This window comes from Hyla sarda, chromosome 9 (assembly GCF_029499605.1).
Source record: "Hyla sarda isolate aHylSar1 chromosome 9, aHylSar1.hap1, whole genome shotgun sequence".
Lineage (NCBI taxonomy): Eukaryota > Metazoa > Chordata > Amphibia > Anura > Hylidae > Hyla > Hyla sarda.
In genome coordinates this window covers 116,090,646-117,244,078 of record NC_079197.1, presented here as the reverse complement: position 1 = coordinate 117,244,078, position 1,153,433 = coordinate 116,090,646, and the positions used below count along the sequence as shown (strand labels likewise).

Sequence of the window (1,153,433 nt, the reverse complement as noted above, 5' to 3'; positions counted from 1 at the left end):
ATCTCCCCCACTTGGTATACTCAACAAAGGATTAATTTATGCCTTTCAACACAAACCTTAAGTTTTCTTTACAAAAAATATATGTAAATAAAGATGCCGAAAAATAATGTAACTTTTTGGTATGCTTTATGATTCAGTTAGTGAAATATTATTGTTTTCTTGTTTAGGCTGAACACTTGTACATATCAATTTTTTCTTACAGTCTTTCTTTTACAGTCTAGAATATTATCTGTGGCTCAACAGTCTGGATTCAAGGTTTTAAGTTTCATTGACAGATTAATTCCATTTTACATGGACACCGCACTTGAATTTCCTTTAAGGGGTACTCTAGTGGAAAACAATTTTTTCAAATCAACTGGTACTAGAAAGTTAAACAGATGTGTAAATTACTTCTGTTGAAAAATCTCAATCCTTCCAGTACTTATCAGCTACAGCAGCTTTACAGGAAGTTGAATAGTTATTTTCAGTCTAAAAAAACTATTCAACTTCCTCTATAGTATACAGCAGCTGATAAGTCCTGGAAGGATTATGATTTTATTTTTTTTTATAGAAGTAATTTACACATCTGTTACTTTCTGGACCCAGTTCATATGAAGAAAAAAATTGGTTTCCCCCAGAGTACCCCTTTAAATATCAGATTTTAACCCCTTAAAGATGCAACTAAGTTTCCTTTTTGCATCTTTTAACTTTTTCCTCCACGCTTTTTTAAAATTCATAACTCTTTCAATTTAATTTTCCAGCCACAAAGCCGTATGAGGACTTCTTTTATCTGGGGACAATTTTACTTATGATGTACTTATATTACTTACTTTGTAATGACAACAATTATTTTATCGCCACATCTACAGTGAAGCAAAAGATTTTTAAAAATTGCGTGGTGAAAAAAAATTGAAGGGTTTTATTTCTATACAATATGCTTTGCATTAAAATGGCATTTTATCTTTATTCATAGGTTAATATAATAACAATGATGCCCAATTAATATAGCATTTATTTTATTTTAATATAAATTTTTTTTACTTTTATTAAGAAAGTAATTATGCTTAAAATTGCACTATTTTGACCCTTATAACTTTTTTTTTCTGTATATGGGGCTGTTTGAGGGCTCATTTTTTTGTACCTACATAATCTATTTTTGTAACTACATGATCTGTAGTTTTTATTGAACCCTCACTTGCCTCTGTGCCATCAGATTGGTGCCATGAATATACAGACAACCTCAGCAGCCTATCTAAGCAGAGCACTGATAACACTGGTCAGTGCTATGCTATAGCCAGGAAATTTGAAACATTTTAATCAATTATATTTATGTTGTCATCAGGTCATGTAACAAATGGCTATCACGTCCCCTCCCGTAGGCTTGCATTGAGGGGCGTAGTGTGACACTGTAGTCGCCCGTAATCAGACCCGGAGCGAACACGCTCCGGGGACTGATTACAAACGGGGTGCCGCGTGCATGATCGCGGTTGTCCCCAGGTGTGGGACTCCCGCGATCAGGCATCTTATATGATGTGTAAGCACCGGAGAACCCCTTTAAAGCGTAGAGAGCATCATAAAGTACAAGGAACACACCAGGCAGGAACGAGATACTGTTGTGCAGAAGTTTAAAGCCGGATTTGGATACAAAAAGATTTCCCAAGCTTTAAACATCCCAAAGAGCACTGTGCAAGCGATAATATTGAAATGGAAGGAGAATCAGACCACTGCAGATCTACGAAGACCTGGCCTTCCCTCTAAACTTTCAGCTCATACAAGGAGTAGACAGATCAAAAATGCAGCCAAGAGGCCCATGATCACTCTAGATGAACTGCAGAGATCTACAGCTGAGGTGGGAGACTCTGTCTATAGAACAACAATCAGTTGTATACTGCACAAATCTGGCCTTTACGGAAGAGTGGCAAGAAGAAAGCCATTTCTTAAAGATATCCATAAAAGTGTCTTTTAAAGTTTGCCACAAGCCACCTGGGAGACACACCAAACATGTGGAAGAAGGTGCTCTGGTCAGATGAAACCAAAATCAAACTTTTTGGCAACAATGCAAAACGTTATGTTTGGCGTAAAAGCAACACAGCTCCTCACCCTGAACACATCATCCCCACTGTCAAACATGGTGGTGGCAGCATCATGGTTTGGGCCTGATTTTCTTCAGCAGGGGCAGGAAAGATGGTTAAAATTGATGGGAAGATGGATGGAGCCAAATACAGGACCATTCTGGAAGAAAACATGATGGAGTCTGCAAAAGACCTGAGACTGGGACGGAGATTTGTCTCCAACAAGACAATGATCCAAAACATAAAGCAAAATCTACAATGGAATGGTTCACAAATAAACATTTCCAGGTGTTAGAATGGCCAAGTCAAAGTCCAGACCTGAATCCACTCGAGAATCTGTGGAAAGAACTGAAAACTACTGTTCACAAACGCTCTCCATCCAACCTCACTGAGCTCGAGCTGTTTTGCAAGGAGGAAGGTGCAAAAATGTCAGTCTCCCAATGTGCAAAACTGATAGGGACATACCCCAAGCGACTTACAGCTGTAATCGCAGAAAAAGGTGGCGCTACAAAGTATTAACTGTGTAAACAGCTGCGGGACTCTCAGACCCAGAGCGTGCATGATCACGGGCGTCCCCAGCTGCGGGACTCCCGCAATCAGGCATCTTATCCCCTATCCTTTGGATAGGGGATAAGATGTGTAAGCACCGGAGAACCCCTTTAAACAGACCTCTGAGACTATCACAGTGCAGGTGAATTTATACGGAGACTTGATCACACACAGGTGGATTCTATTTATCATCATTAGTCATTTAGGTCAACATTGAATAATTCAGAGATCCTCACTGAACTTCTGTAGAGAGTTTGCTGCACTGAAAGTAAAGGGGCTGAATAATTTTGCACGCCCAATTTGACAGTTTTTTATTTGTTAACAAAGTTTGAAATATCCAATAAATTTCGTTCCACTTCATGATTGTGTCCCACTTGTTGATTCTTCACAAAAAATTACAGTTTTATATCTTTATGTTTGAAGCCTGAAATGGCCTCTGAGGCCGGAAGAAGCGCTTGCTGCGCGAAATTAACCGGTGATAGCCTCCGAGCGCTAAGCATCTAGACCTGCCTCGGCCCTTCTGCAGCTCCGTTTAGGGACGCAGAGTCTGAAGCCTTGCGGTGAGTGCGGATATCTTTGTTTCTTCAATATTACATTATATATATATATATATATATATATATATATATATATATATATATATCTTTATTTGCCAAACAAACCACTGCTTATTAAATGGCAATATTAAGTTTAAGCAATGGACTTTGACATTATGATGGAGACTTTGTTTGGAATAAGACACCTATGAAACTCAAGAATGTACAAAGGTTAAATATTCACTACATGCGCAATGTGCAGAGATCTCTTTTAGCTCTACTTGAACCATTAATCATGCAAATTACATACTGTGACTACATTCATTTATTACAATAAGTATGAATGTCATGTACCATTGCCCCCAAAGCATCATACTTAATAAAATATCCTAAATCAAAGAAGATAAGTGTGATCACCCAGGGAGATGCTTACGGTGCCCATGTCAGTAAGTTTAGGTAAAGATGAACGTAATACTTTTATATAATAATTGCGTTTAGATTTATGCTTTCTAAATCAATAAAATAGTGAACGTGAAAATACAAAAGCAAAAAAAGAACTTTAAACATTTTTCTAGATATAACGAAAACCATTAGACGTGATTCAGTTTTATAGTTAAGAATGCATTCTTTTAATAATGTATTTAATATTCAATTATAGATTTATTCATTTTTAAATCTGAAAACTTTTCTTTAGAATCCTCTATAATTACCGGTATAATTGTCTAGAATAATAGATGTACTCAAGTAAACCCCATTAAAAAAATTCCACTCCAGGAGCTTTTCTTAAAGGCAATGCGTCTCCTCAATATTTATTTATTTTTAACTGATTAGCCACACATAAATCACAATATATATATATATATATATATATATATATATATATATATATATATATACACACACACACACACACAGTGGGGCAAAACGTATTTAGTCAGCCACCAATTGTGCAAGATCTGCCACTTAAAAAGATGAGAGAGGCCTGTAATTTGCATCATAGGTATACCTCAACTATGAAAGACATAATAAGAAAAACAAATCCACAAAATCACATTGTCTGATTTTTTTAAGAATTTATTTGCAAATTATGGTGGAAAATAAGTATTTGGTCAATAACAAAAGTTCATCTCAATACTTTGTTATATACCCTTTGTTGGCAATGACAGAGGTCAAATGTTTTCTGTAAGTCTTCACAAGGTTTTCACACACTGTTGCTGGTATTTTGGCTCATTCCTCCATGCAGATATCCTCTAGAGCAGAGCAGGCTGTCGCTGGGCTACACAGACTTTCAACTACCTCCAAAGGTTTTCTATGAGATTGAAATCTGGTGACAGTCTAGGCCACTCCAGGACGTTGAAATGATTCCTACAAAGCCACTCTTTCGTTGCCCGGGCAGTGTGTTTGGGATCATTGTCATGCTTAAAGACCCAGCAACGTTTCATCTTCAATGCCCTTGCTAATGGAAGGAGGTTTTCACTCAAAATCTCATGATACATGGCACATTCATTCTTTCCTTCCTTTCAGTTGTCCTTGTCCCTTCGCTGAAAAACAGCCCTAAAGCATGATGTTTCCACCCCCATGCTTCACAGTAGGTATGGTGTTCTTTGGATGCAACTCAGCATTCTTTCTCCTCCAAACATGACAAGTTTCGTTTTTACCAAAACATGGTACTTTGGTTTCATCTGACCATATGACATTCTCCCAATGCTCTTCTGGATCATTCAAATGCTCTCTAGCAAACTTCAGACGGGCCCGGACATGTACTGGCTTAAGCAGGGGGACACGTCTGGCACTGCATGATTTGAGTCCCTGGCGGCGTAGTGTGTTACTGATGTTAGCCTTTGTTACTTTGGTCCCAGCTCTCTGCAGGTCATTCACTAGGTCGCCCTGTGTGGTTCTGGGATTTTTGCTCACTGTTCTTGTGATCATTTTGAAACCAAGGGGTGAGATCTTACGTGGAGCCCCAGATCGGGGGAGATTATCATTGGTCTGGTATGTCTTCCATTTTCTAATAATTGCTCCCACAGTTGATTTCTTAAAACCAAGCCTCTTGCCTATTGCAGATTCAGTCTTCCCAGCCTGGTGAAGGTCTACAATATTGTTTCTGGTGTCCTTTGACAGCTCTTTGGTCGTAGCCATAGTGGAGTTTGGAGTGTGACTGTTTGAGGTTGGGGAGAGGTGTTTTTTATACTAATAACAAGTTCAAACAGGTGCCATTAATACAAAGTAATGAGGACAGAAGAAGTTACAGGTCTGTGAGAGCCAGAAATCTTGCTCATTTGTATGTGACCAAATACTTATTTTCCACGATAATTTGCAAAAAAAAAGAAAAAATTATAAAAAATTAGACAATGTGATTTTATGGATTTTTTTTTCCCCTCATTATGTCTCTCATAGTTGAGCTATACCTATGATGAAAATTACAGGCCTCTCTCATCTTTTTAAGTGGGAAAACTTGCTCAATAGGTGGCTGACTAAATATTTTTTTGTCCCACTGTGTGTGTGTGTGTATATATTTTTATTTTTATTATTTTTTATACATTATTATTGGGGCTGCCATCTTGTCTGAGCAGATTTTAACAGTGTTTAGCGATGAGCTTTACCACAGACCCCATGGCCAAAGGCAAATGGGAATGGGAAATGAGAATGGGCATCCTTGGAGATGTACAGGGAGGGATGTACATAGCCAAGCCTCCTCCATGCTTCACAGTATATGCAGTGTTCTTTTCTTTGTATGCTTCATTTTTCATCTGATGTGGCTTGCCAAAAAGTTGAAATTGGACAAGCCGCAAAGCTGCTGGGAGAATATCCTTTGGACAGAAGAGACAAAACTGGAGCTTTTTGGGTCACATAAGCTCTATGTTCACAGATGCAAAAATGTAATATACAAAGACACCTGGTGTCCAAAGAAGCAACTAGTCCTGGCACAGGCTGAGAGCAGTACAGTACCACCCTACAGTGTGGGAAGGCAATATTTATGTGTATATATATATATATATATATATATATATATATATATATAAAAGGGGTCAGTACTTTCCTCAGGGAGAGGACACCTCTTCAGGTGTAACGGAGATTCAGGTTAGGCCATTTAGCACTCCGCAGGCATTCTGGGTAGGGGAATATGCAAAGCAGCTCATTACACAACCTTTTCAGGTAGTGTTCCCTGGTATCAGCTTAGCTCCTGTTAAGGAATATAATGGGTCGAAACTTCCCTTTTGGGGAGTAGTCTGGCTTGGCATATATCCCGTTCAGCTTTTTATATTCCTTAACAGGAGCTAAGCTGATACCAGGGAACACTACCTGAAAAGGTTGTGTAATGAGCTGCTTTGCATATTCCCATATATATATATATATATATATATATATATATATATATATATATATATATACATATATATATATATATATATATATATATATATATATATATCGTAGCTGATAGATACACTTGTAATAACAATAGATTAAAGGGGTATTCCAGGCAAAAACCTTTTTTTGCATATCAACTGGCTCCAGAAAGTTAAACAAATTTGTAAATTACTTCTATTAAAAAATCTTAATCCTTCCAATAGTTATTAGCTTCTGAAGTTTTCTGTCTAACTGCTCAATGATGATGTCACATCCCGGGAGCTGTGCATGATGGGAGAATATCCCCATAGGAACTGCACAGCTCCCGGGATGTGAGTCATCAGAAAGCAGTTAGACAGAAAACAGCAACTCAACTTCAGAAGCTAATAACTATTGGAAGGATTAAGATTTTTATTGGAAGTAATTTACAAATCTGTTTAACTTTCCGCAGCCAGTTGATATATAAAAAAAAGTTTTAGCCTGGAATACCCCTTTAAGGTCTCCCAATGTTGGATAAATAGTGCAACCCTAGGGAACCTTTAAAACTTGACTTTCATTAATGATAATTAAAAAAGTTTTTTGACACCCTTTATAGTGATTAAAACAGTACAACTTGACCATCAATAATTGTCTGTTTTTGGTACAGTGTGTCTTTAAATGTTAGCTCACTGTCACATCTGAAAACCATTGGGCCATAGAAGACATTATATAATGTTAATTTTATGCCCCTATATGCAACATTTATAGTAGCTCGCACACATATAACAATCTGCAGCTTTTCTATCACAGTGAAAGTGCTTTATCCCGATAGATTGTAAGTGCTAGTATCACAATATATACTGCACAGTCCAAATATAACTTGCACAATCCACAGATGTTGGGTTGAAAGTGCTGTTTCCACAGTATATATTGCACAGTCCACAAATATATTGCACTGTCCTCAAATATATTGCACACTCAAATCAGAATATTGCACAGTTTATTAACCCCTCAACGACGAGCGCCATAAATGTACGTCCTGGTGAGGTGGTACTTAACGCACCAGGACGTACATTTACATCCTAAGCATAACCGCAAGCATCGGAGCGATGCCCGGATCATGCGCGGCAGGTCACGGCAGGGACACGGCCGTAATGGCGGACACTCGCGATCCCACGGATGTCAGCCATTAACCCCTCAGATGCTGTGATCAAAACAGATCACGGCATCTGCAGCATCGTGGTCACTAAAATGGATGATCGGATCGCCCGCATCGCTGTTGCGGCTATCCGATCATCCAGCACAGCAGACGGAGGTCCCCTCACCTGCCTCCGCTGCCTTCCCAGCATCTTCTGCTCTGATCGGCCTTCCCGCAGACCAGAGCAGAAGATGACCGATAATGCTGATCAGTGCTGTGTCCTATATATAGCACTGTACAGTATTAGCAATCGAGTGATTGCTATAAATAGTCCCCTATGGGGACTATTAAAGTGTAAAAATAAAAGGAAAAAAAGTAAAAATATAAAGGAAAAAAAAAGTGAAAAAACCCATCCCCCAATAAAAACGTAAATTGTCCCATTTTCCCTATTTCACCCCCAAAAAGTGTTAACATTTTTTTTAGAAATATATTTGGTATTGCCGCGTGCTTAAATATCTGAACTATTAAAATGAAATGTTAATGATACCGTACGGTGAACGGCGTAAGCGTAAAAATAAAAAAAGTCCTAAATAGATGCTTTTTTATAACATTTTATTCCCAAAATTTTTTATAAAAAATTGATTAAAAGCTCTATATAAGCAAATATGGTATCAATAAAAAGTACAGATCACGGTGCAAAAAATGAGCCCTAGTACCGCCGCTTATACAGAAAAATGAAAAAGTTTTAGGTCTTCAAAATAGGGGTATTTTAAACGTACTAATTTGGTTAAAAAGTTTGCGATTTTTTTTAAGCACAACATTAATAGAAAAGTATGTTATTATGGGTATCATTTTTATCGTATTGACCCATAGAATAAAGAACACAGGTCATTTTTACCGTAAAATATACGGTGTGAAAACAAAACCTTCCAAAATTAGCAAAATTGCTGTTTTCTTTTTAATTTCACCACACAAATAGTATTTTTTTGGTTGCACCATACATTTAATGGTAAAATGAGTGATGGCATTACAACGGACAACTGGCCATGCAAAAAACAAGCCCTCATACTAGTCTGTGGATGAAAATATAAAAGAGTTATGATTTTTTAAAGGCGAGGAGGAAAAAACGAAAACGTTAAATTTTTATTGTCTGCGTCCTTAAGGAAGGCTGCATAGGCAGCCAAAACGTTGCATCCATATTTTTAATGGATTAAAGCTACCCAATTTTTTCATCTGAACTGAGTGCTGCAACCGCTTTGTTTTTTGGCTAGAGATGCAAAGAAATCCCTGATGAATCATATCTGAGGAAATGCGTAGGATCTGAGGTCTGTTTGGCTGCCTGCACCGCAAATTATTTTCAATTTTGGTGTGCTGCACTCCACAATATCATATATATATATATATATATATATATATATATATATATATATACTTCACAGAAGAGCAGCACAACCAAAACTGAGGCTATACGTAAATGGTGCAAGCTGTGTCGGAGCTTTGGCAAGGGGATCCCAGCATAAATATATCCAAATAGGCAGCAGCACACACGAGGTGGGTGAAAAAAACGTGGCAAAATTTATTGCATCATACCAGTGTACAGAGAACAACGTTTCTGCGGCCTCTCGCCGCCATTTTCAAGGCCAAATAAGTGACCCTCCATGTGGGTTATATACACACACAAAATTAGATAATTACATACATCAGTGGATAAAGTATACATAATCATTATCAGTGTTAAGAGACTCTTGTCATTACATTGGTGATTCAGTGACGTCAGATATATTCATACAGTGTTCCTCCCAGTGTATATAGTGCAAAAGTGGGCGGATGCTTGAAAAGTACATTAATCATAACGTATCAGTATTTACCAACAGAAGCATGTGGACATGTTTGTCACGCTACACAAGCGGGGTAAGTTTTGGACTGCGCCTGCATGAGGCACAGCTCCAATGAGAGATTCTCGGCCTCGTAATCAGATGGCCAATCAGAGCGCAGAATGATTCGCGCATGCGTGTATAGTATATGTGCGCATAATGCACCATGTTTGTAGAGGGCAAATGTCCCATATCACAGTCTGCACATGGCGCATGCGCATCAGTATAATGGGCAATAATGGCCATCTTAAGTAAGGTATATCATCCCATAGTGTGTGTATGTATCATTTTGTATTAGGTAATCCCGTGTCCCGTTTGCTTGGGGAATCAGCAGATAGAGCTGGCATGACTCATACCCAAAGACCATAATTGAGCTATGGATGTATGCATGCTATTGTCACCCGCGGATAACGGATGCCATTGCACGCATAGAGTATAGGACAGATTGGCTCCAGCTGTTAGGCTGTTGCCGCTTTCCGAACCTCACCCTGCGCCCTAGGTCAAGTGCGATATTCTGCAACCCCCAGGACAATTCAGATACCATATGTCTCTCAATATTTGTATCATTACACACACTATGCAATTAGCATATGCTATAAAAAGGCTTAGATGAACTTAGATGGTCGTAATGTAAAACATTTGTTTTATGTTGTAAATAGCACACACATAACATTAGCATCTACTGAAAATAGTATATTGTATAGTCCGTAGCAACATGTCCACAGTTCTGTTGGCATTCACATAAATAGAAAATTCCAAAATCTGAAATATAGAAAGAAAAAGAAAACAAAATTAGTAGGGTCAAAATACAAAATATACAGTAAAGAGCACATCAGAATCCAGGGCTACATACAGAGAGCTAAGATCTAATCATTTTTGTAGTAGATTTAAACTCTGCATTTAGGCCATGCGGCCTAATAGTGTTTAATCTGAAAATCCACATGAGTTAACTTTTTTTTTAAAAAGAGTAACTCGGTCTCTTCCTCTCTTCCTCTCTCTCTCTCTCTCTCTCTCTCTCTCTCTCTCTCTCTCTCTCTCTCTCTCTCTCTCTCTCTCTCTCTCTCTCTCTCTCTCTCTCTCTCTCTCTCTCTCTCTCTCTCTCTCTCTCTCTCCCTCTCTCTCTCTCTCTCTATGTCTATATATATATATATATATATATATATATATATATATATATATATTATGGAGAATAGAAAGGTTAATGTAGTTTGATGATGCTGGATATTATTATTATTAGTAGTAATAATAATAATAACACTAATAATATTACTATTACTCCTACTTCTACTACTGCTACTGCTAGTACTACTACTACTAATAATAATACATATTATTATTAATATTTTTATTAATATTATTTTACACATGCTTGATAACATTAAGACACATGTTTTATCTATAATCTACACATCTTAATAATACAATATACAATCTAAAAAAAAAATAATAATACTTTTACTCCCAGCATATAGTTGGTGTGTTTTGGTGTGTTAATACTTTTTATCTTCTCATAAACTTTAAGAATATCTCCACTAATTCAATTAAACCCCGTCTGCAGGATTAAGTAAATCCATTAAATATTGCCTTCTGCTGTTTTTTTTTTTTTGTGTGAGATTATGAGGAAAAGCTTCTTCTTTAACTCTGTTATCTATGTCAATCTGAACTTGCTGAAAACAAGCATTCTTCCAACACGAAAACGAATTTTCCAAAAATTGAAACTATATTAAGGTAACTGTACTTAGTGGATAAACCATGAAAAATAATAATCTAAAATGAAATAATATCAGCTTGGGGGAGACAAATAATAACTAGTGTAGTCTTTCTGTTCATGTTGACAACTTCCCATTGAAACAGAGGTTCTCACAGACACTCTCCTGGCAATAAAAGTACTAAAGGGAACAGGGAATGTAGGAATTTCAGTAAACTTTTAGTCAAGAAATTTCTTTGATCCATCTGGTTCAAAACTCCTTGAAAAAATAGTCTTATATAGTAGATCTGGAGAGATAATGTCAATTATTTATGTGTAATATGTTTGTTTATTACCATAAGGCCATGTTCCCACATTAGAATTTCTGTGCCAGATTTCACATTGGAATTTGGCGCGGAGATTCCTGCATCCTGCAGAATGTCCGCACAGAGATTCTCTGTGTGGATATTCCATAGTGTGAACTTAGCCTAAGAGCAGGGTGGTTTTAGACTAAGTGTGCCCTGGGCAAAATTATAATTGGGACTCAACAATTGTACAGTAAGGAATCACTGTGTTCACCTGAATTGTGCTGCACCTCATCTAATCTAAGTGAATGAGTTGTATTGCAAATGGTAACTGGCTACGGCCATGATCTGACTAACATGATAAATCCATCCTGGATGGATTTCTGGTTGCAATCATTTGCGGGTTGCAACGTGATCCCATTCACACATATTTTCTGTGATGCAGCATGATTAAGGGAATGCAACAAGGGGATTTTTGTCCATTTAAGCTATATCATGGTTACTGCTACAGTGTAGCTCTAGCCTAGTAGTGTAACATTTTGTACTTAGTACAGTAATAGGGCCCACTCACACTAAAACAGTGATCTCTTTATTGTCAACAAGCAGTAATAGTGCTTGTTTTTCACCTCACATGGTAATAGGGTTCCTCCTAAGTTGACTATTACTGTATTTTTACACCCATCCCAGTAAAATCTTAAACATATTTTATATGACCCAATATCCTTTAAGGTACGTTCCCACGAACCGCTTATGCAGCGTAATTTACGCAGGCTAGCCCTGTGTATATGATCATTTGAGAATATGCAGTGTATTTCCCGCTGCTGCAGATGACTTTGTGCAGTGTGAAAAACGCTGTGTAAGTGGTACATGGGACCATACCCTTAACCCGTACAGGACCCAGGGCGTATGGATACGCCCTGTGTACCTGGGTCTTAAGGACCCAGGGAGTACCTGTACGCCCGTGGGAATTTCGGTCCCCGCCACGCGACGGGCGGGGACCGGACTGGGGTGACTGCTGATATAGATCAGCAGGAACCCCGTGCAAATTCCCAGGGGGGTCATCAGGCCCCCCCCATGTCGGCGATCAGCGCAAATAGCAAGTGAATTCACACTTGCGATTTGCGCCGATTCCGGGTCATACGGGTCTATGGTGACCCGGAATATAAGGGGGATCGCGGTTGTCTAAGACACCCACGATCCCCCTGAAGGGATAGGAGTGAGGTGGCAGGGGTGCCACCCCTCCAATCCTTGCAATTGGTGGTCTAGACCCGACCACCAATAGCAGATCGGGGGCAGGGGGGTTAACTTTTGTTTTCCCCGTTCTGCCCACCTACAATAGGCGGGGCAGGAAGGGGAAACAATGGAGGACCGGCACCAAAGATCCACTTACCCGTCGGTGAAGGCTGCGGGACGGGATCGGATGCGGTGATCGACGTGGACGGCGATGTCGTGCGGCAGAAGAGGACGGCTTCCTGGATCCAACGGAAGTCGGTAAGTTGCCTAGCAACATCTGGAGGGTTACAGTCTGAGACTGTAGCCCTCCAGATGTTGCAAAACTACAACTCCCAGCATGCCCAGACAGCTGTTTGGGCATGCTGGGACTTGCAGTTTTGCAACAGCTTGAGGTCTACAGTTTAGAGATCACTGTGCACTGGTCTCTAACTGTAGCCCTCCAGATGTTGCAAAACTGCAAATCCCAGCATGCCCAAACAGCAAACAGCTGTCTCGGCATGCTGGGAGTTGTAGTTGCGTACCTCCAGCCTTTGCATAACTACATCTCCCAGCATCAGTACATGCTGGGAGTTGTAGTTTTGCAACAGCTATAAGCACACTGGTTGGAAAATACTGAGTTAGGTAACAGAACCTAACTGAAGGTTTTCCAACCAGTGTGCCTCCAGATGTCGCAAAACTACAACTCCCAGCATGCATGCATCCAGTCTGTCAATGCATGCTGGGAGTTGTATTTTTGAAACAGCTGGAGGTTTGTCCCCCCATGTGAACGTACAGGGTACATTCAAACGGGCAGGTTTACAGTAATTTTCCTGCTTCAAGTATGAGCTGTGGCAAATTTTTCGCCGCAGCGCAAAATTCTAGCGGGAAGCTCACTGTAAACCTCTGCCAGTGCGAATGTACCCTAAAAACACTACACTACCACAAAATAAAGGGTAAAACATTACATATACACCCCCTTATACTGTCCCCCCAATAAAAAAGAAAAACCTATTGTACAGCAGTGTTTCCAAAACAGAGCCTCCAGTTGTTGCAAAACAACAACTCCCAGCATTTCCGGACAGCCACTGACTGTCCAGGCACCCAGGCAACAGCTGTAGGCACCCTGTTTGGGAATCCCTGGCGTAGAATACCCCTATGTCCACCCCTATGCAACCCCTAATTTAGTCCTCAAATGCGCATGGCGCTCTCTCACTTCAGAGCCCTGTCGCATTTCAAGGAAACAGTTTAGGGCCACATATGGGGTATTCCCGTACTCGGGAGAAATTGCCCTACAAATTTTGGGGGGCTTTTTCTCCTTTTACCCCTTATGAAAAGGAAAAGTTGGGGGCTACACCAGTCTGTTAGTGTAGAAAAATAAAAAATTTTACACTGACATGCTGGTGTTGCCCCATACTTTTTATTTTCACAAGTGTTAAAAGGAAAAAAAGACCCCCAAAATTTGTAACGCAATTTCTCCTGAGTACGGAAATACCCCAGATGTGGGCGTAAAATGCTCTACAGGCGCACAACATGGCTCAGGAGTGAGAGCGCACCATGTACATTTGAAGCCTAAATTGGTGATTTGCACAGGGGTGGCTGATTTTACAGTGCTTCTGCCATAAACGCAAAAAAATAAATATCCACATGTGACCCCATTTTGAAAACTACACCCCTCACGGAACGTAACAAGGGGTATAGTGAGCCTGAACACCCCACAGGTGTTTAATGAAAATTCTTCAAAGTTGGATGGAAAAATGAAAAAAAAAATTTCACTAAAATGTTACCCTACATTTTTCACTTTCATACGGAAAAATAGGAAAAAAGCCCCCCAAAATTTGTAACCCCATTTCTTCTGATTAAGAACATCCCCCATATTCAGATGTAAAGTGCTCTGCTGGCGCACTACAATGCTCAGAAGAGAAGGAGCGCCATTGGGATTTTGAAGAGAAAATGTGTCCGGAATTGAAGGCCACGTGTGTTTACAAAGCCCCCATAGGGCCAGAACAATGTACCCCCCCCACATGTTACCCATTTGGAAACTATACCCCTCACTTAATGTAATAAGGGATACAATGAGCATTTACGCATGTAATTTTTCATTGGCACAGCCCACTGTTCCAAAGATCTGTCAAACGCCAGTGGGGTGTAAATACTCACTGCACCCTTTATTAAATTCTGTGAGGGGTGTAGTTTCCAAAATGGGATCACATGTGGGGGGTTCCACTGTTCTAGCACCACGGGGGGCTTTGTAAATGCACATGGCCCCCGACTTCTATTCCAACCAAATTCTGTCTCCAAAAGATCAATGGCGCTCCTCCTCTTCTGAGCATTGTAGTGCGCCAGCAGAGCACTTGACATCCACACATTGGGTATTTCCATACTCAAAAGAAATGGGGTTACAAATTTTGGGGGTCATTTTCTCCTATTACCCCTTGTAAAAATGTAAAATTTGGGGGAAAACCAGCATATAAGTGAAATTTTATTTTTTTCATTTACACATACGACTTTAACAAAAAGTCGTCAAACACTTGTGAGGTGTTAAGGCTCACTGTACCCCTTGTTGCGTGCCTTGAGGGGTGTAGTTTCCAAAATAGTATGCCATGTTTTTTTTTTTTTGCTGTTCTGGCACCATAGGGCTTCCTAAATGTGACATGCCCCACAAAAACCATTTTAGAAAAACTAACTCTCCAAAATCCCACTGTCGCTCCTTCCCTTCTGAGCCCTCTACTGCGCCCGCCAAACACTTGACATACACATATGAGGTATTTCCTTACTCGAGAGAAATTGGGTTACAAATTTTAGGAAGATTTCTCTCCTTTTACCCCTTGTAAAAATTTAAAAACTGGGTCTACAACAACATGTGAGTGTAAAAAATGAAGATTTTGAACTTTCTCCTTCAATTTGCTGCTATTCCTGTGAAACACCTAAAGGGTTAACAAACCTTTTGAATGTCATTTTATATACTTTGAGGGGTGCAGTTTTTATAATGGGGTCATTTGTGGGGTATTTCTAATAATAAGACCCTTCAAATCCCCTTCAAAACAGAACTGGTCCCTGAAAAGTTTCGATTTTGAAAATTGTGTGAAAAATTTGAAAATTGCTGCTATACTTTGAAGCCTTCTGATATCTTCCAAAAGTAAAAACATGTCAACTTTCTGATGCATTCATAAAGTAGACATGTTGTATATGTTAATTAATATATAATTTATTTGGAATATTAATTTTCCATGTAAGCAGAGAGCTTCAAAGTAAAAAACAATGCAAAATTTTCAAGTTTTTCATCAAATTTTGGAATTTTCCACCAAGAAACGATGCAAGTATCGACAACATTTTACCACTAACATAAAGTAGAATATGTCATGAAAAAACAATCCCGGAATCAGAATGAAAGGTAAAAACATCCCAGAGTTATTAATGCTTAAAGTGAAAGTGGTCAGATGTTCAATAAATAGCTGGGTCATACAGTGAAAATTGGCTGGGTCCTTAAGGGGTTAAACAGCATTCAAATATCTGCTTTATTGCAGCCACAAAGCCTATAGAAACCTGTAGTCTGGAAATATTCACTGTCTTCTATAGAAATTATTTTTTAGAGATATGCAGAGGTCGCCATACAGCAAGGGGGAGGAGGTAAGCTGTGATAACTACCTAAGTATTACTTTTTTTTTCATCTAGCATATAATGATCTTATAATTATTACTGCTGAAAAATGACTGCTCTACAAAACACAGAGGGGGTTCTTTATCAGATCCTGTGCAGAGGAAAAGTTGACCAGTTGCCCATTGCTTCTTTTAGTTTTCTGAGGCTTTTTATAAACTGAATAAGCTGTCATGGCCCCTCCCATATTCATGAATGGAGGGGGCCGGGCTGTGATGTCACATCACCATCTAGGAGGGGTATTGGGACCAAAATGTTTCAATCTAATTTGTTGGGATTGAGAATAAAAATCTGCATTTATTCAACCGATTTTGGTGTGCTAAGTCTTCTCTCATACATACATCTTATCCTCTATCCTTTGAATAGGGGATAATATGTAAAAAGCTGGAATACCCCTTTAAGGATCTGGTTTCACTTCTGGCAGATTACTTAAGAAGACTTCTGACCAATTCTAGCTTTTTATTTGTTTTATACCAGGTTAATTCTATTCATACACTTTTTTATGGGAAGTTGTGTCATGTGACACCTGTCTGACCCAGAAAATAAAGTAAACACGAGAGAAGGGCATTGTTTAGAGAGATGACAGAGAACCCAATGTTCTAATATGGCTGAGCTGCAAAGATCCTGTGTTCCAGAAGATTAACCATCACCGCAGAAGCCTCTCCTTAGTAAAAGATACATTAAAGTCCACCTTGAGTTCATAAAAATTAAAGCACCTAAAGGACTCTCAGGCTATGAGAACAAGATTATCTGGTCTGATGAAACCAAGATTGAAGTTTTTGGCTTCAATTCTGAGAATACTATGTGGAAGAATCCAAGCACTGCTCATCACCTGTCCAATACCATCCCTACAGTGAAGAATGGTGATGGTAGCATTATGCTGTTGGGTATTTTTCAGCATCTGTGACAGAGAGACTGGTTAGGATAGAAGTAAAGCTAAGCAGAACAAACTACAGATATATTCTAAATAATAACCTCATCCAGAGGCCTCTGGACTATAGTACGGGATAAAGGTTCCCCTTCCAAAAATAAATTGACCTTAAGCACACAGTCAAAACAACACATGCACTCACTGCCAAAGGTGCTTGAACACTTATGTTAATTTAGTATTATAGTCAATGGCATTGCTAGGGTTGGTGTCACCCGGTGCGGTAGAAAATGGTGCCACCCCATACCTACACCCCCCCCCCCCCCAAGTGAGTTTTTAGCCTGTTGTGACAGATGCCACTGGTGTAGTGCATTATGAAAAATTCCAGTATAATAATCAAATATACCAATTACCACAGAATGGGAAAGCGCTAGAGAAATTTTCACCATTTAAAACTACAGCTCCCAGAATGACTTAAGCAGTGTTAAGGTGATGCTGGGAGTTGTAGTTTCACTCATCATAACTGCAGAACTTACAAGTGACTACAGCTCTGATGGGACATAGTGAGGAGAATGCAGAATGATATCAGTAACTACAGGTGACATCTTCTCTATAGTCTCTCCTTATCTACCGCCAGGACTTGTTCCAACTACATTTTCACTCTGTAGAACTTGAGCAGAACCCAGATGTCTCCTTATGATGTCAGCGGATTCTGAGCCTCTATATGAAAACAATAATTATTTTAACCCAACTAGATACTGTATCCTCTAAACATAATACTACCACACACAGCGCTCCATCAGAATATAACCCTGTCCTACACAGTAAAATACTGCCACACGCTGTACCCTCTAAATATAATACTGCAACACACTGTAGCCGGAAAAAAAAAATAAAAAATAAAAAAATATATATATATATATATACACACACCTTACAATATACACTATTCCTTCTAAAATGCAAAACAAACTATGTACCTAAATAAATGATACACTAGTGCCCCTATATATTGTGCCTCATGCCCTCCATGGTCACTCACCCCCATTTTATATACTGTGCCTGATGTCAGTATCCCAAGCATCCTTAACCACCCAAACTCCCTCTCCCGTCACCCTCATCATCACCCCCTAACCCCCACATTACTGTGCCTCTCCATCATCATCCCCCCCAACCCCACATTAATGTGTCTCCTCATGTCAGCCTCATCATCATGATGAGGGTGGTAGTTTTGCAACAGCTGGAGGCTACTTGTTTGGGAACACACTGCTAAAACTAACAAATTTTCTGTGCTTTTGTTCTCATTTCAGATACATGTATGCTGGGATTTCTATGGACTACATCGGATTGGCGTTTTTTTTATTTTTTTATTATTTAAATGAAATGTTAACAATGGCATGTGGGGAAGTGTTTTTTGTTATAAAATATTTTTTTCTATAGGTTGTGTTTATTAATTTTTTTTATTTACTTTTCAGGCTAGCCCCATAACCAGCAAGCACTAACCCCCATTAATTACCTCAGTACCCACTGCCTCAGGGATGCAGGGAAGAGCCGGTACCAACAGGCGCTCCTGTGCCTAGGCGGTAACAGACTGATGTTATTTAGCCTGGGGAGGGCCAGTTGTTGCTGCTTGGTTGGTATCTGTCTGAGAATGAAGAGAGGAACCACACACATTTTCATTTTTGAAAAAAAAAATGTGTGTGGTTCCCCATCTTTTCATTCTCAGCCAGATACCATCCAAGCAGCAATAGCTTGACGTTACAAGGGTGGGCTAGGACCATTGTTACTGGCCCTCCCCAGCCAAAATAATGTCAGCCTGTTATTGCCTAGGCACAGGAGCGCCATATTTGACACTCCAGGCCTGTTGATACTTACTCTTCCCAACACCTCTGGGGGGGTGGATACTAGGGTAATAATTGGGGGTTAGCGCTAACTGGTTTTGGGGCTAACACTAAGTCCATCTTAGTAATGGACTCTGTCTATAAGACGGTTTCCACTACTAAGCATGTAAAGTAAATAAAAAATATATAAAAAAACACCACACGGAGAAAATATATTTTATTACAAAAAACACTCCCCCACTTGTTAACAATTTTTTTTACATTTTTTAAGAAATGCCGGTCATCAACATAGTTTACAGGATACACTTATCTGAAACAAGAAGAAAAGAAAAGCACAGAAAATTGTACTTTACATTTGTTGGTGAGAGCACCCATAAAGCAGTGTGTTCCCAAACAGCCTTTGGGGTGCTACTACTGCCAGGAGGATGATCCTGCCGATGGATGATGAGGGTGCTACTGCCCCCCCGGCACTAGCACCCCCATCATCCATTGGCAGGATCATCCTCCTGACAGTAGCACCCCCATCATACATCAGCAGCACCATCCTCCTGGATGATGGGGTACTACTGCCAGGAGGATGATCCTGCCAATGGATGATGAGGGTGCTATGGCCCCCCGCCAGTAGCACCCCCATCATCCATCAGCAGGATCATCCTCCTGGCAGTAGCACCCCCATCATCCATCGGCCACACCATCGTCCTGGATGATGGGGGTGCTACTGCCAGGAGGATCATCATGCCGATGGATGATGAGGGTGCTCCTGACCCTCCTGGAAGTAGCACCCCATCATCCATTGGCAACTCTATTTTCCTGATCATATTATAGCTATGCAGACCCCCCCCCCAAGGCCAAGAGCCCCACAGCACCCCCTTTCACCCTGGCAGTAGCTTACCAGGGTCTAGCTAACTTGCTGGAAGGCTGGCAATGCTGCATGGTACCTTCTTCCTCAGTCAGTAAGTCACGTTGGCGCCATCCTATAATCTATATCCAGCCACCAGTGACATACCCTCATGAATAGGGATGCCACAGGTACACAAGGAGTGGTACCGCTTGGCGGTGCAACTGAGATGGGGGGTGTTGGTGGAGGCATCTGCTAGCATTGGCACAGTTGAGGACCGGGGGGGGGGGGCGTGCTGTCAGAATGACCCCTTGCAGATAATGACGGGAGGGGGGGGGTGTTGCTGTCAGACTGACCTGCCGTAGCTGAGGGAGTGGGGGTGCTGAGTGTTATGGTGTCCCCCCATTAGGCTGGTGTCACCCGATGAGGCTTGCACCCCCCGCACCCTGGCCGCTACGCCACTGATTATAGTTTTTCCTTTTCAATAAATTAGCAAAGATATTCTATTTTCACTTTATCATTAGTGGGTATGGAATGTAGAGTGATGAGGAAACATCAAAAAGTGAAAGGGTCTTTTTAAATACAATGTATCAAGCCCTTTTTTTGTCAGCTCAATCCACTACCCCTCGCAAACTCTGGGCTAGGCTGCAGAACTGTACACAAGCTTGCATTAAGGTGTAGATAAAAAATGTAGGAAAAAAACTAAAACTTTCATGCAGCATTCTGCACAAAAGTCATTTGTCAAATTTGTCATCTAAATCCCTTACCGGGGCACCATTTTTTTCTTTTTCCTGCTGCTCTCTGCTGAATATTTCTATGTGCTATAGACAGAGCTTCCCTCTCCACAGCACTGGGTCCCGCGTGAGACCCAGTGCCATATATATTTACATTACTCTGGGTCTCGCCCTGTAGACGGGTGCTGTGAAAACAAACCTAAAAACTCTCTTTCATAGAGCATAGAAATATACAGCAGGGAAAGAGAAAAATGGCGCCCCGTTCAGGGATTTAGACGTCCAAATTTATAGTTCATGTCATTTTGAATAAGGACTATTGTGCATAGTGCTGCCCGACATTTTTCAGAAAATAATCATAGCATTAGAGGTTTACTTTAAGAGAATCACATCAGAGAGGAAAAAGGAACCAGGAGAGCAAATCAATTAAAACAGGTATACGCACAACATACACCAGAGCCTCTACATTTTTATTTAACAATAGTCAATATTGCACAATAGGCAAAAAAAAGTACACCACTGACAATCACCTATGTATTACCTTCTTATAAATAAGATTTTTGCCTTAAAAACTGGGTACACTTCAAACTTCTACTACAAACCTCCTGCTGCTATATATTCTGTTCTTTGAATGCATAATTTCTTGCTACTACATTCGGTTGAAGTTGCCACACGGCTGACATTTCAGTAGGTTAAATAGATCATTACTCATTTAGAGCACTTTTCCTAAAATGTCTACTGTGCATATGCAGTTTTCTAAAGTAAAGTTGCACAAGGTAACAATGAATCTTTCATGCCCAATGACATTCTACCATTATTTGCATATCGCCTGTCAAAAACAAAATGGCTTCAAGTGCACATAATATTACTTGACCTTCTTTGAGCATGAACTCCCGACATTTACAGCTCTAAAGATATATTTGTGTTTTCCTAATTCTTATATTAGGATGAAGACAATTTTATACTATATTTAAGTTAATATTTTGTTAACTTAAATATTTATATATTATTACATAGGATTTGGTGTTTACATTTTTTCCATTTTTTTTTTTTTTTAACTTTTAAAGTGTTTTGTAAATGCTGTAGAAAGGGCACAGTAGACTTGAATGCGAAAGTGTGTGGGATGGTGTTTAATTTATATAATTTCTTCAGCTCTATCAAAAACATCAAATTTTTTATAAACTAGATCTGTTATGCCATATTTACTCAAGTTATTTCTTTTTTCCAGGATAATTTTGATATTTCACATGAAAACAAATGTATATATGATACAATAATAAACCTTGAGACAGATGTTCAGCTTAAAGGTTTTTCCCAGTAAGGTAAATAATTGAAGAAAAAAAGAAGAAGAAGAAAAAGGTCATTAGGTGAGACACAAAATAACATTTTGTTTTTATCTAAGTGTGATATAATTCAAATTTATTCCCTATACAGTAATGTGTAAACCTTTCAGGCTAAGATGCTATTTCTCCAGTTTTTTTCAATTATATGAATACAGCAATACAGTAAATATTTTATAACAAAAATCATTTGGATGGGGATTCACTTCAACTTTTTTTTTATTGTCACATGATGTTAAAGGGAAACTGACAGCACCTACCTCAATACACAGGTAGATAGTGCTGATGATCATGTATCTAAGGCTTCTTAACAGGTATAAATCAGTGAAGCCCTTTTAGAGATATTAATCTTATTGTTATAATGTTTTGTTTTTTTAACTGCACTGGAGACGGGCTGCCGTTGTATGTATAATGCTTCCGCCCACTCCAATGTTAAAGCATATCTGTCGGATCCCACAAAAAAAAACAAAAAAACTATGGAGTTTGTCTCTCGATCCCGACTCATAGCCTCAGAGTCCTCTCCCAGCTTGTTCTCCTGATCAGTGGAGGTTTAAACACTCAGATGCCCACTGATCCCACATGTCTCAAAGTGCCAGCTATACTTTAAGGTGACCATACACATGAGATTGTTTTCAACTGGACTCTTCAGCAATCCTGCCTGATCCTCCCAAAAATTTAGAATTATAGCAGATACAGTATTCGCTAAAAAATAAATTGCAAACCTAAAAAATATATAGCATAATTGCATTTTTTTCCTTTCACTCAAATTTTTCTGCACATTTTATGGTATATTGATCTCCAAAAAAAAAAAAGAAAGAAAAAAAAAAAAAACATCATGCTGCTCTTTCAAGACTTATGAGGCAACAAAACAAAAATGTGAAACTGAAAATCGACTGTGTTCTTAAAGGGGGACTCCCGTGGAAATCTTTTTTTCTTTTCTTTAAATCAACTGGTGCCAGAAAGTTAAACAGATTTGTAAATTACTTCTATGAAAAAATCTTAATTATTCCAGTACATTTTAGGGGCTGTATACAACAGAGGAAATGCTTTTCTGTTACGCCGAGCGCTCCGGGTCCCCGCTCCTCCCCGGAGCGCTCGCTTCTCTCTCGCTACCGCAGCGCTCCGGGCAGCTCCACTGACCCGGTGCGCTGCGATACCGTCTCCAGCCGGGATGCGATTCGCGATGCGGGTAGCGCCCGCTCGCGATGCGCATCCCGGCTCCCGTACCTGACTCGCTCTCCGTCTGTCCTGTCCCGGCGCGCACGGCCCCGCTCCCTAGGGTGCGCGCGCGCCGGGTCTCTGCGATTTAAAGGGCCACTGCGCCGCTGATTGGCGCAGTGGTTCCAATTAGTGTGTTCACCTGTGCACTCCCTATTTATACCTCACTTCCCCTTCACTCCCTCGCCGGATCTTGTTGCCATTGTGCCAGTGAAAGCGTTTCCTTGTGTGTTCCTAGCCTGTGTTCCAGACCTCCTGCCGTTGCCCCCGACTACGATCCTTGCTGCCTGCCCTGACCTTCTGCTACGTCCGACCTTGCTTCTGTCTACTCCCTTGTACCGCGCCTATCTTCAGCAGTCAGAGAGGTTGAGCCGTTGCTAGTGGATACGACCTGGTCACTACCGCCGCAGCAAGACCATCCCGCTTTGCGGCGGGCTCTGGTGAAAACCAGTAGTGACTTAGAACCGATCCACTAGCACGGTCCACGCCAATCCCTCTCTGGCACAGAGGATCCACTACCTGCCAGCCGGCATCGTGACAGTAGATCCGGCCATGGATCCCGCTGAAGTTCCTCTGCCAGTTGTCGCCGACCTCACCACGGTGGTCGCCCAGCAGTCACAACAGATAGCGCAACAAGGCCAACAGCTGTCTCAACTGACCGTGATGCTACAGCAGCTACTACCACAGCTTCAGCAATCATCTCCTCCGCCAGCTCCTGCACCTCCTCCGCAGCGAGTGGCCGCTTCTGGTCTACGACTATCCTTGCCGGATAAATTTGATGGGGACTCTAAATTCTGCCGTGGCTTTCTTTCCCAATGTTCCCTGCACTTGGAGATCATGTCGGACCAGTTCCCTACTGAAAGGTCTAAGGTGGCTTTCGTAGTCAGCCTTCTGTCTGGAAAGCTCTGTCATGGGCCACACCGCTCTGGGACCGCAATGACCCCGTCACTGCCTCTATACACTCCTTCTTCTCGGAAATTCGAAGTGTCTTTGAGGAACCTGCCCGAGCCTCTTCTGCTGAGACTGCCCTGTTGAACCTGGTCCAGGGTAATTCTTCCGTTGGCGAGTACGCCGTACAATTTCGTACTCTTGCTTCACAATTATCCTGGAATAATGAGGCCCTCTGCGCGACCTTTAAAAAAGGCCTATCCAGCAACATTAAAGATGTTCTGGCTGCACGAGAAATCCCTGCTAACCTACATGAACTCATCCATCTTGCCACTCGCATTGACATGCGTTTTTCCGAAAGGCGTCAGGAGCTCCGCCAGGATATGGACTTTGTTCGCACAAGGCGTTTTTTCTCCCCGGCTCCTCTCTCCTCTGGTCCCCTGCAATCCGTTCCTGTGCCTCCCGCCGTGGAGGCTATGCAGGTCGACCGGTCTCGCCTGACACCTCAAGAGAGGACACGACGCCGCATGGAGAATCTCTGCCTGTACTGTGCCAGTACCGAACACTTCCTGAAGGATTGTCCTATCCGTCCTCCCCGCCTGGAAAGACGTACGCTGACTCCGCACAAAGGTGAGACAGTCCTTGATGTCTACTCTGCTTCTCCACGTCTTACTGTGCCTGTGCGGATATCTGCCTCTGCCTTCTCCTTCTCTACTATGGCCTTCTTGGATTCCGGATCTGCAGGAAATTTTATCTTGGCCTCTCTCGTCAACAGGTTCAACATCCCAGTGACCAGTCTCGCCAGACCCCTCTACATCAATTGTGTAAACAATGAAAGATTGGACTGTACCATACGTTTCCGCACGGAGCCCCTTCTAATGTGCATCGGACCTCATCACGAGAAGATTGAATTTTTGGTCCTCCCCAATTGCACTTCCGAAATCCTCCTTGGACTACCCTGGCTTCAACTCCATTCCCCAACCCTGGATTGGTCCACTGGGGAGATCAAGAGTTGGGGGCCCTCTTGTTTCAAGGACTGCCTAAAACCGGTTCCCAGTACCCCTTGCCGTGACTCTGTGGTTGCCCCTGTAACCGGTCTCCCTAAGGCCTATATTGACTTTGCGGATGTTTTTTGCAAAAAACAAGATGAGACTCTACCTCCTCACAGGCCTTATGATTGTCCTATTGACCTCCTCCCGGGCACTACTCCACCCCGGGGCAGAATCTATCCTCTGTCCGCCCCAGAGACTCTTGCTATGTCGGAGTACATCCAGGAAAATTTAAAAAAAGGCTTTATCCGTAAATCCTCCTCTCCTGCCGGAGCCGGATTTTTCTTTGTGTCCAAAAAAGATGGCTCTCTACGTCCTTGCATTGACTACCGCGGTCTTAATAAAATCACGGTAAAGAACCGCTACCCCCTACCTCTTATCTCTGAACTCTTTGATCGCCTCCAAGGTGCCCACATCTTTACCAAACTGGACTTAAGAGGTGCTTATAATCTCATCCGCATCAGAGAGGGGGATGAATGGAAAACGGCATTTAACACTAGAGATGGACACTTTGAGTATCTGGTCATGCCCTTTGGCCTGTGCAACGCCCCTGCCGTCTTCCAAGACTTTGTTAATGAAATTTTTCGTGATCTCTTATACTCCTGTGTTGTTGTATATCTGGACGATATCCTGATTTTTTCTGCCAATCTAGAAGAACACCGCCAGCATGTCCGTATGGTTCTTCAGAGACTTCGTGACAATCAACTTTATGCCAAGATAGAGAAATGTCTGTTTGAATGCCAATCTCTTCCTTTCCTAGGATACTTGGTCTCTGGCCAGGGACTACAAATGGATCCAGACAAACTCTCTGCCGTCTTAGATTGGCCACGCCCCTCCGGACTCCGTGCTATCCAACGTTTTTTGGGGTTCGCCAATTATTACAGGCAATTTATTCCACATTTTTCTACCGTTGTGGCCCCTATCGTGGCTTTAACCAAAAAAAATGCCAATCCCAAGTCTTGGCCTCCTCAAGCGGAAGACGCCTTTAAACGGCTCAAGTCTGCCTTTTCTTCGGCTCCCGTGCTCTCCAGACCTGACCCATCTAAACCCTTCCTATTGGAGGTTGATGCCTCCTCTGTAGGAGCTGGAGCGGTCCTTCTACAAAAAAATTCTTCCGGGCATGCTGTTACTTGTGGTTTTTTTTCTAGGACCTTCTCTCCGGCGGAGAGGAACTACTCCATCGGGGATCGAGAGCTTCTAGCCATTAAATTAGCACTTGAGGAATGGAGGCATCTGCTGGAGGGATCAAGATTTCCAGTTATTATTTACACCGATCACAAGAATCTCTCCTATCTCCAGTCTGCCCAAGGGCTGAATCCTCGCCAGGCCAGGTGGTCTCTGTTCTTTGCCCGATTTAATTTTGAAATTCACTTTCGGCCTGCCGATAAGAACATTAGGGCCGATGCTCTCTCTCGTTCCTCGGATGCCTCGGAAGTTGAACTCTCTCCGCAATACATCATTCCTCCTGACTGCCTGATTTCCACTTCTCCAGCCTCCATCAGGCAAACTCCTCCAGGAAAGACCTTCGTCTCTCCACGCCAACGCCTCGGAATCCTCAAATGGGGTCACTCCTCCCATCTCGCAGGTCATGCAGGCATCAAGAAATCTGTGCAACTCATCTCTCGCTTCTATTGGTGGCCGACTCTGGAGACGGATGTCGTGGACTTTGTGCGAGCCTGCACTGTCTGTGCCCGGGATAAGACTCCTCGCCAGAAGCCCGCTGGTTTTCTTCATCCTCTGCCTGTCCCCGAACAGCCTTGGTCTCTGATTGGTATGGATTTTATTACAGACCTACCCCCATCCCGTGGCAACACTGTTGTTTGGGTGGTCGTTGATCGATTCTCCAAGATGGCACATTTCATCCCTCTTCCTGGTCTTCCTTCAGCGCCTCAGTTGGCTAAACAATTTTTTGTACACATTTTTCGTCTTCATGGGTTGCCCACACAGATAGTCTCGGATAGAGGCGTCCAATTCGTGTCAAAATTCTGGAGGGCTCTCTGTAAACAACTCAAGATTAAATTAAACTTTTCTTCTGCATATCATCCTCAATCCAATGGACAAGTAGAAAGAATTAACCAGGTCTTGGGTGATTATTTACGACATTTTGTTTCCTCCCGCCAGGATGATTGGGCAGATCTTCTACCATGGGCCGAATTCTCGTATAACTTTAGAGTCTCTGAATCTTCCTCCAAATCCCCATTTTTCGTGGTGTACGGCCGTCACCCTCTTCCCCCCCTCCCTACTCCCTTGCCCTCTGGTTTGCCCGCTGTAGATGAAGTGACCCGTGATCTTTCCACCATATGGAAAGAGACCCAAGATTCTCTTTTACAGGCTTCATCTCGCATGAAAAAGTTTGCCGATAAGAAAAGAAGAGCTCCCCCCATTTTTGCTCCAGGAGACAAGGTATGGCTCTCCGCTAAATATGTCCGCTTTCGTGTCCCCAGTTACAAACTGGGTCCACGCTATCTTGGTCCTTTCAAAGTCTTGTGCCAAATTAATCCTGTCTCTTACAAACTTCTTCTTCCTCCTTCTCTCCGTATTCCTAATGCCTTTCATGTCTCTCTTCTTAAACCACTCATCATCAACCGTTTCTCTCCCAAATTAGTTTCTCCCACTCCTGTCTCCGGTTCTTCTGACGTCTTCTCAGTGAAAGAGATACTGGCCTCCAAGACGGTCAGAGGAAAAAGGTTCTTTTTGGTGGATTGGGAGGGCTGTGGACCTGAAGAGAGATCCTGGGAACCTGAGGACAACATCCTAGACAAAAGTCTGCTCCTCAGGTTCTCAGGCTCTAAGAAGAGGGGGAGACCCAAGGGGGGGGGTACTGTTACGCCGAGCGCTCCGGGTCCCCGCTCCTCCCCGGAGCGCTCGCTTCTCTCTCGCTACCGCAGCGCTCCGGGCAGCTCCACTGACCCGGTGCGCTGCGATACCGTCTCCAGCCGGGATGCGATTCGCGATGCGGGTAGCGCCCGCTCGCGATGCGCATCCCGGCTCCCGTACCTGACTCGCTCTCCGTCTGTCCTGTCCCGGCGCGCGCGGCCCCGCTCCCTAGGGCGCGCGCGCGCCGGGTCTCTGCGATTTAAAGGGCCACTGCGCCGCTGATTGGCGCAGTGGTTCCAATTAGTGTGTTCACCTGTGCACTCCCTATTTATACCTCACTTCCCCTTCACTCCCTCGCCGGATCTTGTTGCCATTGTGCCAGTGAAAGCGTTTCCTTGTGTGTTCCTAGCCTGTGTTCCAGACCTCCTGCCGTTGCCCCCGACTACGATCCTTGCTGCCTGCCCTGACCTTCTGCTACGTCCGACCTTGCTTCTGTCTACTCCCTTGTACCGCGCCTATCTTCAGCAGTCAGAGAGGTTGAGCCGTTGCTAGTGGATACGACCTGGTCACTACCGCCGCAGCAAGACCATCCCGCTTTGCGGCGGGCTCTGGTGAAAACCAGTAGTGACTTAGAACCGATCCACTAGCACGGTCCACGCCAATCCCTCTCTGGCACAGAGGATCCACTACCTGCCAGCCGGCATCGTGACATTTTCTTTTTGGATTTCTCTTCTGTCACGATCACTGTCCTCATAGCAAACATATGCAGCTCTGGACAGTTCCTAAAATGGACAGCAGAGGTCAGCAGAGAGCACTGTGATCATGACAGAAGAGAAATCCAAAAAGAAAAGCATTTCCTCTGTAGTATGCAGCCCTAAAAAGTACTGGAAGGATTAAGATGTTTTAATAGAAGTAATTTACAAATCTGTTTAACTTTCTGGCACCAGTTGATTTAAAAAAAAAAAAAAAGGTTTCCACGTGAGTACCCCTTTAAACAGTTACATCTATTTATAATTTATAGTTTGCCAAGTTTTAGAATATAACTACATTTTATAGACTATGGGGGAGATTTATCAAAACCTGTGCAGAGGAAAACTTGCCCAGTTGCCCAAAGCAACCATTCAGCTTGCTTCTTTCATTTCATGAAGGCCTGTGAAAAAGGAAAGAAGCGATCTGATTGGTTGCTATGGGCAACTGGGCAAGTTTTCCTCTGGACAGGTTTTGATAAATCTCCCCCTATGTTCATTCCTGGACACCTTTCTCTTACATGCAATTTAAAGGGTAAATGAATTTGCAGGATGAAGAGAGTAATATGGAGCTTAACCTGACAGCTGAATCATTGTCCATTACTACATTAATCCATTCATTTTTAAATATGTTCTAATAAGTGAAAGGGCACAATGACCTATATATTTTAAACATGAACAGAGAATGCTGTACAAGGTTGAATCAACCCTTAGTGACAGATTCTGTAAGACCAGACAGCTCAAGCCTTGACAATGTAATAGTATAACAGACCAACTTTTTACAATATTGTATATCTTCATAACTTAGCTTCACATGTGCTTATTTACAAAGATATAACCATCTTGTCATGTATACTGTAAATGTCTATATATTTTATTGTATTGTTTTGCATTTTTAATGCCTATAAATGTGCTGTTGACCTTAGTACCATATTTCATCATTACAGTGTAATAGTTGGGCAAATAGATGGTTAACATGCTATTTTAATACCCATCAGAAATAATTTATCAGTGACATTTTCTGCCAGGACTAACTAGATATAACCTCTTTCTATAGACCATTTATTGAGAAAGACTTTGAGAAATGGAAGAAGGGTAATATGTGTGTTGTAAAGGCTGATGAACATTATAAATAGAAATATTTATATTTATATTATAGTAAGTAATATTGGCTGCAATATGCTATAAAACTCAAAAGCATTTAATTTTATACCCATACAGGAAAAGACCTGTACGCATACATGATCAGGATGCCTGCTAGATTTTTTGCTGTTCACGTTGCCCCTTCCCAGAGTACAATTGACACCCAGATATCTAGCTATTTACTATCTATTAATCTAAACATGGTGGCTCAGTGGTTATTAATGTGGTCTTGTAGCACTGTGGTCCTGATTTCAAATCCCTAGGAAAACAAAGAAGTTTGCATGTTCTCCCTGTTTTTGTGAAAGTTTCCCCCACACTTCAATAGATGAAATTGAAATTTGGATTGTAAGAAATGATTAGGGATAAGTGAATTGAATCTGACGAATGCAAATTTTTTACAAATTTCAGGAAATATTCGATTTGCAATGAATGTGAATATCGCCGCTATTCGATAGTGTGAATCACTTCATTCAACTCCATTTAGTAAGGTCCAGGCTCCAGGGCATCTAAAATGGCAGATCCACATGTGATTACATGGGACATGGAATCCTGGGAAGGTGAGAAGAAGGGTGGGCGGGATGACCCTGAATTACATGCAGCCTATCAGCAGCCAGTCACCCCTGTGATGTTACAGCCCTATATAATCGGCAGCCGTATTGCGGCCATTCAATTACGCCTTTCACTGCAGAGAGATAGATAGGGACAGAAAGCACTGTGTGTTGCACAGAAAAGCTTTTTTACAGCAGCGATTCACCTCCTAGTCAAGTCAGCGTTCTGTTGCAAAGAGAGAGGGACAGGAAGCAGTGTGTGTTGCACAGAAAAGCATTCTTACTGCAGCGATTCACTTCCCAGTCACTTTCTACAGCGTTCTATTACAGAGAAGGACAGAGAGCAGTGTGTTGGACAGTGTGTTGAACAACACAGCAGCGATTCAGCTCAAGCACAAGTCCTGCCTAGAAGCACTGATAGGGAAGGGAGTGAGATGGAGAAAGTGCAATTTTGAGTGTAGTACACAGCGACTGTGTACTGCAGCACTGGTGTGTACTTCTGGTGTTGTGCACAAATACTTTTTTAAGCGTACTGTAGTGCACTGTACTGTTCCTGTTAAAGTCTCAAGGACTTAGATACTGTGAAAAGTGAGGTGAAAGTACACACCAGCTGGTGTTGTACACAAATACTGTTTTAAATGTACTGGAGCACATTGTCCTCCCCTCATATGTGCATACCACATACTTACATCTAAATGATGGACTATTTTATACCTGTTAAAATCTCAAGGGACTAGATACTGTGAAAGGCCAGGCAAAAGTACTCAACGGCTGGTGTTGTACACAAATACTTTTTTGAGCGTAGTGAAGCGTATTGTACTCCCCTCATACAGTATATGCACTAAGGATGTCAGGCAGAGAAGTGCCGGGATGTGCACAGAGGAATGGCAGAGGCCTTATTCATTAGGCAGAGGTCACAGTAGACTAGAGGCAAGTGGCAGCAGGAGTCGCAGCAAGAGGCCTGAGCTCCCGATATCAGCTAGCGGTTGTGTCTCGACCAGCAACCCCTCTCCCGTCATCGATCCGTTAACATGGTCATCCACTTCCTCACAAGTGACATCTGATACCCCTAGTCAAAAGTCGGTGGGTTCCTCAGACACAACCTTCAGTTGGCATGGCCCGGGAGCAGTCCCTGTCCTCCCATTGCCTCGGTCCTATGCTGTTTCCTCCCCCACAGAAGTATCTTATGCTGTGCCAAATGGATAGATAGACTCCGCTCACCCCAAAGCCAAGATAAACGAGCAAGGAAAAGGTGAGGACTACACCCTAGGTATATGGTATATGGCAAAAGACAAGTTGACTCCAGCTCAAGTTGCAGATCAAATCGCCTTCTTTATTAGACCACAGCTACACAGATCAGAGGTACATAACAGGATGTGACGCGTGTCGGCCCGATGCTGGTCTAATTAAGGCCAGCACCTGGTTGAAACACGAATATATGTTCTCCTCATGCTGCCGCCACCTCCATGCTGTTTCGCTCAGCCACTATATGGTCTCCTCATGGTGCCGCCAACTCCAGGTTGTGTCAATCAGCCACTATATGGTCTCCTCATGCTACCGCCAACTCCAGGCCGTGTCATTCAGCCACTACATGTTTTCCTCATGCTGCTGCAAACTCTAGGCTGTGTCAGCCACTATGTGATCTTCTCATACTGCCGTTAACTCCAGGCTGTGCCATTCAGCCACTTTATGTTCTTCTCATGCTGCCGCCACCTTCACACTATTTCATTCAGCCACTATATGTTCTTGTCATGCTGCTGCCACCTCCACCCTGTGTCATTCAGCCACTATGTGTTCTACTCATGCTGCCACCTCCTCCACGCTGTGTCATTCAGCCACTTTATGGTCTCCTCATGCTGCCGCCACCTCCACGCTATGTCATTCAGCCACTATATGTTCTCTTCATGCTGCCACCTCCTCCACGCTGTGTCATTAAGCCACTATATGTTCTCCTCATGCTGCTGCCACCTCCACGCTGTGTCATTCAGCCACTGTATTGTCTTCTCATGCTGCCGCCACTTCCACACTGTGTCATTCAGCCACTATATGGTCTCCTTATGCTGCTGCCACCTCCACACTGTGTCATTCAACCACTATATGGTCTACGCATTCTGCCGCCTCCTCCACGCTTAGTCATTCAGCCACTATATGATCTCCTCATGATGCTGCCAACTCCAGGCTGTGTCATTCAGCAACTTTATGTTCTCCTCATGCTACTTCAAACCCCAGGCTGTGTCATTCAGCCACTATGTGGTCTCCTCATGCTGCCGCCAACTCCAGGCTGTGTCATTCAGCCACTATATGGTCTCCTCATGCTGCCGCCACTTCCACGCTGTCATTCAGCCACTATATGTTCTCCTCATGCTGCTGCCACCTCCATGCTGTGTCATTCAGCCACTATATGTTCTCTTCATGCTGCCACCCCCTCCAGGCTGTGTCATTCAGCCACCATATGTTCTTCTCATGCTGCTGCAAATTCCAGGTTGTGTCATGGAACCACTATATGTTCTCCACATGCTACCGCCATCTCCACGCTGTGTCATTCAGCCACTATATTGTCTCCTCATGCTGCCGCCACTTCCGCACTGTGTCATTCAGCCACTATATGGTCTCCTAATGTTGCTGCCACCTCCACGCTGTGTCATTCAGCCACTATATGTTCTACTCATTCTGCCGCCTCCTCCACACTGAGTTATTCAGCCACTATATGGTCTCCTCATACTGCTGCCAACTCCAGGCTGTCATTCAGCCACTCTCTGTTCTCCTCATGCTACTGCAAACTCCAGGCTGTGTCATTCAGCCACTATATGGTCTCCTCATGCTGCCGCCAACTCCAGGCTGTCATTCAGCCACTATGTGGTCTCCTCATGCTGCCGCCACTTCCACGCTGTCATTAACTCACTATATGGTCTCCTCATGCTGCTGCAAACTCCAGGCTGTGTCATTCAGCCACTATATGTTTTCATGCTGCCGCAAACGCCAGGCTTTGTCATTCAGCCACTATGAGGTCTCCTTATGCTGCCGCCACCTCCACACTCTGTCATTCAGCCATTATATGTTCTCCTTATGCTGCCGCCAACTCCAGGCTGTGTCATTCAACCACTATATGCTCTTTTCATGCTGCTGCCACCTCTACGCTGTGTCATTCAGCCACTATATGTTCTCCTCATTCTGCCGCATACTCCAGGCTGTGTCATTCAGACACTATGTGGTCTCCTCATGCTGCCGCCAACTCCAGGCTGTGTCATTCAGCCACTATATGTTCTCCTCATGCTGCTGCCACCTCAACGCTGTGTCATTGAGCCACAATATGTTCTCCTCATGCTGCGGCCACCTCCACGCTATGTCATTGAGCCACTATGTTTTCCTCATTCTTCTACCACCTCCACACTGTGTCATTCAGCCACTATATGGTCTTCCCATGCTGCCACCCATTCCAGGTTGTGTCATTCAGCCACTATATGTTCTCCTCATGCTGCCGCCACCTCCACGCTGTGTCATTCAGCCACTACATGTTCTCCTCATGCTGTCCAACCTCCACGCTGTTTCATTCAGTCACTATATGGTCTCCTCATGCTGATGCCACCTCCACACTGTGTCATTTAGCCACTATATGTTCTTCTCATGCTACCGCCGCCTCCATGCTGTGTCATTCAGCTACTATATGTTGTCCTCATACTGCCACTGACTCCAGGCCGTGTCATTCAGCCACTTTTTGGTCTCCTTATGCTGATGCCACCTCCGGGCAGGTCATTGTGCCTCCATGTGACATGTGATTGCTTGTTAGATTTGGTCTTTTGTAACCACACTATTTATTCAAAGTAAATGCTGGGGCCTGCAACATTAAACTTGGGAATGTAATATTACATTTAAATTTACAAATCTTAAATTTAAATTCAAAAAAATCTATATGGTCGTCGACATCATATATTAGCTGTGGAATTACCACAAGAATCCAATGAAAAAGGTTGGAGCCATAACAATGAACTATAACTGATTAACTGAAACATTTGCGTTCCACAAAGAGTAAGACACTTGGGGGGGGGGGCACCGAGAGGCACGGGCTGGAACAGGGGGTAGCTCACCTGCCAGCTTGATGCACACCAGAATGGGTACTCAAAAATTTAAATAAATTCAAATAAAATAAAATAAAAATTACATAAAAATCTATTTATTCTCTTCAATTTTGACGCCATATGGTCTCCCTACTGCTACATCCAGACACTCTGCAGCAGTGATTCTAATAGTGATGCCTGTAATCTGCATGTCATACTGAATAACAGTATTATTTCACTAACGCAGCACACTCTCTATGCATGTTAGGACAAGGTAAAGTGTTCTACATCCCTATTGAGACTCTTTGTAGGCCAGAAATAGTCATTTTTAATAGCAATCCATCCAAATCTAATTTTTAAAAATTTGCTCATCTCTAGAAATTATTATGCTACTGTATTAAAGACAAATAATACAACTATAGTGATTGAATAGTTTCCCCATTTGCCACTCGTAGAACTGACATGGACAGTATGTAATGTAGTGCAAGCCACTTTTCAGTCATACGTTTTTAGCTCAGGTCTAGATGTACCCATTGGCTAATAACTTTATATCAGTAACTGGATATCTGTCAAGCATGGGTGTGGAGCCGTGTGAAGTGCAAGATGCTGGTCAAGGGAATAGTGATTGTTTTCACACTTGTGTGATATATTGTGTACACCATATATGATTAATGTATGACGTCCCTGTCACGATGCCGGCTGGCAGGAGGTGGATCCTCTGTGCCAGAGAGGGATAGCGAGGACCGTGCTAGTGGACCGGTTCTAAGACACTACTGGTTTTCACCAGAGCCCGCCGCAAAGCGGGATGGTCTTGCTGCGGCGGTAGTGACCAGGTCGTATCCACTAGCAACGGCTCACCTCTCTGGCTGCTGAAGATAGGCGAGGTACAAGGGAGTAGGCAGAAGCAAAGTCGGACGTAGCAGAAGGTCGGGGGCAGGCGGCAAGGTTCGTAGTCAGGGGAGATAGCAGAAGTTCTGGTACACAGGTTTTTAAACACACAAAACGCTTTCACTAGGCACAAGGGCAACAAGATCCGGCAAGGAAGTGCATGGGAGGAGGTTAGATATAGTCAGGGACCAGGTGGAAGCAAATTAAGCTAATTGGGCCAGGCACCAATCATTGGTGCACTGGCCCTTTAAGTCTCAGGAAGCTGGCGCGCACGCGCCCTAGAGAGCGGAGCCGCGCGCGCCAGCACATGACAGCAGGGGACGGGAACGGGTAAGTGACCTGGGATGCGACTCGCGAGCGGGCGCGTCCCGCTGTGCGAATCGCATCCCCAACGGCCATGACAGAGCAGCGCTCCCGGTCAGCGGGACTGACCGGGGAGCTGCAGGGAGAAAGACGCTGTGAGCGCTCCGGGGAGGAGCGGGGACCCGGAGCGCTAGGCGTAACAGTACCCCCCCCCTTAGGTCTCCCCTTCTCTTTATCCGGTAACTGCCTCCCCTGGGATGAGGACACCGGGAAAGGATGGAGGGATTCCTCAACGGCAGGCAGAACAGCAGGAGTAGGAATGGGGAGAGAGGGCAGAGGGCGAGACCTGGCACGGGGCAGTGTGACACCAGGACGAGGGCCATGCGGGGACACAGGGGCTTGCCTGATGGGACTGGGAGGGGGGGAGAGGCATTTCCTGTGGCAGGCAGAGTCCTTAATGACCTTAGGGGGACCGGATACAGGAGGAACCACAGGGTCACGGCAGGGAGTACTGGGAACCGGTTGAAGGCAGTCCTTGGAACAAGAGGGGCCCCAACTCTTGATCTCCCCAGTGGACCAATCCAGGGTTGGGGAATGGTGTTGAAGCCAGGGTAGTCCAAGGAGAACTTCAGAAGTGCAATTAGGAAGGACCAAAAATACAATTTCCTCGTGATGAGGTCCGATGCACATTAGGAGGGGCTCCGTGCGGAAACGCACGGTGCAATCCAACCTGGCTCCGTTGACCGCGGAAACGTGGAGTGGCTTGACAAGACGGGTCACCGGAATGCGGAATTTATTCACTAAGGACTCCCGAATAAAATTCCCAGAAGCTCCAGAGTCCAGGCAGGCCACGGCTGAGAGGGAAGAGCTGGCTGAAGTAGAAATCCGAACAGGTACCGTGAGACGTGGAGAAGCCGACTTAGCATCAAGAGACGCCACACCCACGAGAGCTGGGTGCGAGCGTGCGTTTCCCAGACGTGGAGGACGGATTGGGCAATCCACCAAAAAATGTTCAGTACTGGCACAGTACAGACAAAGATTCTCTTCCTTACGGCGATTCCTCTCTTCCAGGGTCAGGCGAGACCGATCCACTTGCATGGCCTCCTCGGCGGGAGGCCTAGGCGCAGATTGCAGTGGAGACTGTGGGAGAGGTGTCCAGAGATCTAAGTCTTTTTCCTGGCGGAGCTCTTGATGCCTCTCAGAAAAACGCATGTCAATGCGAGTGGCTAGATGAATGAGTTCATGCAGATTAGCAGGAGTCTCTCGTGCGGCCAGAACATCTTTAATGTTGCTGGATAGGCCTTTTTTAAAGGTCGCGCAGAGAGCCTCATTATTCCAGGATAGTTCAGAGGCAAGAGTACGGAATTGTATGGCGTACTCGCCAACGGAGGAATTACCCTGGACCAGGTTCAGCAGGGCAGTCTCAGCAGAAGAGGCTCGGGCAGGTTCCTCAAAGACACTTCGAATTTCCGAGAAGAAGGAGTGTACAGAGGCAGTGACGGGGTCATTGCGGTCCCAGAGCGGTGTGGCCCATGACAGAGCTTTTCCAGACAGAAGGCTGACTACGAAAGCCACCTTAGACCTTTCAGTAGGAAACTGGTCCGACATCATCTCCATGTGCAGGGAACATTGCGAAAGAAAGCCACGGCAAAACTTAGAGTCCCCATTAAATTTGTCCGGCAAGGACAGGCGGAGGCTAGGAGTGGCCACTCGCTGCGGAAGGGGTGCAGGAGCTGGCGGAGGAGATGGTTGTTGCTGCTGTAGCTGTGACTGTACTTGCTGTAGTTGTGACTGGAGTTGCTGTGTCATGGTGGTCAAGTACGACAGCTGGTGATCTTGTTGGGCGATCTGACGAGCTTGCTGGGCGACCAGCGTAGGGAGGTCAGCGACAACTGGCAGAGGAACTTCAGCGGGATCCATGGCCGGATCTACTGTCACGATGCCGGCTGGCAGGAGGTGGATCCTCTTTGCCAGAGAGGGATAGCGAGGACCGTGCTAGTGGACCGGTTCTAAGACACTACTGGTTTTCACCAGAGCCCGCCGCAAAGCGGGATGGTCTTGCTGCGGCGGTAGTGACCAGGTCGTATCCACTAGCAACGGCTCACCTCTCTGGCTGCTGAAGATAGGCGAGGTACAAGGGAGTAGGCAGAAGCAAAGTCGGACGTAGCAGAAGGTCGGGGGCAGGCGGCAAGGTTCGTAGTCAGGGGAGATAGCAGAAGTTCTGGTACACAGGTTTTTAAACACACAAAACGCTTTCACTAGGCACAAGGGCAACAAGATCCGGCAAGGAAGTGCATGGGAGGAGGTTAGATATAGTCAGGGACCAGGTGGAAGCAAATTAAGCTAATTGGGCCAGGCACCAATCATTGGTGCACTGGCCCTTTAAGTCTCAGGGAGCTGGCGCGCGCGCGCCCTAGAGAGCGGAGCCGCGCGCGCCAGCACATGACAGCAGGGGACGGGAACGGGTAAGTGACCTGGGATGCGACTCGCGAGCGGGTGCGTCCCGCTGTGCGAATCGCATCCCCAACGGCCATGACAGAGCAGCGCTCCCGGTCAGCGGGACTGACCGGGGAGCTGCAGGGAGAAAGACGCCGTGAGCGCTCCGGGGAGGAGCGGGGACCCGGAGCGCTAGGCGTAACAGTCCCTAAGTGTATATATATATATATATATATATATATATATATATATATATATATAAATAATCACTATGTATATTGAATAATTCCTCACAAAAATCTCATTACTAAAGTGAAAATGTCTGGGTTGTACCTTTGCTGGTGTTTGTGTAATAAAAAGGATGATTGTTTATTAATTCATTAAAAAAAAAAAAACATGAGTGCTGTGGTTTCCAATGATTGTATCCAGGGGCTTATGGCCGATGCCTGACACCGAAGGCACTTAATGGAAATTAAGGGAACTTGTATTCTATATTGTCAGTTTTCTTAGATGAATCCTACCATATTGTTACTGATTGAAATCCACTCTATTAAGACCAACATTATCTCCATACAATGATCATTTAGTGGAAGACACTGGTCCTTCACTGGGGCTCTGTATATTGATTAAAGGGGTACTCTGGTGGAAAATATTTTTTTTTTAGGTCTCTATAAGTCAACTGGTGCCAGAAAGTTAAACAGATTTGTAATTACTTCTATTAAAAAATATTTACCCTTCCTGTACCTTTTAGCAGCTGTATGCTACAGAGAAAATTCTTTTCTTCTTGAATTTCTTTTTTGTATTGTTCACAGTGCTCTCTGTTGACACCTCTGCCCATGTCAGGAACTGTCCAGAGCAGCATAGGTTTGCAGTGGGATTTTCTCCTGCTCTGGACAGTTCCTGATACGGGCATCAGGTGTCAGCAGAGAGCAGTGTGGACAAGACAAAAAAGAAATTAAAAAAGAACAGAATTATCTCTGTAGCATACAGCTGCTAAAAAGTACAGGAAGGGTACAGATTTTTTAATAGAAATAATTTACAAATCTGTTTAACTTTCTGGCAACAGTTCATAAAAAAAAAAATCAAAACCTGTGCAGAGAAAAGTTGACCAGTTGTCCATTGCAACCAATTAGATTGCTTCTTTCATTTTTCACTGGCCCTTAAAAAAAATGAAAGAAGTTATCTGATTGGTTACTATGGACAACTGCACCACTTCTCCTCTCACGTTTTGATAAATCTACCCAATTGACCTTTCCTTTTCTTCTCCATCTAGCCAGGACCATCATGATTGTAATCTTCCAGCCACAACTAATCTCTGTAGAATCTGCAAGAGATCTTAGGCTCCTCATTAACCAGTCCAGCACCATCCTCAACATTTCCCAACTTAAAGTGTCCCAAATGTAAATAAGGCTACCCTTGATGTCCCACACAATTGACCCCTTCATTAGAAGGACAATTTTCATTTTTGTGTTTTTGTTCATTTCCTTCTCACCTTCTAAACTGAGTTTCTTTCAGAACTAACTGTACTTCACAATAACACATTTTATTCTACCATAAAATAAAAAAACTAATATTTGCAAAGTGAAATTTAACAAAAAAATTTAAAAAGGCTTGTTTTTTTCTGCATTGATCCTTATATTTTGCTGGTACCATTTTGGTTTACATGTTTTTTTATATCCTTTTAATATCATAGTTTTTCTGTTATACGATGTGAGCAAAAAGTGAATTTTCTAAGCACTTATTAGTGTAATTATATTTCAGGCTGTAAAGCTTCTGAGGTAGGATGTATTTATGTATCCACTTTGGCAGACATGGTGGTCTAATAAAGCCTTAGTAACTGATTGGCACCCATGATCAAATTGTGGGGGTACCAGTTGGACATCTGTCAGCATGATCGCTGATGTCTGTAATTACCAGTGAGTGTCGGCTGCTGATAGCAGCCAGTACCCACCATCTATACAAAAAGGTCAAATTATGAGCTTGATTCATATTCAACCAGTGCATGTCTGCTATTTATATATGGCAAATAAATCTGAAACAAGACAGCAGAGCTTCTCATGGGGCAATATCTCGTGATGGGAGCGGTAAAAGCGGAAAAAAACAACAGCAAAACTGCTCACCTTGCGGGGTTGTGTGCCAGACACAACCACCTATTATAGCCTTAGTGATGTCACGGTGCAGCCGCCTGGGTTTCCTAAAGCAGATCGTCTCCTGCCGAACGGGGATATGTCACAAGGTAAAAAAGGCCTCATTCATCTCTATGGAAAACAGTGTGTGCAGCAATGGCTGAGATCGAGATTGGAAATAATCTGACTTATTTTTATGATCAGTCTAAGGGTCATAAAAGTAAAAGAGGTCATGGTTAGCCAGCCTTATTAAGTCTTATGTGTAAATCATTAATTTTACAATGGCAAGAATGTAAGATGCTTCACTTAAAAAATATTCAGAGATCTGTATATAATTATGTAAGTATTGATTCTTTAAAACATCTTTGAGTTAAAGGAAGAACTCAAAACATTGATTTATCATTACATTAATTTTTCTCACCTGTGCTTAAAAAGCTTAAATGAAATTAAATTGCTCATTTTAACACAAGAATGTTGATATTCTCTGCTGTGTAATGTGTAGATTATTTAAACCTGTCAGGGACAGGCACATACATAGTCTGTTTTATTAGAAATATTTCATTTAGATGAAGGTTTCCTTGGAGATGTACAAGATCATGCAATAGGCCACCAACCAGCCAATAGAAAGTTATACATAATTAATGACATTGTAGAATGTCACTATGCAAAGTATTATTAAAAGTAAATCAGATATAAGGTCCACTGAAACCATTCAAATGTGATATGAAAGTTTATTGATCACAAATTGTCAGGCTTTTTGGTATTGATATAATCAAATGTTATGATATGACAGATGTATGAGTCTAAATGATTCAATTTAATAAATTTTCACCAAGTCAGGAAGTTTAAGAGAGAAAAAAAAAAAACAGTATGACAAACAGAGAAACAGACACACAGACAGAGGGACTCCATCCTCATCACAGAAGTTCCTAGAGGCTACCTGAAGGGGCGGAGCCATGAAGAGCCAGGGAGAGAACTTGATGCTATAATCCCATTCTTCTCTGATAATTGGATATGATTTATTGGCGTTCCCATGGTCCCCAGGCAGCCATCTTTCATCCAGAAGTACTCTTGGTAAGATACACAATTTTGTCCACATTAAAATGAGGTAACTTATTTGATTGTTACCTCATTTTAATATGGACAAAATTATGTTATGTATATATTGCAGACCTGGCTGCTATATAACCTCAATTATGAGATGTAATAGTAGTTTATAAACCACACCCCCTTCTACTGCAGATGAACGGGGCGCTTCTTATGGGGATCAATGCGATGACCATTGTCACGATGCCGGCTGGCAGGTAGTGGATCCTCTGTGCCAGAGAGGGATGGCGAGGACCGCGCTAGTGGACCGGTTCTAAGCCACTACAGGTTTTCACCAGAGCCCGCCGCAAAGCGGGATGGTCTTGCTGCGGCGGTAGTGACCAGGTCGTATCCACTAGCAACGGCTCACCTCTCTGGCTGCTGAAGATACTGAAGATAGGCGAGGTACAAGGGAGTAGGCAGTAGCAAGGTCGGACGTAGCAGAAGGTCGGGGGCAGGCGGCAAGGTTCGTAGTCAGGGGAGATAGCAAAGGTACTGGTACACAGGCTATTGAACACACAAGGAACGCTTTCACTGGCACTAAGGCAACAAGATCCGGCAAGGGAGTGCAAGGGAGGAGATCAGATATAGCCAGGGAACAGGTGGGAACCAATTAAGCTAATTGGGCCAGGCACCAATCATTGGTGCACTGGCCCTTTAAGTCTCAGGGAGCTGGCGCGCGCGCGCCCTAGAGAGCGGAGCCGCGCGCGCCAGCACATGACCGCAGGAGACGGGAACGGGTAAGTGACCTGGGATGCGATTCGCGAGCGGGCGCGTCCCGCTGTGCGAATCGCATCCCCAACGGCCATGGCAGAGCAGCGCTCCCGGTCAGCGCTGACCGGGGAGCTGCAGGGAGAAGGACGCCGTGAGCGCTCCGGGGAGGAGCGGGGACCCGGAGCGCTAGGCGTAACAACCATATTGCATATTAGCATAGTCTGATGGGATCCTACTCTGCTCCAAGACATGACATAATAATTGCCATGATGAAACTTAATTTAAAGGGGTTCTCTGGTGCTTAGACAACTTATCCCCTATCCAAAGCATAGGGGATAAGATACCTGATCGCGGGAGTCCCGCCGCTGGGGACCCCCGTGATCTTGCACACGGCACCCCGTTTATAATCAGTCCCCTTAGCGTGTTTGCTCCGGGTCTGATTACTGGCGACCACAGGGCCGACGGCGTGTGACGTCACGCCTCCGCCCCCGTGTGACGTCATGCTCCGCCCTTCAATGCAAGTCTATGGGAGGCGGTGTGATAGCTGTCACACCCCCTCCCAAAGGCTTGCATTGAGGACTGATCATAAACGGGGTGCCGCGTGCAAGATCACGGGGGTCCTCAGCAGCAGGACTCCTGTGATCAGGCATCTTATCCCCTATCCTTTGGATAGGGGATAAGATGTCTACGCACCGGAAAACCCCTTTAAGTCTTCCTAATTAGTAGTGTACTATAAATTGTATATTTAATACTGTATCTTGCCAGAGATAGTTGTGGTTAGAACTATTAGTTAGTTTATTCCCATTTTTATACATGTAAAATGCTTATTAGATATCAGGTAATGTAATGATCTCTACACAAAGTAATCTATTGATATCTGAACTAACCCACTTCTGTGACTAAGTTTAATGTTGTTAAATAACTTACTAATACATCATTGTTTTATATCTGACATTACGTCATTGATATTCTTGATATCATTTCATTGATATAATGGCCTGCTTTTATTACTCTTTAATGTTTAATCAGTTGTAACCAATAAATGTACATATTTTTTATAATAACTGTGTTATTATTTTATTATATTGCAAAAGTTACTTCTACCACTACTTCAAGGAACTCATATCTGGGAAAATAGTCGGGCCCAGATATGGTGAATTGCATTGTTTGTATATTTTTGGCAATTCATAACAGTCATAATATTTTTCATATTTTTGTTGACCATAATTAATAATTCCTAAATGAGTTATTAACCCCGGCAAAATATACAAAAATACAAAGACAACGATGTCCCCTTCATGTGCGGAAGAAACATACAGTATATGTGGTGTGAGGATTCTATTTGATGAATAAGATTCAATGGAAAATGAAATTATCTTAATCGCTGAAATATTCTTCTTATTCCATGCATTTGGATTGTTACTTATTGTGATATCTCTCTTTGCACAATGATGAAGGATGAGCTGTCCTTATGCTTTCATCACTGTAACCAGGGCAACAGCAGATCATCACGACTATTCAGGAAGTCAAATTAAATGAGGCTTTTAAATGAAAATGAATTATGAGCAGTAAGCCCTACCAGAATAACATGCATCATTACATCAGAGCAGGCCAAAAGTAGCAATATATAGTGCACAGTATATGAAGAGTACAACTCATTCTATACAACCATTAACAACAGCATCTTCAAAAATTGTGTCTAGTTTTCCCTATCTTTATGGTATAGCAATTAAACAGTGAAAGAAGTTGGATTATCTTCTCACATACATATTGTCAGATAAAATCAAATAGTTCCGTAAGGATCCATAGATTGTATGGCCATATAAAAAAATCCAATGGTGTGGATGGCCTGTATGAATTGCGGAAAAATATTTAATCAATGCACTTTATATGACCTGGGCTGACAAATAAAAATTAACCCCAGCTCTTTGATTCAAGCTTTTTTATCTAGTGTAGTTTATATCTATACAATAAATGAAACATAAAACAGGGATTCAATAAAATCAAAGTATACAGTTTTATTAGGAGAAACAATTGACACAAACTATTTTAATAAATTAAAATAAACTAAAAATCTTAATCAACAAAAGCGTACATTTTTAATCACATGATATCAAAATATCCAAGCAATAATAAAACAGTGTCCAACTTCAAAAAAAACCCCACAAATAATCATAATAGTTCAGCCCTGGAGACCCGGCAAAATATAATGAAAAACAAGCCTGTAATCACTCTATGCCATAGGACAGCATTGAACTATTGAAACTTTCTTTATTTAGAGACCGAACTGCTAAATAAAGTTAACTCAGTTTGATAAGCACATTAATTTCATTATATACCATGTTTTTTGCCCATTTGATACCCAATAGGTCTTAACTTGTTCTATGGAATGTACCATACCAAACATACCAAAAGAGATTTTTCTCTATGTGGTTCAGACCCAAAAACTTTAGTAATCTGCGGAATTCACTGAGGCTTTATCTGATACACGGTGACCACTACTATCTGCAATTGGCAAATCACTCAGAGGACTGTCAAAGTATCAAAGGATTCTATCAGCAAAATAAATTGATAACGGTATTAGAACTTATACCAATATCACAAAGTTCTGAGACTAATATTTTTGGATAGGGGATAAGATGTCTTGGTGCCGAAGTACCCCTTTAATATAAGACAAATAACAAAAAGAAGATAGAGCCTCTATGACAGGGTTACAGCACCTGATGTTATTAGCAAAACATAATGAAAGTCTATGAGAAGGGGGTGCGACCGCTGTCAAGCCCCCTTCCCATAGACTTTCGTTGAGGGGGCGGACGTGATGTCATGAGGGGGCGGGCGTGACATCACGAGGGGGCGGCCTCAAAAACAGAAGCCAGCACACAGCGTTCGGAGTAATAAACTTCCAGAAGCTGCAAGCGGAGCTCTGGAAGGCAGAGCAGTGGAGAACCCCTTTAACTAGTTGTAATGGCTGACTAGATGGCAAAATGGAGACTTTTGTCTCTATTTCATTCAGAAATATGTCATGCATGACAATACAATGTTTGCATCTGCCTTCACACACTTACTCTATTCTGTTTGCTCCCAGTTCTGTTTGTAGGACATCAGTTAAAAGTGTTTACTTTTTCTCACAAAATGGGTATCCACAATGTAATTCTTGACAGTAAGAAAGTCACCACTATGGGGGAGAGATTCAAAAACTACTATAATTTCTATTCCAGCTATATTAATCACATTTTTTTCTAAGGTCTCTTGTGCTACTTTGAAAATATCAAAATATGTGAGAGTTCATTTTTGTGCCACTTTTATCGTGCGACCATCTGTAATTTTTTTGCACCAAAATGTCTAAGTTTTGTGCCAAATTGCAGATTTTGGCGCCAAATGTGGAATCACAGAAAATTCTAGTGTAAGCATCTAACATAATCCATGATTGCCAGTGCTCATACAAGCGATAACTGTAAAAATAAAACATGTCCAGGGCTTAAATGTCAGTGCAGGTGCAGTGACCATGAAAAAAAAAGTATATCAATTAAATAAATTTTTTTAATAATAAATATAAAAGGGTAAAGGGGGTGGCCCAACAGATGTTGACAGTAACCTCATGAATTGTAGGAGAAAAAGAAGAGTATTACCGTTCTCAAGCTAAATCCTGTAAATGTGTGCACATGTGTGTTAGTGAGAATGGTTAGGGCAATAAGTCTTAAAGAAATCAATAGGGATGAGCAAATCAAATATGACAAATCCAAATTCAATAAGAATTTCAGGAAAAATTTGATTCGCAATGAATGCGAATATCGCTGCGAATCCTGGGAAGGCAGGAACAAGGGTCAGCAGGATGATCCTGAATCACATGCAGCATGCAGCCTATAAGCAGCCAGCCACGCCTGTGATGTCACAGCTCTATATAATCGGCAGCCATCTTGCGGCCAGTCACTTCAACCTTTTATTGCAGAGAGAGAGGGACAGACAGCAGTGTGTGTTGCACAGAAAAGCGTTTTTACAGCGGCGATTCACCTCAAGCCCAAATTCTGCCTCGAAGCACTGTAAGGGAAAGGAGTGAGATTAAGAGAGAAAGTGCAATTTTGGGTGGAGTACACAGTGACTGTGTGCTGCAGCACTGGTTTGTACAACAACTGAAAAGCTAATAGTAGCCAGTCAGTTAGGATGAGCAGGGCACTAAAAGCATATTGTCCTCTATTAAATGTAACCCGTGCGTACATCTAAGTGGTGTACCATTTTGTTCCTGTTGAAGTCTTAAGGGCCTAGATACTGTGAAAGGACACCCAAAAGTACTAACCGGCTGGAGTTGTACACAAAAACATTTTTATGCATACTGTAGCACATTTTTCTGCCCTCATAAGTGCATACCACATACGTACATCTAAGTGTTGTACCATTTTATTCCTGATGAAGTTTTAAGGGCCTAGATACTGTGAAAGGACAGCCAAAAGTACTCAATGGCTGGTGTTGTACACATACTTTTTAAGCGTATTGTAGCACATTTTTCTGCCTTCATAAGTGCATAGGTACATCTAAGTGTTGTACCATTTTGTTCTGATAAAGTCTTAAGGGCCTAGTTACTGTGAAAGGCCAGCCAAAAGTACACACCTGCTGCTGTTCCAGACAAATACTGTTTAAAGTGTAGTGAAGCGCATTGTACTCCCCTCATATATGCACTAAGTGTGTCAGGCAGAGAAGTGCCAGGACCTGCACAGAAGAGTGGCAGAGGCCTAAATTCCTCGGGTGCAGACTAGGGGCGGCAGGGGGCAGCAGGAGTCGCAGCAAGAGGCCTCATCTCCCGGTATCAGCTAGCGTCATGTCTCGACCAGCAACCCATGCTGTGGGTTCAGCTCCAGTATTCAGTGAGGATGATCTAATATAGGACAGTAAGCAGCTACTGCCCAGCCAAGAAGTGGAGGAGACATCTGCCACTTCTTCTGCTAGGCAGGCAAGTAGTGTTGGGGAGAGTGATGTGGGAGGTGGTGTTGCCAGCGTTCAGGGTCCTGAAGCAGACACTGTTGAGGAACCTGAGGAGGACATCAGTGACGTGCAGACACTTGATGATGATGATGATGATGATGATGATGATGAAGCCGATCGCAATTGAGGCAGCAGCTGAGCCAACACGGTGGTAGCATGGTTGGCAGTCAGCATGGTGGCAGATGTGTAAATTCTGGACCCAAACATGCCTGGGGGAGACCACCTGTTTCACGGTAGCCTTTGAAGATGAATCAGGCATGGATTAGCCAGGATTTCCACCCACCAATGCCTGATGCATCAGAGTAGATTGACCATGGTGCCACAACAACACTTCACAAATATGGAGAGTGCCAAACAGATTTAAGGTGCTGCTCCCCAGTTACAGGCATTCCTCCGAATCAGACCTTTTTTCATCCACCTTCGTCACTGGGTACTAGTATTGCCACCCACCGCACCACTCTGTCACCAGGTCACATTCAGAACACCTGATGCTGCTTCTGCAACCTCCAGGCTGTCTCATTCTGCCACCACATGTTCTCCTCATGTTGATGCCACCTCCAAGCTGTCTCATTCTGCCACCATATGTTCTCCTCATGCTGATGCCAGCTCCAGGCTTTCTCATTCTGCCACAATATGTTCTACTCATGCTGTCGCCAACTCCAGGTTGTGCCATTCAGCCACTATATGGTTTACTCATGCTTCCGCCACCTCCAGGCTGTGTCATTCAGCCCCTATGTGGTCTCCTTATGCTGCTGCCACCTCCAGGCTGCTTCATTCAGCCACTATATGTCTCCAATTGAGGCTGCCACCTCCACGCTGTGTCATTCAGCCCCTATATGTTCTCCTCATGCTGCCACCAACTCCAGGCTGTGCTATTCAGCCACTATTTGGTCTCCTCATGCTTCTGCAACCTCCAGGCTGTGTCATTAAGCCACTATATGGTTTACTCATTCTGTTGGGCCTGGGACATTACCTAAAAATGTTAATGGTAGAATTAGCTACCATAAATCTTTAATTTAAATTTGAGAATTCATCTTTTAATCTTAGGGATTGTTAAGCCCTATTGTCTCCTCATGCTGCCGCCAGCTCCAGGCTGTGTCATTCTGCCACTATATGGTTTACTCATGCTGCTGGGCCTGGGACATTACCTAAAAAATTAGTGTTACTATAAATCTTCAATTTAAATTTGAAAATTCATCTTTTGATCTTAGGGATTGTGAGGCCCTATGGTCTCCTCATGCTGCCGCCAACTCCAGCTTGTGTCATTCAACCACTATATGGTCTCCTCTTGCTGCTGTCAATTCCAGGCTGTGTTATTCTGCCAGATTATGGACTCCTCCCGCTGCTGCCACCTCCAGGCTCTGTCAGTGTGCTGCCATGTGACTCCTTTTTAGATTTGGTTCTGTTGTCATACAGTATTAGTTCAAAGTAAACACCTGGACATTAAACTTGGGAGTCTAATATAAATCTTAAATAAAAAATGTAAAAAAATCAATGTAATATTTTCAAGACTGAAGCCCTATGGTCGTCGATGTCATTTTACCTGTGGAATTATCATAAGAATCCAATGAAACAGCTTGGGGTGATTACAAGGAACCACAACTGATTAAATGAAACATTCACTCTTTCACAGTCAAGGGGGGCGCTGAGAGGCAGAGGCTGCAACAGGTTGGATCTCGCCTGGTGGAGGACCGCCAGCTATATGCTCGCCAGAATGAGTAATCAAAAAATTTAAATAAATTCAAATAAAATAAAATAAAAATTACATAAAAAATCTACCACATCCAGACGCTCTGCGGCAGTGATTTTAATAGTGATTCCTGTAATCTGCATGCCATACTGAATAACAGTATAATTTCACCAACACAGTACACTCCCTATGCGTGTTAGGACAAGGCAAAGTGTTCTACACCCCTATTGAGCCTCTATGTAGGCCAGAAATAGCATTTTTAATAGTGATTTGCTGCAAATTCGGACTGAACCAAATTTTTGGGGACGTTTCAGCGAATTGGCTGAATCAAATTTTTCAGAAATTAGAGGTCTTTGCATCACATCAATACTTGATGGTGTAGGTGTCACATTGTGTTTTTTTGCACACCTTTCCTTTTGTTTGATTTAAAAACAAAAATTGGGGTCCATATATTTTATCCTAAGCATATTATTAAAAGTTAAGTTTTACATAATGCATTTCCTAAATACTTACGTGTGCACACTAACACTTTTACAAAAGAGACCATTTTCTTCTGCCTACCTGCCTCAGCTACTATTCTGCCACATGTCTGATGCCACACATGTGATGCCAAGTTTTCCATTTTTCACCCAACTTCGTCACCGGGTACTGGTATTGCCACCCACCGCACCACTCAGTCACCGGGTCACTTTTAGGACTCCTGATGCTGCTGCTGCCACCTTCAGGCTGTCTCATTCTGGCACCATATTTTCTCCTCATGTTGATGCCACCTCCAGGCTGTCTCCTTCTGCCACCATATGTTCTCCTCATGCTGATGCCAGCTCCAGGCTGTCTCATTCTTCCACCATATGTTCTCCTCATGCTGATATGCCAGAAATAGCCGTTTTTAATAACGATTCACCGCGAATAAATTCGGACTGAAACAAATGTTTTTGAAAAATACGGCTAATCTCTAGAAATGAGTTTAAAATTATTAATATTTATTATTTCATAAAAAATGCACATAGATCAATACTTTATGTGTGATGTCTGCTGGGCCCATGCAGTTCACGCACAAAGCACTGTTCAATAAAAGTTTTTAAATAAAATCTAAAAGATATAGTGCAAAATATTTACACAGCTGGCTATGAGCCTGTATACTGTGGAGATGTACGTGTTTGCCGCCATAGGTATACATTGTGGAGTTTGTTATTATACCATGTGTACAGCGTTTGTTTTGCCGTTATATGTGGCTACTGGTGGTTAGCATATTTAAATATACAGGTAAAATATGTAAAAATATGTAGTATATAAACCTCTTTTGTTGTGCCAACATTCAGGATGACAATTATAACTTATAACATATAGCTCCTTCTGGGTAAATAATTTGCTGACACTATAAGTCCTGGTGTCTGCAAAAATGGGAGTTGACTTTGAGGTTGCTTAACCACTTATGGACCCAGGGCATACCTGTATGCCCTGAGTCTGCTCCCTTTCCATAACACGGGGCCACGGCATGGCTCCGTGTCATAGCGGACTGGGCCCAGCCATTGTCTAAAAAAGTTAATAAAGATCATTTAACCCCTCCCCTAATAAAAGTTTGAATCACTCCCCTTTTCTCATAAAAAAAAACTGTAAATAAAAATAAACATATGTGGTATTGATGCATGCAGAAATGTCCGAATGATAAAAATATTAAGTTAATTAAACTGCACGGTCAATAGCGTACGCACAAAAAAATTCCAAAGTCCAAAATAGTGTATTTTTGGTCACTTTTTAGATCACAAAAAAATGTATAAAAAGCAATCAAAAAATCAAATCAATACAAATATGGGACCGCTAAAAACTTCAGATTACGGCGCAAAAAATGAACACTCATATTGCCCCATTCGCAGAAAAATAAAAAAGTTATAGGGGTCAGAAAAGGACAATTTTAAACGTATAAACGTATACATTTTTCTGCATGTAGTTATGATTTTTTCCAGAAGTACAACAAAATCAAACCTATATAAGTATCATTTTAATTGTATGGACCTAGAGAATAAAGAGAAGGTGTCATTTTTACCAACAAAAATGTACTGCGTAGAAACGGAAGCCCCCAAAATTTACAAAATGGCTTTTTTTTCTTCAATTTTGTTGCACATTTTTTTCCCATTTCACTGTAGAATTTGAGGTAAAATTATAAAGTAGAATATGGGGTGCAAAAAATAAGCCATCATATGGATTTTTAGGTGCAAACTTTAAAGAATTATGATTTTTTTTAAAGGTAAGGAAAGAATGCAAAAATGAAAAAACCCTGGGTCCTTAAATAAGGGGTTAATAAAGTGTGTGCACACTAAGGTACACTAAGCTTATAAATAAGGAAAGTCATATGGCATTGTATGCCAACTCAAGAAATGCTGTGGAGTAAAACGACAGTAAATTTACCAGACAAGTAGATCACAGATAAAACTGATCAGTGTTATGCCTTTGCATAGCACTGATTAGTATCTGCACTCATAAAGATTACAAAAAGTTCCCTATGAGTACATAAACAGCTTAAAAAAAGTTTTAATAAAAGTGAATAAGCCCCTCCCTAAATAAAAAATAAAGTTCCCTCTCTTTTCCCATTGTTGATTTATAAAAATATATCAACATATTTGATATCACGGGATGTTGAAATGTTCGATCTATTAAAAGTCCAAAATTGCTGATTTGAGGTCACATCACATCGCAGAAAAATAATAATAAAAAGGGATGTATACAGTATATATATATATATATATGCAAATGTGGTAACGATGAAAACTACAGATCATGATGCAAAAATGAGCATTCAAACAGTCCTGTATACAGAAAAAATAAAAAAAAGTTATAGGGGTCATAACAGGACAATTTTAAACATACTAATTTTGTTATTTTTTTTAAAGGGGTATTCCAGCTTTGGACATTTTATCCCCTATCCAAACGATAAGGGATAAGATGTTTGATCGCGGGGGGCCTGCCCCTGGGAACCCCAGCGAGCTCCCTGCAGCACCCGCATTATGTGCGGAGCTGCGTCTCCAGGCTCAGAAACTGGAAGTTTGACTGGAGACATGATGTAACATTTGCCCCCTTGTGACGTCATGTCACGCCCCATCCATTCATGTCTATGGGAGGGGCTGTCACAACAGGGGTGTGGTGTTACGTCACGTCTTCAGTCAGAAAAACTTCCGGTTTCCGAGCCTGGAGATGCAGCGCCGCACATAATGCGGGTGCTTCAGGGAGATTGCGGGTGGTCCCAGCGACGGGCCCCCCACGATCAGACATCTTTTCCCCTATCCTTCGGATAGGGGATAAAATATGTAAAGCTGGAATACCCCTTTAAAGGGGTATTACGGGAAAAAACTTTTTTATTTATATCAACTGGTTCCAGAAAGTTAAACAGATTTGTAAATTAATTATATTAAAAATCTTAATCCTTTCAGTACTTATAAGCTTCTGAAGTTAAGGTTGTTCTTTTCTGTCTAAATCCTCTCTGAGGACACCTGTCTCGGAAAACACCCAGTTTAGAAGCAAATCCCCATAACAAACCTCTTCTAATCTGGGCGTTTCCCGAGACAAGTGTCATCAGAGAGGATTTAGACAGAAAAGAACAACCTTAACTTCAGAAGCTCATAAGTACTGAAAGGATTACGATTTTTTAATACAAGTAATTTACAAATCTGTTTAACTTTCTGGAGCCAGTTTATATATATATATATATATATATATATATATATATATATATATATATATATATATATATATATATATGTATAAACGTTTTTTTTCCTGGAATACCCCTTTAAGTATTACAATAATAGATAAGCATGTAAAGATGGGTTTCATTTTGTATTGACCCATTAAATAAAGAGAACATATCAGTTTTGCCATAAATTGCACTGCGCAAAAACAAAAAAGTTTGCAAAATTTCAGGGTTTTTATCAATTTCTCACCATAAATAATAATTTTCGATGAAAAGACATGAGGATGCATTCCTTATGTCTTTTCAGCCATGATTGTGAACCTTGCCTTCTCTCATTTTTGGTTTGCACCCCCTGAGGTCATCGTATTACATATCCATATCGCAGCTGACAATACATATCACAACTGACATCTTGAAGTCTATGTAACCCTTTTCAGCCCCTGCTATAGCAATAGTGCCAGCCTTAGCTTTCTCAGCCAAGTATAAATAATAATTTATTGGTTGTGCCTTCGATTTTATGGTAAAACAAAAGGTGTCATTACAAAGAACAATTGGTCTTGCAAGAAAAAAACAAAAAAAATAAGCTCTCAAATGGCTCTGTAAATGAAAAAAATAAGAGTTATTTCTCTTAGACAAAAAAAAAATGAAAACAGGAGTAAAAAACAAAAACACAAAAAAAAATTCCTGTGTTCTCAAGGCCAAAATGGGCTGTGTCATAAGCTTAATCCTTCAAGTACTTATCAGCTGCTGTAAACTACATAGAAAGTTATTTTCTTTTTGAATTTCTTTTCTGTCTATCCACAGTGCTCTCTGCTGACACTTCTGTCCATGTCAGGAACTGTCAAGAGCAGGAGCAAATTTCCATGGAAAACCTATCCTGCTCTGGACAATTCCTGACATGGACAGAGAGCAGAGAGCACCGTGGACAGACAAAAAAGAAATTAAAAAAGAAACAAACTCTGTAGTATACAGCAGCTGATAAGTACTGGAAGAATTAAGATTTTTTGAAAGAAATAATTTACAAATCTGTATAACTGTCTGGCACCAGTTGATTTAAAATTATTGTTTTTCACCGGAGTACCCCTTTAAGGCTGGGTTCACACTACGTTTTGTCCCATACGGGAGCGCATCCGGCAGGAGGGAGCTAAAATCTCGCGCTCCCGTATGTCACCATATGCGCTCCCGTATGTCATTCATTTCAATGAGCCGACCGGAGTGAAACGTTCGGTCCGGTCGGCTCATTTTTGCGCCGTATGCGCTTTTACAAGCGGACCTAAAACTGTGGTCAACCACGGTTTTAGGTCCGGTTGTAAAAGCGCATACGGCGCAAAAATGAGCCGACCGGACTGAACATTTCACTCCGGTCGGCTCATTGAAATGAATGACATACGGGAGCGCATACAGTGACATACGGGAGCGCGAGATTTTAGCTCCCCCCTGCCGTATGCGCTCCCGTATGGGACAAAACGTAGTGTGAACCCAGCCTAAGTGAGAGAAAAAAAAAAGGAAGAAAAATTTAATGTGCAAAGGAAACCTATACAAATGATTTGTAATGTGAAAACATTACAAAATACAAATCAAGAACATGAGGGTTTTTTATTTACTTTTCTTTTTTTAAATGGGGAAAAAAAACAACAGAGAAGTCACAAAGTATACAATGTTGTCTTGGACATAGACTAAGAATGCAAGAACTAGATGGGGACTCCAGATGATCGGAAGGGAAACGAGAGAGCTAAAGGTCCAACTCAAGGCTTATTTAGATGGTGATCATGTAGGACAGCGTGTAGGATGGAACACTGCAATGCATGTGGATCTGTATTCTTTTGTAGAAAAATCCAAAAATGCATGCTCTTTCTCCATTCAGCTAGGTGGGAAAATGATTCAACTAATTACTAGCTATTAGTTTCTTTACTTGACATAAGAATAAAAAAAAAAAAAAAAAAAAAACCTCTTGTATTAATTTAGCTTTCAAGTAGTCAAGTAGAAATAGTGTTTTTCAGTATAGATATTGATTTTCTATTGCTTATTTATGGCACCATTGTTTGGTCAGGGGGTTAAAAGTGTGACTTCTCCAATTGCTGTGACATCCAACCTTGACCAGTGAATGGGACAATTCCTTTTGAGGATGATCCATTTCAGTAGCAAGGATGTATCTTTATTTAGCTGGGACCAAGAGATGTCTAAATAGTAGCTGTAAAGGATAAGGGGAGGGGGGGTGAGTATTATTTAGTTGTCTTTTTTTTTTTTTAAATAGCACCCCTAGCCATATGCATTTTTTTGTTTTACTCCCTTGACATCCAACTTAATCTGATTTTTGTTTAATTGGTTCTGAGTCAGCCCCTTTAATCTTTTCTGTGGCTGATAGGGACAGGGTAACATTAAGTATGATTAAAACAGCCCTGATGGCAAATTAGACAACAAATAAAGTATGTGAGAAAAAATAAAATGTTTAAAGGTCTTATAGGTAGAAATGTTGTTTTCCTTTAACCCCTTAAAGACTGAGCCCTTTTTCACCTTAAGGACTCGGACATTTTTTGCAATTCTGACCACTGTCACTTTAAACATTAATAACTCTGGGATGCTTTTAGTTATCATTCTGATTCCGAGAGTGTTTTTTCGTGACATATTCTACTTTAACATAGTGGTAAAATGTTGTGGTAATTTGCATCCTTTCTTGGTGAAAAATCCCAAAATTTGATGAAAAATTTGAAAATTTTGCATTTTTCTAACTTTGAAGCTCTCTGCTTGTAAGGAAAATTGATATTCCAAATACATTTTTTTATTCACATTTCCAATATTCCATATTAGAAATACCCCACAAATTACCCCATTATAAAAACTGCACCCCAAAAGTATTCAAAATGACATTCAGTCAGCGTTTTAACCCTTTAGGTGTTTCACAGGAATAGCAGCAAAGTGAAGGAGAAAATTAACAATCTTCATTTTTTACACTCGCATGTTCTTGTAGACCCAATTTTTAAATTTTTGCAAGGGGTAAAAAGGAGAAAATTGTTACTTGAATTTGAAACCCAATTTTTCTCGAGTAAGGACATACCACATATGTCTATGTTAATTGTTCGCCAGGCGAAGTAGAGGGCTCAGAAGGGAAGGAGTGACAAATAGTTTTTGGGGGGCGAGTCACCTTTAGGAAGCCCCTATGGTGCCAGAACAGCAAAAAAACACATGGCATACCATTTTGGAAACTAGACCCCTGGGGGAACAAAACAAGGGGTAAAGTGAACCTTAATACCCCACAGGTGATTCACGACTTTTGCATATGTAAAAAAAAAAAAAAAATTCCTAAAATGCTTGGTTTCCCAAAAGTTTTACATTTTTAAAAAGGGTAATAGCAGAAAATACCCACCAAAATTTGAAGCCCAATTTCTCCCGATTCAGAAAACACCCCATATGGGGGTGAAAAGTGCTCTACTGGCGCACTACAGGTCTCAGAAGAGAAGGACTCACATTTGGCTTTTTGAAAGCAAATTTTGCTCTGGGGGCATGCCATATTTAGGAAGCCCCTATGGTGCCAGAACAGCAAAAAAAATCACATGGCATACTATTTTGGAAACTAGACCCCTCGGGGAACATAACAGGGATTAAAGTGAACCTTAATACCCCACAGGGGTTTCACGACTTTTGCATATGTAAAAAAAAATTATTTAAAAAGGGTAAAAGCAGAAAATAACCCCCAAAATTTGTAACACAATTTCTCCCGAGTACGGCGATACCCCATATGTGACCTTAAACTGTTGCCTTGAAATATGACAGGGCTCCAAAGTGAGAGCGCCATGCGCATTTGAGGCCTAAATTAGGGATTGCATAGGGGTGGACATAGGAGTATTCTACGCCAGTGATTCCCAAACAGGGTGCCTCCAGCTGTTGTAAAACTCCCAGCATGCCTGGACAGTCAGTGCCTGTCTGGTAATACTGGGAGTAGTTGTTTTGCAACAGCTGGATGCTCCGTTTTGGAAACAGTGGCGTACCAGACGTTTTTCATTTTTATTGGGGAGGGGAGGGGGGGGGGGGAGAAACATCCAGCTGTTGCAAAACTACAACTCCCAGCATGCGCTGACTGACTGTACATGCTGAGAGTTTTAGTTTTGCAACAGCTGTAGGCACACTGGTTGTGTATCACTGAGTTTGTGAGCTAACTCAGTGTTTCACAAACAGTGTGCCTCCAGCTGTTGCAAAACTACAACTCCCAGTATGTACGGTGCATGCTTGGAGTTGTAGTTTCCAACAGTTGGAGGCACACCGGTCGTGAAACACTGAGTTAGGTAAAAAAAAAAACTCTGAGTTTCACAACCAGTGAGCCTTCAGCTGTTGCAAAACTACAACTCTCAGCAGTCACCGACAGCCAACGGGCATGCTGGGAGTTGTAGTTATGCAACCAGCAGATGCACCACTACAACTCCCAGCATGCACTTTAGTTGTTTGTGCAAGCTGGGAGTTGTAGTTATACAACAGCTGAAGGTACACTTTTCCATAGAAACAATGTGCCTCCAGCTGTTGCAAAACTATAAGTCCCAGCATGCCCATAAGGGAATGCTGGGAGTTGTGGTGGTCTGCCTCCTGCTGTTGCATAACTACAGCTCCCAGCATGCCCTTTTTGCATGCTGGGAGCTGTTGCTAAGCAACAGCACAAGGCTGTCAATCACCTCCAACTGCTGCTCCCCAGGTCAGTCCCTCGCCGCCGCCGCCGCTCCTGGGGCCCCGATCCCAACAGGGACGCCGGGGATTGGGGTCCCCAGCTCCCAGGGTCCACGTCCCGCACCCGCTCACGTGCTCTGGAAGAGAGGCGGAGCGGGTTGCGGGAGTGACACCCGCAGCAGGTGCCCTGATTGGTCGGCCGGTAAACCGGCCGAAGAATCAGGGCAATCGAGAGGTGGCACCAGTGCCACCTCACTCCTGCTGGCTATGGCTGTTCGGGGCCATCACAGACGGCCCCGATCAGCCAGTAATTCCGGGTCACTGGAGACCCGATTGACCCAGAATCCGCCGCAGATCGCTGACCTGAATTGTCCAGTGATCTGTGGCCATCGCCGACATGGGGGGGTCATCATGACCCCCCTAGGCGATATGCCGCGATGCCTGCTGAACGATTTCAGCAGGCATCGGGTACCGGCTCCCCTCCGGCTAGCGGCGGGGGGCCGGGATTTGACAGGATGTACTCAAACGTCCTGAGTCCTTAAGGACTCGGAAAAGGGTCCGTTTGAGTACGTCCTGCGTCCTTAAGGGGTTAATATACAAAAGAGAAAATAGAAAAATGGAATAAAACTGAAGTGTGCGTGCTTGCCTTTTTGGAAGCCGCTAGCTAAAACATCAGGCACATCTGTTAATAATTAAGCAGTCAATAGAGACATTGACGTGTAAAGAGTTGTAATTTTATTTTATCCACCTGCCAATGGATTTCATGTGTAATTCTGTTTTATATATTGCCACACAAATCCTGTTAGTTACATGGTAAAGTTATTGCCCTATAAATACTAGAAGGGGGGGGGGGGGGGGGAGAGGAGTGACTAAGACTTAACTTTTAATCAAGTAATCTTAAAATTGTATATAAATTATATGTGAATGTACAGTGTGGGGTAGATCTGATGTTGTCTCCCCACCATAAAGACGCAATAATTACACACTGTTAAATGACCACGAGTGTTTAGTATTATAACTTTAGCATCATAGATTATTTCCCTTAATGCCCGACGCGTTTCGGTCACCATCCATGACCTCCTCAGGGACAGGTAGGGTATATATTTCATATGCCAAATGAGCCCTGCTTATAAGTGGTACAGTCCTACGCCACATCTAGATATAGCAGGGAACAAGACACTCATCACAAGCAGGCAGTGATACAGTACCGCCTCTTGATAATATTTAAAATCCAGAGTCTTGAATAGACCAATAACGGACCCTGGAGCGCCTAGGATATGGTCAATCCGATTAGGCGTCTAACGATAGTCTCCATGTGCATACCCGCTTGGTTGCGGGGAGCCGTACAGTCCTGTCGGCTTCTATGCTGCACAGGACTGTACGGCTCCCCGCAACCAAGCGGGTATGCACATGGAGACTATCGTTAGACGCCTAATCGGATTGACCATATCCTAGGCGCTCCAGGGTCCGTTATTGGTCTATTCAAGACTCTGGATTTTAAATATTATCAAGAGGCGGTACTGTATCACTGCCTGCTTGTGATGAGTGTCTTGTTCCCTGCTATATCTAGATGTGGCGTAGGACTGTACCACTTATAAGCAGGGCTCATTTGGCATATGAAATATATACCCTACCTGTCCCTGAGGAGGTCATGGATGGTGACCGAAACGCGTCGGGCATTAAGGGAAATAATCTATGATGCTAAAGTTATAATACTAAACACTCGTGGTCATTTAACAGTGTGTAATTATTGCGTCTTTATGGTGGGGAGACAACATCAGATCTACCCCACACTGTACATTCACATATAATTTATATACAATTTTAAGATTACTTGATTAAAAGTTAAGTCTTAGTCACTCCTCTCCCCCCCCCCCCCCCCCCCCCCCCTTTTTGATTGCAGAATTGACTGGGAGTATAGCTAATATTCGGTTGGGAGATACCCAATAATTCTCTACATCATTATCCTATAAATACTAGAGAAAGTTTAAATTTGCAGCTTTTGTTTTATTGGATAGTTACTAACAAAATAATAGGTATTGCAGATTTGAAACAAACTGATAACCTTTCGTGGCTTTAATTAGGGTAGTATCCTGATAAAATATTCATTACTATAATAGAAACGATATGTCATCTTGATTACAGGTTAAGTAACAGTGTGTGTCAAGGTAGAATGTTGAATGCAGCTGTAGATACAAAAAAAGAAAGAATTGTAAAATACTAATTTACTGAAAAGAAAAAAGTAAAAAACAGCAAAAAAAAAAATTCCCGAAACAGAGATAATTTATGTAACAAATGTCTTAAATGATTATTGTCATTTAAGTAAACCTTTAAATGTGTTGTCGTCTCAGGGGTAAGCCCCCCTTTATTTTGTTAGTTATAGTCAGATGCAGTTCTCAGTAGTTGTTCACTTTCTGCATCAGTGTTCGGCAGATGTTATTATTGCCAGCATTTCATATCTATTGTGCAATGTGTGATATTCTGAAAGTAGTCTCAAATTTCTTTGGCACATTTTACCAGCTGTCCTGGGTGGGAATTATCTCTATTAATTATTAAGGACTATTAATGGTTTAAAATCTGTTGTCAACTGTGTGTGGGGGAAGATAGTATATAAATATGTAAGTTGATGCATGGAAAAGTAAGAATATTTATACTTTTCTTTTTTTTTTTTTTTTACAAATAAAAAAATATACCGTCCAGGGTTTTCTAGAAAAACAGACGGTTATTCTTTTTTTATTTTTTTCATGGCGTCTTTTGTAAAACCTCAGCAGCTTTTGAGCCAAAGCCAGAAGTGTATTCAAAAGGAATGGGAAATATAAAGGAAGGACTTAGGTTGGCTCCAAATATGTCCGACATCCGGCAAAGGTGCCTAATTCTAGACACAACTAATGCCACCACTTATGACAAGTTGTCATCAGTTGTATTGCATCCGGCATCCATTGTTTTTGCACAACGGACAGGTGAACCCAGCAAGTTGTGTTCCCCTGTCCGGTGCCCTTCGATATGTCCAACCATCCGGTGTCAAAATTGAGATTCTGGATGATTGTGAATAGTACAATTAAAATTAATGGGATCAGTTTTAACATAATTTTCCCTCTGGTGCACGCCAGAGGAAAACTGTGCTGGATGCCTGATATATGTGAACGCAGCCTTACACTTCTTCTTGTTGAATGCTCTTCTGGATTTGCAGTGGCAGTTTTCCCTATAAATGACAGAAAAAGCCTATGTGGAACCTACAGTAAAAAGGCAAGTCTATGCTGGGTGCTGGTTTTAGGGCACAGTGTTGTCCTCCAAATATAGTTCCACAACAATATTAATGTTCTTAGTACAAATCTTATTATAGCTTTTTTTAGGCACAACACAGTAATAATAACCAGCTTTGTGGCAGCTTCATGCTACCCGTCCTTTTCTACCACACGTATGTATATCTACTGGTATATAAATAAAGCTACCTCTCTGACATTCTGTTATTCATTTAACTCCTCCACCCACTATAACAATGAGACTACCTTGCAAATATTAGTAATAATAATAATAATAATAATAATAATAATAATAATAATAATAATAAATAAATAAATAAAAAGAACCAGACAAAAATTCCAAAGAAAAATGTTTGACTTTCTGATGGAAGTGTCCCTTAAATCCAATTAATTTAAGATAGTTCAGTGTGTTGAAGGAAAAAGAAATATACCACATTTATATCAACAATACTAAACCACAATGGCTGTAATACACAAAGTCCTACTCTAATAGTGGACATCAGAATCAGAAGGATTTGATCTAAATAGGGAAACGAAGGGGAACTTCCCTTTGATTTTGTCATGGAGAAACTCTGTGATGTGGTTAAGGTCCATACATTGTATGATCAGGCATTATAGAGCCAAGGTCCATCTGCCCATGTGATTTGTTTTTAGGACATACTATGGTAAAATCGCAATGACAAAAACCTGTGTAACAAATGTAAAGCTTCATTTATGATTATTAGTGTATACAGTTAAAAGAAAAAACAAATCTGCATCAGAATTGTGGAATGCCACAATGGAGGAAGGCTTTTCTTGTTTCCAGATATAACCGAGGCAAGGACTAATAGTCGTCAGTACATAGAATGGTTTATTGATATATTTATCACTGTGATTTGTATGAAAGCTTTAAAAGTAAGCAATCACAGTAAAAGAAATATAGCAAGATTTTATACTTTACAGCTGAAAATCTGCTAAATTTTTTGTAGATAAATCCACAAAAGCAAATCTTTATAGTTGCAGATTTGTTGTGGATTTGCCACTGTGGATTTTGGTGCTGGAAATATAAATAATTAATACATTTTCAAAACCCACTTTTGCGGATTCTACTACGAATCTATATAGTTTACATTGTAAAAGCTGGAACAATACAGATCTACTTTAGATTTAAGACTTTAGACCTTCTTATGTAAAATCTGCACTGCAAGGGAATTTCCATTGATTTTGGATATTGTATGGATCTCTCCCTCCTCCACATACAATCCGGTAGTGGTGCTTTGGTGTTACCAGAGGTAGGGTCCAGTTAGGCTGGGTTCACATACTGATGCTAGAACCAATCCCATTCATTTAAATGGGACAGTTCATTATCATCCAGCATCTCAATTTTGACGCTGGATAGTTGGACACATCAGAGGGCACTGGACAGGGAAACGCAGCTTGCGCTGTGCAGAAGCAATGGACGCTGAATGCCATACATTTGAAGAAAACCTGTCATCAGTTGTGGCATCAGTTGTGTCGAGATCTAGGCTGAGTTCATCTATGATGGATGCCGGACATATGTGAACCCAGCCTTAGTTTTTCATTGCTCTTGTGAACTGGTTGTTGAAATCATGCATTTCTGTGGCGAGTGGGATGCATCTAGTGTTTGCCCTTCCCCAACCTCCTCATCTGCTTTGTACCTAAAAAAGTGATGGGAAGAGATAGCATAGTGATATCTCTACACTCTCTCCTCCTCAGAGTTCCTATTGTCCCAGTTGGCCCCAGGTAAAATAACTGGTTATCACAAATGTTTATGCCAATTTGGTGCTACCAAGCTTTTGATATTCTACATGCAAATCTCCACAGAATGTCCTCTGTGTAAATGTACTCCATAAGGGCGCACTTCCACTTGGCGTATACTCAGCGTATTTCACGCTGCACAAAATTTATGGCAGCAGCGGGAAATAAGCTGTGTATTCCTTGCTCACTATACACACAGGGCTTTCTGGCGGCAGCCCTATGTGTGCAATGAGTTTTGAAGGCAGAGCCGCACATTACAGTCATGCCGGCACACAGCCCCGCCTCCAAAACTCACTACACACATAGGGCTGCCGCCGGAAAGCCCTGTGTGTATAGTGAGTAAGGAATACACAGCGTATTTCCCGCTGCTGCTGTAAGTTTTGTGCAGCGTGAAATACGTTGCATATACGCCAGGTGGGAACGCACGCTAGGACTGAGAGAGGTACAAATGAATGATAAAACAAACAATGTCATCCAGAATTTATTTTTTTTTGCTTGTTTTTTTTTTCTTATGGGGGCAAAGGATATGATCATTGCCATGGGGCTGTATGATATCTACTGTATGTATGCCACTGTGGTTAACATTGTCCATACAAAATACTAACGTTAACAGGTCTGTCTTGTAAGGAATATTATTTGTTTCAGATCTGTTGTCAACTGTAGTTGGGGAGATGTAGTATGCAAATAAAATGAAATAAGTAAAAAAGTATAATTTGATGCTTGGAAAGAGTAATAGTATAAGATTTTATATTGTGATTCTCACGAATTTACAGAAAGAAACTGTCCAGGCTTTCTAGAAAAACACCAGGGTTGTATGAATGATAGTATAAAGGTGAATCTATGTTGGGTGTAGGTTCTAGGACAACAGTTTCTGACAGTGTCATCCTGACCTCTCATCCGCAGTCAAATTCTATTACATCATATAGGGCACAGCTACATAACAGAGACTGGAAAAAGATCTCACAGCCAGACAGGGGAAGCAGCATGATATATTGCTTTTGGAATGTCTGCTTCCCTTGTTTTTTTTTTTTTTTTTTTCACTTTCAATCTGAAAACATTGTAACTGGGTGATAAATGTACAGCATCATAAATTTTCTTTTAGCAAGTAAATCAAGCCGTTGAAACTATTTTGAAGTATTTGTAATTATTATGTTAATATTATATACTGTATATTTACAGTGTAGTGCAGGAAAAACAAACCAAATACTCATTTTACTTTTACTTTGTTTCCTCCAGCAGAAGACAAAACAAAACCCTCTAATGTAATTGCCAGTAATCCTCATTACAGGGATCTGGCATTCCGCTGTTTGAACCTTAACTTTGTTGTGAATGGGTCTTCCGCGGATCCATCCACTGCAGAATTTCATCGGCAGAATTGATCCGCCGAAAGATTAACCTGTTTATTATTTTGATGAAATAACGCACACACTGCATCACTCAGTGTGAACATACCCTAAAGCTGATCTGTTATTGGCTGTATGGGCAAAACAAACATTGATAAATCTGTGCCACTTATTTTTTTGGGACATAAAACAGCCTTTTTGTGCGAACATGGCCTCATTCTTGATAGCAATAATGGCAACCTGTTTCTTAGTAAAATGCTGTATTTTACTTCATACTGTCCTTTTCAGAAACAATTTACCTTAATCGCACTGTTCTCTCGATCCTCTGCTACTAGATGTATGCAGATGGTTATGTGTGGTATTGCCACTCTACATAGTAACAAGTTGAAAAAAAAGAAAAGAGTCCATTAAGTTCAACCTAAAACCCTACTTTGTTGATGCAGAGGAAGGCAAAAAACCCTATGAGGTCGATGCCAATTGCCCCATGAAAGATGAAAAATTCCTTTCCAATTCCAATATGGTGATCAGAATAAATCCCTGGATCATTGTTCTATCCATGTAAATCTAGTATCCATAACCTGTCATATTATAGTTTTCCAAAAAATCATCCAGACCCCCCTTGAACTTGTTTATTGAGTCAGACATCACAACATCATGTGGCAAAGAGTTCCATAGTCTAACTGCTCTTACAGAAAAGAATCCCCGTCTGTGATGATGGTGAAACCTTCTTTCCTCTAGACCTAGAGGATGTCCCCTTGTCATGGTTACCGGCCTAGGTATAAAAAGATCACTAGAAAGATCTCTATACTGTCCATTCATAGATTTGTACATTGTGATCAGATCGCCCCTAAGACTTAATATTATATCAGATTGCCTCTAAACTTAATATTCCCAAGCTTGATAACCTGTCTTGGAACTGCCTCATCCTTCTTATATGCAGGTGCCCAAAATTGGACACATATATGGTCTGACCAATGCTTTATTCAGAGGCAAAACTATATCCTTTTCACATGCCTTTATGCCTCTTTTGATATATCCCATGACTTTGCTAGCCTTGGCAGCAGCTGCCTGGCACTGGTCACTAAAGTTAAGCTTACTGTCCACCAGTACCTCCAAGTCCTTTTTGGTGGAAGTTTGACCTTATGTTTTATTATTTAGCACATAATTGTAAGATTTGTTTTTACGGCCCAAGCGCATAACCTTACAATTATCCACATTAAATTTTATTCGCAATGTCTGTGCCGAAGCTTCCAGGTTACCCAGATCTCTATGTAATATTATGTTATCATTCTCTGAGGTGATCACCTTACCCAGTTTTGTGCCATCTTCAAACATTGAATATTGTAATCCCCCCGATCTGATATTGATGGTCTATCCTCAGGATAGGCCATCGAAGAAAGTCCAGGAAAGATCATTCAAGGCTGCCAAGCACACTAAAGGTAATCCTCAGTTCAATTAATAAATAAAAGAAAAAAACACCCACTTTACAAATAATGCCTTTACCTCCCACCAGTATTCTTAACTGTTTCATACTGTTTTTGAAAGAAAGCAACTCTACTTGTCTAATCCTGGAAAAACACTTGATTGCCTGAGCAGTGCTCATCTCTGATGGTGGGGGCTGCAGAATGCTGGGGACTGGTAAATCAGAGTGCCATAAAAGAGATTGCGGGGGTTCCAGTGGTTGGACCCACTGCAATCAAACACCTATCCCCTATCCTGTGTATAGGGGATACGTTTCAGTTCTCCAGAGCACCCCTTTAATATTTAGAAAGGCCTCTGAATTAAAGAAACAATATGATTGGTTGATATGGGCGACTGTTTGACTTTTCCTCCATACAGGTTTTGATAAATCTCCCCCAACTTCTCTCTCAGTGACAATCTGCTCCACCTCCTACAAAACCATGAACAACCCCCTCCTTTTCTGCTGACTGCCTCAACAAAAACACAAAAGAGGTAAGCTGATTGGCCGAAGAACATCCACATGACAATAACCATCCATTTGAAAAACTAGTTGATTAAATCAGAATGCATTTTCATTATGATAGACCGAAATGTAATTAAAAAAAAAATCTAAAATATCATGATATCTAATGTATTCGCTGGATACATTATATTTGTTAGCTACAGTTTTTGTTTTTGTCATTTTAGTCTTTGCATGTAATGCCCGTTTTTGTGCTTTTGTATTTTTCTGTTTTGGGGTCTGTTTAGAAACTGGATTTGTGTTTGGGCAGTTTTCTGTGCTATTCTCCCTGGCTAGGGAATAGTTAATGCTCTCAGTCTATGACAGCTTGGGTGTCGTTTTAAAACCCCAGCTCTGCTAGAACTCTGTGCTGGTGATTAGTTCTTACTCTGACTATGACTGTTTTTTTAGTCTGTCTGTTAATATCTGAGTTTTAACCATGGTTCGATTTCTGTTATGATATAGATTTTAGGCTGGTTAGTTTTTAGTACATCTGTTGGTTTTTAGGATTCTGTAAGTCTGTTCTGCTTTAACCTTGTTATCTTAGTCTGTGTTCACACTGTGAATCTTGCTCTGTATTTAGTATTTCTGTTTAGAGTACTGACCCGTATTCCTCCAAGTTATGGAGTTTGGCTTTCTTTGGAGTCTGTTAAGACTCATCTGGTTCTCAGTATAGTGTTCTGTGTAATATAATTCTGTCTCCTTCTAGGCCAGTATCCTGATAACATGGTGGAGTGTGCCTACTGGCTAGGAGTCTATTTGGCTTTGGTATTGATGTCCCTCCATGTTTGGAGTGCAGAGTCTAGTTTGTTCTTTGTTTGTATCAAAAAAGAGAGAGATATAGCCCAACCTCAAGCATAGTGAGAAATAGTATAATATTTAATAATGTTTGACTAAGACCATGCTTCAAATAATGATTATATTATTATTAAAAATGATATATAATAAATAAAAAATTCCCCTCACAGGGCCCTTGTGGGAGGAACATTATATAAAATACACATGCAGTAGCATATATAATCATTCAGAATATGTGGACAATTGTTGATGTATAGCCATCTGATAGTCCAGCAATATTCAGGCAATGTTCAACCAAATTCATATATTGGTAATGCAATACTAGTTATATGTCCATATGTTAATTATGCCACTCTACTGTGGTACACAATATTGCCAGCTGTCACTATAGATGCCGTTTCCTTTAATTGTGGAACACAGGCTGATCTTCAAGCACTTGCGGGCGCTGAGTACAACTGGTCCAGACTGCGCTGGACCGTGTGGATGTTGCACAGAAACTCTGTGGAACACAGGCTGATCTTCAAGCACTTGCGGGCGCTGAGTACAACTGGTCCAGACTGCGCTGGACCGTGTGGATGTTGCACAGAAACTCTGAGGGTGTGTGTATATTCATGGATAGCAATTCCTCGTGGTGTCAGCCTCTGACGTCAGCACAGAATGGAAGTGAAGCACAGGAGCAGCAGGTAGAGCCTAGGAGCAACAGGTGGAACACAGGAGCAGCAGATGGGTCTCTGGAATGGCAGATGGATCTGTTAAGTGGGTGGATGGATCACAATGGTGGATCACAAAGATAACAAATGGATCACCAAATAGGTCTCCATATAGCTTGTTCGAACTACATATAGCTTGTGCGGACTAATAGACTTACAGTCCACAAAAGGGCAATGCATCTTTTTCAGCTAAACGCGTTTCAGGGTACTTGACATAAAGTATTCAACCGCTTCTTCAGTAGCTATGCTGGAAAATTAAAAGTTCATCATATATATAGCAGTTCAGTCTTGATTAACATGTGAAGAGGATGTCTTTAAAAGAAGGTTATGGATCACAGGAATGGGGAATGTTTTGTTCATGCACAATAGGCCCAAATTCACACCTAGTAATACGAATTAATCGCACAATAAAACACTTATGTATATAAATGAAAAAAATTATACTGATAATCATAAAATATAACAGTGAAATGAATAGTATTGGCAGAAATTACAATTGTTCTCATGAAAATAGAAATAGAAATAAATAGAAATAAAAATTAACATAAAATAAGATAGAAAAAATAAATAAATAAATAGTGAAAAATAAAAATGAAAAATAATGAAAAATAGTAATGAATAGACATAAAAAATTAAAATAGACAGAAATAAAAAATAAAAAATGAAATCAAATAAATAAAAATAAATAATATATATATATATATATATATATATATATATATATATATATATAATAAAAAATTATAATAATAAATGAAGTGTTGAATATATATATATATATATATATATACATATATATATATATATATATATATATATATATATGTGCAAACAAATTTTTTTTAAATCTACTTTGAAGGGTTAATGTGCATGAAATAACAGGTACGTTTTAAACACTAGTTAATATTCAAATGACATTTCCTTTACACAAAAATGAGATTAGACAGTGACAAACAGAAAACATAGGAAATTCTTTTACCTACTACATTGGATTAACCCCTTAAGAATGCCGCCTGTTTTGGCCCTAAAGGAGTTATCCAGTTAAGTTCAAAAACAGCTCCACATCCGTCTCCAGGTTAGGTGGGGTTTTACAACTTGGCTCCATTCACTTCAATGGAGTTGAGCTGCAGAACTACATCCAACCTGGAGACAGGCGACTAGCGGTCTTTGATAGAAAGTAGATCTGTTTTTCTATTCCTGGATAACCCCTTTATAATCCCTTAACAACGAAGGACGTATGTTTACGTTCTCCGCCGGCTCCCGCGATATGCCGCGGGGTCACGCAGTGACCCCACGTCATATCGGGTCGGTCCAGGCGGCTATCAACGGCCGGGACCCGCGGCTAATACAAGACATCACCGATGGCGGTGATGCTCTGTATTAACCCTTCAGACGCGGTGATCAAAGCTGTTCGCCGCATCTGAAGTGAAAGTATCCTGGCTGCTCAGGCGGGCTGTTTGGGACAGCCTCAGTGAAATCGCGGCATCCTGAACAGCTTACAGGACACCGGGAGGGCCCTTACCTGCCTCCTCGGTGTCCGATCGGTGAATGACTCCTCCGTGCCTTAGATCCAGGCAGGAGCAGTCAAGCGCCGATAACACTGATCACAGGCGTGTTAATACACACCAGTGATCTGTGTAAAAGATCAGTGTGTGCAGTGTTATAGGTCCCTATGGGAGCTATAACACTGCAAAAAAAAGTTTAAAAAAAGGGTTAATAAAGGTCATTTAACCCCTTCCCTAATAAAAGTTTGAATCACCCCCCTTTTCCATAAAAAAAATAAAACAGTGTAAATAAAAATAAACATATGTGGTATCGCCGCGTGAGTAAATGTCCAAACTATAAAAATATATTGTTAATTAAACCGCACGGTGAATGGCATACACATAAAATAATTCCAAATTCCAAAAAAGCATATTTGTTGTCACTTTTTATATCATGAAAAAATGAATAAAAAGTGATCAAAAAGTCTGATCAAAACAAAAATGGTACCGATAAAAACTTCAGATCACGGCGCAAAAAATGAGCCCTCATACCACCCTGTACGTTGAAAAATTGAAAGGTTATAGGGGTCAGAAGAGGACATTTGTAAACGTATACATTTTCCTGCATGTAGTTATGATTTTTTCCAGAAGTACAACAAAATGTAACCTATATAAGTAGGGTACCATTTTAACCATATGGACCTACAGAATAATGATAAGGTATCAGTTTTACCGAAATATGGACTGCGTAGAAATGGAAGCCCCCTTTTATTTTGTCGCACAATGATTTTTTTTCCGTTTCGCCGTGAATTTTTGGGTAAAATGACTAATTTCACTGCAAAGTAGAACTGGTGTCGCAAAGAATAAGCCATAATATGGATTTTTTAGGTGTAAAATTGAAAGGGTTATGATTTTTAAAAGGTAAGGAGGAAAAAACGAAAGTGCAAAAACTAAAAAACCCTGTGTCCTTAAGGGGTTAAGGGCACAACCATTTTTTTTTTCAAATCTGACCTGTGTCCCTTTATGCTTTAATAACTCTGAGATGCTTTTACTAATCATTCTGATTCAGAGATTGTTTATTCTTGACATATTCTACTTTAGTATAGTGGTAAATTACCATTGATACTTGCATAAATTCTTTGTGAAAAATGCTAAAATTTCCTGGAAAAAAAAAAAAAAAAATTTACATTTGAAATTCTCGCTTGAAAGAAAAGATGATCATTCCACATAAATTACACATTGATTCGTATATACAATAGGTCTAATTTATATTGACATTGAAAATTTTGCAGACATTTTTACATTTTTCATGAAAATTTGAAAATCATAATTTTTCTTGGACCAGTTCAGTTTGAAGTGGATTTCTGGGGCTTTCATATCAGAAATCCCCATAAATGATCCTGTTATAAAAACTGCACCCCTTGAATAATGACATTCAGTAAGTTTGCTAACCCTTTATGTGTTTTACAGGAATAGCAGCAAAGTGGAGGGGAAAAGTCAAAATCTAAATTTTTTTCAATGACATGTTGTTGTAGCCCCACATTTTTTTTATTTTTACAAGGGATAAATGAAGAAAAAGCCCCTCAAGATTCTTAACCCAATATCTCCCAAATATAGAAATATTCCATATGTAGATGTAAAGTGCTTTGCAGGCGCACTGCAGTGCTCATAGGGGAAGAAGTGCCATTGGGCTTTTGGAGAGAGAATTTGGCTGGAATAGTTTTCAGGACCATGTCGCACTTACAAAGCCCCCATGGTGCCAGAACAGCAGAAACCACCATATGTTACACCATTATGGAAACTACACCCCTCAATGAATGTAATAAGGTGTACAGTGGGCATTTACACTCCACACAGGTGTTTGACACAATTTTGGAAAAGTGGGTAGTGGAAATTAAAAATGTAAATTTTTAGACTAAAATGTTATTGTAACCCCAAATATTTATTTTCACAATGGTTAAATGGAGAAAAAGTGCCCCAAAATGTGTAACAAAATTTCTCTCAAGTATAAAATTACCCCATATGTGGGCATAAAGTGCTGGGCGGACACACAACATGGCTCAGAATGGAAGGGGCACCATCTGGAGAGAATTTGACTGGTATAGTTTTTAGGGGCCATGTCGCATTTACAAAGCCCCCATGGTTCCCGGAAAGTGGAAACCCCACATAAGTGACTTCATTTTAGAAACTATAAACCTTAAAAAGAATGTAATAAGGGGTGCAGTGAGCATTTACAGGTGTTTGACACACGTTTGGAAAAGTGGGCAATGAAAATTAAAAATTTCATTTTTTACACAAAAATGCTGGTGTAACCCCAATTTGTTTTATTTTTACAAGGGTTAAAAGAAGAAAAAGCCCCCAAAATTGGTAACTTAATTTCCCCCATATGTGGACATAAAGTGCTATGCGGGCCAACAGCAGGGCCCATAATGGAAGGAGCACCATTGGCCTTTTGGAGAGAGGGTTTGTGGTCCAGATGGGGCCACCTATATGGGGGGACAGAGGAATTGTACGGGAGGCAGGGTCAATAGTATGGGTGATCTCTACTGGCATTGTCCTGCGGCTCTGCCTTCTAGGCGGTCATCATCACTGGATAGGAAGAAACATGGGGTCTTTCTCCTGTCCCTCATTGGCGGTCTTTGTGGTTGAGGCAAGCACATGGAGTATATCTCCACCACTGAAAGAAAGCCTTCAGGGCATTTAAATATTATGAGTGTGGGGGGGGGGGTAAATGTATGTTTCCTTCATTTTAGTGTATAGTATAGTAGTGTAGTGTAGTGCTTTTTCAGATTTACGGTAGGCTTTTTTGGGGGGTGCAGGTTTATTTTTTATTTATTTTTGCAAATTTTGGGGGGTGTTTGCGGTCTGTACCACCAGCGACTTTTCTGCACTGTATGGCAGGACCATATTCCATGTGCAGATTGTGCTGTTTGCTGATCAGTTTATTACTGTATTACTGATCAGAACTTTTTTGGGGTTCAGGTAATTTTTATTTTTTTATTTTTTTTGGTGGTGTTTGTGGTCCATGCAACCAGCGCCTTTTCTGTGCTGAGTGGCCTAACTGCAAACTCCCCCAAAAAAGAGCAAAAGAAAACACCTGTACCTCCCAAACAAGTGCTGATCAGTAATAAATTACAGATGCTCAATCTGCACACAGGGTACGGTCCGCCCACACAGCGCAGAATAGCCGCTGGTGGGACGGACCGCAAACACCCCACAAAAAAGTCTATAAAAAAAAACACTGCACCGCATAAAAACCCAGGACGCCATGCTGTAGATGTTTGGCGCTATGCTCTAAGTTACTCTTAGCAGCACCGTACATTTATACCGCATATCCTCAAGGGGTAAAAGTATGCCATGTATACTACTTAAGTATTCTAAGTTTTCTAAAGAATGAACCCTTTCACTTGATAATAGCACTTCACACTCATTACCATTCTTTCTTTCCAATTTCATGAGGTACCTGCTATACTTTACCAGCAGCCTTAAAAGAGATAATATAATAAGATTACAATTAACACACTAATAAGATTATCAAGTTTAATCTACTATCCTGTAGTGTTATGAGACAAAACAAGCTCTCTGGTGCCCTTGCTTTACAGAAAACAAATTATTTGCTTTTCAGACCAGAGTTGGACTGTAGTACACACACAAGCACTTCCTCATTAACTTCTCTAGCCACTCACAACAAAACATGACATGACATAGTTTTGGTAGAAGTGTACAGACTGGCATTATGCTGGGATGATCATATACAGAGTATAGTACTAGAAAACATGTAAGGGGAGAGTGGGATTACTGATGTGCTGGGTTTGCAAGGTGAAATGTAACCAGTAAGGAAACAAACAGCTGAAAAGGGAAATGGTTTGCACTTAGCACTTAGCTGCTACTCCTGCTGCTGCTGAGAAGTTAAAGCAAGGGGAAAATTAGACTGCAGCACTGTGCAGCATACAGCAGTAGGCACACTGCTATTACACAAGGGACAACTGCACAGAGATTTATAGAGAGTAATAGATGAGAAGAAACCCCTGACTTACCTTTGAGCAACAAAGAGGATCATCTTCAATGTGTAAACATGTTCAGCTTGCAGATACACAGCATAGGCTTTGCTCTCTCTCCTCTCCTGCACAGATAACATCACTAAACCCAACTCTCACTTCATTTGTCCTGTTCTGTCTGTTACTAAAGACAACTTTTCCCTGCAAACAGGAAGTGGCCAGTGTCTTTTATTGATATCTAGTGGTCAGTATTACAAAGTTGTCTTTCTTGGGTGAGAAAAAATTGTCACGATGCCGGCTGGCAGGTAGTGGATCCTCTGTGCCAGAGAGGGATTGGCGTGGACCGTGCTAGTGGATCGTTCTAAGTCACTACTGGTTTTCACCAGAGCCCGCCGCAAAGCGGGATGGTCTTGCTGCGGCGGTAGTGACCAGGTCGTATCCACTAGCAACGGCTCAACCTCTCTGACTGCTGAAGATAGGCGCGGTACAAGGGAGTAGACAGAAGCAAGGTCGGACGTAGCAGAAGGTCGGGGCAGGCAGCAAGGATCGTAGTCGGGGGCAACGGCAGGAGGTCTGGAACACAGGCTAGGAACACACAAGGAAACGCTTTCACTGGCACAATGGCAACAAGATCCGGCGAGGGAGTGAAGGGGAAGTGAGGTATAAATAGGGAGTGCACAGGTGAACACACTAATTGGAACCACTGCGCCAATCAGCGGCGCAGTGGCCCTTTAAATCGCAGAGACCCGGCGCGCGCGCGCCCTAGGGAGCGGGGCCGCGCGCGCCGGGACAGGACAGACGGAGAGCGAGTCAGGTACGGGAGCCGGGATGCGCATCGCGAGCGGGCGCTACCCGCATCGCGAATCGCATCCCGGCTGGAGACGGTATCGCAGCGCACCGGGTCCGTGGAGCTGCCCGGAGCGCTGCGGTAGCGAGAGAGAAGCGAGCGCTCCGGGGAGGAGCGGGGACCCGGAGCGCTCGGCGTAACAGTACCCCCCCCTTGGGTCTCCCCCTCTTCTTAGAGCCTGAGAACCTGAGGAGCAGACTTTTGTCTAGGATGTTGTCCTCAGGTTCCCAGGATCTCTCTTCAGGTCCACAGCCCTCCCAATCCACCAAAAAGAACTTTTTTCCTCTGACCGTCTTGGAGGCCAGTATCTCTTTCACTGAGAAGACGTCAGAAGAACCGGAGACAGGAGTGGGAGAAACTAATTTGGGAGAGAAACGGTTGATGATGAGTGGTTTAAGAAGAGAGACATGAAAGGCATTAGGAATACGGAGAGAAGGAGGAAGAAGAAGTTTGTAAGAGACAGGATTAATTTGGCACAAGACTTTGAAGGGACCAAGATAGCGTGGACCCAGTTTGTAACTGGGGACACGAAAGCGGACATATTTAGCGGAGAGCCATACCTTGTCTCCGGGAGCAAAAATGGGGGGAGCTCTTCTTTTCTTATCGGCAAACCTTTTCATGCGAGATGAAGCCTGTAAAAGAGAAACTTGGGTCTCTTTCCATATGGTGGAAAGATCACGAGTCACTTCATCTACCGCGGGCAAACCAGAGGGCAAGGGAGTAGGGAGGGGGGGAAGAGGGTGACGGCCGTACACCACGAAAAATGGGGATTTGGAGGAAGATTCAGAGACTCTAAAGTTATACGAGAATTCGGCCCATGGTAGAAGATCTGCCCAATCATCCTGGCGGGAGGAAACAAAATGTCGTAAATAATCACCCAAGACCTGGTTAATTCTTTCTACTTGTCCATTGGATTGAGGATGATATGCAGAAGAAAAGTTTAATTTAATCTTGAGTTGTTTACAGAGAGCCCTCCAGAATTTTGACACGAATTGGACGCCTCTATCCGAGACTATTTGTGTGGGCAACCCGTGAAGACGAAAAATGTGTACAAAAAATTGTTTAGCCAACTGAGGCGCTGAAGGAAGACCAGGAAGAGGGATGAAATGTGCCATCTTGGAGAATCGATCAACGACCACCCAAACAACAGTGTTGCCACGGGATGGGGGTAGGTCTGTAATAAAATCCATACCAATCAGAGACCAAGGCTGTTCGGGGACAGGCAGAGGATGAAGAAAACCAGCGGGCTTCTGGCGAGGAGTCTTATCCCGAGCACAGACAGTGCAGGCTCGCACAAAGTCCACGACATCCGTCTCCAGAGTCGGCCACCAATAGAAGCGAGAGATGAGTTGCACAGATTTCTTGATGCCTGTATGACCTGCGAGATGGGAGGAGTGACCCCATTTGAGGATTCCGAGGCGTTGGCGTGGAGAGACGAAGGTCTTTCCTGGAGGAGTTTGCCTGATGGAGGCTGGAGAAGTGGAGATCAGGCAGTCAGGAGGAATGATGTGTTGCGGAGAGAGTTCAACTTCCGAGGCATCCGAGGAACGAGAGAGAGCATCGGCCCTAATGTTCTTATCGGCAGGCCGAAAGTGAATTTCAAAATTAAATCGGGCAAAGAACAGAGACCACCTGGCCTGGCGAGGATTCAGCCGTTGGGCAGACTGGAGATAGGAGAGGTTCTTGTGATCGGTGTAAATAATAACAGGAAATCTTGATCCCTCCAGCAGATGCCTCCATTCCTCAAGTGCTAATTTAATGGCTAGAAGCTCTCGATCCCCGATGGAGTAGTTCCTCTCCGCCGGAGAGAAGGTCCTAGAAAAAAAACCACAAGTAACAGCATGCCCGGAAGAATTTTTTTGTAGAAGGACCGCTCCAGCTCCTACAGAGGAGGCATCAACCTCCAATAGGAAGGGTTTAGATGGGTCAGGTCTGGAGAGCACGGGAGCCGAAGAAAAGGCAGACTTGAGCCGTTTAAAGGCGTCTTCCGCTTGAGGAGGCCAAGACTTGGGATTGGCATTTTTTTTGGTTAAAGCCACGATAGGGGCCACAACGGTAGAAAAATGTGGAATAAATTGCCTGTAATAATTGGCGAACCCCAAAAAACGTTGGATAGCACGGAGTCCGGAGGGGCGTGGCCAATCTAAGACGGCAGAGAGTTTGTCTGGATCCATTTGTAGTCCCTGGCCAGAGACCAAGTATCCTAGGAAAGGAAGAGATTGGCATTTAAACAGACATTTCTCTATCTTGGCATAAAGTTGATTGTCACGAAGTCTCTGAAGAACCATACGGACATGCTGGCGGTGTTCTTCTAGATTGGCAGAAAAAATCAGGATATCGTCCAGATATACAACAACACAGGAGTATAAGAGATCACGAAAAATTTCATTAACAAAGTCTTGGAAGACGGCAGGGGCGTTGCACAGGCCAAAGGGCATGACCAGATACTCAAAGTGTCCATCTCTAGTGTTAAATGCCGTTTTCCATTCATCCCCCTCTCTGATGCGGATGAGATTATAAGCACCTCTTAAGTCCAGTTTGGTAAAGATGTGGGCACCTTGGAGGCGATCAAAGAGTTCAGAGATGAGGGGTAGAGGGTAGCGGTTCTTTATCGTGATTTTATTAAGACCGCGGTAGTCAATGCAAGGGCGTAGAGAGCCATCTTTTTTGGACACAAAGAAAAATCCGGCTCCGGCAGGAGAGGAGGATTTACGGATAAAGTCTTTTTTTAAATTTTCCTGGATGTACTCCGACATAGCAAGAGTCTCTGGGGCGGACAGAGGATAGATTCTGCCCCGGGGTGGAGTAGTGCCCGGGAGGAGGTCAATAGGACAATCATAAGGCCTGTGAGGAGGTAGAGTCTCAGCTTGTTTTTTGCAAAAAACATCCGCAAAGTCCATATAGGCCTTAGGGAGACCGGTTACAGGGGGAACCACAGAGTCACGGCAAGGGGTACTGGGAACCGGTTTTAGGCAGTCCTTGAAACAAGAGGGCCCCCAACTCTTGATCTCCCCAGTGGACCAATCCAGGGTTGGGGAATGGAGTTGAAGCCAGGGTAGTCCAAGGAGGATTTCGGAAGTGCAATTGGGGAGGACCAAAAATTCAATCTTCTCGTGATGAGGTCCGATGCACATTAGAAGGGGCTCCGTGCGGAAACGTATGGTACAATCCAATCTTTCATTGTTTACACAATTGATGTAGAGGGGTCTGGCGAGACTGGTCACTGGGATGTTGAACCTGTTGACGAGAGAGGCCAAAATAAAATTTCCTGCAGATCCGGAATCCAAGAAGGCCATAGTAGAGAAGGAGAAGGCAGAGGCAAATATCCGCACAGGCACAGTAAGACGTGGAGAAGCAGAGTAGACATCAAGGACTGTCTCACCTTTGTGCGGAGTCAGCGTACGTCTTTCCAGGCGGGGAGGACGGATAGGACAATCCTTCAGGAAGTGTTCGGTACTGGCACAGTACAGACAGAGATTCTCCATGCGGCGTCGTGTCCTCTCTTGAGGTGTCAGGCGAGACCGGTCGACCTGCATAGCCTCCACGGCGGGAGGCACAGAAACGGATTGCAGGGGACCAGAGGAGAGAGGAGCCGGGGAGAAAAAACGTCTTGTGCGAACAAAGTCCATATCCTGGCGGAGCTCCTGACGCCTTTCGGAAAAACGCATGTCAATGCGAGTGGCAAGATGGATGAGTTCATGTAGGTTAGCAGGGATTTCTCGTGCGGCCAGAACATCTTTAATGTTGCTGGATAGGCCTTTTTTAAAGGTCGCGCAGAGGGCCTCATTATTCCAGGATAATTCTGAAGCAAGAGTACGGAATTGTACGGCGTACTCGCCAACGGAAGAATTACCCTGGACCAGGTTCAACAGGGCAGTCTCAGCAGAAGAGGCTCGGGCAGGTTCCTCAAAGACACTTCGAATTTCTGAGAAGAAGGAGTGTATAGAGGCAGTGACGGGGTCATTGCGGTCCCAGAGCGGTGTGGCCCATGACAGAGCTTTTCCAGACAGAAGGCTGACTACGAAAGCCACCTTAGACCTTTCAGTAGGGAACTGGTCCGACATCATCTCCAAGTGCAGGGAACATTGGGAAAGAAAGCCACGGCAGAATTTAGAGTCCCCATCAAATTTATCCGGCAAGGATAGTCGTAGACCAGAAGCGGCCACTCGCTGCGGAGGAGGTGCAGGAGCTGGCGGAGGAGATGATTGCTGAAGCTGTGGTAGTAGCTGCTGTAGCATCACGGTCAGTTGAGACAGCTGTTGGCCTTGTTGCGCTATCTGTTGTGACTGCTGGGCGACCACCGTGGTGAGGTCGGCGACAACTGGCAGAGGAACTTCAGCGGGATCCATGGCCGGATCTACTGTCACGATGCCGGCTGGCAGGTAGTGGATCCTCTGTGCCAGAGAGGGATTGGCGTGGACCGTGCTAGTGGATCGGTTCTAAGTCACTACTGGTTTTCACCAGAGCCCGCCGCAAAGCGGGATGGTCTTGCTGCGGCGGTAGTGACCAGGTCGTATCCACTAGCAACGGCTCAACCTCTCTGACTGCTGAAGATAGGCGCGGTACAAGGGAGTAGACAGAAGCAAGGTCGGACGTAGCAGAAGGTCGGGGCAGGCAGCAAGGATCGTAGTCGGGGGCAACGGCAGGAGGTCTGGAACACAGGCTAGGAACACACAAGGAAACGCTTTCACTGGCACAATGGCAACAAGATCCGGCGAGGGAGTGAAGGGGAAGTGAGGTATAAATAGGGAGTGCACAGGTGAACACACTAATTGGAACCACTGCACCAATCAGCGGCGCAGTGGCCCTTTAAATCGCAGAGACCCGGCGCGCGCGCGCCCTAGGGAGCGGGGCCGCGCGCGCCGGGACAGGACAGACGGAGAGCGAGTCAGGTACGGGAGCCGGGATGCGCATCGCGAGCGGGCGCTACCCGCATCGCGAATCGCATCCCGGCTGGAGACGGTATCGCAGCGCACCGGGTCAGTGGAGCTGCCCGGAGCGCTGCGGTAGCGAGAGAGAAGCGAGCGCTCCGGGGAGGAGCGGGGACCCGGAGCGCTCGGCGTAACAAAAATGGTAAAAGAAGCGATTACAAGTATGTTATAAATTGCACTGGCTAGGAAATTGATAAAAGTTTTACACCAGTCCCCATAAAAAAAAAAAAAATTATATATATATATATATATATATATATATATATATATATATATATATAAAAGGGGTCAGTACTTTCCTCAGGGAGAGGACACCTCTTCAGGGGAGTAGTCTGGCTTGGCATATATCCCGTTCAGCTTTTTATATTCCTTAACAGGAGCTTAGCTGATACCAGGGAACACTACCTGAAAAGGTTGTGTAATGAGCTGCTTTGCATATTCCCCTATATATATATATATATATATATATATATATATATATATATATATATCTTGTCTATCTTTCTTATGTTTTTTTTAACCCCTCCAGGAGTTGTAGTATTGTGCCTCCAGCTGTTGCATAACTACAACTACCGGCTGTCATTGCATCCAGGGAGTCGTAGTTTTGCAACAGCTGAAGGCACACTGTTTAAGAAACACTGAGTTAGGTTCTGTTACCTAACTCAGTGTTTTCCAACCAGTGGGCCTCCAGCTGTGGGAAAACTACAGCTCCTAGCATGCATGGTCTGTCATTTCATGCTGGTATTGTAGTTTTGCATCAGCTGGAGGTTTGCGTTCAGAAAAAAAAAAAAAAAAAAACAGGATTGAAAAAGAATTTACATTTTTTTTCAGTTGGTAAAAATGTAAGTGAAAGTTTTTCTTTAAATCCTCTATTTTAAATTCTGACTAAAATAGAATAAAATAATACAGTAGAAAAGCATGCCATAGCTATACGCCTTACCTATTGCAGACCTGTACTTTTATATGCAAATGTTTTTAAAAGTAAATACAGTTGTCATGGTTACTGCTGTATCCTGTTCTATTTCTGTTACATCTGTACATCTTCTATTACCATCAAAAGTTCCATTCTTTCATAGTTTCTGTTTGTTTTGAGCATGAAAGCTGCTTCAAACATAAATTGAATGTTTTCAGTTACAAAATTGTCGTTCCTTTTTAATGGAGGCAATTAATTGAAAATACAAAATATTCAAATTATCAACATTAATTAACGGGAATATCTGAATATGTGTAACGAAGCTGGATGTGGATCCTCTAACCTGTGTGGCTGATGACTTGGACCGTATCTGGGAGCGGAGTCTAAGGTGCCGCTGGTCTTCACCAGAGCCTGCCTCAAGTCAAGATGGGCTTGCTGGGGCAGGCAACACCCAGGTCGCTACCCCCAACATGGCTCGACCACACAGAAAGCTGGGCAGGGAGAGGTACCGAAGGATAAGGCAGTAGTGTAGTCACACGTAACAGGAGGTCAAGGCAGGTGGCAAAGGTGTTAAGTCTAATAACGTAGCGGAAAGTCTAGATACACGGGGAAGGCTAACAGGCTATATGGGTGGCTTTATCTCAGGCTAGGGGCACTGAATATCTGGCAGGGAGAGCTGGGAAGCAGCAGATAATGAATGGGCCGCGATCCGCAAATTGTGGTCCTGCCGGGAGAAGGAGGTGGCAGGCACATACGGTCAGAGCGTGGGACCAGAGTGACAGTACCCCCCCTTTTTGGTCTCCCCCTCTTTTTTGAGGGCAAGAACCTGTGGATAAGGTCACGGTCTAGAATGTTGTCTTGCGGCTCCAAACTGGGCCAAATCCGTCCCAATCCACGAGGAATTTTTTTTTCTTTGACAGACTTGGAATCCAAAATTTCTTTGCCGATATATAAACTTTGAAGGTACCAGAGATGGGAGTTGGAGTAATGACTTTTTGAAAGAAGTGGTTATGAACAACAGGTTTTAAAGGACAACTGCAGCGGCATTACACTTATCCCCTATCCACAGGATAGGGGATAAGTGTTTGATCGCGGGGAGTCCGACCGCTGGGACCCCCAATCTCCCTAACGGGGTGCTGCCATAAGAGCTCATGGTGAGCGCTGAGGCGCGTAGCGTTGACCTAGAGGTCGACGGTGATGCCCCGTCTCCTCCCCGTCTCTTCCCCGTCCCCATACAGTTCTATGGGGGATGCGGGGAGGCATGAATGCTGTCTCCCCGCCTCTCCCATAGAGATGTATGGAGGAGTCATGCTGCGGCTGGCACGCCCCCTGCACGGGAAAGCCGCGGCCCCGTACAGGAGATCGCCGGGGGCCCCAGCGTTCGGACCCCCCCACGATCAAACACTTATCCCCTATCTTGAGGATAGGGGATAAGTGTTTGTAACGCTGCAGATGTCCTTTAAGAGGGATACATGAAAAGAATGTGAGCTCCAGAGAGAGAAGGCAGATGGAGAGAATTAGCTACAGGGTTTAAAAGTTTTTCGATTTTGTAAGGACCCAAACAGCAAGGACCCAGCTTATAACATGGTACCTTAAAGTGGATGAACTTGGAGGAAAACCACACTTTGTCCCCTGGAGAGAATTTGGGAGGGGGCATCTTTTCTTGTCCGCTTGCGATTTCATAAAGAAGGGTGAAGAGCCAGAGGATTCAGAATCCTTATGGTTGTATGAAAATTAAGCCCAGGGTAGCAGAACGGCCCAGTTGTCTTGGTGAGCGGAAATAAAATGGCGGAGATAGTCTCCAAAGACCTGGTTCATCCTTTCGACCTGTCCATTGGATTGAGGGTGGTAACCCGAAGAAAAATCTAATTTAACTTGAAGACGTGAACAGAGAGCCCTCCAAAATTTAGAGACAAATTGGACTCCTCGGTCGGAGACAATATGGGAGGGCAAACCATGCAGGCGGAAGACATGGCAGAGGAAAAACTTGCCAAGCTGTGGTGCAGAGGGTAATCCTGGTAGAGGCACAAAATGAGCCATTTTAGAGAATCGGTCCACAATAACCCAAATGACCGTATTTCCGCCAGAAGTGCGAAGGTCAGTAATAAAGTCCATTGCAATATCAGTCCAGGGCTGCTCTGAAACTGGCAAAGGATGTAGTAGACCAGCAGGCTTGGAACAGGGGCGCAAACTGAATAAGATCGGACAAAATCAATGAAATCCTGTTTTAGAGTGGACCACCAATACTGTTGCGCGATGAGCTGTATGGACTTACGAATGCCAGCATGACCGGCCAATAGAAAGGAATGACCCCATTTCAGGACTTGGAGTCTTAAACAGAGAGGTACATAAGTCTTCCCTGGTGGCAAGTGCTGAAGACACGCTAGCACTGCTGAGATTAGATGATCAGGGGAAATAATATGTTGAGAATGGGATTCCAGACCTTGAACATCGGAGGATCTGGACAGAGCGTCAGCACGAAGATTCTTCTCTGCAGGACGGAAGTGGATTAAGAAGTTAAATCTGAAGAAGAACAGAGACCAACTACCCTGTCAGGGGTTGAGACGATGGGCAGACTGGAGATAGAGTAAGTTCTTCTGGTCGGAATGCATAGTAAGCGGATGTACAGAGCCTTCCAAGAGGTGGCACCATTCTTCTGAAGCCGACTTAATGGCCAAGAGCTCGCGATCGCCAATGGTATAATTTCTCTCCGCAGGGGAGAAGGTTTTAGAGAAAACTCAGCAGGTTAAAGTTCTTTGAAGACTTTTGTGTTAACACTGCACCTGCTCCAACTGACGAAGCATCGACTTCCAAGATGAATGGCTTGCTAGGATAGAACAGGAGCCGAAGCAAAGGTGGACTTTAACTGTTTGAAAGCTTCTTCAGCCTCAGGAGTAAAAACTCTTGGATTGGCAGTCTTCTTGGTAAGCGAGACGATGGGGGATACCAGAGTGGAGTAGTGAGGGATAAATTGCCGATAGTAATTGGCAAAGCCGAGGAAGCACTGAATTACTTCCAAGCTGAAGGTTGAGGCCACTCCAGTACTGCACACCGCTTGTTGAGATCCATTTGAAGACCTTGAATGGTAATAATTAGTGTTGAGCGGCATAGGCCATATTCGAATTCGCGAATATTCGCGAATATATGGACGAATATTCGTCATATATTCGTGAATATTCGCATATTTGTTATATTCTCCTTTTATTTTCGCATATGCGAAAATTCGCGTATGCGACAATTGACATATGTGAATATTGGCATATACAAAATTCGCATATGCGAAAATTAGCATATGCAAATTTTTGCATATGCGAATTTTCGCACGCCAGTCTCACACAGTAGTATTACAGCCTTCTTTACACCACACAAGCTGGAAGCAGAGAGGGGTGATCACTGTGATGTGTACTGTGAAAAAAAATAAAAAATAAAAATATTCGTCATTACGAATATATAGCGCTATATTCGCGAAATTTGCAAATAATATTCGAATTGCGAATATTCGTGAGCAACACTAGTAATAATATACCCCAAAAATGGAAGGCTGTACTTTTCAAAAGTACATTTCCCTAGTTTAGCGTAGAGATGATTTTTCATGGAGACGCTGTAACACTTGGCAGAGGTAAGAGCGATGAGAATGGAGATTGGGCAAGTAGATGAGTATGTCATCCCAATAAACAACAACACAGGAGTATAGGAGGTCACAAAAAATATCATTGACAAACTCCTGGAAGACTGCTGGAACATTGCAGAGTCCGAATGGCATCACTAGATACTCGAAATGTCCGTCACAAGTATTAAATGCGGTTTTCAATTTGTCCGCTTCTCGTATAAGAATCAAATTATATGCCCCAGGAAGATTCACTTTAGAGAAAATTTTGGCACCTCACAGACGATCAAATAACTCTGAGATTAAAGGAAGTGGGTAGCGGTTCTTTACTGTAATTTTATTCAAGCCTCGATAGTCGATGCAAGATGGCAAAGACCAATCTTTTTTTTCAACATAAGCAGCAATTTTGCATAGGGTTTTTCATACTAAGAGAATTTTAGACACGTTTTTTTTTTTTTCAGGCATATTTCATATATAGAAATGTGTCTGCAATATGGCAGACTTATTGCACCCCCATTTTTAACATTCAAAGGCTCTTTATAAGTTTATGGGAAAGTGCACACAATATGTAAGAATACAGACACATTTTCTTATAGCTGTGTAAATAAGAGACATGTCACTAATTTAATTACACTTTCCCATAAACTTAAGAAGAGCACATTAATGTAAAAATTTATTTTTGTTTTAGTTTTTTGCGCAAAACTGTGCATAGAAAAACTGCATCTGTTTTGCACAGTGGAAAGTAAGGCTGGGCTCAAATGTATGAGGCGTCTGGCATAGTTTCACACCGGTGGGCACCGGAAAGAAACTGATGCTAGAACTGATCCCATTCATTTGAATGGAACAGTTCACAATCATCCAGTGTCTCAATTTTGACACCGGATGGTTGGACATGCTGGAGGGCACCAGACAGGGGAACACCAGAAACAATGATGCCGGATGCCATACAACTAATGACAAATTGTCATCAGTTGTGGCAACAGTTTAATCAAGATCTAGGCTGACTTCTCCTATGCCGTTTGCTGGACATATGTCAATCATGCCTAAGACCTAAGGTGCACCTTAGTTTTTAGTTTCCAAACTGTAGAGCTGTGGAAAATAGTGATCACGAGACAGTTTAACCGAGAATTTTTTATCTAGTAGGTCCACAGCTACACCAGTTAGATTTGAAAAATAATTATCCAAAAAGTTGAACAAAGGCACAGATAGCAACTTAGGCCACTTGTAACTACTCTCACAGAAAAGGAGGCAATCTAGTTGAATTTTAGCAAAAAATTATAATCTTTATTTCACAGTAGGTTAAAAGTACATACACATTAAAATCACGAGAGGCATGATATGGTGGTCAGAAAAACACACACTGAAAAGCAGAGTGAGACTGTTCCAAATATTCAACTTAGGAATAAATACAAATAGATAGACAATTATAATTCTATCTGTATATACAATAGTATCCTCCAACATGCAATGAAATATCTAACTAAAGACAGTTAGTAAAAATGTAAATGGATGGAGGTAATAGTATATCAGATGATGTAATCAGAATGAATAATAGAATAGGGGAGACTGAAAAGGAAAGCAAAGCAAATATAATCAACAGTACCAGTCATGCACCCTATGGAGGAACATCTCACCTACCCCGAATGCGTTTTCGCTATTCGCTTCGTCTGGGGGCGTGTCTCCAGTTAGATTTGGTAGTGTGGTGTAGGGAATTGCAGTTTGTATACAAGCTCTCAACTATGCTAATTTTACATTGAACTGATGTTATTTTTATTAAGTGTACCTGTCATTTGCAAAAATATTTTATTTAATGTAGATAATAACATTATATGTAAATTTATAATATACATTGATTAAAAAATGTGTATATTTTTGAATGAAAAAGTCCCCGCAGCTATTGCTCATGTGTTTCTGTGCAAAGACAAAATAAGTGTGGGCAGACAAGCAGAACTCTGTACACTGAGGCTCTGTGATGCACTCCTGGCTCACATTATTATTGACAAGCCATGAGCCTGCACAGAGCCCTGCTTATCCTGCCCACACTTCCTGTATTTTGTCTCTGCACAGAGACATGCAGGCAATAGCGGCAGGGACCACATTGTTTCACCAGAAATTATACACATTTTACAACCTATGTATATTACAAATATACATGTTATTGTCTACACTATGTAAAAAGTTTTTACAAACTACTAAGATTATAGTTAGGGTATGTGTACATATTCAGGTTTTTACTTGCAATTATTGAATATAAAAAGATCATAAATGAATGATGCATATTAAGGGAAAGACTTATTACATTTCTCTTTTTTTTTCAATCCATTCCTGGATTTGTAGTCAATAATTACTATTAAAAACGTGATCACCCCCCAAGGCTGTGTCCACACCATGCAGTTTTTCAAAGATTTTGAAGTATTTTCCCTGGTATTTTGCTGTGAGTTTAGGCTATTTTCCTGCATTTTGCCCAAAACCAGTAAAATAGCTTAATTTTTTGCCACATTATTGCCAATCTAGTGTAAAAAAAATACATTAAAAATACTGAAAAAATTGTGAAAACAGCCTTAAAGGGGTACTCCGGTGCTTAAACATCTTATCCCCTATCCAAAGGCTAGGGGATAAGATGCCTGATCACGGGAGTCCCGCAGCTGTGAACCCCCGGGATCATGCACGCGGCACCCCGTTTGTAATCAGTGCCCGGAGCACGCTCCGGGCACTGATTACAAACCGGGTGCCGCGTGCATGATCCCGGGGGTCCCCAGCGGCGGGACTCCCGTGATCAGGCATCTTATTGTCAGGATTCGGCAGGCTGGAGGTGGATCAGCTGTGTCAGAGAGGGATTGGCGTGGACCGTGGCGGCGGACCGGTTCTAAGTTGCTACTGGTATTCACCAGAGCCTTCCACAAAGCGGGAAGGTCTTGCAGCGGCGGTAGCAACCAGGTCGTATATCCACCAGCAACGGCTCAAGCTCTCTGACTGCTGAGATAGGCGCGGTACAAGGGATTAGGCAAGAGCAAGGTCGGACGTAGCAGAAGGTCAGGGTAGGCAGCAAGGATCGTAGTCAGGGGCAACGGCAAGAGGTCTGGAACACTGGCTTGGGACATACAAAGAACGCTTTCACTGGCACAATGGAAACAAGATCCGGCAAGGAAGGGAAGGGGAAGTGAGGTTACATATGGAAGTGCACAGGTGAACACACTAATTAGAACCAGACGCCAATCAGTGGCACACCGGCCCTTTAAATCGCAGAGAGCCGGCACGCGCGCGCCCTAGGGAGCGGGGCCGCGCGCGCCCGGGACAGAACAGACGGGGAACGAGTCTGGTAAGCGGGCCGGGATGCGAATCGCGAGCGGGCGCGTCCCGCATCGTGGATCGCATCCTGGATAGGGACATTATTGCAGCGCTCCCGGTCAGCGGGTCTGACCGGGGCGCTGCGAACAGGAAAACGCTGTGAGCGCTCCGGGGAGGAGCGGGGACCCGGAGCGCTCGGCATAACACTTATCCCCTATCCTTTGGATAGGGGATAAGATGTTTAAGCAACGGAGTACCCCTTTAACTTCAAAACATCAAACCCTCATTTTTATCAATACTTTCTATTATTAGGAGTGGGGGTTTATGCAACACCCTTGCTTTCTTTTCTCCTTATTATGCAAATCTTTCACTATGGATTTTGTCAGCAAATCTTCAGCAAATCCAGGACAAAATCTCAGAACTCAGAGCAGATTTGTTTTGGATTTCATGCTATACATTGTAAAGAGTGAAAGTTTTCAAAACAGATCTACATGTCAATTTACATGTAGAAAATTGCAGCGTATGGATAGGATTTAATAAATTGCATCCACTTTCCAGGTATTGTAGTTCACCGATAAAGGTAAATTGGCAGGTAAAATCCACAGCATTTTTGCACCATTTAAATTTACGTTGGTTTTAAAAGCTGTGTTCTATTGACTTGACAGCTCGCAAAATTTGTTAAATGGGCTGTAAAACTATTGATTCTTTTACCCAAAATAACTATTCCACAGTGTTAAACTTGTTTATTTTGCCTTCTATTCTATTTTCCATGTCTTCACCTGCTTTTTTTTTTTTTTTAGAAAAGGGGTAAACACCGTTTATGCATTAGATAAGAACGGGAAAAGGATAAACTACAATATGACCTTACCCTGAGGGAAAATGCAACAAGAACCATTTTTTGTAGATTTTATTTTATAGTCAACAAGAAAAAATATAGTTAACATGCATTTGACATAAGCAGATGTGCTGCGAGATTCTTCAGAATGGCAGTGGATCAAGTGAAGAGCGGATTTAACAATAAGCATTTTGAATTCAATTTAAACACTGAACTTTACTTAACACTGAATCAATTTAGACAGGTTTGTAAATGCTTTGCTAACGGAGAAGCAATGGTCTGAGCAAGAAATGTGTTGTGCTATAAGGGATTAGCATTTAAATAATGTATTAGGCAGATAAACAGGAACAGTCATGAAAAGGGGGACTCTGTGTGAGATTGTAAGCAAAAAAAAATTAAGAATGTTATTTTTTTTGTTTATAACTGTCATCCTCGGTTTGTTGCTGAAAGGAAAGAATGTTCTATAACTATTAGAAGAAAAACAGATATTATGGCTACAGTGCTAAACTTTACAAAGGAAGCAATGGGATGTGACAAGTTTGCTGCAAGGACATAGAGAATGCTTCGCTAGATTTATTTATGAAAAGTCCAATGTTTACTACCTCCTCCTTGTAGTCAATAGCAAATAGGAAACAATTTAATATAAAGTTTTAGACAAAAAATATAAGTTTTTGGGTAGGCTATGGAGCATCTAGATCTTTTAGAGATGCATTTGTTATCTTGTTTTTTTTCTCCTATTGCCATAACTTCTATATTTTCAACCAAAATAGTTTTTTTTTTTTTGGTAATTAAAGGAGTATTCCTGCAAAAATAACGTATCCTTTGGATAGGGGATAAGTTATAGATTGAGGGGGTTCGAGTGCTGCCCCCCCCTGGATCTCCTGGACAGGGCCGCGGCAGTCTGCAGGAAGTGAAGTTTCGTCCCCAGCAGAAAGGCGCGGCAGACACGCCCCCTCCATGGATCTCTATGGGGTACATGGAGGGAGCGTGTCGGCTGCCGCGTCATGTGGGGACGGAATGTCCCCTTTCCAGCATACTGCCGTGGCCCCGTCCAGGAGATCCCGGGGGCCCCAGCGCTTGGACCCGCTGCGATCTATAATTTATCCCCTATCCTTTGGATAGGGGATAAGTTATATTGCACTACAGATCTCCTTCAAGTTCTGGGCAAACCCACAATGCAATAACCCTAAAAACTAGTGTATAACACTGCCCAAGAGATCTAAAGCCTTGTATAACACTGCTAGGATCACCTAGGAATATATTCAAGTAGTTTTAAAATGCTTTTAACCCCTTAAGGACCCAGCCATTTTACACCTTAGGACCCGGCCATTTTTTGCACATCTGACCACTGTCACTTTAAACATTAATAACTCTGGAATGCTTTTACTTATCATTCTGATTCCGAGATTGTTTTTTCGTGACATATTCTATTTTAACATAGTGGTAACATTTTGTGGTATCTTGCATCCTTTCTTGGTGAAAAATCCCAAAATTTGATGAAAAATTTGAAAATGTTGCATTTTTCTAACTTTGAAGCTCTCTGCTTGTAAGGAAAATGGATATTCCAAATAATTTTTATTTTTATTCACATTTCCAATATGTCTACTTTATGTTTGCATCATAAAATTTACATGTTTTTACTTTTAGAAGACACCAGAGGGCTTCAAAGTTCAGCAGCAATTTTCCAATTTTTCACAAAATTTCCAAACTCACAATTTTTCAGGGACCAATTCAGGTTTGAAGTGGATTTGAAGGGTCTTCATATTAGAAATACCCCATAAATGACCCCATTATAAAAACTGCACCCCCCAAAGTATTCAAAATGACATTCAGTCAGCGTTTTAACCCTTTAGGTGTTTCACAGGAATAACAGCAAAGTGAAGGAGAAAATTCACAATCTCCATTTTTTACACTCGCATGTTCTTGTAGACCCAATTTTTGAATTTTTACAAGGGGTAAAAGGAGAATATACTTATATTTGTAGCCCAATTTCTCTCGAGTAAACACATACCTCATATGTCTATGTAAAGTGTTTGGCGGGCGCAGTAGAGGGCTCAGAAGGGAAGGAGCGACAAGGGGATTTTGGAGAGTACGTTTGTTTGAAATGGTTTTTGGGGGGCATGTTGCATTTAGGAAGCCCCTATGGTGCCAGAACAGCATAAATCCCCCACATGGCATACCATTTTGGAAACTAGACCCCTTGAGGTATGTAACAAGGAATAAAGTGAGCCTTAATACCCCACAGGGGTTTCACGACTTTTGCATATGTAAAAAAATAAAAAAAAAATGTCACTAAAATGTGTGTTTCCCCCAAAATTTCACATTTTTGCAAGGGTTAATAGCAGAAAATACCCCCCAAACATTGTAACCCCATCTCTTCTGAGTATGGCGGTACCCCATAAGTTGACCTGAAGTGTACTATGGGTGAACTACAATGCTCAGAAGAGAGGGAGTCATATTTGGCTTTTTGAGAGCAAATTTTGCTCGGGGGTATGTCGCATTTAGGAAGCCCCTATGGTGCCAGGACAGCAAAAAAAAAAAAAAAACACATGGCATACCATTTTGGAAACTAGTCCCCTTGAGGAACGTAACAAGAAATAAAGTGAGCCTTAATACCCCACAGGGGTTTCATGACTTTTGCATACGTAAAAAAAAAAAATTTTACTAAAAGGTGTGTTTCCCCCCAAAATTTCACATTTTTGCAAGGGTTAATAGCAGAAAATACCCCCCAAAATTTGTAACCACATCTCTTCTGAGTATGGAGGTACCCCATAAGTTGACCTGAAGTGCACTACGGGCGAACTACAATGCTCGGAAGAGAAGGAGTCATATTTGGCTTTTTGAGAGCAAATTTTGCTCGGGGGACATGTCGCATTTAGGAAGCACATATGGTGCCAGAACAGCAAAATAACCCCCACATGGCATATCATTTTGGAAACTAGACCCCTTGAGGAACGTAACAAGGAGTACAATGAGCTTTTACCCCCCACTGGTGTCTGTCAGATCTTTGGAACAGTGGGCTGTACAAAATTTTTAATGGGGGGGTGTAAATTCTCACTGCACCCCTCATTACATTCCGTTAGGGGTGTAGTTTCCGAAATGGGGTCACATGTGGGGTTTTGTTTTTTTGCGTTTGTCAAAACCGCTTTAACAATCAGCCACCCCAGTGCAAATCACCTCAAATGTACATGGCGCACTCTCCCTTCTGGGCCTTGTTGTGCGCCCCCAGAGCACTTTTTGCCCACATATGGGGTATCTCCGTAGTCGGGAGAAATTGCGTTACAAATTTTGGGGGGCTTTTTTCCCCTTTATATTTTTAAAAAATGAAAAGTATAGGGCAACACCAGCATGTTAGTGTAAAAAGTTTATTTTTTTTACACTAACATGCTGGTGTAGACCCCAACTTTACCTTTTCATAAGGAGTGAAAGGAGAAAAAGACCCCCAAGATTTGTTAGGCAATTTCTCCCGAGTACGGCGATACCCCATATGTGGCCCTAAACTGTTGCCTTGAAATACGACATGGCTCCAAAGTGAGAGCGCCAAGTGCATTTGAGGCCTGAATTAGGGATTTGCATAGGGGTGGACATAGGGGTATTCTACGCCAGTGATTCCCAAACAGGGTGCCTCCAGCTGTTGCAAAACTCCCAGCATGCCTGGACAGTCAACGGCTGTCCGGCAATACTGGGAGTTGTTGTTTTGCAACAGCTGGAGGCTCCATTTTGGAAAGAGTGGCGTACCAGGCGTTTTTCATTTTTATTGGGGAGGGGAGGGGGGCTGTGTAGGGGTATGTGTATATGTAGTGTTTTTTACTTTTTATTTTATTTTGTGTAATGTAGTGTTTTTAGGGTACAGTCACATGGGCCGGAGATTACAGCAAGTTTCCCGCTGCGAGTTTGAGCTGCTGCGCAAAATTTGCTGCATTGCAAACTTGCAGCCTGATCACTCACTGTAAGCCCCCTGCCCATGTGAATGTACCCTGTACATTCACAGGGGGGGACCTCCAGCTGTTGCAAAACTACAACTCCCAGCATGCACAGTCTCAGTGCATGCTGGTAGTTATAGTTTTGCAAAAGCTGGAGGCACACGGGTTGGGAAATGCTGAGTTAGGAAACAGACAATGTTTCCCAACCAGTGTGCCTCCAGTTGTTGCAAAACCACAACTCCCAAACATTCTCAGGCATGCTGGGAGTAGTAGTTCGGCAACATCTTTAGAGCCAGATGTTGCCGAACTACAACTCCCAGCATGCTTGGAGTTGTAGTTTTGCAACATCTGGAGGACTACAGTTTGCAGACCACTAATACAGTGGTTCCCAATCTGTGCCCTTCCAGATGTTGCAAAACTACAACTCCCAGTATGCCAAAACTGTCCAGGCATGCTGGGAGTTGTAGTTCTGCAACATCTGAAGGGCCAGATGTTACAGAACTACAACTCCCAGCATGCCTGGACAGTAAGGGCATGCTGAGGATGTGTAGTTTTGCAACATCTGGAAGGGCACAGTGGTCCAAAAACTGTGGACCTCCAGAAGTTGCAAAACTGCAACTTCCAGCATGCCCAGACGCCAAGGACTGTCTGGGCATGCTGGGAGTTGTAGTTTACAGGGTCCCAATACAGCAATGCATGTCGCTTTACGGCGACGTGCATTGCTGTAAAGGGCCCGACCACGGCTGAAGATATACTCACCTGTCGCCGCCGCCGCCATCTTCCTCGTCGGGATCCGGGTCTTCGGGGACATGGTAAGTACCGGGGCCGGTCCCCAGCACTCCCCCGTCCCCCGCCGCATCCAATGGTAGTAGCATTATATCTCTTTGATGACTATTCATGTCAGGCTGGAAAACCAAATGTAAAAATTACCTCTTCATGCACTCCAACGTGAAGATGCTGCCACTGCTGCCCTTGCAGAGATAGCTCTGGCAAACGTGGTGGAGCTTTGACTTAGCAGGGAGAGGAGAATTGTCCCCAGTTCAGCAGGTGTTTGCTGAAAGCCATAGCAACCTGGTTGCAAAGCTTATCTCTATAAAAATCCAATTCAATCTCCCACTCGTAAGGTGAAAAAAATTCTCCTATTCACCCATTGTACCAAGGGTCTAAGAGTGTGGCTATTCAGTACTCACCGCTTACCTTCATGCACGCAATAAGCGCCTGTCAGTGTCAGCAGAGGAGGCTGTATTCTCTGCCAAAGGTGCTATAAAGGGGTATTCCGGTGAAAAACTTTTTTTTTTTTTTTTAATCAACTGGTGCCAGAAAGTTAAACAGATTTGTAAATTACTTCTATTAAAAAATCTTAATCCTTCCTGTACTTATTAGCTGCTGAATACTACAGGGGAAATTCTTCTCCGTTTGAAACACAGAGCTGTCTGCTGACATCATGAGCATAGTGCTCTCTATCCATTTTAGGAACTGCCCAGAGTAAAAGGAAATCCCCATAGCAAACATATGCTGTTCTGGACAGTTCCTAAAATGGACAGAGATGTCAGCAGAGAGCTCTGTGTTTTAAAAAGAAAAGAATTCCTGCTGTAGTATTCAGCAGCTAATAAAGTACAGGAAGGATTAAGATTTTTTAATAGAAGTAATTTACAAATCTGTTTAACTTTCTGGCACCAGTTGATATAAAAAAAAAAAAAAAGGTTTTCACCGGAGTACCCCTTTAACTCACTACTAAGGATCTGACTACTTTTGTCCATGAAAAAAAAAAATATTCCTTAAAATTCTGTTTTCACATTCTCATTATGAGGTATCTAGTGCAGATTCATGGGGGAAAACCCTAGTTTTGTCAATTTTACCACAAGGCCAAACACATAACAAAATGCAATAAATGTGCAAGTCTTAAAACATATTTTCAGATAGGACAAAGGCTTATATTTTCTTGTTGCTTGAAGTAAGCATTTTAAAATATAATTGTTCTCATGATATCATGCTACTATAAACCTAGAAATGTCACTTATCTCTTACTGGGTGGTTGGCTTCACATGGAGATCTTTAATTTTCATGCATTATGAGACTGAAGTGGGTCGTGGCAGCTTTCATGTCTAATATGCTAGCTGTCCGAGAAGAAAAATGGGAAAATTTTATCTGTGCTTTGCTCTGCTGAACAAGTGGTATTGAGATTAAAATCTGGGACAGTTTTGCAGAATTTTTTTTATTAAATTATATTTTACATGTTATTGGATCATATTTATTTTTAACTCATCTTTTCAGTTATAAATGTGCTATGCCTTTTAATTCTTAAAGTGATTATCCTGAAATAAAAAAGAGTCTTTTTTCCCAAAAAAGCACCACATCTATCCTCAGGTTGTGTGTGGCATTCTATTGCATTGCTCCCTTCACTTTAATGAAATGGAACTGCAATACCACACAAACCAAGGACATGTATGGTGCTGTTTTATAAACTAATCAGCTCTTTTTTTTTTCTAATCTTGGATGATTGTACAGTTACATTGATTGATAATATCAGCACAGCAGCTGTACCAGTATCATTAGCAGAAAGAGCTGGCTGCAACACATTTACGGAGTTCCATTACAACTTAACAGTGCTTTGATCATGCCCGATGACCCTTTAGATCAGACATTTCCAAACTTGTCATGTCAGTGACACCCTTTTGAGATGTGCATAGTTTGGTGACATACACCTCTCCAATTGCACTTATCACATTGCACATCGATGTGATGACGTAATTCAAGTATTCAGTATAAGCATTACAAATGTGGCTTTTACCTCCCTACGCCATTTTATCACCTTGTTCATCACCCCATGCACCATTTCATTTACTTCTTTATTACCCCTGTGCCACAACAATGCCCCCATGTATTCCTCCTTTGACATTATATCCCCTTTTATCCCCTCTGTGCCATTTTATTTCCCTCTTTATCCCTCATGGGTCATTTTATTTCACCTTTATCCCCCATGGGCCATTTTATTCCTCCTTTATTCCCCTATGCCATTTTATTCCCCCCTTTATTCCCCCCTGTACCATTTTAACCCCCCCCCTTATCACCTTCTGTGGCACATCATTAATTCCCCTTGCCCTCTGCTTCCCTCCTCTCTTTCCTCTGATACCCTCCTGTGCATTTCTTATCTGTCCTATGTGTTTCAGCAGGCTAAGGTACAGGGGCTTTTGTGTCTGGGTGGGTCCAAAGTCCTCTGCACTGCATTCAGCGTAACTCTAGGGGCATTATCCGTCAGTGCCGGCAGCTTCAGCTGCTCATTGCATTAAAGTGGCCCATGCTGCAGATCTTGAACAGACAGTCGAGGCCGCGGCCACGTTAAATCAGTGAGCATTGGTGGGGATGGCTGGCAACACACTAGTATGTTGTGGCACCCAGTTTGGAAAGGCCTGGGCTACCCACTAGTTTAGGAACAACTGATAATTGGAGTCTGCAGAGCATTGCAAGGGTGCCTCCAACTGTTGTAAAACTACAACTCCTATAATGCTCGTACACACAAAGGCTGGAGGCACCCTGGTTGGAAAACTCTGCTGTAGAAGGAAAAACTGGTGTAAAATTGCAAGTTTTATAATGGCCATAAATGTGCTATTCCTCTTTTGAACACAAAGGAAAGGAATTTAAAAACTCAACAATTGTTAAAATGTTTAAGGGGTTAAGGCCTGGCAAGTAAATTTAATTCCAAGAATATTAAAACAAACAACTATTAGATTCAATGTAAAGGTCTAATCTTTTTTACTTGCCAGATCGGATGTTTCATTCTTTCCCCTATGATATGTTCTGCATTAAATATTTACATTTGTAGAAATATGTATTTTAAAGCCTGTTCTCCCCAGAGAGATCATGTAAGTTTTTCAAACAGTGATCAATGCAATTTTGACAAGGGGTGCCCAGACTTTTGTAAATGACCATATATATGCTTTTTCATCTATAAAAGCTGCTATATTGGCATTGTATATCAAGCAAATATACATATCTCATTTTTCAATTCGCAATAACTGTAACACATATCAAAATTAAATCAAACTTTATACATTTGATGCTGTTTTTTATGCGTTATAAATGTAGGAATATGTTAGATTTTATTCATATGCAACTGTGAACTTGATGTAATATTTCTTGTTTTATAACTGCCTTGCTCGCATTGTCTCGTTTGGGTGTTGCCATGGAGATTTATCAGAAGAAAAGGTTGAAAAGAAAAACGGAATAAGTTGTAAATCATAAAACAATGCTACTCTTCATTGTCAAAATCTTTACCCCAGGAAAAGTATTTATAATTTTAAAAGGCAACTGTGATGGGAATGTCATTTAATTAAGCCCATTTTTATGTTAATTAAAAGAAAAGCAGTGGATGTTGTTTCATATATTTTTCAGTTGTTGTGGTTAATAAATAATAATAATAATGATAATAATAATAATGAAAGTAATAATCATATTTCTTACTATTACAAAGACTGAGAAGTGTACACTATTGCACATATGTAGTACATAGTGGAGCTTTCTTAAAAACAGAAGGAAGTTACTTACAGATGTTTCATTCTCCTCTTTGTTGTAGTGCCTCATCTTTCTGTCATACCACACCAGAGCATTGTGCCTCTTACAGCTGTGCAGGTGCGATGTAAAACCCATGCAGACTGTATGACCTGCAGCAGTAGACTGAAATCAAATTGTACAGTCCGCTTAGGCTCTGCATCACATCCACTGGGGTATTTGGTGCAAACCATTTGGTAAATGGTGGAATCCAAGGTACTGACCACAATTTTAAAGTTTTCAGTTAGCTTTATTATAGCCACAAACTTTAAAGAGTACCTGTCATGATCATGCAACATTTTATAATCCTCCCAGTTCCCTGCCCCCCATCATGATAGATCCCCCTGCCTTTATTTTTTTATATTATTTTTCGTTTTCTACCTTGAATTTGCTCTGTATTTTCTGCTCAGTCAGATTCTGGGAAGGGGCGTTTCCCAGCAGGTGTGACATCATCTGAAGCCATACAGGGGACAACTTCCTCCCTCACTCTGCTACACACAGCCCAGAGCAGTTCAGTGTGAGATGAGCTATGATTGGTCCCATCCGTGGGAACCCAGCATTCTAAACATACTGTTTAGAACGCTGGGTGCTGCCTAGAGATCAAGAGGGTCCCAACGGCAGGACCCCCCCCCCATCAGACATCTTATCCCTATCCCATTAGAAACATGGCCCCTTCAAACAACTTATTGGTGCTTAGGGGTGCTAAGAGTTGAGTCCTCAATTTTTTAATATTCATGGCCTATCCTGAAGATGAACCATTAATTTTACAAAGCAGGATAATCCCAGCACATTTAACAGTGTTTACTGCACATAATCAATAAACATAATATAATGGGGCATTCAGGCAGAATGTCATATTTACTAAATCCTAAACCCTCAAACATTTGTGAAATTGTTGAACAAAGTTGCATGGCTTTTTAGCTTCATGGAGTTGAAAAAGAAAATTCTGGCACTGTCCAAATATACAGTAATATCTCATAGACTTGTTGTCAATCTTTCTTGGTGGCGCTCAGCAGATGAGCTTTAGCATAAGATAATATCAATAAATCCGCTGCAGAAAAAATACTACAGCCCTCACCCTTCAGCATCAACTTCTTAACTTCTTATTAATTGAAATGTTTGGTCTTTGAGAACAGTAAATAATGGTTGTTTTAGACAATTTCTTTGTTCACCAAGTCTCTCTGTATTTGAGACCATGATTATAAATTAATAATAGTAAAAGAATTCTAAATACTATTTTCATTAGGAAAGTAGCAAAGAGCTATGACAGTAAAACCCTTTAATTGGAGGGGAATTTGAATGCACCTCAGTAGCTGCTCTATATTCATAAAAGGTGAGCCCCATCATGGTAAAGTCAATGTGGGAGATTTATCAAAACCTGTGTAGAGGAAAACTTGACCAGTTGCCCATAGTAACCAATCAGATTGCTTCTTTCATTTTTCACAGGCCTTCATGAAAATGAAAGCAGCAAGCTGATTGGTTGCTATGGGCAATTGGGCAAGTTTTCCTCTGCAGAGGTTTTGATAAATCTCCCCCAATGTTGTTGTAACACTCACTGTTCAGTAGACAGGAACACTCTGGGCAGTAGATCCTCTGGACCTGTGTGGCAGATGATGCGGGCTGTACCAGGGAGCGGAGTCTAAGGTGCTGCTGGTTTTCACCAGAGCCCCGGCGCAAAGCAGGATGGAATTTCTGCAGCAGGCGACACCAAGGTCGCTACCCCTGGCACGACTCTACCACACAGGAGGCTGAGGAGATTCAAGTTACAGAAAGAGAACAGCAACTCATAGTCAGGATAGCAGAAGGTCTGGGCAGGCGGCACTGATATATGGTCAGAAATAAAGCAGGAGGTCAGTAGGCAGGCGGCACAGGAGCAAGGACAGGAACGTAGCAGGAGGTCAGTAACAAGGTAAGGCAAAACACAGTAAGGCTTTCTCAATGGCACAAGGCAACAAAGACCGGCAGGGATGTGGGGGAAGAGCAGGAACTTATAGAGGAGACACAGGTGAACACATAATTAAGGGTGTATTGGCCCTTTAAATCTTAAAGCTCCGGCGCATGTGCACCCTAGGAGATGGGGGCACATGCACTGGAGGTGTGAGGCAGGAGAGGAGTTGGCAGAGAACCGGGGTGAGTGAAGGGCTGGGATTCGCATGTGGGAGTGTCCCACGATGTGAACCCCAGATCCGCCGGCAGCAGTAGATGACAGGGAAATGCGCTCAGACGGCCGGAGCACAGACCATAACAGTACCCCCCCCTTTGGTCTCCCCCTCCTTTTTCAGTTCAGAAATTTCCTGAGAAGGAGGAGATCCAGGATATTCAGGATATTTTCCTCCAGCTCCCATGATCTCTCCTCAGGACCGTAACCTTCCCAGTCAACCAAGGATTTTTTTTTACCTCTCACGGTCTTGGTGGCAAGAACCTCTTTGACCTTAAAGACATCAGAAGAGTAGGAGACTGGCGTGGGGACAAGATGCTTTTGGGAAAACTGGTTTATGACAAGAGGCTTGAGGAGAGAAACATGGAAAGAACTAGGAATCGGTAAAGTAGAAAGTAAATGGAGTTTGTAAGAGACAGGATTCATTTTTTGTAATACTTGCAAGGGACCAAGATAGCGAGGACCGAGCTTGTAGCAGGGTATCTTCAACCGAATGTATTTGGAGGAAAGCCAAACCTTTTCACCAGGAGAGAAGGACGGATGAGATCTTCTACTCCTATCAGCTTGTGTTTTCATGCGTTTGGAGGCTTGAGAAAGAGATTGTCGAGTTTGTTGCCAAATGGTAGAGAAGTCCCGAACAAGCTCACCAACAGCCGGCACACCGGAAGAGACTGGAAGAGGAAGAGGGGAATGGAGATGGAGTCCATAAACAACAAAAAAGTAGAAGACCTTGTAAACTCGGAATCCTTATGATTATATGAGAACTCCGCCCAAGGGAGAAGGTCGACCCAATCTTCCTGGCGAACTGAAACAAAATGACGAAGATAAGTCTCTAAAATGTGATTAACCCTCTTCACCTGACCGTTGGATTGAGGATAGTAGGCAGAGGAGAAGTCCAAATTGATGTCCAGACGTGTAAAAAGAGCTCACCAGAATTTTGAAACAAACTGAACTCCGCGATTTGAAAATATATGCTCTGGAAGACCATGTAGACAAAATGGAGCAAGAAGACCAGGAAGCGTGATGAAATGTGCCATTTTGGAAAACCAATCGACCACAACCCAAATGACCGTGTTATTTCGGGAAAGAGGCAGATCGGTGATATACTCCATAGCAATGTGGGACCAGGGAGTCTCCGGGATGGGCAAAAGCTGCAAGAGTCCAGCAGTTGTTTGCCAAGAAGTTTTGTCACGGACACAAATTTTAAAGGAATGGACAAAATCAGAAACATCACGTTCAAGATGCGGCCACCAGTAATGCTGAGAAATAAGAAGTAAAGTCTTACGTACACCAGGATGACCTGCCAACAGAGAAGAATGACCCCACTTCAGTACCTTGCGTCTCAATCTGGTGGGCACAAACAATTTTCCCGGAGGCTCTTGCTTAATTTAGGCGGGAGCGACAGAAATCAATCGATCTGGAGGAATAATATGCCTTGGCGTGGAGTCCAAAACTATGACGTCAAAGGACCTGGAGAGAGCATCAGCTCTCATGTTCTTGTTAGCTGGACAGAAATGAATGTAGAAATTTAATCTAGAAAAGAACAACGACCACCTTGCCTGGCGAGGATTCAACTGCCGAGAAGACTGCAAGTGCTGAAGATTCCTATGGCCTGTGAAGATGCTGACTGGATGAAAAGACCCTTCCAATAAATGTCGTAATTCCTCCAAGGCAAGCTTAATGGCACAAAGTTCTCGATCTCCAATGGAGTAGTTCCTTTCAGCAGGAGAGAAAGTCTTGGAAAAGAAACCACAAGTTACAGTCTTGCCCTTAGCGTTTCTCTGGGTCAGAGCGGCACTAGCTCCAACAGAAGAGGCATCAACCTCCAAAGCGAAGGGCTTCTTCGGATCAGGTCTAGAAAGCACGGGAGCAGAGGAAAATGCAGACTTTAAATGGGTGAAGGCCTGTTCAGACTCACGTGGCCATGACTTGGGATTAGAGCCCTTTTTAGTGAGAGTCACAATCGGGGCAACCAAAAAAGAGAAATGTGGGATCAATTGACAATAGTAGTTAGCGAATCCCAGAAAGCGTTGAATAGCCAGTAGGCAAGAAGGACGAGGCCAATCCAAAACCGTAGACAATTTATTTGGATCCATTTGATGCAGGCCTTGATGAGAAACAATGTAGCCGAGAAACAGGAGACTTTTTCTCGAATTTCTATTCTATTTCTCGAATAGACATTTCCCCGATTTGGCATACAAATGACTCTTCCGAAGGCGTTGAAGAACCTGACGAACATGAGTTCGATGCTCCTCTAAGTTGGTAGAGAAAATCAATATGTCATCTAGGTATACGACAACACAAGTGTAGAGAAGATCTCGGAAAATGTCATTGACAAATTCCTGAAAAACGGCAGGAGCATTTCAGAGACTGAAGGGCATCACAAGATCCTCAAAATGTCCATCACAAGTATTGACTGCCATTTTCAATTCATCTCCCTCGTGGATACGAATAAGATTATGTGCTCCGCCCCATGATCCAACCTTTCTGGAGGGAAGTGGAACAATTCATTAATTTGGTATGTGACAGCTGCATCTCGCTCTCTATGACAGTTATTGCCCTTGCCATACCTTCACCTTCCTTGCGGCCCTCTGCCAAATCTCTTCCAACACTTATGCTTACAGCAGCGAAGACACTTATTCCCCTAATGTGGCGCCTAAATTCACCTCCCACAAAAGCATAATGGCTAGAGAAAATAAACCAAATATGTAGATTTGAAGAGATGTCCAGCTGGGTGTCCAATACACATGACAAATTTGAAATAGTGTGGGAGCCCTGGATATCACACAAACGCTTACATACTTCCCAGCTACCTCTCACACCCTCATGTAGTGGATGACTTGATATATATCGATTTATAGCCTGTCCACCACAAACTCACCAAGCTTCCTATTGACCTCCATACCCGACCTTTCCTCCCCCCCAATTTTCTCCCCCTTTCCCCACCCCCCCTCCCCCCTCCCTGCTTCCCCTCCCGCTATTCCACCTTGGCTAAGACCATGGCTCCTTGGAGACGGTCAAAAAGTTCAGAGATAAGAGAAAGTGGATAACGGTTTTTGACCGTGATTTTGTTGAGTCCCCTGTAGTCAATACATGGATGGAGTCAGCCATCCTTCTTCCCTATAAAGAAGAAAACTGCTCCAGCAGGAAAAGAGGACTTACTGATAAATCCCTTTTGGATATTCTCCTGGATATACTCTGCCATGGCTTTTGTCTCAGGAACCGATAACGGGTAAATTCTTCCACCAGGAGTGGTTCAAGGCAGTTAATCTACAGGGTGGGCCATTTATATGGATACACCTTAATAAAATGGGAATGGTTGGTGAGATTAACTTTCTGTTTGTGGCACATTAGTATATGTGAGTGGGAAAACTTTTCAAGATGGGCGGTGACCATGGCAGCCATTTTGAAGTCGGCCATTTTGAATCCAACTTTTGTTTTTTCAATAGCAAGAGGGTCATGTGACACTTCAAACTTAATGGGAATTTCACAAGAAAAACAATGATGTGCTTGGTTTTAACGTAACATTATTCTTTCATAAGTTATTTACAAGTTTCTGACCACTTATAAAATGTGTTCAATGTGCTGCCCATTGTGTTGGATTGTCAATGCAATCCTCTTCTCCCACTCTTCACACACTGTTAGCAACACCGCAGGAGAAATGCTAGCACAGGCTTCCAGTATCCGTAGTTTCAGGTGCAGCACATCTCCAAAGCATAGACAATTGCCTTCAGATGACTCCAAAGATAAAAGTCTAAGGGGGTCAGATCGGGAGGCCTTGGGGGCCATTCAACTGCCCACGACTACCAATCCACTTTCCAGGAAACTGTTCATCTAGGAATGCTCAGACCTATAATGTGGTGGTGCATTATCTTGCTGGAAAAACTCAGGGAACGTGCCAGCTTCAGTGCATAAAGAGGGAAACACATCATCATGTAGCAATTTCGCATATCCAGTGGCCTTGAGGTTTCCATTGATGAAGAATGGCCCCACTATCTTTGTACCCCATATACCACACCATACCATCAATTTTTGTGTTCCAACAGTCTTAGAGGGATCTATCCAATGTGGGTTAGTGTCAGACCAATAGCGGTGTTTGTTTGTTAACTTCACCATTCACATAAAAGTTTGCCTCATCAGTAAACAAAATCTTCTGCATAAACTGAGGGTCCTGTTCCAATTTTTGTTTTGCCCATTCTACAGCACCTGAAACTACGGATACTGGAAGCCTGTGCTAGCATTTCTCATGCGGTGTTGCTATCAGTGTGTGAAGAGTGGGAGAAGAGGGTTGCATTGACAATCCAACACAATGGACAGCACATTGAACACATTTTATAAGTGGTCAGAAACTTGTAAATAACTAATGAAAGAATAAAGTTACATTAAAACCAAGCACACCATTGTTTTTCTTGTGAAATTCCCAATAAGTTTGATGTGTCACATGACCCTCTTCCTATTGAAAAAATAAAAGTTGGATTCAAAATGGCCAACTTCAAAATGGCCGCCATGGTCACCACCCATCTTGAAAAGTTTCCCCCCTCACATATACTAATGTGCCACAAACAGGAAGTTAATATCACCAACCATTCCCATTTTATTAAGGTGTATCCATTTAATGGCCAACCCTGTATAGGGCAATCGTAAGGACGATGTAAAGGCAGAGACTCAGCCTGCTTCATGCAGAATATGTCAGAGAAATCTTGGTAAGATGGAGGCAGACCAGGCAAAGGAGGAGGACGAGTAACAACTTTAGGCTGGAGACAAAGATTTTGACAGCACTCTCCCCAGCGTATAATTTCTCCAGTTCTCCAATCTAGTTGCGGAGAGTGACGTTAGAGCCAATGAAGGCCAAGAAAAAGCTCAGAAGTACAGTGAGGCAGTACATAGAATTAAATCTTTTCTTTATGCAAGACACCCACTTGCATGATGAGAGGCTCAGTATGGAATAGCACCTTACAGTCCAAATTTTGTCCATTAACAGAGGAGATGAACAAAGGCTTGGCAAGCCGAGTAACAGGAAGATTATATTTGTGCGACGAGGAAGCATCAATAAAGTCACCTGCGGATGCAGAAACCAAAAATGCTGTAGCGCTGAAGGACGACTTGGCAGAAATGGTCAAGCATGGAGAGGTGGTACTCACACCTAGCCTCTCCTACATGCCCTAGGTGCAAGCGTTTTCCCGGATACTGTGGACGAACAGAACAGTCTTTGAGGAAGTGCTCCGGGCTAGCACAATACAAGTTCAAATTCTCACTTGGTCGATGTGATCTCTTCTGTTGCGAAAGACGGGAACGATCCACTTGCATAGCCTCTTTGGCAAGAGGCACAGGAAACTGATGAGGTGGACGTTGAAACACTGGTGCCATGCGAGGATATCACTGTGTTCCAGCAGGTTCTCTCTCTAGGCGCAGTTCTTCCTGTCTCTCAGCAAAACGCCCATCAATACGTGTGGCCAGGTGGATAAGTTCCATCAGAGAAGAAGGAGGATCACATGCAGCCAGGGCATCTTTAATCCTGCTGGACAGTCTTTTTTTGAATGTGGCATACAAGGCCTCATCATTCCATGCTAGTTCTGAGGCTAGAGTGCGGAATTGAACCGCATAGTCACCAACGGAAGAATTTCCTTGACATAGGTTCAGCAAAGCCATCTCAGCAGAAGAGGCACGTGCGGGTTCCTCAAAGACACAGCAAAATTCTGCCAGAAAATCCATTAAGTTAGAAGCCCAGGCCAGGGCTTTACCGAACAGTAGGCTAATAACAAAGGCCACCTTAGCACATTCTGTCAGAAACTGTTCAGACATGAGCTCCAAATACATGGAGCACTGTGTAACGAAGCCTCTGCATAACTTGGAATCACCATCATATTTAGAGGGTAATGGTAGAATGGGAGCCAGAAGACACTGCAGGGCTGGAGTAGGGAGTGGGACAGGTTGGGGGTGGTGCTGCTGCTGTTGCAAGGCCAAAAGCTGTTGCATTGTTGCAGAAAGTTGAGAGTTGCTGTGCCTGTTGGGCCAACTGCTGCGACCACCGAGAGTGTTACAGTAACATCTGGCCATGGATCCTGCTGACGTACCACAACGGAGGGAAGATCCATAACTTCAGGCAGGGGTACCTCAGCAGGATCCATGGCCGGATCTTACTGTAACACTCATGGTTCAGTAGACAGGAACACTCTGGGTAGTAGATCCGCTGGATCTGTGTGGCAGATGATGCAGGCCATACCAGGGAGCGGAGTCTAAGGTGCAGCTGGTTTTCACCAGAGCCCACCGCAAAGTGGGATGGACTTGCTGCGGCAGGCGCCACCCAGGTCATTACCTGTGGCACGACTCGACCTCACAGGTGGCTGAGGAAATTCGAGGTACAGAAGGCGAACAGCAACTCGTAGTGAGGATAGCAGAAGGTCTGGGCAGGCGGCACTAATGCGTGGTCAGGAACGAAGTAGGAGGTCAGTAGGCAGGCGGCACAGGAGCAAGGTCAGGAACATAGCAGGAGGTCAGTAACGCTTTCTCAATGACACAAGGAAACAAAGATCTAGCAGGGATGTAAGGGAGGAGCAGGAACTTATAAAGGAGACACAGGTGAACACATAATTAACCCCTTAAGGACCAAGCATTTTTCAGTTTTTGCACTTTTGTTTTTTCCTCCTTACATTTTTAAAAGCATAACCCTTTCAATTTTGAACCTAAAAATCCAGATAATGGCTTTTTTTTTTTGTGCCACCAATTCTACGTTGTAATGACATCAGTCATTTTACCCCAAAAAAACAATTTTGAAACTTTTGGGGGCTTCCATTTCTATGCAGTACTTTTTTCAGAAAAAATTACACCTTATATATATTCTGTAGGTCCATATGATTAAAATGATACCCTACTTGTATAGGTTTGATTTTGTTGTAATTCTAGAAAAATCATAACTACATGCACGGAAATGTATACGTTTAAAATTGTCATTTTCTGACCCCTATAACTTTTTTATTTTTCCACGAATGGTGTGGCATGAGGGCTCATTATTTGCGCTGTGATCTGAAGTTTTTATCGGTACCATTTTTGTTTTGATCTGACTTTTTGATCACTTTAATTCATAGTGACCAAAAATACCCTATTTTGGACTTTTTTGCGAGTAGGCCATTGACCGTGTCATTTAATTAACAATCTATTTTTATAGTTCGGACATTTACGCGGTGATACCACACATGTTTTTATTTTTATTTACACACTTTTCTTTTAAATGGAAAAAGGGGGGTGATTTTTATTTTTATTAGGGAAGGGGTTAAATCATATTTATTAACTTATTTTTTAAAACTTTTTTTATGCAGTGTTATAGCCCGCCCTAGTGGCTATAATACTGCATACACTGATTGCAGGCACATAGGAATGCATTGATCATTGTTTTCTGCGCTTTATTGCTCAAGCCTGGATTTCAGGCTTGGAGCAATCAAACGCAGATTTAACAACAGGGAAGAAGGTCAGACACTTCAGCCATTCGGGATGCCGCGATTTCACCGCGGTGGTCCCGAACAGCTCCGCTGAGCTAACCGGCAGTGTATTCTCCCGTTTTAGAAGCTGCGATCAACTTTGATTGCTGCATCTAAAGAGTTATTACCGACCCTCAGCTTGGTTGGCGATGTCTGGTACTAATTGTGGGTCCCGGTTTCTGATAGCAACCGGGACCCCACAGATACAAAGCGCGCTCAGAAGCTGGGAGCCAGCCACGGACATTAATATACGTCCATGGTTGTTAAGGAGTTAAGATATCAGGAACAGGAAAAGAAAGATGATCCTCAGTAGGCACAGTTTACAGCAGTGAAGAAGATTTCAGTGGTCATTCATTATTCATGTTGAAGTTTATTGAGCACACAATAGCGACATGTTTCTTACCCGGATCGGGCACTTCCTCAGCGCAACACCACTCGGTAAGTGGAATATTAACCCCTTCCCTTACCTTAAGATCTGTAAGTATTACACTAGGGGCGCGTTTCCTTTTTTTCTCTTTTTTTGTTAAGGAGTTAAGGGCATACTGGCCCTTTAAATCTTAAATCTCCAGCACGCAAGCGCCCTAGGAGATGGGGACACTCACGCTGGAGGTGAGAGGCAGGAGAGGAGGTGGCAGAGGACCGGGGTGAATGATGGACTGGGATTTGCATGCGAGTGCGTCCCGTGATGCGAACCCCATCCCCACCAGCAGCAGTAGATGACAGGGAAATGCGCTCATGGCCAGCACAGGCAGCCGGATCGCAGACCGTAACAGTTGTATAGAAAAAAATGGCAGTAATCTGTTTACATATTTATTTAGAGTAGATTATAAACAATTTATGAACTAAGGCTTTTTATACTATGGTTGGGCCCAATAGTTGGAATATATGTCAAGTACTCCCAATGCAAATGTCTAACATGCCTATGAACTATGGACCGCATTACAAAGTATAGCCCTAAGTATGGACACACATTTGCAAATGTTATCTCCATATGTTGCCATGTTGACAAACATTTGTTATTATGTATACAGATCTTTAGGGCCACCCTTATTCCAATTATAATTAGAATTATTTACATTAACTTTTTTATATACTGGCAAATTAGCACTCTGGAGAGAGATACTTTTTAAATGTATTTATATTTAGTTTTTCAATTCATCAACAATTTCCTATTTGCTATAGCATTTAGAGAGTCTAAGTCAGTTATATATAAGTTAGCAGTGCATATTTGGCAAAAACTTACTTAAAAGCTTGAATAAATAAATAGTAATCTGGGAAGCATTAGTGAGGCCTATATTTCCAAACATTGTAAATACATGTTTGTAAATGTATCTTTTATTTCTGAAGAAGCCAAGTCTCACCTCCCATATGGCATCATACTTCTGTGTATAGCTCTCCAGGGGCATAGAGAGAAGTTCCTTTAACAGCCTTAGTTGATTGAGAAAAATGGCTCTTTAAGAGCCTGGGAGCGAGCAAATGTGCACCCTAGCCAAGAATGGCCCAAGAGGGTGAGAATGACACAAAACAGGATCCTTGAATAGAAGCATGGAGAACAATTAAAATGCTGAAGCAGGAAGCAAAATAATGGCATCAGTGAGGGAGAGGAATTCAGTGGTAAAAAGAAATGACAAGCTGTATGTACATGTTACACTTTTTTGGTATAACATGTACATCAGACATATTATCCCCTATCCTTTGGTTAGGGGATAATATGTCCAGTGGTGGAGTACCCCTAAAGTGTCATGAAAAAACAAATGTCAATGTTATTCGAAACATCTATAGAACAATTCTTCAACTCCAAACAGGGAATAAGACATTGGAGATGCTTTGTCAAGGATAGATGAACAGAGTATGTGGACCCAGTGTGCTTTGAAACAACAAATATAATATAGGGTAAAGACAGGATAATTTCAACCAATTAGCTCAGACAATTAGTTCAGTAACCCTTCAGGGCTACTATCTGTTCTGTAGATATCTTGTTTCACTTTGTTTTATTTTTATTTTTCAACTTGTTTTTCATTTTTTTTTATAAGATCGAGTTTAAAGAGGTACTCCGGTGAAAACCTTTTTTCTTTTAAATCAACTGGTGGCAGAAAGTTAAACATATTTGTAAATTACTTCTATTAAAAAATCTTATTCCTTCCTGTACTTATTAGCTGCTGAATACTACAGAAGAAATTCTTTTCTTTTTGGAATGCTCTCTGATGACAGCACAGTTCTCTCTGCTGATGTTATTATAATAATAATAATAATAATAATAATAACACTTTATTTATTGTTGTCCTTAGTGGGATTTGAACCCAAGTTCCCAGCACTGCAAGGCAGCAGCGCTAACCACTGAGCCACCATGCTGCCCTTAGCATGCATCTGCTATGCATGGTTGCTAAAATGGACAGAGATGTCAGCAGAGAGCACTGTGCTCGTGATGTCATCAGTGTTCCAAAAAGAAAGGAATTTCATCTGTAGCATTCAGCAGCTAATAAGTACTGGAAGGATTAAGATTTTTTTAACAGAAGTAATTTACAAATATGTTTAACTTTCTGCCACCAGTTGATTTAAGAGAAAAAAGGTTTTCACCGGGGTACCCCTTTAATCTCTTAAGGACATAGGACGTTCTCTAACGTCCCCACTACCTGGGCTTTAATGCCCAAGGACGTTAGAGAACGCCCTATTGTATTTCCGATCTCTGCCGCGCGCCGGGCAGAGATCGGAAGTGGATGCCTGCTGAAATCCTTCAGCAGGCATCCAGGGCAAACGCCGAGGGGGGCCATGTAGGCCCCCCATGTCGGCGCTCAACGCAAATCGCAAGGGAAATCGCCCTTGCGATCTGCGGCGATACCGGGCTGATCGGGTCTCTGGGACGCGACCGCCCGGTAATTTTGCATTATCCCAGCTGTCACAGACAGCCAGGACCATGCTGAAGACTAGGAGCGAGGTTAACTAACCGACCAATCGCAGGGGGGGGGGGGGTGCGGTTACTTCCTCCCGTCCTGCCCGGCCCCTTGAAGTCCGGAGAGGCCGGGGGACGGGGGAGTGCTGGGGACCGACCCCGGTACTTACCTAAAGACCCGGATCCCGGCGACGGAGACGGCGGCGACAGGTGAGTAGATCTTCAGCCGCGGTCGGGCCCTTTACAGCAATGCACGTCGCCGTAAAGCGACATGCATTGCTGTAATGGGACCCTGTAAACTACAACTCCCAGCAAAGAAAGGGATTTTCTCTGTTGCATTCAGCAGCTAAAAAGTACTGGAAGGATTAAGATTTTTTAATAGAAGTAATTATCAAATATCTTTAACTTTTTGCCACCAGTTGATTTAAAAGGAAAAAGGTTTTCACCATAGTACCCCTTTAAGTGAGTTGTGACCAAACAATATGGCAAGCTGTAGTCTTCACACATATCTCACACTCTTCACCTTAAATGTGAATTTTTATTCTATGTTTACCTTAAAATGTCTTTCATTGGTTTTGCACTTTTCCAAAGGAATTCTCCAGGTTGTGTTTCTGGACTAGAAAGAACTGACTGCTCGCAGAAAGATTTCTAAAGAACAGTTAGAGAAATGATAGGCAAGGAAGAAAGAAAATCCAAATGGCAAACAAAATATCTGTAATATAAATAGATTTTTCAATGTAGGGGAGCCATTACTGTGATACCACCCTATAAAAAGTATGAGTTTATACAATACAACGAATAAGCCAGCTTAGCTGTTAACAAATAAATTAGATTCCTTAACAATGTTTAATATGTATTTCCTGATGTTAAAACAGAAAATGTTAGGTTTGTGCACTGTCAATGGAAAACCGTTAACCTATTTGCCAAAACTCAATATAATGGATTGTAGTGTGGGTGAACCGGAGTCCTACGAGGGGGTCACTTACTAAAATATGTCCAGTAAGTCCTGAGATATGTCCCCCAGAAGATCTTCTGCTAAATTCAGTAAATTGCACGCTAAAGACGGGGCCTGCCAGCTCAATTTGCATATTTATGGTCCATGACTCCATATACTACTGACTTGAAGTCGCTGGTCTTGTGAGCGCTCTGCTCATTACGACATGAGAGCTGAATGTAGTCAATTGGTTCACTGAATTTAGCAGAGGATCTTCCGGGGTACATATCAGGACCAATTGGACGTATTTTAGTGAGTGACCACTCGTTGGACTCTTCTTCACCCAGTGTATTGGGTGTAATGTGGGTGAACAGGCTGACAGTTTTCCTTTAAACTGATCACTGTGTGCTATATGACTTCCTACATATATTTTATACACAGATACAGTAGAGCTGAGCATGTTGTTTGGTCTAATGTGCTGCTATACCACATTGTTTTAAATATATGCTGTTTCACCTGAATACAGAAAATCCTCTTTGTCATTTTAATACAATAAACTCAGAGCACAAGGACAACAGTTGAATGGCTGAGTCTAGTTCTGTTATACTGTTCTGCAAACAAGTAGTACGCAAACAATCTAGTCTCTCAGTATTATCTATCTTTCCTTTAAACAATAAATGTCTGAAATGATGCAATCTCCCTGTGTTGTTGCAATTGGCAGTTAATTGACCTTTCCATTTGTTGAACTTTATTTAATTATATAATTTTTTCCCCTCATTTCTACCAATTCAAAGCGTGGGTTCACAAAATGGAAAAAGGTCAACATGTTTTTATATTAGTTGTGCTGTTTTTCTGGTTTTGGTAAAACATTACTGACCAAAATTAGTTTCAAAATCTGTTTAAATAAAGTTGCTACAAAAACTATGGAAATATAGCCACGGGTTTGTTCATGAACTATATACATAAACTAAAGGATTGATTAGCAATTGCTTAATTTTTTCATCCTTTGAATGCATTGAAAAATTAAATAAATATTTGCCAAGGTATACTTTAAGGAAATACTGACAGTATGAATAATTACCCGAAGACAATACATTCATGCAACATTAGGCTCATGATTCACTTATATCATCCTTTGACAGTAATGTCTAAATCAAACCCATAAGTGAAGGTAATGGTACATTATATTGTGTGTATATATATATATATATATATATATATATATATATATATCATCATTGACAAAAAAATTATGTATGCATATAGAAATGTTGGTTTGCCTCTGCAGCAAGCTCGGCATGCAGTTATGGCTCAGACAGATATGTAAATTATTACAGGTGCAATCTGATTAGACACTGAAGGCATAAAAGTGCTTCCCATTGAAATGATCTCGGGGGATACTTTGGGTAGTGTTCCTCTTGTTGATAAATCATTGACTGCTAGACATGCATAAATGTAACACTTGAGAGGGGGAGCAGTGATAGACTGAAAAAAGCAGGCTGGTAATTTTGACAAATTGTCCACCATCTAAATCATTCTGTCAGACTTGGGCACACACATGGTGAACAGGCCTGGTATAGCCATCAGTATGAGCAGCTCCCATAGTTTCCTTGTGAAAGATTCAGACATGTGTGGCATCTTCCTTTCATAACCATCTCTGTCCGGGCCCAGTCTAGGGACTTGACAGAAGGAAATTTCATGTTATGGCACCAATTATGTGTCCTGCCATTGACTGCCAGCCACAGTCACCTTTGTGTGCAGTGGTGTTGTGAACAAGAAACCTGGACTTCTATTGATTAAAACTGTATTGTCTTTATACACAAATCCAGGTTCTGTTTAAGATCTGACATTGATTGGATTCCAGTATGTTTGCCTTGTGGTGAGCGCTTTAATCTTGCCTTTGCTGTGGAGCAACATGCTGCCACATTTGTTATCTCTCATGGCATGGCTTCTAACTGACATTTTTCATCTGGATAATACGATTGGCCTGCTCGATTGCCAGATTGATCATCAATTGAGCAGTTATGGTAAATCAGGACGCCATAAGGAACCTATAAGTCTCCACGTCCAACCATATCTCAACTTGTAATCAGGCAGGAAGTGACCCAAAAGGGCACTGGAACCACCTTTCAATTGTACAGTTTTCCCCAATACACATATCCTTTCACCTTTATATTGAAATCACTTACTGCATATTTATCACTATTACTTTGTACATATGAAGTTTACCTGTGGGTCAAGATTTATGAAAGGTTTATAAACATGAAATAAATGTCTACCTCTCTGGGACCAAAAGCTTTTTGTTAATGTAAACTAGTATGATGCAACATAAAAAAGTAAAACATTTTGTGTAGCAGTGTGTTTTTTCTTCTTTGCTAGAGATCAGGAGTGTTCGAGAATGTGACTTTCTTACACAAATACAAAAATAAATACTAAAAATGAGGTTCCAAAAGGACTGTTAAATACCAAGGCTAAACACAACAAAAAATGCTGTGAAGATCAAATACTACTGCATAAGATTGTGTGTTCAAATCTGCAACATACTGCAATTTCAAAGTCCAAAAAAGGTAACTATGGAAACTGTGACTTTTAAACCAGATTGAATCACCAAAATAAAGCAAAGTAGCTGACTTGAAAATTTCAAGACCTCTTTTCAAACAACAAACTTCTTAAGAAATTTCTCCTTGATGGAATATCTCACAGGATACCTTTGAAAAATGTGGAGTTTTAAAATAATTTCCCCTAATTCTCATGGATCTAGATTCATCTGTTTTTAATGAAATACTTAAGTAAAAACCACATTTACTGTATCTATGTGAAATATTACCTATAATCGTGAAATCTGACACTATTTCCATCTTTTGTGGGTTTTTGAGTATTAGAATAAGTACAAACACACCAATGCCCCCAAGGTATAAGTTGTACCAGGACAGGCACCACACAAAAATCATTACTTTTATTACTTATAATATATATTAGTACAAATTGTATTTAAGCAGAAAATTAAATACATTAGTTTTTCTTCATATACCCATGTCTGAGTGTTTTTTATATTCTAAGAATGGTCTGTGTTCCTATATCTTTAGAACAGACCTGACACTTTACGGTAAAACTGACAAGTAAAACAATAATGTTAAATTAACAAATATAACAGTTAAGACAACCCCACAATTAGAAACTTCAAACCTCAGGAGGCATTACACTATACGTTCAATGGCCAGGAGCATTCATCGAGAGTGTGAAGCTAAAACTCCCTTCAAAATGGAGCAGCGGAATGTGCATGCATGTTGCCAAGCCATTCATCCTATGAGAGCTGCTGAGATAGCCAAGTACAGTGTTCAGCCATCCTGTTGATAAATTTGCAAGATGGGGCATCCTCTTTTACTAATTTGGGCTAGAGACAGTATATATATATATATATATATATATATATATATATATATATATGTATATATATTAACTATGAACTGAACAGGGTAATATATATATATATATATATATATATATATATATATATATATATATATATATATATATATATATATAGTAGCTTTTGCCTGCGGCTTTGCTCGCGTTAAATTTAGGGTAACATAGATTTACTTTTTACGATCCTATAGTAATGAGGCCGCTCTGTGTAAAGTCTATGGGCATCCAAACAACCCAAAACATTACATCTCCTGTTTCATGGAATTGAAGATCGACATCCTTTGAGGACTTTTATCAAGTCTGCGCGCAGGGGAACCCACCTTCTCGCGCTACTTATATACTGCCAACAGTCCTCATATCCCATCCTCATATCATGTCCTCCTATTCCATCCTCCTATCTCCACCTCCTATCTCCACCTCCTATCCCGACCTCCTATGCCAACCTCCTATGCCGTCCTCCTATCCCGATATCCTATCCCGTCCTCATATCCCGTCCTCCTATCTTGACCTCCTATCTCAACCTCCTATCTTTACCTCCTATCCCGCCCTCCTATACTGACCTTCTATCTCAACCTCCTATCCCGACCTCCTATCCCGTCCTCCTATCCCGACCTCCTTTCCCGTCCTCCTATCTCGACCTCCTATCTCGACCTCCTAACCTGACCTATCCCGACCTCCTATCCTGTCCTCCTATCCCTTCCTCCTATCTCAACCTCCTATCTTTACCTCCTATACCAAACTCCTATCCCAACCTCCTATACCATCCTCCTATCCCAACCTCCTATCTCAACCTCCTATCACGTCCTCATATCCCGTCCTCCTATCCTGTCCTCCCATTCCGACCTCCTATCCAGTCCTCCTATCCCATCATCCTATCCCAACCTCCTATACTGACCTCCTATCCTGACATCCCATCCCGTCCTCCTATCTCGATCTCCTATCCTGTCCTTCTATCCTGTCCTCCTATCCCGTCCTCCTATCTTGACCTCCTATTTCAACCTCCTATGCCAACCATCCCATCCTCCTATCTCAACCTCCTATCTCGCCTCCTATCCCGACCTCCTATCGCGTCCTCCTATCTCGACCTCCCATCTCGACCTCCTATCCCGTCCTCCTATCCCGACCTCCTATCCTGACCTCCTATCTCGACCTCCTATCCCATCTTCCTATCCCGATCTCCTATCCCGACCTCCTATCCCGTCCTCATATCCTGTCCTCCTATCCCGGCCTCCTATCTCGACCTCCTAACCCGACCTCCTATCCCGACCTCCTATCCCGACTTCCTATCCCGCCCTCCTATCTCGACCTCCTATCCCGACCTCCTATCCCGACCTCCTGTCCCGTCCTCATATCCCATCCTCCTATCCTTTCCTCCTATTCCGACCTCCTATCCCGGCCTCCTATCCCAGCCTCCTATCCCGACCTCCTATCCCGACCTCCTGTCCCGTCCTCATATCCCATCCTCCTATCCTTTCCTCCTATTCCGACCTCCCATCCCGACCTCCTATCATGACCTCCTATCCCGACCTCCTATCCCGACCTCCTATCTCAATCATCCCGTCCTCCTATCTCGACCTCCTATTTTGACCTACTATCTTGTCCTCCTATCCTGACCTCATATCCTGACCTCCCATCCAGTTTACATATCCCGACCTGTAATATGTGTACCAGGTATTGAAATATCTCCAGCCGTACAGAAGTTATGTGGGAACATACATTTCCCATTGATTTGCATGGGACTTTAAACAAAAACCCTGACCCTCACAAATGGGGGTAGTTAAGGGTTAAATTAACTATCCTATATTTTAAGTGGACATATAAGTACCATGTGACCAAGTATTATCGAAATATCTCCAGCCGTTTGGAAGTTATGCTGTAACATATATTTCCCATAGACTTGTATGGGACTTTAAAAAAAAAAAATGCCAACCCCTTTTTCACCCCCTTAAGGGTTTAATCCTTTCTTATACCTTGTTTATATCTTAAAAACAACACCTATGCAAAAATTCAGGTTTCTAGGTCAAAGGGTTTAGGCTGGGCGTTGATGAGTCAGTGAGTCAGATCTTCTCCTTTTATATATAAGATATATATATATATATATATATATAGAAAATTCATAAAAAGCAGCACATCCAGAATAGTGAAATGGGTGCAAGCCTGTTGAACCTCGGTGCTCCGGTTCTTACTAGATATAAAATGGATAAAGGCAGCACACCACGATGGTATAATCCAAAAAATCGTGAATTTATTCCATGATGTAAAAAACAACGTTTCGGCGATCTCTCACCGCCATTTTCAAGTGCATACAAGTGATTCAGAGGGGTTTAAATACACACTTCCCCAATTAATGACATCATCACACATTAGCATAATCAGTGACATCACAATCAAAACAAAATATAAACAAAGTATCAAAACCGTGATATACAGTCATATATAGTATAATAACTATACATAATATTCCTAGTGCTCTAAACATGCATTTGGCACGTTATTATATGTGTCGATCTACCAACACACTTCTATGGATCGACATAAAAAAGTGTAGCATAAGTGTCAACAGTGACAGTGTACAGGTGTATAAGGTTAAAAACATTAATTGTCATGGTGCCAACCACGCCACTGACCTCGTGTGCGCCGCCATTGTCCGCAACCCCGGAGCCCCAGCTAACATTGCCGGATGTAGACTTCCGGGTAAGGAGAATATTAACCAATAGCAGTGTGGCGTCATGGTTGCTAGGCTCCAACAGGAGGAGTCCAGCAAGAGTGTATTGTAATATAGAGCCAATCAATGGCACTCTATTGCGCATGTACGTAAGTTGTTTGAAGCTGCGGGCGCCATTTTAGAAAAGGTAAATATAGAAGTGCCGATACTGGCAAACTAATATATGGCCGGTTCAGTTGTTCTAACTTATATAGTGAACATAGGAACTAGGTTACATTAGGTAACTCCCAATAAACCCCTACATACATACAATTATCACTTGCAATGGTACAGTCACGGGGCCGGAACACAGCAGTCTCCCCATTGATTTGTGTACCTGGCTGTGTATCAAAGGATACAATTAAGTACCCCCTGTACCACAGTACTCCTGATCCACTGGGAGTAAGTCCCTCCCCCTATGGTCCATAGAGTCTCTTACCAGGACACTATTGTTATATGGGAGACAGTGTTCCCAGGCTCCCTATCATCCACATGCCACTCATTGGGGTATCTGTAAGTGATGTGAGGGAGTACCTCTACTGTGAATGATGTTAAGATGAAAATAGAATTTTTACGAATTTATATGGAACCATGGCACCACACTATATTGACATCAATATCTCCAATCAAAAAAAGGGAAATAAACACTTATATACTACAGAAAAAAGATTATTTATAAAAATACATATATAGAAGACTGCGGACCCAGGCGCAATATTTGGCTATTCAGTGATCTTGTGGCACCATGACATAATCTTGAAAATCTAAAAAAGAGGAAAGAAAGAATTAATAATAAATAATAGATATTCGTATACGTTATCACTTGTACATATTTATAGCAACCTGGACACCGTCAACATAAAGTGGCTATGCCCCATGGAGCAGCAATCCCTCATCAAACCATTTTTGGGGAGACCACAAATTCGACATTTAAACCATTTGGTTTGAGTGAGTTTAATTCAAAGATCCATCGCAATTCTCTTTTTTGTAGGATGGTGACCCTATCCCCACCTCTCTTGAGTGGCGGGATGTGGTCTACCACCATACATTTTAGATCACGTTCAGAGTGGCCTGCCTCCAAAAAGTGCTTGGATACCGGAAGGTCAATCCTTTTTTTTCTAATTGTATACCGGTGCTGGTTGAGTCTAGTTTTAAATTCACATTTTGTCTCCCCTATATATATAAGGTTGCAGGGGCACCACAAAATGTAAACTACAAATTCACTATCACATGTTAAGTAATGTTTAATAGGGAATGTCTTCCCCGTGCCAATTCCTTCACAAATGATATGGATTATAGATCACGCTTTGAAGCTATCTCGAATAAATATGCTTTGGACTTAATCCTATTGAATATTGAATTTCTTCAGCGAGATTTGGGAGTGGCACAGAATAAAGTACTAGAACTTGAGAACTCTATAAAACAAAATTTAATTAAAGAGGATCAAGAAAAATTATTTGATAAACAAAAGACCTTTCTTTCCAATCAGCGAACCCTAATAGAGGAGACGAAACGTAGAAAGTGGTTCCGGGACAGTCAAGACTACAGTGGAGGCAGAGTATATATGTGGGATAGCATCACAGCCGCTGGGAGACGAGCATCTAAAAAAGGCAACATAGAGATTGATGGAAATGAAACGTCTGATTTTCCAAAGAAGAGTGGACATAAAATCAAGGAACAAGCTACACCATCATCTTTTTTAGGGGCACATGCCTCCCCGAGAGACGGAGAAGGGGAGGCCGGAAACACTCCCGCCAGCGCAAAAGACAGACCACAGAGGAATACAAGGTACCAAGGCCAAACACCAACTATACAGAAGAAGAAATGAACTCTTTAGATGCACGAACTGTGGTAAATATTTCCTCCTGTTCTTTATCGAATGATCAATTATTATTATTATCCAAGGGCCTTAATTTTTGTCCTAATCAATTCAATGATTGGTTCCAACTAGAGTTGGATTTGGTACAGTTTTTGCGAAAAATTAAGCTGAAAATTTGGTTTTCCCAACAGGTTGTACAGGAATCAGTGATAACCGACACACCCAGCAATATTGGTTTTGAGTTTAAAAAATTACAATTACAGATGTCCAGTGATTTCCAACCATTGGTGGAATCACATGCATTAACCACATTTGCTGATTGTGTCAGAAGGGATCTTACTCAAATTAGACAAGTACAAACACAACTTAAACATCCTAATCTTACCCATGGGGAACTTACTGCCATTCAAGAACTTGTCCATGACCACAACCTCATCGTCAAGCCAGCGGATAAGGGTGGTGGGGTTGTGGTCATGGACAGGAGCACATATTTGAGAGAGGCTTATAGACAATTGAATGACCAGAATGTATACAAGATGTTACCTAGAGATCCTAGGAAGGAAATGGAAAGGTCTCTACAAGTGATTATTAATAACGCATACGAACAGGGTCTGATTGATAGAAAATTAAGTGAATTTTTACTTGTACAGCATCCAATTACGCCTCTTTTATATCTTCTGCCAAAGATACATAAGTGCCTGCAGAATCCACCTGGCAGGCCTATTGTGTCTGGCAAGGGTTCTTTGTCCAGCAATGTATCCATCTTTCTGGACAAAGTGTTAAGATCATTTGCAATAAATACTAAGTCATATCTTAGAGATACAAGTGATTTTCTATCTAAGATTTCCTCTGTAGTCCTTCCACCTGATGTAATTATAGCCAGCTTTGATATTGTTAGCCTCTACACTTCAATTCAGCATGAACGGGGTGTAGAGGCGGTCAGAAAATGTCTGATGAATGCCAATTTTGATCCCCAGCAAGTATCTTTTGTTATAACACTGCTTATGTTTGTACTACAGAATAATTATTTCCTTTTTGATGAGAAATACTATGTGCAGCTGCGTGGGACTGCCATGGGCAGCAACATGGCGCCCACGTATGCCAACATAGTGATGGCGGATTTTGAGGAGACACACATTTATGTAGCCCACCACTCCAGGAAGATCCTGGGGTGGTGGCGCTACATAGATGATATTTTTTTGATTTGGAAGGGTGCAGAAAGTGACCTTATGGATTTTCAATTGTATTTAAATAGTATAGATAGTAATTTACAATTTACTTTATCTCATTCTAGACACAAAATACAATTTTTGGATACGGAAATTTTAGTGGAGAACGATAGATTATCAACAGACCTATTTTGCAAACCTACTGACTGCAATACCTTGTTGAAATTTGACTCATGTCACCCTAGGGCAATGATTAAATCATTACCCTATAGTCAATTCTTACGTGCAAATAGGATTGTAGATACGGAGGAAAAGTTAGACAAGGCCTTGGATAAAATGACATCTCAGTTTATCTCTAGAGGTTACCCCATAGAGATAGTAGAACAACAAAAACAGAAATTACAGGAGGAGAGACAGGGCTTGAGACAGCCTAGGAAGAAAAAGGATCAGACATCCCGGATCCCGTTCATCTCTACGTATAACGAGGTCTCGGGGATGATTGCCCAAAAAATAAAAAAACACTGGCATCTTATAAGCGGGGGTTACCCTAATATACCTGAGCTACAAAACGTTCCATTGATGTCTTATCGGAGGGCTAGAAACTTAAGGGACCGCCTGGTAAAAGCTGATGTAGCGAAATCAGGATTAGGTCCGCAAAAATTTCTTACTGTGCAATCCAAGGGATGCTTTCCCTGTCGGAGATGCATAAATTGCAAATACATTCAGAAAGGGGAGAAGTTTGTACACCCCAAAACGGGGAAGACATTCCCTATTAAACATTACTTAACATGTGATAGTGAATTTGTAGTTTACATTTTGTGGTGCCCCTGCAACCTTATATATATAGGGGAGACAAAATGTGAATTTAAAACTAGACTCAACCAGCACCGGTATACAATTAGAAAAAAAAGGATTGACCTTCCGGTATCCAAGCACTTTTTGGATGCAGGCCACTCTGAACGTGATCTAAAATGTATGGTGGTAGACCACATCCCGCCACTCAAGAGAGGTGGGGATAGGGTCACCATCCTACAAAAAAGAGAATTGCGATGGATCTTTGAATTAAACTCACTCAAACCAAATGGTTTAAATGTCGAATTTGTGGTCTCCCCAAAAATGGTTTGATGAGGGATTGCTGCTCCATGGGGCATAGCCACTTTATGTTGACGGTGTCCAGGTTGCTATAAATATGTACAAGTGATAACGTATACGAATATCTATTATTTATTATTAATTCTTTCTTTCCTCTTTTTTAGATTTTCAAGATTATGTCATGGTGCCACAAGATCACTGAATAGCCAAATATTGCGCCTGGGTCCGCAGTCTTCTATATATGTATTTTTATAAATAATCTTTTTTCTGTAGTATATAAGTGTTTATTTCCCTTTTTTTGATTGGAGATATTGATGTCAATATAGTGTGGTGCCATGGTTCCATATAAATTCGTAAAAATTCTATTTTCATCTTAACATCATTCACAGTAGAGGTACTCCCTCACATCACTTACAGATACCCCAATGAGTGGCATGTGGATGATAGGGAGCCTGGGAACACTGTCTCCCATATAACAATAGTGTCCTGGTAAGAGACTCTATGGACCATAGGGGGAGGGACTTACTCCCAGTGGATCAGGAGTACTGTGGTACAGGGGGTACTTAATTGTATCCTTTGATACACAGCCAGGTACACAAATCAATGGGGAGACTGCTGTGTTCCGGCCCCGTGACTGTACCATTGCAAGTGATAATTGTATGTATGTAGGGGTTTATTGGGAGTTACCTAATGTAACCTAGTTCCTATGTTCACTATATAAGTTAGAACAACTGAACCGGCCATATATTAGTTTGCCAGTATCGGCACTTCTATATTTACCTTTTCTAAAATGGCGCCCGCAGCTTCAAACAACTTACGTACATGCGCAATAGAGTGCCATTGATTGGCTCTATATTACAATACACTCTTGCTGGACTCCTCCTGTTGGAGCCTAGCAACCATGACGCCACACTGCTATTGGTTAATATTCTCCTTACCCGGAAGTCTACATCCGGCAATGTTAGCTGGGGCTCCGGGGTTGCGGACAATGGCGGCGCACACGAGGTCAGTGGCGTGGTTGGCACCATGACAATTAATGTTTTTAACCTTATACACCTGTACACTGTCACTGTTGACACTTATGCTACACTTTTTTATGTCGATCCATAGAAGTGTGTTGGTAGATCGACACATATAATAACGTGCCAAATGCATGTTTAGAGCACTAGGAATATTATGTATAGTTATTATACTATATATGACTGTATATCACGGTTTTGATACTTTGTTTATATTTTGTTTTGATTGTGATGTCACTGATTATGCTAATGTGTGATGATGTCATTAATTGGGGAAGTGTGTATTTAAACCCCTCTGAATCACTTGTATGCACTTGAAAATGGCGGTGAGAGATCGCCGAAACGTTGTTTTTTACATCATGGAATAAATTCACGATTTTTTGGATTATACCATCGTGGTGTGCTGCCTTTATCCATTTTATATATATATATATATATATATATATATATATATATATATATACAGTGTATGCCTTGCTTTTCAGTAAGTACAGTAGCAGGGATTCCTCTTTGACAGGGGTCCCTGCTGCAGTACTGATTTACCCAAAAAGTTGAAAAAGAAAAAAAAAAAGAGAAAGATTCAGACAAGACTGATTTTTTTAATTCATAGCAAATCTGGTTCATTTTGAATTAATTCTCTTTTCTTTAGTCATATTGTTACTAGCAGAAGGACGGTATGCACTACAGTATCTGCAAAGGCCTGTCCCAAATATCATATGAAATTTATGGTTCTGCCATCGACGTATCTTGCAACGGAGCTGTTGGACTCCCTCGTGCACCAGAGCCCAGGAGCCACTGCAACCTCTTCACTTATAGTTATGTCCCTAGTTATCAAAGCTACAGCCTGTAGACAGAAGAAAGCAGAGAACTGGGTGGATATAAAGTCTGGAAGAGCAAAGAAAATATGCCAATAGCAATGTGGATAAGCAGCAAATAACAAAGAAAATAACCAATAAACCATAGAACACCACACTGCTACGTCCCCCTGAGGAAGGACATTGTGAGTGAAACGATCGTTGGGGTTTGGTGGGTATGGTCTGGCATCCATTTGTGTATTCATATGTCTTCATGTCCTGTTTAGCAGTGTGGTGTTCTATGGTTTATTGGTTATTTTCTTTGTTATTTACTGCTTATTCACATTGCTATTGGCATATTTTCTTTGCTCTTCCAGACTTTATATCCACCCAGTTCTCTGCTTTATTCTGGTGCCTGACTGATTGTCTTTTTCTTCTATTATATGTTTTTTATGTTGTTCTCTCATATATAATTTAATAAAATGTGTACCTTTTGTACTTTACTATGGTCCTGTGCATTAATCTTCTTTGATCGGTGGTGCTAGTTCTATTGCACAGTAACCTACCTAGTTGTAGGGTTTTTCCTTTTTTTTTGGTGTTCAGCCTGTAGACAGTATTGTATACAGAAGCTGGAAAACTCTCTTTTAAAAGGGTAGAGAATTCCTGTTATGATGTTGACTAGGTTTGGGTTGGGAATGATTTTGTGTTTGTATTAGAGCTACTGTTTAAGGAAAATTACTATGTGTAAAAAATAGAAAACAAAAGAGTGAGGGGTAACTGAAAATACAGTGTTACTAATCTTTTTTGTGCTGCTGTATATTACTAAGTGATAGTACTGTTTAGAATGCAGAATTCGCAATTTGCAACATTTTAATACCACATGCATAATATACCACTAGGCAGCAAGCAGTGAGATAGAATGTGGATTTATATACCAATTCTTATAGGAAAATGTTAAATGTAGACCATAAAATAGCCACACTGATAAACCTTCCTCTCAAATAAACATTCACAGTAAGATATGTATGTTTCATGTCTGAGCTTTAATGAGTTCAATTTAAGGAATAGGTATTAGGTGGTTAAGGTGCTAGATATTCCCAACAATTGTTCTGAAAATAGACTCTATTTCTATGCAGGCTAAAAGTCAAACTGAAGAATAAAAAAGAATTAAAGTGTGAATAGTCAATTGAAGGAAATTAAACTACAAGAGGAGATGTTTGCACAGTGTAATTCATGAACTCAACAATCTACGACAACCATTTCTTCTGCATAATAAAGGTGAGAAGGGTAATAAAATTAAAAACAGATTTTTTTCCCCTCAAATATCACACAGGCTGAATCATTACCTTGGAGATAGCATTCTATACAGCAAATGACTAGATGGTACAGTAGGAAATCATTAGGATGCAAAAGAGAACACTATTCTGTGTGCTGGGGCTTTAGGAACAGTTCTAAAAGGGTGATTTTACTAAACAGAAGAATACAAATATGTTGTACAGTATCATAGTTCAGGAATAGAGTTGAGCAAACTTTTCAAAAGTGCAGCTCAGCGGGTTCTCGAAATTTTTCAAAAAAGTTTGATTCAAGGCAAACAGGGTCTCTGCAAACCGACAATTTAGTAAGCCTCAAAACACATGTATAAGGCTGGGTTCACATATGTCCGGCATCCAGCATAGTTTCTCAATTTTGACACGGATGGTTGGACATGCTTGATGCTTTCCCCTGTCCGGTGTCCAACTGATGACAATTGATGCACGTTGTCATCAGTCATGGCATCAGTTGTGTCGAGCTCTAGGCTGAGTTCACCTATGCCGGATGCCGGACATATGTGAACCCAGCCCAACACTGACAAAGAGCTCTAAAGCCCTGTGTAACATTGCTAGGGTCCCCTTGGGATGTGTTCAAACAGTTTTAAAGTAGTTTTAAGGCTAAGGTAATATTAAAGTTACAGTAACCTGCAGTGACCCATTGTAAATAACAACTTTAGCAACTAAGAACAACTAGCAGATTTTGTATGCATTTTAACACTAAAATAAATACGCACAACCGTATCGAAAAATACAATGACTTTTTTAAAATGTTCCAAAAAGTTTTCCTTTTAGGAGTTGCAATAAGATTGGTGTGCTAAATATAAAAATAGCTTCTAAATATTGAAAAGTTAAAAAATATATATATATAAAAAATTCTCAATTTTTGCCAGTTGCAACAGGACAGCTTGCTTTGAAATGTGATAGTTTTTATGGGCTAGTTATACAGTGACTCTGTTGGCACTAGTAGTGCACCAATTAGACATTAGGTGACAGATTACTGCCTGAGGTCACCCCACTTCTCAATGCATTGCTCAGGTTGTTTTTATATTGTATTTGTGAAGGCTTCCTGGGATCAGTAGTTCCACAGTGAGTTCCTCTGTGCTCTCTGTTCAGTTAATTCTTCAGGATGGTGACAGCAATGCAGTGGATAGGGTTTTATCAGCCTATTAAACTAACCTATTTTTCACCTGGTTGGTCTGGGAGCTTTATGTCACATAAAGCAAGAAATTATTTGATGACCTGTGGTCATGTGATCTTGCTGCTTGCTACAAGGTATGCCTGGCTACAATTACATTATTTCACTGTTACTTCTTCATCATATCATGCATGGTGCCTAACACACCATGTGTTTTTCATTACTTCTTCTATTATTACCGCCATTGCCAGTGTGGTGTCCCGGTACCGTATCCTATCCGGTACCCTTACCCAGAGTCCCTAGGATGTCGGGGTCCCCATTGTCTAGTTCACCCCTAGTCACCTCTCATCCAGATAGTTATTGCTCCAATAGCTTACTTAGGAAGTGTGAAAATATTATATCAATGTCGATAAATAGTTAATTACCTGTCTATAGCGTAACAGGACCTGCGGGTCACGTGCTTGAGTGAACTCTATGGTATTTCTGCTTGAGGACCTTTGGAGGTCCTTGTGACGTAGTCAATCCCATCACACTGTGTAACAGTGAATGACAGATGTTTGGACCAATCAGATTCACCCCGCCCCTGCCCATATAAGGGAGCAGCGGCCATTGTTCTCTCTCTTGTTCCCGGGCTGTCAAACGAGCAGGATCTGCGCAGCTGTCTAGCGCAGTGAGTTAGGCCTGAGCCTTGCGGCAACGGCTGATATATTTAGGATCGCGAGTGTATCAATCCCTAAGCACTCTGCAGGATCACCGAGACTTTAATTTATTTCAAGGTCCGCAACAATTGTCAGTCATTGAGCTATATAAAGACTGTATTCCAGAGACTGTCATTGTTCATTGGATGTACCGCAAGCACTTAATTAAAGTTACCCAAGTTCAAGTTCAAGTATATTGTGGACCTTCAGTCATTTCATTTCATGCACCTGTCATATCTGGGAAGGGCAGCGATAGGCCGGAGGATTACCTCAGCATACTAGCCCTCAGCCTGGCGTCACAAACTATAGGGTTAACATTAACCCCTCATCTACCGAAACAATACCCCCACTACCAACACCCCCCCAAGGGCTACCACACCAGCCTTGTGCAAGCCAAGCCTGACAAAGCTTGACATTTTGTGAGCCGTTTTTACCCTAAAGTTATGAGCAACACTGGGTTTGCCGGGCTTGGCTCACTTATCTTGTTTTAGGAATAGTTTCACACAGAACAGGTTTGTTGCAGAAATTCCTGTTGCAGAAAAAGTTTTTTTATGTTAATGAGTCTTATTTATTTTAATTATTGTGATTAGTGTTTAACAGTTTAAAGGGATACTCCCAAGCTCATCGTTTTGAACCAAACGCTGGAGCCGGCGCCGGGAGCTTGTGACATCATAGCCCACCCCCTCAAAGCAAGTCAATGGGAGGGGGAGGGATGGCTGTCATGTCACCACCCATAGACTTGCATTGAGAGGGCAGGAAGTGATGTTATGAGGGGGAGTGGCTATGACATCACACCCTCCCGGCGCCGGCTTTAGCGTTCGGAACAGTTTCTTCCAAATGCTGAGCAGCGGAGTACCCCTTTAAGGACGAAGGGTGTACCTGTATGCCCTGGTCCCACCCAATTCTATGACGCGAAGTTGACCCGGCATAATAGCGAAGTTGACAGTGCGTAATATGAGCTGACCCTGCGTAATAGTGGGGTGGTTCTTACTGCTATCAGCCACCGGGACCCGAAGCTAACACTGGACATCACTGATCCTGGTGATGCCCAGCATGAACCCCTTAGATGCTGTGATCAATGTTGATTGCATCGTCTAAAATGGAAAAAGAAAACTATACTGGCAGTTGAGCTGAGCTGATCAGGACCACTGTGGTAAAACCGCAGTGTCCCAATCAGCTTAGAGGATGGTGGGAGGGCCATTACCTACCTATTCGCCGTCCGATCGTTGACTCGATGCTCCAGGATGCCTCAGCAGCATCAATGACACTGAGCAATTCATTGCTATGGCATAGCATTGAACAGTGTATTGCATGTAATAGTCCCCTATGTGGACTATAATATTGTGCAAAAAAAAAAGTTAAAAAAAGTTAATAAATAGGAATTAACTCCTTCCCTAATAAAAGTTTGAGTCAACCCCCTTTTCCCATTTAAAAAAAAAATGATGTAAACAAACATAAACATGTGTAGTACGTGCGTAAATGACCAAAATATTATATTAATTAAACGGCATGGTCAAGGGCGTTTACATAAAAAAATGCCAAAGTTTCAAATTGCATATTTTTGGTGACTTTTAGGGATGAGCGAATTGAATCTGACGAATCCAAATTATTTACGAATTTTAGGAAATATTTGATTCGCAATGAATGCGAATATCGCCACCATTCGAGCGCTTCATTAAGCTAGATTTAGTGCGGTCCGGACTCCAGGGCATATAAAATGTCAGTTCCACTTGTGAGGACATGGGGCAAGGAATTCTAGGAAGGCGGGCACAAGGGTAGGCGGGATGACCCTAATCACATGCAGCATGCAGCCTATCAACAGCCAGCCACCCCTGTGATGTCACAGCCCTACTTAATCGGCAGCCATCTTGCAGCAAGTCACTTCAGCCTTTTATTGCAGATAGAGAGAGAGGGACAGATAGCGCTGTGTGTTGCACAGAAAAGCATTTTTCCAGCAGCAATTCACCTCCTAGTCACATCAGCGTTAAGTTGTACAGAGAGAGGGACAGGGGGCAGTGTGTATTGTACAGAAATGCATTTTTACAGCAGCAATTCACCTCCCAGTCACATCAGTGTTCTGTTGCACAGAGAGAGGGCCAGAGAGCAGTGTGTTGCACAGAAATGCTTTTTTACAGCAGCGATTCACCTTAAGACAAAATCCAGCCTAGAAGCACTGATAGGAAAGGGAGTGAGATTGAGAGAGAGTGCAATTTTGGTGAAGTACATAGCGACTTTGTGCTGAAGCACTGGCGTGCACTGCTGGTGTTTACTCAAATACTGTTTTAAGTTCATTGGAGCGCATTGTCCTGCCCTCACATACCACATACGTACATCTCAGTAGTGTAAAATGTTGTTCCTGTTAAAGTCTTAAGGGACTAGAGACCGTAAAAGGCCAGCCAAAAGTACATACCTGCTGGTGTTGTAGACAAATACTGTTTTAAGCGTAGTGGAGAGCATTGTCCTCCCCCATAAGTGCATACCACACACGTACATCTCAGTGGTGTACAATTTTGTTCCTGTTAAAACCTGAAGGGCCTAGATACTGTGAAAGGCCAGCAAAAAGTACACACCTGCTGGTGTTGTAGACAAATACTGTTTTAAGCATTGTGGAACGCATTGTCCTCCCCTCATAAGTGCATACCACATAAGTACATCTCAGTGGTGTACTATTTTGTTCCTATTAAAGTCTTAAGGACCTAGATACTGTGAAAGGCCAGCCAAAAGTATACACCTGCTTGTGTTGTAGAAAAATACAGTTTTAAGCGTTGTGGAGCGCTTTGCACTCTCCTTATATATGCACTAAGAATGTCAGGCAGAGAAGTGCCGCCAGGACACGCACAGAGGAGTGGCAGAGGCCTAAATTCATCAGGAATAGGTTGCAGCAGACTAGGGGTCAGTGGCAGCAGGAGTCACAGCGAGAGGCCTGAGCTCACGGTATCAGCTAGCGGTCGTGTCTCGACTAGTGTTGCTCGCGAATATTCGCAATTCGAATTTTATTCGCGAATATCGCATATTCGCGAATTCACGAATATTTGCGAATATAGCGCTATATATTCGTAATTACGAATATTCTTTTTTTTTTTTTTTTTTTCACAGTACACATCACAGTGATCATCCCTCTCTGCTTCCAGCTTGTGTGGTGTAAAGAAGGCTCTAATACTACTGTGTGAGACCGGTGTGCGAATTTTCGCATATGCGAAAATGTACATATGCTAATTTCCGCATATGCGAATTTTCGCTTATGCTAATTTCTGTATATGCAAATTTTCGCATATACTTTCGCAAATATTCGCATATGCGAAAATAAAACAAGAATATTACGAATATGCGAATATTCGTCCATATATTCGCGAATATTCGCGAATTCGAATATGGCCTATGCCGCTCAACACTAGTCTCGACCAGAAACTTATCTGCCGTCATCGATTGGTTAACACGGTCATCTACTTCATCACAAGTTACATCTGAGACCCCCAGTCAACAGTCGGTGGGTTCCTCAGACACAACCCTCAGTTGGCATGGACCGGGAGCAGTCCCTGTCCTCCCATTGCCTCTGTCCTATGTTGTTCCCTCCCCCACAGAAGTGTCTTATGCTGTGGGTTCAGCTCCACTATTAAGTGAGGACGATCTACTAGAGGACAGTAGGCAGCTACTGCCAAGCCAAGAAGTGGAGGAGAAATCCACCGCTTCCTCAGCTAGGCGTGATGAGGAGAGTGGCATGGGAGGTGGTGCTGCAAGCATTCAGGATCCTGAAGCAGACACTGTTGAGGATCCTGAGGAGGATATCAGTGACGTGCAGACACAACTCGATGATGATGAAGCCGATCGTACTTGGGAGCTGGGTGCAGAAGGAGCTTCATCATCATCAGGAGTAGAGGGTTGCAGGTTGCCCGTGAGGCAGTTGCTTAGCCAGCAAGATGGTATCATGGTTGGCAGTCAGCATGGTGGCAGAAGTGGAAAGTCTGGAGCCAAACGTGCCCGGTGTAGACCACCTGATTCGCAGGAGCCTACCTTCCCTTGAGGTAGTGGAATAGGTGTTCGTGGAGTCGGCGGCAGTAACAGTGAATCAATGCAGACTGTTGGTGGGAAAATCAGCTAATCTGTGGTGTGGCAGTTTTTCATCAAGCATCTGGAGGATGTTAACCTGGCCACATGCAAGATGTGTTGGCAGAAGGTGAAGCATGGCCAGGGTCCCAATTTTGATACCATTGCCCTGCGTCAACATATGCAGCATCACCATAAAGCGGCTTGGGAGAACCGTGGATCCGATATGGTGTCCAGCCTGCTGCATAACCAAGTTTCAGCCAGCCAAAGTTTCACCACCTCAGCCTAAGAGAGCTATGTGCTATACCTATCTTTTGTCGCTCCAGATGCTCCTGCTCCTCCCACTTTGAGTCAATCATTCCGCCAGCAATCCATCAGCGAAGCCACGTCCAAGAGACAACAGTATGCGCTAACTCATCAAACGGCGCAGAAGCTGAATGTGCTCCTATCCAAGCTGCTGGTGCTGCAGTCCCTCCCTTTTCAATTGGTGGACTCTGCACCTTTCAGAGAACTGATGGCTTGTGCCGAGCCGAGGTGAAGAGTTCCAAGCCGTCAGTTCTTTGCGAAGAAGGCAGTACCAGCTCTGCACAGTTTTGTGGAACAGAAGGTGGGCCAGTCCTTGATCCTGTTGGTGTGTACCAAAGTGCACGGCAGGGCCGAAGTGTGGAGCTGCAACTATGGTCAGGGACAATACATGTCCGTTAGGGCCCACTGGGTGAATGTGGTTCCTGCACAGCCCCAACAGCAACTTGGACAGGTCACGCTGCTTCCGCCTGCACGCTCTCAGGCCGTTGGTCCTGTGACAGTTTGTGACTCCGCCTCTTCATCCTCCACCGTGTCCTCAGCCCCAACTGCATGGACAAGTCTCAGTGTCCCTCCAGCATAGCATGTGTGCAGGGCACGGCGGTGTCACACTGTTCTTCACATGCTTTCACAGAGGGGAGGAACTGCTAAAGGTCATTTATCAAGAAATCAAATTATGGCTTACTTCACAAAAACTGGAATTGGGAACCATGGTGACAGACAACGGGAAGAAAATCTTGTTTGCACTGCGACAAGGAAGCCTGAGACATGTGCCCTGCATAGCACACATGTTCAATCTGGTTGTCAAGCGGTTCCTGAAGTGTTCCCCCCATCTGCAAGACATCCTAACAATGGGAAGGAAACTTTTACACACTCATACACCGAAAAGCACACCCTCCTTGAGCTGCAGTGTAAAAAAGGTATCCCCCAATATAGTCCGATATGCGAAGTTTCCAAATGTTGGAATTCCACCCTCTATATGTTTGACAGACTATACGAACAGAGAAAAGCCATCACCGATTTCTTGATGATCCAAGTGGATAGAGGGACAGCCCTGTGTAACTTCAATGTCAACCAGTGGCAGTTCATAAGTTACACCTACGGTTTGCTCAGGCCCTTTGAGGAAGCCCCATTATTAATCAGTCGCCAGGAATATGGGAAGAACAACATCATTCCACTGCTTCATCTACTACACACTTGTTGGAAGCAATGGCTGGTCAGGGCACTGGAGACGTGACAACTACATATCACTGCCACATGAGCCCTGTGGGGGCTGAACTGTAGGAGGAGGAGGAGGGACACAGTGGAGCACAGTTTAGGTTTTTCGAGATGGGCGGTTTTTCTAGTCATTTGACAGGAGAGGAGGAGCAGGAGTAGCTGGAAGAGCTAGAGGGTTATGAGTAGTGATGAGCGAACTTTTGAAAAATTCGAGTCGTCCGATTCGCCAAATTTTTCGAAAAAGTTTGTTTTGATCCAAATTTTTTCGTGGCAAATCTATATTACAAAAGGCTATTTCTAGCCTACATAAAGCCTCAATAGGGGTATAGAAAACTTTGCTGTGTTCTAAAATGCATACGGAGTGTGCTGGGGTAGTGAAATAATACTATTATTCAGAATAACATGCAGATTACCGGCATCGCTTTTAGAATCACTGCCGCACAGCAGCACAATGACAGAGCCTGGTCATTGAAAGACAAAGGATGAGTCAGGAGCAGGCATTTGCAGTACCAAAGAGGGTTTCATAACCCTAATTGATAACCCAAGAGGGTTTCATAACCATAATTGGGAAGTGTTGGTGTAGCAGCATGGTCAATCTACTCTGAGGCTTCTGGCATTGATGGCTGGAAATCCTGGCTGATCCGTCCCTGACGGGTTCGCCTTGGGGTGACTATGGCCCTGGCTGCACTAAACACCCCCTCTGATGGCACTCTACTGGCCGGGCAGGACCGCTTTTCCAGGCAAACTCTGCTAGATGCTGCCATAAATCAAGTTTGGCTTCCCAGAAGTCCAGCAGATCTTCAATATTTGTTGGCATGGCCATGTCAAGGTATGCCACCACCAGCTGGTTCAGGTCCTGCTCCATGTCTACCTGCTGCTGATGAGTTGCTTCACTATGCCGGTGAAGAAAGCTACTCATCAGCGACTGTAGACTCAGGGTGCTGCTGATTGAGCTGGTACTGCTCCTGCCACCCCTCCCTTTCCAGCAGCCATTGCAGTGGAAGGTGACCACAGAGGGCCCCCCGAGTCAGACCAGCAAGTGGATGGACCATGTGGCCGATAGACATCGGCCAACTGACTACGTAGGATCTCTCTGTAGTAGGTCAGTTTCTCCTCCCTCACAGTGGGTGTAAAAAAGGCCCCCATTCTGGGTTGGTAGCGAGGGTCCAATAAGGTGGAGATCCAGAAGTCATCCGGCTGACGAATTTTGCCATTCAGGGGTCACTATGCAAGCAACTGAGCATGCATCATGCCATTTGCGCAAGTGACTCGGAGGGACTACCTTCCTCCATCTTCGCTGCATACTGCCACGGTGTGTCTGGGTCCTCTGTCTCGCCTTCCTCATAACCCTTTAGCTCCTCTGACTGCTCCTGCTCCTGCTCTCCTGTCCATTGACTAGAAACACCGGCCATCTCATCCAACCTAAACTGTGCTCCACTCTGCCCCTCATCCTCCTCCTCCAGTTCAGCCCCCACATTTCTCATGAAGTCTTGAGATTTAGACGCAACTTCTCCATTGCCGTGAACAGCCATTGTTTCAATCATTTGTTGTAGGAAATGTAGGAGTGGAATTACGTCGTTCATGGCGTAATCCAGGTAATTTACAAACAATGTGGGTTCCTCAAAGGGCCTCAGCAAATGGCAGGTGTCACGTATGAGTTGCCACTGGTTCACATTGAAGTTACACAGGGGAGTACTCCTATCTGCTTGGATCATCAAGAAATCTGTGATGGCTTTTCTTTGTTCGTATAGTCTGTCCATCATGTCATCATGTCACAAATAAGACTATGTTGTGGGATACTGTTCTGACGCTGCAGCTCAAGGAGGGCGTGCTTTGCAGTGTACGAGTGGCTGAAGTGCTTGCACAGTTTCCTTGCCATTGTCAGGATGTTTTGCAAATGTGGTGAAGACTTGAGGAAATGCTAGACAACCAGATTGAACACGTGTGCCATGCAGGGCGCATGTTTCATACTTCCTTGTTGCAGCGCGGACACAATGTTGTTCTAAGTTGTCGGTCACCATGGTTCCCATTTCCAGGTTTCTTGGAGTAAGCCATACTCAGATTTCTTTACGAAAGAATTTTAGCAGTTTCTCCCCTGTGTGACTATGTTTGCCAAGGCAAACCATGTGAAGAACAGCTTGACACCGCCGTGCCCTACACACATGGTACGATGAAGGGCCACCGAGATTTCTACGTGTAGTGGAGGCCGAGGACACAGTGGAGGATGAGGAGGCGTAGTCACACACTGACACAGGACCAACTGCCTGAGAGCAAGAGCGTGGAGGAGGAAGTGGTGTGACCTGTCCAAGTTGCTTTTGTAGCTGTGCAGGAACCACATTTACCCAGTGTGCGGTAAAAGACAAGTATTGTCCCTGCTCGTAGTTACAGCTCCACACGTCGACGCTGCCATGCACCTTTGAACACTTCGATAGGCTCAAGGACTGGCCCACCTTCTCTTGTACAAACTTATGCAGGGCTGGTACCGTCTTATTTGCAAAGAAATGACGGCTTGGGACTCTCCACCTCCGCTCGGCACAAGCCATCAATTCTCTGAAAGGTGCAGAGTCCACCACTTGAAAAGGGAGGGACTTCAGCACCAGCAACTTGGACAGGAGCACATTCAACTTCCGCGCTGTTGGATGAGTGGGCACATACTGTTGTCTCTTGGACATGGCTTCGCCTATGGATTGTTGGCGGAATGACTGACTAAAAACAGGAGAAGCAGGAGCATCTGAAGCGACAGAAAGATGGTTTGACACACAGCTCACTTCGGCTGAGGTGCTGGAGCCTTGGCTGGATGAAGGAGGGAGCGGATGGCCACTGGGTGATGCAGGAGGCTGGACCACTACATCAGAGCCACGGTTCTCCCAGGCCGCTTTATGGTGGCGAAGCATGTGTTGATGCAGGGCCGTAGTGCCAACATTGGGACCCTGGCCTCGCTTCACCTTCTGCCGACATATCTTGCATGTGGCTACCTGAACCTCCTCCGGATGATTGATGAAAAACTGCCACACCGCCGAGTAGCTGATTTTCCCACCTACAGTCCACTCTATTGACTGCTACCGTTGCCATCTCCAGGAATCCCTGTTCCACTACCTCCCGGAAAGGTAGGCTGACGCGAAGCAGGTGGTCCCCCCGGGCACGTTTGGCTCCACAATTTCCACTCCTGCCGCCATGCTGACTGCCAACCATTCTACCGCCTTGCTGGGTCAGCTGCTGCCTCGAGGGCAACCTGCAACTCTCTTCTCCTGATGATGATGAAGCCCCTTCTGCACCCAGATCCCAATTGCAATTGGCTTCATCATCAACAGTTGTCTGCACGTCACTGATGTCCTCCTCAGGTTCCCCAACAGTGTTTGCTTTAGGACCCTAAACCCTTGCAACACCGCCTCCCACGTCACTCTCCGCATCACTACTTGGCCGCCTAGCGGAGCAAGCGGTGCATGTCTCCTCCCCTTCTTGGCTGGGCAGTAGCTGCCTACTGTCCTCTATTAGATCGTCCTCAGTGAATAGTGGAGCTGAACCCACAGCATAAGATACTTCTCTAGGAGAGGGAACAGCATAGGAAAAAGGCAACCCTTGCATTTTTTTCCCCTCCTGTCTGTAGCACACCTGGGGGAGGGGTTAATTGATTAACTGCTCTCAGGTGTTTAAAACTAACTGGGAAACTCTGTGAGCCCTGCTCTGACTGAGTCTTACTGAAGCTTGGTTTGTATTCTAAAGTGTTGTATTCTTAAGTGTTAACATCTAAGAAGTTTTATACGCAGAAGTTCCCAGAGAGTGGTGGTCAATGATTCGTACTCTGATTGGTCCCCGGTAATTAGTGGTGTACCCCAAGGTTCAGTACTGGGCACGCTGTTGTTTAATTTATTTATCAATGATATAGAGGATGGTATTAACAGCTCTGTTTCTATCTTTGCAGATAACACCAAGCTTTGTAGCACGGTACAGTCTATAGAGGATGTGCATAAGTTACAAGATGACTTGGATAGACTAAGTGTCTGGGCATCCACTTGGCAAATTTCAATTTGGATAAATGTAAAGTTATGCATCTGGGTACTAATAACATGCATGCATCGTATGTCTTAGGGGGGATTAAACTGGCAGAGTCACTGGTAGAGAAGGATCTGGGTGTACTTGTAGATCACAGACTACAGAATAGCATGCAATGTCAGGCTGCTGCTTCCAAAGCCGGCAGGATATTGTCATGTATAAAAAGAGGCATGGACTCAAGGGACATGAACATAATACTCCCCCTTTATAAAGCATTGGTACGGCCTCACCTGGAATATGCTGTTCAGTTTTGGTCGCCTGTTCATAAAAGGGACACTGCGGAGTTGGAAAGGGTGCAGAGACGCGCGACTAAACTAATATGGGGCATGGAACATCTTAACTATGAGGAGCGATTAAAGGAGTTACAATTGTTTAGTCTTGAGAAGAGACGTTTAAGGGGGGATATGATAAACGTATATAAATAAGTATATAAATGGCCCATACAAAAAATATGGAGAAAAACTGTTCCAGGTTAAACCCCCCCAAAGGACGAGGGGGCACTCCCTCCGTCTGGAGAAGAAAAGGTTTAGTCTAAAGGGGCGACACACCTTCTTTACCGTGAGGACTGTGAATTTATGGAACGGTCTACCTCAGGAACTGGTCACAGCAGGAACAATTAACAGCTTTAAAACAGGGTTAGATACATTTCTGGAACAAAATAACATTAATGCTTATGCAGAATTATAAAACTATATCCCTTTCCCTTATCCCCTTACACCCTTCACTTCAATTCCCTGGTTGGACTTGATGGACGTATGTCTTTTTTCAACCATACTAACTATGTAACTATGTAACTGTGTAATGGGAGGACAGGGACTGCTCCCGGGCCATGCCAACTGAGAGTTGTGTCTGAGGAACCCCCCAACTGTTGACTGCGGGTGTCAGATGTCACTTGTGATGAAGTGGATGAGCGTGTTAACCTATCGACAACGGCAGATCGGTTGCTGGTCGAGACACGACCGCTGGCTGATAACGGGAGCTCAGGCCTCTCGCTGCAACTCCTGCTGCCACTCGCCCCTAGTCTGCTGCCAACTCTGCCTGAAGTATTTAGGCCTCTGCCACTCCTCTGTGCACGTCCTGGCACTTCTCTGCCTGACATACTTAGTGCGTATATGAGGGTATTACAATACACTACACTACTCTTTAAACAGTATTTGTCTAGAACAGCAGCAGGTGATTACTTATGGCTAGAGATGTCGCGAATTGTTCGCCGGCGAACAGTTCCCGCTGAACTTAGCATGTTCGCGTTCGCATCGCCGGGTGAACATATGTGAAGTTCGATTCGCCCCCTATACTTTAACATTGCGGTAAACTTTGACCCTGTGAGTCAGAGTCAGCAGACACATTACAGCCAATCAGCAGCAGTCCCTCCCTTCCAGACCCTCTTACCTCCTGCACGGACGCCATTTTACCCTTATTCGGCATGCTGCAGGCTTAGAAAGTGGAGGGACAGAGAAGTTGCTCCTGCTGTATAGGGAAGCGATAGCTAGGTTGCTACTAGGTGGTGTATTCAGGGTCCACTTTACTCCTAAAGCACTAGTCTAACATCTGCTTTAAGGACAGCACCCAAAAAAAAACTATCAGTATTAGTCCGTTTGTCTTGCAACAGCTGGAGGCACCCTGGTTGGGAGGGAACCGCTGGTTAAAAGGGGTACTCCAGTGTAAAACTTAAGTTCCTTCAAGCAACTAACTTCAGTATTAAAAAGGCTATAAGTTCAGTCCGTGTGTCTTGCAACAGATGGAGGCACCCTTGTTAGGAGGAGACCGCTGGTTAAAAGGGGTACTCCAGTGTAAAACTTAAGTTCCTTCAAGCAACTAACTACAGTATTAAAAGGGCTATAAGTTCAGTCCGTGTGTCTTGCAACAGCTGGAGGCACCCTGGTTGGGAAGGGACCGCTGGTTAAAAGGGGTACTCCAGTGTAAAATTTAAGTTCCTTCAAGCAACTAACTGCAGTATTAAAAGGGCTATAAGTTCAGTCCATGTTTCTTGCAACAGCTGGAGGCACCCTGGTTGGGAGGGGACCGCTGGTTAAAAGGGGTACTCCAGTGTAAAACTTAAGTTCCTTCAAGCAACTAACTACAGTATTAAAAGGGCTATAAGTTCAGTCCGTGTGTCTTGCAACTGCTGGAGGCACCCAGGTTGGGGACCTCTGCTTAAAAGGGGAACTCCGCTGGCAACCTTTTTTGATCATTGTCACACTGGTGCAAATCACATTTGGTGTGACAGTTGTTCAAATAAAAAAAAAAAAAAATACCTTTTTTGGCTGTGAAATAAAACCAGTGCTGCCTAAAGGGGGGCTCTAACTATGTGCTGCCTAATATGGGGGAATATATGTGCTCCCTAAAGGGGGAATTAACAGGTACAAAATGGTACACTATTTGGATGTACGTATGCGGTATGCACTGATGAGGGCAGAAATATGTGCAACAATACGCAGAAAAAAATCTGTATTTTTGTAAAACAGCAGCCGGTGAGTACCATTGTTTGGACTTTCACAGTATGTAGGCCCTTGACAGATTAACAGATACAAAATGGTACACTACTTGGATGTACATATGCAGTATGCACTGATGAGGGCAGAAATATGTGCAACAATACACAGAAAAAAATCTGGATTTTTGTAAAACACCAGTCGGTGAGTACTATTGTTTGGACTTTCACAGTATGTAGGCCCTTGACCGATTAACAGGTACAAAATGGTACAATACTTGAATGCATGTATGCGGTATGCACTGATCAGGGCAGAAAAATGCGCTACAATGAGCCAAAAAAAATCTCTATTTTTGTAAAACACCAGCCGGTGAGTACTATTGTTTGGACTTTCACAGTATGTGGGCACTTCACAGATTAACAGGTAGAAAATGGTACACTACTTGGATTTATATATGCGGTATGCACTGATAAGGGCTGAAATATGCTCAACAATGGGCAGAAAAATCTGTATTTTTGACTTTCCCGGAATCTAGACTTGTTACAGATACAGAATAGTAGACTGCTTTGATGTAGGCATGTGGTATGCATGTATGAGGGCAGACAAATGCACTACAGTCCGCTGAAAAAGAACTTATTTGTGAACAGCAGCAGGACCCAACAGTGCAGCACCACAAAAAAAAAAAAAGAAAACAGGTCCGAACCTGCGCCTGGGATCCTCGTCTGCACGTCTCTCCCTAAGGTCAGTCCTGCTTGTATCACCATACTCACAGCATTTTACCAGGTGTCATAACTCTCTGCACTTTTCCTTTTCTTCCTGCAGTCTCTACTCTCTAGTGTCCTTTTCTCTTTATTCTCTTTTCCTCTCTTCTCCTCCCTTTCCTTTCCTTTCTCCATTTGTACTTTTCCTTCTCTTCCTAACCCCCCCATTTAGGTTCCTGGTGTCTTTTTATGCCTGTAGAGCACTGTGGCCCCTGACGGGAATGCCGCGGCAAGGACTCATAACTGTGTCCCCCACACCAATGGAGAGGCAGCTGAAGGTACCTACTATCTTACTGAACACAAGCCCTGCCATCTCTTGCCTCTACGGTTATAGAGTCTAGTAATAGTTGAAACTTATTGGCATAGTTTTGCTCAGTCAATTTATGTGGAACATAACTGAAAATAGCGTCTGTTATGATATTGACTCCTGCCACAAGCAAAATTGTATTGTACTGTATTGCAAACTTCAATAAACACCTTTAATACAAAAAAAATAATAATAATAAAAAAAAGAAAACAGGGATTACACCCTAAATTGCACTCTGTCACAGAGTTTGAGGAATGGTGTGCACAGGTTTTTATACAGTCTACACACATTTCTGAGCAGCAGATGATTTGTGGAGCAAAAAAAGCACTGAATTGCGCTGAAAAACGAGGAGATAAGATGGTTCATAAAGTTCAGGCAGCTTGTTGATCTGTATGAGGCAGCGAACAGCTATCTGCCCCTCTCTAATGCCATGCTCAATAACGTGAATAGGTTTATATATCGTAAGATCCTTCTCAGTGAGAACACCAAAGCTCTGCACTCCTGTCTGTCCGCAATGCTGATGTGACTAGCAGTTGCAGTGTAACGCTGTGGTATATGCAATTCACACACACGCAGTCCCGTCCTCTCTCTATGAGTGCATGCACAAAATTAAGAAAGGCAAGATGGCTGCCGATTATATAGGGCTGTGACATCACAGGGGTCAATGAATGCTGATAGGCTGCATCTAGCATGTGATTCAGGGTCATCCCGCCTACCTTCATTCCCGCCCTCCCCTAATCCCCTGCCCCATGTACTCACATGTGTATCCGCCATTTTAGGTCTCCATTAGCCAGGAACGCTGTAAAACAGAGTTTGATGAGGCGATTCGTGCGATCGAATCGCGGCGATATTCGCATTCGGTGCGAATCCCATTTTTCATGAAATTCTTGATGAATTCGGGTTCGGCAGCTTTGATTCGCTCATCTCTAGCGGTAATCTATGCCCTTTTTGATGCACCCCGACACTGGTCACTACAGCTAAATTTAGTATTAACTAAGTCTCCCAAGTCCTTTTCCACATCAGTTGTCCCAAGTGTTCTCTCATTTAATACATAATCCCAGCCTGGATTTTCCCTCCCCATGTGCATTACCTTACATTTATCAGTGTTGAAGCTCATGTGCCACTTCCCAGTCCAAACCTCCAACTTATCCAGATCAATTTGTAACAGTGCACTGTCCTCTATAGTGTTTTACAAAGTTTAATATCATGTGCAAAGATTGCTACTTTACTATTCAACCCCTCTACAAGGTCATTAATAAATATATTAAATAGAAGAGGACCAAAGACTGACTCCTGTGGTACCCACTAGTAACAGTCGCCCAATCAGATTAAGTACCATTAATAATCACCCTTTGTTTCCTATCACTGAGCCAGTTACTTACCCACTTGCACACATTTTCCCCCAGCCCAAGCATTCTCATTTTATGCACCAACCTTTTATGTAGCACCATATGAAATGCTTTGGAAAAATCCAGATATGCGACATCCAGCCATTGCCCCTGGTCCAGTCTGGAGCTCACCTCCTCATAAAAGCTGATTAAGTTAGTTTGACAGGACCGATCCCTCATAAAGCCATGCTGATATGGAGCCATACATTTATTTTAATCAAGATATTCCAAAATAGCATCTCTTAGAAAACCCTCAAACAATTTACATACAGCAGAGGTTAAACTAACAGGCATATAATTCCCGGGGTAACCTTTTGACCCCTTTTTAAATATTGGCACCACATTTGCCATGTGCCAGTCCTGGGGAACAGTCCCTGTTCCTATAGAGTCCCTGAATATTAAAAATAGGGGTCTGTCTATCACAATACTTAATTCCTTTAGAACACGGGGGTGAATGCCATCTGGACCTGGTGATTTGTCTATTTAGATTTTTTGTAGGCGGCACTGTACTTCTTCCTGGGTTAGACAGGGGACCTGCACTGGGGAGTTTACCTTATCTCGCTGTATTTCATCTGACATTTCATTTTCCTCAGTAAATACAGTGGAGAATAATTTGTTTAATATATTTGCTTTTTCCTGATCCTTGTTTATAATTCCCTCATCATCATTTTTTTAAAGGGCCAACACTTTCATTTTTAATCTTTTTGCTATTTATATAGTTAAAAAACATTTTGGGGTTAGTTTTACTCTCTTTGGCAATGAGTCTTTCTGTCTCTATTTTTGCGGTTTGTATCAGTTTTTTTTTTTTTTTTTTTTTACATGTTTTACATTTTTCTCTATAGCTTTTTAACCCCTTAAGGACCACGGGTTTTTTCCATTTTTGCACTTTCATTTTTTCCTCCTCACCTTATAAAAATCGTAACCCTTTCAATTTTGCACCTAAAAATCCATATGAGGGCTTATTTTTTGCACCACCAATTCTACTTTGCAGTGAGATCAGTCATTTTACCCAAAAATCTATGGAAAAATGGAAAAAAAAATCATTGTGTGACAAAATTGAAGTAACCATTTTGTAATTTTTGGGGGCTTCCGTTTCTACGCAGTACATTTTTCGGTAAAAATGACACCTTCTCTTTATTCTGTAGGTCCATATGATTAAAATGAAACCCTACTTATATAGGTTTGATTTTGTTGTACTTCTGGAAAAAATCATAACTACATGCAGGAAAATGTATATTTAAAATTGTCATTTTCTGACCCTTATAACTTTTTTATTTTTCTGCATATGGGGCTGTATGAGGGCTCATTTTTTGCGACGTGATCTGAAGTTTTTATGGGTACAATTTTTGTATTGATCGAACTTTTTGATCGCTTTTTATTCTTTTTTTCATTATACAAAAAGTGACCAAAAATACGCTATTTTGGACTTTGGAATTTTTTTGCGTGTACGCTATTGACCGTGCGGTTTAAATAATGATATATTTTTATAGTTCGGACATTTACGCACGCGGCAATACCACATATGTTTATTTTGTTTATATATTATTTATATGGAATTTGGGATAAGGGGGGTGATTTAAACATTTAATAAGGAAGGGGTTAATGTGTGTGTGTCTTTTTTTAACCTTTTTTTCTTTTACACTTTTAGTCCCCTTAGGGGACTTTTAGGAGGAATCATTTGATTCCTCATACAAATGAATGGGATTACATACAAGCCCATTCATCTGTGTGCTCTGCGCTCGATTGATAAAGCCTGGTCCTGCCAGGCTGTAGCATTCAGAGAGCCGGAGCCGACATAGAAGGAGAGGTAAGCCCTCAGGCTACATCAGTAGTGGATCGCTCCCCCGCGATCGCACTGCGGGGGAGCGATCAACCCCACTGGACCACCAGGGAATGAATACAGGCACTTTTAGATGCCGCTGTCAGCTTTGACAGCGGCTATCTAAAGAGTTAATAACCGGCCGCGGCGATCGCCGCATGCCAGCTATTAATGCCGGCCCCCAGCTGCAGGAATCAGCTGGGGGCCGGCCGGTATGACGCGGGCTCGAGTCGGGAGCCCGCGTCATACCTCGGTAACGGCCATTGGTATACACGTCCTTGGTCGTTAAGGGGTTAATGCTTCTTCACTGCCATCCTGTTTTAGTAATTTAAATGCTTAATTTTGGTCATTTATTGCCCCCTTAACATTTTTATTCATTTACATTGGTTTTCTTTTATTTCTGACCCTTTTATTCCCATAAGGTATATACCTCTTACAGTGTGAATATAAGATATTTTTAAACGTCTCCCATTTAGTGTCAGTATTCTTGTTTTTGAGGACATAATTTCAATTTATATTGTTAAGGGCTTCTCTGAGTTGATTAAACTTTGCCTTCCTAAAGGCCCCTCGAGAGATTCTCTTATTAAAGAACAAGCTTTAATGTATTATATTATGATCACTATTTCCTAGGTGTCCTTCTACTTGCACATTAGTTACTCTGTCAGGTCTGTTGGTTAATATTAAGTCTAGTAGGGCACCCCCTCTGGTTGAGCCCTGCACCTTTTGGGACAGATAATTGTCTTTAGCTATAAGCAGAAACCTGTTTCCTTTATGAGATTCACAGGTCTCAGTCTCCCAGTTTATATTAGAATAGTTAAAGTCCCCCAATTATTATCACATCATTCTGATTTGCTGCCTTGTTTATTTGCCTCAATATTTGATCTTCTGCCTATTTCATTATGTTTGGTGGCTTATAGCAAACCCCTATCAATTTTTTTTCCCTCGCCATATATTTCTACCCATAATGACTCCACATTATCGTTTCCCTCCCATATATCCTCCCGCAGTGCAGCCTTCAGACTCGATTTCACATACAGACAAACTCCTCACCCTTTCCATTTTGTCCGATCCCTCCTAAATAGACTATAACCCTGTATGTTGACTGCCCAGTAACAGCTATCGTCCAACCAAGTCTCTGTTATACCCACTATGTAACAATTTTCCTTAGACATCAATCACTCCAGTTCCTCTGTTTTATTGGGCAGACTTCTGGCATTAGTCAACATGCAATTCAAAGGTGTATGTTTTTTCTTCCTTTGAAGCCTATCCCTATCAACTATTTTAAGCCCTCCCTCCACTCCACCCCCAGGTATATTAACCCCTTAAGGACACAGCCCATTTTCACCTCTCGGACGCAGCCCTTTTTTGCACATCTGACCACTGTCACTTTAAACATTAATAACTCTGGAATGCTTTTACTTATCAATCTGATTCCGAGATTATTTTTTCGTGACATATTCTACTTTAACATAGTGGTAAATTTTTGTGGTAACTTGCATCCTTTCTTGGTGAAAAATCCCCAAATTTGATGAAAAAATTGAACATTTTGCATTTTTCTAACTTTAAGCTCTCTGCTTGTAAGGAAAATTGATATTCAAAATACATTTTTTTATTCACATATAAAATATGTCTACTTTATGATTGCATCATAAAATTGACGTGTTTTTACTTTTGGAAGACACCAGAGGGCTTCAAAGTTCAGCAGCAATTTTACAATTTTTCACAAAATTTTCAAACTCGCTATTTTTCATGGACCAGTTCAGGTTTGAAGTGGATTTGAAGGGTCTTCATATTAGAAATACCCCATAAATGACCCCATTATAAAAACTACACCCCCCAAAGTATTCAAAATGACATTCAGTAAGTGTTTTAACCCTTTAGGTGTTTCACAGGAAAAGCAGCAAAGTGAAGGAGAAAATTCTAAATCTTAATTTTTTACACTTGCATGTTCTTGTAGACCCAATTTTTGAATTTTTACAAGGGGTAAAAGGATAAAATTTATACTTGAATTTGTAGCCCAATGTCTCTCGAGTAAGCACATACCTCATATGTCTATGTAAATTGTTCGGCGGGTGCAGTAGAGGGCTCAGAAGCGAAGGAGCGACAAGGGGATTTTGGAGAGTACGTTTTTCTGAAATGGTTTTTGGGGGCATGTTGCATTTAGGAAGCCCCTATGGTGCCAAAACAGCAAAAAAAAAACACATGGCATACCATTTTGGAAACTAGATCCCTTGAGGAACGTAACAAGGAATTAAGTGAGCCTTAATGCCCCACAGGTGTTTCATGACTTTTGCATATGTAAAAAAAAAAAAAAATGTTTTCACTAAAATGTGTGTTTCCCCCCAAATTTCACTTTTTTGCAAGGGTTAATAGCAGAAAATACCCCCCAAAATTTGTAACCCCATCTTTTCTGAATATGGAGGTACCCCATAAGTTGACCTGAAGTGCACTACGGGCGAATGCTCAGAAGAGAAGGAGTCATATTTGGCTTTTTGAGAGCAAATTTTGCTCGGGGGGCATGTCGCATTTAGGAAGCCCCTATGGTGCCAGTACAGCAAAAAAAAAACACATGGCATACCATTTTGGAAACTAGACCCCTTGAGGAACGTAACAAGGGATAAAGTGAACCTTAATACCCCACAGGTGTTTCACGACTTTTGCATATGTAAAAAAAAATTATTTTTTTTTACACTAAAATGCTTGTTTTCCCCCAAATTTTACATTTTTACAAGGGATAATAGCAGAAAATACCCCCCAAAATTTGTAACCCCATCTCTTCTGAGTATGGAAATACCCCATAAGTGGACGTGAAGTGCACTGGGGGTGAACTACAATGCTCAGAAGAGAAGGAGCATCATTGAGCTTTTGGAGAGAGAATGTGCATTTCCAAAGCCCCCCGTGGTGCCATAACAGAGGACCCCCCACATGTGACCCCATTTTTAAAACTACACCCCTCACGGAAGGTAATAAGGGGTGCAGGGAGAATTTACAACCCACTGGCATTTGACGGATCTTTGGAACAGTGGGCTGTGCAAATTAAAAATTTTATTTTTCATTTTCACAGACCCCTGTTTCAAAAATCTGTCAGACACCTGTGGGGCGTAAATGCTCACTGTACCCCTTATTACATTCCGTGAGGGGTGTAGTTTCCAAAATGGGGTCACATGTGGGTATTTATTGTTTTGCACTTATGTCAGAAACGCTGTAAAATCAGCCACCCCTGTGCAAATCACCAATTTAGACCTCAAATTTACATGGTGCACTCTCCCTTCTGAGCCTTGTTGTGCATCCCCAGAACACTTTGCGCCCACATATGGGGTATCTCCGTACTCAGGAGAAATTGCATTACAAATTTTGGAGGCTTTTTTTCTTTTATTGCTTGTGAAATTTTAAAGTATGGGGCAGCATCAGTATGTTAGTGTACAAAAATGTTTTTTTTTTTACACTAACATGCTGGTGTAGACCCTAACTTCACCTTTTCATAAGGGGTAAAAGGAGAAAAAGCCCCCCAAAATTTGTTAGGCAATTCTCCCGAGTACGGCGATACCCCATATGTGGCCCTAAACTGTTGCCTTGAAATACGACAGGGCTCCAAAGTGAGAGCGCAATGCGCATTTGAGGCCTAAATTAGGGATTTGCATAGGGGTGGACATAGGGGTATTTCAGTGATTCCCAAACAGGGTGCCTCCAGCTGTTGCTAAACTCCCAGCATGCTTGGACAGTCAATGGCTGTCCGGAAATGCTGGGATTTTTTGTTTTGCAACAGCTGGAGGCTCCGTTTTGGAAACATTGCTGTAGGATAAGTTTTTCATTTTTATTGGGGGGGGGGGGGGAGGGAGGTGGTAGGGGGGGGGGCAGTGTACGTGTGTATATGTAGTGTTTTACTCTTTATTTTATGTTAGTGTGGTGTAGTGTTTTTAGGTTACATTCACACTGACGGCGGATTACACTGAGTCTCCCGCTAGGAGTTTGAGCTGCGGCTGCAGATCAAACTTGAAGCAGGGAACTCACTGTAATCCGCCGCCAGTGTGAATGTAACCTGTACATTCACATGGGAGGGGGGGGGGGGGCAAAACTACAACTCCCAGCATGCACTGACAGAACGTGCATGCTGGGAGTTGTAATTTTGCAACAGCTGGAGGCACACTGTTTGGAAAATACTGAGTTAGGTAATAGAACCTATTACCTAACTCGGTATTTCCCAACCAGTTTGCCTCCAGCTGTTGCAGAACTACAACTCTCAGCATGTACTGATTGCCAAAGGGAATGCTGGGAGATGTAGTTATGCAACAGCTGGAGGCACGCAAGTGCAACTCCCAGCATGCCGAGACAGCCATTTGCTGTTCCTGAATGCTGGGAGTTGTAGTTTTGCAAGATTTAGAGGGGTTCAGTATGGAGATCACTGACAGTGGTCTCTAAACTGTGGCCCTCCAGATGTTGCAAAACTACAAATCTCAGTATGCTAAGACAGCAAACTGCTGTCTGGGCATGCTGGGAGTTGTAGTTTTGTAACATCTGGAGGGCTACAGTTTAGAGACCACTGTCAGTGATCTCTAGCCTGAACCCCTCTAAATCTTGCAAAACTACAACTCCCAGCATGCCAACACAGCAAACAGCTGTCAAGGCATGGTGGGAGTTGTAGTTTTGCAACATCTGGAGGGCCACAGTTTAGAGACCACTCTCCAAACTGTCGACCTGCAGATGTTGCTAGGCACGCGGCGCCATACTCACCTCCACCGCCGCCATGATCACAGCCGCCGCCGGGTAAGGGACCGCGGCTGCCGCCGCCGCCGCTACTACACGGTTCCCCCCGCTGTGCCCGGACGCCGATGGGTGGGCATAGCGGGGGGAACCGAACTTTAACCCCCCCGCCCCCAGTCTGCTATTGGTCGGTCGCTCGGCCGATCAATAGCAGGGATAGGAGGGGTGGCAACCCTGCCACCTCACTCCTATCTCTTCAAGGGGGATCGAGGGTGTCTTGGACACCCTCGATCCCCCTTATTTTATCGTGGAGCCGCCGTTAATGGGCAGGGGGTTAATGCTGCCGGGACCGGCGCGATCGCGGCCCCGGCAGCTGCGGTGGGACTCCGGCTGTGATTGACAGCTGAGTCCCACCCGTGATCTCCTGCGCTGCCCGCGGCAGAGCAGGAGATCGCTTGGACGTATGCATACGTCCATTTGCGCAAACGTGTAGTTCGCCTGGACGTATGCATACGTCCAATAGCGGGAAGGGGTTAATAAGTCCCCCCTCTCTATCTACACAAACTTCCCCCTCTACATTGTAGGTTCTCCCCCCCCCCCCAGTCCCTAGTTTAAACACTCCTCCACCCTTCTAGCCATTATCTCCACAAGCACAGCTGCACCCTCCCCATTGATTTGCAGCCCGTCCCTACGGTAGAGCCTGTATCCGACAGTGAAGTCATACCAGTTCTCATGAACCCAAACTCCTCCTTCCTACACCAGCTTCTGAGCCACTTGTTTACCTCCCTAATCTCCCGCTGACTCTCTGTTGTGGCTGGGGGTACAAGTAATATTTCAGAAAATGTTACCTTGGATGTCCTTGCCTTAACTTTCGGCCTAAGTCCCTGAAGTAATTTTTAAGGATACTCCACCTACCTCTTACTTTGTCATTGGTGCCAATATGTACCATGACTGCTGGGTCCTCTCCAGCCCCACCCAGCAACCTGTCAACCCGATCTGCGATGTGCTGAACTTGAGCGCCAGGAACACAACACACTGTTCAGCGATCCCGGTCTTTGTGACAGATCGCCCTGTCTTTCCCCTAATAATTGAATCCCCCACTACCAGTACCTGTCTGGCCTGCCCTGCACTCCTCCCTCCTTACTGGAGCAGACACCCCCCTGGTGGTCAGAAGCAAAGTCCTGCTGCAGTACTGCTAACTCTGAAATGGCATCCCCCTCATCTGCCAACTGGATAAACTTGTTGGGGTTTGGCAGTTCAGGACTAGCCTCCCTGACACTTTTCCCCCTACCCCGTTTTCTAACTGTAACCTGGCTAACTGCCTGACTGTCCTGCACCTCCGTCCCACTATCCTCCCCCATCTCTACCCCAGAGAGTACTTGCTCAGTGAGCAGGAGACTCCTCTCCAAGTTGTCAAAGCGTCTCATCCAGGATCTGGGCTTCCAAATGAACAACTCGCACACATCTCACACAACAATACGCACCCTCAAACTGCTGTTCAAGGATTGCATACATTGTGCAAGAGGCACACTGGACTGCCTTTTCCAACATGGAGGCCATATTAGATTTGGGGATTGCAAAAATTAACAGTTAAAAAAACAATCAAATATTTCAATTAAACTCCCCAAATTTAAAGTCCCTTAATTTTAAGTCCCTCTCACTTTTATACTTACACTCAGTTGTATACTTCACACTCCTGTAGACAGACACACAATCACTAGCTCAAACAATCGCTTAGTGTACTTGCTTTTATAGTTACCAGATACCACCTCTCTCTTCTACTGCCTGGAAGTGAACTAGTGACTCTTTTGGATAAAGAAAGATAGAGAAATATAATAAATCAGCAAACAATTTGTATATTCATAAATAACCACAACAAAATTTAATTCTGCCCTAATTCCCCTTTGTTGATTGGTTGATGATGCTATTGTTGTCTTATATTAATATGTTTTCATAAGAAAGCTTAGGAAATATAAATGCTTATTCATTACTAATAATATAAGGGTAAAATATTATTAATTATCAAAAAATACAAAAATATTATGCCTAATATATGAATCAACAATGTATGCATTGATGTTATCATTAACAAAAGGAAAAGCAAATATTTGGGAATTTTTTTTTTTAGTTATTTCTTATATATAAAAATGAAGTTTCAAGCACCATAAATATTTATTATCAGCAACAGAACAATTTTTCCTCTAAATAATAGGACCTTAATTGGTAGATTTGGTTTAAATGCCTAACAGGTGGAACAATAAGGTAAATTATATTTTCCATTTTTTCATTTTAATACCAAGCAGGGAGTAATAATCATGCTGACTTTTAGATTCTGACATACATAGAAATATAGAGGAGATGGACGTACTGTATGAAATGCAATATCTCGTGGGTAAGGGAATCTAAACAAAGCTGCTGCAGAGGCTGTAAATATGACAGTATTGATTGGCATATGAATTGGATATGATTAAGGCAGTGGGATTAATCACATAGAGAGTGGTCCATCAATGGGCAATTGCTGCAGGTTTTTTCCCTAGCTTGATTTATAAATTCTATAAGGTGGTGGTGTGATTGAAATATGTGACACATTGGGACTAAGTAAGTTATTGACTTTTAAATAGAAGGATTAATTTAAGGGTGAAATAGCACCAATAGCTTAACTGTTGAGCTCCAGAAAATAGGTTAAAACCAGGAATAATGCAACATATTCTTTCTTCTCTGCTAGTTACAATGCAAATTATCGCTAAGAAAGTACATATTGTTTGCATATAACATAGCAGTATGATATGGTGGAATCCCTGTCAATCCAAAGAAAGAAGAAATCTATGATTGAGGAAAAACTTAAAGGGGTCATCCACCAGAAGGTGATTTTAGTATGTACCTGCGAGACAGTAACGGACGTGCTTAGGAAGGATTTGTGCTTGTCTTGGGGCTAAGTGGCTATATTGTGAAATTACCATAACTCTGTTGCTATCTTTTTGTGAACTGGGTATTTCCTGTTGGAGTTTGCTCTCTCAAACTACAAATTCCATAGTTTCTTGTTTGTAAAAGTGAGGTCACTTCCCTACTCCAACACATCAGTCACCCCACCCATTAAAAAAAGAGCTGCATTCCATTCAAAAGACCAGTGTTTTCTACCCAGAGTGCCTACAGCTGTTGCAGAATGATCTCTCTCCCACCCTGCGGTTGCTCCACCCATTGAAGCAGGACAGGCACCCTTTGCACACTTGAATAGTGATGTCACATCTCAATGCACTGCGATCTGGGTAAACCCAAAACCTGAATAATGTTGTCTGCTGTTAAAAATAAATATTGGGGCAAAAATTTACAAAAGAATTTGGAGACTATCATCACACACAGGTACACACACTCTAATGAACTAAACTAACTTTACAGCCCTTGTAACATAGTCAAATAAGAAAAAAAAATCTAGGAATACCCCTTTAAGGGGTCAGCTCTACTGACATTTCTGTTTTAGTAAATACTTATTCAACATGTATTAGTTAATGCAAAATATTTATTCCATATATTCCACTTATTCCACATAAAATGACAATATTAGACCATTACACCTCTGCATGGTGCTATTCCTCTGTAATTCATCTTCAGGGTATAATCACACTTACCGCATTTGATGCTACAAATACTGTATGATGCTGTGTTTAGTTGTATTAATTTACACAGTATAAAATCCACAGCAAACAGAGTAAATGTACACTTAAAGGGGTATTATTATTTTATTTGACCATGCTACAGGGGCTGTAGAGTTAGTGTAGTTCATAATATAGTGTCTATACCAGTGTGTGATGGTGGTCTCACAATTCTTCTGCGATTTTTGCCCCAATATTCATTTTTAACAGCATACATTAGTCAGGTGTGCAAAGGGAGACTGCCCTGCTTCAATGGGTTAGAACGACCGCTGGGTGGGAGAGAGATCATTTTGCAACAGCTGTTGGCACCCTGGTTAGAAAACACTGGTCTTTTGAATGGAATGCAACTCACTTGTCTTTCAATGAGTGGGGTGGCTGTTGTGTGGGAGGGAGGAAAGTGACCTCACACTTAGAAACAAGGAACTATGAAATTTGTAGTTTGAGACAATGAAATCCAACAGGAAATACCCAGATCACAAAAAAGTATGCACAGCATTATGGTAATCTCACAACATAGCCATTTAGCCCCAAGAAAAGCACAGATCCTTTCTTAGCATGTTTATCACCGTCTGGCCGGTATGTACTAAAATCACCTTATGGTGAATAACCCCTTTAAAAATAGTAGTGTATTTATATAGCACTAAAATATCTTACAGTATTGTACAGAACTTGTCAACATATAGATCCCTGTCCCCAGTGAGTACAATAAAACATTCCATCAGTATGTTTTTGAAAACAAGACTTCATGCAGAGGTTGCTCTTGCTGATCTGAACCCAGCACTACAAAGCAACAATGCCAATCACTAAACCACCACGCTCCTGAAAATGAATACATTTTTATTAGGGTACATGCGTAAGGCTAAATTTCCACTTTTCACTTTTTTGTGTGAAAAAAACACCAGTAAAAACGCCAATGCAATTTCTTGCGTGATGTTTTTGCATTTGAGTGAAATTTGAAATTTAAAAAAATTGGTTTGGTACCAAAAAAAAAAAAAAAAAGGATGCAGTAGTGATGGAAAAAAAATTATTTAACAAAATTTTTATTTTTTATAATGACATTTTTATTAATTTATAAACAGGGATCAATTTATGTGTGTGGGCAGGACACTAAAAATGTAGCCGACAATAATAAAAATGTAGTGTGTGTGTGTGTGTGTTTTTCACTTTTCTTTTCTTTAGTTTTTATATTTTTTAGGTAATACTGCAACTCCCAGTATGGTACACACTGTTCCTTAATGGGAGTAGTAGTTCCTGTACTAATAGACAGATCGACCAGGGTGTCACTGCTGACACCAGATGTGATCGTCTATAATATAGCAGATATGCAAAGCAACTGCACTATACTCCGGGCTGGCCAGTGATGTGAAAAGAAATTATTGAAGCCAACTGACCAAGGGATGACCCCTTGGTCACTAATACCCTTATTTTATTCCCACCCTTAAAGGGTAGCTCCCACCATCCTTTTTTTTTTCTGTCCCTGCCTATTGCCAATCTACCCCTAACCCCCTCCCTGCTTTTAATTTTTATTTTTACTATATTAAAAATGCCTTTTGTCTGCCTGGCAGTGTGCTGACTACCAGGCAGAATTCCCCAGCAGGCACCACTTTACTTAAGCCTGCTGGGGGGGACTTCCGCCCTTAGTTCATCTACACAGGGTGCCTCCAGCTGTTTCACCACTACAACTCCCAGCTTGCCCTGACATCTATTGGCTGTAAGGGCATGCTAGGAGTTGTAGTATTGAAACAGCTGGAGGCACCCTGTGTAGATAAACTATTAGTTAGTTACAAGCGGCGGTATGGCGCTAGCCCGTCCCCCCCCCCCCCCCCCGCTACGGCACTAGCCCGTTCCCTCCTCCCCCCCTGCCCCGCATACCCCGCTCCCTCATTACACTTGCAGTTACTGCAGAGTCCGGCAGCGGGCATGCAGGGACAGCGGCGGCAACGAGGTGGCAGCGGCGATGTGCGGGAGGAGTGGCCTCCCAGCCAGTGGCCGGGAAGCCAATGCGCTCGCTCCCGCCTGTCTGATTGACAGGCAGGGAGCGAGTGCAGCCTAAATGAAAAAGGACTGATTGCCACTCCAAAATCAGTCCTTTTTCAGTGGCCGGTTTTTAAATGTAAATGAAACCTTTTTAATGAAAAAAAAATTATAAAAGTATATTAGAGATATGTTGTAGTACATAAGTACTACAACATATCAAAAAATAAAGTTGGTGACAGTGCCCATTTAAAACTTAGCTTTTAGGCTGCATTCACACCACGTTTTTGCAATACAGTTCCCGTATCAGGTTTTTGAGGAATAGAGGTATAGAGTTAAAAACCGTATACGGTTTGAAAACTGACATCCGGTTGCATCCGTTTTTTAAGAAAAAAACGTATAAGTTTTTAACTTTTCACTCCATTTTGAATAAAGTTTTACTTGTTTGATTGAAATTCCAGGGAAAAAAACTGTGCAAAGTCAAATACTGTATGGTGAAAACCGAATGGATTTGTATGCACATACAGTTCTGTACAGTTTCCATTGACTCCCATGTTAAAAAAAAATGTATACGCTTTAATACAGTTTTTCAACCGGACCTAAAACCGTGGTAGACTACGGTTTTGGGTACAGGAAAAAAAAACTTACAAAACCATACAGGATGCAAAACGGACACAACCTGATGCATCTTTTGGCATATGGTTTTCAATGGAGAGTCAATGCATACGTTTTCCAATACGGTTCCATACGGTTTTCACATAGAAAACATATACGGGAACTGTATTGCAAAACGTGGTGTGAATGCACCCTTATTTAGACTAATTATAAAATTATGTTTTTTTTATAGAAATGAATAGCGAGTCCCTTTAAAATCACAGTTCTATGGTTTGTTTATATATATATATATATATATATATATATATATATATATATATATATATATATATATAAAGTCCATATAAAGCAGCACATCCAGCTAGGGTGAGGTGGGTGCAGGCACAATTGAACCTCGGTGCTCTGGTTCCTCTTGATAGTTAAAGTATAACGGCAGCACACCAGAGTAGTGAATCAATAAAGTGTTATTTTATTCCAGGGATATAGAGACAACGTTTCAGCGGTCTCTCACCGCCATTTTCAAGTGAAAACACTTGAAAATGGCGGTGAGAGACCGCTGAAACGTTGTCTCTATATCCCTGGAATAAAATAACACTTTATTGATTCACTACTCTGGTGTGCTGCCGTTATACTTTAACTATATATATATATATATATATATATATATATATATATATATATATATCACTGTAGTGTCTGTTCATATAAGACAAGTTGTCAATCACCAATGGCCTGCAGATACACTGGTGGATCGCACTGCTGACACACTCATAGAAATGCTGATAAAACCTAACACTGCCCCTCTACAGGTTTCGTTACAGCAGTAACGTTCTCAGGAGGGAAATGGACATCAACCTGTTCATACTCCTCACACGCTACTTATGGATCAATATGTCCCGCCCTCTGATCGCTATCTGTCCAATCAGCATGGCCATCTCAGCGGCTTCCTTTTACCGGCTCATCTGTACCTCCTTATTTTCTCATTAATCCTATCCTGGTGGCCAATCCTCTACTTACTTCCTTCGGCATCATCTCTCTGTATTCATGATGTCAGTAGTGCTGGCCGGACATACACCTCCATAGCTGGCACACGAGCAGACCCCGGAACGGGATTCGGCACTCGCGCATGCGCTGTTGGTCATTCTCGGCACTTAGCCCTCAGCTAAGTGAGTTATGTTCGCCCATAGGAGAAAATGTTTATTAATCTTAGCTTTGCATAACTGGTATTAATTTATACCTAATTAGATGTTGTATAGAATGTATCTATGCCAGCTAGAGTCACTAAGGTGTCAGGTGAAATATATTGTATTCAACTATATTACTAAACAGAAATACCTGAATGACTGAAATATCAATTGGGAAAGTGAGGATGTAGAGAGTCGCTTTATATTTTTTATAAGTTTTTTACGAGTGTTACTAATATATATATATATGTATGTATATCTATATATATATATATATATATATATATATATATATATATGGTGTCCCGGTACCGCATCTTATACGGTACCTATGTATCTGTGGGTCGCCAGAGTCCCTAGGATGTAGGGATCCCTGTGATGTAGTTTACCCCTTGTCGCCTCTATTCCAGCTCATAGACCAGTAATTTATTTAAGGTTAATGTAAATAGGGTAATATATATGTAAATAAATGGTTAATTATCTGTTCCATAGCGTTGCAGGACCTGCGGGTCACATGACTAGGTAAACTCTATGGTATTCTGCTTAGGGACCTTTGGAGGCCCTGTGACGTAAGCAATCCCATTACTCTCTGTAATGGTGAAAGACAGATGTTCGGACCAATCGGATTCGCCCCGCCCCCTGCCCATATAAGGGAGTGGCGGCCATGTTTTCTCTCTCTTGTTCCTGGGCTGTCAATCGAGAAGGACCTGTACAGCAACTAATGCAGTGAGTTAGGCCCGAGTCTTGCGGCGACGGCCGGATCATTCAAAATATAGAGTGTATCAATTCCCAGACACTCTGCAGCATCACCGGACCTAATAATACCCCTAAATCCGGACGGATCTGCAAATATCTACCCTAAATTCAGAGACTATATAAATAGCTCAAGGTCTGCAACAACTGTCAGTCACTAAGCAACATAAGGACTGTTTGTACGAGACTGTTACTGTGCCTTGGATGTATCGCAAGCACTTAAGTAAAGTTGTTCAAGTTCAATCTCCTTGTGGACCTTCAGTCATTTCATGCACCTATCGTTACTGGGAAGGGCGGCAATAGGCCGGAGCATAGCCTCAGCATAACAGCCCTCGGCCTGGCGTCACGAACTATAGGGTTAATATTAACCCCTCATATACCGATACTATACCGCCACTACCATACACCCCCCAAGGGCTACTATATATATATATATATATATATATATATATATATATATATATATATAGATGGGTCAGATATTCCCATTATTAAATCTGGGTATTCACTTATGGTTAATTATGATCCACATGATGATGCTCATAGATAGCTTACAGTGGGGTGCCGTTATAAAGAACTAGAACAGGTTCAAAAGTAATTAGAAGACTCAGCAATATACAAATTTGAACAATGAGCCACATTATTCACATATTCCATCTGTCACAATTTTCGGCTATACAGTTACAAGAATGCTGCAAAGGAAAACCCTTCGTTTAGACCATTAGGTGACAAGCTTTTCAAACTATAGATCCATTTTTGCCTCTTCCCTGAGGAGGGCTTTATCAATATTGCCCTTCCTCGGGCCCAGGGTCAGTTGACACATTCCCCAGAATCTCAATTCCTTTTCTCTGCCTCCATGTACCGCATGCATGCGTCTCGAAACTGACCTGTCCGCTCCTGCTCTTATGTTACTCAGATGTTGGCATATTCTTCGCCTAAACTGCTGGGTAGTTTTACCCACATACAGTTTTGGACACCCACAACATGCAATATAGACAATGTTTTGAGAACTACAATTAATAAATTGTCTGATTTCATATTCTCGGTTATCAACCGGATTTGTAAATTTTTTTATTCTTGGTGCATAGGTGCAGAAGCTACATTGCATCCAGTAAAGACAGAAAAAGAAGAAGCGGTTCACTCACCAATCTGTTGCTGTGCTACATTGGCCACAGCTGTAAGAGCCAGTTGTCCTACTACTCAGCCAGTTTCTTGGTCTACCCATTTGGGGCAAATGGCTCCTTAGAAGAAGGTCCCTCAAATTGGATCCTTGCAGAAATGTCATTCTCAGCTTTCTCCCCACAGCTTCCATCAGGTCTACATATCCAGATAGTAAATGCCAATGCCGTTGCAATATCATCATAACTTCCTCTGTTTTCCCGTCATATGTGCCAATGCACCGAATTGTCTATTGTGAGGGTTGTCGTATTGGTTGTTGTTGTCCAAGAAGTTCACTCCTCTCACTCTTCAGAGCTCTTTGATAAGCCGATTTCAGGTGTCTTCTCGGGTAACCCTGTTGTCTAAATCGATGGTACCGTTCTTTACTCTCCTTTTAAAAGGAGGTCTCTTCCGAACAGTTCCGTCTGGCCCTCAAATATTGGCCACCCGGGATACTCCTCCTAAATGATCCCGGATGCCCGCTGTCCCAGTGTAAGAGGGAATTGACCGCTGTTGGCTTTCTGTATTTGGTGGTCTGTAGCTTTTTTTTATCATGGTCCACATAAATGTGGAGATCCAAAAAATTGATGGCCTGGCCACCTATTTCTGACGTAAAGGCCATGCCTATTTAATTTTCATTCAGTGTTTTCACAAACTAAAGGTGGAAATTTCTTTGTACTAGATAGAACACAGTACATAGATATGGTTATGGATTTACTCTCTGACTCTGAAAAAATATGAATTTTTTCCGTCAGATTCTACAAAAAATTACTTAGGAGCATATAGGAGACTGCTAGACGAGGCCAGAGCAAAATCATTGATATCAGAACAGGAGTTTAAATTTATGTTCAACCCACACCCCATATTAGCCACCTTTTATGCTTTACCTAAAAAGCATATATCTACAAATCCTATTAGGGGACGCCCGATTGTGTCGGGCAATGATTGCCTAACACAGGGGACAAGTATGTACTTAGATTATGTTTTTGCACCTTTTGTCACCTCACTCCCTTCACATTTGCAGGACACTAAAGATACACAAAAAAAAATTCAGGATATCACGGTCACTGAGAATATGATTTGGCCAGCCTAGATGTTGAAAGTTTGCACCGTAACATCCGCCATGACCTAGGCCTTAAAGCCGTTAGGCATTTTTAAGCACTAGGAGCACCTATTTTATGGAGCACAATGATTTTGTCTATGCACTTTTGGATTTTGTAATAATGCACAATTCTTTTCTTTTCAATGGCAAACACTATCACCATACACAAGGCACTGCCATGGGTGTGTCGTGTGCACCTTATTGTGATTTTTTTTTGGGGGGTTGTAGGAGGACACGGTAGTTTTTGGTGACACTTTAAGTTTATAAACAGAGCACAGTTTATTTTGGGGACATTATATTGATGACATCCTCATTTTGTGGGATGGTGGTGGGGACCTGTTCTCTCAGTTTGTGAAAACACTCAATGAAAATGAAATAGGCATGACCTTTATGTCAGAAATAGGTGGCCAGGCCATCAATTTCTTGGATCTCCACATTTATGTGGACCATAATAGAAAATTACAGACCACCAAATACAGAAAGCCAACATTGGTCAATTCCCTCTTACACTGGGACGGTTGGCATCCGGGATCACTGAGGAGGAGTATGCCAGTTGGCCAATATTTAAGGGCCAGACGGAATTTTTCAGAAGAGACCTCCTTTCAAAGGGAAAGTAAAGAACTGTACCATCGATTTAGACAAGGGGGTTACCCGAGAAGACACCTGAAATCAGCTTATCAAAGAGCTCTGAAGAGTGAGAAGAGTGACCTTCTTGGACAACAACAACCAATACGACAACCCTCACAACAGACAATTCGATGCATTGGCACATATGACGGGAAAACAGAGGAAGTTATGAGGATATTGTGTCGGCATTGGCATTTACCATCAGGAGATGTAGACCTGATGGAAGCTGTGGGGAGAAAGCCGAGAATGACATTTCGGCAAGGATCCAATTTGAGGGACCTTCTTGTAAGGAGCCATTTGCCCAAAGAGGGTAGACCAAGAAACTGGCTGAGTAGTAGGACAACTGGCTCTTAAAGCTGTGGCCAATGTAGCTTCTGCACCTATGTACCAAGAATAAATAAATGTACAAATCCAGGTGATAACCGAGAAAATGAAATCAGAAATTGTTTTAATTGTAAATCTCAAAACATTGTCTATATTGCATGTTGTGGGTGTCCGAAACTGTATGTGGGTAAAACTACCCAGCAGTTTAGGCAAAGAATATGCCAACATCTGAGTAGCATAAGAACGGGAGCGGACACATCAGTTTCAAGACACATGCATGTGGTACATGGAGGCAGAGAAAAGGAATTGAGATTCTGGGGAATATGTCAACTGACCCTGGGGCCGAGGAAGTGCAATATTGATAAAGCCCTCCTCAGGGAAGAGGCAAAGTGGATATACATAGGTTGAAAAGCCTGTAACCTAATGGTCTAAGCAAAGAATTTTCCATCGCAGCATTATTGTAACTATATAGCTGAAAATTGTGACAGATGGAATATGTGAACAATATGGTTCATTGTTCAAAATTGTATATTTTTGAGTCTTCTAATAATGTTTGAACCTGTTCTAGTACTTGATAGTGGCACCCCTTTGTAAACTACAGTGCATAGTGAAAGTATTCAGCCCCCTTGAACTTATTGACCTTTTGCCACATTTCAGGCTTCAAACATAAAGATATAAAAAACATTTTTTTTGTCAAGCATCAACAACAAATGGGACACAATCATGAAGTGGGACAAAATTTATTGGATATTTCAAACTTTTTTAACAAATAAAAAACAGAAAAATTGGGCGTGCAAAATTATTCAGCCCCCTTAAGTTAATACTTTGTAGCACCACCTTTTGCTGCAATTGCAGCTGTAAGTCGCTTGGGGTATGTCTCTATCAGTTTTGCACATCGAGAGACTGAAATTTTTGCCCATTCCTCCTTGCAAAACAGCTCGATCTCAGTGAGATTGGATGGAGAGCGTTTGTGAACAGCGGTTTTCAGTTCTTTCCACAGATTCTCGATTGGATTCAGGTCTGGACTTTTATTTGGCCATTCTAACACCTGGATATGTTTATTTGTGAACAACTCCGTTGTAGATTTTGCTTCATTGTCTTGTTGGAAGACAAATTTCTGTCCCAGTCTCAGGTCTTTTGCAGACTCCATCAGGTTTTCTTCCAGAATGGTCCTGTATTTGGCTCCATCCATCTTCCCATCAATTTTAGCCATCTTCCCTGTCCCTGCTGAAGAAAAGCAGGCCCAAACCATGATGCTGCCACCACCATGTTTGACAGTGGGGATGGTGTGTTCAGGGTGATGAGCTGTGTTGCTTTCACACCAAACATAACATTTTGCATTGTTGCCAAAAAGTTTGATTTTGGTTTCATCTGACCAGAGCACCTTCTTCCACATGTTTGGTGTGTCTCCCAGGTGGCTTGTGGCAAACTTTAAACAACACTTATATGGATATCTTTAAGAAATGGCTTTCTTCTTGCCACGCTTCCATAAAGGCCAGATTTGTGCAGTATATGACTGATTGTTGTCCTATGGACAGAGTCTCCCACCTCACCTGTAGATCTCTGCAGTTCATCCAGAGTGATCATGGGCCTCTTGGCTGCATCTCTGATCAGTCTTTTCCTTGTATGAGCTGAAAGTTTAGAGGGATGGCCAGGTCTTCGTAGATTTGCAGTGGTCTGATACTCCTTCCATTTCAATATTATCGCTTGCACAGTGCTCCTTGGGATGTTTAAAGTTTGGGAAATCTTTTTGTATCCAAATCCAGCTTTAAACTTCTCCACAACAGTATCTCGGACCTGCCTGGTGTGTTCCTTGTTCTTCATGATGCTCTCTGCGCTTTAAATTGATCTCTGAGACTATCACAGTGCAGGTGCATTTATGCGGAAACTTGATTACACACAGGTGGATTCAATTTATCATTAGTCATTTAGGTCAACATTGGATCATTCAGAGATCCTCACTGAACTTCTGGAGAGAGTTTGCTGCACTGAAAGTAAAGGGGCTGAATAATTTTGCACGCCCAATTTTTCATTTTTTTTTATTTTCTAACAAAGTTTGAAATATCCAATAAATTTCGTTCCACTTCATGATTGTGTCCCACTTGTTGTTGATTCTTCACCAAAAAATTACAGTTTCATATATTTATGTTTGAAGCCTGAAATGTGGCAAAAGGTGCAAAAGTTCAAGGGGGCCGAACACTTACACTATGCACTGTATATATGAGCATCATCTAATGTGGATCATAATTAACCATAAGTGAGTACCCTGATTTAATAATGGGAATATCTGACCCATATATATATATATATTAGTAACACTAGTAAAAAAAAGACACTCTCTACATCCTCTCTATCCCAACTGATATTTCAGTCATTCAGGTATTTCTGTTTAGTAATATAATTGAATGCAATATATTACACCTGACACCTTAATGACTCTAGCTGGCATATATATATATTCTATACAACATCTTATTAGGTATAAATTAATACCAGTTATGCAAAGCTTAGGTTACAGGCATGCGTAAACATTTTTCCTATGGGCGAACATAATTCACTTAGCGCTGAGGGCTAAGTGCAGAAAATGACCAACAGCGCATTCGCGAGTGCCGAATCCCGTTCTGGGGTTTGCGTGTGCACCAGCTACGGTGGTGTATGTGCGGCCAGCACTACGGATGTCATGGATACAAGAAGATGTAGAGGAAAGGAAGTAAGTAGAGGATTTGCTGCCAGGATAGGATTAATGAGAAGATATGGAGGTATCGATGAGCCAGTACAAGGAAGCCACTGAGATCGCCATGCTGATTGGACAGATAGCGATCAGAAGGTGGGACATATTGATCCAGGGTACTCATAAATAGCATGTGAGGAGTGTGAACAGGTTGATGCCCGTTTCCCTCCTGAAGAGGTTACTGCTGTAATGAAACATGTAGAGGGGGCAGTGTTAGGTTTTATCAGCATTCCTGGGAGTGTGTCAGCAGTGCGATCAACCAGTGTATCTGCAGGCCACTGGTGATTGACAACTTGTCTTATATGAACAGACACTACTGTGATAATATGTCTATACATTGATAAACACACTACAGGACTGTGATTTTAAAGAGACTTGCTATTCATATAAATGTGTGTGTGTATGTATGTGTATGTGTGTATGCTCCAGCATCACGTCCAAAAGGCTAAAGATATTAACAAGAAACTTGGCACACATTACTAATATGTCAACATCAAACATAGAATAGGTAATTTAACCCTTACTTACCCCCATTTGCCAGGGTCAGGGTTTTTGTTTAAAGTTGCATACAAATCTATGGGAAATATATGTTACTGCATAACTTCTAAACGGCTGGAGATAGTTCGATAGTACTTGGTCACATGTTGCTTATATGTCCACTTAAAATATAGGATAGTTAATTTAACCCTTAACTACCCCCATTTGTGAGGGTCGGGTTTTTTTAGTTTAAAGTCTCATGCAAATCTACGGGAAATGTATGTTCCACATAACTTCCGTATGGCTGGAGATATTTCAATAATGCCTGGTACACATATTAATTGTATGTCAAATAAAATATTAGGATGGGATAGGAGGAAGGGATGAGAGGTCAGGATATGAGGTCGAGATATGATAACGGGATATGAGGACTGTTACGCCGAGCGCTCCGGGTCCCTGCTCCTCCCCGAAGCGCTCGCGGCGTTTCTCTCCCTGCAGCGCCCCGATCAGACCCGCTGACCGGGAGCGCTGCACTGACATTGCTGGCGGGGATGCGATTCGCATAGCGGGACGCGCCCGCCCGCGAATCGCATTCCCAAGTCACTTACCTGTCCCGGTCCCCGACTGTCATGCTCTGGCGCGCGCGGCTCCGCTCTCTAGGGCGCGCGCGCGCCAGCTCTCTGAGATTTAAAGGGCCAGTGCACCAATGATGGTGTCTGGCCCAATCACCCTGATTAGCTTGCCCCTGTTCCTTGCCTACTTATACCTCACTTCCCCTGCACTCCCTTGCCGGATCTTGTTGCCTTGTGCCTTGAGAAAGCTTTACTGTGTTACCCATACTGTGTTCTAGACCTCCTGCTATCCCACCTTTGTCTACGAACCTTGCCGCCTGTCCCGACCTTCTGCTACGTCTGACCTTGCTCTAGTCTACTCCCTTGTACCGCGCTTATCTCAGCAGTCAGAGAGGTTGAGCCGTTGCCAGTGGATACGACCTGGTTGCTACCGCCGCTGCAAGACCATCCCGCTTTGCGGCGGGCTCTGGTGAATACCAGTAGCAACTTAGAACCGGTCCACCGACACGGTCCATGCCAATCCCTCTCTGGCACAGAGGATCCACCTCCAGCCTGCCGAATCGTGACAGTAGATCCGGCCATGGATCCCGCTGAGGTTCCCCTGCCAGTTGTCTCTGACCTCACCACGGTGGTCGCCCAGCAATCCCGACAGATCGCCCATCTAAGTCACCAGCTGTCGGAAGTGTCCACCATGGTACAGCAACTTCAGTCGCAGCTACAGCATCTGCAACAGCAGCTACCATCTCCTCCACCAGCTCCTGCACCTCCTCCGCAGCGAGTGGCCGCTCCTAACCTCTGCTTGTCCCTGCCGGACAAATTTGATGGGGACTCTAGACTCTGCCGTGGTTTTCTGTCACAATGTTCCCTACATTTGGAGATGTTGTCGGATCAATTTCCTACAGAACGGTCGAAGGTGGCTTTCGTGGTCAGTCTCCTGTCTGGGAAGGCTTTGTCTTGGGCCACATCGCTCTGGGACTGCGATCTTTCACCGCCTCTGTACACTCCTTCTTCTCTGAGGTTCGCAGTGTCTTCGAGGAACCAGCCCGAGCATCTTCTGCCGAGACTGCCCTGCTGAACCTGGCCCAGGGTAATTCTTCAGTAGGCGAGTACGCCATCCGATTTCGTACTCTCGCTTCCGAATTATCTTGGAACAACGAGGCTCTCTGCGCGACCTTTAAAAAAGGCCTATCCAGTAACATCAAAGATGTGCTGGCCGCACGAGAGATTCCAGCCAACCTGCATGAACTTATCCATTTGGCCACCCGCATTGACATGCGTTTTTCGGAAAGACACCAGGAACTCCGCCAGGAAAAATACCTTAATCCCTGGGCACCTCTCTCACGGTATCCCTTGCAATCTACCCCTGTGCTTCCCGCCGAGGAGCCTATGCAAGTAGATCGGTCTCGCCTGACTATTGAAGAGAGGTCTCGCCGTAGGGATAAAAATCTATGTCTGTACTGCGCTAGTACCGAACATTTCTTGGTGAATTGCCCTATTCGTCCTCCACGTCTGGAAGATGCACGCACGCAACCTGCTCATGTGGGCCTGGCGTCTCTGGGTACGGAGTCTGCTTCTCCATCTCTCTCTGTGCCCGTACGGATTTCTCCTTCTGCCAACTCCTCCTTCTCTGCTGTGGCCGTCTTAGACTCTGGTTCTTCTGGAAATTTTATTCTGGCCTCTTTGCTTGATACGTACTGCATCCCGGTGACCCGTCTCATCAAGCCGCTCTATATTTCTTCGGTCAACGGGGTCAAGCTGCACTGCACTGTGCGTTATCGCACAGTGCCCCTGCTTATGAACATTGGACCGCATCTCGAGGAGATTGAATTTTTGGTTTTGCCCGGCTGTACCTCTGAAATCCTCCTCGGTCTGCCATGGCTCCAGCACCATTCTCCCACCCTTGACTGGACCACCGGGGAGATCAAGAATTGGGGTCCTGCTTGCCGCAAGGAGTGCCTCACGTCTGCTCCCAACCCCGTCTGTCGGTCCTCAGTGTCTCCTCCTGTGCCTGGTCTCCCCAAACCCTGTAAGGACTGTGCCGTGCCTCCTTATAGCCTCCGTCCTGGTGACACTCTGCCCCGTGCCAAGCCTCACCCTCTGCCCCCCCTCCCCATTCCCACTCCTTCTGGACTGTCTGCCGTGCATGGGCATACACAGGACTTCGCTGTCCCCCAGAGGGAGACTCTACACTCGCTCCCGATGTCCTCGTCCTGTGTGGAGCGACATCCCGACAAAAAGAGGGGGAGACCTAAGGGGGGGTACTGTTACGCCGAGCCCTCCGGGTCCCTGCTCCTCCCCGAAGCGCTTGCGGCGTTTCTCTCCTTGCAGCGCCCCGGTCAGACCCGCTGACCGGGAGCGCTGCACTGACATTGCCGGCGGGGATGCGATTCGCATAGCGGGACGCGCCCGCCCGCGAATCGCATCCCAAGTCACTTACCTGTCCCGGTCCCCGACTGTCATGCTCTGGCGCGCGCGGCTCCGCTCTCTAGGGCGCGCGCGCGCCAGCTCTCTGAGATTTAAAGGGCCAGTGCACCAATGATGGTGTCTGGCCCAATCACCCTGATGATCTTGCACCTATTCCTTGCCTACTTATACCTCACTTCCCCTGCACTCCCTTGCCGGATCTTGTTGCCTTGTGCCTTGAGAAAGCTTTACTGTGTTACCCATACTGTGTTCCAGACCTCCTGCTATCCCACCTTTGACTACGAACCTTGCCGCCTGTCCCGACCTTCTGCTACGTCTGACCTTGCTCTAGTCTACTCCCTTGTACCGCACTTATCTCAGCAGTCAGAGAGGTTGAGCCGTTGCCAGTGGATACGACCTGGTTGCTACCGCCACTGCAAGACCATCCCGCTTTGCGGCGGGCTCTGGTGAATACCAGTAGCAACTTAGAACCGGTCCACCGACACGGTCCACGCCAATCCCTCTCTGGCACAGAGGATCCACCTCCAGCCTGCCGAATCGTGACAAGGACGGAATATGAGGTTGGGATATGAGGACGGGATATGAGGTTGAGAAAAGTGGACGGGATATGGGGTTGGGATATGACAACAATATATGAGGACAGGATATGGGGTTGGGATATGACAACACATGAGGATGGGATATGAAGTCAAAGGCTTCCTCCTTTGTTGATTTTGCTCCCCAACAAAAGTAGGAAGGAAAAACCGGGCAACGCCGGGTACTCAGCTAGTTTCTATAATAAACTTCATTTTATAATTAGGCTAAATAAAAGCTAAGTTTTAGGGGTGGGAATAAAATAAGGGTATCAGTCTATAAGTATGAACCCTAACCCATCTTGGGGATTACCTTATGGTTGTGTGAATGGAAATTCCCATCACTCGTTCATATTTTCTGCCCAGAGTGGGGATTAGCCGGATGGTGGCAGCCAATCCCCACTCTCAGCAGGAAATATGAATGGTGAGTGGCCGGCCAGAGTACAGAGCAGAGATGCGAGTGCAGGAGAAAGCCGCTCCGCATCTCAGGGATGAAGGTTGATTGCTGCGGGTGTCAGGAGTGACACTTGCTGTGATATGTCCTTTACTGCAGGTACTACTGCTCCTAACATGGAGCACACTCTGCTCCATGGAGCTGTAGTACCTGCATTAATAGACAGATTGCAGTGTGTGTCACTCTTGACACCTGCTGTAATCCTCCTGTATAATGTATAGATTATCTATGGTCCCCTGCACTGACTTATATATACACCTATTCATATTTCCCACATATAGTTGTGATTGGCTTGAACCATCTGGACAATCATAGCTTTCTGCTGGAAAAATGAATAGGTGTATATAAACCGGCAGTGCAGGGGACCATAGAAGAGCTGCCGGCCGCACCTATACACTATACAGGAGGCTCGCAACGGGTGTAAGAAGTGACATAGGTGTTATGTCAATTAGTAGAGGTACTGCTCATATATATATATATATATATATATATATATATATATAATTTGTATTTTTTATTTAATAAGATCAATAATGTGCCATAGAAGTAACACCTGATGCAGTGTTTTAAGCTATATTATTATTATTATATATTATATTATATTATATTATATATATATATATATATATATATATTATAATATAATATATATACTATATTATATTCTGTGCAAATTATCAATAAGTGTGCCATAAAAGGTAAATATGGGCTTAAAGGAGATATCCTAGAACTGATATTATAGTAAAATCTCCCTTAGCAGACACTTCCAAATAGGGGCTACCCCCAATAGTGGACGTTTTTTTTTATTCCCCGGCAGAGTCCCATAAGACAATGCATTTCCACCCTCCAATTAGGGGACACTCCCAATAGCAGATGTGGACACACCCAGTAGGGGAGAAAACACTCCCAATAGGGGACAACCATGCTTATGTGCTGGCCATGCCTCATACAAGGCCACTGTCATGGGTGTCCAGCCAATATCCCAGTAAGGGGGCCTGGGCTCCCACTGCACTCACCTGCAGCAGCCCCAGCACAGAAGCAGAAGACTGCTGCAAAAACAGTGGGTCTCCTGCTTCTGTATGTCTGCCAGCTTCATCATTTGTCCCCCAATCCCCTCTTGCCACTTTATTCCCCCATGCCAAATCAACCCTCCTTAATTACCCCCTATGCCACATAATTTCCCCTTGATCCCCCATGCCATTTCATTCCCCCTTTATCCCACCTATGCCATTTCACCCTCCTTTGCTGTTTCATTCCCTCTTTATTATCACGTGCCACTTTATTCCCCCTGTGCCAATTCATCCCCTCTTCTCCCACATCACTTTTCCCCCTCCTTCCTTCCCCGGTTCTTCTTCTTTTCCTCTTACCTGGCCAGCAGGCTCAGGTGAAGGGACTCTCAGTGGGTTTGACGTTCTCCTGAAGTACCCTGCGCTGCACTTACTTAGAGCAACATGGGTGGCTGTGGGCACTGACGAGTGACATCAGGAGCATCACTCTTCAATGCTGGCAGTCGCCGCTGCTTACAGACTTTCAGTGAGTGCAGTGCAGAGGACATCAGGAAAAGGTTAAACCTGCTGAGAGCCCCTGCACTAGAGCCTACTGGCCAGGAATGAAAAAGCAGAGGGGGGATGAAATGACACAGGGATACAAGGGAGAATGAAATGGCACAGGGGTGGTGAAGAGGGTTAATAAATTTGTACAGAGGGTAAAAAAGGGGGAATAAAATGACACAAGGGGGATAAAGGGGAATTCATGTGGCACAGGGTGTAAGAGGGGATGCTTTGGCACAGTGGGTTCAAGGAAGGAGGAATGAAGTGGCATTGGAGGGATCAAGAGGGGGGATAAAATGACATGGGGTTGAAATGGTACAGGGGGTGATAAGGGGTAATTAAATGGCACTTGGAGATTCTTCTGTAATATTGCTTTTTACTGTTTTATAGGTAACTACACTCTGGAGTGAATACAGTACAGTATTCGGTCGTTTAGAAAGAGTTTTTAGCCTTTTTTTCCTAATAGGGGGACATCTCTCACTAGCGAATAGTTTTTTCCCCGTGAGTGTCCACTGTCGGGAGATTCTACTGTAGTTACAGAATGAGTGATAAGTATCTAATTGTTGAGGTCTGACCCATGGGACTCCCACTCATCACAAGAACAAGTGTCTCTTGTCTTCCAAATAATTGAAGTGGCAGCACGCATGGATGGCTGCAGATCCATTATCTTCCTATAAGACTATTGAAGATAGCTGAGTACAGTGCTCTGCTGTTTTGTGAATTTTTATATACAGTGAATGGAGATGCAGCCAAGCATGTTCACTGCCATTCCTTGGATGTCCATCTTTGTGATCAGTGGGACAGGTAATAGAATGAAACATAGGCACATCCCTTTAGCATATGTTATGAAATGTGAATCAGGTGGCATTGTATCACATTTTTACTAATATTAATACATTTGATACATTCTTAAAGGTGTTTTTAAAAAAATCACATTCGCCCATAGAATATGTTTGGTAAGCTCAACCTCATTTATTTAATCAGCCTGAGCAGTGTCACATCATAAAATAAAGTGGTGCTGTTTCGAGAACAAAGTAGCCATATTTCTAACCTCATAGGAAAGTTTATGTTTGTGCCATTGCCTTGGCAGTACTTAGCATTTCTAGTCATTGCCAGATTATGCCTTGATTAAAGGAAAACTCAGATGTTTTCCGATAAAAGAGATTTTTTGAGTAGGTGAATATATTTAAAATGAGCGTTCAAATGTCCTATTCCCTTAGCAATACCCTTGAAATGATGTTACACCACTTCAATAAAAAACATAACTCTTTGTTTTTATCGACTCCAATCTGTTAAATACTCTAAAGGTCGAGGTGGAAGTTCATTCTGACATAGAGTTCCAGCAGTGTTTACATAACTTGGGCAGGTCAATACTTTACAAGAACAATATAAAATAATTTCTGCTAAACATTCTAAGGAAAAAAAAACACAGTGCTGTTGTGTTGCATTCTCATTGTGTTGCGGTTGACCACATGCAGCAGGTACTTCTGAAATGCTACTGTTAACCCCTTAACGACAATGGTCGTTCACACTCTGTATTTTGGGTCATTTTTCCGGGTGCAAAAAAAAATGCCCTAAAAAGTATCAATCCTAAAAACAACTTTTGACATGAATCTAGATACCACCAGGAGAAGTATAATTCAGTGTGCTTCTCTCTCTGGATTTTTTGCACTTTATTGCTGGAGACAGACGTCTATGTGGAGCCCATCATCTGCTTAGTGTGTGACATGTCAAAAGTTTGTTTTTTAATATCAAAAGTAACTCTATAAAATTATAACTATCACAAATAAGAGCCCTGACACAGCAGAAGTTTAAAGAATATAATAACAATACTGCATTGCATATCTAAATGGTTACTCTGGTGGAAATCAATTTTTTTTATAATCAACTGGTGCCGGAAAGTTTAAAAGATTTATGTAATTTTTTATTTATTTAAAAATATTAATCCTTCCAGTATTTTTCAGCTGCTGTATGCTCCAGAGGAAGTTATTTTCTTTCTGAACTTCCTTTCTGTCTGCCCACAGTGCTCTCTGCTGACACCTCTGTCCATGTCAGGAACTGCCCAGAGCCGGAGCAAACCCCCATAGCAAACCTCACCTGCTCTGGACAGCTCCTGACATGGGCAGAGGAGTCAGCAGAGAGCACTGTGGTCAGACAAAAAAATAAATTCAAAAATAAAAGAACTTCCTCTGGAGCATACAGCAGCTGATAAGTACTAGAAGGATTAAGATTTTTTTATAGAAGTAATTTACAAATCTGTTTAACTTTCTGGCACCAGTTGATTTAAAGAAAAATAAATGTTGTACCCCTTTTAGGTACAATTGGCTTTTAAGAAATAATTACTTACAGGAATTATTATTTTTGGAATGGATTTAAACAATTCAAATTAGTTGAAGTCAAGAATTATTATGTGAAATATAAAACACAGACAAAATAAAATTACAGAAACAGCTTAAGGTGAAAAGCAAAAACAGAATCTGCACTGAACATTAGAAAACATCAATCAGTAAACAACTATACAACATTTCTCTATATCTCCTCTGAAGAACCGGTCATTAACATATCATTGACAAACGTTAAAAGCTATGCAGATGTTGAATTGGGAATTGCTAAGATCTCTCCATGATGCACAGCCTGCTCTGTGCCAAAATGAGTTCAAAATATGTTGTTTTTATTCTGAAAATATGACATGACTAAGGCAATGTTTGGGAGGAAAATATATTTATTTTTGGATGATCTGAAAATCACACCCATTTAGTATCAAATTATAGGAACAGCTTTGCATTGAAATTAAATAACAGTTTTTATAAACATCTCAGATTTCAAAATGTATGGAAAAAGCTGAGAAAGTACAAAAACAACAGCATGAACTAAATATGTACAAAATTCAACTCACTATACTTCCGTTATTTCCGTACATATTCTTGCAAATAAAAAAAAAAGAATATTCGTCATTACGTATATATAGCACTATATTCTAAATACTCACAAAATTGTGAAGTTCTGGTATTCGCAATAAAAATTTGAATTACGAATATCCGTGCTCAACACTAGTTATATGTCAATAAAGCGAGGGACTGGATACACTGTAGCAAAGTGTACCAGTCCCGACAGGGTCCCTCGGCGCTCTCACACTTACCCTCTGCGGGCGCACACCTTATCACTCCTGATTGCGAGTCATCAGTGTTAGTGGTCCTAGGGAGGGAGAGATCTGTTGCCGGCGTGATGTTTGTGGCAGCTTGCTGATGGCGGCATCCTCGTGTGCTATGCGTGCCACACCTCAAGCTTGATAGTTGCAGATGCAATGTATATTACTTGCACCTGGAATCCAATGTATTATGGCTGTATGTGTGGAGCATAACCATAAGGTATAGGCTAGACGCGTTTTGAGATATTCCTCTATCTCTTTTTCAATAGCAAACTGAACTGATTGCTATTGAAAAAGATAGAGGAATATCTCGAAACACGTCTAGCCTATACCTTATGGTTATGCTCCACACATACAGCCATTATACATTAGTTAGGTTAGTGTTTCACTTTTTTCTCTATTTTTTTAAATTTTTTAGGTAGTACTACTACTCCCAGCATGAAGCAGACTGTTCCATAGTTACATAGTTAGTACGGTTGAAAAAATACATAAGTCCATCAAGTTCAACCAGGGAATTGAAGGGTAGGGGTGTGGCACGATATTTGGGAAGGGATGGGATTTTCTATTTCTTCATAAGCATTAATGTTATTTTGTTCCAGGAATGTATCTAATCCTGTTTTAAAGTTTTTAATTTTTCCTGCTATGACCAGTTCCTGAGGTAGACTGTTCGATAAGTTCACAGTTCTCATGGTAAAGATGGAGTGTCGCCCCTTGAGACTAAACTTTTTCTTCTCCAGATGGAGGGAGTGCCCCATCGTCCTTTGGGGGGGTTTAACCTGGAACAGTTTTTTCCATATTTTTTGTATGGGCCATTAATATACTTATATACATTTATCATATCACCCTTAAACATCTCTTCTAAAGACAAAACTATTGTATGGGAGTAGTAGTACCTGTGCTAATAGACAGATCGCCCCTGGTGTCACTCCTGACACCCACTGAGATCATCCTGCATAATGTATAATTAATAGATGTGAGCGGTTTTCTCACATCTCTGCGATAGGATGATGCATTGGGTGTCAGGAGTGACACCTGCTGTGATCTGTCCTTAACTGCAGGTACTACTGCTCCCAACATGGAGCACACTCTGCTCCATGCTGGGAGTTGTAGTACCTGCATTAATAGACAGATCACAGCCGGTGTCACTTCTGACACCTGTTGCGATTTGTGTATTAATGCAGGTACTACAGCTCCCAGCATGGAGCAGAGTGTGCTCCATGTTGAGAGCAGTACTACCTGCAGGTAAGAAAAGATGACAGAAGGTGTCACTCCTGACACCCGCTGAAATCATCCTGTATTATGTATAGATGCAGGCGGCCGGACGCTCTTCTTTGGTCCCACTGTAGTATGAGTATATGCCATATATATACCTATTATTCATATTTCCTGCAGAGAGCTGTGATTGGCTGGAACCATCTGGCCAATCACAGTTCTCTGCGAGAAATATGAATAAGGGATGTGAATTCTATTATAGTATAGTGCAGAGATGTGAGCGCAGGAGAAAGCCGCTCAATCTCTGCAATAGAAAGGACAATCGCATCGAGTGTCAAGAGTGACACCTGGGGCTATCTGTCGATTAGTACAGGTACTACAGCTCCCATCATAGAACAGTCTGTTCCATGCTGGGAGTAGTAGTACTACCTAAAAAAAAAAAATAGAGAAAAAAGTGAAACACACATACACACACTTTATTAAACACAATATTAAAATACATTACTTATAAAAAAATAAAAAATAAAATAATTGTAATTCTTGAATTCCAGTTGTCCAAACTTGCAATCACAGTGGTTGCAACAGGGACCGGAAGGGAGTCACTGGGGCCGTATGAATGGAAGAAAGAAAGTTTTGAAATATACAGTAGCTGCTCTAATTGTAGCAAATTAAGGTTAATTGAATAATGAGACCACAGCCAATTAAGGTCAAATTGGTAATAGAACATCAAAGGAATGTGGGTCAAGTGGTTTGACCTCAATTGGCTGTGGTTTCATTATTCAATTTAGGTTTTTCCCTCCTATTTCCTGTTCCTCATTCATCTGTCTGCTGGGTGAAAAAAAAATAATACAGATATACAGATTTGCCTTCAGATGACCCCAAAGATAAGTCTAAGGGGGTCAGATCGGGAGACCTTGGGGGCCATTCAACTGGATTAGCAAAATTGCTACATGATGATGTGTTTCCCTCTTTGTGCACTAAAGCTGGCACGTTCCCTAAGTTTTTCCAGCAAGATGGTGCACCACCACATTATGGGTGTCAGGTCCGAGCATTCCTAGACAAACAGTTTCCTGGAAAGTGGATTGGTCTTCGTGGGCCAGTTGAATGGCCCCCAAGGTCTCCCGATCTGACCCCTTATACTTTTATCTTTGGGGTCATCTGAAGGCAATTGTCTATACTGTGAAGAAAAGAGATGTGCAGCACCTGAAACTACGGATACTGGAAGTCTGTGCTAGCATTTCTTCTGCGGTGTTGCTATCAGTGTGTGAATAGCGGGAGAAAGGTTGCATTGACAATCCAGCACAATGGGCAGCACATGGAACACATTTTAAAAGTGGTCAAAAACTTGTAATTAACTCATGAAAGAATAAAGTTACCTTAAAACCAAGCACACCATTGTTTTTCTTGAAAAGTTTCCCCCCTCACATATACTAATGTGCCACAAACAGGAAGTTAATATCACTAACCATTCCCATTTTATTAAGGTGTATCCATATAAATGGCCCACCCTGTATATATATATATATATATATATATATATATATATATATATATACAAAACCCAAGAAAGAGAGCAGCACTCTATAACCGTAGGTAGATGATGGGGTGCAGACAGTTGCATAAAATCTTGGTAGCAGATCCTTTTCAGTAATACACGAATAGGCAACAACACTCCTTTAAAGTTTTTTGTCATCGTATAAAGTTTTTTGTCATGGTGTCTAATGCCCGATCAACATGTTGCTGTGTATTGATGATACGTTTCGCCCTGATCATTTGGCTGGTCCTTTATTCACAGCAACATGGTGGCAATGTTTCGGCTAGCTCACCTAGCCATTGTCAAGCAACAAAATGTGCATATATGTGAGAATATATGGCCACACAGGGTCCATCAATTATTGACATCACAGTGCATATTGAGAATAAACATATAGCATTCTGTATGTACTAAAGTGCTCAATATAAACACAGACGTTCATATGGCATCCCACTATAGGGATGCAAAGTGCAATTGCATGTACATACAGTAAAGTGCATGTTACAGTTAAAATTTGTTAATTAGTGTCCATGTGTAGATGGTGTTTACTAATTACCTGGGCGGAGACACGGGTGCTCTATAGGTTGGTATGGGAGACAGCAAGATAAAAAAAAGTCCACGTGTGTTCAGTTCCGCAACGCCGTTCTCCTCGGCGTGCAGGCCGGAAGCCGGAAGTGGCGTCATAGTCGGTCACGAGTTCACTGCTGCTAGGCTGCGGCCAAGCTTCTGCCTGCGCAGGCGCTCTGAAGCTTCTCGCTGCGTCGCAGCCATCTTGGTGTAGGGCAATAGGTGCACAGCAATCCCCACTGCACCTCTAGCAATCCGGTCAACTTCGGCTATTGAGGAACCGCAGTCTGCCAGTTAACCCCTCGATGTCCACCACGGTCCCCACCATATGGCGGTTGCCACGGTAACAAGGATGCACAGTACAGTAATCCGGGGAAGTGACCTCATAGCCCTTGTATAAATAGATAAATAGTACCGACCTCTGATTCTCGCCATTATTATCGGCTGTTGCATGTAGAAAAACTATAGCTGTCTCCTTTCTTGTTTTAGACTGAGCAACCCGTGTCCATCGTCCTGCATAGTAAATGTCAGGAGCCGTACAGGTGAGCAGGGAGGACACGGGAGTGAATCCTCTGTGTCAGTGAGGCGATGGCATAGGCCGTACCAGGGGAATGGAATCTAAGGGGTTACTGGGTTTCACCAGAGCCCGCCGCAAAGCAGGATGGACTTGCTGCGGCAGGTAACACCCAGGTCGTTCCACCCGATAGCGACTCGACCTCACTGACAGCTGAGACAGGCGTGGTACAAAATGACTAGGCGAAGGCAAGGTCAGACGTAGCAAGAGGTCAAGGCAGGTGGCAACGGTTCGTAGTCAGGGGCAATGGCAAGGGTCTGGATACACAACCTATGGAACACACAAAACGCTTTCTCAGGGCACTAGGGCAACAAGATCCGGCAGGGACAGGAAGGGGAAGGGGTATTAAATAGTGTTTGGTGGAATTACATTGATTGGGCCAGGCACCAATTAGTGGTGCACTGGCCCTTTAAATTTCATAGAGCCGGCGCGTGCGCCCTAGAGAGCGGGGGCGCACGCGCCTGGACAGAGCTGAAGGAGGACGGGGCTGGTGAGTGGATCGGGATGCGACCCGCGGGCGGGCACGTCCCGCCACGCGAATCGCATCCCCGCCAGGGACATTAGAGCAGCGCTCTCGGACAGCGGGACTGCCCGGGGCGCTGCAGGCAGAAGGACGCCGCGAGCGCTGTGGGGAGGAACGGGGACCCGGGGCGCTCAGCGTTACAGTAAACACACAAAATAATATTAAAATTATGGTTACACACAACTGAAAAAACATATAAAAAATTACTAATACATATTTTTTCTTATCCCACCCTATAAAAATTGATGCAATGGATCTTATGCATTACATATGTCATGTGCTATTTTGAAATCCACATTCAAACCGTGTGGCCTAAGTGAATTCAGCTCAAAGATCCACCATAGTTCCCTCTTTTTTAATAATGCTGTACGGTTGCCTCCTCGATGTAGTTTAGTTACCTGATCCAGTAACATGAATTTTAAGTCACTGACCTTGTGTCCTGCCTCTATGAAATGTTTAGGTACTGGTAAATCGGTGCGGCTCTTCCGAATAGTGTACCTGTGCCGGTTTATCCTGGTTTTAGCATCCCAGGTGGTCTCCCCTACATAAAGTAATTGGCAGGGGCACCACAGCATGTAAATTACGTGATACGACGTACACGTTAAATAACTTTTGATGGTGTATCTCTTGTCAGTCACCAGATGTATAAATTCCCTGCCCTTCTGCATGCAGGAACAATTCACTCAGGAGCGGCAAGGAAAAGAGCCCTTGTGGATATATATGTTTGGTGAGATTTATCCAAAGCTACGTCCGTCTTAACCAGTTTGTCCCTATGATTGCCACCCCTTCTGTATGACATCAAGGGGGGGGGGCACTCGAACTCAGGGATGACCTCATGTCCTTCTCTGAGTATGTGCCAATGTCTCCTCATGATGTTCGTAATTTTCTGTGATGCCTCTGAGTACGTGGAGACAAAGGCTACACGTTGGCCAAGATTGGTCTTACGGCCTCTGAGCAGCTCCTGTCTGTCCATACCCACTACTTTTCTCCTACAGTCGTCCACTAGTCTTCTAGGATACCCTCTGCGTATAAAGTTTTTTGTCATGGTGTCTAATGCCCGATCAACATGTTGCTGTGTATTGATGATACGTTTCGCCCTGATCATTTGGCTGGTCGGTAGCGAGCGTATCATATTCCTTGGGTGATTGCTGTCAAACCTAAGTGTCGAGTTGCAGTCCGTTGGTTTTATAAAGATGTCAGTGTCCAATTGATGTCCTGAGATGATAACTTGAGTGTCCAGAAAGTTGACTGTAGTAAAAGAGAAGGTCAGGATAAATTTAATGCTGTCAACCATAGAATTAAAAAATTCATGAAAGGCATGTATTTGAATCTCTGTCCCAGTCCATATCAAGAAAACATCATCCATGTAATGCCACCACCTCAGCACGTGGCTGAAGTGGTGGCATGCATAGATGATGTTTTCCTCAATGTGTGCCATGTAGATGTTCGCGTATGTTGGCGCCACATTGGTCCCCAAGGCTGTACCTGTGCATTGTATATAATGGATGTCATTAAACATGAAATTATTTTTTGTCAATACAATGTACAAAAGTTCAGTAAGGAGTGTCTTCCTCTCAGGTGAAAAATCCCCTTCAATAATGGAGGACACAGCCTGTACACCTCCATCGTGTGTTTGTGTGTTTACTATGCAGGACGGTGGACACGGGTTTCTCAGTCTAAAACAAGAAAGGAGACAGCTATAGTTTTTCTACATGCAACAGCCGATAATAATGGCGAGAATATGAGGTCGGTACTATTTATCTATTTATACGAGGGCTATGAGGTCACTTCTCCGGATTACTGTACTGTGCCTCCTTGTTACCGGGGGAAACCGCCATATGGTAGGAACCGTGGTGGACATGGAGGGGTTAACTAGCAGACTGCGGTTCCACAATAGCCGAAGTTGACCGGATTGCTAGAGGTGCAGTGGGGATTGCTGTGCACCTATTGCCCTACACCAAGATGGCTGCGACGCAGCGAGAAGCTTCAGAGCGCCTGCGCAGGCAGAAGCTTGGCCGCAGCCTAGCAGCAGTGAACTCGTGACCGACTATGATGCCACTTCCGGCTTCCGGCCTGCACGTCGAGGAGAACGGCGTTGCGGAACTGAACACACGTGGACTTTTTTTTTATCTTGCTGTCTCCCATACCAACCTATAGAGCACCCGTGTCTCCGCCCAGGTAATTAGTAAACACCATCTACACATGGACACTAATTAACAAATTTTAACTGTAACATGCACTTTACTGTATGTACATGCAATTGCACTTTGCATCCCTATAGTGGGATGCCATATGAACGTCTGTATTTATATTGAGCACTTTAGCACATGCACTGTGATGTCACTAATTGATGGGCCCTGTGTGGCCATATATTCTCACATGTATGCACATGTTGCCACCATGTTGCTGTGAATGAAGGACCAATTTATTTGCACCATACGGGAGTGCTGTTGCCTATAAGTGAAATATATATATATATATATATATATATATATATATATATATATAAAGAGAGAGAGAGAGAGAGAGAGAGAGAGAGAGAGAGAGAGAATGAGAGAGCGAGAGAGAGATAAATCATATACCTGTATATATATTATTATTTTTTTCCCCTCACACAGCACACAGATGAATGAAGAACAGGAAATAGGAGGGAAAAACCTTCATTGAATAATCAAACCACAGCCAACCGGGGTGATCTGTCTATTAGTACAGGTACTACAGCTCCTATCATGGAACAGGGAGTAGTAGTACTACCTAAAAAAAAGAAAAATTATATATCCAATGAAAGTAGAAGTGGCACTCCAAACTATTCAATAAATCGTGGGTTTATTCACACATCTGTGCAGAAAAGCAACGTTTTGGCTCAACAATAGAGCCTTTCTCAAGCATGATGCTTGAAAAAGGCACTATTGTTGAGCCGAAACGTCGCTTTTCTGCACAGATGTTTGAATAAACCCACGATTTATTGAATATTTTGGAGTGCCGCTTCTACTTTCATTGGATCTTACTTGGGAATTGGTATGTTCCTGAAGCTGAGCACCCAGACGAATCTTGAATCCTTCAGCACGGTGCTGCCCTCTACCTACAATCATTATATATATATATATATATATATATATATATATATATATATACACGAAAAAAAATGCAGCAGCACTCCGTTGTAGATGAAAAAAGTGGAGTTAGGCTTTATTAATCAGGTGCAGTACACGACGTTTCGACCGTCTCTCACGGTCTTTGTCAAGCAAGTAACAAGTACACAAATGGTTGCTTAAATAGGGTGTATCTCCATGACATCATTACATCTCATTATGCATACATAATTATAATAACAATATAAAACATATTCAGATATAATGTAATCTATAGTGTTCACACTCATATAAAATCACATCATACTATTTAGTGCATTTAAGACGCCTTATGGGCGAAGATTATATAGAATTACATTAGAAGTGATACACAATATCGACATTATTATCAGTGGGTGTGTAAAATGTAGGAGGAGTCGCACTGTAGGGGAGTCACTCACCCAATCATATAATGTAGATGAAAACATACAGTGCCATGTCGGGATGCATCTTCCGGACGCCAGTACAGCTTCCGGTAGAGCTGGGCGGCTGGAGTCATGTGACTGGCTCATTGTCACATGATCGCTCGTGCTCGCGCCTACTGGTGCACAAAATGTGAGCATAGCAGCGCACGCGCCGCGAGTACATTGAGCTCCCATCGGCCATGTCAAAGAAGGGCAGAATGCCCAAAGTGTCCACAGTTGTATAAAAGGTTCCGAAACACATACAGCGGTGCATTTGTACAAAGTACAGCGGTATCCCTGATCCCTAGCACATGCTTCAGCTGTCCCACTCCAGGCACTGGTTGTAGGACAGTTTCGGCTATTGCTGTGTCTGTTGACTCCGACCACCTTTTGGAGCGGAGTCACCTGTCACAGGTGCATAGTTGGCATCGGACTGTAGAGTCTCACGGGGCTTGTACCTATTCAAACATACACTAGCACACAGTCTAGAACCTCGAGTTCTCACGTCCAGTTGACATGCCGAGTTTTCGGGGCTCAGTGACAGTCGTCTCAGCCGTCCTTAGAAAAATCATAGATGCAATTCAATGACATGGTCTGTAGAGATTGAGTGACGCGTCTCCCATCCAGTGCGGCCCCTTCTGTGAATAAAGTGAAGAGATATTAAAATGTGATAAAATTACAGTTACCAACATACAGTGACACTAGAGCGACAGAATTCCGCTGTAAATATTGTGCATCACCTTAAAATCAACATTTAGGCCTTTCGGTCTTAACGATTGTAATTCAAAGATCCATTTTAATTCCAAGCGTTTTAACTTACTGATCCTGTCACCACCCCGTTTGGGTATAGGGACATGATCAATAAGCATAAACCTTAGATCGCTTTCAACGTGGTTCGCATCAATCCAATGTTTTGACACGGGCAAATCTTGACATCTCTTTCTAATGCTATATCTATGTTGATTGTACCTAGTCCTAAATTCACACGTCGTCTCGCCCACATATAATTGGTTACATGGGCACATGAGTACGTATACTACATGATCTGATTTACAATTAAGATAGAATTTTAGCCTGTATTCTTTGTTGGTATATGGGTGTATAAACGTATTGCCCTTTACCATGGAGTTACAGTTTATACATGTGCGGCAAGGAAAAGATCCTTTAGTTGATATCGTAATGTATTTTTGTGTCTCACCCTTCAAAGAGACATCATTGTTGACCAATTTATCACGTAGATTTTGGGGTCGTCTATAGGACATTATAGGCAAATTTTTTAATTCAATAATATTATCATGTACTCTGCCTAAAATAGGCCAATGTTTGCGCAATATATTAGTAATTTGCCCGGACTTTTCAGAGAATGTTGAAACAAAAGGGATTCTTGATGAATCCCCCTTGTTTTTCTGAGTCTGCCGTAATGTATTTCTATCTTTGCCCAAAACCAGTTGTTTCTTTTCATGTACCAACGTTGGGGGATACCCTCGGTTGACAAAGTTACTCACCATTTTATCAAGTGCAGGTTCTAACTCATTTGGTGTACTGATTATGCGTCTTGCTCGAGTCATGTGACTCAGAGGAAGAGATTTGATTATTTGCCTGGGGTGTCCACTATCAAACCGTAGCATCGAGTTACAATCCGTAGGCTTTGTATACAATGAGGTGCACAGGTGGTTGTCCTGTATACTCACCACTGTATCTAAAAACTGTACGGATTGTTGTGAATGTGTTAATGTAAAATGTATACAGTACAGACCAAAAGTTTGGACACACCTTCTCATTCAGAGTTTTCTTTATTTTCATGACTATGAAAATTCTAGATTCACAGGTAGTCACCTGAAATGGTTTTCACTTCACAGGTGTGATGGTGTGGAGGAGGAGGTGTGATGGTGTGGGGGTGCTTTGCTGGTGACACTTTTGGGGATTTATTCAAAATTGAAGGCATACTGAACCAGCATGGCTACCACAGCATCTTGCAGCGGCATGCTATTCCATCCGGTTTGCGTTTAGCTGGAACATCATTTATTTTTCAACAGGACAATGACCCCAAACACACCTCCAGGCTGTGTAAGGGCTATTTGACCAAGAAGGAGAGTGATGGGGTGCTGCGCCAGATGACCTGGCCTCCACAGTCAACGGACCTGAACCTAATCGAGATGGTTTGGGTTGAGCTGGACCGCAGAGTGAAGGCAGAAAGGGCCAACAAGTGCTAAGCATCTCTGGGAGACGGTTGGAAGACCATTTCAGGTGACTACCTCTTGAAGCTCATCAAGAGAATACCAAGAGTGTGCAAAGCAATAATCAAAGCATAAGGGGGCTAGAACCTAGAATATGACATATTTTCACACTTTTTTGTTATGTATATAATTCCACATGTGTTAATTCATAGTTTTGATGCCTTCAGTGTGAATCTACAATTTTTATAGTGATGAAAATAAAGAAAACTCTGAATGAGAAGGTGTGTCCAAACTTTTGGTCTGTACTGTATATATATATATATATATATATATATATATATATATATATATATATACACTCCGGCTGACCAGTAATGTGAATATAATTAATCACTTATTCATTCATGTGATTGGCCAAATAGTTCCAGCCAATCACAGCTCTCTGCGGGAAATATGAATAATAGGTATATACGGCATATACTCATACTACAGTGGAACAAGAGAAGAGCGGCCGGCTGCCTGCATCCATACATCATACAGGAGTGACACCCGCTGTGTGTCAGGAGTGACACCCGCTGTGATCTTTCCATACTACTTCTCTTAACATGGAGCACACTCTACTCCATTCTGAGAGCTGTAATACCTGCATTAATAGACAATTCGGAACAGGTGTCAGAAGTGACACCTGCTGCGATCTGTCCATTAGTGCAGGTACTACAGCTCCCAGCATGGAGCAGAGTGTGCTCCATGTTGGGTGTAGTAGTACCTGCAGTTAAGGACAGATCACAGCGGTTGTCACTCCTGACCCCCGCTGTGATCGTCCTATCTATTGCAGAGTTGTTGTCACGATCCCGGCTGGCAGGAGGTGGATCCTCTGTGCCAGAGAGGGATAGGCGTGGACCGTGCTAGTGGACCGTTTCTAAGTCACTACTGGTTTTCACCAGAGCCCGCCGCAAAGCGGGATGGACTTGCTGCGGCGGTAGTGACCAGGTCGTATCCACTAGCAACGGCTCAACCTCTCTGGCTGCTGAAGATAGGCGCGGTACAAGGGAGTAGACAGAAGCAAGGTCGGACGTAGCAGAAGGTCGGGGCAGGCAGCAAGGATCGTAGTCAGGGGCAACGGCAGGAGGTCTGGAACACGGGCTAGGAACAAACAAGGGAACGCTTTCACTAGGCACAAGGGCAACAAGATCCGGCGAGGGAGCGCAGGGGAAGCGAGGCACACACAGGGAGTGCACAGGTGAACACACCAACCAGAACAACTGCGCCAACCAGCGGCGCAGCGGCCCTCCAAATCGCAGAGACCCGGCGCGCGCGCGCCCCAGGGAGCGGGGCCGCGCGCGCCGGGACAGGACCGACGGAGAGCGAGCCAGGCACGGGAGCCGGGGCGCGCACCGCGAGCGGGCGCCACCCGCACCGCGAATCGCATCCCGGCCGGAGGCGGCACCGCAGCGCACCCGGCCAGAAGATCCGACCGGGGCGCTGCAGCAACGAGGATGAGGCGAGCGCCCCGGGGAGGAACGGGGACCCGGAGCGCCCGGCGCAACAGCTGTGAACACAGAAGAAAGCCACTTACATCTATACATTATGTAGGATGATTGCAGCGGGTGTCGCTAGTGAAAAATAATTCATTCCTTCGAATCGAGTCGAAGTTCAGATTTGGTTCAAATAAAATTTTTCATGAAATTCGGAAAGAATTCAACTTTGTCCGATTTGATTCGCTCATCTCTATTAGTCATATTACCTTTTTACATTCATATTCAGCTGAGCTACTTTTGGCTAATTGTTACAGCAAGGATAAAATATTCTTTGTTTCAGTGAAAGATATGCTATGAAATCTTTATGAAATAGAACTGATTAGTTTAGTGTTTAATATTTCAAGAAATTTGAAATCAATATTTAAAAATGTTATGGGTTAGTGAGCTCTGCAATAAGTTTTGTCTTACAGCAAGTCATCAGCTTATTCAACTCAAAATTGGACGAAACGGAAATATTGTAATGACATTCCAGATTTTTTTATTCTAGTTATAACCAACCAAAATGTTTGCGACCTGGTTTCCTTACTTCTATTTACATATAAACAGTTATATACACAAAGGGATGGTGCATGAAGAAAGGTTCTAATACATCCTTATTTTATGTTTTGTTTATGGTTTTAAAAGGAAAAAACTTAGCAGTTTTTCTATACCAGTGCTTTTCAAACTGTGAAGCGGTCACCCTGAGGAAACACTCAGTTGTTGGTGATGTGCGACTGGGGAGAACGTTTTTAAAGATGTAAACATGTGCTGATATCTCCCGTTGTACAGGCTTTTCTCTGTCTGCAACAGCATCTAATTTAACAAGAGAAGATACTCTTTTTGTGCTTATTTATAAGTTATACAAGTTCATGAGAAATGTATTTTTAATTACAATAATTGTAATTTATGCATGGCCCAGGAATAACCACGTTTAGTAAGCTAGTGTAACCAGTAGGCCAGCTGTGCCACTGACCGGTTTTGCATAGTGTCAAACTTGAGAGAGGAGTCTAAGCTAGTGCTGTGTACAAAATCAGAGCTGAATAGCTTAGCTGCATCTAGATAGAACAAGCTTGCTTACAGAGAGAGGCATAGTTAACAGGCAAAACAGGAACAGAAGGGTCAGGCAGAGACGAAGTTAGGAACAGGTCAGGAAAGTGGTACCCAGGAACACAGCAGACGGACACCTTCGCTTGCAGAAATTTCAATATTGCTCTGACACCACAGGAAGGGGGGAAACCCTTATAAAGGTGGAGCCTAGCAGGGAATGGAAAGGGAGCAGAATCAGGGGTTCAAATGAACCCTTAAAGAGACACCATGCTTGCGGCACCTAAGAGGTGCGCCTGAAGCTGGCGCTGCCTGCGGTAGTGCAGGAGAGTGAGTCCAGAGCCTGCAGTGTAGCAGAGAAGCTTTGCCTGCAGTTTGGCAGCGTTTCAGATAGATACAGTAGATACCACTATCTAGTGTACTCCCTCATGTCTATATACCTCTATATTTATTTCATACAAACTATATCCCTATATAATGCAAAACTCATGCTACACAACATTACTTCTTGTCTATATAAAGTCTGTCACCTTTAACATAATGACTAGAGATGGGCAAATCGAATAGGACAATTTGTTCCGATTTGCTTCATTCACTCCATTTTGTGTGGACTGGGGGGCTAAAATGGCGGCTACACATGTGAGGACATGGGGCAAGGAATTCTGGGAAGGTGGGTACGAGGGATCACCCTGAATCACATGGTGGCATGCAACCTATCAGCAGCCAGCCAACCTTGTGATGTCACAGCCCTATATATTTGGAAGCCATTGCTGAAGACAGGCATTTATGAGATTTTTTGCTGAGAGAGCAGACACTGTGTGTTACTGACAAAACACAATCAGATCTTTACAGCGGCGAATCCATTCAACTCAAGCCTGCATCTCTGCAGGTGGGCAGACACGGACAGTTTACAGAGAGCGAGTACATTTATTTCTGTTGCAACAGTACTGGAGCGTATTATCCTAAAATAAGCGAAGTATATACGCACTCAGCAGTTCAAAGTTTTTTTCTGGTTAAAGCTACTAGGGGCAGTTAGTTTGAAAGCACTAACAGATATACACACTAAACATAACAGCCACACTAGCAACTTGGACAGATCACGCCGCTTCCACCTCCATGCTGTCACACCGTTAGTCCTGTGACAATGTCCAAAACTGCCTCCTCATCCTCCACCGTGTCCTCAGCCTCCAAGGCACGGACAAGTCACAGTGCCCCTCTAGCACCATGTGTGCAGGGCACGGCAGTGTCACGCTGTTCTTCTCCTGGTTTGCCTTGGCGAATGGAGTCACACAGGGGAGGAACTGCTCAAAGTGATTTGTCAAGAAATCGAATCATGGCTTTCTCTGTGACAACTGGAAATGGGAACCATGGTGACAACAGGACAACATCTTGTCTGCGCTGCGACAAGAAAGCCTGAGTCAATGCGCCCTGCATGGCACACATGTTCAAACTGGCTGTCAAGCATTTCCTAAAGTGTTCCACCCATCTACAAGACATCCTAACAATGGCATAGAAACTTTGCATGCACTTCAGCAACTCATACATCGCAAAGCACACCCTCCTTGAGCTGCAACATCAGAACGGAATCCCCCAACATAGTCTGCTATGCAACGTTTCCACGAGATGGAATTCCACCCTCCATATGTTGGACTGACTATACTTACAGATAAAAGCCATCAACTATTTCTTGATTATCCAAGCGGATAGGGGTACTCCTCTTTGTAACTTCAATGTCAACCAGTGGCAGCTCATACATGACACTTGCCGTTTGCTCAGGCCCTTTGAGGAAGCCACAATATTTGTCAGTCACCAGGATTACGGGATGAACAACGCTATTCCACTGCTTCATTTCCTACAACAGATGGAGGAAACAATGGCTGGTTAGGGCACTGGAGAAGTGGGGCCTACTTCTCACGGCCACATGAGCCCTGTGGGGGCTGAATTGGGAGATGAGGAGGGCGACAGTGAAGCACAGGCAATGTGTAGCAAAATGGGTGTTTTTTTATACTCTTCTGACAGGAGAGGAGGAGCAGGAATAGCCAGAGGAACTACAGGGTGATGAGGAAGACGAGACAGAGGACCCAGACACACCGTGGTAGTATGCAGTGGAGATGAAGACAGGGAGTCCCTCCGAGTCACTTGCACAAATGGTACGATGCATGCTCACTTGCTTGCATAGTGACTGGCAAATTTTCACCATTCGGCAGTGGGAGGACTTCTGGTTCTCCACCGTTGGACCCTCGCTACCGGCACAAAATGGGGCCTTTTTTACACCCACTGAGAGAGAAGACAAACTGACCTCCAACAGAGACATCCTACGTAGTCTGTTGGCCAATGTCTATCGGCGCCATCGTCCATCCTCTCTCAGGTCTGACTGGGGGGGTCCTTTGTACTCATGTTCCACTGCCATGGCTGCTGGGGAGATGTGGGGGGGCAGGAGCAGTACCAGCTCCATCAGCAGCAGTCTGAGTCCACAGTCGCTGATGAGTAGCTTTCTTCACCCACATAGTGAAGCAACCAATCAGCAGGTAGACCTTGTGCAGGACCTGAACCAGCAGGTGGTGGCATACTTGGACATATCCCCACCAACCCACATTGAATATCTGGTGGGCTTCTGGGCAGCTAAACTTGATTTGTGGCCGCAACCAGCAGTTTGCCATGGAAAAGCTGTCCTGCCCGGCCAGTAGTGTGCTGTCAGAGCGGGTGTTTAGTGTGACGCGGGGGCCATAGTAACCCTAAGGAGAACTCGCCTGTCCACCAAAAATGTGGAGAGACTGACCTTTGTAGAGTCCAGTCAGGACAGCATGGTACAGGTGGGGCATGAGGCAGTAGCTGACTTACTTATGTGGCAAGAGTTCCTCAGCAGTTGGAACGGGGTGTCGTTTTTCATGCACAAAATATCAAACGCATCGCCCAGGGTTTTTCTGATGCCTCATCCACAGTTGGATTTGCTGCTAAATACGGCACTCACTGGGTAGCAGGGGAATGGCCAATCCAAGTAAGTGGCATCCCGGGGTTTTCAACCTGCTCCACACTCTTTGAAATTTACCCCATTGTAGCAGCAGCCACAATCTGGGGTGCGGATTGGTCTCGACACTTGGTGACCTTCATATGTGACAACGCAGCAACAGTAGTCATCATTAACAAGGGTAGGTCCATATCTAGCCAGATTATGCGATTCCTCAGGAGATTAGTTTGGCTTTCACTACAACATGATTTCCAGTTCACGCCCCACTTCATCGAAGGGGTCCGCAACTTTGCGGCAGACGCATTGTCTCGTGCTAAGTTTCATACTTTTTTCCAGGTCGCCCCAGGGGTGGATCCTGTGGGGACTCCGGTGCCCCCCTTCCATTCGCTAACAATGGGCTGAGCGAATACAGACGAATAGCCAACACACTCATCGCAGGTTCTCTTTCGGTCAGAACGAAAAGATGTTATTAAGTGGCTTGGGATGCTTACCAGAAGTTCCTGAACTCACATCCAGAGGATGCTGCAGAGTACATATCTTCCCTACTTTGTTTTGTGGGGTTTTGCCACTCCACCTTGCATTTTTCCTTCTGTACAATCAAAACTTACTTAGCGGGCATTCAACATTTTACAGTCATTCAGCATCCCGGCAGGCCCTCGCTGTTTTCAGCCCATCCCATCAAGGCCATCCTAAGGGGCAACATTTACATCACCAAAACCCCTATATACCAATATCCGGGGAGCTATTTAGAGGCATGTCAGACATGCTAGACAGGTACCCTTTTGGGTTCCTGTTGAGTCTGGTCATTAAGGCCGCAATTTACCTGGCATTCTACGGGTTTCTCAGACCCGGGCAATTCGCCTGTGTAACAGGCAACAGCATTGTTTTACTCAGAGCCCATCTAGTTAGTGCAGGCAACTCGTATGTTCTCAAGCTTGCGTCAACTAAGACCTCCAGGTGCGAAGTACAGGTCAAATACTTCCCGACGGGGCACAAATGGTGCCCTGTAGCAGCGCTCAGGCAACTACTGACGGCCACCGAGAGTGGCCTTGCTTCTAGTCCCCTACTTCCTGTCAAGGGTGCACCTTTGGCAGCCAACGGTTTCATCAAGTATGTCCGCTCACTAGCCACGGCACTAGGGCAGGATCCCAAGGTAATATCAGGGCACTCATTTAGAATGGGGGCCACCTCTGAAGCCTTCCGTCACAAGGTTCCGGCCCATCTCATTAAGAGCATGGGAAGGTGGAACTCCTTCTGTTTTGCTTGCTATATCCCTAACCCCCCAGGCTGAGATAGCGGACATTTTCACTTACTTAGCTCTGTAAATAATCCGATAATATATTCAATAAAAGGTTTTTCATATTCCTAGTTGTGTGATCTTTGCCCTCTATAGGCGTGCCCTCGACTACGGTTTTGGCACACCACAGACCGATAGGTAAGGTTGCTAGAACAGCTTCGGTAAGTACGTAACGCATTAAGCCACGACCACAAGTGTTAAGCTCTTGCAGCTGTGTTTGTGGGAGGGGCGGTGGCTCTATAAATATCACCTACTACCTTCATTCGGGGCGTACGTGGTGTTTTGAAAACCCACACAACCCTCCCTTATATTTATCAACTCCATAAGGGGCATGCCCTCTATAGGCGTGCCCTCGACTACGTTTTTTTGCACACCACAGAACGGTTGCTAGAACAGCTTCGGTAAGTACATAACGCATTAAGCCACGATCGCAAACATCAATACTTGGTGTAGGTGGCATATGTTTTTTTTTACACACTGTTCCTTTTGTTTGTTTTAAAAAAAATGGGTCCATATATTTTATTCTAAGAATATTATCAAAAGTTACATTTTAGCTAATGCATATCCTCAGTACTTACTTGTACACACCAATACTTTGACAAAAGAGACCAGTTTCTTCTGCCTACCTGCCTCAGCTACTATTCTGATCCTGCCACCCTCCTGATAGGCTGCAGCCAACTCCAGGCTGTGTCATTCTGCCACCATATCATCTCCTCATGCTGCCGCCACCTCCAGGCTCTGTCATTGTGCCGCCATATGACCTCATGCTGTTGGTGGCACATTAAAATCAACTAATTAATTAATATTTAATTAATATTTTTAAAATTTTCAATAAACATTTAACCCTTTAACGACGCAGGACCCCGCATCACATTGCGTCGGTCCCGGCGCTCATCAACGGCTGGGACCCGCGGCTAATACCACACATCGCCGATTGCGGTGATGTGCGGTATTAACCCTTTAGAAGCGGCGGTCAAAGCTGACCGCCGCTTCTAAAGCGAAAGTGAAAGTATTCCGGCTAGTCAGTCGGGCTGTTCGGGACCGCCGTGGTGAAATCGCGGCCTCCTGAACAGCTTGCAGGACACCGGGAGGCCCCTTACCTGCCTCCTCGGTGTCCGATCGACGAATGACTGCTCCGTGCCTGAGATCCAGGCAGGAGCAGTTAAGCGCCAATAACGCTGATCAAAGGCGTGTTAATAGTGTTAACAGTGTGTGCAGTGTGTGCAATTTTATAGGTCCCTATGGGACCTATAACACTGCAAAAAAATGTAAAAAAAAAGTGTTAATAAAGATCATTTAACCCCTTCCCTAATAAAAGTTTTAATCACCACCCTTTTCCCATAAAATAATAAAACAGTGTAAATAAAAATAAAAATAAACATATGTGGTATCGCCGTGTGCTTAAATGTCCGAACTATAAAATTATATTGTTAATTAAACCGCACAGTCAATGGCGTACGCGCAAAAAAATTCCAAAATCCAAAAAAGCGTATTTTGGTCACTTTTTATACCGTTAAAAAATGAATAAAAAGTGATCAAAAAGTCTGATCAAAACAAACGTCATACCGATAAAAACTTCAGATCACGGCGCAAAAAATGAATCCTCATATCGCCCTGTACGTGGAAAAATAAAAAAGTTATAGGGGTCAGAAGAAGACATTTTTAAACGTATAAATTTTCCTGCATGTAGTTGTGATTTTTTCCAGAAGTACGACAAAATCAAACCTATATAAGTAGGGTATCATTTTAACTGTATGGACCTACAGAATAATGATAAGGTGTCATTATTACCAAAATATGCACTGTGTAGAAACGGAAGCCCCCAAAAGTTACAAAATGGTGTTTTTTCTTCGATTTTGTCGCACAATGATTTTTTTTTCCGTTTTGTCGTGAATTTTTGGGTAAAATGACTGATTTCACTGCAAAGTAGAATTGGTGATGCAAAAAATAAGCCATAATATGGATTTTTAGGTGGAAAATTTAAAGGGTTATGATTTTTAAAAGGTAAGGAGAAAAAAACGAAAGTGCAAAAACGGAAAAACCCTGAGTCCTTAAGGGGTTAAAACATTTCTTTAATCTAATCAATTGTGACACCACATGGTTTCCCTCTGCAGCAGTGATTCTAATAGCGATGCCTGTAATTTGCATGTCATACTGAATAACAGTATTATTTCACTACCCCAGCACACTCCCTATGCATATTACAACAAGGCAAAGCGTTCTACACCCCTATTGAGGCTCTCTGTAGCCAGGAAATAGCCATTTTTAATAGCATATCGCCACAAATTTATTCAGATCAAACCAAATTTTTTTCAGAAATATTGGCGAATCACCCAAATCAAATTTTTTTTTAATTTGCCCATCTTTAATAGTGACAGCCAGGAACATTACCAATAACACTAAATATTAACTGGATAATCTACTCTTTGCTCTGTGGCAAGTGAAAGATGCACTACTGTGCTGGGAGGATTTCAGGGCCTGTTCTCTGATGCCCTATGCCCCTGTGATATAATTGCTCCTGGATAGATATATAGATAGATAGATAGATAGATAGATAGACAGATGTGTTGCAGGGTTTGTTACATACTTACAGATACCAATACAATACAACATTTAAAATACAAATGAACAAAGCCAATTGTCTTCTTTTTTTTTCTCTTTTTTTAAACACCAGAATTCCCATTAATGCATTTTATTGTACTGTACAATGCAAGTCTATATATACATGTATGTATATATATATATATATATATATATATATATATATATATATATATCATATAAACATAGGTTTTAGTAATGGAACAATGACATTCACTGTATGAAACATATAACAGATTGTTACATATCTGACCTTGGTATGTTTTGTTTACTCAGGCTTTATAATATTTTCCATAATGTTTTCATCACTCCCTTATGGCCAGACTAGCTTAGAATCCTGGTTTATTATTTCCCGTAAAAAGTAGATAAAAAACAAGGTTAAGTTGACAGAATTTTTTTTTTATTTCCTTTATAAGCCATGGAACCCATCAGAATGTTTTAAATATTAGGATATGTTACACAATGAATCTGTGAAATCCCCATGGGTCCTGTAACAATAGAAGCCATTACATCACTGTGAGCATAGCTCTGCATTTACATCACTTTTATAAGAAAAAAAATTACATTTGTAGTCATTGACAACTCAGTCACACAATTCAATGTAATAAAAAATGTTCCTATCGCATAACTTAAATGTCAGTTATACTCTGACATCCATAAACACAGAAGCCGTAACGCTCTCTCCCATAGACATGAATGTAAGGGGCATGCCATGATGTCACGAACATGGAAGCCCCAGGCTTCTGTGTTCATGAACGCCACAGTGCTGGCCCAGATAAGGGATAACATATCTAGGGGTAGAGTACCCCTTTAAAGGCCAACAATTTATTCTTATTGATTCCTTATGAATCTGTCAGAAAAACCTTTACATGTTTTATAATCTGGTCTGAGACATACAGAGGTACAATGTGGGCCTATAGGTTTCTGTGAAAAGTAAAATATAGATTTCTACAACATAGATCTTTATGTATCCATATGATTATCACTTTTATACATACATGAGTATATATGAGCAGTAAATGTCCCTGTGACCTTGTTTACATTCAACATTTTTTTTTCTATTCGTAATGCAGTAGCGTAACTTCTGTGACAGTTGTTCTTAAAAATGGTATCACATCACGTATGTTATGTCTAACAAATGAAAACAACATTTTCTATCTTGGTGTTTACTTATCTATCTTAGCCTAAGTGCACATTGAGCTTGTTTGCTATGTTTGACGTACAAGCTGAGAAATGCTCTTGGCATATATATTAAAGAAAATCATAAGCTTCTATTCACCTGACAGAACCAAAAGAGTTTTGTTATTTTTGGCCTCCGTCTGCCCAGTATCTAGCATGCCATTTTTTTCAGCTATATAGAAAAGTGCAGCAGATTGTTCCTACACAGAAGACCACCATGAAAAAAAAATTGTATACATTGGCCCTGATTTACTATTGTAAACCGGGCCTGTGTTGTCGGGTTGTGCGCCAAAATGTGTGTCGCATTGCACCGAAATTGTGTCTGCGCCCAGAATTTGTGCCAAAAGGAAAAAAAAGAAAAAACAACTCTCCATTTTACTTAGAAAACCTAAAAAGGGGGCGTTGAAAAGGGGGCCCTAAAAAGGGGTGTGGAAAAGAGGGCATGTTCCTGACATTTAAAAAATCCAAACATATTAACTAATGTTTCCACAGATAATATGGTTGATTTGAGCTCTGGCTAATGGCATCTGAGGGGTTAATGGTGGACATCAGCATTATATTTGATTCCGCCATTACCAGCGGGTCTCTTGCTGCTGATAGCAGCTGAAACCCACGTCTATGATACAAGAACATCTCCTGCACCAGCTTCATAGCTGTGGCTGACTCAGGACATACAGGTATGCCCTTCGTCCTCTGTTGGTTAAGGAAATATACAAAGAGTTAAACCTTGAAATGCACTCAGGTGTAAGTGTATAAAATACGGAGGCTCCACTCCATCTCCAATAGCAACCAGCAATAAGTATAAATCCCACTTGACAATTGAATGGATTTTCTTAATGCTTTTTGTATATTATTCAAATATTCATGGTACAAAAATCTATCTGCAGACCACAAATTTCATATTCATCAATAGATACAAAAAGTTTTATCACCCAGAGTGCTCACTAGATGCGCCCGACAATCCTTGTTCAGCTAACCGGATGAACTTCACCCTTTCTCGGGCATCACAGAGCTGATCTTCCTTCCTTCCTCTCACAAAGGGGTAGACAGGTGAGTAGTTGCCGGACACGGCCCATTTCTCAAGTGACCCTATTGTGCACCCACCAGCATTTACATAGTAATTCACATCTCGTGTAAACTCAATTCTGTAACGAGAGATTTCATATTAAAATGGAAGCATACAACGCTTCATAATTCAAATCAAACATTATAATTTACATCAGTAATAATAAGATGTTAAATCGTCAGAAGATCGAACAAAGTCGAGAGTTATAAACTTTCTTCAGAAATGTCTAATAATCTGTACATTTTCTTACATAGAAGTTAAGGAAAGATGCATTATGTGGTAGTATTTAAAGGGGTACTCCGCCCCCAGACATTTTAACCCCTATCCAAAGGATAGGAGATAAGATGTCAGATCGCTGCGGTCCCGCTGCTGGAGACCCCAGGGATCACCACTGCGGCACCACGCTATCATTACTGCACAGAGCAAGTTCGCTCTGCATGTAATGACGGGCAATACAGGGGCCGGAGCATCGTTATGTCACGGCTCTGCCCCTCATGATGTCACGGCCCGCTCCCCTCAATACAAGTCTATGGGAGGGGGGGTGGGGGTCGTCACGCCCCCTCCCATAGATAGGGGATAAGATGTCTAGGGGATAAGATGTCTAGGGGCAGAGTATCCCTTTAACCTTTGAAATTAGCCTATGGGTCCTGTTCTCATCACAAGACCCCCCTTTCTGACTTGTGTTACTTTACACTAGACCACACTAGACTATACTAGACTTCCTTCTATCAGACCTAAAGTATACTGACCCAGATATAAATTTAATTCAGATTAGTGACAAGTAGTTTATCGCTCATTATTGGCACCACTAGGCCTGACAAAGATTATATTTTACTTCTCCTTCCAAAACTACAAGGGGTACACTGGCATTTTTAAACCCCACTTCTCAAGTCTCTTTTAGCACTGGATAGCATACTTTACAGTCTTACTTTTCATTAGATATGGCTTTATAAGGGACCAATTTCAGACCAAAATGTCACATTTAAGATATCTGCTACTGCTGCTACTATTGATCAATCATCTACACACAGTCTGAAAAGGTTTCAGGAGCCCCAGTTTAAGTGATTTCACAATTAGTCTCCCCTATTTATTTATATTCAAAGTGAACCAGGCACAGAGTCCGACACTGCTGTAATCATGGAACGTGGAGAAACACAGGTGTGTGTGTAGAAGCAAACATTTCTGAAAGGTGCTCAGTCTAGGAAAATGTATAGACAATACCAAAATGCCTTGTAGAAAGAAATGTAGACGGCACTCACCAGGATCGTTGCTTCATAAGTCTTTAATGTGCAGGCAGAGGTGCAGTGTCAGGCAGGTATCATGGCAGGGACACCGGGGACGTAAGCGTGGTGGTAAAAGCTGCGTCGTACTTCTGTACTTCTTCAGACCATACATGCCCAAGGCATAGCCACCGGTATATACCTGCGGGACATCATCAAAGGGTGGGGACTACAAAGGTGCAATACCAAACAAAAACCATGGGTAATAAAATCAATTAAAAATACAAGACACACGTTTAGAATAGATACTGGCAATGCATACAAATCAAATAAAGATTCTTAGATTCAATTTCTCATTCAAACCCAGCTCTCCTTGTGCTCCGATGTGCATGATCCATCAAGCCTCTGTTTGTAAAAGAGTCTTACGTCTGTCGGTTCCATCATGGCTAAAAACCCTTTTGATGCCGAAAAAGCGCAATGCCGATGGATCCCCATTATGCACCTCCCAGATATGATCTATAACTCTCAGTTAGCCTTTCTTGCTACGTAGTGAGTAAATGCATACTCCACCTATCATCATTGACTTGCCACAAATCATATTAGGGCCCCACTTGCAAGCACCACACTAATGGTTTCCTATTAGACTCAGCCAATTATTTTTTTCTTTAATATTAGTCGAGGAAAATTTACTACAGGTTAAAGGGGTATTCCAGCCCTGAAACATCTTATCCCTCACCTCGGGGGTCCCACCGCTGGGGATCCCCGCAATCTTGTATTCACCACCCACCTGTTCGAGCTGCACGCCACGGTGCCAGCTCATAAACAGCTGGGTGGCGACCACGGGGCCGGAGTATAGTGACAACACGACTCAGTCCCCGTGTGATGTCACACCCCCACCCCCGCTATGCAAGTCTATGGGAGGGGGCGTGATGTCACGATACTCCGACCCCTTGGTCGCTGTTTGTTAGCTGTCAACGCGGCGTGCAGCTATAACAGGTGGGTGGTGAATACAAGATTGCGGGGGTCCCCAGCGACGGATAGGGGATAAGATGTCTCAGGGCCGGAATACTCCATTAATGTATCTCCTAAATTCTTCACTCATCTAAAAGCTACCTTGGGTTTATGTTGTACTGAATCTGCCAGAACGGGACCATTTTGTGTTAGTAACCAATGTTTCTGGATCACAGATTTAATGGTCCTGGACATTGGTCCAAATTTAATGGAGAAGGTAAATCTACCAGACTGTCTATCCTTCCTATTGTTTCATTTTGTTTTTAAAAGCTTGTTCCTATCTTGAGATAATGCCCGACCATATGCTTTTGCTAGCACATTATGGGGATAACCTCTGTCTTCTAATTTTTTAGCCAATTCTGCAGTCTGTTTTTTATAACCAGAATCTGTGCTATTGATTCAATTAAGCCTCAAGGTATAGCTGATTTTTACATGCTCCGAGTGATAATAACTACTGAAATGCAGCAGGTAATTCCTTGCTGTAGGTTTCCTCTATCCAGTAGTTATCAACCCTTCATTGCCTACAGGTACTAAAATATCAAGCTGTGAATTACTGGAGTTGTAAGTAAAGCTTAGATTCATATTATTCTGTGATATATGGTGGACAAAGTCTGCGAAGTACGCCTCCGAGCCCGTCCAGATGATAAAAATATACGAATCGGGCTTATATTTTAACGAACCTCAAAAAGGGATTCGAGGCAGAGAAAATAAAATCCCTCTCAAAGTATGCCACGAATAAATTGGCAAAAGTGCAATCCACCGGAATGCCAATGGTCACTCAGGAGGTCTGCCTGTACCAAATATCATCAAATACGAAGGCATTGTTCGTGAGGATTAGAGATAAGGCCTTGCAAACAAAGTTCCCCACTGATTGACTTTTACCAGATTTGTCAAGTAAACCACGGATGCAGGTTACTTCTAATTCTTGAGGGAGGCTTGTATAACGTGACTCTATAACAATAGAGGCCAATATACCGTATATACTCGAGTATAAGCCGAGTTTTTCAGCACGATTTTTCGTGCTGAAAACACCCCCCTCGGCTTATACTCGAGTGAACTCTCCATCCGCAGTGGTCTTCAACCTGCGGACCTCCAGAGGTTTCAAAACTACAACCCCCAGCAAGCCCGGGCAGCCATCAGCTGTCCAGGCTTGCTGGGAGTTGTAGTTTTGAAACCTCCGGAGGTCCGGAGGTCCGCAGGTTGAAGACCACTGCGGCCTTCGACATCATCCAGCCCCCTCTCACCCCCCTTTAGTTCTGTACAGTACTCACCTCCGCTCAGCGCTGGTCCGGTGCTGCAGGACTGTCCGGAGAGGAGGTGGTCCAGTGGGATAGTGGTTCCAGGCTGCTATCTTCACCGGGGAGGCCTCTTCTAAGCGCTTCGGGCCCGGCCCCAGAATATTCGCGTTGCCTTGACAAAGACGCAGAGGTATGTTCATTGCCAACGTACTTCTGCGTCATTGTCAAGGCAACGCCTCTATTCTGGGCCCGAAGCGCGGAGAAGATGCGCCCCCGGTGAAGATAGCAGCCCGGAACCACTATCCCACCGGACCACCTCCTCTCCGGACAGTCCTGCAGCACCGGACAGTCCTGCAGCACCGGACCAGCGCCGAGCGGAGGTGAGTACTGTACAGAACTAAAGGGGGGTGAGAGGGGGCTGGATGATGTCGAAGGCCGCAGTGGTCTTCAACCTGCGGACCTCCGGAGGTTTCATAACTACAACTCCCAGCAAGCCCGGACAGCCGATGGCTGCCCGGGCTTGCTGGGAGTTGTAGTTTTGAAACCTCTGGAGGTCCGCAGGTTGAAGACCACTGAGGGCGGATGATGAGAAGAGGATGATGAAGGGGGGATGTGGGATGATGACAAGAGGATGATGAAGGGGGGTGGGATGATGAAGGGGGGTGGGGATGATGACAAGGGGATGATGAAGGGGGTGTGTGTGGGATGATTACAAGGGGATGATGAAGGGGGGTGGGGATGATGACAAGGGGATGATGAAGGGGGGTGGGGATGATGACAAGGGGATGATGAAGGGGGGATGTGTGGGATGATGACAAGGGGATGATGACAGGTGATGATGATGAGGGTCTGGATGATGACAGGCGGTGATGATGATGAGGATGTTAATGACGGGTCTGGATGATGACAGGGGGGATGATGTATTTCCCACCCTAGGCTTATACTCGAGTCAATAACTTTTCCTGGGATTTTGGGTTGAAATTAGGGGTCTCGGCTTATACTCAGGTCGGCTTATACTCGAGTATATACGGTACTCCCTTTCTCCCACTCTTGGTCTATGAGTGTAGCCAAGAACTAATTAGTGTCTTTAATCAAAGTAGGAACATTACTTAACAGGGGTCTTAATAAGAAATCTACATATTTGGAGATACACTCAGTCAGGGAGTCCACCCCGGACACAATAGGGCAACCGGAGGGGCTTCCAGACATTTGTGTATCTTCGGTAAAAAGCACCGAGATGGATATTTAGAAAATTTGGGGATAAGTTTAGAGGACATTTCTTTAGATAATATACCTTTCTCTACTGCGCCTCTGAGCAGGGTTCGTAATTTGGATTTTATTTTGCATGTGGGATTAATTTTTAGCTTTTCATAATTAGCAGGATTTTCTAGTTGCCTCTTTGCTTCCCGTATGTAATTCCCCTCTGATAACCTAACAATATTGCAGCCTTTATCGGCTTTAAAGCTAAAAAATTTTTTAATGATCTTAACCAAATTAAGGCCTCCCTTTCCTTTTTATTTAAATTACTTCCATCTATAGGATATTTTAATGCTTTCATTTCTTCCATTACCTTATAATAGAATAAATCTAAGTTACTGCCTGGAGTTATAGGAGGGCAGAACTTAAATTTGATACCACCTCGGAACACCTCATCAAGAACAATATCAGGACTAGTAATGTGAGGATCACTTCCCAGTAATTCAGTGAGGTCGGCCAGACACTGTAATTACATGTTACCGGCCTCACTGAAAGGACTGCATCCCAAGGGACCAATCGATATATAGGTATCTCAGCCTCTTTTTTACTTTTTTATCTGCAAGATCAAAAAACGCTTTATTAGCAAAAAACTTTTTGATGTTAAAGTTTCCTCAATGATTTAAATAGATCAATCTTGAATTGCATAATATTGAATTCTTCCGAAAGCAAAAATGTAACCCTTGTGCCAGAGCTGAGCAGACAGCATTATTTAAAGGGGTACTCTGCCCCTAGCATCTTATCCCCTATCCAAAGGATAGGGGATAAGATGTCAGATCGCCGGGGTCCCGCTGCTGGGGACCCCATGATCTCTGCTGTGGCACACCGCTGTCATTACTGCACAGAGCAAACTCGCTCTGTGCGTAATGACGGGCAATGCAGGGGCAGTGCATCGAGATGTCACGGCTCCGCCCCTCCACCACCATGCCCCCTCCCATAGACTTGCATTAAGGGGGCAGGCCGTGACATCACAAGGGGGTGGAGCGGTGACGTCACAATGCTCTGGGCCCTGTATCGCCAGTCATTACGCACAGAGCGAGCGCGATCTGTGCAGTAATGGTAGAGGGGTTCCGCAGCTAAGATCCCGGGGGTCCCTAGCAGTGGGACCGCGGTGATCTGACATCTTATCCCCTATCCTTTGGATAGGGGATAAGATGTGTAGGGGCGGAGTACCCCTTTAAGCTGACTGTAGTGAGATTAATAATCACTGAACTAGAAGACTCATCAGAACTTCGGGGAATATTCGCACCTAGATCGGAAAGTTCTATTGCTGCCAAGCTACTTGTTTTTTGCATTTGCCATTTCTTTTTACGGTTTTGGTTCTTCCGCCAATTATGTTGTCTATGGGCTAATTTGTGGTGCGGACGATTTTATATTGGAAGCACCATTTGCTCCATGCACATTATATTTCGTGAGCACCTTTCCTCACTACGTAGCAAGAAAGGCACACCGAGAGTTATAGATCATATGTTGGAGGTGCATAATGGGGATCCAACGGCATTGCGCTTTTTCAGCTTCGAAAGGGTGTTTAGCCGTCATGGAACCGACAGATGTAAGACTCTTTTACAGAGAGAGGCACGCTGGTTCATGCGCATCGGAGCACAAGGAAAGCTGGGTTTGAATGAGAAATTGGATCTAAGCATCCTTATTTGTATGCATTGCCAGTATCTGTTCTCAGTGTGTGTCTTGTGTTTTTAATTGATTTTATTACACATGGTTTTTGTTTGGTATTGCACCTTTGTAGTCCCTGCCCCTTGATGATCTCACACAGGTATATACCGGTAGCTACTCCTGGGGAAGAAGTACGGAAGTATGACACAGCTGTTACCACCATGCTGAGGTCCCCGTCGTCCCTGCCATGATACCTGCCTGACACCGCACCTCTGCCTGCTCCTTAAAGATTTAGGAAGCAACAATCCTGGTGAGTGCCGTCTACATTTCTTTCTTCCAGGCATTTATTTAGATTCACTTTAATGTTCAATAAACAGATAATAAATGTGCTGTCGTGGACTATTTTGTTTGCTGATATACGGATTGTGGAATCCTTTCACTAGGCACCCATTGGTTCACACGGGAGTGCAAGACCCCTGTCTATTCAGGATGTGACCCCATTCTTCAGGAGATAGAGAAATGTGCACCTATCCTGAGGAAGGGCCCTACTTGGTCCTGAAATGCGTAGATGTGTGCTGCTATCAATAAATCGGTTTTATGCTTATGATACCATCAATTTGGTGTCATAATTTTACATTTGGGATCCGGCGCTGCAAGTTCCATTTTGCTTCTTCTTTTTCTGCTTGAATAAATATATGTACCTGTGTGCTACGAATCTGATCACATCTGCACAATTGGTTCCAGTGAGGTCTGTTAGGGTAAGAACATGGCATTTATCATTTCAATGAGAATAGCTAAAAATGCAAAGAATAGCGCTGCACTGTTCCTCCCAACCAATCTGTTGACAATTGTTATAGAAGGCAATATGGTTGACATGTGGTCATGTTGGATGCATTTTTTTCTTACCAAATATATAAACATCTATACCTGCTTACCTTATTAGCTGCAGCACTTACTGGTGTAGAGTGTTATATCCCTTTTATTAAAAACAGGTCAGGATGCAACAAGGTAACGTCTGTTTAGCTATAGAGTTGGCTTTATCAAGGCGTAGCTTGGTACTTACGGTGGAAAGGTCAGGCAGGAACCCCCGTGTACAGGTTGTGAGTGTGCAAACAAAACTGTATATACTGTAGTAGTCTGAATACAACACCTTTAGGTGAGTGCATTACCTCTAAAACTCATGCATATATTCACAAAAATGTATAACATTTTGCAGTATGAATCCAATTCTTCTTATTCTCTATTTGAGCATACGTCAAGCTAAGGAAGGACACATCTCTGTTCTTCTTTTAGCATAACATATATAAGCCTGATGGTCATAGAGAGAGGAAAAGGAGAAAAGAGTAGAAAAAGGGTCTCTTTATAGTTAAATGCAAATACTTGAGTGACTATTACATAGTATATATGTGTTTCTAAAGTCCGTATTTTTAGAAAATCGACATAATACATGGACCTTAATATTTATTACAATTAATAATTTAGGATGTTGAATTTGAATTGTCTATTTTTCAGTATATAAACATTAGTGCGTGAAAAAAGCCATTCTTTTTTTCCCACTTTTTAATGAACGCTTTGCTGAGCATTCTAGATTAGCATATTGTGTAGCAAAGTCATTTCAGAATCACTGAGCTGTGTCTGTTATCTCTCTATGTCATGTAAAATGTTACATTTTCAAAATGATGCCATTACAATATAGGCCACAAGTCAGGCAGTCAGGCAACAAGCAACAAGATCTCAGACCTAATCATTCATAAACTATATATATATATATATATATATATATATATATATATATATATATATGCATCAGGGGCGGACACAGACAACAGAGGGCCCCTGTGCAAAGAATATGCCTGCCCCCCCCCCCCCGCCCCGATAATATGTTTGCTAGGTAAGCAGGTAGTACGTTTGCAAGTAGTAAATTAGGTAGGTAGAACATTCTCTAAGTAGGTAGGCAAGTAGTAAGTTTGCAAGTTATTTAGGCAGGTAGTAAGTTCAGTTGGTAGGAAGGCAAGTAAAAGGTTTGCCGCTAGGTAGGCAGGTTATACGTTTGTTAGGTAGGCAGGAAAAGTGTTTGCTAGGTAGGTAATATGTTTGGTGGTAGGTAGGCAGGCATATGTTTGGTTGGTAGGTGGGTGGCCACGTAACATTTGGTCGGTAGGCCCTTAGTCCAGTGTTTTCCAAACAGGCTTTGACTGTTTGGGCATGCTAGGAGTTGTAGTTTTGCAACAGCTGGAGGCACTCAGGTTGGGAAACACTGGACTAAGGGCCGCACTACCCACCAAAATGCCACCTTCTTTTGCAAAACTCTAACTTCCAGCTTAAGACTGTCCGAGCATGCTGGGAGTTGTAGTTTTGCAACAGTTGGAGAGAATGTTTCAAAAACACTGCTGTAGTCAGTGTTTCCCAATCTGGGTGCCTCCAGTTGTTGCAAAACTACAACTCCCAGTATTCCCGGACAGTCAAGCTGGGAGTTATCGTTTTTCAACAGCTGGAGGCACCCAGGATGGGAAACACTGGACTAAGGACCTACCTACCAAACCTGAGTGCCTCCAGCTGTTGCAAAACTATAACTCCAAGCATGCCTGGACAGCTAAAGACTGTCCAGGATTCTGCTGGGAGTTGTAATTTTGTAACAGCTGGAGGCACCCAGGTTGGAAAACAATGGACTAAGGACCTACCTATCAAACCTGAGTGCCTCCAGCTGTTGAAGAACTATAACTCCCAGCATGCCTGGAAAGCCAAAGACTGTCAGGGGAATGCTGGGAGTTGTAGTTGTGCAACAGTTGGAAGTGCCCAGGTTGGAAAATACTGACTAAGGCAGTGTTTTCAAAACAGTGTCTCTCCAGGTGGTCCAAAACTACAACTCCCAGCATTCCCGGACAGTCTCTAGCTGTCCAGGAATGCTGGAAGTTATAGTTTTGCAACAGCTGGAGGCACACTCATTTGTAAACACTGGTGTACAAAAGCAGAGATACACACCATGTCCAACGGGTCACGTCCTATCTTCTCCACAGGCCAGGCATCCGTGAGTGATGTCGTCAAGGCAGAGGTCACGGCCTGCTCTGTATACTGTGTACAGCTAGGAGCGGCGCCGGGACGGGAGGAAGCCGGGCAGGAGCAGTGCTGTCAGTAAACTTTTAGTTTTCTTTTGTTTCCGACGAGGGGGGCTGACATAAGACGGGGAAGGGGGCCCTGCAGATGCTCGCCATGGAGGTATGTGCGGGGCACGCTACTGTAGTCTGACTGATTGGCTGACTCAGACTGTATGTAGTCAGTCAATGAGCAGTGCACAGTGGCGGCCCCCAGCGGTCAGTGAGTGACAGACACAGTCACTCACTGACAAGAAAGAAAAGAAAAAAAAGCACAGGGCCGGCGGGCCCCCTGAAGCTCCGGGCCCCTTAGAGGAGTAGGGGTTGTACCCCCCGATGGCGGCCCTGGCCCTGACTGTGAGCAGCGGCGGTTCAGCGCTGCTGCTCAGTGTGTGTTGTGTGAGGGGGCCCTCTGCCCTTTCAATGGGCAGCGGGCCCCCTCACACACTAGGGCCCCTGTGCAGCTGAACCGGCTGCACATATGGTATGGCCGCCCCTGATATGCATATATATCAATGAATTCCAGGTTGCACTGAATCTTTTTCTGTGCAATTATACACACCAATCGCTCATAACAATAAAACCACTGACTGGTGAATTAAATTACATTGAATTTCAGGGGATAAGATGTCAGGTCGCTGTGGTGCCGCTGCTGGGGAGCCCCGGGATCCCCGCTGCGGCACTGCGCTATCATTACAGCACAGAGCGAGTTCGCTCTGCATGTAAGGACGCACAATACAAGGGCGGGAGCATTGTTACGTCACGGCTTCGCCCCTCGTGATGTCACGGCCCGCCCCTTTCAATACAAGTCTGTGGGAGGGGGCGTGGCGGTAGTTACGCCCCCTGCCATAGACTTGCATTAAGAGGACGGGCCATGATGTCAGGAGGGGCGGAGCCATGATGTCACGTGGCTCCATCCCCTGTATCGCCCGTCATTACGCACAGATCGAACTCGCTCTGTGCTGTAATGATAGCGGGGTGCAGCAGCGGGGATCCCGGGGCTCCCCAGCAGCGGCACCGCGGCGATCTGACATCTTATCCCCTATCCTTTGGATAGGGGATAAGATGTCTAGGGCAGGGTACCCCTTTAAGGGATGAAATATATCTGGCAGCAGGAAAAAAATTCAAAAAATCCAACAAAAATGCAATGTGATAAGTATCTACCAAAAGTTGTGCATGGAAGGACAATAAGTAAATGTTCATCGAGTCATGGGTCTTTAAGGATAATTAAAGGGGTACTCCACTGCCCCAGCATTTGGAACATTTTGTTCTGAATGCTTTGTGCGGGGTCGTAATGTCACGGCCACGCCCCTCGTGATGTCATGTCTTGCCCCCACAATGCAAGACTATGGGAGGTCAAGACGGCCGTGGCAGTGATGTCACGTTAAACAACACAATGTAACTCCAAGTCAATCACACTTCTGTGAAATCACACTGTCCACTCAGGAAGCAACACTGATTGACAATCATTTTCACATGCTGTTGTGCAAATGAAACAGACAACAGGTGGAAATTATAGGCAAGACATCACCCAATAAAGGAGTGGTTCTGTAGGTGGTGACCACAGACCACTTCTCAGTTCCTATGCTTCCTGGCTGATGTTTTGGTCACTTTTGAATGTTGGTGGTCCTTTCACTCTAGTGGTAGCATGAGATGGAGTCTACAACCCACACAAGTGGCTCAGGTAGTGCAGCTCATCCAGGATAGCACATCAATGCGAGCTGTGGCAAGAAGGTTTGCTGTGTCTGTCAGCGTAGTGTCCAGAGCATGGAGGCGCTACTAGGAGACAGGCCAGTGCATCAGGAGACTTGGAGGCCATAGGAGGGCAACAACCCAGCAGCAGGACCGCTACCTCTGCCTTTCTGCAAGGAGGAGCAGGAGGAGCACTGCCAGATCCCTGCAAAATGACCTCCAGTAGGCCACAAATGTGCATGTATTCATTCAAACGGTCAGAAACAGACTCCATGAGGGTGGTATGAGGGCCCAATTTCCACAGGTGGGGCTTCTGCTTACAGCCCAACACCGTGCAGGATGTTTAGCATTTGACAGATAACACAGAGATTGGCACATTCGCCACTGGCACCTGTGTTCTTCACAGATGAAAGCAGGTTCATACTGAGTACATGTGACAGAGTCCAGAAATGCTGTGGAGAACGTTCTGCTGCCTGCAACATCTTCCAGCATGACCGGTTTGGTGGTGGGTCATTAATGGTTTGGGGTGGCATTTCTTTGGGGGGCCGCGCAGCCCTTCATGTGCTTGCCAGAGGTAGCCTGACTGTCATTAGGTACCGAGATGAGATCCTCAGACCCCTTGTGAGACCATATGCTGGTGCGGTGTGCCCTGGGTTCCTCCTAATACAAAACAATGCTAGACCTCATGTGGCTGGAGTGTGGACTGGCCCGCCCGTTCCCCAGACCTGAGACCGATTGAGCACATCTGGGACATCATGTCTCGCTCCATACACCATTGCCATTTTTCACCACAGACTATCCAGGAGTTGGCGGATGCTTTAGTCCAGGTCTGGGAGGACACTTTAGTCCAGGTCTGGGAGGACTCTCAGGAGACCATCTGCTACCTCATCAGGAGCATGCCCAGGCATTGTATGGAGGTCATACAGGCACGTGGAGGCCACACACACTACTGAGCCTTAGACTGAGACTGTTTTGAGAACATTACATCAAAGTTGGATCAGCCTGTAGTGTGGCTTTCTACTTTAATTTTGAGTATGACTCCATATCCAGACCTCCATGGGTTGATAAGTTTGATTTCCATTGATCATTTTTGTGTGATTTTGTTGTCAGCACAATCAACTATATTAAGACAAAAGTATTTCATACAATTAATTAATTCATTCAGATCTAGGATGTGTTATCTTAGTGTTGGCTTTATTTTTTTGAGCAGTGCACATATGGAGATTGAAGACTGATCTGTATAATCTGATCTCACTAAGGAGCTACTGTAATGGGAATGCCAGCCTCAGTGTTGGCTTCACATTGTAAAGTGATAGTGCTTGATTATAGTGTGTTCATCACCAGTCACTTCTTAACAGCGATAGACAAGACTCCCTGCTGCTATATGTACATTTTATTGCAAACTACAATGATAGTTTAACATGCCATGACATGCCACTACAACTCTATAACCTGTCTGAGCTTGGTGTTGTGACACAGGATGAAGCCAGCCATTCAAAACATAGGTACAGTAACTCAAGGATACAAGGAACTTACAGGACTGTATCATTTATATGTATGGTAAGTGAATTGTTACTGCAATATTAAAAGTGGACTGTATCCCTTTTTTGTAATCAATTACAAGCTATCCACTGAAGGGAGGAGGGGAAAGTGGAGGCTAAAGGCACAGTGGCTTTTAAATCCATTGCGTACTAGTTGTGCATCTATTTTTTTATCCAATAGACCAGTTGAAAGAAATTCCTTTTTTCTCTTTGTATAATCTAAGATAGCGCAATCTAGATTCCACTTTCCTCTCCTGCTTTGTTCCTGTCATTCACATGTCTGCAAGTTAGATTGAGGAGCTGCAGCAGCAGCCTGATCAATTTCCATTGCAGATGTTATCAGAATGTTATGCCTCAGTTTTGTGAGTGGGCTTTATCCGCACTTTATTGTTACCACCAACTGCAACTGTGATTCCACATGAGGGAGTGCTCTTCATGTTTATGCTTGTATTTCAAAATATCCACTTGACTAGTAAACATTTTTAGTTGGGGGACATAATACTTGCCTTTACCTGGGTCATGCTATGCCACTGCTTCTAAGACAATGCTCTTCTGGGAAACTTTGGGTCCTGGCATAAACTCAAAGGTTACTTTGACATATACTACCTACCTAAACAGCTACTATTCTAGAGGGGAATTTGCCAAGGGCAGAATATTCATACACTAGTCTTAAGTAAAGTCCCAAACCTCTTTTTCATGCTGCATTCATTGAGAACATGTGTTTCAACGTTTACAAATATTATTGTGATCAGTCATTTGTCATAATTAAATATACATCACGTATGCTTCACATAAGCGTCACGTAGGGTAGAGAAAAGTGAGTCATAAGTTGACCCTGAACCTTTTTCCCGCCCTAAACGGTGATTCCACAATCAAGAGCTAGTCCCTAATAAAGTGCAGTGGTGTCATGGTCAAAATAATAAACAGAACAGTACAAGGATGTGGACAAGTCAGGATCCAAGAGGTAAGTAAACCATAACTAACAAACAGGGAACATATCAGCAAGTATATAGAGTGCAGATTATACCCAAGAAACCAGAGCACTATAAACGGTAAATATGCTAATTTGAATGAGAAAGGATACTAGGAAATTTATAACAGCAAGACTAGATCAGGAATGTAGGGGATGAAGTAAAACACTATAGAGATATATAGATCAAGGATGCATATGAACCAATTCCCACTAGACAAAATGCACAAAGATCAACAGGTCTGAACAAAGAACCAAAATCCTACTCAGATGACAGGGAAATAACACTGCAAGGAAATAGCACTCAGACCTACAGTTCAGAAACCAATGCAAATAAACAGCAGATATGAAATAATGACCAGGAATAACCAGGAGATACAACCGCAAGAATAACCAAGGATGATGGGAATGTACGGAATAACTGAGGTAAGAGCACTATTAAAGGAGTAGTCCAGTGGTGACTCAGTGGTGAGCAACTTATCCCCTATCCTAAGGATAGGGGATAAGTTGCAGATCGCGGGGGTCCGACCGCTGGGGCCCCCTGCGATCTCCTGTACGGAGCCCCGACAGCCAGCGGGAAGGGGGCGTGTCGACCTCCGCACGAGGCGGCGGCCGACACGCCCCCTCAATACAACTCTATGGCAGAGCCGAAGCGCTGCCTTCGGCAATCTCCGACTCTGCCATTGAGAAGTATTGAGGGGGCGTGTCGGCCGCCGCCTCGTGCGGGGGTCGACACCCGCTATCTCGGCGGAGAGCCGGGGCCCGTACAGAGAGATTGCAGGGGGCCCCAGCGGTCGGACCCCCGCGATCTCAAACGTATCCCCTATTCTTAGGATAGGGGATAAGTTTTTCACCACTGGACAACCCCTTTAAGATTTACTCTAATTTTATTAAGATTTTTTTGTTTCATAACAATAAGCAAACAAAACATAATACAGAAAAAAACAGATAGCCATCCTATGCATAATGAGCTGATCAACATTGTCTTACATTTACCTATTGGCCTCCCTGCATTATCTTTTTTTCAGTACCTAGCAATAAGCAAACAGAACATAATACACACAAATACAGGTGGTCAACCTATAGACCCTAATCTAAACAACACTACTTTATATCTACCCACTACCCACCCAGCATTACCTAACTACATACAGATTAACCTTAATCTCTGTTCAAAAAAGAAAAAGAAATAAGAGAAGAAACAGAACCCCCTGATACCCAAAGGAGAAAAAAAAATATTTATAAAAAAAATATAGAAAGAACAAAATGAAATATACAGGAAACCCCTCTCCTCCTCCCCCTAGTCTATTTCACCAAAGTACCCCCTCCCCCCAAACAACTCAGCAATCATGGGGAATCAATAAACATCCACTCTCCCCACACTTTCCAAAAGCTATCAGAGCTATCACCCATCTCTGCCATTTTTCCCCCCCACCCGCATAAAGAACTGCACTATTTTGAACCATTCCACTAATGAAGGTACCACAGGCGACTTCCAGTGCCTAGGAATTACCATTCTCGCTGCTGCAATTAAAAATTTCAACACATCTTTCTTATGGAATGTCTTGGAGCCCGGGAAGAGGGACAACAAAGCAATCATTGGTGAATTTTCCATCATTCTTCCTGAAACTGCCTATAGACCCTAAACATTTCTTCCCAAAACATTTTAATTTCAAAGCAGCCCCACCAAACGTGCAAAAATGTCCCTTCCTCCTGCATACATCTCCAACATTTGTCTGTTTGTTCTGCATATATCCTGTGCACATTTACTGGGCAAAGATACCATTGGGAAACTATTTTATAGTTTCATATTATTGCTCAATTCTAACAGAAGCTTATATAATTCTGACAGGGCACCCTATTCTGTCTCCCTAGAGAGAACTAAGTTGTCAAATTTTGTTAGCTCCCTTCCCTCGGTAGTAGCCCACAATAAAGTTTTGATAAATGAGTACATTTGGGAGTACTCCAGCCAGGACAGATTGTGGTCTACACATAGACTTCATGTTCTGGTAAGTCATCACCTGGTCAACCACTAAGCCTTCTTTTATACGTGGATTACATTGTCTATCCCAAATCAGAAATCTTTTAGCATTCTGCCCCGGAGGAAATTTAAGGAGTAGTCCAGTGGTGACCCAGTGGTGAACAACTTATCCCCTATCCTAAGGATAGGGGATAAGTTTTAGATCGCGGGGGGTCCGACCGCTGGGGCCCCCCGCGATCTCCTGTACGGAGCCCCGACAGCCCGCGGGAAGGGGGCGTGTCGACCTCTGCACGAAGCGGCGGTCAACACACCCCCTCAATACAACTCTATGGCAGAGCTGAAGCGCTGCCTTCGGCAATCTCCGGCTATGCCATAGAGATGTATTGAGGGCGCGTGTCAGCCGCCGCTTCGTGCGGAGGTCGACACCCGCTATCTGTCCGGAGAGCCTGGCCCCCATACAGAGAGATCGCAGGGGGCCCCAGCGGTCGGACCCCCCGCGATCTCAAACTTCTCCCCTATTCTTAGGATTGGGGATAAGTTTTTCACCACTGGACTACCCCTTTAAGGCTTCCCAAAAATCGGTGTCATTATGCCCGAACGTAGTGAAATCCCATATTTACTGTTACGCCGAGCGCTCCGGGTCCCCGCTCCTCCCCGGAGCGCTCGCTTCTCTCTCTCCGCTGCAGCGCTCCGGTCACGTCCTCTGACCCGGGGCGCTGCGATCCCGCTGCCAGCCGGGATGCGATTCGCGATGCGGGTAGCGCCCGCTCGCGATGCGCACCCCGGCTCCCCTACCTGACTCGCTCCCCGTCTGTTCTGTCCCGGCGCGCGCGGCCCCGCTCCCTAGGGCGCGCGCGCGCCGGGTCTCTGCGATTTAAAGGGCCACTGCGCCGCTGATTGGCGCAGTGGTTCCAATTAGGGTAATCACCTGTGCACTTCCCTTTATTACCTCACTTCCCTTGCACTCCCTTGCCGGATCTTGTTGCCTTAGTGCCAGTGAAAGCGTTCCTTGTGTGTTCCTTGCCTGTGTTTCCAGACCTTCTGCCGTTGCCCCTGACTACGATCCTTGCTGCCTGCCCCGACCTTCTGCTATGTCCGACCTTGCTTCTGCCTACTCCCTTGTACCGCGCCTATCTTCAGCAGCCAGAGAGGTGAGCCGTTGCTAGTGGATACGACCTGGTCACTACCGCCGCAGCAAGACCATCCCGCTTTGCGGCGGGCTCTGGTGAAAACCAGTAGTGGCTTAGAACCGGTCCACTAGCACGGTCCACGCCAATCCCTCTCTGGCACAGAGGATCCACTACCTGCCAGCCGGCATCGTGACAGTAGATCCGGCCATGGATCCCGCTGAAGTTCCTCTGCCAGTTGTCGCTGACCTCACCACGGTGGTCGCCCAGCAGTCACAACAGATAGCGCAACAAGGCCAACAGCTGTCTCAACTGACCGTTATGCTACAACAGTTACTACCACAGCTTCAGCAGTCATCTCCTCCGCCAGCTCCTGCACCTCCTCCGCAGCGAGTGGCCGCTCCTGGGCTACGCCTATCCTTGCCGGATAAATTTGATGGGGACTCTAAGTTTTGCCGTGGCTTTCTTTCCCAATGTTCCCTGCATCTGGAGATGATGTCGGACCTGTTTCCCACTGAAAGGTCTAAGGTGGCTTTCGTAGTCAGTCTTCTGTCCGGAAAAGCCCTGTCATGGGCCACACCGCTCTGGGACCGCAATGACCCCGTCACTGCCTCTGTACACTCCTTCTTCTCGGAAATCCGAAGTGTCTTTGAGGAACCTGCCCGAGCCTCTTCTGCTGAGACTGCCCTGTTGAACCTGGTCCAGGGTAATTCTTCCGTTGGCGAGTATGCCGTACAATTCCGTACACTTGCTTCAGAATTGTCCTGGAATAATGAGGCCCTCTGCGCGACCTTCAAAAAAGGCCTATCCAGCAACATTAAAGATGTTCTGGCCGCACGAGAAATTCCTGCTAATCTACATGAACTTATTCACCTAGCCACTCGCATTGACATGCGTTTTTCTGAAAGGCGTCAGGAACTCCGCCAAGATATGGACTCTGTTCGCACGAGGCGTTTCGTCTCCTCGGCTCCTCTCTCCTCTGGTCCCCTGCAATCTGTTCCTGTGCCTCCCGCCGTGGAGGCTATGCAGGTCGACCGGTCTCGCCTGACACCTCAAGAGAGGACACGACGCCGTATGGAGAACCTCTGCCTGTACTGTGCTAGTACCGAACACTTCCTGAGGGATTGTCCTATCCGTCCTCCCCGCCTGGAAAGACGTACGCTGACTCCGCACAAAGGCGAGACAGTCCTTGATGTCTACTCTGCTTCTCCACGTCTTACTGTGCCGGTGCGGATGTCTGCCTCTGCCTTCTCCTTCTCTACAGTGGCCTTCTTGGACTCTGGATCTGCAGGAAATTTTATTTTGGCCTCTCTCGTCAACAGGTTCAACATCCCGGTGACCAGTCTCGCCAGACCCCTCTACATCAATTGTGTAAATAATGAAAGATTGGACTGTACCATACGTTTCCGCACGGAGCCCCTTCTTATGAGCATCGGATCTCATCATGAGAGGATTGAACTTTTGGTCCTCCCCAATTGCACCTCGGAAATTCTCCTTGGACTTCCCTGGCTTCAACTTCATTCCCCAACCCTGGATTGGTCCACTGGGGAGATCAAGAGTTGGGGGTCCTCTTGTTCCAAGAACTGTCTAAAACCGGTTCCCAGTAACCCTTGCCGTAACTCTGTGGTTCCTCCAGTAACCGGTCTCCCTAAGGCCTATATGGACTTCGCGGATGTTTTCTGCAAAAGACAAGCTGAGACTCTACCTCCTCACAGGCCTTATGATTGCCCTATCGACCTCCTCCCGGGCACTACTCCACCCCGGGGCAGAATTTATCCTCTCTCTGCCCCAGAGACTCTTGCCATGTCCGAATACGTCCAGGAGAATCTAAAAAAGGGCTTTATCCGTAAATCCTCCTCTCCTGCCGGAGCCGGATTTTTCTTTGTGTCCAAAAAAGATGGCTCCCTACGTCCTTGCATTGACTACCGCGGTCTTAATAAAATCACGGTTAAGAACCGCTACCCCTTACCCCTCATCTCTGAACTCTTTGATCGCCTCCAAGGTGCCCACATTTTCACTAAATTGGACTTAAGAGGCGCCTATAACCTCATCCGCATCAGAGAGGGGGACGAGTGGAAAACGGCATTTAACACCAGAGATGGACACTTTGAGTATCTGGTCATGCCCTTTGGACTGTGCAATGCCCCTGCCGTCTTCCAAGACTTTGTCAATGAAATTTTTCGTGATCTGTTATACTCCTGTGTTGTTGTATATCTGGACGATATCCTAATTTTTTCTGCCAATCTAGAAGAACACCGCCAGCATGTCCGTATGGTTCTTCAGAGACTTCGTGACAACCAACTCTATGCCAAAATTGAGAAATGTCTGTTTGAATGCCAATCTCTTCCTTTTCTAGGATATTTGGTCTCTGGCCAGGGACTACAGATGGATCCAGACAAACTCTCTGCCGTCTTAGATTGGCCACGCCCCTCCGGACTCCGTGCTATCCAACGCTTTTTGGGGTTCGCCAATTATTACAGGCAATTTATTCCACATTTTTCTACCATTGTGGCTCCTATCGTGGCTTTAACCAAAAAAAATGCTGATCCCAAGTCCTGGCCTCCCCAAGCAGAAGACGCCTTTAAACGACTCAAGTCTGCCTTTTCTTCGGCTCCCGTGCTCTCCAGACCTGACCCTTCCAAACCCTTCCTATTGGAGGTTGATGCCTCCTCAGTGGGAGCTGGAGCTGTTCTTCTACAAAAAAATTCTTCCGGGCATGCTGTCACTTGTGGTTTTTTCTCTAGGACCTTCTCTCCAGCGGAGAGGAACTACTCCATCGGGGATCGAGAGCTTCTAGCCATTAAATTAGCACTTGAGGAATGGAGGCATCTGCTGGAGGGATCAATATTTCCTGTTATTATCTACACCGACCACAAGAACCTCTCCTACCTCCAGTCTGCCCAACGGCTGAATCCTCGCCAGGCCCGGTGGTCTCTGTTCTTTGCCCGATTTAATTTTGAGATTCACTTTCGTCCTGCCGATAAGAACATTAGGGCCGATGCTCTCTCTCGTTCCTCGGATGCCTCAGAAGTTGATCTCCCTCCGCAACACATCATTCCACCTGACTGCCTGATCTCCACTTCTCCTGCCTCCATCAGGCAGACTCCTCCAGGAAAGACCTTTGTTTCTCCACGCCAACGCCTCGGAATCCTCAAATGGGGTCACTCCTCCCATCTCGCAGGTCATGCGGGCATCAAGAAATCTGTGCAACTCATCTCCCGCTTCTATTGGTGGCCGACTCTGGAGACGGATGTTGGGGACTTTGTGCGAGCCTGCACTATCTGTGCCCGGGATAAGACTCCTCGCCAGAAGCCCGCTGGTTTTCTTCATCCTCTGCCTGTCCCCGAACAGCCTTGGTCTCTGATTGGTATGGATTTTATTACTGATTTACCCCCTTCCCGTGGCAACACTGTTATTTGGGTGGTCGTTGATCGATTCTCCAAAATGGCACATTTCATCCCTCTTCCTGGTCTTCCTTCTGCGCCTCAGTTGGCTAAACAATTTTTTGTACACATTTTTCGTCTTCACGGGTTGCCTACGCAGATTGTCTCGGATAGAGGTGTCCAATTCGTGTCTAAATTCTGGAGGGCTCTCTGTAAACAACTCAAGATTAAATTAAATTTTTCCTCTGCATATCATCCCCAGTCCAATGGACAAGTAGAAAGAATTAACCAGATCTTGGGTGATTATTTGCGACATTTTCTTTCCTCCCGCCAGGATGACTGGGCAGATCTCCTTCCATGGGCCGAATTCTCATATAACTTCAGGGTCTCTGAATCTTCCTCCAAATCCCCATTTTTCGTGGTGTACGGCCGTCACCCTCTTCCCCCCCTCCCTACCCCCTTGCCCTCTGGTCTGCCCGCTGTGGATGAAATTTCTCGTGACCTTTCCATTATATGGAGAGAGACCCAAAATTCTCTCTTACAGGCTTCTTCACGCATGAAGAGGTTCGCGGATAAGAAAAGAAGAGCTCCCCCCGTTTTTTCCCCTGGAGACAAGGTATGGCTCTCCGCTAAATATGTCCGCTTCCGTGTCCCTAGCTACAAGTTGGGACCACGCTATCTTGGTCCTTTCAAAATTTTGTGTCAAATTAATCCTGTCTCTTATAAACTTCTTCTTCCTCCTTCTCTTCGTATCCCTAATGCCTTTCACGTCTCTCTTCTCAAACCACTCATCCTCAACCGTTTTTCTCCCAAATCTGTTCCTCCCACTCCTGTTTCCGGCTCCTCGGACGTCTTCTCGGTCAAGGAAATCTTAGCTGCCAAAAAGGTCAGAGGAAAAAATTTTTTTTTAGTGGACTGGGAGGGTTGTGGTCCTGAAGAGAGATCCTGGGAACCTGAGGACAACATCCTAGACAAAAGTCTGCTCCTCAGGTTCTCAGGCTCTAAGAAGAGGGGGAGACCCAAGGGGGGGGGTACTGTTACGCCGAGCGCTCCGGGTCCCCGCTCCTCCCCGGAGCGCTCGCTTCTCTCTCTCCGCTGCAGCGCTCCGGTCACGTCCTCTGACCCGGGGCGCTGCGATCCCGCTGCCAGCCGGGATGCGATTCGCGATGCGGGTAGCGCCCGCTCGCGATGCGCACCCCGGCTCCCCTACCTGACTCGCTCCCCGTCTGTTCTGTCCCGGCGCGCGCGGCCCCGCTCCCTAGGGCGCGCGCGCGCCGGGTCTCTGCGATTTAAAGGGCCACTGCGCCGCTGATTGGCGCAGTGGTTCCAATTAGGGTAATCACCTGTGCACTTCCCTTTATTACCTCACTTCCCTTGCACTCCCTTGCCGGATCTTGTTGCCTTAGTGCCAGTGAAAGCGTTCCTTGTGTGTTCCTTGCCTGTGTTTCCAGACCTTCTGCCGTTGCCCCTGACTACGATCCTTGCTGCCTGCCCCGACCTTCTGCTACGTCCGACCTTGCTTCTGCCTACTCCCTTGTACCGCGCCTATCTTCAGCAGCCAGAGAGGTGAGCCGTTGCTAGTGGATACGACCTGGTCACTACCGCCGCAGCAAGACCATCCCGCTTTGCGGCGGGCTCTGGTGAAAACCAGTAGTGGCTTAGAACCGGTCCACTAGCACGGTCCACGCCAATCCCTCTCTGGCACAGAGGATCCACTACCTGCCAGCCGGCATCGTGACATTTACTAATCAATTTATCCCAGATTATGAATGCCTGCCCCAACAAATATGACCAGCCCTCTATTTTCATCCTTTCTGCAATAGTCAGCCATGGGGCTAATTCTAGCTCTACAGGTGACACAGAGACCTCCTCTACTGTCCACCAATTTGGGCTCCAATTCAAAATACCTTTAAGTACTGCTGCCTCATGATATAATTGTGAATCCAGCAACCCCACCCCCCTGCCTTATTGTTTTAGTCACTGTACATTGTTTTTAGTCTAATTTTACCCCCTTCCCATATAAAAAGAGAAAGGGCCCGCTGCAACGATCTAAAATATTTTTTTGAACAGCAATTGGAATTGTCTGAAACACATAAAGGAATCTTGGTCAAATATCCATTTTGATAGTATTCATACGACGAAACCATGACAGCTATTTATTTTGATAAGACTCTAGGTCCGCCATAGTCTTTTCATACAGTGGGAGGTAATTCAATTCACATAACATTTGTAAATATGATGGGATCTGAATCCCCAAATATGTAATACTCTCACTCTTCCATTTAAATGAAAAATTACCCCCAGGGATATCACATCCCTCTGGGGCAATGTCACATTCAATGCCTCTGTTTTATCTAAATTTGCCTTAAAGTTGCTCAAATAGCCAAAACTTTCAAATTCTAGAATGATTGAGGGTAATGAGATATGCGAGGAACTTATATACATCAGCAGGTCATCTGCATAAAGGGACAGTTTGTGCTGCGTCTGCCCTATTTCAATACCCTTTATGTCGACCCTTGTCCGTAGGGCTCTGGCCAGATGTCCCATTGTAATAATATACAGCAATGGGGACAGGGGGCACCCCTGGCGAGTACCATTGCTGATAAAAAAAGGCCTTCGACAGGATCCCGTTTGCCAGCACCCTAGCGGTCAGTAATGTATATAATGCCATTATTTTGTTAATAAAAGATTAACTGTTTCATAGATGCCAAAATAAACTTCCAACGGACCCTATTGAAGGCCTTTTCGGCATCGACTGGCAGTAGACACATAGGAATTCCATGTGCTTGAGCACGGCAGGGTTATGAAGCGAGCTCAGGAGCTTGTGTCATACCCACACGGTCTCGGCTGCATTAACTCTTTAGACACATCTAAAGTGAAAGTGAAAGCTTCCCGGCAGCTCAGTCGGGCTGATCGTAACAACTGTGGTGAAACAGTCCCGATCAGCTAGGATGCACGAGGAGGGTCCCTTACCTGACTCCTTGGCATCCGATCACCGAATGACTGCTCGGTGCCTGAGATCCAGGCAGGAGGAGTCAAGTGGCAATAACACTGATCAATGCTATGCTATGGCATAACATTGATCAGTGCCTGTAATCCGTATAATGCCTTTTATAGCCCACTTTGGAGGCTATAACATTGCAAAAAAAAAGTGGAAAAAAAAGTTAAAGATGATTTAACCCCTCCCCTAATAAAAGTTTGAATCACCCCACTTTTCCCATAAAAAAAAAAATAATTGTGGTATCGCCGTATGCATAAATGTCTGAACTATAAAAATATATAATTAAATGAACTGCACAGTCAATGGAGTACCCGCGAAAAAATTCCAAAATCCAAAAGCGTATTTTTTGTCACTTTTTATACCATAAAAAAATGTATAACATGCGATCGAAAAGTCTGATAAAGTCTGATCAAAATGGTACCTATAAAAACTTCAGACTGTGATGCAAAAAATTAGCCCTCATACCACCACATACACTGAAAAATAAAAAAAAAGTTATAGAAAATTTTAAACAAATACATTTTTGTGCATGTAGTTATGATTTTTTCCAGAAGTACAACAAAATCACACCTATATAAGTAGGATATAATTTTAATCATATGGACCTACAGAATAAAGATAAGGGCCCTCATTTACTAAGAGTGGAGTGCGGGTTTCTTTGTGGGTTTTAATTCCCTACAATTTATTTTCCATGGTATTTACTAAGGTTTCCCTACATTTTCCACTTTCCCTACACTTTGCTTTTTTTTTTTTACACATGCTCTGATCTGTCTGGTTTTACTACCATTTTACTACATTTTATGTGGGAACCTTAGTAAATATGTTGTTTTTTTGTGAAAATGTCGGGAACACGCCCCTTTTCGGAGACCACACCCCATTTTCCTGGTGACCACACCCCTTTTTCGGGTTTTCTTAGCAAAATGGAGAGTTAGTCGGGGGTTTCTTCGATTCTGAGGCAAATTCGGGAGCAAATTCTGGTGCAGACAGAATTTCTGGCGCAATGCGACAGAATCTGGCGCACAACCCGAAAAAACATGTCTGGTTTGCAATAGTAAATGAGGGCCAAGGTGTAATATTTACCCAAAAATTTACCGCACAGAAACGGAAGCCCCCAAAAGTTGCAAAGTGGCGTTTTTTCTTCAATTTTGTTGCACAATTATTTTTATTTTTTTCGGGTTTCGCCGTAAATGTTTGGGTAAAATGATTAATGTCACTGCAAAGTAGAATTGGTGGCGCAAAAAATAAGCCATCATATGTATTTTTAGGTGCAAAATTGAAAGGGTTATGATTTTTAAAAGGTGAGGAGGAAAAACGAAAGTGCAAGAATGGAAAAACTTTATGGGGGTTATTTACCATTGTGTTCTATTGCTTTTTTTGGTCTACATTTGCAAATTCATGTAATTGATAAATAACCCCCTATGTCCTTACGGGGCTAATGTCCTCTGGTATCACCTCCCCCAACCTTGCAGCCAGCAATTTAGAGTGTATTTTAATATCACAATTAATATCTTAGTTCCCACAATGAAATGGATCTTTATTGGGCTTAGGTAATACATCCACATGAGCCTCCAACGTTTGTCACGGAAATGGGCATTCTGGCTAATTACTATTAACAACACGTGTCAGAAAAGCGATTAATAAGCTTTTAAAGGTTTTAAAAAAAATAGTGCTGTAAGCCATCTGGTCCCGGGCTTTTCCCATTCTTTAACCCCTTAATGACCAAGGACGTATATTTACGTCCTTGGCCGGATCCCGCGATATAATGCATCATATCGGTTCGGTCCCGGCATGTATCTGATGCCGGGACCCAGGGCTAATAGTGCGCGGCAGCGGTGTCTCAATCAGCTGGGGCACGAGCAGAGGTCCTCTTACCTGCCTCCGGCGTGTCCCCTCGGCGATTAATTGCTCCAAGCCTGAGATGCAGGCTTCAGCAATTGACCGCCGATAATGCTGATCATTGCAAAGCTATGGCTTTGCAGTGAACAGTGCTGGCAATCAGTGTGTGCAGTGTTATAGGTCCCTATGGGAGCTATAACACTGCAAAAAAAAGTGTCAAAAAAAGTGAATGAATGTGATTTAACCCTTTCCTTAATAAAAGTTCAAATCATTCCCCTTTTCCCATAAAAAAAACACCATGTAAATAAAAATAGATGTAAACATATGTGGTATCGCCACGTGCGTAAATGTAAATGTAAACTACAGATACTTGAAGCCTGTGCTAGCATTTCACCTGCGGTGTTGCTATCAGTGTATGAAGAGTGGGAGAAGAGGGTTGCATTGACAATCCAACACATGGGCAGCACATTGAACACATTTTATAAGTGGTCAGAAGCTTGTAAATAACTCATGAAAGAAGAAAGTTACGTTAAAACCAAGCACATCATTGTTTTTCTTGTGAAATTCCCAATAAGTCTGATGTGTCACATGACCCTCTTCCTATTGAAAAAACTAAAGTTGTATTCAAAATGGCCGACTTCAAAATGGCCGCCATGGTCACCACCCATCTTGAAAAGTTTCCCCCCTCACATATACTAATGTGCCACAAACAGTTCCCATTTTATTAAGGTGTATCCATATAAATGGCCCACCCTGTATAATTCCTTATAGTAGACACCAAAAGTCTCTGATATGTCCTTAGGATTGTTTCCACTTTCCCCTCTAACCCATACACTGCCGGAATATATACAGGGGCCAACTGTGGATGCAATACTCTTGCCAGGGCTCTACCACATTTATTAGCTTCCACAAATAGAGAACACAACGTCATCTCTACTTTCCTTCCTGCAATTCGGACCATGTGATTTTTAATCTGCTCCTGGAACACTGTCAGTTGTACCAAGCATTTGTGTTCACTCTGATTTTTATGTTGCTTTGTGATCATATCTAATTCCTCCAGCAAACTCTTTAGTTTAGCCTCATTTGCTTTCTTCACCCGTGCACCATACTGAATCAGAACCCCCCTAAACCACTTTAAGGCCTCCCACTGCATAGGAATAGAGGTGGAGTCCTCAATATGATCTGTAAGAAATGTATCTATGGCTCTAGAGACTGCATTTTTGCAGTCTATATTACCCAACAGGGTCATATTTAACCACCATATCCATTTCTTAGGCCCCTTCCCAGGTATATCAATATTCAAATAGATAGGGGCATGGTTGGACCAAACTGCGGTTCTAATCAATGTTTTAGGGTTATATTGCATAGCATGTAGAGATATTAAAAACATATCAAGCCGACTATATGACCCTTGTGCTGAGAAAAAATAAGTGTAATCATTTTCTCCTGGGTGCAAAATTCTCCATATATCAATCAGCCTGTGTAAATTTAAACCAACTTTTGCCAATTTAACTGAACTTTGTGAGAGCACTATTAAGATATAAAAAAAAAACTCTAGTGTTAAATTCACACTAGCCCCTTAACAACGCAGGACGTACATTTACGTCCTGCGCCGGCTCCCGCCATATGAAGCGGGGTCACGCTGCGACCCCGCATCACATTGCGTCGGTCCCGGCGCTCATCAACGGCCGGGACCTGCGGCTAATACCATACATTGCCGATCGTGGCAATGTGTGGTATTAACCCTTTAGAAGTGGCGGTCAAAGCTGTCCGCCGCTTCTAAAGCGAAAGTGAAAGTATCCTGGCTAGTCAGTCTGGCTGTTCGGGACCGCCGCGGGGAAATCGCAGCATCCCGAACAGCTTACAGGACACCGGGAGGGCCCTTACCTGCCTCCTTGGTGTCCGATTGACGAATGACTGCTCCATGCCTGAGATCCAGGCAGGAGCAGTCAAGCGCCGATAACACTGATCACAGGCGTGTTAATACACGCCAGTGATCAGCAAAGGAGATCAGTGTGTGCAGTGTTATAGGTCCCTATGGGACCTATAACACTGCAAAAAAAATGTTAATAAAGGTCATTTAACCCCTTCCCTAATAAAAGTTTGAATCACCCCCCTTTTCCCATAAAAAAATTAAACAGTGTAAATAAAAAAATAAAATAAACATATGTGGTATCACCGCGTGCGTAAATGTCCGAAATATAAAAATATATCATTAATTAAACCGCACGGTCAATGGCGTACGTGCAAAAAAATTCAAAAGTCCAAAAAAGCATATTTTGGTCACTTTTTATACCATTAAAAAATAAATAAAAAGTGATCAAAAAGTCAGATCAAACATAAAATCATACCGTTAAAAACTTCAGATCACGGCGCAAAAACTGAGCCCTCATACCGCCCTGTACATGGAAAAATAAAAAAGTTATAGAGGTCAGAAGATGACATTTTTAAACGTATACATTTTCGTGCATGTAGTTATGATTTTTTCCAGAAGTGCTTCAAAATCAAACCTATATAAGTAGGGTATCATTTTAATCATATGGACCTACAGAATAATGATAAGGTGTCATTTTTACCGAAATATGCACTGCGTAGAAACGGAAGCCCCCAAAAGTTACAAAATGGCGTTTTTTCTTTAATTTTGCCGCACAATTATTTTTTTTTCGTTTTGCCGTGAATTTTTGGGTAAAATGACTAATGTCACTGCAAAATAGAATTGGTGACGCAAAAAATAAGCCATAATATGGATTTTTAGGTGGAAAATTGAAAGGGTTATGATTTTTAAAAGGTAAGGAGGAAAAAACGAAAGTGCAAAAATGGAAAAACCCTGAATCCTTAAGGGGCTAGACAGGACACAGAATAAACTACACAAAATTTCAAATCCACATAGGCCCCAAGTTAGGGGCTCACAACTATGTGAGACAGGATCCAACCTTAGAGGAGCTCAAACCCCAAAACACAAATAAACATAGGTAAAGATACCAAGAGACCAACAAGGAATGCATAACAGGATACAAACAGGACAGGCTAAACTGACCAAATACACAGAATAGCAAGACAGTGTCAGAACAGAGCTAAAAGCTAACAATACAGAAAGCCATGGCTACACCAAATACATGTGTGCACAGACAGACACAAAGTGAGAGAAAAATGTGAAATCAACAGCAAGGCTGAAGGCCTGAGAAGGGATTAAAATATACTCCCTGTTAAAGGGGTACTCCGGCCCTAAGACATCTTATCCCCTATCCAAAAGATAGGGGATAAGATGCCTGATCGTGGGGGTCCTGCCGTTGGGGACCCCCCGAAATCTTTCATGCATCACTTTGGATAGGGGATACAATGTCTTAGGGCTGGAGAGAGGAGAGAATTGAATATTGTGGATGAACTAGGACTCTCCTACCCAGATTTCTCTACCTGTACAGTGTATTCCTATTAGAGGTTTTATATGAACTTTTATATGGTGGTCTTAATAATATTTTTTAATACATGTATCCATATTGTGGAATACTCATACTTTAGGTATTATTAGCTGGTGCTGCGCCTTCACAAGGCCTCTGTGAGACGCAGACGCCACTATTTTCTTTTCTTATATCTTATTCTATATTATATTGTCATACTATATAATAATAAATAAATGTAATTACTATTTGTCAATTTGTCCTAAACCCTGAGCCCTAATATATTTATTTCTATAGATTTGTAAATTACTTCTATTAAAAAATCTTTACTCTTCCAGTACGTATTAGCAGCTCTATGCTACAGAGGAAATTCTTTTCTTTTTGATTTTTTTTTATCTTGTCCACAGTGCTCTCTGCTGACACCTCTGTCTGTGTCAGGAACTGTCCAGAGCAGCATAGGTTTGCATAGGTTTGCTATGGGGATTTTCTCCTGCTCTGGACAGCATCAGGTGTCAGCGGAGAGCACTGTGCACAAGACAAAAAATACATTCAAAAAGAAAATAGTTTCCTCTGTACCTAATAGATTGTAAGTTGTACTGAGTCATTTTCCACAGAACCAATTACTGTATAGCTGTATAACGTGAGGAAGGAGCTAGGGCTAGGCCAAGATGTTCACAAAATTTATTGATTTAATTAAATATGTAGGTTATTCTTATACAGGGCAACATGGAATAAAAAGAATAAACTCAGATTATTGTATTTTATGCGCCTGCTTGATTCAAGTCACACCAGACCCTAGTTCCACAAGACTACCCTTAGGGGTTCATCCTTAATATTAATATATTAATACCATTCTTGGATAATCTTACATAACCAAAACCTCTCTCGCTCAGACACCACTAGTAAAGATCAGAATGTTTTTCAGTGAATAAAGCAATAAGTGATATCTGGGTTTTGTACAATCTTTAGAGAATTGTATAGCTATTTCCCAGGATCTGGACACATCAGGATTATTTTTATTCGGAGAGATTGGCCTCAAATGAAATACTCAGCCCATTTTCTCAGTGATTAAAAGAGTTCTCCCAAAATGCAAAGTTGATAAAATCAGATGTGTACCACTAAAATCAGTGTAAAGGACTACAAATGTGCCAACAGGGCAAAACAATGAAGACACATGGAGGATCAGTAAATACATATAAATATATCTTGAACATTGAAAATATGTTTAATTTTACATACTTCATCCGTTTAGATCTACCGTATTTATCGGCGTATAACACACACTGGCGTCCGGGCATGCTGAGAGTTGTAGTTTTGCAACATCTGGAGGTCTGCAGGTTGAAGACCACACTTCCCCTTTCCTTACTTGTCTGTGCTTCGGCTGACTTGCGGGGTCAGTGAAGCAGATGAGTTACGTCCTCTCCCGGCTCCTCTGCACGGCATCATGGATGTCACTTTTCGGCGGCGACTACAGGAAATGAAGTGATGCCGCACAGAGAAGTCGGCAGAGGACGTAACTCATCTTTTTCACTGACCCCGCAAGACCCTCCGCCTGACCTGACCTGCCGAAGCGCAGACAGGTAAGGAAAATAAACAAAACTATAAAAAGCAGGGAAAGGGGGAATGATGAGGGAGAGGGGAGGGAGGGAAAATGAAAAGTGAAACTCACTTGTCTCCCGCACAATCCACAGGAACTGGTGGATAGTGCGGGAGACACTGATTAAAAGGTAGGGCAGATCCGGACAAGGTAGGGCTCATTTTAATCAGCGTCTCCCGCACTATCCACCACACCAGTACCTGTCGATAGTGCGGGAGAAAACAAGTGACAGTGCGGGGAGGAGACGCCGCTGATCACTGATTTAAAGTGGCCGCGGCCGTGCTGTTAATACTTAACAAGCAGACGCTGCTGTGGCCGCTTTAAATCAGTGACCAGAAGACTTATCGGAGTATAACACGCAGGCAGACTTTTTGCCTTATATTTAAGTTTTAAAAGTGCATGTTATACGCCGATAAATACGGTAATTTTCTCTTTAGTAAAATCCCTTTAAATGGGCACTATCAGATTCAAAAACTTTTTTACAGTATATGCTATACATCTTGCCAAAATATGAACCTTTCTAATATAAATGTTATTTTCTTTTTATAGAAATCATGGCTTATAAAAACGCCACTAGGGGTCCCCATACTATCCAGAACATAATCCTGTCTGACGGCAGCATCATCACGCTCAAACTGAACCAAAGGCTGGGAAAAAGTCCAGTAAGTGAGGGTGGAGACTAGCACCCCTCAGTGCTCACTCCTGTTCTATCAGACTGCAACATGAAAACCGAGAGGAGGGGGATTACAGAGAAAACAGCAGTGATTGGAGGAAGAGACCCAGCACAGCAGATCCAATGCAGAATCTGCACACATTCTACATAAAAAGGGACATGTTATTTTTCTGAAACAAAGGCAGAAGTGGAAGCTTGGTGTTGCGCTGCTTAAGACTTCATAGAAGGAAAACACTTTCGGTAAGTTTCAAACATTTATTGCAAACACGCAACGCATTTCTGGGTATTAGCAACCCTTTCCTCAGGCGTCTGTGTTATTTTTCTGTGAATTAAATTTTAAAATCCTTATCAAAATGAAATCTCAAAATTTCCAAATTTCTTTAAACAAAAATCATTTTTAAGGAACTTTATTCTCCTGCAGGTGAATGGGGCGCTTTTTTATGAATTGCCTTCACATACTTTGTTAATGCGAAAACTCCAAAAACAGGCTTCTTATACAGTTTTATAATTTAGGAAGTAATGTTATTCATCTTGACCTTTCACAACAAATTCTATAGAGGTCTTTAAAAAACCAATAGAATGTAAAGTAATGTCATTTATACTTTGTTCTCCTACACCGTCTACTCTCCCACCTTCATCCTTTTACGTCTTTCTCCGCTCAATACCATGTGAAATAAAGGCTCATAACCCTCATCCAGTCAACAGAGTTTGTGTCTGGAGCAACTGATAATGAATTGTAAGAAACAACAATCAATGCTTAAAGGTCATTTTTCTGCACATAGACATTTGGGAATTAGTTGATCTATTCCTCTTTAAATGCATGTCAATTATAACAATTACTTGAACAAAGTTTTTATTTAGCAAGATGCATGCAGTATTTACAAAGTAAGCATTTTGTGACTGTCAATTATTTTAAATAAAATTCACATTACTTTTAAATTACTGAGGCTATTAGATATTAATGGCTAAATTTAGATAAGCAGAGTGCACCACTTGACATTAGACTGATACAGTATATGGAAAGCAATGTTGCATTTCCTCATGAAAAACAGTGGAAATTGCATTCCTCAGACTCTAGTGATTTATGCTAGCAGAGCGGTGAACATGTCAAATAACACGGGTCATATAGCATCTATACTCTTTAATTATAAGATAACATTGCACACACATGGGTTCTGATCTCTATACAGCACAGGCAGCTACTACCAAAACTTCCTGCAAATATATATATATATATATATATATATATATATATATATATATATATTTATAATTCATTTTAAATGAAGAAGTCAAACTTTCTAAAAATATTCTAAAATATATTCCTAAAATACTTATGTTTTCGAGATTATATAAGTATTGTACAATTATCCTACCCTCTTTGGGATTTAATTGAAATGATTCACAAAACATTTAAGCACATTCAATGCTGTCTCGGCATGCAAGTGTCTTACGAAGAAAGGTCTAAAGATAACAGTTATGTAATACTGAATTTTAAGAATGTGGAAAAGTGAAAACTACTGAAAGGTTAATAATAAAAAAAAAAAAGTAAAATGTAAGACAATTCTTTATGTACCTTTTCATAATATGTGCAAAAGAAATAAAATTATTTTTTTTTTTCAAAAACTGTAGAATTTGGAGCGCGTTTGTAAGTGCTGTGTATCTTTGTGGCATGTTAAAGGGAATCTGTCAGCTGTATTTGGATAGCTGTTAGAGTACAAAAGCAAACTGCACCTTCCTTAAAGTTGATTATTTTGAAAAAATATTTTTTTTTTTTAAAGCTGGTGTGTACATGTCTTTTTCTTCCTATTTACTTTTTGATTAATAGTAGAAGTCATCTGAAAGACTGTATTCATTACTAAGCCAGGGCTTAGTGTTAGCCCGTAAAACCACTAAACACCCCCTTATTACTCCAGTACCCACTGGCACTATGAGTACTGGGAAGAGCTGGGTGGAAAATGACGGTTCACGTTTGGGGCAGTAGCAGGCTGATATAATTAGGACAAAACAAATAGCCCTTGTCCCCCTGGTAATGAAACAAATATACAGCCCCCCTCCCCCCCCCTAAAACAGCCAGTTACAAAAAATAGCAGCCTAACATTACCAGGATGGCAAATGGCATCCATTTTGGCTTTTGCCAACCTAATAATACCAGCCTGCTACCACCCAGTTCCTGATCATGATTTTTTTAAGCTTCAGGCCTGATGGTACCTGACTCTTCCAGGTGGCCTTGTATTATCTCAATGGTTTGGAAAGCTATCACAAAGTTTTTGCAAAGCTATCTTAATGTTTTGGATTTGTAGACCTTATTTACTCTCCCCATAGTAACCTTCTCTCCCTTATGTGCAAAAGCTTTGTGTTAAGATTTTTATTTCATTTCTGCACATTAGCTCCTGCCACATTAACAGCTATGCTTTCACTTAGCATTCTGAATCCCTAAGACACACTTAACCTCTAAAATAGTGAACTTCTTTATAAAATTATAAGAATTAGTGTACCTTTAAAAATATATTACCAGTAGATAGGCAGAAATGCTCTTTTCAAATAATGAACATTGTGTATTGGGCTGCAGAACAGATGTCGCGTACCAGATTATGCAATTTGTAAACCAGAGAGAATACCAGGATTTTCACCATATTTTGGCATTCTTGAGGTAAACAATTATATATAACATTTATGTTAGGAGACACTTTCTTGAAGTAACCATCCAGCAATTTACAATATGGGCAGTATGTTTAGCCAACTCGAGCATTTACCATTCCACAGGCAGACACATGAATACTCCCTTAGTTTACAGTGATTTAGGGTAAGCACATAGAGATTCATTATTTTACTGGTAATAATAATAATAACAAGATATCCAACACAGAGGTATGAATGAATGGAGCACTCACCCGGTCTTGATGTGAGAAAAACGTCTTTATTGCATCACGGCATACTTGGCGTTCAATGACATGCTGTCCGCTCCCCCACATGTCATGGAACGCTAAGTATGCCGTGATGCAATAAAGAATTTTTTTCTCACTTCAAGACTGGATGAGTGCTCCATTCATTCATACCTCTGTGTTGGATATATCTTCTATCTCATATGTGAGCACCTGAATGGTCGTACAGCTAGAGGAGTATAGTTACGTTCCTGTGTGTGAAGAAGCAGTGCCGGGTAAATTCTTCTGTGGACTGGTCATAATAATAACAACAACAATATATAGTGCTAACTAATTCCACAGCCCCTCACAATTTAGGGGATACATATACAGACAAACATCTGATATTTCTATACATATTAAATATTCAAACAAAGAGTAAGGGCCTTCCCTGCAAGAGATAACAATCTAAGAGGAAATAGCGGTGCAACAAAAGGCAGAAAGTGCTTTATTGGTTAGAACAACATGTCAAATAACCCCTTTATGACACTATATAAATGCCTCTAACATGTATAAATATTCACAGTTTGCATTGCATAAGATCCCAAGCTTCCACAGTTAAACAAGCATTTCCAAACTAGAGTGTCATAAACAAAAACTTATCTCCTTTCAAGTTTCTCTTCGCATGGGTCTGACACCTCTTGAAGACTCTTAATAATATCGCTGTGATACTTCAACATTTTCACCAAAATCTCCTCCAAAAGTGTATGACTGAGTTTAGTGCACTCTCCTTTCTACAGCCTTTGTAAAAAGCCACAAATCTTCTTAAACAGGACTTTTTACAATTGTTTTCAGAAAAGTAAACAAACAAATAGGTTGGAAAAGCACAGAAAAAGTAGAAAGCTAATACACAGTTTAAGAACCTTTTACACAATTATTGCCTTGTGTAAAATACTTAGCAGCTAGCCAATAAATGAGTAATTTATTGTTTGTCAGCTGATCAGTGGCACTGTGCCAGTCCAAACTGACAGACATGAGTTAGGGTCATCAGATCTACGGTCGGGCTAAGACTTGTGGCCATAATACGGGTGCAAAACTAAATCCATATTACTCCCATGCGAAACCAGACTTATCCTAATGTTATACCCGATTCATAAGACAAATAAATGATCAAGTTAATTATATGTTCAATTTTGGCATATACTTTGACCAATGGTGACAACCCCATAAACCGAGCTGAGACCCAAGCAGAAATAGTAAATAAAGTCCTCCGCTAAACAAAACATAAATACACTTTGGACCTCCTTTACTAAGCTGAAACCGACCAGTTTTTGTCTGGTTATTTTGGTGCAGAGTGTCTGCGACATGTCTGCGTCTGCGCCAGTGTGCGACAGTGTGCGCCTGGAAAATCCAACAAACCAGACATTGCACTGTGAAAAGCCGGAAAGGGGGCGTGGTCTGTTGCAAAGGGTGCGTTGCCAGCCCAAAAAGGAGCGTGGTTTCACAACCCGACCGATTTACTATTGAATTCACAGAAAATCCTGTGGGTAAATGGCTGGAAATATCGACCAAGAAAAAGCTGGTCAGAAAATGTTCCCGACTCTTCCCAATAGTAAATAGAGAGGAATCCTGCAAGTCAGAAACAACTTTTCCCACTAGTAAAAACCCGACACTCATAGTAAATGAGGCCCTTTATCTTCACAATTTTGCTAACAAAATAAACAAATTATGAATTCTCAATGTGTACAATCTAATATACAAGTACTGTAGGTATATGGGAGAAAACCACATGAAATGAACATTGTAAACATAGTGATGACTGTTTCCATTTGATATTATTAGTAGGATTGCGGTGGGGGCAATGATTTCCTCACTATTTTTCTTTTTTTATAATTGCTTGTACAGAACAATACTCTGCTTCTGACATCTGCTATTATTGATGTTGTCAAGTGTTACCATAATATATTATTGCTGTACAAGCTGCTGGGGATACATGACAGTAGTGTTTCCTCCCTAAGCCTTATATGCTTAGTATTTTTTGTGTTGGTAGGGGAGGTTTTATCTTTCACCACTTATGCTGTACAACACATAAAGATTCTATGCAAGGAAAATATTATATTTCTGTTCTGTATTTTTATAGAAACATAGATAAGAACCTGTCGACCTATCTAGTCTACCCAATATTCTAAATACTATGAATAGTGCCATGCCCTATCTTATATGAAGGATAGCCTTATGCATACCCATGTATGCTTTAATTCCCTCACTGCATTTGCAGTGATCCCTTCTGCCAGTACTGTGCACAATACTCCAAGTGAGGTCTAACCAGTGCTCTCTACAGTGGCATGAGCACTTCCCTCTACTACTGCTACTATATATTCCTATATACCCAAGCATTCTGCTAGCATCTCCTGTTTCTCAAGAGATTATCTGCCTACCTTTACCACTAAAGGGGTATTCCAGTGAAAAACAACTTTTTTCATATCAACTGGCTTCAGAAAGTTAAACAGATTTGTATATTACTTCTATTAAAAAATCTTAATCCTTCCTGTACTTATCAGCTGCTGAAGTTGAGTTGTTCTTTTCTGTCTGTCTGACAACAGTGCTCTCTGCTGACACATCTGTCTGTCTCAGGAACTGTCCAGAGCAGGATAGGTTTCCTATGGGGATTTGCTCCTACTCTGGACAGTTCCTGAGACTGACAGACGTGTTAGCAGAGAGCACTGTTGACAGACAGAAAAAAAATTAACTTCAGCAGCTGATAAGTACTAGTAGGATAAAACATTTTTTAATAAAAGTAATTTCCAAATCTGTTTGACTTTCCGGAACCAGTTGATATGAAAAAAATTGTTCTTCACTGGAATACCCCGTTAAGGCTTCTGAGATGATTACCCTTAAAGGGGTACTCCGGTGGAAAACTTTTTTTTTTTTATCAACTGGTGCCAGAAAGTTAAACAGATTTGTAAATTACTTTTATTAAAATATCTTTATCCTTATAGTACTTATTAGCTGCTGAATACTACAGAGGAGAATATTTTATTTTTGGAACACAGAGCTCTCTCCTTAATCAAGAGCACAGTGCTCTCTGCTGACATATCTGTTCCTTTTAAGAACTGTCCAGAGTAGGAGAAAATCCCCATAGCAAACATATGCTGCTCTGGACAGTTCCTAAAATGGACAGAGATGTCAGCAGAGAGCACTCTGCTCGTGATGTCAGCAGAGAGCTCTGTGTTCCAAAAAGAAGATAATTGTCTCTCTAGTATTCAGCAGCTAATGATGTTTTAATATAAGTAATTTACAAATCTGTTTAACTTTCTGGCACCAGTTGATTAATTTTTTTTTCTACCCCTTTAAATCCCTTTCCTCAAATACTGAAGTTAGGACTGTATCACATATTCCATAGTCTGCCCTTGGGTTTTTATGCCCCAGGTGCATTATCTTGCACTTATTCACATTAAAATTCAGTTTCCAGCGTTCTGACCATTCCTCTAGTTTATCTAAATCCTTTTTCATTTGGTGTATCCCTCCAGGAACATCAAACATGTCAAAAATCTTTGTGTCATCAGCAAAAAGACTGAGACCTTACCATCAAGATATTCAAAAATATTTAACAAATTGGGTCCAGTACAAATCCTTGAGGTCCCCACTGGTAACAAGATGTTGGTCTAAATATACTCCATTGACTTCAACCCTCCAAGTAAATTTGTAGCGACCACTTCTACAGGAAGGCTATTCCATGCATCCACTACTCCCAGTAAAGTAATACTTTCTCATATTACTGTATAAACCTTTCCCCCTCTAATTTAAAACTATGCCCTCTTGTTGTAGTTTTTCTTTTTATATACTCTCCTCCTTTACCGTGTTGATTCCCTTTAAACTGTATATTTAAAAGTTTCTATCATATCCCCTCTTTCTCGTCTGTCTTCTAAGTGTTAAAGGGGTACTCTGCTGGTTAACTGTTTTGTATTTGCCCGTTCTCCTTTTGTCGTTTGGTTTACTATTACATCCCGTTATGGTATGCACTGTCCCCACTTCTCTTGTGCTCCCTCTTTGTTTCATGCAGTGTTTTTGATTCCCTCAGTGACTTCCTGTGGTTTCCGCCAGCCAAACTACTTTTCCCAGTAATTCCCGCAGCATCATCATTGTTGATTTTCCCACCCCTTTCCAAAGTTGGACCGCCCATCATGACTTGTCTTGTGGCCCATTCCACGTCCTTCCTCATAATGTAATCCTCGTCTCTTATGCTCATTATAATCATTTGTGCCGCTTGAGATCCGTCTTTGTCTTTCCTTCTTGGGATGTCACTGCCCTCTTGTTTGGTCCTGTTAGTCAGACTTGCTAGTGCTTTAGTCTGCACTCCTCTGATGTGCATTGACAGAAAGTCAGCTCTGACATGGAGGGTGTGCCTTGCGGCGTATGAGTGGCTGAAGTGCATGCAAAGTTTCCTTCCTATTTTTAGGATGTCTTGCAAATGGGGGGAACACTTCAGGAACCGCTTGACAACCATATTGAACACGTGTGCCATACAGCTTCCTTATCGCAGTGCAGACAAGATGTCCTTTCTGTTTCGGTCACCATGGTTCCCATTTTAAGTTTTTGTGGAGTTAGCCATGATTCGATTTCTTGATAAATGAATTTTAGCAGTTCCTCCCCTGTGTGACCCCATTCGCCAAGGCAAACCATGTGAAGAACAGCGTGACACCGCCATGCCCTGCACACATGGCATGCTGAAGGGACGCTGAGACTTGAAGGTGCAGCAGAGGCTGAGGGCACGGTGGAGAATGTGGAGGCGGAGTCACACACTTTCACAGGACCAATAGCCTGAGAATTTGGAGGCGGGAGCAGCGTCACCTGTCCAAGTTGCTGTTGTGGATGTGCAGGAACTCCATTCATCCGGTGGGACGTAAAGGACATGTATTGTCCCTGACCATAGTTACAGCTCCACACGTCAGCACTGCCGTGCAGTTTGGTAAACACTGACAGCTCAGGGACTGGCCCACCTTCTGTTCCACAAAATTGTGCAGGGCTGGTACTGCCTTCTTCGCAAAGAAATGACAGCTTGGGACTCTCCACCTCGGCTCGGCACAAGCCATCATTTCTTTGAATGGTGCAGAATCCACCAATTGAAAAGGGGTGGACTGCAGCACCAGCAACTTGGACAGGAGCACATTCAGCTTTTGCACCGTTTGATGAGTGGATGCATACTGTTGTCTCTGGGACATGGCTTCACCGATGGATTGCTGGAGGAATGACTGCCTCAATTAAGAGGAGCAGGAGAATCTGGAGCGACAGAAGATGGGTATGACACACAGCTCCCTTCAGATGAGGTGGTGGAGCTTTGGCTGGCTGAAACTGGGTGAAGCAGCAGGCTGGACCACCACATTGGAGCCACAGTTCTACCAGGCTAATTTATGGTGATATACAGAGAAAAAGGTCCCCAACTGACACTTTGTGCCAGCATCACATTTTTATAGTGGTGTCAATACATACTTAAATTGTGGGAACTCAAAAAACACTGAATGTACTACAAGAGTTCACAAAACTACAAGAGTTCATTCAAGCCACTAGTTAAAATGTTATCAATCTTTATTGAGACAAATAGTAAACATACTCAACATACACGACAAGGTGTGAAACAGAGATAAACTCCAGAGTGCCTCAGAGATATTTGTAATTAAATGAATATATAATATTGCCCTTCAAAATAATATTGCACTGATGCCTGCCACAAACATTGATTTATAGTACAGTGTCAGAGCCACATATCACAGATAGAAAATGTATCTTAAATTAGAATGCATCCCAATGTGCCACTCTGACTACGGGTCCTAGGTGTGCACACTGCGTCTCCACATGCCTGGTATACTGATTCTAAAGTGCAGGTAAATGCATGGATGGTACATCAAAAAATGCAAATGTGCTTTCCCATGTTTGTGTTTATCTCCGCACCTGTCACGATGCCGGCTGGCAGGTAGTGGATCCTCTGTGCCAGAGAGGGATTGGCGTGGACCGTGCTAGTGGACCGGTTCTAAGCCACTACTGGTTTTCACCAGAGCCCGCCGCAAAGCGGGATGGTCTTGCTGCGGCGGTAGTGACCAGGTCGTATCCACTAGCAACGGCTCACCTCTCTGGCTGCTGAAGATAGGCGCGGTACAAGGGAGTAGGCAGAAGCAAGGTCGGACGTAGCAGAAGGTCGGGGCAGGCAGCAAGGATCGTAGTCAGGGGCAACGGCAGAAGGTCTGGAACACAGGCTAGGAACACACAAGGAACGCTTTCACTGGCACAATGGCAACAAGATCCGGCAAGGGAGTGCAGGGGAAGTGAGGTGATATAGGGAAGTGCACAGGTGAACACACTAATTGGAACCACTGCGCCAATCAGCGGCGCAGTGGCCCTTTAAATCGCAGAGACCCGGCGCGCGCGCGCCCTAGGGAGCGGGGCCGCGCGCGCCGGGACAGAACAGACGGAGAGCGAGTCAGGTACGGGAGCCGGGGTGCGCATCGCGAGCGGGCGCTACCCGCATCGCGAATCGCATCCCGGCTGGCAGCGGAATCGCAGCGCCCCGGGTCAGAGGATGTGACCGGAGCGCTGCAGCGGGGAGAGTGAAGCGAGCGCTCCGGGGAGGAGCGGGGACCCGGAGCGCTCGGCGTAACAGTACCCCCCCCCTTGGGTCTCCCCCTCTTCTTAGAGCCTGAGAACCTGAGGAGCAGACTTTTGTCTAGGATGTTGTCCTCAGGTTCCCAGGATCTCTCTTCAGGACCACAACCCTCCCAGTCCACTAAAAAAAAAGTTTTCCCTCTGACCTTTTTGGAAGCCAAGATCTCTTTGACAGAGAAGATGTCCGAGGAGCCGGAAACAGGAGTGGGAGGAACAGATTTGGGAGAAAAACGGTTGAGGATGAGTGGTTTGAGAAGAGAGACGTGAAAGGCATTAGGGATACGAAGAGAAGGAGGAAGAAGAAGTTTATAAGAGACAGGATTAATTTGACACAAAATTTTGAAAGGACCAAGATAGCGTGGTCCCAACTTGTAGCTAGGGACACGGAAGCGGACATATTTAGCGGAGAGCCATACCTTGTCTCCAGGGGAAAAAACGGGAGGAGCTCTTCTTTTCTTATCCGCGAACTTCTTCATGCGTGATGAAGCCTGTAAGAGAGAATTTTGGGTCTCTCTCCATATGATGGAAAGGTCACGAGAAATTTCATCCACAGCGGGCAGACCAGAGGGCAAGGGAGTAGGGAGGGGGGGAAGAGGGTGACGGCCGTACACCACGAAAAATGGGGATTTGGAGGAAGATTCAGAGACCCTGAAGTTATACGAGAATTCGGCCCATGGGAGGAGATCTGCCCAGTCATCCTGGCGGGAGGAAACAAAATGTCGCAAATAATCACCCAAGATCTGGTTAATTCTTTCTACTTGTCCATTGGACTGGGGATGATATGCAGAAGAAAAATTTAATTTAATCTTGAGTTGTTTACAGAGAGCCCTCCAGAATTTAGACACGAATTGGACGCCTCTATCCGAGACAATCTGCGTAGGCAACCCGTGAAGACGAAAAATGTGTACAAAAAATTGTTTAGCCAACTGAGGCGCAGAAAAAAAGACCAGGAAGAGGGATGAAATGTGCCATTTTGGAGAATCGATCAACGACCACCCAAATAACAGTGTTGCCACGGGAAGGGGGTAAATCAGTAATAAAATCCATACCAATCAGAGACCAAGGCTGTTCGGGGACAGGCAGAGGATGAAGAAAACCAGCGGGCTTCTGGCGAGGAGTCTTATCCCGGGCACAGATAGTGCAGGCTCGCACAAAGTCCACAACATCCGTCTCCAGAGTCGGCCACCAATAGAAGCGGGAGATGAGTTGCACAGATTTCTTGATGCCCGCATGACCTGCGAGATGGGAGGAGTGACCCCATTTGAGGATTCCGAGGCGTTGGCGTGGAGAAACAAAGGTCTTTCCTGGAGGAGTCTGCCTGATGGAGGCAGGAGAAGTGGAGATCAGGCAGTCAGGTGGAATGATGTGTTGCGGAGAGAGTTCAACTTCTGAGGCATCCGAGGAACGAGAGAGAGCATCGGCCCTAATGTTCTTATCGGCAGGACGAAAGTGAATCTCAAAATTAAATCGGGCAAAGAACAGAGACCACCGGGCCTGGCGAGGATTCAGCCGTTGGGCAGACTGGAGGTAGGAGAGGTTCTTGTGGTCGGTGTAGATAATAACAGGAAAACTTGATCCCTCCAGCAGATGCCTCCATTCCTCAAGTGCTAATTTAATGGCTAGAAGCTCTCGATCCCCGATGGAGTAGTTCCTCTCCGCTGGAGAGAAGGTCCTAGAGAAAAAACCACAAGTGACAGCATGCCCGGAAGAATTTTTTTGTAGAAGAACAGCTCCAGCTCCCACTGAGGAGGCATCAACCTCCAATAGGAAGGGTTTGGAAGGGTCAGGTCTGGAGAGGACGGGAGCCGAAGAAAAGGCAGACTTGAGTCGTTTAAAGGCGTCTTCTGCTTGAGGAGGCCAGGACTTGGGATCAGCATTTTTTTTGGTTAAAGCCACGATAGGAGCCACAATGGTAGAAAAATGTGGAATAAATTGCCTGTAATAATTGGCGAACCCCAAAAAGCGTTGGATAGCACGGAGTCCGGAGGGGCGTGGCCAATCTAAGACGGCAGAGAGTTTGTCTGGATCCATCCGTAGTCCCTGGCCAGAGACCAAATATCCTAGAAAAGGAAGAGATTGGCATTCAAACAGACATTTCTCAATTTTGGCATAAAGTTGATTGTCACGAAGTCTCTGAAGAACCATACGGACATGCTGGCGGTGTTCTTCTAGATTGGCAGAAAAAATTAGGATATCGTCCAGATATACAACAACACAGGAGTATAACAGATCACGAAAAATTTCATTGACAAAGTCTTGGAAGACGGCAGGGGCGTTGCACAGGCCAAAGGGCATGACCAGATACTCAAAGTGTCCATCTCTGGTGTTAAATGCCGTTTTCCACTCATCCCCCTCTCTGATGCGGATGAGGTTATAGGCGCCTCTTAAGTCCAATTTAGTAAAGATGTGGGCACCTTGGAGGCGATCAAAGAGTTCAGAGATGAGGGGTAAGGGATAGCGGTTCTTAACCGTGATTTTATTAAGACCGCGGTAGTCAATGCAAGGACGTAGGGAGCCATCTTTTTTGGACACAAAGAAAAATCCGGCTCCGGCAGGAGAGGAGGATTTACGGATAAAGCCCTTTTTTAGATTCTCCTGGACGTATTCAGACATGGCAAGAGTCTCTGGGGCAGAGAGAGGATAAATTCTGCCCCGGGGTGGAGTAGTGCCCGGGAGGAGGTCGATAGGACAATCATAAGGCCTGTGAGGAGGTAGAGTCTCAGCTTGTTTTTTGCAGAAAACATCCGCGAAGTCCATATAGGCCTTAGGGAGACCGGTTACTGGAGGAACCACAGAGTTACGGCAAGGGTTACTGGGAACCGGTTTTAGACAGTTCTTGGAACAAGAGGGCCCCCAACTCTTGATCTCCCCAGTGGACCAATCCAGGGTTGGGGAATGAAGTTGAAGCCAGGGAAGTCCAAGGAGAATTTCCGAGGTGCAATTGGGAAGGACCAAAAGTTCAATCCTCTCGTGATGAGATCCGATGCTCATAAGAAGGGGCTCCGTGCGGAAACGTATGGTACAGTCCAATCTTTCATTATTTACACAATTGATGTAGAGGGGTCTGGCGAGACTGGTCACCGGGATGTTGAACCTGTTGACGAGGGAGGCCAAAATAAAATTTCCTGCAGATCCAGAGTCCAAGAAGGCCACAGTAGAGAAGGAGAAGGCAGAGGCAGACATCCGCACAGGCACAGTAAGACGTGGAGAAGCAGAGTAGACATCAAGGACTGTCTCACCTTTGTGCGGAGTCAGCGTACGTCTTTCCAGGCGGGGAGGACGGATAGGACAATCCCTCAGGAAGTGTTCGGTACTAGCACAGTACAGGCAGAGGTTCTCCATACGGCGTCGTGTCCTCTCTTGAGGTGTCAGGCGAGACCGGTCGACCTGCATAGCCTCCACGGCGGGAGGCACAGGAACAGATTGCAGGGGACCAGAGGAGAGAGGAGCCGAGGAGAAGAAACGCCTCGTGCGAACAGAGTCCATATCTTGGCGGAGTTCCTGACGCCTTTCGGAAAAACGCATGTCAATGTGAGTGGCTAGGTGAATAAGTTCATGTAGATTAGCAGGAATTTCTCGTGCGGCCAGAACATCTTTAATGTTGCTGGATAGGCCTTTTTTGAAGGTCGCGCAGAGGGCCTCATTATTCCAGGACAATTCTGAAGCAAGAGTACGGAATTGTACGGCATACTCGCCAACGGAAGAATTACCCTGGACCAGGTTCAACAGGGCAGTCTCAGCAGAAGAGGCTCGGGCAGGTTCCTCAAAGACACTTCGGATTTCCGAGAAGAAGGAGTGTACAGAGGCAGTGACGGGGTCATTGCGGTCCCAGAGCGGTGTGGCCCATGACAGGGCTTTTCCGGACAGAAGGCTGACTACGAAAGCCACCTTAGACCTTTCAGTGGGAAACAGGTCCGACATCATCTCCAGATGCAGGGAACATTGGGAAAGAAAGCCACGGCAAAACTTAGAGTCCCCATCAAATTTATCCGGCAAGGATAGGCGTAGCCCAGGAGCGGCCACTCGCTGCGGAGGAGGTGCAGGAGCTGGCGGAGGAGATGACTGCTGAAGCTGTGGTAGTAACTGTTGTAGCATAACGGTCAGTTGAGACAGCTGTTGGCCTTGTTGCGCTATCTGTTGTGACTGCTGGGCGACCACCGTGGTGAGGTCAGCGACAACTGGCAGAGGAACTTCAGCGGGATCCATGGCCGGATCTACTGTCACGATGCCGGCTGGCAGGTAGTGGATCCTCTGTGCCAGAGAGGGATTGGCGTGGACCGTGCTAGTGGACCGGTTCTAAGCCACTACTGGTTTTCACCAGAGCCCGCCGCAAAGCGGGATGGTCTTGCTGCGGCGGTAGTGACCAGGTCGTATCCACTAGCAACGGCTCACCTCTCTGGCTGCTGAAGATAGGCGCGGTACAAGGGAGTAGGCAGAAGCAAGGTCGGACGTAGCAGAAGGTCGGGGCAGGCAGCAAGGATCGTAGTCAGGGGCAACGGCAGAAGGTCTGGAACACAGGCTAGGAACACACAAGGAACGCTTTCACTGGCACAATGGCAACAAGATCCGGCAAGGGAGTGCAGGGGAAGTGAGGTGATATAGGGAAGTGCACAGGTGAACACACTAATTGGAACCACTGCGCCAATCAGCGGCGCAGTGGCCCTTTAAATCGCAGAGACCCGGCGCGCGCGCGCCCTAGGGAGCGGGGCCGCGCGCGCCGGGACAGAACAGACGGAGAGCGAGTCAGGTACGGGAGCCGGGGTGCGCATCGCGAGCGGGCGCTACCCGCATCGCGAATCGCATCCCGGCTGGCAGCGGAATCGCAGCGCCCCGGGTCAGAGGATGTGACCGGAGCGCTGCAGCGGGGAGAGTGAAGCGAGCGCTCCGGGGAGGAGCGGGGACCCGGAGCGCTCGGCGTAACAGCACCCCAATGCCGTTTCGTTGTCCCACTTTCTCAAGGGGACACCGTCTACTTCCTATTGCTATTTTGGCCTTTATATATCCAGCACACCGGATATACGAAGCGTCACGTGATGTGTCCCATATTGGCGCAGGTGCAGTGCTCATTATTGGTGCAAAACTCATTATTGGTGCAAATATTATAAAAAATAAAAAAAAACATAAGGAAAAAAACAAATATGGTGATGCTGCATAATTTGATGCAGAGCCGTGGTGCCAACATTGGGACCCTAATGCAAAAGGAAAAAACACGGCAAGAGGTGCGCCCCTACATTGGGACCCTGGCCACGCTTCGCCTTCTGCCGACATCTCTTGCATGTGGCCAGGTCAAAATCCTCCAGATGCTTGATGAAAAACTGCAACACCGCTGAGTAGCTGATTTTCCCACCATCAGTCCGTACTGATTGACTGCTACTGCCGCCAACTCCAGGAACTCCTGTTCCACAACCTCCCGGGAAGGTGGGCTGCCGCAAAGCAGGTGTTCTCCCCCGGGCACGTTTGGCTCCAGACTCTCCACTTCTGCCACCATGCTTACTGCCAACCATGCTACCACCTTGCTGGCTCAGCTGCTGCCTCACAGGCAACCTTCAACTCTCTTCTCCCTATGGTGATGAAGCCCCTTCTGTACCCAGCTCAAAGTTTGATTGTCTTCATCATCATCGAGTTGTGTCTGCACGTCACCTCCTCAGGTTCCTCAACCGTGTCTGCTTCAGGAGCCTGAACGCTTGCATCACCACCTCCCACGCCACTCTACTCATCACTAATTGCAAAGGAAGTGCCAGATGTCTCCTCAACTTCTTGCCTGGGCAGTAGCTGCTGACTGTTCTCTAGTAGATCATCCTCACTAAATAGTGGAGTTTAACCCACAGCTTAATATACTTCTGTGTGGCAGGGAACAGCATAGGATAGAGGCAATGGGAGGACAGGGATGGCTTCCGGGCCATGCCCACGGAGGGCTGTGTCTGAGGAACCCACTGACTGTTGACTGGGGGTGTCAAATGTCACTTGTGATGAAGTGGATGACCGTGTTAACCAATCGATGATGGCAGATGGGTTGCTGGTCGAGACACGACAGCAGCTGATACCAGGATACTCAGGCCTCTCACTGCGACTCCTACTGCAACTCATCCCTAGTCTGCTGCAACCTCTGCTTGATGAATCTAGGCCTCTCTGACTCCTCTGTGCACGTCCTGGTACTTCTCTGCCTGACATACTTAGTGCATATATGAGGGGAGTACACTACGCTCCACTACGCTTAAAACAGTATTTGTATACAATACCAGCAGGAGTGTACATTTTCCTGGCCTTTCACAGTAGCTAGGCCCTTAAGACTTTAACAGGAACAAAATCGTACACCCCTTAGATGTACATATGTGGTACGCACTTATGAGAGGGGGACAATGTGCTCCAGTACACTTAAAATAGTATTTGTCTAGAACACAAGCAGGTATGTACACTTAAAGGGGTACTACCGTGGAAAACTTTTTTTTTAATCAACTGGTGCCAGAAAATTAAACAGATTTGTAAATTACTTCTATTAAAAAATCTTAATCCTTCCAGTAATTATTAGCATCTATATACTACAAAGGAAATGTTTATCTTTTTGGATTTCTCTTATGTCACGACCACGGTGCTCTCTGCTGATTTTCTCCTGTTCTGGACAGTTATTTAAATGACCAGCAGAGGTCAGCAGAGCGCACCGTGGTCGTGACATAAGAGATATAAAAAAAATTAAAAAAAACATTTCCTCTGTAGCATGCAGCCCCTAAAAATTACTGGAATAATTTTAATAATTTTAATAGAAGTAATTTACAAATCTGTTTAACTTTCTGGCACCAGTTGATAAAAAAAAAAAAAAAAAAGTTTTCCACGGTAGTACCCCTTTAATAGAAGACAAAATGTTTTTAGTGTTCTGCTCACCCTAACTGGCTGGCTACTTTTAGCTTTTCAGTTGTTGTACACACCAGTGCTGCAGCACACAGTCGCTGTGTACTACACCCAAAATTTCACTCTCAATCTCACTCCCTTCCCTGTCAGTGCTTCTAGGCTGGATTTGGGCTTGAGGTGAATCGTTGCTATAAAAAAGCTTTTCTGTGCAACACACTGCTCTCTGTCCCTTTCTGCAATAGAAAGCTGATATGACTGGGAGGTGAATTGCTGCTCTAAAAAGCTTTTCTGTCCCTCTCTCTCTCTCTGCAATAAAAGGCTGAAGTGAATGGCCGCAAGACGGCGGCCGATTATATAGGGCTGTGACATCACAGGGTTGACTGACTGTTGATAGGCTGCATGCTGCATGTGATTCAGGGTCATCCTACCCTTGTTCCCGCCTTCCCAGGATTCCTTTAACCCATGTCCTCACATGTGGATCCGCCATTTTAGATGCCCTGGAGCCTGGACCGCACTAAATGGAGTTTAATGAAGTGATTTGCTTGATTGAATTGTGGCAATATTCGCATTTGTTGTGAATCAAATTTTTCCTGAAATTCGTAACGAATTATGATTTGTCAGATTTGATTCACTCATTCCTAATTATGATCATGCAGCACTTACGGAGATTATTTTACAAAGTTATATAAAAGGACTTATCTTAGAAAACATAATAAAACAAAACAATTGTTTTGTGCAAATCATTTACTCTATACAAAAATCTTTCTGTTTGCAACCATTCGTACATTTTATGCGTAGAACTTCTAAAACAGCAACGAAGCAATAAAGAAATTTCAAAACCGTATATATTTAATTCAGCAGATATTGCCGTCCTTTTCAAATATTCTTGACACATAGTAGCTGCTATGAAATACATCTTTACAACACTGGAACAGATTTTTGTCTCAAATGGTTTCTTTAAAAGGTTTATTACAATCGCTGTCACAAATGTGCAGCAATTCTGTAAGGCTGAATTGTGTCTTAACTCGTTCATAAACCAACTTTAAAGGGGCATTCCCAAGATCACATTGGTAAGTCAGTGGGTTCAACATGTAAATTAATTCATCTTCTCCAAAGTATAACATTTTCAGAATAGATACTAAAGTTTCTTCTTTCTAAACATTGCCTCCCTATCTCCTATTTGTCTTTAGTTACTATTGTAGACATCCTCTTGTGGTTCTCCTGTTGATTAAGCGTGTGCAGTTTCTCTGTCTTCTCCGTGTAGCTGATGTTAGTACTGTGAGGAGTAACCATGAATGTGTGGTTTCTACTCTTTAGTACTGAGGGGGTGTCCTCAGAGATACCCTCTCTGCTCAGGTTTAGTGAGTGTCCCTCAGCTGTCGCCTCTTCATATGAGCATGCACTTTAGAAGAGCAACTGACAATAAATGAATAAATTAAATCACATGAACTCTCTCCCCTGTAGCATCGCTCCACCCTTTATCTCAGCAAGATACCTGCACCATTTGATGACGGATCGCATTATTAGTGTACATTACATTAGTGTACAATACATTCGTAGTCACAGTAGGTGCTGTCATAGAAAGAACAGTCTCCCTATGGTTATAAAGCACATGGGTTAAGGTATCTGTCAGTAAGAGCTTGTCGACTTTTTCTATGACTACTGCCTGCAGTAATATAATAATAAAATTTGATATCAATGGTGTGAAAAATAAGCAGAAGACATTAATGTAGTGTGGAGGCGCTAGCTTAGGCTACTTTTATACTGGGAGAAGACCCTATCGGCACTTGTTAGCAGTGTTATATATGGCTATAAGGCTGAGTACACATTGCAATTTTGAAATTTACAACACAAATAGAGAAACATAGCCGAACATCCACCATTTGTATTTTGAGCTACTTGCTTCTTAGCATAATTTCAAAAACTAACAGGATGTTAGTATACATTTTGATCAAAAAGTACAAGCCCACTCACCACGTCAAGGCCACCTAGTCAGAGTGGGTCCCCAACCTGACACTGGCGTAGCGCCGGGGGGCGACCACTGCCTCCAAGACACCAAGCCCCCCAGGGGAATAACCCAGTGGCCAGGCTGTCCCACTGCTGCCCAGTCAAGCCCCTGAGCCACACCACCCCACAGACAAAGCATCACAGAAACAAAGGCCACCACAGAGAACCACTAACATTCTCCCAGCCCTCTGGCAGGGAGCACATGGTAGGTTTCACACTGGTGTGGTTCTCTGTGGCAGCCATTGTTTCTGTGATGCTTTGTCTGTGGAGTGGTGCAGCCCAAAGCCAGGGGCTTGGTCGGGCCGCAGTGGGGCTGCCTGGCCACTGGCTCGTTCCTCCTGTGGGCATGGTGTCTCGGTGGTGGTGGACCCTGCCCAGCGCTACACCAGTGTTAAGTTAGGGACCCACTCTGACTAGGTGGCCTTGACATGGCAAGTGGGATTGTACCTTTTGATCAAAATGTATACTGACAACCTGTTAGTTTTTTAAATTTATGCTGAGAAGCAAATAGATCAAAATACAAATGGTGGATGTGCAGCTAGGTTTCTCTATTTGCATTGTACAATTTTGAACTACATTGCATGTATAACTTTAGCAAAATATCAAAATTGGATACCTACACCGTTTACATGCACCTACAGGCACAGGCCACATTGACTTAAGTTGAATATGCCTAGACTCAAGAACATTGTCTGATTCGCTTTTAGTCCACGTAAATACATGTATAAGTCCTAGAAATGAACAGGAGCTATGCTTTCTGAAAAAACTTAGGATAACTCTTTTGACTAGAGATTAACAAGCTATGCCCACTGCAGCTTGGCCATGCCACTATTGAAAGATTGAAGTATTTCAGATTTAAAGGTGGTTTCACACATATCAGGGGAAATTTATCAAAACCTGTGCAGAGGAAAAGTTGACCAGTTGTCCATAGCAACCAATCAGATTGCTTCTTTTCAAAGGCCCTTTTTCAATTCCTCTTGCTGGAATGTATAGTAGAGTAAACTGTCATGTTTTAGTACATTAAATGATCTTGTCATGATAATATTCTAGGCAGATACACATTAAAGGACAGTTACCATGATGGAATGTATATGGAAGGATACTTTGCATTAACTTTTGTTCCTCTTTGTCGGACTAATGTTTATCTATGATCTAATGTATTCTCTAGAGTCTATATATCAAGTAATGTTTTCCCTAGGGTCTATGCCTTCTTTAATTCTTCTTACTTGTCTACTTTGTCTGTTAAATAGTTTATTACTATCTTGAGCACTGCTCAGACATATGACCATATTAAGCTGCTCTTAGCCTGCTCTAATCTAAGTGGAAGGGGGGGGGGGGGCAGGAGCTATATGCAGATATTCATGTTGAAGTTGTTTGCTGAATGCTGAAACTCAAGAAATTTTTGTTGTCACTTGTTGATTTATCTTTATATTTCACTTTATTACTTAATCGGTAAACTAAGGGGGAGATTTATCAAAACCTGTCCAGAGGAAAAACTGCTGTGTTGCCCATAACAATCAATTAGATCACTTCATCCATTTTTCAGAGGCCATTTCAAAAATGAAATAAGTAAGTTGGTTGCTATGGGCAACTCAACACCTTTTTCCCTTGTCAGGTTTTGATAAATCTCCCCCTATATCTTTTCAGTTAGCTAGTGTGGGCAAATGTATTTACGTTATTCCTGCTTTATAGAAACCAAAAACATGGAAGTACTCAAGTTTTTTTTTTTTTTTTTACTTTTTGAGGGGTTTGTAAAGGTTTTAAAGTACATGGCTGCATTACTTTAGACACAGCATCACTGTTGTCCATTGAAGTAAATAAAAGTTGAGTTGCAATAATTCTCAGAACCTATTGACTGGTGTTGCATTATTTCTCTGAGAAAGCAACTATGTTTTTCTAATCCTGTATAACTCCTTGAAAGAGAATCTGTTTTCAGTATTACCCATGCTAACCTGTTGGGACTGGCTAGTAGTGTGGGTCATATTTAAGAAAATGATACTTACCACTGCTGGTTTGTGGCTTTGCTGATCCTTTATCCTTCTTTTCCGGTATATGCAAATTACTAGACTTAGTGTGCATTCCGAAGCCCCCCTGCTGCGTCCTCCATCTGTCAGTCGAATAAATATTCATTAATCTCCACCTGCCTGCTCGCTCCTATCCGAGACTACTACTACTCATGGGCCGCTTTCACAGTCTAAGTTAGACTGCAGCTGTGCATTAGTGCTGCATGCTGTTTCAAGGTGTGCTCTAGTGCGCAAGAGCCACAGAGAGGAGGGAGTAGGCAGATGGAGCTTTATAAATATTTATTAGCCGGGCAGATGAAGAACAAAGAAGTGGAGACATCACTATGCACGAGGGGCTTGGGAACGCCCCCCACATACTATGTCTGGTGATTTAAATATTCAAAAAAAAAAATAATAATAGATGAACGGTGGTGTTAAGTATCATTTTCAACAACATCATCTGCACTTTAAGCCAGTACCATCAGATCAGTGCGGGTTATACTGATGACAGACCTCCTCACAGCTCTTCTGACTGAATTATATAGCAATTCTGTTTTCTTACAATTCTGTTTTATGCCATTCATCTTTAATTCTTAATAAATTGTCAAATGGGTGTTGTTAATATTCCCTTTAACAATAAGGTGGGCCTCTACACAGAATGATTTCTTTTCTTTTAGAAAAATTCACTACTAATACACCTAAATAGTTTAATTCAATTGTTGCTCTTTTTTATGCACGTTTTTTTCTGCTGTATTTTTCTTCTGTGTCTGCATATATTAGGCTTTTTCTGTGCCCCATATACTATTAGCTGTTTTTGAAAGAAATTAGCTGTGTTTTTCTATTCCTGGATAACTTCTTTAAATACACATTCTAATGTCTTTTTTTATTTTGAACCAGTACAGACCCAGCCCAACTTTTCCAACATTTTATATGTTGACTGAATCAGATGTCTCCCACCTTCGAGTCAATTAAATGAGGAGGTCCTTGGTGACTGCCGCTGTTTACAAGGATCAAGAGTATCCCCTCATGCAGTCAAGCCGTGAAATCACTATGACTGTAAAACGCCCCAGGCTTTTTTTCTCATTCTTCCATTTTTCTATCTGTACTTTTATCCTTAAGTCACAGTGTTCCAGCATGCTGTCATATACCTACTGCTGGAGTGCCTGGTTAGGTGATGACACAGTCATTGCTCTCTTGTGTGATCATCATATGGGAGTACCCTTGTTGTAGAAAATGATGCTAAACCTTGATAGCATAATGTCCCAACTTAAATTGTTTCCCTGTGTAATCATAATTCAACATACATATTAAAAAATACTGTTTTTATGCATTTTATGCAGTCTAAAATTACACAGTATTAAATAGTGTAAAATTACACAGTAATATATAGTGTGTGAAAGGGGCATTAGATTGTCTATCTTCAATGTAGTGGTCTAATAGTAATAAAATGTCATGGATAGTAATAAACAAATTGAGATAAAAATGTTGCTAAAAGTTCAGATTAGATGTGTGCTCAGTTTTGCTATACCAAATAGCAAGCAATGTGTGCTTATCAACCAAATCACCTTTCCTTTGCCCCATAACAGAGTTGACTTGGTTCATGAGAACACAATGCTTACTATATCATGATGTAGGCAACAATGTCTGAGCAGAGCATCTCCACTGTGCACACCTATGGGGTTATAATTGCCCCTACAGATATACTCAATAATTTAAACAGTAATTAGGAACATGAGTTGGATAAACGGTGGTATCTTACAGCATAGTACAATGTCCGACATAATTCATAGGTATCGGCTGTCATAGCTCTGTGCTGACATCTAAGTCCACCAGCATTTCCAAACATACCCCCTCTTGCTATAACCATCTTTTTTCAACCGTACTAACTATGTAACTCCACCTCCACCAGCAGCCACTGGTCTTGATGTGCGCATGATCTTAAAAGGTTAATGACAGCCATAGAGTATGCGAAAAGGGAAAGGTGGTGGCCTAATGGAAGGTATGTCACTGCCTACAAACACATACCTATAATCCCCCCCAAAAAGTGATATTTTTTAAGCTTTTTGTAATGTTTCAGAAGACAGGAACTCCGGTAGATGTGGATCCGCTGGACCTGTGTGTCAGATGACTTTGACCGTAGCAGGATGCCGAGTCCAAGGTGCCGCTGGAACAAAGCAGGATGGACTTGCTGTGAAAGGCGGCACCCAGGTCGCTACCCCTGGCACGGCTCAATCACACAGGAAGCTGATGAGATGCGAGGCATAGGAGGGATAAGGCTGCTCGTAGTCTTGATAACAGAAGGTTAGGGCAGGCGGCACAGTAGCATAGTCAAGACGTAGCAGAAGTTCAGTAGGCAGGTGGCAGAGGAGCATGGTCAAAGTCACAAAGAAAGGCAATACTGAGGAACGCTTTCTCTAAGGCACAAGGCAACAAAGATCCATCAGGGGAGTGAGGAGAGTGGAGGAATTTATAAATGAGCCACAGGTGAATTACACTAATGAGCATACTGGCCCTTTAATTTTAAAGAGCAGAGAGGCAGAGGCGGAGGCAGGAGAAACACCCGGAGAGTGACGGACTGGGGCTCGCATGCGGGAGCGTCCAGCGATGAGAGTCCCAGCCCCGTCGGGATATTCTCCTCAGGACCGGAACCCTCCCATGCGACCAAAAAAAAATAGTTTATCTCCCACAGTTTTTGTCGCAAGAATCTGTTTAACTTTGTAGACGTCAGAAGAGCCGGAGACAGGTGTGGGTACAAGATTCTTCTGAGAGAACCGGTTCATGACAAGGGGCTTGAGGAGAGAGACGTGGAAGGAATTGGGAATACGTAACGTAGCAGGTAGACGTTAGTAGGAGACAGGATTGATTTTTTTGTAGAATCTTGAAGGGACCAAGGATGCGGGGACCAAGCTTGTAACAAGGGATCTTGAAGTGGATGTACTTGGATGAAAGCCACACCAGAGCAACCAAGGATGAAAAATGTGGGATAAACTGACGATAATAGTTAGCGAATCCCAGAAAGCGTTGAATAGCATGTAGGCCCGAAGGACGAGGCCTATCCAAAACTGCGGACAATTTATTTATATCCATCTGCAGGCCCTGATGAAAGACAATGTAGCCAAGAAACAGAAGACTAGATTTCTCGAACAGGCATTTCTCCAGTTTGGCACCACCTTGACGGTCAAAAAGTTCTGCGATAAGAGGTAGAGGGTAACGGTTCTTGACCGTGATTTTGTTAAGTCCCCTATAGTCAATATATGGACGGAGTGAGCCATACTTCTTCCCTACAAAGAAGAAACCTGCTCCAGCAGGAGAAGAGGACTTACAAATAAATCCCTTTTCGAGATTCTCCTGGATATACTAAGCCATGGCTTTTATCTAAGGAACTGATAGAGGGTATATCCTTCCACGAGGAGGAGTGGTACCAGGCAGAAGATTAATAGGGTAGTCGTGAGGACGATGTGCAGGCAGAGACTCATCCTGTTTCTTGCAGAAAACATCAGAGAAATCTTGGTAAGGTGGTGGCTGGTCAGGTAAAGGAGGAAGACGAGAAACAACTTTACGCAGAACTGGTTGGAGGCAAAAATCTTGACAGGATTGTCCCCAGCAAATTATTTCTCCAGTTCTCCAATCCAGTTGAGGGGAATGGCATTGCAACCAAGGAAGGCCAAGAAGAATATTAGAAGTACCGTGTGGCAGAACATAGAATTCAATCTTTTCTTTATGTGATACTCCTACTTGCATGACGAGAGATTCAGTACGGAAGTGAACCTTCCAGTCCAGATTTTGTCCATTAACAGAGGAGATGAACAAGGGCTTGGCAAGCCAAGTAAGGGGAAGTTGATACTTGTGGACTAAAGCCACAGCAATAAAGTCACCTGCTGATCCAGAATCCAAAAATGATGTAGCGCTGAAGGAAAACTTGGCTGAAGCAAAGACTTGTACACGAATAGTTAAGCATGGAGAGGTAGTTTTCACACCCAGGGACGCCTCTCCCGCGTACCCTGGGTGTGGGCGAACTGTACAGTCCTTGAGAAAGTACTCCGGGCTAGCACAATACAAGCACAAATTCTCATTGCGTTCTTGTGATCTCTCCTGTTGCGTAAGACGAGAACGATCTCCTTGTATAGCCTCTTCGGCAAGAGGCGCAGGAAACTGAAGAGGTGGACGTTGAAACATGGGTGTCAGACGTGCAGGTTCCCTCTCTAAGCGCAGTTCCTGTTGTCTCTCAGCAAAACGCACATCAATACGTGTCCAAGTGGATAAGTTCTGTCAAAGAAGATGGAGGATCACGTGCTGCAAGGGCATCTTTAATCCTGCCTGTCAGTCCATTTTTGAATGTGGCACACAAGGCCTCATCATTCCAGGCAAGTTCAGAGGCTAGAATGCAGAATTGAACCGCGTACTCACCAACGGTAGAATTCCCTTGACAAAGGATCAGCAAAGCCATCTCAGCTGAAGAGGCACGTGCGGGTTCCTCAAAGACACTGCAAAATTCTGCCAAGAAGGCCGAAAAATTGGAGGATACTGGATTACCACGGTTCCAAAGGGGTATAGCCCAAGCCGGGCTTTTCCGGACAGTAGACTAATGACAAAGGCCACCTTTGCACGTTCCGTTGGAAACAGTTCAGACATGAGCTCCAAGTGCATGGAGCACTGTGTAAAGAAGCCTCTGCATGACTTGGAATCCCCATCATACTTGGGAGGTAAAGGCAGGAGTACCTGGGAGCCAGAAGACACTGTAGGAGCTGGAGGTGGGAGTGGGCCAGATTGTGATACCTGCTGCTGTTGCAAGGCCAAAAGCTGTTGAATCATGGCTGAAAGTTGAGAAAATTGCTGCGCTTGTCGGGCCAACTGCTGCGATTGACGTACCACAACGGAGGGAAGATCCACGGCTTCAGGCAGGGGTACCTCAGCGGGATCCATGGCCGGATCTTACTGTAATACTCACGTTTCAGAAGACAGGAACACCGATGGATGTGGATCCGCTGGACCTGTGTGGCAGATGACGCGGACCATACCAGGGAGCGGAGTCTATGGTGCTGCTGGTTTTCACCAGAGCCCACCGCAAAGGGGGATAGACTTGCTGCGGCAGGCGGCACCCAGGTCGCTACCTCTGGCACGGCTCGACCACACTGGCGGCTGAGGAAATGCGAGGCACAGGAGGGATAAGGCAGCTCGATGTCTGGATAGCAGAAGGTCAGGGCAGGCGGCACAGTAGCGTAGTCAAGACATAGCAGGAGTTCAGTAAGCAGGCGACAGAGGAGCAAGGTCAAAGTCACAAAGCAAGGGATCAGATACACAGCAGGGCAATACAAAGGAACGCTTTCTCTAAGGCACAAGGCCACAAAGATCCGGCAGGGGACTGAGGAGGGTGGAGGAATGTATAAATGAGCCACAGGTGAATCACACTAATGAGTGTACTGGCCCATTAAATCTTAAAGCTCCAGCATGCACACCCTAGGGGACGGGGTCACGCGCGGCAGAGCCGAGAGGCAGAGGCAGGAGAAACACACGGAGAGTGACGGACTGGGGCTCGCATGCGGGCGCGTCTCTCAATGTGAGTCCCAGCCTCGTTGGCAGCAGCAGGTAAGGGGACCTTACGCTCACGGCCAGAGTGTGCGGCCGGAACGCATAACATAACACTTTTCATACAAAAGATATTTCTTTTTTATTATTTTTGGGACACCAATGTAAAAATCCATGACATCTTCACTTGCCAGACTCAAAACTATTACTACTCCCAAAAAGGAATAATTTTTGTAATGCTTGAAAAAAGCCATGACATCTTCTGATACCTCTGTGTGCCATTTGACACCAGCAGGCATCTGCCAACAAAAAGGATACTTTATGCACCTTTATTGTATTCTCAATAGGCATGCATTATCCGCTAGTGCAGTGTGTAGTGTGTGTGCAGTGTGTTTTTAAAGAACCTGTTAGTTACCCTAAGGTTACCACATTTCACCGTAACTTTGACATTAACTTAGCTTTAAAACCAGTTGTGGTCGGAGCTCACCGAAATCGTGAGCGTACTCAGGTACCTAGATAACAACCCCTACCTAACTGGAACCTAAGCAGTCTGAAATGTGCCCATACTGCAGCGTATAGAGTAGGCCTGAATAAGAGGACATACCCTGTAGTAAATGTGTGTAATTGTGGGAGGGAGCGAAGAATCCACGGCGTGCAGGGGAGGTGAGCCGTGGGTCCTTATGTACCTCCCGGCCCTCCCACAAATACGGCTAATAAATTAGCCTAACACTTGTGGTCGGAGCTCACCAAAACTGTGAGCGTACTCAGGTACCTAGATAACAACCCCTACCTAACTGGAACCTAAGCAGTCTGAAATGTGCCCATACTGCAGCGTATAGAGTAGGCCTGAATAAGAGGGCAAAACTCAGAAAATGCAATCACAAAACTTTATTTACATAACAATCACATGACAAGAGACTGAAAAGCGGACGCCATCTCCTTGCGAGGATTCGGTATATATCTCATGTAGCTAGCGGATTTCCAGCGACCAAGTTGTTTAATGACATGTGCCGGAACTTCGTTACGAGACGCAGCGGTGGCCGCTCCTATACGAAATGAATGACCCGATAGAGAGGAAGGATCACCTCCCATAGACTTCATCAAAACACATAAATATTTAATAAAAATATAAGTGGTTAAGGAATAATTATTAAACAACAACAAAGGAGTGTCGGGCCTACTAAAAAGACATAGACTCAACAGCGTGTCAAGAACTTTCACCGGGCACCACTTATGAGTGGTGGGGAAATACCGAACCTCTACCACTTGGCCTGGAAGAGACGTCTTAGTCATCGTCAAAGACAATACATAACACTCCTCCTCTCGTACTAGCTGACTAAACTTAAGATAAGAACTGACTGAATTGCGGCTAGTAAATTCCCCGGGTCTAAGAAATCCATAATACATGGCTGCTTTCAAAGATAGACTATTAACTAAACCAAACGGGGCATTATCTAACATGTCCGAAAGTTTCCTAAAAACATCACCAGAAATGGGCTGCCTAACTGGTGCCCTAGGAGCCTCCCCTTTAGCAACACCCTTCAACGCTGCCTTAACTAAACGGGAGGAAAACAATGACGCCCTGTCTGGGTCAGTCAAGGACAGATGGTGTTGAATACCCGACAGATATAGCTTAATAGTACTATGGGTTAAGTGTAGGTCAGTGTGGCAAAACCCAATGAAAGCTAAAATAAAAGACACTGATCTAACGTCCCCTTCCGGAAAATCAGTATGAAATTTGGAGAATGCTCTCCAGGCAGTGTCATAAACCCTACGAGTATTGGCAGACAGCGAATTAATGATAAGTTGTTTGGCTACTTGCCAGTGTCCTTCTAATCGAACATCAGTGTATGTAGTGGTGGGACCTGCGCCCCCGTTATCTCTGCCTCTGGCATCACCTGAAAGAAAAGTGAGAAATTTCTTCTAGAGAGAGCATCGGCAGCCACATTCTGAATACCACTTATGTGAGCGCAAGTATAACTGAATCCATGCTGTAATGATAACCACACTAACCTTCTAGCAAAAGACATAATTAAAGAACATTTTGACCTGCCTTTCAGAAGCACTTCTACTATTGCTGTATTGTCAGATACGAACAACACCGTGGTCTTCCTCCAATACTGACCCCAAGCTTGCGCTGCTGCCACTATAGGATATAACTCAAAGATTGCGGAATTGCGCTGAAACCCAGGCAGCATGCTGACTTCTGGAGGCCAAGAGCTCGCCAACCATTTTTTACCACAGATAGCAGCAAAACCTGAGATGGCAGAAGCATCGGAAAAAACTGTGGGTGACTGATCGCTGACTTTCGGAATGAAAAACGACACACCATTCCAGTCACGTAAAAATAATTTCCACATGTATGAATCAGATATCGCTTGCTGTTCTAGCTGGATAATGCTGTGCTGTTCTGGGACTGTAGGCAAAAGTTCTAAGCGACGGGAAATGAAAGTGCGGCCTTGCGGAATAATCCGCATAGCAAAATTTAACATTCCTAAAACTGACTGTAACTCTACCTTTGATATGTGGGGACTTTCTTTAAATCTGGAAATAACTGCTTTGACTCTCTGCAACTTCTCCTGAGGTAACCTGGCTTCCATATTTTGAGAATCTAGTACAATCCCCAAAAAGGTGATAACCTTCAATGGGCCCTCTACTTTCTTAGGGGAAACTGGAACTGCTAACTGTTCAAAAACCGCTAACAAAAAACCGCTAACAATATGTCTAAATCTCGCGGGGTTCTATGCGGAGGCTCAACGAGCAAAAAATCGTATAAATATTGTATGACATGACCGCACGAAAATCTATCTATGAAGCGCTTTTGCAAACCTGTTAAATAACCACGGGCTACTCCTCGCACCAAAAGTCAGCTTGACTGCAAAATAATAATTGCTCATCCATTTGATACCATGCCATTTCCACAACTGATGCTGGATGGGCAGGAGCTTGAATGCATCGGATATGTCAGCTTTAGCAAGCCAAGCCCCCCGACCCATGTTGAGGATGATTGCAATAGCACTATCAACGGAGGCATATTTCAACGAAAATTCCTCTGCCGGTATGAGGGAGTTAAGACTAGGAGTAGACTTAGAATATGGCGCGGACAAATCATAAATCAACCTTTTTTTTATTGGAAAATTTACCCGTAACCAAACCAATAGGACTTACTCTCCACATGTCAAAAAGAGGTTGGGAAAAAGGGCCTATGATAAATCCTTTGTCCAATTCTGCCTGTATGAGAAGCGAAACAGTGTCTGGATCCGCTAAGGTTGATAACAGATTATCACACTCATAAGTAGCCTGAGGAAGTGTCACGAACCCTACATGGAATCCAGCACGGAACCCATTGAGCAGGAATTGGACAAAGCACTGGTCGAGGTGATCTGCCAAGAACAAACCAAGAAACTCAGTGTTCACCATGCCTAGTCAGGACTTCTCCGATTTTTGGGAGCAAGATGTCTTAGGATGAGCACGAAAACAGATTGTACAAATATGTAACAACCTGCACTGACCGAAGTTACATGATGTGTAATTAAAGTTATTGCATATTTGTGACTTACCCAAAAAACAGATAGGCCTTCCCAATTTATCAGTCAAACCTGACACTCTATTACCCTTAGAGTAGGAACCTGAAGTACTAGGCTTATTTTCTGTAGCATCGGAATTCTCCAGATGACACCATTCGGAGGAATGGGTGGTAGATTGGCATCTGGCGCATGCCGGGGCTTTAAGACCCGCAAAATGGTTGCAATAGATCTCAGTATCTACCACCGCCCAATTGACTTCATAATTAAACTCATTCAAGGCAGCTGCCGCTTTGGCAGAAAAAGACTTATGATAATCATAAAACGTGTGACCCCCGTACTTATGATAGAATTCTGTAATCTTGTACAGATACTGGTCTAGCTCCTCCCTCCTACCTGGTTTAACAGTGCAGATAATGTCTCTATAAATACTGAAAGACATTATAAACTCAGACAACGTTAGCTTCCTGTTGAGCCTCACATCCTTGGATTTTAGAATCACCGAGACCTCACCACAGGCTATAGTTTTGTTCTCAGACAAATCATGTGTGGCTATCAACAGGGAAGCTAGGTTTACATCTTTACCCTCAATAATGTCTTTCTTGATATGCACCGGTATAAAATGGGCTGGAGCTATATTAGGAATGACAGCCACTGTACCTGGACGGTTAACTTGCTGCGCTGACAACTGAGAAGTGGGAGGAACTATAGGATTCGAAACGTTCCTGCTCTCTAACGCCTCGACTCTAGTTTGCATATCTGACATGTTGTTGGACATATTGTTAATGAGCGCATGAAGCTGTGTTAATGACGTTTGAAGCGTGTTCATGGAGACCTCTTCATTAGAGGGACCAGCAGTGTCAGCCATCATGAGTCTGTAAAGTTCTGCCTTTCTAGAAGTCGCTGGGAAGGGGATCCCCCTCTTGACGAGTTCGGCCGTGATCTTCGGAATAGTCCAATTTCGCAGAGATGACACGCTAGCATGCCCTGAAGATCTAGCCACATTCTCCATGATCGACGCTGATTCCTCTATGTCTGAAGCATGCGACATACTGTAAAATAACCCCCGAAACTGTAAGGAAACTCTTCCTACACAAATTTATGCAGATTAGTGACCACCACCAAAAAAACGCTACCCTTATCTGAAGTACTCACCTGCCGACTCACCTAAGACAAGGCAACTACCAAACAAAGACTATAACACAACCTGTGAAGTAACTGAGTGCCGCTGGTGACCACGCATGCTAGTGAATACCCCCAAGCCATACCTTATAACCAGTGGTAACTGTAACCATGGGAGAAATACACCGAAGTAACCGCAACCCAAAGGCGTGTTGGGTTCATGAGGCGATTACCAAGAGAAACAAACAAGAATCTTACCCGGAATAGATGGAGTAGAGCTTCCTGAGGACAAGACCCCTAACGGTCTTAACTGAACAACCTGAAAGAAAAGAAACCCCAAATCTATGACTGTAAAAAACGAGAACCGAAACCCCTGAGGTAACCGCAACCTGAAGGCGTTTCAGGTTCATGATTACAAGGGCCGACCTCCCCACGTACCAGCAATAGGAGCCAACAATAAGAATGAAGCGGAAAATAGATACTTGTGCAGATAACCAACTGTAATCCTGAGGATAAGAAAGCAAACAAAATATATATGTATATATATATATAAACTTCATTTTTTTTTTTTTTAACAGTAGACCATCAACATAATACATCCTCACTTACCTACCTAAGGCAAGAAAATAACACTAGTATCGATAGCAGAACTGAAACAGCCATGTGCCAAAACCTTAGATCTCTGAAAAACAAAACAGATATTCATTCCACATACCAAACAAACCATTTTTACTACCTGCAGCGCCCCTACCAGTGACCAACCAATAGCTTAACACTTGTAAAGATAAGAGTACCTACACGAAAAGGACAAACACGATGAAAAACGTTTGCGCTAACTTACACGGTACAGTATGTGATCGAGCTGTACGTTCCGAACTAAATGGTGAGTGTGTGCTAAACCAGGACTGCAACTGGTCGCTGATTGATTAACCCCGACAGGCTATACCTATTAAAACATATATTAACAACACATGCCAGACAACTTAATCAACTATGCAAATTATAAAACGTGCCGAATGTTATCTAAGGATTTCCCCAGACGTAGATAATGAAAAATGAGCTTGAACCTGTAAAACATGACTAAATTAAGCCTCTTTTGCTACCCCTGCTTCCCCACAAAACTCATATATAGATATGCACACATACATATATACATACACACATGCATACATGTATGCTGAATACGAAGCACAATACACATCTATACACATAAGTGAACCCTTATAAATTGACACAGCTATCTCAAAGAAAGTATGCGCGCGGGGGGGGGGGCACAACCAGCTGGAAGTCAAGATGGACTCGCTGAGAACCACCTGCCTCTGGCAACCCCCCTACCCCCTCTCCCCACCCCCCGACATTAAACGAGACACGTGTAAGCTACTAGGTGTAAGGCTGAATGAAAACATTGACAAGCGTACAAAACCCTGGGGTGGCGTGGACCGAGCTGACCTGCAGCACGGCGCTGAATTGTGTACGGAATGTGCCACAACTCTCCTAAGTAAAGCAATGACCGAGCCGTGCTGCTAAAGCGCAGGCACCACATGATGCGTGACTGAACCGGCTAACTGCTCAACAGACCTATCTTTAGCGTGACCGAGCTGGCCTGCAATAAACTCCCCCTCCCCCCTCGTAGCGTGAACCGAGCCGGCCAGCATGTGTAACAATATGACAAGAGCCATGGCTAAGCTGGACGGGGATCCCTCATGCCTCTAGCTTACCTCCAGAGCGAGGGAAAGTACCCCGCCCGGCCAGCCACTAACCTGCTCGTACTCCGTGTGCGCCCGAAGCCCGCGAAGACAGTCAGCTGACGCGCCTGGTCAGCTGATTGGAAGCGAAGAATCCACGGCATGCAGGGGAGGTGAGCCGTGGGTCCTTATGTACCTCCCGCCGCTCCCACAAATACGGCTAATAAATTAGCCTAACATTTTACACATCAATGATGTATCCACAGGATACCGCATAAATTTTTGATAGATGCAGGTCGCATCATCTATGTCTAGTACTTGAGCCCCCTTGACTCTGTCCGACCTAGTTGTGGAGGCCAGAGGTGGCTAGGATTACAAAAACAGTAAGGTAGGCTGTTCTACATTGTTTCTATAATTCCCATAGATGTAAACAACTTGTCATCAGTTGTGGCATTAGTTGCGTCAAGATCTAGGCTGAGTTTACCTACGGCGGATGCCAGACATATGTGAACCCAGCCTTACAGAAACATTATACAGTGTGATGTTATGTCATTCTGCAACTGCTAGCCATGTGTATAAAAGTTATGGAAACACTATAAAATGGTCTGTCCAGGGCTGGATAGAGTCAGGGGCTCAGTTCTAGAGATGAATGTGGGTTCTAGAATATATCATAAATTTATCTTGTGGATGTTCTGCTACTACCTGAGATGGGAATGTGGCTATGCCTAGGCAACCATGAAACACCTTAAATATGCTGCATTCAGATCCTTTTAATAGGAATAGGATCTGGCTATTATTCAGTTATATATCAAAAACTCCAGAAGAGCAGAACAGAGTACAGGCTGAAGGGGGCAAGCTGATAAAACCAGATCAAAGATTTTCCATGAAGACAATAACAAAAGATTTAGCAGCACTTCCATTGGAATGTGAAAAACTTTCATTCAGCAATTAAAGGCAATCTGTCATTAGTGTCACCTGCACTAACCTGTTGGTACCTTGTCCCACCACGGAACAGGACAAGGTGAGTACCGTTGTCAGCAGTGTCACCTGCACTATCTGTCGGTACCGACAGATTAGTGCAGGTGACACTGGTGACAGATTTCCTTTAAGCCGCAGAGATCAATCAGAGATGCCAATTTGAGGAACAGGTAAATATAAAGACTAAAGGAATATTATATTTTATGTCAATGAAGGCCACAAGCCACTGATGTGATTGACAGGTGCATACTGTTGATATTATTGGCAGTCCTGCTCTATACACATTACCTGCATTGCTGCATTATCCACTCCAGTCTGTACAATCTCCATTGACTCTTATGTGTGTCACTAATTCCAACACCAACCAATAACATCCAATTGGGATTGTGGGTGTGCTTATAGTGACAGATAAGGAATCTCGTTGCTACTTAAAGGGGTTATCCACCATAAGGTAATGCCAGACAGTAATGCACATGCTTATGAAAGATCTGTGCTTGTCTTGGGGCTAAATGTTGTGAGATTACCATAACACTGTGGCTATATTTTTGGGAACTGGTATTTCCTGTTTGAGTTTTCTTCTTTGCCTAAAAATCCCATAATTCAATTTTCCTCCCTCCCACACATCAGCCACCCCACCCATTGAAACATAAATGGGCTGCATCCATTCAAAAGACCTGTGGTTTTCAATCAGGATGCCTACAGCTGTTGCATTAGTTGCAGATTGACCTCTCTCCCACCAAGCGATCCCTCCATCCATTGAAGCAGACAGTCATCAGCTGACTAATGAGTCAGGTCTCGGCCGCATTGCAACCTGGGAAAATCTGAGACAACAGTCATTTTGTATTCTGTTAAAAATAAATATTGGGGTGAAAATCACATAAGAATTGGGAGAAAACTGTCACACACAGGTACAGACACTATATTATGAACGACACTAACTATACAGCCCCTGTAGCATAGTCAAATAAAAAAAAATATTCGGCAGGCTGGAGGTGGATCCTCTGTGTCAGAGAGGGATTGGCGTGGACCGTGTCGGTGGACCGATTCTAAGTTGCTACTGGTTTTCACCAGAGCCCGCCGCAGAGCGGGATGGCCTTGCAGCGGCAGTAGCAACCAGGTCGTATCCACCGGCAACGGCTCAACCTCTCTGACTGCTGAGATAGGCGTGGTACAAGGGATTAGACAAGAGCAAGGTCGGACGTAGCAGAAGGTCAGGGCAGGCAGCAAGGATCGTAGTCAGGGCCAACGGCAAGAGGTCTGGAACACTGGCTTGGGATACACAAGGAACGCTTTCACTGGCACAATGGCAACAAGATCCGGCAAGGAAGTGAAGGGGAAGTGAGGTAATATAGGGAAGTGCACAGGTGAACACACTAATTAAAACCATGCGCCATCAGTGGCGCACCGGCCCTTTAAATCGCAAAGAGCCGGTGCGCGCACGCCCTAGGGAGCGGGGCCGCGCGCGCCGGGACAGCACAGACGGGGAACGAGTCTGGTAAGCGGGTCGAGATGTGCACCGCGAGCGGGCGCGTCCCGCATCGCGAATCACATCCCGGCTGGGGACATTATCGCAGCGCACTCGGTCAGCGGGTCTGACCGGGGCGCTGCTAACAGGAGAACGCTGTGAGCGCTCCGGGGAGGAGCGGGGACCCGGAGCGCTCGGCGTAACAGTACCCCCCCCTTGGGCCTCCGCCTCTTTTTTGAACCTGAAAATTTGTAGATAAGGTTCTTGTCAAGGATGTTATCCTCGGGTTCCCATGACCTCTCCTCCGGACCGCAATTCTCCCAATCTACAAGAATTTTTTTTTTACCTCTGACCGTCTTGGATGCTAGAATTTCTTTAACCGAGAAGATGTCTGAGGACCCGGAGACAGGAGTCGGAGCAACAACCTTAGGAGAGAAGCGGTTAAGGATAAGTGGTTTAAGGAGAGAGACATGAAAAGCATTGGGAATAGGGAGAGAAGGGGGAAGAAGGAGTTTGTAGGAGACAGGGTTGATTTGGCATTTGATTTTAAAAGGTCCAAGATAACATGGTCCCAGTTTATAACTGGGGACACGGAAGCGGATATACTTGGCGGAGAGCCACACTTTATCTCCAGGAGAAAAGACAGGAAGAGTTCTTCTTTTTTTGTCGGCATGTTTCTTCATCCGGGATGAGGCCTGTATGAGAGATTTTTGAGTCTCTTTCCAGATGTTGGAGAAGTCCCGAGTCACCTCATCAACAGCAGGCAGACCAGAAGGGGTGGGGAGGGGGGGAAGAGGGTGACGGCCGTACACCACAAAGAATGGGGATTTAGCGGAGGACTCAGAGACTTTGAAATTGTACGAGAATTCGGCCCATGGTAGGAGATCGGCCCAATCATCCTGGCGGGAGGAAACAAAATGTTGCAAATAGTCACCAAGAACCTGATTAACTCTCTACACTTGCCCATTGGATTGGGGATGATAGGAAGACGAGAAGTTTAATTTGATTTTAAGCTGATTACAGAGGGCCCTCCAGAATTTCGACACAAATTGAACGCCTCTATCCAAGACGATATGCGTAGGGAGCCCGTGAAGGCGAAAAATGTGCACAAAAAATTGTTTCGCCAACTGTGGCGCAGAAGGAAGACCTGGAAGAGGAATAAAATGTGCCATCTTGGAGAAACGATCAACGACCACTCAAACAACTGTGTTGCCATGGGATGAAGGCAGGTCTGTAATAAAGTCCATAGCGATCTGAGACCATGGTAGCTCAGGAACAGGCAGAGGATGAAGGAGACCGGCAGGCTTTTGGCGAGGAGTCTTGTCCCGGGCACAGACTGTACAAGCCCAAACAAAATCAGCAACATCTGCTTCCAGGGTAGGCCACCAATAAAAACGAGAGATGAGCTGGATGGATTTTTTGACGCCAGCATGGCTGGCGAGGTGTGAGGAGTGTCCCCACCTGAGAATCCTGAGGCGCTGGCGTGGAGGGACGACGGTCTTTCCAGGAGGAGTTTGTCTGATGGAAGCTGGGGAAGCAGAGATCAGACAGTCAGGAGGAATAATGTGTTGCAGGGAGGCTTCCATTTCAGAGGCATCCGAGGAACGAGAGAGGGCGTCAGCCCTAATGTTCTTGTCAGCGGGGCGAAAATGAATCTCAAAGTTAAAACGGGCAAAAAACAACGACCACCTAGCCTGGCAAGGGTTCAGCCGTTGGGCGGACTGAAGATAAGAGAGATTCTTGTGATCAGTGTATATAATAACTGGGTATTTGGACCCCTCCAGCAGGTGCCTCCATTCCTCGAGGGCCAGTTTTATGGCCAGTAGTTCTCGATCACCAATGGAGTAGTTTTTCTCCGCCGGAGAGAAGGTCCTAGAAAAGAAACCACAAGTAACACCATGTCCGGAAGAGTTTTTCTGTAGGAGTACAGCTCCAGCTCCCACCGAGGAGGCGTCTACCTCCAGTGAGAAGGGTTTAGATGGATCAGGTCTGGAGAGTACGGGAGCAGAAGAAAAGGCAGTTTTGAGACGGTTAAACGCCTCTTCCGCTTGAGGAGGCCAGGACTTAGGGTTGGCGTTTTTCTTGGTTAGGGCCACAAATGGGGCCACAATGGTGGAAAAATGTGGAATAAATTGTCTGTAGTAATTGGCAAACCCCAAGAAACGTTGGATAGCTCGGAGTCCGGAGGGGCATGGCCAATCCAACACGGCTGATAGTTTGTCCGGGTCCATTTGGAGTCCCTGGCCAGAGACTAAATATCCTAGGAAGGGAAGAGATTAGCATTCAAAGAGACATTTCTCCATCTTGGCATATAACTGATTGTCCCGGAGTCTCTGAAGAACCATGCGGACATGACGGCGGTGTTCTTCTAGGTTAGAAGAGAAAATCAAAATATCGTCCAGGTAGACCACAACACAGGTATATAATAAATCACGGAAAATTTAATTTACAAAGTCCTGGATATCGGCAGGGGTGTTGCAAAGCCCAAAGGGCATAACCAGATATTCAAAGTGTCCATCTCTGGTGTTAAACGCGGTCTTCCACTCGTCCCCTTCCCTGATGCGGATGAGATTATATGCACCTCTTAAATCCAATTTGGTAAAGATGTTGGGTCCACGTAGGCGGTCAAAGAGTTCCGAGATAAGAGGCCAGTTGAGACAGCTTGTGGCCTTGTTGCACTATCTGTTGCGACTGCTGGGCGACCACCGTGGTAAGGTCAGCAACAACTGGACCTCAGCGGGATCCATGGCCGGATCTACTGTCAGGATTCGGCAGGCTGGAGGTGGATCCTCTGTGTCAGAGAGGGATTGGCGTGGACCGTGTCGGTGGACCGGTTCTAAGTTGCTACTGGTTTTCACCAGAGCCCGCCGCAAAGCGGGATGGTCTAGCAGCGGAGGTAGCAACCAGGTCGTATCCACCGGCAACGGCTCAACCTCTCTGACTGCTGAGATAGACAAGAGCAAGAGCAAGACAAGAGCAAGGTCGGACGTAGCAGAAGGTCAGGGCAGGCAGCAAGGATCGTAGTCAGGGCCAACGGCAAGAGGTCTGGAACACTGGCTTGGGATACACAAGGAACGCTTTCACTGGCACAATGGCAACAAGATCCGGCAAGGAAGTGAAGAGGAAGTGAGGTAATATAGGGAAGTGCACAGGTGAACACACTAATTAAAACCATGCGCCAATCAGTGGCGCACCGGCCCTTTAAATCGCAAAGAGCCGGCGCGTGCGTGCCCTAGGGAGCGGGGCCGCGCGCGCCGGGACAGCACAGACGGTGAACGAGTCTGGTAAGCGGGTCGAGATGCGCACCGCCAGCGGGCGCGTCTAGCATCGCGAATCGCATCCCGGCTGGGGACACTATCGCAGCGCACCCGGTCAGCAGGTCTGACCGGGGCGCTGCGAACAGGAGAACACTGTGAGAGCTCCGGGGAGGAGCGGGGACCCGGAGCGCTTGGTGTAACAATACCCCTTAACCCCTTAAGGACTGAGCCCTTTTTCACCTTAGGGACTCAGCCATTTTTTGCAATTCTGACCACTGTCACTTTAAACATTTATAACTCTGGAATGCTTTTAGTTATCAATCTGATTCCAAGACTGTTTTTTCGTGACATATTCTACTTTAACTTAGTGGTAAAATTTTGTGGTAACTTGCATCCTTTCTTGATGAAAAATCCCAAAATTTGATGAAAATTTTGAAAATTTAGCATTTTTCTAACTTTGAAGCTCTCTGCTTGTAAGGAAAATGGATATTCAAAATATTTTTTTTTATTCACATATACAATATGTCTACTTTATGTTTGCATCATAAAATTGATGAGTTTTTACTTTTGGAAGACACCAGAGGGCTTCAAAGTTCCGCAGCAATTTTCCAATTTTTCACAAAATTTTGAAACTCGCTTTTTTTCAGGGACCAGTTCAGGTTTGAAGTGGATTTGAAGGGCCTTCATATTAGAAATACCCCATAAAAGACCCCATTATAAAAACTGCACCCCCCAAAGTATTCAAAATGACATTCAGTCAGTGTTTTAACCCTTTCGGTGTTTCACAGGAATAGCAGCAAAGTGAAGGAGAAAATTCACAATCTTCATTTTTTACACTCGCATGTTTTTGTAGACCCAATTTTTGAATTTTGGCAAGGGGTAAAAAGGAGAAAATTTTTACTTGTATTTGAAACCCAATTTCTCTCGATTAAGCACATACCTCATATGTCTATGTTAATTGTTCGGCGGGCGCAGTAGAGGGCTCAGAAGGAAAGGAGCGACAAATGGTTTTTGGGGGGCATGTCACATTTAGGAAGCCCCTATGGTGCCAGAACAGCAAAAAAAAACACATGGCATACCATTTTGGAAACTAGACCCCTCGGGGAACATAACAAGGGGTAAAGTAAACCTTAATACCCCACAGGTGATTCACAACTTTTGCATACGTTAAAAAAAAAAAAAATTCCCTAAAATACTTGGTTTCCCAAAAGTTTAACATTTTTAAAAAGGGTAATAGCAGAAAATACCCCCCAAAATTTGAAGCCCAATTTCTCCCGATTCAGAAAACACCCCATATGGGGGTTAAAAGTGCTCTGCTGGCGCACTACAGGTCTCAGAAGAGAAGGAGTCACATTTGGCTTTTTTGAAGGAAATTTTGCTCTGGGGGCATGCCGCATTTAGGAAGCCCCTATGGTGCCAGGACAGCAAAAAACCCCACATGGCATACCATTTTGCAAACTAGACCCCTTGGGGAACGTAAAAAGGGGTAAAGTGAACCTTAATACCCCACAGGGGTTTCACAACTTTTGCATATGTAAAAAAAAAAAAAAAAAATTACCTAAAATGCTTGGTTTCCCAAAAAATTTACATTTTTACAAAGGGTTAAAGCAGAAAATACCCCCCAAAATTTGAAGCCCAATTTCTCCCGATTCAGAAAACGCCCCATATGGGGGTGAAAAGTGCTCTTCTGGCGCACTACAGGTCTCAGAAGAGAAGGAGTCACATTTGGCTTTTTGAAAGCAAATTTTGCTCTGGGGGCATGCCGCATTTAGGAAGCCCCTATGGTGCCAGGATAGCAAAAAAAAAAAAACATGGCATACCATTTTGGAAACTAGACCCCTCGGGGAACGTAACAAGGGGTTAAGTGAACCTTAATACCCCACAGGTGTTTCACGACTTTTGCATATGTAAAAAAAATATTTTTTTTTTACCTAAAATGCCTCTTTTCCCAAAAATTTTACATTTTTAAAAAGGGTAAAAGCAGAAAATACCCCCCCAAAATTTGTAACACAATTTCTCCCGAGTACGGCGATACCCCATATGTGACCCTAAACTGTTGCCTTGAAATACGACAGGGCTCCAAAGTGAGAGCGCCATGCGCATTTGAGGCCTAAATTAGGGACTTGCATAGGGGTGGATATAAGGGTATTCTACGCCAGTGATTCCCAAACAGGGTGCCTCCAGCTGTTGTAAAACTCCCAGCATGCCTGGACAGTCAGTGGCTATCTGGTAATACTGGGAGTAGTTGTTTTGCAACAGCTGGAGGCTCCGTTTTGGAAACAGTGGCGTACCAGACGTTTTTCATTTTTATTGGGGAGGGGGGCTGTGTAGGGGTATGTGTATTTGTAGTGATTTTTATTTTATTGTGTGTTAGTGTAGTGTAGTGTTTTTAGGGTACAGTCACATGGGCGGGGGTTCACAGTAGTTTCACGCTGGCAGTTTGAGCCGCAGCTCAAACTTGCAGCCGGATACTTACTGTAATCCTCCGCCCATGTGAGTGTACCCTGTACGTTCACATTGGGGGGGGGGGGACATCCAGCTGTTGCAAAACTACAACTCCCAGCATGTACGGTCTATCAGTGCATGCTGGGAGTTGTAGTTTTACAACCGCTGGAGGCTCCGTTTTGGAAACAGTGGCGTACCAGACATTTTTCATTTTTATTGGGGAGGGGAGGGGGGTTGTATAGGGGTATGTGTAGATGTAGTGTTTTTTTACTTTTTATTGTGTGTTAGTGTAGTGTTTTTAGGGTACAGTCGCACGGGCGGGGGTAGTTCACAGTAGTTTCTCGCTGGCAGTTTGAGCTGCGACAGAAAATTTGCCGCAGCTCAAACTTGCAGCCGGATACTTGCTGTAATCCTCCGCCCATGTGAGTGTACCCTGTACGTTCACATTGGGGGGGGGGGGAACATCCAGCTGTTGCAAAACTACAACTCCCAGCATGTACGGTCTATCAGTGCATGCTGGGAGTTGTAGTTTTGCAACAGCTGGAGGCACACTGGTTGTGAAACACAGAGTTTGGTAACAAACTCAGTGTTTTCCAACCAGTGTGCCTTCAGCTGTTGCAAAAGCTACAACCCCCAGCATGTACGGACAGCGGAAGGGCATGCTGGGTCTTGTAGTTATGCAACAGCTGGAGGCATACTACTTTGGCTGGGAATGCTGTGGACTGTAGTTATGCAACAGCTGGAGACACACTGGTTTGCTACATAACTCAGTGTGCCTTCAGCTGTTGCAAAACTACAATTCCCAGCAGTCACCGACAGCCAACGGGAATGCTGGAGTTGTAGTTATGCAACCAGCAGATGCACTACTACAACTCCCAGCATGCACTTTAGCTGTTGGTGCAAGCTGGGAGTTGTAGTTACACAACAGCTGAAGGTACACTTTTCCATAGAAAAAATGTGCCTCCAGCTATTGCTAAACTACAAGTCCCAGCATGCCCATAAGGGCATGCTGGGAGTTGTGGTGGTCTGCCTCCTGCTGTTGCATAACTACAGCTCCCAGCATGCCCTTTTTGCATGCTGGGAGCTGTTGCTAAGCAACAGCAGGAGGCTGTCACTCACCTCCTACGATCCAGCCGCATCAGGTCAGTCCCTCGTCGTCTCCGCCGTGGCCGCTGCTCCTGGGGCCCCGATCCCAACAGGGGCGCCGGGGATCGGGGTCCCCAGCACCCGGGGTGCACGTCCCGCACCCGCTCACGTCCTCCGGAAGAGGGGCGGAGCGGGTTGCGGGAGTGACACCCGCAGCAGGCGCCCTGATTGGTCGGACGGTAATCCGGCTGACGAATCAGGGCGATCGTGAGGTGGCACCAGTGCCACCTCACCCCTGCAGGCTCTGGCTGTTCGGGGCCGTCGGAGACGGCCCCGAACAGCCTGTAATTCCGGGTCACCGGGTCACTGGAGACCCGATTGACCCGGAATCTGCGGCCATCGCCGACATGGGGGGGCATAATGACCCCCCTGGGCGATATGCCCCGATGCCTGCTGAACGATTTCAACAGGCATCGGGCATCGGCTCCCCTCCAGCTAGCGGCGGGGGGCCGGGAAAGGACAGGACGTACTCAAACGTCCTGAGTCCTTAAGGACTCGGAAAAGGGGCCGTTTGAGTACGTCCTGCGTCCTTAAGGGGTTAAAGCATGGCAATCTAAAGATCAGACTTTTAATATATAAATGTCAATGAGACCCAAAGACCAACCAGTGCATCCTACAGCACATTTGGTTCCACCACATACACACTTATACCAACCTTTGTATGGCGTTGATGTGTCATCACTCTACTCGACATGAGGAGTTTGACATCATTACATCTTCTCTATCTTGATAGCCCATATCATGCATATGCCATATGGACATCGCTTATTACATCTATTACATTATTACATCTATTACATCTATTGTTCCATCAGAAGGCTGATTTTGCCAAAATGCATCAAGCCCTTACATACTACCATTTCCTATAATTTTTACAGTAGCTCTGACTGTTGTGCAAATTGTCTATGAATTAGCAATGTCCTCTGCTCCTTGGTGAATGATTTTATAGCGTATTGTGGCCATGACGAGGCCTCTGGCTCAAGGGAGAATAGTGATTATTATATCAGGAATGGCTAGAAGTTTTTTATTTTTTTTATTTTTTTTTGTGTATTAAGACAGAAATGGGTACCTACCAACTGGGGATTTTAATCTAATATGAAGGTTCTAACTACAACTATATATTGAATAGCTGCCTATATACCTACAGTACACTACTATATGGGGATCTAAAACAAATATAACCCTTAAATGACCACTACTAAAAGCTTCAACCAAAATATCCCTGGAATAATTTTAACTCACACATACAACTGAAATAAACCTGGAAAACTAAATGAAGGGGGTTTATTACTGTGTGGGGAAACAAAGAGGGCACTATTCCACAGAGCCAAATTATAGTCATAGCAGTTTGGTCCTAATTAAAGGGGTTCTCCGGTGCTTACACTTCTTTTCCCCTATCCAAAGGATAGGGGAAAAGATGCCTGATCGTGGTAGTCCCGCCGCTGGGGACCCCCGGGATCATGCGCTCGGCACCCTGTTTGTAATCAGTCCCCGGAGCGTGTTCGCTCCGGGTCTGATTACAGGCGACCACCGGGCCGGCGGCGTGTGACGTCACGCCTCCGCCCCCGTGTGACGTCACGCTCCACCCCTCAATGCAAGCCTACGGGAGGGGGCGTGATAGCCCCTCCCGTAGGCTTGCATTGAGGGGCGGAGCGTGACATCACACGGGGGTGGAGGCGTGACGTCACACGCCGCCGGCCCGGCGAAAATGCTCCGGGGACTGATTACAAACGGGGTGCCGCGTGCATGATCCCGGGGGTCCCCAGCGGCGGGACTCCCGCAACCAGGCATCTTATCCCCTATCCTTTGGATAGGGGAAAAGATGTGTAAGCACCGGAGAACCCCTTTAAGGCTGGGCTCACACATTGTATTTTGGTCAGTATTTTTAATTAAGATCAGAATTAAAACCAACACAAAAATATGCAAATCTTTCCATAATAGTTTTTTCTCTATGTCGGTCCTGTTGCTGGTTTTGGTTGAAAATACTGATCAAAATACTATGTGTGAACCCAGCCTAAGGGGAAAAAAATTATCGAAAATGAATGATTACAAGACTAGATACCACTTTTGAGGCTCTTGATATAACTACTGTAACCACTTACCCAATTTCAATTATTTATCCATCTATATAACTACTGTAACTGCTAACACAGTTTCATCTATCCATCTGTGTCACTGCATGGTCACTGTATGGGGGTAATGGGAGTATAAGGGTATTGGTATTTTTATAATGTTCAGACTAGAGATGAGCGAAGTTACAGTGATTCGATTTGTCACAAACCTCTCTCCTAGGACTGTATCCACCTTTTCCAGACCACCGGAGTACCTGAAAGCTGAACTAATTTATGCAGGCTAAAGTCAGCAACTGCCGAGCCGAGAAGTTTGTAACGAATCGAATTACTGTAACTTCGCTCATCTCTAGGTCAGACCATTCCCTAAATAACCAGAGCAATATTCTTCTATTACCAAAAGCAACATAAGTTTTATTGAAGGGGTTATCCAGTGCTATACAGTAATGAACATGCTTTCCAAGGATCAGTGCATGTGCATGTGATAAATGGCCGTGTCCTGTGTCCTCCATCACACTACTGGCTTATTTTTGGGAATTAGCTCCTTCCTGTGGCCTCCCTCAGACTTCAATCCCCATGATGCTTTATTTCAAGGTAGGGAGTGACTTATTCCCCTCCCACACATTGGTCGCCCCACCCTATCAGCACAGCACAACCTGACGAGCAAGCTGTGGCTCTGTGGCTCTGATGAATGCACCCACATGTACACCTATACCTTCATCAGCAGCCAAGCCCCCTTTTAGCACCTGACTTGTGAATTATTGGACCGAGACAGCACTAATTTTGTAGGCTGCAGAAAAAGAACATCCTGGGGGCAAAAAAAGAAATTCAATACCAGCTTCCAAACATAGATAAGTGAAGTGTATTAGTAACTGGACTAACTTTGCTGCACCTCTCTTACATTTAAAGAACCAAAAAATCCAGAATACTCCTTTAAGAAAATTCAATGTTCCTTAAATCCTTTAACTCACTCAGCTTTCTTTGGGGGAAATGTACATCTTCTCCAGTATTCCTCCTGCTGTTTACTCCCATCCCCTATATTAGTGAATCATTTTCCTTTTTAGACAAACATATTTATTGATTTTTAAATAGCTGTGTTTCCTTTTTGAACATATTGATAGATATCAAATCTTTAATCTAAAAAAAAGTATTTTAGTGTTGAAAATCCAAAACCTAAGCGTGAAACTAAAATATAGTACGTTTGGTATAGTACATTTTGTTTGAGGTGAGTGACCAAATGAAACACAGAAACAAACAAAGAAAAAGCTGTCCCAGAGGGTGTCTGGTAGAGAAATGTGATTTCTAACACTGTGCCTAGACTTCAGATCATCTACCTGTCTTTAAATTGCTTAAAGGTAACTATGAATTGAAGAAAAAGCAAACGTTCACAATACTGCAGTGACTGCACATTCTTTGTTTAGCAGGATCTAAACATTCAGTTACAAAATATTCAAATAACAATAAAAGGTACAGCTGGAGGTAATTGTGTGATGAGAAATCTGACATCAAAGCAGCAAAATAGCATAAATAATACAATAGTGCTGAAAAGGAAAACAGGTTGCTCAACCACAATCCGCTTGTGTAGTATCACATAAACGCACAGAAGAGGTTAAGCATATAAGGCATTGTTCACACACACACACACACACACACATATATATAGATAGAGTTTTCGTTATAAAATTCCATCTCAGATTTTGTAAAAAAAAAAAAATACCAAAGTAGTACTGTTCTGTAAAATGTCAGACACCTGTCATGTCTGTATTGGTCTGTGTTCACACACAGCCTATTGGTCTTGGTGTGTGTGAACAGTTTTATCTTCCCTGGTTAGGGAAGAGTTAAAACTACCTGGTTGTTTCAGCCCAGGCCTCTGTTGGCCAATAGCTGCTAGGGTGTGTCTATTCAATGTCAGTCCAGGCTAGTATCTGGTTGCTGGTGATTAGTGTTGCTCGCGAATATTCGTAATGCAAATTTTATTTGCAAATATTCCCGAATATAGCACTATATATTTGTAATTACGAATATTCTTTTTTTTTTTTTTCACAGTACACATCACAGTGATCACCCCTCTCTGCTTCCAGCTTGTGTGGTGTAAAGAAGGCTCTAATACTACTGTGTGAGACTGGCGTGCAAATTTTCGCATATGCAAAAGTTTGCATATGTTAATTTTCGCATATGCGAATTTTCGCTTATGCAAATATTTTATATGCTAATTTTCGCATATGTTAATTTTCCGCATATGCGAAAATAAAACAAGAATATTACGAATATACGAATTTAGCGAATATATGATGAATATCCACGAATTTGAATATGGCCTGTGCTGCTCAACACTACTGGTGATTATGGATAACTTCTTTGTTCCCTGTCTTGCTAACATGTTGGACATGCGGTAATGGAGGCTGGGTGAAACTCTGTTTTGTGCTTTTATCTACTGTATCTGTTTTAGCAAGCACCTTGTATTTTCTGGGTTTTGCCATTTTATGTGCCATGCTCTTAGTAGATTTTAAGCTATATTTGTTCAGTCAGTTTTAGGTATTATTATCCTTTCTGCTATGTGTCTGTTCACACTGTGTTTGCTATTGTATCTGTTTATGTGAAGTTCTGTGTTTTATATTTCTGTTTTCCTACTGGGCCAGCATCCTTACCACACTGTGGTGTGTGTGTGTGTGTGTGCGCCGCTTTTCAGTAGTCTATTTGGATTCATTATAAATGGCTATTCCTAAAGTGGAGTGTCCAGTTTGTGTGTCCAGTGTGAACAGTGTCCTATGTTAGGCATCCCTGTTTCTGATCCATGGGGAATCCGGGTAATTGAGAATTAGTACAAGATATCTCCGTGCTCTAGTATCAAGACATTCCTGTATCTACTGGAGGTATCTGGGGGATTGCGATAATTCCTGTTTAGCTATAGATCCCTGTTTCTGATCCATGGACCTGGAGTCTATTGGATGTTCTGGGGGATTATGCTATATTCCTGTCTGTTCCTATAGTCTGTTGACTTATCTGTTTTCCTGTCTGGTGTTTTGAACTCTATTTGTAATTAGTTCTTGTATTCTGATCTCTTGAGTTTTATACATGTCTACTTATCTATAGTGATCTCTGTTCATGACCACAGATCTATAGAGTCCTCTGTTCATGACCACTGAGTCCTCTGTTCATGTCCGACGATCTTTTGTGTCCTCTGCTCATGTCCGCTGATGGTGTCCTCTGTGTTGCTCACTGATCTGTGTTTCCTGAACTTATATAATAAAGAATTGTATTTTCCTGTTAGTTTTCTGTTTGGTGACCGAATATTTATTAGTATGTATTAGTATGTGTAGTATGTGTACGGCAAGTAGGCAGGGAGAGCAGTTTTGAGGTCACTTTAGGGCTCACTCTCCTTGTCCCCCGGTCAACAACACCATTATGGAACGACCTTATTAGGGTAGAGTCAGACACACCACATCCATAGCGTATTTGGCGCTGCAGATGCACTGCCGGCAATCAGAGCGGTAGCAGAGCAAGCTCCTTCCTCCTTGTAGCTCTGTGTGTCCAGTCGTCGTGTCAGATTTTCCACCAGTAGTCACAAGCTAAGACATAGAGCTATCCGGCCGCAGCAGGGAACATGCTAATAAGTCCCTCTGTGACTGCCGACAGTGCATACGCAGCATAAAATACGAGGATGCGCTGTGTCTGACCCTACCCTAGGTTTCCGCACAGGTATTTTTCTGTCATTTTTTGGAAAACTGCCACTACAGTTTTTAAGCCAAAGTCAAAAGTAGAGATCAGTGAATCAAATCCGACAAACTCAAATTTGTTCTGAATTTCATTTGATTCAGACCAAATCCGAACTTCGACTTGATTCAAAATAACAAATTTCTTCATTAGCAACACCCCTGCGATCGTCCTGTATAATGTATAGGTGTGAGTGGCTTTCTCCTGCGCTCGCATGTCTGCAATAGATGGATGATTGCAGCGGGTGTCAGGAGTGACACTTGCTGTGATCTGTCCTCAACTGCAGGTACTACTACTCCCAACATGGAGCACACTATGCTCCATGTTGGGAGCTTTAGTACCTGCATTAATAGACAGATTGCACTGGGTGTTACTTCTGACACGCAATGCAATCGTCCTGTATAATGTATAGATGCGGGCGGCCGGCAGCTCTTCTCTGGTCCCACTGTAGTATGAGTATATGCCATATATATACCTATTATTCATATTTCTCACAGCTCTCTGTGGGTGGTTGGAACCATCTGCCCAATCACAGCTCTCTGCAGGAAATGTGAATAAGTAATTTAAATTCTATTCACATTACTGCCAGCCGGAGTATAGTGCAGAGATGCAGGAGCAGTAGAAAGCCGCTCCATCTCTGCAATAGAAAGGACAATCGCGTCGAGAGTCAGGAGTGATACTTGCTGTGATCTGTCTATTAGTACAGGTACTACAGCTCCCATCATGGAACAGTCTGTTCCATGCTGGGAGTAGTAGTACTACCTAAAAAATGCAAAAAAAAATACAGGAAAAAAAAGTGACACACACATACACACACACTTTATTAAACACAATATTAAAATACTTTACTAATAAAAAAAATGAAAAATTTATTATAAAAAAAATATAATTTTTACATTTATATGGCCCCTTTCTACATTTTTATTATTGTTGGCTACATTTTTAGGTCCCTGCCCGCCCACATAAATTGATCACTGTTTAATAATTAACATTGCAAGGCACTGATGGTACATCATCAGGCACCTACCCAAAGGTGCCAAGGAAATAAAAGTGCTCAAAAATAAGTGGAATCAGCCTTCTAGGTGTGGACAGGAATTAAATTGTTCTGAATACAGGGTTTAAAAAATGTTTAACATTTTTTTTTTCAAAAAAAACTTTTACAAAAATTCTTTAAAAAAATTCTAAAAAAAAAAAAAAAGTGGATCCAGTATTAGGCAAAAAGGTACAATTGACCCCACAGCTAGTGCTTCTGGGCTTACCCCATGGAGGAGATGCCTTCCACAAACACTCATTCCTGGCTCATCTGTTGGCGGCGGCAAAATTATTGATACCTCTTCATTGGAGACAGCTGAACCCCCCATCTTTGCAGGAATGGCTAGCAAAGGTAGCTAGTATTTGTAGATTAGAAGAACTATCTATCTGGAGTAACCGCTCATATGACAAATTCTTCAATACGTGGTACCCTTGGATTCATTACAAGGAGACGGTACAGACAAATATAGACACAGCAGGAGCTGGTGGTACCTTGGCACCCTTGTGCAATCAATAGACCCATGACATAGACCATTGACCTACCCCCCCCCTACTCTCCCACCCGTCCCCCCCTATTTCTCTCATCTCCTACTGGTTCTCCTTCTAAATCTTTCTCTTTACCTCTCATCTTTTTCTTTCCTACTCGCTAACTGTTTAATTTAGCAATTTGGATACGAATAACTTTCAATAGAATGTTGATTTAATCTGATAAGTGAAAGATACACAGAAAGTCTTCTTACTGCTGCCTTTCGACGCAGTCTGAGGGAACGTTAGGCAGATTGTTTCTCACTCACATCAAGAAATGCCTGCCAATGTGACAGCATTTTCAGTTGCCTTAGATTGTGAACAGGAGTATAATGTATCTTTGAAGGTTTTGACCTTTTCGATTTATGTTCAAGCAATGTTGATTTACAGCTTTGTCAATTTATGCTTCACAATTTTGTCTTATATTGGTTGAAAAAAATGTAAATAAAGATTTGTAAAAAAAAAAAAAAAAAAAAAAAACTGGATCCAGTAGGAAGGAGAAGTAAAAGTCCTTCCTTTATATTTCCCATTACTTGAATCCACTTCTGGCTTTTGCTCAATAACTACAGTGGCAGTTTTCCAGAAAATGCCAGAAAGAAACCTATGTGGACACAGCCTTAGGGTATTGTCACACGTAATGTATTTTACACTACTGATCCACCAGTGACCCTAGTGTGCCTCCAGCTGTGAACAAAAGCTCTTACCCCAATGGCCTGCTTGCAGCGATAACCTGCTGCTCCACACAGGGGCCTGTGAGTTGCCACGCGCATGCACCGATGTGGCTGCTCGGAGCGGAGCTTTTGGTCACAGCTGGAGGCACACTATGGATTGGGTCATCATCGGATGCCTAAGGAAGCCAAACTTGTTGAGAATTGCATGGGAAGCTTTACACCCACCCCATTATGCCAACACAGGTTTAACCCCTTCCCGCTATAGGACGTATGCATATGTCCCAGCAGCCGACATGTTCGCGCCCTAGGACGTATGCATATGTCCTGCTGATCTCCTGCTCTGTTGCATGCTGCTCAGGAGATCGGCAGCGTGACCCCAGCTGTCAAGCCGGGGTCCCACTGCAGCTGCCATGGCCGTGACCACATTAACCTCATAGATGTGGTGATCAATCCTGATCACGGCATCTATGGTGTTGACAGGGGGAGGGTGCCTCCCCTGTTCACCAACAGCGGCGCAGCAATAAGATTGTGGATCGCCATTGGTTGCTATGGCAGCAGAAGTCCAGCTGATTGCCTCCTGTCTGCCAGCCATGGAAGCCTGTGAGATCCAGCCACAGGCTGGATCGCACAGGCTGTAGTGTGTGCAGCTCATCAGGTTATGCTCTGATGCAGTGGAAATGTATTGCAGCATAGTATAACCTCTCAAAAGTGAAAAATAAAATAATAAAAGGTTCTTCAATAAAAGTATGAAGTGTAAAAAAATAAAATGCCCTTTTCCATAAATGCCCTAAAAGCCCAGTATTATCATGAAAAACAAGACAAAAACAAACACAAATAATTTACTGTATATACTAGGTATTACCACATCCGTAATGATGTGTACTATAAAACTATAATGAAAATTATCCCGCACGATGAACGCCATAAAACAAAACAAAAAAAGCACCAAATTCGCCAATTTTGGTACAAATAGCGGTACAAAAAAATATTAAAAGGTAACATGTATAACAAAAATTATACCAATAAAAAGTACAGCTTGTCCCACAAAAAATAAGCCCTAACTCAATGGTGTCGGATGAAAAAAAAATGAAAAAAATCATGGTTGTCGGAAAATTATAACACCATAAAGGGGAAAAAAGAATTTTGCTCAGAAAAGGAAAAAGAACATAAAAAGCTATATAAATTGGGTATCACCATAATTATACCGACCCACAGAATAAATGTAACATCACTTTTACTGCACAGTGAACACCATAAAAACATTATTTAAAAAAAAACTGACATTTTCCAGTTTTTCACAATATTTGGAGTTTTTCACAAAAATTGCTGCATGTGCCAGCAAAAATGCACCACTTATATAAAGTAAAATATGTCACCAAAAAACAATCTCAGAATCTCTCCGCTCAGAAAACTGTACTAAAGTTATTACCTTTTAAAGAGACACATGTCAAATAAAAAAAAAAGCCTTAAGCCACATACACACACATTTATCAAAACATGTGCAGAGAGAACATAAACCAGTTGCCCATGCCAACCAATCAGATAGTTCCTTTCATTTTTTAAAAGGCCTCTGAAAAATTTTACAAGTGATCTGGTCAGTTGCTATAGGCAACTGGTCTCCCCATTTTTTATTTTGTTTTGTTTTGCTTGCTGATATTTTTGTACTTTGTTAATCTGCTGATGATGGCTTTAACCCATTTTTCAAGCTTTTTATTCCTTTTTTTATTATCTGATTCTGTATTGCTGAGTGCAGAAATTAAAGGTACTGACGTGTTACAAGACAATCTCTTCACAAATGCAGTTTTTACTTATATGTGGCCATATTTTATTGTTGCTATATGATTTTCCTAAACGGGGTGGGGGGGTCATCTGACTTTGTCAGGGGTGAATGCAGATGGTATTATAAATATGTAAATGTTTTTAACCTTTAGTGTCAGCCTGTAAACCTGTTTAGAATAACAATGGATTATCTCCTGTATTTTTATTGAGATGCAGTCACTTTCTGTATGTTCCAATTAGTTTTATTGTTTAGATACATTGCTTTTTTGAGCATGGGGACAGATGTACAATTTTTGGATGTAAAAGACAGGGTTGAATCTATAGATTGTAGTGGTGATGGCATTACAGAAAGTAGAGAAATAAAAAGGAAGGTGCATCCATTTCAGGGCCAAGGCTGCAGGTCCAACACAATGGCCAACGGATTGATGCAGGACACCACACATTAATAAAAATGAAAATGATGGCTTATTCCATGCAGACAATGGGGGTAATTCATCATTTATGGTCTATTCTCTGTGTAGGTTTAGAACACAAATGTTGCGTTGATTTTGATGTGTGTGGGACAAATTTATCAAATGTCGCACAGCACTTGATAAATTTGTTGCACAGCCAAATCATGGTAGCTGGTGGTAGTTTGTCTAAGGTTGTATATAAAGTATTGTGTATTTTCTGTGATTTTTTGTAAAAAGTTGCACTAGATAAATCAGTAACATCTGCAAAAACTCTTCTAAAACAGTCCACATGATTCTAAAATGCTTTAAATAAAAAGTTGCACAGAAACTGGATGCGACAATTTATAAGACACATTTAAAATAAAACAGATTAAACAGTTTGACTACTGCTGACTACTGATAAGTGGGGGGTTATTTATACACACCCCTCCTACTGTACTGTGACATTGCAATATGAGGGGTGGGTATAAATATATATATATATATATATATATATATATATATATATATATATATATATATATATATATATATATATATACAGATGGATGGATAGAGAAAATATCAAAAATCTCAATAGTGCAAATGTACATGTAATACATAGAAGAACATACACAGGTTTAAATATGATACATACCATGTTTATAACATTATATATCCTTCACAATATATCATATTAAAGTGCCCATATAAAAGTGTTCCCAAGTGCAGGATAAATAGTTAAAGGGGTACTCCACTAGAAAACATGTTTATTTAAATCAACTGGTGCCAGAAAGTTAAACAGATTTGTAAATGACTTCTATTCAAAATTATTAATTCTTCCAGTACTTATCAGCTTCTGTATGATCCAAAGGAAGTTCTTTTCTTTTTGAATTTCCTTTCTGTCTGACCACAGTGCTCTCTGCTGACACCTCTGTCCATGTCAGGAACTGTCCAGAGTAGGAGCAAATCCCCATAGAATACCTATCCTGCTCTGGACATTTCCTAAAATAGACAGAGGTGTCAGCAGACAGCACTGTGGTCAGGCAGGAAATTCAAAAATAATAGAACTTCCTTTGGATCATAACAGCAGCTGATGACTACTGAGGAAAGGGTCAAAGTATAGAACCCTGAAATGCGTCTAGTCTGTGATTTCATCACTGAAAAACCGCTACATCTGAACTGTTTAACTAACCTAGCGGTATCTGCATACCCTGTATTCAAAGGATTGAAAGCTTCCTCGATCTAATCCAGCATTGCAGCCTAATCCAGCCCGGTCCATTAAATCAGAGAATTGGAGATTTGGAGGAGAGAACCTGGGAACTTCTGACGTCACACGCCAGCACCAGGAGTCTATCAGCTACAGTGAACAGCTTCCCCTGGCCAAAGGCTCTGTCCTGGTCACTAGCACAATTGTGACCTGCTCCCTCCAGCACGTACCTCTCTGCAGCCACATCAATCAGAGCTGTCAGCGCCTGAAAGCGCTCCCACAAACCAGCGAAACCTGAGCTGTGATCTCTGCTAAGGACGGGTAACACTGTATATCCCTAAGACTGTCAATTGCTGATACATTGTGTCTTTATACTTTCATTTTCAAAGGAAGCCAACTGCAACTGTATCTAATATTATCTACTACTATGAACTGCCCAGATCTTTTGTTTTAAGCAGGATTGCACAAAAGGACTTAACCCATTCAATACAGTTTATGCATCAGTGATGAATTTCATTCATTTTTTAACTTTTAATATTTTTTTACTCTTAATATTCATAATTTTTCTATTTTATTGTAAGATATATACTGTTTATCTCCTCCACAAGGGCCCTCTGTGGGGGAAAATACAATTATCTATACATATATATATATATATATATATATATATATATATATATATATATATCAGAATTTTTAATAAAATACATTTTTGTTAATTATAATTGAAGCACAATCTTTTATTACTGCATTCATTATAGCATCTATTCTCCTGGAGGTCTGGACAAAAAAAACTTCTTTTTTCTACAATTTACAAATCAGTTTAACTTCCTGACACAAGTTGATTTAAAAAAAATGTTTTCCAGTGGAGTACCCCTATAATTAAATATATATGGTCAGTCACTCACCACCAGGACTCCATAATTAACCAACTAGTGTGGGATGTGAAGTGCGGCACTCGCCGATGCCTAAAATTACTTCCGTGGGAGTGGGACTTCAAGTGCGGCATGCCAATGCCTAACATCAATTTTGAGGGAGTGGAAATTATTGCGGCCAATCAGGAACATGCCCTAAACAACCCCTATCACAGCGAGAGCTAAGTTGTGTGTGAATGCTCAGTAACATACTAGGAAACCATAAGCACCATCTTACAAAAGGGCTTGCAAAACAAAGTATTGACAGCTCGCCAATGTCCAAGCAGAGAAACAGCTTCTATGGGCATTACACTGGATATTGTATTAACTAAAATACAAAGGACCTAATAAAGTTAAATGGGAAGAGTTAAACAAAGTATTGGTGCACTTAGGTCAACAGATCAAATATAAATTAAAATAAAACATTATTTATTATTGTTTATAATTTATTGTTGTTATTTATTTTCTTTTTTCTCTTGAACAGTTAGTGTACAAATGTCTATTTGTGGTAGTTAGCACATATGCTTATTCCTTTGTACATCATTGTGGCTTAACATACATTCATATATGTATAGATCCTGCATTTGGAGTAGCAAAACAACTTGAGTTGAAAGACAGACTTCGATTAGTCTTATTATAGTAAAAACACATCACATCATTTCCAAGAAAGAAAAAAAAAATCACTCATTCATGGATAACGTTACAAATTATCAAAGACGTATATCAACAAAACAGTGTCAGAGGTTATTTGTAAGGAGAGGAATAACATTGTCTAAGTACAAAAATGGACACTGTGGAAAACAACAGGATAGAACAGCAAGGGCAATAGCAACAAAAACATAATGCACAACTAACATACAGTATTCAAGCTACATAATTGAAATATAATGACTTGTCTGGAACACAGAGTAATTGAAAATGTGATTATATTAAAGACATTTCCAATAACATCACTTATTGTCTAATCCCGGACAATAACATTATTTAGCCCAGCACATCTCTCATTGCTTTCATAAACATTCATAAAGGTAAGGTTTTGCCTTTAGTAATTCAATGCCAATTCCTCTTCTTTCATATTACAATTATCTTTTCTTTTATATATATATATAAATGTTGAATCAGTTTAAAGAGGAACTCCGGTGGAAAACATATATTTTTTTTAATCAACCAAAAAGTTACACAGCTCACAGAATTTAATAAGGGGTGCAGTGAGCATTTACACCCCACTGGCGTTTGACCAATCTTTGGAACAGTGGGATGTGCAAGTGAATAATTTTTCATTTTCACGGACCACTGTTCCAAAAATCTGTCTGACACCTGTGGGGCGTAAATCCTCACTGCAACCCTTATTACATCAGACTGGCAATTTGCGTCGATCGCCGACATAGGGGGGTCTCGGGATCCCCCTCGGTGATGTGCCAGGATGCCTGCTGAATGATTGCAGCAGGCATTTCAGACCGGTCCCCGACCGGTTAGTCGCGGGGACCGAAATTCCTAGGGGGTGTACCTGTACGCTCTCAATCATTAAGGACTCTGAAATGAGGCCATACGGGTATGCCCACCATCTTTAAGGAGTTAAAGGGGTAATCCAGGAGAAAACTTTTTTATTTTTTATTTAGATGAACTTGCTCCAGAAAGTTAAGCAGATTTATAAAATACTTCTATTGAAACATATTAATCCTTCCAATAATTATCAGCTGCAAATGTTGAGTTGTTCTTTTCGGTCTGGCAACAGTGCACTCTGCTGACATCTCTGCTTGTCTCGGGAACTGCACAGAGTAGAAGAGGTTTGCTATGGTGATTTGCTTCTACTCTGGACAGTTTCCGAGACAGGTGTCATCAGAGAGCACTTAGACAGAAAAGAAAAACTCAACTTCAACAACTCAGAAGTACTGAACAGATCAAGATTCTTCAATAAAAGTAATTTACAAATCTGTTTAACTTTCTGGAGCCAGTTGAGATATATATATATATATATATATATATATATATATATATATATAATTTTTTCTTCTTCCTGGTAACCCCTTTAACTGTTCATAATTTTAACGCCCTCACCACTGCTATTGTTTATTTATTTATTTATTTATTTTTTTGATCTTTCAAATGGAGAAAGGCCTGGTTAAGTTGTTGTTGATGCATGGTCTTTCTATATCCCAAGACTTCCGAGTAGGTGGCCGATTGCATTGTCTCAAGTTATTTTATTTTATGACCAATTGGCTTTATCTCTGAGCGGAGTTAATTTATTATATGGATCAAGGGCTCTATCACTTGTGTTAGGGTCTTCAGAGACTGCTAATCAAGTTTCCGTACATCCACACTATCCAGTATGCACGAATCTTCCCAATACATCTACCAATCAAGTCAACTCTGTTGTGTCCACCTCATATTCTACTTCTTTACAAACAGTACCAACCACCCATTATTACCACAGCAGCACCACTGATACCTATGGGGAAATTTCCTACCCCCAATGCGATGACTGCAGTAGCTCCTTCCTCTTTTTTAGGAATGGGTGTACAGCTGAGAGACCGGGAAAAATGGGCATATCCAACACAGAAAAATTAGTTGGGAATCCGGATTCACGCATCTGTAATTTATCATCTCTTATACTTACGAATGATCAAATATCAGTTCTGAGCAAAGGTCTTTCTTTCACTCCGACTCCCAAATATGATGCTTTTGAATGGGTAAAAGACCTAAATCTCTTTGCCCGTAAATTGGCACTACATAAATTCCACCTTCATCGAGATCAGAACCCTTTGGTTAGATCTCAGCGGGACGAACAAGTCGTCCGTGATTTGGAATCACTATTGCGGGACAATGAGACAGGAATCAGCACTATCAGTGCCCCATACTCCTCGGTTAAACCCAATACGAATTTACTCCTAGTTTTACCCAATACAGTAACATCGAGGCATTTGTGAGAATGGCAAGTAATGAACTATCCCAACTTAAACCATCTAGATTCAATAGTGTCAAGAACCTAACAACTAGAGAAATTCAGGCGTTGCGCCAACTAGAGAGTAATGATACAATTACAATCAAGCCCTCCGATAAGGGGGGCAATATTGTAATTATGGACAGAAGTGATTATAAGAATATGGTTCTTAGGTTGCTCAGTGATAGTGAGACTTACATGAAACTAGACGGGAAACCTACCGAACAATTCCTATCTGAACTCCATAATCTACTTCAAGAAGCAAAGGGCCAAGATTTGATTTCAGATGACGAGTTCCGTGTATGTTATAATGAAAAACCTACTGTGGCAACTATGTATGCTTTACCTAAAATACACAAACTCTGTCGCCCTGTACCTGGACGCCCAATAGTTTCAGGTAACAACAATCTTACCGAAGGAATTAGTGGGTACATTGATTAATTTTTGGCCCCATTTGTGGCAACTTTGCCATCCTTTCTTCGTGATACTAAGGACACTGTCACCAGACTCCAGGAGATTTATTTTTCACCTGGTACAATGATAGCCAGTCTAGATGTTGAATCACTTTATACTAATATTCAACACGATTTGGGAATAAAGGCTGTCAATCACTTTCTTTGCACCAGAGGCATGCAGTACACTGCACATAATCAATTGATCTCCTCGCTATTATTTTTTCTACTCACTCACAATTATTTTCTGTTTGATAGACAATTTTATTTTCAGAAGAAAGGCACAGCAATGGGCACAGTGTGTGCACCGAATTATGCAAATCTTTTTTTAGGGTGGTGGGAGGACACCTTGGTCTTTTCTGAGCACTTGGCTGATTTCACTTCCCACATTTCTTTCTGGGGTCGTTATATTGACGACATTTTACTTTTTTGGGATGGCACTGAAGCACTTTTTCACGATTTTGTTACACAACTCAACACGAACACCATTGGGATGAAGTTCACATTTGAAATTCACCCCACTACTATCAATTTTTTAGATCTGACGATATCTCTGGAGTCTGATGGCAGTGTCAAAACTAAAGTCTATCGCAAACCTACCTCTACCAATAGCTTTTTGGAATGGTCTAGCTACCATCCAGTCCCTCTCAAGAGAGGGATTCCTACAGGCCAGTACCTGAGAGCCCGTAGGAATTGTTCGACTGAAGATTCCTTTTTACAAGAGAGCAATTTACTCTATAATCGCTTCATCGAACGTCGTTACCCTAAAAAAACCTTGCACAGGGCATTTGCTAGGGCCAGGGCGACAGACAGAAATGATCTTTTACAAACCCGGCATTATGATGACACTTCTCGTGTTATCAGATGCATAGGAAACTACGATTCTAATAACAAACAAGTTAAGAACATATTGCAGAAGTACTGGCCAATCCTACTAGCGGATCCAGAAATTAGGGAAGTGATCCCCCAGCATCCTTCTATTACTTACAGAAGGGGCAAAAACTTACGTGAGCAACTAGTAAGGAGCCATTATTCGGAGGGGGCTCCAAGTAATTGGTTGACCTCTACTATTGTGGGGTCTTTCCCTTGCGGGAAATGTACTTTCTGCAAATTTTTACCCAAAAAGAAAACCTTCGTCAACCCAGTTGACAATCACCAATACGAGATTAGAAATGTTATCAATTGCCAAACCATGGGCATTGTATATATAGTGGAATGCGGATGTCCTAAATTTTATGTTGGTAAAACAGTTCAGCAGTTTCGGAGGAGAATATCAAAACATCTCAGTATGATCAAAAATAAAGGAGATACACCTTTATCTAGACACCTCTGGGAAGTCCACAATGGTGACGTGTCCCAATTACAATTTTGGGGCTTTATCAAGTGCAAGTTAGGTCCCAGAAGGGGTGATCTAGATAAGATCCTTTTGCGTATTGAGGCGAAGTGGATCTACAAATTACAAAGTTTGAGTCCAAAAGGACTAAATGAAGGTTTAACTTTTTCTGCCTTTTTGTGACCTGTTTTACGTTCTACCAATAACTAATTAATTGTGAGTTACTATTTGAAGGCAATCACCACTCAAGTCGACCGGAACCATCACCTCCATTAATATCATGAAGTTTATTAATATGACCATTTTCCCATTCCAACCTTATTCAAACCCTATTCCTTATAGAGATTCTTCTTTCTCACCTTTTTCTTCTTTTCCTCCTCTCCCCTCCCCTGTGGTCAGGGAAGGGGTTTAGTTATCACCATGCCTAATACTTACCCTCTGAATCAAATAATTGATTTGTACATACAGCTAATATCCTCACTGTATACTTACCTGGGTGGTATCCTTTAACAAATTTAAATAACGGGCAACACTAAATAGTAACTTATTTAATGTAATTTACTTCCTCTATATATTCACTCCTTTTTGGCTCTGAACCCAAGTGTCTGTGTATCCATTGTTCTTCCTGGGTGATGGTTAAGTGTTCGCGCACCCTCTAGTGCGCAGGCACTATCAGCATATACAATGAGTAAGCGAAATGACAGCTGAGTTCTCGCGCAGTTGAGAACGCGCAGTCTAGACTCCGGCACATGCGCGGCCGGCATCTCAGGAACTTACAGACACGAAGTCCGCGCTCAGCTTGTTCTGCGCATTGTTTACACATGACGTCGGTGCCGGAAGTCCGGACGAACTCCTATCAGGAAGAGAGACGTGGCAGACATTTAGTGGTGAGTTTCTTGAGCTATTTGGTTGGCTATCATACTTGTCACTCATTATTTGATACAGATCGATTGGAGGGTTTGTCGCAATGGCTGATGGGAGTCATTTTTGATTGGTAATAACATTGGTGACATCACAACAGAAGGTGTTAAAAGGTCCGGTCGGCGTTTTCTGTTCGCCATTGCCCATTTGCCTCTTGACAAAGCCACTTGGTGGCGAAACGTTGAGGGGGGCAGTGTTATGGTTTTAACTGCTATGTACCCTAACAATCAGTAGTTCTGGGATACAAAAACACAATGTATCTCCTACGAATTAAAGAAAATGATGGAGCTAGTCGAGCCCAATAAGCCTTAATTCAGCCATTAGTTAGGAGCACATAGTGTTTTTAAATGTGTGATTTTTTCCTTCTTTTTTCACTATTATAATTTTGGACCCGCAAATTAAAGTCCTGTATATAGTAAATTTTTGGTTGGGACCCTCAGGGCCTTTATTGGATTGCCTTTGGCAATCTATCAGTGATTATTGTATATTTTGCCCTCCAGCCATTAGTCTCGCTCTTTTGTATTATTCAGAGACAACATGGTCTCTTTCGATGTCATCAGAGCTATGCTCAGAATCATTACCTCCTTTAAATTAAGGAACATTTGGCTGAGAGAGTTTCAAAAAGCGACAAGAGGACAAGAAAACTTTTTTTTTCTTCTCAGAATTGTATCCAGCAGTCACTGCTACCTGTGGGGCTTAGACATGTCCACAGTATTTTTAAATTGGTTTGCCAGTTTTGTCAGTGATGTCAGGGACAGATGCAAAAATGTTTGTTATACTAAGACAATGGTAGGTTGAGACAACATCTGTTGCATTAGTTTATACACCAAACAGAAAGTGGAAAATATACTATGTAGTAGAAGACAGTTATGCTCTAATGATGATGTAACAATTGTGACATTGACATAAATGTGGGGTTCGGTAGAACAATAGCAAAGTATTGGGGAATCAATAGCTGCAGAGAGATAGGCAGTGATTGACAAGTCCCCTATAGACTGGAAGTGCTGAGTTTACAAAAATTAGATAGCTAAAGAAAGAGGTAATCTTGTCACCCTGGGGGAACCTCCACTTGAAGTGTAAACTGGCTAAGTTAATGTGCTCAATAGACTCACAGTCATAATAATGAAGTCTTAGCTGATGTTCATATGGCCAGCGGCTCTGTTGCTTCTTCTGAAGCTATGCATCATTGAACAAAAACTGGTGACCAGGAGCTTGTACCAACGGTAAGTCTCAGCAGGAAGCACTGCTAATTGGCTTCTTTTTATGTAGTATGGTAGCGATGGCGCTGCTCCAAACTTTGCTCTCTTCCAGTCTGACAGGTGGTCTGTGGACACTGGAGGATTCCGGTTGATTAGACTTTGAAACAAAAGTAAAATCCAGTACTTAGGCAGAAATGCAGGCTGCAAATGGCAAGTCCAGTCACCTACCCATATCTGGCTGATAATAGGTCAAAATGTTTTTCTCTGCATGATGTGAGGAAATATATGACCAAAAGGAGCTTTGGGTTTGATTTAAGGGCTGAAAACTGCAATTAAAGGCACTTCAGGTAAGGAGCTTGGGTAGTGATTGTCCACCTACCTCTGCAGCAAGTCACACATCCCTTTCATACTTTGCTAGTAGTGGATTGAAAAGGAATAAGAAACATAAAGGAAGGACATAAACTACTCTCTCTTTCTGGATCCACTTCAAAATATTGAATGAAAAACTGCCGCAAAAATTTTAGTTTTAAGAATTGATGAAGTTAACTGGTTGGTGGGTTAAATCCTTGGTTAAAGGTGTTATCCAGAATAAGAAAAACATAGCTGCTTTCCTCAAGAATCAGCACCCCCTCAGTCTGTATGTGGAACTGCAGCTCCAGTGAATGGAGCAGAGTTGTAATACCACAGACAATCTGAGTACAACAGTGGCACTGTGAAAGCTGCTAGGTTTTTCTAATGGATAAGGCTAAGTTTCGACTGACAGTAATACATAATGCCCACACTGAGACCAGCGATGTACATATTTTAAATATCTGCACATACTGTACAAATACCTAAGCAGATTTAACACCTAGTGGTTTTATGTATTTTAGTCCATCACTATTTAAATTTTCCAGCCATGACAGCCACAGCTCAAGATTGGTCCCTGCTGCCGTCACGGCAGTACATTTTTTTTAAATTAATCATTATATATACTGAAACATATCTATAATCATGTCTACATTCATAAATATATATATATATATATATATATATATATATATATATATATATATATATATATGTCTATACAGTGTGTGTATATATATATATATATATATATATATATATATATATATATTTTAACATCTAAAAGTCATTCCCAACTTATTCCTGCATCACAACTGCATCACTCCTGCATCCAACAGCCTCAGGGAAAAACTGCCAAAGAAGCTAAAAAATGCATATGTTTCCACCCAAAGATAAAAACGCCAGAAAAACATACAGGGAAATTAAGTGGCAGTTTTCTTTGGCATTTTTATCAGCTTTTTCCTGGAAAAAAAAAAATGCAATGAAAAAAAAAAAGTGGAAGCTTATCCTAACCCCTATAAATAAAAGCAAGTTTTACATGCCTACAGGTAATTCAATGCTTTTTGACTACTTTTTGTCTGCCATGTTTTATAAGTGAGTGGCTCTATGTGCCATAAAAACAAAGGTGAATCCTGAATGCCCAAAAAAATCTTATAAAGCTCCTTTGTAGTGTCTACATTTATATGTGACTATTAGAGATGAGCAAACTTACAGTAAATTTGATTCGTCACAAACTTCTCGGCTCGGCAGTTGATTACTTATCCTGTATAAATGAGTTCAGCTTTCAGGTGCTCCCGTGGGCTGGAAAAGGTGGATACAGTCCTAGGAGACTCTTTCCTAGGACTGTATCCACCGGAGCACCTGAAAGCTGAACTAATTTATGCAGGAAAAGTCATCAACTGCCGAGCCGAGAAGTTCGTGACAAATCGAATTTACTGTAAGTTCGCTCATCTCTAGTGACTATGTAATGACTGTGATAACAACCTTCCAGGTAACGCAAGGCATATAAGACAGATAATAAAATAATACATTACATACATAAAGGAGAAATGATAAATCAATCTAAAAAAAATGAGAGGCATTTTATTGAACTTATACTGCGCAAAGGAGAAAAGGCGGAAAGCTTTGATGGAAAGACAGTGGCTCTAACTTCAGAAAAAAGATCTTGAATTCATTCACAAAGAAATGTATTGATCAATAGATGTGGAAATTGACTGACAACATTCCTATCTTCTGAAAGTGCTTGAACATAATCATGGAAGCAGGTCAGTCGTTACTTGAGGACCATTCAGATAAGTGTTGTTCACTTTTGCTACTAGAATTGTGAAAATGGAATTGGATACTACAGATTTACATGGTAAGTTTCAGAGTATGGAAAAGAAAAAAAGTCAGTGAAAGGATGTTGAAAGTAAAACTGGTCGGTTATAAATATATGTACGTGCCATTACCATTACTTAAAGGGGCACTGCTCTTAGAACAGAATAAAAAGAGAAATGCACAGCATAGTTCCCTGTTTGTTCTTTCTTCATATAGAATGAATAAGGGTAAAAAATACCTGCTTTCTTGACATAGCAGTGTGTCCTAGAGATCCTGTAAACTTCATATATTGATGCAGGTAACCTGTCATGGCTTTCATGCTGCCTGAACCATAAGTCACGAGCGTGGTCCCTGACAGCTTCTCCTAGCCCTGCCCTTGATTGATAGATCTCCTATAACCACCTAAGGGGAGATATATTGATAAAAGCTATTGGGCCTAGAAGAAGCAATCGGGGACCATCCCAATCACTTGTGATTTAGGCAGCATTAAAATCATGACAACAGGGCGTACAGGAACACCCTGCGTACTGGTACTTAAAGGGGTACTCTGGCCCTAAGACATCTTAACCCCTATCCAAAGGATAGGGGATAAGATTTCTGATTGTGGGGGCCCTGCCTCTCGGGACCCCCCACAATCTCTCCTGCAGCACCCACCTGGGTGAGCTATATGCCAGTGCTGAAGTCTGGCCTCACGAATACTGGGCTGGAGTATCATTACATCACGACTACGCCCCCCTGTGACATCACGTCCCACCCTGCCCCCTCAATGCAAGTCTATGGGATGTGATGTCACGATACTCTGGCCCCGTAGCTATGAGGCTTCAGACTTGGAACCTCCAGCACTGGCGTGCGGCTCACACAGGGGTGGTACTGCAAGAGAGATTGCGGGGATCCCCAGCGGCCGGACCCCCACGATCATACATCTCGTCCCTTATCCTTTGGATAAGGGATAAGATGTCTTACCCTTTAAGGATGCAGGGCGTAATTGCACGCCCTGGTCCTGCTACTATGGTTTAAATCGGTCTTACGAGCGGAGAACTCTTTAAACCCAGTGGGTCTTGACTGCTATAAACAAGCAGGACCCAGAGTTAATACCGGGCACAGCTGATCGGTACGATGGCCGGAATGAACTCTTTAGCAGCTGTGATCAAAGTTGATCACGGCATCTAAAATAAAAGAGAAATCATTCCGGCAGCTCAGCAGAGCTGATCGGGACCATTGAGACAAAATCGCAATGTCCCGATCAGCTGAGAGTATGGTGGGAGAGCCCAATCAGCTGAGGTGACGGCGGCAGGGCCCATACCCGCCACCTCACCGTCTGATCAGTCTTCTATTGCTCTAAGCCTGCCATGTAGGCTGGAGCAGCAGAGCACCAATAACAATGATCAATGCTATGCTATGGCATAGCAGTGATCAGTGTATGCAATCAAAAGTGTTAAAAAAAGTGTAAAAAAAGTTAATGAATGTGAATAAGCCCCTCCCCTAATAAAAGTTTGAATCACCCCCCATTTCCCATCTTTTAAATAAAATAATGTAATAAAAAATAAAAATAATCATATGTGGTACCGGCACTTGCGTAAATGTCCAAACTATTAAAATATAAGGTTAGCTAAACCGCACGGTCGATGGTGTACACATAAAAAAATACCAAAGTCCAAAATTGTGCATTTTTGGTCACTTCATCTACCATTAAAAAAAAATAAAAAATTTAAAAGTCCAATTAAAACAAAAAAAAATGGTACCAATAAAAACTACAGACCACGATGCAAAAAAATTAGCCCTCTTGTAGCCCTGTATGCAGAAAAATAAAAACCGTTTTAGGGGTCAGAAGATGACAATTTTAAACATACTAATTTTGGTGCATGTACTTCTATTTTTTTTTAAGTAGTAAAGTAAAATAAAACCTACATAAATTGGGTATCCTTGTAATCGTTTGGATCTACAGAATAATGATCTACAGAATAATACTGAAAAGTTAACTGCTATGCCTACAATACTGCTATGGGTTTAGTTTAGGTGTGTGTGTGTGTGTGTGTGTGTGTGTGTGTGTGTGTATTGCAGCTTAGATCCAATGCAGCATGGCTTATTGAAACCTTGACATTAGTTGAAGTCTAAATAATCTTTTGTGTACAAATCACCAGCTACAGAAAGTTCTAAAATGTGCATAGTGTAGCAATATAGCAGTGGATAAGACAGTGTAAGGCTGGGTTCACACTACGGTTTGTAATTACGGTTCCCGTATACGGCTGGGAGGAGGGTTGGGCGGGGCTTAATCATGGTGTGCAGGGGACCATAGGAGAGCACCGGTCGCTGCATCCATACATTATACAGGAGGATCAGGAGTGATACCTGCTGTGATCTTTCCTTAACTACAAGTACTACTACTCCCAAAATGGAGTACACTGTCAGAAATTACACTCGCTGCGATCTGTCTATTAATGCAGGTACTACAGCTCCCACAATGGAGCAGAGTGTGCTCCATGTTGGGAGTAGTAGTGCCTGCTTAAGGACACATCCCAGCGGGTGTCACTACTGACACCCGCTGTGACCGTCCTGTCTATAGCAGAGATGCAGAGCGGCTGTATATAGCGCTCGCATCCCTGCTCTACACTGTACTCCGGGCCGGCCACTCACTCATTCATCTTTTCCTCAGACCTGTGATTGGCTGAAACCATCCGGCCAATCACAGCTCTGGGCGGAAAATATGAACGGCCAGTGATGTGAATAGTGCAGAGATGTGAGCTCTGTATAGAGCCACACTGCTATAGTCACTGCTATATTATGGACGATTGCATCTGGTGTCAGACTGACACCCGGGGCGATATGTCTATAGTACAGGTACTACTACTCCCATTATGGAACAGTCTTGTCCAATGCTGGGAGTAGTAGTACTACATAACAAATGTGAGGAAAAAAGAGAAAAAAAAGTTAAACACACACACTTTATAAAAAAAAAATAATTTAGTTAAATACATTTTTACATCCCTACTGCATCCTTTTTTTTTTTTTTTTTTTTTTGGTACCCAACTATTTTGTAAAAAAAAAACTCAAAAGGGGCCAAAAACGGCAAATTCCACACAAAGGTAAAAATGCCAGAAAAAACGCCAAAACGCAGGGAAAAACCTGTGACAGTTTTTCCTGGCGTTTTTTCTGGCATTTTTATGCCACAAAAATTGCAGGGCAAAAATCTCAGTGGAGTCCTAGCCTAACCCACCAGTTCAAATTTGTCAGCCAACTATGCAAACTTTTCAACTTACAAACTAAAAGCAAGCTATTTGATACTTTTATTTTATAGAACAAGTGATCCTAGCAAGATACCAGTGTTCAGAAAGGAATAACAAGCTCTTAGTCCTGGCACCCACAGCTTCAGCAATCTTCTATTTTTATGGCATGGCCTTAATGTTCTGCAAACACAACTATGCATGAACAAGGTAGATTGATAAGCAATCTATCTATTTATCTTTAACCCCTTAATGATGCAGGACGTATATTTACGTCCTGCGCCGGCTCCCGCGATATGAAGCGGGATCGCGCCGCGATCCCGCATCATATCGCGTCGGTCCCGGTGCTCATCAACGTCCGGGACCTGCGGCTAATACCACACATCGCCGATCGCGGCGATGTGCAGTATTAAGCCTTTAGAAGCGGCGGCCAAAGCTGACCGCCGCTTCTAAAGCGAAAGTGAAAGTGACCCGGCTGCTCAGTCGGGGTGTTCGGGACCGCCGCGGTGAAATCGCGGCGTCCCGAACAGCTGACCGGACACCGGGAGGGCCCTTACCTGCCTCCTCGGTGTCCGATCGGCAAATGACTGCTCCGTGCCTGAGATCCAGGCAGGAGCAGTCAAGCGCCAATAACACTGATCACAGGCGTGTTACTGCAAAAATGTTTTTTTTTAAAGTGTTAATAAAGGTCATTTAACCCCTTCCCTAATAAAAGTTTGAATCACCCCCCTTTTCCCATAAAAAAAAATAAGTGTAAAAAAAAATAAAAATAAACATATGTGGTATCGCCGTGTGCGTAAATGTCCAAACTATAAAAATATATCATTAATTAAACCGTGCGGTCAATGGCGTACGCGCAAAAAAATTCCAAAGTCCAAAAAAGCGCATTTTTGGTCACTTTTTATACCATTAAAAAATGAATAAAAAGTGATCAAAAAGTCCGATCAAAACAAAAATCATACCGATAAAAACTTCATATCACGGTGCAAAAAATGAGTCCTCATACCACCCTGTACGTGGAAAAATAAAAAAGTTATAGGGTTCAGAAGATGACATTTTTAAACGTATAAATTTTCCTGCATGTAGTTATGATTTTTTCCAGAAGTGCGACAAAATCAAACCTATATAAGTAGGGTATCATTTTAACCGTATGGACCTACAGAATAATTATAAGGTGTAATTTTTACCGAGATATGCACTGCGTAGAAACGGAAGCCCCCAAAAGATACAAAATGGCATTTTTTCTTCGATTTTGTCTCACAATGATTTTTTTTTCCGTTTCGCCGAGCATTTTTGGGTAAAATGACTAATGTCACTGCAAAGTAGAATTGGCGATGCAAAAAATAAGCCATAATATGGATTTTTAGGTGGAAAATTGAAAGGGTTATGATTTTTAAATGGTAAGGAGGAAAAAACGAAAGTTCAAAAACGGAAAAACCCTGAGTCCTTAAGGGGTTAATACATAGTGACAAAAGATTTTATTTACAACGTATCTACTGAAGAACATCAACTGCTATATAAAACCTTATATAGTACAGTTTATACAGCTATTTCAGCTGCTAACCCCTGTTGTCAAGTGGCTAAGTATATGAAGGGTTGCTGTATCATTATAGTATATTTCAGGTACTGGAAAAGCTTGCAAATGTATGTATTTGCATTACACTTTATTTATTACATGCAATTGAATTTACAGAGTGGGTGATTTTTTCTCACATTGCTGCACCTAATGTACACAACTGATCAGTACTTTGGTTACAAGTCAGCTCCTGATCAATAATTGCAGGAGAAAGTCATTGGTTCCATCTTCCTCTCCTGTGAAATGGGTGAACCTAAACCAGTTCTAGCTAGATCTAAGCTGGTCTTTGCCAGAGCCACAGGTGTCTCTTAGCTCAGGTCCTGCTGAATAGACAACAGTTGTCTAGCCAGAGCCACATGTATGTCCCTCAGTTCTGTTCCCCCTAATTAAATGAAGTAAAGTGATCAGGTTTTCAACATTCTACTACATTTCCCCCCCAAGAAAGTGATTTTCATCTTTTAAGATAGAAGTTATAAAAGAGCCCCACTGCTTTACACTAATCTTTACAGTGTACCAAATGGTCAGTTAATGGCTGCCTGTCTGCCTTGTCAGGGGGACTTCCCTGGATGTGCCTTTTCAAACGTCAAATATTACAACCAAAGAATGCGGCCAAAATTGGAGAGGGGTACAGGTAGGGTGAAGGGCAGTGGTTTATAGGTTTATCCTTTAAGGGAATTAGGGAGGGGGTTGCTGCAACATGGATGTGACAGTATGTCTATGTTGGAGCCACGGGGACCATGTGTCTAAAAATGCGTCATGAGTACCATCATGCCAGCAGAGGTGTTCTTTCATCCATCAGTAGAGCACCAATCATATTTTGCACATTATACAGTAAATGCAATCTAATTAATTAAAAGGTTTGAGATAATATAATTTTTTTTTACATTGTATGTATATATATATATATATATATATATATATATATATATATTATGTATATATAATATATATTATGTGCTATGGCTGCACACGCTGTTTGTGAGTGCATGGTCCCGTTACCTGCTGCTAGCGGTGGGGCTGGGACTCGCATCACGGGATCCGACCGCATGTCAGCCCCAGTCCGTCATTCACCTGATGCTTCTCCTGCCCCAGCCTCTGCCTCTCTACTCCCCGTCCCCTAGGGGGTGCGCGCCGGAGCTTTAACCTGTTCAGGACTCTGGGCGTTCAGGTACGTCCTGACATCCTGGGTCTTAAGGACCCAGGACGCACATGTACGTCCGTGAGAATTTTGGTTCCGCCGCACGGGGACCGGACTGGGGTGACTGCTGATATCGATCAGCAGGCACCCCGCGCAAATGCCCAGGGGGGTCATCAGACCCCACAATGTCAGTGATCGGCGCAAATCGCAAGTGAATTCACACTTGCGATTTGCGCCTATTCCGGTTCATACGGGTCAATGGTGACGCGGTGACGCAGAATATAAGGGGCATCGTGGTTGTCCATGACACCTACGATCCCCCTGAAGGGATAGGAGTGAGGTGGCAGGGGTGCCACCCCTCCTATCACTGCTATTGGTTGTCAAAAGCGACAACCAATAGCAGATCGGGGGCGAGTGGGTTAACTTTCGTTTTCCCCGTTCGGCCCCACAATCGGGGCACAATGGGGAAACCGAAGGGGACGGGGCGCCGAAGATCACTTACCCATCGGTGGAGGCTGTGGGACACGATCGGCTGAGGTGATCGGCGCGGGCGGCATGTCGTGCGGCTGGCTCCCTGGATCCTACGGAAGCCGGTGAGTTGCCTAGCAACACCTAGAGGGCTACAGTTTTAGACCACTATACTGTGGTCTCTACACTGTAGCCCTCCAGATGTTGCAAAACTACAACTGCCAGCATGCCCAGACAGCTGTTTGGGCATGCTGGGATTGGCAGTTTTGCAACAGCTTGAGATCTACAGTTTAGAGACCACTGCACAGTGATCTCTATACTGTTGCCCTCTAGATCTTGCAAAACTACAACTCCTAGCATGCCCAGACAGCTGTTTGCTGTCTGGGCATGCTGGGATTTGTAGTTTTGCAACATCTGGAGGTCCATAGTTTGGAGATCACTGTCCAGTGGTCTCTAACTGTAGCCCTCCAGATGTTTGCAAAACTGCAAATCCCAGCATGCCCGAACAGCAAATAGTTGTCTCTGCCTGCTGGGAGTTGTAGTTGCGTACCTCCAGCTGTTGCATAACTACATCTCCCAGCATCAGTACATGCTGGGAGTTGTAGTTTTGCAACAGCTATAGGCACACTGGTTGGAAAATACTGAGTTAGGTAACAGAACCTAACTAAAGGTTTTCCAACCAGTTTGCCTCCAGCTGTTCCAAAACTACAACTCCCAGCATGCACGGTCTGTCAGTACATGCTGAAAGTTATAGTTTTAAAACAGCTGGAGGTTTGTCCCTCCTTGTGGACGTACAGAGTACATTCACACGGGCAGGTTTACAGTAAGTTTCTGGCTTCAAGTATGAGCTGCAGCAAATTTTTTGCCACGGCGCAAATTTCTAGCAAGAAGCTCACTGTAACCCTCCAGTACCCTAAAAACACTACACTACACTACACTCACACATAATGAAGGGTAAAACACTACATTTAAACCCCCTTTAAACTGTCCCCCCAATAAAAATGAAAAACTTATTGTACGTCAGTGTTTCCAAAACGGATCCTCCAGCTGTTGCAAAACAACAACTCCTAGTATTTCTGGACAGCCACTGACTGTCCAGGAATGCTGGGAGTTTAGCAACAGCTGGTGGCACCCTGTTTGGGAATCACTGGTGTAGAATACCCCTATGCCCACCCCTATGCAATGCCTAATTTAGTCCTAAAATGTGCATGGCGCTCTCTCACTTCAGAGCCCTGTCGTATTTCAAGGAAACAGTTTAGGGGCACATATAAGGTATTTCCGTACTCGGGAGAAATTGCAATATAAATTTCGGGGGGCTTTTTCTCCTTTTACCCCTTATGAAAAGGAAAAGTTGCTACAGCAGCCTGTTAGTGTAAAAAAAAAAAAAATACACTAACATGCTGTTGTTATAAGGAAAAAAAAGACTCCCAAAATTTTTGGCTGGCTGAAAGAGGGAGTGGCGTGGCACTTTGTGAAGCAGCAGGCTGAACCACTACATCAGAGCCACGGTTCTCCCAGGCCGCTTTATGGTGACGAAGCATGTGTTGACACAGGGCTGTGGTGCCAACAGTGGGACCCTGACCACGCTTCACCTTCTGTTGACATATCTTGCATGTGGCTATGTGAACCTCCTCCGGATGCTTGATGACAGACTGCCACACCTCCAAGTAGCTGATTTTCCCACCAACAGTCCGCACTAATTGACTGCTAATTTTGACTGTCCATTCACAGTATCTAGGCCCTTGACAGTTTAAGAAGGAATAAAATAGTACACTACTTAAATCTATCTATGTAGCATGCAGTTATGAGGGCAAAAAATGCACTACAGTACACTTATAAAAGTATCATAGTAGAACACCAGCCGGTGAGTACTTTTGCATGGACTTTCACAGTATCTAGGCCCTTGACAGATTAACAGGTACAAAATAGTACACTACTTAGTTGTTCGTATGTGATATGTACTTATGAGGGCAGAAAAATGCGGTACAGTACGCTTAAAAAACATATCTTAGTAAAACACCAGCCATTGGTTACTTTTGCTTGGACTTTCACAGTATCTAGGCCCTTGACAGATTAACAGTTACAAAATAGTACACTACTTAGATGCTCCCTCTGTAGCCGTGCATCCCCTCCCCTATTTCACTGGAGGTGGTTTGGATCCAACATGTCACCCAGTCAGAGGCTGTATGCCCAGCAGAGGTAAGTGTTATGAGTTTTAGGTTCAATATTTGTGTTAGGGTCCCATCCCATATGAGGCCACCTCCTCGTGGTGGATGGGGGACACATTTTGATCAAAAAGTGCACTAAGAGCCTCCATTTTGTTGTTGTGGAACACAGACACAGATTTGCCCTATAAAAAAAGCTCCCTCCTGTGAAAATTTTTCTGCAGATGAGGCAACACACAGCTCTCTGCCCCTCTCTGTAATACAGTGCTGTTCACAGTGACTGAGGGGTTAACCGCTGCAGTAAGAATTGATTTCTGTGCAAAAACACTGTGCTCTGTGTTCTACAGAAGGCTGAGGTGACTACGAGGTGAAACACTGCTGCAACAAGCTTTTCTGTGTAACACGCACACAGCGATGTCCTTCCTATCTCTATGCAGTGTAATGAATGAAATGATGAGCCGCAAAATGGCTGCTGAATATATAGGGCTGTGACATCACAGGGGTGGCTGGCTGCTGATAGGCTGCATCCTACATGTTATTCAGGGTCATCCCGCCTACTTACCTTCTCACCTTGTTTTCACGCCTTCCCTGTGTTCCTTGCCCCATGTACTGACATGAGAATATGCCTTTTTCGATGCCCTGGAGCCTGGACTGCATTAAATTAAGTTTAATCCCTTAAGGACTCAGGGTTTTTCCGTTTTTGCATTTTCGTTTTTTTCCTCCTTGCCTTTAAAAAATCATAACTCTTTCATTTTTGCACCTAAAAATCCATATGATGGCTTATTTTTTGCGCCACCAATTCTACTTTGTAATGACATCAGTCAGTTTGCCCAAAAATCTACGGCAAAATGGAAAAAAAAATCATTGTGAGACAAAATTGAAAAAAAAAAAACCGCTGTTTAGTAACTTTTGGGGGCTTCCGTTTCTACGTAGTAAATTTTTCAGTAAAAATGACACCTTATCTTTATTCTGTAGGTCCATACAATTTAAAATTATACCCTACTTATATAGGTTTGATTTTGTCATACTTCTGGAAAAAATCATAACTACATGCATGAAAATTAATACGTTTAAAATTGTCATCTTCTGACCCCTATAACTTTTTTTATTTTTGCGCATATGGGGCAGTATGAGGGCTCATTTTTTCCGCCGTGATCTGAAGTTTTTAGCGGTACCATTTTTGCATTATTAGGACTTTATTCATTTTTTCATGATATAAAAAGTGACCAAAAATGCACTATTTTGGACTTTTGAATTTTTTTGCGCGTACGCCATTGACCGTGTGGTTTAATTAACTATATATTTTTATAATTTTGACATTTCCTCACTTGGCGATACCATATATGTTTATTTTTATTTACACTGTGTTTTTTTTTTATGGGAAAAGGGGGGTGATTCAAACTTTTCAAGGGGTTATGCGCTGCCCTGCAATTCGGAGCTCCGCTCACAGCATCCAGAAGTTCATTACTCCGAACGTTGTGTGCGGGCTTCCGCGTTCGCAGCCGCTGGGCGTGACGTCACGCCCGGCCCGTTCGTGACGTCTCAACCGCCCCATTGTAACGTCAGTCGCGCCCCCTTCCCATAGACTTTCGTTGAGGGGGCGGGCGAGACGTCACGAAGGGGCCGGGGCGCCAGGTGGCTGCGAACACGGAAGCCCGCACACAGCGTTCGGAGTAATGAACTTCCGGACGCTGTGAGCGGAGCTCCGAACTGCAGGGCAGCACACAACCCCTTTAATAGGGAAGGGGTTAAATAGTCTTTGTTCACTTTTTTTTCACTTTTTTTTTGCAGTGCTATAGGTCCCATAGGGACCTATAACACTGCACACACTGATCTTTTACATTGATCACTGGTTTCTCATAGGAAACCAGTGATCGATGATTCTGCCGCTTGATTGCTCATGCCTGGATCTCAGGCACTGAGCAGTCATTCGGCGATCGGACAGTGAGGAGGCAGGTAGGGACCCTCCTGCTGTCCTGTAATCTGTTCGGGATGCTGCGATTTCGCCGTGGCTATCCCGAACAGCCCACTGAGCTAACCGGCATACTTTCACTTTCACTTTAGATGCGGCGTTCAACTTTGAAAGGGTTAATAGCGCGCGGCACTGCGATCAATGCAGCGTGCTATTAGCCACGGGTTCCGGCCGTTGTTAGATCCGGCCCCGCGTTATAGATCGGGAGCGGACACATGACGTTCCAGTACACCCCTACCCCTTAATTCCCTGGTTGAACTTGATGGACATATGTCTTTTTTCGACCATACTAACTATGTAACTATGTAAAAAATAGCTAAATCTTATATATCAAAAGAGAAGACCTGACTCACTGACTCATCAATGCCCAGCCTAAACCCTTGGACCTAGCAACCTGAATTTTTGCACAGGTGATGTAGTGTTGCTCGCAATTCGAATTTTATTCGCGAATATCGCATATTCGCAAATTCGTGAATATTCGCGAATATAGCACTATATATTCGCAATTACGAATATTCGTTTTTTTTTTTTTTCACAGTACACATCACAGTGATCATCCCTCTCTGCTTCCAGCTTGTGTGGTGAAAAGAAGGCTCTAATACTACTGTGTGAGACTGGCGCACAAATGTTCGCATATGCGAAAATCTGTATATGCAAATGTTCGCATATGCATATTTTCGCTTATGTACATTTCGCATATGCTAATTTCCTCATATGCTAATTTTCTCATATGCGAATTTTCGCTTAAGTACGTTTTCGCATATGCGAAAATTTACGCGAATATTACGAATATGCGAATTTAGCGAATATATGACGAATATTCGTCCATATATTCGTGAAATATTGCGAATTCGAATATGGCCTATGCCGCTCAACACTAATGTAGACAAGGAATAAGAAAGGATTTAACAAAATTCCACCCTTAAAGGGGTACTCCGGTGGAAAAACAATTTTTTTTTCTTTTCTTTTTTAAATTAACTGGTGCCAGAAAGTTAAACATATTTGTAAATTCTATTAAAAAATCTTAATCCACTTCCGGTTCCGGCGCGCGGATGTAGGCAGCGGGGAGACAGAGCTCAGGCCCGAACACAACATATACCCGCTCCCGCCGACTATATCAGCCACTATTTAGGCATTGCCTACCCACCTATGGTTCTCTGAAGGTACGAGGGATCGGATGGACCGTTTTCTTAGCCGCGGCGGTGACGGACAGAGCCAGCGTGCAACAACACCGGCACCACCTAGGGGCGAGGTAAGCGCGGAGAAAATGGCGACGCTTCGCGCCACTGAAGAGGAATGCGCACCTCCTCCTATACCCTCCTCAGTGGGACAAGTATCTCCGTTAACTCAGGATCAGGGAGATTTTGTGATTCCCGGTCTCCCTTTCACCTTTCAGTCACTGGTTGCCCAGCTAGCTGCTGAGGTAGCTAAAATACTTCTGCCTGGTATAAAAGAACAGCTGAATGATACTATCTCGGCATCACTCAAGAATGTCCAAGGTGAAGTCACAATCCACACTGCTAAGATAACTGATTTAGAAGAAAGATTGGGTGTAATGGAGGAGGAAGTAATGGCTACAAACCAGAAATTACAACCGTCTCTGAGGCTTACAAAGGCACTGCAGGAAAAGACTGATGATTTAGAGAACCGCTCCAGAAGGAGCAATCTGCGGCTGGTGGGACTGCCGGAATCTATCCCAGCGCATTTACTTCCTGCCATATGTGCTGAGGACTTACCGAAAGCGCTGGGGCTTAATGCACGGTTCCTGGTGGAAAGGGCCCATAGGTTGGGTGCGCTGAAGTCCTCATCACCATCTGCCTCTACCCCGGGCGATGCGCGCCCGCGACAAGTCATAACAAAATATCTGAATTACGCAGAAAAGGCATTGCTCTTGACAACATATAAAAAGATGACATCGCCTTTGCTTATTAGAGGCCACCGTGTTCTGCTGTTTAATGATTTCTCGGCCGAGGTAGCGAAGAAGCGCAAGGCGTTCTCACCTATATGCTCACAACTGGTGGCGCAGCAGCGCAGGTTTGCTCTTCAATATCCAGCTACCCTACGCATCTTCAAGCAAGATGGATCGGCAGAGGTTTTCCGTACTCCGGAGGAGGCACAAGCAGCTCTTAACCTCAGGGTGGCTGCGGCGTCAACTGAAACGCAGGACACCTACAAACGCAGACGCCACAAGAGCCCGCCGGTACCTTTGGAAGCTATGGAGTGACCACATTTAGATGGATGGATATTGTTTTACCGAATCTTCCTTCCCTCTGCATAGGGAGGACAGGCAACTTTCTGTGAGCTTCGTGGTCTACTGGATCCTTGGACCTTTACATACAGGTTGTTTCTCACAGCAACACATATACGTACCTGAGATGGTTCTTCTGGATTTCATCTACGGTTCTTGGACGGGGGGCCAAGCATGTTAATTTTTATTTTTTATTTCTTCCTTTTTCCCATTCATGTTTTCTTTTTGCCTCATATTTTTCTGCATAAATACGGAATACTATCAGTGACTATGCTACAGGAACTTTATATCTATATAATGATGAGTCATAGACATCGTCCGGGCTATTGGAGGGGTAACAAATTAATTTTATGTGCCCACAGAGTCTGCACGTTTCCTTTTCTTCTCTGTTGTTGTATTCTCCTGTCTTCTTCACGCTCAATATTATCCTCTGTTTTTCCTCTGATACCTCTCCTCATCCCCCACTCCCTCTCCCCTCATCCCCTCCTCGTCCCCCTTTCCCACCTCCCCCCCCCCCCCCCCCCTCGGCTGTACCTGGCTCTTTTTCTCTGATTGTCTTTGCTCTTCTTTCGGGCTGAGTTTTGTCTTCTTTTCTTCCTCTTGCTTTCTGTTGCTCCTGGATTCTGGTAGGAGTTTCTGGCAGGGAAATGAGCACCTGCAACCTGTCCGCGAAAAAAGTGAAGTACTAGAAGATATGAGCTCAGGGAGACTTTCGCAGTCTCCGCTAGTTGCAGTTTACACTGTGGGTTTTATATGTTATATTTTTGGTTTGGGGATTGTTATGGGGCGGGTTCACTCTCATGGCACACAATTTGGTAATTGTCAAGGGAGATGCTCGAGATATCGTGACATTATGCTTCTCTACTGCTACAAAGAAATATTTTATGACATGCAATTTAACAACCTAAGCTTATATATCGTATTATGAAAGTGATTAGATGGAATGTTAAATGGTTGCGGTCTCCTGGAAAGCGTTCCATGGTGCTTCGGCATCTGCAAAAATTGAAAGCGGATGTGGCGCTACTCCAGGAGTCGCACCTGCGTCAGGAGGATTTTATCAGACTTAAGAAATTGTGGGTGGGAGCTGTATGGGGCTCTCTGGCAGTAGCTGGCAAGGGAGGTGTGGTGATCCTGATTCATAAGAGAATGGCACTGTCGGTGAGGTCGCATTGGGAGGATGATAAGGGTGTGCTGCAAAATGTTCTAGTGGAGGAAGGGGACCGTTTGATCAGCATATATAATGTGTATAGCCCGCAGACGGGAAAAACAACCTTTTTTACCCGCCTCACTACCCTTGTACAGGGAGATGCATCACAAACGATTATTGTAGGTGGGGACTTTAATTCTGTCATGCATACATCAGAAGATAGAAAGAGAGAGGGTCAAGGTTCACAGTTCCAAAGGGAGCTTTATTTACAGTCATTTACACAGGCAACAAATCTCTATGATTCATGGAGACATTTTAGGCCTGCAGAGCGGGAATTTACCCACTATTCCCACTCCCACCGTTCATGGTCACGCTTGGATTACCTATTTGTCTCCAATGGGCTTCTATCGAAGGTCTCCGATGTCAATATTTATGATATGGTGATATCGGACCATGCTCCGGTGGGAGTGGATATAGCACCTACTTTTTCGCGGGGACAGAACGTGGCGATTTCCTTCTTATCTTCTTAAAGACGAACAGTTTGCACAGGCCTTGAGTCATTGGTGGGTGGAGTACGCGGCGGAAAATGAGATGCACAATGGAGACCCGTTCTTGTTCTGGGAGGCTGGGAAAGCGGTACTCAGGGGTAGAATTATAGCGCATATGGCACACTACAAGAAGCTTGCTAGGGACAAGTACACTGACATGACTGAAACCCTCAGGAGGGCATACACAGCTTTTCAGACTTCCCCTGGTGAGGCTACCAAACAATCCTGGACTATGGCGAAAGACAATTTCGACACGACACAGGCGAATGTAGACAAATATAGAGGGGATGTTTTCAGAGCTGATTTCTATAAGTACGGGAACAAAGCGGGCAAGCTGTTAGCAAACATGGCGAGGGGACAAAAGCTGCCGGAACCCATTAGACCAATGATTGATAGCACAGGGATGCTGCAAAAACATCCTAGGGAGGTAGTAGGGATATTTAAAAAAAATTATGAACATCTTTATTCTAAGCAGGACATAGATATAACAGCAGGGAGACAGTTTTTAGATAACCTTAGGTTACCGAATCTCACTGAGGAAGACCGTCTCCAGTTAAATGCCCCCCTGACGGTAGAGGAGATCTCTAAGGAGATTAGAAATCTGAAGGCCCACAAAGCTCCAGGACCTGATGGTTATTCGGGGGAATTCTTTAAATTGTTGAATGATAAAATTTGCCCCTCACTTCTAGCGGTGTATAACCATATCTTTTCAACTGGTACTTTATTACCGACGGGAAACATGGCCCATGTAAAAGTTTTACATAAACAGGGAAAGGACCCTTCATTACCGGAATCATACCACCCTATTTCATTAATTAATGTAGATGTCAAGATAATGTCTAAGTTGCTAGCGGACAGATTGGCCTCCCTTCTACCTAAGTTGATCGGGCCGCAACAAGTGGGTTTTATGAAAGGGAGAGCGGCTGTATTCAACTTGAGGACTGTCCTTGCGGTACAGGGGAAGGTGACATCTCACCCATACTCCAGCCAGGTTCCGGCATTATTGGCCCTAGATGCTGAAAAAGCTTTTGACAATGTGCACTGGACCTGGCTGGATATGGTGTTAGACAAGGCGGGAATTCTGGGACATTTTAGAGTGTTCTTACAGGCTTTATATGCTACTCCCACTTCTAGAATACACCTACCAGGATTCTTGTCGGAGCCATTTGCGCTGGAAAGGGGGACGAGACAGGGGTGCCCATTGTCACCCTTACTTTTTAATTTGGCTTTAGAGCCACTTGCACAACATTTTTTACAATTTCCAGTATATAGGGGTATCACTGTGGGTGGTTCGGAAATAAAGATTAGCTGCTTTGCAGATGATACTCTGTTGTATTTAAATGATCCTGCTGCACACTTAAAAGAGGTGTTTGGGGTGCTGGCATTGTATGGAACTTTTTCAGGCTACAGGGTTAATATTTCTAAATGTCAATTACTTTACTTGGGCCCGGATGGCATGAATCATTTCCCGTCTTTGTCAATACAAATTGCGAAACAGTATATTACATGTCTAGGGATAAAAATAGGTAGAACCCCAATGTCGCTTTATAATCTAAACTACCCCCCTATTATTTCTAAAATTGAAAGGGAACTAGATAAGTGGAGATCCCTTCCCCTGTCCCTGATGGGTAGGATACAGCTGATAAAAATGATGAGCTTCCCTAAACTACTTTACCCACTTCAAACCATTCCTCTTCTTTTACGACACGATGATGTTAGGAAAATCCATGCTAGTTTTTCAAAATTCATTTTGGCGGGGAAACGTCCGAGAGTGTCATATGATACTTTATGTTTGGGACGGGAGATGGGGGGTTTACAGGCCCCAAATGTGAGATTCTATAATTTAGCCGCACTCTTTCGCCATGTCCAGGATTGGGCCTTTAATACATGTTATTTTTCAAACACGAACTTAGAGTCTGATCTTTCCACTTTGGGTTCCTTGGCGACTTTGCTCCACTTACCATTTAGAGACATTCCCACTGACGTTAGGCGCAAGGTTCTGTTTGCTGACACAAGGGCCACATGGAAAGCAGTTCGTAAAATATACGGTTTGCCCTGGAGTCTGTCAAAGTCTTATAGGTTGTGGCAGACACCAGCGCTTAAACACTGTACCTCAAACCCGCTTAGTAAGGTGTGGAGAGACAGGGGCATCAACACCTTTGGAGATCTCCTGTCTTCCACAGATGGTCTGCTATTGAGCTGGGAGGATTTTAGCTACAAATATGAATTGACTGGGATACACCGTTGGCTGTATAATCAGTTCCGTTCATTCTTCCATGGGCTGGTAAGAGGGTACGCATCAGTGGAGAAAAGAAGTGCTTTTGATGGTCTCATGGGTATGGGGACAAGCAGTCGCTCCCTTTTGTTCATCTACACAAACATCAGGGATGTAGCGTTAAGGGAAGCGGCTGCTAAATCACTAACTAAGTGGGCGAAATTTGTAGATACCCCGGAATTACACAACTTGATGCGGGAAGGATTGTTGGCAGTATACCACTCAACCCCTAGTGCACAGCTTAAAGAGATTCACTGGAGAATATTACACAAGGCAACGTATGCCTTTAGATGGAGGGGATCCCCACCCCCTCCTCCTTATCTCACCAGCTGCCCTGTTTGTGGTCTTCCGGGGGCAGATCTCCAACATTGTATGTGGGAGTGTCCCAGAGTAATGCAAGTGTGGATGGCAGTTAGGTATTTAATACGCACCATTTGGGACAGGGCCCTTCCTACTTCTCCTGAACCTTACCTCTTTCATTATCTACCACTCACAGATTCTGACCCTCCTGATAGGGGTAGAATATCCAAGGGGATCCATGTCTTAATATTGGTCACCAAACAGTGTATTCTAAGACATTGGCTAATGCCCACGGTCCCGACGATTGCAGAAATTCGAGAGGAACTACATTCGGTCTTAAATAGGGAACTAACACTGGCCATTAGGAACTCAGAACTACATGCCAAGTCCTTTTTCAATAAATGGAAAAAATACTTGCACTACTTACCTGATGACTTGGAACGTCATAGAATAGTAACACATTTTAGGTCTTCTACTTGGTACTATAGGGAGCGGTTGAAGGGAACATTGGGCAACCTAGAAGTTCCTACATGAGGTTTGGGTGACAACGAATGAATGGGTAGTAGAGAGCAACAGACTTGTATGTCTCGATGGTCCTTCCGAGAGAATGTTATGTGTTTATGGGAGTGAGATAACTACAGTTTGACGGTTCTATCTTTATATATGTATGTTCTTTTAAAAAGAAAATTGATGGAGTCTTGACTATTCTATATCTTTAGATGGTGTAGATGGCCTAATGATACACCTGCTGTTTTCTGTATCACCAGTGATATACTTGTACATCGTAAAATGGCTATTGTCTGTTTTGTCAAACTCTGTCTACTAATAAAGTATTTTTGAAAAGAAAAAAAAAAATCTTAATCCTTCCTGTATTTATTAGCTGCTGAATACTACAGAGGAAATTCTTTTCTTTTTGGAATTCTCTCTGATGACATCACTGTTACGCCGAGCGCTCCGCGTCCCCGCTCCTCCCCGGGGCGCTCGCAGCATCCTCTCATTCGCAGCGCCCCGGTCAGACCTGCTGACCGGGTGCGCTGCGATATTACTCTCAGCCGGGATGCGATTCGCGACGCGGGATGCGCCCGCTCGTGATGCGCATCCCGGCTCCCGTACCTGACCCGTTCCCCGTCTGTGTTGTCCCGGCGCGCGCGGCCCCGCTCCTTAGGGCGCGCGTGCCGGGTCTCTGCAATTTAAAGGGCCACTGCGCCACTGATTGGCGCAGCAGGCCTAATCAGTGTCATCACCTGTGCACTCCCTACTTATACCTCACTTCCCCTGCACTCCCTCGCCGGATCTTGTTGCCATTGTGCCAGTGAAAGCGTTTCCTTGTGTGTTCCTAGCCTGTGTTCCAGACCTCCTGCCGTTGCACCTGACTACGATCCTTGCTGCCTGCCCTGACCTTCTGCTACGTCCGACCTTGCTCTTGTCTACTCCCTTGTACCGCGCTTATCTCAGCAGTCAGAGAGGTTGAGCCATTGCCGATGGATACGACCTGGTTGCTACCGCCGCTGCAAGACCATGCCGCTTGTGAATACCAGTAGCAACTTAGAACCGGTCCACCGACACGGTCCACGCCAATCCCTCTCTGGCACAGAGGATCAACCTCCAGCCAGCCGAATCGTGACAATCACGAACACACTGCTCTCTGCTGACGTTATTAAAATAATAAGTCTTTATTTATTGTTGTCCTTAGTGGAATTTGAACCCAAGGCCCCAGCACTGCATGGCAGCAGTGCTAACCACTAAGCCACTATGATGCCCTTAGCATACATCTGCTATGCATGGTTACTAAAATGGACAGAGATGGCAGCAGAGAACGCTGTGGTCATGATGTCATCAGTGTTCCAAAAAGAAAGGAATTTCCTTTGTAGCATTCAGCAGCTAATAAGTACTGGACGAATTAAGATTTTTTAATAGAAGTAATTTACAAATATGTTTAACTTTCTGGCACCAGTTGATTTAAAAAAGAAAAAAAATGTTTTTCCTCCGGAGTACCCCTTTAAGTTTTTTTTTTTTTTCTTTTAAGTCCCATACAAGTCTATGGGAAACAAGTCTATGTTACTGCATAACTTCTAAATGGCTGGAGATATTTCGATAATACTTGGTCACATGTTACTTATATGTCCACTTAAAATATAGGATAGTTCATTTAACCCTTAACTACCCCCATTTGTGAGGGTCGGGGATTTGGTTTAAAGTCCCATGCAAATCTATGGGAAATGTATGTTCCAACATATCTTCCGTACGGCTGGAGATATTTCAATAATATTTGGTCACATGTTACTTATATATCCACTTTAAAAAAATAGGATAGTTAATTTAACCCTTAACTACCCCCATTTGTGAGGTTTGGGGTTTTTGTTTAAAGTTCCATGCAAATCAGTGGGAAATGTATGTTACCACATAACTTCCGTACGGCTGGAGATATTTTAATACCTGGTACACATATTACAGGTCGGTATATGAGGATGGGAACCTGTACCGTGGTCTTCTGATGCTTACTCCTTCTTTCTGTTTGTATGCATATCTTGACGTCTCGCTGAGACCCTTGGTTTGTATTTTCGTTTGACCAATGTTGTCATCGGAATAGCAGCTGAAGCCATTATTTACATTTACGATTATATGAGAATGGGGATAGGGCCCTGTATATTTACTGTTATGTGCTTGTACCCATTATTTTTTTTGCATCTCTTTTGTATTACTATTTGCAAAACCTTAATAAACCTTTACTTAAAAAAAAAAAAAAAGATAATCAAATCGTCACTCGCACTTTTTTTTAAACAGGTTGATGCCAATAGTTTTTTAAGTTTTGATAGTGCCCATTACCCTAAGTGGTTAAAAAACGTGCCCTATGGGCAATATGTTCGAATAAGAAAAAACTGCACCAGTGAGGGAGACTTCAAAACGCAGGCAGAAATAATAAAAAAGCATTTCCAGGAGAAGGGATACCCTAAAAATTATTACATTCAGCTTTTAATAAAGTAAAAATAAAAAAACAATCAGATTTGATGAAAACAATTTTAGGTATAATTTTATTACTAATTATTATAATAGTGCAAATAAAATCAAATTATTTTTGGAAAGGAATTGGTTTATTATAATGGCAGATCCGATATTAAAACAAATTATTCCTAGATCCCCTGGGGTCACATACCGACGGGCCAAAAATCAAAAAAATCTATTAGCTCCCAGTAGACTCAAAGATATAGAGATAGCTAAGGAGGAGAATAAAGTAGGAGGATGTGCCCCATGCAACAAAGATCATTGTTTGTGTTGTGGAATGTTAGAGGGCACAAGGATTCAACATTTTTCGTCTTTTCAAACCAAAAAGAAATTTACAATAAAAGATCTTGTTAATTGTGGTTCACAATTTACAATATACTTATTGTCCTGTGCTTGCAATTTACAGTACGTGGGCCGCACCGCGCAGACGATACAATCCCGTATGTGCAAGCATAGGTTCAATATAAAGAAACAATTTTTATTACATAGTGTCTCACATCACTTTTCAATTGTTCACAAGGGAGATATGAGCTCCTTAAAATTAATCATACTAGAACAAATTCCGGAAAATTGTCCCAATCATTACCAACGTTTAATTAATCAGAAGTCCTTCTGGATTCACAAATTAGTTCCGTTATCCCCTCCGGGACTTAATGAGACCATTGAAAATGTATGTTGAAGGTTGATATCCTTGTGCCCTATTCACATTGTGCGGTTTTTCCAGGCTGCATTTTATTATAAGTTTTTGCATATGTTTTTCTTTTTTATATGTATATTTATGAAGCGAAAATGTGTATATAGAATGTTCATGCATTACTAATATATGTTCATTGAGATGCATATATATTCAGATTGATGCAATTTTTATTTTAAATTATATATTTATTTATATATTTATATTTATTTTTTCATTTATTATTTTTCATTATTTAATATTTTCTTTAAAAAAAAATTATTTTCTATATATTTGTATGTATATGTTGTAATGGCAGGTATTCAAGTGACCGCATACACGTGTGTGTGTGCACACACATTTTTGGTGTGTGCGGTACACAGGTCTATTGCGATCCATAGATTTTGATTTATATGTTTTGAAATATTCATGTACCTACATATACCTACCTAAGTTTGGGAAATGATATACTTGAGTATATGTATTCTCTTATTTTATGGATTTTTTTATATATATTTAAGTGTAGTATGTACATCCCTTTTGGAGCCTGTATTTTTTAAATTATTGTAAAAAGTGATGCAACCCAGTGAAGGGTTATTTCCCATTTGTATATAAACCCAACTCCCCCTCTGCTTGTTATGCCTGATGAAGCCGCACCTGCGGTGAAACGCGTTGCATTATTCACATAAAAACTATTCCTTTACCTACCTGACGTGTCCACTCCTGACCAGCGCCGCTTAATCCCATCACCTCCAGAAGTCTTGTGTTGCCATTATCCTGCTTGGATGGGAAGGCTGCAGGCCGAATCTTATTCCTCACCCACGCTGACCATTGTTGTGTGTGAGTCCACACAACCGCAACTGGTAAGGACATTACCTGTTATATCTCCTGGACCCTGGACCTGCGGTATTATGCTATGGAGCGCACTTCCTTGTTTTTCCAAAACATCAGCCAGGAAGCATAGGAACTGAGAATTACTCCTTAATTGGGGGTGTCTTGCTAGTGTAGTTCTGCACTTGGGCGCAGGAGGTCCATTACTGTCATCCACTAGGCAAGTTACAAACCTTTACCAAACTATTTTCAGTGCCAGTTAGCTGCCATGTCCCTATTGCTGCTTTATTTAGCATAGGGTAACCTAACCTACGGTGTTTACATTTTGATGCACCTTACAGTCAAATGTTTATATATGCATTTACTTTGCCCTTCGGCAATGATTTTTCTGCTGGACATTGCTTAGACCTCCTCTGTCCTCTTTTTCTTAGTTTTTTCCCTGGCCACACATACCCATTACATTGGACATCTGTATACTCCCCCTTCTTTGTCTCATGTTTGTAATTTTACTGTACTTTAAATGTATGTGTGCATTTATGTCAAATAAAGTTTTGATACATTGATCATAACGACGCTTTTTTCGCTGTATTTATAATCTGTAGCGTATGGTCGGTTGCCATTGGTGATTGCTGTTTTGTTTCTTTGAATTAGTAGTAGTGCATCCTGATATTTGTTTGTTGCTGTCTTGTGTTCCTTCTCATATATAATATCCAGATTCACAATAATAATGTTATAGCTTGTTTACCCTTCATATCCTAATCTGTTTCCCCCGAAATCCATATGGTTTTGCTTATTGTTATGACTTGAAATCCCTGCACTTTATTCAAGTAGAAGGACTTGTGTTCAGTTGTAGAAACCACTGTTTAGGATGGGTACACAAGTATGCAGGAAGAGGGATTCTGGATAAGCTCAGGACATACTATTCCCTGTCCTATGTGACACTTCTAGTAAGAGATTATGTTAGGACTTCAGGATAATGCAATTTGTTTGAGGTATATAAAAGACCTAATATTTGTGATTTCTCGACATTGAGTTTATAGTATGATAATTAGTCAAATTGTATTAAAATAAAGTATACCTTATGTAAAAATGTTTTGAAATCCATTAGGACCAGGACCATGTCACCATAAAGTAATCTAATTTTGTGATTATATGAACCTGTTTGGATTCTAGATATTTTTGGAACTGATCTTATGGCTTCAGCCAGGGGCTCTATAATCAAAATGAAGATTAGCGGGTAGAGGGACATCCCTGTCTAGTTCCATTTGTTATATTGAATGGCTTAGAAAGAAAGCCATTAGCTAAGCCTCGAGCAGATGGAAAGCTATAGAGTGCTTTTATGGCTTGGAGAAAAAAAAGCTCTGAAAACAAAATTTCTGCAGGGTAAGAAAAAATGTAATTAGATGAGGCTATAATTGCTTCCTGTAGAGTAGATTGATCATGACTGCAGTTTGCACAGCGGAAGTTTTTTTTTTTTTTCTTTTTTTTTTTGCTACAGTTCTTTAAATTCTTTTAAATTGTTTAAACTAAATTTAACAAACTTTTTCAAAATAAATATTTACTTTAAGTGAAATACTTATTAAAGCACAAAAAGTTGCAAATCATTTTTCCATAAACTGTCTGAAGTTCAAAACACTACTGTATACTGAAAAAAATCATCTAGGTGATATCCTACTGTATCTTGGGGGCTCACAGATGGCTGTTTTGATATATCAGAGCTGTGCAAGTAGCCATTCCAAAAGGCAATAGGTTTCTTAATAGAAAACAAAATGGAACACTTTTCCTCTGCAAATGGCTATTTCCACAGCTTTAATATTTTTTTTACAAACTGTTCAATCTGGTTAAACCCAGTCAATGGTTTGCAAAAGGGAGGAGGGTTGGATTGAAGCTGCAAAGGGTTAACCATAAATTATTGCAATTACCTCAGGGTTCGAGAATTTTCTTTATAGAGATACTGTCATCAGAATAATTTTTTTATTTAATACTTCTATAAAAACTATGTATTTTCCAAATATACTTCATTAAAAAATGAAATTGCTAAAGATGTGAAAAAAAAATGTTTTAGAAAATGTTCACTAGGGGTCTCTTTAACTTTGCAAATGAACACTGGTATCCAAGCCTTTTTTGGTGCTAGCAACAATAAATTTGAACCCATTTGCGGAGGGTAGGAGGGAGGGGGTGTAGTTCTCTTCCTGCTCTACTCCCTTCATTGCAGCGAGTAATCCAGCTTTAGCTAGTATATGCTCAACCCCTGTGAGATCCAGACAGGACACAGACAGCTTGGAGCCTTTTCAGAAGTGGAGCATTTCCATGAACACTGACAAGCAACACAAGGTGTTCAGTGACTATTTATATGCAAAATGATTTATCTTTGGCCATTTTATCAACTTATTTTTTGTGTATTTGCATTACATATGTTCCACATGGCCTTGTTAGAGTTGTATAGAGCATGCCCTTTAGGCACATAGCTTTGCAAATGTAAATAGTGATGAGCAGCATAGGCCATGTTCGAATTCTCAATATTTTGCATATATAAGGACAAATATTTGTCATATGTTCGCGAAGTTTGCATATTCATTATATTCATTTTTTTTATTTATGTGCATATGCGAAAATATATGCGCATATTCGGGAATATTGAGCCCTCCCTTCTTTATAGGGAACTTATGGGCTAGTGCATTAACTCTGTGATTTTTTTGCCCACTGAAACCAATAGGTCCATTGTGGTCTATGGGGATCTCACGGTATGTAAAACTGTGAGGAAAGCAGGAGGGTCTTGGAAATACAGTGTATGGGAGACCGTGCGATGGTTCAAGTCTCAGGGTGGGATGGAGTGCTACAGTGTTGTGGTTAAACTTTACTTTCCAGGAAAATCTGCTGATTTGCCCATAGAAACCAATCAGATCGCTTCTTTCATTTTTCACATGGCCTCTGCTAAATGAAAGAAGCAATCCAATTGGTTGCTATGGGCAACTCAGCAGATTTTCCAGGAAAAGCTGATGAGTTGCCCATAGCAATCAATCAGATCGCTTCTTTCATTTTTCACAAGGCCTCTGCTAAATGAAAGAAGCGATCTGATCTGTTGCTATGGGTGACTCAGCAGATTTTCCTGGAAAAGCTGCTGAGTTGTCCATAGTAACCCATCAGATCGCTTCTTTCATTTTTCACAAGGCCTCTGCTAAATCAAAGAAGCAATCTGATTGGTTGCTATGGGCCACTCAGCAGATTTTCCTGTAAAAGCTGATGAGTTGCCCATAGCAACCAATCAGATCGCTTCTTTAATTTTCCCAAGGCATCTGTAAAATCAAAGAAGCAATCTGATTGGTTGCTATGGGCAACTGGACAACTTTTCCTGTCTCAAGGAAAAGTTTCTGAGTTGCCCATAGCAACCAATCAGATTGCTTCTTTCATTTTTGAAAAGGCCTCTAAAAAATGAAGGAAGCGATCTGATTGGTTGCTATGGGCAACTCAGAAAATTTTCCTCTGGACAGGTTTTGATGAATACCCAGCCTTACACATTACATCCAGTTTCAATTAACCCCAATACCCATATTTTTACCCCTAGTTCCCACTGTTCAAAGGCTTTCTTAATTACCAATTGAGCTACCTTTGTCAATCACGAGTAAAATAGTTAAACCACAACACTGTAACACTCCGTCCCACCCGGAACTCAAACCACCGCACAGACTCCCATACACTATACTGCCGAGACCCTCCTGCTTATCTTACAGTATTACATACCATGAGATCCCCATAGACTACAATGGGCCTATTGTTTTCAATGGACAAAAAATCACAGACTTAATGCACTAGTGCAGTGGTCTCCAACCTGCAGACCTCCAGATGTTGCAAAACGACAACTCCCAGCATGCAAGGACAGCCAACGGCTGTCCGGGCATGCTGGGAGTTGTAGTGTTGCAACATCTGGAGGTCCGCAGGTTGGAAACCACTGCACTAGCCCAATAGTTCCCTATACCATTAAAGAAGGGAGGGCTCAATATTAGCGAAAATGCGCATATGCGAAGAGCAGAGAGAGGGATGATTGGTGATCACTGTGTGTACTGTGAACTAAAAAAAAATGCGAATATACAGTGCTATATTCTCAATATTCGCGAATTCGCGAATATGTGATATTCACGATTAAAATTTGAATTGCGAATATTTGCAAGCAACACTAAATGTAAAAATGTTTAAGCAGGCCTCATAACAAAGGAGAGGGAGGTAAGAAGGAGCAAGTTATCATGCTTTTTTTTAAAAACTCCCCCAGCTTCCAAAAGGGCTGCCAGAAGATTGAGCGAGGTAAAATATAGATCAAAAGGTAATTTTCATATAAAAAACATTCCTATTATTATGGTCTTTGGTCACATTACTACACTGACTTAGCATTTTTTTAAATTTCATTACTAATGACAGTTATGTTTTAATGTTTAAAAAAATAAACAAATAAATATATATATATATATATATATATATATATATATATATATATGTGTGTGTGTGTGTGTGTGTGTGTGTGTGTGGATTGGATAGTAATATACAGTTGTCGAATACTTGTAATATTGATTAGGTCTTGAGTCTGACAGTTCTAACTTTTGACATTCAAGAAAAATTTAATAAACATTTTTGGTATTGCCACGTGCGTAAATGTGCCACCCCTCCTATCTCTGCTATTGGTGGTCTAGACGCAACCACCAATAGCAGATCGGGGGCGGGGGGGGGTTACTTTCGTTTTCCCCGTTCTGCTCACCCACAATAGGCGTGGGCAGAACGGGGAAATGACGGGGACCGAATGACGAAGATCCACTTACCAGTCGGTGGAAGCTGCGGGACGGGATCGGCGGCGGTGATCGGCGCTGGCGGCGATGTCGTGCGGCAGAAGAGGACGGCTCCCTGGATCCGATGGAAGCCGGTTAGTTGCCTAGCAACATCTAGAGGGCTACAGTTTGAGACTGTAGCCCTCCAGATGTTGCAAAAGTACAACTTCCAACATGCCCAGGCAGCTGCTGGGCATGCTGGGATTTGCAGTTTTGCAACAGCTGGAGGTCTACAGTTTAGAGACCACTGCACAGTGATCTCTATACTGTAGCACTCTAGATCTTGCAAAACTACAACTCCTAGCATGCCCACACATCAGTTTGCTGTCTGTGCATGCTGGGATTTATAGTTTTGCAACATCTGGAGGTCCACAGTTTTGAGATCACAGTGCAGTGGTCTCTATCTGTAGCCCTCCAGATGTTGCAAAACTGCAAATCCCAGCATGTCGAAACAGCTGTCTCGACATGCTGGGAAAAGTAGTTGCGTACCTCTAGCTGTTGCATAACTAGATCTCCCAGCATGCCCTTCGGCGATCAGTACATGCTGGGAGTTGTAGTTTTGTAACAGCTATACGCACACTGGTTGGAAAATACTAAGTTAGGTAAGAGAACCTAACTGAAGGTTTTCCAACCAGTGTGCCTCCAGCTGTTGCAAAACTACAACTCCCAGCATGCACGGTCTGTCAGTACATGCTGGAAGTTGTAGTTGTGAAACAGCTGGAGGTTTGCCCCCCATGTGAACGTACAGGGTTCATTCACATGGACAGGTTCACAGTAAGTTTCCTGCTTCAAGTATGAGCTGCGGCAAATTTCTAGCGGGAAGCTCACTGTAAATCTGCGCCCATGTGAATGTACCCTAAAAACACTACACTACACTAACACATAACAAAGGGTAAAACACTACATAAACACCCCCTTACATGCCCCCCCCCCAATAAAAATGAAAAAACGTATTGTACAGCAGTGTTTCCAAAATAGAGCCTCCAGCTGTTGCAAAACAACTCCCAGAATTTCCGGACAGCCATTGACTGTCCAGGCATGCTGGGAGTTTAGCAACAGCTGGAGACACCCTGTTTGGGAATCAATGGCGTAGAATACCCCTATGTCCACCCCTATGCAATCCCTAATTTAGTCCTCAAATGCGCATGGTGCTCTCTCACTTCAGAGCTCTGTCGTATTTCAAGGAAACAGTTTAGGGCCACATATGGGGTATCACTGTACTCGGGAGAAATTGAGTTACAAATTTTGGGGGGCTTTTTCTCCCTTTACCCCTTATGAAAAGGAAAAGTTTTGGGCTACACCAGCCTGTCAGTGTAAAAAAAATAAAAATTTACACTAACATGCTGGTGTTGTCCTTTACTTTTTATTTTCACAAGTGTTAAAAGGAAAAAAAGACCCCCAAAATTTGTAACGCAATTTCTCCTGAGTACGGAAATACCCCATATGTGGGCGTAAAATGCTCTGTGGGCACACAACAAGGCTCAGGAGTGAGAGCGCACCATGTACATTTGAAGCCTAAATTGGTGATTTGCACGGGGGGGGGCTGATTTTACAGCGGTTCTGCCATAAAAGCAAAAAAAGAAATACCCACCCGTGACCCCATTTTGGAAACTACACCCCTCACGGAATGTAACAAGGGGCATAGTGAGCCTTAACACCTCACAGGTGTTTGACAAATGTTCATTAACCCCTTAAGGACGGAGCCCATTTTCACCTCTAGGACGAAGCCCTTTTTTGCAAATCTGACCACTGTCATTTTAAACATTAATAACTCTGGAATGCTTTTACTTATCATTCTGATTCTGAGATTGTTTTTTCGTGACATATTCTACTTTAACATAGTGGTAATTTTTTGTGGAAACTTGCATCCTTTCTTGGTGAAAAATCCCAAAATTTGATGAAAAAATTTAAAATTTTTCATTTTTCTAACTTTGAAGCTCTCTGCTTGTAAGGTAAATGGATATTCCAAATATTTTTTTTTTGATTCACATATATAATATGTCTACTTTATGATTGCATCATAAAATTTACGAGTTTTTACTTTTGGAAGACACCAGAGGGCTTCAAAGTTCAACAACAATTTTCCAATTTTTCAAAAAATTTTCAAACTCGCAATTTTTCAGGGACCAGTTCAGGTTTGAAGTGGATTTGAAGGGTCTTCATATTAGAAATACCCCATAAATGACCCCATTATAAAAACTACACCCCCCAAAGTATTCAAAATGACATTCAGTAAATGTTTTAACCCTTTAGGTGTTTCACAGGAAAAGCAGCAAAGTGAAGGAGAAAATTCAAAATCTTCATTTTTTACACTCGCATGTTCTTGTAGACCCAATTTTTGAATTTTTACAAGGAGTAAAAGGAGAAAATGTATACTTATATTTGTAGCCCAATTTCTCTTGAGTAAGGACACACCTCATATGTCTATGTAAAGTGTTCGGCGGGCGCAGTAGAGGGCTCAGAAGCGAAGGAGCGACAAGGGGATTTTAGAGAGTACGTTTTTTTTAAATGGTTTTTGGGGGGCATGTCGCATTTAGGAAGCCCCTATGGTGCCAGAACCGCAAAAAAAAACATGGTATACCATTTTGGAAACTAGAACCCTTGAGGAACATAACAAGGAATAAAGTGAGCCTTAATACCCCACAGGTGTTTCACGACTTTTGCATATGTAAAAAAAAATAAAAAAATTTCACTAAAATGTTGGTTTTCCCCAAAATTTCACATTTTTTAAAGGGTTAATAGCAGAAAATACCCCCCAAAATTTGTAACCCCATCTCTTCTGAGTATGGAGGTACCCCATAAGTGGACCTGAAGTGCACTGCGGGCAAACTACAATGCTCTGAAGAGAAGGCGTCATATTTGGCTTTTTGAGAGCAAATTTTGCTCGGGGGGCATGTCGCATTTAGGAAGCCCCTATGGTGCCAGAACAGCAAAATAACCCCCACATGGCATACTATTTGGGAAACTACACCCCTCAAGGAACGCAACAAGGGGTGCAGGTAGCATTTACACCCCACTGGTGTTTGACAGATCTTTGTAACAGTGGGCTGTGCAAATAGAAAATTACATTTTTAATTTATATGGACCACTGTTTTAAAAATCCGTCAGACACCTGTGGGGTGTAAATTCTCGCTGCACCCCTTATTACATTCTGTGAGGGGTGTAGTTTCCAAAATGGGGTCACATGTGGGTGTTTTTTTTTTTTTTTTTTGCGTTTGTCAGAACCACTGTAACAATCAGCCATCCCTGTGCAAATCACCTCAAATGTACATGGCGCACTCTCCCTTCTGGGCCTTGTTGTGTGCTCCCAGAGCACTTTGCGCCGACATATGGGGTATCTCCGTACTCGGGAGAAATTGCATTACAAATTTTGGGGGGCGTTTTTCTCTTTTACCTCTTGTAAAAATGAAAAGTATAGGGCAACACCAGCATGTGAGTGTAAAAATTTTTTTTTTACACTAAAATGCTGGTGTAAACCCCAACTGTTCCTTTTCATAAGGGGTAAAAGGAGAAAAAGCCCCCCAAAATTTGTTAGGCAATTTCTCCCGAGTATGGCAGTACCCCACATTTGGCCCTAAACTGTTGCCTTGAAATACGACAGGGCTCCAAAGTGAGAGCGCCATGCGCATTTGAGGCCTGAATTAGGGACTTGCAAAGGGGTGGACATAGGGGTATTCTATGCCAGTGATTCCCAAACAGGGTGCCTCCAGCTGTTGCTAATCTCCCAGCATGCTTGGACAGTCAATTGCTGTCCAGAAATGCTGGGAGTTTTTGTTTTGCAACAGCTGGAGGCTCCATCTTAGAAACACTGCCATACAATACATTTTTCATTTTTATTGGGGAAGGGGGTGGTAGGGGGGGCAGTGTACTTGTGTATATGTAGTGTTTTACTCTTTATTTTATGTTAGTGTAGTGTAGTGTTTTTAGGTTACATTCACACTGGCGGTGGATTACACTGAGTCTCCCTCTAGGAGTTTGAGCTGCGGCGGAAATTTTCCCGCAGCTCAAATTTGTAGCGGGGAACTCACTGTAATCTGCCGCCAGTGTGAATGTAGCCTGTACATTCACACGGGAGGGGGGTCAAAACTACAACTCCCAGCATGCACTGACAGACCATGCATGCTGGGAGTTGTAGTTTTGCAACAGCTGGAGGCGCACTGGCTGGAAAACCTTGAGTTAGGTTCTATGACCTAACTCAGTATTTTCCAACCAGTGTTCCTCAAGCTGTTGCAAAACTACAACTCCCAGCATGTACTGATTGCGGAAGGGCATGCTGGGAGATGTAGTTATACAATGGCTGGAGGCACGCAAGTACAACTCCCAGCATGCCAAGACAGCCTTTTGCTGTTCCTGAATGCTGGGAGTTGTAGTTTTGCAAGATTTAGAGGGGTTCAGGTTGTAAATCACTGTCCAGTGGTCTCAAAACTGTGGCCCTCCAGATGTTGCAAAACTACAACTCTATATAGCCAAAAACAAAGAGACCCACAATACTAATATTATTTCAAAAAGTATAACAATCTTTATTAGACAATATAAAACAGACAATTAAAAATAATTAAAAGGCAGAGGATGACCTTAAGAAGGAGACAACAAGTGCCAGTGGACCTGGTATGGGCGATGTAGGTATTCAGTCAAGAGCATACACAATGTGAAACTGGCACGGCTGCAAACTTATAATATAGTATAATATAGATATAATATCTAACATACATCAGTATAACATAGGGAGCAGCAATGCAGTATCACAGACATGAATAGGGACCCAAGATGAGTGATACCTAAAGAGACTACCTGTCATATACCCAAAGGCCAGGAACACCAAGCACCAACACCCCAACGCACGTTTCGCGTATGGGCTTCATCAGGGGGCGTGTCCTAATTCCCAAAAGAGGCAAGTATATAAGGGCTAGCATGCCCAATCAACATCCGCAGATCATGATGATGGACAATCATCAAAGCCAATGATTGTCCATCATCATGATCTGCGGATGTTGATTGGGCATGCTAGCCCTTATATACTTGCCTCTTTTGGGAATTAGGACACGCCCCCTGCCGAAGCCCATACGCGAAACGTGCGTTGGGGTGTTGGTGCTTGGTGTTCCTGGCCTTTGGGTATATGACAGGTAGTCTCTTTAGGTATCACTCATCTTGGGTTCCTATTCATGTCTGTTATACTGCATTGCTGCTCCCTATGTTGTACTGATGTATGTTAGATATTATATTTTCTATTATACTATATTATAAGTTTGCAGCCGTGCCAGTTTCACATTGTGTATGCTCTTGACTGAATACCTACATCGCCCATACCAGGTCCACTGGCACTTGTTGTCTCCTGCTTAAGGTCATCCTCTGCCTTTTAATTATTTTTAATTGTCTGTTTTATATTGTCTAATAAAGATTGTTATACTTTTTGAAATAATATTAGTATTGTGGGTCTCTTTGTTTTTGGCTATATATTGGTACCCCCGGGACCTACATACGGCGCTTATTGTTTGCCGTATTGTTGTTTGGCTAAATTAAAACTACAACTCGCAGCATGCCCAGACAGCAAACTGCTGTCTGGGCATGCTGAGAGTTGTAGTTTTGCAACATCTGGAGGGCTACAGTTTGAGACCACTTAGTGATCTACAACCTGAACCCCTCTAAATATTGCAAAACTACAAGTCCCAGCATGCCCACACAGCAAACAGCTGTTTGGGCATGCTGGGAGTTGTAGTTTTGCAACATCTGGAGGGCCACGGTTTAGAGACCACTGTAAACTGTGGCCCTCCGGATGTTGCTAGGCAACAACTCACCTAGCAGGACCCGGAAGTGTTGCTGCCGCCGCCGCACGTGGGGGAGGATCGCGAACGGGGATCCGGGATCCAGGTAAGGGACCTCCGGCGTCGACCTTCTCTGGACGGTTCCCCCGTTTTGCCCGGACCCCGACAGATGGGCAAAGCGGGGGAACCGAACTTTAACCCCCCCCTCCCCCGGTCTGCTATCGGTCGGTCGCTCGGCCGACCAATAGCAGGGATAGGAGGGGTGGCACCCCTGCCACCAAACTCCTATCCCTTTAGGGGGATTGAGGGTGTCTTGGACACCCCTGATCCCTCTTATTTTCCGGGTCACCAGTGACCCGTATGACCCGGAATCGTGCAGATCGTAGGTCTGAATTGACCTGCGATTTGCGCGCGTCGCGGTCATGGGGGGGTCTCAGGACCCCCCTCGCCGATGTGCTGGGATGCCTGCTGTTAGATAACAGCAGTCATCCCGGTCCGATCACCGCTACCGGTGACACGGCGCTCCCGGAACCCCGCGACGTACATGTACGTCGCCGCGCGCCAAGTGACACTTTGCGGTGTAGTACATGTACGTCGCTCGTCGTGAAGGAGTTAAAGTTGGATGGAAAAATGAAAAAAAAAATTTCACTAAAATGCTGGTGTTACCCAAAATTTTTCATTTTCACAAGGAAAAATAGGAAGAAAGCCCCCCAAAATTTGTAACCCCATTTTTTCTGAGTAAGAAAATACCCCATATGTGGATGTAAAGTGCTCTGCGGGTGCACTAGAATGCTCAGAAGAGAAGGAGCACCATTGGGATTTTGAAGATAAAATTTGTCTGGAATTGAAGGCTACGTGTGTTTACAAAGCCCCCATAGAGCCAGAACAATGGACCCCCCCACATATGACCCCATTTTGGAAACTACACCCCTCACATAATGTAATAAGGGGTATAGTGAGCTTTTACGCCCCACAGGTGTCTGACAGATTTTTGGAACAGTGGTCCGTGAAAATGAAAAATTAAATTTTTCATTTGCACAGCTCACTGTTCCAAAGATCTGTCAAATGCCAGTGGGGTGTAAATACTCACTGCACCCCTTATTAAATTATGTGAGGGGTGTAGTTTCCAAAATGGGGTCACGTGGGGGGTCCACTGTTCTGGCACCACGGGGGGGGGGGGGGGGGGCTTTGTAAACGTGCAAGGCCCCCGACTTCTATTCCAACCAAATTCTGTCTTCAAAAGCTCAGTGGTGCTCCTTCTCTTCTGAGCATTGTAGTGCGCCAGCAGAGCACTTGACATCCACACTTTGGGTATTTCCATACTCAGAAGAAATGGGGTTACAAATTTTGTGGGTCATTTTCTCCTATTACCCCGTGTAAAAATATTAAATGTGGGGGAAAACCAGCATTTTAGTGAAATTTTTTTTTTTCATTTACACATCCGACTTTAGCAAAAAGTCATCAAACACCTGTGAGGTTTTAAGGCTCACTGTACCCCTTGTTGTGTTCCTTAAAATAGTATGCCATGTGTTTTGTTTTTTTTTTGCTGTTCTGGCACCATAGGGGCTTCCTAAATGCGACATGCCCTCCAAAAACCATTTCAGCAAAATTTGCTATTCAAAAGCCAAATGTGACTCCTTCTCTTCTGAGCATTGTAGTGTGCCAGCAGAGCATTTGACGTCCACACTTGGGGTATTTCCATCCTCAGAAGAGATGGGATTACAAATTTTGGGGGGCATTTTGTCCTATTATCCCTTGTAAAAATGTTAAATTTTGGGGAAAACTAGCATTTTATTGGAAAAAAAAAATGTACACATCCAACTTTAACAAAAAGTTGTGAAGCACCTGTGGGGTGTTAAGGCTCACTGTACCCCTTGTTACGTGCCTTGAGGGGGTGTAGTTATCAAAATAGTATGCCATGTGTTTTTTTTTTCTGTTCTGGCACCATAAGGGCTTCCTAAATGCGACATGCCCCACAAAAACCATTTCAGAAAAACTCACTCTCCAAAATCCCATTGTTGCTCCTTCCCTTCTGAGCCCTCTACTGCGCCCGCTGTACACTTGACATACACATATGAGGTATTTCCTTACTCGAGAGAAATTGGGTTACACATTTTAGAAAGATTTCTCTTTTACCCCTTGTAAAAATTCAAAAACTGGGTCTACAAGAACATGCCATTGTAAAAAATGAAGATTTTGAATTTTCTCCTTCAGTTTTCTCCTTCAATTTGCTGCTATTCCTGTGAAACACCTAAAGGGTTAACAAACCTTTTGAATGTAATTTTGAATACTTTGAGGGGTGCAGTTTTTATAATGGTGTCATTTTTGGGGCATTTCTAATCCCTTAAAATCCACTTCAAAACAGAACTGGTCCCTCAAAAATTTAGATTTTGAAAATTTTGTGAAAAATTGGAAAATTGCTGCTGAACTTTGAAGCCCTCTGATCTCTTCCAAAAGTAAAAACATGTCAACGTTATGATGCAATCATAAAGTAAACATGTTGTATATGTGAATCAATATATAATTTATTTGGAATATTCATTTTCCTTATAAGCAAAGAGCTTCAAAGTTAAAAAATGCTAAATTTTCAAGAAATGATGCAAGTATCGACAACATTTTACCACTAACATAAAGTAGAATATGTCACGAAAAAACAATCTCGGAATCAGAATGAAAGGTAAAAGCATCCCAGAGTTATTAATGCTTAAAGTGACAGTGGTCAGATGTGCAAAAAATGGCCAGGTCCTACAGTGAAAATTGGCTGGGTCCTTAAGGGGTTAAAAAAGGGTTAAAAAATGTTTTCAAGACCGTGCTTCAATTAAACAGATATTTTATTGGATGTATAATATTTTAATTGTGCATATTCCTCACACAGGGCCCTTGTGGGAGGAAAAATTATATGACAAATATAACATAAAATATGCAGTGATAAAATCAATGTAAAAAATTGACCGTATAAAACATATAGTGAATAACTTAATTCAGCTACTGGATATGCGGATACTAAACAGTCTGCATATGGTGAAATAATGTTGGTTGAATGTCCTTAAAAGTTATTGCAGTAGTGATTAAATATTACCCGTTCCTGGTGATGGTGTAGTGCTGTGATGTTTAAAGGGGTATTCCAGGAAAGAAAACATTTTTTTTTTTTATAGATCAACTGGCTTCAGAAAGTTAAACTGATTTGTAAATTACTTCCATTAAAAAATCTTAATTTTTTCAATAATTATCAGCTGCTGAAGTTGAGTTGTTTTCTGTCTAGCAACAGTGCTCTCTGCTGACATCTCTGCTTGTCTAAAGAACTGCACAGAGTAGAAGAGGTTTGCTCCGGGGATTTGCTTCTAAACTGGGCAGTTCCCGAGACACGTGTCATCAGAGAGCACTTGGACAGAAAAGAACAACTAAACTTCAGCAGCTCATAAGTACCGAAAGGATTAAGATTTAGAAGTAATTTACAAATCTGTTTAACTTTCTGGAGCCAGTTAATGTATAAAAAAAAAAAGTTTTTTCCTGGATAACCCCTTTAAGTCCATGCAATGCTCCCGCTGGTTAGAAAGTGCTGGCAGTCCCTGAATGTGGCTGGTCCAGACTGCGCTGGACCCGATGTTTTGCCACACAGTAACACTCCTCGTGGCAGCGGCATCTTATGTCATCCAGGGAGGTGATCGTAGAAGTGGATCTCAAGAGATGGATTGCAGGATCTCTGTTGGCAGCAGAGAGACAGGACGGCACGGAGGATCTCACAGCAAGCGGATCTCCCGGTGGATAGATTGCAGGAGGTAGATGACAATAGCAAATTGTATAAATTCCGGACTCACAGCAGCCTGTACACACTGTCGGCTTACAGTGATGTCATAATTAAGGAGATAGCCGAGGGAGTTGTGAATACCTGGCAAGTTAATCTTATATCGTTCTCTGTTCATATTGATCGACAAAAACCGAAAGCACAAAATGAATACATTATGTATAATCAAATTAGATTGGTATTATTGAAAGACAGAGTATCACTAAAGGAAACAATTGTATATCTATATATTTGATAGAAAAAAATTTACAAATTCATGGATTTAGTATATATAAATAAATGAAAAATGAATAAAAAATTAACAATAAAAAATGGTAGCAGGTAGCATCTAAAATGAGACTGAATAAATTAAAATACTAATAAAAATGGATATAGAGGTTGATAAAAATAAAATAGAGATGGAAAAAAGAAGAATAAATATGGAAATAACCCCAGTGGTAAAAAATTAATAAAACATAAAATAAAAATACAATGGAAATATAAATAAATATAAAATGAGAATAAAGAGAAGTAAAAACAAATATGAAAAATATATATAAAATAAAAATAAAAAGGAAGGAAACAAAGAATGTCAGAAATAATAATAGGCAATATAAACAGGCAAACAGTTATAAAATATAAACAGTGGCGACAGAGAGCAGCATAACAGGTATTCTTCTCGGGACAGTGAGCGATGAATATGAGTTCCCATAGAGGATGGCATTGGCTCCAGGGGGTGCCCTTCTTTAAAGACAGGGAAGGCCACTAAAGCCAAGGACATCCTCTATAGAAATCCAAATAATTTGAAGTTGGAATTCAATCCTCCTGGTTCTAATGTGGCAAATAAAAAAGTTTTTCTGCTTTCAGCTCGGGACATTTTTATAATGAAACTGCCCCCGCCCTCCAATCTTGCCTAATATGTTGAAGTCCTGTAAAAGAAAATGACCTACTGTCACGGTTGTGTACAGATGTGAACTGAGCTTAAAGTGGGTGTTTTAAATTGCCATTTCTTATATTGTACAGATGTTCTGCTATGCGTGTTTTTAAAGGCCTCTTTGTTCGGCCAATGTATTGCTTTTTACACCCACATTCTATTAAATAAATAACTCCTTTGTTTTATAGGTTATTTGGTCCTCTATAGTCCTTTTTAAAGTCATTGACTTGCAAAGTAACAAATAGTTTTTTTCTAGGGCCTTTTATTTTAATACAATTAGGACATATGCCACATCTAATAAACCCTTTGGTGTTTAACCAAGTAGATGGTTGTTTGCAATGTTCCGGAGGTTTAATAGATGGTGCAACTATAATCCCCAAATTGGGGGCTCTAGTGTAGACTATGGGCGGATGAACTGGTAACACTCCCCAATATCTCGATCTTGTTTAATTAGATACCAATGTTTATTTTTCAGTTTCTCTATCTTTTTATACATAGTACTGAATGGTAAAACTAATTTGTTACACTTGACAATAGATAGCCTGAACAAAGAGGCCTTTAAAAATATGCATAGCAGAACATCTGTACAATATAAGAAACGGCAATTTAAAACACCCACTTTCAACTCATTTAACATCTGTACACAACCATAACAGTAGGTCATTTTCCTTTACAGGTATTCAACATATTAGGCAAGATTGGAGGGGGGCAGTTTCATAATATATGTCCCGAGCTGAAAGCAAAATAAAAATAAATTGTTTGCCACATCAGAACCAGGAGGATTGAATTCCAACTTCGAATTATTTGGATTTCTATAGAGGATGTCTTTGGCTTTAGTGGCCATCCCTGTCATTTAACCCCTTAACAACCACGGACTTAAATGTACGTCCTGGTTTGGCGAGACTTCCCACACCAGGACGTACATTTACGTCCTGTGTATGACCGCGAGCATCGGAAGGGTGCTTGCGTCATACACGGCAGGTTCCGGCTGCTAGCAGTAGCCGGGGATCCGTCGATAATGGCCAACATCAGATGCCGCCGCCACGAGGAGTGTTACTGTGTGGCAAAACATCGGGTCCAGCGCAGTCTGTACCAGCCACATTCAGCGCTTACTAACCAGCGGGAGCATTGCATGGACTTAAACATCACAGCATGATACCATCACCAGGAACGAGTAATATTTAATCACTACTGCAATAACTTTTTTGGACATTCAACCAACATTATTTCACCATACACAGACTGTTTAGTATCTGGACGTCCAGTAGCCTTTAGTAATTCACTGTATGTTTTATACGGTAAATTTTTTACATTGATTTTATCACTGCATATTTTATGTTATATTTGCCATTTATTTTTCCTCCCACAAGGGCCCTGTGTGAGGAATATACACAATTAAAATATTATACATCTAATAAAATATCTGTTTAATTGAAACACGGTCTTGAAAATATTTTTTAACCCTTGTGTTTTTTTTATAAACTACTGTCCTTGAGGTTTGGGCTATTTTTGTACAACATATTTAGATTATTTCATCACTTTGGGTATAAGTGATTGCCCCGATACCTCAGACAGTAGTAAATTGTGAGCTGCACCAACCCCTTTTTTTATCTTCTTTTCAATTTCGCCACACAAATAGTATGTTTTTGGTGGTGCCATACATTTTATGGTAAAATGGGTAATGTCATTACAAAGGACAACTGGTCACGCAAAAAACAAGCTATCATACTCATCTGCGGATGGAAGTAGAAAAGAGTTATCATTTTTAGAAGGTGAGGAGGAAAAAACAAAAATAAAATTGGCTGTGTCCTTAAGGGGTTAAAGATAACTGGTCACTAAGGGGTAGATTTATCAAAAACCTGTCCATAGGAAAAGTTGATGAGTTGCCCATAGCAACCAATCAGATCGCTTCTTTAATTTTTTTAAGGTTTTTTCAAAAATGAAAGAAGCAATCTGGTTCTGGAAAAAAAGAAAAAAAATACTGTTTATTAATAGTGATCTAATTATTATTAAATTATTATTATATATAATTATTATTATCATTATTATTATTATTATTATTATTATTATTATTAAAGTTTTCTTTTTTTTTATAATTTTCCTCCAGTTTTTCCTCTCCCTCCTGCTAAATTTTCCCTCTGTCTGTTTCCCTCTTTTTTCTACTGTCACTCTCTCTCCAATCCTTCTTAATACTCCTTCCTTTTCCCAATTGTTCTTGATTCCTAAGATGCTTTTTATTTCGAAACATTCAGGTCTATGATTGTATGTTGACTTTATTAATAACCTTATCAGAAAAAAAAATCTGTCTATTTCTCACATAACACTGTTGGACAGACACAAATTTATAAGTTCATACAATGTATATATTGGTTTCTTGACCTTCCCGTTCTTGCCAGAGCATCTACATTATAAATATGTTCAGTCTATTTCATGAAGATATATGACCCGTGAACAGGACTCTTTAGGTACATTAAATGGTATTATAAATCACAAATAAATATATGCAGACACCAATAGCTTTGTTATGGAAAACAGTTACAAGACTGTGGCAAAACAAGTTGTGGCTTGTAATAAATTTATAGCATTTATATTGTGCATTCAAAATATATATATGTAGCAAGACTATATCCACTTTTTAATTAGATCACAATTGCGGTTATAAAAGATATATAACTTCCAAATTCCTTTTTAAAGATATTGATGACTTTAATATGGAACAAAATATATGATCTAAAATCTGCACAGTATAACCTTGCTCTACAACATGACCAACACTGATATTACATACCGTAATATGCGTATAACACGCACTTTTTAGGCTAAATTTTTTAGCCTAAAGTCTGTGTGCGTGTTATACGCCGATACACCCCCAGGAAAGGCAGGGGGAGAGAGGCCGTCGCTGCCCGCTTCTCTCCCCCTGCCTTTCCTGGGGTCTAGAGCGCTGCTGTCGGCCCTTTTCACCCCCTGGTTATCGGCGCCGCTGCCCGTTCTGTCCCCCTGACTATCGGTGCCGGCGCCGAAAGCCAGGGAGAGAGAAGCGGCGCCGACAGCCAGGGGGAGAGAAGGGGCAGCGGCACCCATTGCCGGCGCCGCTGCCCCGTTGCCTCCCCCCATCCCCGGTGGCATATGTTACGCCGAGCGCTCCTGGTCCCCGCTCCTCCCCGGAGCGCTCGCTACACTCTCGCTACTGCAGCGCTCCGGTCAGATCCACTGACCCGGTGCGCTGCGATACCGCCTCCAGCCGGGATGCGATTCGCGATGCGGGTGGCGCCCGCTCGCGATGCGCACCCCGGCTCCCGTACCTGACTCGCTCTCCGTCGGTCCTGTCCCGGCGCGCGCGGCCCCGCTCCCTAGGGCGCGCGCGCGCCGGGTCTCTGCGATTTAAAGGGCCACTGCGCCGCTGATTGGCGCAAGTGGTTCTAATTAGTGTGTTCACCTGTGCACTCCCTATGTATACCTCACTTCCCCTGCACTCCTTCGCCGGATCTTGTTGCCATTGTGCCAGTGAAAGCGTTTCCTTGTGTGTTCCTAGCCTGTGTTCCAGACCTCCTGCCGTTGCCCCTGACTACGATCCTTGCTGCCTGCCCCGACCTTCTGCTACGTCCGACCTTGCTTCTGTCTACTCCCTTGTACCGCGCCTATCTTCAGCAGTCAGAGAGGTTGAGCCGTTGCTAGTGGATACGACCTGGTCACTACCGCCGCAGCAAGACCATCCCGCTTTGCGGCGGGCTCTGGTGAAAACCAGTAGTGACTTAGAACCGGTCCACTAGCACGGTCCACGCCAATCCCTCTCTGGCACAGAGGATCCACCTCCTGCCAGCCGGCATCGTGACAGCATAATTACCTGAGTCGGGTCCGCGCTGCTCCAGGCCTCCGTCGTGCATCCCCGGCGTCGTTGCTATGCGCTGAACGGTGCGGCGCATGACGTCAGAGCGCCGCGCCGTGCATAGCAACAATGCTGGGGACGCATGACTGAGGCCTGGAGCAGCGCGGACCCGACTCAGGTAATTATGCCACCGGGGATGGGGGGTGGCAACGGGGCAGCGGCACCGGCAATGGGTGCCGCTGCCCCTTCTCTCCCCCTGGCTGTCGGCGCCGCTTCTCTCCCCCTGGCTATCGGCGCCGGCACCGATAGTCAGGGGGACAGAACCGGCAGCGGCGCCGATAACCAGGGGGTGAAAAGGGCCGACAGCAGCGCTCTAGACCCCAGGAAAGGCAGGGGGAGAGAAGCAGGCAGCGACGGCCTCTCTCCCCCTGCCTTTCCTGGGGTTATATCGGGGTATACACGCGCACACACGCACCCTCATTTTATCATGGATATTTGGGTAAAAAACTTTTTTTACCCAAATATCCTTGGTAAAATGAGGGTGCGTGTTATAGGCCGGTGCGCTGTATACCCCGATAAATACGGTACCTAAATGTTAAAGGGTTTCTCATCTTATGAAGTAATGGGAGAAGATTTACCATCGCTTTTACCAATGCTTTAACCATAAAACTAGTGTAAATACGTCACAAATGTTTGTACAAATAAGCTGTTGTTCAAAAATTTGCAACAGTGTTAATACCAACATACACTAATACTAGAGATGAGCGAATCGAATCGGATGAAGTCGAATTCATTCAAAATTTCATGAAAAACTCGATTTGGACTGAATCCGGACTTCAACTCGATTCGAAATAATGAATTTCTTCATTAGTGACACCCCTGCAATCGTCCTATATAATGTATAGATGCGAGCGACTTTCTCCTGCGCAATAGGAGTGACACCTGCTGTGATCTGTCCTTAACTACAGGTACTACTGCTCCCAACGTGGAGCACACTCTGTTCCATGCTGGGAGCTATAGTACCTGCTTTAATAGACAGATTGCAGCAGGTGTCAATTCTGACACCTGATGCGATCGTCCTGTATAATGTATAGATGCGGGCGGGTGGCTAGCCGCTCTTCTCTCGTCCCACTGTAGTATGAGTATGCAGTCATGGCCGTAAATGTTGGCACCCTTGAAATTTTTAAAGAAAATGAAGTATTCACAGAAAAGGATTGCAGTAACAATTTTTTTGCTACACACATGTTTATTCCCTTTGTGTGTCTTGGAACTAAACCAAAAAAGAGAGGAAAAAAAGCAAATCAGACATAATGTAACACCAAACTCCAAAAATAGGCTGGACAAAATTATTGGCACCCTTAGCTTAATATTTGGCTGTACACCCTTTGGAAAAAATAACTGAAATCAGTCGCTTGCCATAACCATCAATAAGCTTCTTACACTTCTCAGCCGGAATATTGGACCACTCTTCCTTTGCAAACTGCTCCAGGTCTCTCTTCTTGGAAGGGTGCATTTTCCCAACAGCAATTTTAAGATCTCTCCACAAGTATTCAACGGGTTTTAGACCTGGACTCATTGCTGGCCACTTCAGAACTCTCCAGCGCTTTGTTGCCATCCCTTTCTGGGTGATTTTTTGAAAGAGCATCATATGCTTGAAACAATCTTATTTTTTTACAATTTTGAAAGGGTGCCAATAATTTTGTCATGCCAATTTTCGGAGTTTGGTGTGACATTATGTTCAATTAGCTTTTTCCCATTCTTTTTTGGTTTAGTTCCTATACATACAAAGTGAAGAAACATGTATATAGCAAAACATGTGTTACTGCAATCCTTTTTTGTGAGAAATACATTTTCTTGAAAAATTTCAAGGGTGCCAACATTTACTGCCATGACTGTATGCCGTACATATACCTATTATTACACTGACTTTCAGTAGACTGGAACACTGATGATAGTGGATTCGCTGGACCTGTGTGGTAGATGACTTGGACCGTACCAGGGAGCAGAGTCTAAGGTGCCGCTGGTTTTCACCAGAGGCCTTTGCGGGATGGACTTGTTGCGGCAGGTGGCACCCAGATCGCTACCCCTGGCACGGCTCGACCACACAGGTGGCTGAGGAGATTCGAGGCACAGGTGGGATAAGGCAACTCGTGGTCAGGTTAACAGAAGGTCAGGGCTGGCGGCACAGTAGCATAGTCAGGAACGTAGCAAGTGGTCAGTAGGCAGGCAGCAAAGGAGCAAGGTTAGGTCATGGAGCAAAGGGTATGATACACGGCAAGGCAACTCTCAGGAACGCTATCTCTCAGGCCCTAGGGAAACAAAGATCCAGCAGAGAAGTGTGGGAGGTGGAGGAATTTATCAATGAGCCACAGGTGTTACTTCACTAATGGGCGCACTGGCCCATTAAACCTTAAAGCTCTAGCGTGCACGCACCCTAGGGTACGGGGACTCATGCTTGAGCAGAGAGACAGATGCGGGGGCAGGAAAAGCGCCAGGTGAGTGATGGGCTGGAACTCGCATTCGTGCGTGTCCCGCAATGCGAATCCCAGCCCCGCCGGCAGCAGCAGGTAACAGGAACATGCCCTCACTGCCAGCGTGCACGGCCGGAGCGCATAACGTAACACCTATTATTCACATTTGCCACAAAGAGCTGTGATTGGCCAGAACCAACTGGCCAATCACAGCTCTCTGCGGGAAATATGAATACGTGATGTGAATTCACATCACTGGCCAGCCGGAGTATAGTGTAGAGATGCGAGTGCAGGAGAAAGCCGCTCCATCTCTGCAATTGATAGGACAATCGCAGCTTCCTGACACTCCAGACTTCCATACCTGACAATTTACCTACTTGTGACACGCAAAACGAACCAAAATACCACAGACGGAACAGACTTAACAAGCAGTGAAACACAGCAGGTATTTGGTATGTGCGCAATGCCCTAACACCTGCATGGGATACATGAAGGAGGGAGGTTATTTAGATAAATTCCAAGTACTAAAATGATCTATTATTTGTACAGCCCTGCAGTGGTTGAATGTAATAACTGCCTTTGGGACAAGCCGAACTATGTATAATTTAGCTATATACTGAGGAATACAGGACTGCTTTCAGAGTAAGTCTTGCCAATTGTGGATGTGGTACTCTCCAGAGGGTGATATAGAACTCCATTTATCCCTCTTTTTTTCAAGTGGATTACAGTGTATCTTTTTTCCTGGCATCAATCTTGTATGAACTTTTCACCAGAATCACAGTAAGTGCCATTAATACAATAATTTTCATCCTCTATAGTGCTGATACACAATTTATATGTTATATCTTATTAACCCTTTTAATCCCTTCCTACAGGGATCCACCTTGTTGTATCAAGGCAGCTTGAATAGACATCGACTGCGCCAGTGTTACATTTATATATTTTTTAATTATAAAAAATATATAATTTTTACATTTAAATGGCCCCTTTTTCCATTTTCATTATTGTCGGACACATTTTAAGGTCCCGGCCCGCCCACATAAATTGATTCCTGTTTAAAAATTACGGGTTTTTTTTGTCTTTGAATTTCGTGAGCGGGCAGGGACCAGAAAATTCAGCGCTCAATATTTTTTCATAATTTCATAATTTTTTTTTCTAGTTTTCATTCTAAATCATAATTTTTTTTCACCTTACTTTTTTAGCCCTGTTTTTAATATTGAGTGCTGCATTTTCTGGTCCTTGCCCAATTCCGAAAATTGAAAGATAAAAGAAAAATGTTAATTTTTAAACAGGGATCAATTTATGTGGGCGGGCAGGCCCCTAAAAATGTAGCCGACAAATTCAATAATAGAAATGTAGAAAGGGGCCATTTAAATGTAAAAAATTATATATTTTTTATAATAAATGTTTTTATTTTTATTAGTAATGTATTTTAATTATGTGTTTGATAAAGTGTGTGTGTTATTCACTTTTTTCTCTATTTTTCTTAATTTTTGTAGGTAGTATTACTACTCCCAGAATGAAACAGACTGTTCCATGATGAGAGCTGTAGTACCTTTACAAATAGACAGATCACAGCAGGTGGCACTCCTGACACCCAATGAATTAGTCCTTTGTATTGCAGAGATAGAGCGGCTATCTCCTGCACTTGCATCTCTGCACTATACTCTGCTGGCCAGTGATGTGAATACAATTCACATCACTTATTCATATTTCCCACAGAGAGCTGTGATTGGTCAGATGGATACAGCCACTCGCATCTCTCTGTGGGAAATATGAATAATAACAACAATGTGGTTTCAAATGGCAGGAGGTGCAGTTGTGCATTTATGCTGGGGAAGCAGATCCTGCCTTGTGATCCGTTGCTAGGGGCGATCCCCAGCATAAAAATGCATACAATAGGGGATGCCTTCAGCAGACTGCAAGTGCCACAATGGCATCCTACAATAGATAAACTGTATGGATGTGTAACAATTAGAATAATACAACAATACTGGAATTTAGGTGCACTACTGTGGTAGATGTAAACATTGACACTGGCTAACGCTCAAAACTGATGTTAAAATTGAGATATTATCCAGTATATCCTTATATGAAGGACATACCTGACCCCGCATACCAATGACAAAGTTTCTCAAGTGGCACGGGACCTAACACTAAACCTACCTGTGCCGTATGGGCAAAACCAGAAAAAGTTTGGGTGGGGGAGAGTCTTTGCGCTGCTGGTGCCACCAGAATGAATCAGGTCTATGACCGACAGACATGTGCCGTCCACATCAATGGTAATATGCATTTCCACATGGAATTCTGACAAAATAATTCCTTTGGAAGTTTGCAGAATTTGAACTTCACATATATCAGGTGTCCGGCGTGCATCGGAGGGAAATTGAATGCTAGAACTGAACCAATTAATTTGAATGGGATAGTTAGCAATCATCCAGCATCTCAATTTTGATGCCGAATGGTTGGACTCACCGAAGGGCATCGGACAGCGGAACACAGCTTGCTTAACGAATGTGAATATCGCTGTGATTCGATTGTGCAAATCGCTTCATTAAACTCCATTTAGTGCGGTCCAGGCTCCAGGGCATCTAAAAGGATGGATCCACATGTGAGGACATGGGACAAGGAATACTGGGAAGGCGGGAACAAGGGTCAGTGGATAACCCTGAATCGCATGCAGCCTATCAGCAGCTAGCCACCCCTGCGATGTCACAGTCCTATATAATCGGCAGACATCTTGCGGCGAGTCACATCAGCGTTCTATTACAGGGAGAGAGGGACAGACAGCATTGTGTGTTGCACAGAAAATAATTTTTACCACAGCAATTCACCTCCCAGTCACATAAGCGTTCTATTCCAGAGAGAGCGGGACAGAGAGCAGTGTGTGATGCAGAGAAAAACATGTTTACAGAAGTGAGTCCCCTCCCAGTCACATCAGCGTTCTATTGCAGAGAGGGACGTAGAGCAGTTTGTTGCACAGAAAAGTTTTTTTACAGCAGAGATTCACCTCAAACCCAAATCGAGCCTAGAAGCACTGATAGGGAAGGGAGTGAGATTGAGAGAGAGTGCAATTTTGGGTGTAGTACACAGCGACTGTGTGCTGCAGCACTGATATGTACAACAACTGAAAAGCTAATAGTAGCCAACCAGTTAGGGTGAGCAGAGCACTAAAAGCATATTGTCCTCTATAAAATGTAACCTGTGCATACCTCTAAGTGGTGACAAATATTTTGTTCCTGATAAAGTCTTAAAGGCCTAGATACTGTGAAAGGCCAGGCAAAAGTACACACCTGCTGGTGTTGTAGACAAATACTGTTTTAAGTGTAGTGGAACATATTGTACTCCCCTCATATACACACTAAGTATGTCAGGCAAAGAAGTGCCAGGAAGTGCACAGAGGAGTTGCAGAGGCCTAAATTAATCAGGCAGAAGTCAAAGCAGACTAGAAGCGAATGGCAGCAGGAGTCGCAGCGAGAGGCCTGAGCTCCCGGTATCAGCTAGCGGTCGTGTCTCGACCAGCAACCCATCTACTGTCATCGATTGGTTAACACGGTCATCCACATCATCATAAGTGACATCTGACACACCCAGTCAACAGTCGGTGGGTTCCTCAGACACAACCCTCAGTTGGCATGGCCCGGGAGCAGTCCCTGTCCTCCCATTGACTCTGTCCTATGCTGTTCCCACCTCCACAGAAGTATCTTATGCTTTGGGATCAGCTCCACTATTTAGTTAGGATGATATGCTAGAGGACAGTCAGCAGCTACTGTCCAGCCAAGAAGTGAAGGAAACATCCATCGCTTCCTCCGCTAAGCTGGCAAGTAGTGTTGAGGAGAGCGGCGTGGGAGGTGATGCTGCTAGTGTTCAGGCTCCTGAAGCAGACATTGTTGAGGAACCTGAGGAGGACATCAGTGACATGCAGACACAACTCGATGATGATGAAGCCGATCGCACTTGGAGGAGAAGAGGGTTACAGATTGCCCGTGAGGCAGCAGCTGAGCCAGCAAGGTGGTAGCATGGTTGGCAGTCAGCATAGTGGCAGAAGTAGAAAGTCTGGAGCCAATCTTGCCGGGGTAGACCACCTGCTTCGTGGCAGGCAACCTTCCCGGAAGGTAGTGAAACAGGGGTTCTTGGAATCAGTGGCAATAGCAGTCAATTAGTGTTGCCTGTTGGTGGGAAAATAAACTACTCGGCAGTGTGGCAGTTTTTTATCAAGCATCCAGAGGATTTTAACCTGGCCACATGCAAGATGATGACACCATGGCCCTGCTTAAACATATGCAGAGTCACCATAAAGTGGCCTGGGAGAACCGTGGCTCCGATGAGGTGGTCCAGCCTGCTGCATCACCCAGTGGCATGCTGCTCCCTTTTTCAGCCAGCCAAGGCTTCACCACCTGTGTGACCGCTCGGCAGCGGGATGACTTCTGGCTCTCCAACGTATTAGACCCTCACTACCGGCACAAAATGGGGGCCTCTTTACACCCACTGAGAGGGAGGGCAAACTGACCTACTAAAGAGAGATCCTACATAGTCAGGTGGCCAATGACTGTCTGCCCCATCGTCCATCGTCTTGCAGGTCTGACTCGGGGGCCTCTGTGCTCACCTTCCACTGCCATGGCTGCTGGGAAGGAGTGGGGTGGCAGGAGCAGTATCAGCTCCATCAGCAGCAGCCTGAGTCTACAGTCGCAGATGAGCAGCTTTCTTCACCCGCATAGTGAAGCAACTCATCAGCAGCAGGTAGACCTGGAGCAGGACCTGAACCAGCAGGTGGTGGCATGAAGATCAGCTGGACTTCTGGGAAGCCAAACTTGATTTGCAACTAGCAGAGTTTGCCCTGGAAAAGCTGTCCTGTCCAGCCAGTAGTGTGCAATCAAAGCGGTGTTTTGTGCGGCGGTGTTTAGTGAGGCGGGGGATATAGTAAACCCAAGGAGAACTCGCCTGTCTACGAAAAATGTGGAGAGACTGACCTTTGTGAAGTTGAATTAGGCATGGGTCAGCCAGGATTTCCACCCACCAATGCCTAATGCATCAGAGTACATTGACCATGGTGTGACACCAACACTTCACAAATATGGATAGTTCTCAACATATTTAAGGCACTGCTCCCCAGTTGCAGACATTCCTCCTCATCAGACCACAAGTAAGTATTGAGCACATGCATTACGTAAAACTTAACTTAATATTCTTAGGATAAAATATATGTACCCAATTTTTTTTAAATCAAACAAAAGGAAAGGTGTGCAAAAAATACCATGTACCATGTATACCACCAAGTTTTGATGTGATGCAAACACCTCTAAAAGGTGGAAGGGAGCAACGTATGGTCCATTATAACCAGTGGGATAAAAACTTCCCCTGTAAGGCCCTACTCTCGCATTATTAATTTCCTTTTTGGCAATTGTTACTCTCCCTAAAAAGGGCGGTCCCACACAGGAACCTCTCCCTATTTCCCCTTACAAACACTGCCATTTTCCAGGGTTTTTAGGTGGAAATAGAGAGAGTTTCCTGTGTGGGTCCACCCTTTTTTAGGGTGAGTAACACTTGCCAAGAAGGGAATTAATAGGGTGAGAGTAGGGCCTTACAGGGGAAGTTTTTACCCCCACCTGCTATAATGAACAATGTGTTGTTCTCTTCCACTTTTTTGAGGAAAGTGTTACTCGTCTTAAAAAGGGCGGCCCCACACAGGAACCAATCCGAATTTCCACCTAAAAACCCTGGGAACTGGCAGTGTTTGTCGGTGGAAATAGGGAGAGGTTCCTGTGTTTGGCCGCCCTTTTTAGCTGAGAAGGGAATTAATAATGCGAGAGTAGGGCCTTACAGGGGAAGTTTTTACCCCCACCAGTTACAATGGACCATATTTTGTTCCCTTTCACCTTTTAGAGGTCTTTGCATCACATCAATACTTGGTGGTATAGGTGGCACATGGTGTTTTTTGCACACCTTTCCTTTTTATTTGATTTAAAAAAAAAATAGGGTCCATATATTTTATCCTAAGCATATTATTAAAAGTTAAGTTTTACGTATCCTCAATAGTTACTTGTGCACACAAACACTTTTTCACCCACCTTCATCACCGGGAACTTGTATTGCCATCCACAACATCACTCTGTCACCGGGTCACTCTCAGGACTCCTGATGCTGCTGCTACCACCTGCCTGTGTCATTCAGGCACTATGTGGTCTCCTCATGCTACCACCACCTCCACGCTGTGTCATTCAGCCACTATATGGTGTCCTCATACTGATGCCACCTCCAGGCTCTGTCATTGTGCCACTCTGTGACAGTGATTCTAATAGTGATGCCTCTGATCTTCATGTCATACTGAATAACAGTATTATTTCACTAACCCAGCACATACCCTATGTGTGTTACTACAAGGCAAAGTGTTCTACACCCCTATTGAGGCCCTCTGTATGCCGCCAGAAATAGACATTTTTAATAGTGATTCGCCACGAATAAATTTGGACTAAAACGCATTTTTTTTGTAAAATTCAGCGAATTGACCAAATCAAATTTTTCAAAAATGTGCTCATCTCTAAATACTATGACTAATTCAAAGTAAACACTGCCTCAACAAGATGTTTGACAAATAAAACACGGAAAGTATTATAAAACTCCTTCAAGACAAAAAAATATGACTCAACACTTGGAAAAAGAAAAAAAAAATTATGTAGATGTTACATACTTTATAATCCTAACCCCTTAGGGACCAAGCCCATTTTGGCCTTAACCCCTTAAGCCAACTGACCAAGCATTAAAGGAGATATCCCATGCAGCAAAGAAAAAAAAATACATAGCCATTCCATAGTATATTCACCTACCACCTCTCTGACATGTTTGTGATTTTTTTTCCGGCCCCCCATTCACCTTTATGAGCTATTCAGCTCATAAATTCCAGTTACTTCCTGGTTATGGTGGCTATGCCTGTGATTTCAAAGCTTACATTTCCCTGCATGCACTGCTCACATTTCCTGCTCTCAGCTGCCTGAGCAGAGAGCTTGTTACCACCCCTAAGTTATGTTAGTCACTCCCACAGCTCTGCTAGCTCACTACCACATAACACTGAGCTCCAATCATAGCCCTATACAGCAGGGTGGCCACGAGGAAACAAAGTGTAATCTCAGAGAGAGGGACCCTGAAGATGAAGCTGCAGTTTTACACTGTAAAATCACTCCCTCCCCCTCCTCCTCTCAGTGAAACAGCTTTACAGTGGCACAATCACCTCCCCCCTTCTCCGCCCTGCACTCCTCTCTCCCCAGTGCTCAGTGTGGCGGCTCTACACTGGCAGCTCCCTCCCCTCCCCCCTCTCCTTCATTCTCAGTGTAAAAACATTAGCAAGGAGAGGGGAGAGAATCAGCCTGTTTGCTGGGGCTGCTATGATCTGAATCAGCCGGCATATAGGCAGTGCTGCTCAGCCAATCACTGCAGAACAGAGGGAGGACAGTGTGAATATTCATCAGATGGGAGGGGCTAAGGCCGAGCACAGGGAGCTCTCTGCAGCACAGGGGTTTTCTGGGTAATTGTCACATCACGGCCCCCGGGATGCTGCTGATAACAGCATGAATAGGGGGTCGCAAGTCATGAAAACCTGGAACAGCTGAATTTCCTGTCAGACAGAAGAATGCAGATAAAGCTTGTTTCTAAGCAGCATTGGTAATGGAAGTGATTTACAAACCTGTATAACTTTACCTTCTGCACTAAAAGCTGAACAATTTTTTACTGTGAGACTTGTCCTTTAATAACTCTGGGATGCTTTTACCTTTCATTCTGATCCCGAAATTGTTTTTTGTGACATATTCTACTTTATGTTAGTGGTAAAATTTTGTCGATACTTGCAGCATTTCTTGGTGAAAAATTTCAAATTTGATAAAAAAAATTTAGCATTTTTTTAATTTTGAAGCTCTCTGCTTATAAGGAATCTGAATATTTCAAATAAATTATATATTGATTCACATATACAATATGTCTACTTTATGTTTGCATCATAAAGTTGACATGTTTTTACTTTTTGAAAAGGGCTTCAAAGTATAGCAGCAATTTTTCAATTTTTCACCAAATTTTCAAAATCGAAATTTTTCAGGGTCCAGTTCAGTTTTGAAGTGGATTTAAAGGGCGTTTGACAAATCTTTGGAACAGTGGGCTGTGAAAATGAAAAATTACATTTTTCATTTTCAAAGACCACTTTTTGCAAAAATCTATCAAACACCTGTGGGGAGTAAATGCCTATTGTGGGTGGGCAGAATGGGGAAACCGAAAGTTAACCCCCCTGCCCCCAATCTGCAATTGGTTGTTGCCTCTAGATGACCAATAGCAGGGATAGGAGGGGTGGCACCCCTGCCAACTCACTCGTATCCCTTCAGGGGGATCATGGGTGTCTTGGACAACCTTGATCCCCCTTATTTTCCCGGTCACCTGGTCACCTTAGACTCGTATGACCCGGAAAAGCCGCAAATGGCAGGTGTGAATTCACCGGCGATTTGCGGCGATCGCCAACATGGGGGGGGCCTGATGACCCCCCCCCCTGGGCATATGTGCAGGGGTGCCTGCTGATCGATATCAAATCTTCCTGTAACTGGCATGGGCTGGGCATCTGCGCTTAACAAGTACCGACGTCAGCGCCGCTTATGAATATTCATCCCCCCTCCCTCCAGTTAGGAGCGGCGAAGAGAGGGAGAACTGGAGGGAGGAGGGATGAATATTCATAAGCGGCACTGATATCAGTGCCAGTTAAGCACAGAAGCCCCGCCCGTGCCAGTTACAGGAAGATTTCCACAGATAATAAAACTACAATTGCGGGAGAACAGGCGGGCGGATCCGACCAAGGTAGGGCTCGTTTTAATCAGCGTCTCCCGCACTATCCACCAGTACCTGTGGATAGTGCAGGAGAAAATATCTGACAGTTTTCCTTTAAAATTGTCATCTTCCATACTCTAAGAGACCTGTTTCACTTCCTGGTATCTCCTCCTAGAGACATGAGCCAGACAATGTTGGCCTCTCTCAGAGCATGGACAGCATTTCACAAAATATCTGACTCAGAAATATCCCCCAGCTTATCAAACATATCAACTACCCTTATTTGTGCGCTGCTTCCACACATTGATTTAAGCGTTTGGATAGACAAAGGGGTGACCTCAGTAGGAGATATCTACTTATCTAATTCTCTGTTACCTTTTATAAATATCTGTGCCAGATTCTCACTACTGACTACTGACGTCTTCAAATATCTTCAGATTCGCCACTTGCTGGGAGGGTAACACACATCGGGGCTTAGACTTGATAAATTAGCTTGCCTCCACAGAACATCTACACGTAAAGGTTTGAAACCACTTTATAATGCCTTGCTCCAGGATGCTAGCTGTGGAAAGACCCATTTGATGCGCAGCTGGGAATGTGACCTACAATCTGTTTACACAATAGAAGACTCGTAGAGTGCATTTAAAATGTCTCGTCTATATATCAAATGTTCCTCTTATGTTGAATCAGTAACAAAAACGTCGCTTCGGTGGTACTACACTCCGGACCCTCTATCCCTCATTTACTCTTCAGTCTCAGATAAGTTTTGGAGGGGTGGTGAGTGTAGGGGATCTTTGATACATATATTGTGGTTATGTCCTCTGATACAACATTATTGGGCGGATTGTAGAGACCTGCTGAAAGAGCTTTTCCCCTGGTCATTCACATGGTCTCCGCAATTGGTGCTCCTCTTCATAGGGATTCCTGATCTCCCAACTAAGGGTAGAGCCCTAATATGCATAGTATGTGCTGTAGCCAAGAATATCTTCGTAAATGGAAATCAGCTGCAGTCCCAGATATTAATGACCTTCGACTGGAAATCAATACTGCATGCTTATATGAAAAGATTATATCTTGTGAAAATGGTACTCATCCTGCCTTTCTTTCTAAGTTGCAGTACTGGCTTCAGTCTCCTTATAGTGTGGACTCTAGGTAGCTGCATATAATTTGTATCACTCTCCTATCTTTGTGACTTTTAGAGGACCGCTATCTCTCTTCAGTTCATAACATAAATATATCACCACAGCTATGTAAACAGCTCTCATTCTATTTCACTAGCATATATCTTTTTATGTGAACAGACCATGTGATCTATGAAAGTACACCACTGTTGCTATTTTGTTACTGCTGTTTATTATTGTTTATGTAACACCACCTTTGCCGGGATTTCCTGGCCAGTTTGTATAACTTTGAAAAATCCTAATAAAAACTTAAAAAAAAAAAAAAATGTCATATTCTGACCCCTATAACTTTTTTTTATTTTTCATCATATGGGGCTATATGAGGGCTAATTTTTTGTGTCGTGGTCTGTAGTTTTATCGGTATTATTTCTGTTTTTTTTAACACTTAATTTTTTTAAGTCCCCATAGGGGGCTATACCATGCAATATTTTGATTGACTATACTGTTCAATGCTATGCCATAGCATAGCATTGATCAATGTTATTGGTGTTCTGCTGTTCCAGCCTGCAGAGCCTGGCTGGAGCTTTAGAGGATAGATCGGATGGCGAGGAGGCAAATAAGGGCCCTCCTGCCATCCTTTCAGCTGATCATGACATTACGGTTTCACCGCAATGGTCCCTATCAGCTCCGTTGAGCTGCTGGGATCATTTTACTTTTGTTTTTAGATGCCACAATCTACTTTGATTGTGCTATCTAAAGGGTTAATTCTGGGCATTAACCCTGGGTCCTGGCTGCTGATAGCAGTCAGAACCCACCTCATGAGCACGCTTCAAACCCTGGTAACGGGACCAGGGTGTACAGGTACGCCCTTGGTCCTTACGTACCAGGATGCAAGGGCATACCTGTTACGCCGAGCGCTCCGGGTCCCCGTTCCTCCCCGGAGCGCTGGCCTCATCCTCGTTGCTGCAGCGCCCCGGTCAGATCCACTGACCGGGTGCGCTGCGGTACCGCCTCCAGCCGGGATGCGATTCGCGATGCGGGTGGCGCCCGCTCGCGATGCGCACCCCGGCTCCCGTACCTGACTCGCTCTCCGTCGGTCCTGTCCCGGCGCGCGCGGCCCCGCTCCCTAGGGCGCGCGCGCGCCGGGTCTCTGCGATTTAAAGGGCCACTGCGCCGCTGATTGGCGCAGTGGTTCTAATTAGTGTGTTCACCTGTGCACTCCTTATATACCTCACTTCCCCTGCACTCCCTGGCCGGATCATGTTGCCCTTGTGCCTAGTGAAAGCGTTCCCTTGTTTGTTCCTTGCCTGTGTTCCAGACCTCCTGCCGTTGCCCCTGACTACGATCCTTGCTGCCTGCCCCGACCTTCTGCTACATCCGACCTTGCTTCTGTCTACTCCCTTGTACCGCGCCTATCTTCAGCAGTCAGAGAGGTTGAGCCGTTGCTAGTGGATACGACCTGGTCACTACCGCCGCAGCAAGACCATCCCGCTTTGCGGCGGGCTCTGGTGAACACCAGTAGTGACTTAGAACCGGTCCACTAGCACGGTCCACGCCAATCCCTCTCTGGCACAGAGGATCCACCTCCTGCCAGCCGGCATCGTGACAGTAGATCCGGCCGCTCCTAACCCCTGCTTGTCCCTGCCGGACAAATTTGATGGGGACTCTAGACTCTGCCGTGGTCTCCTTTCTGGAAAGGCCTTGTCTTGGGCCACACCGCTCTGGGACCGCAATGATCCTGCCACAGCCACAGTCCAGTCCTTCTTCGTTGAGGTCCGTGGTGTCTTCGTGGAACCTGGCCCAGGGTGTTTCTTCCGTTGGCGAGTACGCCATTCAGTTCCGTGCTCTTGCTTCCGAGTTGTCCTGGAATAGTGAGGTCCTCTGCGCGACCTTTAAAAAAGGCCTATCCAGCAACATTAAAGATGTTCTGGCCGCACGAGAAACTCCTGCTAACCTAAATGAACTCATTCATCTTGCCACTCGCATTGACATGCGTTCTTCCGGATGGCGTCTGGAGCTCCGCCTGGATATGGACTTTGTTCGCACGAGGCGTTTTTTCCCCCCGGCTCCTCTCTCCTCTGGTCCTCTGCAATCCGTTCCTGTGCCTCCCGCCGTGGAGGCTATGCAAGTTGACCGGTCTCGCTTGACACCTCAAGAGAGGACACGACGCCGCATGGAGAATCTTTGCCTGTACTATGCCGGTACCGAACACTTCCTGAAGGATTGTCCTATCCGTCCTCCCCGCCTGGAAAGACGTACGCTGACTCCGCACAAAGGTGACACAGTTCTTGATGTCAACTCTGCTTCTCCACGTCTTACTGTGCCTGTGCGGATATCTTCCTCTACCTTCTCCTTCTCTATTATGGCCTTCTTGGATTCCAGATCTGCAGGAAATTTTTTTTTGGCCTCTCTTATCAACAGGTTCAACGTCCCTGTGACCAGTCTCGCCAGACCCCTCTACATCAATTGTGTTAACAATGAAAGATTGGACTGTACCGTGCGTTACCGCACGGAACCCCTCCTAATGTGCATCGGACCTCATCACGAAAAAATTGAGTTTTTGGTCCTCAGGTTCTTTGGCCCCAAGAAGAGGGGAAGACCCAAGGGGGGGGGGGGGTACTGTTACGCCGAGCGCTCCGGGTCCTCGTTCCTCCCCGGAGCGCTCGCCTCATCCTCGTTGCTGCAGCGCCCCGGTCAGATCCACTGACCGGGTGCGCTGCGGTACCGCCTCCCGTACCTGACTCGCTCTCCGTCGGTCCTGTCCCGGCGCGCGCGGCCCCGCTCCCTAGGGCGCGCGCGCGCCGGGTCTCTGCGATTTAAAGGGCCACTGCGCCGCTGATTGGCGCAGTGGTTCTAATTAGTGTGTTCACCTGTGCACTCCTTATATACCTCACTTCCCCTGCACTCCCTGGCCGGATCTTGTTGCCCTTGTGCCTAGTGAAAGCGTTCCCTTGTTTGTTCCTTGCCTGTGTTCCAGACCTCCTGCCGTTGCCCCTGACTACGATCCTTGCTGCCTGCCCCGACCTTCTGCTACGTCCGACCTTGCTTCTGTCTACTCCCTTGTACCGCGCCTATCTTCAGCAGTCAGAGAGGTTGAGCCGTTGCTAGTGGATACGACCTGGTCACTACCGCCGCAGCAAGACCATCCCGCTTTGCGGCGGGCTCTGGTGAACACCAGTAGTGACTTAGAACCGGTCCACTAGCACGGTCCACGCCAATCCCTCTCTGGCACAGAGGATCCACCTCCTGCCAGCCGGCATCGTGACAATACCTGTACACCCTTGGTTCACAAGAGGTTAAAAAAAAGCATGGATCCCTAAAGTGTTACCTATAACCCTGCTGTGTTGAGGAAGGCTACATTTCTTGATGATATGGACAGCAAATGCCCCCAAAAAACTTTCATCCTAGTACCAAATATGAAAAATCCCCGAAAGATCCCTGAATCCATGTTGTATCTCTATAAATATAGTACCTAGTAACTAATTATATTGCATTGTTTTTTTTAAACCAACCATCTCAACATTGTGTGGCTGAGAGTTCTATAGTCTCTTTGCTTTAGAGTAAAAAATATTAATCTGTGATTATGGTAAAACCTTTATTCTTCTAAAAAGATTCCTAGAAATATCACTGCACTGTCCATTTGTACATTGTAATAAGATCCTTCCTAAGCCATTTTTGTTTTTAAACTTAATTACTATGTTTTTTTATATTTATGTTTCTATTCTATTTTAGGCAAAATATAATAAATAAAATACAGAGTTAAACAGTACAATGTAGATATAGCCATGTGAAGGTTACAGTGTTACATAACTACAGTAAAGGCACAATTTTTTATCTTGTATATTTTAAAAGGATACACTTGTACATCAACCTTAGATTAGGTAACCTAAAATCAAAGCATGGATGAAAGGTAGGAAAGAACAGTTCTAAAAAAATATATAGTGAACTAATGAAATATGACATAAAAATAATATCAAAAACAGTTGAAGGACTTTGGTCAGCATTTTTAGCTAAGACCAAGTGTGGGCCAACTACACAGAAAAAGGTAAAAAAAAAAAAAATACATTTCCATTACAGTTTGACTAAAAATCCTGACAAAATGCTGACTAAAACGGCAGCATGCTGAACTCACAGGATCACATTTCCATACCTTTACTGTGTAACAAATAGTGTGGTGTACTTATTGTGGACCTGAGGAAGGCACAAGTTAGTGTTGAAATGCGTTGTCCTTATTGTAATAAATATAAATAAAAGAAATCAAAGTGTCTGTGCAGGGCCTCTTAGACAGCTTTTTGTCTGTTTCATTGCTGCCCTACAATAATGCTCTATGCAAACACCTCTACTGTGTTCATAAAGCCTTTACATTATATTATTGTACTTTTATAGTATTGTACCTCTAATGTTCATCTATTTTTACTGTTGCTAATTAATCAGAGATGAACGGAAGTAATTCTCTTGGTTAGGGTCAATTTTTTGTTTATAAAATGCTGTATTCTCAATCCAGTGAAGATCCTACTTTGACAACTAGAAATGATCTTTCTTACTGACCAGACGTTAATTAATTCCTTTGAGTCCTGAGAGCTCTGCAAATCTATTTTCCAGTTCATGCCCTTTTCAGCCTGCTTTATTTTTCCTTTTGTAAGATTGAATAAACTTTTACAATAAAAAATAAATACATTTCATTAACAAGTGTTTGTATTTGGTCTTAAAGGGGTACTCTGTTTATTTTTATTTTTTTTAATGGACTTGTGCCAGAAAGTTAAACAGATTTGTAAATTATTTCTATTAAAAAATCTTAATTTTTTCAGAACTTTTTAGCACCTCTCTGCTGACACCTGATGCCCGTATCGGGAACTGTCCAGAGCAGGAGAAAATCCCCATTGCAAACCTATGCTGCTCTGGACAGTTCCTGATACGGGCAGAGGTGTCAGCAGAGAGCACTGTGGACAACACAAAAAAGAAATTCAAAAAATAAAGAATTTCCTCTGTAGCGTACAGCTGCTAAAAAGTATTAAAAGAATTAAGATTTTTTAATAGAAGTAATTTACAAATCTGTTTAACTTTCTGGCACCAGTTCATTTAAAAAAAAAAAAAAAAAGTTTTCCACCGGAGTACCCCTTTAAAGGGGTATTCCGCCCCTAGACATCTTATCCCCTATCCAAAGGATAGGGGATAAAATGTCAGATCGCCGCGGTCCCGCTGCTGGGGACCCCTGGGATCCCCGCTGCGGCACCGCGCTATCATTACAGCACAGAGCGAGTTCACTCTGCACGTAATGATGGGCGGTACAGGGGCCGGAGCATCGTTACGTCACTGCTCCGCCCCTCATGATGTCACGGCCCGCCCCTTACAATACAAGTCTATGGGAGGGGGCGTGGCAGTCATAGACTTGCATTAAGGGGACGGGCCGTGATGTCACAAGGGGCGGAGCCATGATGTCACGCTGCTCCGTCCCCCGTATCACCCGTCATTACGCACAGAGCGAACTCGCTCTGTGCTGTAATGATAGCGCGGTGCCGCAGCAGGGATCCCGGGGGTCCCCAGCAGCGGCACCGCGGCTATCTGACATCTTATCCCCTATCCTTTGGATAGGGGATAAGATGTCTAGGGGCGGAATACCCAAAGGTCTACACCTGTTCTTCTGCTGTAATGCTAATATAAGTATAAGACTCTTTTCACACTATATTTTTGCATCTGTCACATGTGTCACACATCTGTCATACATAGACATTAATGTTAAAAAATATACATCACATGTAGTTTCACAAAAAAAAAAACCTGCTATGTTCCATCCAAAAAATTATTTGTGTGACACTATCGTACACTGGGCCTCCCCATGCAATGCCGGCGACCACCAGCACGGACATTATTATGCCCTTGTTCCATTATATGGTTACCACATATTTCAACATATTATATTAGCAGCCCTAAGAAAGCTACCTGATCTCGTAAAAACCTGAGGAAGAGCAATAACCCAAAACATTGTATGAGAACGTGTAGAGCTGTACGGGTTATATAGAACTACTGTATAAACCTACAGCACTTTCATATTGCCCTATTATTGTGTGTTTTTTGGAGACCCTGGCTTAGCTATTTCCAGAGTAGGCTAATTACACCCCTTCCTGACTACACACACTTTTGTTTTTTTGTAGTACATGTGGATTTGAAAAATGATTAAGTTTCCTTTTGTCTGGGTATTTAATTAATTTTTTTGTCTTTATTTTTGACATACATGGGGCTTTATTTTTGTCATTTTTAATGTTATTTTTTATTTTTTATAATGAGGAAAATGTAAAAAATCAACAGTCCTATTTCTGTAGTGATGTATATATTATGTCCCTATAAGATCATAAAAGATGTTTGGGTGCATTTTGACACTAACACATTTTATTTATTGCAGTTTTAAATTGTAACTAGGATTACATATTAGCCCCAGTTATAGGGAGAATTCAGCCTCTCAATATTTACTGCTGAACTTATCTGCTTCTGCTAAGACCCAGCAGCTTACTACTGCTACCCATCACCCAGCAATCACATGATCTTCAGGACAGGAAGTCTTATGCATTCCTGGTGAGCTGTATATAATATATCTAGCAATAAGTGCTGTGATTGGGAAGGCAGAAACAGTAATACACTGCACCTCTCTTCCATCTGGAGAGCCTAGCATTAATTGCTGATCACATGGATGTTTAAAATCAATGAGCAGTTGGCAAGTAGTTAAAAGGGTACTTCAGTGTTCAACAACGTATCCCCTATCCTAAGAAGGGATAAATGTCTGATCAAGGGGTCTGACCCCTGGGACCACCACTATATCCAAATTGGGGCCCCAAGTCTCCTAGCTGCATGGAGCCCAGGTCAGCACACGCTTTATGCATTTTCTAAATGAGTGCCGGAGATACCCTAGCACAGTACTCGTGTGTCTCTGGCACTCCCATAGATAATGCATGGAGTGCACGCTGATCCCACTCTCCAGAGGGTAGATTTGGGGCCCTGTTCTTGATATTCTGGGGGGTCCCAGAGGTCAGACCCTCCACAACCAAAATACTACTGTGTGATAGTGGCTTATTAAAGCTGCTTTTACATGAGCTTACTTTTAATTTTTATTTATTATTTTTTTGTATAAATGTTTCATTTTTTGTATGTTACATGAAGCCATTGTTAATGGATTTATGTAGGTATACAAATATGCTAATTAAAAAAAGCAGCATGCACTACTTTTATCCATTTGAAAATGAAAAACACCCATTGTGAGAAGCGTCAGTATGCGTATTTTATCCATATAGGATCAGTATTTTATCAGAATTCCTCAGCATTGCATCCACTTTTAAGTGACTATGTTATGTAGTCTACTTTCCTCTCCAGAAGGCAGCCCTTTAGGATTGGCAATACTGATGCAATAGAGATGAGATACTGATGCTGTTATATGCTCATTCGCCTGTGTAAAATAGGCATTAGGCTGATGTCATACAAAGTGCTTTTTACAGTTTTTGGCACTTTTTTTTCAACCTGTGTTTAGTAGTATTTTGCATTTAACATGTTGCATTATTAAACACCCTACATAGTTTGACTTAAATTCAGGAGTTTGGAAGATTACTGTATCATTATTATTTTACCACATCTCCTGAGTTTTAATAATGATCAGACTGAGTATCTTCAAAAGCCGATGTGATTCATTTATTATTGATAATGGTAAAGTGTTAGTGGATACAAATGTTCGATGTAATTGATAGGGTACCATTAGGTGCTTAGAGAAATGTCAAAGGTGCAATTGTTTTATAGACTTTTTGCAGCTGACATGAATGGGAATTAATGCAGGTACACTTCAAATTGTATCTGAGTGAGGACTTGCATAGATAATTCATTGTGAACTGCTTAATGCTTTTAAGCTCTGCTGTGACCTATGGCAGCAGTTTATCTTCAGCAGCTACAAGCAGTTTAGGATAGTCCAGAACCCAGTCCTTGTCTCCTCAGAGGCTTAAAGGGGTATTCTAGCTTTATACATCTTATCCACTAGCCAAATGATGACTGATCGCAGAGGTCTCGCCTTTGGATAGGGGATAAGATGTATAAAGTCGAAATACCCCTTTAAGTTGTTACTCTGTCCTACATATTGTCCTAAAAACTGTTTGTTAACATTTATTCCTTTTATAAGAACAGATCCACCACTTGAACACAAGTCAGTTCACAAAGTGCTCACACTCTAGTTTGCTGATCACTGTAAAGTTAGAAAAGTGCCTTTTTTGTTAGTATCTAAACAATCAAACTTGAGGTGCTAAGCAGCACATCTCCTCCCTCCCCCACCCAGCCCTGCTTTGGCTGATTGACATATATGGCTTGAAGCCGAGCTCTGCACAGGACAGGGTAGGTTGGGGAAGGAATGAGGCACTGCTGCAGCTAAACAACCAGTTGGACTCAAGTCAGCTCCTAACATAGAATGGACTTTACCAACAGCGATCAGCAAAACTATGGTATGGTCAACTTCATCCCAAAAGCTGACAGATTCTTTTTAACACTACAAACACTTTGGAATTTTTTTGTACATTTACACCATAAACCGTGCAGTTTTACGAACATTATAGTTTAATAGTTTGGGCCTTTATGCATGAATATTGGGGAAAGAGGGGGGCGGGGGGCTTTCAAATTACTGGATAATTAAGTTATAACATTTTTTACGTATTTTTTTCAGCCCGGTCCCGGTGTGAAAAACTGGGTCACGCCGTGACCCTGCATCACACCGGGTCGGTCCCGGCTGCTAACGATAGCCGGAACCCTGGGCTAACAGCGCGCGGCATCGATCGTTGTGCCGCGCGCTGTTAACCCTTCAGACGTAGCGATCAAAGTTGATCACCGCGTCTGAAAACGAAAGCAAACGCTTCCTGGCAGCTCAGTCAGGCTGATCGGGACATCGCGATAAAATCGCAATGTTCCGATCAGTTGGGACGCAGGCGGAGGTCTCCTTACCTCTCTCCGCAGCGTCCGATCGTGGTTTGATTGCTCCAAGCCTGAGCTACAGGCTTGAGCAATTGAGCCCCTATCTGACTGATCCCTGCAAAGCTATGGCTTTGCAGGGATCAGCATAGGAGATCAGTGTACGCAGTGCTATAGCTCCCTATGGGAGCAATAGCACTGCAAAAAAAAAAAAAGTGAAAAAAAAGTTAACAAAGGTCATTTAACCCCTTCCCTAATAAAAAAAAAAAAATAATTAACATATGTGGTATCACCGTGTGCGTAAATGTCCGAACTATAAAATTATATCATTAATGGAACTGCACGGTCAATGGCGTACGCGCAAAAAAATTCCAAAGTCCAAAATAGCGTATTTTTGGTCACTTTTTATATCATAAAAAATGAATAAAAAGTGATCAAAAAGTCCAATCCACACAAAAATGGTACCGATAAGAAAAATGAGCCCTCATACCAGCCTGTACGCGGAAAAATAAAAAAGTCACAGGGGTCAGAAGATGACAATTTTAAACGTATACATTTTCCTGCATGTAGTTATGATTTTTTTCAGAAGTGCAACAAAATCAAACCTATATAAGTAGGGTATCATTTTAACCGTATGGACCTACAGAATAAAGATAAGGTGTAATTTTGACCAAAAAATGCACTGCGTAGAAACGGAAGCCCCCAAAAGTTACAAAATGAAATTTTTTCTTCAATTTTGTCGCACAATGAATTTTTTTTTCCATTTTGCAGTGGATTTTTTGGTAAAATGACTAATGTCACTGCAAAGTAGAATTGGTGGTGCAAATAATAAGCCATCATATGGATTTTTAGGTGCAAAATTGAAAGCGGTATGATTTTTAGAAGGTGATGAGGAAAAAATGAAAATGCAAAAACGGAAAAACGCTGAGTCCTTAAGGGGTTAAACCCCTTAGGGCAATATTACATGCAATCTTTCAAATGCATACACTGAAGAATGCTGTGTCAGAGGCATAGTATTGATCAGTATTATAGGTGCTAGACTTGTATAGGCTTCAGAGGCTGCCTGTTACTTGTAACGATGATCAGAGAGCATGGAAGAGAATAAATGACCTCTGATTGCCATCCCAGTTAATTCTGACCCCTCAATTTCGCCACAGTGGTCCCAATCAGCCCCAGAACCCACCGGCAGGAGAAATTTTACACTTTAGATTCTGGGATCAACTTTGATTGTAGCAGCTAAAGGGTTAATAATGGGCATCAGCACAATCACCACATTAGAGGTCCTTGGTGCTTATAGCATCCATTTCTCCCTGTCTCCTGTGTTTGCTTCAAATATCATAAACAGAAAATGAGGTAAATGGGCATTTTAAGGCGAGAATGAGTTAAGAAGATGCTGGAAACCATTCTTTCTTTCACGCAACTACATTTTGTTTCCTTTTAAATATCATCATATAGAGGTTTCACTATAGAGTAGTGTGGTGACGAGGGCTGTCAATCATGCCGAGGGTGCGTCACTACTGCCGAAGCGACTGGATTAGGTAAGTATTGCTTCCCACCCAGTGGACTACTTATGGGGAGGCGGTTGAACTTACAAACTTCATATCCTCACCATCCCCGGGGGTAAAACGTCCCCCAGTAATGGTGAGTATAAAGATTTTATCATATGTAACACCTTGCCAAGTATTATGTCTGGTACATTCTAATGCTTGGTTCCCTTTAAACAGACACATTTGTAACTACCCTATTTATAAGGATATGCCGAAATCTCATGCTACATTACCCATGCCATTCAAAGGAGAACTAACCATATCTAACCCAGTTTCATGTGCCTTTGCAAACTAATTCTTCAACTACAAAGTATCCTATACTTAAGATTTCCACTTCTGTTTTTAATGTTTGAACTTACATGTTGAATTACTTTATCATAGAAAAGATGCAGCAAAAGAGATTCATTTTGTGTTAATTCTTTTACTTCGGCCTGAAGTGATGAAGCACACTTTTATAATTAAAAATGATAACACTTGACGTCTTTCAGTTATGCACTCGATTTAGATTTAATTTAACAGAACACTAGTTCTAGATAAAATGCCATGACAATATATCACAAAATATTAATCTAAAGCATAAAATGAGCCAAATGTTAAAATGTCTTAATTGTGCTATAAAGCGGATAGAATAATGATAATTTTCTAGGGTATTCCCTATATAAAAATTTGTATTGAGAAAATAATCTTCCATTGTTAATTGACAAGATATTGGTTGGTGACGGCTGTAAAATTATTCAAAGCCTTCAAACACATGCTCAGCACCATCTAAATATGAGCCAAAAGCTGTCATGGCATGCTGGGAGTTGTAGTTTTGCAATAAATGGAGGTTCCCTCTAAAAATGTACTATCCTATTTTTTTGTTTTTCTTTTCATTTCAGATCCGTGTATGCAGAGATTTACATCAGATTCCTTGGACTACGTCAATGACCAGAGTTTTTTCTTTTAATGAAATGGCTAACAAGGGCTGTGAGGGAGTGGTTTTTTTAACCCTTAAGGTGCATTCACACGCAAGTAGCTAGCAGCGAGTTTCCCGCTGCGGGAAACCCGCTGCGAGTTATGCTATCATTGATTTAAATGGATCCACGGACAGTCCGCAAATCAGACACTATTGTGGACTGTCTGTAGACCCATTCAAATCAATGGTAGTGTAACTCGCAGCAGATTTCCTGCAGCGTGAAATCCGCTGCTAGTAATGGCGCATTTTTGCACTTTCTTTTCTTCCTCCTCACCTTCTAAAAATCCTAATAATTTCAGTTTTCCACCTACAGACCTATGTAAAGGCTTGTTTTTTGTGCTACCAATTTAACTTTGTAATCCCATCAATCATTTTACCACAAAATCTATGGGGAAAAAAATATTTGTTGGACAAAATTGAAAAATGCCATAATTCCACTGGGTATTAAAATGGATTAAGGACAGATTATAAGGTTTATTTAAATTAGGCAACTATGCATCAAATGTAGATGTGAGGGTTATATGTGTGTCTTGCTTGTGTATTTTGTATGTTAAGAAATAGCAGTTAACTAACATGGTTTTGTGTATTGATATAATTTAAGATATAAACTGCTGTATGAAATGGTCATATGTTGTAAGTGAAGGGGAACTGCATTCCCTAATCATTTAATGTCTTGTTACATAAAGAAAAATAATAAAATATATATATTTTTAAATGCAATTTTTTTTTTTTTTTTTGGCATCTTCTGTTTCTACGCAGTGCATTTTTCGGTAAACATGACACCTTACCTTTATTCTGTAGGTCCATATGATTAAAATAATACCCAACTTATATAGGTTTGATTTGATTTTACTTCTGTTAAAAAATTATACATTTTTGCATGAAAATTAGTAAATTTAAAATTGTCCTCTTCTGACTCTTATAACTTTTGTATTATTCCGTATACAGGGATTTGTGAGGGCTCAAATTTTGCACTGTGATCTCTAGTTTTTATCAGTATCCTATTCATTTTGATGGGACTTTTTGATGGCTTTTTATACATTTTTATAGGGTATACAAAGTTACCAAAAATATGCAATTTTGGATTTTTTTGTACATATACGCCATTGTCCATGTGGTTTATTTAATGCAATATTTTTATAGTTCGGACATTTACACACGCGGTGATACCACATAAGTTTATTTGTAAAATAATGTATCAAGACAGAAAGAAGTTGCACTCACCCGGACTGTAGTATAAATGCAGAGAGATTTATTCTTGCAACACCGGCACACCTGGGCCGGAAGAAGCGTCGGCAGTGACGTGCAATTAGTAGCCTTCAGTGGTGTTCCCCGCGTCTGAGAGCTGTGCCGGCTCTCACTCCCCGCTATGGATTTGTAATCCTTCGTACCTTCACAGCTGTATGTTGCAAGAATAAATCTCTCTGCATTTATACTACAGTCCGGGTGAGTGCAACTTCTTTCTGTCTTGATACATTATTTTATGTGGAAGCTATACCTATTGTCAGGATCCAGGTACTGAGAGGATACTGGTGATGGATCCTCTGTGTCCGTGGGGTGTTGGCGTGGACCAAACTGGTGGACCTGTTCTAAGTTGCTACTGGTATTCACCAGAGCCCGCCGCAAAGCGGGAGGGTCTTGCTGCGGCGGTAGCAACCAGGTCGTATCCACCAGTAACGGCTCAACCTCTCAGACTGCTGAGACAGGCGCGATACAGAAGGACAAGGCAAGAGCAAGGTCGGACGTAGCAGAAGGTCAGGGCAGGCAGCAAGGGTCGTAGTCAGGGGCAACAGCAGAAGGTCTGGAACACAGGCTTGGGACATACACAAAACGCTTTCACTGGCACAAGGCAACAAGATCCGGCAAGAACAGGAAGGGGAAGTGGGTTTAAATACACAAGGAGCAGGAAGCTAATTGCAGTGATTGGGCCAGGCACCAATCAGTGGTGCACTGGCCCTTTAAAACTTAGAGAGCTGGCGCGCGCGCCCTAGAGAGCGGAGCCGCGCGTGCCAGGACGTGACAGCCGGGGACCGGGACAGGTAAGTAGCTTGGGATGCGATTCGCGAATGGGCGCGTGTCCCGCTATGCGAATCGCATCCCCGCCGGCAGTGTCACTGCAGCGCTCCCGGTCAGCGGGTCTGACCGGGGCGCTGCAGAGAGGAGAACTCCGTGAACGCTCTGGGGAGGAGCAGGGACCTGGAGTGCTCGGCGTAACAGTACCCCCCCCTTAGGTCTCCCCCTCTTTTTGTCTGCGTGTCCCTTCAAACGAGACGAGAACATTGGGAGCGACTCTTGAGTATCCTTCCGGAAGAAAGAGAAGTCCTGGGTAGCTTCATCAGTGGCAGGCAATCCAGAAGAAGTGGGAATGGGGAGGGGGGGCAGAGGGTGAAGCTTGCCACGGAGCAGAGTGTTACCAGGAAGGGGACTATGAGGAGGCAAAATCTCAGCTTGCTTTTTTGCCGAAAATATCCTGGTAAGCCTTGGGAGGGGCCGGTAAGGGTGGAACCTCAGGAGTTAGACAAGTGGGAGTAGATGTGAGGCATCATTTGTGACAAGAGGAACCCCAATTTCTGATCTCCCCGGTGGTCCAGTCAAGGGTGGGAGAATGACATTGGAGCCATGGCAGACAGAGGAGGACTTCAGAGGTGCAGTTGGGCAGAACAAAAAATTCAATTTTTTCGTGATGCAGTCCAATGCTCATAAGCAGGGGTTCTGTGTGGTAACGCACAGTGCAGTCCAATTTTTCTCCGTTGACAGAAGAAATGTAGAGCGGCTTGATGAGACGGGTCACTGGGATGCTGAACCTATTAACAAAAGAGGCCAAAATAAAATTTCCAGCAGAACCAGAGTCCAAGAAGGCCACAGCTGAGAAGGAGGAGTTGGCAGAAGGAGAAATCCGCACAGGCACAGTGAGACGGGGGGAAGCAGAAGTCACACCAAGGGACGCCACTCCCATGTGAACAGGGTGCGTGCGTTTCCCAGACGCGGAGGACGAATAGGGCAGTCCACTAGGAAATGCTTGGTACTAGCGCAGTACAGGCATAAGTTTTTATCTCTGCGACGAGACCTCTCTTCATGGGTCAGGCGAGACCGATCCACTTGCATAGCCTCCTTGGCGGGAGGCACAGGGGTAGATTGCAAAGGATACTGGGAGAGAGGTGCCCAGAGATCAAGGTCCTTTTCCTGGCGGAGCTCCTGGTGTCTTTCAGAAAAACGCTTGTCGATGCGGGTGGCCAAAAGGATAAGTTCAGACAGGTTAGCTGGAATTTCTCGTGCGGCCAGTACATCTTTGATGTTGCTGGATAAGTCTTAAGACTTTGGTACTCCGCAGAAGTGACCAAAATCATAAAAATCTAAAAGCTAGCTTTCAGTAATTAGAAAAGAAAAAAAAAAAACTGAAGCAATGAAGATAAGGAAATCTATAAGATTAGGCAGAAAAAGGCCAAGCAAGTTATAAGAGCTTCTAAAGCACAGGCCGAAAAGAAACTAGCTCAGTCAGTGAATGGGATAATTTAATGGAGTCACTTCTCGGGGTATCGAATCAGCACTGACCAGGATAAGCACGGGAGATGAGATAGGAATGGTTTATTAGAGTAAAATGCAACACGTTTCACTGCGCTTGCACAATTTCCTCAGGCATAACAATGCAGGCTGAAGAGGGTCGTTATATACAGAGTAATTTAACCCCTTCACATACAACTTAAATACTGGATAAATTAACCCCTTCACATACAGTATAACGCCAAAGCATGATAGTTCAGATAATCTGAATCCCACTACTGGCATCAATTTATATAAAGACAAAACAGAATGACATAATAATAATAAATGTGCATGTGCATGTATACGTGTTACATTTTACTCTAATAACCCGTTGCTACCTCATCTCCTGTGTTTGTCCCGGTCAGCGCCTATTCGATCCTGCCGCACACCGAGAAGTTGTTTCATAGAATTGGTCATTCAGTCAGAAGGGCTGCAGATAGGACCCAGCTCTCACTCACGCTTACCATTGTTGTGTGTGAGCTCACACAACCACCAGTGGTAAGAGCCCATACCACTTATTGTGTGGATTATTCGCTGGCGGTATTACGCTATGGAGTGCTCTTCCATTTTGTTTTAGTGAAAGGGTAAATAAAAAAAAGGAAATAAAAACAAGGAATGACTAAGTTAAAAACAGAGGAAGGAAGATATGTAGAAGAGAATAAAGGACTAGCCCACTGCCTCAATAAATACTTGTGTTCAGTTTTACAGAAGAAAATAAAGGAAAAGGTCCTTAAGGATAAAGACTAATAAAGCTTTTGATGCATGTGTCTTTACAGAGGAAGATGTTTTAAGTTAGCTATCTAAAGTTAAGACAAATAGGTCACATGGGACTGATGGGATATACCCAAAGATACTAAAAGAACTTAGAGGTTTACTATCAAAACCAATCACAATCTCAAATATCTGTTTTAAAGAAAAAAATTTTAATAAAAAAAACTGTTATAAAAAAAAAAAAACAATCACAGGTAACAGGAGTTATTTAACCAATCACAGGTAACAGGAGTTGTCCCAGAAGATCGGCAAGTTAGCAAATGTTGTCCCATTCATAAGAAAGGTACTAGAGATAAACCAGGCAACTATAGGCCAGTAAGTCTGACATCAATAGTGGGGAAATTAATGGAAACACTATTAAAGGATAGGCTTGTTTAACATTTAAAACTCCGTGGATTGTAAGATAAAAAACAACATGGGTTTACTTTAGGGAGATCATATCAAACTTACCTGATTTGTTTGATTGGGTGACTTAAAATAATAGATGGCGGAGGGGCAGTAGACATGTCTTATCTATATTTTAGTAAGGCTTTAGACACTGTTCCACAAAGAAGACTTATCAATAAACTGCAGTCATTGAGCTTGGACTCCCATATTGTTGAGTAGATTAGGCAATGGCTGAGTGACAGACAACAGAGGGTTGTAGTCAATGGAGAATATTCAGAGCACGGTTTTGTTACTAGTGGGGTACCCCAGGGATCTGTACTGGGACCCATTATGTTTAATATCTTTATCAGTGATATTGCAGAAGGTCTTGATGGTAAGGTATGTCTTTTTGCTGATGGTATAAAGATTTGTAACAGGGTTGATATTCCTGGAGGGATAAGCCAAATGGAAAAGGATTTGGGTGAACTAGATAAATGATCAGCAAGTTTAATCCCTTAAGGACCTAGGGCATACGCCTCTGGGAATTCCAATCCCAGCCGCTCACCAGGCACCATGCAAACCCATGTCGGCAATTACCGCAAATATCTGGACAATTCACATCGGTGATCTGTGGCGATTCCGGGACAGGTCTCTGATGACCTGGTGACCCAGAAAATAAGGGGCATCGGGGCTGTCCAAGACACCCCCAATCCCCCTGAAGGATAGGAGTGAGGTGCCACCCCTCCTATCCCTGCTATTGGTCGGTCAGAAGCGACCGACCAATAGCAAATCGGGTTAAAGTTTGGTTCCCCTGCTCTGCCCACCCACGGTAGTCCGGGCAGAATAGGGGAACGGTGTTGTGATTGGCGGTCACTTACCGGTGGTGATCGGCGGCAGCGGGTGGCGATGAGGTGAGGCTCCATGGTGCAGACCAAAGAAGGTGGTGAGTTGTTGACTAGCAACATCTGGAGGGCTACCATTTGGCAACATCTGGAGGGCTACCAGATGTTCCAAAACCAAAACTCCCAGCATACCCAGACAACTGTTTGCTGTGATTTTGCAATATTTGGAGGACTACCATTTGGAGATCACTGTGCAGCGGTCTCTAAACTGTGACCCTCCAGATCTTGCAAAACTACAACTCCCAACATGCCCACACAGCAGTTTGTTGTCTGGGCATTCTGGGATTTGTAGTTTTGCAACATCTGGAGGGCCACAGTTTGGAGATCACTGTGTGGTGGTTTCCAAACCGTGGCCCTCTAAATCTTGCAAAACTACAACTTCCACCATGGACAAACAGCAAATGACTGTCTCGCCATGCTGGGAGTTGTAGTTGCGTACCTCCAGGTGTTGCAAAACTACATCTCCTTCGGCGATCAGTACATGCTGGGAGTTGTAGTTTTGCAACAGCTATAAGCAGACTGGTTGGAAAATACTGAGTTAGGTAACAGAACCTAACTGAAGGTTTTCCAACCAGATTGCCTCCAGCTGTTGCAAAAGTACAACTTCCAGCATGCACGGTCTGTCAGTGCATGCTAGGAGTTGTAGTTTTGCAACAGCTGGAGGTTTTCCCCCACCCCCATGGTAATGTACAGGGAGCATTCACACGGGCGGGTTAACAGTGAGTTTCCTGCTTCAAGTTTGAGCCGCCTCAGCGCAAACTACTAACGGGAAACTCACCATAAACTCCCGCCCATTTGAATGCACCCTAAAAACACTACACTAACACATAATAAATGGCAAAACACTACATATACATCCTCTTACACTGTCTCCCCCAATAAAAATGAAAAACGTATTGCATGGCACTGTTTCCAAAACGGAGCCTCCAGTTGTTGCAAAACAACAACTCCCAGCATTTACAGACAGCCACTGACTGTCCTGGCATGCTAGGAGTTTTAGCAACAGCTGGAGGCACCCTGTTTGGGAATCACTGGTGTAGAATACCCCTATGTCCACTCCTATGCAATCCCTTCTTTAGTCCTCAAATGCGTATGGTGCTCTCTCACTTCAAAGTCATGTCATATTTCAAGGAAACAGTTTACGGCCACATATGGGGCCTTTTACCCCTTTTGAAAAGGAAAAATTGGTGTCTACACCAGACTGTTAGTGTAAAAAAGAAAAATATGCTACATCCAAAGAATTCAGAGCACACTCACCCGTAGTCAGTCTCCGTACCAGAGATTCCGGCACCGGTTATCCTCGGTCCATCAGGGATATCGCAGGAGATAGAGTGGGGCAGTTCTCAGACGCTGGCCACGGTCCGTATCATGCCCTCCGGCGCTTCGTCAGGCCTGATAGAGGAGCACCACCCACAGTCATATTGTAGTCTACCCTCATGCCATAGACTCTAAGTGCTAAACAGATATACCGGATTAGAGGATGTGTATGTGTTCGTACTACCGAATGAATATATAGCTGTGTATATATCTAGCGGTGCCGGTGATTTCACCTCTTTGTATGTGTAGTTAAAAAATAAAAAAAATTCAATATTATGCTGGTGTTGCCCCATATTTTTTATTTTCACAAGAGGTAAAATTTCTCCAGAGTATGGAAATACCCCATATGTGGGCGTAGAATGCTCTGCGGATGCACAACAAGGCTTAGGAGTGAGAGCGTACTTTGTACATTGAGGCCTAAATTGGTGATTTGCACAGGGGTGGCTGATTTTACAGTGGTTCTGACATAAATGCAAAAAAATAAATACCTATGCGTGACCCCAGTTTGGAAACTACACCCCTGACGGAACGTAACAAGGGGTATAATGAGCCTTTACACCTCACAGGTGTTTGACGAATTTCATTAAAATTGGATGGGAAAATGAAAGAAAAATGCTTTCAGCAAAATGCTGGTGTTACCTTTAATTTTTCATTTTCACAAGGGAAAATAGGAAAAAAGCCCCACAAAATTTAAGAACATACCCCATATTTGGATGTAAAGTGCTCTGCGGGCAAACTACAATGCTCCGAAGAGAAGGAGCGCCATTGGGCTTTTAGAGAGAAAATCTGTCCAGAATTGAAGGCCACATGTGTTTACAAAGCCACCATAGTGCCAGAACAATGGAACACCCCCCAACATGTGACCCCATTTTGGAAACTACACCCCTCACATAATGTAATAAGGGGTACAGTGAGCATTTATGCCCCACAAGTGTCGGACAGATTTTTGGAACAGTGGTCCATGAAAATGAAAATGTAATTTTTCATTTGAACAGCCCACTGTTCCAAAAATCTATCAAACGCCAGTAGGGTATGAATGCTCACTGCACCCCTTATTTAATTCAGTGAGGGGTGTAGTTTCCAAAATAGGGTCACATTTGGAGCGGGGGGTCCACTGTTCTGGCACCACAGGGGGCTTTGTAAATGCACAAGGCTCCTGACTTCTATTCCAACCAAATTATCTCTCCAAAAGATCAATAGCGCTCCTTCTTTTCTGTGCATTGTAGTGCGCCAGCAGAGCACTTGACGTCCACACATTTCCATACTCAGAAGAAATGGGGTTGCAACTTTTGGGGAGCATTTTCTCCTATTACCCCTTTTAAAATGTATGTATGTTTCTGTCACGATTCGGCTGGCAGGAGGTGGATCCTCTGTGCCAGAGAGGGATTGGCGTGGACCGTGCTAGTGGACCGGTTCTAAGTTACTACTGGTATTCACCAGAGCCCGTCGCAAAGCGGGATGGTCTTGCAGCGGCGGTAGTAACCAGGTCGTATCCACTAGCAACGGCTCAACCTCTCTGACTGCTGAAGATAGGCGCGGTACAAGGGAGTAGACAAGAGCAAGGTCGGACGTAGCAGAAGGTCGGGGCAGGCAGCAAGGATCGTAGTCAGGGGCAACGGCAGGAGGTCTGGAACACAGGCTAGGAACACACAAGGAAACGCTTTCACTGGCACAATGGCAACAAGATCCGGCGAGGGAGTGCAGGGGAAGTGAGGTATACATAGGGAGTGAACAGGTGAACACACTAATTAGAACAACTGCGCCAATCAGTGGCGCAGTGGCCCTTTAAATCGCAGAGACCCGGCGCGCGCGCGCCCTAGGGAGCGGGGCCGCGCGCGCCGGGACAGGACCGACGGAGAGCGAGTCAGGTACGGGAGCCGGGGTGCGCATCGCGAGCGGGCGCCACCCGCATCGCGAATCGCATCCCGGCTGGAGGCGGTATCGCAGCGCACCCGGTCAGTGGATCTGACCGGGGCGCTGCAGTAGCGAGGATGTGGCGAGCGCTCCGGGGAGGAGCGGGGACCCGGAGCGCTCGGCGTAACAGTACCCCCCCCTTGGGTCTCCCCCTCTTCTTGGAGCCTGAGAACCCAGGATCTCTCTTCAGGACCACAGCCCTCCCAATCGACCCAAACAATTTTTTTCCCTCTGACCGTCTTGGAGGCCAGTATCTCCTTTACGGAGAAGATGTCAGAGGAACCGGAAACAGGAGTGGGAGAAACAAGTTTGGGAGAGAAACGGTTGATGATGAGTGGTTTAAGAAGAGAGACATGAAAGGCATTAGGAATACGAAGAGAAGGAGGAAGAAGAAGTTTGTAAGAGACAGGATTAATTTGGCACAAGATTTTGAAAGGACCCAGATAGCGTGGTCCCAGTTTGTAGCTGGGGACACGGAAGCGGACATATTTAGCGGAGAGCCATACCTTGTCTCCGGGAGAAAAAATGGGGGGAGCTCTTCTTTTCTTATCGGCAAACTTTTTCATGCGAGATGAAGCCTGTAAAAGAGAATTTTGGGTCTCTTTCCATATGGTGGAAAGATCACGAGTCACTTCATCCACAGCGGGCAAACCAGAGGGCAAGGGAGTAGGGAGGGGGGGAAGAGGGTGACGGCCGTACACCACGAAAAATGGGGATTTAGAAGAAGATTCAGAGACTCTGAAGTTGTACGAGAATTCGGCCCATGGTAGAAGATCTGCCCAGTCATCCTGGCGGGAGGAAACAAAATGCCGTAAATAGTCACCCAGGACCTGGTTAATTCTTTCTACTTGCCATTGGATTGAGGATGATAAGCAGAAGAGAAGTTTAATTTAATCTTGAGTTGTTTACAGAGAGCCCTCCAGAATTTTGACACGAATTGGACGCCTCTATCCGAGACGATCTGCGTGGGCAAACCGTGAAGACGAAAAATGTGTACAAAAATTTGTTTTGCCAACTGAGGCGCTGAAGGAAGACCAGGAAGAGGAATAAAATGTGCCATCTTGGAAAATCGATCAACGACCACCCAAACAACAGTGTTGCCACGGGATGGGGGTAAGTCTGTAATAAAGTCCATACCAATCAGAGACCAAGGCTGTTCGGGGACAGGCAGAGGATGAAGGAGACCAGCAGGCTTCTGGCGAGGAGTCTTATCCCGGGCACAGACAGTACAGGCCCGCACAAAATCAACAACATCCGTCTCCAGAGTCGGCCACCAATAGAAGCGAGAGATGAGTTGCAAAGACTTTTTGATGCCCGCATGGCCAGCGAGGTGGGAGGAGTGACCCCATTTGAGAATCCCGAGACGTTGGCGTGGAGAAACGAAGGTCTTCCCTGGAGGAGTTTGCCTGATGGAGGCTGGAGAAGTGGAGATCAGACAGTCAGGAGGAATGATGTGTTGCGGAGAGACCTCTACTTCCGAAGCATCCGAGGAACGAGAGAGAGCATCGGCCCTAATGTTCTTGTCGGCAGGGCGAAAATGAATTTCAAAGTTAAAACGGGCAAAGAACAAAGACCAACTGGCCTGGCGAGGATTCAGCCGTTGGGCAGACTGGAGATAGGAGAGATTCTTGTGGTCGGTGTAAATGATAACTGGAAATTTTGATCCCTCCAGCAGATGCCTCCATTCCTCAAGTGCCAATTTAATGGCCAGTAGTTCTCGATCCCCGATGGAGTAGTTCCTCTCCGCCGGAGAGAAGGTCCTAGAAAAAAAACCACAAGTAACAGCATGCCCGGTAGAATTTTTTTGTAGAAGGACCGCTCCAGCTCCCACTGAGGAGGCATCAACCTCCAATAGGAAGGGTTTAGATGGGTCAGGTCTGGAGAGCACGGGAGCAGAAGAAAAGGCAGACTTGAGCCGCTTAAATGCGTCTTCCGCTTGAGGAGACCAGGACTTAGGATTGGCATTCTTCTTGGTTAAAGCCACGATAGGAGCCACAATAGTGGAAAAATGAGGAATAAATTGTCTGTAATAATTGGCGAACCCCAAAAAACGTTGGATAGCACGGAGTCCGGAGGGGCGTGGCCAATCTAAGACGGCAGAGAGTTTATCTGGGTCCATTTGTAGTCACTGGCCAGAAACCAAGTATCCTAGGAAAGGAAGAGATTGACATTCAAACAGACATTTCTCCATTTTGGCATAAAGTTGATTGTCTCGAAGTCTCTGAAGAACCATGCGGACATGCTGGCGGTGTTCCTCTAAGTTGGCAGAAAAAATCATAATATCGTCCAGATACACAACAACACAGGAATATAAGAGATCACGAAAAATTTCATTAACAAAGTCTTGGAAGACGGCAGGGGCGTTGCACAGGCCAAAGGGCATGACCAGATACTCAAAGTGTCCATCTCTAGTGTTAAATGCAGTTTTCCATTCGTCCCCCTCCCTGATGCGGATGAGATTATAAGCACCTCTTAAGTCCAGTTTGGTAAAGATGTGGGCACCTTGAAGGCAATCAAAGAGTTCTGAGATAAGAGGTAGGGGGTAGCGGTTCTTTACCGTGATTTTATTAAGTCCGCGGTAATCAATGCAAGGACGTAGGGAGCCATCTTTTTTGGACACAAAGAAAAATCCAGCTCCGGCAGGAGAGGAGGATTTGCGGATAAACCCCTTTTTTAAATTTTCCTGGATGTATTCAGACATAGCAAGATTCTCTGGGGCGGACAGAGGATAAATTCTGCCCCGGGGTGGAGTAGTGCCCGGGAGGAGGTCAATAGGACAGTCATAAGGCCTGTGAGGAGGTAAAGTCTCAGCTTGTTTTTTGCAAAATACGTCAGCATAGTCCATATAAGCCTTAGGGAGACCGGTTACAGGGGGAACCACAGGGTCACGGCAGGGAGTACTGGGAACCGGTTTAAGACAGTCCTTGAAACAAGAAGTACCCCAGCTCTTGATCTCTCCTGTGGACCAATCAAGGGTTGGGGAATGGCGTTGAAGCCACGGTAGTCCGAGGAGAATTTCGGAAGTGCAATTGGAGAGGACCAAAAACTCAATTTTTTCGTGATGAGGTCCGATGCACATTAGGAGGGGCTCCGTGCGGTAACGTACGGTACAGTCCAATCTTTCATTGTTAACACAATTGATGTAGAGGGGTCTGGCGAGACTGGTCACCGGGATGTTGAACTTGTTGATGAGAGAGGCCAAAATAAAATTTCCTGCAGATCCGGAATCCAAGAAGGCCATGGTAGAGAAGGGGAAGGTAGAGGCAGATATCCGCACAGGCACAGTAAGGCGTGGAGAAGCAGAGTTGACATCAAGAACTGTCTCACTTTTGTGCGGAGTCAGCGTACGTCTTTCCAGGCGGGGAGGACGGATAGGACAATCCTTCAGGAAGTGTTCGGTACCGGCACAGTACAGGCAAAGATTCTCCATGCGGCGTTGTGTCCTCTCTTGAGGTGTCAAGCGAGACCGGTCAACTTGCATAGCCTCCACGGCGGAAGGCACAGGAACGGATTGCAGAGGACCAGAGGAGAGAGGAGCCGGGGAGAAAAAACGCCTCGTGCGAACAAAGTCCATATCCTGGCGGAGCTCCTGACGCCTTTCGGAAAAACGCATGTCAATGCGAGTGGCTAGATGAATGAGTTCATGCAGGTTAGCAGGAATTTCTCGTGCGGCCAGAACATCTTTAATGTTGCTGGATAGGCCTTTTTTAAAGGTCGCGCAGAGGGCCTCATTATTCCAGGATAATTCGGAAGCAAGAGTACGGAATTGTATGGCGTACTCGCCAACGGAAGAATTACCCTGGACCAGGTTCAGCAGGGCAGTCTCAGCAGAAGAGGCTCGGGCAGGTTCCTCAAAGACACTTCGAATTTCCGAGAAGGAGTGTACAGAGGCAGTGACGGGGTCATTGCGGTCCCAGAGCGGTGTGGCCCATGACAGAGCTTTCCCAGACAGAAGGCTGACTACGAAAGCCACCTTAGACCTTTCAGTAGGAAACTGGTCCGACATCATCTCCAAGTGCAGGGAACATTGTGAAAGAAAGCCACGGCAAAACTTAGAGTCCCCATCAAATTTATCCGGCAACGATAGTCATAGGCCGGAAGCGGCCACTCGCTGCGGAGGAGGTGCAGGAGCAGGCGGAGGAGATGATTGTTGAAGCTGTGGTAGTAGCTGCTGTAGCATCACGGTCAGTTGAGACAGCTGGTGGCCTTGTTGCGCTATCTGTTGCGACTGCTGGGCGACCACCGTGGTGAGGTCAGCGACAACTGGCAGTGGAACTTCAGCGGGATCCATGGCCGGATCTACTGTCACGATTCGGCTGGCAGGAGGTGGATCCTCTGTGCCAGAGAGGGATTGGCGTGGACCGTGCTAGTGGACCGGTTCTAAGTTACTACTGGTATTCACCAGAGCCCGCCGCAAAGCGGGATGGTCTTGCAGCGGCGGTAGTAACCAGGTCGTATCCACTAGCAACGGCTCAACCTCTCTGACTGCTGAAGATAGGCGCGGTACAAGGGAGTAGACAAGAGCAAGGTCGGACGTAGCAGAAGGTCGGGGCAGGCAGCAAGGATCGTAGTCAGGGGCAACGGCAGGAGGTCTGGAACACAGGCTAGGAACACACAAGGAAACGCTTTCACTGGCACAATGGCAACAAGATCCGGCGAGGGAGTGCAGGGGAAGTGAGGTATACATAGGGAGTGCACAGGTGAACACACTAATTAGAACAACTGCGCCAATCAGTGGCGCAGTGGCCCTTTAAATCGCAGAGACCCGGCGCGCGCGCGCCCTAGGGAGCGGGGCCGCGCGCGCCGGGACAGGACCGACGGAGAGCGAGTCAGGTACGGGAGCCGGGGTGCGCATCGCGAGCGGGCGCCACCCGCATCGCGAATCGCATCCCGGCTGGAGGCGGTATCGCAGCGCACCCGGTCAGTGGATCTGACCGGGGCGCTGCAGTAGCGAGGATGTGGCGAGCGCTCCGGGGAGGAGCGGGGACCCGGAGCGCTCGGCGTAACAGTTTCATTTACATATCCAACTTAAACGAAAAGTCGTCAAACACCTGTTGGGTGTTAAGGCTCACTGTACCCCTTGTTATGTTCCTTGATGGGGGTCTTTTCCAAAATAGTATGCCATGTGGGGTTTTTTGCTGTTCTGGAACCATAGGGGCTTCCTAAATGTGACATGCCCTCCAAAAACCTTTTTAGCAAAATTCACTCTCCAAAATCCTATTGTTGCTCCTTCCCTTCTGAGCCCTCTAGCGCACCCACAGAGCACTTTAAATCCACATATGAGGTATTTCCTTACTCGAGAGAAATTATGTTACACATTTTGGGGGGCATTTTCTCCTTTTACCCCTTGTAAAAATTCAAAAACTGGGTCTACAAGAACATGTTAGTGTAAAAAATGGAGATTTTTAATTTTATCCTTCAATTTGCTGCAATTCCTGTGAAACATCTAAAGGGTTAACTAACTTTCTGAATGTCATTTTGAATACTTTGAGGGGTGCTGTTTCTCTAACGGGGTCATTTATTTCTAATATGAAGGCCCTTCAAATCCACTTCAAAACTGGACTGGTTCCTTAAAAATTCTGATTTTTAAAATTTCGTAAAATTTTTTAAAATTGCTGCTGAACTTTTAAACCCTCTGATGACTTCCAAAAGGAAAAGCATGTCAACTTTATGATGCAATCATAAAGTAGACATATTGAATATGTGAATCAATATAACATTTATTTGGAATGTCTATTTTCCTTACAAGCAGAGAGCTTTGAAATAAAAAAAAATGCAAAAGTTTCAAATTTTTCATGAAATGTTTGAATTTATGCAATTATCGACAAAAATTTACCACCATGTTAAAGTATAATATGCCACAAAATAAACAATCTCAGAATCAAATTCATTAGTAAAAGTATCCCATGGTCAGATGTGCAAAAATGCCCTGGTCCTTAAGGTGAAAATGGGCTGGGTCCTTAAGGGGTTAATGTGGATAAGTGTAAGATAATGCACATGGGACGTAAAAACCCTCGAGTAGAGCATAGACTATGTAATACAGTCCAAACATCAGTATCTGAGGAAAAGGATTTAGGGGTAATTATTTCAGAAGATTTAAAGGTGGGCAGATAATGTAATGGAGAAGAAGGGAATGCTAGCAGAATGCTTGGATGTATAGGGAGAGGTAAAAGCAGTAGAAAGAGGGAAGTGCTCATGCCGCTGTACAGAGCATTGGTGAGACCTCACTTGGAGAATTGTGCGCAGTACTGGAGGTGGCATAACCAGAAGGATATAGATACTCTGGAGGGAATTCAGAGAAGAGCTACTAAACTAATACATGGGTTGAAGGATACAACTTATCAGGAAAGGTTAAAGGACCTTAACATGTATAGCTTGGAAGAAAGATGAAACAGGGGGGATATGGAAGAAACTTTGAAATACATAAAGGAAATCAACACAATAAAGGAGGAGGGTATATTTAAAAGAAGAAAAACTACCACAAGAGGACACAGTTTTCAATTATAGGGGCAAAGGTTTAAAAGTAATATGATGAAGTATTACTTTACTGAGAGAGTAGTGGATGCATGTTATAGCTTTCCTGCAGAAGTGGTCGCTGCAAATACAGTGAAGGAGTTTAAGGATACAAATGAAATACAAATGAACTGGTGCCAGAAAGTTAAACAGATTTGTAAATTACTTCTATTTAAAAATCTTAATCCTTCAGTACTTATCAGCTGCTTTATGCTACAGAGGAAGTTGTATTTCTTTCTGAAGTTATTTTACGTCTGACCACAGTGTTCTCGGCTGACACCTCTGTCCATTTCAGGTACTGTCCAAAGCAGATGGAGATTTGCTTGTACTCTGGACAGTTCCTGACATGGACAGAGGTGTCAGCAGAGAGCATGGTGGTTAGATTGAAAAGAACTCCAGAAAGAAATACAACTTCCTCTGTAGCATACAGCAGCTGATAAGTACTGGAAGGATTAAGATTTTTAAATAGAAGTAATTTACAAATCCGTTTAACTTTCTGGCACCAGTTCATTTGAAGAAAAAATAAAAATAAAATGTTTTCCACTGGAGTATCCCTTTAAAAAAACACCAAAGTATCAGGATACTGCAACTTGGCAAACTACCAGATCGCAGTAATATGCCGGGATCAGGGGAAAAATGCTTAAGCCAAAAGCGCAAAGTGGGTTAGGCATTTTGCATTTTCCTATTGACTCCCTGCTAAGATCTAACCAAGGTTATTTTTTCTGTGGGGGTAATTTAGGTATTTATTATGGATGTTTTTGCATTTTGTTTGCTGCTCTGTTCTTGACATTTTAAGTAAAAACATAGCCTAGCTGTACTAACCACATATTTACATATATTTATTTATTTATTTATGTAATAATAATTTTATGCATGCACAATCAAACCCAGCATAATTTCTATGACACTGTTGATGTGAATCATGCCAACAGAAATTCAGTCATTGTTTGGGATATTTTATCCTGTGCTACTTTAGGCTGAGTATCTGAGGACTTTAACTGTATATTGCGATATCCAAAGTCTTGTTGTAAATGATTTATCGAATGCCCACCCCTGTTTATGCATAGAAGTATATACTAAAGGATTTAGAGTTAGATTATCTGTGCAGTTTGGTGCAAAGAAAGGTTTTAGAGAAACCAACAGGGGCCTATAAGAAGAGGTCTGAGCTTAAAGGGGTAGGGGATAAGATGTCTGATCGCAGGGGGCGTGGTCTGGCTGCTGGAGGTGATGGCCGCCTAAACACACAGCTCCGCAGCCGTTTCTCAGATAAGTGCCACCATACCCTGCCAGCGACCCTGTGAGCAACTTGGTTGTACTCGGGAAGTACCATGGCATCATCCGGCAGGAAGAGAGCTAACAAGCCGGGGGACAACGGGACTTTAATGCAGTTTTTCAGCCAGGAGTCGCGAGCGGCGCGGGTGAGCAAAGATGGCGCTGCCTCTTTCCCGTCCTAGCGTTCCACCGCTAACCCAGGACCTCACCGCTCCACAGCCTCGGGTCCCTCGGTCCTTGCTGCCGACCATACGGAAGCCTCACATCATCCCTCTAGAGCAGGGGCAGCCTGTTTCTTACCTGCTGACTGGGCCTCCCCGGACTACCACACATGACGCCTGATGGGGATCCCGATGATACTATCCTGCTGCCGCAGGGCGAGATCACCGGTCTCCTGGGTGAGTGCACGGACCTTCCACGCTGCTGCTCGGCCTCCTCTCCCCATATCAGCCCCGTAAAACAAAGACCGAGACTCACTGAAGAAGTGACTGAATCCTGGGATGCGGATCCTGTTGGGGCTGGAGGGGATGAGGTGGAAGAAGGCGACCTGTTTGCTTCGTTCCAGACCTCTGACAAGGCTGCGTCAGAGACAGCATTGAAGGACATTCTCCTGCTGCTCCGTTCTTCATTACATAAGGACCTTTCCACTTTGCTGTACCCTGTTCAGTCCTCTGTTGTGGCCCTGGGGAAGAAGGTTAGTCACATATAGTCTAAGTCTAAGATGGCTTCCTTTGTTGCCTCCCATAATAGCCTTGTTGATGCTCACAATGCTCCGGAGGACAGAGTCTCCGCCATACAAGATAAGATGGTTCACTCTGAAGACCGCAACAGGAGAAATAATATAAAATTCAGAGGCATTCCAGAAGCAATCCCTAACTCGCAGCTGCCGAAATATGTGAGGGAACTAACTAAAAACACTTCTTGCCCAATTTGGAGGTGTTTGAATATAGTATTGACCGTGCCCACAGGGTAGCGAAACCCAAATCTTTACCTGAAGCCCTCCCTAGAGATGTACTGGCCAGGTACACTTTCTACAAGACTAAAGATCTTTTACTTCAGTATTCGAGGTGACGCAAATCACTGCCGGCTCCTTATGAGGACATTCAACTCTATGCTAATTTATCGGCTGCAACCCTCCAGGCTAGGAGAGCCTTCCACCCTGTGACTCAGGAATTGAGGCGTAATGGTATTCCTTACCGCTGGGGATTCCCCACTAATTTGCTGTTGACTTATCACAATAAGCTGCATGTTCTTTCTTCAGTTCCAGATGGCCTAGCCATGCTTAAAGGATGGGGTTCCCCAGCGCCGACTTGACTCCGGCTGCTTCCGCGTATACCATTATTACTGTGGTCCCTACAGGTTTGTTCCATTTGATCTGATATGAAGTTCTGAGTGATATGCTATGTGGTTATTTCATTAGCCGTAGCTTTTCTAACCCACGTTCCCAATTATAGGTGCTGTCTTTTAATTAACAGCATTCTGTTCATCTACTTTTGTTTATTAATTGATCCTACTCCCTAGTATACTTATTATAGCCTGCTATTTTTTGTACTGTAGCGTAACAAGCATTTATATATGGTTTAGACTGTGTACTCTCCAACCTCTCTCCTACCTTCTTCTACTTTTTCCCCCTTTTTCCTTACCTCCCTCTTTTTCTATCCCCTTCTTTTTCTGTCCCCTTCCACTTCTTTTCCTTAGTCTTTCTGAAGTCCTTTGAGTGCACGCCATGGGTATAGATGTTTTGTCGCTAAATTTAAATGGACTGAATAGTCCACAAAAGCGGAATTTTCTGTGGAGAGAAGCTTTGAGACACCATGTCGATGTCCTTTGTGTTCAGGAAACACACATATCCTTGAAAAACCCATCTATGCTCTGCCACAGAAAATTCACGATTGTCATATCCTCCACATATTCCAAAAAGAAGAGGGGGGTCATGGTAGCGTTTGGTGACTCTGTTGCGACTACTATCTCTTTATAGTATGTGGACCCTCAGAGTCGCTTCAATATTATGGTGGGATCCTTAGACAATGTTGAGTACACTATTGTCAATTTGTCTGCCTCTCACAGACGCCAGCGGAGGTTTCAAGAGAAGGTCATGAGACGTGTAGATATGATTAGGAGGGGGTCCCTTATAGTTTGTGGGGACTTCAATACTGTTGTGCCCCTGCCATTGATAGTTCCGCCCAGGGCAACTTGCGGCCCTTCACTTTGGAAGGATTCCTTAGGGATCACGACCTCTTTGACATTTGGAGACAACAGCACGCCTCAGAGCGTGATTATACGCATTGCTCTTCCAGACACAATACATTCTCTAGGTTCGACCTTATTATGGTGGACAGGGCTCTTATTGAGAGGGTCTCATGCCCGGCATTGGCCTTCGGATGTGGTCGGATCATGCTCCTGTGTCTATCACAGTGAAGGATACCCTTCAGAAGCATAGTAACTTTGTGTGGCATGCTAATACCCACTTAATAGCCAATTACACACATGCGGCCTTTCTTGAGACAGTCCTCACTTAATACTTTACTTTGAACACCACTGCTGATGTTAGTTCTACGACTGTCTGGTTGGCACACAAGGCGGTGGTGAGAGGAGCTTTCATTCAACTGGGGAGCTACCCTGAAAAAGCGCAAAACGCTGGCTCTCACGGAGTCTCTTAATAAAGTAGCCACCTTGGAGGCCATGCAGAAGAGTAACTTCTCAACCGACACAGAGGACCGTCTTCGCTTAGAGAAACTGCATTTGTGACGGTTGTTATTGCAGGACTATGATAAATCCCTCAGATGGTCTAAGTTGTCATATTATCTCCAGGACAATAGAGTGGGCTCACTCCTAGCTAGGAAATTGAAACCCCCCTACTATAAACAACGCATTTCCCTTCTACATTACCCACAAACTTCCCAGCCCCAGAGAACGCCCCGCCAGATAGCGGAAGCGTTTAAAGATTATTGTGCTGACTTGTACAACCTACATGGAGACCCTTTGTGTCCCCAGCCATCCCAAGAGACCATTGATGCCTTTCTTTCTTCTCTTAACCTTCCTAAACTTTCCGCCTCATCTTTCTCCGCACTCAACGCTCCGATTTCAGCACAGGAGTTGGCCGCTGCTCTCAAATATCTGCCGCATAACAAAGCCCCTGGACCTGACGGTCTCTCAGCAGAATACTACAAGCGTTTTTTTTCAGATATTATCTCTCGTTTTGCTGTCTGTCTTTCAGTCAGCCGCTGATTTGGGCTCCTTCCCTCCGGATATGTTGGATTCTCTCATTACCACAATTCCAAAACCTGGCAAGTCCCCAGAGTCTGCCTCACACTACCGTCCTATATCCCTACTTAATTGTGATGCTAAACTCTATGCTAAGATTATTGTCCTGCGCTTGCAAACCTACTTGCCGTCATTACTGAGTAGAGATCAGGTAGGCTTTACATTAGTTCGACATTCTCCAGATAATACTAGGAGAGTGATTTCTCGCAGTGCTGCAAGTAGACGAGTCCCCGCAGTCTTTCTGACTCTGGATGCTGAAAAGGTGTTCGACAGAGTGAGTTGGCCCAATGCTTTTTCAGCTTTGCGAGCCTTTGGCTTTGAGGGCTCGATTATGACGGGGATACAAGCTCTTTGCTCAAACCCAGTTGCGAAAGTCTTTACTAATAGTGCATTGTCAGGCCGACTCAGTCTGTCAAATGGCCCCAGACAGGGCTTCCCCCTTTCACCCTTGATTTTTTTTACTTACGATAGAACCCCTAGCCCAAGCGATTCGCCTGCAGCAAGACATAACTGGCATCTCCATGGGGGGGGGGGGGGGGGGGTGAGAGCATGAGTTGGCCCTTTTTCCTGATGATATTATCCTTACCTTGATCAACCCTTTAGTTTCTCTTGACTCCCTCTTCTCACTTCTTAACTCATTCAGTCGTGTTTCTTACTACAAACTAAATGTTACAAAATCTCAGGCTCTGCTGGTGGGGATCTCACCCTCAGAGCTGGACTCCTTGCGGCCCTTTTTCCATTTGGATTGGCAGCAGCGATCAATCTCCTACCTCGGTATGAAGCTTACATGTCCTTCCTCCTCTCTTTTTCAATCTAATTTTCCGCCGCTTTTAACTACGCTCTCTACTTTCCTTTCTACTTTTGGGAAACAGATGCTCTCTTGGTTTGGACAGCTGGCTGCATTTAAGATGCTATTGCTACCGAAGCTACTTTATCTCTTCTGAACTCTGCCTATCGGCATACCTGCATCGTTCTTTAAAGCAGCTGACTCACTGATGGATACCTTCATTTGGAATCACAAGAAACCTCAAGTCTCTAGGAAAGTAATGACTAGGTGTAGAGGGGCTGGGGGACTGGGGAGACTTAGTGTAGAAGATTATTATAGGGCAGCCGTCTTGGATCAGACAAGACATTGGTGGTCAGAGTCCTCCAGTAAATTGTGGGTGGCCCTAGAGTCTAGCTACAGCACCGAAGGCTCGGATGCTGGCGCCTCTTGCGAGCATAAAAGTGTCTCCAACCTCTCTCTCTGCTGTCACAGATCATATATGGCAGACTAGCCTCAAACAATTTACAAGACTGATTAAGTGCCCCCCGAAACACATCCCAATTGACCTTTTATCTCTAGCTATCCCGGACATTGACCTCTCCGCTTGGGTGGTTGTGGGCATTTCTACGGTAGGTGACCTGTTGGACGACGCAGGGACAGTCCATTTCCCGTATCTTAGAGACAGGTATAACTTGTCCCATAGGGAATTCTATAAGAGCCTACAGATAAGGAGCCTCCTACACAGGGGGTGGTTAGAGACTTTTCAGTTGCCTCCGAGATTGTTGGGTACTTTTTCTGTGACAAACTCCTCAAGTGGGGCATATCGCTATTTTATGACCTCCTTGACGATAAATCCTAATATCACTGAAGAGATAGGTCGGCTGCATAAATAAATAGAGAGGGCCGCCCGGGCAGGTACAGTGGTAATAATGGGAGATTTTAACTATCCAGATATACATTGGGGTCCGGGGTTGGCTAAAACTACAACGGGGCGACAATTCCTTAATTTATTGCAGGATAATTTTATGGGCCAGTTTGTGGAGGACCCAACAAGAAGTGATGCCTTGTTGGATCTGATCATTTCCAACAACGCAGAGCTGGTTGGTAATGTAACTGTGCGGGAAAACCTTGGTAATAGCGACCACAATATAGTTACTTTTGACTTAAAATATAGAAAACAAAGACAGGCAGGGAAGACAAAAACATATAACTTTAAAAAGGCAAACTTCCCTGGGCTGAGAGCCGCACTACATGACATAGACTGGGGGGGAGGTGTTGTCAAATACTGATACAGCAGGTAAATGGGACATCTTTAAATTAACTCTAAATAACTACAGCTAAATATATACATTGAACAAATATAAAGGATTAAAACTAAATCCTACATGGCTGACAAATGATGTTAAAAGAGCAATAAACAACAAAAAAATAGCTTTCAAAAAATACAAATCTGATGGGTCAGCTATAACATTTAAACAGTACAAAGAGCTTAATAAAATCTGTAAAAATGTAATAAAAACATCAAAAATTCAAAATGAGAGACAGGTGGCCAAAGAAAGCAAAACTAATCCTAAATATTTTTTTTAGATATATAAATGCAAAAAAAAACCAAGGACAGAGCATGTAGGACCCCTTAATAATGATAATGGGGAGGTTGTCACAGGCGATAAAGAGAAAGCAGAGCTACTGAATGGGTTCTTTAGTTCTGTATATACTAAGGAAGAAGGAGCTGGCGCTCATCGCTCTAGCATTGCCTACCCCTTCCTTCAAACCCTCAGCCAAATCCTTGGCCACTCATATGGTAGCGGCAGCAAAATCACTTATCCCCCAATGGTGGCACCAAACAATACCCCCCACCAAAAATTAATGGATTGACAAAGTAAATCAAATCTGCAGAATGAAAGAGATGTCTAGCTGGCAAACACTATCTCATGAAAAATTTGAAATACTGTGGGGCCCCTGGCTCAAATACAAACACCTTGATGCGACCCGACATATTACCAATGTCTCATCCTAGATAGCTGATATAATATACCTAGTCCTGTTGACATGGCCTGCTTAGTGGTAGAAGAAATGACAACCACGCCTCGCCTTTTCTTCCCTCCCCTCCCCTCCCCCCCCTCCTCCACGCCCCTTACCTCACCTAGATACCCAGATACATGTCCTTGGACACTAATTGCTCCTCAGGTGCAACTTATCCATCCCCCCGCTCCACGCTCTCCTCTCCCCCCCCCCTACCTAGACTTAATTGTGAAAGTCCTATACCTACTCTATCTAGACCCGACTTGGTTGAAACGTTATGTGTCTTTTATCTCTGTTTTATACCGTGTTCTAACTGTGGCCATAGCCTTTTGCCTTCATGTATCAGACTTCATTGAAGATATTTCTAGCGTAATATGCGATTACATGCACTGGTTGGAGGCTGGCAACATTACACTGTTGGTAATCTGTGACACTGTCTTGTTTACCTGTTTGTTTTTGAAAAAAATCAATAAATACAGATTTGTTAAAAAAAAAAAGGAAGAAGGAGCTGACATTGGACAGGTCAGTGCTGGTAACACATCATGTAATGTACTGAACTGGCTTAATGTAGAAATGGTACAAGGTAAGTTAAGTAATATAAATGTAAGCAAATCTCCAGGGCCAGATGGATTGCACCCAAGAGTTCTTAAAGAACTAAATTCAGTAATATCTGTACCCCTGTTCATGATATTTAGAGATTTATTGGTGTCTGGTATTGTGCCAAGGGACTGGCGCAAGGCGAATGTGGTGCCAATCTTCAAAAAGGGCTCTAGGTCTTCCCCAGGAAACTATAGACCGGTAAGTTTAACGTGAATTGTGAGTAAATTGTTTGAAGGACTTATAAGGGATTACATACAGGAATACATAGAGGATAATAGTATTATAAGTGATAACCAGCATGGGTTTACCAAGGATAGAAGTTGTCAAACCAATCTAATTTGCTTTTCTGAAGATGTGAGTAGAAGCCTTGACAGAGGAATGGCTGTGGATATAGTATTTCTGGATTTTGCTAAAGCGTTTCCTACTGTCCCTCATAGACGTCTGTATAGAGATAGAGAAAAAACAACCGCATACGGCGCCTCGTGTATTACCCTTGGTAGGCTAGCAGAACTAACGGCAATATGCTGTCTTCAGGGACCAGTACCGTCCCTTCAGATCTGTGCTCACCTTAGAAAAGAATAAAAAGAGCGTATCGCCCCACTAAAGGGGTGCACTGATGTGGATAGCTGCTGCCGGGATCAGGTCACCGGACCACGTATGTAGACAAAGTCCTGGGTAAGTGCAGGAGAAGAAGAACAAAAGGACCTCTGGAATCCTGGCGCTGCCGATCAACACATCTAGATGGTGTATTTTAAAGGAAATCCTGGGCAGGATTACATTTATCAAAATAAAAAAATGTAGCATACAGCATACAAGTAGATTACGTGTTTCAAAGGGAAAACCCTTCTTCCTCAGATCAGTATGCCTGGTCCCCGGTTATTAGTGGTGTACCCCAAGGTTCAGTACTGGGCCTGCTGTTGTTTAATTTAGTTATCAATGATATAGAGGATGGCATTAACAGCTCTGTTTCTATCTTTGCAGATGACACCAAGCTTTGTAGCACGGTACAGTCTATAGATGATGTGTATAGGTTACAAGATGACTTGGATAGACTAAGTGTCTGGGCATCCACTTGGCAAATGAGGTTCAATGTGGATAAATGTAAAGTTATGCATCTGGGTACTAATAACATGCATGCGTCGTATGTCTTAGGGGGGATTAAACTGGCAGAGTCACTGGTAGAGAAGGATCTGGGTGTACTTGTAGATCACAGACTTCAGAATAGCATGCAATGTCAGGCTGCTGCTTCCAAGGCCGGCAGGATATTGTCATGTATCAAAAGAGGCATGGACTCGAGGGACAGGGACATAATACTCCCCCTTTAAAAAGCATTGGTACGGCCTCACCTGGAATATGCTGTTCAGTTTTGGGCACCAGTCCATAAAAGGGACACTGTGGAGCTGGAAAGGGTGCAGAGACGCGCGACTAAACTAATATGGGGCATGGAACATCTTAGCTATGAGGAGCGATTAAAGGAGTTACAATTGTTTAGTCTTGAGAAGAGACGTTTAAGGGGGGATATGATAAATGTATATAAGTATATTAATGGCCCATACAAAAAATATGGAGAAAAACTGTTCCAGGTTAAACCCCCCCAAAGGACGAGGGGGCACTCCCTCCATCTGGAGAATAAAAAGTTTAGTCTCAAGGGGCGACACGCCTTCTTTACCATAAGAACTGTGAACTTGTGGAACAGTCTACCTCAGGAACTGGTCACAGCAGGAAAAATTAACAGCTTTAAAACAGGGTTAGATACATTCCTGGAACAAAATAACATTAATGCTTGTGAAGAAATATAAAATCCCATCTCTTCCCCAATATCGCGCCACACCCCTACCCTTCAATTCCCTGGTTGAACTTGATGGACGTATGTCTTTTTTCAACCGTACTAACTATGTAACTATGTAACTAAATCGACATTAGTGACGACTCCCTATATGGAAAGGTGAGAAAGGGACCTCCAGATTGAGATTACCCCGGAAGAGTGGCAAGACTCTTTTCGACTCATAAGGGAGACGTTTAGATGTGCAAATCACCAGGAGGTGATTATCAAGACCGTACATAGGTGGTCTTTTACCCCCTCATAGACTGAACAAGGTGAACGCTTCTCTTTCCCTGATGTGCTGGAGGAGCTGTGGTCAAAGGGGAATGTTGCTACATATGCTGTGGGCCTGCCTGGTGTTGCAGGAGACTTTGAGGGGAATAGAATTGGTAATTTCTAGATTACTGGGGAGGAGAGTTACCCTGACTCCGGCCTTGGCTTTACTTTTAATAGGCTTAGTTGACTATCCCCTCGAGACCAGGACAGTTATTGCGCATATCCTCATGACCACTAAGTTGTGTATCACCAGAAGAGGGAAATCCATAGTGGTTCCAACCCTATCGGAGATTTTGTCTCAGGTGAATCTGTCATGCGACTATGAACGATTATTCGCCCTGTCCAACCATGGGAGACTAGATTTAGAAAGAGGTTGGAGTTGTGAACTAGTAGCATACACTATGTCTCACCCACTCACTAGGAACGTAATTGGCGTAGCCTGTATTCACCTTGTGGGTGCTTGTCCTTTGTCCCTTATTCTGCTCCCTTCTCTTTCCCCCAAATCTGTCTTTCCACTTTTGTTTCTTCTTTATACTCAGTTTATGGAGAGCGGACTTGCATACTTTTCCACGAGAATTTACCATTGCAGGTCTTAGTTTTGGTTTGTCTTTGACATCTCGGTGGCTGTTTATTGTATTTCCATGTTACTCCCAATTGATACCCATTTGCTATACGGAGAATTCTCGTACCATCATTGCTTTCTCTTTCTTGGCGCCCCTGCTTGGGCCCTTGACCATGACAGTCGGATCTGTTCTTTTTCCAAAACTCTGTTACTATAGTTTGTAATACTCACCTGTATTTGTTTGATTTGAAAACTTTAATAAATCGTTTGAAATTAAAAAAAGATGTCTGATCGCAGGGGTGCCCCCCTGGAACCCCACGCGATCTCCCTGCAGCACCCAGTATATTCCGCCCTTCGACATCTTATCACCTATCCAAAGGATAGGAGAAAAGATTTCTGATTGTGGTGGTCCCGCCGCTGCCCCCCCCCCCCCCCCCGTGATATTTCCTGTTGCACCGCAGTCATCTGGTGTATGGAGCAGACTTCACCTGATGACTAGCAATGCGGTGTGACATCACGGCTATGCTCCTTGTGATGTCACGGCCACATCCCCTCAATGCAAGTGTATGGGAGGGGGCGTTGGCAGACGTCCCGCCCCCTCCCATAGACTTACATTGAGAGGGCCTGGCTGTGACATCACCAGGGGTGTGGTCATGATGTCACGCCACATCGCCAGTCATCAGGCAAAGTTTGCTCGGTGCACCAGATGACTGCGCTGCTGCAGGAGAGATAGGGGATAAGATGTCTAAGGGCAGAGTACCCCTTTAAGCGTGGAACTGGATTTATTAAGAATGTTATTCCAATAGTTCCAACCAATAAGGCTGTGTTCACATGTTGCATTCTATTTGTGGTACATTTCCTTTGCTTTTATGGTACAGAAGCATTTTTGTCACATTTTAAAGGGGTTCTCCAGCGCTAAGATGTCTTATCCCCTATCCCGCCACTGGGGACCCCCGTGATCATGCACGCAGCACCCCGTCATGCCCCCTCCCATAAGCTTGCATTGAGGGGGAGGAGCGTGACATCACATGGGGCGGAGCCGTGACGTCACAATGCTCTGTCCCCCGTGATCGCCAATAATCAGACCCGGAGTGAACATGCTCCAGGGACTGATTATAACGAGGTGCTGCGTGCAAGATCACGGGAGTCCCCAGCGGTGGGACCCCCGCGATCAGGCATCTTATCCCCTATCAGGCTGCCAACGCCCCCTCCCATAGACTTGCATTGAGGGGATGTGGCCGTGACATCACAAGGAGCATAGCCGTGATGTCACACCGCATTGCTAGTCATCAGGTGAAGTCTGCTCCGTACACCAGATGACTGCGGTGCCACAGGAAAGATCATGGGGGGGGGGGGGCCCAGCGGCGGGACCACCACAATCAGACATCTTATCCCCTATCCTTTGGATAGGGGATAAGATGTCTTAGGGCCGAAGTACTCCTTTAAACTGCTAAAATTATGCATTTCTTAATTTTTCTTGTAGTTTGGAATTATTGTGATATAATTGTACAATTTTAACGACAGCTTTGCTGTGTAAAAGAGTGTAAACACAGTCCTAGGGGTTACGGTTAATGATCTAGGGCACAAACATTTTTGTATTGTTTTTTAAATTATATTTATTATTTACTTAAAACTTACTACAGAATTCTTTTTAAAGGTTGAAGCATTGTTCTGATGATACAGAACATTAGAATCACTGGTTGATTTCATAAAGTTAATTAATAAAATGTTCCCACCTTTAGTAGTCACTAGAGACAGTTCTTTCTATTTTTATGCAACATTTCCTACACACTACACTATGTGTGTAATAGTCCCATAAGTTAAAGGGGCTTCAGCTTACAATATGTTTAAAGTAAAATGGCATCACCTGAGGTATAGTAACAGGACTTCATACAATGCCACAAACACCACCAATCTGTCACACATTTGACTGGAAGATCAGCCCAGTCAGCAAGGGGACTTATTTAGTGAAACTACTTTATTACTGGAGTTCCTGCACTGTGTAGTAGTGTCTATCTAAAAAGCAATACAGTACTACATATTCTGTTCTGGTCTTTTTCAGTATGAGCTGCTACTTTGGTCACCAGGTAAGAGTTGCTCCATTTATTAAATTTTTTTTATACAATTTGGTCCACATTAACTATACTGCATGTGCCAGAATGTTGGCTCCACACGCTACAAAATTGTGGAGAATAGTCATTGAGACACCTTAAAGGGGTACTCTGTCCCTGGACATCTTATGCCCTAACCAAAGGATAGGAGATAAGATGTCTGATAGCAGGGGGTTCTGCCGCTGGGACTTTCCAAAGACCCCCCAGCTTTCTGAACATTTTTGTTTGTTCGGCTGGTCACTCGTCACGCCTTCTCCCATAGACATGAATGGAGGAGGAGTGGCATGACGTCACGACCACAGCCCCCTGAACACAACGTTCTGAACGTTCTGGGGAGGGTCCCAGCGGCAGAATTCCCTGCCATCAAACATCTTATCTCCATAGGGGATAAGAGGGTCAGGGGTGAAGTACCCTCCACTCCCCCATTTAGATAGCAGAATATTCATCCAAAATCGTCATTTTGTAGGTAGAAGGCATCGACTTAATCAGTCACCACTCAGGCATCTGACGTCTTCATAGATGGCAATGCATGTAAGGGTGGATTCTGCTAAAAGAGCCAACATCTTTCTGCAGTGAAGAACAGAATTTTTAACTGTAGAAATTCTGCCATATGTACAGTGGGAGGCTGCTGCACTAGAATTTCCATGCTGAATTTTTCCACTGGATTCTACTTCAAAATTCTACTGTTTGAATAGACAATTATTATGCTTTGTGTGTCAAAAAGAACAGAAAGATTTGCCGATTTTGACAAAGGAGAATGATTTAAGAAATAAACCAGACCGTGCCATGGGCTCCAAAAGTCTGTGCCATGTGCCAAAACAAAAAAACCTGATAAACATGTCTGTTAGTTGTAATTCCAAAGTTGGAATTACAGACATTTTTTTTTAACTGTGTGCACACTGACAGACTCTTTTCCATATACTTTTTTGCGCCCAATGTTATATTAAAATTACTGGAATATTTTATTCCTATTTTACAGATATATTTTGCTATTCATTTTAAAATGATTCAGCATGGCACTTATCTTAGAATTAGACAGTTTTTAGTAAGTTTACCTTTCTGGGTACTGTAGAAAACACAAAGCTCCTATATTCTAAAGGGATTTACAGCTTTCAGCAGCTCTTTTTGACTTTTATATGTGATGACTTGCTTTATCTGTTTTTAAATAGTGTCTTATTTTTCTTTAATCTTCATTTTTTTCCTGTTTTGGTTTGGCATTATGGGTCTTCAGAACCAGTTGCTAGTTTTCTATATAGTTATGGCCTCAAATTGCAATAGTTTTAACTGATATTGAAACTAATTAATATTGTCACTAAATTATAATCCAAGTAATAACATTTGCTTATATGTCATAAACAGCTAATTTAAGCAATACTTGTATACAACTGTGAGACTGTTTGCATTATTTAGTGTTATTTCATGAAACTAAGACCATTAGTGCATACAAATTTAGAGTTGTGGCAAATATATGTTATCCTTCTTTAGAAAATTTCAAAAAGCAAATAGTGATTCACATACTGTAAAGCAATATGCTTACACTTACCCTAAGAAACATTGAAAATGTGCTCTACTTAAAGCAAATAAAAAGCACAAAATGTACTGTGCGCTCTCGTTCATCTACTAATTAGTAGAATCGGAATTCATTATGACATTGAAGTAAGTGCAGAGCTGAGCAGCCTTGCAGTTTGCATCATTTTTCACAGTGTGTTAGGGTAATGAGTCCACTAAAAATGAAAGCACTAGGCCTTTTTTGGCTAGAAGGCATTTTTATATTATTTCTATATTTTTCCTTTAAAAAAAAAAAAAGAGGTTCACATTATCGTACTTGAGACTTCTGATGTATCATATGGAAGATTTACTGGAGCAAAGAAAAATGATCATAAGAATACCAAGTGAAGTGCTAAGGACCCTTTGGAAAACGGATGAATTAGCCTTAATATCAGTGATACATAAAGGAAAAAATAAGCACAAAATTGTTTTTGAAAATGTATCTTTCAGCTCTTGGGAACACGCGAGCAAAATAATCTTTTAGTGTTTCCTGCCGGGTCAAGATATGAATAGTTTTAATCATTTTCCTATTGCATTTGGCCGCCATGAATCAATGCATTTCCTATACAGTATTTGCAGTTCACTGCTCAGAACTAGATATGAAACTTTTCTTCCTGTGAAGCCTGTGACTTGAGAGATGGTATGAGTTCCAATTTAAAATATTCATTTTCCCAGCTTGGGTAGAAATATCTTGCAAATATTCAGCATGTTTTAGACTATAACAAACAAGGGTGTAATGAATTAGTCCTGTGTAGCCATGTAGGAACAAAGATTAAGATTTAGTGAGTTCTATTGACGGGATAAATAAGACAAAGGGCTTATGAGTATCTGTACACAGTTATTACAATTTTTTTGCCGTCTAAATTGTAGAGTTTTGCCTTTTAAACTAAATATAAAATTGTTTATACAGTTTTGGGCACTTGTGTATTTGTAGGACTTATCTGAAATAGAGCCAGTGCAGAGGAGGGCAACCAAAGAAATTAAAGGACTATTCCCATCTCCATATGAGGGCTCCTGGAATGTGGTGACACTATATGGTGATATAATACTTAGAGATGAGCGAACTTTTCAAAAATTCGATTTGGCCGATTCGCCGAATTTTCCCGAAAAGTTTGTTTCGATACAAATTTGTTTGCGGCAAATCGATATTAAAAAAGGCTTTTTCTAGCCTACATACAGCCTCTATAGGGGTATAGAACACTTTTTTGTGTCCTAAAATGCATATAGAGTGTGCTGGGGTAGTGAAATAATACTGTTATTCAGAATAGCATGCACATTACCGGCATCGCTCTCAGAATCACTGCCGCACAGCAGCACAATGACAAAGCCTGGTGGTGGCATCAGTGTCAGGAGACCATATAGTGGCTGAATGACATAGCGTGGAGGTGTTGGCAGCATGAGGACACCATATAGTGGATGAATGGCACAGTGTGGAGGTGTTTTGACAGCATGAGGACACCATATAGTGGATGAATGGCACAGCATGGAGGTGTTGGCAGCATGAGGACACCATATAGTGGCTGAATGACACAGCGAGGAGGTGTTGGCAGCATGAGGAGACCATATAGTAGCTGAATGGCACAGCATGGAGGTTTTGGCAGCATGAAGACACCATATAGTGGCTGAATGGCACAGCGTGGAGGTGTTGGCAGCATGAGGACACCATATAGTGGTTGAATGGCACAGCGTGAAGGTTTTGGCAGCATGAGGACACCATATAGTGGCTGAATGGCACAGAGTGGAGGTGTTGGCAGCATGAGGACACCATATAGTGGCTAAATGGCACAGCGTGGAGGTGTTGGCAGCATGAGGACACCATATTGTAGCTGAATGGCACAGCGTGGAGGTGTTGGCAGCATGAGGACACCATATAGTGGCTTAATGACACAGCGTGGACATGTTGGCAGCCAGAGGAGACCATTTAGTGGCTGAATGGCACAGCGTGGAGTTGGCTGATGCACTAGTACACTACACACCAGGGCTTCACAATCCCCCCCCCCCCCCAAAAAAAAAAAAAAAAAAACAACATAATATATGAAATTTTTGACAAAGATTTCGCATAGATAGCACCCGCTATCCAAAAATTAGAAATTTCCAGACCCAGGCCCCACCTCTGCGGCATCAGGAACCCATATATTGCCTGAAGGACACAGCCTGGAGTTGGCTGATGCACCAGTACACACCCGGGCTTCACAATCCCCTCCAAAAAACAACAATATTTTAGAAATGTTTTAAAGAAATACCTTTGTGTAAGAGCAAGCGCATATCCAACAGTTCACAAGACTCTTTAATGCAGGACGGTGGACCACCCAAAGACATTCTTCTCAAAAATAATAAATCACACTATGTTTGAATTTTTTTTACAAACACTAATTCAATATGTGTGTAAGCGCATCTGTCTCCAAAAGATCAGATCACCAAAGGACTTTTTTCGCCCAAAATGATGAAGCAGAGTTAATCCCTATCCGTATTTTTTTCATTAAAAAATCCCACGCAACAAGCGTTCCGTTGTGTAACGATTAGCATTCTGAAAAATTCAATTTTATTACCGATAAAATTATCAGTAAATAAAAAAAAAACTACCCAAGAGTGTTTACTTACCCCATACATTACACCAGGAGCAGTCAGGAGTAGGCCTCAGCAGTACCCAAGAGGCTTTAATAACCCCCTACCTTTGCACGATCAATTGCGAGATCGAGCACTACCAGGTGTGTTATGCCCTCAGATTTCCGGGGCCGCAGCCACGCTCCACTGAACGGATTAGCGTGTCTCTATCTTTCAAGGACAGGTGCATGTTGCACGCTGAAACCAGTTCGTGATAGGGATCTGGGATTGCATTTATTCAACCTTAAAACGAGGAATTACCAGTAAGTGAGGGTCATAAGCTGGCGTTGATTAAGTCCCTGCCCTTTGTACACACCGCCCGTCGCTATAAGCGATTGGATTAGTGAGTTGGTTAGTGAGGTCCTCGGATCGGCCCAGGCGGGGTAGGAGAAGGCCCTGGCAGAGCGACGAGAATTTAACGATCATTGTTGAAATTTGCATTAAGCATGTATTTAGCTACTGCTAAACATCCAAAAATTTAAGGCCCAAGGCCAGAGGCACCAGGGAGGCAAGTAGTTCCTGAAAGACACAGAATGAGTCTGGATCATGCATTTGCAGTACCCAAGAGGTTTTCATAACCCTTTACATTTAAAGATCAATGTTTACATTTGCATTAAGCATGTATTTAGCTACTGCTAAACTTAAAAAAATTATAGGCCCAAGGCCTGAGGCACCAGGGAGGCAAGTAGTTTGTGAAAGACACAGAATGAGTCTGGAGCAGTCATTCGCAGTACCCAAGAGGGTTTCATAATCCCTTACATTTAAAGATCAATGTTGACATTTGCATTAAGCATGTATTTATCTACTGCTAAACTTCAAAAAATTATAGGCCCAAGGCCAGAAGCATCAGTTTTCCCCATATTAGGAGCATAGTTGTCCCCCAGATTAGGCAGCATAGATGTCACCCAGTTTAGGCAGCATACATGTCCCCTAGATTAGGAGCATAGTTGTCCCCCAGATAAGGAGTATAGTTGTTCCCCAGATTAGGCAGCATAGATGTCCCCCAGATTAGGAGCATACTTGTCCCCCAGAGTAGGCAGCATAGATGTCCCCCGGATTAGGAGCATACTTGTCCCCCAGATTAGGCAGCATAGATGTCCCCCAGATTAGGCAGCATATATGTCCCCCAGATTAGGCAGCATAGATGTCCCCCAGATTAGGCAGCATAGATGTCCCCCAGATTAGGAGTATACTTGTCCCCCAGATTAGGCAGCATAGATGTCCACCAGATTAGGAGTTTAGTTGTCCCCCAGATTAGGAGCATAGTTGTCTCCCAGAGTAGGCAGCATAGATGTCCCCCAGATTAGGAGCATACTTGTCCCCCAGAGTAGGCAGCATAGATGTCCCCCAGATTAGGAACATACTTGTCCCCCAGATTAGGCAGCATAGATGTCCACCAGATTAGGAGCATAGTTGTCCCCCAGATTAGGAGCATAGTTGTCCCCCAAATAAGGAGCATAGTTGTCCCCCAGATTAGGCAGCATAGATGTCACCCAGATTAGGCAGTTTAGATGTCCCCCAGGTTAGGCAGCATAGATGTCACCCAAATTAGGCAGCATAGATGTCCCCCAGATTAGGAGCATACTTGTCCCCCAGAGTAGGCAGCATAGATGTCCCCCAGATTAGGAGCATACTTGTCCCCCAGAGTAGGCAGAATAGATGTCCCCCAGATTAGGAGCATACTTGTCCCCCAGATTAGGCAGCATAGATGTCCACCAGATTAGGATCTTAGTTGTCCCCCAGATTAGGAGCATAGTTGTCCCCCAAATAAGGAGCATAGTTGTCCCCCAGATTAGGCAGCATAGATGTCACCCAGATTAGTCATCATAGATGTCCCCCATATTAGGCAGCATAGATGTCTCCCAGATTAGGAGCATAGTTGTCCCCCAGATTAGGCAGCATAGTTGTCCCCCAATCAGCGCGGGCCGGTCAGAGCCAATCAAAGGGCCATATGTGGCAAGCGGGCTGTACAATGCCCAGGTCTGCCCCAGAGGGTTTCATAACCAACCACAATAGAGAAAATTTTGTTGTAGGAGCATGGTCAATCTACTCAGACCCATCTGTCATTGGTGGCTGGAAATCCTGGCTGATCCATCCCTGATTCATCTTGACAAATGTCAGTCTCTCCACATTTTTAGTTGACAGACGAGTTCGCCGTGGTGTGACTATGGCCCCGGCCACACTAAACACCTGCTCTGATGGCACACTACTGGCCGGGCAGGACAGCTTTTCCAGGGCAAACTCCGCTAGTTGCGGCCATAAATCGAGTTTGGCTGCCTAGAAGTCCAGCGGATCTTCAACGGTTGTTGGCAGGGTCATGTCGAGGTAAGCCACCACCTGCTGGTTCAGGTCCTGCTCCATGTCCACCTGCTGCTGATGAGTAACTTTACTATGCGGCTGAAGGAAGCTACTCATTATCGACTGTAGACTCAGTCTGCTGATTGAGCCGGTACTGCTCCTGCCCCCCCTCATCTCCCCAGCAGCCGTGGCAGTGGAAGGTGAGCGCAGAGGGCCCCCCGAGTCAGACCTGCGAGTAAATGGACCATGTGGCCGATAGACATCGGCCAACCGACTATGTAGAAGCTCCCTGAAGTAGGTCAGTTTGTCCTCCCTCTCAGTGGGTGTAAAAAGTCCCCCATTCTGGGCCGGTAGTGAGGGTCTAATAAGGTGGAGATCCAGAAGTCATCGCGCTGACAAATTTTGACAATTCGGGGGTCACTACGCAAGCAACTCAGCATGCATCCTGCCATTTGAGACAGTGACTCGCTGGGACTACCTGCCTCCATCTCCACTGCATACTGCCTCGGTGTGTCTGGGTCCTCTGTCTCGCCTCCCTCGTAATAACCCTTCAGCTCCTCTGGCTGCTCCTGCTCCTCCTCTCCTGTCCAATGACCAGAAACACCGGCCATCTCATCCACCGTAAACGGTGCTCCGCTCCGCCTCTCATCATTCTCCTCCAGTTCATCCCCCACAGGACTCATGTAGCCTTCTGATGTAGACGCAACGTCTCCATTGCTGTGACTAGCCATGTTTTCAATAATTTTTGGGAGTAAATGTAGGAGTGGAATTACGTTGTTCATGGCGTAATTCGAGCGACTAACAAAAAATGTGGCTTCCTCAATGGGCCTCAGCAAACGGCAGGTGTCACGTATGAGCTGCCACTCGTTCACACTGAAGTTACACAGGGGAGTACTCCTATCTGCTTGTATCATCAAAAAATCCATGATGGCTTTTCTTTGTTCGTATAGTCTGTCCAACATATGGAGGGTGGCAACATCACAAATGAGACTATGTTGTGGGATACCGTTCTGACGCTGCAGCTCAAGCAAAGTGTGCTTGGCGGTGTACGAGTGGCTGAAGTGCATGCACAGTTTCCTTGCCATTGTCAGGACATCTTGCAAATGGGGTGAAGACTTGATGAACTTCTTGACAACCAGATTCAACACGTGTGCCATGCAGGGCGAATGGTTCATACTTCGTTGTCGCAGCGCGGCCACAATGTTCTTCCCATTGTCGGTCACCATGGTTCCCATTTCCAGATATCGTGGAGTAAACCATACTCGGATTTCTTCCCTAATGAACTTCAGTGGTTCCTCCCCTGTGTGACTCAGTTCGCCAAGGCAAACCATGTGAAGGACGGCTTGACACCGCTGTGCCCTACACACGTGGTACGATGAAGGGCCACCGAGATTTGGACGTGCAGTGGAGGCCGAGGACACGGGGGAGGAGGAGGCGCACACTGTAAAAGGACCAACTGCCTGGGAGCGAGAGCGTAGAGGAGGAAGCGGTGTGACCTGTTCAAGTTGTTGTTGTGGCTGTGCAGAAACAATTATTCACTTTCTGCTGACAGATTTTGCATGTGATTACGCTAAGGTCCTCCGGATTCTTTATGAAGAGCAACCACACCGCAGAGTAGCTGATTTTCCCACCCGCAGTCCGCACTATTTCACTGCTATTGGCGCCGTCTCCAGGAACCCGTTCCACTACCTCCCTGAATGGTAGCTTGCCGCGAAGCAGGTGGTCTCCCCCTGGCACATTTGATCCTGAATTTCCACTACTGCCACCACCACGCTGATTGCCAACCGTGCTACCGCCTTGCTGCCTCATAGACAAAGAGCAAATATCTTCTCCTGATGATGATGAAGCCCCGGCTTCTGCACCCGGCTCCCAATTGCGATCGGCTTCATCATCATCAAAAGATGTGTGCACGTCACTGATGTCCTCCACGTGTTCAACAACAGTGTCTGCCTCAGGACCCTGAACAATTGAAATACCGCCTCCCACGTCACTCTCCGCATCACTACTTGCCCGCCTTGCTGAGCAAGCGATGCATGTCTCCTCACATTCTTGGCTGCCCAATAGCTGCTGACTGTCCTCTATTGGATCGTCCCCAGTAAGTAGTGGAGCTGAACCCAAAGCATGAAATACTTCTTTGGGAGAGGGAACAGCATAGGACAAAGGCAATGGGATTACGGGGACTGCTCCCGGGCCATGCCAACTGAGGGTTGTGTCTGAGGAACCCACCGACTCTTGACTGGGGTTGTCAGATGTCGCTTGTGATGATGGGGATGAGTGTGCAAACCAATTGACGAGGAGAGATGGGTCGACGACACGACCGCTGGGTGTTAACGGGAGCTCAAGCCTATTGCTGCAACTCCTGCTGCCACTCTCCCCAAGTCTGCTGCCAACTCTGCCTGACGTATGTAGGCCTCTGCCCCTTCTCTTTGCATGCCCTGGCACTTCCCTGCCTGACATACTTAGTGCGTTTATGAGGGTATAGAACAGCAGCAGTCGATTACTTACGGCTGTCCTTTCAAAGTATATAGGCCCTAGACAGAATAACAGTTACTAAATAGTACACTCCTTTGTTGTATGAATGCTCTTTGCAATGATGAGTGCACTGGTATGCGTATTTCTATGGAGAAAAAACACTTTTTTTTTTAAATACACCAGCAGGTGTATACTAATGTGTGGAATAGCACTGCATTTAGCACAGAGACAGAATAACAGGTAGTAAATAGTACACTACTTGGTTCTATATATGCCCTTTGCAATAATGAGCGCACTGTTAAGCATATTTATACGCAGGAGAAAACTCATTTTTTTGTTGTATACACCAGCCCGTGCGTGTATACTAATATGTGGAATAGCACTGAATTTAGCACCGAGACAGAAATACAGGTACTAAATAGTACACTACTTGGTTGTATGTATGCCCTTTGCAATGATGAGCGCACTGTTAAGCGTATTTGTGCGCAGGAAAAACATTTTTTTTTTCTTTAATACACCGGCAGGTGTATAACGTGTGGTATAACACTGAATTTAGCACAGACACAGAAAAAAAAGGTAGTATATGGTACACTATTTGCTTGTATGTAGGCCCTTTGCAATGATAATGCCACTGTTAAGCGTATTTGTATGCAGGAAAAACTTTTTTTTCTTTCATACACCGGCAGGTGTATAACGTGTGATATAACACTGAATTTAGCACAGAGACAGAGTAACAGGTGACAAATGGTAAAAAGGCACTAAAGTCCACACTAATATGACTTATTTCTGAACAGCAGCAGGACCCAACAGTGCAGCACCACAAAAAAAAAAATCCAGGGATTAAACCCTAAATTGCACTCTGTCACACAATTCTGAGCAGCAGAAGATTTGTGGAGCAAATAAAAATAAACTCAATTGGGCTGAAAAATGAGGAGATAAGATGCTTCACAAAGTTCAGGCAGCTTGGAGATCTGTATGAGGCAGCTGACAGCTATCTGCCCCTCTCTGCTGCAATGCTCAATAACGTGAATAGGAGGTTTAGCACTCAATGATCCTTCTCAGTGTAACAGCAAAGCACTCTGCACTTCTGTCTTTCCCTAATGCTGATGTGACTAGCAGTTGCATTGTAACACTGAGGTATGAGCTATTCACACACACACAGTCCCGTCCTCTCCATCTGAGTGCATAGATGAAATGAAGAGAGGCAAGATGGCCGCTGATTATATAGGGGCTGTGACATCACAGGGGTCAGTGAACACTGATAGGCTGCATCTCAGATGTGATTCAGGGTCAGCCCGCCCACCTTCATTCCCGCCGCTGTTTCCCGCCCTCCCATAATCCCCTGCCCCATGTACTCACATGTGGATCCACCATCTTAGGTCTCCAATAGCCTGGAACGCTGTAAAATGGAGTTTAAAGAAGCGATTCGCGCGATAGAATGGAGGCGATATTCATATTCGTTGCAAATCGAATTTTTCATGAAATTCGTAACGAATTCGGGTTCGTCAACTTCGATTCGCTCATCTCTTTTTTTTTTTTTTCAACTGTAATTTTTATTAAAAATTTTCACATAAAAAATAGAAAGTTAGTAAAACACATTCAAAGCATAATCTGGGGCAATGCCCAGAGCGATCACATCAGGGCAAATGACAAGCTAAGATAGAGACCAGAGCATTCAGAAACAGTTGAAGTCCAATACAACTAGCCCCAATCCCAGATAACCCATAAAGACTGTAGTGAATGAACATAGGTTTATAGCCAAATACCCAAAGAGAGAACTAAGACTCTACAACACGAAGACAAAGAGAGAAGACAGAAACAAAGACAAAAAGGAGACAAGGACAACAGAACCTCGAACAAACAACAACAAACAAACAAACAGAAAGGGGGGGGGGAGGGGGAACAAGGAGGGAGGGGAAAGAGGGGGGGGGGGAAAGGAGGATGTCAGTGCCGCCTCAGGGAGGTTGCCTGTCAGAGAAACGGTCCCATGGTTCCCAAACTGAAAGGAAGGCAGGGATAGTATTATTCAAAGAGGCAGTGAGGTATTCTAAAGAGCGTATATCACGTATTCGGGAGAGTAGGTCCGATTCAGAGGGAGGAAGAGTCCTCTTCCAGCATTTAGCAACAAGTGTCTTAGCTGCCAAGAACATATGCATAGCCAGTTTAAACAGTTTCTTGGGCAGAGCAGAGTGTGAAAGGTGCAAGAGGTAGACCTGAGGGTCAGGAGGGACCGAGACTCCAAGAACATCTGATACCAAACGACTCACTAACTCCCAGTACCCCGTGATAAGAGGGCAGGACCAGAAAACATGAAACAGAGAGCCCAAACCCACCCCACAACGCCAGCACTGGGGGGGGGGGTATCGGGATTCAGCCTATTCAATAACTCTGGAGTATGGTACCAACCCATAAGTAATTTGTATTGAGTCTCCTTATAAGCCGTACATATAGATGCCCTAGAGGCCCGCTCCCATATTATCTTCCATTGAGGGAGAGTGATAGTAGTATTAAGTGCCTCCTCCCAGCGAGACATATAGCGATGAGATACCAGGACTCCCTCCTGAGGTTGGATTAGCAAGGAATAAATATCGGAGAGAAGCCCCCTCGCCTGAGGTCCACCACGACACAGCCGTTCAAACCCCGTAGGGGAAGATACCACTAGCGCACCCAGCATGGAGGACATAAAATGTCGTAGCTGTGAATAATGAAAACGCTCAGACGAGGGGAGATCCCAACGAGACTGTAACTGAGAGAAGGGCAAGAGGGTACGCATCAAAGGATCAACTACATCCGCCCAGCAAAAAAGGCCTCTAGACCCCCATTCCCTTACCATAAGAGAGGTCCGGCCAGGGGGAAAACTAGGATGATAAAGGAAAGATTGAAGAGGGGAAGAGGGAGACAGTAATTTAAATTTGACTGAACAGTAATTCCACACATATTTGGAAAATGCCATAGGACCCAGGAGAGGGGAGAGAGTAGGAGCAGAGGCAGGAAGAGTCCAGAGGAGAGCGTTAGGGTGGATAGGCGCTAACCACAGCTTCTCTATTTCCATCCAGCGGCTGTAGGCATGATAGGTGGACCACGCCGCGAGATGGCGCAAATGGGCAACCCAGTAATACTTCACTACATCCGGGACCGCCAGACCCCCAAACGCCCGCCCAGCCAACATCACGGACATCGGTAGCCGATGCCTTTTACCGTCCCAAATGAACCGAAAAATAGCCACCTGTAGGGAGCGCAGGGCCGACAGCGGGACCCGAACTGGCAGGGTTTCAAAAAAGTAGAGGAGTTTCGGAAGGACAGTCATTTTCACCGCAGCAATGCGGCCAAAAAAAGAAATATATTGCGAGCGCCATTTTTCCATAAGGGCACGGAGATCCCTGAATAGGGGGAGATAGTTGGTAGAGTATAGTGAGGAATAGTGGGAGGAGATCCAGACCCCAAGGTATTTAATAGCAGAAGGAGACCACCGAAAAGAAAAGTTAGAGCGTAAAAGAGTAGAAAGATGAGGGGGAAGGTTAAGAGGAAGAGCCTCTGACTTAGAAAGATTTACCTTGTAGCCAGAAACCACCCCATAGTCATGCAGGACCCTATAGAGAGAAGGAAGAGACAGTAGAGGTCAAGAAAGCGTAAGAAGGACATCATCAGCAAATAAACAAACCTTGAACTCCCTATCATGCAAGGAAATACCAGTTATGTCCGGATCGCCCCTGATCATGGCAGCCAAAGGCTCAATACAGAGTGCAAAGATCAGCGGGGATAACGGGCAACCCTGACGAGTCCCATTAAACAAAGAAAAAGTAGGAGATGGCGAGTGAGGAAGTTTAAGTGAAGCTGTAGGGGAGGAGTAGAGACCCCGCAGCGCAGTCAAAAACTTCCCCGAAATCCCAAATTTCTGTAAGGTAGCAAAAAGGAACGGCCACCCAAGCCTATCAAAAGCTTTCTCAGCATCAAGACTAAGAATTAATGCCTGTTCAGATCTCCGATTGATCAAATCAATCAGGTCCACTACCCTCCTAGTGTTGTCTCCACCCTGGCGACAAGGGATAAATCCAACCTGGTCCTTATGAACAAGGGCCGGGAGGAAGGAGCATAGTCTAACTGCCAAAACCTTGGAAAAAAGCTTAAGGTCAGAGTTAAGGAGGGCAATGGGCCGGTAACTCGAACAATCGTGAGGATCCTTACCAGGCTTGGGTATGAGGGTGATAAGGGAGTGCAAGAAAGACTGCGGGATCGTTTCTCCGTCTAGAAAGGAATTGAAAAGGGGGACAAGTTTAGGCACTAACAAAGATGAAAATGTTTTATAGTACAGGTAAGGGAAGCCATCCGGCCCAGGGGAGCGACCAGAGGTGAGAGATTTAAGGACCTCAGAGATCTCCTCTCCAGTAATAGGAGCATTAAGAGCATCCCGGTCTGTCCCTGAAAGAGAGGGCAAACCACATTGAGAAAGATAGGCATCTAGGGCCGCCACTCTCTCCCCCTGGTCGGATGGCAACTGGGAAGGAAGTGAGTAAAGATTAGTGTAATAGTCAACAAACAGACGAGAGATATCAGCAGGGTGGTAATGAAGCACCCCAGCAGGGTCCTTCAAAGCTGAGGGGGATTGAGCAGCAGCCCGGTCACGCAACCGTCTCGCCAGCATAGTGTGGGCCTTGTTACCCTTCTCATAGAAACGCTGCCTAGCATAAAGCAATTGCCTCTCAACTTTATGGAGAGCCAGGTCGCTTAAGCGTGCCCGAGCCGCCACCAAGCTCCTCAGGGTCGAAACAGAAGGAGAACACAACAAGAGAGCCTCCAGTCGAGCAATTTCCATACGAAGTTCCCGAGATCGATTCAGAGCGCTCCGCTTGAGACCGGCGCCCAGAGCAATGCAATGGCCCCGGATCACCGATTTGTGAGCTTCCCAAAGGATAGCCTGAGAGGATACAGAGCCATCATTAGTGATAAAGTAGTCGGAAATACACTGCTGAATCGATTCACGGGAAGGTAAGGTCTTAAGAAGAGAGTCGTTCATCCTCCAATGACAGGATCTCAGAGAGGAAGGGGTAGAAGAAAAAGAGAGAAGAACTGGACAGTGGTCAGACCAGGAGATAGGGTCTAGAGAAGTATCAGAGAGCATGCGCACCATAGGGAGATTCCCAAAAAAATAATCGATACGAGTATGCAATTCGTGGGGATGTGAGTAAAAACTAAAAGAGCGCTCCGTCGGATGGCCAATCCGCCACAAATCGTAGAGCGAGGAGTTACGTATGAGACGTCGAAAAAGCGAAGCCAGGCGCAGCTGTGCAGGCGCAGGGGGAGCACTAGTAACAGAATGGCGGTCCAAGGATGGGGAAAAAATGAGGTTGAAGTCACCGCCCACTAACCATGCAGATGGGGGATACCTCTGGAGTTTAGCAAAAACCCTACGCAGGAAAGGGATTTGCGAAGTGTTAGGCGCATAGACATTACAGAGCAAAAGGGGGACCCCTCCCAGCGTACCCTCCAAGATTACGTATCGTCCCATAGGGTCAGAGAGAGAGGAAGAAACTTGAAGCGAGCAGGACCTAGAGACCAGAATAGCCACCCCCGCTGTTTTCCTACTTGTGGTAGCTGAGTAAGACTGGGGGAATAGGTGTTGAAGAAATTGGAAAGACCCAGAATGGTCGAAGTGCGTCTCCTGAAGGAAAACTATATCAGCATGTAAACCAACCAACTCCCTTTGAAGTAGGCGTCGCTTAGTGGGGGAATTAAGCCCCTTAACATTCAGGGAGACACACCTGACCATGGCGGGTGAGTGAAGAGAAAGAAACAGCCATAAAGAAGCATACTCACAAGGACAACCTGGTAGGATACACCGGGCAGCACCAAAACCTCAATGGGGACTGGAAAAGAGCAGGGACCAGCAACTGTACGGACAGGAGAAGGGAATCTAAGGCGGGAGAAAAAAAGGGGAAAGGGACAAACAAGACAACAGAAGACCAACAGAAAACAACACCAAATCAAGAGAAAACACAAAGACAAACAAAACGACGAAAGACCAAACAGATACCAGAGAAACAAACAAACAAATAAAGTACAACAGATAATAGTAAAATAAACCATTGACCAGGAAGCCAATGCGGAGGCCAGGACCATCAATGTGGACCATGAACCAAAGCATGAGCGATCCATAACTATGGCCTCAGGAGGGGAAATGGAAGGAGCTAACTGGAGAACCACCACCAAAAAGGTAGGTGCCCAACCCTGAGGCCATCGCAGAAAAAACACATATGAATAAGAACCACAGGTGACCAAAAAATGCAACTGTACTATAATGATGGGGATAATATAATTCTAGAACAAATGCAACCGCTCGGAGGGGATAATCTCCGTCAATCAGGGGACTGACAGAGTCCAGCAGGAACCCCCAAGCAAGAAGTATTGAGGAAAAGATACAACGTCCCAGTCAGAAACTCAGGGGGGAGCCCGAGCCGGGGCCCCCAGGGCGGGTGGTGAAGACTTCCGCTGAGAACCAGACCGGCGAGCTCGGACTGGTTGCCACACAGGAGGCAAAGGTGGAGGGGGAGACATCAGGTCCCAATCTTCCAACTGAGGCACAGGCAATTCCAAGGTGGAGCAGAAGGCTTGAAGGTCAGAAAAGGAGCGTAAAACAGCGGAGCGTCCATCTCTGCGGGCATGGAGCCCAAATGGAAAATTCCACCTATACGGCACCTGATGAGAGCGTAGGACCTCCAGGAGGGGTTGGAGCAGTCGTCGCTACCTGAGGGTTAACCAGGACAAGTCCTGAAAAAGTTGAAGAGGAGCCCCATTGAAGTCAAAATGTCTCAGGGACCTAGCCTTAGCCATTATAGCTTCTTTAACTTGGAAATCATGTACACAGCAAATAACATCTCGTGGAGCGCCCGAGGCAGATTTAGGACGAAGCGCCCTGTGAGCTCTGTCCAGTTTGATCCTATGGGAGGGGGGTTCGCCAAGTATCAGGTTAAAAATAGTTTCCAAGGTGGCAAAAAGGTCCTCCTCATGTGCAGCTTCCGGCAGCCCTCGCACCCTAATGTTGTTACGCCTCCCTCTATTGTCCAGATCCTCAACATGGGCATGGAGATCCCCAAGGAAGTCCTTCTGAGAAGCAATGGTAGAGTGGAGCTGGGTAATATACTCTCTGGTGTGATCATGAGCATCTTCCAATCCATCCACTCGGTCAGAGACATGCTGGAGGTCCTGTCGCATAGAGGAGATCTCCGCTCGGCAGGCTTCCTTAACTTCAGCAATAAGAGAGCGGAAGTCCTCCTTAGTAGGAATTTGGGAAAGGAGCTGGCTCAAATCAGGGAGAGCAGAGGAATGCACAGACAGGCCCGAGCAGGGTAAATCAGAGTCAGATGCCAAGTCCCAGGACTGGAGGGCTGGGGTCGGCCCCGGTGGTGCTACCGGCCCAGGTTGAGAGCAGGGGGTCCCCTTAGGAGACAGATGGAGTGCCCCAGAAGCTGGTATGGAGGTCTGCATGGCAGCTTGCCTGGACCTCTGTGGCTTAGGGGAACGTGAGGGGGTATAGCAGGCAGCTAGAGGGTCCAGAGGGGTAATAGGAGAATGGGCTGGGGGAACAGAGGCAGGTCCCACTTGTGTAGGGGAGTGGGAGGCCGAGCAGTAGTGAGTAGCTGAGCACGGCAGAGAACCTGCTGGAGAAGGCCGGCCCCCCACCAAGGAGGCCCAAGATGGAGCCCCAGCAGGTCCACCCAGCGACAAGGGAGAGGAACCCACCAGGGACAGCTGTAGAGCGGGGATAGGGGGGGAATCTGCCGTTAATACAGGTCCCCCAGCAGCACTCACCGCCACAGGCAACAGTTCCAGAGTAGGAGAAGAGCCCACAACAGGGGCCGCAGCAGCAGGCAGGAGATCCGGAGCAGGGTCAGTAGCGCTGCTCCCCGACGGCTGAAGCGAGGTCACAGGCTCAGTCACAGCAGCTGCAGTCACCGGCAGTAGAAGCGCAGGCGTCCCTGGTGTCTTCGGCAGATGGTAAGCAGAGAGATCCCTCGTGGGTAGCACTGGGTGAGCGCCGGAACGTGAGCGCAGGCCCAGCGCAGGTCCCGTAATGGCGGTGAGGGAAGAAGAAGCTGAGGCCGGGGACGGCTGAAAGTAGCGTGGTATGCCTCCGGAGGTAGATAAAGTCAGTCGGGCGGGTGCAGAGGGGTTTCGGGCACGTCGGGAATTCTTCCCCATCTGAAAGCAGGGTCACCTTTGTGGATTTAAAGCTCCTTTATGGCCAGCAGAGCGGGAGCCCTCTTAATGTGCGGCCATCACCGTCGGCGCCAAGCCACGCCCCTCCGATTCGCTCATCTCTAATAATACTACATAGAGGACAAGAACAGTGTAAATAGATGAGTGACAGTTCTTCTGATTGGTCACTAAAATATATGAAAAAGTTTAAGGTAAATGTTTGTTGCACATGATCAGGCTTTCCCCTGGGCAATTACAATAGAGGTGCTAGGGCATTAAGACTAGGATTTCTTGGTCATACAATCTGCATGACTACCACCCCAATTATGATTATGTTACACTATTCTCTATATACTGTAGAGCTGTCAGCAATTTTGAGGGGTTAAAACTGCTGACTGACTCCCTTTATGGGAGTCTGACATGGGCAATGAAACCACACTATGTCTTCCATGTCCAACCACAAATTACCCATTATAGATCTCTGTTTCACTACAGACACCAGTCATCACTGATGGTTTCCATTGACCGAAAACCAAATTATATGGAAAAGTGAGTGTTATGTACGGTGTTATTTTTCTGTAAATGGTGGGATCTTCAATACAGGCACCTAAAAGAATAGTTTTATGTAAATACAAACATAGACTAAGTAAATTTTTTAAAGCCTTTAAGTAAAAGTTTTACAGGCTATAAGACTTGAGAAAAACAGTTTGCAACCATGTCCTGTGGTCAGCATTGTACTGATGGACAATGTAAAAATGTAAAGAAAAGGAGTAAAAAGATCTACTGGACTTTTTTTCTTGAGTAACTTAAAACTGGAAACATTTCAATTTCTGCTGCAAAAACAGTTAAACAAATATGAAAAGTTAGGGAAAACCAAACATGTCTATTCAATTTGGTACCTATGAACTGTTGCTTACAAATGTCATATCCATTGTATATCAACAATTGAAATTGTTTTGGGTTTTTTTCTCCAATTTTCCACATAAAGAACAATCATTATGTGATATGATTACTAATGTTTAACCTGTTGCATCAGGATTCAGAATTCCCGTTAAACCAATATTGAAAATGCTTGGCAAAAATGTTTACCTGACCGGGGAATTATTTTTTTTGATACATGGAAATTCTACATGAGGAAGATAAGGTCCATTAGAGACCTTTTGGGTAAACATTATAACATTTACATATTTGTTCTTGAATTTCCTTCTGTCTTTGTTTCTCATTTGGGAATGATCAAAATGAGTCCTCATTAATTAATGCATTAGAGAACATCAAATTACTTGGCAGCCGACATAAACATGAATGTTTTTGCATATTACAATTATGCAGCACCAATTGCTTCTAATTTATACCAAATAATAATGCTCTGATTGACAACAATTCATTGGAGTGTTTGAGCTTCAGTGCATTTTGAAAGAGTTTTGTAATGTGTGGCTAACATTAAAACAAAGGTTGATGAAAGTCAACTTAGGGAATTATACAAAAAAAAAGTATTTTTGGAACACCTCAAAATGTATTCCAATAAATTGGTTTCCTGAGTTTACAAAAATAAAAGGGTTAAATGGCCATCTTTGTTTTAGTGTTGCTAGTAACATAGTCACATAGTTCATAAGGTTGAGAAAACATCAGAGTCCATCAAGTTCAACCTATAACCCTAATGAGTCCCTACTGAGTTGATCCAGAGGAAGGCAAAAAAAAAAAAAAAAAACTCAAACTAGAGGTAAAAATTCCTCCCTGACTCCAAATATGGCAGTCAGAATAAATCCCCGGATAAACGTTCTGTATATATATATATATATATATATATATATATATATATATATATATATATATAGGGACAGAACATTTATCCGGGGATTTATTCTGACTGCCATATTTGGAGTCGGGGAGTAATTTTTACCTCTAGTATGAGGATTCTTTTTCCTTCCTCTGGATCAACTCAGTAGGGACTCGTTAGGGTTATAGGTTGAACTTGATGGACTCTGGTCTTTTCTCAACCTTATGAACTATGGACTTATAGGGACAGAACGTTTATCTAGGGATTTATTCTGACTGCCATATTTGGAGTCGGGGAGGAATCTCCAGCAATGTTCTTACTCTCCAAAAATGCATCCAGACCCCTTTTAAATTATTTTACAGAGTTCACCATGACCACCTCCTCCGGGAGAGAATTCCGCAGTCTCACTGCTTTTACAGTAAAGAACACTCGTCTGTGCTTCGGTAGAAACCTTCTTTCCTCTAGACGTAGAGGATGCCCCCTTGTTATAGATACAGTCCTGGTTATAACTAGATCATGGGAAAGTTCTCTGTACTGTTCCCTGATATATTTATACATAGTTATTAGGTCTCCCCTAACCCTAATTCTGATAATCTTTCTGGGTACTGTAATCCTCCCATTCCCCATATTACTCGGATTGCCCGTCTTTGAACCCTTTCCAGCTCCACTATATCTTTCTTGTACACTGGTGCCCAGTACTGTACACAGTATTCTATGTGTGGTCTGATTAGTGATTTGTACAGTGGTAGAATTACTACCTTGTCATGGGCATCTATGCCCCTATGGATGCACCCCATGATTTTATTTGCCTTGGCAGCAGCTGCCCGACACTGATCACTACAGCTAAATTTACTATTAACTAAGACTCCCAAGTCCTTTTCAATATCAGTTGTCCCAAGTGTGCTCCCATTTAATACACAACCCCAGCCCCGATTTTTACTCCCCATGTGCATAACCTTACATTTATCAGTGTTGAACCTCATCTGCCACTTCCCAGCCCAAACCTCCAACCTATCCAGATCCATTTGTAACAGTGCACTGTCCTCTATTGTGTTTATCGCTTTACAGAGTTTAGTATCATCTGTAAGGTCATTAATGAATATATTAAATAGGACAGGACCCAAGACTGACCCCTGTGGTACCCCACTAGTAATAGTCACCCAATCAGAATAAGTACCATTAACCCCTTAACAACGCAGGACGTATATTTACATCCTGCGCCGGCTCCCGTGATATGAAGCGGGATCGCGCCGCGATCCCGCATCATATCGCATCGGTCCCGGCGCTCATCAATGGCTGGGACCCGCGACTAATACCACACATCGCCGATCGCAGCGATGTGCGGTATTAACCCTTTAGAAGCGGCGGTCAAAGCTGACCGCCGCTTCTAAAGTGAAAGTGACCCGGCTGCTCAGTCGGGCTGTTTGGGACCACCGCGGTGAAATCGCGGCGTCCCGAACAGCTTGCAGGACACCGGGAGGGCCCTTAAATGCCTCCTCGGTGTCCGATCGGCGAATGACTGCTCTGTGCCTGAGATCCAGGCAGGAGCAGTCAAGCGCCGATAACATTGATCACAGGCGTGTTAATACACGCCTGTGATCTGTGTAAAAGATCAGTGTGTGCAGTGTTATAGGTCCCTATGGGACCTATAACACTGCAAAAAAAAAGTAAAAAAAAGTGTTAATAAAGGTAATTTAACCCCTTCCCTAATAAAAGTTTGAATCACCCCCCTTTTTCAATAAAAAAAATAAAACAGTGTAAAAAAATAAATAAAATAAACATATGTGGTATCGCCGCGTGCGTAAATGTCCGAACTATAAAAGTATATCATTATCATTAATTAAACCGTACGGCCAATGGCATACGCGCAAAAAAATTCCAAAGTCAAAAAAAGCGCATTTTTGGTCACTTTTTATACCATTAAAAAATGAATAAAAAGTGATAAAAAAGTTTGATCAAAACAAAAATCCTACCAATAAAAAATTCAGATCACGGCGCAAAAAATGAGTCCTCATACCGCCCTGTACGTGAAAAAAATAAAAAAGTTATAGGGGTCAGAAGATGACATTTTTAAACGTATACATTTTCCTGCATGTAGTTATGATTTTTTCCAGAAGTACGACAATATCCAACCTATATAAATAGGGTATTATTTTAACCGTATGGACCTACAGAATAATGATAAGGTGTAATTTTTACCGAAATATGCAATGCGTAGAAACGGAAGCCCCCAAAAGTTAAAAATTGCGTTTTTTCTTCGATTTTGTCGCACAATGATTTTTTTTTCTGTTTCGCCGTGCATTTTTGGGTAACATGACTAATGTCACTGCAAAGTAGAATTGGCGACGCAAAAAATAAGCCATAATATGGATTTTTTACGTGGAAAATTGAAAGGGTTATGATTTTTAAAAGGTAAGGAGGAAAAAACTAAAGTGCAAAAACTGAAAAACCCTGAGTCCTTAAGGGGTTAATAACCATCCTCTGTTTCCTATCACCGAGACAGTTACTTATGTGGTGGCGGAATTGGGATAACGCCTTGTAGGGCTGTAGGGTAGTTAGGGTGTTGCTGTTCAGGATAGCTAAGGGCGCTGTTAACCCTTGTCACTCGTGACGCCAGGGTGAGGGTTAATTGCTGTATTCTTGATAGGCCTATTGCCACCCTTTCCAAGAGCAATAGGTGATGCAGAAATAAAGGATTGTCCACAACCACTGTTAACTGAAAACATGCAGGAACTTTTGCTGAAGAATTTCTGTACATGCAGCAATAGTAACAGTCCAGATAACAGAGTCTTTATGCCTATAGCTCAATTTAGCTTCTTAAGGATTGTATAGCAGAGATCCGCTGGATTTAAGGGTACGTTTAGGTCCAATGATCTTGCGGTGAGTAGCGGGGGATTGCTTAGTCTATCCGCTATGTTAGAGGCCTAGGCCGCAAGGCTTTGGCCTATTAAATCGTCTTGTAAGCTGCGGAGGTCCTAACTCTTCCAGAGTCAGCAACCCAAGAGAGGGATCAGGATGACACGGGTCCCTTATATGGGCAGGGGCTGGCCGTTTTGGATTGGTCCATAACAACTGTCACTCACCGTTACAGTGCATTGTGGGTGAACACGTCACGGGAACCTCCAAAGGTCCTGTAGCAAAACCATAGAGTTCTAACTAGAGATGAGCGAACCTAATCACGTTCTAATCTAATCACGTGACCCACAGGTCCTGCTACGCTCAAACAGGTTGGCAATTATATATATATATATATATATATATATATATATATATATATATGTACTTATACTTATATTGATAAGAACTTCCATACAGTCATGGACTAACTGAGGGGTGACAAGGGGATTACTACAGAAGAGGGACCCAAACATCCTAGGGACTCTGACTATGGGGACCTCTATAAAGGTAACGTATGCAATACGGTACCGGGACACCACAAACCCCCTTACTTAAAATAAGTTGACCCCGATGCCTGTCCCCTAAGGCAGAGGAACTAGGACTAGAACAGGATTATATTTATATATTTTCTATACATCCTGAGAAAAACCTAAGTAAACATTAAAGAGATTCACATTATCTGGATACTCCTACTAGTATCTTGACTAGACAATAGGAATCTATCTAGACATTTTGCAGCTAGCTAGACATGTTGAAGCTATCTAGACAGTGATGAAGCTATCTAACCTTTAGTTTCTAGTTTCTTAGACATTTTTTATAGCTCTCTATAACATTTATGAGGCTAACTATACATTTATAAACAGCTTTCTATAACCTTTAGTCTCAAGCTGCCTAAACATTTCTGAAATCTCACCCAATTTTTTTTCTTTTTGCCACTATGTGTCACCTGTTGGTGCGCAGAAGGGTATATTAGCTTGCCCGAGGCTCTCTACCAATAAGGATGGCTACTAGGGTCTATCGGCTACACGCTACCTACCCCTAAAACACAACAGTATAACCTACCTAGGTTACCTTTAGAAATACGTTTTTAATTCTAAGTTTGCAAGAGCACCTACTGGCCAGGTAGAGCATCTCACACACGTAATACAGAGGAGAGAAATATGAGTGTACCTAACAGTGGCAGGAATTGGATATCAAAAGGCTACAATTCCTAAGTGTTTCTTGAATGTGAGATTTTTTTTGTTTTTATGTATGTACTGAAGTAGACTGAGGTAGTACATTTAAGTGAGTAATTTAGCGTAATGAAAAGATATAGGTAGTACGTTGAAGTTAGTCATTGAAGGTACTATGTGTGCAGGTACTGAATGTGAATCTTGGTATCTTAAGGGTAGTTTACCCTGTGTAGTCCTTTGAGACTGCCGCAACACCACTTCCGAGTCATCAGGAGTCTCTTCACTTGGTGATTCTGCAAGAACTTCAGTCCTCGAGGGACCAGCTGGAGGGTTGGAAACAAAAGCAACATCTTCGATTGGACTGGGAGATTCTCTGAAGTCAGATGGAGAAGGTGCATCAAGACTTGGAGCAGCCACAAGAGTAGGACTGATGCTTAGTGTATCAACCAGTGGTGGAGGGAGAAACAGCTATTGGCAACTGGCTGGGTAGAACGGCTACTGGCAACTGACTGGGTGGAGCAACCAGTGGTGGCTGGCTGGGTGGAGCTGGAAACAGTATACCCCAATACATGGTAGGCTGATGAGAGGGGAACAAAGGAACATCCATGGTGGGGGGAATTCCTTCTCCCGGTACATATTCTCTCACTGGCCTTGCTTGAGGTGGAGTAGGCGGAGTAGGTGGAGGTTGAACCCTTCTTTCTGTATCTCATATACATCCGTTTCAGGGTAAGGGATCGCAGTAATGGTATAGGGTTCAGTTTCCCACAATGAGTCCAATTTATGGGTCCTAGGGAATTTTCTGAGCCACACCATGTCGATTATAATCTTTCTGCTGGCGCCCATGGACTTTGCCCATTTTCTTCTCAACAACGTTTTTGGCCTCCTCTATCCTCGGTTGATGCTCCGACACCCAACCTTGGGAAACCTGAGGGGAATTGTTGAAAGGGGCCTGCAGCCCAAAGGTCCGATCCTTTGGCAATTGGCTGTATCGGCCCATCATCAGGAAGAAGGGTGTATACCCTGTTGAACAGTGAACAGTGTTGTTGTAAATTTCCAGGAGTTCAGGCAGCAACCGGGGCCACTCTTTGTGCTTTAACACAGAGGCAGCTCTGAGCATTTGGATGAACACTTGATTGATCTTCTCGCAGAGCCCATTCCCCTGGGGATGGTAGGCCATCGTCTGGAGCTTCTTGCAGTCATGCAACTGGCAAAGTTCTTGGAACAACTGGGCTTCAAAGGCGGTTCCCTGATCTGTGAGGACCAATTTGGGACACCCCAGAGGTTGGATCTAATGACGATAGAAGAGCTGGGCAGCCTTCTTGGCAGTAAGGTCATTGACAGGGACCACGACCAACCACTTAAAGTAATGGTCCACCATGGTCAGGGCATGACAGTAGCCAGACCAAGTGGGGGCCAACTTCACATGATCCAAGGCAATAATCTGGTTCGGTCTCTCCGTACAGATGGGATGTAAAGGGGCCCTTGCGTCCCTCCGGGGATTTTTGATTACATTGCACACGGAGCATTCAGCGCACCATTTCTTGATGTCTCCTCGCATCCCTATCCAGTAACATCGTCTTCTGGTGGTGGCTTCAGTCTTATGGACCCCGAAATGCCCGGACTGGTCATGATAGGCATTCAGGAGCATGGCTGCATCTCTTCTAGGGACCACGATCTGATGTATACGATCCCCAGAAACTGGGTCCAGGGAATTTCGGTATACCAACCCCTTGTGCAGGAACAGGCGATTCCTCTGTCGCCACAGCCCTTTCAATTCAAAGTCCCCTTGTGTCTTGCAAAGCCAACTGGGTATTTTCTTGTCGAGGCAATAGTCCAAGAGGTCCCCGATAACCTGGCTTTCGTCCTGAAGCCTCTTCCAGGTAGATAAATCTTCAGGGACTTTGAGAGAACCAGGTCCGTCACCCACCTGGGCAATTAGAGCACTCTGGCTCACGAACCTTCGGTAGAAGGGAGGCATCTCCACATCTTCCCACACATCCTCAGCAGGAGGCGCTTCCCCCGGAGCCATGCGAGAAAGTACATCCGCGTTAACGTTAGTTTTTCCGCTGCGGTACTTGATGTTGAAATCATCATTGGCCAATTGGGAGGCCCAGCTTTGTTCAAGAGCCCCCAACTTAGCAGTGTTCAAATGGGCCAAGGGATTGTTATCAGTATAGACCGTGAAGGGAGTAGCAGCCAGTTAGTCTTTAAGCTTCTCAGTAATGGCCCAGACCAAGGCCAGGAGCTCCAGTTTGAAGGAACTGTAGTTGGCGTCATTCCTTTCAGCGCCCCGGAGGTGTCGGCTGGCGTAGGCAATTACCCTCTCTTTGCCATCTTATACCTGAGATAAGACTGCTCCCAGACCTTCGAAGCTAGCGTCTGTATATAAACGTAACGGCAGGCTGTAGAAAATAGGGGGTTCCGTGAGGAGGTATTTCAGGGCTCGGAAGGCATTTTCTTGATCTTCGGCCCACTGTATGGGTAACCTCCCATTATAATTCTCCCGGGCAGTGCCTCTCAGTAACTCAGTCAAGGGTCCAGCAATTTTGGGCAAAGTGGGCGATGAAGCGTCGGTAATAACCAGCAAATCCCAGGAAACTTCGGACATCTCGCACTGTCTTGGGTGTAGGCCACTCTCTCACAGCACTCAATTTATCCGGATCAGGCTGGACTCCTTGGGCACTGACGACATGTCCCAGGTAGTGTACTTGCGGCTTCAACAAATGACACTTGGAGGGTTTAACCTTAAGTCCATGTTGGATAAGGACTTGGAAAACTTATTTCAGGTGGTCCAGGTGTTCCTGATACGTCCAGGAATAGACAATGACGTCATCTAAATACAACAGAACACTCTGGAAGTTGAGATGACCTAAACATCGCTTTATTAAGCGTTGGAAATAGCCGGTGCATTGCACAGTCCAAAGGGCATGCTTTTGAACTCGAAGAGTCCCATGGGGGTCACAATTGCTGTCTTCTCTCTATCCTCCTCCGCCATTGTTACCTGCCAGTAACCACTTGTCAAGTCCAGTGTGGAAAAGTAGGCGGCGGACCCCAGGGCAGTCAAGGATTCTTCAATACGGGGGAAAGGATAGGCATCATTGTGAGTTATGCCGTTCAATTTCCGGTAATCTACACAAAAACGGATAGTCCCATCTTTTTTCTTCACATGGACCAAAGGTGCGGCCTAAGGACTCTGGCTTTCTTGGATAACATCAGCCTCTTTCATTTCCACGAGCATCTTCTTTATGGTCTGATACATTCCAGGAGCCACAGGGCAATGCCTCTCCTTAATGGGTGGACTGTCCCCAGTGAGAATCCGATGTTTGATCATCGTGGTCCTGCCAAAGTCTGTGGGGAACTTGCTTAAAGCCTCTTGATATTGTTTAGCTACCTGGATGACTCCTTCCTCCTGTTCCCTGGGGGTGTCTTCGTCCCCTATTTGCAGTTGGACCCACCAAGGTTCCGCTGGACTCTGATCAGGTCCTCGCTTGGCCAGTTGTGACATCGAGACCACATCTCTTGTGTCCAAATGGTGCAGTTTAGCCACAGGGGTGTATTTGGGTAGACGGACGGCAACTTCAGAGAGATTAATTAGTCTTACCGGAACTTTCCCATTTCGTACTGTTACCAGGCTTCTTGCTGCTCGCACCAAGGGACAATCTTCCAGCATGATGGGCTCCAAGAGTGCTTGGTAATCTTGATTTTTCACCCCAGGTCGGGCACGGCGCCAAATAACTGTCTCCGTTTGTGGCTGCCGAATAACAGCACGTATGCCTTGAATCCTGACTCAACAGATTTCTCACAAACTTCTGTTCTGCCTGGAGTATTTTGAGGTGGTGTTGTGCAGCTCGCCGGCCTGGAGGTGACAAGTGAGGGAGAGATGCATGCAGTGAACAGACAATATAATCAAAACAGTGCCTCATGATGTTCATTCCTAAGATGAAGTCAGCTGCCCCTTCATCCCAAACATTGGTGACAATCACACCCTGCCTTTCTAACATGCTTTCCCACCTTCACCGTGGGCTCCCAGTAGCCATGCCTGGGTACTGGTTTCCCGTTCCCTGCAATTACTCTAAACTCCGCTTCCTTAGGTTCACACAACCTTTCTGGGCCCCAATACTTATAGAAAACCCCCTGCGGAATAGTGGACACCTGAGACCCCGTATCTATTAGAGCTTGCAACCGGATACCTTCAACTATCACCTGTATATAAGGGCAAGGAGCAACATACATAGACAGTCCTTTCTTGTCGCCGGTTGGTTCTGGACCTTCATCAGCTACTCCTGGGGTGCGGTCCTCGACCCCAGGGGACGCCCGTTTAAAGCCCAGCATAGGCTCTTCCAGTGTCCATTCTTGTTACAATAACTACAGACAGGTCTCTGACTTCCAGGCGGTCTCACAGGAGGAGTATTAGGTGGATCAGCAGGGCGGGGGTCAGGTTTCTTAGGTGAAAGTGTTGCAGGCCTAGGGGGATTGGGCCGGACAGCCATTTCTTTAAAGGCCTTGGCTAACTGTTCAATGTCCTGCTTAATTGTCTTGTAGATCAGCTGTCCAAGGGCTAGAAGAAGGTGTTGAAAGGGCAGGCTGAGAAGGGACAGGTGACTGGGATGAGGGCCCTGGAGATTCTGTAGCGGGAACACTAGCCTCCTCTGTCTGGGGTCCTGATTCGATCCCTTTAACCGCTAGTCTCTTAAAAGCTGGGAAGGCCATGTCAGGATTTTGCACAGCTAGCATCCTAAGTTGGGCTTTGTCCCATTTGTTCAGTGCCCCTTCTATAAAACGGTCCATCAGTACTCGGTTACCCTGATCGGGCGTGATGCCGTCCAGCTTCTGCACCGCCTCTAATGTGCTCTGTAAAGCTACTGCATTTGCTCTGAGAGTTTCACCTGGTTTCTGACGTCTTTCATATAGTCTGAGGCATACCTCAGAGGGGGAATGGGATTCAAACACCTGAGAAAGTCCTTCAAAAATCTGTCCCACTGTGGCTTTGTCAGCCGCTGGCCAGATGCAAAGTTCCTCCAAGGCAGGTCCCTGGAGCTGTCCCAGAAGCAACTGTATCTGTTGATGGGGCGGTAATGCATAAAATCCGAAGAGGCTGTAGAACTTTTCTTTAAAGTCTTTCAATGTGAAAGGGTCACCATTGTAGGTGGGAAGCACAGGATTCCCCAAGAAGAAAGGTGCAGCAACAGGGGCTCCCAATACATAGGAAGAGGCTGGAGGTGGACTTGCTGGATCCTGCTCTGCCTGTGATGAAGGTCTTGCTGGAATGACAGGGAGAGCATGTCTTTGTGAGGTAGAAAGCGTTGGTGAACTCTTCTAACTAGTGGTGGAGACTCCATTGGTGGGGTCACTGGAGCATAGCCCCCCTGTTGCTCAGGTGGGGACTGTGGCGCTGCAGGCTCTGACATTTTTGTACTTGGTATGCTGGCCCTTTAAATAAATCTTGGATTTCTAGGTCCCGAGGAGGTATGCAGTTGTTCTCTAATCTGTGACTTGAGAATGTAGATTTCAAATTTGAGAGCGGTGACTTGAAACTCGATAGCCTTCAGTTGAAATTTGAGTGTGTTGATTGGCAGCTGAAGTGACTCTATATAGGACTTCAATTTGGCAATCTGGTGTCTCAGAGTCCCGTACTGTTCCGGCTCTTTACAACTTCCAACCCGCTGTCGCGCTCTGCGCCGTTTCCGGCGCTGAACTATCTCTCTCTTTTTGGTCTCTGGCCCTAGACTCCAACAAAATGGCCGCCGCGGCACCGAGGGCTTCAGTCGGTGGGGTCTCTGAATCACCCGGAGGAAGACCCCGCGCTGACTTCAACTCTTTCTCTTACAACTTGTAACTCCGTTGTACTCTTCGCCTCCCCCCTTACTTTACATGCGCACTTTCTCCACACAGCACCGTGCACGCAACCCCTTACTCCGGAGTATAAATCACAATACATGAATAAAGTCCTTACTTTCTGGGGGAGGACTACAACTTCACTAGTGGCAACAGCAGTAGGCACACACTTGAATCCTGTTCGTGCGACGCCAAAAAGGCTTGTGGTGGCGGAATTGGGATAAGTTAGGGTGTTGCTATTCAGGATAGTAAAGGGCGCTGTTAACCCATGTCACTCGTGACACCAGGGTGAGGGTTAAATGCTGTATTCTTGATAGGCCTATTGCCACCCTTCCCAAGAGCAATAGGTGATGCAGAAATAAAGGATTGTCCACAACCACTGTTAACTGAAAACTTGCAGGAACTTTTACTGAAGAATTTCTGTTCATGCAGCAATAGTAACAGTCCAGATAACAGAGTCTCTATGCATATAGCTGAGCAGCGATTGACAGTTAGTTGGGATCAGATAAGCTCAATTTAGCTTCTTAAGGATTGTATATCATTGATCCGCTGGATTTAAGGGTGCGTTTAGGTCCAGTGATCTTGCGGTGAGTAGCGGGTAATTGCTTAGTCTATCCGCTATGTTAGAGGACTAGGCCGCAAGGCTTTGGCCTAGTAAATCGTCTTGTAAGCTGCGGAGGTCCTAACTCTTCCAGAGTCAGCAACCCAAGAGAGGGATCAAGATGGCGCAGGTCCCTTATATGGGCAGGGGCTGGCCGTTTTGGATTGGTCCATAACAACTGTCACTCACCGTTACAGTGCATTGTGGGTGAACACGTCACGGGAACCTCCAAAGGTCCTGTAGTAAAACCATAGAGTTCTAACTAGAGATGAGCGATTTTTTCAAAAATTCGATTCGTCCGATTCGCCGAATTTTCCCGAAAAGTTTGTTTCGATCCAAATTTATTCACGGCGAATCGATGTTAAAAAAGGCTATTTCTAGCCTACATACAGCCTCTATATGGGTATAGAACACTTTGCTGTGTCCTAAAACGCATATGGAGAGGGCTGGGCTAGTGAAATAATACTGTTATTCAGAATAGCATGCAGATTACCGGCATCGCTCTTAGAATCACTGCCGCACAGCAGCACAATGACAGAGCCTGGTGGTGGCATCAGTGTCAGGAGACCATATAGTGACTGAATGACATAGCATGGACATGTTGGCAGCAAGAGGAGACCATTTAGTGGCTGAATGGCGCAGCGTGGAGTTGGCTGATGCAATAGTTAACTACACACCAGGGCTTCACAACACAATATATGAAATTTTTGACTAAGATTTCTCATTGGTAGCACCCGCTATCCAAAAATTAGAAATTTCCAGACCCAGGCCCCACCTCTGCGGCATCAGTAACCCATATATTGCCTGAAGGACACAGCCTGGAGTTGGCTGATGCACCAGTACACAACAGGGCTTCACAATCCCCCCTCCAAAATCAACACAATGAGAAATTTTTGTCAAAGATTTCTCATTGGTAGCACCCACTATCCAAAAATTTGAAATTTCTAGAACCAGGCCCCACCCCTGTGGCATCAGTAACCCATATATTGCCTGCATAACACAGCCTGGAGTTGGTTGATATAAGAGTACACACCAGGGCTTCACAATCCCCCCCAAAAAACCAACACAATATATGAAATTTTTGTCAAAGATTTCTCATTGGTAGCACCCACTATCCAAAAATTTTACATTTCCAGAACCAGGCCCCACCCCTGCGGCATCAGGAACCCATATATTGCCTGAAGGAAACAGCCTGGAGTTGGCTGATGCACCAGTACACACCCGGGCTTCACAATCCCCTCCAAAAAAAAACAACATTTTAGAAATTTTTTAAAGAAATACCTTTGTGTAAGAACAAGCGCATATCCAACAGTTCACAAGACTCTATAATGCAGGATGGTGGACCACCCAAAGACATACTTCTCAAAAATAATAAACCACACAATATTAGATTTTTTTTTTTTACAAAAACGAATTCAATATGTGTGTACAGGCATCTGTCTCCAAAAGATCAGATCACCAAATGACTTTTTTCGCCCAAAATGATGAAGCAGAGTTAATCCCTGTCCGTATTTTTTATTTTATTTTTTATTTTCATTAAATCACACGAAATTTAATTTCAATAAAGCAACAAGTGTTCCGTTGTGTAACGATTAGCATTCTGGAAAATTCAATTTCATTACTGATAAATTTATCAGTAAATAAAAATAAAAAAAACACTACCCAAGAGTGTTTAATTACCCCATACATTGCACCAGGAGCAGTCAAGAGTAGGCCTCAGCAGTACCCAAGAGGCTTTAATAACCCCCTACCTTTGCACAATGAATTGCGAGATCGAGCAATACCAGGTGTGTTATGCCCTCTGATTTCCGGGGCCGCAGGCGCGCTCCACTGAACGGATTAGCGTGTCTCTATCTTTCATCGACCGGCGCTGGTAACCCACTAACTCCCGGAAAGGTAAGCTGCCGCGAAGCAGGTGGTCACCCCCGGGAACGCTTGGCTCCAGAATTTCCACTACTGCCACACCACGCTGACTGCCAACCGTGCTACCGGCTTGCTCCAAGAACAACCTGCAACTCTCTTCTCCCGATGATGAACCCCCCTTCTCCTGAGATTGAGCAATAACAGGTGTGTTATGCCCTCAGATGTCCGGGACCGCAGCCGCGCTCCACTGAACGGATTAGGGTGTGACCATCTTTTTTGTAGCACCCGCAATCCAAAAATTTTAAATTCCCAGACCCAGGCCCCACCTCTGCAGCATGAGGAACCCATTTATTGCCTGTAGGACAAAGCCTGGAGTTGGCTGATGCACCAGTGCACACAGGGCTTCACAATCCGCCCCAAAATCAACAAAGTTGTATATATATATTTTTTTATTTACAACTTTGTGTAAGCACAAGCGCATATCCAACATTTCAGAAGACTCTATAAGGCAGGATGGTGGACCATCCAAAGACTTTCTTCTAAAAAATAATGAACCACACAATTGTTGAATTAAAAAAAAAAAATTCCTAGACCCAGGCCCCCCCCTCAGCTGCATCAGTAACCCATAGATTGCCTGAAAGACACAGCCTGGAGTTGGCTGATGCACGAGTACACACTCAAGCATCACAATCCACCCCCAAAAAATGCAATTTTTTTTTAAATTGTCTGACAAAATACCTTTTTGTTAAAATAAGCGCATATACAGCAGTTCAGAAGACTCTATAATGCAGGACGGTGGAGCACCCAAAGACATTCTTCTATAATATAATAAACCACACAATATGTTCAATTTTTTAAAATAATTGAAATTCCAAGACCAAGGCCCCACCTCTGCTGCATCAGTAACCCATATATTGCCTAACGGACACAGACTGGAGTTGATTGATGCACAAGTACACACTACACAACCGTCAACCGGGCTTCACAATCCACCCCAAAAGACCGCAAAATGTTTTCGAAATTGTCTAACAAAATACCTTTTTGTTAAAACAAGCGCGTATACAGCAGTTCAGAAGACTCTATAATGCAGGATGGTGGACCACCCAAAGACATTCTTCTCAAAAGTAATAAACCACACAATGTTTGAAATTTGGTAAAAAAAATTATTACATGTGTGTAAGTGCATCTGTCTCCAAAAAATCAGATGGCAAAAGGATTCTAATCGCCAAAAATGATTAAGCAGAGTTAATCCCTCTCCATCTATTTTTTTTTTCCATTAAAAAATCACACGCAACAAGCGTTCCGTTGTGTAACGGTTAGCATTCTGCAAATGCTGCAAATGCAAATGTTTAATTACCCCATACATTGCACCAGGAGTAGTCAGGAGTAGGCCTCAGCAGTACCCAAGAGGCTTTAATAACTCCTTTCCTTGCCCGATCAATTGCGAGATCGAGCAATAACAGGTGTGTTATGGCCTCAGATGTCCTGGGCCGCACTAGCGCTCCACTGAATGGATTAGCGTCTCTCTATCTTTCAAGGACAGGTGCGTGTTGCACGCTGAAAGCAGTTTGTGATAGGGATCTGTGATTGCAATTATTTAATCTTACAACGAGGAATTACCAGTAAGTGAGGGTCATAAGCTGGCGTTTATTAAGTCCCTGCCCTTTGTACACACCGCCTGTCGCTATAAGCGATTGGATTAGTTAGTGAGTTGGTTAGTGAGGTCCTCAGATCGGCCCAGGCGGGGTAGGAGAAGGCCCTGGCAGAGCGCCGAGAATTTAACGATCATTGTTGAAATTTGCATTAAGCATGTATTTAGCTACTGCTAAACATCCGAAAATTTAAGGCCCAAGGCCAGAGTCACCAGGGAGGCAAGTAGTTCCTGAAAGACACAGAATTAGTCTGGAGCATGCATTTGCAGTACCCAAGAGGTTTTCATAACCCCTTACATTTAAAGATCAATGTTTATATTTGCATTAAGCATGTATTTAGCTACTGCTAAACTTCAAAAAATTATAGGCCCAAGGCCTGAGGCACCAGGGAGGAAAGTAGTTTGTGAACGACACAGAATGAGTCTGGAGCAGTCATTCGCAGTACCCAAGAGGGTTTCATAGCCCCTTACATTTAAAGATCAATGTTGACATTTGCATTAAGCATGTATTTAGCTACTGCTAAACTTCAAAAAATTATAGGCCCAAGGCCAGAAGCTTCAGTTTTCCCCATATTAGGAGCATAGTTGTCCCCCAGATTAGGCAGCATAGATGTCCCCCAGATTAGGACCATAGTTGTCCCCCAAATTAGGCAGCATAGATGTCACCCAGATTAGGAGCATAGTTGTCCCCCAGAGTAGGCAGCATAGATGCCACCCACATTAGGCAGCATAGATGTCTCCCAGATTAGGAGCATACTTGTCCCCCAGATTAGGCAGCATAGATGTCCACCAGATTAGAAGCATAGTTGTCCCCCAGATTAGGCAGCATAGATGTCACCCAGAATAGACAACATAGATGTCCCCCAGATTAGGAGCATACTTGTCCCCCAGAGTTGGCAGCATAGATGTCACCCAGATTAGGCAGCATAGATGTCACCCAGATTAGGCAGCACAGATGTCCCCCAGATTAGGAGCATACTTGTCCCCCAGAGTAGGCAGCATAGATGTCACCCAGATTAGGAGCATAGTTGTCCCCCAGATTAGGCAGCATAGATGTCACCCAGATTAGGCAGCATAGATGTCACCCAGATTAGGCAGCATATATGTCCCCCAGAGTAGGCAGCATAGATGTCCCCCAGATTAGGAGCATACTTGTCCCCCAGAATAGGCAGCATAAATGTCCCCCAGATTAGACAACATAGATGTCCCCCAGATTAGGAGCATAGTTGTCACACAGATTAGGCAGCATAGATGTCCCCCAGATTAGGAGCATACTTGTCCCCCAGAGTAGGCAACGTAGATGTCACCCAGATTAGGCAGCCGAGCCGAGAAGTTCGTGACGAATCGAATTTACTGTAAGTTCGCTCATCTCTAATCACCACCAGCGAGCCCCCTTTATCGGCGGTTTTATTGTGATGTTTTTTTCTCTCATCAATGTTTGAATTGCTGTTTTCTCGCTGGTGGTTAGGTTAAAGTGCATCTCATGATTCCCCTGTTTTAATTTTTCACTGTCTGGTCCACCTCTTTTTTGACCAATAATGCATAAGTCTCAACTGGATGTTGGTTCTTAGGAGGATTAAAATTACTCTTGATTCGTAACGTAAACCGTTCCAAGTCCAAGATACCCTGTGGTGACTCAGGGGGGCCCGCTCCCAGGGGTGCCTTATCAGCAAAAAATGTCTTGAGTCTGATATTCCTGAACAATCTCTCTAAGTCCATTGCTATTTCAAATGTGTTCAGGATCCGCACTGGGCTAAAGGACAGACATTTTTCTAATAAACTCATTTCTGCTGCTGACAGGCATTTTGATGAAATATTAACCACTAACGAAGGTCCCCTACCTGGGAGCAGGTCAACACACTGCGATCGGGATCTCCTATAATGGCGGCCGGCTCTTCTGGTCTTCCTTGGCATCCTCTCCTTTGCTCCTGAAAAGGAAGACGCCAATCTCTTCTTTGGTCGCCTGACTGCTCACTTCTGGAGAGTAGCCCCTTCCGGTTCCACAATCTCTGACGCGTCGGTTAGAGGAAGTGACGTCTCGCCAGCGATACACACGATTGTTGAGGTAATCCTCCGTGTCCCGGAGGAACTTCTTTCTCTTTTTTGCCTCAATATCCTGGGATTCTGGAGATTGTTTTAGAGTGGCGAACTCCTCTGATTTCAATGAGTCCCGGAGTTGGAGCTCAATATTAAGAACCTCTTTTTTCATGGTCTCCACGGCTTTTTGTAATTTATCCACTGTTAGGAGAATAATGTCCTTTGAGCATTTGTTTATAATGCGCTCAAAATCCCGGCAGTATTCCTCATCTTCAGAGAACAAAGTTGGACGAAGGTTAACCGCAGTGGCTTGCGCCGTAATCCTCGTGGCTTCTTCATCACTGAAGGTTAGTGTCTGTGACATCTTTATGTGCTGTGCCAGCACTCGCTGTAATTGTAGAAATCCAAGGTAAGAGTCGGCACTCGCACCTCCTCGCTGTGCTTGTGGATATGCGATAACGATAGTTAGGAAGAAAATCCCCGCACTCGCTTTATTCTTCTTGGTGAAAATGTGTTTATTAACACAAGATGATGTACAATATAATAGACGCTTTTTGGCTAGAGCCTGACATAGATCACAATACTCTCAGTACTTATACACTGAAGCGACTCCTATTTCCGGTTACCAGGTTGTCATGGATACCAAATCTAAATGCTGATTTGGCTGTGTTGGTTAGCTCAGAGGAGCTGATCAGGATCATTGCAGTGAAATTGTGATGTCCCGATCAGCTTTGTGGACGGCAGGAGGGCCCTTACCTGCCTCCTTGCCGTCTGATAGTTCCTCTGCTGCTCAAGGAAGCCTCAGCAGACTAGAGCAGCAGAGCAATGGTAACACTGATCACTGCTGAGCCAAAGCTCAGCATTGAACAGTGTACGCAATCAAAAGTTTGAATCGTATAGCCCCCTATGGGGACCAAAATAAAAAAGTGTATAAAAAAGTTAATAAAAGTGAATTAGCCTATTCCTAATAAAGTTGGAAGCCTCCCCCATTTTCCCATTTTTTAAATAATGTAATAAAAAATAAAAATGACGTACACGTAATAAAAATCCCAAAGTGCATCTTTAGTCACTTCATATACCAAAAAAAATAATAAAAAGTGATCAAAAAGTCCTATAAAAATATCAATGATACCATTAAAAACTAAAGATCGCGGCGCAAAAAACTTAGCCCTCCTATAACCCCGCATGTGGTAAAATAAAAAAAATTATAGGGGTCAGAAGAGGATAATTTTAAGCATACTAATTTTGGTGCAGGTAGTTATAATTTAAGTTATATAAAGTAGTAAAATAAAATAAAACCTATATAAATTGGGTATCCTTGTAAGCATATGTACTTACAGATAAGGTGTCATTTTTACCGAAAAGAGCACTGCGTAGAAAAGGAAGTCCCCAAAAGTTGCAAAATGGTGTTTCTTTTCATTTCACAGCACAAATAATGTTTTTTTTTTTGTTTTTTTTTTGTTTAGACACACATTTTGGTATGAATATGTTTACATTACAAATTACAACTGGTGGCGCAAAAAACAAGTCCATATTTGGGTTGGTCGGTGCAAAATTTAAATCATTATGATTTTTAGAAGGAGAAGAGGAAACAACGAAAGTGCAAAAACTCAAATTAGCCTGGTCTTTAAACGGTTATAGTGGTTATCTGACAGTTATTAAAACCTTGTAGTTTATTCCTCTCTCTCTTTACCTCTCCAGTCCACGCTCTGCCTGGCTTCTGCTCAGTGCGGCTGACTGTCAGCATTCTCTGATTTGCCTACCATTCCCTGCCCCACAGAAGAGGTAGATAAAAAAAATTAGGAAGATTGGAGGATTGACTTATCCTGGAGTCCGAGCCGATTCCCCACCAGTGAGTGAACCACGTGGTCTCTATCTAGGCTGGGGGGCTATAGAGGGAGTAAAAGCATCAGAGACAGAGTAGACAGCCAAATAGAATAATCACTGCACTACTGCCCATTTATGCAAGGGGGTGATACCAATTATGTTTATTATTTATCAATTTTTATGCTTACTTTATTAAAATGGGGAAAAGGGGTGATTTAAATCTCTATTGGGGATTTATTTATTTTTTTTACTTTTTTTAAACTTTTTTTTTACGTTTATTTGACACTTTTTTTTAGTCCCTATATATAGCAATCATTAGATTGTTATTACTGTTCAGTGCTATGCATAGCGCTGATGAGATTTATCGGCAATCTTCTGTTCTGGTCTGCCAAAGGCAGATCAGAGCAGAAGACCCCGGCAGAGCAGCAGAGGCAGGGGAAGGGGCCTCCGTCTGCCCTCTACGCTGATCTGATCCCCGCAGTGGTGTAGCGGGCGATCAGATCAGTCATTTAAAGTGCCGCACTGTTGTGGATGCCGTGATCTGTAGTGATTACAGCATCTGAGAGGTTAATTGCTGACATGAGCGCGATCGCTGATGTCTGCCATTACCAGCGGGTCTGCGGCTGCTGACAGCCGTCGGGACCTACCTTGGATGAAATGAGCGCAAAGTTCCTAGCTGCAGCACCAGCACATGTCCTTAACCCCTCTAGGAAGCAGGGTTTTTCCGTTTTTGAATTTTTGTTTTTTTCCTCATCAAATTCTGACCTTCTGCACCAATCTTCTGACCTCTATAACTTTTTTTATTTTTCCGTATACTGGGATATATTAGGGCTAATTTTTTTGCGCCGTGATCTGAAGTTTTTATTGGTACAATTTTTGTTTTGATGGGACTTTTTGATTGGTTTTTATACATTTTTTAGGGAATACAAAGTGCACAAAAATTTGCAATTTTGGACTTTGGAATTTTTTACGTGTACGCCATTGACCGTGCGGTTTAATTAACATTATTTTTTATAGTTCGGACATTTACGCAAGCGGTAATACCACATATGTTTATTTTTATACATTTTTTTTTAATAGGTGATACAAACTTTTATTTGGGAAGGGCTTAAATCACATTTTTGAACTATTTTTTAAAACTTTTTTTCACAATGTTATAGCCCCCATAGGAGACTATAACATGCAATACCTTGATTGCAGACACTGATTAATGCTATGCCATAGTATTTCATTGATGAGTGTTATAGGTGCTCTGCTGCTCCAGCATGGATCTCGGGCATGGAGCAGCAGAGCAACGATCAAATGGCGGGAGACAAGGTAAGAAGCCTGCCGCTGTCCTCTCAGGATGTCGCAATTTCACGAACAGCCCACTTAGTTAACCGACAATGCTTTTCTCCTGTTTTAGACACTGTCATCAACTTTGATCGTGGGGTCTAAAGGGTTAATACTGGACATCAGCCTGATTGGCGTTGTCCGGTATTAGCCATGGGTCCTGGCTGCTGATACTAACTGGGACCTGCCAGGTATGAAGAACACTCAGCTCCTGAGTGCGCTTCACATAATGGAAGCCGGCCGCAAGCGTAAATATACGCTCGTGGTCCTTAAGGGGTTAAAGAAAAACTGTCACCTTGATCACCCACACTAAACCCAATACACTGGGTTATGGTGTGCGTGAACAGGAATCCAAAAATGGGGTAACTTACTATAATCGGTGCTGTGGTTCCCGAAATATTGGCTGGCGAAGTTCCCCTTCTGAATTTAGGGAGTCACGCCGAGGAGGCGGGGCCCCGCTGGCTGGCCGCCCCTCCTTCTTACTGTATTCTCAATCAGCCATCCCTTTAGTTAGCATATTCATATTCTGCTACTCCACGTCCTAGTGACAAGAGTCGCATGTCACATGATCGCTGCGCTCTGTCGGTAGACCGCATGCGCAGGCAGTTTACATATAGCTCTCACAAGACTACAGCTCTCACATGACTGCTTTCAGTAGTCAGAGCTCAGGACATGAGAGATGTATGTAAACTGCCGGTGCATGCACTCTACGGACAGAGCGCAGCACTCATGACACTCACTTGACATGCGACACATGTCACTAAGACGTGGAGTCACAGAATATGAATATGCTAACTAAGGGGATGGCTGATGGAGAATGTAGAAATAAGCAGGGGCAGCAAGCCAGCGGGGCCCTGCCTCCTGCGCGCAACTCCCTGAATTCAGAAGGGGAACTTTGCCAGCCAATATTTTGGGAACCACAGCGCCGATTATAGTAAGTGACCCCTCTCTGGATTCCACACTATAACTCAATGTATTGTGATCAAGGTGACAGTTTTACTTTAAGGAGTTAAAGGCATGAAAGGGTAATGAAATGTTTTGCATTCTTTCCACTTTCTCCACCCATACACCTTCCCTTCATTCATTTTGTTTGCCTTCTTGGTTGAACTTGATGAACATGTGCCTTTTCAATTGTACTAACTTTGGGGGAGATTTACCAATAGCTGTACACAGGTGAAGCAGTTACCCATGGAAGCCAATCAGATTGCTTCTTTCTTTTTAAAAAGGCCTCTGAAGAATGAAAGAAGCAACCTAATTGGTTGCCATGGGAAACTGCACAACTTTTCATTTACACAGGTTTTGATAACCCCCCCCCCACCTCGAAACTATTTATTGAAAATTTGTTAAATAATTATGTCATTCTAAAGAGCTTACCTATTTCCAGCATGGTACTAAAATAGGATAGCACTGCTTCCTCAAGCCAAGCTACTTTTTTAGATATACCTTGCTTGTACCGGATTGGAACCTTTTTTGCCTTCAGAACTTCCTTCATTCTTCATAGTATACTTTCTACAAGGTGCTGAAAACATTTAATTTCGGTCCATATGACAAAGAGAAAAAAGGGGCGCTCCCATGTGTGGAATCTCACTGTCCCAATGAATTCCAAGGTAAGAGTATGAAAATCACTCACCGATACCAGTTGTCTAATAGAGACACAACACTCAAAATTGTATATCATAGAAGTTCCGAGGTTGCTGTTTACTACCAGGTCGGAATATCCATGTTCAAAGAAAGAGAGGTATAAGCATACAGAACTTGTTCTGTGCTGCTGGGTTGGAAAACCAGGGACAGGTAAATATGAAATATTACTAGTTTATTTAGAACATGCATTTCAGGCTTGTGCAAACTCTTTCTCCAGGCATGAAGAATGGGTTTACACAACCCTGAAACGCTTTGCATGTTCTAAATAAACTAGTCATATTTCATATTTACGTGTCCTTGATTTTTTAGTCCAGCAGCCCGGAACAAGCCTCCACTTTCTCTGTATGTTCGTAATGCTCTATATTTTGGTCCATATGGACATTATGGCATCACACTTCAGATGGCTTCTGATTTGTTGGCTGCACATTCCTGAAGCAAATCTCCTATTCCCCCACATCAAAAGGTGCTCTATTAGATTGGGATCAGGTGACTGTGAAGGCAACTGGAGTACAGAGAACTCCTTTTCATGTTCAAGAAACCAGTATGAGGTGATGTGAGCTATGTGACATAGTGCATTTTCAAGAAATAGCCATCAGAAGATGGGTACATTGTGGTCATAAAGGTCATACATGGTCAGTAGCAATACTCAAGTAGGCTGTCATGCTTAAACAAACTCCACCTTCCAACTTTAGTCACTGCTTAGCTAATTGGTTGCTGCAGGCCACCATCTACTGGATACTTCAGGTAATGGAAGGTAATTCAACATTATATGTATATGTATATATATATATATATATATATATATATATATATATATATATATATAGTAAATTTGAGTAGCTGTATTAGTCCAGTGATGCAGATGCAAATCATAAAATGTTGCAGTATCTTGTAATACCTTTTTTATTGGACTAACAGCATTTTGTAGAGACAAGCTTTCGGGATTCCTCCCTTTATCAAGTTTTTGTGAGATGTAACCTGTGTCTTCTACTTGTGAGCTTAGATTTGCTTTGGACTTGATAAAGGGAGGAATCCCGAAAGCTTGTCTCTACAAAATGCTGTTAGTCCAATAAAAAAGGTATTACAAGATACTGCAACATTTTATGATTTGTATATATATATATATATATATATATATATATATATATATATATATATATATATACATATATATATATATATATATATATATAATATATATATTTTTTTTTTGCACATTTGTTTGATAAATTCTCTATATAGGGATTGAAATGTGTGGAGGCTTATGAGAGAATAAAGTATTCACCTTCACCCACGAATTGGAGTATTGCCACTGGTTGTTGATGGACTTTTCTCAGTCACAATGGAACAATATTCAATCTATTTTTTATCCATGCTGTTCTCTACTCTGCCATTGAAATTATGTGTATATTTAGCTTCATTCATGTTAAATGAGTATTCTTATTTGATTTTTCTGATAGCTTTTTATCAGATCAGCATGGCAATTCAAGTGTTGTCACAACAACAGACGTTTCATAGCTGATAATGGTTAGTAGTGGTCCGATAAGCTTAATATTTCTTTCAGATATATAAACTTTTGGATATGAGGGTACAGTCACCTCCAATGTAGGAAATTGGAGAAACCTTTTACCCTTACACTTGTATAGTATGTAACATCTTATGATATTTGAGGATGAAGAAAATTCTGCATAGGGTGTAGTTTGTTGTAAGGCCAGACCTCGTTGATCCACTTATCTAACAGGAACTTGTCCCTACAGTTTTTTTTTATCTCCCTGTCAATATTCAATGGTCCTGAAACTTATGTCTACATTGTTCTCTTCAATTAATTTGCAAGAAATATCTCCAGCAGTCTTCTTGTCATCTAAAGTACACTTCATTTTGTTAACTCTGTCATCATCTTTTCCAACCCTCTACTTCTAACCTTATCCAACAAAAAGACTTGAAGCTTGAACTTTGGTTACAGTGAAATTGCTTATTGATCTTACACCTTGAGATTTACAGCTCTTCACAGGTTCAACAACTAAATTTGAATGCCCTCCATTAATTTTTTTTTACCTCTTTACACTATTATTGTGCTAGACAATTTAATAGTTAACTATTGCTTAGTAGCTTCAAAAACCTGATATTCATATTTAAATATGCACATTATGTAATATATATACTCTCAAGATGGATTATAAACACTGGGTATATTTTTATATGGCCATACGGTAGTTTAAGCCAGTCAATTATTGTTAAGATAGAATCTGCATAAAAAATGTGCACTATAGAAATAATTTATTAGAAAATGTTGAATTAAATTGAACAATTCCAAGCATAGCTATTACAGATAAGATCACGGCAGTCAGCACCTATAGGGTTACTTCCTATCTTACAATCTACATACATGAAGTGTTAAAGTAAATATTGAAAATTCTCAGTCTTCCTCGGGCAACAGGATTATGTTACAATCACACAATACTGAATAATGCATTTTGGTGAATATGGATGTTCTTTGCTTTCTGTGACTTTAAGTTTGGTTTGAACTAGTTTCAGCTGCAGTAAATGTAATATAAAATGAAGCCAGCACTATTTCTGGCTTAGCCTGTCTAACCTTGGGATTTTCCTATGCATACTATACATATATTTAGAAGAAATATGACTGTAGATAGTCCTTAGGGTAAAAAATGTACCTCTGCACAATGATTTTAATTTGGCCCTTTTACAGTTTCAACTATAGCTATGGTTTTCATTGTTTAAACACTGTCAATTTGAAATGCTTATTTATTTATTTATTTATTTTTTTAATAATTACTCCTATTTATTTGCAAAGAGAAAAATAAACTATGCTTTTAATGTAACTTGTGATAAAATGTTAAAATATTACATTAAACATGAATATCTACTGTTCTAAACACATGCCCGTGTCACATCATAACTAATTATAAGGATTCAGCAATTTTTTATTTTAATGTACTACTTAAAGGGGTACTCCACTGAAAACATCTTTTTTTTATTTTTTATATTCAATGTTTATTAAGCTTTTCAATAACAAGTATCAGAAAACAGGCCATAAATCAGTTTACAAACAAAAGCAAGTCGTTGCTATGAGAACAACAGGGTATGAGTGACATTGCTCCACAGGAATCATGTTCAGTCATTTAAAGCCTCTAATCAAACTCACACACATATTGTCCAGTGAGATGTCATCATATGAGTATTTAACATACTGGAAACAACGGTTTGGGTACTGCAGAAACAAAATCCTAAGAAGTAAAAGAAGGAAAGGGGATAGAAAGAAAGGCATAGAGGTAGGGGGAAAAAACAGGGGGTTGTGGGTGAGTAATAGGAAGGAGGTGGGAAGAGTAGAACTTGGCTCCTCTCGGATCGAACAGTCCCCAGCATCTCAAGGTAAGTTGGCTCGTTTGGTGGTAAGTTTAACGGTGATATTTAGTTTGTGAACATGGGTATATATATGGATATAGGGTGTTAGTGTTGGGGACATTGTCTAAGGTAAATAAACATTGCGACAGTGTATAGTGTTCCGACATCTCTCGGTCTGTAAGTGCAGTGACGAAAAAGCAAGCGAGTTTACAAACAGCAACCAAGTTAAGGTATACACTGAAAACATCTTATCCCCTATCTCCAAAGGATAGGGGATAAGATGTTAAATCATGGGGGTCCCGCTGCTGGGGACCCCCGCGATCTTTGCTGTGGCACCCCTGTCGGTGCATGGAGCGAACTCCGCTCCGTGCCCAATGACTGGCGAAGCCAGCTACCACGCCCCCTCCATTTACATCTATTGGAGGAGGCATGACAGCTATATACTAGCCACCACATCCCTTCCATAGAAATAAATCTAGGGGGCGTTGCGTGGCTTCAAGCTTCCGTGTTCCGGATGCCGCCGCTGCTGGCCCGGAGATCGCGGGGGTCCCCAGCGGCCGGTCCTTTAGATAGGGGATAAGATGTTTTCAGCAAAATATCCCTTTAAAAAATGTATATAACTTTTAGAGTGAAATTTAGTATACTTAAAATTGACCTCTTCGGACCCCTATTACTTTTTCATTTTTTCGTATACAAGGCTGTTTGAGGGATATTTTTTTGCACTGTGATCTTGCAATTGGTAATTTTTTATAGCACTTATCATACAGTTTTCTTGACAATATTTTAACATTTACGCACGTGGCAATACCAAATATGTTTACATTAATTTATGTTTGCAATATTTTATTTGAAAACTGAAAAGGGGGATTTAAATTTGTATTTGAGGCTTATTCATATTTATAAACCTAGAGGGGGCTATTACATACAATCTTTGGATTGCAAACATTGTCATACCATACTATTCATCAGTGTTATTGGGACTGCTAAGGGTTCATTCACACCATGTTTTTGCAATACAGTCCCCGTATCTGATTTTTGTGGAAAAATGGATTCCTCAAAACCTGACTAAAATGTATCAAAATGTGTGTACAAATTTTAACCCGTATATGGTTAAAAACCGCAACGGTTTGAAAAATGATGTCCGGTTGCTTCGTTTTTTTTAAAGAAAAAACATATAAGTTTTTAACTTTTCACTCCATTTTTAATAAAGTTTCACTTGTTTCATTGAAATTCCAAGAATAAAACCTGTGCAAAGTCAAAAACCGCATGGTGAAAAGTGGATGGAACTGTACGTACATACGATTCTGTACAGTTCCAATGAACATGTAAAAAAAAAAGTATACAGTTTAATATGGTTTTTCACCCAGACCAAAAAACGTGGTAGTCTACGGTTTGGGGTACGGGTAAAAAAACTGACAAAACTGTATAAGACGCAAATCGGACTAAACCGGATGATGCGTTTGACATTCAGTTTACAATGTTAAGCCAATGCATGCGGTTTGTTATACGGTTCTGTGTGGTTTTTAACTTGAAACCGTATACAGGAACTGTATAGCAAAAACGTGGTGTGCATGCACCCTTAACCAGATTGGCTCAGCAAGCTGAAGATTGGAAGGCACGGAGGCAGATAAATGGGATAAGGCTGTTGTCTCTGCTGATCAGGATCTTTCAATCAGCCCCCTCGAACCCACCAGCACATGTAATGTTAACTTCTAGATCCCACAATTAACTTTGATTGCAGGATGTTAAAGGGGTACTCCGGTGAAAAACTTTTTTTTTTAAATAAACTGATGCCAGAAAGTTAAACAGATTTGTAAATTACTTCTATTAAAAAATCTTAATCCTGGACTTATTAGCTGCTGAATACTACAGTGGAAATTATTTTCTGTTTGAAAAACAGAGCTGTCTGCTGATATCATGAGCACAGTGCTCTCTGCTGACATCTCTGTCCATTTTAGGAACTGTCCAGGGTAAAAGGAAATCCCCATAGCAAACATGTGCTGTTCTGGACAGTTCCTAAAATGGACAGAGATGTCAGCAGAGAGGACTGTGCTCATGATTCAGCAGAGAACACTGGGTTCCAGAAAGAAAATAATTTCCTCTGTAGTATTCAGCAGCTAATAAGTACTGGAAGGGTTAAGATTTTTCTTTTATAGAAGTACTTTACAAATCTGTTTAACTTTCTGGCAATGGTTGATAAAAAAAGGCAGGTCAGGAGGCAGGTCAGGAGACCTCAACCACTATCTTGGCTGATCTGATCAGTATTAATCATTGCATCTTAGGGGTTAATGGTGGACATCAGTGCTATCACTGATGTCCATCACTGATAGCAGCCCAGACCCGCAGTCTATGATGCAAGTGCAGCTCCGGCACTCGCTTCATAGCCGCGGCGGACTCAGGTCCTGGTGTGTTAAGTACCAGGTGTCCAGGGCGTATCTGTACGCCCTGCCTTCTCTATAGGTTAAAGCCTATGGAAAAGTGTCTGTCAGTGCACACACTTTTTATAAAAGATCCCGTAATTCTAACAGCCTGATAAAGTAAGAGTAGTAATAGTTTATACTCATTAAACTCACTTTCCTAAACAGGTGAAAAATTTGTGTTTTCTGGTTGTATGGACTTATGGAGTTCTCTTTCAGCCAGTCAGCAGCTCTACAGTAGAAAGTATTACGTTATTCAGTCTGGGGCACATAATTCTGATAAGTCATAGGGAATACAGTACGTCACATGATCCAATTTTGGTATAATTGTTTACCGTGTGCAGGTACATTTCTACTATAGCTTTAATAAAACGTAATAACAACCCCTTGGGGACAGAGCCCATTATGACCCTAAGGACGCTAGCATTTTTTTGCACACCTGACCTCTATCACTTTATGCATTAGTGCTTTTACTTGTAAATTTGATTCTGAGATAGTTTTTTCGTGCCATATTCTACTTTATGTTAGTGGTAAATAATTTCTTGGGGAAAAATTCCAAAACTTTGAAGCTCTCTTCATGTAAGGAAAATAGACATACCAAATAAATTATATATTGATTCACATATACAATATGTCTACGTTATGTTGACATCATAAAGTTGACATGTTTTTACTTTTTGAAGACATCAGATGGCTTCAAAATTTAATATCAATTTTCCAATTTTTCAAGTAAATTTCAAATTCTGAATTTTTCACGGACCAGTTCAGTTTTGAAGTGAATTTAAGGGTCTTTATGTTAGAAACACACCATAATGCACCCCATTATGAACACTGCACCCCTCAACGTATTCAAAATGACATTCAGAAAGTATGTTAACCCTTTAGGTGTTTCACAGGAATAGCAGCAAATTGGCAAAAATTCTAAATCTTAATTTTTTACACTAACATGTTCTTGTAGACCCATATTTTTTATTTTTCAAGGGGTAAAAGGAGAAAAAGCCAACCAAAATTTGAAACCCAATTTCTCTTGAGTAAGGAAATACCTCATATGTGGATGTAAAGGGGTCTGCGGCGCAGTAGAGGGCTCAGAAGAGAAAGAGTGACAATGGAAATTTGGAGAGCAAATTTTGCTGAAATGGTTTTTGCAAGGAATTTCGCATTTAGAAAGCCCTCATTGTGCCAGAAAAGCAAAAAACACCCCACATGGCACACTAGTTGGGAAACTACAAACGTAAAGGAATGTAACAAGGTGTACAGTGAGCCTTAACACCCCACAGGTGTTTGATTAATTTTCAATAAAGTTGGACGTGAAAATGAAAAAACATTTTTTTTTCACTAAAATGCTGATGTTATCCCAAATTTTTCATTTTCACAAGGGGTAATAGATGAAAATGACCCCCAAAATTTGAAACCCCATTTCTCTCAAGTAAGGAAATATATCATATGTGGAATTAAAGTGATCTGCAGGTGCACTAGAGGGCTCAAAAGGAAAGGAGCAACATTGGGCTTTTGGGAAAGCAAATTTTGCTGTAATGGGTTTGCGGGGCATGTCTCATTTAGGAAGCCCCCATGGTGCCAGAACAGCAAAAAAAAAAAACACATGGCATACTATTTGGGAAACTACACCCCTAAAGGAACATAACAAGGGGTTCAGTGAGCCTTTACACCCCACAGGTGTTTGACGACTTTGCGTCGAAGTTGGACGTGGAAATGAAAAAATTTTTTTTACTAAAATGCTGATGTTAAACCAAATTTTTCATTTTCACAAGATGTAATAAGAGAACTTATGTTTCAAATTTTGGGGGACATTTTCACCTAAGTAAGGCAATACCTCATATGTGGATGTAAAATGCTCTGTTGTTGCATTAATTGGCTCAGAAGGGAAGGAGCAACATTGGGCTTTTGGAAAGCGGATTTTGCTGAAAGGGTTTTGGGGGGGCATATTTAATTTAGGAAGCCCCCATGGTGCAAGAACAGTGAAAAACACCCCACGTGGCTCACTATTTGGGAAACTACACCCCTCAAGGAACGCAACAAGGGGTGCAGGGAGCATTTACACGCCACTGGTGTTTGACAGATCTTTGTAACAGTGGGCTGTGCAAATGGAAAATTACATTTTTAATTTATATGGACCACTGTTTTAAAAATCCGTCAGACACCTGTGTAGTGTAAAAGCTCACTGTACCCCTTGTTACATTCCGTGAGGGGTGTAGTTTCCAAAATGGGGTCACATGTGGGTATTTATTTTTTTGTGTTTTTGTCAGAAACACTGTAACCAGCAGCCACCCCAGTGCAAATCACCAGTTTAGCCCTCAAATGTACATAGTGTGCTCTCAATCCTGAGCCTTGTTGTGCCCTGCGCAAAGCATTTTATGTCTACATATAGGGTATTTCCGTACTTTGGAGAATTTTTCCTTTTACCTTACTTACTTACTTATGAAAATGAAAAGCATGGGGCAATACCAGCAGGTTAGTCTAAAAAAATAAAAAAAAATGTACACTTAAATGCTGGTGTAGACCCCGAATTTTCCTTTTCATAAGGGGTAAAAGGAGAAAAAGCCACCAATAAGTTTTAGCACAATTTCTCCCGAGTACGGAAATACCCCATGGGTGGCCCTAAACTGTTGCCTTGAAATATGACAGGGCTCCGAAGTGAGTGAGCGCCATGCGCATTTGAGGACTAGATTAGGGATTTTCATAGGGGTATACCCGGATGCAAGCGTTACACTTCCCTCCAATACCAAAAATACTGTACGTCAGTTTTTCCCAAACAGGGTGCCTCCAGCTGTTGCAAAACTCCCAACATGCCTGGACAGTCAATGGCTGTCCGGCAATACTGGGAGTTGTTATTTTGCAACAGCTGGAGGCTCTGTTTTGGAAAAACTGATGTACAGGACAGTTGGGGTGGCGGGGCACAGTGTAAGTGTATATGTAGTGTTTTACTCTTTATTTAGGGTTAGTGTAGTGTAGTTTAGCGTTTTTAGGGTACATTCTTACGGGAGGGTTTACAGTGAGTTTCTGAAAATTTGCCGCATCTCAAACTTGAAGTGGGAATCTTGCTGTAAACCCCCGCCCGTGTGAGAGTGCCCTGTACATTCACATAAGGGGGGAACTACAGCTCCCAGCATGCACTGACAGACCATGCATGCTGGGAGTTGTTGGTATGCAACAGCTAGAGGCACACTGGCTGGGAAACACTGTGTTAGGTAACAGACTACTGTAGTGTTTACGCACCACTGTCTGTTTCTTAACTCAGTGTTTCCCAACCCATGTGCCTCCAGCTGTTGCAAAACTACAACTCCAAGCATGCATGCTCTGTCAGTGCATGCTGGGAGTTATAGTTTTGCAACAGCAGGAGGAACAGGGGTTTGGAAACACTGAGTTAGGAAAAAGACAATGTTTCCCAACCAGTGTGCCTCCAGTTGTTGCAATACTACAACTCCAAGCATGCCCAGACTGCCCAGGCATGTTCGGAGTTGTAGTTCGGCAAAATCTGAAGGGCCAGATGTTGCTGAACTACAACTCCAAGCATGCCTGGACAGTGTCGACATGCTTTGAATTGACATCTGGAGCGCTATAGTTTGGAAACCACTGTATAGTCCAGATGTTGCAAAACTACAACTCCCAGCATGCTGAGACTGTCTGGGCATGCTGAGAGTTATAGCTTTGCAACATCTGGAAGGGTGCAGTTGGAGACCACTGTACAATGGTTTCCAAACTTTAGTGCTCCAGATGTCAATTCAAAGCATGCCGAGACTGTCCAAGGACCACTGCACATGCTGGGAGTTGTAGTTTTGAAACTCCTAGAAGCAGCAGTGAAGATCACTTTACGGTGACATTCACTGCTGCATCTGACACTGCCGCCTCTGCACCACTTGCCTGCTGCCGGTCCCTGGTCCCCACGTGATCCCAGGTAACTGCCGTCGGTCCCCTCACCTTGCCGCCATCTCCCCAGCTCTGCCCCGACATCCAGGGGCGGGCAGAGCGAGGGAAATTTACATTCCCCCCACCCCTGCCCCGCGATTCACCTGTCAGTCCTGATCGGCAAGTCGCAGAGGATAGGAGAAGGTGACACCCTGCAACCTCACTCCTATCCTTCAGGATGGTCAGAGCTGTCTCTAACAGCTCCGATCATCCCTATTTTCCAAGATATTGGGCCATCTGAATTGATCATTGATTTGCGGCGATTGATGACATGGGGGGTCTCAGGACCGCCGCGCAGTTGGGACCAAAATTCCCATGGGTGTACAGGTACATCCTTGGTCCTTAAGTACCAGGGAGCAAGGGCATACCTGTATTCCCTTCGTCCCCAAGAAGTTAAAGGGGTACTCAGGTGGAAAACTTTTTTTTTTTTTCAAATCAAAAAGTGACAGAAAGTTAAACAGATTTGTATATTATTTCTATAAAAAAAATCTTAATCCTTCCAGTACTTATTAGCTGGTGTAGACTACAGAGGAAGTTGCGTAATTCTTTTCTGCCTCACCACAGTGCTCTCTGTGGACACCTCTTTCCAAGGCAGGAACTCTGTCCATGTCCAGAGCAGGAATAAATCCCCATAGCAAACCTCTCCTGCTCTGGACAAGGACAGAATCCCTGACATGGACAGAGGTGTTAACAGAGAGCACTGTGGTCAAATGGAAAAGATCAACTCAACTTCCTCTGTAGTATATAGCATCTGATAAGTACTGAAAGGATTAAGATTTTTTGACAGAAGTAATATACAAATTTGTTTAACTTTCTTGAGCCAGTTGATATGAAAAACATTGATTCCCATCAGAGTACCCCTTTAAGGTTAGTAATTCGGTTACATTATGAAGATTTCTCTAAAAGAGTCTCATAGTCCTCAGTTCAATTTGATAATATGTATGCCAAAATAATGTCAAACTTGTACATTCTAATTACTAATGTTCCGATGATTAATGTTTCTGTTAATGTGCCTTTCTGTTCCTCAATATCTTATAGCAAACTGTATGATGTAATGTAAAACATAGAGTAAAAGTGCTTTTAATGTTTCCAGGGACATCAGTTCCTACTGTTTTATATGTCTCCTGTTTATGAAAATGCAAACAATTCTAGTTTTAGAACATCCTCTTCTATGTGATTTAATTGGAATAACATATTTTGGTATCTCTGTCTCTCCCCATCTGTCACAATATATTAGTCTTTACCAATTACGCAGAAAGATACAAGGTCTCCAGCTGGCTAATGATCTTTAAACTACTCTCTCCAGCACCTCACTTGAGACAGCTGAGGTCACTCAAGCTGTGAGTATTTTTTGACCACTTTTCCGGGGGCTGACAGAATCACCTGGGTGCAAATTTATTCCTCAGATATATTGTTTGCCCAAAAGTAAAGGTTGTTCTTACATACTAACATAAACTCTTTTTGTGTAAACAATACTTTTGGAAAATTATTTTAATTAAATAATGAATATGCTTAATACATGTAATGGTTATCCACACACTAATATTTCACATATATTCAGATTCATAGAGCAAATTCTAATATTCTGATTGTAATGATTATTAATACTAACAGTCTCTGAATGTTGAACATGTGTAAGAAATTGAAATGCGAAAAGTAACTATTTTGCATTAGTGCAACCCTGTCCCATCAATATAAGAAATTCAATGATCCCTAGGCTATGGACACTTTTAAAAAGCATTTGTATTCTTATTTTACATTTATAGTGCATAAAGTTTGTGTTTTACAACTTTTGTTATTAGTAAAGTCAGTCAGAGAAACAATATTGATGGGCTACTTATTAGGCTCTCCTGAAGAAACCTCTGCCCTGATCTTTGACCTCATAAAGTTGACCTTAAAGGGGAACTTCAGAGGAAAAAAGGTGTTTTCAAATCAACTGGTGCCAGAAAGTTATATTGATTTGTAAATTACTTCTATTTTAAGATTTTGAAATAGAGATAACTTGCAAATCAGTGAAGGTCTAACCCTTTGATGTCACTGAACTCCAAATCTCCCTTATATTTTAATCAAAAAAGCCTGAAATGGTAAAAATAAAATGTCAGCCTACTGTGCCAAAGTAGGCCCTCATAGAGTTCCTAAGACTATTGGTCAGAACATGGAAATACAGAGCCATTTTTGTGTTACTCTAACTCTCAGAGCACGTACTGAAAGTGTACCCCTTAAGGACTCATTAACCCCTTAAGGACTCAGCCCATTTTGGCCTTAAGGACTCAGACAATTTAATTTTTACGTTTTCATTTTTTCCTCCTCGCCTTCTAAAAATCATAACTCTTTTATATTTCCATCCACAGACTAGTATGAGGGCTTGTTTTTTGCGCGACCAGTTGTCCTTTGTAATGACATCACTCATTATATCATAAAATGTATGGCGCAACCAAAAAACACTATTTTTGTGGGGAAATTAAAACGAAAAACGCAATTTTGCTAATTTTGGAAGGTTTTGTTTTCACGCCGTACAATTTCTGGTAAAAATGACATGTGTTCTTTATTCTGAGGGTCAATACGATTAAAATGATACCCATTATTATATACTTTTATATTATTGTTGCGCTTAAAAAAAATCACAAACTTTTTAACCAAATTAGTACGTTTATAATCCCTTTATTTTGATGACCTATAACTTTTTTATTTTTCCGTATAAGCGGCGGTATGGGGGCTCATTTTTTGCGCCATGATCTGTACTTTTTTTTGATACCACATTTGCATATAAAAAACTTTTAATACATTTTTTATAATTTTTTTTTTAATAAAATGTATTAAAAAAGTAGGAATTTTGGACTTTTGAAATTTTTTTTCGTTCACGCCGTTCACCGTACGGGATCATTAACATTTTATTTTAATAGTTCGGACATTTACGCACGCGGCGATACCAAATATGTCTATAAAAAATGTTTTTTACGCTTTTTGGGGGTAAAATAGGAAAAAACGGACGTTTTACTTTTTATTGGGGGAGGGGATTTTTCACTTTTTTTTTACTTTTACTTTTACATTTTTTTACATTTTTTTTTACACTTGAATAGTCCCCATAGGGGACTATTCATAGCAATACCATGATTGCTAATACTGATCTGTTCTATGTATAGGACATAGAACAGATCAGTATTATCGGTCATCTCCTGCTCTGGTCTGCTCGATCACAGACCAGAGCAGGAGACGCCGGGAGCTGCACGGAGGAAGGTGAGGGGACCTCCGTGCGGCGTTATGAATGATCGTATCCCCGCAGCAGCGCTGCGGGCGATCCGATCGTTCATTTTAATCGCGAACTGCCGCAGATGCCGGGATCTGTATTGATCCCGGCACCTGAGGGGTTAATGGCGGACGCCCGCGAGATCGCGGGCGTCGGCCATTGCCGGCGGGTCCCTGGCTGCGATCAGCAGCCGGGATCAGCCGCGCATGACACGGGCATCGCTCCGATGCCCGCGGTTATGCTTAGGACGTAAATGTACGTCCTGGTGCGTTAAGTACCACCTCACCAGGACGTACATTTACGTCCTGCATCCTTAAGGGGTTAAAGGGGTACTCCGGTGGAAAAAAATTTTTTTTTTTCTTTTTTAAATCAACTGGTACCAGAAAGTTAAACATATTTGTAAATTACTTCTATTAAAAAAACTTAATCCTTCCTGTATATATTAGCTGCTGAATACTACAGAGGAAATGATTTTCTTTTTGGAATGCTCTCTGATGTCATCACGAACACACTGCTCTCTGCTGACGTTAATATAATAATAATAAGTCTTTATTTATTGTTGTCCTTAGTGGGATTTGAACCCAAGGCCCCAGCACTGCAAGGCAGCAGTGCTAACCACTAAGCCACCATGCTGCCCTTAGCATATATCTGCTATGCACGGTTGCTAAAATGGACAGAGATTTCAGCAGAGAGCACTGTGCTTGTGATGTCATCAGTGTTCCAAAAAGAAAGGAATTTCCTCTGTAGCATTCAGCAGCTAATAAGTACTGGAAGGATTAAGATTTTTTAATAGAAGTAATTTACAAATATGTTTCCATTTCTGGCACCAGTTGATTTAAAAAAGAAAAAGAAATGTTTTTTCACCGGAGTACCCCTTTAAGTAACCCCACAAAAAATAAAGTTACTAACTTACTCTAATTGCCTATGAGATGCCTGCAGTCCAGTTACTTTACTGTTTTCATCTTTATATTTCATCTGTTTGTTTTGCTTTTATGAACATCCCATTACATTCACAGTGTTCGTTGTTTTCTATTAAGGATCATGCAATCTTAAAGGGGTACTCTGATGGAAAACATTATTATTATTATTTTTTTATTAAAGGGGTATTCCAGGCCAAAACTTTTGTTTTTATATATCAACTGGCTCCGTAAAGTTAAACAGATTTGTAAATTACTTCTATTAAAAAATCTTAATCCTTCCAATAGTTATTAGCTTCTGAAGTTGAGTTGTTGTTTTCTGTCTAACTGCTCTCTGATGACTCACATCCCGGGAGCTGTGTAGTTCCTATGGGGATATTCTCCCATGATGCACAGCTCCCGGGACGTGACATCATCATTGAGCAGTTAGATAGAAAACTTCAGAAGCTAATAACTATTGGAAGGCTTAAGATTTTTTAATAGAAGTAATTTACAAATCTCTAGGAAAAAAAGAAGAAGAAATATGTGCAGCTCACAATTATATCACCAACCGAGGACAAATGGGTAATGCACCTATACCTATGGTGCCAATAATAATATTAGAAAAAGAGACAAAAATACCCAGACCTCAAGGAAGGAAAACTATATGAATACAATTGAAGGAAACAAGGATCATGCTTCAATTATAATAGGATATAGATTTTATAAAAAAATGTATATAAAATATTCCACCTCACAAGGGGCCCCTTGTGAGAGGAGTATACAATGACCTAAAATAGATGACCTGAAATAGACTATCACTGGTAACTAATTAATATCACAGAATGCACTATTAAACTGGAACAGTTCAAAACAAATTGCACTAAAATACTGAAGACAAAATATACTGATATGGACAGAAAGAGTTAAAGACACTTGAATTGCCGGAAAGTCTCTTGGAAATCAGTCCTTTTCACTGGAGAGATGATAATGTAATATTGTGACAAGTTTCTCTTAATGGATGACAATGAAACAATGCTTGGTGTGTTAAACTGGGGAAGTATTAAAGTTCACAGTTGCTAGTTTCACTGTGTCACTGTGTCAGGACAAATAACAGGCAGCTTTGTGGTACAGTACCGGTCCTGAGAGCGGAAGACTCCCGTAAGTCCAGATAAAATTTAAGTGCCAAGTGCAGTCAGTGATAGTCTGCAAACTGACTAGACGCGTTTCAGGGTGTATGAATGGAACCTTTCTTCAGTAGTCAGCTGACTACTGAAGAAAGGGTCCATTCATATACCCTGAAACGCGTCTAGTCAGTTTGCGGACTATCACTGACTGCACTTGGCACTTAAATTTTATCTGGACTTACTTCTGTGGCCTTGCTGGTCCGGTCCGGAGACGACCCTGTTGATCTTGCCGCTCCGGTCCATAATATACATCTAGTTGGGAGTGGATCCTCAGCGAGCCGTGGAATCAAAACACATCATGCAGGTGCTGGCACTGACATCACACGCCAACCTCACGAGGCAAAGGCATGCACTATCGGTCTGTTGCAGACCTGGTCTCCACAGCAGGACTTTTCCACCAGCGAGTGCCACCTCTGAAAGTGTCCATCCCCGACGCCTGCCAGCGCCGGGACTCGGAGGTAGCCCACCTGCAGTGACCATCCAAGTGCTAGATCCATCCAGCCTTACGGGAGTCTTCCGCTCTCAGGACCGGTAATGTATCACAAAGCTGCCTGTTATTTGTCCTGACACAGTGACACAGTGAAACTAGCAACTGTGAACTTTAATACTTCCTCAGTTTAACACACCAAACATTGTTTCATTGTCATCCATTAAGAGGAACTTGTCACAATATTACATTATCATCTCTCCAGTAAAAAGGACTGATTTCCAAGAGACTTTCCGGCAATTCAAGTGTCTTTAACTCTTTCAGTCCATATCAGTATATTTTGCCTTCACTATTTTAGTGCAATTTGTTTTTAACTGTTCCAGTTTAATAGTGCATTCTGCGATATCAATTAGTTAACAGTGGTTGTCTATTTCAGGTCATCTATTTTAGGTCATTGTATACTCCTCTTACAAGGGGCCCCTTGTGAGGTGGAATATTTAATATTCATTTTTTAATAAAATCTATATCATATTCTAATTGAAGCACGATCCTTGTTTCCTTCAATTGTATTCATATAGTTTACCTTCCTTGAGGTCTGGGTATTTTTGTCTCTTTTTATAATTTACAAATCTGTTTAACTTTCCGGAGCCAGTTGATATATACATATATATATATATATATATATATATATATATATATATATATATATATATATATATATATATATATATATATAAGATTTTGCCTGGAATACCCCTTTAACTGTTGCCAGAAAGTTAAACAGATTGGTAAATCAAAACATCTTTACCCTTCTAGTACTTTTCAGCGGCTGTATGCTACAGAGAAAATTCTTTTCTTTTCTAATTTCTTTTTTGTCTTGTCCACAGTACTCTCTGCTGACACCTGATGCCCATAACAGGAACTGTCCAGAGCAGGATAAAATCCCCATAGCAAACCTATGCTGCTCTGGACAGTTCCTGACATGGACAGAGGTGTCAGCAGAGAGCACTGTGGACAAGACAAAAAAGAGATTTGAAAAGAAAACAATTTACTCTGTAGCATACAGCCGCTAGAAAGAACTGGAAGAGTAAACATTTTTTTTTATAGAAGTCATTTACAAATCGGTTTAAATTTCTGTCACCAGTTTATTTAAAAAAAAATAATAATTCCACCAGAATACCCCTTTAAGGATTAGCATGACGCTAGCCCTTACAATACATGTGGGAACATCTGCCCTCTAAGTGCGCGCATGGAGCAGTGTAATATCAACTTTTGGCTCAGAGTTATTGCCCTCCTCTTTTCTCCAAGGTTGAGTCCTGGGAAAAAAAGTGTGAACTAACCCAAGATTTAAGCACATTAAACACACTAAGCACACACTGGGCCATGTCCCTAACCAGAACCTCAGTGCCCAACCACAAGCAGCCTCCTAAACCGCACTTGCAAGGCCAACACTCAATTTATTGTTTATAAAGCAGTGCCTTTCTATAGAGAATGAATAGAATGCTGATCCACTCCCTTCACTTCAGGGGGCATTCACCTCCATTCTGTTGATCTGTGCAAGTCCCAGCGGTCAGGACCTCAATACTCACCCTGATATTCCATATCCTATGGATAGGGGATCATTTTAAATTGTGGAAATACCTCTTAAGGGTGAATTCACATCACAAGTTTACCATGCTACTTCTTCTCACGATTTTTTACTTTGAAATTGTACAAATCTGCATGCCAAGTCTTATCCATTGACTTCCATTAATTAATGATAGACAAGAAATGCGTCAGTTTTGATCCGCATCCAATTTTGCACGATTTAAGATCTGAGGTAAAATCGTGGTTGACCATGATTTTTCGTCCAGATTCAAAATCGAATCGAAATCATGTCCGATTTTTTTTATTATTGATGTCTATGTAAATCGCAGGGAATCGTGTGACTGTGCGATTCTATCAGATTAATTGCACATGATTTCAGACTTCAAAACACATACACTTCAAATATATAAAACTTTATTGCCATTGGCATACATATTCATTTTAAGCACAGGTTCCGATTTATATTGAAAATCGGATGGAATTTTCATCTGTACGATTTTTGGATACAATTTTAGAATAAAATAGCAAAGAAATTTTTACATACAAATGTTTACGGGTTTTTGCAATCCGATTTCATCCGATTTTACGGTCCGATAATCGGATGGTTAAATCGTGAAATGAACCTAGCCTTAACTGCAAAATTGATGTCAGTGTGTCACCTGAGTTTTGAAATAACTGACTGTCAACAACCGCTATTATCCTTACAGATAATAAAAGTGATTACAGTGTAGTTACACAGTGGAGTCCTTTTCTTTCCTTTCTCGTTTGTCCTGTCCAGACCATGATGAGAATGAACATAGATCAGACAGTTTTGAACATGAAAATGATTAAATAGTTAATACATACAGAGCTAATTGTATTGATATGCTCTATTGTGAACGTCAACGTATTTTGGTAAAAGTTCCCATTTAGTGCCCAAAAGGCTATCCTGAAAAGGGTTTATTAGAAAAACATAGAAATCTTGCAGAAACAGCACCACTCTTCTCCCCAGTTTGTCTATGGTATTGCAGCTTATTTCCATTGAAGTGAGCAAACCCAGGGTATAATAGCACACAAATCCTGAGAATAAATGTGTCACTGTTTTTGAGAGAATACAGCTATGTTTTCTCAACTTCGGAAAATCTCAGTAAAGGAACTATGGTGTTGGCAGAGTTTAATTTACTTTTTAGAAGTAAAAAAAAAAAAGAAACATTCTTTATATATAGGCATAACAGATATTTGCAAGTACTGTATTGTATGTTTAAATTAACAAAGAGCCAGAGTTTTCTTCTTTGTAAGAGATGTACAGTAGAATCAACACAAGGATAAGTTATGGAGAAAGTAGGTCATTATTCACAAAGACAAGAATAAGAAGATCCCTTCTTTGATGTTTTGCTCATTAAGACTTTCAGTCACTGAGGTGAAAATTCCAAAGGGAGCTTAACACACCAAAATTTATCCAAAAGACTAGTTCAGGGCTAAGTGCGACATACTGTATTATCCTGGACTTTTATGGTACTTGAATGTAATTCTATTTACTGTTCTTTACTGCCATACAAGACTCCATCTAAGTATTTTTTTATCTCATTTTCTATTATCTTTCCGTACACATTATATGGCTGTCATTCGCAATTTACTGTACAAGCATATTATTCATTTCCTACTTTGCACTCACTGTATCACCATTTTGCAATCACTGTATCACCTATTTCTCACCAACCACATGGCTATATATCTGATTATACTGTCCAATGTAATACATTATTGATGCTAGATTATATAATACTATTTTCTACCAACTATCACTAATAACATCGATGTCACTTTTTATTATTCTAACCAATTCCATTTCCCCTTTTTGCCATCCTCCCTTCCACTCCTTTCATCCATTATATATTTTTTCATATTTCTAATAATTATTTCATCATTTATACTATTTTTCCTCCCTACTATTATCATTCTGTCAATTCCCTATTTTTGCACAGCAGTCCCACCATCATGCCCCCTTCTTTTCTAGTGTTGAGCGGCATAGGCCATATTCGAATTCGCGAATATTCACGAATATATGGACGAATATTCGTCATATTCGCGAATATTCGCATATTCGTAATATTCTCGTTTTATTTTCGCATATGCGAATATTCTCATATGCAAAAATTAGCATAAACGAAATTTGCATATACGAAAATTAGCATATGCAAATTTTCGCATATGCGAAAATTCGCACACCAGTCTCACACAGTAGTATTAGAGCCTTCTTACCCCACATAAGCTGGAAGCAGAGAGGGATGATCACTGTGATTTTTACTGTGAAAAAAAAAAAAAAAAGAATATTTGTAATTACGAATATATAGCGCTATATTCGCGAATATTCGCGAATTCGCGAATATGCAATATTCGCGAATAAAATTCGCATTGCGAATATTCGCGAGCAACACTATTCTTTTCCCTGTCTGTTTCAATAAATATAGGTGTATACATGCTATGACCATCGGCCATGTTGTTGTGGCCACGATCATTTGAGCCTCTAGTGTTCAGTGATGCGCACATGGACAGCTGTTCATGCGCCAGCTATTTTCCCTTAGTTGATATACTTGATAGGGTCACGTGGCTGAGCGCTATAGCCCATACTTACAACAGCTGAATATCTCGCAATATCCCGCTACCAGGATCGTGAGCAAGACGCTCACATGACCACCTGGCATCTTCGGTCACGGTCCGGCGTTCACTCTGCATTACACCACGGATCAGGTGTGTTCTTGCAAGGAGGAAGGGAGGAAGATGACCTATCAACCCAGGCGCTGTGGAGGCTTGTCCCAAGAAATGGATGGAAACAGGAGTGTGCAATCACAGATCCCTTGGCAGGGACCACTTTATTGATAAATAAAAAAAAAATTACAAAGTACAGATTAAGCGTTTCAAGAGAAACACCCTTTTCATTAGATCTATACAACATAGGTACATTGGAGTTTAAATAATGAAAAACAGGCGCTAAATACTCAAGTTGGTGGAGCCACAGGCAAAAAAAAAATGTAAACAGGAAGTACAGAAAGAAAAAATACTTAGATAGAAAATATGAACAAATTCATTTAAAACTCATATACATCCATTTATTATGACTAGAGATGAGCGAACTTCCAGTAATTTGATTCGTCACAAACTTCTCAGCTTGGCGGTTGCTGACTTTAGCCTGCATAAATTAGTTCCGCTCTCAGGTGCTCCAGTGGGCTGGAAAAGGTGGATATAGTCCTAGGAGAGAGTCTCCAGCCCACCTGAGCACCTTAAAGCTAAACTCATTTATGCAGGCTAAAGTCATTAACTGCCGAGCTGAGGAGTTTCTGATGAATCGAAATACTGCAAGTTCACTCATCTCTAATTATGACACATACATATGTAGGAATGCGCATAAATAAGGAAATCAAACAGTATCAATAGATATAATATCAAGGGTCTCAGATTGTTTTAATATTAATATTCCTTGATATTATATTTATTAATACTGTTTGAATTTCCTTATTTATGCGCATTCTTACACATATATATATATATATATATATATATAATTATAAATGGATGTAGATGAGTTTTTTATGTATTTGTTCAGTATTTTCTATGTAAGTTTTTTCATTCTTTCTGTACTTCCTGTTTTCCTTTTTATTTCCCCCTTGTGGCTCTGCCCTCTTGAGTATTTAGCACCTTTCTTTTTACCAATAAAGTGGTCCCTGCTGAGGGATCTGTGATTGCACACTGCTGTTTCCATCCATTTCTTTGGACAAGCATCCACAATGCCTGGCTTGATAGGGCTTCTTCTTCCTCCTCCTTGGAACTTCTCCAGGACTGGAACCTTCCCGCCTCCTGTGACCTCCCCGCTTCAGCAGCGTATCTCATCATATGGTACCCAATTCACTAGGGTGATAGGAACAATTTTCTTTGCCTTGAGGTGAGCGGCCACCCATTAGATGCATCGGTAGCCCCGACATCTAGCCCTGTTCCTACTTGCTTGGGGTGATACACGAGGCGCCACCTGTGCAGTCTCTTTTTTTTCTTTACTTCACTACAGGTGTGTTCTTTGCTCTTTCATTGGCACACGTACTGTATATATACTATGGCCATCCCAGTCCACACAACTCCTGGATAAAGCCGCTTCTTGTGAAACACGTCAGAGTCGTGGTGTGGGGCGGGGATGAGTTTTCTTTCCTTTGCACAAGCCTGCGATTTTTGCACTATTCTGCTGCTACTTTCACAGACTCTTTCTTTTGCTTCTTTATACATTTGATGCTATTTTATCCACATATCACATCAGTGTGTTTTCCTTATGTACTTTGGCACTTACTGTTGCACCTTTATTATTTGGTTCAATTGCACTTTGTAGCACCAGCATTTTACGCAGCAGAACCAGGCCCTTGTGTTATATATTTATGTAATATTTATCTTCTTACCTATACAGGATATGTATCTATACATATTATGTACCCAGCTCTATCTGCATTTCCACCCATGTAAACAGATCACTTCTGTTCTAACTTAAAAAAAAAAAAAATAGATGACCCTATACATTAATAAGTTGCAGAGTTATAAAACTCCACTGACTCTGCTTGTCTTTTTTTTGTGCAGATTTTCTAGTGTGTTCTATGAGATATAGATAAATGCTGCTTCTCTCCTTTTGTAAGAACTGAAAAGGAGAAACCCCTCACAAGGATGCAGGCTGAATGAAGCTGGACTTCACATTATGCTCTATAGTGCATGTGCAGCAAGTGTAGTCAGCCAGCTCACCTCCACGTTCGGCCAATGCAAGAAAAGGTGTGGACGCACCCAGCAAACTGTAAACAAGTATTTCCAGCATGGCATCTTCTCTTGTGAACTTCCAGATTTATTGCAATATAAAATATCCAACACACAGGATGGGAGAATGGTGACGCATTTTGGTCTGATCACCAGACCTTAGTCATACAACAATGGATTAAAAACCAGAACTCTATTTCAGGAAAGGACACTGGCTTGATCCCAAACATCTGTGGAATCCAGTCAGCTTAAATCTGAATGGTGTGAATGGGTGTCAACATCCCATATAAGAGATGATTAGAGACAACCACACTCTATGCATAGATGGAAAGCAGTGAGACATCAGGATCGCACATTTATACTGCAAGAAAGAAAAAAGCTGCATATAAGACAGAAAAAACAAATAAATAAATAAAAATATTATATATATATATATATATATATATATATATATATATATATCAGTGTCTTGATATAATACAACTCACAGTGTGCGTATTTGAGAACTCAGTAAGGAATAACAGTGTTCACACATTAATTTAGAGAGAAACATAAATACACTTCATCAAATCTGCATGGTGTGAATTGGTGTCAACATCCCATATAAAAGATGATGAGAGACAACCACACCCTGTGCATAGATGGAAAGCAGTGAAACATCAGGATCACACATTTACGGTACGTTCACACGAGCAGATCCCCAGCACGTATTATGCTGCGGATCTGCTGCTGAAGGACCGCTGTATGCTGCCTTTACAGGTGCCTGCTCGGAGCTTCAATACGCCGCTACAAGCAGACACACTGAAGCGATGTGCGAGTCGCTGCGCATGTGTGGTGTACTCCCACACATCGCGGCCGCTCCCCCGGCTCTATGAGCTAGGCCAAGAGCTGCCGTATTGTGTGAGTATACTGCACAGGGGCATGGCAACTCGCATATCGCATTGTGTCTGCTGGTAGCGGCGGATTTCCGCTCCAAGCTGTCACTTGTAAAGGTGGCATATCTTGGTCCTTCAGCGGTGGATACGCAGCGTAATACGAGCTGGGGATCTGCTCGTGTGAACGTACCCTCATACTACAAGAAAAAAAAGCTGTATATTAGACACAAAAAACAAAAATAAATATATCAGTGTCTTGTTATAATACAGCTCACAGTGTGAGGACTGATGAATGACAGTGGCCATACTTTTCTTGAGACCATGATGGAAGTAACTACCCAATTTTAGAATCCAACATATTTTGTGATTAAGTAGTTTGCATTTAATATTCCCTCCCCTCAAAGGAACCCTGACACTCTCCAAACCTTGCAGCATTAAAGTCGAGACACTACCTCCATGGTACTGGCAATGCTTGGAGACCACGGAGACATGTTTTGAACTGAAATGGGCAATGTCTGATAAATGTTTGCGTGTACAGACCTTGAGGGGATTGAACAATTAATAAACTGTTGGATTTTATACTCTTTCTTATCAGATGTAGAGGTGATATTGGTAGAGTTCTTCATAACACCACTGCATATACATCTGCTGTGTCCACAGTGGTAAGAGCCTTGGTGTGCCAACCAAATAGTTTTATCAGTGGTTTTCTGAACAAAAAGACTGAGAGACAAGATCTTCCCTATAGTGGGGGCCCTCCTTGAACTACAGCTCTATCCATATTTAAGCGCTTCCTTGTATGCCACATCAAATGTAATGTGTCATGTATCTATGTATGATGCTACAAATCTCTCTATACTTCTCACTGAAAGTCGTAACAAATGTGATAGGTGTTGTCGTTTTATCCACAGAAGCCCTGGGTTTATTTTTAATAGTAATAAAATCTGTTCGCATTTTGCCTGAGGCCACTCTGATACCTCAATAAGTATCCCACGGGGAATACCCCCGTTTTTGTAAATGGTTAGGACTCCTGAAGGAAATCGCTCTCAAGGGAGCAATTCCTGTGGATCCCAACCCATGGGGAGGTTCTAGACAACATGGAGGGTGGGGGGGGTGGCATGAAGCATCAAATAGTATAACATGGACTGCAATACTCTTCCCATATGTGGGTGTACTGATTTTTTTGTTGGTCCATGTCACCCCTCATGTGAAGGTCCAGGAAATCAACTTCTTATGTGTTAAAGATATCAGTTCCTTCTCCACCACATCCTGAAATTGATCTAATGTAGGTGTTCGTGAGGAAATGGGATAAAATCCCGCATTAGTGGTGGAGAAGTCAGGGATATCATTAAGAGACGACGGATAAAACATCTCCTGCAATTTGGAGACAGCAACCTGCTCCACAAATGTGGTAGTGGCAGATGCATCCACTGCAGTGTGAACATTGACATCACTAGAAACATCATCTATCGTACCCAAGAACTAATTAGGCACAGACCCATCATGCTCATTTATAGAGGAAACAGTATCATAAAAAAACATTAGACACACTGTTAGCTGTAATAAAGTGCTTCCTTATTGTGCTATTCGTAACAAAGTGGTTTACATCTAGCAATTCTGAGAAAAAAACAAAATGGTGAGACAGAGAAAATGAAAGTCCTTTAGATATGACATCAATCTGTTCTACGGTAAACACTTTAGCAGATAGGTTAAATATAGGAACGTCTACTACCTCCTGCTGTGCTGGGTGTTCCTCGCTGCAGGCATGGTGTTTCCTCCTCGCTCGGCGGAGTTTTTTGTCCTCGTAATGGCCGGTAAGGACATGGAGTTTGTTGCAAGGGGTTGACGACGTTGCGTTTGGAGTTAGCGAGGTTTGGTGTGCCGAGGGATCGTCTGTATCGGGACCTAATTCCATAGAGTCACTATGAGAGAAGGTGAAGCTAACCTTCGTCTCTTTCTTGGGGGTCTTTTTGGTGTAATTTTTACAGCTCCGAATGCTCTTTAAAATGGATCGGGAGTTGAATTATTCTCACCTACATCAGGCCATTGAAAAACATAATCCGTTCTGTAATCTTGTAAGTCCTGGACAAAATTTCTCTGTTTAACCCCGGCTATAGACTCCTCCAGTTTGGCTATTCCTTCCATCATTTTATTATCATATTCAGCAAAGGAGGGGTGATTTTCAAACTGGGTTAAGTGAGCTTGTAGGTCAGTGATTTTCTTGGTGGCAAGAGACAGAGCTTCTTCTTCATACATTATGATTAATTTCATGAAGCGCAATGAATAATCTGCCAGCAAATTGTCCCAGTGTCTGCGGAATTGGTCTGAAAAAAATGTGGCTGGGAATTTCTTGATGCAATGGTCACGTGGGACCGTATTTTGGTCACCATAATTTCTTAATGTTGCAACATCCCACCATATTTTAGTTTTACGCATTAGGATTCTGATCTCCACCGAATCCTGTGTGTTGTGTCTTTAGCATTAAAAATATGTTGCATATGTTCATGTCAAGATGGACGTTCTTCCAATGGCTTAAAGGGGAAATCCACCCTCTAGACATCTAATCCCCTATCCAAAGGATAGGGGATAAGATGTCCGATTGCAGGGGTCCTGCTGCTGGGGCAGGATCTTGGCTGCAGCACCCCGCTGTCATCACTACACAGAGCATAGTCGCTCTGTGCTTAATGACGGGCGATACAAGGGCCGAAGCATTGTGATGTCATGACTTCACCCCTCATGATGTCATGACCCGCCCCCTTAATGCAAGTCCATGGGAGGGGGCATGACGGCCGCCACGCCCCCTCCCATAGAGGGGTAATTTCAAAAGTCACAGGGCAATATATGTAAAAGTAAACGTATGAATGTGTAATGCCCTAGACATATAGCGGGAATATGGAGAGAGACGCACAAATAAACCATATCAAATCTGCATGGTGTGAATGGGTGTTAACATCCTATTTAAGATGAGAGAGAACCACACCCTATGCATAGATGGAAAGCGGTGAGACATCAGGATAACACATTTATACTGCAAGAAAGAAAAAAGCTATATATAAGGCAGAAAAAAACAAAAATAAATATATTGTTGTCTTGTTATAATACAACTCACAGTGTCCGTATCTGAGGACTCAGTAATGAATAACAGTGGTTTTTAATCCATTGTTGTATGACAATGTTCGGGTGATCAGACCGAAACGCGTCACCATTCTCCTGTCCTGTGTGTTGGATAATTTATATTGCAATAAAGCTGGAAGTTCATAAGAGAAGCTGCCGTGCTGGAAATTCTTTTTTGCAATGCTCTATAGAGGGAGTTGAAGGGGTACTCCAGTGGAAAATATATACATGTACATATATATAAACTGGTGCTAGAATTTAAATATCAAAGTCACATATAGAAGCAGAAGAGTCCGGCACTGCTGCCAATACCAAACAACCACTCGACTAGTGGACACGAGCTGCTCTCAGTAGATGCCAAACGGGGGTGCACTCCCAATGTAGTAGAATCAAATGACAAATTACCGAAGTAGTGAAACACCCAGTAGGTTTGCTTGAAGGGATTTATTTGCATCTGTTATTTGTCAGAAAATTAAACATATTTGTAAATTACTTCTATTTAAAAATCTTAACCCTTCCAGATTAAGCTGCTGTATATTACAGAGAAAGTTCTTTTCTTTTTTAATTTCTTTTTTGTGAGATCATAGTGCTCTCTGCTGACACCTCTGTCCATGTCAGGAACTGTTCAGAGTAGGAGCAAATCCCTATAGAAAACCTATCCTGCTCTTGACAGTTCCAGACATGGACAGTGGTGTCAGAGAGATCACTGTGGTCAGACAGAAAAAAAACCTCAAAAAGAAATGACCTTCCTCTGGAGCATATAGCAGCTGATAAGAACTGGGAAGATTAAAATTTTTAAATAGAAGTCATTTACAAATCTGTTTCACTTTCTGGCACCAGTTGATTTAGAATTTTTTTTTTCAGCGGAGTACCCCTTTAAGAAACAGAAGTAGTTGATCTATTACTTGCGGCACTTATAGACTTCAGTCACGAGGCTTTGACCCCTCTGTCTTTGCCAAACCAGAGACATCATGGAAAATGTAGGTTGTATTAGGAAAGCCAATTCACTGGGGATTTGTATATGAACATGGCAGAAAACTAATGCATGTCATATCAACTAAAATAGGTATACACAAGGCATACAGAAAATCTACATTATTATTTAATAATACTTTCTGCTGCACTATATAAGCAATAACTAATTAAACAATAGTGTTGCTCGCGAATATTCGCAATTCGAATTTTATTCGCGAATATAGCGCAATATATTCGTAATTACGAATATTCGTTTTTTTTTTTTTTCACAGTACACATCACAGTGATCATCCCTCTCTGCTTCCAGCTTATGTGGTGTAAGAAGGCTCTAATACTACTGTGTGAGACTGGTGTGCGAATTTTTGTATATACGAAAATTTGTATATGCAATTTTCGCATATGCGAACATTTGCATATGCTAATTTTCGCATATGAGATTTTTCGCTTATAGTAATTTTTGTATATGCAAATGTTCATATATGTTAATTTTCGCACACGCGAATATTCGCATATGCGAAAATAAAACGAGACTATTACGAATATGCGAATATTCGCGAATATGACGAATATTTGTCCATATATTCGCGAATATTCGCGAATTCGAATATGGCCTATGCCGCTCAACACTATTAAACAAATAATTTAAATAATGAATTAATTAAATCATGACGTTTTTGCTATGCTATACTTTTTTTTATTTTAAAATTGAAAAACATAAGCTTGAAGTTTACCTATTAGTTCTTGCAGCCAAAAGAAACTCTGTTTGCAACATTTTGTTTTTTGACAGTAAACTAAGTTGCTGCTGAAAGTTAGTTCTGAGGATTTTTTTTACATTTTTCATACTCCAAAAAAACATATGTCACAAAACAGTTTAACTTGTACATGGTTTATTGATTTTTAAATGAGAATGCTGCATTACGGTAAGTTCACAATTTAGAAATTCTTTCTGAACATTTTGTGAAATGAAATAATAGGAGCAGTGGCTATAAAACACCCTGGCAGATGTTTCTCAATAATTAAGAAACACAAAATTAAGAAAGAATCTAACTGTAGGTTAAGCACAGAATGCTGACAACTTAAGTCTTACAGTAGCTTTATAAAGTATTTAAAATGTATCACAGGATGCCCGGGTATATATTACATTATTTTCCTTTAATTTATAACCCAATGGCATTACAAGCAGGGATAACAGAATCCCGCTCATTAGGTTATACAATAGAATACAGACATTTAGGAAATATGAAAGTACAAACATACCTTGTAGATGTTAATAGTATGGAAAAGAGAAGATAACACATTCAACTTGATTGTTAGGTGAATGAATGTATTATTAATAACTTATTCTACATTTAAATTCAAAGCTATGCTGCTAAGGCTTCATGATTATTTCAACTATTATATAAAGTTTCCAAAAGAGTGTAACAAACAAAATGACTGACCTACATTAAAAAAGGAGGCGCACATGACATCTGGAAATAAGAAGCCTGAACATTTATTTACTTCATGATACGGTTAAAAAACGTACTTAGTCAGTTAAAGTGATGCAGTTAAAAGTTCTACACCCCACTACACAATGCTGTGTGCACCCCTTGCATTCCCTTAGCAATGCCACTGCTGGGCCTATCTTATCTAATTACTATGATGCTTTAAAGCGGCTATCCAGTGCTCAGCTTAAAGGGATCACTAGGGGCCACGTGCGAGCACTGGCTGAGTTTTATAGAATCAGTGTGCACTCCCTGATGGATCCTCCTCCAATCCCTGCCAGGCTCTGCATATATCATATAAGTCTGCCACACCTGCTGTACCTGTGTATTCTGCATTGCTAGGTCTCTGAAGCCTGTATGTCTGTTGATTCTGTGTCCCTTGGACTTTGAACTGCATCTCCTGTGTATGGACTTTGCCTGTCTACCACAATTTCTGTTTTCTAGCAGCTTGTTCACAACCAGCCTGCATCTGTAGCCATTTTGGTTAGCTGTTCTAGAAGCTTCTGCTACAAACACCTGTTCAGCTCTGCTGTGTCTGGGACTATATATAGTACCAGTTTGCCCTATTCTGCCTGCCCGGTCTGCTGACACTTGTGGTACAGTGGGTCCACACTCATGATTTGTTACAATTACACAAAAACAATGGCTGATATAAAACTAAAAGGACCCCAGTGCTGACTTACACAGCACCCTCCAAATGCCATTGAGCCTCTCAAGCTTCCAACTGTAATCCTGCAGAAAGTCTCACAGAATGATAGCACTGCCTAAGGGGGAGGGGGTAAACCTTCCTTTTCTATTATTCCACACATTATGGAAAATGAATGCATGACTTATATATTAATGTCACATTTGAGCATCATAGTGATGTTTTACATAGTACGGTTGGAAAAACACATGTCCATCAAGTTCAACCAAGAAGATGAAGGGGGATATGGGTGGATAAAGGGGAGCGGATGTTATTCTATATTTGTAAAAATGCATTCATGTTATTTTGTTCTAAGAATCTATCTTACCGTGCTTTGAAGCCTGTTTATGCTGTGACCAATTCCTGAGGTAGACTGTACTATAATCTCATCATATGCCCCTTTTAATTGTCTCTTCTCAATACTGAACAAATGTAATTATTTTAATATTGCCTCCTAGCTACGATGCTCCATGCCCCTTTTTAGACAAGTTGCCGCCTTTATACCCTTTCCAGCTCCAGGACGTCCCTTTTCTTAACTGGTGCCCAAAACTGAATAGTATATTCCAGGTGAGGCTGCACAAATGCTTTATAAAGCAGTAATGTTATGACCATGTCACCACGAGTTCATACCTCTTTTGAAGCATGACAATATCCTGCCGGCCTTAGAAGCAGCTGCTCTACATTGCATGCTATTCTGTAGTCTGTGATCTACAAGTACACCCAGATCTTTCTCTACTAGTGACTCTCCTAGTGTTACTCCTCATAGGTCATATAATGCATGCAGGTTTAATTCATCTTCTAATATTCAACTATTTAATAACCATCTAGGTTTAATAACCATCTGATAATTGCCACATCTCTCACCTTGAAAATAAGTAACATTTTGTATCCACACCTTGAAAAGGATAGCAGAGATTTTATACGAAACCTGTACTAATGTCTATTGTCATGAGGTTGATATAGTAAAGGGGTGTAATTTAGGATGCTAGTTATTGCTGCAGGTGCATCATGTTTGTTTACAAATGCCTGGGAGCACAGAGATCTCACATTGCGGTAGGAATGGGGGAAATTTCAGTTATTTATTACCTTAAAGAAATAATGTGAAGCCTTTAACCCTGTTATGTATTGTACAATACAAATGGTGGTGTGAGGCCACAGAAACGTTGCCTGTTTTTACCTTGGAATACATTCTTTTTCACATTTATCTTATCTGGAGTGCTGCGGCCGCCATTTTTGTTTCTATATATATATATATATATATATATATATATATATATATATATATATATATAGGATTGGCATATGTTAATGTGTTATTGTGACGTCAGAGTTGCACTCCTAACCAATGGGGTGTAGTGGAAGGATATTAATGAAATTGTGCACATAAATAGATCCTAATAACAATATGCATGAAACATGCACTACAGCCAAAATGCTGCTTTTTTTTCTACTAGGATGGAATTATTTTCAGCCTTATTTTAAAGAAAATCTGTCAAGAGTGTCACCTGCACTAACCTGTCGGCACAGACAGGTAGTACAGGTGACACTGATGATAACCATACTTACTTTTCCGCTGTTAAGGGTTACACTGCGGGCTGCGAGTGCACCCCTGTTCTGTCTGCATGTTGGGATGCGGTTGCAGGCATCTGCCAGCCCCTAACTTACCTTTCCATGCTCCTGCTCCCACTGTCGGCTGGCGTGTACGTGGCCGCTTCCTAGGGCGCGCGCCCGCCGCCTCTCAGAAATTTAAAGTGCCAGTATGTCCTTAATTGTTTTTTGCTAATTAGTGAAATTATAAGTGTCAGCACTTCCCCTATTGTCTTGCCGGATCTCTGTGCCATCATTGCCTTAGAGAAAGTGTTCACTTGTGTCTTGCCTTGCCGTGTATCTGAGACCATTGCTACATATCCTGACCTTGCTCCTGTGCCACCTGCCTTCTGACCTTCTGCTACATGACCTGACCTTGCTACAGTGCCACCAGCCCTGACCTCCTGCCTGTCTGGACTACGAATTGTCTCATCCTTCCTGTGCCACGTTTCATCTCGGCAGCCTGTGTGGATGTGTAGAATCAGGGGTAGCGACCTGGGTGCCGCCTGCTGCAGCAAGTCCATCCCGCTTTGCGGCGGGCTCTGGTAAATACCAGCGGCACCTTAGACTCTGCTCCCTGGTATGGCCCACGCCATTATCCACACAGGTCCAGTGGATCCACTTCTCCACCTCTAGCAGTTACATCCGAGCTCTGTGCTCCTGTTTTTTTCCTCTGTATCTTCAGTTCCTGGAGCCGACTTGGAGCATGGGCAGAGCTTCCTGATGTCACCAATTCTGCTTTCTGTGCTAGGTCCCACTGCTAGCAAACAGCTCCGAGTAGGTCCCAAAATTGAAGATACAGAGAAAGATAACAGGAGAACGGGAGAATTAAGTGGGAACAGGTAAGTATGGTTATAAGCAGTGTCACCTGCACTACCTGTCTGTACCGACAAGTTAGTGCAGGTGACACTGATAAAAAAAAAAAAAAAAATGTCCTTTAAGTTACCAGACCTCTGGATATTGTGGTGATCACACTCTATTTTAGTAGCTAAATATACCTCTTAGAAGATCATTTCAAGTGCATAAATATGTGTGTAGTCAATAAAACTGACTCTTTGACTATTTGAGGTGTTGCAAAAAGGAAAAAAGTGCTTCCCTCATGTGTACAGCAATGGAGATTCAAACATCAAAAATACATTAGGGATATAGTTGATAAAGCCAGTCATCCCCCATGGTTGTTAATCAAATTCCAGGGGAGGAGGAGGTGGAGGCAAGCAGTGATAGTAGATGTAAATGTTGGGCATTTGAGGTGATTGGCCCTGCCCTGTGTGCTCTTGCTTTTCATGTTGCTTTTATGGGAAAAATACAAACTGCTCAGCTCATAAGCAGAAGTTTACAAATCTAAAGGTCTGTCTTTGAAGGTGCTTTTACCTGGAGCTTCGATTAATTAAACTATGTGAAACCATTCAATAGATTCCCTTTTATGTTTTTCATGCACAGATGCTTGTCCGTGCAAGACTTCAGGATGCTTTTGCTTTGCAATAATATATTTACCAAGTTTCATTACAAATGTTATCCCAAGAGATTGTGTTGCATACATTATTAAACTTACTCTTAAAAACATTCCTTGACCATATTTTCTTTGCTTTGCTTTACTATAGGAACCTGCACTTCACATTCCCAAGTTAAAGGGGTTTCTGCATTTTCCTGTCCGCCATCATGAAATAATGGACACCAGATGCCATAAAACTGATGACTAGTGTTGAGTGCAAATATTTGAAATGCAAATTTTTACCGCGAATATCGGGACTTCGGGAATATTTCGTATATCCGAATGTGCGAATATTTGCAAATATCGGCACTTCCAGAGGACACTTGTCCCTACTTTCTTTTAACTTGTGGGCCAATGAGAAGGATGCAAATACAGTTGTCAGAGGTTAGCAACATCCCTAGCAACCAATAGGAAAGTTCCCCACCCCTTCACTATATAAGATTCTTTCCAGCAGCGTTTTTTTTTGCAGTTTCATATGGTTGTTAGACGAGATTGAACACTGTCTGTGCTATGCTTTTTTTTTTTTTTTTAAAAGCAAATCACCTTATATTGTGAATTGATAGTTAGTGTTAGATAGGGTAGGTTAGTTTAGCAGATAGGTTCTAGTGTAGGGTACTGTGTTAGTTAGTTGAAAGATATAATCATGCATGCGCACTATATGAATTTAACTGCAATTTTCACATGGAAAAAAAAGTGAACAAACATAGCAAATATGCGAATATTTGGGAAATATTGCAAATTCGAATATGGCCTCTGAAGCTCATAATTACTGATGACAACTTGTCATCAGTTGTGGCATCAGCTGTTCCAGACCTATGCTGGATGCCAGACAAATGTGAACCCAACCTAACTCAGGCAACAAGCTGTGAACAAAGGGAGGAAAGGAGCAAGAATATCAGGACAAGGAGGCAAATTTGCTAAATGAATATATTTGCAAAAATGTTTACCTTTATGTGCCTTACAAGTTTAATAAAATTAGTTGAGATGGGAATACCCCTTTAAGTTTCTTACCCAATTTGTATGCTGTTGTTATTATACAAAGATACATACAGCAAATATATGTAAATATATTATACTGCTCAATTTACAATGCACTTTTTTTTTACCTAACTCAAGTAAATGTGAAAAATTATAATTAAAATACCAGTGTCAATCATCAATCCAATAATGAAATCAAATCACTTTGTCTAGTCCCACTACAGCACAAATAGCATCAAACTTCCCTTATGTTACACGTCGCCTTGTTAGCAGGTATAATTTCAAATCAGGAATTATAATCAACTCATGGATGGCTGCCTAGAATTATATACAGAAGCAACTGTAAAAGACTTTCCTACAACGAAAATAGGCAGTCAGTGAATGGTGGCGGCTAAGCAATCAAGGAATCTATTCATAAAGTGATCATGCACAAATGTGCAATTGTATTAATATTATGAAAAACAAAATAAATAGAATAGTAAAGCTAATACATTGGTGTAAAAAGCATAAGTGTTTTGAGCAAAAGTTCTCAGATGGAAGAGAATGCTGTTTTACCGCTTCACGTGTGATGAAACATATGAAAAATATGTTCTTTTAGAAAACTTTTCTTGGCAATCAGTTCAATATTTACTACAATCAGTGCATTGTTAGCTATAAAAGTAATATGATTTGATTACTTTTTCTGTTTGCAATTCTTTTTTCTTTTTATCATAGACTATGATGAGCTCAGTGTTGCCCTTTCAATAGGAAACGAATGTGGACACCTTCCCATTATTGGTGCATTGTATGTACTATAAAAAAATTAAACATTTCTCAAATAGATTGTAATTAAATGTTATTGTTTTCTTATGCTGCTTGCATGTATTACAATACACTGTATGCTGCTTACAGGGGTTATACCCTTGTATTTACATTTAGATTTTTTTTTTTGTTCCTTATGTCTTTTTTAAATGCATAAAATAATATTTTACATTTAAAATCTAATGTTCAGATTTGGTCGCCACCTTCTTCCAACACTATGAAATTCAGGGAGCACAGTTTATCTAAAATCTACTTTATTGTGATGCATTTACTCAAATCCCTCTATTCCATATAAGTAAATTGACTTTTTAGTTATGTATTTGGTTGCCATAAATTATATACTGTACAGTATATCACAACAATAGACAGTCATATATTAAATAATGACCATGATTATCAGAGATTAACACCCAAATGCTTGACAACAGTAAAACAGTTGTTGGTTATAAATAAAGTTATTACCAATATATATATATATATATATATATATATATATATATATATATATGCACAACAATGGATTACCGCTCACCACGCCCGCAACCGCTTCTTAGTCCGTGCTGCGGACACGCCGGTACCGCCTCCGGCTCACACAATTTGCAACAAGGAAGATAGTCCGGCACAGAACTGTAGTATGCGGTTAAGAACTCAGAACTTTATTTCAGCATAACGCAGTACACAGAAGTCTGACGCGTTTCGCACCGGAGTGCTTAGTCGTAGGTAACAGGTAACCACAATGAACGTCTTAAAATACACAAGACAGCGGTCACATGACCACACACATCATAGTAAAATTGTTCTCATACAATACATGGTGCTGGAGTATTGGATTGGGAAACACAAATTTTTTAGAACATGTTCACACCTGGGTACGCCCAAAACGTTTGTTGTTATAATAGACTTTCTCTAAAAACAGTGTAAACATTTACATCATAGATTAATAACTTATTTTGAGAATAGCCAGGTAGAGACACTCATCTGCAAGAACAGTAACCTGAGTATTATATTTTTTGTTTATTTATTTTTAATTATTAATTTGTATATGTATCATTCTCAGTTATGTTAATATTACATTTAAACATGACTATCTATTGGGGTCTAAGGGCAAGTGAGAGCTAAATCTAATCTTTTATTTAATCCGAGGGGATGCCTCGTACCAAGGAGGAATATCCAATATGCCTCCCTGTTGTAAAGCTTATTCCTAAGGTCTCCCCCCCTCGGACCCAAAGTAACCCTTTCTACCCCAGATACCCGTAGGCCCGTCACATCTCCTCCATGTGCCTCCCTAAAATGACTGGATAACATCGACATACCTGTAATATTGCTTTTAGCATCTGAGACATGTTTTCTAAACCTCATTTTTAGAGAATTGCTAGAACAACCTACATACTGTATCTTGCAGATGGTGCAGATGGCTACATAGACAATGGACTTGGTGTTACAATTTGTGAAGTCCCGTAATTTATAGAGGTTACCTGTGGAGCAAGATGTCACCGTGTCAGTGTTCACCATGTGGTCACACGTGAGACATCTTGTGTGTCCACATTTTCTATTTCCCACAGTTTTTAGCCAATTATGTTTGCTACTAGACAATTTGTTGCTCTGGAACAAGCTGGGCGATATTTTTGAGCCTATTGATGGGCCCTTTTAGATACTATTTTTATGCCCTCCGACACTATTTCTTTTAGTATCGGATCAGATTCCAATACTGGTATATATTTTTTGATGATACCCTTAATTTGTCCAAAGTTTACACTATATGGCGTTACGAAATAGGGTTTGATGACACTTTTATTTTTGTTTTTGCCTACCATCCCCTCCATATTGTGTCCTCCTCTCCTTGGTTGCTTTCTCCTAGAGTAGGTGACTAACTCCTTTCTGGTGATACCACTGACTTTTTCATGAGCTAGATCAATGGTGTGCTCACTGTACCCTCTATTTTTAAACCTAGTGTGTAGTTCTGATGCTGCCACCCTAAATTTGCTGTCACTGGAACAATTCCATTTCACTCTACACAATTCCCCAAAGGGAATGTTATCCAGGACATGTTTAGGGTGGCAGGATGAGGCCAGCAGTATCGAGTTGGTAGCTGTCTCCTTTCTGTACGGGAGTATTTCTATATGGTCTCCTTCACCCACCACTGTGATATCCAGGAAATTAATCTCCTTTTTGTCAAAATGGTAGGTGAATCTAAGGTTAAGTTCATTTCTACCTACATATTGTACAAATTGTTTGAACTGTTCCTCTGACCCTCCCCAAATTATAAGGAGATCATCTATGAATCGTCCGATCCAATGTATGTAGCTACTAAAAGGGTTGTCATTGTTGAAAACGAACATCTGTTCCCACTGGAACATAAAAATGTTCGCGAAGGAGGGGGAATATTTTGCCCCCATTGAAGCTCCCCTGGTCTGAAGGTAGAAATCACCATCGAACACGAAATAATTATGCCTAAGCAAAAATTCCGTGGCGATGGTGATAAATTCCCTCAGACCAGGGGAGTATGTACTAAATATTTCCATATGTGTAGATAACGCCTCCAATCCCTTATTCTAAGGGATGGATGGATACAGGCCAATAACGTTGCACGTTGCCCATGACAACCCCTGGTTCCATTGTACTCTATCCAAGATATTCATGACATGCTTCGTATCCTGGATAAAGGTGGGGGTAATTTTTGTTAAAGGTTGGAGATAGTGGTCCACCCACTCCCCAAGGCGCTCCACAAGGGACCCAATGCCAGCGACAATGGGTCTCAGGGGAGGTGGAAAAACCCCTTTGTGCATCTTGGGGAGTGAGTGAAACACCGGTGTAATGGGATTTGCTACAAAGAGGTATTCTTCCAATTTTTCATCTATAGCCCCCAAAGCTACACCCTCCTTAAGCGTTTTTTTTAAGTTCTGTTTGAAAAGATTTAGTGGAGTCACCTCTAAGTTTCAAGTAAGTGTCTGTATCGGATAGGACTTCTGTATTAAGTTTTTTATAAAGACCTGCGTCCAAAACAATGACGTTTCCGCCTTTATCGGCATTGCGTATAACAATGGACCTATTATCCATACTATCTTTCAATGCTTTACGTTCACATTTATTAAGGTTGTCATAAGTTTTAACAGAAGAAGTCCTATCTCTTAATTTCACTAGATCCCGCTCTACCAACTCTTGGAATCTATCCAGAGCCTCCACACGGGAGGCCACAGGATAGAAACCAGGGTTGGCAGAGCGGTATGATTTTTCAAGAGTATCATCATCAATCCCACTTTCCAGACACATGCTAGATAAATGCAATAAAAGGTTCTGATCTTGAAAACTACTACATACGGTATTCGCTCTGTAGTCTGAGCTGTCTGCTATTGCATATAAATCCTCACTAATATTCCCAGACGTCCCCTCCCCCACATCAAGATCACAGTCCATATTGAAGAAATGTCTCTTTAACCCCTTAAGGACGCAGGACGTAAATGTATGTCCTGGTGAGGTGGTACTTAACGCACCAGGACGTACATTTACGTCCTAAGCATAACCGCGGGCATCGGAGCGATGCCCGTGTCATGCGCGGCTGATCCCGGCTGCTGATCGCAGCCAGGGACCCGCCGGCAATGGCCGACGCCCGCGATCTCGCGGGCGTCCGCCATTAACCCCTCAGGTGCCGGGATCAATACAGATCCCGGCATCTGCGGCAGTTCGCGATTAAAATGAACGATCGGATCGCCCGCAGCGCTGCTGCGGGGATCCGATCATTCATAACGCCGCACGGAGGTCCCCTCTCCTTCCTCAGTGCGGCTCCCGGCGTCTCCTGCTCTGGTCTGTGATCGAGCAGACCAGAGCAGGAGATGACCGATAATACTGATCTGTTCTATGTCCTATACATAGAACAGATCAGTATTAGCAATCATGGTATTGCTATAAATAGTCCCCTATGGGGACTATTCAAGTGTAAAAAAAAATGTAAAAAAATGTAAAAGTAAAAGTAAAAAAAAAGTGAAAAATCCCCTTCCCCAATAAAAAGTAAAACGTCCGTTTTTTCCTATTTTACCCCCAAAAAGCGTAAAAAACATTTTTTATAGACATATTTGGTATCGCCGCGTGCATAAATGTCCGAACTATTAAAATAAAATGTTAATGATCCCGTACGGTGAACGTCGTGAACGAAAAAAATTTAAAAAGTCCGAAATTCCTACTTTTTTAATACATTTTATTAAAAAAAAAATTATAAAAAATGTATTAAAAGTTTTTTATATACAAATGTGGTATCAAAAAAAAGTACAGATCATGGCGCAAAAAATTAGCCCCCATACCGCCGCTTATACAGAAAAATAAAAAAGTTATAGGTCATCAAAATAAAGGGATTATAAACGTACTAATTTGGTTAAAAAGTTTGTGATTTTTTTTAAGCGCAACAATAATATAAAAGTATATAAGAATGGGTATCATTTTAATTGTATTGACCCTCAGAATAAAGAACACATGTCATTTTTACCAGAAATTGTACGGCGTGAAAACAAAACCTTCCAAAATTAGCAAAATTGCGTTTTTCGTTTTAATTTCCCCACAAAAATAGTGTTTTTTGGTTGCGCCATACATTTTATGATATAATGAGTGATGTCATTACAAAGGAAAACTGGTCGCGCAAAAAACAAGCCCTCATACTAGTCTGTGGATGAAAATATAAAAGAGTTATGATTTTTAGAATGCGAGGAGGAAAAAATGAAAACGTAAAAATTAAATTGTCTGAGTCCTTAAGGCCAAAATGGGCTGAGTCCTTAAGGGGTTAAAGTAAGTCCCCGAGCAAGCTATACAAAGCATATACAAATTAATAATTAAAAATAAATAAACAAAAAATATAATACTCAGGTTACTGTTCTTGCAGATGAGTGTCTCTACCTGGCTATTCTCAAAATAAGTTATTAATCTATGATGTAAATGTTTACACTGTTTTTAGAGAAAGTCTATTATAACAACAAACGTTTTGGGCGTACCCAGGTGTGAACATGTTCTAAAAAATTTGTGTTTCCCAATCCGATAGTCCAGCACCATGTCTTGTATGAGAACGATTTTACTATGATGTGTGTGGTCATGTGACCGCTATCTTGTGTATTTTAAGACGTTCATTGTGGTTACCTGTTACCTACGACTAAGCACTCCGGTGCGAAACGCGTCAGGCTTCTGTGTACTGCGTTATGCTGAAATAAAGTTCTGAGTTCTTAACCGCATACTAAAGTTCTGTGCCGGACTATCTTCCTTGTTGCTTTTTATTGGACTAACAGAAGTTTGTAGAGACAAGCTTTCTGGATTCCTCCCTTTATCAAGTCATAAGCATTTCTGAGCTCACAAGGAGAAAACACACCTTCTATCTCACAAAATATGCAGGGGTTAAAACAACATATGTGGAGAATGGACATTAAGTCGGGTCATAAATTGGCCCATAATCAAAATTTCCTATAACCTGTGCTAAACTGTCTTCCCTCTCCCTGCTCTAACACCATTACACCCCTGCACCGCCTCCCCTGTCTAAGGCTGGGTCCACACTACGTTTTGTCCCATACGGGAGCGCATACGGCAGGGGGGAGCTAAAAGCTCGCGCTCCCGTATGTTACCGTATGCGCTCCCGTATGTCATTCATTTCAATGAGCCGACCGGAGTGAAACGTTCGGTCCGGTCGGCTCATTTTTGCACCGTATGCGCTTTTACAACCGGACCTAAAACCGTGGTTGACCACAGTTTTAGGTCCGGTTGTAAAAGCGCATACGGCGCAAAAATGAGCCGACCGGACCGAACGTTTCACTCCGGTCGGCTCATTGAAATGAATGACATACGGGAGCGCATACGGTCACATACGGGAGCGCGAGCTTTTACCTCCCCCCTGCCGTATGCGCTCCCGTATGGGACAAAACGTAGTGTGGACCCAGCCTAAGTCTTATCTTCAGTCTATGGTTCTGTAGTAAAATTGTCCTTTCTCCTCTGTCCAGTGTAATCACCATTCTCACCTTTGCTCTCCAGCCCCCCCCCCCTCATCCTTATCTGTAGTCTATCGTCCTATAGCTATACAATTTATGGCCCAACTTAATGTCCATTCTCCACATATGTTGTTTTAACCCCTGCATATTTTGTGAGATAGAACTTGTGTTTTCTCCTTGTGAACTCAGAAATACTTATGACTTGATAAAGGGAGGAATCCCGAAAGCTTGTCTCTACAAAATCTTGTTAGTCCAATAAAAAAGGTATTACAAGATACTGCAACTACCGATGATTTTGCTTTTTGCATCACTGGACTAATACGGATATATATATATATATATATATATATATATATATATATATATATATTTTTTTTTTTTTTTTTTTATTTAATTCATTTTTTTTCTCGACTTTTTAGGAAGCTCTATGAGAAATTTAGCTGTATGTAAATGATTGCTTTGGGCAGCTTAGATAATTTTCATGTTAAACTGCTTCCCAAATCTTCCAGAATATACTGGGTCCAAATATATACTAACCATCATGATCAGCTTTTGATTCAGAAACCTACTATAACTGATGCAAAGTTGTCATGCCAAGTTGTTAGTTGTTAGCTTGCCTTTTTACCCTTTTTGTAATAAAAAATTGACAACTGAAAAGAAAATGTTTCAAAATACTTTCTCCTATCAGATGCCTTTATCAGTATAGCATTACAACTACAGGAATATCTCCCTTGAGCACTAGGAGGTCACAAATATAGAGTAAATAAATATGAATACAATTTCTCTGTCCATTGAATCCCTAACTAGTGTTTGCCTAGTCCTTGTCTATCTACCCTGAAATAGCTAAAGCCTTAGTATGGCCCTTTCAACCAATAGTACACATTTACTTACATTTCCTACAGGCTTTTAATCCCTTAAGGACAATGGACGTAAATGGACATCCTGATGCGTTGGTACCTGACGCACCAGGACGTACATTTACATCCTGTACATGATGCAAGCACTGGACTGCTATCCATAGTCAGGGACCCGCCGGTAATGGTGGACATCAGCGATCGTTAATGATGTCCACCATTAAGCTCTTGGATGTTGTGATCAATACAGATCATACCAATACAGGCATTTAACCCCTTAAGGACCAGGAATTTTTCCGTTTTTGCACTTTCATTTTTTCCTCCTTACATTTAAAAAATCATAACTCTTTCAATTTTGCACCTAAAAATCCATATTATGGCTTATTTTTTGCGCCACAAATTCTACTTTGTAATGACATCAGTCATTTTACCCAAAAATGTACGGCAAAGCGGAAAAAATAAATCATTGTGAGACAAAATTGAAAATAAAAAACCAAAAACCGTACATTTTTTGGTAAAAATGACACCATCTCTGTATTCTGTATGTCCATACAATCAAAATGATACCCTACTTTCATAGGTTTGATTTTGTTGTACATCTAAAAAAATCATAACTACATGCAGGAAAATTTACACGTTTAAAAATGTCATCTTCTGACCCCTATAACTTTTTTATTTTTTTGTGTATGGGGTCATATGAGGGCTAATTTTTTGCGCCATGATCTGAAGTTTTTAATGGTATCATTGTTGTATTGATAGGACTTTTTGATCGCTTTTCATTAATTTTTTCATGACATAAAAAGTGACCAAAAATACGCAATTTTGGACATTGGAATTTTTTTAGTGCATACGCCATTGACCGTGCGGTTTAATTAACAATATATTTTTATAATTTGGACAATTCCGCAAGCGGCGATACTACATATGTTTATTTTTGTTTACACAGTTTTTTTTATGGGAAAAGGGGGGTGATTAAAACTTTTATTAGGGAACGGGTTTAATGATCTTTATTCACTTTTTTTTCCGATGTTAAAGCTCCCATAGGGGGCTTTAACACTGCACACACTGATCTTTTACATTGATCAATGGTTTCTCATAGGAATGGGATGGATCTCAGGCACTGAGAAGTCATTTGGCAATCGGACACCAGGAGGCAAGGTAAGGGACCCTCCTGATGTGTCACAGCTGTTCGGGATGCCGCAATTTTGCCGCTGACATCCCGAACAGCCCCCTGAGCTAACCAGCAATGATTTAATTTCACTTTAGATGCAGCGTTAAACTTTGAACGCCACGTCTAAAGGGTTAATAGCACACAGCACCGCTATTAGCCACGGGTCCCGCCTGTTGTTAGAGGACAGGCCCGACAAGTCATGGCCCCGCGTTATAGAATGGGAGCGGACTTAGGACGTACAAGTATGCCCTTGGTCCTTAACAGGTTAAATGGATAATAGGGTCGCCTGCAGCATTGCCTATGTATAGCACTGTTCAGTATATGCAATCTAATGATTGCTATAAATTGTCACCTATGGGGACTATAGCATAAAAAAAATTGTAAAAAAAATTGTAAAAAAAAGTAAAAAGAAAGCCCATCCCCCAATAAACATGTTAATTTACCTTTTATTAGGTATTTTTGTGTGCATAAATGTCCGAACTATCAACATATAATGTAAAAGATCCCACACAGTGAACAGCATAAACAACAAAGAAAAATTATATACAAGCAAAAGTTGTACCAACAAAAACTACTGATCACAACACAAAAAAAAATTGCCCCCATAGTGCCTTGTATACAGAAAAATGAGAACGTTATAGGTGGTCAAAATAGGGCAATTTTAAGCATACTAATTTTGTTTAAAAAGTTTGAGATTGTTTTTAAAGCAGTACATTATAAGAAAAGTATGTAATCGAGGAATCATTTTAATCGCATTGACCCACAGAATAATGAAAACATCTTTTTTGCCGTAAAGTGTACAGTGGAAAACAAAACCTACTATAATTGGCTAAATTGCGGTTTTCTTTTAAATTTCCCCACATAAATAATATTTTTTGGTTGCATCATACATTTAACCCCTTCCCGACCTATGACATACCTGTACGTCATGAGTGGCAAGGTGTTCCCGACCCATGACATATAGGTACGTCATGAACATTTTTGCCGCTACTCGCGGGATCCCGCAGCGCCCGGTAAGATGGTGGCTATCACTGATAGCCAGCCATCTTACCATGCGACCACGTGGGGTTTCATCCCCCACCCCCCCAGCGATCGCTGCTATCAGCTAGTCAAATCTGACTAGCTGATAGCAGCGTTTCGCTATGAGAATACTTAGCAGCTCGGTGTGTGAGTCCGGATCACGGGGATCGGGACACACACCGCTCTGCTAAGTGTCCCTGACCCGTACCCCGGCGTCACTTACCCGGCCATGCGGTGTCCCGAGCGGTCCCGGTGCGAGCGGCGTCCTCCAGGCGGTCCGGGCGGCGCTGCGTCCCGGCGGTGAGTTTCCGGCAGCAGTGCGGCATCTTCATTGGCAGCAGTGAGATCGCCGTAAAGTGATCTCACTGCTGCCTCTGGGACTTTCAAAACTGCAACTCCCAGCATGCCCAGACAGCCTTTGGCGTTCTGGGCATGCTGGGAGTTGTAGTTTTGCAACATCTGGAGGTCCACAGTTTGGAGACCACTGTATAATGGTCTCCAATCTGTGCTCTTCCAGATGTTGCAAAACTACAAATCTCAGCATGCTCAGTCTGTCCAGGCATGCTGGGAGTTGTAGTTCTCTAACATCTGGAAGAGCACAGATTGGAGACATTATACAGTAGTCTCCAAACTGTGGACCTCCAGATGTTGCAAAACTACAACTCCCAGTATGCCCAGACAGCCCAAGCATGCTGAAAGTTGTAGTTCGGCAACATCTGATCCTTCAGATATTGCCGACCTGAAAGTTTATTACTTAACTTAGTGTTTCCAAACCAGTGTGCCTCCAGCTGTTGCAAAACTACAACTCCCAGCATGCACGGACAGCCAAAGGGCATGTTAGGAGTTTGCAACAGCTGGATGTTTGCCCCCTCCCCGAAATGTGAATGTACAGGGTACACTCACATGGGCGGAGGTTTACAGTGAGTGCTGCAAGTTTGAGATGGCGCAAATTTTGCGCTGCAGCTCAAACTCCCAGCGGCAAACTTGCTGTGAACCTCTGTCCATGTGACTGTACCCTAAAAACACTACACTAACACTAACCTAAAATAAAAAGTAAAAAAACACTACAAATACACATACCCCTACACAGCCCCCCTCCCCCCAAAAAAATGAAAAACATCTGGTACGCTACTGTTTCCAAAACGGAGCCTAAAGCTATTGACTGTCCAGGCATGCTGGGAGTTTTGCAACAGCTGGAGGCACCCTGTTTGGGAATCATTGGCGTAGAATACCCCTATGTCCACCCCTATGCAAATCCCTAATTTAGGCCTCAAATGTGCATGGCGCTCTCTCACTTCGGAGCCCTGTCGTATTTCAGGGCAACAGTTTTGGGACACATATGGGGTATCGCCGTACTCAGGAGAAATTGCCTTAAAAATTTTGGGGGGCTTTTTCTTCTTTAACCCCTTATGAAAAGGTGAAGTTGGGGTCTACACCAATATGTTAATGTAAAAAAATAATTTTTTTACACTGACATGCTGGTGTTGCCCTATACTTTTCATTTTCACAAGAGGTAAAAGGGAAAAAAGACCCTCAAAATTTGTAATGCAATTTCTCCCGAGTACGGAGATACCCCATATGTGGGTGCAAAGTGCTCTGGGGGCGCACAACAAGGTCCAGAAGGGAGAGTGCGCAATGTACATTTGAGGTGATTTGCACAGGGGTGGCTGATTGTTACAGCAGTTCTGACAAACGCAAAACAATAAATATCCATATGTGACCCCATTTTGGAAACTACACCCCTCACGGAATGTAATAAGGGGTGCAGTGAGCATTTACGCCCCACTGGCGTATGACAGATTTTTGGAACAGTGGTCTGTGAAAATGGAAAAAAAAAATGCTCACTGCACCCCTTATTAAATTCCATGAGGGGTGTAGTTTCCAAAATGGGGTCACATGTGGGGGGGGTCGACTGTTCTGGCACCATAGGGGCTTCCTAAATGGGACATGCCCCCTAAAAACCCTTTCAGAAAAACTCACTCTCCAAAATCCCATTGTCGCTCCTTCCGTTCTGAGCCCTCTACTGCGCCCGCCGAACAATTTACATACGCATATGAGGTATTTCCTTACTCGAGAGAAATTGGGTTACACATTTTAGGGTGATTTCTCTCCTTTTACCCCTTGTAAAAATTCAAAAATTGGGTCCACAAGAACATGCGAGTGTAAAAAATGAAGATTTAGAATTTTCTCCTTCACTTTGCTGCTATTTCTGTGAAACACCTAAAGGGTTAAAACACTTACTGAATGTCATTTTGAATACTTTGGGGGGTGCAGTTTTTCTAATGGGGTCATTTATGGGGTATTTCTAAGATGAAGACCCTTAAAATCCACTTCCAACCTGAACTGGACCCTGAAAAAGTACGATTTTGAAAATCTTGAGAAAAATTGGAAAATTACTGCGGAACTTTGAAGCCCTCTGGTGTCTTCTAAAAGTAAAAACTTGTAAATTTTTTGATGCAAACATGAAGTAATTTATTTGGAATATCCATTTTCCTTTCAAGCAGAGACTTTCAAAGTTAGAAAAATGCAAAATTTTTAAAATTTTTATGAAATTTTTAGATTTTTTACCAAGAAAGGATGCAAATATCAGTGAAATTTTACCAATAACATAAAGTAGAATATGTCACGAAAAAACAATCTCGGAGTCAGAATGATAACTAAAAGCATTCCAGAGTTATTAATGTTTAAGGTGACAGTGGTCAGATTTTCAAAAAATGCCAAGGTCCTGAAGGTGAAAATGGGCTGGGTCATGAAGGGGTTAATGGTAAAATTAGTGATGTCATTACAAAGTTCAATTGATCACAGTAAAAAATAAGAGTAATGATTTTTGAAGGCGAGGAAGAAGAAATAGCTAAAATGGGCTTGGTCCTTAAAGTGGTACTCCGCCCCTAGACATCTTATCCCCTATTCAAAGGATAGGGGATAAGATGTCTGATCACGGGGGTCCCGCTGCTGGGGACCCCTGGGATCTCGGCTGTAGCACCCTGCTGTCATTACTGCACAGAGCAAACTCGCTCTGTGCGTAATGACGGGCGATACAGGGTCCGGAGCATCGTGACATCATGGCTCCGCCCCTCGTGATGTCACAGCCCTTTATGAAAGTGTGAAGGAAAATTGGCCTGGTCCTTAAGGTGAAAATGGGCTTGGTCCTTAAGGGGTTAAAGTTTCTATAAACATAACATAAGACTATTGGGGGAAAAAAAAGGTCTAAAAGTTCAAAATATGAACCACCTGCTTCATCAGCCTAATTCAGGCCAAAGTGGCTACAAAAAGTTACACTACACCTATACTTTAAAGAGGTTTTCAGATGCTTCGTGAACAACGACTTCATAGTGAATTTTAATACCTCTGGGTTTGACATTCCATTTATAAATATTTAACTCAACATACTGCAGTTAAAAAAGATATTTGATCTGATCAAAGAATGTTTTCTATGCAGATCTTAAATGTTACGTCTATACAGCCAGTAAGGAATTGTATTTTCTTTACTCATCCTTAGTAAAAGTGAACAGCTGTTCATTTGTGTGGAACTTAATGACTCACAAATAATACATTAATGCCTTACCATATTGCATAGCGATCTACTTTCAGACAAGACATTAGGTTACTGTCTTGGCTTGAATAATTAATTTGAAATTAATCTACCGTGATATTCGGAATTGTTTGATAAACATCATATCCCAAACTTTTTTTTCTCTCTCCTTCATATGTGAAAGTATAAAATTATAATACAGGTAGTCTATGATGTTGATATTAAACCTTAAATATGTCAGGATCTAATGCACTTGAAGTGATAAGGAATAAGGTCTACTAACACATGCAGACAAGGGATTTAGATCATCAGTGTTATGTATCCGTAAATACATTAAGCAAAGATAACGCATCTGATACGTCTAATTGCTACAATTATCATCAGTCTCGCCTCTAATTATGCAAATAGGCAGATTATACATTCATCTGTGTCTTTAACCTTATCACGTATGATGTCATTGTGCATGCAAATGAGCATTTATCATAAAATTGCAATGTATACATACTTGTGGAGGTATGAAAATAAATCTGGTACGAATGTTAAATATCTTTAACACAGCGGATGGTTATTCTGTTGGGCTAACAATTCTAGTCTAGGAGTCTAGAAGGCTGTGTTTACACATTGCTGTTTCATTGAAGTAGTGTTACAGTACTGCAGTGTTTTATAGGCTGTTTACATTTTGAATATAAATTTTATTTACATTTTCAATATACTTTTTTGCCTCATAATTCACAGTGGCAGTTTTCCAAAAAGCCGTAAAGTGGAAATACACCACAGCAACAGTGCTAAAATTAAACTGCAACTTCTGAACACAGTCTAAGACTATTTACCAGACATTTGGGGGGAGATTTACCAAAATGTTTCGAGGATTCAGATTGCTTATTTAATTTTTTAAAAGCTAAAAAAAAAGAAATCTAATTGGTTGTTATAGACAACTGCACCACTCTTCCTCTACATGGTATGGTAATTTTTCCCCATTGTTTTCCAATAATCGCTCTGATACCTGGCAGACAAACAGTAGTTCTACTGAAAGTAATCATAGTCTGTTGCTACATTGAATAAGATAAATAAAAAGGGATTAGTGTTGAGCACGAATATTCGTAAGTCAAATTCTTATCACGAATATTGTCAATTTGCGATTTTGCAAATATTTAGAATATAGTGCTATATATTCGTAATGATGAATAATCATTTTTTTTTTCACATGCAAATTTTTATACGAATTTTTATACAAATTTTTATACAAATTTTTGCATGGGGGAAAAAAGTGAACAAACATAGCAAATATGCGAATTTGGCGAACATAGGATGAATAATGTTTAATATATTCTCAAAATATTGTGAATTGGAATATGGCCCCTGCTGCTCATCACTAAAAGGCATTTATTTAAAAGCATTGCCACTGTTATCAATAGGATAAATGTGTGCCATCTGCAGTCAAGTGAATCTAACTAAACTGTCATACAAAATGCAACTCATACAGTGGTAGTATTCCTTGAAAAATAAACTATTTTTTGCTCATCTCATACTACCCATTTAAAAGGGTACTCTGAAGAAAAACAAATGTCTTCAAATCAACTGGTGCCAGAAAGTTATACAGATTTATAAATTATTTATATTTAAAAATGTTAAATGGGCACTTTTAAATGTCAGTATGCAATCCTTGAACAGCAGTTAGAGGGTGCATATTGTTGTGCGAGATGTGTGCAAGTTTTTAATTTGGAAGCCAAGATCCTGGATCTACAGGAGCAACTGGAGTCTCCTGCTCACTGAGCAAGTAGTCCCTGGGATAGAGGTGAGGGAGGATAGTGGCGCTGAGGTGCAGGACAGTCAGGCAGCTAGCTGGGTTACAATTAAGAAACGGGGTAGAGGGAAAAGTGTCAGGGAGGCTAGTCCTGATATGGCACGCCCCAACAAGTTTGCCCAGTTGGCAGATGAGGGGAATGCCATTTCAGAGCTAGCAGTATTGCAGAAAGATAGTGCCCCTGACTGCCAGGGAGTGTCTGCTCCAGTTAGGAGGGAAGGAGGAGTGCAGGGCAGGCCAGACAGGTACTGGTAGTGGGGGACTCAATTATTAGGGGGACCGACAGGGCGATCTATCACAAAGACCGGGACTGCCAAACAGTGTGTTTTCTATCTGGTGTGTGAGTTTGGCACATTGCAGATCGGGTTGACAGGTTACTAGGTGGGGCTGGAGAGGACCCAGCAGTCATGGTACATATTGGCACCAATGACAAAGTAAGAGGTAGGTGGATTGTCCTTTACAATAATTTCAGGGACTTCGGCCACAAGCTTAAGGCAAGGACCTACAAGGTAATCATTTCTGAAATATTACCTGTACCATGAGCTACACCAGAGAGGCAGCGGAATATTAGGGAGGTAAACAAGTGGCTCAAAATCTGGTGTAGGAAGCAGGGTTTGGGTTCATGGAGAACTGGGCAGACTTCGCTGTCAGATACTGGCTTTACCATAGGGAAGGGACCAATCTTCTGCACACGGCAGTGTAAACTATTTCTGCAGAACATCACAGCTAGAAATGTTGAATGCTATATATATATATATATATATATATATATATATATATATATATATATATGAATATTTTTTGTCTATTCCAACCTTTACTGTAATACTATATTACAGCATTCTATTCATTTTCACAGGCTGTTTTGCATGTTAATATCGGCTGTCTTGGGCTCTCAGTTCCCTGCCCAGCTCACAAAAATTGTTCACTGCTTTTTAATAGAAAATATTTGTTTTAAAACATTTACATTTTGTTGACTACAAATTCAAGCATGGCCATAGTATCAGATTTACATCTTTCATTTCTTTATTTTTGTGATACATAAATTATTAAAATCCACATAGAAGGCCTTTTTTCTTTTCAACGCAGAGAAGAAATAATCATTATCAGTAAACAGTAGCTACAAAGTTCACAGGTTAAATATGTGGTAAAACCACAAGAGCACAGTCAATTGACCTGATTAATGTGCAAATTAATTATGATTAACAACAAATTTAACCTGTGACCTTTGCAGCTACTGTGGTCTAGTTAATGATTTTTTTCTGTTCTGTCAGAATAGAATGAAATGTAGACTCCATTCTTGGGTGTTTAAAAAAGTTATAAAGCCACAAAACAAAAAAAAGCAAAAAAAAAAAGGGAAAAGAAAGAAAGAAAGAAAATCAAACATTACAAATAGAAAAATTAAATGAAAAAATAAAAATAAAAAACAATTTTGTTTGAAAACAGATGAAATAATTCCCTACTTCATCATTCCTGCATCTTTTTTGTTTATGTGGTACCCAAAAAAAAAAAAAAAAAATGCAGGGAAACTGCCAAAGGGGTAAAAATGCAATTTCCACACAAAGGTAAAAATGCCAGAGAAACTGCCAAAATGCAGGTAACAGCTGTGTCAGTTTTTCTGGCAGTTTTTCCTGGCATTTTTGCTGGTGGGAAAAACCCTCAGTGGAATCCTAGCCTTATAGTGATGTATAACACGCCTGAGAAAAGCCTATATTGGCCTCTGTACAGGCGGAGGTGAGAGAATTTTCACTGTTAGTCCCAATCATTAGTTGTTCTATTCAATGTCAACCTGTGGAAAAGAAAACTGTCAGTGAATAGAACAACTTATGACAGTTGCTGATAGAGTTGCTGGGAATTGGGGGCATCTGTCTGCAGTTTCAGCTCATGGGGCGGACAGATACACAGAGAGGCCAGCTCTGTCCCCTATTCCATACATATACTGTATTATTCCTTTATAATGTATTATCATTTTGTTATGTAACTTTTATCTAAAGTCAATTTGTTCATCTCTAGGCAGAAATATTTTTTTTCAAAATGTAACTTTCTTATATATCACATTACCACAAATACTTGTGTTACTGAAATATATATAAATATTATATATATATATATATATATATATATATATATATATATATATATATATATAAAGTGTTACTTTTATAAAACTGTTTCTCTGCCAGCATTTGCAAAAGAAAAAAAGTTTCATATTTTTCATTTTGGACAAATTCCCACCGTGATTAAATGGAAACATACTTGGCTTGTCATCATTACATGGAGACAAAGCTGAATTACCTAATTAGGGAAAGTTACTACTTTAATTTCCTTCCTCTCCACAGAAATTGTTCTTTTTTTAGGTTCCAATTATTCCCCTTAGTGCATTCTCCACGTGTTGTAATTACAACTGTTTGTCTTTATTCATTAAAGCGATAGTCCATTTCTACTTATGTATACAAAACCTGCAGCTTGCTGAAATATTGTTTCAATAATAAAAATGTCCAGCTGAAGGATTTTTTGGGGCAATAATGTCCTAGGTAAAAATATCTCTGATTATTCACCTATTTAAAATACATATAAAGCAAAAAATAGCTTCTGTGGAATATAGCTTTTTCAATAACTTAAAAAATGAATTTAAGCCCAGTCAGCAACATATCTGAAGACCAGACACAGAATAACAACAATACAATCCACCATCAGCATCTAAGAAACAGTCTATGTGTCTTAACTTGCAATCTCTGCACTACAGAGCAGTTTGAATTTCATTTTGATGTATCTAATAAAGTATAAATGAACATTTTGGCTGGCAGTTCTCATATTTTCATACCAGACCCCTATTAAATTGAAATGCTTTGTGATGTCTACGATCATTTCCAAGGAGTGTACATTCTTGAAAGTATTTTTTTTCAGATATAATGCAATGCTTTCTTTAGAATAAATGATGTATTAAGAAGTTTAGAATCTGATCATGAAACACGTGTAGCACTGAAAAAAGTCAGAGACTTAATTTATATTCAAAACAGCTATGATTTACAAAGTTTTCATGTTTTTTCTCAGTTTTAAGCAGTAAGTTTAAAAAATATCTCCAATACTTAGTATATCAAATCTGCGAGTATTTAATTTCTTTTGTCTTGACTTTTTGCACCCTACTGCAACTTTGGCTCTTCTATCCTTATTATCTTAAAACTAATATTTCACAACTGGATTCTCCCAATAAAATGGTATTCTAAGGCTAAGTTTCCACATGGTTTTTTTTCTGGCAGTTTTTGGAAAACTGCCACTGCAGTTTTTGAGCCAAAGTCAGAAGTGGATCCATAAGGGAGGAGAAGTGTAAGTCCTTCCATTATATTTCCCATTCCTTTTGAATACACTTCTGGCTTTGGCTCAAAAACTGCAATGGCAGTATTCCAAAAACTGCCAGAAAAAAACCAAGTGGAAACATAGCCTTAAAGATTTCACTGATATTGTTGCCTTTCAAAGAGACATGAAAAGTTACTTAAATAACTTCCAAATGCACATTATCTTGTAATTTCTTTTAGATATTCCCTCTATTGCCATACATCAATTTGTGTACATTTGAAGCACTTTTTCCATAGAAAATCATCATAGGTATAGCAATGTATAATTTTTATTTCAATTGGGCTCAATTATTGTAAATCAATCTTTATCCGTTAGACCATTATTAGGTGTATGTGTATTATTAGGTGTATGTGCATTTATCATGAGACTTTGTATGTTTGCTTTGTTCTTTAATGTCAAAGTGTAATGGAATGTAAGATGTTGTCAAAAGAGCAAAAAAATACTACTAAGAAACTAAAGTTATGAAACCAGCCTACAATACATAACATATATTTCACATTCATAAAATGCAATATGTAGCATTAATAAGTACACCTCTGCTGAACATAATATATTTCAACTTTATTTCTAAATAGAATTACAATCAAAAACATCAGACCACTATTGAACTTCAGGAAATGTTAATACATTATGGTTATTAATTGCATTTTGTGTGATAAACCAATAAATAAATAAATACATACATAATAGTATTCACCATTCTGTCAGGTTTTCATTTTATTTTATTTTGTTTCTCATTGTGTTTGCTCATTTGTCAGCTGATCTTCGGCCTTATTAGATGTCATCTACTTTGGATGATAATCACTCTATGAAATAGGACTGCTAGATTCCCACATACTTCTGGGCTGTTCCTTCACCTTCAGGAATAACTAGAAGGCCAAAAGAGGGCCATGATATCACATTCTAAACTATACAGGAAGCCTTGCTATGCTTGAGAGTGGATTCAAAACGGTGAACATTGTAAGATTCATCTCTGATCACATGTTAACATGCTTCCAATTTCCATTTTTTGTGGTCTTTGCACCACAAAACATGCTGTATGAAATTTCATGGTGTCTACGAATAGATATCATCTTTGTGCAGTGCTCACTTTACTAATACTGGTGCCCTTAAACTTTCATTTAACTTAGTAGTAATTTACTTCTTTTCTTGCTACAATTTGATGTGTGCTCTTTTGACTCTTTAATTAAGTTTTGACTTTTGACCACAGCTACTCATAGAGAACTATAGTTAGAAAAATAAATAAAAGTTATAGAGAACTGTAAGACATGGTAGAATATCAAAACTGCACCAATGAGAATTTGCCAGTATTTACACATTGAGATGCAGTAGACCTTGAGACACTTGTCAATTCAGCATCACAGGTCCTCCTACCAGGCAATCACCAACAATCATAACCTTTTAAACTCAGGTAAGTCAGGGTTCAGAGGGATATCTACTCATTTACAGTATGTGCTTTAATCCTTTTTCTTAAGAATATAGAAATCCAAAGAAAAAATAATAAGGAACTAGAGTTAAAAAAGTTAATGTTATATAGAAGTTTAAGACATTGTAGGTTATTGAAACTGAATCAATAAGATTTTGCTAGTTTTTGCATAATGAGATGCAGTAAGCATTGACACTTCCATCAACTTAGGGTTATAGATGACCCTACTAGATGCACACCAACAATCATTTCCCTTTGAAACTCTGTCAGATTTGACTATTACATAAAAAATAAAAAAATGGTTTTAGAACATCTCAAGTAATAAAGTTTATCAACAGTTGTATAAGCTACAAAAAAAAAGAGTGTATGTTACCAGAAACAGCAGCTTTGTCAGAAAGAGTTCTATTTGACTGTCAAAATTTGTCTCCCAATTGTGGGGGTACTGTGTGCAGGGTGTTTAGATATGATTTTGATGCCATGGCACTATTTACCTAAATGGTCCAAGGATAGGACAGCTTCTCCTGTGCAAGGCACGGTATAACAAATACATTGATGCCAGGTTACAGGTAACTGTCTTTACGGAGGCAAGAGTAGATGTTATAATCCTCACAGCACAGATTAGAGGAGAAGCAGAGTAACCATTAGGAGCCCTGTAGACTTGCTGTGACTTGTAGTATGTTACACCCGTTAGACTTGACTTGTTGCGGGCTAGGGACTTTAGACTTAATTCTGAGGCCTCCAATGCTGACCAGGGTCTTGATAGTGTCCAATTAATGCTACACCGCCAGGGTATGAACTAGCACTGTGTGGCCTAACAACTCACTGTGTATTGTGCTCACAGTAAGTAATTTCTGACTCCTCCTAGGCGTGGAACACTTGCAGAATGATGTGGTCGCTTGCTTGAAGATTTTCTTTAGGCTTCCCTTTAAGGCTTTAGCAATCACCTCACATTCCTGCTGTCTCTTCTCCATACTGTAGCTCACATTGAACTCTGCACTCCACACACACTTAGACTAGACTAAGACGAGGCACTAGCTGAATAACTCCTCCCCCCTACACTATATATATGGCTTAGCTATGGTGGCCTCCTATTGGGCAATCGGGGTCACATGGCTTCATACCTCCTCACAGATATCCTGTAAATTTCTTAAAGATACAGTGCAAAACAATATAAATTAACAGGCAAAGACTACAATGAATATCAAAGCATCACCTGAGCAGCAGGGCCTATCGCAGGCACCTGAACCAATGTTTACCTGACAGGACGCACTCCAGTACTGGGACACCACAAAAATAAGAGTATACAAAAAAAGGGGATTGCAGCAGCACACATTGGTCAAAAAATTTAGGCTCTTAGCGCACTTTTTGATCAAAATGTGTCCCCCATCCACCACGGGGAGGTGGCCTCATTTAGGATGGGACCCTAGCACACATTCTGAGCCTAACACTCAAATATCCACTCACCTCTGCTGGGCATATAGCCTCTGACTGGGGGACATGCTGGATCCATAAACAGTTTAAAACACCACCTGTGAAAAAGGGCGATGGGTGCACAGCTAAAGAGGGTGCCATTCCCCCTGAGTTGTACAAACAAGCAAAAAGAAAAAAATAGCCAGCACAACAAATTAATATACAGGTGCACACTGCTATGGCAGATGCAGAGTATACAAAAAAAGAGGATTGCAGCAGCACACATTGGTCAAAAAATTGAGTCTCTTAGCGCACTTTTTGATAAAAACGTGTCCCCCATCCACGATGGGGAGGTGGCCTCATTTAGTATGGGACCCTAGCACAAATTCTGAGCCTAACACTCAAATATCCACTCACCTCTGCTGGGCATATAGCCTCTGACTGGGTGACATGCTGGATCCATAAACAGTTTAAAACACCAACTGTGAATAAGGGGAAAGGGGTGCACAGAGGGTGCCATTCCCCCTGAGTTGTACAAACAAGCAAAAAGAAAAATAGCCAGCACAACAACCTAATACATGGGTGCACGCAGCTATGGCAGATGCAGAGTATACAAAAAAAGGGTGGTGGATGGGGGACACGTTTTGATCAAAAAATGCGCTAAGAGCCTCAATTTTTTCACCAATGTGTGCTCCTGCAATCCCCTTTTTTCTATACTCTGCATCTGCCATAGCAGCGTGCACCCGTGTATTAGGTTGTTGTGCTGGCTATTTTTCTTTTTGCCTATTTTTCTTTTTGCTTGTTTGTAAAAAAAATAAGAGTGACACCCTTATATGTCTCATTTACACCTTATACAATAATGTTCATGCCTCAAGGAGCAGAAATACAGAGGAGCATGTTGTAGAGTTAGATTTAAAAAAACACTAAACGTTATAGAGAAGTTTAAAGGGGTACTCTGCCCCTAGACATGTTATTTCCTATCCAAAGGATAGGGGATAAGATGTCTGATCGGGGGGGTCTCACCACTGGGTACCCCCTCAATCTCTCCTACAGCACCCCTGTCATCTGGTGATGGCCACCACACCCCCTCCCAATGACTTGCATCAAGGGGCGAGACGTGACTTGGTTGTCCTTGGTTGGACTTGATGGACGTATGTCTTTTTTCAACCATACTAACTATGTGACATCATGAGGCGGTGTGGCCTTAATGTCACAATCCTCCAGCCCCTGCATCGCCAGTCATCAGGCACGGAACAAAGCTTGCTCTGTGCACCAGATGACCGGGGTGCTGCAAAAGAGATATCGAGGGTCCCGCTGCTGGGAATCCTTTGGATAGGGGATAAGATGTCTAGGGGCCGAGTACCCCTTTAAGACATTGTAGGTTATTGAAACCCATTAGATGAACACTAAAAGGAAAGTTGGGTCAATTTCATAAGGCCATGATACAGCTGCATTTTTGGAAATAGATTAATGTATGAGACATAGAATGTCTTGGGACGACCCCTTTATACATATACTCATAGATACTTCAGAGTGAGGAAAAAGACACTGCATTTATTTAACAGAAGCGATAATCTTGAAATGCCGGGAGTCCGGCAGCTGGTGACGCCCGCGATCATGCACGCGGCACCCCGTTAGTAATCAGTCCCCGGAGCGTGTTCGCTCCGGGTCTGATTACGGTCGACCACAGAGCCGGCGGTGTGTGACGTCACGCCCCCGCCTCCGTGTGACGTCACGCTCCGCCCCTCAATACAAGCCTACGGGAGGGGGCGTGATATCTTTTTGACTAAATGGCATTATTGGTTGAAATCTTCATATTTCGTTGAAGACAACTTAGCACCTTTACACTTCCTTCCTCCGCTGCTTCATCCTGTCTAGATTTACGTGCTCTATAGGTTTACTGTGCAGGTACTAGACATTAATCACTTCAGTGCAACTGACTATAGTAATGTTACCTTATTTAATCAGATTTGATGTAATATACTCGAATGTACACCGAACTGTTTTCTTTTTGTTGACTTATTATGGTTCATAAATTTAGCCAGGTATGCCTGGCTTGTTTATACTGTTATATGTCTAAAACCAAATAAACACTACTCTGGAAAAAAAAAAGTTTTATATAAGCAAATATGGTATCAATAAAATGTACAGATCACGGTGCAAAAAATTTGCCCTCATACCGCCACTTATACGGAAAAATTAAAAAGTTATAGGTCTTCAAAATAGGGGGATTTTAAACGTACTAATTTGGTTAAACAGTTTGCAATTTTTTTAAGCGCAACAGTAATAGAAAAGTATGTTATCATGGGTATCATTTTAATCATATTAACCCAAAGAATAAAGAACACATGTCATTTTTACCGTAAATTGTACGGCGTGAAAATGAAACTTTCCAAAATTTCCAAATAGTATTTTTTTAATTGTGCCATACATTTTATGATAAAGTCAGTGATGGCATTACAACGGACAACTGGTCGCGCAAAAAACAAGCCCTCATAATAGTCTGTGGATGAAAATATTAAAGAGTTATGATTTTTTGAAGGCGAGGAGGAAAAAATGAAAACTTAAAAATTCCCTGATTTTCACCCCAATATTCATTTTTAACAGCATGCAAAATTACTCAGGTCTCGGGTTTTCCCAGGTTGTATTGCAGCGTGAAGTGACATCACTAATCAGGTGAAGACAGGGAGCCTGTCCTGCTTCAATGGGTGGAGCGACTGCTGAGTGGGAGAGAGAAAATTTTGCAACAGCTGTAGGCACCCTGGCTAGAAAACACTGGTCTTTTGAATGAAATGCTACTCATTTGTGTTTCAGTGTATGGGGTGGCTGATGTGTGGGAGGGAGGAAAGTTACCTCAAACTTACAAGCATGGAACTATGGGATGTGTATATTGATTTATTAAATGGTTACAGAGCATTTAATACATTTTGTGCAGGTCACATTTTCTGAAATTTCTCTCTTCATATACACAAAAAAGCTAAGTTAAGTCTGGGCTGGTGTAGTTTCAGAGACTTTTCAGGTGCTTTCTGCCTTTTTTGCACCTTTTTACAAAAAGGCACAGTTCATAAATCCCTTCCATATCATGTGTTTTGCCAAAATCAGTGGATTGCAACTCAAAATCAGCAGAAATGTGTAAACCAAAAGGCGCAGAAAAGGCACAAATAAACCCAGCTTGCATCTTTTTTTGTGCCTTTTCTAGACACAAAAAGAGTCTAAAGGACAATGATAGATGTTGGCCAAAGTCTATACATCGCCCATTCCTAAAACACTTCCTAAATATTGTCTTAGCCAATCAGTACAGTTCTTTTACAATCTGAAGGCAAAGTTGTAAAGCTCAACACCTTCCTTTAGGTGGCATACTTTAGTTAGAAGAGGCTCTTGTCCTGAGGACCTAAGGAACTCTATTTCGAAGTGTTTCGACAGCTGTATTTCCCAATTGCTCAGTTCATTGTGTACAACATAGATGAAAGGGGGGGGGGGGGGTTAAGGCTTTGTGACAGAATTTCAGTAGCAACAGCAAACTCATATTCATTCTTATTACTCCAATGCTAAGACTTACTGGTATATTTCATATGGCTTTAAGACAGGATGAGGTCAGATGACCACAGGTGCTGATATCTATCTTAACCCATCAATCCACATTACAGGACACCAAAGTATATCAATGTGTATAAAATTTATACTGGGTGTTGACTTCTAACAATATATATTTCAGTTTGTATACATCTCTATGTATTCATAGTGCTGGGGTGTATACTCAGAAATCGAGTGATACATAAATAACATGTTTGTTTTATTTAGGTATACAACATACACAAAGGTTGTGTTTTGGGAGCCATTTTCAAACCCACTTTCTAAATGAATCAGAATTGAATGTTCTCATTGTGATAGTGGGATAAAAAGGCAGCATTGCCAAAGTTGAATAAAATGTGAAATATTGAAAAATGATGCCTTTAATTTAGAATGTAGTAAAAAAAAAAAAAATTATAATAATAATAAAGGGATAGACTTTTTTGACAAAACTACTAGAGTTGCAGCCATAAAATCTGCTGTGCACAATTCCATTGTTAAATAAGCCTCATAGGTATAAAAGAGTTAGGGATGAATGTCTAACTGCTGTTGGAAAGAGAAAACATTAAGATGATTTCATTTCTTGAATTACTGGCAACCACTCACTGGTGCTCATGGCAAGCTCATGGCCACACAAGAGAGGCATATATTTTACTATATGAAAACAGACTTATTACTAAACCATGAAGCTAGGAAGCACTGGGCTATTGAGCTTAATTTTTCTTCTTGGAACCCTGAGCACAACAGAACACTTCTTTGTGTATGCATTAAAAATAATAATATGAAAAACTAAACTAACATCTTGGTGCACAAAGCATTCTGCAAGTCTGTTGTGCTCAAGAGACATGGTAAGGCCAGTTTTCAAGTTTCCAAGGTGTTCGCAGTGTGGTCACACCATCATAATGCTGCTGACACAGGGATGGAGCTGGCAGTCATTTTACAGTCAAAGAAAGAAGAAGAGACACAGACAAAGAGAGAACAGTTTTGAGAACAGTTTTGTCTTGTGAATTATACTTAAGGTATAGGAAAGAACGTGGATGTGGAAAAAGAGGCATTGATAGTGGAGATGGAAGGGGAGGAAAGAGTCAAGACACAAGAGTATGGAGAGGAGAAATAAGAAAAAAAAGGGAAAATGTCGGCCGTGAACAGTTATAATTTAAATAGCACAGAGCACAGATTAAACTGATCACTGCTGTGTAATAGCTGTCACGGAGCTGGATGTGGATCCTGATGACATGGACCGTATCGGGGAGAGGAGTCTAAGAGGCTGCTGGTCTTCACCAGAGCCTGCCGCAAAGCAGGATGGGATTGCTGCGGCAGGCGACACCCAGGTTGCTACCCCTGACGCGGCTGTACCACACAGGTAGCCAAGCAAGACGAAGTACCAGAGGATAAAGCAGTAACGTAGTCAAACATAGCAGAGGGTCAAGGCAGGCGGCAAAGGTGTTGAGTCAAATAACGTAGCAGGAAGGTCTAGATACATGGGTAAGACAACAGGCAAAAGGGAATGCTTAATCTCAGGCTAGGGGAACTGAAGATCCGACAGGGAAGTGTGGGAGGTGCGGGGACTTATAATGTCAGGTGCAAACACTAATTATGGGCGCACTGGCCCTTTAAATTTTAGAGCTCCGGCGCGTGCATGCCCTAGGAGAAGGGGACACACGCGCCGGAGCCAGAGGCAGCGGAGCGAGGTGAATGACAGGCTGGGAATCGCATGTGGGCGCGTTCCGTGATGCAAATTCCAGCCCCGCCGGCAGACGGGGACCCCGGGACACTGTGCTCACGGCCGGAGCGCAGAGCTTGACAATAGCCCAGCATTGAACAATGTTAGTGATTCCATTGTGGTGTCCCAGTACTGCATTTCATACAGTACTTATTTATTTATGGGTCCCCATAGCCAGAGTCCCTAGGACTTAGGGATTCCTATAATCCAGTCTACCCCTAGTCACCTCTATCCTCATGTGTAATTAGTAATTTATGCATAGATAATGTAAATAGTATAGTATAAATGTAGATAAATGGTTAATTACTTGTTTCCATGGTGTCGCAGGGCCTTCGGGTCATGTGATGCGTTCCAAGCCTCAATCTGGATGCGTTCCAAGCCTCACTCCGGTATCTCTAGCATCATTTTGGTTTTATAATGTATATAGATGCTGTGATGTAAGCAATCCCATCACACCATGTAAAGTGAATGGATGACTTTCGGACCAATCAGATTCACCACGTCCCCATATAAGGGAGTGGCGGCCATCTTATCGCTCTTATGTTCCTGGGATAGCAAGCAAGCAAGACCTGTACAGCAGTAATCGCAGTGAGTTAGGCTCGAGCCTTGCGGCAACGGCTGAACGAATATATTTATAGATTGTATCACCTCCCAAACACTCTGCAGCATCTCCGGACCTACTACCTCCCCTAAATCCGGATGGATCTGCAAATCTCTTCCTAAATTAAGAGACTTATTGTCTAGCTCAAGGTCCGCAACTACTGCCAGTCGCTAAGTGACCAAGGACTGTTTGTATGAGACTGTTACTATGCCGTGAATATTGCAAGCACTACAGTAAACGTTATTCAAGTTCAAGTTCAAACCTCCTTGTGGACCTTCAGTTATTTTATGCACCTATCGTTACTGTGAAGGGCGGCGATAGGCCGGAACACTGATTCAGCATAACAGCCCTCAGCCTGGCGTCACAAATTCTTCTAGGGTTAACATTAACCCCGTATATACCTATACCATACCACCACTACCATACACCCCCCAAGGGCTACCACACCATTATTGCTTGTTATAGGTCCTTATGGGGACTAAAGAAAGTGTAAAAATAATAAAGAAAAATATGTTATAAATATTAATAAATATCCCCCCTCATAAAAGTTTGAATCAACTTTCTTTTCCCATTTTTCAAATAAAATATTGTAAACAAATGGTAAATGGCATAGCCGTAAAAAAAATTAGACCAAAGTCAAGAATTGCAGGTTTTTGGTCACTTCATATACTAAAGAAAAATGTAATAAACAGCGATTAAAAAAAAATCCCATCAAAACAAAACTGGTACCGATATAAACTTCAGATCACGGCTCAAAAAATGAGCCTCATACAGCCCCTTATGTGAAAAAAAAAAAGTTATAGGGGACAGAACATGGAAATGTCTGGGAGATTTAAGATATTAACCGGTACTATGTCGAAACTAAACTCCGTAAGGCTAGAACTCCACTGAAATGTTTTCCCACCTGCAAAAAAGTCAGTCGTTTTCCCTGGTGTGTGGAAATAGTCAGTTTTGTCCCCTATGGCAGTTTTCTCACTGCCTTCAAGGACCACTCTGTGGGTCGGATGCTGAGCGCCCAGTCTACAGAGTGTAGGGAGTAGTGTTGAGCGGCATAGGCCATATTCGAATTCGCGAATATTCGGGAATATATGGACGAATATTCGTCATATATTCGCGAATATTCGTTATATTCTCATTTCATTTTCGCATATGCGAATATTCGCGTATGCGAAAATTAACATATGTGAATATTAGCATATAAAAAAGTAGCATTCGCGAAAATTCGCATATGCTAATTTTCGCATATGCGAATTTTCGCGCGCCAGTCTCACACAGTAGTATTACAGCCTTCTTTACACCACACAAGCTGGAAGCAGAGAGGGGTGATCACTGTGATGTGTACTGTGAAGAAAAGAAAAAAAAAAACGAATATTCGTAATTACGAATATATAGCGCTAAATTCACGAAATTCGCGAATTCGCGAATATGCGATATTCGCGAATAATATTCGAATCGCGAATATTCGCGAGCAACACTAGTAGGGAGATGAGGAGTGATGTACAGCATCACTACTCACCTCCCCCAGCCTTATAGTATACAGGGGGCATAGTGTACCAATAAGACCGGCTTCCACTACTAAGCCTGAAAATTCAATAAAAAAAAAAACACAACACATTGGAAAAATTATTTTATTTTAAAAAACACTCCCCCACAGCCCTCGTTAACCATTTTATTAAAAGAGAAAAAAATCAATCCACCGAAATCCATCAAATCCACCATAATCCTCTGCATATACGGATCTGAAACGAGAAGAAAAAAAACACAAAAAAATTGGTTATGACATTTTTGCCACTGTCCGTTGGGGAGAGCACCCATGATGCAATGTCTACCCAAACAGGGAGCCACCAATTGGTGCAAAACTACAACTCCCAGCATTTCCAGACAGCCTTTAAGTGTGCCAGCAATGTGTATACTGTATACACATTGCAGGCTCGCTGTAAGTTCTTGCTGGACAGTAGGTATACGATGTATACCTATGGCTCAGCATCAGCTTTTCTCCCGGCTCTGTAGCCCTGAGAACAGCTAATCCCGACATTCACATCAGGAGGATCACAGCGGGTGTCAGGAGGAGTGACATCCACTGTGATCTGGCCCTTACTGCAGGTGCTACTACTCCCAACAAGGAACACACTCTGCTCCATGCTGGGAGCTGTAGTACCTGCATTAATAGACAGATCACAGTGAGTGTAACTTCTGGCACCCGCTGTGATCTGTCTATTAATGCAGGTACTACAGTTCCCAGCATGGAGCAGAGCGTGCTCTATGTTGGGAGTAGTAGTACTTGTAGTTAAGGAAAGATCACTGTGGGTATCACTCCTGACACCCGCTGTGATCCTCCGGTATAATGTATAGATGCAGCGGCCGGCGCTCTCCTATGGTCCCCTGCACACCGTATATATGCACATTACGATTTCTCACAGAGTCCTGTGATTGGCTGGAACCATCTGGCCAATCACAGCTCTCTGTGGGAAATATGAATATTTGTATATATATGGCAGTGCAGGGGACCATAGAAGAGCGGCCACCGCATCTATACATTATACAAGAGGATCGCAACGGGCGATCTGTCAATAGTACAGGTACTATTACTCCCATCATGGAACAGTGTGTTCCATGCTGGGAGTAGTAGTACTACCTAAAAAATGAAAAGAAAAAAAAAGTGAAAAACACGCACACACTACATTTTTTATTATTGTCGGCTACATTTTTAGTGCTTTACCTGCTCATATAAATTGATCCCTGTTTAAAAATTAATAAACATTTCATAGTAAAAAAGATAAATTTCGTTAGATACAATTTTTTCCATCACTACTGCATCTTTTTTATTAATATTTTTTTTATGGTACCCTACGAAATTTTATTAAAAAAGGTATCTCCATATTTTTTGTCCAAAATTTTTAAGTCCAAAAAAAGAGTAAAAACCGCCTGCAAAAACGCAAAATTTAAAACCAACATGGCGTTTTTCTTGGCATTTTTGCTCTCCCATAGACTTCTATGGGAGGAAAACGCCACAATTTCAGGGCAAAAAAACACCAAACTAGGTTTTGTCGTGCGATTTGAAAATCCAGCCTCTGAGCCCGAAATTGCTTAAAAACCCCAAAAGGATAAAAAAAAAAAAAAGCCAACAGTTTACTATAGACTTGCAGCTAACATTTGGCCGGGAAAAAACGCTGTGCGGGAAAATTGGCGTTTTTAATGGCGTTTTTGCAAAAAAAAAAACTCAGTGGAGTTCCAGCCTAAAAGTAGCATAATGGCATTTTTTTTTCAATTTTGCCCCACAAACAACTTTACCGTACATTTTGTGAGGAAATGAGCGGTGTCTTTACAGAGTATTATTAGTCTTGCAAACAACAAGCCCTATAGATGAAAAATTGTGTTATGGATTTTAAAAGGCAAAGAGGAGGAATTGTAGTGTCCAACTAGGCCACTAGAATGGTCTTAACATGTTAAAATGTGTTATACTACGAGTGCTAGAGGTCTGGTGGAAAGACCCCAGTGAACCCCTGTGAACCCTACTGTGACCAGACCATTAAACCTGAGGACTTGAGGACTATAACGTTTATTGTAGAGCCATCCCATTGTGACTCCATCCCACCTTCTTCCTCTGAGTACCTCACCATGTTCTGTTCTGCCATCTAGCTGAATGCTGGGCTACTGATCAATCCTAGGCTTTTCATTTTCCAAATATGTTTGGAGAGATTTTGGCTTCTCTACAGTATATGTGGTAAAATAAGAATTCATTTAAATTGTAACATTCATGAGTAATATTATTATGTAAGCTCTGTTTGTGACTTTAAATGTGGAAGGTAGAATTTAAATTCACCTGTGAGCAATGTAATACAAACAGCAAAGTAAACAATTAGCTAATTACATAACTAAATGGTTTTATTGTTCTAATATCAGTGGGTAAGCACTATGTGGTTGAAATATATAACAACAGGATTCATATTAATGCAGTAATTATCATAAATTAGTCTTAATTAAAAGACCAATGTTTTGCTGTTATCAGTATTTTAACATTTCTTTGAAAGCAACATAAATGAAGATAAACAGGAAAAGTGATTGAGACAAAATACTGGAACAGTTTCAGTCTTAAAGGAAAACTGTCAGATATTTTCTCCCACACTATCCGCAGGTACTGATGGATAGTGCGGGAGATGCTGATTCCAATGAGCCCTACCTTGCCCGGATCCGCCCGACCGTTCACCCGCAATTGTAGTTTTATTCTATGTGTATATCTTGCTGCAACTGGCACGGGGGCGGGGCTTCTGCAACTAACTGGCACTGACGTCAGCGCCGCTTATGAATATTCATCCCCCTCCCTCCAGTTCTCTCTCTCTTCGCCGCTCCCAACTGGAGGGAGGGGGGATCAATATTCATAAGCGGCCCTGACATCAGTTGCAGAAGCCCCGCCTGTTCCAGTTACAGCAAGGTATACACATAGAATAAAACTACAATTGCGGGCGAACAGACGGGAAGATGTGGGCAAGGTAGGGCTCATTGGAATCAGTGTCTCCAGCACTATCCATCAGTACCTGTGGATAGTGTGGGAGACAATAGCTGACAGTTTTCCTTTAATCATAATATGGACGTAAGGGGGAGCATAATGGCTGCACCCCCCACCCTTACCCAAAAGATTTTTGTTAAAGGAAAACTGTCAGCCTATTCACCCACACTAAACCCTATACACTGGGTTATAGCGTGGGTGACTATTCATCGCGAATGTCGCATATTCGCGAATTTGCAAATATTACGAATTTCGCGATAAAAATTCGCTATTACGAATATTCGTCTTTTTCAAACTGTTTTAAAAACTGAGCACATTGTAGGGATCGACTGATAAATGCAATGCTTGTATAATTTCATTAAAGACCCAGGGATGAGACTGTGAGGCGAAAAGTTTATGCATGTGAATATTCGTGGAAATTCCGCCCTACTTATGCCTGTGAGCCAATGAGAGTTCTGCAACACAGTTGTCAGAGCTTAGCAACGTCCCTAGCAACGCCCCTGGCATGATGTTATAGCACGCATGCGCAGACAAGCTAAATTTTGCGATTAATTTCACATTCGCAATAGCGAAATTTCACAATTAAAAAAAACTTCACGAATATAACGAATATTCGAATTTCACGAATATGGGACGAATATTTGTCCTCATATTCGCGAAATATCGCAAATTCAAATATGGCATATGCCGCTCATCACTATGGGTGACCAGTAGTCACTTACTAACTAACTGACTAGAGGTCACTTACTAAAATACTTCCAGTAGGTCATGAAATATGTCCCCCAGAAGATCCTCTGCTAAATTCAGTAAATTGAATGCTAGAGGTGGGGCCGAAACCAGCTCAATTTACATATTCAATGTCTGTGACTCCATGTCCTAGTTACATGGATTCACTAGTCACATGAGCGCTCTACTCTTTGCATATAACCCATGCACCAACTGACTGTATTTAGCTCTCATATCCTAATAAGCAGAGCACTCACGTGACCAGTGATTCCCCGTCACTGGGCTGTGGAGTTACAAACCATAAATATGTAAATTGAGCCAACGTGGCCCCGCCTCTGGCACGAATTTCACTGAATTTAACAGAGGATCTTCCGGGGGATATATCTCAGGACCATATTGGACTTATTGGACTTCTGTTCACCCACATTATAAGCCAGTATTTAGAATTTAGTGTGTGTGAACAGGCTGACAATTTTCCTTTAATCCCTGAGAAAATGTCAGAGGTTCTTATTTACTCAGCCTTTAAGTTGCAGGCCATGATGAGCAGGTTTAAATATTATAAGCATGGGCCTGTAGGGGGTGTTTTGATCCACATGGGGGACATGTTGTGGTACAGTATTTGAATAATATATTTTGGAACTACACTGCTCAAAAAAATAAAGGGAACACTAAGATAACACATCCTAGATCTGAATGAACTAATCGTATGAAATCCTTTCGTCTTTACATAGTTGACTGTGCTGACAACAAAATCACACGAAAAATTATCAATGGGAATCAAAGTTATCAACCCTGGATATGGAGTCACACTCAAAATCAAAGTGTAAAACCACACAACAGGCTGATCCAACTTTGATGTAATGTCCTTAACCCCTTAAGGACTCAGCCCATTTTGGCCTTAAGGACTCAGACAATTTAATTTTTACTTTTTCATTTTTTTCTCCTCGCCTTCTAAAAATCATAACTCTTTTATATTTTCATCCACAGACTAGTATGAGGGCTTGTTTTTTGCGCGACCAGTTGTCCTTTGTAATTACATCACTCATTACATCATAAAATGTATGGCGCAACCAAAAAACACTATTTTTGTGGGGAAATTAAAATGAAAAACGCAATTTTGCTAATTTTGGAAGGTTTTGTTTTCACGCCGTACAATTTATGGTCAAAAATGACATGTGTTCTTTATTCTGAGGGTCAATACGATTAAAATGATACCCATTATTATGTACTTTTATATTATTGTTGCGCTTAAAAAAAATCACAAACTTTTTAACCAAATTAGTACGTTTATAATCCCTTTATTTTGATGACCTATAACTTTTTTATTTTTCCGTATAAGTGGCGGTATGGGGGCTCATTGTTTGCGCCATGATCTTTACTTTTTTTTGATACCACATTTGCATATAAAAAACTTTTAATATATTTTTTATAATTTTTTTTAAATAAAATGTATTAAAAAAGTAGGAATTTTGGACTTTTTTAATTTTTTTTCGTTCACGCCGTTCACCGTACGGGATCATTAACATTTTATTTTAATAGTTCGGACATTTACGCACGCGGCGATACCAAATATGTCTATAAAAAATGTTTTTTACGCTTTTTGGGGGTAAAATAGGAAAAAACGGACGTTTTACTTTTTTATTGGGGGAGGGGATTTTTCACTTTTTTTTTACTTTTACATTTTTTTACATTTTTTTTTACACTTGAATAGTCCCCATAGGGGACTATTCATAGCAATACCATGATTGCTAATACTGATCTGTTCTATGTATAGGACATAGAACAGATCAGTATTATCGGTCATCTCCTGCTCTGGTCTGCTCGATCACAGACCAGAGCAGGAGACGCCGGGAGCTGCACGGAGGAAGGAGAGGGGACCTCCGTGCGGCGTTATGAATGATCGGCTCCCCGCAGCAGCGCTGCGGGCGATCCGATCGTTCATTTAAATCGCGAACTGCCGCAGATGCCGGGATCTGTATTGATCCCGGCACCTGAGGGGTTAATGGCGGACGCCCGCGAGATCGCGGGCGTCGGCCATTGCCGGCGGGTCCCTGGCTGCGATCAGCAGCCGGGATCAGCCGCGCATGACACGAGCATCGCTCCGATGCCCGCGGTTATGCTTAGGACGTAAATGTACGTCCTGGTGCGTTAAGTACCACCTCACCAGGACGTACATTTACGTCCTGCGTCCTTAAGGGGTTAAAGGGTACCTCTCATCAAATAAACTTTTGAAATATTTTAGATTAATGAATGTTGAATAACTTTCCAATAGCATGTTAATGAAAAATATGCTTCTTTCTATTGTATTTTTCCCGATCAGTCCTGTCAGCAAGCATTTCTGACTCATGCTGGAGTCCTAAACACTCAGAGCTGCCAGCCTGCTTTGTGCACAGCCAAACAGGATGTGAACAAAGCAGGCTGACAGCTCTGAGTGTTCTCCTTTGTGAACAAAGCAGACTGGCAGCTCGTAGTGTTAAGGACTCCAGCATGAGTCTGAAATGCTTGCTGTCAGGACTGGTAGGGAGACCCCTAGTGGTCATTTCTTCAAAGTGGAAAATTAAATAGAAAGAAGCATATTTTTTAATAACATGCAATTGTAAAGTTATTCTGCATACATTAATCTATAATATATCAAAAGTTTTTTTGATGAGAGGTACCCTTTAAAACAAGTCAAAATGAGGCTCAGTATGTGTGTGTGGCCTCCACGTGCCCATATGACCTCCCTACAATGCCTGGGCATGCTCCTGATGAGGTGATGGATGGTCTCCTGAGGGATGTCCTCCCAGACCTCGACTAAATCATCCGCCAACTCCTGGACAGTCTGTGGTGCAACGTGGTATTGGTGGATGGAGCGAGACATGATGTCCCAGATGTACTCCATAGGATTTAGGTCTGGGGAACGGGTGGGCCAGTCCATAGCATCAATGCCTTCCTCTTGCAGGAACTGCTGACACACTCAAGCCACATGATTTCTAGCATTGTCTTGCATTAGGAGGAACCCAGGGCCAACTGCACCAGCATATGGTCTCACAAGGGGTCTGAGGATCTCATCTTGGTGCACCACCCCCAAAGAAATGCCTCCCCACACCATTACAGACCCACCGCAAAACCGGTCATGCTGGAGGATGTTGCAGGCAGCAGAACAATCTCCACAGCTTATCAGGACTCTGTCACGCCTGTCACATATGCTCAGTGTGAACCTGCTTTCATCTGTGAAAAGCACAGTGCGCTAGTGGAGAATTTGCCAATCTTGGTGTTATCTGGCAAAACCCAAACATCTTGCACGGTGTTGGGCTTTCAGCAGAAGCCCCACCTGTGGACGTCAGGCCCTCATACCATCCTCATAGAGTCTGTTTCTGACCGTTTGATTGGACACATGCACATTTGTGGCCTGCTGGAGGCCATTTTGCAGGGATCTGGCAGTGCTCCTCCTGCTCTTAGTTGCACAAAGGCGGAGGTAGCAGCCCTGCTGCTTGGTTGTTGCCCTCCTAAAGCCTCCTCCACATCTCCTGATGTACTGGCCTGTCTCCTGGTAGCACCTCCATGCTCTGGACACTACACTGACAGACACAGCAAACCTTCTTGCCAAAGCTCGCATTGATGTGCCATCCTGGATGAGCTGCACTACCTGAGCCACTTGTGTGGCTGGCGGTGCTTGTAGAGTGAAAGCACCGCCAGCATTCAAAAGTGACCAAAACATCAACCAGAAAGCATAGTAACTGAGAAGTGGTCTGTGGTCACCACCTGCAGAACCACTCCTTTATTGGGGGTGTCTCGCTAATTGCCTATAATTTTCACATGTTGTCTGTTCCATTTGCACAACAGCATGTGAAATTGATTGTCAATCAGTGTTTCTTCCTGAGTGGACAGTGGGATTGATTGTGATTGACTTGGAGTTATATTGTGTTGTTTAAGTGTTCTCTTAATAATTTTTTTGAGCAGTGTGTGTATTGTAGAGATTAAGTCTGGGCTTGTCCAAAATGGGAGTATCTGTGAGATGAAGTCCACAGTGGTCTTTTCCATTGTGGATGTGTTAGTGAACTAGAGGCTGGAGTAGGCTTGTGGAAGTGTCAGTTATAAAACTGACATCAACTATACTACTAATCTAGTAATAGAAAAATGGGAAAAATTGAAATAAACTGAAAATTTTATTTTGAAGAATTTCATTTTAGAGAAAGCATTTCTCCATCTTTGTGTTATTAATAGCTTTAAAGGGGTACTCAGGCGCTTAAACATCGTATCCCCTATCCAAAGGATTGGGGATAAGATGCCTGAATGCGGGGGTCCCGCAGCTGTCATGCCCCCTCCCATAGGCTTTCATTGAGGGGGGCCAGTGGCGGGACCCACGTGATCAGGCATCTTATCCCCAATCCTTTGGATAGGGGATAAGATGTCTAAGCGCCGGAGTAGCCCTTTAAAGCTTTTCCCACAAATCCCAGCCAGTCTTTTTCCAGGTACATTCAAATATCTGTACAACTACTAAGCAAAACTGTGGGCTCAGAGACATTGTTTGTTGTTCTTTCCTGCGGAAGCCTCCATTGTGGACTATAAATCCCAGCAAGCCTTATTTCAGGCACATAAGAATATATGTACAACTAAGCAAAGCTGTAACAGCAATAGGTGTTTACAGGGGTACTCCAGAAATAGATAGGGGATAAGATGTCTTATCACGAGGGGTCTAACCACTGGGACACCCACAATCTCAGGCCGAAAACCCACTGCTTCAGAGCAGTCATGGTCATCATGCCCCCTTCATTCATAGCTATGGTAAAGATGGGGATACAGTGTTTGCGTATCTTCAGATCTCCCATAGAGATATATGGAGGGAGCGTGTTGGCCACAGCTTCAGGCTGTGGTCGCCAGAAATCCGGCACAGAGCGGAGATCACTCTATGCATGAAGATTACTGGGCTGCCAAGCAGGAGATCACTGGGGGGTGGGGGTCCTGTCGATAGGGAATAAGGGGTCTAGTAGCAGAGTGCCTCTTTAAATCTCTGTATAGCCATCTTAACCCCTTAAGGACTGAGCCCTTTTTCACCTTAAGGACTCACTTCACCTTTTTAGCAATTCTGACCACTGTCACTTTATGCATTAATAACTCTGGGATGCTTTTACCGATTATTCTGATTCAGAGACTGTTTTTTCGTGACATACTCTACTTTAACACAGTGGTAAATTTTCATTGTTACTTGCATGCTTTCTTGGTGAAAAATCCCAAATTTTCATGAAAATGTGGAAAATTTAGCATTTTTCTAACTTTGAAACTCTCTGCTTGTAAGGAAAATGGATATTCCAAATAACTTATATATTGTTTCACATATACAATATGTCTACTTTATATTTGCACCATGAAGTTGACATGTTGGCTTCAAAGTTCAGCAGCAAATTCGGAATCAGAATTTTTCAGGGACCAGTTCAGTTTTGAAGTGGATTTGAGGGGTCTTCTTATAAGAAATACCTCATAAATTACCCCATTATAAAAAACAGCACCCCCCTGAAGGGGTTACTGTATTGTATGCATCCATCACACAGTGTCTTTATCCTGTCAGCATTTAATGTTATCTCTTTGCTCGGAATGTAGCTGCGAAGGTTAATTAACCATATTGGGACTTCCTATTCTTACATGTGTTATGGCTTTCTCGATCATCTGTCTCTCCCATGAATTCTCTCAGAAACCTCCGTATACCTAATATTATAGGCTAGAGATTATACCAAATATTTGAGTTACGGAAGGAGGGGTGCAACCCCCCCCCCTATATTATGTGCTTACGGACTGCTGAATAAACTAGAATGAATTTGACCAGACAAACTGTTGTTACGTGTTATTTCTGGTAGATTCATTCTCCTGGATCCAGATAAAGACTTAAATCAAGCTAACCACCGAAGTTCGGTACCAGGGGTACCTAGATAAGGTCAGATCTCCTTACAATCTGGGGGCTCATCCGGGATCGAGAAAGTCATCCCCGGATCCGTATGAGGGATATCTGTTTTATCCTCTGGCTGTTCCGAGGGCACTGACAGCGTCTCGATCCAAGTAAGTAGAACCATTTACTTAGAAACTTCGGGGGGTTGCTGTCTCTGGGACACAGAGTGTCAGGGACACAGTAGACAAAGGCTCAGGGAGTCATAGGTGATTATAAGAGGTGCTCCGGGAGCCCCATATCACCTTAGTCAGAGATAAGTGCACTTAAAACTAAAAGAAGCTGTTCGGGGAACAGAAGGTTACAAGCTTGATTTAACTCTTACATATATATATATATATATATATATATATATATATATGTAGTTTGTAATAATAAGACATTTTAGAAGTGATAAGATCATTTGTTTGTGTGAGACGTTGACCGGGTGGTAAGTGTACGGTCAAATCTCACTGTGATTTTTTTGTACTAACATCATTGACTGTGTAAAATTGCATGCGTTGTGGAGAGCTGCAAGACGCCCCACCCCTCTGGCTAGGAGAGAATCTGTTGACCCAGAGACCGGTGAACGCAAGTGGTGGCTCAAAACAGCACTAGTCGATAGGGGTTTTGGGAGAGTGAGCAAACATTAAGACACGAGTCCGCTGATCAGTTGACAGGAATTGTCGGAGCCTTTGCGGTTCAGTACAGCCAGTCCTGACAGTGATTGTATGATCACACTCCAAAACCAAACATACTAACATGGGAGCAAAAGGCTCCAAAACTAAGTACCCTAAACCAGAGCCAGGGGAAACTTGCAAATGTTATGTAACCCGTGTTAGTCCAAAAAAACTATTACCTGATCAATCCATGGGTAGACGATTTAGCAGGCTGGACTGAGGTAATGGATGCTGCAGATCCATTCCCCAGAGACGGTGACAATAGTGTGTATCATATGGATATGGTCAAAGGACTATGTCTGGGTGATAAGGCAGCCTGGCTGCATTTTGATGCGGACCCTTCCTGGGACATGGACATATGTCCAAGGGAGGGGAACAGTGGCTAGAAATAGCCCCCCATTGGTATGATGCAGGTAATAAGAAAAGGAATAAGAACCACAGCTGTCCCAAAGATGATAGGTCCCTTCATGAGATAGAGCGGGAAATAAGTTTGAAAGGGAGAGACCAGAAATTTCTACCACCACCCCCTTCACCGTATAACAGACCCCCTCCAGTAGTGCCTCAGTACCCAGTGTTGACTCCAGATGAAGAAGATGCAGTCACAGCAGTCGTAGCTAGGAGAGCTCCCCAGCCACAACCTTTAGCAGAATTAGCAGGAGGGGAGGGAGCTGCAGGAAGAGATAAGGATGCTGGTGCTCAAGGAGTTACTAGTGGGGGGGTCCAGACCCGCAGTATGTCTGATAAACAAGAAGTAAGTGAAGAAGTTAAAATGTTTGCCCCTTTTCTAACAGCAGGACAGCATCTTATAAAAAAGCCCATAGATCTAGAGACCATTGACAGGGAATACATTACAGATCACACTTTCAGCATTATACCTGAGTGCCCCGTGAGTCTTCTTGGGAGAGATCTATTTGTAAAGCTGGGATTGCAGCTCACAGTTGAAAACAACGGTATCAGTATATACTCTGATGCTTTGCCCATTGTACCTCCACTGATTTTTACAAACATACATGAACACCCAGACCCATCACTATGGGCAAATGGGGACTATGACACAGGGCTCATTGATTGCACACCATACAAAGCTACCCTAAAGGGAAGGCAGTACACCTGTATATCAGAAACAATACCCCCTTTCAAGAGAAAAACTTGATGAACTTAGGTCAATGAAAAAGGAATCCTGGAAGAGGTGATTTCACCCTACAGTACGCCCGTCAATCCAGTGACAAAGACAGCTGGTACTACCCGCTTTGTACAGGATTTGAGGGCAATAAACAACATCATTGTGCCTATTGCTCCTATTGTCCCAGATAAAGACTTAAATCAAGCTAACCACCGAAGTTCGGTACCAGGGGTACCTAGATAAGGTCAGATCTCCTTACCTGTTGTGTACAGCATAGTCCTCCAAGCCACATTAAAACCATGGTACTCCCCCCAAGGTTCTGTGCTGCTGCAATATGTCGATGATTTGTTGTTATGTAGCATGTCAGCGGAGGCCAGCATTCAGGATGGTTTATCACTGTTACAATGGTTATCAGGATGTGGTCACAAAGTGGCACTTAAGAAAATGCAATGGTGTAAAACGCAAGTGAAATATTTAGGGTTTGTCCTCACGAAGGGAGAAAGGAGAATCATCACAGAAAGGGTCAAGTCTATTGCGGGCCTGGTCACCCCGCACACCAAGAAAGAAATGCTTTCTTTCCTTGGTATGATAAACTACTGTAGACAATGGATCCCTGATTGCTCCTACTATGACAATGTTCTGAGGCAAGCCACACTGGAACAGAGTCCAGATTTGGTAAAATGGTCTCCTGGAATGTATGATGCATTTGATTATTTGAAATGTTCGCTCATGTCGAGTCCGGGGCTTGGCCTCCCTGACTATAAAATGCCTTTTCACATGTTTGCACACCAAAATTGTAAAACCATGGCGGGGGTACTGACACAAGAACATGGAGGCAAGTTACGTCCTTGTGCGTTTTTCTCAAAGGTGATGCCCACCTCTGTACAGGGGATGCCGGCATGTCTGCGTTCCCTTGCAGCCTGTGCAATGATGGTAGAACTGACAACTCCTATTACCCTGGGACACTTGACCTTCCTGCACACCACACATGATGTTGTAGGCTTACTCAAAGGTGTACATACACAGCACATGTCAGCACAAAGATTGGTGCTATCCAATTTTGCAGAAAATCCAAAAACAGGATTGATCTGCAAAGAGGGGAAGCCGTGCATACCAAAACACAGTGCATCTGTCTTCATTGCACATTTTTATACAGTTTCAGCTCTGCTAATCCTACATTCCTCACGCTGCTTCACATGCTTTTCCCTTCACAACCTTGAGTCTCTCTACTGATGTTTCCACATCACTGATGCCAAGCAGTTAGTCACAGACTACATACACAGATGCATCACATGTTTGAGAAACAATCCTAACAACCCATTGATGATTCCTCACCAACACCTTGACTACCCCACTACACCATTCACTCACTTGCAGGTGATTACACGCATATACCTAAAACAAAAGGGAAACAGGAATATGCATTAGTGATAGTGGACATGTTCTCCAGATGGCCAGAAGTCTTTCCTACAAAGTCAGAGGATGCTAAAACTACAGCCAAAATCCTGACCCAACAGATAGTCCCAAGGTGGGGCCGTCCTCTGGTCATTGAATCAGACCGTGGGCCGGCCTTTACCTCAAAGCTCAACAAGAAGATAGTAAGACTGTTACAGGTGGAGTGGAAATTCCATATTCCATATCACCCAGAGAGTTCAGGGGTCGTGGAACGGATGAACAGAACAGTGAAAGACAAACTTAGGAAGGCCACTGCTGGAACATTCGAAAAATGGAAACAAATCCTGCCCATAATACTTGCAGAGATCAGAATGACACCTAATAAGAAGCTAGGGTTGTCACCATTTGAAATTCTAATGGGTAGGCCCTTCCCTACACCCTGGGCACAACGCCCCCTAGTGATACAGGAAGGGGATTTGGACCTGATCAGAGATGAGTATGTTATTAATCTGATCAAGGTCCTCAGTAAAATTGAAGAAAAAGTTGCTTGTAAATCTCCCTCTCTTCCACAGGAACCAACTCTGGGTAGGAGACCAGGTGATTGTGAAGGCCCTCCAGAAGGGAAAGAAACCGGGGAGCTTCATCTACGGACAACCCACCGAGGTAGTCTCCATCACCAGAACAGCAGTCCTCACTGAGCAGTCACCCACCTGGATCCACGCCACAAGGATCAAGCTGTTAAAGAAAAGAGAGGTACTAACGGAAGCAGACAGCCTTGACCTCGAAAAAGGCGGAAAAGGGGTACAAACGAGGGCAGACAGCCCTGACCCCCAACTAGGCAAAGAAGGGGTACAAACGGGGGCAGACAGCCCTGACCCCCAACTAAGCGAAGGTCTCCATGAGTTCTGGCAGTTAATTTCTAATAATGACACTGATTGCGGAACCTGGAAAATGAAATACCCTTTGCTAACAGAGACCCCACACTCAGGGGCAGGTATACACATATACCCAGGGAATTACACATGCTATAGGGGAGAATAGGAAGGTGTCAATAGAAAGAACTTTACAAAGGGATATTGTGCTAGTTATAGCTCTGTAGAAGTGTCACTCACTCAGAACCAAGTTTTTTCAATAGGTGACATTTACTGGATCTGTGGCGATGGTAAAATAAGGTTCAAGCTAGAGGGCAAGTGGAAAGGAGAGTTTGCTCTAGCTAAAGCCATTATGAACATTCACATATTCACAGAAGGGGGAGAACACGTAAACTCTGCCACAAAAAGGATAAAGAGGTCAACACCTGCAGGTAGCTTCGATCCACATGTATACATAGACACAATAGGGGTCCCAAGAGGGGTCCCTGATGAGTTCAAAGCCAGGAATCAAGTAGCTGCGGGCTTTGAATCTATCCTTTCTATAATCACTGTGAACAAAAATGTAGACTGGATTAATTACATTTACTATAAACAACAAAGGTTTGTAAACTACACGAGAGATGCATTACAAGGTGTTGCAGAGCAGCTCCAAGCTGAACAGAATGGTCTTAGATATGATTCTGGCAGAAAAGGGGGTGTGCAAAGTGCTTGTGGATCCTACATCATGCTGCACCTTCATACCTAACAACACTGGTCCCAATGGTAAAGTAGCTATTGCAATACAAAAGTTAGAGGACCTGTCTGCCGAACTAAAAAAGAACTCAGGTATTACAGATCCCTGGGATCAATATTTTGGATGGTTTACTAACTGGAAACATGCATTAACACAATTAGCTATTATAATTTTTGTAATCATTATAGTTATTGCTGCATTTTCTCTATGTGTGATACCATGTATTAGGAGGTTGCTAGAAAAGGGAGTCGCCAATGCCACGGCCACATTTTACCAGGCCACGCCCTCATTGGCTAATGAAGACACTACACCCAGTGGATACATGCAATACCTAAAACTCTTCAGAGAAAGGAAGTTAAAAAAAGGAGAACCGTATAGTATAAAATAATATAAGGTTCTAAGAGGGGATTGAAGGGGTTACTGTATTGTATGCATCCATCACACAGTGTCTTTATCCTGTCAGCATTTAATGTTATCTCTTTGCTCGGAATGTAGCCGCGAAGGTTAATTAACCATATTGGGACTTCCTCTTCTTACATGTGTTATGGCTTTCTCGATCATCTGTCTCTCCCATGAATTCTCTCAGAAACCTCCGTATACCTAATATTATAGGCTAGAGATTATACCAAATATTTGAATCTGCCACAAAATACCCTCCGGCAGTGTTTCCCAAACCGAGTGTCTCCAGCTGTTGCAAAGCTCTCAGCATGCCTTGACAGTCAGTGGCTGTCCGGCAATACTGTGAGTTGTTTTTCAACAGCTGGAGGCTCCGTTTTGGAAACAGTGCTGGATCAACTCAATAGGGACTCATTAGGGATATAGGTTGAACTTGATGGACTCAGGTCTTTTTTCAACCTCATGAACTATATGTTACTACATCTCAAACTTGTAGCAGAATTCGCTGCAAACCCGCCCATGTGAAACCTGCAGCTGTAGCAAAACGCCCAGCATGCACTGACAGACCATACATGCTGGGGGTTATAGTTATGCAACAGCTGGAGGCACAATGGTTGCGAAACACTGAGTGTTTGTTACTTAACTCAGTGTTTTGCAACCAGTGTGCCTCCAGCTGTTGCAAAACTACAACTCCCAGCATGTACAGTGCATGCTGGGAGTTGTATTTTTGCAATAGCTGAATGCACACTGGTTGCAAAACACTGAGTTAGGTAACAAACTCTGTTTCACAACCAATGTGTTTCAAGCTGTTGCAAAACTTCAACAATCAGCATGCATTGACAGCCGAAGGGCATGCTGAGAGTTGTTGTTTTGCAAAAGCTGGAGGTACACTGTTACAACTCCCAGCATACCCTTTGGTAGTCTGTGCATGTTGGGAGTTGTAGTTATGCAACAGCTGGATGCACACTTTTTCATAGAAAAAATGTGCCTCCAGCTGTTGCATAACTACAACACCCATAATGCACAGACTACCAAAGGGTATGCTGGGAGTTGTAGTTGGAACTCCAGCTGTGGCAAAACTACAACTCCCAGCATGCCCTTTGGCTTTGCAGGCCGCAAGCAACAGCAGGAGGTGAACAGGCTTCACCTCCTGCTATATCCTGCCGCCAGGACTGCCACTGCTGCCACCGATACTGCTGCTCCTGTCGCCGCCACCGATCCTGAGGGGACCCCTGCTTGACTAGGTCAAGGTAGAAGACCCCCGCCAGCGCCAATCTCCGCTCTGATCACCGTCCCAATCACCGCCCAGCAGGTCCGTGATTGGTCGGTCGTTCTGAACGATCAATCACGTGATGGTGAGGCGGCATTCGTGCCACCTCACTCCTGCTGGGTAAGGGTGAATGGGGCTGTCTCGGACAGCCCCATTCACGCTTTTTTTCTGGGTCACCATGTCATAAGAGACCTGATTGACCCAGAATAGTTGCAAGATTTGTGGCGATCGCCGATATGGAGGGACCTCAGGACCCCCCCTGATCGATATGCCGGGATGCCTGCTGAACGATATCAGCAGGCATCCTGGTCTGTTCCCTGCCTGATGAGCGGCAGGGGCCGGAAGAATGCAGGGCGTACCCATACGCCCTGACTCCTTAAGGACTCGGAAGCGGGGGCATATGGATACGCCCTGCGTCCTTAAGGGGTTAAATGGGTACTAGAAAAAGGGGTAAAGGGGTACTAGAAAACTTTTTTTTTTACTTAACTGTTGCCAGAAAGTTAAACAGATTTGTAAATTACTTCTCTTAAAAAATCTTAATCCTTCCAGTACTTATTAGCTGCTGAATACTACTTAGGAAATTATTTTCTTTTTTGAACACAGAACTCTCTGCTGACATCTCTGTCCATTTTAGGAAATGTCCAGAGCAGCATATGTTTGCTATGGGGATTTTCTCCTACTCTGGACAGTTCTTAAAATGGACAGAGATGTCAGTAGAGAGCACTGAGGTCATGATGTCAGCAGAAAGCTTTGTCTTCCAAAAAGAAACAAATTTCCTCTGTAGTATTCAGCAGCTAATAGATACTAGAAGGATTACGTTTTTTTAATAGAAGTAATTTACAAATCTGTTTAACTTTCTGCCACCAGTTGATAAAAAAAAAACGTTTTCCACCGGAGTACCCCTTTAAGCGCCTTACTTAACTTACAGAGTTTAGGCACATTCACAGTGGCCCACATTTATCATTGTAGTGTAAGCGACACTTTTTTTTGTGTGCTGATAATGTGCAGGAGCACCAAATTTATTAAATGATCAAAGAGCATTTGATAAATTTTGTGCAGGTCACATTTTCTGAAATTTCTGTCTACACATACACCAAAAAGCTACACCATGTCTGGGCTGGTGTAGTTTAAGAGACTTTTCGGTGGCTTTGTGCCTTTTTTGCTCCTTTTTACAAAAAGACGCAATGATAAATCCCTTCCATATCATGTCTATTGCCAAAATCAGTGGATTGCAACTCAAAATCAGCAGAAATGTGTAAACAAAAAGGGGCAAAAAAAGGCGAAAAAAACCCTGCTTGCGCCTTTTTTGCCCCTTTTTTAGGCACAAAAAACAGTCTAAAGACAATGATAAATGTGGGCCAGTATGTCTACTAATTGTAGGCTAACACCGCTATAAAAGCACCTTCCTGTAACACGCATTGCCCTGTAAAACACTAGTACTTACATATTTTTGCTTTACTCAAAAACCTAAGCTAGCACTGCTTTACGCCTTACAGTGGAGACATTCTTAATTATTTATGTGGTCGCAGGAAATAGAGTGCCAGCACTTGTATTGTGGGGTATGGTCCTTAAATGCTGGAGTGGACGATGGATGGCAGCAGATGGGTGATGCGGCAGTGTCGGGGTGCACTTACATGGAAATAAAGGTACTTCAATATGGAGAGAAGAAATCATTTGTCATTCACCCGGTTTCATGCCAATAAAAGTTTTTTTTATTGCGTGGTTACTTCAGGAACAGGGGTTCGGGTCGGAGAGAAAGAAGCAGGAACTCAGCTGAGCTCATGGAACAACGGTCCCGTGAAACTGAACCGTCATTCCATGAGCTCAGCTGAGCTCCTGCTTCTTTCTCCCTGACCCAAACCACTGTTCCTGATGTAACTACGCAATACAGAAAACTTTTGTTTGCATGAAACCGGGTGAGTGCGACATAATTTCTTCTCTCCATATCATTTATGTATTCTTGCTTTATTCTTGCTTTATGTATTCTGATATAAAAGAGGCAAACATAAAAAAAACTGAATAAGAAAAAACTCATCGCCAAGTAGAATAATCGATTGCCGTCTCAGGATGAGCCGGCATTAAGTAAAATTAATGACATGAAAAAAAAAAGCCCTCTTATGGGTCTGTAGGTGGAAAATTGAAAGCATTATGAATTATAGAAGGTAAGGAGGTAAAAACGAAAGTGAAGAAATGAAAAAAAAAACTGTGGTCCTTAAGGGTTTAATGTCATGATCACATGTGTTAAAATAGGAAGCACTTGATTAATGTAGGGAAAAACAAAAGTACAATGTATTCAGCTCCCAAAGATAAAGTTAAAAAAAAAATAAATGAAATGGATCATTTAAAATAGAAAAATACAAAAAAAGTGAGTATCTAAAAAGATACAGATACACTGCATTGTTTTAAAGCAATTGGTGCTTAGTTATGGCAGTTTAAAAACAAAATAGTAGCTTCTTAAATACTCGCTAGTGTTACCACCACCCCCAAACAACAAAAGATGGAAACGCCCCCTTGGATGATGTCACATCCTGGGTAGGGGTTAAGTGCAAATGTGTGGCTTAAAGAATGAGCTGCTAAATTGCACAATCCCAAATGAAACAAAAACAAACCACAAATATAAATATAATGCTCAAAAGTATCAAGAAGAGAAAAAGAAAGAAAAAAAAAAGGAAAAGTAACTGAATTAAAACCAATATATATATATATATTTATATATATATATATATATATATATATATATATATATATATATATATATATATATATACACACTAGCTGAGTACCCGGCGTTGCCCGGTTTTTCCTTCCTAATCCTTGTTGGGGAGGAAAATAAACAAAGGAGGAAGCTTTTGACTCCATATCCCATCCTCATGTATTGTTGTCATATCCCAACCCCATATCCCAACCTCCTATCCCAACCTCCTATCCCGACCTCCTATCCCAACCTCCTATCCCGTCCTCATATCCCGTCCTCATATCCCGTCCTCCTATCCCGATCTCATATCCCGTCCTCCTATTCCGTCCTCCTAGCCCGTCCTCCTATCCGGTACTCCAATCCCATCCTCCTATTTTAACCTCCTATTCTGTCCTCCTATCTCGACCTCCTATCCTGTCCTCCTATCTCGACCTCCTATCCCAACCTCCCATCTCAACCTCCTATCTCAAACTCCTATCCCGTCCTCCTATCCCGTCCTCCTATCCCGACCTCCTAATCCGACCTCCTATCACGTCCTCCTATCTCGACCTCCTATCCTGACCTCTTATCCTGTCCTCCTATCTCGACCTCATATCCCGACCTCCTATCTCGACCTCCTATCTCAACCTCCTATCAAGACCTCCTATCCTGACCTCCTATCCCGTCCTCCTATCTTGACCTCCTATCCCATCCTCCTATCCTGTTCTCCTATCCTGACCTCCTATCCCGTCCTCCTATCCCGTCCTCCTCTCCGGACCTCCTATGCCGACCTCCTATGCCATCCTTATATCCCGACCTCCTATCCCGACCTGTAATATGTGTACCAGGTATTGAAATATCGGCAGCCGTAGGGAAGTTATGTGGGAACATACATTTCCCATTGATTTGCATGGGACTTTAAACAAAAACCCCGACCCTCACAAATGGGGGTAGTTAAGGGTTAAATGAACTATCCTATATTTTAAGTGGACATATAAGTAACATGTCACCAAGTATTATCAAAATATCTCCAGCCGTTTGGAAGTTATACTGTAACATGTATTTCCCATTGACTTGTATGGGACGTTAAACATAAACCCCGCCCCTGGCAAATGGGGGTGAGTAAGGGTTAAATTACCTATCCTATGTTTGTTGTTGACATATAAGTAACGTGTGTGCCAAGTTTCATGTTAATATCTTTAGCCGTTTGGACGTGATGCTGGAACATACACACATACATACATACATACATACACACACACGTTGAGTTTTATATTTATATAGATTAGGAAACTAAGACCTAAGGCAGCACTGGGGGTTGACCTCTGTGCAGGTGGTTGCCCAGGCTGCCAGCCCAGGATCAAAGTACGCCAACTCCAATAATAACAGCACCAGCCAGGTCATGGATCATGAAGAAACTGGAAATCTTTATTGACCCCACATAAAGGCTAATGCTGCCGAAACATTGCATTTTATGTGGGGTCAATCAAGTTGCCAAAATGTTATAACATAAATATTAAAAACACAAATCAAAAGTTGAATCAAACCAAAGACAGACCTCAGTATATATACAAAATAAATTACTGTGGTAATGAAGACCTTGTGGAAATCCCGAAACCAAGTGCAAAATCCAAAACGCCTCAAGCTTGAACACTGCCTAAAACCAATTACCTCTTTGAGGAGGCGGAGATACTTTTTCAATGCCAGTGATTTCTAAATTAGAGTAATTCCATTCCTCCCCTGTGCTTCCACAATGTGTCAGCTGAGACTGGACATTGACTGAGAGGAAAATGACGCTTCAGTCTTATATAATTAGTACGGATGAAAGAAGACATACATCCAGCAAGTTCAACCAAGAAACACATAAGTTTGTAAATGCATCTTTTAAACCCTTAAGGATGCAGGATATATATTTCTATCCACGGCCGGCTCCCATTATGTGAAGCTATCAGTAACCAGGACCCACAGCTAATACCAGACATCAGCGATCGGGCTGATGTCCGGTATTAACCCTTTAGACACCGCCATAAATTTGATTGCGGCATCTAAAACGGGAGAAAACTGTGGCAAGTTAGCTCAGTGGACAAAATCACAGTATCCCGAACAGTTGAGGGACAGCGGAAGGCTCCTTATCTTGATCCTCGCTGTCCGATTGGCATTCTAGTGGCTCCATGCCTGATATCCAGGCTGGAGCAGCAGAGCGCTGATAACACTGATCAATGCTATTTTATGGCATAGCATTGAACAGTGTATGCAATCCAAGGATTGCATGTAGTTGTGCCCTATGAGGACAAAAAAAAGTGTAAAAAAAGTGTAAAAAAAGTTAATAAATGTGATTTAACCCCTTCAGTAATAAAAGTTTGAATCACCCTCCTTTTTCCATTTAAACTAAACTAAACTAAAAATAATTGTGTTAATTAAACCGCATGGTCAATGGCGTACACGTAAAAAAAATTTCCAAAGTCCAAAATTGCATACTTTTGGTCACTTTATATACCCTTAAAACATTTTATAAAAAGCAATCAAAAAGTCCCATCAAAAGAAAAATAGTACCAATAAAAATATCAGATCATGGCACAAATAAATTAGCCCTCATACATCCCAGTATGTTCAAAAATGAAAACAGTTATAGGGGTCAGAAGATGACAATTTTACACATACTAATTTTGGTGCATGTAGTTATCTTTTTTTTATTTATTAGTAAAATAAAATAAAACCTATATAAATTAGGCATCCTTGTATACGTATGGACATACAGAATAAAGATTTGGTTTCATTTTTACCGAAAAGTGCACTGCCACCAAAGCCTCCAAAAATTACAAATTGTTGTTGTTTTTTTTGAATTTTGTCCCACCAATTTTTTTTTCTGGTTTCGCCGTAAATTTTGTGGTGAAAAGATTAATGTCATCATAAAGTGCAATTGTTGGCACAAAAAATAAGCCCTCATATGGATCTGTAGGTGGAAAATTGAAAGCCAAAGTGCAAAAACGGAAAAACCCTTGAGGAGTTCAACTTTTGTGTAGTGTAACCTATATATTGTAAATTGCACAGCTTGCAGACAACTGAGTACACCAGATGAGTAGCTTCACAATTGATAAACATTTGCATCAGATATGTGTTACTATTAGCTTCAGAGCAAAAGGTTTTAGTTGTAACCATATATTTACATAAGTTGAATCCTCTGTAGTGGATACCTCCAGACGAGGTGAAGAAAAGTACTGCTCTCCTAGCTTTCAACTGTGGCATGTCCTGTTCTTGTAAATTCCGGTATTAACCAAGACGGACCAGAAAATAATAAGTAGTATAGGCTTTATTTGCCAAATAGAAGTGCAAGTACAATGCAATTACAGACAACGTGTTTCAAGGTGCTGGACCCCCTCTTCATCAGGTCATGTGGTTTGGCAGTCCGATAATCTCATTTGTAGGCTTAAAAAGACCACAAATTTTCATAATTTTAAAACCAAAACGAATGCGCTAATGTAAAAACATGCATACAGAGCACAATTTCAGAGAGGAAGACCAGACTGTTACATTGTGCAGAAAATAAATTATATTAAATACCATTATGTACAGTATTTACAAAATATTGTATGTCTCTGGGAGTAGTGGCAGTGGCTAGGGGGACTGGCTGGGTGGGTGCAGCCGTCCATGTTGGAATATAGTAATGCGCATAGCAGCGCTGCGCTGTTATGTAGAGTGAAACCAGACAGGAGCGCTAGTGCTCCTGGATAGGAGAACACTGCTGCTTGGAAGACACATGGACAGCAATGTTCGTGGAGGTAGACAGAAGACAGGAAATGTATAACCTGATGCAATAGTATTTGTTTTATTTGCCGATACTTCATTCATTAGTGAGGAGATGGTGATTGCCACAATCTAGATAAGATTCATTCTGTGGAGGCTGACCATTACTATGCTAAGCAATGGTAACGATCCATAAAACAGGGGTAACAGATAGTGGTGAGTGAATTATTGAAAAATACGATTCAGTTGATTCGCCAACATTTTTTTTTTTAAATCGATTTGATATGAATAAATTCTCAGCACATTTTTATTAGTAATGTAGTTTAATAATGTGTTTCATAAAGTGTGTGTGTGTTTCACTTTTCTCTCTATTTCTTAAAATGTTTTAGGTAGTACTACTAATTCCAGCATGGAACTGACTGTTCCATGATGGGAGTAGTAGTACCTGTTAGGGATCGACCGATTATCGGTATGGCCGATATTATTGGCCGATAATCACGATTTTGGGCATTATCGGTATCGGCAATTACCTTGCCGATAAGCCGATAATGCCCCGCCCCCCGCACCGCCCCCACCACACCGTGACCGCCACCCCCCGACCTGCCACACCGCATCACACCCCCCACCGTGATGCTGGGCGGTATACCGGTATGGATTTTTGCCCATACCGCTATACCGGTCGGGCCCCTCCCCCACCCTCCGAGTCAATAAAAAAATTAAACTTACCCGTTATAGGGGTGGTCCGGGCAATCCATCCTTCCTTCCTGTAGTGTCCGGGGGCATTCCGGGTGAAGAGTGAACCGGTCCGGGCTGTCCTTCTTCTCCAGCGGTCCTCTTCTCCACTCCGGGCAGGCTCCGGCCTAGTATGCTGCATAGACGCCGCTACGCAGTGACGTCAGGTGCGTTGCTGCGCACGGGCGTCACTGCGCAGCAGCGTCTATGCAGCGTACTATGCCGGAGCCTGCCCGGAGTGGAGAAGATGACCGTCGGAGAAGAAGGACAGCCCGGATCGGTTCACTCTTCACCCGGAACGCCCCCGGACACTACAGGAAGGAAGGATGGATGGCCCGGACCACCCTGACAGGTAGGGGGAGAGAAGCGGGTGGTGGCGGTGGCGGCCTATGGCCCCGCAAAAGCCACTGCAGATCATTGATTTAAAGCAATGATCTGCAGCGGTGTCGCAGGGGGTTAAATAGCCGATAACTTATACCGGAATATCGGTATAAGTTATCGGCTATCGGCCCTAACCTGCACCGATTATCGGTATCGGCCCTAAAAAAACGATATCGGTTGATCCCTAGTACCTGTGCTTATAGACAGATCAACTTTTCAATGTAATCAGACCACAGGTGTGCACATACTGGGTGGCTTCGCTGTGTCTTTCTCAGGGCTTCGTCTCCTGAGCACAATTAACCGTAAAATGTAGAAACAGACATACAACTGGGAATTGCACTTGAAAAGTTATTTTATCTCAATATTCATTCATATATAAACTTGTGACGAGATATACAGAACATAATCACCCGGTGCTCAATGAACTGTTCAGAGATCAATCCACTCGGTGTCTTCAGAACTTTCCATCCAAGACTTTCTGCTTGTTGGACGGTGTGTTCCTGGCCATGTGGACGCTAATTCTGAGGGGGTGTGGAAAAGCTCACCAACATGCGAGCTGCTGGACGTTTCAGGAGTCTCCTCCCTTTTTCAACATAGTTCCTGTGAACCCACCACCACCTACTTATACAGGTACGTTTCTCGCAAGATTTCTTTTCTATATACAGAGTAATATAAAATAATTAAAACAAGGGTTCTGATCGGACAGTATTCATAAGAACACATTAAAATTAAAGCTTTCATTAATCCCTTTTGGGGCCAAAGAATCAAGACAATGTATCCAAAAGACTTCTCTTTGATTTAATCTCTTCTTTACCGGTTCACTATTAATACCCTCTATCTCCTCCAGTATTAACCATTTTAACTCATTTATCTGATGCCCATTCTCTACAAAATGTCTAGCCAGACTTGTCTCCCCATATTTCTCTTTATTACTATAGTCTCCAGATACATTATCTCCATTCTCTATTTTCTTTTTAAACAACCTGATGGAACTTCTATGCTCATTCAGTCTAATTTTCATTGCACGAACCATCTGTCCTACGTATGTCATTCCACATGGACATTTTAACATCTAAATAACCTGATTGGAATCGCATGTATGAAAACCTTTTAGTTTAATTTTATTCCCACGTGAAGGATGTACTACATTGTCACCCCTAATTATACTGCTGCAATTTTGGCATGACCTGCATGGGAACGTCCCTACTTTCTGTGTTTTTAAAAATGATTGTCTAGTCTTTTTTTTCTGTTATATCTGCCCTAATCAAATGATTAGCTATATATTTATTTTTTCTATATATAAATCTCGGTTTTTGTCTAAACAAACTTCCATATTTTTCATCTGCTTTAAGTAAATTCCAATACTTGTTCACCACCCTTCTTATCAGTTTAGAGTGACCGTCATATGTCGATATATATGTAAAACGTCTATCTTTAGTCTTTTTCTTCATTCCATTTTTCTTTCTCAATTCCCTAGGGATTTCATCTACCTCTTCTGCTGTCTTAATTAGTTCTTTTTCTTCATAATCTCTTTGGGCAAACTTCCTAATTAGCATCTCTTCATTTTTAATATATTCCTCTTCTGTACTACAAATTCTTTTAGCTCGTATCATTTGACCTTTTGGTATTCCTCTGAATACTTGTGGGGCATGGCCACTGTTTTTATGTAATAAATTATTGCGGTCACTCTTCTTGGAAAAAGGGCGGTCTCAAACCTATTTCCTCCATAACGCACCTCTACATCTAAATAATGAATGAGGTTTGGGCTATATTCACATGTGAACTCAATTAAGGGGTGACAATTATTTAGAAACTGTATATACATCATCAACTCCTCTGAGGTCCCTGTCCAGATGACAAAACAGTCATCGACGTACCTTAATCATTTCTTCACATGGACTGATAATGGGTGTGCTGGAATTAACTTTTCTTCAAACTTACTCATAAAAATATTAGCAAAACTTGGTGCGACAGGGGACCCCATCGAAGTCCTCTGTCGCTGTAAAAAGAAATCCTGTCCAAATCTAAAATAATTCTTATACAAAATCAATTCCAGCAGATCCATTATGAACTGTATCTGAGTATTACTCAGAGCAACATCCTTTATTAGCTCCTCTTTTATACTCAATATTCCCTCATCTGTGGGAATATTGGTATACAAGCTTTTAATGTCCAGAGTACGGAGTAAAATTTCTCCCTCCATTTTAACATCATTTATATGATCTAAGAATTCATTCGTGTCTTGCAGACAGTTCGGCAATTTTTTAACAATCTTCTGGAGATAAGTATCAACATATACCGCTAAAGGGTATAAGACTGAGTCGACCCCTGAGACGATAGGTCGTCCAGGGGGTCGACTCATGTCTTTGTGTATTTTTGGTAACAAATACAGAAGGGGAACATGGGGGTTATCATTAATGAGTAATACTTTCACTTCCATAGTTATTATACCTTGAAGAAAGACTTCTTCTATTATACAATCTATCTCTTTTTTAATCTCTGTTGTTGGATCATTATATAGCTTTTCATAAACAGTTTCAACATCTAATTGAGAAAACGCTTCTGACATATATAATTCTTTGTCCTGAACTACCGTTGCCCCTCCCTTGTCCGCTTTTTTTTATAATCACTGCGGTTTCCTTTTTTTGTTCTTGTAATGCGTTTTTTTCCTCTCTAGATAAATTTGGTTTACTCCTAAATTTCTCTTTGTTCCACTCCTCTGTTATTTCTTTAATCACTACCTTTTGGAACGTGTCCAAAGTGCTGCAGTTTATAAATGTACCTTTTTTATTTAATTTACTCTTCAGTGTATCAACTACATTCAGTTCTCTATCTCTATCACTATTCCCAAAGTACATTCTGAGCCAAAGTAACCTGTAGAACTTATGGAAATCAATCAAAAAAATCAAAATTACTAACATTTTCAGAGGGAACAAAACCAAATCCTTTGTTAATTACGTTTCTCTGGGCAACGGTTAATTCAACAGACGAAATATTGACTAAGAGCTCACCATCTTTTGACATTGCTTCCTGTTGCGGGCTCTTGTATACACCCGTTCCATATTTCCATTGTTTCTTTTGTCTTTTCTTTTTCCTTTTTGTTGATTTCCTAAAAAATTTTGTCTTGATTCCTGTTCACACACATTATTTAATTCACTGTCTGTAGAGCCATAATCAAAGGCGTCAAACTCTCCTCGTTGTTCTCTTTGTGTGCGACGGTATTTATGTCTCTCATCTGCCCATGTGCAAAACTCTGTCCATCAAATAGTCTTTGGTGTCTCTTTCAAATTTTGATAATTTAACCTGTAAGATGGATGATTTTAGCTTGTAAACATTATTCTTAATTTCTTACTGCGTTTTTTCAATAACATCTTGTTTCTCTTGTTTCTTATACTCCTCCTGGATCTCTTTTATCTCCTTCTTTATATCTTTAATCGCTTGTTGTAGATGTTGCACTGTAAGGTACATAAGGTCCAGAGAATGGTTGCATAATGCAAACCACTTTTGTTGGTATACTAAATAATCTTGTAATAATACTGGTGTAATCGGGCTCCTAAGTCCACGCAGTATTCTTTGCACCTTAATTTATTCGGTAAGGGTCGAAGCATGAAGGGTTAAACTGGCTTCCTTTTTGTTTAGTTGATTTAACTTCTTTGCATAATTTAGTTTTATGTTCACACTTGTCTCTTTCAAATTAAGACCAGCACCTTCTGCTGCCTTTAAAATACTGTCACGATCCCCCTCAGAAAAAGCAAAAGTCTCTGCAGTTTTATCTGTCGATCTTGCAATTGTTTCAAAGGACATTTTGACAATATATCAGTCCACAATTTCAAAAATCTTCTAGGTCCTGGGAGCAAAAGCAATCCATATCAACTTTTCAATGTAATCAGACCACAGGTGTGCACATACTGGGTGGCTTCCCTATGTCTTTCTCAGGGCTCTGTCTCCTGAGCACAATTAACTGCAAAATGTAAAAAACAGACATACAACTGGGAATTGCACTTAAAAGGTTCTTTTATCTCAATATTCATTCATATATAAACTTGTGACGAGATATACAGAACATAATCACCCGGTGCTCAATGAACTGTTCAGAGATCAATCCACTTGGTGTCTTCAGAACTTTCCATCCGAGACTTGCTGCTTGTTGGACGGTGTGTTCCTAAATAAAGATATAAGTTTTACATATATATATCGACATATGACGGTCACTCTAAACTGATAAGAAGGGTGGTGAACAAGTATTGGTTTTACTTAAAGCAGATGAAAAATATGATAGTTTGTTTAGACAAAAACCGAGATTTATATACAGAAAAAATAAATCTATAGCTAATCATTCGATTAGAGAATTATACAAAGAGAGGGGGGCTCACCAGATCATAACACGGGTGCTACTGCTCAGTAAGCAAAAAACTTGCTATACAAAGGTAAGAATTACTGTAAAGAGAGCAGACCACAAGGTTAATATATATATATATATATATATATATATATATATATATATATATAACAAATTTTATTAGGCATCACATTGAGAATACAAAAAAGACAAAAAGGGCTAAAATCACTTAAAAGCCTCTAAATCGAGCAACCTCTACAACATGGGAGAGGGGCCATGAACCACCTTCTCACCAAAGTCCCGTCCCTCTATAATAAGATACTATGGCTGCCAAGTAGTGGTGCTAACTGAAAAAATAATGCACATGCAACATTAGCCTCTACACCAACAATCACATGAACTAACACCAAATGATATAGAATAAGCAATGTGCAAAGGAAAATATAATATAATAATAATTTAGAGCCTTTTAAGTGATTTTAGCCCTTTTTGTCTTTTTTGTATTCTCAATGTGATACCTAATAAAATTTGTTATATATATATATATATATATATATATATATATATATATATATATATATATACTAACCTTGTGGTGTGCACTCTTTACAGTAATTCTTACATTTATATAGCAATCATTTGATTAGGGCAGATATAACAGAGAAAAAAGAGACTAGACAATCATTTTTAAAAACACAGAAAGTAGGGACGTTCCCATGCAGGTCATGCCAAAATTGCAGCAGTATAATGTAGTACATCCTTCACGTGGGAATAAAATTAAACTAAAAGGTTTTCATACATGCGATTCCAAACAGGTTATTTAGATGTTAAAATGTCCATGTGGAATGACATACGTGGGACAGACGGTTCGTGCAATAAAAATTAGACTGAATGAGCATAGAAGTTCCATCAGGTTGTTTAAAAAGAAAATGGAGAATGGAGTTAATGTATCTGGAGACTATAGTAATAAAGAGAAATATGGGGAGACAAGTCTGGCTAGACATTTTGTAGAGAATGAGCATCAGATAAGTGAGTTGAAATGGTTAATACTGGAGGAGATAGAGGGTATTAATAGTGAACAGGTAAAGAAGAGATTAAATCAAAGAGAAGTCTTTTGGATACATTGTCTCGATCTTTGTCCCCAAAAGGGATTAATGAAAGCTGTCATTTTAATGTGTTCTTATGAATACTGTCCGATCAGAACCCTTGTTTTAGTTATTTTATATTACTCTGTATATAGAAAAGAAATCTCGCGAGAAACGTATCTGTATAAGTAGGTGGTGGTGGTGGTGGGTTCACAGGAACTATGTTGAAAAAGGGAGGAGACTCCTGAAACATCCAGCAGCTCGCATGTTGGTGAGCTTTTCCACACCCCCTCAGAATTAGCATCCACATGGCCAGGAACACACCGTCCAACAAGCAGCAAGTCTCGGATGGAAAGTTCTGAAGACACCGAGTGGATTGATCTCTGAACAGTTCATTGAGCACCGGGTGATTATGTTCTGTATATCTCGTCACAAGTTTATATATGAATGAATATTGAGATAAAAGAACTTTTTAAGTGCAATTCCCAGTTGTATGTCTGTTTCTACATTTTACGGTTAATAGACAGATCGCCCCGGGTGTCATTCCTGTGGCTTTTTCGTATCTAGATAGGACGATCGCATCGGGTGTCAAAAGTGACACCCGCTGTTATCTGTCCTTAACTGCAGGTACTACTGCTCCCAACATGGAGCACACTCTGCTCCATGCAGGGAGCTGTAGTTCCTGCATTAATAGGCAGATTGCAGCGGGTGTCACTTCTGACATCTGATACGTTCGTCCTGTATAATGTATAAATGCAGGCTTCCGGACGCTCTTCTCTGGTCCCACTCTAGTATGAGTATATGCCTATTATATACCTATTATTCATACTTCCCACGGAGAGCTGTGATTGGTTGGAACCATCTGGCCAAGCACATCTCTCTGCTGGAAATATGAATAAGTGTTGTGAATTCTATTCACATCACTGACCGGCCGGAGTATAGTGCAGAGATGTCAGGAGTGACACCCGGGGCGATCTGTCTATTAGTACAGGTACAACAGCTCCCATCATGGAACAGTGTGTTCAATACCGTGAGTAGCAGTACTACATAAAATATTAAAAAATAGAGAAAAAACACAATATTAAAGTATAGTTCTAATGGGAAAAAAATATTATTTTTACATTTAAATGGCCCCTTTCTACATTTTTATCATTTTTGGCTACATTTTAGGTCCCTGCTCGCCCACATAAATTGATCCCTTTTTAAAAATCAACATCATTTTTTTTTTGTCTTTTAATTTTCGGGAGCTGAGAAAATTCAGTGCTCAATATTTAAAAAAATGTCATTTTTAATTTTATTTTTCATTCTAAATTTTATTTTCTCTTAACTTTTTTAGCCCCATTTATTTTATTATATTTTTTCGGGCATTGATATTTGCTGCCATGAATAATTAGGGGGTCAGAGACGAGCCGGGGAGAGGGACATCAGTAATATGTATTATACAGTAAACAAAAAGAGGCTGAGTTTCCCTAATTTACCAAACATCCTTACATTTACTGAGGTCTTCTATCAGAAATCAGAGATATTTCAAATTGTAATTTGCTGAGGCAGATGGCCGGGTCAATAATATATGTATGTATTTAATGTAATTGTGAAGGACGATGTCCTTGTAATTAATAAATATGCCTACTGTATTATACATATTACTGATGTCCCTGTCCTCGGCTCATCTCTGACCCTCGAAGTTATTCATGGCAGCACATCTAAATGCCCAAATTTTTTTTTTATAAATGGGGCTAAAAAAGTACAGTGAAAAATATATGATTTAGAACAAAAACTTGAAAAAAATAAACTAATGAAATGCACTCCTCATTAATTTTTAATATTGATCGCAGAATTTTGTGGTCCCTGCCTGCTTTCGAAAATTGAAAGACTAAAAAAAAAAAAAAAAAAGAATGTTAATATTCATTTTTAAACAGGGATCAATTTATGTGGTCAGTCAGGGACCTAAAAATGTAGCCGACAATAATAAAAAGTAGAAAGTGGACATTTAGATGTAAAAATTATATATTGATTATAATTATTTTTTTTAAAATGTTTTATTAGTAATGTATTTTAATATTGTGTTTAATAAAGTGTATGTGTGGGTGTTTTTCACTTTTTTCCTCTTTTTAAAATGTTTTAGGTAGTACTACTACTCCCAGCATGGAACAAACTGTTCCATAGTGAGAGCTGTAGTACCTGTACTAATAGACCCTGGTGTCACTCCTGACACCCAATGTGAATGTCTGATCTATTTCAGAGATGGAGCGGCTTTCTCCTGCACTCGCATCTCTGCACTATACTCCGGCTGGCCAGTGATGTGAATAGAATTAAAATCACTTATTCATATTTCTCGCAGAGCTGTGATTGGCCAGATGGTTCCAGCCACTCACAGCTCTCTGTGAGAAATATGAATTATATATATATATATATATATATATATATATATATATATATATATATGTATACAATCCAAATGAAAGCGGCACCTCCTGAGAAGAGTAAGGTCGGGTGCACGCCCTAGAACCTCGGTGCTCCGTTCCGCAGTAAATATAGATCAATGTAGGCAGCACACCAAAATTAGTGCAAAATTCAAGTGTTTATTCCAAGGATAGGTGACAACGTTTCGGCGATCTCACACCGCCATTTTCAAGTGGTTTACAAGTGATACAGGTGGGGTTTAAATACACTCCCCAATTAGTGACATCATGATTATTAGCATATCACATGATCATAAAAAAGATGTAAATAAAGTGGAAAATTCATGCTATAAAGTGAAATATATTAAATAAAAGCATCTCATAGATACAATGTTAAACAGTGAATACATATACATGATCTGATCACCTATTCCTCCGGTGACAGATTGATCAACTCATCTTAAGTGTCATAATTACAATGTGGGCAATGTGAAAACAAGTGAAGGGTTAAAAACATTACCGATTCAAGCAGCCTCCTCCAAACACTGGCCTCATAGCGAATCGCGCCATTGTCCGCACGCCCGTACTCCACATGGGACGCCGGGACTTACTTCCGGCATTGCCGGACCTCAACCAATCACAGGGACGGCATCATCTGTTGTCATGGCTACTCTCTGCACTGTCAGAGCAGCGGTGACGTGCGTGGCGCAGCCAAGCTCCGTGGCCCTCTGCGCATGCTCAGTGCATATTAACACACTCATCGGCGCCATTTTAGTTTCGGGGAAATAGTTGGTAACCAAAGCGTATCCTACAGTAATATACTGGCAAGGTAAATCGCTCTAATGTTAAACAATAAACCTCCTGCTGTACAGAGAGGTATTCTTACTATATCCTGACAGTAATACCCTGCATACACCAAATGAAAACATTCAAGGGGCTTAAACCATTCACCCTGTACCCTTCAAGCTAACGTCTGGGTGCGTCTTGTAGGACCCAAAAGGACCCTCAAGCCCGCTTCTCCTTCCCAGCTTGGTGTGTCATCACCTTCCGGGTTTCAGGATACTTCACCAGACCATTGCTTCTGGCTCAGGGGGGTTACCAATAACCATGTGCAGAGGGCCACGGAGCTTGGCCGCACCGCGCACGTCACCGTTGCTCTGACAGTGCAGAGAGTAGCCATGACAACAGATGATGCCGTCTCTGTGATTGGTTTAGGTCCGGCAATGCCGGAAGTATGTCCCGGCGTCCCATGTGGAGTACAGGCGTGCGGACAATGGCGCGATTCGCTATGAGGCTGGTGTTTGGAGGAGGCTGCTTGAATCGGTAATGTTTTTAACCCTTCACTTGTTTTCACAATGCCCACATTGTAATTATGACACTTAAGATGAGTTGATCAATCTGTCACCGGAGGACTAGGTGATCAGATCATGTATATGTATTCACTGTTTAACATTGTATCTATGAGATGCTTTTATTTAATATATTTCACTGTATAGCATGAATTTTCCACTTTATTTACATCTTGTTTATGATCATGTGATATGCTAATAATCATGATGTCACTAAATGGGGAGTGTATTTAAACCCCACCTGTATCACTTGTAAACCACTTGAAAATGGCGGTGTGAGATCGCCGAAACGTTGTCACCTATCCCTGGAATAAACACTTGAATTTTGCACTCATTTTGGTGTGCTGCCTACATTGATATATATATATATATATATATATATATATATATATATATATATATATATATATATATATATATACACGGCATATACTCATACTACAATAGGATCAGAGAAGAACAGCCTTCCACCCGCTTCTATACAGTTCACAGGACGATAACATTGGGTGTCAGAAGTGACAACCGCTGTGATCTGTCTATTAATGCAGGTACTACAGCTCCCAGCATGGAGCAGAATGTGCTCCATGTTGGGAGCAGTAGTACCTGCAGTTAAGGACAGATCACAGCAGGTGTCACTTCTGACACCCGATGCAATCGTCCTAACTATTGCAGAGATTATGCGGCTTTCTCCTGCCCTCGCATCACTGCACTATACTCCGGCTGGCCAGTTATGTGAATAGAATTCACATCACTTATTCCCCGCAGAGAGTTCCAGCCAAGCACAGCTCTCTGCAGGAAATATGAATAATAGGTATATGTACGGCATATACTCATACTACAGTGGGACCAGAGAAGAGCAGCCGGCTGCCCGCATCTATATATTATAAAGGACGATCGCAACAGGTGTCAGAAATGACACCCGCTGCAATCTGTCTATTAATGTAGGTACTACAGCTCCCAGCATGGAGCAGAGTGTGCTCCATGTTGGGAGCAGTAGTACCTGCAGTTAAGAACAGATGACAGCAGGTGTCACTTATGACAACCGCTGCTATCGTCCTATCTATTGCAGAGATGCGAGCACAGGAGAAAGCCGCTCACATCTATACATTATACAGGACGATCACAGGGGTGTCGCTAATGAAGAAATTACTCATTTCAAATCGAGTCGAAGTTTGGTCTGAATCAAATTTTTCATGAAATTCGGAACAAATTCGACTTTGTCCGATTTGAATCTCTAGTAACGGACATGTAATTATAACACAGAGCTAGTATTGACTGAAAGATGTAGAATTTTTTTATTACAGTATATAGTAGCTAAAACATGTACTACATTCACCATCTTTGTGTTAATCATCATTCTTGTGCTGATCGCCACCTCTGGGCCTTAATCCCTATACACATGTTTGAACATCTGTCCAAGCAGGAACCCCTGCCCAGTCTACTCCCTGTCACTGTGTCTATATTGTTATTATAGCTCTCATCCCTGCGTCTGACATATGACATTTACTATCATACCACTCATACTGTCTCTAGCCTATACACTACATGTTTAGGCACCACCTAATAGAGATAAGGCTTGTCACATGTGGTCCAACCCATATATATATATATGTGTATATATATATATATATATATATATATATATATATATATATATATTGCGAGAAGGTGAAAGGTATGGTGGTTGATGGGTGATATGTGTCACCAAGATTCCTGGCCTTGGGGAGGTAATAGCCGGTAATTTTCCAGTGTCTGTGCTGCGGTGCAGACTGATACTGTGGCCATAGTATGGCTGGAAGGCCAATCCGGGATGGCTCTTACTGGGAGTGACCAAATGTAGGGTGCGGGTCATTGCCCACAATCCAGGCCGGTTTTTGTTGGCCTTAAAGCTAGGCTACTTCACCGGCTGAGGGGGATTTGCTAGTTTCAGCAGAGAAAGCTGTGTGTGGAGTTCTTCCCTGTGGTTGCTCCAAGAGTGAAAGCTGCTTGACAGCATAGCTGGAGGCCTGGAAAAGACTTGCTCAACGCTGCACGGCATGAACTCAGGTGAGAATAAACACCTAATGATTACAGGTGGACTTTTGTGATGTTTTCCTTTGTTCTACGTTTAAAGACTGATGTGTGCAGTGTGTGAATAAAACACTGAACTTTGATTTGTGAAAATGCTGTCTCCTTGCCTCTATACTCCAACCGCACCTATTTGCAAGAGCGAGTCATCCCAATATATATATATATATATATATATATATATATATATATATATATATACACTGTATATATGTATAGTTTCATTCATCACTGTTATTCCAGCTCCTTTTACACCCAATAGCTACAATATAATATATATTGTAATTCCTTTTTTCTAGATCTTTCAGCCAATACAAGCTATGTGTTATAATCACATGTCCATAACCCCCGTTTTATGGATCGCTACCATTGCTTAGCATAATAATGGTCAGCCTCTGCAGAATTAAGCAGATCTAGATTGTGGCAATTAGCATCTCCTGACTAATGAATGAAGTATCGGCAAACAAAACAAATACTGCAGAAGCAGGTAATACATTACCTGTCTTCTGTCTACTGCCATGAACATTGCTGTCCATGTGACTTCCCAGCTGCAGCATTCTCCCTTCCAGGAGCACTGATGCTCCTGTCTGATTTCACTCTACATAACAGCGCAGCACTGCTATGCGCATTACTATATTCCAACATTGACGGCTGCGGCTGCACCCACCCGACCAGTCCCCCTGGCCTCTCTATTACCACTACTCCCAGAGACAAAAAATATTTTGTAAATACTGTATATATTTGTATGTAATAGAATTTATTTTCTGTACAATGTAACAGTCTGGTCTTCCTCTCTGAAATTGTGTTCTGTTGTGCGCTGTATGCATGTTTTTACCTTAGCGCTTTCTTTTTGGTTTTAAAATTTGTGGGCTTTTTCAGCCTACAAATGAGATCATCGGACTGCTAAACCACATGATCTGACGAAGAGGGGGTCCAGCCCCTTGAAATGCATTGTCTGTGATTGCATTGTACTTGTACTTCTATTTGGCAAATAAAGCCTATACTATTTATTATTTTCTGGTCCACCTCGTTTAATATGGGAATTTACAAGAACAGGACATCCCACAGTTGAACGCCAGGAGAGCAGTACTTTTCTTCACCTCGTCTGTAGGTATCCACTACAGAACTTCAACTCCACACCTACTACTCAGGATCACGAACACTGCTCGGCTGCATCTCTGTATCAGTAGTCATTATCAGTGACAAGAAGGCAAGAAACGGCATTGTACTCGTAGTGAAACGCTGTAAGGTGAGCACGTTTCTTTAACCTTACATTCACATCATTAGCTGGGGATAATTGCATATTGTTGCACTCTTTTTGTTCCATTTTCTCTCCTATCATGCATTCACACACTGGGCTCCATTCCAAGGGCATTGGGAGGTCCATAAGCGGACAAGTAACATATTGCTGCACTGTGCACTACCCCCCATCAATATGGAATATTTCACAACAAGGAATCTCGACAGAAATAACCTGACAACCAAACACACGGGATATCTGGAACAACATAACCAAGAATTGCAACAGGGAAAATGTAATGATCGTGATAAGAACACAATGTTTGATTTATATAATGAACTTGAAAACCTGTTGTATGATGAATTACGACATAGCATTGATATAGAATTCCTTCATTTGTATTTAAATGAGAACCTGGCCCCCCGAGGGCTAAAATTAACAATGGATCCTACTTTTAAAAATGATGAATCATATGTCTGTGAATAGGAGGTATTACTAAATGAATGCTCTCTTTTACCTGTCACACACATCAGAGAAAAAAGACAAAATATACATGACTCCCTTATACATAAAATCAATAAAGTCCTAACCAAATTCTAAAACTACAGCTCACTAAAAGAATTTGGAGAATGTAACCATAACATTTCACCTAGAATAGATAAAATACAAAGGGAGACCATCATAAAAAAATCCAATAAACTAAAAAGAGATAGAACCTACAAGGAGAGGGGATCTATAGATATTGGTTTTAATCCAAAAGTAACAAAGTAGATGACATGGACAAAAACGCTGACAGTACCTCAATACAGTGCAAATTTGACACTCCTACAGGGCCAGATCATACTCAAAACACTGCATCCACACATAGATCTACAGTTAAACCACAATACAGACCATCCTATAATAGAGGACCCCGGAACAAATACACTTGTCACAATTCCAAAGCCAGCTCCCACAGTACCAAACCAATCAGAGGTGCACCACCAAAAAAAGTCCATCACATTTATATGCATTCCAAAACATCTCCATACAAAACCAGACCATGCTCCTCAGTTGCACATACTTCAGCACATATGAATAATGCACTACCTGATCATCTCAAGGAAATCCATGAGACCTTTGACTGTCTGAAAAATAAATAGAAGGAAGCATCTTTGACCGAGAAGATATAACACCAAAGGTCCTATTTTTGTCCCCTTCCCCCACTAAGAATGAAGAAGCCAGAACAAGTTTACATGAATCCATCTTGACTATACATGATTCAGCTTCCACCTCCCTTTTGGACACAATGCCTGCAGTTACCCTCGTTGACAATTCATCTACAGGCAATAAAGGCCTAGTCCCCTTTATACAACTGCTACAGATAGAGAATGTCCTCAAGTCACTGAATCATACAAAGGAACAAGTCCTGGACTCAACAGATTCTCCCAAAACATTCTGACCCTATGAGTCTGAATAATAGCATGGATAATTCCGCAAACATGAATCTAAATATTAATATTGAAGATGCCCAACAACAGCATCATTTTTTAGGGCATTGTCCGCACCACCAAACCAGAATGATAACGGATTACTTTGCCCCAAGAAACAGACAAAAAGAAAACTAGAAGAGGACTTAGAGGAGGAAAATAAAAATAAATGAAAATATAAATCAGATGAATGAAGCGGAAAAGAAAGATGTGAAGGAAAATGAATCAGCAGTGAATGAGTAAGTCATGAGTAAAACTCAATTTTACAGAAGGGACTCCCATTTAGCCCACATCACAATGTCACAAATTTGACCTGCTCTTGGACCTTCACCATTTTACCCACAGATTGACTTAGCAAAGATATTTCTCATTACCTGCAAATACCAACAACAAAAAACAAGAAAATACATCAAGATGAAGAGACACCTATGGGCAAACATCCAGAGGTCAAACCAAAATCTAAATTCTACCTGATGGAAAGCAAGGGTCATCACTTAAAAACCTTCTATGATCTAGTGTCGGAAGATCTCAAAATACTACCCCCTTCCTTCCCAAAGAATGAACAGGAAGGACATCTTAAAAGCCATGAACAGCTAGCATTCAAAAGTCTCAAAAACAATAAAGAGATTTTGGATCAGTCCAGCCGACAAAGGCGAGGCTATCGTAATACAGGATTACTTTGAAATATGAAAAAAAAGACAAACAAATTGTGCAACTATGTGCCGTTATTCCAACATATATGAATTCAAGAACAAGAATTAATTTAAACAACAAGAATTATGATTATGCTAACCTTAGGATGTTGTACGAAAAGCACAACATCTAGTGAAGCGTGGAGCCCAATCCAGTGGGCAGGTGAGCTGCCAGGGGATGTCCCATACCGGAGGAAGCCTTTGGTCGGTTGAATATAGCTTGATAGGATCCCACGAAGGCAGGTGAAGAAATATGCTCCTAGTTGCACTCAGCTGAGGTAGAAAGGTTTTTAATGAAAAATTGCATTGATAGAAATAACCGATGCGAACGGGTAAAATAACAAATAAAAGGAGTTTATTCACTAAAAGCGCTAGGACTACGCATTTCAAGGGGTGGGACCCCATCTTCCTCAGGTCCTGAGGAAGAGGGGGTCCCACCCCTTGAAACGAGTAGTCCTAGCGCTTTTACTGAATAAACTCCTTTTATTTATTATTTTACCCATTTGCTTCGGTTATTTCTATTGATGCAATTCTTCATTAAGAATCTTTCTATCCCGGCTGAGCACCAATAGGAGCATAATTATTCACCTGCCTTCATAAAACAGGATTACAGTGATTACAACATCAAGGTGTTGAAAATCTTGGGCGACACAGATTTTTACATAACAACCAAAGATGATCCGTTCCCCCAAATATCATCACAAAAAAAGAAAAACTATTTCTATACATACCTCACCCGGCTATACCTTTCTACTACCATCTGGCCAAGGTCTATCACCCCCCCCCCCCCGGAGTGCTATCATTTCAGGGATAAACAGTAGCACGTGTAACATCTCACAATACCTTGATTTAAGCCTCCAAGATCATGTCCAAACTCTCCCCAGCTATCTAAAAAATTCAGATGAGTTCATCCTGCTACTGAAAGACATGCCTTTGACAGAGGAGATGGTTTTCTTCACCATGGATGTGATGGCGCTATATACTAACATTAAGCATGAGATTGGTATTGAGTGCACCCGCTGGTTTCTCCAACAGGACAAAAATATCCTGAAACAACAAACCTTCCTGATCAAGTGCCTCAAAATTGTTTTGGAGAACAACTTTTTCACTTACAATGACACTCTGTATCGACAAGTTAGAGGGACTGCCATGGGGACCGCAGTAGCCCCAGCTTATGCCAATTTATTCCTGGGCATTTTTGAGGAGAAAAATAAACATCTTATTCCAAAATTATGCCATATTATACAGAAGGTTCATAGATGACCTCTTTGTACTCTATAGAGGGACCAGCGATCAGATTGACAAATTGGTAATGGAAGTAAATCAAATTGACTGGGGCATTACATTGACTCCAAACCATTCAGGGGAGAAGATAAAGTTCTGGGACCTGGCGATCACCCATAGCGGAACGAAAATAATGACATCCAACTACTTTAACCCCTTAAGGACGCAGCCCTTTTTCACCTTTATGACTGAGACCTTTTTCGCAATTCTGTCCACCTTCGCTTTACGAATTAATAACTCGAAAATGCTTTTACCGAATATTCTGATTCTGAGATTGTTTTTTCGTGACATATTCTACTTTATTTTGGTGGTAAATTTTCAGCGTTACTTGCATCCTTTTAGGGTGAAAAATCCCCAAATTTCATGAAAATTTTGAAAATTTAGCATTTTTCTAACTTTGAAGCTCTCTACTTGTAAGGAAAATGGATATTCCCAATAAATTTAATTTTTATTCACAAATACAATATGTCCACTTTATGTTGGCATCATAAAATGGACATATTTTTGCTTTTTGAAAAAAATTTCATGAAAATTGCTAAATCTGAAGGACAGATGTTACAGAACTACAACTCCCAGCATGCCTGGGTAGTCTAGGCATTCTGAGAGTTGTAGTTTGGCAACATCTGGAGGGCTACCGTTTGGGCACCAATGTAACAGGGGTGTCCAAACTGTGACCCTCCAGATGTTGCAAAACTACAACTCCCAGCATGCCCAGACAGCCTTTGGCTGTCTGGGCATGCTGGGAGTTGCAGTTTGGCCTTCCTAGTGGTTTCCAAAGTAAAGATCACTTTACTTTCACTTTCATCTCCCCCCCACCCCACGGTTGTTTCCCTACCTGAGCCAGGATCTTTGCAGTCTCCAGCGACAATCAGCGATTCCCAGGCATCTTCTCCTCCAGGTACCAGCCTCCATCTTCTCCCCATGTTCCCCTCGACATCCAGGGGTGGGCAGAACTGGGGGGGGGACCCCCCTGGGCGATGTGCCGGGGTGCCGGCTGAATGATTTCATCAGGCATCCTGGTCCGGTCCCCAACCGGCTAGCGGCGGGGACCGTAATTCCCACGGGCGTATGCATACGCCCCACGTCCTTAAGGACTCAGGATGCAGGGCGTATGCATACACCCGGCATCCTGAAGAGGTTAAGGCAGTCAACTCAAATAGTTGGAAACATAGAATATGTCGGCAGATAAGAACCATTTGGCCCACTAGGAACACGTTCCTAGTGTATTACCATTATGGATACAGGCATAGGTAATAATAAAATTGCACTCATCAGAGTTGGTTATGCTCAGAGCATAACATCTATAGCAGCATATCAGTGGCAGGTCAGCAGCCTTGGAGTACCCGATCATAATGGGAGGTCGGCAGTTAATAGCAAAATTTTGTAGTATGGAAAAAATATAACTCAAATTCTGGCGCTTCTCCAAATAAAAGGTTTGCGTTATTCATAGGATTAGGCGTTAAAGGGGTACTCCGGCGCTTAGACATCTTATCCCTATCCAAAGGATAGGGGGATAAGATGCCTGATCGCGGGGGTCCCGCCACTGGGGACCCCTGTGATCTTGCACGCTGCACCCCGTTAAAATAAGTCCCCGGAGCGTTTTCGCTCTGGGTCTGATTACAGTCAATCACGGGGGCCGGAGCATTGTGGCGTCACAGATCCGCCCCGTGTGACGTCAATGCAAGCCTATGGGAGGGGGCGTGGCAGCTGTCATACCCCATCCCATAGACTTGCATTGAGGGGGCGGGCGTGACTTCACACGGGGGCGGAGTCGTGACGTCACAATCTTCCGTTCCCGTGGTCGGGAGCCAGAACCTCCAGCGCTGCCGGAAGCAGATACAGGTGGGTGCTGCATGCTATATTGCAGTGGGACCCCCACGATTAGACATCTTATACCCTATCCTTTGGATAGGGGATAAGATGTCTATGGGTGGAGTACCCCTTTAAAGATTAGAAAGCACTTTCAATGCATTTCTAGCTCGGACCAAGCTCTTTGCACATGCACATCTTGATAAAGAGCTCGGTCCGAGCTAGAAATGCGTTGAAAGTGCTTTCTAATCTTTTATGCCTTATCCTATGAATAAAGCAAACCTTTATTGGGAGAAGCACCAGAATTGGAGTTATATTTTTTCCATACTACAAAATGTTGCTATTTAGCCCATCTAGTCAGCCCAATAATCTGAATCCTATCAATAGTCTCTGGCCCTATCCTATATGAAGGATAGCCTTATGCCTATCCCATGCATGTTTAAACTCCACTGTATTTGCAGTGACCACTTCTGCAGGAAGGCTATTCCATGCATCCACTACTCTCTCAGTAAAGTAATACTTCCTGATATTACTTTTAAACCTTTGATGTCCTCTTGTGGTAGTTTTTCTTATTTTAAACATGCTCTCCTCCTTTACCGTGTTGATCCCCTTTATGTATTTAAAAGTCTCTATCATATCCCCTCTGTCTCTTTCTTCCAAGCTATACATGTTAAGGTCCTTTAACCTTTCCTGGTAAGTTTTATCTTGCAATCCATGTACTAATTTAGTAGTTCTTCTCTAAACTCTGTCTAGAGTATCTATATCCTTCTGGAGTTACGGTCTCCAGTACTGCGTTCAGTACTCCAAGTGAGGTCTCACAGTGTTCTGTACAGCGGCATGAGCACTTCCCTCTTTCTACTGCTTATACCTCTCCCTATACATCCAAGCATTCTGCTAGTGTTTCCTGCTGCTCTATTATATTGTCTTCCTACCTTTAAGTATTCTGAAATAATTACTCCTAAATCCCTTTCCTCAGATACTGAGGTCAGGACTGTGTCAAATATTTTATATTCTGCCCATGTGCATTATCTTGCACTTTTCCACATTAAATTTCAGTTGCCAGAGTTCTGACCATTCTTCTAGTTTTCCTAAATCCTTTTCCATTTGGCGAATCCCTCCAGGAACATCAACCCTGTTACATGTGCAAAAAGACACACCTTACCATCAAGACCTTTTCAATTGTTGTAATTTTAGCTATTCCTTCAACTAGCAGATCATCTTATTCTTTAACCTGCCCAGGTGGTCTATATATATATCACACCTACATAAGTTAATGTCTGATTACCAAACTGCAATGTAACCCAAACTGATTCTATGTTGGCCTCACTAACTTGAATTAGGCAAGATTGTATGCTATTTTTCACAAACAGGGCCACTCCTCCTCCTTTCTTGCCTTTTCTGTCTCTTATGTATAAAGAGTACCCTGGCATGGATATGTCCCAGTCATTACTTTCATTAAACCATGTCTCAGTAACACCCACTAAATTTACATTCTCAGATGCCATTATTGACCCAAGTTCATTGATTTTATTACCAAAACTGCGAGCAGGTTAGGCCAATGCTGGTGCCAATGGAGGAGGAAGGCTGCTCACTGCTTCTTTTTCTTGTGCAGTGAGCAGTCTTACACAAACACTTTGGCCCTGATTTACTAAGAGCAGAGTGTAATATTTTTCCACGGTATTTACTAAGGTTTCCCTATATTTTGCACTTTTCCCTCTGTTTTGCTTTTTTTTAACACCTGCTCTGAGCTATTGGGTTTTCCTCAGCTCAAACCCACCAAATTTTTTTGTGGAAACCTTAGTAAATATGTTGGGATTTTTTGAAAATGTCGGGGACACGCCCCTATTCCCTACACCATGCCCTTTTTCAGGTTCTCAGTAAAGTGGAGAGTCGGTCGTTCTTTATTCAATTCTGCTGCAGGCACAATTTCTGGTGCAATGTGCCAGAATCTGGCACACAACCCGACAGGTCGGGTTTACAATAGTAAATCAAGGCCATTCTTGCATTCTCTCTGACACAGGACATCGGGGAAGGATCCAAGCACTCTGACACTGCTTTGCCAATGCCTTTGTATAATTTTTTAACCTCTTATAATTTTTTTTTCTGCCAGGTCTCAGAGTATGCAAATAACAGTAAGTGCAACAACAGTTACGATGCATGAACAAAAATTAGTAACATGTAACTAAAAGTTGTATGTTTTTTCTTTTGCATTTTCTTTTTCAAAGAAACTTTGTATTATATCTTATTAGAGGACAAAGCCTCTTTCTCTAATTGTAAACTATGCCTCCTCCTCCCTGCCTCTTTCATTTGTAGCCTTTTCTCAGTTCTCTGAACTTTCAGCTCACTGAGTGATCACCTAACATGCTGAATCAAAGAAGCCTTTTTTTTTTATACTATTGCTGAATTGACAACAACACTGCTAAATACTTTTGTACATCTTTTAGGTCGTTGCTTCTTTTCATGTTGTATAGGAGACATCATAGCTACTTGTTTCCATCCACTCTGGAGCTTAGTTAAGGGAAAACTGACAAATGTTTGCAGAGTGGAAAGGTGGGAAAAATGCCAAGTTAGTGTCAGAACCTATAGGGTTAAAAGGTTCTGACAGGTTCTTTGTTTGCTTTTGTTGCAAGGTTACACCTAGCTGTCTAGCTGGTCAGCTGACCGTTTGATGAGAGCACCTGTGAGTTGCCTATTTAACCTGGCAGTTGGCTCTCAGCGCCTGTGAAAGAGTCAGCACCTGTGAAATAGTCTTTTTCCTCCAGTATCTAGTGTGTATTCCCTGCTTCTCCTGTATTACCCGGCATCTTTGACTTTTGGCTTTCATCTCAACTTCTCTCTGGTATTAGCGACTTGGTACTTTGACTTCTCCTGGCTTTGACGCGGTTAGTTGACTCTGAACTATTGTGTTATATTTTGTCATATTTTGTTAGATTGTATGTTATTCCACTGTCTCCGGACCTAGTCAGTGTCATTGTAGTTTATTATTTTGACAATTATGCCCCTCACGTATACAGGAAGGGACTGTCTTCATGGTTACAGACCTGTCATTTAGGGCAGGTACATAATTAGGCAGGGATAGGGGAGCAGGTGAGATTAGAGTGCACTCCTTCCTTGCCCATAGTAAGGCTGCATTCACACCATGTTTGGGGCATATGGCAGCCATATCTAGCAGGAGGATTTGAAAAACGGTTGCTGCAGTATTCCTGCCAGACCCATTAATTTGAATTAGTTAACTGTAGTCAGGTAGTACTCCGGCAGCTAATTTTTGGACAATATCCAGTTCTTTGCCAAATTAAAAACCGAGGTCATCCGTGCTTTTCAGTCTGGCCAATAAATAATGGTTGCTGTCTGAAAATGACCAAACTGGCTCTGTCTAGTTAATTGAAATTAATCAGGCTGAGATATGGTTGTTACGGGTTTTCAAAACCTCTCACCATTTCCAGTTGCCATATGCCTCAAACGTGGTGTGCAGGTTTGCTTTAAATTATCAACTTTTCAGCATACAGCTGCCTTTTCTTTTTAGGATATGTTCACATGTTAAAGTGTACCTGTCATTAGCAAAAACTTTTATATAATGTGGAAAATAACTTTATATGTATATTTGAAATATACATTGGTTAAAAAAAAATTATATTTTTGTCCCTGCAGCTGTTGTCTGTGTTTCTCTGTGAGGAGCCAAATACAGGAAGTGAGGGCAGGACTCTGTGCACTGAGGACAAGCAGGGCTCTGTACAGTGAGGAAAAGCAGGGCTCTGTGCACTAAGGACCAGCAGAACTCTGTACACTGAGGACAAACAATTTAATAGAGCAGCAGGAAATGCTAGCAGAATGCTTGAATGTATACGGAGAGGTATAAGCAGTAGAAAGAGGGAAGTGCTCATGCCACTGTACAGAGCACTGGTGAGACCTCACTTGGATTATTGAGCGCAGTACTGGAGGCCGTATCTCCAGAAGGATATAGATACTCTAGAGAGAGTTCAGAGAAGAGCTACTTAACTAGTACATGGGTTGCAGGATAAAACTTACCAGGAAAGGTTAAAGGACCTTAAAACGTATAGCTTGAAAGGAAGAAGAGACAGAGGTGATATGATAGAAATTTTTAAATACATAAAGGGAATCAATACAGTAAAGGAAGAGAGAATATTTAAAAGAAGAAAACTACCACAAGATGACATAGTTTAAAATTAGAGGGGCAAAGGTTTAAAAGTAGTGGTATCATGAAATAGCCTTCCTGCAGAAGTGGTCGTTGCAATTACAGTGAAGGAGTTTAAACATGCATGGGATAAGCATAAGGCTACCCTTCATATAAGATTGGACCAGGGACTATTGATAGGATTCAGATTATTGGGCAGACTAGATGGGCCAAATGGCTCTCATCTGCCGACACATTCTATGTTTCTATGTAACCTGCTGGATTCTAAAGATGGCCCAAAGTATACTAGCCAAATGTATACCAAAAAGTCAGTCTTTTATAAAAAAAAATTAGAAATAACATTCAACCCAAACATGGTGCAAAGCTAGTCTGATTTTGCCTTGGTAAAATTTATTACTTTTTAATTACCTGTGCTTCAATATTTCTTTTGTGCACAAGAACTGCATGGCAAATTCATTATTTTTTCCTATTTATCAAATTGTGGAGAAATTCCATTTCTTATGGAGACTGGTGGACAGCAATATCATGTAGGTATTGTTCCAAACGTAATCAGTTTGTATTACTATAGTTACTTACTATTTTGTGCCATGGGTATTACATTTGTGTTGATGGATGTTCTTTAACAGACATCTATTAGGTGGTGAAAAATTCTTGCAGGATAGGGCCTTGAAGAAGCATCATTCATCATATGGATATGCTTGTTTATGTTATATTTAAAACATATTCGCAAATCAATGATATTTGATATAAAACTGTTTAAAAAAACATTGGTTTACACACTTTCCACAAAACATTTCTTTTTTTTAAAGATATGAATGCAATGCAATGTACATATGAAATAATAAGCTAATTGCACCAAGAAAAAAGATTTGTTTTTATTGAGGGTGACCTAGTCTAATTTCTGTCCATAAATACTATGGGGGGATTCATCAAAACCTGTCCAGAGGAAAAGTTGCTGAGTTGCCGATAGCAACAAATTGTAACACTCACGTTTCAGAAGACAGGACCTCCGGTGGATGTGGATCCGCTGGACCTGTGTGGCAGATGACTCGAACCGTACCAAGGAGTGGAGTCTAAGGTGCCGCTGGTTTTCACCAGAGCCTTCCGCAAAGCGGGGTGGACTTGCTTCGGCAGGCAGCACCCAGGTCGCTACCCCTGGCACGGCTCGACCACACAGGCGGCTGAGGAGATGCGAGGCACAGGAGGGATAAGATAGCTTTTAGCCAGGATAGCAGAAGGTCAGGGCAGACAGCACAGTAGTGTAGTCAGGAACATAGCAAATTTTCAGTAGGCAGGCGGCAAGGAGCAAAGGTAAGGTCACGGAGCAAAGGATCAGATACACAGCAAGGCAATAACAGGAATGCTTTCTGTCAGGCTAAAGGCAACAAAGATCCGGAAGGGAAGTGAGGAGGGTGGAGGAATTTATCAGTGGGCTACAGGTGAATTACACTAATGAGTGCACTGGCCCTTTAAATCTTAAAGCTCCGGAGCGCACGCCCTAGAAGACGGGAACACACGCTCGGGAGCAGAGAGGCAGAGGTGAGGCAGGATATGCACCAGGTGAGTGACGGACAAGGGCTCGCATGCGGGCGCGTCCTGCGATGCGAGTCCCAGCCCCGTCGGCAGCAGCAGGTATCGGGATCATGCGCTCACGGCCAGCGTGTGCTGCCGGAGCGCATAACGTAACAGTACCCTCCCTCTTTGGTCTCCCCCCCTTTTACAAGTCAGAAAACTCCTGAGAAGGTCATGGTCCAGGATATTCTCCTTAGGCTCCCAAGATCTCTCCTGAGGACCAAAAAATACTTTTTTACCTCTCACAGTTCTTGTAGCAAGAATCTCTTTAACCTTGACGATATCAGAAGAGTTGTAGATAGGTGTGGGGACAAGATTCTTCTGAGAAAAGCTGTTTATGACAAGAGGCTTGAGGAGAGAGACATGGAAGGAATTGGGAATACATAATGTAGCAGGTGGACAGAGTTTGTAGGAGACAGGGTTGATTATTTGTAGAATCTTGAAGGGACCAAGGTAGCGAGGACCGATCTTGTAACAGGGATCTTAAAGCGGATGTACTTGGATGAAAGCCAGACCATGTCACCAGGACGGAGGATGCCTTCATGCATGAACAAGCCTGGGATAATGACTTTCTGGTCTGTTGCCAAATTATAGAGAACTCATGGACCAGCTCATCAACAGCAGGCAGACAGGAGGAAACTGGTAGAGGAAGAAGAGGGTGGATATGGAGTCCATAGACAACAAAAAAGAAGACTTATGATTATATGAGAATTCAGCCTAGGGGAGAAGGTCGACTCAATCTCTTGGCGAGCTGAAACAAAATGCCAAAGATAAGTTTCTAGGATTTGATTAGCCCTCTCCACCTGACTGTTGGACTGAGGGTGGTAGGCTGAGGAGAAGTCCAGATTGATGTCCAGACAGTTACAAAGGGCTCGCCAAAACATAGAGACAAACCGCACACCTTGATCCGAAACGATATGCTGAGGAAGACCATGTAAAGAAAGACATGCAACAAGAAGTACTTCTCCAGCTGCAGGGCAAAAGAAAGACCTGGTAGAGGAATGAAATGAACCAAGTTGGAAAACCGATCTACAACGACCCAGATGACAATGTTATTATAAGATTGAGGCCAATCAGTGATGAAATTCATGGCGATATGGGACCAGGGAGTCTCTGGAATGGGTAAAGGCTTTAAGAGTCTTGTAGGTCTCTGTCGAGGAGTTTTGTCACGGACACAAGTTTAACAGGAACAAACAAAATCAGAAACATCACATTCAAGATGGGGCCACCAGTAGTGCCGGAAGATAAGAAGTAGAGTCTTGCGTATTCCAGGATGTCCTGCTGTCAAGGAAGAAGACCTTGCGTCTCAATGAGGCTGGCACAAAGGATTTTCCCAGAGGAACTTTCTGAATCTTGGCAGGAGCAGCAGGAATCAAAGATCAGGAGGAATAATATGCATAACCAATGATGTCAGAGGACCTGGAGAGAACATCAGCCCTGATGTTCTTGTCTGTTGGACAGAAGTGAATGAAGAAGTTGAACCTGGAAAAGAACAGTGAGCACCTTGCCTGTCGGGGGTTCAAATCCTGAGCAGACTGGAGGTATAGAAGATTCTTATGGTCGGAGTAGATGCTGACCGGATGACAAGCACCTTCCAATAAATGTTGCCATTCCTCCAAAGCTAGCTTGATAGCGATGAGTTCACAATCTCCAATGGAGTAATCCCTCTTAGCAGGAGAGAAGGTCTTGGAGAAGAACCCACAAGTAACAGTCTTGCCCTTGGCATCAACCTCCAAAGCAAAGGGCCTCTCCGGATCTGGTCTTGTAAGCATGGGAGCAGAGGCAAACACAAACTTTAAATGGGAGAAGGCCTCTTCAGCCTCTTGAGGCCAAGATTTAGGATTAGATGCCTTCTTAGTGAGAGCCATAATTGGAGCAACAAAGGATAAAAAATGTGGGATAAATTGACAATAATAGTTTTTTGAATCCCAGAAAGCATTGAATAGCACGTAGTCCCGAAGGATGAGGTCAATCCAATACTGCCGACAATTTATCTGGATCCATCTGCAGGCCCTGATGAGAGACAATTTAGCCAAGAAATGGAAGAATAGATTTCTCGAACAGGCATTTCTCCAGTTTGGCGTAAAGAAGATTCTTCCGTAGTCGCTGAAGAACCAGACGAACATGAGTATGATGCTCCTTTAATTTGGTAGAGAAGATCAGGATGTCATCTAGGTATATGACAACACAGGTGTAGACAAGAACACGGAATATGTCATTGACAAACTCTTGAAAAACGGCTGGAGCATTGCAGAGACCAAAAGGCATTACGAGATACTCAAAATGTCCGTCATGAGTATTGAAGGCCGTTTTCCATCCATCTCCCTTGTGGATACGAATGAGGTTATACGCTCCATGTAAGTCCAACTTGAAGACCTTGGCACCACGTAGACGGTCAAAAAGTTCTGACATGAGGTAGAGGGTAACGTTTCTTGACCTTGATTTTGTTAAGTCCCCTGTAATCAATGCATGGACGGAGTGAGCCATCCTTCTTTCCAACAAAGAAGAAACCAGCTCCAGCAGGAGAGGAGGACTTATGGATAAATCCCTTTTGGAGATTCTCCTGAATATTCTCAGTCATGGCTTTGCTCTCAAGAACCGATAGAGGGTATATCCTTCCACAAGGAGGAGTGGTACCAGGCAGAAGATCAATAGGACAGTTGTAAGGATGATGTGGAGGCAGAGGCTCAGCCTGTTTCTTCCAGAAAACGTCAGAAAAATCTTGTTAAGGTGGTGGCAAGCCAGGTAAAGGAAGAGGATGATAATCAATTTTAGACTGAACTGATTGGAGGCAAATATTTTGACAGGATTGCCCCCAACGAATAATCTCTCCAGTTCTCCAATCCAGTTGCGGAGAATGGCGTTGCAGCCAAGGAAGGTTAAGAAGAATCTCTGGAGTACAGTGTGGCAGAACATAGAATTCAATCTTTTCTTTGTGAAATATTCCCTCTTGCATGACAAGAGATTTAGTACGGTAGTGAACCATACAGTCCAGCTTTTGTCCATTAACAGAGGAGATGAACAAGGGCTTGGCAAGCCGAGTAAGAGGAAGATGAAACTTGTGGACCGAAGAAACATCAATAAAGTCACCTGCTGATCCAGAATCCAAAAATCCAAAAATCCAAAAAGGGATGCCTCTCCCACGTACCCTAGGTATTTGCTGTGGGCAAACAGTACAGTCCTTGAGGAAGTGCTCTGGGCTAGCACAATAAAAGCACAAATTCTCACTACATCGTCGTGACCTCTCCAGTTGCGTAAGAAGAGAACAATCAACTTGCATAGCCTCTTCGGCAAGAGGCACGGGAAACAGGAGAGGTGGACCTTGAAACAGGGGTGCTAGACGAGGATATCTCCTTGTTCGGGCAGGTTCCCTCTCTAAGCACAGCTCCTCCTGTCTCAGCAAAACGCACATCAATGCAAGTGGCCAAGTGGATAAGTTCAGTCAAAGAGGATGGAGGATCACGTGTTGTGAGGGCATCTTTAATCCTGTTTGACAGTCCCTTTTTGAATGTGGCACACAAGCCCTCATCACTCCATGCAAGTTCAGAGGCAAGAGTGAGGAATTGAACCGCGTAGTCACCGAAGGAAGAATTCCCTTGACAGAGGTTCAGCAAAGCCGTCTCAGCAGAAGAGGCATGTGCAGGTTCCTCAAAGACACAGTGAAATTCTGCCAAGAAGTCCGACAAATTGGAGGATACTGGATCACAACAGTCCCAAAGGAGTGTAGCCCAGGCCAGGGCTTTTCTGGATAGTAGACTAATGACAAAGGCTACCTTAGCAGGTTCCGTCGGAAACTGTTAAGACATAAGCTCCAGGTGCATGGAGCACTGTGTAACGGAGCCTCTGCATGACTTGGAATCCCCATCATACTTGGAAGGTAACGGAAGACGTAGCTGGGAGCCAGAAGACTGGTAGTGGGAGTTGGCCAGGTTGCGGTATCTGCTGCTGTTGTAATGCCAAAAGCTGTTGCATCATAGCAGAAAGTTGGGCACACTGCTGAGACTAATGTACCAGAATGGAGGGAATATCCACGACTTCAGGCAGGGGTACCTCAACGGGATCTACTGTAACACTCACATTTCAAAAGACAGGAACCCCGGCGGATGTGGATCCGCTGGACCTGTGTGGCAGATCATTTGGCCTGTACCAGGGAGCAGGTTTTCACCCAGGTCGCTACCCCTAGCAGCGCTCAACCACACAAGCGGCTGAGGAGATGCGAGGCACAGGAGGGATAAGACCGCTCGTAGTCAGGATAGCAGAAGGTCAGGGCAGGTGGCACAGTAGCGTAGTCAGGAACGTAGCAAATGGTCAGTAGGCAGGTGGCAAAGAGCAAGGTCAGGTCACGGAGCAAAGGATCAGATACACAGCAAGGCAATAACAGGAATGCTTTCTCTCGGGCTCAAGGAAACAAAGATCCGGAAGGGAAGTTAGGAGGGTGGAGGAATTTATCAATGAGCCACAGGTGAATTACACTAATGAACGCACTGGCCTTTTAAATCTTAAAGCTCCGGCGCTTTTTTAATAGAAGTAATTTACAAATCTTTCTGGCACCAGTTGATAAAAAAAATTTGTTTTCCAGCGGAGTACCCCTTATCTGAGAGGCAAGGACTGCCTTTTCTTGTTTTAGTCTCCATGGCAAACTACAGCTATAGTGTTGTGCACCATGGAAAGTCCATAAAGAAGCAGGGACTCCAAAAACACTGATAGTGCACCTTGGAAAAGTTATAGTACCATTTCAGATCAGTTTCAAGTCTTCTAGAAGCACCTGCAGCAGTGTTTTCCAAACTGTGGACCTCCAGCTGTTGCAAAACTAAAACTTCTAGCTTGCCTGAACAGCATGTCTATTTGAACTCTGATCATTGTAGATCACGGTACTGACAAAGGTTGGAGGGATTTTTTGTCTATGTAGCCTATAATGTAAACATCAAAACAATATCCAATATCTGAACCAGGGAATGCAGGAACAAACTAGGAGAGCTAGAGTCACGCAGAATAAAATGGGTAGAGATCTTGTCTGACAGGTTCGTAATAGTGAAACAATGTGGATCTATCTTTTTAATAGCATACAACCTAATTAGATGAATTGAGTCCTAATTATAATTGAGTCTGAAAAGAATTGCTAGGATATGTGCCCACAGGCATTTTAACATGTTCTGCCTCTGTGTGTAGAGCTGCACCGTGGCTTTCTCTGAGCCATAGGCAGGGCAAGGAGGAGGGGGTGTCAGCTCTGAAGCTCCCATTGACTTTTGCAACATAACTGAATGACTGCGCTGTAGCTGTAGCACATAACTGTATGAAAAAAGGGAATTAATCCCTGACTCCCATTGAATTCAATAAGAGTGGTGTTTTTTAAGGTGACACAAATATGACATTTTTTCAATAGGTAATTCAGAGTGGTCAGGGAGCAAATATATGTCCCCAGTCACTGTCAGGCATACTACACATGTATATAACTGTAAACTACAATTGACTGTTAAAGTTCACTTTTTGATGTGCCCTTCTGAAATGTAAGACATACTACATCATTTCCAGCATCTGACTGATATATGATACAGCCATTCTGCATGTGATAAAAATTCAGGACTTGCTGTGAATATCACTGACAGTAATATTTTCAGAATGATACTGCGAGGTCCATAAATTATTTGAGGTTATTGCTTATGAACGAATGTGTATTATCAGATGTACCCATGCCAGTGTCAAGCAAGTACGCCACTCATAGAACCTTGCTTTACAAAATAGTGGTAGAATTAAATATCATTTTCATCTATATAAATAAAACTCAATGTGTGTGTGTATGTATGTATGTATGTAGAAATTATGAAAAAATGCTACCAACAACTTGATTGCTTTATAAATAGCTTTTAGTGAAAAATTGTTTAAAATATTCACAATATGAAAAATAGAGTCTTTGCAAAAAAGTAGAAATTACAGAATTTCAAATCACCCAAAGTGCACCTTCTTCGGACGCGCTCGACACTCTCCAGGCTGTAGGTAAATTTCAGCCCATGTCTGGGCTTCCTTCAGCGCATAGATCTTCCTCTCACAAAGGGGAACAGGCTGGAGCTTGCGTCCATACCTTACGACGTTTCGGAGGACACGCCCCCTTTCTCAAGTATCCCTAACGTGCTCACCACCACCACATTACATAGGCATGTCAATCTCGCGAGACTTTATCTCTACAAATGAGAACCATAAGATTTAAATCATATATTAAAAAACTGACATACGTCAAAATCAGTAGAACATTGGGCAGCATACAAGATGACTTCTCACAGGTAAACTCCATAATTACATGATTCATTAAGACCATTCGGATTCAGTGATATTGAGTGTCTCGATCCAATAGACTTCGCGTTGTAGCAATCTTTTCTTTATTACACTTTCACTGTTACCTTGTACGGTGTTCTGTAAGCCGGTATTTCCAACATAATTTCTGCCACACGGGCACTTTAGTAAATAGATCACCTGTTTCTTTTCACAACTATACCATCACCTGATAGGAAACTTGGTTCCATACAGTGGATGAACGATGTGATCGCTTTTGATAATAGCAGAACAATTCGCGCATGACAAGCAAGCAAATGTACCTTTATTTTTAGATTTTAGGAAAGTCTGTTTTGTTATTTTCTTCTTTTTAATATCAGCCCTCACCAGGCTGTTAGCCAATGTCTTTCCTTTTTTATACGTGAAACGGGGCATGTTGCCAAACATCTTACCAAATTTTGCATCAGCCTTAAGGAGACCCCAGTATATCTTTATTGTATTTTTAATCAATCGGCATGTTTGTCATATGTGCCCAAATATACAAACTCATCAGATAACTTCTTTTTGTCCTTCTTTTTCTACAGTCGAAATAATAGAAAAAACCCAAAAAGATCTTGAAGACAATATTGCTAAATTAAATTGCTAACATCGATTTTACAAACAAAATTACAGAAATTTGAGAGGGACACTCGAGACTACCAATTGGACCATGTCTATACATGGGCAGAGAAAAGACGCAAAGCCCGGAAAATAAGTACTTGGAATAATCAAACAGCTTCGTCAAGTGAAGCTATAACATCCGAAAGCGACACCGGCTCGATTGATAGAAAACAGTGGCCCCAAAAGAAGAATAAGAAAGATTTTTAGGGGTACACCAAAACAAAAAAACGGAAAAGAAAAAGAAAGATCAAGATCAAGAACCAATAGAAGGAAAAACACGAAGTGCGAAAAACAAACAGGAACTCAAGGAGGGGAGCTCCTTATCAATATCTCCCCATTAGTACTGACAGAAAGTCAGAATAAATTGCTTAATACATTTTTAGGGTTTGTTCCCACATTTGAGCTTGAGAAGTTTGACTTTAAGGTAGAATTTTTTTTAATTCCGTCGGAGTTTAAGGTTAAAAATGTTTTTCTATGATGTTAATAGAACAAAAGGAAGGGGAAATAACGATTTGTTTAGTGAGATTCCAATATCCTTGAGAAAACGCAGTCAATTTGACCCTAATGTGAATTGTCAGCTATTAGAAAGTTTTCAAAGAGCTGTTAATAATGAAGTATAGGGAAAATGGGATAAATGTAGCCTAAGATCTCCTTCCAATCTAAGTATACAAGAAAAAATTAGCTCTTTCTGATCTAATAAAAGAAGATAGGGTGGTGATAAAGAAAGCAGATAAAGGTGGTGCCACGGTGTTGTGGGATAAACAGTTATATTTAAATGAAGCAGAAAAACAATTGAGTGATGGAAAAGTATACAGAAGATTGGCAGGAGATCCAACAGTCACATTTAAGAAAGAGATACAGATTTTACTTGATGAAACATTAGATGCAAATCTACATTGTGCATTAACTCCTTAAGGACTTAGGACGAATGAGTACGTCCTAAGTCCGGTCCCTGTCTATAACGTGGGGTCCCAGCGGGACCCCGCGTCATAGTGGGATGGTCCCAGTGCCTATTCACAGCCGGGATCCGCGGCTAATAGCGCGCGGCCGCGATCGTTCGGCCACGCGCTATTAACCCTTCCTCTGTGGCGCTCAAAGCTGAGCGCCGCATCGAAAGTGAAAGTAAATGCTTCCCGGCTCGGGGTCATCACAATAAAATCGCGATGCCCTGATCAGCTACCTGGAGAGAAGAAGGTCCCTACCTTCTTCCGTTGGCGTCCCTGCTCTGATTGATTGCTCCATGCCTGAGTTACAGGCATGAACAATCAACCGCCGATTACACAGCTTGTTGCCTAGTAACAAAATAAAACCGTGTAAATAAAAATAAACATATGTAGTATCACTGCATGGGAAAATGTCCAAATTATAAAAATATACCACTTTTAAAACCGCAAGTTCAATGGCGTAAGCGCAAAAAAATTAAAAAGTCCAAAATAGCGCATTTTTGATAACTTTTTATACCACAAAAAAGTGAATAGAAAGTGATCAAAAAGTCTGATCAGAACAAAAATGGTACTGCTAAAAACTTCAGATCATGGCACAAAAAATGAGCCCTCATAGCGCCCTGAACACAGTAAAATAAAAAAAAGTTATAGGGCTCAGAAAATGACAATTTTAAACGTATAAATTTTCCTGCATTTATTTATGATTTTTTTCTGAAGTAATACAAAATCAAACCTATACAAGTAGGGTATAATTTTTACCGTATGGACCTACAGAATAAAGATAAGGTGTCATTTTTACCGAAAAATTTACTGCGTAGAAACAGAAGCCCCCAAAATTTACAAAATGTCATTTTTTCTTCAAGTTTGTCGCACAATTTTTTTTTCCTGTTTTACCGTGGATTTTTCAGTAAAATTACTAATGGCACTGTAAAGTAGAATTGTTGGCGCAAAAAATAAGCCATAATACAGATTTGTAGGTGCAAAATTGAAAGGGTTATGATTTTTGACAGGCAAGGAGGAAAAAACGAAAATGCAAAAACGTGAAATCGCTCAGTCCTTTAGGGTTTAATCATTAACTTTCCAAGAATGCCTATACTGTATTTGTTTCCCAAGGTCCATAAGAGTATGGAGTCCCCCCCGGGACGCCCGATCGCCTCCGGGGTGGACTCCATACTCTATCCCTTGGCTGTTTATGTGGATGGTTTTCTACAAAACATTGTACAGAGATTGGACAGTTGTCTATGTGATACAAATGAGTTCTTGGATCGCATAGACAAGATCAATATTAGTGAGGACATGTGGCTATGTACGTTAGATATTAAGAGCTTATACATGAATACTCCCACATATGAGGGGCTAATAGCAGTTAAAGAAGTGTTGTACAAGGATGCTAACCTGGACAATTCTAAAATTCAATTTGTGATGGATCTTCTGGAGCTTATTCTAACTAAAAATTATTCTAGATTGGGAGAAGATTTTTTCTTACAACTACAGGGCGTTTCCAAGGGGTCCCCGGTGGCCCCATCGTTCGCCAATATTTTTTTGTCCACGTTTGAAGAAAATTTTTTATATTTCCTCCCACACGTCACCACGTGGGTAAGATATGTGGACGATGTGTTTATGCTGTGGGGAGGAACAAATAACGAATTGGATAGATATGTCGAAGCATAAAATCAGTGCCATGAACTAATTGAGTTCACATTGGAGGCAGATCTCCAGAGGATCCATTACTTAGATGTAGAGGTTTACAAAGAAGGGACGAAGCTTCAGTCTACACTATCCAAAAAGGAGGCTGATAGAAATAATTTGCTATATAGATATAGTGTTCATGCCCCACAGACATTCAAAGGGATTCCCAAGAGTCAATTCATTAGGGCTAAACGAATTTGCAGCACCGAGGAGGAGTATGCGAAAAATAAGGAGATGTTAGTCAAGAAATTCTTAGAAAGAGGATACAAAGAAGATGAGGTTAAAAAGGTGGGAGACAAAGTGCAAGAGATTCCTAGACAACAATTTAGACATAGAAAAAAGAAGGACTAAAAGAATTTATCTCATGAGTTTGTATATTTGGGCACATATGACAAACATGCCCGATTGATTAAAAATACTATAAAGAAATAATGGGGTCTCCTTAAGGCTGATGCAAAATTCGGTAAGATGTTTGGCAACATGCCCCGTTTCACTTATAAAAAAGGAAAGACATTGGCTAACAGCCTGGTGAGGGCAGATATTAAAAAGAAGAAAATAACAAAACAGACTTTTCTAAAATCTAAAAATAAAGGTACATTTGCTTGCTTGTCTTGCGCGAATTGTTCTGGTATTATCAAAAGCGATCACATCGTTCATCCACTGTATGGAACCAAGTTTCCTATCAGGTGATGGTATAGTTGTGAAATGAAACAGGTGATCTATTTACTAAAGTGCTCATGTGGCAGAATTTATGTTGGCCAAACAATGTGAAGTGTGAAATACCAGATTACAGAACACCGTTCGGTAATCCAGAATGCACTAGCTAAGAAAAAAACTGTTGAAGAAAGTATTAAATACAGTGAAACGGGTGTTGCCAGACATTTTGACGAACAGAACCATAGGATCAGTGAATTGAGGTGGATGATAATTGAAGAAGTACAAGGTAACAGTGAAAGTGAAATAAAGAAAAGATTGCTACAACGCGAAGTCTATTGGATCGAGACACTCAATTCACTTAATCCGAATGGTCTTAATGAATCATGTAATTATGGAGTTTACCTGTGAGAAGTCATCTTGTATGCTGCCCGATGTTCTACTGATTTTGACGTATGTCATTTTTCTAATATATGATTTTCATCTTATGGTTCTCATTTGTAGAGATAAAGTCTCGCGAGATTGACATGCCTATGTAATGTGGTAGTGGTGAGCACGTTAGGGATACTTGAGAAAGGGGGTGTGTCCTCCGAAATGTGGTAAGGTATCGACGCAAGCTCCAGCCTGTTCCCCTTTGTGAGAGGAAAGTCTATGCGCTGAAGGAAGCCCGAACATGGGCTGAAATTTACCTACAGCCTGGAGAGTGTCGAGCGTGTCCGAAGAAGGTGCACTTTGGGTGATTTGAAATTCTGTAATTACTACTTTTTTGCAAAGACTCTATTTTTCATGTTGTGAATGTTTTCTAAACAATTTTTCACTAAAAGCAATTTATAAAGCAATCAAGTTGTTGGTGGTATTTTTTTCATAATTGCTACTTGGATTCTCAGTGTGTTTGAGCCCTCACTATTGAAAAACGCAGGGCACCCGCCCAGGTGCAAATAGGTGACATATATAATATATTTACTGTATGCATGTTCCACAAAAACTTCCAAACGGCTAAAATATTAACATGAAACTTGGCACACGTTACTTATATGTCAACAACAAACATAGGATATGTGATTTAACCCTTACTCATCCCCATTTGCCAGGGGCGGGGTTTATGTTTAAAGTCCCATGCAAGTCAATGGGAAATATATGTTACTGCATAACTTCCAAACGGCTGGAGATATTTCGTTAATACTTGGTTACATGTTACTTATATGTCCACTTAAAATATAGGATAGTTAATTTAACCCTTTACTACCCCCCATTTGTGAGTGTCAGGGTTTTTGTTTAAAGTCCCATGCAAATCAATGGGAAATGTATGTTCCCACATAACTTCTGTACGGCTGGAGATATTTCAATACCTGGTACACATATTACGAGTCGGGATAGGAGGACGGGATAGGAGGACGGGATAGGAGGACCGAGATAGGAGGACCGAGATAGGAGGTCGGGATAGGAGGTCGGGATAGGAGGTTGGGATAGATTGACTAGATAGGAGGACAGGAAAAGGATTAGTATGCAAAGTGTTCAGGCCCCTTGGTTTGCTACACTATGAACTTATTTTAAGTGTAAAAATAGTAATATTGATAGATGGAGACACAGAAAATGTTTCTTTCATTTTTAACCCCTTAAGGACCAGGGGTTTTTCAGTTTTTGCACTTTAATTTTCCTCCTTACCTAAAAAATCATGACTTTCAGTTTTGCACCTAAAAATACATATGATGGCTTATTTTTTGCGCCACCAATTCTACTTTGTAATGACATCAGTCATTTTACCTAAAAGACAATCTGTGCAACAAGATTGATGAAAGAACACCATTTTGTAAATTTTGGGGGTTCCGTTTCTAGGCAGTAAATTTTTCATTAAAAATTACACCTTCTCTTTATTCTGTAGGTCCATACAATTCAAATTATACCCTATTTATATAGGTTTGATTTTATTGTAACTACATGCAGGAAAATTTATACATTTAAAATTGGCATCTTCTGACCCCTATAACTTATAAATGTTTTTGCATACGGGTCGGTATGAGGGCTAATTTTTTTGCGCCTTGATATGAAGTTTTTATTGGTACTATTTTTGTATTGATTGGACTTTTTGATAGTTTTTTATTCATTTTTTTATCATATGAAAAGTGACCAAAAATATTTAGGACTTTGGAATTTTTTTGCACGTATGCCATTGACCGTGCGGTTCATTTAATGATATATTTTTAAGGTTTGTACATTTTCGCACGCGACGATACCACATATGTTTATTTTTATGTACACTTTTTTTTAAATAGTAAAAGGGAAGTGATTCTTACTTTTATATGGAAGGAGTTAAATGATCTTTATTAACTTTTTTTTCACTTTTTTTTTGCAATGTTATAGCACCCATAAGCATGGTCCTGCATTATAGAAAGGGAGCGGACTCAGGGCGTAAAGGCAATCTGATTGGTTTCCACAGGCAACTTCACCCCTCTTCCCCTTGGCAGGTTTTGATAAATCTTCCCAATGGTGTTCTGGTGCCTGAATGAAGGAAGTACTAGGAACACTGAGAGGATGTCATGGTAGCACAGCATACCTTGCAGCTAGCAGCAAAATCACATGACCTGAGGTTATTCAATCAACTCCCAGGTCAATTAGTAGACAGCATAGGGGTGGGTTTAAGAGGCTGATAAAATTCTATGCATTGCAGCAACCATCTTGGAGAAAAAAGCGAGAGAGGACAGAGGAACTACTTTTTTTTTATTTTTATTTTCCCGTCCTCGAATAAAAGTTTAAATCCCCCTTTTCCTATTTAAACAAAAAATAATGTAATAAGAAAAAAATTATCATATGTGGTACCACCGCGTGCGTAAATGTCTGAACTATTAAAATATAAGGTTAGCTAAACCATACGGTCGATGGTGTACATGTAAAAAAAATAACAAAGTCCAAAATAGTTTTTTGGTCACTTTATATTCCATAAAAATATTCATAAAACATGAGCAAAAAGTCCCATCAAAACAAAAGTGGTACTGATAAAAACTACAGACCTCATATAGCCCCATACAGGCAACAATAAAAAAAAAGTTATAGGGGTCAGAAGATGACAATTTTAAACATTCTAATTTTGGCGCATGCAGTTATAACTTTTTTAAAGTAGTAAAATAAATAAAACCTACATAAATTGGGTATCCCTGTAACCATATGGACCTACAGAATAAAGATAATGTTGCAAAATGGCTTGTTTTCTTCTTCATTTCCCCCCACAAATTTTTTTTGTTTCGCCACAGATTATGTTATATAGGTAATGTCATTGCAAAGTACAATTGGTGACCCAAAAAACAAGCCCTAATATGGGTCTGTAGGTGCAAAATTGAACATGTTATGATTTTTAGAAGATGAGGAGGAAAAAATGAAAATGCAAAAATGAAGATTGTTTTAAGTCCTTAAAGGGGTTATCCACCAAAAGGTGATTTTAGTACATACCTGGCAGGCAGTAATGGACATGCTTATCAAGGATCTGCGCTTGTCTTGAAGATAAATGGCTATGTCAGGAGATTACCATAACACTGTGGCTGGCTTTTTGTGAACTTGCATTTCCTGCCTGACTTTTCTTTTTTGCTACAAATCCAACAATTCCATTTTCCTCCCTCCCACACATCAGCCACCCCACCCATTGATACAAAAGACCTGTGGTTTTAAATCACGCTGCCTACAGCTGTTCCATTAGTTGCAGTTGATCTCTCTCCCACCAAGCGATCAGTCCACCCATTGAAGCAGACAGGCTCCCTGTCATCAGCTGACTAATGAGTCAGGTCACAGCTGAATTGCAAGCTGGGAGACAACAGTCATTTTGTATGCTGATAAAAGTAAATATAGGAGTGAAAATCACAGATGAATTGTGAGAAAACTGTCACACACAGGTAAAGACACTATATTATGAACTGCGTAAAAAGAAAAAATGTATCATGGAGACATTAAATGCAGAGGACAATCTCTCTATTATTAATCTTTCTACCCTTGAAATTGATGATGCTATGCGATCTGTCCTGTGTAAAGGGCTTAATTATTGTATTACGGATGGCTTCGACCCGGTCGATTTTCGTGTAGACCTATTCAGAGCAACCCGTAAACTAAGTCTTAAGAAATTTTTTCAAAATAAAAAACAATCTAATGTGAGAATGGAGGGGGAAGTTCCGGTTAGCGTTGGTCCCTTGGGTTTCTGCAACATACAGGAAGGGACAGATGTAACCTGTTTAAATATACTTACTGATTTACTGTTGGAGGAAAATGTATCTAGAGAAAATGCTACCCTTGAAGTACCTGAATTTACCGGTGTAGTAAAATCCTCTTTTTGCCCTCCTGTTTTTGCAGGTAGCAGCATTAATTTATTTCAAAAACGTGTCCTAGAAGACATGAGAGCACTATGTTACCCCCATGATCCCCCCAATTTGTCTATAAAAGAAAAACAAGCGTTGGAGACACTTAGGAAAAGGGATGAAATTATTGTCAAAAAATCGGACAAAGGGGGTAACATAGTGCTCATGAATAACGAGTATTACGTGTCAGAAGCAAATAGAAAGCTTAGAGACGAGAAATCCTATGTATTGCTTCCAGCGAATCCTCTGTCATCTAAGTTACAGTCCTTTTTACGAATTAGTGTGGAAAAAAAGATCCTATCAAAAAGAATGGCAGAAAGACTTTTACCATCTAATCCAAAACCTGTGAATTGGTACTTCCTGCCCAAAACGCATAAAACGTTGGTGGCCCCACCCGGGAGACCAATTGTCTCCGGGGTGGGCTCACTGACGGAACCCATTTGGGATATATCGATTGGCTCCGGCACCCCCTCCTGAAGGAGATACCGGGCTTGGTTAAAGATACCAATGAATTTTTGTTAGCATTGGAGGGCATGAGTTGGCCACCCAATGGTATTCTGGTGTCACTAGACATTGAAAGCCTTTATACGAGTATCCCCCAGGAGAGGAGTGTAGCAGCCATTCGTGAACTCTTACAAGATTCAAATAAATCATCGAGCTATATAGAGTTCATTTGTCAGTCTGTCCACCTTATCTTAACCTGCAACACTTTCAAATTCGGTGAAAAATGGTTCAAACAAGTAGGTGGCGTTGCCATGGGTACGCCCATGGCATGCACCCTAGCGAATATTTATGTCGCAATGTTCGAAAAAAAGTATGTATTTTCAAGTTCAAACCGGTTTTTGAAATTTGTTGCAGGGTATCATCGATTTGTCGACGATATTTTTATCGTGTGGACAGGGACTGAGTCAGACTTTAGCGAATTTGTAGCAGAACTTAATGGTAAAAATGACATGAATCTTTCATTTACTTCTAAGATAGGACAAGGAGAATTAGAATTTCTTGACGTGCTCGTGGTGATAGAGGAAGGTAGCATTGGTACTAAGGGCTATCGCAAACCCACAGCGTGCAATGCACTGCTACACTTTAATAGCTACCACCCCGGGCACGTTAAGAAGGCTGTCCCCTATGGACAATTTCTGCGCCTAAGGCGCATAAATAGTAAGGATGAAGATTTTTTAGAACAAGCGAATGACTTGATGTGTCGCTTAATGAGTAGAGGGTATCCGAAAAATCTCTTTAAAAAAGCATAGGATAGAGCCAAATGTCAAGATAGAAAAATGCTACTTAATGGCATAAACAGGAGAAAAAACAAAAGAAAAAAAAAATCTAACTATGTAGAAGATAGAGAAGAAACTAGACAGATTGCAGAGACAGAGGACAGGATTAAAATCGCATCAGCTGGTATCACGGAACAAGGTTTTAGGAATGAAGAGAATGCCCGGTTTACTTTTTCTTTTTCATTTAGCCCCATGGCAGATAAGATTAAAAAAGCCATAAGTGACAACTGGTTTCTGGTTCAGAATGATGCAGATCTTGCTGAATATACGAGCCAGAAACCGATTGTGGCATTTAAAAAGTGTAAGAACATAAAATATGTGTTAGTGAAGACAGCGTTCAAAGAAAAATCGAATAAAGAAAATTGGTTAAATCGTTCTTTGTCCCCAGGTATGTACAGATGCGGCACCTATAACTGGTGTCAGCATGCGTCCATAGATGGGGTCTTATCTCTTGGGGGTGTTAATATCATCCAAAAAAGCACTATGTGCTGCAGAACCAGTAATGTTGTCTATGCAATCTTTTGTACATGCAAACAATTTTATATAGGTTGCACTACTAGACCTATGAACGTATGTTTCAAGGAACACGTTAGGTCATTAGTTACAAAAAAAGGGTGCCCTAGATTAATCTCGCATGTTGAAAATGAGCACGAAGGGAACATGAAAGTATTGAAGTTTGTCGGTATAGAAAAGATTTTTGCAGTCCCAGGAACGGATAGTAAAAAACGCTTATTACAGACCGAAGCGAGATGGATCATTCGGACCTCTGCAGAGGGAAACCTTGGTCTGAATGAGCATCTCGACATGAGCGTTTTTTCCTTATAGAAGTATGACAGAATGAAGATCTCACTAGTAAAACACTCACCTGTTTAGTAGGTCATCATATATGTTGTTCAATCTCGCATCCTAACAAGATGTGATAAAAAATGTTGTATATTTGTTTTAAAGAAGTGTTTTGTATTTTGTATTTTGTATTTTTGTATTTGGATTTAATATGTTTGCTATGCCCTCTCCTTGGTGACGTAGGGTTGCAGGAAGTATTTACCTGACCCTGGTTCACCTGGAGGGGCGTGACCTGAAGAACTGCCGGGAGCAGCACGAAATAGCTATCGTCCTCTGACGCCCCGCTATGCATTGATTTTATATGCACAAAGAAAATAAAGAAGCCTACCTGATCACCTGAAACGTGAGTGCCACCGCAGTGTTTCTTTCTTGGTCTATGCATGGACTTTGTTTTCTTTGGCGGGTTGTGCACCAAGGTGCGACGAAGAGAGGGCTCCGAACTATAGCCTCACTGCTGAGACCGGCATGTTTGATTGCTGACCAGACGCGTACATCCATACCATACTAGTGCCAGCCACCTGTCTTTTTATTTGTTGATATTATGAACTGCACTAATTTTACAGCCCCTGTAGCATAGTCAAATAAAAAAAAAAAATCCTGGAATACCCCTTTAAGCTGAAAATGGAAGAGTCCTTAAAGGGTTAAATTAAAGATCATGGCACAAGAAAAAAAAAATGATACAGCCCCGTATATGGAAAAATAAGTATTCATTTTTAATATATAATTTTAATTACACATTTTGAGTTTTTTTAAAAGTATTACAGTAAAGCGTGCAAAGTTGGATATCTTTTTTAGTCATACTGACCCACAGAATAAAGAGAATACGTCAATTTTACTATAAAATGCACTGTGCAAAAACAAAAAACTAAAGTTGCAAAAGTTATGGCTCTTAGAATGCAAGGAAGAAAAAAACACAAAAATGAAAATTTCCTGTGTTCTCAAGGCCAAAATAGGCTGTGTCCTTAACCCCTTAAGGACCCAGGATGTATGGGTACGCCCTGGCTCCTTGGTACTTAAGGACCATGGGCCTACCTCTACGACTGTGGGAATTCTGGTCCCCGCCACGCATCGGGCAGGGACCGGACCGGGATGCCTGCTGAATTCATTCAGCAGGCATCCCGTGACAATGCCCAGGGAGGTCCTGGGAATTCACAGCAGCAATCTGCAGCGATTCCAGTCATACGGGTCACGTGTGACCCGATGACCCAGAATTAGAAGGTGATCGTCAGTGTACTATACACTGCCAATCACCTCCTGTAGCTAGGGGGAGGTGGCGATTCCGTCACCTCCTCAGGAGCGCTACTATTGGTCTGACCAATAGCAGCCGGCAGGGAAGGTGTTAATGTGCCCTTCTATCAGCTCTGTTCGCCCACCGAGTTCAGTCAGCTGGCAGAGCTGAGAGAAAGAGCCAGGGACCGAAGAAGTGTTCGAAGAAGCATCTGTAGTACAGGGTGAGTTTGTATGCAGGGACAGGTAGAAATTTTTTTTTAAAATAGGTCCTCAATGGTCCACCGCAGATTTTTCAGCATGAAACCTGGGCCCTATTAGGGTTTCAGGGTGCTGCATCTGGCCCCCCCTTTTTGGGGGGGCCAAATGCAGCGCCCTGAAACCCTAATAGGGTCCGGGTTTCACGCTGTTTTTATAACGGTGTGTGATTTCTAATCACACACTGTTATATATAAAAGTTACACTAAACACATACACTACACACTTCCCTGCCCCCAGAACCCCCAGAATGTCCCCCCACTCTGGGTGTTAGAGGGAAACTCATTTGGGACCTTGTGCACCCATTGCTGGATAAGGGTTACCACGTGGACAACTTTTATACCAGCATCCCTCTGTTCACATCTCTTGCCGCCAGATCCACGTCCGCTTGTGGGACCGTGCGGAAGAACCAGAGAGGCCTCCCTCTAAATTTTCTCCAGACACCTATGCAAAAAGCAGAGTCCCGTGCCCTTACCCATGACAACCTGTTGCTGGTCAGATATAATTATAAGAGAGATGTCCTTACGCTGTCCATAATTCATGGTAACGGCAGCTCACCTGTCCCTGTGCGAGGTACCACAACAACAGTACTCAAGCCTGATTGTATTCTGGACTACAATCAGTTTATGGGGGGGAGTTGATCTCTCTGATCAAGTCCTCAAAACCATACATGGCCATGCGGAAAACACAGGTATGGTTCAAAAAAGTTGCAGTCTACTTGGTACAGGTTGCCATGTACAACTCTTTTGTACTGTCCCAGTATGCTGGCAACACAGGGACATTCCTCCAGTTCCAAGAAGATGTCCTAAGGGCCCTGATCTTTGGCAACCGGGAAAGAGCAGGCTGGACTTCCCAAGAAACTGGATTTATAGGTGCCAGGATCGTCCCAGGCCAACACTTTCCAGGTGAGGTCCCCACCACTGGAAAGAGGGGACGATCCCAGAAAAAATGCAGAGTGTGTTACAAGAGGGGGATACGGAAAGACACCACCACTCAATGTGACACTTGCCCCGATCATCCGGGCCTCTGCATTAAAAACTGCTTCAGGGAGTATCACACTTCAATGCAGTACAACATGTTCCCTATAATTTTATTTCCCATAATTTGACCCCAATGTACCAAGTCCAGAGTACATTCCAAATTTTAACCCCATAAACCACTTAATTGCCTAAAAAATGTTTCATCAAAAAAAAAAAAAAACCTAATCAGAATTTTTTCCAAAATTGGGTCATGGGTCATGAGCGGGATGCGCATTTGAGGCAACAGGTTAGGAACCGCAACGCACATCACATCCCAAAAGGGTTTGGGGTTGGCAGATTTTTTAGTTTTGGCTATGCTCTGGGTCATCATTCTGGGAACATAACCTATTTTATTATTTTACGGACCCCTGTACCCTGCTTTAGTAACTTAGCGTACCCCATATAACGCTCCTTGAGAGGGGGTCCCGCTTTTCTGGCTCCATAGGCAGCAATGTATATGCTTAAGGTCGTTGCCTGTGCTCCTGCTCTTCTGCGACCTGGTGTGCACCCGCAGAGCTGTTTACATCCAGATATGAGGTATGTTCTTACTCCAAAGAAAGAAATGTATTTACAAATTTACCATGACATTTCCTCCTGTTACGACTTGTGAAAATAATTTTTTTTTGGTAACCCCAGCATTTTAGTGTAAAAAATAAAATTTTCCCTTTTCACATCCCACTTTAATGAACATTTATCAAACACCTGTGGGGTATAAAGGCTCACTGTACCCCTTATTACGTTCCTTGAGGGGTGTAGTTTCCAAATTAGTATGTCATGTGTATTTTGTTGTTGCTGTTCTGGCACCCTAAATGTGAACCCCCCCCCATTTCAGCAAAATTTGCAAATGTGACTCCTTCTCTTCTGAGCATTGTAGTGCGCCCGCAGTGGACTTCAGAAGAGATGGTATTACAAATTTTGGGTGGCATTTACTCCTATTACCCTTTGTAAAAATGTAAAATTCGGGGAAAGTGGTCAAAAGTGGTCAAACACTTGTGGGGCTCACTGTACCCCTTATTAAGTTTCTTTAGGGGTTTAGTTTCCAAAATAGTATGCAATGTGGGGGAATTATTTTCTGTTCTGGCACCATAGGGGATTCCTAAATGCAACATGCCCCCAAAAAAACATTTCTTTCCAAAAGACAAATTTGATTCCTTCTCTTCTGAGCATTGTAGTGCGCCTGCTGTGCACTTGACGTCCACATATGGGGTTTTTCCATATTCAGAAGAAATGGGATAACAAATTTAAGGGGGCATTTTCTCCCATTACCCCTTGTAAAAGTGTAAAATTTGGGGGAAAACCAGCATTTTAGTGAAAAAAATAATAATTTACAAATCCAACTTGAATGAAAAGTCTTCAAACACCTGTGGGATGTTAAGACTAACTGTACCCCTTGTTAAATTCCTTGAGGGGTGTAGTTTCCAAAATAGTATGCCATGTGTTTTTTTTTTGTTTCTCTTTGCTGTTCTGGCACCATAGGGACTTCCTAAATGCCAGATTCCCCCCAAAAAAACATTTCAGCAAAATTTGCTTTCCAAAAGCCAAGTGTTACTCTTTTGCTTCTGAGCATTGTAGGGCACAGAACACTTGATGTCCACACATGGGATATTTCCATACTCAGAAGAGATGGGGTTACACATTTTGGGGGGCATTTTCTCCTATTATCCCTTGTAAAAATGTAATATTTGAGGGAAAACCAGCATTTTAGTGAAAATAATTCATTTACACATCGAACTTTAACGAAAAGTGGTCAAACACATGTGGAGTGTTAAGGCTCACTGTACCCCTTGTTACTTTTCTTCAGGAGTGTAATTTCCAAAATTGTATTTTTTATTTTTGTTGCTGTTCTGGCATCTCACACACCTGAATGCGGGCAATCTGGAACAGGATGTGGATCCTCTATCTGTGTAGCTGATGACTCCGACCGTATTGGGGAGCGGAGTCTAAGGTGCCGCTGATCTTCACCAGAGCCCGCCGCAAAGCAGGATGGATTTGCTGCGGCAGGCGACACCTAGGTCGCTACCCCAATACGGCTCAACCACACAGGTAACTGGGCAAGGCGAGGTACAGGAGGATGAGACAGAGATGTAGTCAACGTAGCAGAAGGTCAAGGCAGGTGGCAAAGGTTCGTAGTCAAAAAACGTAGCAAGGAAGTCTGGTAACACAGGTAGGCAAAACAGGCAATGGGAGCGCTTTCTCTTAGGTAATGAGCACTAAAGAGCAGGCAGGGGGATGTGGAAGGTGCAGGAACAATGTGGTGTTAGGTGCAAAGACTAATTATGGGCGCACTGGCCCTTTAAATTTCAGAGCTCCGTAACGCGCATGCCCTAGGAGACGGGGACGAGAGTGGCAGAGAGCTGAGTTACAGAGGCAGCAGAGGTAAGTGACGGGCTGGGATTCACATGCAGGCGCGTCCCGCGATGCAAATACCAGCCCCGCCGACAGACGGGGACCCCGGGACACTGCGCTCATGGCCGGAGCTTGCGGCCGGAGCGCAGCGCATGACATGGCACCATAGGGGCTTCCTAAATGTGACATGCCCCCCAAAAAACATTTCAGCAAAATTCACTCTCCAAAATCCCATTGTCGCTCCTTCCCTTCTGAGCCCTCTAGTGCACCCACAGAGCACTTTACTTACACATAGGAGATATTTACTTACTCGAGAGAAATTAGGTCACAAATTTTAGGGAGATTTCTCTCCTTTTCCCCCTTTTAAAAATAAAAAAAAACTGGGTCTACAAGAACATGCATGTGTAAAAAATGAAGACTTTGGATTTTCTGCTTCACTTTGCTGCTATTCCTTCGAAACACTTAAAGGGTTAACACACTTACTGAATATCATTTTGAATACTTTGAGGGGTGCAGTTTTTATTATGGGGTCATTTATTGGGCATTTGTAATATGAAGGCCCTTCAAATCCACTTCAAAACTGAACTGGTCCCTGAAAAATTCCAATTTAGAAAATTTTGTGAAAAATTGGAAAATTGCTGCTGAACTTTGAAGCCCTCTGATTTCTTCCAAAAGTAAAAAGATGGCAACTTTATGATGAAAACATAAAGTAGACATATTGTATATGTGAATCAATATATCATTTATTTGGTATGTCTATTTTCCTTATAAGCAGAGAGCTTCAAAGTAAAAAAATAAGGCAAAATGTTAAAATTTTTGATCAAATTTTGGAATTTTTCACCAAGAAATGATGCAAGTATCGACAACAATTTACCACTAACATAAAGTAGAATATGTCACAAAAAAACAATCTTGGAATCAAAATGAAAAGTAAAAGCATCCCAGAGTTTTAATGCTTAACCCCTTAAGGACCCAGCCCATTTTCACCTTAAGGACCTGGGCATTTTTTTCACATCTGACCACTGTCACATTAAAGATTAATAACTCTGGGATGCTTTTACTTTTCTGTCTGATTTCGAGATTGTCTTTTCATGATGTATTCTACTTTATGTTAGTGGTAATTTTTTGTCGATACTTACATAATTTCTTGGTGAAAAATTCAAAACATTGATGAAAAATTTGACAATTTAGCATTTATTTTTTTACTTTGAAGCTCTCTTTTTGTAAGGAAAATAGACATACCAGATGCATTATATATTGATTTTCATATACAATATGTCTACTTTATGCTTGCATCATAAAGTTGACATTATTTTTTACTTTTAGAAGACATAAGACATAATTTTCCACAACATTTTCAAAATCTGAATTTTTCAGGGACCAGTTCAGTTTTGAAGTGGATAGTGAGAGGCCTTCATATTAGAAAGACTCCCTAAATGACCCCTTTATAAAAACTGCACCCCTCAAAGTATTTAAAATGACATTCAGTAAGTGAGTTAACCCTTTAGGTGTTTCACAGGAATAGCTGCAAAGTGAAGGAGAAAATTCAAAATCTTAATTTTTAACACTTGCATGTTTTTGAATTTTTACAAAGGGTATAAGGAGAGAAATCACCCTAAAATTTGTATCACAATTACTCTTGGTAAGGAAATATCTCATATGTGTATGCCAAGTGCTCTGCGTGTGCACTACAAGGCTCAGAAGGGAAGGAGCGACAATGGGATTTTGGAGAGTGAGTTTTTCTGAAATGGTTTTTGGGGGGCAAGTCACATTTAGGAAGCCCCTATGGTGCCATAACAGCAAAAAATAAAACATGGCATCCTTTTTTTGGAAACTACACCTCTCAAGGAATGTAACAAGTGGTCCTGTATCCCTTAACACACCACAGGTGTTTGACGACTTTTCATTAAAGTTATTTTTTTTCACTAAAATGCAGTTTTTTTCCTAAAATTTTTCATTTTTTCAAAGGGGTAATATGAGAAAATGTCCCCAAAATGTGTAACCCCATCTCTTCTGAGTATGGAAATACCCCATGTGAGGATTTCAAGTGCACTGCGGGTGCACTACAACGCTCAGGAGAGAAGGAGTAACATTTGGCTTTTTGAAAGCAAATTTAGCTGAAAGGGTTTTTGGGGGGCATGTCACATTTAGGAAGCCCCTATGGTGCCAGAACAGCAAAAATAAAAAGACCACATGGCATACTATTTTGGAAACTACACCCCTCAAGAAATGTAACAATGGGTACAATGAGCCTTAACACCCCACAGGTGTTTGATGACTTTTCCTTAAAGTCGGATGTGTAAATAAAAAAATTTTTTCACTAAAATGCTGTTTTTCCCCCAAATTTTTAATTTTACAAGGGGTAATAGGAGAAAATGACCCCCCAAAATGTATAACCCCATTTCTTCTGAGTATGGAAATATCCCCATATGTGGATATCAAGTGCTCTGCTGGTGCACTACAATGCCCAGAAGAGAAGGAGCGCCATTGAGCTTTTGGAGAGAGAATTTGGTTGGAATAGAAGTCTGGGGCCTTGTGCGTTTACAAAGCCCCCGTGGTGCCAGAACAGTGGACCCCCCCCCCCACATGTGACCCCATTTATAAACTACACCCCTCACAGAATGTAATAAGGGGTTAAGGGGTGCAGTGAGCATTTACACTCCACTGACAGATCTTTGGAACAGTGGGCTGTGCAGATGAAAATTACATTATCAATGTGGGGTGTAAATGCTCACTGTACCCCTTATTACATTATGTGTGGGGTGTAGTTTCCAAAATGGGGTCACATGTCGGGGGTCCATTGTTCTGGCACTATAGGGGCTTTGTAAACACATGTGGCATTCATTCCAGACAAATTTTCTCTCCAAAAGCCCAATGGCGCTCCTTCCCTTCTGAGCATTTTAGTTCGCCCGCAGAGTGCTTTACATCCACATATGGGATATGTTCTTACTCGGACGAAATGGGGTTACAAATTTTGGGGCCCTTATTTTCCTATTTTCCCTTATGAAAATGAAAAAATTAGGGTAACACCAGCGTTTCAGTTGAAATATTTTTTTTTTATTTTCCCATCCAACTTTAACGAAAATTTGTCAAACAACTGTGGAGTGTTTAGGCTCACTATACCCCTTGTTACGTCCTGTGAGGGGTGTAGTTTCCAAAATGGGGTCACACGTGGGCATTTATTTTTTGCGTTTATGTCAGAACCGCTGTAAAATCATCCACCCCTGTGCAAATCACCAATTTAAGCCTTAAATGTACATGGTGCGCTCTCACTCCTGATCCTTGTTGTGTGTCTGCAGAGCATTTTATGCCCACATATGGGGTATTTCCAAAGAAATTTAGTTACAAATTTTCGGGGTCTTTTTTTCCTTTTACCCCCCCCCCCCCCCTACACCAGCATTTTAGGCTGGTGTAGACCCCAACTTTTCCTTTTCATAAGGAGTAAAAGGAGAAAAAGCCCCCCAAAAGTTGTAATGCAATTGCTCCCAAGTACAGAGATACCCTATGTGTGGCTCTAAACTGTTTCCTTGAAATACGACAGGCTCCAAAATGAGAGAGCACCATGTGCATTTGAGGACTCAATTAGGGATTGCATAGGTGTGGACATAGGGGTATTCTACGCCAGTGATTCCAAAACAGAGTGCCTCCAGCTGTTTCTAAACTCCCAGCATGCCTGGACAATCAGTAGCTGTCTGGAAATGCTGGGAGTTGTTGTTTTACAATAGCTGGAGGCCCTGTTTTGGAAACATTGCTGATACAAACGTTTTTCATTTTTATTGGGGAGTGGGGGCAGTGTAAGGGGGTGTATATGTAGTGTTTTACCCTTTATTTTGTGTTACTGTAGTGTATTGTAGTGTTTTTTGGTACATTCGCAGTGACGAGGGTTTACGGTGAGTTTCCCTCTAGGAGTTTGCGTTGCGGCGGAAAATTTGCTGCAGCTCAGACTTGAAGCAGGAAACTTACTGAAGGCAACAACTCACCGGCTTCCGTAGGATCGCGCACTTGTTAGCCGCACAAGGAACCACATCTCATCACTGCCTGCTGTCACCTGCCGCTGCCCACCTCCGATCGCTGATGATTCCCCCGGCTGCCCGGACAACAGTCGGTGGGCAGATCGGGGAACCAAACTTTAATTCCCCCCGCACCTGATCTGCTATTGGTCGGTTGCTTCTGACCGACCAAGCAGGGATAAGAGGGGTGGCACCCTTGCCACCTCACTCCTATCCCTTCATTGGATACCTTCTTGGACACCTCCGATCCCCATTATTTTCCAGGTTATTGGGTCACCGGAGACCCGTATGACCCGGAATCGCCACAGATCGCCAGTCTGAATTGACCAGTGATTTGCCGCGATCACCGACATGGGGGGTCTCAGGACCCCCCCAGAGGTTTGCATGGGAAGCATCCCCATCCGGTCCCCGCCTGGTGTGTGGCGGGGACCGGAATTCCCACTGGCATACAGGTACGCCCTGGGTCCTTAAGTATTAAGGAGCCAGGGTGTACCCATAAGCCCTGGGTCCTTAAGGAGTTAAAGTGACAGTGGTCAGATGTGCAAAAAATGCTCGGGTCCTTAAGGTATAAATGGGCTTGGTCCTTAAGGGGTTAAGGGGTTAAACCTATTAAGTAATATTTTAGACTGTACAAAGAAATCCTCATTGTTGGCACAGTTCTTCTGTATCCTTTGGTACTGTCCGTACGGAATATAATTCATTCACTTCGGTTAGCGACAGCTGGATAAATCAAGGAAGCTGTTCGCATCAATGGGCACTGTCAGATTCAAAAACTTTTTATATGTTGTACATCTTGGCAAAACATTAACCTTTCTAATATACTTCATAAGAAAATGTTATTTCCTTTATATAGAAATCATGGCTTATAAAATTATGGCTTTGTCCAAGCTGAAGCACAGGCATGGACAAAGTCCCGTAAGTGAGGGTGGGCTAGCACTGTTTTGTGCTTTCTCCTGTCTAATAGTACTTCTCTGTGCTCTCTCTTGTCTGATAGGACTTCTCTGTGTTCTATTCTGTCTGATAGCACTCCTCTGTGCTCTCTCCTGTCTGATAGGACTTCTCTGTGTTCTCTTCTGTCTGATAGCACTCCTCTGGGCTTTCTCCTGTCTAATAGTACTCCTCTGTGCTCTCTCCTGTTAGATAGCACTCCTCTGTGCTCTCTTCTGTCTGATTGGACTTATCTGTGCTTTCTCCTGTCTGATAGGACTTCTCTGTGCTCTCTCCTGTCTGATAGTACTTCTCTGTGCCCTCTCCTGTCTGATAGGACTCCTCTGTGCTCTCTCCTGTCTTATTGTACTCCTATGTTCTGTCTCCTGTCCTATCAGACACAGAGCAGTACTATCAGACAGGAGAGAGCATAGAGGAGTCCTATCAGACAGAGGAGAGCACAGAGGAGTCCTATCAGACAGGAGAGAGCACAGAGGAGTCCTATCAGCCAGAAGAGAGCACAGAGGAGTACTATCAGACAGGAGAGAGTACAGAGAAGTACTATCAGACAGAGCACAGAGGAGTGCTAGCCCACCCTTTTTTATGTGCCATGATTTCTATAAAATGGAAATAAAATTTTCTTATGAAGTATATTAGAAAGGTTAATGTTTTGCCAAAATGTACAACATATAAAAAGTTTTTGTATCTGACAGTGGCTATTTAAATTGTGTAATTATATACTCACGTACTGTATGAGGTATGAAAGAGTTTTTTTTTTTAACAAATTACACATTTTTATTGTGGTTTTTTTTATGGTGTTTTTACTGGCAATTTTACTTTCCCAAACATACTTAAATGCCTATTATAGCCCCTTGAAAGCTGTAAAATATCCAGTAAACAACTCTGGATCTGAACGTGCAGTCTTTTTAGTTTCGTGGAAAGGGAGATACTATGTGAAATATTGAGACAAATACGTTTGTTTGAAAAGTTGAAGAAGAATTGTGAGGACAAATGTCAATATATGTTTTTTTCTTCTTGTTGGTCTTGCTATTTTTTCCTATTACTATTCTCTTTTTGACCTCTATTTTCACAGTCTTTTCTCAAGATTTCCTTTGTGTACTGAACTGAAAACTAGAACTTTGTACACATTTTCTATTTGTGTTATTGAAAGGAGATTGAATCCCATAGACTGACTATACAATAATCATCACATGAAAGTATATATTCTTTCTTTTCTTCTGTGTATTGTTAAGGTGCGAGTATCATCCCAAAGAGAGACGAGGGGCCGTTGTGATGACTGTCAGTACAAGTGATCTTCTCTCTATTGACTAGATACTTGTGCTATAAAAGGTACATGTATTCTGTAGCTTACACCAGGCAGAACAAAAAACAGGATATTTCATTGTCCTGCATCTGTTTTTCTATTTCTCTTTACATGTCTTCCTTGTAAATGGACTTGTGTGATGTGTGTGTAATAATGACTATAATATGTAAACACGTATTCAATTTAATAAGCTTCGACCGACTTAAAAATATTTTTCAGTCACAAAAAGTGATGGCATATAAGAATAAGCAATTGGACACCATCAATTATATATAAAGGGGTAGAGTATCTAAGTGATATGCTATTACTTTCCAACATGATTTAAGGATCAAAATAATAATATAATAATAATAATAATAATAATAATAATAATAATAATAATAATAATGATAATTAGTATTTAGTCCTAAATGCTATATTCTGGATTTGGGATATCCCAATACAATTTTTTTAAGACCGATTACGAGTACCGATACTTTAATTTTAGTACTCACCGATACCAAGTACGAGTACTTTTATTTTAAAGGGAATCTGACACCAGGATGACCCGGGTTCTGGCGCTGCTTACCGTACTAATATGTGGGTTCCTTGCTGTGTACAATGGAGGCGGCTGCTGTAGTATGAGACAAGATTTCTCTCTTCTCCATTGGGCAGAACAGGGAATTTGCATTGGTGGCGAAACCAATGTCTCTGGAGCGATTGCACTGATGTTCACATGGTGAGCAGTGGTAGAAACTGGGTCACCTGCACTATCTACCTATAACTTAAAGTTAGTGCTGGTGACTCTGCTGTAAAATTGCCTTTAATAGTAGGTAGTATCCCCTTGTAGGTAGTATAGATGGCTGCAGACATTAGACAGCAGGGCCCCCCTTGTAGCCAGCAGGACCCCCCTTGTAGCCAACAGGACCCCCACCTGTAGACAGAAGCCCCCCTTTTTAGCCAGCAGGATCCACACCTGTAGACAGCAGCCCCCCTTTGTAGCCAGTAGGACCCGCCCTGTAGATAGCAGTCCCCCTTTGTAGCCACAGGACCCCCCTGTAGATAGCAGTCCTCCTTTGTAGCCAGCAGGACCAACTGTAGACAACAGCCCCCCTTTGTAGCAAGGAGTAGATAGCAGTCCCCCTTTGTAGCCAGCAGGACCCCCCTGTATATAGCAGTCCCGCTTTGTAGCCAGCAGGACCCCTCTGTAGATAGCAATCCCCCTTTGTAGCCAGCAGGACCGCCCTGTAGACAGCAGTCCCGCTTTGTAGCCAGCAGGACCCCTGTAGATAGCAGTCCCCCCTATGGATAGCAGTCCCCCTTTGTAGCCAACAGGACCCCCTGTATATAGCAGTCCCCCTTTGTAGCCAGCAGGACCCACCCTGTAGATTACAGTCCCCCTTTGTAGCAAGGAGGGCCCCCTGTAGATAGCAGTCCCCCTTTGTAGTCAGCAGGACCCCCTGTATATAGCAGTCCCCCTTTGTAGCCAGCAGGACCCCCTGTAGATAGCAGTCCCTTTGGAGCCAGCAGGACCTCCCCCCCCCCCTTTGTAGTTGCTCACTGTCCGGTGTCGCCGCTCCGCAGTCCCGTTCTCATCACTGCTGCTGCCCTGTTCTGCTGTCCGCATTATGGCATCTTATGGAGGAGCATGTGACATACACGTCACTCCACTGCGCCCAGCGTAACGCTATGGAGGAAGCAAAGTGACGTGTATGTCACATGCTCCTCTATAAGATGCCATAATGCGGATGGCAGAACGGGGCAGCGGCAGTGATGAGAATGGGGCTGCGGCAGGGATGCGAACCAGAGGACGGGGCAGCGAAGCACTACACCAGTTATCGGATTTGGTATCGGGGACATTAGGCGAGTCCTTGATACCATGCAGATACCTGGTATCAGCCCTAATACCGATACTAGTATCGGTATCGGGACATCCCTATTCTGGATCTATTGAATTCACAGAAAATCATGTGAATAGATGGCTGGAAATTCTCACCAAGAAAAAGCTGGTTAGAAAACTTGAATCCCTATAGTAAATAGAAAGGAATGCTGCAAGTCAGAAACAACATTTCACACTAGTAATAATCAAACACTCTAAGTAAATGAGGGCCAATGTGTTCGGTATGACAATGGAACACTTAAATCTACTGTGTTCCTTGTGATACATAATATTTAAACAACTGTCTTAGAAAGTTAATTGAAATTAATAATAATACTTAGTTGAACCAATGATAGCTACCATTTACAAAATATTTATACGCTACCTATTATGATTGCATTATAGAGTAAAAAAAAAAACTATAGAAAAGAAAATAGCCAAGAAACATTGGAAATTGAATTTGGAATGTGGAATAAAGGTTTAGCAATACATCACAGGTAAAATAACTTTGTTTATTGCCTTGAAATTTATAGTTGATGATAGTGGGTTAGATTAGAAACAAAGGTAATGGAAAAATACAGTCAAAAGTAGAAAAGAAAACATCTTGAAAAATGAATATGAGAAAATTGAACAGTAATAGATGAGTTCTGTTCAAGTTGCACTGATTCACTTTTTAATAAGAATCTATTGATTTGAGCAAAGGTTGTGACAAACTTTACAAAAAAGTAAATTAAGTCTTTGTGAAGGAAAATGCTTAAACTAATGAACTTTACTAGTGCATATCCAGAGGCTATGGCTATTCTAATGGATTAAAAGCAACAACACATGCATATTAATTGCTTCTTTGTATTAGTTTTTACTTAAAAAATCATTTTTTTTTTTTTTTTCTACTGTAAAGTAAAGGGAAAAACTGCTCTACTGCAATGCATATAATCTTATCTTTACATGTGTGTGCAGCTTAAAGAGAGGTGTGGCTTTGACTTCTATCACTATTCTATCTTTTGAAAAACAAAAAGGAAAGACACGTCCAATGCCTAAAGAAGGAAACATGGTGCTTTAACCCCTTAACAACGCAGGACGTAAATGTACATCCTGGTGAGGTGGTACTTAATGCACCAGGATGTAGATTTACGTCCTATACATAACTGCGAGCATTGGAGCGATGCTCGGGTCATGCAGCCAGGGACCCGCTGTTAATGGCCGACATCCGCGATCGCACGGATGTCCGCATTAACCCCTCAGATGCTGTGATCAATATAGATCACGGCATCTGCAGCATTGCGGTAGCTAATGCCTCCGTTGCCTTCCACAGGTCTTCTGCTCTGGTCTGCAATCGAGCAGACCAGAGCAGATGACCGATAACACTGATCAGTGCTATACCCTATGCATAGCACTGAACAGTATTGGCAATCGAATGATTGCTATAAATAGCCCCCTATAAATAGACTATTAAAGTGTAAAAATAAAAGTAAAAAAAGTTTAAAAAAAGTAAAAAAAAATTAAAAAAAACCCTCCCCCAATAAAAACATAAATTTTCCCATATTCCCTATTTCACCCCCAAAAAGTGTAAAAAAAAAAAAATGTATATACATATTTGGTATTGCCGCGTGCGTAAATATCTGAACCATTAAAATAGAATAAAAATATGAAAAAAATGTGTTCTCGTGTTCTCAGCTCACCACCCCTAGGAGAGCATTCAGATTGATGTGTAGATAATCAGCAGGTCTGTGGATATCAGGAGCACGGAGGCAGCGGGCTGTATTCCGTATGTACACATAGAAACGAAGAAAGGATGGATCCAGCTCACCGATGGAATATAATTAAAACATAACTTTTACTGTTCCGGACAAAAACATGTAAACCAAAAAGTGCAAAGGGGGTGACAGTGCGTTAAAAGCAACTTGCGAACGCGTTTCGGACTGTACACGAGTCCTTTGTCATGGCATAGAGAAAACTTAAAATGAGAAATATATATATATATATATATATATATATATATATATACATATACACATACCTCTTAGACTGTTTTTAGAATAATACCTGAATAGCACTAAATATAGTCAAAAGAAACAAAATAATAAGAACATAAATAAAATTAAAGACAGTCAAGAAAAACATAAAGATGCCACACTTACCTTCTGTACCCCTTTTTCGATGGACTTACAAATTATTTACAAACATTTACCATTACTTCATCAAGATACACAAGTGTCCGACATCTTGAGAACAGGTGTAAGAGTAGTTGCAAGAAGAGCACAAACGCTGAGAGATAGGTTGTCACCTAGCGAGTATCACTCTCCGACCATCAGCAGTGCGAACAATAATTGGTTGACCACAACAGGGTTTTTTAAATGCAATGGTGCTAGATGCATATGTTGCAAATATGTAAATTGCACCAGACAGTTTTCCTCATGCACTACTAGGAGATCTTTTGCCATTAAATCTCTCATTAATTGTAACACCGACCACGTCATTTACCTGGCCACTTGTAATGAATGCCAGGTACAATACGTGGGTTGTACAACACGCAAACTCAAACTGAGAGTTGCGGAACACATGCGTTACTCACAATATTTAGCAGTGGATGTGGGAGGTAGATCCACGTTGGGTTTGTCCAAGCACATACGGGACAAATACAGTGGAGATGCATCATGCACCTCTATTGTAGGGATAGAGAAAGTGAAGAGACCCCCGACATGGGGGTGATTGGTCCAAATTGGTCTTCTCAAGAGAAGCCTATTGGATTCTGCAACTGGACTCTCGCATACCTAGAGGTCTTAACCATCGCAATGATTTAATATATATATATATTTATATATTAATCTTTATATCGTACTGTACTATTTGAGCTTATTCAATGGTGTAATGATGATAAATATCAATCTCCTTCTCCAGTATGAAAATACCATTCAAAACGTGTGAACTGGGTTGAACGAGTGGTGGTGGAGCAATAATGTGTTATATTAGGTGATGTATGCACCGCAAACTATGTATATTCATAAGTTGTTTCTCCATGCACCGTTGTTCATATAACAACCCAACTCACACGTCATGTTGCTATGAGATACGGTAGAGTACGCTTTTGGGCACCTCACCGGCAGTTAGTCCAATCCGGATATTACATTGAGCCCGGTCATGTGATGTTCCCGGAAACGGCGTCACACGCCGTTTCACACATACCGGCACTAATGATCAAACACAGTCTAAGAGGTATGTGTATATATATATATTTCTCATTTTAAGTTCTCTCTATGCCATGACTAAGGACTCATGTAGAGTCTGAAACGTGTCGGCGAGTTGCTTTTATCGCACCATTTGCACTTTTTGGTTTACATGTTTTGGTTTGGTTTACAGTAAAAGTTATGTTTTAATTATATTCCATCAGTGAGCTGGATCCATCCTTTCTTCGTTTCTATTAAAATATAATGTTAATGATAATGTACGGTGAATGGTGTGAATGTAAAAAAAAATAATTCCAAAATTGCTGGGTTTTTTATAACATTTTATTCCCCAAAAAATTGATAAAAAATGTATTAAAAGTTTTATATGAACAAATATGGTGTCAATAGAAAGTAAAGATCACGGTGCAAAAAATTATAGGTCTTCAAAATAGGGGATTTTAAACGTACTAATTTGGTTAAAAAGTTTGCTATTTATTATAAGCGCAACAGTAATAGAAGAGTATATTATCATGGGTATCATTTTAATTGAATTGACCCAAAGAATAAAGACCACATGTTATTTTTACTGTAAATTGTACAGCGTGAAAACGAAACCTTCCAAAATTTGCTAAATTGCGGTTTTCTTTTTAATTTCCCCACACAAATAGTATTTTTTTGATTACGCCATACATTTTATGGTAAAGTGAGTGATGGCATTACAACGGACAACTGGTCACTAAAAAAACACACCCTCATACTAGTCTGTGGATGAAAATATAAAAGAGTTATGATTTTTTGAAGGCGAGGAGAAAAAACGAAAACGTCAAAATAAAATTGTCCTTAAAGGGGTACTCCGATGAAAACCATTTTTCTTTTAAATCAACTGGTGGCAGAAAGTTAAACATATTTGTAAATTACTTCTATTAAAAAATCTTAATCCTTCCTGAATACTACAGAGGAAATAATTTCTTTTTGGAATGCTCTCTGATGACATCACGAGCACAGTTCTCTCTGCTGACATAATAATAATAATAATAATAATAATAATAATAATAATTATAACGCTTTATTTATTGTTGTCCTTAGTTGGATTTGTACCCAAGTCCCCAGCACTGCAAGGCAGCAGAGCTAACCACTGAGCCACCGTGCTGCCCTTAGCATGCATTTGCTATGCATCTGCTATGCATGGTTGCTAAAATGGACAGAGATGTCAGCAGAGAGCACTGTGCTCATGATGTCATCAAATTTCCAAAAAGAAAGGAATTTCCTCTGTAGCATTCAGCAGCTATTAGGTACTGGAAGGATTAAGATTTTTTAATAGAAGTAATTTACAAATATGTTTAACTCTCTGCCACCAGTTGATTTAAAAGAAAAAAGGTACCCCTTTAAGGCTCAAATGGGCTGAGTCCTTAAGGGGTTAAAGGGTTTTCCCATCTCAAACATTTATATCACAGGATATGCTATAAATATTTAAAATATATGGATTTTACCTCTAGGACCCACACCTATGTCTAAAACTGGTGCCCCCTTGGCACCATCTGGCTGCTGCAGCATATGTGCACCATTTATATAGTGTGTGGCCATACTATAAGGCTAAATACACACACCATGGAGATGTCCACATTAAAATGTTCCTTCTCTCCCTGTTTAGTGGCCATTGCTGTTATCTGTATAGCAGTACTAGGATCAAGTGTCACAGGGTATCCATGGCCACCAGTCAAGCACTAGGTAGCCAACACAAGTTTTATTTTCCAAAGATGCAACATGTTTCACAGCAAGGCAGGCAGCTTCCTCAGGCATGTGATGGTGTGTGATGCAGACATTTCTGGAAATTTCCCCCATCTGCACACAGGATCTTTGGAGTGCAGTCAGAGTAAGCAATGGGTTCTTGGCCATCTCTCTTATGTGGGTCCTTTTCCCCCAATAACTTAAATCGCTTGGGTGGCCAGATTTAGTTAGAATCCCGGTTGCTTCAAACTTATTAGGATGTTTAGTGCAACAGAAATGTTGTAACCTTCTCCCAATCTGCACCTTTATACAATCCTGTCTCTGAGCTCTTCAGGCAGCTTATTCCCTTTTTTCATATTATTATGATCAGGCCTTGTGGAGGAAAAGTCAAAGGGTCTGAAGACTTTCAGCATGTATTGAACATACCAAAATGAGACCCAAATTTCTTGTAAAAATATATCTTAATTTTGGCATTTTAACAGCCCAAAACAATTCTCTGGCACTTAACCCCTTAAGGACTTAGCCCTTTTTCACCTTAAGGACTTCGCTGTTTTTTGCAATTCTGACCACTGTCACTTTAAACATTTATAACTCTGTAATGCTTTTACTTATCATTCTGATTCCGAGATAGTTTTTTTGTGACATATTCTACTTTAACATAGTGGTAAAGTTTTGTGGGAAATTTCATTCTTTCTTGGTGAAAAATCCCCAAATTTGATTAAAAACAAATTGTAACTTTGAAGCTCTCTGCTTGTAAGTAAAATGGATATTCAAAATATTTTTTTTGAGCTACAATATGTCTTCTTTATGTTTGAATCATAAAATTTATGAGTTTTTACTTTAGGAAGACATCAGAGGGCTTCAAAGTTCAGCAGCAATTTTCAAATGTTTCACATCAATTTTCAAATCTTCATTTTTTACACTCGCATGTTCTTGTAGTCCCAATTTTAGAATTTTTGCAAGGGGTGAAAAGGAGAAAATGTATACTTGTATTTGAAACCCAATTTCTCTCGAATAAGGACATACCTCATATGTCTATGTTAATTGTTCGGCAGGCGCAGTAGAGAGCTCAGAAGGGAAGGTGCGACAAATGGTTTTTGGGGGGCATGTCCCCTTTAGGAAGCCCCTATGGGGCCAGAACAGCAAAAAAAACACACATGGAATACCATTTTGGAAACTTGACCCCTCGGGGAACATAACAAGGGGTAAAGTGAACCTTAATACCCCACAGGTGATTCACGACTTTTGCATATGCAAAAAAAAAATGTTTACCTAAAATGCTTGGTTTCCCAAAAATTTAACATTTTAAAAAGGGTAAAAGCAGAAAACAACTACCAAAATTTGAAGCCCAATTTCTCCTGATTCAGAAAACACCCCATATAGGGGTAAAACGTGCTCTGCTGGTGCACTACAGGTCTCAGAAGAGAAGGAGTCACATTTGGCTTTTTGAAAGCAAATTTTGCTCTGGGGGCATGCAGCATTTAGGAAGCCCCTATGGTGCCAAAACAGCAACAAAAAAAAAGACACATGGCATACTGTTTTGGAAACTAGACCCCTTGGGGAATGTAACAAGGGGTAAAGTGAACCTTAATACCCCACAGGTGTTTCCCGACTTTTGCATATGTAAAAAAAAAAAAAAAAAATTCTCCTAAAATGCTTGTTTTCCCAAAAATTTTACATTTTTAAAAAGGGTAATAGCAGAAAACACCACCCCAACATTTGAAGCCAAATTTCTCCCGATTGAGAAAACACCCCATATGGGGGTGAAAAGGGCTCTGTTGGCGCACTACAGGTCTAAGTAGAGAAGGAGTCACATTTGGCGTTTTGGAAGCAAATTTTGCTCTGGGGGCATGCCGCATTTAGGAAGCCCCTATGGTGCCAGAACAGCAAAAAAAAGAAAAAAAACACATGGCATACCATTTTGGAAACTAGACCCCTCGAGGAACGTAACAAGGGGTAATGTAAACCTTAATACCCCACAGGTGTTTCACGACTTTTGCATATGTAAAAAAAAATATATATATATTTTTACCTAAAATGCTTGGTTTCCCAAAAAATTTACATTTTTAAAAAGAGTAATAGCAGAACATACCCCCCAAAATTTGTAACACAATTTCTCCCGAGTACGGCGATACCCCATATGTGACCCTAAACTGTTGCCTTGAAATACGTCAGGGCTCCAAAGTGAGAGCGCCATGCGCATTTGAGGCCTAAATTAGGGATTTGCATAGGGGTGGACATTGGGGTATTCTATGCCAGTGATTCCCAAACAGGGTGCCTCCATGCTTGGACAGTCAGTGGCTGTCTGGCAATACTGGGAGTAGTTGTTTTGCAACAGCTGGAGGCTCCGTTTTGGAAACAGTGGCGTGCCAGACATTTTTTCATTTTTATTGGGGAGGGGAGGGGGGCTGTGTAGGGGTATGTGTATATGTAGTGTTTTTTTACTTTTTCTTTTACTGTGTGTTAGTGTAGTGTTTTTAGGGTACAGTCACACGGGCAGGGGTTCACAGTAGTTTCTTGCTGGCAGTTTGAGCTGTGGCAGAAAATTTGCCGCAGCTCAAACTTGCAGCCGGATACTTACTGTAAACCTCCGCCCATGTGAGTGTACCCTGTACATTCACATTGGGGGGGGGGGGGGGGAGAAACATCCAGCGGTTGCAAAACTACAACTCCCAGCATGTACGGTCTATCAGTACATGCTGGGAGTTGTAGTTTTGCTACTTAATTCAGTGTAAGCTGGAAGTTGTAGTTATACAACAGCTGAAGGTACACTTTTCCATAGAAAAAATGTGCCTCCAGCTGTTGCAAAACTACAGCTCCCAGCATGTCACTCAGCTGTCACTCAGATCCAACTGCTGCTCCCGCACACAGTTCAGTCGCTCGTCACCGCCGCTGCCGCTCCTGGGGCCCCGATCCCAACAGGGACGCTGGGGATCGGGGTCCCCAGCTGCTGGGGTCAACTTCCCGCACCCGCTCACGTCCTCCGAAGAGTCACTCCCGCAGCAGGTGCCCTGATTGGTCGACGAATCAGGGCGATCGTGATGTGGCACCAGTGCCACCTCACCCCGGCTGGCTATGGCTGTTTGGGGCCGTCAGAAAGGGCCCCAATCAGCCAGTAATTCCGGGTCCCCGGGTCACTGGAATCCGATCACTGGGCTGAATTGTACAGCGATCTGCGGCCATTGCCGACATGGGGGGTCATCATGACCCCCCTGGGCGATATGCCGCTATGCCTGCTGAACGATTTCAGCAGGCATCGAGCACCGGCTCCGCTCCAGTCCTTAAGGACTCTGAAATGAAGACGTATGAGAACATCATGAGTCCTTAAGGGGTCAAGGACGCTGGGTTCTTCTATTTTTGCATTTTCATTTTTTCCTCATCACCTTCTAAAAAACCTAACGCTTTCAATTTTGCACCTAAAATTCCATATTATGGCTTATTTTTTGTGCCACCAATCCAACTTTGCAGTGACATTAGTCAATTTACCAAAATATCCATGGCAAAGCGGAAAAAAATAATTGTGCAACAAAATTGAAAAAAAATGCAATTTTGTATGTTTTGGGGGATTCCGTTTCTACGCAGTGCATTTTTCGGTAAAAATTACATCTTATCTTTATTCTGTAGGTCCATATGGTTGAAATGATACCCTACTTATATAGGTTTGATTTTGTGTTACTTCTAAAAAAAACAAAAAATAAAAAAAACAACTACATGCAGAAAAATGTTTACGTTTAAAATTGTCCTCTTCTGACCCTTATAACTTTAGTTTTCTGCGTACGGGCTTGTATGAGGGCTCACATGTCATGATCTGAAGTTTTTATCGCTACCATATTTATATTGATCAGACTTTTTGATCGCTTTTTTATTCATTTTTACATGATATAAAAAGTGACCAAAAATACGCTATTTTGGACATTGGTATTTTTTTGCGCGTATGCCATTGACAGTGCGGTTTAATTAATCATTTATTTTTTATAGTTCGGACATGTTCGCACGCGGCAATACCACATATGTTTATTTTTATTTACAGTTTTTTTTTTTTACAATGGGAAAAGGGGGGTGATTCTTACTTTTATTAGGGAAGGGGTTAAATGATCTTTAACTTTTTTTCACACTTTTTTTTGCAGTGTTATAGCCCCCTCTAGTGGCTATTAAACAGCACACACTGATCTGCTACACAGATCATTGCAGTGCATTGACATGGCAAAGATCAGTGTTATTGGCGGTAAGGGGACCTCTGCTCGCATTGTAGCTGATCGGGACATCGCAATTTCACCACGATGGTCCCGATCAGCCCGACGGAGCTGCCGGGAAGCTTTCACTTTCATTTTAGACATGGAGATCAACATTGAACGCTGCGTCTAAAGTGTTAATAGCACGCGACACAACGATCGGTGCTGCAAGCTATTTGCCGAGGGTCGCGGCTTCCATTAGCCACCGGGACAAACCCAGTATGATCAGGACCAGGACTGGGCACAGGGCGTACAGGTATGTCCTGCGTCCTTAAAAGGTTAATGATGCAGGACGTGGGGTAATGCGGTTACCCTGCGTCATATTGGGTCATATGGGGTCGGTCCCGGCGGCCATCAACGGCCAGCACCCACGGCTATTACCGGACATCACCAATCGCAGTGATGCCCGGTATTAACCCTTCAGACGTGATCGTCATCTGAAATGAAAGTGAAACCTTCCCAGCAGCTCAGTGGTGCTGTTCGGAACCACCGTGGTGAAATGATGGCGTCCCGAACAGCTTGCAGGAAGCAAGGAGGATCCTTACCTGCCTCGTCACTGTCCTATCACTGAATTACTGCATTGTGCCTGAAATCCAGGCAGGAGGAGTCGAGCAGCGATGACACTGATCAATGTTGGCACCACAGCCATGCGTCAACATATGCAGCACCACCATAAATTGACCTGGGAGAACTGTTGCTCCAATGTAGTGGTCCAGCCTGCTGCATCATCCAGTGCCATGCCACTCCCTGTTTCAGCCAGCCAAGGCTCCACCACCTCAGCTGAAGGTAGCTGTGTGTCATAACCTCCTTCTGTTGCTCCAGATGCTCCTGCTCCTCCTACTTTTAGTCAGTCATTCCACCAGCAATCCATTGGTGAAGCCATGTCCAAGAGACATTATGCACCCACTAGTCCAACGGCGCAGAAGCTGAATGTGCCGCTGTCCAAGTTGCTAGTGCTTCAGTCCCTCCCATTTCAAGTGGTGGACTGTGCACCATGAACTGATGGCCTGTTCCGAGCCGATGTCTGAAGCTGTAACTATGGTCAGGAACTATACACATCCTGTACGGCCCACTGGGTGAATGTGGTTCCTGCACAGCCACAACACCAACTTGGACAGGTCACGCTAGCAGGCCCTTGGCCTGTTACAGTGTGCAACTCTGCCTCCTCATTCTCCACCATGTCCTCAGCCTCCACTGCCCAGACAAGTCTCAGTGCCCCTTCAGCATACCATGTGTGCAGGGCACGGCGGTGTTACATTGTTCTTCACATGGTTTGCTTTGGCAAAAGGAGTCACACAGGGGAGGAACTGCTAAAAGTCATTCATAAAGAAATCGGAGCATGGCTTACTCCACAAAACCTGGAAATGGGAACAATGGTGACTGACAACGGGAAGAACCTCTTGTCTGCACTGCGACAAGGACCCTGCATGGCACACATGTTCATTCTGGTTGCCAAGCGGTTCCTGAAGTTTTCCCCCCATCTGCAAGACATCCTAACAATGGGAAGGAAACTTTGCATGCACTTCAGCAAAGCACTTCCTACTTGAGCTGCAGCGTCAGAACGGTATCCCCCCACATAGTCTGATTTGCGACGTAGCCACACGTTGGAATTGCATCCTCCATATGTTGGACCAACTATACGAACAGAGAAAAGCCATCGCCGATTTCTTGAAGATCCACGCGGATAGGGGTATTCCCCTTTGTAACTTCAATGTCAACGAGTGGCAGCTCATACGTCACAACTGCAATTTGCTCAGGCCCTTTGAGGAAGCAACATTATTAGTAAGTCACCAGGATTACGGGATGAACGAAGTCATTCCACTGCTTCATTTCCTACAACACTTGTTGGAAACGAGGGCTGGTCAGCACCAGTACCAGCACCATCAGCAGCAGGAGTCTCCAGTGGCTGATAAGTACCTTTCTTTAGCCTCATAGTAAAACAACTCATCAGCAGCAGCTAGACCTTTAGCAGGACCTGAACCAGCAGGTGGTGGCATACCTTGACATGCCCTTGCCAACACACATTGAAGATCCGCTGGACTTCTGGGCAGCCAAATTTGATTTTTGGCCGCAACTAGCAGAGTTTGCTCTAGAAAAGCTGTCCTGCCCGACTTGTAGTGTGCCATCAGAGTGGGTGTTTAGTGCGGTGGGGCCCATAGTCACCCCAAGGAGAACTTGTCTGTCCACAAAAAATGTGTAGAGACTGAACTTTGTGAAGATGAATCAGGCATGGATCAGCCAGGATTTCCACCCACCAATGCCTGATGCATCAGAGTAGATTGGCCATGGTGCCACACCAACACTTCACAAATATGTATAGCGCCAAACAGATTTAAGGTGCTGCTCCCAAGTTACAAACATTCCTCTACATCAGACCTTTTTTCACCCATCTTCGTTAATGCGTACTGGTATTGCCACCCAATGCACCAAAAAAAAGTTGGATGTGTAAATTAATTTTTTTTTTTTTACTAAAATGCTGGTTTCCACCCAAATTTTACATTTTTACGAAGCATTATAGGAGAAAACGCCCCCCAAAATTTGTAACCCCATTTCTTCTGAGTATGGAAATACCCCTTGTGTGGATGTCAAGTGCATTGCGGGCACACTACAATGCTCAGAAGAGAAGAAGTCACATTTGGCTTTTGGAAAGCAAATTTAGCTAAAATGGTTTTTGGGGGGCATGTCGCTTTTAGGAAGCCCCTATGGTGCCAGAACAGCAAAAAAAAACAAAAAAAACATGGCATACTATTTTGGAAGCTACACCCCTCAAGGAACGTAACATGAAGTACAGTGAGCCTTACCACCCCACAGGTGCTTAGCAAATTTCACTAAATTTGGATTTTTTTCACTAAAATGCTGGTGTTACCCCAAATTTTTCATTTTCACAAGGGGTAATTGGAGAAAAAGCCTACAAAATTTGTAACCCAATTTCTTCTGATTATGTGGATGTAAAGTGCTCTGCAGGCGAACTACAATGCTCAGATGAGAAGGAGCGCCATTGAGCTTTTGGTGAGAGAATTTGGTTGGAACAGAAGTGGGAGGCCATGTGCGTTTACAAAGCCCCCCCATGGTATCAGAACAGTGGAATTCCCCCCACATGTGACCCCATTTTGGAAATGACACCCCTCACAGAATTTAATAAGGGGTGCAGTGAACATTTACACTCCACTGGCTTTTGACAGATCTTTGGAACAGTGGACTGTGGAAATGAAAAATGTAATTTTCACGGACCACTGTTCCAAAAATGTGTTAAACACCAGTGGGTATAATGTTCACTGTACCCCTCATTAAATTCTGTGAGGGGTGTAGTTTCCAAAATGGGGTCATATGTGGTGGGGGGGGGGTTTACTGTTCTGGCACCATGGGGTTATTTGTAAACACACATGCCTTCAATTTCGGACACATTTGCCAAAAGACCAATGGTGCTCCTTCTCTTCTGAGCATTGTAGTTTGCCCGCAGTGCATTTTACATCCACATATTGGGTAGGTTCTTACTCAGAAGAAATGGGGCTACAAATTTTAGGGGCTTTTTTCCTATTCTACCTTGTGAAAATGAAAAATGAAGGGTAACACCAGCATTTTTGTGAAACATTTTTTCGTCAAACACCTGTGGGGTGTTAAGGTGCACTATTCCCCTTGTTAAGTTCCGTGAGGGGTGTAGTTTCCAAAATGGGGTCACGTAGGTATTTATTTTTCTGCGTTTATGTCAGAACCGCTGTAAAATCAACCACCCTGGTGCAAATCACCAATTTAGGCCTCAACTGTACATAGTGCGCTCTCACTCCTGAGCCTTGTTGTGCTGCGGAAGAGCATTTTACGCCAACATATGGGGTATTTTCGTACTCAGGAGAAATGCGTTACAAGTTTTGGGGGTCTTTTTTTCTTTTTACCTCTTGTGAAAATAAAAAGTATGGGGCAACACCAGCATGTTAATGTAAAATGTTTATTTTTTTACACTAACAGACTGGTGTAGACCCAAACTTTTCCTATTCATAAGGGGTAAAAGGAGAAAAAGCCCCCCAAAATTTGTAGTGCAATTTCTCCCGAGTACGGAAATACCCCATATGTGGCCCTAAACTATTTCCTTGAAATATGACAGGGTTCCAAAGTGAGAGAGCGCCATGCATATTTGAGGACTAAATTAGGGATTGCATAGGGGTAGACATAGGGGTATTCTATACCAGTGATTCCCAAACAGGGAGCCTCCAGCTGTTGCTAAACTCCCATCATGCCTTGACAGTCAGTGGCTGTACGGAAATGCTGGGAGTTGCTGTTTTGCAACAGCTGGAGGCTCCATTTTAGAAACACGTTTTCATTTTTATTGGGGGGGGGGACAGTGTAAAGGGGTGTATATGTAGTGTCTTACCCTTTATTGTGTTAGTGAAATGTAGTGTTTTTAGGGTACATTCACACTGGCTGCGGTTTATGGTGAGTTTCCCGCTAGGAGTTTGCGCTGCGGTGGAAAATTTGCCGCAGGTCAAACTCAAATCAGGAAACCCTTTGTAAACCCGTCCGTTTATGGTGATGGGAGGGGGGCAAACCTCCAGCTGTTTCAAAACTACAACTCCCAGCATGCACTGACAGACCTTGCATGCTGGAAGTTGCACTTTTGCAACAGCTGGAGTCACACTGGTTGGAAAACCTTCAGTTAGGTTCTGTTACCTAACTCAGTATTTTCCAACCAGTGTGCCTCCAGCTGTTGCAAAACTACAACTCCCAGCATGTACTGATTGCCGAAGGGCATGCTGGGAGATGTAATTATGCAACAGCTGGAGGTACGCAACTACAACTCCCAGCATGCTGAGACAGCTGTTTGCTGTTTGGGCATGCTAGGATTTGCAGTTTTGCAACATCTGGAGGGCTACAGTTTAGAGACCACTGCACAGTGATCTCCAAACTCTGGCCCTCCAGATGTTGAAAACTACAAATCCCAGCATGCCCAGACAGCAAAATACTGTGTGGGCATGCTGGGAGTTGTAGTTTTGCAAGATCTAGAGGGCCACAGTTTAGAGACCACTGCACAGTGATCTCCAAACTGTAGCCCTCCAGCTGTTGCAAAACTACAAATCCCAGCATGCCCACACAGCAAACAGCTGTCTGGGCATGCTGGGAGTTGTCGTTTTGCAACATCAGGAGGGCTACAGTTTAGAAATCACTATATAGTGGTCTCAGTCCCAAGTCAGTCTCCTGTAATAGCTCTCCTTCAATATCTATATATATATATATATATATATATATATATATATATATATATACACTATATAGTGGTCTCAAACTGTAGCCCTCCAGATTTTGCAGGGCAACTCACTGGCTTCCATAGGATCCAGGGAGCCGCATTGCCGTCCTCTTCTGCTGCTGACCCCGCCGCCGCTCGCTGCCACTGCCAATGGGTAAGTCGATCTTCGGCGCTGGTTCTCCTCGGTTTCCTTATTCTGCCCCGCCTATTGTGGATGGGCAGAATGGGAAAACCGAGAGTTAACCCCCCTGCCCCCAATGATGACCAATAGCAGGGATAGGAGGGGTGACACCCCTGCCACCTCACTCCTATCCCTTCAGGGGACAACCACGTTTCCCATTATTTTCCAGGTCACCGTAAACCTGGATGACCCGGAATAGCCGCAAATCTCTGGTATGATCGCCGACATGGGGGGGTGTCTCAGGACCCCCCCTGGGCATTGGCGTGGGATGCCTGCTGGATGATTTCAGCAGTCATCCCCGTCTGATTACCACACAGCGAGCGGCGGTGATCAGAAATGCGGAGGTTGTACAGGTGCGCCCTCTGTCCTTAAGTGACGGGACGTGATATCCATACACCTCCGTCCCCAACGGGTTAAGCAGCGGTCATCAAAATCACAGATGTTGTAGTTGAAAACTCCAAGTCAGTCCCAAGTCAGTCTCCTGAAATATCTCTCCAATGCACTTAGAAATAGCAGCACTTTGAATATGCCGCTAATGAATTAGGCCAACTAATGAGTCTGCGCCTATATATACACATACAAGCTCCTCCCCAACAACAAATTTAACACCTTAATGAGCTATGCTCATTAGCAAACACCTGAACAAGTTCCTTACCTGTTTTCAAGCAGTGGTCAGCAAAAAAACTGATGTTGCAGTTGAAAACTCCAAGTCAATCTCCTACAATATCTCTCCAATGCACTTAGAAATAGCAGTTCATTGAATATGCAGCTACAGGTTACCATGGTGCATTCTAGATTTATTGCACAGTTTCTTTGTTTTCTATAGCTATATAGCTACCAACGTTGAAAAGGTCCTTCAGGTTCCACCTATTGGATTTTCATTTTTAGCATCTGGTAAGCCTGCCAGACAAAAGCGAAGATTGCTTACTTTCTTATAAGCACATAATGATCCATACTTTTTAAATGGTAATATTGCATATAATGCCCCTGGACACCAGATGCAATCTCTAAGAACCTATTCAAGTTAATGGCCCATATACGCATGTCATCACTAGATGTTCGGTATTTGTGCTAAAGAAAACATATAGACGATACTCAAAACAAATGTATAATGTACTATGTATAATATTCTTGACAGATATTGTCAAAGCTAACATTTATCTTTTTTTTTTTTTTTTTTTTTTTAAAGTGGGATACATAAGGAATTTTATCACATTTGGTTTTATTAATATTCACATGAACAATAGTCTAATAGGCTTAAAACCTATGGCCACATTTTCCACTATAAATAAAATAGGGTGTACAGGTCCATTAGGCAATGTTTATGGGGTTGCCTCTTATTGTATAAATGGCAGTATATAGATTCTGCTTGAAGGAGTTAAAAGCTGTTTTAGGTATTGGCATAAAATATAAACAACTCTGTGTATTTAATTTAAGTGACCATAGGTCAACATATACTGTATCTGATTTTGATAGACTTATTTTTGTTTCTTTCTAAGCTTATGGCTAGTGGAGCTAAAACAAATCTTTATCTATTAATGATTTAAAATATATATATATATATTTTTTTTTTTATTTTTTTTTTTTTTAGTATTAAAAAGATATTAGGTGAAAAAGCCATTTTTTGTTGACCACAGATCAAAAAAATTAAATAGACCCCTAGTACAATGGTACAACAAAAATCTCCTCTAGAGCTGAAAATAGAATACACATTCCAGTAATTAAATATTGTGTGTAGCAGAGTAGAGCAGATGTAGCAGAGTTAGCAGTCAAAATGGAAGCACATAAATTTGATAGGTTAATTCACCAAGTGTAATTTTTTACTCTGCTACATAACACATATACAGTATTGGTGAGGAAGTCATCCCTATAGTACCTAGATTAGGCACAAAAAGTAAAGTATATGTTGATAGATGCATTGGCCCAGATTTATTAAAGCTGTCCGATTTTAAATGGTATTCCAGCCTAAGACATCTTATCCCCTATCCAAAGGATAGGGGATAATATGTTTGGTCGCTGGGACCCCCACGAGCATGACGCAGGTGCTACCCTGAGATCGCGGGGGGGGGGGGGGGTCCCAGCAACCCCCGTTATCAGACAACTTGACAACTTATCCCCTATCCTTTCGATAGGGGATAAGATGTCTAAGTCCAGAATACCGTTTTAAGATAGTGTGAACTTAGTCTAGACAGTCTAGGAATGTGCTAGATTTATGAAAGTGCTTGTAACACTTACGTTTCAGTAGACGGGACACAGGTGGTGGTGGATCCGCTGGACCTATGTGGTAGATTACACGGACCGTACCAGGGTGCGGAGTCTAAGGTGCTGCTGGTTCTTACCAGAGCCCGCCACAAAGTGGGATGGACTTGCTGCGACAGGTGCCACCCAGGTCACTACCCCTGGCACGGCTCGACCACACAGGCGGCTGAGGAAACTCGAGGTACAGATAGAATGAGGCAACTCATGGTCAGGAAAGCAAGGCAGGTGGCACAGAAGCGAAGTCAGGGACGTAGCTGGTGGTCAGTAGGCAGGCTAGGTCACAGAACAAGGGTACGATACACGGCAAGCTAATACTCTGGAAAGCTTTCTCTTAGGCACTATGGCAACAAAGATCCAACAGGGAAGTGTGGGAGGTGGAGGAATTTATTAAGTGAGCACAGGTGTTAATGGGCGCACTGGCCCTTTAAATTTCAGAGCTCCGGCGCGCGCTCACCCTAAGGGGCGTGTCCCTCAATGCGAATCCAAGCCCTGCCGGCGGCTGCAGGAGGCAGGGCCATGCGCTCAGGGCCAGCGTGTGAGACCGGAGCGCTAAACATGACAGTACCCCCCCCCTTTGGTCTCCCCTCTTTTTAGGGTTCAGAAAACTCCTGAGAAGGTCACGGTCCAGAATATTCTCCTTTGGCTCCCAAGATCTCTCCTCAGGATCGTAGCCCTCCCAGTCAACCAGAAATTTTTCTTTAACCTTGTAGACTTCAGAAGAGCCGGAGACAGGCGTGGGGACAAGATTCTTTTGGGAAAACCGGTTTATGACAAGAGGCTTGAGGAGTGAGACGTGGGAGGAATTAAGAATATGTAATGTAGCAGGCAGACGGAGTTTGACAGGATTAATTTTTTGCAGAACCTGAAAGTGACCAAGGTAGTGAGGACCAAGCTTATAGCAGGAAATCTTGAAGCGGATGTACTTGGATGAAAGCCACACCATATCACCAGGAGAGAAGGACGGAGGAGGTCTTCTACTCTTATCAGCTTTCTGGGAGTGGAAGAGGAGAACGGGGATGGAGTCCGTAGACAACAAAGAAGGGAGACGACCTCGTGGATTTGGAATCCTTATGATTATATGAGAATTCTGCCCAGGGGAGGAGGTCGACCCAATCGTCTTGGCGAGCTGAAACAAAATGCCAAAGATAAGTTTTGAGAATATGATTAACCCTCTCCACCTGACCATTGGACTGAGTGTGGTAGGCCGAGGATAAGTCCAGATTGATGTCCAGAAGGGTACATCAAACTGCATTCCGCAATCCAAAACGATATGCTGAGGAAGACCATTTAAGCGAAAGATTTGCAGCAAGAAGCTGGGGAGCAGAAGGAAGCAGGAGCAGGGGAATGAAATGAGCCATATTGGAAAAGTGATCTACCACGACCCAAATGACAGTGTTATTACGAGATGTTTTGCAAATCGGTGATTAAATCCATGACAATATGGGACCAGGGAGTCTCCGGAATTGGTAAAGGCTGTAAAAGTCCTGCAGATCTCTGACGAGAAATTTTGTCATGGGCACAAGTATCAAAGGAATGGACAAAATCAGAAACCTCACATTCAGGATGGGGCCACTAGTAGTGCAGAGATATTAGTAGTAGAGTCTTACGTATTCCAGGATGACCTGCTGTCAAGGAAGAATAACCCCATTTCATTACCTTGTGTCTCAGTCTGGCGGGCACATAGGATTTTCCCGGAGGAACTTTGTGAATTTCGGCAGGAGGAATAATATGCCTAGGTGTGGAGTCCAAGCCAATGACATCAGAGGACCTGAATAGAGCATCTGAGGACGAACAGTAGAGTTATTGAGGAAGTTCTCTGGGCTAGCACAATACAGGGACAAATTCTCACTACATCATCGTGATCTCTCCTGTTGTGCCAAGCGAGAACAATCCACTTGCATAGCCTCTTCGGCAAGATGTTCAGGAGAATGTAGAGGAGGACGTTGAAACACGGGTGCCAGTCAAGGATATTACCTTGGACAGACAGGTTCTCTCTCCAAACTAAGTTCCGCCTGTATTTCAGCAAAATGCACATCAATACATGTAGCCAGGTGGATAAGTTCTGATAAGGAAGACGGAGGATCACATGCTGCGAGAGCATCTTTCATCCTGCTAGACGGTCCTTTCTTGAAAGTAGCACTCAGGGCCTCATCATTAGTGTTGGGCGTGAATATTCGCGTTTCGAATTTTTATAGCAAATATCGCAAATTAGCCAATATTGCGAATATATTAGCTATATATTCGAAATTGTGAATATTTGCTTTTTCCTGCATATGCACATATTCGCATATGTGAATATTTGCATATTCGCATATGTGAATATTCGCATATTCCTTCTTTTCTCTTGTAGGCCAATTAGAATGATGCAAATGCACTTGTCAGAGGTTATCAACAACATCCCTAGCAACCAATTGTAAAGTTGCCCACCCCCTCACTGTTTTCTTCCTCGAATACGAAAATATGCAAATATTCACATATGCTAATATAACGAATACGCAAAATTTGTGAATATAGGACGAATATTCGTCTATATATTCGCAAAATATCACAAATTCGAATATGGGCAATGCTGCTCATCACTACTCATCATTCCATGCCAGTTCAGAGGCTAGGGTGCAGAATTGAACTGCATAGTTGGTGAAATTTTCCTGGCAGAGGTTCAGAAGAAACATCTCGGCAGAAGAGGCACGTGCAGGTTCCTCAAAGACGCTGCAAAATTTCACCAGAAGCGTAGTCAAGTTGGAGGTAATCAGGTCACCGCATTCTCAAAGAGGAGTAGCCCAGGCCATGGCTTTTCCGGATAGCAGACTGACCACAAAGGTCACCTTAGCTCGTTCTGTAGGGAATTGGCCAACATGAGCTCCAGATGCATGGAGCACTGTGTAACGAAGCTTCTACACAGCTTGAACCACCGTCATATTTAGAAGGTAGAGGTAAGCTTAACTTGGAGCCAGAAGATGCTGCAGGAACAGGTGGAGACACTGGAGCAGGTTGAGGCTGCTGCTGCAGCATGTCTAGAAGTTGTTGCATCATAGCAGACAATTATGAAAGTTGCTGTGCTTGTCGGGCCAACTGCTGAGACTGAAGCACCACAACGGAGGGAAGGTACGAGACGTCTGGCAGAGGTACCTCAGTGGAATCCATGGCCGAATCTTACTGTAACACTTAAGTTTCAGTAGATGGGACACAGGTGGTAGTGGATCCGCTGGACCTGTGTGGCAGATGACAGACCATACCAGGGAGCGGAGTCTACAAACTAGGATGTACTTGATGCAGCAGGCGGCACCCACATCGCTACCCCTGGCACGGCTCAACCACACAGGTGACTGAGGAAACTCGAGGTACAGGTAGGATGAGGCATAGTAAGGGACATAGCAGGAGGTCAGTAGGCAGGCGACAAAGGAGCAAGGTCAGGTGACAGAACAAGGGTACGATACACTGCAAGGTAATACTCAGGAACACTTTCTCTTAGGCACTAGGGCAACAGAGATCCGGCAGGGAAGTGTGGGAGGTGGAGGAATTTATTAAGTGAGCACAGGTGATACTTAATTAACCCCTTAACGACGAGCGCCGTAAATGTACGGCACTGCTAAGTGTCACTTTGCGCACAGCACTGTACATTTACGGCACTGCATTTTTCGATCACCGCGTCTTCGGACTCGGTGATCGGAACGGGATGACTGCTGATATCTATCAGCAGCCATCCCGGCATATCGCCCAGGGGGGTCCTGAGACCCCCCCCTTGTCGGCGATTGCCGTGATTCGCCGGTCAATTCTGACCAGGGAATCACGGCTTTTCCGAGCTGATCGGGTCTCTGGTGACCCGATAGCCCGGAAAAGACAGAGACAGCTCCAATCATCCTAAAGGATATGAGGGAGGTGGCAGGGGTGCCACCTCCTCCTATCCCCTATGATTGGCCGATCAGCGGCGAATCGCAGGACAGGGGTGGGGGGTGGGTTAAAGTTGAGATCCCTGCTCTGCCCGCTCTGGAAGTCAAGAGGTTAGCCCCCATGTGAATGTACAGGATACATTCACACGGGTGGAGGTTTACAGCGAGTTTCCCTTTCAGTTTGAGCTGCAGCAAATGTTCCGCCGCAGCTCAAACTTCCAGCTGGAAACTCGCTGTGAACCCTTGCTTGTGTTAATGTACCCTACAAACACTACACTACACTAACACATGATAAAGGGTAAAACGCTACATATACACCCCCTTACACTCCCACCCCCCCATTAAAAATAAAAACGTCTCATACAGCAGTGTTTCAAAAATGGAGCCTCCAGCTGTTGCAAAATAACTCCCAGTATTGTCGGACAGCTATTGACTGTTCAGGCATGCTGAGAGTTTAGCTGGAGGCACCCTGTTTGGGGAACACTGCCATGTCTGTCCCTATGCAAATCCCTAATTTAGGCCTCAAATGCGCATGACGCTCTTTCACTTCGGAGCCCTGACATATTTCAAGGCAAAAGTTTAGGGCCACCTATGGGGTATTTCCGTACTCAGGAGAAATTGCCTAACAAATTTTGGGGGGCTTTTTCTCCTTTTACCCCATATGAAAAGGTAAAGTTGGGGTCTACACCAGCATGTTAGTGTAAAAAAAAAATTACACTAATATGCTGGTGTTGCCCCATACTTTTCGTTTTTTCAAGAGGAAAAAAAGACCCCCAAAATTTGTGTAGGGAAATACCCCATATGTGGGTGTAAAATGATCTGCAGGCGCACAACAAGGCTCAGGAGTGAGAGCGCACTATGTACATTTGAGGTCTAAATTGGTGATTTGCACATGGGTGACTGACAGATTTTTGGAACAGTGGTCCGTGAAAATTAAAAATGTAATTTTTCCATGTGCACAGCCCACTGTTCAAAAAAATTTGTCAAATGCCAGTGGGGTGTAAATGCTCACTGCACCCGTTATTACATTCCGTGAGGGGTGTAGTTTCCAAAATGGGGTCGCATGTGGGGGGGGGGGGGATCCGCTGTTCTGGCACCAATGGGGGGCTTTGTAAATGCACATGGCCCCGACTTCTATTCCAACCAAATTCTCTTTCCAAAAGCCCAATGGCACTCCTTCTCTTCTGAGCATTGTAGTCCGCCAGCAGAGCACTTTACATCCACATATGCGGTATTTCCATACTCATAAGAAATTGTGTTACAAATTTTGGGGGTCTTTTTCTCCTATTACCCCTTGTAAAAATGAAAAAATTGGGATAACACCAGCATTTTTGTGAAAAAAAAATTTTCATTCTCAAAAACCATTTCAGCAAAATTCGCTCTCCAAAATCCCTTTGTTGATCCTTCCCTTCTGTGCTCTCTAGTGCACCCACAGAGCACTTTACATCCACATATGAGGTATTTCCTTACTTGAGAGAAATGGGGTTACAAATTTTGGGGGACATTTTTACCTATAACTTCTTGCGAAAATTAAAAATTTGGTGTTGCACCAGCATTTTTGTGAAATTTTTTTTATTTTCAAGTCCAACTATAGTGAAAATTTGTCAAACACCCGTGGGGTGTAAAGGCTGTACCACTTGTTACGTTCCTTGAGGGGTGTAGATTTCCAAATAGTGTGCCATGTGTTATTTTTTTTTTTTGCTGTTCTGGCACCATGGGAGCTTCCTAAATGAGACAAAAACCATTTCAGCAAAATTCGCTCTCCAAAATCCCATTGTCGCTCCTTCCTTTCTGAGCCCTCTACTGTGCCCGCAGAAAACTTTACATCCACACATGAGGTATTTCCTTACTCGAGAGAAACAGGGTTATAACTTTTGGGGGACATTTTTATCTATTAACCCTTGTAAAATGAAGAAAAATGGGTTTACAAGAACTTGTTAGTTTAAAAAAAAAGATTTATAATTTTCTCCTCCACTTTGCTGCTATTCCTGTGAAACACCTAAAGGGTTAACAAACTGTCTGAATGTCATTTTGAATACTTTAAGGGGTGCAGTTTTCATAATGGGGTCCATTATAGGAAATTTCTAGCATAAATGCCCTCAAATTCACTTTGAAACTGAACTGGTTCCTGAAAAATTTTGATTTTGAAATTTTCATGAAAAATTGGAAAATTGCTACTAAACTAAAAAGCTCTATAATGTCTTCAAAAAGTAAAAACATGTCAACTTTATGATGCAAACACAAACTATTGTATATGTGAATCAACATATTTATTTGGAATGTCCACTTTCCTTACAAGCAGAGAGCTTCAAAGTTAAAAAAAATGCAACATTTTCTAATTTTTCTGAAATGATGCAAGTATTGACAAAAATGTTCTACTAACATAAAGTAGAATATGTCATGAAAAAACAATCTCAGAATCAAATTCCTAGGTAAAAGCATCCCAGAGTTATTAATGCTTAAAGTGACAGTAGTCAGATTTGCAAAAAATGGCTGCGTCCTTAAGGTAAAAATGGGCTGTGTCCTTAAGGGGTTAATGGGCTCACTGGCCCTTTAAATTTCAGAGCTCCGGCGCACACGTGCACCCTAAGGGATGGGGACACAGAAGCCGAGGAGAGTGCAGGAGAAGCAGGTGGGCATGTCTGCGGGCATGTCCCGCGATGCAAATCCCAGCCCCACTGGCGGCAGCAGGAGACGGGGCCATGCGCTCAAAGCCAGAGTGTGCAGCTGGAGCGCTAAAGATGACATACTGTGTCAATCTGTCACATTTTTAGACCCTCTAGTCCTATTTTAGATCAACATTTAGTTTGCCTAATCTTTCACAAATATCCTGTGGAGATGGATAATTTTTTTTCTTTTTTTAATACTGAAATACCACTTTAATACCTTTACACTGTTTTATTAACCTAATAAATTTTTTAGGTTACACTTGTTCTGTAGGCACTTTTCTTCTTTTTACTATATTTGTAGTTTATTTGGCTACTATGAAACACATTTTTAGAATTGCCTGTATGATAAATATAACATGTAAACTACCTTTCACAAACCTATTGGTTTACATGCACTTTGATACTGCCATTTTCAGGCTAAAGGTACCATAGCAAAAAAAAAAAAAAACTATTTGGTGGGAGTGGGGGTAAGTTTTTATATTGCTTTTTTGTCCCAAAGCTTTTCAATGTGACTGAAAACCGAGTTTGTGGCTTTCGATTCATGGTCTCTCACTTTTAATCTAATCATGTTTTATGGGCCTCTTTGTGCATATAGGTGGTGATAAGCAAATTGAGCAGCAGTTAGGCTTACATATTGACACGCCAAAGTGCAAGGTATCTATCACCCAAAGAGAAAAAACTTCCCCTGCCTCTTCATTATGCTTAAAGGGGTATTCCAGGCCAAAACTTTATATATATATATATATATATATATATATATATATATATATCAACTGGCTCTGGAAAGTTAAACAGATTTGTAAATTACTTCTATTAAAAAATCTTAATCCTTCCAATAGTTATTAGCTTCTGAAGTTGAGTTGTTGTTTTCTGTCTAACTGCTCTCTGATGACTCACGTCCCGGGAGCGGTCCAGTTCCTATGGGGATATTCTCCCATCATATACAGCTCCCGGGACATGACATCATCATTGAGCAGTTAGACAGAAAACTTCAGAAGCTAAGATTTTTTAACAGAAGTAATTTACAAATTTGTTTAACTGGAGCCAGCTGATATACAGTGGTCCCTCAACATACGATGGTAATTCGTTCCAAAGGAGCCATCGTTTGTTGAGGGATTCGTGCAACGTTAAGTATAGGAAGCTGTACTCACCTGTCCCCGCCACTCCGGACCGCGTCCCACCGCTCCCGATGGTGACCCAGGGCCTCCGCTGGGCTCTCCTGGTCTTCTCCGGTCCTCCACTGTCTTCTTCGGTCCTCTGCTGTCTTCCGCAAGTCCCTACTGGTCCTGTGTAGCGACGTCATTACGCTGCTGCGTACGCCGTTCCTATTGGATGACGGGACGGCATGCGCAACAGCGTAGTGATGTCACCGGAGAGGGCCGAGAAGACCCCGGAGGAACAGCACTGGACCCGGAGGGCACCCTGGAGCATCGTGGAGGGGTAAGTTATACTCACCGCACCACACGGGGAACATCAAGCTGCTATCCGGCAGCAGCTTAAGCATTTTGCGCTGCCGGATAGCACTTAATGCGATGGCCCCGACATAAAAAAGCATCATATGTCGATGCTGACATCGACATGTGATGGCCTCTGAGAGGCCATCGTATGTCGATTTGATCATATGTCGGGGCCATCGTAGGTCGGGGGTCACTGTATATAAAAAAAGGTTTTGCCTGGAATACCCCTTTAATGATAGGGATCCTGATCATTGAACCGGAGATGAAATGCTAGTGGACATCACCATTACGAAAAATGTGTTCCTCTTTCAGTAAGCCTCTTGTTTAAAAAGTTTTTGCAATTTTTTTGCAATATTCTCAGTCATGCTTGCAGAGTAGATGTTGGTACTGAAAGAGAGCTCCTTTTAATAATTCCAATGAAATCCTGCACTGACTGGGGTTTACTTCATAACAGCGTATTGGATGTCTTTCTTTGTATAACACATGTAGCTACATTTGTGCTACATTAGTTTGCTGAAATTACCTTTAACCTGAGCACACCTTAAAAAGCTGGCCCTCAAGTTCTATGTGCAATATTGGCTTTCCTCATATCTACCATTATGAATATGGGTACTGAGAAACCCGGAGCCTGGGAACCAGAGGATTTATTCAGCTGTTTGGATGCAAACAGTGTCGGGAGGGAAAATGCAGATGCGTTCTTCTTGCAATGCAATGAAAGAGATCCTTTCCAAGTCAGGAGTACTAAAGTCTTGGGAAATAAAGTTCTGCAATTATCTGAGAAAGAAACTCATCTTTTTTGGACTCTCAATTCCCTCATATCATATGCGGACTGCAAACAAGTCCCAAGAGGACTTAGAGGGTATAAAGAAGCTTCTCAATTTACTTAAGATACCAACTTCATGGAAAAATGGAATCTTGATTATTCCAACAATATGCATATGCTTGTCCTAGAAAGAAACACCCAGGAATATGAATGAACAACATGTGAGCTCTGTAAGGGAAGAACAGAGCTTTGCACCCGGCTCTTTGAAAAGCGATCTGATGAATTTAACAAAAATCTAGAAAAAATAATTTATTTTCTTCAATCTTCCATAAAGGAGGTAAAAAGAGACAAGTTCATTAGCGACAAGAATGACTATGACACTGGAAACATCTTCCTAAAGAAAAACCCCACAAAACCACAGAAAAGAAATATAAACAACACCAGCAAAAAAAACAAAAATCGAAATAAACAAGTGTTGGTCTATTGGACCACCAATTTGGATTCCAGCTTATCTGATAGTCCAGCAGTTATTTCAGCTCCTTCAATAGATATTCTAACTCTCAAGGTCCTGTCACTTCGGGTGCAAGACCAAAAGATGCCACAGTGGTCCCTTTAGGGGGAAAAGGAGAACTAGATGAGGGAGAAAGAGGAGGAATAGCTCCCAACAAGAGGAAGAGAGTCTCTTGGCAGCATCCTACTTAATGCAACAAACTGGGACTCTGCATCTAGTTGATGCCCCTCCTGTAGTTAATCTAACAGGACTCGATCCAAGTAATGAAGTTGTTTCTCTGTTACTGCCTGCCTGAACGGTTCGATCTCACAGCTTTGGCTATAGATCTGTTCAAAGCGATCTGTAAAATCAACCTAAAAAAGTATTTTCTTAATAAAGAACATGATTATGTACGAAAAACGGGTGATATTCCGGCTGTTGTGGGCCCATTGGGGTTTGCAGTAATTGACAAAATGTCTAAGGAAGATATAGACTGCTTATGGGTTTTAGGGGAATTGATGAATAAACAATTCATATTTTCAGATCAAGACACTAAAGTCTATACACTAAAATCTAGATTCAATCCCCCTATAGCCGCAGGTAGCAGTCTTTACTTGTTCTACTATAAGGTCATTGAAGAGGTACAGGCTCTAATATATCCTATAGACACTCCTAATCTATTGTGTGCTGAAATTGAGGCCCTTCCTTGGTTAATATCACAGAAGGGCATCATAATTAAAAAGGCAGATAAGGGCGGCAATGCCGTCCTCTTGGCAGAGGACTATTATAGGACAGAGACTTTCCATCAGTTAGGAGACCAACTCACATGTTTAAAATTACATGAAAATCCCACATTTAAATTTAAATCCAATTTACAGTCCTTGTTGAGAAGGTATGTCGAGTAAGGCATAATCTATAGACTCACTGCAGAGAGACTGTTACCGACCCACCCCAAATCTCCAGCATGGTATTTCTTACCAAAAATTCATAAGACCTTAGAGTCACATCCCAGGAGACCAATTGTCTCTGGGGTGGGTTCGGTAACAGAATCCCTCTTGAGTTATTTAGATCTGCTTCTTCGACCTATGCTTAAATATATCCCCTCCTTAATTAAGGATACTAATGAATTTCTAGTAGCTCTTGAAGGATTGCACTGGCAGGAGGGCTTTCTCCTTGCGTCCATAGACGTAGAAAGTCTCCACACCAGAATCCCCCAGATGAAGGGAACTAAATGCATTAGGGATTTTTTGCTGAAGACCGATAAAGATAGGGATTTCATAGATTTTATCAGTGATGTCCTCCATTTTGTGTTAAGCCATAATGCCTTTGTATTTAATTACACTTGGTACACCCAGGTAAATAGGACGGCGATGGGCACGCCTGTGGCGTGAACTTTCGCCAACCTTTTTCTGGCTGCGTTTGAGCAACAATTTGTCTATTCCATCTCCAACCCGTATCTTAGACATTTACAATGTTTTTTCAGGTATATGGATAATATCTTCATTCTCTGGACCGGTTCGGTCCAGGAGTTTGAGGATTTTGTCACATACCTGAACACCCCCAATGATTTCAACATGCGCTTCACCCACAAAATAAGTAGTAATACTTTAGAGTTTAGAGTTCTCAATGTACAGGTTTCTCTAGAAGAAGGACATCTGAATACAAAAGGTTTTAGAAAGCCACCTGCTTCCAATACGTTCTTGCACCATGAAAGCTACCATCCACAGCACACCAAAAGGGCTATCCCCTATAGTCAATTTTTAAGGTGGACGCATATAAATAGTGATAATGGTATTTTCATGGAGCAAGCGTTCAAACTGTTAGAATGTTTAAAATTAAGAGGCTATTCCAAGGGTCCCCTCTATCATGCCCTATTAAAAGCGAGAAATCAGAATAGTTTCAATCTCCTATATAAAAAGAGAAGAAACATCCAAACAATACAGTAGTTGCTTCGACACATACAGTCTCAAGCACCCTTTTGGAAGAGGAACAGAGGCGTCTCTATGAAACCTCGAGAGGAGGGTGAACGCTTCTGCTTTTCTTTCAAATTTAGCCCTGTAACTAACTTTGTCAGAAAAGCAATTCTGAATTACTGGCCCTTAATGAAAAAAGATCCTAGTATAGGTCCAACCCGCCTGAAGAGACCCATAGTTACTTTTAGGAAAAACAGGAGTCTAAAAGACGAATTGGTTCAAAGCTGATTTAAACGTGCCACAGCAGAGAACTGGTTACTGAAATCGAGACCCAGTGGCAATTTTAAATGTGCCTCATGTAACTGGTGTTCTAATTTTCAACTGTGTAAAAAGATTAATCTGGGAGGAGTAAATTACAAAATTACAGATTTTATTTGTTATAAATCCAAGTTTGTGGTTTATGTTATTCTTTGCAGTTGCAGATTTTTCTATATCGGTAGCACTATCAAATCACTATTCACCAGATTTAGAGAGCATGTGTGGTCCGTAAAGTCCAGAAAAGGTGCTCCTAGATTTTTGAACCATGTCAGAACAGAACATAATAGTGACACTTTCAACCTGCAATTTTTAGGATTGGAAACTGTTACTATTGACAACGGAGAAGACATGCATAGAAAGTTGTTACAAGGAGAAGCCTACCTTATACTAAAAACGAGAGCCCAAGAAATGCCAGGACTGAATGACAAGGTTGATTTTAGCGTTTTTCTCTGATTTGAATGCTGTCACTATGTTTTTCCTGTTGGAGTTTTTTTTTTATTGTAACTCACCTGCCCTGCACACCTCACTGGGTGCGAGTACTTCAGAGCCGTGGTGCAGGAAGTGGGCAGGTTTGCAGAAACACACGAGTTGGGTGAAAAGGCGTTACCTGTAGTCTTCTGCTAGAAGTTAACAAGCATCCTTCCCTCCTGATTTGGCAAGTTTGTACCTGCAACACGTTTTAAAGAAAAAAGAAGTCTGATTTGCATCTCATCTGTGAGCTACCGCATTTCCTTTCTTGCTATCTGTTTCTTTGTATAACCATACATACTTAATGGTTTGAGCTCTCAGGAAATCCAGCAGAGATTTCATGACCTGTCTCTTGCAAGAATAGAAGGGCCCAGATCTTGCATACTTCACCTGAAGTTTTTCTCCAGCAACACTAACCACTTCAGGACTCAGGGCGTACCTGTACGCCCTGAGTCCGCTCCTTTTCTATAATGCGGGGCCTCGGCATGGCCCGCGTCATAGTGAGTCGGGCCCGGCCTCTATCAATGGCCGGGACCCGTGGCTAATAGCGCGTGGCACTGATCGCGGTGCTGCGCACTATTAACCCTTCAGACTCGCGAAGTTGATCGCCGTGTCTAAAGTAAAAGTAAACCAGTCCCGGCTAGCTCAGTCCGCTGTTCGAGACTGCTGCGGCGAAATCACAGTGTCCCGAACAGCTTGCAGGACACCAGGAGATCCCTACCTGCCTCCTGTGTGTATGATTGTCGAATGACTGCTCAGCGCCTGAGATTCAGGCATGAGCAGTCAAGCGGCAGCATCATTGATCAATGTTATCCTATGGGATAACAATGATCAATGTAAAAGATCAGTGTGTGCAGTGTACATTGCGGGAAAAAAAAGTGAAAAAAGTTAATAAAGATCATTTAACCTCTTCCCTAATAATAAACAGAAGAGAACGTCCAGCACTCGATGTCCGTTGCAATAGTGTTTATTGGCATAAAAACAGATACGTGAACAGGACAGAGCGTAAGCCTACGCGTTTCAGGTAACAAGACCCTTAGTCATGGCATGACTGCACGGTCAATGGCGTACATGCAAAACAATTCCAAAGTCCAAAATAACGTATATTTGGTCACTTTTTATTTCATGAAAAAATTTATAAAAAGCGATCAAGAAGTCCGATCAATACAAAAAATGGTACTGCTAAAAACTTCAGATCACGGCACAAAAAATTAGCCCTCACACCTCCCCGTACGCAAAAAATAGAAAAGTTATAGGGGTCAGAAGATGACAATTTTAAACGTATTAATTTTCGTGCATGTAGTTATGATTTTTTCCAGAAGTACGGCAAAATCAAACCTATATAAGTAGGGTATCATTTTATTCGTATGGACCTAAAGAATAAAGCGAAGGTGTAAGTTTTACCGAAAAATGTACTGCGTAGAAATGGAAGCCCCCAAAAGTTACAAAATTGCATTTTTTCTTCAATTTTGTCGCACAATGATTTTTTTCCCATTTTGCCGTAGATTTGGGGGTAAAATGACTAATGTCATTACAAAGTAGAATTGGTGGCACAAAAAATAAGCCATCATATGGATTTTTAGGTGCAAAATTGTAAGAATTATGATTTTTTTAAAGGTAAGGAGGAAAAAATGAAAGAGGTTAAGGATAGCCACCATATCTTGGTAAGAAATGAGGCCACAGATCTGAGGGGCTCATTTGGCTTTGGCCTGGCTGCATGGTGAATGCATTCCACCACAATTGGTTCAGCTCTTTCTTGTCCCAAGGGATCCGAAAAGAGTCAAGCAGCCCAGCTCTCTGGCAGACCTTTAAGCCTGACATTGATCCAGTGTGCATTCTCTAATGAAATGTTCCTCCTATCCCTGTCCTGCATTCTCTATTTAAACCTGCTTCAACCTGTTCTGTTGGGTCTCTGTATTCGTTCGGTCTTCTGACCTTCATCCTGCCTTATCCCTTGGACTCTGAATTTACTTTGTAAATAAACACCGTTATCAGCATTGCTGTGTTTAACGGTATCTTAGTGTCAGTTTTTCCCAAACTATTGTGTATTATACAAAAATAAGTAATTAAATAAACAGCCCTGGCTAGTGATCAGTATCACTGCCTATGCTTTGGTATATTTCTATTGTTAAAATGCTTTATTTCTTCCTTTTTATGGACCATATTGTAGTCAATAGTGTTGCTCGCGAATATTCGCAATTCGAATATTATTCGCGAATATCGCATATTCGCGAATTCGCGAATTTCGCGAATATAGCGCTATATATTCGTAATTACGAATATTCTTTTTTTTTTTTTTTTTTTTGTTTTTTTTTTCTTCACAGTACACATCACAGTGATCACCCCTCTCTGCTTCCAGCGTGTGTGGTGTAAAGAAGGCTGTAATACTACTGTGTGAGACTGGCGTGCGAAAATTCGCATATACGAAAATTAGCATATGCTAATTTTCGCATATGCGAATTTTCGCGTACGCTAATTTTCGCATGCGCGTATTTTCGCATACGCGAAAATAAAACGAGGATATAACGAATATGCGAATATTCGCGAATATATGACGAATATTCGTCCATATATTCGCGAATATTCGCGAATTCGAATATGGCCTATGCCGCTCAACACTAGTAGTCAAGGCACCTGCCACTGATAAGGCTGTTTATGGAAAAAGCAATACAATATTGCTGACTGATTCCCTTATAACCTGTCTTGTGCACTAAAAGGGTAGCATAAACTTGCTGACTGTTTAACTTTAATAATTCTTTTACATGGAAAAGCAACATGATTTTGTTGACCTTTTCCCTTTAATCAATCTTGTGCATGAAAAGGGCAGCATAATCTTGTTTCTCCTGAATCAGTCTTGTCTAAGTCTCTCTAAGAGCTTATCTTTTCACTGTGTATTATTTCTGTAATTTCACACATTTGATTATTTATCAATAATCTTATCCTTTTGCAACATAGAAACATAGAATGTTTCAGCAGATAATAACCATTCGGCCCATCTAGTCTGCCCAACAAGAGACTCCAAAGGACATAAAAAGGCAAACTTCAAAAATTAGGTTGGGATTTTTTCTTTGATATCAGCAAGATAAAATAGGTAGTGACCAATGTCAAATGCAGCTTTATTATAAGGAAACTAGCTGAGTACCCAGCGTTGCCCAGTTTTTCCTTCCTAATCCTTGTTGTGGAGGAAAATCAACAGAGGAAGCTTTTGACTTCATATCCCGTCCTCATATATTGTTGTCATATCCCGACCTCATACCCCGACCTCCTATCCCGACCTCCAATCTCGACCTCCTATCCTGTCCTCCTATCCCATCCTCCTATCTCGACCTTCTATCTTGACCTCAAATCTTGACCTCCTATCCCGACCGCCTATCCCATCCTCCTATCCCGTCCTCATATCCCGCCCTCCTTTCTTGACCTCCTATCCCGTCCTCCTATCGTGACCTCCTATCGTGACCTCCTATCCCGTCCTCCTATCGTGACCTCCTATCGTGATCTCCTATCTCGACCTCCTATCTCGACCTCCTATCCTGTCCTCATATCCCGTCCTACAATCCCGACCTCCTAACTTGACCTCCTATCTCGACTTCCTATCCCAACCATCCCATCCTCCTATCTCGACCTCCTATCTTGACCTCCTATCTCGACCTCCTATCTCGTCCTCCTTTCTCGACCTCCTATCCCGACCTCCTATCCCGACCTCCTATCCCGACCTGTATTATGTGCACCAAGTATTGAAATATCTCCAGCCGTACGGAAGTTGTGTGGGAACATACATTTCCCATTGATTTGCATGGGACTTTAAACAAAAACCCCAACCCTCACAAATGGGGGTAGTTAAGGGTTAAATTAACTATCCTATATGTTAAGTGGACATATAAGTAACATGTGACCAATTATTATCGAAAATCTCCAGCAGTTTGGAAGTTATGCAGTTACATACAGTAAATTTTCCATAGACTTGTATGGGACTTTAAACAAAAACCCCGACCCTGGAAATTGGGGATGAGTAAGGGTTAAATTACCTATCCTATGTTTGTTGTTAACATATAAGTAACATGTGTGCCAAGTTTCATGTTAATATCTTTAGCCGTTTGGACGTGATTGTGGAACGTACATACACATACACACACATTGAGTTTTATATATATAGATAACTAGCTGAGTACCCGGCATTGCCCGGTTTTTCCTTCCTCATCCTTGTTGGGGAGGAAAATCAACAAAGTAGGATGCTTTTGACTTCATATCCCATCCCCAAATATTGTTGTCATATCCCAACCCAATATCCCATCCTCATACCCCGACCTCCTATCCCGTCCTCATACCCCGACCTCCTATCCCGTCCTCATACCCCGACCTCCTAGCCCGTCCTCATACCCCAACCTCCTATCCCATCCTCATACTCCGACCTCCTATCCCGTCCTCCTATCCCGTCCTCCTATCCCGTCCTCCTATCCCGTCCTCTTATCCCGTCCTCTTATCCCGTCCTCCTATCCCGTCCTCCTATCCCATCCTCCTATCCCATCCTCCTATCCCATCCTATTATCCCGACCTCCTAACTCGACCTCCTATCCCGACCATCTCGTCCTAGCTGAATACCCGGCGTTGCCCGGTTTTTCCTTCCTCATCCTTGTTGGGGAGGAAAATCAACAAAGGAGGAAGCTTTTGACTTCAAATCCCATCCCCATATATTGTAGTCATATCCCAACCCCATATGCCGTCCTCCTATCCCGACCTCCTATCCCGACCTCCTTTCTCCACTTCCTATCTCGACCTCCTATCTCGACCTCCTATCTCGACCTCCTATCCCGACCTCCTATCCAGACCTCTTATCCCGACCTCCTAACTGTATACCCGGCGTTGCCCGGTTTTTCCTTCCTCATCCTTGTTGGGGAGGAAAATCAACAAAGGAGGAAGCTTTTGACTTCAAATCCCATCCCCATATATTGTTGTCATATCCCAACCCCATATGCCGTCCTCATACCCCAACCTCCTATCCCGACCTCCTATCCCGTCCTCCTATCCCGACCTCCTATCTTGTCCTCCTATCCCGACCTCCTATCTCAACCCCCTATCCTGTCCTCCTATCTCCACCTCCTATCCCGACCTCCTATCTCAACCCCCTATCCTGTCCTCCTATCCCCACCTCTTATCCCGACCTCCTATCCCGACCATCCCGTCCTAGCTGAATACCCGGCGTTGCCCGGTTTTTCCTTCCTCATCCTTGTTGGGGAGGAAAATCAACAAAGGAGGAAGCTTTTGACTTCAAATTCCATCCCCATATATTGTTGTCATATCCCAACCCCATATGCCGTCCTCCTATCCCGACCTCCTATCCCGACCTCCTATCCCGACCTCCTTTCTCCACTTCCTATCTTGACCTCCTATCTCGATCTCCCATCCCGACCTCCTATCCCGACCCATAATATGTGTACCAGGTATTGAAATATCTCCAGCTGTACAGAAGTTATGTGAGAACATACATTTCCCATTGATTTGCATGGGACTTTAAACAAAAACCCTGACCCTCACAAATGGGGGTAGTTAAGGGTTAAATTAACTATCCTATATTTTAAGTGAATATATAAATAACATGTGACCAAGTATTATCGAAATATCTCCAGCCGTTTGGAAGTTATGCAGTAACATATATTTCCCATTGACTTGTATGGGACTTTAAACATAAACCCCGCCCCTGGCAAATGGGGGGTGAGTAAGGGTTAAATCACCTTTCCTATGTTTGTTGTGGACATATAAGTAACATGTGTGCCAAGTTTCATGTTAATATCTTTAGCCGTTTGGAAGTTTTTGTGGAACATACATACACACACGTTGAGTTTTATACATATAGATGTTAAGATACATTGTTACATGCCAAGGTCTACAATTTATACCAGTAAGATTTTTGTCTACTGGAAAAGTAGAATTAAGCAAAGTGACTTGATCAGCTTTAAGATTATTTTGGCTTTTGGTGAGTCCTTCCATGTTATTTCAATGCCTGATATTATTTTAATAATTTAATTGTTATAATATTATATAGTAAAAGTTGTATACTTACCGTAATTTTGCTTTCTTCAAGACAGAAGGCAGCACAGAAGGGATATTCCCGACCTCTTTTATTCCCAATAGGACAGCCCACCTACAAAAAACTCAAACGGAGATTAGCCAATTGGCAATAGACATACCTCATAAGTAGCCAACACACCTGCACGCAATTGTGTAAATGACTAGACTCTTTTCTGATTGCACAAAATACATTCATTGGGAGGGTTATATGTGCTGCCTTCTTTCTTGAAGAAAGCAAAATTACGTTAAGTATACAATTTTTACTTTCTTTTACGACATCCGGCAGCACAGAAGGGATTCAATCTTGTAATACAGCAGACAAAACCCCCGAACTGAAGGCTGGACTCTGTGCCTGGATGTCGAGCCGATAGTGTTTGATGAATGTGGATGATGTTGACCACGAAGCAGCATTGCAGATTTCATTCAGTGGCACTTGCGCTCTCGCGGATGGGCCTTCAAAGGAAAGGGCGGATCCAAACCATCCAACCTGTATGCTTCTATGATTGTGGATTTTATCCATCTTGCCAGTGTATCCTTTGCTGCTTTACACCCCTTTCTTGGTCATCCAAACTGTACAAATAAATTTTCGTCCTTACGGAAACTTTCTACTCTGGTGAGATAGTTTAACAGAGTGTTCTGCACATCTAGTGACTGAAGATTGTCTTCATATTCAGGGGGACAAAAATTAGGCAAAAAAATTTCCCTGTTCACAGTGACTTCTGAAGCCACCTTGGGAACAAAGGAGGGAACAGTTCTGAGCAAAACACCACTCTGTGTGAACTTAATGTAAGGAGACTTGGAAGACAAGGCCTGTAATTCTCCAAGACGCTTAGCAGACGTGACTGCCACCAGGAACAAGGCTTTGCAAGAGACCCACTTGATATCAGCTTCAGCCATTGGTTCGAAGGGTGCCCCTGTGAGACTATTCAGGACTAGTAGCAAGTCCCAAGCGGCAACTGGAGTCTTGATAGTTCTTTAGAGCTTTAAAGAATCTAGAGATCAAGGGCTGGTTGGCAAACCGACCATCTGTAAAGGAGTTAATAGCTGTTACATGAACTCTGAGTGTATTGGGCTTCAAACCCTTCAAGTAGCCGTCTTGCAAGAATTGCAGCACCAACGGAAGCGAGATTTCTGGGTCCCCTTTCTCAACCTTCCAAGATAAAAATATTCTCCACAATCTTGAGTATAGCCGATTAGTAGATGGCTTGCGAGCTGATAGTAGAGTGTCTATGACCTCTTCAGCCAGGCCCCTGTCTCTAAACTTTCTCCTCTCAAACTCCACACAGCCAGATGTAGGCGCTCTAGATGCTGATGGAATAGACCTCTCTGGAGAAGCAGATCTTCGTGTAGCGGAACTTCCAGAAATTGCCCTCTGACAGGCGGAGCAGGAGCGGGAACCAATCCATGTGAGGCCAGAACGGGGCTATAAGCAGTACTGTTGGTCTGTCCAGGATGATCTTGTTCAAGACACGGCTCATAAGAGGAATTGGTGGAAACAGATATACATGAAGCCCCTTCCAGCTCATGGTCAGAGCATCCAGATGATCTGGTTGATCTTTCTTGTATAAGGAACAGAACTTCGCCAGCTTCTTATTCTGTCTGGTAGCCATGAGGTCCCATTGGGGACAACCCCATCTCAGGATGATCTGAGAGAAATACTTCGGGTTCAGCTCCCACTCGTGTGGGCTCAAGGTGTACCTGCTCAGAAAATCCGCCTGGTAGTTCAGCTCTCCTTTTATGTGGATCGCCGAGAGCGAGAAGAGATGGTGTTCGGCCCAGTTCATGAGAATGCCGCACTCGTTCTGCAGAGCCTGAGACCTTGTTCCACCTTGTTTCCGCAAGTAATGTACTGAGACCTAGTGTTCCGACTGGACCAGTACTGGAGTGTCCTTGACAAGGGGAGTAAAATGCATCCCTGCTAACCTTATTTATCTTAGCTCCCTCAGGTTTGAGGAAAACTGTCTTTCTCTTGGAGACCAGGACCTCTGGATCCACTGACCGTTGCAATGTGCTCCCCAGCCGAACTTTGAGGCATCTGTTGTAATTATAGACGGATCTTGTAGTCTGAAGCAGTTGCCTCGAAACAAATTCTCCTTGTCTAACCACCAGTGAAGAGTTGATCGTGTGTGAGGTGACAGACACAAAGGGGCTGAAAGGTTTTCTGGATGATGATCCCAATTCTGCAAAATTTCTGTCTGGAGTTCTCTGATGTGGGCCTTGGCCCATGGTACTGCCTCTGTGGCAGCAGTCATCAGTCCTAGAACCTTCATAGCTGTTCTGATCTGCGTCACCGGAGTCTGAATCAGCTGTGTGACAGACTGGATAATCTTCACCTGTTTGTCCACTGGCAGGAATACTCTCTCGGCCGACGAATCCAAAATTAGACCTATGAATTACTTCCGCCCTGCAGGAACTAGATCTGATTTTGCTCTGTTGAGAAGAAAACCGCACTCTTGGAGGAGATTCAGTGTCATCTGAAGATGATGTAGCAGGACATCTTGAGATGTTGCAGCCAGTCGTCTAGATAGGGTACGATCTGGACTCCCTGTAGTCTCAGGGCTGCTACAATCACCACTGCTACCTTCGTGAACACTCTTGGGGATGAAGACAGGCCGAAGGGTAAAGCGCGGAATTGAAAATGTTTCACCTCTCCTTGATGGACGACTGCGAGTCTCAGGTATTTTCTTGACTCGAGGTTTATCGGGACATGTAAATAGGCGTCCATGAGATCTAAGGTAATCATCCAGTCGTCCTTCTGGAGTAAATTGGTGGCGGATTTTATGTTGTCCATGCAGAATTTTTCTCTTTTTAAAAAACGATTTAGGTATCGCAAGTCGATTATGAGCCTCCATTTGCCGCCTGGCTTTGGGACCGGAAAGATTGTGGAGTACACCCCCTGGCCTAGTTGGTTGACCGGCTCCTGGCTCCAGGGCATCCTTCATCAAGAAATCTTGTAGGAGAGACTGCATGACCCCATCACTTCTGTTCAAGAGAAATTTTTCTGGAGGACACTCAAGGAAATTTAGGCTCTAACCTATGGAGATGATTTCCAAGACCCAGCTGTCTGTTGTAATCTTCTGCCAGGCTGCTTGATTTCTCAGCAGCCTGCCTCCTACGGTGTCCCGTGGCCTGGCGTCAGAACTCTGACCTGGGCTGTTTGGACTGTGTCTGCTTTCCTCTTTTGTTGTTGTTTTGGAAGCGACGACTGGATCTTCTGTCCTGAAAGGGTCTTCTCTTGTAAAAAGACTTCCTGACCCTGAAGGGACGAAAGGACTTCTTCTCTGTGAAGGGAAACTTTAACTCTTTTGTCTCCTTGCCTGGAGCTAAAATATCTTCTAATTGAGAGCCTATTAGGAATCCCGGCTCGAAAGGAAGGGCACAAAAATTAATCTTTGAAGAGGTCTCACCCGGCCAGGGTTTAAGAAAAACAATTCTTATGGCAGAATTTAAAACCGCAAAATTCTTAGCGCAGACCCTGGTTATATCTAGCGGGAAATCACAGGAAAATTCTGCCGCTATCTTCAGGGTGGCGACTTCTTCCAGAAGCTCCCTTCTGGGAACTCCCTCTTCTATGTCTCTGCTCAATTGGCTGAGCCAGACTCTTAAGGCCCGAGCAACTGGTACTGCGGATAAAGACGCTTTAGCCATAGCAGCTGTATAAGAATAGGTACGCTTCAGGAGAGTATCCATATTCTTGTCTAGAAGGTCTTTAAGAATGGAGGTATCATCTGCCGGAAGAAGAGTACTCTTAGAGAGTTTAGCCACTGGTGTATCCACTTTGGCTGGGTTCTCCCACTTTTCTGAGTCGTCTGGATCCAGTTTGTAGACTGAACGAAACCTGGACCCCAACTCTAACCTGTGTTCTGGCTTCTTCCACTCTTTTTGCATCACTGTCTTTAATACCGGATGAGCTGCAAAAACATTGGACACCTTCTTTGGAAAATAGTATAGACTATTCTTGTCCTGGGCTGCCGCCTTGCCCTTAGATGACTCAACAATGTCCTTAACTGCAATCACCAGCTTGTCTGCAAACTCTTTCCTGAAGAGGTGGTAGTCTTCAGAAATGACTTCTTCTGAATCCGACTCTGAGCCGCTGGAGGTGTCACTATTGACAGACGGTGAAGGAGACTTAACAACCAGCTGCCTCTTCTCTTTTAGCTTACATTTCTTAGCGGCCTGCCCAGAGGTGGAGCCGAAACTCTCCTTGAACCAAGAAAAAAACCCTTTTGCCTCCTGAAGGAAGTCGGCAGTCTCCTGAGGCTCAGAACACTTCTTACAAACAGTAGAACTGGCATTAGAAGGTAAAGGTTGAAGACAACTCACGCATAAAGACTTGTGTCCAGAGGCGCATGCGCGCAGCTCACTGGTGAAGACGTGCTCCAGGTGAGCTCCGTGCTACCTGCCGTGATTAAGCCTCATTAAGCGCTGTTAATTCAGCTCCCCAGCAGTGATTACCTCAGAATACCCTCCTAAGATGTCCAAGCAGCAGCAGCCTCCACCCGGGCCCGCGACTCAGTCGCTTTCACAGACCATTCCGGACATATTCCGTTCTGGGCCGAAAACCAAGAGGGCGCTGGCATCTCCTGGCGCGCTTCTCCCGGACACCCAGGAGGAGGACATTACCGACACAGCTCCTACCCTGGTCACATAGGCTGACCCGCCCGACCAGAGCGACCTGTTCCGCAACATCCAGGCCATGTTTAAGGCCGAGCTGGCCTCAGCGATAGCTGAATTTACCAGGCAAGTGGGAGAATTAGGCCACAGAGTGGCTGACCTAGAGGTCCGAGCGGACGAGATTGCTGACGCGGTGGAGGCTGACCGCACCTCCATTGCCGAACATTCTGAGAGACTGGACCTCCTGGAACTTAAGATTGAGGACCTGGAGAACAGGTCCAGAAGGGCAAATATACGCATCAGAGGCTTACCTGAGTCGTTCACTGATCTACCTGGTCCGGTGACTGCATTGTTCCAGGCTCTCCTACCTCAGGCGGACGCATCACTCCTGCGGATGGACAGGTTTCACAGAGCCCTGACTAGGCCTAAAAACGCAGAGGTACCCAGTGATGTTGTGCTTCGACTCCATTACCCTGAGGCGAGAGATCACATACTTCAAGCCGCTAGAAACGTGTCTCCGCTACCGGGCATGTCACCCTCTGTTCATCTATATGCAGACTTCGCTCCTTCCACCTTAGAACGCCGCCACAACATGCGACCTGTGACCCTGGCCCTTCAAAAAGCTCAGGTCCATTACAAATGGGGGTTCCCCTTCAGCCTGCAGTTTGTGCTTAACGCTTCCACTTACACTGTATGCACTCCCCAGGAGGCTATGGAGGTCCTCCGCTAAGAACGTGTCCCTTACGAGGACCCACCACCGTTACCCAGTAGACAACCACAGCTTAAAAGAATGTGGAATCAAGTGGATCCGTCCCACAAGAGACACCGCACTCAATCCCAGAAATCGGGCTGACTTGATGCTGTGCGGGTATTTGGTTCCTGATTGATCTGTTCCTACCTGGGTTTAGAGGCCTTGTTTGCTCCCCTGACTCCCAATGCTCCTGGTTACGCAAAGGGACTTTGCTGTTCTTCTCCTGTGGTTCCTGTTCTTCGAGGATCTACATCTACCTTCGGAAGCTGGACGAGTTCGGGTCTGCCAGATTACAGGTTCTTATTGTTGACCCTATGGTTATTGTCTGTTTGTTTGACTATGGCCTCCCACTCTCGGAACCCAAGAGTCTTATCCATTATGGCCGGTATTCATTTTGATATCTCTGGGATTGTTGCTTGGTTTGGGGGGTGGGTAGGGGGTTAATTTGACTCTCTCATTGTTTTACTTAGTGACCATGATGTTTACCCTCATATCACCCTCACTTCTATCACTATGGCGAGGCTGTTTGGCAGGGTGGATTATCATGTTGCCTCGCTTACCGGTATGTGATCGACCGACAGGGGAGAGGAGTGGTGGTGGTGTGCCCCTGTTGGCGATCGCTGGTGCATGTTATATTTATGTTGAATTATTATTTACCCTTTTTTTATGTACTTACCTTTGAATTTGGCCTTTTCCCCACCTCCTACTCCCTACCCTTACCCGCTATGCGATGTCAAGGTAACCCTCCGCCCATCAATAACTATTAAGTCAATGGTTGTACTATTTACCTGCCCCCTACTTGTAGAGGGTTTATTGCACCATCTTAGTTCACACTCATCTGGTTACATCCCCTTCCCCTTCACATAGTATGTGTAGAGGGCTCTCACATAATATTAGGGGATTCAACTCCCCAATTAAACGCAAAAAAAGTGTTTCTAGACTACCAGAGGCATCACCCGGAAATAATTTGTCTGCAGGAAACACACTTCACCCAGACCTCATTTCCTAAATATATCAACCCCCACTACTCTAGAGTTCACTTGTCCTCTTTTACTTCCAAATCCAGAGGTGTAGCTACTCTCCTGCACAATTCCTTCCCCTTCGTTCTCCACACAACGCACACGGACCCGGAAGGCAGGTTCTTGATACTGGAGGGCTCCTTACAGGAAACTAATCTCTGTATAGTGAACTCGTATGCTCCCAATGAGGACCCCCTGCAATTCCTGGTTCAGATGGTGGGTCGACTGGGCTCCCTCACCTTTGACCACTTGATATGGTGCGGTGATTTTAATTTGGTATACAACGGTGTCTTGGACCGTTCCAGCACCGGTTTATTCAGGCGCACATGCCCTCAGCAGAGGCTCCTCATTGGAACTTTACAATCACTTCACCTAGCTGACACTTGGAGGGAACATAACCTGGGAACGCGTGGATATACATACTACTCACCCGCACACAATCTTTACACAAGAATAGATTGGATCCTTGCTAACTCCTCCACTCTACCCTATTTACTTTACTCGAGACACATCCACTGTGCATGGTCGGACCACGACATAGTCTTTTCCCATTTTCAGTTTGCCACCAAATGCCTCACTCCCTTTTCCTGGCGACTTAATGAGTCGCTTCGGACTCGTCCTGCTGTTCGAGACCAGTTGTAGGAGGAAATCTCGGCCTACTTTTCTACCAACCTTTCTCCTGACAAAGCTGTCATTAGGGGGAAGCTTATTGCTTTAGCATCCAAACTTAAACGCAGCAGACTCCAGGCCCAGACAACACTGGAAGCTCGATTGACCCGTTTAACTATGGCCCACCAACTTAACCCCACTACATACTTACATAGAGCTATTAAAACGACTAAACTACAGCTTGATGCTGTTTTATTGAATGCCACGGAAAAAGCCCTGAGGTGGACTAAAGCTACATACTACAAATGGGCTAACAAACCCGATAAACTACTTGCTTCCATGTTGAAGCAGAAACAAGAGTCTACTAAGGTGCATAACATCCAGCTGAGACCCGGTATCACCACTTCCCATCCCTCACGGATCTACGACATCTTTCACTCTTTCTACACCTCTCTCTATTCTAAACGCTCTTCTCCTCCCTCTGTTGAGGAGTTGGATGCCTTTCTACACTCTATATCTTTACCTCATCTTTCTTCTACTGCTAGGGACTCTCTGAACGCCGCTATCACACTTGAGGAAGTGTCAGACGTTATCTCCGGCTTGAAAATAGGCTAAGCACCAGGCCCTGATGGTCTCTCCGCTATGTACTATAAAAAATTTAGTCCCCTCCTAGCCCCACATATTACCAATTTATGTAATTCTATAATGTCCGGTACCCCTCTACCCCAAGAATTCTTGCAGGCATCAATTGTGGATATCCCCAAGCCCCGCAAAGACCCCTTACTTCCCTCTAATTATCGTCCCATTTCTTTAATCAATCTAGACGCTAAAATATTTACTTCAATTCTGGCCAGGAGACTCAATAGGCTTCTCCCTGACCTAGTGCATAACGATCAAGTAGGATTCATTCCGGGGAGGCAAGCACCTGACAACATCCGCATGGTTCTCAATATTGTTCAATGGGCATCACAGACGGACACACCGCTAGCCCTCTTATTGCTGGATATAGAAAAGGCGTTTGATTCTGTCTCTTGGGACTATATGTTTGGAGTCTTGAAGGCTATGAGATTTGCGGGTCCGTTTGTGGAGGCCTTGCGGATGTTGTACTCTTCTCCCCTTGCATACCTTAAACTCCCCTCTACATCCCCATCTCCAATCCCCATACAAAGGGGTACTCATCAGGGATGTCCATTGTCTCCAGCATTATTTGCTTTGATCATGGAGCCCCTGGCGAGCCTCATACGTCACCACCCGGACATTAAGGGGGCGCGGATTGTGAACTCAGAATACAAAGTTAACTTGTTTGCAGATGACTTATTACTTACTATCACGAATCCCATTATTTCCATCCCCAACCTTCTTCCCATATTAGACAAATTTGTGACTATCTCAGGCCTGGTGGTTCATAGGACCAAGTCGGAGGTTCTTCTATGTAACACTCCCTCAGTTACTCGGACACTTCTCTAACTTTCCTCTCAAAATTCTTACCTCTCATCTACCATATCTTGGCATCTCCCTCCCTGCCTCTCTAGCTGCTCTCTATAGGCTTAATTACTTACCTTTGTACAGATCGATCAGAGCAGACCTCGCCAGATGGAATCTACCACACATATCGTGGCTGGGCCGCTTACATATAGAAATGGTAGTCCTGCCAAAGCTTCTCTATTTGTTCCGGACTCTCCCGATACGTGTGGCTGATCTGAAATTGTTGCAGGCTGATGTCTTCAAATTCCTCTGGAGAGGTCTCCATCAACGCATTTCTAGATCCATTATGTTTTACCACAAACGCCTGGGGGGTCTCTCAGTCCCCAACTTCACCTTATACTACAAGGCAGCCAGGCTCTCTCAGCTGTTGCTGTGCAATGCTACAACCTCCTCCCCTAGATGGGTACAGTTGGAGAATGAATTACTACATCCATACACTCTCTCATCCCTGATGTGGCAATCGGGTCCGATCATGGCACATGTGCCTGTAAAGGCTTCTATTTCTTTATACTCTTTACTATTGTGGAGGGCGGTCAGGTTTAAGCTCTTGCTCCAATCACGAATATCCCCTGTAGTATCCATCCTAGCAAACCCATATTTCCCTTCTGGAGTTATTACCCCTGAATTTGCATGGTGGAAAGATAATAATCTTACGCTACTCAACCACTCTCTGGTGGCTAAAAAACTCATGTCCTTGGAAATGTTTATATCCCGCTACCACCCTCCTCCCTCAGAACACTTTAGAATGACGCAAGTTTTTTCCTTTTTACGCCTCATATCTCCCCCTCACATGATACACAACCCCACCTCATATGAATTGACAGCGTTGCATTTACCTATGAGAACAGGCTCACTCTCCCTGATCTACTCTTCATTAAACCAACCACCACCTGATGGTAAACTGCCTTTCATGACACAGTGGGAGGAGGACATTGGAGAATCACTCACTTCTCAAGAGTGGAACTCCTGCTGTGAGACGCTCAGTAGGGAGAGTTGGCAAGTCTCTCTGGTGGAAACCTCACTCAAACTATTGCATAGGACTTATTACGTTCCCACTAGACTGAATGCCATCTATCCGGAAGTCTCCCCATTGTGTTTCAGGGGATGTGGGGAGAGGGGATCCATGTACCATATATGGTGGTCTTGCCCACAAGTCGCCCTCCTGTGGCAACAGATGGTTGATCTTATTTCAACAATTACGGATAGAGAGTGCCCCCTATGTCCCAAGATATGCCTTTTAGGTTCTAAACCGGCGGGCTTTAATAATCCCACCTTTCGCTTGGCACAACTCATACTTCTTGCAGCACGAATCCATATTGCAGCACAGTGGCGCTCTATGACCCTATCTTTTAATATGATTATCACCAGATTCAATAACATACTTATCTCGCAAAAACTGAACGCTATCAGAGCTGATACTATGGATAGCTTCCTAAAGGTCTGGGACCCTTGAATCTCCTCTTCTCACGCTCCTGACATTTCTTATTATTTAACGATATAGTGGCCAGATGCTTATGTGTTGTTCTACTGTCCATATTGTTTGACTTATGAAGTGTGAACCCTGATTGGCTTACCTGGGTACCCCTTGACATCTCTGTATTCCCACCCTTATCCTGCCCTGTTCCCCTTGTACGTTTTCATGTTAGCGAATGCCGGTCTTCTCTCCTTCATTCATGTTGCTAGATTGAGGGAAGATCTCATTGACTACATTGTATTACATGATGTGTTATTGTTGTTGGCGACCATAGCCTTTTATACGACTGTTGATATTGTATTGTATTTTCATCTATTGCTACCAATAAATTTCTCATTTTGACACTAAAGACTTGTGTCCAGTGGGCTTCTTCCTCAGATGATACTTGCAGGTACTACACAGATCACCCCTCTGATCCTCAGGCAACGGTTGTTCAAAGGACACGCCAAATCTGTGTTTAGACTTTGACTTCCTTTTCCTAGGAGCAGAAAGGCTCGACATCTGGAAGGAATGCAGACAGAGGGAGTAAGCAAACAACACGTCAACCTCCAAGACAGACCCCCTCACAAGTAGTACGCTATACTAGGGCTACAGCCTACTGTATAGTAAGAAATAGACTCTGCAGTCTGGCATAAAAGGGGTTAATTACCCCCCAAAAAAACAGACTAACATAGATGGTGCCAGAGTACCAATCCAGGGCATTAACAACACAGTGTATAGAGACTATACTGATGTCCTAACCATCATTGGTGACAGTGTGCCGAGATCAGGTTTCTTGGTGTCAGTGTGTCTGCACATCATTGGTGACAGTGTATATACAGGGCAACTAAGAACAGTGCCCAGCATTTAAATGGTGCCAGAGAAAAAAAACAGCATTAGTGCCAGTGTGCACCAATCATCATTGGTGCCAGTGTGCACCTAATCATCATTGGTGCCAGTGTGCACCTAATCATCATTGGTGTCAGTGTGCACCTAAGTAACATTGGTGACAGTGTGCACAAACTCATCATTGGTGACAGTGTGCATCACTTACCTTTACAGGCAAGAAGTCCAGCTGCCTCTGATCAAGGAGACCGAACGCCGGCTTCTTGCCTGTTTAAATCTACTTCTTCCCCGCCGGCTCCGTACAGCCCGACTTCCGGTCGCGCCGGGAAACACGTCACTTCCGGCGCGACCCAGCTCCCGCGCATGCGCGCCGCTCATTCCGAACCTGACGCGGCCGCAGAAGGACGTCCAGACGGGCTGCAGGAGAAAAGATTGGTATACTTCCCGGACACCGGGGGGGGATGAAGGGATAGGGAACAATCGCAACTCTCGGCACCTAGCTGAACAAAAGGGGGAATGCTCACCCAGCAGCGCACCAAAAATTCTGCTGTGAAGCCTATATGGGGGAACAGCACCCCAGGCTCTCCCCAGAATCCTGGATTTAAACAAGGGGGCACAACATCTCTGCCTTAGCCTCCAAGCCTCTTACCATCACCCGGGTCACCCACATGGGCCAGTAAGGAATGGCAGGACACCAGGTAGGCCAGGGTCACCCACATTGGCCCTCAGACAACAGCTGGGACACTGGTGTTAACTAAAACTTTGTCTTTACAGACCTAATGAAAAAGAAAAGAAATAGATATTACAGGTGGGCAGAAAACAGGGTGTGGAAACACCGCTTAGCAGGAAGAAAAGAGGACAGAAAAAAACACAATTGCGTGCAGGTGTGTTGGCTACTTATGAGGTATGTCTATTGCCAATTGACTAATCTCCGTTTGAGTTTTTTGTAGGTGGGCGGTCCTACTGGGAATAAAATAGGCCGGGAATATCCCTTCTGTGCTGCCGGATGTCGTAGAAGAAAGTAGGTTTTAAATGCCAAGACTGTATGTCTCTATCAGAAACGTGTCTTCACTTTTAAAGTGTCATTTTCAGCTACCATAATGAAAATCTAGACCCAAATCTGCCAAACTAAGAAAAATAAAATGTTTCCATTTCAATTCTAGATTATATTTTTTTCAGCTACACTTTTAGGTTTTCAGATGATCATTTCACAATGTTATGCAATGTCTAGAGAAACACATATGTATTCATTTTATTAATCCATCAAACACCTTTTCTATTTTGACTTGGGGGGAAAAAAAACAATAAAATAAAATATATGTTATCCACTATCCAAAGGAGAATATATATATATATATATATATATATATATATATATATATATATATATGCCTTATGTGTTTTTTTTTCTTCTTTTGTAACTTTTTACTTTCTTCATGCCTTCCAGCAATATGTTATTTGACAAGTTTTTTAGGCAAGATGATAGATTTCCTGACATTCTCAAAATATCTCCAGTGCAATTCTCTCACTGCGAGTATTTTAATGATGGGCTTAAAGATTTTAGCATCATTCAATCAAAAATTAAAAAATAAAATCTAATAGACAGATGAGCTGTCAGAAGTAAATTTCTTTTGTTTACCAAAAATGCTAATGATAGAGGAGTGTTAGCTTCACCAGAACTCCTTCAACACAATCAATCATTTGGAAATGTTGCTTATTAAGAAGTATTAGTCATATTGGAATACTAGAGATACCTTTCAGCTAACATTCAATAGAAAAAAAGTTTAATTTGTGTAGGTTCTATATTTTATGCCTGTGGTATAATTACAATTATAAACTGTCTTAAAAAATAACTGAAAGGGGGGCGTGGCCTGCTGTGGAAGAGAGAACATGTCATTTTGAGTTTCTCCTCAGTGAACCTGCTGTTCACTGAGCGACATTTAGCGACCTTCCCATTGACTATTTTGGGCAATTTTCTCCTTTTTTCTCTAAGCACCCCTGGGCGGAATTTCACTGAGCTTCTTTTGGTGTATGGAACATAATTTCCATCTCCCTGCATAGCCACATGCACTCTGGGCGCCACCTTGCAACAGGACCGGAGCCAGGGACCGCTTCACATAGAAGTTCCCAGACGCCCCAAGTCATGTCATACTCAACCTATCTGTGAACATCGGAGCTGGGCGGATTGAGGAGTTCAGCAGCGAACACTCGGAGCCAACTGGAATCCGACAACGCTCCCTTGCCAGCTTCACTGCTTCTCTCAATATGCGGTCTGCTGTGTTCACTCACAAGCCCGGGCCCTGAGCGCTCTCTCTCCCATCACACACAGTAAGTCTCCGCAAGTGCTGGGCTCTAATACAGGCTTCTCATATGGGGCTGTTCTCCCTCTCCCCACCACGGGTGTCTGGGGTAACAATAAGAAGTTATATGAACTGAATGTTCCGGTGTACTTTATATCTTAAAAGCAGTGCCTTAAAAGCAGGGCTGTCACACACCTTCATAATAAGCCTTTAGTGGTGCATTCTCCAAATCCCCACTACAAGGCTGCCATTATCTAAATAGGAGCTGGTACAATTGCTCTCCCCTACCTAGGGATCTATACAACATATTTTACTGAGAGCTCCTCCTTTGGCACCTACTGAGAGCAACAACTCAGGGATTTTGATTCCTGCTGCAGAGTTACAAGTTTTCTGTACTTCAGCTTTATTTTCAACTACCCCGCCAAAGCCTGTGGGTTACATCAACAGTGTCAAGATGACTACCAGACGCTGCAACAAAAATGCCTCTAAACCAAAAAAGCTAACAGATTTCTACTCCACGCTCTATGTGGGTCACACCACCAGATTCTCATCTTCTCAACCCTGAACTGCTGTCAGACTCTCAGAGAGGTGATAGTGCAAAGGACTACACATCTCCTTTAAACAATCAAAGGCACAGTGCCTCTTTGCCGTCTTCACCTGACAGATCACCTACAGACCTCTTTATTGATAGGGCTTCATCTAAGTCTAGCCCTCCAAGAAACACCTCTCCTAAACATGCCTATGATCCTACATTATCCGTCCCGAACTCTCCTGCCTCCAGCAGTCCTCTTAAATGATGCCCCAGAATGGATGAAGACCATGAAAAAGACTCTACAGCAGCTAATCCTCCATCATCTCATCCTAGGGCCAATTTTATCACCTCCATACCCGCAGCTGATGTTCCAGTGACTGAAGTGGCCCTTAAAAATATGCTTCTTATGTTGGACTCTTCCATCTCTGCCAAAATGACACAAAATCTACAGCCTCTATGCCAAGCTTTACCTGAGGTCGAAACAAGAGTGGAACATGCAGAATCTAAGATGGCTGAGTTTGCATCTTCTCACAACAACCTTATTGATGCTCATTATGATTTGGGCTAAAGTGACAGACCAAAAGATAGATCTCGCCGCTATAATTAAAAACTGAGAGAGATCCCAAAATCTGTTGCAGCTAAACAACTCCCTGACTATGTTGGAGATCTTATGAGCTTTTTGCTCCCACAATGCCCTCCTAAAGACCTATTATTGGATAGGATCCACAGAGTACCCCTACCGAAACATCTAGATGACAATATCACTCATGATGTACTTGCCAGAGTTCATTTCTTCCATGTGAAAGAAACACCAATGCAAAGGGTTCGCACCAGAGAGGCTTTTCCTGAGAGATTCCAAATGGTCTCTATACATACCGATTTATCAGCAGCTACACTACAACTCCGAAGAAGCCTAGTCCCCGTTACACTGGCTCTGCGGAATAAGAAAATCTTATACAAATGGGGGTACCCTACTCGTCTGATTATCCAAAGGTAGATTCTGTAAAAAAAAAAAGAACAGGTGCTACCTTGTGGAGAATCAACGAGATCACAGGTGTGTGGGGAGGAAGGGTAAATTGAAGGCTCACCCTGCCAAGTTGTGCAAATTCACACACAACAAGGATATGCGTTTGACGTAGTGATATCGGTCTGCAGCCTTCCCGAAGATAATAGGGATATATGTAGCAACCTTCAAGGGTACAGGAATACAGGCGCTGACCAAGAAGGGAACCAAGGAAGCCCGGTAGTGAACAAACAGCTTTAATCCAATGCAACTCATTTTACCGCGCTTGCCTGATAAAACCGCGCAAGTGCGGTGAAACAGGTCACATTGGATTAAAGCTGTTCATTACCTACCTGGCTTCCTTGATTCCCTTCTTGGTCAGCGCCTGTATTCCTGTACCCTAGAAGCTTGCTACATATAAAGGTAGATTCTGGGCAGATATATTGTGTTAGTATGCTCTATTAATAATATTGTGTACACTATAGCCTTGCTTTATGCTCCAAATACTAGACAACTCTGATTCCTCAGGAAAGTTCTTCAGGTCATTAACCTCTTCAGGACGAAGGAGGTATGCATACGCCCTGCATCCTGAGTCCTTAAGGATGGAGGGCGTATGGATACGCCCGTGGGAATTCCGGTCCCCGCCGCTAGCCGGTCGGGGACCAGACAAGGATGACTGCTGATATCCATCAGCAGGCAATCCCGTGCATGAGACCCCCCCCCCCCCCATGTTGGCGATCGCCGGAGATTTTTGGCAGATCCGGGTCATACTGGTGTCCGGTGACCTGGAAAATCAGGGGGATCGGGGGTGTCCAAGACACCCCCGGTACCCCTGAAGGGATAGGAGTTAGGTGCCACCCCTCCTATCCCTGCAATTGGTCGTCAAGAAGTGACGACCAATAGCAGAACGGGGGCGGGGGGGGTTAAAGTTCGGTTCCCCCGTCCTGCCCACATATGGTAATCCGGGCAGAAAGGGGGAACTGCAGCGTGACCGGCAGGGGTGGAGGTCCCTTACCTGACTGGTGGCGGCGGGTGGCGATGACGTGCGGCTCCCTCGTGGCTCCATCGTGAAGACTACGGAAGCCGTGAGTAGTTGCGAGCAACATCTGGGGGGGGGGGGCTAAAGTTTGGAAACCATTATACAGTGGTCTGTAAACTGTAGCCCCCCTCCCCCCGCAGATGTTGCAAAACTACAACTCCCAGCATGCCCAGACAGCCGTTTGGGCATGCTGGGATTTGTAGTTTTGCAAGATTTAGAGGGCTACAGTTTGGTGATCACTGTGCAGTGGTTTCTAAACTGTGGCCCTCCAGAGCTTGCAAAACTGCAAATCCCAGCATGCCTAAACAGCAAACAGCTCACCAAGGTTTTCCAATCAGTGGGCCTCCAGCTGTTGCAAAAGTAGTTTGCAACAGCTGGAGGTTTGCCCCCTCCCCCCATGTGAATGTACAGGGTACATTCACACGGGCAGGTTTACAGTAAGTTTCCTGCTTCAAGTTTGAGCTGCGTCAAATTTTCTGCTGTAGCGCAAACTCCTAGCGAGAAACTCACTGTAAACCTGTGCCAGTGCGAATGTACCCTAAAAACACTACACTAACACATAATAAAGGGTAAAACACTACATATACACCCCCTTACACTGCCCCCCCCCCAATAAAAATAAAAAACATTGAACGGCAGTGTTTCCAAAACGGAGCATCCAGCTGTTGCAAAACAACAACTCCCAGCATTTCTGGACAGCCACTGACTGTCCAGGCATTCTGGGAGTTTAGCAACAACTGGAGGCACCCTGTCTGAGAATCACTGGCGTAGTATATCCCTATGTCCACCCCCACGCAATTCCTATTTTAGTCCTCAAATGCGCATGGAGCTCTCTCACTTCGGAGCCCTGTTGTATTTAACCCCTTGGGGACAGAGCTCATTATGACCCTAAGGACGGGAGCATTTTTTGCAAATCTGACCACTATCACTTTAAGCATCAATAACTCTGGGATGCTTTTACTTATAAATTTGATTCCGAGATTGTTTTTTTGTGACATACTTTATGTTAGTGGTAAATTTTTGTCGATACTTGCATTATTCTTGGTGAAAAATTCAAAAATGTCATGAAAATTTTGCATTTTTCTAACTTTGAAGCTCTCTGCTTGTATGGAAAATAGACATACCAAATAGATTATATATTGATTCACATATACAATATGTCTACTTTATGTTTGCATCATAAAGTTAACATGTTTTTACTTTTGGAAGACATCAAAGGGCTTCAAAGTTCAGCAGCAGTTTTAATATTTTTCGCAAAATTTTCAAAATCAGAATTTTTCAGGGACCAGTTTAGGTTTGAAGTGGATTTGAAAGGTCTTCTGGTTAGAAATACCCCATAAATGACCCCATTATAAAAACTGCACCCCTAAAAGTATTCAAAATTACATTCAGTAAGTGTGTTAACCCTTTAGGTGTTTCACAGGAATAGCAGCAAAGTGAAGGAGAAAATTCAAAATCTTAATTTTTTCACTAGCATGTTCTTGTAGACCCAGTATTTGAATTTTTACAAGGGTTAAAAGGAAAAAAATCCTCTCAAAATGTGTAACCCAATTTCTCTCGAGTAATGAAATATCTCATATGTGTATGTCAAGTGTTCGGCGGGTGCACTAGAGGGCTCAGAATGGAAGGAGCGACAAGGTGATTTTGGAGAGTACGTTTTTCTGAAATGTTTTTTGGGGGGCATGTCCCATTTAGGAAGCCCCTATGGTGCCAGGACAGCAAACCCCCCCCCCCCCCACATCGCACACTATTATGGAAACTACACCCCTCAAGGAACTTAACAAGGGGTACGGTGAGCCTTAACACCCCACATGTGTTGAACAACTTTTTGTTAAAGTCGGATATGAAAATGAAAAACATTTTTTTTTTCTTCACTAAAATGCAGTTTTTTCCCCAAATTTTACTTTTTTTTTTTACAAGGGATAATAGGAGAAAATGCCCCCCAAAATTTGTAACCCCATTTTTGGACGTCAAGTGCACTGCGAGCGAACTACAATGCTCAGAAGAGAAGGAGCGTCATTGAGCTTTTAGAGAGATAATTTGTTTGGAATGGAAGTCGGGGGCCATGTGCATTTACAAAGCCCCCCCGTGGTGCCAGATCAGTGGACCCCCCCCCACATTTGACCCATGTGACCATTTTGGAAACTACACCCCTCACGGAATGTAATAAGGGGTACAGTGAGCATTTACACCCTACTGACGTTTGACAGATCTTTGGAACAGTGGGCTGTGGAAACAAATAAATTACATTTTTCATTTTCACTGACCACTGTTCCAAAAATCTGTCAGACACATGTGGGATGTAAATGCTCACTTTACCCCTTATAACATTCTGTGAGGGGTGTAGTTTCCAAAATGGGGTCACATGTGGGTATTTTTTTGGGGGGGTTTATGTCAGAACCGCTGTAAAATCAGCCACCCCTGCGCAAATCACCAATTTAGGCCTCAAATGTACATGGTGCACTCTCACTCCTGAGCCTTGTTGTGCGTCCGCAGAGCATTTTACGCCCACATATGGGGTATTTCCGTACTCAGGAGAAATTGTGTTACAAATGTTGGGGGTCTTTTTTTCCTTTTACCTCTTATGAAAATAAAAAGTAAAGGGCAACACCAGCATGTTAGTGTAAACATTTTTTTTTTACACTAACAGGCTGGTGTAGACCCCAACTTTTCCTTTTCATAAGGGGTAAAAGGCGAAAAAGACCCCCCAAAATTTGTAACACAATTTCTCCTGAGTACGGAAATACCCCATATGTGGCCCTAAACTGTTTCCTTGAAATACGACAGGGCTCCGAAGTGAGAGAGCGCCATACGCATTTGAGGACTAAATTAGGGATTGCATAGTCGTGGACATAGGGGTATTCTACGCCAGTGATTCCCAAACAGGGTGCCTCCAGCTGTTGCTAAACTCCCAGCATGCCTGGACCGTCAGTGGCTGTCCAGGAATGCGTGGAGTTGTTGTTTTGCAAGAGCTGGAGGCTCCATTTTGGAAACACTGCCGTACAATACGTTTTTCATTTTTATTGGGGGGGGGGGGGACAGTGTAAGGGGGTGTATATGTAGTGTTTTACCCTTTATTATGTGTTAGTGTAGTGTAGTGTTTTTAGGGTACATTCACACTGGCGTGTTACGGTGAGTTTCCCGCTAGGAATTTGCGCTGCGGCGAAAAATTTGCCGCAGCTCATACTTGAAGCAGTAAACTTACTGTAAACCCGCCCGTGTGAATGTACCCTGTACGTTCACATGGGGGGGGGGGGGGGGCAAACCTCCAGCTGTTTCAAAACTACAACTCCCAGCATGTACTGACAGAACGTGCATGTTGGGAGTTGTAGTTTTGCAACAGCTGGATGCACACTGGTTGGAAAATACTGAGTAAGGTCACAGAACCTAACTGAAGGTTTTCCAACCAGTGTGCCTCCAGCTGTTGCAAAACTACAACTCCCAGCATGTACTGACAGACTGTGCATGCTGGGAGTTGTAGTTTTGCAACAGCTGGAGGTGCACTGGTTGGAAAACCTTCAGTTAGGTTCTGTTACCTAACTCAGTATTTTCCAACAAGTGTCCCTCCAGCTGTTGCAAAACTACAATTCCCAGCATGTACAGATCACAGAAGGGCATGCTGGGAGATGTAGTTATGCAACAGCTGGAGGTACGCAACTACAACTCCCAGCATGCCGAGACAGCTGTTTGGGCATGCTGCGATTTGCAGTTTTGCAACATATGGAGTGCTACAGTGATCTCCAAACTGTGGACCTCCAGATGTTGCAAAACTACAACTCCCAGCATGCCCAGACAGCAAACAGCTGTGTGGGCATGCTAGGAGTTGTAGTTTTGCAAGATCTAGAGGGCAGTATAGAGATCACTGTGCAGTGGTCTCTAAACTGTAGATCTCCAGCTGTTGCAAAACTACAACTCCCAGCATGGCCAAGAAGCAAACAGCTGTGTGGGCATACAGGGAGTTGTAGTTTTGCAACATCTGGAGGGCTTCAGTCTAGAGACCACTATAGTGGTCTCAGACTGTAGCCCTCTAGATGTTGCTAGGCAACTCACCGGCTTCCGTCGCATCCAGGGAGCCGTTCTCTTGTGCCGCACGCCGCCTGCAGATCTCCGTCGCCGCCCGCCGATCACCGTCGCGCCGCAGCCTCCGGACGGGTAAGTGATCTTCAGCGCCGCTTCTCTTCATTTTCCCCTTTCTGGCCCGCCTATTGTTGGTGGGCAGGAAGGGGAAAACAAAAGTAAACCCCCCCCCCCGCCCCCGATCTGCTATTGATGGTCGCGTCTAGACCACCAATAGCAGGGATAGGAGGGGTGGCACCCGTGCCACCTCACTCCTATCGCTTCAGGGGATCGTGGGTGTCTTAGACACCCGCAATCCCCCTTGTATTCCGGGTCACCGGGTCACCATAGACCCGTAATGACCCGGAATCGGCGCAAATCGCAAGTGTGAATTCACTTGCGATTTGCGCAGATCACCGACATGGGGGGGGTCAAATGACCCCCGTGGGCATTTGTACAGGGTGCCTGCTGATAGATATCAGCAGTCACCCCGCTCCGGTCCCCTCCCGGTGCGCGGCGGGGACCGAAATTCCCACGGGCATATGGATACGCCCTTCGTCCTTAAGTACCAGGACGCAAGGGCGTATGCATACGCCCTTCGTCCCCAACAGGTTAAAGAAAAAAGTTTTCAGTACTTGGGAGAAATTGAGCTACAAATTTTGGGGGCTTTTTCTCCTTTTACCCCTTACGAAAAGGAAAAGTTGGGGTCTATATCAGCCGGATAGTGTAAAAAAAATCATAAGAATTTTTACACTAACATGCTGGTGTTGCCCCATACTTTTTATTTTCACAAGACGTAAAAGGAAAAAAGACCCCCAAACATTGTAACACAATTTCTCCTGAGTATGGAAATACCCCATATGTGGGCGTAAAATGCTCTGCGGATGCACAACAAGGCTCAGCAGTGAGAGTGCACTATGTACATTTGAGGCCTAAATTGGTGATTTGCATAGGGGTGGCTGATTTCACAGGGGTTCTGACATAAAAAATAAAAAAAAATACCCACATGTGACCCCATTTTGGAAACTACAGCTTTCACAGAACGTAACAAGGGGTATAGTGAGCCTGAACACCCCAAACTTCAATTTTCGTTAAAGTTGGATGGGGAAAAAATGTTTTCACTAAAATGCTGGTGTTACCCTACATTTTTCATTTTCACAAGGGAAAATAGGAAAAAAGCCCCCCAAAATTTGTAGCCCCATTTCTTCTGAGTAAGAACATACCCCATATGTGGATGTAAAGTGCTTTGCGGGCAAACTACAATGCTCAGAAGAGAAGGAGCGCCATTGGGCTTTTGAAGAGAAAATCTGTCCGGAATTGAAGGCAACAATGGCCCCACCCACATGTGACCCCATTTTGGAAACTACACCCCTCACGGAATGTAATAAGGGGTGCAGTGAACATTTACGCCCCACAGGTGTCTTATAGTGTTGCTCGCGATTATTCTCAATGCAAATTTTATTCGCGAATATCGCATATTCGCAAATATAGCACCATATATTTGCAATTACGAATATTTGTTTTTTATTTTTTGTTGTTTTTTTTTCACAGTACACATCACAGTGATCATCCCTCTCTGCTTCCAGCTTGTGTGGTGTAAAGAAGGCTCTAATACTCCTGTGTCAGACTGGCGTGCGAATTTTCACATATGTGAAAATATGCATATGATCATTTTCGCATATGCAAATTCTCTCATAGGCAGATTTTTGCATATACAAAAAGAAAATGCGAATATTACGAATATGCAAATTTAGCGAATATATGACAAATATTCGTCCATATATTCACGAAATATCGCAAATTCGAATGTGGCCTATGCCGCTCAATACTAGTGTCTGAAATTTTCATTTGCACAGCCCACTGTTCCAAAGATCTGTAAAACGCCAGTGGTGTGTAAATGCTTATTACATTCTGTGGGGTGGTGTAGTTTCCAAAACGGGGTCACATGTGGAGGGGGTCCACTGTTCTGGCACCACGGGGGGCTTTGTAAATGCACAAGGCCCCCGACTTCTGTTCCAACCAAATTCTCTCTCCACAATCTCTCCATAATTCTCTTCTGAGCATTGTAGTGCGCCAGAAGAGCCCTTGACGTCCACACATGGGGTATTTCCATACTCAGAAGAAATGGGGTTACACATTTTGTGGGGCATTTTCTCCTATAACCCCTTGTAGAAATGTAAAATTTGGGGGAAAAACTGCATTTTAGTGAATATATAAAGTCATTTACACATCCAACTTTAACACCTCTGGGTGTTAAGGCTCATTGTACCCCTTGTTACATTCCTTGAGGGGCGTAGTTTCCAAAATAGCATGTCTTTTTTTTTTTTTGTTTTGTTTTTTGTTTTACTGTTCTGTTTACTGTTCCTAAATGTGACATGCCCCCAAAAACCATTTCAGAAAAATTTGCTTTTCAAAAGCCAAATGTGACTCCTTCTCTTCTGAGCATTGTAGTACGCCTGCAGTGCACTTGACGTCCACAAATGGGGTATTTCCATACTCAGAAGGGATGGGGTTACACATTTTCGGGACATTTTCTCCTATTACTCCTTGTTAAAATATCAATTTTGGAAAAAAAATGTGTTTTAGTGAAAAAAAAATCATTTACACGTCCAAATTTAACGAAAAGCCGTCAAACACCTGTGTGGTGTTAAGGCTCACTGGACCCCTTGCTACGTTCCCTGAGGGGTGTAGTTTCCAAAATAGTATGCCATGTAGGGGGGTTTCTTGCTCTTCTGGCACCACAGGGGCTTACTAAATGTGACATGCCCCCCAAATACCATTTCAGAAAAACTCACTCTCCAAAATCCCATTGTTGCTCCTTCCCTTCTGAGCCCTTTAGTACACCCACAGAGCACTTTACATCCACATATGAGATATTTCCTTACTCGAGAGAAATTGGGTTACAAATTTTAGGAAGATTTTTCTCTTTTTACCTCTTGTAAAAATTCTAAAACTTGGTCTACAAGAACATGCAAGTGTAAAAAATGAAGATTTTGAATTTTCTCCTTCACTTTGCAGCTATTCCAGTGAAACACCTAAAGGGTTAACACACTTACTGAATGTCATTTTGAATACTTTGATGGGTGCAGTTTTTATAATGGGGTCATTTGTGGGGTATTTCTAATATGAAGGGCCCTCAAATCCACTTCAAAACTGAACTGGTCCCTGAAAAATTCAGATTTTGAAAATGTTTTGAAAAATTGCTGCTCTACTTTGAAGCCCTCTGATGTATTCCAAAAGTAAAAACATGTCAACTTTATGATGCCAACACAAAGTAGATATATTATATATGTGAATCAATATATAATTTATTTGGGATGTCCATTTTCCTTATAAGCAGAGAGTTTCAAAATTAAAAATTGCAAAATTTTCAAATTGTTAATTACATTTGAAAATTTTTCACCAATAAATGATGCAGGTATCAACAAAATTTTAACACTATCATAAAGTAGAATATGTCACAAAAAAACATTCTCGGAATCAGAATGAAAAGTAAAAGCATCCCAGAGTTATCAATGCTTAAAGTTACAGTGGTCAGATTTGCAAAAAAAGGCCTGTGTCCTTAAGGTGAAAATGAGCTGCGTCCTTAAGGGGTTAACAATCATAAACAAGGACATCTCATTCTACGACTTTAACACATTACCTGACCTGGACATAGATATCTCTGACAACGCTAGATGACGCCCGATATCTTTAAATCATCTTCTCCATCAAGAAGATTTATATGACACATGGCATGTTACACAGGCCAATGAGAGGGATTTCCCGTTCCACTCTGCTGTGACTAATGGATATTCCAGAATTGACTTCCCCTTAGTTGATAGATCCCTTTTGGATTGTGTTCAGTCCTCCACCTTTGAGCCCTTTAACCCCTTAACCTCTTAAGGACCCAGGACGTACGGGGACGTCCCCGCACCCTGGGCCTTAAGGACCCAGGACGTCCCCGTACGTCCTGGCGTTTTCCGGTCTCTGCCGTGCGCCAGGAAGAGATCGGAACTGGATGCCTGCTGAAATCCTTCAGCAGGCATCCAGGGCAAACGCCGAGGGGGGCCATGTAGGCCCCCCATGTCGGCGATCGCTGCAAATCGCAAGGGAAATCGCCCTTGCGATCTGCGGCGATACCGGGCTGATCGGGTCTCTGGGACCCGACCGCCCGGTAATTTCGCATGACCCCGGCTGTCACAGACAGCCAGGACCATGCTAACGTATAGGAGCGAGGTGGCAAGCCTGCCACCTCCTCCTATTCCCTGCGATCTGTCGGTTAGTTAACCGACCAATCGCAGGAGGGGGGGCGGTTACTTCCTCCCGTCCTGCCCGGCCCCTGAAAGTCCGGAGAGGACGGGAGGAAGACCGGAGGACGCTGCGGGGGACGGGGGAGTGCTGGGGACCGGCCCCGGTATTTACCTCGTCCCTGAAGACCCGGATCCCGGCGAGGAAGATGGCGGCGGCAACAGGTGAGTAGATCTTCAGCCGCGGTCGGGCCCTTTACAGCAATGCACGTCGCCGTAAAGTGACATGCATTGCTGTAATAGGACCCTGTAAACTACAACTCCCAGCATGCCCAGCCAGCCCTTGGCGTCTGGGCATGCTGGGAGTTGCAGTTTTGCAACATCTGGAGGTCCACAGTTTGGAGACCACTGTGCCCTTCCAGATGTTGCAAAACTACACATCCTCAGCATGCCCTTACTGTCCAGGCATGCTGGGAGTTGTAGTGCTGTAACATCTGGCCCTTCAGATGTTGCAGAACTACAACTCCCAGCATGCCTGGACAGTTTTGGCATACTGGGGGTTGTAGTTTTGCAACATCTGGAAGGGCACAGATTGGGAACCACTGTATTAGTGGTCTGCAAACTGTAGTCCTCCAGATGTTGCAAAACTACAACTCCAAGCATGCTGGGAGTTGTAGTTCGGCAACATCTGGCTCTAAAGACGTTGCCGAACTACTGCTCCCAGCATGCCTGAGAATGTTTGGGAGTTGTGGTTTTGCAACAGCTGGAGACACACTGGTTGGGAAACATTGTTTCCTAACTCAGTGTTTCCCAACCCGTGTGCCTCCAGCTGTTGCAAAACCACAACTCCCAAACATTATCAGGCATGCTGGGAGTAGTAGTTTTGCAACAGCTGGAGGTCCCCCCCCTGTGAATGTACAGGGTACATTCACATGGGCAGGGGCTTACAGTGAGTATCGGGCTGCAAGTTTGCAATGCAGCAAATTTTGCGCGGCAGCTCAAACTCTCTGTAATCCCCGGCCCATGTGACTGACTAAAAACACTACACTACACTAACACAAAATGAAATAAAAAGTAAAAAAAACACTACATATACACATACCCCTACACAGCCCCCCTCCCTCCCCAATAAAAATGAAAAACGCCTGGTACGCCACTGTTTCCAAAATTGAGCCTCCAGCTGTTGCAAAACAACAACTCCCAGTATTGCCGGACAGCCGTTGACTGTCCAGGCATGCTGGGAGTTTTGCAACAGCTGGAGGCACCCTGTTTGGGAATCACTGGCGTAGAATACCCCTATGTCCACCCCTATGCAAATCCCTAATTCAGGCCTCATATGCACATGGCGCTCTCACTTTGGAGCCCTGTCGTATTTCAAGGCAATAGTTTAGGGCCACATATGGGGTATCGCTGTACTCGGGAGAAATTGCCTAACAAATCTTGTGGGTCTTTTTCTCCTTTCACCCCTTATGAAAAGGGGAAGTTGGGGTCTACACCAGCATGTTAGTGTAAAAAAAATAAACTTTTTACACTAACATGCTGGTGTTGCCCTATACTTTTCATTTTGACAAGAGGTAAAGGGGAAAAAAGCCCCCCAAAATTTGTAACGCAATTTCTCCCGAGTACGGAGATACCCCATATGTAGGCGTAAAGTGCTCTGGGGGCGCACAACAAGGCCCAGAAGGGAGAGTGCACCATGTACATTTGAGGTGATTTGCACAGGGGTGGCTGATTGTTACAGCGGTTTTGACAAACGCAAAAAAAAAAAAAACCCACATGTGACCCCATTTCGGAAACTACACCCCTCACAGAATGTAATGAGGGGTGCAGTGAGAATTTACACCACACTGGTGTCTGACAGATCTTTGGAAGAGTGGGCTGTGCAAATTAAAAATGTTGTACAGCCCACTGTTCCAAAGATATGACAGACACCAGTGGGGGGTAAATGCTCACTTTACGCCTTCTTACGTTCCTCAAGGGGTCTAGTTTCCAAAATGGTATGCCATGTGGGGGTTATTTTGCTGTCCTGGCACCATATGGGCTTCCTAAATGCGACATGCCCCCCGAGCAAAATTTGCTCTCAAAAAGCCAAATATGACTCCTTCTCTTCTGAGCATTGTAGTTCGCCCGTAGTGCACTTCAGGTCAAGTTATGGGGTACCTCCATACTCAGAAGAGATGGGGTTACAAATTTTGGGGGGCATTTTCTGCTATTAACCCTTGCAAAAATGTGAAATTTGGGGGGGAAACACACCTTTTAGTGAAATTTTATTTTTATTTTTTTACATATGCAAAAGTAGTGAAACTCCTGTGGGGTATTAAGGCTCACTTTATTCCTTGTTACGTACCTCAAGGGGTCTAGTTTCCAAAATGGTATGCCATGTGGGGGATTTTTGCTGTCCTGGCACCATAGGGGCTTCCTAAATGCGACATGCCCCCGAGCAAAATTTGCTCTCAAAAAGCCAAATATGACTCCTTCTCTTCTGAGCATTGTAGTTCACCCATAGTACACCTCAGGTCAACTTATGGGGTACCGTCATACTCAGAAGAGATGGGGTTACAATGTTTGGGGGGTATTTTCTGCTATTAACCCTTGCAAAAATGTGAAATTTGGGGGGAAACACACATTTTAGTGAAATTTTATTTTTATTTTTTTACATATGCAAAAGTCGTGAAACTCCTGTGGGGTATTAAGGCTCACTTTATTCCTTGTTACGTACCTCAAGGGGTCTAGTTTCCAAAATGGTATGCCATGTGGGGGATTTTTGCTGTTCTGGCACCATAGGGGCTTCCTAAATGCAACATGCCCCCCAAAAACCATTTAAAAAAAACTTACTCTCCAAAATCCCCTTGTCGCTCCTTCGCTTCTGAGCCCTCTACTGCGCCCGCCGAACACTTTACATAGACATATGAGGTATGTGCTTACTCGAGAGAAATTGGGCTACAAATATAAGTATACATTTTCTCCTTTTACCCCTTGTAAAAATTCAAAAATTGGGTCTACAAGAACTTGCGAGTGTAAAAAATGGAGATTGTGAATTTTCTCCTTCACTTTGCTGCTATTCCTGTGAAACACCTAAAGGGTTAAAACGCGGACTGAATGTCATTTTGAATACTTTGGGGGGTGCAGTTTTTATAATAGGGTCATTTGTGGGGTATTTCTAATATGAAGACCCTTCAAATCCACTTCAAACCTGAACTGGTCCATGAAAAATTGTGAGTTTGGAAATTTTGTGAAAAATTGGAAAATTGCTGCTGAACTTTGAAGCCCTGTGCTGTCTTCCAAAAGTAAAAACTCGTCAATTTTATGATGCAAACATAAAATAGACATATTGTATATGTGAATTAAAAAAAAAATTATTTGGAATATCCATTTTCCTTACAAGCAGAGAGCTTCAAAGTTAGAAAAATGCAAAATTTTCAAATTTTTCATAAAATTTTGGGATTTTTCACCAAGAAAGGATGCAAGATACCACAAAATTTTACCACTGTGTTAAAGTAGAATATGTCACGAAAAAACAATCTCGGAATCAGAATGATAACTAAAAGCATTCCAGAGTTATTAATGTTTAAAGTGACAGTGGTCAGATGTGCAAAAAATGGCCGGGTCCTGAGGTGTAAAATGGCTGGGTCCTTAAGGGGTTAAGGACTGGGTTTTTTTTTCAGTTTTTTGCACTTTCGTTTTTTTCCTCCTTACATTTAAAAAATCATAATTCTTTCATTGTCATTAGTCACCAGTCATTTTACCCACAATTCTACGGCAATACGGAAAAAAAAAATCATTATGCGACAACATTGAAGAAAAAACACCATTTTGTAAATTTTGGGGGCTTCTGATTCTACGCAGTACATTTTTTTTGGTAAAAAGGACACATTTCCTTTATTCTGTAGGTTCATATGGTTAAAATTATACCCTACTTATGTAGGTTTCTTTTTGTCATATTTCTGAAAAAAAAATCATAACTACATGCAGGAAAATTTATAAGTTTAAAATTGTTATCTTCTGACCCCTATAACTTCTTTATTTTTCAGCATATGGGGCGGTATGAGCGCTCATTTTTTGAACTGTGATCTGAGGTTTTTAGCGGTACCATTTTTGTATTGTTCGGACTTATTGATCGCTTTTTATTCATTGTTTCATGATATAAAAAGTGACCAAACATGCACCAAAAAATGAGCAGTCATTTGGCGATTGGACACCAGGAGGCAGGTAAGGGGACCCTCCTCATTTCCTACAGCTGTTCAGGACAACGCAATTTCACTGCGGCGGTTTGAATAGCCCCTTGAGCTAACCGGCATTAGTAAACTTTGACTTTAGACTCTGCGATAAACTTTGAACGCCGCATCTAAAGGGTTAATAGCACACCGCCTAGCCATTGTTAGAGGCCGGGTCTGACCCGCTATGACAGGAATGGGAGTGGTCTCAGGGTGTACAGGTATGCCCTGGGTCCTTAAGTGGTTAAGTGGTCTGATCATGTACAGTAACTTTAGAAACTGAGGTGAGCTTGGCTACTTCACATTCCTTCCTCTGGCCCTGCAATGAATTACTTATTAAACATCTCAAATATAAGGCAGAAATTGAAACAGATCTTCTCACGTTTTTTGAGACAAATTCTAATGGAGCCGTTAGCGACACTATGGTGTGGAATGCTCACAAAGCTTTCATTTGTGGCTCTTTCATTAAACTTGACCACGTCCTTAAAAAAAAAGAGTGCAATAAACAGATTACTGTACTGACTTACTTGCTGAGCAAAAAGTGGTGGAGGACCTGAATAAATCTAACCCCTCTACATTACTTGCCTCAAAACTGAGCGTTATTAGGCAGAAAATACATGAACATTTATTTGACTATTATGCTAAATGCTTACACAAATCTAATTCCCAGTTTAGCGCATTTGATTATTAGGCAGGCAGGCTTCTTGCTTCCTGACTCAAAATGAAACACACCAAAACCAAAATACAATTTTTACTACACCCCTCTATGCCCCATAAAATTTACCATCCTCAGGACATTGCTTTCAGTTTTAAAGGACAACTGCAGTGATAAACATTTATATATGCCCATGCCCGGGCTTCAAAAATAAACAAAATAAACTCATACATGCCTTCCTACGAGCTCCCATTTGTCCGGCACAGGCCTCACAGTCCGACAATGCTGATGTCATTCCACTTCCTGGGGACGGGGATGCCGCAGAGCCATCGGCGTATCACTGGTCGTAGTGATGTCCCGCCCCGGTCGGTGATAGGCTGAGCCCACTGTCATGTAAGAAGCCGGCCAGAGCTCCTTACATGACAGTGAGCTCAGCCTATCACCGGCCGTGGGCAGGACATCGCTACGACCGGTGCTACGCTGACGGCTCTGCGGCGTCCCCGTCCCCAGGAAGTGGAATGACGTCAGCACTGCCGGACCGTGAGGCCTGTGCCGGACGCGGGGGCTCGTAGGAAGGTATGTATGAGTTTATTTTGTTTATTTTTGAGGCCCCGGGACGGACATATATAAATGTGTACCACTGCAGTTGTCCTTTAAGGAATATTATAGTTCCTTCTATCCTGCCACTGTGCAACCTATAGATAGCGATATTACATCCTTTTTTTAGAAGGGATATCCCTACCTAGTTTGTCTCCTTCTCAATTAACCTCCCTTAATGTACCCTTTACCTTACAGGAGGTGTCCGTAGCAATAAAACATGGCCCTCTCGGCAATCCTCCTGGGCCTGACAGCCTGACATCTAATTACTACCATACCTTTTCCTTTATTTTATCCACCCATCTATGCAAATTTGTTGATGAGGCGATGCAGCATGGCTCCTTCTCCAGAGAAAATCAGGAAGCCCTCATTGTATCTTTACCAAAACCAGGAAAACCCCCGGACAGGCCGAGTAACTTTAGGCCCATCTCCCTCCTACATTTAGATCTTAAACTGTATGCCAAAATTTTGGCAAACAGGATAGCGCCTTTGATGACTCATCTTATATTGCATGATCTGGTGAGATTTATAAAATATTGCCAAGCATACGAGAACACCAGGAGGGTGGTGGATTTTCTCCACCACTTGGATTCAGAGAGGATCCCATCGGTCCTTGTGTGCCGTGACGCCAAGAAGGCGTTTGACCACATTTATTGGCCTTTCAGCTTCTCAGTGCTCCACAAGATGGGATTTGGGGGACATATCCTGGAGGCCATTAAGTGCTGTATTCTGCTCCAGGAGCAAGGGTGTACACCAATGGCACACTGTCTTCTAGGTTTTCTACAGTATATCTAACTGCACTCGCCAGGGGTGTCCTCTCTCACCCCTCATTTTTGTAATCTGCATGGAGCCCCTAGCAGAATCCTTGAGGTCCAGTGCAGACATCAGAGGCATGCTGGTTGGTCGGCATAGTCATCTGGTATCCTTGTACGCTGATGACATGCTTCTAACGATGACTGATCCAGAGCGCTACCTGGAGGGTGCCTTGCAACTGCTAGATAGATTTAGTAGCCTGACATATTATAAAGTAAACACCACGAAATTGCAAATTTTGCCTCTTCATCTAGATGACCAGTTGGTTAACATTCTTAAGGCCCATTATCCCCTGGATTGGCAGACAAACAATTTTACTTAGGCGTTAAAGTCCCTACAACTTATTCCAAACTGTACTCACTTATGCGTTAAAGTCCCTACAACTTATTCCAAGCTGCATTCGTTAAACTACCTCACTTTCCTTGCTGAATTCCAAAAGGAACTAGAGACTTTGGGGAAATTTGAAATATTCTGGTTGGGCCGCATCGCCTCCTTCAAAATGATGGTGCTTCCAAAATTACTTTATTTACATTGAATCTTACCTATTGAAATACCGCTCTCCTTTTTTGAGCAGATTCAATCCTTGCTCTATGCCTTTATTTGGAAAAACACCAGACGAAGAGTATCCTTTAACCTGTTAAGGACCAAGGGTGTACTTGTACGTCCTGGGTCCTTTCCCTTTCTATAACGCAGCAGGCTATTAACCCTTTAGACGTGGAGTTCAAAGTTGATCACTGCGTCTAAAGTGAAATTAAACCGCCCCCGGCTAGCTCAGGGGCTGTTCGGGACTGCCACTGTGAAATCGTGGTGTCCCGAACAGCTGTAGGACACAAGAAGGGTCCCCTTACCTGTCTCCTGGTGTCTGATCGCCGATTGACTGCTCAGTGCCTGAGATCCAGGCATGAGTAGTCAAGCGGCAGAATCATCGATCAATGGTTTCCTATGAGAAACCATTAAAGGGGTACTGCGCACCCCTAGACATCTTATCCCCTATCCAAAGGATAGGGATAAGATGTCAGATCGCCGGAGTCCCGCTGCTGGGGACTCCCGGGATCTCGGCAGCAGCACCCACCTGTACGGATTCCACCTCACAACGCTGGAGGCTTCGGATCCCGACCACAATGGCGGATGAGCGTGACATCTCGACTCCCCATAGACTTGCATTAAGGGGGCGGGGCATGACATCACATGGGGTGGAGTCGTGACGTCACGCTCGTCCGCCATTGTGGTTGGCATCCGAAGCCTCCAGCATTGCCGGTGTGAGGTAGAAGCCGTACAGGTGGGTGCTGCTGCAGAGATCCCGGGGATCCCCAGCAGCGGGACCCCGGTGATCTGACATCTTATCCCCTATCCTTTGGATAGGGGATAAGATGTCTAGGGGTGCGGAGTACCCCTTTAATCAATGTAAAAGATCAGTGCTTGCAGTGTTATAGCAACAGTGTAAATAAAAATAAACATATGTGGTATCACCGCGTGCGGAAATGTCCGACTTATAAAAGTATATAATTAAATAAACTGCACGGTCAATGGCGTATGCGCAAAAAAATGTCAAAGTCCAAAATAGGGTATTTTTGGTAACTATTTATATCATGAAAAAATGAATAAAAAGCAATCAAAAAGTCTGATCAATACAAAAATGGTACCGCTGAAAATTTAATATCACGGCAAAACAAAAATTAGCCCTCATATCGCCCCGTAGGCGGAAAAATAAAAAGTTATAGGTGTCAGAAGATGACAATTTTAAACATATAAATTTTCCTGCATGTAGTTATCATTTTTTCCAGAAATACGACAAATTCAAATGTATATTAGTAGGATACCATTTTAATCATATGGACCTACAGTATATAAAAAGTATATTTTTTACTGAAAAATGTACTGCGTAGAAACAGAAGCCCCCAAAAGTTACAAAATGGTGTTTTTTCTTCAATTTTGTCGCACAATGATTTTTTTTTCTGTTTCGTTGTTCTATTTACATGTTTGGAATCTTAGTGTCCAACTTGGACTGGTGCCACAAACTCTGGCTGGCCTTAAAGGAGTAGTCCAGTGGTGACTCAGTGGTGAGCAACTTATCCCCTATCCTAAGGATAGGGGATAAGTTGCAGATCGCTGGGGGTCCGACCGCTGGGGCCCCCTGCGATCTCCTGTACGGAGCCCCGACAGCCCGCGAGAAGGGGGTGTGTCGACCTCCGCACGAGGCGGCGGCCGACACGCCCAGTGGCGTCGCTAGGGGGGGCCAGAGGGGGCCATGGCCCCCCTAGATCAGGCCGTGCCCCCCCTTGTGCCCCCCCAATTTAAAATAAATAGGGCTGTCCCGATACTAGTATCGGGGCCAGGGGCGGACTGACCGGCTGGGTATAGAGCAGGGGCGTCACTACGCTAAAAGATCCGAGGCACAGGCCCCGAAGGTAAGGCCCGGTGCCCCGGATCTCAGCTCCCCCTGCCACTAAACATTATGCAGCAACAGGTCGGGCCCTTGGACATGGCTCTAGAACTTGGCCCTGCTGCTGCTTACACTTGTTTTCCCCTAGTTACCTTTAATGCTGCTGGCCCACCAGGGGCTGATGGGAGTGTACGTGCACCGCGTAGGCACGCACGTCTCCTCCAAGCCCCTGGCGTATTGCAGCCTCCGACTCCATGACCTAGTAGGAGAACAGAAGGATTCCTGCAGCCTCCCCTGCTTCACACAGCAGCACCACGGATCTCCAGGAATGCAGCAGGTGAGTAGAGAAACAGGATTGTTTGCTGTAAAGATTAGGAGGAGAACAAGCAGGGAATTGGGTGGGGGGTTGGGACCTTTTGGTGTCTGGTATGTGTGTGCAGGGGGATGGGCAGTGGTGTGAGCAATGAGGAGACTGGGAATAGCAGTGAATTCTCTCCTAATGCTTAGATCAGTGTTTCCCAACCAGTGTGCCTCCAGCTGTTGCAAAACTACAACTCCCAGCATGCCCAGACAGCCTTTGGCTGTCTGGGCATGCTGGGAGTTGTAGTTTTGCAACAGTTGGAGGCACACTAGTTGGGAAACACTGGCTTAGATCAATGTCACTGTATTCTGGGATTTGGGCATCTATGAAAATTGCTAAAATAAAATCCCAGCCCTATACAATCAATGGAAGTGCCTGTATGGATCAAAAGTAGCCTTCACCTACTTTGTAGAAAGAATAATTAGCAAATCCTAATATACCTGACATGTTTTGTCCTAACATGAGGACTGTAGTCCTGAAATCTTACTACTGTTACATATAAATCCATGTTATCAGCTCATCTGTATGTGATCTGGTATTTGTGAGCAATGAGGAGACCAACCAAGGGGTGGGGGGTGGTATGTGGTGATGATGATTGATTTGCAATGATGAGAAGACAGGATGGGGTGCAATGATGGCGATGAGGTGACCGAGGTTGGGGGGATATAAGCTAGAAGGGGGGGGGGGGTGCAATGCTGAGGAGACCATGGTGGGAGGGCTTAATATGGAGTGCAGGGGTTACTAGACCAAAGATGGGTGGGGCTTGTTAAGGGTTGTGTGGGGTGCTGAGGTGATGAGACCAGGATGCGTCAGGAGGGGTTGGGCATTGGGGTGATGAGCATGACATTGAGATGTTGAGGAGACAGAGGATGGGGTGAAGGGTATGCAGTAATGAGGAAACCGAGGATTGGGGGATGTGTGTGTGTGTTTGATAGTTGTGTGTCTAAGTATAATGTATAATAGATGTGTGTATGTATATATGACAGATGTGTCACACATACACTTAGGGGTTGGGGGGTATAGGGGTGCATGAAAAGGACTAACAAGTATAGGGAAAAGATGGTTGGATGAAGGAGGCAGACTTATATTGTGTTCAGGGTACAGCGTATAGCAGGGTTATATTTCAAGGGTACAATGTGTGGCAGTATTATATTCAGAGGGTACAGTGTGCGGTAATAATATATTTAGAGGGTACAGTGTGTGGCAGCATTATATTCAGAGGGTACAGTGGTTGGCAGTATTATATTCAGGGTGCTTGGTATTTGGCAGGAATATAATTATTATTGTCATCATACAGAGGATGAGGATCTGCTGACAAATTAAGAATCCAATGATGTTGGGCATCAGACAGAGAAGATGGAGCTGGAAGAAGTCCTGACATCTGGACCAGATGAGGAAGAATAGGAAAGACAACAGAGAAGACGTCACTCAGGTCCCTGATATCCTTGTGTATTTTCCTGATTTGTCCCATCAGAGCTGGATTCACTTGTATGTTCTGCAGTGATGATGGCTGTACCCCAATCTGTGGCTCTCCAGCTGTTGCAAAAGGGCAACTCCCATAAAACCTGAGGTTCTTCAGACTTGATGGGAGTTATAGCTTTGCAAAGTCTGGAGAGCCATTTGAACCAAGGTTATTGGTGGGGGTCCCAGCAGCCTGACCCCCACCATAACAATGGGCTGCTTATTCTAAAGTGCCCGGGCCTATTTTTGGTCCCAGTGGAGAGAAAAGAGGTATAATAGTTTGGTGAGTACTCCTAATATAGAATAACCTGCTGGCATGAAGGCACGGTATACAGCAGTCTTTCCCAACTTGGGTGCCTCCAGTTGTTGCAAACCTGCAATACTATCATGCCCAGACAGCCAAAGGCTGTATGGGCATGCTGGGAGTTGTAGTTTTTCAACAGCTGGAGGCACACTGGTTTGGAAACACTGGTATACAGTATATATATATATATATTTATATATATATATATATATATATATATATTTTTTTTTTTATTTTTTTTTTATGGTAAGTAATTTCATTGTACACAGTGACCCCATCTTCAGAACAGTGAATGCAGCTCTGAATCAGGAGCAACATTTGTTCTACTCCAGAGCTGTACTCACTATTCTGCTGGTGGGGTCACTGTGTACATACATTACATTACTTACCCCCACTGGAAGGAAACATGTGAACACACTGCTAGTTTATCATTAACCCCTTTAGGGTACATTCACATGTACAGGATCTGCTGCATATTTTTGCTGCATATTTTGGGCAGTTGATTTTGCAACCCATTAGCTTCAATAGGTAGCAAAATCAGCTGCAGAAAATATACAGCAGGTCCTGTACGTGTGAACGTACCCTAAGGGCTCATTCAGGGGTGGATCCACAGCGTATTTTATGCTGCAGATCCACCGACAATGGACCCTACAGTGCTGCCTCTATCTGTGCTGCTCATAACGGCAATCCTCCGCTACAAGCAGACACGCTTTGATGTGTATACTCGCGCACATCATGGCCGCTCCTACTGCTTTCTGAGGTAGGCCGAGAGCAGCCGCGATGTGTGCGAGTATACACATGAAAGCGTGTCTGCTCGTAGCGGAGGATTGCCGTTATGAGCATGCACAGATGGAGGCAGCACTCTAGGGTCCATTGTCTGGGGATCCGCAGTGTAAAATATGCTGAGGATCCATCCGTGTAAATGAGACCTAAGGACACAAGGCGTATGTGTACGCCCAGTGCCTGCTCCCACTGTGTTGTATAAATCATTAGCTAGATTTATTAGTTTTAACGCCTTAAGGACATAGCGTTTTTCCGTTTTTGCACTTTTTTTTTCCCTCACCTTTTAAAAATCATAACCTTTTCAATTTTACACCTAAAAATCCATATCATGGCTTATTTGTTGTGCCACCAATTCTACTTTGTAATGACATCAGTGATTTTACCCAAAAATCTACGGCAATTTATGATATATGTAAAAAAATACACACACACATATACACAGACACACACACACACACGTTTTAAAATTGCCCCCCCACTTTTGTCACTGGGCCCCCATGTGCCCCCAATAAATATGAATGCTGGCGACACCACTGGACACGCCCCCTCAATACAACTCTATGGCAGAGCCGAAGCGCTGCCTTCGGCAATCTCCGGCTCTGCCATAGAGATGTATTGAGGGGGCGTGTCGGCCGCCGCTTCGTGCGGGGGTCGACACCCGCTATCTGGGCCGAGAGCCGGGGCCCCGTACAGAGAGATCGCAGGGGGCCCCAGCGGTCAGACCCCCCGCGATCTCAAACTTATCCCCTATCCTTAGGATAGGGGATACGTTTTTCACCACTGGACTACCCCTTTAATGCGTACCCGTCAGATCCAACAAATTATTATTATTTTTTTAAATATATATCTCTCAGTACTTAATCCTGACCATGTGCATCTAATTTGTATGTGTCTATCACCCTTATTTTTTATTTTTTTTATTACACTTTTAATTTAGCCCAATAGTCTAAATTCCTCTCAACGGGATTTATACCCAGATCCCTGTTATTTACATATATATATATATATATATATATATATATATATATATATATATATATATATAGATATATATATATATATATATATATAGATATATATATATATATTTAGATATATCTATATCTATCTATACACATTATCTATCTATCTATCTATCTATCTATCCATATATATATATATATATATATATATATATATATATATATTTATATTTAACAGCTCAATAGGTAAAGACTGGAGGTCATAATGATTGCACAACATCTATGTTTAGAGATAAACTTTTCTATCCTAATATAGACCAAGTTTGTAAGAACTAGGGGGGAGATGTATCAAAACCTATCAAAACAAAAGGTGCATAGTTGCCCATAGCAACCAATCAGATCACTTCTTATATTTTTGACAAGGCCTCTGCAAAATGAAAGAAGCGATCTGATTGGTTGCTATGGGCAACTAGGCAACTTTTCCTCTGCACAGGTTTTGATAACTCGCCTCCTAGGTGTGGACGCAGTCTCCAAAAACACTGGTTGACATGTACAGACTGGTAACGCAAGTGCAGTAATAGCGCAGAGTGTGAGACTATCGGGACGCGCTAGCAGAATGAATTGTCATGCGCGTCATGTCTGAGTGAAATCACCAATGTAGCGGGCTCAAGTATATGATGCCAGCACAAGGAACGGGGCCTTCTTTACTGACATGAGTGTATTGACTCAGTGTGATTGGCACTTGAATGGAGTTTACCTAGCAAGTAATTAGGGAAGCTGGGACCTCATCGGCTTACACAGTATTGTACTTGTCATCTTATCCATCATTGGCCCAGGGATCTGGATGACTAATTGTGAGGTCATAGAGGATGTCTATAAAAGGCCTGTCTGACGTTTTTTGTCAGCTATTGCCACTGTTTGCCTCTTGAGAACACCGTTGTAACGGCGAAACATGTAGAGGCTGGCAATCTAGTGTGTTCATTTTATTGATCTCCAGATGGGTTGTTGGGTATCTGTAGTACCCTAGATTCTTGAATGTGAGGGAATATACCCTGTTGTACACTACTAATATACCATCCATCTGGCATCTATTTTAAAATTTCTGGGTTACAACACTGGTTTTATAATAGTATCCAATAAAAGCTATATTTTAGAGGTATTCAAATAGTGGTGTTTTACCCCGGGCAACGGCCTTGAGGTATGGGTTTGGTGAATAAATAAATTGAGAGGGCCCCTTATGCCCTTTTGGGTGATTTGTTAGTTACACTAGAATTAATTATAATATACTCCAATCATAGTTGCTCCTTAGTAGCAACAAATTATCTTTTTTGGAAATAGTAAAAAGGTTCTTAGTCTAGCAAATGAAGAAGACAGCATGGATTTTTCCAAGCATTCCCAAAATTATCCCTTTTTGGGAGTAGCAACAGAATTGGCATTCAACAATACTAACTAAAGACAAGACTAAAGAAGAAATAGCTCTTATATGAAAAAAGTATGCCTTCTCTGGGTATGATGGGTTGTGTATGTGTAGGTCTGGCTGGAAGTAGGGTGATGTTGGATTGGTGTTACAAGTAGTATCCCGAGTACAGCAGGTGGTGGTTGACTGATGTTAATAGCATTCAGTATGAGATGGCAGACAGATGTCACTAGCATCAAGCAGGGGTGGTGATAGCACTGCCTAATCAGGGGCATCTGGAGCAGGAGTTTTAAATTCCTCACTGTCCCATGCCCAATTCATTTTAGTAAGTAAGTTTATCAATGCTGCTGGCAGACAATCTCGTTCACTTTGGAGTGACCATGCTGCCTGCTGTGCTGAACACTCTCTCCAGAGCGACAATAGAGGGTGGACAAGATACAACACTCATAATAAACTGGGCAAGTTCTGGCCAATTGTCTAATCTGGTGGCCAGAAGTCCACGGGGTCTGGGCTCATGGTGTATGTCAGAGAAAGTGCACTGCTGAGGTAGGCCTCAACCTAGTTGTTAAGGTGTGGTTCACATCCCTTTCATGACTCATGTCAAGTGAGCATACAGGATGCAGAGACTAAGCCATCATGTGCTCAAACATCAAAATGCTGCCGCTGCTGCTGCTGCTCCTGCCTCTTGCTGGGATAGTGCTGGCAGAGGTAGTGGAGCGTTGACTCTGTATAGAGTGGAGCAGATGTTTATTGCTGGAAAGCCATGGCAAGCTGGCTGCGTAGCTTCTCCTTATACAAATCCAATTTAGCCTACTTCTCAGAAGGTGAGAAAAATTCCCCCCATTTTGGGTTTATACCGAGGGTCTAAGAGTGTGGCTATCCAGTACTCTTCTGTTCCCTTCAAGCCCACTATATGCTTGTTATTGTGCAAGCAGGAAAGCATACATCTAGCCATCTGTGCCAGCTTTTCAGAGGGCAAAGCTTGTTTCACCTTCGTCCCACACTGCCAGGGTTGGTCATGCTCCTCCTCATCCCCATCAGTATCGCCTTTTGAAAGGTCCTCATCCCCTCTACCTTCCACAAAGTTCATCTCCAAATCCTCCTCTTCTGGTCCCACTACCTCCTCATCCAACTCCTCCTCTGCAAGGAGATCCTCCATACTGCTGCCATCAAGACGTGTAGTCTCCGCCATCCCTCCTTCTCCGATCATCACCATCAGTGTCTGCTCCAAAAGAATTACATCCCCAATGCCACTGTTTTCCTTGCTGATGTATCTCATAGCCTCCTCAAAAAGCATGAGCATGCGACAAATGTCCTTGATTAGATGACAATCCCTGAGCTGTAAATCACACTGGCTCCAAAAATTGTCTTGCTGTTGCATGAGAAAGTCGGTCACTGCTTTGCACTGCTGGTAGAGGCGGTCCAAAATGTGTAAAGTGGAGTTCCACCTTGTTGGAACTTTGCAAATAAGGCAGTGTTGTGGAAGAACGTTTTGGCTCTGTAGGTGAAGCAAGTCATGTTTAAAAGCATACAAATGGCTAAACAAAATGAAAATTTTCCTGCATGTAGACACCACTGACACCACACCTCGACAAGTTTCCAAGAAACGTTTGACCACAAGGTTTAGCACGTGAGCCAAACAGGGAGAATGTGCCATTTTACTTTGATGCAGCGCTTTGACGATGTTTGTGCCGTTTTCGGGGACAAATTCCCCAATGTCAGCTCGCAACTTGGGAATCAGTATGAAACCACTTGTTGCAGACAGGGCAGCAGCTCCTCCGTCGCATGGCTTTTCTCGCCCCGGCTCAGCAGGTGTACCACAGCATGGCAGTGCTTGATTTTGCAGCAATGAAATGAGAGTGAGGGAGGAGGAGAATAAGCTACGCTCTTCACTGTGGGGTGTAAGATGTCTGTGGAGCAGGAGGAGGATAGGCGCAAGCGTGGAGGTGTCACCACAATTTCTGCAGGATGTTTACCCAGTGGGTCATAAAAGACATGTATTGCCCCTGGCCATAGCTACTACTCCATGCATCAACCGTGGCATGCACTGTTCTGCACACAGACAAGTTCATGGAGTTGCTCCCCCGCTCCACCACATGATTGTGCTAAGTGGGGCGGCTTTTTTTTTTTATTCTATTTTTTTTAATATTGGTGACTAGGTAAGCGCCACCTGGGAAGAGCACACCCCATTAGTTGCCTGAAGGCCGTGGAGTCAACAAGATAGTATGGGAGGGCCTGCGACACCAACAAGTTGTCCAGGTAGGAATTGAGGCGCACTACAACAGGGTGACTGAGAGAATACTGTTGTCTGGAGGATATGGATTCTCCAATGGATAACTGAAGGGATCTGTGAGGAGGGGTGCACAACACAGATGAGGCAAATCCCAAAAATGTTCTGCCTGTGGAAGAGGCCTGGCTGTTAGACAGTTGGGAAGAATCTGGAGGATCATCAGTAGCAGCATTTTCCTCCCTTTGTGGGGCTTCTTGACTGTCCCGCGTGGCCTTGTGGTGACGCTCCATTTGCCTACGTAGAGACGTAGTTCCTACACTTGGACACTGGCCATGGCTTACTTTCTGAAGGTGTTTGCAGAACAATATTATATGCACAGTACCGAACAACACTACAGGCTAGATACGTGTAATTTAAATACGCTTTTTGGGTGGCAGGGATGACAGCACAATGCGTACTGATGATGAGTACCACCTAGGCTTTCAGACACAGACATGCTATGAATTATCTACATGAACAACTGGTTCACTACAACCACAGGAGTTATTTAGCTGTGCAGGTGACTCATCGTTGATTGCATTATATTATTAATACATGTATTAAACATAATTGATGCAAAATAGATGGTACGTGACAATATCTTACTACTTAATTAAATGTTAATCTTAATTAAATTCATGTGTTATCCATTGTAATAAATGCATGGTATAATCCAGAGGAAACTACATGATGATAACTTAATGGAGAAAAAAAATTGTGATGTAAAAGAAATGTAATGGGCAGTAAAAAAGAGAAGGAAGGAGAAAATAAAGTAAAAATAATTAAATAAAAATAGAGAGTAAACAAAAGAGATAGGGGTATTAAAAAAAGCCAGAAAAAAAAAAAAAAAGGAAAGAAAGAAAGAAAGAAAAATGAGAGTGGCAGAGTACAAAAGAAAAATAATAATTCAATAAATATTTTTTTTTTTACATAATGGCAGAAAAGAACATTTAGGTGAGCTTGAACCTTGGTCTCTGCTTAAAAAAGGCAGGCCATATATCCCCTAGGCCACACACTGATATGTAAAAAATATAAAATATCTAGCATCAGAACACAGAAGGTAATGAAGTCACAGAAAGAAAATACATCAAGGGTATTGAACTTTACTCTCTGAAAGGAAAGGCAGAGCATATACCCCTAAGCCATACAGCTGCCTGCAATGAGTGTGTGAAAATATTATCAAACGTCACCATAATAGAAGGAGAAAAAAAGTAGAGAAGGATAGAAGCAATAAAACTAAGGATTACGTAGCTTGTGTGTTTGTCTTTAGAACAGCACATGATCAAGTCCAATCAAGTTCAATAAGAAATTCAAAGATATATATAAAAAAAAATAATAAAGAAATGAAATATTGAACACACTAGTGTATGTGGATGAAAATGACATTGCATAAAGTGTATGGAACTGCACATAAAAATATGCAAATAATACCTTAACCCCTTGGGGAAGTAGCCCATTATAACCCTAAGGAGCATTTTTTTCAAATCTGACCTCTATCACTTTATGCATTAATAACTCTTTTTTCGCGACATATTCTACTTTATGTTAGTGGTAATTATTTGTTGATACTTACCGTATTTATCGGTGTATAACATGCACTTTTTAGGCTAAAATTTTTAGCCTAAAGTCTATGTGCGTGTTACACGCCGATAAGCCTCTGTAGTTCAATGATTTAAAGCGGGTGCTTTAAATCAATGAACTGCAGCGGCTTTGCAGGTGCAGAGACAGCCAGCGCTGCCTGCTTTTCTGCCCCTGCCTGCCCTGGGGTCTAGAGCCCTGCTGCCGGCCCTTCTCTCCCCCTGGCTATCGGCGCCGCTGCCCGTTCTCTCCCCCAATGGGGCAGCGGCGCCTACAGCCAGGGGGAGAGAAGGGGCAGCGGCACCCGTTGCCTCCCCCCATTCCCCGGTTGCATAATTACCTGTTGCCGGGGTCGGGTCCGCGCTGCTTCAGGCCTCCAGGGTGCGTCCCCTGCGTCGTTGCTATGCTCTGCACGGCGCGGCGCATGACGTCAGTGTGCTGCAACGATGCAGGGGAAGCACGCCGGAGGCCTGAAGCAGCGCGGACCCGACCCCGGCAACAGGTAATTATGCAACCGGAGATAGGGGAGGCAACGGGGCAGCGGCGCTGGCAATGGGTGCCGCTGCCCCTTTTCTCCCCCTGGCTATCGGCGCCGGCAATGGGGCTCCGGCACTGATAGTCAGGGGGAGAGAACGGGCAGCGGCGCAGATAGCCAGTGGGAGAGAAGCGGCGGCAGCAGGGCTCTAGACCCCAGGAAAGGCAGGGGGAGAGAAGCGGGCAGTGACGGCCTCTCTCCCCCTGCCTTTCCTGGGGGTGTATCGGGGTATACATGCGCACACACACGTACCCTCATTTTACCATGGATATTTGGGTAAAAAACTTTTTTTACCCAAATATCCTTGGTAAAATGAGGGTGCGTGTTATAGGCCGGTGCGTGGTATACCCCGATAAATACGGTAATTTCTTGGTTAAAAATTCCAATATTTCAGGAAAAAAATTTTGAATGTTGCATTTTTCTAACTTTGAAGCTCTCTGCTTGTAAGGAAAAGGGACATGTCAAATAAATTACACATTGATTCACATATACAATATGCTAACTTTATGTTTGCATCATAAAGTTGACATGTTTAAATGTTTGAAGACATCAGAGGGCTTCAAAGTATAGCAGCAATTTTCCAATTTTACCTGAAAATTTCAAAATCAGAATTTTTCAGGGACCAGTTAAGTTGAGAAGTGAATTTGAGGTTCTTTATGTTGCAAATCCGCTATGATGGACCCCATTATGAAAACTGCACCCCTTAAAGAATTAAAAATGACATTCAAAAAGTTTGTTATGGGTTTAGGTGTTTCACAGGAATAGCAGCAAAATGGAGGAGAAAAAATAAAAATCTAAATTTTTTACACTAACATGTTATTGTAGACCCATTGTTTTCATTTTCACTAGAGATGAGCGAACTTTTCAAAAATTCGATTTGGCCGTTTCGCCGAATTTTCCCTAAAAGTTTGTTTCGATCCGAATTTATTTGCAGCGAATCGATGTTAAAAAAAGGCTATTTCTAGCCTACATACAGCCTCTATAGCGGTATAGTACACTTTACTGTGTCCTAAAACGCATATGGAGTGTGCTGGGGTAGTGAAATAATACTGTTATTCAGAATAGCATGCAGATTACCGCCATTGCTCTTAGAATCACTGCCGCACAGCAGCACAATGACAGAGCCTGGTGGTGGCATCAATGTCAGGAGACCATATAGTGACTGAATGGCACAGCGTGGAGGTGTTGGCAGCATGAGGACACCATATAGTGACTGAATGACATAGCGTGGACATGTTGGCAGCAAGAGGAGACCATTTAGTGGCTGAATGGCACAGCGTGGAGTTGGCTGATACACTAGTACACTACACACCAGGGCTTCACAATCCCCCCCCCAGAAAAACAACACAATATATGAAATTTTTGACAAAGATTTCTCATTGGTAGCACCCGCTATCCAAACATTAGAAATTTCCAGACCCAGGCCACACCTCTGGGGCATCAGTAACCCATATATTGCCTGAAGGACACAGCCTGGAGTTGACTGATGCACTAGTACACACCAGGGCTTCACAATCCCCCCTCCAAAATCAACACAATGAGACATTTTTGTCAAAGATTTCTCATCGGTAGCACCCGCTATCCAAAAATATGAAATTTCCAGACCCAGGCCCCACCTCAGCTGCATCAGTAACCCATAGATTGCCTGAAAGACACAGCCTGGAGTTGGCTGATTCACGAGTACACACCCGGGCTTCACAATCCACCCCAAAAAAACGCGATTTTTTTTAAATTGTCTGACAAAATACCTTTTTGTTAAAACAAGCGCATATACAGCAGTTCAGAAGACTCTATAATGCAGGATGGTGGACCACTCAAAGACATTCTTCTCAAAAGTAATAAACCACACAATGTTTGAAATTTGGTTAAAAAAATGATTACATGTGTGTAAGTGTATCTGTCTCCAAAAAAATCAGATAGCAAAAGGATTCTATTCGCCAAAAATGATTAAGCAGAGTTAATCCCTCTCCATCTATTTATTTTTTTTTTTTCATTAAAAAATCACACGCAACAAGTGTTCCGTTGTGTAACGGTTAGCATTCTGCAAAATTCAATTTTATTACTGATAAAATTACCAGTAAATTTAACAATAACACTACCCAAGAGTGTTTAATTACCCCATAAATTGCACCAGGAGCAGTGAGGAGTAGGCCTCAGCAGTACCCAAGAGGCTTTAATAACCCCTTACCTTGCCCAATCAATTGCGAGATTGAGCAATAACAGGTGTGTTATGGCCTCAGATGTCCTGGGCCGCACTAGTGCTCCACTGAACGGATTAGCGTCTCTCTATCTTTCAAGGACATGTGCGTGTTGCACGCTGAAACCAGTTCGTGATAGGGATCTGTGATTGCAATTATTTAATCTTAAAACGAGGAATTACCAGTAAGTGAGGGTCATAAACTGGTGTTTATTAAGTCCCTGCCCTTTGTACACACCGCCCGTCACTATAAGCGATTGGATTAGTTAGTGAGTTGGTTAGTGACGTCCTCGGATCGGCCCAGGCGGAGTAGGAGAAGGCCCTGGCAGAGCGCTGAGAATTTAACGATCATTGTTGAAATTTGCATTAAGCATGTATTTAGCTACTGCTAAACTTCAAAAAATTATAGGCCCAAGGCCTGAGGCACCAGGGAGGCCAGTAGTTTGTGAAAGACACAGAATGAGTCTGGAGCAGTCATTCGCAGTACCCAAGAGGGTTTCATAACCCCTTACATTTAAAGATCAATGTTGACATTTGCATTAAGCATGTATTTAGCTACTGCTAAACTTCAAAAAATTATAGGCCCAAGGCCAGAAGCTTCAGTTTTCCCCATATTAGGAGCATAGTTGTCCCCCAGATTAGGCAGCATAGATGTCCCCCAGAGTAGGCAGCATAGATGTCCCCCAGATTAGGAGCATACTTGTCGCCCAGATTAGGCAGCATAGATGTCACCCAGATTAGGAGCATAGTTGTCCCCCAGAGTAGGCAGCATAGTTGTCACCCAGATTAGGCAGCATACTTGTCCCCCAGATTAGGCAGCATAGATGTCCCCCAGATTAGGCAGCATAGTTGTCCCCCAATCAGCGCGGGACGGTCAGAGCCAATCAAAGGGCTGTATGTGTCAAGCGGGCCGTACAATCCCCAGGTCTGCCCCAGAGGGTTTCATGACCAACCACAATAGAGAAAATTTTGTTGTAGGAGCATGGTCAATCTACTCAGACCCATCTGTCATTGGTGGCTGGAAATCCTCGCTGATCCATCCCTGATTCATCTTGACAAACGTCAGTCTCTCCACATTTTTAGTGGACAGACGAGTTCGCCTTGGGGTGACTATGGCCCCGGACGCACTAAACACCCGCTCTGATGGCACACTACTGGCCGGGCAGGACAGCTTTTCCAGGGCAAACTCCGCTAGTTGCGGCCATAAATCGAGTTTGGCTGCCCAGAAGTCCAGCGGATCTTCAACGGTTGTTGGCAGGGTCATGTCAAGGTAAGCCATCACCTGCTGGTTCAGGTCCTGCTCCATGTCCACCTGCTGCTGATGAGTAGCTTCACTATGCGGCTGAAGGAAGCTACTCATCAGCGACTGTAGACTCAGGCTGCTGCTGATTGAGCCGTTACTGCTCCTACCACCCCTCCCTAGCAGCCGTGGCAGTGGAAGGTGAGCGCAGAGGGCCCCCCGAGTCAGACCTGCGAGTGGATGGACTATGTGGCCGATAGTCATCGGCCAACCGACTATGTAGAAGCTCCCTGAAGTAGGTCGGTTTCTTCTCCCTCTCAGTGGGTGTAAAAAAGGCCCCCATTCTGGGCCAGTAGCGATGGTCTAATAAGGTGGAGATCCAGAAGTCATTGTGCTGACGAATTTTGACAATTCGGGGGTCACTACGCAAGCAACTCAGCATGCATCGTGCCATTTGTGACAGTGACTCACTGGGACTACCTGCCCCCATCTCCACTGCATACTGCCACGGTGTGTCTGGATCCTCTGTCTCGCCTCCCTTGTAATAACCCTAAAGCTCCTCTGGCTGCTCCTGCTTCTCCTCTCCTGTCCAATGGCCAGAAACACCGGCCATCTCATCCACCGTAAACTGTGCTCCGCTCTTCCTCTCATCATCCTCCTCCAGTTCATCCCCCACAGGACTCATGTAGCCTTCTGATGTAGGTGCAACATCTCCATTGCTGTGACCAGCCATGTTTTCAATCTTTTTTTGGAGTAAATGTAGAAGTGGAATTACGTCATTCATGGCGTAATTCGAGCGACTAACAAAAAATGTGGCATCCTCTAAGGGCCTCAGCAAATGGCAGGTGTTACGTATGAGCTGCCACTCGTTCACATTGAAGTTACACAGGGGAGTACTCCTATCTGCTTGTATCATAAAAAAAATCTGTGATGGCTTTTCTTTGTTCGTATAGTCTGTCCAACATATGGAGGGTGGAATTCCAACGTGTGGCAACGTCACAAATGAGACTATGTTGTGGGATACCGTTCTGACGCTGCAGCTCAAGCAAAGTGTGCTTGGCGGTGTACGAGTGGCTGAAGTGCATGCACAGTTTCCTTGCCATTGTAAGGACGTCTTGCAAATGGAGTGAAGACTTGATGAACTTCTTGACAACCAGATTCAACACGTGTGCCATGCAGGGCGAATGGTTCACACTTCCTTGTCGCATTGTTGGTTCCCATTTCCAGATTTCGTGGAGTAAGCCATACTCAGATTTCTTCCCTAATGAACTTAAGCAGTTCCTCCCCTGTGTGACTCCGTTCGCCAAACCATGTGAAGGATGGCTTGACCCCGCTGTGCCCTACACACGTGGTACGATGAAGGGCCACCGAGATTTGGATGTGCAGTGGAGGCCGAGGATACAGGGGAGGAGGAGGAGGAGGCGCACACTGTAAAAGGACCAACTGTCTGGGAGCGAGAGCGTGGAGGAGGAAGCGGTGTGACCTGTCCAAGTTGCTGCTGTGGCTGTGCAGGAACAACATTTACCCAGTGGGCCGTAAAAGACATGTATTGTCCCTGCACGTAGTTACAGCTCCACACGTCGACGCTGCCGTGCACTTTTGAACACACCGACAGGCTCAAGGACTGGCTCACCTCTTGTACAAACTTATGCAGGGCTGGTACTTTCTTTGCAAATAAATGACGGCTTGGGACTTTCCACCTCGGCTCGGCACAAGCCTTCAATTCCCTGAAAGCTGCAGAGTCCACCAGTTGGAAAGGGAGGAACTGCAACACCAGCAACTTGGACAGGAGCACATTCAACTTCTGCGCCGTTGGATGAGTGGGCGCATACTGTTGTCTCTTGGACATGGCTTCGCCGATCGATTGTTGACTATGAGCGGAGGAAGCAGGAGCGCAAGAAGAATGGTTTGACACAATGCTCCCTTTGGCTGAGGGGGTGGAGCCTTGGCCGGATGACGGAGGGAGCGGATGGCCACTGGGTGATGCGGCAGGCTGGACCACTACCTCGGAGCCACGGTTATCCCAGGCCGCTTTATGGTGGCGAATCATGTGTTGACGCTGGGCCGTGGTGCCGAGATTGGGACCCTGGCCACGCTTCACTTTCTGCCGACAGATTTTGCATGTGACTACGCTAAGGTCATCCGGATTCTTTATGAAGAACAACCACACCGCAGAGTAGCTGATTTTCCCACCCGTAGTTCGCACTATTTCCCTGCTATTGGCGCCGTCTCCAGGAACCCTTGTTCCACTACCTCCCTGAATTGTAGCTTGCCGCGAAGCAGGTGGTCTCCCCCTGGCACGTTTGGCTCCTGAATTTCCCCTACAGCCACCACCACGCTGATTGCCAACCGTGCTACCGCCTTGCATCCTCAGACAAAAAGCAAATCTCTTCTCCTGATGATGACGAAGCCCCGGCTTCTGCACCCGGCTCCCAATTGCGATCGGCTTTATCATCATCAAAAGATGTTTGCACGTCACTGATGTCCTCCTCGTGTTCCACAACAGTGTCTGCCTCAGGACCCTGAGCAATTGAAACACCGCCTCCCACGTCATTCTCCGCATCACTACTTGGCCGTCTTGCAGAGAAAGGGACGCATGTCTCCTCACATTCTTGGCTGCCCGTTAGATGCTGACTGTCCTCTATTACATCGTCCTCGCTAAATAGTGGAGCTGAACCCAAAGCATGAGATACTTCTTTGGGAGAGGGAACAGCATAGGACAAAGGCAATGGGAATACAGGGACTGCTCCCGGGCCATGCCAACTGAGGGTTGTGTCTGAGGAACCCACCGACTCTTGACTCGGGTTGTCAGATGTAGCTTGTGATGATGGGGATGAGTGTGCAAACCAATTGACGAGGAGAGATGGGTCGACGACACTACCGCTGGGTGTTAACGGGAGCTCAGGCCTATTGCTGCGACTCCTGCTGCCACTCTCCCCAAGTCTGCTGCCAACTCTGCCTGACGTATGTAGGCCTCTGCCCCTTCTCTGTGCACTTCCTGGCACTTCCCTGCCTGACATACTTAGTGCGTTTATGAGGGTATAGAACAGCAGCTGGCGATAACTTACGGCTGTCATTTCAAAGTATATAGGCCCTAGACAGAATAACAGTTACTAAATAGTACACTCCTTTGTTGTATGTATGCCCATTGCAATGATGAGCGCACTGTTAAGCGTATTTGTATGCAGGAAAAACGCAGGTGTATAACGTGTGGTATAACACTGACTTTAGCACAGAGACAGAAAAAATGGTGGTATATGGTACGCTATTTGCTTGAATTTAGGCCCTTTGCAATGATAAGGCCACTGTTAAGCGTATTTTTACGCAGGAAAACCTTTTTTTTCTTTAATACACCGACAGGTGTATAACGTGTGGTATAACACTTAATTTAGCACAGAGACAGAAAAAAAGGTAGTATATGGTATACTATTTGCTTGTATTTAGGCCCTTTGCAATGATAAGGCCACTGTTAAGCGTATTTGTACTCAGGGAAAAAAAAATTCTTTAATACACTGGCAGGTATATAACGTGTGGTATAACACTGAATTTAGCACAGAGACAGAAAAAAAGGTGGTATATGGTACGCTATTTGCTTGAATTTAGGCCCTTTCCAATGATAAGGCCACTGAAAAAGCATATTTTTACGCAGGAAAACCTTTTTTTTCTTTAATACACCGGCAGATATATAACGTGTGGTATAACACTGAATTTAGCACAGAGACAGAAAAAGAGGTAGTATAGGGTACGGTATTTGCTTGTATGTAGGCCCTTTGCAATGATAATGCCACTGAAAAGGCGTATTTGTACTCAGGAAAAATTTTTTTTTCTTTAATACACCGGCAGGTGTATAACGTGTGGTATAACACTGAATTTAGCACAGAGACAGAGTAAGAGGTGAAAAATGGTAAAAAGGCACTAAAGTCCACACTAATATGACTTATTTCTGAACAGCAGCAGGACCAAACAGTGCAGCACCACCAAAAAAAAAATCCAGGGATTAAACCCAAAATTGCACTCTGTCACACAATTCTGAGCAGCAGAAGATTTGTGGAGAAAAAAAAATCAATAGAGCTGAAAAATGAGGAGATGAGTAGTGTTGCTCGCGAATATTCGCAATTCGAATATTATTCGCGAATATCGCATATTCGCGAATTCGCGAATTTCGCGAATATAGCGCTATATATTCGTAATTACGAATATTTTTTTTTTTTTTTTTTTTTTTTCTTCACAGTACACATCACAGTGATCACCCCTCTCTGCTTCCAGCTTGTGTGGTGTAAAGAAGGCTCTAATACTACTGTGTGAGACTGGCGTGCGAAAATTCGCATATACGAAAATTAGCATATGCTAATTTTCGCATATGCGAATTTCCACACATGCTAATTTTCGCATGCGCGTATTTTCGCGTACGCGAAAATAAAACGAGAATATAACGAATATGCGAATATTCGCGAATATATGACGAATATTCGTCCATATATTCGCGAATATTCGCGAATTCGAATATGGCCTATGCCGCTCAACACTAGAGATGAGATGCTTCAGAAAGTTCAGGCAGCTTGGAGATCTGTATGAGGCAGCTGACAGCTATCTGCCCCTCTCTGCTGCAATGCTCAATAACGTGAATAGGAGGTTTAGCAATCAATGATCCTTCTCAGTGTAACAGCACAGTACTCTGCACTCCTGTCTTTCCCTAATGCTGGTGTGACTAGCAGTTGCAGTGTAACGCTGTGGTATGAGCTATTCACACACACGCAGTCCCGTCCTCTCCATCTGAGTGCATAGATGAAATAAAGAGAGGCAAGATGGCCGCCGATTATATAGGGCTGTGACATCACAGGGCTGCATCTCACATGTGATTCAGGGTCACCCCTCCTACCTTCATTCCCGCCGCTGTTTCCCGCCCTCCCATAATCCCCTGCCCCATGTACTCACATGTGGATCCGTCATCTTAGCTCTACAATAGCCTGGAACGCTGTAAAATTGAGTTTAATGAAGCGATTTGTGCGATAGAATCGCGGCAATATTCGTATTCGTTGCAAATCGAATTTTTCATGAAATTCGTAATGAATTTGGGTTCGTCAAGTTCGATTCGCTCATCTCTAATAAATGTCATAGTCACGTATGCACCATGTGACAGCTTCAGAAAGGTATACATAATTTTATGCGGAATGTGCCTGCTATAGGAATATTTGCCAAGTGTGAACGTTAGGGGGTAAAATGACTCATGTTCAATGAGAAACATAAGAGTAACATGACAACGCTGAACATGAAAAATCATGACCACAAGCTATAAAAACAATACTGCAAGAAACATATGTGGGTCATATTGAAGGAAGATGTACATGTTAAACCACTAGGGAAGCATATGCACGTACACCGAGTAGGAACCTGAGTAATGCTGTGTTGAACACAAGCGTGGTATACAGTGTAAGAGACATTAGCATGGAACACTATGTAGAATGTAAGCGTGATATAATGTGTGGGACATAACCATGACACACTATGTGGAAGGTAAGTGTCACCATCATGGTGTTTTATCAGACAACCAACTGTAAGAGTGTGAAACAGCTGTCACTACAACACTGCTAACTTGGTGTCTGTACTCGATCCTCCCCCCACATTTTATACTGCCCATGGAATAAAGAATAAAGCACAATATCAGCAAAGTGCATGATGAGTGCCTCTCATTCCATCTTCCTTTATTATTGCTTTATGATCCTTTCATTTTGTGGAGATTGAGCATACCTGTTTGTGGAACAAATACTGTATACCATGGCCACAACTAACTGGAGCTGTGTGTTTCAGTTACTTGAATAAGTGGTAGAAATTTGCAGTAAATCTGCAGGTTTCTTTTATTTTATTTTTTCTTCTCTTTGCTACATGAAATACATTCTATGGACATATTCTGCTTGTTTCACTAATAGTGGACTCTCAGCACCCAGATTCTCACTAAGGGTCCATGCATATCACGTTTTTGTTTTACAGTTCCTGTATATGGAAGGCAAGAGGGCTGCTGATTATATAGGGGCTGTGACATCACAGGGGTCAGTGAACACTGATAGGCTGCATCTCACATGTGGTTCAGGGTCAGCCCGCCTAGCTTCATTCCCGCTGCTGTTTCCCGCCCTCCCATAATCCCCTGCCCCATGTACTCACATGTGGATCCGCCATCTTAGCTCTACAATAGCCTGGAACGCTGTAAAATGGAGTTTAATGAAGCGATTTGTGTGATAGAATCGCGGCGAAATTCGTTTTCTTTGCGAATCAAATTTTTCATGGAATTCATAATGAATTTGGGTTCATCAAGTTCGATTCGCTCATCTCTAATAAATGTCATAGTCACGTATGCAACATGTGACAGCTCCAGAAAGATATACATAATTTTATGCGGAATGTGCCTGCTATAGGAATATTTGCGTAGTGTGAACGTTAGGGGGTAAAATGACTCATGTTCAATGAGAAACATAAGAGTAACATGACAGCGCTGAACATGAAAAATCATGACCACAAGCCATGAGAACAATACTGTAAGAAACATATGTGGGTCATATTGAAGGAAGATGTACATGTTAAACCACTAGGGAAGCATATGCACGTACACCGAGTAGGAACCTGAGTAATGCTGTGTTGAACACAAGCGTGGTATACAGTGTAAGAGACATTAGCATGGAACACTATGTAGAATGTAAGCGCAATATACTGTGTGGGACATAACCATGACACACTATGTGGAAGGTAAGTGTGGTATACTGTGTGGGACATGAGCACAGAACACTATGTGGAAAGTAAGCGTGGTATACTGTATAGAGCATAAGCATGGAACACTATGTAGAAGATAAGCGTGGTATACTGTGTGTGACATAAGCATGGAACAATATGTGGAAGATAAGCGAAGTATACTGTGTGGGACATAAGCATGGAACACTATGTGGAAGGTAAGCGTGGTATACTGTGTGGACATAAGCACAGAACACTGTGTGGAAGGTAAGCGTGGCATGCTGAGTGGACATAAGTACGGAACACTATGTGAAAGATAAGTGTGGTATTCTGTGTGGATGTAGGCATGGAACACTATGTGGAAGGTAAGCATGGTATACTGTGTAGGACATTAGCACGGAACACTATTTGGAAGATATGCGTGGTATACTGTGTGGGAACATATGGCAGTACGCAATTTTGCTTGTTAACTGCTATTGCAACTGAGTGGAAACACAATCATGGAGGTGCAGTTGTGTAGAATCTAGCCGTGTCCCAGGAAGCTAAGTGATGTCAGTACCTGGATGAAATGAATACATGTTATCTGGAGTGAACCGTATGCGTGATAAATGCAGGGAAACATAGGCGTGTATGGTAAAGTAACACAAAGCGCTTTAACGCTGTAAGGAAACATGTGTGGCACAGTGTGAAACTAAAATTTGGAATACCGTGTGGTAACATCAGCAAGGACATCCTATCATAACTGACCTTCAACATGAACAATGTATACAGGAGCAGTACCACAGCAGACACATTCCTGCACACATGTAACGGTACCACAGTAGATATATTCCTGTATGTAGGGACAGCTTATATAAGTTACATAACCGGATAACCTGAACAGCACAACAAGAAATGTTTATCAATCACCTTCCTGAAGAACGTTACCCCTGGCAACCTTGCGTGGCCCCCCCGGGGATGCCCCTCAGTAAATTGCAAGGCAGCGCTCAGCAACTTCCCACACCGCTCCGCAATGTTCATATGACAGGGTGTGCGCCAACAACTAGTATGCAGTGTACCCAAAGCAGGACTTGGGCACAGATGTCACTCTGCAACACTCACATGCTGCATGTATGCCAGTAACCATGGCGCTGAGTAAACAAAGCGGACTCGTGCACATGTAATACCTAGCTAGCCGCCCGCCGCATGGCTGCCTGGGCTGCCGAGCCCCTGAAGTGAACATCCTTACCTGCTGTAGTGACAAATGTAACCATGGCGCAGGCAAGCTGCGCTCTTACCTGACCCCTGTACCTGATGGAGGAGGAATGTAGGAACAGGAAGTGACCATTTGCCTAGACAGGAAACCAATCTTGCATGCTGCCGATAGCACCTGTGTGGATGAGGTGGGTATATAAGGACCAGACTCCTCCCACAAATTAGGTTAACTGTTTCAGCTAACCTCCACTTATTAGGTGAGGAGGAAAAAGACTAAATTTTGATGTTAATTTGTTTTCCCTTAGTCTCCTCAGCAGCACAAACAGGGGGTTCCGCCCCTCTATGAGCTAATAGGACAGAGGAATTTTTTACTATAAAAAAACAAAAAAACATAGTGAGGCACCTCCCCAAGTGCCTATATAATGCACCTGCTCACACCAGGACAGTGAGTAAATTATAAAGTATCAGTAAACCATGAAAATAAAATACAGTAGGGAGGGATGCTTGTGCTGCTGAGGAGACTAAGGGAAAACAAATTAACATCAAAATTTAGTTTTCCCTGTCCTCCCTCAGCAGCACAAACGGGGATATAGCAAGAATAACCCCTAGGGAGGGCTCTCCTGCCTTGCAGAATTAAATACAGTTCTAGCAAATAAAGTGTCACTAGAAAGGAACGATGTCACTCTATAGTGCTTCAAGAATGTAATAGGAGTGCTCCAAGTTGCGGAATGACAAATCTGCTCTAGAGGAACAGAACCACGTTCTGCCCAGGATGTCGAAATCAACCTAGTAGAGTGAGCCTTGGTAAAGTCTGGTGCAGATAACCCTTTGGCAGAATAACAAAGACCTATACATTCACATATCCAACGGGATATGGATGGCTTAGAAGCCTTAATTCCTTTCTTTGCTCCCTGGTATAAAATAAGAAGATTTTCCGCCTTGCGAAAATCTTTAGTTCTTTCAAGATAAATTTTAAGGCACCTTACCAGGTCCAGGGTTACCAGTTCTCCTTCAGAGGAATCAGGTTCAGGAAAAAATTGAGGAAGAGAAATCATCTGGTTAATATTTGCGAAGGAGGCCACCTTCGGAATAAATGAAGGAAGGAACCTCACTAGGACCTTCCCAGGTAGAAAAACTGTGTACGGTTCTATAGCACCCAGAGCCTGAAGTTCACCAACTCTCTTGGCCATAGTTATTGCTAATAACAGGGTTAATTTTAGGGTGAGGAACCTAAGTTCCACCTCCTGAAGAGGTTCAAAGGGGTGAACACATAACTGTTGGAGGACCAAGGAAAGATCCCAAGGGGTCACAGGGACAGTAGTTCTAGGCCGTAACCGAGACAAGGCCTTGATGAAGGACTTGACCACCGAGTCCTGGGAAAACCATCTGTGAAAGGACGCTGATAAGGCTGCAAGTTGAACTTTGATGGAATTCGGACAGAGTCCCTTGTCAAACCCATCCTGGAGAAACTCTAGCAAGGCTGGAATTGAAGGATTAGCCAGATCAATGTTCTTACCAAGGCACCACTTGTGGAAGATCCCTTTTATTCTGGCATAGGCTTTGTTGGTAGACTCACTCCTAGAGTGAGATAGTGTGCTCAGAATACGGTCCGAAAACCCTCTGGCTTTCAATAAGGACCTATTAACCTCCAGGCTGTCAAGTTGAAGGATCTGAGGTTGTGGCAAAGCTGTATACCTTGAAACAGCAGGTTCCGCCTGAGGGGAAGCTTCCAGTATACTCCTCTGCTCATCTGAATGAGTTGGGAGAACCAGGATCTCTTGGGCCAAAACGGGAATATGGCTATCACGGAGGCTTGATCCTGTCTGATCTTCATCAATACCCTGGGTATCATGGAAGTTGGTGGGAAGATATAGGCCAGCTTGAAGTCCCAGATGATCGTCATTGCATCGGTCTGGAAAGGACTGTCTGATGGGTAAAGGGAGCAGAACTTCTCTACTTGGCGATTGGCTCTTGTTGCCATCAAGTCTATCTCTGGAAGACCCCAGAGATCCACGATCTGAGGAAATACTTCCCGGTTGACAGTCCATTCTCCTGGAACTGTAAGGTCTCTGCTTAAGCGATCTGCTGTAATATTTTCTATTCCTTTGATATGAACTGCCGACTATCTGGGAACACTGGCCTTTGCCAACCTGAAAATCTTTGCTACTTCTAGAAGTAACGTAGTAGATCTTGTTCCTTCTTGCTTGTTTATATAATAAACGGCTGCCATGTTGTCTGTCCTTATTTTGACAGCTTGACCTTTGAGCAGAGGATAGAAGTGAAGAAGAGCATAATAGATTGCTCTTAACTCTTTCACGTTGGATGTTAGGGAAAGTTCTTCTAGACTCCATCTTTCTGCTACCTTTCTGCCTAGAAGATGAGCGCCCCAACCTAATCCTGAGGCGTCTGTAGTAAGAATCAGCCATCTTGGTTCTAGGAGACACATACCGTCCTGGGGTGTTTTCCACCAATTCAGGGATCTGCGCACTGACAGAGATAGTCTGACTAGTGTGTCCAGGGAGGAAGTTTTTCGGTCCCAGCACTGGAGAATTTGGGACTGAAGAGGTCTCATGTGCCAAAGGGCCCATGGAACAGCCTCTGCTGAGGAGGATAGGAGACCTAGGAATCTCATAAGAGTCCTTAGAGATATTTTGCGGGGTACTCGCAGGAATTGATACCCCCTGGAAATTCTGTCTTTCCTCGTGGGGGGAGAGAAATATTCTCATATTGTGGGAGTCTATAAGAAATCCCAGAAAAGTCTTCTGTCTCTCCGGAGTCAGATGAAATTTTTCCATATTTACTACCCATCCCAGCTTGTGAAGTAGATTCAGAGTTAAGCTGGTCTGATGAAGAGATTCCTCGTGGGACCGGGCTATACGACCGGGCTATCCCCAGGTACGGGACTATACGAATCCCCTGAATCCTGAGAACGGCCATCATGGATGAGACAATTTTGGTAAACACAAAAGGGGCTGTAGAGATCCCGAATGGGAGTGCTCGAAACTGGAGGTGGTGAAGTGCCCCCCTGATCCAGATCGCAATGCGGAGGAATCTTCTGTTTTCTACAGCGATTGGGACATGGAAGTAAGCGTCTTTCAGGTCCATCAATGTCATAAAGTTGTCCTTTTGGAGCAGCATCTTTACTGATCTTATGGTTTCCATACGAAATCTCTTTTTTACTATATATATATTTGTTTAGATAGCGGAGTTCTATAATGAGTCTCCATTTTCCTCCTGGTTTTGGGACTAGGAACACTGGGGAGTAAACCCCCCTGCCTCTTTCTAGCAGAGGCACTGATTCTACTGCCCGAACAGATATGAGTTCCAGAATAGCTTCTTCCAGAACTCTCTGTTTTGGTTCTTTGGGAACAGTAGATATAAGGAACCTCTCTTGAGGTTGAGAGGATAGAGGTGGAGAGTACCCTTTGAGGATTATGTTTAATATCCACAAATCCTTTATCGTAGATCTCCAGGCAGGAAGATAATGGAGTAGGCGACCGCCCTCTGGAAGGTAGTCAGAATTCGGGTTTTTTGGGGTCCTTTCCCCTAGCTGCTCCTCTTCTAGAGGAACCAGCACCTCTCCCACGTGAAGATCCTCTAGATGGTCTGGAACGCTGGGGTGAACGATCCCTTCTTGGTTGAGAATACTTTCCTCGAAAGGACCGGTAAGGGACGGGAAGATTCTTCCCCTTCCTATTAGATAGCTCTTACATTATAGTGTCCAATTCAGGACCAAAGAGCTTATCAGGTATATATTTTAAATCACATAGGCTGTATTTAGATGAGGTATCGCTGGGCCACTGTTTGATCCACAAAGCTCTGCGGGCAGCACAGGAGAGGGACATACTACGTGCCGCCAACTTGACCTGCTGGTTATTGGCATCGTTAAGATAGTCTATGCCAAGATTAATGTATTTAAATGACTTTAGTATGTCTTCACGGCTTACACCCGAGTCGATGTCATCCTGATCTCTGGAGATCCAGGATTTCATGGCTTTAATTACCTCAAATAGTGCACAGCCAACAGAGGTCTGACTGGTAGCAGTAGTATATGCGCGTCTTAGGGTCACTTCAATTCTGCGGTCCATAGGATCGGAGAGGTTGGACCCGTCTTTAGACGGGATAATGGTTCTTTTTGATAATTTCGCAATAGCGAAATCAACCTTGGGGGGAGAGATCCAAGATTTACACTTAGTTTGATCGAGGGGAAAGAGGGTTTTAAAATGCCTGTTGATAACAGGAGCCTTTTCCGGATTCACCCATTCCCCTTTAATCAACTCCATAAGAGAATCATCAACTGAAAAGACTCTGGGCCCCCTAGAGGTTGAAGGGGTTTCTTCCTGCCCTTCTTCCATGTCCTCAGAAGATGACAAATTTGCCTCATCTACCACCCTAAACTCCTCTTCAGAAAGTACTAAGGTGGAAGATTCACCCCTTCTGGGGGGTTTTGCTACCAGTGGGGCTACAGCGAGGGAGTCTTTTAACTCCTTAATATAGGAGGCGGCTACAAAATCCTTCACCCATAAAAACATGTCTTGCATGGACGGTTCCTGGTTTGGAGGCAAACGAGGACGGCAGGTATTGCAAGTGGAAAATTCATATCCATCAGGTAATGGAGTATTACAGGAAGAACACTCTATATGCTTCCTTTTATGTGTGGATTTTCCCCTAGGGTCCTTGCGGCCACTAGAGCCCCCAGAATCCATAGATGACATCTATAAATAAAAAAAAATAAAAAAAATATATATATATATATATATATATATATATAAAATTATTAAAAAGTAGAACCAGAAATTAAAACAGAGAGAGAGAAACCTAAAGCCTACAAGATAAGTACAAGCTTGGATAGAAGAAAAAAACAGGCAGGTAAGACACAGTACAACAGCAAAGGTAGTACAGAACACCAGCCAGCTCAGAGAGACTGAACTGGAGAACTCTCAACCTTAAATAGGGCACCACTGTGCCTAACTACTTCCGGTCTAACTGGGAGGAAGAAAACTAGCTTTAAAAAGGAAGAAACAATAGGTAGAAACCCTAGGGTGAGAGCTTAAAAACAAAAGATAAATGAGAACAAATGCCATTGCTGCTAAAATAATCGCCGCCTCGCTCCTTGCAAAAAAAAACGGAAGCGGCTTCCGATGACGTCACCAGAATCCACAGGGCGCCGAGGCTCCGGGAAAATGGCGCCGAACGCTGAGAAGAAACCTGAGAGATACAGGTAGGGAAACAAATACACACAGGGAGTAGAAAAGAACAAAATATAGATCATATAGGAGCGGGACAACGGCGCAGCACGTCCAGCTCACACAAGGACAGAAAAAAAACTCACTGTCCTGGTGTGAGCAGGTGCATTATATAGGCACTTGGGGAGGTGCCTCACTATGTTTTTTTGTTTTTTTATAGTAAAAAAATCCTCTGTCCTATTAGCTCACAGAGGGGCGGAACCCCCGTTTGTGCTGCTGAGGGACGACAGGGAAACTAGGGTGCAAGAATTCTTGCATTCTCAAGGGGTTAAAATACTTAAACCTACACATATAATCATTATTCCTTAGAATCTATGAATTGTAGGGTAAATGGAATTCTGATATTTATTTTTATTTTAATGGTCTAGTTATTATCATGTAAATAAATTCACATATCCTGTAATAAATAAATTAATAAATAAACAAATGTTGTTGAGCTACAGTGTTTGTATCCAAAACATAAATACAAACCAAATGTAAAAGGAAAGTAATACTATGAAACCAACACTAAGCATTTATTATACACATTCACAATAACTTAAGCAGGCATTGCTTAAGAAAAAAAAAAAAAACTATTCTCTTGGCACAAAGCCAAGTACTATAACAAAGCCCGGCACAAACTTAATTGGAATAATATTTCATTGTTCACACCTACAACAACACTAGCATAGCTTTTGCCTACATAATATTTTTTGCACAATATGACTACAGGATACCGATCTAATCTAGAATACTGTATATACATTTTTATAAAAACAAAAAACTAATTTGGTTTCACTTCAGTGGTCTTCAGTTTTTGATGTAGTAACTGGCTGAAAACATTTATTTTATCTGTAAAAACACTTATATTCACCTGGATGAGGTTTTGATGCTGTTTTTACCACATCAAAGCTGTACCACGTTCTGTGAATACACTGATAGCAATCCAAAGCTGCTTTCCTGTTGCAGTATTTTGTTTAGTATTTTGCATCCAGTGTGCTGATATCATTCTTTATTTATTGTGCAGTATAAAATATTGTGGCAGGATCAAGTAACAGGGTCAAACACTAAGCTAGCAGTGTTGCAGTGACAGCGGTTTTCACCATCATGGTGTTTTATCAGACAACCAACTGTAAGAGTGTGAAACAGCTGTCACTACAACACTGCTAACTTGGCGTCTGTACTTGATTCTCCCCCCACATGTTATACTGCCCATGGAATAAAGAATAAAGCACAATATCAGCAAAGTGCATGGTGAGTGCCTCTCATTACATCTTCCTTTATATTGCTTTATGATCCTTTCATTTTGTGGAGATTGAGCATGCCTGCTGGTGCAACAAATACTGTATACCATGGCCACAAGTAACTGCAGCTGTGTGTTTCAGTTACTTGAATAAGTGGTAGAAATTTGCAGTAAATCTGCAGGTTTCTTTTATTTTCTTTTTTCTTCTCTTTGCTACATGAAATACATTCTATGGACATATTCTGCTTGTTTCATTCATAGTGGGACTCTCAGCACCCAGATACTCACTAAGGGTCCATGCATATCACATTTTTACTATACAGTTCCTGTAAATGGTTTCGAGTTAAAAAACGTACAAAACCGTATAGAAAACCGTAAGCATTGACTTAACATTGTAGACCGTATGTCAAACGCATCATCGAGCGTAGAACGGTTAAACCCTGTGGGTCCCGGTTGCTACAGGCAGCCAGGACCCACAGCTAATGCCAGGCACCGCCGATCGGGCCGATGCCTGGCATTAACACTTTAGATGCCGCAATCAAACTTGATCGCGCCATCTAAACTGAAAGTAATACTATCCCGGCAGCTGAGAATCGCGATGTCCCGATTAGGGGGCTATATCATGCAATCTTTTGATTGCATACACTGTTCAATGCTGAGCAGGCATGGAGTAGTAGATAACTGAACGGACGACAAGGAGGCCGGTGAAGATCATCCCGTTGTCCAGTTGCAGCCTAAGGGGGCTAAAAAAAAATAAAAAGTTGTAACAAAAAATAACAGAATAAATGTGAATATTCCCCCTCCCCCTTTATAAAATTTTACCCTGAGCTTCTGCACTTCCCCTGAAAAATCGGAAAAAAGTGAGATACGTGATCCATTAAACTGCAGTTCAGAACACACTCTGGATTTGCGTAGAATAGTTTCCTTGTCACGGCAATTGAGAATCTTTGGTAGTATAGGGCGGGGTGGGGGTAACCTGGTGACAATTGTCTGGAAGGGACTCGAAGGGCCCGCTCATAAGCAAAAATATTAGATGCCACACCAAAACAGAGCACTAATCCATTATTCCATGAATTCGTCCACGTTTTGACATTTTCTGATTATAAAGGAATTTTGGAATCTGGGACACAGGTAAAAATAAGTATTTTTAAGCGTACTGTAGCACATTTTTCTGCCCTCGTAAGTGCATACCACATATCTACATCTAAGTAGTGTACTATCTTGTACCTGTTAATTTTTCAAGGGTCTATATACTGTGAAATGACAACCAATAATACACACCTGCTGCTCTTCTAGACAATTACTGTTTTAAGTGTAGTGAAGCGTATTGTACTCCCCTCATATATGCAATATGTATGTCAGGCAGAGTAGTGGAATTTTAACTTCAAAATCCTTAAAGGTGTACTCCGGTGGTAATTTTTTTTTGACTATATGGCATCTTCTTTGTAAGTTTTTTTTTTTCTTTTTTTTTTTTTTTGCAATATACATTGTTTTGGCAGCATGTTTTGGCAGCATGTGTGTGTTTTGCTTACCTGTTTGTTGGGCAGGAAGTTCTGTAGTTCAGAGTGTTTTCTTTTACTGCTGTCCACAGCGGCCATGTTCTTGTCTGCTGTGGGCAAGATGTCCTAGCTTTTTTTTTTCTCTGTCTGCATGAGAGAAATAAGCCACGCCCCCTCATCTCCCCCTCCAGAGGTCTGCATGAGAAGCCATAGTACACAGCTCCTCACCTCCCCTCCCCCTGCTCTGTATTCTAAGGACGCAGGTCTGTACAGGAGAAGCCTAAGTACACAGCTCCTCCCCTCCCCCTGCACTGCTTCTGAGGACGCAGGTCTGCATGAGAAGCCATAGTACACAGCTCCTCACCTCCCCTCCCCCTGCACTGCTTTTGAAGACGCAGGTCTGCATGAGAAGCCATAGTACACAGTCCCTCACCTCCCCTCCCCCTGCTCTGCTTCTGAGGACGCAGGTCGGCACAGGAGAAGGAACACAGAGAAGATAAATGTGTTATCTGAAGGGGAGGATGACAAGGTGCACTGGCTGGGGATGTATGGACTGCAGGGGATGGGGAATAAATCTCATACTGGGGATGATCTCTACATGTGAAGGGGGACACATGCTGGGAGTTGTAGTCCCTGTTATGTGTGTGTTTGCTAGTGTTTACAAAGCAGTTGTTAGGATTCGGCAGGCTGGAGGTGGATCCTCTGTGTCAGAGAGGGATTGGCGTGGACCGTGTCGGTGGACCGGTTCTAAGTTGCTACTGGTTTTCACCAGAGCCCGCCGCAAAGCGGGATGGTTTTGCAGCAGCGGTAGCAACCAGGTCATATCCACCGGCAACGGCTCAACCTCTCTGACTGCTGAGATAGGCATGGTACAAGGGATAAGGCAAGAGCAAGGTCGGATGTAGCAGAAGGTCAGGGCAGGCAGCAAGGATCGTAGTCAGGGGCAACGGCAGGAGGTCTGGAACACAGGCTAGGAACACTCAAGGAAAGGCTTTCACTGGCACAAGGGCAACAAGATCCGGCATGGAAGTGCAGGGGAAGTGAGGTAATATAGCCAGGGAGCAGGTGGAAGCTAATTAGGCTGATTGGGCCAGGCACCAATCATTGGTGCACTGGCCCTTTAAATCTTAGAGAGCTGGCGCGCGCGCGCCCTAAGGAGCGGAGCCACGCGCGCCAGGACGTGACAGCCGGGGACCGGGACAGGTGAGTGACTTGGGATGCGATTAGCGAGCAGGCGCGTCCCGCTATGCGAATCGCATCCCCGCCGGCAATGTCAGTGCAGCGCTCCCGGTCAGCGGGTCTGACCGGGGCGCTGCAGAGAGAGGGACGCCGCGAGCGCTCCAGGGAGGAGCAGGGACCCGGAGCGCTCGGCGTAACAGCAGTGTGCCTCGAGCTGTTGCAAAGCTACAACTCCCAGCATGCCCTGACAGACTTTGGTAGACAGGGCGGGCTTCTTGTTCAGGAATTCATCGGCGCTGACCGGGAGAAGGACATCAGACAGGTAAGATACCTTCACAGAGGGTTTTATTGTGGATAATGCAACGCGTTTCACCACGCATGCATGGCTTCATCATGCCTGATCCGGAGGCTGCAGATCCGGATAATTATCTATGCGATCACCATTGCTGTGTATGGGCTACACAACTATGTCGGGTGAGCTGTGATTTTTCCCCCTACTCTCCCCCTACATTTTAGTGACTTTACTCCACTAGGAGCGCCTCCGTCTCTTTTCTATCCTCTACTGAAAGACTTTGGGCATGCTGGGAGTTGTAGATTTGCAACAGCTGGAGGCACACTGGTTGGGAAACACTGTTCTAGCCTATTCAGCATACACATCATGTTACACCAGTGTTTCCCAACCAGTGTGCCTCCAACTGTGGCAAAACTACAACTCCTAGCATGCCCAAAGGCTGTCAGGGCATGCTGGGAGTTGTAGTTTTGCAACACCTGGAGGCACCCTGGTTGGGAAACACTGGTGTATGCCATACAGAGGTCTGGTGAACTACAACCCCCAGGAGACTACAGAGGCAGCATGCTGGTGTTATACCACAGACTGAAGACTCCTGAATGACACATGCTGGGAGTTGTAGTCCTTTTTGTGTGTGTATGACATTGTATCCCAACCAGGGCTTATTTATATTAGTGTGCTGTGTATAAGGGGTCCGACCCGGGAAAATAGTAGGATGGGTAAAGGGTAGTAAAAAAAAAAGAGCCACCACAAACCAGCAAGGCATGTGGCATGCTGGCATTTGTAGTTTTCAGCACAGCAAGAAACAGGAAATAGAAGCAAAGATAGGAAAACAAAGTGGGGGATAAAAAGACAACAAAGAACAAAAATAGAGTAGCTTAAACAACAATAGGAATTAAACAAAACAAATAGGTTAAGTCAAAAACGGAAAAACACGTTGACCACCGGAGTACCCCTTTAATTTCAATTTCAAAATCTTAAAATTAAATTTCAAAATATTACATTTCAATGGTCTCCTCATGCTTCTGCCAACTCCAGGCTGTGCTATTCAGACACTATATAGTCTCCTGATGCTTCAGCCAACTCCAGGCTGTGTCATTCAGCCAATATATGGTTTACTGGTGCTGCTGGGCCTGGGTCTGGGCCTGAAATTTTGTTTTGGTAGCACTAGCTACACTAAATCTTCAATTTAAATTTCAAAATTTGTCTTTTAATCTTAGTGATTGTGAAGCCCTAGTGTCTTCTCATGCTGCTGCCAACTCCAGGCTGTGCCATTCAGACAGTAAATGGTCTCCTGATGCTTTAGCCAACTCCAGGCTGTGTCATTTAGCCAATGTATGGTTTACTGATGCTGCAGGGCCTGGGCCATGTCCCTAAAAAAAAAGTTATGGTAGCACTAGCTACCCTAAATCTTCAATTTAAATTTCAAAATTTGTCTCTTAATCTTAGGGATTGTGAAACCCCAGTGTCTACTCATGCTGCTGCCAACTCCAGGCTGTGCCATTCAGACACTATATGGTCTCCTCATGCTTCAGCTACATCCACGCTGTGTCATTCAGCCACTATATGGTCTCCTCATACTTCAGCATTATCCAAGCTTTTTCATTCAGACACTATGTGGTCTCCTCATGCTGCCAACACCTACATGTTGTGTCAGTCAGCCACTATATGGTCTCCTCATGCTTCAGCCACATCCAAGCTTTTTCATTCAGCCACTATATGGTCTCATCATGCTGCCAACACCTCCATGCTGTGTCATTCATCCACTATATGGTCTCCTCATGCTTCAGCCTCATCCAAGCTGCGTTATTAAGCCACTATATGGTCAACTCATGCTGCCAACACCTCCAGGCTATGTCATTTAGCCACTGTATTGTCTCCCCATGCTGCCAACACCTCCACGCTGTGTCTTTCAGCCACCATATGGTCTCCTCACACTGATGCCACCTCCAGGCTCTGTCATTGTGCCGCTCTGCAGCAGTGATTCTAAAAGTGATGCCTGTAATCTGCATGTCATTCTGAATAACAGTATTATTTCACTACCCCAGCACACTCCATATGCGTGTTAGAACAAAGAAAAGTGTTCTACACCCCTATTGAGGCTCTCTGTAGTCCCGAAATAGCCGTTTTTAATATAGATTTGCCGCAAATAAGTTCAGATTGAACCAAATTTTTTTGAAAAATTTGTCGAATCAGCCGAATCGATTTTTTTCAAGTTTGTTCATCTTCAACTGTCATATTCACTTACTTGACCCGTTTGAGTCACAATTTTTTTTTTAAATAAAATTTTTTATTAAATTATCAAGACATTTGACAGAAATAGAGCAATAGAATGCTTTCTTGAAAAACAATACAGCTCATTGCAATATAGATCGTTGGAGTTGCAGTACATGAAATAGGTACATCGTATATACCATTATCAGCATTCAGGTTGAACATTTCCCATAATTCAGGACAGATATTAATAGGCAATACTGTAGTTATGTTGATGAGGTGAGTATAAATCCCCCCTCCTCATGTGTAAACATCCGTCCTCCAGTCTGATGAAAACACATTTGGTAAAACAAAATCATCAAAACATCATCAACTCAACCTCAACTTAGACAATCACTCCTCCACTACTTCTAGAACTCCAAGAGTCCCCTTCAAGGACTCTAGCGCATACCATTCAGTCATTCGGAATTTGGACATCAGGCGTCTCCTGTCCCCAGCAGGCATTACTTTCTCAACAACTTTCCTCCACTTAGCAAAAAAGGCCTTAGTAAATTTGTCAGGGTCCTTTAGCGTCTCCCTTGCCTCTAGACCTAGTAAATGTATTATAGTATCTCTCACCTCTGTAAGGGTTGGTACCGTGTCAACCAACCAATGGCGTAATAGGTACTTCACCCCTATCAGCACGGAGAGATGGATGTCTTTGGAAGCTATAGTGGATGAGGCATCACCAGTGTTTGGTGTAGGAATATAATGAAATATGAAGTGTAGTGGTTCCAGAGGGATATGCACATTCCAGATGTGAGAAATAAAGGATTTGATGTCCCTCAAATACCCTTTTATTCTGTCACAGGTCCATAGGCAATGCCAAAGGTCTGCCCTATCTAGATGGCATTTCGGACAGGCTTTTAAGTAATGAGGCGGCACTTCCCAGTGAAAAAAATTAAAAGCATAGATGGCCTTATGTAGTAGTTTTAAATGCATTTCTCTCCAGTCCTCCCCCACCACAGCGTTCCTGACATGTCGTAGGCCCTGTAGTAGCTTATGAGTCAGGTCTTCCATGTGTGACGGAGGGAGTTCAGAGTATTTGGAGTGCAGTGGAGCAACAAGGTCCCACAGTTTCGCCAGTTGTTTATCTATAGTCAGGTCATAAAAATAGGAGCTGTTCATAATCCAATCTCTCGCATGTCTATAAAGAGCCGCTAGGTTGTAAGTGCGAATGCATGACATATTCAGTCCCCCAAGATGTTTACCCAATTGAAGCTTGCTATACGCTATGCGCGACCTTCTACCCTTCCACAGAAATTTCATTATAAGCGACCTAAGTAAGCGGATGTCATCATGTCGGAGTAGCAATGGTATCGTCTGCAGTAGGTATAGGTGCTTGCCGAAGCACATCATCTTGACCAAATGCGCTCTAACCACCACAGAGAGAGGAAGAGTGGACCACTTTTCTAAGTCTCCTTTAATTTTCGCGAAAAGTTAAGATTATAAAGTGCAGTCGTGGTCTGTCCTAATTTTATGCCTAGATATGTTATGTGTGATGTCGGGATTTCAACCTCCAGTATGGGCACACGTGGGATACTTCCCGTCCCCGGAAACATTAGCTGACATTTAGTAGGGTTTATCCTAAATCCTGAAAAGGCACCAAAATCCAGATCCAGAACACGCTGGACGTGGAGGGCCGGTGAATAAAGAAAAGCGAGCATATCGTCCGCAAAACAGGTAAGTTTAATTTCCCTAGATCCCACCCTAATCCCCAGAAAAATCCGTATTGGAGAGCAGGCGACGCACAAGGGCCTCCAAAGCCAAATCAGAAAGGAGGGGCGATAATGGTCACCCCTGTCGCGTCCCCTTCTGTAAATGAATAGTCTGTGACAAGAATCCCGGGGTATACACCTTTGCCACAGGAGCACTATACATAGTCTGGATATACTCCCTGAAAGTCCCTCTAACCCCAAATCTGTCCAGGACATCCCCCAGCCAAGTCCAGCTGATGTTGTCAAAAGCCTTTTCGGCGTCAATGGCAAACAACGCTGGGGGTGTCCTGGTGGGATTCATTCTTCCCGCAATATCCATAGCCACTACCTCAGCTCTGATGTTGGTCATGGCCAACCTTCCCTTAATGAAGCCAACCTGATGTGTGCCTATCAATATTGGGCAATAAAATGGAGGAAAAAAGTGGAGGTAGCGCCTGGTGCGGTGTAGGTCTTTATCCGGTATAGATGGGTACCCAAGTGGGGGTAGCGTGTTCCTTGCTGGTGATGGTAGCTTGGTATGCAGGCCAGCAGCGTGAGGACGGAGCCCAGAGGAGAGTCTGTAGAGTAATGTAGAGCTATTGGAGAGAAAAAGCTATGTTGGCGTTCCCAAAGAAGTAACCGAAGTCGTGGGTATTGATGCAAAATCATTTCTTCATACAGCATAAGAAATCAAAGAAAATAATAAATATAAAGCAAGACACGTTTCGGGAGTTACAGCTCCCTTTTTCAATTGCAGGTGGTTGCTGTATCTGTACAGCAACCACCTGCAATTGAAAAAGGGAGCTGTGACTCCTGAAAGCATCTTGCTTTATATTTATTATTTTCTTTGATTTCTTATGCTGTAAGAATAAATTATTTTGCATCAATACCCACGACTTGGGTTACTTCCTTGGGAGCGCCAACGCAGCTTTTTCTCTCCAATACTTCTATCAATATTGGGAGGATTCCCGCCAGCCTATCTGCCAATATTTTAGAGAGCATCTTACAGTCTTGGTTAATGAGTGATATCGGCCGATAGGATGACGCGGAATCAGCTGGCTTACCCGGCTTGGGTATGACCTTAATGAGTCACAATTTTAATGCTGTTTTTCTCACTGTGTGTAGCTTTTTGATAATATTACGGGTAAATGTTTATTTAATTACTTTATCTATTCATTTTATGTTGTAAGTACGTACTTACCTTCTATATGTACTAAGTAGTCATTTGTTGGCACCTGTAGATCGGGCTTGTGCAATAATATTTATATTCTTTCTTGTATGCAATATGTGAGATTCGCTAATATATACATTCTTTGTCACATTTTTATTTTTTGGTGGAATCATTATTCTCCCAGGTTTATTGGTCATTGTTTAGATATTTCTTACCATGGGTACATCTGAATATACATAATTCATCACCACATCACAGTGTCACACCCTTTCATTCATATGTAGTGTTTGATACCCTTGTTGATTTTTCCTTATGGTCATTTATTTAATTAGCACAGACACTCTTTGTGCTTTCATGTTTTATTTTATAAATTTTTATCTAGGCAATTGTGAGCACTTTACTTTATATATAGCTATAGGGACTTAGTCCCTGCACTATTTTTACTATATCCCCCATGTGAGCCCATAATATATATTTTTATCTCCCCATACTGTCCCCGTGACCATTCACACACTAGGTGTCCATTGACATTGCTGATATTCCAGCTCTAACTATATATCTTAGCATTTTTTGTTCCCCAGCCTTTTCTCTTTAAATATCACACTATACTCTATGCAGAAAATAGGCTTCCCTTACAAGGCCGGAGTGACTAAAGGGGCGTGTACTATGTGAGGTACTTCGGTGGTATAGGGCAGGAACGAGCGGACATCAGTATGACGACGCTCATGTGGGCAGCACGGACCTGAATATCACGTGACCGCTGTTTACCAGATATCACGTGACAATGCAGTTCACACGTGACCTGGGGCGGTCTCCACATAAGTGGGCACAGTTTCAGGCGGCTTCATGCCTCATGCAACACATTTATCAGCGCCAGGTATGCACGCACATAGCACTTATGCATTAGACTATTCACCTGTGTGACACCATGTGAGGTGTCAGGGGCAGCTCCTATCGGTCACTTATCAGCTGCATGGTAGGATTGAGGCACCAGTGCCTTATACTAATAAAAAATTAATTAGTTGCACATGCCGGCCGGATACACTAATTGGTCACACTACACATATATATATGCCCACTCCAGCTTTGTGTTCTAGCATCTCCCTTGGATAAAGCGGTAGGGGAAACACGTCAGGGGTATGTGAAGTGGTCTGTATGGTATGCTTTAATGTCTGCTATTTATGTTTTATGGATCTTGCATGCTTTTACTATTTTACTTATTACTACTAGTTATTTGTCTAGGGTTATATTGGGGCTTGTTTTACTTATTTTTCTTGCCTCTCTTTTACCTGCTCAACCCTAGCTGTGAGTCTATTTTATACACAACTCACTAATACTTACCTTTGATCTTTGGATAGTGTAATAATTGGATATTTTCTGTTTACCCTTTGTTTTTTCACAGAAGGCAAGTTATTTTTCATATATCTTACAAGATGGACTATCTGGCTAGAGATGCCTCTTGGCGTATGGAAGCTGAGAATGTATTTGGTGGCAGTGCGATATACAATGATGATTCAGAAGATATATTTTTATGACTACATTTATGGTGTAAGAATTAGATTTGGGGTTTGTTATTGATTATATTACACCAGGGGTTACTTACCTTTGATCTTTGGATAGTGTAATGATTGGATACCTCCCAACCCAGAAACAATGGAATCAGATGTAGGAGAACCAGCAAAGATCAAAGGACTACTGGAAAAACAGGACACTTGCTGGGGTGCCTACCAATAGAGAATCAAGCAACAGAGATCACTCACCAATTATTAAAAACAGCATTTCTTAATTGTATTAACAAACTGTTAATACAAACTAAACAGGGGCAGCCTCCAGCACTCCTCGTCAGGAGCCTGATATTTTTACATATGCCTTTGCTGAGATTAGACCCAGAGCGTAACATTTCCAGCTGAGTGTGCATTTTTTACCCTCACCTGCACACCATAAGTTTTTGGGATACCACTCTTAGAGCACCTATTTGTTCCTCTTTTTTTTTCTCCTACATGTAGAAAATATGGAATTAAAACTATTAAAAAATGAAATCAACCCCATGAAAACTTCAGATAATGGTGCACATAGCAAGCCATCACAAGGCTTCAAAGACATAAAAAGTTAAAGGGGCCTAAATATTAGTGATGCAAATTAATTAAAAAAGAAAAAAAATCTGGGATTAAAAAAAACAGCTGAATGGCATGTTCAATTCTATTTTTGTAACTACCATAAAGGAAATAAGATTTATGAATACAGCATAGTACTGCTGAAGGTGAACAGTGTGCAGACTTAATGGGCACTAAGTAGAACACTATTACTGTGAAAGACAATATTATAATGTGGAGTGCTGTTTCTTTTTTTTAGATCAATAACAATAGTGGGCAGGGCATCAGAGAACCCTAAATTTATGCTGTTCTGTTGTATGTAATCTACAAGTACAAATAGATCTTTCTCAACAATTGAAACTCCCAGGATCTCCAGATCTCCCAGGATCTCCGAAAAAATTTGGTTCGGTCTGAATTTACTCGAATTTGTTCGAATCTGTATTAAATTAAATTAATTTTGTGGTGATAGCAAGGGTCCAATAAGGTGGAGAGCCAGAAGTCATCCTGTTTCCAAATGGTGACAATTCGGCTGTCACTACGCAAGCAAGGGAGCATGCATCGTGCCATTTGTGTGACTCCGAGGGCCTCCCGGCCTTCCTCTTCACTCCATACTGCCACAGTGTGTCTGGGTCTTCTGTCTTGCATTCCTCCTAACCCTCTAGCTCCTCTGGCTCTTTCTGCTCCTCCTCTGCTGTCAGATTACTAGAAAAAACGCCCGTTTGTCAAAACCTAAACTGTGCTCCACTGTACCCCTCCCCCTCCTCCTCCAGTTCAGCCCCCACAGGGCTCATGTGGCCGTTAGTGTTGAGCGGCATAGGCCATATTCGAATTCGCGAATATTCGCGAATATATGGACGAATATTCGTCATATATTCGCAAATATTCGCATATTCGTAATATTCTCGTTTTATTTTCGCATATGCGAATATTCACATATGCGAAAATTCGCACACCAGTCTCACACAGTAGTATTAGAGCCTTCTTTACACCACACAAGCTGGAAGCAGAGAGGGGTGATCACTGTGATGTGTACTATGAAAAAAAAAAACGAATATTCATACTTACGAATATATAGCGCTATATTCACGAATATTCGCGAATTCGTGAATATGCGATATTCGCGAATAAAATTCGTATTGCGAATATTCGCGAGCAACACTAGTGGCCGTGAGAGGTAACCCTGGCGACTTACTAATAATGTGGCTTCCTCAAAGGGCCTGAGCAAACGGCAGGTGTTACGTATGAGCTGCCAATGGATATATTGAAGCTACACAAGGGTGTACCCTTATCTGCTTGGATCATCAAGAAATCGGTTATGGCTTTTCTCTGTTCATATAGTCAGTCCAACATATGGAGGGTGGAATTCCAATGTGTGGCAACATCACAAATCAGACTATGTTGGGGGATACCGTTCTGACTCTGCAGCTCAAGGAGGGTGTGCTTTACGGTGTACGAGTGGCTGACATGCATGCAAAGTGTCCTTACCATTGTTAAGATGTCTTGCAAATGGGAAGAACACTTCAGGAACTGCTTGACAACCAGATTGAATATGTGTGCCATGCAGGGCGCATTGCTCAGCCTTCCCAGTCGCAGCGCAGACAAGATGTTCTTCCCATTGTCGGTCACCATGGTTCCCATTTCCAGTTTTCGTGGAGTAAGCCATGCTCCGATTTCTTTACGAATGACTTTTAGCGATTCCTCCCCTGTGTGACTCTTTTCGCCAAGGCAAACCATGTGAAGAACAGCATGACACCGCCGTGCCCTGCACACATGGTATACTGAAGGGGCACTGAGACTTGTCCGGGCAGTGGAGGCTGAGGACACGATGGAGGATGAGGAGGCAGAGTCGCACACTGTCACTGGACCAATGGCCTGAGAACATGGAGGAGGAAGAGGCGTGACCTGTCCAAGTTGGTGTTGTGGCTGTGCAGGAACCACATTCACCCAGTGAGCCGTAAAGACATATATTGTTCCTGACCATAGTTACAGCTCCAGACGTTGGTGCTGCTGTGCACGTTGGTACTCACAAGGACTAGCCCACCTTCTCTTTGACAAAATTGTGCAAGGCTGGTACTGCCTTCTCCGCAAAGAAATGACTGTTTGGCACTCTCCACCTCGGCTCGGCACAAGCCATCAGTTCTCTGAAAGGTGCAGAGTCCCCCACCTGAAAAAGGAGAAGGAGAGAAAGGTAACAGAGTGCTCCAATGTGTAGAATGATAAAAAAAGGGGGGGACCCATTTAGTGTTAAACTCCATTTTGTGCGGACAAACATTCGCATTCATTGTGAATCAAATTTTTTATGAAATTTGTAACAAATTCGAATTTGTAAGCTTCGATTCGCTCATCTCTACATATGATGCATGCAGCGTATTAGTACCAGATGTGTAATTGTACTATGCATCTGCCCACAATAATCCTCATTTGTCAGGCAAAAATCATTATAAACAGGGATCAAATACCCCATGGGACATGACAGAATCATTAATACAGAAAAATTATGAATAGCTGAAAGTTTTTGAAATTATGCTGAGGAGCAAGTAGATCAAAATACAACTTATGGGTGTGCGGCTATGTTTTTGTTTCTCTAGTTTTGTTATATATATATATATATATATATATATATGTATACACATACATACAGTATATATATATATGTATATAAATATATATATATATATATATATATATATATATATATATATATATATATGACGAGCAGCACATCTACTAAAGTAAATATTAATTCAGAAGAAGTGTAAGGTGCACGCAGTAATATGAGCCTTGGTGAGAGGCTCATATAATCAGGAAATCCAAGTAATCCGCAGCACATAAAAATGCAGTAAAAAAGTGCGATGTGTTTATTCAATTTTCAATGCAAAAACAAATGCTATGTTTCAGTAGCCTAACTCCGCCTTCAGTAGCCTCAAGCTTGTTCTGGTGACTTACAAGGTGATTTAAATTGACCACTTTTTTCAACAACATAATTACATAAAATATCAATGCAAAAGATGCACATATACATGTAAATAGTGTCCATAACAAGTAGTGATCATCAAGTGCATATCATACTGTGCAAAAACGCCATTTCATGTAATACATATAGATGCAATTGTGCAATAAAGATATAAACCATATAACCATTCACATGTGCGGATTAAAATCTTGATTGACGGAGGTTGCACTCACCAGATGAGTCTTCACATCATAAAATGCTGTATTGTAGCGTGGTCGATTCTCCATGCGCAGCCACGCGCAGTTTGGCCGGAAGTGAAAGCACAGTTCATGTAACAAACGAGAGCAAAGCCTTCTCATAGTCATGGCAAATCTTAGACATCATTCCTGCATATGCGCACTAGTATCCCTGTAGTAACAATCGCCACCTTGCTTGTGGGTATCACTGCTTTTGTCCACTTTAGGGTAATAGTCCCTATATTGTCAGCAATGTGTGGTTGCTCTAACTATTCACTGTAGTGTAAAAGAACCACAGGCACTGTAAAAGGACATGGGAGCCCGCTGCAACTGCCAAATAGGCACCGCAGCAGGGAAAGGACACAACCCATTGGCTATATTATAACTAAAGATTCCATAATGCAGTGCAGAAGATGCATAAACATGCATAGTGGCTACAGATGATGAAAAAGCAGCTCCTGTTCTGTACATGGTGATGTGCATCCGCATCCCTTTTCAGCATCTAAAAAAACAATGAAAAGACTAACATTAGAAATAATCAAGTCATTAGAACTTCCCATCGTCAAACAATGCAGTGCAGAGAGTGTGTGTTTGTGTGTGTGTGTGTGTAGGGGGGGGTCTCATACCAGGAATTTAGCCATACTAGTCGTGATTTTAAATTCAACATTTAATCCCCGCAGTTTTAACGTACCAAGTCTATGAATCCACTGTAATTCATGTTTTTTCCAGAAGTAAAATCCTATTCCCCCCTCTTTTAGGCTGTGTGACATTGTCAATAATCATGAACTTCAGGGCCTTTTCTTTGTGGTTTGCCTCTGTGAAGTGCTTTGATAATACTGGCAGGTCTAGACGCTTTTTTTGGATAGTGTATCTGTGTTGAGTAATTCTTGTTTTTACATCCAAGCTCGTCTCCCCTACATAAAGCATTTCACATGGGCACCACAAAATATATATGACAAAATCAGAGTTGCAGTTAAGGTAATAATTTATGGAATAATCAACTTTCATGCCAGGGTGCGTAAATTTCTCACCTTTGTGTAAGTACCCGCAATTCACACAAGTACAGCATGGGAAACAACCCTTGTGTTTAACCATAAGGTACTTCTGTTTATCCCTCTTTGGCTCAGATACATCGGTTTTCACTAATTTATCTCTCAGATTAGGTGATCTACGATACAACATGATTGAAAATTCCTAAAATTCTGGAATTTGTTGATGACAGTTTTTTTTACAATGGACCAATGCTTACGAATACATGATGTAATTTGACTCGAAAGATCACTGTTTGTAGTAACGAATTGAATACACTTCCTGTCTTTCACTCTGTGTGGCTTCAAATTCTGTTTCTCTTTACTGACCTTTCTATGTCTGTCAATCAAATGCTTTGGATAGCCTCTCTCACAGAAATTTGCTGCAATCTTGTCAAGAGCTATCTTGCGCTTCTCATCCATGTCAATCAACCCTCAGCATTTGACCAAAAGGAAGGGAGTTAATCTTCGCCCTTGGATGACAACTGTCAAATCTTATTAAATTGTTACAATCAGTTGGCTTATTCTACAGGTCTGTAGTAAGACAATCTCCAGCTTTACTTCTGGAAACATCTAAAAAATTTACTGTCTCTAGAGATTGTGTAAGAGAAAAGCCAATTCCATCAACTATGTTATTGAGGAATTGTGAAAATCCCTCAATTCATCAGCCGAACCTGTCCACAGGAGGAAGACGTCATCAATGAATCGCTACCACCATAGGTGGGATCCATAGATGACACCCTCCTCCAGCGATGCCACATACAGATTTGCATAATTCGGGACCACATTACTGCCCATCGTGGTACCATTGATTTGCATGAAAAAAAAAACATAATTAAATAAGAAATAGTTACATTTAAGAACTATCTTTAAAGGAGTACTCCGGTGGAAAACATTTTTTTTTAAATCAACTAGTGCCAGAAAGTTAAACAATTTTGTAAATGACTTCTATTAAAAAAATGTTACTCTTCCAGTACTTTTTAGCAGCTGTATTCAACAGAGGAAATTCTGTTCTTTTTTAATCTCTTTTTTGTCTTGTCCACAAAACTGGGGGGAAAAAGTCGGTGCATCTTATACGGCGAATACACCCCTATCGCGGCGGTCCCTGCGGCCATCAACGGCCGGGACTCGCGGCTAATACAGGAGAACACCGATAGCGGTGATGCCCTGTATTAACCCTTCAGATGCGGCAATCAAAGCTAACCGCCGCGTCTGAAGGGAAAGTGACACTAACCCGGCTGTTCAGTTGGGCTGTACGGGACCGCGGCGGTCCTGAAGAGCCCGACTGAATAGCCGGGTTAGTGCTTACAGGACACTGGGAGGGACCTTACCTGCCTCCTCGGTGTCTTCTCCGTTCAAGGATCCCCTGTATGGCCGGCTCTCTCCCTCCTCGTCATCACGTCGTCGCATACGTGCGTCGGCGTGCGTAACGACGTGATGGCAGCGACGAAGAGCAAGGATACCCGGCCGGCAGCAGAGACGTTCCGGAGCGGCGGGGACACGGCGACATCGATGGAGCGACATCCAGGGCAGCGGTGACGGGTCCGGAGCGGTGGGGACACATGAGTATTACCTCCTATGCAGTGGCCTACAATCTGCGGACCTCCAGATGTTGCAAAACTACAACTCTCAGCATGCCCGGACAGCCGACGGCTGTCCGGGCATGCTGGGAGTAGTAGTTTTGCAACATCTGGAGGTCCGCAGGTTGAAGACCACTATTGGGTTCAAAATCTTTATTTTTTTTTATATTTTGCACCTATAAATTGGGTGCATCTTATACGCCGGTGCGTCCTATAGGACGAAAAATACGATAACATGTTTGATCGAAGTATATAGACCATGGATACCATGTCCAGTATTGACAAAATAGTCTGCTCTGGAATCACCAAGTCATGAATCTTAGACAAAAAATAGAGGTATCTTTAATATACGGTCTAATACTCATCACATACCTTGTCTAAAAATATAGAAATGTGTGAAGTAACTGACTCACAGCCTTAGACTATGTGCCGTCCTGGAGGTTTGTTAAGATTTTTATGTATTTTAGGCAAAAGGTACAATGCCGGTGTCACCGGAAAATCTACAACCAGATAAGTTTAAATTTTTCATCTATGATACCATTAGAAAAAGCAACATTAACAGTACCTTTGATATGTGTTTCAATGTCTTTCCTGGGATCACATGATAATCATTGATATACAGTTACATCATTTTATTGTCTCATGGCTTCATCAATATAATGAATGCACGACCGTACCTCCTTTATCAACTGGTTTAATAACAAGGTCGTGGTCATGGACTAACTCATTGAAGGCCTTAGGTTTTTTTTTTTTTTTTTAAATCAACTGGTGCCAGAAAGTTAAACAGATTTGTAAATTACTTTTATTTGAAAATCTTAATCCTTCCAGTACTCATTAGCTGCTGAATACTACAGAGAAAACTATTTTCTTTTTAGAACACAGTGCTCTCTGCTGACATCACAAGCACAGTGCTCTCTGCTGACATCTCTGTCCATTTTAAGAACTCACGCTGCCATTGTCAAGTTATTGACAATGCCAGCGTGAGGTTGCCGAAATGTAGCTTCACTTGGGAGTGAATAAAGACCATTTTCCCCATTTGGAGTGCCTCTGACTCTTCCTTCAGTGTGTATGTCTGTAAATATATATATATATATATATATATATATATATATATATATAGTAACACATACCTATATTTACATTTTAGAAAAAAAATTATGTGATGTAATTATAAAAAAATATTATTATAATTTAAACTGCGTAAATTTTTTCTTCCTCAAATGAGTATTCCAATATTTTTTTTCTTTAGCCTTTGAGCACATGATACCAAGTGATAATACTGTATACTATGCTTCTGTTACCTCTATGCGCCACTTTGTCCCAGTTTTATGCTAAGAACCCACACCCGAAAGTGCTGTATTGCAAGTTTTTTTTTTACTTACTGTTGTTTCTGACCTTTTCCAGCATTCCTCACGAGATGATATCTCATAAGTCAAATGGTCTCCAGGGGGCATGGCTATGCTGCAGTGGAGACTATGAGGAGGATTTATCAAAACTGGTCAAGAGGAAAAGTTTCTGAGTTGCCCATAGCAACCAAACAGATCGCTTCTTTCATTTTTGAAAAGGCCTCTGAAAAATGAAAGAAGCAATCTGACTGGTTGCTATGGGCAACTCAGCAACTTTTCCTGTGGACAGGTTTTGATAAATCTTCCCCCATGTGACCTATGACATATTAAACCTCATTTACTAATCTAAAACCAATCAGTTTTTGTTGGGTTATTTTGGTGCAGAGTGTCTGCAACATGTCTGCACCAGTCTGCGACAGTGTGTGAGAGTGTGCGCCAGGAAAATCCAACAAACCCAACATTGCACAGTGAAAAGCCAAAAAGGGGCGTGGTCAGTACAAAAGTGGGCGATTTTTCACAACCCTATCTATTTACTATTGAATTCACTGAAAATCCTGTGGACAAATGGCTGGAAATGTTTACCTAGAAAAAGCTGGTCAATTTCCTGGCTAGTAGATCTGTGAATCCCCATAGTAAATAGGGTGGAATCCTGCAAGTCTGAAACAAGATTTCCCACTAGTAAAAACCCGACACTCTTAGTAAAGGAGGCCCATTGTCTTTGGCTGCAAGGAATCCTGGAAAAGGTCAGACACAACAGTAAGATAAAAAGACTTCCACTGCAGCACTTCAAGATGTGGGTCCTGTACATGAAAACAAAAAGCAGTACACAGAGGTAAAATAAGCATATTACACTGTATTCTATCTTGGCAGCATGGGCTCGAAGGATGAAGATGAAGAAAAAAATCTTGGAATACCCCTTTAACAACAATCAGCTGACAGCTTTAATATTAAATATCTGAAGCACAAATCCACTCATCTTATTCAATTAGTTGCAAAGTTGAGATCTCAAGGTAAAGATACAATGCACAATGTAATAGAACTCTCAGCCATAACAACACAATAGCTGCCTAGGGAATTAAAAAGTCCATTCATTGAAAATGTAGATTAAACAATGTGTCTTGCCATGACTTTTATTTGATCCATCACTTATGTAGGCAATTCCCTTCTGTACTCACATTATTGATTTAATAAAATAAAACTCACCAGTGTTTCAGAAGATCATTCAAGGTCAGATGTGTCAACATAGATGGTCTACAATTATCTTTAATCAGATGCATTCCATTCATTTTATGATATTTCATAATTGAAGGGATGTGACAGAGCTTCAGTCCTCTGACAATCATATAAGTGAATAGAATGTATATTATACAGTATGTGACATTTCAGAATTGTTAAAGAAGAGCTCCATCTTTACCCAAATAATGCTATCTCTCTCCTGGTATTCCTGCAGTGTCATCTGTTTCATTCTAGTTTAGCTGCATTCATGTGATCCCCAGTCTGGCAACCAGTAAATGATATGCACTAATGTGTAGGAAGTTAGCTTATACTAAATGGTTATGCAGCTCAGACCTTGCTCCACACAGATCCAACCTCCTAATATGTCTCCCCATGCACAGAATGTTGCCCTGTATAACAGACCAGGAATTCCGAGATAGTAGAAGAGACCATTCTGTGCAGAACTGCAAAGTTATACACCTCCCCTGACACACAAACTGTCTCTTCTCCATCTAACGTAAAGCAAGTGCAATGATAAGACTGCGACTACATTGTATTTGCAAAGCTAGGAGCATCATGGGAAATGTAGGTTGCATAAGGAAATCAGATCAATGGAGAAAAAGGAATAAAAAGGCAGAGAACCCTTGCATGCCACAGCAACTAAAATAGGTATACACTAGGCAAGTACAAGATGCTGTATTATGTATTTATAGCCTATTTTCCACTGTATGAGTATTTTTTCCCCTGAAATACTTCTTTACGTAAAATAGCTCAACTATGCTTGCCAGACATTGTAAATTTAAATCATTTCTGGTAAAAAAAAATATGATGTTAAATATGATGTTAAAGTTTCCAAAGCAATGAGAAATCCATTTTCTGAATTCATTAAAGGAATTTTAACAAAGTAATTGACCCTGTCAAGAAATAAAGAAACATGAAGCAACAGCTTTATAATTGTCTTTACAGCAATAGCTCTTTTCAAGGTGTTAATCTTCATGTACAATGTGACTGTCCAGATTGTTATGTGTGCATTATTCTTGCAATGCATTAACTTTAATAATTATACAAGTTCTTTATTCAAAAACTATGATAGGGAATATATCAAAGTGAGCAATGTGTCAGCCATTAAGAAAAGCTGGATTAATGTGAACTTCTAAAGTTATTAAGACACAACTGAGAAGTTGTCATCTGTAAGGTTCATTGTGAATTTTCTTTTATTGTAACTATTTTACAATGTAGCAAAAGAAAAGGGCCATCAGCTAAATGACCAATGGGAATTCCATGATCCTTAAAATAAAGGGACCTCAGTGTCATAGAATGCATTGAAATCCCAAATAAACACAATAAATTAGATACAAATAAAACCATATGGAACATAGAATAACACCATAAGTATGCCACCATGTGGGATATTTCTTATCAAGCAGATTCATGTGAGTAGTGTAACATTGTAATATAGTAACATAGGGGGAGATGTATCAAAACTAGTTGCCCATAGCAACCAATCAGATCGCTTCTTTCATTTTGCACAGGCCCTTTTAAAAATGAAAGAAGCAATCTGATTGGTTGCTATGGGTAACTGGGCAACTTTTCCTCTGCACAGGTTTTGAAAAATCTCCCCCATAGTTCATAAGGTTAAAAAAGACCAAAGTCCATCAAGCTCATCCTATTTTTTTTATTGTGTCCCTATTGTGTTCCAGAGGAAGACAAAAAACTTTTATGAGGTTAATATCAATTGCCTTATATTAAAGGGGAAAAAAATCCTTCCCGACTCCAAATATGGCAATCAGAATAAATTCCTGGATCAATGTTTTGTCCCTATATATCTAGTATCCATAACCTGCAATATTATTATTCACCAGACATACATCCAAGCCCCTTTTGAACTTTTTTATTGAGCTCACCATGGCTATGGCAGAGTTCCACAGTCTCACTGTTCTTACAGTAAAGAATCCCTATCTATGCTGGTGTAGAAACATTCTTTTCTGTTGACCAAGACGATTGCCTTTTGTTATAGATGAAGGGATACAGCAACCAGAGTGTATTATAAAGTTAAAATACAAAGGAGAAAGAGTAAAATACATGGTATAGTATTGAAATACGTGTAAAAAAAAAAAAAAAACAACAGTATGGGGGGATTCATCAATCTATATAAAGTCATTTTAGGTGTATTTTCTTGCGCAAAATCTTGCGCAAGGATATTTCCTGCGTTCTTTTTGTGCGTCTTTTTTGGTGGAACTTTTTCTAAAGATGTCACCATTCAGATGTACCGTAGAGCCGTTTTTCCTGTAGACAGGAATTTACTAACTGTGTCTTTTTTTTTTTGCGCACAAAAAGAATGCAAGTGTAATTTTTTGGCGCAAATATACACCAGCTCCGAGCACACGTACAATTCTGCCTTATATTTTTTTCAAGAGCTGAGATGGGCTGGATTCTATTACTGCACATGATTCACAGAGACCCGTGCGTAAGTTTAGTAAATTTTGTGCAGCTAAATGACAAATACACGCAGCAGAAAGGGGTAAAAAAAAGCTCTACCATACACTGATGTTGATGAATCCCCCCCCCCTATGTGCTTATCTCTTGCTTGAATTGGACTCATCAAAAGAGTTGTAGTTTATTGAACAGAAGAAAGTTAAGTTCCCCTTCTAGTTAAAACATGAAATTTTGACCGTTTCAAAGATTAGAGTTGAGTTACCCTAAAAAGTTAGGCTAAACAAATTTTTTGAAAAAGTTTGGTTCACGATGAACAGCTTCTCTGTGTACCAGCAATGTAATAAGCCTCAAAACACATGTATAACACTGCCAAAGATCCATAAGGCCCTACATCACACTGCTAAGGACACCTAGGAATGTATTCAAGTAGTTTAAAATGGGTTTTAACGCTAAGTTAATGTCAAAGTTATGGCAACAAGTGTAACCCATGGTAACTAGCAATTGTTTGAAAACACTACAATAATGAATTTTGTATGCTTTTTAACACTAAAAGGTGTATCAAGTAAACATTTTGCTGGTAGATGTCTGATGCTCTTAAAATGCACACAGAGTAGCAACAGGGCATAGCAATAGGTTATGACTTATGAGTCTGGAGAGTGAAGACACAATTGCTTTTTGAAAGCATTTCAAATGACAGAATTGTTGTCCAAACATAGTAAAGAAGAAATAGCTTTAGTATGAAGAGTCAAAAAATAATTATCCCTTTTTTGGGGGGATTGTGTATGTGTAGATCTGGCTGGAAGTAGCAGCAGCATCAAGGATGATGGACTGGTGTTAGTTGTGGCTGTGGTAGACTGGAGTTAGTTGTAGTTTCCAGTGGACAGCAGCAAATAGTGGACTGGTGATAGTCGTAGTAGCCAGCATGCAGCATGGAGTTATGGACTGGTGGGAGTTGTAGTAGCCAGCAACAGCCAGCAGTGATGGGAGTTCTAGTATCCAGAAGATAGGGTCGCCTGCAGTGTTTTACCAGTGTGAGTTGCAGTAGCCAATAGACAGCAGGCAGGTATGTGCCATCTGGACTTGGCACACACAGTTAGTTGCTTAAATGCTGCAGAGTCAACAAAATATTACTGTAGTGCCTGCACCACAAACTATCTGGATGGGTGCAAATCTATATGCACTACAAAAGGTAAACTGAGGAAATTCTGTTGTCTGTATTGCAGTGGGGCAAAAAAATTATTTAGCCAGCCACCACTTAAAAAGATGAGAGAGACCTGTAATATTCATCATAGATGTTTTTATCCCCTTAAGGATGCAGCCCTTTTTCACCTTAAGGACTGAGCCCTTTTTCTTAATTCTGCCCACCGTTGCTTTACAATTTAATAACTCGAAAACGCTTTTACTGAATATTCTGATTCTGAGAATGTTTTTTCGTGACATATTCTACTTTATTTTGGTGGTAAATTTTTGGCTTTACTTGCATCCTTTTTTGGTGAAAAATCCCCAAATTTCATGAAAATTTAGCATTTTTCTAACTTTGAAGCTCGCTACTTGTAAGGAAAATGGATATTCCCAATAAATTTTATTTTTATTCACAAATACAATATGTCTACTTTATGTTGGCATCATAAAATTGACATATTTTTGCTTTTAGAAAAAATTAGAGGGCTTCAAAGTAGAGCAGCAATTTTCAAAAATGTCATGAAAATTGCAAAATCTGAAGGGACAGATGTTACAGAACTACAACTCCCAGCATGCCTGGGCAGTCTAGGCATGTTGAGAGTTGTAGTTTGGCAACATCTGGAGGGCTACCGTTTGGGCACCACTGTAACTGTGGTCTCCAAACTGTGACTCTCCAGATGTTGCAAAACTACAACTCCCAGCATACCCAGACAGCCTTTGGCTGTCTGGGCATGCTGGGAGTTGCAGTTCTGCCTTCCTAGTGGTAGCCACAGTAAAGATCACTTTACTTTCACTTTCATTCACCCTGGGTGATGTGCCTGGATGCCTGCTGAATGATTTCAGTAGGCATCCCGGTCCGGTCCCAGAGCGGCTAGCGGCGGGGACCGGAATTCCCACGGGCGTATGCATACGCCCCACGTCCTTAAGGACGCCCGGCGTCCTGAAGAGGTTAAAGAATTTATTTGCAAATTATGGTGGAAAATAAGTATTTGGTCACCTACAAACAAGCAAGATTTCTGTCTCTCACAGACCTGTAACGTCTTCTTTAAGAGTTTCCTCTGTTCTCCACTCGTTACTTGAACTTTTTTTTATCAGTATAAAAGACATCTGTACACAAAAAATCGAACAGTCACACTCCAAACTCCACTATGGCCAAGACCAAAGAGCTGTCGAAGGACACCATAAACAAAATTGTAGACATGCACCAGGCTGGGAAGACTGAATCTGCAATAGGCAAGCAGCTTGGTTTGAAGAAATCAACTGTGGGAGCAATTATTAGAAAATGGAAGACCACTGATAATCTCGCTCTATCTGGAGCTCCTTACAAGATCTCACCCAGTGGTGTCAAAATGATCACAAGAAAAGTGAGCAAAAATCTCAGAACTACACAGGGGGACCAAGTAAATGACCTGCAGAGAGCTGGGACCAAAGTAACAAAGGCTACCATCAGTAACACTCTACGCCACCAGGGACTCAAATCAGGCAGTGCCAGACGTGTCCCCCTGCTTAACCTCTTAAGGACCCAGCCAATTTTCACTGTAGGAACCGGCCATTTTTTGCACATCTGACCACTGTCACTTTAAGCATTAATAACTCTGGGATGCTTTTACCTTTTATTCTAATTCTGAGATAGTTTTTTTGTGACATATTCTACTTTATGATAGCGGTAAAATTTTGTCGATACTTGCATCATTTCTTGGGGAAAAATTCCCAAATTTTATGAAAAAATTGAAAATTTTGCATTTTTTTTTTAACTTTGAAGCTCTCTGCTAATAAGGAAAATGAATATTCCAAATAAATTATATATTGATTCACATACACAATATGTATACTTTATGTTGGCATCATAAAGTTGACTTGTTTTTACTTTTGGAAGTATCAGAGGGCTTCAAAGTATAGCAGCAATTTTCCAATTTTTCAAAAAAATTTCAAAATCAAAATTTTTCAGGGACCAGTTCAGTTTTGTAGTGGATTTGAAGGGCTTTCATATTAGAAATATCCCATAAATTACCCCATTATAAAAACGGCACCCCTCAAAGTATTCAAAATGACATTTAAAAGGTTTATTAACCCTTTAGGTGTTTCACAGGAATAGCAGCAAATTGAAGGAAAAAATTCAAAATCTTCATTTTTTACACTGGCATGTCCTTGTAGACCGAGTTATTGCATTTTTACAAGGGGTAAAAGGAGAGAAATCTTCCTAAAATGTGTAACCCAATTTTTCTCAAGTAAGAAAATACCTCATATGTGTATGTCAAGTGTTCGGTGGGCGCAGTAGAGGGCTCAGAAGGGAAGGAGCGACAGTGCGATTTTGTAGAGTGAGTTTTTCTGAAATGGTTTTTGGGGGTATGTCCCATTTAGGAAGCCCCTATGGTGCCAGAACAGCATAAAAAAAACACATGGCATACTATTTTGGAAACTACACCGCTCAAGGCACATAACAAAGGGTCCAGTGAGCTCTAACACCCCACAGGTGTCTGACAACCTTTTGTTAAATTTGGATGTGTACATTATTATTTTTTTCACTAAAATGCTAGTTTTCCCTCAAATGTAAAATATTTACAAGGGATAATAGGAAAAAATGCCCCCCAAAATTTGTAACCCCGTCTCTTCTGAGTGTGAAAATACCCCATGTGTGGACGTCAAGTGCTCTGCTGGCGCACTACAATGCTCAGAAGAGAAGGAGTCACTTTTGGCATTTGAAAAGCAAATTTTGCTGAAATGGTTTTTGGGGGGCATGTCACATTTAAGAAGCCCCTATGGTGCCAGAACCGCAAAAAAACACATGGCATACTATTTTGGAAACTACACACCTAAAGGCACATAACAAGGGGTCCAGTGAGCCTCAACACCCCACAGGTGTTTGACAACTTTTAGTAAAATTTGGATGTGTAAATGATTTTTTTTTCATTAAAGTGATAGTTTTCCCTCAAATTATTTTTTTTTACAAGGGATAATAGGACAAAATGCCCCCAAAATTTGTAACCCCATCTCCTCTGAGTATGGAAATACCCCATGTGTGGACGTCAAGTGCTCTGCTGGTGCACTACAATGCTCAGAAGAGAAGGAGCGCCATTGAGTTTTTGGAAAAAACATTTTTTGGAATGGAAGTCAGGGGCCATGTGGGTTTAAAAAGTCCCCCGTGCTGCCAGAAGTGGACCCCCCCCCACAAGTGACCCTATTTTGTAAACTACACCCCTCACAGAATTAAATAAGGGGTGCAGTGAGTATTTACACCCCACTGACATTTGACAGATCTTTGGAACAGTGGGCTGTGCATATGAAAAATTACATTTTTCATTTTCACGGACCACTGTTCCAAAAATCTGTCAGACACCTGTGGGGAGTAAATGCTCATTGTACCCCTTATTATATTATGTGAGGGGTGTAGTTTCCAAAATGGGGTCTCATGTGGGGGCTTTGTAAACACACGTGACCTTCAATTCCGGACACATTTTCTCTTCAAAAGCCCAATGGCGCTACTTCTCTTCTGAGCATTGTAGTTTGTCTGCAGAGCACTTTACATCCACATATGGGGTATGTTCTTACTCAGAAGAAATGGGGTTAAAAATTTGGGGGGCTTTTTTCCTATTTTCCCTTGTGAAAATGAAATATTAAGGGTAACACCAGCATTTTAGTGAAATTATTATTATTTTTTTTTCATTTTTCCATTCAACTTTGAAGAATTTTCATTAAACACCTGTGGGTTGGTGAGGCTCACTATACCCCTTGTTATGTTCCGTGAGGGGTGAAGTTTCCAAAATGGGGTCACATGTGGGTACTTCTTTTTTTGCGTTTATGTCGGAACCGCTGTAAAATCAGCAACCCCTGTGCAAATCACCAATTTAGGCATCAAATGTACATAGTGCTCTCTCACTCCGCAGCTCAAACTTCAAGCAGGAAACTTACTGTAAACCTGCCATGTGAATGAACCCTGCACATTCACAAGAGGGGGGGGGGGGGCAAACCTCCAGCTGTTTCAAAATTACAACTCCCAGCATGTACTGACAGACCGTGCATGCTGGGAGTTGTACTTTCGCAACAGCTGGATGCACACTGGTTGGAAAATACTGAGTAAGGTCACTTGAAATGACGTGGAATAGTGATAAGTTTATGTGGTAGAGTTGTACTTTTGCAACAGCTAGAGGCACACTGGTTGGAAAACCTTCAGTTAGGTTCTGTTACCTAACTCAGTATTTTCCAACCAGTGTGTCTCCAGCTGTTGCAAAACTACAACTCCCAGGATGTATTGATCCCCGAAGGGCATGCTGGGAGATGTAGTTATGCAACAGATGGAGGTATGCAAATACAACTCCCAGCATGCTGAGACAGCTGTTTGGGCATGCTGGGATTTGCAGTTTTGCAACATCTGGAGGGCTACAGTTTAGAGACCAGTGCACAGTGATCTCCAAACTGTGGCCCTCCAGATGTTGCAAAAACTACAAATCCCAGCATGCACAGACTGCAAACTGCTGTGTAGGCATGCTAGGAGTTGTAGTTTTGCAAGATCTAGAGGGCCACAGTTTGGAGATCACTGTGCAGTTGACTCTAAACTGTAGACCTCCAGCTGTTGCAAAACTACAACTCCCAGCATGCCCAATAGCTGTCTGGGCATGCTGGTAGTTGTAGTTTTGCAACATCTGGAGGGCTACAGTTAGAGACCACTGTATAGTGGTCTCAATCTGTAGCCCTCCAGATGTTGCTAGGCAACTCACCGGCTTCCGTAGGATCCATAGAGTTAGAGTTCTATGTTCCTGTTATGGTTCTGGTTTGTGACCGACTGTTTATTAGTATGTGTTTTTAAGCCCATTGCACTTTAGCTCAGGGAGGGACAGGCACCCAGTTCTTGATAAACCGTTTAGGGTGGATGGTCAAGTAGGCAAGGAGAGTGGTTTTAGGGTCAGTTTTAGAGATGAGTGAAACTTTTGAAAATTTTGATTTGGCAAATTTTTCGGGTTGAATTTAATTGCGGCGTATCTATATTAAAAACGGCTATTTCTGGCATACAGAGAGCCTCAATAGGGGTGTAGAACACTTTGCTTTGTTCGAACATGCATATGGAGTGTGCTGGGGTAGTGAAATAATACTGTTATTCAGTATGACATGCAGATTACAGGCATCACATTTAGAATCACTGCCGCAGAGCGGCACAATGACAGAGCCTGGAGGTGGCATCAGTATGAGGAAACCATATAGTGGTTGAATAACACATTGTGGAGGTGTTGGCAGCGTGAGGAGATCATATAGTGGCTGAATGACACAGTGTGGAGTGTTGGCAGCATGAGGAGACCATATAGTGGCTGAATGACAGAGCTTGGATGTGGCTGAAGCATGAGGAGAACATAAAGTGGCTGAATGACACAGCATGAAGATGTTGGCAACATTAGGAGACCATATAGTGGCTAAATGACACAACCTGGAGGTGGCTGAAGCATGAGGAGACTATATAGTGGCTGAATGACACAGTATGGAGGTGTTGGCAGCATGAGGAGACCATATAGTGGCTGAATGACACAGCTTGGATGTGGCTCAAGCATGAGGAGACCATATAGTGGCTGAATAACACAATGTGGAGGTGTTGGCAGAATGATGAGATCATACAGTGGCTAATTGACAAAGCATGGAAGTGTTGGAAGCATGATGTTACTATATAGTGGCTGAATGACACAGCGTGCAGGTGTTGGAAGCATGAGTAGACCATATAGTGGCTAAAGATGTCACGAACATAAAATTTTCGGTTTGCAAACCGCGAACGCGAACTTCCGCAAAAGTTTGCGAACTGCCGAACCGGGTGAACCGCCATTGACTTAAATGGGCAGGCAAATTTTAAAACCCACAGGGACTCTTTCTGGCGACAATAGTGATTTAAAAGTTGTTTCAAGGGGACTGCGGCGTGCCTGAGTGGGATCCATGGCAAAACTCCCATGGAAAATTACATAGTTGATGCAGAGTCTGGTTTTAATCCATAAAGGGCATAAATCACCTATTATTCCTAAATGGTTTGGAATAACGAGCTTTAGCCCCCTTTAGGCACCACATAGTTAGATTCCCCCCTTTAGACAGCACATAGATTCCTCCATTTTAGGCAGCACATAGTTAGATTATAACTAGTGTTGCTCGCGAATATTCGCAATTCGAATTTTATTAGCGAATATCGCATATTCGCGAATTCGCGAATATTCGCTAATATAGCGCTATATATTCGTAATTACGAATATTCGTTTTTTTTTATAATTTTATTTATTTTATTTTTTTCACAGTACACATCACAGTGATCATCCCTCTCTGCTTCCAGCTTGTGTGGTGTAAAGAAGGCTCTAATACTACTGTGTGAGACTGGTGTGCGAAGTTTCGCATATACGAAAATTTGCATATGCTAATTTTCGCATATGCGAATTTTTGCATATGTTAATTTTCACACACGCGAATATTCACAAATGCGAAAATACAACGAGAATATTAGGAATATGCGAATATTCGCAAATATGACGAATATTCCTCCATATATTCGCGAATATTCGCAAATTCGAATATGGCCTATGCCGCTCAACACTAATTATAACCCAAGGCCCCAGCGCTGCAAGGCAGCAGTGCTAACCTCTGAGCCACCATGCTACCGTTAGCATACATCTAATATCCACGGTTGCTAAAATGGACAGAGATGTCAGCAGAGAGTACCAGAAAAATTAGGCATGTACACATGGATGAAAAATTTGGTATTGTTGCAGCCGCTTCTGTAGCAGCGGCCAGAAAAATTGCAGCACCATAACAAGTGCAGCAGCAGAGGCCAGAAAAATTAGGCATATACACATGGATGAAAAATTGGATATTGTCGCAGCCGCAGCTGTAGCAGCAGCCAGAAAAAGTGCAGCAGCAGAGGCCAGAAAAATTAGGCATGTACACCTGGCTGGAAAATTTGGTATTGTCGCAGCTGTAGCAGCGGCCATAAAAATTGCAGCACCATAACAAATGCAGCAGCAGAGGCCAGAAAAATTAGGCATGTACACATGGATGAAAAATTGGGTATTGTCGCATCCGCAGCTGTATCAGCGGCCAGAAGAAATTCTGCACCATAACAAATGCAGCAGCAGAGGCCAGAAAACTTAGGCATATACACCTGGCTGGAAAACTTGGTATTGTCGCAGCCGCTGCTGTAGCAGCGGCCAGAAAAAATTCTGTTTGTTTTGCCAGGCAGAAAGTGCCCTAAAACATTGCGGCTTGAACCCTAGTTGGTGGCGGATAAGTAACGCAAGTCATTCGGCATTCAGAGTTCAAATACAGCAGCGTGTGGACCATTTTTAGGCCAAGGCAGCTCATCTGATCAGGCCTTGTTCAGTCAAATGTATCGCCCAGTGTCAGTCCCTTCGGGATCCATACCTCATTCATCTTAAGAAAGGTGAGGTAATCCAGACTTTTTTGGCCAAGGCGACTCCTCTTCTCAGTGACAATACCTCCTGCTGCACTGAAGGTCCTTTCTGACAGGACACTTGAAGCGGGACAGGCCAGAAGTTCGAGCGCAAATTGGGATAGCTCAGGCCACAGATCAAGCCGGCACACCCAGTAGTCAAGGGGTTCATCGCTCCTCAGAGTGTCGATATCTGCGGTTAAGGCCAGGTAGTCTGCTACCTGTCGGTCAAGTCGTTCTCTGAGGGTGGACCCCGAAGGGCTGTGGCGATGTGTAGGACTTAAAAAGCTCTGCATGTCCTCCATCAACAGCATGTCTGTACAGCTTCCTGTCCTTGCCGGGGTGTTCGTGGGAGGAGGAGGATTACTTTCATCTCTTCCCCTGTTAGATCCCTGTTGTGCTGTGACATGACCCTTATACGCTGTGTACAGCATACTTCTTAATTTATTTTGGACCTTCTGAATCCTTCCCGCCTTGCTGTAATGCAGTAACATGTCAGGCACTTTATGTTTATACCGGGGGTCTAGTAGCGTGGACACCGAGTACAGGTCGTTCTCCTTCATCCTTTTTATACGAGGGTCCCTCAACAGGCACGACAGCATGAAAGACCCCATTTGCACAAGAACGGATGCCGAGCTTCTCATGTCCTGTTCCTCGTCCTCAGTGATGTCAGGGAAGGTATAATCTTCTTCCCCCCTGGTGCTGATTGGCAAACCTTCACCCTCTTTTCTGCCCCACAAAACCAAACTTCTCTCACACCTCATATCCGCTGCTAAATCATTAATACCCTTAAAGTGGCTTACTCCCACACCGCCTACGATCCCTGAGTGGGAGTTGAAGGTCCACCAGATCTGCCGATTTGAGGAGATGACGAGCAGGGTCGACCGGACACATGAGCTTTTCCTAGCTACCTGGTCCCCCTGACTGTCATACAAAAGAGGTTCATGATATATCACCCCATGGTTGATATGGTATCTGTTATGCGTCACCAACATCGAGGAAACTACCACAACAAGGCTTGTATGGAATTGTATTCAACTGTGGGTCTTATTATTTGCACACTAACGACGTAGTCGCAATGCTCTCCCCCCCCAGGGGTTTTTCGTGTGGCCGCACACGATACCCCCCCCCTTCTTCACTTCTAGCTTTTCTTTCCCCCCCCTCCCTCTGGTCCCTCCCCCCTCCATATCTTCCCCCCCTCTCCCACAACCCCAGACTGCGCTTCGGTGCAGACCCTTATCATAACTGTTAGATTATTTGTTTATGCTGCTAGAACATTTGATCTCTTGTAACTTCCTTATGATAGACTCTGTTATGTTTATAGATGTTTGTGTTGGAAAACCAATAAACATTTATTTGAAAAAAAAAATTAAAAAAAAATAAAAATCTTCTTCCCCCCAGCCACGTTCAACACCACGGGAACCAGATGGGTGACAAGAAGCACCCTGGGATGCCTGCTGTGGTTGGTCTTCCTCCTCCTCTTCAAAGCCACATTCCTCCTCTGAGTCCTCTTCCTCACAATCCTCTTCCAGCGTTGCCGCAGGTCCAGCAAGCGATGCTGATAAGGCTGTTTCTGGTGATGATGGTGACTACAACTCTTCCTCTTCACGCTCATCTACTGCCTGATCCAGCACTCTTCGCAGGGCACGCACCAGGAAGAAAACAAACGGTATAATGTCGCTGATGGTGCCTTCGGTGCGACTGACCAGGTTTGTCACCTCCTCAAAAGGATGCATGAGCCTACAGGCATTGCCCATGAGCCTCCAGTAACGTGGCAAAAAAAATTCCCAGCTTCGCAGATGATGCTCTAGCACCCCGGTCATACAAATATTCGTTGACGGCTTTTTCTTGTTGGAGCAGGCAGTCGAACATTAGGAGTGCTGAATTCCAATGTGTCGGGCTGTCGGAAATCAAGCGCCTCACTGGCATGTTGTTTCACCGCTGGATATCTGATAAGTGCACCATAGCCGTGTAGGAACACCTGAAATGGCCACACACCTTCCTGGACTGCTTCAGGACACCCTGTAAGCCTGGGTGCTTGAGCACAAAGCATTGTACAATCAGATTACACACATGTGCCATGCACGGCACATGGGTCAACTTGCCCAACCTCAATGCCGCCAGCAAATTTGTTCCGTTGTCACAAACCACCTTGCCGATCTTCAGTTGGTGCGGAGTCAGCTACTGGTCCACCTGTGCGTTCAGGGCCGACGGGAGTGCTGGTGCGGTGTGACTCTCCGCTTTGAGGCAAGTCAACCCCAAGATGGCGTTACACTGCTGTATCCGGGATGTATTATAGCACCTGGGGAGCTAGGGGAGTGCCGGTGATGTGGAGCAAGACGCAGCAGTGGAAGAGGACTCGGCCGAGGATGTTATGGAAGAGGATGGAGTAGGAGGAGTAGAGGAGGTGGCAGCAGGCCTGCCTGCAAGTCATGGCGGTGTCACCAACTCCTCTGCAGAGCCACGCATTCCATGCTTGGCAGCCGTCACCAGGTTTACCCAATGCGCAGTGTAGGTGATATACCTGCCCTGACCATGCTTTGCAGACCAGGTATCAGTGGTCAGATGGACCCTTGCCCCTACACTGTGTGCCAGACATGCCATAATTTCCTTTTGCACAATGAAATAAAGGTTGGGGATTGCCTTTTGTGCAAAATAAATTCGGCCGGGTACCTTCCACTGCGGTGTCCCAATGGCTACAAATTGTTTTAAAGGCCTCAGACTCCACCAGCTTGTATGGTAAAAGCTGGCGGCCTAGCAGTTCCGACAAGACAGCTGTCAGATGCCGGCTAGGGGGTGACTTTGAGACATTGTCTTCTTGCGCTCAAACATCTCCTTGACAGACACCTGACTGTGGGCAGATGAGCAGGAACTGCTCAAGGCGAGAGACGGAGAGGCGGATGGTTGAGAGGGGGCAAGGAGGGCAGCAGTGGTTGACCTGGCTGAAGATGCAGGACCAGAAGGAGGATGGCGGCTTTGACTTTGTGTGCTGCTTGTACTGACGTTTGTGATGTGACATCATGTGCCTTCGCAAAGCAGTTGTGCCTAGGTGGGTGTTGGACTTCCCACGACTCAGTTTCTTCTGGCACAGGTTGCAAATGGCCTCGCTGTTGTCAAAGGCAGACACACAAAAAAAATGCCACATTGCTGAGCTCTGCGATGACGGCATTCTGGTGGTGGCAACAGCATGCGTTGATTGGCGTCCCGTCTGACTGGCCCCGGGTGCCGATGCATGCTGTCTGACTGTGCCACTAGCTCCTTGCGACGACCTCCCCCTGCTTCCAACTTGTCTCCTCCTCCTCTCTGTCTCCTCATCTGAACTTTCCCCCTCTTCTTCTCTTCTAGCGGGCACCCACGTGGCATCCACGGACACATCATCATCATCAACACCTTCCCCGCTATCTGACACCTCAAGAAAGGAAGCAGCAGCGGGTACAACATCATCATCACGCCGTACGTCCATGTGTGTAATGCTGCCTGACTGAGACATATCCCTGTTAACTACATCCTCTGGCAATAATGGTTGTGCATCACTCATGTCTTCAAACTGATGTGTAAATAACTCCTCTGACGGATCAAGTAAAGCTTCTGCGGTGCTAGTGTTGGTGGTAGCGGGCAAGTGGTAGCATGAGAGGTGCCCGAAGCTAAGCTAGAGGAGGAGAAGGACGGTGCATCAAGGTTCCGAGCGGAAGCTTTAGTAATAGTAATTAGTCTTGTGATAGCCAGTCAACTAAGTCCTCAGAACTTGGTCGGTTCAGGGTACGTGGCCTCTGAACACTGGCCATTCTAGGGCCAAAGGGAATCCCAGCACCACGACAGCCCCTGCGGGGTGGCCTTCCTCTGCCTTTCATTTTTTTGTTTAAATTTGCACAACTGTCACACCTAATGTGATTTGCACTATGGTGACACAATTTGCCCTGCAGGCAAAAAAAAATGGCAACTGTGACGTGTTAAATGATCTTTATTCACTTTTTTTTTTTTCACTTTTTTTTTGCAGTGTTATAGGTCCCATAGGGACCTATAACACTGCACACACTGATCTTCATCATTGATCACTGGTTTCTCATAAAAAACCAGTGATCAACGATTCTGCCGCATGACTGCTCAAGCCTGGATCCTTTTAACCAGCGGTTCCCTCCCAACCAGGGTGCCTCCAGCTGTTGCAAGACACACAGACTGATATCTTTCAGCCCTTTGAATACTGTAGTAGTTAGTTGCTTGAAGGAACTTAAGTTTGCTTCTGGAGTACCCCTTTTAACCAGCGGTTCCCTCCCAACCAGGACTGATATCTTTCAGCCCTAAAAAGGGCTTTTTTGGGTGCTGTCCTTAAAACAGATGTTAAACTAGTGCTTTAGAAGTAAACTGGACCCTGAATACACCACCTAGCATCAATCTAGCTATCGCTTTCCCTATACAGCAGGAGCAGCTTCTCTGACCCTCCACTTCCTAAGCCTTCAGCATGCTGAATGAGGCTTAAATGGCGTCCGTGCAAGAGGTAGGAGGGTCTGGAAGGGAGGGACTGCTGCTGATTGGCTGTAATGTGTCTGCTGACTCTGACTCACAGGGTCAAATTTTACTGCAATGTTAAAGTATAGGGGGCGGATCGAACTTCACATATGTTCGCCCGGCGATGTGAACGCAAACATGCTAAATTCGCCGGGAACTGTTCGCCGGTGAACAATTCGCGACATCTCTAATAGTGGCTAAATGACGGCGTGGAGGTGTTGGCTGCATGAGGAGACAATATAGTGGCTGAATGACACAGCGTGGAGGTGTTGGCAGCATAAAAAGACCATATAGTTGCTGAATGACACAGCCTGGAGCTGGCAGCAGCATGAGTAGACACTAGGCTTCACAATTTAATTTAAAGATTTATGGTAGCTAGTGCTACCATAACATTTTTTAGGCCCAGGCCCAGCCGCATCATTAAACCATATATTGGCTGAATGACACAGCCTGGAGGTGGCTGAAGCATGAGGAGACCATATATTGGCTGAATGACACAGCCTGGAGTTGGCTGAAGCATGAGGAGGCCTACACAGTGTCTGAATGGAAAAGCCTGGAGTTGGCAGAAGCATGAGGAAACCATTGAAATTTAAGATTGTTAAATAGAAATTTAAGATTTTGAAATTGAAATTGAGGATTTTGAAATTTAAATGTTAACTCCCAAGTTTTAGTGCCCCAGGCCCGACATGTGGGCACAAAGGACCAAATCAAACAAGGAGTCACATGTTACATGACAACACAATGACAGAGCCGGGGGGGGGGGGGGGATCAGTATGAGGAGGCTATATAGTTGCTGAATGACTGCCTGGAGTTTGTGGCACCATGGAGAGACCATATAGTGTCTGAATGGAGCGGCCTGGAGTTGGCAAAAGCATGAGGAGACCATTGAAATTTAAGATTTTGAAATAGAAATTTAAGATTTTGAAATTGAGATTGAGGATTTTGAAATTTAAGTTTTAACTTCCAGGTTTAAGTGTCCCGTGCCCCGGCATGTGGGTACAAAGGACCAAATTAAAGAAAGAGTTACATGTCACATGGCGGCACAATGGCAGAGCCTGGAGATGGCATCAGTATGAGGAGACCATATAGTGGCTCAATGACTGCCTGGAGTTTGTGGCAGCAAGACATTAACACTCACATTTCAGAAGACAGGAACACTGGTGGATGTGGATCCGCTGGACCTGTGTGGCAGATGAATCGGACCGTACCACGGAGCGGAGTCTAAGGTGCCGCTGGTTTTCACCAGAGCCGCTGCAAAGCGGGATGGACTTGCTGTGGCAGGCGGCATCCAGGTCACTACCCCTGGAACGGCTTGACCACACAGGAGGCTGAGGAGATGCGAGGTACAGGAGGGAACAAGAAGAAGTCTTGATAGCATAAGGTCAGGGCAGACGGTTTTTAAATTGAAATTTTAACTCCCAAGTCATAGTGTCCCGGGCCCCAGCGTGTGCGTGCAAAGGACCAAATTTAACAAGGAGTCACATGGCAGCACAATGAAAGAGCCTTGAGGTGACAGCAGCAGCATGAGGGCCATGCCAACTGAGGGTTGAGTTTGAGGTACCCACCGATTGTTGACTGGGGGTGTCGGATGTCCGAGTGAACCAATCAATCACAGCTGCTGGGTTGCTGGTTGAGTCACGACTGCTAGCTGACACAGGGAGCTCAGACCTCTTGCTGCGACTCCAGCTGCCACACTCCCCTACCTGATGAATTTAGGCCTCCACTGTGCACATCCTGGCACTACTCTGCCTGAAATACTTATTGCGTATATGAGGGTAGTACAATACGCTTCACTACGCTTAAAACAGTATTTGTCTTGAACAGCAGCAGGTGTGTACTCTTGCCTAAACTTTCACAGTATATAGGCCCATGACAGATTAACAGGTACAAAATTGTATACTACTTAGATGTTGGTATGTGGTATGCACTTATGAGGGCAGAAAAATGTGCTACAGTACGCTTAAAAATACTTATTTTTACCTGTGTCCCAGATTCCAAAATTCCTTTATGATCAGAAAATGTTGTAATACCACCTGACATTCAAAATAAGAAAATGATACATACGTTCTCTGAAGAAAAGGATCCTTTATTAGATCACAATATGTGTATTGTGTGATCCAGTGACATTGGATAGCTCATTGGAGGAACAGGAAAACATGATACAACTTAATTCTGCAACTGAAGAACCACAACAAAGAATGAATGACTTAAAGGGGTACTCCACCTCTAGACATCTTATCCCCTATCCAAAGGATAGGGGATAAGATGTCAGATTGCCTAGGTCCCACTGCTGGGGACCCTCGGGATCGCCGCTGCGGCACCGCACTACCATTACTGCACAGAGCGAGTTCGCTCTGTGCGTAATGACAGGCGATACAGGGGACGAAGAAGTGTGACTTCATGGCTCTGCCCATTGTGACATCATGGCCCGCCCCCTTAATGCAAGTCTATGGCAGATAGACTTGTATTGAGGGGGCGGGCCGTAACATCATGAAGGGCGGAGCCGTGATGTAATGATGCTCCGGCCCCTTTATTGCCTGTCATTACACGCAGAGCAAACTCGCTCTGTGCAGTAATGATAGCGCGGTGCCGCAACGGCGATCCCGGGGGTCCCCAGCAGCGGGACCCCAGCGATCTGACATCTTATCATCCCCTATCCAAAGGATAGGGGATAAGATGTCTAGGGGAGGAGTACCCCTTTAAAGCCTACTGGAACTGAGGAACTTCAAAATGATAAATCTACCACCTGGGATAGTCAGTCAATTCCAACAGCCGGTGGTCAGTATCCACATTTCCCTAATTCCAACAGCCGGTGGTCAGTATCCACATTTCCCTGTTTCTGCTAGTCCTTGGCAATATTTAATTTTATTACTCGTATCAACGTGGCAATAATGCTGGGAGAGTAACTGAAGGATACTCACATGTTTCCTACAATAGACAGTCAACCAAACCTTATAATCAGTCATCCGCATTTGAAGTGCCAAATTCCTATAATACAAACCAGCCTTACTCTGATTTCAATGGACAGATTCAAGCACAGATGTATTCAGTTTTTGGCCCCTTTGCCACACAAATATGCAGATCCATCCTCTTCTTCAAATCAGAATCCAGTGCAATCCAATACCATGGAGTTCTTGGCAATAATGAAGAAAACACGATAAAAGATGAAAAGATGAAACAAGACAATGATCTCTGGATTCAATATCTGAATTTTTTATTGCAGATAAAATGCAGTTGACTACTTGCAGCAGTAGTATTTATGCCAATGACATTTGTAGTTTTTGGCACATTTTTTTTAACTGTGCTAACTTTATTGCATGCTTTTGCATTATATTATCTAAAGTTAAGATGTCTCGCCAGTATTTCATTTTTATGAGCAAAATACTTATTTTTATATATTTTTCCATTTTTATAGAGCTTTCCTCAGGGCACTTGCTTAAAGTGCCTATAACTATTTTTTATATTTCTTTGTTAGGAGTCACAATATATGATTGTGTTGTTTTGTAATTATAATTTATATTTGAAAGATTTTGTGATTTAAATAATTGTTATGTGTTTGGTGTCTTGTATTGGAAACATGAATTGACACTTTTCAGTTCTTAAGTGAAAAATTGAAGCCAGCACCCTTATCATCTGTTGAGCAGCGATTAAAAATAGAAATTAGTTAGTTTAAAAAAATATGCCCTTTAAAAAAAACTTTGGGGGTTTGGTGTTCCCCAACAAAGGGAAAAAAATAAAATATGTATTTTTGCACAACACCAGCAGTACACAACAGTGCTGCAGCACAGTCGCTGTGTAATAAACCCAAAATTGCACTCTCTCACAGACTATTAGGAATGGACTACTGGATATGTATTATACTGTCTACAGACTAGTATAACTTGTTGTGGAACGAAGAGGGCAGAAAAATGTGCTAAAGAAAGCTTAAAAAACGTATTGGATTAATTATTTGGTATGTTTTTATGCTTGTTTGTGTTTTTATGAGGTTCAGGAGGCCCCTCATTACTGTCATGTATGTGTTTCCACACAGCTATTGTATTTGGTTGTGTGAAAACAGTTTTATGTTCTCTGGCAAGGGAATAGTTAAAGCCTTTTACATTCTATCCAATAGCTCTTAGGGTGTGAATACATAAGGTCAGCTCAGCCTAGCTTCTGGGCTGGTGATACATTTGACATTTCGACATACTGACATGCTGCTATGGAGCTCTTGGTGAGTTCTGGTTTTAGCCATGGTTATGTGGCATGGTTACATGTTTTCCCTCCCTGGGGGCATTCCTGTGTCTACTGGAGGCTCTGATCTAGATATCCCTGTTACCTTTCAATGGGGACTCTGTGTCTACTGGAGGTTTTCTGAGGGATTGTGATTCCTGTCTTGTGTTCAGTGTGAACAGTGTTATATAATTATATCCTGTTGTATCTGTTTTCTGAGTTGCAATTAGGCATCCCTGTTACCTGTCCATGGGGAATCCGTGTCTACTGGAGGTTTTCTGAGGGATTGTGATTCCTGTCTTGTGTTCAGTGTGAACAGTGTTCTAAAATTATATCCGGCTATATCTGTTTTCTGAGTTGCAACTAGGCATCCCTGTCACCTATCCATGGGGACTCTGTGTCTACTGGAGGTTTTATGAGGGATTGCAATTATTCCTGTTTAGCGATAGATCCCCGTTACCGGTCCATGGGGACTTTGTGTCTACTGGAGGTTCTGGGGGATTATGCTATATTCCTGTGTGTTCCTGGAGTCTGGAGTCTATTTAGACTCGTCCGTTTTTCTGTCTGGTGTTTTGAGCTCTATTTTTATTAGTTTTTTATTCAGATCTTCTGAGTTTTTGTACATGCATTGAACTTTGAGTACATGATCACTTGGCTAGTGTTTTCCTCTGTGCTTTACCACAGGTCTATAGTGTCCTCTGTGCTGCTCACTGATCTGTGTCCTCTGAACTTAATATGTTATAGAGTTCTATGTTCCTGTATGTTTCTAGTTTGTGATCAACTGTTTGTTAGTATGTGTTTTTAAGGCCACTGCACATTAGCTCAGGGAGGGACCGACGCCCAGTTGTCGATTCAAGTAAGCAGTGAGAGCGGTTTTAGGGTCAGTTTAGGGCTCACTCTCCCTGCTCCCTGGTCAGTACCAGACACCAGCCTTAGTGAATGGGGTTTGTTCACTTACATTGTACTGTATTCAATTGCAGAATATTTGTGTGTATTCTGCAACAACAATGACTGCAAAAACAAGTAATACTTGCATCAAACCTTTAACCTGATGTATCCATTTCTTCAACAAAAAAAAACAATATATATATATATATATATATATATATATATATATATATATATAAACTCAACGTGTGTGTGTGTGTGTGTGAGTGTATGTATGCTCCACAAAAACTTCCAAACCGCTAAAGATATTAACATGAAACTTGGCACACATGTTACTTATATGTCAACAACAAACATAGGATAGGTGATTTAACCCTTACTCACCCCCATTTTCCAGGGGAGGTATTTATGTTTAAAGTCCCATACAAGTCAATGGGAAATATATGTTACTGCATAACTTCCAAACGGCTGGAGATATTTCGATAATACTTGGTCACATGTTACTTATATGTCCACTTAAAATATAGGATAGTTAATTTAACCCTTAACTACCCCCATTTGTGAGTGTCGGGTTTTTGTTTAAAGTCCCATGCAAATCAATGGGAAATGTATGTTCCCACATAACTTCTGCACGGCGGGAGATATTTCAATACCTGGTACACATATTACGGGTCGGGATAGGAGGACAGGATAGGAGTACAGGATAGGAGGACAGGATAGGAGGACGGGATAGGAGGACGGGATAGGGGGACGGGATAGGAGGACGGGATAGGAGGTTGGGATAGGAGGACGGGATAGGAGGTCGGGATAGGAGGTCGGGATAGGAGGTCGGGATAGGAGGTCGGGATAGGAGGTCAAGATAGGAGGACGGGATAGGAGGACGGATAGGAGGTCGTGATAGGAGGTCGAGATAGGAGGACGGGATAGGAGGACGGGATAGGAGGTCGTGATAGGAGGTCAAGATAGGAGAACGGGATAGGAGGTTAGGATAGAAGGTCGAGATAGGAGGACGGGATAGGAGGATGTGATAGAAGGTCGAGATAGGAGGACGGGATAGGAGGACAGGATAGGAGGTCGTGATAGGAGGACGGCATAGGAGGAAGGGATAGGAGGTCGGGATAGGAGGTCGAGATAGGAGGACGGGATAGGAGGACAGGATAGGAGGTCGTGATAGGAGGTCGAGATAGGAGGACGGGATAGAAGGTCGGGATAGGAGGTCGGGATAGGAGGACGGGATAGGAGGTCGGGATAGGAGGTCGGGATAGGAGGTCGGGATAGGAGGACGAGATAGGAGGTCGGGATAGGAGGTCGAGATAGGAGGTCGAGATAGGAGGTCAGGATATGAGGACGGGATATGGGGTTGGGATATGACAACAATATATGAGGACGGGATATGAAGTTAAAAGCTTCCTCCTTTGTTTATTTTCCTCCCCAACAAATATTAGGAAGGAAAAACCGGGCAACGCCGGGTATTAAGCTAGTAAATAAATAAAATAACTAAAACTTTTCTTAATGGTTTTGCTTAAAGGGGTACTCCGGTGCTCCAGCATTCTGAACATGCTTCGAGCCGGAGGCCGTGATCGTGACATCATGACCACACCTCTCGTGATGTCACACCACGCCCCCTCCATTCATGTCTATGGGAGGGGGCATGTCTACTGCCACACACCCTCCCATAGACATGAATGGAGGGGGCGTGGTATGACATCACAAGGGGCGTGGTTGTGATGTCACGACGACTGCCACAGGAACCTGCCATTTGTTTAGAATGCCATGTGCTGCGGGAGATTGCGGGGGGGGGGGGGGCAGAAGCGGGACCCCAACAATCGGACATTGTATCCCCATCCCTATGCATACGGGATAAAATGTCTAGCAGAGGAGTACCCCTTTAAATTAATAAAATGCCATTATATAGCTCAAAGTGAATAGGGGCATGGCTAATTTTACCCTTCAGGATGCAATAAAGTTTTCAATATCCCCCTCATTGCATTTTTTTTTTTCACTAACTTGCAGTTGTGTTATCATTTTTTTTGAGTAAGTCATTTTTCTTTCTCTTTATTTGCAATAGTATAAAAATAAATAAATAAATAATTTTCCTGAAATGTAACTGCCACCCAGCAGGTGAACACTTCTGCTCAATCCTACACAACCCCATTACAGTATTACATTCCATGCTAACAACTTCACTACAACAATTTTCAGAGCAAGAATTTATTTAAAAAACAACACCCTATTACTATTTGACTTAAAGGGGTATTCCAGGAATGTTTTTTATTTGACTATACTACAGGGGCTGTAATGTTAGTGTAGTTCATAATATAGTGTCTGTACCTGAGAGTATACTCACTATTTGTCTGTGATTTTCACCCCAATATTTATTTTTAACAGCATACAAAATGACTGTTGTCTCAGATTTTACCCAGGTTGCAATGCGGCCTAGACCTTACTCACTAGTCAGACAATGACAGGGAGCCTGTCTGCTTCAATGAGTGGAGTGATCGCTTGGTGGGAGAGAGATCAACTGCAACTAATGCAACAGCTGTAGGCACCCTGATTGAAAACCACAGGTCTTTTGAATGGATGGGTTATGTTTCAATGGGTGGGGTGGCTGATGTGTGGGAGGGAGCAAAATAGGATTATGGGATTTGTAGTAAAAAAATGAAAATTCAAACCAGGTAATACCAGTTCACAAAAAGCTAGCCACAGTGTTATGGTAATCTCACAACATAGCCATTTAGTCCCAAGACAAGCACAGATCCTTCTCCATTACTGTCTGGCAGGTACATACTAAAATCACCTTCTAGTGGATAACCCCTTTAACTGTTTATTTTCTAATGTCCTAATTCATTTATTGTTTCTTTCTCTCTTTTATGAAAAAAAACTAAACAAAAACAAAACAATTCAATCTATTTATCTTAATGGCATCATCAAAATGTGCTGACTTTGCAACATTGAAGAGCAGCTATTAAAACACACACACACACACACACACACACACACACACACACACATATATATATATATATATATCTTCTCTCTCTCTCTCTCTGAAATATCTAATTTTGTTTCGCTTACTCAAGACTATTTTGTATAAAAAAGGATGTGTGCTCAGAAGATCACAAACCTTTAACTAAAGAAACACGTATTCTGCTCAATATGATACCATTATATGAGCTAAGGATAATAAAAAAATAAAATAAAGAAAAAATATTGGTCTCATTACTAAGAACCTAAGGATCACCTCTTGCTGAATCAAAGGCTATATGTGAAATGTCAATTCTTTTCAGCCCTGTGTTTATGGTGAACGTAGTTCCAAAGGAAATCTCCAGGAAGTAAAATAAAAATGTATTATTTAATGCTCTTTATCTTTGTCAATGTGACTGCTGGCAATATTTTGATCTAAGTCAATGTGTTAGTTCTGCAGTCAGTTCTAGCCTGGTATAATGATGTGATACACTGGAATCGGTTCACTCCTTTAGAGGAGTGAAGATGGTCATTAGTCTAAATAAAGCAACATCTTTGGCAGAAGAAATGAAGAAGTGAAATGAGATGATACAAACTGTGATAAGTATATTCTTTATAAAATTATACATGAGGCAGCTGTGTGTGGGTTGACATTGGATTCTTCATATGAGAACATACTGAGAACCAAAGAAAATGATTTTAGATCCACAATGCCTTTTAACAGAAATTACAGTAGATGTGAGCATCAGCTGGATTTTTCAACAAGCTTCTGAGATTTGACAAAAAAATGTAATAAAAAATGTGTCCGCATGTCAAAAGAAAGATATGTTAAATACCTGTATCTGAATAAAATAAAAAAATTGGAGTATAGCGCACAAGGTTAATTTTCATATTAGATTGTACTAAGGAAATGCGTTAACTTGGCCACCTTGGGGATTCCACAGAATATTACTGGCACAGAATGTGATTCCCCATTTTTCTTGTTCTTACTTTTATTCCTTCACTGATATTGTTATCTCTCTCTCTCTCTCTCTCTCTCTCTCTCTCTCTCTCTCTCTCTCTCTCTCTCTCTCTCTCTCCCTCTCTCTCTCTCTCATCTTTAAGATCATAGTGATCACATAGTGCACCTACTTTGCAACCACTGGGCACTAGGACCTGTCCTTCATTACATCACAATAATAAACAAAAGCAGGAATGCCCAGCACAGAACTTGTGCAAAACCAATCTTTATTGCTTAAAAGCCAAAATCAGGATACAAAATGTAACATGTTCTGTCATCTGATGATTCCTCCATGTAAAGAATAAAGGGATCACTGCCTGTCCATTACATTTGTAAACACAAGCACTTCCAGGAACATACCATAGACATCTCAGTCAAATTATCCATACCGTTAAAATGCTAGTTTGCCCTTACTCTTAGTCAGCAGTGAGGTTCTAATGCACATGCACAAGATCCCTTTACATGCGCATTGAATGTTTTCTCATTGCAAACCACCTGGCTAATATTCTACATTAATGTTGCATGCATGTGAAAATTAATAACTGGCACACAACAGGGCTCAGCATACCTCATTAACCCATACTTTACCTACCATCTGGGGAAAAAAGGACATTTGAACGAAAACATTTAAACAAGGGTTCTTGACTGCAAAACATTTCCAAAGCTTGACAAATCATAGAAAGTGATAAAAGGGAAAACAACATTATATAGATTGACCAGTGTTATTCTCAAAAGTCTCTATCTCTTCACATATTGAAGTGAAAGTACTCGCTAATCTAAAGTAAAAGTGATTTCATCTTGCAATAAAATAATGATTGCTGCGAATATATAAAAGAATATATATTTTAACAAAGGCATGATCATTTACGAATGTGCAGAGTATCAATCTACTAAGCAGGGAAAACAAAATGAATAATAAAAAAAAGAAAGGGCGTGTGGGGGAGGGAAAAACGAGAAGTCAAAAAAAGGAGGAGAAGACGAAATAGGGAGGAGGGAGGAAGGAGAAAAATAACAAATCAAAGGAAATCTGTCATCAGTGTCACCTGCACTAACCTGTCGGTACAGACAAATGGTGCAGGTGACACTGATGACAACCATACTTACCTGGTACCATTCCGTGCTCCAGTTCTCCTGCTATCTTCCTCCTTCTTGGAACATGGGTGGAGCTTCCTGACATCACCGCTGCTTCTTTGCTGAATCTTTCTGACATCAGGAAGCTCTGCCTATACTCCAAGGTGGCCAAGGAATGAAAATATTTGAGGAAGATATTTGGAAAACCAAAGCATGGAATGGGACCTGGTAAGTAATCAGTGTCACCTGCACTACCTGCCGGTACCAACAGGTTAGTGCAGGTGACACTGATTACATATTTCCTTTAATGGATACAATGGGAGAAAGAAGACAAATAGAAGAAAAGACAAAAAAGACAAACTGTACTTTTATGTATATGTATTTGCTACTTTTAACATCACATTATCATTTACCTGATCCACAGGTTTATGTAAAAGAAGGAAGAAAACCTGAAATATTTATCCTAGCCTAAAAATAAATTATTAATAAAAAAAATAAAAAAAATGATGATCTATCCTCTGCCTAGGTTTTCAATATTTTTTTTTCTTTTTTCCACACAAACCAGTGGACGAGGTAAACATTAATGTATTGTTAACCCCTTAAGGTTTTCTGTTTTTGCACTTTCGTTTTTTCCTCCTCACATTCTAAAAATCATAACACTTTCAGTTTTCCACCTACAGACCTATATAGCGGCTTGTTTTATGCGCTACCAATTTTACTGTGTAATAAAATCAGTAATTTTACCACAAAATCTATAGCATAACCAAAAATTACTTGTGGGACAAAACTGAAAAAAAAAACAAAAAAAAAAAAAACTGCTTCCATTTCGACGCAGTGCCCTTTTTGGTAAAATGAACACCTTATATTTATTCTGTAGGTCCATATGATTACAATGACACCCAGTTTATGTATGTTTTATGTATTATACTATTTAAAAAAAAATTATGCACAAGAATTTTTATGTTTAAAATTGTCATCTTCTGACCCCTATAACTAATTTACTTTTCCGCATTCAAGGCTAGATGAGGGCTCATTTTTTGCACCATGGTTTGTAGTTTTTATCTATACCATTTTTATGGGACTTTTTGATTGCTAAATGACCAAAAAATACGCAATTTTGGACTTTGGAATTTTTTTCCGCATACACCATTGACCGTGCAGACATTAACGCAAGCATTGATACCACATATGTTTATTTTTATTATTTTTATATGGAATTTGGGAAAAGGGAGGTGATTTAAACTTTTAGTATGGAAGGAGTTAATTTACATTTACTAACTTTTTCCCCCCTTTTTTTACAACATTTTTTATTCCCCATAGAGGACTATTACATGCAATCTTCTGACTGCATACACTGTTCAATGCTATGCCATAGCATAGCATTGATCAGTGTTATCGGCGCTCTGCTGCTCCAACCTCGGATGGCGAGGAGGCAAGTAGGAACCCTCACCCTGTCCTCTCAGCTGCCATGATTTCATCATTGCCATCACAAACAGCCCGTATGAGCTGCCAGGAACGGTTTTACTTTCATTTAAGGGGTTAATGCCGGGCATCACCACGATCGGGGATGTCCGGCATTAGACACGGATCCTGGTGGATGATAGACGGCGGGACCACCAGCTATGACACAGGGTCAGCTCGCGAGCCCGCAGCATAGCAGGGGAGCGGGCGCAGGGCGTACATGTATGCCCTTAGTCCTTAAGACGTTGAACATAGCCCTCTGGGCTTTTTCTCCAAGAAAAAATTACAAACAATATTACTGTAGGGTACATTTAGGGAAGATCAAATAACTTAATCAATTAAAATAGATTAACAAAAATTCCGAGGAGTGGAAGGACAACAGGGAATAATTTTAATACATTTTCCAGTGTATCAAAAATAAGTGTATGCATGCATTTATTCCTTAACTTTTTTATGATTTGTTTTTTTATAATATTACAATTTTTCAGTCCGGTATAATTATAATTGCCTCAATTAGCATCAGATAATTTAGCTCAATGCCTTCAATTAATTTCTATGTTTTACAAATTATTTTTTTAATAAAACAGAACAAAAACTGCATAATGATATTAGAATCAAAGTTGGAAAAATATTAAAGTAAATCATTTACACACCGCAATAAATATATATAACAATTTATGTTCATATAGTATGTGGAGTTTCTGATATAAGAAAACAGGAGTCTCTGGCCCTGTACACTGAGTGGCAAGGCATATAGAGTGCCTGGTTTTCTGAATGTAATATGAGTGCAAGAGGGGATGCATTCAGCTTACCTCTAGGTGACACACATGCACAGGGCCAAGCACCTGGGCCATGTTGGGGTAATATTCATCCTAAATCAAGGGATCTCCCATTATAGTCTGTGTGTTTGGGCATTTATTCTACAAACTGATGATTCCTTTTTTTCAGAGTAAGAAGAGTAATTTATGCTTGTTAAGAAAGACATCCATCTCTTCAGTGTGTGGAAGTATATTTTATCTACATTCCCAATACATTCATTTATAGACACACTAGGACACTCCTATAGATTCCAAGATTACATTTTACCCAATGGAAAGATCCCTTTGCTTTCTATATGAAAGTGGATAACAGGCCACACTGTATACATGGGTGGGGTATATATAGCGATGATATGTAAACAAATGTATTAGCAAATTTGTAAATAAAGAAAAGGAGGAAATGCTGATAAAGGAGCACCAAAGGTATTTATAGTGGTAGCTGGATCCTAAATACAAAGATGGAAATGCTTAAAAGGGTACAGCAGCAAAAAAGTAACATAACTGCATGGGCCCCAGCTCTCTGAGAGGAGCATGTACAGGGGACAGCACACACTCCATTGATTTCTATGTGAGCACTGGAGATGCCTAAGTACAGCATACAGGTGTCTTTGGCACTCTCATAGAGAATGAGTAGAGTGTGTGCCAACCCCATCATCCGCTCCTTTCAGAGAGCTGGGACCCATGCAGGAGATTGCGGGGCTCCCAGCGGTCCAAACTCCCGCAGTCAGACACTTATTCCCTATCCTGTGGATGGGGGATGAGTTACTTTTTGTTGCAGTACCCCTTTAAATATAAATTATAAAGAAAATAAAAAGCCATAAGCCATGAGCCAATCAAAGAAAATTAAGTCACATAATGCTACCAGGATGGGAAAAACAAGTGTAGACAAATATGATACCGGGGACCCTCCCCAGTTACTCAACGTTCCTCTGACGTGTTTTCACCAGGCATGTATAGACTTCAAAATGTGCTAATATCTTTGTATAAAAATCCTCACTATGTATATCTGTATACCAAGGCCTGTAGCGGAAAATAATACCATCCCCACTGTAAAGCATGTTGATGGCTCACTAATGTTTTAGGGGGGTGTGAATTCCAAAGCAATGGGAGAATCTTGTAAAAATTTGTAGCAAGATAAACGTAACATATTATGACAAAATGCATGCAGATAATTTGTATTTTTCTACATGAAAGTTGTGTATTAGACACTCTTCAGAGGTATGCAAACTTTTGAGGATAACTGTACATATAAAAGCAGACACTCTGCTTAGAGGCAGTAATCATTGCTCCTGTATACTAAGTATCGAGACACACAGATTGAATGAGCATGTCTGCTGGAAGCATGTACCAAAACTGTATGCATGATCACTTGCATTCATTACATTCGCTGGGCTAGATGCATGCAGTTATATGCTGTTTATGCAATTCTTGATTTTGCCGGTTGAAGTTACACAAATAGCATAAAACAGCCAGACTCTTCCTGAGCTGCTCTCTTTTGGCTCTTTTTCCTGTCTATCCTGATGGAGCTGCAGCCTGTATCAAGTTACAACAGCTAACAAAAAGCAGTACCCCATCAGACTCCACCTATTCTCTGTCCATCCCCTACAAGTTTACAAGTTACAACCCATTCACATAAATGGAACCAAGCGGCAATACTAGACACATCCTAAGGTCAAGATAGGTAGACAATGAAGGCAGCCATGTTTTCTCAGCCATAACTACTTTAGAGTTAACATTGTAAAACATTGAAGCACACTTCTGAACTTTAATACATTCAAATTGTACAATTTTAATGCATTCTTCTTTGTGTCTTTTTACATTTCCCCCATCCTGCTGCGATGCTACTTCTGGCAACAATTCCTATGCATTATTATTGGGGCCATGATAACATTTGCTGTAGTGCAAGGCTCATTACTCAATTGACTGCAGAGTGCATAGATTTTTTTTTTTTTAAGAGCTTTTGTTCACATTTTGTATGTGTTATGCAGCATTTAAGACGAAGCAAGACTGTAATGCCTTTTATATAAAAAATAAGAAAGATTTACTTTGGTCCCTTATTATCTTTTCAAGTCGACACATTAGACCTTTATCTGTCTTTCAGAAAATGAATGGGCTTTAATCACATCATCTAATAGTTTCAAGTTTTCTATGACTTCACAATATTAAGACATGATTTGTGCAGTTTTAATGTTGAATATTTCGAGATTTGGCTAAATCGTCTGACCCTAGGATTCTAGGTACCAAAGATGTTCCATATTCTTCTGTGTATAAAGAAAATCAGCACTTTACTGCACACTAAAGTCAATTTCTGAAACAGTGGGGCTGAAGAAACACCTCTCAAATAAAATTTCCATCTATTTCAGAAGTTGGCAATACAATATATTTGTATTTTATTTTCATTTAAACTGCATTAAAGACAAGCTGACATCAGCATCATATGAAAAGAAAATCAAGAAAGATTAAGTCATTATGTTTTATATAGCTCTTCTAAATTCCATGAAGTGATTTCATGACTAGAATTGATGACCTTTTTAAAAGAATGCTCTTGGTGATCTTTAGTTGCCTATGATTGTGTCCCTATGTGGATAAAATAGATTGTAGTAGAAAAATGAAGCAATTGCAATTATATTCTCCATTAATGGTTGAAGATTGCACTTAACATAAAAAAGATTACATAAGTTATTATACTAAAATAATTTGCGCTAACTTGTTTTTCTGAGATATGGAGATACTGAGCTGTTCCTATTGAAGTAGTGAACTTGCTAAAGACACTGCAGGGGTTCATTTCAGCTGCAGTCTTGGAGACAAAATGGCAGTGTCTTGACAGAGAGCAGATGGACCTCACAATAAGTTAATGCTGTCCATCAGGTGGTGGTCGGATCGGTCATATTACAGATTCAACAAGACGTCATGGATTTTATGTGCCCTTAATTATATTCAATTGGGTTGATTATATTTATTTTTTTCTATATTTTAATTTGAGTTTTATCTGAAAAATTCATATGATCCATTGGCAGGTCTTTTATTCAAATGTATATTTTGATTATTATATATGAAATTCTGATTATATGTAACAGGGTTTTGGGGGTATCCACCTGTATCCCTCTGAGCCTTTGCTGAAGTTGTCTCTTTCTGCTCTGCAGGCCGATACTAAGCCTCTGCTACCTAGGAATTAGGGAATATAACTGAAGTAGTGCGTCAACCCAATTGAAACTTCAGGGTATGGATGTGGGATCCTGCTGGGAACATCTCAGTTCAACATTAGTATGACCGTCACATACGGCCTGATGTTCACAAGAATGGGAAAGGTCGTTCCACTCATTGAGTCCTAATGGACCTATTGCGGCTAATCCAAGCGGCTTCTTTTTGTAACAAGACGCGGTTACGATCTATTCCTCTTTCTATGGGATCTACTTTTTCAATGCCTGCAAATATCAAAACGGCTGGATTACCTGCGTGTACTTCATGCATATGATTTATAAATTTTGTAGCACCTATTTATGTTTTTAGGGAATAAATATGTTCTTTGATTCTTTTGTACATATGTCTTATAGTTTTCCCTATGTAATACATGCCACATGCGCAGATTAAACAATAAACAACATATGTGCTTTTGCATGTTATTAATTTTCGAACTTTAATTTCAAAACCGCCTAGTGTGAGTACTCTCTGAGCTAAGTTTAAATGGCAAATAGTGCAATTTCTGCATGGATAATTCCCTTGTGGAACAGACTGCTCTAACCAAGTTTTTTTTTTTTCTTTTTTTGATGGTGTTTTTTCAGTTTTTTTTATATAACTGCCTATAGTCATGTTCTTCCTATGGGTAATAATAGGTTTCAATTTTGCTGTTTCGTGTAAATCTTTGTCATTTTCTAACATAAACCAATTCTTATGTATGGGCGATTTTATTGCATTGTTCATAAGTGTATTTTGAAAAACAAAAACAAAGCGTTGTTCTTTAGATTTTTTAACAAATTTTTTGTGTATTAATTCATTTCTATCTTTTAATTTTGCTTGATTTGCTGCTTTTTCTTTAATTTTTTTAGGGTACCCTCGCTGTTGTAGTCGTCCAGCCAGTTCTTGGGCTTGAGTTTCATACCTGGTGGAATCGTTATTAATTCTTTTTGTCCTCAGGAACTGGCTGTACGGAATAGAGTCACGGACATGTTTTGGGTGAGAACTTTGGTAGTGGAGTTATGACTTTTTAGTGATCTCTTTCCTAAATGATCTAGTATTTATTTCTCCATTTTCCACAAATATTCTTACGTCTAAGAAGTCCAATGTGTGCCCACTGAATTGATGGGTGAAATACATGTTAACTTCATTCTGGGTATTAAGATACTGAACAAATTGTGAGAATTTTTCTTCTGTGTTACCCCATACAACAAAAATATCGTCCACATAACGTAAATATAATTTGATATCTTGACTGAAAAGATTATTAGTGGAAAAAATCATATTGCTTTCTAGAACTGCCCAAAAAATATTTGCATACGTGCAAGACACCGGGGTGCCCATGGCGGTACCCCGGGCTTGCACGTACCACTGTTCATCGTACATGAATGTATTATTGGTGAGGACGAACATAACGGACTCAGTAACAAAATCGGGAAGTGGGGAGATTTTTTTGTTTGGGACAAAAAATTTCGGAGAGCCTGCACAACAGCATCGTGCGGGATGCGGGTGTACAGGCTCTCAACATCAATGGATGCTAAGTGGTATGAATCATGCCACAAAAAACCTTGTAGTGCCTCCATCAATTCACCTGTATTTTTTAGGTATGATGGAATGCCTGGTAATAGGGGTGAAATGAGCCACTCAATGTACGCTGATAAAGCCTCAGTTGCAGACCCGATCCCAGCTACGATGGGACGACCGGGAGGTCGGGTCTGCGACTTATGGACTTTAGGCAACAAGTACCATTTTGGGGGCTTAGGTGTTTTGGGAATATATAGTCTTACCCACTCACAATAACACCTGCGGCACAAACTAATCTATACACTAGCAGCTGTTGTGTATCTTCAGTTGGTGTGCACATTAAATAAATTGGACCCATAAAAAAATCATGATTCACAGTATTACGTGGATTTCAGATGAAGACTCTCATTGTCACAGTCACTGGAAATCAAGATATCTTGTCTATAAATGTTCAAGGTGCCCTGTTTGGAAACAGGAGCAAAAGGTTTAGGTGCTTACCTCTCCACAATATGCAAAAAAAAAAAAAAAAAATTATAATAATAATCCCATGCAGCTCTGTCTCTGTCTTTATTGTCCACAGCAGTCCCTACTGAAAACAGCTCTGTATCCTACACAACTTGCTTGAAGATTCCTCTAAGATGCTGCAGCACTCTTTTGGACCAGACCTGGAACAGGTCCTTTCCTCTGTCCTTGCTCTGCTTGTTTCAGGAGCTGTTTTCCCTTCAGCTCTCAAGCACTAAACTGAACTTTCAAGTTGGCCATGAACTGAGGGCACAGTTTACAGAGGTCTCTAAACCGTGGCCCTCCAGATGTTGCAAAACTACAACTCCCAGCATGCCCAGACAGCTGTTTGCTGTGTAGGCATGCTGGGACTTGTAGTTTTGCAATATTTTGAGGGGTTCAGGTTGTAGATCACTATGCAGTGGTCTCAAACTGTAGCCCTCCAGATGTTGCAAAACTACAACTCTCAGCATGCCCAGACAGCAGTTTGCTGTCTGGGCATGTTGCGAGTTGTAGTTTTGCAACATCTGGAGGGCCACAGTTTTGAGACCACTGGACAGTGATTTACAACCTGAACCCCTCTAAATCTTGCAAAACTACAACTCCCAGCATTCAGGAACAGCATAAGGCTGTCTTGGCATGCTGGTAGTTGTACTTGCGTGCCTCCAGCCATTGCATAATTACATCTCCCAGCATGCCCTTCCACAATCAATACATGCTGGGAGTTGTAGTTTTGCAACAGCTGGAGGCCCACTGGTTGGAAAATATTGAGTTAGCCTCCAGCTGTTGCAAAACAAATACTCCCAGCATTTCTGGACAGCAATTGACTGTCCAAGCATGCTGGGAATTTTACAACAGCTTGAGGCATCCTGTTTGGGAATCACTGGCATAAAATACCCCTATGTCCACCCCTATGCAAGTCCCTAATTCAGGCCTCAAATGCGCATGGCGCTCTCACTTTGGAGCCCTGTTGTATTTCAAGGCAACAGTATAGGGTCACATACGGGGTATCGCCATACTCGGGAGAAATTGCCTAGCGGGAGACTCAGTGTAACCTGCCTCCAGTGTGAATGTAACCTAAAAACACTACACTACACTAACATAAAATAAAGAGTAAAACACTACATATACACACGTACACTGCCCCCCCCTACCAACCCCCTTCCCCAATAAAAATGAAAAACGTGTTGTACGGAAGTTTTTCTAAGATGGAGCCTCCAGCTGTTGCAAAACAAATACTCCCAGCATTTCTGGACAGCAATTGACTGTCCAAGCATGCTGGGAATTTTACAACAGCTTGAGGCATCCTGTTTGGGAATCACTGGCATAAAATACCCCTATGTCCACCCCTATGCAAGTCCCTAATTCAGGCCTCAAATGCGCATGGCGCTCTCACTTTGGAGCCCTGTTGTATTTCAAGGCAACAGTATAGGGTCACATACGGGGTATCGCCATACTCGGGAGAAATTGCCTAACAAATTTGGGGGGGGGTTCTCCTTTTACCCCTTATAAAAAGGAACAGTTCGGGTCTACACCAGCATGTTAGTGTAAAAAAATAAACATTTTTACACTAACATGCTGGTGTTGCCCTATACTTTTCATTTGCACAAGAGGTAAAAGGGAAAAACGCCCCCCAAAATTTGTAACGCAATTTTTCCTGAGTACGGAGATACCCATATGTGGGCGCAAAGTTCTCTGCGGGCGCACAACAAGGCCCAGAAGGGAGAGTGCACCATGTACATTTGAGGTGATTTGCACAGGGGTGGCTGATTGTTACAGTGGTTCTGACAAATGCAAAAAGACCCCATTTTGGAAACTACACCCCTCACGGAATGTAATAAGGGGTGCAGTGAGAATTTACACCCCACAGGTATACTCAGAAGAGAAGGGGTTACTGATTTTGGGGGGTCTTTTCTGCTATTAAAAATGTGAAATTTGGGGAAAAACCAACATTTTAGTGAAAAAAAAATTCTCCTTCACTTTGCTGCTTTTCCTGTGAAACACCTAAAGGTTTAAAACACTTACTGAATGTCATTTTGAATACTTTGGGGGGTGCAGTTTTTATAATGGGGTCATTTATGGGGTATTTCTAATATGAAGACCCTTCAAATACACTTCAAACCTGAACTGGTCCCTGAAAAATAGTGAGTTTGAAAATTTTGTGAAAAATTTGAAAATTGCTGCTGAACTTTGAAGCACTCTGGTGTCTTCCAAAAGTAAAAACTCGTCAATTTTATGATGCAATTATAAAGTACACATATTGTATATGTGAATCCCCCCAAAAAATATTTGGAATATCCATTTTCCTTACAAGCAGAGAGCTTCAAAGTTAGAAAAATGCTAAATTTTTTATTTTTTCATCAAATTTGGGGATTTTTCACCAAGAAAAGATGCAAGTTACCACAAAAATTTACCACTATGTTAAAGTAGAATATGTCACGAAAAAACTGTCTCAGAATCAGAATGATAAGTAAAAGCATTCCAGAGTTATTAATGTTTAAAGTGACAGGGGTCAGATTTACAAAAAAGGGCTTTGTCCTAGAGGTGAAAATGGGCTGCATCCTTAAGGGGTTAAGGACCAGGGCATATTTCATTTTTGCACTTTCGTTTTTTCCTCCTCACCTTCTAAAAATTGTAACACTTTCAATTTTTCACCCACGGACCCATATGAGTTTTTTTTTTTTTTTTTGCGCCACCAATTTTTTTAACGAAAATTTTTATTATTTTATCATGTCAATGTACATAACATTAACCAAATGGTACAGTGGGATAAGGCAGGAGCCAATGCAATAGTATGATGAATCAGAGAAGCATAGAACCAAAAGCATATTCAATGCCCACCACCACATCCATAGACATAAATGTAAAACAAATATCTCCAATTAAAGATGGTAACAGCCTGTATCGGCAAGGTAAGGAGCGGAGCAAATTCCTAAACACAGTGAAAGAGACTAAGTTCGAATCTGTATGCTAGGAAAGCACCCGACAGGGTCAGTAACATTATTGGAACCCAACATAAAGGAAAAACTAAACTACGATAAGAATACGTAGTTAAGAGTAAAATGAAAACCCTGACAAATAGTAACAAACAAGCAAGTGGTCAGACATTGAGAAAGATACAACAACCAAGAGGAACAGACGAAAACACAGACACAAACACACAGCCAACACGTGGAAAAAATCAGGACATCTCGGCTCCAGGATTCAAGTTACTCTCAGAGCTCCCAGAGAGTCAGATAGCCTGGCCAGTAAGTTTGTGAAAATTTTTTTCGGTCATTCGTTCCTTATGTTGGAGCACCAGGTAAAAATGTGTTTCAGCGACTCTATAAGATGAGGCATAGTGGGTAAAGAGGGTGAAATTCATTCCCTCAGTAATCCTAGTTTTGTTAACAATCAATCGAGTGGGCTATAGGTGGTAGGTGGGAATAAAAGAAGGCACCCGGCGTACCCAACACTGAGATATGAAAGAGTGCCTCTGTACAGCTAAGATCCCCCACAAAGGAACACATTCTATTTACTAAGGTAGAGACAAGTGTTGAGCGGCATAGGCCATATTCGAATTTGCGAATATTCGCAAATATATGGACGAATATTCGTCATATATTCGCGAATATTCGCATATTCGTAATATTCTCATTTTATTTTCGCATATGCGAAACTTCGCGTATACGAAAATAACATATGCAAAAATTAGCATACACAAAATTAGCATTAGCAGAAATGCGCATATGCGAAAAATAACATAAGCAATAATTCGCATATGCGAAAATTCGCGCGCCAGTCTCACACAGTAGTATTAGAGCCTTCTTTACACCACACAAGCTGGAAGCTGTGATGTGTACTGTGAAAAAAAACAAAAAAACACGAATATTCGTAATTACGAATATATAGCGCTATATTCGCGAATATTCGCGAATTCGCGAATATGCGATATTCGCGAATAAAATTCGTATTGCGAATATTCGAGAGCAACACTAGTAGAGACCCTCTTCCAGTATGGAGTCACCATGGGGCACAGCCACATACAATGAGTAGTCCTATTTGGGTTCCCGGACGATGTGGGAAGTGTGTATGCATAAATCGCTGAATGTATAAGCTTGAGTTGCATCTCCCTTCACTTTTCTTTACAGATATGGTGACGATAGTCCGCTAACCCCATCAGTATATGAGAGGGCAAGGTAAGATCTTGCAAGATTTTACCCCACATTTTCCCACCTTCCTAGGAGTCAAAGGAAGGAACCATTGTCTCAGAGGAGAGTACAGGAAAGTAATGGATCTATCCAAGGTAGGGGACAGAAGGGAATCAAAGCCATCTGCTGATAGTTCCCCCGTCAAATCACGTAGCTTGGAATAGAAGAAGGAACAAATATGATTATATAGTAAGAAATGCGATGTGGGGTTGCCATATGTCCTCTCCAACTCCAAAAATGTGAACCAACATTTCTTTGAGATATTCATAAGATCACCTAAAGCATTGATCCCTCTCTTTCTAAACACACGGAATAGAGCACTGCTTTGGCCTTTAGGGAACTCAGGAGTATGGCAGTGGAACAGATATTTCAAACAACAGTAAGATAGCTTCATGCATTTTCGAATTTGCGGCACCAATTTTACTTTGTTATTACATCAATCATTTCACCACAAAAGCTATGGCGAAACCAGAAAAGAAAATATTTGTGAGGCATAATTGAAAAAGAAACCCTGTCATTTTGCTACTTTTGGGGGCTTCCGATTCAATGCAGTGCACTTTTCGGTAAAAATGACACCTTTTATTTATTTTGTAGGTCCAAAGGTCGCAAGGATACCTAATTAATATGGGCTTTATTTTGTTTAACTTTAAAAAAATTATAACTACATGCACCAAAATTAGTATGTTTAAAATTGTCACAAAATTTGTGCTGTGGTCTGTATTTTTTATTTTTACCATTTTTGTTTTGTTGGGACTTTTTTACGCTTTTTATACATTTTTTAGGGTATACAAAATGACCAAAAATACGCAATTTTGGACTTTTGGAATTTTTTTTATGCATTTGCCATTGACTATGTGGTTTAATTAATGCTATATTTTTATAGTTCGGACATTTACACACACGGAAATACCACATATGTTTATGTTTATTTATGTTTACATATTTTTTTTATGGGAAAAGGGGAGTGATTCAAACTTTAATTAGGGAAGGGGTTAAAGGGGTACTCCGGTGGAAAACTTTTTTTTTTTTTTTTTATCAACTGGTGCCAGAAAGTTAAACAAATTTATAATTTAGGGGATACAAAACTTAAAAAGTAGCCAACCCCTCTAGGCTAGCATCCATCAGTTTGCCTGATACAATGATGTAATGGTAAATATGATGACTGGATCAGGCTTCAATTATAATATGAAAGTGCAAATTTATTACGCAATATAAAATACATAAAATATATTTTGTAAACAGTAAATCCTCGAAGCACAAGGGCCCTTGTGCCGGGGAAAATTATAATATAAAACGTATACAAACACCAATAGCTATCATTAGAAATTTTAGCAATGCAATGTTACTTTAAATCCGGCCTCCGATAATCCGAAAATGAGTTTAAAGTCCCTTAAAAGGTATGGATTCCAAATGTTATACGTAAGATACGTCAAGTCCCGTAAATGGTATAGATTCCAAATGCTAAACGTGGAATAGATAAATTATACTTACCAGTCTGCAATACATCCCGATAAAAGGTCACCTTGAGTTGAAATGTGTAGTCCGCACGGTTAGGTGGTACCAGACGCTGGCATGCGTCCTCGCGGCGATCTGCCTGCCACAGACCAGCTGTAATGGTAGCCGCTTGCTGATGTTTCGCTGCAGATGGTAACCACACAATAAAGCAATGAAGCAGGTGCAGACTTCTAAGTGACTCGATGGTGGGTGACGTCACAGGCGCTGGGCAATGCTGCCTGGAAGATGGTCCCGGGTGCGGTGTACTGCTTAGCAAAACTGGATCGGAGTTCACCGTTGAACAGTCAGGTAACGGTGATGTAAAATAATCTTTTACCTAGACGCCTTTCAGGGCTCACATGTGCTTTATACACGGCCCTTTCCTCAGTAGGCTTGCATCATGCATTTGTATTTTATATTTTATATTGTGTAATAAATTTGCACTTTCATATTATAATTGAAGCACGATCCAGTCATCATTTTTACTATTACATCATTGTATCAGGCAAACTGAAGCTAGCCTAGAGGGGTTGGCTACTTTTTTAGTTTTGTTTCCCCTATTATAACACCAGGTGTAGCCCTCTTACCTCGGCTAGTTGATTGTGAGCTGCACATCCCCAGTTTTTTACCTATTTAAATTTATAATTTACTTCTATTTAAAAAATCTTAATCCTTCCAGTATTTATTAGCTGCTGAATACTACAGAGAAATTATTTTTCTTTTTGGAGCACAATGCTTTCTGCTGATATCACAAGCACAGTGCTCTCTGCTGACATCTCTGTCCATTTTAGGAACTCTGGACAGTTCTTAAAATGGACAGAAATGTCAGCAGAGAGCACTGTGCTCGTGATGTCAGCAGAGAGCTCTGTGTTCCAAAAGGAAAAGAATTTCCTCTGTAGTATTTAGCAGCTAATAAATACTGGAAGGATTAAGATTTAATAGAAGTAATTTACAAATCTGTTTAACTTTCTGGCACCAGTTGATTTAAAAAAAAAATAAAAAAAAAAAATAAAGGTTTTCCACCGGGGTACCTTTAAATCACATTTACTAACTTTTTTTTTAAATTATTTTTCACCATATGTTTGTCCCCATAGGGGACTGATACATACAGTCTTCTGATTGCATACACTGTTCAGTGCTATACCATACCATAGCATTGATCATTGTTATTGGCCCTCTGCTGCTCCAGCCTGGATCTCAAGAATGGAGCAGCAGAGCACTGATTGGATGGAGATGTAGGCAGGTGAGCACCCTCCCTCATCCATACAGCTGTTCGGGATGCCGCTATTTCACTGCAGCGGTCCTGAAGAGCTCGACTGAGCTGCAGGGAATGGTTTAGTTTTGTTTTTGAAGCAGCGATCAACTTTGATCGCCGTGTCTAAGGGATTAATGACGGGCATCACCGCGATTGGTGATGTCTGGCATTAGCCACGGGTCCTGGAGGCTGGTAGCTCGTGACCCCTGTTATAGCACGAGAGCGGGACCAGGGCGTACAGGTATGTCCTTGGTAGTTAAAGTAGTCACTAAAGAATATGCTACCATGAGTCTCACTTGCTGGGTAGGACAGGAGCATGGTTCTCTCATGACAGCCATAATCACCAGAATTGGACATTTCTGGTAACTTGGCTGTTTAAGCCCTAAGGTACTGTAGTCAGTAGCAACTGGAGCATGTAAACAGCCTTAAAGGGAAGTTGCTCTGTCACCCCAGTGAACAGGCAAAACACATTTCTTTTATTTCTTGAGATTCATATTCAACTGTAGGACATAACAGAATGGCACAATCACAAAATAAAACAGGGCAACAAATAAAAAAAATGAATTACTTCTGTGAAAAAGTCTGCCTGGGGCAAACTGTTAAAGGGGTACTCCGATGGAAAACTTTTTTTTTTTTTTATCAACTGATGCCAGAAAGTTAAACAGATTTGTAAATTACTTCTATTAAAAATCTTAATCCTTCCAGTACTTATTAGCTGCTGAATACTACAGAGACAATTATTTTATTTTTGGAACACAGAGCTCTCTGCTGACATCATGACCACAGTGCTCTCTGCTGACACCTCTGTCCATTTTAAGAACTGTCCAAAGTAGGAGAAAATCCCCATAGAAAGCTAATAAGCACTGGAAGGATTACGATTTTTTAATAGAAGTAATTTACAAATCTTTTTAACTTTTTGAAACCAGTTGATAAAAAATAAAAAGTTTTCCACTGGAGTACCCCTTTAAAGAAGAGAGTATGTGAGCAGCACAAAGGTAAGGGAAAGACCTCTGGCTGACATCTTAGCAGATCAGAACATTGCAACCACAATGTGGAGGTCCTAATCAGCCCTCCCCCCCCCCCCCCCCCAATCTGCCAGCAACTGTATTTTTTAAATTTTTTAATGTCATAATCAATATTTATCAAGGCATCTAAAAGGTAAATTGCTGATCGCTGATGTCTGGCATTAGCATTGATAGTAGCCATTATTCACCACATATGAAGCTAGATCAGCTTGTGAACACTCTTCAAAGTCCTCTAGCACACCAATGATGTACAAAGACACATAATTGCCCAGATTTGGCAAATATGCCTGAAACAAAAAATGGCTAGTTTTGTCCAAAACAACCAATCACAGTTCAGCTTTCATTTTACCAGAGCTTGTGAACATATGAAAGCTGAGCTTTGGTTGACATGAGCAAAACCAGACAGTTCTGTTTTCAGTCAGATTGATAAATCCAAGCCAATGAAAATAAAAATATCTCTGTTTCTAGATAAAACAAATGTAATTTTGAGTGGTTTGGAATGGTTAGGTTTATACTTAAGAGCAGAATGCTTAGGAATTTTCAATAAGTGTACTAAAAAAGTAAAGTGCGACCAAGACAATTTTACTTCATCATCTGCAAGACGATAGCCGTAAAATACTTGACCAACTGAAGTGTCCTTTGAATAATGTGGTATAAACAGCATAGCAACTTGGGAGAGTCTTTCTAGAATACTATCAGATTCAACCATGACACACCATTAGTAACACAGTAATGAGAAACAAAGCAGTGATAAGAAGTATATGGTTTGTGGACACTGATAACAATAATTACTTCACCCCATTAAACAGATTACACAATAGAATAGTTAGTAGTTTAAATTTGTCATGGGCTGTGAATATTAACTTTTTGTTTCTAATACTGGATAGTTTAATTGGAAAAATGTAGCATCCAGGAGGCGGTCCCAGGATTATAATTGTTAGGGTGTGAATTTAGTTTTACTTGGCAAATCTCCTTGGAATGGAGGATAGAAAATATAAGTAGAAACATCAATAAACACAATTAGATACATGTGTATGCTACTATTATACAAAGACTAATGTAACCAATGATACTTTAGTACTGTGATCAAATAATAATCAGATACTACCTTGAAACAGGCGGTCTGAAATATATTATCACCCTACATAATAAACAAGATAATATATCACTGAACAGACACTATAAATCAATACATAACAACTCTGTACAAAGTCTGAGTTGTATTTAGCTGTGATAACAGCACCCACCTATGTTAAGCTATAACTCCTTAGGCTAAGTTCAAATTACCATTGTGCTCTGTCCCTTTAAGGGTCCGCATAGCTCTTTTTCCCCCCCAAAATGTTTCCAAGCAAAACAGACTCCATCAGGTCCTGATGGATCCCATTGACTTGAATTGGGTCCGTAGGAGTTCCGGTACTTTACCGGAGTTTAACAGAGAAAAAAATAGGGCATGCACTATTTTCTTCTATGCTAAAATTAATATAATTGCAGACAGACCTCCACATAGCTGAGCCCAACGGCAACGCAAACTTAGCCTTACTCTACCAAAGTATGCATCTGACTGTACTATGTTCCACTGGATGCAGTATTACAAAAGCATTTCATCTGTAAGAGATGAAATGCTGCTCAATGAGTCTTCACTTGGAGAAACTCTGTTGTTTGAATGGACCCTTAGACATCCATGCCTTTACAGAATAATTGTAGTGTCATAGATGAATCAGTGTGTAATCCATTTATGGGCTAGTTGAATAGGACTAAATATGGTGTCGGTCTCGAGTTCCAGGTATAGTGATCTCTAACATTAAAGGAGATCTGTAGTGTTCTGAACTTTATCCCCTATCCAAAGGATAGGTGATACGTTTTTTATCGTGAGGGGTCAAAGCGCTGACGTAGCAGTTGGCACGCCCCTCCATGAATCCCATAAAGATAAATGGAGGGGGCGTGCCAGCTGCCGCGTCATGCGGGGATGGAACACCCCCTTTCCTTTACATTGTCCCGTACAGGAGATCACGAGGGGCCCCAGCACTTGGACCCCCTGCGATCTAAAACTTATCCCCTATCCTTCGAAAAGGGGATAAAGTTCAGAGCACTACAGATCTCCTTTAAGAAAAATAGGATTTTAAGACAAATTACATTGCTGGATCAACATATACAGATGTGGCTACCCTGTGCTTTTCTTGAACTTAGATTGAAGGAAATTCTAATTTTGTACAATACACATTGAAAAAAAAAATTACACATTTCTACATGTTAGCAAATCCCTGAACAGACTGCAATTCACCACCCCTGTAGGCCACAGCTGTTGCCTAAGCAAACATTACTTATATTGGAATTGTGCTGTGTTTTTTTGTAACAACCACAGTGTTGTTTATGTATTTAAATATACTAAAGATCTTGTAAAGTTGTCATATTGTTCATACAGTTATCTATTAAATCATATGCACAGGGAGAACAGCAAAAATATACTCCTAAAAGACCAAAAAATATACTTTTGTTATTAGCACTGTATACGTTATTTTTTCTAAAAAGAAATAACTCAATAACCAAATAAATAGGCACCTTGTTATCAGAGTTAATAAAGATATCCAAATTAAGTTCTGGAGCTCACTTGGCATTTCCCTCAGGGAGACATGGGAATTACAGAACAGCCTAAAGGTTGTCTATTAGGGGGTAGAGGAGAAGAGAAGAGTGACTAACTGGTTGTAACACCCCACTGGTGTGGACCCACTGTGTCACAAGTGGCAGCTGGCCAGGCAGGCAGAATGGGGCAAACTGACACTCAAGGCTTTGTGGTAGACAGTCCAAGTTCATAACAGAAAATGTAGGTTAGAGTCCAAGGGATGAGGCACAGGCAAAGTTCAGTATACAGGAAGGGATCAGCAGACAAACAGACTAAGCAGGCAGACCTTAGTAGTGTTGAGCAGCATAGGCCATATTCGAATTCACGATATTTCGCGAATATATGGAGGAATATTCGTCATAGATTCGCTAAATTCGCATATTCGGAATATTCGCGTTTTATTTTCGCATATGCGAAAATTCCCGTATGCGAAAATTAGCATATCCGAAAATCTGCATATATAGAAATTATCATATGCGAAAATTTGCACGCCAGTCTCACACAGTAGTATTAGAGCCTTCTTTACACCACACAAGCTGGAAGCAGAGAGGGATGTTCACTGTGATGTGTACTGTGAAAAAAAAAAAAAAAAGAATATTCGTAATTTCGATTATAAAGTGCTATATTTGCGAATATTCATGAATTCGCGAATATGCGGAATTCGCGAATAAAATTTGCATTGCGAACATTCGCGAGCAACACTATACCTTAGCAGTTCAGGAATATACAACCTTCTGAGGCAACAGGTAACAGGTGTGATAACTTAATATAGGGGGTGCCTTGCGGCCACTAGGGAGTGCACACTTTCTCTATAAAACTCAGTCAGTGCGCACACAGAGTGCAAACTGCAACATGAAACACATCAGAGCAGGAAGACCAGGAAATACAGCAGACAAATAACACAGAGAATGTCGCCAGTGGCATAGCTATAGACGTCGCAAAGGTGTATGTGTGCATAAAGTGTTAATGGGAGTGCATGTGTGTGTATAAAGTCTTAAAGAGAGTGCATGTGTGTGTATTAAGTGGTAATGAGAGTGCATGTGTGTGTATATAAAGGGTTAATGAGAGTGCATCTTTGTGTATAAAGTGGTAATGAGAGTGCATGTGTGTCAATAAAGGGTGAATGAGTGTGCATCTGTGTGTATAAAGTGGTAATGAGAGTGCATGTGTGTGTATAATGGTATGTTTGCACAGCAGAATTTCCACCGGAAATTCCACCATAATTTAGTGCCCAACGACTTTAATGGGATTCTGCTGTCCCATTCAGACAGCAGAATTTCTGCAGAAACTCCGCATTCCACAGATATATAAAATAAGTCTTATTTTTGCAGAATTCCAAAGCAGAATCCCATTAAAGGGGTATTCCAGGGGAAAAAAAACTTTTTTTTATATATCAACTGGCTCCAGAAAGTTAAACAGATTTGTAAATCACTTCTATTAACCCCTTAACGACAATGGACGTAAATGTATGTCATGGTGATGTGGTACTAAACGCACAATGATGTACATTTACGCGCAACCATGATCACGAGCACCAGCAGCCAGGGACCCGCCGGTAATGGCGGATGTGCGCGATCACGTGGAGGTTCGCCATTAACCCCTCAGATGCTGTGATCAATACAGATCACGGCATCTGCGGCAGTGCGGTACTTTGAATGGATGATCGGATCGCCCGCAGCACTGCCGCGGGGATCCGATCATCCAGCATGGCGGCCAGAGTTCCCCTCACCTGGCTCCGGTTGTCTCCCGGGGTCTTCTGCTCTGGTCTGAGATCGAGCAGAGCAGAAGATCACTGATAATACTGATCAGTGCTATTTCCTATACATATCACTGCACAGTATTAGCAATCAACTAATTTCTATGAATAGTCTCCTATGGGGACATAAAAAGTGTTTAAAAAAAAAAGTTAAAAAAAAATGTAAAATGAAAAAGTAAAAAAAAATTGAAAAATCCCCTCCCCGAATAAAAAAGTAAAATGTCAGTTTTTCCCATTTTACCCCCCAAAAAATGTAAAAAAAAATTAATACACATATTTGGTATTGCCACGTATGTAAAAGTCTGAACTATTACAATATATTGTTAATTATCCCGTACAGTGAACGGAGTAAAATTGCTGCTTTTTTGTCACATTTTATTCCCAAAAAAATGTATAAAAAATTTATAAAAAGTAAAACCTAAAAAAAAGTGTTACTGATAAAAACTACAGATTATGGCACAAAAAATGAGCCCTCATATCACCCCTTATACGGAAAAATTAGAAAGTTATAGGTGGTCAAAATAGGGCAATTTCAAACATACTAATTTTGTTAAAATGGTTTGAAAATTATAGAAAAGCATATAACATGGATATCATTTTAATTGTATTGACCCACAGAATAAAGAAAACATGTCACTTTTACCGGAAAGTGTACAGCGTGAAAACAAAACCTTCCACAATTTGCTAAATTGCGGTCTTCTTTTCAATTTTCCCACATAAATAATATTTGTTTGGTTGCGCCGTACATTTTATGGTAATTACGTACAAGTGACGTAATTACAAAGTACAATTGGTGACGCAAAAAACAAGCCCTCATATGGGTCTGTGGATGGAAATATAAGAGAGTTATGATTTTTAGAAGGCGAGGAGGAAAAAACAAAAATGCAAAAATAAAATTGGTCTGGTCCTTAAAGGGGTACTCCGCCCCTGGCATCTTATCCCCTATCCAGTAAAGGGATACTCCGCCCCTCATGACATCACAGCCCGTCCCCTTAATGCAGGTCTATGGCAGGGGGCGTGACGACCACCACGCCCCCTCCCATAGACTTGTATTGACGGGGGCGGGCCATGACGTCACAAGCGGCGGAGCCGTGACATAACGATGCTCCGGCCCCTGTATTGCCCGTCATTACGTGCAGAGCGATCTCGCTCTGTGCAGTAATGATAGCGTGGTGCTGCAGCAGCGATCCCCGGGGTCCCCAGCAGCGGGACCCAGGCGATCTGATATCTTATCCCCTATCCTTTGGATAGGGGATAAGATGTCTAGGGGCGGAGTACCCCTTTAAGGCCAAAATGGGCCTGGTCCTTAAGGGGTTAAAAAAGCTTACTCCTTCCAATAATTATCAGCTGCTGAAGTTGAGTTGTTCTTTTCTCTCTGGCAACAGTGCTCTCTGCTGACAACTTCTCTTGTCTCGGGAACTGCACAGAGTAGAAGAGGTTTGCTATGGGGATTTCCTTCTACTCTAGACAGTTCCCGAGACACGTGTCATTAGAGAGCACTTAGACAGAAAATAACAACTCAACTTCAGCAGCTCATAAGTACTGAAAGGATTAAGATTTTTTAATAGAAGTAATTTACAAATCTGTTTAACTCTCTGAAGCCAGTTGATAGCTGTTGTAAGAACACAGAAATTCGGCCAAAAGTATGTGTAAATTCTCCCAGAAGCTTTGCTGAACAGAATTTCTGCTGAATTGCATAAATTCTGCTATGTGAATGTATCCAAAGGCTCCCTTTAGAAGTAAAGCATATTTCAAGAGCATTTAGTCTTCCATTTTGCAGACACAAGTCCAGGCCTCAATAGAGGTCATCAAACCCATGGCATAGTGGGTGGTAGTATTGTACTCAGATGGCATGGTGTGTCGTAGTACTATATTCAGTGTGCACTGGGTATGGTAGTATTATATTCACAGGGCACCATGTGTGATATTGCTATATTTAGAGTGTGCAATGTGTGGTAGTATTATATTTAGAGTGTGCAATGTGTAATAATATTATATTAAGTGGGCATAGTGTCTGGTAGCATTATATTCAGAGGGTACCGTGTGTTTTAGTTTTATATTGAGGGTACAGTGTGTGGTAGTATTATATTCAGAGGGTGCAGTGTGTGGTAGTATTATATTCAGAGGGTACAGTGTGTGCCAGTATTATATTCAAGGGTGCAGTGGGTGGCAATATTATAATCAGGAGGTACAGTGAGTGGCAGCATTATATTCAGAGGGAACAGTGTATGGCAGTATTATATTCAGGGTGCACAGTGTATAGCAGTATTATATTCACGGAGCACATTTTCTGGCAGGTTACATTCAGAGGGTACTGTGTGTGGCAGTATTATATTCAGGGGTACAGTATGTGGCAGTATTATATTCAGAAGGTAAAGTGTGTGTCAGTAGTATATTCAGAGGGTACCGTGTGTGGCAGTATTATATTCAGCGGGTATGGTATTTAGCAGGGTTATAATGATTATTGTCTTCATACAGAGAATAGGTATCTGCTGACAAAGCGGACGTCAGACTCTATAGATAAGATGGAAGACATGGCATCTGGACCAGATGGAAAAGAAAAGGAAAGACAACAGAGAAGACGTCACTCAGGTCACTGATATCATTGTGTATTCCCCTGACTGTCCCATCAGAGTTGTAGTCACTTGTAAGTTCTGCAGTGATGATGGGTGAAACTGTACTCCAATCTGTGACTCTCCAGGTGTTACAAAATTACAACTCCCTTGATACATGAGGCTCTCCAGACATGATGGGAATTGTAACTTTGCAACAGCTGGAGAGCCACTTATACCAAGGTGATAGGCAGTAAGACCTCTACAAAAAAAAAAAAAAGGCTGCTTATTCTAAAATGCCCGGGCCTATTTGTGGTCCCAGTCCGGCCCTGCCTGTAAGTCACTGATATCATTGTGTATTGGCACGTAAGCATTAGTGCTGTAGTCACTGATATGTGATAGCCAAGGCCGGGTAAGGGGGTTGTCTGGGAAGTGGGGGGAAGAGGGTCCTGGAGCAATTCTTTTGCATCGGGGGCCCTGCGGTTCCTAGCTACGCTCCTGAATGTCACCCATCGCATGGAAGGAACCAGGACACAGGGTGATTGCCAACCAGCAGCGTTACACAGGTGAAGGAGCAAAACATTGCTTAATTCTAGTAGACAAGTGGAATTTAGTGGGCTCCAAAGCCTAATTTGCATATATTTTTTAACTCAGATATCTTTGAGCTGAAGAGATAATTTAACTAATGAGGTATAAACGGATTCAGGGAATATAATGCTATGCCCTTACAATATATAGTTAAAGGGGTGCTTCAGAATTTTAACACTTATCCTCATCCACAACGTGGTGTAGAAGATGGAAAGAAGACCCTTGGAGTGGCACTGCAAGTATCCTGAAGATGAAAAAAATTGAAACAGAGTTGTGGGTAATGCAAAAAAAAATTGGAGGATTTTATTGGAGATAAAACAATAAAACATATGGTGCATTTCAGGGGTGCCACCCCCTTCTTCAGATCAGTATGGATACATACTGTTCTGAAGAAGAGGGTGGCACCGCTCAAATGCGTCATCTGTTTTATCTCTGGTTCAAATTTATTCATCTGGTTCAACTCTGGTTCAATTTTTTTTAAATCTGGTTTGAAATTTTCCCAACAAGGGAGCCTTCAGCTGCTGCAAAACTCTGGTTCAATTTTTGACATCTGACTCTGGTTATTTTTTTTTCATCTTCTAGATACTTGCAGCACCACTCCAAGGGTGTTCTTTCTGTCTTCTACACCACGTTGCATTTATCAGGACTGGTTCTCCTCCTCCTGGGACCCCGGGTACAGCAGCAGTACCACCATTTGTAACTCACTATTTGAGTTAATATTCAAGTTTTTCACTTGCTCCGGGTGAGCAGCCACTTCCTAAGGGAGCTTTAAACCTCCCAACATCTTTACCTTCCAAGAGACTAAACAATATCACACTAGGGGCTTTGGCGTGGGTCTCTCTTTTTGTTTTATTTTCTACAGTAACCTCATCCACAGGATAGGGTAGAAGTGTCTGATCTCTTGAACAGTGTCCCAGGCTCTCGCTGTGCATGAGCAAGGTTGACATGCCTCCGCCATGCATTCTCCATGAGAAACCAGGGGACAGCCGTGTGCTGTACATGGCTGCCTCCATTGTTTCCATAAAGAATGCATGGAGGAGGCAAATTGTTGCTTCTTTGTGCACCGGAAGATTTGGGGAGCAATTCAGGAGTTTGTGGGGAGTCCCAGTGGTCGGACGCTGACCCCCCTCATCTGCATGATCAGAAACTGATCCCCTATCCTGTTGATAGGGGATCAATATAAAATGCTGAAGTATCCCTTCAAGATGGCATCTTTCAGGCAATATGGATTTCATAGAGGGGATAGCCCAATGTTTAGAATAGCTACAATCTCACTCGAACCATCTTTGATTTGCATCGATGCTCATTCATCTTAAAGGGTTACTACACTGAAAACATCCCCTATCCAAAGGATAGTGGATAAGATGCTGGATCGCAGGGGTCCTGCCGCTAGCGACCCCCTCAAACTCCGGGCCGGTAGTGGCAGCGTCCGGAATACGGAAGCTTGCAAGTACATAGCCGTCATGCCTCCTCCCATAGATGTGAATGGAGGGGGCGTGGCAGCCGGCTTTGCCAGTCATCGGGCATGGATCGGAGTTTGCTCTGTGCACCAAATGAAAGGGGTGGCACAGTGAAGATTGTGGGGATAAGATTTTTACAGCGGAGTACCCCTTTAAAGGTTGCAAAGTAATCCTACAGTGTTATGCATCAGAAATTATTGGTTGGCTGTAGATGGAGCAGTCACTAGTCTCTGATAAAACTGTAATACTAGTGTTGTTCATACACCTATAAAAACATTAACTATTGTATCAACACGTTTGGTTTATTCATAGTTTTTGCTTATACAATGTCAAATAAGTACAATTGTAGACATATTTGTGTGATGTCATACATTTATATTATTTTTGTTTCTTTTTTCTCTTATTTCTCATTCCATCACCTCTTATTAATATAAATGTTTAGAATAAATACATGTTAAATGGAAAACTATATATTTTGACCACTAAGTTTTCTGAGAAACCCTCAAAATTACTTGTGCAAGCAAAGATTATTGATAGAAAATATTTCTATCTTTATTACAAGGACAACTTTGAAAAACTGGCTTTCAGTTTGGATATGTAACACTTCAATAAACTTTGAAATTCCCATCTGTAGCCATCTGACTTGAGAAGAATGAAATGACACAATGTAAGAGCATGAGCTGAAAGCTAGAGATTCTTTTTACAAGTGATCCTTAAAGTTAACTCTCCTGCCAACAAAGATTATCCTTGAGTACAACATAAAATCTAGCTAGAGGATGATTTTCTTAATACATTAAATCAAAAAACAAAGAAACTTTTTTTCCTTAATCTAAGGATATGCAATATTTACTATACCAGTTAAGAAAAAAAATATGCAGAAGATGAGGATAAAATAGTTTGAACACATAGAGGGACATTTATCAATGTTTGCTTAGATATTCTTTTTTTTTAGTAATTTTTTCCTTACTTTTTTTTTGCTTATGTGCGACGTATTTATCAACTGGTTTCAGCCTGTTGATAATTTTCTTTCACGTAAGCAATTTTTCCATTTTTACTTTGGTAGTAGCTTTTTCTGCACCATGTTTGAGCTGTAGTAAATTTAGTCAATTTTTAACGCTGTTGCGACTTTTTTTTGCGCAGTTGCAACTGTCGCAGTTAATAAATACCTGACTACCCGTAGTCCATTTTAAAATTATTACTACATAGTAAATTTTAGGAAAACTTGCTTTTCTCGCTTTCCAGTCAAAATGTCGCACGAAAAATCGTGTAGTCGCAGTTGCGACAATTTTGCGACAATTATAGTAAAGAAAACCTGACTAAACCCGTTGATAAATGTCCATAATAGTGTTCACTAAACAGATCAAGAAAATCTTAACTTCATATTTTCTGGAGCCAAGAGTGCTAGATATACATGAATGAACCTCCAAAAGACAATGATTATATTCACCAGCAATCATGTTTTCACGTTTTCATGACAGCATCACAAGAAGGGTGTTCCCACTTTCTTAGGGATTACAAACAACATAGAAATATTTAAATAACTTTCTTTTTTTTTTATCTCATAGATTATATATATATATATATATATATATATATATATATATATAGCCACTTCATGATTTGTATCATTGAGCCTAAATAAATTATTCTAATTGAGAATTAAAACCTTACTGCTGTGACATCAGTAGAATAAATAAATATTGATCGCATGGGACCCTCTGCAATCTCCTGTATGGGGCCCTGACTACTTACACATCCTTGTAGCACAGCAGCCCCCTCATCCAATCACCAGCCGCAGCAATGTCCACTTCAGCAGATGATTGGCTGAGTGGGACGTCACTTGGGTTCATCTAGGATGGTGAGGGCTGGAAATTCTGAGAACGGGTAACTAGAGAAGGCCCCGTAAAGAACATTGCAAAGAGAAGAATTATGCAAGAGATCTAGATGCATCCTTTCTAATGTCTAAATTCAACATATCCTGAGAAGGATTATGGGAGATTACCATCTTTTTACAACAACATGATTGTATGACTCACTGTAATAAATGTGAGTATTGTTCTTGTGTGTCTGGACATCCAGTGATTGTTATGTAAATTAAGCCATTTTCTGATATTGTTAGCTGTTACGAGGTCAAATTATCCACTTTTTTTTCTATTGTATTCTGCTAAAGTAAAACTTAACCACTTAATGTCCATGGACTCTGTGTCCATGTTGGTTGGGAGTCTTCATGCAAGGGGCATCTTCTTTTTCCCATTATTTAAAGTTAGAGGCCTCACATATATTTGGTAATGTACTTAATTAATTGTGATCATTTTAGAATGTGCATGAAAATTATATTAATTGGTATGTATGGTGAAAGATCCTTTCTAAACACCTAATAGAAATAATAAATCATTGTGCATACCACCCTCAATCAGCAGGGTTTGCATATTACACCCACATCGGTGAAGCTGGAAGAAAAATCAACATGGACACTCACACTGCAGGAGTTTTTTTTATTTTTTTATAAATCATGGTTTAATAAGTAACAAAATATATAATTTCATGGTAATCAAGTGCTGTTTTTTAAACCATTTTTGTCTCATTGGGTTAAATATAAATTGCATTCACTGACATATAGAAGTTTTGGTGCTTATTAGTAGCTCCAGTAGAGTACGGCTAATATATGAGTCCCAGGTAAAGGGTCAGTTTGGGTACAAAGGGGGGGTGGTTCATAAATAGCCACTCGTCTCAAACCAGTGAAGCATCCCATAACCATTTTTAATTTTTTCCCACCTGAACCTGAGACTATTAGGCGGAGTATATTATAGGTGTATATTGTATATTTTTGTGTACGCTTAACAAATATCTTTTTAGGGGGGAATTGACAAGTTGATTAAAATGATTCCGACTGCCGCGAAATATATATATATATATATATATATATATATATATAAAAATATATATATATATATATATATATATATATATATATATTTATTTATATATATATATATATATATATATATATATATATATATATATATACTTATATATTCATATTCCATTTCTAATGCTGAAAAAATTTTATTTGTTACCTACTCTATATATTCTGCTTGCTATTTGCTTGCAACTAAGATGAAGACCTTGGAATGACACCAGGAGGCCCAAGATGAGACGTCAGAAGACAAAACATACAGATTGTATAAAAGGGCAAAGATTGGGGTTTTTCCAGTTTCAGAGTGAAAGAGCTGAATAAATTAACTTTGGCAAAGAAATAAATAAATGCTTAAATATGCTAATATATACTGAGACAAAGCTCAACTAACCAATCAAAATGTAACATGATGATTTTGACGTCATAACTAGCCTCCCTTTTTTGTCAAATTTAAAAACAATGTACTTTCGTGTAATAAACAGAACTCCTTGGGGTAGCTCTTTAGCCAGTATGCTGAGAAGGCAATATTTTACCAACATTCTGTCTGGTGTGTATTGTGTATTCCTTGTGCCGGCACTCAGCAGTATTCAACAGCAGTCACTCACATTTTAAGGCCTCATCCGCACCCTTCCTTGGCAATAGAACACCATAATATAACATCAAACTTGTTTTATGAGAAACTGCATTTAACAACTAAACTAAACTGAAGGTGAGGTAAGGATGTACACATTTGTTTATTATGTTTGTCTAGGATACATCTATACATTGGCAAGGAACTTTCCCTGTCTATGATATTGTGGGGGCTTAAAACAAAGCCAGGGGGTGAAGCCTAAACACTGATTGAAAAAGATGCTACCCAGCAGCTGAAACTGCCTTTCCTAACTCTTTTTTTGGCTATATCATAGGAATAATTGGCAGGGATCTTGCTCAAGAAGTGAGGTTCTTCTCAGCCGAGAATCCCAAGCTAGCATTGGCAACTACTTCAGCTAACAATACTGTGGATCACTCTAAGGCTCTCCTCCTTGCCCTTTGACCACTGCAGCCATTTTTACGGCAGATATAGAAAAGCACCCAGTCATGCATGATATATATATATATATATATATATATATATATATATATATATATATATCCAAAGAAATGGTGCAGCACTCCATAAGATAATCCAAGGTACAAAAAGGTTTATTCACTTCATATCAAAGGCATAGCAATGTTTCAGATCACACAGGATCCTTTTTCAAGCTCATACAAACACACATTAGGGGGTAATATATACCCAAGTGAACATTTCAATCATGATACAATAATTATAGTGTCAATTAGCAAAAAAGTTTACAAAAAGGTCATATTTAGTGAATCATATTATAAATATGTCATTAGTGTAAGATATAAATAAAGTGCTTACATGTGCATTAAAATAATTAAGACAGCTTGAAAAATACAGTTGATATTGTACAAACATAATTAATTGCACACACATGTATGTCATATTGCATAATCATACCCATGTGCGGCAGACATAAATCATAAATGCTGACACGGAGAAGGAGGACAGTTCTGGGACACTTCATGTCTCCTCATATACTGAGGGTGAGAGTCAGAGAATTTTGAGTGGACTAGGAGGGGATACCTCATTTTTGGCAACACCTGCTATTGTGGACCTATAACGTAATTTTGAGAATGAACTAAGGAGAATTATTGTATTGGAGTTACATCTGACTACATTAGGAGAATACTACAAGTGTAAAAGAATCCCTAGAGGGATGAGATCGAAATTAAGACCATCTGTGAATATGGATAATGTGGAATTTAAAAAGCAGTTTGAAGCCATTTCAGACTGATATGCCTTGGACATTATACTTTTGAACCTTGACTTTTTGCAACAATAACTTATTTTGGTTACAGAGAAAGTGAAGGGTTTGGAACCGAACCTTATTGCAGTATTGTCATCAGATGAATGGAGTGCATATACAGACAAGAATAAAGTATTTTTTGAGAAATTTAGAACAAATATTATAGAAGTGAAAAAGAAGAAATTTTTCAGGGACTTGGACGATTACTCAAAAGGAAAAGTTTATACTTGGGACTCACAAATATATCCCTCAGGAGATAATCCAAATATGACACCAATGAGTAATAGAAAACCTAGATTTGTTGATAATAACAATGATGCCTCTTCTCTTCCAGCAAAGGATTTTTTAGACAATGGGGCCTTGACGCCTGTGGCCACAGAAAAACCACCAGGAGAGGAGGAATGAAAAGAAACAGGTCCAGGAAGAACAAGGAGCCAAAAGAGGACTCCACAGGCCCAACCTCAACCCCGCTTTCAGAGAAACAGGAGACGGTAGTAAATATATCTTCTTATGAACTTACTGATGCCCAGATTTCCATGTTATCGAAAGGACTTTCATTTTGTCCAATAGAAAATTGTGATTGTTTTAATCTTGAATGTGATGTACAAGCTTTTTTCAGAAGACTCAAATAAAAATTTGGTTTAATAGTCAAGATGACTACACAGGTTCCGCTAGGACACATGGTACAGGTGGTGTCATACACCTGGCGGATTTTGACCTCTTTAACAAGAGCTCATTTAACCCTCCAGTGGTATCACACCCCAGAGAGACCTACATGAATTTAGTCAAACAGGACATAGAGCAGCTTAGAGGTCAAAATCCTGGGGAGGTCAGAGTCAGACAGAACCTTACCAAGGAAGAAAAAACAGCCATTGAAGAATTGGTCCATAACCACGACCTCACCATAAAACCCGCAGATAAAGGGGGTGGGGTCGTGGTTATGGACACCATGGACTACAAAAAGGAAGTATACAGACAGTTGGCAGACTCCTCTACATATTGCAAGTTAGACAGTGATCCTAGAATGGATATTCTAAGAAAACTAACTGTGGTTGTGGAACAAGCATTTAATGATAATCTTATAGATGATGACTTACGTGAATTTTTGGTAATAAAACATCCAGTTACTCCGGTACTGTATGTTTTACAAAAAAGATTCACAAGTCCCTGTCTACCCCACCTGGTAGGCCTATCCTGTCAGGTCGAGGGAGCATCTTGAGTAATGCTTCCAAATTACTAGATAAAATTTTGAGACCCTATGTATTTGCATCTAAATCTTATATCAAAGACACCAATGATTTCCTGACCAAAATACGAAATATGCCAATATCGGAACACACTCTACTTGTGTCTTTCAATATTGTAAGATTGTATACCTCAATTAATCATGTGAAAGGCTTGAGAGCTATTCGTAAAACATTGGCTGCTTCTGTGTTCCCCATGGCGGTTCAGAATTTTCTTTTACAGTTGTTGGAATTAATTTTGACCAATAACTATTTTTATTTGATGAGCAACATTATTTACAGTTAATCGGAACCGCTTTGGGGACAAACGTAGTGCCAATGTACACTAATCTATATATGGCTGCCATGGAGGAAGATGTTGTCTATCTGTCCCACCATTTCAGACAATGTCTGGGAGGGTGGCGATATATCGACGACATTTTCCTCCTGTGGGAGGGTTCTCTGGAAGAACTCCAGTTATTTCATAACTTCCTCAATGAAATTGATGACAATATTACATTTACAATGACCCAATCTTCAGACAGCGTTAATTTTTTGGATGTCCTATTGGTCAAGAAGGATAATCAGCTACATACAAGACTCTATGTTAAATCAACAGACAAAAATACATTATTGCATTTCCAGAGTTGTCACCCTCGACAGATGGTCAATTTGTTGCCGTTTGGCCAAATGTTGAGGGTGAAACGGATAGTTAATGAAGAAGAAGCTATGAAAAAGTCCCTTGACCACATGACGTCCAAATTTATGGAACGCAAATATCCCAAACACCTTATTGAGAAACATAGATAGAGTGGAGACTCTAGATAGATAATCCACTCTACAAACTAAAGTAAGACACCCAGTGAAAAGAATTCCCTTTACTTCTACGCACAATACTAAAAGTGGATCTATCTCGAACATTTTAAATCAACATTGGTACATTCTAGGTAGGAGTTATCCTAATATAGAAGAATTCACATCAAGACCGCTTATGTCATACCGTAGGTCACGTAATTTAAGGGATAGACTAGTGCATTCAGAAGTCAAGAGTCAAAAGAGATCAGGCCAAATGTTCCTAACATCTAAAAGACTGGGATCTTTCCCATGTCTTTCTTGTGTCGATTGCAAACTCGTGTCCAAAGGCTCAACGTTCACACATCCAGTTACTGGTAAAATATACAATCTTAAACACTTTCTTACATGTGACTCGACATGGGTAATATATATATTAATGTGCCCATGTGAATTGATATATGTAGGTCAAACTACTTGGAGCCTAAAAGTTAGATTGAACAACCATAGACACAGTATTAGAAAGAAGAGGCTAGTTCTCCCTGTGTCCAAGCACTGTACAGAGGCTGGACACACGGAGAAGGACATAAGATTTATGGTGATTGATTGCCTTGCTTCGTAAGAGAATTATGGTGGATCCATCAATTGGACTCACTATGTCCGAAGGGACTTAATGTAGACTTCAATATTGTATGACCATAATAAATTCCAGAGTCCACCCAACAGTACATGACAAATATACACACATTTACCCTTTATTTTATAATTTTTTATTATAGCTAATTATTTTTTTTCCTTTTGTTTATTTTAGGTAAACTATGGAGTTGAATCTGGATGGAGGAGGAACATCTCATCAGTTTGAATATTACCATGAAACTAATGTAATCTGATACTATCATTATATGATTGTTTCTATACCTAATGGAGAACTGCCATTCTATTTGATTATAGATAAATAAAAAACTTTTTTCATTTTTAGCTACAATGCAGTTGATGGACCATTGTGCGTAAATAGGACATACATCTCTTAGAGGAATACATTTCGATTATTTCTTTTTATTTTGTAATTTTTGTTTTATTATGTAATTTTGTTTCCTTTTTTTCTTTTTTTGAGCCATTTCTTGACAACTCTGTTTTAAAAACAATAAAGAAAGAAAATAGGGGGACCCGCCCAGTTTGATATGTCGCTGCTGAAATAGCGGGCACGCTCCATCATTGGGCTATGGTGGTCAGAGCCTCTGTACGAGGGTCTAGCGACCCAACACTGGAGACTCTTCCTTTGACTGGTGTCAAGGGATACATTGATAGTGCGCCCCCGGGCACTGGTCCCATGGCACTAGGAGTAGTTATTAGGGAACTTATATATGGTCCCCCATATTCTGAGAGATCCAGAGACCAGTGGGTGACCATGTGGTTATACATGACCAAGTGACTCTATACTATTTTTATTTTACTTTTTCTTTTGTACACAATTTTTCATTTTATTGTTATTCATTATAATTCATGTTTTTTTTATTATTTTATAATTTTTTTTATTTATTTATATTTTTTATTTTTTATATTTTATTTTCTATTTTTTATTTTCTATATTTCAGTAATTTTTATTATCCAATTTTTAGTTATTATTTTATTTTAATTTTTATTCATTTTTTATTTTTTTTATCAATGTTTTATTTATTGGTATTTCTTGTATGACTCTGAGATGTATTGAGCTTTGCCCACATATGTCCAACATTACTGCATCTTGACACTTTTCTATATATTTCTTTATATAGTTGTATAATATTACACATAACTGTATTCACTATATGTTTTGTAGCCACATACGTAGATTAGATACAAATGACATGGCAGATCTCCTGGTATACAAATACATGATAGACTATGCTTTGACCGAGTATCATGGAGAGAGCGCAGGTGGCGACGCTCATCTCCATGACGACGGTCATGTGATACAAGAACAACACAGTGACGCGGAACACGTGATCGGGTGAGTCAGCTGACATCCCCACATGGACCCCGTCACAGCCCTCTGCATCTGCGCAGTAGAGATTGCCCCACGCTTGCCGGCACCATTATGCACTACAACAGGTGAGCGTTCCTCCTTCTCCGTGTCAGCGTTTATGATTTATGTCTGCCGCACTTGGGTATGATTATGCAATATGACATACATGTGTGTGCAAATAATTATGTTTGTACAATATCAACTGTATTTTTCAAGCTATTTTATTTATATCTTGCACTAATGTCCTATATTTATAATATGATTCCCTAAATATGCACTTTTTGTAAACTTTTTTGCTAATTGACTCTATAATTATTGTATCATGATTGAAATGTTCACTTGGGTATATATTACCCCCTAATGTGTGTTTGTATGAGCTTGAAAAACGATCCTGTGTGATCTGAAACGTTGCTATGCCTTTGATATGAAGTGAATAAACTTTTTTACCATTTCTTTGGATGGATTAATTTTGGGACTTTGATCAAGTTCATTGGGAGCTGGCACCTGACCATTTTTTCTATAAGCTGAGTAGTGCTGCAAAACAACCCTTTTGCTTTTGTGTGTGTATATATATATATATATATATATATATATATATATATATATATATAGTCACAAAATAATGCAGCACTACTTATCTAGTCCAGAAAACAATGGTGGTGCCAGCGTCCAAAAAAAAAAAGACTCGATCAAAGTCCTCCATAGACAGAAACCAAAGACAGGTGCAGCACTCCAAAAAACAGTGTGATTTAATATCTCATGTCAGCATTACAACGTTTCAACTCCTCCTGGAGCCATTTTCAAGCATGCTTGAAAATGGCTCCAGGAGGAGTTGAAACGTTGTAATGCTGACATGAGATATTAAATCACACTGTTTTTTGGAGTGCTGAGCCTGTCTTTGGTTTATATATATATATATATATATATATATATATATATATATATATATATATATATATATATATAAATATATATAAAGAAAAAAGCTAGCAGTCATAGAATATTGCACATCAACCCAAATATGAGAAAATATGTATAAATACCTTTATTGTTTAAACACAGAAAGGACAAAACATTTAGAAACTCTTAAAATTGTATATAAAGAGAAAGGAGGCTCACATGGAGGAGATGTCTGAAGCAAAAAAATGCATAGCTATGATAAAGACCAACTAGGTTAAATGGCTACTTAAAGGGGTATATTGTTTTATTTGACTATGCTACAGGGGCTGTAAAGTTGGTGTAGTTCACAATATAGTGTCTGTACCTGTGTGTGACAGTTTTCTCACAATTCTTATGTGATTTTCACCCCAATATTTATTTTTAACTGCATACAAAATGACTGTTGTCTCAGATTTTTCCCAGCTTGCAATGCGGCCGAGAGCTGACTCACTAGTCAGCTGATGACAGTAAGTCTGTCTGCTTCAATGGGTGGAGAAATTGCTTGGTGGGATAGAGATCAATCTGCAATTAATGCAACAGCTGTAGGTACCCTGATTGAAAACCACAGGTCTTTTGATGGATGCAGCTCATTCATGTTTCAATGGGTGGGGTGGCTAATGTGGGGGAGGGAGGAAAATGGAATTGTGGAATTTATAGTCAAAAAAAGGAAATACCAGTTCACAAATAGCTAGCCACAGTATTATGGTAATCTCACAACATAGCCATTTAGCCCCAAGACAAGCGCAGATCCTTCCTAAGCATGTCCATCACTGTCTGCCAGGTGCGTACTAAAATCACCTTATGGTGGATAACCCCTTTAATGGTGAAGAACACCAATATAAGTTTACAAAGGAACATGCAAAATACATTCAAATAGTAAACAGTACTACAAAAGAAAAGTAGTATGGTGTGGATAAATGAGGAAGAAAAAATAATAATGACCACAAACAGTGTTACATCTACAAAAAAAATCCTATACAACCTCAGATGGCCAACAGAAAATATGTTAGCCCAAACACCAGCAGGGGAGCAGACAACCCACAAGTTTCTCAGAAGTAATAAAGTTATTCCCCACTATGTTTTATTTACATAAAAATAAATTAATCAAAATATAATTCGCCTGTGTGGGGTGTTCTAAACACACCTCCAATAGACATGACTAGAGTTGAGCAAACTTTTGAAAAGTTTGGTTTGACGGACTCTGCAAACTTTTCAGAAATCACTAGTTTGGTTAAGCTCAGTTTGACTCAAACTGGAAATGAAATAGGCCCTTAAACATGTTCATAACACTGCTTAACAGCTCTAAACCCGTCTAACACTGTTAGAAAAGTATTCAAGTGGTGACATGCGGTAACCCATGCTACCTATTACAGCTTTTTAGGCTTTATCATACCAAAATTAAGTGGCGTAAAGTATCCCTGGTTGACGATAGATGCCTGCCAGTGTTAATATGCACACAGAGGCATGGGAAGACGCAGTAGCTTTTTCCAAGCATGCCAAAAATTGTCCCTTTTTTTTTTGGTGGATGATGGGTTGTGTACGTGTATTCCTGGCTGGAGGTAGGGTGATGGTGGATTGGTGTCAGGGCCAGCCTTTGGGGTGTGCGAGCTGTGTGGCCGCACAGGGCGCCATAGTAACATGGGTGCCAGGCGGCCGACACAGCTCGCAGTGTAACAGGCCGGTGTGAGGTGGAATTTTGCGCCTCCGTGAAAACTTGCGTCAGGGCAGAGCAAGGTAAACGCCCCCTCCCTCATCTCCCCTCCCTGAGTTCAGGAGGACACACGTCTGTATGGGGAGAGAGTACTCGCCCCCTCCCTCATCTCCCCTCCCCTCGGAGGATGTAGGTCTGCATGGGGAGAAAGAAGCCAGAGCAGTGTTCCTCATCTCCCCTATCTGAGCTCTGTCTGTGTTCACTGAACAGGATGACAAAGTACAAGGGCTGGGGATTCATACACTGCAGGGACGGGGGATTAAATCTCTGACTGGGGATGATTTCTATGTGAGAAGGGGGGGCACATGCTGGGAGTTGTAGTCCCTGTTATGTGTGTGTGCTAATGTTTCCCAACCAGGGAATGCTGGTAGTTGTAGTCCCTGTTATGTGTGTATGTATGCTAGTGGTTCCCAACCAGGGAATGATGGGAGTTGTAGTCCCTGTTATGTGTGTATGTATGCTAGTGGTTCCCAACCAGGGAATGATGAGAGTTGTAGTCCCTGTTATGTGTGAGTGTGTGTGTGTGCTAGTTGTTCCCAACCAGGGAATGCTGGGAGTTGTAGTCCCTGTTATGTGTATGCTAGTGTTTCCCAACCAGGGAATGTTGGGAGTTGTAGTCCCTGTTGTGTGTGTATGCTAGTGTTTCCCAACCAGTCAATGCTGGGAGTTGTAATCCCTGTTATGTGTGTGTGTGTGAGTATGCTAGTGTTTCCAAACCAGGGAATGCTGGGAGTTGTAGTCCCTGTTATGTGTGTGTGTGTGTGTGTGTGTGTGTGTGTGTGTGTGTGTGTATGCTAGTGTTTCCCAACCCGGGAATGCTGGGAGTTGTAGTTAAATTATCTGTAATAAAAAAAAAAAAATATTGAAACTACCAAAAGAACATGTCATAGTGGCTTATTGGAGGAAGTAGTAATAGTCTGTAAAATGCAGCAGGTTGAGAAACCTTTAAAATCTATTTGAATTTGGCCAGCCAGGTGACCCAGGCCTGGCTGGATGCAGGGAGGTTGGAACAGCAACCTTCAGCATGTCACAATGGTTTATTGGAGGATATAGTAGTATCCTGCATACAGCAGGTAAAGAAATCATTAAAATGAATTTGAATTTGGCCAGCATATCACAGTGGTTTACAGGAGGAAGTGTAGTAGCAAGTAGTAAGTACAGCAGCACGTCAAGAAACCATTAAAATTAAATCAACTGGTGCCAGAAAGTTAAACAGATTTGTAAATTACTTCTATTAAAAATCTTAATCCTTCCAGTACTTTTTAGGGGCTATATCTACAGAAAAAAATATTTTCTTTTTGGATTTCTCTGATGTCACGACTACAGTGCTCTCTGCTGACATCTCTGACCATTTTTGAACTGTCCTGAGCAGGAGAAAATCCCCATAGCAAACATATGCTGCTCTGGACAGTTCCTAAAATGGACAGCAGAGGTCAGCAGAGAGCACTTGTGGTCGTGACATCAGAGAAATCCAAAAAGAAAAGCATTTCCTCTGTAGTATACAGCCCAAAAAATGTATTTCAAGGATTAAGATTTTTTAAATAGAAGTAATTTACAAATCTGTTTAACTTTCTGGCACCAGTTGATATATATCAAAAAAAAAATATTCCATGGGAGTACCCCTTTAAGTTGAATTTGACAAGCCATGTGACCCAGGCCTTGCTGGGTGGTGGGAGGGAGAAGGTTGCAATATCCACCTTCAGCATTTCATAGTGGTTTACAGGTGGAATCTGTGGTAGTCTGCTTAAAGCAGCAGGTTGAGAAACCTTTAAAAGCTATTTGAATTTTGCCCCAGCCATGTAGACGGCTCAAGTCTGGGTGGAAGTAGCAGGTTTCCCAAAAATTAATTTGAGTTCACAGCAAGAGAACAAAACTATTGTTTTGCCATCTATTGCCCCTGGCTGTAGCTTCTACTCCATGTATTACCTATTGCATGCACTGTTCTGCACACAGAGAAGTTCATGGAATGGCCCACCCTCTCTGCCACATGATTGTGTAAAGCGGGAGGGCTTTCTTTGCAAAATAATGGCAATTAGGAATGTGCCACCTAGGCTGGGCACACTCCATTAGTTACCTGAAGGCCATGGAGTCAACAAGATGGTATGGAAAGGGCTTGCCTTACCAATAACTTGGCCAGATACGAATTGAGGCACACGACAACAGGGTGACTGAGAGAAAACTGTTATCTGGAGGACATGGATTCCCATGGATTCCTCAATGGACGAGGGCATGGCAAAGATGAGGGAAATACTGAAAATGTGCTGCCTGTGGAAGAGGCCTGCCTGTTATACATTTGGGAGGGATTTAGAGGATCATCAGTAGCAGCAGCAGCGTTTTCCTCACATTGTGGGGCATCTCAACTGTCCCACGTGACCTTGTGGTGATGCTCCATATGCCTACATTGAGACGTAGTTCCTACACTCGGACCCTGGCCAAGGCTTACTTTCTGTTAGCAGAGATGACATATTGCCATGTTCTCTCTATCAGGTAAGGTAGAAAATAAGTTCCACACATCAGAATATTGGACAGAGACTGCACCACCTGAATGCACCCCTTCTCTGGATTTTTTTTAATAGAATCTGAACATGCAGCAGTGTTGCTGTCACCTGAGCTCATTAGACCAGCAGCTCTTTGCCTGTTATGTTTCACAGGTTTTCATGCATAGGTGGTTCCCACGTCCTGTCCAACACAACAGCATTGTCAACATCAAACAACTCATTGTCCACGCCACTCCTCTCTGCATAGACTTTTGGGTTCCCTGCTTCCATTCAGCATAGCCACTTTGACGCCTTACAGTATCCCCACCACACCTACCATCACCAGTCCTGCTTGTGCTGAATTCGACCACTGATTCTACCTCTACCACCTCGCCAACACACTCCAAAGCTTGACTGTCCCCACACAACTTCTTCTCACGGCTACTGCTATTGTGGTGACCCACGGTGATGGCGGGACCACGGGGTGTAGCGGTGTAGGTGGTTGGGGCAAGATGATATTAACCCCTAATGTTCATGACGCCGGAGTGGTTTTTGGGTACCGCAACCACCTAAACGGTATCTCCGTTATTCCAATAGCTAGGCAGTGAATATGAGAGCCCACAACCAGGTTATGATTTAATGGAGGCTTTACTGACGTCACAGCTAGGCCAGAATCCCAGAGAGGTGGCCAGGAACACAGAAGGACCTTGCAGCTTGCTGAGACCAATTAAACTAGTAATAGACTTTAGATAATTGACTTGTGGCGTGACTAGACTGAAGATAGTGACAGCAGACATAGACTTGACTTACTAGAATGACTGTAGATTTGAGGTCTTCAAGGTACTGGATACTAGCACTGAGATATCTGGTGTTTGCTGGTCTCAGTAAAGTGATGATGGTACAAGAGTGAGAATTGTAATGGCCACCCCCTTATATAGAGGGGGGCTGAGCCAAGGCCCATTGGTCAAGCTGCGGGTCATGTGTTAAACTTGTGCCCTCTGGGTAGCATGTGATAACATAAACATAACATGTGACATCTCACAGGTCATTTAGACATTTTCTGTAGTCCTCCAAAGATCCTTTATACTGACTATACATTGACATACTGACTATAATCCTATTAAATTAAATAATACTATAATAACAGCAGGGGAGACGCTGCAGTAGAGCTCCCAGGTCACCGATGGACTCAACCTGACAGGGCCTAAGTGTAGTGCAGGACCATGTTCTGTACTTGGACATCTCACTATCCTACTGGGTAGCAGAGGGGGCCAGTAGAGGGGGGCAGTAGAGGAAGAGATGAAAAAGCACAGTGTCTAGGATGGACCTTTACACTTCCCCATCATATTGTCAGTCTTCCTCCTCAGAAGTCAAATTAAATATTCCTGTAAAGCAGGATCATCCTGTGAAACCACATAACCTCTCTCAAGCAATCAGAACTTGGGATGGCTGACGTGGTTGCAACTACTACCACACGACACCAAGCTGCTGTTGCCGATATCTGTACTAGTACTGTCACTAACACTCTTACTAGTAGTTAAAATGGCAGGTGTCTTCTACCCTCTACCCTGTCCACCAACTCCTTTTCCAGACATGTTTTTTGTGTGTGCTACTTTACTACTTTTGTCCTTTTTGGGTGGATTTTCACGAACCTACTTGTCAAATCTAAGTTTCAATGCTTTGAATGCTTTTTGCGTGGCAGAGATGACAATGAGTACTGAAGGTGTTTGCAGAACAAAATAACATGCACCAAAACTATATGAACACTACAGGCTAGATACGTTAAACTTCAACATGCTCTTTGCGTGGGAGAGATGATAGCACAATGAGTACTGAAGGTGTTTGCGGAACAATATTAAATGCACAAGAACTGTGTCAATACTACAGGCTAGATATGTGTAACTTCAACACACTTTTTGTGTGGCAGAGATGACAGCCAATGAGTATTAAAGGTGCTTGCGGAGCCATATTAAATGCACCAGAACTGTATTAACACTACAGGTTCGATACATGTAACTTTGACTCACTTTCTGCGTTGCAGAGATGAAAGCACAATGAGTACTGAAGGTGTTTGTGAAAATCTATTACATTCACAACTGTGTTGACAGGCCCTATAGATATATAGATTCCTGTTGAATATTCTTTGTGGGTGGGTAGCACAGATCACTGCAACTCCCTGGCTATTGTAGCTGGTTCAGGAGCACTATTATAGTGTTGAATCACTCCCCACCCCTTGCTGTGTAATATTGGCCTTTGTGCTGATTGACACAGTAGGCAGATAATCACATGATAGACCTGGGTTATCATGTGATATGCTGATGTTCTGACGTCATCTCACTGCCCCCGGGACGCCCTGCTTTTTCCATCTGACAAAAAACGGCTCACGCAGGCTAAACTGGTAAAGACCTGAGTGTTTGCTGAGTCGGATTCCTATACCTTCCCTATACTGATATGCCTGCAATTCAACTCATGTGCATGTGCATAGGACCCCTACTCTCTTCCTACTCCCCCCCTTCAGCGTTCCTCTTAGTCTCCTCCAGACATCACTAGGACCAAGGACAGCTCACACTTCAGTGGTGTATTATGCTTTTGTTGGATTCAAAGGGGTTATCCAGGATAAAACTTTTTTTTTTATATACATCAACTGGCTCCAGAAAGTTAAACAGATTTGTAAATTACTTCTATTAAATCTTAATCCTTTCAGTGCTTATGAGCCGCTGAAGTTGAGTTGTTATTTTCTTTCTAAGTGCTCTCTGATGACACGTTTCGGAAACTGTCCAGAGTAGAAGCAAATTCCCATAGCAAACCTCTTCTACGCTGTACAGTTCCCGAGAGCACTGCTGCCATACAGAAAAGAACAACTCAACTTCAGCAGCTGATAATCATTGAAATGATTAAGTTTCTTTAGATTCCTTAATAGAAGTCATAAGTCATTTACAAATCTGTTTAACTTTCTTGAGCCAGATGTTATTAACTCCTTAAGGACCAAGCCCATTTTGACCTTAAGTACCAGGCCAATTTTATTTTGCCATTTTCGTTTTTTCCTCCTCGTCTTCTAAAAATCGTAACTCTTTTATATTTTCATCCACAGACTAGTATGAGGACTAGTTTTTTTGCGCGACAAGTTGTCATGCATAATGGCACAACCAAAAAATACTATTTGTGTGGGTAAATTAAAAAGAAAACCGCAATTTTGTAAATTTTTAAGGTTTCGTTTAAACGCCGTACAATTTACAGTAAAAATGACATGTGTTCTTTATTCTTTGGGTCAATGTGATTAAAATGATACCCTTGATAATATACTTTTCTATTACTGTTGCGCTTAAAAAAAAATTGCAAACTGTTTAACCAAATTAGTACGTAGAAAATATTTGAAGACCTATAACTTTTTTATTTTTCCATATAATCGGCGGTATGAGGGCTAATTTTTTTTGCGCCGTGATCTGTACTTTTTATTGATACCATATTTGCTTATATAAAACTTTTAATACATTTTTTATTAATTTTTTGGGGGAATGAAATGCTATAAAAAAGCAGCTATTTTTTTTTTTTTTTACGTTCACACCGTTCACCGTACAATATCAATATCATAAAATTTTATTTTAATAGTTTGGATATTTTCCAGACATATTAAAGCCAGGTGTAACAATCTCCTCCTGAGGTAGTGAACTTACTGTGTCTGGTCACATACATGCCATGCCTTCCATATTGGCATCTGCCTCATGTTTCTGAGCAGCTCTGGCCGGGGCCATCTTACCTTGTCTCCTGCTGCCATTGTGCTGTGGCTGTTGCAGCATTGAGCCATGCTCACTGGATTTAGATAGAAATCCCTCAATATCCTGAGCTGTCCATGGAGAGGACCAGTGATGATTTGGTGTCATTTTGAAATGCAGAGAGTGGGGAGTGAGCAGCAAATGTGTGGAGCCTTTCTCACGAGCGACTACTCGTGTGTGTGCCGCCTGAACTGGAAGTATCACAACAAGTCATTATAGTAGAGCTAGCACTTATTCCTTTGAGATCTTCAGTTACTGTATATTTAATACCTACATTAACCCCTTAAGGAGGCTGCCTGTTTTTACAATATTAACCAATCCCAATGTTTAATCTGGTATGTGTCTATTTAACCCCTTAAGGACTCAGGGTTTTTCCGTTTTTGCACTTTCGTTTTTTCCTCCTTACCTTTTAAAAATCATAACCCTTTCAATTTTCCACCTAAAAATCCATATTATGGCTTATTTTTTGCGTCGCCAATTCTACTTTGCAGTGACATTAGTCATTTTACCCAAAAATGCACGGCGAAACGGAAAAAAAAATCATTGTGCGACAAAATCGAAGAAAAAACACCATTTTGTAACTTTTGGGGGCTTCTGTTTCTACGCAGTGCATATTTCGGTAAAAATTACACCTTATCATTATTCTGTAGGTCCATACGGTTAAAATGATACCCTATTTATATAGGTTTGATTTTGTCGCACTTCTGGAAAAAATCATAACTACATGCAGGAAAATTTATACGTTTAAAAATGTCATCTTCTGACCCCTATAACTTTTTTATTTTTCCACCTACAGGGCGTTATGAGGACTCATTTTTTGCGCCGTGATCTGAAAGTTTTATCGGTATGATTTTTGTTTTGATCAGACTTTTTGATCACTTTTTATTCATTTTTTAATGGTATAAAAAGTGACCAAAATACGCTTTTTTGGACTTTGGAATTTTTTGATATATTTTTATAGTTCGGACATACACGGCGATACCACATATGTTTATTTTTATTTTTTTACACTGTTTTATTTTTTTATGGGAAAAGGGGGGTGATTCAAACTTTTATTAGGGAAGGGGTTAAATGACCTTTATTAACACTTTTTTTTTTTACATTTTTTTTGCAGTGTTATAGGTCCCATAGGGACCTATAACACTGCACACACTGATCTTTTACACAGATCACAGGCGTGTATTAACACGCCTGTGATCAGTGTTATCGGCGCTTGACTGCTCCTGCCTGGATCTCAGGCACGGAGCAGTCATTCGCCGATCGGACACCGAGGTGGCAGGTAAGGGCCCTCCCGGTGTCCTGTCAGCTGTTCGGGATGCCGTGATTTCCCCGCGGCGGTCCCGAACAGCCCGACTGAGCAGCAGGGTCACTTCCACTTTCACTTTAGAAGCAGCGGTCAGCTTTGACCGCCGCTTCTAAAGGGTTAATACCGCACATTGCCACGATCGGCAATGTGTGGTATTAGCAGCGGGTCCCGGCCATTGATGAGCGCCGGGACCAACGCGATATGATGCGGGATTGCAGCGCGATCCCGCTTCATATCGCGGGAGCCGGCGCAGGACGTAAATATACGTCCTGCGTCGTTAAGGGGTTAAGTGTTAATTCCTCTGACATGCTTTTAGCAACGCAATTTTGAGATTGTTTTTTTCGTGACACCTTGTACTTAATATTAATGGTACATATTTGTTGATTCATGCAGCATTTTTTGTGGAAAACTCCAAAATATTGTGAAAATTGGAACATTTCTGCAATTTTTTTATTAGTTTTATGGCATTTACTGTAGTTATGTTATTTGTATTTTGTGGGTTGGTACAATTGTAGTGATACCCAATTTATATACCTTTTTTAATGTTCTTTTTCCTTTTCTCAACTAAATCCTTTTTCCCCTTTTTTTGTGTTTTCATGTTCTGACTGCCATAACTTTTTTATTTTTCATCCAACGCCATTGTGTAAGGGGTTAATTTTTTGTGGGTCAAGCTGTACTTTTTATTTTTACCATTTTAGTGATTTATGCTACCTTTTGATCTTTTTTATTTCACGATTTGGACCCAAATTTTTTGTGTTTTTTTTTTTTTTGTTATTGTACAAGTCATTACGGATGTGGCAATACCAATTATGTGTAAATTTGGGCATTTTTATTTTTTTGGGTGATAATAGAGGGTTTTATTGGGAAAGGGCCATTTTTTTCACTTTCTTAGTTTATTTAAAAACTTTAATTTTTTTTACTTTCCACGTTTTACAGGTTATTTTATGCTGCAGTACATCTGTACTGCAGCACGGTATAACAGTCAGTACTACACTGAGTAACAGCCTTTATGGCTGGACCTCACAGGCTTCCATAGTAGGCAGACAGGAGGCCATCAGCTGCCATGGCAACCAATGGGATCCCACCTTTGGGGGACAGGGGGAGCCCCCTCCCCCTGTCAACCCGATAGATTCCGTGATTAGGTCTGATTACAGCATCTATGGGGTTAATGCTGCTGAAACCAGCATGATCCTGTTGTGATTGAAAGCTGGGTAACACGGGCGATCTCCTGCAGCACATTGTGCTGTGAAGTAGATCACTTGCATATGTCCAGTTGCACTAACTAGCTAGCAACTTGGATGTATGCATATGTCCTAGGGCGGGGAGGGGTTAATACATACCTTTATAATTTTCTTACAAGACTGCTGACAGGTCATCCTATTCTGCCCTTCCTTATGCTCTGGGGGAGTACTGAGAGCCATTGTTAGGACCCAGGAAAGGTGACTTGGATTGTCTGCAGTCTAGCAACCCATCGGCATCTTGCAAGCACTCTCCTTCAATCTTTCCTGTTACTTAACATTCAAAAATAAGTTATAACTTTAAAAAATGAAAATTATTATAAATCAATTTGATACATTAATATATAATATTTTCACCAATTGAAAATATATCTGATAAGTTTGTTTAAACACGTTAATTAATCTCTTTGTATGTGTTTAGAAAATGAGTTTATTACCTCATTCTGGAAGGCAATCCTCTCCTCTCCACAATAATTTTTCAATAAAAAGAGTAATATATTGTGAGTCAAATGTTATCATGATATAATATAAATTCTAGCATTGTGTGGTATGATTGACAGGAACAGTATTTTCATTCAAAAGATGCTGATTAAAATTTATAATTCAACACTTTTATATTGCAAGTTTTTTTTTCATAAGGTAGGAAACTGTCTATACAGTACTTACTGAAATTCAGAGGTGTAACATAATAGATGGTACTACCATCTTTCTAAAAATATGAATGTGACAGGAAAAGTTAAGTTGCAAGTGGGATTTATTTTTGACAAATCGGAGGTGTTGCCTGACACTTAATACACACCAATCACTGAAACATACATTGAGAGGGCTGCTATCTACTATGGGGTCTTAAAATGCATTTGATGGAGGCAGTTATTTATTGTATGGCAACGTTTTTATTACGCCCTTTCCATGAGTCCGAATTATCTAATCCATATCCAAAAGTTTGCCTAAAGGGCTTGCAGCCCAGCTAATTATTCCAGAGGTTTACTGGGCTTTCTTCTATGCTATTACCAGTGAGACATCTCAATATCTGAACTTACTTTTAGCAGGATTATCTGGATGCCACCAAAAAATTTCTAGCCAACTGTATGCCCACGCAGCAGGTCTGAGATTCCACCTGGCAGTGGCAGAACAGAGCAGTTAACATCTCAGCATAGCCGGTCAGAGATTCCATCAGGCAGCGGCAGAATGGCACAACGAACACTGTGGTATAGCCAGTCTGTGACACCACCAAGCAGTGTCTGGTTGATGCACAAACCATTGCTTCCCAGAGCTCAAGAGACTGGGACGCCGAAGTGGTAAGCTGTATCTTGTATCTGCTATTTTCCTTGACAGGCAGCACGAACTGCATTTGACACTAGGTACCTTGGAACATTTTCTTTTATACAGGATTTTACTCATGATTCGGTTGGATTTGATTACATTTTTCAGGACATTTATTTTCAGGGATATTCCATTCAGGTTTTTTATTTACAGGATTTTTTAGTTACAGGATTTTCTATGTGAACAGTGCTTTATATTTATAGTGCACCCACAAGGGCCCTGTGGAGTGAAGGCTTATATATGTATGTCTATATTGACATGTTTTAATAAATCAGTTTTTATTAATTTTATGTGTCCATTTGATCCTTCAGCCACAATATTTATTTGGTATACATCAACATAGTGAAGATAAACAACCGTTACAACCAGGAGCCTCTCTATACATAATGTTAAAGAGAAACTGACAGGATGTTCACCCATACTTAAGCCAGTATACTACTAAGCTTTAAAAACATTGATCACTTACTGTACATAAATCCAAGAAGTGAACACTCACTGCTCTTTGAGCAGAGCACAGGTGCTGCTACGTTACTCATGTCCTAGTGACATAATAGCAGAGATGTGTATATTTATAACAGGGGCTGTGAATATTGAGGAGGCAGGAGAGTGAAGTGAGGCAACTACCCACCTTCATTGTGCACAGGAGCGCAATAGCTATGGATAGAGAAATGGACAGTATATTAGTCAGTTTCCCTTTAAGCCAGTACTAGCAACTAGCACCATTAACCTATAACAATAATAGATGTAAATGTACATCATGGTGCCGTGGTACTTAACTCACCATGGCGTACATTTACGCTCCGTTATGACCGCGAGCACCAGTCCGGTCATGCGCGGCAGGTCCCGACTGCTATCAGGTCTACCATTAACCCCTCAGATGCCATGATCAATACAGATCACGGCATCTGTGGCACTGTGGTACTTTAACCCCTTAAGGACCAAGGACGTACCGGTACGTCCTTGGTCCTGCTCTCCTGATATAACGCGGGGTTACACGGTAACCCCGGGTCATATCACGGCGGCCCGGCATCATAGTGAAGCCGGGACCCGCCTCTAATAGCGCGCAACGCCGCACGCGGCGCCGCACGCTATTAACCCTTTAGCCGCGCGCTCAGAGCTGAGCCGCGCGGCTAAAAGTGAAAGCGAAAGTTGCCGGCTAGCTCAGTGGGTTGTTCGGGATAGCCGCGGTCGAAATCGCGGCACCCCGAACAGCTTACAGGACAGCGGGAGGGCCCCTACCTGCCTCCTCGCTGTCCGATCGCCGAATGACTGCTCAGTGCCTGAGATCCAGGCATGAGCAGTCATGCGGCAGAATCGTCAATCACTGGTTTCCTATGAGAAACCAGTGATCAATGATGAAGATCAGTGTGTGCAGTGTTATAGGTCCTTATGGGATGACAATGATCAGTGTGTGCAGTGCTATAGGTCCCTATGTGATAACAATGATCAGTGTGTGCAGTGTTATAGGTCCCTATGGGACCTATAACACTGCAAAAAAAAAAGTGAATAAAGATCATTTAACTCCTCCCCTATTAAAAGTTTGAATTACCCCCTTTTTTCCATAAAAAAAAAAAAACTGTGTAAATAAAAATTAAAATAAACATATATGGTATCACCGCATGCGGAAATGTCAGAATTATAAAAATATATAATTAATTAAACCGCTCGGTCAATGGCGTGCGCGCAAAAAAATTCCAAAGTCCAAAATAGTGCATTTTTGGTCACTTTTTATATCATTTAAAAATGAATAAAAAGCGATCAATAAGTCCTATCAATGCAAAAATGGTACCGTTAAAAACTTCAGATCACGGCGCAAAAAATTAGCCCTCATACCGCCCCATACACGGAAAAATAAAAAAGTTATAGGGGTCAGAATATGACAATTTTAAACATATTAATTTTCCTGTACGTAGTTATGATTTTTTCCAGAAGTCTGACAAAATCAAACCTATATAAGTAGGGTATCATTTTAATCGTATGGACCTACAGAATAAAGATAAGATGTCATATGGATTTTTAGGTGCAAAATTGAAAGAGTAATGTTTTTAAAAAGGCAATGAGCAAAAAAACTAAAATGCAAAAACGGAAAAACCCCGGTCCTTAAGGGGTTAAGTGGATCATTGGATTGCCCGCAGCACTGCCGTGGGGATCCGATCATCCAGCATGGCAGCCGGAGGTCCTCTCATCTGCCTCCAGCTGTCTCCAAGGGTTTTCTGCTCTGGTCTGAGATTGAGCAGACCAGAGCAGAAGATCACTGACAACACTGAACAGTACTATGCCCTATGCATAGCATTGAACATTATTAGCAATCAAAGGATTGTTATAGATAGTCCCCTATGGGGACTATTAAAGTGTAAAAATGAAAGTAAAATAAAAAATAAAATAAAAAATGGGAAAAATCCCCTCCCCCAATAAAAAATTAAAAATGGCCCTTTTACCTGTATTACCCCCATAAAGTGTAAAAAAAGAAACAAAAAAACAATACACATATTTGATAATGCCGTGTGCGTAAATATCCGAACTATTAAAATATAATGTTACTGATCCCGTACGGTGATCATTAAAAAAAATGCTGCTTTTTTGTCACATTTTATTTAAAAAAAAATATTAATTAAAAAATGAATAATAGCTTTATATACACAAATATGGTATCAATAAAAAGTAAAGATCATGGCGCAAAAAAAATGAGCCCTCATTCCTCCGCTTATACGGAAAAATTAGAAACTTATAGGTCATCAAAATAGAAGGATTTTAAACATACTAATTTGGTTAAAAAGTTAGCGATTTTTTTCAAGCAGAACAAGAATAGAAAAGTATATAATCATGGAATCATTTTAATTGTATGGACCCACAAAATAAAGAACGCATGTAATTTTTACCGTAAATTGTACGGCGTGAAAATGAAACCTTCCAAAATTAGCAAAATTGGGGTTTTCTTATCAATTTCCCTACACAAATAGTATTTTTTTGTTGCACCATACATGTTATGGTAAAATGAGTGATGTCATTACAAAGGATAACTGGTCGCACAAAAAACAAACCCTCATACTAGTCTGAGGATGAAAATATAAAAGAGTTATGATTATTTGAAGGCAAGAAAATAAAAATTTAAAAATAAAATTGTTCTTAAGGCCCAAATGGGCAGAGTCCTTATGGGGTTAATGATCAACAAAGGTGAATCCTCCTCAAAAAAAAAAAAAGTGGGCACTCCCTCCATTTGAAGAAAAAAAGGTTTTTGTCTCCGGGGGGGGGGGACAAGCCTTCTTTACCACTTGAACTGTGAATTTATGGAACAGTCTACCTCAGGAACTGATTACAGCAGAAACAGTTAAGGGCTTCAAAATGGTAAGATACATTCCTAGAACAAAATAGCGTTCATTCATTCATTTGCAGAAATATAAAAAGACAGCCCCTTCCCTTAATTAACCCATACCCTTTCCTTCCCCTTCTTGGTTTACCTTGATGGGCATATGTCTTTTTTTTTTTTACCATACTATGTAGCTATGCATCACAGACCAACGTTTCCTCTAGAAGATCTTACCATGTTATTTTTAAGAGAAAACTTAGTAGAATTGAGCAGTGATTTTTTTGCAGACTTTGCATAAACAAAGTTTTTATGTGCTGTCATATTTTTATAAAGTGGTATCCATGGCCCTATTGAAATATTGCAGCACTGTCTCCAGGCTCCATACAAATTCCAAATATGTTTGCTGGATGAAAATTTGCTTCTTTGTGCAGCTCAGTTTATTACAAAGCTTAGACGGGTACTCAGGTCCTAAGACATCTTATCCCTTATCCAAAGGATAATGTATAACAGCCACCACGTCCCTCCCATAGGCTTACATTGAGGGGGCGGAGATCGAGATTCATTAGACCCGGAATGTTCGCTCCAGAGACTGATGATAGCGGGGTGCTGCAAGAGAGATTGTGGGGGTCCCCAGTGGCGGGACCCCCGTGATCAGGCATCTTATCCCCTATCCTTTGGATAGGGTATAAGATGTCTAAGGGCCGGAGTACCCCTTTAAACTTTGTATACAGTGAAGAAAAAAAATTTGATCCCCTGCTGTTTTTGTACATTTGCCCACTGTCAAAGAATTGATATGTCTATAATTTCAATGGTAGGTTTATATGGACAGTGAGACAGAACAACAACAAAAAAAATCATATATGTTCTGACTTGATTTGCATTTTACGTAGTGAACTATTTGATCCCCTATGATTGAGCAATGACTCCAATGTATTTTTTTTTTAGAAAATATTTTTATGGAAGTTTTAGAAGTTTTAGCAAAATAACAGAAATTAACTGGGTATACCAATGCAACGTAATTGGTTCATAGTAGCAGGTGAGATTAATTGCGGAGACCACCTCTGCCGAGTCAGGTACTTCCACTGTATAAGAGTTTTTGCAATTCCTAAGTAAAAGAGTTTTTGCAATTGTACAAAATATATAGGTTAAGAATCTCAGTTTGGTGGGTAGGAGGTCAATCCCCATGAATAATTACACAAGTTGTGGGGATCAACTAATAGAATGGGGTAATATGGAAGAAAAGAAAGTCAGACACATCGTCCAGTACCGCTGGACCATAAGACAATGCCATAAAATGTGGTGGAGGGTACCTCTGCATCCACAACCCCTCCATCATTTATTTGAAACTGAAGGGTTTATAAGAGCTCATCTGTCTGGGGTGTATTACTACCGAAGGATGAATTTAACAGCTGACTCTACATGCAATCCACATTTAAATGTTTGTGTACCATAGTAAATGCCCCCTTCCATTTCGCATCTGTGAATTCGACATTTAGATCCTTCTCCCAGGTGTGCAATGGATAAGATTTTGAGAAGCTTGACCCAGAGATTATTGTGTTATGTAGAGGTTTCAAACTCTTCAGAGTACCTGAGACATATAGCAAAGTAAACTTTTCTAATCTAAGATCCAACGGCGTCTGTCGCTGCAGCAGGTGGCGTATCTGGCGTTATAAAAGTCTGTGGTAGGGATATAATATTTGTGACTGAGAAGATTGTATGGCAAAATATTATCCAATATCTTATTCGAAAAAAGTCCGATATATCTTAATGTTATACCATTCTGACTTAAATCCGCATGTGGCATCAGAGCTTGTAGTAAGATAAGTGGTAATGGTCCCTTAGAGGAAGTTTAATCAGATGCTGCAAGTTTGTGAAATTAAGTCCACACTGCAAGAGCGGCCGACACTGACAGGAGAATGGAATCTGCCAGAAAGGAAAAAATAGCAAGTCCTTTAGTGTGAATGGAGGAGCATGGTGTTCCCCATGGTATATCTAAGTCTTTTTTGGACCATCCCTTTAATGAGGAGACCAACGTTGACATATAGTAATATGAGATCAGGTAGGGCGAGGCCTCCTACTTGTCGCCCTCTAGTGAGGATCGAGCATGTAATCCTGGAGCGTGTGCCCGCTCAAACAAACCTAGTAAGCAAGGCCAGGGCCTTGGAGAAAAAGCTCTCCAAGAGAGCAATGGGCAGGGTGCGATACACGTATAGGAACTTAGGTAGGAGGAACATTCTGAATGTTGCTATCCTGCCCAGCCAGGAGATCTCATGTTTGGAGAGACATCTTTTATACAGGTATTGAATTGAGAATAGGAATATTTTTTTAAAGAGTGCTCTTAATCTCAGTTTATTACATATATAAAACACACCTGTCCACAGAAGAAATCAGAATTCAAATTTTCCACTATGGCCAGGACCAAAGAGCTGCCCAAGGGACATGATGGTAGACCTACACACGGTTGGAATGGGCTACAAGGCCATTGCCAAACAGCCTGGTGAGAAGTTTACAACAGTTGGTGCAATTATTCACAAATGGAAGAGACACAAAATAACTATCAAACTCCCTCGGTCGGGGGCTCCATGCAAGATCTCCCCTCATGGAGTTTTAATGATCATGTGAACAGTGAGGAATCAGCCCAAAACTACAAAGGAGGATCTTGTCAATGATCTCGAAGTAGCTGGGATAAGAGTCACCAAGAAAACAGTTGATAACACTCTACACTTAAATGGTTTTTGTCATCCACAAGTGTGTTAAAGTATCTACTGCACACTGCAAAGTGTACCAAAATCTATATTTTTATTAAAACAAGATAATTAATAGAAAACATTGTACAAAAATTAACATTTGTGCCTTAGGGTTAACACTTAAGGCTCGTTCACACGGACGGATCTGCAACGTATTTCATGCTGCAGATCTGCCAATGATGGACCCTACAGTGCTGCCCCATCTGTGCCTGCTCATATCAGCAATCCACCACTACGAGCAGACACACTGCAACGTGTGAGTTGCTGTGCACATGTGCAATATACTGGCACACATCGTGGCTGCTCTTGGCCTAGCAGGGCGAGCGGCCACGATGTGCGAGTACACTGTGCACAGTGACTCACACATCGCAGCATGTCTGCTTGTAGCGGCGGAAGCCGCCATGAGCAGGCACAGATGGGTGCAACACAGTAGGGTCCACAGCGTATAATATGGTGTGGATCCGTCCATGTGAATGAGTCCTTAAAAGTAAATTATAAATCCCTGAACCCAACCTCTAAATCAAAAATAATGCATTCACAAAAATGCCTGAAGTAGAATTAGGGCACTATACAAAAGTGGCCTTTCCTAATTTATTTCTAAACTTAGTATTTTGCAGTACATATCACATGTTTATTAAAATAATAAAAAACACAAAAAAAACTAACAAAAATGGAATCCAGTGACTTGTCAAACACAGCCAGGGATCAGTACCCAGTAATAGCCAAAACAACGTAGGCAGAAATCCAAAATAGGATCAGGAACAGGAGTGAATGTTGGTGAGGTCAGGCAAGGCCAGGGTCATACACAGAATCACAATCAGGAACATTCTTGGAGGTCAGAGACCATACAAGGGCGAAGGCCGACTTAGTTGTTTGGCCCCATTCATATGGCGCAATTTCCAGCCCAAAAAAATTCCAGTCCCACATTCTGCAGGCCACAAGCTGCTTGGAAATGTGATCAGGCAGTGCATTTCTGAGTGGATTTCAAATCAATTCTTTCTGTTGAGTCTGCAATTCTGCTGTGGAAATTCTGCCCAGTGCATGATGCAGGAGAATCCCATTGAAAACTATGGGAGTCTGCTGCAACAGAATTTTTGAGCCCGGAAATTTCTCAGCGCACCCACAGATGTGCCCTGTGTGACCCAGCCCTTAGTAATTTTTCATAAATCTCACCTAGTGTATTTAGACTTTTAACTTTTGATATATTGTACATCTTGGCAAAACAACATAAAAAAATGCGGAATCCAAGATACAAGAAACTTCATCACAGTAAACTCCTATGCAGCTAATCCTCAATGTTGAGCATTAAGCTTACTCCCCATCTGGACATTTTCAGGTGGTGCAAAATCATAGGAAATGGTTCGGGCAGTGAAAGTTCAGCAACATATAAATGAAAGCACTCACCATGTCATTATGCAAAGACTTATCTTCAAGCTTTATTTTTGAAATATGGTGCACGGAGGGGGTGAGGGTGCATGGCGGCAGGATGGTATAGGCATGGGAAAGGACTGGACGCTGGGGTGACGTTTCATACCAAACGGGGCTTTGACAGGCCTTCAAATTTTGCTTTTACAAGCCCTTGAGGGCTTGAGAAAGCACTGTTTGGTGTGAAATGTCACCCCGGTGTCCAGTCCTTTCCCCTGCCTATACCATCCTTCCGCCCTGCACCCTCACCCCCTCCATGCAACATATTTCAAGAATAAAGCTTGAAGACAAGTCTTTGTATAATGACGTGGTGAGTGCTTTCATTTATACTTTTCTGAACTTCAACATAAACAAAAGTCTATCTCCTTTTTATAGTGGTCAAAAAAGACCACTAAGGGTCCTCATACACTCCAGAACATTGTCCTGTCTTGCTGCAATATCATCTTTGTCTCAACTGAAGTACAGGCTGAGACAAAGAGCTGTAAATGAGGGTGGGGCTAACACTCCTCTGTTCTCACTTCTGCCATGTCTATCAGTCTACTTTCTGAAAACAGAGAGGAGAGGTTACAGAGCAGCCTGCAGTGATTGGATGGAGAGACCAAGAAAAGCACAGTAGACTCAAGGAGGAAGTTAATGCATGGTTAGTGAGGGCAAGCTCAGTGCTTGTCTCGGATGCACTCCTTCCTGAACAGTGACTAAATAAGTGAATAAATGAGTGATCAGCAGAATGGAGGCATTTGTGAGCCAAAAACAGACTCATAAAAAAGCTAGCAAGGCATTTGTATAGTGAATAACATACATTTTCTGTGATATGACAGTTGCACTTTAACAGAATTCTTAATTGAACTAAAGGTAAAATATTCTCTATTGATCTGGAGCAGGTTAGAAAATAGAGGGTTTCTGTTTCTTGTATGTATTCCTAGCAGAGAATGGTAGGAAATAGTATGCAACAAGGATCTGTAAGGCCATGTTCACACATCCGGAATCCCAATGCGGAATTCCACTTTGGAATTCCGCATTGGAATTCCGCTGGAGATTCTGGAGCAGCAGAGTTCCGTTAATTACAACAGGATTCTGCTGCTCTGTGCACACGTCCGAAATTTCCGTGCCAGATGTTGCTGGAATGGAAATTTAATTTTCCATGTTGGCTCAAAGAATGAGCCTGTTCATTCTTTGTGCGAATACCGCACGGAATGTATAACCGTCAATGAGATGGTGCATTCCTGTGCGGTCTGAGCATCTGCAAATTATGTGAGATTTTCCATATGGACATTCCGGAAGTGTGTACATAGCCTTATGCCATGTTCACATGGCAGAATTTCCGTGTTGGATTGATTCCTCATTGGAATTCTGCACAGAGATTTTGCTGCAGCAGAGTCCCATTGAATTCAGTTGCAGTTTTAGCTGTTATCTAGTATAGGATACAGCCAACAGTAGTAAGGATTTACAGTTCCTTGTGAACGTGTTTAACCCCTTGATTGATTTTTTTTATTTATTTTTATTTAATTTATATAAGAGCCTAAAATTTAGATGAGCACAGAACATGCCCAGAAAATGCTCCCATCCTAGTTAATAGGTTCTGGGACAGACTATTGTGACTTTGCCTTAGGGGCTTGCTGTCTCCCCCATGATAATATATTAACAATAAAATAAAACAAAAATGACAATGAAAAAATAAAATAATAAAAAAATAGAAAAAGAACACCATATTTCAAACATCCTTGGCTACTAAAGTGTGTCTCTGCCAGGATGTACTGTTTGAGATATCTCCTTTGCAGATAAATGATTATAGAATCTACTGCTAACATTTTGGTGCCAGGCACTGAAGGACACCTTCAGAGATATTGGATAGTTGATGTGTTGATGAGTAAGAGCTGTTTTGTAGCTACAAAAGGGACTCATACAATATTAGCCAGGTGGATTTAAATGTTATGACCGATTAATTTATCTTTATACAGTAAACATTAAAGGGGTATTCCAGGAAAAAAAAATATTGTTTATATATCAACTGGCTCCAGAAAGTTAAAAAGATTTCTAAATTACTTCTATTAAAAAATATTAATCCTTCCAATAATTATCAGCTGCTGAAGTTGAGTTGTTTTTTTCTGTCTGGCAACAGTGCTCTCTGCTAACATCTCTGCTTGTCTCGGGAACTGCACAGAGTAGAAGAGGTTTGCTAGGTAGTGATGAGCGGCATTGCCCATATTCGAATTTGCGATATTTCCCGAATATATAGACGAATATTCGTCCTATATTCGTGAATTTAGCGTATGCGTTATATTCGCATATTCGCATATTCGAGGAAGAAATCAGTGAGGGTGTGGGCAACTATACTATTGGTTGCTAGGGATGTTGTTGATAACCTCTGACAAGTGTATTTGCATAATTCTAATTGGCCCACAAGTGAAAAGAAGGAAAATGCGAATATGCGCATATGCGAATATTCACATATGCGAATAAGCGAAAATGCGCATATGCGGAAAAAAGCGAATATTCACAATTTTGAATATATAGCGAATATTTTCGCAATATTCGCAAATTTGCGATATTCGCGACAAAAATTGGAAATGCGAATATTCGCGCCCAACACTATTACTAGGGAGATTTGCTTCTACTCTGGATAGTTCCTGAGACAGGTGTCATCAAAAAGCACTTAGACCAAAAAGAACAACTCAACTTCAGCAGTTCATAAGTATTGAAAGGATTAAGATTTTTTTAATAGAAGTAATTTACAAATCTTTTTAACTTTCTGGAGCGAGTTGAGATTTTTATATATATATATATATATATATATATATATATATATATATATATATATATATATAAGTTTTTTCCTGGAATACCCCTTTAAAGCATGGACTCTATAAGACCTCTGAAGATATATTGTGGAATCTGGCACAAAAATGAAACATTATCCATGAAGAGCAAACAAGCTGCAGCATTTGCCCTTGAACATACTGTGTTATTGCCTATTTAATACATGGTCTGTCTCAACCAGGAGTTAGATACAGTATATCTGCAATGAACAGTCACAATATTCATGAGCTTATGTCCAAAAAATTTAAGGTTTCATCCTTAATTAAAGTTTTTTTTTTTCTGATTTATTAACCAAGAGAGTAATAAACATGTAGATCTTTATTGTGGAATGAACCCTTTTTCTCCTTTTTTTTTTTTTTCCAAAACAGCAATTTGCTTTGTATGCAGATGGCACAGTAGAAGACAATTTGGTTTATTTGTAGACAGAAAGCCCTTCTTAACTTACATAAAATCCACACACTATTTAGTCTTGTCATCATAAAATCAATTGCTTCAAAACTATCATGTCTTCTGGAAAACCTTGAGAATGATAATCATCCTAGCATTTCTTATTTTGCATTGCCCTCTACAGACAATATTAAATACAACCTCAAACACTTAAACCAAAAAGAGTTTATATTTTACAACTAAAGATATTATGCAACTAAATATTATATTGAAAGTTGATTGAACTTTTCAAAGGTTTGGTTCGGCAGACTCACCAAATTGAGTTGAGGTTTGCATTATTGTGGCACATTAAAGGGCTACTCTGGCCCTGAGACATCTTATCCCCTATCCATAGGATAGGGGATGAGATATCTCACCGTGGGGGTCTCACCGCTGGGGACCCCCGCAATCTTGTATTCGCCACCCACCTGTTTGAGCTGCACGCCACAGTGCCAGCTCACAAACAGCCGGGTGGCGACCACGGGGCCGGAGTCTCTTGATGTCACAACTCCGCCCCGTGTGACTTCACTCCTGCCCCCGCTATGCAAGTCTATGGGAGGGGGTGTGATGTCACGATACTCCGGCCCTGTGGTCGCCACCCGGCTGTTTGTGAGCTGGCACAGCGGCATTCAGCTCAAACAGGTGGGCGGCGAATACAAGATTGCGGGGGTCTCCAGTGGCGGGACCCCCGCGGTGGGACATCTTATCCCCTATGCTTTTGATAGGGGATAAGATGTCTCAGGGCCGGAGTACCCCTTTAACCCCTTAAGGACCAGGCCAATTTTGACTGTAGGACCAAAGCGTTTTTTTCACTTTAAGCATTAATAACTCTGGGATGCTTTTACCTTTCTTTCTGATTCCGAGAAAGTTTTTTCGTGACATAATCTACTTTATGTTAGTGGTAAAATGTTGTCAATACTTGCATCATTTATTGGTGAAAAATTCCCAAATTTGATGAAAAAATAGAAAATTTTGCATTTTTCTAACTTTGAAGCTCTCTGCTTGTAAGGAAAATAGACATATCAAATAAATGATATTTTGATTCAAAAATACAATATGTCTTCTTTAAGTTTGCATCATAAAGTTGACATGTTTTTTCTTTTGGAAGACATCAGAGGGCTTCAAAGTCCAATTTTTCACAAAATTTTCAAAATCGGAATTTCTCATCGACCAGTTCAGGTTTGAAGTGGATTTGAAGGGGTTTCTTATTAGAAATACCCCACAAATGACCCCATTATAAAAACTGCACCCCTCAAAGTATTCAAAATGACATTCAGTAAGTGTGTTAACCCTTTAGATGTTTCACAGGAATAGCAGCAAAATGAAGGAGAAGATTCAAAATCTTCATTTTTTACACTCACATGTTTTTGCAGACTCAGTTTTTGAATTTATACAAGGGGTAAAAGGAGAAAAATCCCCTCAAAATTTGTAAACCAATTTCTATTGAGTAAGGAAATATCTCATATGTGTATGTCAAGTGTTTGGAGGGCGCAGAAGAGGGCTCAGAAGGGTAGGAGCGACAATGGAATTTTGGAGAGTGAGTTTTTCTGAAATGGTTTTTTGGGGGCATGTCACATTTAGGAAGCCCCTATGTTACCAGAACAGCAGAAAACCCCCACATGGCATACCATTTTGGAAACTACACCCCTCAAGGCATGTAACAAGGGGTTCAGTGAACCTTAACACCCCACAGGTGTTTGACGACTTTTCGTTAGAGTCGGATGTGTAAATGAAAAAAAAAATCACTAAAGTGTAGTAGTTTTCCCAAATTTACCATTTTTTCTTAAGGGTAATGGGAGAAAATGCCCTTCAAAATTTGTAACCCCATCTCTTCAGAGTATGGACGTACCCCATGTTAGGACGTAAAATGCTCTGCGGGCGAATTAGAATGCTCAGAAGAGAAGGAATCACATTTGGCTTTTGGAAAGCAAATTTTGCTTAAATGGATTTTTTGGGGGAAGGTCGCATTTAGGAAGCTCCTATGGTGCCAGAACAGCAAAAAACCAACATGGCATACTATTTTGGAAACTGCACCCCTCAAGGAACGTAAAAAGGGGTACAATGAGCCTTAACACCTCACGGGTATTTCACAACTTTTTGTTAAAGTTGGATGTGTAAATGAAAAAAAAAATGTTTTCACTAAAATGATGGTTTTTCCCCAAATTTTACATTTTTACATGGGGTAATAGGAGAAAATTACCCCCAAAATTTGTAACCCCATTTCTTCTGAGTATGGAAATATCCCATGTGTGGACGTCAAGTGCTCTGCTGGCGCACTACAATGCTCAGAAGAGGAGGAGCACCATTGAGCTTATGGGAGAGAGAATTTGTTTGGAATGGAAGTTGGGGGGCCATGTGCATTTACAAAGCACCCCGTGGTGCCAGAACAGTGGACCCCTCCACATTTTGGAAACTAGACCCCTTACAGAATTTAATAAGGGGAGCAGTGAGCATTTACACCCCACAGGCGTTTGACAGCTCTTTGGAACAGTGGGATGAGCAAATGAAAAATAAATTTTTTCATTTTCAAGGACCACTGTTCCAAAAATCTGTCACCTGTGGGGCGCAAATGCTCACTGCACCTCTTGTTAAATTGCATGAGTGGTGTAGTTTCCAAAATGGGGTCAAATGTGGGGGGGTCCATTGTTCTGGCAACACTGGGGGCTTTGTAAACACACATGGCCTTCAAAAGCCCAATGGTGCTCCTTCTCTTCTGAGCATTGTAGTTCGCCAGCAGAGCACTTTACATCCACATATGGGGTATGATCTTACTCAGAAGAAATAGGGTTACAAATTTTGAGGGGCTTTTTCCTATTTTCCCTTGTGAAAATGAAAAATTTATGGTAACACCAGCATTTTAGTGAAAAAATATTTTTTTTTCATTTTCCCATCCAACTTTAACGAAAATTTGTCAAACACCTGTGGGGTGTTAAGGCCCACTATACCCCTTGTTAAGTTCCGTGAGGGGTGTAGTTTTTCCAAAAGGGGGTCACATGTGGGTATTTTTTTTTTTTTGCGTTTATGTCAGAACCGCTGTAAAATCAGCCACCCCTGTGCAAATCACCAATTTAGGCCTCAAATGTACATGGTGCACTTTCACTCCTGAGCCGCCTTGTGCACCTGCAGAGCATTTTACGTCCACATATGGGTTATTTCCGTACTCAGGAGAAATTGCGATACAAATTTTGGGGGTCTTGTTTTCCTTTTACCTCTTGTGAAAATAAAAAGTATGGAGCAACACCAGCATGTTAGTGTAAAACTTTCTAGTTTTTTACACTAACAGGCTGATGTAGACCCCAACTTTTCATTTTCATAAGGGGTAAAAGGAGAAAAAGCCCTCCAAATTTGTAGTGCAATTTCTCCCTAGTATGGAAATACCCCATATATGGCCCTAAACTGTTTCCTTGAAATACGACCGGGTTCTGAAGTGAGAGAGCGCCATGCGCATTTGAGAACTAAATTAGGGATTGCATAGGGGTGGACATAGGGGTATTCTATGCCAGTGATTCCCAAACAGGGTGCCTCCAGCTGTTGCTAAACTCCCAGCATGCCTGGACAGTCAGAGGCTGTTCAGAAATGCTGTGAGTTGTTCTTTTGCAGGAGACTCACTGTAAACTTGCCCAGGTGAATGAACCTTGTACATTCACATGGGGGGTGCAAACCTCCAGCTGTTCCAAAACTACAACTCCCAGCATGTACTGACAGACCGTGCATGCTGGGAGTTGTAGTTTTGCAACAGCTGGAGGCACACTGGTTGGAAAACCTTCATTAGGTTCTGTTACCTAACTCAGTATTTTCCAACCAGTGTGCATCCAGCTGTTGCAAAACTACAACTCCTAGCATGTACTGATCGCTAAGGGCCATGCTGAATGAAGTAGTTATGCAACAGCTGGGGGTATGCAACTATAACTCCCAGCATGCCGAGACAGCTGTTTGGGCATGCTGGGATTTGCAGTTTTGCAACATCTGGAGGGCTACAGTTTATAGACCACTGCACATTGATCTCCAAACTGATCTCCAGATGTTGCAAAACTACAAATCCCAGCATGCCCAGACAGCAAACTACTGTCTGGGAATGCTGGGAGTAGAAGTGTTGCAACATCTGAAGGGCAACAGTTTACAGACCACTGTATAGTGGTCTCAGACTGTAGCCCTCCAGATGTTGCTAGGTAACTCACCGGCTTCCGTAGGATCCAGGGAGCCAGCCGCACAACATTGCCGCCCGCCAATTACTGTCACCCGCAGCCTCCGGATGGTTAAGTCGCCCTTGGTCCTTAAGTGGTTAAAGAAAAGGGGAATTTTGGGGGATTATTTTCAGGGCCACTGTTTCGCAAGAAACCAGGACAGGCTTCAAAGACTGAGTTAGCCGAACACCATCACCTGCTACTTCCACTGAGAAAACAATTCTAGTAAGTTTTTGGTAATCGCTTTGTGGCATCTCTGGTTTTGTTAAGGTGAACTACATGCGATTAAAGGAAATCTGTCATCATTGTCACCAGCACTAACCTGTTGGTCCAGGCTTGTAGTGCGGCTGATGCTGAATAAAGTATGATTTTAATTAGTGTCACCCATACTACAAGCCTAGACCAACAGGAAAGTGTGGGTGACACTGATGACAGATTCCCTTTAAGTTGAGGTTTGCAATATTGCGGCACTGGAAAAGGGGCATTTTGGGGGGATTATCTTATGGGCCACTGTTGGAGGGAAATTGCTCAAATTGATCAGTTGCCATCTTGAAGTGCTGGACCAGTCTGCCTAAAAAATATGCTTGCATCAATAAAATTGCATTTGCAACAAGGACAACATATATGGAAAATTCTTTACAAAAAACCCTCCCCTGTGACAAGCCACACCCACAATAAACCACAACCGGCACCGCTTGCGGCTTAAAATTATTTTTTGGCACAGCACTACCAAAAGGTTGCCTACTTCTAGGGTATGTTTCATTGAAGGTAGTCATTTATTTTTTAAGAGATTAACCTCTTCAGGACGCTGGGCGTATGCATACGCCCTGCATAACGAGTTGTTAAGGACGTGGGGCGTATGCATACGACCGTGGGAATTTTGATCCACGCCGCTAGCCGGTTGGGGCCCGGACCGGGATGCCTGCTGAAATCATCCAGCAGGCATCCCGGCACAACACCCAGGGGGGTCCTGAGACCCCCCCATGTCGGTGATCGCAGAAAATCGCATGTCAATTCAGACATGCAATTTTCTGCTATTCCGCGCTGATCGGGTCTCTGGTGACCCGATCACCCGGAAAATAGGGATGATCGGAGCTGTCAGTGACAGCCCCGATCATCCTGAGGGCTAGGAGCGAGGTCGCAGTGCTGCGATCTCCTCCTATCCCCTGCCATTGGTCAGAACTGATTCTGACCAATGGCAGCGCAGGACGGGGGGGTTCTGCCCACCCCTGGATGTCGTGGGGAACGTGGGGAGAAGATGGAGGCCAGTACCTGGAGGAGAAGATGCATGGGGACCCACGATCGTCGCTGGAGACAGGCACAGGTAGGGAAACGACAGGGGGGGGGGAATGAAAGTGAAAGTAAAATGATATTTACTGTGGCAACCTCTAGGAAGGCCAAACTGCAACTCCCAGCATGCCCAGACAGCCAAAGGCTGTCTGGGCATGCTGGGAGTTGTAGTTTTGCAACATCTGGAGGGTCACAGTTTGGAGACCACTGTTACAGTGGTGCCCAAACGGTTGCCCTCCAGATGTTGCCAAACTACAACTCTCAGCATGCCTAGACTGCCCAGGCATGCTGGGAGTTGTAGTTCTGTAACATCTGTCCCTTCAGATTTTGCAATTTTCATGAAATATTTGAAAATTGCTGCTCTACTTTGAAGCCCTCTAATTTTTTCAAAAAGCAAAAAAATGTCCATTTTATGATGCCAACATAAAGTGGGCATATTGTATTTGTGAATAAAAATTAAATTTGTTGGGAATATCCATTTTCCTTACAAGTAGAGAGCTTCAAAGTTAGAAAAATGCTAAACTTTCAAAATTTTCATGAAATGTTGGTATTTTTCACCAAAAAAGGATGCAAGTAAGGCCGAAAATTTACCAAAATAAAGTAGAATATGTCACAAAAAAACTATCTCAGAATCAGAATATTCGGTAAAAGCGTTTTCGAGTTATTAATTCATAAAGCGACGGTGGTCAGAATTGCAAAAAAGGTCTCAGTCCTTAAGGTCAAAAAGGGCTGCGTCCTTAAGGGGTTAATGTTATGTATAGTAAGCCAGGTGAAATGCCAACTCTTAATCCCAGCTATTATGGATTCAATTTCTACCCACATAGGTTTGTTTTCATTATCATTTAGAAAATTGTTTTAGGGATTTGGGGATTTCCTATAAGCTATCAGGTTTGGGATCCCCATTCCTCAGTTTTTCGATATTTTTGCATCACTAATACTGCTGATCTAGGTTTTTTATTTTGCGATACAAATGTGTTCATTAACCTTTGCAAGAATAACATATATTTATGTGTTATTGGAACGGCTAGGGTTCTGAACAAATACATAATTTTGTGTAAGTAAAACATTTTAAAGAGGACAATTCTACTGAGCCATCCCCAATTAAAATGTTCTACAGCTTCCATGCATTTTTGTAAATCTTTTATAAAGATTGGTACGTTTATTTTTGCTAGTTCATAGTGTGATTGAGTTAATTTTAAACCTAGGTATGTTATCGATTCTGTTATTTCTGTTTGGCTTTGTTTGGTCAAATTTATCATTAGCAAATTAGACTTCTTTTCATTTATCTTATAGTAGATGTCTCTAAAGGTTTTTAGGCATTCCTGAATATTAGTGAGTGATTTGATCAGGTTAGTGACCATTAAAAGTATGTTATATGCGTACAGACTAATTTATTTGTTGCATACACCTATATCCATCCCTTTGATATTTAAGTCTGATCTAATTTTGTGAGCCAAAGTCTCCATTTTTAATATGAATAACAGTGGCGAGAATGGGCATCCCTACCTTTTCATTCATTTCCAGGCAGTGGAAGGGAGAGGTGGTATCTGGTAATTAAAAAAGCAAGTACACTAAGTGAATGTTTGAGCTAGTGATTGTATGTCTGTATATAAGAGTGTGAAGTATACAAGTGAGTGTGAGTATAAAAGTGAGAGGGACTTAAAATTAAGGGACTTTAAATTCAGGGAGTTTCATTGAAATATTTGATTGTTTTTTTTTTTACTGTTAATATTTGCAATCCCCAAATCTAGTATGGCCTCCATGTTGGAAAAGGAAGTCCAGTGTGCATCTTGCACAATGTATGCAATCTTTGAACAGCAGTTTGAGGGTGCATATTGTTGTGCGAGATGTGTGTGAGTTTTTCATTTGGAAGCCCAGATCCTGGATCTAGAGGAGCAACTGGCAACACTGAGATGCATTGACAACTTGGAGAGGCGTCTCCTGCTCACTGAGCAAGTACTCTCTGGGGTAGAGGTGGAGGAGGATAGTGGGACAGAGGTGCAGGACAATCAGGCAGCTAGCTGGGTTACAGTTAGAAAACAGGGTAGAGGGAAAAGTGTTAGGGAGGTTAGTCCTTAAATGGCACATCCCAACAAGTTTGTCTGGTTGGCAGATGAGGGGGATGCCGTTTCAGACCTAGCAGTACTGCAGCAGGACTCTGCCTCTGACCACCATGGGGGTGTCTGCTTGAGTAAGGAGGGTGGGAGGAGTGCAGGGCAGGTCAGACAGGTACTGGTAGTGGGGAACTCTATTATTAGGGGGACAAACAGGGGGATCTGTCACAAAGACCAGGATCGCCGAACAGTGTGCTGTCTTCCTCGCGCTCGAGTTCGACACATCGCGGATCGGGTTGACAGGTTGCTGGGTGGGGCTGGAGAGGACCCAGCAGTCATGGTACATATTGGCTCCAATGACAAAGTAATAGGTAGGTGGAGTGTCATTAAAAATTATTTTAGGGACTTAGGGTGCAAGCTTAAGGCAAGGCCCTCCAAGGTAATATTTTCTGAAATATTACCTGAACCACGTGCCACACCAGAGAGGCAGTGGGAGATTAGGGAGGTAAACAAGTGGCTCAGAAGCTGATGTAGGAAGGAGGGTTTGGGTTCATGGAGAACTGGGCCGACATCGCTGTCGGATACCAGCTCTACCGGAGGGACGGGCTGCACCTAGAGGGGGAAGATGGTGTAGATAGAGAGGGGGACTTATTAATATACCTGGGGGTGGAGTGGAGGGAGGGCTTAGAATAGTTAATAGGGATAAGCTTCATAGGAGAAAAAAAATACACCTTTGAATTGCCTTTTGACTAATGCCAGAAGTCTGCCCAATAAAACAGAGAAACTGGAGTGGTTGATGTGTGAGGAAAATTATGACATAGTGGGTATAACAGAGACTTGGTTGGACAATAGCTGTGACTGGGTGGTCAACATACAGGGATATAGGGGGAGATTTATCAAAACCTGTGCAAAGCAAAAGTTGCCCAGTTGCCCATAGCAACCAATCAGATTACTTCTTTCATTTTGCAGAGACCTTGTTAAAAATTAAAGAAGCCAACAGATTGGTTGCTATAAGCAACTGAGCAAATTTTCCTCTGCACAGGTTTTCATAAATTTCCCCTATAGTCTATTCAGGAAGGATCGGACAAAATGGAAAGGGGGAGGAGTTTGTCTTTATGTGAAATCGAGTCTGAAGGCCGCACTGCAGGAGGATATATGGATAATGTGGAGTCATTATGAGTCGAAATATATGGAGATCAAAAAAATTCTGATAGGTGTTTGCTATAAGCCACCAAACATAATGGAAGGGCCAGAAGATCAATTACTGAGGCAAATAAACAAGGAAGCAAATCAGAATGAGGTGATAATAATGGGGACTTTAACTATCCTGATATGAACTGGGAGACTGAGACCTGTGAATCTCATAAAGGAAACAGGTTTTTGACTATAGCTAAAGACAATTATCTGTCCAAAATGGTGCAGGGCCCGACCAGAGGGGGCACCCTACTAGTAATAACCAACAGACTTGACAGAGTAACTAATGTACAAGTAGAAGGACACCTAGAAAATAGTGATCATAATATAATACATTATAACTTGTTCTTCAATAAGGAAATCTCTCGAGGGGCCACAAAAACTATGAACTTTAGGAAGGCAAAGTTTGCTCAACTCAGAGAAGCCCTTAACAATGTAAATTAGGATAATGTCCTCAAAAACAAGAATACTGACACTAAATGGGAGAATTTTAAAAATATCTTAAATACTCACTGTAAGATGTATATACCTTATGGTAATAAAAGGGTCAGAAATAAAAGAAAACCAATATGGATGAAAAAAAATGTTAAGGGGGCAATAAATGACAAAGATAAAGCATTTAAAGGGGTACTGCGGCGCTAAGACATCTAATCCCCTATCCAAAGGATAGGGGATAAGAAGCCTGATCGCGGGGGTCCCGCCGCTGGGGACCCCCGTGATATTGCACATAGCACTCCATTATAATCAGTCCCCGGAGCACGTTCCCTCCAAGTCTGATTATTGGCGATCACGGGGCCGGAGCATTGTGACATCACAGGGGCGTGACAGCTGTCACAATGCTCCGGCCCCCGTGATCGCCAGTAATCAGACTCGGAGTGAACGTGCTTCGGGGACTTATTATAATGGGGTGCAAGATCATGGGGGTCCCCAGCGGCAGGATAGGGGATAAGATGTCTTAGGTAGTACCCCTTTAAACTACTAAAACAGGATGGCAGATGGCAGTGAAGAAGCATTTCAAAGCAAAACATTTTTTTAAAAAATATGTAAAAAACTGATAAAAGACACAAAAATAGAGACAGAAAGACTCATTGCCAAAGAGAGTAAAACTAACCCCAAAAGGTTCTTTAACTATATAAATAGCAAAAGAGTTAAAAATGAAAGTGTTGGCCCTTTAAAAAATGATGAGGAGGGAATTATAAATGGGGATCAGGAAAAAGCAAATATATTAAACAAATTCTTCTCCACTGTATTCACCGAGGAAAATGAAATGCCAGGTGAAATACAGTGAGATAAGGTAAACTCCCCAGTATAGGTCACCTGTCTAACCCAGGAAGAAGTACAGTGCCGCCCACAAAAAATCAAAACAGACAAATCGCCAGGTCCAGAAGGCCAGGGCCCATTTTAAGTGCACTGACCAGATTTGAACATTTTTGGTCACTTCAAATACCATAATTTTTTTTTTTAAAAAGCAATTGAAAAGTCCCATCAAGACAGAAATGGTACCGATAAAAACTACAAATCACAGTGCAAAAAAGGAGCCCTCATACATCCCCATATACAGAAAAATAAAAGAGTTATAGAGATCAGAATATTACAATTTTATATTTTTGTATAGTTTCCTCACATTAGGTTGGCAGCATAGTTCCCCCACATTAGGATGGCAGTATAGTTCCCTAACATTAGGTTGGCAGTATAGTTCCACCACATTAGGTTGTAGTTCCCCCACAATAGGTTTGCAGTATAGGTCCCCCGGCATTAGGTTGGTAGCATAGTTCTCCCACATTAGGTAAGCAGTATAATTCCCCCACATTAGGTTGTCAGTATAGTTCCCCCACATTAGGCTGCAGTATAGGTCCCCCCACATTAGATTGGCGGTATAGTTCACCCCACATTAGGTTGTCAGTGTAGTTCCCCCACATTAGGCTGTAGTTCCCCCACATTAGGTTGTACTTCACCCACATTAGGCTGGCAGTATAGTTCCCCCACATTAGGTTGTAGTTCCCCCACATTAGGTTGGCAGTACAGTTCCCCCACATTAGGTTGTAGTTCCCCCACATACGATTTTAGTTCCCGCACATTAGATTGGCAGCACGATTCCCTTACATTAGGCTGGCAATATAAGTGGGGGAACTAACACCTAATGTGGGGGAACTACACTGCTAACCGAATGTGGGGGAACTACAACCTAATGTGAGGGACATTAGGTTGTAGTTCCCCCACATTCAGTTGGCAGTGTAACACCCCCACATTAGGTTGTAGTTACCCCGTATTAGGTTGGCAGTATAGGTCCCCTCACATTAGGTCGGCAGTATAGTTCCCCCACATTAGGTTGCCAGTATAGTTCCCCCACATTAGGCTGGCAGTATAAGTCCCCCCACATTAGGTTGGCAGTATAGTTCCCCCACATTATGTTGGCAGTATAGTTACCCCACATTAGGTGCAGTATAGTTTACCACACCCCCACATTATATGCAGTATAGTACCCCACATTTGGTGCAGTATAGTTCCCCACATTAGGTGCAGTATAGTTCGCCCACATTAGGTGCAGTTTAGTTCTCCCACATTAAGTGCAGTATAGTTCCCCCACATTAGCTGTAGTACAGTACATATATAGATAACAATATCCATTGCCATAAAGTTTATTTAATACATACACAATACACAAATAGTGGGAGCCAGGAACCAGCGTGACACCACCCCAACATGGCGTTTCGGTGTTAACCTTTATCCAGGGGTAATGTCCACCAGACTGAGCTGAGTATTTAAGCACCTCTCCACCTTTTTTTTTTTCAATTTATGTATTAATAAAGTAATTATTGTATCTTAAGTAAATGACTCTAATCTCCATTTTTTGTTTCTGAATGACAGTTGGGAGGTCATATTAGCGCTTTCTATGTATTTTTTTTTTCCTTCTTTGGGTTATATTTTATTGCATACTGATATATACACTTTTAGGATTACAATCCTCTAAATTGAAGTAAGAGAATATACATATTTTGCTCTCCTCCTTAAAGGAGTACTCCGGTGCTTAGACATCTTATCCCCTATCCAAAGGATAGGGGATAAGATGCCTTATCATGGGGTCCCGCCACTGGGGACCCCATTGATCTTGCAAGCCGCACTCCGTTAAAATCAGTCCCCGGAGCATGTTCGCTCCGGGTCTGATTACTGATTACTGTCGCCCCCCTCAATGCAAGCCTATGGGAGGGGGCGTGACAACCCTATATGTGTTTGAGATTTATAATATTGTTTTTTTCTGTATATTTACAGGTCTTTTGCAAGCACATGTGCATTATGGATTTTAAAGCCAGAGATTTGACTTGGCAGTCACAGCTGAACCAAGTGTTCACAGAGGATTCCACCTCAGTGGGGGTGAACGGTCAAAGAAACATTATCTCCCTACAGAATAATTTGAGCAATTTATTACATCGCAGACTCATTCAAAGGGGCCTTGTACCAAGAGGATTACGTATACAAGTATTCCCATCATTCCCTGTGAAATATGACACCTTGGTTACCAGATGGGAAGAAGTATGTACCTCGTCATCACTGAAATTTATAGAATTACTTGTGGGCTCACAGAAGAGAACATTGGAAGAGTACGAACTTGAAATTGATAGCCTTCAAACTAAATTGAGGAATGACGCCACTGCGGCCGAGTCTGATGAATTTAACAAAAAAATGGAGAGGAATTTTTCTCTTTGGGAAAAGGAGATTTCCAAAATAAAAGACAAGAAACTGACTAGAGATCTAAACAATGTCAAACAGAAAAGAATGTACAAATGGCAGCAAAATTCACAAATGCAGCGTAATACAGGCAATTATTCAGAGATCTATGTCGGTCTCATCTATGTCATCTACAAGTGAATTTGGAGATACCAATGTAAGAAGTTTTCGAAGACATAATAATCAGAAACGTAAGATGGACTCTCAACAGAATGGCAACAAAAGGAAATGGACTCCCTCCCGAGGTTCAGGGACTTCTGGAGGATCAGAAGATAATGCTAAGGTAATTAACCTATTAGATCATGTGTTTTGTGAAACTGATATCTCGGTCTTGGCCAGGGTCTTACCTTCTCACCTGCAGCACCTTTTAACCATTTCTCAGCAGTAAAAGATCTACATATTTTTGCTCGGTCTCTCATCTTTAAAAAGGGGTACCACAAGGAGGAGATTGTGTCGAATTTTACCACACCAGAAGAAAGAGCAGCTTTAAGGCATCTGGAAGACTTACTACTAGAACAAGATCCATCAACCTCAGATTTACAGGTACCAGCAGTTATTAAAAAAAGATCACAGAAATTTCCACCTCTGTCTGTGTGCCCTACCGTAGACAGTTTTGTCCAGTTAGTGAGTGAGGAATTTAAGAAAATAAATAAAAGGATTGTAAATGACAATCTAACTATACAAGAAAGGAATAGTTTGGAGAAACTTAGGAAATTGGATGATGTAATATTTAAACCAGCGGACAAGGGGGGCAACATTGTGGTCTGGCGTTGTAAGCAGAAGCCTTCAAACAGCTGCGTAACAGTACATGTTATAAAAAACTAACATACAATTCTATATCCTCCTACACACAGGCCCTAAATGGGATTATTGCACAAGCACAGGCTGCAGGAACCGTTAAGGCAGAACTGGTAAACTACTTGAGAGTTGAGTATCCAAAAACACCAACCCTATATTTTTTGCAGAAAAATCCACAAGAACCAGACAAGACCTCCAGGAAGACCCATTATTTCAGGCAACGGTAACCTTACCGAAAATGTTGGAAAATTCATTGATGCCAAATTGAAACCAATTGTGGAGAGTTTACCATCTTACGTACGGGACACAAATGAAATAATGAAAAGGATAGAATGCATATACCTTGATAAAAATGCACTTATAGTGACTTGCGACATAGAGTCATTATACACCAACATTAGACACGTTGTTGGCTTGGAAGCAACGAGATTCTACCTACAGACAAGTAATACCGGTAAGGAGATGTCGGATTTCCGGTTACAACTTCTAGAATTCACCCTTACACATAATGTCTTCTCTTTTAAGGGGTCCCTCTACCTACAGCTCCAGGGAACTGCTATTGGGGTGGCCTCTGTGCCCTCGTATGCAAATTTGTTCCTGGGGCTGTGGGAGAGGGACATCTTCCTGTCGGATCATGGGGATGTCGCGATAGACCGCGTCCTTTTTTGGACGCGGTACATCGACGACATCCTCATGATCTGGCAAGCAGATGAGAATCAATTGGCTCAATTCATCTCACACCTCAACACTAACAATAAAAATATTCATGTGACCTATAACTGTAATTTGGATTGTGTTGATTTTTTAGACATCTCCCTGTTTCGGGATCACATGGGATACATACAGAGGGACAAGTGCAGGAAACCGACCTCCACCAACACCTACCTACATTCATCTTTATATCACCCTCAACATGTCATAAAAGCGATACCAACCGGACAGTACCTAAGAGCACAAAGAATGTGTTCATCAGATGCACTTTTTAAGGTACAGGCGGATGATCTTTGCCGAAGATTTACTGAAAGGGGCTACAGTCAAAGAACTCTAAAGAAAGCATAAAAAAGAGCTATAGACACTCCCCAAAGCAATTTAGTGCAACCAAAGGTAAGAAACATGGATGAACAACCAGTTAGATTTATTTCCAAATACCATTGCCAATGGGGAAGTATGAGAAAATGCCTACAAAAGTATTGGTCTTTGTTGACTACAGACCCAATCCTGAGGAACTATGTAACACCAGAAGTAGCTGACTGTCCTCTATTACATCGTCCTCACTAAACACTGGAGCTGAACCCAAAGCATGAGATACTTCTTTTGGAGAGGGAACAGCATAGGACAAAGGCAATGGGATTACGGGGACTGCTCCCGGGCCATGCCAGCTGAGGGTTGTGTCTGAGGAACCCACCGACTCTTGACTGGGGTTGTCAGATGTCGCTTGTGATGATGGGGATGAGTGTGCAAACCAATTGACGAGGAGAGATGGGTCGACGACACGACCGCTGGGTGTTAACGGGAGCTCAGGCGTATTGCTGCGACTCCTGCTGCCACTCGCCCCAAGTCTGCTGCCAACTCTGCCTGATGTATGTAGGCCTCTGCCCCTTCTCTGTGCACGTCCTGGCACTTCCCTGCCTGACATACTTAGTGCGTTTATGAGGGTATAGAACAGCAGCAGGCGATTACTTACGGCTGTCCTTTCAAAGTATATAGGCCCTAGACAGAATAACAGTTACTAAATAGTACACTCCTTTGTTGTATGTATGCCCTTTGCAATGATGAGCGCACTGGTATGCGTATTTCTACGCAGAAAAAAACCTTTTTTTTTTATTACACCAGCAGGTGTATACCAATGTGTGGAATAGCACTGAATTTAGCACAGAGACAGAATAACAGGTAGTAAATAGTACACTACTTGGTTCTATGTATGCCCTTTGCAATGATGAGCGCACTGTTAAGCGCATTTATACTCAGAAAAAAACTCTTTTTTTGTTGTATACACCAGCCGTTGTATACTAATGTGTGGAATAGCACTGAATTTAGCACCGAGACAGAAATACAGGTACTAAATAGTACACTACTTGGTTGTATGTATGCCCATAAATGTATGTCCTGGTGTGGTGGTACTTAACGCACCAGGACGTAAATTTACGTCCTGTGCATAACCGCGGGCATCGGAGCGATGCCCGTGTCATGCGCGGCTGATCCCGGCTGCTGATCGCAGACAGGGACCCGCCGGCAATGGCCGACGCCCACGATCTCGCGGGCGTCTGCCATTAACCCCTCAGGTGCCGGGATCAATACAGATCCCGGCATCTGCGGCAGTGCGCAATTTCAATGAATGATCGGATCGCCCGCAGCGCTGCTGCGGGGATCTGATCATTCAGAACGCTGCACGGAGGTTCCCTCACCTTCCTCCTTCCAGCTCCCAGCGTCTCCTGCTCTGGTTTGAGATCGAGCAGACCATAGCAGAAGATGGCCGATAACACTGATCTGTTCTATGTCTTATACATAGAACAGATCAGTATTAGCAATCATGGTATTGCTATGAATAGTCCCCTATGGGGACTATTCAAGTGTAAAAAAAAATGTAAAAAAAATGTAATAGTAAAAGTAAAAAAAAAAGTTAAAAATCCCCTCCCCCAATAAAAAAGTAAAACCTCAATTTTTTCCTATTTTACCCCCAAAAAGCGTAAAAAATGAATTTAATAGACATATTTGGTATCGCCGCGTGCGTAAATGTCCAAACTATTAAAATAAAATGTTAATGATCCCGTATGGTGAACGGCGTGAACGTAAAAAAAAAGTCCAAAATTGCTACTTTTTTTAAACATTTTATAAAAAAAAAATATATAAAAAATGTATTAAAAGTTTTTTATATGCAAATGTGGTATCAAAAAAAAGTACAGATCATGGCGCAAAAAAATGAGCCCCCATACCGCCGCTTATATGGAAAAATAAAAAAGTTAGAGGTCATCAAAATAAAGGGATTATAAATGTACTAATTTGGTTAAAAAGTTTGTGATTTTTTTAGGCACAACAATAATATAAAAGTATGTAATCATGGGTATCATTTTAATCATTTTGACCCTCAGAATAAAGAACACATGTCATTTTTACCGTAAATTGTACGGCGTGAAAACGAAACCTTCCAAAATCAGCAAAATTGCGTTTTTCTTTTTAATTTCCCCACAAAATTAGTCTTTTTTGGTTGCGCCATACATTTTATGATATAATGAGTTATGTCATTACAAAGGACAACTGGTCATGCAAAAAACAAGCCCTCATACTAGTCTGTGGATGAAAATATAAAAGAATTATGATTTTTAGAAGGCGAGGAGGAAAAAATGAAAACGTAAAAATGTCCTTAAGGCCAAAATGGGCTATGTCCTTAAGGGGTTAATACACCGGCAGGTGTATAACGTGTGGTATAACACTTAATTTAGCACAGAGACAGAATAAACGGTGGTATATGGTACGCTTTTTGCTTGTATGTAGGCCCTTTGCAATGATAAGGCCACTGAAAAAGCGTATTTGTACTCAGAAAAAACTTTTTTTTCTTTAATACACCGGCAGGTGTATAACGTGTGGTATAACACTTCATTTAGCACAGAGACAGAAAAAAGGGTGGTATATGGTACACTATTTGCTTGTATTTAGGCCCTTTGCAATGATAAGGCCACTGTTAAGCGTATTGGTACTCAGGAAAAAAAAAAATTCTTTAATACACCGGCAGGTGTATAACATGTGGTATAACACTGAATTTAGCACAGAGACAGAGTAACAGGTGAAAAATGGTAAAAAGGCACTAAAGTCCACACTAATATGACTTATTTCTGAACAGCAGCAGGACCCAACAGTGCAGCACCACAAAAAAAAAAAAAATCCAGGGATTAAACCCTAAATTGCACTCTGTCACACAATTCTGAGCAGCAGAAGATTTGTGGAGCAAAAAAAAAAAACTATTGGGCTGAAAAACAAGGAGATAAGATGGTTGATAAAGTTTAGGCAGCTTGGAGATCTGTATGAGGCAGCTGACAGCTATCTGCCCCTCTCTGGTGCAATGCTCAATAACGTGAATAGGAGGTTTAGCTATCAATGATCCTTCTCAGTGTAACAGCACAGCACTCTGCACTCCTGCCTTTCCCTAATGCTGATGTGACTAGCAGTTGAAGTGTAACGCTGTGGAATGAGCTATTCACACACACGCAGTCCCGTCCTCTCCATCTGAGTGCATAGATGAAATGAAGAGAGGCAAGATGGCCGCCGATTATATAGGGGCTGTGACATCACAGGGGTCAGTGAACACTGATAGGCTGCATCTCACATGTGATTCAGGGTCAGCCCGCCTACCTTCATTCCCGCCACTGTTTCCTGCCCTCCCATAATCCCCTGCCCCATGTACTCACATGTGGATCCGCCATCTTAGGTCTCCAATAGCCTGGAATGCTGTAAAATGGAGTTTAATGAAGCGATGCGTGCGATAGAATCGCGGCGATATTAGTATTCGTTGCAAATCGAATTTTTCATGAAATTCGTAACGAATTTGGGTTCGTCAACTTCGATTCGCTCATCTCTACTGATGATGATGAAGCCCCTTTAACACCAAGCTCCCAATTGTGATAGTCTTCATCATCATAATCAACAAGTGTCTGCATGTCACTGATATGCTCCTCAGGTTCCTCAACAGTGTCTGCTTCAGGACCCTGAACGCGGGCAACACCCCCTCCACGTCACTCTCCTCATCACTACTCACCCGCCAAGTGGAGGAAGAAGCAGATGTCTCCTCCACTTCTTGGCTGGGTAGTAGCTGCTGACTGTCCTCTAGTAGATCATCTTCATTGAATAGTGGAGCTGAACCCACAGCATAAGATACTTCTGTAGGGGAAGAGGTAAGGAGAGGACAGGGACTGCTCCAGGGCCATGCCAACTGAGGGTTGTGTCTGAGGAACCCACCGACTGTTGACTGGGGGTGCCAGATGTCACTTGTTTTTTTTTTTTTTTTATCTAAAGCCGAGGAACGTGCTTTCGATTCACCCAAAGTGCAAGAAAAAGTGCAAACGTGTTACACTAAAAAAACGTGCACAAAGGATGCGGTCTATCGCAAGCCCTTCTCCGATAGGAGAGAGGTCCCCCAACAAACCTTACCCTTCGCCTCCGGACCAAAAGGTACCTGCGAGGTTCCAGGTTCGATGTCCCTTTTCGCCGAAGCTACTAGGGGATCACAAATGCTCCCGGCATCCCCCTTGGCATTAGCCAAGGTATCTGCCCTCAGAGCCGATTACGGTAGGTACCCTGCCAAAGCAGGAGTCAGATGTCACTTGTGATTAAGTGGATGACCGTGTTAACCAATCAATGACGGCAGATAGGTTGCTGGTCGAGACACAACCGCTAGCTGATACCGGTAGCTCAGGCCTCTCACTGCAACTCCTGCTGCCACTCTCCCATAGTCTGCTGTGACCTCTGCCTGCGCCTGATGAATTTAGGCCTCTGTCACTCCTCTGTGCATGTCCTGTCACTTCTCTGCCTGACATACTTAGTGCGTATATTAGGGGAGTACAATACGCTTCAGTACACATAAAACAGTATTTGTCTAGAACAGCAGCAGGTGTGTACTTTTGGCTGGCCTTTTATAGAAACTAGGCCCTTAAGACTTTGTCAGGAACAAAATGGTACAACACTTAGATGTTTGTATGTGGTATTCACTTATGAGGGCAGTAGAATGCACTCCACTATGCTTAAGAGTATTTGTCTAGAACAGCAGCAGGTGTGTACTTTTGGCTGTCCTTTGTATCTAGGCCCTTGAGACTTTAACAGGAACAAAATATTACAGCACTTAGATGTATATATGTGGTATGCACTTATGAGGGCAGAAACATTTGCTACAGTACGCTTAAAAAAGTATTTGTGCACAACACCAGCAGTACACATCAGTGCTAGAGATGAGCGAATCGAACTTGAGGAACCCGAATTCGTTGCAAATTTCATGAAAAATTTGATTTGAAACTAATACGAATATCGCCGCAATTCTATTGCACAAATCGCGTCATTAAACTCCATTTTACAGCGTTCCAGGCTATTGTAGAGCTAAGATGGCGGATCCACATGTGAGTACATGGGGCAGGGGATTATGGAAGGGCGAGAAACAGCGGCGGGAATGAAGGTAGGCGTGCTGACCCTGAACCACATGTGAGATGCAGCCCGTGTGATGTCACAGCCCCTATATAATCGGCGGCCATCTTGCCTCTCTTCATTTCATCTATGCACTCAGATGGAGAGGACGGGACTGCGTGTGTGTGAATAGCTCATACCACAGTGTTACATTGCAACTGCTAGTCACATCAGCATTAGGGAAAGGCAGGAATGCAGAGTGCTGTGCTGTTACACTGAGAAGGATCATTGATAGCTAAACCTCCTATTCACGTTATTGAGCATTGCAGCAGAGAGGGGCAGATAGCTGTCAGCTGCCTCATACAGATCTCCAAGCTGCCTGAACTTCCTGAAGCATCTCATCTCCTCATTTTTCAGCCCAATTTTTTGCTCCACAAATCTTCTGCTGCTCAGAATTGTGCAATTTAGGGTTTAATCCCTGGATTTTTTTTTTTTTGTGGCGCTGCACTGTTGGGTCCTGCTGCTGTTCAGAAATAAGTCCTATTAGTGTGGACTTTAGTGCCTTTTTACCATTTTTCACCTGTTACTCTGTCTTTGTGCTAAATTCAGTGTTATACCACACGTTATACACCTGCCGGTGTATTAAAGAATTTTTTTTTTTCCTGAGTACAAATACGCTTTTTCAGTGGCCTTATCATTGCAAAGGACCTACATACAAGCAAATAGCGTACCATATTCCAAATTTTTTCTGTTTCTGTGCTAAATTAAGTGTTATACCACACGTTATGCACCTGCCGGTGTATTAAAGAAAAAAAAAAGGTTTTCCTGCATACAAATACACTTAACAGTGCGCTCATCATTGCAAAGGGCATACATACAACCAAGTAGTGTACTATTTAGTACCTGTATTTCTGTCTTGGTGCTAAATTCAGTGCTATTCCACACATTAGTATACACTGGCTGGTGTATACAACAAAAAAATAGTTTTTTTCTGCGTATCAATAAGCTTAACAGTGCGCTCATCATTGCAAAGGACATGCATACAACAAAGGAGTGTACTATTTAGTAACTGTTATTCTGTCTAGGGCCTATATACTTTGAAAGGACAGCCATAAGTAATCGCCTGCTGCTGTTCTATACCCTCATAAACGCATTAAGTATGTCAGGCAGGGAAGTGCCAGGACGTACACAGAGAAGGGCAGAGGCCTACATAAGTCAGGCAGAGTTGGCAGCAGACTTGGGGCGAATGGCAGCAGGAGTCACAGCAATAGGCCTGAGCTCCCATTAACACCCAGCGGTCGTGTCGTCGACCCATCTCTCCTCGTCAATTGGTTTGCACACTCATCCCCATCATCACAAGCGACATCTGACAACCCCAGTCAAGAGTCGGTGGGTTCCTCAGACACAACCCTCAGTTGGCATGGCCTGGGAGCAGTCCCTGTAATCCCATTGCCTTTGTCCTATGCTGTTTCCTCTCCCAAAGAAGTATCTCATGCTTTGGGTTCAGCTCCACTATTTAGCGAGGAGGATGTAATAGAGGACAGTCAGCATCTAATGGGTAGCCAAGAATGTGAGGAGAGATGCGTCCCTTGTTCCGCAAGGCGGGCAAGTAGTGATGCGGAGAGTGACGTGGGAGGTGGTGTTTCAATTTTCCAGGGTCCTGAGGCAGACACTGTTGTGGAACATGAGGTGGACATCAGTGACGTGCACACATCTTTTGATGATGATGAAGCCGATCGCAATTGGGAGCCGGGTGCAGAAGCCGGGGCTTCATCATCATCAGGAGAAGAAATTTGCTCTATGTCTATGGAGTAGCAAGGCGGTAGCACAGTTGGCAATCAGCGCAATGGTGGCAGTAGTGGAAATTCAGGAGCCAAATGTGCCAGGGGGAGACCACCTGCTTCGCGGCAAGCTACCATTCAGGGAGGTAGTGGAACAGGGGTTCCTGGAGACGGCGCCAATAGCAGTGAAATAGTGTGGACTGCGGGTGGAAAAATCAGCTACTCTGCAGTGCAGTTGTTCTTCATAAAGAATCCGGAGGACCTTAGCATAGTCACAAGCAAAATCTGTGGGCAGAAAGTGAAGCGTGGCCAGGGTCCCAATCTCGGCACCACGGCCCTGCGTCAACACATGATTCGCCACCATAAAGCGGCCTGGGAAAACTGTGGCTCCAAGTTAGTTGTCCAGCCTGCCGCATAACCCAGTGGCCATCCGCACCGTCATCCAGCCAAGGCTCCACCACCTCAGCCGAAGGGAGCATTGTGTCAAACCCTCCTTCTTGCGCTTCTGCTTCCTCCGCTCGTAGTCAGCCATACCGCCAACAATCGATCGGCGAAGCCATGTCCAAGAGACAACAGTATGCGCCCACTCATCCAACGGCCCAGAAGTTGAATGTGTTCCTGTCCAAGTTGCTGGTGTTGCAGTCCCTCCCTTTCCAACTAATGAACTCTGCAGCTTTCAGGGAATTGATGGCTTGTGCCGAGCCGAGGTGGAGAGTCCCAAGCCGTCATTTCTTTGCGAAGAAGGCAGTACCAGCCCTGCATAAGTTTGTACAAGAAATGGTGGGCCAGTCCTTGGCCCCGTCGGTGTGTTCAAAAGTGCACGGCAGCACTGACGTGTGGAGCTGTAACTACGGGCAGGGACAATACATGCCTTTTATGGCCCACTGGGTAAATGTTGTTCCTGCACAGCCACAACAGCAACTTGGACAGGTCACACGGCTTCCTCCTCCACGCTCTCACTCCCAGGCAGTTGGTCATTTTACAGTGTGCGCCTCAACCTCCTCCTCCCCCGTGTCCTCGGCCTCCACTGCACATCCAAATCTCGGTGGCCCTTCATCGTACCACGTGTGTAGGGCACAGCGGTGTCAAGCCGTCCTTCACATGGTTTGCCTTGGCGAACGGAGTCACACAGGGGAGGAACTGCTGAAGTTCATTAGGGAAGAAATCCGAGTATGGCTTACTTCACGAAATCTGGAAATGGGAACCATGGTGACCGACAATGGGAAGAACATTGTGGCAACGCTGCCACAAGGAAGTGTGAACCATTCGCGCTGCATGGCATACGTGTTGAATCTGGTTGTCAAGAAGTTTATCAAGTCTTCACCCCATTTGCAAGACGTCCTGACAATGGCAAGGAAACTGTGCATGCACTTCAGCCACTCGTACACCGCCAAGCACACTTTGCTTGAGCTGCAGCGTCAGAACGGTATCCTACAACATAGTCTCATTTGTGACATTGCCACACATTGGAATTCCACCCTCCATATGTTGGACAGACTATACGAACAAAGAAAAGCCATCACAGATATTTTGATGATACTAGCAAATAGGAGTACTCACCTGTGTAACTTCAATGTGAACGAGTGGCAGCTCATACGTGACACCTGCCATTTGCTAAGGCCTTTTGAGGAAGCCACATTTTTTGTTAGTCGCTCGAATTATGCCCTGAACGACGTAGTTCCACTCCTACATTTACTCCAAAAAATTATTGAAAACATGGCTGGTCACGGCAATGGAGATGTTGCGCCTACATCAGAAGGCTACATGAGTCCTGTGGGGGATGAACTGGAGGAGGATGATGAGGGGCAGAGCGGAGCAAAGTTTACAGTGGATGACATGGCCGGTGTTTCTGGTCATTGAACAGGAGAGGAGGAGCAGGTGCAGCCAGAGGAGCTGGAGGTTTATTACGAGGGAGGCGAGACAGAGGACCCAGACACACCGTGGCAGTATGCAGTGGAGATGGAGGCAGGTAGTCCCAGCGAGTCACTGTCACAAATGGCACGATGCATGTTAAGTTGCATGCGTAGTGACCCCCGAATTGTGCGAACACTTCTGGATCTCCACCTTATTAGACCCTCGCTACCGGCCCGAATTGGGGCCTTTTTTACACCCACTGAGAGGGAGGTTAAACTGACCTACTTGAGGGAGCTTCTACGTAGTCGGTTGAACGATGCCACATGGTCTATCCACTCGCAGGTCTGACTCGGGGGGCCCTCTGCGCTCACCTTCCACTGCCACGGCTGCTGGGGAGGGGAGGGGTGGCAGGAGCAGTACCGGCTCGATCAGCAGCAGCCTGAGTCTACAGTCGCTGATGAGTAACTTCCTTCAGCCGCATAGTGAAGCTACTCATCAGCAGCATGTGGACATGGAGCAGGACCTGAACCAGCAGGTGGTGGCTTACCTCAACATGACCCTGCCAACAACCGTTGAAGATCCGCTGGACTTCTGGGCAGCCAAACTCGATTTATGGCCGCAACTAGCGGAGTTTGCCCTGGAAAAGCTGTCCTGCCCGGCCAATAGTGTGCCATCAGAGCGGGTGTTTAGTGCGGCCGAGGCCATAGTCACCCCAAGGCGAACTCGTCTGTCCACTAAAAATGTTGAGAGAGTGACGTTTGTCAAGATGAATCAGGGTTGGATCAGCCAAGATTTGCAGCCACCAATGACAGATGGGTCTGAGTAGATTGACCATGCTCCTACAACAAAACTTTCTCTATTGTGGTTGATAATGAAACCCTCTGGGGCATACCTGGGGATTGTACGGCCCGCTTGACACATACGGCCCTTTGATTGGCTCTGAGCGGCCCACGCTGATTGGGGGAAAACTATGCTGCCTAATCTGGGGGACATCTATGCTGCCTAATCTGGGGGACAACTATGCTCATAATCTGGGGGACATCTATGCTGCCTAATCTGGGTGACATCTCTGTTGCCTACTCTGGAGGACAAGTATGCTCCTAATCTGGGGGACAACTATGCTCCTCATCTGGTGGACATCTATGCTGCCTAATCTGGGTGACATCTATGCTGCCTACTCTGGGGGACAAGTATGCTCCTAATCTGGGGGACAACTATGCTCCTAATCTGGTGGACATCTATGATGCCTAATCTGGGGGACAAGTATGCTCCTAACCTGAGGGACATCTATGCTGCCTACTTTGGGTGACATCCATGCTGCCTAATCTGGGTGACATCTATGATGCCTAATCTGGGGGACAAGTATGCTCCTAATCTGGGGGACATCTATGCTGCCTAATCTGGGTGACATCTATGCTGCCTAATCTGGGGGACAACAATGCTCCTCATCTGGGGGACATCTTTGCTGCCTAATCTGGGGGACATCTATGCTGCCTAATCTGGGGAAAATTGATGCTTCTGGCCTTGGGCCTATAATTTTTTGAAGTTTAGCAGTAGCTAAATACATGCTTAATGCAAATGTAAACATTGATCTTTAAATGTAAGGGGTTATGAAAACCTCTTGGGTACTGCAAATGCATGCTCCAGACTCATTTTGTGTCTTTCAGGAACTATTTGTCTCCCTGGTGCCTCTGGCCTTGGGCCTTACATTTTTGGATGTTTAGCAGTAGCTAAATACATGCTTAATGCAAATTTCAACAATGATTGTTAAATTCTCAGCGCTCTGCCAGGGCCTTCTCCTACCCCGCCTGGACCGATCCAAGGACCACACTAACCAACTCACTAACTATTCCAATCGCTTATAGCGACGGGTGGTGTGTACAAAGGGCAGGGACTTAATAAACACCAGCTCATGACCCTCACTTACTGGTAATTCCTCGTTTTAAGATTATATAATTGCAATCACAGATCCCTATCACGAAGTGGTTTCAGCGTGCAACACGCACCTGTCCTTGAAAGATAGAGACAAGCTAATCTGTTCAGTGGAGCGCTAGTGCAGCCCAGGACATCTGAGGCCATAACCCACCTGTTATTGCTCAATCTCACAATTGATCGGGCAAGGTAAGGGGTTATTAAAGCCTCTTGGGTACTGCTGAGGACTACTCCTGACAGCTCCTGGTGCAATGTATGGGGTAATTCAACACTCTTGGGTAGTGTTATTGTTAAATTTACTGGTAATTTTATCAGTAATAAAATTGAATTTTGCAGAATGCTAACCGTTACACAACTGAACGCTTGTTGCGTGTTATTTTTTAATGAAAAAAATAAAATAAATAGATGGAGAGGGATTAACTCTGCTTAATCATTTTTGTCGAATAGAATCCTTTTGCCATCTGATTTTTTGGAGACAGATGCACTTACACACATGTAATAATTTTTTTAACCAAATTTGAAACATTGTGTGGTTTATTATATTATAGAAGAATGTCTTTGGGTGGTCCACCGTCCTGCATTATAGAGTCTTCTGAACTGCTGTATATGCGCTTGTTTTAACAAAAAGGTATTTTGTCAGACAATTTCGAAAAAAAATTGCGTTTTTTTGGGGCGGATTGTGAAGCCCGGGTGATGGGTGTGTAGTGTGTACTCATGCATCAGTCAATTCAAGTCTGTGTCCGTTAGGCAATATATGGGTTACTGATGCAGCAGAGGTGGGGCCTTGGTCTTGGAATTTCAATTATTTAAAAAAATTGAACATATTGTGTGGTTTATTATATTAGAGAAGAATGACTTTGGGTGGTCCACCGTCCTGCATTATAGAGTCTTCTGAACTGCTGTATATGCGCTTGTTTTAACAAAAAGGTATTTTGTCAGACAATTTCTAAAAAAAATTGCGTTTTTTTGGGGTGGATTGTGAAGCCCGGGTGATGGGTGTGTAGTGTGTACTCGTGCATCAGTCAACTCAAGTCTGTGTCCGTTAGGCAATATATGGGTTACTGATGCAGCAGAGGTGGGGCCTTGGTCTTGGAATTTCAATTATTTAAAAATATTTAACATATTGTGTGGTTTATTATATTAGAGAAGAATGTCTTTGGGTGGTCCACCGTCCTGCATTATAGAGTCTTCTGAACTACTGTATATGCGCTTGTTTTAACAAAAAGGTATTTTGTCAGACAATTTTGTTTTTGCGTTTTTTTGGGGTGGATTGTGAAGCCCGGATGTGTACTCGTGCATCAGCCAACTCCAGGCTGTGTCTTTCAGGCAATCTATGGGTTACTGATGCAGCTGAGGTGGAGCCTGGGTCTAGGAATTTCAATTTTTTTTTTAAAAATTCAACAATTGTGTGGTTCATTATTTTTGAGAAGAAAGTCTTTGGGTGGTCCACCGTCCTGCCTTATAGAGTCTTCTGAAATGTTGGATATGCGCTTGTGCTAAAACAAAGTTGAAAATTAAAAAAATTATATATATATACAATTTTGTTGATTTTGGGGCGGATTGTGAAGCCCTGTGTGTACTGGTGCATCAGCCAACTCCAGGCTAGGTCCTTCAGGCAATAAATGGGTTCCTGATGCCGCAGAGGTGGGGCCTGGGTCTGGGAATTTAAAATTTTTGGATTGTGGGTGCTACCAAAAAAGATGGACACACCCTAATCCGTTCAGTGGAGCGTGCCTGCGGCCCCGGACATCTGAGGGCATAACACACCTGTTATTGCTCGATCTCAGGAGAAGGGGGGTTCATCATCGGGAGAAGAGAGTTGCAGGTTGCCCCTGAGTCAGCAATGCGGTAGCACGGTTGGCAGTCAGCGTGGTGTGGCTGTAGTGGAAATTCTGGAGCCAAACGTTCCCTGGGGAGACCACCTGCTTCGCTGCAGTTTACCTTTCCGGGAGTTAGCGGGCTACCAGCACCGGTCGATAAAAGATAGAGACACGCTAATCCGTTCAGTGGAGCGCGCCTGCGGCCCCGGAAATCAGAGGGCATAACACACCTGGTATTGCTCGATCTCGCAATTGATCGTGCAAAGGTAGGGGGTTATTAAAGCCTCTTGGGTACTGCTGAGGCCTACTCTTGACTGCTCCTGGTGCAATGTATGGGGTAATTAAACACTCTTGGGTAGTGTTTTTTTATTTTTTATTTACTGATAATTTTATCAGTAATAAAATTTAATTTTCCAGAATGCTAATCGTTACACAACCGTGTGATTTTTTAATGAAAAAAATAAATAAATAAAATACGGACAGGGATTAACTCTGCTTCATCATTTTGGGCGAAAAAAATCCTTTGGTGATCTGATCTTTTGAAGACAAATGCGCTTACACACATATTGAATTAGTTTTTGTAAAAAAAAAATCAAATATTGTGTGGTTTATTATTTTTGAGAAGAATGTCTTTGGGTGGTCCACCGTCCTGCATTATAGAGTCTTGTGAACTGTTGGATATGCGCTTGTTCTTACACAAAGGTATTTCTTTAAAAAAAAAATCTAAAATGTTGTTGTTTTTTGGAGGGGATTGTGAAGCCCGGGTGTGCACTGGTGCATCAGCCAACTCCAGGCTGTGTCCTTCAGGCAATTTATGGGTTATGATGCCGCAGAGGTGGGGCCTGGGTCTGGAAATTTCTAATTTTTGGATAGCGGGTGCTACCAATGAGAAATCTTTGTCAAAAATGTCATATATTGTGTTGTTTTATAGGGGGGGGATTGTGAAGCCCTGGTGTGTAGTGTACTAGTGCATCAGCCAACTCCACGCTGTGCCATTCAGCCACTAAATGGTCTCCTCTTGCTGCCAACATGTCCACACTATGTCATTCAGTCACTATATGGTCTCCTGACACTGATGCCACCACAAGGCTCTGTCATTGTGCTGCTGTGCGGCAGTGATTCTAAGAGCGATGTCGGTAATCTGCATGCTATTCTGAATAACAGTATTATTTCACTACCCCAGCACACTCCATATGTGTTTTAGGACACAGCAAAGTGTTCTATACCCCTATAGAGGCTGTATGTAGGCTAGAAATAGCCTTTTTTAATATTGATTCGCCGCAAATAAATTCAGATCGAAACAAACTTTTCGGGAAAATTCAGCGAATCGACCCAATAGAATTTTTGAAAAGTTCGCTCATCTCGAATCAGTGCTACAGCACACAGTTGCTGTGTACTTCACCCAAAATTGCACTTTCTCTTTCAATATCACTCCCTTCCCTATCAGTGCTTCTAGGCAGGATTTGTGCTTAAGCTGTATCGCTGCTGTTCTTCTGTGCAACACACTGCTTTCTGTAATAGAATGCTGTAGACAATGACTTGGAGGTAAATCGCTGCAGTAAGAATGCTTTTCTGTGAAACACACACTGCTCTCTGTCTCTCTCTCTGTACAACAGAACACTGACTTGACTAGGAGGTGAATCGCTGCTGGAAAAAGCTTTGCTGTGTAACACACAGTGCTGTCTGTCCCTATCTATCTCTCTGAAGTGAAAGGCTGAATTGACTGGCCGTAACATGGCTGCCGATTATATAAGTTTGGATATATACAGTTTTGGCTCCTACCGTATCCTTCGGGGAGAACCGGCAGCACAGGATTATTTCCCAACCACTGCAGTGAGCCAGTCCAGCGTGGGAAACCTGCAGCAGCCATCCAGCACCAAAATTAGTATGACCCCTAAGAAGCCCTGCGAGCATTGTGCCTCGGTATTGCTCATCCTTAGAAGGTGAGCGTACTACTCACCTTCTCTTTTCTCTCCTTGAATTGGTGGTCCTACCCATAGAAGTGCTCCTGTCCCTCTTATGTTTTCTGCCGATTATATAGGGCTGTGACATCACAGGGGTGACTGGCTGCTGATAGAGTGCATCCTGCGTGTGATTCAGGGTTATACCGCCTACCTTTGTTCCCGCCTTCCCAGTGTCACGCACCTGGATGCGGGTGGTCTGGAACAGGATGTGGATCCTCCACCTATGTAGTTGATGACTTGGACCGTATCGGGGAGCGGAGTCTAAGGCGCCGCTGGTCTTCACCAGAGCCCGCCGCATAGCAGGATGGATTTTATGCAGCAGGCGACAACCAGGCCGCTGCCCCCAATACGGCTCGACCACACAGGTAACTGGGCAAGGCGAGGTACAGGAGGATGTAGTCGGCGGCAAAGGTTCGTCGTCAAAAAATGTAGGTCTGGGTACACGGGTATGGCAAACAGGCAATTGGGTACACTTGCTCTCAGGCAAATGGCACTGCAGATCCGGTAGGGGGGTGTGGGAAGTGCAGGAACTTATAATGTGTATTCAGGTGCACATACTAATTAAGAGCGCACTGGCCCTAAAATTACAGAGCTCCGCCGCGCGCGCCCTAGGAGATGGGGACAAGCGCGTTGGAACTCCAGAGGCAGCAGAGCGGGGTAAGTGACAGGCTGGGATTCGCATGCGGGCGCATCCCGCAATGCGAATTCCAGCCCCGCCGACAGATCGGGACCCCAGGACACTGCGCTCACGGCCGGAGCTAGTGGATGAAGTGCAGCGCGTGACACTTGCCCCATATCCTGACATGTGGATCTGCCATTTTAGATGCCCTAGAGCCTGGACCGCACTAATGTTCAGTTTTCAAGTTATATTGTGCCAAGTTATTTTGTGCCTTTTTGTGCAACAAACAAATGGAGAACTTTTTTGTTCCTCAGAAGATAGAAGTTACTATAGGCACTGACATCACATATATATATATATATATATATATAAATTATTCAGATGGAATGCAAACAAGCTTAGGTTTTCCAGTACAATAGGACCTGAACCAGGTGCTTCATCGAATTCAGAATAAGAAAAGATGAGATTAATATATAAAGCAAAACCACCAGTCACCTCACAATCACAAAAAATAATTATTAAAATACATAAAAGTTCACAGAGGCTGAGCCTGACTGTGCAGCTGAATAGGGAATTGAATGTTTAGCTTCAGCTTTAGTGATCTAAAATTCCTACAATAGGGGAGATCAGAAAGACAAATCTAATGAAGCTCCTAACACTTATTTAGTTACTACAACAGTGGTGGATATATTCTTGAAAAGAAAGTTATGACCCACTGTCCCACGTGCCTTCCCAAGATGGCCCGGGTGGCGTGTGTGATCAAAAGGTTGTAGAGAAGTCTGATGCTAAGAGTATTTTTAACTCACAAGCTGAACCGGAAAACTTGGAAAATACCCACTTCAGCAAAGCTTACCACTGTAAGACCATCCAACAAAGTGTCCACTGTTCCATCCAAGGTGCAATGGGCGTATAACACCATGAGCTGAGTGAAATTAAAGTGACTCAGCTGTGCATTACCTTCGACACCAGGAAAAAAAATAGCAAAATGACAATTTATCATGCAACTCTAAAACTCTAGGGGTAATGTCAATTCATGCCTAGTCTTAGAAGAATAGGTATTATCTGCCCAAGTATGACTCATTGCATTGTATTACTTTTTTTTATGTACTTGTATAATACTTCTCCAAATATCCCCCCACAATGACAAATTTTCTTCAAAATCTGACATGAAGTTACAAAAATTTACATATAGGTTGGCAAGGTCTCTATCTTAAATAATTGGGAAAGAACAGTAAGCCAGAAGAGTAAGGAAACTTTAGGCACTATCTATAAGACAATCTTATCTTATCATCTTGGATGATTTTATTGTTCTTTCATTGAAATCTTAATTTCTACCCATGTTAGATTACATTTTTTATATATCTTAAGATATTATTTTCCCATCATTCTGTTAAGATTGGTAAAAAAAAAAATCTAGAGAAGAGTCCTTCCAAATCTTGTATTTAAAAAGGGTGGTATAAGAATATATTAGAATAACCAAGCCTTGGAAAGAAGATCAAAACTTACAGTTTTAAAAAAAAATAAAAAATCAACAGAGTTTGAGAGCTTAATCTACTTGGTCCAAGTCCAAATCCTGGGCCAAAAGTGCTGACAGCTCAGTACACCCGATTTGTAGAGCAGCTATGTTGAATAACCTAAATACAATTTCCAGACGCTACAAGCTGAACCTGCAGTTGAACCAGAATCTTTCCTTAATAAAAAGATTCTGAAAGCTGTCATATTACCATGAGATGGTAATCTATGTCTCTTATGCTGTTTCCATAGAGATAATTGGAGAAAAGTAGGAATAGTCTTGTTGGTAATATGGTTTCTACAAATTCTCCATCACAGCACCAGAATTTACTCTCTTTATCTTGCATTTTTTTTTAGTGATGATCAGTTATGATTTACTGGTAGGTTTAAGGGGAGGGGATATTAACCTCTATTTTTTTTTCTGTTCCTTATATGACCAATGGGCATTTTTTTATTTATTTTTTTTATAAAGCTTTCATGGAGGATTTACAGAAAACCATAATAATGGCCAGACTAATTCTACTTATTTCCAGAGTCTCACTGACTGGGGAAAGCTTGACATTTCTCCAATTGCTGCTATGGGTAGTAATCAGCCATTTCAAGTATGAATAACTGGAGACTTAGCTGTATCTGATTCTCCGATGTACCAACATTTAAATTCTTATAAGCAGTTTTTAGTCTGACATTGATTTTACATTTCATCTATAAAGTATATTTGCATACTTTTATATAAAATATTCATTATTTATTATTTTGGAAATAAAATTAATTTTATTTTTGGAAGGTTATTTTTTTGTAGTTTTTTTACATTTTCATTTGGAAAATTGTATTTTAATTTATTAAAGATTCTTTACTGCTCTAGTTTCTGATCTAGTTTTCTACTACAATAACTTCCTATTTATTTCAAAGGGACATGTTTTATTTGTAATTTTCCACTGGTGGCACTGTAGAGGAGTGTTGTTAGAACTGGTGGTTCAGGCCATTTTTTGATTGAGGTTCTGAGGTCCAACCAGTGGAATTGATTTGGAGGGGGGCTCACCCCCCAGTTACTGCAAATGAAAATATTCCCTGATCACAATTAAGTCTCTTGCACATAATTGATTTACTGGGCACAGTGGCAATGACCATTCAGTCACTATGAAATAATACTAAGCCATGGTGCATTTACTATCTAAGTCCCTGGTGGTACTCTTATGTCAAGGTGTATTAAGGGGTTAATCCATTAACATAGCAGCTATTTTTTATGGAACCAGTTGTACTTTAGAATGGCATTTTTTATTGTACTTTAAAGTGTATTGTGGGACCAATGTATTGTTTTGTGATAGGGCTGAGTGAAGAAGATGCCTTTAACAAGAAGTTGAAGGCCAATTGGGTAAGGATAGCCCATATGGCATTGCTCTTAGTTCAGAAAGAGGGCACAGGAAGGAATAAGATTAGCCCACCACTAGGCTGAAACAGAATGCAAGTAAAGTGATATGATGACTTTATGACTTTACATGATGTAATCTTTCCACTTACACAGTCAGCCACAAAGACACAGTGAATGACACTGTTAGAACTAGACACAAGAATCGGGCCTACACTGGCTGAGGGTCCCCACAAAGAAAATTATTCTGCTCCCCTGTGGGCAAGTACAGCTATGTATATCACAATGCATTGGTCTATTGTATTAGAACATCTGTTATTTTTTGGCAAACTATTACTTACTGTACAAAAACTAGCTAAGAAAATAAAATCAAAATATGTTCAAGGTTTTTAGTGTAATGGGCAAAATTTCTATTGTCTCTCCTTCTGAAAAAATCTGATGAGAATTCAATAGCTTAATTAAACATTAACAGTATGATTATTTTAAGAAATTTAAATATAAGACATTCAATGATGCCTTCTAGCCCCTTTTGCTTTTCTTTTATAACAGTCTCTTATAAAATATAAGGAATGCATTTAAAACACTTAAAAAAAGAGTTTTGATATTTGATGTATGAGTGACATCTTTTCAAAATCTAATTTTGAATTATTATCGTTCAGAAATACTAAGATTCTGAACACCTTCTTTTATCAGGTTTGTTGAGCAGAAATTGGAAAAGTGAACTTACGAACCCTTGTGCTTATCTAACAGTACATTTAGAGAGAAGAGGGAAAAAAGTCATAAGAAGAGACAGTGAATTAGTGTGAGAGGCAAAGTAAGTACAAAATTCATTTTGCAAGTTTAAGTCATTGTCAATATTAGCAGAAGTCTAGTTTTTCAGCCTGGCAATAAGTTTGAGCTAGTTGAATCAAGCATAATAATTAAAACTCCGCAGTTAGACATGTAGTGGCTTAGTCAAAATCCCTGTAATGGATTCTGTATATAGCTCACTGAATAGAATTTAAAATATAAAGTCTGCACTTACTGTACTTGCGGCAATTTTTGGACTTACTAAATTATGTATGTGATTTCTCTTCTTTTCCAAACACAATTTTCTGTGCATCGAAGGAAGTAAAGAATCCTCCCTCCAGTAAACTGGATATTAAAAACTGGAATAAGAACAAACAGTACTTTACTAGAAAGTGTTTTCCTTGTAGAAAAAAAATATTTTATCATTGTAGTATTATGCAAGGGGCAGATGAAATATAGATCTTCTATTTGTAAATAGAAAATGCAGTGATCTTGGTTAACTTTAGAGCCAAACAGCAAGCAGCCATGGATGTGTATACAGTTAACACTGGCTTTGACAGTATGTTCTAGAAGGAGGGAATTGTCTGTTGTGTGAGGAAGAAGCATGTAGAGAGATCTTAGATGTAGCTTTGTTTTGTAGAGGAGTCCCTGTACTCACATAAATCTAACAGGATTTGAACAAAAAAGAAAGTTTCTAAACTACAGTTGTATTGGGTGTTTTGGCCTGTAGGATGAGCAGTCATGTTAGCAGTGAGAAACAGAAAGCTGAGAGAGACATTAGGATGATTGGGATAAAATTGTGAGCTTCTGTAGCTCTTATTGACCCTACTTGTGTGGACGGCTGATGAAGTCAAGGATGAGAATGTTCACCACCAATTCCTACTGGAAGTGAACTCTAGGACAGACCACCTATTTGTGAGAGGTGTAACAATGTGTAAGAGAGAGAAGACAGTAAACATGTGCACATCATTTCATAACAAATAGATTTTCATATGAGAATTCAATTATTTGGACGTTTAGATCCAACCAAACCTACAAACAAAATGTATTTATATATTAGTTCAAATCTGATAATCAAAACAGACCATGGCCCTGATTTACTAAGAGTGGAGTGTAGGTTTCTTTTTGGGTTTTAATTCCCTTCAATTTATTTTCCATGGTATTTACTAAGGTTTCCATACATTTTACACTGTCCCTACATTTTGCTTTTTTTTACACATGCTCTGATCTGTAGGGTTTTCCTCAGCTGAAATCCACGTCATTTTCTGTGGAAACTTTAGTAAATATGTTGGGTTTATGTGAAAATGTCGGAACACGCCCATTTTGGTGACTACACCCCTTTTTCTGGCGGCCACGCCCCCTTTTCACAGTAAAATGGAGAGTTAGTCATTTTTTTTTCTAATTCTGGCGTAAATTTGGGCGCAGACATTTGTTTTTCAGATGGGTGATGTTATTGTCATGTGCATCTTCTTTGGCCAATAAGCTTACACCTTTTGTGTTTGTCGAGTCCAACTGCAGACAGGGTAGGGGGTTGTTTAGGTTTTAGTAAAAGGCAGAACAGATCTTGTTTCAGAGACAGAAGTTGGGGAGTTTTATCAAAAGCTGTGCAGGGGAAAAGGGGAGCAGTTGCTTAGAGCAACCAATCAGATTGTTTTATTTTTATTTTCCAGAGGTTTTTTTTTAAGAAACGAAAGAAGCAATCTGATTGGTTGATATGACTAACTGTTCAACTTTTCAACTGCACAGGTTTCAAAAAATTTCCCCCATTGTAACTTTACTGAAAGAATGCAGTTACATGCCACATTGATATGAAATTATAATTTTACTCTAGATCAAATAGCTTAAAAGAATGAATAAGGTTAAAAAACTAAAATGACAGAACAAAAAATGAGCTTAATGAAAAGAAACTAAACTTAACAACATTTTTCATAGTGAGACTAACAAATTTCAGAATGACAAATTAGGCTGAAAAACAAAAACATTGGAATTAAAATACTAAACTAAACAAACCCAAAAAAAGCCTGAGAAGTGTCAATGATGAAGGCTAAGAGATAATGAGTGAGAAGAGAGCTAGAGTCTAGAACCTTAATACTGTGCATGAATGTCAAACTGCAACATGACTCCTAGCATAGATAAACATGGTAATTAAGACTTTTTGTAAGAACTGTGACACTTATTTACTTTAAATGTTCTTGAAACTGCCAAGCACAAGGGCCTCTTGAAAAAGATTTTTCTTGAGTTCTGCTTTGCAACACTTACTTGCCATCTCCTCACAGTTAAGTGGTTCCTCCTAGGCCCCTACCCTTACCAACAGAATGCCGAAGGGATGGCCCCATTTACTCATGTTTTATTTTACATTTCATAGATTAAAGGAAAACTCAAGTACATAACATTGTATTCCCTATCCACAGGATAAGGGATAAATGTCTGATCATAGAGGTCCGACTGCTTGGACCCCCGTGATCTCCTGCCTGGCGCATGTTGAATGTTGTATGATGAATTGGCTTGAGAATCATAAACACAGTATAGATTATATTTGTATATGAAGCACAAAAACTTGAACATAATCTGACCTGTGTTTTTTTTTTATTTCTACTTCCTGAATTATAAAGTTTTTTTGAATTCTTGAGTAATACCTCTGTACAAACAGTATATGGATGTTCATCCCCATAATTGAATGAATCAGCTGCTACAGTGATGTGTAATTGTTACAGTTGGTACTTTCCCCCTAATAGTCATTTATCACACATATATATATATATATATATATATATATATATATATATATATATTATAATTTTAATGACAATAAATAAAATGAGTCGCAGATAAATTAGTCTGCACAGAAGAAGAAAACCTTTACGATACCAATTTGGGAAGCAAGTGTGTTTAATGTATACAAAAGAAAGCATGAAAGAGTTAAAGATTATACCGATTGAATGTGTGTATGCTATTTTTTACCTGACATATTTGCAAGATATGTAGTAGTACAGTACACATTTAGCAACGACAAACCTATTTTGTGTCATAACAAGCTTTTCTTAAGATATATCGACCAGGTCTTCATGGTCCGATCTTGTCTATTTCAGTGACTGGAATACCATTAATATGAAATTCACTTTCATATTTAGTAAGTCACAGATTGAGTTATTTGAAGTGTTGGTCATGATAGTGGATAATAACATTGTTACTTTAGGTTATAGCAGGCTATGCTTTCCCATGGAGGATCACTAGAGATCCTAATCACTTCCTCCAACAAGAAATTGAATTACAAACACGTTCACTGCAGAAAGGTTATCCTGTCACGTGATGAAAAGCAATTCTTGTGAGAAAGAACTTGTGGTTAGAAAATCAATGATCACATTTAAACAAAGCAAAAACTGAAAGAATGCATTGGTGAGAAGTATCTTCTCTAACATAAATAGGTACTTGTTTAAAAAAATAAAAAATAAATAAAGGTGTGTGTGTGTGTGAACGAAAAAGTAGGGTAAGGAAGTAAGACCTAGAGCAGGGGTCCTCAAACTACGGCCCGCGGGCCACATGCGGCCCGCTGAGGACACTTACTGCTATGTCCGGACCGGAGGAGCGGTGGTCGGAGCACTGAAGTTGGGCAGAACACAGGCATACAGCCTCCAGCCATACACTGTACCTAACGTGGGGAGCTATACTGCACCTAATTTGGGGGATCTATACTGCACCTACTGTGGGGAGAACTATACTGCACCTAATGTGGGGGAACATACTGCACCTAATGTGGGGAGCTATACTCCACCTAATGTGGGGAGAACTATACTGCACTTAATGTGGGGAGAACTATACTGCACCTAATGTGGGGAGCTATACTGCACCTAATGTGGGGACTTATACTGCACCTAATGTGGGGGAACATACTGCACCTAATGTGGGGACCTATACTGCACCTAATTTGGGGGATCTATACTGCACCCAATGCGGGGCAACTATACTGCACATAATTTGGGGAGCTATACTACACCTAATGTGGGGGAACATACTGCATCTAATGCGGGGAGCTATACTGCACCTAATGTGGGGGAACTATACTGCACCTAATGTGGGGGAACTATACTGCACATAATGTGGGGGAACTATACTGCACCTAATGTGGTGGAACTATACTGCACGCACCTAATGTGATAAAACTATACTGCATATACTGCACCTAATGTGGGGGAACTATACTGCACATAATGTGGGGGAACTATACTGCACCCAATGCGGGGCAACTATACTGCACATAATTTGGGGAGCTATACTACACCTAATGTGGGGGAACATACTGCATCTAATGCGGGGAGCTATACTACACCTAATGTGGGGGAACATACTGCATCTAATGCGGGGAGCTATACTGCACCTAATGTGGGGGAACTATACTACACCTAATGTGGGGGAACATACTGCATCTAATGCGGGGAGCTATACTGCACCTAATGTGGGGGAACTATACTGCACCTAATTTGTGGGATCTATACTGCACCTAATTTGGTGGATCTATACTGCACCTAATGTGGGGAACTATACTGCACCTAATGTGGGGGAACTATACTGCACATAATGTGGGGGAACTATACTGCACCTAATGTGGTGGAACTATACTGCACGCACCTAATGTGATAAAACTATACTGCACCTAATGTGGGGGAACTATACAGCACCTAATGTGGGGGAACTATACTGCACCTAATGGTGGGGGAATTATACTGCACCTAATTTGGGGGGAACTATACTGAACCTAATGTGGGGGAACTATACTGCACCTAATGTGGGGGAACTATATTGCACCTAATATGGGGGAACTATACTGCACTTAATGTGGGGAACTATACTGCACCTAATGTGGGGAACTATACTGCACCTAATGTGGGGAACTATACTGCACCTAATGTGGGGGAACTATATTGTACCTAATGTGGGGGAACTATATTGCACCTAATGTGGGTGAACTATATTGCACCTAATGTGGGGGAACTATATTGCACCTAATGTGGGGGAACATACTGCACCTAATGTGGGGAAACTATACTGCACGTAATGTGGGGGAACTATACTGCACCTAATGGTGGGGGAACTATATTGCACCTAATGTGGGGGGAACTATACTGCACCTAATGTGGGGGAACTATACTGCACGTAATATGGGGGAACTATACTGCACCTAATGTGGGGAACTATACTGCACCTAATGTGGGGAGCTATACTGCACCTAATGTGGGGAACTATACTGCACCTAATGTGGGGAACTATACTGCACCTAATGTGGGGGAACTATATTGTACCAAATGTGGGGGAACTATATTGCACCTAATGTGGGGAACTATATTGCACCTAATGTGGTGGAACTATATTTCACCTAATGTGGGGGAACATACTGCACCTAATGTGGGGGAACTGTACTGCACCTAATGTGGGGGATCTGTACTGCCAACCTAATGTGGGGGATCTATACTGCCAACCTAATGTGGGGGGAACTGTGCTGCGTACTTAAAGGGGTAGTCCACTAATAAGATATATAAGTGTGCATAGGAATTTGTTCCTGTTTTTTTATCTATAGTCCGGCCCTCCAACGGTCTGAGGGACCGTGAACTGGCCCCCCATTTAAAAAGTTTGAGGACCCCTGACCTAAAGTGCTATGGGTAACTTTGCATTTGTTTACTATAGCCATGGGGACCAAATTTGTAATCTTTTTTTTTATTTTAACACATTTTTATTAAATTTTATCATAAGAGAATGTATGAAAAGAACAATCACACAAAAGGAGCCAAATGCTCACAGTAACAAACAAGCATTGCGCAGAGCGCTAAATAAAGTACATTATAAATAAGGCCCCACAGAAAGTCCCGCCATAAAACAGAATAAAAAGCAGCTCAACAGTCAGGCGGAAGATCATGTATTAGCAAGACCAGAATCTAGCCATTAGTCCCAGCAGTCCATAGTATGAGTATGATAAGTCCATCTGTAATGAAAGAGACATAGCCAATGCAAGGGAAGAGGACTATTCAGCAAACAACTGAGGCTAACCACAGAGATAAATTTGCTAGTCCGGGAGGCGCAGCGCCCCCAAGGTATCCTGTAAGGCTTCTAAACTATACCATTCCGTCCAGCAAAATGGATAGACTAATTCCCTTATTTCTGATTCTGAGTAGTGGGTGACTATGAACGACCTCCATTTATCAAAGAATTTTTTGGTACCAGTGGTTTTGTGACGCTATGTGTCAAGCCTGTCAATCCCGCAATAAAGTTTCATTTGAGAGATCAGAAACGCTATGTCAGGAGGAGTGTGGGATATCCAGGTATGAAAAAGGCACCTAAGAGCTACGTGTAATGTAATATGGATGATCATTGGTACCCTGGGCGCGTCTGAGCCCCCCGGACCAGCTTTAGGAGGTCTCAATTGGTGAAAGAGAATAGCCTGTGGCATCATAGGAACAGTAATATCCCAATTGGTATGTATGTGATCAATGACGGAAGACCAGTAAGATTTAGTCACCGGACAGGTCCAGACACCATGCCATAAATTCGTAAGGGGATGAGAGCATTTTGGGAAAGCAGTTATCCTGTCTGGGAATGTGGGTGAGGGAAGAATGTTAAACCCATAAAGGGCTTTGTGCGCTAATTTAAAATATGTCTCCCTCCATCGCTCATTGATAACACATTTCCTAACAATGTGCCAGCCCTGGAGGATACAAAATGTTATATTCTCATCTGGGATCCATTGTCGCCACGAGTCAAACAAAGTATCAGTATGTATTTTGAGAAAGCGATCTCTAAGGGTATGATACAAGAGTGATATAGATGTCCTGCAGGGATCAGGGCCTATTATGTCTTCTAGATCATGGGTAAGAACCTCCCTGCTTAAGTCTCTTAGGCGTGAGCGACAGAAGTAGAGAGCTTGATGAACTGCAAGTGTGTGAGACGGGGGGAGGTCAAAGAGAGCCATGACCTCTGGGTTGGTGCATCACCTGCCACCAGCTACAGCCATAAGGTCCCCAACTCTAACTAGCCCTCTGTCGTGCCGCAAGGCGCACCCCTGAAAAACGCTATCTCTGGGGAACTCAGGGTGTCCATGTAGGGGCATGTGTTTCGAGAGAAGAAAGGGTAAGTGAAAGACCTTGCATATTTCTTTCCATGTAATAATCGTGTCCCGGAGTAGGGCAGAGTGCTTAACCTGAGGGGGTAGAGAAGAGTAAGAGGTGTGAAGAAGAGCTACCAGATTCCAGGGTGCAGCCTGAGCCCGTTCAAGAGGGACATTAGCATGATAGGAGGACCCATGGAGCCAGTCTATGACATATCTAAACAGGCAAACCAAATTGTATCCCCTGATGTTGGGAAAGTTCACACCGCCTACCAGCTTGCCCAGCATCAGCTTTCGCAATGCAATGCGAGGACTCCTACCAGCCCATATGAATGAGGTGAAGGCTGAATTGAGAGAGTTAACATCTGCGTGCTTCAACAGAAACGGCAAGGTTTGTAGTGGATACAATAAACGGGAAAAGCTGATCATTTTTATTAAGGTGCAACAGCCCATTAATGTGATAGGGAGAGTGCCCCATCTTTGTAGTTCAGCACAAATTTTAGCAAAAAGAGGTGGATAATTTAGAGTGTAGAGAGACTCAGGAGTTTTGCCTATCTTAATACCCAGGTAGGTTATAGCAGTGTTAGCTACTTTGAGACCAAGATGCACACCTTCTGGGAACCACCGTGGGGGAGTCTGCCCCAGAGGCAACAGCTCTGTCTTGGGGATATTGATCTTATAGCCCGAGAAGGACCCATAAGTGCTCAGCGTGGCCAGCAAAGTAGGTAGGGATTGTGAGGGGTTGCTGAGAAAAATGAGGACGTCGGCGGCGAACATCGCCAGTTTAACCGACTCTACCCCCACTGAGATACCCTCATATAGTGTGGAATGCAAGAGATGTTGAGCTAACGGTTCTATCGCCAAGTCAAACAGGAGTGGCGAGAGCGGGCAGCCCTGTCTGGTCACCTTATAGAGTGAAAAGGGAGCAGAAAAGATAAATTTGTAATCTTTTTTAACCTGCATATTTTATTAACAAGGGCCGAAGAGTTTGGGGTTTTTACTAGTGTGAAATGTTTTTTCCGATTTGCAGAATTCCTCTGTATTTACTATGGGGATTCACAGATTTACAAGTTGGGAAAGTTTTCTCATCAGCTTTTTCTAGATGGAAATTTCCAGCCATTTATTCACAGGATTTTCTGTGAATTCTATAGTAAATAGGTCGGTTTGTTAAATGCCCTCCTTTGCGACAAACCATGCCCCGTTTTAGGCTTTTCACAATGTAATGCCAGGTTTGCCAAAGTTGGTGGTAGAAAGCCAATAAGGCATGCTTATTCACAGCCCAGGACACAAGGAGGCGCTCCAGTCAGGTAAGGCTGCATTCACTCTGATGGAAGCCAGATATGGAAGGTGACTGGCTGCTGCCGGCTGACCCATGTCGCACCCAATCCATTTCAATGAGCCGGAGCAGCAAGTGACTCCAGCAGGCTCATTTTTGGACGGAATCAGTTTTTGTTGCCAGACTAAAAAACATGGTCTGCTGCAGGTCTGGCAGGGATATGACAGAAGCTGGTTTTAAATTTTTCTGCCCGATCCGGCTGCCAGATCTTCGAACTATGATGAGAATGTAGCCTAAGTTCCTTAGACACATTGTGAGAATTTAAAAACACATTTTAAATAAACTGATTTTCAAAAGTTTGGTTCTGCTGGTTTGCCAAGTTCTGGCAAAAAGTTTGGGAATTTACAAATAACCCTAAAATATATCTTGAACACTGTCTAAAAGTACTAAAAACCCTGTATAACATTGTTAGGTCACCTAGTAGTGTATCTATGTACTTCTGAGCTGTTTTTAAGGCAAAGTTATTTGAAAGTTACTGCAACATGTATGGTACCTGGTGCTAATAGGTAGAAAAAAAAAAGAAAAAACACTAGAGGATTTCTTATGCTTTTTGAAATCAATGTCCAAAAATAATCCCTTGTTAAGGAAGATGCCTGCCAGTGTTTAAACGCACGAGACATAGAAAGAATGAATGACTTTTTCAAAAAAAATTCTATATTTTTTGGGGGAAGTAGCAACTAGAGATGAGCGGATTCTTGAAAAATGTGATTCGTCCCATTTGCCGTATTTTCCAAAATAAATTGGTTCTGTCTGAATTAATTTGCGGCGAGTCACTATTAAAAACGGCTATTTTGGGCCTACAAAGAGGCTCAATGGGGGTGTAGAACATTTTGCTTTGTCCTAATACGCACAGGGAGTGTGCTGTGTTAGTGAAATAATATTATTATTCAGTATGACATGTATGACAATACTTTGAGTGCCCACTTGAAGAAGGGAGTGCAGTACCAGCAACTTGGACACGAGAACATTCAGCTTCTGTGCCATTGGATAAGTGGGCACATAAAGCTAGAAGTGGCTGCAGTGAAAAAGCTCGTACTTGTATCTTACAATCGATCTGGCGGTCCTCTGCCAGGCGAGATTCCACCTGTTCCAGACCCTGCCTCTCAGCACCCCCTGACTGTGAATGTGAATGTTTCATTTAATCAGTCATGGTTCATTGTTATCGCTCCAAGCTGTTTCATTGGATTTCTTGTGATAATTCCACAGGTAATATGATGGCGATAACCATAGGGCCTCAGTCTTGAAAAGATATCATCAATTTTTTTTTACATTTAAATTTAAGATTTATATTAGATTCTTAATTTTAACCTCTTAAGGACCCAGGGCGTATGGATACGCCCTCACACCCTGGGCCTTAAGGACCCAGGGCGTATCCATACGCCCTGGCGTTTTCCGGTCTCTGCCGCTTGCCGGGCAGAGATCGGAACCGGATGCCTGCTGAAATGCTTCAGCAGACATCCAGGGCAAACGCCGAGGGGGGCCATGTAGGCCCCCATGTCGGCGATCACCTCAATTCGCAAGGGAAATCGCCCTTGCGATCTGCGGCGATACCGGGCTGATCGGGTCTCTGGGACCCGACCGCCCGGTAATTTTGCATGATCCCGGCTGTCACAGACAGCCAGGACCATGCTAAAGTATAGGAGCGAGGTGGCAAGCCTGCCACCTCCTCCTATTCCCTGTGGTCCGTCGGTTAGTTAACCGACCAATCGCAGGGGGGAGGGGGGGGGGGGCGGTTACTTCTTCCCGTCCTGCCCGGCCCTTTGAAGTCCAAAGAGGACGGGAGGAAGACCGAAGGACGCGGCGGGGGACGGGGGAGTGCTGGGGCCTGGCCCCGATACTTACCTCGTCCCTGAAGACCCGGATCCCGGCGATGAAGACGGCGGCGACGGCGACAGGTGAGTTGATCTTCAGCTGCGGTCGGGCCCTTTACAGCAATGCACGTCGCCGTAAAGCGACATGCATTGCTGTAATGGGACCCTGTAAACTACAACTCCCAGCATGCCCAGACAGCCTTTGGCGTCTGGGCATGCTGGGAGTTGCAGTTTTGCAACATCTGGAGGTCCACAGTTTTGGGACCACTGTGCCCTTCCAGATGTTGCAAAACTACACATCCTCAGCATGCCCTTACTGTCCAGGCATGCTGGGAGTTGTAGTTCTGTAACATCTGGCCCTTCAGATGTTGCAGAACTACAACTCCCAGCATGCCTGGACAGTGAGGGCATACTGGGAGTTGTAGTTTTGCAACATCTGGAAGGGCACAGATTGGGAACCACTGTATTAGTGGTCTGCAAACTGTAGTCCTCCAGGTGTTGCAAAACTACAACTCCAAGCATGCTGGGAGTTGTAGTTCGGAAACATCTGGCTCTAAAGATGTTGCCGAACTACTACTTCCAGCATGCCTGAGAATGTTTGGGAGTAGTGGTTTTGCAACAACTGGAGGCACACTGGTTGGGAAACATTGTCTGTTTCCTAACTCAGTGTTTCCCAACCCGTGTGCCTTCAGCTGTTGCAAAACTATAACTACCAGCATGCACTGATAGACTGTGCATGCTGGGAGTTGTAGTTTTGCAACAGCTGGAGGTCCCCCCCTGTGAATGTACAGGGTACATTCACATGGGCAGGGGCTTACAGTGAGTATCAGGCTGCAAGTTTGCGATGCAGCAAATTTTGCTCGGCAGCTCAAACTCGCAGCGGGAAACTCGCTGTAACCCCCCGCCCATGTGACTGTACCCTAAAAACACTACAATAACACAAAATAAAATAAAAAGTAAAAAACACTACATATACACATACCCCTACACAGCCCCCCTCCCCAATAAAAATGAAAAATGTCTGGTACGCCACTGTTTCCAAAATGGAGCCTCCAGCTGTTGCAAAACAACAACTCCCAGTATTGCTGGACAGCCGTTGACTGTCTAAGCATGCTGGGAGTTTTGCAACAGCTGGAGGCACCCTGTTTGGGAATCACTGGCATAGAATACCCCTATGTCCACCCCTATGCAAATCCCTAATTCGGGCCTCAAATGCGCATGGCGCTCTCACTTTGGAGCCCTGTCGTATTTCAAGGCAACAGATTAGGGTCACATATGGGGTATCGCCGTACTCGGGAGAAATTGCCTAACAAATTTTGGGGGGCTTTTTCTCCTTTCACCCCTTATGAAAATGTGTAGTTGGGGTTTACACCAGCATGTTAGTGTAAAAAAATAAATTGTTTACACTAACATGCTGGTGTTGCCCTATACTTTTCATTTTGACAAGAGGTAAAAGGGAAAAAAGCCCCCCAAAATTTGTAATGCAATTTCTCCCGACTACAGAGATACCCCATATGTGGGCGCAAAGTGCTCTGGGGGCACACAACAAGGCCCAGAAGGGAGAGTGCGCCATGTACATTTGAGGTGATTTGCACAGGGGTGGCTGATTGTTACAGAGGTTTTGACAAATGCAAAAAAAAAAAAAAAAACACAAGTGACCCCATTTCGGAAACTACACCCCTCACGGAATGTAATGAGGGGTGCAGTGAGAATTTACACCCCACTGGTGTCTGACAGATCTTTGGAAAAGTGGGCTGTGCAAATAAAAAATTTTGTACAGCCCACTGTTCCAAAGATCTGACAGACACCAGTGGGAGTAAATGCTCACTGTACCCCTTGTTACGTTCCTCAAGGGGTCTAGTTTCCAAAATGGTATGCCATGTTTTTTTTTTTTTGCTGTTCTGGCCCCATAGGGGCTTCCTAAATGCGACATGCCCCCCGAGCAAAATTTGCACTCAAAAAGCCAAATATGACTACTTCTCTTCTGAGCATTGTAGTTCGCCCGTAGTGCACTTCAGGTCAACTTATGGGGTACCTCCATACTCAGAAGAGATGGGGTTTCAAATTTTGGGGGGTATTTTTTGCTATTAACCCTTGCAAAAATGTGAAATTTGGGGGGAAACACCCATTTTAGTGATTTTTTTTCTTTTTTACGTATGCAAAAGTCGTGAAACCCCTGTGGGGTATTAAGGCTCACTTTATTCCTTGTTATGTTCCTCAAGGGGTCTAGTTTCCAAAATGGTATGCCATGTGGGGTATTTTTTGCTCTCCTGGCAACATAAGGGCTTCCTAAATGCAACATGCCCCAGAGCAAAATTTGCTCTCAAAAAGCCAAATATGACTCCTTCTCTTCTGAGCATTGTAGTTCGCCCGTAGTGCACTACAGGCCAACTTATGGGGTACCTTCATACTCAGAAGAGATGGGGTTACAAATTTTGGGGGGTATTTTCTGCTATTAACCCTTGCAAAAATGTGAAATTTTGGGGGAAACACACATTTTAGTGAATTTTACTTTATTTTTTTTACATATGCAAAAGTCGTGAAACACATGTGGGGTATTAAGGCTCACTTAATTCCTTGTTACGTTCCTCAAGGGGTCTTGTTTCCAAAATGGTATGGTATGTGTTTTTTTTTTGCTGTTCTGGCACCATAGGGGCTTCCTAAAGGCAACATGCCCCCCAAAAACCCTTTCAGAAAAACGTACTCTCCAAATTCCCCTTGTCGCTCCTTCCGTTCTGAGCCCTCTACTGCGCCCGCCGAACACTTTACATAGACATATGAGGTATCTGCTTACTCAAGAGAAATTGAGCTACAAATATAAGTATACATTTTCTCCTTTTACCCCTCGTAAAAATAAAAAAATTGGGTCTACAAGAACATGCGAGTGTAAAAAATGAAGATTGTGAATTTTCTCCTTCACTTTCCTGCTATTACTGTCAAACACCTAAAGGGTTAAAAGGCTGACCAAATAGTATTTTGAATACTTTGGGGGGTGCAGTTTTTATAATGGGGTCATTTGTGGGGTATTTCTAAGATGAAGACCCTTCAAATCCACTTCAAACCTGAACTGGTCCCTGAAAAATAGTGAGTTTGGAAATTTTGTGAAAAATTGGAAAATTGCTGCTGAACTTTGAAGCCCTCTGGTGTCTTCCAAAAGTAAAAACTTGTCAATTTTATGATGCAAACATAAAGTAGACATATTGTATATGTGAAAAATATATATATATATTTTGAATATCCATTTTCCTTACAAGCAGAGAGCTTCAAAGTTAGAAAAATGCAAAATTTTCAAATTTTTCATAAAATTTACCACTATGTTAAAGTAGAATATGTCACGAAAAAACAATCTCGGAATCAGAATGATAACTAAAAGCATCCCAGAGTTATTAATGTTTAAAGTGACAGTGGTCAGATGTTCAAAAAATGGCCGGGTCCTAAGGTGTAAAATGGCTGGGTCCATAAGAGGTTAATATCCCGGTGTTTACTTTGAACTAATAATATATGACCACAAAACCCAAACTAACAAGGAGTCACATGGTGGCACAATGAGCCTGGAGGTGGCAGCAGCATAAAGAGACATTAATCTGGCAGAATGACACAGCCTGGAATTGGTGGCAGCAAGAGGAGACCATATAGTGGCTGAATGACACAGCCTGCAGCATGAGTAGACCATAGGGCCTCACAATCCCTAAGATTAACCCCTTAAGGACATAGGGCGTATCCATACGCCCCCGTTTCCAAGTCCTTAAGGACCGAGGGCGTATGGATACGCCCTGAGCATTTCCGGCCCCCACCGCTAGCCGGAGGGGAGCCGGAGCCGGATGCCTGCTGAAATCGTTCAGCAGGCATCCCGGCATATCGCCCAGGGGGGTCATTATGTCCCCCCATGTCGGCGATTGCCGCAGATCGCTGGACAATTCAGTCCAGCGATCTGCGGCAGATTCCGGGTCAATCGGGTCTCCAGTGACCCGATGACCCGGAATTACTGGCTGATCGGGGCCGTCAGAGACGGCCCCGAACAGCCATTGCCAGCAGGGGTGAGGTGGCACTGGTGCCACCTCATGATCGCCCTGATTCGTCGGCCGGATTACCGGCCGACCAATCAGGGCGCCTGCTGCGGGTGTCACTCCCGCAACCCGCTCCGCCCCTCTTCCGGAGGACGTGAGCGGGTGCGGGAAGACGACCCCCGGTGCTGGGGACCCCGATCCCCGGCGCCCCTGTTGGGATCGGGGCCCAGGAGCAGCGGCGGCGGCGGAGACGACGAGGGACTGACCTGTGCTGCTGGATCGTTGGAGGTGAGTGACAGCCTCCTGCTGTTGCTTAGCAACAGCTCCCAGCATGCAACAAGGGCATGCTGGGAGCTGTAGTTATGCAACAGCAGTAGGCAGACCACCACAACTCCCAGCATGCCCTTATGGGCATGCTGGGACTTGTAGTTTTGCAACAGCTGAAGGCACATTCTTTCTATGTAAAAGTGTACTTTCAGCTGTTGTGTAACTACAACTCCCAGCTTGCACAATCAGCTAAAGTGCATGCTGGGAGTTGTAGTGGTGCATCTGATGGTTGCATAACTACAACTCCCAGCATGCCCGTTGGCTGTCGGTGACTGCTGAGAGTTGTAGTTTTGCAACAGCTGAAGGCACACTGAGTTAAGTAGTAAACCAGTGTGTCTCCAGCTGTTGCATAACTACAATCCCCAGCATCCCCAGCCAATGTAGTATGCCTCCGGCTGTTGCATAACTACAAGACCCAGCATGCCCTTCCGCTGTCCGTACATGCTGGGGGTTGTAGCTTTTGCAACAGCTGAAGGCACACTGGTTGCAAAAACACTGAGTTTGTTACCAAACTCGGTGTTTCACAACCTGTGTGTCTCCAGCTGTTGCAAAACTACAACTCCCAGCATGCACTGATAGACCGTACATGCTGGGAGTTGTAGTTTTGCAACAGCTGGTTGTTTTCCCCCCCCAATGTGAATGTACAGGGTACACTCACATGGGCGGAGGATTACAGTAAGTATCCGGCTGCAAGTTTGAGCTGCGGCAAATTTTCTGTCGCAGCTCAAACTGCCAGCGAGAAACTACTGTGAACCCCCACTCGTGTGACTGTACCCTAAAAACACTACACTAAACTACCACAAAATAAAATAAAAAGTAAAAAACACTACATATGCACATACCCCTACACAGCCCCCTCTCCCCTCCCCCAATAAAAATGAAAAACGTCTGGTACGTCACTGTTTCCAAAACGGAGCCTCCAGCGGTTGCAAAACAACTACTCCCAGTATTGCCAGATAGCCACTGACTGTCCAGGCATGCTGGGAGTTTTACAACAGCTGGAGGCACCCTATTTGGGAATCACTGGCGTAGAATACCCCTATGTCCACCCCTATGCAATCCCTAATTTAGGCCTCAAATGCGCATGGCACTCTCACTTTGGAGCCCTGCCGTATTTCAAGGCAACAGTTTAGGGCCACATATGGGGTATCGCCGTACTCGGGAGAAATTGGGCTTCAAATTTTGTGGGGTATTTTTTGCTATTACCCTTTTTAAAAATGTAAAATTTTTGGGAAAACAAGCATTTTAGGTTAAATTTTTTTTTAATTTTTTACATATACTAAAGTCGTGAAACACCTGTGGGGTATAAAGGTTCACTTAACCCCTTGTTACGTTCCCCAAGGGGTCTAGTTTCCAAAATGGTATGCCATGTGTTTTTTTTTTTGCTGTCCTGGCACCATAGGGGCTTCCTAAATGCGGCATGCCCCCAGAGCAAAATTTGCTTTCAAAAAGCCAAACGTGACTCCTTCTCTTCTGAGACCTGTAGTGCGCCAGCAGAGCACTTTTCACCCCCATATGGGGTCTTTTCTGAATCGGGAGAAATTGGGCTTCAAATTTTGGGGGGTGTTTTCTGCTATTACCCTTTTTAAAAATGTAAAAATTTTGGGAAACCAAGCATTTTAGGTAAAAAAAAATAAAAAATGTTCACATATGCAAAAGTCGTGAAACACTTGTAGGGTATAAAGGTTCACATTACCCCTTGTTACGTTCCCCGAGGGGTCTAGTTTCCAAAATGGTATGCCATGTGTTTTCTTTTTTGCTGTTCTGGCACCATAGGGGCTTCCTAAATGCGACATGCCCCCAGAGCAAAATTTGCTTTCAAAAAGCCAAATGTGACTCCTTCTCTTCTGAGACCTGTAGTGCGCCAGCAGAGCAATTTTCACCCCCATATGGGGTGTTTTCTGAATCGGGAGAAATTGGGTTTCAAATTTTGGGGGGTATTTTCTGCTATTACACTTTTTCAAAATGTAAAATTTTTGGGAAACCAAGCATTTTAGGTAAAAAAAATATAATTTTTTTTACATATGCTAAAGTCGTGAAACACCTGTGGGGTATTAAGGTTCACTTTACCCCTTGTTACGTTCCCTGAGGGGTATAGTTTCCAAAATGGTATGCCATGTGTGTTTTTTTGCTGTTCTGGCACCATAGGGGCTTCCTAAAGGTGACATGCCCCCCAAAAACCATTTGACGCTCCTTCCCTTCTGAGCCCTCTACTGCGCCCGCTGAACAATTAACATAGACATATGAGGTATGTGCTTACTCGAGAGAAATTGGGTTTCAAATACAAGTAAAAATTTTCTCCTTTTTACCCCTTTCAAAAATTCAAAAATTGGGTCTACAAGAAAATGCGAGTGTAAAAAATGAAGATTTTGAATTTTCTCCTTCACTTTGCTGCTATTCCTGTGAAACACCTAAAGGGTTAATACACTTACTGAATGTCATTTTGAATACTTTGGGGGGTGTAGTTTTTATAATGGGGTCTTTTATGGGGCATTTCTAATATGAAGACCCTTCAAATCCACTTCAAACGTGAACTGGTCCATGAAAAATAGCGAGTTTGAAAATTTTGTGAAAAATGTCAAAATTGCTGCTGAACTTTGAAGCCCTCTGGTGTCTTCCAAAAGTAAAAACTCATAAATTTTATGATGCAAACATAAAGTAGACATATTGTATATGTGAACCCAAAAAAAATATATTTTGAATATCCATTTTCCTTACAAGCAGAGAGCTTCAAAGTTAGAAAAATGCAAAATTTTCATTTTTTTCATCAAATTTTGGGATTTTTCACCAAGAAAGGATGCAAGTTACCATAAAATTTTACCACTAAGTTAAAGTAGAATATGTCACGAAAAAACAATCTCGGAATCAGAATGATAACTAAAAGCATTCCAGAGTTATTAATGTTTAAAGTGACAGTGGTCAGAATTGCAAAAAACGCTCCGGTCCTTAAGGTGAAAAAGGGCTCGGTCCTTATGGGGTTAATAGATACATTTTAAAATTGAATATTTTTTTAACCCCCCCCCCCCCACATATCATCCACCCCACCTATTACAGCACACCTGAGCTTCCTTCCATGCTGTGCTATAAACAAGAGACCAGTGTTTTCTAACCAAGGTGCCTCCGGTTGTTGCAAAACTACAATTCCCTTTTTTTTTAATATTATTTTATTGTTTTACAAATATACATACAAACAAGACTTGCCACATGAATATTAAATACCCTCCCTATGTCCCCCACCCAGCCCTCCCCGTCAGCCTGGCATTCCTGTTTCCATCCTTCACTAGACCATTTAAGCCACTTACTTTCTATTTTACTTACCGTACATACTCGAGTATAAGCCTACCCGAATATAAGCCGAGGCCCCTAATTTCACCCCAAAATCCCAGGAAAAGTTATTGACTCGAGTATAAGCCTAGGGTGGGACATACATCATCTCCCCATGTCATCATCCAGACCCCCGTCATTAACACCCTCATCATCATCACCCTTTCATCATCACCCTGTCATCATCCCCCCTCCATCATCACCGCCTGTCATCATCCCACCCCCCCCCCCTTCATCATCCCCTTATCATCATCCCACACCCCCTTCATCATCCCCTTGTCATCATCCCTCACCCCCTTCATCATCCCCTTGTCATCATCCCCTTGTCATCATCCCACACCCCCCTTCATCATCCCCTTGTCATCATCCCCTTGTCATCATCCCACAACCCCCCTTCATCATCCCCTTGTCATCATCCCCTTGTCATCATCCCCACCCCCCTTCATCATCCCCTTGTCATCATCCCACACCCCCCTTCATCATCCCCTTGTCATAATCCCACCCCCCCTTCATCATCCCCTTGTCATCATCACCACATGTCATCATCGTCATCACCACTTGTCAATGTCTGATACAGTGGTCTTCAACCTGTAGACCTCCAGATGTTTCAAAACTACAACTCCCAGCAAGCCCGGGCAGCCGTCGGCTGTCCGTGCTTGCTGGGAGTTGTAGTTTTGAAATCTCTGGAGGTCCGCAGGTTGAAGACCACTGCGGCCTTCGACATCATCCAGCCCCCCCTCACCCCCTTTAGTTCTGTACTCACCTCCGCTCGGCGGGTCGTTAGGGTGCACTGGTCCGATGCTGCAGGACTGTCCGGTCGGGAGGTCGTCCGGTGGGATAGTGGTTCCGGGCTGCCATCTTCACTGGGGGGCCTCTTCTCCGCGCTTCGGGCCTGGAATAGAGGCGTTGACTTGACGATTATGCAGAGGGACGTTGGTAATGAACGTACCTCTACGTCGTCGTCAAGGCAACGTGACTTTTCCAGGGCCAGGCCCGAAGCGTGGAGAAGAGGCAGCCCGGAACCACTATCCCACCGGATGACCTCCCCACCGGACAGTCCTGCAGCACCGGACCAGCGCACCCTAGCGGAGGTGAGTACAAAACTAAAGAGGGTGAGAGGGTGGGGGCTGGATTATGTCGAAGGCCGCAGTGGTCTTCAACCTCCAGACCTCCAGAGGTTTCAAAACTACAACTCCTAGCAAGCCTGGACAGCCAATGGCTGCCCGGGCTTGCTGGGAGTTGTAGTTTTGAAACCTCTGGAGGTCCGCAGGTTGAAGACCACTGAGGGCGGAGAGTTCACTCGAGTATAGGCCGAGGGGGGTGTTTTCAGCACGAAAAATCGTGCTGAAAAACTTGGCTTATACTCGAGTATATACAGTAATTTTTTATTGTTCTTATTATACAGCTTCTCATAGTGTATAACCCTGTTTACTAAATCTAGCCATTCTTCTTTATTTGGTGCCTTTGGGGACATCCATTTTTTTTTTTTTTTAAATAGTCATCTGTGCAAACCCTAGTACCTCCAAAATTACTTCTTTCTATTTTATTATTTCTAAATTTAATGCAAATATTGCTGTTTTAGGTTCAAAATTCATCCTAACTTGTATTTTTCCCCCGATTATCTCAAATACCTAATTCCAAAATCTTTGAACACAAGAACAGTTCCAAATCATATGTAACCAGTTTGCATCTGTCATTTTACATTTAGGGCAATACTTCCGATACTTCCCTAGCTCTTTTTAAACAAAAATGTTTGTGAATATTGTGTACGAAATGATAACATAAGAAAGGAAATTCGATGATTTATGTTATTTGTGGCTCTGCCAATATTCCTTAATGATATTCTCCATTCCTCCTCCAAAATCCCTCCCACATCCCATAACCTAATCTTTTCACCACTTTTTCCAACCATTTTCCCCCAGCATTTTATATAGTGAGCCCAATATTTTTTTCTCTCCTCCTTGTGACTTTTTAATAAACTCTGTGATATAATATGTGTCTAATTTTCAGTTTGTCTTTCCCTCTTTCTTTTTTTAGTATCTTTCACCTGTAAATATCTAAAATAGTTCTCAGCGTTTAAATAAAATTTATCGCACAACCATTTCCACTCTCGTAACTCCCCTCCTTGACATAAATGATCCCCCATATTAATTCCTTTTTGTTCCCAATTAATATATTCCAATATTTTATTTAATTCTGGGAGATTTTCATTATGCCATGTTGGGGTACACCAAATACTTCCTGTAATTCCTATTATTTGCTTCATTTTCTCCCATACCCTGAGCCGCTTGTGCCATGTGACTGAGGTTATTTTAGCAAGCTCTGAAAAACCATAACACCTAAAGTTTCTCATTCTAGCTCAACTGAACTCTTAGCAAAATTCTAACCAAAATTGGATTCTATGGGATTGTTTTGCTCATATCTATGTTATTACTCAGTAAAACAATTTCCTGCTATTCTGTTGATGCTTATTTGGTGTAGTTGTTTTATGGTTCTGCAACAATGATGTGTTTTATACATGACTATGTGTTATATACCAATCTATGGCCTCCATTGTCTCAAACCATAAACAAATGAAGCCAGGTATTGGCTGCAGCAGCCACTGGGGGTGGACTAACACATCCTCACGCTACAGTACAGTTAACAAAGAACAGGAGTTGCAGTGCTGGAATTGCAGGCTAACATCTTTGCCAAATTGTGCCAAATTGTTTTGAAATGGATTTGCATTTTTGAAATGCTGAGGATGTGCATGTAGATTCTTTCCATTCAGTTAAGCTAGTGAGTTTTTTGTAACCGCCATGGTTTCCATACAGATTTTCTATCATTAAAAAATCTAATGCATATTTTATTTCTTCTGGGCAATGTTTAAATTCAGTTATGCCTCACAGAAACTTGGCTAACCCACAGATGTTCTCTATCCTCACACCTCCAACTCATGGTATGGTGTGTCAGACTATATGGGCCAGAATTATTTCAGACAATCATACTGCGTCAATCTTAATTGTTCAAGCTAAAAAACTCCATGTTGTGTAGAGTTGGGTTTCAGTCTCAAATTCCAGAATTTCTCATGTAGCCTGCAAGTGGGAAACATCCCTTTGGCTAAGTTTCCACTTCTTTTTTTTTCCTGGCAGTTTTTGGAAAACTGCCACTACAGTTTTTGAGCCAAGCCAGAAGTGTATTCAAAAGGAATAGGACATATAAAGGAAGGACTGACAGTTCTCCTCCCTTATGGATCCACTTCTGACTTTGGCTTAAAAACTGCAGTGGCAGTTTACCAAAAACTGCCAGAAAAAAAACCAAGTGGAAACTTAGCCTCAGTCTTTATTTATTTAAACCATTTTATGGCTCGAAAAGGGTATTGGAATTCAGGTGAACTTCAGCACAGGAGTATATACACAAACACATCAGGAAGATACTTGGCTATATGTGTATATATATATATATATATATATATATATATATATATATATATATATATATATATAAATATATAAAAGGACCAGATACAGGCGCAGCACTCCAACAAAATAAGTGATTTAATATCTCATGTCAGCATTACAACGTTTCAGCTCCTCCTGGAGCCTTTTTCAAGTATGCTTGAAAAAGGCTCCAGGAGGAGCTGAAACGTTGTAATGCTGACATGAGATATTAAATCACTTATATTGTTGGAGTGCTGCGCCTGTATCTGGTTCTTATTTTGGATGGACTCTGATCAAGTCCTTTGGGACGCTAGCACCAATTTTTTGGTTGGACTGGATAAGTAGCGCTGCTTTATTTTGGGATTACATATATATATATATATATATATATATATATATATATATATATATATATACATGAACATAATTTTCTTTAAATTCTTACTTACTATTTAGATATGCATTATCTATCATTTTTATCAGTAGCAGTAGCGTGTTTATGTTATGTGGTCAGTATACCAATTGTAACCCATCTAGTTTTCCTGCACCTATAATTTAGCATGTATGTAATTTGATGGTCCTATTTTGTCCCATGAATAGCGTCTACAGTTATGTCTTATCTAAAAGATTTATAACTGTAAGTCTAGACAACTTACTGAGGACCTATTCATTAGTTAAAGGGGTTATCCACCATAAGGTGATTTTAGTACGTACTAGGCAGACAGTAATGGACATGCTTAGAAAGGATCTGCACTTGTCTTGGGGATAAATGGCTTTGTTGTGAGATTACTATAACACTGTGGCTAGCTTTTTGTGAACTTGTGTTTCCTGTTTGACTTTTCTTTTTTTGACTACATATCCCACAATTCCATTTTCCTCCCTCCCACACATCAGCCACCCCACCCATTGAAACAAAAGACCTGTGGTTTTCAATCAGGGTGCCTACAGCTGTTGCATTAGTTGCAGATTGATCTCTCTCCCACCTAGCTATCCCTCCACCCAGGCTCCCTGTCATCAGCTGACTAGTGAGTCAGGTCTCAGCCGCATTGCAAGCTGGGAAAAATCCGAGCATCTTGTATGCTGTTAAAAATAAATAGTGGGGTGAAAATCACATAAGAATTGTGAGAAAACCATAACACACAGGTACAGACACTATATTATGAACTACACTAACTTTACAGCCCCTGTAGCATAGTCAAATAAAAATCCTGGAATACCCCTTTAATTTCGTGTGGGACCATTCATGTCAGATTCAGATTGAAAATCATGAGATGTCTGCTGTGTGTTTATGCTATATGTTGAAATCTAATCCAGCTAACTATATTTATTAGTCATTAGTTGGAGAGATGACTTGACTTGACTGACATATCTATATCTTAGATAATGGTTGCTAATTTTTAGGAAAATATTTTAGCAACTCATGGACAAGAGTGCCCTCTCTGGTCAGTGAAATAATTAAATCTGGGCGAGACATGGGCCTAGCATGTTTTCATTCTAGAGACGTGATTGGTTAATCTCTTATCTGATCGATGTAAGGGAGTCTTGTTTAAACTGTAGTGGAAAGGTGAGGGGATCCACCATTCTTTGTTTCTTCTTTGGAGAACATCCCAGAATTTTCTATGTGTGACTGCTGACTAAACAGGCTGATCCAATCCAACTTTGTTTGACTCACTGGCAATTCTACTTTGTGTGGTAAATATAAAAGAACTTTAATATCTTTTGATTATTCTTGGCTTTTCTATAGCAGGGCGAGTTGGTACTTATCCCCTTAAGGACCAAGGACGTACCTGTACATCCTTGGTCCTGCTCCCGCTTGGTCCTGCTTGGTAACCCCGCATCATATCACGGCGGGCCCGGTGTCATAGTGAAGCCGGGACCCGCCGCTAATAGCGCGCAGCACCGATCGCGGTGCCGCGCTCTATTAACCCTTTAGCCGCGCGCTCAGAGCTGAGCCGCGCGGCTAAAAGCGAAAGTGAAACCATGCCGATTAACTCAGTGGGCTGTTCGGGATAGCCGCGGCAAAATCGTGGCATCCCGAACAGCTTACAGGACAGCGGGAGGGCCCCTACCTGCCTCCTCGCTGCCCGATCGCCGAATGACTGCTCAGTGCCTGAGATCCAGGCATGAGCAGTCATGCGGCAGAATCATCAATCACTGGTTTCCTACGAGAAAGGTCCCTATGGGAGCTATAACACTGCAAAAAAAAAGTGAAAAAATAAAGTCAATGAATATCATTTAACCCCTCCCCTATTAAAAGTTTGAATCACCTCCCTTTTCCCATAAAAAAAAAACACAGTGTAAATAAAAATAAACATAAACATATATGAAAGAAATGGAGTTGTCCAGAGCAGGATGTCAAGCAATGCGGTTTTTATTCAGCGGTAACAGTGGGTGATGACAAGGTGACGCGTTTCAGCCGCACTCAGCAGCCTTAGTCATACAAAACAATAGTGCAAATGGTTTGCTTATATGGAGGTGGAAAAATGGGATCCGCCCCGATGGGAGTGTTCACAGGGCTTAACCCATTGCTCACCTCCATCTAGCAAGTATAGTAAATATAGTAAAAACGAACATATAGTGTGAACAGTAGTCAAAATGTTAAAACACTGTTCACACTATATGTGCGTTTTTACTATATTTACTATACTTGCTAGATGGAGGTGAGCAATGGGTTAAGCCCTGTGAACACTCCCATCGGGGCGGATCCCATAAGTCCTATCAATAAGCCGATCAATAAGTCCTATCAATGCAAAAATGGTGCCGTTAAAAACTTCAGATCATGGCGCAAAATATTAGCCCTCATACCGCCCCATACACGGAAAAATAAAAAAGTTAAAGGGGTCAGAAGATGACAATTTTAAACGTATTAATTTTCCTGCATGTAGTTATGATTTTTTCCAGAAGTACGACAAAATCAAACCTATATAAGTAGGGTATCATTTTAATTGTATGGACATACAGAATAAAGGTAAGGTGTCATTTTTACCGAAAAATGTACTACGTAGAAACGGAAGCCCTCAAAAATTACAAAACTGCGTTTTTTTTTCAATTTTGTCGCACAATGATTTTTTTTTTGTTTCACCGTAGATTTTTGGGCAAAATGACTGACGTCATTACAAAGTAGAATTGGTGGCGCAAAAAATAAGTTATGATTTTTTAAAAGCAAGGAGCAAAAAACGAAAATGCAAAAACGGAAAAAACCCCGGTCCTTAAGGGGTTAGGTATTCCAGGCAAAAACTTTTTTTTTATATATATATCAACTGGCTCTGGAAAGTTAAACAGATTTGTAAATTAACAATAGATGAGGCCCGGCACAATAGTAGCAGATAAAATCTGGTGCTTTATTCAACATGCAGAATAGCAAATGGTACAGGAGACAATAGCCTATTGTCTCCTGTACCATTTGCTATTCTGCATGTTGAATAAAGCACCGGATTTTATCTGCTACTATTGTGCCGGACCTCATCTATTGTTTGTTTGCTGCACGTGGAGAGGAACGCCACCTCTCTGGTCGGAGCACTAGAGCAGCGGTAAGGGGGATCGAGCGGAGGACTTCACATATAGATTTGTAAATTACTTCTAAAAAAAAATCTTAATCCTTCCAATAGTTATTAGCTTCTGAAGTTGAGTTGCTTGTTTCTGTCTAACTGCTTTCTGATGACTCACGTCCCGGGAGCTGTCCAGCTCCTATGGGTATATTCTCCCATCATTCAAGGGATATTCTCCCATCATGCACAGCTCCCGTGACGTTACATCATCATTGAGCAGTTAGACAGAAAACTTCAGAAGCTAATAACTATTGCAAGGATTAAGATTTTTTAATAGAAGTAATTTACAAATCTGTTTAACTTTCCGGAGCCAGTTGATATATAAAAAAATGTTTTTGCCTGGAATAACCATTTAAGTTAATTTATATCTTCCCACCCATAACTTGTCGATGAATTTATAGATTTCTGTCCAAGGATAACTTTACTAAATCTGCGGACACTGACATCTATCTGAACAGAAGAACTTTAATTGTACTTTTGGTTCATATTTTCCAAAATAAATGACCCCAAATTATCAAATTAGTAAGGGAAATTCCCCTCTGCATAGCCATCAACAATTTATATGTTATCATTTATTAAGACAAAGTTTCATTCATAATATATCTAAGCGGGAAATCACTGTTGCATATATTAACATATTTTGTATTTAATATACTTATTTCCAAAGTATACGATCTGCATATATGCTATATACAGTTGATATCTATGCTGCCATCTTGTGGTCAATTTTGAATACTGTTGTGAAGTAGGTCAGTATACTCCCATCTAGTGGGCAAACTTTAGGTATTACTGTGACTTTGTATGGTATAATGACATCATATTGATCGGCATATTCCATCATATTTTATATTTCTATATTTTAATTAGTAAATTGTATATCTACTTTTACATATTTGATTGTTGATGTGTTATTTGTGCTGCAACAATATTCCCATCTTCTAAATCTTAACAAATAATAGAGGTATTTATTGTGTGGACCTCTGAGGATCTCACTTGTTTATCATTTTTTTTCTCTGCGGTCCTCATATTTTTATTTTTGAGAGATAATGTTTATTACTTTATCTTCATCACGTATAAATTATACGGCAGGTGGTAGGAGGTGGGGGAACTTTTTTCATGGTTCACCTTAGGCAGCAGGAAAGCTGTGATGCTTTTTGAATTGCTTCACAAATAAATGTTGGGCTGAAAACCAAAGAAAATACCTCTTTAGGGTAGGGTCACACGTGCCGTATTTTGCTGCATGTACTAAATTTTGACTGGTTCTCTAGGTCTATGGGGATTACTATAGTGATTTTCTGGTGAGATTGGGTGGTGTAGTGGTAGGGTGTTGTCAGTGTGTCTGTATATATGGGATGATGGCTATGGTTATGGGATGATGGCTATATTGTGAATGTGATATGTATGGTAATGAATGTACTAGAGTGTATGGCGGTGTATGAGATGCGTTGAAAATGTATGACAGTGTGTGTGAGTGTGTGTGTATGATGTGTGTATGGCTGAGGCCTGTATGTTAGTGTAGCTGTGATAGAGGTTAGGTGTGATGGATGAAAAAATAATAATAATTAAAATATAAATAAATAAATAAATAAATAAAAAAAGGGGGGAGAGGAAGAAGGAAAAGTGGAATGGTTTGTACTTGGATGCTTAAACAATTTATTTGTTGTAAAATGACATACAATATATGGAAAAAAGTGCTGGGCCCTAGCACTTATGTTTTCCGATACACAATAATAATCAATAAAAAACAAATTAATAAATATAGTACTACACTGATAATACCAAGTCAAATAATTATACCCTAGAGTCAGTATTCAATAGCCATAAAGTCAATAGTTCAAAGCACTGGACAGAAGCTCTGCTTCTCAAGTAACTGATGTTAATATTCATGTATATTGGCCAGTATGTCCCACTGGACCATGTACCCAATTGGCCAATGCACAGTATCGGTGCTGCGACCGAAAAGAAGTTAGTAAGTTATCCACGGTACTGCGACCGTACTTATGCAGTGTCTCTAATGCAAAGGTGAAAGAAACAATCAATTGTCATGTGAAACAAAGTTATGGATATAGCGGTACTGCGACCGTGGGGACAATCTCGTCCCGTAGAAACACTGTATCCGATAAAGAAATATTGCGGCTGTCATATGAGAAGGATACAAGCCTGTAGTAGTATAGCTGTTGGCGGTGCTGCGACCATGCTGGATACAGCAGAGCGGGAAAGCTGAAAGCTGTGCTGCAGTCCCGTTGTGGGACAGACAGAGGAGGCTCCAGCAGTTGTAAATATAGGTAAGCAGATAAGGGGGAGAAGATGTCAGGTATTATGTACCGCTCACCCGGGGCTTCCTGTAGCTTCTGCGGTGTCCGTCCTCTCTGCAGGTGAAGAAATTATGCTGTACCGGCCAGCGGTGACCGGAGCTGGTGGTGATGGGCGCGTGTGTGGTCTTGTGCGTGCTAGGATGATTTCCTTGGTCTGTGCTTAGCCTCAGGGTTAGATTAGTTGTTGCAGTGCTTGAGAGTATGGGTGCACTACTGTGGTAGATGTATACAATGACATTGGCTATCCCTCAACACTGATGTTAAAATTGAGACATTCGCCAGTGTATCCTTATATGAAGGACACACCGGAGCCCGCACACCAACGCCAAGGTTTCTCAAGATGGCGCGGGACCTACGCTAATCCTACCTGTGCTTGATAAGCAAAACAGGGGCCAGTGGGCAATTACAGCAGCATTCGGTCGACTCACAACTTCCTCCCAGACACCCTCCAGCGTGACTGAGCACACATGCAATGGGAGGAGGGAGGCAAGCTGCAAGCCCCACCTGAGTGTGTAAACTCCAAAATTAATGCGCCTTGAATATCTTCAAGGCAGCATTAAGGTAGCACCTGTGAGGCCATGCACCTATATTAGCCAACTCAGGTGGGGCTTGCAGCTTGCCTCCCTCCTCCCATTGCATGTGTGCTCTGTCACGCTGGAGGGTATCTGGGAGGAAGTTGTGAGCGAATTGTCAACCGAATGCTGCCGTAATTGCCCACTGGCCCCTGTATTGCTTATCAAGCACAGGTAGGATTAGCGTAGGTCCCGCGCCATCTTGAGAAACCTTGGCGTTGGTGTGTGGGCTCCAGTGTGTCCTTCATATAAGGATACACTGGCGAATGTCTCAATTTTAACATCAGTGTTGAGGGATAGCCAATGTCATTGTATACATCTACCACAGTAGTGCACCCATATTCCTGTATTGTATTATTCTAATTGTTACATATCCACACCGTTTATCTGGTGTAGGATTCTATTGTGGCACTTGTAGTCCGCTGCAGGCATCCTCCATTGTATGCATTTTTATGCTGGGGATCGCCCCTAGCAACGGACTACAAGGGCAGGATCTGCTCCTCCAGCATAAATGCACAACCGCATTTGGGGTTGAGCATCTCCAGCCATTTGAGACCACGTTTTTTGTTGAGTGCTTGAGAGTAGTAGTGCTTGACTTGGTATTCTAGGACTAGACGCGTTTCTGACCTGCTAGGTCCATCCTCAGTAGTCTAATGATCTGCTGCCATGATTGGCCTTAAATACAGTCCAAGTACAATTTTGGAGGGAAACAGGGAAACAGAAAAAACAGGGAGGCGGATCCAATTTTGGAAAAACCGGCATGGATCCAGGCTCAGGATAGAGAAATGGTGGGAAATAGTAGGCAAAGAGAATAGGAAGTAAAGATATACAAAAAAAAAAAACCTGAGAGAAGAATAATGTATGTTACATGAGGAGGTAAAAATGGATATATATATATATATATATATATATATATATATATATATATATACCCATATATGCATACAATTGATTGTTTCTTTCACCTTTGCATTAGAGACACTGCATAAGTACGGTCGCAGTACCATGGATAACTTACTAACTTCTTTTCGGTCGCAGCACCGATACTGTGCATTGGCCAATTGGGTACATGGTCCAGTGGGACATACTGGCCAATATATGTGAATATTAACATCAGTTACTTGAGAAGCAGAGCTTCTGTCCAGTGCTTTGAACTATTGACTTTATGGCTATTGAATGCTGACTCTAGGGTATAATTATTTGACTTGGTATTAACAGTGTAGTACTATATTTATTAATTTGTTTTTTATTGATTATAATTTTTTATTGTGTATTGGAAAACATAAGTGCTAGGAACCAGCACTTTTTTCCATATATTGTATGTCATTTTATAACAAATAAATTGTTTAAGCATCCAAGTACATGGGAAAAAATGTACTTTTTTCTCTCCCCCCCTTTTTTAAATTTTTTATTTTATTTATTTATTTATATTTTAATTAATTTTTTTCCCCTCTTTGTCCTCTTCACATTCATCCATCACACCTAACCTCTATCACAGCTACACTAACATACACGCCTCAGCCATACGCACATCATACACACACACTCAAACATACATTTTCAACGCATCTCATACACCGCCATACACTCTAGTACATTCATTACCATACATATCACATTCACAATATATATATAACACACGACCATAACCATCATCCCATATATACAGACACACTGACAACACCCTACCACTCTACCACCCAATCTCACCAGAAAATCCCTATAGTAATCCCCATAGACCTAGAGAACCAGTCACCTTTTTTCCTTTCTCGTACTAATTGCCATTTGGGTATATAGGAAATTATACCTTGACTGAAGTTCTCGGTCACCACAAACAGATAGAGTACATCTCACAAACCTATTTTTTTTTTACATATACTAAATTTTGCAGCTGATTTTGATACCCATTGATTTCAGTGGATAGAAAAATATGCAACAGCTAATGCACAAAATATGGAGCAAAAAAATGGCATGTGACCCTACTCTTAAATGACTTATTTAACTACACGTCAACAAAATCCCAAGACTAAAATGCCATCTTTATATACCAAAGTAACAATATAAACAACGTAAGCATATTTTTCAGCTGTTAGTATGCTTAACCAAAATGCTAGCAGATTGCTTATCAGTGCTATGCTTATTTTTTTATTTTTTTTATGGGGGCATCCAAAGAAAATTCTACACAAGGTGTCATTTAACTTGAGGTCAGCCCTGATCTACACAAGATACCTACTGTGAGCAGAATTAACAGGCATAAGTAAATATACCCTAATTGGCTAATTGGAAGATGTTATCATTTGTTGACTTATGGATGAGGTCCTGAAAGGTGCCAGCTCAACAGCCACTTGTGTCAAAAGAGTTGTTAATAGTTTAAAAAACAATCAAATTGCAAAGTCAATATGGCATCTGCTTAGCTTAGTAAATGTACTTATTTCAATGTATTTCAAATTGTGCAATATTAATAAAATGAAATGAAACCAACATGAAAAGTCTTCCAAATTAGGTGTAATTGACTTTCCATCAGCTGGGGATATGAATCATAACTGAATAGATTCAAATGAAGGGAGATAATTTCAATAACTTCTATGCCTTAAATAAATTATTTACTAATCTCTCCACAGGACACTTATCTCCCAGTTAGTTGTTCTCGGGCATTTGGCCATAATGAAAACTTGTTCCCAGCTATTCCCTCGTACAAATTTGTGAGACGTATGCCGATAATAGTTAATTGATTTTATTCCCTTCAAGTTATGATACTTTCCTTTGAGATTTGAAATAATAATATATTAAAGGATTAGATTACAGAAGAATTTTAAAGAGAAAAAGGTATTAAAAGTGAATGATTCCCTTGTTAACATTCAGACATAACTGTTATCACAAAGTGTGAAAATAATTTTACCTTTTTTGATAATGCAAAGCAGGCTAAACCTTGTGAGCTGTTAAGTACACATTCATGTTTTAGCCATGCTGTTTAATTCCCCCATTATTAGGGTACAGTTGTACTCTTTAATTTCCATGTAACTAGAATTGTATATTGAAGCAGTTGAAGTTAGTAAATATAAGAGGAAACATAAATAAAAGAATTTAAAGGTGTTAAGGTTCACTTTAGAATACATATAAGGGGAGATTTATCAAAACCTGTCCAGAAGAAAAGTTCCCCATAGCAACCAATCAGCTCGCTTCATTTTTAACAAGGCCTCTGCAAAATGAAAGAAACTATCTGATTGGTTTCCTCTGGACAGGTTTTGATAAATCTCCCCCATAGAGCCCATGAACTAAGAAAGCACAGCTCTCAAACAATAATAACTGGCATATATATATATATATATATATATATATATATATATATATATATATATATATATATATAAAAGACAAGCACTCAGATAACAGTAAAGTATAAACTGAACTATTATTCGCTAAAACTTGCACACTTACTTACTTGGAAGCCTAGCTTTGGTTGCCTTGGTTTGAATGCTGGCGATGCTTTTACTCTAGTGGTAGCATGAGACGGAGTCTACCACCCCCACAAGTGGCTCAGGTAGTGCAGCTCATCCAGGATGGCACATCAATGAGAGCTGTGGCAAGAAGGTTTGCTGTGTCTGTCAGTGTAATGTTCAGAGCATGGAGGCACTACCAGGAGACAGGCCAGCGCATCAGGAGAAATGGAGGAGGCCACAGAAGGGCAACAACCCAGCAGCAGGATCGCTACTTCCGCCTTTGTACAAGGAGAAGAAGGAGGAGCATTGCCAGAGCCCTGCAAAATGACCTCTAGGAGGCCATAAATGTGCATGTTTCCACTCAAACGGTCAGAAACAGATTCCATGAGGGTGGTATGAGGGCCCGACGTCCACAGGTGGGGGTTGTGCTTACAGCCCAACACTGTGCAGGATGTTTGTCATTTGCCAGAGAACACCAAGATTTGCAAATTCGCCACTGGCACCCTGTGCTCTTCACAGATGAAAGCAGGTTCACACTGAGCACATGTCATAGACATGACAGAGCCTGGAGATTTCATTGAGAACGTTCTGCTGCTTGCAACATCCTCCAGCATTACCGGTTTGGCAGTGGCTCAGTAATGGTGTGGGGTGGCATTTCTTTGGGGGGGCTGCACAGCCCTCCATGTGCTTGCTAGAGGTAGCCTGACTGCAATTAGGTATCGAGATGAGATCCTCAGACCCCTTGTGAGACCATATACTGGTGTGGTTGGCCCTGGGTTCCTCCTAATGCAAGACAATGCTAGACCTCATGTGGCTGGAGTGTTTTAGCAGTTCCTGGAAGAGGAAGGCATTGGTGCTATGGACTGGCCCACCCGTTCCCCAGACCTGAATCCGATTGAGCACATCTGGAACATCATGTCTTGCTCCATCCACCAACACCACATTGCTCCACAGACTGTCCAGGAGTTGGCAGATGCCTTAGTCCACGTTTGGGAGGACATCCCTCAGGAGACCATCCGTCACCTCGTCAGGAGCATGCCCAGGTGTTGTAGGGATATGTGTCATACGGGCACGTGGAGGCCACACACTACTGAGCCTCATTTTGACTCGTTTTAAGGACATTACATCAAAGTTGGATCAGCCTGTAGTGTGGTTTTCCACTTTGATTTTGAGTGTGACTCCATATCCAGACCCCCAGGGTTAATAAATTTGATTTTCATTGATAATTTTTGTGATTTTGTTGCCAGCGCATTCAACTATGTAAAGACAAAAGTATTTCATACGATTAGTTCATTCATTCAGATCTAGGATGTGTTATCTTAGTGTTCCCTTTATTTTTTGAGCAGTGTATAAGATTGAGACTGCACAGCACAACCGGCTATTCCCACCAGGGTCACATCAAGAAACAATACGGTACCCTTTACACCTCAAAGGTAAATGTACCCGACGAAGATTAGCAGTGGGGAATTGACTGACATGTCCTTGCTGTTTGCTCTGATTGCGCTTGGAGCAGGGCAGCAGCGGGCAGCATGTCGGGTGGCGGTGGAGACTATATGAATGAGGCAGCGCATTGGGGGTACAGGTCAGGTACAGCGACGGGGAATGGATCGCTACAGGTCCCTCCATTCTCCGCTGCTCCTCTCTGTCAGATACGGAGATGAGCAGCAGGGAATGGAATGTCATGTCCCTGCTGTGCATTGTGACAGCGCTAGAAGATGTGAAGATAGGCAGGGGGAATCATACATATACACATGGAGGGATCCGTACCGGACATACAGGGCTCCAGGCGGGGAATTAAAAAATGAAAGTAAAATACATTGTACTTCGCAGAGAAGCGCAGCGTGGTGCCTGCCCCCCTGTTTAATAACTTTTAATCGCATCAGGTCTCAGAAGTGTGACCCAATGCGATCAATTTACTGTTAAAAGGAGTATCCCACAGGATAGGCGATAAGTTCCCTCAGGGCACTTAGGACCCCAGTTCTTATGATTCTTGTTGCTAGTTATTATTACCTTACCTGTTAACAGGTGGGAAAGCCGAGTTTTGAAATACACCCACTTATTGATTTATGCCTCAGGAACACAACTGTGAGTTAAAGCCAGGAATGTCATGCCTTTTTTATTATTGGACTTAAGTGTTGTCTAGTTCAGAGAAATATATAAATATCCTATTATACACTTGAAAAAGTTAGCATGAGGCTACTGAAATGTTGTAAACTTGATGCACTATGGAATAAACCATGCTTAAACTGGACTTTTTTGGCATGCTGCATTTATCTCAAATATATTCTATTATTCAGATACTATACTGGTATGGGAGTCTCAGCTGAGAGTTTTAGACTAAAACCACTTGACTTAATTCTGAAGGCCTTGACAAGATGTCAGTGTAACAGTAAATGGTCAAAGTCCAAACCTGTGTACAGAGAGTCCTGTAAAAGTACCTGCATGTATTCTGTAGGTACAAAAAAAAATGTTTTATAGCAACAACAGTAAGGGCTGCAACTAATTATTTAGTCTGAAACTATGCAGAGCACAGCGTTCTTTAAATGTGCTCAAACTAATTCATATCTTTCTAATAAAGGCTATTTTGATTACTTATTGGGAGTTCCTGTGGGTGAGTTGTTTCTTATTAATAATATAGTATTATTAATACTATTTCTATTATTAATACTATTTTATTAAGTGTCATTAATAATAATAATATTAATGACACTTTTATGAAATTCAAAGTTATTTTTTATTTTTTTTTAAGGGTTTGTTCACACTGTCGCTGGGCTCTGTCCTGTTTAGGGTCCATTCACATGATACACTCATGATGATTAATACTTACAAATCCATATCAGAATGCTACCATTTTCCGTACAGTAATGACAGCAAAATAAAAAGGCCTCCATATCAGGTGTTGCTTAGTTAAAAAAAAAAAAAAAAGTTCAATCCATGGATGGTGTTCTAATGCCTATGGCATGTGTTAATGGAAGAGTAAAATAATAAAACAATGGCATGTTTTTAGTGCTAAATCCTCCTTCTTTAGATTGTCATGAGAACTGCGTGCCCCAGCAGACCTTATATGTAGGGATGAGCAAATCAAATCTGACAAATCCATATTCCGAATTTCAGGAAACATTTGATTCGTAATGAATGCGAATATTGCCACGATTCGATCATGCGAATCACTTCATTAAACTCCAGTTAGTGGGGTCCAAGCATCTAAAATGGCAGATCCACGTGTGAGGACATGGGGCAAGGAATCAGCATCCAGCCACCACTGTGATGTCACAGCCCTATATAATCAGCAACCATCTTGCGGCCACTCACATCAGAGAGGGAGAGACAGAGAGCAGTGTGTTGCACAGAAAAGCTGTTTTCAGCAGCGATTCAACTTCAAGCAATTGTGGATGTATTACAGCAGTGATTCCCCTCAAGCCCAAATCCAGCCTAGAAGCACTGACTGGGAAGGTAGTGAGATTGAGAAAGAAAGTGCAATTTTGGGTGTATTAAAGCAGTGATTCACCTCAAGCCCAAATCCACCTAGAAGCACTGATAGGGAAGGGAGCGAGATTGAGAGAGAATGCAGAGTGCAATTTTGGGTGTAGTACACAGCGACTGTGTGCTGCAGCATTGGTGTGTACAACAACTGAAATGCTAATAGTAGCCAGCCAGTTAGGGTGAGCAGAGCACTAAATGCGTATTGTCCTCTATTAAGTGTAACCTGTGTGCACATCTAAGTGGAGTACCATGTTGTTCCTGTTAAAGTCTCAAGGGCCTAGTTACTGTGAAAGGCCAGCCAAAAGTACTCACCTGCTGTCGTTGTAGACAAATACTGTTTTACGCATACTGGAGTGCATTGTACACCCCTCAAAAGTTCATACCACAAACGTACAGCTAAGTGGTGTACCATTTTGTTCCTGTTAAAGTCTCAAGGGTCTAGTTACTGTGAAAGGCCACCTAAAAGTGCACACTTGCTGGTGTTGTAGACAAATACTGTTTTAAGCTTACTGGAGCACATTGTACTCCCCTCATAAGTGCATAACACATACATAAATCAAAGTGGTGTGCCATTTTGATCCTGTTAAAGTCTTAAGGGCCTAGATACTGTATAAGGCCAGCCAAAAGTACACACCTGCTGGTGTTGTAGATAAATACTGTTTAAAGCATAGTATTTTTCCACTTTTTCATACCATTACCAATCTCTTTATATTGTGGATTTTTTTTTATTTTTGCTCTACTATTTTCAGAGAAGCAATAATATATGTATTTTTCAATAGTTAGCTGGAATACGCGAGGACTACTTGATGATAGTAAACGAGATGTGGTTCTCCATTATTTTCTTAAATCACAGGCTTCAATTTTATGTTTACAGGCGACACATCTCACCCCAGACTGTCTACATATTGTTAAGAAACCGTTGATTAAAGCGGCTTATCATTCTACTACCCATACTAATTTTTCAAGAGGGGTGAGCATATTGGTTCATCGTAAGTTAGCTTTTATATTTAGGAAAAAGTATGTTGACGCTCTGGGGAGATATGGTGGCATAGTTTGCTCTATACATGATAGAGAATTTCTGATTATTAATATATATATATATATATATCCCACTACAATACTCATCAATGGTCCTCTGTAAGATTATCTCTATTATGGTTGCACACTCTGACATTCCGGTTTTGATGATTGGTGACTATAACACAGTAATAGATTAAGTTTTGGATAGGTCTTCAGTTTATAAAAGGGCAAATGAAAATAAACTTACTCCATTTGGTATTTTAACCAAGGAGATTGGGCTAATAGATTTGTGGCACATGAGGTATCCAACAATTAGACAATACTCATGCTGTTCTACCACTTATTCTTCTTTATCACATATTGACCTGGCATTGGGGAATGATGTGATACTCCCTTATATAAAGGAGATTTTTTATGTAACTAGAACTTTATCTGATCATTCTCCTCTACAGGTCAAAATTGCAGTGAAGAGTGATAATCCAGGTAGGCCACTGTGGAAATGTAGCCCTTATTGGCTTGCTATTCTTAAAAAATACTTTGAATATAAAAGCCACTATTTCTGAATTTTTTTATTTTGAATGAGAATACTGCATCTATCTCAAGCATATGGGAAACTATGAAGGCTTTTCTCCGCGGATTCTTTCTAAAATCTATTGTATCTTATAAATGCAGCACAGCTTTAAGGACTGACATATTATATGATCAAGTTTGAGCTGCAGAGAGTAAATTTGCAGATAATCCTTCTACCCTGTTTTGGGATGCACTTGATAAAGCACAAACAGAACTGAGAATTCATCTTTTCAATGAGGCCAACAATAGGATTATGATGAAGTGACAGGTGGAATGTGCTGAGGGTGAAATGGCTGGCCATATGCTAGCCACAATTGCAAAAGCTCAGGATACAGTATCATTTATATCTGGGGTGCTAGATAAGTCAGGTGTAATTGTGAGGGATAATGATGGAATAATGGAGGTGTTTGTAGAATTTTATTCCTCACTGTATCAATCTACTTGGGAGTATTCCTTATTGGATATGCAGACATTCCTTAAACAAATAACTCTCCTCCAATTATCGAAGGCCGATTGTGAACTATTAGAAGCTGAATTGATGCTGGGAGAGTTGGAACAGGCTGTTAATATATCCTCTAATAACAAAGCTACCAGTATTGATGGTTTCCCAGTAGAAATGTATAAGACATATGGTGATATCTTGCTCCCAAAACTTTTGGATCTTTTTAACCACTCCCTCGCTGAAGGTATACTCCCCCCATTGATGAGGGAGGTGATTGTGGCGGTTATATTGAAGAAAGATAAGAATCCGGAGGATCCTGCGTCCTATAGACCAATTTCTTTGCTGACAAGCGATGTCAAATTATTGGCTAAGGTCCTGGCTCTATGGTCAAACAAAGTGATAGCTAAATTGGTGCATTCGGACCAAACTGGATTTACTCTGAGTCTACAGGTCCCCTCTGACTCCCCAAAGACAGGGCCATTTTCTCATTAGATGCAAGGAAAGCATTGAATGGCCCTGTCTCTGGGCGACTCTAGAGGCAATGGGATTGGCCAGAGGTTTATAGCATGGATTTGGCTATTATATATACGAAACCGAGGGCACGGATTAGGGTCAATGGGAGGGTCTCCAAGGGTTTTCCTTTGCACTGTGGAAGAAGACAGGGGTGTCCTTTATCACCCCTACTGTTCGCTCTTGTATTGGAGCCCCTGGCAGAATTTATTCTAACAACCCTGGACATAAGAGGATTTCAGTATGGTACATACCAAAATAAGCATTGCACTTTATGCGATTGCACTTTATGCGAAGATGGACTCCTTTTTTTGAATGATCTGGATGTATCACTAAGAGCTGTGATTAGGGGGTTTACTCAGTTTAGTAGATATCTGGAATTTTTATAAACTGGGATAAATCTTATTTAATGCCTTTGGATAGTGCTATTACCAGTGTCAAGGTTGATGAGAATCTTACCATTATATGTGTGACTCAAATTAAATGTCTTGGGATAGAGGTAACTCCCTATAGCTCTGATTATGAAAAATTTAATATAATACCTCTGCTTAACCGTATTAAGAGTAAGGGATTAGCTTGGCGGAAATTAAACCTGTCACCGGTAGGAAGAGTTAACCTCATCAAAATGATTGTAATGCCCCAGTAGCTATATTTGCTACTACGTCAGAAGAAGGAGGGAGGGTTGGTACTATCAAATCCATGGGTATATTTTTTGGCGGCACAATTCCAGTATTTAAGAGGATGGGATCATTTAGATTTTTCTTATCCTAATATGATTATTATATTGAGAGTATTACCAGGTAATAATTTAATTATGGAATTGGAGAAGAATGAATTTGCGAAGAAAATGTACTCATCCCTCCCAACTTTTAATTTAATACATAAAACTTGGGTTAAAGTTAAACAAATTAGGGGGGTTGGGAAAATTTATGAATATACTCCATTATGGGATAACCCTTTATTATTAGAAATACAGATATTAGAAAATGTGGCCAGATGGTGTAGGCTGGGGGTGATATGGGTAAAAGATCTCTTTAAATTGAATAGGCTCCAATACTTTAGGGAGTTCCAGGAGGACTTCCATGTCCCCACTGACATGTTCTTTTAGTTTTTTCAGCATTGCCACACAATAATGGCTCAGGAAAAGTTTTTCCCTTTGTCTGTTGGGTATGATCCAACGCTGAATTATATAATCAATTCAAAGAAACGGAAGGGACATATCTCTAGTTTATATACATTAACCCCTTAAGGACTCAGCCCATTTTGGCCTTAAGGACTCAGACAATTTAGTTTTTACGTTTTCATTTTTTCCTCCTCGCCTTCTAAAAATCATAACTCTTTTATATTTTCATCCACAGACTAGTATGAGGGCTTGTTTTTTGCGTGACCAGTTGTCCTTTGTAATGACATAACTCATTATATCATAAAATGTATGGTGCAACCAAAAAACACAATTTTTGTGGGGAAATTAAAATTTTGGAAGGTTTCGTTTTCACGTCGTACAATTTATGGTAAAAATGACATGTGTTCTTTATTCTGAGGGTCATTACAATTAAAATGATACCCATTATTACATACTTTTATATGATTTTTGTGCTTAAAAAAAATCACAAACTTTTTAACCAAATTAGTACGTTTATAATTCCTTTATTTTGATGACCTCTAACTTTTTTATTTTTCCGTATAAGCGGCGGTATGAGGGCTCATTTTTTGCGCCATGATCTGTACCTTTTTTATACCACATTTGCATATAAAAAAACTTTTAATAAATTTATTATAATTTTTTTTTTTTTAAATGTATTAAAAAAGTAGCAATTTTGGATTTTTTTTTTTTTTTTTTACGTTCACGCCGTTCACCGTACGGGATCATTAACATTTTATTTTAATAGTTCGGACATTTACACACGCGGCAATACCAAATATGTCTATTAAATTTATTTTTTAAGCTTTTTGGGGGTAAAATAGGAAAAAACTGACATTTTACTTTTTTATTGGGGGAGGGGATTTTTCACTTTTTTTTACTTTTGCTTTAACATTTTTTTTACATTTTTTTCACACTTGAATAGTCCCCATAGGGGACTATTTATAGCAATACCATGATTGCTAATACTGATCTGTTCTATGTATAGGACATAGAACAGATCAGTGTTATCGGCTATCTTCTGTTCTGGTCTGCTCGATCTCAGACCAGAGCAGAAGACGCCGGGAGCCGGAAGGAGAGGGGACCTCCGTGCAGTGTTCTGAATGATCAGATCCCGGAAATCGCGCACTGCCGCAGATGCCGGGATCTGTATTGATCCTGGCACCTGAGGGGTTAATGGCGGACGCCCGCGAGATCGCGGGCGTCGGCCATTGCCGGCGGGTCCCTGGCTGCGATCAGCAGCAGGGATCAGCCGCGCATGACACGGGCATCGCTCCGATGCCCGCGGTTATGCACAGGACGTAAATGTACGTCCTGATGCGTTAAGTACCACCTCACCAGGACGTACATTTACGTCCTGCGTCCTTAAGGGGTTAATAGCTGAAAAGCTTCATATGATACCTGCATTTCAAGAATGGCAGCTGGAGGCGAGTATCGGTGAGGAGCAATGGAAGACCATCCTGGACAATATTCCAAATCAAGCATTGGGAGAAGGGGCTAGACTAACTCAATTATATATACTGTACAGGTCATATAAAAACTCAGCCCTCCTTCACAGGATAGGCTATCATAAAGATGCAAAATGCCCAAGGTGTCTGTGTGAATCTGCGGATATTGTGCATATGTTTTGGGGGTGTGTATGTATTCAAAGATACTGGAATTCAATAGTGGATCTTATTAGGGAGGTGTGGGAGATTGACATACCTTTCGATTTAAAAACTTGTATACTCGGAAGTCTAGACAGCTTAACTATACCAGTAGATATAAAAACCACTATTGGAAGACTTTTATTTAATGCTAGAAAATGAATAGCCCAAGCTTGGAAAGATTCTAACCCTCCGACTAAAAAACAGCTTATTAGGAAGATTGACAAGATAGTGATGTGGGAGAGAGTGATATATATAAAAAGGGGTTTGCAAGAGAAATGTAGGTTAATATGGAGTAAATGGACAAATGGTGGCTAAGTGGTGTCTTATGATGGAGTATTAGGTGAGGTGTGGTACTTCCCCCTCTTTTTGTTTTTTGTTTGTTTGTTTGTCTTTTTATTGCTAAAGGCAACTTTTCGTTTTATTTTGTGATATGAGAATCCCTGTCTTAGGTAGTTAAAAATTTAGACTGTGCGTTTTGAAATTAATCAATGTGATTGCTCTCTTTGTTTTCCTTTTTCTGTAATAATCTGTAAAAAATTATGTAAAAGAGAACAGTAAAGAAAGAAAAAAAAGCATAGTGGAGAGCATTGTACTCCCCTCATAAGTGCATACCACATATGTACATCTAAGTGGTGTACCATTTTGTTCTTGTTAAAGTCTTAAAGGCATAGATACTGTGAAAGGCCAGCCAAAAGTACACACCTGCTGGTGTTGTGGGCAAATACTGTTTTAAGCATAGTGGAGCGCATTGTACTCCCCTCATAAGTGCATACCACATACGTACATCTAAGTGGTGTGCCAATTTTTTCCTGTTAAAGTCTTAAGGGCCTAGATACTGTGAAAGGCCAGCCAAAAGTATACACCTGCTGGTGTTGTAGACAAATACTGTTTTAAGCGTAGTGGAGCATATTGTACACCCCTCATAGACGCACTAAGTATGTCTGGCAAAGAAGTGCCAGGACGTGCACAGAGGAATGGCAGAGGCCTAAACTCATCAGTCAGAGGTTGCAGCAGACTAGGGACAGCAGGAGAGGCCTGAGCTCCTGGTATCAGCTAGAAGTCGTCTCTTGACTAGCAACCCATCTGCCATCATTAATTGGTTAATATGGTCATCTACATCATCACAAGTGACATCTGACACCCAGAGTCGACAGTCTGTGGGTTCCACAGACCCAACCCTCAGTTGGCATGGCCCAGGAGCTGTCCCTGTCCTCCCATTGCCTCTGTCTTATGCTGTTCCCTCCCCCACAGAAGTATCTTATGCTGTGGGTTCATCTCCACTATTTAGTGAGGACAATATACTAGAGGACAATCAGCAGCTACTGCCCAGCCGCAAAGTGGAGGAGACATCTACCACTTCCTCTGCTAGGCGGACAAGTAGGGATGAGGAGAGTGGCATGGGAGGTGGTGTTGTGAGTGTTAAGGCTCCTGAAGCAGACAATGTTGAGGAACTTTTTTTTTTTTTAAATCGAGGAACGTGCTTTCGATTCACGCAAAGTGCAAGAAAAAGTGCAAACGTGTTACACTAAAAAAACGTGCACAAAGGATGCGGTCTATCGCAAGCCCTTCTCCGATAGGAGAGAGGCCCCCCAACAAACCTTACCCTTCGCCTCCGGACCAAAAGGTACCTGCGAGGTTCCAGGTTTGATGTCCCTTTTCGCCAAAGCTACTAGGGGACCACAAATGCTCCCGGCATCCCCCTTGGCGGTAGCCAAAGTATCTGCCCGCAGGAACAATGTTGAGGAACTTGCTGAGGACATCAGTGACGTTCAGAAAAAACTTGATGAGGATGAAGCCTATCGCACTTGGGAGCTGGGTGCAGAAGGGGCTTCGTCATCATTAGTGTTGAGCGGCATAGGCCATATTCGAATTTGCGATATTTCGCAAATATATGGACGAATATTCGTCATATATTTGCTAAATTCGCATATTCGTAATATTTGCGTTTTATTTTCGCATATGCGAAAATTTGCGTATGCAAAAATTTGCATAAACGAAAATTTGCATATGCGAAAATTATCGTGTGCAAAAATTTGCATATGTGAAAATTTGCATATGCGAAAATTCATGCGCCAGTCTCACACAGTAGTATTAGAGCCTTCTTTACACCACACAAGCTGGAAGCAGAGAGGGATTATCACTGTGATGTGTAATGTGAAAAAAAAAAGAATATTCGTAATTGCAAATATATAGTGCTATATTCGTGAATATTCGCAAATTAGCGAATATGCGATATTCGCAAATTAAATTTGCATTGCGAATATTCGCAAGCAACACTAATCATCATCAGGAGAAGTGGGTTGCAGGTTGCCCGTGAGGCAGCCGCTGAGCCAGCAAGGTGGTAGTGTGGTTGGGAGTCAGCAGGGTGGCAGCAGTGAAAAGTCTGGAGCAAAACGTGCTTCGCGGCAGCCTACCTGCCCAGGAGGTAGTAGAGCAGGGGTTCCCTGAGTCCGCAACAGTAGCAGTCAGTGCGGACTGTTGGTGGGAAAATCAGCTACTCGGTGGTGTGGCAGTTTTTTTGTCAAGCATCTGGAGGAGGTTAACATGGCCACATGCAAGATATCTCTGCATATCTCCCAATGTTGGCACCATGGCCCTGCGTCAAATTATTGTGTGAAAAAAATTGAAAAAAGAAAAAGCCATTTTGGAAATTTTGGGGGCTTCCGTTTCAAATGCGGTGCATTTTTCAGTAAAAATGACACCTTCTCTTTAATTCTGTAGGTCCATATGATTAAAATTAAACTTGTGTAGGTTAGATTTTGTCTTACTTCTTGAAAAAATCATTACTACATGCACAAAAATCTAAATGTTTAAAAAATTTTTTAGTATGTTTTGTATGAGGGCTAATTTTTTGCGCTCATCTCAGTCAGTACCATTTTTGTTTTGATCAGACTTTTTAATCACTTTTTATTCATTTTTTTATGGTATAAAAAATACCAATTTTTTTTATATACATAGTTTTATTTATTTTTATTTTTATATGGGAAAAGGGAGGTGATTCAAACTTTTATTAAGTTAAATCACATTTATTAACTATGTTTTTACACTTTTTATTGCAATGTTATAGACCCCATAGGGGACTATAACATGCAGTACATTGATTGCAGACACTGATCAATGATATGCCATAGCATTGCATTGATGAGTGTTATCGGTGCTCCACTGCAGTGAATCGACGATCGGACAACAAGGAAGCAGGTAGGGACCCTCCTTGTGCCCTAACAGCGGATCGGAACACCGTGGTTTTACCATGGTGGTCCCAATCAGCCCAAATGAGCTGCCGGGAAGGTGTTACTTTTACTTTAGTCTGAAGGGTTAATACCGGGCATCACCGCGATTGGTGATGTTCAGTATTAGCCACAGGTCCCGGCTGTTGATAGCCGCTGGGACCGAACCGATATGACGCAGGGTTACTGCGTGACCCTGCGTAATATCTCGGGAGACGGTGCAGACAATAAATATATGTCCTGTGTTGTTAAGGGGTTAACAGCCCCATGAGCCCTATGCCATTTTTGATGGGCCCACAGGTGATTGCGACCCGACAGCTGTGTTACGCCCAATTGTGGGTCACAATACAACTCCACCTACTTACATTGTGTGCTATATAGCACGATACACAGATGGAGACATAGGCAGGTTGTTAGGTAGACAGACATGTAAATAGCTGGCTAAGAAGGTTGTTTGCTAGTTAGGTAGGCAGACAGACAGATAGGTAACTATCTACATAGATAGGTAGGCAGCAAGGTGGGTAATTGGGTTGATAGGTAGACAGCCAGAATTGTAGGTAGCTAGCTAGGTAGAGTACAGGTAAATAGGTTGGTTGGTAGGCAGACAGCCAGGTAGGTAAGTAGATAGCTAGCTATGTAGGTAGACAGCCGGGTAGGTAGCTAGCTAGGTAGATAGACAGCCAGGTAGGTAAATAGCTTGGGAGACTTGCTGTTTCCTCTCTCCTCCACAGCGCAGGTGCCGATAAGTGACATCAGTGGCACCAGTGTTAGGGCAGAGGTCACAGCCTGCTCTGACTGACAGGCAGCTTTCAACTGTATGCACACATGCACATACAGTAAAAATCGGAACTTGGTCACCAGGGAATGCAGAACAAGTGTTCTGGATTCCCCATTAGCAAGAGAGGGTGGGCGGCACCCATATATTTTGCAAAAAATAAATAAATATAAATATATATATATATATATATATATATATAAAGGGCATAGCTTTCCAAATGTGCCACTTCATCACCCTACCTTCATCACTCGCTGTGCCATTTAATTTCCCCTCTGATCCCCCCTGTGTCACTTTATCCCCCTCTGATCCCCCCTTTTCATCTCTTGTGCTACATCTCCTCCATGCCATTTTCACCCTTTTATCCCTCCTGTGCTATTTATACTGTTTTGATACACCACTTTATCACCCCGCCTGTGCCACATCATTCCCCCCTCTGATCTCTCTCTTGTGCTATTTCAATCACCTCGTGCAATTTCAATCCCACTTGTGCCATCTATTTCAATCCCCAATGTGCCATTTCAATAAACCCTCCCATTTCATTTCAATAACCCCCCTGTCACTTTTCAATGAACCCCTTTGTGTAAGTAAAAAAAAAACTCCCTAGTGCCATTTCAATGAACCCCAGCCCCCACATATCTACACATCTGCTCTTGCCTTTCCTACACAGGCCTGGATCCTAGTGAGAGGGGTCTCAATTAAACTCTCTGTGCCATTTCTACCCCCCCCCCCCCGTGCCATTTCAATAAACCTCCCGGTACCATTTCAATAACCCGCCCGTGCCATTTTAAAAATCCCCATTCCATTTCAATAATCCCCCATGTCATTTAAATCTCCCCACTGTGTAATTTCATTAACCTCCCCGTGCCATTACACTATACCTCCCCTATGCCATTTCAATCCCCCCACTGCCATTTCAATAAACCCCCTATGCCATTTTAATAAACAACCCTGTGCCATTTCAATACCCCACCCCCACCCCGTGCCATTTCAATAAACAACCCTTGGGCCATGCTCTATTTTCTTACTTTGCCTGTGTCTCTTAGTGCTCTGGCAGGTTCAGGTGCAGGCAGTGTCTTGACGGATCTGGGTGACGTCCTCCTGTGAGGCTCCTCAGCACTATGTCAGGGGCCTCACTCGTCAGTCCTGGCAGCCACCGCAATTCACTGATTTAAAGGGGATTCTGTGCAGGCTGCCTGTTTAAGACCAGCAGCTCATGCTGCGGACACTTTAGAATAGTGACCAACATAGGCTGCTGATGTGGGACCGGACGGCCGCTGACCCATTTTGTAAAGCCCTTATATAGAGTAAAAAAAAATGATCATGTCTGGCTGGACTTACTTTAAGGTAGGGGTCTGGAGCTGCAGCTCCATCAGTCGCTACATTAATCCAGCCCTTCTTAACCCCTTAAAGGGGTACTCCAGGGGAAAACCATTTTTTCAAATTAACTGGTGCCAGAAAGTTAAACAGGTTTGTAAACTACTTCTATTTAAAAATCAGTACTTAACTGCTGTATACTACAGAGGAAGTTGTATAGTTCTTTTCAGTCTGACCACGGTGCTCTCTGCTGACACCTCTATCTGTGTCAGGGACTGTCCAGAGTACAAGAAAATCCCATAGCAAATCTCTCCTGCTCTGGACAGTTCGTGTCCAGCAGCTAACCGTGGCACAGTTAAAGAGTAGTACAGAAAATGTAATACCATCCTGTACTGTAGGGAGGTGCGACCAGACAGCCAGTCAGTGCATGCACTTCAGTAATACAGGTGTTTTACCAGTAAAATGCCCATTTTGCTTTGGTCAGTTCTTCCAGCCATTGACACGTTTCACAGATCTGGACTGTCTGTAGCATTGTATGTTGAGTCTGGTTTCAAGTAACAATGGTCCAAAAAAGACTATTGTATGTTGAAACTGTTGTATGTTGAGGCCATTGTAAGTTGAGGGATCACTGTACTATTAAATTGAATAGAACTGGGTTTGGATCCTGGTTCTTTCTGGTTTCCCAAACTGGCTGCTATATGAACAACCAGTTTAGGAGTTTTGGAGACAACCCGCTTGATCCCACCCCAACTTAAAGGGGTATTCCAGGAAAAAAACTTTTTTTTTAAATATATCAATTGGCTCCAGAAAATTAAACAGGTTTGTAAATTACTTCTATTAAAATATCTTAATCCTTCCAATAATTATCAGCTGCTGAAGTTGATTTGTTCTTTTCTGTCTGGCAACAGTGTTCTCTGCTGACATCTCTGCTTGTCTTGGGAATTGCACAGAGTAAAGGAGGTTTGCTATGGGGATTTGCTTCTACTCTGGATAGTTCCCAAGACAGGTGTCATCAGAGAGCACTTAGACAGAAAAGAACAACTCAACATCAGCAGCTCTTAAGTACTAAAAGGATTAATATTTTTTTAATAGAAGTAATTTACAAACCTGTTTGACTTTCTGAAGTTGGGGAATATGTAAAGCAGCTCATTACACAACCTTTTCAGGTAGTGTTTCCTGGTATCAGCTTAGCTCCTGTTAAGGAATATAAAAGGCTGAACGGGATATATGCCAAGCCAGACTACTCCCCAAAAGGGAAGTTTCGACCCATCTGCAGACAGCTGTTTTTTTTGATTGAAAGAGCTTTATTTTCCGTTCAGTCATTACAAGTCGTACAATAAATTACAGTCACACAAAGCATGATAGTACAATACACAGCAAAGGTTCCCTAAGCTATACATCGCACACCATGCTACTCTAACATTCAGCTCAATCCTGCAATAGAAAGGCACAAGAGATCAAACAAAAACCAAATAATACAATCTGTGATCGGGGTAGGGGTGTGGGCGACTATGTGGGGGTAGGGAGGGGGCGGATCACAGGGCCAAACTGTTGGGCTGTATCTTCAGGGAGACATGGGAGAAGGAGAGGGGTCTTCACTCCTCTTCTTCCTCATCAACGGCCGAGCTGTCCAAGATGGAATAGTCTCTAAGCAGGTTCTTGATGAACCTGCGGCAGTCCCGGACGGACATGTTTTCCCTGTTGATCACGAGGCGGTTCCTGGCAAGCCACAATGCGTCCTTAAAACAGTTCATAAGGCGCCAGGCCTCCTGAATGGCCTCCATGTCATGGGTCCCAGGGAACAGGCCGTAAAGCACCGAATGGTACGATAGGCAGCTCCTGGGCACTGAGTCTCTGAGTTCATGTTCTAGGGCGTCCAACAGACCCTTTGCAAAGGGGCACTGCCAAAACACGTGGAAAGATGTTTCCTCCACGTAGGGGCAACGGGGGCAGTACTGGGTCTTGCACAGGTTGCGGGCATGCATGAATGACCTGAGAGAGAGACCTCCCATGACAGCCATCCACGACAAGTCCTTGTGTCCATTGGTAAGCTGCTTTGAGGCCACATTGTTCCAAACTGTCTCTGCAGTGGCTGCGGGGAGTCCCGGAACCAGCTCGGTCAAGTCCTTAGCTCGGATGAGCTTGTGGATTGTCTTCGGCTTCCATAGGTCGGGTTTCAGTCCTTCCAGCTGGTGCTCCCTCACAAACCGGACAACATCCCCATAGAACCAGGGAGTGTTCCAGTTGTAAGGGATGGAGCTGTCCCACTTGTCCCAGCCCAGCTGTCACCAGAGGGGTATGAGAAGCAAGCGAGACATGGACCTGCCCGCTGAGCCAGTCTTTTCAACAAGAGTCCGCTGCACCGTGACACATGCAAAGGAGGCCCTCAGCAGAGCGGGGATGTCGGGTATTCCCTTCCCACCCTTGCGGGGTTCCTTGTACATCACGGTCCTCTTGACTCTGTCCATTTTGCCCCAGACGAAGCCAAACACTGTCCGGGTGATGGCCTTGCAAACGGTGGTATGGGGAGGCCAGGCCTGTGCGGTATATTGGAGCACAGGCAAAACTTCACTCCGCAGGACAAGTGCCTTGCCTTCCATCGTGAGCTTTCTGGAGCTCCACAGTCCGATCTTCGAGTTTATCCTTCCTAGTCGGTCTTGCCAAGACTTAAGGGCCGCTCCTTCCTTCCCGAACCAGACTCCAAGAATTTGAATGAAGTCCGGCTTAACAGTAAAGGGGAAGGGGGCGGAAGAAGCCAGGTGCCATTCCCCGAAGAGCATGGCCTCCGACTTCCCGCAGTTGACTTTTGCCCCCGAAGCTCTGCCGAAGTCCTCGCAGGTCTGGACGAGTGCAGTCACCGAACGCTGGTCAGCGCAGAAGACGGTCACGTTGTCCATGTAGAGCGAGCACTTGACCTCGTGGCGATCTGGTCCTGGTGCGGTGATCCCTCTGATCTCTCCATTCTGCCGGATAGTCTCAGCGAAGAGCTCTATAACACAAACAAAAAGGAGAGGTGAAAGAGGGCAGCCTTGTCTAACCCCTGAAAGAATAGAAAAGGGGTCAGTCTTCCAGCCGTTCACCAACACTGTGCTGTAAATGTCAAAATACATAACGTTAACAAAAGAGCAAAACATCTTCCCCAGACCCAGCCTGCGCAAAACCCTGTCCATGAATGCGTGGGAGACACGGTCGAACGCCTTCTCCTGATCTAAGCTGACCAGGGCGGCGCGGCCCCCGCGGTCCTGGATGTAATGGACCGTGTCTCTCACAAGGGCAAGGCTGTCAGCAATCCTGCGGCCAGGAATGCTGCAGGTCTGGTCCGGATGGACGATCTGCCCCATGACAGGTTTCAGCCTGTTGGCCAGCACCTTGGCGAGGATCTTGTAGTCCACGTTCAGGAGAGAGATGGGACGCCAGTTTTTCAGGTCACATCTCTCCCCCTTCCGCTTATACAAGATCGTGATCATCCCTTCCCTCAACGACGGAGGCATTCTGCCCCCCACCACCATCTCCTCGTACACCTCCAACAGGTCCGGACAGATCAGGTCACCCAGCGCTACGTAGAGCTCGGCCGGGAGACCGTCACTGCCCGGAGTCCTGCCCGGCTTAAAGGATTTAGCGGCAGAGAGCAGCTCCCCCACCGTCAAGGGATCGTCCATAGCTGCCGCACCTGCGGGATCAACAACGTTAGTGACACCTGACAGGAACCTCTCGGCGGCTTCGGGGTCGGATGACTTGGGGGCGTAGAGGCTGCTGTAGAAGTCGTGGACGACCCCCATCACTTCCTCCTTGCCGCTCCTCATGTGTCCGGTCTCATCTCGTAGCTCAGTCAGGGGCGTGTGGCCGGCATGGAGCTTCCTGAAAAAGAAAGAGTTACATTTCTCACCCTTCTCCAGGTTCTCCACCTTGGATCGAAAGACAATTCGCTTGGATTCCTCCTCAAAGTGCCTTTTCAAGCTCTTTTTGGTCTCCTCCAGCTCCTCCCTGACGTCCCAGCCACACTGGAGCAGGTCCTGCAGGGACCACAGCTCGCGCTGCAGTTTCCTGAAGTCCCACTTCTTCGCACACGCCTGTTGTCTGCCTTTTGCCTGAAAGAAACAACAGAATTCGACTTTAACATATTCCCACCAATCGCTGATGCACTTGAACAGACATTTGTCATTTCGCCATACAAGGTACGCATCCCTAAGTTCCTCCATGACCTCCCCCTGCTCCAACAGGGCACAATTCAACTTCCAGGAGCCTGGGCCAGGTGGGAATCCATGGCCCAGAGTCCCCCGGAATCGAATGGCCCTGTGGTCAGAGAAGAAGCAGGGGACCATAGAGTACGACACCTTTCTGACTGCTCTCAAAGTGAAGATGAAGTCTATCCGAGAACGGAGCGAGCCATCGGGGCGGCTCCACGTATAGTTTACGGAGCCGTTCCCGATGGACCCAACAACGTCCTGCAAGGATGCCTCCGTCACCATCTCAATCAGCAGTTTAGACGTCACGTCCAGGTTGGCAGATGTGCCAGAACTGCGCCCATCCACCTCAATGGGGCAGTTGAAGTCACCACCCAACACTACTGCCCTAGTGGTGGCGGGTTCAGCCCGCAGGGCCTGGAGAACCTCCAGTCGGACATCCCTCTCAGGGGAGGCATACACGTTGATGAGCCGCACGGGCTCACCCGCCCAGGAACCGTCTGCGACAAGAAGTCTGCCACAGACGAGCTCCCGGACGGAATCAAGTGCAAAGTTACCTCCCCTGATCAGGATGGCCACCCCCGCAGACCTATTGTCGCCCCCACCAGACCAGTAGGAAGGGCCGTGAGGCCACTGCCTGGCCAGATGGTTGTAAGACCTAGAAGCAGACAAAGCACATTCCTGCAACATGTAAACATCACACCTCTGGGAATCTAAGAACGTAAGAACAGTCTGAAATCTAAACCAAGCTCTAATACTCCTCACATTAATGCAGAAGATGTTGAGATCAGCCATGGGAATAAAAAGAGAGGTTAGTTCAGATACTAGTTACCACTCTGGTCGGACAGGTCCTCTTCTCTGGCGCCTGTCGGCTCCTGTGGCTTCTCGTAGCGCCCTTCCAAGAACTTGTCGTAGACCGTGTTGGACGGAGTGTCCAGGATTTTCTTGACCTCTGGGTCCTGCAGCAGCTCCTCCATAGATTGAGCTTGGACCTGCTCCACTTGGGCCTGCTCCATCACCTCCTCTCCTTCTGAAGCTTCAAGGCTCTCGCAGACCTGCTCCATCTCCTCCTCCTCATCTGAAGCTTGAGGGGTCTCGCAGGTCTCGATAATCTTTCTTTTGTGGGACTCTTGTGATGCGCTGTCCCTTCCTTTCCTCTTCCTCTGTATGGTACCTGGGGGAGGAATCACAGGAAAGTCCTCCGAAGGGCGGGCACCAGCAGCTGGAGGGGGAAACAGCTGTCTGCAGATGGGTCGAAACTTCCCTTTAGGGGAGTAGTCTGGCTTGGCATATATCCCGTTCAGCCTTTTATATTCCTTAACAGGAGCTAAGCTGATACCAGGGAACACTACCTGAAAAGGTTGTGTAATGAGCTGCTTTACATATTCCCCTACCCAGAATTCCTGCGGAGTGCTAAATGGCCTAACCTGAATCTCCGTTACACCTGAAGAGGTGTCCTCTCCCTGAGGAAAGTACTGACCCCTTTTAAAGCCTCAGGCCTCTCACCACAGCCAAGCCAGATCACCCTGCTCTGTACTGATGAGGGGCAAAAACCCCGAAACAGCTGTCTGCAGATGGGTCAAAACTTCCCTTTTGGGGAGTAGTCTGGCTTGGCATATATCCCGTTCAGCCTTTTATATTCCTTAACAGGAGCTAAGCTGATACCAGGGAACACTACCTGAAAAGGTTGTATAATGAGCTGCTTTACATATTCCCCTACCCAGAATGCCTGCGGAGTGCTAAATGGCCTAACCTGAATCTCCGTTACACCTGAAGAGGTGTCCTTCTCGGCCTTTTGACTAAGATCAAGTGTAGTACCTGGCAGGGGAGATACCATGATCGCTACGGTCTGAAGAACTCCAAGCATTGTGGTAGAGATTTTGCATAGTACGATTGCAGTACTTTTCGTTCTTTTTAGAACCGCATTTCTCTAGAGCATACCACCTGAAGATCGTCTCCTGCCTGCCTCGGAACATCTGAAGAAGGAGAAGATCTTGAAGACTGCAGCTCCGGAAGAAGGGAATCGGCGGTGAATTCCGGAACAGCGGCGAAGACGAAGGCAGCGCAAAATCTTTTCGAAGAAACTCGCTGCCTCTGGAGAAGGATTTGCATAGCTTCTCCCACCGGGACCGGATCTGCATAGCTCCTCCCACCCGGGAAAGTAGACTTTGCGAAGCCTCTCTCTACAAGCAAGCAAGGAAGCGGAAAAGAGCCTGCTGGAAGAAGCCATGGCCTCAACCAGCAAGTCCACCCAGGAGGCTGCAGGGCAAGGCCTGGAGGTCCAGCCCCAACCACAGCAAGCTTCAACCTCCACCACGGCAAGGCAGAAGGGCGGCAGAATTCCCAACCTGGAAGCTCCAACCCTGGAGCCCTGGATGAGGCAGACTGTTGCCTTGAAGCTCAAACCCGTGGACGGAAGGGTGCCGGACATGTCCCACGACGTGTTCTGCAAGAAGATGCTGGCGGATCAAGGCTTCCCCACGGAATAGCAACCTTCTTTTCGGGAATCTTCTACATCACCTTTGCCACCATTGGGACCTGTAGAAGATACTGGGAGGCGGTGAAAGCGGCGAGTCCAGAATCCCCTTTCTCTCGCTTTGTGGGCAACTGCCTTATTCAAAGAGAGGAGAGGCGGGTGACGGTCTCAATGCGGAACCCACACACCCCAGGCACGGACATCTCGACCTTCCTGAAGCGCTTCTGCACCGTGGTGAGGGAGCCCACCCGCATCCTGAACTCACTCGGATACTGGACCTGCAAGTGGTCTGTGGTCGTCAGACTCAACAAGAACCCTGCTTCTCCAGACGGACTACAGCACCTGCCAACAACATTTTCCTTGGGCAACTCCACAGGACTTATCTTCTACCCGGACATGCCGCAGATCTGCAGGAGATGTGGCAAGATGGGCCACGAGGGCAAGGACTGTACGGAGGATGTCTGCAGGTATTGCCGTGTGACAGGTCACACGACCAAGGACTGCCCCAAGAGCAAGACCTGCAACCTCTGCGGACTGGCAGCCCACAGCTACAAGGACTGCCCCCAGAGGGAGAGAACATGGGCATCTGTGGCAGCGAGAGCACCGAAGCCAGCCCCAGCTCCAGAGCCAGCACCACGGATGGCCAAGCCGACCAAGGAGGGTAAGAAGGCGAAAGCCACCACCCCTGCCCCGTCCCTCCCCTGCCCCTCCCGCCCCATCCCCTGCCCCTCCCGCCCCATCCCGTCCCACCCCTGCCCCATCCCGTCCCACACCTGCCCCATCCCGTCCCACCCCTGCCCCTCCTGCCCCATCCCGTCCCACCCCTGCCCCATCCCGCCCCACCCCTGCCCCTCCTGCCCCATCCCGTTCCACCCCTGCCCCCCGTACCCCACCCCGGTCCACCCCTGCCCCGTCCTCCCCTGCCCGGCCCACCCCTGCCCCGTCCTCCCCTGCCCAGCCCACCCCTGCCCCGTCCTCCCCTGCCCGGGCACTCTCTCCTGCCCCCCGCCCCCCGCCCCACCCAGCCTCCTTTCTCTCCTGGCCCAGCAGCACCTAACCCCCCTCCAGCTGCTGGTGCCCGCCCTTCAGAAGACTTTCCTGTGATTCCTCCCCAAGGTACCATACAGAGGAAGAGGAAAGGAAAGGACAACGCATCAGAAGAGTCCTACAAAAGAAAGATTATCGAGACCTGCGAGACCCCTCAAGCTTCAGATGAGGAGGAGGAGATGGAGCAGGTCTGCGAGAGCCTTGAAGCATCAGAAGGAGAGGAGGTGATGGATCAGGCCCAAGTGGAGCAGGTCCAAGCAGAGCCAGTCCAAGCTCAATCTATGGAGGAGCTGCTGCAGGACCCAGAGGTCAAGAAAATCCTGGACACTCCGTCCAACACGGTCTACGACGAGTTCTTGGAAGGGCGCTACGAGAAGCCACAGGAGCCGACAGGCGCCAGAGAAGAGGACCCGTCCGACCAGAGTGGTAACTAGTATCTGAACTAACCTCTCTTTTTATTCCCATGGCTGATCTCAACATCTTCTGCATTAATGTGAGGAGTATTAGAGCTTGGTTTAGATTTCAGACTGTTCTTACGTTCTTAGATTCCCAGAGGTGTGATGTTTACATGTTGCAGGAATGTGCTTTGTCTGCTTCTAGGTCTTACAACCATCTGGCCAGGCAGTGGCCTCACGGCCCTTCCTACTGGTCTGGTGGGGGCGACAATAGGTCTGCGGGGGTGGCCATCCTGATCAGGGGAGGTAACTTTGCACTTGATTCCGTCCGGGAGCTCGTCTGTGGCAGACTTCTTGTCGCAGACGGTTCCTGGGCGGGTGAGCCCGTGCGGCTCATCAACGTGTATGCCTCCCCTGAGAGGGATGTCCGACTGGAGGTTCTCCAGGCCCTGCGGGCTGAACTCGCCACCACTAGGGCAGTAGTGTTGGGTGGTGACTTCAACTGCCCCATTGAGGTGGACGGGCGCAGTTCTGGCACATCCGCCAACCTGGACGTGACGTCTAAACTGCTGATTCAGATGGTGACGGAGACATCCTTGCAGGACGTTGTCGGGTCCATCGGGAACGGCTCCGTAAACTATACGTGGAGCCGCCCCGATGGCTCGCTCCGTTCTCGGATAGATTTCATCTTCACTTCGAGAGCAGTCAGAAAGGTGTCGTACTCTATGGTCCCCTGCTTCTTCTCTGACCACAGGGCCATTCGATTCCGGGGGACTCTGGGCCATGGATTCCCCCATTCCTGGAAGTTGAATTGTGCCCTGTTGGAGCAGAGGGAGGTCATGGAGGAACTTAGGGATGCGTACCTTGTATGGCGAAATGACAAATGTCTGTTCAAGTGCATCAGCGATTGGTGGGAATATGTTAAAGTCGAATTCCGTTGTTTCTTTCAGGCAAAAGGCAGACAACAGGCGTGTGCGAAGAAGTGGGACTTCAGGAAACTGCAGCGCGAGCTGCGGTCCCTGCAGGACCTGCTCCAGTGTGGCTGGGACGTCAGGGAGGAGCTGGAGGAGACCAAAAAGAGCTTGAAAAGGCACTTTGAGGAGGAATCCAAGCGAATCGTCTTTCGTTCCAAGGTGGAGAACCTGGAGAAGGGTGAGAAATGTAACTCTTTTTCAGGAAGCTCCATGCCGGCCACACGCCCCTGACTGAGCTACGAGATGAGACCGGACACATGAGGAGCGGCAAGGAGGAAGTGATGGGGGTCGTCCACGACTTCTACAGCAACCTCTACGCCCCCAAGTCATCCGACCCCGAAGCCGCCGAGAGGTTCCTGTCAGGTGTCACTAACGTTGTTGATCCCGCAGGTGTGGCGGCTATGGACGATCCCTTGACGGTGGGGGAGCTGCTCTCTGCCGCTAAATCCTTTAAGCCGGGCAGGACCCCGGGCAGTGACGGTCTCCCGGCCGAGCTCTACGTAGCGCTGGGTGACCTGATCTGTCTGGACCTGTTGGAGGTGTACGAGGAGATGGTGGTGGGGGGCAGAATGCCTCCGTCGTTGAGGGAAGGGATGATCACGATCTTGTATAAGCGGAAGGGGGAGAGATGTGACCTGAAAAACTGGCGTCCCATCTCTCTCCTGAACGTGGACTACAAGATCCTCGCCAAGGTGCTGTCCAACAGGCTGAAACCTGTAATGGGGCAGATCGTCCATCCGGACCAGACCTGCAGCATTCCTGGCCGCAGGATTGCTGACAGCCTTGCCCTTGTGAGAGACACGGTCCATTACATCCAGGACCGCGGGGGCCGCGCCGCCCTGGTCAGCTTAGATCAGGAGAAGGCGTTCGACCGTGTCTCCCACGCATTCATGGACAGGGTTGTGCGCAGGCTGGGTCTGGAGAAGATGTTTTGCTCTTTTGTTAACGTTATGTATTTTGACATTTACAGCACGGTGTTGGTGAATGGCTGGAAGACTGACCCCTTTTCTATTCTTTCAGGGGTTAGACAAGGCTGCCCTCTTTCACCTCTCCTTTTTGTTTGTGTTATAGAGCTCTTTCTGAGACTATCCGGCAGAATGGAGAGATCAGAGGGATCACCGCACCAGGACCAGATCGCCACGAGGTCAAGTGCTCGCTCTACATGGACGACGTGACCGTCTTCTGCGCTGACCAGCGTTCGGTGACTGCACTCGTCCAGACCTGCGAGGACTTCGGCAGAGCTTCGGGGGCAAAAGTCAACTGCGGGAAGTCGGAGGCCATGCTCTTCGGGGAATGGCACCTGGCTTCTTCCGCCCCCTTCCCCTTTACTGTTAAGCCGGACTTCATTCCAATTCTTGGAGTCTGGTTCGGGAAGGAAGGAGCGGCCCTTAAGTCTTAGCAAGACCGACTAGGAAGGATAAACTCGAAGATCGGACTGTGGAGCTCCAGAAAGCTCACGATGGAAGGCAAGGCACTTGTCCTGCGGAGTGAAGTTTTGCCTGTGCTCCAATATACCGCACAGGCCTGGCCTCCCCATACCACCGTTTGCAAGGCCATCACCCGGACAGTGTTTGGCTTCGTCTGGGGCAAAATGGACAGAGTCAAGAGGACCGTGATGTACAAGGAACCCCGCAAGGGTGGGAAGGGAATACCCGACATCCCCGCTCTGCTGAGGGCCTCCTTTGCATGTGTCACGGTGCAGCGGACTCTTGTTGAAAAGACTGGCTCAGCGGGCAGGTCCATGTCTCGCTTGCTTCTCATGCCCCTCTGGTGACAGCTGGGCTGGGACAAGTGGGACAGCTCCATCCCTTACAACTGGAACACTCCCTGGTTCTATGGGGATGTTGTCCGGTTTGTGAGGGAGCACCAGCTGGAAGGACTGAAACCCGACCTATGGAAGCCGAAGACAATCCACAAGCTCATCCGAGCTAAGGACTTGACCGAGCTGGTTCCGGGACTCCCCGCAGCCACTGCAGAGACAGTTTGGAACAATGTGGCCTCAAAGCGGATTACCAATGGACACAAGGACTTGTCGTGGATGGCCGTCATGGAAGGTCTCTCTCTCAGGTCATTCATGCATGCCCGCAACCTGTGCAAGACCCGGTACTGCCCCCGTTGCCCCTACATGGAGGAAACATCTTTCCACATGTTTTGGCAGTGCCCCTTTGCACAGGGTCTGTTGGACGCCCTAGAACATGAACTCAGAGACTCAGTGCCCAGGAGCTGCCTATCGTACCATTCGGTGCTTTACGGCCTGTTCCCTGGGACCCACGACGTGGAGGCCATCCAGGAGGCCTGGCGCCTTATGAACTGTTTTAAGGACGCAGTGTGGCTTGCCAGGAACCGCCTCGTGATCAACAGGGAAAACATGTCCGTCCGGGACTGCCGCAGGTTCATCAAGAACCTGCTTAGAGACTATTCCATCTTGGACAGCTCGGCCGTTGATGAGGAAGAAGAGGAGTGAAGACCCCTCTCCTTCTCCCATGTCTCCCTGAAGATACAGCCCAACAGTTTGGCCCTGTGATCCGCCCCCTCCCTACCCCCACATAGTCGCCCACACCCCTACCCCGATCACAGATTGTATTATTTGGTTTTTGTTTGATCTCTTGTGCCTTTCTATTGCAGGATTGAGCTGAATGTTAGAGTAGCATGGTGTGCGATGTATAGCTTAGGGAACCTTTGCTGTGTATTGTACTATCATGCTTTGTGTGACTGTAATTTATTGTACGACTTGTAATGACTGAACGGAAAATAAAGCTCTCAATCAAAAAAAAAAAAAGAAACAGCTGTCTGCAGATGGGTCGAAACTTCCCTTTTGGGGAGTAGTCTGGCTTGGCATATATCCCGTTCAGCCTTTTATATTCCTTAACAGGAGCTAAGCTGATACCAGGGAACACTACCTGAAAAGGTTGTGTAATGAGCTGCTTTACATATTCCCCTACCCAGAATGCCTGCGGAGTGCTAAATGGCCTAACCTGAATCTCCGTTACACCTGAAGAGGTGTCCTCTCCCTGAGGAAAGTACTGACCCCTTTTATATATGTATATATATATATATATATATATATATATAAATATGTATATATAAAGTTTTTTTCCTGGATAACCCCTTCAAGTTCATGATTCAATTTATTTACACATCTTTAAGAGTTAGAACTGAGCAACAGCACAATCCAGAGTTGTAAGGAAACATTCTTCAAAAGGCTGTAAAAATAATAAATACATAGACAAAGAAAAAGTAGCAAAAGAATAAGTGATCAGATAATTTATTTTGTGTTAATGGGGTATATGTGCATATATAAGAATCATGTGAGTATTAATTCAAGAAAATAAACAACTTTCACAAAGTGCTTTCTTTTTAACTCCTGTGGCGCTTTGAAATGCCAAAAGTGATAGTTTAATTGCTTCTTACAGCTATAAGGTCATATTTTTGTTCCATTATTCGCACACAGGCCTTGCAGTCTAACATCTCAAGCTAGCTGTTTTCTTGAATACTAAATAATTAAGCCTCCTCTTTCTTTTATATTTTCAAGCACTTGAAAATTATACTTGAAGCACACTTGTGTTTACATTTTTAAGAAAAAAGTTTTACTTGTCAACACACAGTTCTAAATTCAACGAAAAACACCTAAGATATACATTACTTACATTTCTTCATCCCTGTTAGGTACCCTGATAGTTTTGGCTATGAATAGATATCCTAAAAAATATCAACTGTATGACAGTAACAGCCTTTACTTGACCTTACATGTAGTTCCTGGGGATCAATAAAGAAAACTATAATTTAATGATTTCATGTACCATATATCATTAATTATTAGAGATGAACGAACTTTTGAAAAAATTTGACTCGGTTAATTTGCCGAATTTTTCGAAAAAATTTGTTTCGTTCCAAATTTATTTGTAGCACATCTATATTAAAAATGGCTATTCCTGGCCTACAGAGAGCCTCAATAGGGGTGTAGAACACTTTGCTGTGTTCTAACCCACATATGGAGTGTGCTGGGGTAATGAAATAATACTGGTATCCAGAATGACATGCAGATTACCTGCATCACTTTTAGAATCACTGCTGCAGAGTGGCACAAAGACAGAGCCTGGAGATGGCATCAGTATGAGGAGACCATATAGTGGCAGAATGACACAGCGTGGAGATGTTGGCAGCATGAGGAGACTATATAGTGGCTAAATGACACAGTGTAGAGGTTTTGGCAACATGAGAAGCATGAGAAGACCATATAGTGGCTGAATGACGCAGCCTAGAGTTGGCAGCAGCATGGGTAGACACCAGGGCTTGACAATCCCAAAGGAAAAACAAGACAAAGTTTGAAATTTTTACTGAAGATTTTGAGTAGCTAGTGCTACCATAACAAAGGTTTTATTCCCAGACCCAGTTCCAGCAGCATCAGTAAACCATATATTGGCTGAATGTCACAGATTGGAGTTCGGAAAAGCAGGAGGAGACCATTGAAATATAAGAATTTTAAATAGAAATGTAAGATTTTGAAATTGAAATTGAGGATTTTGAAATGGAACTTTTAACTCCCAAGTTATAGTGCCCCGGGCCCCGGCGTGTGGGTACAAAGGACAAAATCTAACCAGGAGTCACATGTCACATGACAGCACAATGACAGAGGTTGGAGGTGGCATCAGCATGAGAAGACCATATGGTGGCTGAATGGCACAGCCTGGAGTTGGCTGAAGCATGAGGAGACCATATAGTGTCTGAATGGCACAGCCTGGAATTGGCGGCAGATGAGGAGACAATAGGGCCTCACAATCTTTAAGAATAAAAGATGAATTTTGAAATTTCCATTGAAGATGGACATTAACAAATATAGGTAATGTCCTAGGCCCAGCAACATCACTAAACCATGTAGTTGCTGAATGACACAGACAGGAGCAGGCAGCAGCATGAGTACACAAGAGGGGTTCACAACCCCTAACATTAAAATGTGAATGTTAAAATCTCTATTGAAGATGCATGTTAGCTAGTGCTATCATCTAAAAATGTAAGGCCCAAGCCCAGCAGCATCACTAAACCATGTAGTTGCTGAATGACACAGACAGGAGCAATGAGCAGCAGGAGTTCACAAGAGGGTTTCATAACCCCTAAGATTGAAAGATCAATGTTGAAATCTCAATTAAGCATGTATGTAAGCTAGTGCTAACATCCAAAAATGTAAGGCCCAAGCCCAGCAGCATTAGTAAACCAAGCAGTTCCTGAAACACACAGTCAGGAGCAGGCAGCAGCAGTACTCAATAGGGTTTCATAACCCCTAAGATTGAAAGATCAATGTTGAAATCTCTATTGAAGAGGTATGTTACCTCGTGCTATAATCGAAGAATTTAAGGCCCAAGCCCAGCAGCATCACGAAGCACAGTAGTTCCTGAAACACACAGACTGGAGCAGGCATCAGCATGAGTTTACAAGAGGGCTTCACAACCGCTAACATTAAAATTTTAATGTTGAAATCTGTATAGAATATGTATGTTAGCTAATTTAGGCACAGGCCCAGCAGCATCACTAAACCATATAGTTGCTGAAACGCACAGCCTGGATCAGGCAGCAGCAAAAGTACACTAGGGGGCTTAATAACCCCCAACAATAAAAGGTGAATATTGAAATCTGTATAGAAGATGCATGTTAGCTAGTGCTAACATAAAAAAAATGTAGGCACAGGCCCAGCAGCATCAGTAAGCAAAGTAGTTCCTGAAACACACAGCCTGGATCAGGCAGCAGGATGCGTACATGAGAGGGTTTCACAATGCCTAACATTGAAAGATCAATGTTGATATCTCTATTGAGAATGTATGTTTGCTAGTGCTACCATAAAAAATTGTAGGTAATATCCAAGACAGTCCCAGCAGCATCAGAAAACAATATATTGGCTGAATGTCAAAGCCTGGAGGTGGGGAAAGCATAAAGAGCCCATATAGTATCTGAATGGTACAGCCTGGAGGTGGCTGAAGCATGAGGAGACCATATAGTGGCTGAATGGGAAAGCCTGGAGTTGGCAGCAGCATGACGAGACCGTTGAAATTTATGATTTTTAAATTTAAATTTAAGATATTGAAAGTGAAATGATGTATTTTGTAATTTAATTTTCCCTTCTCTGCCTGATATACTTATTGCGTATATGAGGGGAGTACAATACGCTTCACTTCGCTTAAAACAGTATTTGTCTAGAAGAGCAGCAGGTGTGTACTATTGGCTGTCCTTTCACAGTATATAGACCCTTGACAGATTAACAGGTACAAAATAGTACATAGATGTAGGTATGTTGTATGCACTTATTAGGGCAGAAAAATGTGCTTCAGTACGCTTAAAAATACTTATGTTTACCTATGTCCCAGATTCCAAAATTCCTTTATAATCAGAAATTGTTAGCCTGAAATTCAAAATAATAAAATGATATACATGTTCTCTGAAGAAAATGATCCTTCAGTAGATGACAATATGAGTATTGTGTGTTCCAGTGACATTAGCTCATTGGAGGAACAGGAAAACATAGAACAACTTAATTCAACAACTGAAGAACCACAACAAAGAATGAACGACTTAAAGCCTACTGGAACTGTGGAATTTCTAAATGATAAATCTACCACCTGGGATAGTCAGTCTTGCGAGGCTCCTCAGCACTATGTCAGGGGCCTCACTCGTCAGTCCTGGCAGCCACCGCAATTCACTAATTTAAAGGGGATTCTGTGCAGGCTGCCTGTTTAAGACCATCAGCTCATGCTGCGGACACTTTAGAATAGAGACCAACATAGGCTGCTGATGTGGGACCGGACGGCCACTGACCCATTTTGTAAAGCCCTTATATAGAGTAAAAAAAAAATTATCATGTCTGGCTGGACTTACTTTAAGGTAGGGGTCTGGAGCTGCAGCTCCATCAGTCGCTACATTAATCCAGCCCTTCTTAACCCCTTAAAGGGGTACGCTAAGGGAAAACAATTTTTTTTTCAAATTAACTGGTGCCAGAAAGTTAAACAGATTTGTAAACTACTTCTATTTAAAAATATTGCACCTTTCAGTACTTAGCTGCTGTATATTACAGAGGAAGTTGTATAGTTCTTTTCAGTCTGACCACGGTGCTCTCTGCTGACACCTCTATCTGTGTCAGGGACTGTCCAGAGTACAAGAAAATCCCATAGCAAATCTCTCCTGCTCAGGACAGTTCGTGTCCAGCAGCTAACTGTGGCACAGTCTGCCTGACATACTTATTGCATATATGAGGGGAGTACAATACCCTTCACTTCGCTTAAAACAGTATTTGTCTAGAACAGCAGCAGGTGTGTACTATTGGCTGTCCTTTCACAGTATATAGACCCTTGACAGATTAACAGGTACAACATAGTACTCTACATAGATGTAGGTATGTGGTATGCACTTATGAGGGCAGACAAATGTGCTACAGTATGCTTAAAAATACTTCTGTATACCTATGTCCCAGATTCCAAAATTCCTTTATAATCAGAAATTGTTAGAATACCACCTGAAATTCTAAATAATAAAATTATATATATGTTCTCTGAAGAAAATGATCCTTCAGTAGATGACAATATGAGTATTGTGTGTTCCAGTGACATTAGCTCATCGGAGGAACAGGAAAACATAGAACAACTTAATTCAACAACTGAAGAACCACAACAAAGAATGAACGACTTAAAGCCTACTGGAACTGTGGAATTTCTAAATGATAAATCTACCACCTGGGATAGTCAGTCAATTCCAACAGCCGGTGGTCAGTATCCACAGTTCCCTGTTTCTGCTAGTCCTTGGCAATATTCATTTTATTACTGGTCTGGTATCAACATGGCAATAATGCTGGAAGAGTAGCTCAAGGATACCCACATGTTTCCTACAATACACACTGCCTGGGAAAGGCGCTTTGAACTCTGGCGTGTCGCTGCTGCGCTTAGACGTGAGGTCACGTCACCGTGGGGGTGACTTGACCTCACGTCTAAGCGCAGCAGCACCACGTCGGAGTTCACTGTGCCACCGATCGGTGCGCCCACCTCCCCGCTCTCTCTCTCTCTCATACAGGACCCTGCTTGTCCTCATGTACAGAACCCTGCTTGTCCTTAGTGTACAGAGCCCTGCTTGTCCTCAGGTACAGAACCCTGTCTGTCCTCAGTGTACAGAGTCCTGCTTGTCCTCAGTGTACAGAGTCCTGCTTGTCCTCAGTGTACAGAGTCCTGCTTCTCCGTGGGGGTGACTTGACCTCACGTTTAAGCGCAGCAGCACCACGTCGGAGTTCACTGTGCCACCGATTGGTGCGCCCGCCGCCCTGCTCTCTCTCTCTAATACAGGACCCTGCTTGTCCTCAGTGTACAGAGCCCTGCTTCTCCTCAGTGTACAGAGCCCTGCTTGTCCTCAGGTGCAGAACCCTGCTGGTCCTTTGTGTACAGAGCCCTGCTTGTCCTCAGGTACAGAACCCTGTCTGTCCTCAGTGTACAGAGCCCTGCTTGTCCTCAGGTACAGAACCCTGTCTGTCCTCAGTGTACAGAGCCCTGCTTGTCCTCAGTGTACAGAGCCCTGCTTGTCCTCAGGGTACAGAGCCCTGCTTGTCCTCAGGGTACAGAGCCCTGTTTGTCCTCCGTGTAGAGAGCCCTGCTTGTCCTCAGTGTACATAGTCCTGCTTGTCCTCAGTGTAGAGAGCCCTGCTTGTCTTCAGTGTAAATAGTCCTGCTTGTCCTCAGTGTACAGAGTCCTGATTGTCCTGGGTGTACAGAGTCCTACTTGTCCATGGGGGTGACTTGACCTCACGTCTAAGCGCAGCAGCACCACGTCGGAGTTCACTGTGCCACCGATTGGTGCGCCCGCCGCCCTGCTCTCTCTCTCTAATACAGGACCCTGCTTGTCCTCAGTGTACAGAGCCCTGCTTGTCCACAGTCTACAGAGCCCAGCTTGTCCTCAGTGTACAAAGCCCTGCTTCTCCTCAGTATACAGAACCCTGCTTGTTCTCAGGTACAGAACCCTGCTGGTCCTCAGTGTACATAATCCTGCTTGTCCTCAGTGTACAGAGTCCTGCTTGTCCTCAGTGTACAGAGTCCTACTTGTCCTCAGTGTACAGAGTCATGTGTACAGGGCCCTGCTTGTCCTCAGTGTACAGAGCCCTGCTTGTCCTCAGTGTACTAAGTCCTGCTTGTCCTCAGTGTACAGGGCCCTGTTTGTCCTCAGTTTACTGAGTCCTGCTTGTCCTCGGTATACAGAGCCCTGCTTGTCCTCAGTGTGCAGAGTCCTGCTTGTCCTCAGTGTACAGATCCCTGCTTGTCCTCGGTGTACAGAGCCTTACTTGTCCTAGGTGTACAGAGCCCTGCTTGTCCTCAGTGTACATGGCCCTGCTTTAAAATGCCCAAAAAATAAAATGCACGGAATATCGGTATAAGTTATCGGCTATCGGCCTGAAAGTTCACAGGTTATCGGTATCGGCTCTAAAAAATCAATATCGGTCAATCCCTAATACACAGTCAATATCTGGAGACCATATAGTGGCTAAATGACACAACCTGGAGGTAGCTGAAGCATGAGAAGACCATATAGTGTCTGAATGGCACAGCCTAGAGTTGGAAAAAGCATGAGGAGACCATTGAAATTTAAGATTTTTTTTTTCAGAATTGAAAGTTTATTCAAGATTATAAACTGATAACAATGTATTGCATACAAGAAACAAATACAACACTTAGTAAACACGGGTATACAAAAACATAACCGTTCAGGCAATCTTACAGCAGGGTAAATCGCTCTAATAAATTGCTACTGCAGTTGTGCAGTGGTGTATAACAGAAGATAACTTTTTAACTCAGATGTTGGTCAGTGGAGAAGGACATTGTTAGCATGGTAAAATAATATCAGGAGCCAGCAATAGCACATAATGACAATGTGTGGAGTGGTCCACACCATTACGTTATACAGAGCGAAAAAAAGGGGGGAGAAGAGAAATAGAGTAATAAAGCGGAGACAAGGAAGAAATAGAGAAAGAAGATAACATAGAGGGGATGAGGGAAGGAAGAGGGAGTAGAAGGAGGGTAAGTACAGGAACAAAAGTAAAAAAGATAATCACTTACTCGGAGTACAGGAACAACCATGGACCTCCACGGCTCCCGAGCGCAGTGAATCATGGCAGTCTATAGTTGCACGGCAGAGTCTGAGATGCTGGATTACAGGTCAGACCGGAGTATGATTGTCAGAGGGGAGAATAGAAGTTAATCTATACCTCAATGTGTGAGGTATAGATTAAGGTATAAAGGGGAGGAAATAAAAAAAAGCCCAGGGGGACCACATTGCAATATATTTGGTAAGGTGATGAGTAGTGTCAGCCATCAGTTCCTCCATCTTATGTATGCAAGATACTTCTTTCAGCCAAGATGAAATGGTGGGCGTCTTCGCAGATTTCCACAGCCGTGGAATGACTAATCTAGCCATCAGCAGTAAGTGTGCGATCAGACGGGTGGTGCCCTTAGGTATGTTATCGGGCAGAAGGTTAAGAAGGGCTATCTCCGTAGAGGGGGTAAGGTCTACTGTGTTGATTATTTTAATGATGTCAAAAACATTTGTCCAAAAGTTCTTAATGGAGGGGCAGGAGAACCAGATGTGCAGCATGGTACCTTTATCAAAGTCACATCGCCAACATGTATCCGGCACACCGGGATAGATGGAGGCTAGCAGTAAAGGGACCCTATACCACCTCGTAATGATTTTGTAATTGATCTCATGTGCCCTGCTGGAGATAGAGGATTTGTGGCAGTAAGTGAGAACTTTGTGCCACTCTTCTGTGGAAAGCAACTTTCCAAGATCTCTCTCCCATCCAGCTTGGAAGGGCAACGGGTTAGAGGTTGCTGAGTCTAACAGGAGGGCATATAAGACACACACTGATTGGGTTGGTGGTTCAGAGGTCACGCATAATCGCTCATAATCAGTTAGTTGGCAATGTAGACCGAGACTAAGGTTCATTCTGGCATAGAAGTGGTATAGTTGCATTGTACTGGAGAGTGGGGAGCGCCTTGAAAGATAGCAGGCAGAGTCTTAAGGGATATGGGGGTCAGAAATCCGCTATCCCATTGGTATGTGAGAAACATACGGTAGGCTGATGGGGAGGGAAAGAGGGGGTTATCAAACAGTGGTGTCAAGGGGCCATCTTGTGGAAAGAGCACAAGTTGGGATTTATAATAATGTCTAGTGAGGTGGATGGAGTTCAAGACAGGAGGCAGTGCTATGGGGTGGTAAAGAAATTTAAGAATTTTAAATAGAAATTTAAGATTTTTAAATTGAAATTGGGGATTTTGAAATGTAACTTTTAACTCCCAAGTTTTGGTGTCCCGGGTCCCGGCGTGTGGGTACAAAGGACCAAATCTAACAAGGAGTCACATGGCACTACAATGACTGGAGGTGCCATCATTATGAGGAGACGATATAGTGGCTGAATGACTGCCTGGAGTTTGTGGCAGCATAGGGAGACCATATAGTGTCTGAATGGCACAGCCTGGAGGTGGCTGAAGCATGAGGATACCATATAGTGGCTGAATGGCACAGCCTAGAGGTGGCAATAGGAGTCTTGAAAGTGACCCTAATGCAAGGAATTTCTGAAAATGGGGACCAGCACCTTAATTATGTTTTGCAGTATCCATGGCAGCACAATGAGAGAGCCTGGAGGTGGTAGCATTAGCATGAGGAGACCATAGAGCAGCGCAATTAGAGAGCCTGGAGGTGGCAGCATCAGCATGAGTAGACCATATGGCAGCACAATGACATTGCCTGAAGGTGTAAAACAAAAGAAGAACAGGCGCTCCGTTGTGGAGAATCAACGGGATCACAGGTGCGTGAGAAGGGAGGGTAAAAATGAATGCTCACCCTGTCAGGTTGTGCAAATTCCCACACAACAAGGATCTGCGTTTGTAGTATAGTGAACTGGGTCTGCAGCCTTCCTGGAATCGACAGAAATGCAGAGGCGAAAGCTTCAGGGGTGCAGGAATACAGGCGCCTGTATTCCTGCACCCCTGAAGCTTTCGCCTCTGCATTGCCTGAAGGTGGTAGCATCAGCATGAGGAGACCATATGTTGGCACAATGACAGAGTGTGAAGGCGGTAGCATCAGCATGAGGAGACCATAGACAAGCACAATTAGAAAGCCTGGAGGTGGTAGCATTAGCATGAGGAGACCGTATGGTGGCACATTGACAGAGCATGGAGGTGGTAGCGTTAGCATGAGGAGACCATATGGTGGCACAATTACAGAGCGTGGAGGTGGTAGCATTAGCATGAGGAGACCATAGAGCAGCACAATGACAGAGCCTGGAGGTGGCAACAGCAGCATGAAGGCCATGCCAACTGAGGGTTGAGTCTGAGAAACCCACCAACTGTTGACTGGGGGTGTCGGATGTCACTTGGGATGAAGTGGATAACCGAGTGAACCTCACTTGGGATGAAGTGGATGACCGAGTGAACCGATCAATCATGGATGCCGGATTGCTGGTCGTGACACGACTGCCAGCGAACATCGGGAGCTCAGACCTCTCGCTGCGACTCTGGCTGCCACACACCCCTACTCTGCTGCGACCTCTGCCTGCGCTTCATGAATTTAGTCATCTGCCACTCCTCTGTGCATGTCCTGGCACTACTCTGCCTGATATACTTGATATCTTATATGAGGGGAGTACAATACACTTCACTATGCTTAAAACAGTATTTCTCTAGAACAACAGCAGGTGTGTACTATTGGCTGTCCTTTCACAGTATCTAGGCCCTTGACAGATTAACAGGAACAAAATAGTACACTACTTAGATGTAGGTATGTAGTATGCACTGATGAGGGCAGAAAAATGCTCTACAGTACACTTAAAAAGTATCTGAGTACAACAACAGCCGATGAGTACTTTTGCCTGGACTTTTGCAGCATGTAGGCCCTTGACAGATTAACAGGTAAAAAAATAGTACACTACTTAGATGTACATATGCGGTATGCACTTAAGAGAGCAGAAAAATGCACTACAATGTGCCTAAAAACTCTGCATTTTTGTAAAACACCAGCCGGTGATTACTTTTGTCTGTCCTTTCACAGTATGTTGGCCCTTGACAGATTAACAGGTACTACTTAGATGTACTTATGCGGTATGCACTTATGAGGGCAGAAAAATGCGCTACAATGCGCCTAAAAATGTTGTAATTTTTTTAAAACACCATCCGGTGATTACTTTTGGCTGTCCTTTCACAGTATCTAGGCTCTTGACAGATTAACAGGTGCAAAAAAAGTACACTATTTAGTGTACCCTTAAAAAGATTACTTTTTGTAAAACACCAGCAGTACACAACAGTGCTGCAGCCCAAAAAAGCTGTGTACTAAACACAAAATTGCACTCTGTCACAGACTATTAGGAATGGACTGCTGGGTATTATACTGTCTACAGACTAGTATAACCAGCAGATGATTTTTTGAGGAACAAAGACACTGAATTGCGCTGAAAATTATTCCTGCCTCCTCTGCAAAGGTTTATGAAGTTGATGCAGCTTGTTGAAATGTATGAGGCAACACAGCTATCTGCCCATCTCTGTAATACTATGCCAAAGAAAGTGACTGGGAGGTTAATGTCTGCAGCTGCAGTAAAAAAAAAACTTTTCAGTGAAAAAAACAATGCTCTCCGTCCACGAGAATGCAGATGTGACTAGGAGGATATTAAACGCTGCTGGAATGCGCTTTTCTCTGCTGTAACACACACAGGCAGTCCATCCTATCACTCTGCAGTGTAATGGATGAACTGGCTGGCCGCAATATAGCTGCCGATTATATATGGTTGTGACATCACAGGGGTGACTGGCTGCTGATATGCTGCATCCTGCATGTGATTCAGGGTCATACCGCCTACTTCCCTTCCCTCCTTGCCTTCCCAGCGTCCCTTGCCCCAAGTACTGACATGTGGATCCGCCATTTTTGATGCCCTGGAGCCTGAACCGCACTAAATGGAGTTTAATGAAGCTATTCGCGCAATGGAATCGCAGCAGATATTTACATTCATTGTGAATCAAATATTTGCTGAAATTTGTAACGAATTTGGGTTTGTCAGCTTCCATTCGCTCATCTCTATTAATTATATTGGCACATTCCTATATGACAGAGTAGCCTTTGGATCGCTTCAGTCAACCGAACCTGGGTGCAGCTTCTACCACTGCACCCCTATGACTATGCCTCTTTCACTTCATATAATGACCACTGTCATATATCTGTGTAGAGCAAACTCAGGCTTTATTTTTCTTTTTTTTTTCTTTTCTTTTTTATACAATTAAATAGTATATACGAAATAAGAGATAACGGGCATGCTCTTGTTTTGGATTTTAAGGATTTAGATATGAGCTCTATGCCTCAGTGAAATGCAACATGAAACCAGCCTACTATGGGCCTAAAATGTATTGGTTTTCAAAACTTATTCACATGCTCCAGAAATTACCCACATAAACAAAAATCCACAGCATGCTTATTTATCTTTCAGATGCCATATCCTTTTTCCACAGGTTTTCATTATTGCCTTTAACCTCTTAAGGACCCTTGACGTACGCTTAAGTCATGACACCCTGGTGCCTAAGGACTCATGATGTACGCGTATGTCATGGAGAATTCCGGTCCCCGACGCGCATTTAGCAGGCATCACGTGCAAACGCCCAGGGGGGTGACCGCAGAAGCTGGAGACACACTGGTTGGAAAATACTGAGTTAGGTAACAGAACCTAACTGAAGGTTTTCCAACCAGTGTGCCTCCAGCTGTTGCAAAAGTACAAATCCCAGCATGCACGGTCTGTCAGTACATGCTGGGAATTGTAATTTTGAAACAGCTGGAGGTTTGCCCCCCCCCCCCCCATGTGAATGTACAGGATACATTCACACAGGCAGGTTTACAGTAAGTTTCCTGCTTGAAGTTTGAGCTGCGGCAAATGTTTCGCCGCAGCGCAAACTCTTAGCGGGAAACTCCCCTTAACCCGCCAGTGCAAATGTACTCTAAAAACATTAACTACACTACACTAACACATAATAAAGAGTAAAACACTACATATACACCCCCTTACACTGTCCCCCCCCCCAATAAAAATGAAAAATAAATTGTATGGCAGTGTTTCCAAAACGGAGCCTCCAGCTGTTGCAAAACAACAACTCCCAGCATTTCCGGACAGCCACTGACTGTCCAGGCATGCTGGGAGTTTAGCAACAGCTGGAGGCACCCTGTTTGGGAATCACTGGCGTAGAATACCCCTATGTCCACCCCTGTGCAATCCCTAATTTAGTCCTCAAATGCGCATGGAGCTCTCTCAATTCGGAGCCCTGTCGTATTTCAAGGAAACAGTTTAGGGCCACATATGGGGTATTTCCGTACTTGGGAGAAATTGCCCTACAAAGTTTGGGGGGCTTTTTATCCTTTTAACCCTTATGAAAAGGAAAAGTTGGGGGCTACACCAGCTTGTTAGTGTAAAAAAAATAAAAAATGTTACACTAACATTCTGGTGTTGCCCCATACTTTTTATTTTCACAAGCGTTAAAAGGAAAAAAAAAAGACCCCCAAAATTTGTAACGCAATTTCTCCTGAGTACGGAAATACCCCATATGTGGGCGTAAAATGCTCTGCGGGCGCACAACAAGGCTCAGGAGTGAGAGTGCACTATGTACATTTTTTTTCCATGTACATTTGAGGCCTAAATTGGTGATTTGCACAGGGGTGGCTGATTTTGCAGCGGTTCTGACATAAACGCAAAAAAAGAAATATCCCCATGTGACTACACCCCTCACGGAACATAACAAGGGGTATAGTGAGCCTTAACACCCCAAAGATGTTTAATGAAAATTCTTCAAAGTTGGATGGGAAAAATGAAAAAATAAATTTTTTCACTAAAATGCACATGTTATCCTAATTTTTCATTTTCACAAGGGAAAATAGGAAAACAGCCCCCGAAAATTTGTAACCCCATTTCTTCTGAGTAAGAACATACCCCATGTGTGGATGTAAAGTGCTCTGCGGGCGAAGTACAATGCTCAGAAGAGAAGGAGCGCCATTGGGCTTTTGAAGAGAAAATTTGTCCGGAATTGAAAGCCACCTGTGTTTACAAAGCCCCATAATGGCAGAACAATGGAACATGTGACCCCAACATGTGACCCCATTTTGGAAACTACACCCCTCACGTAATATAATAAGGGGAACTGTTAGCATTTACACCCCACAGCTGTCTGACAGATTTTTGGAACAGTGGTCCGAGAAAATGAAAAATGTAATTTTTCATTTGCACAGCCCACTGTTCCAAAGATCTGTCAAACGTCAGTGGGGTGTAAATACTCACTGCACCCCTTATTAAATTCATTGAGGGGTGCAGTTTCCAAAATAGGGTCACATGTGGGGGGTCCACTGTTCTTGCAGCACAGGGGACTTTGTATACGCACATGGCCCCTGACTCCCATTCCAAACATTTTTTTCCCAAAAGCTCAATGGCGCTCCTTCTCTTCTGAGCATTGTAGTGTGCCAGCAGAGCACTTGACGTCCACACATGGGGTATTTCCACACTCAGAAGAGATGGGGTTACACATTTTGGGGGGCATTTTGTCCTATTATCCCTTGTAATAAATCATTTACACATCCAACTCTAACGAAAAGTCGTCAAACACCTGTGGGGTGTTAAGGCTCACTGGACCCCTTGTTACATGCCTTGAGGGGTGTAGTTTCCAAAATAGTATGCCATGTGTTTATTTTTTATTTTTTTTTGCTGTCCCGGCACCATATGGGCTTCCTAAATGGGACCCCCCAAAAAAACCATTTCAGCAAAATTTTCTTTTTAAAAGCCAAATGTGACTCCTCTTCTGAACATTGTAGTTCGCCCGCAGAGCATTTTACATCATAACATGTGGTATTTCCATACTCAGAGGAGATGGGGTTACAAATTTTGGGGGGCATTTGTCCTATTATCCCTTCTTAAAAAAATTAATTTGAGGGAAAGCAAAAAAGCATTTTAGTGAAAAAAAACATAATTTACACATCCAACAAAAGTCGTCAAACACCAATGGGGTGTTAAGGCTCACTGGACCCCTTGTTACGTGCCTTGAGGGGTGCGGCTTACAAAATAGTATGCCATGTGTTTTTGTTTTTTTTTTGCTGTTTTGGCACCTAAGGGGCTTCCTAAATGTGACATGCCCCTCAAAAACCATTTCAGAAAAACTCACTCTCCAAAATCCCACTGTTGCTCCTTCCCTTCTGAGCCCTCTACTGCACCTGCCGAACACTTGACATGCACATATCAAGTATTTTCTTACTGGAGAGAAATTGGGTTACACATTTTAGGAAGATTTATCTCCTTTTACCCCTTGTAAAAATTCAATAACTGGGTCTACAAGAACATGCCAGTGTAAAAAATTAAGATTTTGAATTTTCTCCTTCAATTTGCTGCTATTCCTGTGAAACACCTAAAGGGTTAATAAACCTTTTGAATGTAATTTTGAATACTCTGAGGGGTGAAGTTTTTATAATGGGGTCATTTATGGGGTATTTCTAATATGAAGGCACTTCAAATCCACTTCAAAACAGAACTGGTCCCTGAAAAATTTCGATTTTGAAAATGTTGTGAACAATTTGAAAATTGCTGCTATACTTTTAAGCCCTCTGACGTCTTCCAAAAGTAAAAACATGTCAACTTTATAATGGAAACATAAAGTAGACATATTGTATATGTGAATCAATATATAATTTATTTTGAGAGAGGGAGGAAGGCGCCTCATGTGCGGGATCACAGATCTTGTTAGTGGGGGTGGGGGACGGTAATTCCCAAGCCGGTTACCAAAGTTGGTTGTGCGCCCACACACAACAAGGTAAAATGCAGAAGAAATATAGAAGAAGGTCCACTGCAGCCCTCCTGGGTAGAAGTAAAATCAAAACCGAATGACCATGGATTCAGGAGTTCGTCCGGCGCAGAAAGGAACCATCAGGAAGCCAAGTAAAATCAATGGATTTATTAAATGCAATGCGTTTCGCTGCGCATGCGCAGCTTCATCAGGCATAACAAAAGAAGGCTGGTAACAGATATATATACCTCCAGGAATTAACCATTAGAGTACTTTTTGAAAGAGTTGTTGCATAGAATTACTTATCCACATATGAATGTGACAATATATAAAACATTTTTTTTTATATATTGTCACATTCATATGTGGATATGAATGAAGGCTTGTCAGTAAAAGCAAAAAAAGAAAGAGACTCACCAGAAGTGTCCAAAATAATAATAATGATAAAAATCTAGCATTAAGTAATTATAAAAATAAAAAAAGAGCAAGATAGGGAAATCTATGAGATTAAATAGAAAGAGGCAAAGCAAGAAGGTAAACTAGGCTTCTGGCTCCCCGTTTTCTTGTATACTGATAACGAGCAGAGTTTAGGAGTACTCTGTTAAAGGGAGTGCTACTAATCTCAAATTGTTACCTATATAAAAAACACCTGTCCACAGATGCAATCAATTAATCAGATTCTGAGCTATCCACCATGGCCAAGAGTAGAGATGAGCGGGCAAAATTCAGCAAACCCGGATTTGACCCGAACTTTGTGATTTTTGCTGTGAACACTCAAGCTTTCTCCGGTTTGGGTCGCGCAAGCTGGTAACTAGTGAGAAAAAACATGAAAACAAGTTTATTTGGTGGGCAGAACAAGCAGGGCGGGCAGAGGGCAGTGAGATTAGGTCAGGGACATCAGTATACTGTATCACATGATAACCCAGGTCTATCATGTGATTCGCTGCTTATTGTGTCAATCAGCACAAAGGCCAATTAGACAAAGCAAGGTGGTGGTACCTTTACACAGATAAGAGGGCTGTGACATCACACACACAGTATGCAGAGCGCCAAACTGCTGGACGGAGAGAGACAGAAGAACTAGGGGCAGTTGGGAATTAGAAAAATAGAGAGATACAGATTAGAAAGAAAGAGAAAGATAGAGAGAAACAGATTAGAGAGATATGTAGAGAGATACAGATTAGAAAGAGAGACCTTGTATGTGTGTGTAAACAGGATTTAAACCCCATGCAAGAATTTTATAGGGGCTTCTATACACTAAAGCAGCATATAAGGGGACATCCTAATCACAGCCTCTAAAGGGCTCATCTTTGCTACCACAAATCCAAAACTTTTTTCAAGGCTCATACCTGCATATACCTGAATTGAATTGTGTTCCTCAACCAGCTACAATAGCCAGTGAGGTGCAATGATCTGTATCTAGCCTGTAGTGTTAATACAGTTCTGATGCATTTTATATTGTTCTACAAACACCTTCAGTACTTATTGTGCTTTCATGCCTGCCACGCAAAAAGCGTGTTGAAGTTGCACGTATCTAGCCTGTAGTATTAGTACAGTTCTGATGCATTTTATATTGTTCAGCAAACACCTTCAGTACTCATTGTGCGGTCATCCCTGGCACGCAAAAAGTGTTTTGAAGTTACACATATCTGTCAGGATCCGGGCTGGTATGCAGGAAGGGCACTGGAGTGGATCCTCTGTGTCAGTGAGGTGATGGCATAGGGAACAGAATCTAAGAGGTTACTGGTTTTCACCAGAGCCCGCCGCAAAGCGGGATGGACTTGCTGCGGCAGGTAACCCCCCAGGTCGTTCCACCCGATAGCGACTCAACCTCACTGACAGCTGAGATAGGCGTAGTACACAAGGACAAGGCAAGGCGAAGTCAGACGTAGCAGAAGGTCAAGGCAGGCGGCAAGGTTCGTAGTCAGGGGCAACGGCAAGGGGTCTGGACACACAGGCTAGGGTACACACAGAAACGCTTTCTCAGGGCACAAGGCAACAAGATCCGGCGAGGACAGGAAGGGTAAGTGGGATTATATAGTGTGGGGAGTGATTGGAACTGATTGGGCCAGGCACCAATTAATGGTGCACTGGCCCTTTAAATCTGAGAGGCACGCCCTAGAGAGTGGGGCCGCACGTGCCAGGACTGAGCAGGAGGATGGGGCAGGTGAGTGGAACGGGATGCGGCCCGCGAGCAGGCATGTCCCGCCGGGGGACACAGAGCAGCGCTCCCAGTCAGCGAGTCTGACCGGGGAGCTGCAAGCAAGATCAGCGTTACAGTATCTAGCCTGTAGTGTGCATTTAATTTTGTACCGCAAAAGCCTTCAATACTCATTGTGCTGTCAACCCTGCCACGCAAAAAGCATGTTGAAGTTACAGGTATCTTGTGTAAATACAGTTCTGGTGCATTTCATTTTGTTCCGCAAACACCTTCAGTACTCATTGTGCTGTCATTTCCACCATGCATAAGGTGTTCAAAGCATTGGAACTTAGATTTGACAAGTAGGTGGGTGAAAATTCACCCAAACATGATAAAAGTAACAAAAAAAACATGCTGGAATCATGTAGAATCACTGGTTGAGTCCAGTACAAGCGGGCCTGGTGGTGGTAGACGTGGTTAGGATACTGTAAGGCATCAAGGTGGCAATGCTGAGGGGGAGCAAAGAGCCCAAGAAGTCCATGCAGAGACTAGTGGTGTGGACGATGAGGAGTTTGATGTTGATGATAATGTGGTGTTGGACAAGATGTAGGAGCCAACTGGGCATGAGCTTTCGTGTTCAGAGCAGAAGGGTAGTGGCAGTATTTACAAAGAAGAGCATAGCCGAGGTAGGGAAAGAAAACCGGTGAAACATAACAGGGGTATGATTGCTGGTCTGATGAGCTCAGGTGACGGAAATGCTGCTGCATGTCCAGGTTCTATAAAAAAAAAAATATCCACAGGAGGGGTGAAGTCAGGTGGTGCAGTCTCTGTCTGATATTCTGATGTGTGGAACTTTTATACCTTACCTGAACCAGAGAACATGGCAATATGTCGTCTCTGCAAACAGAAAGTAAGCCGTGGCCAAGGACTGAGTGTAGGGACTCCACAGCCTTCAGGCAATTTATGAGGTGTGGCCAGCCCAGGTGGCCCATACCTTGTTGCCATTAATTTGAAAAGAAAGCCATCCCTGCTTGGCACAATCATGTGGTGGAGAGGGTGGGCTACTCCATGAACTTTTCTGTTTGCAGAACAGTGCATGCTACGGTTGATACTTTGAGTAATAGCTACGTGGCCAAAAAAATAAAGGTTTGTTCTTGTGCTGGGGGTCTCAGTGTGATTCCTTAGCCAGTGCTGGGCTGCCTGACTGGGGAAAAATTCTAATTTGTTGCATTTCCTTTTGCAAACGCCCTGCAGCCAGCCAGGGCTGCTGGCCAAATTAAAATAGATTTTTTGGCAAACCTGCTACTTCCAGACAGTCCTGGGCTGCCCAGCAGGCTGAGGAAAAATTCTAATTGATTTTAAAGGTTTCATAACATGCTGCAGGGTACTACATGCTGCAGGGTACTACAATTGACAAAACTCCACCCTCTAATGCTGTACACTAGTAGTAACATCAGACAGTCAGCCACCACCTGCTGTATGCTGGATACTGCTAATAACACCAATCCACCATCATCCTACTTCCACCCAGGCCTACACGTACACAACCCATCATCCACAAAAAAATGATAATTTTTGGCACGCTTGGAAAAAGCTACTACGTCTTCCCATGCCTCTCTGTGCATATTAACACCGGCAGGCATCTACCGACAACTAGGGATACATTATGTCGCTTTATTTTGATGTGAATAAACAAAAAAATTGCTGAGCTGGAATAGTTACCATGGGTTACCGCATGTCACCATAACTGAGCCTTAAAAACACTTTAAAACTACTTGAATACACTCCTATCAGTGTTAGACAGGCGTTTAGAGCTGTTAGCCAGTGTTACAAACGGGGCTTTAGGGGCTTATTTCATTGCAGTTTCGAGTAAAACCGAGCCGAACCAAACTTGCTATTTCTGAAAAGTTTGGCGAGTCCGGCAGCAAACTTTTCAAAAGTTCGTTCAACTCTGGCCAAGACCAAAGGGCAGTCCAAAGATTTCCAGGATAAGATTGAAGAAACTTCACAAGGCTGGTATGGGCTATTATTCACAATTGGAAGTAACACAAAATAACAGCCAATCTCCTTTGGTTGGGGTGCTCCATACGGGGTCTCACCTTGTTGACTTTCAATGATCATGTGAATAGTGAGGAATGGGACAATGGGAATAGTGAGGAATAATCTCAAGGCAGCCAGTACCATAGTCACCAAGATAGCAATTGGTAACACACTAGGCAGTAAAGGACTGAAATGCTGCAAGGTCCCCTTGCTCAAGAAATTACATGTGCATGCCTGTCTAATGTTTGCCAATAAAATCCAAATGATTTAAAGGTTCATTGGCAAACTTCAGACAAGGCCGCAACATATTGTGAAATAAGTGAAACAGCGTGAAATCTTTCTGAAGGCATGGTATATATATTTATTTATCATTTTGCAGGACTTACAGCGTATGTTGAAGGCCTCCTTATGATGTGATTCAGGAGAGAGAAGCCTTACTATAAACATACATACCAGGGCTTTCACAGATTTTTTCAGATCATTGTAAATCACAATCCACACAGTGCTGAAGCATACTGGAGGCTCTGACAGATCATTGTAAATCATTGTACATGCAGCATTGATAGTGTTTCTATCAGCGATGTGTGTAGAGTGAGTTTAGAGGGAGCCCAGTATTCATCAGCACTTGTGTACTGTGATTTACAATGATCTGTCAGAGCCCTGATAAGGTTGCTTACAGTGAGGCTTCTCTCTGTTTGATCACAGCATGTAGGGGGCGTTTGCTTTTACAGTCCCTAAATGCAGGGCCGAGCACTGAACAACCAATGCATTCTCAGTCTTTATGCATTGTAGACTTTCTAGCTGGTTAGAAAAACTCTGGCACTCTCCCATTACATGCCTGCAATGCTCTATTTGTGAGAGGCTGCAGAAGAAGGCACCTCTAATATATGAATGTGGCATCTCGAGAAGTAAATAAATCTTGGGTAGTAGCCTCGACTTGCCCAGAGATAACAGCTGCAGGGCATTGTAAATTATACATGTCCTATTGTTCATAATGATTTCAGCTGTCCGAGCATGTTAGGAGTTGTAGTTTTGCAACAACTGGAGGTACTCTTATACACTCTGCCAGCTATGTTTCCTCACTAGCCTAAATCTACACTAGATGGAATTGAATAGTGTTGCTGGCGAATATTCGCAATGCAAATTTTATTCGCGAATATCGCATATTCGCGAATGCGTGAATATTCGCGAATATAGCACTATATATTCGCAATTGCGAATATTTGTTTTTTTTTGTTTGTTTTTTCACAATACACATCACAGTGATCATGCCCCTCTGCTTTCAGCTTTTGTGGTGTAAAGAAGGCTCTAATACTACTGTGTGAAACTGGCGTACAAATTTTCCCATATGCAAATTTTTGTTTATGAGAATTTTTGCATATGCAAATTTTTGTATATGCAAATTGTTGCATATGCGAAAATAAAACGCAAATATTACGAATATAAGAATTTAGCGAATATATGATGAATATTTGTCCATATATTCGCGAAATATCGCAATTTCGAATATGGCCTATGCCGCTCAACACTAGAATTTAAAACTATCTCTGGGGGCACAGTGGTCCCTGAGGATGAGGCAAGCGATGTGATGCATCAGACCGTTTGTTGTAAAAATAAAAGTGATACAAGCACTTTAGTCATTTCATTGTTTGTATTTCTTTTATTTCTATGCCAAACCACAATAAAATTATAGTCTGATACATTGTTTTCCTACAATAGTCTTCATTTCTGAAACAAATCGCCAAAGAATCTATCAAATCATACTTTCAAAGTGATTTGACAAATAACTTCCACAACACCTCTGTAGCTAGTAACAGTAACTAACTCATACTAACTAGTACTACTACAACTCTCTAACTCCTCTCTAAGGCCACTAGTCCAATCGTGTGTAAGATGATCAACATCATACAATCATGATGCTTTCAGTAACAAGCTCTAAAACTGTGGGCAGTTTGATAATATTATTAAATAAACTATTAAATACATTTTTTTTTTTTTTTTTTTTTATTAAATATAGAGTACAACTGCATAATACGGATGCATAACCAAGAAGAAATAATGGGTTAAATCACTGTATACAGAAATCACTGTAAAAAAAAAATGTTCTAAATACTTTAAGTAACAATAAAAGACAATTTTAAACAATACACACAAGAAAGGAATCATCTAATCAGAAGATATTCCCACAATGCACCAAAATGTAAACCAGGAATTTAAGAATATACCTGTAGATGAAAAAAAATCTTGTCCAGAGGCAGAGACCAGATGCCAACCATGCATATCACTGTGACTGTGCACATGTGAAATCAGCTTCAGTCTGTAATGTCTGTTTTTGTGTTTTTGTATTTTTCTGTTTTGGTGTATGTTCAGACACTAGGATGTGTCTGAGCAGTTTTTTGTGCTCCCTGGCTAGGGAATAGTTAATGCGATTAGCCAATTGCAACTCAGGCGAAGTTACGTAAACCCGAGCTCTGCTGGTACCCTTTGCTGGTGAAAGTGTTCTACACCCCTATTGAGGCTCTCTGTAGCCTGGAAATAGCTGTTTTTATTAGCAATTCGTCACAAATATATTCGGATCAAACCAGATTTTTTCGGAAACAAAAACAAAGCGGCCGAATAAAATTTTAAAAAAATTCGCTCTCTAGTAGACATCAGAAATCACGCTGAAATCTGTCACAATCCTTTTAAATGCTGTAATCAATGCACATTATGGCATCTATAGGGAAAATTACAGTTGAGTGGTTGTTGAGCTCATCCGACCCTGATTCGATTACATGGGTCCGATGGGTTAAGATGATGGCTGGAAGTCTCTTACCTACCTTTGTGCTGTAGGATTGTGTCTTCTTGCATGGACTGCTGTGAGCTTTAAAATCATAGCCTGAATGCTGCAAGTTAGAAAATGTAAACACAGCTGCAAATGGATGCTTATGTCCTAGATTAGTGTTTCCCAAGCACAGTACACCCAACAGGTCATAATCTGAGAATATCTCATACAGAGTGGTAATGTCTGATACATTGATAATAATAATAATAATAATAATAATAATAATAATAATAATATCACCTGTGAAAGACTAAGGAAATCCTGAAAACAAGACCTATTGGGGGTACTTGAGGCAGGGCTGGTGCAAGTATTTTTGTCACCCTAGGTGAAAGTAAATTTTGCCACCCTTGACCCTGCCCAATGGCTCGGCCCTTTGACATGGCCACCTTCCTACTGGGCTGACACACTGTAACAAACCTCCTTGTCATGTACTGGGGTGACACACTGTAACACCCCCTTCTGTAACACCCCCACCCTGCGACGGTGATGCTGGCTGGGCGGGTGCTTCAGATGCTGACTGTTAACTTTCTTTCAGCAGGCAGAGTGGCACCCCTATCAAGAGTGCGCTTTAGGGGGCTGCCTATTTTGATAATAGACAGAACCAGCCCTGACTTGAAGACTAGGCCTGGGAAACCCTGTTCTAGAACAATAACTAATGAAGAGCAGTGAAAGTACATTTTCACTAATGAATGTGAACAGATAAGGCTGTAGCACACATATACTAGCAATAGTTTACCTTTAATGACAATCCACTTCCACTGATACATATTTAAGTAATGAAATACAAAATAAAGTTTGTTGGGTTACCAATCCTCTTTAATCTACTCTATTGTATTACATATTGCTTATTATGCTACTTTTCTAGCACAAGCTAAGTGCTTGCTTTCTTGTAGCAGAAAATTGTACATTGAGCACCAATTTAATCTCTCATCCTCCTATGGTAATTTTATGGCGATCATGCCAATGATAAGCCTTAAATCTCTAGTTAAACTACTGCTGAATTTTTTCTTCTTCTGCTATGTTGCTTGTTGACTTACATGCTTTTGCCTGGACAGCTTCGTTGTTAACAAAGAGCATATCAAATACAGTATTTCCTTGCTCAAGCATGCCTGTGGAGCTAATAACATTTGCTATAACTGATGTATCTGAAAAAGGCTGGAAAAGGCATTTTCACACTTACCTTGAAATTTACTCAGAACTGCAAAGCCTGCATTTTGTAGCCATGATATTTTCTAACAAAAGAGATGTATTAATCTTGTTCTAGTTGTGCTTGTAAAATATATGCAGCTGTAGCAACTTTTATTCGAATGAGTATTGCCCCCTATTGTTCTAATTAGAGATGAGCGAGCCATGCCTGCGAACACGGTCTTGCTCAGAACTTTGGGGTGGCTTGCAGAACTTTCGAACATTGACAGGCTTGGCTCGTGAGACCCTGCCACTGGCAGTAATAAGGGATAAGGAACACATGGCGTTTTTAGCAATTGAATGAAAGGACACAGCATACGTTGCATCTATCAGAAAGATCACATGACCCCAGGTTATCCATTCATTGCTTGCATTTATGTGACATAAAGTTCCCAGGTCAATGAGGACACCACATAGTGGTGGATTTAAATGGCTGATAAAGTCCTGTATTTTGTGGGTTTCATCTAACATATAATATTTAAACATGGGTTTAACCCCTTAACGATGAAGGACGTATATTTAAATAAAAAAATGAATAAAAAGTGACCAAAAAGTCCGATCAAAACAAAAATGGTACCGATAAAAACTTCAGATCACGGCGCAAAAAATCATACCTCACTGTTCGTAGAAAAATACAAAAGTTATAGGGGTCAGAAGAGGACATTTTTAAACGTATAAATTTTCCTGCATGTAGTTATGATTTTTTCCAGAAGTACGACAAAATCAAACCTATATAAGTAGGGTACCATTTTAACCGTATGGACCTACAGAATAATGATAAGGTGTCATTTTTACCAAAATATGCACTGCTTAGAAACGGAAGCCCCCAAAATTTACAAAATGGCGTTTTTTCTTCGTTTTTGTCGCACAATGATTTTTTTTTACGTTTCGCCGTGAATTTTGGGGTAAAATGACTAATGTCACTGCAAAGTAGAATTGGTTACACAAAAAATAAGCCTTACAATGGATTTTTAGGTGGAAAATTGAAAGGGTTATGACTTTTTAAAAGGTAAGGAGGAAAAAACGAAAGTGCAAAAACTAAAAAACCCTGCGTCCTTAAGGGGTTAAAGTGCAACTGTCAACAGTGTTTTACCCCCCAGACTACCCACATGAGCTTACTGTTGTTAGCTCTGGTAAGTCACGCCGGGCCAAGCGTGTGTCCAGGATGTCAGAAGTGCATGTGCAGAGGACCTCTGTCTCTCTGGCAGTGGTTCAAGCGTTGACGTAGGGAGGATAGGTATGGTGACGAGGGAGGGGGGCATTGCTAAGCCCAGCCATGCCTATCCAACTTCTGCTGACCGGCATTCAAATATGATTTTCACATAGATAAAGAAGCCAGAAGTGCAGCCATCTAAGGACAAGTTAGATATGTTTTGTTGGTTTTATTTAGAGATGAGTGAATTGAATCTGATGAATCCGAATTCATTACGAATTTCATGAAAAATTTGATTTGCGCAAATCGCTTCATTAAACTCTATTTAGTGTGGTCCAGGCTCCAGGACATCTCCAGGGCAACAAGATGACATGTCATTAAAATTCAGAGAAAGGGGATACCCTGAGGAAATTTTAAGTAAATCTTGTGCATCTAGACCCCCTAGAACTTCCGACTCTAGTGCCAGAATCCCCTTCGTTCACACAATTCATCCTTTCGCCTATAGAATCCACGGCATAATATGCAGACAGTGGTCCCTACTCCAACAAGCCTATCCCTCAGTCAGCGAATTCCAAACACCATTTCTACCTTGCTTTAGATGATCCAAAAACCGAGCAACCCACAGACAAACTATTCTCAGAACTCAAAAGAAAGGAACATTTCCCTGCCTTCATTGCATACATGGCATTAGCATTATTAGGGGTTAATTTACACAACACCTCTTGTCCAGTAAATCACTCCCCATTAAGTTATTTCACATCGCTTTTCTTCATTTTTATTTCCCCTTATTTTCTTTATTTCTTCTTCTCCCTCTTTTTCCCACTCTCTCCAGTTTTACCTTATTTTCATAGTTTTTCATTCTACTGTTATTTTCCATCGGCGACCTTCTTTCCCCCTTTTTTTTTACCCTTTTCTCTTTTTTTTCTCTCTCCGTTTCCTGTTTACCACCCTTCCTCTGCAATTTCCCCTTCCGTCTTTTTTTTTTTTTTTTTACATAATTTGGTTATATACTGGACACTTTTCACTAGACTAGTCTCATATAGTCGACCACCATCTACTCCACAATTAACCAGTTGCCCATTCTATACCAATTAGATTCCCACATAGAACTTCTCCCATGTTCCATGTATTCTCTAACTCCGTTCATCCATTCATCCCCCTCATTCACTCATCATACATTCATTTCTCCCTTTCTCTCCTTTTTTCCCTCTTTCTTTTGAATTCCATGATCGTTCCTGACATTCTCCTGCTATTATCACTATGAGGGAGATTTATCAAAACCTGTGCCGAGGAAAACTTGCCCAGTTGCCCATAGCAACCAATCAGCTTGCTGCTTTCATTTTTATGAAGGCCTGTGAAAAATGAAAGAAGCAATCTGATTGGTTGCTATGGGCAACTGGGCAAGTTTTCCTCTGTTCAGGTTTTGATAAATCTTCCCCAATATTCTTACATTTCATCTCTTTTAACCCTGTAACGACGCAGGACGTATATTTACGTCCTGCGCCGGCTCCCGCAATATGAAGCGGGATCGAGCCGCGATCCCGCATCATATCGCGTGGGTCCCGGCGCTAATCAACGGCCGGGACCCGCGGCTAATACCACACATCGCCGATCGCGGCGATGTGCGGTATTAACCCTTTAGAAGCGGCGGTCAAAGCTGACCGCCGCTTCTAAAGTGAAACTGAAAGTATCCCGGCTGCTCAGTCGGTCTGTTCGGGACCGCCGCGGTGAAATCGCGGCGTCCAGAACAGCTGATCGGACACCGGGAGGGCTCTTACCTGCCTCCTCGGTTTCCGATCGACGAATGACTGCTCCGTGCCTGAGATCCAGGCAGGAGCAGTCAAGCGCCGATAATGCTGATCACAGGCATGTTAATACACGCCTGTGATCAGGATGAGAGATCAGTGTGTGCAGTGTTATAGGTCCCTATGGGACCTATAACACTGCAAAAAAAAAGTAAAAAAAAAGTGTTAATAAAGGTCATTTAACCCCTTCCCTAATAAAAGTTTGAATCACCCCCCTTTTCCCATAAAAAAAATAAAACAGTGTAAAAAAATAAAATAAATAAACATATGTGGTATCGGCGCGTGCGTAAATGTCCGAACTATAAAAATATATCATTAATTAAGCTGTACGGTCAATGGCGTACGCGCAAAAAAATTCCAAAGTCCAAAAAAGCGTATTTTGGTAGCTTTTTATAACATTCAAAAATGAATAAAAAGTGATCAAAAAGTCAGATCAAAACATCCAAATCATACCAATAAAAACTTCAGATCACAGCGCAAAAAATGAGTCCTCATACCGCCCCGTACGTGGAAAAATAAAAAAGTTATAGGGGTCTGAAGATGACATTTTTAAACGTATAAATTTTCCTGCATGTAGTTATGATTTTTTCCAGAAGTGCGACAAAATCAAACCTATATAAGTAGGGTATAATTTTAACCGTATGGACCTACAGAATAATGATAAGGTGTAATTTTTACCGAAATATGCACTGCGTAGAAACGGAAGCCCCCAAAAGTTACAAAATGGCGTTTTTTTTCGATTTTGTTGCACAATGATTTTTTTTTCCATTTCGCCGTGCATTTTTGGGTAAAATGACTAATGTCACTGCAAAGTATAATTGGTGACGCAAAAAATAAGCCATAATATGGATTTTAGGTGGAAAATTGAAAGGGTTATGATTTTTAAAAGGTAAGGAGGAAAAAACTAAAGTGCAAAAACGGAAAAACCCTGAGTCCTTAAGGGGTTAATCTCTACTGTATTCCTACCTCACTCCCCCTTATCTATTCATAAACTCACTCATTTATTTAGGCTCTTTTCTCCATTTTACACTCTTATTCCATTTCACACTGCTTCTGTCCTGCCTCTCTTTACATCACTACACTTCTGCCTTCGCTGTGAAAGCGCTGTGGAACACTGATGCATTCCACATGACGCACTTCCGGTTAGGTGAATCACCATGCTCTCCAGCAGACAACCCGTTAACCCTTCATGTCAAGATTTTCTCTCTGTCCTGCATATGTCCACTGACTCTCTGTTTAAATGCATTCTGCACAGTTTTTTATCATGTAATGTATCTTTGTTTGGCGCAATGTTCATTGATTTTGTGTGCAATCACAATTAGGTGGAGTGTCCACCATGTTTCACATACAGGCATGTTCTATGGTATTAGCTTGCAACTACTTTGCTATGATTCACATGTATGTTCCACCTTTATAGGACCTCTAAACGGATTATTATTCACCATACATATTAGCCATAATATTTTACCTAGATCTACCAATGTTTTCACTGTGATACTATTTCTTTTAATTGTGTTTTGCTTAGTTTTTTGACCATAATAATACTACATGGATGATCTGTTGTATATACTTTTTACTGATATTATGTTGTCTTACATAGGTCTGAGGAAGGTCATAATTGACCGAAATGTCACATTGTTTTTGGATTGCTTTAATAAAACAAATTTCCGTATTCACCGCAAGTGGTGTGCTACGTTATTCTTTCTTTGGTTACAGAGAGGCTTAGAGAGCTGTGTGTTGCCTCACACATTTGAACAAGCTGGCTCAGCTTGAGAAACCTTAGCAGAGGATGGAGGAATAATTTTTCAGTGCAACTCTATGTCTTTGTTCCACAATAGTCTTAGAGAGAGTGCAATTTTGGGTTTAGTACACAGTGACTGTGTGCTTCAGCACTGTTGTGTACTGCTGGTGTTGTGCAAAAAAAATGTTTTTATTGTACTGTACGGCATTTTTCTGCCCTCATAAGTTCATACCCCATATGTACATCTAAGTAGTGTACTATTTTTTACCTTTTAATCTGTCAAGGGCCTAGATACTGTAAAAAGGCCAGGCAAAAGTAATCACTGGCTGGTGTTTTACTCCAATACTTTTTTAAGCGTACTGTGGCGCATTTTTCTGCCCTCTTTGTTCCACAACAAATGGTCTGCGGGTTATACTAGTCTGTATACGGTATAATACACACCCAGCAGTATACAGTATAATACACACCCAGCAGTCCATGTGAGAAAGTGCAATTTTGGGTTTAGTATACAGTGACTGTGTGCTGCAGCACTGTTGTGTACTGCCGGTGTTATGCAAAAATATGTTTTTTAAGTGTACTGTAGTGCATTCTTCTGCCCTCAGTGCATACCACATAGTAGTGTACTAGTTTGTACCTGTAAATCTGTCAAGGGCCTAGATACTGTGAAAGGAAAGGCAAAAGTAATCACCGGCTGGTTTTTTACTCCAATAAGTTTTTTAAGCATGCTGTAGCACATTTTTTTGCCCTCAAAAGTACATACCACACACCTACATCTAAGTAGTGTACTATTCTGTACCTGTTAATCTGTCAAGGCAGAATGAATCACACGCAGGATACAGCCTATCAGCAGCATGTCACCCCTGTGATGTCACAGCCCTATACAATCGGCAGTCAAAATTCCAGCTCCTCACTTCATTACAATACACTGCAGAAGGATCATAGGACTCAGAGCCTGTGTGTGTGATTTAACCCCTTAAGGATGCAGGGTTTTTCAGTTTTTGCATTTTCCTTTTTTCCTCCTTACTTTTTAAAAACCATAACCCTTCTAATTTTCAACCTAAAAATCCATATTATGGCTTACTTTTTGCGTCACCAATTCTTCTTTGCAGTGACATTAGTCATTTTACCCAAAAATCCACGGCGCAACGGAAAAAAAAATCATTGTGCTACAAAATCGAAGAAAAAACACAATTTTGTAACTTTTGGGGGCTTCCGTTTCTACACAGTGCATATTTCGGTAAAAATGACACCTTATCATTATTCTGTAGGTCCCTACGATTGAAATGATACCCTATTTATACAGGTTTAATTTTGTCGTACTTCTGGAAAAAATCATAACTACATGCAGGAAAATGTATACATTTAAAAATGTCCTCTTCTGACCCCTATAACTTTTATTTTTTCCATGTACAAGGTGGTATGAGGGCTCATTTTTTGCGCCATCATCTGAAGTCTTTATAGGTCTTTTGATCTGACTTTTTGATCACTTTTTATTCATTTTCTAATGGTATAAAAAGTGACCAAAAAGAAGCTTTTTTACGTGTACGCCATCGACCGTGCGGTTTAATTAATGATATATTTTTATAGTTCGGACATTTATGCACGCGGCAATACCACATATGTTTATTTTTATTTACACTGTTTTATTTTTTTTATGGGAAAAGTATGGGAAAAGGGGGGTGATTCAAACTTTTGTTAGGGAAGGGGTTAAATGATCTTTATTAACACTTTTTTACTTTTTTTTGCAGTGTTATAACACTGCACACACTGATCTTTTACACAGATCACTGGCGTGTATTAACAGGCCTGTGATCAGTGTTATCGGCGATTGACTGCTCCTGCCTGGATCTCAGGCACGGAGCAGCCATTCGCTGATCGGACACCAAGGAGGCAGGTAAGGGCCCTTCCGGTGTCCTGTAAGCTGTTTGGGACACTGCGATTTCACAGCGGCGGTCCTGAACATTCCGACTGAGCAGCCGGGATACTTTCACTTTCGCTTCAGACGCGGCGGTCAGCTTTGATCGCCATGTCTGAAGTGTTAATACAGGGCATCACCGCGATTGTTGATGTCCTGTATTAGCCGCGGGTCCTGGCCGTTGATAGCCGCCGAGACCGACACGATATGACACGGGGACACCGGGTGACCCCGCGGCATATCGTGGGAGCCGGCCGAGGATGTAAATATACGTCCTTCGTCGTTAAGGGGTTAACAACCTCCTAGTCACATCAGCTTTCTCTTGGACGGAGAGCATTGTTTTTTTCACTGAAAAGGATTTTTACTGCAGCTGCAGGCATTAACCTCCCAGTCACTTTCTGCGGCATAGTATTGCAGAGAGGGGCAGATAGCTGTGTGTTGCCGCATACATTTCAACAAGCTGCCTTAACTTCATACACCTTAGCAGAGGAGGCAAGAAATTATATTTTAGTGCAATTCAGTGTCTTTGTTCTACAAAAAAATCATCTGCTGGTTATACTAGTCTGTAGACTGTTAAATACACAGCAGTCCATTCCTAATAGTCTATGACAGAGTGCAATTTTGTGCTTAGTACTCAGCTTTTTTTGGCTGCAGCACTGTTGTGTATTGCTGGTGTATTACATAGTTACATAGTTACATAGTTAGTACGGTCGAAAAAAGACATATGTCCATCAAGTTCAACCAGGGAATTGAAGGGTAGGGGTGTGGCACGATATTACAAAAATATGTTTTTTTTTTACTGGTACTGTAGCACTTTTTTCTGCCCTCATAAGTGCATGCTGCATACTTACATCTAAATAGTGTACTATTTTGTACCTGTTAATCTGTCAAAGGCCTACATATTGTGAAAGGACAGACAAAAGTAATCACGGGCTAGTGCTTTATAAAAATACTGAGTTTTTAGGCTTTCTGTAGCGCATTTTTCTGCCCTCATAAGTGTATAATGCATACCTACTTCTAAGTAGTGTACTATTTTAACCCCTTAAGGACCCGGGGTTTTTCCGTTTTTGCATTTTAGTTTTTTCCTCCTTACCTTTAAAAAATCATAACTCTTTAAATTTTTCACCAAAAAATCCATATGATGGCTATTTTTTTGTGCAACCAATTCTACTTTGTAATTATTTTACCCAAAAATCTATGGCGAAATGCAAAAAAAATTCATTGTGAGACAAAATTGAAAAAAAAAAACACCAATTTGTAAATTTTGGGGGCTTCCGTTTCTACACAGTACATTCTTCAGAAAAAATAACACCTTCTCTTTATTCTGTAGGTCCATACGATTAAAATGATACCCTACTTATGTAGGTTTGACTTTGTCGTACTTCTGGAAAAAATCATAACTACATGCAGGAAAATGTATGCGTTTAAAATTGCCATCTTCTAACCCCTATAACTTTTTTAATTTTAAGCGTATGGGGCGGTATGAGGGCTCATTTTTTGTGCCGTGATCTGAAGTTTATAGCGGTACCATTTTTGCATTGATAGGACTTATTGATTCATTTTTTCATGATATAAAAAGTGACCAAAAATGCACTATTTTGGACTTTGGAATTTTTGTTGCGCGTACGCCATTGACCAAGCGGTTTAATTAACAATATATTTTTATAATTCGGACATTTCCGCACGCGGTGATGCCATATATGTTTATATTTATTTTATTTACACTGTGGTTTTTTTTATGGGAAAAGGGGGGTGATTCAAACTTTTAATAGGGGAGGGGTTAAATGATCTTTATTCACTTTTTTTCCACTTTTTTTTGCAGTGTTATAGCTCCCATAGGGACCTATAACACTGCACACACTGATCTTTCATATTGATCACTGGTTTCTCATAGGAAACCAGTGATTGATGATTCTGCCGCTTGACTGCTCATGCCTGGATCTCAGGCACTGAGCAGTCATTCGGCGATCGGACAGCGAGGAGGCAGGTAAGGACACTCTGGCTGTCCTGTAAGCTGTTCGGGATGCCGCGATTTCGCCGCGGCTATCCCGAACAGCCCACTGAGCTAACCGGCAGTTTTCACTTTCACTTTTAGCCGCGTGGCTCAGCTATTAGCGGCAGGTCCCGGCTTCACTATGACGCCAGGCCCGCCATGATATGATGCGGGGTCACCGTGGGACCCTGCGTTATATCACGGGAGCGGACCAAGGACGTACTCATACGTCCTTGGTCCTTAAGGGGTTAAAGTCCCATGCAAATCAATGGGAAATCTATGTTCCCACATAACTTCCGTACGGCTGGAGATATTTCAATTACGGGATAGGAGGTCGGGATAGGAGATCGGGATAGGAGGTCTAGATAGGAGTACAGGATAGGAGGACGGGATAGGAGGACGGGATAGGAGGTCGGGATAGAAGGTCGAGATAGGAGGTCGAGATAGGAGGATGGGATAGGAGGTCGGGATAGGAGGTTGAGATAGGAGGTCAAGATAGGAGGTCAAGATAAGAGGAAGGGATAGGAGGACGGGATAGGAGGTCAGGATAGGAGGACGGGATAGGAGGTTGAGATAGGAGGTCGAGATAGGAGGACAGGATAGGAGGACGGGATAGGAGGTTGGGATAAGAGGTCGGGATAGGAGGACGGGATCGGCGGATGGGATAGAAGGTCAGGATAGGAGGTCGGGATAGGAGGTCAGGATAGGAGGTCGAGATAGGAGGATGGGATAGGAGGATGGGATAGGAGGACGGGATAGGAGGACAGGATAGGAGGACGGGATAGGAGGTCAGGATAGGAGGTCGGGATAGGAGGACGCGATAGGTGGTTGGGATAGGAGGTCGGGATATGAGGACGGGATATGGGGTTGGGATATGACAACAATATGTGACGATGGGATATGAAGTCAAAAGCTTCCTCCTTTGTTTATTTTCCTCCTCATCAAGGATTAGGAAGGAAAAACCGGGCAATGCCGGGTACTCAGCTAATAATATATAAAACAGCATTTTCTTTCAGTGGAATATTGAGACTCGTGAACATGAGCTGTGTATTGTATATGTTCATTAAACTGACAACATAAGCTGTAATAAATAAATTAAAAAAAGGTTTTGCTAACAAAATAAATGCATTTTCATTTAAGGTATCACATGAGATACTGAAATAAAAAGAAATAAAGGACAATACAGAATTAGGTTTCACGTATGACTTTGCAGTGTTCCATTGAGTATAATAAGAGAGTGAATAAATGGTAATGGTGCACATTGTCCATTTTCCTTTCTAAAAGGCTACAGAAGCAACATGCAGGATGATAGAAAGTTGGCTGAGGTGTGTGTCATGCCTTCAGTAGTTTGTTACTTAATTTTACTGTATGGGTTACTATGCTTTATATTTATAGTGTACTATTCTCCGTTGATTTTGTAACAGCACCATCTAGTGTCCATTTACATACACTGTAGATCTGCTCATTTTTAGAAGTTCAAACTATTTCATCTTCCATAGTTTCCAGCCTATGAACTGTGATGACATCATCAGCTCAGCCCATAGCAGCCATTTCCTCCTTTTACAGCCAGCATTCCAGAGGTAACCATAAAGCTATTAGGATCCTGAGCCATCCTCACCATCCAAGCTTATGGTAACATCGCTGGTCTGTTCACACAACTATCTAACATTATAGTTAGCATCACTATGCATATTGTTGTGTTTTCATGTTTTCCTACTGGATCATGATCAAGACCAGTCAAGTAACATCAGAAACTAATGGTTGTGCTTTTCCTATAAAATCTTATATATCTTGAAAGACAGATCATGTCATTTATTGCATAGCTTGTGTGGAATGCAAAAAACAATATGTTGGCTCAACGTTCCGTAAATGAAAACAAAAACGTTCAGAGGACAGCGTTCACACTCGCGCACTATCCACTGTGTCCCGGCACTTTAAAGAAGTGCACAACGGCAGCATTACACAAATGAAAGTAATTCCAATAGAACATGTCACCAAATCCCCTAAGGGTGGTGAGAGAACACGTAAACTACGCACCAGAGAAGCATATTGGATTCTGAAGATGGCGACACGTGTACCAGAGGGTTTCAACCAGAGGTCAGATATAATGTTATTCTATTAACAGATATCATTATACACAATATGTTATCGGACCATTTATTTATCATCAGAGCTTTTGCATTCATATTTACATTCATATATTCTAAGCATTTCTATTTTGTCTGTATATCTTACAACATGTGTGTGAAGCAAGGGTTAATTTCAGGATGGGTTCAGGAAGTGATGTGCACTTTGGGGAGGAGTTATGTATTTACTTGTATATTTATTCAGTGTCATGCATGTTCTTAGAAGACCTTGAAAAAGGATACACAGCTGAAACGCGTTGGTTCTTGTTTTACATTTTGCTATCCCCAATGTTTTTGATGAAGATGAAATAAAGTTCATGTGTTTTATCTACATCGTGTCCAGAAGTGCTGGGGGATCACCGCTCCATGGTGGGCATTCTCTGATTCTACATAGACAGTCATGTATAATATGCATTGTCATATGTCAATGTGCACTAGTACGTGTGTAATTTTTTTGACCCTCAGTTTCACCACATATATCCTTGCAATAAAAGTTGATGATGGACGTTGCTCCTTTGTGAATTGCTGTGAAGGGTTTAGCTGTCTGTCAAGTTATGTACCCTCACACATAAAGAAGACAGAACAATGTGGAAGCTGGAAGCAGATGAGGCAGAGGGAAGTTATATAACAATCATTTTTTGGCAGCGAACACCAACCTATGATTCTCCATCTGTTGCAAAACTACAAAACCCAGCATATCCTCACTGTCAGAGCATGTTGGAAGTTGTAATATTAAACCATTTGCCTGTGGCTAGTCATTTTTGTATGTGTGATCCCTGCTTAATGATGACTTTTGCCTAAATGGGGGGTTCAGGGGGGGGGGTGTTTAATGGGGTGTAACTTTCTTTCAATGATCACTGCACTGCAAATTCATGACCACTGCATCTGCATATGGTAATTTAACTAAGGTGACTAGTTTCTCACAAATCGGCTGTGCAGAAAAAAGGCGCAAAAAAGTTGCACACAAGCCACGTGCAACTTTTTTTTAATGCCAAATTACCTCTAAAAAGCTGTCTAAATGCTTTCATAAGTCCCCCATTGTGCCTCATTGTGCCCCAGAAAAGCAATTGACTTAACTCTTTGAGGACAGAATTTTTTTTAATTATGACCTTTTCATTTTTTACTTTTATAAGCCAAAAGTCTTTCAATTTTCCACCTACAGGGCGCTATCAGGGCTTGTTGTATGCATGTGTTTGTAATACCATTATTTATTGTATTAAAAAATCGACAGGGAAGCCAAAATATATACAGTCATGGCCGTAAATGTTGGAACCACTGACATTTTCAAGAGATTTTCAGTCTTTGCATTGTGTTTCTGTGTGTGCCACACTAAGCATGGACAACAGAATGAGGAGAAGAGAACTGTCTGAGGACTTGAGAACCAAAATTGTGGAAAAATATCAACAATCTCAAGGTTACAAGTCCATCTCCAGAGATCTAGATTTGCCTTTGTTGACAGTGCACAACATTATCAAGAGGTTTGCAATCCATAGCACTGTAGCTAATCTCCCTGAGCCTGGATGGAAGAGAAAAATTGATTAAAGGTGTCAATGCAGGATAGTCTGGATGGTGGATAAGCAGCCCCAAACAAGTTCCAAAGATATTCAAGCTGTCCTGCAGGCTCAGGGAGCATCAGTGTCAGTGCAAACTATCAGTCAACATTTAAATTTAATTAAACACTATGGCAGGTGACCCAGGAGGACCCCACTGCTGACACAGAGACACACAAAAACAAGACTATATTTTGCCAAAATGTACTTGAGTAAGCCAAAATCCTTCTGGGAAAATGTCTTGTGGACAGATGAGACCAAGCTAGAGTTTTTTGGAAAGCACATCATTCTACTGTTTACCGAAAATGGAATGAGGTCTACAAAGAAAAGAACACAGTAACTACAGTGAAATATGGTGGAGGTTCAATGATGTTTTGGGGTTATTTTGCTGCCTCTGGCACTGGGTTCCTTGAATGTGTACAAGGCATCATGAAATCTGAGGATTACCAGTGGATTTTGGGTCACACTGTACAGCCCAGTGTCAGAAAGCTGGGTTTGCATCCAAGATCTTGGGTCTTCCAGCAGGACAATGACCCCAAACATATGTCAAAAAGCACCCAAAAATGGATGGCAACAAAGCACTGGAGAGTTCTGAAGTGGCAGCAATGAGTCCAGATCTAAATCCCATTGAACACCTGTGAAGAGATCTTTAAATTGCTGTTGGGAAAAGGCGCCCTTCCAATAAGAGAAACCTGGAGCAGTTTGCAAAGGAAGAGTGGTCCAACATTCCAGCTAAGAGGTGTAAGAAGCTTATTGATGGTTATAAGAAGCGACTGATTTCAGTTATTTTTTCCAAAGGGTGTGCAACCAAATATTAAGTTAAGGGTGCCAATAATTTTGTCCAGCCCATTTGGTATGACATTTTGTCAAATTAGCTTTTTTTCCTTTCTTTTTTGGTTTAGTTCCAATACACACAAAGGGAATGAACATGTGTATAGCAAAACATGTGTTACTGCAATCCTTTTCTGTGAGAAATACTTCATTTTCTTTAACAATTTCAGGGTTGCCAACATTTACGGTCATGACTGTGTGTATATATATGCAATAAACAGAAGTGGAAACAAAAAAAAAATCTTGGGGGCGGAGGGTTTTTCAGTTTTTGCACTTATTTTATTTTCCTCCTTACCTTTTACAAATCATAACCCTTTCAATTTTTCACGTAAAAATCCATATGATGGCTTATTTTTTGCACCACCAATTCTACTTAGTAATGACATCAGTCATTTTACCCAAAAATCTACGGTGAAACGGGAAACAAATCATTGTGCAACAAAATTGAAGAAAAAAATGACATTTAGTAACTTTCTACGCAGTAAATTTTTCGGTAAAAAATGGCACCTTATCTTTATTCTATAGGTCCATATGATTAAAATGATACCCTACTTACCGTATATACTCGAGTATAAGCCGACCCGAATATAAGCCGAGGCCCCTAATTTTACCCCCAAAACCCGGGAAAAGTTATTGACTCGACTATAAGCCTAGGGTGGGAAATACATCATCCCTCATGTAATCATCCATCGGCTGTCCAGGCATGCTGGGAGTTGTAGTTTTGAAACCTCTGGAGGTCCGCAGGTTGAAGACCACTGCGGCCTTCGTCATCATCCAGCCCCCCCCCCCCTTTTGTTTTGTACTCACCTCCCCTCGGCGGGAAGTTAGGGTGAGCTGGTCCGGGCCATCTATGCTGCAGGCGCCGTCCGGTGGGGAGGATTAGTCGTTGAGGGCTGTCCATTTTCACCAGGGGGGCCTCTTCTCCGTGCTTCGGGCCCGGACTAGTGACGTTGCCTTGACGACGACGCATAGGGACGTTGCGCATGAACTAACTCTGTAACTCTGTAAGAATTAACTCTGTAACATACAGCTGCTAAAAAGTACTGGAAGGGTAAAGATTTTTTAATAGAAGTCATTTACTAATCTGTTCAACATTCTGGCACCAGTTGATTTAAAAAATATATATTTTCCACTGGAGTACCCCTTTAAGGAAATACACGCCTAATGAAAATAGACTACTGAAACAACAGTCCACAAAAAAATCATGATCCCATAATAAATGCAGTGGTAGGATGGTTCTAGAAATGGAAAAAATGCATAAGATACTAGATATAAAATGTTAGAACAAGATGTTCCTACACTCACCACGATCCACTGTTCACTGCAGAGGAAGCCGTCATGGAGGTAATCCGCCATGCCTCTCTGCCCCCGTGCTATTCCCATACCTCCATGGCTGCTTCCTCTACAGTGAACACAGGATCATGGTGAGTGCAGGAACATCTGGTTTTTACATTTTATATATACAGTGACCCCCCGACTTATGATGGCCCCGACATATGATCATTTCAACATATGATGGCCTCTCAGAGCTCATCGTATGTTGAAGGCAGCATCGACATATGATGCTGCTGTGTGTCGGGGCCATCATACAAACAGCTATCTGACAGCACTCACAACGTCAGCAACTGACAGATAGTTGTTTAATGTGCCCCGTGTGTCCCGTTCTGCCTCCTGTTACTCACATGCTGTCCTGCTAACTCACGCAGGCTTCCACTGTGAGCTTCGTGTAAGCCCCGCCCCCCCCCCCCCCCAGTGCAGCCATAGCCAATAGCCTGCAGCATCTTTCTGCAGGCATCCAATGAGCTGCTGGCTGCCCTCCCCTTCCTTTCCTATAGAGCTGTAGTCAGCAGGATCGTAATGGAAGACATTCTGTCCCCCCTGAAGGTATTTAAAGAACTGTACAGTACTGTATGCAATGTCACACATCACATACAATACATATACACACTATACACCCCATACATCAATGTTTCCCTATCAGTGTGCCTCCAGCTGTTGCAAAACTATAACTCCCAGCATGCCCAGACAGTCAATGGCTGTACATGCATGCTGGGAGTTGTAGTTGTGCTACAGCTGGTGGCACCCTGGTTTGTTAAACACTGGTTTGTTAATTTTTTTGACCCTCAGTTTCACCACATATATCCTTGCAATAAAAGTTGATGATGGACGTTGCTCCTTTGTGAATTGCTGTGAAGGGTTTAGCTGTCTGTCAAGTTATGTACCCTCACACATAAAGAAGACAGAACAATGTGGAAGCTGGAAGCAGATGAGGCAGAGGGAAGTTATATAACAATCATTTTTTGGCAGCGAACACCAACCTATGATTCTCCATCTGTTGCAAAACTACAAAACCCAGCATATCCTCACTGTCAGAGCATGTTGGAAGTTGTAATATTAAACCATTTGCCTGTGGCTAGTCATTTTTGTATGTGTGATCCCTGCTTAATGATGACTTTTGCCTAAATGGGGGGTTCAGGGGGGGGGGGGGTGTTTAATGGGGTGTAACTTTCTTTCAATGATCACTGCACTGCAAATTCATGACCACTGCATCTGCATATGGTAATTTAACTAAGGTGACTAGTTTCTCACAAATCGGCTGTGCAGAAAAAAGGCGCAAAAAAGTTGCACACAAGCCACGTGCAACTTTTTTTTAATGCCAAATTACCTCTAAAAAGCTGTCTAAATGCTTTCATAAGTCCCCCATTGTGCCTCATTGTGCCCCAGAAAAGCAATTGACTTAACTCTTTGAGGACAGAATTTTTTTTAATTATGACCTTTTCATTTTTTACTTTTATAAGCCAAAAGTCTTTCAATTTTCCACCTACAGGGCGCTATCAGGGCTTGTTGTATGCATGTGTTTGTAATACCATTATTTATTGTATTAAAAAATCGACAGGGAAGCCAAAATATATACAGTCATGGCCGTAAATGTTGGAACCACTGACATTTTCAAGAGATTTTCAGTCTTTGCATTGTGTTTCTGTGTGTGCCACACTAAGCATGGACAACAGAATGAGGAGAAGAGAACTGTCTGAGGACTTGAGAACCAAAATTGTGGAAAAATATCAACAATCTCAAGGTTACAAGTCCATCTCCAGAGATCTAGATTTGCCTTTGTTGACAGTGCACAACATTATCAAGAGGTTTGCAATCCATAGCACTGTAGCTAATCTCCCTGAGCCTGGATGGAAGAGAAAAATTGATTAAAGGTGTCAATGCAGGATAGTCTGGATGGTGGATAAGCAGCCCCAAACAAGTTCCAAAGATATTCAAGCTGTCCTGCAGGCTCAGGGAGCATCAGTGTCAGTGCAAACTATCAGTCAACATTTAAATTTAATTAAACACTATGGCAGGTGACCCAGGAGGACCCCACTGCTGACACAGAGACACACAAAAACAAGACTATATTTTGCCAAAATGTACTTGAGTAAGCCAAAATCCTTCTGGGAAAATGTCTTGTGGACAGATGAGACCAAGCTAGAGTTTTTTGGAAAGCACATCATTCTACTGTTTACCGAAAATGGAATGAGGTCTACAAAGAAAAGAACACAGTAACTACAGTGAAATATGGTGGAGGTTCAATGATGTTTTGGGGTTATTTTGCTGCCTCTGGCACTGGGTTCCTTGAATGTGTACAAGGCATCATGAAATCTGAGGATTACCAGTGGATTTTGGGTCACACTGTACAGCCCAGTGTCAGAAAGCTGGGTTTGCATCCAAGATCTTGGGTCTTCCAGCAGGACAATGACCCCAAACATATGTCAAAAAGCACCCAAAAATGGATGGCAACAAAGCACTGGAGAGTTCTGAAGTGGCAGCAATGAGTCCAGATCTAAATCCCATTGAACACCTGTGAAGAGATCTTTAAATTGCTGTTGGGAAAAGGCGCCCTTCCAATAAGAGAAACCTGGAGCAGTTTGCAAAGGAAGAGTGGTCCAACATTCCAGCTAAGAGGTGTAAGAAGCTTATTGATGGTTATAAGAAGCGACTGATTTCAGTTATTTTTTCCAAAGGGTGTGCAACCAAATATTAAGTTAAGGGTGCCAATAATTTTGTCCAGCCCATTTGGTATGACATTTTGTCAAATTAGCTTTTTTTCCTTTCTTTTTTGGTTTAGTTCCAATACACACAAAGGGAATGAACATGTGTATAGCAAAACATGTGTTACTGCAATCCTTTTCTGTGAGAAATACTTCATTTTCTTTAACAATTTCAGGGTTGCCAACATTTACGGTCATGACTGTGTGTATATATATGCAATAAACAGAAGTGGAAACAAAAAAAAAATCTTGGGGGCGGAGGGTTTTTCAGTTTTTGCACTTATTTTATTTTCCTCCTTACCTTTTACAAATCATAACCCTTTCAATTTTTCACCTAAAAATCCATATGATGGCTTATTTTTTGCACCACCAATTCTACTTAGTAATGACATCAGTCATTTTACCCAAAAATCTACGGTGAAACGGGAAACAAATCATTGTGCAACAAAATTGAAGAAAAAAATGACATTTAGTAACTTTCTACGCAGTAAATTTTTCGGTAAAAAATGGCACCTTATCTTTATTCTATAGGTCCATATGATTAAAATGATACCCTACTTACCGTATATACTCGAGTATAAGCCGACCCGAATATAAGCCGAGGCCCCTAATTTTACCCCCAAAACCCGGGAAAAGTTATTGACTCGACTATAAGCCTAGGGTGGGAAATACATCATCCCTCATGTAATCATCCATCGGCTGTCCAGGCATGCTGGGAGTTGTAGTTTTGAAACCTCTGGAGGTCCGCAGGTTGAAGACCACTGCGGCCTTCGTCATCATCCAGCCCCCCCCCCCTTTTGTTTTGTACTCACCTCCCCTCGGCGGGAAGTTAGGGTGAGCTGGTCCGGGCCATCTATGCTGCAGGCGCCGTCCGGTGGGGAGGATTAGTCGTTGAGGGCTGTCCATTTTCACCAGGGGGGCCTCTTCTCCGTGCTTCGGGCCCGGACTAGTGACGTTGCCTTGACGACGACGCATAGGGACGTTGCGCATGAACTAACTCTGTAACTCTGTAAGAATTAACTCTGTAACATACAGCTGCTAAAAAGTACTGGAAGGGTAAAGATTTTTTAATAGAAGTCATTTACTAATCTGTTCAACATTCTGGCACCAGTTGATTTAAAAAATATATATTTTCCACTGGAGTACCCCTTTAAGGAAATACACGCCTAATGAAAATAGACTACTGAAACAACAGTCCACAAAAAAATCATGATCCCATAATAAATGCAGTGGTAGGATGGTTCTAGAAATGGAAAAAATGCATAAGATACTAGATATAAAATGTTAGAACAAGATGTTCCTACACTCACCACGATCCACTGTTCACTGCAGAGGAAGCCGTCATGGAGGTAATCCGCCATGCCTCTCTGCCCCCGTGCTATTCCCATACCTCCATGGCTGCTTCCTCTACAGTGAACACAGGATCATGGTGAGTGCAGGAACATCTGGTTTTTACATTTTATATATACAGTGACCCCCCGACTTATGATGGCCCCGACATATGATCATTTCAACATATGATGGCCTCTCAGAGCTCATCGTATGTTGAAGGCAGCATCGACATATGATGCTGCTGTGTGTCGGGGCCATCATACAAACAGCTATCTGACAGCACTCACAACGTCAGCAACTGACAGATAGTTGTTTAATGTGCCCCGTGTGTCCCGTTCTGCCTCCTGTTACTCACATGCTGTCCTGCTAACTCACGCAGGCTTCCACTGTGAGCTTCGTGTAAGCCCCGCCCCCCCCCCCCCAGTGCAGCCATAGCCAATAGCCTGCAGCATCTTTCTGCAGGCATCCAATGAGCTGCTGGCTGCCCTCCCCTTCCTTTCCTATAGAGCTGTAGTCAGCAGGATCGTAATGGAAGACATTCTGTCCCCCCTGAAGGTATTTAAAGAACTGTACAGTACTGTATGCAATGTCACACATCACATACAATACATATACACACTATACACCCCATACATCAATGTTTCCCTATCAGTGTGCCTCCAGCTGTTGCAAAACTATAACTCCCAGCATGCCCAGACAGTCAATGGCTGTACATGCATGCTGGGAGTTGTAGTTGTGCTACAGCTGGTGGCACCCTGGTTTGTTAAACACTCCCCATACACTCCACATACAATGGTCATCCCAGAACCAATTGGCAGTTTCCCATAGAGATATGTATTCAACATACAATGGTTCCAAGGCCCCAGAACCAATTACCATTTTTACATAGACATATGCACTCGACATATGATGGTTTCAACATATGATGGTTCTCCTGGAACCAATTAATATCATAGGTTGAGGGACCACTGTATAGATATATGTTTGTGGAGTGAAGCAAAAAAAAAATTGTGTGCTTTACAGTTAAATTACATGTTTTATGTATTCTTTAGGTCAATAAGATTACAAAAATACCAATTCACGACGGGTTTTGTTTTATTTTACTACTTAAAAAAAAAAAAACTTTTTGTCAGAAAATGTTTAAAATGACCATTTCTGACCCCTATAATGCTTTTACATTTCTTAACATGGGGCTGTATGAGGGCTCATTTTTGTGCCGTGATCTATAGATTTTATCTGTACCATTTTTTTTTGACTTCTTGATCGCTTTTCTTTCATTTTTTTATGGTATATGAAGTGAACAAAAATCTGTCATTACGGAATTTGATAGTTTTTTTTTTGAAGTTCCCGTCATTCATTGTGCAGTTTCATTTACATCAGTGGTTCTCAACCTCTTGTGGCTGAGTACCCCTTGACAGCCCATTCCCAAAAAAAAATGTACCCCCATATTAGAGACATTTTGTAATGATTATAGTATAATGCATATGCTTTACTTTCCTGTAAAAAAGGCCCCCTGTTCCTTTCCCTATGTCCCCAGTCCCCTAAGTTACAGGTGATGTCTTATCTAACTGGAGTTGTTTACTTTTCTTTACTATCTGGCTTAGATCGCCATTAAGATTTCTCCCATATAAGACTTCTCCACAGAACCAGCTAAACAAGCATTTTAGGCTTCTTTCTGCAGTACGATACCTACCTATTTACAAACTCCCCATGTTTATTGCCACACACAGTAATAGTACCCACGTTGTGTCCCCCCCTTTGTGTCCCCAAATATTGCTGTAGGCCCCCAAACTGCCCCCATATATAGTTGTAGGCCACCATACTGTCCCGCTTTGGTGCTCCACTGCTCCTGTGGTCTGGGGACCTATTGCTATGGCTCATAGCAGTAGGTCCCCGCTCTGCAGGGGCAGTGGAGCAACAAAGCTGATGGTAGTTACTGCCCACAGCAGCCCAGTGCCCACGCTTCCCCTTTGCTGTCCTTTTGCTCTGCTCCTCGGTGCAGTGACGTCAGCCTACCATTTCTTTCAAAGTGGCCCAGACAAGTAACCAGTGGCTGTGGCTACCATTACAGATTTTTTCAAGTACCCCCTGGAGAAATGCTAAGTACCCCTGAGGGTACATGTATCCCAGGTTTAGAACCACTAATTTTAATTATATTGTATTAGTTCGGACATTTTCACACATGGCGACATCACATATATTTATATTCATAATTTCTGACTATTTGAAAAATGTAAAAAGGGGGGTGATTTTAACTTTATTATAGGTAGGGGAGTATCCCCATAAATTAATACTCTTTTTTTCCCTCTATTTTTAAGCCCATATAGCACTATTACTTGCAATCTTTTGTTTGCACACACAGTTCAAGGCTATGCAATAGAACAGCATTGATCAGTGTTATTGGCAATATGCTTCTCTATCCAGCAGAAGAAGGCTGGAGAAGCAGAGGAGACTGGACAGCACAGAGGCAGGAAGAGACCCTCTAACAGTCATGCAGGCTGATCAAAACCCCAAAATCACACCGCAGTGGTTCCAATCATCCCCCTCAAACATTTTTACCTGTTTTAAATACTGTAATTAACTTTGATAATGATGTCTAAAAGGTTAAAGGGGTACTCAGGGAAGTGTATATATATATATATATATATATATACACACACACACACATATATAAGCTCCAAAGCCATCACACTAACTGAATATGTTCCCTGATATACATGGCTCCTATGGTCTCTGTTGTCTTCTCTGGCTGCTTGATGTTCTTTGCCATCCTTCCCTCCCCTTGCCTACATCTCCAGTTCTCTGCACTGAAGAGAGCATGACTCATCAGTGCAGGGCAGAAACCACATGGTCTGTGGCCAGAGAAAGAGGTGATGGCTGGATGATATCATTGTCTCACTTCATGCATGTAAGTGACAACCAAAGAGGGAAAACTGCTCTACATAGCTAATGAATGGTGTTTAGACAGTTAAATAGTTGATGGGAGAGAAAGGATAGGCTATATTTTTAGTTCCCTTGAGTTCCCCTTTAATGCCAGAAATTAGCCTGATTAGTGATGTCGGAATTATCCGTGGGTACTGAGACTTAATGGGTATGAACAGTGTTACATCTGTACAGCCTGGGTGATGTATGTGCTTTTAGAGTTGAGGCTTTGAATGCAATGACACAGGTTTTGGCAAAATAACCATGATCTGTCACCTAAACCATAATCATATTGATCACTAAACAAAGGGACTAAACTTAAATAGTGACTGGAAAGACAAAGTTATTCCTGTTCTCTCCATTCATAGTACAGAAGATCAATGCATGGCATTGGCTAATAATGGCTGATATAACTGAAGTTAGTCAAACACTAGGGATTTCAGCTAGCTCATCTTTAAACCACTTGCTATTCATGGTTGGTTCTAACTCACATTTAGAAGACAGGAACACTGGAGGTAGTGGATCCGCATGACCGGTGTGGCAAATGATGCGGGCCATACCATGGAGCGGAATTTAAGGTGCCGCTGGTTTTCACCAGTGCTCACTGCAAAGCTGGATGTTCTTGCTGCGGCAGCCGGCACCCAGGTCGCTACCCCTGGTACGACTCGACCACACAGGTGGCTGAGTCGATTAGAGGCACAGGTGGTATACAGCAACTCATAGTCAGGATAGCAGAATGTCGGGGCTGGCAGCACAGGTGTAACAAGTAGTCAGGAACATGGCAGGAGGTCAGTAGGCAGGCGGCACAGGAGCAAGGTCAGGTAACAGAACAAGGGGTTAGAAACACGGCAAGGCATGATAACACTTTCTCAATGGCACAAGGCAACAAAGATCCAGCAGGAATGTGTGGGTGGTTCTGCAGATTATAAGTGAGGCACATGTGTTAAACTAAATTATGGGCATACTGGCCTTTTAAATCTTACAGCTCTGGCTGAAAAGCAGGTGAGTAGACAGCAGAGGAGTGAGGTGAGTGACGGGCTGGGATTCGCATGCGGGCGTGTCCCAGGATGCGAATCCTAGCCCTGCCGGCTGGAGAGGAGAGCGGGACAATGCGCTCGCGGCCAGTGTGTGCAGCCGGAGCGCAAATTGTGACAAAAGGTTGTTTTCTAAAATAACAACAATAACATCACAAATTGGTGATTGACTTCTTCCATGATCTGTGGCTCAGTCTGGACTTCTATTAATGACCAGCTTTTAATTTTAACCCATCAAAATATAGATTTTTTTTTAGGTGCATTGTTTATTTTTTATCTACAAGTAAGTGTTTTGTTTATTTTTTATGAGATACTCAAAACCCCAAAACAGCTGTTTACTGATGTGTGCTACTTTCTTCTGTAGGAGAACTAAAGCTTTTGATAGCTTTGCCAGCTCTAATGCTCTTGCTTAGTGTTTCCTTCACACTTTTTTCAGGGAAACTCACTGATTTGCTAATCCTCATGTACTCTTGTAGACTTTTGTGCAATAAAAATGATTTTCTTTTCACGTGTCCAGACACTTCTCTCCCATGCAGTGCTATTGTTGTCAGCATCAAGTGTAAAAATGATTCAGTGATTTAAGTATCACTTCCCTTACTCCTCTTTCAGTCTGACAGCTTAACAGACTCATCTGACAATCTGTAACCTTTGTATTTTGTAACTCTGAGCCATCAAGGTGTTCTTATATTTTTCAAAATGTTTTACTTTTTATTTTGATATTAAAATCATGTTTAAATAGTTTGTATCAAAATATTTCATTTCTAGAAGAGAAACCAAAGTTGAGTGAAGATTACAACAAATAGAAAACCCAAATATGTATTCTTACAAAGAACAAATGCTGAATTCAGTTTCCCGTGGGTGCATTCATTTTAGTGGTATACTGTTTTTTTTTTTTTATATAGATATTCAATTGTTTAATAGATATTCTATGTTCGTGTTTACTTTAAACATTAAAAAATAAGAATGCAAAAAAAAAAAGAAAATCTTTCCCTAGGCCACATGATGTTTGTGTAATGCTGTAGAATAGATCTTATTGCATTGGACAAATCATACTAAATTGATTTTGTCATTGGACGCAATGACATTACTATGGTAAAATTTCCTCCTTTAAATTCTATTACATTTCCAGTCTCATCACCCGACCCTCCATTTTTCTGTCATTTTCTTTTGTAACAGGAAATCTTTCATCACCCAAAAACTGAAGCAAAGAACACAAGTATTACACATTGTAGAGAGCAGCTGCGGCATACATTAGAAATCACTTCATAATGGAAAAGCAGGTATTAACTGAGCTATAGTTTCCCGGAACAAAAATCTGATTTCATTAGGTTTCCTGTTATTCCGCAGATGTCTTGTATCAAAACACCTGATCCAAATATATGCAGTGATTCTTATTATTATATTCATTATTATGTTTGTCTCGTACTGTTCTAGCAGAGGAAATTTTTATTTAAAACATTTGCATTTTCAATTAGACAATATGTAGATCATATAACAAATGTCTGATCTTTCAATATAAATACATTATGACAAATTGCTTAATAGGATAACGGGAATTACATTTTATCTAAAAATGAAAGGAAGTTAAGTTAATTAATGTGTTATAATAAAATACAGAAACCTTGTATTTGCTGTTTCATTGAAATTAAGTAACATACTCATGCCGTCAAGGCCTAAAATGAAGAAAGATATGGAGCTTTTGTTTTTGCTTGCTTCAATTGTATAGTTTTCATATGGCAGCTGTGTCACTTTTATATAACAATAGCTCTATCTAGTGGTAAAAACTGAGATCACATTCAAAAATGTATTTGTGGTTAATGTCATATATACTCTATCTGAAGTTATTAGCTCATATGAGGTGTGCTTCAGGGTGATTTGCAAAAAAATATTTACCTATCAGCTTTTTTTGTTGTCATTATTCCTAAAATTAATAAACACTGATACAAAGATGACACAGACAGAGAAATAGGCTATAATAAAACTTTTTCTTGTTTAACTTAGGTTAGTCCTCAACACTGATTAAAGTTGCAGTGTTTAATTGTTCAGTATGTCTTCATTTGTTGCAGTGACCTGCACTTGCCTGTTTCCCAAGGCCCCTCTCTATATAATTGAATTATTTAACAAGGGCAGACAGGCAATTCAGCATCTGGACACTAGCCCAATAGCTAAATGTGCCAGGGGCTCACAGGAGGAGAATAAAAGAATTGTTAAAGTTTAAGTGTAGCCTACATGTAATCTTTTCTTCTGATGTTACTCTATTTGCTTCTATATAAGAAATATGTCCATTACATGTCCATTGTGTATGCTGAGTAATTATGCACCTATTATGGTATAAAGATATAATACGCAGAGCAGGGAGAGGACATGTCCTGGTCTTCAAGACAAAGAGCAGGGAGAGGACATGTTCCCTAGATAAAGATACAGGGGGATATTTATCAAAATCTGTGTAGAGGAAGAGTAATTCAGTTGTCCATAGGAACCAGATCACTTCAATTATTTTTCAGAGGCCTATTTAAAAATAAAATACCATATTTATCAGGGTATACCACGCACCGGCCTATAATACGCACCCTTATTTTACCGAGGATATTTGGGTAAAAAAAGTTTTTTACCCAAATATCCTTGGTAAAATGAGGGGGTGTGTGTGTGCATGTGTATACCCCGATACACTGTTTCTGACCCAGCAGAAGCCCCAAGGAAAGGCAGGGGGAGAGAGGCCGTCGCTGCCCGCTTCTCTCCCCCTGTCTTTCCTGGGGTCTAGAGCCCTGCTGCCGCCACTTCTCTCCCCCTGGCTATCAGCGCCACTGCCCCATTGGCGGCGCCGCTGCACCATTGCCTGCGCCGCTGCCCCATTGCCTCCCCCATCCCCGGTTTTATAATTACCTGTTGCTGGGGTCAGGTCCGCACTGCTTATGGCTCCGGTGTGGAGTCTCCTGTGTCATTGCTATGCGCTGTGAGGTGCAATGACGAGTGACGTCTTCAACACGACGTCACTCGTCATTGCGCAGTGCATAGCAACGACGCAGGAGATGCCACACCAGAGCCAGAAGCAGCACGGACCCGATCCCGGCAACAGGTAATTATAAGAAAACGGGGAGGCAATGGGGCAGCGGCGCCGGCAGTCTCTGGACCCCAGTATAGGCAGGGGCAGAGAATCGGGCAGAGAATCGGGCAGCGACAGCAGATCTCTGGACCTGAAAAAGCCGCTGCAGTTCATTGATTTAAAGCGCCCGTTTTAAATCATTGAACTGCAGCGGCTTATCGGCGTATAACACACAGATAGACTTTAGGCTAAAAATGTTAGCCTAAAAAAATGTGTGTTATACGCCGATAAATATGGTAAGTTTTCTCCTCATAATTCTACACTTAATACCCCATAATGACAAAATGAGATCAAATGAAAAAAATATTTTCTCATTTATTGAAAAAGAAAAAAAATTCAGACTCTTTACTCAGTACTTAGTTGAAGCACCTTTGACAGACATAATGCCAAAAGGTTTGTACACCTGGATGTGGGGATTTTCTGCTATTCTTCTTTTAGGTCTTCGTAACCTCTTTCAGGCTGAATGGGGACCGCTGGTGGACAGCTGTTTCAGGGTCTCTCCAAAGTTGTTAAATTGGGTTCAAGTCAGGGCTCTGGCTGGGCCACTCAAGGGCATTCACAGAGTTGTCCCTTATCACTCTGGTGTTGTGGTGGCTGTGTGCTTAGCGTCACTATCCTGTTGAAAGGTAAACCTTTAGCCCCAATCTGAAGTCTGGAGCACTCTGGATCAGCTTTTTATTAAGAATATAACTAAACTTTGCTCTATTAAGCTTCCCGTTAATCCTGACCAGTCCCCCTGTCCCAGACACTAATAAACACCACACAGCATAATGCTGCCATTCCCAATGCTTTAACGTAGGGATGGTATTAGGCAGTGATGAGCACTGTTTGTTTTTTTCCAGACATGACATTTAAATTTGAGCTGAAAAAGTTTAACCTTGGCTTTATTAGACCAGAAAATCTTGTTTGTTACAGTCTGTAAGGTACTTTTTTGTAAACTCTAGAAAAGTTTTTACATGTCTTTTTCTGAGAAGAGGCTTATTCCATTCCCCTTACCCCCAAAACGGTATATATATATATATATATATATATATATATATATATATATATATATATATATATATTATTTGTGTGCTGCAATGGCCTTTTGAAAGTTTTGTTTTCCACCTACACACAGGATCTTTGGAGCTTAGCTATTGAGTTCTCAGTCACCTCTCTTACCAAAGCCCTACTCCCATGATAACTCAGTTTTGTGGGACAGCCTGGTCTAGGAAGAATCCTGGTCGCACCCTTCTCCAGATCTGTGCCTCCACACAATCCTGTTCATGAGCTCTACTGGTATCTCTTTCTCGCTTATGTCTTTGTTTTTGCTCTGATATGCATTGTCAGTTGTGAGACCTTATATAGAAAGGGGTCTTTTTTTCGTGTCCAATCAACTTAATTTAGCACAGGTGACTCCAATCAAGGGGTAAAAACATTTCAGAGATACAAGAGAGATCAAGACAAAGAGGCCCCGGAAGCTAAATTTCAAGTGTCATAGCAAAGGGTCTGAATACTTATGTCCATGCAAATTTTGTGTTGTTCATTTTAAATAAAATTACAAAAGCCTCTAAAAACTCAGTTTTTACTGAATAAGTGAAAGGGTCTGAAAACTTTCCAAATGCTTTTCATACATGTATGCACATATTTGCACATGCAGGGACACACAGATAAATGAACACAGATGAATGGCTCATTACACTTATATCAAAGGTATAAGAGCTGTATTTTGTAACAAGCCAAGTACCTATATGTCCATCACATGATCCAAAAAGACACAAGAAAAAAATTATATAATTTTTCATTATATGGCACACATTTAAAAGACCAAAATACCCAGGGAAGCACATGTGGCATTCTTCTACCATTGTAAACAACTTATTATGAAAACACTTTTATATGCTAGGCTTTTGGTTACTATAAAATAGTTTTTAGAAAAGGTGCAATTGGAATGAATCAATTAGATTGTGGCAGAACATCGTTGGCAGGGTCAAAAGCTTTAAAGGGTACCTTTCATCTAAAACAAACTTTTGATATATTATAGATTAATGTATGCAGAATAACTTTTCAATTGCATGTTATTAAAAATATGCTTCTTTCTATTTAATTTTCCACTTTGAAAAAATGACCACTAGAGGTCTCCCTACCAGTCCTTTTTATAATTTTCAGACTCATGCTGGAGTCCTAAATCTCAGACTGCAGCCGGGACACAGAAAAGCTCAGCTGGCAGCTCTGAATCTTCTCCTCTCTGTTTACAACTGCATGTGCAGATAGAAGAAAGAGCGGAGCTCAGATAGTAAAATGAATGAGGGCATGCAGTAAGGCAGAGTCAGGAGTATGCCCTGCTGTGCTATGAACACAGTGCAGGCTCCTGCCTGTCTGATTGACAGGCAGGGAGCAGTGCTGAGCTTGTCTGTGTCCCAACTGCAGTCTGAGATTTAGGACTCCAGCATGATTCTGAAATCTATAAAAAAAGGACTGATAGGAAGAGTTAGGGAGACAGGTAGAGTTATTCTGCATTCATTAATCTATAATATATCAAAAGTTTTTTTGATGAAAGGTACCCTTTAAGGCAAAATGGTAAAATAGCAAAAAAAAGGGATTACATTATAAGTGCATGCATGTTGCAAGAACACAGAAAACATAAATCACTCACCCCTCAAAAAAAATCACAGAAAAAAGGTCACACTTACTGGTTAAAGATTGCTGATACAAGGGCAGACTAGGCTCCTATTCCCATTATGATGCAGATCAGACAAAATGCTATATATGGGGAGGTTGCACAGGTGCAAAATACTGATGAACAACCACACACGACTTCTATTCATGTGGAGGATATAAAGGGTGGCAGTAACATAATAATGTGTAGTGCACCATTCTAGCTTACAACCTATTAGTGAAGCCCATACTATTCGATCAGGCTTGCTGCCCAGCATCTTCTATGTGCACCCCACTACGCACTGAGACCCCGGGCACATGTGGCATCACAAGGCCAGACTACATGACAAAAAAAATAATAAGAAATATATATATATATATATATATATATATATATATATATATATTTATATATATATATATATATATACTCACACAAATACACTCATATGATGAGGTATTGGTTGATATTTTAGTCAAAATACACAAGTACACAACCCATGTCAAGGGTCCTCAGTCTCTTGTGAGTCCCTACACTAACATTATAGAAAAAAACATAGAAAAGGGACATGGATCACAAAAAAAATCACTGAAAAAAAGGCCACAATTTTGATTAAATCTTACTGATACAAGGGCAGGCTAGGCTCCTTTTCCCATTATTATGCAGATCAGCCACTATTCTATACAGTATAAGGAGAGGTCACACAGGTATCAGTAATCTTTAACCAGAAAAAGTAACCTTTTTCTGTGATTTGTTTTGCATGTATGTTATAAGTCCACAATGGGATTGCAGCTCTCGCTGCTAATGTCAGACAATGGCATTAAATATCAATCATTGTTTAGCATTCAGGCTAGATTCACATTGCCGTTTGCATCCAATGCGTTAAGGGTCCTTTCGGCTGAAACGGGTAGGGTGCAAATGCCTACTGCCAGGTCCAGACGGACTCCATTCACTTGCATGAGGTCTGTCCGTGATTTTACAGGAATTTAACGGAGATAATATAGTGCTTGCAATTTTTTTCTCCGTTCCCCTGTCGTTCTGGCTGGATTGCCGACGGAACTCCGAATAGCGGAGTCTGACGGCAATGTGAACAAGCCCTAACCCGTTAGACACTGCAAACAACTTCGATCAACTTTGAAGTTGATTGCCGTGTCTAAAAGTGCTAAAATCAGTTGTCAGTCCCGATCAGCTGAGAAGAAAGAAGGAAGGTCCCTACCTGCTTCTGTGCCATCTAAAATGTGCGTTTAAGTGTGCAGGCAGCCTCAGCAGCCTGTACAAGTTGAGCGCCAATAACACTGATCGATGATGTGCTATAGAACAGTATTGTTCAATGCTTGCAGGATAAAGGTTGCAGGTAATAGTTACCTCTGAGGAATAAACAATTGTGGAAAAATGTATAAAAAAAAAAAAAAAAAAGAGGGCCTGAGGAAGCACAGACACACGATATGGTCGGTTGCCCGACGTCATTCCCAGAAGTCCGCTCCCCTGCACACGATTTACCCGTTGAGAAAATAAAGAGTTTCCTGCATCAAGATTAAGTGGTCAGTGCTCCGCACTTTCACCTTATTTGTCCTTGCATACCTATATACTACCTCTATTACACTATATACCCGGTGAAGCCACGTAATTGTTACATATTGGAACACAAGCTGCTACATGGCTCTATACTATAGTCTAATCAATGTGAATAGAGAGGTGCTGTGACCTGCAATATTTCTAACAGAGACTGTTAATGCAAGATATAATGTCATGGAATTAAAAAAACAAAACAAAAAATGCTTATATTTTGCACTTTTTTAAAATAAAAAGTTTGTCTTTGAATGACATAACAATGAACATTTTCAATGTATCACACATACTCTGGCAGTTGATATAAAATAAATAACACTGTACTTATTGAGAATGAGCCTATACTGAGAAAAATTGTCTTCCTTTAAGCAGCATTACAGTATATTTAGAAAAATAGCCAGTACACTAGAAGACCACCTCTTGAGATAAAATGCCATTTCAAAGAAGATTGACAATACTTGTCCTCTGTGAGAAGAAATTACCCATGGTCCACTGATTTATTGTTTGAGCACCATGAAGCACACCTATGGAGGTTTATGTTGGCATACTGAGATCTTTATCCATATTCAAGTAATCACAAACTCTGTGAGACATTTGGTTAAATTGTGCTGAAAATACTACCTGCTAGAAATATGTCTGAGGAAATGTCACTTTCGGAACTTATTGGTCTTTCATAACTTATTCAGAAAGTAGTTTTTTTTATTATTATTCTAAGTCACACATTGACATTGCGTATTAAGAATAGAGAGCACTTAAACTTAAACTGCAAGTAACACAGGATTCATTTTGTGGCCAATTGGGAAAACCAGAGGAAGTTATCATTTTTTTTAGCACTTTTTGACTACTTGTCATTTTTCAACAAAATAAGAAAACAATATTCCATAAAATTACATTTTAAAGATTTTTAAATAATTTGTTTGCAAATTATGGTGGATAATAAGTATGTGGTCAATGACAAAAGTTAATCTCAATACTTTGTTATATACCCTTTGTTGGCAATGACAGAGGTCAAACATTTTCTGTAAGTCTTCACAAGTTTTTTCCACACTGTTGCTGGTATTTTGGCCCATTCCTCCATGCAGATCTCCTCTTGAGCAGTGATGTTTTGGGGCTGTCCCTGGGCAATACAGACTTTCAACTCCCTCCAAAGGTTTTCCATGTGACTGAGATCTGGAGACTGGCCAGGCCACTCCAGGACCTTGAAATGCTTCATACAAAGCCACTCCTTTAGGATACATGGCCCCATTCATTATTTCCTTTACAAGGATCAGTCGTCCTGGTCCCTTGACAGAAAAACAACCCCAAAGCATGATGTTTCCACCCCATGCTTCACAGTGGATATGGTGTTCTTTGGATGCTACTCAGCATTCTTTCTCCTCCAAACATGAGTTGAGTTTTTACCAAAAAGTTCTATTTTGGTTTCATATGTCCATATGACATTCTCCCAATCCTCTTCTGGATCATCCAAATGCTCTCTAGCAAACTTCAGACGGACCCATACATGTACTGGCTTAAGCAGGGGGACACGTCTGGCACTGCATGATTTTAGTCCCTGGTGGCGTAGTGTGTTACTGATGGTAGCCTTTGTTACTTTGGTCCCTGCTCTCTACAGTTGATTCACTAGGTCCCCCGTTTGGTTCTGGGATTTTTGCTCACCATTCTTGTGATCACTCTGACACAATGAGGTGAGATCTTGCCCAAGATCCAGGGAGATTTTTAATGGTCTTGTATGTCTTTGTTTTTCTAATAATTGCTCCCACAGTTGATTTCTTTCAACCAAGCTGCCTGCCTATTGCAGATTCAGTCTTCACAGCCTGGTGTAGGTCTACAATTTTGTTTCTGGTGTCCTTTGACAGCTCTTTGGTCTTGGCCATAGTGGAGTTTGAAGTTTGACTGTTTGAGGTTGTGGACAGGTGTCTTTTATACTGATAGCAAGTTCAAACAGGTGCCATTAATACAGGTAATGAGGGTAGGACAGAGGAGACTTAAATGCGGCATAGGCCATATTCGAATTCGCGAATATTCGCATATTCGTTATATTCTTGTTTTATTTTCGCATTTGCGAATATTCGCGCACGCGAAAATTAACACTTGTGAATATTCGCATATGCGAACATTATCATATGCTAATTTTCGCATATGCGAATTTTCGCACGACAGTCTCACACAGTAGTATTACAGCCTTCTTTACACCACACAAGCTGGAAGCAGAGAGGGATGATCACTGTGAGGTGTACTGTGAAAAAAAAACAAAAAAAAAAAACGAATATTCGTAATTACGAATATATAGCGCTATATTCGCGAAATTCGCGAATTCGCGAATATGCGATATTCGCGAATAATATTCGAATTGCGAATATTCGTGAGCAACACTATTTGTAGGTGATCAAATACTTATTTTCCACCATAATTTGCTAATAAATTCTTTAAAAATCAGACGTGATTTTATGGATTTTTTTTCTCATTATGTCTCATAGTTGAGGTATACCTATGATGAAAATTACAGGCCTCTCTCATATTTTGAAGTGGGAGAACTTGCAAAATTGGTGGCTGATAGAGATGAGCGAACTTTAGAAAAATTTGATTCGTCAATTCGCCAAATTTCCCGAAAAAATTAGTTTGGGGTCGAATTTATTTGCGGTGAATCTGTATTAAAAAGAGCTATTTATGGCCTCCAGAGAGCCTTAATAGGGGAGCAGAACATTTTGCTTTGTTTTAAAACGCATATGGATAGAGCTGTTTTAGTGAAATAATACTGTTATTCAGTAGGCAAGCAGATTACAGGCATTGCTATTAGAATCAATGCTGCAGAGCGTCAATGTGGCAGCAGGCATCATATGATGTAAAAATTGAAGAGAATAAAGAGATGTTTTCATGTAATTTTTATTTTATTTATTCATGGTTCATTGTTATCGCTCCAAGCTGTTTAACCCCTTGGGGATGGAGCCCATTATGACCCTAAGGATGGGAGCATTTTTTGCAAATCTGACCACTGTCACTTTAAGCATTAATAACTCTGGGATGCTTTTACTTATAATTTTACTTATAACTTTGATTCCGAGAATGTTTTTTCGTGACACATTCTACTTTATGGTAATGGTAATTTTTCGTCGATACTTGCATCATTTCTTGGTGAAAAATGCAAAAATTTTATGAAAAATGTAAAAATGTAGCATTTTTCTAACTTTGAAGCTCTCTGCTTGTAAGGAAAATAGACATTCCAAATAAATGATATATTGATTCACATACAATATGTCTACTTTATATTTGCATCATAAAGTTGACATGTTTTGACTTTTGGAAGACATCAGAGGGCTTCAAAGTTCAGCAGCAATTTTCCAATTTTTCACAAAATTTTCAAAATCGGAATTTTTCAGGGACCAGTTCAGTTTTGTAGTGGATTTGAAGGGCCTTCATATTAGAAATACCCCATAAATGACCCAATTATAAAAACTGCACCCCTTAAAGTATCCAAAAAATGACATTCAGTAAGTGTGTTAACCCTTTAGGTGTTTCACAAGAATAGCAGAAAGTGAAGGAGAAAATTCTAAATCTTAATCTTTTACACTCACATGTTCTTGTAGACTCAGTTTTGAATTTTTACAAATGATAACAGGAGAAAAATCCCCCCAAAATTTGTAACCCAATTTCTCACGATTAAGGAAATACCTCATATGTGTATGTTGAGTGTTCGGCCGGCGCAGTAGAGGGCTCAGAAGGGAAGGAGCGACAATGGGATTTTGGAAAGTGAATTTTGCTGAAATGGTTTTTGGGGGGCATGTTTAGAAAGCCCCTTTGGTGCCAGAACAGCAGAAAACCCCACATGACATACCATTTTGGAAACTAAACCCCTCAAGGGGTCCAGTTAGCCTTAACACACCACAGGTGTTTGACGACTTTTCGTTAAAATCATATGTGTAAATGAAAAAAAAAAATTTTTCACAAAAGTGCATTTTTTCCCCAAATTTTCAATTTTTACAGAGGGTAATGGGAGAAAATGGCCCCCAAAATTTGTAACCCCATCGCTTCTGAGTATGGAAATACACCATGTTAGGACGTAAAATGCTCTGCAGGCGAACTACAATGCTCAGAAGAGAAGGAGCGCCATTGAGCTTTTGGAAAGAGAATTTGTTTGAAATGGTAGTCAGGGGCAGTGTGCGTTTACAAAGCCCCCCGTGGTGCCAGAACAGTGGCACCCCCCACATGTGACCCCATTTTGGAAACTACACCCCCTTAATAAGGGGTGCAGTGAGTATTTACACCCCACTGGCGTTTGACAGATCTTTGGAACAGTGGGCTGTGCAAATGGAACATTTCATTTTTCATTTTCACGGACCACTGTTCCAAAAATCTGTTAGACACCTGTGGGGCATAAATGCTCACTGTACCCCTTATTACATTATTTGAGGGGTGTAGTTTCCAAAATCGAGTCACATGTGGGGGGGTCCATTGTTCTGGCACTATGGGGGCTTTGTAAACACACGTGGCCTTCAATTCCAGACAAATTTTCTCTTCAAAATCCCAATGGCGCTCCTTCTCTTCTGAGCATTGTAGTGCACCAGCAGAGCACTTTACATCCACATATGGGGTATTTTCTTACTCAGAAGAAAGGAGGTTACAAATTTTGGGGGGCTTTTTTTTCCTATTTTCCCTTGTGAACATGAAAAATTTAGGGTAACACCAGCATTTTTGTGAAAACATTTTTTTTTCATTTTGCCATCCAATTTTAATGAAAATCCGTCAAACATCTGTGGGGTGTTAAGGCTCACTATACCCCTTGTCACGTTCCATGAGGGGTTTAGTTTCCAAAATGGGGTCACATGTGGGTATTTATTTTTTTGCGATTATGTCAGAACCGCTGTAAAAGCAGCCACCCCTGTGCAAATCACCAATTTAGGCCTCAAATGTACATGGTGCGCTCTCAATCCTGAGCCTTGTTGTGCGTCCGCAGAGCATTTTACGCCCACATATGGAGTATTTCCGTACTTAGGAGAAAATGTGTTACTGATTTTGGGGGTCTTTTTTTCCTTTTACTGCTTGTGAAAATAAAAAGTCTGGGGCAACACCAGCATGTTAGTGTACATTTTTTTCTTTTTTTTCACACTAACAGGCTGGTGTAACCCCCAACTTTTCCTTTTCATAAGGGGTAAAAGGAGAAAAAGCCCCCCAAAATTTGTAGTGCAATTTCTCCCGAGTACGGAAATACCACATATGTGGCCATAAACTGTTTCCTTGAAATACGAAAGGGCTCCAAAATGAGAGAGCGCCATGCGCATTTGAGGATTAAAATAGAGATCGCATAGGGGTGGACATAGGGGTATTCTACGCCAGTGATTCCAAAACAGGGTGCCTCCAGCTGTTGCTAAACTCCCAGAATGCCTGGACAGTCAGTGGCTGTCCAGAAATGCTGGGAGTTGTTGTTTTGCAACAGCTGGAGGCTCCGTTTTGGAAACTGCCGTACAATACGTTTTTCATTTTTATCGGGGGGGGGGGGGGGGACAGTGTAAGGGGGTGTATATGTAGTGTTTTACCCTTTATTTTGTGTTAGTGTAGTGTAGTGTAGTATTTTTAGGGTACATTCGCATTGGTGTGTTACGGTGAGTTTCCTGCTAGGAGTTTGCACTGCGGTGAAAAATTTGCCACAGCCCAAACTTGAAGCAGGAAACTTACACTAAACCTGCCTGTGGGAATGTACCCTGTATGTTCACATGGGGGGGGCATACCTCCAGCTGTTTCAAAACTACAACTCCCAGCATGTACTGACAGACCATGCATGCTGGGAGTTGTACTTTTGCAACAGCTGGAGGCACACTGGTTGGAAAACCTTCAGTTAGGTTCTGTTACCTAACTCCGTATTTCCCAACCAGTGTGCCTTCAGCTGTTTCAAAACTACAACTTCCAGCATGTACTGACAGACCGTGCATGCTGGGAGTAGTACTTTTGCAACAGCTGGAGGCACACTGGTTGGAAAACCTTCAGTTAGGTTCTGTTGCCTAAATCAGTATTTTCCAACCAATGTGCCTCCAACTGTTGCTAAACTACAACTCCCAGCATGTACTGACAGACCGTGCATGCTGGGAGTTGTACTTTTTAGCCAAACAACAAAAACGGCAAAACAATACGTGCCGTATGTAGGTCCCGGGGGTACCGATATATAGCCAAAAACAAAGAGACCCACAATACTAATATTATTTCAAAAACTATAACAATCTATATTAGACAATAAAAAACAAACAATTTAAAAATAGTAAAAGGCAGAGGATGACCTTACGCAGGAGACAACAAGTGCCAGTGGACCTGGTATGGGCGATATAGGCATTCAGTCAAAAACATACATAATGTAAGACTGGCGCGGCTGCTCACTTATGATATCTTAACAATAGATATAATATCTAACATACATTGATGTAACATAGGGAGCAGCAATGCAATATAACAAACATAAATAGGGACCCAAGATGGGTGATACCTAAAGAGACTACCTGTCATATACCCAAAGGCCAGGAACACCAAGCACCAACACCCCAACGCATGTTTCGCGTATGGGCTTCATCAGGGGGCGTGTCCTGATTCCCAAAAGAGGCAAGTATATAAGGGCTAACATGCCCAATCAACATCCACAGATCATGGTGATGGACAGTCGTCAAGGCCAATAAGATCCAGCCGATCGATAAAGGTCAGACCGGATAGGGTAAGTAAAAACCGCCCAATTACCTGTAGGCCGGAAAAAGGGGGCATCCCTCCTCATGAGCCGGAAGTCCGGCGCTAACGAATGACGGCACCTATATTTCCGGCATCCCGTGGTGACGCACGGAGCGTCATCCATATTAAGCGGGCAACACAAATATGGCGCCCGCCAGTGCGGGCATGGCTCCACAAAAATGGCCATGCAATTAGTCGCGCACGTGCACAACGTAGGGGAGCCCCTGCCATCGCGCACGCGTCAGATATCTGGGGCGACACTGGGAGGAGACGCTCGGAAGACCAGATAGCTTATAAAGAATAGCAGCATACGTCATGATGTAAAGGGGAAGGTTAGAAAGGTTTAACATATAAATAAATAAAAACAAATGAATAAGAAATAGGGGAGATGAAGAAGAACCACCGCACGTGAAAAAGGGTGTGAAAATAGAAAAATAAGCAAAATACGATAAAGACACCTACCACCTAAGAATGAAAAAAATGAACACCTATAATGAACATAAAAATAAATAAATAAACAAAACAAAAACAAGGTTAGTCATATAAAAATGGGTGTGAATATTAACAATTCAGAAAAAATAAATAATATCAATAAATTAAGGGTGAAGGTGAGTTTGTAAAAGTATAAATGTAATGGACTACGTGAAAAAGTGTGATAAAACGCACATGTAAAATTTTATTGAGGTGTATATGAGCGTGTAAAAAAGTTACATGTGGAACAAACAAGAGATAAATGACAAATGTGCTCCAGACTGATGGGGATGATAACCCCATGTAACAACCATGATGACACACTACTAGATAGTGATATAAAGATATGAGTGTGAAAGATGTGAATGTATGGGCAATCGTACCCAAAAATTGGGATACAGGGTGCCATAAGTGCAAGAATTGTGCATATATGTGTGTATATAGGCAATAATAGCCAAAATGGAAATAAAAAGTGACATGTGCAGCATAAGAAGTATCAAATGTAACTGTGCAAAAATGGATAGAAAGATGTGATAAAAATAAATAATGATTTAATAAATATTGGTAATAATAATGATGATCAATTATATGAACAATATCCCCTATAATATATGTATAAATATATAAATAAATAAATTCATAAATAAATTAATAAATAAATTGAACCCCAATATTAGTCAAGCGTAGCTAAAACTAAACAAAAAAAAGTATACAAATAGTAGTGCTTGGTGGTATCGGCCTGTGGGTATATGACTAGAAGGACGAGTACATCATCATGACCTAGCGGAGAGAAGAAAAGGACAGAAAATATAAAACCAATTAAACGAAATAAAAACATAACACAATACCTCAAGAGAGGAATAGGATCACGATCTAGAGTATAATACATGCAATAATACAGTTGATTTAAGGAGAATTAAAATTAAATGAATGGTACAAAACTAACATGGTCATTGAGTCCCAAGGGTGCCAATGTTTTCAAACGATAGATCCAACGGGTTTCTAACTGTGCCAAGCGTAATTTCCAATTACCTCCCCTGGAGCCCACGTATACCATGTAAATTCCTCTTACCATAAGTCCACTTGGGTCACATGCGTGAAATTGCTTGAAATGACGTGGAATAGTGATAAGTTTATGTGGTAGAGTTGTACTTTTGCAACAGCTGGAGGCACACTGGTTGGAAAAACTTCAGTTAGGTTCTGTTACCTAACTCAGTATTTTGCAACCAGTGTCCCTCCAGCTGTTGCAAAACTACAACTCCCAGCATGTGTTGATCGCTGAAAGGCATGCTGGGGGATGTAGTTATGCAACAGCTGGAGATACTTAACTACAACTCCCAGCATGCTGAGACAGCTGTTTGCTGTTTGGGCATGCTGGGATTTACAGTTTTGCAACATCTGGAGGGCTACAGTTTATAGACCACTGTTCCAAACTGTGACCCTCCAGATGTTGCAAAACTACAAATCCCAGCATGCTCAGACAGCAAAAAGCTGTTTGGGCATGCTAGGAGTTGTAGTTTTGCAAGATCTGAAGGGTTACATTTTAGAGACCACTGTATAATGGTCTCAAACTGTAGCATTACATATTCCAGCATGCCCAAACAGCTGTCTGGGCATGCTGGGAGTTGTAGTTTTGCAACATCTGGAGGGATATAGGTTAGAAACCACTGTATAATGGTCTCAGACTGTTGTCCTCCAGATGTTGCTAGGCACCTTACCGGCTTCCGCAGGATCCAGGGAGCCGTCCTCTTCTGCCGCACGTCATCGCCGCCTGCCAATCTCCATTGTCCGCAGCCTAAGTGAGACGGTTTCCCCGTCCTGCCTCGCCTATTGTTGGTGGGCAGGACGGGGAAAACTAAAGGTAACCACCCTGCCCCCGATCAGCTATTGGTGGTCGCGTCTAGACCACCAATAGCAGGCATAGGAGGGTGTCACCCCTGCCACCTCACTCCTATCCCTTCCGGGGGATCGTAGGTGTCTTAGAAAACCGCGATCCCCCTTATATTCTGGGTCACCGGGTCACCATAGACCCGTAATGACCCGTAATCGGCGCAAATCGCAAGTGTGAATTCACTTGCGATTGGTGCCGATCACCAACATGGGGGGGTTTAATGACCCCCCTGGGCATTTTCACGGGGTGCCTGCTGATTGATATCAGCAGTCATCCCGGTCCTGTCCCCCCCCCCCCCCCCCCCGGCGCACGTACCAGGACGCAAGGGCATATGCATACGCCCTTCGTCCCCAACAAGTTAATTTGATTCTTGTGATAATTTCACAGGTAATATGACGTTGACGATCATAGGGCCTCAGTCTTGAAAAGATTACATCGATTTTTTTTTATTTGAATTTAAGATTTATATTAGATTCCATAGTTTAATGACCCGGTTTTTAATTTGAACTAATACTGTATGACTACAAAACCCAATGTAACAAGTAGTCACATGGCAGCACAATGACAGAGCCAAAATCTGGCAGAAAAACACAGCCTGGAATTGAAATTTAAGGTAATGTCCCAGGCCCAGCAGCATCACTAAACCATATAGTTGCTGAATGACAAAGCCTGGAGCAGACAGCAGCATGAGTAGAAACTAGGGCTTCACAATCGCTAAAATTAAAAGATGATTTTTAAAATTAAAATTTAAGAATTATGTTAGCTGGTGCTACCATAAAATATTTGTGGGTAATGTTTCAGGCCCAGCAGCATCAGTAAACCATATATTGGCTTAATGACAAAGCCTGGAGGTGGCAAAAGCATAAGAAGACCAAATAGTGTCTTAATGGTACAGCCTGGAGTTGTCTGAAGCATGAGGAGACATATAGTGTCTGAATGGCAAAGCCTGGAGGTGGCTGAAGCATAAGGAGATCATTGAAATTTAAGATCTTAACCCCTTAAGGACCAGGCCATTTTTCACCTTAAGGACCAGAGCGTTTTTTTTTGCAAATCTGACCACTGTCACTTTAAACATTAATAACTCTGGGATGCTTTTACTTATCATTCTGATTCTGAGATAGTTTTTTCATGACATATTCTACTTTAATATAGTGGTAAATTTTATGGTAACTTGCATCCTTTCTTGGTGAAAAATCCCCAAATTTGATGAAAAAAATGAAAATTTAGCATTTTTCTAACTTTGAAGCACTCTGCTTGTAAGGAAAATGGATATTCAAAATAAAAATGTTTTTGGTTCACATATACAATATGTCTACTTTATGTTTGCATCATAAAATTTATGAGTTTTTACTTTTGGAAGACACCAGAGGGCTTCAAAGTTCCGCAGCAATTTTCCAATTTTTCACAAAATTTTGAAACTCGCTTTTTTTCAGGGACCAGTTCAGGTTTGAAGTGGATTTGAAGGGTCTTCATCTTAGAAATACCCCACAAATGACTCCATTATAAAAACTGCACCCCCAAAGTATTCAAAATGACATTCAGCAAGTTTTTTAACCCTTTAGGTGTTTCACAGGAATAGCAGCAAAGTGAAGGAGAAAATTCAAAATCTTCATTTTTTACACTCGCATGTTCTTGTAGACCCAATTTTTGAATTTTTGCAAGGGGTAAAAAGGAGGAAATTTTTGCTTGTATTTGAAACCCAATTTTTCTCGAGTAAGGACATACCTCAAATGCGGCGGGCGCAGTAGAGGGCTCAGAAGGGAAGGAGTGACAAATGGTTTTTGGGGGGCATGTCACCTTTAGGAAGCCCCTGTGGTGCCAGGACAGCAAAAAAAAAAGAACACATAGCATACCATTTTGGAAACTAGACCCCTCGGGGAAAATAACAAGGGGTAAAGCGAAACTTAATACCCAACAGGTAATTCACGACTTTTGCATATGTAAAAAAAAAATGCTTGGTTTCCCCAAAATTTTAAATTTTTAAAAAGGGTAATAGCAGAAAATACCCCCCAAAATTTTAAGCCCAATTTCTCCCGATTCAGAAAACACCCCATATGGGGGTGAAAAAGTGCTCTGCTGGTGCACTACAGGTCTCAGAAGAGGAGTCACATTTAGCTTTTTGAAAGCAAATTTTGCTCTGGGGGCATGCCACATTTAGGAAGCCCCTATGGCATACCATTTTGGAAACTAGACCCCTCGGGGAACGTAACAAGGGGTAATGTGAACCTAAATTAGGGATTTGTATAGGGGTGGACATAGGGGTATTCTACGCCAGTGATTCCCATACAGGGTGCCTCCAGCTGTTGTAAAACTCCCAGCATGCCTGGACAGTCAGTGGCTATCTTGCAATACTGGGAGTAGTTGTTTTGCAACAGCTGGAGGCTGCCTTTTTGAAACAGTGGCGTACCAGACGTTTTTAATTTTTATTGGGGAGGGGAGGGGGGCTGTGTAGGGGTATGTGTATATGTAGTGTTTTTTTTACTTTTGATTTTATTTTGTGTTAGTGTAGTGTAGTGTAGTGTTTTTAGGGTACAGTCGCACGGGCATAAGTTCACAGTAGTTTCTCGCTGGGAGCTTGAGCTGCTGCAGAAAATTTGCCGCAGCTCAAACTTGCAGCCGGATACTTACTGTAAACCTCCGCCCATGTGAGTGTGCCCTGTACATTCACATTGGGGGGAGGGGGAAACATCCAGCTGTTGCAAAACTACAACTCCCAGCATGTACAGTCTATCTAGTAGTTTTGCAACAGCTGGAGGCACACTGGTTGTGAAACACCGAGTTTGGTAACAAACTCTGTGTTTTGCAACCAGTGTGCCTTCATCTGTTGCAAAAGCTACAACCCCCAGCATGTACGGACAGCGGAAGGGCATGCTGGGACTTGTAGTTATGCAACAGCTGGAGGCATACTACTTTGGCTGGGGATTGTAGTTATGCAACAGCTGGAGACACACTGGTTTGCCACTTAACTCAGTGTTTCACAACCAGTGTGCCTTCAGCTGTTGCAAAACTACAACTCTCAGCAGTCACCGACAGCCAACGGGCATGCTGGGAGTTGTAGTTATGCAACCAACAGATGCACCAATACAACTCCCAGCATGCACTTTAGCTGATTGTGCAAGCTGGGAGTTGTAGTTATACAACAGCTGAAGGTACAATTTTCCATAGAAAAAATGTGCCTCCAGCTGTTGCAAAACTATAAGTCCCAGCATGCTCATAAGGGAATGCTGGGAGTTGTGGTGGTCTGTCTCATGCTGTTGCATAACTACAGCTCCCAGCATGCCCTTTTTGCATGCTGGGAGCTGTTGCTAAGCAACGGCAGGCGGCTGTCACTCAGCTCGACTGCTGCTCCGCTGCAGGTCAGTCCCTCGCCACCGCTCCTGGGGCCCCGATCCCAACATTGACGCCGGGGATCGGGGTCCCCAGCTCCCGGGGCCTTCTTCCCGCTCACGTCCTCCGGAAGAGGGGCGGAGCGGATTGTGGGAGTGACACCCGCAGCAGGCGGGTAAACCGGCCGACGAATCAGGGCGATCGTGAGGTGGCACCAGTCCCACTTCACCTCTGCTGGCTATGGAAATTACGGCCCCGATCAGCCAGTAATTTCGGGTCACCGGGTCACTGGAGACCCGATTGACCCGGAATCCACCGCAGATTGCTGGGCCGAATTGTTCAGCGATCTCTGGCCATCGCCGACATGGGGGGTCATCATGACCCCCCTGGGCGATATGCTGCGATGCCTGCTGAACGATTTCAGCAGGCACCGGGCACCGGCTCCCCTCCGGCTAGCGGTGGGGGGGGGGGGGGGGAATGAACAGGATGTACTCCTACGTCCTCGGTCCTTAAGGACTCGGAAACTGGGGCCTAGGGGTATGTCCATTGTCCTTAAGGGGTTAAAATGTAAAATTTTGAAATTTAAATTTAGGATTTAAAAAATTGAAATTTTAGCTAGCACTCCCATGTGTTAGTGTCCCAGGCCCTGGCGTGTGGATACAAAGAACCAAATCTAACAAGGAGTCACATGTCACATGGTGGTACAATGACAGAGCCTGGAGGTGGCATCAGTATGAGGGGACCATATAGTGGCTGAATGACTGCCTGGAGTTTGTGGAAGCATGAAGAGACCATGTAGTGTCTGAATGGCACAGCCTGGAGTTGGCAGAAGCATGAGGAGACCATTGTAATTTAAGATTTTGAAATTGAAAATTTTGAAATTTAAATTTAGGATTTTGAAAATGAAATTTTAGCTAACACTCCAAAGTGTTAGTGTCCCGGACCCTGTCTGGGTACAAAAGACCAAAATTAACAATGAGTCACATGGCAGCACAATGACAGAGCCTGGAGGTGGCATCAGTATGAGGAGACTATATAGTGTCTGAATGGCACAGCCTTTAGTTGGCAGAAGCATGAGGAGACCATTGAAAGTTAAGATTTGGAAATTGAAATTTTAGCTAACACTCCCAAGTTTTAGTGTCCTGGGCCACAGCGTGTGGGTACAAAGGACCAAATCTAACAAGGAGTCACATGGTGGTACAATGACAGAGCCTGGAGGTGGCATCAGTATGAGGAGACCATATAGTGGCTGAATGTCCGTCTGGAGTTTGTGGCAGTATAAGGAGACCATATAGTGTCAGAATGGCGCAGCCTGGAGGTGGCTGAAGCCTGAGGAGAGACCATATAGTGGTTGAATGGCACAGCCTGGAGTTTTTGGCAGCATAAGGAGACATATAGTGGCTGAATGGCACAGCCTGGACGTGGCTGAAGCATGAGGAGACAATAGGGCTTTACAATCCCTAAGATTAAAAGATGAATTTTAAAATTGAAATTGAATATAGTGCTACTATAAAAAAATATTAGGTCCTAGGCCCAGCCTCATCAGTAAAACAAATAGTGGCTGAATGGCACAGCCTGGAGTTGGCTGAAGCATGAAGTGACCATATAGTGTCTTAATGGTACAGCCTGGAGGTGGCTGAAGCATGAGGAAACCATATAGTGGTTGAATGGCAAAGCCTGGAGTTGGCTGAAGCATGAGGAGACCATATAGTGGCTGAATGAGACAACCTGGAGGTTGCAGCAGCAGCATCAGGAGTCCTGATATTGACCCTAATGCAGAGGAATTTCTGAAACTGGGGACCAGCATCTTAATTATGTTTTGCAGTATCCATGGAGGTACAATGAGAGAGTCTGGAGCTGGTAGCATCAGAATGAGGAGACCATAGAGCAGCATAATTAGAGAGCCTGGAGTTTGCAACATCAGCATGGAACGACCAAAGAGCAGCACAAGAAGAGAGCATGGAGGTGGCAGCATCAGCATGAGTAGATCATATGGTGGCACAATGACAGTGTGGAGGCGGTAGCATCAGCATGTGGAGACCATAGAGCAGTACAATGAGAGAGAATGGCGGTGGCAGCATCAGCATGAGAAGACCATCGAGCAGCACAATTAAAGAGCCTGGAGGTGGTAGCATCAGCATGAGGAGACCATATGGTGGCACAATGACAGAGCGTGGAGGTAGCAGCATTAGCATGAGGAGACCATCGAGCAGCAGAATGAGAAAGCCTAAAGGGGGCAACATCAGCATGAGGAGACCCTATGGCAGCACAATTACAGAGCCTGGAGGTGGTCGCAATAGCATGAGGAGACCATAGAGCAGCACAATGACAGAGCCTGGAGGTGGTAGCGTTAGCATGAAGGGACCATAGAGCAGCACAATGACAGAGCCTGGAGGTGGTAGCAGCAGCATGAGGGCCATGCCAACTGGGGGTTGAGTCTGAGGAACCCACCGACTGTTGACTGGGGGATGTTGGGTGTCACTTGGGATGAAGTAGATGGCTGAGGGAACTGATAAATCATGGCGTCTGAGTTGCTGGTCGTGACACGAGTTCTAGCTGACACCAGGAGCTCAGACGTCTCGCTGCGACTCCAGCTGGCACACACCCCCTCTATTGCGACTTCTGCCTGTGCCTGATGAATTTAGGCCTTTGCCACACCTCTGTGCACCTCCTGGCACTACTCTGCCTGACATACTTATTGCGTATATGAAGGGAGTACAATACGCCTAAAACAGTATTTGTCTAGAACAGCAGCAGGTATGTACTACTGGCTGTTTTTTCACTGTATCTAGGCCCTTGACAGGTATACAGGTACAAAATAATACACTACTTAGATGTAAGTATGTGGTATGCAAGTAGTAGATGTAGGTATGTGGTATGCACTTATGAGGGCAGAAAAATGCTTTACAGTACGCTTAAAATAGCACTGGGTTACAACACCAGCTGGTGATTACTTTTGCATGGACTTTCAAAGCATCTAGGCCCTTGACAGATTAACAGGAACAAAATAGTTCACAACTTACATGTAGGTATGTGGTATGCATTTATGAGGGCAGAAAAATGCTCTACAGTACGCTTTAAATGAATAGGTAAAACAACAGCCGGTGATAACTTTTGCCTGGACTTTCACAATATCTAGGCCCTTGACAGATTAACAGGTACAAAATAGTACATTACTTAGATGTATGTATGTGGTATGAACTATGAGGCAGAAAAATTCTCTACAGTACTCTTAAAAAAGCACTGGGGTAAAACACCAGCTGGTGATTACTTTTGCCATTTCTTTCACAGTATCTAGGCCCTTGTCAGATTAACAGGTACCAAATAGTACACTACTTAGATGTAGGTATGTGGTATGCACTTATGAGGGCAGAAAAATGCTCTACAGTACGCTTACAATAGCATTGGGGTAAAACACCAGCCAGTGATTACTTTTGCCTGGACTTTCACAGCATCTAGTCCCTTGACAGATTAACAAGTACAAAATAGTACACTACTTAGATTTATGAATGTGGTATGAACTATGAGGGCAGAAAAATGCGCTACAGTACACTTAAAAAAGTATTTGAGTACAACACCAGCCGGTGATTACTTTTGCCTGGACTTTCACAGTATCTAGGCCCTTGACAGATTAACAGGTGCAAAATAGTGCACTACTTAGGTGTACATATGTGTTATGCACTTATGAGAGCAGAAATATGCTCTACAGTACACTTAAAATAGCACTGGGGTAAAACACCAGCCAGTGATTATTTTTGCCTGGACTTTTACAGTATCTAGGCCCTTGACAGAGTAACAGGTACAAAATAGTACACTACTTAGATGTACGTAAGTGGTATGCACTTATGAGGGCAGAAAAATGTGCTACAGTACGCTTAGAAAACATATTTTGGCACAACACCAGCAGTACACAACACTGCTGCAGCACACAGTTGCTGTTGAGTAAAACACCAGCCGGTGATTATTTTTGGCTGTCCTTTCACAGTTTGTAGGCCCTTTACAGATTAACAGGTACAAAATAGTACACAACTTAGATGTAGGTATGTGGTATGCACTTATGAGGGCAGAAAAATACAGTACAGTACGCTTAAAATACATATTTTCCCCAACACCAGCAGTACACAGTCACTGTGTACTAAACCCAAACTTGCACTCTCTCACAGACTATTAGAAATCGACTGCTGGGTATTATATCATCTACAGAATAGTATAACCAGCAGATTTGTGCTGAAAAATTATTCCAGTCTCCTCTGCTAAGGTTTATGAAGTTGAGGCAGCTTTTTGAAATGTATGAGGCAACACACAGCTCTCTGCCCCTCTCTGTAATACAATGCTGTAGAAAGTGACTGGAAGGTTACTGGCTGCAGTAGAAAATCCTTTTCAGTGAAAACAATTCACTGCTCTCTGTCTACCAAAACGCTGATGTGACTAGGAGTTGAAACACTGCTGGAATTAGCTTTTCTGTGCAACACACACACAGGCTGTCTGTCCAATCTCTCTGCAGTGTAATGAATGAAGTGACGAGTCGCAATATGGCTGCCAATTGCATAGGGCTGTGACATCACAGGGCTGACTGTCTGCTTATAGGCTGCATCTTGGATGTGATTCAGGGTCATCCCGTCTACCTGCCTTCCAGCCTTGCCTTCCCCCCTTCCCAGCATTTCGTGTCCCATGTACTGACATGTGGATCCGCCATTTTAGATGCCCTGGAGTCTGGACCGCAGTAAATGTAGATTAATGAAGCAATTTGCGCAGCAGAATCATGGCGATATTTGCATGCATTGTGAATCAAATTTTTTATGAAATTTGTAACAAATTCGGGTTCGTCAGCTTTGGTTCACTCATCTCTATTGGCTGACTATATACTTTTTTGCCCCATTGTAGGTCTATTTATGTTCACAGTGTGAATTCGGGTAGAAAAACAGACATGGTGCACATCTACAATCTTGTATAATGATCTGATTGCGCCATTTTATGCTAGGGACGTTAGGGACCTACTCTGGATAGGTGGCCTTGACATGACGAGTGGGCTTGTACTTTTTGATCAAACATGTATACTAACAACCTGTTAGTTTTTGATATTATGCTGAGAAGCAATGAGATCATTATACAAGATTGTAGATGGGCACCATGTCTGTTTTTCTACCCAAATTCACACTGTGATTTCTATCCCCTCTTTTTTTTTTTTTTTTTTTGAACATGTGCTGCACTCTTCCCCACCCCCTCAGCCCAAACCTATATAAGTAATAGTTAGCTACACCTGGGCCATTTCTTTCCTAGCAGCCTCCCAGTCTGACTGGGAGAGCATGGTAAGTGAGCTATTACACCTTGTTCACACTGTTGTGGTGCTGTGCGGTGTCCGTTGCTGCCATGGCGCCGTGTCTGTGGGTGGGGGGTGCGGCCCATAGACTGATTTTAGTGACATTGGGGCCGCTCTGCCAGTGGGTCATTCCCCCCTGTGGGCCTTGGTGTCGCGGTGGTGGTGGTCGCCGCCCGGTGCTGCGCCATTTTATGCTAGGGACGTTAGGGACCCACTCTGGATAGGTGGCCTTGACGTGGCGAGTGGGCTTGTACTTTTTGATCAAAAATGTATACTAGCAACCTGTTAGTTTTTGATATTATGCTGAGAAGCAATCAGATCATTATACAAGATTGTAGATGTGCACCATGTCTGTTTTTCTACCCGAATTCACACTATTTATGTTCACATCAGCACATTGTATCACATTGTCAAAAGAGTGTTGTTACAGTACATAAGCTTTCAATTGTCCCTAATTTAGCTTCTACTTTGATATAAAATATAATAACAACATATGACATCTTGTTTTGAGAAAACATGAGGTTGCTATGTGTATGTTGTGGGAGATGTAAAGATATCTTGTATGTATAAAACCACTTTCATAGCTTTCCTTAAAATCTAATTATTGTAAGTATGGAAACAACCAGACATCACAAGACTTCTGTAAACTGACAGAGTTAATTCACTTTATATAGCAAATCCCCAGAACCATCTTTTTGCAATATCATATCTGTGAATTGTATTCAGTCTACAATTTTTGTGACATCTTTGCCTAGAAATTCTAGTATTACATTATAATAGGTTTTGGGTTGTCATAAAATCTATCTATCTTTCTGCCTATATGTATACACTCAATCTAGTAATAATTGGGTAAATATGCAGACTATTGTAATGTTATTATATTGTAAAATAACATTACAATAAAGATAAAGAAACTGAACTAGTAAAGTACACAAGAGCCCCTCACCCCAGTCACCAACCACACCACCATAGTATTTCACCAACAGGCTTTGTCCAGGAGTGATGGGCAACTGCAAGGGCACAGTATAAGTACATAGGGGAGCCAATAAGAATATAGAAATGCATGCATATTTTCTTAGTTCCTCATTATTACTAATGCCCTCTATGTTATGTTTTCCTTTTTTTCCCCCTTATCTGCTCAATACATATGTTGGCTGCCTGATGACAGCCAGTTTTGTCTGGGTTATATTTTTACCTTATATGTAGAGGTGTCACCTGGCACTGTCCATGTTTGTTGTCTATTACAAACTCATCTGCTTACTGTCCATGCACAGCTCACTTCAGTGTGTGGCGTCACCTATCCACTCACAGCCTCTCATGTATCTCCCACAGGAGTGTTACTATATTCTTGGTTTAAATCATTTTTATTGGATTTTTTTTGGGGAGAAAGTTACAACAAAGGAAAGATTGGCCAAAGAAAACAACGTGGCCAAGGAACAATACATAACAAATATAACACAGTTATATAAATATTACTAAAGCAATCACTCAGCTGTATGTAGAAATATTAATTTGCGGAATCATGTCTTTGGATGTTGCGGATATTATAGACATAGGTATTACTATAAAATACTTTAAAACTGCTTATGTTACTATATTCTTAATGCCTGTGGGAGATGACTGTGCCCTTGCAGTTGCTTACCACTTCTGGACAAAGCCTGATAGCAAAACAAAGTGGAGGTGTGGTGGGTAACTGGGGTGAGGAGCTCTTGTGTACTCTACTTGTACTCTGTATGTACCATTTATGTTTGCTTGATTTGTTTATCTTTCACATTTGGTGTATTCATTATTTTACTCTGCATCAATACTTGGGTATATGTTCATAGGTTCAACCTCTTTCTTTCTATTGTACTTTTATTTTTACTAAGAAACTATAGTCTGCATATTCACCTTGTTAAGGCTGGGTTCACACTACGTTTTTCAACTATGGTTCCCGCATACGTTTTCTATGAAAAACCATATGGGAAAAAAAAGGATGGAACAGTATGGGAAAAAGTAAACCGTATGCGATTTTAAACGGTATACTGTTTTTAAAAGTGCATACTGTTCCGTCCGTTTTTATAGAAAAAAAAACCATACATTTTTGAAAATGTTGTCCATTTTTTATGGGAGGGGTCTTGGGTGGGGACTTTAGGATTCAAATGCGCATGTGCAAAGTAAAAACGTATACGTTTTTCCCATAAGCAACCGTATACATGTGCGTTTCCCATTGACGTCCATTTTTTAAAAAACATATGCGGTTGCAGTACGGTTTTTAAACCATAGTCAAAACCATGGTTGACCACGATTTTGTCTCCGGTTTAAAAACCGTACTGCAACCGCATACTTTTTTTTTAAATGGACGTCAATGGGAAACGCACATGTATACGGTTCCATACAGATAAAACGTATACGTTTTTACTTTGCACATGCGCATTTGAATCCTAAAGTCCCCACCCAAGACCCCTCCCATTAAAAATGGACAACATTTTCAAAAACGTATGGTTTTTTTTTTCTATAAAAACAGACGGAACAGTATGCCCTTTTAAGAACGGTATACTGTTTAAAAACGCATACAGTTTACTTTTTCCCATACTGTTCCATCCGTTTTTTTCCCCCATACGGTTTTTGATAGAAAACGTATGCGGGAACCGTAGTTGAAAAACGTAGTGTGAACCCAGCCTAATACTATATTGAGTCTTTTTACTAAGTGTAGTCTTTGTACATGCATATGGGCATGCAGACAGTGTACACTTCCGTACCCCCCTCCCCCAGTACCTCACATTTACTTTCTATACAGTTTGTGATTTTTTTTCTTTATTATATATTCATATGCAAAAGAGATGATTACTTTTATGGTATGGAGTATTTTTTTTTTACCTTACATAGGTGATTTGTTTGTTGTCCTACTGAATGTTCCTTATTACCTCTTCTCTTAGTTTACAGGGCTTCATTTTTCTTTGGCAAATATCACACTTGTGGAAGTGTAGGATAAAATAATTACTTTTTTAAATTTATTTTTTATTTTTTTATTAATCTCACAGTAGACATTGTGTTTCCAACATGCAACGCCTTTTTCATCAGGTCTGCCTAGTAATTCATGCATTTTTGTAAAAGTGCTACATTGATAAACATGTATTAATGACATTATTTAAGTTTCATCCTTCTTTTGAAGCTTTGATTAATTATCAGAGCTCACCAGTCATGATTAAAATGCTGTGAATCAGTTAAACTACCAACTTAGTTTCCAAAATATTATCTACCTTACATTAGATGTCCAGCAGGATAGAGGATAAGTTTCTGATAGTGGGAGTCCAATTCCGGGGACCCCCGTGATCTATCTCTCATGCAGAGTCGGGGGTTGGACCCAGTTCAGCTCCTGTGTGTGACATTTTCGCACACAGCACGTCAGCTGGTCCAAACACGCCGCCTCCATTCATTTCTATGGGAGAGGCAGAGACATAGAATTTGTGTGTCTCCGCCTCTCCCATAGAGATAAATGGAGGGTTTGTGTCTTGACAAGCTGACATGCTGGGCATGAAACACGCTCTAACAGAGCAGAGCCCAGGGCTGAGCTGGGGCCCCATAGGGAAGATTGCAGGGGTCCCAGCGGTCAGAGCCCCCCATGATCAGATACTTGTCCCCTATCCTGCAAATAGGGGATACATTTCTTAACACTGGACATCTTCTTTCAGTCTTGCATAAGAGTCCTTGTGGTACAGAGGCCTCGTGGTTATTTTAATATTTTAATTCAAAGTGGGGAATATTGTCTATCACTGTGTTCTAATATATTTTGGAGAGAAAATGGAGAATATTGTAAACTCTAAAAGTCACAACTGCTCATGACCACGTGTGAATTACGTGTCCACCTTGGTGTCCACACAGGTTTTTTTTTTCTGGAGAATTTTTTTTTCTTTAACTGCCTCTGCAGTTTTTGAGCCAAAGTCAGAAGAGGACCCTGTATTGGAGAAGAAGTATAATTAATTATTTTATATTTCCCACTCCTTATGAATACACTTCTGGCTTTGGGTTAAAAAAGCTGCTGTGGCAGTTTTCTAAACAAATAAACAAAAACAAAAAAAGAAATTGTATGGAAACCTAGCCTTAAAGACAAATGGTTTGCCTGGCCTACTGTTCTACTAAGAAGGCTTTGACTTCCAACTTTTTGTGCTATCTACAGGGTGGGCCATTTATATGGATACACCTTAATAAAATGAGAATGGTTGATGATATTAACTTCCTGTTTGTGGCACATTAGTATATGTGAGGGGGGAAACTTTTCAAGATGGGTGGTGACCATGGCGGCCATTTTGAATCCAACTTTTGTTTTTTCAATAGGAAGAGGGTCATGTGACACATCAAACTTATTGGGAATTTCACAAGAAAAACAATGATGTGCTTGGTTTTAACGTAACTTTATTATTTCATGAGTTATTTACAATTTTCTGACCACTTTTAAAATGTGTCCAATGTGCTGCCCATTGTGTTGAATTGCCAATCCAACCCTCTTCTCCCACTCTTCACACACTGATAGCAATACCGCAGGAGAAATGCTAGCACAGGCTTCCAGTATCTGTAGTTTCAGGTGCTGTAGAATGGGAAAAACAAAAATTGGAACAGGACCCTCAGTTTACGCAGAAGATTTTGTTCAGTGATGAGGCAAACTTTTATGTGAATGGTGAAGTTAACAAACAAAACCACTGCTATTGGTCTGACACTAACCCACATTGGATAGATCCCTCCAAGACTGTTGGAACACAAAAATTGATGGTATGGTGTGGTATGTGGGGTACAAAGATAGTGGGACCATTCTTCATCAGTGGAAACCTCAAGGCCACTGGAAATGCAAAATTGCTACATGATGATGTGTTTCCCTCTTTATGTACTGAAGCTGGCACATTCCCTGAGTTTTTCCAGCAAGAGGGTGTACCACCACATTATGGGTGTCAGGTCCGAGCATTCTTAGATGAACAGTTTCCTGGAAAGTGGATTGGTCATCGTGGGCCAGTTGAATGGCCCCCAAGGTCTCCTGATCTGACCCCCTTAGACTTTTATCTTTGGGCTCATCTGAAGGCAATGTTCTATGCTGTGAAGATACGAGATGTGCAGCACCTTAAACTACGGATACTGGAAGTCTGTGCTAGCATTTCTCCTCCGGTGTTACTATCAGTGTGTGAAGAGTGGGATAAGAGGGTTGCATTGACAATCCAACACAATGGGCAGCATATTGAAATTTTATAAGTGGTCAGAAACTTGTAAATAACTCATGAAAGAATAAAGTTACGTTAAAACCAAGCACATCATTATTTTTCTTCTTGTCAAATTCCCAATAAGTTTGATGTGTCACATGACCCTCTTCCTATTGAAAAAAAAAAATTGGATTCAAAATGGCCGACTTCAAAATGGCCACCATGGTCACCACCCATCTTGAAAAGTTTCCCCCCTCACATATACTAATGTGCCACAAACAGGAAGTTAATATCACCAACCATTCCCATTTTATTAAGGTGTATTCATATAAATGGCCCACCCTGTATGTTCACATAGTCTTATTAATTGGAAGATAGAAATATGCTTACATCCTCTTAATAATTTAACATTTGGTGATATAATACAATAAATGTTTTTTTCCCTCTAGATGTGACAAAGACATCAATTGTGCAATGCAGTTAAATAATCTTATGAGAAAATTCATGAGGTCCACTAGCCCTGTGTTTATGGACTACATTGTCAAGTTTACTCTAGACTAGTGTTTTCTAAGCATAGTCTTCAAGTTCTCCCAACAGGTCATGATTTGAGGCTATCCCATAATAATAATAAAAAAAAGATCTATGGACCACCCCCTTTTAGAATTTTGGAATCTTCCACGTCAGCTGAGCAAGCTTCTTCTATTCAATGAATATGTAAAATACTAAATAAAATATACTTTTACTATGCTAAATAGGAGCGACCAGAGAACCTCTCCCAGTTAGCCATGTAGGGAAGGTCTATCTGAGAGAGGTCGTGAGGGGGATAATGGCAGAATACTGATATCACTATTAAGGCCTCTATTGGACCAGAATATTCTACAAAGAATTTCAAAGGGTGTAGGCAGCGGGGAAGGATCCCCAGGAGAGACACCAGTAATAAGTCATCAGTAATAAGTGATGGCAGTGGTGGAAAGACAATATTGATTATGCAGAGTCGAGAAGGGAAGAATGATGCACTTCACCAGGTCCACTACATCAGAATTTATTTTTAAAAGTCTGCTCGACACAATATCCATAGGATCATAGCTATTATGAATATATGGTACCCTTCTATACCACCATCCCTCCTGACTCTCTCGTGATCTATTGATGAAATGTTTATCACACATCTCAAAGATATAAGACCTTTTACCCCCATTCCCAAAACCTTTGCTTCCCTGCAAAAAACATTTTATTCCTAACTTTTTTCTCATTAAACCTATCTATTTCCTCCTGACACCTTTTCCACTGCTCTTTATTTTTTATTGTCAACGAATTAAGAAAATGTTCTTCCACTTTTTTTACACTACTCAACAGCCTTTTCTCTTCTTCCTGATTTTTCTTCCTCAATTTACAAATGGTTCGAATTAATTTGCCCCATAGATACCTTTTTATGGCCTCCCACACAATCCCATCTGATGCTGACCCCCAGATTACTTCAATCATATTTTTTAACCTCCCTTCAAGATCTCCAGTGCTTCGGTGATCTCCAGTGATCAACATATTTACTGCAGCTATCTGTCCAAGCAGGAACAATGGTAAGGGACATCCTTGTACATGTAATAGAAATAAAAATTAAAATTGCATATTTAGAAATATCCTTACTATTAAAAGTAGGGATGAGCGAATCGATTCTGACGAATCCTAATTGGTTATGAATTTCCGGAAAAAATTGATTCACAATGAATGCAAATATCGTGGTGATTCAATCGCACAAATCACTTCATTAAACTCCATTTAGTGCGGTCCAGGCTCCAGGGCATCTAAAATGGTGGATGCACATGTGAGGGCATGGGGCAAGGGATCCTGGGAAGGCGGGAACAAGGGTAGGAGGGATGATCCTGAATCACATGCAGCATGCAGCCTATCAGCAGCCAGCCACCCCTGTGATGTCACAGTCCTATGTAATCGGCAGCCATCTTGCGGGCAGTCACTTCAGCATTTTATTGCAGAGAGATAAAGAGGGAAAACAGGAAACCATTTTTCCAGCAGCAATTCACCTCCCAGTCACATCAGCGTTCTGTTGCAAAAAGGGACAGAGAGCAGTGTGTTGCACGGAAAAGCATTTTTACAGCAGCGATTCACCTCCCAGTCTCTACAGCATTTTATTACAGAGAGGGACAGAGAGTAGAGTTTTCCACAGAACAGCAGTGATTCACCTCAAGCCCAAATCCTGCCTAGAAGCACTGTTTGGGAAAAGAGTGAGAATGAGAGAGATAGAGTGCAATTTTGGGTATAGTACACAGCGACTGTGTGCTGCAGCCCTTGTGTGTACTGCTGGTGTTGTACACAAATACTTTTTTAAGTGTACTGGAGCGCATTGTCCTACCTTCATAAGTGCATACCACATACGTACATCTAAGTGGTGTACTATTTTGTTTCTGTTAAAGTGTTAAGGGCAGTTTTTCATCAAACATCCGGAGGAGGTTAACTTGGCCACATGCAAGAGACGTCGGCATAAGGTGAAGCATGGCCGGGGTCCCAATGTTGGCACCATGGCCCTGCGTCAACATATGCAGCATCACCATGAAGCGGCCTGGGAGAACAAAGGCTCTGATGTAGTGGTCTAGCCTGCTGCATCACCCAGTGGCAAGCCGCTCCGTTTCAGCCAGCCAAGGCTCGGCCACCTCAGCTGAAGGGAGCTGTGTGTCATACCCATCTTCTGTTACTCCAGATGCCCCTGCTCCTTTTGCTTCGAGTCAGTCATTCCGCCAGCAATCCACCTGTGAAGCCATGTCTGTCACATACCAGGATGTAGGCAGTCACAAACAGGATGTGGATCCTCTACCTGTGTGGCTGATGACTCAGACCATATCGGGGAGCGGAGTCTAAGGTGCCGCTGGTCTTAACCAGAGCCCACCGCAAGGCAGGATGGGCTTGCTGCAGCAGGCGACACTCAGGTCGCTATCCCCGACACGGCTCGACCACTGGGTAACTGGGCAAGGCAAGGTACAGAAGGATGAGGCAGTAGCGTAGTCAATGTAGCAGAAGGTCAACGCAGCCAGCAAAGGTTCGTAGTCAAGAAACATAGCGGGAAGGTTTGGGTACACGGGTATGGCAAACAGGCAGTAGGGAACGCTTTATCTAAGGCAATAGGCACTGAAGATCTGACAGGGAGGTGTGGGAGGTGCAGGAACTTAAAACATGGTGTCAGGTGTTTCACATAATTATGGGTGTACTGGCCCTTTAAATCTCAGAACTCCGGCGCGCGCCCTAGGATATGGGGACGCGCGCACAGGAGCCTAGAGGCGGAGGAAGAAGTCTCAGCAGAGAAGCGAGGTAAGTGACGGGCTGGGACCCGCATGCAGGCGCATCCCGCGATGCGAGTCCCAGCCCCGCCGGCAACAGGTAAGAGAGGAATAGTGAGCTCTCGGTCAGAAGAAGCAGCCGGAGCGCACGCTGTTACAGTACCCCCACCCCCTCACAACCAATTCACCCTCTCAACCTGTCCATTGGATTGAGGTAGGCTGAGGAAAAATCCAACTTCACTTGGAGACATGAGCACGGGGCCTTCCAGAACTTAGAGATGAACTGGACTCCACGGTCGGATACAATATGTGAGGACAAATCATGCAAACGGAAGATGTGGCAAAGAAACAGTTTAGCAAGCTGTGTTGCAGATGGAAGTCCAGGCAGCGGCACAAAATGCGCCATTTTAGAAAACCGTCCACTACCACCCAAACGACAGTATTGCCTTCAGAAGACGGAAGGTCAGTAATGAAATCTATAGCGATATCAGTCCAGGGTAGCTCTGGAACAGGTAAAGGCTGTAAAAGGCCTGCAGGTTTTGAATGAGGAGTTTTATCCTGGGCACAGACCGAACAGGAACGGACAAAGACACGACATCCAGTCATAAACTAGGCCACCAGTATTGTCTTGAGATGAGCTGTAAGGACTTATGAGTTCCAGAATGACCAGCCAGAAGAGAGGAATGACCCCATTTCAGGACTTCGAATCTTAAACGGAGTGACACGTAAGTCTTTCCAGGAGGCAGGTACTGAAGATTAACTGGCGCTGCAGAAATAAGACGCTCAGGAGGAATAATATGCTGAGGAAAGGTTTCTCGGTCTTGCACATCATAAGACCTGGAAAGAGCATCAGCATAAAGATTCCTTTCTGTAGGACGGAAGTGGATGTAAAAGTCAAATCTTGAGAAGAATAGAGGCAAACGGGCCTGCCGGGGGTTGAGATGTTGGGCTTTCTGAAGGTAAAGCAAGTTCTTGTGATCTGAATATATTGTAACTGGATGTACTGAACCTTCCAAAAGATGACACCATTCTTCCAAGGCAAGCTTTATAGCCAACAGTTCACAGTCTCCTATAGAATAATTTTTCTTTGCGAGAGAAGGTTTTAGAAAAAAAAAACACAGGTTACAGGTCTTCCCTTAGAGGACTTTTGTTTTAAGACAGCTCCTGCTCCAACTGAAGATGCATCCACCTCCAAAAGAAAAGGCTTGCCTGAGTCGGGTCTAGACAGGAACGGAAGCGAAGGCGGACTTTAACTGTTTAACCCCTTAAGGACTCAGCCCATTTTGGCCTTAAGGACTCAGACAATTTAATTTTTACGTTTTCATTTTTTCCTCCTCGCCTTCTAAAAATCATAACTCTTTTATATTTTCATCCACAGACTAGTATGAGGGCTTGCTTTTTGCGCGACCAGTTTTCCTTTGTAATGACATAACTCATTATATCATAAAATGTATGGCGCAACCAAAAAACACTAATTTTGTGGGGAAATTAAAACGAAAAACGCAATTTTGCTAATTTTGGAAGGTTTCGTTTTCACGCCGTACAATTTATGGTAAAAATGACGTGTGTTCTTTATTCTGAGGGTCAATACGATTAAAATGATACCCATTATTATATACTTTTATATTATTGTTGCGCTTAAAAAAATCACAAACTTTTTAATCAAATTAGTACGTTTATAATCCCTTTATTTTGATGACCTCTAACTTTTTTATTTTTCCGTATAAGCGGCGTTATGGGGGTTCATTTTTTGCGCCATGATCTGTACTTTTTTTTGATACCACATTTGCATATAAAAAACTTTTAATACATTTTTTATAATTTTTTTTAATAAAATGTATTAAAAAGTAGGAATTTTGGACTTTTTTTTTTTTTTCGTTCACGCCGTTCACCGTATGGGATCATTAACATTTTATTTTAATAGTTCGGACATTTACGCACGCGGCGATACCAAATATGTCTATAAAAAATGTTTTTTACGCTTTTTGGGGGTAAAATAGGAAAAAACGGACGTTTTACTTTTTTATTGGGGGAGGGGATTTTTCACTTTTTTTTTTACTTTTACTTGTACATTTTTTTACATTTTTTTTTACACTTGAATAGTCCCCATAGGGGACTATTCATAGCAATACCATGATTGCTAATACTGATCTGTTCTATGTATAGGACATAGAACAGATCAGTATTATCGGTCATCTCCTGCTCTGGTCTGCTCGATCTCAGACCAGAGCAGGAGACGCCAGGAGCCGGACGGAGGAAGGAGAGGGGACCTCCGTGCGGCGTTATGAATGATCGGATCCCCGCAGCGCTGCGGGCGATCAGATCATTCATTCAAATCGCGCACTGCCGCAGATGCCGGGATCTGTATTGATCCCGGCACCTGAGGGGTTAATGGCGGACGCCCGCGAGATTGCGGGCGTCGGCCATTGCCGGCGGGTCCATGGCTGCGATCAGCAGCCGGGATCAGCCGCGCATGACACGGGCATCGCTCCGATGCCCGCGGTTATGCACAGGACGTAAATGTACGTCCTGGTGCGTTAAGTACCACCTCACCAGGACGTACATTTACGTCCTGCGTCCTTAAGGGGTTAAAGGCATCTTCAGCCTCTGGAGTCCAGACCTTGGGATTGGAAGTCTTCTTGGTGAGAGAGACAATGGGTGCAACCAAGGTGGAGTAATGAGGAATGAATTGCCTGTAGTAATTGGCAAACCCAAGAAAAAGCTGAATAGCTTTTAAGCAGGTAGGTCGGGGCCAGTCCAGTACAGCTGACAACTTGTTAGGATCCATCTGGAGACCTTGACTAGTGACAATGTAACTCAGAAAAGGAAGACTGGTTCTTTCGAAAACACACTTCTCCAGTTTAGCATAAAGATGGTTGTCACGGAGATGTTGCAAGACCTGGCTGATGTGAGAACGATGTGTCTGAAGATGAGTATACCGTCCAAATAAACAACGACACAGGTGTACAAGAGGTCACGAAAGATGTCATTAACAAACTCATGGAAGACTGCTGGGGCATTACAAAGTTCGAACGGCATCGCCAAATACTCAAAATGTCCATCCCAAATATTAAATGCAGTCTTCCACTCATCTCCTTCTCTTATGCCAATTACATTATAAGCACCCCGAAGGTCTAGTTTGGAGAAAATCTTTGCTCCAAGGAGATGGTTAAATAACTCCAAGATCAAGGGTAACGGTTCTTGACGGTGATTTTATTCGGACCGCGGTAGTCAATGCAGGGTTGCAAACAGCTGTCTTTTTTTCTCCACAAAGAAGAATCCGGCTCCAGCAGGGGAAGATGACTTCCTGATAAAACCCTTTTGGAGATTTTCTTGTATATATTTTGACATGGCTTGAATTTCAGGAACAGACAGAAGGTAAATTGTTCCCGTGGAGGAGTGGTCGCGGGCAACAAGTCTATAGGACAATCATAGGGACAATGAGGTGGCAATACTACAGCCTGTTTCTCACTGAAGACGTTAACATAGCCCTGCAGAAACGAAGGCAGACCGGGCAGAGGATTAAAAGGAGGCACCCGCTTAAACGGATGAGTATGGATGCAGTGATTGTTGCAATAAGGTCCCCAACGGAGAAATTCTCCCATTTTCCAATCCAGCTGCGGGGCATGGAGTTGCAACCAAGGAAGGCCTAGCAGGAGAGTAGAGGTACAGTGAGGAAGTACATAGAAGGACAATTTCTCCTTATGCGAGACTCCGACCTGCATAGATATCGGTTCTGTGCGGTAAAGCATGGTACAGTCCAGATTTTCTCCATTAACCGTAGAGATGTACAAGGGCTTCAACAGGCGGGACACCGGCAGATGGTACCTATGTACTATGGAGGCATGATTAAAATTTCCTGCAGAACCAGAATCCAGGAAGGCAAGAACGGAAATAGTCTCTTTGGAGGGTAGAGAAAGCTGGATTGGCAAATTCAAGCATGGAGAGGTAGTGTTCACACCTAGGGATGCCTTTCCCACAAACCCTAGGTGCCAGCGTTTCCCTGTGGCTGTGGATGAACGGGACAATCTTTGAGGAAATGATCGGCACTGGCGCAGTAGAGACACATATTCTCAGCTCCTTGGCGAGTTCTTTCCTGCAGAGTCAGGCGAGACCGATCCATCTACATAGCCTCCACTGCGGGAGACAACTTAGAAGGTTGCGGTGGTTGCTGGAAGACTGGTGCCAAGCGGGGAAAGTGTCGAGGTCGTGCTGATTCTCTTTCTCTTTCTTGACGTTGTTCCTCCCATCTCTCATATCAATCCGGGATGCCAATTGTATCAGTAAGCATGAGGAGAACATGTAGTGGCTGAGTGACACAGCCTGGAGGTGTTGGTAGCATAAGGACACCATATAGTGGCTGATTGACACAGCTTAGATGTGGCTGAAGCATGAGGAGACCATAAAGTGGCTGAATGACGCAGCCTGGAGGTGGCTGAAGCATGAGGAGACCATATAGTGGCTGAATGACACAGCATGGAGGTGTTGGCAGCATGAGGAGACCATACAGTGGCTGAATGAAACAGCTTGGATGTGTCTGAAGCATGAGGAGACCATATAGTGGCTGAATGAAACAGCTTGGATGTGGCTGAAGCATGAGGAGACCATATAGTGGCTGAGTGACACAGCCTGGAGGTGTTGGTAGCATAAGGACACCATATAGTGGCTGAATGACACAGCTTAGATGTTGCTGAAGCATGAGGAGACCATAAAGTGGCTGAATGACACAGCCTGGAGGTGGCTGAAGCATGAGGAGACCATATAGTGGCTGAATGACACAGCCTGGAGGTATTGGCAGCATGAGGAGACCATACAGTGGCTAAATGAAACAGCTTGGATGTGGCTGAAGCATGAGGAGATCATATAGTGGCTGAGTGACACAGCCTGGAGGTGTTGGTAGCATAAGGACACCATATAGTGGCTGAATGATACAGCTTAGATGTGGCTGAAGCATGAGGAGACCATAAAGTGGCTGAATGACACAACCTGGAGGTGGCTGAAGCATGAGGAGACCATATAGTGGCTGAATGACACAGCATGGAGGTGTTGGCAGCATGAGGAGACCATACAGTGGCTGAATGAAACAGCTTGGATGTGGCTGAAGCATGAGGAGACCATATAGTGGCTGAATGAAACAGCTTGGATGTGGCTGAAGCATGAGGAGACCAAATAGTGGCTGAATGACACAGCCTGGAGGTATTGGCAGCATAAGGTCACCATATAGTGGCTGTATGACACAGCTTAGATGTGGCTGAAGCATGATGAGACCGTAACGCGGCTGAATGACACAGCTTGGAGGTGGCTGAAGCATTGGGAGTCCATATAGTGGCTGAATGACACAGAGTGGAGGTGTTGGCAGCATGAGGAGACCATATAGTGGCTGAATGAAACATCTTGGATGTGGCTGAAGCATAAGGAGACCATATAGTGGCTGAATGACAGCCTGGAAGTGTTGGCAGCATAAGGAGACCATTTAGTGGCTGAATGACACAGCTTAGATGTGGCTGAAGCATGAGGAGACCATATAGCGGCTGAATGACACAGCCTGGAGGTGGCTGAAGCATGATGAGACCATATAGTGGCTGAATGACACAGCCTGGAGGTGTTGGCAGCATGGGGAGACCATATAGTGGCTGAATGAAACATCCTGGATGTGGCTGAAGCATGAGGAGACCATATAGTGGCTGAATGACAGCCTGGAGGTGTTGGCAGCATAAGGAGATCGTTTAGTGGCTGAATGACACAGCCTGGAGGTGGCTGAAGCATGAGGAGACCATATAGTGGCTGAATGACACAGCCTGGAGGTGGCTGAAGCATGAGGAGACCATATAGTGGCTGAATGACACAGCATGGAGGTTTTGGCAGCATGAGGAAACACAAGGGCATCACAGTCCCTAAGATTAATAGATTTAATTTGAATTAAAGATTTATGGTAAAGATTTATGTTTGTCACTGTGGAGCAGTGCCTTAAATCTGTTTGGCACTATCCATATTTGTCTGATACCATGGTCAATGTACTCTGATGCATCAGGCATTGGTGGTTGAAAATCCTGGCTGATCCATGCCTGATTCATCTTCACAAAGGTCAGTCTCTCCACATTTTTCATAGACAGACAAGTTCTCCTAGGGGTGACTTTGGCCCTCGCCACACTAAACCCTCTCTGATGGCACACTACTGGATGGGCAGGACAGCTTTTCCTGGGCAAACTCTGCTAGTTGCAGCGACAAATCAAGTTTAGCTGCCCAGAAGTCCAGTGGATCTTCAAGGTATGTTGGCATGGTCATGTCAAGGTATGCCACCACCTGCTGGTTCAGGTCCTGCTCCAGGTCTACCTGCTACTGATGAGTTGCTTCACTATGTAGGTGAAGAAAGCTACTCATCAGCGACTGTAGACTCAGGCTGCTGCTGATGGAGCTGGTATTGCTCCTGCCACCCCACCCCTCCCCAGCAGCTATTGCAGTGGAAGGTGAGCACAGGGGGCCCCCTGATTCAGACCTGCGAGAGGATGGACGATGGTGCCGATAGGAATCTGCCAACTGACTACATGGGATGCCCCGGTAGTAGGTCAGTTTCTCCTCCCTCTCAGTGGGTGTAAAAAAAAGCCCCTATTCTGTGGCGGTTCCGAGGTAGCGAGGCTCCAAAAGGTGGAGATCCAGAAGTTATCCAGCTGCTGAATCGTGGCAATTCGGCGGTTACCCCTATCTGCTTGGATCATCAAGAAATCGGTGATGGCTTTTCTCTGTTCGTACAGTTGGTCCGACATATGGAGTGTGGAATTCCAACGTGTGGCAAAGTCACAAATCAGACTATGTTGGGGGATACTGTTCTGACGTTGCAGCTCAAGGAGGGTGTGTTTTGCAGTGTACAAGTGGCTGAAGTACATGCAAAGTTTCCTTCCCATTGTTAGGATGTCTTGCAAATACGGGGAACACTTCAGGAACTGCTTCACGACCAGATTGAACACGTGTGCCCTGCCGGGCACATGGCTCAGAGTTCCTAGTCGCAGTAAATGCAAGATGTTCTTCCTGTTGTCAGTCACCATGGTTCCCATTTCCAGTTTAGGAGGAGTAAGATATGCCCCAATTTTTTTACAAATTACTTTTAGCAGTTCCTCCCCTGTGTGACTCTTTTCGTTAAGGCAAACCAAGTGAAGAACAGCATGGTATGCTGATGGGCCACTGAGACTTGTCTGGGCAGTGGAAGCTGAGGACACGGTGGTGGATGAGGAGGCGGGGAGGAGGAAGCAGCGTAAGTGAGCCAGTAAAGGCCGTAAATGACATGTATTGTCCTTGACCATAGCTACAGCTCCAGAAGTCGGCGCTGCCGTGCACTTTGGCACACACTGACAGGCTCAAGGACTGGCCCACCTTCTCTTCCACAAAATTGTGAAAAGCTGGTACTGCCTTCTTCGCAAAGAAATTACAGCTTGGCACTCTTCACCTCAGCACGGCACAAGCCATCAGTTCTCTGAAAGGTGCAGAGTACACCATTTGAAAAGGGAGGGACTGCAGCACCAGCAACTTGGACAGGAGCACATTCAGCTTCTGCGCCATTGGATGAGTGAGTGCATACTGTTGTCTCTAGGACATGGCTTCACCGATGGATTATTGGTGGAATGGCTGACTAAACGTAGGAGGAACAGGAGCATCTGGAGCGACAGAAGAATGGGTATGAGACACAGCTCCCCTTCGGCTGTGGTGTTGGAGCCTTGGCTGGCTGAAAGAGGGAGCAGCTGGTGACTGGGTGATGCAGCAGGTTGGGCCACTACATCGGAGCCACGGTTCTCCCAGGCTGCTTTATGGTGGCGAAATATATGTTGACGCAGGGCCGTGGTGCCAACATTGGGACCCTGGCCACACTTCACCTTCTGCCGACATATCTAGCATGTGGCTATGTAAACCTCCTCTAGATGCTTGATGACAAACTGCCACACCGCCGAGTAGCTGATTTTCCCACCAACAGTCCGTACTAATTGACTGCTACTGCCGCTGTCTCCAGGAACCCCTGTTCCACTACCTCCCGGGAAGATAGCTGATAGGCTGCCGCGGAGCAGGTGGTCTCCCCGAGCATGTTTGGCTCCAGAATTTGCACTTCTGCCACCATGCTGACTGCCAACCATGCTACCACCTTGCTGGCTCAGCTGCTGCCTCATGGACAAACTGCAACTCTCTTCTCCTGATGATCATGAAGTCCCTTCTGCACCCGGCTCCCAATTGCGATCGGCTTCATCATCATCAACAAGTGTCTACACGTCACTGATTTCCTTCTCAGGTTCCTAAACAGTGTCTGCTTCAGGAGCCTGAACCACGGCAACTCTGCCTCCCACGTCACTCTCCTCATCACTACTTGTCTCCTCCACTTCTTGGTTGGGCAGTAGCTGCTGACTGTCCTCTATTAGATCATCCTCACTGAATGGTGGAGCTGAACTCACAGCATAAGATATTTCTTTAGGGAAGGGAACAGCATAGGACAGAGGCAATGGGAGGACAGGGACACGACCGCTAGATTAAACCGGGAGCTCAGGCCTCTCGCTGCGACTTCTGCTGCTTCTCGCCCCTAGTCTGCTGCGACCTCTGCATGATGAATTTAGCTCTCTGCCACTCCTCTGTGCACATCCTCGGCCTGAAATACTTGCGGATATGAGGAGAGTATAAAACGCTTAACTACGATTAAAACAGTATTTGTCTAGAACAGCAGCAGGTGTGTACTTTTGATTGTCCTTTCACAGTATTTAGGCCCTTGACAGTTTAAAGGGGTATTCCATGGGAAAAAAAAAAACTTTTTTTTAATGTCAACAGGCTCCAGAAAGTTAAGCAGATTTGTAAATTACTTCTATTAAAAAATCTTAATCCTTTCAATAATAATCAGCTGCTGAAGATAAGTTGTTGTTTTCTGTCTGGCAACAGTGCTCTCTGCTGACATCTCTGCTTGTCTCTGGAACTGCACAGAGTAGAAAAGGTTTGCTATGGGGATTTGCTTCTAAACTGGGCAGTTCCCGAAACCCCTGTCATCAGAGAGCACTTAAACAGAAAAGAACAACTCAACTTCAGCAGCTCAAAAGTACTGAAAGGATTACGATTTTTTAATAGAAGTAATTTACAAATCTGTTTAACTTTACCTCTAACAGGTACAAAATAGTATACTACTTAGATGTAGGTATGTGGTATGTTCTTATGAGTGCAGAAAAATTCGCTACAGTACACTTAAAAAGTATCTGACTACAACAACAGCCGATGAGTATTTTTGCCTGGACTTTCACAGTATCTAGGCCCTTAACAGATTAACAGGTACAAAATAGTACACTACTTAGACATACGTATGTACTATGCACCTATGAGGGCAGACAAATGTGCTACTGTACGCTTCAAATTTTTTTTGAGTAAAACACCAGCTAGTGATTACTTTTGGCTCACTGTATGTAGGCCCTTGACAGATTAACAGGTACAAAATAGTACACCGCTTGGATGTAGGTATGTGGTATGCACTTATGAGGGCAGAAAAATGCTATACAGTAGGCTAAAAAGAAAAAAAATGGGCACAACACCAGCGGTACACAACATTGCTGCAGACACAGTCACTGTGTACTAAACCCAAAATTGCAAAAAGACTCTCAAATACTAATAGGAATGGACTGCTGGGTATGGATTATACCATCTACAGACTATTATAACCAGCAGACCAGTTGTTGTGGAACAAAGACACAGATTTACCCAAAAAATATTATTTCTCCCTCCTGTGGAAATGTTTCTGCAGCTAAGGCAACACACAGCTCTTTGCCCCTCTCAGTAATATAATGCAGTTCACAGTGACTATGGGGTTAATTGCTGCAGTAAGAATTTATTTCTGTGCAAAAACGCTGTGCTCTGTGTCCTACAGAAGGCTGAGGTGACTAAGAGGTGAAACGCTGCTGCAACAAGCTTTTCTGTGTAACGCACACACAGCAATGTCCGTCCCATCTCTCTGCAGTGAAATTAATGAAATGTTGAGCCACAAAATGGCTGCCGAATATGTAGGGCTGTGACATCACAGGGGTGACTGGCTGCTGATAGGCTGCATCCTGCATGTGATTTAGGGTCATCCTGCCTACTTTCCTTCCCGCCTTTCCAGCATTCCTTGCCCCATGTACTGACATGTGGATCTGCCATTTTAGATGCCCTGGAGCCTGGACCGCAGTAAATGGAGTTTAATTAAGCGATTTGCTCGATATTCGCAATCATTGCAAACTAAATTTTTCATGAAATTTGTAACGAATTCGGGTTAGTCGGCTTACATTCACTCATCTCTACTCCTGTCCAAGTTGCTGGGGCTGCAGTCCCTCCCTTTTCAAGTGGTGGACTCAGCACCTTTCGGACAACTGATGGGTTGTGCCGAGCCGGGGTGGAGAGTTCCAAGCCGTCATTTCTTTGCAAAGAGGCAGTAACAGTCCTGCACAATTTTGTGGAAGAGAAGGTGGGCCAGTCCTTGAGCCTTTTGGTGTGTACCAAAGTGCACTGCAGCGCCGACGTGTGGAGCTGTAATTACAGTCAGGGACAATACATGTCCTTTACTGCCCACTGGGTGAATATGGTCCCTGCACTGCAAGAAGGACAGGTCACACCGCTTCCACCTCCACGCTCTCAGGCCCTTGGTCATGTGACAGTGTGCGACTCTGCCTCCTCATCATCCACCGTGTCCTCAGCCTCCACTGCATGGACAAGTCTCAGTACCCCTTCAGCATGTCATGTGTGCAGGGAACAGTGGTGTTCTTCACATGGTTTGCCTTGGCGAACAGAGTCACACAAGGGAGGAACTGCTTATAGTCATTCATGAAGAAATGGAATCATGGCTTACTCCACAAAAACTGGAAATAGGGGACCATGGTGACCGACAACGGGAAGAACATCTTGTCTGCGCTGCGACAAGGAAGTGTGAAACATGCGTCCTGCACACGTGTACAATCTGGTTGTCAAGCAGTTCCTTGAGTGTTCCCCACTATCTGCAAGACATCCTGACAATAGAGAGGAAACTTTGCATGCACTTCAGCCACTTGTACATCAAAGCACACTCTCCTTGATCTGCAGCATCAGAATAGCATCCCCCAACATAGTCTGATTTGCGACATTTCCACGCGTTGGAATTCCACCCTCCATATGTTGGACCGACTATACGAACAGAGAGAAGCAATCACCAATTTCTTGATGATCCAAGCGGATAGGGGGAATGCCCTGTGTAACTTCAAGGTCAACCAGTGGCAGCTCATACGTGACTCCTGGGCTTTGCTCATGCCCTTTGAGGAAGCCACATTATTAGTCAGTCGCCAGGATTACAGGATGAACAACATCATTCCACTGCTTCATTTACTTCCACACATGTTGAAAACAATGACTGGACAGGGCACTGGAGACATGGCTTCTATATCTCACGGCCACATAAGCCCCGTGGGGGCTGAACTGGAGGAGGAGGAGGAGGGGCACAGTGGAGCACAGTTTAAGTTTCGCAAGATGGACAGTTTTTCAAGTCATCTGACAGGAGAGGAGGAGCAGCTAGAGGGGTATGAGGAAGGTGACAGAGAGGACTCAGACACACCGTGGCAGTATGCAGTGGGCATGGAGGCAGGGAGTCCCTCTGAGTCACTTGCACAAATGGCAAGATGTATGCTCAGATGCTTGCGTAGGGACTGACAAATTGTCACCATTCGGCAGAGGGATGACTTCTGGCTCTCCACCTTATTGGACCCTGTTACCGACATAAAATGGGGGCCTTTTTTTACACCCACTGAGAGGGAGGACAAACTGACCTACTACAGAGACATCCTACATAGCCAGTTGGACGATGACTATTTGCGCCATTGTCCATCCTCTTGCAGCTCTGACGCAGGGGGGCCCTCTGCACTCACTTTCCACTGCCATGGCTGCTGGGCAGGCAGAATCAGTACCAGCTCCATCAGCAGCAGCCTGAGTCTACAGTCGCTGATGAGTAGCTTTCTTCACCTGCATAGTGAAGCAATGCATCAGCAGCAGGTAGACTTGGAGCGGGACCTGAACCAGCAGGTGGTGGCATACCTTGACATGACCATGCCAACACACCTTGAAGATCCGCTGGACTTCTGGGCAGTCAAACTTGATTTGTGTTCACAACTAGCAGAGTTTGCCCAGGAAAAGCTGTCCTGCCCGGCCAGTAGTGTGCCATCAGAGCGGGACCATAGTAACCCCAAGGAGAACTCGTCTGTCCACGAAAAATGTGGAGAGACTGACCTTGTGAAGATAACTCAGGCATGGATCAGCCAGGATTTCCACCCACCATTGCACGTTGCATCAGAGTAGATTGGCCATGGTGCTGCACCAACATTTCACAAATATGGATAGTGCTTAACATATTTAAGGCACTGTTCCCCAGTTACAGACATTTCTCGCCATCAGAGCATAAGTAAAAATTGAGGATATGCATTAGATAAAACTTAACTTTTAACAATATTCTTAGGATAAAATATATGTACCCAAATGTTTTTTTTAGAAATCAAACAAAAGGAAAGGTGTGCAAAAAACACCAGGAGCCAATTACACCACTAAGTTTTGATGTGATGCAATGACCTCAAAAAGGGGGAAATGAACAACTTATGGTCCATTGTCCATTGTGTGGGGGCACAAACTTCCCCTCTAAGGCCCTACTCTTGCATTATTAATTGCCTTCTTGGCAAGTGTTACTCGCCCTAAAAAGGGCGGCCCCACACAGGAACCTCTCCCTATTTCCCCCTACAAACACTGCCATTTCCCATGGCTTTTAGGTGGAAATAGAGAGTTTCCTGTTACTATTGCCAAGTAGGGAATTAATAAGGCAAGAGTAGGGCAATACAGGGGAAGTTTTTACCCCCATGGACAATACGTTGTTCCCTTCCACCTTTTCGAGGAAAATGTTACTCGTCTTAAAAAGCGTGGCCCCAAACAGAAACCAATCAATATTTCCATCTAAAAACCCTGGGAAATGGCAATGTTTGTAGGTGGAAATAGGGAGAGGTTCCTGTGTGGGGCCACCCTTTTTCCCACTTGCCAAGAAGGGAATTAATAATGGGAGAGTAAGGCCTTACAGGGAAAGTTTTACCCCCACCAGTTACAATGGACCATACATTGTTCCCTTTCACCTTTTAGATGTATTTGCATCACATCAATACTTGGAAGTGTAGGTGGCACATGGTGTTTTTTGCACACCTTTCCTTTTGTTTCATGTAAAAAAAAAATTGAGGTCCATAAATTTTATTCTAAGCATATTATTAAAAGTTAAGTTTTATGTATTGCATATCCTTAATACTTACTTGTGCACACTAACACTTTTACAAAAGAGACTGTTTTCTTCTGCCTATCTGCCTCAGCTACTATTCTGATCCTGCCACTTGCCTTATGCTTCATATCTAATGCCAAGTTCTGCTTTTTTCACCCAGCTTCATCACCGGGTAATGGTAATGCCACCCACTGCACCACTCTGTCACTGAGTCACTTTCAGGACTGCTGATGCTGCTGTTGCCACCTCCAAGCTGTCTCATTCTGCCATTGTATGTTCTCATGCTGATTCCAGCTCCAAGCTGTCTCATTCTGCCACCATATGTTCTCCTCATGCTGATGCCAGCTCCAAGCTGTCTCATACTGCCACCATATGTTCTCCTCATGCTGCTGCCACCTCCAGGCTGTGTCATTCAGCCACGATATGGTCTCCTCATGCTTCCGCTTCCACCAGGCTGTGTCATTCAGCTCCAAGCTGTCTCCTATTTCCACCATATGGTCTCCTCATGCTGCTGCCACTTCCGCGCTGTGTCATTCCGCCACTATATGGTCTCCCCATGCTGCTGCCACTTCCGTGCTGTGTCATTCCCCACTACATGGTCTCATCATGCTGCCGCCAACTCCAGGATGTGTAAGTAAGCCACTATATGGTCTCCTCATGCTGCTGCCAACTCCAGGCTGTGTCATTAAGCCGTTATATAGTCTCCTCATGCTGTGTCCTACTCCAGGCTGTGTCATTAAGCAACTAAATGGTCTCCTCATGCTGCCGCCAACTCTAGGCTGTGTCATTCACCCCTTAAGGACGCAGAGTGTACATGTACGCCCTGAGTCTGCTCCCTTTCTATAGAGAGGGGCACAGTGTGGCCACACATCATAGCGGGTCGGGCCCGGCCTCTAACAATGGCCTGGACCCGTGGCTAATAGCGCGAGTGCAATTAACCCTTTAGACGCGGTGTTCAAAGTTGATCACCGCATCTAAAGTGAAAGTAAACTACTCCAGGCTAGCTCAGCGGGCTGTCCGAGACCGCCGCAGTGCGGCATCCCGAACAGCTGGTAGACACAAGGAGGGTCCTTACCTTCCTCCTGTGTCGCTGATTGCCGAATGACTGCTCAGTGCTTAAGATCCAGCCATGAGTAGTCAAGCGGCAGAATCATCCATCAATGTTATCCTATGAGATAACAAAGATCCATGTAAAAGATCAGTTAGTGCAGTATTATAGCCACTAGAGGGGGCTATAACATTGCAAAAAAAGTGAGAAAAAAAGTTAATAAAGATCATTTAACCCCCTTTTCCCACTCAAAAAAAAAAAAAAAAAAACTGTGTAAATAAAAATAAACATCTGTGATATTGCCGTGAGCGGAAATGTCCAAATTATAAAAAAAATATTGTTAAATAAACCTCACGGTCAATGGCATACACGCAAAAAAATTATTCAAAGTCCAAAATAGCATATTTTTGGACACTTTTTATATCATGAAAAAATTTATAAAAACCGATCAAAAAGTCTGATCAATACAAAATGGTACCGCTAAACACTTCAGATCGGTGCAAAAAATGAGCCCTCATACAGCCCTTTATGCAGAAAAATAAAAAAGTTGTAGGGGTCCGAAGATGACAATTTTAAACGTATACATTTTCGTACATGCAGTTATGATTTTTTCAAGAAGTATGACAAAATCAAACCTATATAAGTAGGGTATAATTTTAATCATATGGACCTAAAGAATAAAGAGAAGGTGTCATTTTTACAGAAAAATATACTGCGTAGAAACGGAAGCCCCCAAAACTTATAACATAGCCTTTTTTCTTCAATTTTGTCGCACAATGATTTTTTTTCTCTTTCGCCATAGATTTTTCAGTAAAATGACTGATGTCATTACAAAGTAGAATTGGTGGTGCAAAAAATAAGCCATCATGTGGATTTTTTGGTGGAAAATTAAAAGAAATATGATTTTTTAAAGGTAGGGAGGAAAAAAGGAAAGTGCAAAAACGGAAAAACCCACAGTCCTTAATAGGTTAAGCCACTATATGGTCCCCTCATGCTGCAAAGAAGTTATTCCATCATTTCTTTATCACTGTCTTGATCGATTGCTGTTGGAAACAAAAAATTTCCTACCCAAAGATGGGACTTTACTGCTTTAATTTAAAAATGTGTGATACTGTGTCATTGGAATGCCACAATTTTTCCATCAATCACCTAGATGATCTCCTCTGTACAACATACTCTTTCTCCTTACCTTGGAAACCTACATATCGCTCCCTTACTTTATCACTATATTGGTACTTGATGATCCTCCCCCCCCCTTTTACTGTTATGATTTAATTTTTTAGATTACAAATATATATATATATATATATATATATATATATATATATATATTTGTCATCTAAAATTTTAAAATCATAACAGTATATATATATATATATATATATATATATATATATACACACACATATATAGGCACACAGTTGGTCAAAAATAACTTCCATGGGAAACGTTTAAATATTCAACTTTACTACTTTATCCAATTTTAATTGCATACCAAAACTATTGTGGGGAGTTTAGTTTTTGTACAGTTCTTCTTTTTCATGGAATATAGTAAATTGAGATTGAATTACAAAAAATTTTCAAATCTTCATTGTTCTTTCATAAAATAATGACACCATCCAAAATAGCATTTCTTTGGTAATCGTAGGGTCACTGCCTTAACCCAAGTTTCTCTCTGAAATGTAAAATGCTGGTTGAACAATTGCCCATTTTATGACTTCACTATGATTCATAGATGATTCAGCAGTGAAACCTTAGAACTAGGAATCTAAAAATAAGTCTTTTAAATACTGCACTTATTTTAAGCAACACTGCACTAAAAGAAAAGTAGTGTTGTAAAGGAAAAAAAGCAATGATATAGCAATAAATATTTCAATAAATGTATCCAATTCATTGGTCAAGTGTTTTTTGCTATTGGAATTAGAAGCACTAGAATACTTTAAAATAATCAATGATGTATTTCATCATTTCATTATTATTGTTTGTATCTTCATTATATATTTATCATTTAAATAGTTTAAGGACCTTCTATGCAATAGATGTCCACTGGGCACTATTATTTAGTAAGGCTCAGATGTAACAGACGTTTCTGCACAGATCTAAATCATTGTGCTTAAAGAGGTTATCCCGAAATTTCCAGTATCCATAAAAATGTTATGTATGTTTCTCGGGCTGTAAAGAAAAAACAACACATACTTACCTACATTTTCCCTTTGCGATACCCTGTGAAGTCTTCTGGTCCCCCACAGAATTTTTTTTAGATGTTACTTCTGAGATAAACTCATCTAAGCACTGATGGTCAACTCAGCCAAACACTGAGAGACTGAGTCAAGACATTGTTACAGCCAGTGATTGGCTGAATGAACCCTTTAAAAAGAACCCATCACTAGTTTCATGCTGCATGAACCATAAGCAGCATGAAACATTAAAAGACCCTTAACACAATTAACTGTAATTTACTATGAACTGCTGCATCAAAAATAAAACTTGAGCAAGGAATGGGTAATCAGTCCTGAGGGTGATCCCCAACCCTGATTGACAGATCAGTCCTTCTACAAATATAGAAAGAGAACTGTCAATCAGTGTCAGGGACCACTACAATAACTCAAAGCCCAGTTCCCAGTAAGTTCTAATTGTGATTACCCTGAAAGCTTAGAACCTTTCATAGTTAGATAAGTAGCTGATAGTTGGAGGGGATATTTCTGTCCGCTGGGACCCGATGCTCAGTGAGTAGTGCATGTTGCAGATAGCATGCGTTCCCTTCATTTCTATGGAAGCGCCAAAAAGACCCAAGTATAGCACTCAGGATCCATAGAAATGAATGGAGCGCGTGCCATTTACTGGTAGATGATGGGCGCCCCTCACTAAGAGAGGCAGGGTCTCGTCCAGGAATTTGCCACTTATCCCCTACTTAGCTACTTATCCCCTATACTGTGGATAAGGGATAACTTAACTTTTCTTGGAGTTCTCCTTTAAGGGTCCCATGAAACTAGTGAAACGTTTACTTTCAATCGTCAAGGAGCTGAGCACATGCAATATTAAAGTTTGCCAAACCTAGGAGTAAGAAGACAGGACAGCTTTAAAGGGGTACTCCGGCTCTAAAACATCTGAAACACCTGATCACGGGGGTCCCACAGCTGTCACTCCACCTCCCATAGGCTTGCATTAAGGGGGCGGAGCGTGATGTCACAAGGGGGCGGAGCCGTGACGTCATAATGCTTCATAATGCTCCGGCCCCTTGATCGCCAGTAATAAGACCCGGAGCAAACATGCCCTGGGGACTGATTGTAACGGGGTGCTGTGTGCAAGATCACGGCGGTCCCCAGCAGCGGGACTGCCGCGATCAGGCATCTTATCCCCTATCCTTTGGATAGGGGGTAAGATGTCTTAGCGCCAGAGTACCCCTTTAATTGAGCAGATAGAAAGTATGTAAATGCTAGGTTTTCTCAGTTCACAAAAGAACAATATGCATATAGTATACAGCTACTGTATGTAAATAGCTTACCACACTACATTAAAGTGTAGCTGGAAAAAATTTACTGACCTGAGCAGATACAATGGAGTAAGCAGCACTTGATGCAAATAATAATAGATTAAAACTTTTCCTATAAGAATACTGTCTGCGCCATAATTTGCGCCAGAATTTGTGCCAGAATTGAAAAAGCCCAGACTAACTCTCCACACCTCCTTTCCCGAAAAAGTGGCGTGGCCACTGGGGAAAGGAGGTGTGGCCTCTGAAAAGGGGCATGTTCCCGACATTTTCACAAAAAAACAACATATTTACTAAGGTTTCCACATTAAATGTGGTGGATTTGAGCTGAGGAAAACCAGACAGATCAGAGCATGTGTAAAAAAAAGCAAAGTGCAGGGAAAGTGGAAAATGTAAGGAAACCTTATTAAATACCGTGGAAAATAAATTGTAGGGGATTAAAATACACAAAGAAACCTACACTCCACTATAAGTAAATAAGGGCCATTGAGCTTTATATATATCACTAGCTGGGTACCCGGCATTGCCCGGTTTTTCCTTCCTAATCCTTGTTGTGGAGGAAAATCAACAGAGGAAGCTTTTGACTTCATATCCCGTTATCATATATTGTTGTCATATCCCAACCCCATATCCCGTCCTCATATCCCGACCTCCTATCCTGACCTCCTATCCCGTTCTCCTATCCCGTCCTCTTATCCTGCCCTTCTATCTCAACCTCATATCCCAACTCCTATCCTGACCTCCTATCCCAACCTCCTATCCCATCCTCCTATCTCGACCTCCTATCTCGACCTCCTATCTCGACCTCCTTTACCGACCTCCTATCCCGACCTCTTATCCTGTCCTCCTTTCCTGACCTCCTTCCCCGTCCTCATATCTCGACCTCCTATCCTGACCTCCTATCCTGACCTTCTATCTAGACCTCCTATCCCGATCTCCTATCCCATCCTCCTTTCCCATCCTCATATCCCATCCTTCTATATCGACCTCCTATCCTGACCTCCTATCCCAACTGCCTATCCCAACCTCCTTTCCCATCCTCATATCTCAACCTCCTAACTCGACCTCCTATCCAGACCTCCTATCTCGAGCTCCTATGCCGACCTCCTATCCTGACTTCCTATACCGACCTCCTATCCCGTCCTCCTATCCCATCCTCATATCTCATCCTCATATGCCATCCTCATATTCCATCCTATCTCGATCTCCTATCCCGTCCTCCTATCTCGACCTCCTATATCGACCTCCTATCCCGACCTCCTATACTTACCTCCTATCCCGACCTTCTATCCCGTCCTCATATCCCGACCTCCTATGCCAACCTCCTATCTCAACCTCATATCCCAACCTCATATCCTGACGCATAATATGTGTACCAGGTATTGAAATATCTCCAGCCGAACGGAACTTATGTGGGAACATACCTTTCCCATTGATTTGCATGGGACTTTAAACAAAAACCCAACCCTCACAAATGGTGGTAGTTAAGGGTTAAATTAACTATCCTATATTTTAAGTGGACAAATAAGTAACATGTGACCAAGTATTATCGAAATATCTCCATCCGTTTGGAAGTTATGCAGTAACATATATTTCCCATTTACTTGTATGGGATGTTAAACAAAAACCTCGACCTTGGCAAATGGGAGTGAGTAAGGGTTAAATTACCTTTCCTATGTTTGTTGTTGACATATAAGTAACATGTGTGCCAAGTTTCATTTTAATATCTTTAGCAATTTGGACGTGATGCTGGATCATAAACACGCATGCACACACACACACACACATATATATATATATATATATATATATATATATATATATATATATATATATATATATTAGCTGAGTACCTGGCATTGCCGGTTTTTCCTTCCTCATCCTTGTTGGGGAGGAAAATCAACAAAGGAGGAAGCTTTTAACTTCCCATCCCCATATATTGTTGCCATATCCCAACTCCATATCCCGTCCTATCCCAACTCCATATCCCGTCCTCATACCCTGACCTCCTATACTGACCTCCTTTCTCGACCTCCTATCCCGTCCTCCTATCTCCACCTCCTATCTTGACCTCCTATCCTGTCCTCATATCCTGTCCTCCTATCCCGACCTCCTATCCCGTCCTCCTATCCAGTCCTCCTATCCCATCCTCCTATCCCGTCCTCCTATCCCGACCTCCTATCCTGTCCTCCTATCCCGTCCTCCTATCCCCTCCTCATATCCCATCCTCTTATCTCGACCTCCTATCTCGACCTCCTATCTTGACCTCCTATCTATACCTCCTATCCCATCCTCCTATCCTGTCGTCCTTCCCCATCCTCCTATCTCGACCTCCTACTCCGACCTCTTATCCCGACCTCCTATCCCGACCTCCTATTCCGTCCTCATATCCCGTCCTCATATCCTGTCCTCCTATCTCAACCTCCTATCTCGACCTCCTATCCCCCCTTCTATCCCGACCTCCTATCCTGACCTCCTTTCTCGACCTCTTATCCCGTCCTCCTATCTCCACCTCCTATCTTGACCTCCTATCCCATCCTCATGTCCCGTCCTCCTATCCCAACCTCCTAACTCGACCTGCTATCTCAACCTCCTATCCCGACCATCCAGACCATCCCGTCCTCCTATCTTGACCTCCTCTTTCGACCTCCTATCCTGACCTCCCATCCCGTCCTCATATCCTGTCCTGTAATATGTGTACCAGGTATTGAAATATCTCCACCCGTACAGAAGTTATGTGTGAACATACATTTCCCATTGATTTTCATGGGAATTTAAACAAAAACCCTGACCCTCACAAATGGGGGTAGTTAAGGGTTAAATTAACTATCCTTTATTTTAAGTGGACATATAAGTAACATGTGACCAAGTATTATTGAAATATCTCCACCCGTACAGAAGTTAGGTGTGAACATACATTTCCCATTGATTTGCATGGGACTTTAAACAGAAAACCCCGACCCTTACAAATGGGGGTAGTTAAGGGTTAAATTAACTATCCTTTATTTTAAGTGGACATATTAGTAACATGTATTATTGAAATATCTCCAGACCTTTGGACGTTATGCAGTAACATATAATTCCCATAGACTTGTATGGGACTTTAAACAAAAACCCTGACCCTGGCAAATGGGGGTGAGTAAGGGTTACATTACCTATCCTATGTTTGTTGTTGACATATAAGTAACATGTGTGCCAAGTTTCATGTTAATATCTTTAGCCGTTTGGACGTGATTGTGGAACATACATACACACATACACACATTGGGCCTCATTTACTAAGCTTAAACTGACCAGTTTTTGTCTGGTTATTATGTCTGAGACATGTCTGCACCAGTCTGCGCCAGTTTGTGACAGTGTGCGCCTGCAAAGTCCAATAAACCCGACATTGCTATGTGAAAAGCCCAAAAGGGTGTGTGGTCTGTCACAAAGGGGGCGTGGTCGGTCCAAAAGGGGGCTTGGTTTCACAACACGACCGATATACTATTGAATTCACAGAAAATCTTGTGGTTAAATGGCTGGAAATACCGACTTTTCCCAATAGTAAATAGAGAGGAATCCTGCAAGTCTGAAACAACATTTCCCACTAGTAAAAACCCAAAACTCTTAGTAAATGAGGCCCATTGAGTTTTATATCTATATCTATCTATCTATCTATCTATCTATCTATATATATATATATATATATATATATATATATATATTGTGGCAGTGTGGCAAGGAAAGGGTGTATTTCCCTTGCTAATTCTGCTGAATGCTCCACCTGTGGCCTGATTAATGAGGTATCAGGAAGGGAAAGTGTGTTTAAAAGGAAAAGAAACAGAATAGTTGGGGCTCTCCCTGGGTAACAGCATGTCGCTGTAGGGGTAGACACATGGACCCTGTTGAGGAAACACACAGCGAACTATGAGCGGTCCAAGAAGTGAAGAAGTGGTGTGAACTGTGAGTAACAGGTTGCAGGGGCACATGTTTTATGCTGGCTGAGGGCAGCTCACCAGATAGTAGTCAGGGCATGCTGGTATGTGTAGTCAGTGACCAGATGGTCTAGGACTTTGGTTTGTTCCTGAGTTATGTTTTGTTTTACCTGCAACCTGTCTAAATAAAGCTGGCAAGGTGCCAGGCTTGCATGAATAACCGTTGTCTGCGGGTTTATTGAGTGGAAACGTGTCCCGTGGCAGTGTCCAGGACGATCCCGGAGCTAATCCCCAAGGAGGAATCCTCACAATATATATATATATATATATATATATATATATATATATATATATATATATATATATATAAACATAGAAACATAGAATGTGTTGGCAGATAAAAACCATTTGGTCAATCTAGTCGGCCCAATAATTTGTATCCTATCAATAGGCCCTGGCCCTATCTTACATGAAGGATAGCCTTATGCCTATCCCTATCTTATCTGAAGGATTGCCTTATGCTTATCCCATGCAAGTTTAAACTCCTTCACCGTATTTGCAGCGACCACTTCTGCAGGAAGGCTATTCCATGCATCCACTACTCTCTCAGTAAAGTAATACTTCCTGATATTACTTTTAAACCTTTGCCCCTCTAATTTAAAACTATGCCCTCTTGTGGTAGTTTTTCTTCTTTTAAATATGCTCTCCTCATTTACCGTGTTGATTCCCTTTATGTATTTACAAGTCTCTATCATATCACCTCTGTCTCTTCTTACTTCCAAGCTATACATGTTAAGGTTCTTTAACCTTTCCTGGTAAGTTTTATCCTGCAATCCATGTACTAGTTTAGTAGCTCTTCTCTGAACTCTCTCTAGAGTATCTATATTCTTCTGGAGTTACGGCCTCCAGTACTGCACACAATACTCTAAGTGAGGCCTCACCAGTGTTCTGTACAGCGGAATGAGCACTTCTCTCTTTCTACTGCTTATACCTCTCCCTATCCAAGCTTTCTGATAACATTTCCTGCTGGTCTACTACATTGTCTTCCTACCTTTAAGTCTTCTGAAATAATTACTTCTAAATCCCTCTCCTCAGATACTGAGGTCAGGACTGTGTCAAATATTCTATATTCTGCCCAAGTGTTTTTACACCCCAGGTGCATTATCTTGCACTTATCCACATTAAATTTCCCTTGCCAGAGCTCTCACCATTCTTCTAGTTTTCCTAAATCCTTTTCCATTTGGCGTATCCCTACAGGAACATCAACCCTGTTACATATTTTTGTGTCATCAGCAAAAAGACATGCCTTACCATCGAGACCTTTTGTGATATCACTAATGAAGATGTTAAACAAAATTGGTCCCAGTACAGACGTTGCTCTGATTATACTCCATTGACTACAACCCACTGCTGTCTGTCACATAGCCACTGCCTAATCCCCTCAACAATGTGGGAGTCCAAGCTCAAAGACTGCAGTTTATTGATAAGTCTTCTATGTGTGACAGTGTCAAAAGCCTCACTAAAATCTAGATAAAAAATGTCTACTGCCCCTTCTCCATCTATTATTTTAGTCACCCAGTCAAAAAAATCAATAATATTTGTTTGACATGATCTCCCTGAAGTAAACCCATGTTGTTTTTCATCTTGCAATCCATGGGATTTTAGATGTTCCACAATCCTATCCTTTAGTAGGGTTTCCATTCATTTCCCCACTATTGATGTCAGACTTAATGGCCTATAGTTGCTTGATTTCTCCCTACTACATTTCTTGTGAATGGGCACAACATTTGCTAATTTCCAATCTTCCGGGACGACTCCTGTTACCATATCGATTGTACCATATCAATTGTATTCTAATATTTAGGGCTTTATACACTGATCAAAAAATAAAGGGAACACCAAGATAACACATCCTAGGTCTGAATAAATGAACTAATTGTATAAAATACTTTGTCTTTACATGTTGAATGTGCTGAAAACAAAATCATATAAAAATTATCAATGGAAATTAAATTTATCAACCCATGGAGGTCTGAATATGGAGTTTCAAAATCAAAGTGGAAAACCACACTACAGGGTAATCCAACTTTGATGTAATGTCCTTAACCCCTTAAGGACAGAGGGTTTTTCCGTTTGTGCATTTTCGTTTTTTCCTCCTTGCCTTTAAAAAATCATTACTCAATTTTGCACCTAAAAATTCATATGATGGCTTATTTTTTGCACCACCAATTCTACCTTGTAATGACGTCAGTCATTTTGCCCAAAAATCTACGGCGAAACGAAAAAAAAAATCATTGTGAGACAAAAATGAAAAAAATAAACGCTGTTTTGTAACTTTTGGGGGCTTCCGTTTCTATGTAGTACATTTTTCAGTAAAAATGACACATTCTCTTTATTCTGTAGGTTCATACAATTAAAATGATACCCTACTTATATAGGTTTAATTTTGTCGTACTTCTGGAAAAAATCATAACTACATGCAGGAAAATTAATACATTCAAAATTGTCATTTTCTGACCCCTATAATTTTTTTATTATTGCGTGTATGGGGCGGTATGAGGGCTCATTTTTTGCGACGTGATCTGAAGTTTTTAGCGTTACCATTTTTGAATTGATAGGACTTATTGATCGCTTTTTATTCATTTTTTCATGATATAAAAAAATGACCAAATATGCATTATTTTGGACTTTGGAATTTTTTTGCGCGTACCCCATTGACCGTGCAGTTTAATTAACGATATATTTTTATAATTCGGACATTTCCGCATGCGGCGATACCATATATGTTTATTTTTATTTACACTGTGGTTTTATTTTTATGGGAAAAGGGGGGTGATTCAAACTTTTAATAGGGAAGGGGTTAAATTATTTGTATTCACTTTTTTTTTGCAGTGTTATAGCTCCCATAGGGACCTATAACACTGCACACACTGATCTTTTACATTGATCACTGGTTTCTCATAAGTAATCAGTGATCGATGATTCTACCGCTTGACTGCTCATGCCTGGATCTCAGGCACTGAGCAGTCATTCGGCGATCGGACAGCGAGGAGGCAGGTAGAGACCCTCCTGCTGTCCTGTAACCTGCTTGGGATTTTGCCACGGCTATCCCGAACAGCCCACTGAGCTAACCGGCATACTTTCACTTTCACTCTAGACGCGGCCTTCAACTTGGAACGCCGCGTCTAAAGGGTTAATAGCGCGCTGCACCACTATCAATGCCGAGCGCTATTAGCCACGGGTCCCGACCCGTGGCCCCGCCTTATAGATCGGGAGCGATCATTACGTCATGTGTCCTTTAGGGGTTAAAACAAGTCAAAATGAGGCTCAGTAGTGTGTGTGGCCTCCACGTGCCCGTATGACCTCCCTACAATGCCTGGGCATTCTCCTGATGAGGTGGCTAATGGTCTCCTGAGGGATGTCCTCCCAGACCGGGACTAAAGCATCCACCAACTCCTGGACAATCTGTGGTGCAATGTGGCGTTGGTGGATGGAGTGAGACATGATGTGCTCAATCGGATTCAGGTCTGGGGAACGGGCGGGCCAGTCCATAGCATCTGTCACGATGCCGGCTGGCAGGTAGTGGATCCTCTGTGCCAGAGAGGGATTGGCGTGGACCGTGCTAGTGGATCGGTTCTAAGTCACTACTGGTTTTCACCAGAGCCCGCCGCAAAGCGGGATGGTCTTGCTGCGGCGGTAGTGACCAGGTCGTATCCACTAGCAACGGCTCAACCTCTCTGGCTGCTGAAGATAGGCGCGGTACAAGGGAGTAGACAGAAGCAAGGTCGGACGTAGCAGAAGGTCGGGGCAGGCAGCAAGGATCGTAGTCAGGGGCAACGGCAGGAGGTCTGGAACACAGGCTAGGAACACACAAGGAAACGCTTTCACTGGCACGATGGCAACAAGATCCGGCAAGGAAGTGCAGGGGAAGTGAGGTGATATAGGGAAGTGCACAGGTGATCACACTAATTGGAACCACTGCGCCAATCAGCGGCGCAGTGGCCCTTTAAATCGCAAAGACCCGGCGCGCGCGCGCCCTAGGGAGCGGGGCCGCGTGCGCCGGGACAGGACCGACGGAGAGCGAGTCAGGTACGGGAGCCGGGGTGCGCATCGCGAGCGGGCGCTACCCGCATCGCGAATCGCATCCCGGCTGGAGGCGGTATCGCAGCGCCCCGGGTCAGTGGATCTGACCGGAGCGCTGCAGTGAGGAGAGTGTAGCGAGCGCTCCGGGGAGGAGCGGGGACCCGGAGCGCTCGGCGTAACAGCATCATGTGCCTGCTGACACACTCTAGTCACATGAGCTCTAGCATTGTCTTGCATTAGGAGGAACCCAGGGACAACTGCACCAGCAAATGGTATCACAAGGGGTCTATATATATTTATTTATATAAATGTGTATGAAAACTATATATGAGAGGAGAAAAAGTATATAAAATATATACAATATAATTATATAAAATATATATAATAAATACAAACATAAAAGTGTGTACATCCGATCATACATATATATGCATAACTGGATGCACATGGTGGAAATTTCAACCATGTGCATCCAGTTATGCTTAGATATGTATGATCGGATGTAAACACTTTTATATACAGTATGTATTATATATATAAATAGATATATTATTTTTTTTTTATATATATATATATATATATATATATATATTTTTTTTTTTTATTGTGTGCATTTTATATACTTTTTCTCCTCTCATATATCTTTTTAATAAATAGTTTTTCTTTATTGAGAAAATGGAAAAAAAAAACATAACAAGAATGCAAGGTATGTTATACACATATCTGGTAGCAAGGAAATTCAATTAGAGTCGGAAACCGACTCACAAATAACGCAGTAATAAACACAAGACCTATAATACACAGTCAAAACATAGCATGGCAATTTCCATTCCCAAACCTCTCTTATATCTTTTTATTCATATATATATATATATATATATATATATATATATATATATACACAGCAACCGGAATAGCGTGGACCGTCCCACCACGTTAAGGTGACCTCATTCTGGGACGGACCCTACACTGTGAATATGCCTCTGTGTGAACAGTACAGCAGGCATGCAAGCTCTGAAACATCCAAGGAACCTTATATACAACTAATAGATAGAGGTGGGTGGGGTGCAGGAGCCAACATGGAGGTAGCCACGTATGTGTAATACAACCAAAGAATAAGTTGGCCAGCACTATTAATCCAAACTATTGTAAAAACCTGGCTTGCAGGTGCAGTCTGCTGGGCTAAATATACAGCAACCGGAGAATACAGCAGCACACTGCTAGCACAAAGATATAGATGAAACATGAGTATATAGATAAAACATGAGTATATAGATAGAACATGAAAAGCTATACAGCTGTAATGCAATAAATAAAGATATGAAACTATGAAATTATGAGGTACTTAGCTTGCAGATTTGGCACCAAATAGCGTGGACCGTCCCACGGTAAGGTGACCTTTTGCTAGTAGTGTGCTGCTGTATTCTCCGGTTGCTGTATATTTAGCCCAGCAGCCTGCACCTGCAAGCCAGGTTTTTACAATAGTTTGGATTAATAGTTCTGGACAACTTATTTCACAACCCTGGCAAAACGTGCCCAGGGTAGACCACCTGCTTCGCGGCAGCCTACCCTCCTGGGAGGAAGTGAAACATGGGTTTCTGGAGTAGGCGGCAGTAGAAGTCAATCAGTGCGGACTGTTGGTTTTGAAAATCAGCCTCTCGGCAGTGTGGCAGTTTTTCATCGAGCATCTGAAGGAGGTTAACATGGCCACACGCAAGATGTGTCGGCAGAAGGTGAAGCGTGGCCAGGATCCCAATGTTGGCACCACGGCCCTGCGTCAACATATGCAGTGTCACCATAAAGTGGCCTGAGAAAACCGTAGCTCTGATGTGGTGGTCCAGCCTGCTGCATCACCCAGTGGCACTCCAGGCTATGTCTTTCAGCCACTATATGATCTGCTCTTGCTGCCACCAACTCCAGGCTGTGTCATTCAAGCACTATATGGTCTCCTCATACTGATGCCACATCCAGGCTCTGTCATTGTGCTGCTCTGTGAGAGTGATTCTAATAGCGACACCTCTTATCTGCATGTCATACTGAATAACAGTATTATTTCACTAACCCAGCACACACCCTATGCGTGTTTCAGCAAGACAAAGTGTTCTACCAACAATAGGCTGTGCAATTCAGCCATTATATGGTGTCCTTATGCTGCCGCCAACAATAAGCTGTGTCATTCAGCCTCTATATGGTCTCCTCATGCTGCCACCAACTCCAGGCTGTGTCATTCAGCTACTATATGGTCTCCTCTTGCTGCCACCAACTCCAGGCTTTGTCATTCAGGCACTATATGGTTTCCTCATACTGATGCCACATCCAGGCTCCGTCATTGTGCCGCTCTGAGAGAGTGATTCTAATAGCGACACCTCTTATCTGCATGTCATACTGAATAACAGTGTTATTTCACTAACCCAGCACACACCCTATGCGTGTTTCAGCAAGACAAAGTGTTCTACACCCCTATTGAGACTCTCTGTTGGCCAGAAATAGCTGTTTTTAATACAGATTTGCCTCAAATAAATTCAGACCAAACCAGTTTTTTAGGGGGAAATTTGGCTAATATTTCAAAAAATTTGCTCATCTCTACTTGATAGCTTCACTTTAAAGGGGTACTCCACTGGAAGACTTAAAAAAAAATCAACTGGTGCCAGAAAGTTAAACAGACTTGTTAATTACTTATATTTAAAAATCTTAATCCTTCTAGCACATTTTTTATGCTCCATAGGATGTTGTTTTCTTTTTGAATTTCCTTTCTGTCTGACCACTGTGCTCTCTGCTGACACCTCTGTCCATTTTAGGAACTGTCCAGAGTAGGAGCAAATACCCATAGCAAACCTTTCCTGCTCCTGACAGTTCGTGACACGGACAGTGGTGTCAGCAGAGAGGAAAAGGAAAGGAAATTCAAAAGGAAATTCAAAAAAGAAAATAACTTCCTGTAGACCATATAGCAGCTAAAAAGTACTAGAAAGATTAAGATTTTTAAATAGAAGTAATTTACGAATCTATTTAACTTTCTGGCACCAGTTGATTTAAAAAAATATATATATAATGTTTTCCGCTGGAGTACCCCTTTAACATTGGTGTACTTTACACCTGTTAAACTGGCGAGGGAAGTTAATGAGAACTCTGCTTAATTTTTTTAACATGCATGCTTTTTAATAAATTTGGTGCATTGAGAATATTCTGTTTACATGTTTTTTTTACACATGCAATGATAACTTTAACCCGTGCATTTTCCAGGAAAACAGGCATACCTGAACAGTAAGTGTAAGTGTGTGCTTCTGACTTGGCGTCAGACAGCAGAAGCCAATGTATGTACTGTAGTTGAGAATTCTATACTGTGCAGAAAATATTTTTTTGTTATATATATATATATATATATATATATATACACAACCAAAGAATAAGTTGGCCAGCGCTATTGATTCAAAACTATTATATGGACCTGGCTTACAGGTGCAGGCTGCTGGGCTAAATATACAGCAACAGGAGAATACAGCAGCACACTGCTAGCACAAAGATATAGATAAAACATGAGTATATAGATGAAACATGAGTATATAGATAAAACATGAAAAGCTATATAGCTGTAGTGCAACAAATGAAAATATGAAATTATGAAACAGTGAGGTACTTAGCTTGCAAATTTGGCAGCCAAGTTGCTATATATAGATATATATATATATATATATATCTATATATATATAAAAGGAAGATCAGGGCAGCACGCCAATGACGTGAAAAAAGATAATATTTATTCCATCAAAACAATGTGCAAAACAGCAGCAACGTTTCGATCCTCTCCAGGATCTTTTTCAAGCTGAACTAAACAAATTTGTGGTTTCTTTTATACACATACTCATCAAGTGAGACAATTATCAATCAAGTGTACAATCAAAATACAATAAAGTGCAATTAAAGCAAAAACTGTGTACAGTAGAGTGATCAATGTACAATGTAAGGCTCATATATCCTTCTTATTATGAGCAAGGTGCATATACAGGTATCCAGAAAAACTGGATACTAAAGTGCTAACAGTGATCTAAAAACAATCAGATTGCCTATAATTAAAAACAGTCAAACAATCAGAGGAATAATTACAGTAACACTATACCTTAAGCGTGTGTAATGGCGTGCATAGACACTCGGCGTTCCGGAAGCGCCGTCTGTGCCAGCCCGCCCCCTAACATGACGTTCTAGTTAATCATTGGTTTGAGATCTCCGTCTTGCAAACGCCACTACAGATCGGCGCGTGCGCAATCCCGGCTAATCCGTCCGTGCATGGTCACGTGCCTGCGCACCAAGAAGATTGGTGTGACGGCGCCATCTTGAGAACTGGAAAAGCTTCCCTTACATAGAAAATAGGAAAACCATGCAGATACATGAATTACATATCACAGACATTATAACACAGCAGTCAATGAGTAAACCGGTGACCACGAGGCAAGGCTCCATGCCAACCCCTATGCCGCCAAAGCTCAATTCCAGGTAGGTGATTTTAAATAAATGAAAACATTTTTGAAAAAAACAAAAAAAGAAAACGGAAAAAAATGAAAAAAATGAAAAAAATTTAAGAAATGAAAAATATAAAGAGAATGAAACCAACTGAATATAACAAGTAGATATTGGATACATTTTCTCTCCAACCTCACTTTCTCAGAGCAAATAGCAAGGCATTATTGAATTAGGATAGACCGGATTAAGGTCACAAAACCCCTATTCCGTGGGTCACCCCTACTAACATGACTTATATGATAAGTACATATTATGGGTGGGTGTCAGTCCCGACACACCCAATCTCCTCGGGTACTTCCGGAACCCACCAAAACCCTCGGATGCTCGGGGCCAGGTGTCTGTACTCAAACAGCAGCTCGTACCTGTGTGGACCCCGGTCGTCATAAACTTCCCTATGATATATAAGTCCAATATGAGATATAACAAAATAAGGAAAAATTTATAAAGTAAATAGGTAAAAAAATAAATGGATAAAAAATTATAAAAAGTAAAAAATTAAAAAAAAACTACCTGAAAGAGCAAAGACCGCAAGAGGTGGCACTTACCAATACCCCATGTGGCACCTGTCACATATGTCTACTACGTACAAACGTCAGGAAAAAGGCATAATGAAAATATTATTTATTAAAAAGATATAAAAAACAATATGTCATGTTCTCAATAGTTGACCGTTGCAAGTGGCAGAGATCAAAAGGGTAAAACAATTCCTCTGATTGTATTGAGCTCGAACTGAATCTGAAATAAATGAATAAAAGATAAATTAGATAAACAAATCTGTTATACTCGGAAACCAAGGCGAACAACAATCCCCCACACCTTAGAGCATGCCCGGTGTAATCTTGAACTCCACATTCAGCCCAGTAGGGCGTAATGTGGAAAGTTCAAAGATCCACCGAAGTTCCTTCTTTTTGAGAAGAGTTAAACGGTCCCCACCTCTTTTTGGGAGTGGGACATGGTCCAGAATCATAAACTTCAATTCACGTTCTGTGTGGCCCATTTCTGTAAAATGTTTAGCCACTGGCAAATCTAAACGTTTTTTACGTATGGTATATCGGTGGTTGTTCAACTGTGTCTTCATGTCACATTTGGTTTCGCCTATATACAAAAGTTGACAAGGGCACCACAGAATGTAGATAACATAATCCGAACAACAATTTAGATAATAATTTATCTTATATTTTTTGAGTGTATCAGGGTGTTGGAACTCAGAACCCTTTACCATTAGATTACAATTGACGCAAGATCTACAACGAAAAGATCCTTTACCCATTGTATCAAAGTATCTCTGTTGTGGTGTTTTAAAGGAAGCTATATCGGCTTTCACCAATTTGTCCTTAACATTAGAAACTCTTCGATAAGACATAGTAGGTGTCACGATGCCGGCTGGCAGGTAGTGGATCCTCTGTGCCAGAGAGGGATTGGCGTGGACCGTGCTAGTGGACCGGTTCTAAGCCACTACTGGTTTTCACCAGAGCCCGCCGCAAAGCGGGATGGTCTTGCTGCGGCGGTAGTGACCAGGTCGTATCCACTAGCAACGGCTCACCTCTCTGGCTGCTGAAGATAGGCGCGGTACAAGGGAGTAGGCAAAAGCAAGGTCGGACGTAGCAGAAGGTCGGGGCAGGCAGCAAGGATCGTAGTCAGGGGCAACGGCAGAAGGTCTGGAAACACAGGCAAGGAACACACAAGGAACGCTTTCACTGGCACTAAGGCAACAAGATCCGGCAAGGGAGTGCAGGGGAAGTGAGGTGATATAGGGAAGTGCACAGGTGAACACACTAATTGGAACCACTGCGCCAATCAGCGGCGCAGTGGCCCTTTAAATCGCAGAGACCCGGCGCGCGCGCGCCCTAGGGAGCGGGGCCGCGCGCGCCGGGACAGAACAGACGGAGAGCGAGTCAGGTAGGGGAGCCGGGGTGCGCATCGCGAGCGGGCGCTACCCGCATCGCGAATCGCATCCCGGCTGGCAGCGGAATCGCAGCGCCCCGGGTCAGAGGACGTGACCGGAGCGCTGCCGCGGGGAGAGTGAAGCGAGCGCTCCGGGGAGGAGCGGGGACCCGGAGCGCTCGGCGTAACAGTACCCCCCCCCTTGGGTCTCCCCCTCTTCTTAGAGCCTGAGAACCTGAGGAGCAGACTTTTGTCTAGGATGTTGTCCTCAGGTTCCCAGGATCTCTCTTCAGGACCACAACCCTCCCAGTCCACTAAAAAAAATTTTTTCCCTCTGACCTTTTTGGCAGCTAAAATTTCTTTGACCGAGAAGATGTCCGAGGAGCCGGAAACAGGAGTGGGAGGAACAGATTTGGGAGAAAAACGGTTGAGGATGAGTGGTTTGAGAAGAGAGACGTGAAAGGCATTAGGGATACGAAGAGAGGGAGGAAGAAGAAGTTTATAAGAGACAGGATTAATTTGACACAAAATTTTGAAAGGACCAAGATAGCGTGGTCCCAACTTGTAGCTAGGGACACGGAAGCGGACATATTTAGCGGAGAGCCATACCTTGTCTCCAGGGGAAAAAACGGGGGGGGCTCTTCTTTTCTTATCCGCGAACTTCTTCATGCGTGATGAAGCCTGTAAGAGAGATTTTTGGGTCTCTCTCCATATGATGGAAAGGTCACGAGAAATTTCATCCACAGCGGGCAGACCAGAGGGCAAGGGAGTAGGGAGGGGGGGAAGAGGGTGACGGCCGTACACCACGAAAAATGGGGATTTGGAGGAAGACTCAGAGACCCTGAAGTTATACGAGAATTCGGCCCATGGGAGGAGATCTGCCCAGTCATCCTGGCGGGAGGAAACAAAATGTCGCAAATAATCACCCAAGATCTGGTTAATCCTTTCTACTTGTCCATTGGACTGGGGATGATATGCAGAAGAAAAATTTAATTTAATCTTGAGTTGTTTACAGAGAGCCCTCCAGAATTTAGACACGAATTGGACGCCTCTATCCGAGACAATCTGCGTAGGCAACCCGTGAAGACGAAAAATGTGTACAAAAAATTGTTTAGCCAACTGAGGCGCAGAAGGAAGACCAGGAAGAGGGATGAAATGTGCCATTTTGGAGAATCGATCAACGACCACCCAAATAACAGTGTTGCCACGGGAAGGGGGTAAATCAGTAATAAAATCCATACCAATCAGAGACCAAGGCTGTTCGGGGACAGGCAGAGGATGAAGAAAACCAGCGGGCTTCTGGCGAGGAGTCTTATCCCGGGCACAGATAGTGCAGGCTCGCACAAAGTCCACAACATCCGTCTCCAGAGTCGGCCACCAATAGAAGCGGGAGATGAGTTGCACAGATTTCTTGATACCCGCATGACCTGCGAGATGGGAGGAGTGACCCCATTTGAGGATTCCGAGGCGTTGGCGAGGAGAAACAAAGGTCTTTCCTGGAGGAGTCTGCCTGATGGAGGCAGGAGAAGTGGAGATCAGGCAGTCAGGTGGAATGATGTGTTGCGGAGAGAGTTCAACTTCTGAGGCATCCGAGGAACGAGAGAGAGCATCGGCCCTAATGTTCTTATCGGCAGGACGAAAGTGAATCTCAAAATTAAATCGGGCAAAGAACAGAGACCACCGGGCCTGGCGAGGATTCAGCCGTTGGGCAGACTGGAGGTAGGAGAGGTTCTTGTGGTCGGTGTAGATAATAACAGGAGAACTTGATCCCTCCAGCAGATGCCTCCATTCCTCAAGTGCTAATTTAATGGCTAGAAGCTCTCGATCCCCGATGGAGTAGTTCCTCTCCGCTGGAGAGAAGGTCCTAGAGAAAAAACCACAAGTGACAGCATGCCCGGAAGAATTTTTTTGTAGAAGAACAGCTCCAGCTCCCACTGAGGAGGCATCAACCTCCAATAGGAAGGGTTTGGAAGGGTCAGGTCTGGAGAGGACGGGAGCCGAAGAAAAGGCAGACTTGAGTCGTTTAAAGGCGTCTTCTGCTTGAGGAGGCCAGGACTTGGGATCAGCATTTTTTTGGGTTAAAGCCACGATAGGAGCCACAATGGTAGAAAAATGTGGAATAAATTGCCTGTAATAATTGGCGAACCCCAAAAAGCGTTGGATAGCACGGAGTCCGGAGGGGCGTGGCCAATCTAAGACGGCAGAGAGTTTGTCTGGATCCATCTGTAGTCCCTGGCCAGAGACCAAATATCCTAGAAAAGGAAGAGATTGGCATTCAAACAGACATTTCTCAATTTTGGCATAGAGTTGGTTGTCACGAAGTCTCTGAAGAACCATACGGACATGCTGGCGGTGTTCTTCTAGATTGGCAGAAAAAATTAGGATATCGTACAGATATACAACAACACAGGAGTATAACAGATCACGAAAAATTTCATTGACAAAGTCTTGGAAGACGGCAGGGGCGTTGCACAGTCCAAAGGGCATGACCAGATACTCAAAGTGTCCATCTCTGGTGTTAAATGCCGTTTTCCACTCGTCCCCCTCTCTGATGCGGATGAGGTTATAGGCGCCTCTTAAGTCCAATTTAGTGAAGATGTGGGCACCTTGGAGGCGATCAAAGAGTTCAGAGATGAGGGGTAAGGGGTAGCGGTTCTTAACCGTGATTTTATTAAGACCGCGGTAGTCAATGCAAGGACGTAGGGAGCCATCTTTTTTGGACACAAAGAAAAATCCGGCTCCGGCAGGAGAGGAGGATTTACGGATAAAGCCCTTTTTTAGATTCTCCTGGACGTATTCGGACATGGCAAGAGTCTCTGGGGCAGAGAGAGGATAAATTCTGCCCCGGGGTGGAGTAGTGCCCGGGAGGAGGTCGATAGGGCAATCATAAGGCCTGTGAGGAGGTAGAGTCTCAGCTTGTTTTTTGCAGAAAACATCCGCGAAGTCCATATAGGCCTTAGGGAGACCGGTTACTGGAGGAACCACAGAGTTACGGCAAGGGTTACTGGGAACCGGTTTTAGACAGTTCTTGGAACAAGAGGACCCCCAACTCTTGATCTCCCCAGTGGACCAATCCAGGGTAGGGGAATGAAGTTGAAGCCAGGGAAGTCCAAGGAGAATTTCCGAGGTGCAATTGGGGAGGACCAAAAGTTCAATCCTCTCATGATGAGATCCGATGCTCATAAGAAGGGGCTCCGTGCGGAAACGTATGGTACAGTCCAATCTTTCATTATTTACACAATTGATGTAGAGGGGTCTGGCGAGACTGGTCACCGGGATGTTGAACCTGTTGACGAGAGAGGCCAAAATAAAATTTCCTGCAGATCCAGAGTCCAAGAAGGCCACTGTAGAGAAGGAGAAGGCAGAGGCAGACATCCGCACAGGCACAGTAAGACGTGGAGAAGCAGAGTAGACATCAAGGACTGTCTCACCTTTGTGCGGAGTCAGCGTACGTCTTTCCAGGCGGGGAGGACGGATAGGACAATCTCTCAGGAAGTGTTCGGTACTAGCACAGTACAGGCAGAGGTTCTCCATACGGCGTCGTGTCCTCTCTTGAGGTGTCAGGCGAGACCGGTCGACCTGCATAGCCTCCACGGCGGGAGGCACAGGAACAGATTGCAGGGGACCAGAGGAGAGAGGAGCCGAGGAGAAGAAACGCCTCGTGCGAACAGAGTCCATATCTTGGCGGAGTTCCTGACGCCTTTCGGAAAAACGCATGTCAATGCGAGTGGCTAGGTGAATAAGTTCATGTAGATTAGCAGGAATTTCTCGTGCGGCCAGAACATCTTTAATGTTGCTGGATAGGCCTTTTTTGAAGGTCGCGCAGAGGGCCTCATTATTCCAGGACAATTCTGAAGCAAGAGTACGGAATTGTACGGCATACTCGCCAACGGAAGAATTACCCTGGACCAGGTTCAACAGGGCAGTCTCAGCAGAAGAGGCTCGGGCAGGTTCCTCAAAGACACTTCGGATTTCCGAGAAGAAGGAGTGTACAGAGGCAGTGACGGGGTCATTGCGGTCCCAGAGCGGTGTGGCCCATGACAGGGCTTTTCCGGACAGAAGGCTGACTACGAAAGCCACCTTAGACCTTTCAGTGGGAAACAGGTCCGACATCATCTCCAGATGCAGGGAACATTGGGAAAGAAAGCCACGGCAAAACTTAGAGTCCCCATCAAATTTATCCGGCAAGGATAAGCGTATCCCAGGAGCGGCCACTCGCTGCGGAGGAGGTGCAGGAGCTGGCGGAGGAGATGACTGCTGAAGCTGTGGTAGTAACTGTTGTAGCATAATGGTCAGTTGAGACAGCTGTTGGCCTTGTTGCGCTATCTGTTGTGACTGCTGGGCGACCACCGTGGTGAGGTCAGCGACAACTGGCAGAGGAACTTCAGCGGGATCCATGGCCGGATCTACTGTCACGATGCCGGCTGGCAGGTAGTGGATCCTCTGTGCCAGAGAGGGATTGGCGTGGACCGTGCTAGTGGACCGGTTCTAAGCCACTACTGGTTTTCACCAGAGCCCGCCGCAAAGCGGGATGGTCTTGCTGCGGCGGTAGTGACCAGGTCGTATCCACTAGCAACGGCTCACCTCTCTGGCTGCTGAAGATAGGCGCGGTACAAGGGAGTAGGCAAAAGCAAGGTCGGACGTAGCAGAAGGTCGGGGCAGGCAGCAAGGATCGTAGTCAGGGGCAACGGCAGAAGGTCTGGAAACACAGGCAAGGAACACACAAGGAACGCTTTCACTGGCACTAAGGCAACAAGATCCGGCAAGGGAGTGCAGGGGAAGTGAGGTGATATAGGGAAGTGCACAGGTGAACACACTAATTGGAACCACTGCGCCAATCAGCGGCGCAGTGGCCCTTTAAATTGCAGAGACCCGGCGCGCGCGCGCCCTAGGGAGCGGGGCCGCGCGCGCCGGGACAGAACAGACGGAGAGCGAGTCAGGTAGGGGAGCCGGGGTGCGCATCGCGAGCGGGCGCTACCCGCATCGCGAATCGCATCCCGGCTGGCAGCGGAATCGCAGCGCCCCGGGTCAGAGGACGTGACCGGAGCGCTGCCGCGGGGAGAGTGAAGCGAGCGCTCCGGGGAGGAGCGGGGACCCGGAGCGCTCGGCGTAACAGTAGGAGGATGTTTCAGAGATGGAATATGGGGGAAACCTTTTTCTATAATCTGCCAATTACGTTTCAATATTTTAGTTAATTGTGTAGAGGTGTCATTAAAGGTGCTCACAAATGTCAGTCTCTCTCCCCTATCCACTGTCCGATTGGTAGGACTCAAAGTCAGTGCTCTATCCATAGATTTAACCCGCTCACCATGGATGTCCAGCAACCTAGGGGGATAACCCCTCTGTCTAAAGTTGCGGGTTTAGACAGAGGGGTTATCCCTCTAGGTTGCTGGACATCCATGGTGAGCGGGTTAAATCTATGGATAGAGCACTGACTTTGAGTCCTACCAAGTCCTACACCGGGCATGCTCTAAGGTGTGGGGGATTGTTGTTCGCCTTGGTTTCCGAGTATAACAGATTTGTTTATCTAATTTATCTTTTATTCATTCATTTCAGATTCAGTTCGAGCTCAATATAATCAGAGGAATTGTTTTACCCTTTTGATCTCCGCCACTTGCAACGGTCAACTATTGAGAACATGACATATTGTTTTTTATATCTTTTTAATAAATAATATTTTCATTATGCCTTTTTCCTGACGTTTGTACGTAGTAGACATATGTGACAGGTGCCACATGGGGTATTGGTACATGCCACCTCTTGCGGTCTTTGCTCTTTCAGGTAGTTTTTTTATTTTTTACTTTTTATTATTTTTTTATCCATTAATTTTTTTACCTATTTACTTTATTCATTTTTCCTTATTTTGTTATATATCATATTGGACTTATATATCATAGGGGAGTTTATGACGACCGGGGTCCACACAGGTACGAGCTGCTGTTTGAGTACAGACACCTGGCCCCGAGCGTCCGAGGGTTTTGGTGGGTTCCGGACGTACCCGAGGAGATTGGGTGTGTTGGGACTGACACCCACCCATAATATGTACTTAGGACTATAAGTCATGTTAGTAGGGGTGACCCACGGAATAGGGGTTTTGTGACCTTAATCTGGTCTATCCTAATTCAATAATGCCTTGCAATTTGCTCTGAGAAAGTGAGGTTGGAGAGAACATGTATCCAATATCCACTTGTTATATTCAGTTGGTTTCATTCTCTTTATATTTTTCATTTCTTTCATTTTTTTCATGTTTTTTCCATCTTCTTTTTGTTTTTTTCAAAAATGTTTTCATTTATTTAAAATCACCTACCTGGAATTGAGCTTTGGCGGCATAGGGGTTGGCATGGAACCTTGCCTCGTCGTCACCGGTTTACTCATTGACTGCTGTGTTATAATGTCTGTGATATGTAATTCATGCATCTGCATGGTTTTCCTATTTTCTATGTAAGGGAAGCTTTTCCAGTTCTCAAGATGGCGCCGTCACACCAATCTTCTTGGTGCGCAGGCGCAGGCACTTGACCACGCACGGACGGATTAGCCGGCATTGCGCACGCGCCGATCTGTAGTGGCGTTTGCAAGACGGAGATCTCAAACCAATGATTAACTAGAACGTCATGTTAGGGGGCGGGCTGGCACAGACGGCGCTTCCGGAACGCCGAGTGTCTATGCACGCCATTACACACGCTTAAGGTATAGTGTTACTGTAATTATTCCTCTGATTGTTTGACTGTTTTTAATTATAGGCAATCTGATTGTTTTTAGATCACTGTTAGCACTTTAGTATCCAGTTTTTCTGGATACCTGTATATGCACCTTGCTCATAATAAGAAGGATATATGAGCCTTACATTGTACATTGATCACTCAATGTACACAGTTTTTGCTTTAATTGCACTTTATTGTATTTTGATTGTACACTTGATTGATAATTGTCTCACTTGATGAGTATGTGTATAAAAGAAACCACAAATCTGTTTAGTTCAGCTTGAAAAAGATCCTGGAGAGGATCGAAACGTTGCTGCTGTTTTGCACATTGTTTTGATGGAATAAATTTTATCTTTTTTCATGTCATTGGAGTGCTGCCCTGATCTTTCTTTTTTACATTTGGATGGATCGTTTGACTTGATCCTTTTACAGGTTGCCTGCACCTTCTCTTTTATATCTTTTGGATTTTTGAGTGCTGTTGCTCTTTTGCTATATATATATATATATATATATATATATATATATATATATATATATATACAGTATATTAAATATATATTGCACTTATAATATTTATACTGTTATCACTATTAGATCTTATAATAAACTGATTTGTCAGACTGCTCTCCCCTTAAGACCAAAACAACCCATAAAATATCCATTCATCCTCAAGAAAAATAAAGGTGACAAAAAGACTATAACATGGTTTAAATAATTTTTATTGGATTTTTTTTGAGAAATTTACAACAAAGGAAAGATTGGGCCAAAGAAAACAATATGGCCAAGGAACAATACATAACAAATATAACACAGTTATATAAATATTACTAAAGCAACATGAACCAAATGCTATTGTTACACAAAGAAAGGTTTACTATCCTTTACGATCTCTAGAACATGCTGTAGCGCTGCACATTGAAATGATACATTAAACTTCACACATTGTACAGACTCAGACGCTAAAAGAAGGATGAGTCACTGATGTTTTATTATTTTGCACATCTTGTTTAGACCTGTGGGGTTTCTACCAGTGACCTATGGATGTCTTAAGGATTATGTCAAGCATTTAGTGTTTTGTAGATTCATTGGTTGTTAATACAAAAAAAGGAAATAAAAACAAAAGAAGTACAGGAAAGGCAACCTTTTAGCAAACTGACCTTTTTTTCTCCTTAGAAAAATGCAAGCAGTTTTGATGAGAGGTGAAAACGTATTCCAGGAGAAGGTTAAATCTTACTTTTAGTTTGTGATGGTGAGAACTTTTTTATTATTTTCTTTTTCTTAACTGTCTCCAAAATAAGAGAGTGCATATAAATTATTTTATATATACTTTTAACAGCTTATTTATACAACCACCCTGATCTAGAAAGTAAAGGTGTTATCAATGCTTTAAACATTGATTGTTTATCATTAGATTAAGCCATCAATCTTAGATAAGTGGGGGTCTGACTCCTGGCACCTCTATTGATCTACTGTTTAAAGTAGCTAGTGCACTCATGCAAGCACCATGGCCTCTTAAAAAAATGAATCTGGGATTTTTTTTCTATCTTTTATCTATATCCTCTTATTTACCACCTCTGAACTTGCTTGCATTTGCCTACTCCATTTGACTGACTAGATAAAGAGGACTTGGGTGAACTTACCCTGGGCTCTTTCCATACTGGGGAATGCCCCATGGGCTTTTGGCCCTCATTTACATATTTAAAAAATACATATCTCCATGCTGGAAAGAACTATGGAGATGCCAAAGGTATGCCCAGAATCATGCTGACTAGCCTTGTGTAGCCAGGGGCTTATTTACACCTCTGTTTTTGTGTTGACAGGTCCACTTTAAGATGTAGTTAAAAGACATCAGTAACAGTGTAGAAACCAAATGGCATTGCCAGGTATCCATAATGCCCATCCCAGGTTTTAAAGGTAATCTTTTGCTCATTTACTACTTTGATCTTAATTACTTTGTAGGCCCCACATTGATCTAACTTGGTAAAGTAGTGGGCCCCTTTAATGCACTCAAATAGCTTAGATATCCACAGTAATTACCAAAATAATCAATGCTGGGTCCCAATGAATCTATTCCTGGCAGAAAATATATTATCCAGGACTAAGGCAGGGCTCAAGATCAAAGTCAATCAAGAATGAGGATCAGAAGAACCAGGGTTGAGAACCAGGAAAACCTCAAACAAGCAAGACATAAGAGGTTAATTGCTTTTTAAATAGTCATCAGGGGCTGGTTGCTTAGCAATGTAGATAAGGGGAGTAGCTAGATACAGGAAGTCCATAATTTACACTCGTACCAGAGAAGGAGGTGTCCAGTTGTCCTGGATGTGAAAAAGGAACTGGATGGGGTGAGTAACACCACTTTGGTGTTAAGCATTCATTATTTTTTTTTGCTCTGACTGGGACACAGGGTAGTTGCATTATCCTTTCCCCAAAATTTGTGTTTTACTGGCCAGGAGAGCCTTATTGTCCAGCAGACATAAGTGCTGTCCGAGTCTTAAATTCCCCCATTGAATAAAAATTCTTCTTTCCTATAATCAATAAGTGTTCCACTTACCATATATAGATTCCCACTTGTAGACCTTGTGTCTGGTGTACTACAAGGCCAGAGTGCTCTAAGAGAAGATTAGAAGTTAAAGGGGTACTCCAGTGGAAAACTATTTATTATTTTTTCAAATCAACTGATGCTAGAAAGTTAAACAGATTTGTAAATTACTTCCATTAAAAAAAATATTAATTCTTCCAGTACTTATCAGCTGCTGTATGCTGATTTTTTTCAGTCTTTTATTTTCAGTCTGACCACAGTGCTCTCTGCTAACATCTCTGTCCATGTCAGGAACTGTCCAGAGTAGGAGCAAATCCCCAGTGCAAATCTCTCCTGGTCTGGACAGTTCTTGACATGGACAGAGGTGTTAGCAGAGAGGCAGAGAGCACTGTGGTCAGACTAAAAAGAACAATAATAAAAAATATAACTTCCTCTGGAACATGCCTGCAGCTGATAAGTACTGGAAGGATTAAGATCTTATAATAGAAGTTTATTTTCAAATCTGTTTCACTTTATGTTTTTCCCCATGAATGTGATGAGCTTCTCTGAGACCCAACAGAGCTGCAGTTTACTTTATGAAAAAGGGCACCAGGAAATTAACTTTAATCCTTAGATAAACATAGTGGCCCTCATTTACTATTGCAAACCCGACATGTTATGTCGGGGCATGCACCATTTTCGGGCGCATTGCACCTGAAATTCTGTCTGCGCCAGAATTTGCACCTGAAATTCTGTCTGCGCCAGAATTTGCGCCTGAAATTCTGTCTGTGCCTGAAACTGCGCCTGAAATGATAAAAACCCAACTAACTCTCCATTGTGCTAAGAAAACCTGAAAAAGGGGCATGGCCGTCGGGAAAAGGGGACGTGGTCACAGAAAAGGGGCGTGTCCCCGACATTTTCACAAAATCCCAACATATTTATGAAAGTTTCCACGGAAAATGAGGTGGATTTGAGCTGAGGAAAACCCTACAGGTCAGAGTATGTGTAAAATAAAACAAAATGTAGGGAAAGTGGAAACTGTGGGGAAGCTTAGTAAATACCGTGGAAAATAAATTCTAGGGAATTAAAACCCACAAAGAAACCTACACAACACTCTTAGTAAATAAGGGCCAGTACGGCTATAGTTTGTAGTTTTTTGGGGTTTCCTGTAGCTTTAGTAGCACAGAATTTCATGTCACATTTTGATCTTATGTAGGTCCAAGCCACGTCCCTGGCAATGGTAGTTTTTTTATTCACCACCTAATAAAAGCATTAAGGAAGTTTTACTTGATCAGTTTAAACCTAAATCAGTTATCTTCCTTTAGATATATAACACATAAATCTCGTAAATCTCTGCAAAATACCATATCATTAAATGTGCTTATGGGGACCTTATTAAAACTTAAAGGGGTAGTCCAGTGGTGAAAAACGTATCCCCTATCATAAGGATAGGGGATAAGTTTGAGATCGCGGGGGGTCCGACCGCTGGGGCCCCCTGCGATCTCTCTGTACGGGGCCCCGGCTCTCGGCCCAGATAGCGGGTGTCGACCCCTTCGCACGAGGGGGCGGCCGACACGCCCCCTCAATACATCTCTATGGCAGAGCCGGAGATTGCCGAAGGCAGCGCTTCGGCTCTGCCATAGAGTTGTATTGAGGGGGCGTGTCAGCCGCCGCCTCGTGCGGAGGCCCTCCTTAGGATAGGGGATAAGTTGCTCACCACTGAGTCACCACTGGATATCTCCTTTAAATCTAAGGTGGCTGCTTCTATGGTGGAAGATTGCTTTGTTTCTATTGCAAAATAAAAATAAAACAAATAAAAATGTAGTTTTGTGATTAAATCCAATAAAAAATTCTAAAGATTAAACTATTGTTTTATTTTTTTTAAACAAAACTGCCCACTATCAATGGAAAATAACCACCATAGAAGCCATTAGGTATTGTCAGAAAGCATTGACAAGAGATGAGATAGTTTCTAATAAAATGCTAGACAGAAGAACAGAAGAGACTGTGTGACTAATCTCTTTTCTATTAGTCAGAGAGGAGTATGAGTGCTAAGGAGTAACAAACAAAGATCCAGAGATATGTGGTCACTCAAGTGTTCACTGAGCATGAAAATAAGCCTTCAGCAAAAATCATAGTACATACTGTGATGTGCAGTCAAAGAGAACTGTGCTGAATTAGATTACAAAATTGCTTTGTCTACATTGCTTGAGAAACACATCACAAGTGCAAGATATGCTAATACGCGTGCCCTGAAGACATTTGGATAATTAATTAAAAAATGCATACAAAACCATAACTATTCTTTATCAATCAATATTAATGAGGTAAATTGTTGGCACCACCAAAGAATGACACCACTTGTTTGTTATATATTAGCATAAGAAACTGACAGCTCTATTTTATTCTACACACTAAAGAATAATAGCTTATTCTTTCTTCTTCTTTATTTAGGAAAGCTAGTGGAGAGGTGCTAAATGCCATGTGATATGTTTATTATGAAAAAGTAAATGCTTGTCATATGCAATGGTGTGCTTAGAAAAGTAAATAAAATAAACCCTCAACCTGTAATGAATGCAGGTGCTCCATATGTTATATACAATCATTCCCAGCTGCCACAATGGTTTTGTTTTCATGACACTTTTTAAATATCCAGCCAATGACATCCTGGGTACCTTACATACATTCTTTGTTGTCAATGCTTTATATGGGCAGCAAGTTAAAATGTTAAAAGACAGACCATCTCCATAGAACATTGCATGTGAAAAGGGGAAAACAGGAAAAATAGGAGAGCACAGCTGTAATTTCTCCTCAAAGTGTATGTGATTCTAAAGTACTTTTATTATAGGACGGAATTCCATTCAATGAAAGATGAAAACAAGAATATATCTGGAGACAGTGGCATGTGACAGTGTCATATGTACTGCAAACACAGAGAGGTCAAATGAACCTGGCACTGCCGCATTTGTATAGTTAAGAGCTTACTCTCAATCTGAGGAAGTGCCATAACACAAACATGATTGTTGCCTTACAATGCCCCTGTCTGTCCACACACTTCCTGCTACCTTGTGTGTCATATGAATGTCACAAATATAGAAAGAAGTCACAGACTGGTGAGTGCCCTGATGTTCTTTCTATTGGACAGAGGAGTGTCATATGTAGCTAACAGGTTTTAGGAAGTGCATATCACATCCAGGAAAGTTGGGTCACATAAGAGGAATTCAGGAATAGTTGAATCTATAGCAGATCATTTCTGCTGTTGACTTTGGTAAAGTCTGTTTTCAGATTAGGAGTTTTAAAGAATAAAAGGCAGGTTAGTAATACTGCCTTGTATTCCTTTCCTGGCCAGTCCAAGTTTTCAGTGTGGCTTAAATCAGCACAGGTGCTGAGGACAGCTGGGCTTTAAAATACGGTGTCAGAAATCTGCAGGCTGAGTGTTAGGGACCAACCAGGGGACAGGGAGAGTGAGCCCTAAAACTGATCCTAAAACCGCCCTCCCTGCCTACTTGCCCATCCACCCTAAAAAGTGGATCGACAACTGGGTGCTGATCCCTCCCTGAACTAAAGTGCAGGGGCCTAATAAAAACACATACTAATAAATAGTCGGTCAAAAAACCAGAAACAAAGCAGGAACATAGAACTCTATAACAGATTAAGTTCAGAGGACACAGATCAGTGAGCAGCACAGGGGACACTATGGATCAGCGGACATGAACAGAGGACTCAGTGGTCTTGAACAGAGGACACTGTAGATCCGTGTTCATGAACAGAGGACGCTATAGATCAGTAGTCATTCATGTACAGAACTCCAAAGATCTGAAATCAGGAACTAATAAAAATAGAGTTCAAAACACCAGACAGGAAAACGAATAAGTCAACAGACTTGAGGAACTGACAAGAATATAGCAGAATCCCCCAAACATCCAGTAGACACAAGGTCCCCATGGACCAGAAACAGGGATCTATCGCTAGTCAGGAATATTTGCATTCCCTATGCAAAATCTCCAATAGACACAAAGTACCCATGGACAGGAATAATCGCAATCCCTTCAAAACACCTTCAGTAGACAAGGAGTCCCATGCAGCGGTAACAGGGATGCCTAGATACACAGGATATATTTATAGAACACTGTTCACACGGAACACAAGACAGGAATAATCACAATACCTTCAGAACACCTCCAGTAGACAAGGAGTCCCATGGAGCGGGAACATGGATGCCTAGATACAAAGGATAAATTTATAGATCACTGTTCACACTGAACACACAAACTGGACACTCCACTCCACTATAGAAGTAGTCATTAATAATAAATCCAAATAGACTACTGGCACACTTCACCATGTGGTCAGGATGCTGGCCCAGTAGGAAAACAGAAATACAAAACACAAAACTTCACATAAACGGATACAAGAGAAAACACAATGTGAACAGACACAAAGCAGAAAGGATAAACAAATCCTAAAACCAACTAAACAAACACAGTTTAAAATCCACTAAGAGCATGCCACCTAACATGGCTAAAACAAGAAAATACAAAGTGCAAGCTAAAAAAGATAATAGATTAAAAGCTCAAACAAAGAGTGTTTCACCAAGCCTCCATTAGCAGCATATCCAACATGTTAGCAAGTCAGGATGAAATGAAGTCAATCACCAGCCCAGAAGCTAGACTGGGCTGACATTAAATAGACACACCCTAAAGGCTATTGACTAACAGAGGCTGAGGCTGAAAAAGCAAGAGATATTAACTGTTCCCTGACCAGGAAACATAAGACTGTTCACACATGGCAATCCAACAGTACTGAGGCTGTAAGGGATCTGTACCTCTCATGGAAGTTGGAGTCCTGGATGTTTGCAGCCTCAAATAATAAATTTTGACGTGTGTAAATTACACATTTGAAGACTGTTTTGTTGGATGGCTGGTAGTAAATCACCTCCATAGATAGGAAAGGTTTTTGTAGTTTTGTAGTTAGCACTTTTATTGTATAGTTCATACGACAAAGTCCATTACCTGGAACTTCCCCCACACTCTGCACCTGTCCACTCCCCTGTAGCTGTACCTTTCTTCCAAATAAATATTTTTTTTCTGATGCAAGTTGACACCTAATGAGTGCTCCTCTCAAATTATCTTGCTGGATATATTCACACCCACTTTATTTCTTATCTGTTCTAGTGCTTTTTGACAGCCTTTTGACAGTTTTTTTATACCACCTCCTTCTGAGAGCCATATGTTTTTTTTCAGATCTAAAGGGGGAGATTTATGTAAACCTGTCCAGAGGAAAAGTTGCTGAGTTGCCAATAGCAACCAATCAGATCGCTTCTTTCATTTTTGAAAAGGCCTCTGAAAATGAAAGAAGCAATCTGATTGGTTGCTATGGGCAACTTAGCAACGTTTCCTCTGGACAGGTTTTGATAAATCTCCCCCATAGTGTATAAGAGTATGTATGAATTTTTTTGATTTTTAATGCATTCATTCAATCTGCCATATGGAGTCCACTGTGTGGTTCACTTGCCATAATAACAGTGGTATCAAATTTATTTAGTTATTGTTATGTTTGACTACTTTAATATATTTTATTTTTTTGTAAAACAAAACTCTGCTTTGCATCACCCCATTTTATTTTTATTTTATATATCAATATATCTGTGAGGATTGTCTTTTTTGCAGGGTGTACTGTATGTTTAGAGCACAGCACACTACCCTAGAAGCAGTGCTGTGTGTATGTGTGTGAATAATCTATTGTACTGTGTGTTTTAAAAGCAATGTAAAAAGTATCCACTCCCTTTTAAAAATTGTAATCCAGTTGTCAGAAGACATTTGGAATCCTTACCAAACTGCTTAGTCGTTTTATCAGTGTTACACTTAATGCATTTAGCCTTTAAATATGCTTTTAAAATGTCAGAGCACAATCATTACCTCTTATTCTCAGCTGTGAATATATACCAACGTGTCTACATGGTATTTCAGCATTTGAAAGGCATTAGGAGTAGTTTAACTGAGGTATACAGCTCCAATAAGACTTAGTTTAGTAAGTACAACAAAAATCTAAGCTTACTCACAGTAGAATATAATGACCCTCATTTATTAAGATTGTTGGGTTTCTACTGGTGTGAAAAGTTGTTTCCGACTTGCAGGATTCCTCTCTATTTACTATGCCGGTGCACACTTTCGCACACTGGCGCAAACATGTGTCAGACACTGAGCCTTATTTACTAAGGCTTTTCTGAGTAGGTTTTGTAGGTTTTTTGTTTCTCATATGTCATGCGCCACAATTTCTGACAAAGAAAGGGGGCATGTCTCCAAAAAAAATAAATAAATAAATAAAAAACTCTAATTTTTTTTAAAGAAACCCACAAATTTACTAATGTTTCCACATGAATGTGGTGGATTTGAGCTCTGGAAAACCCGACAGTTCAGAGTATGTGTAAAAATAGTAAATAACTATTGGAAACAAAAACCCACAACGAAAACTTCACTCCACTCTTAGTAAATGAGGCCTACTATGCGCCAAGATAACTTGGAATAACCCTACAAAAGCATGGTAAATGAGGGCCAATATGTATGTATCATTGGAAAAGGAGATTAGGTTTACCTATGAAAGATAGCAAAAAGCTATCACTTGTGTCTTAGGGTCTCTGATACATAATCTTATAATAGATCATATAATTTTACACTCTGAGATCTGAGGTTTGAGGAGGTAAACTGTGGGTACCTCAAATAGAAAGAATAAAATATTACAGTATTAAAGTAAAAAGATGCTAAGTAGAACATTTGAGTTTGTTTATGTAATTTTTTCCTTTACTCATATATTTTAAATACAATTATAGTTTTGAATAATCAATAACAAATAATTAATTAATAATTGTTAAGTTGTTAAGTATTAAAATCTAATTAACAATTGGAAAGGATGGGGCTTACTAGAAGTATGACATCAATAATCACCCAATGAAGAGAATGGAGCTCACTGCTAGGCTATGTTCACACTATGGAATGTCCACAGGGAGAATCTCCCTTCAGACATTCCGGAGACTGCAGGGTGCCGGCATAATATGCCGGTGTTAGAATTGCACAGGAATGCAACATCTCATAGACGGTTATGCATTTTGTGCGGACCTCGGAAATTCCATGCCGGAAACATCTGGCACAGAAATTCCACCGTGTGCCCACAGCAGCAAAATCTTATTGAATTCAACGGGACTCTGCTACTGCGGAATCCGGCATGGAAATTCAGACATGTGAACATGGCCTTAGCATATCAGGTAAGACAATTACTCTATTTTACCTGCTAGAAAATGTGGCACTGAGTCTAAGCGCCTAAACATATGTGATGACTGACAGCAGGATTGTGTAATATTGGCTCTCATTTACTATTGCAAACCTAACGGTTTTGTCGGGTTGTGCACCAGATTCTGGCGCAGTGTGCCAGAAATTCGATTTGCGCCAGAATTTGCGCCAGAATTGAAAAAACCCGTCTAACTCTCCAAAAAAGCGGTGTGATCATCGGGAAAAGGGAGCGTGGTTACTGAAAAGTGGCGTGTTCACGACATTTAAAGAAAAACAACAACATATTTACTAAGGTTTCCACAGAAAATGTGGTGGATTTCAGCTGAGGAAAACCCTACAGATCAGAGCATGTATAAACAAAGCAAAATGTAGGGACAGTGGAAAATGTAGGGAAACCTTAGTAAATACCATGAAAAAAAAATGTAGGGAATTAAAAACCACAAAGAAACCTACACTCCACTTTTAGTAAATCAGTGCCATTGTGCATGCTGGTACCATCATCACTGGCCATAAGGGAAATGGATAGTCTAGCAATGAGAAGCCTGACTTGTCGCTTCTTGACCTTTTGGCTAAGATCAAATGTAGTATCTGTTCTTATCAATGGTCTAGTCTCTGCCATTGATGTAGGATGGATGCTGTATGAAGGGGGCAGGTGCACCAGGGCGAGTTCTGCAGAATCAGCTTAACGGCTGCTCTGATGTGACCTGTTCCCTCTGGATCTTGCCATGAGGCGAGTTGGGCCTAGAGCTGAGGTACTTTTGTGCCTCGGGGAGTGGTGACCCAGAGGTGTCGAAACTCACTGAATGGAATCAATGTCACCATAATCTCTGCAACTGTGGCACTCACCTCTTGATTCCCATCCTTCTGGCTGGATCGAAGAATTGTTTATAGATCCAGTCGGATATACGGGCAGTAAGCCTGCACACATTCACTTATTTATACATTTTTTGTTCACTGTGTCACTTTTTGCGTGTTTTGCGTTCACAGGATTTGTCAGGGCATGGTAACCCTTCTGGGTGCCCCTCCTGGCAGTCTAGGGGAGGGGTGTGTGGCCATCAAGCTCCGCACCTCCCTGCAAAAACCCCAGGTACTCCTGCATTGGCAGGGTACTGACCGTTAATGGCTCTGCAGGCAGATACCTTGGCTAACGTCTAGGGGGATGCCAGGAGCATTTGTGGTCTCTTAGTAGCTTCGGCAAAAAGGGAAATCAAACCTGAAACCTCGCAGGTGCCTTTCAGCCCAGAGGGGAATGGTAAGGTTTGTTGGGGGGCCTCTCTCCTTTCGCAGAAGGGCTTGCGATAGGCCACATCATTTGTGCATGTTTTTTTTTTAGTGTAACACATTTGCACTTTTATTGCACTTTTTATTGCACTTTGGGTGATTCGAGAGCACGTTCCTCGGCTCTTAGATAAAAAAAAAAAATAGAATAAAAAAAATGAGGACCCTGACTAGTCAAGCTGTTTTTGAGGTTTTATAAACCTTAACCTCCTATCTGATGAGCCCAATTGTCCCTAAAAGCTATGGCTTAGCCAGTGAAACATGTTGGGCAAGCTGAATTACATTACTTTATAATATTTTTTTTTGGGATGCTCTGCGTAACTGCTGAACATGCTATATTTGCTGTCTTAGTGTGTTTCTTGTTTCTCGTTTAGTATGTGATTCTGTTTTAGGAATAACAACCGTAGCTGTTAACATCATCCACAGACCTAATAACAATCAGTTTACTCTCTCAAATTAGTATATTTAAAACATTTGACATAAAGGTGATGTTGTATCAGAGTGAGTTATTTTATAGGGATTTCAGTGCTCAATGGGATTTGATTATTATTTTTTGTGTCACCCCAGATATTTTTTAACATGATGTATGTGCTTATACATCATGTTAAAAGGTACTTGGTTCTATAGACAGCACAGTGGGATAAACCAACACAATTGCAAGGGGGGGGGGGTCCAGTGTAGAGGTAGCCAGGGAACTTACCACTCCTCCTGTGCTGGCTGTGAATCTGTAATTGATAGAGGCTGGCTGGGGCAGTCTCTACCAATGGAGTACAGATTACACTGATCAATGAAGTTAAATAGAAGTAAGGTCAATGTTGTTAACGGGGAAAAAAAAATACAAAACCTCAGAATTGCGTTTTTTTTTACAAATTATTATTTTTTTGTTTTTGAGTACGTTATAAAAAAATGAAAGGTGTCATATACAATTGATTATACAAAAAACAATCCCTGATATGGATGTGCATATGAAAAAATAATAGAGTTATAGATATTAAAGCACGAGGAGAAAACAACAAAAGTGCAAAAACTAAAATTGACCCAGTCCTTAAGGGGTTAAGGAGTAACTGCAGTAGACTGATAAGAACATTTATATCTTCAAAAAATGTATAAATTAGAAATATTTTGTACCTTTGTATTATGTTATATTTATGTGTAAATACAAAATATTTTTCATAGATTACTATTCTGAAAGAGACTCTTATTTTTGGGTTTTCTACGAACACACAAAGGCTGCTTTATAATACAAATGGCTCAATAGTTATTTTTTTTTCTGATTTTCCACATCCCATCATGAACTAAAATTTTCTGAAGGGTAAAAGAATTAAACATTTTCTATCCCTCATTCTATTTAGAGAGATAGACATGTAGATGATTTTCTTTGGTGACTAGAAATACTGAACAATGATTACTGATAATTCGGCCCTCAATTCTAAGTTTTAATTAATATTGTTAGATAAACCCTGGTATAAAAAAAGAAACAAAAAACTTACTCTTGCTGATACAATATATCTAATACACAGGCTGTTTTTAATTCAATTTTCTCGTATCTGTTTATTACAAAGATGTGATATATTTTAATTTCCATTGCCCTGTTCCTTACTAACTGTTTTTTCAATCACATTAAAAACGTATAAAGGTTGAGAATTTTGACAGCAAGTAAATATAGCAAAGTCTCTTATAATTGCATAAGTAACAATATATTGAAAGTTTAGTTTGGCAACAGGTACTCTTTAAGGTTCCTATGAGTTTTATAGAACAGGGGCCAACAGTTACTTTTATTAACCCCTTAACGACCACAGACGTAAATGTACGTTCTGGTTTGGCGGTACTTCCCGCACCAGGACGTACATTTACATCCTGTGTATGACCGTGAGCATCGGAACGGTGCTCGTGTCATACACGGCAGGTTCCGGCTGCTATCAGCAGCCGAGGACCCGCCAGTAATGGCCGACAACCGCGATCAGGCGAATGTCCGCCATTTACCCCTCAGATGCCGTGATCTGTACAGATCACGGCTTCTGCAGCAATGCGTATAATAAAATAAATGATCGGATCACCCGCATCGCTGCCGCGGCGATCCGATCATCCAGCATGGCAGCCGGAGGTCCCCTCACCTGGCTCCGGCCGTCTCTCGTCGTCTCCTGCTCTGGTCTGAGATCAAGCAGACCAGAGCAGGAGATAGCCGATAATACTGATCAGTGCTATGTCCTATACGTAGCACTGAATAGTATTAGCAATCAAATGATTGCTATAGATAGTTTAAAATAGTGTACATAAAAAGTGTTAAAAAAAAGTTTAAAAATGTGAAGAAAAAAAAGTTGAAAAATCCCCTCCCCCAATAGAAATAAAAAAGTTTTGTTTTTTTCATTACCCCCTAAAAAAGCTTAATTTTTTTAAATATACATATTTGCTATTGTAAATGTGTGCGTAAATGTCGGAACTATCAAAATAAAATGTTAATGATCCCGTACAGTGAATGGCATAAACGTAAACATTTTTAAAAAGCCCAAAAATGCAGCTTTTTTTGTCACATTTTATAAAAAAAAATCAATAAAAAATTATATGAAAGTTTTATATACATATATATATATATATATATATATATATATATATATATATATATATATATATATATATATAATCCCAAAATAAAGCAGCACTACTTATCCAGTCCAACCAAAAAATTGGTGCCAGCGTCCCAAAGGACTTGATCAGAGTCCATCCAAGATAAAAACCAGATACAGGCGCAGCACTCCAACAAAATAAGTGATTTAATATCTCATGTCAGCATTACAACGTTTCAGCTCCTCCTGGAAAAATGCTTGAAAAAGGCTCCAGGAGGAGCTGAAACGTTGTAATGCTGACATGAGATATTAAATCACTTATTTTGTTGGAGTGCTGCGCCTGTATCTGGTTTTTATATATATATATATATATATATATATATATATATATATATATATATATATATATAGATCCAAATTTGGTATTGATAAAAAGTTCAGATGACGGCACAAAAAATTAGCTCTCATACCGCCCTATATAATGAAAAAGTCATAGGTGGTCAAAATAATTTTTACCGTAAATTGTACAGTGTGAAAACGAAACCCTTCAAAATGTACAAAATTGTGGTTTTCATGTAAATTTCCTCCCGAAAAAAATATTTGTTTGGGTTCGCCGTACATTTTATGGCAAAATCAGAGGTTTCATTACAAAGTACAATTGGTCTCGCAAAAAACAAGCCCTTATATGGGTCTGTAGATGGAAATATGAAATTACAGATTTTAGAAGACGAGGAGGAAAAAACGAAAATGCAAAAATAAAATTGGCCTGATAATTAAGGTGAAAATGGGCTTGGTCCTTAAGGGGTTAAACTATATATAAGATGTTAGAATGTATTTTATACTGCATTACTGGCAACTAAAAAAAAAAAAAAAAAAATTATATATGTCCAAACAAGCAATACATACGCCCAGGAACAAAAAGTATAAGGTGCACGCCATCATCGGGTTCCTGGTCAGGGGATCCAGCATCAATCCAAAGGAAAAGGTCGAAGCACACATGGAGATTCAATAAAGTGCGGTGTTTATTGCATCCTCACAACATAAAGTGCTACGTTTCTGAGGCCTCTCGCCTCCTTTCTCAAGCATAGTGAGTGAATCAAATAAGGGTTCTTAAATATGCCCTGAACAGTGTACAATCAATCAATCAAAGTGCATAACATCATCATTTTGAAATATTGCTACAGATAAAGACATCAAAGTGTTAAAACATATATCAAAATATTATAATACAATATAAGTAGTGCCATATTTAAGAGGAGTATTACTCCAAGAAAGTGCCAGTGCATAGTGCATGATTAAAAACAATTATAATTGATGCTGGAGTAATTAAAAACAGGGGCAGACACTCACCACTGTACCCGACTTGTTAATGTACATGAAACCCCTTTAGGGTGGATAAAAATCCAATGCAAAGGCGCTAGGTTAAAGACCCACGCCCACGTCAGGGAGAGGCCGGATTGCTGCAACCAATAAAGGCAAGGCATCATTGTAACCATAGTAATCATGTCTCGCTCAGCACGCGCATTCGCCTAGACCCTCTGTGCTCGCGTCTGCCATATTACAAGCGGGCATAAGTTTAGTTACGGGGCAATCACAATAGACACAGAGTTCCTTTACACTTTCAGCACCTCCTATTGTCCATAACGGGTAGGCATCCGCATATCATTATCCATGGGTGCCCAGACGGGTCACCGGTCAGCTGACATCAGTCGAGATTGGACGATCGCTCCAGATCAGAGACTTCATCCACCAAACTGTTGGGATCCTACCCCATTGGTCCCCAGTACGGGGGAGGTTCAGCTGCTGGTGTCCTCCTGGTTCCCTCAGATTACCTCCGATTTGTGAAAACATATATCTCAGTTAAACCCAAGACGACACAAAGATATCTTACAGTAAGGGCAAAAGGTTGTTTCCCGTCCTGTACCTGTGTGACTTGAAAATATATCCAGAAGGGTACAGAATTTGTCCATTCTGTTACTGAGATTGTCTATCCAATTAAGCATTATTTGACGTGCAGTTCTGATTATATTATTTATGTCCTGAGCTGCCCTTGCAAATTGCTGTACATTGGGGAAACTACTTATGATTTGAGAACACGACTCAACCAACGTAGGTACAGTATTCGCAAGGGCAGACAGGACCTACCTGTTTCAAAACATTTTTCTGAGTTTAATCATAAAGAGAAGGACCTTAAGGTTATGATTGTTGACCCGGTACCTCCATTGTCACTTGGTAAGAATAGAAATATGTGCCTTAAAAAACTTGAATTGAAATGGATTTACACCATTGACATGCTCAGGCCTGGAATTTAAGACACACCCCAAAATGTTCAAGTAGGAATCTCACCAACGTGTTGTCTGTTGTTCTGGTGTACCTTGAGTATCTTTATGTACATAGACATATTGAGCGAACTCTATTATTTTACATCATTGAATTTTCCTTTTTATTGTTTATTCACAGGTACTTGACATTCTACTGGGCACCTCTACACTGACCCGCATATGTATTTTTTCTATTAGAAGATATTTTGAACTTTGGGATGAAGTCGGATTGCCAATATACACTCCTCCATGGTGCAATTTTGGGCTAATGGGGTTCACAGTAAAGACCAGAACACCAGTAGCTGAATCTCCCCCGTACTGGGGACCAATGGGGTAGGATCCCAACAGTTTGGTGGATGACTTCTATTATCTTGGAGCGATCGTCCGATCTCGACTGATGTCAGCTAACCGGTGACCCGTCCGGGCATCCATGGATGCTGATATGCGGATACATACTTGTTATTTACGATAGGAGGTGCTGCAAGTGTAAAGGAACTCTGGGTCTACTGTGATTGTCCCGAAACTCAACTTATGCCCACTTGTAATATGGCAGATGCGAGCGCAGAAGGTCTGGGCTCTTGCACGTGCTGAGCGAGACACGATTACTATGGTTACAGTGATGCCTTGCCTTTATTGGTTGCAGCAATCGCAGGCGCGTGTCTTTTACCTAGCGCCTGCGCATTGGATTTTTATCCACGCTAACCTGGTTTCATGTACATTAACAAGTCGGGTACAGTGGTGAGTGTCCGCACCTGTTTTTAATTACTCCAGCATCAATTATAATTGTTTTTAATCATGCACTATGCACTAGCACTTTCTTAGAGTAATACTCCTCTTAAATATGGCACTACTTATTGTTACGCCGAGCACTCCGGGTCGCTGCTCCTCCCCGGAGCGCTCGCAGCGTTCGTCTATGTGCAGTGCCCTGGTCAGACCCGCTGACCGGGAGCGCTGCACTAGTATCGCTGGCGGGGATGCGATCCGCGTAGCATGACGCGCCCGCCCGCAGGTCGCATCCCAATCTCCTCACATGCCCCGTTCTCTGTCGGCTCAGTCCCGGCGCGCGTGGCCCCGCTCTCTAGGGCGCGCGCGCCGGCTCTCTGAGATTTAAAGGGCCAGTGCACCATTGATTGGTGCCTGGCCCAATCAGTACCTGCACCTGTGCCTTTCTTATATAAATTCACTTCCCCTTCCTGTCCTTACCGGATCCTGTTGCCTTGTGCCCTGTGAAAGCGTTTTATGTGTTCCCAAGCCTTTGTACCCAGACCTTCTGCTGTTGCCCCTGACTACGACTCTTGCTGCCTGCCCTGACCTTCTGCTACGTCCGACCTTGCTCTTGCCTTGTCCCTGTGTACCGCGCCTGTCTCAGCTGTCAGCTGGGGTTGAGTCGCTATCGGGTGGAACGACCTGGGGGTTACCTGCCGCTGCAAGTCCATCCCGCTTTGCGGCGGGCTCTGGTGAAAGCCAGTAACCCCTTAGACTCCGTTCCCCTGGTACGGTCTACGTCATCACCCCACTGACACAGAGGATCCACCATCAGTGACTTCGCTGCACACCAGTCCGAATCCTGACACTTATATTGTATTATAATATTTTGATATATGTTTTAACACTTTGATGTCTTTATCTGTTGCAATATTTCAAAATGATGATGTTATGCACTTTGATTGATTGATCGTACACTGTTCAGGGGATATTTAAGAACCCCTATTTGATTCACTCACTATGCTTGAGAAAGGAGGCGAGAGGCCTCAGACATGTGGCACTTTATGTTGTGAGGATGCAATAAACACTGCACTTTATTGAATCCCCATGTGTGCTGCAATCTTTTCCTTTGGATATATATATATATATATATATATATATATATATATATATATATATATACATATTTTTTTTTATTTACGCACATACACAATAAACTTTCCCTGTAAAAAAGTTATTTTCTGTATGTGTTAACAGAGATTGCTATGATAATTGGCATAAATCAGCTTGCCGATTACAGATGCAAATGCATGTCTAAAATAAAATAATAAAATACACCTGTAAATTTTACTCTGTATGAACAAACTTTGGCTGGAAAATCTAATTTTCATATTTCATTGCTAACAGATTTATCAAACCAGCATTTGTCAAAAGCCTCATGCACTTAGCTGTATTACATTTCATCCAACCTGAATTCTAAAAAGCTGTAATCGGACATTCTTAGGTTTCTACTGGGTGCGTTTGTATCTTTGTATACTTTTATGTTGGCAGAATTCAATACAAGTTATTGGAGATTTTTAATACTTAGGGTAGAGTAGTGTTGTTTACACTTTGTTAGCTTGTTCTGTGTAAACATTCTCTTATAAAAAAAAAAAAAAAGAATGTTTTGATAAATGTATTCATATCACACAAGGGCAGATCAATAGGTTTCAATTCTTTAAAAAACAAAAAATGTCAGATCGATAGGATGTCATAGTTTATCAAAGCAGAAGATGCTACACTCAATAATGGTCAATTTATTTAAAGCTATGAAAACGCATACTAAATTATTCTCTCAATGACGACAACGCCAAGCTACAATATGATACATTGATTACACAGCCTGTCATATAGATATATTGAATGCAACTAGTCATCAAGGGACATTTTCCAGACATTTATCTAGACATATAGCTGGGGCTTTAAATACTTGACTGCTTCTCTCAAGATGACATTTGTGTCCTGTGGAGTTGATCCTATGTGAATGCAATGTAACACCAAATACGTGTTCTGGGACTTAAATCAGTTTTGGTATTTAAAAATTATATAATACATAATATCATAATGCATAAGTTTGCCTCTTCTACTATTGTCAGGTTTGTGTTATGATATAGCAATAGATGGTGTTTTACCATGAAAGCTTACAAATACAATCTTTTTATTGGTTAGTCAATTTAGGTACAGTATAACTTCTTTTTTTACAGCTTAAATGCTAGGTAGACATAAATTTCTAGAAAGAAGTGTTCCGACCTCTTAAGGCTATTTCCCACAGGATAGGGTATAACAATAAGATTGGTTGGGCCAACAGCTGGGACCCCACCAGACCCCAAGCACATTCTCTATTTGGCCACCAAACATTTCCGAGTTCAGTGATTGGAAACGTTAGGCTGCCCCATAGACAATGAATAGAATGTTGGCCATGTAGGTGCGGCTCACATAAGGAATTCCAGGGAGAATTACATCCCTGTACTTTGGATCGGTGGGAGTCCCAGCTGTTAGAATCTGACTTATATAAGTGTTAGGGGTACACATAAACCATGGAATATTTGTTTTAGGGAAAGGTTTATAAAAAAAAAAATATTTCATTACTGTTTGGTGTTAAAGAGTACTCCGGTGGAAAACTTTTTTTTTTTTTTCTTTTAAATAAACTGGTGCCAGAAAGTTAAACAGATTTATAAATTACTTCTATAAAAAAAATCTTAATCCTTCCAGTACTTATTAGCTGCTGAATACTACAGAGGAAATTGTCTTCTTTTAGAAACACAGAGCTCTCTGCTGACATCATGACCACAATGCTCTCTCCTGACATCTCTGTTCATTTTAAGAACTGTCCAGAGTAGGAGAAAATCCCCATAGCAAACATGTGCTGCTCTGGACAGTTCCTAAAATAGACAGAAATGTCAGCAGAAAGCACTGTGCTCATGATGTCAGCAGAGAGCTCTGTGTTCAAAAAAGAAAATAATGTCCCCTGTAGAATTCAGCAGCTAATAAGTACTGGAAGGATTAAGATTTTTTTGGAATATAAGTAATTTACAAATCTGTTTAACCTTTTGGCACCAGTTGATTAAAAAAAAAAAAGTTTTCCCCCGGAGTACTCCTTTAACCCCTTAAGGACCTAGGGCATATGGATACACCCTGGCTTCCTGGTACTCAAGGATCTAGGACGTATCTATACGCCCATGGGAATTTTGGTCCCCGCCACGTGCTGGGCGGAGACCGGACCGGGGTGACTGCTGATATCTATCAGCAGGCACCCCGCACAAATGCAAAGGGGGTCATAAGACTCCCCCCCCCCCATGTGAATTAACACCGATGATTTGTGCCGATTCCGGGTCATTACGGGTCTGTGGTGACCCGGAATATAAGGGGGATCGCGGTTGTCCAAGACACCTACGATCCCCCTGTAACGATAGGAGTGAGGTGGCAGGGGTGCCACCCCGCCTATCCCTGCTATTGGTCGTCAAGGAGCGACGACCAATAGCAGATCTGGGGCAGGGGGGGTTAACTTTCAGTTACACCGTTCTGCCCACCCACAATAGGCGGCGGGAGAATGGGCAAACCGAAGGGACCGGAAGATTCACTTACCATCCGAAGGCTGCGGGCGACGGTGATTGGCGGGCGGCGATGTCGTGCGGCTGGCTCAGTGGATCCTACGGAAGCCGGTGAGTTGCCTAGCAATATCTGGAGGGCTACAGTTTGAGACCATTATACAGAGAGCCGGGCAGGACATCATGGAACTATCAGCGCAGGGCATCACGCAAAGTATGTACTAGAAGTGGGACTCCTGTCCCCACTGAGCAATTCCGAGTGTGGCCAGCGCTGACTGAATCAGTTGGCACTAGGACCGCCCGGACACTGCAGTCTCCAATAGACTGCAATGTGTTCCGCGCGGATTTCCACCTGAAGAAAGAGCAACCCCTTTCTTCTGGCGGAAATTTCCAAGCGGATTTTACGTTCACATATTCCGAAGAGTGAATTTGTGAACGGAAAACCATTCACTACACTATACATTTTAGCAAGCGGAAATTCCGTAGTCTGAACCTAGCCTAACTCCTATTTTGTAGATATCCCCTCAATCTGCATGCTCCAGTCTGTCAAATGGAGTTTTCAGCAGCGATCAAGTAATCACTTTAGCACCCACTGTCATCAGTAAAACCTTGTGCAAGTCTTGGGCTCTGATGTTTCCATGAACTTTAAACACATATCCCATTGCCAGGGTCATAATCGATTGCATGCTTTAAGTGGTCACACTTTCACCATAAAAAGCCTGTCTAGTGCATTTGATAGACAAGGGCATGGAGAATGATTGAGTAAACACAAAATAACACTTAGAGGGACAGAGCAGTAAGGCATACAGTGTATGTAGAAGAAAAAAAAAGGTGTACAGTGTCCTCTAATCTGGTTTTAAAAAAAAATGTGCATTTTACAACGTGACAGAGGGATTATGCTATAGTCACGTTCTAGAACATAACACATTTTTAAAGACCAGATTAGAGGACGGTGTACACCTTTCTTTTTCTTCTTACAGTTTTGTTTCAGGTTGTACAAGATACACAACCTTATTGACAACAGTTCTCATCTGGCACCAATCTGGTTTTCCTCTTGGTTAGTCAAGGCGCCTACTTCTCTTTTGTTTTACTTACAGTATTTTTATGGGGCATTATTATGTATAGGGCAATGTACAGTGGCATAATGTATGGGGCAATGCAAGGGGGCATTATTATATATGGGGCAATGTACAGTGGCATTATAATGTATGGGGCAATGTACAATGTACAGTGGCATTATAATGTATGGGGGGCAATGTGAGGGGGAGTAATTATATATGGCGGCTATGTGAGGGGGCATTATTATTTATGGTGGCAATGTGAGGGGGCGTTATTATATGTTGTGGCAATGTGAGGGGGCATTATTATATATGGCAGCAATGTGAGGGGGCGTTATAATGTATGAGGACAATGTTGGGGCCTAATACAAAACAGGTGCACAGAAGGGACTTCTATATTGGGCTGTGTAATAAATATTGTGGGTTTGTATAGCGGTGAGATTTGTGCTGTAGAGAGAAGCCTAAAATGTTTGTCCATCAGATTTGGTGGAGACAAGTTGTGGCCGAGAGACGTCTGACCCAGGACAGATGGAGAAGAAAGAAAAACATGAATGACTCCAATCAGAGAAGACACCTCCTGTGAGTATATAACTGTAGTCACTTGTATGGTCTGCAGCCCCTATGTACAGCTCAAATCTACTCCTATATAGGGGTTATTGATCTTTTGTATAGTGGTTTTTATTCAATAACAATATAGCAATATTAGTTAGTGGTCATTGTGTGGTGGAATTATATGTCCCTTGTATTGTGGTATTATTAGTGATACTGGTCTGTGTATAGTGGCTTTTATTTCCTTACAGTATGGTGGTATTATTTTGTCACTTTAGAATTAATATGTTGTCTTGGAGTGGAAGCATTATTTGATGTTCCTAAACCCAATACTAAGATAAAATCCAGCCTGTGCCACAGTGAGAGGGGGGACTATTTGCTGTGTAAGGGGCCCCGAAATTTCTGATGACAGCCCTGCTCACAGTGGGGATAATCTATGATATAATATAGGCAAACATTAATAGAAGGGAACTGTAAAGGTTAAAATGTGTTTATAATGTGTTTTACTAATGCATTGGTTATTATTGAAATCACACTCTCTCACATAAATTATCATTGTCAAGAAAATCCTCCGAACTACCTTGTATTGCATTTGACAGTAAAACTATAATAGTTGTTTAAATAACAGTTACCCTATACCTCATTTCACCTCTCTTAACTAGTCATGCTTACTGCATATAAGAACACTAATAAGCCTATTAATATATAATGGACTACTTTCCCATAAAATAACATCATAAAAGGTTAAAGGGGTATTCCAGGCCAAAACTTTTTTTTATATATCAACTGGCTCCGGAAAGTTAAACAGATTTGTAAATTACTTCTATTAAAAAATCTTAATCCTTCCAATAGTTATTAGCTTCTGAAGTTGAGTTGTTGTTTTCTGTCTAACAACTCTCTGATGACTCACGTCCCGGGAGCTGTGCAGTTCCTATGGAGCTGTGCAGTTCCCATCATGCACAGCTCCCGGGACGTGACATCATCATTGAGCAGTTAGACAGAAAACTTCAGAAGCTAATAACTATTGGAAGGATTAAGATTTTTTAATAGAAGTAATTTACAAATCTGTTTAACTTTCCGGAGCCAGTTGATATATATATATATATATATATATATATATATATATATATATATATATATATATATATAAAGATAATATCCACAGCACACATCCAATGGGTGAAAAATCAAAAGTGGTTTATTCCATCAAACAGAGTGTCCAGAACAACGTTTCAACCAGCTCTCCTGGTCTTTTTCAAGCTCAGTATATCTAGTGTCTCACACATCTTATATAGGGGCATTCATCAAATGCCATCAATAACAATAATCATACAATTAGTGCAAAATTATACAAAATTACTCATATAAAAAATAACAACGTGCATACATTGTGTATATAAATATTAAATATAGGAAAAACGTGCAAAAATTACATGGATATTATTCATGATCACAGCCAATAGTGCTACATTATTTAATTGGACATTATTATATAAATCATAACGCCCAGGTGATGGTTAAAAACAATTAAAAACAAAATATACAGTGTCTATGGGAGCGCTCACTCACCGGTACATGATTAGGTGTTCCTGGCTTGTAAACATTACAAATGCGCATGTCTGTCGCACTATCTAACAAATTCGTCTCACCGGCGTCACGTCACATCCGGCCGGGGCCACCAATACCGGAAGTGCATCATTCATCGTCATGGCAACAAACCAACTGCATACTGCGCCTGCGTGCAGTGTAGTATACTAATCCGGCGCACGCGCACATCGCCTGCATATGCGCGGCAGCCATTTAACTTAAGGGAAAAGGTTCCATATATGAATACCGTGCGTTCATGAGCGCACGGTGGGCATATTAGAGACTGGCAAATCTGCCCTTACTCCGCTGTTAGCCATAATCAGGGTATAGAAGCAGCATGAGAAGGTAAGGTAAGTATATTGGCTCGGTACCCGGCACAATGAAGTGTCGGATGCCCAGACATATACCCGGCATCTCAACGGTCACCAACAATCAAGTGGATATCCGGAGAGGTCAGGTTAACACTACCTCAACCCAATGACCCTCACGGTCACTACAAGTTCAAAGAATTAACCCCTAGGCATATGAGCAGAATTGTGCATGGACCAAATGTAAAAAATAAATAATAAATAAAACAGAAAAACATTCTAGTTGCCATGACACAGATGTGCACCACCCAGATTGAGGCTCATCCTCATGAATGTGACAACACCTCGATGATGTAAGTATCAACAATTTTATTAATGAACAATATTACATCATAAATACATATCTTCCACTGTACTATCCGGTGAGCGAGGAAGTCTCCACATTAGTACACTGTAAAAGGAACAAGAAAAAAATTGTTAATCAGAATATTAACACATTCATATTTATAGATCATACTGAGTATACTCAAACTGATGTACGAGGACATGGGCTACATCCTAAGGTACCTATTTCCCCACAATCCTAGAAGATATTTTAAAATCCACATTTAGACCCTTTGGTTTCAAACAATCCAGTTCAAAAATCCATTTCAATTCACGGCGCTTCAATAATGCCTGTCTATCCCCCCCTCTCTTTAGTGGTGGGATATGATCCACAATCATGAATTTCAGTTCACTTTCACTGTGTCCCGAGTCCAAAAAATGTTTTGGTACCGGGAGATCCATTTTCTTTTTTCGAATAGTGTACCGATGTTGGTTTATCCGAGTTTTTATGTCCCATGTGGTCTCACCTACATAGATAAGACCACATGGGCACCAAAGTACATAAATTACATATGAGGAATTACAGTTAAGATAGTACCTGATAGGATACTCAAGGTGTGTAATAGGGTGTTGGAATTTTTCACCTTTCACTAGATATTTACAGTTGACACACACTCTACACGGGAAGCAACCCTTTCTGTCCACCGAGATGTATTTTTGTGTTCCCCCAGTCTTTTTTGAAATATCAGCCACCACGAGTTTGTCTCTGAGATTTGTTGTCCTCAAATGCTATCCGTCTGCTTTGTGTCCTTATAGGTCCTTGTCCGTCTCTGCCAATTGTCACTCTCCGTCTCTGTCTCTCTAAAAGTTCATGTGGATATCCTCTTTGTCTGAGTATGGTATTCCTGTCTGTGTCCTTGGTAAATAAGTCTGTTGTTAAATGTCCATTTTCTACTGTCACCAAAACGTCTAGGAAGCTGACCGATTGAGATGAATGTGTCAGGGTAAAACTGATGTCCGATAGTCTGTTGTTTAAATAACCGTTTTTTAACCCGAACTCCTGTAACTTCATGGTTCTGCTGGAGGGAAGAGGGAGAGATCCAGAGACATCATTGGCAGGGGCAGACAATTCAGATACATCAGACATTGGCAAATTTTTTGAAAACCACACTTTCAATTTAAGTTTACGTATAAACTGTAAAAAATCAAGTTCAAGCTGAAACCAATCAAAAGACACACTTGGGCAAAAACTTAAACCTTTTTGTAAAAGTCTAGTTTGATCATCAGATAATGTTCTGGAAGAAATATTAATCACTGTGTTCATTTCTTCCGGGTTTGTCTGTTCTGGGGAGTCACTACATATCTCTTGTTCCTTGTTTTTAAATTTTCTGTTATGTTTTCTGCCACCCCGCCTACGGCATCTCCTTGGGGATTGCTCTGTCCTAAAAAATTAGGTGCCTGGGTTTCCTCGGTGTTATTTCTACGTTCCTTAGGTGCACTATTACTCCTGTGCAGTGGTGTTTCTTCCAGATTTTTCCTCCTGAATCTTCTCTGATTAGTAAATGAGGAACCCCAGTTATAGACTTTACCCGATGTATAGTCCTGTTGGTCGCGGTGCCATTTACGTTTTTTAGTGTCCTCCAACTCAACTCGTTATTTAGACAAAAAGTCCTTTTGCTTCTCCAGAGTGCTAGCAAAGTCCATATCAGGTAAATTATCCCTAAGTGTCGATTCCAACTGTGACACAGATTCCTTGATTTTAACCACATCCTGGTGAAGAAACTCCATTTGTAACAACATGAGGTCCAATGCATATTTATTTGATATGGCCTCAAATCGATTACGGTATTCATTCTCATGCATATATGCACTATCTCTGGGTTGAGACCTTAGACCACGTGGGATTCTTTTAACTTTATAATATTCAGCAAGCATAGTTAAATGAAGCTGTAAATTTAACAATTTCTTAGTGAAGAACTCATAATTCCTTTTTATGTCAATAATTGACGGAGTGTGGAGAAAAGCAGGATCCTCAGACGCACTCCCAAGTATCCTAGTAACATCAGTCTCAGTATATGAAAAGACACTCATGGTATTAGATAAATTAGGCAACGTACCAATATCAGTTATTTCAGAGTCCATGATGGTATCCAATACACATCAGCGGAGTGCACGCTTATAGACCATCCAATAGAAGTTGTTTCTGGAAGAAACACCACTGCACAGGAGTAATAGTGCACCTAAGGAACGTAGAAATAACACCGAGGAAACCCAGGCACCTAATTTTTTAGGACAGAGCAATCCCCAAGGAGATGCCGTAGGCGGGGTGGCAGAAAACATAACAGAAAATTTAAAAACAAGGAACAAGAGATATGTAGTGACTCCCCAGAACAGACAAACCCGGAAGAAATGAACACAGTGATTAATATTTCTTCCAGAACATTATCTGATGATCAAACTAGACTTTTACAAAAAGGTTTAAGTTTTTGCCCAAGTGTGTCTTTTGATTGGTTTCAGCTTGAACTTGATTTTTTACAGTTTATACGTAAACTTAAATTGAAAGTGTGGTTTTCAAAAAATTTGCCAATGTCTGATGTATCTGAATTGTCTGCCCCTGCCAATGATGTCTCTGGATCTCTCCCTCTTCCCTCCAGCAGAACCATGAAGTTACAGGAGTTCGGGTTAAAAAACGGTTATTTAAACAGCAGACTATCGGACATCAGTTTTACCCTGACACATTCATCTCAATCGGTCAGCTTCCTAGACGTTTTGGTGACAGTAGAAAATGGACATTTAACAACAGACTTATTTACCAAGGACACAGACAGGAATACCATACTCAGACAAAGAGGATATCCACATGAACTTTTAGAGAGACAGAGACGGAGAGTGACAATTGGCAGAGACGGACAAGGACCTATAAGGACACAAAGCAGACGGATAGCATTTGAGGACAACAAATCTCAGAGACAAACTCGTGGTGGCTGATATTTCAAAAAAGACTGGGGGAACACAAAAATACATCTCGGTGGACAGAAAGGGTTGCTTCCCGTGTAGAGTGTGTGTCAACTGTAAATATCTAGTGAAAGGTGAAAAATTCCAACACCCTATTACACACCTTGAGTATCCTATCAGGTACTATCTTAACTGTAATTCCTCATATGTAATTTATGTACTTTGGTGCCCATGTGGTCTTATCTATGTAGGTGAGACCACATGGGACATAAAAACTCGGATAAACCAACATCGGTACACTATTCGAAAAAAGAAAATGGATCTCCCGGTACCAAAACATTTTTTGGACTCGGGACACAGTGAAAGTGAACTGAAATTCATGATTGTGGATCATATCCCACCACTAAAGAGAGGGGGGGATAGACAGGCATTATTGAAGCGCCGTGAATTGAAATGGATTTTTGAACTGGATTGTTTGAAACCAAAGGGTCTAAATGTGGATTTTAAAATATCTTCTAGGATTGTGGGGAAATAGGTACCTTAGGATGTAGCCCATGTCCTGGTACATCAGTTTGAGTATACTCAGTATGATCTATAAATATGAATGTGTTAATATTCTGATTAACAATTTTTTTCTTGTTCCTTTTACAGTGTACTAATGTGGAGACTTCCTCGCTCACCGGATAGTACAGTGGAAGATATGTATTTATGATGTAATATTGTTCATTAATAAAATTGTTGATACTTACATCATCGAGGTGTTGTCACATTCATGAGGATGAGCCTCAATCTGGGTGGTGCACATCTGTGTCATGGCAACTAGAATGTTTTTCTGTTTTATTTATTATTTATTTTTTACATTTGGTCCATGCACAATTCTGCTCATATGCCTAGGGGTTAATTCTTTGAACTTGTAGTGACCGTGAGGGTCATTGGGTTGAGGTAGTGTTAACCTTACCTCTCCGGATATCCACTTGATTGTTGGTGACCGTTGAGATGCCGGGTATATGTCTGGGCATCCGACACTTCATTGTGCCGGGTACCGAGCCAATATACTTACCTTACCTTCTCATGCTGCTTCTATACCCTGATTATGGCTAACAGCGGAGTAAGGGCAGATTTGCCAGTCTCTAATATGCCCACCGTGCGCTCATGAACGCATGGTATTCATATATGGAACCTTTTCCCTTAAGTTAAATGGCTGCCGCGCATATGCAGGCGATGTGCGCGTGCGCCGGATTAGTATACTACACTGCACGCAGGCGCAGTATGCAGTTGGTTTGTTGCCATGACGATGGATGATGCACTTCCGGTATTGGTGGCCCCGGCCGGATGTGACGTGACGCCGGTGAGACGAATTTGTTAGATAGTGCGACAGACATGCGCATTTGTAATGTTTACAAGCCAGGAACACCTAATCATGTACCGGTGAGTGAGCGCTCCCATAGACACTGTATATTTTGTTTTTAATTGTTTTTAACCATCACCTGGGCGTTATGATTTATATAATAATGTCCAATTAAATAATGTAGCACTATTGGCTGTGATCATGAATAATATCCATGTAATTTTTGCACGTTTTTCCTATATTTAATATTTATATACACAATGTATGCACGTTGTTATTTTTTATATGAGTAATTTTGTATAATTTTGCACTAATTGTATGATTATTGTTATTGATGGCATTTGATGAATGCCCCTATATAAGATGTGTGAGACACTAGATATACTGAGCTTGAAAAAGACCAGGAGAGCTGGTTGAAACGTTGTTCTGGACACTCTGTTTGATGGAATAAACCACTTTTGATTTTTCACCCATTGGATGTGTGCTGTGGATATTCTCTTTTTACCTAAAATGGATCCCTGACCCGGGTCTGGACCTGCGAGCACCATAATATATTTAATATAATTTTTTTGGATGTGCTGTTTTCCTACAACTTATATATATATATATATATATATATATATATATATATATATATATATAAGGTTTTGCCTGGAATACCCCTTAAGGACTCAGGGTTTTTCCGTTTTTGCACTTTCGTTTTTTCCCCCTTACCTTTTAAAAATCATAACCCTTTCAATTTTCCACCTAAGAATCCATATTATGGCTTATTTTTTGCGTCACCAATTCTACTTTGCAGTGACATCAGTCATTTTACTCAAAAATTCACGACGAAACGGAAAAAAAATCATTGTGCGACAAAATCGAAGAAAAAACAAACATTTTGTTATTTTTGGGGGCTTCCGTTTCTTCGCAATGCATATTTCGGTAAAATTGACACCTTATCATTATTCTGTAGGTCCATACGGTTAAAATGATACCCTACTTATATAGGTTTAATTTTGTCGTACTTCTGGAAAAAATCATAACTGCATGCAGGAAAATTTATACGTTTAAAAATGTCCTCTTCTGACCCCTATAACTTTTTTATTTTTCCACGAACAGGGCGGTATTAAGGCTCATTTTTTGCACCGTGATCTGAAGTTTTTATCGGTACGATTTTTGCTTTGATCACTTTTTATTCATTTTTTAATGGTATAAAAAGTGACCAAAATACGCTTTTTTTGGACTTTGGAATTTTTTTGCGCGTACGCCATTGACTGTGTGGTTTAATTAACAATATATTTTTATAGTTCGGACATTTACGCACGCGGCAATACCACATATGTTTATTTTTCCACAGAATACCTATCTTTACATTTATACCTTCTTATTCAGTTTTTAATTCATATTTTTATTCACATTTTTAGTGTAATTTATTTATACATCCTTCATATAGTGGACCTACATACACAAGTCTCACATTATATGAATGAACATATTCAATTATACATGTACGTTAATACCTTCATTATCATGTCTAACATACTTTATAAATTAAATATCATTAAATACATCTCCTTTTCCTTTCTCTCTCTCTCTCTCTCTCTCTCTCTCTCTCTCTCTCTCTCTCTCTCTCTCTCTCTCTCTCTTTAATCTACTTTTTATCTTATCTATCTTATTGGATCCATCCCTTATTTTGCAATAAACTTTGAGTTTCCATTTTCCATGTTTTACTCGCTACCTTAATCATTATGACATCACTAAATGTAGACTACATAAATATAGACCTTTTCACCAGGTATACATATTTCTTGTCACTGAAGAAAAGGCCCGCGGCCTTGAAACGCGTCTGACCCATTATCAAGCACTACTCTATTAAGTGTACATCACTTAAAAATAGACTATATCCACTATTTCTGATTTGCAACTGCTGGATGCCCCTATTACTGGGACCACTGGGACGCGCGAACTGCTAGCGCCCTATTCAGATTCGCACCTGCTTCCTGCAATCTTCCATCACAGCCCCGGGCGGCGGAACTCCCGGACATCATCCCACGAGGCCGGACGCCATTCCGTGCCAACCCGGGAACCTCTGAGCCCACCGGAGAGCCACTCACCCAGGCTGTACCTCAGCAAGGCACCGCAAGTACAGACAGACATCGCCACCTTAAGATACTGCCGTACCAAGCCTGCATCCGAGATCTGCCGAGGAGGGTGAGTGGTGCTGTGCACCGTTCCGTTATGAACATTGCTTCTACAAACACCGCTGATACAGTTATGTTATAACTATTCCGAAACTGCAACAAGGTTACAAGTTTTATTACTGGATTTATTGATACAACTGTGCTGTGGTTAACCAGGATCGCAACACAGTCACAAGCGGCACGATTTATGTTACTGGAGACTTTGATGTGATCTATTCAGTACCATTGGTATTTATTGTTACTGCTAATCTGGTTGCCTTTGGAACACTATTTTCTGCAATATTGTTGGTTGTGACGAACTGTGAACCATATATATTTATACCAACAGAATATAGACTCTCACAATTCACTATAGTGGATATATATTATTATTTTATTTGATTATTTGATTAGTGCTACATTTATTTATTTATTTTACCTAATATCACATATACCTTTCGCCTTTGCAAGGGCCCTGCAGGGCGATCGGTCATATTTTATTTCATTATTTTAATAAATATACTTTTACTGGATCCTAAACTTCTCTTTCCTTTATTTTCCTCAATTTATACCCTCAGTGCTCTTGAGGACTGGTTTTTGTATATGTATCGTATATACATCCCTCTTTTCCATATATTTCTTAGGCCTATTGGGTGAAGGCATCACCTTTAACCTCGAGCACCCTCCCCCCCTCTTCTTCCCCATATCCTGAGTGAGCTGCAAATTTTTTGCTAAATTTTATTTTTACGTTTTCGTTTTTTCCTCCTCCCCTTCAAAAAATCATAACTCTTTTATATTTTCATCCACAGACTAGTATGAGGGCTTGTTTTTTGCGCGACCAGTTGTCCATTGTAATGCCATCACTCACTTTATCATAAAATGTATGGCGCAACAAAAAAAATACTATTTGTGTGGGGAAATTAAAAAGAAAACCGCAATTTTGAAAATTTTGGAAGGTTTTGTTTTCACGCCGTACAATTTATGGTAAAAATGACATATGTATTTTATTCTCTGGGTCAATAGGATTAAAATGATTCCCATGATTATATACTTTTCTATTACTGTTGTGCTTAAAGAAAATCGCAAACTTTTTAACCAAATTAGTACGTTTAAAATCCCCCTATTTTGAAGACCTATAACTTTTTCATTTTTCCGTATAACCGGCGGTATGAGGGCTCATTTTTTGCACTATGATCTATACTTTTTATTAATACCATATTTGCTTATACAAAACTTTTATAACATTTTTTATTAATTTTTTTGAGAATAAAATGTTATAAAAAAGCTGCTATTTTGGACTTTTTTTTTTACGTTCACGCCGTTCACCGTACGGGATCATTTAAATTTTATCTTAATATTTCGGATATTTACGCACGCGGTGATACCAAATATGTATATAAAATAAATTGTTTACACTTTTTGGGGGTAAATAGGGAAAATGGGACAATTTACGTTTTTATTGGGGGAGGGGGTTTGTCACATTTTTTTTACTTTATTTTTTTACATTTTTTTACTTTTATTTTTACACTTTAATAGTCCCCATAGGGGACTATTTAAAGCATTCACTCGTTTGCTAATCCTGTTTAGTGCTATGTATAGGACATAGCACTGATCAGGGTTATCGGTGATCTTCTGCTCTGGTCTGCGGGAAGGCAGATCAGAGTAGAAGTCTCCCGGAAGGCAGCGGAGCCAGGTGAGGAGACCTCCGTCTGCCGTGCAGGATGATCGAATCCCCCTGGCAGCGCTGTGGGCGATCCGCTCATCCTGTTAAGTGACCGCGATGCTGCAGATGCCGTGATCGGTATTGATCACGGCATCTGAGGGGTTAATGGTGGACATTGTCGGGATCGCGGGTGTCTGCCATTACCGGCGGGTCCCTGGCTGCGATCCACAGCCAGTACCTGCCGCGCATGATGCCGGCATTGCTCTGATGCCCGCGGTTATGCTCAGTACGTAAATGTACGTCATGGTGCGTTAAGTACCACGTCACCAGGACGTACATTTACGCCCTGCGTCGTTAAGGGGTTAATGTATATTCTCATGTAATTAAAATTACACAGGTACTTAAAATTGGAATTTTGGCATAACTAAGGGAAATGCGTGTACTGTATTTATTTATTCTCATGGGCAGAACTAAAGTCACATCTATCATAGCATTTTCCATCAGGTCAAGAAGCTGAAAGAGCTCACTAAGAAAAGGACTGATATAGGTCCTGTAAGTGGGGAAACATAGAGGTGCTTCACTGCCATCTGACCTTATTATGTGGATTTTACTTGGTGCAGGTCAGATTCATTGATTGTTATACTATTGTTTATTTTGTTGAAAATAAGGAGGAGGGAGCAGGAGGCATTGCTAAATTTGCAATGAGGCCATGTGAGAAAAATATTTATTTAATAGATATGTATTACAAATTGATAGTATTTACATTGTATACATTCCAAAATATCAATGGGCTGATGCACAAGAGGACCCTCTAGGTAACCTGCGTTTCTGTGCTCTATAGTTATGAAAACCCCTAACATAATAGGACAACAAAGCTCAGGACTTTGGATCCATCACTTACCAGGGTGGTTTATAAATTATGGATGGATTTATAAACAACTTGCACAGATAAAGCTGCAAATCTTTCCATTATATTGTTTTCTTCATGTCAGTTCCACTCTTGGTTTTGGCGAAGAATACTGGCTAAAATACCATGTGTGAACCCAGCCTCTGAAACATAATGGTCTCAATGAACCCTAGACTGACACTTCTAGTGATCCTCATTTTTATGTATCAATAAATCCAGTTGACATAGTGTATGTGTGTGTGGAGTGGAGGGGGCGGGGGTCATTGTTAACAGTAAAATATTATTTCTTCATCACTTTTTTATCTACAAAATGTCATTCCAGATGCAGGCAGGTGAAAGAAAAAAAAAAAATAAAAATAAATAAATATATATATATATATATATATATATATATATATATATATATATATATATAATTTTGAGAATTCTCTTTTTTAAACAAAAATTTTTTGTTTAACCCCTTAACCCCTTAAGGACCAGGGTTTTTTCTGTTTTTGCATTTTCGTTTTTTGCTCCTTGCCTTTAAAAAATCATAACTCTTTCAATTTTGCACCTAAAAATCCATATGATTGCTTATTTTTTGCGCCACCAATTCTACTTTGTAATGACATCAGTAATTTTGCCCAAAAATCTACGGTGAAACGGGAAAAAAAATCATTGTGCGAAAAAATTGAAAAAAAAAAACGCCGTTTTGTAACTTTTGGGGGCTTCCGTTACTACATAGTACATTTTTCGGTAAAAATGAAACCTTATCTTTATTCTGTAGGTCCATACAATGAAAATGATACTCTACTTATATAGGTTTGATTTTGTCATACTTCTGGAAAAAATCATAACTACATGCAGGAAAATTAATACGTTTAAAATTGTCATCTTCTGACCCCTATAACTTTTTTATTTTTCCGTGTATGGGGCGGTATGAGGGCTCATTTTTTGCGCCGTGATCTGAAGTTTTTAACGGTACCATTTTTGCATTGATAGGACTTATTGAATTTTTTTGCGCGGAAGCCATTAATCGAGCGGTTTAATTAATTATATATTTTTATAATTCGGACATTTCCGCACGCGGTGATACAATATATGTTTATTTTTATTTTTATTTACACTGTGTTTTTTTTTATGGGAAAAGGGGGGTGATTCAAACTTTTAATAGGGGAGGGGTTAAATGATATTCATTCACTTTTTTTTTTGCAGTGTTATAGCTCCCATAGGGACCTATAACACTGCACACACTGATCTTTATCATTGATCACTGGTTTCTTATAGGAAACCAGTAATCGATGATTCTGCCGCATGACTGCTCATGCCTGGATCTCAGGCACTGAGCAGTCATTCGGCGATCGGACAGCGAGGAGGCAGGTAGGGACCCTCCTGCTGTCCTGTAAGCTGTTCGGGATGCCGCGATTTCGCCGCGGCTATCCCGAACAGCCCACTGAGTTAACCGGCAGCTTTTACTTTCGCTTTTCAGCTCTGAGCGCGCGGCTAAAGGGTTAATAGCGCGCGGCGCCGCGATCGGCGGTGCGCGCTATTAGCTGCGGGTCCCGGCTTCACTATGACTCCGGGCCCGCCGTGATATGATGCGGGGTTACCGTGTAACCCCGCGTTATATCACGGGAGCAGGACCAAGGACGTACCGGTACGTCCTTGGTTCTTAAGGGGTTAAAGGGGTACTCCACCCCTAGACATCTTATCCCCTATCCCGCTGCTGGGGACCCCGGGGATCGCTGCTGCAGCACCCCGCTATCATTACTGCGCAGAACGAGATCGCTCTGCACGGAATGATGGGCAATACAGGGTCCAGAGCATCGTTATGTCACGGCTCCGCCCCTCGTGATGTCACGGCCCGCCCCCGTCAATACAAGTCTATGGGAGGAGGCGTGGCGGTCGTCACGCCCCCTGCCATAGACTTGCATTAAGGGGACAGGCTTTCATTTTCGGGAGGGGCGGAGCCATGATGTCACCCTGCTCCGGCCCCTGTATTGCCCGTCATTACGCACAAAGTGAACTCGCTCTGTGCAGTAATGATGGCGGGGTGCCGCAGCGACGATCCCCGGGGTCCCCAGCAGCGGGACCGCGGCGATCTAACATCTTATCCACTATCCTTTGAATAGGGGATAAGATGCCAGTGGCGGAGAACCCCTTTAAGGACCCATGACGTACATGTACGTCATGAGTTCGCTCCGTTCTATAACTCGGGGCCACGGCCGGGGCCCGTGGCTAATAGCGCGCAGCACTGATGGCGGTGCCGCACGCTATTAACCCTTTAGACACGGCGTTCAAAGTTGATCGCCACATCTAAAGTGAAACTAAAACATTGTCAGTTATCTCAGGTTGCTGTTCGGGATCGCCATGTCGAAATTGCGCCATCCCGAACAGCTGTTAGATACGAGGAGGGTCCTTGCCTCCTGGTGTCCGATCGTCGAATGACTGCTCAGTGCCTGAGAACCAGGCATGAGCAGTCAAGCGGCAGAATCATCGATCAATGGTATCCTATGAGAAACCATTGAATGATGTAAAAGATCAGTGCGTGCAGTGTTAAAGGTCTCTACGGGAGCTATAACATTGCAAAAAAAAAAGTGAAAAAAAGGGAATAAAGATCATTTAACCCCTTCCCTAATAAAAGTTTGAATCACCCCCGGTTTCCCATAAAAAAAAAAAACAGTGTAAATAAAAATAAATATAAACATATGTGGTATCGCCGCGTGGGGAAATGTCCAAATTATAAAAATATATCATTAATTATGCCGCACGGTCAATGGCGTACACACAAAAAAATTCCAAAATCCAATGTACTGTATTTCTGGTCACTTTTTATATAATGAAAAAATGAATAATAAGCGATCAAAAAGTCTGATTAATGGTACCACAAAAAACTTCAGATCACGACACAAAAAATGAGCCCTCACACTGCTCCATACGCTGAAAAATAAAAAAGTTATAAGGGTCAGAAGATGAAAATTTTAAACATGTGAATTTTCCTGCATATAGTTATGATTTTTTCCAGAACTACGACAAAATCAAACCTACGTAAGTAGGGTATCATTTTAATCATATGGACCTAGAGAATAAAGATAATGTGTCTTTTTTACCGAAAAATTTACTGTGTAGAAACGGAAGCCCCCAAATTTTCAAAATGGTGTCTTTTTTTAAATTTTGTCTCACAATGATTTTTTTTCCCGTTTGGCCTTAGTTTTTTGGATAAAATGACTGATGTCCTCACAAAGTAGAATTGGTGGTGCAAAAAATAAGCCATTATATGGATTTTTAGGTGCAAAATTGAAAGAGTTATGATTTTTTTAAGGTAAGGAGGAAAAAACGAAAATGCAAAAACGGAAAAACCCCGGGTCCTTAAGGGTTTAAACTCTATCTGCCTGTTATACGCCAATAGACTCTTTCTGGCCGCACAGAAGCCACTGTGGTTCAATGATCTAAAGTGGCCGCTTTAGATCATGTAACTGTGGTGGCGGCGTCTGCAGGGCCAGAATCCCGCCACAGCCGCCCGATTTCCTCACTATCCCTCACCATCCCTCACCATCCCCCTAAAAAACATGTTCATGTTTTTTATTTACGCTCATGGCCGGCTCCCGTTTGTACCTGCAGGGTCCCAGCTGCTATCAGCAGCCAGGACTCGTGGTTAATACCGGACATCGACGATCAGTTATTAACCCTTTACACACCATGATCAAAGTTGATTGCGAGGTCTAAACCAGGAGAAAATACTGCTGTTTAGCTCAGTGGAGCTGTTCGGGACTGCCGTGGTAAAATCTCGGCATCCCGAACAGCTGAGAGGACAGTGGGAGGTGCCTTACCTTGCTCCTCGCTGTCCGATCAGCGCTCCATTGCTCTAAGCCTGAGATGCAGTGTATGCAATCTAAGGATTGCATGTAATAGTGTAAAAAGTGTAAAAAAAAAAAAGTGAATAAATGTGATTTAACCTCTTCCTGAATAAAAGTTTGAATCACCCCCTTTTCCCATTTAAAAATATATACACGTAAACAAAAATAAACATAGGTGGTATCACGGCGTGCGTATATATCTGAACTATAAAAATATGTTAATTAAATCCCACGGTCAATGGCATACACATAAAAAAAAAATCCAAAATTTGGTATTTTTGGTCAGTTTGTATGCCCTATTTAAATTTTTTTTAAAGTGATCAAAAAGTCCTACCAAAACAATTATGACAATTTTAAACATACTAACTTTGGTGCATGTAGTTATATATTTTTAAGTAGTAATATAAAAAAAAACTATATAAATTGGGTATCATTGTAACTGTTTGGACCTACAGAATAAATATTTTGTGTCATTTTTACCTAAGTGCACTACGTAGATTCGGAAGCCCCCAAAATTACAATATAGCTTTTTTTTCCAATTTTGCCCCACAAAAATTTTTAAGGGCTTCGCCATAAATTTTGGGGTGAAATTATTGATGTCATTACAAAATTCAATTGGTGGCGCAACAAACAAGCCCTCATATGGGTCTGTAGGTGCAAAATTTTAAGTGTTCTGATTTTAGAAGGTGAGGTGGAAAATACAAAAGTGCAAAAAAAAAAAAAAAAAAAACTGTGGTCCTTAAGGGGTTAAAGAAAAACCATACATATAAACAAATAACACACCACATAGTGTGAGAGATCAAACAGGTCAAGCCTCATTGTGTTAATAGAAAAATAAAAGAAGGGGAAAAGAGAACAGGGAGCATAAAGCACTCCTAATACACAACTGGAGTAACATTTTTAGCTCACAATGATAGGCTATAATTGTTTAAAGTCAAGACCACATTGTATTGAAGTGTACTAAACAATATTATGCTGAAGCAATCAACTGCTCCATTAGGCAGTTAGAGTGTGTAGCATCGATTAAGAGTTGTAAATTAGGTAGGTCTGTATTGTTCTACTTTGCTGCAATTTTGGCTTTTGCCACAGTTAAAGGGGTACTCCCCGGGAAAAAAATTTTTTAAATCAATTGGCGCCAGAAAATTAAAAAGATTTGTAAATTACTTCTATTTAAAAATGTTACAGAGTTATAGGTATGACTATAAAATACTATAAAACTGCTTATGTGAAGTTTTTACTTTTCAAGGTGACCTATAATGATCTACTCGATATGTCTATAATATCCACAACATCCAAAGACATGATTCTGCAAATTAATATTTCTACATACAGCTGAGTGATTGCTTTAGTAATATTTATATAACTGTAGGTAGAATATGTAAAAAGAAAAAAACACAGAGATGATGGTGCCTTTACCCTTTTAATTTTAGGGGGTAAAGGGGGGGTAGGTCGGGAGAGGAATGGGGGGGGGTTATTCTGCTCACCTTTCAGAGTTGTGCTGCAACCAGGCACAACTCTGTGAAGCGTTTTTGCTGGTGTGCAGCAAGGTTCCGGGGCCGCTAACCGCTGGAACAGCTGGCCGATGTTCTGGCTGGTCTCCGGTGCTGCGGGGTGCCAGCCGGTGTCGGCGTTCTGGAGCGTTGCTTCTGTGGGATGGGTACCGTCGGCTGGTGTGTCCCAGATGTCCAAGTGCAGTCCGCTGGCAGATGTTGCAGCTGCTGTCAGTGGGGATGGCCCCCTCGATGTATACTGGTCCCTTGCGGTCAGAGCGCAGTTGGAGTCACGGTGAGCAGAAGGGTGCCGCTGTCCTCGAGACCCCGGTGGGATAAAGTTCTTTTCGGTTGGTGATCAGGAGCAGCTTTCTTGCCGAGACCGCTGGCAGGCGGAGGCAATAATATAGGAGAAAATGGCAGGAGTCCCCACGCGGGCGTATCCCCTGGAAAAAAAATCCTCGTCTTTCACAGCAAACGCTGAGGAATTTTTTTCCAGGGGATACCCCCGCGTGGGGACTCCTGCCATTTTCTCCTACATTTATATAACTGTGTTATATTTGTTATGTATTGTTCCTTGGCCACGTTGTTTTCTTTGGCCAATCTTTCCTTTGTTGTAAATTTCTAAAAAAAATATCCAATAAAAATTATTTAAACCATAAAAATGTTAACCCTTCCAGTACTTATCAGTTGTTGTATGCTCCACAGGAACTTATTTCCTTTCTGTCTGACCACAGTTCTCTCTGCTGACACCTCTGTCTATTTTAGGAACTGTCCAGAGTAGAAGTAAATCCCCATAGCAAACCTATCCTACTCTGGACAGTTCCTAAAATGGATAGAGGTGTCAGCAGAGAGTACTGTGGTCAGACAGAAAGGAAATTAATAAAGAAAATAACTTACTGTGGAGCATATAGCAGCTGATGAGTACTAGAAGGATTAAGATTCTTTAATAGAAGTAATTTACAAATCTGTTTAACTACAAATAAAAAATGTTTTCCAGGGGAGTACCCCTTTAAAAAAAATTACCATAATTGTTATGTCAGACCTAAGTATATTTTCCATGCCTAAATGCACAAGTGTCACTTCAGGTCCCCATGGGATTGTATATCCTAAAATAGTGTTAAACAATGTCTGAATTTGATTCCATCGAGGTTTAATTGCATTGCAGTCCCACCAGATATGAAGGAGGGTACCTATTTTTGTGTTGCATCACCAGCACAGGCCTGAGTGTTCAGTATACATTTTAGAGAGTTGGTATGGTGTTATGTACCAACGATACAACAGCTTTCTAGTTACCTCTAAGTCTGAAGTACAACGCAAAACCTTTGGGCTTAGAACATATATTGCCTCCCACTCTTTTACAGAAAAAAGTTTTTCCCAGTTCCATTTCCCCTTTTTTGACAACACGGAAGAATATTTATATCCTGATTAAAAGCTTTATATAAACATGAAATCCCTTTTTATAGAGAATTTGGGGAAGAAAAAAAGAGGCTGTACAATGGTCTCTTATCTGGGGAATGATAGATGTGACAAAATGTTGCAGTTGAAGATATTTGTAAAATTCTGTATGTAAAAGGTTACATTCCTCTACAATAATTGAAAAAGGTAACAACCCTGTTTGATCAGATACATCCAAATATTTGAGGATTCCTTTATGTATCCAAAAATCTAAGTTAGTGTCAAGGATGTGTGACTGAATAACAACTAGAGGTATGCCCGCTTTAGGTTTAAATGTTTTTATTGAATTTTTCAAGAATTTACAAACATATAACACAGGCCATTACATCATCATGGCCCTACAAGAAACAATATAAGAATAAAACACAAAGGAAAATATACATAGATCATATGTAAATACAGAAATATCACTCAGTAGGATAATCGGGGAGATTTATCAAAACCTGTGCAGAGGAAAAGTTGACCAGTTGTCCATAGCAACCAATCAGATTGGTTGCTTTGGGCAACTGGGCAACTTTTCCTCTGGACAGGTTTTGATAAATCTCCCCCAATGAGTTTAGTCAAAAAAGAAAAATTACAAATGTGATAATAATTATAAATAATAAATGTATTAATAGTCAGGTATGGCTGCTTTAAATCATTGAACCACAGTGGCTTCTGCGGGGCCAAAAAGAGTTTAATAGGGTATATATGCACCTACACGCACCCTCATTTTAACAAGGATATTTGGGTAAAAAATTATTATTTTTACCCAAATTTCCTTGGAATAATGAGGGTGTGTGTTATAGGCACATGTATCTGAATGTGTGCTGAATTTATAGAACACATGCATATTGTTTTTTTATAAACTTCTAAGCAAGAATAACACATGCCCTAGGTTACAAGTTATCTATGTTTCATTCAGCTATTAAATATTCATTTTACTTTCACCTGTCACCAAGGCTCTCATTTGATTCTATACCTGCACTGTGGTACAAAACACGTTTTTCTTTTATTCAGTTGTCTTACACAGAGTCATGCAGATGGTGGCAGCAGGGAATGCCTTTCTAAATGAATATCTCAATTGAATGGTATTCATTTGTGGAATGTCACATCTTGTTTATTGCTTTATTATACTATAATAGAAAGAAAGAAAGATAAAAAGCAACATCAAGATTAAAACAAGGTTTAAATCACAGCCCACTCCAATACAAAATATTTTACCTTAATTTATACCAGGGGCCCTGCTCTAATTTATGTTGAATATATATATATATATATATATATATATATATATATATAGATATAGATATAGATATAGATATAGATATAGATATAGATATATAGATATATAGATATATAGATATAGATATATAGATATATAGATATATATATATATATATATATATATATATATATATATATATGACCTAAGATGCAGGATAAACAATAAAAGCTCTGGAAAACCTTTAACACAAATAACAAACATGCAGAAGCAACATATGACAGACATGGGCAGATAGCTTATAAGAAGATAAAACAAATGTAAGAGAGACTATGCTGAACTTCTCTCACACCCCCTGCCCTGCATAATGGATGTACAGTACAAGGCTTAGTGTTGGGATTTAGGCCCTGTACATCAATCAGGCAGGGCAGGCAGGGATATGTTGCTTCTGCATGTATTAGTTTAACATCCTCTATGACTCTTAAGTAAAGATGAGCGGGCCAAGCACTGCAAACCAGGTCTCGCTCAGAAGTTTAGGTTAAAAGCTGTTAGCCAAATTTTCAAACTTTGCCAGGCTTGGCTTGCACATGCCTGGCAACAGCACTATTATAGCAGACGTAATGAAGAACACATGGTATTTTGACACCATAAAGCATAATAGGATGATAAAGCAACACTAACATGATGTCAGGGTAGCCTAGCATACCTTGCAGCTAGCAGCAAGATCACATGACCCTAGGTTAGTCAATCATTGCTTGCATTATGTGACATGCAGCTCCCAGGACAATCAGGAGACATCATATGAGTGGGTTTAAAGAGGCTAATAAAACCCTATGCTCTGCATTAATCGGGGCTGACATCTTGGAGACATGGCAGAGCAGATGTGCACAGAGGAACTAACTGGAAATACTGATTCCAGGATGCCTTCACAAATACAATACAAAGCAAGCCGAGAAAGCATTGAGAAGTGGGATTATGTCAGAGAGTGGCCTGCCACCTGCAATACTGTTTCCAATTGATACATTACAAATTTAAGCAGTATGACTATACGCTGCTAGTCAGCACATCATAAAAACCATCACACCTTCTCAAGAAACGTTTGACAACAACATTTTAGTACATGTGCCATAAAGCAAGAGTGTGTCTACCACTGTATGGGAACTGTAGGCTACATTGGTATTTGCAGTGGATAAAGTATATGTGAAAATGTTACACGTCCCATTACCAAACCTGCATATGGGTACCTTGGGAAAACATTTTAAATAATAATTACACACACATATATATATATATATATATATATATATATATATATATATATATATACAGGGTTGGCCATTTATATGGATACACCTTAATAAAATGGGAATGGTTGGTGATATTAACTTCCTGTTTGTCACACATTAGTATATGTGAGGAGGGAAACTTTTCAAGATGGATGGTGACCATGGCAACCATTTTGAAGTTGGCCATTTTGAATCCAACTTTAGTTTTTTCAATAGGAAAAGGGTCATGTGACATATCAAACTTATTGGGAATTTCACAAGAAAAACAATGATGTGCTTGGATTTAACGTAACTTTATTCTTTCATGAGTTATTTACAAGTTTCTGACCACTTATAAAATGTGTTCAATGTGCTGCTCATTGTGTTGGATTGTCAATGCAACCCTCTTCTCCCACTCTTCACACACTGATAGCAACACCACAGGAGAAATGCTAGCACAGGCTTCCAGTATCTGTAGTTTCACGTGCTGCACATAGAAACATAGAATGTGTCGGCAGATAAGAACCATTTGGCCCATTTAGTCTGCCCAATAATCTGAATACTATGAATAGTCCCTGGCCCTATCTTATATGAAGGATAGCCTTATGCTTATCCCATGCATGTTTAAACTCCTTAACTGTATTTGCAGCAACCACTTCTGCAGGAAGGCTATTCCATGCATCCACTACTCTCTCAGTAAAGTAATACTTCATGATATTACTTTTAAACCTTTGCCCCTCTAATTTAAAACTATGTCCTCGTGTGGTAGTTTTTCTTCTTTTAAATATGCTCTCCTCCTTTACCGTGTTGATTCCCTTTATGTATTTCTCTCTTTCTACTGCATATACCTCTCCCTATACATCCAAGCATCTGCTAGCATTTCCTGCTGCTCTATTACATTGTCTTCCTACCTTTAAGTCTTCTGAAATAATTGCTCCTAAATCCCTTTCCTCAGATACTGAGGTCAGGACTTTGTCTCAAATAATCTATATTCTGCCTGAGGGTTTTTACACCCCAGGTGCATTATCTTGCACTTATCCACATTAAATTTCAGTTGCCAGAGTTCTGACCATTCTTCTAGTTTGCCTAAATCCTTTTCCATTTGGTGTTTCCCTCCAGGAACATCAACCCTGTTACATATCTTTGTGTCATCAGCAAAAAGACATACCTTACCATCGAGACCTTCTGTAATATCACTAATGAAGATATTAAACAATATTGGTCCCTGTACAGATCCCTGAGGTATCCCACTGGTGACAAGACCGTGCTCTGAATACTCTCCATTGACTACAACCCTCTGTTGTCTGTTACTCAGCCACTGCCTAATCCACTCAACAATATTGGAGTCCTAGCTCAATGACTGTAGTTTATTGATAAGTCTTCTATGTGGGACAGTGTCAAAAGCCTTACTAAAATCTAGATATGCAATGTCTACTTCCCCTCCGCCATCTATTATTTTAGTCACCCAGTCAAAAAAATCTATAAGATTTGTTTGACATGATCTCCCTGAAGTAAACCCATGTTGTTTTTCATCGTGCAATCTATGGGATTTTAGATGTTCCACAATCCTATCCTTTAGTAGGGTTTCCATTAATTTCCCCACTTTTGATGTCAGACTTACTGGCCTATAGTTGCTTGATTCCTCCCTACTACCTTTCTTGTGAATGGGCACAACATTTGCCAATTTCCAATCTTCCGGGACGGCTCCTGTTACCATTGATTGGTTAAATAAATCTGTTAACGGTTTTGCTAGCTCACCACTAAACTCTTTTAATAATGTTAGGTGTATCCCATCAGGCCCCTGTGATTTATTTGTCTTTACTTTAGAAAGCAAACGTAGAACCTCTTCCTCTGTAAAGACACATGCATCAAACGATTTCTTAGTTTTCCTCTCTAATGGAGGTCCTTTTCCTCCTTTTTCTTCTGTAAAAACTGAACAAAAGTATTCATTAAGGCAGTCGGCTAGCCCCTTATTCTCTTCTACATACCTTCCTTCCTTTGTTTTTAATTGAGTTATTCCTTGTTTTAATTTCCTTTTTTCATTTATATATCTGAAGAATGTCTTAACCCCTTTTTTCACAGACGGAGCTAGTTTTTCTTCTGCCTGTGCTTTAGAAGTTCTTATAACTTCCTTGGCCTCTTTCTGCCTAGTCTTGTAGATTTCCCTATCTTCATTGCTCTGGGTTGCTTTATAATTCCTAAATGCTATTTTTTGTTTTTTATGATTTTGGCCACTTCTGCTGAGCACCACATTGGTCTCTTCCGTTTTCTGCTTTTACTGACAAGTCTAGTGCAATTTTCTGTTGCCTTCAATTAAGCGTCTTTTAAGTACCGTAGTCCCATTTCTCCTGAACTACATGTAATTTGTTCCAGTCTGATAGGGACTCATTTATGACTAATCTCATTTTTCAAAAGTCTGTTTTTCTAAAATCTAAAACTTTAGTTTTTTTGTGGTGTGACTCCTTCACTGTTCTCATATTAAATCACACTGATTGGTGATCACTAGATCCCAAGCTTTCGCCAACAATAGCATCATATACCAAATCCCCATTTGTGAACACCAAATCCAAAATGGCCTCCTTCCGCGTTGGCTGCTCAACCACTTGTTGTAGAGATAATCCCAGTAGGGAATTTAGAATATCTGTACTCCTGGCAGAACTAGCTATTTTGGTTTTCCAGTTTATATCCGGAAGATTGAAGTCTCCCATAATGATAACTTCTCCTTTCATTGTCATTTTAGATATTTCTTCAACTAGTAGATCATCTACTTCTTTAACTTGGCCAGGTGGTCTGTATATCACACCTACACGAGTTACTGTCTGATTAGCCCACTGCAACGTAACCCTAACTGACTCCTTTCTTGCCTTCTTTGTCTCTTCTGTATAAAGAGTACCCTGGTATGGATATGTCCCAGTCATTTCTTTCATTAAACCATGTCTCAGTAACAGCCACTAAATCTACATTCTCAGTTGCCATTATTGACCCAAGTTCATTGATTTTATTACCTAGACTGCGGGCATTTGTAGACAGGACTCTGAGCTTGTCATTTCTTAACCTCTGGGCTATTGACATGTTCTGGCATTGTTTCGTGAGGCCATTGTACTCATGGATTTTCACTCTTTTGCCCCCCTTCCTAGTTTAAATACTCCTTAGCAAATTCTTGGAATTTTTCACTGAGTACATTTGTTCTTTTGAGAGAAAGATGCAAACCATCTTTTTTGTACAGTTCATTTCTATTTCAAGTAGAGCTATCATGAGACACAAAGCCAAATCCTTGCTCTTTACACCATTTACTTAGCCATAAGTTTAACTCAGGCACAGGCAGAACTTCAGAAAATGAAACAGTGGATGCAAAATCCTGTACATCATTACCAAGTGGGATAAAAGATTCCTTCACCTCTAAAACTTCATTGCAAGCCAGGCCATTTGTCCCTAGATGGACAAGAACATCAATTTCCCCTCCCTGCTTTGCTTGCTTAACAATGTTAAGAATATGTCTTCTATCTCTTCTAGCAGTAGCTCCCGGGAGACATCTCACAAAACCATTTTCCTTAAGCTCCACACTTCTTATGATTGAATCACCCAGCAACAGCTGCTTCCTTTTAGATTTTACTTTATCTTTTTTGTCCTCGGCTGCAATCTTGTATACATTGGACATTGGAGTCGATTGTTCCACACCTTCTGAGCTTGAGCCAATATCCATGTTGCCCTTACATTCTGAAAGTGCTGCAAATGATTTACGGAGACCCGTAGACTGTGGGACATGTCTTCTATCCACAACTCTAAGTCTTCCTGAACCAACAGTAACCCATCTGCCATTTCTAGGGGTTCTCTGTGGCAGATACATCTCGTGTCTACACAGCATAGACAATTACCTTCAGATGACCCCAAAGATAAAAGTCTAAGGGGGTCAGATCGGGAGACCTTGGGGACCATTCAACTGGCCCACGTCGACCAATCCACTTTCCAGGAAACTGTTCATCTAGAAATGCTCGGACCTGACACCCATAATGTGGTGGTGCACCATCTTGCTGGAAAAACTCAGGGAACGTGCCAGCTTCAGTGCATAAAGAGGGAAACACATCATCATGCAGGCCACTGGATATGCAAAATTGCTACATGATGATGTGTTTCCCTCTTTATGCACTGCAGCTGGCACGTTCCCTGACTTTTTTCAGCAAGATGGTGCACCACCACATTATGGGTGTCAGGTTCAAGCATTCCTAGATGAACAGTTTCCTGGAAAGTGGATTGGTCATCGTGGGCCAGTTGAATGGCCCCAAGGTCTCCCGATCTGACCCCCTTAGACTTTTATCTTTGGGGTCATCTGAAGGCAATTGTCTATGAATATACAAGATGTGCAGCACCTGAAACTACGGATACTGGAAGCCTGTGCAAGCATTTCTCCTGCAGTGTTGCTATCAGTGTGTGAAGAGAGGGAGAAGAGGGTTGCATTGACAATCAAACACAATGGGCAGCACATTGAACACATTTTATAAGTGGTCAGAAACTTGTAAATAACTCATGAAAGAATAAAGTTACATTAAAACCAAGCACATCGTTGTTTTTCTTGTAAAATTCCCAATAAGTTTGATGTGTCACATGACCCTATTCCTATTGAAAAAGTTGGATTCAAAATGGCCAACTTCAAAATGGCTGCCATGGTCACCACCCATCTTGAAAAGTTTCCTGCCTCACATATACTAATGTGCCACAAACAGGAATTTAATATCACCAACCATTCCCATTTTATTAAGGTGTATCCATATAAATGGCCCACCTTGTAGTATAGCTAAAGCAATTGCATGTGTTTCCTGTATTGTTTAGGTCTCTGATTCCTTTCTACTAAACCTGAGTTGCTGATCCTGTCTGCCTTGTGTTGCTTTGTTCCAGCCTGCACCTGTAGCCATCTTGGCTAACTGTTCTCACAGCATCTGCTCAACTATATATAACTGTTCAGCTCTGCTGCGTCTGACACTATGTTCAGTGGCATCACCAAGGGTGGCCTGAGTGAGTTGTGCCCCCCCATGTGCTCCCCCAATTGAACTATGCCCCATCAGGGCAGGCAGTGAGGTCCGCAAGGCTGGTGTAGTAGAACTTTACTACATCGGTCGGTCTGGGATTCATTTAAAGGGGTTTTCCAGGGAAATAAAAATCTACTAGCTCCAGAAAGTTAAACAGATTTGTAAATGACTTCTATTAAAAAATTGTAATCCTTTCAGTACTAATGAGATGCTGAAGTTAAGTTGTTATTTTCTAAGTGCTCTCTGATGACACCTGTCTCTGGAACTTTCCAGAGAAGAAGCAAATCCCCATAGCAAACCTCTTCTACTCTGTGCAGTTCCTGAGACAAGCAGAGATGTAAGCAGAGAGCACTGTTGCCGGACAGAAAAGTCAACTTCAGCAGCAGATAATTATTGGAAGAGAAGTCATTTACAAAAAAATTTCCTGGAATACCCCTTTAACTATAAGCGCGTTTCACAGATGTGTCTATAGTAAAATGAGGGGCTCCGCGGATTAGCCTTGCCCTGTCAATTACTCTTTTGGCCATCACAAGCATCTCTTCCTCTGCACTTTGGCGTGTGTATGATGTCATCACGCACCAGAGCACAGACCGGAGGAGCCAGGTCCCAGGGTAAGTGTGTATGTTTTTTTTATTTTTTCAAATCTAAAGAAGGCTATTATTTACTACCTAAACTGTTGTTTGCTACCTATAGGGGGTACTGTTTACTACCTAAAGGGGGCTACTGTTTACTTCTTAAAGAGGGCTACTGTTTACTACCTAAAGAGGGCTACTGTTTACTTCTTAAAGAGGGCTACTGTTTACTACCTAAAGGGGGCTAGTATTTGCTTTCTAAAGGAGGCTACTGTTTATTACCTAAAGGGGGCTACTGTTCACTACCTAAAGGGGCTACTGTTTACTACCTAAAGGGGGCTACTGTTGTTTACTTCCTAAAGGGGGCTACTGTTACTACCTTAAGGGGGCTACTATTGATACCTAAAGGTATCTATATAAGGGGGCTGCATGTGCTAGTACAACAACCTAATGGGGGCTTCTGTTACCTTCTACCTAAAGGGGGGTTGATGCAACTATATACGGGGGGCTGCAACTATATACAGAGGGATATTATCTACAGGGGGAATCTACCTACAGGGGGCAGCTATCTACAGGGGGACATACCTACAGGTTGCGTCTCGGGCACCTTCGTAATGGGGAAACCATGTGAAGGGGCCTGTCTACCTACTGGAGTGAGCTGACTACTTAATGGATGGACCAACCTACTCTAAGTGGGTTATTATTACTGTATGGAGCTCTATAGGTGCTGGAAAGTGCAGAGCCTAAAATGTTTGCCTTGCAGGTTCTGCAGAGATAAGTTGTGGCTACAAACTGGTCTGGGCAAGACAAAGAAGAAATAGGATAATGAACGACTCCTAGGATAATGAACGAATCATAGAAGACATCACCTGCAAGTCACGTGATGTGTCTGTATGTAATCACTTATATGGTCTGTAGAGCCTGTGTAGAGCTAATATCTGTCACTATATGGTCACTGTATGTAGGTTATATTTCCTCCTTCTATACTGGTATTATTAGTATTATTAATAATATTGGTCTCAGTACACAGAATTTGTTCATGAACAGTATGATAGTACTATGTATGGTGATAATATTCCCTCTTGTATACTGGTATTATTGATAAAATTGGTCAGTATACAGGATTTGGCCAGTAACAGTATGATGGTTATATGTATAGTGATATAATTCCTTCTTGTATACTGGCATTATTGGTAATATTGGTCTCAGTATACAGAATTTGGTCAGTAACAGTATCATAGTAATATGTATGGTGATAATATTCCCTCTTGTATACTGGTATAATTGGTAATATTGGTCAGTATAATCGATTTGGTCAGTAACAGTATGATGGTAATACGTATGGTGATAATATTTCCTCCTTGTATACTGGTATTATTGGTAATATTGGTCAGAATACAGGATTTGGTCAGTAACAGTATGATGGTTATATGCATGGTGATAATATTTCTTCTAGGCATACTGGAGGTCCAAAGTTTGGAGACCACTGTTTTATTGGCTAAAGAAGTAGTTTAAAGTTATATTCCTATTTCATTATAGGGTTACTCCACTGGAAAACATTTTTTTTTTTATCAACTGGTGCCAGAAAGTTTTTTTTTTTTTTCTTTCTTTTTTTTTTTTTTTTTTGTCTCATTATTGTGAAGTCTTTCCCACTCAATTTCTCACTAATATTCTTATTTCCCCATATAGGTGCTATATCTAACATACCTCTTATCTTTAATTTCTTTTAAAATACTTTCCAAGATTTCCTTATATTTTTAACTATTGTCGTGTGTTCCAAATGTCCCGCCCTACATCCCGCTTCTAAGAACCGGTACATATCCCCAACATCCCCCTCACTTGTCTTTGTCACCAGTTGGAAAAAATCCAATCTATCCCAGATGTTTATAAAATATATCTGTGAGGCAAGAAAGTAACTTCTTATGTCGGGAAGGCAACCCCCCCCCCCCCCCCCCCTCGGGAAGGCAACCCCCCCCCCCCCCCCCCGTTCTTTTGGTTTGCAGAGAAACTCGATTTTTATCCTGGTTCTCCGATGGCCCCATATCAGGGAATTGAAGGCAGATATTATTTTTTTAAAGGATAATTCATAACACCAAATGGGGGATGATGTGAATACCTATAAAAGCGTCGGCAAGAGAACAGTTTTTATCAATGTTATTCTATCTACTTTTGATATATGCGTGATGTTCCTCTAATTTTCCCGATATTTTAATTCCTAAGTAAGAGAAGTGGCCCTCTCTTCCTAACACCTTCAGTTCCGTACCTGCCCAACTTCCCTCTTCTCCCAGGGGTAGGAGGTAAGATTTTCCCCAGTTAATTTCCAGTCCCAAAAAACCCAGAAGTTCTTAATTATATCCATTGTACCCATCAGGTCCCTCTCCCTTCTCAAAAATACCAAGATGTCATCGGCATATAAAGACAGTTTGTCCTCTCTTCCCCTCGCCCCGAACCCCTCTATACTTTCCTCCGATCTTATTTTGATAGCTAGCGGTTCTATGCTTAGGGCGAAGAGCAAGGGAGAGAGAGGACACCTCTGCCTTGTCCCCCTCGACAGACGGAATTGTTCAGATAATCTACCCTCCACCAAAATCCTCACCACTGGGCCCGAGTATAGAAGGCTGATCATATCCACCATCCTACCCCCAAACCCAAAATGCCCCAGAGTCTGCCATAAGAACTCCCACTCCACCCTGTCAAACGCTTTAGATGCGTCCAAGGACAGGATGGAGTGGGAGCGCTCACCCTCAAGGTCCCCCAGCTCTATATTGGCCATTACTATAAAGATGTTATGACAAGCCATTCTACCAGGTATAAAACCACTTTGGTCTCTATGTATTAGATCTCCTATCACCCTCTGTATTCTAAGCGCCAGGACCTTATTGTAAATCTTGCTATCGGTTTTTAGTAAAGATATGGGCCTGTAAGAGCCCATCTCTTCCACGTCCTTACCTTCCTTCGGAAGAAGAATTATTATAGATTCTCTCATAGAAGCCGGTAGCTGCATTTTCTTCAGGCTAGTAGATATGACCCTGGCCAGAGCGGGTAGCAAACATACCGCCTATACACCTCAAATGGGAGGCCATCACTTCCAGGGGTAGTGTTGCCCCTAATTTTATTCAGAGCCAAGGTTATTTCCTCTGTTGTCACTAGCCCTTCCATCTCTTCCCTAATGGATCCTTTCACCTGGGGGAAGTCAATCCCATCCAAGTACTTCAATACTTCCTCTCTTTCTCCTTTCCACTCAGATGCATATAATTTATTGTAATAGTTCTGAAATTCCCTTACTACCTCCTCAGTCCCCTCATGCACTTTCCCGTCCATCCCTTTTACCCTTATCATCCCCAGGGTTCCTCTCTGATTTCGGACTAAGGACATCAGAAACCTGCTGGGTTGACCATATTCCAGAAGTCTTTGTTGGCCCAAATATAAGCACCTATTTTTACCTTTTTTCCATCAAGTAAGCATCCAGGGCATCCTGACAGTCTGACCATTCCATCCTATGTTCCTCTGAGGGGTCTGACATTTGAAAATTCTCTGCTCTGGAGCAAGCTATCTTTAGTGCTTCTTCCTTACTTCTAAGCTCACGTTTCTTCTTTTTAATGGCTCTTATAATTTCACCCCTAAGGAACTTCTTCCCTGCTTCCCATACTATATGATCATCTGCCGTGCCCCAATTGTTTTTGAAGTAGTCCTCAAGATTACTAAGTATTCTTTCATTTTCAATGAGGCACAGCCAATAAGCATTAATTTTAGGCATCCCTGCCCTAGTTGTTCCTCCAGTATCTATAGTTATCTCAATCGCTGCATGATCTGACAAACAGCGCGTAAGGTAACATACACAACTAACCTTATCCCAACTAAGAGTATTTCCCACACAGGTGTCTATCCTGGACAGAGTTCGGCCAAATCTACTCCAGCAGGAATATTTCCTAACCTCCGGGTTTCGCATCCTCCATATATCTCTCCAGCCGAACTCCGCACAGATTTTAGCCAGCGGGGAAACCCCCCCGCTCCTCACATTCCCCTGTGTGCGATGCCTATCCAATTCCTCTGAGAACACACCATTCATATCCCTCTGTATAAACAATGGGAATCATCCCTATTGGCACAAAAGTCAAAAAGTTTAATAAAGAACTCTGGCGAGAAAGGGGGGAGGAATATAAACAAAAGCCAACACGCAGATCAATCCCTCTAGTTTTCCATGCAGGAAAACAAATCTCCAATATTGATCTACTTTTTGTCCCAATAATTCCCACTTTATATTTTTGTGGAAAAAAACTGATACCCCCCGTGAACAAGATGTAAAAAAGGAATGGAAGCTACTCCCCCACCAACTTCTTTTTAATACCTGAGCCATTTCATTTGTTAAATGTGTTTCCAATAAACCCAGGACACATGGAAGGTAATCCTTAACCACCCTCATTACTGCCATCATTTTTATGTTCTCCCCCAGTCCCCGGACATTCAAGGCTATCAATTTTATTTTACTCATATCCTATTCTGTCCGATGCAAAAGGATGGAGAGAGAAAGGGATGGAGAGAGGGGGAAAAAAAATAAAAAAATTAAAAAAAACAAAGTTACTGAAAAAGGGGGAGCACACCACAAAGGCAAGTAACTTCAAAACATAATCCCCCCCCCCTCCACCTTCCCCAAGGCCCTCCCTAATTACACCCCCTCCTCCCCTACCTTACCCTTCGACACCCCCCACCCCCTCCCCCCTTCCCCCAAAGATTTGCCCCCAAAAATTAAGCAAATCTCTTCCCTAGCATGGTTCCCCGCCCTCCCGGTAACTCCACAATCTATTCTACATTAATTTTTCAGTCCCCGAGAGTCCATCCACTCAACTGCCTCCCCCGGACTAGCAAAAAACTGTGTCTCGTTGTTGTCTATGACTCTCAGTCTTGTCGGGAACATCAGAGAAAATTTAATTCCATTCGACCAAAGTCTTTTCTTCACTTCCTTAAATGTAAGTCTCAATTTCTGAGTGTCCATTGCATAATCCGGAAAGAACATTATCCTGTTACCGTTATACTGCATTTCCTTTTTTTTCCTGGCTGCTGTAAGTATTTTATCCCGGTCTCTGTCGTTTAACAATTTCAAGATTATCGTACGTGGTCTACCTCCTGCTGGAGGGGGTTTAGCTGGTATTCTATGGGCCCTAACAATACTGAAATGGGGGGAGAGGTTTTCTTTTCCACACTGGGAGGACAGCCACTCTTGCAAGAATGAGCTTATATCTTTCTCCTCTTCCCCCTCCGGCATGCCCACTATTCTTAAATTGACCCTTCTTGTTCGATCCTCTAGATCGTTTACTTTCAGCATTAGTGTTTTATTCACTGCGGTGGTTTTTTGTACTTCCAGCTTCAATTTATGCACCTCGTCATCTATTGCTGAGACCCTTGTTTCCACTTCCGTGCATCTCTCTCTGATTTTTTTCAAATCATCTCTTATTAAGTTAATGTCCACTCCGATTACTACCACCTGGTTGGACAGTACATCAATAGCGGTATTACATTTATTCATGGCAAGCAATATTTTTTTCCAAAACTGGTGAGGAGGGCTCCCCCTCCCTTTCCCCCATGGAGGAATCCAAAGTCTGATCCACCAGTGCAGATTTATTGTTGTGGCTTCGACTTTTAACAGTTACGCCTGGTGAGACCATATACTTATCTAATTTGCCCGGATTTTTTAGATCTTTACTTGGGCTGTTACTTTTATTTTGTTTGGGTGCCATTTTCCACAAAAGCGGTGAGCTCCACACCTTAGAGTATCCCAACTCGTGCGTTGTTTTAACCAGGTGGCACCTCGTGCTAAGGAGCCGTTTATTAGCTAGAGATCTACCCTAATCAGCTCCACCAGCCCTCTTGGGGCCCTTACGGGTTGTGTTGCAATATTCTTTATTCAGAGGGGGACCTTACTACTTCAGGTGCACAAAGGGGGGGGGGGGGTAGTGTAGTTGCTTGTATTTCACCCCAACTATCCCCGTAAACAGGGCAAAACCAAGATTATTCAGATGCAGTTAGCCAGCCCCCTCACTCGCCACTTCACACAGCTTCCAAAGGCGGTCAGGTATTAAACCCTAGCAGGCAGTACAAGGTAATCCTCAGCAGGAGTCTAGCGCAAAGCACTCAAATAAGCAGCAGTACAAGCTCCATCACCGGGGCCCAGAACAGCATCCAGTGTCTCTTTCAAACCACTCAGAACATAAGGTAGAAGAGGGAACGATCTCACCCAGTCCTTTTGAGCGGCAGCTCTCCACTGCTTCTCCCTCTGTGCGGCTGTTTGGTGCTCCTGAGTAGACAGGCTCCTGCCTCCAAAACCAGATCCGAGACTGACAGCAGCTACAGTAGGATCACGTGTCCCGGCATCTCACAAGGTCATGTGACTGAGCATCCCCACGTCCTCCTCACTATGCCGGGGCCACGCTTCACCAGCCGGAACGGGACTCCGCCGCAACAGGGACAGCGGTACACTCCACTTCCGTGGCTGGAGGTAAGTTTCTTTGTGGCCCGTGCACTAGCGTGGAATACAGTCCGGGATCTCAGCTGTGAGCGGTGGTAGACCCGGGGAACTCATGGAGATCCATAGGAGACCGGAAGGGAGGGGGGAGGAGCGTTCAGCCTCCTCCCATCATGCTCCTCACTCTCGGTGCCAGAAAGTTAAACAGATTTGTAAATTACTTTGTGGTGTCCCGGTACAGGACTTGGTCCGGTCCCTTTGTCTGGAGTCCCCACAGCCAGAGTCCCTCCATGCTAATGGGCTCTCCTGAAGGGCTAACCCCTAGTCGCCTCTTAATGTGGTAATATTTAATGTATTTATTTATTTATTTAATCTAGGATACCTCTGTATAGGACCTTAGAGGTCACATGCCTTTAATTTATGTTATGCTATGGCTTAAAGACCTTTGGGTCATGTGATATACCCAGAGTTCCATGGGTCAGGACTGACAGGTTTGGCTATCCAATGAGCTTTGTTCCACCCCCTTAATATATATGGGGCTGCTGCCACTAAATTCTCTCTCTTAGCTTGCTCTCTTCCTGTCAGATTATCAGAGAAAGGAAATCTCATATCTCATCATCAATTCAAGCTAGGCCTGAAGCCTTATCTTTTGAAGCCCCTAAACCGTGAGTTATCCAGCTCAAAACTACTAAAATCCTGTGTGACCACTGCAACTCAATTAACATAAATTCAGTAGCACAGTGGCTAGCAAATCAAAGCTCATTGCACTCAGAAGTCCCAGCAAACCTGTGAGGAACCTAAACTACGGCCCTATATACAAAGACTGTTTTGTTACCTGCAGTTGCATAAAATATGCAGTAAAGTTTATTCCGGTTTTCATCAATATCTGCTGTGGACATCGCTTTATTTTTCCCTACCGCTTGTGGGACGGTTGGCGGTAGGACCATTACTCTAAGGAAACCGCATCCTTGTGTCATGACAACAAAGGGTTAATACAAATACCATACACTACCACTCCGCAACACCCCATTGCATCCTTCCACCCCAGCACCACAACTTCTATAAAAAAAAAATCTTAATCCTTCCAGTATTTATCAGCTACTGTTATGATCCACAGGAAGTTCTTTTCTTTTTAATTTCCTTTCTGCCTGACCACAGTGCTCTCTGCTGACACCTCTGTCCATTTTAGGAACTGTCCAAAACAGGATAGTTTTTCTATGGGGATTTACTCCTACTCTGGACAGTTCCTGACATGGATAGAGGCGTCAGCAGAGAGCACTGTGGTCAGGCAGTTGATAAAAAAAAAAGTTTTCCAGTGGAGTACCCCTTTATGTTATTATCTATCCGCAGTACAGGAGATAACAATAAGATTGATGGGGGTCTGACTGCTTGTTCCCCCACCAATCCTGAGGATAGGGATATAATTGTCTCTGGAATGAATGGTGCAGACCATGCCTGAGCATGGAAATGTTCAGAGGCCCCATAGAAACTGGAGTAGTGGCTGCGCAGGTGTGGTTCGCACGGTTTACTCCAGGAACAACTATGTCTACATCCTAAGGTTCGGCAGGGGTTCCAGCAGTCAGACTCCCACCTTTCTGCAAGTTTTCCCATATAGTGCGAATAGGGGATAACTTAATATTATGGGACAAACCTTTTAAAGACATGTTCATATGGTTTTTGATGCAGAAACCACACTAATTGCTGTGCCAAACAGCATGCGGTTACAGCTTTGAAAACTGCACAGAAATTAAGTGAAATGTCCCTTCTTTTCTACATGGATACATCCAAAAGCTTTCTTTGAAGTCTATGGGAGCTTAAGGATCTAACTCCCCCATGAGGCCCATAGCTCAGAGAGATGATATGTGCCAGCAATGTATAAATGCAGTGTTGTTATAATTGCCCCCCAAATTTTGTTTTGGCCCCCAGTGTGCCCCCAAAAATGTCAAAGCTAGACGCCACTTTCTTTTTCTGACTGGCTGGCTGCCACTTGTGGCACAGTGGGTCGACCCCCCAGGGGGTTTTACAGGCTCCATTGCTTAAAACAAAAAGGGAAAAAATATGGCTTTTAGATTCACTTTAAAATTCACTTGGTCCACTCTTTAACGGGTCAAAGCAGATTCCCTTTTAGATATTATATTAAGTAAAAAGAAACTTTTCATTAAACAAATTTAACTCAAAGTATTTCCATTGTAAGAAAATAAAACCGAGGCTGTATATATGGTGTTAATTCCTTTACATATGTCACATGTGCACAGATATCATGTTAGTCTAATCTTACTGAACAAAGTAACCAAAATGTGTCTTGTTAGTTTGCTTTGAGAAGTCATTTGCCTGGGCCCAGAATTCTCTTTTGATGAAATTATTTGTAATGAGTAAATCTGAGTCGAAAGTTTTCAAGAGTCATTAAAAGAAAATAATTGACTGTGAAAACTACTGGTGTGGAATTTTATAAGAACAACAATTGGATCGTTAGAATGCCATTCTCCTTAAGCAATATTTTTAGACATTGTTATGTTCTTTTCTACAGTTTTTGTTTTAACTATCTGATCATGTTTGTCTGTCTATTTCTCTATCTGTACAGATAAAGTAATTAGAATGCTTGGTTGCATAGCTTTAGGTATAACCAGTAGAGATGAAAAAGTGCACTGTAGTTCAAAAACAGCTTTAGCTTTTAAAACTTATAGAACTCAATTTGTAATAGCCTTGAGGTAAGAAGTGAAAGACAAGTCATGATCCAAGTCTTTTGGTACATTAAACATTTACCCCTTCCCTCACCTCTCTTACAGGTGTTAGTTGAAGTATTACTGCCATCTGTATAATTGCAAGACATGTCGTTCAGACATGTTAAAAGTTTAGATTGCACTCAGTCTAAACCCTGAGATCTTTATGTAGAAATAGGGTCAGCATTCGCATGCCCGTGGTGCCCGAGGATAGATAGGTGCCCGAGGATTTAGGCAAGTAGAAAAAGAAATCCCAGCACTCACGATTTAAAATTAATTCTTCTCAGTGTTTATTCATCTGCATGTATATTAATCAAAGTTTCGACATGCAGGGCACGTTTCGGCCATATGCCATTTTCAAACTGCATACAGGTGTCCGATAAATACACCACTTATTGAGAGTAAAACAAAAATGGCAAATAAGGTATAAACAAATCACAAATCCAAAGAAATCTAGGTATTGCAGTATTATTATCACAATTTAGAACAAAATGCACCATCTTCTAGGCAAATTATTATAGATATTATACTACATCATATCTATTGTTACTTGGATATGCGACTTCACGTTACTCTCTATGTTGTATCTAAAAGTTAAGGAAATAAACAAACATCAGGTATCAGAAAATTAACAGAACAAACAATAAATTACAGAAGTTGTGCTATATTCTAATCACTAGAGATGAGCGAACTTTTGAAAAATTTGATTCGGGCAATTCACCGAATTAAAAAAAATAATTTTTTCAATCTGAATTTATTTGCGGCAAATCTATATTAAAAATGGCTATTTCTGGACTACAGAGAGCCTCAATAGGGGTGTAGAACAATTTGCTTAGAACCTGCATAAGGAGTGTGCTGGGGGTAGTGAAATAATACTGTTATACAGAATGACACATTACAGGCATTGCTTTTAGAATCACTGACACAGAGCGGCACAATGACAGAGCCTGGAGCTGGCATCAGTATGAGGAGATCATGTAGTGGCTGAATTACACAGCATGGATGTGGCTGAAGCATGAGGAGACAATATAGTGGTTGAATGACACAGCCTGGAGTGGACTGCAGCATGAAGAGACCATATAGTGGTTGAATGACACAGCGTGGAGGTGTTGGTAGCATTAGTAGACCATGTAGTGGCTGAATGACACAGCGTGGAGGTATTGGCAGCATAAGGAGACCATATAGTGGTTGAATGACACAGCTTGGATGTGGCTGAAGCATGAGGAGACCATATGGTGGCTGAATGACACAGCCTGGAGCTGGCAGCAGCATGAGTAGACACTAGGGCTGCACAATCCCTAAGATTAAAAGAAGAATTTTGACATTTAAATTGAAGAATTATGGTAGCCAGTGCTCAGCAGCATCAGTAAACCATATATTGGCTGAATGACACAGCCTGGAGGTGGCTGAAGCATGAGTATACCATGTAGTGGCTGAATGACACAGCCTGGAGTTGGCTGAAGCATGAGGAGCCCATTGAAATTTAAGATTTTAAATAGAAATTTAAGATTTTTAAATTGAAATTTTAACTCCCAGGCCCTGTGTGGGTACAAAGGACCAAATATAAAAAGGAGTCACATGGCAGCACAATGACAGAGCCTGGAGTTGGCATCAGTATGAGGAGACCATATAGTGGCTGAATGACTGCCTGGAGTTTGTGGCAGCATAAGATGACCATATAGTGTCGGAATGGCACAGCCTGGAGTTGGCAGCAGCATGAGTAGACACTAGGGCTTCACAATCCTTAAGATTAAAAGATGACTTTTGAAATTTAAATTGAAGATTTATGGTAGCTAGATTAAAAGATGAATTTTGACAGTTAAATTGAAGAATTATGGTAGCTAGTGCTACCATAAAAAATGTTTCGGCCCAGGCCCAGCAGCATCAGTAAACCATATATTGGGTGAATGACACAGCCTGGAGTTGGCTGAAGCATGAGGAGACCATATAATATCTGAATGGCACAGCCTGGAGCTGGCAGTAGCAGCAGCATAAGTAGGCACTAGAGCTTCACAATCCCTAAGATTAAAAGATGAATTTTGAAATTTAAATTGGAGATTTATGGTAGCTAGTGCTACCATAAATTTTAGGCCCAGGCCCAGAAGCATCAGTAAACCATATATTGGCTGAATGACACAGCATGAAGTTGGTTGAGGCATGAGGAGACCATATAGTGTCTGAATGGCACAGCCTGGAGTTGTCAGCACTATAAGTAGACCCTTGAATTTCACAATCTGCTAAAATTAAAGATTAATTTTTGAAATTTTAATTGAAGATTTATGGTAGCTAGTGCTACCATAAAAAAATTTAGGCACAGACCCAGCATCATCATATATTGGCTGAATAACACAGCCTGGACTTAGCTGAAGCATAAGGAGACTATATAGTGTCTGAATGGCATTGTCTGGAGTTGGCAGCAGCACAAGTAGACACTAGGGTTTCAAAATCCCTAAGATTAAAAGATGAATTTTGACATTTAAATTGAAGATTTGTGGTAGCTAGTGCTACCATAAAAATGTTTTAGGCCCAGGCCCAGTAGCATAAGTAAACCATGTATTGGCTGAATGACACAGCCTGGAGTTGGCTGAAGCATAAGGAGACCATATAGTGTCTGAATGGAATAGCCTGGAGTTGGCAGCAGCATAAGCAGACACTTGAATTTCACAATCTCTAAGATTAAAAGATGAATTTTGAAATTTAAATTGAAGATTTGTGGTAGCTAGTCCTACCATAAAAAAAAAATGTTTAGGCCCAGGCCCAGCAGCATCAGTAAACCATATATTGGCTGAATGACACAGCCTGGACTTGGCTGAAGCATAAGGAGACCATATAGTGTCTGAATGGCACAGCCTGGAGTTGGCAGCAGCATGAGTAGACACTAGGGCTTTACAATCCCTAAGATTAAAAGATGAATATTTAAATTGAAGATTTTTGGTAGCTAGTGCTACAATAAAAAAAATTTGGGCCTAGGCCAAGCAACATCAGTAAACCCTATATCCATCCATCGGTCCGTCGCAGTACGGGACCAGCAGCCAGGGTGAGATTGAACTTTGCATTTGTTTAAAAACTGTGGGCAGCATTCTCTACATCAGTCCATCAAGTGACTTTGCCTTTTTTATTACAAGTGCCGGACTATCAGCCTCTTTCCACCATAAGTGCCAGACTAATAGTCAATTCCGGATTACTGCTACATGCCGCTGAAAAATTGCATTTACTTTTAATATCTACAGAATATCCTATATTAGGTGGTTGCTATATATTATTTAATTCTGTCATTAGGGCCCAATTACAGTTTAAGATAACATTGCTCTGATATTTTTAACCTTTTAGGTTTTTTATTGATTTAATGCTGTTTTAATAAAATCTGCATTCTTTTCAATACTATCTGTCTCAAACAATTATTCATTGTGTACCCTAGGGTGGTAGTCTTGAGGTGTGGGTAATCTTTGTTTTAATTTTTATTCATTTGGATTGGTGGGGATCAATCCTTTAACCACAATAACCTTGAATACCTGGTTGTGAGCTGCACACATTTTTTTCTGGAGTTGGAAGAAGCTTGAGGAGACCATTGAAATGTAAGATTTTTAAGTTTAAATTTAAGATTTTGAAATTGAAATTGAGGATTTTGAAATTGAAATTTTAACTCCCAAGTTTTCATGCCCCGGGTTACGTTGTGTGGGTACAAAAGACCAAATTTAAAAAGGAGTCACATGTCACATGGCAGCACAATGACAGAGCCCGGAGATGGGATCAGTATGAGAAGACCATATAGTGGCTGAAAAACTGCCTGGAGTTTGTGGCAGCATGGGGAGACCATATAGTGTCTGAATGACACAGCCTGGAGTTGGCTGAAGCATGAGTAGACAATATAGTGTCTGACTGGCACAGCCTGGAGGTAGCTGAAGCATGAGGAGACCATATAGTGTCTGAAGGGCTCACCCTGGAGGTGGCTGAAGCATGAGGAGACCATAAAGTGTCTGAATGGCACAGCCTGGAGGTGGCTGAAGCATGACGAGACCATATAGTGGCTAAATGGCACAGCCTGGAGGTGGCTGAAGCAAGAGGATACCACATAGTGGCTGAATGAGACAGCCTGCAGGTGGCAGCAGCATCAGCAGTCCTGAAAGTGACCCTAATGCAGAGGAATTTCTGAAATTGGGGACCAGCACCTTAATTATGTTTTGCAGTATCCATGGCAGCACAATGAGAGAGCCTGGAGGTGGTAGCATCAGCATGAGGATACCATAGACCAGCACAATTAGAGAGCCTTGAAGTGGCAGCATCAACATGAAGAGACCATAGAGCAGCACAATTAAAGAACCTGGAGGTGGTAGCATCAACATGAGGAGACCATAAGGCGGCACAATGACAGTGCCTGGAGGTGGTAGCATCAGCATGAGGAGATCATATGGTGGTACAATGACAAAGTGTGGAGGTGGTAGCACAATGAGAGAGCCTGAAGGATTGAGTCTGAGGAACCCACCGACTGTTGACTGGGGGTGTCAGATGTCACTTTGGATGAAGTGGATGACCGAGTGAACTGATCAATCAAGGCTGCTGGGTAGCTGATCGAGGCATGACTGCTAGCTGACACTGGGAGCTCAGATCTCTCACTGTGACTCCGGCTGTCACACGCCCCAAATCTGCTGTGACCTCTGCCTGCGCCTGATAAATTTAGGCTTCTGCCATTCCACTGTGCACGTCCTGACACTACTCTGCCTGACATACTTATCGTGTAATTCAGGGGAGTACAATACAATACGCTTAAAACAGTATTTGTCTAGAACACCAGCAGATGTGTACTATTAACTGTCCTTTCACAGTATGTAAGCCCTTGACAGATTAACAGGTACAAAATAATACACTATTTAGATGTAGGCATGTGGTATCAGGTATGCAGTTATGAGGGCAGAAAAATGCGGTACAGTACTTAAAAAAACGTATTTTAGTAAAACACCAACCGGTGATTACTTTTGCCAGGACTTTCACAGTATGTAGGCCCACAACAAATTAGCAGGTAAAAAAAATAGTACACTACTTAGAGATGTAGGTATTCGGTATGCACTTATGAGGGTAGAAAAATGCGCTACAGTACGCTTAAAAATAAGTATTTTTGTAAAACACCAGCCGGTGATGACTTTTTCCTGGACTTTCACAGTATGTTGGCCCACAACAGATTAACAAGTAACAAATAGTACACTACTTAGATGTACGCATGTGGTATGCATTTATGAGGGCAGAAAAATGTGCTATGAGGACAGAAAAATGCGGTACAATTATTAATTATTTATTTTTTTCTTTGCACAACACCAGCAGTACACAACAGTGCTGCAGCACAAAAAAAGATGTGTACTAAACACAAAATTGCACTCTGTCAAAGACTATTAGGAATGGACTTCTACAGACTAGTATAACCAGCAGATTAATTGTAGTGGAACAAAGACACAGAATTGCACTGAAAAATTAGTCCCGGCCTCCTCTGCTAAGGTTTATGAAGTTAAGGCAGCTTGTTGAAATGTATGAGGCCACACACAGCTATCTGCATCTATCTGTAATACAATGCTGAAGAAAGTGACTGGGAGATTAATGGCTGCAGTAAAAAAAAAAATTCAGTGAAAAAAAAAACACTGCTCTCTGTCCACCAGAACGCTGATGTGACTAGGATGTAAAATGCTGCTGGAATGAGCTTTTCTGCTGTAACACACACACAGCGATGTCCGTCCTAACTCTATGCAGTGTAATGAATGATATGATGAGCCACAAAATGGCTGCTGATTAGATAGGACTGTGACATCACAGGGGTGACTGGCTGCTGATAGGCTGCATCTTGCATGTGATTCAGGGTCATCACGCCTACTTCACTTTCTGCCTTGCCTTCCCGCCTTCCCACCGTTCCTTGCCCCATGTACTGACATGTGGATCTGCCATTTAAGATGCCCTGGAGCCTGCACTGCAGTAAATGGAGTTTAATGAAGCGATTTGCGCGATAGAATAGAATTGTGGCGATATTCGCATTCGTTGAGAATTGAATATTTCATGAAATTCGTAACGGATTCAGGTTCATCAGCTTCGATTTGCTCATCTCTAGTAATCACCGTTCAACCCATTAGGCTCAATTGTACCAAACCTATTTATCCAATAGTTCTCTTTTTGGATTTTTTCTAATATTAACCCCACATCTTGGTTGCAGTATTTGATCTATAACTTTATATTTCAATTGGGAAATATTATGTCCCATTTTGTCAAAGTGATTGGGAATCGGGTGTTAGCCCTGAGATCCACTGTGATTGTGAGTTATGGTCAGATGAAGCGTATAGCAGCATGCTTTTCTCCCCAGCTGGCCACCAATCCAACTGGTGTGCTCTGTTATAGCCTATGGACCACATTATTTCGTTCAAATAGTCAGTAGTTTATTAAGGGGAAGTGGCACATTTCCTTAGGAAAGCAGTGGCACATTTTATAAAGGAACAGTGGCACAGTTCATTAGGGGAGCAGTCGTAAAGTTCATTAGGGGGCAGTGGCACATCTCTTTAAGGGAAGAGTGGCACAATTTATGAGAGGATCAGTGGCATAGTTTATTATGAGACTTTTGCACAGTTCATTAGGGAAACAGTGGCATTGTTCATTATGGGAGCAGTATGCCTGCAATATCAAAGCTGAACAATTGGTAAAAACTGCACTCACTTCATATGTCTCTAAATTTATAATCATGGACCTTAATAAGTCCTTAAAGGGGTACCCCAGCAGAAAGTTTTTTTTTTTTTCTATAAAGTTTCCCAAGCTGTTCGCTATTAAAAAAAACAAAAAAATACCTCAAACATTACTTACCTCCCCAGCTGCCACGGTGCCTCCGCTATCACTGCTCTGGTCTGCAATGCGATCCTCTTCCTGATACCAGGAGTTGATGCAACACAGTGCAGCTCAGCAAATCGCTCTCTTAGTGCTTCTGGTAACAATGCCCTTATCTTCTTGCTTTCTAGCTACCATGGGTCCATGCTTCACAGTGCAGCTTAGCAAATCGCTCTTCCAGTGCTTCTAGTAATGGTGTCATACTCTTCTTGGTGCCCTGGGTCCATGCTAAACAGTGTAGTTCAGCAAATTGCTCTTCCAGTACTTCTAGTAATGGTGCCATACTCTTTTTGGTGCCATTGGTCCATGCTTCACAGAGCAGCTCAACAAATTGCTCCACTGATTCCTCCAGTAATAGTGTGATTCTTTTCTCAGTGCTTGGAGTTGATGAGTCACAGTGCAGCTCAGATAATTACTGGCTGCAGTGGTGTCCCACCTCTGTCGGTAATTGTCTGAGCAGCATTGTGACATATTAAACCTTAGCTCTTAACTTCTTTCTGTTGCCAGGGCTCAATATGTTCCATTACCCCTCAGACATACATTGGTTGAGGTGGGACAATGCTGTAGCCAGTGGTTTGCTGAGATACACTGCAACTCATCGACCTTGGTACCAGAAAGAGGATTGCATTTTTACCAGAGGCACCAGGGAAGCCTGGGAGGTAAGGAAGTAAGTAAAGTTTTTTTTTTTTTTGAACAGCAGACAGACTGCCCAGACTGGGCATCTTTGTAAAAAAATATATAAAATAAAAAAATTATAATAATTTCTTTGGACTACCCCTTTAACTGCACTTGATGTTGTTTTTAAAGTGTACTGTGTGGCTTAGTATTATCAATGCATTTGTAAAATGTGTCACTAATCTGTTCAAGTAACAAATTCAATTTGTCTCCATCCCCAAAATCTGTAAAACTATATATGATATGTAGGTTATTTTTAGTTTTTTTTAGCCAGGGAATTAATGTAAGCAAACATGACATCCATTTAAGTGAAATTCCAGTGCCTTCTAATTTGCAGTTTCCATGATTGGTTCCTCTTTATTTTGTTCTGTGAATTGACTCTCTATAAGATAAAATAAGCAATTTACTGAGTTCTAAACTATTTTATACAATTCTTCTGGGAATTTATCTGGAAAGGGATAATTTTAATTGCCTTCCTAATCTCTACATAATTAATCACAACAAGTCAAGGTTTTGTTGATCATTAATATATGAAAAAAAAATTGATCATTTCAGCATGTCACCGTTTGCCGATTGTGCATTTATTTTTTGAGTTATAGGTAAAGTCACTAAGCCAAGGACTTAGAAGAACCTCATGTTAATTGCATTGCAAAGTGTACTAAACTCAAAATAAGGTAACTTGCCAATGTCAAAAGTGCCATTATTCCCTTCCAGGCAAACAAGTTGACATCAAAGAGAGCATTTCCTTTTTTACATAACATCAAAGTCCCCAGTTTTATATAATTAAACTAATGTACAGTAATGACAACCCCAGCACACATCTGATTGTCATATGTGATTTTAGATCTATAAGAAAGCAGTATAGCTTTTCTATTTTTAAAATATGTTGTGCTTACAAAAGCTAATAAAATAATTCTGGTTATTTTACTATAAGAAAGTATGTACAATAGATTAATATATTGTTTAAAATTGGGAGCATATCACAAAAATGAACAAAGAAATAAATAAATAATTACATATTTAAGATCCTGACAGTCAGAAAAAAACTTTATGTGGCCATGCATGAGCAGAATTTAAAGAGGCACTGTCATTGTTGGAAACTTTTTATATGTTATAGAACTAATGATATGATGGCTTTTTGCAATATAAATTTATTTAAAAAAATTTCCCCCAGAAATTAAATCTAAAAATAGCCACCACTAGGGTTTTTTTTGTCTTTAGCCAGACAGACTAGTCTTGATTTTGCAGCATACCAGATACCGTCTGTAAAGCATGCCAGTATCCAGTATAGGAGATTTCTGCTGTATGACATACAGCTTATTCCTGGGCACGCACACTGCCTGTGAATGAGCGCAGGGAGCGCGCACACACATGCAGTGCAGAGTAATCCAACAGTGTAAACAGAAAAGAGGAGCCGCCAAAACACTTACAGAACCCCCCCTGCAAACAACCCCCAACTGCCTCCGTGAGCCCACCTACTGCCCACCTAGCATCAGACCACCACCCCCGATCCCCACCCCCCGGTCTTCAGCTGCGCACAATCCTACCTCCTCCGCCAAGTCCCGTTCCACAGCAGGACATCAGTGATGTCACTCGTCAGGCTGCCGCCGGAGAGAAGAAGTTCTGTGAAGGACGGGTGAGTGTCTCTGTGCGTCTGTGTGTGTCTATATGTCTGCCTGTGTGTGTGTGTGTCTGTGTATGTCTCGGTGTATGTCTCTGTGTATGTCTGTGTGTGTGTGTTAGGGGGTTGGGGGACTGCGACCTAATGTGGCGGAACTGCTAATGTGGTGGAACTGCTACCTAATCTGGGGGAACTGCTATTGTGGGGGAACTGCTACCTAATGTGGGGGAACTGCTACCTAATGTGGAGAAACTGCTAATGTGGGGAAACTGCTACCTAAGGAGGAGGAACGACTAATGTGGTAGAACTGCTACCTAATGTGGGGGACTGCTAATGTGGGGGAACTGCTACCTAATGTGGGGGAATTGCTAATGGGGTGGAACTGCTCCCTTATGTGGGGGAACTGCTACATAATGTGGGGGAACTGCTAATATGGGGGAACTGCTACCTAATGTGGAGGAACTACTAATGTGATGGAACTGCTACCTAATGTGGGGGAACTGCCAATGTGGGGGAACCGCTACCTAATGTGGGGGAATTGCTTCCTAATGTGGGGGAACTGCTAATTTGTTATGGAACTGCTACCCTAGGAGGCGGGGGCTCACACACTGGGGCTGCAAAGACACGGAGAGGCGGAAGATGAGGGAGGTGAGTGACGGGCTGGGATTCGCATGCGATCACGTCCCGTGATGCGAATCCCCATCTCACCGGCAGCGGGGACATAAACAGAGATCGCTCATGGCCGGAGTGTCCGGTCGGAGCGCAAGTGTTACAGTACCCTCCTTTGGTCTCCCCCTCTTCTTTGGAATTCAGAGAGTTCCTCACTACATGAGACCAGGGGGTTTCTGGAAAGGATGTAAGGAGCTTATCGGCTTCTGTCGTGGAGTCTTCCGTCTTCTAAGGTGACCAACTGGCAAGGAAGAATGTCCCCAATTCAAGACTTTACGTCTTAGTTTAACAGGCACAGAACATATCACAGGGGGAATAAGACAGTGATCTTGGCAATATTGTCCCCAACAAGTGATTTCACCAGTTTTCCAGTCAAGTTGTGGAGAATGACGTTGAAGCCAAGGAAGACCAAGAAGAAGCTCCAAAGTACAATGTAGTAGCACATAGAACTAAATTTTTTCCTTATGCAAATTTCCTACTTGCATGACGAGGGGTTCCGTGTGAAATTGCACCTTACAATTCAGATTTTGTCCATTAACAGAAGAGATGTAGTAGGACTTGGCAAGATGAGACACTGGAAGATGGTGTTTATGGACCTGGGAGGCACCAATGAAGTTAACAGCAGAAGAGCAGAAGCGATGAAAGGCATTTTGGCAGAGGAAAATACTTGAACCGGGGAGGTCAAGGAAGGAGAGATAATATTAACATCTCAGGAAACCACTCCTACTTGTCCAAGTTGAGAGCGTTCTCCCGGACGCGGAGGACGTATAGGACAGTCTTTGAGAAAGTGCTCCAGACTGGCACAATATAGGCACAAATTCTCATTGCGTCGACCGTGAAAACAGTCCACTTCCATAGCCTCTTCGGCAAGAGGCAAAGTAGAGAGTAGGGGTGGATGTTGGAACACAGGGGCCAGACGAGGTAAACGTCGTGTTCGGGCAGGTTCTTTTTTCAAAGGAAGTTCATCCTGCCTCTCGGCAAAACGCACATCACTGGTCCCAGTTTCACAATCAAAGGCTGTCTGGGCATGCTGGGAGTTGTAGTTTGCAGGTAGGTATGCAGGTAGGTCGTTGTTTTCCAACCAAGGTGCATTCAGCTTTTGCAAAACTACAACTCTGGCTGTCTGGGCTGGTAGTTATAGTTTTGCAACAGGCGGATGCACCCTGGTTAGGAAACACTGCAGCAGGTAGCCAGGTATGCAGGTAGGTCATTGTTTCCTAACCAGATTGCATCCGGCTGTTGCAAAACTACAACTCCCAGCATGCTGTCTGGGCATGCTGGGAGTTGCAGTTTTGCAACTTCTGAAGGCACCCTGGCTGGGAAACACTACATTGCTGGCTAGTTTGATAGTCCCCACCCCGTCCCCAGGTAGTCCCCACCCAGTCCCCAAGTAATCCTCTCCCTACCTCCTTTTTTGCCAGGTTGTAAAAAAAAAAAAATACCCACCTAAAGTCCAATGCAGCTAAATGCACCGTAGCTGCGTCCCTTCACCTCCACAGTGCAGGCGCCGATGAGTGACATCATCGTGCCTGCACTGAGTGAGGACAGAGGTCACGTTCTCCTGTCAGCGTAAGCTTACTGAGGCTTACACTGACAGGGAGTTTTTAGCTGTATTCCCATGTGTGTGCGCACAGCTAAAAGCAGAACCCGCTCACTCGCCTGGGGATCCAGGACAAGTGTCCTAGATACCCATAAGCAAGCAAGCGGGAGCGATACCCGTGGCTATGGAGGCCACACCCGGGGCTATAGCCCTGTTAGCCCTCCTAGCAACACCCCTGACTAGTAATATTCCTTACAGGCCTTGTGATGCTGCTCCATGTGCTAACGTAGAGCCGTAATTCCTAAACTCAGGCCTTGGTTATGTCTTCCTTTATTTTTGCAAATATGCCACTGTGCCTGTTATTCTGCATCTGGTAAGATAAAAAAAATCCCACGCAGCAGGATACCGTAAAGAGATAGGTGCTTAACCACATGACTGTGCCCTAGGCTTTTTTTTTCTTCTCAATCCTAAAGGGGCAGCATTGCAATCACCTGCTTATGAGCTAGTCATGGATCAATGTCATATCATCAGACTCTTCTTCTTACTCCTCCTGAGAAGACCTCAAACAAGTCCACCAGTTCACAAGGGCCATACTATCCTTTAAAACCTAAAGGACTCAGGGTTTTTCTAGTTTTGCCCTTTAATTTTTTACTCCTCACCTTCTAAAAATCATAACACTTTCAGTTTTCTACCTAAAGACCTATATGAGGGCTTGATTTATGCACTACCAATTTTAATTTCACTACAAAATCTATGGCAAAACCAAACAAATGTATTTGTGGAACAAAATTGAAAAAAAAAATAATTTATTTTTTAGTGGCTTCCATTGCAACGCAGTGCACTTTTTGGTAAAAAGGAGTTTAAGGAATTAATGTCGGGCATCGCCGCCATCCGTGATGTTAGACACAGGTTCCGGCCATTGATCAGCTCGTGACTGTGTCAAATGAGGGGGGGGGGGGGAGCAGGCACAGGGTGTACAGGTATGCCCTGCATCCTGAAGAGGTTAAACCACACAACCCCTGGAAGACAGTAAGAATTTTTGCTTGATGATGTGACTGCTTCTACTACCATCAGGGACCTGTCTGCTGCTGCAGCCACTTTTAACCACATTATTATGGTAAACCCAGGTATTCAGGAAATGCACGTACCTTGTCCTTAGATGGCTATGCCACTCAATGCTTTTAATAAACCCGGAAAACGCACATAACTTGTCATTGCATTCACTTTTAATACTTTTAACAGCATACTTAATTTAAACTCAGTTAGAAATACTATCTGTTTAATTAAACTTATAAAACCCAAGTAAAATTTGTAAATGTCTGCAAATACATATGCTACATTATGATAAAATACAGTTCAGTCTACTGCTTTACTCAGTTTGTTCTTCTTGTAATGGGAAAGCTTCTATGGGCTAGTTCACTGCTGGCTGGAATTTGTAGCGACAGGAGGTCACTGTCTGAGGTCCACCAACTGATTAACCCTTTAACGACCATGAACTTAAATGTACGTCCTGGTGTGGCGGTACTTAGAGCACCACAACGTATGTGTATGACTGCGAGCATCGGAGCGGGGCTCGCATCATACACGGCAGGTTCACGCAGATGACTGCCATTAACCCCTCAGATGCCGTGATCAGTACAGATCACGGCATCTGCGGCAATGTGCATGTTAAAATAGATGATCGGATTGCCTGCATCGCTGCCGTAGGGATCCGATCATCTGTAATGGCAGACGGAGGTCCCCTAACCTGCCTCCGTCCACCTCCCGGCATCTCCTGCTCTGGTCTGAGATCGAGCAGACCAGAGCAGAAGATCACCGATAATACCGATCATGTCATGTCTGTATTGGTCTGTGTTCACACACAGCCTATTGGTCTTGGTGTGTGGGAACAGTTTTATCTATCCTGGTTAGGGAAGAGTTAAAACTCCCTGCTTGTTTCAGCCCAGGCTTCTGTTGGCCAATAGCTTCTAGGGGGTGTCTATTTAATGTCAGCCCAGGCTAGTCTCTGGTGGCTGGTGATTGACATCTATCCTCATTATATCCTGACATGCTGCTAGCTTGCTGCTGCCATGCGACTAATGGAGGCTGGGTGAAACTGTTCTTGTTTGAGCTTTAATATCTACTATATCTGTTTTAGCATGCATTTTGTAGTTTCAGGTTTTAGCTATGTTTTGGCATGCTCTTAGTAGATTTTAGATTTAAGCTCTTAGTCGGTTTTAGGATATATTATCCTTTCTGTTATGTGTCTGTTCACATTATGTCTGACTCTTGCTTGTTACCTATGCTCTGTATGTTATTCCTGTTCTAGGAGTCTTTCCAAACTCATCCGGTTTTAGTCAGTGTTTCTTATCTTATATTTCTGTTCTTCTGCTGGGCCAGCACCCTGACCATGCTGCGGTGTATGTGCCAGTGGTCAGCAGTCAATTTGGATTTTTTGGCTATTCCTATAGTCAAGTGGAGTGTCCAGTTCGTGTGAACAGTGTCCTAAATGGCATCCCTGTTTCTGGTCCATGGGGACTTGGAGTCTACTGGACGTTCCTGAGGGATTGCGGTTTCCTGTCTTGTGTTCAGTGTGAACAGTGTTCTATATTATATCCTATGTATTTAGATATCCCTGTTACCTGTCCATGGGGAATCCAGGGAATAGAGAATTAGTAAAAGATATCTCCGTGCTCCAAGGTGGACTCTGGGAGATTGCATTCTAGTATCAAGACATTCCTGGTTCTACTGGAGGTATCTGGGGGATTGCGATAATTCCTGTTTAGCTATAGATCCCTGTTTATGATCCATGGACTTGGAGTCTATTGGACGTTCTGGGGGATTATGCTATATTCCTGTCTGTTCCTATAGTCTGTTGACTTATCCATTTTCCTGTCTGGTGTTTTGAGCATTTTAGTTCAGGGAGGGATCGGCACCCAGTTGTCGACTCACCGTTTAGGGTGAGTGGGCAAGTAGGCAGGGAGAGTGGTTTAAGGGTCAGTTTAGGGTTCATTCTCCATGTCCGCCATTCATGCATAGCACTTAACAGTGTTAGCAATCAAATGATTGCTATTGATAGTCCCCTATGGGAACATAAAAGGTGTAAAATAAAAAAATCCCCTCCCCAATAAAAATAAAAATTGTCAGTTTTTTCCCATTCCCAGATTTTTTTTACAAACATATTTGGTATGTTCCTGTACGGTGAACGGTGTAAACGTAAAAAAATTAAATAAAAAATAAAAAAAATGATTTGTCACCATTTTATTCCCCAAAAATTTATAACAAATATCTAAAAGTTTTATATATGCAAATGTGGTATCGATAAAAAGTAAGAAATGAGCCCTCATACTTCCCTATATAAGGAAAAATGAAAAAGTTATAGGTAGTCAAAATAGGCAATTTTAGATTACTGATTTTGTACAAAAAGTTTTAGATTTTTCTAAGCGGTACAAAAATATCTAGCCATGGGTATAATTTTAATGATATTGACCTACAGAATAAAGAACCGTCATGTCATTTTAACTGTTAGTTGCACAGTGTGATAACGAAACCCTCCAAAATGTGCAAAATTGTGGTTTTCATTTAAATTTCCTCCCTAAAAAAATATTCTTTGGGTTTGCCATACATTTTTTGGTAAAAGGAGTGGTTCCAATACAAAGTATAATTGGTCATGCAAAAATCAAGCCTTTATATGGGTCTATAGATGGAAATATAAAAGAGTTATGGTTTTTAGAAGGCGAGGAGGAAAAAACGAAAATGCTAAAATAAAATTGGCCTGGTCCTTAAAGGGTTAATGCTTTGCTAAGCTTGTTTTGGAATTCTATAGGATTTGTGTCACGATGCCGGCTGGCAGGTAGTGGATCCTCTGTGCCAGAGAGGGATTGGCGAGGACCGCGCTAGTGGACCGGTTCTAAGTCACTACTGGTTTTCACCAGAGCCCGCCGCAAAGCGGGATGGTCTTGCTGTGGCGGTAGTGACCAGGTCGTATCCACTAGCAACGGCTCACCTCTCTGACTGCTGAAGATAGGCGAGGTACAAGGGAGTAGACAGAAGCAAGGTCGGACGTAGCAGAAGGTCGGGGGCAGGCGGCAAGGTTCGTAGTCAGGGTGGATAGCAGAAGTTCTGGTACACAGGCTTTAGACACACAAAACGCTTTCACTAGGCACAAGGGCAACAAGATCCGGCAAGGGAGTGCAAGGGAGGAGACCAGATATAGCCAGGGAGCAGGTGGAAGCCAATTAAGCTAATTGGGCCAGGCACCAATCATTGGTGCACTGGCCCTCTAAGTCTCAGGGAGCTGGCGCGCGCGCGCCCTAGAGAGCGGAGCCGCGCGCGCCAGCACATGACAGCAGGGGACGGGAACGGGTAAGTGACCTGGGATGCGATTCGCGAGCGGGCGCGTCCCGCTGTGCGAATCGCATCCCCAACGGCCATGACAGTGCAGCGCTCCCGGTCAGCGGGACTGACCGGGGAGCTGCAGGGAGAAAGACGCCGTGAGCGCTCCGGGGAGGAGCGGGGACCCGGAGCGCTAGGCGTAACAATTTGTTAAGGAATTCTGGGTCAGTTGTCCTTGCTCTCTTTCTCCGCCTTCCAAAATGGGGGCCACAATGCAGTGCATGGGGTTTTATTAGCCTCTTAAACCCATACCTGTGCTGTATCCTATTTGCCCGGGATCTGCATGACACATAAATGCAAAGAATGATTGAATAACCTGGAGTCATGTGATCCTGCTGATAAGTCCCTGTGCCTCGTCCTCAACCAAGGTCACTAGTCCGTGGCTGGCCCGGAGCAGAGAAGAGGGCCTCCCGGTGAAGATGGACAGCCAGGAATGACTAATCCTCCCCACCGGATGGTCCCTGCAGCATAGATAGCCGAAGATGGATGGCCCGGACCAGCTCACCCTTCCTTCCCACAGAGAAAGCAACAACTGGGGAGGTGAGTAGAAAACAAAAGGGGGGTCTGGATGGGATTGACAGGTGGTGATAATGAAGGGAGGATGATGATGATGATGGGGATGATGATGGGGATGATGACGAGGGGGATGATGATGAGGGGGATAATGGCATGGTGATGATGAAGGGGTGATAATGAGACAGGGTGATGATGATGAGGGTGATAATGACGGGGGTGATGATGACGAGGGTGTTAATGACGGGGGTCCGGATGATGACGGGGGTGATGATGACATGGGGGCATAATGTATTTCCCACCCTAGGCTTATAGTCAAGTCAATGACTTTTCCTAGGTTTTTGGGGTGAAATTAGGGCCTCGGCTTATATTCGGAACAGCTAATACTCGAGTATATACGGTGAAATGTAAAAACAGTGTATAAAAAAATAACATGAAATGCCTCACTTCTGCACATGAATACAAGGATAAATTAAGCAAAAGTGCATAATTAATTTGTGTCACAAAAACTAAAATGATGGTGGAAAATGAGAGGGATGCTTCGATGTGTGAATAATGTATATTAAGAGGTGTTGAAATATGTGAACAAAATATATTGTGAGAATCTGTTATGACAATGTAGCATATATTATCCACTGCATGTTAAAAATACATTAGTGGCAGTATAAACCCATTTGGTGTATAAAAAAGTATACTAAGATGAGTGACTATGTAATTCAAATATATGAAGTAAGTCATGGTGGGATTTAAAGGGGTTATCCAGGAAAAAAAAAACTTTTTTTTTTATATATATATCATCTGGCTCCAGAAAGTTAAATTACTTCTATAAAAATAATCTTAATCATTTCAGTACTTATGAGCTGCTGAAGTTGAGTTGTTATTTTCTGTCTAAGTGCTCTCTAATGACACGTGTCTCGGAAACAGCCCAGTTTAGAAGCAAATCCCCATAGCAAACCTCTTCTACTCTGTGCAGTTCCCGAGACAAGCAGAGATGTCAGCAGAGAGCACTTTTGCCAGACAGAAAACAACAACTCAACTTCAGACGCTGATAATTATTGGAAGGATTAAGATTTTCTAATAGAAGTAATTTACAAATCTCTTAAACTTTCTGGAGCCAGTTGAAATAATAATAAAATAAAAAAAACATGTTTTTTCCTGGAATACCCCTTTGAACTGTCTCCCAAAAATCAAACTCATATAAAGACACCAATATGGAATAGGCTAAATATTCAAAAGAAGAAGGTCAAAAATATAGGTCAGAAAACTGATGATAACCAGACAATGATCTAAACACTATTAAATGGAATATGTACATTAAAGTCCCTTAAAAATGTAGCATGAAATGTGCAAAAATTTCAAGACTAGAGATGAGGGAACTGAACTCATAGAACTTGGATTCAGTAAAAAATTCACTAAAAATTCGATTTGCCTAAAACTCAAGCTTTATGGGGATCAGTCTGGCAGAACATGCCATATATCAGTCACATGGCAGTAAAGAGAAAGAGGAAGGATCACATGACCTCTGGGTATCCTAGAATGCATTTCAAACAGCTCCCCCAGTCAATCTGGGGGCAGTTTATGGGTGATGCCTAAGCCACTAAAAAAGCCTATGCACATAGCTTCAATAATAGGTTTAGGGGAAGATCTCTGTGAGGCATACTAAGCAGCAAACACAGATAGGACTATGCAGGTATAAAATGTTATTTTATTTAAAAGAAAACTGTCATCCTGATTACCTATACTATACCCAATAAACTGGTTTATAGTGTTGGTGACCAGGAGTCCAAAGAGGGGTCACTTACTATAATCGGTGTCGTGGTTTCTGAGATATTTGCTGGCAAACTTTCCCTTCTGAACTCAGGTAACTGAGCGCTGTCCCTGCTTCTTTCCATTTCCTTAATCAGCCGCCAGCTTAATTAGCATATTCATAATCTGCGACTCCATGTCCTAGTGATGTCAGTCATATTTCACGTGAGCACTGCATTTTGTTGGTAGAGTGCATGCGTTGGCAGTTTACATACAGCTCTCATGCCATGTTGATGTTAGAGCTCTGACTGCTGAAAGCAGTCACGTGAGAGCTGTATGTACACTGCTAGTGCATGCACTCTACCGACAGAGCGCAGTGCTCACGTGACATACGAGTTTTAACATCATAGACTTACATAGACATACAACAAGGACTAGCACACTGGCATAGGAAGGGGCATGATGGGGTTGGTAATGAAAAACAGGGAATCGTCAGCATAAGCTGCAAAATGGTGAAGAAAGGGCTCTAGTGTTAAGATAAAAATGAAAGGGAATAGGGAGCAGCCTTGGCGGGTCCTGTTTTGAATAGTAAAAGCTTAGAGAGAGGACACCATTCATCCGGACTCCAGCAGATGCAGAGTAGAATGCCAGAATTGTTTTAAGGATGATCACATCAAGATCATAAATGCGGTCAAATGCCTTTTCGGCATCTGTCAAGAGGATCATCATGGTAAATATGCCCACTTGAGCCTTGTAAATAAATTGAATGGTTTCTGAGGAATTATCTCTAACTTCTGAGGCTAAGGGTAGCAGGATTAGGTAGGCCTGAATTAAATCATAAAGTTTACAAAGTCTTGATTTGGTCAAACAGGAAGGATGCCTAGGATCCCTCTTGCTATGTATTTATAGGGGTACTACACTGGGAAACATTTTTTTAATCAACTGATGCCAGAAAGTTAAACAGATTTGGAAATTACTTTGATTTAAAAATTTAGTACTTATCAGCTACTATATGCTCCACAGGAAGTTCATTTATTTAAAAAAATAATTCTGTCTGACCACAGTGCTCTCTGCTGACACCTCTGTCCATTTTAAGAACTGTCCAGAGTAGGAGCAAACTCCATAGCAAACCTATCCTGCCCTGGACAGTTCCTGACATGGACAGAGGTGTCAGCAGAGAGCACTGTGGTCAGACAGAAAGGAAATGAAAAAAGAATAGAATTTCCTGTGGAGCATACAGCAGCTGATAAGTACTGGAAGGATTAAGATTTTTTTATAGAATTAATTTGCAAATCTGTTTAACTTACTGGCATCAGTTGATTTTCCAGTGGAGTTACCCCTTTAAAGACTTCTCAAATTAGGGAGAGATCTGTGTTGACTGTTTTTTTTGTGAAGAAATATTCTCACAGACTGCTTTTCAGGTCACATTATGTCGAAGCAAAGTATTGATGTTCCAGTTCCATTGTTGGGGAGAGGGGAATGGGAGCAATAACTTTGCCATGATTAACACATAAAAGTAGAAAGTACTTATGTTACTATTGCAAGTTTTCTGATCATCTTGAAGGAGATTATGGTGTTGCAGGTGGCAGTAAGTCTGAGCTGTTTCATTTTCAATGGCAATGAGGAGCTCCATAAAAACTATGTTGGAAGTCTCTGTCACAGTTGTCCTGAAGTAGATTACAGTAATGCCATTCTGAACAGAGTGTAGTTCTTTTTACTGAGCTTGTTCAATGCATTGCATTACACAGTCAAGGTCTTACTTGGTGGGAATAATTTGAATCAGCTCCTGTATATACTGAAAGTCTGAGGAAATAGAGGTACCTCTAGGGGAATGAGGGACAAGCTGGGATGGAGAGCCAGGTGAGAGAGGAGAGTCCAAGCTGTACTGGGTCAAGAGAGCCTAAAGACATAGGGCTAAGAGTTGCTCTGTCAACATCTGATCTGGTTGGCCCAGAGTGACCAGTACATGTCGATATGCATGATGATTGTTGACCAAGTTCCTGAACTATGGTGGTTGTGACAGAGGGACTCTCTATTGTGGATGAAGAAGTAAAACCCTGTCCAGGCTGAAAAGGGCATTATCTGAGTGGGTTAGAATTGTAGGGGTGTATGGTAAACCACCTCTGTGGTGTTTGTGTATACCAATGGAGCTGTAAGGGAGTCGGTCAGTACTCGGATCCATCTACAGTGATTAATCACTTCTGAATGAGTGATCTTTACTTACTGGCTGACCCAGGACCCACTTCAATAGACTTGAGAGGAGGGGATAGAGTCCATGGGAGAAATGAAGTGGTCACCCATTAGTGGATTAGGGGAAAGATGAAAATGATGCAGCAGCCTGAGGCACCAGAGTAATCACAATGAAGGTCTCTAGATGGCAGCCAGAGGTCCACAACAGCAAAAAAGGGAAAGGAGCCTGATGTGTGGGGGGAAAAAAATTGGGATATCTGTAATTATGTAGCTGCACAGCTGTGTAGAGTCTTTCCATCATGTACAGACCAGTATAGCTATCTAAGTGATCAGAGGGTTAAAATACAGGTTGCTGTATAGCTAATTGTTGGCCACCAGCATGCCATGCATAGACAGGGGAACATGGGCCTGCCTATTTGGGCACACAGAGGGTTGCAAAATTGCTATTATTGATGGCTACCTATTGCAACCTCATGTATGGCTGTCAAACTGTCCATAGTTGCAGGAGACCAGGGAGTTAGGAGTGCCTCTGCTGGCTGTGGACATCTTCTGTACAGTATTTGTTTGCCAGCAGGAAGAGGGGCATATCAAGCTGCCTCTCTGGGCAAAGGCAATCTAGCCAAACAAACAAAATGGGATGCCCAAAAAGGTGAGATATTCCCCAAAGCACTCTCTCCAATAGTGTGCATCTGCTTTTCACTGCACTAGGTCATACCCCCTAATGTGGTTCATTTATGCTGGATAACATAAGACATTGTTGATACTTAGCAAAAAAGATACATTTCTGTCACAAATCTGCTGCATTTGATTTCACCCTAAACATTCCCTAATGAAAAGGTTATTACCTCATATAACACCATTCATAGTGACAATGCATCCGCTGCTTTCATCTGTCTCAAAGGACCTGGCTCTTTGTTCTTATATAGTAAATGCATTAGAGGTAAGTGTGTTTACAATCCGAAAATATTGATTTTAGCTACTCATATAAACTTTGCAATCCATTTACTCTTTAAAAAGGAAATGGTGTATAAATAAATTACTTTCTAAAAAAAAAAAACCTTATGTGTCCTTACTTGCCATATGAAAATGTGAGCTGCTGAACATTTCAGACATGTCAAAAGTTTTGATTAGCGATTTAGGTACCGGAACCCCGAATTACTGCTGAGCAATAGTGCTTTGCCAAAAGCCATGCCTCTTTAGCTGCACGAAGCTCTCCTTGGATAGGGCTCTAGTAAGTCTGTAAGGCTATATAATACTCTCCACACTTCACTAAAGAGTTTTCCCCTCAATGGTGTGTGATTTCATAATTTTATCCTCTGTTGATGTGATAATGAATAAATAAATAAATAAATGGAAACATGACAGTAGTTAGCTCAATCAAATAAAAGTAATTTGCTTGATGTTTCCTGAAGTCAGAATATTCGGCAACTAACCTTCTAGGTAAAGTCATTTTAAATTTGGTGCCTAAATGCCAAAACAAGGTGTCGTTCTCCCTTTGACTCTACATTATCAATGACAACATGACAGTATGAGAAAAGATAAGATGAGGAATGAAGGGGAACTAACCTGAGCATAAAACTGGTGATGTCATAAGAACAAAATAATGTGATCTAATAAATATTGATGTGATCTTGTGGTGAAAAACTTTTGTTAGTGAGTAATACCATGAGTCATCTCCAGCATGAGACCCAATGCAGGGGTGGACATATCGCCTGTGCAGCCGGTCCAGCTGCACAGGGGCCCAGAGTGTGAGGGGGCCTGCCATCCTTCACTGCGCCACTGCTGCTCACTGTTCTAAATCAATTTTGATTGGTTGCTATGGGCAACTGCTTTACTGTTTCTTTGCATGTTCTGATAAATCTCTTCCATAATTGAGAATCCTCTAATTTAAATGTTCCTGTATAACATTCAAAGCCTCTAGTCCTAGAAAGTACAAAAAGGCAGAAAAACAGCTCAACAATATTATTTTGTTTCCACCACGAATAACTATAGTTAGGATGTCCTTTCTTTATAGACCTCATCTTAACATACATTGCTAAAAAGCTTTAGCTTGGTTTTACCAGTCCATAGAACAGTTTCCCAGGACTGTGGTTTCTATATAAAACTTTTGACACTGTTCCATCACTCTTTTTAATGTAATGGTTGGGTCCTTCTTGGCCATCTCCCATGAAGTCTTGTTAGATGGAACCTGTCATAAGATTTTACCCTATATGACCATTGGCAACAGGTTATATAGGGTAAAATCTTGTTTACCATGTCCCCATGTCCTCAATAGGTTTTAAAATTGTCCTACACTGTGTGCTTATTAGCTCTAAGTAATCCCTGGGGCAGTGCAGCATCCTCAGAAAGTCACTGTGCAATGACTGAAATGATGATGTTGGAAGTGACTGACATCCCAGGCACTTCCAACATCACCACTCTGCTCCAAAATCTCTTGCAAGCCCAGAAGCAGAGCTGTCCCGTGAATTAAGCTGCTTCTTTGTTGGACTTTAGTATGCAGAGTAGCAGAAACGTGATGTCAAAGGGGCTGTATGAGGGCTCATTATTTGCGTCCTTATATGTACACAGATATGTAGTTTTTATTTTTACCACTAGCTGAGTACCCGGTGTTGCCCAGTTTTTCCTTCCTCATCCTTGTTGGTGAGGAAAATCAATAAAGGAGGAAGCTTTTAACTTCATATCTCATCCCCATATATTGTTGTCATATCCCAACCCCATATCCCGTCCCCAAATTCAGTCCCCATATCCTGTCCTCATATCTCGTCCTCATATCTCGACATCACAAATCGACCTCCTATCCTGACCTCCTATCCCGACCTCCTATCCCGTCCTCATATCCCGACATCATATCCCAACCTCATATCCCGACCTCATATCCCGACCTCCTATCTCGTTCTCATATCCTGTCCTCATATCCCGTCTTCATATCCCGACCTCATATCCCGACCTCCTATCTCGTCCTCATATTCCGTCCTCATATCCCGGCCTCATATCCCGACCTCCTATCTCGACCTCATATCCCGTCCTCTTATGCCGTCATTAGTGTTGAGCGGCATAGGCCATATTCGAATTTGCGAATATTCGCGAATATATGGACGAATATTCGTCATATTCGCGAATATTCGCATATTCGTGATATTCTCGTTTTATTTTCGCACATGCGAATATTCGCGTGTACGAAAATTAACATATGCGAAAATTTGCATATACAAAAATTAACATAAGCGAAAATTCGCACATGCGAAAATTAGCATATGCTAATTTTCGCATATGCGAAAATTCGAACACCAGTCTCACACAGTAGTATTAGAGCCTTCTTACACCACATAAGCTGGAAGCAGAGAGGGATGATCACTGTGATGTGTACTGTGAAAAAAAACCCAAACGAATATTCGTAATTACGAATATATAGCGCTATATTCGCGAATATTCGCGAATTCACGAATATGCGATATTCGCGAATAAAATTCGAATTGCGAATATTCGCGAGCAACACTAGCCGTCATCATATCTCAACCTCATATCCCGTCCTCCTATCGCGTCCTCATATTCTGTCCTCATATTCCGCCCTCTTATCTCAAAATCATATCCCGTCCTCATAATATCTCGACCTCATATCCCGTCCTCATATCCCGTCCTCATACCCCGACCTCATATCCCGACCTCATATCCCGACCTCATATCCCGACCTCATATCTCGACCTCATATCCCGTCCTCATATGCCGTCCTCATATCTCAACCTCATATCCCGACCTCCTATCCCGTCCTCCTATCGCGTTCTCATATTCTGTCCTCATATTACGCCCTCTTATGTCAAAATCATATCACGTCCTCATAATATCTCGACCTCATATCCCGTCCTCATATCTCGTCCTCATATCTTGTCCTCATATACCTTCCTCATATCCAGACCTCATATCCTGACCTCATATCTCGACCTCCTCTCTCGACATCCTATCCCGACCTACTATCCCGACCTCATATACCGTCCTCATAACCTGACCTCCTATCCCGTCCTCCTATCTTGACCTCATATCCCATCTTCCTATCCCGACCTCCTATCCTGACCTCCTCTGTGTGAGATGGGGCGTAGCTTGCAAGCCGGATTGACACATTCACCAGGAGATACACAGCGGAGCTTTTGGAGTGAGGTTACTGAAAGTCCCATATACTCGCATGGGACTTGAAACAAAAAAACATATTTTATGTAAGGATGTAGGTAAGGGTTAATTTAACTATCATATCTTTTTATTTGAAATATAAGTAATAAGTGTATCAGGTATTATTGAAATATCTCCAGCCGTACGGAAGTTATGCGGTAACATATATTTCCCATAGACTTGTATGGGACTTTAAACGAAAAACCCCACCCCTGGCAAATGGGGTGAGTAAGGGTTAAATTATCTATCCTATGTTTGTTGTTGACATGTAAGTAATGTGTGCCAAGTTTTAGTTTAATATCTTCAGGCGTTTGGACATGATGATGGAACATACACACACATATACACACAAAATAATTGGGGGAGATTTATCAAAACCTATGCAAAGGAAAACTTGCCCAGTTGCCCATAGCAACCAATCAGCTTGCTTCTTTCGTTTTCATGAATGCCTGTGAAAAAGGAAAGAAGTGATCTGATTGGTTGCTATGGGCAACTGGACAACTTTTCCTCTGCACAGGTTTTGATAAATCTCCCCCATTGAGTTATATATACTTTTTAACCCCATAAGGGCTGAGCCCTTTTTCACCTTAAGGACACAGCCCTTTTTTGCAATTCTGAGCACTATCACTTTATGCATTAACCCCTTAACGACGCAGGACGTAAATGTACGTCCTGGTGAGGTGATACTTAACGCACCAGGACATACACTTACGTCCTAAGCATAACCGCGGGCATCAGAGCGATGCCCGGATCATGCGTGGCAGGTCCCGGCTGTTGATCACAGCCAGGGACCCGCCGATAATGGCGGACACCCGCGATCCTGCGGATGTCCGCCATTAACCCCTCAGATGCCGTGATCAATACCGATCACGGCATCTGCAGGATCGCGGTCACTTAATCGGATGATCGGATCACCCGCAGCGCTACCGCGGCGATCCGATCATCCAGCACGGCAGACGGAGGTCCCCTCAATTGGCTCCGCTGTCTTCCGGGAGTCTTTTGCTCTGATCTGGGTTCCCGCAGACCAGAGCAGAAGATGACCGATAACCCTGATCAGTGCAATGTCCTATGCATAGCACTGAACAGGATTAGCAATCAAGTGATTGCTTTAAATAGTCCCCTATGGGGACTATTAAAGTGTAAAAATAAAAGTAAAAAAAAATAAAGTAAAAAAATTTTGAAAACCCCCCTCCCCAATAAAAATGTAAATTGCCCCATTTTCCCTATTTCACCCCCAAAAAGTGTTAAAAAAATATTTTATATACATATTTGGTATCACCGCGTGCTTAAAACAGGATTAGATACATTCCTGGAACAAAATAAGATTAATGCTTATGGAGAAATATAAAATCTCATCCCTTCCCCAATATCGCGCCACACCCCTACCCCTTATTTCCCTGGTTGAACTTGATGGACATATGTCTTTTTTCGACCGTACTAACTATGTAACTATGTAACTATAAATATCTGAAATATAAAAAAAAAAAAATTTAATGATACCGTACGATGAACGGCGTGAACGTTAAAAAAAAGTCCAAAATAGCTGCTTTTTTATAACATTTTATTACAAAAAATATATATATAGTATCAATAAAAAATACAGATCACAGCGCAAAAAATGAGCCCTCATACCGCCACTTATTCGGAAAAATGAAAAAGTTATAGGTCTTCAAAATAGGGGAATCTTAAACGTACTAATTTGGTTAAAAAGTTTGTGATTTTTTTAAGCGCAACAGTAATAGAAAAGTATGTTATCACAGGTATCATTTTAATCGTATTGACCCAAAGAATAAATAACACATGTCACTTTTACCTTAAATTGTACGGCGTGAAAACGAAACCTTCCAAAATTAGCAAAATTGCGGTTTTCATTTTAATTTCCCCACACAAATAGTATTTTTTTGGTTGCGCCATATATTTTATGGTAAAGTGAGTGATGGCATTACAACGGACAACTGGTCGCACAAAAAACAAGCCCTCATACTAGTCTGTGGATGAAAATATAAAAGAGTTATGATTTTTTGAAGGCGAGGAGGAAAAAATGAAAAGGTAAGGCCAAAATGGGCTGAGTCCTTAAGGGGTTAATAACTCTGGGATGCTTTTACCGATTATTCTGATTCCGAGATAGTTTTTTCGTGACATATTCTACTTTAACACAGTGGTAACTTTTCGTTGTTACTTGCATCCTTTCTTGGTGAAAAATCCCAAAATGTCATGAAAATGAAAATTCCAAATAAATAATATATTGATTAACATATACAATATGTCTACTTTATGTTGGCATCATAAAATTGACGTGTTTTTACTTTTGGAAGACACCAGAGGGCTTCAAAGTTCAGCAGCAATTTTCCAATTTTTCAAGATCAGAATTTTTCAGGGATCAGTTCAGTTTTGATGTGAATTTGAAGGGCCTTCATATTAGAAATACCCCATAAATGACCCCATAATAAAAACTGCACCCCCCCCCCCCCAAAGTATTCAAAATGACATTCAGAAAGTGTGCTAACCCTTTAGGTGTTTCATAGAAATAGCAGCAAAATGAATTAGAAAATTACATTTGCATGTTCTTGTAAACCCGGTTTTTGAAATTTTACAAGGGGTAAAATAAAATTTTTCATTTTCACGGACCACTGTTCCAAAAATCTGTCAGACACCTGTGGGGTGTAAATGCTCACTGTAACCCTAATTACATTACATGAGGGGTGTAGTTTCCAAAATGGGGTCACATGTGGGGGGGGTCCACTGTTCTGGCACTATGGGGGCTTTGTAAACACACATGGCCTTCAATTTCAGACACATTCTCTCTCCAAAATCCCAATGGCGCTCTTTCTCTTCTGAGCATTGTAGTGCGCCAGCAGAGCAATTTACATCCACATATGGGTTATGTTCTTACTTAGAATGGGGTTACACATTTTGGGGGGCTCTTTTCCTATTCTCCTTTGTGAAAATGAAAATTTTGGGTAACATGAGCATTTTTGTGGAAAAAAAAAATATTTTTTTTATTTTCACATCCAAATTTAACAAAAATGTGTCAAACACCTGTGGAGTGTTAAGGCTCACTATACCCCTTGTTATGTTCCGTGAGGGGTTTAGTTTCCAAAATGTAATAACATCTGGGTATTTATTGTTTTGCATTTGTCAGAACCGCTGTAAAATCAGCCACCCCTGTGCAAATCACTAATTTAGACCTCACTCCTGAGCCTTGTTGTGTGTCCACAGAACATTTTACGCCCACATTTTGGGTATTTACGTATTCAGGAGAAATTGAGTTACAAATTTTGGGGGTCTTTTTTTCCTTTTACCGCTTGTGAAAACTATTTTTTACACTAACATGCTGGTGTAGACCCCAACTTTATCTTTTCATAAGGGGTAAAAGGAGAAAAAGCCCCCAAAATTTGTAATGCAATTTCTCCCGAGTATGGAGATACCCCATAAGTGGCCCTAAACTGTTTACTTGAAATACATCAGGGCTCCAAAGAGAGAGAACGCCATGCGCATTTGAGGCCTAAATTGGGTATTTGAATCCGCCATAAAAATACCCCATGGCAATGTTTTCCAAACAGGGTGTCTCCAACTGTTGCAAAACTCCCAGCATGCCTGGACAGTCAGTGGCTGTCCAGCAATACTGGGAGTTGTTGTTTTTCAACAGCTGGAGGCTCTGTTTTGGAAACAGTGCCGTACAAGACATTTTATTTTTTTATTGGGGAGGGGGACTGTGTTGGGGTATGTGTATATGTAGTGTCTTACTTTTTATTTTGTGCAGGTGTAATGTAGTGTAGTGTTTTTAGGGTACATTCACACGGTTGGGTTTACAGTGAGTTTTAGCTGGGAGTATGAGCTGCGGCTGAAAATTTGCCGCATCTCAAACTTGCAGCAGAAAACTTGCTGTAAGCCCACCCGTGTGAATGTACCCTGTACATTCACATGGGGGTGGGGAAACCTCCAGCTGTTGCAAAACTACAACTCCCAGCATGCACTGACAGACTATACATGCTGGGAGTTGTAATTATGCCACAGCTGGAGGCACATTGGTTGCGAAACACTGAGCGTTTGTTACTTAACTCTGCGATTCATAACCAGTGTGCCTCCAGCTGTTGCAAAACTACAACTCCCAGCATGTACAGTCTCTCAATGCATGCTGGGAGTTGTATTTTTGCAACAACTGGAGGCACACTGGTTGCGAAACACTGAGTTAGGTAAAAAACTAGGTTTCACAACCAATGTGTCTCCAGCTGTTGCAAAACTGCAACAATTAGCATGCATTGACAGTAGAAGGGCAAGCTGAGAGTTGTAGTTTTGCAACAGCTGGAGGCACACTGCTACAACTCCCAACATGCCCTTTGGTAGTCTGTGCATGCTGAGAGTCGTAGTTATGCAACAGCTGAATGCACACTTTTTCATAGAAAAAATGTGCCTCCAGCTGTTGCATAACTACAACCCCCAACATGCACATACTACCAAAGGGCATGCTGGGAGTTGTAGTTGGAACTCCAGCTGTTGCAAAACTACAACTCCCAGCATGCCCTTTGGCTTTGCATGCTGCGAGTTGTTTCTAAGCAACAGTAGGAGGTGAACAGGCCTCACCTCCTGCTGTATCCTGCCGCCGAGACTGCCGCCGTATCCTGCCACCGGGAACAATCCTGCATTCCCTGTCGCCGCCACCGCACATGAGGGGACCCCCGCCGGACCAGGGCAAGATAGGAGACCCCCGAAGGTGCCGATCTCCGCTCCGATCGCCGTCCCCAGCAGGTCCGTGATTGGTTGGTCGTTCCGACCGATCAATCACCTGATCGTGAGGCGGCACCCATGCCACCTCTCTCCTGCTGGGTAAGGGTGAATGGGGCTGTCTCGGACAGCCCCATTCAACCTTTTTTCAAGGTCACCGGGTCACCTGAGACCCGATTGACCCGGAATAGCGGCAAATCGTCGGTCTGAATTGACCGGCGATTTGACACGATCGCCGACCTGGGTGATATGCCAGGATGTCTGCTGATCTAGGAAAGCTGCATTGTAAATGTACGGCGCTGTGCGCTAAGTACTTCTTAGCAGCGCCATACATTTATGGTGCATGTCCTTAAGGGGTTAATAGCATTTCTATTTATTTTTGTTCGGCCATCTCATATGACCAAAAATCAGCAATTATAGACGTTCATAATTTTATTTGTTTACATCATTTTATTTGAACAATGAAACAAGGAAAGGGGCTTATTCAAATTAACATTTTTAAACATTTTAGTTACAGTTTTTTAGTCCCCAAAGGGATTTATTACATGCAATTATTTGATTGCATACACTGAGCAATGCTGTGTATTTGCACAGCATTGATCAGTGTTATCGGCGCTCCATTAGTACAGGTTGCTGAGGCTACATTCACTGTTGTGGGGACCTCTGTCTGTGCTTATAGATGATCGAGACCCCGCAATTTTGTCAATTTTAGACGCCGCAATAAACATTGATTGCAGCGTCCAAAGAGTTAGTGTAGGACATCGGCCAGATTGGTGATGTCTGCCAATAGCGCTGGGTACTTGCTGTTGATAGCAGTCAGGACCCACCAGGTATGAAGTGCACTTAGAGGTTAAAAATGCTTGGTCAGCTTGTGTTTAAACTCATGGGTAAGCATGTAAGAATGTAACATAGTAAATGTATGAGAACACGGATTGATTTTCTGGTGAGCTGGCTCTCCAACTTTATACATTAAATTTCAGCTTATAATATCACTATTTCCAAATATTATTAATTCTTTTTTTATAGTGTAACCCAACAGATTTCCATATGTGGCAAATGGCAAGGCTAAACATTGTATAAACTTAGCTATGCAGAACATATTTGACATACTGTAGATCTAGTTTTGTATATATTTCCAGGAGAATAACTGTGAAAATCTTGTAAATGTTCCAAAAACACATAGCTGGGGCACTTCCCTAGAGCTAGAAATAGTGTGGTTGTAAGTTTCATGTTCTAAGCAAAAAAAAAATATATATCATTCTCTAATTAACTCCTTTGAGGATATAAAACTAGGTATTTGTGGGACATAAAAGTAAAAAGCACCGATTTAAAAATTCACTCGTTTTTATTTTGAATAGATAATACACTTTCTTATTTGTTTTAGCATATTTATAAAGACCTGCTATATGTTGTACTTCCACTAATGGAACGGCTACTAAAACTTCTAACTGAACCACTAACAGATGTACACTGACCAAGTGTTTTTAAGTTACGTACCTTTTATTGATTTATTTACATATCAGCAATCTACTATGTCTCTGTGCATTGCACTGTTGAGTCCACTTCTGCATCAAATGCTTCTGTTAAACTTATTCAATGAATAACATATATCCTGTGCAAATATATGATCTTATTTTAAATAATAGATTATTCCATTTCATAATACGCTTTAAAGTGGAATTTTCATTTTTTCTTAAAATAAAACATACAAAATAAAGTATAGAACAAACGAAGAGCACGTAGGTGCACTCACCGCTAGGCAGAGACAGTCGGGTCTGGAAGTCCGGTGACAGGGTGCCGGGTCATAGGCTCTGGTGTATGGCGCTGGTTTATGGCTGGTGTATGGCGCTCGGAGGCTGCGCCGGCAGTTTCGCACGTGAGTGCGTGCTTCTTCCGGCCTGAGGCTGGAAGAAGCACGCACTCACGTGCGAAACTGCCGGCGCCTATGCCGTGACCCGGCACCCCATCACTGGACTTCCAGACCCGACTGTCTCTGCCTAGCAGTGAGTGCACCTACATGCTCTTTGTTTGTTCTATATTTGATGCTTCATGCTTGTGTATGTGCACCCCACAGGAGACATTGAGACAGGTCGCCGAGGATCGTTTTGCAAGTTATAGAAGGTGATATTGCTTCCTGAGTGCTCTTACCATTTTCTTGATTTATATTGTTACTAAACAAATTATTTCAATGTAGAATCCCTGTCTGAAACTAAAATAGAGGGTATGTTAAGGAAAATCCTATAGTCTTCTGTTCTAAAAACACTTATCAGTCTCTAAGCCTGGCTGTTCATAAACATTGCAGGGACACCTCTTATTTAGAAATAAACTTCAGCAGACCCATAGAATTTGTGCCATGGTTCCTTTACCTAGCCTATAACGTGGCAGTGCCTTATACTTTGTCATGTCATCCATGTTGACCGTAGAGATATATAAAGCCAGAAAGTCTTATAATTAACCATCATTCAACACTTTGCCTTTCGCATAAGGTGGTATAGATTATTTACATCTACCAGTAGATAAAGTTATGTTTATAATTCCAAATTGTAGGCAAGATGTTTGAAAATTATAGAGGCATGTCTAAGGTACTGTACCATGGTCTAGATGCAGATTTATCACTGAGGTATTTCCAAACTATGCTTTACAGTCACAAGTATGTTGAAGCCATTTTTGGCGTTTCATCCATTGAAACATCCATGTGACACATCCATTGGAAATCAGTAGGCAGTTAATTAAGCTCAAAGCCATGCAGTCACCATAGACAAACATGTGGCAGAGAGGGTGGCCACTCCATTCAGTTGTCAGTGTGAAACACAGTGCAGGCCTCGGTAGATACTTGGAGTAGCAGCTATGGCAGGGGCCAATACATGTCTTTTACGGCCTACTGAGTCAACAATTTGAAGAACAAGGCTCCACCGCATTGAGGCCAGGAAATAGTCGTGACTCCTCCATAGTTTTGTTCAAATGGTTCAACTTCAGGCACATGCCTAGTTTCTTCCTCTTCATCCAGGTCTTCCTCCATGGACATCTTGAATCTCCCCCACAGGGAAGAGAGTAGCTTACCCTCCTCCCCTTCACCTTTAGCCAGTGCAAATCAAACGCTGCCATACTGTATTACATCGGCTAAGCCTGGGAAAGAATAGCCAAACAGCAAACGAGTTGCTGCCCTGTCTGCAACAGGAAGATACCCACTGTCTCTCTGCTCTCCGGAAAAAGCCATTGCATTTTTACTTGCCAGACTCTGTTTCTATTCCCAAAAAGGTATCATTTTTGGAATGCTTGGAAAAAGCCATTGGGGGAATTTATCATTGGCTTTACCCTGATTTTGTAGTGTACATTTGTCACACAGTTTGTCTCAGATGCTGCTTTGAGACTTTTAGTTGCAACTTTTGCTTTAGAAGGTTTTTGAAAAGGAACATGCCAAGTGGTGATTTGAGTTGATATCATGCAGTGGAAAGGAATTCATGATGTGCGACTTTTCAGTTTGTCGCATTTTTTGCCGCAACTGTGCTAAATTAGGGGCAAGTCTACACCAGTCCTGACTTGGCTTACAAACTGACTGCAAACAACATTATTAAAAAGTCGCACATTTTGTCACAGGGGATAAAAAGTTGCACAAAAAGTCGCAGAGTGAGCACCATACAAAGTTGTGTACTGAAGTAAAAAATGGGATAAGCACCAGATTTATTGCATGCCCTCCACCATGTAATAAATCTGGTGCAGGTTTCACCACATGGATTGATGGGGTAAAAAACGTTCACCTACGCCACTCCATGAATACCCCCCATTGTCTTCTGAATCCTCTATGTGCATTTTAATACCAGCAGGCATCTGCCAACAAACAAGGATACTTTATGAAAACAAAATCAGCTAGTGCAGTGTGTTTTTAAACAAGCTGTTAGTTACTTTAACCCCCTTAACGAGGATGTAAATGTACATGGGGATTTTCTCCTGCTCTGGACAGTTTATAAAATGGACAGAGATGTCAGCAGAGAGCACTGTGGTCATGAGGTCAGCAGAGAGCACTATGTTCCAAAAAGAAAACCATTTCCTCTGTAGTATTCAGCAGCTAAGGATTGGAAGGATTGAGATTTTTTAATAAATGTAATTTACAAATCTGTTTAACTTTCTGGCACCAGTTGATTTAAAAAAAAAAAAAAGTTTTCCATGGGAGTACCCCTTTAATGCTTATGCAGAAATATAAAATCACATCCCTTCCCCTTCATCCAACCAAACCTCTTCTCTTCAATTCTTTGGTTGAACTTGATGGATCTATGTCTTTTTTTTTTTTACTGTACTAACTATGTAAATATAGGTGTTTAGTTCCCTCCTTGTACGCCCTGCGCCCGGGTATATAACATGGGGTCACGCCGTGACCCCGCGTCATACCGGGTTGGTCCTGGTGGCTATTGACAGCTGGGACCCTGGGCTAATAGCGCGCGGCACCGATCATTGTGCCGCGTGCTATTAACCCTATAGACACGCCATTCAAAGTTGATCGCTGCGTATAAAATGAAAGTGAAAGCTTACTGGCAGCTCAGTCGGGCTGATTGGGACCATCGCAGTGAAATCGCAATGTCCTGATCAGCTAGTACGCGAGCGGAGGTCCCCTTACTTGCCTCTGTTGCATCCGATCGGTGATTGATTGCTCCAAGCCTGAAATCTAGGCTTGAGCAATCGACCGCCGAGAACACTGATCTTTGCCGTGTCAATGCACGGTAATGATCTGTGCATGAGATCGGTATGTGCAGTGTAATAGCCACTGGGGGGGGGGGGGGGGGGGCTATAACACTACAAAAAAAAAGTGTGAAAAAAAGTTAATAAGGATCATTTAACCACTTCCCTAATAAAAGTTTGAAGCACCTCCCCTTTCCCATAAAAAAAAAAAAAATTACCTGTGTAAATAAAAATAAACATATGTGGTATCGCCGCATGCGGAAATGTCTGACTACAAAAAGATATCATTAAATAAACCGCACGGTCAATGGCGTGTGTGCAAAAAAATTCCCAAGTCCAAAATAGCGTATTTTTGGTCACATTTTATATCTTAAAAAAATGAATAAAAAGTGATCAAAAAGTCTGATCAATATAAAAATGGCACCAATAAAAACTTCAGATCACGGCGCAAAAAATGAGCCCTCATACTGACCCCAACGTGGAAAAATAAAAAGTTATAGGGGTAAGAAGATGACAGTTTTAAAGGGTACCTCTCATCAAATAAACTTTTGATATATTTTAGATTAATGAATGTTGAATAACTTTCCAATAGCATGTTAATGAAAAATATGTTTCTTTCTATTGTATTTTTCCCGATCAGTCTTGTCAGCAAGCATTTCTGACTCATGCTGGAGTCCTAAACACTCAGAGCTGCCAGCCTGCTTTGTTCACAGCCAAACAGGCGTTGAACAAAGCAGGTTGGCAGCTCTGAGTGTTCTCCTTTGTGAACAAAGCAGACTGGCAGCTCGTAGTGTTTAGGACTCCAGCATGAGTCTGAAATGCTTGCTGCCAGGACTGGTAGGGAGACCCCTAGTGGTCATTTCTTCAAAGTGGAAAATTAAATAGAAAGAAGCATATTTTTTAATAACATGCAATTGTAAAGTTATTCTGCATACATTAATCTATAATATATCAAAAGTTTTTTTTTGATGAGAGGTACCCTATAAACATATACATTTTCCTGCATGTAGTTATGATTTCTTTAAGTCATACAAAATTAAACCTATATAAGTAGGGTATCATTTTAACCGTATGGAACATAAGAATAAAGATAAGATGTCATTTTTACAGAAAAATGCTCTGCGTAGAAACAGAAGCCCCCAAAAATTACAAAATGGCATTTTTTCTTCAATTTTGTAGCACAATTAATTTTTTTTCCTCTTCACCGTGGATATTTTGGGGGAGCAAAAAAATAAGTAGAATTGGTGGAGCAAAAAAGAAGCTATAATATGGAATTTTAGGTGCAAAATTGTAAGCGTTATGATTTTTAGAAGGTGATGAGGAAAAAAATGAAAATGCAAAAACGTAAAAACGCTGAGTCCTTAAAAGATTAATACTATATAAATAGCCAACCATGTTATGACCGAAATTCACATGAGACAAAGAGACAAAGAGTCCCATGATTTGAAACGCGTCACTGGTCAATTCTTTGTGTTCTCATACCAGCTGTTCTTATTTAGTTTGAATGCTGTTTGTGATATTGAATCCAATAAATCTGAAGACTTTTTCCATCGCTGGCCTGCATCTTGATTTGTCTTAATTTAAAATTGACTTATTTAACCACTTAAGGACAATGGATGTAAATGTGCATCCTGATGCCCTGGTACTTTGCGCACCAGGATGTACTTTATGCCCTGTACATGAAGGGAACACAAACATAAGTGATTGCACTGATGCCCACCATTAATCCTTCCGATGCCATGATCAATAGTGATCACGGCATCTGAAGCAATGCTGCAGTTCTGTATGGCTCATCGGATCACCCGTGGTACCACTGTAAAGATCAGATCAGCCAAGATGGTGACCAGAGATGGCCTTACCTGTGGCTAGCAGCTCTCATAGGGTCTTCTCCTCTGGTCTGCTAGAAGGCAGACAGTTACACTGATCAGTAATAGTAGTTTCAGAACGAGTATAAATAGATTGCTGATTAAAACCCAAAGTGCTATGGCTATGCCTTTCTCAGGGGAAGAACTTAATCTAGGCAGAAAAATATTCTTTTTTTACAATCTAAAAAAAAAATTAAGGCAAGAAAGCCTTAAGAAGATACTATACTTGGGATACTTGCTGATTTGCAAAGGCTATCACTGAATGTTATCAAAATCAATGAAATGATTATTCTCTGAAGATTAAATAGGCACTGTCAGATACAAAAACTTTTGATATGTTGTGAAGCATGCAAAACCAATACTAGAAAATTTTCTGTATTTCATACTGAAAAAGCCAGTCAAACAATTGCTCCCCCTGCCTGCTTGGACACATACTAGTCCTGCTTTGTCCATGCATCATCACCTATGTCATGGACACACTTCCTTGATTGACAGCTGTAAGCGCAGGGCTCACAGCTGGAGGAAAAATCCTCCCACTGTCAGCTTGTGTTTTGCTACTGTCAGTGAGGACAAGTTGGGAGTTGTAGTTTTGCTAATGCTAGGGGAGATGTGAGCAGACAGCATACTGAGGGAGGGGGTGGAGATCGGCTCAGTGAGGCCACGCCCCCTTCCTTTGGGAGGAATTCAGACTAGTAAATTAAATTTGTGTACTATAGTAAGTATAATAAAAAAAAAATAAAGGTTCTAGAACCATAAAAATGATGTACATGGTCAGGATTAGGTACTGAGTGATATATTTAAAAAAAATTTTGGTTGGATCTGACGTGTAAACTTTAAGGATTATTATACTAGGGCTGTATCATCCTTGTGGGCTAAGAAAGCTGACACTTCATCAAGACAAATTTAGCCAGCCACATGGTCTTCTCTATATACATTTGCCCATCACTACAGGTTGGATATGTCAGCAAATTGTGATTGCTCCTACATAAAGTCCTCCAGGTAGTAGTCCCACTCTAAGCTACTTATATGGTATCGCTCCTTTATTGGTGCCGTCATTTAAAGGGATGTTGTTGAAAGAAGGAATTATACGTACCATAAGCTTGGCTTCCACAAATCCACTAGATGTCAAAGACATATATTCCATCTCTATAAATTGGTAATAGGTTTATAATAAACTCCCTATAGTTATTTGGTAAGGATGTATGGCTTTCTAATGGGGAAGTAGCCATACAGTTGGATGTATTTTTTCTTTTTTTTTATCCTCTCTGTACTGATTCTATGAAAGTGTTAACATGAAGCCTTGGTTACTAGAAGACAAAATGAGGGCTTTTCAAGAACAAGCAAGGTTTGATTTGTCAGATAAAAGCAGCAAGTTAAAACATTTACAACCTTTGACAGTCCACTTGCCTTTGACTGCACAAAGTGTGCCGATGGGCAGGGATATTTCTTGAAGATTGTCATGTGCTACTGAAAACATAAAGAACCATTACTGGTATATCAAAACCACTAGAGAAACATGAATGAAAATTTAGATTTGGCTCTTGTCTGTTTAGGTATAGTGTGCATCCATGTAGAGAGCAAACATCTGTTGAAAAGACATGCTCAGAGTTATTACAAATGCTTGAGGTCTTTACAGTTATGGGCATTCTTAAAAAAAAAACATATATAATAGAATGACCTTGAGGAATAAAATAGGAAAGTGCAGCTAAGTGGTTCATATTGTTGACAGTACTGTCCTACAGCAGTAGAATTCACATTTGAAAAATATATATTTAGAATTGAAACTTTGCCATGATCTGGTCCACTAGTAGTGTCTCAAGGAATATAGAACCTGAAGCCTTGACTATTGTCTATAAGATGGATGAAGATCTACAGCAGATTAGATTTTTTTCACTATGCTTTCTATGGATTAAATTTCTCATTTCTGTACTGTTTTTTTTTTTCTCTCTCCAGGTTATGATCTAGTGTTACGAGTGCTAAGCCTAGAGGCATGCTTGTTAGGAAGAGTTGTCTTGCTATCGGCTACACATTTCTTTTTATATTCTAAATTCTACCGGCTGCTTTATTATACAGTAGCATACTGTAGCTCTCAAAACATTGTATGTTATCTCTCATAATAAAACATTAATGATATTCAAAACACATCATGTACAGAGAGAGCTGCATAAATGCGAAAACATAGAACTATAAAATGTAGCCATTAAAGGGGTTTTCAAATTTAAATATTCTAGCAAATTCTTTTTATATCCCTTTCTGCTTTAGCTCAAAAGATAACTACTGCAGCAATCGCTGGTGGCAGAAACGATATTGGCATCTACTGCTTGTGACCATTCTTACCAGTATAGGTACACTGTGGCCATTACTATAACAGGCATAAAGGGATGATTCAGGAAAAGTAATGAAAAACCCATAATCCAAAGGAAACTTTATTGGCCACTCACAAAGCATTTCAGGGCGTAGGAGTCTCCTTATTCAGAACTGGCGGGCTAACTGAAAATAGAGTCTGGGCTATCTTTTATACATATAAAATGGCACCAAAAACATAAAGAACCACGTCCCCTGGACGTGGAAAAAATGACATCACATGACATCACATCAAATGTAAACAAAAACATCACATTGCATCACATCCAATATAGATTAAAACATTGTCATGCATACAATTACAAGATATTAAAATGTAAAAAAATAATAACACTAATAAGATGTTTGCTAACTTAAGAATAAGCTTTCCACACTCCATGCAATGCAAGTGAATGCATGTGGGTAGAAGGAGGAAGTGCAGGAGATCTCGGTAGAAGGAGGAAGGAGGAAGCGCAGGAGATCTCGGGGAAAGAGGCACTGAGTGGGCGGAACAGATGTACATGGCACATGTGCTAAATAGCCGAGATACTAATGATGATGGTGTCGGTGCATACAGGCATGCACTTGATCTGACAGATGCTGAGCCTCATAGAAAGAGGAAGAAGAAGAAGAATGGAGCACGGGCAGAGAACTAGAGGCGGATAGATGAATCTAATAAAACCGGGTGACACCAGATAACTAGGGACATTGTGGTAGAGCAGATTGGTGCAGAATGGAAAATGTGGAGAGGGAGAGATAGAGAAGGATGCAAGGAGGAAAAGGGAGGGCAGAAAATGCAGTGAAGGGCATTGACACCCATGTAACATAATGTGTTTTTATACCTTATTAGCTATTTATTATGCTTAGTATTATGCTTATAAGGATATTGTGTTTTCTCACATAATCTCAAGCTTTTCATTGACATTTTATTATTACAATGCTTTTTATTACTATATATGAATATATTAATACAAAATATATATTATAATAATAAAATATCAATGAAAAGCTTGAGATTATGTGAGAACACACAATATCCATATAAGCATAATACTAAGCATAATAAATAGCTAATAAGTTATAAAAACACACAAGATCATATAAAATTTGTAAAATGAATTTGAACATTTTGGTGGTATTGTGGATAGAGGAAAATGTTGGAATTATCTGCTATATCTCTGAGGCTTAGATGTAGGCGGACAATAAGCTAGAGAAGTGTAAACAGGAATACATAGAGAGAACTAGGATTGTGAGCTCAGCGGATGACATCAGGAGCTTTATTTACGCCAAAAGGGTGTAAGCTGTTAATCTTATAGATCCAATAGAATTACCCCCGCCGGAGTCTCTCAAACTGTGCGAGAGAAAAAGTGGACTGATTTTCCCCAGCAACCAATCACAGCTAAGCTAACAAGCTCTGGTAAAGTGAACTGTGATTGGTTGCTCTGCAAAAATCACTCCACTTTTTCTCGAACACAGTTTGATAAATCTGGGCCAATGTGTATAGATGTAGCAATGGTTATCTTGATTAACTTTAACTTGATAGGATATCACTAGAAGTTATTATTATTATTATTATTATTATTATTATTATTATTACTAGCTGAATACCTAGCTGAATACGTGGTGTTGCACGTTTTTAACTTCCTAATCCTTGTTGGGGAGGAAAATCAACAAAGGAGGAAGCTTTTGACTTCATATCCCAACCCCATATCCTGTCCAAATATCCCGTCCTCATATCCCGACCTCATATCCCAACCTCATATCCCGTTGTTATATCCCGTTATCATATCTTGACCTCATGTCCCATCCTCATATCCCATCTTCATATCCCATCCTCTTATCCCGACCTCATATCCCGACCTCATATCCTGTGCGCATATCCTGACCTCATATCCCATCCTCATATCCCGTCCTCATATCTCAACCTCATATCCCATCCTCATATCCCGTCCTCCTATCCTGTCCTCCTATCTCGACCCCATGTCCTATCTTCATATCCCATACTCATATCCCGTCCTGATATCCCGACCTCATATCCTGTCCTCATATCCCATGCTCATATCCCGACCTCATATCCCAACCTCATATCCTGACCTCATATCCCGACCTCACATCCCGACCTCATATCCCGACCTCATGTCCCGTCCTCGTGTCCTGTCCTCATATCCTGACCTCATATGCCGTCCTCATATCCCGTAACATAGAAACATAGTTCATAAGGTTGAAAAAAGACCAGAGTCCATCAAGTTCAACCTATATCCCTAAAGAGCGCCTACTGAGTTGATCCAGAGGAAGGCAAAAAAACCTCATACATGAGATAAAAATTCCTTCCCAACTCCTAATATGGAGAATAAATCCCTGGATAAACATTCTGTCCCTATAAATCTAGTATACCTAACCAGCGATGTTATTACTCTCCAAAAATGCATCCAGCCCCCTTTTAAAGTCTTTTACAGAGTTCACCATGACCACCTCCTCAGGCAAAGAATTACACAGTCTCACTGCTCTTACAGTAAAGAACCCCCGTCTGTGCTGGTGTAGAAATATTCTTTCCTCTAGACGTAGGGGATGCCCCTTGTTATAGATACAATCCTGGGTATAAATAGATCATGGGAGAGATTTCTGTAGAGTCCCCTGAAATATTTATCTCCTTAAGGACATATGACGTGTCATATCGCGGCGGGCCCGGCGTCATATTGACGCCGGGACCCGCCGCTAATAGCGCGCGGCACTGATCGTGGTGCCGCATGCTATTAACCCTTTAGCCGCGTGCTCAAAGCTGAGCCGCGTGGCTAAAAACGAAAGTGAAAGTGCCCGGCTAGCTCAGGGAGCTGTTCGGGATCGCCGCGGTATAATGGCGGTATCCCAAACAGCTGTACTACAGGAGGAAGGTCTCTTACCTTCCTTCCTGCAGTCCGATCACTGATTGAATGCTTCAAGCCTGAGATCCAGGCTTGAGCAATCAATCACCAATTTCACTGATTGTTGCCATGCAATGGCAAGGCAGCAGTCTGTGAATGAAATCAGCCATTGCAAGCTGATAGGTCTCTATAGCACCTATCAGCTTGCAAAAAAAAAGTGTAAAAAAAAAGTTAACCCTTTCAGGTATTCCCTTCTGAATTAAAAGTTTGAATCACCCGGCATTTCCTAGTAACAAAATAAAACAGTGTAAATAAAATTAAAATACACATATGTGGTATTACCGCGTGTGGAAATGTCAGAATTATAAAAATACACCACTTTTAAACCGCACGTTCAATGGCGTACGCGCAAAAAAATTCAAAAGTCCAAAATATAGCATTTTTTGTCACTTTTTTACCATACAAAAGTGAATAAAAAATGATCAAAAAGTCTAATCAGAAAAAAAATGGTACAGCTAAAAACGTCAAATCATGGCGCAAATAATGAGTCCTCAAATCGCACTGAACACAGAAAAATAAAAAAGTTATAGGGGTCAGAAGATGACAATTTTAAACGTATAAATTTTCCTGCATGTATTCATGATTTTTTCTGAAGTGACACAAAATCAAACCTATACAAGTAGGGTATCATTTTAACCGTATGGACCTACAGATAAAAGATAAGGTGTCATTTTTGCCGAAAAATGTACTGCCAAAACTTACAAAATAGTGTTTTTTCATCAATTTTGTTGCACATTGATTTTTTTTTCCTGTTGCACCGTAGATTTTTGGGTAAAATGACTAATATCATTACAAAGTAGAATTAGTGATGCAAAAAATAAGTCATCATATAGAATTTTAGGTGAAATTTTTAAAGAGTTATGATTTTTTAAAGTTAAGGAGGAAAAATTGAAAATGAAAAAACGGAAAAAGCCCCGGTCCTTAACCCCTTAATGACGCAGGACGTATATTTACGTCCTGCGCCGGCTCCCGCGATATGAAGTGGGATCGCGCCGTGATCCCGCATCATATCGCGTCGGTCCCGGCGCTTATCAACGGCCGGGACCCGCTGCTAATACCACACATCGCCGATCGCGGCGATGTGCGGTGTTAACCCTTTAGAAGCGGCGGTCAAAGCTGACCGCCGCTTCTAAAGCAAAAGTGAAAGTCACCCGGCTGCTCAGTCGGGCTGTTCGGGACCGCCGCTGTGAAATCGTGGCGTCCAGAACATCTGACAGGACTCCGGGGGGGGCCCTTACCTGCCTCCTCGGTGTCCGATCGGCGAATGACTGCTCCGTGCCTGAGATCCAGGCAGGAGCAGTCAAGCGCCGATAACACTGATCACAGGCGTGTTAATACACGCCTGTGATCAGGATGAGAGATCAGTGTGTGCAGTGTTATAGGTCCCTATGGGACCTATAACACTGCAAAAAAAATGTAAAAAAAAAGTGTTAATAAAGGTCATTTAACCCCTTCCCTAATAAAAGTTTGAATCACACCCCTTTTCCCATAAAAAAATAAAACAGTGTAAAAAAAATAAATAAATAAACATATGTGGTATCGCCGCGTGCGTAAATGTCCAAACTATAAAAATATATCATTAATTAAACCGCACGGTCAATGGCGTACGCGCAAAAAAATTCCAAAGTCCAAAAAAGCATATTTTGGTCACTTTTTATACCATTAAAAAATGAATAAAAAGTGATCAAAAAGTCCGCTCAAAACAAAAATCATACCAATAAAAACTTCAGATTACGGCTCAAAAAATGAGACCTCATACCGCCCTGTACGTGGAAAAAAAAAAAGTTATAGGGGTCAGAAGATGACATTTTTAAACGTATAAATTTTCCTGCATGTAGTTATGATTTTTTCCAGAAGTGCAATAAAATCAAACCTATATAAGTAGGGTATCATTTTAACCGTATGGACCTACAGAATAATGATAAGGTGTAATTTTTACCGAAATATGCACTGCGTAGAAACGGAAGCCCCCAAAATTTACAAAATGGCATTTTTTCTTCGATTTTGTCGCACAATGATTTTTTTTTCCGTTTCGCCGTGCATTTTTGGGTAAAATGACTAATGTCACTGCAAAGTATAATTGGTGACGCAAAAAATAAGCCATGATATGGATTTTTAGGTGGAAAATTGAAAGGGTTATGATTTTTAAAAGGTAAGGAGGAAAAAACGAAAGTGCAAAAACGGAAAAACCCTGAGTCCTTAAGGGGTTAAGGGGTTAAACTTAGTTATTAAAGGGGTATTCCAGGCCGAAACTTTTTTTCATATATCAACTGGCTCCGGAAAGTTAAACAGATTTGTAAATTACTTCTATTAAAAAATCTTAATCCTTCTGATAATTATTAGCTTCTGAAGTTGAGTTGTTGTTTTCTGTCTAACTGCTCTCTGATGACTCAGTTAGAGCTGTGCAGTTCCTATGGGGATATTCTCCCATCCTCCACAGCTCCCGGGATGTGACATCAACATTGAGCAGTTAGACAGAACACTTCAGAAGCTAATAACTATTGGAAGGATTAAGATTTTTTTTATAGAAATAATTTCCAAATCTGTTTAACTTTCCAGAGCCAGTTGATATAAAAAAAAAAAAGTTTTGGCCTGGAATACCCCTTTAAGTCTCCGCTAAGCCTTCTTTTTTCTAAACTAAATAACCCTACTACTGATAATCTTTCTGGGTACTGTAGTCCTCCCATTCCCCGTATTACCCTGGTTGCCCGTCTTTGAACCCTCTGCAGCTCCACAATATCTTTCTTGCACACTGGTGCCCAGTACTGTACACAGTATTCTATGTGTGATCTGACTAGTGTTTTGTACAGCGGTGGAATTATTTCCTTGTCATGGACATCTATGCCCCTATTGATACACTCCATGATTTTATTTTCCTTGGCAACAGCTGCCCGACACTTGTCACTACAGCTAAATTTACTGTTAACTAAGACTCCCAAGTCCTTTTCCACGTCAGTCGTCCCACGTGTTCTCCCCTTTAATACATAATCCCAGCCCGGATTTTTCTTCCCCATGTGCATTACCTTACATTTATCAGTGTTGAACCTCATCTGCTACTTCCCAGCCCAAATCTCCCACCTATCCAGATCCATTTGTAACAGTTCACTGTCCTCTATTGTGTTTACCGCTTTATAGAGTTTAGTATCATCTGCAAAGATTGCTACTTTACTATTCAACCCCTCTTTAATGTCATTAAGAAATATATAAAATAGGACAGGACCCAAGATGGACCCCTGTGGTACCCCACTAGTAACAGTCACCCAATCAGAATAATTACCATTAATAACCACCCTCTGTTTCCTATCACTGAGCCAGTTGCTTACCAACTGACACACATTCTCCCCCAGTCCAATCCTTCTAATTTTATGCACCAATATTTTATGTGGTACCGTATCAAATGCCTTGCAAAAATCCAGATATACGACATCCAGATATCCCAACCTCATATCCCGACCTCATATCCTGACCTCATTTGCTGTCCTCATATCCCATCCTTATGTCACATCCTCATATCCTGTCCTCAGGGTGGACTGATTTGTGATGAAGATATTGTAAGCTGAAAATAGAAGGGGATGTGGCTTTGTGGAACTGGGCGTGATTTTCAACCCAGAAAGATGCACAAAAAGGGTAGATAATAATATGGGTGGGTCTTAAACAGTGGGCATGTCTTTGTGAGATGGAGTGTGGCTTGCAAGCCGGACTGACACATTCACCAGTAGATGCAGAGCGGAGCTTGTGGACAGGATAGGAGCTCCTATCCCGACCTCCTATCCCGTCCTCCTATCTTGACCTCCTATCTTGACCTCCTATTTTGACCTCCTATCCCGACCTCCTATGCTGACCTCCTCTCCAGTTCTCCTATCCCAACCTCCTATCCTGTCCTCCTATCCTGACCTCCTATACCATCCTCCTATCCTGTCCTCCTATCCCGTCTTCCTATCTCAAACGCCTATCTTGACCTCCTATCCCGACCTCCTATCCCGACCTCCTATCCCAACCTCCTATCCTGTCCTCCTATCCCGTCCTCCTATCCCAACCTCCTATCCTGACCTCCTATCCCGACCTCCTATCCCGTCCTCATATCCCGTCCTCCTATCTCGACCTCCTATTCTGACCTCATATCCCGTCCTCATATCCCGGCCCATAATATGTGTACCAGATTTGGAAATATCTCCAGCGGTTTGGAAGTTATGCAGTAACTACCGTATTTTTCGTCCTATAGGACGCACCGGCGTATAAGACGCACCCAATTTTTAGGGGCAAAATCTAAAAAAATAAAGATTTTGAACCCAATAGTGGTCTTCAACCTGTGGACCTCCAGATGTTGCAAAACTACAACTCCCAGCATGCCCGGACAGCCAACGGCTGTCCGGGCATGCTGGGAGTTGTAGTTTTGCAACATCTGGAGGTCCGCAGATTGAAGACCACTGCATAGGAGGTAATACTCACGTGTCCCCGCTGCTCCGGACCCGTCACCGCTGCCCTGGATGTCGCTCCATCGCTTTCGTCGTGTCCCCGTCGCTCTGGAACGTCTCTGCTGCCGGCCGGGTATCCTCGCTCTCCGTTGCCGCCATCACGTCATTACGCACGCCGACGCACGTACGCCATGACGAGGAAGGAGAGCGCCGGCATACAGGGGATCCCTGAACGGAGAAGACACAGAGGAGGCAGGTAAGGTCCCCCCCGGTGTCCTGTAAGCACTAACACGGCTATTCAGGTGAAATTGCGGCGGTCCCGAACAGCCCAACTGAACAGTCGGGTTAGTGTCACTTTCCCTTCAGACACGGCGGTCAGCTTTGATCGCCGCGTCTGAAGGGTTAATACAGGGCATCACCACGATCGGTTGATGGCCGCAGGGACCGCCGCGATAGGGGTGTATTTGCCGTATAAGATGCACCGACTTTTTCCCCCCAGTTTTGGGAAAGAAAAAGTGCGTCTTATACGGTGAAAAATACGGTATATAGTATATTTCCCATAGACTTGTATGGGACTTTAAACAAAAACCCCAACCCTGGCAAATGTGAGTAAGGGTTAAATCACCTATCCCATGTTTGTTGTTGACATATAAGTAACATGTATGCCAAGTTTCATGTTAATATCTCTAGCAGTTTATATATATATCTTACTGGAATAATAATAATAATAATAATAAATATATATATATATATATATATATATATATATATATATATATATATATATATATATTTATTATTATTATTATTATTATTATTATTGTTATTATTATTCCAGTAAGTGAAGAGTAATGTTAATATTAGGTTTTGGCAATGTTTTAGGATAATCTTAACACTTTGGGGTGCAGTAAAAATATCTTGCATCAGGGATCCAGTAAATGACTTTGGCTACATCTGTACATCACTTATGACATAGTGATATTACATCTTTAATGTACATTGTTTGAGCAGGAATTACAAAAGTGAACAAATGGAAAACATCTGACATTAGAGAGAGACAGCATGTAACATATACAACATGTAAGCTATAGCACCTAAGATAATACAAATTTCAATTTGTGATGTCCCAGTATGGGATATCATTCCACAGTCCTATCAGATTGAGTCCCTGTATGTCTGTACCTGCAGTGTTCCCCCATAATGTAATTAGTTGTACATTGAATATAAAGGACCTTTGATATGGTCACATGGTTATTAGTAATAGAGGAATGTCCAGCACAAAGCACGATGCAAGGTGTAAATTTATTGAAGATACACACAGCAAACAGCAACACGGATCATGGAGTAAAGTGACGCGTTTCAGCAACCTTGGTCGCCTTAGTCATACAATGGTATACTCAGATCAGTTCGGTTCTTATAGTAGGCGGCACCGCCCACCTCACCAGGTGAAACACCTGAGTGGGACTGGGCGGCGCACACCCACACACAAGGGCCAGACTGACGTCTGTGCTCACACTAGACACAAATGGGGGAGGGAGAAAAAGAACACTAAACAGAATGTACATAACTCACATATGAAATTAGCAGTGAAATTACATAAACAAAAGTTAATAGTGTACATGATCAAAAATATCAGGGATGGGGACTTTACCAACATATATAAAAAACATAATAAATCAATAGTTTAAAACCACATGGTAATATAAACTGTCAGTCATATCCTAGGTGTGTTTAGATTAGTCAGTGTAAAACACAGTATAGAACCAGAACCATAATCATTTTTGAGATATCAAACACAAGTCACTTCAGGTATGGTAAATAATATTGATGTATTAGAAAAAGAGAGAAGGACTTGGTACAAATGTACTAAAAAATAAATAAATAAATTAAGATCCAATCCCCTGGATATATCCCACATCCGAAAGCAATAGCCACAGAAATAACAAAAAATAGAAATAAGTTAATATAGATATGATATAAACACTGGCTATTTGTATAGGTGGATGTGGGACGATCCGTGGGAAGATATCTAGGTTCTATAGAAAAAACAAAAAGGGAGGAAGGAAAAAGGGCTACACACCCAAAGTCTATAGCACCACAAGTAATTGAATATAATATATGTAAAAATTAGAACATGTATATAAAGAAAACATATATAGTGGTAGATGTAGACCTATGGGAAATGTCAACCAATGGGACAGGAGGACTAGACCAAAGTGTATAGTATACTGTACGGAAAGGGGAATATGAAATAACTATATTATATATTAAGTTATAACAACCCTATATAGGTAGGTTTGGTAAGGGGGTAGGGACAAAGGCAGGACATCAAGGAAGTTCGAAAGATAAGACGAACTAACAAGAAATGTACTACATTGTATACCAATCTAATAATATAACATGGTGTCCTGCCTTTTGTTCAAACCCCTGGGAGCCCTAGTGTCGAGTTTCAAAATCCAAAACACCTCACGGTCAAGTAACTTTTTTCTGTGGTCTCCACCACGCAGAGGCATAGTCACTTTCTCTATGCCCTGAACATATAAGCTGCGAGTAGATCCAGAATGTATCTCTGCACAATGTCGACTCACCATGGACACGTGCCGGGAGTTAAAATGGGGGATGTCTGACAGGTGCCTGCGAACTCTCACTTTCAGTGCACCCGTCGTACATCCCACATATTGGATGTTACATTCCCGGCACGTGATGAGATAAACAACATGGTGTGTGCTGCAATTGACAAATTGTGTCATATTAAATTGTTCACCATTGGATGCTGACACGAAGCTCGTGCTGTTAAGCATAATAGAACAGCAAGTGCATCTGCTATGACCACATCTAAACGAGCCCCGGTGTTGCAACCAATTAGTTTTGTGACATCTAGTGTTCAAAAAGAGACTGGGAGACACTTTATTAGATATAGTTTTGGCTTTCTTAGAAATACATCTGAAGCCGCCACTGAATATTTCAGAAAAGGACGGATCACCTGAAATCATAGGGATATATTTCTGTACTATATTGCGGATAGCATGGAAATCATCACTATACTGGGTCACGAACGTGATGGGATGATATCTTTGCATCCCCGCAATGTTGTCATTGGTGGGATAGGATAGTCGCTTACCACCAGATAGGAGTTTTGGGCGATCACGGTCGCGGGCAATATTTATCGCCCGTTGAATGTGCCGATCGTGGTAGCCTCTTGATTTCAAACGAGATGAGATGACTCCGACCTCACGATCGAAGTCCTCCTCTCTAGAACAATTACGTCTCGCACGAATCATCTCACCCACGGGCAAATTTTTTGTCACGTGGGTGGGGTGGCACGAGTCGGCTCTTAGAATAGAGTTCACATCGGTCTCCTTCCTATATGTGGACGTCACTATCTTACCGGTGATAATATCATTTTTGTTTTTTCTATAGAACCTAGATATCTTCCCACGGATCGTCCCACACCCACCTATACAAATAGCCAGTGTTTATATCATATCTATATTAACTTATTTCTATTTTTTGTTATTTCTGTGGCTATTGCTTTCGGATGTGGGATATATCCAGGGGATTGGATCTTAATTTATTTATTTATTTTTTAGTACATTTGTACCAAGTCCTTCTCTCTTTTTCTAATACATCAATATTATTTACCATACCTGAAGTGACTTGTGTTTGATATCTCAAAAATGATTATGGTTCTGGTTCTATGCTGTGTTTTACACTGACTAATCTAAACACACCTAGGATATGACTGACAGTTTATATTACCATGTGGTTTTAAACTATTGATTTATTATGTTTTTTATATATGTTGGTAAAGTCCCCATCCCTGATATTTTTGATCATGTACACTATTAACTTTTGTTTATGTAATTTCACTGCTAATTTCATATGTGAGTTATGTACATTCTGTTTAGTGTTCTTTTTCTCCCTCCCCCATTTGTGTCTAGTGTGAGCACAGACGTCAGTCTGGCCCTTGTGTGTGGGTGTGCGCCGCCCAGTCCCACTCAGGTGTTTCACCTGGTGAGGTGGGCGGTGCCGCCTACTATAAGAACCGAACTGATCTGAGTATACCATTGTATGACTAAGGCGACCAAGGTTGCTGAAACGCGTCACTTTACTCCATGATCCGTGTTGCTGTTTGCTGTGTGTATCTTCAATAAATTTACACCTTGCATCGTGCTTTGTGCTGGACATTCCTCTATTTCTATTGTTCGTCTTCGTGGTGTCCGCACGAGTCCGTGCACTGAGGCGGCGGTGGAGAGCTGGATGACCTTTGCATTTCATGGTTATTAGTCACATGATAATGGTTGTCATATGTTAAGTCACATGTTTTGTTACCCAGAGAGCACCAGGTGACCAGATGACCCGCAGCTAGCCTATGGGCTCCTTGCTCAGCCCCCCTTTATAAGAGGGGGAGGTTCTACAATCTCGCTCTTGTGATTCTCTTCCTGTTGAGGTCAAGTCCAGTCATCTGTCCCAGTGCCTGTGTCCAGTCATTGGAGACCTAAAGACTGCAGCCACCTGTCGATTGCAAGTAAGCTCAAGTCTTCTAATAGTCAGTCATCAAGTGAGTCAAGTCAAGTCTACCGTCTAGTCACCGTGGTCTGCATTATAGTTAGTCTACCTACTGCAAGTCCCAGCAAGCCTGCGGGGTCTCTCTGTGTCACTGGCCACCTCTCTGGGATACTGGCTGAATTGTATAGACTGTAACACCTGTTTAACCTCGGTACAAGCTACCATTACCCTTAACTTGGCCTAGGACTCTTTATTGCCCCTGCCTGACCTAGGACTAGCAGTGCTACCTTTAGGTGGTTACATAGGCAAACCACACCCTGGCATCATGAACATAAAAAGGGTTAATACCACCTACCCCTGGGCAACACCATCTGCCCCTTACACCTCACCTCACACCTGTGGCTCACCACAACTTAGTTTAGATTTTACTCTATACAGAGAAATACATGGGAAAAACATAGTTCAATTCAGGGAACAATATTTGTTTTACCTATTTATAAACCTTAAACTGGTACTCCACTGGAATTTTTTTTTTTAAAGGAAAACTGTCAGATATTTTCTCCCACACTATCCACAGGTACTGATGGATAGTGCGGGAGATGCTGATTTTAATGAGCCCTACCTTGCCTGGATCCGCCCGGCCGTTCACCCCGCAATTGTAGTTTTATTCTTTGTGGAAATCTTGCTGTAACTGGCACGGGTGGGGCTTCTGCAGCTAACTGGCACTGACGTCAGCGCCGCTTATGAATATTCATCCCTCCTCCCTCCAGTTCTCTCTCTCTTCGCTGCTCCTAACTAGAGGGATGAATATTCATAAGCGGCGCTGACATCAGTGCCAGTTAGCTGCAGAAGCCCCGCCCGTGCCAGTTACAGCAAGATTTCCATGTAGAATAAAACTACAATTGCGGGCGAACGGCAAGGTAGGGCTCATTGGAATCAGCGTCTCCCGCACTATCCATCAGTACCTGTGGATAGTGCGGGAGAAAATAGTTGACAGTTTTCCTTAAAATCAACTGGTGCCAGAAAGTTAAACAGATTTGTAAATTATATATACATATACAAAGAAATGAAACCACTGGCACCACTAGGTATGTTGCAGTCTCACATCTAGCTGTATCTCGGACACAATAGTTAATATCGTCCAATACTATAGTTCCACCTTAGAGTGTGCCAGCACGAGGGTTGACTATGTGTGAAGACAAGGGTGGTGATCTTCTGTAGCAGATACGAGGCAATACATACAAGTACATACGAAGAGGTCAGAACGCACTCACCCGGAGTTGATTGCCGTCACCAGGAGGTCCCAATCCGGGTCACCATCAATCCGCAAGGAGCATCGCAGGAGAGAGCTGTAGCGTGTGGGGGAGTTCTCAGACGCTGGCCACGGACCGTATCGCACCCTCCGGTGCTTCGTCAGACCACCACGAAACATCGGAGGGTGCGATATGGTCCGTGGCCAGCGTCTGAGAACTCCCCCACACGCTACAGCTCTCTCCTGCGATGCTCCTTGCGGATTGATGGTGACCCGGATTGGGACCTCCTGGTGACGGCAATCGACTCCGGGTGAGTGCATTCTGACCTATTCGTATGTACTTGTTAGATTTGTAAATTATTTCTATTAAAAAATCGGTATCCTTCCAGTACTTATCATCTGCTGTATGATCCACAGGACATTGTTTTCATTTTGAATTTCCTTTCTGTCTGAACACAATGCTCTCTGCTAACACCTTTGTCCATATCAGGAACTGTCCAGAGCAGGATAGGTTTGCAATGGGGATTTGCTTCAACTCTGGAAAGTTCCTAAAATGTCAGCAGAGAGCACTGTGGTCAGACAGAAAGGACATTTAAAAAGAAAATAACTTCCTGTGGAGCAGCTGATAAGTACTGGAAGGATTTAGATTTTTAAATAGAAATAATTTACAAATCTGTTTAACTTACTGGCACCAGTTGATTTAGAAAAAAAAAATGTTTCCAGTGGAGTATCCCTTTAATCTATCACTACCTTATGCCCTGCTGTACATTTTATTAGCTGCTGTAGTACACAGACACCAATCCCTGGCATTGTAGCCCATGATCCGGTCCGCATGATATCTGGCAACACTGTAAAATAGGTTTCCTTTTTTTCTGTATATGTAAGGTTGTTGGCAGGCTAGTGTATTCTTTCCCTGACATTTCATCCAAGTAAACAAGCTCACAGCTGTGCCCTACTGGCTACACGAGTATTTGTGAATGTCTTTGACTGTATAAAAGAGAGAATGTACTGAGTCAGAAATTCTATGTTTGCACTTGACTGTGCAAATATGAGTAGGCATATCCATGTCTCTTGTGTCTCATGACTGTTCTTATAAGTTAGCATGATTCTCTCTATTATAAATGTTTTAAGGAAGTATGGGGGGTATTTATCAAAGGATTTATGTGTTTTTTTCACGTAACTTTGGCGCAATACTTTGGCGCAGTGTCTTTTTGTGCCAATGTTTGACGCATCTTCTCCACTGTCATTTTTACAACTTTCTTAAAATCACACGGTCCTGTGTGTGATTTGAACTTTAGTCAGTAATTCATCATTTGCGCCAATCGATCTTTGGCGCAATTTTGCGCCTATAGTTTTTTTTTTTTTGCGCAAGTCACCGCCAAGAAATTTTGCACATGGAAAACACACTTAGCAATGTCAGAAAATGTAAAGGCATCAAAATACATTAAAACATTTTTTTTTTTTTTAAACGCCTCCGGGGCTGCTCAATACTATCCTGCGACATAGTTGTCTCTGAGGGACCTTCACCCTCCGTTGAGCCACCATTGGACATGGCCACACAGGTTCAGGAAAGGTAAGCACTAAAGCAGTGGTCTCCAACCTGTGGACCTCCAGATGTTGCAAAACTACAACTCCCAGCATGCCCGGCTGTCCGGGCATGCTGGGAATTGTAGTTTTGCAACATCTAGAGGTCCGCAGGTTGAAGACCACTGAAGTAACAAAAAAAAAAAAAACTACTCAAGTTGAAAATAAAATCCATTTCACATGATGGCTACAAACCCCACAAAAGAAAATAACTCATGTCGCTTGCTGATATACTGCAGGAGGGACTCCGAAATGGCTGCACAAGGGCTAAAATACGCGTCCTCTGTGGTGGTAAGTTCTGTGTAAAAGGCGCTGTGAACGGCTGATTTCAACATTTGAGCAAAAATTACTAACAACTTGCACCAAATGATAACTTTGGTGCATGTCCACGAAAACCAAAGTGAAAAAAAAAGGGTAAAAAGAAACTGTCAACAGGCAAAATTGATAAATACCCCCCTATATGCCTGGCCTTGACTGTATGAAGGAAATACAGCATGCCACTGTCCCTGACTACACAAATGTGTGTTAGTGGCATGTGGTAATGGTTCTGATCTTCAAAACCATTCTTTCACATTTATTTATTTTGCCAGGGCCCCTATCAACATTTTTTTTTTAAATATAAAATGAATCTTTATTAGTTTCCTCATTTTCATACCTTTATTCAATGCCACACATTTCACTCACAACCTATCCCCATGACAGGGAGAGAGGAGACAGAAAACAAGTAAAAACAAAAAAGAAAGAAAAGAAAAAACTTTGAGAGGAATTTATCAAGAGATTTAGATGGTTTGTTTGCGGTGAAAAGGACAAACATTTTCGAACAAGCGTTGTGTTCCATTTTTTTTTGCGCCTTTTCACCGCATGGACCACACGGGACGAAATTTCACAGTCAAAGAAAAAAAAATATTTCTTTTTTACATGTGACATACACTAGAGATTTTATTAATGAGACAAGAGGATGAAAATAACAAAAAAATAAGTTTAATGACAGTGCCCATTTAACAATTGTGTAATGTTCTAGACTCCTGTCCCTCACCTGATGAGTACATCATCATTTTCGCAGTGCACTGTTTACTCCTGTACATGATTACTTATGCAGAGTTTGCTGAATGTTTCTTTTATCTTATTTTCCACATTGTGTCAACTTCCATTCCTCATGGTACACAGATGTGTTGTATCTGGAGTTTGCTGACATCTCTAAAGCTCTGCAGCATTATTTTTAGTTACTAATTAACAGTGATTGCCTTGTTAACTCCAAGCATGTTATAAATTCTACAATGTATACTACTGCTGTAACTAGTGTTGGAAATTAGCTCCATAGAGACAGGCAAATAGTGGCAAGCAGCGCTCAGAGTAAGGAACACTGAAGTAAAGTTTAAACAGGCCTTCGTCTGTTTTTAGTTTTTTAGCAAGCAAAAATACAATCTTAACACTCAAACACTAAATACTAAAAAAATTCCTGCTCCTGCAACTATACAATACACACTTGTTTTACTACCAGCCATCCAAGGTACCACTTTTGAATACATGTGATTTTTTTTATTCATTTTAATTCCTTTTTTTCTGTAATGTGATGTGATCAAAATTTTTGAATTTGGTATTTTCTTTATGTTTACACTGTTCACCGTACATGATCATAAACATTATATTCCGGGAAAATTTTCTGGGCATTTCCGCAAGGCAATATCAAATAAAAACAAGGCAAATGCAGGTATGTGGGCCTGCGAAAATATCATGTAAGGGCAGGGAAGAGTGAAGCCCTAAACTCATTTGCTCCCACTTGCCCTGCCTGCTTACATACCCGTCCTAGGCGACGGGTCCAAAACCACGGTGACAGTCCCTGCCTGAAAAAGTGCCGGGAGTCAAACGTCAACAAAATAAACCATTGGAAACACACACACTGACATAAATAATAACTAAACAAACATACACAATAGGTCACAGTCCACAAGCCGAGTCAGTACCAAGAGAACAGAAATGCCAAATTTCAGAAACTGGAGAAGAGTCAGAGAGTGGAGCCAATGGGTCAAATATGCCAAAAATACAAGATACAATACAGATGCTAGCTAGGAGTATGAGCTCTATCGCAGGGGAGAGCAGACTGCCAGCTTAAATAGGCCCAGACCAGGTGCTCTCATCAAGGTCAGCTGACCAGACCAGGCAGCTGGGCGTAGCCCAAACCAAAAAAATTAACAAAATTTTAGAACCAATTAACCCTACAGGTTCTGACAGAGAGGGGAAGGGTGATTTAAACTTTTAATATGGAAGGTGTTAATGTGTGTTTTTTAAACTTTTATTATTTTTTTTTACACTTTATAAGTCCTTGGATAATTCTTGGATTTCTCAAACAGATGTATGTAGTTCTATAGAACTACATTGATATGTGTGCTCTGCGCTCGATTGAAAAAGTCTGGTCCATTCATAATCAAGCCAGCCAGAATCAAGGGGCATCAGACAGCCCAGGTCAAAATCACAGGGGCAAATACAGTACAAAATCAAAAGACATAGAATAAACAATAACAAACTTAGAAAGATTAGAAACCAAGAGGGCAGTAAAATACAAAATAAGGAACAAAACAGATCTAGGACAAGCAATGGGTCAAACCAAAAGAGTGGGGCAGTACAAAGTCAGCAAGAAAAGGCAAAGTTGGGTCACAAACAGAGGTTTAGTCAGGTAACTATTACAGGAATGCAGGTGAAGGGATAAATCCCCAATACAGGTCTCTGACTGCATCAGCTGCCCAGTATAAATATACGCCCCTCAGGAGGTGGGAATGCCGGTGCTGCAGCTAATTGGCCCAGGGTTTCCATCTCCCAGCTGAGCAGCAAAACTGTCAATAGTATGACAAACAGTTCTGCACTGGAAAATGGGTGCATTTATGACAGATGCATTTAGAGTAAATGATGAGTTTATGAAGAGAAGAGTCAATAGGAATTAATGAAATGCCAAACCCACTTGGTATCTTTCTTACTGCTATTTGGTGTTTTGCACTCCTCTTTGGAGTGCAACTCACTATGTGAGTTTTACATTGGCTTTTTTTTTTCTGGCCAAAAGGCCAAAATGCCTGAAAAAAAATGCTGGAAATTTTTGGGCCAAAAACGCTGGCAAAAAACAAGCGGAAACAAGGCGTGTAAGCTGAAAGGAAAAGGCTATATCTGGGGCAGACCTATCTGTAAGGAAGCAGTTAGTGATATACTAGTTAGAATTTTTTTTTTGTGTAGTTAAAACTCAATTGAGATATTTTTTTGCCTGAAGTGTAAAAAGCTACTTCATTTTATGGATGCAGAAAGCCCAGTTTTTCGACATTGTGTCTCTATCTATTTTGAACCTGCTGTTCCGACCTCTCAATGCAAATCTCTGTGTCTCTCTCTCTCTCTCTCTCTCTCTCTCTCTCTCTCTCTCTCTCTCTCTCTCTCTCTCTCTCTCTCTCTCTCTCTCTAATACAATACTTATAATTGATCGTGCCTGGGAGTGGTCATGAAGCATATCATATTTGTTTTAATAGAAAACTGTTATGAAAATTTGTTAACTTGCTGAGAAAGAATGCACCCTTTCAGCTCGGTGCATTTATAACATCATAACACTTGACTCTCTCGGCGTGAGCCTTCATGGTGCAGAGAACAAATTAAGTTCAAATTTGACAATTTCCTGTGAAATGCTGTGACCAAAGGCCAGTGCGGCTTCATATAACATTTGGAAGACTGTGAATCACATTTGTCTTCACTGCCCAGCTACCTTAAATCCCTGTATTTTCTAATTATGTCAAGACATATTGGGACACATTATGCCACAGGAAATAGACTGTGTGTGATTTTTCATCTACTTTATATCTTTGCAATGTGGGGATTAAAAATGCCACGCTGATTACATCTGTTCCAAAAAAAAACACTTGTATTTTTTTTTCCTTTGTGGTCAAAACATTTTGTTTCCCTTAATGATACAGCCAGTGCTGTGCCATCAATTATCTGCTGGGAGTTCACAAATGAGTAAAAGGCCCGAGGTAATGCAATTTATGTTGTGTATTTGAAGCTTCAGTGCTATAGTTACATTTTGCAAAAATTCCATATATAGCAGGGAAGCTTCAGAACACATCCAGGCTTCTAATTTGCTGTGAAGGCACTTTTAAAGATAACCCAAGAGAAATAAATTATCTGTACTGACATCCAAAAACAGGACAAGTTTACTTCTATATTCCAGAGATTATTTTAGCAGGATACAATGTACTTTAAAAAAAAAATGTAAATATAATGTATATCGGTAATCTTGTTGAAGTGCTTGTAAATAATATCTGAATATTTTACATTTACATGGCTGTTAATAACATCACATGCAAATGTCCTAACTTACTAATGTCAGACTCAGAACTTATCAATTATATAAACATGAGTTGTGCTGCTCAATTCTTACAGTCTGGGGACATTATTAATAATAATAATAATAATAGTAATACAAGAAAATACAGCTGTTGCAGATCTTTTTTTGTGAAAAGGTTTAGGATGTTTGATACACAGTGGTCCCCCAACATACGATGGTAATCCGTTCCAAATGGAGCATCGTTTGTTGAAACCATCGTACATCTGGAGGTCCGCAGGTTGAAGACCACTGGTATTGGAGGTTATACTCACGTGTCACCGCTGCCCTGGATGTCGCCTTCCAACTCTGTCGACGTGTCCCCGGGGTGTCCCCGATGCTCCAGCAAGGCCTCTGCTTCCCTCGGCATCCTCGCTCTCCGTCGCCGCCATCACGTCGCTATGCACGCTGCTCCTATTGGATGACGGGATGGTGTGAACAGCGGCGCGATGGAGAGCGCCGACGATGCAGGGGATTCCGAAGAGGATGCATTGGAGCCCCAAGGACAGGTAAGTGATCATCAGTGGACCACACGGGGCACCGTAAACGGCTATCCGGAAGCAGTCTGCGCTGCCATATAGTCGTTTATGCGATGGCCCCGACATACAAAAGCATCGTATGCTGATGCTGCCTTCAACATGCGATGGCCTCTGAGAGGCCTTCGTATGTTGAAATGATCGTATGTCAGGGCCATCGTAGGTCGGGGGGGGGGGGGGGGGTCACTGTATGTGCAATATAGTAGGCATGGATAAAGGTCACCTGCGTTCATGGATGCTCTCCAGTACCCCAGAGGTTTAGTCATATTAGTGTAAATATAGACTCTTCTTGCCTATGAAAAAATCATGAAGTTTTACGCAGAATGCCAAGGATTGATGACCTTAGAGATAACATATGTATGTATCCAGGAGCTAGTTTGCCAGAAGGAACCCTTAGATGCAGTTTTTTTTTGTAGACAACCAGACTTTTCAAATCTTTTTCTGTCAGTATATATTTTATGGTTAAACTCAAGTTCTACTGGACCTGAGCCCAGACTGTGCACAGTTCTTTAAATACAAACTCTATCTCTGAGTTATCAGAAGCAGATGAGATACAGGAGCTTACTCAGGGATGGAAAACATAGAACCAATAAAGTATCGATGGATGACTGAGAATAATTGTTTATGGCAAAATCCTCTAGACGTACATATGAAACCCATTGATCTTGATTATCGCCTACATAGCACTTAAAGTGGTATTTTGCCTCACTATTTGCCCTTTACTCCCAGAAGGAAATGCCAACCATAACAAAAGTTGTGTTTACAGTTTGGAATAAAAAGGATTTATTTTTTTTTTACTTTCCTCTGGATCAACTTAGTAGGGATACAATAGAGTTGCAGATTGAATTTGATGGACTCTGGTCTTTTTTTCAACCCTTTGAACTGTGTAACTATGTAAAAATGAGACACAAATTATACCTCTTAGTTGATAGATTCTTACTTTGGTAAATGAAGGAAACAAAATCTTTAGGATAGGGCATCCATTTTAATACTTTTGATACCTGGCCTATACGTTAACATAAAGTCAGGCAAAGAACAGTGCCTATTCAAATCAATAAAATTGGCAGAAATGTTGTCCACAAATGCAGACCCACAAACAGACTTTTCAAGGTAGGAAATGGTTATTGGTAACTACACCTTTTTTAACCCCTTAACGATCACAGACGTAAATGTACGTCCTGGTTTGACGGTACTTCGCGCACCAGGACGTACATTTACATCCTGTGTATGCGGAGCAGTGCTTGCATCATACACGGCAGGTTCTGGCTGCCATCAGCAGCCGGGGACCAGCCGTTAATGGCTGACATTCGTGATTGCTCGGATGTCCACCATTAACCCCTCAGATGCCGTGATCTGTACAGATCACAGCATCTGCGGCAATACACATGATAAAATAGATGATCGGATCATCTGCAGCGCTGCCGCAGAGATTCGATCATCTGTAATGGCGGATGGAGGTCCCCTCACCTGCCTCCAGCCATCTCCCAGCATCTCCTGCTCTGCTCTGAGATCGAGCCAAATGTCTCTTATATTTTATGGGGAGGTCAATTAAGTCCCCCTAAAAGTGCCAACCTGGTTAAATACACAAAGTTAGAACATAAATCTATTGTACTACAATACAAACATTACGTTTTTATATCCATGATGTTCTTCAAGTTCTATATAATTTTTTTCTATATATTAATATTTCATCCTTTTTGTTTTAAGGTTTAAGAACAATTGTGAATTTGCACTTATCACTCCTGATACTCTCTCACCATGATTATTCTACAACCTGGCTTCTACTGAAGTAATTACTAATTAATAAAGGAGAAAGAAAGATAATTGCTCGTTAATATCAATTAAGTAAATGTTTAGTTTTGTCCCTCATGCAAAATATGAATGACCAGGGTGCATATCTGAGGAGCATCTATATATATATATATATATATATATATATATATATATATATATATATATAAACATTATAGAAAGTATATATGCAAATTATTCTCTAATCCATCTGTACACTATGGTGTCTGGAAATATTCCTCTATACAAAGCAATATTTGAAATAAGATTACCTAAAAGCATTGAAGGGATATGGATTAAGTATCACACTATGACTTAGAGAATAATAATAGATAAACCAAACTAACAAGATTACATCTGTTCAATAAATCTAAAATAACATAATGTTTAGCACTTAACTCTTAAATAATTCTAAAATTACAATGTTTAGCTCTTTTATTGCCAATGTTATATCTCTGTCATGTAAAATCATTGCTATGTGCTTAAGAAGTAACTTAAGATTTAAAGTGTAATTTTTATTTCAGGTGACATTTCAGGATAAGATGTGTGTAATTGTGGAACGACACTATTTCTGGGCATTACATAACTTGTATATGGTATTTTAAAGCAGATTTCTGCTCTGCAGGCTTCGTCTATAATTTGTAGTTCTCCCAGAGCTGGTAAGCGGAGCTCCCCCATTTCTCCATAGACTTGTATTGGCTTGTCTAGAGACATAGGTCAAAGCCAAACCAATTTTTTAAGTGGAATAAAGTCTCACAAGGGGCGTGGAGAAGCTTGATAATAGTAGAAAGAAGCCTTTTTTCTAAGATATATTACGCAGTTTCTAATCTTCTCTTGTACTATTGACCTGTGCAAAGTTTGTTCAAATAGCAAGGCCTATTTAACCCCTTAAAGACCAAGCATTTTTCAGTTTTTGTACTTTGTTTTTTCCTCCTTACATTTTGACTTATTGGGGATGGAGGATGTATGGATACGCCCTCGCATGCGCCTTCCACATCTCTTATGACCGCAGCTTGCCGGGCGGTGATCAGAATGGGATGCCTGCTGAAATCATTCAGCAGGCATCCTGTGCCAATGCCCAGGGGAATCCTGTGATCCCCCTATGTCGGCGATCATCGCAAATCCCCGTTGAATTCACACCGGCGACTTGCGGCAATTCCGAATCATACGGGTCTCCAGTGACTCGGAAAATAATGGGGATCAGGGTTGTCCAAGACACCTAGGATCCCCCTGAAGGGATAGGAGTGAGGTGGCAGGGGTGCCACCCTTTCTATCCCTTATATTGGTCGTTCAAAAGCGACGACCAATAGCAGATTGGGGGCAGTTAACGTTCAGTTCCCCCCGTTCTGCCCACCCACAGTGGGCTGCGCAGAACAGAGAAACCGGCAGGGACCGGCACTGAAGGTCCACTTACCCATCGGAAGCGGCAGCGGGCGACGATCGGCGGTGGCAGCTGGCAACGATGCGGCTCCCTGGATCCTATGGGAGCCGGTGAGTTGCCTGGCAACATTTGGAGGGCTACAGTCTGAAACCACTATACAGTGGTCTTTAAACTGTAGCCCTCCAGATGTTGCAAAACTGCAACTCCCAGCATGCCCAGACAGCTGTTTGCTGTCTGGACATGCTGGGATTTGTAGTTTTGTAACATCTGGAGGGCCACAGTTTGGAGATCACTGTGCAGTAGTTTCTAAACTGTGGCCTTTCAGATCTTCCAAAACTACAACTCCCAGCTTTCCCAAACAGCTGTCTCGGCATGCTGGGGGTTGTAGTTTCATAACTACATCTCCCAGCATACCCTTCCGCGATCAGTACATGCTGGGAGTTGTAGTTTTGCAACAACCGAAGGCACACTGATTGGAAAGTACTGAATTAGGTAACAGAAGTTAACTGAAGGTTTTCCAACTAGTGTGAATCCAGCTGTTGCAAAAGTACAACTCCCAGCATGTACGGTCTGTCAGTGCATGCTGGGAGTTGTACTTTTGCAACAGCTGGAGGGCCCCCCCCCCCTTCTCTCATGTGAACATACAGGGTACATTCACACGGGCGGGTTTACAGTGAGTTTCCTGCTTCAAGTTTGAGCTGCGGCACAGCGCAAACTCCTAGCGGGAAACTCACCGTAAACCTCTGCCAGTGTGAATGTATCCTAAAAACACTACACTAACACAAAATAAACGCAAAAAAAAAAATACCCACATGTGACCCCATTTTGGAAACTAGACCCCTCACGGAATGTAATAAGTGAGCATATACACCCCACAGGTGCCTGACAGATTTTTGGAACAGTGGTCCGTGAAAATGAGAAATAACATTTTTCATTTGAACAGCCCACTGTTCCAAAGACCTGTCAAACGCCAGTGGGGTGTAAATGCTCACTGCACCCCTTATTAAACTCAGTGAGGGGTGCAGTTTCCAAAATTAGGTCACATGTGGGGTCCACTGTTCTGGCACCATTGGGACTTTGTAAACACACATGGCCCCTGATCCCATTCCAAACAAATTCTCTCTCGCAAAGCTCAATGGTGCTCATTCTCTTCTAAGCCCTGTAGTTTGCCCATAGAGCAGTTTACATCTACATATGGGGTATTTCCATACTCAGAAGAAGTGGTGTTACAAATTTTGGTAGGCATTTTCTCCTATTGTAAAAAAAGAAAATGGCAGCAGCATACTTGGTCAACAAAATGGAGGTTCTTAGAGCACTTTTTGATCAAAATGTGTCCCCCCATCCACCACGCAAAGGTGGCCTCATATCGGATGGGACCCTAACACAAATACTAAGCCTAACACTCATAAGACTCACCTCTGCTGGGCATATAGCCTCTGACTGTGTGACATGTTGGATCCACTATCAATCCAAACCACTACCTGTGAAATAGGGGAGGGGATGCAGGGCTACAGAGGGAGCCACTCCCCCAAATTGCACAGCAAAAACAAAAAGAAACAAAAATGTAGCCAGCACCTATACCCAATACACGGGTGCACGCTGCTTTGGCAAGTACAAAACATGTAAAAAAAGAAAATGGCAGCAGCACACTTGGTCAACAAAATGGAGGCTCTTAGCGCACTTTTTGATCAAAACGTGTCCCCCCCATCCACCACGCGGAGGTGGCCTAATATCGGATGGGACCCTAACACAAATATTGAGCCTAACACTCATAACACTCACCTCTGCTGGGCATATAGCCTCTGACTGGGTGCCATGTTGTATCCACTATCAACCCAAACCACCTCCTGTGAAATAGGGGAGGGGATGCACGGCTACAGAGGGAGCCACTCCCCCCAATTTGCACAGCAAAAAAAAAAAAAGAAAGAAAAATGTGGCCAGTACCCTACACAATACACGGGTGCACGCTGCTGTGGCAAGTACAAAACATGTGAAAAAAGAAATCGGCAGCAGCACACTTGGTCAAAAAAATGTAGGCTCTCAGCACACATTTTCTCCTATTACCCCTTGTGAAAATGAAAAATTTGGGGTAACACCAGCATTTTAGTGAAAAAAAATCTAATTTCCACATTCTATATTAATGAAAATTGTCAAACACCTATAAGGTGTTAAGGCTCACTGTACCCCTTGTTGTGTTCCTTGAGAGGTGTAGTTTCCAAAATAGTATGCCATGTTTTTTTTCTGTTCTGGCACCATAGGGGCTTCCTAACTGTGACATGACCCCCAAAAACCATTTCAGCAAAATTTGCTTTCCAAAAACCATATGTGATTCCTTTTCTTCTGAGCACTGTGGTGCGAAAGCAGAGCACTTGACGTCCACACATGGGGTTTTCCATACTCAAAAGAAATGGGGTTACAAATTTTGGGGGCATATTCTCCCATTACCCCTTGTAAAAATGTAAAATGTGGGCAAAAAACTGCATTTTAGTGGAAAAAAATTACATTTACACATCCGACTTTAATGAAAAGTCATCAAACACCTGTTATGCCATGTGTTTTTTTTTTTTTTTTGCTGTTCTGTCACCATATGGCTTTTTAAATGTGACATGCCCCCCAAAAACCATTTCAGAAAAATTTGCTCTCCAAAATCCCATTGTCACTCCTTCTCTTCTAAGCCCTCTTGTGCACTTGCAGAGCACTTTAAATTCACATATGAGGTATTTCCTTACTCAAGAGAAATTGGGTTACAAATGTTCAGGGGATTTCTTTCTACAAGAACATACGAGTGTAAAAAATGAAGATTTTCCTGTGAAACACCCAAAGGGTTAACAAACTTTCTGAATGTCATTTTGAATACTTTGAGGGGGTGCAGTTTCTATAATGGGGTCATATATGGGGTATTTCTTACAGAAAGGCCCCTCAAATCCACTTCAAACTTAACTTGTCCCTGAAAAAAAATTGTCATGTTTCGAATTTTTTGTGAAAATTTTGAAAATTGCTGCTGTACTTTGAAGGCATCTAATGTCTTCAAAAAGTAAAAAAATGTCAACTTTATGATGCCAACATAAATTAGACATATTGTATATGTGAATCAATATATAATTTATTTGGCATGTCCATTTTTCTTACAAGCAGTGAGTTTTAAAGTTAGAAAAATGCTAAATTTTCTAAAGGATGCAAGTAACGACAAAAATTTACCACTATGTCAAAGTAAAATATGTCACGAAAAAATTATCTCGGAATCAAAATAAAAGTTAAAAGCATCCCAGAGTTATTAATGCATAAAGTGACAGTGGTCAGAATTACAAAAAAAGAGTCGTTTTCCGGTGGAAAACTTTTTTTTCTTTTTTAAATCAACTGGTACCAGAAAGTTTTACAGATTTGTAAATTAGTAAAAAAAAATATAGAAATGTGTGCAGCTCACAAAACACAATCCGAGGATATAATTGGTTATAAGCCGAAACCCAATGACCAATCCTCAAGGATTCTACCCCAAAAGGTACATAATGTTGTTTAAATAAAATAACATAAGATGCTATAAGTATACGATTTTTATTCAATACAAATATAAAATTGTAAGATAAAATAGTAAAATGCACTATATATCCTCTGGCATGCAATCTAACAGGATGAAGAAAACCACTGGGCCCAAGTGGTGACACACCCCCTATATGTAAAGATCAAAAATGTAAAATAATATCCAGCACTCCGGTGACCTTGTGGTATGTATGAGGTCTAATTGAAAAATTCAGGTCTAAAGGATTGTTACAAGTCCTTTGTTGAGCAGTATTGTAGCAAATTATATAAGGTTGTTGGTATAACTTGTGACTGGTTACTAAAGTTACTTATTGAGCTCAAACAAATAATGCTGCTGGTTGTATCGCTCACCCACTCCTGTAGGATTCTGTATACGATATCCTCTTTGGTGTACCTCGTGCGGAGGCGTTGGCAGAAGGTGTCTCTGCTGGCAGAGCGGATGCCTCTGTGGGTGCGCTTGGCAGAGCATCTCCCCTGGCCTCCGCATTGTAATTAACAGAGGGGGTACCACCTGATTTTATGGCGTCCCTCGTGATGTGATAGTGGAGTCCTGGGCGGGTGAACAGATGATTCTCTCACAGCAGGATTTCGGCTCAGATTGTAGCAGGCATAGAGAAGATTCGGAACGGATTTTGAGCTAGAGTTGTACCGGTCTCAATCTTTTCCAGGTACTGGTGCCAGATTCACACTTTGTGTTTAAGTGCGATATTATGTGAATATCCTAGACGCATTTCAGGGTTCTATTGCAGATAGCGCACAACCCTTTCTTCAGTAGGAATTAAAAGCAAATATAGATTTGTAAATTACGTCTATAAAAAAAATCTTAATCCTTTCAGTATGTATTTGCTGCTGAATACTACAGAGGAAATTATTTTTTTTCGGAACACAGAGCTCTCTGCTGACATCATGACCACAGTGATCTCTGCTGACATCTCTGTCCATTTTAGGAACTGTCCAGAGCAACAAATGCTATGGGGATTTTCTCCTACTCTGGACAGTTCTTAAAATGGACAGAGATGTCAGCAGAGAGCACTGTGCTTGTGATTCAGCAGAGAGCTCTGTGTTCCAAAAAGAAAATACTTTCCTCTGTAGTAGTCAGCAGCTAATAAGTACTGGAAGGATTAAGATTTTTTAATAGAAGTAATTTACAAATCTGTTTAACTTTTTGGCACCAGTTGATTTAAAAAAGAAAAAATTCCACCAGAGTACCCCTTTAAATTGGCACTGTCAGATACAAAAACTTTTAATATATTGTAAAGCATGCAAAACCAATAGGTTTTGCAATTGCTTGTGTTAATTTTTTTAAACTAATTCAGGGTGAAACAGCCAGGCAACTAGGGCCCCCCCCCCTCCATGCTTGGACACATACCAGTCTGCCGTGTCCAGCGGTCATCGCCTACGTCATGGACCCATCCTCTGATTGACAGCAGGTCCAGCACTGGGAGCAAGCGCGCGCACGGACCTCAGCGAGCCTCTGAGCAGGATGGGGAAGGCTTGCGGTGCATCGGCATCACCCCATGTCCCGAGCATCCACCGCAGGAGCTGCCGACCCACTGCTGAGAGCCCAGAGAAGCAGGGGGAGGACATAGCAGGTGGAGGTTTAGGGTATAGAAAACTGTCTGAAACTACAACTCCCAGCATGCCCTGACAGTGTGGACATGCTGGGAATTATAGTTTTGCTAATGCTAGGGGAGATGCAACTATCTGCCTGCTCACATCTCCCCCTAGCATTAGCACAAATACAACTCCCAGTATGCCCTGACAGTGTGGACATGCTGGGAGTTTTAGTTTTGCTAATGCTAGGGGAGATGTGAGCAGACAGCATACTGAGGGAGGGGGTGGAGACCTGCACAGTGAGGCCAAGCCCCCTCCCTTGGAGAGGAATTGAATCTAGTGAGCTATAATAAAAGTGTTATGAAAAAAAATAAAGGTGCTAGACACATACAAATTTAATGTACACGGTCACGATTATGTACTGTATATATAGATATATATATATATATATATATATATATATAATATATATATATATATATATATATATATATATATATATACTAAATTTTGTTGGATCTGACAGGTACGTTTTAAGGTGAAAATGGACTGAGTCCCTTAGGAGATATAAGGTACTTTTTTACACATTGTCATTGCCCTGTAAGTTCAAAATACCGTATATACTCGAGTATAAGCCGACCCGAGTATAAGCCGAGACCCCTAATTTCAACCCAAAATCCCAGGAAAAGTTATTGACTCGAGTATAAGCCTAGGGTGGGAAATACCTCATCCCCCCCTGTCATCATCCAGACCCGTCATTAACATCCTCATCATCATCCCCTTGTCATCATCCCACACATCCCCCCTTCATCATCCTCTTATCATCCCACACATCCCCCCTTCATCATCCCCTTATCATCCCACACATCCCCCCTTCATCATCCCCTTGTCATCATCCCACACATCCCCCCTTCATCATCCCCTTATCATCCCGCACATCCCCCCTTCATCATCCCCTTATCATCCCGCACATCCCCCCTTCATCATCCCCTTATCATCCCACACATCCCCCCTTCATCATCCCCTTATCATCCCGCACATCCCCCCTTCATCATCCCCTTATCATCCCACACCCCCCCCTTCATCATCCCCACCCCCCTTCATCATCCCCACACCCCCCCTTCATCATCCTCTTCTCATCATTCGCCCTCAGTGGTCTTCAACCTGCGGACCTCCAGAGGTTTCAAAACTACAACTCCCAGCAAGCCCGGGCAGCCATCGGCTGTCCGGGCTTGCTGGGAGTTGTAGTTTTGAAACCTCCGGAGGTCCGCAGGTTGAAGACCACTGCGGCCTTCAACATCATCCAGCCCCCTCTCACCCCCCTTTAGTTCTGAGTACTCACCTCCGCTCGGCGCTGGTCCGGTCCTGCAGGGCTGTCCGGTGAGGAGGTGGTCCGGTGGGGAGGTGGTCCGGGCTGCTATCTTCACCGGGGGCGCCTCTTCTCCGCGCTTCCGGCCCGGAATAGAGGCGTTGCCTTGACAATGACGCAGAAGTACATTGGCAATGAACGCACCTATGCGTCGTTGTCACGGCAACGTGACTATTCTGAGGCCGGGCCCGAAGCGCTTAGAAGAGGCCTCCCCGGTGAAGATAGCAGCCCGGAACCAGTATCCCACCGGACCACCTCCTCACCGGACAGTCCTGCAGGACCGGACCAGCGCCGAGCGGAGGTGAGTACTCAGAACTAAAGGGGGTGAGAGGGGGCTGGATGATGTTGAAGGCCGCAGTGGTCTTCAACCTGCGGACCTCCGGAGGTTTCAAAACTACAACTCCCAGCAAGCCCGGACAGCCGATGGCTGCCCGGGCTTGCTGGGAGTTGTAGTTTTGAAACCTCTGGAGGTCCGCAGGTTGAAGACCACTGCGGGTGGGGGAGTTCACTCGAGTATAAGCCGAGGGGGGTGTTTTCAGCACGAAAAATCGTGCTGAAAAACTCGGCCTATACTCGAGTATATACGGTAATATGTAGGCATCCTTTTACTCCTTGAGAGACACTAAGACAGATATATGTTTACTTACCTTCACATTTAGGATAATTGAGTTCATGTTTCCAGTAATAAATAGCTAAGCATGCAATCTCTTATATTGACTTTTCTAAATTTGCCATTAAACAGAAATAAGTACCTAGAAGCGTTTCAAAATAATGGCCACATGTTTCTGTTGATGAAACACAATTACAATGGTGCATAAAAAAAATCTATACTTGTAATTTTTTCCCCCAGAAATAAGCGTTAATTTTTAACGTAAATTTGTTTTCCCTTAGTCCTAACAGCAGCACAAGTGGGGGTGTTCTGCCCCTGTGAAGCTGGCAGGACGGTGGAATTTTTAATTCCGCCCAAGCAATTTAAATTAATTAGCCCCCCCATAAAAGGCCTCCTCCCCTAGGCCATCTCGCTTAATAACAAGTAACAAAAAAGTTTAGGGCGGGAAATTTGTGTGCTGCTGTTAGGACTAAGGGAAAACAAATTTACGTTAAAAATTAACGCTTCCCTTACGTCCTAACCAGCAGCACAAGTGGGGACTTAGCGAGTAACAACACAAATAGGGAGGGACTACGGCAGAGTGGCACTTAGGATTGACTGCCCAAAGGCCAACTCTTCCGATCGTTTGGCATTAACCCTGTAATGACTCAAAAAAGTATTGTGGGTGCTCCAAGAAGCAGCAGCACAAATCTGTTCCAGAGGAACAGACCTTTTCTCAGCAAAGGAAGTAGAGACTGCCCTAGTGGAATGGGCAGTGACAAAGGCAGGAGGAGTTAGCTCCTGGACTATGAAGGTCTCTCGGATTGCCTCCTTAATCCACCTACTCAGGGTAGGTTTAGAGGCTTTCAAGCCCTTGTTCTTTCCAGAAAAAGAGACAAGGAGGTGTTCCGACTTCCTGAATTCTCCAGTTCTTGAGATATAGACTCTGAGAGCTCTAGAGATGTCCAGAGTGTGGTCAACCGCTTCTTCAGGAGAGGATGGATTAGGCAGTAGAACTGGAAGAGAAATGACCTGGTTGGTATTGGAGAAAGTCGGAACCTTAGGAAGGAAGGTAGGTAAAAACCTCAACAGGACTCTGTCCTGTAGAAAAACAGTGTAAGGCTCGAAAGCCGAAAGGGCCTGAAGCTCACCCACTCTCTTGGCTGAGGTTATGGCCAATAAAAAAGTGACTTTAAGGGATAAATACCTAAAGTCTACTTCTTCCAGAGGTTCAAAGGGGGGAGCGCATAACCCCCTGAGAACAGTGGTTAAATCCCAACTGGGAATAGGTCTGAGAACTGTAGGTTTAAGTCTTTCAGCCCCTTTGAGGAATCTTCTAACCAGGGATTCTTGTGATAGAGACCTGCCTAGGAAGGCAGAGAGTGCTGCGACCTGAACCTTTAAGGTGGATGGGCTAAGACCCTTGTCAAGGCCATCCTGGAGAAAACGCAGTATTGCAGAAAGAGGAGGATCTGAGGTAACTACCTCTTTCGTTGCACACCATTGAAGGAAAATCTTCTTTATCCTGGAGTAAACCTTGTTTGTAGACTCTGCTCTCGAGTGTGCAATAGTTCTCAAGACCTCCGCAGGAAGCCCACTCCTTAGTAGGGTCCTGTCAATCTCCAGGCTGTCAGATTGAGTCTCCTCAGATCTAGGCAGGAGCCTGTGTTGTGAGACACAAGGTTCTGCACGTGGGGAAGCCTCCAATAACACCCCTGACTCATCCTCATGAGTTGGGTGAACCAGGACCTCTTCGGCCAGAATGGGATGATGGCAATCACTGAGGTCTGGTCTTGCCTGACTTTTATCAATACCCTGGGTATCATGGAAAGTGGAGGGAATATGTAGGCCAGCCTGAACCTCCATGCGATGGACAGAGCGTCTATCGCCACCGGATTGTCCTCCTTGTAAAGGGAACAAAACTTGCTCACTTTGGCATTCAGCCGGGTTGCCATGAGGTCTATTTCTGGTGTACCCCACTTCAGGGTTATCCTCCTGAAGATCTTCTCGTTGAGAGACCATTCTCCCTGGACTGCAAGCCCGCGACTTAGACGATCTGCCACTACGTTGAGATCCCCCTTGATGTGGACTGCAACAAGGTGGGATAGGTTGAGCTCTGCCCATGATAGAATAAGTCCGGTCTCCCTGAGGAGCACTTGGGACTTTGTGCCACCCTGTCTGTTGATATAAGCCACTACAGTGGTGTTGTCTGACCGGACTCTTATTGCTTTCCCTAAGATATGGGGAGCAAAGTGGAGGAGCGCAAGACGAACTGCTCTCAGTTCTCTCATGTTGGATGAGAGTAACCTTTCCTGAGGGGTCCAGGTACCCTGAACCGGATGGTCGTCCAGATGGGCTCCCCACCCTAGAAGGGAGGCGTCTGTGGTCAGAGTGATCCACAGAGGTTGAATCAAGGACTTCCCATCTGTCAGGTTCGTCCACCACCTGAGAGAGGCACGGACTTCGGACGACAGGGTGCACTTTTTGTCCAACCCACTGGGGTTGCGATTCCAGGCAGTCAAGACCTGATCTTGGAGAGGTCGGAGGTGCCACAGGGCCCAGGGGACTGCTTCTGCAGACGCTGACATGTGGCCCAACATCTTCATTAGAGTTCTGATGGGCACTCTGCGTGGTACCGACAAAAACTCTGCGGCTTTTATGACGCGCTCTCTCCTTTCTGGGGTGAGAGACAGCGTCATCCGAGAGGAGTCTAGGACAAACCCCAGAAACCTTCTTGAGGTAGATGGGATGATCTCGGATTTTTCCCAATTTATGAGCCACCCTAGGTGTTGAAGAAAATCCAGGGTCAGTTGAAGATGAGCTTGAAGAATGTCTAGAGTCGCGGCTTTTAAAAGCCAGTCGTCTAGATAAGGAACAATCTCTAGGCCTTTTAGTCTTAGAGCAGAGACAACTGGAGCCACCACCTTTGTGAAGGTGTGGGGAGCGGAAGTAATGCCGAACGGTAGAACAGCAAATTGGAAATGCCTTACCATACCTTTTATGGTGACGGCGATTCTTAAGAACTTCCTGTGGGCAGGAAATATAGGGACATGAAGGTATGCATCCTTCAAGTCTATAGTGACCATGAGATCTTGTGGGTTCAGGATACTGACCACCGAGCGAATGGTTTCCATTCTGAACCACCTTTTCCTTATAAATCGGTTTAGGTAGCGCAGGTCTATTATCATGCGCCAGTCGCCATTTGGTTTGGGAACCAAAAATATCGGGGAGTAGACGCCAGATCCTCTTTGATCTGGGGGAACTTCTTCCAAAGCTTGCTTTCCCAAGTATTGGAGAACTGAGGTTTCTATGACAGCCTGTTTTGGCTGAGGAAGTAACTTTGTTAAGACAAACTTCCTTGGGGGAGGGGAGGTAAATTCTATCCTGTACCCCGACTGAATAACCTTCAGAACCCAGGGATCCTGGATTTCTTGCATCCAGGTTGTAAGGAATAAACTTAAACGTCCTCCTACTGGAGGAGGATGGGCAGATAGATTCTCTGCAACAAACACTTGAGGGGAAGGGAGAGGGAAAACGTTGGTGGATGTCAGTGGAGAGTCATAGCTCGGCCTTCCGGTCTTTACCGCGGCCGCGACCTCCACCACGTTTTTGAAAGGACTGACGTCTCTGGGATCTAGGAGGGCCCTGGGACTTCCCCCCTCTTGCTCTACCTTTACCCCGAAAGGCCTGAACAGGAAGGCACCTGCCTTTTTTGTCAGCATAACCTTCCATTATGCGATCCAGCTCAGAACCAAATAGCCAAGTAGGCTCGAAAGGCATCCCACACAAGTTAAACTTGGAGGTGTTGTCCGCTACCCAAGGGCGTAACCACAAGGGACGTCTGCTAGCAGAAGCGAGTGCCATGGACTTGGCAGCTAGCTTAAGGTGTTGCTGGGAGGCCTCGCAGAGGAAGTCTATACCAAGGAGGAGTGTCTTGAAGCTGTCCAAGATGTCTTCCCTAGGGACATTGTTGTCAATCTCAGTCTGTATGCGCTCCACACGCTCCTTCACGAAGTCAGACACTTCTCCCGAGGCAATAGCCACAGAGGCAGACGCTGATGCTGCTGAATATGTGCGTCTGAGAAGGGAATCCACCTTCCTATCAAGCGGGTCCTGGAGGTTGCTTCCATCATCCGCGGGAACCAAGACTCTCTTGGACAGTTTATTTACTGCCATATCAACCTTAGGAGGTGGCATCCAGGAATCAGATTCCGCGTCCGAGAGAGGGTACATCAATTTGAAGGTACGAGTGACAAGCGCAGGTTTATCTGGGTGCTTCCACTCAGCCTTCATCATCTTTTTGCGTGCATCATTCACCTTGAAAACCCAAGGTTCTCTAGAGGTGGATGCAGAGGCTTCCCCTTGGTCAACATCCTGGTCCCTTGACCGGATGGACCTAAGTAATCTCTGCGTCTTTTCCGCAGGGAAAAGAGGCGGACACATCTTCACCTCAACAGGCTGTTCAGACTGTACAGATGACCTCTGGTCCAATACATCGATCGACATAACGGATTCTTCCGCCACAGAAGGAGGAGTGGATTCAGTTCTAGCTCTTTTGGGAACAAGAGCACTCTTAATTTCAGATATGGAATTTCCCATAAACTCCTTCATCCAGATGAACATGTCCTGGACAGTAGGTTCAGCTGGATTAGGGGGTGGACGGCAACCGGGACACCTGTTATATTCGTAAGCGTCCGGAAGCGGAGTGCCGCAATTGGCGCAAGCTAGATGGCGTTTTTTGGCGCTAGCCTTACGACCACCAGAGTGTGGGTCACTAGAGGAAGGAGTAGACATGACTCTGGAAAGAAAGAAAATAAGTTAGGGATAATAAACAAAATTATTATCGCCCTAACGCCAAATAGAGAGGGAGAGATACCTATAATGCAGATAGGAGCTCTAACCACTAATGCTAGGCTTGTAAATAGGACTAGCTATGATGGCAGCAGAGACTGAATGAAGGTCTCAGCTGTCTTTATATGGGAAAGGGCCCGGAAGCCCCGCCCCCTTCAGAGAAGATCAGCCTGCAATAGGCTGAAACACCCGGAAGGGAATTTTTAATAAAAATTATCCACTGAGCCCTTCCCTAACTAGGAAAGGGCTCACGCCTGACTTTCCACCTAAGTATAAAACTTAAAAGGCAGCGCAAAGCGCTGAAGAAAGTGAGGCCGGGACCGGAAGTCGTCAGATGACGTACCTCCGGTCCACGGCTCGCACAGAGTAATGGAGGCGAGCGTGAGCCGGGACACGTGGGACGCCAGGCGGGTAAGAAAAAAACCTGCAGCGGCATCCCTAATGCTATGAGGGATCACCGGATCCTTGTAGCAATAAAATAGTCAAAACAAATAGTTTTAAGATAAACCAGGCCGGAGGCCCAGATAATATAAAGAGAAAAAAACAGGGGGCAGTTGAAAAAGGTACTGCGCCCCAAAAATATCTCCCCAATACAGGGGAGACATCCAGGCAGGCTCCAAAGGAGCCTGCACCGTCCTGCTGTCCTTACACAGGACAGAAAAAAAGCGAGATGGCCTAGGGGAGGAGGCCTTTTATGGGGGGGCTAATTAATTTAAATTGCTTGGGCGGAATTAAAAATTCCACCGTCCTGCCAGCTTCACAGGGGCAGAACACCCCCACTTGTGCTGCTGGTTAGGACGTAAGGGAAATGTATATTTTTATTCTCTAGATAGGACTAAATTAGTGGGCCTCTTTTATTAAAACTAGCTATTAAATTATTTCTGAGCTCTGATCACACCAATGTAGTTATAAAAATTAGATTTTAGTTAACAGGATACAAAAAGCAATGCACCATAAAAAAAAACAGCCTTTTGAGATACTATAAATCTTGTGAATATTTAAGCATAGGAAACAAAATCAATGTGTGTACTCCCTCATGTAATAGGGGTCTAGACCAGTGTTTCTCAAGTGCGGTCCTCAAGTCCTCCCAACAGGTCATGTTTTCTGGATTTCCTTAGTCTTTCACAGGTGATACCATTATGGTCAGTGAATCAGGCATCAACACAGTTATATCACCTGTGAAAGACTAAGGAAATCCAGGAAACATGACCTGTTGGAGGTGCTTGAGAACCGCGCATGAGAAAAACTGGTCTAGACAACATGGAAAATGGGCCTTCCTCTTGTAATAAGGGTCTATTAATATGTTTACCCCATATGCCAGGAGATTTTTCTATGCATTTAGCAAATATGCAACAAAATCACTATATAAAGTACAGTACAGTTGAAGGAAAACTAAATAAATATGGCAAAAAGTTGACAATCATTTTTCTATTATGTGTGTGTATTTATTATGTAGAATTATTTGATTAATGCTTTTTAATGTCAACATTAACATATTAAAAGTTCACAGGGTCACAACCAAGTTAGCTTTAAATGAAGTTTGTTCTATCATTCAATGCTTCAAGGACTGTCGTGCTGATGATAAAGCATTATAAATGCACCATTGTTGTTACATTATCACTCAGAGACAACAATTTGAACTAGAGTAGCCTTCAAATTACACATAAAATAAAATTAATGTTTTAGATGTTATTCTTTGTTCATAACTGACTTTTACTTTCTAAAACTCTTTATAGGAAATTTATAAACCACAAATCCCAGTTTCAAAATATAGAAAATTTTTAACACACCCATGTTTATCCAAAAAAATTACATTTTACAATTTTATGCAGCATTTGGAAACTGGGGCTTGGTGTAAAGTGGATGGGGCAACTTCACAAGAAGTGGGTGCGGCCTCCTGTGCCCATTGGATTTACTAAAACTAAGCAGATGAAAGTTTTAACTGACATCTACACCAGCTCCCACCTGATGTACCTTTTAGCCAAAGATACACAGACAGTCAATGACACACTAGGTGCTTTAACCTCCCTGGCGGTATGATTCTGTCTGGAAATGTGTACCAAAAGCGGTAAAAATTTTTTTAACTGAATTTCACATCTCCCTCCGCCCATTTCACATCTCCCCCGTCACATTCCTCTCTCCCTTGTCACATCCCCCGTCACATTCTCCCCCCTCCTTGTCACATTCTCCCCCCTCCTTGTCACATTCTCCCCCTCCTTGTCACATTCTTCCCCCCTTGTCACATTCCCCCCTTGTCACATTCTCCCCCTTCATGTTACATTCCCCTCCCCCTGTCACATCCCCCCCTTGTCACATCCCCCCTTCATGTCACATTCCCCTCCCCCTGTCACATCCCCCCTTCATGTCACATTCCCCTCCCCCCTGTCACATCCCCCCTTCATGTCACATTCCCCTACCCCCCTGTCACATCCCCCCCCTGTCACATTCCCCCCTGTCACATTCCCCCCCTTGTCACATTCCCCCCTTGTCACATTCCCCCCTTGTCACATTCCCCCCTGTCACATTCCCCCCTGTCACATTCCCCCCTTGTCACATTCTCCCCCCCCCCCCTTGTCACCTTGTCCTGCAGCAAATACACTAGGTTTGCCGGGCAGATTTCAAACCTAGTGTATTTGCTGCAGAACAAGCCCTTTCCCCTTCAGCCAATCACAGGCTTTACACCACTGCGGCCTGTGATTGGCTGAAAAGTGAAAGGTCCTAGAAGATGAATAGTGAAGAGAGGACACCCCGGACCGCAAGGAGGGGAACGGCATCTGCAGGGACCGGGGCTAGGTGAGCAAAATGTTTTTTTATTTTACTACTTCTTCCTTTTACACTTAGCTCAGTGTTTTTCTACCAGGGGGCCTCCAGCTGTTGTGAAACTACTACTCCCAGCATGCCCAGACAGCCTTTGGCTGTCAGGGCATGCTGAGAGTTGTAGTTTTGCAACAGCTGGAGGCCCCCTGGTAGGGAAACACTGACTTTTAGTATTTTTGTTTACCTGCTCTGGCCGGCCCCCGCAACGGGAACCGACCAGAGCAGATAATCGCATGTTTTCCCGGGGGGCCGCATCGCTATATCGCATTGCTTTTGGGATATATCATGCAGCCCGGCCGGGAACTCTGCAATTCTACCCCGAGCGTGACTCGGGGTTACCGATCCTAGCAGGGAAAATTAACCCCGAGTCACGCTCGGGATTACCGCTCAGGAGGTTAAGAGGCAAAATTAATCTGGCTCATATAACACTAGAAGTGTTTACGTAAGATGGCATGTAAAATGTCGGTCTTAGTAAGTATCCTTTTATGTTTGATATTTCTGGTTGGATTTTATCATTGTGTAATACACACATGTTTATGCTCCATGCATAACTTTATTGATTTATTGCTGCTGTTCTCAGATCTAAATGTTTTTGCACCCCTTGTAGTTACCCTATGATCAATGTTTCACGCCTTAACAAGATCCCTTTCCGTCTTTCCCAGAGGAATCCACAGGCTAACCAAGTTTTCATATCTCTGCCTTTGGATTAACCTACCCCATTTTAACTTCTTTTATAGGATCTAACTGTCACACCATCACACCATATCTATCTCTCCTTACATTTTGTGATCTACCTATCACATTCTAACTAGTTCATTTGGCCTATATCCTACAAGGAAAGTTTCATTATACACAATATTTTCACACCAAGATCTTTTCTGACTAAGCTGCAGTGTGGAGTATTTGTTTTTAGAAAGCAACCTCAGTTGCATCTCTCATCATTAGCTTAAGTGCACACACAGATTTTTTTTTTTTTTTTTTTACTTGTTTGCATGATTTTTGGCACCTTCTTTTTTACCTTGTTGAAGCCATTTAAGCTGTGCGTGTTACAACATTTTTGGGCTGTGGTAAATCCTTTAGCCCATACATTTAAGGCTATCTATTTGCCAAAACATCTTAAAATATGGCCAAAAATGCCTTGTTTTGGCACATATGGTTGACATCAATGACAGGTGAATTTATTTTACTGCAGAAAAATTACAAATGGTTGTTTTACTATTGAGTATTAAATTAGCTGTTTTACAAGTATTTTAGTGAAGAGAAAGGGTAACAGACCTAGTTTACACCCTCTTAGATCACTCATATATTTTCACACAGTTCACTTCATTCCTGGCTTATTTCCCAAAACTGTATGCTGATATGTGATTGCATCATTTCATAATTTACACCACATTACCTAATTGCAGGATGTCCTGGGACACAAAAAAATTGGCTTAACTTGTTAAATTATGGAGCAATGTCTCTTTAAAAGAGGTAGGTTACAAGATCCTGATTAGAGATGAGCGAGCTAAGCCGCACAACCTGGATTTTACTCAAATTTTGGGGTGGCTGCACCTCAAAGAACTGTACTTTCGAACATTTCCTAGTTTGGCTTGAACAAAACAGGAAATGTGCAAAATTGTAGCATAAGGGATAAGGAACATGTGTTGTTTTGGCACCCAGAGGAAGCAGACAGTTGTACAATAGTTATAAAATAATTTGCTGGTTTATGAGTCAATCAGCTCTCAAGCAAATAGGAGACAGCAAAAGGGGTAGGGACTTTTACACAATTTTAAAAGAAAGTAGTATGCCGCTGCTGCCGGATTCTGAGGAGTGACGTCACACGGGGGCTGGCCATGATGTCACAATGCTCCGGCCCCAGTGATCGCCAGTAATCAGACCCAGAACGAACATGCTCTGGTGACTGATTATAACGGGGTGCTGCGTGCAAGATCACAGGGGTCCCCAGCGGCGGGCCCCCTGCGATCAGGCATCTTATCCCCTATCCTTTAACTTTAACTCAAACATCAATCTATACAATTCAACAGGAAAATGAGCACTGTCTTGATCTGTGGGCTGATCTCAGAGACCTCCTGTCCCTTCCTGCAGAAGTCTCATTGTGCATTGTAAATCCACCCAGTATTGTTTAAGGAACATACAAATATTTGTTCAACTGAACAAAGCTGGTAATGATCTGTATAATAGCAATACATTTTTGTATTACTGTGAACACACCATACCAATCTAAAGTACTTTACATTTTCGGAGTTTTAGCACACACAGTATATGTACCAGTTGCAAGCTAATCTTTCTAAAGCGCTTGTACATATATATTTTTGGTTTAATCAAACACATGTTAAATTTACCTGGTTGTAAGCTAACAGTGCAATAATAAGCGTGTAAATGTCTAAAGGTCCTGTACATATATATATTCTTGGATTAATTAAACATGTTATATTTACCTGATTGTAAACCAACAGTTCAATAAAAAGTTTTCACATTTAAAACCCATTACCCTTCTAAAGCACATGTATGTATATATTCTTAGCTTAATCAAACACATGTTATATTTACCTGGTTGTAAGCTACTAGTGCAATAAAAAGTGCATCTATTTAACAAACATGTACATTTAATTTAATGTTCATTAGCCTTCTAAAGACTTGTAAAGTGTTCACAGCCGGTAGATAGTGGTAGTGTCAGCAAAGAAGAGTGTAGCTGAGATAGAAGAGGAACACCTGTTAAATATACACTGTTCAAAAAATAAACAGAACACTAAGATAACATATCCTAGATCTGAATGAATTAACTAATCATATGAAATACTTTCGTCTTTACATAGTTGAATGTGCTGACAACAAAATCACACAGAAATTATCAATGGAAATCAAATTTATCAACCCATGGAGGTCTGGATATGGAGTCACACTCAAAATCAAAATGGAAAACCACACAGGCTGATCACACTTTGATTTAATGCCCTTAAAACAAGTCAAAATGAGGATCATTAGTGTGTGTGGCCTGCATGTGCCCAGATGACCTCCCTACAATGCCTGGGCATTCTCCTGATGAGGTGGCGGAAGGTCTTCTAAGGGATGTCCTCCCAGTCCTGGACTAAAGCATTTGCCAAATCCTGGACAGTCCGTGGTGCAACGTGGCGTTGGTGGATGGAGCGAGACATGATGTCCCAGATGTGCTCAATCAGATTCAGGTCTGGGGAACGGGAAGGCCAGTCCATAGCATCAATACCTTCCTCTTGTAGGAACTACTGACACATTCCAGCCACATAAGGTCTAGCATTGTCTTGCATTAAGAGGAAACCAAAGCCAACCGCACCAGTATATGGTTTCATCTCACAATTTCATCTCGGTACCTAATGGCAGTCAGGCTACCCTTGGCAAGCACATGGAGGGCTGTGCAGCCCCCCAAATAAATGCCACCCCACACCATTACTGATCCACCGCCAAACTGGTCATGCTGGAGGATGTTGCAGGCAGCAGAACATTCTCCACAGTGTCTCCAGACTCTGTCACGTCTCTCTCACATGTGCTCAGTGTGAACCTGCCTTCATCTGTGAAGAGCACAGGGCACCTGTCATGTATAGGCAGGGAAGGGGTGCACACTACATTCGCCTACTCTCATGTCCCTGCCTACTTACGTACCTGCCCTAAATGACATGTCCATAACCGCAAAGACAGTCCTTTCCTATATACGTAATGGGCATATTTGTCAAAATAATAAACTACAATGGCACATACTCAATTCAGGAGATGGTAGGATGCAGACAGACTAACAAAGAAAGACTAAACACTCACACAATAGGTCCAATTTTAACTATCCGCGTCTAAAGCCAGGAGATGTCAGAATACAAAATTGCTGAGCCAGAGAGAGGTCAAGAACAAGCCAAGATGTCAAAGGTCAGAGGTCAAAGATGCAGAGAAAACCAGAATACACAGGGAAAATACACTAGCTACTGGAGCAAAAAGACTCTTTCACCGGTTCTGAATGAGAGCAACTGTCAGGCTAAATAGGGAACCCACAGGTTCTCTCATCAGAAGGTTAGCCGACCATCCAGAGAGCTAGGTGTAACCTGATAACCAAAACAGACAAAGAACCTGTTACAACCTTTTAACCCTATATGTTCTGACAGCGCCAGTGGCGAATTTGCCAATCTTGGTGTTCTATGGCAAATGCCAAACATCCTGCACAGCATAACCCCCCACCTGTGGACGTCGGGCCCTCATACCACCCTCATGGAATCTGTTTCTGACCGTTTGAGTGGACACATGCACATTTGTGGCCTACTGGAGGTCATTTTGCAGGGCTCTGGCAGTGCTCCTCCTGCTCCTCCATGCACAAAGGAGGAGGTAGCGGGCCTTCTGCTGGGTTGTTGCCCTCCTACAGCCTCCATAACATCTCCTGATGTACTGGCCTGTCTCCTGGTAACGCCTCCATGCTCTGGACACTATGTTGACAGACACAGAAAACTTTCTTGCCACAGCTCGCATTGATGTGCCATCCTGCATGAGCTGTGCTACCTGAGCCATTTTTATGGGTTGTAGACTCTGTCTCATGCTACCACTAGAGGGAAAGCACTGCCAGAATTCAAAAGTGACCAAAACATCAGCCAGGAAGCATAGGAACTGAGAAGTGGTCTGTGGTCACCACCTGCAGAACCACTCTTTTATTGGGGGTGTCTTGCTAATTGCCTATAATTTCCACCTGTTGTCTGTTCCATTTGCACAACAGCATGTGAAATTGATTGTCAATCAGTGTTGCTTTCTAAACAGACAGTGTGATTTCACAGAAGTGTGATTGACTTGGAGTTATATTGTGTTGTTTGAGTCTTCCCTTTATTTTTTTGAGCAGTGTACGTAGGGTCTGATCAACTCAGGTGATGGCGACACTGCTGCATCTGTAAGTTCAAAATAAAAAACCTTCCAGAGGAGGGGCAGAGTCCGGGGGTGCTTTCACTGTCTGGTATTCTACTGTGTGAAAATTATTTTCTACCTTACCAGATGCCGAAAACATGGCACTTTGTTTTTTTTATGTAAACAGAACGTAAGCCATGGCCAGGGTCCTGGTATAGAAACTTTGGAAGATATTTATCAAAACCTGTCCAGAGAAAAAGTTGCTGAGTTGCCCATAGCAACCAATCAGATCGCTTCTTTCATTTGTCAGAGACCTTTTCAAAAGGGAAAGAAGCAATCTGATTGGTTGTTATGGGCAACTCAGCAACTTTTCTTCTGGACAGGTTTTGAGAAATCTCCCCCTTTGTCTCTACGTAGGCATATGGAGGGGCATCACAAGGCCTCATAGGACAGTTATGATGCCCACAATGGGAGAAAAACAATGCTGCTGCTATTGATGTTCCTCCAGATCCCTCCCAATTGTCTAGCAGCCAGGCCTTGTCCACAGGCAGCACATTACCTGTCTTGTCCTCTTTAGTGATGAGCGTCATTGGCCATATTCGAATTTGCAATATTTTGTGAATATATAGACAAATATTCGTCCTATATTCACGAATTTCGTTTATTCCTTATATTCGCATATGTGAATATTAGCATATTTGCGTATTTGAGGAAGAAAACAGTGAGGGGGTGGGCAACTTTACTATTGGTTGCTAGGGATGTTGTTGATAACCTCTGACAATTGTATTTGCATCATTCTAATTGGCCCACAAGTGAAAAGAAGGAATATGCGAAAATTCACATATGCGAACATATGCATATGCGAATAATCTCATATGCGAATATATGCATATGCAAATATTCACATATGCAAAAATGCGCATATGCAGAAAAACGAATATTCGCGATTTCGAATATATAGCGAATATATTTGCAATATTCGTGAATTTGTGATACTCGCAATAAAAATTTGAAATGTGAATATTCGCACCCAACACTAGTCCTCTTCAGTGTTGTGTCCTCCTCAATCCTTTAAGTTATCTTGGGGTATCTATGTCCTATGGAACTGGTATTCACCCAGTCACACGTTTGTAGTGCATCTCAATGTGTCGCTGGCCAAGTTGTTGGTCGTGTAGGCAATCCCACACTATCTGGTTGACTACACTGCCTTCAGTCAACTAATGAGGTGTGCCCAGCCCAGGTGGCGCATACCTAGTATCTATTATTTTGTCAAGAAAACCTTCCCCAATTTTCACATCAGAAGTTTTATACTGTTTCTCTGGTCATGATCTGACATTGGGAATGTAGTCGCTGATAGGTGGCATGGCACACATTGCAGCACAGAAGATGAATTTTCAAATTTAAATTGAAGATTTATGGTAGCTAGTGCTACCATAAAAATGTTTAGGTAATGTCCAACCAGCATGATGAGACCATATAGTGGCTGAATGACACAGCCTGGAGTTGGTGGCGGTATGAGGAGACCATAGGGTCTCACAATCCCGAAGATTAAAGATAAATTAGCAATTTTAAATTGAAGATTTATGGTAACTAGTGCTACCTTAAAAATGTTTAATGTAAAAGCAGCATGAGGAGACCATAGGGCCTCACAATCCCTAAGTTTAAAAGTTGAAATTTAAATTTTAAATTTAAGTTTTATGGTTGCTAGTGCTACCTTAATTTTTTTAAAGTAATTTACAAGCAGCATGCGTGCAGACCATATAGTGGCTGAATGACACAGCCTGGAGTTGGTGGCAGCATTGGGGGCATTGCCCCGCATCATAGCGGGTCGGGCCTGGCCTCTAACAACGACCGGGACCCTTGGCTAATAGCGCGCGACATTGATTGCGCTGCCTCGCGCTATTAACCCTTTAGACGTGGCGTTCAAAGTTGAACGCTGCATCTAAAGTGAAACTAAAGCACTGCCGGTTAGCTCAGGGTGCTGTTCGGGAAGTCCACAGTGAAATTGTGGCATCCCTAACAGCTGTAAAGACAGCAGGAGGGTCCCTACCTTCCTCCATGCTGTCCGATCACCGAATAACTGTTCAGTGCCTGAGAACCAGGCATGAGCAGTCAAGCGGCAGAATCATTGATCAGTTGTTTCTTATGACAAACCAATGATCAATGTAAAAGATCAGTGTGTGCAGTGTTATAGCCCCCTATGGGTGCTATGACATTGTAAAAAAAAAAAAGTGAATAAAGATCATTTAACCCCTTCCCTAATAATAAAAGTTTGATTTACCCACCTTTTCCCAATTAAAAAAAAAAACAGTGTAAATGAAAATAAAAATAAAAATAAACATATGTGGTATCGCCGCATGCAGAAATATCCGAATTATAAAAATATATTGTTAATTAAACCGCACGGTCAATGGCGTACGTGCAAAAAAATCCAAAGTCCAAAATAGCGTATTTTTGGTCACTTTTTATATCATAAGAAAATTAATAAAAAGTGATCAAAAAGTCTGATCAATACATAAGTAGTACCGCTAAAAACTTCAGATCATGGCGCAAAAAATGAAGAGGATGACAATTTTAAATGTAAAAATTTTCCTACATATAGTTATGATTTTTTCCAGAAGTACGACAAAATCAAACCTATATAAGTAGGGTATCATTTTAATTGTATGGACCTACAGAATAAAGATAAGGTGTCATTTTTACTGAAAAATGTACTGCATAGAAACGGAAGCCCCCAAAGGTTACAACATTTTTAATTAATGTACATGCAGCATGAGGAGACAATAGGGCTTCACAATCCTGAAGATTAAAAGAAAAATTGTCAATGTACAAGCAGCATGAGGAGACCATATAGTGGCTGAATGACCTAGCCTGGAGTTGGAGGCAGCATGAGGAGACCATAGGTCCTCACAATCCCTAAGATAAAAAGATACATTTTCAATTCTAAATTGAAGATTTATTGTACCTAGTGCTGTCTAAAAATGTTTAAGTAATGCACAAGCAGCATGAGGAGACCGTATGGTGGTTGAATGACACAGCCTGGAGTTGGCGACAGCATGAGGAGACAATAGGGCTTTACAATCCCGTAGATTACAAGATGAATTTTCAACTTTAAACTGAAGATTTATGGTAGCTAGTGCTACCTTACAAATTTTTAAGTAATGTACAGGCAGCATGCGTAGAACATTTAATGGCTGAATGACACAGCCTGAAGTTGGCGGCAGCATGAGGAGACCATAAGGCCTCACAATCCCTAAGTTTAAAAGATACATTTTCAATCTTGAATTGAAGTTTTATGGTTGCTAGTGCTACCTGAAATTCTTTCAAGTAATGTACAAGCAGTATGAGGAGAGCATATAGTGGCTGAAAGACTCAGCCTGGAGTTGGAGGCAGCATGAGGAGACCATAGGGCCTCACAATCCCTAAAATAAAAAGATGAATTTTCAATTTTAAATTGAAGATTTAAATTGAAGATGCACAAGCAGCATGAGGAGACCGTATGGTGGTTGAATGACACAGCCTGGAGTTGGCCTCACAATCCCTAAAATAAAAAGATGCATTTTCAAATTTAAATTGAAGATGCACAAGCAGCATGAGGAGACCGTATGGTGGTTGAATGACACAGCCTGGAGTTGGCCTCACAATCCCTAAAATAAAAAGATGAATTTTCAAATTTAAATTGAAGATTTAAATTGAAGATGCACAAGCAGCATGAGGAGACTGTATGGTAGCTAGTGCTACCTTAAAGATTTTTAAGTAATGTACAATCAGCATGAGGAGACCATATAGTGGCTCAATGACACAGCCTGGAGTTTGCGGCAGCATGAGGAGACCATATAATGGCTGAATGACACAGCCTGGAATTTGCAACAGCATGAGGAGGTCATATAGTGGCTGAATGACAAAGCCTGGAGTTTGCGGCAGCATGAGGAGACAATATGGTGGCTGAATGACACATCCTGGAGGTGGCGGCAGCATGAGGAGAATGTATGGTTGCAGAATGAGACAGCCTGGAGGTGGCAGCAGCAGCATCAGGAGTCCTGAAAGTGACCCAGTGACAGAGTGGTGCGGTGGGTGTAAATACCAGTATCCGGTGACGAAGTTGACACATCCTGGAGTTGAAAGCAGCATGAGTAGACCATATGGCCTCACAATCCCTAAGATAAAAAGATGAATTTTCAAACTTAAATTGAAGATTTATGGTAGCTAGTGCTACCATAACAATTTTTAAATAATGTACCAGCAGGATGAGGAGACCATATGGTTGCTGAATGACACAGCCTGGGGTTTGCGACAGCATGAGTAGACCATATAGTGGCTAGTGATGAGCGGTATTGCCCATATTCGAATTCATGATATTCCACGAATATGTAGACAAATATTCGTCCTAGATTCGCGAATTTTGCGTATTCATTATATTCCCATATGTGAATATTCGCATATGTGAATATTCGCATATTTGAGTATTTGTGGAAGAAAACAGTGAGGTGATGGGTAACTTTACTATTGGTTGCTAGGGATGTTGTTGATAACCTCTGACAAGTGTATTTGCATCATTCGAATTGGTCCACAGGTGAAAAGAAGGAATATGCAAATATTCACATATGCGAATATGCGCATATACAAATATTCACATATGCGAATACTCACATATGGACATATGCGGGAAAAAGCGAATATTCGCAATTTTTAATATATAGCGAATATATTCGCAATATTCGCAAATATGCGATATTTGCGATAAAAATTTGAAATGCGAATATTCACGCTCAACATTAATAGTGGCTGAATGACACAGCCTGGAGTTTGCAGCAGCATGAGGAGACCATATGGTGGCTGCATGACACAGCCTAGAGTTTGCGGCAGCTTGAGAACATATGGTGGCTGAATGACACAGCCTGGAGGTGGCAGCAGCAGGAGGAAAATATATGGTGGCAGAATTAGACAGCCTGGAGATGGCAGCAGCAGCATCAGCAGTCCAGAAAGTGACCCGGTGACAGATTGGTGCGGTGGGTGGCAATACCAGTAACCCGTGACAAAGGTGGGTGAAAAAAGGTCTGATGCGGAGTAATGTTTATCAATGTGGAGCAGCGCCTTAAATCTACTCTGATGGTCAATCTACTCTGATGCATCAGGCATTGGTGGATGGAAATCCTGGCTGATCCATGCCTGATTCATATTCACAATGGTCAGTCTCTCCACAATTTTTGTGGACAGAAGAGTTCTCCTTGGGGTGACTATGGCCCCCCCCACAATAAACAAATGCTCTGATGGCACACTACTAGCCTGGCAGGACAGCTTTTTCAGGGCAAACTAGTTGCGACCACAAATCAAGTTTGGCTTCCCAGAGGTTCAGTGGATTTTCAAAGTTTGTTGGCATGGGCATGTCAAGGTATACCACCACCTGCTGGTTCACATCCTGCTTCAGGTCTACCTGCTGCTGATGAGTTGCATCACTATGCGGGTGAAGAAAGGTACTCATCAGCGACTGTAGATTCAGGCTGCTGCTAATGGAGCTGGTACTGCTCCTACCACCCCACCCCTCCCCAGCAGCCATGGCAGCTGAAGATGAGTTCAGAGGCCCCCTGAGTCAGACCTGCGAGAGGAAGGACGATGGTGCCGATAGGCATCGGCCAACTGACTAAGTAGGATGTATCTGTAGTAGGTCAGTTTGTCCTCCCTCTCAGTGGGTGTAAAAAAGGCCCCCATTTTGTGCCAGTAGCGAGAGCCCAATAAGGTGGAGAACCAGAAGCCATCCCGCTACTGAACGGTGACAATTTGGTGGTCACTATGCAAGCAAATGAGCATGCATTGTGCCATTAATGCAAGTGACTCAGAGGGATTCCCTGCCTCCATTTCCACTGCCACGGTGTGTCAGGGTCCTCTGTCTCGATTTCATCAGAACTCTCTAGCTCCTCTGGCTGCTCTTGTTCCTCCTCTCCTGTCAAGTGACTAGAAAAACCGACCATTTTGCGAAAACATAACTGTGCTCCACTGTACCCCTCCCCCTCCTCCACCCCAGTTCAGCCCCCACATGGCTCATGTGGCCCTGAGATGTAGGCACCACATCTTCAGTGCCCTGACCAGCCATCTTTTCCAACACGTGTTGTAGGAAATGAAGCAGTGAAATTACATTGTTCATCCCGTAATCATTATGACTTACTAATAATGTGGCTTTCTAAAGCGGCAGGTGTCACCTATGAGCTGCCACTGGTTGACATTGAAGTTACACAGGGGAGTACCCCTATCCGCATTCATCATCAAGAAATTGGTGATGGCTTTTCTCTGTTCAAATAGTCGGTCCAACATATGGAGGGTGGAATTCCAATGTGTGGCAATGGCTCAAATCAGACTATGTTGGAGGATACCGTTCTGATGCTGCAGCTCAAGGAGGGTGTACTTAGCGGTGTACGAGTGGCTGAAGTGTATGCAATGTTTCCTTCCCATTGTTAGGATGTCTTGCAAATGGGGGGAACACTTCAGGAACTGCTTGACAACCAGATTGTGTGCCATGCAGGGCCCATGGCTCAGCATTCCTTGTGTCATTGCAGGCAAGATGTTCTTCCCGTTGTCGGTCACCATGGTTCCCATTTCCAGTTTTCTTGACTTTCAGCAGTTCCTCCCCTGTGTGACTCAGTTCGCCAAGGCAAACCATTTAAAGAACAGCATGACACCACCGTGCTCTGCACACATGGTATGCTGAAGGGGCACTGAGACTTGTCCGTGCAGTGGAGGCTCAGGACATGGTGGAGGAAGAAGAGGCAGAGTCACACACTGTCACAGGACCAACGGCCTGAGAGCATAGAGGAGGAAGCGGCCTGACCGGTCCAAGTTGCTGTTGTGGCTGTGCAGAAACCACATTCACCCAGTGGGCCGTAAAGGACATGTATTTTCGCTGCTGTGCACTTTGGTACACATCGACAAGCTCAAGGACTGGCCCACCTTCTATTCCACAAAATTATGCAGGGCTGGTACTGCCTTGTTCACAAAGAAATGAAAGTTTGGGACTCTCCACCTCTGCTCGGCAAAAGCCATCAGTTCTCTGAAAGGTACAGAGTCCACCACTTGAAAAGGGAGGGACTACAGCACCAGCAACTTGGACAGGAGCACAGAAATATGCGCTACAGTACACTTAAAGAAGTATTTGAGTACAACACTAGCCAGTGAGTACTGTTGCCTGGCCTTTCTCAGTATCTAGGCCCTTGAGACTTTAACAGGAACAAAATAGTACACCACTTAGATGTAGGTATGTGGTATGCACTTATGAAGGGAGAAAAATATGCTACAGTATGCTTAGAAAAGTATTTGTACACAACACCCGCAGTACACACCAGTGTTGCAGCATACAGTCGCTGTGTATTACACCCAAATTTGCAATTTCTATCTTAATCTCACTTCCTTCTCTATCAGTGCTTCTAGGCAGGATTTGTGCTTGAGCTGAATCACTGCTGTTCTTCTGTGCAACACACTGCCCTCTATAATAGAACGTTATAGACAGTGACTGGGAGGTAAATCGCTGCAGTAAGAATGCTTTTCATTTAAAAACACACTGCTCTCTTTCCCTCTCGCTTTGCAACAGAATGCTGACTTGACTAAGAGGTGAATCGCTGCTGGAAAAAGCTTTTCTGTGCACCACACAGCGCTGTCTGTCCCTATCTATCTCTCTGCAGTGAAAGGCTGAAGTGACTGGCCGCAATATGGCTGCCAATTATATAGGGCTGTGAAATCACATGGGTAACTGGCTGCTGATAGGCTGCATCCTGCATGTGATTCAGGGTCATGCCACCTACCCTTGTTCCCGCCTTCCCAGGATTCCTTGCCCCATGTCCTAACATGTGGATCCGCCATTTTAGATGCCCTGGAGAGTGCCCTGCCCTGAGTTGCCCATAGCAATCAATCAGATTGCTTCTTTCATTCATGAAAAGGTCACTGAAAGATTAAAGAAGTTATCTGATTGGTTGCTATGGGCAACTCAGCAACATTTCCTCTGGACAGGTATTGATAAATATCCCCCATGAGCCCAGAATAGACCATTGGCCAGAACTTGCACAGTTTGCCAAGGGTGTTTTTTCTTGTCCATCCTCCAGTTTAGAAAGAGTGTTAGGTGGCAGTGTCACTCCTCCTGGAAACCACTAGTTCTCCACCTTCCATGCTGGCTGCTACCCACCAGTCTGCCATCACCCTTGCTGCTGCTTTTTCCCCCCTGGCCTGCACATACACAACTCATGATCTGTCCAAAAAAACAGATCATTTATTCCGTTATTCATACATAAATCTATTCTTTATTATGCCGGGACACCAAATCTGTTGCTATTCCAAAAAATAGATAATTTTGGAATGCTTGGAAAAATCCATGGTGTCTTCTACGATTGTCAAACTCAAAACATGTTTTTTTTTGGGCTTTAATCGAACATATTAAATACAAACCCCAGGGCCGAAGCCCAGGAGTCACTAACTCCCCTCTTTAAATGATCTCCTAAAATATAACTTTTATTAGTATATTATAAAATATTCCCACTAGATTAGTTAAAAATAAGTGTCAGAGTGTTGCTTGAACAATATAGAATAACCAGTAGGGAAACCCCTGTCTGATAAATAGAAAATCTATTAGCAGCGCTGCAGCCTGCCTCAATGGCAACACTGTGACGTGCAACTTCAAATATAAGCACAGCCACCCCCGACATGTTTCGCTGTAGAGACAGTGTTATCAAGAGGTTATGTGGCTACAATGTGACCCAAACGCCAGCGGGGCTATTTATAAGCTGGTGTTACTCATCATCATTAATGGACCGATCTCCAAGTCCAATCAGGAGACCTGTAACGGACCCCTAATGCCCCAGCCAATGCTGAGAGCCGGACCGGAACCCTTCCGGGTCAGAACTCTACCTGAGCACCTATCCTGTTACCTGAATTTATGACGTATGACCAAGGTGGTAGTCTCTCAGCAGACCGTCATCACTGCGTGACCGGATCTCGCCTTGCGCGAGAATTCCCCGCGCCTGCGCAGTTAGCAGCGCTGGATTCTAGTCCAACACACATGCGCCGGCCTCAGCACCGTACTGCACATGTTTTAGGACTTAGACTCAAAACGCTGGATGATAGCCCCATTTATGTGTATATCACCCAACTCAATCTGTGGTCCATTCAAATACATCATTATCTCTGCGGCCATAAATACCATGAAAAAGGATATGCGCTATGTATAACTAGAATATGCTTAATAAGCGAAAAGCAAAATTGTTATAGATGTGATGGTATAATGTACTAAGCTATGAGTATAATATAAGGTAATAATGTAACCTACTATAACAATAATCATCAGATATATACTTCATATGCCAAAATTGGATGCCGGAGGTTCCTAAGGTAAATATAAGTGCATCAGGTTTATTTATATTATTGAGGTAAGTATAGGTACTTCAGGTTTGTTTATATTATTATTAGCTGGCAGGTATGCCAATTGTGGTCACATAGTAAATAATAATTGGTGGTGGGATACAAAAAAATTGTTGTAAAATAATACATAAAAAAGACAGTAGGCAGCTGAATGTTAATTATTTACCACATCATTATACTTTACAAGAAGGCCGCAAACGAGAAGCCTTCATTAAGGCCCAACGGTGCCTTACTTTTAAGAAGAAAAATCCATTTTGCTTCTTCACGAAGAAGACGAACATCAATATTGCCCTTCCGTGGACCTAGTTTTAAATGACAAAGCCCATAAAAATGAAGATCCTGTATTCGTCCATGATGTATGCTCTGGATGTGTCTGGCAAGTGGAGTATCAACCATAGTCCGTATGTTACTCAAGTGCTGAGACATGCGTCTACGTAGTTCTTGCGTGGTTTTACCCACGTATAACTTCGGGCAACTGCATCTGACTACATACACCACATTCCGTGTCCCGCAATTGATAAACTGTCGTATATCGTATTCCCTCTGATCAACTGGATTTACCAGCTTCTTGGTTCTTGGGATCAGATCACAGAACTTGCAATGGCCACAGGGATAGGAGCCCACTCTCTTGTTCTGAAGCCAAGTGGAAGGGCCCTCCTCCGTCTGAAGATGACTATGCACTAACTGGTCGCGAAGGCTAGGGCCCCGTCTGTATGTCAGACTTAGTCGCACCCCCACTACCGGGGCTATGTCTTGATCCCTATATAACAAATGCCAATGGCGGTGTAAGATGGCCATTACCTGGTTGGTGTATCCATCATAGGTTCCGATACATCTCACCTTCTTCTGGGTCTATCCTTGTTTGGATGGACCCAGAAGAATGTCCCTATCTTGTACTGCCGCCCTCCTATATGCTTGTTTAAGGTGTTTCCGAGGGTAACCCCGCTGTCGGAACAAGGGCAGCATGGTGGCTCAGTGGTTAGCACTGCTGCCTTACAGTGCTGGGGACTTGGGTTCAAATCCCACTAAGAACAACAATAAATAAAGCGTTATTATTATAAGGGCAGCATGGTGGCTCAGTGGTTAGCACTGCTGCCTTATAGTGCTGGGGACTTGGGTTCAAATCCCACTAAGGACAACAATAAATTAAGCGTTATTATTATAACGGTTCCGACAGCGGGGTTACCCACGGAAACACCTTAAACGAGCATATAGGAGGGCGGCAGTACAAGATAGGGACATTCTTCTGGGTCCATCCAAACAAGGAGAGACCCAGAAGAAGGTAAGATGTATCGGAACCTATTATGGGTACACCAACCAGGTAATGGCCATCTTACGCCGCCATTGGCATTTGTTATCTAGGGATCAAGACATAGCCCCGGTAGTGGGGATGCGACCAAGTCTGACATACAGACGGGGCCCTAGCCTTCACGACCAGTTATTGCATAGTCATCTTCAGACGGAGGAGGGCCCTTCCACTTGGCTTCAGAACAAGACAGTGGGCTCCTATCCCTGTGGCCATTGCAAGTTCTGTGATCTGATCCCAAGAACCAAGAAGCTGGTAAATCCAGTTGATCAGAGGGAATACGATATACGACAGTTTATCAATTGCGGGATGTGGAATGTGGTGTATGTAGTCAGATGCAGTTGCCCGAAGTTATACGTGGGTAAAACCACGCAAGAACTACGTAGACGCATGTCTCAGCACTTGAGTAACATACGGACTATGGTTGATACTCCACTTGCCAGACACGTCCAGAGCATACATCATGGACGAATACAGGATCTTCATTTTTATGGGCTTTGTCATTTAAAACTAGGTTCACGGAAGGGCAATATTGATGTTCGTCTTCTTCGTGAAGAAGCTAAATGGATTTTTCTTCTTAAAAGTAAGGCACCGTTGGGCCTTAATGAAGGCTTCTCGTTTGCGGCCTTCTTGTAAAGTATAATGATGTGGTAAATAATCAACATTCAGCTGCCTACTGTCTTTTTTATGTATTATTTTACAACAATTTTTTTGTATCCCACCACCAATTATTATTTACTATGTGACCACAATTGGCATACCTGCCAGCTAATAATAATATAAACAAACCTGAAGTACCTATACTTACCTCAATAATATAAATAAACCTGATGCACTTATACTTACCTTAGGAACCTCCGGCATCAAATTTTGGCATATGAAGTATATATCTGATGATTATTGTTATAGTAGGTTACATTATTACCTTATATTATACTCATAGGTTAGTACATTATACCATCACGTCTATAACAATTTTGCTTTTAGCTTATTAAGCATATTCTAGTTATACATAGCGCATATCCTTTTTCATGATATTTATGGCCGCAGAAATAATGATGTGGTTGAATGGGCCACAGATTGAGTTGGGTGATATACACATAAATGGGGCTGAAATCCAGCGTTTTGAGTCTAAGTCCTAAAACGTGCAGTACGACGCTGAGGCCGGCGCATGTGTGTTGGACTAGAATCCAGCGCTGCTAACTGCGCAGGCACAGGGAATTCTCGCACGAGGCGAGATCCGGTCACGCAGTGATGACGGTCTGCTGAGAGACTCCCACCTTGGTCCTACGTCATAAATTCAGGTAACAGGATAGGTGCTCAGGTAGAGTTCTGACCCGGTTGGGTTCCGGTCCGGCTCTCAGCATTGGCTGGGGCATTAGGGGTCCGTTACAGGTCTCCTGATTGGACTTGGAGACCGGTCCATTAATGATGATGAGTAACACCAGCTTATAAATAGCCCCGCCGGCGTTTGGGTCACATTGTAGCCACATAACCTCTTGATAACGCTGTCTCTACAGCGAAACATGTCGGGGGTGGCTGTACTTATATTTTAAGTTGCACGTCACAGTGTTGCCATTGCGGCAGGCTGCAGCGCCGCTAATAGATTTTCTATTTATCAGACAGGGGTTTCTCTACTGGTCATTCTATCTTGTTCAAGCAACACTCTGACACTTATTTTTAACTAATCTAGTGGGAATATTTTATTATATACAGTACTAATAAAAGTTATATTTTAGGGGATCATTTAAAGAGGGGAGTTAGTGACTCCTGGGCTTCGGCCCTGGGGTTTGTAGTTAGTGTGTCTCAGGACCCCTCATTCCCCTTTGGGGTGCTTTGGAGTTTGGTTAATCGAACATATAGTACTTCGACTTGTGTTGAACATAACTACATATTTTACAGTGATGAGAGTGAATTCGGAATAGTCATCTAAGGACAAGTTACATGTTTTTTCTAGGGTTAATTGGACATACAGTATTTCTACCTGAGTTTATCATACTGTAGTTATGCATTTTAAAACATTGAGAGTTAATGCATAATAGCTATAGGGAACATTTTTGTGTGTTTTGTGGGTTTAACCAAACACATTGTACTTCTGCCTGGGCTTAATATAACCATGCATTTAAGAGTGTTGAGAGCAAATATGGAATAGCCATTTAAAGGGGTACTCCACTGGAATATTTTTTTTTTAAATCAACTGGTGCCAGAACGTTAAACACATTTGTAAAATATTAATCCTTGCAGTACTTATCAGCTTCTGTATGATCCACAGGAAGTTCTTTCCTTTTTGAATTTCCTTTTGGCCTGACCACACCTCTGTCCATTTTAGGAACTGTCCAGAGTATGAGCAAATCCCCATAGAAAACCTATCCTGCTCTGTACAGTTCCTAAAATGACAGAGGTGTCAACAGAGAGCACTGTGGTAAGTCAGAAAGGAAATTCAAAAAGAAAAGAACTTAATGTGGATCATAACAGCCGCTGATAAGTACCGACAGGACATAAATATACATCCTGGTCTGCGAAGTAATGCTACACCTGGACGTACATTTACATCCTTGGTCATTAAGGGGTTAATTGAACATACAGTATTTCTACCTCAGTTTGACATATCTATGCATTTAAAGCATTGTTAAAGGGGTATTCCAGGCAAAAACTTTTTTTATATATCAACTGGCTCTGGAAAGTTAAACAGATTTGTAAATTACTTCTATTAAAAAATCTCAATCCTTCCAGTAGTTATTAGCTTCTGAATTTGAGTTGCTGTTTTCTATCTAACTGCTTTCTGATGACTCACGTCCCGGGAGCTGTCCAGCTCCTATGGGGATATTCTCCCATCATGCAAGGGATATTCTCCCATCATGCACAGCTCCCGTGATGTGACATCATCATTGAGCAGTTAGACAGAAAACTTCAGAAGCTAATAACTATTGGAAGGATTAAGATTTTTTAATAGAAGTAATTTACAAATCTGTTTAACTTTCCGGAGCCAGTTGATTTATATATATATATATATATATATATATATATATATATATATATATATATATATATATATATATAAATAAAAGTTTTTACCTAGAATAACCCTTTAAGTTTATTTTCTCGGTTTAACAAAAAATAGCATTAAAGGGGTATTCCAGGCCAAAACTTTTTTTTATATATCAACTGGCTCCGGAAGGTTAAACAGATTTGTAAATTATTTCTATTAAAAAATCTTAATCCTTCCAGTAGTTATTAGCTTCTGAAGTTGAGTTGTTGTTTTCTGTCTAACTGCTTTCTGATGACTCATGTCCCGGGAGCTGTGCAGTTCCTATGGGGATATTCTCCCATCATGCACAGCTCCCGGGACGTGACATCATCATTGAGCAGTTAGACAGAAAACTTCAGAAGCTAATAACTATTGGAAGGATTAAGATTTTTTCATAGAAGTAATTTACAAATCTGTTTAACTTTCCGGAGCCAGTTGGTATATATAAAAAAAGGTTTTGCCTGGAATACCCCTTTAATAAAATGGTTTAACTACTGGGTAAGTGACAAATCACCCTAAAAATAACCTCCTAATTCTTTTTTTTTTTAAGCTTGGGCTTAGTGTTAGCCCCCAATTATTACCCCAGTACCCACCACCACAGGGGTTCCAGAAAGAACCAGTACCAACAGGCCCGGAGTGCTAGAAATGAGCCTGTTGGGGAGAGCCAATAACAATGGTTCACTCTGGTAACATTAAGCTGTTGCTGTTTGGTTGATATCTGGCCGAGATGGAATATAGTGCGTAAAAAATTAAACAAAGTAAGTATAATACTTCATTCTTCTTTCAAATGCTAGGATTTTGTATACTTTCTGATTTTTCCCAGGAAACCCTAAGGTATTATGCAGTGAAGAGCCTGTACTGTTGATAATGTGCACTGTATAAAACAAAGTGTCAACCTAGGGAGTCTAATAACAGTTATCCATGCTTTATGCAGCCCTACTTACTGTTTAATAAGAGGAACAAGTTTCCCTGCTCTAAGAGGTACTAGTTTTCCTGCTCTTCTTTTAATAGGTCCCTTCGCTAATAGCATAGGGCACCATGGAATTAAACAAGGGAACAGGTGTTCCTGCTCCTTGCAAAGCGTATTATGTTGAAATCATAGCATACTTTGTGATAGATAAAGCATACCAATGAGATGGTTGGTGCTAGCCACATCTGTAAGTGCTTTTAAGCTTTGTTTTCTGCTTTTACCTGGAGTATAACTTATTTATTGTTCAATATAGACTCTTTTTTATTAAGTGTGTTTTCTTGTTGCAATTAAAGAAAAGAGTTGTCTATGGCTTAATATACAGAAATCAATGAATTGGCATTTAAAACAGATCTGTTGAATTTACAGCTATTGCCTATAGTAACACTGTAAAAAAAGTGTCCTATAGCAAATATAATTTATATTATGAAAAGTATCTGACATTTTACTATACTTAAATCAATTATGCAGAGATCTTTAAAACTATAGGAAACTGGCCCTGGTTCCTCCTTGGTACTGCCGAATGCTTTATTCCCTGCCCTGACAACATCAAAGAGATGATCAATGCTGTGTGACTTGGCCCACCTAACTCATAAGGAGGTGGGATCACTGGGTCAATCAGCTGCAGTGCCGATGCTCATGCCTCCTTACAACTAGAGATTATCAGTGATAGTGGTTGTTACTGTTCCTGCTGTAACATGCCCTGTGGATCCTGACCTCTACCTGTGACCTCAATAACACTTGGTCTACTGACTTGGTATTTCAATGCTCTCTAGGTTTGACCCTTGCCTGTCCTAACTTTGTTTTATCTCTAGCTTCCCTCTCAGTTCAGACTTTCTGGCTTGTTTCTGTTTACTCTTTGTCTTCTGATTTGCCACTGTTATCAACCATTTGTTATTGGATAATGACGCTCCTTCACCAGTGTAAAGACCACTGCCCAGTTGGTGGCTGCTGTTTAGGGTAGATTGTCCAAGTATGTAGGGACAGTGGAAGGGGCTGCATCAAGGTCTGTTTTTATGAAGTGCACTCTGTAGTTCAACATGATTAAAAGGATACCCAATTTATATAGTTTTTTTTTCTTCATTTTTATAAACTTTTTTTTTTTTTTTGAAAAATAAATAAGTTTTTAATTGACCCCTATACCTTTTTTCTGTATATGGAAATGAATGAGGGTTATTTTTTGTTCCTTCTGTGCATTGATCTGTAGTTTTTATTGGTGCCATTTTTGTTTTGGTACCAGTGGTACCAAATCTTTTTTTCTGATCTAAGATGTGAAAAAAATCAGCAATTCTGGTGCATGGCATTTTTTAGCCTTAGGCCATTCACCATGAGGAATTAAAAATAAAATTTTTAATAGTTCAGACAGTTCGGCACTAGGCTGTATGAAATATGTATTTTTTACATTTTGTTTATTTATAAAATGGGAAAATTGTTAGAAAGAGTAAAATATTTAGTTGAATCAGGTGCTATAGACATCTGAATATATGTGTTCTTTACCTTTTTTATTTTTTGGCATAAACAAGTCTACCCAGCATATGTAATTTTTTTTACCTTTACAGGGTATAGACAATTTTGACTTAGAGAGCAATAGTAACTTTTATTTCTTGCCTCTCAGCATTTGATAGCAGTGACCCAAAATTAGAACTTTTGCAATTGCTACAGGTTAGCCAGTTATCTTGTTTCCTACAGGAAAAATAGAGGTTGTATTCTGGTAATCTGATTGTACTGTGTGACAAAATGTCACTGTGTAGTGGCAACCTGAAAAGCAATTTGCAAAATGTAGACCTTTTAAAAAAAAAAAAGTGCTGCTGTAAAGGACATACCTGCCTTGTTAAATCCATATCAAAGATAATGTTATTGCATCCAGAGACAAATAATCTATCTGCCTAATTTTACACAAAAGCAATTTCTGCTTTGCCTGAATAAAATTGTTTTGCAATAATTGTCTCATTCTATGATAATTTGATTTCAGATACCAATAAGAACTCTTGAAATAATATCAGACGTCCTGTGATCAGAAACTGTTTGACGATTTGATCCTCTTTTTATATTTTTCTATCATCTCGAAGATAAGAAATTAAATTAACTTTAAAGTTTATCTACCCTAGGGGAGTTTACACATATCTTTTTTTTTTTTTTTCATTTTCTAGTTATCAGATTGCAAAGTTTGTACATGCTGTTCAACTATGTGCCTGCATTTCTAATTTTGCCTTTATTAGAATACATCTAACATCTAATAGAGTTACATACAGAAAATACATAAAGGCCTACAAATGTATAAAAAATATATATATATATATATATACCACCATATAGTCATGATTTGGATTCTTTTTGCTAGTGCATCGGGACTCTAGGATGGGAGTCATTGTCTACTTTTTGCGCATCGTTGGGTTGGGGCTGAAGTGTAACACACTACACAACTGTTGATCCTAATAATCCACAGTCCATGTTAGGTCTGCAACCTATGAATACAACAAAAATGTTGCCATAATATTTCCAGCAATGTTCTCTTAGGGTTCCTAATAACTTCTAATTCATATGTAAAGCAAGCTCATTTGTCTCTTTGTCATAGAAGTCATTGGGGTTTATTTACTAAGAGTGGAGTGGAGTTTTCTTTGTGGGTTTTGATTTCCAACAGGTATTTTGCCAAGAAATTTACTAAGGCTTCCCTACATTTTGCTCTTTTCCCTATGTTTTGCTTTCTTTTACAACTGTTCTGATCTGTCAGGTTTTTCCCAGCTCAAATCCACTACATTTTCTGTGGAAAGCTTAGTAAATATGTTCGAATTTTTGAAAACTGTCGGGGACACGCCCCTTTTGCCAGGACCCTGCCCACTTTCTCCCATAACCATGCCCACTTTTTGGGGGTTTTCTTGTAAAATGGAAGGTTTTGTTTTCTTTTGGTCTCAAATTGTGTTGCATGGAATGTGCAACACAATTTGGGCGCAAAACCCTAGAAAAAAAGAGTCGGGATCACGTCAGTAAATAAACCCCAATATGTCTCTCTGTGCCAGTAGTTTGGATGTTATTGTAATATAATAAACCACACTAGTGTGATAATCTAAATATACACTGTTAATCAGGCTAACTGATCAATTAACATAGCATGATACCCAAGTCGGGGTCACAATGATGTCAAGCTCAAAACAGTGTGTTTCATATTTTTTATGTTTCATCTTTTGTGTAAGTGGATATACATCTTCTGTATTAGTGAATATATACCGATGACTCTATACCAATATTTCAAAGAACTTGTTTTCACTGGGGTTATTAATGCAATTGTTAGTCAGTATTGGTGACTGACCTCATAACTTCTAATATAAAATCTTTAAAATTACAATGTATTGAAGTTAATACCATACATCTTTTCTTTAGGGCCACTTTAGGGCCATGTAAACATCTATGAACTCTGAATTTCCAAGGATTGTATTTAATTTTGTTTTGCATTTTCTCCTCCAGTGAGCCATTACCATACTCCTTTTTAAACTCCCACAAGTGCACCAATTTTAAATTAATCTGAGCAATACTTGTTTAGTATAGTGTTGTCTATACTGTGATCACTACAAAATGTAATAGGTATAAAATGATTGTGACACTATTTCATCCCATCAATGTATTTTAGCAAGCAAGATCAATTAAACACTTTCCAGCATAAAACAGCTATTTCCTTGCATCTTTGTGTCTCCACTACTGCCAAAGTAAGGTAATAGTTAACTCCTGCTTGGTTTTGAGAACTGTTGCTATGCAATACAATGTTTACTCCAATGTTGTTTGGAATGTCAGCACTTTGCTCATTGAAGCCTAGCAATTTAAACCTGATAATTTCTATCATTACATGAGTACTTAAATTTCACAGTGTAGTTTCTGATCTAGCGCTTTGTACTTGTAGGCCCTGTCTAAAGATTCCTGGTTTATTTAATAACAGCATTTTGTCATACTAACATATTCCAGTTCCTTGTTGCACTCCTGGAATCTGTGTACCTGGTTTGCTTTGAGTCTAGGTTGACATGCATGTTCCTGGCTTCAGCTTCTGATCTGTGGTAGTATAGTATCTAGGGATGAGTGAATCTGACAAATCCAAAATCGTTACGAATTTCAGGAAAAAAATCAATTTGCAACAAATGCAAATATTGCCACAATTGTATTACACAAATTGCTTCATTAAACTCCATTTAGTGCGGTCCAGGCTCCAGGGCATCTAAAATGGTGGATCCACATGTGAGGGGACATGTGGCAAGTAATCCTGGGCAAGCAGGAACAAGGGTCGGTGGGAAGACCCTGAATTACATGCAGCATGCAGCCTATCAGCAGCCAGCCACCCCTGTCACAGTCCCTTAAAATCGGCATCCATCTTGCGACCAGTCACTTCAGCCTTTAATTGCAGAGAGATAAATAGGGACAGACAGCACTGTGTGTTGCACAGAAATGTCTTTTTACAGCAACAAGTCACCTCCCAGAGACATATCAGTGTTCTATTGCAGAGAAGAACAGAGAGCAGTGTGTTTAACAGTAAAGCTTTTTTACAGCATCGATTCACTTCAAGCCCAAATCCAGCTTGGAAGCAATGAAAGGGAAGGGAGTGAGATTGAGAAAGAAAGTGCAATTTGAGTACACAGCGACTGTGTGCTGCAGCACTGGTGTGTACAACTGAAAATCTAATAGTAGCCAGCAAGTTAGGGTGTGCAGAGAATTAAAGGCACATTGTCCTTTATAAAGGGTTACCTGAGCATACATCTTAGTGGTGTACCATGTTGTTCCTGTTAAAGTCTTAAGGGCCTAGACAATGTGAAAGGCCTGGCAAAAGTAAACACCTACTGGTGTTGTAGACAAATACTGTTTTAAGCATACTGGAGCACATTGTTCTCATCTCATAATTGCATACCACATATGAACATCTAACATCTAAGCGGAGTACTATTTTGTTCCTATTAAAGTCTTAAGGGCCTAGATACAGTGAAAGGCCCGGCAAAAGTACACACCTGCTGGTGTTGTAGACAAATACTGTTTTAAGCATACTGGAGCACATTGTCCTCCCCTCATGAGTGCAAACCACATACGTACATACGTACATCTAAGTGGTGTGCTATTTTGGTCCTGATTAAGTCTAAAGGGCCTACACATTGTGAAAGGCCAGCCAAAAGTACAAACCTGCTGGTGTTGTAGACAAACACTGTTTTAAGCGTACTGGAGCACATTGTTCTCCCCTCATAAAAGCATACCACGTTTGTACACCTAAGTGGTGTACCATTTTGTTCCTGTTAATAAAGATAAGCAAACTTTAGAAAAATTTAATTCGGTCAATTCGCCCAATTTTCTCAAAAAAAATTGTTTCGGGTCGAATTTATTCAAGGCAAATCTATATTAAAAACGGCCTACAGAGATCCTCAATAGGAGTGTAGAACACTTTGCTTTGTTCTAACACACATATGGAGTGTGCTGGGGTAGTGAGATAATACTGTTATTCGGTATGATATGCAAATTACAGGCATCACTTTTAGAATCACTGCCGCAGAGCAGCACAGTGACAGAGCCTTGAGGTGGCATCAGTATGAGGAGACCATATAGTGGCTAAATGACACAGCGTGGAGGTGTTGGCAGCATGAGGAGACCATATAGTGGCTAAATGACACAGCGTGGAGGTGTTGGCAGCTTGAGGAAACCATAAAGTGGCTGATTGACACAGCTTGGATGTGGCTGAAGCATGTGGAGATCATACAGTGGCTGAACAAAACAGTGTGGAGGTGTTTGCAGCATAAGGAGACCATATAGTGGCTGAATGACACAGCGTGGATGTGTTTTCAGCATGAGGAGACCATATAGTTGCAGAATGACATAGCCTCGAGCTGGCAGCACTATGAGTAGACACTAGGGCTTCACAATCCCTAAGATTAAAAGATGAATTTTGAAATTTCAATTGAAGATTTATGGTAGCAAATGCTACCATAGAAAATTTTAGGTCCAGGCCTAGAAGCATCAGTAAATCATATATTGGCTGATAGAGATGTGGCGAATTGTTTGACGTCGAACAGTTCCCGGCGAATTTAGTATGTTCGCGTTCGCATCGCCGGGCAAACATATGTGAAGTTCGATCTGCCCCCTATACTTTAACATTGCAGTAAACTTTGACCCTGTGAGTCAGAGTCAGCAGACACATTAAAGCCAATCAGCAGCAGTCCCTCCCTTCCAGACCCTCCTACCTCCTGCATGAACGCCATTTTACCTTCATTCGGCATGCTGCAGACTTAGAAAGTGGAGGGACAGAGAAGCTGCTCCTGCTGTAATAGGGAAAGCGATAGCTAGGTTGCTTCTAGGTGGTGTATTCAGGGTCCACTTTACTCCTAAATCCCTAGTCTAACATCTGCTTTAAGGACAGCATCCAAAAAAGCCCTTTTTAGGGCTCAAATATCAAATATGTCTTGCAATAGCTGGAGGCCCCCTGGTTGGGAGGGAACTGCTGATTAAAAGGGGTACTCCAGTGTAAAACTTAATTTCCTTCAAGCAACTAACTACAGTATTAAAAGGGCTATAAGTTCAGTCCGTGTGTCTTGCCACTGCTGGAGGCACCCTGGTTGGGGACCTCTGCTTAAAAGGGTAACTCCGCTGGCAACTTTTTTTGCTCATTGTCACACTAGTGCAAATTACATTTGGTGTGACAGTTGTTCAAATAAAAAAAATAATACCTTTTTTGGCTGTGAAATAAAACCAGTGATTCCTAAAGGGGGGCTCTAACTATGTGCTGCCTAATATGGGGGAATATATGTGCTGCCTAAAGGGGGGCTCTATGTGCTGCCTAAAGGGGGGCTCTAACTATGTGCTGCCTAACATGGGGGAATCTATGTGCTGCCTAAAGGGGGGATCTAACAATGTGACACCTAAAGGGGGGATCTAACTATGTGCTGCCTAAAGGGGGCTCTATGTGCTGCCTAAAGGGAGGCTCTACCTATGTGCTGCCTAAAGGGGGGCTCTAACTATGTGCTGCCTAATATGGGGGAATCTATGTGCTGCCTAAAGGGGGGTTCTAACTATGTGATGCCTAAAGGGGGGCTCTATGTGCTGCCTAAAGGGGGCTAAAGCACGTTATTCCAAATAATTTAGGAATAATAGGAGATTTATGCCCTTTATGGATTAAAACCAGACTCTGCATCAACTATGTAATTTTCCATGGGAGTTTTGCCATGGATTCCCCTCCACCACAACCAAGGTATTAGTCCCCTTGAAACAACTTTTAAATCACTATTGTGGCCAGAAAGAGTCCCTGTGGGTTTTAAAATTCGCCTGCCCATTGAAGTCAATGGCGGTTCGCCCGGTTCGCCGGTTCGCGAACATTTGCAGAAGTTCGTGACATCACTATTGGCTGAATGACACAGCCTGGAGATGGCTGAAGCATGAGGAGACCATATAGTTGCTGAATGCCACAGCCTGGAGGTGGCTGAAGCATGGGGAGACCATATAGTGGCAGAATGGCACAGCCTGGAACTGGCTGAAGCATGCGGAGACCATATAGTGTCTGAATGGCACAGCCTGGATATATCAGAAGCATGAGGAGACCATTGAAATGTAATATTTTTAAATAGAAATTTAAGATTTTGAAATTTAAATTGTGGATTTAGAAATTTACATTTTTAATCCCAAGTTTTAGTGTCCCCGGCCCCAGCGTGTAGGTACAAAGGACCAAATATAACAAGGAGTCACGTGGCAGCACAATGACAGAGCCTGGAGGTGGCGTCAGTATGAGGAGACATATCGTGGCTGAATGACTGCCTGGAGTTTGTGGCAGCATGGGGAGACCATAAAGTGTCTGAATGGCACAGCCTGGAGGTAGCTGAAGCATGAGGAGACCAGATAGTGTCTTAATGGCACAGCCTGGAGGTGGTTGAAGCATGAGGAGACCATATAGTGTCTGAATGGCACAGCCTGGAGGTGGCTGAAGCATGAGGAGACCGTATAGTGGCTAAATGTCAGCGTGGAGGTGTTGGCAACATGAGGAGACCATATAGTTGCTGAATGACACAGCCTGGACCTTTCAACAGCATGAGTAGACACTAGGGCTTCACAATTCCTAAGATTAAAAGATCAATTTTGAAATTTCAATTGAATATTTATGGTAGCTAGTGCTACCATAAAAATGTTTAGGCCCATGCCCGGCAGCATCGTTAAACCATATATTCGCTGAATGACACAGCCTGGAGATGGCTGAAGCATGAGGAGACCATATAGTGGCTGAATGACACAGCCTGGAGTTGGCTGAAGCATGAGGAGAGCATGTAGTGCCAGAATGGCACAGCCTGGAGGTGGCTGAAGCATGAGGATACCATATAGTGTCTGAATAGCACAGCCTGGAGTTGGCAGAAACATGAGGAGACCATTGAAATTTAAGATTTTTAAATTTAAATTTAGGATTTTTCAAATTGAAATTTTAACTTCCAAGTGTTAGTGCCCGGGGCCCCGGCGTGTGGGTACAAAGGACCAAATCAAATGGGGAGTCACATGTTACATGGCAGCACAATGAAAGAGCCCAGAGGTGGCATCAGTATGAGGATACCATATAGTGGCTGAATGACTTCCTGGAGTTTTTGGCAGCATGGGGAGACCATATAGTGTCTTAATGGCACAGCCTGGAGTTGGCTGAATCATGAGACCATATAGTGTCTGAATTGCACAGCCTGGAGGTGGCTGAAGCATGAGGAGACCATTGACATTTAAGATTTTTTTATTTAAATTTAAGATTTTGAAATTGAAATTGAGGATTTTTAAATAGAAATTATATCTTCCAAGTTTTAAGGTCCCGGGCACCAGTGTGTGGGTACAAAGGACCAAATTTAACAAGGAGTTACATGTCGCATGGCACCACAGTGAGAGAGCCTTGATTTGGCAGAAGCAGCATGAAGGCCATGCCAACTGAGGGTTGAGTCTGAGGAAACACTGACTGTCCACAGCGAGCAAAGATTTCATCTTGCTACCACCGCCGAAAATACTTCAGCGCTGGGGCCGCGGGGCACTGAGCCGTCACCATTGACGGCTATGCAGTGCTCGCGGAATCCGCTCGAAGAATGAACATGTTCTTTCTTCGTGTGGAACAATTTCAGCGGCGGAAGACCCATTCACACTAATGTAAAGTTCACACAGCGGAATTCCACTGGAATTCCATAGTGGGAACGTACCCTTACTCTGATTTCAATGGACAGATTCAAGCACAGATGTTTTCAGTTTCTGGCCCCTTTGGTGCCAATTTGCCATACAATTATGCAGATCCATCCTCTTCTTCAAATCAGAATCCACTGCCAAATCCATACTCTTATAGTTCTACTGGAAATACAGGCTGGCCATGGAGTTCTTGGCAATAATGAAGAAAACCCAATGAAAGCTGAAACAAGATGAAAAGATGAAACAAGACAATTAGAGATGAGCGAACTTATAGTAAATTCGATTTGTCACGAACTTCTCGGCTCGGCAGTTGATGACTTATCCTGCATAAATTAGTTGAGCCTTCAGGTGCTCCGGTGGGCTGGAAAAGGTGGATACATTCCTAGGAAAGAGTCTCCTAGGACTGTATCCAGCATTTCCAGCTCAAGGGAGCACCTGAAAGCTGAACTAATTTAAGCAGGAAAAGTCATCAACTGCCGAGCCGAGAAGTTTGTGACAAATCAAATTTACTGTAAGTTCGCTCATCTCTAAAGACAATCTCTGGATTGTTAATTGCAAAAAAATTACAGTTGACTACTTGCAGTAGTATAATATTAGTAGCTGCTTTTACAATAATGGGTCCAGCAGTAAGGACCAAAATAATAATGTGAACAAAACTCCCAAAGAAAATAGTGAGAAGACAGGTCTTGCACTAATAATAAGGCAAGAATGGGGAGAGACTAAAACTTAGCTTTTACTGATTATAGATAAAAAATCAAATAACAAAACCAAGTGTAACCAAGTGTATAGACCAAAGTCTAAAATGGCCGAGTATATTCAAAAGAAGGCTATAACAGTCCTTCCATGGATATAATTAGTGGACAATGGTTATCCGGAGGCTATAAATCCAGCCTCACCATTGATAACTCTAAAGAATAGTATCAAGAATTATAAACTTCAACATAAGGATGCCCAACGCGTTTCTGTCACAATGTAGTGACGTCATCAGGGGTAAAGCTTATGTAGTGGCCGAACTTAGTGTGGTGCTATAATGCAAAAAGCCGCACACTTATGTTCGGTCCAAGAACTCAGTATTACATGTGAAAAATACTACTCAATCATAGCATATCCAAGGGGGGTGGCAGCCCATGATATCAGGCATGCCTTTTTAAATCTTAGTAAAAAACCCAGCCAGATGGATATATGTTTCAGCCGCGAGACCACAGGAACCTATAGAGGAGAAAAAGAAAGATACACATATTGTATATGCACTTCATAATACTCGTTCCTGCAAAAGAAAATCCTCCCCATGTTTTATGCATTTACTCACAGCCTTCCATGGGCATGTCAGATTACCTAGAAGGAAAAAATGCAAAAAAATCCCATTCAGCCAATTGATCCTACTGTAGGGGAGGCAAGGCTAGGGATAGGGGTGAAAACCGCTCAGCGGGGTAATCACGGTCTCTATCTTTCGGCACATATGCGGTGCAGCGCGTACCTGCATTAACAGGGAGCCCGACTGTTCGGCTTCAGAGCGCTGTCAACTTGTGTCAGCGGCGTCTGACGTAATATCCACTTCCCTTGCTGTGCCGCGTCAGAGCGGTCACACCCCCGTCTGACGTCAGTAAGGGAGGGGCGTGGCCCTGTGCTCCGAGCCTCACTCGGTCCAGCAAGAGAAGATGCAAAGTAAAACAGTGATTTCTGGCACTCAGTACATAGAGTCCCGTCACTGGAAACACCCATAGCATATCTAATTGTATCAGAGCACCGAATCCACAGTCATACACATAATGGTAAGTGGATAGGGTGTTAGAAAAATTATTAATTGTATTAATTGTATATATGATGATTTATACAGATTGAAAAAAATAAATAATAATAATAATAATTAGGTAGCAAAGAGGAAAAAGTTATTCAGTGGGCCCAATAGAAATATTGATATAAGGATGCAAAGAGGTGGTTAGAATCGCAACGTATCCCTACACTAAATGGGACACTTGGCCACTGTTTATCGTGGCAAATAATAACCAGATGAGGTTATCCAAATTGTATCCTTAAAATATTTCTATCAGTGATAGTCTTTTGCCCAGGGGAGATATTCTATTAGTCAGTAAATGAGGAACAGGATAATTCTCAATAGGACACACTCAGAGGAGAGGGGACAAAGAAATCAAGCTGGAGGAGACACTGATAAAGGGCTATAGGGATGACTCCCTATATATTGAGGTGAGGGGTGGTGAAGAGGGAGTCCCTAAGGGGAAGATGAGTGTGGAGACAGCGGGGCCTAAGGACCTATACGACCCTATTCTAGCTCTTAGCCCTACTCCTAGGCGGAATGGTCAGCCCTAAAAAGGGTGGTCCCGCTCACGAACCTCCTGGGGCTACAGATGCCCTAACTAGGGGTGGTGACACTACCTCAGGAGGTCCGCTACAACCTCCACTATCTACCTAACCGTCACCAGAATAAGGCCAGGTTATAAGAAGCAAGCAAAATTTAGTTGCTCATTGAGGCCAGAGGGGGATACCGTGTTCAACTGGTGGATCCAACGGCTCTCCCTCTGCAACAATAACCGATCAGTGTCCCCTCCTCTAGGTGAAGGAATTACCTTATCAATTCCAATAAATTTCAGATTCTTAGTATTGCCTGCATGAACCGTATTGACATGTCTTGATAGTGGAGTGTCTCGATTGTGTCTGATGTCACCAAGATGTTCAAGAATGCGCTTCTTCAGTTCTCTCTTTGTTTTGCCTATATAGGTTAGGTCGCATTCACATGTAGCCATGTAGATGATGAATTTAGAATTACAATTAATGAAATGACGAACTTTCATCCATTTGGAGGTTATAGGGTTGTAGAACTGATTACTTTTTTGTAGATGTGGGCAGGCTTTACATCTTCCACAGGGGAAGTTACCAAGAATTTGTGACATATTTCCCAACCAGGTCTGCTGTATTCTCTTTGGGGGACCCAGATGGCTTTGCATTAATAAATCACCTAGGTTACGTCCTCTTCTAAATGTGATAAGTGGTCTGTCAGATATGGTTATTCCAATGTCTTGATCCATTTTGAGGATAGGCCAATACTTATCAAGTATCCCTCTGATCTGGTCTGTGCATTGATCATAAGTAGCTATAATTCTGGTACAGTCTGGTCCAATTTCTTGGGGTCTCGGAGTGAGAAGGGATTCCCTCGGTGTGTCAAGAGCTTGTTTGTATGCATGGCTGAGTACATGACTGGGGTATCCCCTCTCTCTGAAGCGTGCCCTTAAGTCCCTGGCCTCACTTACAAATTCATCTCGCCTTGAGCAATTCCTCCTGAGGTGGAGGTACTGCCCCCTTGGGATCCCCTTTTTAAGGGGGCCCGGATGGCAGCTCTCCCACCTCAGGAGGCTATTGGTGGAAGTGGGCTTACGATGTATTGATGTAGCTAGAGTACCATCCGTTTCTTTTCGAATCAAAATGTCCAAAAAGGCCAGTTGATTCGATCCAATCTCGTAAGTAAAACGCAATCCGATATTGTTGGAATTAAGAGATGTCACAAACGCCTCAAAGGTTACTTTGGTCCCTTGCCAAAGTATGAAGATATCGTCGATGAATCTGGCCCAAAGAAGGGCCATCTCACCGAACTCTTCACGTGGAGTGGCAAAAACTATGGTGGCCTCCCACCAGCCCAGGAGGAGATTGGCGTATGTGGGGGCACAAGGGCTCCCCATTGCCGTCCCCCTGAGCTGGTGGAAGATCTTGCCATTGAAAAGAAAATAATTCCTTGTGAGTATGAATTCCAAAAATTTAAGGATCAGCCGATTATGTGCCACCATATGGGTACCCCAAAAAGACAAAAAATACTCTACTGCCTGTAGACCTACATGATGAGGGATAGATGAGTACAGTGCTTCAACATCTATACTCGTCATTGTTGTAGTGTCATCTATTGTAATGCCCTCAATTTTTTGTAGTAGATCCATGGAGTCTCTGGTATAGGAGGGGAGTGCTAGTACAAATTCCCGTAAGATTTTATCCACATATATACCTAAGTTTTGTCCTAGACTACCTATCCCAGATACTATAGGGTGTCCCTTCAGGGGAGTGGTACCTTTGTGGATTTTCGGCAAGGCATAAAATGTCGCCAAAACCGGTGTCTTAGGAATTAGAAATTCAACCTCACCCTCACCTAGAAGTTTGTCATTTTTTGCCTGTATAATCAACTGCACAAGTTCCTGTTTGTATTGATTAGTCGGGTCACTAGAGAAAATCTCATACGTGGTTTTATCATCTAATAATTGACGGCACATCGATATATAATGTTGGCGATCCATCAATACTATGTTCCCCCCCTTGTCAGCACATTTAATAATAAGCTCCTCATTGGACTGTAGTTGCTTAATAGCTGTTCTTTCAACCCTAGACATATTGTGCCTCAGTATGGAGGAAGGAAGGGGATCATTTTTTAGATGTCTTAGCTCCTGAAGTGTCAGCTCAAGAAATACATCTATACAAGATGTGTCTGATACTGGTGGAAATAGTTTACTTTTTGGTTTGAGAGAAGTGAAAGGACCCTCATTCCGAGGACGTTCATTGTCATCAAGAAGAGAAGTAAGATCTCTAATCACAGGTAGTTCGCCTATTCCAATACCTAACTCAAGGCCTTCCCTCCTATCTTTTTGTTTGAAAAATGTTTGCCATTTTAATTTCCTGACGAATAGATGTAAATCCTTTGTCCAAACAAATTCATCAAATGGAGTAGTTGGGACATAGGAAAGACCTCGACTTAGTACCTTCAACTGAGTATCACTAAGTATCACTTTGGATAAATTCACGACCTTAAGGGAGCCACCTCTCTCATTGCATCCTATTTGTGTCGTGTCTCTTTTGGTCGCAACGGATAGGGCTCCCTGTTCCCTAAAAAAGGGGAAGAAGAAGAGGGTGGCACAGAGGAGGTATTTGGAGCAGCTATTAAGCAACTACAGTCCAATGAGGAGCTTATTATTAAATGTGCTGACAAGGGGGGGAACATAGTATTGATGGATCGCCAACATTATATATCGATGTGCTGTCAATTATTGGATGATAAAACCACGCATGAGATTCTCTATAGTGACCCGACTAATCAATACAAACAGGAACTTGTGCAGTTGATTATACAGGCAAAAAATGACAAACTTCTAGGTGAGGGTGAGGTTGAATTTCTAATTCCTAAGACACCGGTTTTGGCGACATTTTATGCCTTGCTGAAAATCCACAAAGGTACCACTCCCCTGAAGGGACGCCCTATAGTATCTGGGATAGGTAGTCTAGGACAAAACTTAGGTATATATGTGGATAAAATCTTACGGGAATTTGTACTAGCACTCCCCTCCTATACCAGAGACTCCATGGATCTACTACAAAAAATTGAGGGCATTACAATAGATGACACTACAACAATGACGAGTATAGATGTTGAAGCACTGTACTCATCTATCCCTCATCATGTAGGTCTACAGGCAGTAGAGTATTTTTTGTCTTTTCGGGGTACCCATATGGTGGCACATAATCGGCTGATCCTTAAACTTTTGGAATTCATACTCACAAGGAATTATTTTCTTTTCAATGGCAAGATCTTCCACCAGCTCAGGGGGACGGCAATGGGGAGCCCTTGTGCCCCCACATACGCCAATCTCCTCCTGGGCTGGTGGGAGGCCACCATAGTTTTTGCCACTCCATGTGAAGAGTTCGGTGAGATGGCCCTTCTTTGGGCCAGATTCATCGACGATATCTTCATACTTTGGCAAGGGACCAAAGTAACCTTTGAGGCGTTTGTGACATCTCTTAATTCCAACAATATCGGATTGCGTTTTACTTACGAGATTGGATCGAATCAACTGGCCTTTTTGAACATTTTGATTCGAAAAGAAACGGATGGTACTCTAGCTACATCAATACATCATAAGCCCACTTCCACCAATAGCCTCCTGAGGTGGGAGAGCTGCCACCCGGGCCCCCTTAAAAAGGGGATCCCGAGGGGGCAGTACCTCCGCCTCAGGAGGAATTGCTCAAGGCGAGATGAATTTGTAAGTGAGGCCAGGGACTTAAGGGCACGCTTCAGAGAGAGGGGATACCCCAGTCATGTACTCAGCCATGCATACAAACAAGCTCTTGACACACCGAGGGAATCCCTTCTCACCCCGAGACCCCGAGAAATTGGACCAGACTGTACCAGAATTATAGCTACTTATGATCAATGCACAGACCAGATCAGAGGGATACTTGATAAGTATTGGCCTATCCTCAAAATGGATCAAGACATTGGAATAACCATCTCTGACAGACCACTTATCACATTTAGAAGAGGACGTAACCTAGGTGATTTATTAATGCAAAGCCATCTGGGTCCCCCAAAGAGAATACAGCAGACCTGGTTGGGAAATATGTCACAAATTCTTGGTAACTTCCCCTGTGGAAGATGTAAAGCCTGCCCACATCTACAAAAAAGTAATCAGTTCTACAACCCTATAACCTCCAAATGGATGAAAGTTCGTCATTTCATTAATTGTAATTCTAAATTCATCATCTACATGGCTACATGTGAATGCGACCTAACCTATATAGGCAAAACAAAGAGAGAACTGAAGAAGCGCATTCTTGAACATCTTGGTGACATCAGACACAATCGAGACACTCCACTATCAAGACATGTCAATACGGTTCATGCAGGCAATACTAAGAATCTGAAATTTATTGGAATTGATAAGGTAATTCCTTCACCTAGAGGAGGGGACACTGATCGGTTATTGTTGCAGAGGGAGAGCCGTTGGATCCACCAGTTGAACACGGTATCCCCCTCTGGCCTCAATGAGCAACTAAATTTTGCTTGCTTCTTATAACCTGGCCTTATTCTGGTGACGGTTAGGTAGATAGTGGAGGTTGTAGCGGACCTCCTGAGGTAGTGTCACCACCCCTAGTTAGGGCATCTGTAGCCCCAGGAGGTTCGTGAGCGGGACCACCCTTTTTAGGGCTGACCATTCCGCCTAGGAGTAGGGCTAAGAGCTAGAATAGGGTCGTATAGGTCCTTAGGCCCCGCTATCTCCACACTCATCTTCCCCTTAGGGACTCCCTCTTCACCACCCCTCACCTCAATATATAGGGAGTCATCCCTATAGCCCTTTATCAGTGTCTCCTCCAGCTTGATTTCTTTGTCCCCTCTCCTCTGAGTGTGTCCTATTGAGAATTATCCTGTTCCTCATTTACTGACTAATAGAATATCTCCCCTGGGCCAAAGACTATCAATGATAGAAATATTTTAAGGATACAATTTGGATAACCTCATCTGGTTATTATTTGCCACGATAAACAGTGGCCAAGTGTCTCATTTAGTGTAGGGATACGTTGCGATTCTAACCACCTCTTTGCATCCTTATATCAATATTTCTATTGGGCCCACTGAATAACTTTTTCCTCTTTGCTACCTAATTATTATTATTCTTTTTTTTTTTTCAATATGTATAAATCATCATATATACAATTAATACAATTAATAATTTTTCTAACACCCTATCCACTTACCATTATGTGTATGACTGTGGGTTCGGTGCTCTGATACAATTAGATATGCTATGGGTGTTTCCAGTGACGGGACTCTATGTACTGAGTGCCAGAAATCACTGTTTTACTTTGCATCTTCTCTTGCTGGACCGAGTGCGGCTCGGAGCACAGGGCCACGCCCCTCCCTTACTGACGTCAGACGGGGGTGTGACCGCTCTGACGCGGCACAGCAAGGGAAGTGGATATTACGTCAGACGCCGCTGACACAAGTTGACAGCGTTCTGAAGCCGAACAGTCCGGCTCCCTGCTAATGCAGGTACGCGCTGCACCGCATATGTGCCGAAAGATAGAGACCGTGAGTACCCCGCTGAGCGGTTTTCACCCCTATCCCTAGCCTTGCCTCCCCTACAGTAGGATCAATTGGCTGAATGGGATTTTTTTGCATTTTTTCCTTCTAGGTAATCTGACATGCCCATGGAAGGCTGTGAGTAAATGCATAAAATATGGGGAGGATTTTATTTTGCGGGAACGAGTATTATGAAGTGCATATACAATATGTGTATCTTTCTTTTTCTCCTCTATAGGTTCCTGTGGTCTCGCGGCTGAAACATATATCCATCTGGCTGGGTTTTTACTAAGATTTAAAAAGGCATGCCTGATATCATGGGCTGCCACCCCCCTTGGATATGCTATGATTGAGTAGTATTTTTCACATGTAATATTGAGTTCTTGGACCGAACATAAGTGTGCGGCTTTTTGCATTATAGCACCACACTAAGTTCGGCCACTACATAAGCTTTACCCCTGATGACGTCACTACATTGTGACAGAAACGCGTTGGGCATCCTTATGTTGAAGTTTATAATTCTTGATACTATTCTTTAGAGTTATCAATGGTGAGGCTGGATTTATAGCCTCCGGATAACCATTGTCCACTAATTATATCCATGGAAGGACTGTTATAGCCTTCTTTTGAATATACTCGGCCATTTTAGACTTTGGTCTATACACTTGGTTCCACTTGGTTTTGTTATTTGATTTTTTATCTATAATTAGTAAAAGCTAAGTTTTAGTCTCTCCCCATTCTTGCCTTATTATTAGTGCAAGACCTGTCTTCTTACTTGCAGTAGTACTATTTATGCCAATGACATTTGTAGTTTTTGGCACATTTCTTAACTGTGCTAACTTTTTTGTATGTTTTTGCATTATATTATCTAAAGTTAACATGTCTCACCAGTATTTCATTTTTATAAGCAAAATACGTATTTTTCTATATTTTTCCATTTTCCATTTTTTTATACAAGAGTTTTCCTCAGGGCGCTTGCTTAAAGTGTCTATACCTATTTTATATATTTATATATAATCACAAAAGAAAAACAGATCCGGCACAGTCCTGTGTACCTGACAGTTTAAATCCTCTTAGTGCATGGCTTGGTATAGCAGGTGTCTGCTTTCCTGAGGGTTGTGCTCTACGCTGAAAGTGTGTGCATAATTAATGTCCTTAAAAGAAAAAAGTAGCGGAGCAACTCACCCGTTGCTGGCGGAGTCAGTTCAGACAATGGACATCGTGGTCAGGTGAAGAGGCAGTATGAGGCGGAAGATGTTAAGGGGGGAAATCAGGCGTCGGGCCCCAGCCATATCGCACCTATTGTTGCTTCATCAGGCCCCTACGACTTTGGATGGCTGTGGCCAGACGCCTGACTTCCCCCCTTAACATCTTCTGCCTCCCACTGCCTCTTCGCCTGACCCCGATGTCCATTGTCTTGACTGACTCCGCCAGCACCGGGTGAGTTGCTACTTTTTTCTTTTATGGATATTAACTATGTTCACACTTTCAGCGTAGAGCACCGCCCTCAGGAGAGCAGACACCAAAATTGCAAAAATACTCTTTCTCAAATACTATTAGAAATGGACTGCTGGGTATAGATTATACCGTCTACAGACTAGTATAACCAGCAGACCAGTTGTTGTGGAACAAAGACACAGATTTGCTCTTAAAAATGTGTTTCTCCCACCTGTGAAAACGTTTCTGCAGCTGAAGCAACACACAGCTCTCTGCCCCCTCAGTAATACAATACTGTTCACTGTGAGGGGTTAATTGCTGCAGTAAGAATCTATTTCTGTGCAAATACGCTGTGCACTGTGTCCTACAGAAGGCTGAGGTTACAAAGATGTGAAACGCTGCTGCAACAAGCTTTTCTGTGTAACACACACACAGCGATGTCCTTCATATCTCTATGCAGTGTAATGAATTATATGATGAGCTTCAAAATGGCTGCCGAATATATAGGACTGTGACATCACAGGGGTTACTGGCTGCTGATAGGCTGCATCCTGCATGTGATTCAGGGTCATCCCGCCTACTTCCCTTCCCGCCTTGCCTTCCCGCCTTCCCAGTGTTCCTTGCCCCATGTACTGACATGTCGATATGCCATTTTAGATGCTCTGGAGCCTGGACCACAGTAAATGGAGTTTAATTAAGTGATTCATGCAATAGAATCACGGTGATATTCACATTCATTGTGAATGGAATATTTCATGAAATTCTTAACAAATTTGGGTTCATCAGCTTTGATTCGCTCATCTCTACCTGTTAAAGTTTTAAGGGCCTAGATACTGTGAAAGGCAAGCCAAAAGTAAACAACTGCTGGTATTGTAGACAAATACTGTTTTAAGCGTACTGGAAGCACATTGTCCTTCCCTCATAAGTACATACCACATATACGTACAGCTAAGTGGTTTACCATTTTGTTCCTGTTAAAGTCTTAAGGGCCTAGATACTGTAAAAGGCCAGCCAAAATTACACACCTGCAAATTTTGTAGACAAATACTGTTTTTAGCATACTGGAATGTATTGTTCTCCCCTCATAAGGGCCTACTACATACGTACATCTAAGTGGTGTACTATTTTGTTCCTGCTAAAGTCTTAAGGGCTTAGATAATGTGAAAGGCCAGGCAAAAGTACACACCTGCTGGTGTTGTAGACAAATACTGTTTTAAGCATACTGGAGCGCATGGTCCTCCCCTCATAAGTGTGTACCACATATGTACATCTAAGTAGTTCACTATTTTGTTCCTGTTAAATTCTTAAGGGTTTAAATACTGTGAAAGTCCAGGCAAAAATACACACCTGCTGGTGTTTAAGCGCCCTAGAGCGCATTGTCCTCCCATCAAAAGTGCATACCACATACATACATCTAAATGATATCTAAATTCATCAGGTGCAGGCAGAGTTTGCAGCAGACTAGGAGTGAGTGGCAGCAGGAGTTGCAGCGAGAGGCCTGATCTCCTGGTATCAGCTAGTGGTTGTGTCTCGACCAGCAACCTATCTGCCGCCATCGATTGATTAACATGGTCATCCACTTCATCGCAAGTGATGTCTGATAGCCCTCCAGTCAACAGTCAGGGGGTTCCTCAGACACAACCCTTAGTTGGCATGGCCTGGGAGCAGTCCCTATCCTTACATTGCCTCTGTCCTATGCTGTTGCCTCCCCTACAGAAGTATCTTATGCTGTGGGTTCATCTCCACAATTTAGCAGGGACAATATACTAGAGGACAGTCAGCAGCCAATGCGCAGCCAAGAAGTGGAGGAGACATTCGCCGCTTCATCCGCTAGGCGAGCAAGTAGTGATGAGGATAGGGGTGTTGGAGATGGTGTTGCGAGCGTTCAGGCTCCTTAAGCAGACACTGTGCAGGAATCTGAGGAGGACATCAGTGACATGCAGACACAACTCGATGATGATGAAGCCGATCATACTTGGAACCCGGGTGCAGAAGGGGCTTTATCATCATCAGGAGAAGAAGGTTGCAGGTTGTCTTTGAGGCAGCAGCTGAGCCAGCAAGGTGGTAGCATGGTTGGCAGTCAGCATGGTGGCAGAAGTGGAAAGTCTGGAGCCAAACTTGCCCGGGTTAGACCACCTGCATTGCGGCAAACTACCTTCCTGGGAGGTAGGGGAACAAGGGTTCCTGGAGTCGACAGCAGTAGCAGTCAATCAGTGCAGACTGTTGGTGGGAAAATCAGCTACTCAGCAGTGTGGCAATTTTTTATCAAGCATCCGGAGGATGTTAACCTGGCCACATGCAAAGTGTGTCGGCATAAGGTGAAGCATGGCCATGGTCCCAATGTTGGCACCAACATATGCAGCATCACCATAAAGCAGCCTGGGAGAACATTTGCTCCGGTATAGTTGTCCTGCCTGCTGCATCACCCAGTAGCACATCGCTCCCTGTTTCAGCCAGCCAAGGCTCCACCATCTAAGCCAAAGGAAGCTGTGTATCATACCCTCCTACTACTTCGAGTCAGTCATTCCGCCAGCAATCCATCGGCAAAGCCATGTCCAAGAGATTACAGTATGCGCGCACTCATACAACATTGCAGAAGCTGAATGTGCTCCTGTCCAAGTTGCTGGTACTGCAAATATGGCCAAATATGGAAAAAATTCATATACTTTATTGAAAATACAGTAAAAACTTATATTAAAAGATTACATAACAATAATAAATCGGGGGTCATACAACACACACTGCAAGAGAATGATCAGTATGTCCCATATGAATAAACAGAATGCACAAAATACAAAAAGTCTCATTCAAAATGGTGGCGTACCACATGGGATATGTCAATATGTAAACACATAATATCTATAAGAATGAGACTATGAGGAACAGGAATCGAATACAAAGAAAGCGACAAGCGACAAGCGAAAACGCGTTCGGGGTAGGTGAGCTGTCCCAGGATAGGGTGCATGACCAGAATCTGTTTGCTTTTTCCATTCTTTGTTTACCCTGCCCTTTCTTTCTTTGTATTCGATTCCTGTTCCTCATAGTCTCATTCTTATACATATTATGTGTTTACATATTGACATATCCCATGTGGTACGCCACCATTTTGAATGAGACTTTTTGTATTTTGTGCATTCTGTTTATTCATACGGGACATTCTCATCATTCTCTAGCAGTGTGTGTTGTATGACCACCGATTTATTATTGTTATGTAATCTTTTAATATAAGTTTGTACTGTATTTTCAATAAAGTATATGAATTTTTTCCATATTTGGCCTCATTGTTTTTGGTGAGAGTATGTTATAGTGGCCTATGGTACTATTATTTAGTTAGTTCTTTGGCTAACACCTTTCAGAGAACTGATGGTTGTGCCGAGCTGAGGTGAAGAGTCCCTAGCTGTTATATCCTCAGCCTCCACTGCACCGACATGTCTCACTGCTCCTCCAACATACCATGTATACAGGGCACGGCAGTGTCACGCTGTTCTTCACATGGTTTTCCTTGGCGAGCGGAGTCACACAGGGGAGGAACTGCTAAAAGTCACTCATTAAGAAATTAAATCATGGCTTACTCCACGAAACGTGGAAATGGGAACCATGGGGACCGACAATGGGAAGAACATCTTGTCTGCGCTGCAACAAGTAAGCCTGAGACATGCGGCCTGCATGGCACACATGTTCAATCTGGTTGTCAAGCGGTTCCTGAAGTGTTCCCCCCTTCTGCAAGACATCATAACAATGGGAAGGAAACTTTGCATGCACATCAGCCACTCTTACACAGCAAAGCATGTGCCCTCCTTTAGCTGCAGCGTCAGAGTAGTATCCCCCAACATTCTCTACGAACAGAGAAAAGCTATCACCGATTACTTGATGATCCAAATGGATAGGGGGACTCCCCTGTGTACCATTGGCAGCTCATTCGTGACACCTGCCATTTGCTCAGGCCCTTGGAGGAAGCCACATTATTAGTCAGTCATCAGGATTACGGGATGAACAATGTCATTACGCTGCTTTATCTCCTACAACACATGTTGGAAATAATGGCTGGTCAGGGCACTGGAGACGCAGCGCCTACATCTCATGGCCACATGAGCCCGGTGGGCGCTGAACTGGAGGAGGGGGAGGGGCACAGTGGAGTACAGTTTAGGTTTCACTTGATCGGTGGTTTTTCTAGTCATCTGACAGGAGAGGAGGAGCAGGAGCAGCTAGAGGAGATAGAGGTTTATGAGGAAAGCAAGACAGAGTACCCAGACACGCCGTGGCAGTATGCAGTGGAAATGGAGACAGGGAGTCCCTCAGAGTCCCTTGCACAAATGTCATGATGCATGCTCACTTGCTTGCATAGTGACCACCAAATTGTCACCATTCGACAGCAGGATGACTTCTGGCTTTCCACCTTATTGGACCCTCACTACCAGCACAAAATGGGGGCCTTTTTTTTACACCCACTGAGAGGGAGGATAAACTGACCTACTACAGAGACATCCTACATAGTCAGTTGGCCGATGCCTATCTCTGCCATCGTCCATCCTCTCACAGATCTGACTCAGGGGGCCCTCTGCACTCACCTTCTGTCATGCATTTTTTTGGACACCCATTTTGTGTATGTTCTAAATAAGAACACAATAATTCTAAAGTTTACCTATTCAAATGACAGTCTGGGAGTAGAATACTTAGATGTCTACTTAGCTTATCGTAAAGGACATCAGTATATATGTATTATTTTATATAAGATTCTCATAGGAGCATTGCTCAATGTTTAGATAGACTTTGAAAATCAGTCTTGTATAGGGCCAGGGAAGGTTATTGCAACAAACAATCAATTACAAAGACTGGACAAACAGGGAAATTCACATGTGTGAAAGAGACCTCCATTCCTTTTATCTGTTGAATAAATTCAAATGTCAAATTGGAGACTCTATGTCTATGAGAATCTAGGGTTTGATTACTTATAGATGTCAAAAATAAGACCTGTTTGTTAATTATTACTCCATTCGTCAAAGTGTGAAATGTTGGTTTAAGACCAATTATTGACAAGTTAACCCTCAATGGTAATGATGCTAATTGCTTATGCAATAGCAATCCCTAGTGGATGGGTAGTTGACATTACACTGACAGGAAAGGCATTATGGGTGATATGCTCAATGCATTCTGGGTAGTATAGTGATATCATAGTCATTACCATATGTACACGCCCAACCTACATTCATTGGGGAATTCCAATTTAGGAGGGTGTGTCTAACTAATTAAAAAGTCTGATAAACCAGATGTTAGGGAGCTGAATACTGAATACTGAAACTGAACTGAACTGCTCTAACTGAAGTCTGAACTGCTCTAACTGAAAGCTGTATAGAACACAAAGACAAAGGAAAGAGGTCCACAAGATGGAAGCCATGAAAGCCATATGAGATTCCAGATGCCGGACTGATCACACGATACCGACCCAATGGCTTTCCCTGACGATGAAATGGACCATTCAGTGTTCCTCAGAGCAGAAGTAAGGTTCTTACAAAGTTTTGGTAAGAGACACAAAAATGGTATTCCGTTTAATTAAGACTAATTGGGATAATGTGGATGGGATTATACCATTTAGATTGGCGAATAAATTCATTAAATAAAATAATTAATTAACTCAATATTGAGATTATAGTTTTAGGATATTGTGGGACTTCATTCTAACTGCAGAATAATCAAGACTCATAATCTATCAAAGCATTAAATAATTGCTTATACATATTGATAGAATTCCTACTCGCCAATTTAAGTGATATAAGTATATTTCCCACACAGCAAACTTGTTTCAAGTTCTTCCTCCTAAAATATAGAGCAAGATCATATATCTCTGCTAATTGTCTTAATGTCTTACCAAAATCATGTATAGAAAATAATCCATAATGGGGGGGGGGGGAGTATATCATAATTCTTCCATATTTATATCTTAGATGGATTTCCCCATTCTTTGAGTTATGTGATTTGTAGTGGTTAGAAGGGGGCGGGGAGTGAATTTAGCATTCCATATTGATGTCTAATGATTAGATATTGCCCATCTTAATATCTTGAGGTTCCTCTGAAAAGAGTGTTATGTAACCCTTTTCTTATATGATATTCTAACCTAGTAGTTTTGTTTTATTGTAACAAGTTACTTACTACTCACATGTATTGTTCTAATAAATGTAGTCAATTAACAATCTTGTACTGTTTACTAATATCTAATTGATATTCATTTTCATATCTCATTGTGTTTATTACTCATTTATGTTTATAATCTTATAACCATTAAATCTGCATACTTTATAATACCTGTGTATTATTGTATATTGCTAAACTAAATCCTTAAGCGTTAATGTCATCCCATCATAAAAAGAACTTGTTGATATCTGCGGAAATAGTCGGACTTAGATGTGAATTGTATTGATTAGCTTTGTCTACAATTCACCAGGTCATAAGTTTGATAATTTTTAATAATTTTCATAATTTTTGATTTTTCATAATTAATAATTTTATGACCATAATTCATCATTCATAATTGAGTTATTACCACGTGACACTTCCACTGCCATGGCTGTTGGGGAGGGGTGGGGTGGCAGGAGCAGTAAAAATAAAAATAAATATTCACAACATCTTTTTTTAAATCAAACAAAAGGAATGGTGTGCAAAAAACACTATGTGTCACTTACACCTCCACGCATTGATGTGATGCAATGACCTCTAAAAGGTGGAATGGAACAATGTATTGTCCATTGTAACCAGTAGGGGTAAAAACTTCCCCTGTACTCTAATCTCGCACTATTAATTCCCTTCTTGGCAAGTGTTACTCGCCCTAAAAAGGGCGGCCCCACACATGAACCTCCACCTATTTCCCCTTACAAACACTGCCATGTCCCAGGGTTTTTAGATGGTAATAGAGAGAGTTTCCCTTGTGGGGCCACCCTTTATAGGGTGAGTAACACTTGGGATGGAAATAAATGGTGGAAGGTAGGGCCTTACAGGGGAAGTTTTTACCCCCCACCTGCTACAATGGACAATACGTTGTTTCCTTCCACCTTTTAGAGGTCTTTGCATTACATCAATGCTTGGTGGTGTAGGTGGCACATGGTGTTTTCTGCACACCTTTCCTTTTGTTTGATTTAAAAAAAAACTTTTGTGTCCATATATTTTATCCTAAGCATATTATTGAAAGTAAAAAATTACATAATGCATATCCTCAATACTTACTTGTGCACACTAACACTTTTACCAAAGAGAAAATTTTCTTCTGCCTACCTGCCTCAGCTACTATTCTGATCCTGCCACCCGCCTGATACCACACATCTGATGCCAAGTTCTCCTTTTCCCACCAACCCACCACACCACTCTGTCACTGGGTCACTTTCAGGACTCCTGATGGTGCTGCCTCCTCCAGGCTCTCTCATTCTGCCACCATATGTTCTCCTCATGCTGATGACAGCTCCAAGCTGTCTCATTCAGCCACTATATGGTCACCTCATGCTACCGCCACCTCCACGCTGAGTCATTCAGCCTCTATATGGTCTCCTCATGGTGCCACCAACTCCAGGCTGTGTCATTCAGCCACTATATGGTCTCCTCATGCTGCCACCAACTCCACGCTGTGTCATTCAGGCACTACATGGTCTCCTCATGCTGCCTCCACCTCCACGCTGGCTCTGTCATTGTGCTGTCCGCATCAGTGATTCTAATAACGATGCTTCTGATCTGCATGTCATACTGAATAACAGTATTATTTCACTAACCTAGCACATACACACGTGTTACAGCAAGGCAATGTGTTCTACACCCCTATTGAGGCTCTCTGTAGGCCAGAAATAGCCGTTTTTAATAGCGATAAATTTGGACCAAAACATTTTTTGGGGGAAATTCAGCGAAGTGACCGAATCAAAGTTTTCAAAAATGTACTTATCTCTAATAGTATCTATTTTCCATGCTCCACCTCTGGTTTTCCCATTCCTGTTCTATTCTTCACTTCTGGCTTTGTCATTTTCTTGTCATTGCTGTTGTGTCTGACTGCCAACCAGTCTAGTCTAGTTACAGTAACTTGAAAATTACCTTAAAGATCCTTTGTCAGAGTTGTCCATACATTTTTAATGGATTCAAGGTCAAAACTTTGTGATGGTTACTCCATTACATTCCCACTGTTGTTCTTTAGCCATCTTGCCAAAATTCTGGAAGCACTCTTAGGATCACTGTCCATCTCTTTGTTAACCATCTTAAACTTCCTGGCCGTATCTCCACATAATTCTCCTTCTCCATCATGTGAACTATTTTTCGAAGTACAGCAGTCCATCCTACTGTAGAGGACCCCCAAACTTGATGCTGCATGGTACTTTACGGTTGGAATTATGTTCTTTGGTTTGCAGGCATCCCTCATATTTCTTTACACATAGCAATGGTTATTATGACCAAACAAATTCATTCTGTTTCTTCAGACCAAAGGATATTTCCCAAAAATGAAATAATTGGTTGCTATGGGCAACTGGTCAAGTTTTCCTCTGCACAATTTTTGATGAATCACCCCCATTCGGAATTTCTGTGGCAGAAACCTTTTCAATGGAATTTCCGAGCAGGATTTTTCAGTGGAATTCTGCTCAGAAATTCTGCTGGGTGAACATGTCCTTTACTTTACATTTAGGGTAGGGTTTCCCTTCCCCTGGACATTTTACCCCTATCAAAAGGGATCCATAGGTAATAAGTTGTCTGATCGCGGGGGGGGGGGGGGGGGGGGGATTGGGTTTAGCCGCTGGGAACCCTCATGATCTCCGAGCTGGACCCTGGCTTCCTGAACATTCATGTCACCCGTCACGTCCCCTCCTGTAGACATAAATGGAGGGGGCATGGTGTAACATCCCGACCACGGCTGTCCGAAGCCAGCGCTCTGGATGTGAATGTTCAGTACACCGCGGTGCCGGCCTGGGGAGTCCAAGCGGCCGGACTTTGTCCGATCATACATCTTATCCCCTATCCCCATGTCCAGGACTGGAGTACCCCTTTAAGCTGATATGTAATTTTCCTGAAAACTACTGCACTTTCCAATTGGATGGTTGATGTCTACACAGATTGTTTTGGTAGAACTACTGTTAATTTGCTAATTCACAAAAAGAACTTTTGTATGCAACGTGTACTACTAACTTTTCTGTAAGAAATGTCTAATGATGTTATCTCTTTTAAAAAAAAATGTTATTAAAATAAAAAAGGCCAGTAGTCTACAAATAAAAGTTACTCTTTGTTTGTCTGGTTGTTTTTATCTTATCTGTTTTGTTTGTAATTTATTGTACAAAATGCAACATTATGAAACATATGTCTGCTGTGTTTGTGATTATTAACATAAAATACAACCATTAACATAATAAATAAAAAGTTACAGCCCCATCTTTGTGTATTTGGTATGCGTTATTAAGCACAAAGCATAAATCTAACAAAGCATAAATGCTGGAAATGAAATTATGGATTTGCCATGAAGGAAAATTATTAAGCGATAATGTACGATGTTAATAGCAAAACAACAACTAGTATTAACATTTCTATGTTTAAAATCCTATGTTTGTTTTGTTTTGCTGACTGTGTTGAATATAAGAAAATTACACTTTTCAGAATCATTATTATGATCTGTCCAACCACAGTTAATATGTGAATCTTATAATTTCCCCATAAATTTTTTTAATGCGGCATATTTACAATAAATAGATGTAATACAAAGTTAATGGTAAGTTTTCAACTTTAAATGAATACTATGAATATTAATATAACAATATTTTCTTTTGTATTAATTCCATGAATTAATGATATTTCTGTACTGCAGATAAAGCAGTTTTAAAAAAATTGCCATTTACTGGCACCTAAAATAACGTAAATGGCAGGGCTGCCTTGAGTTTGCTTTAGTCTATTAATCTCTTAAGGAACAGGGTGTACCTGTGTGCCCTGCGCCCGGTCCCAGTGTTTAAAACATCACACCAGGTCGGTCCCAGCTGCTAATGATAGCCGGGACCCTCGGCTAATAGCGCGCAGCACAGATCGTTGTGCCACGCACTATTTACCCTTCAGATGCTGCGATCAAAGTTGATTGCAGCATCTTAAACAAAAGTAAAAGCTTCCCGGCAGCTCAGTCTGGCTGATCGGGACTATCGCAAGAAAATTGCGATGTCCCGATCAGCTAGGACACGAGCGGAGGTCGCCTCACCTGTCTCTGTTGCATGAGCTACAGGCTTGAGCAATTGAGCCTCTAGAATACTGATCCATGCAAAGCTATGGCTCTGCAGGGATTAGGGTAAAAGATCAGTGTGTGCAGTGTTATAGCCCCCTATGGGATCACACTGCATATCACTATGAGTGGGAAAAAAAAAAGTTAATAAAGTTAATTTAACCCCTTCCCTAATAAAAATTTGAGTCACCCCTTTTTTCCAATTCAATGCAAAAATGGTACCGATAAAACTTCAGAACACAACGCTAAAAATGTAAAAAGTTATAGGGGTCAGAAGATGACAATTTTAAACTTACAATGATTTTTTTCAGAACTATGACAAAATCAAACCTATATAAGTAGGGTATCATTTTAACTATATGGACCTACAGAATAAAGATAAGGTGTAATTTTTACCGAAAAATGCACTGCATAGAAATGGAAGCCCTCAAGATTTCCAAAATTTAATTTTTTCTTCAATTTTGTCGCGCAATGAATTTTTTTCCGTTTCGCCGTGGATTTTTTGGTAAAATGACTAATGTCGCTGCAAAGTAGAACTGGTGGCGCAAAAAATAAGCCATCATATGGAATTTTATGTGCAAAATTTAAAGTGCTATGATTTTTAGAAGGTGATGAGGAAAAAGTCCTTAACGGGTTAAGATATGGATTTGGAATCCATCCTCTAGCACCCTAGCCTGGCAGATTTTTCACATTTTTTTACCCATGCTGCTGCAATATTATTTTTACTCACTCATAGTCGATGACTTTGTTAGCCCAGGACCTAAGTTATGTCTCTGTTCCAGGCCTCCCCAAATGTAGTTCCAGGAGCATATGGAGCACTTGAAAATTCATCATGAGAAAACTCCATATTTTATTACCAGTGATGTGCAGAGTAATATGATTCTTGCAAGAGAAGGACATTATTAATGTATAGTATTTTTTTTAATCATGGAACTGTGCATAGTAATAACATTTTTGGAATTATACATTCGCTCCACCATTTTAGTAATATTACCTTTATTCTTACAGCAAAAGAAAAAATAGTTAATGCATAAATATGTTGACATCTAGTTGTTACTGTTGGAACTAAAACACGCCATATGCTTCAACTGGGTATCTAGTGTTATATTTGAGAGGAAGCCAGTTAAACCATATGTCTCAAGATGTGTTTTGTCACAAGTGTTTCATCTGAAAAGATGACTAAATTAGGATAATAATGCTTAACAAAGGTTAAAAACCCAGCGGTTTTGGCACTGTAGGTTAACAATGAAAAGAGCATTTCCAATATACTGTAGCTGTAGCTAAAGTAATCTAAGGTAGTAAAATTCAATGATTTATCTATTACATTTGTGATCAACTATGGGATCCACTTAACATGTTTGTAGCCATGTGTCAATCTATCAATATCCTGGATCTATCAAACACTTATGGGATCCTTGTGACTATGACGGTAATTTTGCCCATGCTTAATTAGAGTTCTAAATAAGAAACTGTTTGTTGTTTTAACTTTGTTGTAAAGTTGTATCATTTTAAATGTAGCATTATGTAAAGTTCTGAGCATAAATATCTTAAGAGGAATTACTATTGATTAAACAGGTGTTTAAATATTACATATGGCTAGTCAATACATGCAAATAGTCTATCCTAGAAATAAGCAAATCTTTAAAAATGATCTTCTAATTAGATTTTCAAAGTGCTGATTTACTCTGATTTTCTTTAAGTGTCTAATTTGGTGGATGATTTCTACCATGTCTAGTCTCATTAACCTGATGCTCAATAATTCTTCCAACAAATAAACTGATGCTATGATGAAAATATTATAATAAATAATTAATATAAAACTATAGGTTGTCTTTGCATTTAGAAAACTCCTGGTGCTCTTAATAGCGTAATAGGAATAGAAAAACCAAAGGACCACACAAGGCGCCTAGTGCATTATCCTAGGGTGCAAGAGAAAGTAGAAAAAGTGCTGGTATTGAGCTCACCTTGAGCACAAATAATATGCGCATATCACCCCGATAGCTGGGGTATAGGATAATGAGATGATGCCAGGAGTGCTGCACTGCCACAGGGATGTGGATCCAGATGAACGTTTGTTCACAGAGAATGCAAGATAAACCGAAAAAAAGAGATTCCTCTTAGGCACTGCTTCTCCCAACAAATTTCTCTTAGACGTAAGTAGATAAAAATGTGGTCTTTTTTATTATACCAATCTTAATAGCATAGCCCCAACCACAGTGCCAGTCCCTACACTGATTAAGGTACAGGGTGTCAAGGTCAAAACCATAAAACAAAACACAGTGCAGAAGTCAAGAAGCAGTTCAGGACACAATGGGTGAAACAGACAAAGCTCAAGGAGCAATAACAAAACACACAGAGAAAAAAAACAGAAAGGCAGAAAGAACAAAAAAACAAATACTTAATCACAGGGCACAGCAGAAAAATGGGTTCAGATGAGCCAAGGTCAAAACCAGGAGGATTAAAAGGTAAAAAAAAGCTGAGAAAAAATAATCCAGAACTAACAGAAGTCAGAAGTGGAACACACTGCAGCAACTTAAATATCCCACTCGCTGTCTCTTATTGGACTATCTTCTAAGTGGCCAGAGCGCAGCATGTGAAGCCTGCCCAGGTGCGATCATTATAGTAATAAATACAAATAAATATATACTGTCACTGTAGGTTGGATCACACAGGTGAACTGTCAGTGTGATACTGATAGTTATGCCATGCTGAAGTACAGATGCACTGCAGAATAGTATAACATGCCAAAGTTAAATATTTAAATAAAAAGTTTTTCAATAAATAAAGTGTAAAAAATAAAAAAAATGAATGCCCCTTTCCCAATAAAGCCCTGTATTATCACAAAAAATATAACAAAAGACTATACATATTAGCTATTTCCATGTTTGTAGTAACTTGCACTATAAAACTACAATGTTAATCCGTTAAATTTTAATATATATATATATATATATATATATATATATATATATATATATTAAATATATATGAAAATATATATGTAAAATTCAATGTGTGTGTGTATGTATGTTCCACAATCACATCCAAACGGCCTAAGATATTAACATGAAACTTGGCACACATGTTACTTATATGTCAACAACAAACATAGGATAGGTGATTTAACCCTTATTCACCCCTATTGGCCAGGGTTGGAGTTTTTGTTTAAAGACCCAAACAAGTCTATGGGAAATATATGTTACTGCATAACTTCCAAACGGCTGGAGATATTTCGATAATACTTGGTCACATGTTACTTATATGTCCACTTAAAATATAGTTAATTCAACCCTTAATGGGAAGGGTCAGGGTTTTTGTTTAAAGTCCCATGCAAATAAATGGGAAATGTGTGTTCCCACATAACTTCCGTACGGCTGGAGATATTTCCATAGTATCTAGTACACATATTACTTATATGCAAAATAAAAAGATATGATAGTTAAATTAACCCTTACCTACATCCGTACCTTACTCCACAAGCTCCGCTCTGGGAGGTCAGGATAGGAGGTCAGGATATAAGGATGGGATAGGAGGTCGGGATAGGAGGCCGGGATATGAGGTCAGAATAGGTGGTCAAGATATGAGGTCAGGATATGAGGACAGGATATGAGAACAGGATATGAGGTCGAGATGGGAGGACAGGATAGGAGGTCAGGATATAAGGTTAGGATATGATGACAGGACATGAGGTAGGGATATGAGGACGGGATATGAGGACGAGATATGAGGACGGATATCAGGACGAGATATGAGGACAGAATATGAGGACAGGATATGAGGTTGAGATATAAGGATGGAATATGAGGACAGGATAGGAGGATGGGATAGTAGGTTGGGATATGAGGTCGGCATATGAGGACAGGATATGAGGACGGGATAGGAGGTTGCGATATGAGGTCGAGATACGAGGATGGGATAGGAGGTCGTGATATGAGGACGGGATATAAGGTCAAGGTATGAGGACGGGATATGAGGTCAAGATATGAGGACGGCATAGGAGGTCGGGATAAGAGGATGAGATAGGGTGATGGGATCGGAGGTCGGGATATGAGCTCGAGATATGAGGACGGCATATGAGGATGGGATATGAGGATGGGATGTCGAGATATGAGCACAGGATAGGAGGTTGAGATTTAAACATAGAAACATAGAATGTGTAGGCAGATAAGAACCATTTGGCCCATCTAGTGTGCCCAATAATCTGAATACTATGAATAGTCCCTGGCCCTATCTTATATGAAGGATAGCCTTATGATTATCCCACACAAGTTTAAACTCCTTCACTATATTTGCAGTGACCACTTCTGAAGGAAGGCTATTCCATGCATCCACTACTCTCTCAGTAAAGTAATACTCCCTGATATTACTTTTAAACCTTTGTCCCTCTAATTTAAAACTATGCCCTCTTGTGGTAGTTTTTCTTCTTTTAAATATGCTCTCCTCCTTTACCGTTTTGATTCTCTATCATATCCCCTCTGTCTCTTCTTTCTTCCAAGCTATACATGTTAAGGTCCTTTAACCTTTCCTGGTAAGTTTTGTCCTGCAATCCATGTACTAGTTTAGTAGCTCTTCTTTGAATCTCTCTCTAGAGTATCTATATCCTTCTGGAGATACGGCCTCCAGCACTGTGCACAATACTCCAAGTGAGGTCTCACCAGTGCTCTGTACAGCGGCATGAGCACTTCTCTCTTTCTACTGCTTATACCTTATATGAGGTCGAGATATGAGGACGGGATATGAGGACAGGATATGAGGTCGGAATAGGAGGACGGGATATGAGGTCAGGATATGAGGTTGAGATATGAGGACAGGATATGGGGACGGCATGTGGGGTTTGGATATGACAACAATATATGGGGATGGAATATGAAGTCAAAAGCTGACTCCTTTGTTGATTTTCCTCCCAAAAAAAGTATGAGGAAGGAAAAACTGGGCAATGCCGGGTACTCAGCTAGTTACAAATAAAATAATAAAATAAGATAAAACACAAGTATTGATATTTTTTGTCCAACAAAGTGGAATAAAATGATCTAAAGGTAGCATGAATTTAAAGAAATGGTACCAATAAAAAGTAAAGGTCGCCCCACAAAAATAAGTCCTAACATAATGGAGTAAGACCAAAAAAATTAAAAAAAATTTATGGATGTCGGAACATGGCAACACAAAAAAAGGGTTTTGATGTCAAAAAGGAAATAGAACATAAACAGCCAAAAAAATGGGTATCCCCATAACATCCACAGAATAGAGATAACATAATTTTGCCTGCACAGCGAACTTCTCTCTGTAAAAGCATTTCAAAGTTTTTACCACTTACAGAGGTTATTCATCATATCTTATGATGAAAGGTGATTTTAGTATTTACATGTCAGACAGTAATGGACATGCTTAGGTAGCATCTGCGCTTGTCTTGGGGCTAAATGGCTATGTTGTGAGATTACCATAATGCTGTGGCTATCTTTTTGTGAACTGGCTATTTCCTGTTAGAGTTTCCTTTTTCAACTACAAATCCCATAGTTTTTTGTTTTTAAGTTTGAGGTCACTTTCCCCCCTCACACACATCAGCCACCCCACCTAGTGAAACGTAAACAAGCGGCATTTTTTTTAGGACATTGAGTGTACTGTACAGGAACCTGAAGAAGGTCCTGCCTAGACAGTGATTTACAGCTCCCATCAGCTCTGTCTTACTTTTATATGTGAGGACTTACTTTATCTTGTCACGATTCGGATGGCTGGAGGTGGATCCTCTGTGCCAGAGAGGGATTGGCGTGGACCGTGTTGGTGGACCGGTTCTAAGTTGCTACTGGTATTCACCAGAGCCCGCCGCAAAGCGGGATGGTCTTGCAGCGGCGGTACAACCAGGTCGTATCCACCAGCAACGGCTCAACCTCTCTGACTGCTGAGATAAGCGCGGTACAAGGGAGTAGACAAGAGCAAGGTCGGACGTAGCAGAAGGTCAGGGCAGGCAGCAAGGATCATAGTCAGGGGCAACGGCAGGAGGTCTGGAACACAGGCTAGGAACACACAAGGAAACGCTTTCACTGGCACAATGGCAACAAGATCCGGCGAGGGAGTGCAGGGGAAGTGAGGTATAAGTAGGGAGTGCACAGGTGATGACACTGATTAGGCCTGCTGCGCCAATCAGTGGCGCAGTGGCCCTTTAAATTGCAGAGACCCGGCGCGCGCCCTAAGGAGCGGGGCCGCGCGCGCCGGGACAACACAGATGGGGAACGGGTCAGGTACGGGAGCCGGGATGCGCATCGCGAGCGGGCGCATCCCGCGTCGCGAATCGCATCCCGGCTGGGAGTAATATCGCAGCGCACCCGGTCAGCAGGTCTGACCGGGGCGCTGCGAATGAGAGGACGCTGCGAGCGCTCCGGGGAGGAGCGGGGACCCGGAGCGCTCGGCGTAACAGTACCCCCCCCCCTTGGGTCTCCCCTCTTCTAGGAGCCTGAGAACCTGAGGATAAGACTTTTGTCTAGGATGTTGTCCTCAGGTTCCCAAGATCTCTCCTCTGGGCCACAATTCTCCTAGTCAACCAAGAAGAATCTTTTACCTCTGACTGTCTTGGATGCTAGAATCTCCATCACCGAGAAGACATCAGACGAACCGGAAACAAGAGTGGGAGAAACAACTTTGGGAGAGAAGCGGTTAAGGATGAGTGATTTAAGGAGAGAGACATGGAAGGCATTGGGAATACGGAGAGAAGGAGGAAGAAGGAGTTTGTAAGAGACAGGGTTGATCTGGCACAAGATTTTGAAAGGACCAAGAGAGCGTGGTCCCAGTTTATAACTGGGGACACGAAAGCGGACATACTTAGCGGAGAGCCATACCTTGTCTCCGGGAGCAAAAATGGGGGGAGTTCTTTTTTTATCAGCAAATTTTTTCATCCGGGATGAAGCCTGTAAAAGAGAATTTTGGGTTTCTTTCCATATGGTGGAAAGATCTCGAGTCACTTCATCAACAGCGGGCAAACCAGAGGGAATGGGAGTGAGGAGGAAGAGGGTGATGGCCGTACACCACGAAAAATGGAGATTTAGCAGAAGATTCGGAGACTCTGAAGTTGTATGAGAATTCGGCCCATGGTAGAAGATCTGCCCAGTCATCCTGGCGGGAGGAAACAAAATGTCGTAAATAGTCACCCAGGACCTGATTAATTCTTTCTACTTGCCCATTTGATTGGGGATGATAAGAAGAAGAGAAGTTTAATTTGATCTTGAGCTGCTTACAGAGGGCTCTCCAGAATTTAGACACAAATTGGACGCCTCTATCAGAGACGATATGCGTGGGCAAACCGTGAAGGCGAAAAATGTGTATAAAAAATTGCTTTGCCAACTGAGGCGCTGAAGGAAGGCCAGGAAGAGGGATAAAATGTGCCATCTTGGAAAATCGATCAACGACCACCCAAACAACTGTGTTGCCACAGGATAAGGGCAAGTCCGTAATAAAGTCCATACCAATCTGTGACCAAGGTTGTTCAGGAACAGGCAGAGGATGAAGGAGACCAGCAGGCTTCTGGCGAGGAGTCTTGTCCCGTGCACAGACAGTACAAGCCCGCACGAAATCAACAACATCAGTCTCCAGAGTAGGCCACCAATAAAATCGAGAGATGAGTTGAAAGGATTTTTTGATGCCCGCATGGCCTGCGAGGTGGGAGGAGTGTCCCCACTTGAGAATCCCGAGGAGAAACGAAGGTCTTGCCTGGAGGAGTTTGTCTGATGGAAGCTGGAGAAGTGGAGATCAGACAGTCCGGAGGAATGATGTGTTGCGGAGAGGCTTCCACTTCAGAGGCATCTGAAGAACGAGAGAGGGCATCGGCCCTAATGTTCTTGTCAGCAGGGCGAAAATGGATTTCAAAGTTAAAACGGACAAAGAACAACGACCACCTAGCCTGGCGAGGGTTCAGTCGTTGGGCAGACTGGAGATAAGAGAGATTCTTGTGATCAGTGTATATAATAACTGGATTTTTGGATCCCTCCAGCAGGTGCCTCCATTCCTCAAGCGCCAATTTTATGGCCAGTAGTTCTCGATCACCAATGGAGTAGTTTTTCTCCGCCGGAGAGAAGGTCCTAGAAAAAAAAACACAAGTAACAGCATGCCCGGAAGAATTTTTTTGTAGAAGAACTGCTCCAGCTCCCACTGAGGAGGCGTCTACCTCCAATAAGAAGGGTTTAGATGGGTCAGGTCTGGAGAGTACGGGAGCAGAAGAAAAGGCAGACTTGAGATGTTTAAATGTGTCTTCCGCTTGAGGAGACCAGGACTTAGGATTGGCATTTTTCTTGGTTAGAGCCACGATAGGAGCCACAATAGTGGAAAAGTGTGGAATAAATTGTCTGTAATAATTGGCAAACCCCAAAAAATGTTGGATAGCACGGAGTCCGGAGGGGCGTGGCCAATCTAATACGGCAGATTTTTTATCTGGGTCTATTTGTAGTCCCTGGCCAGAGACTAAGTATCCTAGGAAAGGAAGAGACTGACATTCAAAGAGACATTTTTCCATTTTGGCATAAAGTTGATTGTCCCGAAGTCTCTGAAGAACCATGCGGACATGCTGGCGGTGTTCTTCTAAGTTGGCAGAAAAAATCAGAATATCGTCCAGGTAAACCACAACACAGGTATATAGAAGATCACGAAAAATTTCATTTACAAAGTCTTGGAAGACGGCAGGGGCGTTGCACAGGCCAAAGGGCATGACCAGATTCTCAAAGTGTCCATCTCTGGTGTTAAATTCAGTCTTCCATTCGTCCCCCTCCCTGATGCGGATGAGATTATAAGCACCTCTTAAGTCCAGCTTGGTAAAGATGTGGGCGCCTCGTAGGCGGTCAAAGAGTTCCGAGATAAGAGGTAAGGGGTAGCGTTTTTTTACCATGATTTTATTAAGTCCGCGGTAATCAATGCAAGGGCGTAGGGAGCCATCTTTTTTGGAGACAAAAAAAAATCCAGCTCCGGCAGGAGAGGAGGACTTGCGGATAAACCCCTTTTTTAAATTCTCCTGGATGTACTCCGACATGGCTTGGGTTTCCGGAGCAGACAGAGGATAGATTCTGCCCCGGGGTGGAGTAGTACCCGGGAGGAGGTCAATAGGACAGTCATAAGGCCTGTGAGGAGGCAAAGTCTCTGCTTGTTTTTTGCAAAAAACATCAGCATAGTCCCGATAGGCCTTAGGAAGACCAGATACCGGGGGAACAACAGGGTCACGACTGTGAGTACTGGGAGCCGGTTTAAGACAGTCCTTGTGGCAAGAAGTACCCCAGTTCTTGATTTCCCCTGTGGTCCAATCAAGGGTTGGGGAATGGCATTGAAGCCACTGTAATCCAAGAAGAATTTCTGAAGTGCAGTTAGAGAGGACCAAAAATAAAATTTTTTCGTGATGGGGTCCGATGCACATTAGGAGAGGTTCTGTGCGGTAACGCACGGTACAGTCCAATCTTTCATTGTTAACAGAGTTGATGTAGAGGGGTCTGGCGAGACTGGTCACCGGGATGTTGAACCTGTTGATGAGAGAGGCCAAAATAAAATTTCCTGCAGATCCGGAATCCAAGAAGGCCATAGCAGAGAAGGAGAAGGTAGAAGAAGACATCCGCACAGGCACAGTAAGGCATGGAGAAGCAGAGTTCACATCAAGAGCTGTCTCACCTTTGTGCGGAGACAGCGTGCGTCTTTCCTGGCGAGGAGGACGGATAGGACAATCCTTCAAGAAATGTTCGGTACCGGCACAGTACAGGCAAAGGTTCTCCATGAGGCGTTGTGTCCTCTCTTGAGGTGTCAAGCGAGACCGGTCAACTTGCATAGCCTCCACGGCGGGAGGCACAGGAATGGATTGCAGAGGACCAGAGGAAAGAGGAGCCGGGGAGAGAAACCGCCTCGTGCGAACAAAGTCCATATCCTGGCGGAGCTCCTGACGCCTTTCGGAAAAACGCATGTCAATGCGGGTGGCAAGATGAATAAGTTCATGCAGGTTAGCAGGAATTTCTCGTGCGGCCAGCACATCTTTAATGTTACTGGATAAGCCTTTTTTAAAGGTCGCGCAGAGGGCCTCGTTATTCCAGGCTAATTCGGAGGCAAGAGTACGGAATTGGATGGCGTACTCCCCAACAGAAGAATTACCCTGGACCAGGTTCAGTAGGGCAGTCTCGGCAGAAGAGGCTCGGGCAGGTTCCTCAAAGACACTTCGAATCTCCGTGAAGAAGTGTACAGAGGCAGTGACAGGGTCATTGCGGTCCCAGAGCGGTGTGGCCCATGACAGGGCTTTCCCAGACAGAAGGCTGACTACGAAAGCCACCTTAGACCTTTCAGTTGGAAACTGGTCCGACATCATCTCCAAATGCAGGGAACATTGCGAAAGAAAACCACGGCAAAACTTAGAGTCCCCATCAAATGTATCCGGCAAGGATAATCGGAGGCTGGAAGCGGCCACTCGCTGCGGAGGAGGTGCAGGAGCTGGCGGAGGAGATGATTGCTGAAGCTGTGGTAGTAGCTGCTGTAGCATCATAGTCAGTTGAGACACCTGGTGGCCTTGTTGCGCTATCTGTTGCGACTGCTGGGCGACCACCGTGGTGAGGTCGGCGACAACTGGCAGCGGGACCTCAGCGGGATCCATGGCCGGATCTACTGTCACGATTCGGCTGGCTGGAGGTGGATCCTCTGTGCCAGAGAGGGATTGGCGTGGACCGTGTTGGTGGACCGGTTCTAAGTTGCTACTGGTATTCACCAGAGCCCGCCGCAAAGTGGGATGGTCTTGCAGCGGCGGTAGCAACCAGGTCGTATCAACCAGCAACGGCTCAACCTCTCTGACTGCTGAGATAAACGCGGTACAAGGGAGTAGACAAGAGCAAGGTTGGACGTAGCAGAAGGTCAGGGCAGGCAGCAAGGATCGTAGTCAGGGGCAACGGCAGGAGGTTACAGAACACAGGCTAGGAACACACAAGGAAACGCTTTCACTGGCACAATGGCAACAAGATCCGGCGAGGGAGTGCAGGGGAAGTGAGGTATAAGTAGGGAGTGCACAGGTGATGACACTGATTAGGCCTGCTGCGCCAATAAGTGGCGCAGTGGCCCTTTAAATTGCAGAGACCCGGCGCGCGCCCTAAGGAGCAGGGCCGCGCGCGCCGGGACAACACAGACGGGGAACAAGTCAGGTACGGGAGCCGGGATGCGCATCGCGAGCGGGCGCATCCCGCATCGCGAATCGCATCCAGGCTGGGAGTAATATCGCAGCGCACCCGGTCAGCAGGTCTGACCGGGGCACTGCGAATGAGAGGACGCTGCGAGCGCTCCGGGGAGGAGCGGGGACCCGGAGCGCTCGGCGTAACATATCTATATTAGTTATATTTTAATGTCTTTGGAACCAAATACCAGGTTTCCATAAAGTTATGGTTTCCACATACAATGGTTTCAACATAAAATGGTCATCCTGTAACATATTAATATTGTAACTTGAGAGACCACTGTGTGTGTGTATATATATATAGTTATAACATAATGTTATTAATTTTATTGTATTTATAGACCATTGTCCTTGTGTGTCTATCGCCCTTCCCATAGACAGAGAGGAGAGGCTCAGATATTGTCTCTTTAAAAATAGTCTTGTCCACTTCACACTCCTGATTCCTGATCAGCTCCAGATTTGTCTTAAAAGCTGCTGTATACTGATGGTGTCTACACCCGAAAGGCATCATATCATTGTGCCCTTGGATAAAGGGATGTATTTGTGAACTATAAATAAAGGATGATCAGGTTGTTTGAGAGAATTCCTACACATCAGAATATTTGTGTCCAAGTGGCTGTTATCCTCTTAGATGGAAAGAGATTATTTTGGATACACACAGATAAGTGAGATACCTGGATTTGGGGATCAGGAAAATATTACTATGTCTACCAAAATGACAGCACTGTGGTCTTGGCTAGAGATGAGCGAATTTTAGAAAAATTTGATTCAGCCGATTCGCCGAATGTTCCCCAAAAATTTGTTTTGTTACGAATTTATTTGCAGCGAAACGCTATTAAAAACAGCTATTTCTGTCCTACCGCGAGCCTTAATAGGGGTGTAGAACACTTTGCCCTGCCCTAACATGCATAGAGAGTGTGCTGTATTAGTGAAATAATACTGTTATTCAGTAAGACATGCAGATTACAGGAATCGCTATTAAAATCACTGTCGCAGAGCGTCTGGATGAGGGCCCAGGGAGACCATATGGCATCAAAATTGAAGAGAATAAAGAGATTTTTTAATGTAATTTTTATTTAATTTAACTTGAATGAATTACATGTTTTTTTTTTTTTTTTTTTGAGTACCCATTCTGGTGATACATTTAAAATCACTAAAAAAGAGAGGTATTGGATACATAATTACAGAGACAAGTCTGCAAGGATGCAGAATGGGAGGTATGCAAGACATGTAACTACACAAATATATCGGCTGCACAAGCATGCAGCATATCGTATGTAAACTATATACCCTACAATACTGCAGTTAAAAAATAATAAAGATCATACATGCAATACAGTAATAAGGGTATGCAGGTATCACCTAGTGGGAGCACAGTAGGACCTCCAACACACCCAATGTTTTGCTTTGTTTGCTTCTTCCGGGGCGCCCATCCTAACTTGAGCCCACGTCATACCGGCCGACCCCCAGCTGATTCCTGTAGCTGGGGGCCGGCATTAATAGCCGACATGCGGCAATCACCACAGCCGGCTACTAACCCTTTAGATCGTATCACCACATGTATAAATGCCCGAACTATAAAATTATATCGTTAATTAAACCGCACGGTCAATGGCGTATGCACAAAAACTTCCAAAGTCCAAAATAGCTTATTTTTGTTCACTTTTTATACCATAAAAAATTTATGTAGCAAAAGCCTCCAAACTCCACAAGGACTTGAATCGGCACAGAATGGATGAGGAACAAGAAGATCACCAGGCGATTTATTTGGAACAACGCGTTTCGACGCCAGGACAGGCGTCTTTTTCCTGATGTTGTGAACTTGAAAAAGACGCCTGTCCTGGCGTCGAAACGTGTTGTTCCAAATAAATCACCTAGTGATCTTCTTGTTCCTCATCCATTCTGCGCCGATTCAAGTCCTTGTGGAGTTTGGAGGTGTTTGCTACATTTGCTACACCGTTGCAGTGGTGGGAATGGCTGCATTGTGGAATACCTTTTACAGTGTTGTGCCTGACTTTGCACAACCTACTGGGTAAGCGCATCCGATAATATCGGCTTAGTTATATTACCCTTTTAATGCACTATGGAGCTCTTCTTGTCTTTTTACATGTATAAAAAATTTATAAAAAGTGATACAAATTCAAAACAAATATGGTACCAATAAAAACTGGGGCTACTCTGCCAGTGGGTCGTTTCCCCCGTGGGCACTGGTGTCGCGGCGGTGGTGGTCGCCGCCCGGTGCTACGCCATTTTATGCTAGGGACGTTAGGGACCCACTCTAAATAGGTGGCCTTGACGTGGCGAGTAGGCTTGTACTTTTAGATCAAAAATGTATACTAACAACCTGTTAGTTTTTGATATTATTCTGAGAAGCAATCAGATCATTATACAAGATTGTGGATGTGCGACCATGCCTGTTTCTTCTAACCGTATTTATATACCCTACAATACTGCAGTTAAAAAATAATAAAGATCATACATGCAATACAGTAATAAGGGTATGCAGGTATCGCCTAGTGGGAGAACAGTAGGACCTCCAACACCACCCAATGTTTTGCTTTGTTTGCTTCTTCCGGGGCACCCATCCTGACTTGAGCCCACGTCGTACCGGCCGACCCCCAGCTGATTCCTGTAGCTGGGGACGGCGTTAATAGCCGACATGTGGCAATCACCACAGCCGGCTGCTAACGCTTTAGATCGCCGCTGTCAAAGCTGACAGCGCATCAAAAAGTTGCCTTTATCCCATCCCTGGTGGTCCAGTGGGTGGACGGCCCCCCACATTGTGAGGGAGGGTGGGGGGGGGCGATCCACTGCTGAGGCAGCCTGAGGACTTACCTCTCGTTCCATACCGACTCCTACGCTGAGAATGATAAAGCCTGGCAGAACCAGGCTTTATCAATCGAGTGTATAGCAAACAGATCAATGTGGTTTTATGGAACCACATTGATCTATATTAGGAATCAAATGATTCCTCCTAAAAGTCCCCTAAGGGGACTAAAAGTGTAAAAAAAAAAAAAGTTTAGAAAAAGTTTAAACACACACACATTAACCCCTTCCTTATTAAAAGTTTACATTTTCCCAAATTCCATATAAAAATATATAAACAGAAAAATAAACGTATGTGGTATCACCACATGTATAAATGCCCGAACTATAAAATTATATCGTTAATTAAACCACACGGTCAATGGCGTATGCACAAAAACTTCCAAAGTCCAAAATAGCTTATTTTTGTTCACTTTTTATACCATAAAAAATTTATAAAAAGTGATAAAAATTCCTATCAAAACTAATATGGTACCAATAAAAACTTCAAATCACGGCGGAAAAGATGAGCAATCAT

The 1,153,433-nt window shown here is 42.4% G+C and overlaps 1 pseudogene; it reads left to right on the top strand.

Annotated features, from left to right (window-relative positions):
- Positions 1–968,537: 968,537 nt before the first annotated feature.
- Positions 968,538–968,674, top strand: LOC130292184 (U2 spliceosomal RNA; annotated as a pseudogene).
- The last annotated feature ends 184,759 nt before the right edge of the window (positions 968,675–1,153,433 follow it).